General features: G+C 49.9%; 2 protein-coding genes and 2 non-coding genes across 8 annotated transcripts; 2 read left to right on the forward strand and 2 right to left on the reverse strand.

Moving 5' to 3' along the window:
• The first annotated feature begins 22,047 nt into the window (after nucleotides 1-22,047).
• cabin1 (calcineurin binding protein 1) lies at nucleotides 22,048-830,022 on the forward strand. 5 transcript variants are annotated; one of them, XM_072499122.1, is made up of 36 exons: nucleotides 22,048-22,214; nucleotides 34,120-34,209; nucleotides 34,448-34,561; nucleotides 42,650-42,784; nucleotides 43,334-43,514; nucleotides 61,516-61,645; nucleotides 75,900-76,049; nucleotides 82,526-82,812; nucleotides 92,446-92,614; nucleotides 95,370-95,506; nucleotides 97,919-98,136; nucleotides 111,273-111,351; nucleotides 112,329-112,516; nucleotides 115,596-115,745; nucleotides 117,002-117,196; nucleotides 118,221-118,457; nucleotides 127,124-127,274; nucleotides 130,522-130,634; nucleotides 132,760-132,921; nucleotides 134,226-134,432; nucleotides 137,604-137,749; nucleotides 161,436-161,697; nucleotides 175,343-175,513; nucleotides 177,318-177,407; nucleotides 181,825-181,976; nucleotides 185,067-185,236; nucleotides 273,236-273,996; nucleotides 334,039-334,152; nucleotides 475,056-475,219; nucleotides 542,037-542,133; nucleotides 543,236-543,877; nucleotides 672,249-672,323; nucleotides 766,526-766,814; nucleotides 777,499-777,675; nucleotides 815,396-815,613; nucleotides 822,521-830,022. In XM_072499122.1, the coding sequence occupies exons 1-36, from the start codon at nucleotides 22,212-22,214 to the stop codon at nucleotides 822,665-822,667; spliced, it is 6,771 nt and encodes a 2,256-aa protein (XP_072355223.1). In that variant the 5' UTR covers nucleotides 22,048-22,211; the 3' UTR covers nucleotides 822,668-830,022. The 5 variants fall into 5 exon arrangements, with proteins under 5 accessions (XP_072355223.1, XP_072355240.1, XP_072355203.1 ...); XM_072499102.1 differs by lacking the exon at nucleotides 22,048-22,214 and adding an exon at nucleotides 22,394-22,442; XM_072499132.1 differs by lacking the exon at nucleotides 22,048-22,214 and adding an exon at nucleotides 22,396-22,442 and having other exon boundaries at nucleotides 185,067-185,149.
• LOC140430612 (U6 spliceosomal RNA) lies at nucleotides 247,552-247,661 on the reverse strand. The gene has a single exon (XR_011949471.1). It is a non-coding gene; the product is annotated as a U6 spliceosomal RNA (small nuclear RNA).
• Nucleotides 830,023-923,314: 93,292 nt separating the features above from the next.
• LOC140430868 (U2 spliceosomal RNA) lies at nucleotides 923,315-923,507 on the reverse strand. Its single transcript, XR_011949572.1, has one exon. It is a non-coding gene; the product is annotated as a U2 spliceosomal RNA (small nuclear RNA).
• Nucleotides 923,508-965,269: 41,762 nt separating this feature from the next.
• On the forward strand, nucleotides 965,270-1,030,444 carry LOC140429596 (uncharacterized). Its single transcript, XM_072516841.1, has 9 exons — nucleotides 965,270-965,410; nucleotides 977,677-977,824; nucleotides 978,669-978,771; nucleotides 983,909-984,073; nucleotides 1,014,539-1,014,685; nucleotides 1,020,480-1,020,550; nucleotides 1,023,170-1,023,555; nucleotides 1,028,151-1,028,367; nucleotides 1,029,981-1,030,444. Exons 1-9 carry the CDS (start codon nucleotides 965,392-965,394, stop codon nucleotides 1,030,390-1,030,392), a joined length of 1,668 nt encoding a protein of 555 aa, XP_072372942.1. The 5' UTR covers nucleotides 965,270-965,391; the 3' UTR covers nucleotides 1,030,393-1,030,444.
• Nucleotides 1,030,445-1,133,699: the final 103,255 nt, after the last annotated feature.

A 1,133,699-nucleotide genomic window follows, 5' to 3' on the forward strand; every position in this document is an offset into this window, starting at 1 on the left:
GGTCCATCACACCCTCCCCCAGTCAGTGAGGGCCCATCACCCCCTCCCCCAGTCAGTGAGGGTCCATCACTCCCTCCCCCCAGTCAGTGAGGGTCCGTCAACAGCCCTCCCCCCAGTCAGTGAGGGTCCATCACTCCCTCCCCCAGTCAGTGAGGGTCCATCACACCCTCCCCCAGTCAGTGAGGGCCCATCACCCCCTCCCCCAGACAGTGAGGGCCCATCACTCCCTCCCCCAGTCAGTGAGGGCCCATCACTCCCTCCCCCAGTCAGTGAGGGCTCATCACTCCCTCCCCCAGTCAGTGAGGGTCCATCACTCCCTCCCCCAGTCAGTGAGGGCCCATCACAGCCCTCCCCAGTCAGTGAGGGTCCATCACTCCCTCCCCCAGACAGTGAGGGCCCATCACAGCCCTCCCCAGTCAGTGAGGGGCCATCACACCCTCCCCCAGTCAGTGAGGGTCCATCACTCCCTCCCCCAGACAGTGAGGGCCCATCACAGCCCTCCCCCAGTCAGTGAGGGCCCATCACCCCCTCCCCCAGACAGTGAGGGCCCATCACACCCTCCCCCAGACAGTGAGGGCCCATCACTCCCGCCCCCAGTCAGTGAGGGCCCATCACTCCCTCCCCCAGTCAGTGAGGGTCCATCACTCCCTCCCCCAGTCAGTGAGGGTCCATCACTCCCTCCCCCAGTCAGTGAGGGCCCATCACAGCCCTCCCCCAGTCAGTGAGGGTCCATCACTCCCGCCCCCAGTCAGTGAGGGCCCATCACAGCCCTCCCCCAGTCAGTGAGGGCCCATCACTCCCTCCCCCAGTCAGGGCCCATCACAGCCCTCCCCCAGTCAGTGAGGGTCCATCACTCCCGCCCCCAGTCAGTGAGGGCCCATCACTCCCTCCCCCCAGTCAGTGAGGGCCCATCACACCCTCCCCAGTCAGTGAGGGCCCATCACTCCCCGCCCCCAGTCAGTGAGGGCCCATCACTGCCTCCCCCAGTCAGTGAGGGCCCATCACTCCCGTCCCCAGTCAGTGAGGGCCCATCACTCCCCTCCCCCAGTCAGTGAGGGTCCATCACTCCCTCCCCCAGTCAGTGAGGGGCCCATCACTCCCTCCCCCAGTCAGTGAGGGCCCATCACAGCCCTCCCCCCAGTCAGTGAGGGCCCATCACTCCCGCCCACAGTCAGTGAGGGTCCATAATTCCCTCTCCCAGTCAGTGAGGGCCCATCACTCCCTCCCCCAGTCAGTGAGGGCCCATCACAGCCCTCCCCCAGTCAGTGAGGGTCCATCACTCCCTCCCCAGTCAGTGAGGGCCCATCACACCCTCCCCCAGACAGTGAGGGCCCATCACTTCCCGCCCCCAGTCAGTGAGGGCCCATCACTCCCTCCCCCAGTCAGTGAGGGTCCATCACTCCCGCCCCCCAGTCAGTGAGGGCCCATCACTCCCTCCCCCAGTCAGTGAGGGCCCATCACAGCCCTCCCCCAGTCAGTGAGGGCCCATCACACCCTCCCCCAGTCAGTGAGGTCCATCACTCCCTCCCCCAGTCAGTGAGGGTCCATCACAGCCCGCCCCAGTCAGTGAGGGCCCATCACAGCCCTCCCCCCAGTCAGTGAGGGTCCATCACTCCCTCCCCCAGTCAGTGAGGGTCCATCACAGCCCTCCCCCAGTCAGTGAGGGCCCATCACTCCCTCCCCAGTCAGTGAGGGCCCATCACTCCCTCCCCCAGTCAGTGAGGGTCCATCACAGCCCTCCCCCAGACAGTGAGGGTCCATCACTCCCTCCCCCAGTCAGTGAGGGTCCATCACTCCCTCCCCAGTCAGTGAGGGCCCATCACTCCCTCCCCCAGTCAGTGAGGGCCCATCACTCCCTCCCCCAGTCAGTGAGGGCCCATCACCCCCTCCCCCCAGTCAGTGAGGGCCCATCACTCCCTCCCCCAGTCAGTGAGGGCCCATCACTCCCGCCCCCAGTCAGGGAGGGCCAATCCCTCCCTCCCCCAGTCAGTGAGGGCCCATCACCCCCCCTCCCCCAGTCAGTGAGGGTCCATCACCCCCTCCCCCAGTCAGTGAGGGCCCATCACTCCCTCCCCCCAGTCAGTGAGGGCCCATCACTCCCTCCCCCAGACAGTGAGGGTCCATCACTCCCTCCCCCAGTCAGTGAGGGTCCATCACTCCCTCCCCCAGTCAGTGAGGGTCCCATCACCCCCTCCCCCAGTCAGTGAGGGCCCATCACTCCCCTCCCCCAGTCAGTGAGGGCCCATCACCCCCTCCCCAGACAGTGAGGGTCCATCACTCCTCCCCCAGTCAGTGAGGGCCCATCACAGCCCTCCCCCAGTCAGTGAGGGTCCATCACACCCTCCCCCAGTCAGTGAGGGTCCATCACTCCCTCCCCCAGTCAGTGAGGGTCCATCACTCCCTCCCCCAGTCAGTGAGGGCCCATCACACCCTCCCCCAGTCAGTGAGGGCCCATCACACCCTCCCCCAGTCAGTGAGGGCCCATCACACCCTCCCCCAGTCTGTGAGGGTCCATCACTCCCTCCCCCAGTCAGTGAGGGCCCATCACTCCCTCCCCCAGTCAGTGAGGGCCCATCACTCCCTCCCCCAGTCAGTGAGGCCCATCACAGCCCTCCCCCAGTCAGTGAGGGCCCATCACAGCCCCTCCCCCAGTCAGTGAGGGCCCATCACTCCCTCCCCCAGTCAGTGAGGGTCCATCACTCCCTCCCCCAGTCAGTGAGGGTCCATCACTCCTCCCCCAGTCAGTGAGGGCCCATCACAGCCCTCCCCCAGTCAGTGAGGGCCCATCACAGCCCTCCCCCAGTCAGTGAGGGCCCATCACTCCCTCCCCCAGTCAGTGAGGGCCCATCACAGCCCGCCCCCAGTCAGTGAGGGCCCATCACAGCCCTCCCCCAGACAGTGAAGGCCCATCACTCCCTCCCCCAGTCAGTGAGGGCCCATCACAGCCCTCCCCCAGTCAGTGAGGGCCCATCACTCCCTCCCCCAGTCAGTGAGGGCCCATCACTCCTCCCCCAGTCAGTGAGGGCCCATCACAGCCCTCCCCCAGTCAGTGAGGGCCCATCACAGCCCTCCCCAGTCAGTGAGGGTCCATCACTCCCTCCCCCAGACAGTGAGGGCCCATCACAGCCCTCCCCCAGACAGTGAGGGACCATCACCCCCTCCCCCAGTCAGTGAGGGTCCATCACTCCCTCCCCCAGTCAGTGAGGGCCCATCACAGCCCTCCCCCAGTCAGTGAGGGCCCATCACCCCCTCCCCCAGACAGTGAGGGCCCATCACAGCCCTCCCCCAGTCAGTGAGGGCCCATCACCCCCTCCCCCAGACAGTGAGGGCCCATCACACCCTCCCCCAGACAGTGAGGGCCCATCACTCCCGCCCCCAGTCTGTGAGGGCCCATCACTCCCTCCCCCAGTCAGTGAGGGTCCATCACTCCCTCCCCCAGTCAGTGAGGGTCCATCACTCCCTCCCCCAGTCAGTGAGGGCCCATCACAGCCCTCCCCCAGTCAGTGAGGGTCCATCACTCCCGCCCCCAGTCAGTGAGGGCCCATCACAGCCCTCCCCCAGTCAGTGAGGGCCCATCACTTCCCTCCCCCAGTCAGGGCCCATCACAGCCCTCCCCCAGTCAGTGAGGGTCCATCACTCCCGCCCCCAGTCAGTGAGGGCCCATCACTCCCTCCCCCAGTCAGTGAGGGCCCATCACACCCTCCCCCAGTCAGTGAGGGCCCATCACTCCCGCCCCCAGTCAGTGAGGGCCCATCACTGCCTCCCCCAGTCAGTGAGGGCCCATCACTCCCGTCCCCAGTCAGTGAGGGCCCATCACTCCCTCCCCCAGTCAGTGAGGGTCCATCACTCCCTCCCCCAGTCAGTGAGGGCCCATCACTCCCTCCCCCAGTCAGTGAGGGCCCATCACAGCCCTCCCCCAGTCAGTGAGGGCCCATCACAGCCCTCCCCCAGTCAGTGAGGGCCCATCACTCCCGCCCACAGTCAGTGAGGGTCCATAATTCCCTCCCCCAGTCAGTGAGGGCCCATCACTCCCTCCCCCAGTCAGTGAGGGCCCATCACAGCCCTCCCCCAGTCAGTGAGGGTCCATCACTCCCTCCCCCAGTCAGTGAGGGCCCATCACACCCTCCCCCAGACAGTGAGGGCCCATCACTCCCTCCCCCAGTCAGTGAGGGCCCATCACTCCCGCCCTCAGACAGTGAGGGCCCATCACAGCCCTCCCCCAGTCAGTGAGGGTCCAGCACACCCTCCTCCAGACAGTGAGGGCCCATCACTCCCTCCCCCAGTCAGTGAGGGCCCATCACTCCCGCCCCCCAGACAGTGAGGGCCCATCACTCCTGCACTCAGACAGTGAAGGTCCATCACTCCCTCCCCCAGACAGTGAGGGCCCATCACTCCCTCCCCCAGTCAGTGAGGGTCCATCACTCCCTCCCCAAGTTAGTGAGGGCCCATCACTCCCGCCCCCAGACAGTGAGGGGCCCATCACTCCCGCCCTCAGACAGTGAGGGCCCATCACAGCCCTCTCCCAGACAGTGAGGGTCCATCACAGCCCTCCCCCAGTCAGTGAGGGCCCATCACAGCCCTCCCCCAGTCAGTGAGGGCCCATCACACCCTCCCCCAGACAGTGAGGGCCCATCACTCCCGCCCCCAGACAGTGAAGGTCCATCACTCCCTCCCCCAGTCAGTGAGGGCCCATCACAGCCCTCCCCAAGTCAGTGAGGGCCCATCACACCCTACCCCAGACAGTGAGGGCCCATCACTCCCGCCCTCAGACAGTGAGGGCCCATCACAGCACTCCCCAGTCAGTGAGGGCCCATCACTCCCACCCCCAGACAGTGAAGGTCCATCACTCCCTCCCCCAGACAGTGAGGGCCCATCACTCCCGCCCTCAGACAGTGAGGGCCCATCACTCCCGCCCTCAGACAGTGAGGGCCCATCACAGCCCTCCCCAGTCAGTGAGGGCCCATCACAGCCCTCCCCCAGTCAGTGAGGGTCCATCACTCCCGCCCCCAGTCAGTGAGGGCCCATCACCCCCTCCCCCAGTCAGTGAGGGTCCATCACAGCCCTCCCCCCAGACAGTGAGGGTCCAATCACTCCCTCCCCCAGTCAGTGAGGGCCCATCACAGCCCTCCCCCAGTCAGTGAGGGTCCATCACTTCCCGCCCCCAGTCAGTGAGGGCCCATCACACCCTCCCCCAGTCAGTGAGGGTCCATCACTCCCGCCCCCAGTCAGTGAGGGTCCATCACAGCCCTCCCCCAGTCAGTGAGGGTCCATCACAGCCCTCCCCCAGTCAGTGAGGGCCCATCACCCCCTCCCCCAGTCAGTGAGGGCCCATCACACCCTCCCCCAGACAGTGAGGGTCCATCACCCCCCTCCCCCAGTCAGTGAGGGTCCATCACCCCCTCCCCCAGTCAGTGAGGGCCCATCACACCCTCCCCCAGTCAGTGAGGGCCCATCACACCCTCCCCCAGACAGTGAGGGTCCATCACCCCCTCCCCCAGTCAGTGAGGTCCATCACTTCCCTCCCCCAGTCAGTGAGGTCCATCACTCCCTCCCCCAGTCAGTGAGGGTCCATCACAGCCCGCCCCCAGTCAGTGAGGGCCCATCACAGCCCTCCCCCAGTCAGTGAGGGTCCATCACTCCCTCCCCCAGTCAGTGAGGGTCCATCACAGCCCTCCCCAGTCAGTGAGGGCCCATCACTCCCTCCCCCAGTCAGTGAGGGCCCATCACTCCCTCCCCCAGTCAGTGAGGGTCCATCACAGCCCTCCCCCAGACAGTGAGGGTCCATCACTCCCTCCCCCAGTCAGTGAGGGTCCATCACTCCCTCCCCCATCAGTGAGGGCCCATCACTCCCTCCCCAGTCAGTGAGGGCCCATCACTCCCTCCCCCAGTCAGTGAGGGCCCATCACCCCCCTCCCCCCAGTCAGTGAGGGCCCATCACTCCCTCCCCCAGTCAGTGAGGGCCCATCACTCCCGCCCCCAGTCAGGGAGGGCCAATCCCTCCCTCCCCCAGTCAGTGAGGGCCCATCACCCCCTCCCCCAGTCAGTGAGGGTCCATCACCCCCTCCCCAGTCAGTGAGGGCCCATCACTTCCCTCCCCCAGTCAGTGAGGGCCCATCACTCCCTCCCCCAGACAGTGAGGGTCCATCACTCCCTCCCCCAGTCAGTGAGGGTCCATCACTCCCTCCCCCAGTCAGTGAGGGTCCATCACCCCCCCTCCCCCAGTCAGTGAGGGTCATCACTCCGCCCCCAGTCAGTGAGGGCCCATCACAGCCCTCCCCCCAGACAGTGAGGGTCCATCACTCCCTCCCCCAGTCAGTGAGGGCCCATCACAGCCCTCCCCCAGTCAGTGAGGGTCCATCACCCCCTCCCCCAGTCAGTGAGGGCCCATCACACCCTCCCCCAGACAGTGAGGGTCCATCACCCCCTCCCCCAGTCAGTGAGGGTCCATCACTCCCTCCCCCAGTCAGTGAGGGTCCATCACACCCTCCCCCAGTCAGTGAGGGGTCCATCACCCCCCTCCCCAGTCAGTGAGGTCCATCACAGCCCTCCCCCCAGACAGTGAGGGTCCATCACTCCCGCCCCCAGACAGTGAGGGTCCATCACTCCCGCCCCCAGTCAGTGAGGGCCCATCACTCCCGCCCCCAGTCAGTGAGGGCCCATCACTCCCTCCCCCAGTCAGTGAGGGTCCATCACTCCCGCCCCCAGTCAGTGAGGGCCCATCACTCCCTCCCCCAGTCAGTGAGGGCCCATCACAGCCCTCCCCCAGTCAGTGAGGGCCCATCACACCCTCCCCCAGTCAGTGAGGTCCATCACTCCCTCCCCCAGTCAGTGAGGGTCCATCACAGCCCGCCCCCAGTCAGTGAGGGCCCATCACAGCCCTCCCCCAGTCAGTGAGGGTCCATCACTCCCTCCCCCAGTCAGTGAGGGTCCATCACAGCCCTCCCCCAGTCAGTGAGGGCCCATCACTCCCTCCCCCAGTCAGTGAGGGCCCATCACTCCCTCCCCCAGTCAGTGAGGGTCCATCACAGCCCTCCCCCAGACAGTGAGGGTCCATCACTCCCTCCCCCAGTCAGTGAGGATCCATCACTCCCTCCCCCAGTCAGTGAGGGCCCATCACTCCCTCCCCCAGTCAGTGAGGGCCCATCACTCCCTCCCCCAGTCAGTGAGGGCCCATCACCCCCTCCCCCCAGTCAGTGAGGGCCCATCACTCCCTCCCCCAGTCAGTGAGGGCCCATCACTCCCGCCCCCAGTCAGGGAGGGCCAATCCCTCCCTCCCCCAGTCAGTGAGGGCCCATCACCCCCTCCCCCAGTCAGTGAGGGTCCATCACCCCCTCCCCCAGTCAGTGAGGGCCCATCACTCCCTCCCCCAGTCAGTGAGGGCCCATCACTCCCTCCCCCAGACAGTGAGGGTCCATCACTCCCTCCCCCAGTCAGTGAGGGTCCATCACTCCCTCCCCCAGTCAGTGAGGGTCCATCACCCCCTCCCCCAGTCAGTGAGGGCCCATCACTCCCTCCCCCAGTCAGTGAGGGCCCATCACCCCCTCCCCCAGACAGTGAGGGTCCATCACTCCCTCCCCCAGTCAGTGAGGGCCCATCACAGCCCTCCCCCAGTCAGTGAGGGTCCATCACACCCTCCCCCAGTCAGTGAGGGTCCATCACTCCCTCCCCCAGTCAGTGAGGGTCCATCACTCCCTCCCCCAGTCAGTGAGGGCCCATCACACCCTCCCCCAGTCAGTGAGGGCCCATCACACCCTCCCCCAGTCAGTGAGGGCCCATCACACCCTCCCCCAGTCAGTGAGGGTCCATCACTCCCTCCCCCAGTCAGTGAGGGCCCATCACTCCCTCCCCCAGTCAGTGAGGGCCCAACACTCCCTCCCCCAGTCAGTGAGGGCCCATCACAGCCCTCCCCCAGTCAGTGAGGGCCCATCACAGCCCTCCCCCAGTCAGTGAGGGCCCATCACTCCCTCCCCCAGTCAGTGAGGGTCCATCACTCCCTCCCCCAGTCAGTGAGGGTCCATCACTCCCTCCCCCAGTCAGTGAGGGCCCATCACAGCCCTCCCCCAGTCAGTGAGGGCCCATCACAGCCCTCCCCCAGTCAGTGAGGGCCCATCACTCCCTCCCCCAGTCAGTGAGGGCCCATCACAGCCCGCCCCCAGTCAGTGAGGGCCCATCACAGCCCTCCCCCAGACAGTGAAGGCCCATCACTCCCTCCCCCAGTCAGTGAGGGCCCATCACAGCCCTCCCCCAGTCAGTGAGGGCCCATCACTCCCTCCCCCAGTCAGTGAGGGTCCATCACTCCCTCCCCCAGTCAGTGAGGGCCCATCACAGCCCTCCCCCAGTCAGTGAGGGCCCATCACAGCCCTCCCCCAGTCAGTGAGGGCCCATCACTCCCTCCCCCAGTCAGTGAGGGCCCATCCCTCCCGCCCCCAGTCAGTGAGGGCCCATCACTCCCTCCCCCAGTCAGTGAGGGTCCATCACAGCCCTCCCCCAGTCAGTGAGGGCCCATCACTTCCTCCCCCAGTCAGTGAGGGTCCATCACTCCCTCCCCCAGTCAGTGAGGGCCCATCACAGCCCTCCCCCAGTCAGTGAGGGTCCATCACTCCCTCCCCCAGACAGTGAGGGCCCATCACAGCCCTCCCCCAGACAGTGAGGGACCATCACCCCCTCCCCCAGTCAGTGAGGGTCCATCACTCCCTCCCCCAGTCAGTGAGGGCCCATCACACCCTCCCCCAGTCAGTGAGGGTCCATCACTCCCGCCCCCAGACAGTGAGGGTCCATCACAGCCCTCCCCCAGTCAGTGAGGGTCCATCACTCCCTCCCCCAGTCAGTGAGGGCCCATCACTCCCTCCCCCAGTCAGTGAGGGTCCATCACACCCTCCCCCAGTCAGTGAGGGCCCATCACCCCCTCCCCCAGTCAGTGAGGGTCCATCACTCCCTCCCCCAGTCAGTGAGGGTCCATCACAGCCCTCCCCCAGTCAGTGAGGGTCCATCACTCCCTCCCCCAGTCAGTGAGGGTCCATCACACCCTCCCCCAGTCAGTGAGGGCCCATCACCCCCTCCCCCAGACAGTGAGGGCCCATCACTCCCTCCCCCAGTCAGTGAGGGCTCATCACTCCCTCCCCCAGTCAGTGAGGGTCCATCACTCCCTCCCCCAGTCAGTGAGGGCCCATCACAGCCCTCCCCCAGTCAGTGAGGGTCCATCACTCCCTCCCCCAGACAGTGAGGGCCCATCACAGCCCTCCCCCAGTCAGTGAGGGCCCATCACACCCTCCCCCAGTCAGTGAGGGTCCATCACTCCCTCCCCCAGACAGTGAGGGCCCATCACAGCCCTCCCCCAGTCAGAGGGTCCATCACCCCCTCCCCCAGTCAGTGAGGGCCCATCACACCCTCCCCCCAGTCAGTGAGGGTCCATCACTCCCTCCCCCAGTCAGTGAGGGTCCATCACACCCTCCCCCAGTCAGTGAGGGTCCATCACCCCCTCCCCCAGTCAGTGAGGGCCCATCACAGCCCTCCCCCCAGTCAGTGAGGGTCCATCACTCCCTCCCCCAGTTAGTGAGGGTCCATCACAGCCCTCCCCCCAGTCAGTGAGGGCCCATCACAGCCCGCCCCCAGTCAGTGAGGGCCCATCACAGCCCTCCCCCAGACAGTGAAGGCCCATCACTCCCTCCCCCAGTCAGTGAGGGTCCATCACCCCCTCCCCCAGTCAGTGAGGGCCCATCACAGCCCTCCCCCAGTCAGTGAGGGCCCATCACAGCCCTCCCCCAGTCAGTGAGGGCCCATCACTCCCTCCCCCAGTCAGTGAGGGCCCATCACAGCCCGCCCCCAGTCAGTGAGGGCCCATCACAGCCCTCCCCCAGACAGTGAAGGCCCATCACTCCCTCCCCCAGTCAGTGAGGGCCCATCACAGCCCTCCCCCAGTCAGTGAGGGCCCATCACTCCCTCCCCCAGTCAGTGAGGGTCCATCACTCCCTCCCCCAGTCAGTGAGGGCCCATCACAGCCCTCCCCCAGTCAGTGAGGGCCCATCACAGCCCTCCCCCAGTCAGTGAGGGCCCATCACTCCCTCCCCCAGTCAGTGAGGGCCCATCCCTCCCGCCCCCAGTCAGTGAGGGCCCATCACTCCCTCCCCCAGTCAGTGAGGGTCCATCACAGCCCTCCCCCAGTCAGTGAGGGCCCATCACTTCCTCCCCCAGTCAGTGAGGGTCCATCACTCCCTCCCCCAGTCAGTGAGGGCCCATCACAGCCCTCCCCCAGTCAGTGAGGGTCCATCACTCCCTCCCCCAGACAGTGAGGGCCCATCACAGCCCTCCCCCAGACAGTGAGGGACCATCACCCCCTCCCCCAGTCAGTGAGGGTCCATCACTCCCTCCCCCAGTCAGTGAGGGCCCATCACACCCTCCCCCAGTCAGTGAGGGTCCATCACTCCCGCCCCCAGACAGTGAGGGTCCATCACAGCCCTCCCCCAGTCAGTGAGGGTCCATCACTCCCTCCCCCAGTCAGTGAGGGCCCATCACTCCCTCCCCCAGTCAGTGAGGGTCCATCACACCCTCCCCCAGTCAGTGAGGGCCCATCACCCCCTCCCCCAGTCAGTGAGGGTCCATCACTCCCTCCCCCAGTCAGTGAGGGTCCATCACAGCCCTCCCCCAGTCAGTGAGGGTCCATCACTCCCTCCCCCAGTCAGTGAGGGTCCATCACACCCTCCCCCAGTCAGTGAGGGCCCATCACCCCCTCCCCCAGACAGTGAGGGCCCATCACTCCCTCCCCCAGTCAGTGAGGGCTCATCACTCCCTCCCCCAGTCAGTGAGGGTCCATCACTCCCTCCCCCAGTCAGTGAGGGCCCATCACAGCCCTCCCCCAGTCAGTGAGGGTCCATCACTCCCTCCCCCAGACAGTGAGGGCCCATCACAGCCCTCCCCCAGTCAGTGAGGGCCCATCACACCCTCCCCCAGTCAGTGAGGGTCCATCACTCCCTCCCCCAGACAGTGAGGGCCCATCACAGCCCTCCCCCAGTCAGAGGGTCCATCACCCCCTCCCCCAGTCAGTGAGGGCCCATCACACCCTCCCCCCAGTCAGTGAGGGTCCATCACTCCCTCCCCCAGTCAGTGAGGGTCCATCACACCCTCCCCCAGTCAGTGAGGGTCCATCACCCCCTCCCCCAGTCAGTGAGGGCCCATCACAGCCCTCCCCCCAGTCAGTGAGGGTCCATCACTCCCTCCCCCAGTTAGTGAGGGTCCATCACAGCCCTCCCCCCAGACAGTGAGGGTCCATCACTCCCGCCCCCAGACAGTGAGGGTCCATCACTCCCGCCCCCAGTCAGTGAGGGCCCATCACTCCCGCCCCCAGTCAGTGAGGGCCCATCACTCCCTCCCCCAGTCAGTGAGGGTCCATCACTCCCGCCCCCAGTCAGTGAGGGCCCATCACTCCCTCCCCCAGTCAGTGAGGGCCCATCACAGCCCTCCCCCAGTCAGTGAGGGCCCATCACACCCTCCCCCAGTCAGTGAGGTCCATCACTCCCTCCCCCAGTCAGTGAGGGTCCATCACAGCCCGCCCCCAGTCAGTGAGGGCCCATCACAGCCCTCCCCCAGTCAGTGAGGGTCCATCACTCCCTCCCCCAGTCAGTGAGGGTCCATCACAGCCCTCCCCCAGTCAGTGAGGGCCCATCACTCCCTCCCCCAGTCAGTGAGGGCCCATCACTCCCTCCCCCAGTCAGTGAGGGTCCATCACAGCCCTCCCCCAGACAGTGAGGGTCCATCACTCCCTCCCCCAGTCAGTGAGGGTCCATCACTCCCTCCCCCAGTCAGTGAGGGCCCATCACTCCCTCCCCCAGTCAGTGAGGGCCCATCACTCCCTCCCCCAGTCAGTGAGGGCCCATCACCCCCTCCCCCCAGTCAGTGAGGGCCCATCACTCCCTCCCCCAGTCAGTGAGGGCCCATCACTCCCGCCCCCAGTCAGGGAGGGCCAATCCCTCCCTCCCCCAGTCAGTGAGGGCCCATCACCCCCTCCCCCAGTCAGTGAGGGTCCATCACCCCCTCCCCCAGTCAGTGAGGGCCCATCACTCCCTCCCCCAGTCAGTGAGGGCCCATCACTCCCTCCCCCAGACAGTGAGGGTCCATCACTCCCTCCCCCAGTCAGTGAGGGTCCATCACTCCCTCCCCCAGTCAGTGAGGGTCCATCACCCCCTCCCCCAGTCAGTGAGGGCCCATCACTCCCTCCCCCAGTCAGTGAGGGCCCATCACCCCCTCCCCCAGACAGTGAGGGTCCATCACTCCCTCCCCCAGTCAGTGAGGGCCCATCACAGCCCTCCCCCAGTCAGTGAGGGTCCATCACACCCTCCCCCAGTCAGTGAGGGTCCATCACTCCCTCCCCCAGTCAGTGAGGGTCCATCACTCCCTCCCCCAGTCAGTGAGGGCCCATCACACCCTCCCCCAGTCAGTGAGGGCCCATCACACCCTCCCCCAGTCAGTGAGGGCCCATCACACCCTCCCCCAGTCTGTGAGGGTCCATCACTCCCTCCCCCAGTCAGTGAGGGCCCATCACTCCCTCCCCCAGTCAGTGAGGGCCCATCACTCCCTCCCCCAGTCAGTGAGGGCCCATCACAGCCCTCCCCCAGTCAGTGAGGGCCCATCACAGCCCTCCCCCAGTCAGTGAGGGCCCATCACTCCCTCCCCCAGTCAGTGAGGGTCCATCACTCCCTCCCCCAGTCAGTGAGGGTCCATCACTCCCTCCCCCAGTCAGTGAGGGCCCATCACAGCCCTCCCCCAGTCAGTGAGGGCCCATTACAGCCCTCCCCCAGTCAGTGAGGGCCCATCACTCCCTCCCCCAGTCAGTGAGGGCCCATCACAGCCCGCCCCCAGTCAGTGAGGGCCCATCACAGCCCTCCCCCAGACAGTGAAGGCCCATCACTCACTCCCCCAGTCAGTGAGGGCCCATCACAGCCCTCCCCCAGTCAGTGAGGGCCCATCACTCCCTCCCCCAGTCAGTGAGGGTCCATCACTCCCTCCCCCAGTCAGTGAGGGCCCATCACAGCCCTCCCCCAGTCAGTGAGGGCCCATCACAGCCCTCCCCAGTCAGTGAGGGTCCATCACTCCCTCCCCCAGACAGTGAGGGCCCATCACAGCCCTCCCCCAGACAGTGAGGGACCATCACCCCCTCCCCCAGTCAGTGAGGGTCCATCACTCCCTCCCCCAGTCAGTGAGGGCCCATCACACCCTCCCCCAGTCAGTGAGGGTCCATCACTCCCGCCCCCAGACAGTGAGGGTCCATCACAGCCCTCCCCCAGTCAGTGAGGGTCCATCACTCCCTCCCCCAGTCAGTGAGGGCCCATCACTCCCTCCCCCAGTCAGTGAGGGTCCATCACACCCTCCCCCAGTCAGTGAGGGCCCATCACCCCCTCCCCCAGTCAGTGAGGGTCCATCACTCCCTCCCCCAGTCAGTGAGGGTCCGTCACAGCCCTCCCCCAGTCAGTGAGGGTCCATCACTCCCTCCCCCAGTCAGTGAGGGTCCATCACACCCTCCCCCAGTCAGTGAGGGCCCATCACCCCCTCCCCCAGACAGTGAGGGCCCATCACTCCCTCCCCCAGTCAGTGAGGGCCCATCACTCCCTCCCCCAGTCAGTGAGGGCTCATCACTCCCTCCCCCAGTCAGTGAGGGTCCATCACTCCCTCCCCCAGTCAGTGAGGGCCCATCACAGCCCTCCCCCAGTCAGTGAGGGTCCATCACTCCCTCCCCCAGACAGTGAGGGCCCATCACAGCCCTCCCCCAGTCAGTGAGGGCCCATCACACCCTCCCCCAGTCAGTGAGGGTCCATCACTCCCTCCCCCAGACAGTGAGGGCCCATCACAGCCCTCCCCCAGTCAGTGAGGGCCCATCACCCCCTCCCCCAGACAGTGAGGGCCCATCACACCCTCCCCCAGACAGTGAGGGCCCATCACTCCCGCCCCCAGTCAGTGAGGGCCCATCACTCCCTCCCCCAGTCAGTGAGGGTCCATCACTCCCTCCCCCAGTCAGTGAGGGTCCATCACTCCCTCCCCCAGTCAGTGAGGGCCCATCACAGCCCTCCCCCAGTCAGTGAGGGTCCATCACTCCCGCCCCCAGTCAGTGAGGGCCCATCACAGCCCTCCCCCAGTCAGTGAGGGCCCATCACTCCCTCCCCCAGTCAGGGCCCATCACAGCCCTCCCCCAGTCAGTGAGGGTCCATCACTCCCGCCCCCAGTCAGTGAGGGCCCATCACTCCCTCCCCCAGTCAGTGAGGGCCCATCACACCCTCCCCAGTCAGTGAGGGCCCATCACTCCCGCCCCCAGTCAGTGAGGGCCCATCACTGCCTCCCCCAGTCAGTGAGGGCCCATCACTCCCGTCCCCAGTCAGTGAGGGCCCATCACTCCCTCCCCCAGTCAGTGAGGGTCCATCACTCCCTCCCCCAGTCAGTGAGGGCCCATCACTCCCTCCCCCAGTCAGTGAGGGCCCATCACAGCCCTCCCCCAGTCAGTGAGGGCCCATCACTCCCGCCCACAGTCAGTGAGGGTCCATAATTCCCTCTCCCAGTCAGTGAGGGCCCATCACTCCCTCCCCCAGTCAGTGAGGGCCCATCACAGCCCTCCCCCAGTCAGTGAGGGTCCATCACTCCCTCCCCCAGTCAGTGAGGGCCCATCACACCCTCCCCCAGACAGTGAGGGCCCATCACTCCCGCCCCCAGTCAGTGAGGGCCCATCACTCCCTCCCCCAGTCAGTGAGGGTCCATCACTCCCGCCCCCAGTCAGTGAGGGCCCATCACTCCCTCCCCCAGTCAGTGAGGGCCCATCACAGCCCTCCCCCAGTCAGTGAGGGCCCATCACACCCTCCCCCAGTCAGTGAGGTCCATCACTCCCTCCCCCAGTCAGTGAGGGTCCATCACAGCCCGCCCCCAGTCAGTGAGGGCCCATCACAGCCCTCCCCCAGTCAGTGAGGGTCCATCACTCCCTCCCCCAGTCAGTGAGGGTCCATCACAGCCCTCCCCCAGTCAGTGAGGGCCCATCACTCCCTCCCCCAGTCAGTGAGGGCCCATCACTCCCTCCCCCAGTCAGTGAGGGTCCATCACAGCCCTCCCCCAGACAGTGAGGGTCCATCACTCCCTCCCCCAGTCAGTGAGGGTCCATCACTCCCTCCCCAGTCAGTGAGGGCCCATCACTCCCTCCCCCAGTCAGTGAGGGCCCATCACTCCCTCCCCCAGTCAGTGAGGGCCCATCACCCCCTCCCCCCAGTCAGTGAGGGCCCATCACTCCCTCCCCCAGTCAGTGAGGGCCCATCACTCCCGCCCCCAGTCAGGGAGGGCCAATCCCTCCCTCCCCCAGTCAGTGAGGGCCCATCACCCCCTCCCCCAGTCAGTGAGGGTCCATCACCCCCTCCCCCAGTCAGTGAGGGCCCATCACTCCCTCCCCCAGTCAGTGAGGGCCCATCACTCCCTCCCCCAGACAGTGAGGGTCCATCACTCCCTCCCCCAGTCAGTGAGGGTCCATCACTCCCTCCCCCAGTCAGTGAGGGTCCATCACCCCCTCCCCCAGTCAGTGAGGGCCCATCACTCCCTCCCCCAGTCAGTGAGGGTCCATCACTCCCTCCCCCAGTCAGTGAGGGCCCATCACAGCCCTCCCCCAGTCAGTGAGGGCCCATCACAGCCCTCCCCCAGTCAGTGAGGGCCCATCACTCCCTCCCCCAGTCAGTGAGGGCCCATCACAGCCCGCCCCCAGTCAGTGAGGGCCCATCACAGCCCTCCCCCAGACAGTGAAGGCCCATCACTCCCTCCCCCAGTCAGTGAGGGCCCATCACAGCCCTCCCCCAGTCAGTGAGGGCCCATCACTCCCTCCCCCAGTCAGTGAGGGCCCATCACAGCCCTCCCCCAGTCAGTGAGGGCCCATCACAGCCCTCCCCAGTCAGTGAGGGTCCATCACTCCCTCCCCCAGACAGTGAGGGCCCATCACAGCCCTCCCCCAGACAGTGAGGGACCATCACCCCCCTCCCCCAGTCAGTGAGGGTCCATCACTCCCTCCCCCAGTCAGTGAGGGCCCATCACAGCCCTCCCCCAGTCAGTGAGGGCCCATCACCCCCCTCCCCCAGACAGTGAGGGCCCATCACAGCCCTCCCCCAGTCAGTGAGGGCCCATCACCCCCCTCCCCCAGACAGTGAGGGCCCATCACACCCTCCCCCAGACAGTGAGGGCCCATCACTCCCGCCCCCAGTCTGTGAGGGCCCATCACTCCCTCCCCCAGTCAGTGAGGGTCCATCACTCCCTCCCCCAGTCAGTGAGGGTCCATCACTCCCTCCCCCAGTCAGTGAGGGCCCATCACAGCCCTCCCCCAGTCAGTGAGGGTCCATCACTCCCGCCCCCAGTCAGTGAGGGCCCATCACAGCCCTCCCCCAGTCAGTGAGGGCCCATCACTCCCTCCCCCAGTCAGGGCCCATCACAGCCCTCCCCCAGTCAGTGAGGGTCCATCACTCCCGCCCCCAGTCAGTGAGGGCCCATCACTCCCTCCCCCAGTCAGTGAGGGCCCATCACACCCTCCCCCAGTCAGTGAGGGCCCATCACTCCCGCCCCCAGTCAGTGAGGGCCCATCACTGCCTCCCCCAGTCAGTGAGGGCCCATCACTCCCGTCCCCAGTCAGTGAGGGCCCATCACTCCCTCCCCCAGTCAGTGAGGGTCCATCACTCCCTCCCCCAGTCAGTGAGGGCCCATCACTCCCTCCCCCAGTCAGTGAGGGCCCATCACAGCCCTCCCCCAGTCAGTGAGGGCCCATCACAGCCCTCCCCCAGTCAGTGAGGGCCCATCACTCCCGCCCACAGTCAGTGAGGGTCCATAATTCCCTCCCCCAGTCAGTGAGGGCCCATCACTCCCTCCCCCAGTCAGTGAGGGCCCATCACAGCCCTCCCCCAGTCAGTGAGGGTCCATCACTCCCTCCCCCAGTCAGTGAGGGCCCATCACACCCTCCCCCAGACAGTGAGGGCCCATCACTCCCTCCCCCAGTCAGTGAGGGCCCATCACTCCCGCCCTCAGACAGTGAGGGCCCATCACAGCCCTCCCCCAGTCAGTGAGGGTCCAGCACACCCTCCTCCAGACAGTGAGGGCCCATCACTCCCTCCCCCAGTCAGTGAGGGCCCATCACTCCCGCCCCCAGACAGTGAGGGCCCATCACTCCTGCACTCAGACAGTGAAGGTCCATCACTCCCTCCCCCAGACAGTGAGGGCCCATCACTCCCTCCCCCAGTCAGTGAGGGTCCATCACTCCCTCCCCAAGTTAGTGAGGGCCCATCACTCCCGCCCCCAGACAGTGAGGGCCCATCACTCCCGCCCTCAGACAGTGAGGGCCCATCACAGCCCTCTCCCAGACAGTGAGGGTCCATCACAGCCCTCCCCCAGTCAGTGAGGGCCCATCACAGCCCTCCCCCAGTCAGTGAGGGCCCATCACACCCTCCCCCAGACAGTGAGGGCCCATCACTCCCGCCCCCAGACAGTGAAGGTCCATCACTCCCTCCCCCAGTCAGTGAGGGCCCATCACAGCCCTCCCCCAGTCAGTGAGGGCCCATCACACCCTACCCCAGACAGTGAGGGCCCATCACTCCCGCCCTCAGACAGTGAGGGCCCATCACAGCACTCCCCCAGTCAGTGAGGGCCCATCACTCCCACCCCCAGACAGTGAAGGTCCATCACTCCCTCCCCCAGACAGTGAGGGCCCATCACTCCCGCCCTCAGACAGTGAGGGCCCATCACTCCCGCCCTCAGACAGTGAGGGCCCATCACAGCCCTCCCCCAGTCAGTGAGGGCCCATCACTCCCGCCCTCAGACAGTGAGGGCCCATCACAGCCCTCCCCCAGTCAGTGAGGGCCCATCACTCCCGCCCCCAGACAGTGAAGGTCCATCACTCCCTCCCCCAGTCAGTGAGGGCCCATCACTCCCGCCCTCAGACAGTGAGGGCCCATCACACCCTCCCCCAGACAGTGAGGGCCCATCACTCCCGCCGTCAGACAGTGAGGGCCCATCACAGCCCTCCCCCAGTCAGTGAGGGCCCATCACTCCCCGCCCCCAGACAGTGAAGGTCCATCACTCCCTCCCCAGTCAGTGAGGGCCCATCACTCCCGCCCTCAGACAGTGAGGGCCCATCACAGCCCTCCCCCAGTCAGTGAGGGCCCATCACAGCCCTCCCCCAGTCAGTGAGGGCCCATCACTCCCGCCCCCAGACAGTGAAGGTCCATCACTCCCTCCCCCAGTCAGTGAGGGTTCATCACTCCCGCCCTCAGACAGTGAGGGTCCATCACTCCCTCCCCCAGTCAGTGAGGGCCCATCACTCCCGCCCCCAGACAGTGAGGGCCCATCATTCCTGCCCTCAGACAGTGAAGGCCCATCACTCCCGCCCCCAGACAGTGAAGGCCCATCACTCCCGCCCCCAGACAGTGAAGGCCCATCACTCCCGCCCCCAGACAGTGAGGGCCCATCACAGCCCTCCCCCAGACAGTGAGGGCCCATCACTCCCGCCCCCAGACAGTGAGGGCCCATCACTCCCGCCCCCAGACAGTGAGGGCCCATCACTCCTGCCCTCAGACAGTGAAGGCCCATCACTCCCGCCCCCAGACAGTGAGGGCCCATCACAGCCCTCCCCCAGACAGTGAGGGCCCATCACTCCCGCCCCCAGTCAGTGAGGGCCCATCACCCCCTCCCCCAGACAGTGAGGGCCCATCACTCCCGCCCCCAGACAGTGAGGGCCCATCACTCCCGCCCCCCAGACAGTGAGGGTCCATCACTCCTGCCCTCAGACAGTGAAGGCCCATCACTCCCGCCCCCAGACAGTGAGGGCCCATCACAGCCCTCCCCCAGACAGTGAGGGCCCATCACTCCCTCCCCTAGTCAGTGAGGGTCCATCACTCCCTCCCCCAGACAGTGAGGGTCCATCACTCCCTCCACAAGACAGTGAGAGTCTATCACCCCCTCCCCCAGACAGTGAGGGTCCATCACTCCCTCCACAAGACAGCGAGGGTCTATCACACCCTCCCCCAGACAGTGAGGGTCCATCACTTCCTCCTCCTAGACAGTGAGGGTCCATCACCCCTCCCCCCAGACAGTGAGGGCCCATCACTCCCACCCCCAGACAGTGAGGGTCCATCACCCCCTCCCCCCAGACAGTGAGGGTCCATCACCCCCACCCCCAGACAGTGAGGGCCCATCACTCCCACCCCCAGTGAGGGTCCATCACCCCCTCCCCCAGACAGTGAGGGTCCATCACTCCCACCCCCAGACAGTGAGGGCCCATCACTCCCACCCCCAGTGAGGGTCCATCACCCCCTCCCCCAGACAGTGAGGGTCCATCACTCCCACCCCCAGACAGTGAGGGCCCATCACTCCCACCCCCCAGACAGTGAGGGTCCATCACCCCCTCCCCCCAGACAGTGAGGGTCCATCACCCCCACCCCCAGACAGTGAGGGTCCATCACCCCCACCCCCAGACAGTGAGGGTCCATCACCCCCACCCCCAGACAGTGAGGGTCCATCACTCCCACCCCCAGACAGTGAGGGCCCATCACTCCCACCCCCAGTGAGGGTCCATCACCCCCTCCCCCCAGACAGTGAGGGTCCATCACCCCCTCCCCCCAGTGAGGGTCCATCACCCCCTCCCCCCAGACAGTGAGGGTCCATCACCCCCTCCCCCCAGACAGTGAGGGCCCATCACTCCCACCCCCAGACAGTGAGGGTCCATCACCCCCTCCCCCAGACAGTGAGGGTCCATCACCCCCTCCCCCAGACAGTGAGGGTCCATCACCCCCTCCCCCAGACAGTGAGGGTCCATCACCCCCCTCCCCCAGACAGTGAGGGTCCATCACTCCCACCCCCAGACAGTGAGGGCCCATCACTCCCGCCCCCCAGACAGTGAGGGTCCATCACCCCCTCCCCCAGACAGTGAGGGTCCATCACCCCCTCCCCCAGACAGTGAGGGTCCATCACCCCCTCCCCCAGACAGTGAGGGTCCATCACCCCCCTCCCCCAGACAGTGAGGGTCCATCACCCCCTCCCCCAGACAGTGAGGGTCCATCACCCCCTCCCCCAGACAGTGAGGGTCCATCACCCCCTCCCCCAGACAGTGAGGGTCCATCACCCCCTCCCCCAGACAGTGAGGGTCCATCACCCCCTCCCCCCAGACAGTGAGGGTCCATCACCCCCCTCCCCCAGACAGTGAGGGTCCATCACCCCCTCCCCAGACAGTGAGGGTCCATCACCCCCTCCCCCAGACAGTGAGGGTCCATCACCCCCTCCCCCCAGACAGTGAGGGTCCATCACCCCCTCCCCCAGACAGTGAGGGTCCATCACCCCCTCCCCCAGACAGTGAGGGTCCATCACCCCCACCCCCAGACAGTGAGGGTCCATCACCCCCTCCCCCCAGACAGTGAGGGTCCATCACCCCCTCCCCCCAGACAGTGAGGGTCCATCACCCCCTCCCCCCAGACAGTGAGGGTCCATCACCCCCTCCCCCAGACAGTGAGGGTCCATCACCCCCTCCCCCAGACAGTGAGGGTCCATCACCCCCTCCCCCCAGACAGTGAGGGCCCATCACCCCCCTCCCCCCAGACAGTGAGGGTCCATCACCCCCCTCCCCCAGACAGTGAGGGTCCATCACCCCCTCCCCCCAGACAGTGAGGGTCCATCACCCCCTCCCCCAGACAGTGAGGGTCCATCACCCCCTCCCCAGACAGTGAGGGTCCATCACCCCCTCCCCCAGACAGTGAGGGTCCATCACCCCCTCCCCCCAGACAGTGAGGGTCCATCACCCCCTCCCCCAGACAGTGAGGGTCCATCACCCCCTCCCCCAGACAGTGAGGGTCCATCACCCCCACCCCCAGACAGTGAGGGTCCATCACCCCCTCCCCCCAGACAGTGAGGGTCCATCACCCCCTCCCCCCAGACAGTGAGGGTCCATCACCCCCTCCCCCCAGACAGTGAGGGTCCATCACCCCCTCCCCCAGACAGTGAGGGTCCATCACCCCCTCCCCCAGACAGTGAGGGTCCATCACCCCCTCCCCCCAGTCAGTGAGGGTCCATCACACCCTTCCCCAGACAGTGAGGGTCCATCACACCCTCCCCCAGACAGTGAGGGTCCATCACCCCCTCCCCCAGACAGTGAAGGTCCATCACACCCTCCCCCAGACAGTGAGGGTCCATCACCCCCTCCCCCAGACAGTGAGGGTCCATCACACCCTCCCCCAGACAGTGAGGGTCCATCACCCCCTCCCCCAGACAGTGAAGGTCCATCACACCCTCCCCAGACAGTGAGGGTCCATCACCCCCTCCCCCAGACAGTGAGGGTCCATCACCCCCCTCCCCCCAGACAGTGAGGGTCCATCACCCCCTCCCCCAGACAGTGAGGGTCCATCACCCCCTCCCCAGACAGTGAGGGTCCATCACCCCCTCCCCCCAGACAGTGAGGGTCCATCACCCCCTCCCCCCAGACAGTGAGGGTCCATCACCCCCTCCCCCAGACAGTGAGGGTCCATCACCCCCTCCCCCAGACAGTGAGGGTCCATCACCCCCACCCCCAGACAGTGAGGGTCCATCACCCCCTCCCCCCAGACAGTGAGGGTCCATCACCCCCTCCCCCCAGACAGTGAGGGTCCATCACCCCCTCCCCCCAGACAGTGAGGGTCCATCACCCCCTCCCCCAGACAGTGAGGGTCCATCACCCCCTCCCCCAGACAGTGAGGGTCCATCACCCCCTCCCCCCAGTCAGTGAGGGTCCATCACACCCTCCCCCAGACAGTGAGGGTCCATCACACCCTCCCCCAGACAGTGAGGGTCCATCACCCCCTCCCCCAGACAGTGAAGGTCCATCACACCCTCCCCCAGACAGTGAGGGTCCATCACCCCCTCCCCCAGACAGTGAGGGCCCATCACTCCCTCCCCCCAGACAGTGAGGGCCCATCACTCCCTCCCCCAGACAGTGAGGGTCCATCACCCCCTCCCCCAGACAGTGAGGGTCCATCACCCCCACCCCCAGACAGTGAGGGCCCATCACTCCCACCCCCAGTGAGGGTCCATCACCCCCTCCCCCAGGGCCCGCTCTGCTGCTGCGGCCTCCCGCATTGAGCGGACGCCGTTCGCTGTCGGGCGGTTCGGCGGCCGGATCCTTCTCCCTGCCTCTGAGCATGTGTGTGTGAAGCCGGAGTGAGGAGCCTCTTCCAGCGGAGCGGAGCCCAGCTTGGCGCAGGATGGTAAGTGAGAGCGGCCGGGGAATGTAGCCGGCCGCCGGGCTGCCCCCCTGAACCTGCCCAGTGCTCGGGGTACAAAAACCCCCAGCGGATGAGGTTTGTTCGAAAGGAGGTGCCATCTCCCTGGGCTGAGCACCGGCATTACACTGCTGCTTTGTAGTTTGAGAAAGGCCTACTCCTTTAACCCAGTCACAGTGCGGTGTCGTGAGTGCTTCCACAATGGGGGTCACGGTAGGAATCTGACTCGATGTTGGGGGAGAAGCGTGGGGATGATAGTGTTCCTGTAACACTTGCTATTCTTGGTGGTGGGGATTGCAGTGCTACAAACTACCGTTGAAACATATGTAATCATTCGTTGCAATGCAGCTTTTCGGTATTGCATCGATAATGAAGGAGATGGATAATGAATCTAGGCTAGGGTTGATGCTCCCATGGATTGCTTTGTCCACGATGGTGTCAGGCTTTTAGAGTTGCTGCTGCACCGTCATAACAACTGAAGACAGAAATAAAAGCAGAAGGTGCTGGAAGTTCTCATCAGGTTGAAGGTCCAGTCTCCTGACTTGGGCACTGTTGATGCTTGAGAGGCTTTTAGGGGTCACTTGTCACAGGATAGGCAGTTTGTGCGCTGCCTTTGTGACTCGGGTATTGATATGAAGGACCAAATTAAACTTCTGATTGATGGTGATGCCCAAGGTGATGGTGCTGTTGAAGGATTGTTTTTCTTTGTGGAAATGGCTGTCATCTGGCAGTGATGTGATCCGAATGTTCTCTGCCACTTTCAGTTGAATTCTTAATGTTGTTTAAGCCCCACTGCGGACTGACCTGAACTGCTTCGAGGAATTGTGAATGGGGTGAAAACTGGAATGGTTAGTGAAATACCTGTGATGCACGATCAATTACACAAAGATGAGAGTTGAATGCAACTGAGGCTTTATTACTTAAGATGTGTGGCCTCCTACAGCAGCTGGCGAAATGGCTGCTGTATGGGGAGCACACATATTTATACTCTGCCTACTGGGTGGAGCCAGCAGGCAGGGAACTACCCCCGTACCTGTAATACAGGGCCTTACCACAAAAAACCTAATATATACAACATTGGTGACTACCACAATCACCCCCTGTTAAAATTGAGTCCGGCGGGGGTGGTGGAGAACTATATACAAGTACATGTTTTAACTACAGAGAAAAAAATGGAGTCCCGATCAATTTACAGGTTCAGTTGGTCCGGAGCTTTGATCTGCCGTTGGGAACGCCGCACTGGTGGCGGCGATTCCGGTGTCGGTTTGGTCCTCGGTGACTCTGGGAGTGTGCCGAAATCCTCGTCATCCTCGAGCGTGGGCAGGAGGAGGACGGATTGTCCTGGGGCGGGGGCTGCGCTGGGGTGCGCTGGGGAAGGGGAGGGCGGCGCTGGATCGGAGGGGTGTGTGTGTGTGGAACCAGCTGGTGCCAGGTCCCTGAGGGAGACAGTATCTTGGTGGCCGTCGGGGTACGCTACTTAGGCGTACTGCGGGTTGGCGTGGAGTAACTGTACCCTTTCAACCAACGGGTCCGCCTTGTGGCGTCGTACGTGCTTATGGAGGAGTACGGGTCCTGGAGCTGCAAGCCAAGTCGGGAGCGGCACCCCGGAGATGGACTTCCTGGGGAAGGCAAAGAGACGTTCATGGGGTGTGTCATTAGTCGCAGCGCATAGGAGCAACCGAATGGAGTGCAGTGTGTCGGGGAGGACCTCCTGCCAGCGGGAGGCCGGGAGATTTCTGGATCGTAGGGCCAGCTGGACGGCCCTCCAGACCGTCCCATTCTCCGTCTCCACCTGCCCGTTTCCCCGGGGGTTGTAGCTGGTCGCCCTGCTCGAGGCGATACCCTTGTTGAGCAGGAACTGACGCAGCTCATCGCTCATGAATGAGGATCCCCTGTCGCTGTGGACGTAGGCGGGGAAGCCGAACAGAGCGAAGATGGTGTTGAGAGCTTTGATGACGGTGGCAGACGTCATATCAGGGCATGGGATGGCGAAGGGGAATCTGGAGTACTCATCGACCACACTGAGGAAGTATGTGTTACAGTCGGTGGAGACGAGGGGCCCTTTTAATTCCACGCTGAGGCATTCAAAGGGGTGGGAGGCCTTCACCAGGCGCGCACGGTCTGACTGGTAGAAGTGCGGTTTGCACTCCGCACAAACCTGACAGTCTCTGGTGATTGCCCTGACTTCCTCGACGGAGTGGGGCAGATTGCGGGCCTTGATGAAGTGGTACAAACGTGTGACTCCCGGGTGACAAAGGTTGTCGTGCAGAGTCCGGAGTCGGTCCACCTGTGCGCTGGCACATGTACCTTGGGTTAGGGCATCGGGGGGCTCGTTGAGCTTTCTGGGGCGATACAATATCTCGTAGTTGTAGGTGGAGAGCTCGATCCTCCACCTCAAGATTTTATCGTTTTTGATCTTGCCCCGCTGTGTGTTGTTAAACATGAAAGCTACCGACCGTTGGTCAGTGAGGAGAGTGAATCTCCTGCCGGCCAGGTAATGCCTCCAATGCCGCACAGCTTCAACGGTGGCTTGGGCCTCTTTTTCGACGGAGGAGTGCCGAATTTCGGAGGCATGAAGGGTTCGTGAAAAGAATGCCACGGGCCTGCCTGCCTGGTTGAGGGTGGCAGCCAGAGCGACGTCTGATGCATCGCTCTCGACTTGGAAGGGGAGCGTCGCGTCGACTGCGTGCCTTGGCGATGTTTGCCTTAATATGGTTGAAGGCCTGGTGAGCCTTGGCCGTTAGGGGAAAAAGAGTGGATTGGATGAGTGGGCGGGCCTTGTCTGCATAATTTGGGACCCACTGGGCATAGTAAGAAAAGAACCCCAGGCAACGTTTGAGGGTCTTGGGGCAGTGGGGGAGGGGGAGTTCCATGAGGGGCTGCATGCGGTCAGGATTGGGCCCCAGAACTCCGTTCTGGACCACATAGCCGAGGAGGGCTAAGCGGTTCGTGCTAAACACACACTTCTTCTTGTTGTAAGTAAGGTTGAGGAGAGTGGCGGTGCGGAGAAATTTGGCAAGGTTGGCGTCATTGTCCTGCTGATCGTGGCCGCAGATGGTGACATTGTCAAGGTAAGGGAAAGTGGCCCGCAGCCCTTACCGGCCGACCATTTGGTCCATTTCCCGTTGGAAAACCGACTCCCTGTTGGTGACGCCGAAATGAATCCTGAGAAAGTGGTAAAGGCGGCCATTTGCATCGAAGGCAGTGTATGGGCGGTCCGCCTTACGGATGGGGAGCTGGTGGTAGGCGGATTTAAGGTCCACAGTTGAGAAGACCCAGTACTGTGCAGTCTGATTGACCACATCAGATATGCGTGGGAGCTGCGTGTAGCTATTGATGGTCAGGCTGTAGTCCACGACCATTCTGTGCTTCTCCCCAGTTTTCACCACTACCACTTGGGCTCTCCGGGGGCTGTTGCTGGTCTCGATGATGCCTTCCCGAAGCAGTCACTGGACTTCGGACCTGATGAAGGTCCTGTCCTGGGTGCTGTACCGTCTGCTTCTGGTGGCGACGGGTTTGCAATCTGGGGTTAAGTTTGCGAAGAGGGAAGATGGGTCGACCTTTAGGGTCGCGAGGCTGCACACAGTAAGGGGTGGTAGGGGCCCGCCGAATTTCAATGTTAGGCTCTGGAGGTTGCACTGGAAGTCCAGGCCGAGTAGTAAGGCAGTGCAGAGGTTGGGGAGGACGTAGAGGTGGAAGCCGGTAAACTCCACGCCCTGGACAGTGAGAGTAGCTATGCAGTACCCCCGGATCGCCACGGAGTGGGACCCGGAGGCCAGGGAGATTCTCTGATTGGCGGGGTGTACCACGAGGGAGCAGCGCCGTACCATATCGGGATGAATGAAGCTCTCGGTGCTCCCGGAGTCCAGCAGGCAAGAGATCTCGTGCCCATCGATTTTCACGTTTGTGGAGGCAGTTGCTAGGTTGTGTGGGCGAGACTGGTCAATCGTGACCGAGGCGCGACGCGGCTGATTATCAATGGTGGCAGACGATGGGATGCCCAGGGGGCATGGGTCCTGGTAAGATTGCAGCGCCCACGGGCCGCACATGCCGTGGGGGAGATAAGATGGCGGCGCTTGATGTTCCTGGGGAGGACAAGATGGCGGTGCCCACGGGCCGCACGTGGTGGGGGTTGAACAAGATGGCGGCGGCCACGGGCCACACGTGTCCGAGGAGGGGATGATGGCGGCGCTCACTGGCCATGCGTGGTCCGAGGAGGGGAAGATGGCGGCGCCCACTGGCCGTAAAGTGGGGGGGGTGCCGGAACAATAGCGGCGACTGAACGGGCCTGGCACACCGCCGCAAAGTGCCCCTTCTTGCCGCAGGCCTTGCAAAGGGCGCTCTGGGCCCCCGGGCAGCGTTGTTGGGGGTGTTTTGGCTGCCCACAGAAGTAACATTTGGGGCCCCCGGGGTTGGTTGGCTGCCGCGCGGCACAGGCGTGGGGTTGGCTGAGTGGGGTCCCCGATGGGGCGGCCGTCTGCGGAGTCCACGATGCGTAGGAGGGGTGGGCCGCGCGGCCGGGGGTGTAGGTCTGGATGTTGCGCGAGGCGACCGTCAGCGATAGCGCAAGCCTTTTGGTTGCCGCGAGGTCGAGCGTGGCCCTTTCTAAAAGGCGTTGGCTGATGTAATCTGACCCTATCCCCGTAACAAAAGCGTCCCTCATAAGCACGTTCGAGTGTTCCGTGGCCGTGACGGCCTGACAGTCACAGTCTCTGACTAGGGGAATTAGAGCACGCCAGAAGTCTTCTGCTGACTTACCAGGGAGTTGACTACACTTGGAGAGGATGTGTCTGGCGTAAAGTGTGTTAGTCCGCTGGGCGTAGTTTTCTTTCAGTAGCGTCATGGCTTCGTCGTAGTGTGGCGCGTTCTGGATAAGCAGAAAGACGTTGGAGCTCAGCCGCGTGTGGAGGATCTGAATCTTCTGAGCTTCCGAAATTGGGTCTGGTGCAGACCTGGGGTGAAATTCTCCAGTATCAGCGCGATGTCCGCCGACCGATGCCAAAAACGGCGCAAATCAGTCCAGCATCGTGCCGCCTCAAAGGTGCGGAATCCTCCGCATCATGGGGGGCCGAGCCCTAACCTTGAGGGGCTAGGCCCGCGCCGGACTGATTTCCGCCCTGCCAGCTGGCGGGAAAGGCCTTTGGTGCCCCGCCAGCTGGCGCGGAAATGACATCTCCGGGCGGCGCATTCGCGGGAGCGTTAGCGGCCGCTCACAGCATCCCCGCTCGTGCACTGTGGAGGGAGTCTCTTCCGCCTCCGCCATGGTGGAGACCGTGGCGATGGCGGAAGGAAAAGAGTGCCCCCACGGCACAGGCCCGCCCGCGGATCGGTGGGCCCCGATCGTGGGCCAGGCCACCGTGGGGGCACCCCCCGGGGCCAGATCGCCCCGCGCCCCCCCCCAGGACCCCGGAGCCCGCCCGCGCCGCCTTGTCCCGCCGGTAAGAGAGGTGGTTTAATCCACGCCGGCGGGACAGGCATTCTAGCAGCGGGACTTCGGCCCATCCGGGCCGGAGAATCGCTGGGGGGCCCGGCGGGGGCGGGATTCACACCAGCCCCCGGCGATTCTCCGACCCGGCGGGGGGTTGGAGAACCTCACCCCTGATGTAAGCTTCGAAACAGGCTAGCCAATGTTCAATGTCCTTTTTGGCATTGACTGATTGCGGATCCAGCTGCAGGCGATCCGGATTGATGCGGAGGTCCATCTTCTGAAAACTTTAGTGTAATAAATTGATGCACGATCACTTACACAAAGATGAGAGTTGAATGCAACTGAGGCTTTATTACACTAAGATGTGTGGCCTCCTACAGCAGCTGGTGAAATGGCTTGCTGTATGGGGAGCACACATATTTATACTCCGCCTACTGGGCAGAGCCAGCAGGCAGGGAACTACCCCTGTACCTGTACTACAGGGCCTTACCACAAATCACCTAATATATACATCAGTGGTGACTACCACAACCTGGGAGGAAGATTTCCAGATTTCCTCTGCACTGTGAACGATGTGAAATTGTAGAATATGTGAACGATTTCATAACGGGTAGATTTCATGACGGGTAGTTAAAATTGGCATCTTTCTCTTCATTTGTTAAATGATGACATGCTTCTTCGTGTATGCCAATGCTTGTGAGGATGAGTGTTTTGCTGCTCACAGGATAACATTTTGAGGTAACTGTAAAGATACCACAAATAAATATAGTAGTCTTCGACATTTCGGGCAGCATACACTGCCTGTCTTCTGGAGGAATGGATTTTACTCAAAAGTTCTTACTCAGTGTAACTTCAAACATCTTTTGAGTGTGATACGTTTGTACCATGTCTGCTTGAACCATGCAAAACCCTCTCTGCTTTATCAGAAGAGAGTATGAGCTGCATTATTCTCTGCTGAAGTAGATTTTCTTTTTGTAAACTCTTTATTGGTTTCCAAAAGAGGAAAGGAGCAGGTAAATAAAATACAATATAGTACCCCCGCCATAAACAGACAAACAAACAAGAACTATGCAAAAACAGTAAAATTAACAGCTGACAGTAATTAACTCTTTAAAGAGACAAATGATTGGTAGCTAAAAAAATATTTCGCAAGGATCCTCTTATGGCATATTTAATGTATGGAGAAGATTATGCCTTCCAACCAGGGTGAAGCATTGGGTGGCTTGGGGGACATCCAGGTTAATAAAATCTGCCTGCTTGAGGCAAATGAAATGACACTGCCTCAATTTTAGTGAAACTGACCAGTGCAGATGAGACTCCAAATATGGCTATCAAAGGACAAGGCTGCCTGTCAATATCTAGAACTTTGGAAAGAGTGTCAAAGAAGGACGACCTAAAATCGGCCAGCTTCAGGCATTAAAATTTTTTTTTTTTTCGAGTACCCAATTCATTTTTTCCAATTAAGGGGCAATTTAGCGTGGTCAATCCACCTACCCACCTACCCTAATCTTTCGCTTGTGCGGCGAAATCCAGGCAAACACGGGGAGAATGTGCAAACTCCACACGGACAGTGACCCGGGGCCGGGATCGAACCTGGGACCTTGGTGCCGTGAGGCAGCAGTGCTAACCACTGCACCACCGTGCTGCCCCCAACTTCAGGCATGACCAGAACATGTGGGTATGGCCTGCAGGGGCAAGTGAGCACCTGTTGCTTCTAATGGAGAAAAACATGCTAATTCTGGTCTTGGTAATGTGAATTCTATGCACAATTTTAAACTGAATTAAGCTTTACCGAATGCAGGAGGATGTGGCGCTAAAATAGGTCTCCTCCCACCAGTACAGTTGAGCCCAAGCCCGAGAGGGGAGGGTCCAGAGGATATCATGAGATTGTACAACCTTGAAATAGAACCACTGCTGGTTTGAGACAATGGCAAAACCCCTTCCAACAATTGCGGAAAGGATGGACAGTGCGAGTGAACAAAACCACGGCTTGAAAATAGCTTTAAAGACTAGATTGAGGTAAATTAAATTTGGCTGCAAGCTCGCTAAAGCTGACAAAGTTCCCATCCACTAACGGGTCAGTAAAACGTTTGAGTCCCTTCTTCCTCCACAAGGCAAACACGAGTCAAGCATTGAGGGCAAGAATAAGTTGTTATTACAGATAGGACCTAATAGCGAAGAAGTGGAAAGTTTAAAATGCTGATTAAATTGTTTCCATAATTAAAGTAGAAATCACAATGGGGTTTGACGTGTGTTTAGAGGGGGAAAGGGTAGCGGGGCACAAGTTAAGGCAGGAAGTGAGGATGAGCAGCAGGAGTGCGCTTCCAAGGGGCCCAGTGCCCACAATGGAGGCTGAATGTGGGACTGTTGGTGGTGGTCGAGGTGTGTGAGCTGGTGAGGAAGGCCATCCGGGGATATGTGAAGATTAATGACACGGGAGGTTTCGGCAGGTGCGGTTAGGGAGGCACTGAAGGCAGTGGTCAGGGGAGGGGGGGGGAGGGGGGGGGGGTTATATCAATTCGAGCACATAGGCAGAAGGCGGAGATAGAAAGGCTAGTGGAAAAAATCCTGCAGGTGGACAGGAGATATGCGGAGGCCCTGGAGGCGGGGCTGTTAAAGGAGCGGCAGAGGCTGAAATGGAGTTTGGGCTACTGTCGGAGGGTAAGGCGGTGGGGCAGTTGAGAACGTTGAGGGGACGATATATGAGTATGGGGAGAAGGCGAGCAGGATGCTAGCACACCAACTGAGGAAGCAGGAGGCAGCAAGGGAGATTGGGAAAGTGAAGGACATAGGTGGGAATACGGTCTTGGACCCGGCGGGGGTGAACGGGGTGTTTAGGGACTTCTATAGTAAGCTGTACGAGTCGGAACCCCCAGCCGGGGGGATGAGGCGGTTCCTGGAAAAGTCGGAGTTCCCGAAGGTGGATGAGGAGTTGGTAGAGGGCTTGGGGGCACCAATTGGGCTGGTAGAAGTAGTGCAGGGGCTGGAGGCGATGCAATCCGGTAAAACCCTGGGTCCAGACAGGTACCCGGTGGAATTCTACAAGAGGTTCTCGGGTATTGGGACTGCTGTTGGTAAGGGCATTCAATGAGGTAAATGAGCTGGGTGTACTCCCCCGACGTTGTCGCAGACGTCGAGCTCCTTCATTCTAAAGCGAGATAAAGATCCGGAACAATGTGGATCATATAGACCTATTTCTCTGCTAAATGTAGATGCCAAACTATTGGCGAAGATCTTAGTCTCGAGGATGGAGGACTGTGCCTCAACTTTGACAAAGGATCATCGGGACTTGAAATGTTAGCTCCTTTCTCTCCATACAGATGCTGCCAGACCATTTTCTCATTGGTTTCAGATTCCAGCATCCGCAGTAATTTGCTTTTATCTAGAGATTGGGTGAGATGCCGTTCAAGGTTGTGGGGGGGAACCTTCGGTATTCCGGCATCCAGTTGATGCGGGAGTGGGAGCAGTTGCACAAGCTGAAACTGGGTCGGTTTGTGGAACAGATGAGGGGGTACTTTCAGAGGTGGGATGCGCTCCTGTTGTCATTGACCGGCTGGATACAGACAGTGAAAATGATGGTATTCCTGAGGTTTTTGTTCGTCTTCCAGAGTGGGTGAAGGTGGCCTCATGTAAAGACAATTGCACCCTGTGGTAGTGAGTTCCACATTCTCACCACTCTTTGGGGAAAGCAAATTCTCCTGAATTCCATATTCAATTTCTTGGTGACTATCTGATATTGTTGGCCAATAGTTTTGATCCACTCAACTCTTCCACTCCTTCCTCATGTAACTATGTTGGTTCTTCTATTGATGAACCCAGGCAAACTAAGCAGTTAGTTCAGAGAGATAGAATTTTTATGTTAAACTAGTTTCAAACCTTCCTCACACTTTGAATACTGTATACAATACAGGGCAGCGTATTAAAAGGATAAAGAGACACTGAAGAAAGTGCATAAAAGGACTTGCAAACGTGATACCAGAAATACAGGAGTGTACCTATGAGAGGATGAACAGGCCGAGTCTCCTTTCTCTTGAAAAGAGAAAGCTGATCTCAGAAGTCTTTAAAAGTGGACAAAAAATATTCTTCTTGTGGAGTGGAACAAAGCTATTGGCCAACAATATCAGATAGTCGACTTCCGGTGACGGCGGGCGGGAGGCAGCCGCACATTGGAGGGCTCCCGTTCGGGAATGGCATTTTCACGAAGTAACGCCCAGTCCTAGGGCCAGCGATGGCAGTAAAAGTCGGGGGATAGCGCAAGGAGAAGAAGGATGTCGAAAATCACCCAAAAAACGGCCGGGAAAAAAGCGGCTGAAAGTCCTTTGGCGAGGGGAAAGGTCACCGAGGGGTCAACAAAGAAAATGGAGGCTGGAGCACCAGGGGAGGCCTGAAGAACTAACTAAGGTGATGGCTGCGGAATTCCAAAAGCAGTTGGCGCAGATTGAGAAATGTATGGAGATGGGGAGGAAGGAGATGAGGGAGGTTTTGAATGTGCCTGTGGAGGAGGCGGTTTCCCCGGTGAAGACGGCGGTGGCGAGCGCAGTGGCGGAGGTGTGAGAGCAAGGGGAGGCGCTGAAGGAAGTGGAGGAGACGGTATTGCAGCACGGTGATCAACTTGCCTCGATGGGGAAGGAGATGCGGAAGGTGATGGACACGAACAAGAATCTGAGAGGAAAGATCTGGAAAACAGATCCAGGCGACAGAATTTGAGGGTCGTGGGGCTGCCCGAAGGAGTTGAAGGACCGAAGCCGACTGAGTATTTTGCCGCGATGCTGGCAAAGCTACTGGGGGAGGGGGAGGACCCCATCCGATATGAACTGGATCGGGCTCATCGGTCATGGAGGCCTGTACCAAAGGCGAGTGAGCCGCCAAGGGCAGTGACTCTGTGCTTCCGTAGGTACAGTGTGAAGGAGAAGGTCCTGAGCTGGGCCAAACAGAAGCGGGTGGTGCAGTGGGCTGGAGCTGGTATACATGTATACCAGGACTTTACGGTAGAGCTGGCGAAGAGGCAGGCTGCCTTCAACCGGGTGAAGAGGGCACTGTACATTGGCAAGGTGCAGTGCGGCATTGTATATCCAGCGAAGCTGAGGGTGACTTACAAGCTCAGAGAACTTTTATTTTGGAACGGCGGAAGCAGCGGAGGAGTTTGCGAAGGCAGAAGGACTGTGGCAGAACTGACAAATTGAGGAATGGTCATGACTGTATTTTCTTTTTTTTTGTATCACTGCGCGCGGGTGTAGAGGCTAAAGGAGCCAATGTTGCATATATTTGGACAAGGGAAGGGACGGGACTTTCACGCGAAAGGAGGGTTCTTTGGGGTGTAGGTGGATATGCGGGATTTGTGTGCTAAAAGGGGATCTTTGGGATTTCCTAGGGCCGTGCAAGGGGGAAAGGGACCCGGGCGGGGGCCTCCACGCTGGCCGGTTTAAGCCGGCTAGTGAACGGGAGTGAGGTGGGGGAGGGGCTGCGGCCATCGGAGCCTGACAGAACGGGGTCCGAGTGGTCTAGCCGGGGTGGAAAGTTGGGGGGAGGGAACCGAGGTTGGGAGGAGGAGTTTTACAAGAGGCAGTGGACAGGAGGGGCTGGAGACTTGGGGGGGGGGGGGGGGGGGTACAACTTTGGGGTATCATGTACGGTACTCTCTTAGAGGCTGGATGGCGTTGGTTGGGGGGTGGGTGGGGGGGGGGGGGGGAAAGCCGTGTAGATTAAGGGTGACTACGGGTAATCCCTGATTCCTTTTTGTCATTTGTTTATGTAAACAGGCAGGTTGGGGTTTGGTGGGCGGATGGGATCGTTGTTATTATGGGGATTGACATATCTTGTTGATTATTGTTTATTGTTGATGGGTGTAAATGTGGGAGAAAACGTGAAAAAGGAGGAGAATAAATTTAAAAAAAAAACAATATCAGATAGCCACCAAGAAATTGAATATGGAATTCAGAAGAAATTGCTTTACCCAAAGAGTGGTGAGAATGTGGAACTCACTACCACAGGGTACAATTGAGGGGAATAGCATTGATGCATTTTAGGGGAAGTTAGATAAGTGGACAAGGGAAAAGAAGTTATGCTGATAGAGTTAGGTGAGGAAAGACAGCAGAAAGTCCAAGGGAAATGGAATTGGTTTAGCTAAGTGGCCTGTTTCTGTGCTGTATACCCTACATGTATAAAAACCATTATCACCTCTGATCTCAAACTCTCTGTGGCAACCTTTTCTGTTTCTCCCAATGTTATTTAGGTAATTAGCTGTAGTCCATGAAGGACCATAGGCATCTCTCTCCACTCGAGAGACAATTGAGGGGCATAGCATTGATGCATTTAAGGGGAAGTTAGATAAAGGATGAGTTGCGAGTAACATCACAATTCTGACAAGGTTCTAGGATACGTACCTGTTCTTCATAAGCTTGTTAAACTTAGTTAATTGTTTTTGTGATAATGTTTTATTTTATTAAACATTTGTTTTGCTAGATCCGTATTGCTGCTTTAAATGATACTACAGTGGTGGAAGGCCACGAGGAATCCTTCAAGAGCCACAAAACCCAAACAAAAGAGGCTCAGGTTTGTACCGTTGATTAACATTGCGTATTGTAGCACTTCAGCTGAGCTGGGCTAACCAAGCAAAATCTGGGGATCTTCCAGGCGATTGGTAGCTCTTTTATATCAGGTGCCCTGTGATTACCTGATAGCATCTCATTATTTCTCAGCTGAAGGTGTGATGGACATTTTGTGTTCATTGGTGACTGCTCTCTAGGCTGTAACGTAACTAATTTAACTAATGTATCTTTCTTCGATACAGGAAGCTGAAGCATTTTCTCTGTACCACAAAGCATTAGATCTCCAGAAACATGATCGCTATGAAGAGTCTACAAAGGCTTACCATGAACTGTTGAATACACAGCTGCTGAAAGAGGTGAGCATTGTAAGGCATGCAGGAAGTTGAGAGTTAATTTTGTGCTCATTACAATGCTATCCACTTATCTTCCTACAACAGTCAAGAATCTCAACATCGTCCAGTACAAAGCAGCCCACTTGATCGGCAACCTATTCACCACCTTAAACATGAATTCCCTCCATCCACCAGCGCACAGTGGCAGCATTGTGTGCCATCTACAAGATGTTTTCTAGTAACTTCCCAAGGTTCCTTCGATAGCACCTTCCAAAACTGACTCTACCACGAGAAGGATAAAGGCAGCAATGGGAACACTACTACCTGGATGTTTCTCTCCAGTCACTCATTCTGACTTGAATATAAATCACTCTTCATTCACTGATTCTCAGTGAAACTCCTAGAACTCTCTTGCTCACAGCGATGTGGGTGTGCCTACAACTGATGGACTGCAGTGACTGCAGCTCACCAATCCCTCGAGCAATTGGGGATGGCCAATAAATGTTGGCCTCGCCAGTGACACCTACATCCTACAGATGAATAAAAAGTATAATGCTGTGCTCTGTCAGTGGGTTGTAAAGAAGTTTTAAAATCTCAAGTCCTAAGCCTCTAGGTTTCCCTCTGGTGTAACCCAGAGAGTATCTGGTGCCTCCTGTCTCCCTATTTCCCTCTTCCAGCTCACTTTGTTCACGAGACCCACTTCTACCCACCTTCTATCCCTTGAACTCATTGATGCCCACTAAAATGCATCCTGCCTCCAATGCTAGTTGACCACATAATAGAAAGTAAGACTTGCTTTTCTATGGTGCTTTACAGAAGCATTGTACATCTCAGTGCATTATTATTCCAAAGAAGAGTCATAAAGAACTCAAAATGTTAACTTATTTCTGTCTCCAAGATGCTGCCACCCAAGTTTTTACATACTTGGCAGATTCTGGAAATCTGACATGAAAACAGGTTTTTGCTTTTCTGTCAGAAGTGATCTACCAGGGTAGCACGGTGGCACAAGTGGTTAGCACGGTTGCCTCACGGCACCAAGGTCCCAGGTTCGATCCCGGCTCTGGGTCACTGACCGCGTGGAGTTTGCACGTTCTCCCTGTGTTTGCGTGGGTTTTGCCCCCACAACTCAAAAGATGTGCAGAGTAGGTGGATTGGCCACACTAAATTGCCCCTTAATTGAAAAAAATGAATTGGATACTCTAAATTAATAAAAAAAAGAAATGATCTACCATTGTCCTTCACATCATGACACTGCCATTCGCACCATTCCTCCTCCATTGCCTTTCTTCTGTTGTTCCACTCAGTACGATTTACCTTCACTTGGTTCCTCTTTCATCCGGTTGTAGTGAGCATCTCCATTAATTACTTCTCTTCCTGTTCACACATCAATATATCTGGAATTCCCCAGGATATATCCTTGGCCCCCCTCAATTTCTTCACCAGTTTACAGTCCCTTGTGGACATCATCTGTTGACAATGGGCCAGTTGCTATGTACAGGTTAATAACATTCACCTCTTACAATTCTTTAGCGATTCTGTGATGTCAGGGTGTTTATCCCAACAACCAATCCTGGAGGAACTGAAAAGTCCCCAAGTTAAATATTGGGAAGACTGAAGGCACCATCTTCAAGTACCTCCTACATCACCTCAAATTCATACCTTCGTCACTGATTTCAGCTCACTTTCCGGTCACCGCTCAAGCTTAACCAGATGGTTTGGACTGGGGCTTTCAATTTGATCCTGAGCTGATCTCCCAATCTCCCATCCGGTCTAATACAAGGAGTGCCTATTTCCACTTCTGTGACATGGGCCACCTGTACCATTTGTTGCCTAATTCTCAAGCCTTTACTACCTATCGGACAGGAGTATGCAGAGCTGTCTTAGGCTAGCCTGCCATGCTGAATCCTCCAGAAAATAAATTCAGTTCATGCAAAACTCTACTGCCCTCATCCTGTCCTGCACCAAGTCCTGCTCAGCCATCTTCTCTGTGCTTACTGACCTACTTTTGGTTATTGGTCCCCTAGCATCTCATATTTACAGTTCTCGCCCTCCTCCAGCCTGACAACCTTCCTGCTTTCTCCTGCCTCTGGCCTGTTGTTGAGCCTCCTTCTTTTGCCCTACCATTGGCAAACGTGCCTTTGGCTGACTAGACCCGACAATCTGAAGTTCCTCTCCAAACCTTTCTACTTTTTTTCTTTTCCTTCTAAAAAAAAAATTCAAATTTTTCGACCAAACAAAACAGTACAAAGGTTTTTCCCTTTTTACAACAATAAAACAATATAAATAACAGTGACCGTTTTTAACAAATAAATAAATAATATATAAACTAAATGGCAACTGCCATAACAAAAATAATAACTCTCCCAAATAATAACATCAAACAATCCAATATACAAAACCAAGCACAAATATCTATACAAAAACACCCCTAAGGACCCACCCGAGCCCGCCCCCTCCCCCCTGGGTTGCTGCTGTTACCTTCCCATTTCCTTTATCGTTCTGCGAGGTAGTTAATGAACGGTTGCCACCGCCTGGTGAACCCTTGAGCCGAACCCCTGAGTGCAAACTTTATCCGTTCTAGTTTTATAAACCCTGCCATGTCGTTTATCCAGGTCTCCACGCCCAGGGGTTTGGCTTCCTTCCGCATAAGCAATATCCTTCGCCGGGCTACTAGGGACGCAAAGGCCAAAACATCAGCCTCTCTCGCCTCCTGCACTCCCGGCTCTTCTGCAACCCCAAATATAGCCAACCCCCAGCCTGACTCGACCCGGACCCCCACCACCTTCGAAAGCACATTCGCCACCCCCACCCAGAACCCCTGTAGTGCCGGGCATGACCAAAACATGTGGGTGTGGTTTGCTGGGCTTCTCGAGCATCTCCCACACCTATCCTCTACCCCGAAAAATTTACTGAGCCTTGCTCCGGTCATATGCGCCCTGTGCAAAACCTTGAATTGTATCAGGCTAAGCCTGGCGCACGAGGACGAAGAGTTTACCCTACGTAGGGCATCTGCCCACAGCCCCTCTTCAATCTCTCACCACCATGATCTCCCCCTCGTCTCTCATTTCCCTGTATATATCCGACACCCTACCATCCCCCACCCATGTCCCTGAGATCACTCTATCCTGAACCTCCTGCGTCGGGAGCTGCGGGAATTCCCTCACCTGTTGCCTCGCAAAAGCCCTCAGTTGCATGTACCGAAATGCATTCCCTTGGGGCAACCCATATTTTTCCGTCAGCGCTCCCAGACTCGCAAATGTCCCGTCTAAGAACAGATCCCTCAGTTGCACAATCCCAGCTCTCTGCCATGCTCTAAATCCCCCATCTATTCTCCCCGGGACAAACCTATGATTATTTCTTATCGGGGACCGCACCGAGGCTCCCGTCCTTCCCCTATGTCGTCTCCACTGCCCCCAAATTTTCAGTGTTGCCACCACCACTGGACTTGTGGTGTATTTCTTTGGGGAGAACGGCAACGGCGCCGTCGCCAGTGCTTGTAAGCTGGTTCCTTTGCAGGACACCATCTCCAATCTCTTCCACGCCGCTCCCTCCCCTTCTCCCATCCACTTACACACCATTGAGATATTGGCGGCCCAGTAGTACTCACTTAAGCTCGGTAGTGCCAGTCCCCCCTATCCCTGCTACGCTGCAAAAACCCCGTCCTCACTCTCTGGGTCTTCGCAGCCCACACAAAACTCATGACACTTTTCTCGATTTTCTTGAAAAAAGCCTTCGTGACCATCACCGGGAGGCACTGAAACACAAAAAGGAATCTCTGGAGGACTACCATTTTGACCGCCTGCACCCTACCCACCAGTGACAGGGGCACAATGTCCCATCTCTTAAAATCCTCCTCCATCTGTTCCACCAATCTTGTTAAATTAAGCCGGTGTAAGGTTCCCCAACTCCTGGCTATCTGAATCCCTAAGTACCGGAAATCTCTTGTTACCTTCATCAGCGGTAAATCATCTATTCCCCTGCTCTGCTCCCCGGATGCACCACAAACAACTCACTCTTACCCATATTCAATTTGTACCCCGAGAATTCCCCAAACTCCCTGAGTGTCTGCATTATCTCAGGCATCCCCTCCACTGGATCCGCAACATACAGCAATAAATCATCTGCATACAATGATACCCGGTGTTCTTCTCCTCCCCTGAGTACTCCCCTCCACTTCCTGGAGCCCCTCAGTGCTATGGCCAGGGGCTCAATTGCCAATGCAAACAGTAACGGAGACAGGGGACATCCCTGCCTCGTCCCTCTATAAAGACGGAAGTAGTCAGACCTCTGTCTGTTCGTGATCACACTTGCCACCAGGGCCCTATATAGCAGCTGTACCCATCCAATAAGCCCTTCTCCAAAAGCAAATCTCCTCAACACTTCCCACAGGTAGTCCCACTCCACTCTGTCGAATGCTTTCTCGGCGTCCATCGCCACCACTATCTCCGCCTCCCCCTCTGGTTGGGGCGTCATCATTACCCCTAGCAGCCTCTGTATGTTCGTGTTCAGCTGTCTCCCCTTAACGAACCCAGTTTGATCCTCGTGGACCACCCCCGGGACACAATCCTCTATCCTCGTCGCCATCACCTTGGCCAGGAGCTTAGCATCTACGTTCAAAAGGGAAATGGGCCTGTAGGACCCACACTGCAGCGGGTCTTTTTCCTTCTTCAAAAGTAACGATATCGTCGCCTCCGACATAGTCGGGGGCAACTTCCCCCTTTCCCTGGCCTCATTAAAGGTTCTCGTCAAAAGCGGGGCCAGTAGGTCCATATATTTCCTATAAAATTCCACCGGGAACGCATCCGGTCCCGGAGCCTTCCCCGCCTGCATGCTCCCAATCCCCTTTACCACCTCCTCCATCTCAATCTGTGCTCCCAGTCCCACCCTCTCCTGCTCCTCCACCTTCGGGAATTCCAGCTGATCCAGGAAACACATCATTCCCTCCTTCCCTTCCGGGGGCTGAGCCTTATATAACCTCTCATAGAATGCCTTGAACACTCCGTTCACTCTCTCCGCTCCCCGTTCCATCTCTCCCTCCTCATCTCTCACCCCACCTATCTCCCTCGCCGCTCCCCTCTTCCTCAGTTGTTGGGCCAGTAGCCGACTCGCCTTCTCTCCATACTCATACTGTACACCCTGTGCCCTCCTCCACTGTGCCTCTGTCTTACCCGTGGTCAGCAGGTCAAATTCCACATGTAACCTTTGTCTTTCCCTGTACAGTCCCTCCTCCGGTGCCTCTGCATATTGCCTGTCCACCCTCAGAAGTTCTCTCAACAATTGCTCCCTTTCGTTACCCTCTTGCTTCCCTTTATGTGCCCTTATGGATATCAGTTCCCCTCTGACCACCGCCTTCAACGCCTCCCAGACCACTCCCACCTGAACCTCTCCGTTGTCATTAAGCTCCAAGTACCTTTCGATACACCCCCTCACCCTTAGACATACCCCCTCATCCGCCAATAAGCCCATATCCATTCTCCAGAGTGGGTGCTGTTCTTTTTCCTCTCCTACTTCCAGGTCTACCCAATGTGGAGCGTGGTCCGAAATGGCTATGGCCGTATACTCTGTCCCTGTCACCTTCGGAATCAGTGCCGTTCCCAAGACAAAAAAGTCTATCCATGAATATACCTTGTGAACATGGGAGAAAAATGAGAACTCCTTACTCCTAGGCCTAATAAATCTCCAGGGGTGTACTCCTCCCATCTGCTCCATGAAGTCCTTGAGCACCCTGGCCGCTGCCGGCCTCCTCCCGGTCCTGGACCTGGACCGATCAAGCACCGTATTGAAGTCTCCCCCCATTACCAACTTTCCCGCCTCCAGGTCCGGGATACGCCCCAACATACGCCTCATAAAGTTTGCATCATCCCAGTTCGGGGCGTATACGTTCACTAGAACCACCGCCTCCCCTTGCAATCTGCCACTCACCATCACATATCTACCCCCACTATCCGCCACTATGGTCTTTGCCTCAAACAGTACCCGTTTCCCCACTAAGATAGCCACCCCCCTATTCTTCGCATCTAAACCCGAATGAAACACCTGCCCCACCCATCCTTTACGTAGTCTGACCTGGTCTATCAGTTTCAGGTGCGTCTCCTGCAACATAACCACATCTGCCTTTAATTTCTTTAGGTGTGCGAGTACCCGTGCCCTTTTAATCGGCCCGCCCAGCCCTCTCGCGTTCCGCGTGATCAGCCGGGTTGGGGGGCTCTTTACCCCCCCCTTGTCGACTAGCCATTCCCTTTTTTAACCCAGCTCCTCACCCGGTTACCACGTACCTGTATATCCCACCGACGGTGCCCCCCCCCGTCTTGACCACCCCGTCCCATAACAGCTCCCCCTTCTCCTTAACAGCAGCAGCCCAGTTAACTCCCCCCCCCCCCCCCCCCTCCACTAGATCCCCCTCTAGCGTAGTTGCACCCCCCATGTTGCTCCCAGAAGTCAGCAAACTCTGGCTGACCTATGCTTCCCCCTTTGCCCTCGGCCTCCCACTGTGCGAGGCCCCCTCCTTCCTGCGTCCCTGTTCCCGCCACAATTACCATAGCGTGGGAGCAAAGCCCGCGTTTCCCACTCGGCCCCGCCCCTAATGGCGCATTTCCCTTCTCCTTCCCCTTTCCTTCCCACCGGCGCCCACAGTTCCTCATACTCCCCCCCCCCCCCCCCCCCCCCCCAACGAGAGGAAGAGGAAGAGAGAAAAGTTACAGGATCGAAGAATTAACAAATTGAGAAATCAGCCCCCCTTTCTCTTCCTCGCCCCACCCCACCACTTTATCCCAGAAGCTCTTTCTCTCGCCAGACTATTCCAGCTTCTTGTCCACAATGAATGTCCACGCCTCTTCTGCCGTCTCAAAGTAGTGGTGCTTCCCTTGGTGTGTGACCCACAGTCTCGCCGGTTGCAACATTCTAAATTGAACGTTCTTTTTGTGAAGCACCGCCTTAGCCCGATTGAAACTTGCCCTCCTTCTCGCCACCTCCGCACTCCAATCCTGGTATACGCGGATCACCGCGTTCTCCCACCTACAGCTCCGAGTTTTCTTTGCCCATCTGAGGACGATCTCTCTGTCGTTGTAGTGGAGAAACCTCACCACTACAGCTCGAGGTATTTCTCCAGCCTTTGGTCTTCGCGCCAGAACTCGATAGGCTCCCTCCACCTCCAAAGGGCCCGTCGGGGCCTCCGATCCCATTAGCGAGTGAAGCATCGTGCTCACATATGCCCCGACGTCCGCCCCCTCTGCGCCTTCGGGAAGACCCAGGACTCTTAAATTCTTCCTCCTCGAATTATTCTCCAGTGCTTCCAACCTCTCCACACACTTTTTGTGCTGTGCCTCGTGCGTCTCTGTCTTCACCACCAGGCCCTGTATTTCATCTTCATTTTCAGCAGCCCTTGCCTTCACGACCCGAAGCTCCAGCTCCTGGGTCCTCTGCTCCTCCTTTAGCGCTTCAATCGCCTGTAATATCGGGGCCAACACCTCCTTCTTCAACTCCTTCTTCAGCTCTTCCACACAGCGCCGCAGGAACTCTTGTTGCTCCGGGCCCCATAACAAACGGCCACCTTCCGACGCCACCTTGCTTCGAGCTTCCCTTCCTTGCCGCTGCTCCAGAGGATCTTCTGCAATCCGGCCGCTATCCTCTCCTTTTTCCATTTGTATCCGGGGGGATTCCCTTCTAGTTTACCGCACAGTGATTTTGGCCGTTTAAATTGCCGTTGGGGCTCCTATTAAGAGCCCAAAACTCCGTTCCAACGGGAGGTGCCGAAACGTGCGACTCAGCTGGTCATTGCCGGACCTGGAAGTCCTTCTTTTCCTCTTTTAAGTCACACATTTTGACTAAGCTTTAGTCATCCCCCCTGTATCCTCATTAATTTTTTCATCTGTTTCTATATTTAAGCTGCTATGTGAAATCTAATTGTGCTGAAAGGGAGAAATTGCTCGCATTTTGCCAATGTATTTATTGGAAGTACTTGATTGAATCTGCTTTTTGTATGTTGCTATTAGTTGCTAGATACAACAGACACCTATTTGCAGATGAGAAGGTCCAGACTAACTCCAGGTTGCTTCCTGACAGCCATCTTATTCCTGAATGAAATGTACACACTAATGCTATGTTAACTTTTAGGCCGTTCTATCTGGTGATGAGAATGAAGGTTTAAAGCACCCTGGGTTGATCCTGAAGTATTCTACATATAAAAACTTGGCCAGTTTAGCATCCCAGAAAGATGACCCAAGTACAGCTATGGAATTTTACCTGGAGGTGAGAAACAAAATACATTTATTAGAAAAGGAACTGATGCAAGGATGTGAGAATCATTTGGAAAAGTTTTAACCAAAATCAATTTTCTGACTTTGCCAGGTGTTGAAACTGTTAAATAGTCGTAGCTTGCTGTTGATTCGCTTAGTGGCATTAATTTTTAAAAATTGATTGAAAGTACCCAATAAATTTTTTCCAATTAAGGGGCAATTTAGCGTGGCCAATCCACCTACCCTGCACATCTTTGGGTTGTGGGGGCGAAACCCATGCAAACATGGGGAGAATGTACAAACTCCACATGGACAATGACCCAGAGCCAGGATCGAACCTGGGACCTCGGCGTCGTGAGGCAGCAGTGCTAACCCACTGCGCCACCGTGCTGCCATCATAGTGACATTCCTAACAGTTTGAGAACCGCTGATTGTATAAACTAACTGCTATTTATTGGACAATGCATCAGGATCAGTAATTCTCTGGGAGCTAAATTTGCTTCTTGTCTGAGCATGCACTCTTCAATCCAACTCTTTCTTTGTAATGATTCTATTTTCACAGGCTGTAATGTTGGACTCTACAGATGTGAATCTCTGGTACAAAATAGGAAGAGTGGCAGTGAGGCTGATTCGAGTTCCACTGGCCCGCCATGCCTTTGAAGAAGGACTTAAGTGTAATGTCGATCACTGGCCATGTCTGGACAATCTCATCACTGTGCTGTATACACTTAGTGATTATACCAGTAAGTTGAAATGTCCTGAATTCCTGGAAAATGGTTCTCTATGGGATAACAAGCTGTGTTCTGTGCATTCGACCAATATTTGATATTTTTGAAATGTTGCTAATTGGAATCATACGGTGAGCAGGATCTTATGGCATCCTGGTGGTTGCAGTGATCCTTGCTTGAAAAGGTGGGTGTCAGAAAGAGTTCAGGTTGGATTTTGATTGTGATAACATCCATGGTTTATTTGCCAGCCAACATTGACTATCTAGGCCTGTGTACACGGAATGGCCACTCGGTAGAAGTACTCTGCTGTTGAGCCCTGTGAAATGACACAGCAGACTTTTCTCAGGAAAAACACTGCGACCTGGAAGGGAAAATGAACAATGTTGCCTGTGCGAAGTGACAAGGAGACAAAGAAAGAGGTCATAGTTACCACTACATTCAATCTTTTTAGAATTAAACCTTAAAAATAATTCCTGCAGTCAATATTTTTTCCGTCAATTGTTTTGCTAAAGTCAAATTTGTTGAACTGTTTCAGTCACACTATTTACATTTTTCCATTTGTTTTACTTGGTCTGAATGTCCCATGGTTCCATTGAGATCTCCAAAGTCTACATCAAAGGCATTGTGAGAAGCAACTCCAGTTAATTAGAATAAAGTAAGCTTTTTGCAACTTAATTATTTAAAAAATTTAATTTTGCTACATGGCCTTCCAACCCTAACACTTCTTGGGACCCAAACATTAGTTGCTGTTGTCACCGTAGCTGCCATGACATGATGTAGCACTATCTGCTCGTTTTTGCCTCCCTTACTCATTCTTGGTGTTGCATTTGATCATGGCTGCTGCTTCTGTCCTCTGACCTGCTCACTGGGACCTTGGCTAAGGGGAACTCTTGCAGGTTTATTTTTCTTCTGCAACTTTCTTACCTGAGGGTTTCCCTTCTGCAACATTGTATTGTCTGACTCTTGAGTTTTATTACGATTGAAAGGTATTTGGATTTAATAGAGCTAAATTTATTCTACATTCCTGAAGAATAACAAGAGTAAACTTTAACATGAAACCCGAGTCAATGCCCTGACTGCAGACATCTGCCCCCCCCCCCCCCCCCCCCCAAGCTCCCTCCTCCCCTTGCTGACGCCGCAGTTCTCCTTGAAGAAGTCGATAAACGGCTTTTGTCACCGGGCAAATCCACAAACTTGATTTTCTCCAACCTTATGAACCCTGCCATGTCACTCATCCACACCCCCGGTTTCGGTGGCTCCGGGTCCCTCCACTCCAGCAAAATCCGTCTCCGGGCTACCAGGGAGGCAAAGGTCAGGACATCGGCTTCTCACGCCCCCTGGACTCCCGGGTCTTCCAATACTCCAAATATCACCACTTCTGGACTTGGCGCCACCTTCACCCTTAACACTTAGGACATTATGTCCGCGAACCCCTGCCAGAACCCCTTCAGTTTTGAACATGCCCAGAACATGTGAACGTGGTTAGCGGACCTCTCCGCGCACCACCCACACCTGTCCTCCACTCCCTCAAAGAACCTGCGCATCCTGGCCACCGTCATGTGTGCCCTGTGAACTACCTTGAACTGGATAAAGCTGAGCCTCGTGCACGACGATCCAGGGCCTCCTCCCACAACCCGGCCTCCATTTCCCACTCCCCATTTCACTTCCCATATTGGGGCTTCCTCCCAGTCCATTAGCTCCTTATAATTCTCGGGATACCTTACCCTCACCTACTCCTTCCCTAGATAACACCTTACCTTGTAATCCCAAGGGTGGCAGACCGGGAAAGGACGGCACCTGCTTCCTCACAAAATCCCAAACCTGTAAGCACCTGAACCCATTCCCATTGGGCAGCTCACATTCCCCCTCCAAGCCCTCTAAATGCACAAAGCTGCCCCCCAGAAACAGGTCCCCAAACCGCTTGATCCCTGCCTGTCGCCACCCCCGAAACTCTGTGTCCAACCCCCTCCCCCCCCACCACCCCTGTGCAAACCTGTGATTATAGCAAATCAGTGCCCACACTGAGGCACTTTCCAACCTCCGATGCTGCTGCCACTGTTCCCACACCCGTAGGGCCGGCACCACCACTGGGCTTGTGGAGTACTTGGCCGGCGAGAAAGGCAGAAGCGCCGTCAACAATGCTCCTAACCTCGTACCCCTGCAAGACGCCATCTCCATCTGTTCCTACGCCACCCCCTCCCATGCTACCCACTTCCTCACCATTGCGATGTTTGCTGCCCAATAATAATTCATTATGTTTGGCAAGACCAACCCGTGACCCCCCCCCCCCCCTACAGGGGCCCGGCACGGAGGAAAGAAGGCCCCCACAGAATCAGCCCGCCCGCCAATCGGTAGGCCCCGATCGCGGGCCAGGGGATCCCTCTCCCTGGTTCCAACAGCACCATCTTAACCCGCGGAGGTTTTCCCGGCCACACAAACCCCAAGATCAAAGCATTGACTTTCTTAAGGAATGATTTGGGGATGAAGATCTAGAGGTTCTGAAAGACAAATAGGAGCCTTGGCAGCACCGTCATTTTCACTGTCTGCACCCACCCCGCCAGTGACAGTGGCAGCACATCCCACCTCTTAAAATCCCCCCATATCTGTTCCACCAACTGCGCCAGATTCAACTTGTGCAGCTGCTCCCATCCCCGTGCCTCCTGGATACCCAACTATCTGAAGTTCGCCCCCAACACCTTGAAAGGCAGCTCTCCCAACCTTCCCTCCTGCCCCTGGCCTCGATCAGGAACACCTCACTCTTCCCATGTTTAGCTTATATCCGTAAAACTGGCCAAACTCCTTCAGAATACTCATAATTCCCCCAAAACCTCCCTGTGGGTCCGAAGTATACAGCAGCAGGTCGTCTGCTTGCAACAAAACCCTGTTCTCAATGCTCAACGCCCAGCCCCCGCATTGTCCCTCTCCAGCTCCTCGATGCTCGAAGCGCCATTGCCAATGACTCTATTGCCAAGTCAAGGAGCAACGGGGAAAGTGGGCACCCCTGCCTTGCACCACTGTGTAGCCCGACGTACCCTGAGCGCACCCGATCTGTCCGCTCGCTCCCAGCGCCCTATACAACAATCGACCCAGTCCACAAACCCCTGCCTGAACCCAAACCGTTCTAATACTCCCACTTCACCCAATCAAAAGCTTTCTCTGCATCCATTGCCACTGCCACCGTCCCGTCCCTCTGGGGGCATCATTATCACGTTTACTAATCTCCTAACATTCGGCGACAATTGCCTCCCCTTTACAAACCCTGTCTGATCTTCCCCTTACACTGCCGGTACACAGTCCTCGATTCTCGAGGACAGGATATTCGCCAGCAATGTAGTGTCCACATTTAATAGCGATATCGGGAGGTAGGACCCACACTGCTTCGGATCTTTACCCTTTTTCAGTATTAGGATGTGGACGCCTGCGATAATGTTGGGGGAGTTTCCCTTTTTCCCTTACCTCATTATCTGCCCTCACAGCAGAGGCCCCAGATCCCCCTCAAACTTCTTAAAAGATTCTACAGGGAACCCATCCGGGCCTGGGGCCATCCCTGCCTGTATTCCCCCCTCCCCGCCGGGGGCTCTGATTCATAAAGCCTTCTGTAAAATTCCTCGAATACCCCATTCACCCCCCCACCAGGTACAGTACCACTCTTCCCCTCCTGTCCTTCACCCTTCCAATCTCCGTCGCTGCCTCTGCTTCCACAGTTGGTGGGCCAGCATCCTATTAGCCTTCTCCTCGTGCTCATGCACTGCGCTACTGGCCCTCTGCAACTGCCCTACTGCTTTCCCCGTGGACACCAACCTGAATTCCATCTGGAGCTTCTGCCTTTCCCTTCAACAACCCTGCCTCCAGGCCTCCGAATACTTCCTGTCTACCAGCAGAATCTTCTCCACCAGCCCGGATCGATATGAATGCCTCCCCAACCACTGCCTTGAGCACCTCCCACAACGTGGCGGCCAAGACCTCACTCACCTGTGTCATTCAGTTCTACATACCCCCAGATGGCAGCCCTCACCTGCTCACACACCACATCCGCTAACAACCCTAAGTCCAGCCTCCACTGCGGCCGTTGGACCCCCCCCCCGATCCACTTGCAAGTCCATCCAGTGCGGCGGGTGGTCTAAAATCACGATCGGCGAGTACCCAGAGTTGACCCCGCCAGCAGCGTCTTGCCCACCATGAAAAACATCAATCCGAGAGTAGATCCTGTGCACATGGGAGAAATACGAGAACACCTTTGCCTCGGCCTACCAAGCTCTACGGGTTGCCCTCCCCACCCTTTCCTTCGCCTTGTCTGATCCCCGCTCTTCAAGTGTCTTTCTTGTAAAAAGACCACGTCCGTCCTCAAACTCATCAAGTGTGCGAATACACGCGACCGCCCCATTCAGCCCCCTCACGTTCCATGTGACCAACCTGGTCGGGGGCACCCCGCCCCCCCTTCCCCTGCCGATCAACCATATCCCTCCTTGAGCCAGCCACTGGGCCGTGTTATTGGATTGGATTGGATTTGTTTATTGTCACGTGTACCGAGGTACAGTGAAAAGTATTTTTCTGCGAGCAGCTCAACAGATCATTAAGTACATGAGAAGAAAAGGGAATAAAAGAAAATACATAATAGGGCAACACAACATATACAATGTAACTACATAAGCACTGGCATTGGATGAAGCATACAGGGTGTAGTGTTAATGAAGTCAGTCCATAAGAGGGTCATGTAGGAGTCTGGTGACAGTGGGGAAGAAGCTGTTTTTGAGTCTGTTCGTGCGTGTTCTCAGACTTCTGTATCTCCTGCCCGATGGAAGAAGTTGGAAGAGTGAGTAAGCCGGGTGGGAGGGATCTTTGATTATACTGCCCGCTTTCCCCAGGCAGCGGGAGATGTAGATGGAGTCAATGGATGGGAGGCAGGTTCGTGTGATGGACTGGGCGGTGTTCACGACTCTCTGAAGTTTCTTGCGGTCCTGGGGCGAGCAGTTGCCATACCAGGCTGTGATGCAGCCCGATAGGATGCTTTCTATGGTGCATCTGTAAAAGTTGGTATGAGAGTCAATGTGGACATGCCGAATTTCCTTAGTTTCCTGAGGAAGTATAGGCGCTGTTGTGCTTTCTTGGTGGTAGCGTCGACGTGGGTGGACCAGGACAGATTTTTGGAGATGTGCACCCCTAGGAATTTGAAACTGCTAACCATCTCCACCTCGGCCCCGTTGATGCTGACAGGGGTGTGTACAGTACTTTGCTTCATGAAGTCAATTTCCAGCTCTTTAGTTTTGCTGGCATTGAGGGAGAGATTGTTGTCGCTACACCACTCCACTAGGTTCTCTATCTCCCTCCTGTATTCGGACTCATCATTATTCGAGATCCGGCCCACTATGGTCGTATCGTCAGCAAACTTGTAGATGGAGTTGGAACCAAGTTTTGCCACGCAGTCGTGTGTGTACAGGGAGTAGAGTAGGGGGCTAAGTACGCAGCCTTGCGGGGCGCCGGTGTTGGGGACTATTGTGGAGGAGGTGTTGTTGTTCATTCTTACTGATTGTGGTCTGTTGGTCAGAAAATCGAGGATCCAGTTGCAGAGTGGGGAGCCAAGTCCTAGGTTTTGGAGCTTTGATATGAGCTTGGCTGGGTTTATGGTGTTGAAGGCGGAGCTATAGTCAATAAATAGGAGTCTAATGTAGGAGTCCTTGTTTTCGAGATGCTCTAGGGATGAGTGTAGGGCCAGGGAAATGGTGTCTGATGTGGACCGGTTGCAGCGGTATGCGAATTGCAGTGGATCAAGGCGTTCTGGGAGTATGGAGGTGATGCGCTTCATGATCAACCTCTCGAAGAACTTCATTACGACTGAAGTCAGGGCCACTGGTCAGTAGTCATTGAGGCACGTTGCCTGATTCTTCTTTGGTACCGGTATGATGGTGGTCTTCTTGAAGCAGGTGGGGACCTCGGAGTGGAGTAGGGACAGGTTAAAGATGTCCGTGAATACTCTGCCAGCTGGTCCGCGCAGGCTCTGAGTGCACGACCAGGGATCCCGTCTGGGCCCGTCGCCTTCCGAGGGTTCACTTTCAGGAAGGCCAATCTGACTTCGGAAGCTGTGATGGTGGGTATGGGTGAATTATGGGCTGCTGGAGCACTCGACAGCGGATTGTTGGTTACCTGCTCGAACCGTGCATAGAATGCATTGAGTTAATCGGGGAGGGATGCGCTGCTGCCAGAGATACTGTTCGGCTTTGCTTTGTAGCCCGTTATGTTGTTTAGTCCTTGCCACAACCGCCGAGAGTCTGTCTGTGACTCTAGCTTGGTTTGATATTCTCTCTTGGCATTCCGGATGGCTTAGCGGAGGTCGTACCTGGATTTCTTGTATAGGTCAGGGTCATCTGCCTTGAACGCCTCAGATCTGTCCTTCAGTAGGGAGTCAATCTCGCGATTGAGCCATGGTTTCCGGTTGGGGAACGCACGTACTGCTTTCTTTGGCACGCAGTCGTCCACACATTTGCTGATGAAGTCTGTGACGGTGGTGGCATACTCATTTAAGTTGGTCGCTGAGTTCTTAAATATGGACCAGTCCACTGTCTCTAAGCAGTCACGTAAGAGCTCTTCTGTCTCCTCGGACCAGCACTGCACAACCTTCTTAGCTGGATTCACCCGCTTGAGTTTCTGCTTGTATGCCGGGAGAAGGAGCACCGTCTTATGGTCTGATTTCCCAAAGTGCGGTCGGGGGATGGAACGGTAGGCGCCCTTGATTTTTGAGTAGCAGTGGTCAAGAGTGTTGTCGCCCCTGGTGGGACAGGAGATGTGCTGGTGGAATTTTGGCAGTACACTCTTGAGGTTGGCCTTGTTGAAGTCTCTGGCCACGATGAACAAGGCCTCCGGGTGTTCTGTTTCGTAGTCGTTTATTACTGTGTATAGTTCGTCCAACGCCTTCCTCACTACTGCCTGGGCTGGGATGTAGACCGCTGTGATAATGGCTGAAGTGAACTCACGTGGAAGATAATATGGGCGGCACTTCACGGTCAGGTATTCCAGGTCTGGGGAGCAGTAGGTCGCCAGAGTCGACACATCCAAGCACCAGGAGGAGTTGATTGCAACCCTCTAGGCCCACCCTCGGATGCCCACCTTCACCATTCCTTTTATTAATGTGCCACAGCAACCACACATTTGTCAGCAACATCCTCCTCTAAAAAAAACACCAACTCCATCCCCCTCTACTACATTAACCACCTGACCACCCTCCACCGCGCTCCCATTAACTAGCCTGCCCAGCTAGCCTGGCAACCCCGGCCCAAAGCACCTAAGCCTCCGAGCCCCATTGATTTCCATCCCGCCCTCCGCTCGCATACCTCCATAACACAAACAACAATGGAACTAGGAAAAAGGTGCACTCATCCTCGACGCTCCCCAAACACCCTGCCACCAAACCCAACAAAACATCTCAAAGGAGAGAAGTCCTCCAACAACCAGCAAACAAAAAAAAGACAGAAAAAGCAAACATCTCCTCACACCTCCGCCACAGTTCAGTGTCCTCCTTCTGCCAGTCCATTGTCTTTTAAAAACTCCATCGCCTCCTCTGGTGTCCCAAAATATTATTCTCGGTTGTTAAAAGTCACCCAGAGGCGGGCCGGATACAACACCCTGAACTTCACCCCCTTTTTAAAGAGGGCAATCTACACCTGATTGAACCTGGCTCTCCTCTTCGCCAGGTCCGCGCCCAGGTCCTGGTACACCTGAAGTTCATTCCCTTCCCAGATCACCTCCTCGTGTGCCTCGTCCATCTTAATATCTTCTTATCCAGGAATCGGTGGAGACATACCACCATCGCCTTCGATGGCTCGTTCACCTGCGGCTATCTCATCAGCGCCCGGGCGACCTCCAGGGGCCAGTCAAAGGCCCCCTCCCCCTTCAGCTTCTCCAGCATTTTGGCCACATACAAGCCAGCGTCCATTCCTTCGATGCCTTCAGGCATCCCCATGATTCTTAGATGTCCGGGAGCAATTCTCCAGCTCCAATTCTCCACATCCTCCACTTTCTCCTTTAACTGCTTCTGGGTCTCCTGCATCATTCCTGTTTCGGCATGCTGCTCCTCATGCTCTCACACTGCCTCCTCCACCTTCCCAATAGCCTGGCCCTGTGACTCCAGCCTGTGTTCCAGACGGTCAATTCCCACTTTTAATGGTTCCACCCTCTTGGCTAGGTCTTCCTAGGCTTCTCTCTTCTACCGGCTGAACTTCTTATTTAAGAAGTCCACCAGCTGCTCCGTTGACCACTGGGCGGGCAGGGCTGACCATTTACCCTCTGCCAACTTGACATGTGGTGCACGAAGCATCTCTTGCTCCAACTGTTCCCTTTTTCTCAACCCACTTCTGGTCCGTGGATCCATCCACCAGCATCAGCAGTGGAGTTTTAACTTTCTTCAGTCACCCCTACACCCTTTTCACCAAAACATCCACCCAACAAGCGGGGAAAAGGTCCGAAAAAGCCGCCTCGAGCGGGAGATGCCAAATGTGCGACCACTCACTCCATGGCTGCCATCGGACTAGATTCTCCCACAAAGGAAAACATCCTCTTCACATCCACCCTGTCAAGATCCCTCAGGATCTCAAAGATTTTGGCCAAGTGGCCTCATAAACTCCAGTGGATAGAAGCCCAGCCTGCCCAACTTTCCTCTTGAGACAGTCCACCCATTCCTGTTATTAGTCTAATAAACCTTCTCTGAGCTTCTTCTAAATCATTTATGTCTTTCCTTGAAAAAGGAGACCAAAACTGTACACTTCCAGATGTGGTTTCCCTACTGTCCAGTACAACTAAAGCATGAGGTCCCTACATTTATAATCAATTGTCCTCGCAATAAACAATGATATTCTGTTAGCTTTCCTAATTACTTTCTTTACCTGTATGCCTTTTGTGAGTCATGCTGGTGTATCATTGGTCACACAACTCTGTGGAATTTAATGCAGATATCCAGTGGCTCTAGTTTTCATATTGTAAGTCAGAATACTTGAAGATTACTTTTGAAAATAATTCCTGTTTGAACAGAGAAACACCTGAATTGATTTCTTTTTTTTAATAAACATTTTATTGAGGTATTTCTTTGGCATTGTAACAACAACAAAATCAACAATGTACATAACAAGGAAAATATTAACATAGTGCAAATACGCCTCCCACTCCCTCAGGTCCCACCATTGTTTACCCCCCTAATCTATGCTAACCTAACCTCCCCCCTTCTGCTGACGATTAATTCTCTGCGAGGAAGTCGACGAATGGTTGCCACCTCCAGGCGAAATCTAACAGAGACCCTCTCATGGCGAACTTAATTTTCTCCAGGCAGAAGAAGCCAGCCATGTCTGAAAGCCAGGTAGCCGATTTCGGGGGCTTTGAGTCCCTCCTGCCAGTAATATGCCTCCGGGCTACCAGGGAAGCAAAGGCCAGAACATCTGCCACCCTTCTCCTGGATTCCCGGATCCTGCGACACCCCATAAATCGCCACCTCTGGACTCATTGCCACCCTCGTATTTAATACCGTGGACATGGCGTCGGCAAATCCCTGCCAAAATCCCCTCAATTTTGGACGCCTAGAACATTTGGACATGGTTCGCTGGCCCCCCGCACACTTCACACACCTGCCCTCCACCCCAAAGAATCTGCTCATCCGGGCCACTGTCATGTGAGCCCGGTGAACAACCTTAAATTGGATCAGGCTGAGCCTGGCACATGTTGCGGTCGCGTTGACCCTACTCAGCGCGTCCGCCCAAAGGCCCTCCTCTATCTCCACCCCCCAGCTCCTCCATCCACATTTGCTTCAGCTCCTCGGTCTGCGTCTCCTCCGACCCCATAAGCTCTTTATATATGTCCGAGACGCTCCCCTCTCCTATCCATCCTCTAGAAACCACCCTATCCTGAATCCCCCTTAGTGGCAGGAGTGGGAAGGTTGGTACCTGCCTCCGCAGAAAGTCCTGCACCTGCAGATATCGAAATTCATTTCCCCCGCCAATGCAGACTTCTCCTCCAGCGCCCTCATACTTGGGAAGCTTCCTTCTATAAACAAGTCCCCCATCTCGATCCCCGCTCTCCACCAAATTCCGAACCCCCCGTCCATTCTCCCCAGGGCAAACCGGTGATTATCGCAGATTGGGGACCACACAATGCCCCCTCCGCTCCCACATGTCTCCTCCACTGCCCCCAGACTCTCAGGGCCGCCACCACCACTGGACTGGTGGAGTACCGCACCGGCAGGAACGGCAGAGGTGCTGTTACCAACGCCCCCAGACTTGTGCCCTTACAAGAAGCCGCCTCCATGCACACCAACGCCGGCACCCCCCCCCACCAGCCACCTCCTAACCATGGCTATGTTAGCTGCCCAGTAGTAATTGCTGAAATTCGGCAGCGCCAGCTCTCCATCCCCCGACTCTGCTCGAGCATTGCCCTCTTCACTCGCGGGGACTTGCCCCCCCACACAAAGCCCGTGTTAATCTTATTGATCCGCTTAAAAAAGGACCACGGGTTGAAGGTGGAGGCATTGGAAAACGAATAGGAATCTCGGGAGGACCATCATTTTTACTGATTGAACTCTGCCCGCCAGAGACAAAGGGAGCGCATCCCCCCCCCCCCCCCCCCCCCCTTGTTGCAATCTCCCAAAAACACCCGAAGCAGTGCGCCCTCCAGCCCCTGCTCTCTGTCCAGGCTGAAAACAACCTTGGATAAAACATTACAGTACAGGATAATTTAACAAACCGCCGCCACACAAAAGCTCTGAGAGCCCAGAGTCCTTTAGTTCAAGTCCAACTTTTAATAAAAGTCCACTCCTAGTCAGAGCAAGTTAGGTTAACAGACCGCCGTCACTGTACAGCACTGAAAAAACGAAGTGGCCGTTCGTTCAAGTCCAGCTTCTTATCTTTAATGAAAGCCCAAACCTGTCTGGTGTCTCAAAGTAGTGATGGAGTTCCTCAAATGTAACCCAAAGCTTCGCAGGATACAGCATTCCAAACCTCACCACCTTTTTGTAGAGGGCTGCCTTTACCTTTATGAATCCTGCACCCCTCTTGGCCAGCTCCGTTCCCAAGTCCTGGTAAAGTTCTCCCATCTGCTGCTCCTCTCCGCCTTGGCCCATCGCAGCACACATTCCCTGTCAGCAAGCCGGTGAAAGCGGACCACCAAGGCCCTCGGTCGGACACCCGTCCTGGGCTTCCTTGCGGGGGCTCTATGCGCCCCATCCAACTCCAGGGGTCGAGGGAAGGCCTCCGGTCCCATCAGCGCCTCGAGCATACCCATCACGTTTGCACCCACATCCGATCCCTCACAACCATCGAGGAGGCCAACGATCCTCAAATTCTGCCTCCTGGCTCTGTTCCCCAGCTCTTCAAGCTGCTCCTGCATCCTCCCTCCTCTGGCGGGCGTTCAGCTCCTCCACCTCGTGCTCCAGCTCCGTTACCGTGTCCGCCTGGCTGGAGAGCTTCACCTTGACCTCCCTGAGCGCCTTCTCTTGGACCGCCTGTGTCTCAACCATTCGGTCCATTACCGCTCTCACCGGGTCCAACGTGTCCCTCTTCAGTTCGGCGAAGCAATTCCTGAAGAACTCCATCTGTTGCTCCCTTGGCCAGTGAGCCTCCGCTCCCTGGTCCCTGCCGTCCGCCATGCTTCGGCACCCGGTCTGGGATACCCGCTGCTCCCGCTTCGATCCTTGCCGCTCCACTCGACCACTTCTGGTCCAGCTGTCCATACCCCGGGGGGAAAGCCTCTTCCCTATCGGCCCCTCCACCGATTCAGGTCGCCAGGTCCCGAAAAAGTCCGTTGGAAAAAGTCTGTTTGCCCATCGCGGGCGGGAGCGATCCGACCTGCGACCTGCTTCCTCGAGGGCGCCACCGGAAGTCCGGAGAACTTTTTATAGAACTCGGCTTGGTACCCGTCCGGTCCCGGAGCCTTAGACCCTCCACTATCTCCTCCAGCCCGATCGGGGCCCCCAGCCCTTCTACTAGCTCATCCAAGAAGTGCCTCATCCCCTCCGGCCCTGGGGGGGGGGGGGGGGCGGTTCCAACCTATACAACCTGCTATAAAAGTCTCGAAGGGCCTTGCTCACCCCTGCCGAGTCCCCAACTAAGTTCCCATCTCCGTCAATATCCTTCCCTATTTCTCTAGCTGCCTTCCTCTTTCTGAGCTGCTGTGCAAGCATCCTGCTGGCCTTCTCACCGTGCTCGTAAATCGCCCCCTTCGCCTTTCTGAGCTGTTCCACTGCCCTCCCGGTGGTTTACAAACCAAATTCCGCCTGTAGCCTCCGGCGTTCCCTGAGAAGCCCTGCCTCTGGAGCCTCCGCAAACCTCCTATCAACTCGTAGAATCTCTTTTACCAGTTGGTCCGTTTCTGCCCTATCCGTCCTGTCCCTGTGAGCCCGGATCGAGATCAGCTCTCCTCTCTTCGCTGCCTTCAGCGCTTCCCAGACCACCGCTGCTGAGACCTCCCCCGTATCGTTTACCTGCAGGTAGTTCAGCATGCACTTCCGCAGCCTCTCGCACACCGCTTCGTCCGCCAATAGCCCTACATCCAACCTCCATTGCGGGCGCTGCTTGCTATCCATACTGACCTGCAGGTCCACCCAGTGGGGAGCATGGTCCGAGATCGTAATCGTCGAGTACCCCGTGTTCACCGCCCCCGTGCCCTACCCAAGACAAAGAAATCGATCCGAGAATACACCTTATGTACGTGGGAGTAAAAAGAAAATTCCTTCGCCCTCGGCTGCCTAAATCTCCATGGGTCCACCCCACCGGTCCAGGGCTGGATCAATAACCGTATTAAAATCCGCTCCCATAATCAGCTTGTGCGAGTCCAGGTCCGGATGTTGTTGTCCCACTTCCAACTCCGCGTGCGCTTGGCCCACCGAAGAATGCATTCCTTGTCCAGGAACCTATGGAATCAGCATTGCCCTCGGAGGGTCCCCCGCTCATGGCTTCCTAGCAAGCGCTCGGTATGCCCTGTCCACCTCCAACGGTCGGGGGAATGCCCCCTCCCCCAGCAGCTTTTCGAACAGACTCGCCACATATGCCCCAGCGTCTGCTCCCTCAGCCCCCTCCGGGAGCTCGACAATTCTTAAGTTCTGCCGGCGGGACCAGTTCTCATTAAAATCCCCGTCATCCCAATTTGGCGCATATACATTAACCAGCACTACCTTCATCCCCTGCAGCTTGCCGCTAACCATGATATATCGACCTTCCACATCCGAGACTATTCTTGTTAATCAGAATCTTTGTATCCAGCCCCAAGTGGAAAACCTGACTAATCCAGCCTTTCCTCAACCTGACCTGGTCCACTACTCTAAGGTGCGTCTCCTGCAGCATTACCACGTCCGCCTTCAGTCCCCTCAGGTGTAAACACACGTGCCCTCTTGACCGGCCCATTTTGCCCCCGAACATTCCAGGTGATCAGCCTAGTTGGGGGGCAAAGTGCCCCCCCCCCCCCCCCGCCCGCCGATCAGCCATCCCCTTTCTTGGGCCCGCCTCCAGCCCATGTGCCGCACCTCCTCCGGCCAGCCCCACGGCGGCCCCCACCCCCGACCTCCTCAGTGCCCCTCCATCGAAGTCCCTCCCTCATCAGCAGAACTCATCTCCCCCCCCCCCCCAGCCCCCCAGCAACACTACTCTAAAACCCAACCCATCTAGTAAACTAAACGTATACACACACCCCCACTGTGCTTCCGTGAGCTAGCTCATCCAGCTAGCTTGGTGGCCCCCGCCCCTGGTGCCAAGAAGTCTCCCACCTATTGTTCCCTCGCTCCCCTCCCCCCGCTCATACAAACAAATTCCCTCATCCAACAATCCCCAAACAAACACCCAACAGCAAGAAAACACAAAAACAAAAGCACCACCCACCGAAACTCAAACAGGCACGTCTGCATCCCACAAAGGTGCACATCAATAAAAACACAAAAAGGACATTGCCAACATCTACCGAGAAAAAGAACCCAAAAAATGAAAAATCGACTCCCCCCCCCCCCCCCCCCCTTTCCCTAAACAAGGCTCCAAAAACAGAGACAAAACAATAAGAGAAGGCATAACCAATTTAAAAACCAGGAAAACAAAACCCACCAAAAACCAAGGGCGAGGAAAGAAAAAACACAGAAAAAAGGGGCCCAATATAGGCCAACAAGTTGTCTCTAAGTCCGAGAGTTCTCAGACCCCCACCAATCCTTTTCTTTTAGCAAAGTCCAGCGCCTCATCGGACGACTCAAAATAGTGGTGCTGGTCCTCATGCGTGACCCAAAGACGCGCCAGATACAGCAGACCAAACTTCACCTGCTTCTTAAAGAAAATAGACTTGACTTGGTTAAAGCCTGCCCTCTTCCACGCTCAGGTCCTGGTACACTCGCAGGATGCTGTCGTCCCACTGACAACTCCGCGTGCGCTTGGCCCACTGAAGAATGCATTCCTTGTCCAGGAATCTATGGAATCTCACCATCATGGACCTTGGAGGGTCCCCCGCTCGCGGCTTCCGAGCAAGCGCTCGGTACGCCCTGTCCACCTCCCAACGGTCGGGGGAATGCCCCCTCCCCCAGCAGCTTTTCGAACATACCCGCCACGTATGCTCCAGCGTCTGCTGCCTCAGCCCCCTCCGGGAGCCCGACAATTCTTAAGATCTGCCGGCAGGACCGGTTCTCAAGGTCCTCCACCTTCTCCAGGAGCCTTATCTGCTGTTCCTGAAGCATCCCCACCTCCATCTCCACCGCTGTTTGGTGCTCCTCTTGTTCAAGCAGTGCCTTCTCCACCTTCTGAATCGCCCGATCCTGGGCGTCCAGTCTGCTCTCTAGCCGATCAATTGGTTCTTTAATCCGGTCCAAATATTCCCGCTTCTGCCTGGCAAAACCATCCTGAATGGCCTACATCACTGGGTCCATTGGTCGCTGCGCTGTCACCCCAGGGGTCCGGCCCTCAGCCATACTGTTTCCTGCTGCAGCTTCAACACAGCTCGTGACTGACTTCTTGTTTCTGCCCTTTCGTGCACTTCTGTTCCTTTTCTCCATACACTGATGCGTGGAAACGGTGCCCAATGGCCTCAGCCTTCGAATTTTCCGTTTAAAACTGGAAAAAAGTCCGGGCGGGCGCCACCAAAAGTGCAACTTACTCCTTCCTAGCCGCCACCGGGAGTGCTGAATTGATTTCTACTGCGGCACAGTGGTTAGCACTACCGCCTCACAGCACCAAGGACCCAGGTTCGATTCCGGCCTTGGGTGACTGGCTGTGTGGAGTTTGCATGTTCTACCTGTGTCTGCTTGGGTCTCCTCTGGGCGGTACAGTTTCCTCCCACAGTCCAAAGATGTGCAGGTTAGGTGGATTGGCCATGATCAATGCATATGGGTTACAGGGATAGGCTGGGCGAGTAGGCCTAGGAAGAGGGTCAGTGCAGACTTGATAGGCCGAATGGTCTCCTTCTGCACTGTAGGGATTCTGTGGATTCAACGGGCTTGTTAGATGATTGTAACTTGCCCTGCGGCTAATTTGTCATATGTATCCCTCCTGGAAAGTGATGTATCAGCACCAAACAGTTTGTGACAGTAAAGTGTCAGTTATGTTGATCAAAGCTGTGAGCTCACCGGGTTTAAGAAGCTGACAAGCTATAGTTTTTTTTAATGCTTACTGTCTATAACCCCCTGGATTTTGTGGTTGTAATGATGCTAATACAGTCAGTATTTGCTGTCCACATTCAGCTGTAAAAATGTCAGCAACTGTGGCATCCGTTAAATCAGGAAATCCAGATGTTGCTGTCACTAATTCCTTACCCCTGTACAGGATGTGCTGTTGAAATCACTGCAGATAGAAATGTTAGAAATCACGTGATGTGGTCTATTAATCTTGCTATAAAACTCTTGTTGAGTGAGGTTAACTGGATGTTTAATGGTATACTAAGACATAATGATTGCTGAACAACCACTTTGACCTTGAAAAGTAATTTTATATTTGTGGAATATAAAATTTCCACAAATTTCCCCATTATGATAATTCCACAACGAAAGAGAAAATGCTGGAAAATCTCAGCAAGTCTGGCAGCATCTGTAGGGAGAGAAAAGAGTTAACGTTTCGAGTCCGATGACTCTTTGTCAAAGATGATAATTCCACAGGTTTTTAATATATTTTAAAAGTTTTAAAATAAATATTTCGGGTACTTTAATTCTATTTTCGCTGGTGCAATTTGCTTTCTGATGTTTTGTCTGAGGATTCTTCAATGTGATTGGATGCATGGCCTATTTAATGGCGTTAGTTGCTGGATGTTGATGCTGGAATTAGATTAATGTCAGGAAAGGTGACATCCACACCACAAGATCATTGCAGACAGCTTTCTTCAAAGTTAGCATTGAATGTTGTCACGTAGCTGTTGACTGTAAAGTGTGGACCATTAACTTTAATGTCTGTGCTGTGCTATTCATTTCTTCCTGTTTCTGTATTGACTGTGTTAGTTGCTTGTCCTCTATCTGCTGAATATATCAAAGCAAAGTGACCTGTAGATTCCTCTTTGGGTCCAACCTGGAAGTTGCACCTTACAATGTGTCTATTTTGCTGATGCCAAATTACATCCAAATATCCTCCCAGTCTTAATAGAACATGCCCATGTTTAAACTGGACATGTCTGTTCATAAACCAGTACAAACAACTGAGGTCCAAGGATATGCTGAACCAATATGAGGAGATTTGTTTTTTGAGTCACAAGAACACAAAAAGTAGCAACGGCCTGCTACATAATCCATCGACTCTGCTCTGCTATTTGATACGATTATGGAAAATCTTGGGCTTCGACTTAATTTTCCTACCCGTTCCCCATATCCCTAGATTCCTAATAGACCAAAAATCTGCCTACCTCAGCCTCAAATGTATTCAACAATGGGGCATCCACAACCCCCTGGCATTGAGAATTTCAAAGATTAACATTAAGTCAATCTCAATCCTAAATTATTGGCCCCTTACCCTGAGGTTCTGTGTTCTAGATTCCTGACCAGAAACAATCTCTCAGCATCCACCTTATCAAGCCCATTCTGGATCTAGTGTGTCTCAATCAGATTGCATCTCATTCTTCGAAACACCACAGAATATCGACCCAATTTACTGAGCCTCTCGTTACAGGACAACTCCCTCATCCCAGGAACCAATTTAGCAAACCTTTGCTGTACTGCCTCCGATGCAAGCATATATTTTCTAAATATCTGGATCAAAACTGTATTCCAGATGTGGTCTCACTAAAGCCTTAAAGCTTCAATTAATTTCATTTTCTTTCATGCACATAGCATTTTTAAGAACTTGCAACTAGGGTAACTTTTCAATTATTAATGTAACTTCAACATTGCTGTAAAAATACATTCAAAGAAACTGTGAAAAGAAAGCAAGTCTCAGTGAGGATAATTGGTGGAGGGGCAGAGGTGTGTGTGGGTGGAAACCAGATGAAAAGCTGAATGTAATGCCGTGACCTTGCCCCATGCAAGCTCACCTGCAGGATGCTCACATTTGGTAGTCGCGGGTGTGACTAGTTTTGTGAATGGTTTGGGAAGATGTAAAATATTAAAATTTGGTTGTATTGTAGCCACATGTGTAACCCCTTACACCCAAGACATGACCTATTCAGCCATGTATATGGTTTCCGCCCAGATTGCATGTGAAACTCTGGCACCTGCATGGCTCATTGCTGCTATTCTGTGTAAACTGCTGCTGTTCCTGCCTCAATTGTAGCATTTTATATGGAACTGAAAGAAACATTTTAAAATTGTTAGCATCTGAAAAATGGCAGAATAAATCCCAAACTTATTTGCAATCTTTACATGAGTAGTCTGTGCAGATTTGATCTTCATGCCGATTGGTCCATACTTGGTGTGCTTGGTTTAGAAGTAATTCAAAACAGACTGTGCAGAAGATTTAACATGGGTTTTGATGCCAATTTGTGAAGCTAGTTAAACTGATTATTATGGATATTTGAAGGGTACATGGATAGTGTCAGTTTAATAAGCAAACTTCATACGTGATCAGAAAAAGTATCAAAATCACATTGATCTTCTCTCTTATTTCAGATTGTCTTTATTATATTTGCAAAGCTTTGGAGAAGGACTGTCGATACAGTAAAGGTTTAGTTTTGAAAGAGAAAATCTTTGAAGAACAGCCTTGTTTGAGAAAGGATTCCTTCCGTATGTTCTTGAAATGGTAAGTTTTTAACCTGTTACTGCATGGCTCTAATATAATTTGGAATTGCGGTGGTTCCAGTGATGCAATCGTTTAGCGCGTGGTACTGGTTGCGAGTTAGTTTTGTCTCTTTCTGTTCTTGCAAGTAGTAGCAAAGGAAATTGTAGCCTGCACCATGATCGATTTATTTTCAGCATTGAGCTCAGGTTTTGATAATTATCCTTTTGAGAGCTATAGTTTATTGATATGGCACAGATGCTGAAAAATCATCAAATTTATAAGTTCAAGTAACAAGTGTGCTTGAAGTGCACCAATCTATGAGCATGAAAGAGGAGTTGGAAAATACATGGTAAGGATTAGCTAAAATGGAAGCAAAAAGGCAGCAAATAGATGGGAGTGTGAATACAAAAATGGGAACAGATGGCAAATGAAGGGTGAGAATCAGTGGAATAGATAATGAAGGGGCGGTGAAAAATGGATACTGAGGGAAGAAGGAAAGGAAGGTCAGGGAAATGAATGCCAGTGAAACTTGGACAATTGATAGTGTGAAGAGTGGGGAGGGCTAGAATGGATTACAAGAATTTGTGGACATAATGGATAGTGAGGAGAAGGGGGAAATTGAGAGATGAGTTTGATATAATGGATGCAGAGAGGGGTGCTCAAAATGGATGCAGGAGTGAGGAGTGTATTGGATGGCAAATGGGATGGAAGATGACAGAATGGGGGTAAAATGGATGGCAAGAAGATAAAGAAATAGGCAGGTTGGAGAAGGGAGAGGCCTAAATGAATGATGGTGGGTTAAGGACTAATAAAGAATGAATGTATGTATGAGAGAAAATTGAATGAAGGGGAGAGGAAAGGTTGATAAATATATGACAATGAAAGGGGGGAGGGGAGGAGCAGAGCTGGGAACTGTGCTTTGGAAGTTCTTCCTGTCAGAGTTTTATTGCCCTCAGTTGGAGGCCAAATATCTTCAACAAAGCTTTGTAGTTTCATGTTTAATACACGGTCCTCTACACAGTCCAATTTGAAAGTGAATGTCTGTACTCACGTTACAGCATTCCAGTATATGGTGAACTCTTTTGACTTCTCAGTCCTTAAGCAGAGATTGCAAAACCCGCCTTCATGAATACATTACCTTTTAATGACTGGAGACAAAACTGTTGTTTCTTACTAGCTTTCATTGTGCAACAACTTTTTCTTGTTGCTACAGTATTTTCCGTAGTGTGATGTTCGCATTCTCTAATCCAATGATTCTCCTGTTTTTTGTTCATTATTGGATTGTGAGGTTAGCTGGCATTTATTGCCCTCGAGAAGGTGGTGGTCAGCTGAATTCTGTATCATGAAGGTACTCCCAAAGTTAGGTTCCAGTGATGACGGAATGGCGATATAGTACCAAGTCAGGATCGTCTTTGAGTTGGGGAGGAACTTGTAAATTGTGGTATTCACATTCACCAGCTGTGTTGTCTTACGTGGTAGAGATCGCAGGTTTGGAAGGTGCTGTTGAAGCAGCCTTGGGTGAGTTGCTGCAGTGTACCTTATACTGCAGCTACAATGTGTCAGTGGTTTAGGGAGTACGTGTTTACGGTGGTTGGTGGGATGCTAATTAAATGAACTGCTTTGCAGTGGATAGTGTGGAGTTTCTTGAGTGTTGGAGCTGTATTCATCCAGGCAAATGGTGAGAGGTTCCATCAAGCTCCTGACTTGTATCTTTGGGAAGTCGGGTGGTGAGTTGCTCACTGCGGAATTCCCAGCTTTCGACCTCTTATTTATTTTACTTTAGTCCAGTTAAGTTTTTGGTCAGTGGTGAGTCCCAGGCATTGACGATGGGGACTCCGAGATGGTACTACTCTAGAGTGCCATGGGGAACTAGTTAGACTCAGCTGTTGGATATGGTTATGGCCTGCTATTTGTATGGCGTGACTGTTACTGTACTGAACTGAAAGGTTTGTCTTGTATTAGAGTAGTTGCTTTATGGAATGGTACAGTGCAGACCATTAGCCTGCCCCTGAAGAGTATACAGTTATTCCTAATCCCCACCTCTTGCCCTATATCCTTTCAACATATTTCTCTTCAAGTACTTATCCAGTTCCCTTTTACAAAATTGCCATTGAATCTGTTTCCACCACCCTTGGGCAATGCATTCTAGATTGCAAAACTCGGTGGGCAAGATTTATTTTCTCATGTTCCCCTCTTTCACCACTTAACTAAATCTATGCTTTTTATATGTGGACCCTTCTGCCAATGGGAATAGTTTTTTTCTTGTTTCTGCTAACAAAAACTTTCAGTAAGAAGTCTTACAACACCAGGTTAAAGTCCAACAGGTTTGTTTCAAACACTAGCTTTCGGAGCACTGCTCCTTCCTCAGGTGAATGAAGAGGTATGTTCCAGAAACATATATATAGACAAATTCAAAGATGCAAGACAATGCTTTGAATGCGAGCATTAGCAGTTAATTAAGTGTTTATAGATCCGGAGATTGGGGTAACCCCAGGTTAAAGAGGTGTGAATTGTCTCAAGCCAGGACAGTTGGTAGGATTTTGCAAGCCTAGGCCAGATGGTGGGGATGAATGTAATGCAACATGAATCCCAGGTCCCGGTTGAGGCCGCACTCATGTGTGCGGAACTTGGCTATAAGTTTCTGCTCGGCGATTCTGCGTTGTCGCGGGTCCTGAAGGCCGCCTTGGAGAACGCTTACCCGGAGATCAGAGGCTGAATGCCCTTGACTGCTGAAGTGTTCCCCGACTGGAAGGTACATTCCTGCCTGGTGATTGTCGCGCGATGTCCGTTCATTCGTTGTCGCAGCGTCTGCATGGTCTCGCCAATGTACCATGCTTCGGGACATCCTTTCCTACAGCGCATGAGGTAGACAATGTTGGCCCAGTCGCACGAATATGTACTGCGTACCTGGTGGGTGGTGTTCTCACGTGTAATGGTGGTATCCATGTCGATGATCTGGCACGTCTTGCAGAGATTGCCATGGCAGGGTTGTGTGGTGTCGTGGTCACTGTTCTGAAGACTGGGTAGTTTGCTGAAAACAATGGTTTGTTTGAGGTTGAGCGGTTGTTTGAAGGCAAGTAGTGGGGGTGTGGGGTTGACCTTGGCAAGATGTTCATCTTCATCGATGACGTGTTGAAGGCTGCGAAGAAGATGTCGTAGTTTCTCCGCTCTGGGAAAGTACTGGACGACGAAGGGTACTCTTTCGGTTGTGTCCCGTGTTTGTCTTATGAGGAGGTCGGTGCGGTTTTTTGCTGTGGCGCGTTGGAACTGTCGATCGATGAGTCGAGCGCCATATCCCGTTCGTACGAGGGCATCTTTCAGCGTCTGTAGATGTCTGGTACGCTCCTCCTCGTCTGAGCAGATCCTGTGTATACGGAGGGCTTGACCATAGGGGATGGCTTCTTTAATGTGTTTAGGGTGGAAGCTGGCGAAGTGGAGAATCGTGAGGTTATCCGTGGGCTTGCAGCCACGGATATTATTCTGGAATATGCTTGCCCCATGCCAGTTGGTGCATGGTTGAAGTAACAATCCAGAGATGATTACTGTTATTGGTTTCTTGAACCCCCAATTGTTATAAGAATGGACTAACAAGAGGTCCAATCAGGAGGCTAATGAGGTAAAGTCAAAACCAGCTTATTAAGTTCTCAGAACTATGACAAGCTGGTCAGGTGATTTATAGTTTAATGCAGATTATACCACTCGTGTCTACATTAGTAGAGCACACTAATGGTTTATCTTGTAGCTTCAACCCTCTCACTGTCCCTCTCCTTTGTGTCTGGTCTTGTTCTACCTGTGGAGAGATTCTCTCTGCATATAAAGACCATTTAAGGCCACTTTTATTCTAGTTCTTTTCAAATTAACCCCTTCTTCACACCAATCTGTGTGAGGATACTTTTCCAAATCAACCAGGTATCTTTAATGTGAGCCTCACATATTTACATAATGTTTTTCATATCTACCTGTATCTCTTATCTCAATTTTCCAAGGTCTTATCATCTAACGACGCATAGACACTCCAATCCTATGTTTCTGCAAACATAAGCAGCCTTAAACACAGGCTCAAGGTTTTCGCTGTTTTCTCTTTTAAAATGTTGAAAAGTTTCCCATGGACCCACTATTGGCATCTTTTCCATACTGTGCCCAGTTCTAAGTTTTTCTACTTTACTATACTACCAAGACAAGTTCCTAATAAAGTTAGATGTTAATTTCTATTAGGTTAATTTTAACAATTAGTATTCTAGCTAGTACATAGGAATTAGGAGCAGAAGTGGGCAATTCAGCCCTTTGAGCCTGCTCCGCCATTCAATCAGATCATGGCCGATCTCTTCCTAGTCTCAAATCCACCTCCCTACTTGTTCCCCATATCACTTTAACCAATTTTTATCAGAATATATCTGTTTCCTTCTTGAAAACATTTAAACATTCAGATCCCACCACACTATGGGGCAGCGAGTTCCACAAATTCACCACCCACTGCGAGAAATAGTTCCTCCCCATCTCAGTTCTAAATCTACCGCCTCGCAACCTATATCTGTGACCTCTCGTTCTAGAGCCCGAACAAATGTGCACCTTTGTTCTCATTCTAACAATTCTGCACCTTAATTTGGACCCTATCTCCACAGACTCTCTCAGAAGAACATCATACCTAGTTCTACCTGTGTCATTAGTTTCCATATAGACCATGACATTTGGATACCCCCCTGCATACTGCAGTTCGTCTCCAGCCCTGAGCAGATGTGATTAACCCTGGTCCTGGGAGGTAACATACTGAGCTCCCGGTCATGGCTCCAGAGAACAGTATCTCTCCGCTTGACGAGACTGTCTCTTTTCACTACCTTTTTCCACATTCCTTTTTTGTCTCACTACTTGAATAGCATCCTGCAGCATGGTGCCATGGTCAGTTTTCATCCACCCTGCAGTTCTTCTATTCATCCTCAGAGGTAGCCAACACCTCATGCCTGATGGATAAAGTCAGGGGAAATATTCTGCCACCCCCATACCTGCCTGACTCTCAGTTGCATCCTCCTGTCCGAGACCATTGACCAATTCTAAAGTTCTGCCTAACCTAACAATCCCTGCTATCATTCTAGTAAATCTTCAATGTATCCTCTCTTAGGCTTTTATATATTTTCTAAAAATGTGGTGCCAGAATTGGGTACAATTCTCCAGCTGAGACTTGACCAGCGTTTAAAAAAGGCTTTTGTGACTTCCGGGTGCGGCGATGACCAGCTGAGTCGCACGTTTCGGCAGCTCCCGGTGAAACGGACTTTTGGGCTCTTGATAGGAGCCCCAACGGCAATTTTGACGGCTAAAAACACTGTGCGGTCAACCAGAAGGGAATCCCCCCTGGATACGGATGAAAAAAGGAGGAGAAAGTGGCCGGATTGCAGTGGATCCTTTAGAACAGCGGCAAGGAAGGCAAGCAAAAACCAAGATGGCGTCGGAAGGTGGCAGTTTAACATGGGGCCCTGAACAACAAGAGTTCTTGAAATGCTGTGTGGAAGAGCTCAAAAAGGAAATGTAGAAAGAGCTGTTGGCCCCGATACTACAGGCGATCGAAGGGCTAAAGGAGGAGCAAAAGACCCAGGAGCGGGAGCTTCGGGTCGTGAAGGCAAAGGCAGCCGAGAATGAGGACGACATACAGGGCCTGGTGGTGAAGACGGAGACGCATGAGGCACATCAGAAACGATGTGTGGAAAGGTTGGAGGCACTGGAGAACAACGCAAGGAGGAACAACCTGAGGATTCTTGGTCTTCCTGAAGGTGCGGAGGGAGCGGACGTCGGGGCATATGTGAGCACGATGCTGCACTCGTTAATGGGAGCGGAGGCCCCGGCGGGTCCGTTGGAGGTGGAGGGAGCATACTGAGTGATGGCGCGAGGACCGAGAGCAGGAGAAATTCCCAGAGCCATAGTGGTGAGATTCCTCCGTTTTAAGGATAGAGAAATGGTCCTTAGATGGGCAAAGAAAACGCGGAGCAGTAAATGGGAGAACGCGGTGATCCGCGTTTATCAAGACTGGAGTGCGGAGGTGGCGAGAAGGAGGGCGAGTTTTAACCGGGCCAAGGCGGTGCTTCATAAAAAGAAGATAAAATTTGGAATGCTGCAACCGGCAAGACTGTGGGTCACATATCGAGGGAGGCACCACTACTTTGAGACGGCGGATGAAGCGTGGACTTTTATTGTGGAAAAAAAACTGGAATGAGTGGGTTATTAAAAAGAACGTTTGAACAAAGTGGTGGGGCGAATGTGGGGGGCGAAGAGGGGGGTTAAAAAGGGGGGAAAGAGGAGTTTTATGTACTAATCCTGCAATGTGGTAACTTTTCTCTCTTCCACAGGTGGTGATGGGGGGAGGAGGGGAGGTGGAGGAGATGGGGCGTTGGCCATTGGGGGCGGGGCCAAGGGAGAAGCGCGGGCTTGGTTCCTGCGCTATGATAATCATGGCGGGAATAGAGAAGCAGGAAGGAGGGGGCGTCGCACGGTGCGAGCCGAGGTCACGGGGGGAAGCCGAGGTCGGCCAGAGTTTGCTGGCTTCTGGGAGCAACATGGGGGGAGTAATTACGCTAGCGGGGGATCTAGCGGGGGGGGGTGGGAGGGGGGAATTACTGGGCTGCTGCTGCTGGGGAGAGGGGGGAGCTGGTATGGGAGGGGATGGGCGGGGGGGCACCGCCTGGGGGAGATACAGCTGCGTGGGAACCGGGTGAGGAGCTGGAAAAAGGGGATGGCTAATCGACAAGGGGGGGGGGTAGGAAGCCCCCCAACCCGGCTGATCACGTAGAACGTGAGAGGGCTGAACGGGCCGATAAAGAGGGCACGGGTACTCGCACACCTTAAGAAACTTAAGGCAGATGTGGTTATGTTACAGGAAACGCACCTGAAACTGATAGACCAGGTTAGGCTACGCAAAGGATGGGTGGGACAGGTGTTCCATTCGGGGCTAGATGCGAAAAACAGGGGGGTGGCTATATTAGTGGGGAAGCGGGTAATGTTCAAGGCAAAGACTATAGTGGCGGATAACGGGGGCAGATACGTGATGGTGAGTGGCAAACTACAGGGGGAGACGGTGGTTTTGGTAAACGTATATGCCCCGCACTGGGATGATGCCAATTTTATGAGGCGGATACTAGGATGCATTCCGGACCTAGAGATGGGAAAGCTGATAATGGGGGGAGATTTTAATACGGTGTTGGAACCAGGGCTGGATAGGCCGAAGTCCAGGACTGGAAGGAGGCCGGCAGCAGCCAAGGTACTTAAAGATTTTATGGAGCAGATGGGAGGTGTAGACCCGTGGAGATTTAGCAGACCTAGGAGTAAGGAGTTCTCGTTTTTCTCCTATGTCCATAAAGTCTACTCGCGAATAGACTTTTTTGTGCTGGGAAGGGCGTTGATCCCGAAGGTGAGGGGAACGGAGTATACGGCTATAGCCATTTCGGATCACGCTCCACACTGGGTAGACTTGGAGATAGGGGAGGAAACAGGAGGGTGCCCACCCTGGAGAATGGACATGGGACTAATGGCAGATGAGGGGGTGTGTCTAAGGGTGAGGGGGTGCATTGAAAAGTACTTGGAACTCAATGATAATGGGGAGGTCCAGGTGGGAGTGGTCTGGGAGGCGTTGAAGGCGGTGGTTAGAGGGGAGCTGATATCAATAAGGGCACATAAAGGGAAGCAGGAGAGTAAGGAACGGGAGCGGTTGCAGCAAGAACTTTTGAGGGTGGACAGACAATATGCGGAAGCACCGGAGGAGGGACTGTACAGGGAAAGGCAAAGGCTACATGTAGAATTTGACTTGCTGACTACGGGCACTGCAGAGGCACAATGGAGGAAGGCACAGGGTGTACAGTACGAATATGGGGAGAAGGCGAGCAGGTTGCTGGCACACCAATTGAGGAAAAGGGGAGCAGCGAGGGAAATAGGGGGAGTGAGGGATGAGGAAGGAGAGATGGAGCGGGGAGCGGAGAGAGTGAATGGAGTGTTCAAGACATTTTATAAAAAATTATATGAAGCGCAACCCCCGGATGGGAGGGAGAGAATGATGGGCTTTTTGGATCGGCTGGAATTTCCCAAGGTGGAAGAGCAGGAAAGGGTGGGACTGGGAGCACAGATCGAGGTAGAAGAAGTGGTGAAAGGAATTAGGAGCATGCAGGCGGGAAAGGCCCCGGGACCGGATGGATTCCCAGTCGAATTCTATAGAAAATATGTGGACTTGCTCGCCCCGGTATTGACGAGGACCTTTAATGAGGCAAAGGAAAGGGGACAACTGCCCCCGACTATGTCTGAAGCAACGATATCGCTTCTCTTAAAGAAGGAAAAGGACCCGCTACAATGCAAGTCCTATAGACCTATTTCCCTCCTAAATGTAGATGCCAAGATCCTGGCCAAGGTAATGGCAATGAGAATAGAGGAATGTGTCCTGGGGGTGGTCCACGAGGACCAAACTGGGTTTGTGAAGGGGAGACAGCTGAACACGAATATACGGAGGCTGTTAGGGGTAATGATGATGGCCCCACCAGAGGGGGAAACGGAGATAGTAGTGGCGATGGATGCCGAGAAAGCATTTGATAGAGTGGAGTGGGATTATTTGTGGGAGGTGTTGAGGAGATTTGGTTTTGGAGAGGGGTATGTTAGATGGGTGCAGCTGTTGTATAGGGCCCCGATGGCGAGCGTGGTCACGAATGGACGGGGATCTGCATATTTTCGGCTCCATAGAGGGACAAGGCAGGGATGCCCTCTGTCCCCATTATTGTTTGCACTGGCGATTGAGCCCCTGGCGATAGCGTTGAGGGGTTCCAAGAAGTGGAGGGGAGTACTTAGAGGAGGAGAAGAACACCGGGTATCTTTGTATGCGGACGATTTGCTACTATACGTGGCAGACCCAGCGGAGGGGATGCCAGAAATAATGCGGATACTTGGGGAGTTTGGGGATTTTTCAGGGTATAAATTGAACATGGGGAAAAGTGAGTTGTTTGTGGTGCATCCAGGGGAGCAGAGTAGAGAAATAGAGGACCTACCGTTGAGGAAGGTAACAAGGGACTTTCGTTACCTGGGGATCCAGATAGCCAAGAATTGGGGCACATTGCATAGGTTAAATTTAACGCGGTTGGTGGAACAAATGGAGGAGGATTTCAAGAGATGGGATATGGTATCCCTGTCACTGGCAGGGAGGGTGCAGGCGGTTAAGATGGTGGTCCTCCCGAGATTCCTCTTTGTGTTTCAGTGCCTCCCGGTGGTGATCACGAAGGCTTTTTTGTAAGGATTGAAAAGAGCATCATGGGTTTTGTGTGGGCCGGGAAGACCCTGAGAGTGAGGAAGGGATTCTTACAGCGTAGCAGGGATAGAGGGGGGCTGGCACTACCGAGCCTAAGTGAGTATTATTGGGCCGCTAATATTTCAATGGTGAGTAAGTGGATGGGAGAGGAGGAGGGAGCGGCGTGGAAGAGATTAGAGAGGGCGTCCTGTAGGGGGACTAGCCTACAGGCTATGGTGACAGCCCCATTGCCGTTCTCACCGAGGAACTACACCACAAGCCCGGTGGTGGTGGCTACACTGAAGATTTGGGGACAGTGGAGACGGCATAGGGGAAAGACTGGAGCCTTGGGGGGGTCCCCGATAAGAAACAACCATAGGTTTGCCCCGGGGGGAATGGATGGGGGATATGGAATGTGGCAAAGAGCAGGAATAATGCAACTGAAAGATCTGTTTGTGGATGGGAAGTTCGTGTGTCTGGGAGCGCTGACCGAGAAATATGGGTTGCCCCAAGGGAATGCATTCAGGTATATGCAACTGAGGGCTTTTGCGAGGCAACAGGTGAGGGAATTCCCGCAGCTCCCGACACAAGAGGTGCAGGACAGAGTGATCTCAAAGACATGGGTGGGGGATGGTAAGGTGTCAGATATATATAGGGAAATGAGGGACGAAGGGGAGACTATGGTAGAAGAACTAAAAGGGAAATGGGAAGAAGAGCTGGGGGAGGAGATCGAGAAGGGGCTGTGGGCAGATGCCCTAAGCAGGGTAAACTCGTCGTCCTCGTGTGCCAGGCTAAGCCTGATTCAGTTTAAGGTATTACACAGGGCGCATATGACTGGAGCACGGCTCAGTAAATTTTTTGGGGTGGAGGATAGGTGTGCGAGGTGCTCGAGAAGCCCAGCGAATCATACCCATATGTTTTGGTCATGCCCGGCACTACAGGGGTTTTGGATGGGGGTGACAAAGGTGCTTTCAAAAGTAGTGGGGGTCCGGGTCGAACCAAGCTGGGGGTTGGCTATATTTGGGGTTGCACAAGAGCCGGGAGTGCAGGAGGCGAGAGAGGCCGATGTTTTGGCCTTTGCGTCCCTAGTAGCCCGGCGCAGGATATTGTTAATGTGGAAAGAAGCCAAGCCCCCGGGGGTGGAGACCTGGATAAATGACATGGCAGGGTTTATAAAGCTAGAGCGGATTAAGTTCGTCCTAAGGGGGTCGGCTCAAGGGTTCACCAGGCGGTGGCAACCGTTCGTCGAATACCTCGCAGAAAGATAGATGGAATGGAAAAAAGAAGGCAGCAGCAGCAGCCCAGGATCGGGGGGGGGGGGGGGAACCAGAAGGACTCTCAGGGTTGTTAATATATACTGTATAATATGTATAGGTCGTTGCTACAGATAATTATATATTGGACTGTTAAATTATATTTTTGGAGAGTGTTACTTCTGATAAGGCAGTTGCCAATTAGGGTTAGTTTTCATTTTTGTTATTTATTATTTATTCATTTTTTTTTTTTGTTTATAAAATAGGTCATTGTTATTTGTGTTGTTATAATATTGTGTAAAGGATGCACAATGTACTGTGTTGGTTGACCAAAAATTTTCAATAAAATATTTGTAATAAAAAAAAAAGGCTTTTGTAGTGCCGGTATTTATAAAGAGAAGGGTCCCATGTTTTAACAGTCTTTCCAAGTTCTCCTGAGACATTCTTAAGCTTGTGCATGTGCAACTCCAGGTCGCTCTCCTTGGACCCTCTTTTTAAATTATACCAATTTGTTGGTTAGTATTGCCTTTCCTTACCTAAATAAATCACTACCATCTTCACTGTGCTAAATTTCATCTGCCACGTGTCTGCCCATTCACCAGTCAATCTACGTCATCCTGAAGCCCCTTTGAAATTATCGCCTGCACTTGAAGATCTAGATCATTAATACAGAGCAAGTAAAGCAAGGGTCCCAATAGCAATACGGAACAGCCCTATAAACCTTCCTCCAGCCTGAAAAATATCCATCGACTGTTACTCCCTGCTTCCTATTATTCGACTGATTTTATACCTATGTTGCTGCTATGAATTGGGTACTCTATAATGTTTTTTTAAAACTCTGAATCCTGGGGTCAGCAGTGCACACTTCCATCTGAAAAACAATTGTCTCTGTTTTTTGTTCCTTACCAATCTGATATACATGGAGTCACAACTCCTTTGATTCCATTGGTTTCAATTTTGCTAACAAGCCTATTGTATGGTACTGTCAGATGCCTTCTGAAAGTCTACGTCCCCAACTTCAGCTGCATGACCTTCATCAAAGAACTCAGCCAAGTGAACCAAATGCAATTTGCCTTTGGTAATTTTCATTTTTTTTCAAATTTAAAGTACCCAGTTATTTTTTTCCGATTAAGGGGCAATTTAGTGTGGCCAATCCATCTAACCTGCATATCTTTGGGTTGTTGGGGTGAAACCCACGCAGACACTGGGAGAATGTGCAAACTCCACACAGACAGTGACCCGGGGCCAGGATCGAACCCGGATCCTCAGTACCATAGGCAGCAGCGACTTTCATTTTATTAACACAGCATTCCTAGTGCCAGTTAATTGTATCCCAAATTATTGTCTCTAAAAGTTTCCTCGCATTCAATGTTAACTGACTGGGCTATAATTGCTGTTACCTCTCCTCTTATTACAAGCCTCTCGTCTTCTGACAGTACCCCTTTTCCCAAAGCGGATTGGGAGATTGTAGTCAGAGCGTCCAGAATTTCCACCTTTTCTTTGCCTTCGCAACTAGCATGCATCCCATTCGAACTGAGACCTTTCTACTTTCAGCATTACCACCCTTTCAAGTAACTTTTTTTGTTCTAGCCTATCCACATTGCCTCCTCCTTTCCTGTGATATTGATGGCATTATCTTTACTGACGCCTGATGTAAATTTCGCACCTCAGCCATGTCCTATGCCTCCAAAGTAAATTTCATTTTTGGTCCTTAGCGGTCCCACACTTTCCTTTAAGTACCCTATTGCAGTTTATATGTTTATAAAAGGCAACGCAAAAGCCCTTAAGTGCCCTATTACAGTTTATATGTTTATAAAAGGCAACGCAAAAGTATTTTATTTTACCTACTAATCTTTTCTCATACATTCACTTTGTCCGTATTTTCTTATTCAGTTTTCCCCTGTACTTTCCGCAACTGGCTTTGATCTGTACTGAATTATGAAGCAAACCTTTAACATAAACCTAAAATAAAAGCAATATATCCAGATATTGGAAATCTGAAATAAAACAGAAACTGCTAGAAAGACTCAGCAGGTCTGGCAACGTCTGTGGAGAGAGAAAGTTAACGTTTCGAGCCCGTATGACTCATCTCTGAAGAAGCATTGCTCGCATTTTCTGTTTTTCAACAATAACCTTTTTGATTTTAATCTCTCTATACCTTATCCTGCAGGAACCCCAAACTTTGGATGATCCCATCTATTTTTGTTACTTTTTGTTCTAATGTAGTTTGTTTCTCCCAGTCTTCTGTGTACATTGCATCTCCTCTCCAATGCTTTATGCTGCTACCCATTTCTCTTTGTCCCTTTATTCATTCCCCATCCTCCACACCCTTCATGCCTGGGTTTTTAGGGAAAGCTGTTTTACTAATCTGATCACATTTTGATAGAGTTCTGTTAGGCCATACATGAGATCTGTTGTCCTCAGCAGCAAGTTGGCTTTGGGTTGCCACATTGTAATTGCTTTACTAATATTTTACTGAGATGTTCGGTTTGTGTGGTATTAGATCACGTGTTGTTGAGGCTTTCATCATTCCATCTCTGTTCTTTTTCCAGATATGTATTTAGGTGTTGTTGTTTTATCTTTCTTCTTTGAATTGTCCCTCATGGATCTTCCAGTTTTTGAGTCATGTTGACCTATATTGTGATGTCCGGGCCTATTAAATTGCCTTTACAGAGATGGTGTAGATGGAAACACCAACATAATGATGCCTGGGACACTTGAGGGCCGAGTGCCACACATCTTTGGACAGTTTAACAAATTGTTGTTGTGAGCGAGAGATTTCAACAAAAGAATCTGATTCAGCGATTCTATTGAAATCCCTAACTTGTTTCTCTCTACTTTTTGCTTTCCTTTTTCTTTTCTCTTCATCCACTTTACCTCTGTAATGGTTTACTTACCTACTTAATTTCTACAAAATTGGTGCAGACATGATGGGCTGAATGGCTTTTTATGTGTCATGATTCTGTCAAAAGTGGAGCGATTGTGTGGATACTCTGGGCCAAAGCATGGAGAAGGTGTGGGAGTGTCACGAGCAAATTGGGACTTTAATGACAGCACGTGTTCTGTCATGTAATGTAACAGACTAAATTGATGCATGCAAATTATTCAGTGCCGTAAAGGGTTTGAATATCTCAGAGGGCCAAATGGTGGCCACCTCCTAAGTCCTATGGAACAGAGGTTAAGCATAAATTTGGTCTCGGAAGTGGTTATCTATGACCCGAAGGGCAATGAAGTGGTAGAGTTACAAATATAGGTATTTGGCACAATCAAACTGAATTGGTGTATGTGAAAATCATTTTGCATATTCAAGGCTCCATAAACAGCAATGAGCAATGATGCTAATCTGGTGATATTGATTGAGGGAGGAAAGTTGCCTCGGACATTGACTAATTTCAATAATGGACTGGCTCATTATTGGAAAGTGTAAAGTACCTCTGACAATGCAGCACTTATTTTGTATTGCACTTAATGTGTTCCAGTCCTGACATCTGACATTTGGAAAAGTTCTGAAGAGAGAGAGAGATGGAATTGAGAATATGAAGATAAATTCTGCAGTTGGATCCAAAATTGCAGATGTAATGCATGCAATTTCCTGATACGCGCTCCCAGAATACAAGGCTCCATATTGAGAGCTTGAATATTAAAGTGACATAGTTGAATTGAGGTCAGATGGCCCTTTTCTCTTCCTCACTGTTCTTATTACAGAACCAGACAGCAGGATGGAATCATCTTGTCCACTTGGAATTTTGCTTTGATCTGTTTATTTTTTCCTTTTTAGCGACATGTCAATTCATGCATTGGATGTGGATCCAGCAGAGGCTAAAGCTGTTATTGACGAAGCTCTAGAACTCCGTAGAAAGAGACAGGCGTTGGCTATACAAGAAGAGGAGCCAGATCTTCAACTGACACAACCAATATCTCACTTCACGTATGTAATGGTTAACAGGCTGTTTGTGAAATATATATTTGATCTCTTGTGCGCCTAAAAGTGTAGCTATGGCATTGCCCGGACTGGTGGCTGTGTGCAGGAGAAAGGATGTTCATATACACATTCCTTTTACTTTCAAAATAAACAAATAGTCTCTTATTCAACAATTGTGAAGCTGGATAAAATGAGAACAAATCGTACCACTACTTTGTAATGACCTGAACTAATTTAATGCTTGTCTGATGTATTTTGTTGACGTTAGCTCAGGTGTCTGCATCTGAGGTGCTTTGCCATAACTATGGTGTTTTGTGAATGAATTGGGTTGAATTCAGTAAGAGTTTTAGGAAGATGAGGAACTTTTAACAAAAATTGAACATCCCCTTAATCCACTCCTGCATTTGATTTAGGAAAAGCTCTCCCATGAAACACTATTTTAATGTCACAAGCTATGAGGGATGCTATATCCAGCATTTCACTGTGTTGAACATTGTCCTGGTTATATAGTGTAACTTTAGCAATAAGATTCACTGCTGCTATATTGTCTTCCAAGTTGTTCTCGGGACATTGAGCATCCTTCTGACAAAAAGTATACGTTTACATAGTACAGTTACTGATGATTTCTGCTACATTTTCACAGCGCTTGACAAAGTTGACGATATGGTTCTGGATTTGTTGAAAATTCACCAGTAATTTCTCTCTGTCCCATTCTTCAATCCACATCCTTCATGCCTGGGTTTTCCGAGGAAGCTATTTTTAAAAATATAAATTTAGAGTACCCAATTTATTTTTTCCAATTAAGGGGCAATTTAGCGTGGCCAATCCACCTAGCCTGCACATCTTTCGGGTTGTGGGGGCAAAACCCCTGCAAACATGGGGAGAATGTGCGAACTCCACACGGACAGTGACCCAGAGCCGAGATCGAACCTGGGACCTCGGCACCGTGAGGCAGCAATGCTACCCACTGCGCCACCGTGTTGCCCTGGGGATGCTATTTTACTAATCTGATCACATTTTGATAGAGTTCTGTTAGGGCGTACATGAGATCTGTCTGTGTTACATATCGTGTATGAACTCTCCTCTGGACCTGGAGAGCCAGTTATTTATTCCCAAGTTAACAATTACATTCCTTGCTGCAGGGATTATGATCAACCTCTGGCTTCCTGCAGAAACTCTAGGTCAGAATTTTAAAAATTCATTCATGGCATTTGGGCATTGCTAGCTAGGCCAGCACTTCTTTCCTATCTCTAATTTGCCGTGCCACTACCTTTAACCGCTACAGTCCATGTGGTGTTAGGTACACCTACAGTGCTGTTACGGAGGGAGTTCCAGGATTTAGACTCAGTGACACTGAAGGAATAGCAATATAGTTCCAAGTCAGGATGGTGCATGGCTTGGAGGGAAACTTACAGGTAGCAATGCTCCCATGCATATCCTTTTGTAGATAGTAGAGGTCACCGTTGGCAGGTACTATCAAAGGAGCCTGGGCGAATTGCTGCAGTGCATCTTGCAAAGGTACGCACTGCTGTCACTGTGCATTTGTGGTGGAGGCAGTGGATGTTTACAATAATGGATAGGGTGCCAATAAAGCTGACTGTATTGTTTTGGAAAGTGTGGAGCTCCTTGAGTGTTGTAGCTGCACCCATCCAGGCAAGTGGGGAGTATTCCATTACACTCCTTGTGGTCAATGCTAACCCGGAGGATGTTGATGGAGGGGGATTCAACAATGGTTGTAGTGTTCCTATTGTGATGAATGTAGTAGTTTCAGATATATTTTATTATATGTATTTGGCGCAGTAAGGATTAAAAGCCTGGGCTAATGTGTGTATGACTGCTGTTTTAAAAAATCCTGGTCCGCAAGATAGCTATGCTTTTTGTATAGAAAAGCTTGGGCTAATGGATTTTTGTTTGGTTAAGGGGGTTCCCTGAGAGTAGATAGTTGGAGACACTTCGTAAGATGAAGTAACTAATGGGGGGAGCCAGAGTACCAGGCATTTTGGCAAAGAAGCAGAAATTTCAGTTGGTTCCTGGAAGTCAAACCATGAAGTCATTTTCTGAAGACTTCAGCTAGAGATCCTGCATTTTTCTGACAGGATTCAATCTATCTCTTAAACCTGTCTCAAAGATCATCTCTGAAGCAAGCATACCTGGGCCTTTTCGCCATATTTAAATGTGGATGTTGATCCAGAGATGGGTTTATTTGAGTGGGAATATAGATAGCATAAGGGTACTGTTTTCATTGTTGTATGAAGTATTGTTTAAGGTGTAATTGTAAGACATTTTCTTTGTGACACTAGAACTAGTCATTGTGTTATAGTAATAAAGTTTGTTTTAATTTACTACATCCTTATTTTGCATGAAATTACTCCTGGAGCGAGGTATCCTTTCTTCACAGTCTTACAAAATTAAAATAAAATATTAGGGTTTCTGTCCAGTATCCTAGGCACTGTTGGGGTCTGGTCCGGGATCCTAACACCATGCATCTGATTAACACATCCTTCTTTTCCACAATGAGGTAGTCTGTAGTAGATGTTAGGATTAACACTGATTACATCTAAATCTACAGTGCTCTCATGAACGCAAAAGCCTTTGAGCGCACAAGCCTGTGGGCAAATACACTTTCCAATCTGAACCCCAAGTGCATGTTTGTAGATGACTCCTCCGAATACCCCCAGATAATTATCATGTGAACGTTTTTTAAAAACAAATTTTTATGGAATGGCTTCGCTGGCTATGCCAGCATTTGTTTCCCATCCCTAATTGCTCTTGAGAAGGTGGTGGTGAGCTGCATTCTTGAACCGCTGCAGGCCATGTGGTGTAGGTACACACACAATGCCGTTAGGGAGGGAGTTCCAGAAACGACAATATATTTCTAAGTCAGGATGGTAAATGACTTGGAGGGGAACTTCCAAGTGGTGGTGTTCCTAGGTGTCTGCTGCCCTTATCCTTCTAGATGGTAGTGGTCGTGGGTTTGGAAGGTTCTGCCGAATGAACCTTGGTGAGTTCCTGCAGCGCATCTTGCAGATGGTACACACTGCTACTACTGTGCATCGGTGGTGGAAGGAGTGAATGATGTGGAAGGTGTACCAATTAAGCAGGCTACTGAATGGTGCCGAGTTACTTGAATGTTGTTGGAGCTGCATTTATCCAAGCAAGTGGGGAGTATTCCATCACATTTCTGACTTGTGCTTTGTAGATTGTGGACAGGTTTTGGGGATTCGAAAGGTGAGTTCCTTGCTGCAGGATTCCTAACCTCTGATCTCTTCTTGTAGTTCAGGTATTCATATGGCTAGTCCAGTTCAGTTTCTGGGCATTGGTAACTTCCAGGATGTTGATAGTGGGGGATTCCGTGATGGAAATGTCATTGATTGTCATGGGGCAATGGTTTGATTCTCTTGTATTGAGATAGTCACCCCTGGCACTTGTGTGGCAAAATGTTACTTGCCACTTGTCGGCCCAAGCCTGATAATGTCCAGGTCTCGTTGTACTTGCATGTGGGTGATGCTGGACTTTGTGCAATCATCAATGAACAACCCCACTTCTGACCTTGTTGGAAGGAAGGTCATTGATGAAGCAGCTGAAGATGGTTGGGCATAGGACACTATGAGGGGCTTCTGCAGTGATGTCCAGGGACCTTCAACAACCACAACCATCTTCCTTTGTGCTAGGTATGACTCCAACCAGTAGAGAGGTCTCCCCCTGATTCCCATTGACTCCAGTTTTGCGAGGGCTCCTTGATGTCATACTTGATCAAATGCTGCCGTGATGTCAAGGGTAGTCACTCTCACCTCACCTCTGGAGTTCAACTCTTTTGTCCATGTTTGAGCCAAACATGTTTCCAAACATCATCTTCAAAAACATGTTTAAAATCATCTCTTCATAATAACAATGCTTTCCCTTAGCAGTTTGAATTCTGAAATCCAGTCCAGGATTTCCAAATGACACTTCTAAATAAAACATCCGCTTCACAGTGAATCCAGTCCAGGATTTTACACCAACCCCTTTTAGAATTTCTGTGTCTTGATTGCTGTACAGTATGAAGTCTTACAACACCAGGTTAAAGTCCAACAGGTTTGTTTCGATGTCACTAGCTTTCGGAGCGCTGCTCCTTCCTCAGGTGAATGAAGAGGTCTGTTCCAGAAACACATATATAGACAAATTCAAAGATGCCAAACAATGCTAGGAATGCGAGCATTAGCAGGTGATTAAATCTTTACAGATCCAGAGATGGGGTAACCCCAGGTTAAAGAGGTGTGAATTGTCTCAAGCCAGGACAGTTGGTAGGATTTCGCAGGCCAGATGGTGGGGGATGAATGTAATGTGGCATGAATCCCAGGTCCCGGTTGAGGCCGCACTCATGTGTGCGGAACTTGGCTATAAGTTTCTGCTCGGCGATTCTGCGTTGTCGCGGGTCCTGAAGGCCGCCTTGGAGAACGCTTACCCGGAGATCAGAGGCTGAATGCCCTTGACTGCTGAAGTGTTCCCCGACTGGAAGGGAACATTCCTGCCTGGTGATTGTTACAACACCAGGTTAAAGTCCAACAGGTTTGTTTCGATGTCACTAGCTTTCGGAGCGCAGTTTCCGGCAAGGAGCAGCGCTCAGAAAGCTAGTGACATCGAAACAAACCTGTTGGACTTTAACCTGGTGTTGTAAGACTTCGTACTGTGCTCACCCCAGTCCAACGCCGGCATCTCCACATCTTGATTGCTGTAGGAGCTGTACACGATTGCTTTGACTCTCAATTCCCAGACTATTGAAATGACATCAAATGTTTCATCTACCTCAAGTCTGTGGAGCCACTTTAAACCTAGTTACTGCAGTAGCCTCTTTAACTCAGAACGCAATAATAATAATCGCTTATTGTCACAAGGGGCTTTTCACAGTAACTTCATTGAAGCCTACTTGTGACAATAAGAGATTATTATTATTATTAAGTAGGCTTCAATGAAGTTACTGTGAAAAGCCCCTAGTCGCCACATTCCAGCGTCTGTTCGGGGAGGCCGGTACGGGAATTGAACCCGCACTGCTTGCCTTGTTCTCCATTACAAGCCAACTGTTTAGCGCGCTGTGCTAAACCAGCCCTTACTTTGTTTACCCTTCCTTGAATTCTTCTGAATAATACATTGGTTTCTGTTCTCTTAACTTCAAGTCTCTTAAACATTCTTTCTGTTCCCATTCCCTGGTTATCTGGATTATATCTTGTTCCATAGGAAGTTTGCATCTTTGTAACTCTCTTATCCAGCTTCTCCTGGCAGAGTTGAGAGCTGTTCACTCCCCAGTGTCCTGTCTCCAACTGCAATCAAATTCTACGAAACTAAAAATCAAAAGTTTCTCTACCATACCAGACCCCAGTTGCTAAGCAACATTCCAGGCACAGAAACATTAAATTAAACCCACTTAAAACTATACCTTATTTATGATGTTTACCAATTCAAATATAGATATCTTTAAACTACATTTATTTTCTTAACACAATACAAATGGATTCTGTTCCCAAAGTTCCGTTAGTTATGTCTCTTCTTCCTAATGCCATTATTTGTTTTATTTTTTTAAAAATTACAATTAAGGGGCAATTTACCGTGGCCAATCCATCTACCCTGCACATCTTTGGGTTGTGGGGGTGAGACCGATGCAGACATGGGGAGAATGTCCAAACTCCACACAGACAGTGACCTGGGGCTGGGATTGGCCCCGGGCCCTTGGCAGCATGATTCCTAATGCCATTATGTTATCTGAATTGGTGGTTTCCTCTTATTTCCCTATCCTTTCTGATGATGTAATTGTCAGTATTTGCCGGTCCTGTCCTTTGTGTAGCTGCCTTTCAGCTTGTGTAGCTGCCTTTCAGCTATTACTACTACATCTTGTTTCCTGTTGCCTCCATTTCCCAGGATTTATTTTCAATGATGTGTACATTGCTGTTCAGGTCATTTAATGTTTCTTTCATCGCTTCTTTTACTTTATTTTAAACAGTCCTTTCATGCTGTTTAATAACTGTTTCCTGATGCTTTATTTACCCTTGATCCTTAACTTGTTCTGACCTTTACTCTGGTCTCCTACGCCTTTTGTCTTCATATTTGGGTCATCCCACTTTCCTACGTCTTAGTGACAGCATTATTTACACTTCCCGCTGCACTTAAAAATGATACCACGCTGATATGTAATGTTATTTATATGTACAATTGTTTAGAGTTGTCCATGTTTTAGCATGCATCTGCAAATAGCATATGAGCAAAATTATACTGTGAATTAAGCAAATACAAGCAAAAGTTTAAGAGTATTTCATACAAAGTAATTCCGTCCCCCCCTTATCCACATGCTGGTACCTGCTCGGTGCTGACTCTTTATTGAATCGCCAAGGGAACCAAGACACACAACTGTGATCTATCACTGTCAAAACTTGTAAGAACATCTGTGAACTGTACTATTGAAGACTAGTGCTTCAGTTTCTGCCATTTAATATATTGTTTTCTTTTTCTAGGTGGAGATGCCTGGGTGAGAGTTTACTGGCTACATACGTGCACTTGACGTCTACTGAGCCGCCTCATCCCAGCCTCGGTAGGATGATAGACCTTTGCATGTACAGAGATCCTTCCCAACATCTCTTGACGTCACCAATAGGCACACCTGTGAGCGTCATCCAGCCCAATCCCACTACTTCCAGTCCTGCCCCAGTAGTGACAGCGCCAACAATGCCAGCACCAGCTGTGGTTACACCAGCAGCTCCAACTCCTGTTCCAAGTGTGGCAGAAACTTTAGCAATACAAGGTTAGTCTGAGAACCATTATATGTGTGATGTAAAAAATGGGAGACTACAGCAGGTTTTGGTGATGGACATTGTAGCCCTTGAGCCCGTCTAGTTATATATTTTCTGGTAATGAGTGAATTTGTTGCAAAATGTGTTACAGACACCTGGTCAGCTCTCTACAGTGGCTAAGAGACTGGACCAGATGCCATAACCTTTTTAAGTTTTAAGACGGTGGAGAAAGATCGATTTATTCCAGGAGTGATCGTGTATTAAATTCCACTTGCATAGACGGGCAAAGGTGATACTTGTATTTGTGAAGCAATTCTCTGCTGTTCGTGAAGTTCCTTTAGAACCCTTTATGGAAGTCTGTAGTCTGGAGCAGCAGCTTTCATTTTAAAAAAAGTGTTTTTATTGGTTTTCGCATCTTATATTTCACACTTCATAGGGGCGACTTAGTCCCTTGTCCCTCTCGTTCTCTTTGTGTGCCTTCGCCGCCCCTCTCCCCTTTCCTTTTCCTCTTTGTCCTGTGGCTCGTTTGTGTCTATCCCCTTCCCTCCTCCTTACTGGTTGCTGGCTATGAACAGATCTTGGGACAAGTTGATGAATGGCTTCCATGTCCTGTGGGAGCTCTCTTCCGAACCCTGGATGACAAATTTTATTTTATCCAGCCTGAGAAATTTTGCCAGGTCGGCAACCAGCCTGCAGCTTTGGGTGGTGCTGCCGATCGGCAGCCGAGCAGATTCTCTGGCGGGTAGTTTATAGAATTTACAATGCAGAAGGAGGCCATTCGGCCCATCGAGTCTGCACCGGCTCTTGGAAAGAGCACCCTACCCAAGCCCACACCTCCACCTTATCCCCATAACCCAGTAACCCCACCCAACACTAAGGGCAATTTTGGACACTAAGGGCAATTTAGCATGGCCAATCCACCTAACCTGCACATCTTTGGACTGTGGGAGGAAACTGGAGCACCCGGAGGAAACCCACGCAGACACGGGGAGAACGTGCAGACTCCGCACAGACAGTGACCCAAGTCGGGAATCGAACCTGGGACCCTGGAGCTGTGAAGCAATTGTGCTAACCACTATGCTACCGTGCTGCCCACTGATGATCAGGCAGGCAAAGGTAGGGCATTGGCCCCTGTCTGCATGAGGATTTTTGATTAATCTGAAACCCCAAAGACCACCACCTTTCGTCTTGGCTCCACCCTCACTCCCACAACCCTGGATATTGCCTCAAAGAAGAGCATCCAGTACCTGACCAGTCTCGGGCAAGCACAGAACAGGTGGGTGTGGTTGGTCGGGCCTCCCTAGCACTATTCACACTTGTCCTCCATCTCTCGAAGGAACATTCATTCGGGTTCTGGGTTAGATGTGCTCTGTGCTTTACCTTTAGCTGTGTTAGGCTCAGCCTTGCGCATGTGGAGGTGAAGTTCGCCCTGTGTAGCGCTTCGATCCAGAGTCCTCCCCCTATCTTTTGACTTCCCCACTAGATTTGTCAGGTTTCATTTGTGGATCCGCGTCCAATCGTGGATCCCCGGGTGGTGGAATTTGATCTGGGCTTGCTTGAACAGTAGTCCCCCCCCAGCTCTGTCCCTCCCCCCTGTGGGTATACAGGGAAGATTTCACTCTTGCTCAGGTTAAGCTTGTTACCTGAGAAGGCTCCACTCTCCTTTAGGAGTTTTATTATCCTTTCCATGCTCGTCCAGGGATTTGAGATGAGGAGGAGCAGGTTATCTGTGTAGAGTGAAACTCTATGCTCTCTGTCCTCCCTTTGATACCTCTCCACTCCTTTGCCGTTCGGAGGCCATCGATTCTGGCTCGATGGCCAGAGCAAACAGCAGCAGAAGTGTTTAGAGCTGGTGGTGTTTGTCCGTACGCTCGCCTTGGGAGTGTTGTGCAGTAGTTTCACCAGGAGGTGAACCTGGCCCGAACCCAGTACTGCTATGAGGTACTTCCATTTGGGGCAGCATGGTAGCACAGTGGTTAGCACCGTTGCTTCACAGCTCCAGGGTCCCAGGTTCGATTCCCGGCTTGGGTCACTGTCTGTGCAGAACCTACATGCTCTCCCCATGTCTGCGTGTGTTTCTTCCGGATGCTCCGGTTTCCTCCCACAGTCCAAAGATGTGCAGATTAGGTGGATTAGCCATGCTAAATTGCCCTTAGTGTCCAAAAAGAAATGTTGGGTGGGGATACTGGGTTATGGGGATAGGGTGGAGGTATGGGCTTGGGTAGGGTGCTCTTTCCAAAGGCTGGTGCAGACACGATGGGCCAAATGGCCTCCTTCTACACTAAATTCTATGACTCTCTCAAAGGCCTTTTCTGCATCGAAGGAGATGATCACTTCTGGTGGCCTCTCCCTGGATGGGATCATCATCACGGTCAGCATGTGCCTGATGTTCGATGTTAGTTGCCTGCCGTTGATGAAGCCCATCTGGTCCTCCGCGACTACTTCTTTTTTTTTTTATTAAATATTTTATTGAAAATTTTTGGTCAACCAACACAGTACATTGTGCATCCTTTACACAATATTATAACAACACAAATACCAATGACCTATTTTATAAACAAAAAATGAATAAATAATAAATAATAAAAATGAAAACTAGCCCTAATTGGCAACTGCCTTGTCACAAGTAACACTCTCCAAAAATATAATTTAACAGTCCAATATATAATTATCTGTAGCAACGACCTATACATATTATACAGTATATATTAACAACCCTGAGAGTCCTTCTGGTTCCTCCCCCCCCCCCCCCCCCCTCCCCCGATCCTGGGCTGCTGCTGCTGCCTTCTTTTTCCCATTCCGTCCGCTCTAGCTTTATAAACCCCGCCATGTCATTTATCCAGGTCTCCACCCCCGGGGGCTTGGCTTCTTTCCACATTAGCAATATCCTGCGCCGGGCTACTAGGGACGCAAAGGCCAAAACATCGGCCTCTCTCGCCTCCTGCACTCCCGGCTCTTGTGCAACCCCAAATATAGCCAACCCCCAGCTTGGTTCGACCCGGACTCCTACTACTTTTGAAAGCACCTTTGTCACCCCCATCCAAAACCTCTGTAGTGCCGGGCATGACCAAAACATATGGGTATGATTCGCTGGGCTTCTCGAGCACCTCGCACACCTATCCTCCACCCCAAAAAATTTACTGAGCCGTGCTCCAGTCATATGTGCCCTGTGTAATACCTTAAACTGAATCAGGCTTAGCCTGGCACACGAGGACGACGAGTTTACCCTGCTTAGGGCATCTGCCCACAGCCCCTTCTCGATCTCCTCCCCCAGCTCTTCTTCCCATTTCCCTTTTAGTTCATCTACCATAGTCTCCCCTTCGTCCCACATTTCCCTATATATATCTGACACCTTACCATCCCCCACCCATGTCTTTGAGATCACTCTGTCCTGCACCTCTTGTGTCGGGAGCTGCGGGAATTCCCTCACCTGTTGCCTCGCAAAAGCCCTCAGTTGCATATACCTGAATGCATTCCCTTGGGGCAACCCATATTTCTCGGTCAGCGCTCCCAGACTCGCGAACTTCCCATCCACAAACAGATCTTTCAGTTGCGTTATTCCTGCTCTTTGCCACATTCCATATCCCCCATCCATTCCCCCCGGGGCAAACCTATGGTTGTTTCTTATCGGGGACCCCCCCAAGGCTCCAGTCTTTCCCCTATGCCGTCTCCACTGTCCCCAAATCTTCAGTGTAGCCACCACCACCGGGCTTGTGGTGTAGTTCCTCGGTGAGAACGGCAATGGGACTGTCACCATAGCCTGTAGGCTAGTCCCCCTACAGGACGCCCTCTCTAATCTCTTCCACGCCGCTCCCTCCTCCTCTCCCATCCACTTACTCACCATTGAAATATTAGCGGCCCAATAATACTCACTTAGGCTCGGTAGTGCCAGCCCCCCTCTATCCCTGCTACGCTGTAAGAATCCCTTCCTCACACTCGGGGTCTTCCCGGCCCACACAAAACCCATGATGCTCTTTTCAATCCTTTTAAAAAAAGCCTTCGTGATCACCACCGGGAGGCACTGAAACACAAAGAGGAATCTCGGGAGGACCACCATCTTAACCGCCTGCACCCTCCCTGCCATTGACAGGGATACCATATCCCATCTCTTGAAATCCTCCTCCATCTGTTCCACCAACCGCGTTAAATTTAACCTATGCAATGTGCCCCAATTCTTAGCTATCTGGATCCCCAGGTAACGAAAGTCCCTTGTTACCTTCCTCAACGGTAGGTCCTCTATTTCTCTACTCTGCTCCCCTGGATGCACCACAAACAACTCACTTTTCCCCATGTTCAATTTATACCCTGAAAAATCCCCAAACTCCCCAAGTATCCGCATTATTTCTGGCATCCCCTCCGCCGGGTCTGCCACATATAGTAGCAAATCGTCCGCATACAAAGATACCCGGTGTTCTTCTCCTCCCCTAAGTACTCCCCTCCACTTCTTGGAACCCCTCAACGCTATCGCCAGGGGCTCAATCGCCAGTGCAAACAATAATGGGGACAGAGGGCATCCCTGCCTTGTCCCTCTATGGAGCCGAAAATATGCAGATCCCCGTCCATTCGTGACCACGCTCGCCACTGGGGCCCTATACAACAGCTGCACCCATCTAACATACCCCTCTCCAAAACCAAATCTCCTCAACACCTCCCACAAATAATCCCACTCCACTCTATCAAATGCTTTCTCGGCATCCATCGCCACTACTATCTCCGTTTCTCCCTCTGGTGGGGCCATCATCATTACCCCTAACAACCTCCGTATATTCGTGTTCAGCTGTCTCCCCTTCACAAACCCAGTTTGGTCCTCGTGGACCACCCCCGGGACACATTCCTCCATTCTCATTGCCATTACCTTGGCCAGGACCTTGGCATCTACATTTAGGAGGGAAATAGGTCTATAGGACCCGCATTGTAGCGGGTCCTTTTCCTTCATTAAGAGAAGCGATATCGTTGCTTCAGACATAGTCGGGGGCAGTTGTCCCCTTTCCTTTGCCTCATTAAAGGTCCTCGTCAGTACCGGGGCGAGCAAGTCCACATATTTTCTATAGAATTCGACTGGGAATCCATCCGGTCCCGGGGCCTTTCCCGCCTGCATGCTCTTAATTCCTTTCACCACTTCTTCTACCTCGATCTGTGCTCCCAGTCCCACCCTTTCCTGCTCTTCCACCTTGGGAAATTCCAGCCGATCCAAGAAGCCCATCATTCTCTCCCTCCCATCCGGGGGTTGAGCTTCATATAATTTTTTATAAAATGTCTTGAACACTCCATTCACTCTCTCCGCTCCCCGCTCCATCTCTCCTTCCTCATCCCTCACTCCCCCTATTTCCCTCGCTGCTCCCCTTTTCCTCAATTGGTGTGCCAGCAACCTGCTCGCCTTCTCCCCATATTCGTACTGTACACCCTGTGCCTTCCTCCATTGTGCCTCTGCAGTGCCTGTAGTCAGCAAGTCAAATTCTACATGTAGCCTTTGCCTTTCCCTGTACAGTCCCTCCTCCGGTGCTTCCGCATATTGTCTGTCCACCCTCAAAAGTTCTTGCAGCAACCGCTCCCGTTCCTTACTCTCCTGCTTCCCTTTATGTGCCCTTATTGATATCAGCTCCCCTCTAACCACCGCCTTCAACGCCTCCCAGACCACTCCCACCTGGACCTCCCCATTATCATTGAGTTCCAAGTACTTTTCAATGCACCCCCTCACCCTTAGACACACCCCCTCATCTGCCATTAGTCCCATGTCCATTCTCCAGGGTGGGCGCCCTCCTGTTTCCTCCCCTATCTCCAAGTCCGCCCAGTGTGGAGCGTGATCCGAAATGGCAATAGCCGTATACTCCGTTTCCCTCACCTTCGGGATCAATGCCCGACCCAGCACAAAAAAGTCTATTCGCGAGTAGACTTTATGGACATAGGAGAAAAACGAGAACTCCTTACTCCTAGGTCTGCTAAATCTCCACGGGTCAACACCTCCCATCTGCTCCATAAAATCTTTAAGCACCTTGGCTGCTGCCGGCCTCCTTCCAGTCCTGGACTTCGACCTATCCAGCCCTGGTTCCAACACCGTATTAAAATCTCCCCCCATTATCAGCTTTCCCATCTCTAGGTCCGGAATGCGTCCTAGCATCCGCCTCATAAAATTGGCATCATCCCAGTTCGGGGCATATACGTTTACCAAAACCACCGTCTCCCCCTGTAGTTTGCCACTCACCATCACGTATCTGCCCCCGTTATCCGCCACTATAGTCTTTGCCTCGAACATTACCCGCTTCCCCACTAATATAGCCACCCCCCTGTTTTTCGCATCTAGCCTCGAATGGAACACCTGCCCCACCCATCCTTTGCGTAGCCTAACCTGGTCTATCAGTTTCAGGTGCGTTTCCTGTAACATAACCACATCTGCCTTAAGTTTCTTAAGGTGTGCGAGTACCCGTGCCCTCTTTATCGGCCCGTTCAGCCCTCTCACGTTCCACGTGATCAGCCGAGTTGGGGGGCTTCCTACCCCCCCCCTTGTCGATTAGCCATCACCTTTTTCCAGCTCCTCACCCAGTTCCCACACAGCTGTATCTCCCCCAGGCGGTGCCCCCCCGCCCATCCTCTCCCATACCAGCTCCCCCCTCTCCCCAGCAGCAGCAACCCAGTAATTCCCCCCTCCCACCCCCCCCGCTAGATCCCCCGCTAGCGTAATTACTCCCCCATGTTGCTCCCAGAAGTCAGCAAACTCTGGCTGACCTCGGCTTCCCCACGTGACCTCGGCTCGCACCGTGCGACGCCCCCTCCTTCATGCTTCTCTATTCCCGCCATGATTATCATAGCGCGGGAACCAAGCCCGCGCTTCTCCCTTGGCCCCGCCCCCAATGGCCAACGCCCCATCTCCTCCACCTCCCCTCCTCCCCCCATCACCACCTGTGGGAGAGAGAAAAGTTACCACATCGCAGGATTAGTACATAAAACCCCTCTTTGCCCCCCACATTCGCCCCACCACTTTGTTCGAACGTTCTTTTTAATAACCCGCTCATTCCAGTTTTTCTTCCACAATAAAAGTCCACGCTTCATCCGCCGTCTCAAAGTAGTGGTGCCTCCCTCGATATGTGACCCACAGTCTTGCCGGTTGCAGCATTCCAAATTTTATCTTCTTTTTATGAAGCACCGCCTTGGCCCGATTAAAGCTCGCCCTCCTTCTCGCCACCTCCGCACTCCAGTCTTGATAAACGCGGATCACCGCGTTCTCCCATTTACTGCTCCGAGTTTTCTTCGCCCATCTAAGGACCATTTCTCTATCCTTAAAACGGAGGAATCTCACCACTATGGCTCTGGGAATTTCTCCTGCTCTCGGTCCTCGCGCCATCACTCGGTATGCTCCCTCCACCTCCAACGGACCCGCCGGGGCCTCCGCTCCCATTAACGAGTGCAGCATCGTGCTCACATATGTCCCGACGTCCGCTCCCTCCACACCTTCAGGAAGACCAAGAATCCTCAGGTTGTTCCTCCTTGCGTTGTTTTCCAGTGCCTCCAACCTTTCCACACATCGTTTCTGATGTGCCTCCTGCGTCTCCGTCTTCACCACCAGGCCCTGTATATCGTCCTCATTCTCGGCTGCCTTTGCCTTCACGACCCAAAGCTCCCGCTCCTGGGTCTTTTGTTCCTCCTTTAGCCCTTCGATCGCCTGTAGTATCGGGGCCATCAGCTCTTTCTTCATTTCCTTTTTGATCTCTTCCACACAGCATTTCAAGAACTCTTGTTGTTCAGGGCCCCATGTTAAACTGCCACCTTCCGACGCCATCTTGGTTTTTGCTTGCCTTCCTTGCCGCTGTTCTAAAGGATCCACTGCAATCTGGCCACTCTCTCCTCCTTTTTCCATCCGTATCCAGGGGGGATTCCCTTCTGGTTGACCGCACAGTGTTTTTAGCCGTCAAAATTGCCGTTGGGGCTCCTATCAAGAGCCCAAAAGTCCGTTTCACAGGGAGCTGCCGAAACGTGCGACTCAGCTGGTCATCGCCGCACCCGGAAGTCCTCCGCGACTACTTCTGGCACGCAGCTCTCCAACCGCCTTCCCAGGATCTTTGTGTCTACGATAAGTAGTAGGACCCGCACTCAGTCGGGTCTTTGTCCTTTTTGGGTATCAGCGATGTTGAGGCTTGTGCCACTGTTTGTGGCAGGGCGCCCCTTACTAGTGAGTCTGCGAACATCTCCCGCAGGTGTGGGGCCAATGCTGGTGAGAATTCTTTATAAAAGTCTGCTGGAATTCATCTGGCCCCGATGCCTTCCCCACCTGCATGGAGTTGATGCTCTCCATGACTTCCACCAGTTTAAAAAAATATATATTTTTATTATAGCTTACATTTTTACACGGGGTGGGTGGGTGGAGGGGGGTGGTGTTCAGAGCTTTGCAGCCTGCAGTAGAAGGTTGTGAAGGTTTTTTGGCATGGCATCAGCTATGAGGAGCGGTTGAATAAACTCGGTTTGTTCTCACTGGAACGACGGAGGTTGAGGGGCGACCTGATAGAGGTCTACAAAATTATGAGGGGCATAGGCAGAGTGGATAGTCAGAGCCTTTTCCCCAGGGTAGAGGGGTCAATTACTAGGGGGCATAGGTTTAAGGTGAGAGGGGCAAGGTTTAGAGTAGATGTACGAGGCAAGTTTTTTTACACAGAGGGTAGTGGGTGCCTGGAACTCGCTGCCGGAGGAGGTGGTGGAAGCAGGGACGATAGTGACATTTAAGGGGCATCTTGACAATACATGAATAGGATGGGAATAGAGGGATACGGACCCAGGAAGAGTAGAAGATTGTAGTTTAGTCGGGCAGCATGGTCGGCACGGGCTTGGAGGGCCGAAGGGCCTGTTCCTGTGCTGTACATTTAGAACATAGAACATTACAGCGCAGTACAGGCCCTTCAGCCCTCGATGTTGCGCCGACCTGTGAAACCAGTCTAAAGCCCATCTACACTATTCCTTTATCGTATATATCGATCTCCAAAGCTCACCTTTGTGTTAAATTCCAGCGGACACTTTATCCACCAGTCAATCAATATAGTTTTGAAGGTTATAGCTAAACTCTACACTGTCCATCACTGAATCCCTAAACCCCTCCCAATCTCTGTAACCTCCTCCAGCCCCTACAACCCTCCCTATCGCTGTAACCTCCTCCAGCCCCTACAACCCTTCCTAAGTCTGTAACCTCCTCCAGCCCTACAATCCTCCCTATCTCTGTAACCTCCTCCAGCCCCTACAACTCTCCCTATCTCTGTAACCCCCTCCAGTCCCTACAACCCTCCCTATCTCTGTAACCTCCTCCAGCACCTACATCCCTCCCTATCTCTGTACCCTCCTCCATTCTTTGTTCTTTGTTATTGCAGGTCTTTTTAAAAAAAAGCTGAAATCAAATTTTCAAAAGGCTATGGTGGGATTTGAACTAACGTTCTCTGAATGATTAACCCTGCCTTTGGATTACTAGTCCACCATGATACCTTGCCCTTTATAAGATGTTCCTAGATCCTTTAAAAGGGGTTTTCTGATGAGCTTGCTGTCAGAACGAGACATGTTAAATGTGGCAAAGCGGTTCTTGTGACATGTACATATGTACTGAAGTACTTGCAGTGTTGTTTTTGCAAATCATTTACTATCCTTTTTTGTTAAATTAACTATGTTTAAAGCAGAAGCTTCAATCATTGACAAGGCTAAGAAAGGTTCCAAGAGGAAGCGAATAGCAGATGAGGCAGGAGAGCCAGCGAAGCGACGCTCGGCTCGAGTGAGAAACACCAAGTGCAAGAAAGAAGAGAAGATTGATTTTCAGGAGTTGTTGATCAAGTTTCTGCCCTCCAGGTTCAGTAAATTTTTACCAATCAGATGCAATTAGTGGCCAATGCTGTATTAACAGAGTAGAGACTGTCCCTAAGCAAACTGTCTCAGGGTCACGCTGTACTACAAAAAAGATCTGTTCCTGTATGTACCCATATATCAAGTTCCTAATCTTGTGATTTCCTGATTGAAGGAAATAAAAGCTTAGTTAATATTATGGGCGGCACGGTAACACAGTGGTTAGCATTGTTGCTTCACAGCGCCAGGGACCCTGGTTTGATTTCCTGCTTGGGTCACTGTCTGTGCGGAGTTTGTACGTTCTCCCCGTGTCTGCGTGGGTTTCCTCTGGGTGTTCCGGTTTTCTCCCACAAGTCCCGAAAGACGTACTTGTTAGGTGAATTGGACATTCTGAATTCTCCCTCAGTGTATTTGAACAGGCGCAGAGTGTAATGACTAGGGGCTTTTCACAGTAACTTCATTGCAGTGTTAATATAAGTCTATTTGTGACACTAATAAAGATTATTATTATGTGTTTGATAACATGGCAGTGCCGTATGACTGGCGAGTATGGTGCTTGGTGAAGTTTAAAATTGGAGTGATAACAATTGTTTATGGTTACTGCAGATGTCCATTAAGTTTGTCCAGATTTCTCCTTCGGAGAGTGTAACTGTAAAGATATATCTCAATTATGTTCCCTGTTCCTGGCTTGTTATCAATAACTGGGTGAAACGTTCAGTTCCCCTTCTCGAAGGACATTGAATCTGACTATGGCTGCTGGTCCAAAACTCAACCAGGATTGAAAAGTTACAAAAAGGAAAGGAACCAATAAAACTGCCAAATATCTTAACTGTCTGTCATGCTGGCCAACAAGCCAATCCTGAATAAGACTTAAGGGGCGGCATGGTGGCGCAGTGGTTAGCACTGCTGCCTCATAGCCCCAAGGATTGGCATTATATCCTGGCCCGGGTCACTGTCCGTACGAGTTTGCACATTCTCCCCATGTCTGCGTGGGTCTCAACCCCACAACCCAAAAAGATGTGCAGAGTAGGTGGATTGGCCACGCTAAATTGCTCCTTAATTGGAGAAAAAAAGAATTGGATACTCTAAAATTTTTTAAAAATGAATATGACTTCAACAAAAACGAAAATTGTTTAGTGGGATGGAGAACTTGCAGAGAAAAGCAGTGTGCCTGGAAAATTCTAAATATTTCCAGGTTCCTGTTTAAATGGATACCAGCCTGGCACTGCCAAGGTGCCCAGGTGGCACTACCAGCTGGCACAAGACTGCCAAGGTGCCAGGTTGGCACTGACAAGGTGCCAAACTGGCATTTTTTGCATGCGCGTGTGATCAGGCTGGTGCATTCGTGCTGGACGGGGAGGTCAGGGATTGTTTCGGGGCTTGGAGATCAGGACGCATTTACAATGGGGAGATTCGAAAACAGAAAACGGGGCTATGTGTGGCCTTGGCCACGTGTTTCCTGTTCAGGCCCCTTATTCTACACGAGTTGTGTTGAATAGCCATGTGTTTACAGCAGTTCGAGCTCTGGGAAACACCTGGCTAAACATGCTCGCTTGTTCCCTTTTGGGGCCCTGAATCTCGCCCTCCCTTCCATCCCACTGCATTCTGTGAAAATAATATGTTCCAGTTGGTGAGATAAATTAAGGAAGTAAAGCGGGTTTTTATGTCTGTTTGGTAGCTACATTGCTCTTATGATTGATTACCCAGTTTGATTGCTACGTTCATAAACTCTTTACTTTCATAATGTTTTTCTCCAGTCACCAACAAGCAGCTTTGCACTAGATTGTAAAGCCACTGTGTGAATGATATCTGTTGCATTGAGATGATAGACACGTAGAAAAACACAGGTCATCACTCCATTTAATTGCCTTCCTGCTGTCCTAGCAATTGTAACTGATGATGTGGTTCTCTAAGATGCTTATCCAATTTAAGCTACTTACCCCATTCCACCCATCCCTTGCCTATTCCACCAGCCACCTAATCCGTGAATTAATACAATTTTGAATCCCACCTTAATCTACCTCTTTCGGCTTATACACATGATGGCTTGTTCTGATCTTCTGTTACAAATCGAATAACTGTGACTGATCCGCTGCACGGATCATAGAATACCTACAGTGCAGAAGGAGGCCATTCAGCCCATCAAGTCTGCACCAACACTCTGAAAGAGCACTCTACCCAGTCCCACTCCTCTGCCCGATTCCCGTAACCCCACCTAACCATTGGACACTAAGGGGCAATTTAGCATGGCCAATCCACCTAAACTGCACATCTTTGGACTGTGGGTGGAAACTGGATGGTGTCCCCGGAAGAAACCCACGCACACACGGTGAGAATGTGCAGACTCCACACATAAAGTCATCAAGATCAGAATCAAACCTGGGTCCCTGACGTTGTGAGGCAACAGTGTTAGCCACCATGCCGCTCCATCCCTGCATTGCTTTACTTTGAATACCGTAGTCATATCAACAATGGTTATATTCCCTCCAAGAACTTTCATTGTGTTGTAATGTTTACTTTTCCTGTCTTCAGCAGTTCCAAATTACAAAATTGGGAATTTTGTTTCCTGTTTAAATGAAGCCTGCATGCAAGCAGTCCATGATGTGTCACATCCACTTTCAATGTCCGTAAAATGTTTCACTTGATTAAAGTTAGCTGTGGTCAATATTTTCTGAGATCTGGTCTGTGCCTAACGTTGGAAAGCTGTACTGCTGCTGTATTAAGGTAGTCAATTCGTACTAACTTTCCACTCTCACATTAGGCTGAAAAGGGTTGATCTGGAGGACGAAGATGATACTTTTGGCACCTTTGAAGTTCAGACAGAGCTGAAAAAAGAAAGTCAGCAACTAATGGGCCCTTATCGAATACAATTTGATCCTTCAACGTTCATGGAATTAGGTAGGTTTATAGAGCAGGGTTCCTTATAAATCTCTTCTGGATGGGAGCCTCAAGTTCTTTATATCGCTATTAGCTGGAAGCCACTTGTCAGATGCTTTGCCCCATTAGCCCCAGGATGTCTGAATGGCTGATCACTGATTGACTTGCTGTTATGCGAGATGGCTTAGTGAGCTTCTTAGATTAAGTAAGCTTGGGAGTGTGATGTTTTTGCCTCTATTTTATGATTGCTGCTATTGATATCTGGCATTTGGAGCAGCAATTCAACTAGAAACCAAGACGCAGCGAGTGCTGTGAATGACCATGTAAAGTGCAAACATTTACAAAAAGTGTTTTCTTGTGAGGTGTCTTACATCATTTATATCCAAATGTTAGACTTCTACAATTGTGAAAATATTGCAGCTCCTGCTTTTCATGGCCAGCATTCATATATAATTCATGTATTTGTTCAGCCAACTTTTGTTGATCCTTACATTTCTCAAGTAGCAAGAACTTTGTTAAGTTTTTAAACATTTGTTTACGTTTTCAAAACTGATCAAAGTAGTAAATCCTCATCTCCATCTTAAAAGGAATATCCCAATTATTTTAATTGTGCCCCCAAGGAAACATCCTCTTTACCCTGCAAAGACCCTTCAGAATATTGTAAGTTTCAATAAGATCACATCTCATTCTTCTAAACTTTAATGGGTATAGGCTCAGCCTGCTCAACCATTCCTCACATGACCACCCCTTCATCTCAGAAATCAACCTAGTGAACCTTCTGTGAACTGTTTTGAATGCAAGTATATCCTTAGGGGCTGGTTTAGCACAGTGGGCTAAACAGCTGGCTTGTAATGCAGAACAAGGCAGCAGTGCGGGTTCAATGGCCTCCCCGAACAGGCACCAGAATGTGGTGACTAGGGGCTTTTCACAGTTCAACTTCATTGAAGCCTACTTGTGACAATAAGCGATTATTATTATTACTGTTATTATTATCCTTCTTTAAGAAGACCTAAACTGTACACAGTACTCCAGGTGCTGCCTCATCAGTGCTCTGTACAGTTGTAACAAGACTTCCCTACTTTTGTCTTACTCCACTCCCCTTACAATAGAGGCCCACATTCCATTTACCTTCCTAATTACATTTTGTAACGTCTTGTGATTCATATACAAGGATACCCAGATCCCTCTGTATTGCAGCATTCCGCAGACTTTCTCCATTTATATAATCTGCTTTTCTATCTTCCTGCATAATTCAGAGTTTCATGTCATTTGTGAACTTTGCAGTTATGCCCTGTTTAATATACCCAATATATCTCAGCAGTAATCCTCCAGGAGCACCTCACTGTATACTTCCCTCTAGTCTGCAAAACAACTCTTCGCCATTATTTTCTGCTTTTTGTCCTGTAGCCAATTTTGTATCCATGCTGTCTCTTCAATTCCATGTGTTTTAATTTTACTAACAAGTCAATTGCAAGGATATGATAATTTGTCAGACACCTTTTGAAAGCCCATGTAATCAAACTTTCCTCATTACTTCTCTCTGTTACTTCAGCAAATTATTTTAATCAAGTTAGTCAAATGCAATTTGCCTGTAACAAAACTGTGCTGACTTTAATTTATTAACTCATTATTTTCCAAATGCCAACTAATTTTTGCTGCTGTTGTTTTTTTAACAATTTCACCACCACCACCAGTATTGGACGAAGTGGCATGTAGTTGCTGGATTTATCCCTGCCTTTTTTTAAAAACAGAGGTGTGACATCTGTAATCCTCCAATCTTTTGGTTTCACACCCATGTCCCAGAAAATTGGAAGATTGTGACCAGAGCCTCCTCAATTTCTGCCCTTTCCTCAGTAAACTATGATAGATTGCATCCAGACTGGGTGACTTTTCGACTTTAGTACAGGCAACCTTTTAAGTACATCTTTATTTGTATCCTCTCCAATATCACTATTGCCACCACCTTTTACTGTTAAATTGGCAGCAACTTCTTTTGGGGAAGACAGTTGCAAAGTACCCCGTTAGTATCTTAGCCATCCCCAAGATCTCCTTTTTGATCCCTAATTGGCTTCACCCTTCCTGTGACTACCCTTTTATGATTTGTGTTTATAAAAGAGCTTTGCGGTTTCCCTTTTATGTTAACCCGCATCTTAGTTGGTCTGCGGAGCAGTATGAGATGTTTTCATGATTCTTTTGAAAGAAGTTAAACTTTTGTATTCAGAGTCCTTTTAAACATATCTTAGTTTTCAGTAATTGCTTGAAGCTAATATTTATTGCCGTTAATTTTTAAGATCTGAAAAATAACAAAGCACTGAAGGCTATGTGTGTGTGTGTGATGTAATTTGGAATGAGGTGGACCATACTTAATGCTAGGTAGTGCATTATGTTTCAGTGGATTTTATGAATGATTAATGTTTATTTTTATACAAACAGAAAAACAAGATGTTCACAAGTTTTTGCTGAACAATCTGAAGAATGGTGGTATATTAGATTTGATGCTGAAATATTTAAAGGCACTTGGTCAGAAATTCTTGGCAAAGTGGCCAACTGGGCTGGCAGAGGTAGTCCTTTCAATCTACAACAGCTGGAGAAAGCACTGCAGTAGCCTACCTAATCCTATCCTGAGAGAGTGCAGCAACCAGCACATCAAGGTACTGCCATAAAACAAAGTTATTTTTAATAGCCGTAGGTTTTTGTCATTTGTCTTTTGTTTTTTTGAAACAACACTCCCTGAATTTTCTCCCTGCATTTTCTGAGCGCTCAAGACTTTTGCTAAGTATAGCTCCACAGGTGCCAGCACCTATATGATAGTTCATATGTTTTAAGTAAGATGCAGTTTCACCCACTAGGTTGGAATGCTTTTTGATGTGTAATCTGATTGGTCTAACCTATGGACAATCTTCAAGATTTATATTGATCAAAGAAGGAAATTGTTCTTCGGGATATAATCAGCCTAGAGTATAAACATCAATATTCGATTGGATGATTGTGGCAACCACAGCCAAGTGTGATCTGTTCTTTTTTAAAAATAATATTTTACTGAGGTATTTGAAAATTTTTATAACAGTAACATAAACAATGACATCAACATGGTAAAATAAACATTTCCCCTCGAAGTCCAATCTTCACGCACCTCAATCATACCCCAAAGAACTTACTCATCCTAGCTGCTGTTATGTGTGCCCGGTGGACTACCTTAAATTGTATCAGGCTAAGCCTGGTGCATGATGAGGAGGTATTAACCCTGCTTAGGGCATCTGCCCATAGACCCGCCTCAATCTCACTTCCGAGCTCGTCCTCCCACTTACCCTTAAGCTCCTCCACCGGGGTTTCCTTCGCATCCCAAAACTCCTGGTAAATATCCGATACCTTCCCCCATACCCACCCAGGTACTGGAAACTACTCTATCTTGTATCCTCTGGGGCGGCAGCAGCGGAAAGGCGGCACCTGTTTTCTTAGGAAGTCTCGCACCTGCAAATACCTAAAACCATTCCCTGCTGGCAATTTAAATTTATCTTCCAAAGCTTTCAAGCTGGGAAAGCTCCCATCTATAAATAGATCCCCCCATCCTTCTAATTCCTGCCCTCTGCCAACTCCGGAATCCGCCATCTAGCCTGCCTGGTGCAAACCTATAGTTATTATAAATCGGGGTCCAAATCGATGCTTCCTCCACTCTCTTATATCTCCTCCATTGCCCCCAGATCCTCAGAGCCGCCACTACCACCGGACTTGTGGAGTATCAGGCCAGCGAGAACGGCAGAGGTGCCGTTACCAGTGCTCCCAAACTGGTGTCTTTACATGACGCCGCCTCCATCCGCTCCCCTGACGACCCCTCCCCCACTACCCACTTCCTAATCATGGCTATATTAGCTGCCCAGTAGTAATTTCAGAAGTTCGGCAGCGACAACCCACCCTCCCCCAGACTGCGCTACAGCAACACTTTCTTCACTCGCGGGGTTTTACCCGCCCACACAAAGTCCAAAATAATCTTATTCACCCGCTTGAAAAAGGCCTTAGGGATGAAGATGGGGAGGCACTGAAAGACGAACAGAAATCTGGGGTGGACCGACATTTTCATAGTCTGTACCCTCCCCGCCAGTGATAGCGGGAACATGTCCCATCTCTTAAAGTCCCCTTCCATTTGTTCTACCAACCGGGATAGGTTTAACTTGTGCAGTGCCTCCCATTCCCGGGCCACCTGGATTCCCAGATATCGAAAGCTCTTCCCTACCATTCTAAGCGGCAGCTCTCCCAGTCTCTTCTCCTGTCCTCTTGCCTGGATCGCAATCATCTCGCTTTTCCCCATGTTCAATTTATACCCCGAAAAATTGCCAAATTCCCCCAAGATTTGCATTACTTCCCCCATCCCCTCCCAACGGGTCCGAAATATACAAGAGCAGGTCACCTGCGTAGAGCGGACCTGGTGCTCCACACCCTCCGAACCAGCCCTTCCCAGTTCCTAGAGGCTCTTAACGCCATGGCCAATGGCTCTATGGCCAGAGCAAACAGTAACGGGGAGAGGGGACACCCTTGCCTCGTCCCTCGGTGTAGTTTAAAATACCCCAACCTCAGCCGGTTCGTGTACACACTCGCTACTGGTGCCTGATAGAGCAACCGCACCCTCACCAAACCCAAACCTTCCCAGCGCCTCCCACAGGTAATTCCACTCCACCCGATCAAAAGCCTTCTCCACATCCATCGCTACCTCCACCTGCTCCTTCTGAGGGCATCATAATAACATTTAGAAACCTTCGAACATTGGCCTTGAGTTGCCTGCCCTTAACAAATCCCATCTGGTCTTCCCCTATCACCCCCGGGACACAGTCCTCTATTCTTGTGGCCAGTATCTTAGCCAGCAGTTTGGCATCCACATTCAATAGAGAAATCAGCCTGTATGACCCGCATTGCTCCGGATTCTTCTCCCGTTTCAGGATCAATGAAATCGAGGCCTGCGACATTGTTGGGGGAAGGACCCCCTTCTCTCTTGCTTTGTTAAATGTCCTCACCAGCAGTGGGCTCAATATCTCTGAAAACGTTTTATTCCGCCGGGTAGCCGTCAGGCCCCGGGGCCTTGCCTGACTGCATGCCCTCCAGCCCCTTGATTATTTCCTCAATCTCAATTGGGGCTCCCAGCCCCTCCACCAGGTCCTCCTCCACCCTCGGGAACCTTAACTGATCCAGAAACTGCCTCATCCCCTCCACCCCAGCCGGGGGCTCCGACTCCTATAATTTACAATGAAAGTCCTTAAACACCTCGTTTACCTCCACTGGGTCCAGGACAGTATTACCGTCTCTACTCTTTACTTTACCTATCTCCCTGGCCGCTTCTCTTTTCCTGAGCTGGTGCGCCAACATTCTGCTTGCCTTTTCCCCATACTCATAGATCGCCCCCCTTGCCTTCCTCAACTGTTCCACTGCTGTCTCTGTGGTCACCATGGGGAAGATGTGGAGCCCAAACTCCACCTGTAACCTCCGTCGCTCCCTCAGTAGCCCCGCGTCCGGGGCCTCCGAGTATCTCCTGTCCACCTGGAGTATCTCCTCAACTAACCTGTCCCTCTCAGCCCGTTCCGCCTTTTCTCTGTGGGCCCATATCGAGATTAATTCCCCTCTGACCGCTGCCTTCAAAGCTTCCCAGACCGTCGCCGCAGAGACCTCCCCCGTATCATTTGTTTCCAGGTAGTTCTGGATGGACCTGTTAACCCGCCCACAGATCACTTTGTCCGCTAACAACCCCACATCCGACTTCCGGTTGCGGCGATGCAGAGCTAAGCCGCACATTTCGGCGGCTCCCGCTAGAACGGACTTTTGGGCTCTCCAGAGGAGCCCCAACGGAACTTTTTCGACAACTTCCCGTGTGGGAAGGTGAGGGCAGGGTCCCCCTTCCATAGTTTTACCGCTCCACCAGAAGTGGAGCGGTAAAAAAAGCGGCTTTGGAGCAGCGAAAGAAACGAGGGAGAAAAAACAAGATGGCGGAGGGCGGAGATCGAGCAGCATGGGAGCCGGAGCAGCAGGAGTTTCTCAGGCGCTGCGTGGAGGAGCTTAAGAAAGAGGTGCTGGCGCCACTGCTGACGGTGATCGAGGGGCTGAAGGAGACCCAGAAGGCCCAAGGGGTAGAGATCCGAGAGGTGTGGGAAAAAGCCACCGAGAACGAGGACGAGATCTTGGGCCTGGCGGTGAAGATGGAGGCGCATGAGGCGCTGCACAAGAGGTGGGCCGAAAGATTCGAGGACCTGGAGAACAGGTCGAGGAGGAAGAATCTTCGGATTCTGGGTCTCCCTGAAGGGGTGGAGGGGGCCGATGCCGGGGCGTATGTGAGCACGATGCTCCATTCGCTGATGGGTGCAGAGGCCTCTCCGTGTCCCCTGGAGCTAGATGGGGCTCATCGGGTCCTGGCGAGGAGACCCAAGGCCAACGAGCCGCCGAGGGCGGTAGTGGTGAGGTTTCATTGTTTCGTGGACAGAGAGTGTGTCCTGAGATGGACCAAGAAGGAGTGGTGATCCGAATCTACCAGGACTGGAGCGCGAGGTGGCAAAGAAGAGAGCTGGGTTTAATCGGGCCAAGGCGGTGCTCCATCGGAAAGGGGTGAGGTTCGGAATGCTGCAGCCAGCGCGACTGTGGATCACATTTCAGGATCGACACCACTATTTTGAAATGCCTGAAGAGGCTTGTACCTTTATTCAAACTGAAAAATTGGACTCCAACTGAGGGTCTGTGGTTGTGGGGGGGATGTCGGTTGTATACAGGGTTTTAACTATGTGTAAGGAATGTTCCACGGGTGGGGCAATGGATGGGGATGGGGGAAGAGATCTGATGGGGAGACGGTGGGGAATGTGGGCGTCGGTGCTGGAGGAAAGGGAGGCCCGGGGATGGGGGAATTGGGATAAGACCGCAACAGGAGCTGCGCCAGAGGGGGCGGGGCTGGCTCAGGAAAGCACGGGCTTTTTCCCACGTTAGGGAAGGCCGGAGGGGGGGGGATGGAGGAGCGCACACCGATTGCTGGGGAGGAGGAGGAGGGGGGATTCCCACACGGGGGAGGGGGGGGGCCAATGGGAAGCCGGGGTCAGCAGGTGTCAGCTGACAACAAAAACAAAGAACAAAGAAATGTACAGCACAGGAACAGGCCCTTCGGCCCTCCAAGCCCGTGCCGACCATGCTGCCCGACTAAACTACAATCTTCTACACTTCCTGGGTCCGTATCCCTCTATTCCCATCCTATTCATGTATTTGTCAAGATGCCCCTTAAATGTCATTATCGTCCCTGCTTCCACCACCACCTCCGGTAGCGAGTTCCAGGCACCCATTACCCTCTGCGTAAAAAACTTGCCTCGTACATCTACTCTAAACCTTGCCCCTCTCACCTTAAACCAATGCCCCCTAGTAATTGACCCCTCTACCCTGGGGAAAAGCCTCTGACTATCCACTCTGTCTATGCCCCTCATAATTTTGTATACCTCTATCAGGTCTCCCCTCAACCTCCTTCGTTCCAGTGAGAACAAACCGAGTTTATTCAACCGCTCCTCATAGCTAATGCCCTCCATACCAGGCAACATTCTGGTAAATCTCTTCTGCACCCTCTCTAAAGCCTCCACATCCTTCTGGTAGTGTGGCGACCAGAATTGAACACTATACTCCAAGTGTGGCCTAACTAAGGTTCTATACAGCTGCACCATGACTTGCCAATTCTTATACTCAATGCCCCGGCCAATGAAGGCAAGCATGCCGTATGCCTTCTTGACTACCTTCTCCACCTGTGTTGCCCCTTTCAATGACCTGTGGACCTGTACTCCTAGATCTCTTTGACTTTCAATACTCTTGAGGGTTCTACCATTCACTGTATATTCCCTACCTGCATTAGACCTTCCAAAATGCATTACCTCACATTTGTCCGGATTAAACTCCATCTGCCATCTCTCCGCCCAAGTCTCCAAACAATCTAAATCCTGCTGTATCCTCTGACAGTCCTCATCGCTATCCGCAATTCCACCAACCTTTGTGTCATCTGCAAACTTACTAATCACTTAGTAACTTACGGGAGTGTTATGGGGGGAGCAAAAGAGCTAGATATGGATCTAGCGGGGGAAGGGGGGGAGAGAGGGGGGGAAAATAGGGTTGCTGCTGCATTGGCCGAGGGGGAATTGAAAACAGAAGAGGTGGTCGGGGCGAGGGTTCCCCATCTGGGGGACTGGAGGGTGCGGGAGGCGCGGGCACGGGACTGGCCTAAAACAGGAGATGGCTAGTCGGCAGGGGGAGGGAGGGTGGGAAGCCCCCCAATCCGGCTGATGATGTGGAATGTGAGGGGCCTGAATGGGCCGGTTAAGAGGGCCCGAGTGTTCGCGCACTTAAAGGGACTGAAGGCAGACGTGGTCATGCTTCAGGAGACACATTTGAAGGTGGCAGACCAGGTCAGGTTAAGAAAGGGATGGGGAGGACAGGTATTCCACTCGGGGCTGGATGCGAAGAATAGAGAGGTGGCTATACTGGTGGGGAGGCGGGTGTCGTTTGAGGCCAAGAACATAGTAGTGGACAATGGAGGTTGATACATGATGGTGAGCGGTAGGCTGCAGGGGGCATGGGTAGTATTGGTAAACGTATACGCCCCGAACTGGGAAGATGCTGGATTTATGAAGCGTATGTTGGGGCGCATTCCGGACCTGGAGGTAGGAAGCTTGATAATGGGGGGGGGGGGATTTTAACACGGTGTTGGACCCAGCATTAGATCGTTCCAGATCTGGGACCGGGAAGAGGCCGGCTGCGGCCAAGGTGTTTAGGGGGTTTATGGACCAGATGGGGGGAGTTGATCCGTGGATATTTGCCAGGCCCCTGGCCAGGGAATTTTCTTTTTTCTCCCACGTACACAAAGCCTACTCCGGGATAGATTTCTTTGTTCTGAGCAGGGCGCTGGTCCCGAAAGTGGAGGGAACGGAGTATTCGGCCATAGCCATCTCAGACCACGCCCCGCACTGGGTGGAACTGGAGTTGGGAGAGGAGAGGGACCAACACCGCTGTGGCGTTTGGATGTGGGATTACTGGCAGATGAGGAGGTGTGTGGGAGGGTACGGGGGTGCATTGAAAGGTATTTGGAGGCCAACGACAACGGGGAGGTACAGGTGGGGGTAGTATGGGAGGCGCTGAAGGCGGTGGTCAGGGGAGAGTTAATCTCCATCAGGGCTCACAGGGAGAAGAGAGAGGGCAGGGAAAGGGAGAGGTTAGTGGGGGAGATTTTAAGGGTGGACAGGAGATATGCAGAGGCCCCTGAAGAGGGACTACTTAGGGAGAGGCGAAGTCTCCAGACGGAATTCGCCCTGTTGACCACAGGGAAAGCAGAGGCACAGTGGAGGAAAGCACAGGGGGCGACGTATGAATATGGGGAGAAGGCGAGCCGGATGCTGGCACATCAGCTCCGTAAGAGGATGGCAGCGAGGGAGATAGGTGGAGTCAAGGATGGCAGAGGAACTACGGTGCGGAGTGCGGTGAAAGTAAATGAGACATTTAAGGCCTTCTCTGAGGAGCTGTACAGATCTCAGCCCCCAGCGGGGGAAGAGGGGATGCGACGATTTTTGGACCAGCTGAGGTTCCCGAGGGTGGAGGAGCAGGAGGTGGCTGATTTGGGGCCGCCAATTGGTTTGGAGGAGCTGATTAAAGGACTGGGGAGCATGCAGGCGGGGAAGGCCCCGGGACCAGATGGGTTCCCGGTCGAGTTCTACAGGAAGTAATTAGACCTGTTAGCCCCGTTGCTGTTGAGGACTTTCAATGAGGCAAGGGAGGGGACCCTACCCCTGACAATGTCTGAGGCGATGATCTCTTTGACCCTGAAGCGGGATAAGGACCCACTGCAATGTGGGTCGTATCGGCCGATTTCGCTCCTTAACGTGGATGCTAAGTTGCTGGCAAAAGTGCTGGCTACGAGGATTGAGGACTGTGTCCCGGGGGTGATTCACGAGGACCAGACGGGATTTGTAAAGGGCAGGCAGCTAAACACCAATGTGCGGAGGCTCCTAAACGTGATAATGATGCCATCGGTGAAGGGAGAGGCAGAGATAGTGGCAGCTTTGGACGCGGAGAAGGCCTTTGACCGAGTAGAGTGGGAGTATCTCTGGGCAGTGTTGCGGAGGTTTGGGTTTGGGGAGGGATTTATCAGTTGGGTTAAGCTATATAGAGCCCCGGTGGCAAGTGTGGTTATGAATCGGCGGAGGTCGGAGTATTTTCGGCTGTATCGAGGGACGAGGCCCTGTCCCCCCTGTTGTTTGCATTAGCAATTGAACCTTTGGCCATGGCATTAAGGGAGTCCAGGAAATGGAGGGGGGTGGTCCGAGGAGGAGAGGAGCATCGAGTGTCGCTGTATGCAGACGACCTGTTGTTGTATGTGGCAGATCCTAAGGGAGTTTGGGGACTTCTCGGGCTATAAGCTCAATGTAGAGAAAAGTGAGCTCTTCGTGGTGCAACCAGGGAAGAGGGATAGACGACCTACCGTTGAGGAGGGCGGAAAGGAGCTTTAGGTACTTGGGGATCCAAATAGCTAGGAGTTGGGGGGCCCTGCATAAACTTAATCTGACGCTGCTGGTGGAGCAGATGGAGGAGGACTTCAAACGATGGGACATGTTGCCACTCTCGCTAGCGGGCAGAGTACAGTCGATTAAAATGATGGTCCTCCCGCGGTTTCTTTTTGTGTTCCAGTGCCTTCCAATAATGATCACCAAGGCCTTTTTTAAGAGGGTAGGCAGGAGCATTATGAGTTTTGTGTGGGCAAACAAGACCCCGAGGGTAAGGCGGGGGTTTCTGGAGCGCAGTAAAGATAGAGGAATCTGGGTGGCTACTATTGGGCAGCCAACGTGGTGATGATCCGTAAGTGGGTGATGGAGGGAGAGGGGGCGGCGTGGAAGAGGTTGGAGATGGCGTCCTGCAAAGGAACGAGCCTGGGGGCGCTGGTGACAGCAACGCTGCCGCTCTCGCTGACAAGGTACACCACGAGTCCGGTGGTGGCGGCAACGCTAAAGATCTGGGGGCAGTGGAGACGACACAAGGGTGCGATGGGAGCCTCGGTGTGGTCCCCGATCAGAGATAACCGTCGGTTTGTCCCAGGAAGGATGGACGGGGGGTTTCAGAGCTGGCATCGGGCAGGGATTAGAAGAATGGGGGACCTGTTCATCGATGGGACGTTTGCGAGCCTAGGGGTGCTGGAGGAGAAGTTTGGGCTATCCCCGGGAAGCGCTTTCAGGTACATGCAAGTGAGGGCGTGTGTGAGGCGGCAGGTGAGGGAATTCCCGTTGCTTCCGGAACAGGGGATTCAGGACAGGGTGATTTCGGGGGTATGGGTCGGAGAGGGCAAGGTATTGGCGATATATCAGGAGATGAAAGAAGAGGAGGAGGCTTTGGTAGAGGAGCTGAAGGGCAAATGGGAGGAGGAGTTGGGGGAGGAGATTGAAGAGGGTCTGTGGGCTGATGCCCTGAGTAGGGTTAATTCCTCTTCCTCGTGTGCCAGGCTTAGCCTGATATAGTTTAAGGTTATTCACAGAGCGCATATGACAGGGGCGAGGCTGAGTAGGTTCTTTGGGGTGGAGGACAGATGAGGGAGGTGCTTTGGAAGCCCGGCGAATCACGGCCATGTTCTGGTCGTGCCCGGCACTGGATGGGTTCTGGAGGGGTGCTGCGAGGGCTATGTCTAAGGTGGTGAAAGTCCAGGTCCAGCCAAGTTGGGAGCTAGCACTATTTGGAGTGGCGAAAGAGGCCAGTATCCTGGCCTTTGCGTCCCTGGTAGCCCGGCGGAGGATCTTGTGATTGTGGAAAGACGCGAAGCCGCCCAGTGTGGAAGCCTGGATAAACGACATAGCAGGGTTCATCAAGCTAAAAGCCTGGATAAACGACATGGCAGGGTTCATCAAGCTGGAGAGGATAAAGTTTGCCTTGAGAGGGTCTGCTCAGGGGTTCTTCAGGCGGTGGCAACCGTTCCTAGACTATCTCGCGGACCGTTAGATGGAGGTCGGTCAGCAGCAGCAGCAACCCAGCAGCAACCCGGGGGGGGGGGGAGGAGAGGGGGGCGATTCTTTCGGGGGGGGGGTGATATAATGGTGGGAGGGGAAAGGGTTTTTTCCTAGGGGCACTTGAGAAAGGAAAAACATAAACATATGGGAAAGTCAATATGTGCGGGAGGAACCCATTATACAAGTTCTGTATTATGTTGGATTGATATGTTTATGTCTTGCTCTGTTACTTTTTTCTTTCTTTTGTTACGGGGGGGTTTGAATGGTTGAAAATTTTTGTTGAAAAATTCTGAATAAACATTTTTTTTTTTTTTTAAACCCAAAAAACAACCCCACATCCAGCCTCCATAGCGGGCGTTGCCCTCTCTCCACACTAATCCGTAGATCCACCCAATGTGGGGCATGGTCCGACACTGCAATTGCCGAATACTCAGTATCCACCACCTTCGGTATTAGCACCCTGCTCAGAACAAAGAAGTTGATGCGGGAGTATACCTTATGGACATGTGAAAAAAAGGAAAACTCCTTCGTCCTCGGCTGTGCAAACCTCCATGGGTCTACTCCCCCCATCTGTTCCATAAACCCCTTCTATTCCTTTGCCGCAGCCGGCCTCCTCCCTCTCCTGCATTTTAACCGGTCCACTTCCGGATCAATGACTGTGTTGAAGTCCCCTCCCATGATCAGGCTATGTGACTCTAAGTCTGGGATCTTGCCTAACACCCGCCTCATAAATTCCACGTCACCCCAGTTCGGAGCATATATGTTCACAAGTACCACTCGCACCCCCTCCAGATTCCCACTCACTATTATGTACCTACCCCCCTTGTCTGACACGATTCACCCTGCCTCAAATGCCACTTGTTTGCTGATCGCGATCGCTACCCCCTGGTCTTTGAGTCCAGCCCAGAGTGGAACACTTGGCTAACCCACCCCTTCCTCAATCTGGTCTGGTCTGTAACCTTTAGGTGTGTCTCTTGTAGCATTGTCACGTCCGCTTTCAGTTCCCTCAAATGCACGAACACGCGAGCCCTCTTGACTGGCCCATTCAGTCCTCTCACGTTCCATGTGATTAACCTGGACAGGGGCGGAGGGGGGGCTGGCTTCCCCCCGGGCAGCCTTGAGCTCGCGCCCTCTGCTTCCTCGTGTCCCCACTTGGGCCGCCACCGTTCCCGACCTCCCATTTGTCCCCTAGTACCAGTTCCTCCCATGTCAGCATAGCAGCCCCCTCCCTCTCTCCCCCCATAGCAACAACACTATAAACCCAATCCCCCAAGTCAAGCTCCAGCTTAACACCTGCTCACCCCCCGCTGCGCTTCCGAGACTCAGCTGACCCATGCAGACTTGGTAGCTCCCGCCCCTGGCAGTAAGCAGTCTGTCTCCCTATTGTTTTCTCCTCTTCCCCCGCCCCCCACATGAATAAACATTTAAAAAGCATCACATTCCCCAGTATACAAACATCACAAAAAACAGTGAAGAAACAGTCACTTTCAGAAAAATAGTCACCCAAAAAAGCAGAACCAAATTCAAAGCCCATCCCCCCCTTTAACACGGTCCCTGCAAGACACATAGCCCATTATTTCACATAGAGCTACTTAAATTTATACAATCCAGCACCACAAATCGTCGCCACAGTACTTCTCCTAGGCTTAAGTGTCTTTTAATTCGCCTCCAGCTTAATTTCTTTAATAAAGGTCCATACTTCGTCTGCCATTTCAAAGTAGAAGACCCGTTCCTCATGTGTGACCCACAGATGGGCTGGGTACAGCATCCCGAACTTCACCCCCTTCTTAAAGACGATTGTTTTTGCCCGATTGAACCTAGCTCGCCTCTTGGCCAAATCCGCTCCCAGGTCCTGAGAGATGCGCAACTCACAATTCTCCCACTTGCTGCTCCGTTCTTTCTTGGCCCACCTCAAAACGTGTTCCTTGTCCAGGAATCGGTGAAAACGTACGACCATGGCCCTCGGCGGCTCGTTCGCTCGGGGCTTCCTCGCGAGGGCTATGTGCGCTCTGTCCAATTCCAGGGGCCGAGGGAATGCCCCAGCCCCCATCAAATTCTCCAACATGTCTGTCACATAGGCCCTCGCAACCGATCCCTCACTGCCTTCAGGGAGGCTGACAATTCTGAGATTCTGCCTCCTGGACCTATTCTCCTGCATTCTTTTCTGGCGGTGATTCATGATCCCCACCTTGCTTTCCAGCACGGTACACGTACTCGGACAACTTTTGTTCCACCTCCTGGATCGCTCTCCCGTGGGTTTCCTGATTCTGAACCACTTGATCAATCGAAGCCTTAATCGTGTCCAGCGTGTCCTTCTTCAGCTTGGCGAAGCAATCCAAGAAAAACTACACCAGCTGCTCCGTCGACCACTGTGTCGTCTCCCCACGGCCCTGCTGCCCCGCCATGCTCTCCCGTGTTACCGCTCTACTTGCGTCTCCCTTATAGGACTTTGTCGTCTCACACGGCCACTTGTGGTCCAATTCTCCATACACCGGAGGGGGATTTCTCCTTACTGTTTCACTCTTCACCGATTTATCCAAAAAAATCCGGGGGAAAAAGGTCCAAACGTCCGTTACAGGCGGGAACTATCAAATGTGCGACCTACTCCTCCATGCTCGCCACCGGAAGTCCCAAGTGTGATCTGTTCTTGATTATATTTCCATGAAGTAACAGCAACAAATCCTTTAATTAAATAAATCTGGACTATTAAAGCTAGCGTCAGTAATGGTGGCCATGCAACTATCATTGATTGTTGTAAACACCTGTCTGGTTCACCAGTGTCCCTGGTCTGGCCTACATGTGACTCCAGTTCCACAGCAATGTGGTTGACTCTTTTTTAAAATTTAAAGTGTCCAATTCTTTTTTTTTCCAATTAAGGGACAATCCACCTACCGTGCCCATGTTTGGGTGTGGGGGTGAGACCCATGCAGACACAGGAAGAAGGTGCAAACTCCACACGTGTGACCCGTGGCCGGGATCGAACCCGCGTCCTTGCCGTTGTGAGGGAGCAGTACTAACCACTGCGCCACCATGCTGCCCTCAAAGTGGATGACTCTTCTGTGCCCTGTGAAATAGCCCAGCAAACCACTCAGTTCAAGGGCAACTAGGGATAGACAACAAATATTGGCCCTGCCAGTGACATCCACATGAAAGAATAAGGAAAAGGATATTTTCATATGATAGTAGCTAAGAGTCCAGGCTCTAGTGTTCTGACATCTGTTGATGCCCCCAAACAAAAATAAAATTGGAATGATAACCTTTGGAAAAGTGCGCTGTTTGTGGTGGGAATTATTTTTGAGAGTCTAATTAGCTTCAGCCAAATTGAATGCACAGCTGAGATTGTTGAGGTTTCTTTTGCACTTTAGTTACACTAATCTTCTGTACGGTAGCATAGTGGTTAGTACAATGGCTTCACAACGCCAGGGTCGCAGGTTCGATTCCCGGCTTAGGTTACTGTCTGTGCGGACTCTGCACGTTCTCCCCGTGTCTGCGCGGGTTTGTTTCCTCCGGGTGCTCCGGTTTCCTCACACAGTCCAAAGATGTGCAGGTTAGGTGGATTGGCCATGATAAATTGCCTATAGTGTTCAAAAAAAAGGTTAGGTGGGGTTACTGGGTTGTGGGGATAGGATGGAGGTGTGTACTTAGGTGGGTTGGTCTTTCCGGTGTGGACTCAATGGGCCAAATGTCCCCCTTCTGCACTGTAAATTCTATGTCTATCTGTGAAGATAACGGTCCTGCTTAGACAATGCTCAGTTTGGTGTTTCACTCTTCGTATGTCAGCATGCTTCATTATCCTTCCTTGTCTTCAGGACATGATGGTGATGTGCTTGGTGTGTATGGAACTACAGCTTGATCAATGGCTTCTGACAAAGTCTAAGAATACCACAGGTATGAAATACCTACTTTAAAGGCGCAGTGTTTTCTTCAGACTAACAATTGGTTAATTGCAGTCGTCGGTTTGTTTCTCTTATTTACAATGTCAGCTCAGTTCAAATTATCCTTGAGCTTCCATTCTTCTTCATTCCAATGACTGGGTATAGAGTAGCTACTGTAATTTTCAATCAAAGTGATCAAGGCAGGATGTTACATCAGGAGTGATGGTGTTTATTGTTGTAATACCTCAGTCATATTTATGAGTTGGACATTGAGTCGTTATGTGTTCCGTGGTCTGTCCTGGTGATCAGTCTCACACAGGAGTGTTTTATTTTCCATTTGTTCATCAAGTATCTACACTTGTCATGGTTTGCACAGATGGGGGTTAGGGATGCCCATAAGCTTTGTGGAAGGTTGGAACCCTTTTGTATCAGGGTTTCATGAGGTGCTTGTTCATGATTTTGATTTAGTTCCTCCTGTTTTATTTGGTGGCCCTATTTATTTTCATAGGGAGTCCCTTCAACTGTAACTCGATGTGATGTTCACAAACTGTTGAGTTTAAATTGATATTTTTATCCTTATTCTGATGAAATTGCTTTTATTGATAATCACAAATTTCATTACCTGCATTTTTCTGACTGCAATTTTCTTGTTGAGTATACTAAGAAACTAACCCATATAGCCCATAAAAGGAACTTTACCCGATTGTAACGTCCCCATGGGTTGAATCTAAAATGGCTTGTACTTTGACAAAGCTTTAACAAAGAGTCATCGGACTCGAAACGTTAGCTCTTTTCTCTCCCTACAGATGCTGCCAGACTTGCTGAGATTTTCCAGCATTTTATCTTTCGTTAATGGCTTGTACTGTTCTAATTAGGCTGGCATTCCTTCTGATGGCGGTACCGAGGAAAACTACTTCACATTTGGAATGTGCTCAGGGAACGACTTCCTGCTTACACTTAACCTGTGTGTTTGATTTTTTTTTTTTCCAGTTTCCCCTCGGAAATGTACTTCCAGCAACACGGCCGCGCAGTTAGGGCCAGATTTTCCAGGAAGCCATTATTTGGGAGATCTTATTCAATTAGCCTTCACTTCTTCACAGAGGGACCTGTTCGAGAATGACTGGCTTGTGTTTGTGGTCCAGGTGTATTGGTTGAAAGCCAGATTCATGGCATTGCAGGTTTGTAATTGTGAATACAAATACATAGAACATACAATACAGAAAGAGGCCATTCGGCCCATCGAGTCTGCACCGACCCACTTAAGCCCTCACTTCCACCCTATCCCCATCACCCAATAACCCCATCTAACCCTTTTTGACACTAAGGGCAATTTAGCATGGCCAATCCACCTAACCTGCACATCTTTGGACCGTGGGAGGAAACCGGAGCACCTGGAGGAAACCCACACATACACGGGGAAAACGTGCAGACTCCGCAGACAATGACCCAGCCGGGAATTGAACCTGGGACCCTGGTGCTGTGAAGCCACAGTGCTAGCCACTGTGCTACCAGGCTGCCCAAGGACTACAAGGAAATAGGGCTGCTTGTAATGAGAGTTGGGCAGTAATCGTTTCTTAATTGTCAGATTGTAATTAAAGGGGAAGGGGTGGAGAATCATTTCTGCAGTTGAAACATTTTCATTATAAAAATTCCATTAAATCAAGGAAAAAGTGTTCAGTGTGTTGGAGTTAAGGAAAACATGAGAACCATTTCCTTTTGCTAAATAAATCTGGACCCAGTTTTCTAGTGGAAGTTCAAAACTGTCTTTAATTTAGGATGATTGGCTGTTCCCAAAGGGACTGTGAGGACAGTGGGTGCAGGGTATAAAAAATGTAGTGCATACTTTCCAGGGATCAGGGGTTAATTCATGTCATAGGTCAATGTAGATACTTTCATTCTGTATCTGACCATGCTATACTTGAACATGGAGGTATGGATGCTCAAATGAGTAAAGTATTTCCCTCTTTACACCAGTCCTCATTTTTAAATAAATTAACATTTATTGTCCTCTGTTGGAATACCAGTCTGAATCAGACCATTATTTTTGTATTGTTTGTAACATCCTAAGTTATTTTTCTTAGGGAGTAGTTTGAGATTTTGAGTTCTTTCTTTCCTGTGTGCAGAGATCCAAAGAAAACAGTCATGAACAACAGAAAGTTAAAGTGGATGATTGTGTATATTTTGCAATGCTCTGGTCCCGTAGGCAGGAAGCAAAGAACATCTTAAGGACCATTCTTTCTAATCCACAGCTGTTTCCTTAGTATTCTCCATGAGCCGTTTGATTGTTATTTGGAGGTCTGACACATGGGGTATTCCTCAATTTCTGGAGACCAAATGGGATTTTTAGTTTGTGTGGATTTTAAACCGTGAAGCTAAACATATAGCAACCATCCATGACAAACGCTAGTGTGTTCTTTTTGGTTGTTCAGCTTTAATATCGAACTTTTGACTCATTTGGGCACAACAGGAGGAAATATTTTTATAGTTAATATGACTTGTATAATTAACAGCACAGTTACTAATATTGATTTTTAAATTCTGCTTTAACATGAAAGGGTTTAAATGTACAATAATTTGTATTCTTTTCTCCCTTCCCCACCCCTGTACTCTCAAATGTTCTAGGAGCTGTGCATAGTTTATGTAGTTTGTTTTTAAATCAGCCACAGTTTTGCGGTCTTCAAGTGTTCTGTGTCCTTTTCACTGTTGAGTTTCCTGAGCCCTTGGGGAACCCACACACAGCAGTAGCAGTACAACTTAGTTCTGGAAGCCTGAGTTAAATATCTTAACAAAACATTCTGCCACTCCTGAGCCCTGGGAAACATGACACTGGAAAAAAGGTAATGAGTACATAAATGGTGGTTTGGGAGATGTGTGACAAAACCACAATGCCACCACCTCCCCAAGTGGCTAACATCTGTCTTGAGCAAGTTTGAGCTTCCGATGTGTAACTCCAAATCATCTATATACACTCCGAACAAAACTGGGAGTAGCATTAATGCCCGAAGAATAATGGTTCTAACCGTCGCCAATCTGAGCGACATCCATTTATCCTAATACTCTCTCTTGCCCATTGACCAACTTTTAAATCAATGCTGTTAGTACCATTCATAACTTTCTTAACCAATGTCCTATGAATGTCAGTTAATTCAGTAAATTTGTCAAGCTTACCTTGCCTTTGAGAAATCCATGCGACTGCCTTGATTAATCCAGCTAATTAAATAGTTGCTAGTTTAATCTCAAAGAATGAATGGATAAATTTTTGATAGGACTCTTGGCATTTTCCGATCCTTATTTTACTTTTCTTTTGCATGTTGAGATGGCAAAATAGGCAATATATACTGTTGTCACATAATCCTGTCTTGAAAGTTAAGCAGTGCAAAGCTCATTTCTTTGTTTCTGCTGCTGTAGAATCAATATAAATATAGTACTAGATTGAATTCCAAGTTCTGACCATGGCATAACCTACCTCTTGGTGGTAGACAACTTGTGCTCAAAATAGAATGGTGAAAGATAAATGCTAATCCAGCAGCCTGCTGCCCATCACGTTACGCATGTTTATAAATTTCAATGCAAAGTAGAGTGGCAGCAGCGCAAAAAGACCTTTTGTTTTCGTAGAATCTCTACAGTGCAGGAAGCGGCCATTAGGCCCATCGAGTCTGCACTGACCCTCCGAAAGAGCATCCCCAATTCCGTAACACCACCTAACCTTTGGACACTAAGGGGCAGATTAGGGTGCCAATCCACCTAACCTGCACATCTTTGGACTGTGGGGGGAAACCGGTGCATATGGGGAGAAAGTGCAAACTCCACACAGTCATCCAAGGCTGGAATTGAACCTGGGTATCTGGCACTGTGAGGCAGCAGTGCTAACCACTGTGCCACTGTGCCGCCCGTTTTGAACATAATACTTGGGGGCTTGGTAGAGAGCCTGAACTGTTACACATATGGAGTATGCAATGCTTTGCTTTTCTGCTTTTTGCTGTCAACGTCAACATTGTGAGCTCCTAGATCAAATATTGTGCAGACCAGGAATGGCATAAAACCTCCTGTCCTATACCTGTGAGCCTGCAGCTAATTGTAATGAATAGGTATGTACTATGAAATGTACTTAGAACTGAGTTGAGTTTCAGTCTTTTTGAGGGAGGTGACTGAGGGTCTGAAAAGGGTGTTTGTATATGAGAGGATAATGTTACAATGCACTCTCTCACCCTTTCCCCCCACACACCAATTTTATGTTTCACTATATTATTTTCGCAGGGAGATATGGAGCAAGCTCTGGAGAGCTATGATATCTGTACTAGTTTGTTTTGCAGTTCATTAGGAATTAAGTTGGGAAGCAGGAATAGTGATGGTTTTACTATCAGGCTACCAAATCTACATGTGGATTCTGCTATTTCATTGGAGGAGGTACAGATATTTTGCTTTTTACACTGAAAATATTAAGAAAAATACCTCGCTTTTTATGCGTTTGGGTATGGGCATTGGCGTGATAACAATATCCCCTTGTTACCTGAGTGCTCCTGTGTAATGTACTACCTGCTTGTCAAGGTAACAGACTTTCTTTTCAGCCTCTGCCAGTCTACGACCACTGTTATTGCCATTCTTTGAGGTATCTATTTAGCAGCAATGGCCTGGGTTAATTGCGCCTCCTGCCCTCCCCATCGTTCCCCAACAGATTTTGCTTTGTTGGCTGTGTTAATGGAGAACTGTTATACAAATTTCTTTTTAAAACATTTCTGCTCGACTTATAAATGGACAATCAGCCAACAGGACCATAAACATTCATTTTAACCATTGATGTAATCTTGCGCATCAATTTGTCTCATTAATAGTGATGCAGATTCCTGGGGAGGCAAAAGACTGAACAGAACAAAATTGGACAATACTTTGTGCCCCGGTCAGATTCTCAATTCAAGACACTACTTGGAATCCTTTGATTTCCCTGCAGAAGTGTGTACCCCACCATTATCAACTCCCAGCATTAACCTGCATGAGGTGCTCATCAACTGCCCAAAACAGGAAGATACCCAACCTCCTTTTGACTCTCCATGTACATGTGGACCTGCAGCAGTCCCTTGTGTGTTTGTATGGAGCCCAAATCCAACACAAGCCGAACTGGTATGAAAGCAAATACTACGGATGTTGGAAGTCAGAAAATGCTGGAAATACTCACCAGGCCTGGCATTATCTGTGGAACGAGAAACAAGAGTTAATGGCTGGGATTTTCTGTCCCTGCCGTGGCAGGTTCCCCCCACGGTGGATACAGAGAACCAGTCAAGGGTCCATCGACTTTAGCGGCACCGGTAAATCCTGCCCAACGTTTCAGAAGGCGAGCTGAGATTAGGGATTTGCGTAATGGAGATTGTGATTCTGCATCCACGTTTCATTATTCTGTTTGTTCTTCTGTGCTGTACATCACAGGGAGTGGCACCTGAATTTTTAAAATTTGCCTCGAAAATGTGCAGTGATTCTATATGGGAATTTTGCCATTGAGTATTATAAATTCTGAAATGTTACAGTTTAGAACCCATCTTGTGCAGTTTATAGTTTTGTTGTAACATTTCCAGTATCTTTTAATTTGAACTTCATTCCTACCTCCGTGGTCCGCCTGCGGCTTGTAGTGTTTTTAATGATACTATGTTTTTTGTCTCTGCTTATGCCAGATTGATAAAAAACTCAAGTCACTGGAGAGGTGTCAGTCTCTTGAGGAAGTTCAACGGCTGTATGAAATGGGTGACTATGACCAAGTTGTGAAGCTGTTGCGACCCACACTGAGCCTTGGCGCAATTGGCAGAACAAAGCCCCTAGAGTTTGTTGCATCTATCCCTGAACGGCCTGCTCAGTTGCTCCTATTGCAGGTAATCCTACTGTTTTTGTTGGATGTTCAGGAAGGAACTTGTTGCATATTCAGGTAGAAAGCTTAGCATTTTGTCCAAAGCAATGATGACCATAAAAATGATTTAACAAATTAGTCTATATCCAGCCTCCTTTTTCTATCTCATATGCAGTGTGGACATGCAGCACCCCAGTCGTAAATAGAAGACAGAGTCTTCTATGCTGTTGAAGTGGATTGCTTGATGGGAAAACTTACCTGAGAAATTGGCCAGTTTGGGCTTGGTCCTACCTGGGAGTTGTTTTGGGTGTAATAAAGTTTAGTCACGCTGAGAAGTCCTGAATAAATTTAAGTTTGGTGAATAGAGCAAGGTGGTTCATGTAGAACAACGTAGTTTTCACCGGTTTCCATGCTGATAGCATTGTGGCAGTATTCTTTTCGAATGTACTGGCTGTAGCTTCCAGAGATGAGGTTACAAAATAATATAGCCATAGATGGGACAGTGGTTTTACAAATTGATATCTGGAATAGACACAGTGATGTAGGGATATACTGGTATCCATTAACCAAACAGCTCATCCTTGCCTCTGACTACTATGTAGAATCCAAAGAATCCCTACTGTGCAGAAGGAGGCCATTTGGCCCATTGAGTCTGCACCAGCCTCCTGAAAGAGCATCCAACCTAGGCCACTCCCCTGCAACTCCATACCGCCATCTAACCTGCACGTCTTTGGACACTAAGGGACAATGTAGCATTGCCAATCTACCTGACCTGCACATCTTTGGACTGTGGGAGGAAACCAGAGCACCCGGAGGAAACCCACAGAGATACAGGGAGAACATGCAAACTCCACGCAGACAGTCACCCAAGGCTGGAATTGAGCCAGGGTTCCTGGTGCTGTGAGGCAGCAGTGCTAATCACTTGTGTTTTTGCATTTATGCTAACTGTGGATGTTCAAATCAGAATGGAAAACAATCTCCTTTCCCTTTCCCTGATCACACATAATTCCAAGGCTTGATGAATGATTTCTTACTCACTTTTTTGTCAGGACTCCCTACTAAAGCAAAAAGATTACAGGCAGTGCCTGGAGTGTTCTGAAGTTGCACTAAATGAAGCCATTCAACAGATGAACAATGTTTCGTCCTCATCCTCAAAGGAAGAGTGGGTTTCAACAGTGACTCAACTGTTGACTGGGATTGATTTCTCCTTGTCTTCGGACAACACTATCCTGGAGGAGCAGTCTGTAAACCCTTGTTTCGTCAGGTTCGCCAACAATCTCATCCAGGTAAGCAGGTGCACCTCTTTCAATACACCATTCCACACAGCTATCTTCTATTAGAAGGATGTTTTTGCCCAAAATGTGATATGTGCTCACTTTGGAAGTTTACTTCACAGTTGTATTACTTTTGAAAGAAAAGAAGGATAGGCACGGAGAGTATCTAGAATAAGTTCGATAAGTTGGCAACAAGAGCCACTCCTGTGCAGAACTAAGGGAGTACTACACTGTCTGATGTTGTATCTGTCCAATTCAGATACTTCAACCAGCTCCTTAATCAACGTTTACCCAGGTGTCTTTATTTATGAGGAGATAAAAGTACGGACACAGATATAATGCAACACACTTAATTAAATATAGTTAACGCGGAAATTACCCATTATATATACAAGAAACACCCAGGATTCGACTATACTACCCGCAAAGGTGGTTTGGTATGCTGTAGGTCCGATCTCTGAGTGCCTCTGGTTCCTCTTTGCGAAGGTGATTTTTGCTGGCTGTTTCTTCTTTGCTTCTTTCCTTCCTTCCTTCTGGTCTGGTCAAGGTCACCTCACATACCAAGTCTTTGTTTTGAGTCTTCGCTCCCTAGATGTCTGGAATGCCTATTTTTATCCCTAGGGCACCACCCACCTCCTTTTCCACTTGCCCTTGGCCTTCAGCCAATGGAGTCTCAGGAGGCAGGGTCTCAGCACCCAATGGTCTAGTTGATGACCTGTTGGCAGGGCGCCTGAGCCCACCCAAGGAGGAGCAATAATCACTTGATGGGGTATCAGGAACCTTGGACAATAGGCCAATGCATCTCAAATAGGAGCAATAATTACTTGACGGGTTATCTGGGGCTGCTCCAGACATGCCCCGGCAGCCTGTCTGAGTTCTGTATATTCAGATTCTGCAGGCTTCTTGCTGGAGCAGACTGTGGTTTTAATTTAAAGTGCCCAATTCTGTAATTTAGGATATCCAATTTAATCAACCTTAAATCTAGGCCCTGATTATATTACCACTCTGAGGTGCTGTCTTTCAGACTAGATGCCAAACTGATGCTTACTTGGGTAAATGTAAAATATCCTATGGCACTATTTGAAAAAAGGGCAAGGGGTTACCCCCGGTGTCATGACCAGCCTTCCCGTACCAGCCTACCCGAACAGGTGCCGGAATGCGGCGACTAGCGGCTTTTCACAGTAACTTCATTTGAAGCCTACTTGTGACAATAAGCGATTTTCATTTAATTTCATTTCATGACCAATATATATTCCTCAATTAGCATCACAAAAAAATGATCTGATCGTTATTGGATGCCTCACAGTGCCAGGGACCCGGGCTCAATTCCCGCCTTGGGTGAATGTCTGTGTGAAGTTTGCACGTTCTCCCTGTGTCTGCGTGAGTTTCCTCCGGGTGCTCTGGGTTTCCTCCCACAGTCCAAAGATGCGCAGGTTCGGTGGGATTGCCCATCCCTATTCACTCTTCAGAGGATATGGTGAGCTGCTGCTACCTTGAACCACTGCAGTCCATGTGGTGTGGGTGCTGCTACTGTGGTGTTAGGGAGGGAGTTCCTAGATTTTGACCCGGTGACAGTGAAGGAACAACAATATATTTCCAAGTCAGTATGGTGACTACTTGGAGGGTACATTCCAGGTGGTGGTGTTAGCATGTACCTGCTGCCTTGTCCTAGATGGTAGTGGACATAAGTTTGGAAGGCGCTATCTGAGGAATCTTAGTGAGTTCCTGCAGTGCATCTTGTAGATGGTACACTACTGCAACTGTGCATCGGTGGTGGAGGGAGTGGATATTGGAAGTGGTGGATGGGATGCCAATCGAATGGACTGCTTTGCCTGGATTGTGTTGAGCTTCTTGGGTGTTGTTGGTGCTGTACTCATCCAAGCAAGTGAGGAGTATTGCATCACACTCCTGAGTTGTGCCTTGCAGATGGTGGACAGGCTTTGGAGAGTCAGGAGTGAGAGGAGGGTCAGGGGTGAGTTGGACCCTGAAGGATTCCTAACCTCTGATTTTCTCTTTGCAATGTCGCCAGCATTGGTGGCTGTGCCTCCAGCTGTCTAAACCCTAAGCTCTAAAATACTGTCCCTACACCTCTCCTCCTCTGAGACACTTGTTTAAATGACCAAACCTTTGGTCACCTGTCCTGATCTCCACCTTTTGCTTGGACTAATTTCCCCCCTCTCCCATTCTCCCGAGAAGTGCCTTGCACTATGTTAAAGGCACTATATAAATCGAGTTGTTGTTCCATGAAGTCACAGTTCATTAGCTGGATGGTTCCATCATTTCTCATTCAATGTGGCAATTAACTTAAACACCAATGTGCAGGGGGGAATTACATGATGTGAGCCCGGGTGTGGCTGCGTTTTCACAAGCTCTGACTGCTCCTCTTTTAATCCACCTATTTTATCATAATGCACATCCCATTATTATTATTTTTGGGGGATCAATATCTTGCACTATGTCCCTGGATGATCCTGGCTAGAGTTTGGTGATGAGCTGAATTAAATCAGGGAGAATCCTTGTTTGATTGAGGAGATCGGAAGTGGCTGGGGTGGAGTCCAGTTTGCAGTGGCGGTTTTGCTGGTGAACGGGCCCACGCCTCGTTAGTGCTGTTTGCATCAGGATGATGACTGTCGTTTGTGAATGATGTTTTGGATGAGGATTTTGGTTCAGTGGTGCAGAGGTTTTGGTGCTCACTTTGATGAACTGCAAAGTATCCTTGAGAAAATAAAGAGAATCCTGATATTTGATAGAGCAATTTCCCTGATAGGGCTCGCCGTTGGTGCTTGGAAATTCTGCTGCATGGTGTGTCTGTCCTGACTGACTCGGGGATTAGGGGCTGGACAAAGAATGTTTGTGAGCCTGCTCTCTTTCGACAGCCCCCCTCCCAAGAGTGGTTCTTCTCTTCGGTAGTGGCTGATGTGATTTTGCTAGTGTTGGTGGGGCTGGTGTGAGCCCTAGATCTGGTTAGTGAAGAATGGGGATGGTTGGGTAGCAGGTCTTGGTGTGTCCTGGGGATACTGACTGCTTTGTGCAAGAATGTACTGGACTGGGCCAGATTTGGCCCTGTGGCTGGTACCCTTTGCCCCACTCTTATGTTTACGACGTCCCTTCTCGAAGGCACCAATAGGGATATCCTGAGAGCACTCCTTAGTGTAGATGAGGGGTGAGGTTGATTCAGGCTTTGATTTGTTGTTGGTATCCTGTTGTCCCCTTATGGTTGGGATGTTACTTGACTGAATATGCAACCTTTTTCCCTTCTTTGTATATGGTGCTGGGTGTGCGCCAGAGAAATATGGACCTGTGGTTATATCCTGCTCCTCTTTATCCTGAGATCTTCTACTCCTATCTCGATTAGGTTGTTGGGAGACGCTGACCATACTGACTATTATCCAAATTTATAGCTGCTGGTCCTCTCTGTATATATGTGTGGAATGATGATCGTTCTGTACTGAGCCTGAGGTTGGGGATATGTTGTTGTTATAACCTGCCTACTTACGATTGGCTGGGGACTAATGACTATCCCACAATCCTATGGGAGTATGAACTTCCCCAATGAGGGGGGCGGAGAAACTCCTAGTATAAATAAGCTGGCCAGTTCAGGAACCAGGAGGAAGGAGAAGGTAGCAAGGGAAGTTACTGCTACGGTTATATATATATATATATATATTGTTACAGTAAATAAACGTTATTATTTTGTATCCTTAAAACTCGTGCTGGATTCTTCGTGGCCCTTACAAAACTGGCGACAAAGATGGGATGTCGGAGCAAGAGCATTTGGAAAATCTGGAGGCTGTCCTTAGACGCCTTTCGGAGGCTGGAGTCCGTTTACGTCACACAAAGTGCGTATTTCAGGCAAAAGAAGTAGTCTACCTAGGTTATCGGGTGGACCGCGAGGGTCTGCACCCCGTCGCAGAGAAGGTGCGTGCAATTCAACATGCCCCCACCCCGACTGACACTTCGCATCTTCGTTCTTTTCTCGGTCTCGTAAACTATTACGGGAAGTTCCTCCCCAATCTGGCAACTACGCTGGCCCCCTTGCACCTGCTGCTAAAGAAAAATCACACCTGGGTTTGGGGTCAGCCGCAAGAAACCGCTTTCCGGCGGGTAAAGCAACAATTGTCGTCGTCTGGGTTACTAACCCACTATGATCCGGGAAAGCCTTTGCTCGTCACATGTGATGCATCCCCGTATGGTATTGGGGCTGTCCTGTCCCACAAGATGGAGAACGGGGCCGAGCGACCGATAGCTTTCGCTTCCCGCACATTGACTGCAGCGGAGAAAAAGTACGCGCAGATCGAGAAGGAGGGCAGTGGTTTTCGCGGTGAAACGCTTCCACCAGTATGTGTACGGCCGCCATTTCACTATCGTGACTGATCATAAGCCCCTGCTGGGACTCTTCAGAGAGGATAAGCCAATACCGCCCATTGCTTCTGCACGGATCCAGCGCTGGGCTTTGTTGCTTGCTGCATATGAGTATTCTCTGGAGCACAAACCAGGTACGCAGATAGCAAATGCTGACGCACTGAGCCGATTGCCTTTATCGACCGGCCCCATGTCGACCCCCACGCCAGTGAGGTGGTTGCAACCCTAAATTTTATGGACACCTTACCTGTCACGGCATCACAGATCCGTGAGTGGACCCAGACGGAGCCAGTCTTGTCAAAGGTTCGGCACATAGTCCTGTATGGTGGGCAGCATTACAGCTCCCAGGCGAGTTGCGGGCATTTTCCTCCAAGCTGTCAGAGTTCAGCGTGGAAGACGGCATCCTCTTGTGGGGGACGCGTGTGATTGTCCCGGAAAAAGGCCAGGAGCTGATATTATCAGACTTGCACAATGGGCATCCGGGCGTGACCAAGATGAAAATGTTGGCCCGGAGTTATGTCTGGTGGCCAGGCCTCGACACCGACATTGAGAAGGTGGCCCAAAACTGCTCCATTTGCCAGGAGCATCAGAAGCTTCCGCCGGCCGCGCCCCTACATCACTGGGAATGGCCAGGGCGGCCTTGGGCACGCTTACATGCAGATTTCGCAGGCCCTTTTCAGGGATCCATGTTCCTTCTACTAATTGATGCCCAGTCCAAATGGCTAGAGATGCATAAGATGCAGGGGACAACGTCCTGCGCAACAATTGAACAGATGCGTTTATCATTTAGTACGCATGGCCTCCCTGAGGTGCTGGTCACGGATAATGGCACTCCATTCACGAGTGAGGAGTTTGCTAGGTTTACAAAGATGAACGGCATCCGCCATATCCGCACTGCCCCTTACCACCCAGCTTCAAATGGGTTGGCAGAGCGTGCAGTGCAAACATTCAAAAGAGGCCTAAAGAAGCAGTCTTCCGGATCAATGGACACGAGACTGGCTCACTTTTTGTTTACGTACAGGACCACCCCCCATGCAGTGACTGGGGTAGCTCCCACAGAACTCCTAATGGGCCGAAGACTTCGCACCCGCCTTAGTATGGTCTTCCCGGACATTGGCGCAAAAGTACGCCGCACACAAGAACGGCAGGGACAGGGATTGTCTCGGCATCGTCCGATTCGGCAGTTTGCGCCCGGTGACCCAGTATTCGTGCGGAATTTTGCTGGTGGTGCCCAATGGGTTCCTGGTGTAATCTTTCGCCAAACGGGCCCTATACCTTACCAAGTGCAAGCCCAGGGTCGTCTCCAGCGAAAACATGTAGACCACATCCGGTCCAGAAGATCATCCCCTCAAAAGATTCCCCGCCCCCGGAGCTCATTTCAACAGCCGCAGAGACCAGAGACAAGGGAAGGTAGTCCTCAAAATCTTCCACTGGTGCCTCACTCGAAGCCTGCGCAGGTCGTTACGGGACCGAATGGAGATAGAGACGCTGACATGACGGAGGCAGCAGACTCTGACTCCGAGATGGAGAGACAGGATGAATCAGAGGGGGAATCCTCGGGTCCACAGGCCGTGGATGTACAACCGCGCCGTTCATCACGGAAGCGCCGGTCTCCGTCTCGTTACACGCCGCCTGATCCAGCGCCGCGTGCAAATGGCGTCCGGCCTGCGGCCAAACGAGTTTGACGCCTTCCTTCGCCAGGGTCTTCGGTGGATTCCTTGGACTTTGGGGGGGAGGGATGTTATAACCTGCCTACTTACGATTGGCTGGGGACTAATGACTATCCCACAATCCTATGGGAGTATGAACTTCCCCAATGAGGGGGGCGGAGAAACTCCTAGTATAAATAAGCTGGCCAGTTCAGGAACTAGGAGGAAGGAGAAGGTAGCAAGGGAAGTTACTGCTACGGTTATATATATATATATATATATATATACATATATATATTATAGTAAATAAACGTTATTATTATTATTTTTAAAAAATATATATTTTATTGAAATTTTGTTTCCCTGAGCAACATTTTTCCCGCTTACAAAACAAGCGAAACGATAACAGTAACAAAACAGAAATTTTTAAACTTTTTAACAATAATAATAATAATATACAAGTAACAAAACCTCGTACTCTATTGACCTATACTCAACTGCCTCCCCCCCCCCCTCCCCACTGGGTTGCTGCTGCTGGTCATCCGTCTTCCCTCTAACGTTCCCCTAGGTAGTCGAGAAATGGCTGCCACCGCCTGGTGAACCCTTGAGCCGATCCTCTCAGGGCAAACTTTATCTGCTCCAGTTTAATAAACCCCGCCATATCGTTTACCCAGGCCTCCAGTCCGGGGGGTTTCGCCTCCTTCCACATGAGTAGGATCCTGCGCCGGGCTACGAGGGACGCAAAGGCCACGACATCGGCCTCTTTCGCCTCCTGCACTCCCGGCTCTTCCGCAACTCCAAATAGAGCTAACCCCCAGCCTGGTTTGACCCGGGCCTTCACCACCTGCAAAATCACTCCCGTCACGCCCTTCCAATACCCTTCCAGTGCCAGGCACGCCCAAAACATATGTGCGTGGTTTGCCGGGCTCCCACCACACCTCCCACATTTGTCCTCCACTCCAAAGAACCTGCTCAATCTTGCCCCCGTTATGTGTGCTCTATGTAGCACCTTAAATTGAATCAGGCTAAGCCTGGCGCATGAGGAAGAGGAATTTACCCTGCTTAGGGCATCAGCCCACATACCCTCCTCTATCTCCTCCCCTAGTTCTTCTTCCCACTTTCCTTTTAGTTCGCCCACCGACTCCTCCCCCTCTTCCCTCATCTCTCTATAAATCTCTGACACCTTGCCCTCTCCGACCCACACCCCTGAAAGCACCCTGTCCTGTATCCCCTGTGTCGGGAGCCGCGGAAATTCCCTCACCTGTTGTCTAGTAAACGCCCTCACCTGCATATATCTCAAGAAATTCCCCCGGGGTAACTTATACTTTTCCTCCAGTGCTCCCAAGCTCGCAAAAGTCCCATCTATGAATAAATCTCCCACCTTCCTAATTCCCAACTGGTACCAGCTCTGTAATCCTCCATCCATTCTTCCTGGGGCGAACCTATGGTTGTTCCTGATAGGGGACCCCACCAGGGCTCCCCGCACCCCTCTCTGTCGCCTCCACTGTCCCCATATGTTCAGTGTTGCCGCCACCACCGGGTTCGTGGTGTACTTTTTCGGTGAGAACGGTAGCGGCGCCGTCACCAGCGCCTCTAGACTCGTCCCTATACAGGACCTTCTCTCCAGCCTTTTCCACGCCGCTCCCTCACCCTCCATCATCCGTCTACGTATCATTGCCACATTGGCGGCCCAATAATAATCTCCCATGTTCGGTAGTGCCAGTCCTCCTCTGTCCCTACTGCGCTGAAGGAACCCCCTCCTTACTCTCGGAACTTTCCCTGCCCACACAAAGCTCGTAATGCTCCTATCTATTTTATTAACAAAGGTCCTGGTGATTAAAATAGGGAGACATTGAAATACAAATAAGAACCTCGGGAGGACCATCATCTTAATTGCTTGCACCCTGCCCGCCAGCGATAAAGGCTGCATGTCCCACCTCTTAAAGTCCTCCTCCATTTGTTCTACCAGCCGTGTCAGATTAAGTCTGTGCAAGGTTCCCCAGCTCCTAGCGATCTGAATCCCCAAAATAAACGTTATTATTTTGTATCCTTAAAACTTGTGCTGGATTCTTCGTGGCCCTTACAAAAGTTGTGGTATATGTAAAATATCCTTTTAGAACTGGGGTTCTCGCAAATTTTCTTTGCATTTTGCCTATTTTCATTATGGTGGTGTTATAGAATCCTTCATTGGTTCCTGCTGGGGTACAGATGGGCCTGGTATTCGAGGAGTGAAGGTTACAGTATGTCATTGGTTCCTCTGGTGTTGCTGGAGATGTATACAGGTCCCCTTCCAAACATGGCGCAAAGAAGTTAACCTGAATTCTTGTTGTGGTTGTTGCAAGCAATCGTTACGTTGGAAGGTGGTTTACCATTTTTTCATGACCTTATCCTTTCCTCCCTAGTTCTCTGGTGGTGTGTTTGGAGGTGCCAAGTTGAGCCAAATGGTTGTACCGAGTCAGTTATATTGCTGTTCTCCTGTCCCCCTTGTATCTCTGTATGTCGAGACATTTTTGCTGAGCTGGACCATTCCTGTGGTTTTGTTGTGTTTTTTGTACAAAAGAAAAACGTCACTAAAAACACCCACCAATGTGCAGTGTATTTTTTATAGACTGCTAACTGTCAAAAATGAAATGGTAGATGTGAATCCAGGTATCTGTATTGTTGTAGATCATTGACTGCAGCATGGGGGTATCTGAAGATTCCAAAGAGCCGACCGTATCATCAGTGCTGCCTTGGATCACCTTGTACAGGATCATCAAACATGAAGAGGACGAGTTTGACACACTTCGCCGCCAGCATTGTAAAAGTGAAGACTCAGGTCTGTGCTACTCTCTGGTTTTTGGGATAAAGGAAGTTCAATATAATTGCAAGATTTAGGCACAATAATAATTTTACTTTGCTTATTCTTTAGGTACTGTAAGTTTTTTTAAAAATGGTGAACTGTTATATATTGAGCTATATTTCAGTGCAGGTGATTAGAATCCCATAAGTTTAGGGAAACTATCTACAAGTATTAAAGGCCCTGTTTTAACTGGATGGCAGTACTTAATGGTGATATCAGGTGTCAGGGTTGTTCTGTTTGTCCCCAAAATGTGGTTTGACTCCCTGGCTCCTTGATTTCCCATTGACTTTCGGGGGAATTGGTTTCCTTAAATTGGGAATGCCCCTTTCCCACTGTCATCTCCTTAATCTGCATTTTGCTGATTATTTGCTTATACTGTGATCTGATCCCCTCCAGGTATTCTCTCATGACTAATTTGGTTTTCAAATCTTATAGTTGGGCACTTAACTGTAGCTTGGTGAGGTGTTATGATCTTGGTAGAGACCAGTAACTTAAAAAAAATAGATGAAATTCAAAATCCTAGTTATTTACGAAAAGAATATTCTATATTCCACAGTTTAAAACTGAAAAAAAATTACTAGACAAGAGTCAACAAAGCAAACACTACTACCTATCTTGTACTCGAACATCGAGAACTAACATGAGTTAAACATGAATTAACAGGCAAATAATGGTCAAATAAAAACTGTTAATTGCACAGTAAGTAGCAGATACAGAATTGGCTAAGCAGTGCATTTTGATTTTGGTGATCACACTCTGTCTTAAAGTGTCCTTCAATGTCTGCTTCACAAAGAATTTATTTTTAAAAATGTTTCTGTTGAATTTTTTACATAATGTATTTTCTTATTCCCTTTTCTTCTCATGTACTTAATGATTTGTTGAGCTGCTCGCAGAAAAATACTTTTCACTGTACCTCGGTACACGTGACAATAAACAAATCCAATCCAATCCAATTATACACGACACAAACAGTAAAGATAGCTGTGCTGATTACAATGTACATGTCAATTTTCTTTGTGCCCCCCCCTCCCAATTCGTTGTTTCAGTGTCCATTCCTGGGTCCTTCGCTGTGCAATGGATAGTTATCTGTTATTTACAAGTGGGTGGTTAACCATCTTTATTAAATCATTTCTTAATCTTCACTGCTTCAGGGAAAACAAGCTGAAAACGCAATAAATACAAAGTCCTGCAAGTCTGGCAGCGTTTATGAAGAGAGAAACAGAGTTAGTGTTTCGAGTCCAATGTGACTCTTCTTCAGAACTAGTCTGTGGCCTGTTTTGATAATAAACCCAATTAGCGCCATTATTCTGGTGTGTCTGCACTGCACTCTATCCATGCCAATGTATCCTTCCTGAGGTGTGGTACCCAGAACTAAACATAGTATTCTGTCTAACCAGTGCTTATGCAACTATAGTAAAATCTCTACTTGTTTATATTCCAGCCCTTTGATATGAAGGCTGACAATCCATTAGTCCTTCAAATTGTTTCTAGTATGTGCACACTATTTATTTTATTGATTTCTGTGAAGAGGTAAATGAATCTACTCCTCCTTCACAGTTCCAAGTGGATGATCTCTCTCATTGAACTATAGTTTGGGCTAGTCAAAGAACAAACAAAGAAATGTACAGCACAGGAACAGGCCCTTCGGCCCTCCAAGCCCGTGCCGACCATAGTAGTCATAGAGTCATAAATGTTTACAGCATGTAAACGGGCCCTTCGGTGCAGCTTGTCCATGGTGCCCAGTTTCTATCACTAAGCTAGGCTCATTTGCCCGCATTGGGCCCACATCACTCTATACCCATCCTGCCCATGTAACTGTCTAACTGCTTTTTAAAAGCCAAAATTGTACCTGCCTCTACCACTGTCTCTGGCAGCCCGTTCCAGATGCTCATCACCATCTGTGTGAAGAAATTTCCCCTCTGGTCTTTTTTGTATCTCTCACCTCTCACCTTACACCTATGCCCTCTAGTTCTAGACTCCCCTACCCTGGGGAAAAGATGTTGACTATCCAACTCATCTATGCTCCTCATTATTTTATAGACCTCTATAAGATCACCCCTAAGCCTCCTATGTTCCAGGGAAAAAAGTCCCAGCCTATCCAGCCTCTCCTTATAACTCAGACCATCCTCGTAAATCTCTTTTGCACTCTTTCTAGTTTAACAATATCCTCCGTATAATAGGCTGACCAGAACTGAACACAGTATTCCATGTGTAGTCTCACCAGTGTCTTGTATAACTTCAACAAGACGTCCCAACTCCGGTATTCAATATTCTGACCAATAAAACCTAGCATGCTGAATGCCTTCTTCACCACCCTGTCCACCTGCGACTCCACCTTCAAGGAGCTATTAACCTGTACTCCTAGATCTCTTCGTTCTGTAACTCTTCACAACTCCCTCCCATTAACTGAGTAGGTCCTGCCCTGATTTGATGTACCAAAATGTGGCAGCATAATTCTGTACAAACTGCAGTTTATGGAAGGAGGAGAATAGACTGGAGCCTGTAGACAATTGTAGTAATTTAGTCTGGAGGTGACAAAGGCATGGGTGAGGGCTTCAGCAATCGGTTGAATACTGTGATTTGAACATAAGTAAATGATGTTACAGAGGCAAAAGTAAGAAGTATTTGTGATTGAGAAGCTGCATGGTCAATAACTCGGATCAGGATTTAAGGGAATCCTGAGGTGAATATGTGGTTGAGTTTAAGACATCTTGGTTGGGGTGTTATTGCATGTCCACCCTTTGTTACTGGGCACTGGTGGATTTTGGAGGTCGAATCCGCATCCTGCCTGGTGGTGTTTGGACAGAAAGCCGGATTCTTTGCGGAGAAATTATTCTGCTCACTCTCCCATGATGTCATCAGCTTATGGATGAGGCACCAGATGACACCCATGTTGCAGGAACCCAGATGTGCAGTCTTCATCTAAGGATCCAGACTGTAGGTGTTCACAGCTTCTTTGCTCACGGAAGCATTGCAACTCAGCGCAATCTGGCCCAGATACTCTTGTTTTCCAACAGGAGTTCCAAGCACACCTAGCTTGAATTTGGGAAACTTGGCTGTTTTCCTCAGCTCAGGGATATTGAGGTTAGTTGTATCACACAGATGGGTGAAGGCAATTGACCAACACTACCTGCCCTATTTCATTCTTCTCATTATTACTGCATTAACGGCTGTATTTCTCTGGAGTTTTGTTTCAATTCCGCTAAATGGCTCTATTTTATAGATCCTGAAACTCCAATGCTGCCTTCTTCTCTGATGTTGCTGAACACAGCACATGAGTTCCTGGGACGGAGATCCTGGTGCTGTAATTCTGACGGAGCATTAATTAAGTTCTATGTAAGTAGCCTGGTTTATAATTTAATATATATCCAAATTGATGTATCAGAAAAGGCCGTTCACATACTTTGTCTTCCTCTTCCCATATTGGAATATGTTCTGTAGACTTTATGATAAGATTAGAACAAAGTTTTTCAAAGGGTGGGTTGCAGGCAGGTGTCGGAGAGTCGAGTGTTTGTGTGCCCAGCCTCAGCGCTGGATTTCCGGGTCCTTGCTTCCTGTCATAGGATCACGCTGCTCTTCTGCTCATCCCTCAAGAAAGAATTTAAAGTAAAGTTTTAGTTGAAAGATTTTGTTTTGTAAATACCTCTCTAGCTTTCCTCAAGCAGAAATCCTAACTGCTGTGTTTTCATGCAGCTGACAGCTTTATTTGAACAGTAATTGTGATAGGATTTGGGGTTTGAATCCAGTCACAAGTCCATCCTCTCATTCTGTAATAAGTGATCCCATGGTGCTGTGCTGAAGACACACGACCAATGAGGTTACCACTGCATGCACTGGCTGATATTTATCCAGGTGCTGCAGCTTGGAAAGGATATTTTAATAATTCTCAGCAATTACTGGGAGTGACATTGTATGTGGACTTCTAGTTCAGGACCAGAGATTGTCATTAGTGAATAATGGTCTCAACAAAAGGATGACACATCGGGCATGATCTACCCAAATGAGAGCAGAGTCCCGTAGTGCACGAGATTAGCCGAGTGTTTCCCAGCGCTCCGAGCACCGGGAAACACCGCTATATAACTCCCATCCGGGTAGATTGAGGGTCTCAGTGGGGAACTCCCCGACAATGTTGCACTTAGTCCCGTTTTCTGCACTGAGGCGCTCCGCTCGCTGGAGGTGAAGGCATGGAGTCCAGAGGGAACTGGAGGAAGCTTTGCTTTGTAGCTAACTGCTGCTAGAGCTGGGAATATTTGCTGATGCTGTACTGTCAACTGTTCACTTGATATACAAATTCCACAAGTAATCTATTTCCATATAAAGCTGCCATATAGGGTGCAGTGTTGACTGATTCCTGGGTGATATTGAGGGTACCATCAAAATGTAGAAAATTCCTTCCTTGATTCTTGTGCTTGTTGGATGGATTAGACTTGTATTACATGTCATGCTATAGTTGAGAGGATACACTTATCGAGTAAGGGCAGCCAGAATGTAACTCTTGCTCGAGAAAATAAAAGGCTGAGGATGATCTGTTGGAGACCTTTAAAATAATGAAAGGGGTTGATGACGTCTGTTATGTTCTCTATTCTCCTTTAACCGGATGACTCTGATGTGTAGTGTTGAATAAATAACACAAAGCTTTGTTAACAAACAAACTATAAATTTATTTATGCTTTGAGATTCGTTCACATTCCTAAAGTAGAAGATAATTGTATAAAACTATGCTATCTCTAATTTACAGAACTCTCAGGTATACAACTGCTCTCTATGACTGACACTGTTCCAGCTCTCTCCTAACTCTTAACTCCTAATCATCTAATAATTTCTAATCTAATCTCAGAATCCCCTAGTCACATGATATTTATATGACTGTTTTGTGGTTCCCTCTCGTGGTAAGAATCATTATCATTAACTTATTAACTCTTTACACCCCAGTCAATATACATATCATTACAGGGTAGACATCGAGGAAATGTTCACACTTCTGGGGTAGACCGGAACTAGGGGCCATGAATATAAGACAATCACTACAAATCTTGTTTAAGGAATGTAAGTGAAACCTCTTTACCCAGAGAGTGGTTAGTATGCAGAACGCACGACTAGAAGGTGCAGTTGAGGTGAACAGCATAGATTAATTCAAGGGGAATCTAGAGAAGCACATGAAGGAGAAAGAAATAGGATATGCTGATAGGACTAAATGAAATAGGACATGATGATAGGACTAGATGAAATAGCATATGCTGATAGGACTAGATGAAATAGCATATGCTGATAGGACTAGATGAAATAGCATATGCTGATAGGACTAGATGAAATAGCATATGCTGATAGGACTAGATGAAATAGCATATGCTGATAGGACTAGATGAAATAGGATATACTGACCAATATTGGTGGAATGGCTTTTTTCTGTGCAGTACATTTGATATCATTCACTGATGTGGTGATATTCCTTTCTTGATAGGTTCGAGTTCTTCAGAAGGAACTGTCTGCTTCAAGACCTGAAGATGCCCATCCCTTCAAAGAGGAGCTGGAGACTGCCCTCGAGCAGTGTTTTTACTGTCTATATGCTTATCCTAGTAAGAAGAGTAAAGCGAGATATTTGGAGGAACACTCTGCCCAGCAGGTGTGTAATTATGCATACACTTAGTGTTACAAGCTCAGTAAAATAGGATAGATTATGGTATAGAATGCGGTGCCAACAAAGTTTACACTGAGCTGTGAAATTGGTCATGTGAGTGTTGATTAACCTTTAATTGTTTTGTCTGTATGCGTGTTTGGTATTTGGGAACCAAGTAATTTGCATGTTTTAATGAACTGAAGAGAGGATATTTGTTCATGTTACATTTCTTTCCACAAATCTGGACAATCATGAGTTTGTGGCTGAACAGCTGGGATTTAACTGTGAACAAGGAGGGCTGAAACTGTGGCTCCTGGGCTATATGCAGCCCTTTGAAACTGTTCTCCGTTCCAGTGGCGCTTGCATTTCTCAGTGACTTGCCATTTTAAATTTCACCTATCTGGAGCTTGAAAAGGATTTTTCTTTAAGTATCGTTGTCTCTTTAGTGAATACACACTAAATCGGTTGGTTCTTAGCAGATTGAGATATCTGAAAATTAATGGAGACACTGATTTTGGTTGCGTATGACCCCTGAAGCTCCATGGTACCGATCTATGTAATAATAATCTTTATTAGTGTCACAAGTAGGCTTGCATTGGCACTGCAATGAAGTTACTGTGGTCCATGAAATGAAAAGGCTTAGACCCTGACATTAACAGCTTCACCTCCACACTGTGAATAATTAGCCTTGGCTTTGTTGCAGTGAGGAGGCACCCAGCAGGCGCCAGATAGTTCTCCATAGAGAAATACAGCCTAATATAAAAGCAAAATACTGCAGACGCTGGAAAAATGAGATAAAAACAGAAAATGCGGGAAAAGATCGGCAGGTCTGGCTGCATCTGTGGAGTGAGAAACAGAGTTAACATTTAGAGTCGAATAAGACTCTTTGTTCTATGTTCTATGGTGATGTCTAGCACGAGGGGACATACCTTTAAATTGAGGGGCGATAGATATAAGACAGATGTCAGAGGTAGGTTCTTTACTCAGAGAGTAGTAAGGGCGTGGAATGCCCTGCCTGCAACAGTAGTGGACTCGCCAACACTAAGGGCATTCAAATGGTCATTGGATAGACATATGGACGATAAGGGAATAGTGTAGATGGGCTTTAGAGTGGTTTCACAGGTCGGCGTAACATCAAGGGCCGAAGGGCCTGTACTGCGCTGTAATGTTCTATGTTCTAGTACCATCTTAAACTGCTCATAGAGTCTTATACTGCTGTCACTTTCCTCCCGGTGGCTGTTCTTCAAAGCAAATTTAAATTCAGTCGCTTAGTGCTAATTATCACCCTTTTCTCCATGTCTGAACAATAGGTTGAACTGGGTTGGAATGATGCAGAGTTTATGTTTGACTACTTCAAGCCGAAGAATTATCCAGAATTCGACAGTTACAAGACCAGCACCGTGTCTGCAGATCTGGCAAACCTTTTGAAGAAGATTGCTGCGATCGATCGAGATGAGGATAACCTGCCTCTCTCAATAGAGAGTGTAACAGCCTATATCGAAGGCTCTGTTGATATGGTAATGTCAGTACTACTTGTGGTGGAACTGCCAAAGGTTAAACTTCTGAATTTCAAGTAAACAGATTCCTATTAAAACAGAGAAATATTTTGATAACTAAATGGGTAAGCAGATTGTTTGATTGTCTGAGCGAAACAAGCGAAGAGTATTAAAACTTTATCTTCCAATCTGTGTTTTATAGAATCCGTACAGAGCTGAAGGAGGCCATTCAGCCTCTTCGAGTCTGCACTGATCCTCTGAAGGAGCACCCTACCTAGGCCCACTCCCCTGCCCTATCCCCGTAACCTCATCTCACCATTGGACACAAAGGTTTAATTTTTCATGAACAATCCATCTAACCTGCACATCTTTGGACTGTGGGAGGAAACCGGAGCACCCGGAGGAAAGCTATGCAGACAAGGGGAAAATGTACAAAATCCACACAGATAGTCATCCAAGACCGGAATGAACCTGGGTCCCTGGTGCTGTGAGGCAGCAGTGCTAACCACTTTGCATCCTAGTTAGCTAACATAGGGCAGAAAAGCTGTAGGAGGGTTACAGTCATCTTTGTGTCTGTGCTACAGAGGGGATGGGTCAGACTGGCTCCTGTGCTTGATTGCTGCATAGTAGCCGACTTTGAAAATTATATATGACTATGCACAAAATCAAATTGGAGATGTGATTAGACTTGGCATGACCATCTCCATGATCAAATAGCAGGTGTATAAACAGCACTTGGGCTTATTTGTGATTCCTTTACTAATGCTTCTAAAACTTAGGATTTCATTTTATCAGCTGTCTTTTCCACTTTTAAAGATTATTTTATCTGATTGCCTAAGTATTTCTGCTCATCTCCTAACACTTTTACCTTTTAGTATGTGTTTTTACTCATTTTTCCTTGCAAAGTGTAACTCCTCATATTTCTCTGATTCAGATTTCATCTGATTGCTCTCAGCCCTTCTGAAGTCACCCACCGTCTCCTTCACAATTCATTACACTCCTTATTTTGTCATCTGTGGATCTTGATATTGTGCCCCAACGTTCTGGTTTAGATATACAGTATGTGGTCTGAATACTAATCCCTAGTGACACCACTGTTATGGCAGTTCGAAAAACAACCAATAATCAATCCATTTTTTTCTGTCCTTCACTCAACTTCCAACCATGCTGCCATGTTCCCTTCAAAACCTTGTGCTTACATTTAGTTATATATTTTATCCATTCTCCCTTCTTGAGAAAAGATTATGTTGGCATCCTTACAATCCTTTGGTACAACTTGCGTTATATGTTGGGTCATATAATGGCCAGGTTTGTTTTGTTTTGTTTAACATTACAACAAATGTAACGTATATGGAGCATAGATCAAAGAACAAATCGTACAGCACAGGAACAGGCCCTTCGGCCCTCCAAGCCCACGCTGACCATGCTGTCCGTCAAACCTAAAATCTTTTACTTTTCTGGAGTCTGTGTCCCTCTATTTCCATCCTATTCATGTATTTGTCAAGACGTTCTTGAAATGACACTATCGTACCTGCTTACACCACTTCCTCCTGCAGCGAGCCCAGGCACCTACTACCCTCTGTAAAAAATCTTCCCTTGCACATCTCCTCTAAACTTTGCCCCTCACACCTTATACCTATGTCCCCTAGTAATTGACTCTTCCACCCTGTGAAAAAGCTTCTGACTATCTATGCCCCTCATATTTTTGTAGACTTCTAACAGGTCGCCCCTCGACCTCTGTCGTTCCAGTGAGAACAAATTCAGTTTATCCAACCTCTCCTCATAGCTAATACCCTCAATACCATTAAACATCCTGGTAAACCTCTTCTGAACCCTCTTCGAAGCCTCCACTTCCTCTGGTAGTGTGACGACTTGAATTGAACATTATATTCTAAGTGTGGCCTAACTAAGGTTCTATACAGCTGCAGCATGACTTGCCAATTTTTATACTCAATTCCATGTCCAATGAAGGCAAGGATGCCGTATGCCTTCTTGACTACCTTCTCCACCTGCGTTGCCACTTAATAATAATTAATAATCTTTATTGTCACAAGTAGGCTTACATTAACACTGCAATTAAGTTACTGTGAAAATCCCCTTGTCGCCACACTCCGGCGCCTATTCGGGTACACAGAGGGAGAATTCAGAATGTCCAAATTACCGAACAGCACGTCTTTCGGGACTTGTGGGAGGAAACTGGAGCACCGGGAAGAAATTCACACAGACACATGGAGTACGTGCAGACTCCACACATACAGTGACCCAAGCTGGGAATCGAACCTGGGACCCAGGATCTGTGAAGCAACAGTGCTACCCACTGTGCTACCGTGCTGCCCCTTTCAGTGACCTGTGGACCCATGCACCCAGATCCCTCTGCCTGTCAGTACTCTGTCAGTGTTCTGCCATTTATTGCATAATTCCCACTTGTATTAGACCTTCCAAAGTGCATTATCTCACATTTCTCTGGATTAAACTCCATCTGCCATCTCTCTGCTCAGGTCTCCAGCTGATCTATGTCCTGCTGTATCCTCTGACAGTCCTTATTGCAAACCGCAATTCCACCAACCTTTGTGTCTTCTGCAAACTTACTAATCAGACCCAGTTACATTTTCCTCCAAATCATTTCTATATACTGCAAACAGCTAATGTCCCAGCACTGATCCCTGTGGAACACCACTAGTCACAGCCCTCCAATCAGAAAAGCACCCTTCCACTGCTACCCTCTGTCTTCTATGACGGAGCCAGTTCTGTATCCATCTTGCCAGCTCACCTCTGATCCCATGTGACTTCACCTTCTGTACCAGTCTGCCATGAGTGACCTTTCAAAGGGATGTCTTCATTCTTCTTTTGGTTCAATGGGATCCTCAATAAATTTCCATTGAGAATTTTAAGTTTCTGTATTGCAATATGCATTGATGACAGCTGTAACCATTTTATCCAAGTCAAACCCTGAATGATGTATCATTTTTGTGGAAAACGTGAAAGAGAAAAGGGCGACTCAGTGACTACTGCATTGTGTAGTGAATGGGTAGCAGTTCATTGCTATTATTCTTTTTGGAAGTTTACATTTCTAATTTTATTTAGGTAGATTTGGGTTTCAACCTCTGAACACTTATTTGTTTGGTGGAGGTTGAAACTTTGACTTTGATTCAAGCATTCTTCAAACTCTTTCTTTTTGTCTTTGATTTTTAGGTGCCAGCACTCCCTGAAGGAGCAGATTCTGGACTTGCTCTTGTTAATGAGTTGTATTACCTCCTAGCTGACTATCATTTTAAGAACAAAGAACAGGCTAAAGCTATAAAATTCTACATGCATGACATCTGTGTCTGTCCAGCCAGGTATGACCTGCACATTACATTGGTATTAACCTGAAACCAGGCACATCAACAGTAATGATAGTGAGGGATACTCCATATTTAACAGATGGTAAAAGTGTGCTAGTTATGACTTAAGTATCCTCACTCCCAACCATGCACAGACAGTAAGAGTTAAGCCGAATTTAAATGTTTTTGGGAATCCTTGTGTTATAGCTTCATGAAGGTGCCAGCTTCCTGTCCGAGGTAGTTGTTACCAAACATCATCTACTAATATCGAGATGGGCAGTGACTGTTCTATTCCAGAAAACCAGTTGGTGAAGGATAGAACTGGAACCAATCTTTACACACTTGTGTTTATTTATAGAGTTGCACATTACAGGCATGCATCTCCAAAACCGAACAACAGCTTCAGTCTATGTCTCTTTATCATTGGCTCAGATGTTAGTGCTCACCACCTGCATACAATTTCACAGTTAATATGCAATTGACAGTGCTGGGTATGGTCTTGTATTATGAGGAGAAACTTCTTTGATAGACTGGTTAGATTATGGAACTTGCTTCCAGAAAGAGTAATTGAGGCAAAAAGCATAGAAATAGTTAAGGCAAATCTACATGTACACAAGGGAGAAATGATGGGGTGGGCACAGTAAGAAGTCTTGCAACACCAGGTTAAAGTCCAACAGGTTTGTTTTGAATCACTAGCTTTCAGAGCACAGCTCCTTCCTCAGGTGAAGGATGGAGCTGCGCTTCAAAAGCCAGTGATTTGAAACAAACCCGTTGGACTTTAACCTGGTGTTGTGAGACTTCTTACAAGGGAGGAAGGAATAGAAGGATACTTTTGGGTGAGATAAGGTGGGAAGTGGCACTTGGTTTGTATGTTCTTGGGATGTGGGCATAATTGGTAAGGCACAAATTCATTTCTCATCCTTAATTGCCTTTGGGAAGGTGGGAGTTAATCACCTTTTTTAAAAAATATATATATTTTATTCAAATTTTTTCCGGTCAAACAAAACAATACAAAGGTTTACCTTTTTAGAACAATAAAACAATATAAATAACAGTGACCGTTTTAACAAACAAACAAATAAATAAATAATATATAAACTAAATGGCAACTGCCATAACAAAAATAATAACTCTCCAGAGATAAAATCAAACAATCCAATATACATAACCAAGTACAAATATCTATACAAAAACACCCCTGAGGACCTGCCCGAGCCCCCCCCCCCCCCCAACCCCCGTCCCTCCTGGGTTGCTGCTGTTACCTTCCCATTTCCTTTATCGTTCTGCGAGGTAGTCAATGAACGGTTGCCACCGCCTGGTGAACCCTTGAGCCAAACCCCTTAGTGTGAACTTTATCCTTTCCAGTTTTATAAACCCTGCCATGTCATTTATCCAGGTCTCCACGCCCGGGGGTTTGGCTTCCTTCCACATAAGCAATATCCTTCGCCGGGCTACTAGGGACGCAAAGGCCAAAACATCAGCCTCTCTCGCCTCCTGCACTCCCGGCTCTTCTGCAACCCCAAATATAGCCAACCCCTAGCCTGGCTCGACCCGGACCCCCACCACCTTCGAAAGCACCTTTGCCACCCCCACCCAGAACCCCTGCAGTGCCGGGCATGACCAAAACATGTGGGTGTGGTTTGCTGGGCTTCTCGAGCATCTCCCGCATCTATCTACCCTGAAAAATTTACTGAGCCTTGCTCCGGTCATATGCGCCCTGTGCAAAACCTTGAACTGTATCAGGCTTAGCCTGGCGCACGAGGACGACGAGTTTACCCTCCGTAGGGCATCAGCCCACCGCCCCTCCTCAATCTCTTCCCCCAGCTCTTCTTCCCATTTCCCCTTCAGCTCATCCACCATGATCTCCCCCTCGTCCCTCATTTCCCTGTATATATCCGACACCCTACCATCCCCCACCCATGTCCTTGAGATCACTCTGTCTTGAATCTCCTGCGTCGGGAGCTGCGGGAATTCCCTCACCTGTTGCCTCGCAAATGCCCTCAGTTGCATGTACCGAAATGCATTCCCTTGGGGCAACCCATATTTTTCCGTCAGCGTTCCCAGACTCGCAAACGTCCCGTCTACGAACAGATCTCTCAGTTGCACAACCCCAGCTCTCTGCCATCCTCCAAATCCCCCAACTATTCTCCCCGGGACAAACCTATGATTATTTCTTATCGGGGACCGCACCGAGGCTCCCGTCCTTCCCCTATGTCGTCTCCACTGCCCCCAAATTTTTAGCGTTGCCACCACCACTGGACTTGTGGTGTATTTCTTCGGGGAGAACGGCAACGGCGCCGTCACCAGTGCTTGTAAGCTGGTTCCTTTGCAGGACGCCATCTCCAATCTCTTCCATGCCGCTCCCTCCCCTTCTCCCATCCACTTACACACCATTGAGATATTGGCGGCCCAGTAGTATTCACTTAGGCTCGGTAGTGCCAGCCCCCCCCTATCCCCGCTACGCTGCAAGAACCCCCTCCCCACTCTCGGAGTCTTCCCGGCCCACACAAAACTCATGACCCTTTTCTCAATTTTCTTGAAAAAAGCCTTTGTGACCATCACCAGAAGGCACTAAAATACAAAGAGGAATCTCGGGAGGACTACCATTTTGACCGCCTGCACCCTACCCACCAGTGACAGGGGCACCATGTCCCATCTCTTAAAATCCTCCTCCATCTGTTCCACCAATCTTGTTAAATTAAGCCAATGTAAGGTTGCCCAACTCCTGGCTATCTGAATCCCTAAGTACCTGAAATCTCTTATTACCTTCCTCAGCGGTAAATCATCTATTCCCCTGCTCTGCTCCCCCGGATGCACCACAAACAACTCACTCTTCCCCATATTCAATTTGTACCCCGAAAATTCCCCAAACTCCCTGAGTGCCTGCATTATCTCAGGCATCCCCTCCACTGGGTCTGCAACATACAGCAATAAACCATCTGCATACAAAGATAACCGGTGTTCTTCTCCTCCCCTGAGTACTCCCCTCCACTTCCTGGAGCCCCTCAGTGCTATGGCCAGGGGCTCATTCGCCAATGCAAACAGTAACGGAGACAGGGGACACCCCTGCCTCGTCCCTCTATGAAGACGGAAGTAGTCGGACCTCTGCCTGTTTGTGATCACACTTGCCACCGGGGCCCTGTACAGCAGCTGTACCCATCCAATAAATCCTTCTCCAAAACCAAATCTCCTCAGCACCTCCCACAGATAATCCCACTCCACTCTGTCGAATGCTTTCTCGGCGTCCATCGCCACCACTATCTCCGCCTCCCCCTCTGGTGGGGGCATCATCATTACCCCTAGCAATCTCCGTATGTTCGTGTTCAGCTGTCTCCCCTTAATGAACCCAGTTTGATCCTCGTGGACCACCCCCGGGACACAATCCTCTATCCTCGACGCCATCACCTTGGCCAGGAGCTTAGCATCTACATTTAAAAGGGAAATGGGCCTGTAGGACCCACACTGCAGCGGGTCTTTATCCTTCTTCAAAAGGAGCGATATCGTCGCCTCCGACATAGTCGGGGGCAACTGCCCCCTTTCCCTAGCCTCATTAAAGGTTCTCGTCAAAAGCGGGGCCAGTAGGTCCATATATTTCCTATAAAATTCCACCGGGAATCCATCCGGTCCCGGGGCCTTCCCTGCTTGCATGCTCCCAATCCCTTTTACCACCTCCTCCATCTCAATCTGTGCTCCCAGTCCCGCCCTCTCCTGCTCCTCCACCTTCGGGAATTCCAGCTGATCCAGGAAACACCTCATTCCCTCCTTCCCTTCCGGGGGCTGAGCCTTATATAACCTCTCATAGAATGCCCTGAACACCCCGTTCACTCTCTCCGCTCCCCGTTCCATCTCTCCCTCCTCATCTCTCACCCCACCTATCTCCCTCGCTGCTCCCCTCTTCCTCAATTGGTGGGCCAGTAGCCGACTCGCCTTCTCTCCATAATCATATTGTACACCCTGTGCCCTCCTCCACTGTGCCTCTGCCTTACCCGTGGTCAGCAGGTCAAACTCCACATGTAACCTTTGTCTTTCCCTGTACAGTCCCTCCTCCGGTGCCTCCGCATATTGCCTGTCCACCCTCAAAAGTTCTTTCAACAATCGCTCCCTTTCTTTACCCTCTTGCTTCCCTTTATGTGCCCTTATGGATATCAGTTCCCCTCTGACCACCGCCTTCAGCGCCTCCCAGACCACTCCCACCTGAACCTCCCCATTGTCATTAAGCTCCAAGTACCTTTCAATACACCCCCTCACCCTTAAACATACCCCCTCATCCGCCAATAAGCCCATATCCATTCTCCAGAGTGGGTGCTGTTCTTTTTCCTCTCCTACCTCCAGGTCTACCCAATGTGGAGCGTGGTCCAAAATGGCTATGGCCGTATATTCCGTCCCTGTCACCTTCGGAATCAGTGCCCTTCCCAAGACAAAAAAGTCTATCCGTGAGTATACTTTGTGAACATGGGAGAAAAATGAAAACTCCTTACTCCTAGGCCTACTAAATCTCCAGGGGTCTACCCCTCCCATCTGCTCCATGAAGTCCATGAGAACCCTGGCCGCTGCCGGACTCCTCCCGGTCCTGGACCTCGACCGGTCCAGCCCTGGATCAAGCACCGTATTTAAGTCTCCCCTCATTACCAACTTTCCCGCCTCCAGGTCCGGGATACGTCCCAACATACGCCTCATAAAATTTGCATCATCCCAGTTCGGTGCGTATACGTTCACCAGAACCATCGCCTCCCCTTGCAATCTGCCACTCACCATCACATATCTACCCCCACTGTCCGCCACTATGGTCTTTGCCTCAAACAGTACCCGTTTCCCCACTAAGATAGCCACCCCCCTATTCTTCGCATCTAAACCCGAATGAAACACCTGTCCCACCCATCCTTTACGTAGTCTGACCTGGTCTATCAGTTTCAGATGCGTCTCCTGCAACATAACCACATCTGCCTTTAATTTCTTTAGGTGTGCGAGTACCCGTGCCCTTTTAATCGGCCCATTCAGCCCTCTCACGTTCCACGTGATCAGCCGGGTTTGGGGGCTCTTTACCCCCCCCTTGTCGATTAGCATCCCCTTTTTTAACCCAGCTCCTCACCCGGTTCCCAGGTACCCGTATATCCCCCCGAAGGTGCCCTCCCGCCTCGACCACCCCATCCCATAACAGCTCCCCCTTCTCCTTAGCAGCAGCAACCCAGTTAACCCCCCCCCCCTCCGCCAGATCCCCCTCTAGCGTAGTTGCACCCCCCATGTTGCTCCCAGAAGGCAGCAAACTCTGGCTGACCTCGGCTTCCCCCCTTATCCTCGGCTCCCACTGTGCGAGGCCCCCTCCTTCCTGCGTCCCTGTTCCCGCCATAATTACCATAGCGCGGGAACAAAGCCCGCGTTTCCCACTCGGCCCCGCCCCTAATGGCCGGCGCCCACAGTTCCTCATGCTCCCCCCCCCACACACATGGGGAATAGAGAAAAGTTACAGGATCACAAAATTAACAAATTAACAAATTGAAAAATCACACCCCCCCCCGTCCACAATGAATGTCCACGCCTCTTCTGCCGTCTCAAAGTAGTGGTGCTTCCCTTGGTGTGTGACCCACAATCTCGCCGGTTGCAACATTCCAAACTGGACCTTTTTGTGGAGCACCGCCTTAGCCCGATTGAAACTTGCCCTCCTTCTCGACACCTCCGCACTCCAATCCTGGTATACGCGGATCACCGCGTTCTCCCACCTACAGCTCCGTGTTTTCTTCGCCCATCTGAGGACGATCTCTCTGTCGTTGTAGCGGAGAAACCTCACCACTACAGCTCGAGGTATTTCTCCAGCCTTTGGTCTTCGCGCCAGAACTCGATAAGCTCCCTCCACCTCCAAAAGGCCCGTCGGGGCCTCCGATTTCATTAGCGAGTGAAGCATCGTGCTCACATATGTTCCCACGTCCGCCCCTTCTGCGCCTTCGGGAAGACCCAGGACTCTTAAATTCTTCCTCCTCGAATTATTCTCCAGTACTTCCAGCCTTTCCACACACCTTTTGTGCTGTGCCTCGTGCGTCTCTGTCTTCACCACCAGGCCCTGTATTTCATCTTCATTTTCAGCAGCCTTTGCCTTCATGACCCGAAGCTCCAGCTCTTGGGTCTTCTGCTCCTCCTTTAGCCCTTTAATCGCCTGTAATATCGGGGCCAACACCTCCTTCTTCAACTCCTTCTTCAGCTCTTCCACACAGCGGCGCAGGAACTCTTGCTGCTCCGGGCCCCATAGCAAACGGCCACCTTCCGACGCCATCTTGCTTTGAGCTTCCCTTCCTTGCCGCTGCTCCAGAGGATCCTCCGCAATCCGGCCGCTATCCTCTCCCTTTTCCATGCGTGTCCGGGGGGATTCCCTTCTGGTTTACCGCACAGTGTTTTTGCCTTTTAAATTGCCGTTGGGGCTCCTATTAAGAGCCCAAAAGTCCGTTCCAACGGGAGCTGCCGAAACGTGCGACTCAGCTGGTCATTGCCGCACCCGGAAGTCGTAAATCACCTTTTTGAATGACTGTAGTCATATGGCAAAGATATTCTCATGATGCTGTTAGGGAGGGTGTTCCAAAATTTTAGAACCAGAAACAATGAAAGAATGATGAAACAAAAACTGGACAATCTCAGCAGGTCTAACACAATGGGTGGGATTCTCCCAACGGGAGTCTAAGTGCCGACGCTGGAGTAAAAACCGGAGTGTGTTACTCCGGCGTCGGCGCCCGTTCCCAGACCCCTATTCCCCCTCCGTGGGGCTAGCAGGGGCGTTGTGCGATTTACAGGGTTGGGCGTCGGCGCGGCGTCAGAGAGACGCGGCGCCTTGAGTCCCGCGCATGCGCAGTTGGGTCGGCGGCAACTAGCGCATGCGCGGTGGCCGTCCTCCCCAAAGGCCGCCCCGCACAAACATAGCGGATGGATCCAGGCTCGCCGGCGGAAGAAAGGAGGCCCGCCGACAGAGAGGCCGGCCCGCCGATCGGTTGGTCCCGATCGCGTTTCAGGCCACTCCGGAGGCCCCCCCCCCCGGGAACGGAGCCCCCCTCCCCCCCAACAGGCTGCCCCCCCCCCCAAGCCTTCGCGACGGGTACCCGCCGGCAGCCACCAGGTGTGGATGGCGCCGGCGGAACTAGGCCGCTTACACGTGCCCGCTCGGCCCATCTGGGCCGGAGAATCGCGCTCGCCGTTTGCGGCGATTCTCCGAGCCGCCCGGCGCGATTCGCGCAGCGCTGGTTTCGGGGGGGGGGGGGGACGACGACAATCGCGTGCGTGGGTCGGGGCGGCGTGGCGCAATTCGCACGGCGCCCCGGCGATTCTCCCACCCGGCGGGGGGTGGCGGGGGGGGAGAATACCGCCCAATGTGTGGAAAGAGGAGGGAGCTTACATTTCGAGTCTGGATGACTCTTTGTCAAAGCTGGAACGATGATAAATTTCGAAGTCAGTACGATGGGGGACTTGGAGGGGAAATTGCGGCAATAGCTGCCTTCTCAGAGGCAGAGGTTATGGGTGTGAAAGATGTAGTGAAAGGAGAATTGTGCCTTGTAAATGGAAGAAAGCTTTTGGGGAATTGAGAGGTGAGTTACTTGCTGCAGACTATTCGGTCTCTGTCCTGCTCTTGTAGCTACAGTCTCTTTTTTTATAAAACATTTTATTCAGGTATTTGTGATTTTGTAACAATAACAGAAGAAACAGTGTACATACAAATATAAACATAGTGCAAAGGTCGTTTTCCTCCCTCACAGGTCCCACCTTTCTGACACACTAATCTAAACTAAACTAAACCCCAAACCCCCCCCCCCCCCCTCTCTGCTGATAGTTAATTTTCCCTAAAGAAGTCGACGAATGGCTGCCACCTCCGGACGAATTCTGACAGTGACCCTCTCAGGGCGAACTTGAATTTCTCCAGACAGAGAAAGCTAGCCATGTCAGTGAGACAGGTCTCCGAATTCGGGGGCTTTGAGCCCCTCCATGCTAATAGTATTCCTCTCCGGGCTACCAGGGAGGCAAAGGCCAGAACGTCTGCCTCTTTCTTTTCCTGGATTCCCGGATGTTCCGACACTATGAAAATCGCCAACTCAGGACTCAGTCCAACCTTGTTTTTAACACCTTGGACATGACATCCGCAAACCCCTGCCAGAATCCCCTCAGTTTCGGGCATGCCCAGAACATATCAACATGGTTCGCTGGTCCTCCCGCACACCTTGCAACCTGTCTTCTACCCTAAAGAACCTGCTCATCCGGGCCACTGTCATGTGTGCCTGGTGAATGCATCGACGACTCCCCCCACCACCCAATTCCTAATCATGGCTATATTTGCCGTCCAATAGTAATTGCTAAAGTTCGGCAGCGCCAACCCGCCCCCCCCCCCCCCCCCCCCCCCCCCCCCGGCTACGCTCTAGCATCCCTTTTTTACTCGCGGGGTCTTGTCCGCCCATACAAAGCCAGAGATCAACTTGTTTACCCGTTTAAAGAAGGCCCGTGGAATAAAGATGGGGAGGCACTGAAAAACAAACAGGAATCTCGGGAGGGCTGTCATTTTCACCGTATGTACCCTCCCAGCCAGTGATAGTGGAAGCATGTCCCACCTTCGGAAGTCTTCCTTCATTTGGTCCACCAGTCGGGTTAAATTTAGCTTATGTAGCCGTTCCCATTCCCGTGCCACCTGGATGCCTAGATACTGAAAGCTGACTTCCGGGTGCGGCTATGCAGAGCTAGGTCGCATATTCGGTAGCTCCCGCTTGGAACGGACTTTTGGGCTCTTTTACAGGGCCCCCATGGCATTTGTTTGACCTTTCCCGGTGTGGGAAGAAGACTGCAGCATTCCCCTGACAGTGTCCCCAAGGAATGTTATGTCTTTTGGCTACCAGACCCGGCAGAAACAGTAAAAGATTTGGCTTTGGCTGCAGGTTTAGACAAAAGCCTCTTCCAGCATGCAGGCGGGGGAAGGGCAGCTTAAAGCTGCAATCTGACTTGACTCTATCAAAGGTGAATTCTAGCAGCAGAGGGAACAACTGTGAAAAGATCTACCAAGGCCATTGAAGAAGCAGGGACGAGGCTTCCGGTGGCCGCCATGGAGGAGTAGGCCACGCATTCGGCAGCTCCCGTCTGGAATTGACTCTCAGACCTTTTTCAGGAGTTTCCATAGACTTTTTAAACGGACCAGAAGTGTAACGGCCAAAGGAGCGGCACTGGAGCAACGGGAGAAGCGAGGGAAAGAAAACAAAATGGTGGCGGCCAGGGACAAAGGGGAGCTGCAGGAGTTCATCAAGCGCTGCTTCGAGGAGCAGCGCGAGGAGATGCGCAAGGAGATGTTGGCGCCTATGCTTTCGGCAATTGAAGGACTCGGGATCACCCAGAAGGTTCACGAAGCTAAGATCCAGGAGGTACAGAAAAGAGTCAGTCAGAACGAGGACGAGCTCGTGGGCCTGGCGGTGAGAGTGGAGCAGAACGAGGCGCTACACAAGAGGTGGGCGGGAAGACTCGAAGACCTGGAGAACAGGTCGAGGAGAAAGAATCTGCGAATCCTGGGTCTCCCTGAGGGAGTGGAGGGGGCTGATGCCGGGGCATACGCGAGCACGATGCTCGAGGCGATGATGGGCACAAAGGCCCCTTCGAGGCCGCTGGAGTTGGACGGGGCACATCGGGTGCTGGCGAAGAAGCCCCAGGCAAATGAGCCGCCAAGGGCGATGGTGGTGAGGTTCCACCGGTTCACGGACAGAGAGTGGGTCCTGAGATGGGCCAAGAAGAAGCGGAGCAGTAAGTGGGACACTGCAGAGATCTGAATATACCCAGACTGGAGCACGGAGGTTGCAAAGCGGAGAGCGGGTTTCAACCGGGCCAAAGCGGCGTTGTACCGGAAATAAGTGAAATTCGGAATGCTGCAGCCAACGCTACTGTGGGTCACATACAAGGCCAACACTATTACTTCGAAACGCCTGAAGAGGCGTGGACCTTTGTACAAGCTGAAAAGTTGGACTCTAACTGAGGGTTTGTGAGGGTAGGGGGGATGTTTGAGGTTTGATGTGTGATGGTTGTTGTATATAGGGGGTCAATCACGCACAGGAAATGTTACATGGGCTGGGGGAGAGAGACAAGGCCGCGACAAGAGCTGCGCCAGAGGGGGCGGAGCGGGCTTTGGAAAGCGCGGGGTGTTTTCCCGCGCGTGGGAAGAAAGGCGGGAAGGGGAACGAAGGAATGCATATGGATTGGGAGACTCCCACGCGGGGAGGTCAATGGGACAACGGGGGAAGCCGGGGTCAGCAGGCGTCAGCTGACTTACGGGAGTGACATGGGGGGAGCAAAAAAGCTAGACAGGGGTCTAGCGGGGGGAGGGGAGGGGGGAATGGGGGGGAAAAAGTGTTGCTGCTGCACTGGTCGAAAGGGAATGGGACACAGAAGAGGTGGTCGGGACGGGGATCCCCCCTCTGGGGGACTGGAGGGTGAGGGAGGCGTGGACACGGGACTGGCCCAGAAAAGGAGATGGCTAGTCGGCGGGGGGAGAGCCCCTCCAATCCGGCTGATAACGTGGAATGTGAGGGGCCTGAATGGGCCGGTGAAGAGGGCTCGAGTGTTTGCGCACTTAAAGGGACTGAAGGCGGACGTGGCCATGCTCCAAGAGACACACCTGAAGGTGGCGGATCAGGTCAGGCTAAGAAAGGGATGGGTAGGACAGGTATTCCATTCGGGACTGGACGCGAAGAATAGAGGGGTGGCAATATTGGTGGGAAAGCGGGTGTCATTTGAGGCCAAGACTATTGTAGCGGACAATGGAGGGCGATATGTAATAGTGAGCGGTCGGCTGCAAGGCAAGTGGGTGGTGTTGGTAAATGTATACGCCCCGAACTGGGATGATGCAGGATTCATGAAGCGCATGTTGGGGCGCATTCGGGACCTGGAGATAGGAGGCCTGATAATGGGAGGGGACTTCAATACAGTGTTGGATCCAGCACTAGACCGCTCCAAATCAAGGACTGGAAAGAGGCCGGCGGCGGCCAAGGTACTTAGGGGGTTTATGGATCAGATGGGGGGAGTTGACCCATGGCGGTTTGCAAGGCCGCAGGCCAGGGAATTTTCTTTGTACATGTACACAAAGCCTACTCCCGGATAGATTTCTTTGTTCTGGGTAGGGCGCTCATCCCGAGGGTGGAGGGGACGGAGTATTCGGCTATAGCCATTTCGGACCATGCCCCACACTGGGTGGAACTGGAGCTGGGAGAGGAGAGGGACCAACGCCCGTTGTGGCGGCTGGATGTGGGACTGCTGGCGGACGAGGTGGTGTGTGGGAAGGTGAGGGGGTGTATCGAAAGGTACTTGGAGGCCAACGTCAACGGGGAGGTGCGGGTGGGGGTGGTATGGGAGGCGTTGAAGGCAGTGATCAGGGGAGAGCTCATTTCCATTAGGGCTCATAGGGAGAAGACAGAGGGTATGGAAAGGGAGAGGTTAGCGGGGTTGATTTTGAGAGTGGACAGGAGATACGCAGAGGCCCTGGAGGAAAGATTACTTGGGGAAAGACGACGGCTCCAGACGGAGTTTGACCTGTTGACCACAGGGAAGGCGGAGGCACAGCGGAGGAAAGCGCAGGGGGCGACCTACGAGTATGGGTAAAAGGCTAGTCGGATGCTGGCACACCAGCTCCGTAAGAGGATGGCAGCGAGGGAAATAGGGGGAGTCAAAGATGGAAGGGGAGCCACGGTTCGGAGTGCGACGAAAATAAACAAAGTATTCAAGACCTTTTATGAAGAGCTGTACAGATCCCAGCCCCCAGCGGGGGAAGAGGGGATGAGACGATTCCTAGATCAGCTGAGATTCCCGAGGGTGGAGGAGCAAGAGGTGGCTGGTTTGGGGGCACCAATTGGGTTGGAGGAGCTGAGCAAGGGTTTGGGGAGCATGCAGGCGGGGAAGGCCACGGGACCTGACGGATTCCCGGTGGAGTTCTACAGGAAGTACGCAGACCTGTTGGCACTGCTACTGGTGAGGACCTTTAATGAGGCAAGAGAGGAGGGGACCCTGTCCCCGACAATGTCGGAAGCGACAATTTCTTTGATCCTAAAGCGGGACAAGGACCCACTGCAATGTGGATCGTACAGGCCGATCTCGCACCTCAATGTGGATGCAAAGTTGCTGGCAAAAGGGCTGGCCATGAGGATCGAGGACTGTGTCCCGGGGGTAATCCACGAGGACCAGACGGGATTTGTAAAGGGCAGGCAACTAAACACCAATGTGCGGCGGCTCTTAAACGTGATAATGATGCCATCGGAGGAGGGAGAGGCGGAGATAGTGGCAGCTATGGACGCGGAGAAGGCCTTTGACCGAGTAGAGTGGGAGTACCTCTGGGAGGTGCTGCGTAGGTTTGGGTTCGGGGTAGGGTTTATCAATTGGGTTAAGCTCCTTCACAGAGCCCCGATGGCGAGTGTAGTGACGAACCGGCAGAGGTCGGAGTACTTTCGACTACCGAGGGACGAGGCAGGGGTGCCCCCTGTCCCCCCTGTTGTTCGCATTGGCGATCGAACCATTGGCCATGTCATTGAGGGAGTCTAATAAATGGAGGGGGGTGGTCCGAGGGGGAGAAGAGCATCGGGTGTCGCTATATGCGGATGACCTGTTGCTGTACGTGGCGGATCCAATGGAGGGGATGTTGGAGGTCATGCAGACTCTAAGGGAGTTTGGGGAGTTTTCGGGCTATAAGCTCAATGTAGGGAAGAGTGAGCTCTTTGTATTACAGGCGGGGGACCAAGAAAGAGGGATAGGGGACCTACCGCTGAGGAGGGGGTAGGGGAGCTTTCGGTATCTGGGGATCCAGATAGCCAGGCGTTGAGGGACCCTACATAAACTGAATCTGACGAGGTTGGTGGAGCAAATGGAGGAGGATTTCAAAAGATGGGACATGTTACCGCTCTCGCTGGCGGGTAGAGTGCAGTCGGTCAAAATGGTGGTCCTTCCGAGGTTTCTGTTTGTGTTTCAGTGCCTTCCCATCGTGATCACTAAGGCCTTTTTTAAGAGAGTAGGCAGGAGTATTATGGGGTTTGTGTGGGCGAATAAGACCCCGAGAGTAAGGAGAGGGTTCCTGGAACGCAGTAGGGACCGAGGAGGGTTGACGCTGCGAAACCTGGGGAGCTACTACTGGGCAACAAATGTGGCGATGATCCGCAAGTGGGTTATGGAGGGAGAGGGGGCGGCATGGAAGAGGATGGAGATGGCGTCCTGTGAAGGAACGATCCTGGGGGCATTGGTGACGGCACCGCTGCCGCTCTCGCCGACAAAGTATACCACGAGCCCGGTGGTGGCGGCAACGCTAAGGATCTGGGGCCAGTGGAGACGGCACCGGGGTGCAATGGGAGCATCGGTGTGGTCCCCGATCAGGGGTAACCACCGGTTTGTCCCGGGGAAGATGGACGGGGGGTTCCAGAGCTGGCATCGGGCGGGGATTGGAAGAATGGGGGACCTGTTCATCGGGACGTTTGCGAGCCTAGGGGCACTGGAGGAGAAGTTCGAGTTACCCCCGGGAAATGCCTTTAGATATATGCAGGTGAGGGCTTTTGTGAGGCGACAGGGGAGGGAATTCCCGTTGCTCCCGGCACAAGAAGTTCAAGATAGGGTGATCTCGGGTGTATGGGTCGGGGAGGGCAAGGTGTCGGAAATACACCAGGAGTTGAAAGAAGAGGGGGAAGAAGAGTTGAAGGGTAAATGGGAGGAGGAGCTGTGGGAGGAGATCGAGGAAGGTCTGTGGGCTGATGCCTTAGGTAGGGTTAATTCCTCCTCCTCGTGTGCCAGGCTCAGCCTGATACAATTTAAGGTGGTCCACAGAGCGCACCTGACGGGGGCGAGGTTGAGTAGGTTCTTTGGGGTAGAGGACAGATGTGGAAGATGCTCAGGGAGCCCGGCGAACCATGTCCATATGTTTTGGTCATGCCCGGCACTGGAGGGGTTCTGGAGAGGAGTGGCGGGAGCATTATCTCAGGTGGTGAAAGTCCGGGTCAAGCCAAGCTGGGGGCTAGCAATATTTGGAGTAGTGGACGAACCGGGAGTGCAGGAGGCGAAAGAGGCCGGCATTCTGGCCTTTGCGTCCCTAGTAGCCCGGCGAAGGATCTTGCTAATGTGGAAGGAGGCAAAGCCCCCCAGCCTGGAGGCCTGGATAAATGATATGGCTGGGTTCATAAAGTTGGAGAGGATTAAGTTCGCCTTGAGAGGGCCTACGCAGGGGTTTTACAGGCGGTGGCAACCGTTCCTAGACTATCTCGCGGAGCGTTAGAGGCAGGTCGATCAGCAGCAGCAGCAACCTTGGGGGGGGGGTGTGGGGGGGGACACACGTCCTGAGAGGGTGGGTGGGGAAGAGAGGGGGGACTGCCTGGGATACTTAACAAGTAGGGACCGAGGAGGGTTGGCGCTGCGAAACCTGGGGAGCTACTACTGGGCAACAAATGTGGCGATGATCCGCAAGTGGGTTATGGAGGGAGAGGGGGCGGCATGGAAGAGGATGGAGTAACAAGTATGAGTAAGAGATAACATGAAGGGTTGGGGAAACTGGCACGTATGGGTGAGGCTCAGTGTACAAAGCTGTGTAAATATATCATTTTGCCATGTATATATCTTGCTCTGCGCGATTTCTCGTTTTTTATTGTCATTGTTATTGTTTTGTTATTGTTTGTAAGGGAGAAAAATTGTGTTAAAAAACTTTAATAAATATATATTTTTTAAAAAGATACTGAAAGCTTCCCCCTACCACCCCAAACGGCAACTCCCGCAGTCGCCTCTCTTGCACCCTTGCCTAGATCGCGAACATCTCACTTTTCCCCATGTTCAATTTATAACCCGAAAACCGGCCAAATTCCCCCTGAATCCTCATAATTTCTCCCATCCCCTCTAATGGGTCAGAAACATATAGGAGCAGGTCATTTGCGTATAGCGAGACTCTGTGTTCCACCCCTCCCTGAACCAGCCCCTTCCAGCCTCTTGAGGCTCTCAGCACAATTGCCAGCGGCTCTTTGCCCAGCGCAAACAGCAGCGGGGAAAGGGGGCATCCCTGCCTCGTCCCCCGGTGCAGCCTAAAATAGCCCGATGTCAACCTGTTCGTCCGCACACTCGCCACAGGCGCCTGATACAGCAGCCTAACCCAGTCGATGAAGCCCCGTCCAAACTCAAACCGCCCCAGCACCTTCCACAGATAGGTCCATTCCACCTGATCAAAGGCCTTCTCCGTGTCCATTGTGACCACTACCTCTACGTCCCTACCCTCTGGGGGCATCATGATCACATTCAACAGTTTTCTAATGTTGACCGCCAACTACCTGCCCTTAACAAATCCCGTTTGGTCCTCCCCAATCACATCCGGAACGCAGCCTTCTCTCCTTGAGGACAAGATTTTGGCCAACAGTTTGGCGTCAACATTTAGTAAGGAGATCGGCCTGTAGGACCCACATAGCTCCGGATCCTTCTCCCGCTTCAAAATCAGTGAGATCGTGGCCTGTGACATCGTCGAGGAAAGCACCTCTCGCTCCCTTGCCTCATTAAATGTCCTTTGTAGCTACAGTATTAACATCCCTCTTTCAGTTATGTTTCTGATCAATGGTAGCAGCACGGTAGCACAAGTGGATAGCACTGTGGTTTCACAGCACCAGGGTCCCAGGTTCGATTCCCTGCTGGGTCACTGTCTGTGCGGAGTTTGCATGTTCTCCCCGTGTCTGCGTGGGTTTCCTCCGGGTGCTCCGGTTTCCTCCCACAGTCCAAAGATGTGCAGGTTAGGTGGATTGGCCATGATAAAATTGCCCTTAGTGACCAAAAAGGTTAGATGGGGTTAGTGGGTTACGAGGATGGGGTGGAAGTGAGGGCTTAAGTGGATCGGTGCAGACTCGATGGGCCGAATGGCCTCCTTCTGCACTGTATGTTCTATGTATTCTATGTATAAACCTAGAATATTGATGCTGGGGGATTCAATGATACCTATGCCATTGAATGTCAAGGGAGTTATGGTTAGATTCACTCTTGTTTGTGATGGTCATTGCCTGGCACCTGTGAGATGTGAATGTTACTTGTCACTTAACAGCCCAAGCCTGAATGTTACCCAGGTCTTGCTGCATGTGGACATGGTCTATTTCAGTATTTATGAAGTTGTGAAAGGTACTGAATATTGAAATAGCTAGCAAACATCCACACCTTTGACCTTCTGATGAAGGGAAGATCATATATGAATCAGCTCAAACTGTTTAGGAATAGCCTGGGACTAATTTGATTTACCTTCCAACAATCAACCATCTTCCATTGTGATAAGTATGACTCCAACCAATGGAGAGCTTTCCTCCCGACTCCCATTTGACTTCAAATTTGCTAAGGCTCCTTGGTGTGCTGCACTTGATCAAATGCAGTCTTGGTGCCAAAGGCAGCCATTCTCCCCTCACCTCGCCTGCGAAATCCAGCTCCATTTTTGACCAAAGCTGTAATGATATCTGGAGTTGAGTGGTCTTGGCAGAACCCAAACTGAACATCGATGAGCAGGTTATTGGTGGGCAAATGCCAGTTGATAGTACCATTGACACCACCTTCCATCATTTTGATGGTTGAGTGTGAACAGTTGGAGCTGCAATTGGCCAGATTGCATTTGCCTGCTTTTTGGACACACCTGGACAATTTTCACATTGTTGAGTAGATACAGTGCTATAGTTCTACTGGAACAGCTTAGCTAGATGAAGTGGTTGGTTCTGGAGTACATGTTCAGCACTCCAGTTGGGATGTTGTCAAGGCCGATTCATCTTTGCTGCATCCAGCGCGCTGCACTGCCATTTAACAATTGGAAGTGGCAGCATTCCAGAGGTTAGACCCTTTGTGGATCGCCTTGCTCTGTCTAGAGCATGCTGCTTTCACTGTTTAGGATGCTCGTAGACTTGTATTGTTTGCCAGGTTAGTGCCCCATTTTTAGGCATGTGTGATGCTATTTCTGGTGTACTGTTGCTGTAAAAGGCGTAAAATTCTAGACAAGTCTATATCCTAAAACACTCTTGAGCCTGCGTGGCTTGATGTGGATAAACCATTAATATTATTTACATCTTAGTTGAGGTTGTAGAAAAGCTAGAATCCCTATACATCATCTGAGGATTGTCTCCCAGTGATGTTGGTTTAGGATGTAATGTTGGCCAAGGCAGTAGAGAGATTGCCTGTTTTTCATAGATGGCCATGGGATCTTTTAGTTCACCTCTGAATATGTAGGCAGGATCCTGATTCAGTGCCTGGAGGACATCTTCATTATTGCATTAGGGTGTTGTCCCAGGTACTGTATGTACTTCTCAAACACCTAAATCCTGAGCATTTAATAATTTTGCCAGCATAGCCTTGATACTCCTCCCTTTGAAGCATCTTTTTGTGGGATTATGCATCAGAATCATTCACTAACTTTTGACATGCTTGAGAACAAAAGAGCTTCTTATTAAGGACTTGGGCATGAGCACTGGGCGTCCTGTTTCAGATAAAAAAAATGTAGACATATATAGCTTAACATGTCCTCGGGAATTCTTGGTGCTTTGCTGCCTGCCAATAAATTACTTTAAACTGTAATCATTGCTGTATAGCCAATGTAAGATTCATCAAGAACCTTGGTGGCGCATCAAACAACAATGAGACAATATTCAGTTAATTTGTTTGGACATTATTAGTTGAGAGACTACTGTTGGCCAGGCCGCTGGGAGAACTCCACTGTTCTTGTTTAAATGTTGCTATGATATCTTTTATGTGACAAATGCATCCGAAAAACAACACCTCAAATAACACTCCTGTGATGTGCCTTGGGACATTTTGCTACTTTAAAAGCACTGTATAAATTCCTCCTCCTCTCCATCTCGGTGAACTGCATGCATGTAGGGCCCTATCTCTTTAGTAGTCACTAGACTTCTTACCAATTTTCCGACCCTGCACAAAGGATACAACATCTTCAGAACGTTCATTCACTGTTATCTGACTTGATCGCAGCTATGTCTTCTTTGCATGCATAAGATTTGTTTTATGACACCGAGCCGATTGCCAAAGATTTATCCCAGAACTTCAATAAATGCCTAGATTTACACACAATATACAGAAGGAAAGGGATATTTGCCCCAAAGTCTGCAAACTTCTACTTCCAGAGGTTTTTAATGCATGCACCACATGGAGCTTTAGTGCATTTGCTGCAGGGCTTCAATGTTCTGAATTTCGTACTGATGTCAACCAGTGATTTCCAGGTCATGTAGGATGGCTAATACATATGTTTGCCAAGTCTGCCTGCAGGCCAAGAACGAAGTTTAACAAAAAATGTTTCTTAAATCCTTTCCTTTGGGCAGTGCATGTCACGTGTATAACTAACAGATTGCTGTGCTATTGCCTTTTTTTTATGTATGCAAAGGGGTCCATTTGTCACAGAATCCCTACAACGCAGAAGGAGGCCATTCAGCCCATCGAGTCTGCATCGTGTTATGGACCAGGTTTAGAAAACACCAAAGTATATGATGGAGTTCACCTGACCTATAACTGTTTATTGATTTTGGTTACGATGACCACAAGAGCCTGACATTCAGGTGTTATTCAACAGAGTGCTTAGGTGCTTTTAATCCAAAAACAAGCTTTATTCTATGAATTTAATTAACATTTGTATAAACAGACAGTAAGAATCTTTATCAACTACAAACATAAAGACCCTACACAGCTACAGTACTCTATGTATAACCCTTAATAAATTCACCCTTTAACTGGGGCAATTTAATAACAAGATCCCATAAACCAAAACCCCCTTTTTACAGCAGGTAAGTATAATCATTGGGTTTCTTCCTTGGAATAACTCTTTAAAATTGAAAATAGAGAGACAGGAAAAGATACTTCTCTGTCTGAGTACAGCAGCCACATGTGAAAAAGAAAGTAAAACTCAGAGTCACGAACCAGCTCCAAACTAAAGCGAAAGTAACTCAAATCCCAGAGCCACAGCCCAGCTCCACCCACACAATAACATCACTGAAGCCATGTGATAAGACAGAAACATTTCTTAAAGGGACATTCCCATGACAACCAACCTTCTGAAAGAGCACCCTACCTAGGCCCACTCCCAACCTATCCCCGTAACCGCACCTAACCTAAGGGGCAATTTGACATGGCCATTCCACCTAATCTACACATCTTGGGACTGAGAGAGAAACCGGAGCACCCGGAGGAAATCCACACAGACATGAGGAAAACGTGCATACTCCAGACGGACAGTAACTCGAGGTCAGAATCGAACCCGGGCCCCTGGCGCTGTGAGGCAGCAGTGATAATCACTGAGCCACCGTGCTCATTATTCCACTGTAGGGAAGGAAAGTATTGATCTCAATGTTGTATGCGTCTTTTGAGATTTGGCACAAGTTGATACTATCTGTCATTATAATTCAGTTAGTCATCAATTTGTTGACTGTTATCCATATACTTTCGAAGTATGGGAAACATACCAGTCTGAGTCTTTTGTAAGTCCGGGTACATGCTCAACATGTACAAGGATCTAATCAGATCAGGATGATGTGTCATTATGTTAATTGGTGTTGGTTTATCTACCAGAAGTCTCTGGACTGCAGCTGGTAGAAAAAGCAGACCATTGCCCCCTTTCCCAGTCAGTCACTGCCATTTATTGATGAAGGCTATTCTTCAATGTACACACAGGGCTCGAGGTGAAGGCCATGGCTTTGCTCAGTGGATGGTGTGACCACAATTCCATGAGAGCTAAAGCAACAAGCTGTGTAGTTACCGTTGATGGAAATGGTATTTGGAAGGTTAGATGGATGACGTAATAGAAGATCGTTAAAATTGCAAGATTTATGGATAATTTTGAATGGCTCAAAAAACAAAATTTGGTAAGGTAATTCTTAATGTATTTAGGGGTCAAAGTAATGTTTGGTGTCACAATTGCACTTTCATGGTCTCAGTTGGGATATCTGAGGCCCATTTACATCTTTAAATGCAGCTTACACTTCTTAAGGTGTGGAGACACATAGTTTTAAGCATCTGGGGCGGGATTCTCCGCAAACTGGCGTGATGTCCGCTACCCGGCGCCAAAAACGGCGCGGATCAGTCCGGCGTCGGGCCGCCCCAAAGGTACGGAATTCTCCGCACCTTTAGGGGCCAAGCCGTCACCTTGAGGGGCTAAGCCCGCGCCGGAGTGGTTTGCGCTCCGCCGGCTGGCGGGAAAGCACTTTGGCGCCACACCAGCCGGCGGCGAAAGGTCTTTGCCGGGCGACACATGCGCGGGAGCGTCAGCGGCCGCTCACGGCATCCCCACGCATGCGCAGGGGAGGGGGTCTCTTCCGCCTCCGCCATAGTGAGGACCATGCCGAAGGCGGAAGAAAAAGAGTGCCCCCACTGCACAGGCCTGCCCGCCGTTCGGTGGGCCCCGATCGCGGGCCAGGCCACCATGGGGGCACCCCCACGGGGCCAGATCGCCCCCCCCCCCCGGACCCCGGAGCCCGCCCACGCCGCCTGCTCCTGCTGTTCAAAATGAGGTTTAACCCACGCCGGCTGGCGAGGGTTGACAGCGGACGGACTTCGGCCCATCGCGGGCCGGAGAATTGCCGGGGGTGGGCTCGGCGCGACGCGTTTCCCGCCCCCGCCGAATCTCTGGCAGCAGAGAATTCGGGACATGCGGGGGCGGGATTCACACCAGCCCCCGGCGATTCTCCGACCCGGTGGGGGGGTCGGAGAATCGCGCCACAGGTCACCTAGAATAGGCAATGATGAGGCCAGTCTTTGAATATTTTCACACTTGAACGCCTGGTAACTCCGCAGTTATCCAGAAAACCTTCTGTGGGGTGGGGGAATTGATCATGCTCCTATTGCTGGAATGAAACAAAATTGGTTCATTGGTGCTGACACATTAAGTGACACGAAAGCTGAACGCTTGGCAAGGTGGAGGAAGGAGAAAAGGCATATTAGTCATGAAAATGAAAATCGCTTATTGTCACGAGTAGGCTTCAAATGAAGTTACTGTGAAAAGCCCCTAGTCGCCACATTCTGGCGATTTAGCCCTGTGTTAAACAGCCCCTATCATAAACTATCATGGAAAACAGATAAAACTGTATTCACTATGTATCATGTTTGCTTTCTGAAACACAAGTTCTTTGGTACCTTCATGGAGCTCCCATTGCTGCTCTTGTTCACTTGACTAATAACTATTGCTCTTGCATTGTCAGATGGGGGCTGCTGGTGCCTTAAAGTGCGAAATGCATCAAAGCTGCTTGGCTCAGTTTTGAATGGGCTGTGGAAGGATAGCAGGAAACAGAAAGAATAAGTCACCCTGAGCTGGTGATCAGGGAATCGCTAAAATATTGTATTAACTTGCAAACTTTGAATTTATAAAAACTTGTACTTCGAGAGGAAGGATGTGCAATTGTATGGGTTAGGGGGAATGGATGAGGAAGGTTGAGGCTGTGCCACTTCATGTAAAGGTAGGAGTGTTACTGGGGCAGTTTAGAATGAGAAACCTCCGACAAGCTTGAGAATGCAACATTGGGTAAGCCAGTAGAAAATGTTGATCGTTCTCAAATGGAGAGATTGATGTATGCACTGATTTTAATATATAAACTAGGTTTAGGTGATGGATCATTTTGTTTCTCCCATGTTCTGCACCTTTACCACATTTTCGTTTCAGTGCTCCTCCAAGGCACTGCTTAATGACCAAGTGAAAATTTATCCCATTCTCTCCTTACTGGGGTGAGAAGGGGAGGATCACATTTGACGTTCAAACCTGGATACCTTTGCTTGAAAAGATTTTACTGTTGGACCAAACTCTACCTTTCAAAACTTTTAGCAGTAAAACTGGATAATTTATGGTTTATGTTAAAAAACAGATTTATAACAAAGAAGAAACGACAATTTATGGATTGCCTTACCCAAGGAAAGATATACTTGCCATTGAGGGATTAACAAAGGTTCATCAGACTGATACCTAGGATAGCAGGATTGTCATACGAGGAAAGATTGGCATGACATTTTAAAAATGTGTTCACAGGATGTAGGATGTGGGCATCACTGGCTAGGTCAGCATTTATTACCCGTCCCTAATTTTCCTTGAGAAGGTGGTGATCTGCCTTCCTGAAACGCTGAAGCCCCTGTGGTATAGGTACTGCTACTGTGGTGTTGAGGAGGGAGTTCCAGGATTTGACCTGGTGACAGTGAAGGAACAGTGATATATTTCCAAGTCAGGATGATGAGTGGCTTGGAAGGGAACTCCCAGGTGGTGGTGTTCCCAGGTATCTGCCTGCTCTTGTCCTTCTAGATGGTAGCAGTTGTGGGTTTGTAGGATACTGCCTTAGTGAGTTGCAGCATTGTATCTTGCCGATGGTATACACTGCTGTCACTGTTCGTCGGTGGTGGATGGGGTGCCAATCAAGCGAGCTGGTTTGTCCTGGATGGTGTTGAGCTTCTTGAGTGTTGTTAGAGCTGCACTCATCCACGCAAATGGAGAGTATTCTATTGTACTCCTGACTTGTGCTTTGTAGGTAGTGGACAGGCTTTGGGGAGTTGGTAGGTGGGTTACTCACTGCAGGATTTCTAGCCTCTGACCTGCTGTTATAGCTACTGTATTTATACGGATAGTTCAGTTTCTGGGCAATGGTAACTCCCAGGATGTTGATAGTGGGAGATTCAGTGATGGTATTTGAATATGAAGGGAACATGGTTGGATTCTGTCTAGTTGGAGATGATCATTCACTGGCTCTTGTGTGTTGCGAAATGTTACTTGCCACTTGTCAGCCTGGATATTGTCCAGGCCTTGCTGCAGTTGGACATGGACTGCTTCGGCATCTGAGGTGCCGCGAATGGTGCTGAATATTGTGCAATCATCAGCAAGCGGATGGTTATTGTTGAAACAGCTGAAGATGGTTGGGCCTAAGGCTACCCTGAGGGACTCCTGCAGTGATGTCCTGGAGCTGAGACGATTGACTCCAACAACCACAACCATCTTCCTTTGTTATAGGTACGACTCCCAAGCAGCGGAGGGTTTCCCGTCCACTCTCATTGACTCCTGTTTTGCTCGGGCTCCTTGATGCTACACTTGACATCAAGGCAGCATTTGACCAAGGGCAATCTCTCTCATCTCACCTTTGAAATTCAGTTCTTTTGTCCATGTTTGAACCAAGGAACCCAAACTAAGTGTCTGTGAGCAGGTTTTTGCTAATGAGCAATTTTCCACATTGCTGGGTAGATGCCAGTGTTATAGCTATAATATTTATATTCACTGGAGTTTAGAAGAATAATGGGGGAGCTCATAGAAACGTATAAAATTCTGACAGTGCTGGACAGACTGGATGCAGGGATGATGTTTCCCCTGGCTGGGGGGAGGGGGGGGGAGGTCTAAAATTGGGGGCATGGTCTAAGGATATGCGGTAGCCCAATTAGGACTGAGATGAGGAAAGATTTATTCACTCAGACGGTGGTGAACCTGTGGAATTCTCCACGACATAAGGCTGTGGAGGCCAAGTCATAAGAAAAATAGATTTTTAGGCACTAAAGGCATATTAAGGTTATGGGTAGAGAGCTGGAATATACCATTGAGAGACAGAGGATCAGCCGTGATCACATTGAATGACGGAGCAAGCTCAATGAATTGAGTGGCCAACTCTTATTTTCTAAAATTGCCATTCTAAGTCTTCGATTACTGCATTGAACTTGGATCTCTAGTGGACCACCTCAAAAGTATGTTAATTTTTTTGACTGATCTTTCTGATATTTGTTTGCATAGGTTTGACTCGTGGGCAGGTATGGCGCTCGCACGAGCCAGTCGTATCCAGGACAAACTGAATTCAAATGAGTTGAAGAGTGATGGGCCTATCTGGAAGCACTCAGTTGCAGTTCTGAACTGTTTTAAGCGAGCACTGGAGATAGACAGTTCCAATCTCTCACTATGGATTGAATATGGCTCCATGTCATATGCACTGCACTCATTTGCCTCCCGCCAGCTGAAACAGTGGAAAATGGAATTGCCATCAGAAGTTGTACAGCAGGTAGGAATCTAAAACTTTGTACGAATGTTGCAAAGTCAGCATTGCAAGCAGTTTAGAGAAGGTTTACTGACTAATACCTGGAATGGTGGATTGTCTACGAGGAAAGGTTGGAAAGGTTAGGCTTGCATCTGCTGGGGTTTAGAAACGTAAGAGACAATTTGAATGAAACATAGATGCTCCTGAGGGGTTTTGACAAGGTGGATGTGGAGAGGATGTTTCTTATTGTGGAGAATCTAAAACTAGGGTTCACTGTTTAAAAATAAGGGGTTGCCCATTTACAACAAAGATAATGCAAATATATTTTCTGAGGGTCGTGAGTCTCTGGAATTCTCTTCCTGAAAAGGTGGTGGAAGCAGAATCTCTGAACATTTTTACATCAGAAGTGGATAGATTCTTGATAAGCAAGGTGGTGATAGGTTATCGGGTGAGCGGGTTACAGATTAAAAGTTACTATGATCTTATTAAATGGGAGAGCAGGCTCGGGGGGCTGAATGGCCTACTGCTGCTCCTTGTTCATATGTTCAGATAAGAAGTATAACAGCTCAATGGAGAAATTGGAAATAGAAGTTTTGTATGTAAACCGCCTCATAGCTTTCATTATAATATTTAAGTTATCAAAGTAGTTACTGTTACATAGGAGCAGGAATAGGTCTTCAGCCCCTTGAATCACCATTCAAAAGACAGTGAATGATCTGATTGTGGCCTTAACTGCGCTTTTCTGCCTGCCCAATAACCATTGACTCCAATGTAAGCCAAAAATCTGCCAATTGCAACCTTAAGTACGTTCCATGGCCCAGCCTCCGCTGTTCTGTCATAGAGAATTCCAAAGATTAATGATTTTCTGAGAGAAGAAAATTCCTTCTCATCTCGGCCTTAATAGAAACATAAATAGAAACAGGAGGAGGCCATTCGGCTCTTGGAACCTACTCCGCCATTTATCATGATCATGGCTAATCATCAAGTTCAATACCCTGATCCCGCCTTTTCCCCTATCCCTTGATCCCTTTAGCCCCAAAAGCTATATCTAACTCCTTCCTGAAATCACATAATGTTTTGGCCTCAACTACTGAATTTTGCAGATTCACCGCTCTCTGGGTGAAGAAATTTCTCCTCACCTCAGTCCGAAAGGTTTTACCCCTTATCCTCAATCTATGATCCCTGGTTCTGGACTCTCCACACCATCTGGAATATTCTTTCTGAATCTACCCTGTCTAATCCTGTTAAGAGTTTTATAAGCTTCTATGAAATACCCTCTCACTCTTCTAAACTCCAATGAATATAATCCTAACCGATTTAGCCTGTCCTCGTCTGACAGTCACGCCATCCCAGGAATCAGTCTGGTAAACCTTCGCTGCACTCCCTCCATAGCAAGAACATCCTTCCTCAGATAAGGAGACCAAAACTGCACACAACACTCCAGATGTGGCCTCACCAATGCCCTATACAATTGCTGTAAAACATCTCTATTCCGATACTCAAATCCTCTTGCTATTCTTTACTGCCTGCTGTAGTCCCGAATCTGCTATGTTTTATTTTAAATATAAATTTAAAGTACCCAATTCTTTTTCCAATTAAGGGTCAATTGAGCATGGCCAATCCACCTACCATTTACATCTTTGGTTTGTGGGCGTGAGACCCACGCAGACACGGGGAGAATGTGCAAACTCCACAAGGACAGTGACCGGGGCCGTGATTGAACCTGGGTGCTCGGCACCATGAGGCAGCAGTGCTAACCACTGGGCCACCGTGCCGCCCTACTATATTTTAATAAGATCACCTCTCATTCTTCCAAATTCCAATGAGTATAGGCGTAACCTGTTCAACCTTTCATATTATACAGCTCCTTCGTCCCAGAAATCAACCTAGTGAACCTTTTCTGAACTGTTTCCAATGCAAATATATATCTTTCAGTAAGGACTCCAAAGCTGTCCACCGTACTCCAGTGTCATGTGAGAGTACCTTTAAGAAATGGGTGTTTATAATTAGGTGTGTATATAAGTATCTGTAGTGAGAGTACCTTTAAGAAATGGGTGTTTATTACTGCAGTGATGTCAGAGAGTGGGTGCAGCTGGGCTGTCTGTCGGCTTTTTATTTTCGGTTTAGGCTGTTTGCTGCAGGGTGTGTTTTAGTTTCGTTTTCAGAGCAGGATAGCTGCAGTCACAGCCAGAAGGTGTATGAATCTCTCTCTGTAATCTAAAGACTGTAAATCGATCCTGGTGATTTAAAACTAATAACAGTAGTGACTTTAACCTGATGTGCTTCTGGTAAAAGATGTTTTAAGTCTTATGGATGTTATTTGGGAAGTTTTTAAAAAAAGTTTTATTAAAGGTTTTCATAAAATATCAACAACAAAATGAAAAAAGGAACCCAACAGGGTTAAGTACAAAACACAATCTAGAAAAGCAACCCCCACATACACCCCCCGTACATAAATAATAAATTAACATTAACACCCAGAATTAACACAACAGGTGTATACACCCCCTCAGACCCTTCAGTGCAAATAACAAAAACAATAATAAAGTAACCCCCCCCCCCCCGAGCTGCTGCTGCCATTGACCAATGTCTATCGTTCTGCCAGGAAGTCTAAGAACGGTTGCCACCGCCTAAAGAACCCTTGTACTGACCCTCTCAAAGTGAATTTCATCCTTTCCAATTTAATGAACCCCGCCATATCACTGATCCAGGATTCCACGCTTGGGGGGCCTCGCATCTTTCCACTGAAGAAGAATCCTTCGCCGGGTTACCAGGGACGCAAAGGCCAGAATTCCGGCCTCTTTCGCCTTCTGCACTCCCGGCTCCTCTGCCACCCCAAATATTGTGAGCCCCCAGCCCGGTTTGACCCTGAATCCTACCACCCTCGACACCGTCCTCGCTACGCCCTTCCAAAATTCCTCCAGCGCTGGGCATGTCCAGAACATATGGGTGTGATTTGCTGTTTTGGGAAGTTATTAAGGATTACTTAGTGTTGTATTCTTTGAGGGTTGTATTTGAATTAATGGTTGCTAAGATTTTCATTGTTTGTTTTAAAAAGGTTAACTTGAGTTCATAGAATAAACATGGTTTTGCTTTAAAAAATACTTTTTAGTTTCTGCTGTACCACACCTGTAGAGTGGGCCATGTGCTCCCCATACCACAATCTATTAAAAGTTGTGGGTCAGGTGAACTCCATGATACACTTTGGGGTTCTCTAAACCCTGGCCCACAACACCAGATACAATCTCACCAATGTATGGTTGTAACAAGAAGTACTTACTTTTATACCCCACCCTTCCTGGCAAGAAAGGCCAACATTTAATTTGCTTTCCTATTTACCTGATGTACCTGCATGCTGATGTTATGATTCATGCACAAGGGCACCCATATCCCTCTGTACCAGAGCATTCTGTAGTCTGCATTTAAGTAATGTGCTTTTTTTCTTTCCATTAGACCATAAGACCATAAGACATAGGAGCAGAATTAGGCCACTTGGCCCATCGAGTCTGCTCCGCCATTCAATCATGGTTGATATTTCTCTCATCCCCATTCTCCTACCTTCTCTCCATAACCTCTGATCCCCTTATTAATCAAGAGCCTATCTATCTCTGCCTTAAAGACACTCAGTGAATTGGCCTCCACAGCCTTCTGCGGTAAAGGGTTCCACAGATTCACCACCCTCTGGCTGAAGAAATTCCTCCTCATCTCTGTTTTAAAGGATCGTCCCTTTAATCTGAGATGGTGTCCTCTGGTTCTAGTTTTCCCTACAAGTGGAAACATCCTCTCCATGTCCACTCTATCCAGGCCTTGCAGTACCTTGTACGTTTCAATAAGATCCCCTCTCATCCTTCTAAACTCCTGTCAAACTTTGTCCTTGTGTTGTTGATCTAAAGATGCTGATCAGCTGTGAAATGGGGCAGAAATTCTATATACATCAGCAATATGGGGGGAACTGCTGCCTTCGCCCCCGACTATATAGTCAACTGTTTGTAAATCTCCTTCCTTCTATGCTCATCAATGACACTCTTTGAGTAAGCATAAGACGAACTTCCGGGTGCGGCTATGCAGAGCGAGGTCGCATATTCGGTAGCTCCCGCTTGGAACGGACTTTTGGGCTCTTTTACAGGGCCCCCATGGCATTTGTTTGACATTTCTCGGTGTGGGAAGAAGACTGCAGCATTCCCCTGACAGTGTTCCCCAGGAATGTTATGTCTTTTGGCTGCCAGACCCGGCAGAAACAGTAAAGGATTTGGCTTGAGCTGCAGGTTTAGACAAAGGGCCTCTTCCAGCATGCAGGCGGGAGAAGGGCAAGCTTAAAGCTGCAATCTGACGACTCTATCAAAGGTGAATTCTAGCAGCAGAGGGAACAACTGTGAAAAGACCTACCAAGGCCATTGAAGAAGCAGGGACGAGGCTTCCGGTGGCGGCCATGGAGGAGTAGGTCGCGCATTCGGCAGCTCCCGTCTGGAACTGACTCTCAGACCTTTTTCAGGAATTTCCATAGACTTTTTGGGGCAGACTGGTGAAGCGAACACCGCCAAAAGGATTCCCTCTCGACTTCCGGTTGCGGCTATGCGGAGCTAAGCCGCACGATTCAGCAGCTCCCGCTACCACGGATTTCGGGCTCGTTAGAGGAGCCCCAACGGAACTTTTTTTTGACGCAGCCCATGGGGAAGGGAAGAGAGAGGTCCCCCTCCAACATCTATGAAACGGACCAGATGTGTAACGGCCAAAGGAGCGGCACTGGAGCAACGGGAGAAGCGAGGGAAAGAAAACAAAATGGCAGCGGCCAGGGACAAAGGGAAGCTGCAGGAGTTCATCAAGCGCTGCTTCGAGGAGCAGCGCGGTCCCCCTCCAACATCTATGAAACGGACCAGAAGTGTAACGGCCAAAGGAGCGGCACTGGAGCAACGGGAGAAGCGAGGGAAAGAAAACAAAATGGCGGCGGCCAGGGACAAAGGGAAGCTGCAGGAGTTCATCAAGCGCTGCTTCGAGGAGCAGCGCGAGGAGATGCGCAAGGAGATGTTGTCGCTTATGCTTTCGGCAATTGAAGGACTCGGGATCACCCAGAAGGCCCACAAAGCTAAGATCCAGGAGGTATAGAAAAGAATCAGTCAGAACGAGGACGAGCTCGTGGGCCTGGCGGTGAGAGTGGAGCAGAACGAGGCGCTACACAAGAGGTGGGCGGGAAGACTCGAAGACCTGGAGAACAGGTCGAGGAGAAAGAATCTGCGAATCCTGGGTCTCCCTGAGGGAGTGGAGGGGGCTGATGCCGGGGCATACGCGAGCACGATGCTTGAGGCGATGATGGGCACGAAGGCCCCTTCGAGGCCGCTGGAGTTGGACGGGGCACATCGGGTGCTGGCGAAGAAGCCCCAGGCAAATGAGCCGCCAAGGGCGATGGTGGTGAGATTCCACCGGTTCACGGACAGAGAGTGGGTCCTGAGGTGGGCCAAGAAGGAGCGGAGCAGTAAGTGGGACAATGCAGAGATCCGAATATACCCGGACTGGAGCACGGAGGTTGCAAAGTGGAGAGCAGGTTTCAACTGGGCCAAAGCGGCGTTGTACCGGAAAGAAGTGAAATTCGGAATCCTGCAGCCATCGCGACTGTGGGTCATATACAAGGGCCAACACTATTACTTCGAAACGCCTGAAGAGGCGTGGACCTTTGTACAAGTCGAAAAATTGGACTCTAACTGAGGGTTTGTGAGGGTTTTGATGTGTGATGGTTGTTGTATATAGGGGGTCAATCACGCGCAGGAAATGTTACATGGGCTGGGGGAGAGAGACAAGGCCGCGACAGGAGCTGCGTCAGAGGGGGCGGAGCGGGCTTTGGAAAGGCGGGAAGGGGAACGAAGGAATGCATATGGATTGGGAGACTCCCACGCGGGGAGGTCAATGGGACGGCGGGGGAAGCCGGGGTCAGCAGGCGTCAGCTGACTTACGGGAGTGACATGGGAGGAGCAAAAAAGCTAGACGGGGTCTAGCGGGAGGGGGGGGGGAAGGGGGGGTAAAAGGGTTGCTGCTGCACTGGCCGAAAGGGAATGGGACACAGAAGAGGTGGTCGGGACGGGGGTCCCCCCCCGGGGGACTGGAGGGTGAGGGAGGTGTGGACACGGGACTGGCCCAGAAAAGGAGATGGCTAGTCGGCGGGACATGGGGGGGGTGAGAGCCCCTCCAATCTGGCTGATAACGTGGAATGTGAGGGGCCTGAATGGGCCGGTGAAGAGGGCTCGAGTGTTTGTGCACTTAAAGGGACTGAAGGCGGACGTGGCCATGCTCCAAGAGACACACCTGAAGGTGGCGGACCAGGTCAGGCTAAGAAAGGGATGGGTAGGACAGGTATTCCATTCGGGACTGGACGCGAAGAATAGAGGGGTGGCAATATTGGTGGGAAAGCGGGTGTCATTCGAGGCCAAGATTATTGTAGCGGACAATGGAGGGCGATATGTAATGGTGAGCGATAGGCTGCAAGGGACGTGGGTGGTGTTGGTAAACGTATACGCCCCGAACTGGGATGATGCAGGATTCATGAAGCGCATGTTGGGGCGCATTCCGGACCTGGAGATAGGAGGCCTGATGGGAGGGGACTTCAATACAGTGTTGGATCCAGCACTGGACCGCTCCAAATCAAGGACTGGAAAAAGGCCGGCGGCGGCCAAGGTACTTAGGGGGTTTATGGATCAGATGGGGGGAGTTGACCCATGGCAGTTTGCAAGGCCGCAGGCCAGGGAATTTTCTTTCATCTCCCACGTACACAAAGCCTACTCCCGGATAGATTTCTTTGTTCTGGGTAGGGCGCTCATCCCGAGGGTAGAGGGGACGGAGTATTCGGCTATAGCCGTTTCGGACCATGCCTCGCACTGGGTGGAACTGGAGCTGGGAGAGGAGAGGGACCAACGCCCGTTGTGGTGGCTGGATGTGGGACTGCTGGCGGACGAGGTGGTGTGTGGGAAGGTGAGGGGGTGTATCGAAAGGTACTTGGAGGCCAACGACAACGGGGAGGTGCGGGTGGGGATGGTATGGGAGGCGTTGAAGGCGGTGATCAGGGGAGAGCTAATTTCCATTAGGACTCATAGGGAGAAGACAGAGGGTATGGAAAGGGAGAGGTTAGTGGGGGAGATTTTGAGAGCGGACAGGAGATACGCAGAGGCCCCGGAGGAAAGATTACTTGGGGAAAGACGACGGCTCCAGATGGAGTTTGACCTGTTGACCACAGGGAAGGCGGAGGCACAGTGGAGGAAAGCGCAGGGGGCGACCTACGAGTATGGGGAAAAGGCTAGTCGGATGCTGGCACACCAGCTCCATAAGAGGATGGCAGCGAGGGAAATAGGGGGAGTCAAAGATGGAAGGGGAGCCACGGTTCGGAGTGCGACGAAAATAAACGAGGTATTCAAGGCCTTTTATGAAGAGCTATACAGATCCCAGCCCCCAGCGGGGGAAGAGGGGATGAGACGATTCCTAGATCAGCTGAGATTCCCGAGGGTGGAGGAGCAAGAGGTGGCTGGTTTGGGGGCACCAATTGGGTTGGAGGAGCTGAGCAAGGGTTTGGGGAGCATGCAGGCGGGGAAGGCCCCGGGACCGGACGGATTCCCGGTGGAGTTCTACAGGATGTATGCAGACCTGTTGGCCCCGCTACTGGTGAGGACCTTTAATGAGGCAAGAGAGGTAGGGCCCTGCCCCCGACAATGTCGGAAGCGACAATTTCTTTGATCCTAAAGCGGGACAAGGACCCACTGCAATGTGGATCGTACAGGCCGATCTCGCACCTCAATGTGGATGCAAAGTTGCTGGCAATAGGGCTGGCCACGAGGATCGAGGACTGTGTCTCGGGGGTAATCCACGAGGACCAGACGGGATTTGTAAAGGGCAGGCAGCTAAACACCAATGTGCGGCGGCTCTTAAACGTGATAATGATGCCATCGGAGGAGGGAGAGGCGGAGATAGTGGCAGCTATGGACGCGGAGAAGGCCTTTGACCGAGTAGAGTGGGAGTACTTCTGGGAGGTACTCCGTAGGTTTGGGTTCGGGGTAGGGTTTATCAATTGGGTTTAGCTCCTTTACAGAGCCCCGATGGCGAGTGTAGTGACGAACTGGCAGAGGTCGGAGTACTTTCGACTGTACCAAGGGACGAGGCAGGGGTGCCCCCTGTCCCCCCTGTTGTTCGCATTGGCGATCGAACCATTGGCCATGTCATTGAGGGAGTCTAATAAATGGAGGGGGGTTGTCCGAGGGGGAGAAGAGCATCGGGTGTCGCTATATGCGGATGACCTGTTGCTGTACGTGGCGGATCCAATGGAGGGGATGGTGGAGGTCATGCAGACTCTAAGGAGGGATGGTGGAGGTCATGCAGACTCTAAGGGAGTTTGGGGAGTTTTCGGGCTGTAAGCTCAATGTAGGGAAGAGTGAGCTCTTTGTATTACAGGCGGGGGACCAAGAAAGAGGGATAGGGGACCTACCGCTGAGGAAGGCGGAGGGGAGCTTTCGGTATCTGGGGGTCCAGATAGCCAGGAGTTGGGGGACCCTACATAAACTGAATCTGACGAGGTTGGTGGAGCAAATGGAGGAGGATTTCAAAAGATGGGACATGTTACTGCTCTCGCTGGCGGGTAGAGTGCAGTCGGTCAAAATGGTGGTCCTTCCGAGGTTTCTGTTTGTGTTTCAGTGCCTTCCCATCGTGATCACTAAGGCCTTTTTTAAGAGAGTAGGCAGGAGTATTATGGGGTTTGTATGGGCGAATAAGACCCCGAGAGTAAGGAGAGGGTTCCTGGAACGCAGTAGGGACCGAGGAGGGTTGGCGCTGCCAAACCTGGGGAGCTACTACTGGGCAACAAATGTGGCGATGATCCGCAAGTGGGTTATGGAGAGAGAGGGGGCGGCATGGAAGAGGATGGAGATGGCGTCCTGTAAAGGAACGAGCCTGGGGGCGTTGGTGACGGCACCGCTGCCGCTCTCGCCGACAAAGTATACCACGAGCCCGGTGGTGGCGGCAACGCTAAGGATCTGGGGCCAGTGGAGAGGGCACTGGGGTGCAATGGGAGCATCGGTGTGGTCCCCGATCAGGGGTAACCACCGGTTTGTCCCGGGGAAGATGGACGGGGGGTTCCAGAGCTGGCATCGGGCGGGGATTGGAAGAATGGGGGACCTGTTCATCGACGGGACGTTTGCGAGCCTAGGGGCACTGGAGGAGAAGTTTGAGTTACCCCCGGGAAATGCCTTTAGATATATGCAGGTGAGGGCTTTTGTGAGGCGACAGGTGAGGGAATTCCCGTTGCTCCCGGCACAAGAAGTTCAAGATAGGGTGATCTCGGGTGTATGGGTCGGGGAGGGCAAGTTGTCGGCAATACACTAGGAGTTGAAAGAAGAGGGGGAAGCGCTGGTAGAAGAGTTGAAGGTTAAATGGGAGGAGGAGCTGGGGGAGGAGATCGAGGAAGGTCTGTGGGCTGATGCCCTAGGTAGGGTTAATTCCTCCTCCTCGTGTGCCAGGCTCAGCCTGATACAATTTAAGGTGGTCCACAGAGCACACTTGACAGGGGCGAGGTTGAGTAGGCTTCTTTGGGGTAGAGGACAGATGTGGAAGGTGCTCAGGGAGCCCGGCGAACCATGTCCATATATTTTGGTCCTGCCCGGCACTGGAGGGGTTCTGGAGAGGAGTGGCGGGAGCAATATCTCAGGTGGTGAAAGTCCGGGTCAAGCCAAGCTGGGGGCTAGCAATATTCGGAGTAGTGGACGAACCGGGAGTGCAGGAGGCGAAAGAGGCCGGCATTCTGGCCTTTGCGTCCCTAGTAGCCCGGCGAAGGATCTTGCTAATGTGGAAGGAGGCGAAGCCCCCCAGCCTGGAGGCCTGGATAAACGATATGGCTGGGTTCATAAAGTTGGAGAGGATTAAGTTCGCCTTGAGAGGGTCTGCGCAGGGGTTCTACAGGCGGTGGCAACCGTTCCTAGACTATCTCGCAGAGCGTTAGAGGAAGGTCGGTCAGCAGCAGCAGCAACCTTGGGGGTGCGGGGGGCGGGGTGGGGGGGGGGGTGCGGGGGGGTTATTGTTTGTAAGGGAGAAAAACCTTTAATAAATATATATTTTTTAAAAAGAGTAAGCATAAGACACTTAATGTTGAAGCACACAGACCTATTTTATTGAAAGATAGGTTGATTGACCTACCCCCACAGAGTGGCTTTTCAGTTTCTAGTTCAGTTTTTCAACCCCTCCGAATAACTGTTCAATTATGCACAATATTTTGCCTACATCAAAGATACATGGCACAGATAAGACCTCGTATCTAGCTCTCCCTGAATCCTTTCGAACCAGTCTTTTCATGGAAAAGTTATGTTGTTTATTTCAAAGCTCACAAACAAGTCTTGCTAACTTAACTGATCCTGATCCCAAGCCCTAGGGGCGGCACGGTGGCACAGTGGTTAGCACTGCTGCCTCATGGCACCGAGACGCTGTCCGTGTGGAGTTTGCACATTCTCCCCATGTCAACGTGGGTCTCACCCCCAAAACCCAAAGATGTGCATGGTAGGTGGATTGGCCATGCCAAATTGCCCCTTAATTGGAAACATTAAAAAAAAACTGATCCCAAGCCCTTTAGTGCTTTATTAACAGGTATCCTTTTATATGATAGACATTTTAGACTGTACTGTACTCAATAGATTGATCTACCTGTTCTTAACCATCTTAACCACCAAAGCTATACTTCGATCACATGTGGTTCAGGTCATTACTGGCACCTACCTCCTTGCACCTACAATCCTCATGCTTTTTTCTCCTGATATTTTTAAAAACCTGTTTATTTTGGAAAGTCTATTGTTCCAAAATACAAGAAAGGAAGTTTGATTGTTAACCCGTAGCTCTCCAAGATGTTTAACATTCACTCTTCAGATTGTCCAACACCCTCCAAACCCAATTAGAGATGCCCCTGGAGTTAAAGGTGGGGGAAGGGATATGCTCCCACACTGTTTTTGATTTGCAGTTGAAACATAAAATTCAGATGGAATAATCAAACCTTCCTATTAATGTAAGAGCACGGTGGTACAGTGCTGCCTCACAGCGCCAGGGATCTGGGTTCGATTCCGGCCTTGGGTGACTGTGTGGAGTTTGTATGTTCTCCCTGTGTCTGCATGGGTTTTCTCTGTTTTCTTCCCACAATCCAAAGATGTGCAGGTTAGGTGGATTGGCCATTCTAAATTGCTCCTTAGTGGGTGGGGTTAAAGATATAGGGCGGGATTCTCCGGAATCGGCGCGATGTCTGCCGACCGGCGCCAAAAAGGGCGCGAATCAGTCTGGCGGCGCGATGCCAGACTGATTCGCGCCGCCCCAAAGGTGCGGAATTCTCCGCATCTTGGGGGGCTGAGCCCTCACCTTGAGGGGCTAGGCCCGCACTGGACTGATTTCCGCCCCGCCAGCTGGCGGGAAAGGCTTTGGTGCCCCGCCAGCTGGCGCGGAAATGACTTTGCCGTGCTGCGCATGCGCGGGAGCGTCAGCGGCCGCTCACTGCATCCCCGCGCATGCGCAGTGGAGGGGGTCTCTTCCGCCTCCGCCATAGTGGAGACCATGGCGAAGGCGGAAGGAAAAGAGTGCCCCCACGGCACTGGCCCGCCCGCGGATCGGTGGGCCCCAATCGCGGGCCAGGCCACCGTGGGGGCACCCCCGGGGCCAGATCCCCCCCCCAGAACCCCGGAGCCCGCCCGCGCCGCCTTGTCCCGCCGTTCGAAAGGTGGTTCAATCCACGCTGGCTGGCGTGGGTTGACAGCGGCGGGACTTCGGCCCATCGCGGACTGGAGAATCGCGGGGGGATTTCTGCCGACCGGTGCGGCGCGATTCCCGCCACCGCCGAATTTCCGGTGGCGGAGAATTCGGGACACGGCGGGGGCGGGATTCACGCCGGCCCACGGCGATTCTCCGACCCGGTGGGGGGTCGGAGAATCGCGCCCATAGAGTGGGGAGTGGGCCAAGGTAGGATACTCTTTCAGAGGGTCGGTGTAGACTCGATGGGCAGAATGGCCTTCTTTTGCACTTTCGGGATTCTATAGTTCTGTGATCTGCAATGATCTATTGCAAGTTACTGAGTGCGATTGTTTGACCAGCTGTGATCAGAATTTTTTTGTTTAAATATTTAGATCTGTAATTCCATTGACATAATTTATATATACAATGTGATGGAAAAGCTGTGAGATTGGCTGCAGAAATGAGCCAAACTAAGTTGGAACACCATTGGTAGTGTCACCCTCACATCTCCACTGTAGCCCGTCTGCAACTACGCTGTGATGTCCGTCATCCAACTCCACCTAGATAGAACACTCTTTCTGCTGCCCTCAGCTTTGCCCTCTGGAAGAAATCTCTTCAGATCAAATGGCCAAAATTTAGATGATGTGTTGCAACCTTTCCCTCATGTATAATATATGTATCTTAAAAATCCCTTTTTGCTGATTGTATTAATATGTCTGTCCTCTTTTTCAGTTCTGAAGGATCCACAGCCAAAGCATAAACCTGTTTGTTCCCCTTGCAAATGCTGACTGACATGACATGTGCTTGCAAAGTTTTGTTCACTTGTGTGCTTTTTATTCAAATTTCATCAGCTTCCATTTTAGTGAAAAGGTCATGAATCTTGCCTAAAAGTCTAGCTGTCTGGTGTAAGTTTTTTTTTTTTAGGTCAGCTATATTTTCCATCTCTAATTGCCCTTGAGTAGGTGGTAGTGAGCTGCCTTCTTGAACTGTCGCAGTCCATGTGGTGTAGGTGTTGTGCAGTAAACCTTCGTATTTAAATAAAGGTTAAATAGGTGTCAGTAAATTACAAGAATTCAGCCAGCAGGTTGAGACATCATTGTTGTGTTGAGTATGGGTGGGTTATTTTTGCCTGAACTGTCCAGTATTTTATAATAAATGATGGATCACAATTCCTTATTCTCTTGAGTTGATTGCTTTGTTATGAATGTTATGAATACCTTAAAGGGTTTGTTGCAAGAACTCTTCATTGGACGACATTATTCTGAATAAGACAGTTAATACTGAACTTTTCTGCTTTCTGTGTCTGGGTCCAATAGAAGGAGGGTTTCTGATCTTACCCGTACAAATTTATTGGTTAGGTCAACATTCACTGCACTTTCAGGGTAATTTATTATGTGGGAAGCACGTGGTGAAAATTGTGGTAATATGCTACATAAAATATCGTTATAGCAGTGATATTCTTTGAAGTGATATTCCCATAATAGTGACATAATAATAGTAACATAATGTGGAACTTAGCAGAGTAGAAATCGTGGAATGCAAGACTTTTGGAGAGTCGTACTAAGTAAATTTTGGCTTGAATCACAAGGATATGGGCTCTTCGACTACAATTTAAAATCAATATATGAGGCTGAAGAAGTTTCATTTTCAGCATTTGTTCTTCTAGTATGTGTTGCATCCAAAGTCAGGTCTGATTTATTACATGGCAGAGGGGTAAGCCAGGTTATATAGAACTCGGCCTATTACCAGCAGTGACTTGTAACTAGGTTCATGAAAGTAAATGAATGCATCTTGTGAATTCGCATTCATTGTGGAAATATGCTTAATATCTTGGGGTTGGGGGGGGGGCTGGGGTATTGGGATCTTGCTATTTAAAATCAGTGCTCACTGAGACGATTTTAAATGTTCAATTTGCGATGTTCACTGTCATTGTTATGTGTCACAGATGGAAGAACGAAGGGACAGCATGCTCGAGACAGCGAAGCAGTGTTTTCTATCAGCAACACATTGTGAAGGAGATGGTGATGAGGAGGAGTGGCTCATCCACTACATGTTGGGCAAAATAGCAGAAAAGCAGAAACAGCCACCAAAGGAATACTTGGAACATTACAATCAGGTCAGTGTGCATCTTGGACTCTAGAACTTTCTGTTCTGAAAAATATTCAGAACAAAATTTCAATTATCACATAACAGAAGAACCCCGCCTCCAATCCTTTAATGGCGTACTTAATTTTTTCCAAATGCAGGAATTCCGACATGCCCAAGCTTGAACCTACACAAGAAGCCTCCTCCTTTCTTGTTGAAGGAAGCATATCCTCTGCCTAAAGACCTGTGTACTGGGTGTGACCTCCTGCAAGCTGCACCTTTCTGCTGATTCCCCTTTCCTCTGGCGTTGCAGGGGCTGGTGCCCATCCCTGCTTCTGCTGAAGCTGCTGTTGATACTGATTATCTTGGTCTTCATCTGAGGTCCAAAATAGCACTGGCAAAGCAGCACAGTGATGCTCTGACAGATCAGAACTCCAAAGTTCAGATCAAATAGACAAACCTTCAGAGTTGTCAGAGATGCCCCTCAGCACAACTTAACCCTTGCTGTTTGTAGTGTACATGAATGATCTAAGTGTGAATGTGGCGGGTTTAGCAGATGACACGAAAATTGGTGGTGTGGATAATAGCAAGGAGGAATGCCTTAGATTATAGGATGGTATAGATGGTAGATGGGCTGGTCAGATGGGCGGAACATTGACAAATGGATTTTAACCCTGAAAAGCGTGAGGTGATGCATTTTGAGAGGACAAACAAGGCAAGGGAATACTCAATGAACGGTAGGATGCTAGGAAGTACAGAAGACCAGAGGGACCTTGAGGTTCATGTCCAAAGACTCCTGAAGGCAGCAGGACAGGTAGATAATGTGGTTAAGAAGGCATATGGGATATCTGCCTTTGTTAGCCGAGGCATAGAATATAAGAGCAGGGCGGTTATGATGGAGCTGTATGAACCACAGCTAGAGTATTGTCTGTAGTTCTGGTCACCACACTATTGGAAGGATGTGATTGCACTCGAGAGGGGGCAGAGGAGATTCACCTGGATGTTCTAGAATGAGAGATCATAGTCTTAGGATTCCAGAACGAGAGGCCATAGTCTTAGGATAAGTGGTAGCAAATTTAAAATGGAGCTGAGGAATTATATCTTTCCAGCTCTGTTTGTTAGGGTTTTGACTGGTCTCCAAATGGGATTTTGTTTTTGTCCGTTCATGGGTGTGAGCATCTCTGGCTAGGCCAGCATTTATTGCTCATCACTAATTGTCCTTAAGAAGGTGGTGGTGAGCCGCTGCCTTGAACCACTGCAGTCCCATGTGGTATAACTACACCCACAGTGCTGTTGGGAAGGAAGTTGTAGGATTTTGACCCAGAGACAGTGAAGTCAGAATGTCGTGTGTTTTTAATGATGAAACTTTTCATCCACTCTCTGCAGTGTTAAGAGCAGTTGTGTTCTGGTTTTTATGGCTCCATTGTAGAAAATTGTTGGAATATTGTGGGTTCAAATCTCATTCCAGAGACTTGATCATATAAGCTTGGCTGACACTCCTTTGCACTACAGAGGGACTGCTGTACTGTCAGAGATACCATCTTTCATATGAGGCTTTAAACCAAAGGTGGATGTGAAAAATCCCATGGCATTATTTAAAGAAGTACGAGGGATCTCTTTCTGGTGTCTGGGACAAAATTTATCCTTCAATCAATCACATCAGATGACCTCATTGTTTGTCCTTTGTGGAACCTTGCTGTATGTAAGTTGAAAGCCATGTTTCTCTACTTTATAATAGTGACAATGCTTTCAAATACATCGGCTACAAAGCACATTCAGGATACCCCAGGTCCATGAAAGACTTTCTCTAAATACAATGTATGCTTTTTGTCCAGGCGGCACATAATCTACATGAGGATGCAGCGCATTACCCACGGAAGATCCATTACCACAATCCACCAGATCTGGCTATGGAGGCTCTAGAGGTACTGAATCAAGGGACATGCAACCAAGATCTCCAGGCTCTGAGTACTTGAATATCTCCAATGGCTTAAAAAATAGTTGGTTTAGTGTACGGATATTCTTGGGTTTTCAGTAGATGTAATTAGATGTAAAATGATCTGGGTAGCACTTTAAGCCTGCAGAATTGAACAGAACAAATAAGTATTTGCCCAATATTTCTAATAAAAACAGAAAACGCAGGATTAGCTCAGCAGGCCTGGCAGCATCTGTGGAGAGAGAAACAGAGTTAACATTTTGAGTCCATTGAAATATTAGGAATTGAAATGTTAACTCTGTTTCTCCCTCCAAAGTTGCGGCCAGACTTGTTGAGTTAATCCTGCATTTTCTGTTTTTATTTCAGATTGCCAGCATCCACAGTATTTTGTTTTTATTTCTGAATAATTGTCTGCCTCCAAAGATAAGATAACTTTAAAAAAAACACTTTCAGTGCCGACACATCTAGAAGAGATATCAATGTTCCAGTTGCCCTTTATTCTCTATGACCTCGGAATCCTTTGCATTCTCAGAACTTTTGGCTTGAGCTCACAATGGACCAAAGAATATTGTGTAATTGGACATAATAATAATAATCTTTATTGTCACAAGTAGGCTTACATTAACACCGTAATGAAGTTGCTGTGAAAAGCCCCTCATCGTCACATTCCGGCACCTGTTTGGGTACGCAGAGGGGGAATTCAGAATGTCCAAATTACCTAACAAGCACATCTTTCTGGGAGGAAACCGGAGCACCCGGAGGAAACCCACACAGACACAGAGAGAACATGCAGACTCCATAGACAGTGACCCAAGCCGGGAATCGAACCTGGGACCCTGGCTCTGTGAAGCAACAGTGCTAACCACTGGTTACCGTGCCGCCCATTAAAAACTAAGAGAAATTGAGATTTAATTCTCAATGTATTAATCAGAAATCATCACTGTTTCAACTCTCAACTAATTCTTTCCCCAATTTAATCCCTTTGTTCCTCTTCCACCCAATACTTGTTGCAGGATGAGGGAATGTTTGCATTGGATTTAGTGGCCTTGATATTATTGATTACTTTTATTGGTTCAGTAATTGGAACTGTTTTGGGAAAGAATGCTGGAACTTGAATTGATTCCAAACTTAAAGTCTTGTGTGTAGTTGTTGAGCATCATAGGAACATAGGAATGTGGAGCAGATGTAGGCAATTCAGCCCCTTGAGCCTGCTCCACCATTCAGTCAGATCATGGCTGATCTCTTCCTGATCTCAACTCCACCTCCTTAACTCTTGCCCAGATCCATTTAACTCATTTTTTAAATCAGAAATATATCTATCTCTTTCTTGAAACCATTTAATGACTCAGACTCCACCACACTATGGGGCAGTGAGTTCCACAAATTTACCACCCTCTGCGAGAAGTAGTTCCTCCTCATGCTGTAGTCGCCACACTTGGTTAAAGATAAAAAGATATTTTTTTTCAATGAGATCTTGTGGCCAAGAACCAGAAAATAGATTCAATTGACCGTTGGAGTTTAGAAGTGACTGCACAGGGAGTATTTGAACAGTATTTTCAATAGTTTGGCTCCAAACCTCAGACTGGCTCCTTAGCCAGTATTATTATTGCAAAGAAAATCTTGTATTGCATATATTTGAGACAACATGTATTTTCCAACTTAGTAAAAACAAATTATTCGAATGCTGGTCAAATGCGCCCTGTAGAAAACTAGTACAAATAGGTAAATAAAGGTAATTGTAGCCAGACTGAGACAGATTTTTGATCCACAACGGAGTCTAGCATTATGACATCTGGCAGGCACGTCCAGTTTAGGTTACAATCAGAAAAGCCATAATCGTATTGAATTGGGGAGCAGGCTGAAGGGCAAACTGGCCTATCTCTGCTCCTCTTTCATATTTTGTAACGTTCATGATGTAATTTGGAGGAAAATTGTACATTTTTGACTCCTGGCCAAAAGACCACATCATGAAGCTACTGAGTTTTTAAATTGGTTGAGTGTGTATAAATTAAATCTTAGTGCATGCTTATTAATATCCTGCTCGTACTGATTTAACTTTTTAATAACAACTGTAAAAATGGGGAGAGTGATGTCCATTCTGTTATGACACCCTGGGCCCGTGTGCAGTCAATTCCAGCCCCACTTGACCCGGAGTCACAACACGTACTTATATATTTAAATTACCTGAGGTCTTCGGCTGCCCAATATCTAAAGTCACCGGGTTTGTAAATTTGAACACAATTAACTTTTTATTATTAACAGTAACTGTAATTAAATAGACAACAAATGCAACTGGTTAACTACTATCTAATCTCTAACCCTCCCCCCTTTTTAACTCGACCACACACAAACAAACAGAGGGGAAAGAGGAGTGTAAAATAATGAAGAAAGTAAAAGGATAAAAAGGCCTTTGTTTCAGATGGACATCTCCCAGTTAGTTTCATTTTCAGTCTCATCTTTCAGATGGATGTTATCTTTTCTATCAGCTTGTAATGGTTTTAACTGGATTCACAGAACTAGCAATCAGCCAGCATTCAAGAGAGAGAGCCAACTTCTTCTTTCAGGGTCTTGAAACTTCTGCCTTCAGACAGTAAGCAGCAGAGCAGAGAGAAAGAGCTTCTTCCACCTTGAGTGTCCATTGGCTTCTCCCGAAAACCCCTACCTGGCCTGAACCAATTACTGTCGGTTGCTGGAGAGATTACTGTCCCTGCCAATCCATCAAAATGAACCCATCAAACTCTTGAGTGCCATAAAGTCTAGGCTCTTCTGGTCATTTCAAACAATGACGAGACAGAGTACAGGAATGAGATAGAGAATCTGGTGAACTGGTGCGACGACAATAATCTCTCCCTCAATGTCAACAAAACAAAGGAGATTGTCATCGACTTCAGGAAGCATAGTGGAGAACATGCCCCTGTCTACATCAATGTAGAATTAGAAAGGGTCGAGAGCTTCAAGTTTTTAGGTGTACAGATCACCAACAGCCTGTCCTGGTCCCCCCATGCTGAAACTATAGTTAAGAAAGCCCACCAATGACTCTATTTTCTCAGAAGACAAAGGAAATTTGTCATGTCAGCTACGACCCTCACCAACTTCTACAGATGCACCATAGAAAGCATTCTTTCTGGTTGTATCACAGCTTGGTATGGATCCTTTTCTGCCCAAGACCACAGGAAACTACAAAAGGTTGTGAATGTAGCCCAGTCCATCACGCAAACCAGCCTCCCATCCATTGACTCTGATCGTTCCCGCTGCCTCAGAAAGGCAGCCAGCATAATTAAGGACCCCACGCACCCCGGACATACTCTCTTCCACCTTCTTCTGTCAGGAAAAAGATACCAAAGTTTAAGGTCACGTACCAACCGACTCAAGAACAGCTTCTTTCCTACTGCCATCAGACTTTTGAATGGACCTACCTCGTATTAAGTTGATCTTTTCTCAACACCTTGCTATAACTGTAACATTATATTCTGCAGTCTCTCCTTTTTTCCCTATGTACGGTATGCATTGTTCGTACGGCATGCAAGAAACAATACTTTTCACTGTATACTAATACATGTGACAATAATAAATCAAATCATTCTCCCTGTGTCTGCGTGGGTTTCCTCTGGGTGATCTGGTTTCCTCCCACAAGTCCCGAAAGGCGTGCCTGTTGGTGAATTGGACATTCTGAATTCTCCCTCCGTGTATCCGAAGAGGCGCCCTGGTGTGCGACTAGGGGATTTTCACAGTGATTTCATTGCAGTGTTACTGTAAGCCTACTTGTGACACTAATAAAGTTATTATTATTAAAATACAAAATGTTATAACTCAGTGCACTGTTTTGACACTGAGTTCCTTACTTCTTCTCGATTTAAAAGTATGTCTCCATTAATGATCCATGGACTAAAAACGATAAAGACAAAATAAAATAAATAGAAAATAAGAGAATCAACAAGAAGGGCTCTTACATAGGTATAATCTAGTTATGAATCACCACATACCATGAATGTTGCACAATGGCTAGCACAGTTGCTTCACCGCTCCAGGGTCCCAGGTTCGATTCCTGCCTTGGCTGACTGTCTGCGTGGAGTTTGCACGTTCTCCCCGTATCTGCATGGGTTTCCTTCGGGTGCTCCGGTTTCCTCCCACAGTCCAAAGATGTGCAGGTTAGATGGATTGACCATGCTAAATTGCCTTAGTGTCCAAAAAAAAATGTTAGGTGGGTTACTGGGTTACGGGAATAGGTTAGAGGTGTGGGCTTAAGTGGGGTGCTCTTTCCAAGAGCCGGTGCAGACTCGATTGGCCAATTGTCCTCCTACGCTGTAAATTCTATGATTCTATGATGATGCTGCATCTGGCTATGTAAGGTGGTGTGAATATTGATGGAGGATTATCTACTCATCTAACCTTGTGTTGATGCTCAGGTCTACTTCAGGCTTCATGCCTCGATTCTCAAACTGCTGGAGAAGGATGGAGTGACCGTGGACTGTGAGATGCTCTTCAGCTACATAAAAGAGGCAGCTCAGGGGCCATTTGCCAGAGGTGAAGAAAAGAGTATCTTTAAAGTCACTGAAAAGTAAGTTCCATGAAATTCAGAGGGCTATCGTGATGAATTGTATATAAATCAGGGTGGGCATGAAGACGGGGCGTTACAGTTGAAGCCCTGATGCTGTGCGTTTGTTTTTCTTCGATAATTGACATAAACGACTTCCTTTTTTCACTCACTCGTGAAATATCAAACAAACATAAGAAATAGGAGGAGTAGGCCATTCGACCCTTTGAGCCTGCTACACCAATCATGGCTCCCTCAACTTCACCTTCCTGCAATCTAATTGTATTGCTTGATTCCTTTAGTGTGTAAAAGTCCATCGATCTCTGCCTTAAATGTACTCTGTTAAGATCCCGGACCAAACCCCAACATTTGTTAGGATACGCGACAAGAACCCCAAACACTTTAAAAACCTTGAACTGTGTGGAAAGGATACGTCAATCCAGGAGTGATTCCAGTGACCAGTAGGTGTATGGTATATTAAACAAATATTGTTAACCCAGGATTAAACTACAATAACATCACAGAAAATAGTTTACAATTAACAGTTAAACAATTGTTAACAATCAAAGGAAATATTTTAATATCTAACTGATATTATCTATGATACTTTCTCGATCTCCAATCAAGCAAAACCCATCTCTGGTCAAATCCACTTGCAAATAAAGTTAGCAAACACAGGGATACCTGCTCTCCTCGGGATAGAGATTTGTTGGAAAGACTGTTTTGGAGAGAGAGAGAAACATTTTTAGACACCATCTTCAAGTCTTGCAGTCTTTTGGAGACTATTGCTTAACCTGACAACCTTTGGCAAAAGCTCCTACTCATCTTCAAGCTCCTAGCAAAGCTAAAAGCTAAACTACAACTCTCTCAGAACACTCCTTTCCTTTTCAGGTCTCTCTCACCTATCCCCAGTGGGGGAATAGAGAGATATTGGAAGGCAATTCAGGCCATATCCATCAGTCAAGCAAAGGACACTTCCTTTGCTTGACTGATGGATATGGCCTGAATTGCCTTCCAATATCTCTCTATTCCCCCACTTCTTCCTCCACCTTTAAGATGCTACTTAAATCTACTGGATAAAAATAGCTACTGACTATGACTCATCTTTCATTCTCACTCCACAGTGTGAATATTTCCCACTTTCTCTGTCTTTTAACTTTGACAAAAGGTCATCTGGACTTGAAACGTTAGCTTCTTTCTTTCCCTACAGATGCTGCTGAGATTTTCCAGCATTTTCTCTTCGGGCTTAAATCTACTGCCTTGATTAAGTTTTTGGTTACTTATACTAATGTCTCCTCCTTTGCTTTTTTTTCTGATTATGCTCCTGCTAAGTGTCTTGGCATGGTTTACTGTGTTAAAGATGCTATATCAATGCAAGTTGTTCTTTTTGTCCACAAATGACAGAATTCAAGCTCATCCTGTAGTTCCTGAGATTTGGTGGAGGTATAGAGTAAAAACACAAGGAGGTTGTGATTTATAAATCATTATAAGCATTTATAAATCATTGGTTAGACCTCAGCTAGAGTATCCCCTGACATTGGTGATGATAAGTTGAACGATGAGCTGTATAGGAGAGTTGGGCTGCACAGGGCATGAAACAGCGCCACTGATTAATGGTAACCAAATGAGTTCAATTTTGTGTTTGTTACGTGGAATTCTAGAATTTATTTTTATCTTGTTCTGAAAATGTAATTCTTGTCCTTCTGTGAAAATCAAATCCTCCCTATTCCTTTCACTTGGAGAAATGTAGTTTTGTGGATTTGGGTTTTAGAAGACAACTGACATTTATACCATATTGGAGAATCTGTTGACAGCAACAGATGAAGGAAGAGAGCTGGAGGTAATAGTTGATCGCTAACTAAAGGTGCACCAATACTGAAGTTCCTATTGAGAAAGCAAATAGAATTTAGGTTGTGTTGCAATGACAAAAGAATATAACATACGGAGAATGGTCAATGATGGAGAAGCTTTTAGATACAATAATTTGTGAGAAAATAAACAGCCAGGTGAAGAAGCTGGGTCATTAAAGAGGTTCAACATGGATTTATTAATGGCAAATAGTGTTTGACTAAATTGCTTGTTTTTGATGATATGAGATGGTGGATGAAGGCAGTGAAGTTGCTGTTAGAAAAAATGAAGCCCCTTGGAGAAAAAGGAAAGAACCATGGAATCCCTACAGTGCAGAAGGAGGCCATTCAGCCCATCGAGTTTGCACCGACCCTCCAAAAGAGCATTCTACCAGGCCCACTCCCTCGCTCTATCCCCATAACCCCTGCTAATCTGCACAAAGCTTTGACAAAGAGTCACCTAGACTTGAAACATTAGCTCCCTTTTTCTCTCCCCTAGACTTGAAACATTAGCTCCCTTTTTCTCTCCCCTAGACTTGAAACATTAGCTCCCTTTTTCTCTCCACAGATGCAAGAGGTTGTTCAGCATTTTCAGTTTCTGTTTCAGATTCCAGCATCCACAGTAATTTGCTTTAATTTAAACATTAAGATTGAGTTTTTTTTTGTTATCTAAAGGTATTAAGGGACGAGGGGCAAAGGCAGGCATATGGAGTTAGTTAGCCAATTAGCTATAATCTCATTGAATTGCAGAAAGGGCTCAGGGGCTAAAAGGCATAAAAATAAAGGAAGAAAATGCTTTAAATATCCTCCATTATTCTGAGTTCAGTATATCCTTCCTCAAGATCCCAAAATACTAATGTTATAGGCTGTTGTTTGAGGATGGAATGGTTTGAAAAACAAGTAACTTGATTTAAGGCATGGTATTTCTTATGGTGGGACATAACTAACTCTAGTTTGGATTTTTTGTACAGAATTTGAACATTTTGTGGCTCTTGTTGGAAATAACATTCCCAGTTCAGTCACTGACGTTTGAACGTTTTTTCTGGTTCAGCAGAATGTTTGTATTGTTTAACAACAGGGACATCTAATGGTGGGAAAATGATATTCTGTGATGTTCTGCAGTACCTGCCTGATTATACGTATGCATATAGACCAGCATGCATACACACAATAAAACACTTCTGTGCAATTGTAAATTAACGTCGTTTGGATAGTGAATGCTCATTATCACGTCACCGTTTTTATTCTCTTCTTCTCATCTCTCTAGGGAGAAGTCCTGTACAAATGATGATGATTCCCATTCTTCTGTTGGAACTGTGCAAGGTCAAGGAAATCTTCCCTCAGGTCCAGGTCTGACATCCCCACCTTACACAGCCACTCCGATTGACCACGATTACGTCAAACGTAAAATACCCCGTCAGCAGGCTTCAATTGATGGTATTTTTCTCGTTATAGATAATGGCAAACTTGGGAGGTGATTAATGATTGGGACAATCATAGGTGGTGAATTCTGTTAAATGCACAACACTGGGTGATGGTGCATAGGAAAATGGGCAATATGGCTGCTATCTAGCTTCTCAAAAATGATGGGTTTTTCAATCCGGTTTCTGTCAACTTTTCTTGGTGCTTGCTTGGACTGTTGTTGGCTTGTTTAAGTGTCTGCTGCTTTGCTTGTATTTGTATGAAGTGCAATTTGGCTGCATCCAGTGCCATTACAGGAATTGTTACAAACAGAATAAACCTATACAGAATATCGCCAGCATTGGCCATTGCTTACGGTTTCCTGATTTAGGCCTCAGAACAATGTGTTCTTCTGTAAAGCACAAGAGGCAGTCACTTCAACTCAATGATTTTGTGATGGTGCTTACATCCACCATTTGAGTTGATACAGATTGTAAATGCTGCAATTGCTGCCTTAGCCACTTGTGCATGATCTGTGTTTTGCAATTTTGTTACCTGGCCCCGTGACTTTTATTTTATTGGTATACTTTTATCCATAGCCTTTCATGTATGTTTGCTGATGGGGAATCCAGACCTGCTCCAAACTCTCAGATGATAGTAGTGTAGTACCTTGTAATACTTTGGTCCTTCACATCCTGACATGTTTTAGCATGTACTCCAACTCGCCAAGTGTAGGGAGAGTTGAGGGAAGGGATTGCAGAGATCCTGCCCTCAAGTACATTTTAAATTGCTGGAATGATCTTTCTAGTTTAAATTTTAGAATTTCTTTAGAATGTGATCCGTCAAAGAAAGTCGTGCATTGTTGGTCTGAATCGGATGATCTCCTACAGGACTGCTTAGACTCAGTGGACTGGTCAGTGTTTAAAAACTCTGCAACCAGCCTGAACGAGTATACCACTACAGTAACTGACTTCATTAGTAAGTGTGGAAGACTGTGTGCCAAAGAAGCAAATCCGCATGTCCACTGCTTGCTAAAGTCTAGGTCTGAGGCGTTCAAGTCAGGCGACCCTGACCTCTACAAGAAAGCCAGATATGATCTAAAGAAATCCATCGAAGATGCCAGAAGACAGTATCGGACCAAACTCAAGTCCCAGGCGAGCCACACGGATTCCTGCCGTCTATGGCAAGGTCTGCAAGACATAACGGGCTACAAGATAAAGGCATGTAAAATCGTCGGCTCCAACGCACCCCTCCCTGATGAGCTCAATGCATTCTATGCCCGCTCTGAGCAAGAGGTCAGCGAGAGCGAGCTCTCCAACCCAGAAGCCGCAGATGAACTTGTATCTGAGATCACCACTGCAGAGGGCAGAGCTGCCACCTCGAAGGTCAACCCACAGAAAGCCACTGGCCCGGGTGGGGTACCCGGACGAGCGCTCAGGTCTTGCGCGGATCAGCTGGAGGGGGTATTCGCAGATATCTTCAACCTCTCTTTACAACAATCTGAGGTCACTATCTGCTTCAAGAAGGCGACCATCATCCCTGTACCAAAACAAAGTCCAACAGCGTGCCTTAATGACTATCGTCCAGTGGCTCTGACATCCATCATCATGAAGTGCTTCGAAAGGTTAATCATGGCACGAATCAACTCCAGCCTCCCGGATTGCTTTGATCCACTACAGTTGGTCTACCGCTGCAACAGGTCCACAGCAGATGCCATCTCCATGGCCCTGCACTCTACCACTCTACCCTGGAACACCTAGATCACAAAGACACCTATGTCAGACTCCTATTTATCGACTACAGCACAGCCTTCAACACCATCATTCCTATGAAACTCCTCCCCAAACTCCGTGGCCTTGGCCTCTGCTCCTCCCTCTGCGACTGGATCCTGAACTTTCTAACCCACAGGCCACAATCAGTAAAGATAGGCAACAGCACCTCCCCCATGATCATCCTCAACACCGGTGCCCCACAAGGCTGTGTCCTCAGCCCCCTACTATACTCCTTATTCACCTATGACTGTGTGGCAAAATTCCCCTCCAACTCGATTTTCCAATTTGCTGATGACACCACCATAGTGGGTCGGATTTCAAACAATGACAAGACAGAGTACAGGAATGAGATAGAGAATCTGGTGAACTGGTGCAACGACAATAATCTCTCCCTCAATGTCAACAAAACGAAGGAGATTGTCATTGACTTCAGGAAGCGTAGTGGAGAACATGCCCCGTCTACATCAATGGGAACGAAGTAAAAAGGGTCGAGAGCGTCAAGTTTTTAGGTGTACAGATCACCAACAGCCTGTCCTGGTCCCCCCATGCCGACACTATAGTTAAGAAAGCCCACCAATGACTACTTTCTCAAGACGAAGGAAATTTGGCATGTTAGCCACGACCCTCACCAACTTCTACAGATGCACCATAGAAAGCATTCTTTCTGGTTGTATCACAGCTTGGTATGGAGCCTGCTCTGCCCAAGACCGCAGGAAACTACAAAAGGTCGTGAATGTAGTCCAGTCCATCACGCAAACTAGCCTCCCATCCATTGACTCTATCTATAATTCCCACTGCCTCAGAAAGGCAGCCAGCATAATTAAGGACCCCCACGCACCACGACATACTCTCTTCCACCTTCTTCCGTCAGGAAAAAGATACCAAAGTTTGAGGTCACGTACCAACCGACTCAAGAACAGCTTCTTCCCTACTGCCATCAGACTTTTGAATGGACCTACCTCGTATTAAGTTGATCTTTTCTCTACTCCTTGCTATAACTGTAACATTATATTCTGCAGTCTCTCCTTCCTTCCCTCTGTATGGTATGCATTGTTTTTACACCATGCAAGAAACAATACTTTTCACTGTATACTAATACATGTGACAATAAATCAAATCAATTCTTGACATTCAAAGAATAGTACTATTGAGTTTGGCAACAGTACTATAGTATTTTACGATTGAGTAGTTCTAGGTATTCATCCTTAAAGGTTTGATTTTTTTTGTTGGTTTTGCATCTTGTTAGTTTCTGGAAATAGTTTGCTCATTTATGGACAGGGTGTAATTTTATTTTGTCCTGCCCCTGTTCCTAAGCCTCACACAGGGGTAGAAATATTTTTGTTGATTCAAACAAATTTCTCACAGCTATTCGAAGAGAGGGACTTTACAAATCACCATTTCTTCAGTCTCATTAGCGTTGATTCACATAATTTGGCTGTGTATTTTGCAAAGTAAGTAGTTTAAATAGTGAGGATATAAGTGCTGGAGGGAAATGTCACTAACCGTGCACTTGTCTCAGCAGAGTTTTGTCGATCCTAGTTAGGCAATACCTGAAAACTATATTTGCTGTACTGAGGTTATATGGTATTCGACTTTGTGGCTTCACTGCTTTTTAAATTTGAAATCTTGAGGAGGGATGAGCATTATTTTCATCGGGTTTTGTGGGATTTTTAATATAGTAAAGAGAGGGAGGCTAATCAGTTCATGTTTATTTTCCTGGCTTTGAAGGCACATTTTCCCAGTTTGGTAGTGAGATTGGAGTAATGAATACATCAAAACAGTATGGAAACCAAGGCCCCTGGTCCAGTGCACCAACAAGTTTGAAAAGAGTCGAATAGCGAAAGTAAATTAATTAGTGATTGGATAATGCCAAACCTGAGTTCTAAAAAACTCGAGTGAATGGTGACACACAAAGGCAAGGAGCTTCACTGTTTGAGAACCTGAGGAGAAATGAGAATAGGTGACAGCTGATCAATTTTGATTCCAACATATTGGGAATATGTGACGTCAGGAGATGTGGAGATGACTGGGTCAAAGAGTAAGAGAAGGTGTAAGGCAACGTATTAATGGCTTAGAAGGGACAAGAGGGGGAATTCTGATGTCAGTTACAGAGAGAACAATGTTTGGGATGGTGCCAGTGGAAAAGGAGAGACGTTAGGGGCTGGAAGTGAAAGATAGGGATTGTTTACCAGTCACACCTTTTTTGCAACCTTGATATTGTGAACGGCTCCATCCTCCACCATTTAAAAAAAATAAATTTAGAGTATCCAATTCTTTTTCAATTAAGGGGAATTTAGCGTGGCCAATCCACCTAGCCTGCACATCTTTGTGTTGTGGGGATGAGACCCACGCAAACACGGGGAGACGTGCAAACTCCACACGGACAGTTACCCGGGGCCGGGATTGAACCCGAGTCCTCAGCGCTGCGAGGCACCTGTGTCACCACTGTGTCACCGTGCTGTCCATTACTACCCTCCACCATTGCTTCTCTTCCATTGCTCAGCTGGCTACAATTCTCCCTCACCTGGCTAACTGTGCAGTTGTAGCCAGAGAATCATTTGCAATGGCTCTTTTTCCTGCTTCCTCACTGTATTCTCTGCAGTCTAACAGTTTCTATCCATGCCAACATTTTGTTTGATACTTGTAATAACTACAGTGGAGGCCAGGCTAAACAAACCAAGGGAATATTCTAGAACAAGAAAGGAGCCACAGTTGCAGCATAGAACACAGGCATCCCAGGCTGGGACCATCAGCATCACCGGTCTGGGTTACAATATTTAAAGTCGCGCTAATGAGCCCCTATTGGGCAAGCCTCTGTCTACTCAATACAGGACCTCATTCTCCATGAACCCCTTGGGGAGATCAATTGATGATCCCCTGTGCTTTTCGTGGGGGTAATAACAATTTTGTGAGGCGCCTTAGGATATTTTAGTATGTTAGGTGTGTTATATAAATGCAAATTGTTTTACCTTGTTCAGGATTATGAGGGAGTGTCAGAAATGTTTGAGCCAGGTATGGCCAAAGTATTAAAATATCAGTCTTGGCCTTGTATGAAGTTAGGTGTGGAAGGAATTTAGATGAATCACAGAATTTACAGTGCAGAAGGAGGCCATTCGGCCCATTGAATCTGCGCTGGCCCTTTGAACAAGCACCCTACCTAACCACACACCTCCATCCTATCCCTACACTTCCACCCTATCCCCGTAACCCCACCTTACTGTATCTTTTTTGGACAAAGGGCAATTCAGCATAGCCAATCCACCTACCCTGCACATCTTTGGACTGTGGGAGGAAACCGGAGCACCCGGAGGAAACCCACGCAGACACGGGGAGAAATGTGTCAGGAAGCAGGAAGCTGTTTCTAGGGAACAGTTTTAGAAATTGCGCAGCTCCACTGAGGTCAGAGGTAATGTTGAGAGTATTGATAGATACTCTTTGATAGAAGGTTATGAGAGCAGCATCATTGAAGGTAAAAGATGGCAGCTCTAAGACCCAAGAGAGCCAAATAAAGTGAAGAACTGAATTGTTCTACTGGAGATCATGATGTAGTATTTTGGCCATTACACTGGACATTGAAGGTGTGAGCAATCTAATGAATGCAGCATTGAGTGATCAGTGAAATTGGAATGGGTTGGATAAGAAGGTAATTTTGTTATAAAGAAGAAATAAAATGAGAAAATCTGGCAGCTGTGGACCACTAAATTAATGGGAAACATATCAGAGAATGATCTCACCTACAGCACGGATTTCAGAGGAAAATTGATACCCACGAACATTTGTTTCAGGGGCATGCAGCTGATAATTTGCTTAGCTCTATGATCGGAATATATTTGGTACTGCATGCAATTAATTGGTGTTCTTTGCTTGTGCTTTCCGGCTATTTATGTTGGAAACCATGAATCTTCCTTCTGATGAGGGTACATGTTTCAATTGTGACTCCTGTACCTTGCTATGCTGCGAAAATGCTTGGACATGCTCTTCATTGGTTTCATTATGCTGCAATAGATTCCATTGTTAGTTCGACAGTTTGTTTTGTCAAGTAATCTATTTTTGCTTCTGCAACAGCCTCTTGCATCAACTCCGCAATTGCTGAAACCCTTATCCACTCCTTTGTCAGGCTCGACTTCTAACACTTTGCTTGTTGCTTCAGCACATCCAATCCTGCACTTTTTGTCCTGATTGCTCACCACTGGATAATCAAACCCCATTGGTAGCTCCTTCCCCAGTAAATGGGATTCAAAATAATTCATCTCATCCAATTGAATCCAACTTCTGCCTTCTCCAGACTGTGCAGGATATCTTGTGCTTTTCAGTTTCTGATCTCTTCTGAATTCCACCTTCCCTCAGCTCTACTTTTGCATCTTGGCTTCGCCCTCAAACATGAAAACTCACTTTCCCAGCCCACCTTCAAATTGTTTTTTGGTCACCTCTCTTAATGCTCTTCTAGTGTGCTGCATCTATTTTCTGTTTGATCAAATTTGGCATGTCTTATCTTGGGATGTGTGACTTTAGACATGTATTTTGTTCCTGCCTAGCATCCTGAAGAACGTTTTAATATTTGCCTTTGTTTTGTCTGCTGTTATATACAGCTTCTATCCTTTTAATGGCCAGGTGCAAGTTACATCTTTTTCCACTCTGAATGCGCTATGTTTTTAGTAAAGTCCATATTTCTTTCTCTGTAACATTTCTCTCCTATTCAACAAACTCCTATTGTTTAATCTGCTGCAACCAGGAATATGTCTAGAATCAGTTTATTTTCCCAGCCTTCTCTTTAATTTTATTATATCATCCTGGATTTAATATTCTTCAATTTAGATTTAGTTTCATCTGCTGACTTATGTCCTTTCCTATTCTCCTTGATGTTTTCAGATACTTGCTTTAAACTCCCCTGTGGATTTTGAAATGTCAGTTTAGTGGTCCAGACTCTATTTATTGATTTATCTTGTCTTGCACTCTGGTTTGGCTCAGATGATAAAACTCACCAAGTTTTCTCAATAAAGGGAAAGTAAAAGTGTTGTTTTTAACTTGTATATTTGCCCAATGTACTTAACAATCCATACATCTGTTTTGCTTTTTAACAACCTGCTCATTATAGATATATATATAAATGTCCTTTTGCCCCCAATTCAAAATGGGTAACCATTATGTGTTCCACTGTGATATCGCATGTACATTTTATTTCCATGTATACCTTATACAATCCAAATTATTATTATTTTTCTTCCTAATATATTTTGTCAATTCATTTATCCCATTTTGATTCTGTCTGTGCTAAAGTCTGTTTATTCTCTTTAATTATTCCAGCTTCCCTTGTTATGTCAAAATATAATTTCAGCTGCAATATGATCACTGTCAGCCAAGTGTTCTCCCAATTCTTCAATTGCCCATTGTTTCAAATTCACTGCTAAGTTAAGTTTGATCAATTTCATTGTTGTAACAGCCTAATCCAGAAAGATTTGATATCAACTCCATTCTCTAGGTCTTTCTCCACTCCCATTACAAACGAAAATAATTCATCCTCCGTATTCACCTTCCACTTGAATTAATAATTGCCATCAACCCATGAAGAAAGTTTCCAGGAAGGCTGTCTCTTTTAAGAAAACGGTGTCCTGTGCAATAGCTCATCTTCCCATATCGTGCTGCGTTATAGACTTGATCTATAATTCAATTCTCTTTCTTCCATCTTCTGGGGCAGATGGTTTCTCTCTACTTGCTGGAAGGTTTTGCTTCATAATTTTCTTTTCTTAGGGCAGCACGGTGGCACAGTGGGTTAGCCCTGCTGTCTCACGGCGCCGAGGTCCCAGGTTCGATCTCGGCTCTGGTTCACTGTCTGTGTGGACTTTGCACATTCTCCCCATGTTTGCGTGGGTTTCACCCTCCACAACCCAAAGATGTGCAGACTAGGTGGATTGGCCTCGCTAAATTGCCCCTTAATTGGAAAAAATGAATTGGGTACTCTAAATTTTTTTTTTTTAATTTTAATTTTGTTTTCTTTATTTAGCTCTCCAACATATTTCACCACTTTTTCAAGGAATGAAGGAACATTTCTTGAAGTTATTTGAGTTATTTACGTTGATTTTGTTGCGCTAAACGTGAAAAACTAGTTTTTGTGCGAATACTTTTTTGGGGGGCCCAGTGATACCAAGTCATTGCTGGTCAATCCAATCTGCTTGACTTCAAAGCTATTGCTGCTGGTTGGTTGATGGCAGTGTTTAACATTTAGACAGCAATTGACCCAGCTCCTTCCCATAGCAACCATGTTTGTTATCGTCCACCATTGCACATTCCTCAATTAACTTAACCATTGACGACACATTCTGCAGATTTAAGCTCAATTTTGATGCAAGAAAACCTTTGGGATATAAACTTCTTCTTGATCTTCAAGTTATAAAGAGAATGATATGTGAGTACGAAGTGTTTGGAAGATCATTGCCTTTCACCACTCTGATATAATGCACCAACTGAACATTTTTCTGGTCATCTTTTGTCTAATTCATTGGCGAGATACAGGCAGTGCTGACAAGGCCAGCATTCGTTGTCCATCTCAAATTGTCTGGATAGGTTGAGTTTGGCCACCTTCTTGAACAACTAGCAACAGTTGAGTATAACTGACTAACTTGCTAGGCATTTCCGAGAACAGTTAGAATCAACGATATTGGAATCGCATTTGGGCCAAATCAGGTAATGACAGCAGGTTTCCATCCCTAAAGGATGTTAACCGTTATTCACGGAGAAATCACCTGGGGAAAGGGAAACCTTTATTCCCACTATAGCCAGTTCCAGAATTTATAACAAGCAGAGTTTGGAGTTTTGCCAGTTTGTTATCTGGTTATGTTACGAAGTCCTAGTTCCTCATGAATGCCCAGGTTATGGAATTGAGTTAATTAGGAGGAAACAAGAACACTTTCTAACTTGCATATATTTATCTTTTTTCAAAATGCAGGTCCATCAGTGTTGGTATTATTAAAATACATCCTCAAATGGCAAAAATGAAAGATGATATTTTGGATCTAGTCGATACATGTCCAAAAGCTAAAACTTCACTCTGCTCTTCCAGCGTTTATTTGCCATCCCTAATTGTCTTTGAGAAGGTGGTGATGAACTGCCTTGTTGAACTGCTGCAGTTCATGTGGTGCAGGGACATAGTGCTGATAAGGAGGGAGTTCTAGAATTTTGACCCAGTGACAATGAAATATTTCACGATATACTTTCAAGTCAGGATGGCGAGTGGCTTGGAGGGGAGCTTCCAGGTGGTGGTGGTAGTGGTAATTCTAGGTGGTAGAGGTCACGAGTTTGGAAGGTGCTGTCAAAGGAGCCTTGCTGAGTTCGTACACACTGCTGCCACCGTGCGCTGGCATTGGGGAGAGTGAATGTAACAGCCCCCCCGAACAGGCGCCGGAATGTGGCGACTAGGGGCTTTTCACAGTAACTTCATTGAAGCCTACTTGTGACAATAAGCGGTTTTCATTTCATGTTTAAACGTGGACGGGGTGTCGATCAAATGGGGCTGCTTTGTCCCGATGGTGTTGAGTTTTTTGACTGTTGTTGGAGCTGCACTCTTCTAGGCAAGTGAAAAGTTTCCATCACACACTTGATTTGAGCCATGTAGATGGTGGACAGACGTCAGGGACTTGGGCGGTGTTATTCACTGCAGTAGTCCCAGCCTCTGACCTGCTCTTGTAGCTGCAGCATTTATGTGGCTAGTCCAGTTCAGTTTCCTGGTCACCCTCAGGATTGTAATGACATTCACTGTCAAGGGAGAGAGTTAGATCCTCTCTTTTTGGAGATGATCATTGCCTGGCACTTGAGTGACATGAATGTTGCTTGCCTCATCAGCCCAAGGATGAATGCTGTCCAGGTCTCACTGCACATATGGACTGCTTCAGGATTTGAGGAGTCACTAATGGTGCTGGGCTTGATGCAATTATCAACAAACATCTCCACTGATGGAAGGAAGGTCATTGATGAAGCAGCTGAAGATGGTTGGGCCTAGGGCACCACCCTGAGAATTTTCGTTGTAAGACTTCGTACTGAGAATTTTCGGCAATGATATTCTGGGACTTAGATAATTGACCTCCAACAGCCACAGACATCTTCCTTTATGCCAGGTATGACTCCGCCGGTAGAGAGTATTCCCCGATTCCCACTGATTCCAGTTTTGTTTGCGCTTCTCAAAGCCATACTCTATATCAAAAGCTGCCTTGATGCCAAGGGCAGCCATTCCTGTGTTGTAGCTTCACCAGGTTGATACCTCATTTGTTGAGTTCAGCTCCTTTGATCATATTTGGACCAAGGCTGTAATGCGCTCAGAGCTGAGTGGCCCTGGCAGAAACCAAATTGAGTGTCATTGAACAGGTTATTGCTGAGTAAATCCTTCAAGCTACCAGTCTGGAGTCCCTTGTTCCTGGCCAATTATATTGATTTTTCAGGGTCAGAAAGTAAATTTCCAGAACCGAAACCATAAAACTGAAGGAGAAATTTGTTTTATTCCCATGAAAGCTTGCCTCTCACGTGTAGATGATTAAAATTTGACTTTAGGCCTTATACCCAACAACTTGATCCAAGTTGTTGCAGCTGGTAATTTAGCCTGTCCCTCCTTGGTGAAAAGAAAACTAATTTGAATCCTGAGCCGGGAATCATTGGCAGAGGTCAGCAGTGATCCAGAAGAATGAAATTTTCTTCCCTACTCCACTATCTTCAAAACCTCAATTGCCTGCCATGGCAATATCTCAACATTCCACAATGGATTTGTGTAGGGGCTGCATCTATGTTTTACAGTTAATGGTAGCAGATCTTATACGTTGCTTAGCCACCAGACGTCTTGAGTTGACATTACAGACTCATCTTCTAAGTTTAAGAGTGTGGTGTTTTCATGGTGGTCTAAAGATTGGTCTAAAGATGTTGGATATACTGTGCAGCAACTATGGAGCTTATTGCCTCAAAGAAGTTCCAACAAATAAGAAAGGTGCCTGGATTTACTTACTCCCTTTACTTTATACTTACAATTACTCAGCTCCAACCTCCATTGAACTGTTGTCTGCTGCCTGTAATTCGTTATGCTGCTTATTTGATATCCAGTACTGGATTAGCTAGAATTTCCCCCAATCAAATCATTGTCTTTGGTCTCCACCATGATCTATGTCCCTGAGTCACTCCCTGGCACTTGTAGATTGAATGAGATTGTTCACAACCATATTGTCCTCATTGACCCTGCACCGAGCCATTGAACCCACACTCTTTCCAACTCCCAGACTACGTACTTCAGCTCCCTAGGTTTGTGTGTTTTGCCTGTCCTTCAGCTCATCTGCTGAAACACTACCCCAGGCCATGTGATCTCAGGACCTGACTATTCCCATACGCTGCTGGCAGGTCTCTTGTTGTACAGTTAAGCCCATCCAAGACTCTGCTGCCCATATCCTAACTCGCACAAAGCCTGTTCATCCACCACCCCGTTACTCGTGAGGTGTATTGGTTCCCAGTCTGGAAACACCTTTTGACATTGCCCCTCTTATCTCTATAACTTTTAGTTCTCCAGTTTTCTGAGAGTTTTACACTCCCCAGTTTTGGCCTTCTGTGCATGTCTGATTTTTGTTGGTCATTGGTGGCTGTGTCTACAGCTGTTCAGACCCTAATTTCTTGAATTCCCTCCCTAAACCACTTTGCCTTTCCTTCTTTAAGCTGGTCCTTAAAACCTCTGACCAATCCTTTAACCACCTGCCCTAAAAGCTCCTTATGGCTTGCTGTCAAATGTTGTTTGGTAACACTCTTGTGAAGCACCTTTGCATGAACGCTTTTCAATGTTGAAAGTGCTTTATAAATGCAAGTTGTTGTGGTCCTTAAGTGGGAGAATTCTAATTCCTCGAGGACCTTGGGAGCCCTTTGATTTGAAGAAAATGTTTGAGCTGATTACGTTTTGTAAATGGTATAAGCAGTACATCTTGGAGACTAGTTAATCACAATCGAGCTAAAGGACAAGTACACCCATGTCAAGAAAACAGGTGTGGGCCTTGGGTTCAGCATCTTCTGGCTGAAATATTGCTGTTGTTTGCTTGACGTTAATGATGTTGATGGAATGCCTCTCTGATTTGCCAGTTTCTTGAAGTCATGGAAGTTTTGTTTCTTCATACCTGCATGAATTGCTGCTTGTCAGAAGAAGTTCAGCTGGTCTCCGTTCTATGAAAAGGCTGGGCTTTGTGATCATCTTGGAGAAATCTGCTCTTCAGGCCCTAAGTTCTGGAATTCCCTCCCTAAACCACTTTGCCTTTCGCACATAACTTGACATTTAGAATCGCTCAATTCCAAGTGGGGATGAGCATTGTCCCTGAACCTCTTGGCAGTTTGTCAAGAATCTGTTGGCAGTTCATTGTTTTTGCATCCTGGGCCTGATGGTATCCAACTGCTTCATTGTGGTTTGTTGATCCTTTCATTGAGTTTTCCTATGTAATGGCCTTTAACGTCTTGGGACAATGAACAAAGAGCTATCATAGAGCCAACAGCGTTTGATGGCCTCCAGCGATGGAGAAAAAGTGTCAAACTACTAACTCGGCAGTCATTGTGATCAATGTCTCCATGTGCCAGAGTGGAGAATTCATAACGGGGCCATGGTTACAGGGAGCATGGAATCTTCTCTATGATTTATGTAAGCCAATGCAAACCAAGGTCTTTATTGTCATTGAACTGTGGGAGGATTAAATATAAACTTGGATGAAATAGGTATGGATCAATACAGGTTTTCCTAATAACATTATTTAGCAAAAATCCCTTTTCAGCTTGTGTAATTCATACACTTCTCACATTACTCCCATCATTAATGACAGTTCTGAACAGCTTATACTTTTCCCCAGTATTATGTAGCTCAAGGACTATAATCATACTATTTTTCACAGTTCAAGTGGGCATATTGTGAATATTTCACACCCACACTATTACGCTTTAGTGAAAGTTTGGTGACAGCCTGCAGTATGTAAACAAAATTGGCTTCCTCTGTCATTCTGTCTCACTGTGGTGTCGTTATGGCAGTGATACATCCTGAGTGGTAGCTGGCAAGGGTGCAGAATAAATTGGAGAGAATAGCACAGGATAAATGGACCCTTGCTTATTTTGGAGGCAATCAGGGCTATCTAGAAATAAGCATCATGGCAACACTCGGAAAACAAAGATGTATGTTCTGCAAATTCTGGAATGTCAAAAGGTTACCTTAGTTGGTCTGTTAATTCTGTTGCCTTTGTAACATTCAAATATACAAAATGGAAGGGCAGCTAAAGACCATCAAGTCTGGAGAGTCATGATTAGATACTTCCTACATTACCCAATCACCGCAGCCAGACCAAGAGAGGAGATATAAACAAAAACCCTGGCAAATTAGGAAAAATCATCTGGAAATTTCCTGTGTGATTTCTAAGAATAATTTTGGTAGCTCTCGTATGAATCTTCAAAGTCATTGGGTTATGAAGTCCTATCTGTTTTGAGATTTTCAATTTACAAGATGACATCTCTAATATTTAGAATGTTATTCACTGCAGAACATCCCACAGCAGCATAGGCTGATGCAAAGTAGTCATTTAACAGCTCTGCTATTACTTCGGAACTCGCATGAATGCTTTCTAACCTGTCTTCCAGTGGCCCTTTATGATCTTTAACAGCACTCTGACTTCTGGTGTAGCTGAAAAAGCTTTCGTGACATCACCTTTTCCAAAGCTCCCAAAGCTATTCAAATTACTCTATTTGTCTTCAGTTGTGAGATTTGACAATGTTCTCCTGGGTTAAAATGCCTTGTGCTTTATTCGAACTTGTCTGAAAACAAATTCTAAGTAAATCCATCCAATGTAAATTTGATTGGAGCAATTTTAACTTTATCTTTTCCATTTGCCTGTAAAACAAGGAGACAATGTATTAGACACTGCTCACAACCTCTATGAGAAACTGACACTTGATTGTGAATGGAGCATGAGGCTGTTACATAGGTAGGTAGAATGAAGCACCTTTGTCAATCTAGGCCTTTGTTCTCATAGAAAATTAGAGAAAAAGCAAACCTATACTATTTTATCTAATTTATGATCTAATAATTTGTGATATATTGTATTTAACCAATTTACTGGAGTTCTTTGAAGGAGTGGATAAAGGGGAATTGTACTGTACTTAGATTTCCAGATGGCATTTGATAAGATGCCACATCAAAGATTATTATGCAAAATAAAAGCTCACGGTGTAGGGGGTAACATATTGGCATAGATTGAAGATTAGATAGGTTTGCATAAAATATTTTTTTAATGGTTGGCAGGATGTGAGAAGTGGTGTGCCACAGGGATCTGTGCTGGAGCCTCCACTTTATACAATTTATAAAAATGACTAGGATGAAGGGACCAAAGGGATGGTTGCTAAATTTGCTGATAACAAAGATAAGTAGGAAAGTAATTTGTGAAGAAGACCTAAGGGACATAAATAGGTTAAGTGACTGGACAAAACTCTGGCAATGGAGTATAATGTGGGAAAATGTGAAATTGCCCATTTTAGAGGAAAAATAAAAAATAAACTTATTTTTTTAAATGAGAGGTTGCAAAGCTCCCAGGAGCAGAGGGATCTGGGTTTACTAGTTCATGAATTACAAAAGGCTAGTATACAGGTAAACAATTAGGTTGGAAAGCGAATAGACTGTTATCATTTATTGTGAGGGGAATTGTTTACAAAAGTTGGACGTTATGCTTCAGTTGTGCAGGGTATTGGTGAGACCACATTTGGAGTATTGTGTACAATATTGGTTGCCTTATTTAAGGAAAGATGTAACTGCATTAGGAGCAGTTCAGAGAAGGTTTAGCAGACTAATACCAGGAATGCACAGGTTACCTTGTGAGGAAAGGTTTGAGATGTTTGTATCCACCTAAATTTAGAAGAGTAACAGATGACTTTAATGAAACCTTTAAGATCCTGAGGGGTATTGACAGGGTGGATGTGGAGAGGATGTTTCCCCTTGTCAGAAAATCTAGAATTTGGGATCGCTTTTAAAAATAAGGGGTTGTACATTTTAGATAGAGATGGGGAGAAATATTTTGTCTACGGAATTCGCTTTCTAAAAAGGCAGTCTTCGAATATTTTTTTTTTTAATTAAATATTTTATTGAAAATTTTTGGTCAACCAACACAGTACATTGTGCATCCTTTACACAATATTATAACAACACAAATAACAATGACCTATTTTATAAACAACAAAAAAAATGAATAAATAATAAATAACAAAAATGAAAACTAGCCCTAATTGGCAACTGCCTTGTCACAAGTAACACTCTCCAAAAATATAATTTAACAGTCCAATATATAATTATCTGTAGCAACGACCTATACATACTATACAGTATATATTAACAACCCTGAGAGTCCTTCTGGTTCCTCCTCTCCCCCCCCCCCCCCCCCCCCCCCCCCCCCCCCGATCCTGGGCTGCTGCTGCTGCCTTCTATTTTCCATTCCGTCTATCTTTCTGCGAGGTATTCGACGAACGGTTGCCACCGCCTGGTGAACCCTTGAGCCGACCCCCTTAGGACGAACTTAATCCGCTCTAGCTTTATAAACCCCGCCATGTCATTTATCCAGGTCTCCACCCCCGGGGGCTTGGCTTCTTTCCACATTAGCAATATCCTGCGCCGGGCTACTAGGGACGCAAAGGCCAAAACATCGGCCTCTCTCGCCTCCTGCACTCCCGGCTCTTGTGCAACCCCAAATATAGCCAACCCCCAGCTTGGTTCGACCCGGACTCCTACTACTTTTGAAAGCACCTTTGTCACCCCCATCCAAAACCCCTGTAGTGCCGGGCATGACCAAAACATATGGGTATGATTCGCTGGGCTTCTCGAGCACCTCGCACACCTATCCTCCACCCCAAAAAATTTACTGAGCCGTGCTCCAGTCATATGCGCCCTGTGTAATACCTTAAACTGAATCAGGCTTAGCCTGGCACACGAGGACGACGAGTTTACCCTGCTTAGGGCATCTGCCCACAGCCCCTCCTCGATCTCCTCCCCCAGCTCTTCTTCCCATTTCCCTTTTAGTTCATCTACCATAGTCTCCCCTTCGTCCCTCATTTCCCTATATATATCTGACACCTTACCATCCCCCACCCATGTCTTTGAGATCACTCTGTCCTGCACCTCTTGTGTCGGGAGCTGCGGGAATTCCCTCACCTGTTGCCTCGCAAAAGCCCTCAGTTGCATACACCTGAATGCATTCCCTTGGGGCAACCCATATTTCCCGGTCAGCGCTCCCAGACTCGCGAACTTCCCATCCACAAACAGATCTTTCAGTTGCGTTATTCCTGCTCTTTGCCACATTCCATATCCCCCATCCATTCCCCCCGGGGCAAACCTATGATTGTTTCTTATCGGGGATCCCCCCAAGGCTCCAGTCTTTCCCCTATGCCGTCTCCACTGTCCCCAAATCTTCAGTGTAGCCACCACCACCGGGCTTGTGGTGTAGTTCCTCGGTGAGAACGGCAATGGGGCTGTCACCATAGCCTGTAGGCTAGTCCCCCTACAGGACGCCCTCTCTAATCTCTTCCACGCCGCTCCCTCCTCCTCTCCCATCCACTTACTCACCATTGAAATATTAGCGGCCCAATAATACTCACTTAGGCTCGGTAGTGCCAGCCCCCCCCTATCCCTGCTACGCTGTAAGAATCCCTTCCTCACACTCGGGGTCTTCCCGGCCCACACAAAACCCATGATGCTCTTTTCAATCCTTTTTAAAAAAGCCTTCGTGATCACCACCGGGAGGCACTGAAACACAAAGAGGAATCTCGGGAGGACCACCATCTTAACCGCCTGCACCCTCCCTGCCAGTGACAGGGATACCATATCCCATCTCTTGAAATCCTCCTCCATCTGTTCCACCAACCGCGTTAAATTTAACCTATGCAATGTGCCCCAATTCTTAGCTATCTGGATCCCCAGGTAACGAAAGTCCCTTGTTACCTTCCTCAACGGTAGGTCCTCTATTTCTCTACTCTGCTCCCCTGGATGCACCACAAACAACTCACTTTTCCCCATGTTCAATTTATACCCTGAAAAATCCCCAAACTCCCCAAGTATCCGCATTATTTCTGGCATCCCCTCCGCCGGGTCTGCCACGTATAGTAGCAAATCGTCCGCATACAAAGATACCCGGTGTTCTTCTCCTCCCCTAAGTACTCCCCTCCACTTCTTGGAACCCCTCAACGCTATCGCCAGGGGCTCAATCGCCAGTGCAAACAATAATGGGGACAGAGGGCATCCCTGCCTTGTCCCTCTATGGAGCCGAAAATATGCAGATCCCCGTCCATTCGTGACCACGCTCGCCACTATACAACAGCTGCACCCATCTAACATACCCCTCTCCAAAACCAAATCTCCTCAACACCTCCCACAAATAATCCCACTCCACTCTATCAAATGCTTTCTCGGCATCCATCGCCACTACTATCTCCGTTTCTCCCTCTGGTGGGGCCATCATCATTACCCCTAACAACCTCCGTATATTCGTGTTCAGCTGTCTCCCCTTCACAAACCCAGTTTGGTCCTCGTGGACCACCCCCGGGACACATTCCTCTATTCTCATTGCCATTACCTTGGCCAGGATCTTGGCATCTACATTTAGGAGGGAAATAGGTCTATAGGACCCGCATTGTAGCGGGTCCTTTTCCTTCTTTAAGAGAAGCGATATCGTTGCTTCAGACATAGTCGGGGGCAGTTGTCCCCTTTCCTTTGCCTCATTAAAGGTCCTCGTCAGTACCGGGGCGAGCAAGTCCACATATTTTCTATAGAATTCGACTGGGAATCCATCCGGTCCCGGGGCCTTTCCCGCCTGCATGCTCCTAATTCCTTTCACCACTTCTTCTACCTCGATCTGTGCTCCCAGTCCCACCCTTTCCTGCTCTTCCACCTTGGGAAATTCCAGCCGATCCAAGAAGCCCATCATTCTCTCCCTCCCATCCGGGGGTTGAGCTTCATATAATTTTTTATAAAATGTCTTGAACACTCCATTCACTCTCTCCGCTCCCCGCTCCATCTCTCCTTCCTCATCCCTCACTCCCCCTATTTCCCTCGCTGCTCCCCTTTTCCTCAATTGGTGTGCCAGCAACCTGCTCGCCTTCTCCCCATATTCGTACTGTACACCCTGTGCCTTCCTCCATTGTGCCTCTGCAGTGCCCGTAGTCAGCAAGTCAAATTCTACATGTAGCCTTTGCCTTTCCCTGTACAGTCCCTCCTCCGGTGCTTCCGCATATTGTCTGTCCACCCTCAAAAGTTCTTGCAGCAACCGCTCCCGTTCCTTACTCTCCTGCTTCCCTTTATGTGCCCTTATTGATATCAGCTCCCCTCTAACCACCGCCTTCAACGCCTCCCAGACCACTCCCACCTGGACCTCTCCATTATCATTGAGTTCCAAGTACTTTTCAATGCACCCCCTCACCTTTAGACACCCCCCCTCATCTGCCGTTAGTCCCATGTCCATTCTCCAGGGTGGGCGCCCTCCTGTTTCCTCCCCTATCTCCAAGTCCACCCAGTGTGGAGCGTGATCCGAAATGGCTATAGCCGTATACTCCGTTCCCCTCACCTTCGGGATCAATGCCCTACCCAGCACAAAAAAGTCTATTCGCGAGTAGACTTTATGGACATAGGAGAAAAACGAGAACTCCTTACTCCTAGGTCTGCTAAATCTCCACGGGTCTACACCTCCCATCTGCTCCATAAAATCTTTAAGTACCTTGGCTGCTGCCGGCCTCCTTCCAGTCCTGGACTTCGACCTATCCAGCCCTGGTTCCAACACCGTATTAAAATCTCCCCCCATTATCAGCTTTCCCATCTCTAGGTCCGGAATGCGTCCTAGCATCCGCCTCATAAAATTGGCATCATCCCAGTTCGGGGCATATACGTTTACCAAAACCACCGTCTCCCCCTGTAGTTTGCCACTCACCATCACGTATCTGCCCCCGTTATCCGCCACTATAGTCTTTGCCTCGAACATTACCCGCTTCCCCACTAATATAGCCACCCCCCTGTTTTTCGCATCTAGCCCCGAATGGAACACCTGCCCCACCCATCCTTTGCGTAGCCTAACCTGGTCTATCAGTTTCAGGTGCGTTTCCTGTAACATAACCACATCTGCCTTAAGTTTCTTAAGGTGTGCGAGTACCCGTGCCCTCTTTATCGGCCCGTTCAGCCCTCTCACGTTCCACGTGATCAGCCGAGTTGGGGGGCTTCCTACCCACCCCCCCCCCCCTTGTCGTTTAGCCATCACCTTTTTCCAGCTCCTCACCCGGTTCCCACGCAGCTGTATCTCCCCCAGGCGGTGCCCCCCCACCCATCCTCCCCCATACCAGCTCCCCCCTCTCCCCAGCAGCAACAACCCAGTAATTCCCCCCTCCCACCCCCCCCCCCCCCCGCTAGATCCCCCGCTAGCGTAATTACTCCCCCCATGTTGCTCCCAGAAGTCAGCAAACTCTGGCCGACCTCGGCTCGCATCGTGCAACGCCCCCTCCTTCCTGCTTCTCTATTCCCGCCATGATTATCATAGCGCGGGAACCAAGCCCGCGCTTCTCCCTTGGCCCCGCCCCCAATGGCCAACGCCCCATCTCCTCCACCTCCCCTCCTCCCCCCATCACCACCTGTGGGAAAGAGAAAAGTTACCACATCGCAGGATTAGTACATAAAACTCCTCTTTCCCCCCCTTTTTAACCCCCCTCTTTGCCCCCCACATTCGCCCCACCACTTGGTTCAAACGTTCTTTTTAATAACCCACTCATTCCAGTTTTTCTTCCACAATAAAAGTCCACGCTTCATCCGCCGTCTCAAAGTAGTGTTGCCTCCCTCGATATGTGACCCACAGTCTTGCCGGTTGCAGCATTCCAAATTTTATCTTCTTTTTATGAAGCACCGCCTTGGCCCGATTAAAGCTCGCCCTCCTTCTCGCCACCTCCGCACTCCAGTCTTGATAAACGCGGATCACTGCGTTCTCCCATTTACTGCTCCGAGTTTTCTTCGCCCATCTAAGGACCATTTCTCTATCCTTAAAACGGAGGAATCTCACCACTATGGCTCTGGGAATTTCTCCTGCTCTCGGTCCTCGCGCCATCACTCGGTATGCTCCCTCCACCTCCAACGGACCCGCCGGGGCCTCCGCTCCCATTAACGAGTGCAGCATCGTGCTCACATATGCCCCGACGTCCGCTCCCTCCACACCTTCAGGAAGACCAAGAATCCTCAGGTTGTTCCTCCTTGCGTTGTTTTCCAGTGCCTCCAACCTTTCCACACATCGTTTCTGATGTGCCTCCTGCGTCTCCGTCTTCACCACCAGGCCCTGTATGTCGTCCTCATTCTCGGCTGCCTTTGCCTTCACGACCCGAAGCTCCCGCTCCTGGGTCTTTTGTTCCTCCTTTAGCCCTTCGATCGCCTGTAGTATCGGGGCCAACAGCTCTTTCTTCATTTCCTTTTTGATCTCTTCCACACAGCATTTCAAGAACTCTTGTTGTTCAGGGCCCCATGTTAAACTGCCACCTTCCGACGCCATCTTGGTTTTTGCTTGCCTTCCTTGCTGCTGTTCTAAAGGATCCACTGCAATCCGGCCACTTTCTCCTCCTTTTTCCATCCGTATCCAGGGGGGATTCCCTTCTGGTTTACCACACAGTGTTTTTAGCCGTCAAAATTGCCGTTGGGGCTCCTATCAAGAGCCCAAAAGTCCGTTTCACCGGGAGCTGCCGAAACGTGCGACTCAGCTGGTCATCGCCGCACCCGGAAGTCAGCGTCTTCGAATATTTTTAAGGCCGAGCTAGATATATTCTTGATCAACAAGGGGCTGAAAGGTTATTGGGGATAGGCGGGATGTGGGGTTGAGGTTAAAATCAGATCAGCCATGATCATATTGAATGGCGAAGCAGGCTCGAGGGGCTGAGTAGCCTCCTCCTAATGTTACAACACCCTGGGCTAGTGTGCTGTAAATTCCAGCCCCACAGGCTCGGAGCCACAATACAAGTGAATTAACCAATAATTCGTATGAAAATACCCGAAATCTATGGCTGTTGGCTCTCCAATAATCACAGTCACCAGGTTTGTCGGTTTGAATACAATTACTGTTTATTTGTAACTATAAAATATGCAGTGAACAGTTGCTTAATGTCAAGCTAATACCTGACTCCCTCTTTAACTGCCCCACTCTCTACCCACACATACAAAACAGACAAACTCAGAGGGGTGGAAAGGGTTAAAATAATAAGGATTAAGGCCAAAAAAATAAGAGTCCTTGCTTCAGATGATGAATTCTTCAGTGCACTTTCTTCTAAGTATGAACTTGGTTTAAAGTCTCTGGTAGCACAAGTGGATAGCACTGTGGCTTCACAGCGCCAGGGTCCCAGGTTTGATTCCTCGCTGGGTCACTGTCTGTGCGGAGTCTGCACATTCTTCCTCGTGTCAGCGTGGGTTTCCTCCGGGTGCTCCAGTTTTCTCCCACAGTCCAAAGACGTGCAGGTTAGGTGGATTGGCCATGATAAATTGCCCTGATTGACCAAAAAGGTTGGGAGGGGTTATTGGGTTACGGGGACAAGGTGGAAGAGAGGGCTTAAGTGGGTCATTGCAGACTCGATGGGCCGAATGGCCTCCTTCTGCACTGTATGTTCTATGCTTACAGTCCTTAACGATCTTCCTTGCAATTAACAATATCTTACTCACAGCTTTTCCAGGAGAGGCCCTTTGGCTTCACATCAGTCTGTTCTGCAGAGAGTGAGTTATCAGATTCTGGATTCTGCTTGCATCAGTCTTTCCTGAAGAGGGAATTGGTTCCCACAGTGACTTGTTATTTCTGGAGAAAAAGATAGCTCTTCTTCCTTAGCTGCCAAAAGAGAAACTGAAAGCTCTTTAGGACCCGGAACCATTTTACTGGGAACAGAACCAATCACCACCTGTTACCGGCCAGAGCAATGTCTTTTGGGCCAATTCATTGCCACCAGCCACATCAATCAATCCGGTTCTTCACTGATGTCAGTCTCAAACAACACAGCCTTCTGGATCTTCCTGAATTAAAGGTGCAGGCTGCTTCTTTGTCTTAAAGTCACAGGTCCATTAAACTTTCAAAAATAAACGTTTGATCAAAAATAAAAAAAGGAGGGAAACAAGGGAATAAACAGGAAGGACCCTTACACCTAATTAATATGTAAGTATCCTAATAATTGCTGCTTAATCAAGCCTCTGTAACTCTAGTTTTTCAATTTCCATGTTTACATTTTGGTTGCCACGTCAGACCTGAGCCCTTGCCTTCTATTTCCACTTATTCCTCTTTTTTAAAACGTTTATGTTTACCCCTCCTAAACCCATTGGCTGAGGAATGATGACACCTTCCCTCTAAATAAAGCCTCCCCGCCAAGCTGCACTTTCCATCATTTGTCCCACCCAGACTGATGCGGTGGTGATGTGGCTCTTATCACAAAATCACGGCTTGGTTATGTCCCTTTTCTCCTTTGATTATTTTGCCTTATTCCACCCCTCTCATCTCTCAATTATAATTCTTGCTCTCTACACCTACCCAAGTAGCATAAAATTTTTATTGCTGAGATATCGTCAGGACTTTCGTCCCTCAGCCTTTGCAACAAGTGACTGCCATCCTTGGGATTTCAAACCAACCTCCTCTTCTGAGTTCATTATCTTTCTCTAATCTCTCCCACCTTGCCATCACAAGTAGTCTTGCTACTCGCATTGTATTAATCACAGATAAAGCCATCTCTGATCGCTTCCTTGTATTGCTCTCCACATGCATCTCGATCCTTGTGTCCAACTCTACTTCCTTCTGTTATTACCCTTGGAAAAAACTCTTTCCCAATTCATTTACAACTTTACTTTCAGAATCCTAACTGTTGCCTTTGGCCCCTGTTCACACGGCCATTTCTGCTCTGAAGATCTTCTCAACAACACTCAACACTCTCACCTCAGACTTTTTTTCTAGTTTCTCACCTATATCTCCTCATGCCCTCTTTAAGGGATCCTATTTCCACTAAACTGCTGACTATCCAACTTCCCTTCCTGGTTCCCATGATTGCTGATATTATTTATGGTTCTTTCTTCTTGAGTACTGTTACCATCTCCTTAAAACCAACTGTCATTGCCCCTCCTCAAAAAAATGTTGTCCCCACTGTCCTTGCTATCTATCACTTCTATCTCCATCCTCCCTTTTGTCTCCAAGACCCTAGAACGTGTTGTTGCCTCCCAAATCTCTGCTTATCTTTCCAAAATTACATCTTTGAATACGTCCAATTAGGTTTTCCTCCCGCCAGCATGCAAAAACAGTTTTTTTAAATCAAAGTTACAAAGGAGAAGCCTATATAACTGAGTACAAGTTGAGCACCCCTTATTTGAAATTCGAAATCCGCACTTTATTTTGAGCGCCGACGTGAAGCCACAAGTGCAAAATTTCACGAGGCTGTGGGAAGGTTCATGGGCGAGGCGCAGGTCCCAATGAGCCACAGACGGTTACAATCCCTAGGTGGGCAGTTTTGGCATCAAAACGTCACTTCAGCAGTCATCATAGCCAGGCGTTAGTGCATTACTCACTGTGATTATCATGCTTCCTGCTGATCACGAGGCAGCTGAATGAGCTATTAAATTATATAATCTTACAGGTATTCAAATTCGAACAATTCGGGAATCGGAGATGCTTTTGGTCCCAAACATTTCGAATAAGCTCAACATGCATCATAAATATTCTTCTTTGTCCGCTTAACCTCTCTGCAACCTTGGATACAGTTGACACCACCATCTTCCTCCAGCACCTTTCTACCTTTGTCTAGCTTCGGGAAGCTCAACTTGCCTGATTTTGCCTTGTCTTATTTATCTGATCATACCCAAAAAGGAAATTACGTTTTGGTGCCGCACTGTTACCTAATGTGCTCCAAGGATCTATCTATCCTTGGCCACCTCCTTCATGCTGCCCTGGGTAACATCACCTGAAAACACGGTGTCAGTTTCTAAGTGACAACACCCAGCAATGGAGGGCCAGAGAGATTCTGGGGTCCTGTACATAGATCATTAAAATGTTACAAATAGGTACAGAAAATAATTTTAAAAGCCTAATGAAATGCTGGCCGTCATATCTTGAGCAAAGACAAAGGGGTAGAAGTTGTATTTCAGCTATATAAAATCCTGGTTTGACCTCATGTGGGGGACTTGAGGAGGTATTGGCCTTGGAGGGAGTGCAGTGTGGATTGAATGATACCTGGACTCTGCAGCTCAAATTGTGAGAAGGGATTATACAACTAGAGTTGTTTATTAAACTCTAATGGCTGGTAGGTAAATAAAGACAGAAACCAGGGCTGGGATTTTCCCCTACCTGGCGGGGCGGGGGGGTCCCGGTGGGATGGAGTGGCGGGAACCACCCGGCGTCGGGCCGCCCCAAAGGTGCGGATTTCTCCGCAACTTTAGGGGCCAAGCCCTCACCTTGAGGGGCTAGGCCCGCGCCGGAGTGGTTGGCGCACTGCCGGCCGGCGGGAAAGGCCTTTGGCGCCACGCCAGCCGGGGCCGAAAGGACTTCGCCGGCCGGTGGAAGTCCGCGCATGTGCAGGGGGGGGGGGGGTGTCTCTTACCCGTCGGCCACGGTGAAGGCTGTGGCCGAGGCGGAGGGAAAAGAGTTCCCCCACGGCACAGGCACGCCCACGGATCGATGGGCCCCGATCGCGGGCCAGGCCACCGTGGGGGCACCCCCCGGGGCCAGATCCTCTCCCCGCCCCTGGAGCCCGCCCGCACCGCCTAGTCCCGAGGTGGTTTGATTCTCGCCGGCGGGACAGGCAGTCCAGCAGCGGGACTTCGGCCCATCGCGGGCCGGAGAATCGCTGGGGGGGGGGGACCCGCCGACCGCCGCGATTCCTGCCCCCGGCGAATATCCGGTGCCGGAGAATTCAGCAACCGGCGGGGGCGGGATTCATGGCAGCCCCCGGCGATTCTCCGACCCGGCGGGGGCGTCGGAGAATCTCGACCCATGTCTTGCCTTCTTCCACAGAAGTTTGCTCTTACTGACATAAACCCCCCACATTCCACACCCAGTGATGTGCTTAACCAATTAACCATATAATTACTCATTTAAACACTCCTTGACTGTTAGCTATCCTCTATCCGAACAATATTCCCTGGGATTTAAAGGAAAGGTTGATGTGATCGAAATTTTCAAGATAGCAATGAACCATTTCTATTAACTGGGATCGAGGACAAGGGGGCACCGTCTAAAAGTTAGAACCAGACCTTTCAGAAGTGGAACTAGGAAATGCTTCTACACTCCAAGGGTGGTAGCAGTTTGCAGCAAGTTTGGATTCTTCACAAACATATTGAGTTTAAAATGTTAACCATTAACATAGAGAGAAATGGGGAACTAACACAATACAAACATAAGGTGATTTAAATTGTTGAAAACCAGAGTAACAGAGTAGCTGCACAGGAATTTAATGTTAACATGGCAAATGTTGGGACAGCACGCTGGCGCAGTGATAGCACTGCTACCTCACGGCGCTGAGGTCCCAGGTTCGATCCCAGCTCTAGGTCACTGTCCGTGTGAAGTTTGCACATTCTCCCCGTGCCTGCGTGGGTTTCGCCCCCACAACCCAAAGATGTGCAGGATAGGGTAGGTGAATTGGCCAGGCTAAATTGCCCTTCATTAGAAAAAATGAATTGGGTACTCTAAATTTTTTTTTTAAATGTTAAACTTTAGCTTGTCCATTGAGTTTTGCCAAAGTCCGAAGCGACAATGGTAACTAGTTTTTATTTCTGAGCATTTCACAATTTGCTTCTATACATGTGGATAACTATGAAAAACCCGACCCAGCTTCTTAATTTCTTTGGAAAAAATCAATGAAATGCTGAAATTTAAATAAAAACACGGCTTTTCTCATTGATGCCTTAGAAACAGGAAGAAATTAAAAGAAATACCATCAAAACAACAGCTTTTCCAATATGTACACAGAGACATGTTCTTAACTGCTGCAGAAAACCCATTGTGTTATTATGTGTAAGATGTACCTAACTTTTTTTTTTAATAAACATTTTATTGAGGTATTTCTTTGGCATTGTAACAGCAACAAAATCAACGATGTACATAACCAGGAAAATATTAGAATAGTGCAAATACCGCCTCCCGCTCCCACAGGTCCTGCCATTGTTTACCACCCTAATCTATGCTAACCTAACCCCCCCCCCCCCCCCCCTCTGCTTACGATTAATTCTCTGCGAGGAAGTCGACGAATGGTTGCCACCTCCGGGCGAACCCTAACAGAGACCCTCTCTTGGCGAACTTAATTTTCTCCAGGCAGAGGAAGTCAGCCATGTCCGAAAGCCAGGTCTCTGAGAGATGTACCTAACTTGATGGGTAGGAATTTTTGATTGTTCCTGCTGGCAGGATCATCTATCCTGCTGACGATAGCAAACACTGCGGGTTCCCAGGCAGCGGAGGATGTGAGAAACCCCGTTGACATGGCGGGACCGAAGTTCCCGCCACCGGCCAATGGCAAAACACAGGGAGTGGAAAGCCCCAACCAGTAGTTTTTCAGGGACAAAACTATATTATTTGTATAAAGGGTAATTGGTCCACCATTGGTGAGCATAGTTTTAGCCGTACGTTCTGGAATTCACTCCCTGACATCAATATATCTTTAACTCCATTAAGATGCTCTTTAAGGCTCAAGTTCCATCTCTTAATTCTTGTCGGGGCTTGTTATCTTCGAGGATTGCAGAGTTTCGCAGATGCATGAAAGCCCATGTATATGCCCTTATCCAGGCCTTGTGCCATCAAGCATTGTCATGAAAGGCTGAGGAAATTTGTGTAACCACTTGCTCTTGTTTGACTGCATTGATGATTGTAAAAGATTTGGATAGCTCTCCACGCCATATCCTGGTTATCATTTATCCCATCATAAAACTGTTGTCTAATTTGAACAAATGGTACAATTGCCCCTTAGTGTCCAAAGGTTATGTGGGGTTACTGGGTTACGGGGATAAGGTGGGGATTGGGCCTAGGTTAGGCGCAGACTCGATGGGCCGAATGGCCTCTTTCTGCACTGTAGGAATTCTATGAGACAATACTTCTACGAGTTACTGGAGACCCAAACTTGAACTGGCACTTCCAGCGACATGGTTGGCTAACTCTATCGGTAGTTAGGTCAAAGAAGGTCATGTAGACTTTGCATACCTATGTATTAATCACCAATTAGTAAGTTGAGAATAGAGTTCATTTCCTTGTGTTATTCCCTGACAAAGCAGGACCTATCAAAAACGTTAAGTTCATGCTACTCATGCAGGTGCAGTTGCTTGGGATCATTTTACGACGGACTGCAAGACTTCTGCTTGAAATAGATCCCTTGTTTCCATGTACTGACTTAACAATTCAGGGAGACAAATGGAGTATTTGGTATATTTTCTGTTTGTAGTGTTTGAGTAAATAGGATTAACGATCCATTAATATTGGGCGATGGGGGCAAAGTGACTTCTTAAGCTGTTGTGGGTTGTTTTATTTAGAATGTTGTTGATTGTTTTAGAAACTTGTTGATTGTCTCAGCTGTCAAAATGTGAGCAGAGTTTTCAGAGCAGGTTGTTGGACATGCATTGATCTGAAATTTATCAGTGAAGTGGCAACTCTTATCAAAAAGATTTTGTTCTTCAGCTTTGTAGTTACAGAGCATCAAACATGCAGGAAAAAGCTTTCAGGAAGAACTGTGTAATTGTAATAATGTTAACACAGCATGGCTGAAGTATGCACTCAACTGAGTGTCTACTTCACTTGAATTCTGCTTTTTCTCCTGTTGGTATTTCTGATGTTGTTGATAGAACTCTGGTGTCCTTCGGTATCACTGAGCAAACATTCTGACAATCCTCAGTTTCTTTGACCTGGAAACCGAGCAGCCCTCAGTAGCCTTCACATCGAACTCCAGTATCTTTTAAAACCTCTGCTGGGATTGTGCAAACCAAAACTTGGCCTGAGCCCTTCAGGTTGAGGGTAGGCGCGATCCAAAGCATCGTGACCTGCTCTGATTTGGGGAGAGAAACCAACCTAATCAGACTGGCTGACTGCATATTAGTTAGCCATGGGTACATGTGTAAACACATTTAATCACTGGAATTGCTGCCAATTTAATTGCTGGCAAAGCCCTGTTGTGTTCAGGGGCAGGGGGCCTCTGGAGCTGGGTTGAGTCATACTTGTATTGAAAATTGGATTAAGTGACCTGTCGCCAGTCATTTAAAAAAAAAGTATTTTTATTGATTTTCATTTGTATCCATAACAAAAAGGGAAAGATAAGGAAACGTATACAGGAACACGAGGCATATTAATAGTAAAATCCAAATGATCGGTTTCAATAACCATTCCATTAAATATATACATGCTGCACCCTTATATTAAAGAAGGCAGTCATCTTAGAGTGGAGCAAAGGAGTATGTGATGCTTGGGTCCCACCGCAGATTTGGCTGATAACTGGGTTAGTAAATCATTTCAAATCATGCAACAATTTCTGGTGAAGTCTGGGTTCAGTTTTCAATGGATTCTTGGTGTTTTCTTTTTGAATTTCAGCTGATATTTTATAATCGTGAACCTTTTCTGTACTTACTCAGCACAACATGAAAGCACCATAGCAGTCTTGTGTAACAAACTATAAACTACTCTTCCTGTTCTGACCATCACTTTTTATTTCCGACGTGGCCAGCAGAAGAGAGGAAGAGTGTAAGAGCTCCTCCTGGCTCACAAGGAATAATCTAAAACTTGCCTGCTGGAGTAAACTGCTGCCTCCTTTATTTAATTGCTGGGTTTACCTATCCCTGTAACCCCACTTAACTTTTTGGACACTAAGGGGCAATTTATCATGTTCAATCCACTTAACCTGCACATCTTTGGACTGTGGGAGGAAACCGGATCACCCGGATGAAATCCACGTAGACACAGAGAGAACATTCAAACTCCACACAGACAGTGACCCAAAGTTGGAATTGAACCCAGATCCCTGGTGCTGTAAGGCAGCAGTGTTAACCACTGTGCCACCGTGCAACAAACAGCTTCTCACAACCAGTTGACCTTTTTTTGACGTGAATGTGAACAGCCGCACTTCAAACCTAAAGAGTCGATGCAACAAACGGGCTACACATTTCAAAGAAAATTTAGAAGGAACAATGGAACCTGAACCATGGGAACCCTGGGGTTGGTGTTAAATTCAATTCGGACTCCCAACTGAGCTCTGGGAACCTGATTTAAATATTATAAAATACTTGGCCTCTTCAACAGGACCCAAGCATGCCACACTACCTGTTAGCATAAAAATTGCTGCAGTTGGCAGGCTGGGAACTTTAAATGTTTAACCTGAATCTGAAATGCCTACCATCAGGTGGGTCACTTGGTATTCCCTGTATTGAACCTTTTCTATGTTATTGACATTGATATTGAATACTGGTAATGATTCTTGTGTTTTGTCAGAGTTCACTGGAATGATTTTTGTATTCTTAATTATTTTGGAGGCGATTGCTGAATCAGTCTGGAAGTTGATAATATGTCCAGCTGTCCACACTGATTAAAGATTTTGTTTTTTGGACTATGCATGAATCAAATTTGCCTTTTTCATTTTAAAACATGTCTTTTTATTTTGTGATTGAAGTGTGTAAAACATCTGTTTGAGTTGTAACTCTTTGAAGTCCATTATATTTGATCTCTGTGCACTGGTGTTGTGCACTGGTGTTGTGCACTGGTGTATTGTATCATTAAATGTGTAGGGAAATTCTACAGCAGCCATATTGCCCAATTTGCCTATTGCCTTTCTAGGATAATATGCCAATCAATCTTTGCCTGCTTGCACCGGACAAATTTGCTTGACGTTATGCCACATTGCATGCTGAGCTCAAAGTGAGATTGTTTGCACAAAGCAAAAAAATCCTAATGTTCCCTTTTAATTGAGGAAAATTACTTCTCAATTGTTTGAGATTGTTTTATTTCTGTGCTGTACTGATTAAATAGGGCCTCGGCATAATCAGATTGACAATAACTGACTTGGTTTGAAAAATTCTATTTCGAACTTTAACTGAATCACTTTTAATTAAACCTTTTATCTTTTGGGAATTTTGAATGATGTTTCTTGGAGAAGGAAAATTCTGCATACAAGAGAGGTGATAGTATCTTGACAATTATTAAGCCGAGGAGAATGAATACGATCCATTTGGAGATGTTATGGAGTTTGTACTGGGTCTTGAACAGGATCATACTGATCCACAAAAGACAGACAAGCATTTGGAGCAGATATGTAGCCATCAGGCTTTTTTTGGGAGGCATTTGACCAAGTGTAAATATATTTGGCTTGAAACCGCCCTCCACTCTTGTGTCAAGATCCTGTCAGAGACTTATAGTTCATTGTAGTACATTGAGATACTCCGTGGATTGCATCTCCTACGGTATCATAACCCCAATTAAAAAAAATAATAAATTTAGATTACCCAATTCATTTTTCCAATTAAGGGGCAATTTAGCATGGCCAATCCACCTAACCTGCACATCTTTGGGTTGTGGGGGCGAAACCCACGCAAACACGGGGAGAATGTGAAAACTCTACATGGACAGTGATCCAGAGCCAGGATTGAAGCTGGAAATTAAGTGCCGTGAGGCAGCAGTGCTAAACACAGCGCCATCGTGCTGCCCATCAAAATTCCAATATAACAGGAACAATAGTCAAGTCAAGAAAATGTGATGAGGAGTTGGCTGATTAAGGGACAATTTTTGTTTAAAAGATGAAAAATAGTTTGAGATTAATTTAAAGGGATTGCCATTATGTAAATCAATGTAATTAATCAATGAAGTCATGATTCTCATCAAATTAATTTACCTCTCAAACTACTGAACTGAACCAGCCATGTTCCTAATGGCCACAAGAACAGGTCAGAGACTGGAACTCTGCACCTAACTCTCAAAGCCTTTCCACCTTGTACAAGGCACATGTCAGGAGTGTACAGTGGCTTAAGGGAGTACCATCTTCAAGATGCATTGCAGCCACTGGCTCCATCCCCAGCATCTCCATTGCCCCAAAGCCTTGCAATCTAGAAGGAAATATCTTCTCCAAGTTGCGCATCATCTTGATTTGGAACTATATGGTGATTTCTCTATCATCACTGAGTGAAAATCGAGAAACACCCTCCATTGCAGCAGAGTACGCGAGTACAGCATAGTTACATCACCTCAAGGATAGTTAGGGGTGGGCAATAAATACTGGCCATACCAGCAAACCCACATCCGGTGAAGATACTCAGATCCTGTTCAGAATCTCTTTAAAATTCTCAACCTTTTCTCTTATCAGCTGTTTTTTTGACCAATCTTAAAAAGGTTGAGCTTGTAAGAACTTTGACAAACATTTAAAAAGGAAGAGATCAGCAGAAGTAAACACTAGTCCCATGGAGGCAGAGAATGGAGAAATTATAATGAGGTATAAGGAAATAATAGATGTTAAAACAGATTTTGTTGAACAAAGACTAACAAGAATGAGTAACTTAAAGAAATTACTTTTAGCGAAGTATTGGAAAAATTGATGGGACCCAAAGCCAACAAGTCATATGAACCTGTTTGCTACTTTGGAAAAAAAAGATGGGCGCATCTATCTTAGCCTCGTGTAAAATGGTTGCAGTATGAAAAGTAAGCCTTGCTGCAATTCTAATGTATTTTGGTGAGGCCACAGGAGTACTTTGTACAGTGCTGGTCTCTTTGTCTAGGGAAGAATATACTTAGGAGTGCGATCAAGTAGTGTGTATGTTCTTAGTGCAGTTAAGCAGATCAATTCCTAAACAGAGGCCAGATTTTGCAGTTGCGCATTGTGAATCTGTTTCTTTTTTTTTTAAATATATTTTATTGACAATTTTTCGATCACAATTTTTTCCCCTTACCCATCAAACATAAGAAAAAGAAAATGTAACAGTACATGTAACATAGTAACCACAGTCTAATAACAAGTAACTAACCAACATGGTAAACTAATCATTTAACTTAAAATAAAACTCCCCCCCCCCCCCCTCACCCTCCCCCCTGGGTTGCTGCTGCTGGTCATCTATCTTCCCTCTAGCGTTCCTCTAGGTAGTCGAGGAATGGCTGCCACCGCCTGGTGAACCCTTGAGCCGATCCTCTCAGCGCAAACTTCATCTGCTCCAGTTTTATGAACCCCGCCATGTAATTTATCCAGGCCTCCAGTCCGGGGGGCTTCGTTTCCTTCCACATGAGTAAAATCCTACGCAAAGGCCACAACATCGGCCTCTTTCGCCTCCTGCACTCCCGGCTCATCCACAACTCCAAATAAAGCTAACCCCCAGCCTGGTTTGACCCGGACCTTCACCACCTTCGAAATCACTCCCGTCACTCCCCTCCAATACCCCTCCAGTGCCGGGCACGACCAAAACATATGTGTGTGGTTTGCCGGGCTTCCGCCGCACCTCCCACACTTGTCCTCCACTCCGAAGAACCTGCTCAACCTTTCTCCCGTTATGTGTGCTCTATGCAGCACCTTAAATTGAATCAGGCTAAGCCTGGCGCACGATGAAGAGGAATTTACCCTGCTTAGGGCATCAGCCCACATACCCTCCTCTATCTCCTCCCCGAGCTCTTCTTCCCACTTTCCTTTTAGTTCGCCCACCAGCTCCTCCCCCTCTTCTCTCATCTCTCGGTATATCTCTGACACCTTGCCCTCTCCGACCCACACCCCCGAGAGCATTCTATCCTGGATCCCCTGTGTCGGGAGCAATGGAAATTCCCTCACCTGTTGTCTTGTGAACGCCCTCACCTGCATATACCTAAAAAAGTTTCCCCGGGGCAGCTTATACTTTTCCACCAACGCACCCAAGCTTGCAAACATCCCGTCTATAAATAAATCTCCCACCCTCCTAATTCCCAACTGGTGCCAGCTCTGGAATCCTCCATCCATCTTCCCTGGGGCAAACCTATGGTTGTTCCTGATTGGGGACCCCACCAGGGCTCCCAGCACACCTCTCTGTCGCCTCCATTGTCCCCAGATATTTAATGTTGCCGCCACCACTGGGTTTGTGGTAAATTCTTTTGGTAAGAGTGGTAGCGGCGCCGTCACCAACGCCTCTAGACTCGTCCCTTTACAGGACTTTCTCTCCAGTCTTTTCCACGCCGCTCCCTCTCCCTCCATCATCCACTTACGGATCATCGCCACATTGGCGGCCCAATAGTAGTCGCCCAAATTTGGCAGCGCCAGTCCCCCTCTGTCTCTGCTACGTTGTAGGAACCCCCTCCTTACCCTCGGGACTTTCCCTGCCCACACGAAGCTCGTGATGCTCCTGTCTATTTTTTAAAAAAAGGCCTTAGTAATTAGTATAGGGAGACATTGGAACACAAATAGGAACCTCGGGAGGACCGTCATCTTAATTGCCTGCACTCTGCCCGCCAATGACAGTGGCTGCATGTCCCACCTCTTGAAGTCATCTTCCATTTGTTCTACCAATCGTGTCAGATTAAGTCTGTGCAAGGTTCCCCAGCTCCTGGCGATCTGAATCCCCAGGTATCGGAAGTTTCTTTCCACTTTCCTTAGAGGCAGGCCTTCTATCCCTCTACTCTGGTCCCCAGGGTGTATCACGAAAAGTTCACTCTTCCCCATGTTAAGCCTATATCCCGAGAAATCTCCGAACTCCCTCAATATCTGCATGACCTCTGTCATCCCCCCCACTGGGTCCGTCACATACAACAGTAGGTCATCCGCGTAGAGCGACACTTGGTGTTCTTCTCCCCCTCTAATCACCCCTCTCCATTTCCTGGAGTCTCTCAGCGCCATGGCCAGTGGTTCAATTGCCAACGCGAACAGTATTGGAGATAGCGGGCATCCCTGCCTTGTTCCCCTGTATAGTCGGAAATACTCCGATCTTTGCCGACCCGTGACCACACTTGCCGTTGGGGCCCCATAAAGAAGTTTGACCCAGCTAATAAACCCGTTCCCGAACCCGAACCTCCTGAACACCTCCCATAAGTACTCCCACTCCACCCTGTCAAATGCCTTCTCTGCATCCATTGCCGCCACTATCACCCCCAATAGCCGTCGCACGTTGACATTTAGTTGTCTCCCCTTTACGAACCCTGTCTGGTCTTCGTGCACCACCCCCGGGACACAGTCCTCTATCCTCGATGCCAGCACCTTTGCCAGCAATTTGGCGTCCACATTCAATAGTGAGATAGGTCTATAGGACCCGCACTGCAGCGGATCTTTATCCCGCTTCAAAATTAGCGATATCGTCGCCTCCGACATTGTCGGGGGTAGAGTCCCTCCTTCCCTGGCCTCGTTAAAAGTCCTCACCAACAGCGGGGCCAGCAGGTCCACATATTTTCTATAAAATTCCACCGGGAACCCATCTGGTCCCGGAGCCTTCCCTGCCTGCATATTCCCCAGCCCCTTAATAACCTCGTCCACCCCAATTGGTGCCCCCAGGCCTTCCATCTCCTGCTCCTCCACCCTCGGGAACCTCAATTGATCCAGGAACTGCCGCATCTCCTCTTTTCCCTCTGGGGGTTGGGACCTATACAGTCCTTCGTAAAAGGTCTTAAACACCTCGTTTATCTTCCCTGCTCTCCGCACCGTAGCTCCCTTTTCGTCTCTAATTCCCCCTATCTCCCTCGCCGCTGTCCTCTTTCGCAGCTGATGGGCCAACAGGCGACTAGCTTTTTCCCCATACTCATACCTCACCCCCTGTGCCTTCCTCCACAGCACCTCCGCCCTCCTTGTGGTCAGAAGGTCGAACTGTCTGGAGTCGTCGTCTCTCCCTGTACAGTCCCTCCTCCGGGGTCTCCGCAAATTCCCTGTCCACCCTTAAGATCTCCCCCAGTAATCTTTCCCTTTCCTTGGCCTCTGTTTTCCCTTTGTGGGCCCTGATGGAGATCAGCTCTCCTCTGACCAGCGCCTTAATGCTTCCCATACCACTCCCACTCGGACCTCCCCGTCGTCATTGGCCTCCAGGTACCTCTCAATACATCCCCGCACTCTTCCACAAACTCCCTCATCCGCCAACAATCCCACATCTAATCGCCAGAGTGCTCGCTGCTCCCTCTCCTCTCCTAGTTCCAGGTCCACCCAATGTGGGGCATGATCCGAAATAGCTATGGCTGAATACTCAGCTTCTTCCACCCTCGAGATCAACGACCTTCCCAAAACAAAAAAATCTATCCGTGAGTACACTTTATGAACATGGGAGAAAAAGGAGAACTCCCTGGCCCTCGGTCTAAGAAATCGCCATGGATCCACTCCCCCCATTTGGTCCATAAACCCCTTGAGCACCTTGGCCGCTGCCGGCCTTCTTCCGGTCTTAGATCTGGATCTATCTAACCCTGGGTCCAGCACGGTGTTGAAGTCTCCTCCCAATATCAAGTTTCCTACCTCCAGGTCCGGTATACGTCCCAACATCCGCCTCATAAATCCCGCATCGTCCCAATTCGGGGCATATACGTTAACCAACACAACCTCCATTCCCTCCAGCCTGCCACTCACCATTACATATCTGCCTCCACTATCTGTTACAATGCTCCTTGCTTCGAATGCTACCCGTTTCCCCACCAGTATGGCCACCCCTCTATTCTTTGCATCTAGCACCTGTCCCACCCATCCTTTCCTTAACCTAACTTGGTCCGCCACCTTCAGGTGCATCTCCTGGAGCATAGCCACGTCTGCCCTCAGTACTTTCAAGTGCACGAGCACTCGGGCCCTTTTAATCGGTCCATTTAGGCCTCTCACGTTCCACGTGATCAGCATCACTAGGGGGCTACCTGCCCCCTTCCCGTGTCGACTAGCCATCACCTTCTCTAGGCCAGTCCCACGTCCCGCTTCCGCGCTCCCACTCGTTCCCCAGGTGTCGCATTCCAGCCCCGACCACCCACTCTTTAGCCATTTCCTCTTTGATTTCCGCAGCAGCAACCCAGTTATCCCCCCCCCCCCCCCCCCCCCCCCCTAGATCCCCCTCTAGCGTGATTGCTCCCCACATATTACTTCCGCAAGTCAGCTGACTTTAACCTACCCCGGCTACCCCTGCTCACTCCTTGACCCCCCCCGTGTGGGGAACTCCCATCTACCTTGCGCCTATCTTCCCGCCATTATCTTTCTGGCGCGGGAACATCTCTATAGCTGACCCGCCTCTTGTGGCGCAGCTCCCTTTCCCATCCCACTCCCATTCCTCATCCTCCGCCTATGTCCCTTCTTTCCCCCCCCCACCGGCGCCCACATTTCTTAGTGTCTCCCCCCTTCCCAATTTACTTCTCTATTTACATCGACAGTAACATTTCCCTGCAATATCAGTTCCGATCCAATTTCTCATCTTTAATAAAGGTCCATGCTTCTTCCGCCGTTTCGAAATAGTGATGTCTCTCCTGGTACGTGACCCATAGTCGTGCCGGCTGCAGTATCCCGAACTTCACCTTCTTGTGTAACACCTCCTTGGCTCGGTTAAAACTCGCCCTCCTTCTCGCCACCTCCGCACTCCAATCCTGGTACACCCGTACCGCTGCATTCTCCCATCTGCTACTCCGTACCTTTTTGGCCCATCTCAGAACCACTTCTCTATCTTTAAAGCGGTGAAATCGCACGATTGTCGCCCTAGGTGGTTCTCCCGCTTTTGGTCTCCTCGCCGGGATCCGATGAGCCCCCTCCACTTCTAAGGGGCCCAAAGGGGCCTCAGCTCCCATCAGCGAGCTTAGCATCATGCTCACATAAGCCCCGCAGTCCGCTCCTTCCACTCCCTCAGGGAGACCCAGTATCCGAAGGTTCTTCCTTCGTGCTCTGTTTTCTAGGGCCTCAATCCTTTCAATGCACTTTTTGTGGAGCGCCTCGTGCGTCTGTGTTTTGACCGCCAGGCCCAGGATCTCGTCCTCATTATCCGTCACCTTCTGCTCCACCACGCGGAACTCTGTCTCCTGGGTCCTTTGTGCCTCCTTAAGCCCCTCAATTGCCTGTAGCATCGGGGTCAGCACCTCCTTCTTTAGTAGCTCCACACACCGTCTTAGGAATTCGTCTTGATCGGGCCCCCATGTCGCCTGGGCTTTCTCCGCCGCCATCTTGTTTCTTTTTCCTTTCTGTCCCTATCGTCGAGGATTCCTCGCGCTGCAGCCGCCGCCGCCGATATTTTCCTCTTTTGTTGGGGGGGGACTCCCTATTCACTCACCCCACACCGGGTTTTGTCGCGTGAAAATTTCCCGTTGGGGCTCTTAAAAGAGCCCGAAGGTCCGTTGGAGCTGGAGCCGCCGAAACGTGCGGCTTAGCTGGTCATCGCCGCAACCGGAAAGTGAATCTGTTTCTAAGTAGAAAAATGCATGGTATGTAAAATTTTAATTGGCTGGAAAGAAAATGAGGTGAGTGCAACATTGGCTTACAGGAAGCCTATTCCCAGATTAATTGATGCCAGTTTGAGATTTGTGTGTGTCTTTATAGAATCCCTACAGTGCAGAAGGAGGCCATTTGGTCGATGGAGTCTGCACTGACCCTCCGAAAGAGCACCCTACCTAGGCTCAATCCCCCGCCCTATCCCTGTAACCCACCTAACCTTTGGACTCTTAGGGGCAATTTAACATGGCCAATCCACCTAACCTGCACATCTTTGGATTGTGGGAGGAAACCGGAGCACGCAGAGGAAACCCACACAGACATGGGGAGAATGTGCAAAGCCTCACAGCCAGTCACCCCCAAGGTCGGAATTGAACCCGGGTCCCTGACATTGTGAGACAGCGGTGCTGACCACTGTGCCACCTTGCCACCTAACTTGAATTTATTATTTTTCCGTTTACTGCAACCCACTGGAATGAGCTCAGATATATAAAGGTAAATATTTTTTTTTAAAATATATATTTATTAAAGTTTTTTAACACAATTTTTCTCCCTTACAAACAATAACCCCCCCCCACCCCCCGTAACAAAAAAAAACCGAGAAATCGCGCAGAGCAAGATGTATACATGGCAAAATGATATATTTACACAGCTTTGTACACTGGCCCGCACCCGTAATAAAGGTAAATATTGAAAGGTTGATTTCCATCATGGAGCTTTCCTAAACTGGTATTTCTGCAGGTTATATTCTTCTTTCATGAGACTCCTTTCAGAACTGGAGTTTTGCAAATCTTTGGGCGTGATTCACCAGTCTTGTAGTGCTCTCACTCGAACAAAACTAGGTCGGTGAATAGCAGGAGAGGCCTAATACGAGAACCGCGCCAGGCGCCAAAGTGTTTGCAATGCAACCGGCCCGGTCCCGTAGGCGAAATCGGGATCTCGCTGTGGCGTGACGAGAAACTAATTATCACCATTTAAGCCCTATTTCCATATAATTAATGGGAGCCACCCCATATCTAATGGCCTACCGGGATTCATTGGCAACCCAGCAAGTGGTCACATTGGCGCCGATTAGTACTCCTTTTTGAAAGCAAGAACCTGGCGGGGAGCTGAGGAGGTGAGTAGCCATCTTTGCTCACAGGCAATGAGCCCAGAGATACTGGGCTTGCCACCCCGGTCCCGGCTCTGCTGGTGGTTGGGGAGGGGGAGGGGCGGGCACCACCATGCAAATGCCTGGATTGTGTGTACCCATTCTGGGGGCAACCTTTGTCCCTGCCTACTGACCACCCATAACCCCCACTGACTGCCGAGGCCTCTGGCCGTGTGGCTGAAGGCATTGCTAATAAGAATTGCCGATCGTGGTTAAGTGAGCACCTCACCCAACCCAAGTGGATTCCTGTCGGTGGGCAGGCCATGTAGAATGTGGGAACCATTGCCTAGCATCTCAATCAGACCGCGAAGCCTGGGCACTGTGCCTGAACACTGTGGGAGGCAACACCACACACTCAACAGCCAACATGCAAACACCCAGGAGATGGGACACAGCTCCGGGGACATGTCCACAGCCGGAGGGTGGTTGAGTGCAACGGGGAGGGGACCAATGCCCAGTCCAGGCGACGTTATGAGCGTGTGTCCAGGATCTAGGGTCCAGTGAGAGGAGCCTGCTGCGGCCAGGAGTGCGTGGGCATGGAGTTCCGGGTGGGGAGGGAGGGGTGAGTTAGTGGGAGAATGGAGGGTCCCAGGGTGGGAGCCTCTGCTGTTTGTCAACACACTCTCCAATGCCTTACAGATATTGGACGGTGAGGGCAGCATGGTAGCACAGTGGTTAGCTCTGTTGTTTCACAGCACCAGGGAGCGGGTTCAATTCCCGGCTTGGGTCACTGTCTGTGCGAAGTCTGCACATTCTTCACGTGTCTGCATGGGTTTTCTCCCGGTGCTCCGGTTTCCTCCCACAAGTTCTAAAAGATATGCGTGTCAGATGAATTAGACATTCTGAATTCTCCCTCTGTGTACCCGAACAGGCACCGGAATGTGGTGGACGAGGGGACTTTCACAGTAACTTCATTGCATTGTTAATGTAAGCCTACTTGTGACACTAATAAAGATTATTATTATTTTAAAAAGTTATTATTTTGGAGCCCGTTGGGAAGGGGAGTCCCACGACGGCCCAGTTGTTTGAACAGATGATGGACAGTGTGTGCCGCACAAGGCTCCTTCTCAACAAGGAGACGGTGCAAACTTGTGCATAATAATAATAATTGCTTATTGTCATAAGTAGGCTTCAATGAAGTTACTGTGAAAAACCCCTAGTCACCACATTCCGGTGCCTGTTCGGGGAGGCCGGTATGGGAATTGAACCCATGCTGCTGGCCTTGTTCTGCATTACAAGCCAGCTGTTTAACTCACTGTGCTTGGACTTGGCACCACGTGGAGGACAAGGACACCCGTTCCCGGTGGCGTCAAGGTCACCGCACCCTGAACCTCTTCACCTCCGGATCATTCCAGGGCTCGAGCGGGGACCTGTGTGGCATCTCTCAGGCCACAGCTCACATGTGCATTCGACAGCTCACGGATGCTCTGTTTGCCTGGGTGGAGAACTATATCAACTTTGACATGGGCCAAGCCCAACAGGATGCCCGGGCAGCAGGATTCTTTGCCATCACCGAAATGCCCTCGATCCAGTGGCTGATAAACTGCACGCATGTCGCCTTGCGCACACCGAGCCATCTGGGAGTGTCCTACGTTAACAGGAAGGAGTTCCACTCCCTGAACATTCAGCTCGTGTGTGACCACCACATGAAGATCATTCATGTGTGTACACGCTTCCCGCTGAGTGTCCATGACAGCTACATCCTGGTGCAGTTGGTCATCCACGGCCGCTTCGAGGACCACCCCAGGGTGGGCGGCTTGCTCTTGGGGGCATAAGGGGTACCCGTTCAGGACCTGGCTAATGACGCCAGTACGGGGCCGGAGATCGAAGCGGAAACCCGATACAATGAGACCCATGTGGCCACCCGGGCTGTCATTGAGCGGTGCATCAGGCTGCTCAAAATGTGATTCCGATGCCCCGACCTCTCCGGTGGTGCCCTGCAGTACAGCTCCCAAAGGGTTGCCCACTTTGTGGTGGTCTACTGTGTTCTCCACAACCTGGCACTGCAGCGGGGCGACGAGCTAGAGGTTGGAGATGAAGAACATGTGGCCACCTCCGAGGATGATAAGGCAACGACGGACCAGCAGGGGCTGGAGGTTGATCACGGGGAGGAAACGCAGGACGAGCTGGAGGCTGCAGGACAGACGTCAGCGGCGAGGGTCTGGCAAGCCCGGAGGGCCAGGGAGACTTTCATACTCGCTTCATTTAGCTCATGGCCTGGTCCGCCATCGATACCGTACCAACTCCCCACCACCATCTCCCATCTCCCAATGTCTGTGTCACATAAATCCAGAGTGCTGGGACTGCATTGACACCGTCAGGTAGTCACTGTCAAGGGCAGAGGGTGATGATAACCCGCAGAGAGCTGAGCGCCGGTGTTCCTCAATCTACTCCATAGTACCCTGTCTGCTGAGTGCTCGCTCACACCCATTTCCTGCTTGTGTTCCCGGGGAGGGGGAGGTGTCTCCCCAAGATGCACATCTGAGGTGGAGGCAACCAGCTGCTTTCCTCTTCCTACGGCCTTCGATGCCCCTGTCGGCTCTGCGGCTGGAGGGCTCCGGCGCACTTGTTGGCGGCACATTACAGCCGTGCCGCCCTGTTCCGTGTGCTGACGTGGCCTCATCAGAGGGATGGAACTCGGGGGAGCTGGTGGCCACCATCCTCAGTACATGGGATGGGTCTAGGTTGGCACCCAGTACCGTCTCCTCCCATTCGGTGCCCATCGGGTATTGGGGTTTAACACGGGATGGAGGCGCAGCTGGTTCGAGCCGCGGCTGCCCCATTGTCATCTGGCTCTGCCAGCCCTGGTGGCTAACCGATGTCTGCACTATCATGTCGACGCCCTCGGCGATGGTCCTCAGTGATTGGGTCATACCCTGCAATGCCTCGGCAGTGCCCACCTGGGACAAGCCCCGCAGCGCCTCGGCCATTCCCACCTGAGAGCGGGACATGTCCCGCAGCACCTCATCAAGGTCAGCCTGCTCCTGGGTCACATTCCCCAGCGAGTCGGCCATTCTGCTGAGGCCGTCAGCCATGGCCGGCACGGACTGCACAACGCCTTGGACACCTTCACTAATGGTGCCGACGTCGTGCATCAGGCTCTCCACTGAGGTTGCCGCCCTAGAAGTGTTGGCCTCAGTGCCACACATTTCCGGTGACATCTCCTGCGCTCGTAGCCTTTGGGACTCCTCCAATCAGATATGGACCTGCTGGAGTGTTGCTTGTTGCTGACATAACCCTCTGAATGTCCTGGCTGCACCCTAACGTCTCCATCAACTCCAGGTAACCCTGTACCAGATGCTTAGCATCGGCTAGGACCCAGCTGGGTTCTGGGATCCAGCAGCCCCCCCGACTGCTGTCTCGCCAGGAGGTTCCTGCCTCCTGCTGATGTACATCAGCAGCTGTGTGGTGCTCCCTCGGTCACCCCCGTCACCTCCAGGTCCTGTTCCGCGAAGGTGGTGAGGATTCCTAAGTCTGGCATGTCTCCGCCAGTCTGGACCCTCTCCCGATGTTTGTGCGAGAGCTTCTCATGCGGAGACACAGCGAGGGCATCGTTAGCCACACACGTGGTTCAGAGTGGTGGGGTATAAAGAAGGTTCAGTGGTGTTGAAAGGAGAGGGGGTTAAAGGGAGGATTGGGGCCACATGGGGATTTGGGGGGTTGGTGTGGATGCTCACGTGAGGGCAGAAAGGTCGTGGGGTGGGTGGGGGGAGGTGATGGGGTGTTGGTGTCAACTCTCCCGTGCTGCCCCACGTAGGTCGTTGACCTTCTTGCGGCACTGGAGGCCAGTCCTCTTGGCCACCTCCCCCGAGCTCACAACCGCTGCCACCTTGTCCCAGGTGGCACTAGCTGCCCTGTGGCTCATGCTCTGGAACCCTCGGGGGAACAGGACATCCCTCCTGGCCTCGACCCCCATCCAGGAGCCTCGCCAGGTCCGCATCGGTGAGTCTTGGAGCCGGTTTTCTCAGCGCCACGGGTGTGAGCTGACTGGAGCTGGCTGTGCAAGTGCTGTTTAAGTGCTGCTGGGTTTGGCGAACGCGGTCCCGGCGAATTGGCTGGCGAGCCTTCATTTGCAGCGAGAAGCAAGTGGGGCCTCGTTAAGTGGACCAATTAACGTTGAATGGTGTTGCCGGCCTCGCTGGGCCGAGCGTCGGGAAGCTCGCAGCAATTCCCACTCTCTACCACACTTAGATATCGTTGTGGAGAATCGCGCCCTTTGTTTCTCAATCCCGAACATCTACATGTCGCTTCCCTAAAAAAAGCCTTTTTTGAATATGTTCGAACTTTGTAGTTTAGATCTTTGTTTATATTCACTTCACTCTGTTATTAATTGCTTTCCTGGAAAAGTCTAGGAAAGTCCAGGTTGCTTATGAATTCCTATTGGTGCGTTTGCTGTAGCCAGAACTGTAGCTGCAGTACATTCTGTCACTGCTGATTCATTCAGTTTTCAGCCTTGAAGAAGTAGGAACAGTTCCTCATAGCATGTACGGAATTCACGGGGGGGCCCTTTCACCTCCTCCCGCTCTTGTTGCTCCTCCTCCCATTCTTATTGCAAGATTTCTTGGAGCTTTGATGTTGCTAAACATAAATTCAAAGGTTAAAGTTATTGAGGGACAAATCTTGACACCTGTGCCTTCATGGGAAATATGTGATAATCATGTGCTTACCAGCATGTTAAGTGTCAGCTGTGGCTCCACTGGTAGCACTCTCACCTCCGAAGTCACAAAGTTCAGGGTTCAAGTCCCACCTCCGCACAAAAATCAAGACTGATGCTACAGTGCTGAAATGAGGAAGTGCTGCCTTTTGAATGAGATGTTAAACCAAAACCCCAACTGCTGCATGGGTGGATATGAAAGATCCCAGGGCATTATTTTGAAGAACTGAAGGAGTTCTAGCCAATATTTATCACTCAATTAACTTCACAAATGTCAGATTATCTGGTCATGTACTGTGGGACTTTGCTGCGTGTAAATTGGCTGTCGCATTTCCTACATTACAACAGTAGCTATACTTTAACAATGATTTATTAATTGTTTAAGTACTTTGAGATGTCTTGTGGTTCATAAAAAGCACTGTATAAATGCAAGTCTTTTTCATGTTAAATTCCCTGCCTCACCTTGCCGTTTGACCCTGAGCTTAACAAAAGAATGCCTACATCCACTATTATAATATCTCTTATTTCTGCCAATTCTTCAACCTGTCTGCCACTTAAACCCTCTCCATACCATTGTTACCATGATCATTTCAGTGCTCCCCTGGCCTTCTTCCCATTGAACATCCTCAGCAAACTTTGGTTCATTTTTAATCAACTGCCCATATCCTAATGTACCAAGTCACATTCATCCATCATATCTGTGCTCCATTACCTACTTTGACTCCTGATCTAGCATCATTGAAATTAAAAATGATCATCCTTGTGTTCAGATCTCTGCATGGTCTTGTCCCTCCCTCTAACCCTGGAGCGTCCTCCAGCTCCACAACCCTCTGACTGCTTACTGTAAGATACTCTAGCTCTGTGCATCCCTGATTTTCATTGTTCATTGAATGCTCTAGACCTGTCTAACTTAATTGTGATGACTACAGTGCATTCCTTCTTTACAGTTAACCTTCAAATGGAAAAATCCTGCCGCTAAAGTAGCTTGACAGCTTTGCATTTCTTGATCTCCAGATTCTCGTCCTCTATCACTGTAAATGGGTTTCTATCTGAATGGTTTGAGGAACTTAACATACTTTGCCTTGGTATTATGAGATCCGTCATTTGGAATTTTCTACAGTGAAACCCTTTTTGATAATGATTTCCGAATCTGTATTTATTATGCAGTCTCAAATCAAATATTAGAAAAAGTGATGATATGGTTAGAGGTTTCATGTACCGAATGAGGATACACACTGTTCCTGTAAAGATGCATCTCACTAACCAAGCTTATAAATCATTAGCAAAGTTTGGGCAAGCGTTTGGGTTTAGAGCCAGACTGTTTAGTCAACCACCGTAAATGCTCTGGATTATTCTGGACCTGCTTGACTCAGGCATAGATTACCAAATCTTCCACTGTGGATTGGCTGGGTTCTACTTTTCTGCTGGTTGGCATATAAATTTGGAGTCAATTTAATTTTAAAAGATTGTGCTTTTTTCTTGCTTACTCCTGCTCGCACTCTTGTTTACTTTCCTTGCCTCTCCACTCTGATGGAAAATAGTCACCAGTTCGTTACCAGACAACGTAAGGTTTGTGCCTTCGCAAGATGAACTTACAGCTACTGGAAATTCTTCTGGAACACCATAGGGAACAGTACAATTTAACATACAAGCATCCAAGCGAGTAAGGGGTGGCACAGTGGTTAGCATTGCTGCCTCATGGCGCCGAGGACCCGGGTTCGATCCTGGCCTGGAGTCACTGTCCGTGTGAAGTTTGCACATTCTCCCCGGGTTTACGTGAGTCTCGCCCCCACAACCCAAAGGCAGCCAGCATAATTAAGGACCCCGCGCACCCCGGACATACTCTCTTCCACCTTCTTCCGTCAGGAAAAAGATACCAAAGTTTGAGGTCACGAACCAACCGACTCAAGAACAGCTTCTTCCCTACTGCCATCAGACTTTTGAATGGACCTTCCTCGTATTAAGTTGATCTTTTCTCTACACCTTGCTATAACTGTAACATTATATTCTGCAGTCTCTCCTTCTTTCCCTATGTACGGTATGCATTGTTTGTACAGCATGCAAGAAACAATACTTTTCACTGTATACTAACACATGTGACAATAATAAATCAAATCAAAATGTGCAGGCTAGGTGGATTGGCCACCCAAAATTGCCTCTTCATTGGAAAAAAAAGAATTGGGTACTCTTAAGTTTATTTTTTTAAAAATTAGGAGCATGAGTAAGCTGCCCCATTATTCAATAAGATCATGGCTGATCTGATTGCGGCCTCAACTCCATACCCTGCATATCCCCGATGACCTTTGACTCCCTTGTTAGTCAAGAATCCTCTACCTCAGCCTGAAAAACATTCATTGATTCTGCCTCTGTTATGGGTCCAAGAATGAGAACTTTGTCTTGGGATTCCGGACGATAACCCAACTTTTTACTTTGGAAATTGTGAGGAGGTGTTACTGTGCCACAGGAGTGATAACACTGACCAGCAGAGTACGAAGTCTTACAACACCAGGTTAAAGTCCAACAGGTTTGTTTTTCGATGTCACTAGCTTTCGGAGCGCTGCTCCTTCCTCAGGTGAATGAAGAGGTCTGTTCCAGAAACACATATATAGACAAATTCAAAGATGCCAAACAATGCTTGGAATGCGAGCATTAGCAGGTGATTAAATCTTTACAGATCCAGAGATGGGGTAACCCCAGGTTAAAGAGGTGTGAATTGTACCAAGCCAGGACAGTTGGTAGGATTTCGCAGGCCAGATGGTGGGGGGTGAATGTAATGTGACATGAATCCCAGGTCATGTAATGTGACATGAATCCTACCAACTGTCCTGGCTTGATACAATTCACACCTCTTTAACCTGGGGTTACCCCATCTCTGGATCTGTAAAGATTTAATCACCTGCTAATGGTCGCATTCCAAGCATTGTTTGGCATCTTTGAATTTGTCTATATATGTGTTTCTGGAACAGACCTCTTCATTCACCTGAGGAAGGAGCAGCGCTCCGAAAGCTAGTGACATCGAAACAAACCTGTTGGACTTTAACCTGGTGTTGTAAGACTTCGTACTGTGCTCACCCCAGTCCAACGCCGGCATCTCCACATCACTGACCAGCAGAGACAGCTTTCATGGTAAAACAAACTTTAATTTAAAGACAGAATTAAACACATTAGCAGCAAAGAAATAGCTTGCATTTAACAATTATAACATCTTACTTTCTAACCCTGCCTCTAAATATATATATTTTCCAGTTAAGCAAACCAACATATCTTGAATACCACTCATGGATAAAGTCAATCAATCAGGTTTTTTTCTTGCTTATATTGGTGGAGAAGTTTTTAGAGAGAGATTTCTTCAGAACCAAATTGAACCATGTCTGTCTAACTTAGTTTCAATAAGATCAACTCTCAATCTTCTAAACTCCAATGGATACAGGTCCAGCCTGTCCAATCATTGTTCACAATATACCCCCATCCCAGATATTAGTCGAGGGAACCTTCTCTGAGCTGCTTCAAACACATTTATCTCCTTTCTTAAATAAGGAGACCAAAACTGGACAGAGTACTCTAGATGTAGGGCGCGATTCTCCACTCCCACGCCGGTTGGGAGAATCGCCTGGGCCGCCGAAATTTCTGGGGACACCGGTCCGACGCCCTCCCGCGATTCTCCCAAGCGGCGGGAACGGGCCGGTCGAGTTTCGCAGGCCGGAGAATCGCCGGAGATACCCAAAATGGCGATTCTCCAGCACCCCCGTGATTCTGAGCGGCCAGGCCAAAACGGCGGGTTCCCCCCAGCGCCGTCCACACCTGGTCGCTACAGTCTTGGGCGGTGCGTGAACGCTGGGGGGGCGGCCTGTGGGGGGGGCGAGGGGGGATCCTGCACCGGGCTTCACCTTGAATGTGGGGTGGCCCGCGATCGGCGCCCACCGATCGTCGGGCCGTCCTCTCTGAAGGAGGACCACCTTCCTTCCGTGGCCCCGCAAGATCCGTCCCCCATCTTCTTGCGGGGCGGATTTGGACAGGACGGCAACCACGCATGCGCGGGTTGGTGCCGGCCAACCCGCGCATGCGCGGATGACGTCCGTTACGCGGCACCGCCCGCGTCATCTATTCGGCGCTGCTTTTACGCGGGCGACAAGGCCTGGCGCGGGTAGATGACGCGGCCCCGATCCTGGCCCATTGTCACGGCCTGAATCGGTCGGGACCGGGGCCGTTCCGCGCCGTCGTGAACCTCGACGGCGTTCACGACGGCGCGCTCACTTCGACGTGGGGGTGGAGAATCCCGCCCCTAGTCTCAGTAATACCCTGTAACAAAATATCTTATTCCACTTGCAATAAATTATATTTAATTTGCTTTCCTTATCACTTGCTGTACCTACATACTAACTTTTTGCGATTCATGTACCAAGACATCCAGATTCCTCTGCACCACCAAATTCTGAAATCTCTCTCTATTTGAATAGTATGCTGCTTTTCTATTCTTCCTGTCAATGGACAAGTTCACATTTTCCCATATTATACTCCATGTGCCAAATTTCTGCTCACTTGCTTAACTGACCTATATCCCTTTGCAGACTTCAAAAAAGATTATTTACAGGACGTGGACGTCGCAGGCTGGCCAACATTTCTTGCCCATCCTTGGTTGCCCTTCAGAAGGTGGTGGTAAGCTGCCTTCTTCCGCTGCATTCCTTGAGATGTAGGTACACCCACAGTGCTGCTAATGAGGGAGCTCCAGGAGTTTGACCCAGCAGTAGTGAAGAAACGGCGATATATTTCCAAGTTGGGGTGGTGAGTGACTTGGAGGGGAACCTCCAGTGGTGGGGTTGCCAGTTATCTGATGCTCTTGTCCTTCCAGATGGTACAGGTTGTGGGATTGGAAGATGCTGGACTGGATTCTCTGATTCTGGGGTATGTCCCCACAACAGCGTGGGAACGGTGGCATTTTATGCCAGAGAAACTGCCGCAAAACGGCCACCGATTCCCCATTTTGCTGGGGGCTAGCAGGAAGGCAGCGTAGAGGACCCGGCTCTAGCTGCCGATACGTCCCAGAGAATTGCCGGGTCCCAGAGAATGGCCGCGCATTCGCATGGCGCCAGCCTGCAGCGGCTGCGCGTGTTTCATGGCAGAGGCCGCTCATGGAAACGGCCCGCGAAATAGTTCCCCCCTTCGGCCGGCTCGCGCATCCCAGACCGCCCCATCACAGTGCCCCAGCCCCGAATAATGTCCTCCCTGCCCGCGGAGCGGCTCTCCCCCGATTGTGGTGGCGCTGGGCTGAGTGGGCAGCCGCCGCGCCGGGTTCCCGATGGAAGAGACGACACGTATCCCGCGCCATCGGGAACTCGGCCGGTCGGCGGCGGAGCATTGGGGGGAGGGCCCCAGGCAATGGCCTGAGGCCGTCAACACATGGCTCGGTGTACTCTGCGAGTACGCCACTTTGGAGAGGGTGGAGCATCTCGAAAGCGGCGCTGCCCCCGATTCGGCTGTGATTCGTCGGCCATTCGCCGAACGCGATTTTGGCATCGGTGACCGGAGAATCCAGCCCGCTGTTTCAGCAACCTTGGCGAGGTTACTGCAGTGCATCTTGTAGTTGGTGCACACGGCTGCCACTGTTTGTCGGTGGTGGAGGGATTGAATGTTTGTGGAATGGGTAGCAATTAAGCACGCCTCTTTGTCCTCAATAGTGTTGAGCTTCTTGAGTGTTGTTGGAGCTGCACTCATCCAGGCAAGTGAAGAGTATTCCAATTCACACCTGACTTTTGCCTTATAGATGGTGGACAGGCTTTGGAGTTACTCACCATACGAATCCTAGTCTTTGACCGGCTCTGGTAGCCACAGTATTAATATAACTAGTTGGATTCAGTTTCAGATCAATGGTAAGCCCAGAATGTTGCTTATGGGGGATTCAGCGATGGTAATGCCATTGAATGTCAAGGGGCGATGCTTAGACCCTCTCTTGTAGGAGATGGTCATTGTCTGGCACTTGTGTGGCAAGAATGTTACTTGCCACTTGTTAGCCCAAGCCTGAATATTGTCCAGGTCTTGCTGCATTTGAACGTGAACTGCTTCATTATCTGAGGAGTCGCAAATGGTGTTGAACATTGTGCAGTCACCTGTGAACATCCCCACTTCTGACCTTGTGATGGCAAGAAGGTCATTGGTGAAGCAGCTGAAGATGGTTGGGCTTCGGACAGTATCCTGGGGAACTCCTGCAATGACGTCCTGAAGTTGAAATGATTGACCTCTATCCACCACAACCATCTTCCTTTGTGTTAGGTATGACTCCAACTAGCAGAGAGTTTTCCCCCTGATTCCCATTGACTCTAGGTTTGCTAGGGTTCCTTGATGCCATACTCGGTCAAATGTCACCTTGATGTCAAGGGCAGTCATTCTCACCTCACCTCTGGAATTCAGTTCTTTTGTCCATGTAGAACCAAGACTGTAATGAGGTCAGGAACTGAGTGACCCTGGTGGAACCCAAACTTAGTGTCCGTGAGCAGGTTATTGCTGAGTAAGTGCCGCTTGATAGCGCTGTTGATGACTCATTCCATCACTTTGCTGATGATAGAGGATAGACTGATTGGGTGGTAATTGGCTTGGTTGGATTTGTCCTATTCCTTGTGTATAGGACACACCTGGGCAATTTTCCACATTACTGGGGAGACTCCAGTGTTGTAGCTGTACTGGAACAGCTTGGCAGGGTTGCGGCATGTTCTTGATCACAAGTCTTCAGTACTACGCCACAATATTGTCCTGGCCCATAGCTGTTGCAGTATCCAGTGCCTTCAGCCATTTCTTGATATCACGTGGATTGAATCATATTGGCTGAAGATCCAGCAGAGGGCAGTAGAGCGGAGCTGCTGATTGGCTGTTGCAAGGGAAATTTGCATACCTCCGTCGTGGCCACCCTAATTTGAAGGTAGTTTGTGGAGGAGCTGTTGGCAAGTGACACTTAAACCCGAAACACTTCTTCAGTGTTTCCCTCCCTTCCCCCTCCTCTAACCAAAAAAAAACTACCGCTGTAAAGATCAAGAGGAAGGCTCGAGGGCAGGTAGAAGTAAAAAGAAGTTGAACCGTGACGTTACAGCCTGCAGGTAAGGGATTGGCTGGTGACTGGTAAGTAGTTTATCTTTTATTTTCCCTCAGGTGTTATCGTGCGGGGCGCAGAGGTTGCTGAGTGAGTGGTGGCTGAGAAGGGGAGTGAATAACAGGTAAGCTCTTTCTTTTTTTTAATCTAGAGGGGATGGTAGGGAAGGTAGTGCAATGTTCCTCCTGCAGAATGAGGTGAGGGACGCCGTCAGTGTCCCTGCTGATTTCATCTGTGGGAAGTGCACCCATCAACAGCTCCTCAGAAACCGCGTTAGGGAACTGGAGCTGGAGCTGGATGAACTTCGGATCATTCGGGAGGCAGAGGTGGTCAGAGATAGAAGCTTCAGGGATGTAGTTACTCCAAAGAATAAAGATAGATGGGTGACGGTCAGAGGGGCTGGGAGGAAGCAGTCAGTACAGGGATCCTCTGTGGTCGTTCCCCTTAGTAACAAGTATACCGCTCTGGATACTGTTGGGAGGGGGGGGGACTTACCAGGCGTAAGCCATGGGGTACAGGTCTCTGGCACAGAGTCATTCCCTGTTGCTCAGAAGGAAAGGGGGGAGAGGAGAAGAGCATTAGTCATTGGAGACTCCATAGTTAGGGGGATAGATAGGAGATTCTGTGGGAACGAGAGAGACTTGCGGTTGGTGTGTTGCCTCCCAGGTGCCAGGGTGCGTGATGGCTCGGATCGTGTTTTCAGGATCCTTAAGGGGGAGGGGGAGCAGCCCCATGTCGTGGTCCACATAGGTACCAACGACATAGGTAGGAAAAGGGATAGGGATGTAAGGCAGGAATTCAGGGAGCTAGGGTGGAAACTTAGATCTAGGACAAACAGAGTTATTATCTCTGGGTTGTTACCCGTGCCACGTGATAGCGAGATGAGGAATAGTGAAAGAGAGGAGTTGAATGCGTGGCTACAGGGATGGTGCAGGAGGGAGGGTTTCAGATTTCTGATCCAAAATGCTAAATCTCCCTGAATCTCATGCTTCCGTATTTTCTGCAGTAGCCTACCGTGGGGAACCTTATCAAATGCTTTACTGAAATCCATATACACCACATCAACTGCTTTACCCTCATCCACCTGTTTGGTCACCTTCTCAAAGAACTCAATAAGGTTTGTGAGGCACGACCTACCCTTCACGAAACCGTGTTGACTATGTCTAATCAAATTATTCCTTTCCAGATGATTATACATCCTATCTCTTATAAACCTTTCCAAGATTTTGCCCACAACAGAAGTAAGGCTCACTGGTCTATAGTTACCGGGGTTGTCTCTACTCCCCTTATTGAACAAGGGGACAACATTTGCTATCCTCCAGTCTTCTGGCACTCTTCCTGTTGACAAAGATGACTTAAAGATCAAAGCCAAAGGCTCAGCAATCTCCTCCCTAGCTTCCCAGAGAATCCTAGGATAAATCCCATCCGGCCCAGGGGACTTATCTATTTTCACTCTTTCCAGAATTGTTAACACCTCCTCCTTATGAACCTCAAGCCCTTCTCGTCTAGTAGCCTGAATTTCAGTATTCTCCTCGACAACATTGTCTTTTTCCTGTGTGAATACTGACGAAAAATATTCATTTAGAACCTCTCCTATCCTCTGACTCCAAGCACAACTTCCCACTACTGTCCTTGATTGGCCCTACTCTTAGCCTAGTCATTCTTTTGTTCCTGACATATCTAGAGAAAGCTTTAGGGTTATCCTTGATCCTACCTGCCAAAGACTTCTCATGTCCCCTCCTGGCTCTTCTTAGCTCTCTCTTTAGGTCCTTCCTAGCTAACTTGTAACTCTCGAGCGCCCTCACTGAACCTTCATGTCTCATCTTTACATAAGTCTCCTTCTTCTTCTTGACAAGTGTTTTGACTGCCTTAGTAAACCACGGTTCCCTTGCTCGGCCACTTCCTCCCTGTCTGACAGGCAGATATTTATCAAGGACACCCAGTAGCTGTTCCTTGAACAAGCTCTACATTTCCATTGTGCCCATCCCCTGCAGTTTTCCTCTCCATCCGATGTGTCCTAAGTCTTGCCTCATTGCATCATAATTGCCTTTCCCCCAGATATAACTCTTGCCCTGCGGTATTTACCTATCCCTTTCCATCACTAAAGTAAACGTAATCGAATTGTGGTCACTATCACCAAAGTGCTCACCTACCTCCAAATCTAACACCTGTCCTGGTTCATTACCCAGTACCAAATCCAATACGGCCTCGCCTCTCGTTGGCCTATCTACATACTGTGTCAGGAAACCCTCCTGCACACATTGGACAAAAACGGACCCATCTAAAGTACTCGAACTATAGCGTTTCCAGTCAATATTTGGAAAGTTAAAGTCCCCCAGAACAACTACCTTGTTGCTTTCGCTCCTATCCAGAATCATCTTTGCAATCCTTTCCTCTACATCTCTGGAACTTTTTGGAGTCCTATAGAAAACCCCGAACAGGGTTACCTCTCCTTTCCTGTTTCTAACCTCAGCCCATACTATCTCAATTGACGAGTGCACATCAAACGTCCTTTCTGAAACCGTAATACTGTCCTTGACTAACAATGCCACCCCTCCCCCTCTTTTACCACCTTCCCTGAGCTTACTGAAATATCTAAACCACGGCATCTGCAACAACCATTCCTGTCCCTGCTCTATCCATGTCTCCGAAATGGCCACAACATCGAAGTCCCAGGTACCAACACATGCCGCAAATTCACCCACCTTATTCCGGATGCTCCTGGCATTGAAGAAGACACACTTTAAACCACCTTCCTGCCTGCTGGTACACTCCTGCAACTTTAAAACCTTACTCATGACCTCACTACTCTCAACCTCCTGTATACTGGAGCTACAATTCAGGTTCCCAAGCCCCTGCTGAACTAGTTTAAACCCTCCCGAAGAGCATTAGCAAATTTCCCCCCAGGATATTGGTACCACTCTGGTCCAGGTGTAGACCATCCCGTTTGTAGAGGTCCCACCGACCCCAGAATGAGCCCCAGTTATCCAGAAATCTGAAACCCTCCCTCCTGCACCATCCCTGTAGCCACACATTCAACTTCTCTCTTTCACTATTCCTCATCTCGCTATCACGTGGCACGGGTAACAACCCAGAGATAATAACTCTGTTTGTCCTAGATCTAAGTTTCCACCCTAGCTCCCTGAATTCCTGCCTTACATCCCTATCCCTTTTCCTACCTATGTCGTTGGTACCTATGTGGACCACGACATGGGGCTGCTCCCCCTCCCCCTTAAGGATCCTGAAAACACGATCCGAGCCATCACGCACCCTGGCACCTGGGAGGCAACACACCAACCGCAAGTCTCTCTCGTTCCCACAGAATCTCCTATCTATCCCCCTAACTATGGAGTCTCCAATGACTAATGCTCTTCTCCTCTCCCCCCTTTCCTTCTGAGCAACAGGGAATGACTCTGTGCCAGAGACCTGTACCCCATGGCTTACGCCTGGTAAGTCCCCCCCCCTCCCAACAGTATCCAGAGCGGTATACTTGTTACTAAGGGGAACGACCACAGAGGATCCCTGTACTGACTGCTTCCTCCCAGCCCCTCTGACCGTCACCCATCTATCTTTATTCTTTGGATTAACTACATCCCTGAAGCTTCTATCTCTGACCACCTCTGCCTCCCGAATGATCCGAAGTTCATCCAGCTCCAGCTCCAGTTCCTTAACGCGGTTTCTGAGGAGCTGGAGATGGGTGCACTTCCCACAGATGAAATGAGCAGGGACACTGTCAGCGTCCCTCACCTCAAGCATTCTGCAGGAGGAACATTGCACTACCTTCCCTGCCATCCCCCTAGATAAAAAAAAAAAGAAAGAAAGAGCTTACCCGTTATTCACTCCCCTGCTCAGCAAGCACTCACTCAGCAACCACTCTGCCCTGCACGATAACACCTGAGGCAATATGAAAGAAAAACAACTTACCAGTCATTAGCCAATCCCTACCTGCAGGCTGTGGTGTCACGGTTCAACTTCTTCCTGACCTCGAGCCTTCCTCTTGATCTTTACAGCGGTTGGTTTTTTTTTGGTTAGAGGAGTGGGTAGGGAGGGAAACACTGAAGAAGTGTTTCGGGTTTAAGTGTCACTTGCCAACAGCTCCTCCACAAACTACCTTCAAATTAGGGTGACCACGACGGAGGTATGCAAATTTCCCTTGCAACACCAATCAGCAGTTCCGCTCCACTGCCCTCTGCTGGATGGTGCAAGAGGGAGGGTTTCAGATTTCTGGATAATTGGGGCTCATTCTGGGGTCGGTGGGACCTCTACAAACGGGATGGTCTACACCTGGACCAGAGGGGTACCAATATCCTGGGGGGGAAATTAGCAAATGCTCTTCGGGAGGGTTTAAACTAGTTCAGCAGGGGCTTGGGAACCTGAATTGTAGCTCCAGTATACAGGAGGTTGAGAGTAGTGAGGTCATGAGTAAGGTTTCAAAGTTGCAGGACTGTACCGGCAGGCAGGAAGGTGGTTTAAAGTGTGTCTTCTTCAATGCCAGGAGCATCCGGAATAAGGTGGGTGAACTTGTGGCATGGGTTGGTACCTGGGACTTCGATGTTGTGGCCATTTCGGAGACATGGATAGAGCAGGGACAGAAATGGTTGTTGCAGGTGCCGGGGTTTAGATATTTCAGTAAGCTCAGGGAAGGTGGTAAAAGAGGGGGAGGGGTGGCATTGTTAGTCAAGGACAGTATTACGGTGGCAGAAAGGACGTTTGATGAGGTCTCGTCTACTGAGGTAGTATGGGCTGAGGTTAGAAACAGGAAAGGAGAGGTAACCCTGTTAGGGGTTTCCTATAGGCCTCCAAAAAGTTCCAGAGATGTAGAGGAAAGGATTGCAAAGATGATTCTGGATAGGAGCGAAAGCAACAGGGTAGTTGTTATGGGGGACTTTAACTTCCCAAATATTGACTGGAAACGCTAAAGTTCGAGTACTTTAGATGGGTCCGTTTTTGTCCAATGTGTGCAGGAGGGTTTCCTGACACAGTATGTAGATAGGCCAATGAGAGGCGAGGCCATATTGGATTTGGTACTGGGTAATGAACCAGGACAGGTGTTAGATTTGGAGGTAGGTGAGCACTTTGGTGATAGTGACCACAATTCGATTACGTTTACTTTAGTGATGGAAAGGGATAGGTATATACCGCTGGACAAGAGTTATATCTGGGGGAAAGGCAATTATGATGCGATGAGGCAAGACTTAGGACGCATTGGATGGAGAGGAAAACTGCAGGGGATGGGCACAATGGAAATGTGGCGCTTGTTCAAGGAACAGCTATTGCGTGTCCTTGATAAGTATGTACCTGTCAGGCAGGGAGGAAGTGGTTGAGCAAGGGAACCGTGGTTTACTAAAGCAGTCGAAACACTTGTCAAGAGGAAGAAGGAGGCTTATGTAAAGATGAGACATGAAGGTTCAGCTAGGGCGCTCGAGAGTTACAAGTTAGCTAGGAAGGACTTAAAGAGAGAGTTAAGAAGAACCAGGAGGGGACATGAGAAGTCTTTGGCAGGTAGGATCAAGGATAACCCTAAAGCTTTCTATAGATATGTCAGGAATAAACGAATGACTTGGGTAAGAGTAGGGCCAGTCAAGGACAGTAGTGGGAAGTTGTGCTTGGAGTCCGAGGAGATAGGAGAGGTGCTAAATGAATATTTTTCGTCAGTATTCACACAGAAAAAAACAATGTTGTCGAGGAGAATACTGAGATTCAGGCTACTAGAGTAGAAGGACATGAGGTTCATAAGGAGGAGGTGTTAGCAGTTCTGGAAAGTGTGAAAATAGATAAGTCCCCTGGGCCGGATAGGATTTATCCTAGGATTCTCTGGGAAGCTAGGGAGGAGATTGCTGAGCCTTTGGCTTTGATCCTTAAGTCATCTTTGTCTACAGGAATAGTGCCAGAAGACTGGAGGATGGCAAATGTTGTCCCCTTGTTCAAGAAGGGGAGTAGAGACAACCCTGGTAACTATAGACCAGTGAGCCTTACTTCTGTTGTGGGCAAAATCTTGGAAAGGTTTATAAGAGATAGGATGTATAATCGTCTGGAAAGGAATAATTTGATTAGAGATAGTCAACACGGTTTTGTGAAGGGTAGGTCGTGCCTCACAAACTTTACTGAGATCTTTGATAAGGTGACCAAACAGATAGATGAGGGTAAAGCAGTTGATGTGGTGTATATGGATCTCAGTAAAGCATTTGATAAGGTTCCCCACGGTAGGCTACTGCAGAAAATACGGAGGCATGGGATTCAGGGTGATTTAGCAGTTTGGATCAGAAATTGGCTAGCTGGAAGATGACAAAGGGTGGTGGTTGATGGGAAATGTTCAGACTGGAGTCCAGTTACTAGTGGTGTACCACAAGGATCTGTTTTGGGGCCACTGCTGTTTCATTTTTATAAATGACCTGGAGGAGGGCGTAGAAGGACGGGTGAGTAAATTTGCAGATGACACTAAAGTCTGTGGAGTTGTGGACAGTGCGAAGGATGTTACAAGTTACAGAGGGACATAGATAAGCTGCAGCGCTGGGCTGAGAGGTGGCGAATGGAGTTTAATGCAGAAATGTGTGAGGTGATTCATTTTGGAAGGAATAACAGGAAGACAGAGTACTGGGCTAATGGTAAGATTCTTGGCAGTGTGGATGAGCAGAGAGATCTCGTCCATGTACATAGATCCCTGAAAGTTGCCACCTAGGTTGAGAGGGTTGTTAAGAAGGCGTACGGTGTGTTAGCTTTTATTGGTAGAGGGATTGAGTTTCGGAGCCATGATGTCATGGTGCAGCTGTACAAAACTCTGGTGTGGCCGCATTTGGAGTATTGCGTGCAATTCTAGTCGCCGCATTATAGGAAGGATGTGGAAGCATTGGAAAGGGTGCAGAGGAGATTTACCAAAATGCTGCCTGGTATGGAGGGAAGAACTATTGTGGAAAGGCTGAGGGACTTGAGGCTGTTTTCGTTTGAGAGAAGAAGGTTAAGAGGTGACTTAATTGAGGCATACAAGATGATCAGAGGATTGGATAGGGTGGACAGTGAGAGCTTTCTTCCTCGGATTGTGATGTCTAGCACAAGGGGACATAGCTTCAAGTTGAGGGGAGATAGATATAAGACAGATGTCAGAGGTAGGTTCTTTACTCGGAGAGTAGTAAGGGCGTGGAATGCCCTGCCTCCAACAGTAGTGGACTCGCCAACACTAAAGGCATTCAAATGGTCATTGGATAGACATATGGACAATAAGGGAATAGTGTAGATGGGCTTTAGAGTGGATTCACAGGTCGGCGTAACATTGAGGGCCGAAGGGCCTGTACTGCGCTGTAATGTTCTATGTTCTATCCACTCGGCACGTCTGGCTGAAGAGATTTGTGAATGCTTCAGCCTTTTGCACATGAGTAGTAGGCTCCTCCATCATTGAGGATGGGGATATTTGTGGAGCCTCCTCCTCCAGTGAGTTGTTTCATTGTCCACTACCATTCACAATTGAATGTGGCGGGACTGCAGAGCTTCGATCTGATGCATTCATTGTGGAATCGCTTAGCTCTGTCTTATTACTTGCTGCTTATGCTTTTCGGCACACAAGTAGCCCTGTGTTGTAGCTTCACCAGGTTGACACCTAATTTTTAGTTATGCCTCATGTTGCACCTGGCATGCTCTTTGCACTCTTCATTGAACCAGGGTTGATCATCTAGCTTGGTAGTAATGGTAGAGTGGGGGATGTGCCTGGCCATGAAGTTGCAGATTGTGGTTGAATACAGTTCTGCTGCTGCTGGTGGCCCTCAGTGCTCATTGAGTTGCTAGATCTGTTCAAAGTCTATCCCAATTAGCACGGTGATAGTGCCAGACAATGCAATGGAGGATATCCTCAGTGTGAAGATGGGGCTGTGTGTCCACAAAGACTGTGCAGTGGTCACTTCTACCGATATGGACAGATGCATCTGCGGCAGGCAGGTTGGTGAGGATGAGGTCAAGTATGTTTTTCCCTCTTGTTGGTTCCCTCACCACCTGCTGCAGTCCCAGTCTAGCAGATATTTAATTTAGGGTCCAACCAGCTCGGTGTGTGGTGATACTACTGAGCCATTCTTGATGATGGACATTGAAGCCCTCTACCCAGAGTACATTCTGCATCCTTGCCACCCTCTGTGCATCCTCCAAGTGGTATTCAACATGGAGGAGTACTGATTCAATAACTGATGGTGGACGGTACATGATAATCAGCAGGAGGTTTGCATGCCTACTTTTAACCTGAAGCCATAAGACTTCATGGGGTCTTGATTCTATGTTGCGGCCTCCCAGGGCAACTTCTTCCTGACTGTGTACCGTCACCTCTGCTGGGTCTGTCCTGCTGGTGAGACCATGGAAGGATGGTAGTGGTGCCTGGGACATTGTCTGTAAGGTATGATTCCATGAGTATGACCTTGTCAGGCTGTTGCTTGACTAGTCTGTGAGATGGCTCTCCCAACTTTGGCACTAGCCACCAGATGTTAGTAAGGAGGACTTTGCAGAGTCGACAGGGCTGGGTTTGCTGTTGTCGTTTCTGTACCTAGACCGATGCTAGGTCCATCCAGTTTCATTTCTTTTTTGTGTTTTTTAGCAGTTGAGTACAAAGGAGTGGCTTGCTAGGCCATCTCAGAGGGTATTTAAGAGTTGACCACATTACTGTGGGTGTGGAGTCACATGTAGGCTATACCAGGTGACAATGGCAGGTTTCTTTTCCTAAAAGATATTCGTGAATTATATGTGTTTTTACAACAATTGATAATGGTTTCAGGGTATTTTGTTTTATTCCAGATATTTTATTGAGTTTAAATTCCTCCATCTGCCGTGGGTCTCTGGATTAGTAGTCCAGCAACAATATCATTATGCCACCGCCTCCCCTCTTATATTCTCTTCATAACTTACTTTCCTACCTATCTTTGTGTCATCAGCAAATTTAGCAACCACACCTTTGGTCCCTTCACTCAAGTCATTTATATAAATTATGAATAGTTGAGGCCCTGTGGCGCTCCTCTTGTCACATTTTGTCAACCTGACTCTTTATGCCTACTCTCTGTTAGCTGACCAATCTTCTATCCATGCTAACACGGGCGGCACGGTAGCACAGTGGGTAGCACTGTTGCTTCACAGCTCCAGGGTCCCAGGTTCGATTCCTGGCTTGGGTCACTGTCTGTGCTGAGTCTGCATGTTCTCTCTGTGTCTGCATGGGTTTCCTCCGAGTGCTCCGGTTTCCTCGCACAAGTCCCAGAAAACCATGCTGTTAGGTGAATTGGCCATTCTGAATTTTCCCTCTGGGTGCCCAAACAGGTACTGGAGTGTGACGACTAGGGGCTTTTCACAGTGACTTCATTGCAGTGTTAATGTAAGCCTACTTGTGACAATAATAAAGATGCTCTAAATTTATTTTTTTAAATTAAGAATTTCATTTTAGCTACATTATATTCACATTTGCCAGATATGACCTATCCATGTCCCTTTGTAGCCCCCTTATATTCTCTTCACAATTTACTTTCCTACCTATCTTTCTGTTACCAGCAAATTTAGTGACCATTCCTTCAGTCCCTTCATCCAAATCATTTATATAAATTGTAAAATGTTGAGGCCCCAGCACAGATCTGTATGGCATATCACTCATCATACCCTGCCAACCAGAAAAAGACTCATTTTTGACAACTCTTTCCTGTTATCTAGTAAATCTTCTATCTTTGCTGATATGTTTCTCATCCACCATGAACTTTTATTTTCTGCAATAACCTTTAATGTGGCATCTTATCAAATGCCTCCTGGAAATCTCAGTGCAGTACATCCATTGGTTTCCCATCATCTACAGCATATGTGACTCCTTCAAAGTGCTCCAATAAATTGGTTAAACATGATTTCCTTTTCACAAAAACCATGTTGACGCTGCCTGATTACCTCAACCTTTTCTAAGTGCCCCACTATGATGTATGGGCGGTACTGTTGCTTCACAGCGCCAGGGACACGGGTTCGATTCCTGGCTTGGTTCACCGTCTGTGCGGAGTCGGCACGTTTTCCCCATGTTTGCGTGGGTTTTCTCCGGGTGCTCCGGTTTCCTCCCACAAGACCCGAAGACGTGCTTGTTAAGTGAATTTGCATTCTGAATTCTCCCTCTGTGTACTCGAACAGGTACTGGAGTGTGACAACTAGGGGCTTTTCACAGTGACTTCATTGCAGTGTTAATGTAAGCCTACTTGTGACAATAATAAACATTATAGCTGCTTACATTTTCTCTCTGACAGATGTCAGGCTAACGTCTGTATTTGCTATTTTCCAATCTAATGGTACATTTCCTCAATCTAGAGAGTTTTGGAAAATTAAAACCAATGTATAAACTATCTCACTAGCCACTTCTTCCAAATAGTGAAGTCCATCAGGCCCCTGGGATTTGTCAGGCCACAGTCCCAAAACTTTGATCAATATCACTTCCCTGGTAAGACCGTAAGATATAGGACCAGACGCAGGCCGTTTGGCCCATTGAGTCTGCTCTTCCTTTCAATGAGATCATGACTGATCTAATGTGATAATCCTCAACCCATCTTTCCTGCCTTATCCCCACAACCCTTGATTCCCTTACTGGTTAAAAATCTGTCTATCTTGGGTTTCAACATACTTCAACCCATCCTTTACAGCCCTCTGCAGTAAAGAATTCCACATATTCCCTACCTTCTGAGAGAGGAAATTTGTCCTAATCTCTATTTTAAATGGACAACCCCTTTCTCTGAGATTATGCCCCCTGTAGTAGACTCTCCCACAAGGGAAAACAAATTCTCAGCATCTACCCTGTCAAGCCCCCAAGAACCCTATCTGTCTCAACAAGGTCACTTCATTCTTCTAAACTCCCAATGAGTACAGAGTTAACCTACTCAACCTTCCCTCCTAAGAAAATCCCTCCATATCTGGGATCAACTGGGTGAACCTTTTCTGGTTTGCCTCCAATGCCAGTATATCTTCCTTAGATAAGGGTGCCAAAACTGTTCACAGTATTCCTAGTGCAGTCTAACTGCCTTGTATAATTTTAGCAAGACCTCACTATTTTTATACTCCATTCCCTTTGAAATAAAGGCCAACATTCCATTTGCCTTCCCTATTACACACTGAACTTGTATGCTAGCTTTTAGTAATTTATGCATGAGGACTCCCAAATCCCTCTGTGCTGCAGCTTTCTGCAGTCTTTCTCCATTTAAATTATATTCAACTCTTTTATTCTTCCTTCCAAAGTTCAGAACTTCACATTTTCCAACATTATATTCCATCTGCCAACTCACTTAACCTGTCTATATCCCTCTGTAAACTCTTTATGTCATCTTCATCACTTGCCTTCCCACCTATTTTTGTGTCATCCGCAAACTTGGCAATTGTACATTCATTTCCCTCGTCCGAGTCATTAATATATATTTTAAATAATTTTGGCCCCAGCACTGATTCCTGTGGCACTCCACTAGTTGCCATCCTGAAAAGACCCCTCTTATCCCAACTCTTCTTCTATCAGTTATCCAACTCTTTATCCATGCTAATAATACCACCAACACCATGGCCTCCTCTTTTTTGCGGAATCTTGTCAAATGTTTTTTTAAGAAATTCAAGTATATTGTATCTGCTGGGTCCTCTTTACCACCTCAAAGAATTCTAATAAATTTGTCAGGTGTGATTTCCCCTTCATGAAGCTATGCTGACTTTGCTTGATTATGTTATGTATTTCTAAATGCTCTGCTATTAAATCCTCTTAAAGTTTTCTCAATGACGGCTAGTGAAATGAATGAAATGAAAATCACTTATTGTCACAAGTAGGCTTCAAATGAAGTTACTGTGAAAAGCTCCTAGTCGCCACATTCCGGCGCCTGCTCGGGGAGGCTGGTACGGGAATTGAACCGTGCTGCTGGCCTGCCTTGGTCTGCTTTAAAAGCCAGCTATTTAGCCCTGTGCTATTGCCCATAGTTACCTTTGTCTGTCTCCCTTTTTGAATAAAGGTGTTACATTGGCAGTTTTCCAATTATCTGGGACTTCTCCAGAATTTACGGATTTTGGGAAGATTATTGCCAATGCATCCACCATCTCTGCAGCAACTTCCTTTAATATCCCAGGATCCAATCCTTCAGGTCTAGTGAACTTGTTGGCCTTGATCCCATTAGTTTCCCTAGTACATTTTCTTTAGTGATAGTTATTGTATTTATTTGCTCCTTTTGCCTCTTACTATTTTGTATATTTGGAAAGCTGTTTGTGTCTTCTACTGTGAAAACTGACGCAAAGTAGTTATTTAACTCCTCTGCCATGTCCTAGTCTCTCATCATTATATCCCCAGTCTCATTCTATAAGTGTCCTATGATCATTTTGGCCTCTCTCTTCCTTTTTATATATCTAAAGAAGTTCTTAAGTCCGTTTTTATATTACTTGTTGGTTTACTCTCGTAGTTCATCTTCTCCCTCTTTTTTTTGTGTCATGCTTGCGCAGGGGCCATGCTAATCTTCTTCTCTGTATCGTTCCAATTTTAGTCTATGTGCTGCTGAAGCAAGCACCTCCCTCTTGTTTATCTTTTTTGGTTTTTAAAACTTTTCCAATCATCAAGCTTACCATTAACCTTTGCCACAGTGCACATTTTTTTCTTTCAGTTTAATACTATGTTTAACTTCTTTGGTTAACCATGGTTAATTTATCCCCTCCCTAGAATCCTTCTTCCTCACTGGGATGGTTATCTTGGTTGTGAGTCATGAACTATTTTCATAAACGTCAACCATTGTTGATTAACCACCTTTTCTGCTAAACGCTTTTTCCAGTTCACTCCAGCCAACTTTACCTTCATTCCTTTGTAATTATTCTGATTTAATTTTAGCACAATTGTTTCAATCCCAAGTTTGTCACTCTCAAACCAAATGCTAAATTCTACCATATTATGGTCGCTGTTTCTTTGGGGATACTCTGAGTTTGCTTATTAAACCTGTCACATTCTCCAGCACCGGCCTGATCCCTGGTTGAATTCACAGCATATTGTTCTAGGAAACTGTTCCAAATTCACTCGTTGAATTCTTCTTCATGGCTACCTCTGCTAATTTGATTTCCCCCAATCTACGTGAAAATTAAAGGCACCCATGATTAAAGTACTGCCTTTTTAAAAAAATGACCTCATTATCTCCTGATTTATTCTCCATCCTACAATTTACCTACTGTTAGGGGACCTATATACTTCTCCCATCAGTGTCTTCTTCCCTTTGTTATTTCTTACCTCCACCCATATGGATTCTACATCTACTGATCCAAGATCATTTCTTCTATTGTACTTATTTCATCGCGTACTACCCCTGAATATTTAGTTCCCAATTTCGATCTCCTTGTAACCACATCTCTAACAACTATAGGTTCATATCCATTAACCTCAATTTGTGGTGTTAATTCATTTATTTTGTGCCCAGTACTACGTGCATTTAAGTAAAGAGCCATTAATTTTGCTTTCCTGCCGTTTTTCCCCCCTGGACCCTATTTGTTGCTTTTTTTAATGTTTGTACACTCTGTCCCTTCCTGTCACATGCTGGGTATCATTACATAAATAGCTGGCTTGCAATGCTGCCATGTTCTTTTTCTTTGTAAGCCGACATATCCCCCCCCGCGCCCCCCATTTATAGAATCATAGAAACCCTACAGTGCAGAATGAAGCCATTCGATCCATCGTGTCTCCACCAACCCTCTGAAAGAGCACTCTACCTAGGCCCACTCCCCGGCCCTATCCTAGAACACCACCTTTAGACTGTGGGGAGAAACTTGACAAAACCCACGCATACACGGGGAGAATGTGCAAACTCCACATCGAAAGTCACCTACCACCAAATTCGAACCCGGGTCCCTGACGCTGTGAGGGGGCAGTGCTAACCACTGTGCCACCGTGCCAGTTGTTTTTCATTTTCCTGAGTTCCTCCCTCCCTTCCAATTTCTGAATTACAGGTATTTCTGGAACACTACTTGTGTCTGCTGTCGTGAAGCCAGATGCAAAATACCTGTTTAATTAATCCACCCTGTCCTTCAGTGCAGTTATTGTTAGGGGGCTTAGAAAATCACTCCCACAAGTGGTTTCTTAACTTTTTAAAAATAAATTTAGAGTACCCAATTTTTATTTCCAATTAAGGGGCAATTTAGCGTGGCCAATCCACCTACCCTGCTCATCTTTTTAGTTGTGGAGGTGAGACTCACGCAGACATGGGGAGAATGTGCAAACTCCACACGGACAGTGACCCAGGGCCGGGATTGAACCTGGGACCCAGATGCCTGAAGCAGCAGTGCTAACCACTGTGCTATCATGCTATCATTTCTTAACTTTGCTATTTCTGATCTCTATTCAAACTGATTCTAAATAGTGATCTCCAGATCTAAGGTCATTTCTCTCTATTACACCAATATCATCATTAATTCACAGTGCCACCTCTTCACCATTTCCTAACTTCCTGTCCTTTCTAAATGTCATTTATCCTTGACTATTTTGTGGCAGTCTTTGTTACTCTGCAGCCATGTATGTGTAATGGCTACAGGATCATATATATTTATTCCTGTTTATGCTGTACTATGATCCCAGCTGGTGTTACTACTGGACAAGTCAGTTCCCAGGGTGGAACCCAGTTTGAAAGATCCTGGGCGCGATGCTCCGATCGCGGGACTAAGTGTCTGCGCTGTCGTGAACGCCATTGCGTTTCACGACGGTGCGAAACGGGCGTGGGGACTACCGATTCTGGTTGGAGTGGTTCACGCTGCTCCAGCCTCCCTTTCTGGCGCCAAATGGGCACCGCGCCAAACCGCGCATGCGCAATTGGGCCGCGACAACCCGCGCATGCGTGGGCGACTTCATCAGCGCACCGGCCCCGACCCAACATGGCGTGGGGGTTTTGGGGCCGGCCGCGCAACAAAGTAGGCCCAGGGAGGGAGAGGCCGGCCTGCCGATCGGTGGGCCCCGATCGTGGGCCAGACCCCATCGGAGCCCCCCCCCCCCCCCCACCGGTGAAGGAGTGCTTTTCCCCGCACCACAGGCTGTCGCCGACCCTTCGTGCAGAGTTCCCGCCGGCAGCAACCAGGAGTGAACGGCGCCGGCGGGACTCTGCCATTTCCACGCGGCCGCTCGGCCCATTTGGGCCGGAGAATCTGCGGTCCGGCCACGGACAGCGGTCCGCGACTGGCGCCGTGCCAAACATGCCGGCGCAAATAGCACCGATTCTCCGCACCTCGGAGAATGGCGCGCCGGCTTCGGGGCGGCGTGGCACGGTTGCGGCGATTCTCCGGCCCAGCGCGGGGCTGGGACAATCCGCCCCCTAACTTTCATTTTTTTATTTAGAAATGTGGAGAATGGGTAATGTACAGAGTCACAGAGGCTGCTGATGAACATTTGACAAAAGAATAAAACGTTCAAAACAAGATATATTACATTACTTCTTCGCCCACAACTGTAACTTTACAGATATAAATAGAATTTGCAAGGCTAACACAAGTTACAAAATCTTTCTTGTACTCCAATGCTCACAGTAGGAACACAGCCCAGTAAATCAATAACCCACCTGTGGTCAGCCAGACCATGCTCTGAAACCAAATGATAGATGCCACCCAGAACAGATGCTGTGAATCTCTCATCAGATCCCCCTAGATGCATGTCGTACTGTGAGTCAACTGATCTTACAGAAGCTCTGCCTTTTAACTTGGATTTCCAAACGACACTCTCAAAATAAATCTCGTAATGTCATCCCAAACTATGACTTTCACATTTTCAATAAGGATCCATCTCCAGGGTTTCTGTCTCTTTCTGATATTCCTGGATTGCCACATGCATTCAAGCTTCGCCTTCCACACACTCGGGTATTCAGCCATCCCGACAAAATACCAATGCTTCATAGGCCCATAACAAGGAATTGCAGACCTTCGGCTGACTCCTTGGATTTCTGGCTTATTTTGCTTTAAGTCTGCTTCCTGCACCTTTCTCACTTGGAGCCTTCCTCTGTTACCCGATCTTACCTACACTGAACAGAATCTGTTCCAGATTCCTTTTCTGGTTCCTGGATTTAGCTGTTGTCTTCCAACCTTCCTGTCCTACTCTGTTTTTTGGGGAACGTCTTCTTTAATTTGAGGCTTTCTCTCTTCCTTTCCATATCCTGACTGTTCTGACACCTGTTTCCAACTGAATTAAAACTACTTTTCTGTTTTCCTCTGTTTCTGTGGGTTCCTCTCTGTCAACCCATTGCTAGGCAACAGTACAGATTTTTTCTACCTTGTGTTCACTTTAACTTCCCTCCAAGAGTTGTAAACCCACATTATACAGGCAGACAATAATAATATAATAATCTTTATTCTTGTCACAAGTAGGCTTACATTGACACTGCAATGAAGTTACTGTGAAAAGCCCCTAGTCGCCACATTCCGGTGCCTGTTCGGGTACACCGAGGGAGAATTCAGAATGTCCAAATTACCTAACAGCACGTCTTTCGGGACTTGTGGGGCGGGATTCTCCAATCCCGCGGCAGAGTGACCACGCCGTCATGACGGCGTGAACGGGCCGCTCCCACGTCTAAATCTGGCCCCTACAGGGGGCCAGCACGGCGCTGGAGCGGTTCGCGCTGCTCCAGCTGCAGATCCCGGCGTGAACTGGGCGCCGCGGCATCCGCACATGCGCAGTTGGTCCGGTGCCAACGAGGACATGTGCAGTGGCCTCCTTCAACGCGCCGGCCCCAATGCAACATGGCGCAGGGCTACAGGGGCTGGCGCGTAGGAAAGGAGGCCCCCAGCCACAGAGGTCGGGATCGGTGGGTCCCGGTCGCGGGCCAGGCCACAACGGAGGTCCCCCCCCGGGGTCGGACCCCCTCCCCCCTCCCACAGGCCGTCAACCGACCCTTATACGCCGAGGTCCCGCCGGCTCAGAGCAGGTCAGAACGGCACCGGTAGGACTCGGCTCTTTTCCTCCATCCCGGCTGGAGAATCGGCGGGCCAGCCGCGTAGAGCGGCTTGTAACCGGCACTGCGCCAACCATGTCGGCGCCAATGGCGCCGATTCTCCGCACTGTGGAGAATCACGTGCCGGTGGCGTGGCCCGTTCGCGGGGATTCTCCGACTCGGCGCGGGGCTAGGAGAATCCCGCCCGTGGGAGGAAACAGGAGTACCCAGAGGAAACCCATGCAGACACGGGGAGAACGTGTAGACTATGCACAGACAGTGACCCAAGCTGGGAATCAACCCTGGGACCCTGTGCTGTGAAGTAACAGTGCTAACCACTGTGCTACCGTGCCACCCAAACAGCTCCAGACCTGCAATCTCCACTCTACAGTGAAACTAGACCCAGGTTTCACCTTTCCAACCCACACATAGAAAATATAAATTAAACTCAGACCAACATGTAGGAATAAGCTATAGCTTTTAAGTTTTTAACACCCACAAATACAACCTAGTTAACAATATATATTTTCCAAGATGCCAATTCATCAGTCTTTTATGAATGCTACATGCATTCAGATACAGAACCTTTAGTTCTGTCGTTTTACTTCATTTGTAACCTCTTGTCTTAACTGCTGGTACACTCCTAGGTTTCTACATGTGTCTCTTCCTGCCCCACTCTGATGATCATTTCCCTTATTCTTACCTTGCTGTCTTGCATTATCTTCTCTAAATTATCAAATCTTCCCAAACTTGATCCCTTGCCCCCATTGCTTGTTTAAACCCCTCTCTGCTGCCCTGGCTATATGACTTGCCAGAAGAATTGTCCCAACGAAGCTTAGGTAAAGACCTTCCCAGCGATACAGCTTCCACTTTCACAGTACTGATGCCAGAGTCTCATGAATCAAAATTAATTTCTCCCACAAAAAAAATCTCTGAACCACGCATTTAGCTCTCTAATTTGATTTCCCTTGTTTGGTATTACCTTTGAGGTTCTGCTTTTTTCTAGCTGCTCATACTCACTTAGCAGAACCTGCTTCCTGTTCTACCTATGTTATTGGTACCTGTGTGACCATGACCATTGGATCCTCTCCCTCCCACTGCAAGTTGCTCTTCAGCCCAGAGCACTTGTCCTGTATCTTGGCACCCGGCTGGCAACACAGCCATCTGGACTCCTGCTCTTGACCTCAGAGAATGATGTCTATTGCCCTGATTGTACTGTCCCCAACTACTACTACATTTTTATTAACTCCCCCGCTTGAATGGTTTCCTATATCACGGTGCCTTGGTCAGTTTGCTCTTCCAGCCTGCAGCCAACACTTTAATTTAATCCATATAAACTGCAAGAATCTCAAACTTGTTGGATGATTGCCACATCTGAGGCTCCTTCTGGGTCCCTGCACCGTGCCTTACTCTCAGACACACCCTCCTGTTCCTTAACACTGCTCAAACCAGAAAACCATATCCTATGGGATGTGACTGTCTCCTCCTTCAAAGTGTGTAAAGGTAACTTCCCCCTCCCTGATACATCACTGTGTCTGCAACTTGACCTTCAGCACAATGAACCTGAGCCGAAGCTCCTGCAGCCACAGACACTTACTGCACATGTGTTTGTCTTGGATCACCCTCGTGTCCAAGATACCCACATTCTGCAGTTACGACACGTCACCTGCCCAGCCATCTTTATTGTGTGTAAGTTTATTTTTCTTCCGATACACCCAGTAACCTTTCCTATGCTAGCAAACTTTACTGCAACTAATAAAGCCATACATTATTAATAAATTGTGAGTTAACAAGCAAAATATTTACTAACCAATCAATTATCTGTTTTCCTGTATTGTCACACTTTGATTTCTCGACAATTTTTTTTTTTGTTGAAAAATACTTTATCCTTAAAAGACTAAAGAAAGAACATTGCAAACATTTCAAAATGGCCATCAAAAAGTGCAACGATATTCAGGTTCTCTACATTTATCATGTTCAAGTGCTTCAATACAGTCAAAGAAACTTTTCAAAATGGTCATTACGAACAATGCAAAGGCATAGATAAAGTTGTACTCTGAGATGCTTCAATACAATTGTGATACATGTAATATTCACTGTATACATCCAGTGGCACAGTGGGATGGTACGGCGGCGCAGTGCTAACAGTGCCGTCTCACAGTGCCAGGGATCCAGGGTAATTTCCGGCCCTGGGTGACTATGTGGAGTTTGCACTTTCTCCCTGTGTCTGCGTGGATTTCCTCCAGGTGCCCTGGTTTCCTTCCAAAGTCCAAAGATGTGCAGGTTAGGTGGATTGGCCATGCTAAATTGCCCCTTCTGTGTCCAGGGATGCACATGTTAGGAAGAGTTATGGGGATAGGGTGGGGCAGTGGGCCTGGATAGGGTGCTCTTTCAGAGGGGTGGTGCCTAATGGCCTCCTTTTCCACTGTAGGAATTCTATGGTTCTAATGTAAATCATACGGCCCGAGGAGGTTCCGTACAATTCCACACCCCTCACTTCACTATGGTTGAAAGATCTTAGACAGCGACCTTCCCCCATTGCAGCCGCTGCCCCAAACTTTAGTGCATTCCCTCAGCATATAACCCGTGCCTTTGGAATGTGCCAGCCTGCAATACTCGGTCGGGGACAATTCTCTGTATTGGAAGATCAATGATTCTCGGGCATGCCAAAGAGTTGATGATCCTCCAGATCAGCTGATGTTTGTCTTGGTGTGCGACCCTGGAAACGGGCCGTGGAGCACAGAGACCTGCATCATGGAGCTGCTCTGGACAAACCTTAAAAAATCCACCTCATCTGTGCAAAGGCACATTCCATAAGGAGGTGGACAATGGTCTCTTCCCCACCATGGTCACCTCTGGGGTAATGGGGTGAAACTCCAGACGTATAGGAAGGATCTAACAGGGAGGGCTTTTCTCACCACCAGCCAAGCTATGTATTGGTGCTTGTTTGAACATGCTGATGATGAGGCATTCTGCTAAATGACCTTGACAGACTGCTCAGGGAATCATCTGACAGGATCCACCATCTCCTTTTCCCAAAGAACCTCCAGGACTTCTTCAAGAGTCAACCACATTGCTGTGGATCTGGAGTCACATGTAGCTCAGACCAGGTAAGCTTGGCAGATTTCCTTCCCTGAAGGTCGTTAATGAATCAGATGGGCTTTTATGACAATCGACATATAATGGTTTTATAATTCCTGATTCGTATTTAATTCAAATTTCACCATCACCACCTGCTGTGGCGCTACCCTGGATCTCTGGATTACTAGTCCAGTGACAATACCACTGTGCCACCATTTCCTGGATGAATAAACATGTTCTCCTATCAGGCCTGAAGCTAACATCTTCCAGCAGCTGTTGTCCTGGTAGTTTCCTAATAACACCTTGACGGACATCTGCCCACGGGACCTACCGAAAATTACAGTTAATTTAATGCTATGCCATATTCTCTGCTCACTTATTGATTTGCTTAGTTCATGTATCTTCATGTATTGTACTTTCTCCAAGACATTTCCACATGTGTTGACTTTATCAATAGGCATGCTGAATTAGAGATTAGGTGACACAAAATCTGCAACTGTTTGTGTTTTGTGTAAAATCCGCCTTACCGCTTGGTCTAGGATATTGTTTTAATGCTAAAGGAAGTTCTTTTATGGCAAATTAGCAACTTCAAACATAAAATCATGTTCAGAAGTGTTTTTGAAAAGCCTTCCCCAGGTACTTTGTTCTAACTAGTTGGCAACCATCATGTGTACTGATTGAAATTCCCCCTTGAATTACGCAGAACCATACTGCATTGAGGGTTATCACCATATCTCACTGGTGCGTTAAGCTTTTGTAAGCAAATTCCGAGGAAAATAGAACCATAATTCATTGAGAAATATTCCAGGCAATATTCCAAGATCATTTGTTATGATGCCAACCAACTTTACCGCTTTCATGAATGATCATCTAATAGGTATTTTCAGATTCTCTTTTCATGAGTTTTTGAGCTAGAGTTGTCATCCTACTGGGTCCAACTTCTTCACAAAGGCACCAGGTTCCAAGAATTGACAGCTTGTGAAAGCAATATAATGTCCTTGTGAAGCCATCATCTACCGTATACATTTCTGAAGAGAAAAATATAACCGTTTCTTTCTGATTAAACCAGAGCTCCCACTACACAAGCTTCAACGGTCGATCATGAGAGTACACATGAACAAGGAGCAGGAGTAGGCCATTTGGCCCCTCAAGCCTGTCCTGCCATTTAATAAGATCATGGCTGATCTGATGGTAACCTCAAATCTGCATCCCACCTACCCCAAAATTTGCTTGACACGTGTCAGGTAGAAAATGCACTTGAAAACCAAGAGGAATACAGAAAATTCAGAGGGGAAGTGAGAAAGCATATTAGAGAAGTGAAGAAGAATTATGTGAAAAACACTTGCAGTCAACATAAAGGGGAATTCTAAAGTCTTCTATAGGCATATATATATATATAATAAAAAAGTGGTAAAAGGAGGATTGGGCTGATTAGGGACCAAAAAGAGAATTTAAACATGCAGGCAGGCAGCATGGCTGAGGTATTAAATTAATACTTTGCATGCACCTTCACCACGGAGGCAGATGCTACACGGGCCATATTGACAGATAAGAAAACTCTCTCCCTAGAAGGGTTCAAAATTGATACGGTGGAAGTGTTGAAACGATTGCAGAAAGTGAGAATCGAAATTGCAGGGGCATTGGCCATAATCTTCCAGTTTTCTCTAGACTCGGGGGAGGTGCCAGAGGACTGGAGAATTGCAAATGCTATGTCCTTGTTCAAAATAGGTTGTAAGGATAGCCCCAGCAATTACAGACCAGTCTGTTTAACATCAGAAGTGGGCAAGCTTTTAGAAACAATTATTTGGGATAGAATTAGTAGTCACGTGGAAAATGTGGGTTGATTATGAAGAGCCAACATGGATTTCTAAAGGGGAAAACTTGTTTAATAAACTTGCTGGAGTTTTTTTGAAACGGTAACAGAAAGGTTTGATGAAGGTAATGATGTTGATGTGATGTAAATGGACTTTCAAAATGCATTCGATACAGTGCCAGACAGACTTGTGTGAAATGTTATAGCTTATGGAATAAAAGGACAGTAGCAACATGGATACAAAGTTGGCTGAATAATAGGAAGCAGAGAGTAATGGTCAATTGATATTTTTGGGACTGGAGGAAGGTTTGTAGTGGTGTTCCCCAAGGGGAAATTTCTCTTTGCTTTTCTTGATATATATCAATGATATATATTAGTGATCTAGATCTTGGTGTACAGGGAACAGTTTCAAAGTTTGAGGATGATACAAAATTTGGGGTATTGTAAACTGTGAAGAGGACAGTGTAGAACTTCAATGGGACATAGACAAGTTAATGGAATGGGCAGACAGGTGGCAGAGAAGTGTGAGATGGTGCATTTTGGTAGGAAGAACATGGAGAAACTATGTAAAATAGGGGGTGAAATTCTTAAGGGGTTGCAGGAGCAGAAGGACCTGGGTGTATATATGCATCGATCATTGAAAGTGGCAGGACAGGTGGAGAGAGCTGTTAATAAAGGATATTGTATTTTGCATTTATTAATAGTGGCAGAGAGTATAAGAACAGGTTATGCTAAATTTATACAAGACACGAGTTGGACCTGACTGGAGTACTGTGCACAGTTCTGGGGGCCACACTATAGGAATGATGTGAACACTTTGGAGAGAGTGAAGAAGTGATTTCTAAGAATGGTTCCAAGGATGAGAAACTTCAGTTACGGACTGTTCTCATTGGATAGAAGAAGACTAAAAGGAAAATTTATAGAGGTGTTCAAAGCTATGAGCGGGCTGGACATAGTAGATTGGGAGAAACTGATCCGGCTCGGAAATGGATCAAGAACGAGAGGGCAGAGATTTAAAGTGATTTGCAAAGGACGAAACTGTGATGTGAGAATTTTTTTCCACGCTCCGGAAGGATCGAGTCTGGAATGTACAGCCTGGAAGTGTGGTGGAGCAGGTTCAATTGAGGCATTCAAGAGGGTATTAATAGTTGGATAGGAACAATGTGTGGTATGGGGAAAAATGCAAGGGAGTGGCATGAAATCATAATGTTCATTTGGAGAGCCAGTGCAGAAACGATGAGCCGAATGTCCTTCTGAGCCATAACAATTTTGTGATACCATCCAGTCGGCTGCATCATCGCCAACCAAGTGACCCATCATATTCTTCCAGTAAACTGATTTATTGAAACCTTCTTGCTGTACGGTCCTGTTCCTCCCTCCCTCTGGGGCCCTCCCCCATCCCTCCCTCTGGGGCCCTCCCCATCCCTCCCTATGGGGCCCTCCCCCATCCCTCCCTATGGGGCCCTCCCCCTTCCCTCCTTCTGGGGCCCTCTCCATCCCTCCCTCTGGGGCCCTCCCCATCCCTCCCTATGGGGCCCTCCCCCATCCCTCCCTATGGGGCCCTCCCCCTTCCCTCCTTCTGGGGCCCTCCCCCATCCCTCCCTCTGGGGCCCTCCCCCATCCCTCCCTCTGGGGCCCTCCCCATCCCTCCCTATGGGGCCCTCCCCCATCCCTCCCTATGGGGCCCTCCCCCTTCCCTCCTTCTGGGGTCCTCCCCCTTCCCTCCCTCTGGGGCTCTCCCCTTCCCTCCCTCTGGGGCCCTCCCCTTCCCTCCTCTGGGGCCATCCCCTTCCCTCCCTCTGGGGCCCTCCCCCATCCCTCCCTATGGGGCCCTCCCCCTTCCCTCCTTCTGGGGTCCTCCCTCTGGGGCTCTCCCCTTCCCTCCCTCTGGGGCCCTCCCTTTCCCTCCCTCTGGGCCCATCCCCTTCCCTCCCTCTGGGGCCCTCTCTTTCCCTCCCTCTGGGGCCCTCCTTTTCCCTCCCTCAGGAGCCCTCCTCTTTCCCTCATGGGCCCACCCCCTTCCCTCTTAGGCCTTTCCCCTTCCCTCTCTCTGGTCACCGCTTCCCCTTCCCTCCCTAGGCACCCTGCCACTTTCCCTCTCTGGGTGCCCCTCCCCATTCTCTCTCTGGGTGCCCCTCCCGCTTACCCCTCTGGGCACCCCTCTCTTTGAGCACGACCCCATTCCCTCTCGGCGGGCCTCCCCTTCCCTCTCTTAGCATCCTTCCCCCTCCCTCTCTGGTCGACCCACCCTCGCTCGGCCCACTTCTCCTTCCCTCTCAGGGCACGCCTCCCCCTTCCGTCTCTGAGAGGCCTCCCCCTTCCATCTCTGAAAGACCTACCACTTCTGTCTCTGAGAGCCCTCCACCTTCCCTCTGGGTAACCCTGCCAAATCCCTCTTTCGGCGCCCCCTCCCTCTTCGGCGCCCCCCTTTCTCTCTCATAACCTCCTCTCTCTCTCGCCGCACCCTCTCTCTCTCTCGGCGCCCCCTCTTTCTCTCGGCGTCCCCTCGCTCTCTCTCGGCACCCCCTCCCTCTCTCTCGGCGGTCCCTCACAGCCTCTCTCGGTGCCCCGTCCCTCCCGCCGTGCCCCCTCCCTTTCTCTCTCGGTGCCTCCTCCCTCTCTGTCTCGGTGCCCCCTCCCCCTCTCTCTCGGTGCCCCCTCCCTCTCTCTCTCTTGGTATCCCCACCCTCTCTCGGTATCCCCACCCTCTCTTGGTGCCCCCGCCCTCTCTCGGTGCCCCCTCCCTCTCTCTCTTGGTGCTCCCTCCCTCTCTCTCTCTCAGTACCCCCACCCTCTCTCGGTGCCCCCGCCCTCTCTCGGTGCCCCCTCCCTCTCTCTCTCGGCGCCCCCTCCCTCTCTCTCTCGGCGCCCCCTCCCTCTCTCGGCGCCCCCTCCCTCCCTCGGTGCCCCCGCCCTCTCTCGGTGCCCCCTCCCTCTCTCTCTCGGCGCCCCCTCCCTCTCTCTCTCGGCGCCCCCTCCCTCTCTCGGCGCCCCCTCCCTCCCTCTCTCGGCGCTCCCTCCATCCCTCTCTCGGCGCTCCCTCCCTCCCTCTCTCGGCGCTCCCTCCCTCTCTCTCTCGGCGCCCCTTCCACCTCTCGGCGCTCCCTCCCTCCCTCTCTCGGCGCTCCCTCCCTCTCTCGGCGCTCCCTCCCTCCCTCTCTCGGCGCCCCCTCTCTCTCTCGGCGCCCGCTCCCTCTCTGTCTCAGCGCCCCCTCCCTCTCTCTCTCTCGGCGCCCCCTCCCTCTCTCTCTCGGCGCTCCCTCTCTCTCTCGGCGCTCCCTCCCTCTCTCGGCGCTCCCTCCCTCTCTCGGCGCTCCCTCCCTCTCTCTCTCGGCGCCCCCTCCCTCCCTCTCTCGGCGCTCCCTCCCTCTATCGGCGCTCCCTCCCTCTCTCGGCGCTCCCTCCCTCTCTCGGCGCTCCCTCCCTCTCTCGGCGCTCCCTCTCTCTGTTGGCGCACCCTCCACTCTCGGCCCCTCCCTCTCTCTCTCTCGGAGCCCCCTCCCTCTCTCGCCGCCCCCTCCCTCTCACTCTCGGCTTCTCCTCCCTCTCTCTCGCCGCTCCATCCCTCTCTCGGCACCCCATCCCTCTCTCGCCGCCCCCTCCCTCTCTCTCTCGGCTCTCCCTCCCTCAGGGCACCCTCCCTCAATTGGCGGACCCTTCCTCTCTCTCGGTGCCATCTCCCTCTCTTGGGCCTCCTTCCTCCCTCCCTCTCTCAGCGCCCCCACCCTCTCTCCCTTTCTCGGCGCCCTTCCCTCTCTCTTTCTTTCTCTCTCTCTATCTCTCTTTTTCTTTCTCTCTTTCTCTCTGTCTATCTCTCTGTGTAGGGTGGGTCCTCACTTCCTCCTTTCCCTTGGGGTGGGGGGACCCCTTGCCTAGGCGTTCAATCCACTCGTGCCCCCCCAAAAAAAACTCACTCCCGGTACCTGCCCACCCTCTGCAGCTTTAGTTGCTCTTGCAAGACTGATATCTAATCATTCTATAAAAAGATTGGTTAGCTTTTATTCTTTGGCTGTTGACATTGCTGGGAAGACCACCATTTGCCCATCTTTTATTGTACTTGGGAACCTGCCTTGAATCACTGCAATGCATCTGGTGCAGGTATACAAGGCTCATGGTTTGTTACAACTAAGGGCTTAATTGGCCATTTCAGATGGCAGATAAGAGCTTGAGGCTGTTATACACCTGGGACGCTCTTATCTGTAGAGTTCATTACACCACACTGAGTTTTGCAACTTGTCGCATCTTTCTCTAGATGGCAGTCTCAATGAAATAACTATCAGATGGTGGCGTAGTGGTAGTGTCATTGGGTTAGTAAACCAAAGGCCCAGGGTAATTCTCTGGGTTTCTGGGTTTGAATAACACCATGGCAGATGTTGAAATTTGAATTCAAGAACAATCTGGAATTAAAAGTATTGTAGGCAATGAAACTATTGTCTACTGTTGTAAAAACTTACCTGGTTCACTAATGTCCTTTATGGAAGGAAATCTGCCATCCTTACCTGGTCTGGCCTACATGTGACTCCAGACCCACAGCAATGTGGTTCACTCTTAAATGCCCTCTGAAATGGCCGAGCAATCCACTCAGTTCAAGGGTAAAGAGGGATGGGCAATAAATGCTGGTCCTGCCAGCAGCACCCACATCCCTTGAATGAATAAAATAATAATGCATACTGGCATTACATACTCTGATTTGGCTATTCACTAAACCCAGGCGCACTTGATAAATGCAATCAAAAAATTCCAAGTATTGCTTTCCATAACACAATGAAACCATCTCAAAGAAACATCAGACAATCTGCAATTAAACCAAGCAATGTTCTTTCGGTACTGTGTAACTGAAGAAGCAGTACTGCTAATTCCATTCTTCGCATCTGCCAAATCTCATTATCTTTCTTGAACTTCTCTCGCAAACAATCTTCCCTTCGACTTGTTCTGCTGGTAATGAGATCAACACTATCAGAATGGAAAAAAATAATTATAGTTAAAGCTTTATTAGGTCATAGATCAAAGCTCCTTGTCTGAGCAGATTAACTTCTTTTATGACAGTTTCATGTTTACTTCCAAACTGGATGAACTGAATCATACTGGTTCTGCAATATATTCTTTCCTAGCAATTGGGTTGATTGAATCGTGTTAAGGGAAGCAGCGAGGATGATAGGATAGCAGTAGACAGTGAATGCACCCAATACACAAGTCACTGGGTGAGAAATTGTGCTCTAGGACACCCATTTTTTGGATGTTACAAATGCCTTTCCAGTTCCAAAATGCTGCATGTTTACTTGTGATTGCCGTGTCTTTATGCAGGCAAGTGCAGTTAGCATCAGCCTGCAGTATATTAAACTGCTGTTTTGGAACTTAATCATCCAGCCCATGTCCTCTCTTAAGCCCGCGCAGCTGAAATGAATGTTAAATGCCAGGAAGGATCCTGTACCCACGTGTGCTGTTTGAATTTCTTTGATGGGATGTTGGCTTCGCTGGCTAGGCCAGAATTTGTTGCTTATCCCTAATTGCCCCTGAGAAGGTGGTGGTGAGCTGCCTTCTTGAACCGCTACAGTCCATGTTAGAGATGTGGATCAGAAATTGGCTAGCTGAAAGAAGACAGAGGGTGGTGGTTGATGGGAAATGTTCAGAATGGAGTTCAGTTACAAGTGGTGTACCACAAGGATCTGTTCTGGGGCCGTTGCTGTTGTCATTTTTATCAATGACCTAGAGGAGGGCGCAGAAGGGTGGGTGAGTAAATTTGCAGACGACACTAAAGTCGGTGGTGTTGTCGACAGTGCGGAAGGATGTAGCAGGTTACAGAGGGACATAGATAAGCTGCAGCGCTGGGCTGAGAGGTGGCAAATGGAGTTTAATGTCGAGAAGTGTGAGGTGATTCACTTTGGAAGGAATAACAGGAATGCGGAATATTTGGCTAATGGTAAAGTTCTTGGAAGTGTGGATGAGCAGCGGGATCTAGGTGTCCATGTACATAGATCCCTGAAAGTTGCCGCCCAGGTTGATAGGGTTGTGAAGAAGGCCTATGGAGTGTTGGCCTTTATTGGTAGAGGGATTGAGTTCCGGAGTCATGCGGTCATGTTGCAGCTGTACAAAACTCTGGTACGGCCGCATTTGGAGTATTGCGTACAGTTCTGGTCACCGCATTATAGGAAGGACGTGGAAGCTTTGGAGCGGGTGCAGAGGAGATTTACCAGGATGTTGCCTGGTATGGAGGGAAAATCTTATGAAGAAAGGCTGATGGACTTGAGGTTGTTTTCGTTAGAGAGAAGAAGGTTAAGAGGAGACTTAATAGAGGCATACAAAATGATCAGGGGGTTAGATAGGGTGGACAGTAAGAGCCTTCTCCCGCGGATGGAAATGGCTAGCACGAGGGGACATAGCCTTAAACTGAGGGGTAATAGATATAGGACAGAGGTCAGAGGTAGGTTCTTTATGCAAAGAGTGGTGAGGCCGTGGAATGCCCTACCTGCAACAGTAGTGAACTCGCCTACATTGAGGGCATTTAAAAGTTTATTGGATAAGCATATGGATGATAATGGCATAGTGTAGGTTAGATGGCTTTTGTTTTTTGACTTCCCATGTCGGTGCAACATTGTGGGCTGAAGGGCCTGTACTGCGCTGTATCGTTCTATGTTCTACGTGTTGTAGGTACACCTGCAGTGCTATTAGGGAGGGAGTTCTGGGATACTGAGCCATGGCAGTGAAGGAATGGCAATATAGTTCAAATCTCGCAGGTGTTGGATCGGGAGAAGGGTGGTTGATTCGAGGAACAGAATTCTTCTTCTGGGACGTCAGGGTGGCGCTCTGGTCGGCACTGTTGCCTCGCAGTGCTGGGGACCCTGGTTTGACTCTGGCCTTGGGTGACGGTGTGGAGTTTGCGTGTTCTCCCTGTGTCTTGAGTGTTGCAGGAACTGCACTCACTCAGGCAAGTGGAGAGTATGCTATCACACACTCTTGTGTCTTGTAGATTTTGGACAGGCTTCGGGGATTCAGCAGGTCAGTTAATCATAGAATCCCTGCAGTGCAGAAGGAGCCTGTACCGACCCTTCGAATGAGCACTCTGCCCATTTACGAGTGTCCACCCCGCCCTATCCCCGTACCCCCATAATCTAACCTGTGAATCCTTGGACATTACAGGGCAATTTATCATGGCCAATCCACCTAACCTGCACATCTTTGGACTGCGGGAGGAAACCAGAGCACCCAAATGAAATCCACGCAGACATGGGGGGGAAAGTGCAAACTCACCACAGACAGTGACCCGAGGCTGGAACTGAACACGGGTCCCTGGCGCTGTGAGGCAGCAGTACTAACCACTGTGCCACCGTGCTGCCCACTTGCTCTTGTAGCCACAATATTTATATGGCTAGTCCAGTTATATTTCTGGTCCTGTCGATAACGGGGGATTCAGCGATGGTGATATCATTGAATATCAAGGAGAGATTAGTAGATTCTCTCTTGCTGGAGATGATTGTTGTTTGGCATTTGTGTGGCACAAATACAAGTTAATACTTATGAACCCAAGTCTGAATGTTGTCCAGATCTTGCCACATATGGACAAGGACTGCTTCAGTATCTGAGGAGTTAAGATGAAGCAGCCGAAGATGGTTAGGCTGAGGGAATTATACTGAGGGAAGTCCTGGACTGCGATGATTTGCCTTCGACAATTACAAAAAGTTTTCTTTGTGAAGATATGACTCCAACTAGTGGAGCGTTTTCCCCGGACTCTCATTGACTCCAGATTTGCTAGGGCTCCTTGATGCCAAACATCAGCTGCCTTGATGTCAAGGGCAGTCACTCTCAAGAACAAAGAACAAAGAGAAGTACAGCACAGGAACAGGCCCTTCGGCCCTCCAAGCCCGTGCCGACCATGCTGCCCGACTAAACTACAATCTTCTACACTTCCTGGGTCCGTATTCCTCTATTCCCATCCTATCCATGTATTTGTCAAGATGCCCCTTAAATGTCACTATCGTCTCTGGAGTTCAGCTCTATTGTCCATGTTTGGATCAAAGCTGTAATGAGGTCAGGAGCTGAGTGGCCCTGGTAGAACCCAAACTGAGTGTCAGTGAGAAGGTTATTGCTGAGTAAGTGCCTCTTGATAGTGCTGTTGATGACCCCTTCCATTACTTAACATTTGATTCAGAGTAGACTGATAGGGTGATAATTGGTCGGGTTGGATTCGTTTTGCTTTTTCTGACATGGCAGGACAATGTTTTGCACAGTTTGGTAGGTGCTGTAGCTGCACCCGGAACAGCTTGGAAAGTGGTGTGGCTAGTTCTGAAACACAAGTCTTCCATACTATTACCAGAATATTGTACGGGCCACAGCCTTTGCAGAATACAGTGTTTTCAACTAAATCTCACTTCAAATGAATCGAATTGGCTGAAGATTGACATCTGTGATGCTGGGGACCTCTGGAGGTGGCCGAGTTGGATCATTCACTCTGCATCTCTGGCTGAAGATGACTGCAAATACATCAACTTTATCTTTTCCGCTGATATGCTGGGATCCCCCATTATTGGGGATTGGGATATTGTGGAGCCTCCTCCCTCAGTTAGTTTATTCAGTTGTCCATCACCATTCACAACTGGATACGGTAGGACTGCAGAGCTTAGATCCATTGTGTTGGATCGATTAGCATTGTCTAGCACGTGTTTCCGTCGTTTGGCACACAGGTAGCCCTATGTTGTAGCTTCACCAGGTTGATACCTAATTTTTAGGTATACCTGATGCTGCTTGTGGCATACCCTCTGCATTTTTCATTGAACCAGGGTTGATCCCCTGGCTTGATGGTAATGGTAGAGTGAGTGGTGGGGTGAATATGCTGGACCGTGAGGTAACAGATTGTGACTTAGAGGTAGAAAATTTAAAACCGATTTGAGGAGAAACTACTTCTCCCAAAGGGTTATGGATCTGTGGAATTCGCTACCCCAGAGTGAGCTGGATGCAGGGACATTGAGTAAATTTAAGGAGTTAGACAGATTTTTAATTGGTTATGTGTGAAGGGTTATGGAGAATGGGCAGGACAGTGGAGTTGAGGCCAGGATGGGATCAGCCATGATCACATTGAAGGTGTTTAGGTTTGGGAGGCTAAATTGCTGACTTCTGCTCCTCAGTCATGTGTTCTAGGGAGGAGATGCTCTGGCTGATTTCTCAATCCAACTCTTGGTCAGTAGCATTGAAGGTAACAGATGAGGAATATATCAGCCATAATAGAATGGCAGAGCAGACCAGATGGGCCGAATGGCCTAATTCTGCTCCTATATCTTATGAACTTATGAACATAATTCTGCTGCTGCTAATGGCCCACAGGACCCCATGGATGCCCAGTTTTGACTTGCTAGATCTGCTCAAACTCTACCTCATTTAGCAGCGCTGAGTTTTATGCTGTTGGAAAAGCAGGGAGGGGCAGTTGGGACAAAAGAGAAGATCAGGAATAGGTTGGAGGGCGGTGAGATTAAATGGCAGATATATCATGGAACAAAAAGCAAAGGGATTGGTAATGATATTAAAGAAACTAACAATCAGTCCAAAGCAGATGTTAATAGCAGAGTAAAGGTCAGCACTGTGTGAAAGAAAGATAACAATGTGTTAATAGCTGAATAAAGGTCATCTCTATCTGAAAACAAAATCATGAGAACAAAATATAGATTAACATTTGGGTGGCGGGGGATTCAAAATGGAAGACAGAGTTCATGATCTGAAGTTGCTGAACTCCATATTGAGTCCAAAAGGTCAGAAAGTGACATGTTGTTCCTCCAGTTTGTGTTGCACATCACTGGAACACTGTAACAGGCCGAGGACAGAAATGTGGGCACAGGGGCAAGATGTGAATTGAAATGGCAAGTGACCGGAAGGCTGGGATCATGTTTGCAGACTGAGCGGAGGTGTTCTGCAAGGTGGTCATCCAGTCTCCATTTGGTCTCCCCACTGCAGAGGGGACAACATTGTGCACAGCAAATGCAGTAACTAATTTGAAACAAGTGCAAGTAAATTGCTGTTTCACCTTGAAGCAGTGTTTTAGGCCTTGTATAGTGAGGACGGAGGAAAAGGACAGGTGTTACACATCCTGCGATTACATGGGATGATGCGGTGGGAAAGAGATTTAAAAAAAAAAATTTAGAGTACCCAATTATTTTTTTTCCAATTAAGGGGCAGTTTAGCGTGGCCAATCCATCTACCCTGCACATCTTTGGGTTCTGGGGTGAGACCCATGCAGACATGAAGAGAATGTGCGAACTCCACATGGACAGTGACCTGGGGCTGGGATCAAACCTGGGTCTGCAGCGCCGTGAGGCAGCATTGCTAACCACTGCGCCTCCTTGCTGCCACCGGTGGGAAAGTGATGATGTGTTGAGTGTGATAGAAAAATAGAAGCAGGAGGAGGTCCTTCGGCCCTTCGAGCCTGCTCTGCCATTCATTATGATCATGGCTGATCATCGCGTTCAATACCCTGATCCCACCTTCCCCCATATCTCTTCATCCCTTTAGCCCCAAGAGCTATAGGACAGCACGGTAGCACAGTGGGTAGAGCTATAGGGTAGCACCGTTGCTTCACAGCGCCAGGGACTCGGGTTCGATTCCCGGCTTGGGTCACTGTCTGTGTGGAGTCTGCACGTTCTCCCCGTGTCTGAGTGGGTTTCCTCCGGGTGCTCCGGTTTCCTCCCACAAGTCCCGAAAGATGTGCTGTCAGGTGAATTGGATAGTCTGAACTTTCCCTCAGTGTACCCGAACAGGCGCCGGAATGCCGTGCCTAGGGGCTTTTCACAGTAACTTCATTGCAGTGTAACTGTAAGCCTACTTGTGACAATAAAGATTATTATTGTTATTATTATTATATCTAATTCCCTCTTGAAATTACACAACATTTTAGCCTCATCTACTTTCTGTGTTAGCGAATTCCACAGATTCACCACTCTCTGGGTGCAGAAATTTCTCCTCACCTCAGTCCTAAAAGGTTTTCCCCTTATCCTCAAACTATGACCCCCTAGTTCTGGACTCCCCCACCATCGGGAACATTCCTCCTGAATCTACCCTGTCTAATCCTGTTAGAATTTTGTAAATTTCTATGAGATTCTCTCTCACTCTTCTAAACTCCAATGAATATAATCCTAACTAGTTCAACCTAGATAAATGTGAAATGATTCATTTTGGAAGGTTGAATTTGAATGCTGAATACAGGGTTAAAGGCAGGATTCTTGAAGTGTGGAGGAACAGAGGGATCTTGGATCCATGTACATAGATCCCTCAAAGTTGCCACCCAGGTTGAAAGGGTTGTTAAGAAGGCGTATGGTGTGTTGGCTTTCATTAACAGGGGGATTGAGTTTAAGAACCGCGAGGTTTTGCTGCAGCTTTATAAAACCCTGTTTAGACCACACTTGGAATATTGTATCCAGTTCTGGTCGCCTCATTATAGGAAGGATGTGGATGCTTTGGAGAGGGTACAGAGGAGATTTACCAGGATGCTGCCTGGACTGGAGGGCATGTCTAATGAAGAAAGGTTGAGGGAGCTAGGGCTTTGTCTCTGGAGAGAAGGAAGAGAAGTGACTTGATAGAGGCATAGATAGAGTGGATAGCCAGAGACTTTTTCCCCAGGGCGGAAATGGCTGTCACGAGGTGACATAATTTTAAGGTAATTGGAGGAAGGTATAGGGGAGATGTCAGAGGTCGGTTCTTTACACAGAGAGTGGTGGGTGTGTGGAATGCACTGCCAGCGGAGGTAGTGGAATCAGAGTAATTCGGGACATTTAAGCGACTCTTGGACAGGCACATGGACAGCGGTAATTTGAAGGGGTGTAGGTGAAGTTGATCTTAGATTAGGATAAATGGTCGGCACAACATCATGGGCCGAAGGGCTTGTACTGTTCTATGTTCTAACTGATTTAGTCTCTCCTCATATGGTAGTCCCGCCATCCCAGGAATCAGCCTGGTAAACCTTCACTGCCCTCCCTCCATAGCAAGAACATTTTCCTCAGATAAGGACACAATACCCCAGGTGGGTTCTCACCAATGCCCGACACAATTTCAGTAAAACATCTTTAATCCTATGCTCAAATCCTCTCGCTATGAAGGCCAACATACCATTTGCCTTCTTTATTGCCTGTTGTACATGCGCGCTTACTTTCAGTGACTGATGTACGAGGACACCAACGTCTCGCTACATATCCATTTCTCTCAATTTACATCCATTGAAATAATAATCTGCCGTCCAAATTCAATGCGTTGGAGGACAGAAGCCAATGGATTATGGCCTAGATTACATACTCCAATCTTGGGAGGCCATTTCTGCCATCAGGCATCTGCCACTCCAAGCTCCATGTCAATGTTATCTGCTTCCATTTTTTGGTCTTTTCTCATAAACTTCAAGAGGAACAAGCCATTTAGCCCCGTGGTAGAGAGTGGACCAGGGTGTCGCAGATAGAATGGTCCCTGTTGACAGAAGAGGACGTGGGAGGATGTATTTGGTAGCATCATGATAGAAATAGTGAAGGATAATCCTTTGAATATGAGAGCTAGTGGGATGAAAAGGGGAAATCTGGGAGGGAGGTGTAAGGGTGAGGACAAAAATGCGGGAAATGGGTCAGACATGTTTGAGAGCCCTTTCAGCCATAGTGGGTGTATATGCTCGGCTGAGGAAAAAGGGAGACATGTCGGAAGTGCCATAATGGAAGATAGCAGCATTAGAACAGATGCAACTGGGAGAATGGAATGGTGTCTTTTGAGAAAGCAGGTGCGAGGAAATGTAGTTGAGGTAGCTGAGGGAGTTGGTGGGCTTGTAATAAATATTGGTAGACTGTTATTAGCCACAAACAGGTCCCGGAACAGTCGGGTGAATGGCTTCCATGTTTTGTGGAAGCCCTCTTCCACGGATGCCGAATTTGATTTTCCAGCCCAGAATCCCCACCCTATTTTGAACCCCACGTCTTCCACCCATTTCCTGTTTGTCGCGTCCAGTTCGATGTCGGCCGTATCTAGCAGTCGTTCTTACATGTCACTACAGTTCCCTCTGCCTAGGATGTCTCCCTCCAGTAAATCTTCTAATAGTGTCTCGTGATGGTCACGGGAATGTCCTTGTCTTCTTCCTTAAGAAGTTTTAAGCTGCAGGCTGCAGTTTGTTGCCTTTACCTAGTTGGAATCTCTGCGTCAGTTTGTCTAGTGTTGTGACCCTGCTGTCAAGTGTATAGGTGCCTAAGTGTGAATGTCCCCCCGTCCTGTCTCCACCTTTCGAAGGCAGCGTCGGTGAGTGCTGGTATGAACCTGTGGTTATTGCAGATGAGGGCTTTGTCGGACATTTCGGTCAGGCCGAATTGCTGCCGTAGTTGCTTCCAGGTCTGTAGGATAGTTTCCACCGCTGGGCTGCTGGAGTGTTTCTTGGGTGGGGATGGGAGTATCGCTGTGGCGAGTGCCCGAAGAGAGGTCCCCTTGCAGGAGGCCTCCACCGCACGCACCAATTCGGCTTCTGGCTCCTTTATCCATCCCATCACTCTTTCCGCTGTCGCTGCCCAGTGGTAGAATTGTAGATTTGGGAGGGCTGGCCCTCACTTGGATTTTGTTTTCTGTAGGACCTTCCTTGTGATCCTAGCTTTCCCCCCTTTCTGTAGGACCTTCCTTGTGATCCTAGCTTTCCCCCCCCCATGCAAACGCCATAATTAACTTGTCCAGTCAATTCTCCGAGCGCGGGCTCGGAGAATCCCGCCCCATGTTACGGTGAGAGAGTGGTGGAAATTGGAAGCAAAAGTGATTAATTTTTCCAGAACCGGACAAGAGCAGAAAATGGCACCATTAAAGTCATCATTGTACCAGAAAAAACAGGACTGGAACAAGGAACTTTCCACGTACCCCACAAAAAGAGGGGCATAACTTGGGCCAATGCAGATACCCATAGCCACACCTTTTGGAGGATGTGAGACAATGTAAAGCAGAAATTGTTCAATGAGAGAACAAGTTAAGCCAGGTGGTGGTGGATGAGGACAATTCAGGGCAGAAGTAAAGAACCCTTAGACTGTTCTGGTGGGATGGATGTGAAGAAGGATTGAGTGTCCATAGTGAAAAGGAGGTGCTTTGAGGAAGGAAACTTGAAATTGTTGAAATGAAGTAGGACATCAGAAGAATCACAAATGTAAATGGAAAGAGACTGGACTAGGGGAGAAAAAAATAGGGTCAAGGCAGGTAGAAATGATTTCAGGGCAGGCAGAGGCTGAAATGATGGATTTAGAAGAAAGGTCTTGGGTGTGGATTTTGGATGGATATGGATACAGGCTGTATGGGCTTGGGGAACTGTGAAGTCGGTAGCTTCTTGGGGGATAAGGCGTACCCGATTAGGATCTGGCTAATGACGCCTGTACGGAGGCCAGTGATCGATGCGGGGAGACCTGATACAATGTGGCCTATTGAGCAGTGAATCGACTGCTCAAAATGCGGTTCCAATACCTCGACTGCTCTGGTGATGCACTGTAGTACACCCCCCAGAGGGTCACCCGCTTTGTGATGGTTTGCTGTGTCCTCAACAACATGGCACAACAGTGGGGCAACATGCTGGAGGTGGAGGGGGAGGAACATGTGGCCACCTCCGAGAAGGAGGACAAGTAGGCGGCGGGGTGGACCAAGAAGGGCTGGAGGTCAAGCCCGGGGAGGACCCGCAGGACAACCGGAGGATGGAGGACAGGTGGCAACGGCAAAGCCGGAGGACCAGGGTGACCCTCATCCTCGCACGCTTCACATAGGTCATGGCCTTATCCATGATTCCCCCTCTCCCTGGCCCCCTTTTCCCATCTCTCTGCTTTCCCCTCTCTCTCTCTCTCTCTCTCTCTCCCCCCCCCCTTAACGGTCGCCACCCGAGTAGTGTTGGCATCAGTGCCATGCATTGCCGCCACCATCTTCTGCGCCCATAGTCTCTTGGACTCCTCCAGTCGGCTGTGGACCTGAAGGAGTGTGGCTGACATCCCGCTCTGAATCTCATGGCCTCACCCTATCGTCTGCATCTTCTTCGGTCTACCTGTTCGGGAGGCTCAGCATCTGACTGGGACCCAGCTGGGTCCTGTGATCCAGCAGACCTTTGTCTCCTGTCTCGCCTGGACATTCCTGCCTCCACCTGATGTACATCTGCAACTGTGTGGTGCTCATCAGAATGTGCTCCAGAAACTTGACCACTATCTGGGGGTGGGGGATACTCTGATGGGCTGGCGCCATAGGCTGAAGGATAATCAACGTGTGGTCAGTGGGAGGGATGGGTCAGTCTGTATGGCATTAACAACTCCCGTTTGCTCCCCAAGCTGACTGCTACTTCCTCCCAGGCGGAGGTGGCTGACCCTCCATGACTCTCAGGGGAACAGGGCATCCAGTCTGGCCTCTACCGCTTCCAGTAGATTGCCCAGGCCGGCATCGCCGAATCGTGGGGCTGGTCGTCTCGGCGGCATGGCTGCGTGCTGAGTGGGATTGGCTGTGCATGATCGGTTTAACTGCTGCTCCCTTGTTAGCAGGGGGCTGGTGAGCTGACCGAGTGGTGCACAATGAAAGATGCCATCTTTCAGATGAGAAGTTAAATCGAGGCCCTGTTTGCCTCCCCCAGGTGACATAAAAGATCCATGACACTATTTCAAAGAAGAATATGGGTGCTCTCCCTCGTGATCTGGCTAATATTTATTCTTCAAACTGATTTACAGCACATTGGGCTGCAGCAGAAAGAGCTTTGTCTGGTCTTGTTTAGAAACACTAGTAGTGTGAACAAGAGAACTGGCCCTGAAGTAGCCAAGACTATATAATAAGCAGCTGGTTGGAGTCACAGAATTTGATTGAGGTTTTCTCACTTCAACAAATAGATCATAGAATATACAGTGCAGAAGGAGGCCATTCGGCCCATCGAGTCTGCACCTGACCCTTGAAAGAGTACCCTACCCAAGCCCACACCACCCTATCCCCATAACCCAGTAATCCCACTCAACCAACACTAAGGGCAATTTTTTGGACACTAAGGGCAATTTAGCATGGCCAATCCACCTAACCTGCACATCTTTGGACTGTGGGAGGAAACCGGAGCACCCGGAGGAAACCCACGCACACACGGGGAGAACGTGCAGACTCCGCACAGTGACCCAGCCAGGAATTGAACCTGGGACCCTGGAGCTGTGAAGCAATTGCGCTAACCACTATGCTGCCCTTAGGAGGCATCTGGGTATGGTTGAGTACAATCTAACCAAAGTTTTGCTATGTATCAAAGGATTTCTACAAGTTCTTCTGTTTCTATAACACTGAATATGCAATACATTAATGTGTCTGAAATAATTGTTTTTGTTTATTTTCCCAGAGAGAAGTCAAGACAGTGTGATTTTGGTGCTCTCTGATTCTAACTCAACGCAGGACATCTTCACAGATGCAGCCAGCTCTCAGGACAGCAGCAGGAAGATCCACTCTGGGAAAGGTAGTCCCTCATCTTCTTCAACTGTGGAGGCTACTGTGTCCACGGAGAGCCACGGAAAACTGGAAGAAGAGGATTTAGTGGCTCGAGTTTCTTCTGAGCATTGTAAAGGAGGCAGTGTGGAGATCACAGAAGCCATAGATGCTTTAACGTTGAGATTGGCAGAGCGCACAACTCACAGGGTACCTGTGGAGGCAGCTGTGCTGTCCAGGGAGAATTATAGGAAGCTGGAGGAAGAGGACTCCGTGGGACGTATCTGCTCTGAGCTTTGTAGAGGCGGCAGTGTGGAGATTACCGAAGGAATCGATGCTTTGGCTTTGAGATTGGCGGAACAAGCAGGAGCAAAATTGCACACAGAGGCGCAGTGTCAAACTAGTACCATTAGTGCTATTAATGTTACTCCCACCAGGGCCACCTCCTCATCTCTGTGCGACTCAAAAAAGAAAGCCACTGATCCGTCAGGAGAGATGAAAGACACTTACAGATTGGAGGATCTCCCTCTGAGCCTGCCTGGAGACGAAGAGGAGCAGCGTCGAGTCCTGACTGAACAGTGTATTAGAGCCCTGCATCTGTGTCTCAGTCGATTTCCTCAGCACTACAAGAGCCTCTACAGATTGGCTTATCTGTATATATATAGTAAAACACACAAGGTAAGTGAATGTCATCCTTACTTTCGGCAAACCTTATTCAGTTTTCATAAATAGCTGTTTGAGATGATAAACTGTGTGAGTGAAGGGTTGTGGATGATAGAAGGAATATGAAGGAGTGTGAAAAAGAATAAGATCATGAACCATTGATACATCGATGACAGAATAGGTGGAATAGGAATTTCACCTTTAGAACTATTAGTGGCTGATTTGAGATTCTGTGTTCATATGTGTGCAGCTTCTTACACTACCCCAGTCGTGTTCATTTCAAAACTCAGCACTTTGAAGAGAATTACCATTTTTTGCTTGTGTAATATTTTATCAATTGCTGTTGGCCATTTTGAAGCGATTGGGTGAGAGGTGAGGTGTTAAATTCAGCTACCGATCCTTTAGGGCTGATTTTAAATCAATAGCAACATGGTTCTGAAGAGTTAAAATATCATCAGTTATTGCTCTCCCATTGCAATAGTTCAATAGCAATGCTGCCCTCAACCAGGTTTGTGGTGCTGATACAGCCCAACAGAATTACAATGTGGGGGGAGGTGTTTGGGGGGGCGGGGGGGTGTTTTGGGGGGTGGGGTGGGGGGGGAGGTGCGCGGTGGCAATGACTGGACATGGAGGGATGCGGTGCTCATTATAAAATCAGGAAAAATTACCAAAGGAGGTGGCCCATTGTTTTGTCACTGGAATGACTAACTCTAATCATATTCCCCTGATTTGTTTTTCCTCTGTATCTGTCAATCACTACTAAAACATTCTTGGGGAAGGGGGATATTATTTTAATGAAAGAGCAAAAACAGCTGCTAAACGGATGCTGTGCTTGTAAGATATTCCCTATTTAAAAGTTTAGTTTTAGCACACAATTTTGATTCTAATTGCTATCATTTGAATTTGCCTGGAGGGGCTAAAGCAGACACCAGGTGGAGCACTCCAGTGCTGATGAGTCACAATTTTCATGAAGCAGTATATGTGGCCTCTATACACCCACTTTCACTGAAGGAGTGGAATGTACTGGCTGATTCACAGTGGTATGGTTCAAGTTGGCTCCGGCAGTGTGGGAGAAGGCAGACAGGTTTTCAGACGTGGCACTGGAGGTCCTGGTGGAGGAGGACTAGAGAAGGAGGGCGATCCTTATCAAGATTGGGTAAGGATGCCGACTCTACCTCCTCTCATGGCCGGCAGCTAGTGCTGCTCTGCCAGGCCTTGCCCTACTAAGGAGGGGTTCCCCCAATAAGATGCCAATTACCAAGCATTCCCTTTCCTCCTGATGATTATTATCACAGAACCTTTACAGTGTAGTAGTAGGCTATTCGGCCCGTTGAATCTGCACTGGCTCTCTGAAAGAGCACTTTACCTTGTCCCACTGCCCTGCTTTATCCCTGTAACCTTGCACATTCTTCCTTTTCAGATAGCAATCCAATTCCCTTTGAACACCTCAATCAAACCTGCCTCCAACCACCCTCTCAGGAAGTTTGTTCCGGACTCCAACCACCTTCTTGAGTGAAAGAAAATTTCCTAACATCACCTCTACTCCTTTTGACCATTATTTTAAATCTGTGACCTCTAGTACTCTTGAGAGGGAACAGTTTCTCTCTATTTGCCCTGTCCATACACCTCAGGATCTTGAATACCTCTATCAAGTCAAAAAGATCTCCAGTAAGGTAGCATCGCACAGTACTTACCTTATTTAAATGAAGTCCTTGAGAGAATTTCCTAGAATAAAAGCTGAAAATATTGGGAAAGTCTCCTGATACTTTTCAAAAGTCCTCTTCAAACCTCATGGTAGCTTAATTGTATCCAGGGTGCTACTTATAGGTGAAATGTCAAATCCTTTACCAAGAAGATGTCTTGTGCTAAATATACGTTTCTTTACTCGAGACCATAGGAGACCAAATGTCGGTCTCGGGAAGTCCAAAAGGGGAGAATTTATAATGGAAAACAAGGAAATAGCAGAGCAATTAAACAACTACCGTAGTCTGTCTTCACGGAAGAAGACATAAATACCTTTTCAGAAATACGGGGACTTCCAGTAGCAGCCATGGAGTGAATGGTCGCACACAGAACGGCTCCTGCCTGAAAATATTGTTTTGGCCTCTTTTACCCGAACGTTGGGGAATTTCGGCAGATAAGTTGTGCGGAGCGTGGAGGGGGATAAGTTCTCCCCCGGATGGGTATGCCTACAGGTTACCAAACACAAACGAAAACAGTGAGAACCCTGGCTAAAGAATTGGAGGAGACTTGTGGCGCAGCATCAATTATAAAAATGGCAGAGGGGGAATGGTCGTCATCTACTGGAAAGCTGCAAATGGAGTAGTCGATGAGCTTCATTAAGGATGTATTTCGGCAGCAACGTAAGGAAATGCAGAATGACTGGTCAAAGGAGATTGAGGGGGCAGTGGCACTTCTTTGTGGGACTTTGGAATGGGTTGAGAAGAGCCTTGAGGTGCAGAGGGCAATGATCCAGAAGTTGGAGAAGGTGGTGTCTGACCAGAGTGATTGGATTGTGTCGTTGGAAGTGGAGATGGCGATCCTTGGGGACATGTGTAAGATGCTGCGAGCAAAGGTTGAAGACCAGGAAAATCAGTCCGGGTGGCAAAAACTGCGGATTGTGGCCTTCTGGACGAGGCCACAGAGGTGGATCGGGCGCATAGGTCCCTGAGGCAGGGGCCAAGAGCAGGAGAGCAGCCACAGGTGGTGATTGTGCGTACGCACAAGTTCCAGGACAAAGAAAAAATTCTGAGGTGGGCCAGAGTACGGCGGGATTGTGAGTGGGAAGGAAACCGAATCCGGATCCATCAAGGCATTGGAGCGGAGCTGGCCAGGAGATGGGCAGGATTCAAAAAGATCAAGGCAGTACTGTATCGGTGCCAGATTCGGTTCAGAATGATGTACCCGGCCAGACTTTGGGTAACTTGTGGGAGGTGGTGGAGTAGTGGTATTATAGCTAGACTAATAATCCAGAGACTCTGAGTAATGCTCTGGGGTCCTGGGTTCGAATCCCACCATGGCAGATGGTGAAATTTGAATTCAATAAAAATCTGGAATTAAAAGCCTAATGATGAACTTGGGCCGGGGTGCGGTTTGGAGAGAAAGGCAATGATGGTGGACTGTAGGGGGAAGGGAGGCACAGGCCTTTCTTGATGGAGATGCATCCAGGTGGGTGGGGCAAGTGAGGAAGGGGTGGGTGGGGCAAGTGAGGAAGGGGTGGGTGGAGCAAGTGTTGGGGTTTGATTCAAAATCGAGGGGGTTTGCCATATTGTTGAGCAAGAAAACAGGGTTTACGGGGGCCATGGAAGTGTGGGACCCAGTGGGGAGGTGTGTGATAGTGAGTGGGGTATGCAACCAAATGAGATGATGCCAGATTTGTGAAGAGGCTATCGGGGGCAATCCTGGACTTGGACTCTCACCAGCTGATTATGGCATGGTGGATTTCAATTGTGTATTGGAGCCGAGGGTGGATAGGTCGAGCCCTAAGTCGATGGGGAGGTCGAGAATGGTGCGAGAGCTGGCAGGGTTTATGGAGAGGACATCAATGGTGGATCAGCATCCACCAGGTTTGGGCACCTGGAAGAGAGAGAGTATTCCTTTTTCTCGCATGTGTATCGGGTTTATTCCAGGATTGTCTTTTTGGTGGTGAGCCGGGCGGTGCTGATGTGGTGAAAGGGGTACAATATTGATTTCGGACCATGCTCCACACTTGCTAGACGTGAGACTTTGTTCGGGTCATGTGCAGAGGCCAAGTGGAGGTTGGATTCGGAGCTTTTGGCAGGCAAGAAATCCTGTGGGAAGGTGAGAGTGGCAATTAAGAATTATGTTGAGCTCAATTAGAATGGGGAGGTATCGGCAGCCACGTTTTGGGAGGCCTTGAAAGTGGTGGTCCAGGGGGAAATTGTTTTGTTCAAGGCCCATAAGGATAGGATGAGGCGGGAGGAGCATCGGTGACTATTAGATGAGATAGTGGAGGTGGATAGGAGGTATTCTGTGGCCCCCATGAAGGAGTTGTTGGCGGAAAGGAAGAAGTTGCAGGGGTAGTTTGACTGGTTGATAGGGTGGTGGGTCAGCTATGGCGGATGAGTGAGGTGATGCAGTATGCGTATGGGGAGAAGGTGAGTCGCATGCTGGCCCACCAGCTGCAGTGACAGGCAGTGTTGAGTGAAATTCTTTGACGGGGGGGCGGTTAAACATGGTGTCGGATCCGGGGGGGGGGGGTGATATGGGTTGGTTTTTGGATGGGCTGGACTTTCTGGGGAGGAGGGGAAGAGACAGGCACTGGAGGCACCGTTAGGGCTAAAGGAGGTGATAGACTGTATTGGCAAGATGCAACCGGGGCTGTATAGCTGTTCATGACGGAGTTGGCCCCTACCTTTTGGATATGTTTAGTAAAACGGAGGAGTTGGCGGCTATGTTGGCACAGGCGTCAATTTCACTGATCCCAAAAAAGGGGAAGGATCTATTGGAATGTGGGTTCTATAGACCTATCTCGCTGCTAATTACACAACGTGAAAGTCCGGGCAAAGGTATTGGCGAGAAGGTTGGAGGGGTGTGTGCTGGAGGTGGAGGCAGCTCTCTAGTAACATTAGGAGGTCGCTGAATGTAATTATGACCCCATCAGGGGGTTGAGTGCCAGAGGTGAATGCTGTACATGGACGCGGAGAAGGCCTTTGATTGGGTAGAGTGGAGGTATTTGTTTCAAATCCTGGGGAGGTTTGGGCTTGTCCGAGGTTTGTGGGTTTGGTTGTTGTATGCGTCCCCCATGCCAAGTGTGCGAACGAATAGGATAAACGCAGGGTATTTTGGATTGATGAGGCAGGGGTGCCCGCTTTCGCTGCCGTTGTTTGCGTTGCTGATTGAGCCCTTGGCGATGGCACTTCGGGACTCGGTTGAGTGGCAGGGGATTGTGAGAGGGGGCAGGAGCACCAGGTGTTGTGTACGCCGATGACCTGTTGTTGTTAGTGTCGGACCCTTTGGAGAGCATGGGCAGAATCATGGGCTTACTGGATACCTTGGGGCTTTTTCAGGTTATAAATTGAATATAGGGAAAAGTAAGCTGTGAATGCTGTGGAGCTTTGGGTGTGGGTGGGGGGTGCGAACATGGGGGCTCTCCCATTTAAGGTGGAAGGGAACGGTTTTGGTACCTGAGGATCCAGGTAATGAATGAGTAGGCCACAATGCGTTGGTGGAACCTGACTGGGTTGGAGGAGGAGATCAAGGGGGACCTTAAAAGGTGGGATACGCTGTACCTGATATTGGTGGTGAGGGTGCAGGTGGTGAATATGAACATGCTGCCAAGATTCCTGTTTGTGTTTCAGTTCCTTCTGATTTTTCTCCCAAGACCTATTTTCGGAAGGTGGATGCGCTAATCATAGAATTTACAATGCAGATGGAGGCATTCGGCCCATCGAGTCTGCTCAGGCTTTTTGAAAGAGCACCCTACCTACCCAAGCCCACACCTCCACCCTATCCCCATAACCCAGTAACCCCACCCAACACTAAGGGCAATTTTAGACACTAAGGGCAATTTAGCATGGCCAATCCACCTAACCTGCACATCTTTGGACTGTGGGAGGAAACCAGAGCACCTGGAGGAAACCCACGCAGACACGGGGAGAACGTGCAGACTCCGCACAGGCAGTGACCCAAGTCGGGAATTGAACCTGGGACCCTGGAGCTGTGAAGCAATTGTGCTAACCACCGTGCTACGGTGCTGCCCAATCTTGGAATTTGTGTGGGCAGGGAAAGTGCTAAGGGTAAAGAGGGTTTTGTTGCAGAGGCGGGAAGGGAGTTTGTTGCTCCCAAACTTGTTGCATTATTATTGGGCGGTGAATGAGGAGAAGGTGAGATAATGGTGGGAGGGGGTGGGGGCGGACTGGATCAGGTTAGAGGAGAAGTCTTGTTAGCGTACGAGCCTGAGGGCTCTGGTGACGGCCCTGTTACCGCTTGCGCCGAGGAAGTATACAGGGAGTCCAGTGGTGGAGCCGCCTATAAAAATCTGGAACCAGCTGTGGAGGCACTTTAAACTGGGTCACATGTTGGTGTTGACACCATTGTGTGAGAACCATTGGTTCAAGCCGGAGGGGATGGATGGGATGTATAGTCGGTAGAGGGAGGAGGGGTTGGAGTGGGTTAGGGACATGTTTTCGGAGGGAAAGTTCGCTGGGCGAGAGGAACTGCGGGAGAGGTTTGAGTTACCAAGGAGAGTGAGTTTAGGTACTGGCAGGTGTGGGACTTTTAAGCGTTAGGAGCTGCTTTTGTTCCCTCGGGTACAGAAGTATACGCTTCTGGAGAAAATGGTGCTCCCAGATGAAGTAGGGGTGGCTGGATTGGGGATATATATGGGTGGTTGGGAGAGCAGGGCAAGACATTAGTGAAAATAATCAAGTGGAAGTGGGAGGAGGAGTGTGGAGGGAGATAGAATGGGGACTTTGGTGTGAGGTAATGCGGCAAGTGAACTCAACCTCCTCCTGCGCAAGAATGAGTTTGACCCAATTTAAGGTGGTGCACAGGGTCCACACGACTCTTGGATGAGTGTTTTTTTTCCGGGGATAATAGACAGGTGTGAGAAGTGTGAGAGGGGGCCGGTGAATCATGCTCATATGTTCTGGGGTGTGAGGAGTTGGAGAACTTTGGGAGGCGGTGTCTGGGACCCTATCGAGGATTGTAGGGAATTGAGGTGAAGCCGGACCCTCTGGTCGCGATCTTTTTGGTGTTGGAGGTGCCGGAGCTGCTGGAGGGGAAGGGAGCCGATGTTGCGGCCTTCCCCTCTCTGATTGCTCGGTGACAGATACTTTCAAATTGGAGGTTGGCTATGCCACCTGGAGTCGCGGCATCGCTGGGGGATCGGTACAAATTTTTCAGGTTGGAGAAAATCAAATTTGTCTTTAAGGGGGTCAGAGGAGGGCTTTGAGGTACAGTGGAGGCCAATCACGGCTACGTTTGAGGCGCTGTTTGTCGCAGAGGGTGGATTAAAAGGAGAAAAATGTACAAACTGTATACTTTGATTGGATGTTAAGCTTGTGTTTTGTTGAATGTGGTTGGAATAAAATATCCTTTAAAAAGAAATTTCCAGAAATGCTAGAGACTCAATCGTAGACTGAGAAGGAGGAATTGAAGGAAGTTAGTATTAGTAGGGAAATAGTGCTGGAGAAATGATTGAGACTGAAAGGTGATAAATTCTGAGGGCATCATAAGCTACATTCCATGATATGACAGGAGATGGTCAAGGAAATAGTGGAAACGTTGGTTGTCATCTTCCAAGATTCTGGAGCAGTACTGGCAAATTGGAGGGTGGCAAATGTAACCCCACTGTTTGAAAAAGGAAGGCAGGAGAAAACAGAGAATTACAGACTGACTAGCTTAACATCAATAGTAGGGAACATGCTAATGTCGATTATAAAGGCTGTGATAACTGGACACTTAGAAAATATCAACGGGGTTAGACAAAGTCAGCATGAATTTATGAAAGGGAAATCATGTTTGACCTACTGTTTTTACACAGGGGGTAGTGGGTGCCTGGAACTCGCTGCCGGAGGAGGTGGTGGAAGCAGGAACGATAGTGATGTTTAAGGGGCATCTTGACAAATACATGAATAGGATGGGAATAGAGGGATACGGACCCCGGAAGTGTAGAAGATTGTAGTTTAGACGGGCAGCATGGTCGGCGCAGGCTTGGAGGGCCGAAGGGCCTGTTCCTGTGCTGTACTTCTCTTTGTTTTTTGTACTGGAGTTTTTTTGAGGACACAAGTAATAGAATAGATACACGAGAAACGTGGATGCGATATATTTGGATTTTCAAAAAGTTTGTTATGAAGTCCCACTTAAGAGGTTAGTGTGCAAAATTAAAGAACATGGGATAGAGGATAATATTTTGGCATGGTTGAGAATTGTTTAGTAGTCAGGAAACAGGAATAAATGGATCTTTTTTTGGAGTGGCAGATGGCGACTAGTGAGATACCGCAGGGATCAGTGCTTGGGCCCTGGCGATTCACAATATATATATCAATGATTTGGATGAGAAAACCAAAAGTAATATTTCCAAGTTTGCTGACGAAACAAAAACTAGGTGGCAATGCGAGTGGTGAGGAGTATGGAAAGATACTTCAAGGCGATTTAGACAAGTTGAGTAGGCAAATCCATGGCAGATGCAATATAATATGGATAAGTGTGAAGTTATCCACATGGGTAGGAAAAACAGAATGGCAGAATATTATTTGAATGGTGATAGATTGGGAAATAGTGATGTACAAATGGACCTGGGTGTCCTTGTACTGAAAGCAAGCATGCAGGTGCAGCAAGCAGTTAACAATGCAAATGGTATGTTGGCTTTTATTGTAAAAGGATTGAGTACTGGAGCAAGATGTTTAGTACAGCTTTACAGAGCTTTGGTGAAACCACATTTGGAATATTTTGGTGCAGTTTTGGCCTCCTTACCTAAGGTTCACCAGACTGATTCCTGGGATGGCAGGATTGTCATATGAGGAGAGATCTGTTTGACTCGCCTGAATTCACAAGAGTAGAACAACGAGAGGGATCTCTTTGAAACAGAGAAAATTCTAACAGAGCTGGACAGACTGGATGCAGGGATGATGTTTCCCCTGGGGAGTGGGATGGTGGTGAGATCAAGGGTCACAGTCTCAGGATATGAGGTAGGTAATTTAGGATTGAGATGAGGAGAAATGTCTTCACTCAGTGTTGAATTTGTGAATTCTCTACCACAAGGCTGAGGATGTCAAGTCACTGAGCATATTTAATAAGGAAATAGATATATCTCTAGACTAAAGGCATCAAGGGATATGGGGCGTATGGCATTGAGCTAGAAGATTATTCATGGTCATGTTGAACAGTGGAGCAGGCTCGAGGGGCAGAATGGCCTACTTCTGCTTCCACTTTCGCTGTTTCTATGATTTTGCCATGTGGAAGCTTTTCAACACCTGTAATATCCAAAAAAAAGTCCCCCCTCAAACACACCCTAAATGGTTCAAAAACTATCTGTGTGGAACGTACTCTGGGTGGGGGATTTCAATGTCCGTCACCAAGAATGACTCATGTGATACCACTACTGACTGAGCTGGCTGAGTGCTAAAGGACATAACTGCAGGGCCTATATCAGGTAGTGAGAATTATAACATGAGGGAAGAGACAACCTGACCTTGTCCTCGCCATCTACTTGTCACAGATGCATCTGTCCATATCAGTGTTGTTAACAGTGACCACCATCCAGTCCTGGTGCAGACAAAGTCCTGTCTTTACAGTAGAGACACTCTGCATCATATTGCGTGGCACTGCCACTGTGGTAAATGGGCTATAATCAGAACAGATGGAGCAACTCAAAACGGGGCATCCAGGAGGCACTGTTGAGCAACAGCAGAATTGTATTCAACACAATTTTTAACATTGTGGGGCAGCACGGTGGCGCAGTGGAATGCACTGCTGCCTCATGGCACTGAGGTCCCAGGTTCGATCCCGGCTCTGGGTCACTGTCTGTGTGGAGTTTGCACATTCGCCCCGTGTTTGTGTGGGTTTCGCCCCCATAACCCAAAGATGTGCAGGGTAGGTGGATTGACCACGTTAAATTGCCCCATAATTGGAAAAAATGAATTGGATACTCTAAATTTATTGAAGAAAAAAAATTTTTTTTTTAACATTGTGGCTTATCTCTCATTAAAGCCGAGGGGCCATCTTTGATTCAATGAAGAGTGCAGGAGAGCATTGCCAGGCATACTTAAAACTGAGACACAAACCTGGTGAAACTTAACAGGACTACATACAACTAAGAACCAATAGACAAGATGTAAGCTCTGCAGTCCTGCCACATCCAGCCATGAATAGTGGTGGACAATTAACACAGGAGGAGACTTAACTCAATAATGGGAGAACCCAGCAGGTCAGTACAAAATTACAAGGATGAAGTGTTTGCAATCATTTTCAGCTAGGACTAAAAGATCCTGACGCTTCACCTATTCTATTATAGTTGCTTGACCTTTGCTGTATCTAATTTCACTTGCTGACCATCGGTAAAAGAATGATCCATCTTGGTCCTTGCTGTCACAGGTGTCAGTATCAGCCAATTTGATTCACTTCATGCGATGTAGCAAAATGGCTGAAAGCATTGGCTGCAAAGACTGTGAGCCCTGACAACATCATGGCAGTAACAATGAAAATCTGAGCTCCAGAGCTAGCTGTGCCTCTAACCAAACTGTTCTAGGACAGTTACAACTCTAGCCAACAAAGTGAAAAATTGCCCAGGTATCACCTGTCCATAAAAAGCAGGACAACTCCAATCCTGCCAATTACCATCCCACCAGTCTCCTGTCAATCATCAGCAAAGTGATAGAAGGTGTCATCAATAGTGCTATCAAGCAGCACTCACTCAATAACCTGCTCACTGGCACTCAGTTTGGCCTCCCCAGGACCGAGTGTGGTGGTGAATCATTGAATTCCATTGTAGCACCTATTCCTGAGAAATTGAAGCAAGTACATATGCAGCTGAGGCGAGGTAACAACTTTGTTTTAAAGATGTCCTGACATTAATGTTTTGTGACTTTTGAGTGATTTCTAAATTATGTCTCTGCTGACAAATGGGGATCCAGTGTTAATGAGCAGTTTGGCATAATATTGTTTTGATGCTGAAATGATATAGTTCATTTCTCCTTCCAATACCTGGAAATATTTGGGTGTTGTCACTAAGGTTTTCCTCACTTGGACCATTTTGTTGCGATCTGTGCTTTGCCTGAACTTGGTTCCTGTATCAAAATGGTGCTTTTCATGTGCATTTAACGAAAAATTCTCATCTCTATTGAGACTTGTATGCCCCTGCAGATACTTATCTCCTCCTCCTGTAACATTTGTGCTAACTCTATTGGTTTTCTTTCATGCCCATGCTTGTGTGTTGCGCCTTTTCCTTCCTCCTTGCCAATTCATGCTTGGCTCAGTTGGTATAGGTGTCAACTTCACTCAGTTGGTAGTATTCTCACCTCTGAGTTAACAGGCTGTGGGTTCTAGCCCCACTCCAGGACTTGAGCATATAATCTATCCTAACACTTCGGTGCAGTGCTGAGTGTGTGCCATTGCATTGTCGGAGGTCTCACAAGCGACACCACCAAGAACAGCAAACTGATCATCCATCTAATTTGCTGTTTGTGCAATCTGCTGCACAAATTGTTTGCCTACAGAACAGTTTCCAGACTTTAAAAGTAATTTATTGTTTATGAAATACTTCAGGACATCCCAGTAACAGAGATAGTTGATGCCATTTTGACAAGAGTTATCTCATGATTTAAAACCAGATAGAGCTAAAGGCCATTTTTTTGTCACAATCACATGACCAATATTGGACAAAAAAATTCAACTGAGTTTTGCCTTTATTGGCACCCTTCATGGTTTCGCCATCCATCCATCCATCCAGTCTTTCATTTTTTTCCCTTCACTGAAGGATCCCTGAGCTCTGTACTCCTTTCCATGAATGTCACAATCCTTGATGTCACTTTGAAATTCCCCAGGATCCAGTGAAATATCATAGAATTCCGAAATGCAAAAGGAGGCTATTTGTCCCATCAAGTCTGCACTGACCCTCTGAAAGAGCACCCTACTTAGGCCCACTCCCCCACCCTATCCTGTTGCCGTTACCTTTCCACTTTATTTTCCTTCACTTCTGCAAATTTTTACTATTCAGCAGCCGCCTGAAAACTGCATTAACTCTTTTTTGCTTTGTATAATGTCTTCCTTTGCAGAAGGTTCCTCCAGCACACTGTACAGCCTCTTCCAATCTGATATGTGACACTTCCACTTTATCTGCACTGGTGTGTATTCCTTCTCCCTATCAAAATCAATTCTGTAATCTGGATTTCCTTGTAATCACTTACTCAACTTCTCCCACATGAGTTGCAAAACCCCCTTCAACTCATTTTAAATTCCCAATAGTTAAAATTCTCTTCGACAAAAGCTCTCATTGTTCTGGATTCTTCCTAATTTCATAACACACTCCATTTGTTGGTGTCCTCTTTAAAATTATCATCCTTCTCCGTACTTCTCCATTTTAGTGAACGGATTGATAGAATACAGAAGAATTCCATTTGGCCCAAGGACCCATGCTGACCAATTATATCCAATTAGCCCCATCCCCTGGGTCTGTCTCCATTGCCCTGTCAATTTTTCCCTTTTAAGTAATTTTGAATATCAATGCTACCTTTCGATCTGCTTCGACCAAACTTGCACTGAGTCATTACTGCTCAGAAGGAAACAGATTCATCTAGTCTATGCCGGACTTCTGTGGAGCAATCAAACAGTTCTATTTCCCTGTTCTGACCCCATAATCCTGTAAGTTTATTTCCCTCAGATAACCATCCAAAGTCCTTTTGAAATCATTCATCCTCTCTGCTTCATCACCCCTCATAGGCAGCCAGTTCCAGATCATTACCACTCACTGCGTAACAAAATTCTTCCTCACATCCCCCCTGCAACTCTTGTCCAAAACCTCAATTCTGTGTCCTCACCAGTCCTTTTTACCATCAACGGCAGCTTCTCCAATCTAATCTTGTAACTAAAATCCCTCATCCCTGAAACCATTCTGGTAAATCTCTGGACCCTCACAAGGACCTCTCACGACCATTGGACATCTTAAAACATTTCACAGCCAGTGAAACTTGTTTGTAAAAATGTCGTCATTGTTGTAATCTGTGAAACGCAGAAGAGAACTTGTGCACAGCAAGTTCCCACAAACATTGTGACAATGACCAGATAACCTGTTTTGAAGATGTTGATTGAAGGTTAAATATTGGCCAGGACACTGGGAATAAGTCCCCATCTCCTCTTCGAAATAGTGCCGGGAGTTTTTTATGTCCACCTGAGGGGACAGGTGAGGCCTCAGTTTAACGCATATTCCCACAATATGGTACTGAATTACCAGTCTAAGTTTTTGTACTCGAGTCTGTGGAGTGGAAATTCAACCTGAAACTATTTGACTCGGGCAGAGAGCTCCCAACTCAGTCATGGCATCCAGACACCACCAGCTCATCCTGTTTTAAAAATACAATATCATATTGCTTTTTTTTGCCGTTCTTCTTAAACCTGTCTCCTCTGGTTACCAACCTTTCTGTCACTGGTTTATCCTTATTTGCTCTACCAAGACCATTCGTGATTTTAAACTCCTCTGTTTAATCTCCCCTTAATCTGTTCTGTTCTGAGGAAAACAATGCTACCGTGGGGCAGCACGGTAGCATTGTGGATAGCACAATTGCTTCACAGCTCCAGGGTCCCAGGTTCGATTCCGGCTTGGGTCACTGTCTGTGCGGAGTCTGCACATCCTCCCCGTGTGTGCGTGGGTTTCCTCCGGGTGCTCCGGTTTCCTCCCACAGTCCAAAGATGTGCAGGTTAGGTGGATTGGCCATGATAAATTGCTCTTAGTGTCCAAAATTGCCCTTAGTGTTGGGTTGGGTGGGGTTACTGGGTTGTGGGGATAGGGTGGAGGTGTTGACCTTGGTTAGGGTGCTCTTTCCAAGAGCTAATGCAGACTCGATGGGCCGAATGGCCTCCTTCTGCACTGTAAATTCTATGAAAACAATCACAGTTTATGAATATATCAAATTGGAGCAGACGAAGGCCGCTCGAGCCTACTCTGCCATTCATTAAGATCATGGCTGATCTGTTTGTGTTTCTAATTTCACATTCACACCTACCCCTCATAACCTTTGATTCCTTTGCCTCTGGCTTCTAGTTTCCCTAGCTTCTCCAGTCTCTCTGCATAGCTGTTACTAATTGGTTAAATCTCACCTGCACCTTCGCCATGGCTTTGACAGCCTATCTTAACTATGGTGCCCAGAATTGAGTGCAGCATTCCGCTGAAGCCTAACCAGTGTTTTGGAAGGTTTAACATAATTCCTTGCTTTTATGCCGTTTTCCTCTTGATAAAGACAAAGATCCCATTTGCTTTTTTAAAATAAAGTGTTCTAAACCCATCCTGCCATGATCAAAGATTTGTGTCCATTAACCCTCGTCACATTGTGCCATGTCATTTATATTGCCTCTCTTAATTCTTCTGTCAAAAATTCTCACTTCACAATTCTTTGCATTAAATTTCATCTGCCACGTGCCTGCCCATTACACCAGTCTGCCTATGTTGGTGTGACATCAGTAATAGGGCAAATGCTCAAATCTGTTTTTAGGAGCATGGTAACAGGGCACCTAGAAAACCATAATATGATTTGGCCAAGTAAGCATAGTTTTATGGAAGGGAAACAGTGTTTAACAGTGAGGGAAATGCAAAGAGATACAAAAACAGAAAATCCTAGAAATACTGAACAGGTCAGGCATCATCTCTGGAAAGGAAAACAGAGTTAATATTTCAGATCTGGTGCCCTTTCATCAGTTCTGCTATCTCTCCACTGATGCTGCCAGACCTCCTCAGCATTTTCAGCATTCTTGTTTTTTATTTCAACTTTCCACACACAGTATTTTGCTTCTGAAAATAAATATAGACGGGTTAAGTGAGTGGGCAACAACATGGTCGATGTAATATAATATGGAGAAGTGTGTTCTTCCAGTGGTGGCCATGGAGGAGTAGGTCGCACATTTGATAGCTCCCACCTGTAACGGACTTTTGGACCTTTTCCCCCCAGTTTTTTTCGGATTTTATGGGATAAATTGGTGAAGAGTGAGACAGGAAGGAGAAATCCCCCTCCGATGTCTGGAGAATTGGACCCGAAGTGGCTGTGTGAGACGACAAAGTCCTATAAGGGAGACGCAGGCAGAGCTGGTAACACGGGACAGCATGGCGGGCAGCAGGGCCGCGGGGAGACGGCACAGTGGTCGACGGAGCAGCTGGTGAAATTTTTCGAGGATTGCTTTGCCAAGCTGAAGAAGGACACGCTGGACCCGATTAAGGCTTCGATTGATCAAGTGGTTCAGAATCAGGAAACCCACGTGAGAGCGATCCAGGAGCTGGAAGAAAAGTTGTCCGAGCACGAGGAGTGAATAACCGTGCTGGAAAGCAAGGTGGGGATGATGAACGACCGCCAAAAAAGAATGCAGGAAAACCTGGAGGGCCTGGAGAATAGGTCCAGGAGGCAGAATCTCAGAATTGTTGGCCTCCCTGAAGGCAGTGAGGGATCGGATGCGAGGGCCTATGTGACGGACATGTTGGAGAAGTTGATGGGAGCTGGGGCGTTCCCTTGGCCCCTGGAATTGGACAGAGCGCACAGAACCCTCGCGAGGAAGCCCAGAGCGGACGAGCCGCCGAGTGCCATGCTGGTACGTTTTCACCGTTTCATGGACAAGGAACACGTTTTGAGGTGGGCCAAGAAAGAACGGAGCAGCAAGTGGGAGAACATAGAACATAGAAAAATACAGCACAGAACAGGCCCTTCGGCCCATGATGTTGTGCCGAACCTTTGTCCTGGATTAATCATAGATTATCATTGAATTTACAGTGCAGAAGGAGGCCATTCGGCCCATTGAGTCTGCATCGGCTCTTGGAGTTGACTGTGTATTTATCAGGACCTGGGAGCAGATTTGGTTCAATCGAGCAAAAATTACCCTCTTTAAGAAGGGGGTGAAGTTCGGGATGTTGTACCCAGCCCATCTGTGGGTCACACATGAGGAACGGGATTTCTACTTTGAAACGCCAGACGAAGTATGGACCTTTATTGAAGAAATGAAGCTGGAGGCAAATTAAAAGACACTTAAGCCTTGGAGAAGTACTGTGGCGGTGATTTGTGGTGCTGGATTGTATAAATTTAAGTAGCTCTATGTGAAAACGTGATCTCCTCTTGTGCAAGGATGAGCCTGATACAGTTTAAGGTGGTGCACAGGGTGCATATGACTCGGGCGAGAATGAGTGGGTTCTTTCAGGGGGTAGCAGATGAGTGTGAGAGGTGTGGGCGGGGGCCAACGAATCATACGCACGTGTTTTGGGGTTGTGATAAATTGGGAAGACTCTGGGCGGGAATATTCGTGGTCTTAGCCAGGGGAGTGGAGAAGGAGGTGGACCCAGACCCTTTGGTGGCAATATTTGGGCTTTCAGAAAAGCCGGAGCTCATGGAGAGGAAGATCGATGTTGTGGCCTTCGCCTCTCTTGTTTCCACGGCGACAAATTTTGCTGGAGTGGCGGTCGGCATCGCCGCCGGGGGTAGCAGCACGGTTGGGTGACCTGTACGACTTCCTGCAGTTAGAGAGATAGAGTATGGGCGTTTGAGAAAAGGTGGGGGATGTTTGTGACCGTGTTTGAGGGGCTATTCGTTGCAGGGGGGTGGGGGTTGGGGAGGGGGGGGCATGGCTGGTGGCGAGAGTGGGGGGGGGGTGAAAAAGGGGAAAAATCTGTACAGACTGTATAGTTAATTGTTGGAAAGTATGTTTCCCGGGGTGTTTACTTGCGGTAACCTTCTTTGATACTTTTTTGTCATAAAATACGTTTAAACGAAAAGTGATTAGCCCGAGAATGGCCTCTTCACTCTCATGCTTGCTCTGTCCTGGGCATGGCGCCCAGATCACCTGAGAGAAAAATGTCCAGCTTCAGCCAACTGGATTTGGATAATGTATCTGTATTACAAAGGGATTAGAGTGTAAGAATAAACAAATATTACTACAATTATATGGGGCCTTGTTGAGGTCGCACTTGAGGTCTTATGAACTGGTTTGGTCACCTTCAGTAAGGAAGGATGTATTAGCATTGGAAGGAGTACAACAAAGGTTGACTAGTTTGATACCTGGGACGAGTGGATTGTCCTATGAGGTGAGATTAAGTACACCAGGTTGATATTCCCTAAAATTTAGAAAGAATGAAAGTTGATATCATTGAAATGTATAAAATTCTTAAGGATTTGATAGGGTACGTGCTGAGATGTTTCCTCTGGCTGGGGAGGATAGAACTGGAGGTCATCATAGAACTTAGAATTTACAGTGCAGAAGGAGGCCATTCGGCCCATTGAGTCTGCAACGGCTCTTGGAAAGAGCATCCCACTTCAGCCCACACCTCCACTCTATCCCTGTAACCCAGCAACCCCATCTAACCTAAGGGCAATTTATCATGGCCAATCCACCTAACCTGCGCGTCTTTGGACTGTGAAGGTAAACCGGAGCACCCGGAGGAAACCCACGCACACACGGGGAGAACGTGCAGACTCCGCACAGACAGTGACCCAAGCGGGAATCGAACCTGGACCCTGGTGCCGTGAAGCCATAGTGCTAACCACTATGCTACCGTGCTGCATTGTCATAGAGTCGTAGTCTCAGTAAGCCCATTTAGGACTTACTGGGCCACAATTTTGAAAGGGTGCCCGATCTCTGAGTTTAACTCCCCAGTGCTTAAAAAAATTTCTAAGGCCGCGATTTTCCCAAAAGGGAACAAAGTTCTTGAACAAGCATGTTTAGCCTCATGTTTCCCGGTACTCGCAGTGCCGAGAAACACATGGCTATTCACGCAATTTGTTTTGAATAAGGGGTGGAGATGACAGCTGTGCCGAGGTGGCATCCTCTGAGCTTTCCTCCGAGGTCAGGAGAGGGGACCACCCGGGATGGGCCAGTGCCGTCGGTTGGAGGACCTGCAGGAGAATGGACATGTGCTCAGTGGGAGGGATGGGTCAGTCAGTAAGGCAATCACTACTCACGTTTGACAGGTCCTCCATGTGGATACCGGTGATTCCTCACCTCTGTGCGTCCGCCAGTCTCCGTGCTGGTGACCGCCCTGTCCTCGGCCACACTGTTCACCCCCAGGGCATTCCCCTCAAAGGAGATGAGGATTCTCAAGTCCGGCACCCTTCAGCCAGTCTGGGTCCTCTCCTGCCGATTGTGGGGAGAGTTTTTCTTGAGGAGACACAGAGAGGGCATCATTAGTCACACGTGTGGCTCAGTGGTGGGACAGGGGGTGTGAAGGTGGGGTTGAGGGGGAGGGAGGACTTGGGGTCACTTGGAGAGTTGGGGAGAAGATGCTCCCTTTGGGGGGGGGGGGTTGGTGTCTACTCACTCGTGCTGCCCGCTGTAGGTCGTTGACCTTCTTCCTGAACTGCTGGCCAGTCCTCTTGGTCATACAGTTGGAACTAACGGCTGCCGCCACCTCATCCTAGGCAGCACTGGTTGCCTTATGGCTCACCCTCCGGGACCCCCGGGGGAACAGGACATCCCTCCTGGTCTCCATCACGCCCAGGAGCCTCCCCAGGTCAGCATCCCCGAATCTTAGGGCCGGTCTCCTCTGCGCCATTATTGCGAGCTATCTGGGGTTGGCCGAGCAAGTGCAGTTTAAGCACTGCTCGACCTTGTTAGTAGGGGGCTAGCTAGCGCGTTCCGGCGACTCGGCTGGCGAGGCATTTTTTGCAGTGGGAAACCTGTGAGGACTCGTTAAGTAGACCTATTACCGTTGAATTGCATTGCCGGTTTCACTGGAGCGAGCGCCAGGAAACACGTGGCATTTCCCGCTCGCTACAATACTTGAAAACCTCCCGCACTAATTGTCATTGAATAGCGGTGGGGAACTCGCCGGCCGAGCCGGCGGGAAACTCCTTGAAAAACCTGCCGCAAATGAATTTAGAAATGTTTTGGGAGAATTGCACCCATAGATTTTTGGATACTGTGGTGATAATGGGAGAAGATGGAGTTGACTATCTCCTCATTCTGAATTTCATGTCATCTACAAATTTTTAAATTATGCCCTATGTGCCAAAATCCAGGTCATTAATACATGTCGAAAGGAGCAGAAGTCGCCGAACAATACAAAGTGTATACTTTGGGCGTGATTCTTTTGCCACGTTGCGCTCAAGCGAGAGCACAGCGTGGCTGCAGAATCTCAGGAGAGGCCTCCAGCGGACTTTCCACCAGCCTCCATGTCTGGCGAGATTCTCTGAAGTCCCATTAGATATTGGATTCGGAACTCCACCCAAAAGTGGCAGGACTAAACGGCGCTCGTGGAAGTGGGTCGTAAACCTACTTACCACCTCCGTGCCCGGGACCCACCGGCCTCCGTCAATACTCCGGACTCCCGGGGAGGCTGCACCCGTCGCCGATCAGTGCTGGTCCACACAAACGGGAACCAGGTGGAACGGCACCCGGGGAGTCTCCCAGGCCATTGGGGTCAGGGTAAGTGCAGAGTGGCAATCTAGCCCCCCCTTGGAACTTGGGCACTTTGGCACTGCCACCCTGGCACTGCCAAGGTGCCAGGATGGCACTGCGAAGCCAGCAGGAGCGGTGCCAGGGTGGCAGTGCAAGGGTGTCTGAGTGCCAGAGGGAGAGGGGGTCGATGTCCATGAGAGGAGGATGGAGGGCGGTTTGAAGGGTGGGGAAATGCAAGGCAGGTAATTAGGGGCCTCTGGGAGGTTGGGGGTGACGGGTGGGGGTCCTGCAAATGAGAGGGTTCTTTAAGGGGGCTTGGGGGAGCCTGAAGAGGAGGAACCCTCGACGACCCCGTAGCGAGATATCCTCACTTGGGGGGTGTGGGGTAGTGCACATGTATGTGGAGGGTGATGTTTCCCATGGGTGGGGCGTGTAGCTCACTTAGGGATCGGGCCGCCCTTTCAAAATGGCGGCCCGATCTCTGAGTTCAGCTTCCCAGCACTAAAAGAAAATTTGAAGTGTGTGCTAAATCGGTGAGAAACACCCCAGGGCCCCAAAAAATGACGAAATGTCATTGAATAGCAGTGGGGAACCCGCCGGAAGAGCCGATGGGAAACTCCCTGAAAAACCCGCCACTAATGAACTTAGAAATATTTCTGTTGAATCGTGCCCTTTGTCTGAGGAACTCTCTGCTTTCTAGCCTTCAAACAGTTTTTTTATCCACGTTGCTACTGAAACTTGCATGGACTTCAATTTTGCTGACAAATCTGCTTTGTGGTACTTTGTCAAGCATATTTTGAAAGTCCATGTACACAACATCAACTGCTACACAGTCATCAATCCTGTCCATTATTTCATCAAAAAACTAAATCAAGTTAGCCTAATCAAACATTGATTTCCGTTAATAAATTTATGCTCACTTTAATTAGCAAATACTTTTCCCAAGCGCCAGTTATTTTTGTCCTGGATTATTGTATCTCAAAATTTTCCCATTGGGAGCATTAAACTGACTGGTCTGTAATTGCCAGCTTTATCCCTATCCCCTTTTAACCCAGATGAAACGTTTACACTCCTCTGGCACCACCCCCCATATTCAGGGTGTGGGAAATTGGTCAAAACCTCTCCAAACTTTACCCCTTGCTTCCCTCAATCTAGGATGCTTCCCATTTGGTCCAGGTGACTTTGCTTTTAGTACCTCTATTTAATATTGATATGGCTGTCATGATATGCAACCATGCAACCAATAAACACTCAGAGTAGGACACAACAAATGGACAGTCAGGACACTCAGAGGTGGCATCACCACAAGGGGGCATGACATAAACACTATAAAAGGGATGAGGCACTCACGCCCTTCCTCTTTCCATAGACAGACATTTAAAGAGTTAGACAGGGTTGATCAGCGGCATCACACCCCAGCACGTAGCTTAAAGCAAGCTGGTACAGTTAGACTGAGTTACTACAGTTAGATTAGCAGAGAGTCGAACTCATTTGAGAACTGTGTTAATAGTTCAATAAACACGTTGAACTCATTTCAGAGTCTGGAGCATCCTTTAGTTATAACTGCATCAAGTAGCAGCCTGTGTTATCCGAAGCAGCATAACACAACATGATACCAGGAGTGACTGTTCAATCTATTTAGTTCAACTCAGCAAGATCCGTGACAACCAGCTACTGCACACAGGCACAATGGACAAGATTCAGGCTCCTGATCAGCTCAGGACCACTGGCAATCTTAGTGCCAACTGCGATCATTCAAGCAGAAATTTCAACTATACATGGAAGCATCCGACCTCAATGGCGCGACCGATGCGCGGAAGATAGCTCTTCTACTCACCACTGCGGGTGACCATGCGATAGAGATCTTCAACTCCTTTCACTTTTCCGAAGGGCAGGACAAAACAAAGTACCAAACCATCCTGGACAAATTCGACAGCCACTGCGAGGTGGACACCAACTAAATCTTTGAGCGCTACATCTTCAAGCAGAGGATGCAAGGTAAAGACGAATCCTTCACCTCCAATCTAACTAACCTTAGACTGCTGCCGCAATCCTGAAACTTCAGTGATATCACTGACTCCATGATCAGAGATCAAATCGTTTTTGGAGTCCACTCTGATCCTCTACGAGAGCAATTGTTGAAAATCAAGCACATGACCCTGCCAGTCACGATTGAAACGTGTACTGTGCATGTGCACTCTAAAAATTGCTATTCGCAGTACAAAATGGCAGAAAGTGAAAAACAAGCCTCCCACGAGGTGGAGAGTGTTTGGCCATTTCCCGGATGCAACGCCCCCACATTGACGAAAGCGGCCATTTTGCGTGCTCTTCCCGGGGCCCGACGCATGCGCAATGCGATCGGGAACGTGAAACGGCCGAAACCTGCACTGCGCAGGTGCAGACGTCCGAGAACCGCACTGTGCATGCGCAATGACGCACTGAGTGTCATGGTGCCGATGACATGACGTGTGCAAACTGCGGCACCGCCCATTTTAAAAAAAACTGCCCTGCAAGAGGCAAACGCTGTTTAAACTGTGGGAAACCAAACCACTATGCAGCCATCAGTCAGGAGCCAGCGCTCCCAATTCCGACAGCGGCGCATCAGAAGTGTGCAACATCGAATGCATGACTCTGATCCAGGCAGTGCAACGGATCCAGATGATGAATACCTGGACAACACTTACCGAGTGGGCGAACACGCCACGCCTGATACATCACGAGTCCAATCAATCCTGGCCGTGGATTCCGAGGACGAATGGCATGCAGTGATGAAGGTCAACCACTGCCCCATCCAGTTCAAACTGGACACAGGTGCCCCCGCCAACCTGATTTCGCAGGTGGACTTCAAGAGAATCAAGACGCCTCCCACAATCCTTCCAGCTGCCTGCAAAATCCTGGACTACAATGGAAACGCAATCAAGGCACTGGGGTCCTGCCATCTGCAGGTGTCCAGCCGACAGGCTTACGCTTCGAGATTGTTTAACCAGACAAGGTGTCCCTGCTAGGTGCGCACGCCTGCAAGTAACTGAACCTCATTCAAAGGGTCTACACCATGACGCCGTCCCATTCGGATCTTCAGGCCAGCATCGACGACATCCTAACCAAGTACCCAGATGTATTTAGCGGGATGGGCACGCTGCCGTACGAATACAAGATTCTACTGCGGCCTGATGCCAAGCCAGTGGTCCATGCACCACGACGTGTCTCTGCTCCACTGAGAGAGCCTGAAGGCAGAGCTCACGAGTATACAACAAAAAGGCATCATCTCCAAGGTCACTGAACCAACCGACTGGGTGAGCTCGATGGTGTGCGTAAAGATGCTTTCGGGGGACCTACGCAACTGCATTGACCCCAAGGATCTAAGGACACCCGTCCTTGCATTCTTTGACCCAGACCGAGAGACCAAGATATCCACAGATGCGAGTCAGGATGGCATTGGGGCAGTGTTGCTTCAAAGAGACAACACGTCATCCTGGGTACCAGTAGCATACGCGTCACGGGCAATGACACCCCTGAGACCAGATATGCGCAGATTGGGAAGAAGTGTTTAGGTCTTCTCACCGGCATCCTTAAATTTCATGATTATGTCTACGGCTTGCCAACATTTGCTGTTGAGACGGATCTCTGGTCCACATCATCCAAAAGGACCTGAACGACATGACGCCTCGTTTGCAGAGAATTCTGCTCAAACTCCGGAGGTACGATTTCAATCTGGTGTACATGCCTGGCAAAGAGCTCATCATCACCGATGCACTGTCCCGCTCCGTCAACTCACCCAGAGAACCACTGGAGATCATCCAGCACATTGAGTTGCAGGTACAACTGTGTGCAAGCACTCTCCCGGCAACAGATGAGAAGATTGTTCTCATCCGAGAAGAGACGGCCAAAGACCCCCTGTTGCAGCGAGTCATCCACAACCTCAGCAATGGCTGGCAGAAAGGGCAATGCCCTCAATTCTACAGCATCAAGGACGACCTGACGCTGATCGACGGCATCCTGCTCAAGCTGGACAGGATAGTCATCCCGCTACGTCTCCAGAACATGGTGTGGCGGCAGATTCACGAGGGACAACTGGGCGTAGAAAAGTGCAGACGCAGGGCCCGGAAAGCTGTCTACTGGCCCGGCATCAACCAGGAGATCACGGACATGGTCCTGAACTGCAAAACCTGTCAGAGGTTCCAACCAGCGCAGAGCAAGGAGACGGTCCAACCACATGATCTAGAGACCTCTCCGTGGTCCAAGGTTGGCATTGACCTATTCCACGCGAATGGTCGCGACTATATCTTAATCATCGATTACTTTTCGAACTATCCTGAGGTGCTGAAGCTGCCAGGCCTCACCTCACGGAAAGTCATCAAAGCGTGTAAAGAGACATTCTCACGGCATTGCATCCCGAACACCGTCATGAGCGACAATGGCCCGTGCTTCCACAGTCGAGAATGGTCCACGTTTGCCAAGAGCTACAATTTCAGGCATGTCACCTCCAGTCCGCACTATCCGCAGTCCAATGGCAAAGTCGAAAAAGGGGTGCACCTCGTTAAGCAGCTCATCCGCAAGGCCTCGGACTCCGCTTCCGACATATACCTTGCACTACTTGCGTACCGGGCGACTCCCTTGTCCACTGGCATGTCGCCAGCCCAACTGCTGATGAATAGGGACCTGCGGACGACGCTTCCAGCCATGCATCTGCCCAACCTTGATCACCTCCCGGTGCTGTAGAAGGTGCAGCAGCTTTGCGACAGCCAGAAGCAGGTCTATGACGCACATGCCACCGATCTGGACGTGCTATCCCCGGCAGACACTGTCAGGATCAAGATACCGGATGGTGGGTGGTCTGCTCTGGCTGTCGTTGTTCGACAGGCTGCGTCCAGGTCCTATGTCATACGTATGGCTGATGGCTCCATTGTGCAAAGGAATCGAAGGGCACTACGAAAAGTTGCTTGCCCACAACCACTTTCCCCTCCATTTCCACATGCCTAATTGCCACCTTCAGACACCTCGAACCACGAGGCCACCAGTCGTGCCTCCCACTCGCCTGTCAAGACACCATCATCCCCTCCACCACATCTCCAACGGTCGACGAGGATCAGACGCAAGCCTCAGAGACTGGACTTATGAGCATTTGTTTTGTTTGTTCTGTTCTGTATTCCACAGTCAGTCACATTAGACAGGCACCTTCACATGGACATACATCTTAAAAAAAAAGGGGAGATGTCATGATATGCAAACATGTAACCAATGAACACTCAGAATAGGACACAACCGATGAGCAGTCAGGACACTCAGAGGTGGCATCACCACAAGGGGGCATGACATAAACACTATAAAAGGGATGAGGCACTCACATCCTGCCTCTTTCCACAGACAGACATCTAGAGAGTTAGACAGGGTTGATCAGCAGCATCACACCCCAGCATGTGGCTTAGAGCAAGCTGGTACAGTTAGACCGAGTTACTGCAGTTAGATTAGCAGAGAGTCAAACTCATTTGAGAACTGTGTTAATAGTTCAATAAACACGTTGAACTCATTTCAAAGTCTGGAGCACCCTTTAGTTAAGACTGCATCAAGTAGCAGCCTGTGTTATCCGAAGCAGCATAACACGACAATGGCAACTTCCTTTACTGTTACATTACCAGCCTCTTTGTCAACAGATGCAAAGTACTCATTTTGTACCTCAGCCATGCTTTAAGACTCCACTAATTTTTAGGTCGAAATTTCTTAAACTATTCTTTCGTAATTTGTGTTTATAAAATACTTTTGAGTGCCATTTTATGTTGCTGACTAGTCTCATCTTGTACTTGCTCTTTTGCTCCTCTTATTTCTCTTTTCGATTTCCTCTGTACTTTTTCTATTCCGCTTAACTCTCTAATGTATTATGTTGTAAGTCCCCTTTTCTCTGTAACATTTTCCCCTTTATATCTTTAATCATCCAGAGAGCTCTTGTTTTTAGACGCCCCTTCTTTCCACCGCATAGGAATGCATCCACATTGTACCTAAACCATCTCTTCTTTGAAGGTCTCCCATGTTTCAGTGACTGTTTCATCTACCAATTTTGATTCTACCTGGGTAAAATCCCTTTTCAGATCACTGTGGTCTCCGGTTAGGAATTTTTATACTTTGTTTTAAAAAACATTTTATTAGTGTATTTGTAGTTTTTATAATAATAACGATAACAGCAACATAAACATGGTACATAAAACATTTCCATCCCTATCACATTCTTCGCACCCCCAACAATGAAACAATAGCCTAAACCCCCCTCTAGATTTCTGCCTCTGCTGACATTTTAATTTTCTCTGAGAAAATCGCCGAATGGTTGCCACCTCCGGACGAACCCTAACATTGATCCTCTCAGAGCGAACTTAATTTTCTCAAGCCTGAGAAACCCGGCCATGTCGCTAACCCATACCCCCGATTTCAGGGGCTCCAAGTCCCTCCACGCTAATAAGATCCATCTCCGGCCTACCAAAGAGGCAAAGGCCAAAACGTCAGCGTCTCCTCTCGCCCCCTGGACTCCCGGGTCTTCCGACATTCTAAAGATCACCACCTCTGGACTCGACGCCACCCTCGGTTTTAGCACTGTGGACATGACATCGGCAAATCCTTGCCAAAATCCCCTAAGCTTCGGACATGCCCAAAACATGTGGATATGATTTGCAGGCCCTCCTGCACACCTCACACACCTGTCCTCTACCCCATAAACTTGCTCATCTGGGCCACGGCCATGTGTGCCCGGTGAACCACCTTGAATTGTATCAGGCTGAGCCTGGCACATGGTGAGGACGTGTTGACTCTGCTCAGAGCATCGTCCCACAGACATGCCTCTAGCTCCTTACCCAGCTCATATTCCCACTTGCGCTTCACCTCCCCTACCTGGGTTCCCTCCCACTCCACAAGTTCTTTATCAATTTCCGAGACCTTCCCCTCCCCCACCCCCGTTTTAGAAACTACCTTATCCTGTATCCCCTGTGGCGTTAGAAGCGGAAAGTCCCTCACCTGCAGATGGCAAAACCCATTCCCATCCGGCAATTCAAACCCCTCCTCCAAATCCTCCAAACAAGGAAAGCTCCCATCTATAAACAGACCCCCCCCCCGCCTCAATACCTTCTCTCTGCCACCTCCGAAACCCCCATCCAACCTCCCCGGGACAAACCAGTGATTGCCACAAATTGGAGCCCACACCAACGCTCCCTCCACTCCCATATGCTTCCGCCACTGCCCCGAAACTCTCAGAGCCGCCACCACCACCGGGCTTGTAGAATACCGAGCCGGCGAGAACAGCAGAGGTGCCATTACCAGTGCTTCTAAACTTGTGCCCCTACATGATGCCGCCTCTACCCGCTCCCATACTGACCCCTCCCCCACTTCCCACTTCCTGATCATGGCTATATTTGCAGTCCAGTAGCACTTTCCTTACGCACGGGGTTTTACACGCCCACACAAACCCAGAGATCACCGCATTAACCCGCTTAAAAATGGCCTTTGATATAAAAATAGGGAGACACTGGAAAACAAACAAGAATCTCGGGAGAACCGTCATCTTTACGGTCTGTCCCCTCCCCGCCAGTGACAGCGGGAGCATGTCCCACCCTCCCCGCCAGTGACAGCTGGAGCATGTCCCACCTCCAAAAGTCCTCCTTCATTTACTCAACTAACCAGACCAGATTTAAGTTATGCAACTGCTCCCATCCCCGTACCACCTGAATTCCCAAGTATTGAAAACTCCCTCCCACCACTTTATAAACGGCAACACCCCCAGCCTCCTCTCCTGCACCCTCGCCTGGATCACAAAACCCTCACTTTTTCCCATATTCAATTTATACCCTGAGAACCGGCCAAATTCCCCTAAGATCCACACAATCACTCCCACCCCCCCTCGCAGTTCAGAAATATACAGGGGTAGGTCATCCGTATAACGAGACCCTGTGCCCCCCCACGAACTAGCCCCTTCCAGTCTTTGATGCTCTCAGCGCCTTCGTCAATGGCTCTATAGCCAAGGCAAACAACAGTGGGGAGAGTGGACATCCCTGCCTCGTCCCCCGGCTCAGTCTGAAATATTCCGAGCTCACCCGGTTCATCCGCACACTTGTGACATGTGCCTGGTACAGCAACCAGGCCCAGTCTGCAAAACCCTGCCCAAACCCAAACCGCCCCAGGACCTCCCACAAACATTCCACTACACCAGTCGAAGGCCGACTCCGGGTCTATAGCGACCACCACCTCCACCTCCCTCCCCTCGGAGGGCATCATGACATTCAAGAGCCTTCTAACATTGGCCGTTCACTGCCTACCTTTGACGAATCCCGTCAGGTCCTCCCAAATCACCCCCGGATCACAATCCTCTATTCTCGAGGCCAGCAATTTGGCATCAACATTTAGTAGGGTAAATACCGATTCGGGGGAACCACAGATTTGAGCCAGGGAAGTGGGACGGAAATTTTCGGAAATGGGAGGGGAAGGGGATTACGGCACTAAAAGATTTGTTTCTTGGGGGTTGGTTTGCAGGATTGAAGGAGCTGGGAGCGAAGTATGTGCTGGAGCAGGGGGAAATGTTTCGATACATGCAGGTTTGAGATTTTGCCTGGAAGGAGATACAGAGCTTCCCTTTGGAGCCAACCTCCACATTGCTGGAGGAGGTGCTGATGACAGGGGGACTTGAGAAAGGGGGCGATGTCGGCGGTTTACAGGGCTATTTTGGAAGAGGAGAAGGCGCCACTGGAAGGGATCAAAGCAAAGTGGGAGAAAGAGTTGAGAGAGGGTATGGAGTAGGGGTTCTGGTGTGAGGTGCTCCTGAGAGTGAACGCTTCCACCTCGTGTGCGAGGTTGGGGCTGACACAGTTGAACGTGGTATATAGAGCACATCTCACAAGGGCGAGGATGAGCCGGCTCTCTGAGGGGGTAGAAGATATGTGTGAACGTTGCGGGGGGAACCCCGCAAATCACGTTCATATGTTTTGCTCCTGTCCAAAGCTGGAGGATTACTGGAAGGAGGTTTTTAGGGTGATCTCTAAAGTAAAACTAGACCCGGGCTCTCAGGAGGCCATATTCGGGGTGTCGGACCAGCTGGGGTTGGAAACGGCTGCAGAGGCAGATGTTGTAGCCTTCGCCTCGTTGATCGCCCGAAGGCGGATCCTGTTGGGATGGAGAGCAACCTCACCACCCTGTTTATTGTTTATTGTTGGTGGGTGCAAATTTGGGAGAAAATGTGAAAAAGGAGGAGAAAAAGATATTTAAAAAAACAAACATTTAGTCGGGAGATTGGTCTGTATGATCCGCATTGTTCTGGGTCCTTCTCCCGCTTCAGGATCAATGAGATCGAAGCCAGTGAGATTGTTGGGGGAAGAACACCCCACTCCCTAGCCTCATTAAATGCCCTCACCAGCAGCAGACCCAGCACCCCAGAAAACGTCTTGTAGAATTCCACTGGGTATCCGTCCGGTCCCGGAGCCTTACCCATGACCTCCACTCCCTCTACTACTTCCACAATCCCGATTGGGGCTCCCAGCCGCTCCACCAACCCTTGCTCTACCTTCGGAAACTCCAAATCCTCCAAGAATTATCTCATCCCCTCCACTCCGACTCATACAGCCGACTCTAAAATTCCTTGAACACCCCGTTCACCCCGCTGGGTCCAAAATCATATTCCCTCCTCTATCCTTCACTCTTCCTATTCCTGAGCTGGTGTGCGAACATCCTATTAGCCTTTTCCCCATACTCACATACCGCCTTCTCGCCTTCCTCACCGCCTTCCCTGTGGATATCAGACCAAACTCCATCTGCAGCTTCTGCCGCTCCTTCAACAATTCCGCCTCCAGGGCTTCCGAGTACCTTCTATCCACCTGGAGGATCTCCTTAACCAGCCTATCCATCTCTGCCCTATTGCTCCACCTTCTCTCTATGAGCTTGTACCGAAATCAGCTCCCCCCTAACTACTGCCTTCAGTGCCTCCCATACCGTTGCTGCCGAAACTTCCTGTGTGTCATTTATCTCCAAATAATTCTGGACGGCCTCCCTCACCTGCCCGCACACTTCCTCATCCGCTAACAGTCCTACATCCAATCTCCAGTGCGGGCACTGACCTCCCTCCTTGCTCACCCGTAAATCCACCCAGTGTGGGGCATGGTCCGACACAACAATCGCCAAATACTCGGCATCCACCACCCCCGCCAGCAAAGCCCTGTTCAAAATGAAAAAATCAATCCGGGGTACACCTTGTGTTCATGGGAGAAAAAAGAAAACTCCTTCACTCTTTGTCGTCCAAACCTCCATGGATCCACCCCTCCCATCTGTTCCATAAACCCCTTTAGTTCCTTCACCGCGGCTGGCACCCTCCCTGTACTAGAACTCGACTGATCCAACCTCGTATCTATAACCGTATCAAAGTCCTTCCCCCATGATCAGCCTATGTGAGTCCAAGTCCGGGATCCTCCCCAACACCCGCCTCATAAACTCTGCGTCGTCCCAGTTTGGTGCATAAATATTCACTGATACCACCGACATCCCCTCCAGTTTCCCACTCACCATAACGTACCTAACCCCCCCGAGTCCTCCACAATTCTCCCTACCTCAAATGACAGCCGCTTATTGATCAAGATCGCGACCCCCCTAGTTTTAGAGTCCAGCCCCGAATGGAATACCTGCCCAACCCAACCCTTCCTCAGCCTAGTTCAGTCCTCTCACGTTCCATATGATCAGCCCATTCAGCCCTCTCAAGTTGTGATCAGCCCTCCCATGTAATCAGCCTGGTCGGGGGGCACCAAGCCCTCCCCCCTGCCAATCAACCATAACCCTTAGGCCAGCCTCCAGCCCGCGTCCCGCGTCTCCTCAGGCCCACCCTTGGGCACCCACCGTCATCCACCCCCAGTCTGTCTCCAAGCGCCAGTCCCTCCCCTATCGTACCTTGCCTTTTTCATCCATTTTTCTAAAGCTGATGATGTTGTGATCACTGTCACACAAATGCTGTTCGAATGAAACATGCTCCAGTTGCTGCACTTCGTCTCCTGGACCAGATCTGCTTGCTTTGTCGGGCTGCAAACACCGATCAAGGAAGTTGTTTTGTACAGATTTGAAGAATCCTCTTCTCTCTTTCTTTTACACTCGATATTAGGATAATTGAAGTAAATAATACTTTGGGAGTACAGAACTTGAGTATTGCTGAAAAAAGACATTTTGTCGAAGCTTTTTGTCTTGCACTCACCAGGACATCGCAAGAATACCAATGTCAGGGGAAACAACAACATTATACTGAATAGAAAGAGAGTGCTGATTGGTTGGCAAGTGGATTCTGATTGGTAGAGGCGTAGCCATGGGGAATGCACCAATCAATGGTAGTAAAACCATAGGCAAAGGCCACGCCAAGGTCAAGACCCACTCCTCCAGAATCAGTCTCCAGTTCCCTGTCGACCATATCCACCAGCTGCTGTGCAAGGGGCACTATGTTGAGTATCAGGGCCAGAGCCCCTGTCTATCTGGCAGCTGCCAGGTGGCTGACTGTCAAGATCCTCAAGCTGGCTGCAGCACGATCTGGGTCAACAAGAAGACCTGCATCGTCCCCTGCTACCTGCAGCTCACCATCCGCAACAATGAGAAACTCAACAAACCGCTGGGAGGAGACACCCATAGCCCAAGGCCTGCATGCCCAACATCCAGTCTGTGATGCTGCCCAGGAAAACTGGACACCCCAGCAAGACATGAAAAGGAGGGTGGGGTGCCATAATATGCTGGCCAATGGAAGGTGAATCAGAGTGGGCAAACTTGGCGAAAAGGTGGGAAGGAAGCAGTTTACCTCTTGGGGATGCCCCCAGTAAGACAGTACTTCCTCCTCCCTGCTTAGTGCCTCCCAGGAATGATCTTCAAAACCAACTTTCCACCCCTTCTTGGATCCCTCATCTCTCCCCATCCAAAGCCCGCACTGCCCCACTCTGGTGGCCATGTCCTCAGGATGTACAACCCCCTTCTTAAAATGCAGCCAGAGTCTAATATTATTACGTGTTGGTTACAAAGCTGCATAGCTACTGTTCTATAGCCTTGATCAGAAAAACAGTTCAACCAAAATACAGGTTCTGAGGCTCCCCACATTTCTTTTCGGTATAGTTGTAATAGCCAAGCTAAATTTATATATACAGTCCTCTGCTGAACTACATATTTATGTGATAAGGAGCAAAGATTAGCACCTTCTGTGGCTGCTGTCTGCTGAAATCAGAAATTGTCTGTCTTATCCCTCTTAACAAAAAGCATTCTAGCTGCACTGACACTGAACCAGCAATTACCTTTCCAAAGGATCAGTTTAATAGGGTATGATAGTGACATGCCCTATTGAATAGTATCTTTAGTAATGGTGGAAAGCAAGAAACCTTTAATAGTCTTTACTACACTTTGTATTAGTGTGTAGACCTGCTTTTATATAAAGCAGGTGTGGGTGTCTTAACAAAGAGTCTACACTTGCTAGACTAATAGATGCTCTGCCTTTTTAATTATGACCAATGTAATTTCAAGACCTGTTAGGGTAGTTTTGTATTTTTTGGGGGTGAGGTGGGGGGTGGGGGGTGGGGGGAGTGAGTTCCTGCAGCTTCAGTGAATTCTAGCTTCTTTTGACTTGGGGGTACTTGTGTGCTGCTCCTCCCATGCCATCAGCAATCATGCTTTCAGTCACTTAAGCCCCACACTTTGAAATTTACTCTTAACCCCTTTTGCCTCTCCATTTTGTAATGTCCATCTGAACATGAACTTAAATTTAAATTCAATCAATTAATAAATCTGGAATAAAGAGTAATGATGATCATGAAGCTACTTGTTTTTTTGAAGAGCAGATTTTTGAACAAATAGAGTCAAGGGTTATGTGGGACAGGTGGCGAAGTGGAGTTAAGGCCGCAATCCTTTAGGATGGTGGAGCAGGCTCGAGGGGCCCAACGGCCTATTCCCATTTCTTATGTTTTTTTGAAGACCTATAAAACGTAATCTCTTGATCACCTCATCTAGTAAGCGCATATAAAATAGGACCAAGAGTAGGCCATAGGGTCCATTGAGCCTTTTCAGTTATTCAATAACAAAATGACTCAACATCTACATCAACTTCATGTTGTTGCCTTATCCATACCCCTTGATTCCCTTAACGCCCAAAAATCTATCAGACTCGGCCTTGGATGTACTCAATGGTGGAACATCCCCAACTCCTTGGGCTAGAGAATTCCAAAGATTCACAACCCTCTGAGTAAAAATAATTATCTTCAACTCAGTTCTAATTTCTTGATCCCTTATTCTGAGAATATGGCCCCTAGTTCTGGATTCTCCAGCTGCCAGGGAAAACAGTATCTACCCCGTTAAAGCCTATCAGAATTATATATGTTTCAATCCAATCTTTCCTCTTTTGACTGTGTCCATTTTTCTTTGCACCTAGATGCTTCTTTCAATGTTAAGGGACTGCTTCAATACTAGTTTCTTATTGACTTTGGTCAGAGTATTCCTATTCCTAACCCACTAATGTTCGATATTAACAATGGCTTCTGGGATTGTGCATATATATTAGTATGGATTGAGGATTGGTTTCTAGGTTTGCAAAAATTTATAAGTTTTGGGTTAGCAGGCTGTAACTAGTGGGGCACTACAAGGATCAGCGCTTGGACCTCAGATATTTACAATCTATGCAGGTCCAGCAAGCAATTGGGAAAGAAAATGGTATGTTAGCCTTTATTTATTATAAAGACATTAGGGTGAAAGAGTGAAGAGGCCATACTACTAATGTGTAGAGCTTTGGTGAGACTACATCTGGAGTACTGTAGCATTTTGGTCTCCTACCTAAGGAAGGATATAATATCCTTGGAAGGAGTGCGACCAAGGTTGACTAGTCTTATTCCTGGGATGAGGGGATTGTCCTACAAGGAGATTAAGTAGATTGACTCTTTATTTCCTGGAACTTAGAAGAGTGAGAGGCGGTATTGTTGAAACATTTAAATTCTTAAAGGGTGTGTGCTGGAAGAATTTTTCTGCTAGTTGGGGAGCAGAGAGCATGGGGTGCAAGAGTCAAAACAAGTGTTTGATCATTTAGGGCTGAGATGAGAAATTCCTTAAATCAAATTATTGTGAATCTTGGTATCCTCTACCCCAGAAGGTTGCGCATGTTCAGTTCTTGAGTATATTCAAGGCGGAGATAGTTCGATTTTTGAATACTAAGTGGAATAAGGATATTGAGATAAGTGTGGGAAGTTGGGATTGAGGTAGTAAATCTGTCACTGTTTTGAATGGTGAGGTAGATTCGAAGGGCCAAATGGCCTTCTCCTATTTCTTTTATTCTTCGACCAAAGATGTTAAATATTTCAATGTTTTGTAGACTACCTTATGGTGGTAAATGTTGTTTGATATAGCATATAAAAATAGATGATAAAATATTCTGGATACCTACCTGTGGTGGGCTGCCCTTGAATCAAAGGCCAAAATGGTTTCCAGCACCTAACGCTGAACTGTTCTGCCATTGTGGTTCCCAGTCGACAGTGGGAAATTTTAATTGAAAGCATGGCAGCTGTTCAGTACCTTTCGGATATCAATCAGTGTAGTTTTATGTTTTATAAATCTTAGCTGAATACTGTTTTTGCAAGTCTGTTGACTTTTTTTTGAATGACACTGTGGAGGAGTTGAAATGATTGGAAGGCACCTTTTCTCTACTGTATTAAACATGTAATGGACTTGGGAACCGTAACCGAGTGTGTATGTTCTACTGCTGAAGCTAAAGAGCAATAGATAAGAGATATTCAATTTAATGATAATCAGAGTCATTAGCTCGGATTACTGTCGTTGGTTTATAGATAAAATTCTGAGGAAATCACTGATGAGACTAACTGGATTATTCAGCATACTGCAGTGATTCAGTGAAAACCCTCACGTTGTACAGTGCTGCAGGCTTTTAACTACACCACATGCCTACAACACGGTTCCTTGGCCTTGTCAAATCACCCTGACTGGGCAACCAATCGCTTGTCCAGTTCATAGATTCCTGAAGTCTTGGCTGATCAAACTTTACTGCTGAATTTTACACTGGGCTGTCCCTTCCCGAGAATGGACTGTAAATGATTGAGGCAGAATCAAAACAGAAGCTGGAAACATAGACTAAAAAATAAGGATAGAAGTAAAGGAAAAGGGACTAAGAAAAATGAGAAAATAAAAACATCACTTGAAAATTGTTTAGACATTTTGAATCTAACAATTTTTCTGATATCTATAACTACTGCCACACTTATATTAGTTCTCAGGTATTTCATGGTGTGGTGAAGAAAAAATGTCAGTCCTAAATACAAAACTTTGGAAAATCGGTCTGCTCTGCATCCATTTTCTTGGTGCTGCAAGTTTATAATCCCTGCCCTGGTATGTTTGTGAAACGTTGATATTCACTAGGTTGTGTCTTGCCATGCAGGCTTGCTTCACCAGTAGTTAAGATGAAATGTTAAACTAAGGGCCCAGTCTGTCATCTCAGGATCCTCCATGTCATGATTCAAATAGGTGTGGCATGTTCTACCTGATGACATGACTAATATTTATTTCCCACTTTTCAAAACGCACATAATGTCGTCATTATCATTTTTGTTGTCTATGGGAGCTTGCTGTGTGCAAATTGGCTGCCACCTTTTCCACACTATAACATTGATGATATTTCAAAAATTCTTCATTGGCTGCATAGTGTTTTGGGACATCCTGAAGTCCTGAAAATATACAAATGAGTGGTATATAAATGCAAATGTATAAATATATAAGTGGTATATGAATGCAAGTTTTTGTTTCATTCAGCATATAGCCAGGTCACCATATTATAAATATGGCATTAAGTGCATGTCTTTGGGCACAAGGATCCTTTTTGTCTTTCAGGCTCATGATTGATTTAGGTGGCTCCCAGTGACGGGGATGTGCTGTGAAGTCACACATCAGGTGGCTCTCCTCCCGCGATCCCGAAAATAGGCTCTTTCACCCAAAATAGCCCGTTAATACGAAAGATAAAACATGCCCACACCTCAGCCATCAGCAACAAGAAGGGGGGGAAATGCCGAAAAACAGCCACTCCAGAGGCCATGTGGAAACTAGGAGTGTAAAAAGTCAGGAGAAACAAATGGCTGAGCCGGCTGACGGACGAGGCAGCGAAACCCGGGCCTCACCAGAACAGGAAGGACCGACCTGCCACACAATGAGCCCTCCACTCCATGGAATAGGTGGAGGATGTTTCTCTCAAGGGAACTGAGAGAACACAGGGAATAGACGAAAACCGACATCCAGGCTGCGGTCAGGGGTGCGGTCGCGGATGCTCTGGCGACCATGCATGTGGCCCTAGACAAGGCGGAGAGGCTGGTGGAAAACATCATCAAAGAGCTGGAGAAGGCCACAACAGACCAGGGCGACTAGATCGTCACCCTAGAAAAAGAAGTAGCAAGACTGGTCGTGACATACGGGAGTCTGAAAGGGAAAATCGAGGCGCCAAAACCTGCGGATTCTGGGCCTACCGGAGGGGATCGAAGGTAGGAACCCCACGGACTATGTGGCCCAAATGCTGGGCAATCTGGTGGGTAGGGATAGCTTCCCGAACCCACCAGAAATAAAACCCACTGGTCGCTTTACCCAAAGTTCAGCGCTGGGGAATAGCCGAGGGCGATAATCGCTAAGATGCACCGGTATCAATACCGGGAAAGAATCCTGCGCTGGGTGGGGCAGACAAAGAACTGTAACCGGGAAGGTCACCTGATCAGAATTTACCAGGATATTAGGGCTGACCTGGCCAAGCGCCGGGCAGAGTTCAACAGGGCGAAGGTTGCCCTGTACAAAAGCGGCTTAAAGTTTGGGATGCTCTACCCAGCCAAACTCTGGGTCACATTCCAAGGCAGGGAGCACTTTTTCACGGCCCCTGAAGTTTGTCCTGGAGAATGGTCTCAAGAAACAGGAGCAAGGGACAGTGATGAAGAGATTATCTGAAGAGACTTTATTTGTTTATTCGCTAACTGTGAACCAACATGATGAACGCTTTGCGCGAGTCTGCACTGCCTCGTTGTGGGGATGAGGAATCAAAGAGAAGAAGGAAAGATCAAGGACAGCAGAGTGCAGGAAAGAGTGAGGGGAACAGCAGGTAGGGAGCACTGAACGGGCGACGGGAGGACACACAACTAACCCTGGGAGGAAGGTCACCACACTAGCAGGGAAGCTAGCACCGGGAAGCGTGCCGGAATAGAGAGGCCGCGGTGCATCTCCCGCAAGTGAGAGAGTGCCTGGCGGGGAGTGGGGTGTTGACGTCAGCAACAGTGGGACGACTAGGGGAAGAAACAGAGGGAAAGGGAGAGGCGGGGGGGGGGGGGGGGGGGTGCGGACAGCTACAAGTAGGAGGGGAGGAAGATGATTATAGGGAGGAAGATTATACAGGGGCAGCACGGTAGCATTGTGAATAGCACAATTGCTTCACAGCTCCAGGGTCCCAGGTTCGATTCCGGCTTGGGTCACTGTCTGTGCGGAGTCTGCACATCCTCCCCGTGCGTGCGTGGGTTTCCTCCCGGGTGCTCCGGTTTCCTCCCACAGTCCAAAGATGTGCAGGTTAGGTGGATTGGCCATGATAAATTGCCCTTAGTGTCCAAAATTGCCCTTAGTGTTGGGTGGGGTTACTGGGTTATGGGGATAGGGTGGAGCTGTTAACCTTGGATAGGGTGCTCTTTCCAAGAGCCAGCGCAGACTCGATGGGCCGAATGGCCTCCTTCTGCACTGTAAATTCTATGAGGGGCAGAGAAAATACAATGAGCGGAACATAGGAACAAAAAGAGCAAGGGCATTAGGCTGGCTGCAATAGGCCAGACGTGGTGACTTGGAACAAGATGGCACCGCAAGCAACCACTTTGAGGGTCCCTGAACAAAGGAAAATCTCGGAGTGCAGAGGTTCAGCCACATGACGTACAAACAGCTGGTGGCCATGTTGGGAGGCCCCTGGACAAAGGGAAACTCTGGAGCGCAGGGACCCGACCTCAGGAGAACGATGACCGTGGCCATTTTGGCCGGCACCCTAACAGAGGGAAACCCTGGAGTGCAGGGGCATGTCCGCCAGATAAGTATGATTGATCCTGCAGGAGTGAGGGGACAAAAAAAAACCCATCAGGATAGTGATCTGGAATGTCAGGGGACTTAACTACCCAGTGAAAAGATCCAGAGTCTTCATCCACCTGAAAAGTTTGAAAGCCGACATAGTCTTCCCCCAAGAGATGCACCTGAGAGAGAAGGGCCGACTGCGGATAAAGATAGGCTGGGTGGGACAGACCTACCATTCCTGTTAGGGAACGAGAGCCGGGGGTAATAATAATCTTTATTATTGTCACAAGTAGGCAAATAGGCACTGCAATGAAGTTACTGTGAAAATCCCCTAGTCGCCACATACGGGCGCCTGTTCGGGTACACAGAGGCTGGTTTAGCACAGGACTAAATAGCTGGCTTTTAAAGCAGACCAAGGCAGGCCAGCAGCAGTTCAATTCCCGTACCAGCCTCCCTAAACAGGTGCCGGAATATGGCTTTTCACAATAACTTCATTTGAAGCCTACTTCTGACAATAAGCGATTTTTATTTCATTTCATTTCATTTCAGAGGGATAATTCAGAATGTCCAAATTACCTAACAAGCACGTCTTTCGGGACTTGTGGGAGGAAACCGGAGCTCTGGAGGAAACCCACGCAGACACGGGGGAACATGCAGACTCCGCACAGACAGTGACCCAAGCGGGAATCGAACCTGGGACCCTGACACTGTGAAGCAGCAGTGCTAACCACTGTGCTACCGTGCTGCCCATAAAAAAGTTAATTCCCCGACCGGGAATAGTCAGACTGCTAAATAAGAGGAAGATGTTTATAGCGACAAGGACAGTTACGGACCATGGGGACGGCTGTCATGGTCAGCGGTGTTCTAGAAAGGGCACCAATAGTCCCGGTCAACATGTGCCCTCCCAACTGGGATGACACAGAGTTTTTAAAAAAGACCATGGCGGAAATCCCTGACATAGACATGTACCGACTAATCATGGGGGCGATCTTCTACTGTGTACAGGACTCCTAGACAGACAGGTCGAATCCAAAAACAGTAAAGACCTCCAACATGGTGAAAGAACTCTGCATATTCATGGGGCAGATGGGGGCTGTGCACCCATGGTGGTTCACCCCCCCCCCCCCAAGGGAGAAGGAGTTCCCCTTCTCCCAGGTACACAATGTATATTCAAAGATCGACTTCTATGTAGTGGGGAAATTGGTGCTTCCAGGGCTAGTAAGAGTGGAATATTCCTTGATCGTAATCTCCGAAAACCCTCCACATTATATGGATGTGAGGCTGGAGACAGGCCGTGCCCAATGCCCCCCATAAAGTTTGGACATGGCACTCCTGGTCGATAAGGCTTTCTGCGAGAAAATATCACAGGTCAAAGACGAGTATATCACCAATAACCAGAATGGGGCGGTCTCACCCTCTGTGTTTTGTGAGGCTGTGATCAGGAGTGAAATTATTGCCAACAAAGCACAAAGAGACAGGGAAGAGAGGGTGGCTAGGCAACAGCTAGCCGGCTCCATGCTGGAAGTAGACCAACAATATGCCGAGGCCCCGACTGTAGAGCTCCTGGCAGAGAGGAAAAAGCTACAAATGGGCTTTGACCTGCTCTCCACAAGGAAAGCAGTGCATCAACTCGGCCAGGTACGGGGGATCCTGTACAAGCAGGAAGACAAAGCCAGCCGCCTACTGGCTCACCAGCTGAGAAAGCAGGCAGCCACGCTGGGAATAGCCCAGATTAGGTACAGCAAAGGCAACCTAGAAGTGGTGCCGGAAAAGGTCAATGAAGCATTCAAGACCTTCTACCTGCGGCTGTATACCTCCGAGCCCCAAGAAGGGGACTTGAGGATGAAGCAGTTCCTCGATGGACTGGACATGCCAATCGTGGGGGAGGATAGGAAATGGGGGCTGGAAGCACTGCTAGAACTGGGAGAAGTCATGGAGAGCATCAACTCCATGCAGGCGGGCAATTTTGCTGATACCCAGGAAAGAAACAGGCAGAACGGAATGCGGGTCTTACAGACCCATTTCGCTGCTAAACGTAGACACGAAAATGCTGCCCAAGATCCCAGCCAAAAGACTGGATGACTGCGTACCAGAGGTGGTAGCAGAAGACCAAATGCGCTTTGTTCAGGGGAGACAACTAACATCGAGCATAAGGCGCTGCTAAATGTGATCGTGACCCCATCCGGGGTGAGAAAACCAGAGGTGATGGTCTCCCTGGACGCAGAAAAGGCTACGACAGAGTCGAATGGAAGTACCTCATAAAGGTACTGGAGCGGTTCTGGCTTGGAGCTAGGTTCACCGCCTGGGTGAAATTCCTGTAAATGCTCCCACAGCAAGCATATGGCCAAATACCACCAGCTCTAAGTACTTCCAGAAGCAAAAGTTAGGGATACCCGCTGTTCCTGCTGCTGTTCGCCCTCGCGATCGAACCACTGGCGATCGCTCTTAGGGCGGCAAAGAACTAGAAGGGGATCCGGAGAGGAGGCAGAGAGCACAGAGTCTCGCTCTTTGCAGTTGACCTGCTCCTCTACATCTCGGACCCGCAGAGCAGCATGGAAGGAATCCTGGCGCTCTTGAAAGAGTTTGGAGCCTTCTCGGGCTACAAACAACCTGAGCAAAAGTGAGGTCCTCCCAGTGAACCTGCAAGGGGGAGGGGCAGAGCTTGAGGGAATGCCATTTAAACAAGCCCGATACAAATTCCACTACCTGGGGATCCAAATCGCTCATAGCTGGACAGGGATCCACAAATGGAACCTGACCAGCCGATAGAGGAAGTAAAAAAGGACCTACAGAGATGGATCTCACTCCCACTCTCCCTGACAGGGAGAGTGCAGACGATCAAGATGAACGTATTGCCCCGGTTCCTCTTCATGTTCAGACCCATTCCGATCGATATCCCCAAGGCCTTCTTCAACTCATTAGAAAAACTGATCATGAGCGTTTGTGTTGGGAGGAGGGTAGAACGCAAGGACCCCAAAAAGGGTGCTGCAGAGAGCAAGAACCATGGGGGACCTAACCCTCCAAAACCTGCAATGTTACCACTGGGCGGAAACCACGGAGAGGGTAAAGGGATGGATAAAAGAGCCAGAGGCCAAGAGGGTGCTTATGGAGGAGGACTCCTGCAGGGAGATCTCCTTCCGGCCCCTGGCCATGGCGGCGCTTCCATCCCCACCGAATAAATACTCAACGAGCCCAGTGGCGAAAGCAACACTCCGGTTGTGGAAAAAGCTGCGACAGCACTTCGGACTAACTAAAATGTCCCTTAAGACCCCCACATGCAACAACCACAGGTTCACGCCCGTGACAATGGACATCAGCTTTAAAAGATAGAAGCCTGACAGGGGATCCGGAGATGAGAGGACGCTGACAGTTAGGGACTTCTACACTGACAACAGATTGACAACAATCGGGGAACTAAGAGAGAAGTTCCAGCTGACACGAGAGACAAACTAAGATACATGCAGGTCAAAAACTTTTTACGTAGGGAAATGAGGTCATATCCATGACCACCAAAACAATCGTTGTTAGAGGACCTACTGGACATGGACATCCTAGGGAAGGAAACTCTGACGATATGTATGGGCGACTAGTGGGGAGGGCTAACACACAACTGGAAGAGACAAGAAAAAAGTGGGAGGAGGATTGGGGTTTGAAATAAGGTGGGGGCTCTGGAGCGCAGCACTGCACAGGGTCAACTCCACTTGTGCAAAGCTAAGCCTAATGCAGCTGAAAGTGGTACACAGAGCCCACTTGACTAGAACCCGAATGAGCAGGTTCTTTCGGAGGTGGTGGACAAATGCGAACAGTGCCAAGGAGGTCTGGCCAACCACGTTCACATGTTCTGGTCTTCCCCCAGACTTGTTTGGGATTTGGACAGTCTTCTTTCAGGCAATATCCAAGGTGGTGGATTCGAGGGTGGAGCCTAGCCCAAAAGTGGAAGTCTTTGGAGTATCAGAACAGCTCTGATACTCTTCATGGGGAAGGCCCTTGCCTTTGCCTCCCTAATCACCCGCTGGAGAATCTTCTCCGCTGGCGGTCAGCAGCCCCACCCAAAGCTGCAGACTGGCTGTCCAACCTGTCGGAATTTTTCCAAATGGAGAAAATTAAATTCATTGGGGGGTCGGAAGTGGGCTTCCATGAAACATGGGAGCCAGTCACCCAGTTGTTCCAAGACCCGTTTGTAGCCAAAGGAAGGAAGAGGGTAGTCATGGTATACCAATGAAAAGGAGGGGGGTAGAGGGGGGAATAAAGAGGCAAGGAATCAACCATGCCCAACAAATAACAAAATTCACGGCACCACGCCAACCCAACAGGAACAGGATAAGAGAGCTGATGAGGAAAGAAGACGCGTTAGACAACGAGAAGGGGAGGGGAGTTCAGGAAGAAAAGGGAAAGAGCAAAGCCAGGGAACTAGCTCGAAATAAACATCTACTGGAGAACGTAAAACAAGAATCTGTAACCTTTGTAAATAACGTAAGACAGCCGATGTATATATATTTTTCTTTTTTTTCCTTTTGGTTTCAATGTTTGTTCATGCTTACCTTTGTTCTGTAAAATATGAAAAATCCTAAATAAAAATATTTTTTTAAAAATAATTGGTTTATGTAATATTTACAACCAATGTTAAAGGTCAAGAGCATTATCAGATGATCCAGCACTGCTATTGTTCCAACAGTCAGACTCCTCCATTTCTTATAATCTTGAATCTAAATGTATCAATGGTTTTATCATTTCAATTTGACATTGTGAACTTGCCTGGGGTTTGGGGAGATGAGCAGAGGCCGTATAGTTCTATGTGTAAGCAAGGTTCCTCCTCCTGCATCGTAGTGACACTTGTGTAGTCTATTCCAAGATAGTCATTGTTGTCTCATCTTGTTCCATTGGATTATCTGTGCTGTTCACCAGGATTGCGACCAGCTGATTGTGCTGTTCCTCAGTAGATGAGTGCATTCTGGACATCGTCTGAGGGCACCTTGTGGTGAGGCAGTTCCTTCCCCATTGCTAGCAGAGCAGTGGCTCACATCGACAGCATGGTGGACGGCAGGAACCTGTGCGAAGTGAATCACAGTCTGCCAGTAGCCATCTGCTCTTACACTATTTGGTTATTTTCTTCATAACAGAGAGACTGTTTGCTGTATGTTTGCAGTGCCCTGTAGATAGTAGATACTTGGCAGCTTGTAACTGTAGTTAATAATCCATTTTTTAATCAAGGAAGGCATTTGCTTTCAGAGACTGGCCGTTTCTAGAAAGTTAAATTACTTTAAAGCAGGTTTCAGACAGTTGCCTGTGTCATGACTAGATGACTGTCCTGTGGGTGTATGACTTTTAATTTAACCCCCTTACTTCATGTGGAAACAGTACAAAGTCTTACAACACCAGGTTAAAGTCCAACAGGTTTGTTTCGATGTCACTAGCTTTCGGAGCGCTGCTCCTTCCTCAGGTGAATGAAGAGGTCTGTTCCAGAAACACATATATAAACAAATTCAAAGATGCCAAACAATGCTAGGAATGCGACCATTAGCAGGTGATTAAATCCTTACAGATCCAAGAGATGGGGTAACCCCAGGTTAAAGAGGTGTGAATTGTATCAAGCCAGGACAGTTGGTAGGATTTCGCAGGCCAGATGGTGGGGGATGAATGTAATGCGACATGAATCCCAGGTCCCGGTTGAGGTTCATGTGGAAACTCATTGATTACTGTACCCAAAAGCATTGTCTGATTATGCTGCTATATATCCAACCAAAAGCAGGATAAAAGAGATCAACAAATATTTGACAAACATGTTGTGAGAGAAATAGTCTCTCTGCCAGCTGTAGCTTGGCTATCGTAACTTTAAATGCTGAAAATGAACTGCTGGGTTGTGTTGAGTCATTGCTCTCCATAATGGCAATGTGGGTTGGCATCCTCCGCAGTGCTAGCTTCCAGCCTGCAGATGTCTAATGTAATTGTTCTCCACCAATACAGGAATAGTGCTTCATCCTCTGTGGCGCTACCGTTTTCTTTCATTACTGGTGCTCCCAGTTGAGTATTTGAGAAATATGCTAACCCATTTTACTGCTACTATGGTCTTTCATCCAGATTGGCTGGCTGTGTAATTAGTAGCTTTTTTCAAGTTTTCAGTCCCAGCATGATGGGTATCACCAGGCATCAGCAAGGGAGAAATACTAAGATGGGTGAGAGCATTGCAGTAGAAGCTTCAAAGCCGTTGTGATGTGACACACAGTTTTAAATTTGTTTGTTCTGTTCCCAAGTTGACTGGTTGATGCGACCATCAATTCACTCAAGGACTCGTGTCGGAGTAAAACTGTGGTTTTAATTAACTAACATCTTTGCCTGCCTGCGACTGGTACATACTGAGGACAGTCCCATAGGCCAGCTACTCTTATACTCCTTCAAAGGGGCGGAGCCATGGGCTGAACCCATACATGCTCCAACATCCTCCAACATCCTCCAACATCTCCCCCTGTGGTGAAGCCATACAATGGTCCACAGATAAAATCCACAGGGTTAATAACATAGAACATAACTGGTGAATTAACTGTATTTACAAACATAGAACATAACTGGTGAATTAACTGCATTTTCATTCACCACATTCAACCCCTGTAAAAAAATAAAATCCGGCGGGGGTGATGGGTCACAAGTTCAGCTGGTCCGGAGCCCGGATCGTACGCTGCGACCGCCGAAGCACTGGTGTTGCAGCCGCTTCAGGTGGCTGGGGAAGTGAGTCCGGTGCAGCCCCAGGGGTGGACTCCGGGAGCGGCTCTTCCTGAGCTTTGTTCCTGCGGACTGGTGTGCCAGGTGGAAGGGAGCGTGGGAGCCAAATGGGCGCGGGGGCGCTGGGCATGGAAGAAAGAGCGGGGTACAGCGCGGGGGATACTGTGGACGTAGTGGTGGCGGAGCCTGCGGGCGCAAGGTCTTGGAGGGAGACGGTATACTGTCGACCATCGGGGTGCTCAACATATGCGTAGTGTGGGTTTGAGTGCAGGAGCTGGACCCTCTCTACCAGGGAATCGGTCTTATGGGTCCGAACGTGTTTCCGGAGGGGAACCGGACCCGGTGTCATCAGCCAGTGTGGGAGCGAGGTCCCTGAGGTAGTCCCCCTAGGGAAAATAAACAAGCGGTCATGAGGAGTCTGGTTTGTGGCCGTGCAAAGGAGGGACCTAATACCATGGAGTGCATCGGGGAGGACTTCCTGTCAGTGGGAACAGGGAGATTCCTGGACCGTAGGGTCAGTAGGACGGTCTTCCAGACCGTCGCGTTCTCCCTCTCCACCTGTCCGTTTCCCCGGGGGTTGTAACTGGTAGTCCTGCTCGAGGCGATGCCTTTACTGAGCAGGTACTGACGCAGTTCGTCGCTCATGAACGACGAGCCCCTGTCGCTGTGGACATAGTTGGGGAAACCAAACAGGGTGAAGACACTGTGCAGGGCTCTGGTAACAGTGGGGGTGGTCATATCAGGGCACGGGATGGGAAACGGGAGAACTCATTAATAATATTGAGAAAGTAGGTATTGCGATTATTCGAGGGGAGGGGCCCTTTGAAATCGATACTGAGGCGTTCAAAGGGCTGGGACGCCTTCACCAGGAGGGCCTTATCTGGTCGATAGAAGTGCGGTTTACACTCCGCACAGATATGGCAGTCCCTGGTTACAGCTTTGACCTCCTCGGTGGAGTAGGGCAGGTTGCGGGCCTTGATATAATGGGCGATCCGGGTGACCCCCGGGGTGGCAGAGGTCATCGTGGATAGTCCGTAGTCGGTCCTCTTGCGCGTTGGCACATGTGCCGCCGGACAGGGCATCTAGGGGCTCGTTGAGCTTCCCAGGAAGATATACTATATCGTAATTGTAGGTGGAGAGTTTGATTCCCCACCTCAAGATCTTATCGTTCGTGATTTTGCCCCGCTGCGTATTGTCGAACATGAAGGCTACCGATCGTTGGTCGGTGACGAGGGTAAACCTCCTACCAGCGAGGTAGTGCCTCCAGTGCCGCACGGCTTCCACGATGGCTTGAGCCTCTTTTTCGACCGAGGAGTGTCGAAGTTCAGAGGCGGTGAGGGTGCGTGAAAAAAAAGCAACCGGTCTGCCTGCTTGATTGAGAGTGGCGGCGAGAGCGACCTCTGATGCGTCGCTCTCCACCTGAAAGGGGACAGACTCGTCCACCACGCGCATCGCGGCTTTGGCGATGTCCGCCTTGATGCTGTTGAAGGCCTGGCGGGCCTCGGCTGCCAGAGGGAAAAGGGTGGCCTTAAATAGTGGGCGGGCTTTGTCCGTATACTGGGGGACCCACTGGGCGTAGTAGGAAAAAAATCCAAGGCACCTCTTGAGGGCCTTGGGACAGTGAGGGAGAGGGAGCTGCAGGCGGGGGCGTAGACGGTCAGGGTCGGGCCCGAGGACTCCGCTATCCACGACGTAGCCGAGGATGGCTAGCCTGGTGGTGCGGAAAACGTATTTCTCCTTATTATAGGTGAGATTAAGTTTTTGGGCGGTTTGGAGAAATCAGTGGAGGTCCTGCTGATCATGGCCGCAGATGGTAACGTTGTCCAAGTACGGAAAGGTGGCCCGCAGCCCATACTGGTCCACCATTCGGTCCATCGCTCGTTGGAACATCGAAACCCCGTTCGTGACGCCAAAAGGGACCCAGAGGAAATGAAAAAGGTGGCTGTCTGCCTCAAACGCCATGTAGTGCCGATCCTCCGGACGGATTGGGAGTTGGTGGTATGCAGACTTCAAATCCACCGTGGAGAACACGTGGTAGTGAGTGATCTGATTGATCATGTCTGCAATTCGGGGAAGGGGGTACGCATCAAGTTGCGTAAACCGGTTAATGGTCTGGCTGTAATCAACCACCATCCGGAGCTTCTCCCCGGTCTTGACGACCACCAGCTGAACTCTCCAGGGGCCATTGCTGGCCTCTACGAGTCCTTCCCGCAAGAGACGCAGGACCTCAGACCTAATAAATATTCTGTCCTGCATGCTATACCGCCTGCTGCGAGTGGCTACTGGCTTGCAATCAGCGGTGAAATTAGCGAAGAAGGAAGGAGGGTCGACTTTCAGAGTGGCTAGGCTGCACACAGTGAGTGGGGGCAGGGGTCCGCCAAAGCTAAGCGTCAGGCTCTTGAGATTACATTGAAAATCGAGCCCTAACAGGAGGGGGGCGCAGAGGTCTGGGAGCACGTACAGCTGGGAATTAGTGTACTCAGCACCCTGTACCGCTAAGATTACCATAGTGCACCCTCGGATTTGTACCGAGTGCGACCCGGAGGCGAGGGAAATTGTTTGTTGTGCCGGGAATATCGGGAGCGAGCAACGGCTTACCAGATCCGGATGGATGAAACTCTTGGTGCTCCCGGAGTCGAACAGGCAAGGTGTCTCGTACCCGTTAACCCGGACGGCCATCATTGAGCTCTTGAGGTGCTTGGGTCGCGACTGGTCCAAGGTGACTGCACTGAGTTGAGGGTAACCGGTGGCGTGGTCGGCTGTGCTGGGGTGGCCCCCCGGTGACTGTCCGAGCAGGTCGTACGCGTCGAGCGGCGTAGCAGATGGCATCCAAGATGGTGGCCCCCATTGATCAAGCGTGGCGGGCGTTGAGGAAGATGGCGTCCAGGATGGCGGCCCCCATGGATCCCGCGTGGGGGAGGATGGCCAAAATGGCGGCCCCCGTGAGTCGCACGTGCTGTGCGGAGTCAGCAGGCACGCTGCCACATTGCGAGGTCTGCGGGCCTGAGATTCGGTAGTCCGGGTCTGAGAGTTCGTGTGCTTAGGCTTGGCGAGGCAGACCTTGGCGAAGTGCCTTTTTCGGCCGCAACTGTTATAGTGTGCATTGCGGCCAGGCAGTGCTGTCGAGGGTGTTGAGGCTGGCCGCAAAAATAACAAGGCAACCCCCCATGATGAGCGGGTGGGAGCGCAGCACAGGCCTGGGGTAGTCTTTGGTCGGGGGCCGACGAGGGGGTCGAGTGTTCGGCTGGAAATGCAGTGAGGCTCTGGAAATTGACCTCCAGTGAAGTCGCCAGTTTCACCGTCTCCTCCAGGTCCTGGCCACCTTTCTCGAGCAGTCGCTGCCACACGTAATTTGATCTGACCCCCACAACGTAGACGTCTCGGACGGCGAGCTCCATGTGCTGAGTGGCCGTAACGGCCTGATAGTTGCAGTTGCACGCGAGGGCTTTGAGGTCGCACAGATAGTCGTCGGGTGACTCCCCGGGGTGCTGGCGTTGAGTAATGAGAATATGTCGCGCATTGACCTCGTTCACAGGCCGCACGTAGATGCACTCGAGGATTGCGAGAGCGGTGGTATATGAGGTGGCCTCTTCGAGTTGCACAGAAATGCGGTGACTCACCTGTGCGTGGAAGAGACTCAATTTTTGTTCGTCCCTGACGGATGGCGGCGACGACGCGGCAAAGTAGGCCTTGAAACACCGCAGCCAGTGTGAAAAATTTTCCTTCGTCTCCGTGGCCTGTGGATCGAGCTCCAGTCTGTCAGGTTTGAGGGCTGACTCCAGAATCGTTTTTGTTCAGATAGTTAATTAAATTGATGCGACCATCAATTCACTCAAGGACTCGTGTCGGAGTAAAACAGTGGTTTTAATTAACTATCAACTTTGCCTGCCTGCGACTGGTACATACTGAGGACAGTCCCACAGGCCAGCTATTCTTGTACTCCTTCAAAGGGGCGGAGCTATGGGCTGAGCCCGTACATGCTCCAACACCCCCCCTGTGGGTGAAGCCATACAATGGCCCACAGATAAAACCCACAGGGTTAATAACATAGAACATAACTGGTGAATTAACTGTATTTACAAACATAGAATATAACTGGTGAATTAACTGTATTTACATTCACCACACTGGTCAGACTTAGCAGCCGATGTACAGTATCTGTAGTGGTAGTCCATAATAATAATGTTGTGTTGTCAGGTTGGTGGGGCAGTGGGGGGGTGCAAAAGGAACAGTTATGCTGATTTATAGCTTAATGCTTTGCAGTTCCCTATAGTGTAAGATAGCAATGAAAATGGATGTAACCTTCTCGGGAATCCCAAAATGATGTGCCTGTAATTTGTAATGGTAAAGAGTAGTTTATTCCATTTTTCGAAAAATGTCTTTTTGATTCATTTTGTTGCAAAGTTTTAGACAATTTACTGCACTATTTCCAAATAAATTTGAGGCTGGTGGGATTTGAGGCAGATCTTTGGATAAGTGCTTGTTGCAAATATAGTTGTTTTACCCATTGTGAAAGCAAGCTAATAGTTACATTCACATGGATTAAAGTAATATCTAAATGTCAGTGATTCAATAATCAACTATTTTCTGGAAAAAGTTGTTACTCAGACTTTTCCTTGTGAAGGAGGTACAGAGCTGGGCTTTGTTTTGGTTTAATTTTATGAGCTAAATTTCTCTATTTTGGTGACCTGAGCTGGCTTCCATATAAAAGTTTCCATTCAGAGAATGTGGACGACTGCCCGTGGATACTATGTTTGTTACTGTGCCTCTTACTCAATTCAACATTCTGATTCCAATAGCAGCATAACTTCGATCAACGGGTTGTGCAATCGTTTTAAAAATAAATTTAGAGTACCCAATTCTTTTTTTTCCAAATTAAGGGGTAATTTAACATGGCCAGTCCACCTAAACTGCACATCTTTGGGTTGTGGGGTTGAAACCCACGCAGACATGGGGAGAATGTGCAAACTCCACACTGGCAGTGACCCAGGGCTGGGATTCGAACCTGGGTCCTCAGCGCCGCAGTCCCAGTGCTAACCACTGCCCAAATGCCGCCCCCAGGGGTGTGCAACTTTAACTATCGGAAAGTAGCTTTAAGAAGTGTGAGCCTTGTAGCTTTCTCTTAAAAGTGATTCCCCAATCATTTTGCAGCAATTATGTAAACCATTATTAACAGAAAGGGAATCCTTAATTCAGTAAGTTCTTTGTTTTCGTTTGGAAGAAATGAAAGAAAATGAAAAACTGGTGTACTTCAGAGGATTAGAATGAATGTGAAAGTTGTTTCAGTGTTGTATGTAGAAGTGTGAAGGGATGAAATGATTCACTCTCACTAGAGTGTTTGCAAGGGGCCAGCGACAGGACTGCTGCCCATGGTGGTGGAATGTGTCTGCTCGTTAAATTCAAATTCCTGCTGTTGGAGATGCAGCAACTGGAAATTATTTAAAATCAGGTTTTTTAATTCTAACTGAAATAAGAGGTAAACATATGATTATAGACTGATTAGTGTTGAGTATTGATGGATCATATATCAGTGCATTTAAAAACAAATTGAAATGTCAAGCAGATTGGTCAGATTCAAGGTTACACAGGGCTGGTAGGTAGGGTCAGTTTAACTGCCACAAATGTGATGCTGAGAGTGAGGGGGGGGGGTGCATTTAGAGGGCACTGTAGGCAAACAAAGATCAATTTAATGTTATAGTCTTGTGGAGGGAAGGTGAGAGTTTAAAACCACATAGTGAGGTTGTGCTTTTGAATGAGTGCTGGTGTGCACGGAGGTGAGGTTTTTGAATTGCAATGCTTTCTTTTACATGCGTATTTCAGTGGAGTGCTGCCTGTTTTTTATATCTTGTCTGTTTGTGCGGAAGCATGGATTGTTTCTTCAATCCACCAGCCATCTTCAGTGGCCATCACAACGAGCAGGAAAACCTGGCAGGGTCACCCTGAGAAAATGTCTTTTGGAAGCTGTCTGTTGCTATGATTACTTGCATCCATCAATCATTTCTGCTTTAAATTCAGGAAACTGGGAGAAGAAACACCAAACTGGGTGATGATAGGAATACGCTAAAAAGTGACTGTCATATTGTTGCACTACTGGAGTGCATGTATTTCTTACAGAGCCATGTGGCTCATGGACACTTCGATGCTTTGATGCTTTACCTGACTGTAGTGCAGCAGTAAATATTACACCTTGTATGTGCATTCCCAGAATAATTAGTTCCTAGTTCTTCACAAATAATAAAAACAAAAAAAAGCCCCTCTTTTTAAAAAAAACAAAAATAATGCCACAATATCAATATAATTACTCCATTCAATTTTTTTTCCAAATTGAAGAATTGGCTTTTATAAATCAACGAAACACCCTAAGTTTATTATAGCTTGCTTTCTCAAACATTGTTCATAGTATTGTTGAGGTGGGAGTATGTTGTGTCTCCACCTTATAGATTTTGCATTCATCATTCTGAGTGGTGAGTTGGAATGCTGCACAGAAGATGTTGTACGTGTTCCTTCCTGGTGTTTTGAGGTTCGTGCTTGAAGTCACTAATGCTTTGTCATTTGCTAGTTGGTGTCTCACTGGTTGGTGATGTTGATGTTGTCTCACTGGCTAGTGATGATGTTGATGTCTCGTTGGTTAGTGATGTTGGTGTTGTTGATTTTTGTCTCATTGGTTACTGATGACTAGAGCACTAGATTTTATTTTGCTCCATTTACTCATCTCATCTGACAGAGGATTGTTTAAAACTATGTTGTTTGCTAATGATGCTTACATGTGTGGGATGTGTATCATAGTAATCATAGAATTTACAGTGCAGAAGGAGGCCATTCGGCCCATCGAGTCTGCACCGGCTCTTGGAAAGAGCACCCTATCCAAGGTCAACACCTCCACCCTATCCCCATAACCCAGTAACCCCACCCAACACTAAGGGCAATTTTGGACACCAAGGGCAATTTATCATGGCCAATCCACCTAACCTGCACATCTGGACTGTGGGAGGAAACCGGAGCACACGGAGGAAACCCACGCACACACGGGGAGGATGTGCAGACTCCGCACAGACAGTGACCCAAGCCGAAATCGAACCTGGGACCCTGGAGCTGTGAAGCAATTGTGCTATCCACAATGCTACCGTGCTGCCCATATCCATACGATGATGTCTGGTGTTGTACTTTTGATTATAGTGGCATTTGTGACAGGGAAGGGAGACTCAGCACTCTGGCCTTTGGTAGCCCGTGTCTTGAGGCCTATATATTTTCTTCATGCAAGCCATCAGGCAGCCAATGGGAGAAAATTACTTTTAAAACCCAGAGAACATAAATCCTCAATTCCGTTCCTTTTTTCTTCTCCTTTTGTTTAATAAATTTAGAGTATCCAATTAATTTTTCCCAATTAAGGGGCAATTTAGCGTGGCCAATCCACCTACCCTGCACATCTTTTGGTTTGTGGGGGTGAAACCCACGCAAACACGGGGAGAATGTGCAAACTCCATACGGACAGTGACCCAGGGCTGGGATCGAACCTGGCACCTCGACGCCGTGAGGCAGCAGTGCTAACCACTGCACCACCGTGCTGCCCCTCAATTCCATTCCTAATTTCTAGTCAGGAATACATCAGTACAGGCAGGTAGAAAGTAAGATATTTTAATTCCAGTTTTGCTATTCTTTACTCTCTCTTGAACTAATGTCAATGAGTAATTGCTAGGGAATCAATTCTTAAGAAAACAAATTAAGATATTTTCCAACTATAATTATTTAATTTGCTGTTGCTGAGGGCAAAAAATAAAATGAAAATATAAATCTTAGTTCAGATTTTAATGGCAATCTGCACATTGTGATCCTACACTGAAGTAAGAGGATTCCTAATCCAGCCGCAATACATGTATCTCTGAGTTGAGCCCAGACCAGCAGCAGGCTCCAGGTACACAACCTCTGTCGTAACTGATGGGTCATCTTCTCCCTTTGGCTCTTGCTGAGCATGGAGATGGCAAAAGCTAGCATCAGTAAAAATAATTGCAAAGTAAAAATTAAACTAGTTGACCAGTGTTCTTTATGGAAGTCTACCAGCTGTTCTGTAGAAGAATTATTTCGATCCGAAACGTTAACTCTGTTTCTCTTCACAGATGCTCCAGACCTGCTGAGTTTATCCAGCATTTTTTGTTTTTATACCTGCTGTTCTTACCTGCTCTGGCCTTTATGGGACTCCAGTTGCAACTGAAATGGTTGACTCTTAATTGCCCTGTGTAGTGACTTATTGAGCGACTTTTGTTTTATTCATTCATGGGATGTGGGCGTCGCTGGCTAGGCCAGCATTCATTGTCCTTGAGAAGGTGGTGGTGAGCTGTCTTCTTGAATAGCTGGAGTCTATGAGGTGCAGTTATACCCACAGTGCTGTTAGAGAGGGAGTACCAGAATTTTTACCCAGTTACAGAGAAGGAACAGCGATATATTTCCAAGTCAGGATGGCGAGTGGCTTGGAGGGGAACTTCAGGTGATGTTCCCAGGAATCTATTGCCCTTATCTTCCTAGATGGTAATGGTCATGTGTTTGGAAGGTGCTGTCTAAGAAGGCATGGTGAATTCCTGCAGTGCCTCAGGACACAGTGTTGCCATTGTTCATCGGAGGTGGAGATAGTGAATTCTTGTGGAAATGGTGCAAAACATGTTTTGTCCTGGATGATGTCCAACGTGTTGCAGCTACCCTCATCCAGGCAAGTGGAGAGTATTCAATCACACTCTCTTCATTTGTGTCTCATAGGCAGTGGACAGTGGACATGCTTTAGGGAGTCAGGAAGTGAGTTAGTCACCGCATGATTCCTCGCCTCTGACCTGCCTTTGTAGCCACAGTATTTATATGTCAAGTTTTGTTCAGTTTCTGGTCAATGGTAACTGCCAGGGTGTGTGGGGGGGGTGGGGGGGGTGGGGGGGGTGGGGGGGGGGGGGGGGGGTGGCCGGGGACGGGGGGGGTCAGTGACATTGAATGTCAAGGGGCGATGGTTAGATTCTCTCTTGTTGGAGATGGTAATTGCCTGGCACTTGCGTGGCGCGAATGCTAATTGCCACCTTTAGCCCAAACCTGGATATTGTTCAGGTCTTGCTGCATTTGGTTATGGACGCTTCGGTATTTGAGGAGTTGCAAATGATGCTGAACATTGTGCAATCATAAGTGAACACCTCCACTTCTTTTTTTTTAAATCTTTTTTTCCAATTAAGGGGCAATTTAACGTGGACAACTCACCTACCCTGTACATCCTTTTGGGTTGTGGGGGTGAGATCCACGCAGACATGGGGAGAATGTGCAGCATCTCCACTTTTGACCTGTGGAAGGGAAATTAATGAGTTGCCAATTTAGAAGCATACTGGGAAATGCTTGACAATAATTCAAGCATGCTTTTGGACTAAAATAAGTAGATCAGGTAACATAAACAAAATACTGCTTAATATTCTGCTCTGAGCCTTATTATGAAAACACATTGTCCTCTGAAAGATGGATGGAAGGTCAGCAGCTGAAGATGGCTGGGCCTAGAATACCACGCTGAGGAACTCCTGCATGATGTCCTGGAACTGAGATGGTTTACCTCTAACAACCTCAACCATCTTCCTTTGTGCCGGGTATAACTTCCAACCAGCAGTGAGTTTTCCCCCTGATTACCATTGACTCCAGTTTTGCTAGGGCTCCCTGATGCCATATTTGGTCAAATGCTGCCTTGATGACATGGGCAGTCACTCTTACCTCACCTCTGGACTTCAGCTCTTTCGTCCATGTTTGAAACAAGGCTGTACTGAGGTCGGGAGTGAGTGACCCTGACGGAACCCAAACTGAGCATCAGTGAGCAGTTTATTGCTGAGCAAGTGCTGCTTGACAGCACTGCTAATGACCCCTTCCATCATTTTACTGATTATTGAGAGTAGACGGATAGGGCGTTAATTGACCGGGTTGGATTTGTCCTGTTTTTTGTGTGCACGCCATACTTAGGCAATTGTCCACTTTGCCAGATAGATGCCACTGTTGTAGCTGTACTGTAACAACTTGTCTATGGATGCAGCAGGTTTTGAAGCATAAGTCTTCAATACTATTGCCAGAATGTTGTCAGGCCCATAACCGTTGCAGTATCTGATACCTTCAGCCATTCCTTGATATCACATGGAGTGAATCAGTTTGGCTGAGACTGGCATCTGTGATACTGTGTATCAAAGACTAAAAGGAACTGCAATAAAGACTGCAAAAGGTTCATGATGAAGGCCCACCACCACAGTCATGGGGCAACTGGGGCTGGGCATTGAATCATTGCTTTGATGGACTCATCCACACTGACAATGAATATAAAAAATTGACTAGACTGGGAGAACAATACCTGCATTACACACACCTGACACTATAGAGAGATGGCTCAACATGCTGTGTCATTGGCATGTTGTATAATGTTTGTGTTATTGCTGCTTTTGCAATCATTTAATATCCTTCAAATCTGTGTGTCTCTTGGTGTTTCTGAAATGTTTTGTTCATTTTTTTTCCACTTTGAATGATGTTCACTGATGCTCTCACTAAGGGCACTGGTTTAGAAGACTGCATGTGGGGCTATGGGTGAAGCAGAAGCTGCCTCCGGTTAACAACTGTCTCCACCGATTAACCGGTTCGCATTGTTGGACTGTGTAGCTCTTCACAGCCAGTTTCCCTGACAATGTTATCCTGTTTTAGCAAAAGTCATATTGAGTCAGATATATGGTTTGTGCACAGTCTTTCTCCTGTTTTTTAACAATATAATAATCTTTATTATAATAATCTCTATTGTCACAAATAGGCCTACATTAACACTGCAATGATGTTACTGTGAAAAGTCCCTAGTTGCCACATTCCGGCGCCTGTTTGGGTACACAGGGAGAATTCAGAATGCCCAAATTACCTAATAGCACGTCTTTCGGGACTTGTGGGAGGAAACCGGAGCACCCGGAGGAAACCCACGCAGCCACGGGGAGAACATGCAGACTCCGCACAGACAGTGACCCAAGCCGGGAATCGAACCTGGGACTCTGGAGCTGTGAAGCAACAGTGATAATCACTGTGCTACCGTGCTGCCCAATGTATGTACTGTAATCCTTGCAGTTATGAGAAGGGAGAACATTTTTGACACCCCTTATCTAATTTATAATGAAGATGAGTAGAACCACGACGAGTTGATGGGTAGATGGTTGGTTTGGAGGTGGGTGCTAGGGTTAGATAAGTCCTCACTAAGGTTGAGAATAACCCCCAGTTAGAGCTAATTGTATCGGGTTTTTATTTTGCTTTTTTTTATTACTTTGAATTTTGAGAATCCTTGAGTATCTCCTTCGAAGGCCTGGGCAGGTCATGTATCTGGAGAGCAGTGGGTTCCTTCTCATTCTTCTTTGGGGTTAGTGTTTTTTTTAGAGCTAATAGAGTAGGGGGAAATGAGTAGGGATGCAGTCCAGGTTTGTTGATCCTTGTTCGAATCGAGGGTATGTGTTCTGTGCCTGTACATTGTTGGAGCACTTCTTCGGTTTGGGGGTAGGCTTGATGGGGGAGTTAGGCACCCTCCTTCGTCTGATCTTGTATAGTGGTTTCCTGATCGTCATCCTCGTGGTTGGGTCTGCCAAGGGGAGGCAGTGTCTTTGCCTCTGTTGAGGCAGTACTGTCTTGCCCCCAGGTATTTGGTGGCATGGTGGCACAGTGATTAGCACTGCTGCCTCACAGCGCCAGGGACCCAGGTTCAATTCCAGCCTCGGGTGACTCTGTGGAGTTTGCACTTTCCCAGTGTTTGCGTGAGTTTCCTTCGGGTGCTTCAGTTCCTCCCACAGTCCAAAGATGTGCAGGTTAAATGGATTGGTCATTCTAAATCTCCCCTTAGTGTCCAAAAGGTTAGGTGGGGGTAGTAGGTTACAGGGATAGGGTGGGGGCGTGGGCTATGTTGGGATGCTTTTTCCAAGAGTGGGTGCGGACTCAATGGGCCGAATGGCGTCCTGCACTGTAGGAATTCTATGATTCTAGTATCCTCTTTACAATGACATATAGTGCTGGTCTGTGACTAACATTCCTGGGCTAGCTCAAGCTTTCCTCTCTTAGTGGTGGTTCTTTTTCTCTTCACCTGGGCGAACAGAGTACTTTTATAAAGCCTGGCTTTGTTCAATGAGATGTGGGGGGAGTTCCCTTATTGTTCGGGGAGGGAATCAGCCCAAATACTGGGTGTCTTGATGATTCTTCTTCTCTTCGGTACTGGGTCTCCCCATTTGAGGTTGGTGTGTTTTTTTTTGTGTTCGTGGTGTTGATGCAGGGCCGGCCGGGTGGTAGGTCTTGGTGTGTGCTGGGGGTGTGCTGGACAGAGCCAGGTCTGGTGCTGTGGTTGGTATCTTGTTGCCCCCTTGTGCTTAGGACATCCCTTCTCAAAGGCACTTATTAGAGACGTCCTGAGAGATTGGGTTTTTCTTTTGATGTGTTTAAATATCCTTAGTCAACAGACTCCTTTGCGTACGAGGGTCTGGGATTGAGCCAATTCCTGTACTCTGGTTGATATTCTGTTGCCTCCCCGTCTTATAGTTGGGGCGTTTCTTTGTCGGAATGAGTAGGTTTTTCTCCTCTTCATTAATTGGTGGTGGGCGCACACTGGAGGAATACGGGCCTTTGGCTGGGTCATGGTCCTTTTATCCAGTGACTTTCTGCTCCTGGTATTTCTCCCTCTTTTTGTTGACCTTGCTTCAATTGGGATGGTGGAGGCACTGACCATAATCCAAATCTATGAGATTGGCGTTGTGTGGTATATGTATAAGATCCTTTAAGAACTGGGATTTCAGGTATTATATTTGTATTTTTCCTTTTTTATTATGGTGGCTATAAAGAATCTGTCTCAATTTCTCTGCCTCTCTCACCCACTCTAACCTGTCTCCTTCTGAGCTTGCTGCACTCTGCCCTCTCAGGTCCAACCCTGACTTTGTCATCATACCCGCTGACAAGGGTGGGGCTGTTGTTGTTTGGGGTACTGATCTCTACCTCACAGAGGATGCATGCTAACTCTCAAGACTCTTCCTCTTATCCCCTTGGACCATGACCCCACCACCGAGCATCAAGCCATTGTCTCCAGGATTGTCACTGACCTTACCTCCTCGAGAGATCTTCCCTCCACTGCTTCCAACCTCATAATCTCCCAACCCCGGACAGCCCGTTTCTACCTCCTCCCCAAAATCCACAAGGTGGACTGTCCCTGTAGGTCCATCGTGTCAGCCTGTTCCTGCCCCACAAAACAAATTTCTACCTATCTTGACTCCATACTCTCTTCTCTTGTCCAGTCCCTTCCCAGCTACATTCACAATTCCTCCGATGCCCTACATCATATCAACCTCTTTACCATGAATGTCCAATCGCTTTATACCTCCATTCGCCATCAGGATGGTCTGAGAGCTCCTCGCTTCTTCCTCGAACAGAGGCATGAACAATGCCCGTCCACCACCACTCTCCTCCATCTGGCTGAATTCTCACTGAACAATTTCTCCGTTAATATGTTTCACGTCCTCCAAACCAAAGGTGTGGCTATGGGTATCCGCATGGGTCCCAGTTCTGCCTGTCTCTTTATGGGGTGGGGTATGTGGAGCATTCTTTGTCCCAGTCCTACTCTGGCCCCATCCCCCAACTCTTTTATTGGTACATCGACGACTGTTTTGGGGCTGTTTCATATTCCCATCTGGACCTGGAAAAATGTATTAGTTTCGCATCCAATTTCCACCCCTCTATCACCATAACATGGCCTATCAACACTTCCTTGACTTTGCTATTTCAATTTCTGGGGATAGATTGTCCACTAGTATCCATTACAAACGGACTCCCACAGCTACCTCGACTACAGCTCTTCACACCCCACATCCTGTAAAGACTCCATCCCATTCTCCCAGTTCCTTCACCTCTGTCGCATCTGTTTAAATGATGCCACTTGCCAAAACCGTGCTGCTGACATGTCTTCATCCTTTCTTAATTGTGGTCTCCCACCCACTGTAGTCTACAGGGCTCTCAACCATGTCCGACCCATCTCCCACACCTCTGCTCGCACTCCTTCCCCTCTCTCCCAGAACCAGGATAGAGTCCCCCTTGTCCTCATGTTTCGCCCCACCATTCAAAGATTCATCCTCCTCCAGCTCTGCCAACTCCAGCATAATGTCACCAACAAACACATTTTCCCCTCACCCTTTCTGTCAGCATTTCACATGGACTGTTCCCTCCGAGAGACCCTGATCCATTACTCCTTCACCCCCAACCCCTCGTCCTCTCCCCACCGCACCTTCCCATGCAATCACAAAGGTGCAACATCTGCTCCTTTACCTCCTCCCTGCTCACCATCCAAGGGCCTAAACACTCTTTTCAAGTGAGACAGCATTTCACATGCACCTCCTTCAATCTGGCTATTGCATTTCCTGCTCCCAATGCGGTCCACTCTACATTGGAGAAACTAAATGCAGACTGCATGACCACTTTGCAGGAAACCTTTGGTCCATCCACAAGCAGGACACAGACCTTTTTTTTGCTTGCCATTTCAACTCACCATTCTGCTCTCATGTCCAGGTGTCTGTCCTTGTCCTGCTGTAATGTTACAATGAAGCCCAGTGCACACTGGAGGACCAGCACCTCATCTTCCGATTAGGCACATTACAGCCTTCCATTCTTAACATTGAGTTCAACAATTTCAGACAGTGAACTCGCTCCTCCACCTTCACCCATTTTTTATTTCTATCAATTTATTTTCATTTCTTCCATCGATCTGTTTTTCCCACACCAATTTTTCTTCTCCCCCCCCCCGCCCCCACTCCACTTGGGCCATCTGTTCCCTGTTTCTCATTGCCCTTTGACACACTGCTTACCTTTGTTCTGCCATTAACACATTCCAATCTCTTCATTTGCCACTCTCAGCACCCTTCTTAATCACCGCCATTTACATTCCCTTTGTCTTTCTGTCCATGACACCATTGTCAATCTCCACCTATCGCTGGCCCTCTATCCAGCCCCATTGCTCCATGTCTCCTCCACTACAGTATAAATCTGACCCTACTTCCAGTTCTCTCCAACTTTGACAAAGAGCCATCCTGGATCGAAACGTTAGCTCTCTTCTCTCTCCACAGATGCTGTCAAACCAGCTGAGATTGTCCAGTATTTTCCGTTTTTGTTGTGGCAAAGGTTGGTTCTCGCAGGTGTACAGATGGGCTTGTTATCTGAGTGGAGGAGGTTGCAGTCTGTGATTGATGCCTCTGGGTGCTACTGGAGTTAAGGGAGCTATGTGTGGTGTGAGCCTGAACATGGCGCGAAAAATGTACCCTGAACTCTCGTGTTCGTTGTGAGCAATTGCCGCGTGGGAAGGTGTGCACCATTTTACCATGTTTTCATGGCCTTATCCTGTTTCTTCCTTGTTCTCTGGTGGTACGTATGGAGGGTTCATGTTGAGTATGATGATTGTATTGAGCCATCTATATCGCTGCTCTTCTGTCCCTCTCTCTGTCCATGTATGTGGAGACTTTTGTTTTCTTGCTGAACTGTACCATTCCTGTTGTTTTGTTGCGTTATTTATTAAAACGTTAATAAATATGCTTTAAAAAATGGATTTTTTAATTGTGACATGTTCTTTTAACTAAATTGGATAGTTGTGCACCTATGATAGAGCAACTAGAGGTGCCTTTTTCTCAAGTCATCTTGGTGGCTGGATTGCAACATGAGGTGACTATTTTTCACTTTCAACTAAATGACTACTTGAACTTGAGTCAGCCTATTTTACATTTCAGTAGGACTGCAGTACAATCTGAATTGACTGGGGTCAGCTTGTATCTTAGGTAACAAATCCAGGACACAAAACTGGCCTCGTAGAACTGTGCCATAATTGATAGTGAAAAGGTCAGCCGTACAGTGCAGATGGCTCATTCTGGATCTTTAGTGGCCACAATCATCTCCATTCATAGATTATCAACCAATTTCTCTCGCACAGTTCTTTTCCATAATGAATACATTGCTGAGTGACTGTAGGTTGTGGGTTGGCCTCACTGTTCCACTCTATCTCCAGCTGTAATATGCAGCATTTCACCTTATCTATGGATGTATGTGTACACATGAGGTTTGCCATCTCATTATGTGAGGTAATTGACAAAGACGATTTGGTATTCTTTGAGCAGCAATATCTAGGATTTTTCCCATTATAGCAAAATGCCAAATTTTTTATTTGATTGGGTACAACTTCTAAAATAATTCAATTTCTCTTGCGTTGTAACTTTCATCATTTGTGTCTTTCTGCAGAACCTGAACTGGGCTCGGGATGTGTTGCTAGGCGTCAGTATTCCATGGCAACAGTTGAAGCATATGCCAGCACAAGGACTCTTCTACGAAAGAAACAAAACAAATTTTTTTAACGTAAGTTATATGGGGAAAAAATTATTTAAATATTTTATTTCCTTCTCTTTACTCTATGTAATGTGTTGTGAACACTTGCAGTGTCTACATATCACCCCAGAAGAAACATTAAACCAGGGTTGCCCATGAACCATTAGAGTACTACTGTAAACTCAGCAGCTGTTCCTGTCCAATTATTCACAGTTGCGCTTTTATTTTGCACATAACTGAAATTTCAGTTGTACTCTCACTTCATCTTGGCTGCAGAGATCACACAGTGTAATATGCGTGACTTGTACATCAGAAAAAACCCAGGAGTTTCCTCTACTACCTGTGCCTGTGTGGTTGTACTGACAACATTACTGAAGTGCTGTGTGCAATAGAAAGAAGAAAGTTGTTCTTCAGTTGAGCAAACTTTGTGTGGACTGTGAATAAAATTATATTTGTCGCAGGTTTGCAATTGAAGTATGGCTATCGAGCTGCATTGGTCTTTATAATAAATCTGCACTTCTACCTTGATACTAAATATTCTAGGACTACCAAATATCCAGATTCTCAAGAGACCGATCCTACAATTTACAGAGCTTAGCCCATAGCCACAAGCATTCCCACACATTTTGTGAACTATGATTGTGCAAATTGTAGAAATATGAATAGTTTGAGGGATGCAACAATTATTAATGTACACGTCTGACATTGCGGCTGCTGATTATGCCTTGAAATCAGCAGACACAACATTATTTGTTGTGTTTTAATAGCCAGGGAAATGTGGCAGTTAATTTTTGTCCAAATCATGGCATAATTTAGATCCAATCTCATATACACTGGGAATGATATGTTAGGCTGATTATCATTGATTCAGGTATGTGATTATGTGGAAACTACAGTACAGTTATCATTGAATAAGGTCTGTGATTATGTGGAAACTACAGTACAGTTATCATTGAATCAAGTCTGTGATTATGTGGAAATGGCACAGTCCAAGTTGTCTTATAAATCTTTAAACCACAGTCTTGTATCCTGTTAGTATTTTGGTGCAGCTAGCTGGCAATGATGTAAAATGAAATATAACCTTTCGTTGCTTTGCATTTTAGTTTTCCAGCAGCCTTCCTGTAGATTGAGATGACAAAAGCCTGTATTTGTGTTCTGGCATTCCTTGAATTCAGACACATGGAAAAGTCTATAAGTATGGTCAACTCAGAGCATTATATTGAAAATCTAATTTGATGTATTGTCATGTGTATCAAGGTACAGATCGTTCCTAACATGAAAATAGATAGGACATGCATAAATACACAATGTAAATACATAGGCACAGGCATCTGGTGAGCATACAGAGTATAGTACTACTCGGCAGATAAGATGTGTGAAGAGATAAGTTCAGCCCTTAAGAGGGTCATTCAGGAGTCTGGTAACAGCAGGGAAGAAGCTGTTTTTGTACTGGTAGTGCGTATAGTTAGACTTTTGTATCTCCTGTCCGAAGGAAGAAGTTGGAAGAGAGAATAACAGGGGTCTTTGATTATGCTGCCCGCTTTCCCCAAGCAGCGGAAGGTGTACACAGAGTCAATGGATGAGAGGCGGGTTTGCATGATGGACTGGGCTGTGCTTGCGACTCTCTGTAGTTTCTTACAGTTGTCATGTGAGAGTACCTTTAAGAAATGGGTGTTTATAAATGGGTGTGTATATAAATATCTGCAGTGAGAGTACCTTTAAGAAATGTGTGTTTACTACTGCAGTGATGTCAGAGAGTGGGTGGAGCTGGGCTGTGTCAGCTTTTTACTTTAGTTTTTGAGCAGGCTGCAGGGTGTGTTTTAGTTTCGTTTTCAGTGTTGGAGCTGAAGCCAGACCAAGCAGGTTTACTGCTGTTTTCTCTGCCATCAAAAGACTATCTCTTGATCATTTGGTGAATTCAGAATTATAAATGTTTTCAGTAGTGAAGTTAATCCTTATGTCTTTCTGTTTTGAAGGTTTTTTAAAGTCTTATGGATGTTAAAAGGAAAGCTTAAAGGATTACTTAGTGTTGTAGTCTTTGGGGGTTGTATTTGAATTAATGGTTGCTAAGATGTTCACTGTATGTTTTAAAAAGATTAACTTGAGTTCATATAATAAACATTGTTTTGCTTTAAAAAATACTTTTCCATTTCTGCTATACCACACTTGTAGAGTGGGCCCTGTGCTCCCCATACCACAATCTATTAAAAGTTGTGGGTCAGATGAACTCCATGATACACTTTGGGGTTCTCTAAACCCTGGCCCATAACAAATTGGGGGCTCGAGGGGGATAAAAATCTATCTATTGGATTGGCTTAGTGAACTTAAAGACAGTGAGGGGTGAGCATATTGAGGTTGCTTTTCAGGTGTGGTATTTTAGTTTAAGTGGGGAGTGTGTTGTGGACAATGGCTCTTTCAGAGGCTCAGAAGTTTTTGGGGGTGGAGACAGTCACACGCAGTACCTTACGGACAGAGACTAGAAGCAGACTGTTAGATTTGGCAAAAACATTGCAGTTAATATTACCTGACAAAATGCGAAAAGATGAGGTAATTATGGCTAAGCATTTAAAGTTGCCTGAGATACAGTTTGACTCATTGGAAATGGCAAAAATTCAGTTACAACTTAAACAAATGGAACATGAGAAAGAATTAAAGCGACTTGAATACGAAAGAGAGAGAGAGGAAAAAGAAAGAGAGAATAAAGAAGAAAAGAAAGAATAGCCCTAGCAGAAGAAAGAGAAAGGGAGATACAGATCAGGGAAAAAGAGAAAGAGAGAGAGTTTGAACTTCGGAAAATGGTCATGAAACATGACAGTCAGTTAAAATTGGCAGACATAAAGGGAAACGTACAGTTGGATGATAGTGATGAGGATAGTGAGAAAGAGCGTCATAGACGAAGGCTTGGTGGTGATCTATTTAAATATGTCCAAGCATTGCCAAGGTTTGACGGGTAGGAGGTGGAAGTCTTTTTCATTTCATTTGAGAAGGTAGCTAAACAAATGAAATGGCCACAGGACATGTGGGTATTACTGATTCAAACAAAGCTGATATGTAGGGCGAGTGAAGTGTTTGCATCACTACCGAAGGAGGTATCTGAGACATATGAGGAGGTGAAAAAATCCATCTTAGGTACTTATGAACTAGTGCCTGAAGCCTACAGACAAAGGTTTAGTATATTTACTGTGTGAATTTCTTAAAGGATAGTGAAAAGGTGAAAAATGAAACCATCTTGAACATAGAACATAGAACGATACAGCGCAGTACAGGCCCTTCGGCCCATGATGTTGCACCGAAACAAAAGCCATCTAACCTACACTATGACATTATCATCCATATGCTTATCCATTGAAGTTGATGGTTTATTTATTTTTTCTTGGTGGAGATGGCATGTAAGAGTACCTTTAAGAAATGGGTGTTTATAAATGGGTGTGTATATAAATATCTGTAGTGAGAGTACCTTTAAGAAATGGGTGTTTACTACTGCAGTGATGTCAGAGAGTTGGTGGAGCTGGGCTGTGTCAGCTTTTTACTTTCGTTTTTGAGCAGGCTGCAGGGTGTGTTTTAGTTTCGTTTTCAGTGTTGGAGCTGAAGCCAGACCAAGCAGGTGTACTGCTGTTCTTTCTGCCATCAAAGACTATCGCTTGATCATTTGGTGAATTCAGAATTATAAATTTTTTCAGTAGTGAAGTTGAGCCTGATGTCTTTCTGTTTTGAAGGTTTTTTAAAAGTCTTATGGATGTTAAAGGGAAAGCTTAAAGGATTACTTAGTGTTGCAGTCTTTGGGGGTTGTATTTGAATTAATGGTTGCTAAGATGTTCACTATGTTTTAAAAAGGTTAAATTGAGTTCATAGAATAAACATTTTTTTGCTTTAAAAATACTTTTCCATTTCTGCTGTACTACACCTGTAGAATGGGCCGTGTGCTCCCCATACCACAATCTATTAAAAGTTGTGGGTCAGGTGAACTCCCATGATACTCAGGGGTTCAACAGGGAAAATTTTGCTCTCCCCAGTTTGGGTTTGTAACCTGAGAAGGCACCAAACTCCCGAAAGCGTCCTGTCATGTATCCCATGCTGGCTAGGGGGTTTGAAACGTAGAGGAGCAGATCATCCACATAGAATGAGACTCAATGCTCTATGCCCCTTCTCCGAATGCCCGTCCACCACTCTGCCAGTCTGTGGGCAATGGCCAGTAGTTTGATTGCCAATGCGAACAGGAGCAGGGATAATGGGCACCCCTGCCTTGTTCCCCTGTGCAGTCGAAAGTATTCTTATCTGGTGGTGTTTGTCCATATGCTCACCTCACCTCCATCTAATCATAGATTATCATAGAATTTACAGTGCAGAAGGAGGCCATTCGGCCCATCGAGTCTGCACCGGCTCTTGGAAAGAGCACCCTACCCAAGGTCAACACCTCCACTCTATCCCCATAACCCAGTAACCCCACCCAACACTAAGGACAATTTTGGACACTAAGGGCAATTTATCATGGCCAATCCACCTAACCTGCACATCTTTGGACTGTGGGAGGAAACCGGAGCACCCGGAGGAAACCCACGCACACACGGGGAGGATGTGCAGACTCCGCACAGACAGTGACCCAAGCCGGAATCGAACCTGGGACCCTGGAGCTGTGAAGCAATTGTGCTATCCACAATGCTACCGTGCTGCCCTAAATGTGGCGCATGGTCGGAGATTACAGTCATGGAGCCTATATATGTGCACGTCGAGGTAAAAAGAGATGTATTTTTCTCTCTGGAGCTGGAACATCCACGCCCCCCCCCCCCCCCCCCCCCCGCCCCTACACATCTGCTCCATTCAGTTCTCGTGCCATACCTGACACTGCTCCTGTCCTGGGGTTGGATCTGTCCAATTTCCGGTCCTGTACACAGTTAAACCCCCCCCCCCCTCCCCGTTTACCAAGTCTACCGGGGCCCCTTCCATGGTGACCATACATATTCCTCCCCCTCCCCTCCCCCCACCGGTCTGTCGCTGTGCTCGTCACCATGAATGAAATTGTCCCGTTGATTAGTATGGCCACCCCGCTTCTCCTGGTGTGAAAACATGAATGAAATGCTTGCCCTACCCATCCCTTCCTTACCCAGAGTCAGTCCAGCTCTCTTAAGTGTATCTTCTGTCGGAAGGCTAGGTCTGCCCGCATGCTTTTGAGATAGCCGAGTACTCTGGACCTCTTCACCGGCCTGTTGAGGCTCTTCATGTTACTATCTGGATGGGGCGGTGGGGGCCTGTCTCCCCCTCCTTTCACCCCTCTTGTGGGTTCAACCATACTTACTCTGTGGTATTGGCCCTGTTCGGCTGGGCCGGCCTTTGCTCACAGGCCATTCAAGATGCCCGCCGACTATTTCCTCACTTTCACCATCTCCACATGTTGTCTGCTGCAAACCGTACTCTATTGTCTCCTCTCCCCCCACCCTTGTGGTCCCCCTTGGCTTTACCCCGTTTTCTACCTCCCCCGACCCGCCACCTCCTCCTTTTCGCCCTTTTTTTCATCCTTCCCCTTGGTCAGGTGCTCCCTCCCTCCTGGGAGGTGCGCCGCGGCCTCCTCTTTCACTGTATTCCTGTACATCAGCCTGCTCGCTAGTGAAGTGGCTCCCCTTACAGTCGGATTCTCCTATTTAATCCCCATCTATCTATTTCTCTCTCTCTCTCGCTCTCTCTCTCTCCCTTCTCCCCCTCCCCTCCATGCCCTGCCGCTGTCGAACTCTTGCAGGCCATGTTCTTGCCATTGCCCTCTGTCGTTGGTTGCCCAGTCCATTTTTCTGGAGGCAGGAATTATAAATTAAAATAGGAATCCACGTCCTATTGACTTCCTTAAAACATGGGATGTTTATATTAATTTCATTCAAAGAGGTTCATTGGTTGTGTTTATATGGCACTTTTAAGCACCTCGTGGAATTCCAGACTCAATCCCACAATCTAGGATGAAACGCCAGTGCCTCTCTCTAGTCTTGTCTGTCTGTCTCTGTCTCTCTCTCTCACTCACTCTCTGTTTTGCTCTGTCTTTTACCATTTCACATACACCCTTTGTCTCACCTGCCTTGTCTCTTTCCTCTCTTGCGTACTCTCCCTCTATCTGTTGACCACTCGTTCACTCCCCCCCCCTCCCCCCACGCTGTCGCCCCCCCCCCCCTCCTCCCCCAGGTCACTCTCTAGCCCTCTCCCCCAACGTCGCTCTCTTCTCCTCCCCGTTGCTCTCTTTCCCCTCCCCAACCCCCACATATCTTTTTCCCCCTTCTGCCCCCACCCCTCCTATCTCCTCTTTCCCCCCTCGCTCTCTTCCTGAACTAAGGCAAAATCTGCTTGTCCTGTGGTATAACCACATTGCCCAGCTAACTGAGCCGGTGTTGAGTCATTCCTCTGCAGTGTTTTTACTGCAGCAGTTAAAATGGGGCCCTTGAGAAAAGTTTGAAACAATTAAGTCCAAGAGCTGATGCTAGCAGAGTATTGAGAATAATATTTACAAAATGTGTTGTAGTTCTGCTGTGTCATCTGTAATAAATGAGCTTGGCAAGGCTTTTTAATCTGTTGGTTACAGTGCTCAAAAATTAACAGCACATATTTCTGAATTTGCAACCAACACTGTATAGCATCTGAGGTAATAATGATTGATAGTCACTTGTTCCGCTAAAAGTGCTGCAAAGTTGGATTATTCTGAAATTAAAGCCATCGATTCCCACGTGATCTTTTTCTTGGATATTTTGCAAAACCACAATTTCTCCCCAACTATTAACATAGGTAACTTCTTGGATTTCTTCCTAGTTGTATCCTGGTGTTGCACTTACTGAGATGATGATGGGAGAAGCTCTTATCCTATCAGGGATTAAGGCACTCTGGAAGACCGTCCAGTCTGAGCAAGTCAGGTACTCCCTGAGATTAAACCAAGAGGAATTCTTCCAAATCTTCCATTCCTTGTTCATAGCCAGCAGAGGACCAACACACAACAGCAGTTCTCTAAGTTGCTTTGCAAGTATCTGAAGTATGATGGACCCCATCTGAACAGAGAAGTGCCTCAACCCTGGTGGCACAACCAAAATCCAGCTACAATAACTAAGCACTGCTGTGCACAGTGTTATCACTGCGGATATCCAGCCGCTCATTTAAATTTCATGTTGCACTTAGCATGTATATTGTACCTTATATGCTCTGCACGAAAAGAACAACCTCAATTATGATATGAATAATAGTTATGGGGCTGGATTCTCCGATTTCCAGACGTGCTGACGCCGGCGTGGGAACAGTGGCGTTTTACGCCAGAAAAAATGGCGCAACAGCTGCGACGATTCCAGGACCGTTGGGGGGCTAAGCAGCCGCGCTGGGTAAAGCTCCCGACTCCCACGCCAAAAACGGCTGCAGAATGGCCAGGTCCATGGCTGCGCATGCGCACGATGACGGCCTGCGGCGGCCACGCCGTGCAACATGGTGCCAGCCCTGCGCGGACCCGGCCTGCCAAATAATGACCCCCAGTAACTCCCCTCGTCACTACTGGACTACCCCCAGCCCTCGCCGAAGACCCCCCCCCCTCCCCCGCGGCCAGCGGCAAGGCTCTCCCCCCGATTGTGGTGGCGTTGGACACAGTCTGCAGCAGCCACGCGGGGCCACCGAAAAAAAATAGCATAAGTGTTCCACGCCGTCGGAAACCCGGCCCATCGGGGACGGAGCATCAAGGGAGGGACTTCCGATAACGCGCCAAGGCCTTTCCAACGGCGTGTGGCACGCAGCGCGATGATGCCATTTTGGAGGGGCCGGAGACTCGAAAACTAGCATCAAACCGGTGCCGCCCCTGATTTGGGCATCAAAAGGGATTCTCTGCCCGATCGCCGATATGATATCGGTGTCAGGCAACGGAGAATCCCGCTCATAGTCTTTTGATGACTGCCCGTAAGGAAATCCAATGAAGTATTCTATCTATTTAAAGGAAGAGAATGTTTCTGTTGTTTTAAGAGCAAGTTCTATGTTTTGTATATTTAGTCATCTTGTGAACGTAGCAGTTTTTATTTTTCTTCATTAGATGTCATTTCATTAACAGTTTGTTATTGCCTTCCAGAGAGTTGGATTGCATTTTATTTCTTCTCTCTACTATCCTTATACCGGTAAAATTGCAACGGTTCAAAATGTTTGTACATTGAATGCGGCAGACAACAGGTGGCTGACGTGCAGAAGTATGTTATGTCACTTGGATTCAGAACTGGCTCAATGGTACCACTCTCTTCTCTGAGTCAGGAGTTTGTGGATTTCAAGCTGCAGTCCAGGATTTGTGTACAAAAGTCCAGTGCAATAAATACTGAGCAAGAGCTGCACTTTTAGAGGTGCTGTTTTAACTCCAGCCAGACCTTGTCTTTCCTCACAGGAGGACATGAAAGATCCATGGCAGTATTCACCCTGGTGCCGTGGATGATATTTAACTCTCAATCACCAACATTGAAACAGATGATCTGATTGTTATCTTAGTGCTAGTTTCAGGATTTTGCTGTGCATCAATTGGCTGCTGTGTTTTTCTAGATTACAACACTTTCAGAAGTGCTGTAAGGCAAGGACATTGGTTTCCAGGTCACAGTTTGGCCCAGTTATTAGAGGTTGTAAATGTATGTTCAGGAAGAATTACAGGACGGTTTACCCATTTTCAAGTCCTAAGTTTTCAGAAGCTTTCTGAGTGATTACAGTGTACGGTGACGATACTGGTAGACATCTGTCTTGGATTGTTTCTTTGCTGAGAAATTGTACCAGCAGGTATTTCTTTTCTTGGTCCCTTTTGCTCTCACTAATTAGGAAAAGTCTCAGTTGAACAGCATGTCAAGGAGTATCAATTTTCAGACAACTGAGAGTATTCTGCTAACAGGACACTTTCTCAGTGCAAAGTGTGGCCTCTTTGCAAGTATGCATGCATGTAACTTCTGGACGTAATACATTTAAAAGCAGAAGTCTTCATGCAGCATTAAGTGTAAGACAATTCATTGGACACTTGAAAAGATTGTTTCCAGATTGCACTCTGGAAAACACAGTTTGACGATAGATGACCTCCAGAAACTCTGTCAAATTCATCATTAACCAGTGGAAGGACTGCTCTTGCTGAGGAAAAGTTTATCATTAAAATAAATGATGTTTTCAATCTTCTGGAAACTGAAATTGACCAAGGCATCCATTGGGAGGGTCAAAGCGCAGAAGAGTAATAGTCATAGGGGACTCTATAGTCAGGGGCACAGATAGGCGCTTCTGTGGACGTGAAAGAGACTCCAGGATGGTATGTTGCCTCCCTGGTGCCAGGATCCAGGATGTCTCTGAACGGGTAGAGGGCATCCTGAAGGGGGAGGGCAAACAGGCAGAGGTCGTTGTACATATTGGTACTAACGACATAGGCAGGAAGGGGCATGAGGTCCTGCAGCAGGAGTTCAGGGAGCTATGCAGGAAGTTAAAAGACAGGTCCTCTACGGTTGTAATCTCGGGATTACTCCCTGTGCCATGTGCCAGTGAGGCTAGAAATAGGAAGATAGAGCAGCTAAACACGTGGCTAAACAGCTGGTGTAGGAGGGAGGGTTTCCGTTATCTGGACCACTGGGAGCTCTTCCGGGGCAGGTGTGACCTATATAAGAAGGACGGGTTGCATCTAAACTGGAGAGGCATAACTATCCTGGCCGCGAGGTTTGCTAGTGTCACACGGGAGGGTTTAAACTAGTATGGCAGGGGGGTGGGCACGGGAGCAATAGGTTAGAAGATGAGAGCATTGAGGGAGAACTAGGGAATAGGGACAGTATGGCTCTGAGGCAGAGCAGACAGGGAGAAGTTGCTGAACACAGCGGGTCTGGTGGCCTGAAGTGCATATGTTTTAATGCAAGAAGTATTACGGGTAAGGCAGATGAACTTAGAGCTTGGATTAGTACTTGGAACTATGATGTTGTTGCCATTACAGAGACCTGGTTGAGGGAAGGACAGGATTGGCAGCTAAACGTTCCAGGATTTAGATGTTTCAGGCGGGATAGAGGGGGATGTAAAAGGGGTGGTGGAGTTGCACTACTGGTTAGGGAGAATATCACAGCTGTACTACGGGAGGACACCTCAGAGGGCAGTGAGGCTATATGGGTAGAGATCAGGAATAAGAAGGGTGCAGTCACAATGTTGGGGGTTTACTACAGGCCTCCCAACAGCCAGCGGGAGATAGAGGAGCAGATAGGTAGACAGATTTTGGAAAAGAGTAAAAACAACAGGGTTGTTGTGATGGGAGACTTCAACTTCCCCAACATTGACTGGGACTCACTTAGTGCCAGGGGCTTAGACGGGGCAGAGTTTGTAAGGAGCATCCAGGAGGGCTTCTTAAAACAATATGTAGACAGTCCAACTAGGGAAGGGGCTGTACTGGACCTGGTATTGGGGAATTAGCCCGGCCAGGTGGTAGAAGTTTCAGTAGGGGAGCATTTCGGGAACAGTGACCACAATTCAGTAAGTTTTAAAGTACTGGTGGACAAGGATAAGAGTGGTCCTAGGGTGAATGTGCTAAATTGGGGGAAGGCTAATTATAACAATATTAGGCGGGAACTGAAGAACCTAGATTGGGGGCGGATGTTTGAGGGTAAATCAACATCTGACATGTGGGAGGCTTTCAAGTGTTAGTTGAAAGGATTTCAGGACCGGCATGTTCCTGTGAGGAAGAAGGATAAATACGGCAATTTTCAGGAACCTTGGATAACGAGAGATATTGTAGGCCTCGTCAAAAAGAAAAAAGAGGCATTTGTCAGGGCTAAAAGGCTGGGAACAGATGAAGCCTGTGTGGAAGATAAGGAAAGTAGGAAGGAACTAAAGCAAGGAGTCAGGAGGGCTAGAAGGGGCCACGAAAAGGCATTGGCAAATAGGGTCAAGGAAAATCCCAAGGCTTTTTACACGTACATAAAAAGCAAGAGGGTAGCCAGGGAAAGGGTTGGCCCACTGAAGGATAGGCAAGGGAATCTATGTGTGGAGCCAGAGGAAATGGGCGAGGTATTAAATTAATACTTTGCATCAGTATTCACCAAAGAGAAGGAATTGGTAGATGTTGAGTCTGGAGAAGGGTGTGTAGATAGCCTGGGTCACATTGAGATCCCAAAAGACGAGGTGTTGGGCATCTTGAAAAATATTAAGGTAGATAAGTCCCCAGGGCCTGATGGGATCTACCCCAGAATACTGAAGGAGGCTAGAGAGGAAATTGCTGAGGCCTTGACAGAAATCTTTGGATCCTCACTGTCTTCAGGTGATGTCCCGGAGGACTGGAGAATAGCCAATGTTGTTCCTCTGTTTAAGAAGGGTAGCAAGGATAATCCAGGGAACTACAGGCCGGTGAGCCTTACGTCAGTGGTAGGGAAATTACTGGAGAGAATTCTTCGAGACAGGATCTACTCCCATTTGGAAGCAAATGGACGTATTAGCGAGAGTCAGCATGGTTTTGTGAAGGGGAGGTTGTGTCTCACTAACTTGATAGCGTTTTTTGAGGAGGTCGCAAAGATGATGCACGTAGGGCAGTGGATGTTGTCTATATGGACTTCAGTAAGGCCTTTGACAAGGTCCCTCATGGTAGACTAGTACAAAAGGTGAAGTCACACAGGATCAGGGGTGAGCTGGCAAGGTGGATACAGAACTGGCTAGGTCATAGAAGGCAGAGAGTAGCAATGGAAGGATGCTTTTCTAATTGGAGGGCTGTGACTAGTGGTGTTCCGCAGAGATTAGTGCTGGGACCTTTGCTGTTTGTAGTATATATAAATGATTTGGAAGAAAATGTAACTGGTCTGATTAGTAAGTTTGCAGACGACACAAAGGTTGGTGGAATTGCGGATAGCGATGAGGACTGTCAGAGGATACAGCAGGATTTAGATCGTTTGGAGACTTGGGCGCAGAGATGGCAGATGGAGTTTAATCCGGACAAATGTGAGGTAATGCATTTTGGAAGGTCTATGCAGGTAGTGAATATACAGTGAATGGTAGAACCCTCAAGAGTATTGAAAGTCAGAGGGATCTAGGTGTACAGGTCCACAGGTCACTGAAAGGGGCAACACAGGTGGAGAAGGTAGCCAAGAAGGCATACGGCATGCTTGCCTTCATTGGCCGGGGCATTGAGTATAAGAATTGGCAAGTCATGTTGCCAGCTGTATCGAACCTTAGTTAGGCCACACTTGGGAGTATAGTGTTCAATTCTGGTCGCCACACTACCAGAAGGATGTGGATGTTTTAGAGAGGGTGCAGAAGAGATTTACCAGAATGTTGCCTGGTATGAGGGCATTAGCTATGAGGAGCGGTTGAATAAACTCAGTTTGTTCTCACTGGAACGACGGAGGTTGACGGGCGACCTGATAGAGGTCTACAAAATTGTGAGGGGCATAGACAGAGTGGATAGTCAGAGGCTTTTCCCCAGGGTAGAGGGGTCAATTACAAGGGGGCATAGGTTTAAGGTGCGAGGGGCAAGGTTTAGAGTAGATGTACGAGGCAAGTTTTTTACACAGAGGGTAGTGGGTGCCTGGAACTCGCTACCGGAGGAGGTGGTGGAAGCAGGGACGATAGTGACATTTAAGGGGCATCTTGACAAATACATGAATAGGATGGGAATAGAGGGATACGGAACCAGGAAGTGTAGAAGATTGTAGTTTAGTCGGGCAGCATGGTCGGCACGGGCTTGGAGGGCCGAAGGGCCTGTTCCTGTGCTGTACTTTTCTTTGTTCTTTGTTCTGATCACCCTGTATTGGCTTAGGATACAAAAGCCAAATACCTCAGATGCTGGAAATCTGAAAAAGAAACATACAAGTTGGAAATACTGAGCACATCATGCACCCTCTGCAGAGAGAGAAACAGAGCTAATGGCTCAGGTTATTTCAGGTTGGCTTAGGATATCCAGGAATTCATCTGTGCCAATCTGATCTTATTTTTTTCACAGAATTGTCTTTCTCCTGTCAAGTATTGAAAACCAGTTAATGGGATAATGTCCTTTGCAGTGGACAAGAAAATAAGTATGGATTTTCTAAAAATGTGAACTTAGAGTGGAGAGAAAAAATAATAAATAATATCCTTACCCATTAAATGAAGCAATCTTTTCAGCATCTTCTCTAAACTAGCAATAATAAATTCTGTGGCCAATGCCAGGAAAAACTCTGGAAAGTTCTTCCCCAAGTGCCTAAGGCAATGAAGATGGTAGACTAGTACAAAATACTAAATGGAGCAGGCCACCATCATGGTACAAGTCGGAAAGTTTAGATGTATTGTTATATTGTATGTTGCAAAAGGGGACATAGTTAGCGTAATGGTAATGTCACACATTGGTTGTCTAGACACCCAGCTGGGCACAGGGTTCAAATCTCACCAGGGCAGTCGGTGGAATTTAAACACAGTTAATAAAATTGGGAATTGGAAAGTATCAGTAATGCTGACCATAAAATTGTTATAAAAACCCAGCTTGTTCACTAGGGAAGGAAATCTGCCATCATTACTTGGTCTGACCTACATGTGACTGCATGTGGTTCTCTGGAATGGCCTGGTGAGGAACTTGGTTCAAAGGCAATTGGGGATAGACAATAAATGCTGGCCTTGCCAGTGACATCCACCTCCCTTCAAATAATTTAAAAAAAATAAAGTTTCATTGGAATATTCCAATGTAATCTTGGGCGAAATTCTCCTACCCGCCCCGCCACATTTCTGCGCCGACCGGCCGGCGGGAGTCTCCGTAACACCGGCCGGTCAATGGGGTTTCCCATTGTGGGGCACCCCCACGCCGTCGGGAAACCCCCGAGCGCCGGCAGAACGGAGACTCCCGCCGGCGGAGAATGACGTCCTTGTCTCTGGACTGAAAGTTTTAACTGACTGAGAGGCTATGTCTGAACTCTACCCAGAGTTTGTGATGAATACATACATTTTTTGTTTCATTAAACGAGCTTGGAGCTTGTTTCTTTCTCATCTTCTCCAGTGTGTGTTCTGAATTTGCTGCCTTATGACAGGATTCCAACTGTGCTTGCGAATTTTAAGTGACCACTGGGTGCACAAAGGAAAAACCCTCAGTTAATGAAACAAATGCCCAAGCAAATGTGGCTCTCCCTGAATTAAAGTATGTATAATAGCTCTGTTCATAACGTTTCTTCAAGCTCACTAAATCATGAAAAAGCCATGACTTGGGTTAATTTATCGGTACCCTACGTTTCTGGGAAAAATTCCAATGGAATTTGCAGTATTAATTCTTTGCTCACAAATCAGAGTTGGTGTTTAGATTTCAATTTATTGATACCAAGAGTTTTTACTGATATCCATTTGTAAGGCTGATCAAACTCTCAAACCTGCCATAAGGTCATACAACACAGAAAAGGCCCTTTGGCCCGTCGAGTCTGCACTGGCAAAACTACACTAAGGCCCGATTCTCCGGCCATGTTGTGCTCAAGCGAGAGCACAAGGCAGCCGGAGAATCCCAGAAGAGGCCTCTCGAGATTCACCAGAGTCCCGCGAGATGTTGGAGTTGGAACCCCGCCCTAAATGGGTGGGACCAAATGATGCTCACAGAAGAAGGTCATAAGCCTACTTACGACCTACCTGCTTCCCGGAATCGACCAGCCTCCCCAGGGAGTATGCAGCCAGGCGCCGATCAATGCTGGTCCACACAAATGTGGACCAGGTGGAATGGCACCCAGGGGGGTCTCCTGGGCCATCGGAGGCCCCTGGGTAGTCAGGGTGCTCCTGGCCCTCCCCCTGGAATGCGAGCACCGTGGCACTGCCCAGCTGGTACCGTAGCACTGCCAAGGTGCCTGGATGGCACTGTCAAGCCAGCAGGAGCACTGCCAGGGTGGCAGTGCAATGGTGCCCAAGTGCCATGGTGGCACTACCAAGAGTCAGGGGGCGAGGGGGCCATGCACATTAAACAAGGGTGGAGGTGGGGGGGGGTTTGAAGGGTAGTGGAGTGCAGGGCCGGTAAGTAGGGGCCTCCGGCAGGTTGGGGGGGGAGGTGATGGGTTGGGGTCCTAGAAGGGAGGGTGTGCTGTAATGTGTCTTGGGTGAGCCTGAAGAGAGGGCCTCCGGGGACCCCATAGCGAGGTATTCTCGCTTGGGAGGGGGGGGGGGGGGGGGGGGGTCGTGCCCATAAGTGTGGGGGGGTGATATTGCCCATGTGTGGGGGACCCACAAGCTCACAGAGATCGGGGCACCCTTTCAAAATGGCAGCCCCATCTCTGAGTTCAGCTCCCCAGTGCTAAAATAAATTCTAACTGTGGGCTAAACCGGTGAGAAACTCCCCAGGGCCCAAAAAAGTGATGATGTGCCATTAATAGTGGTGGGGAATTCGCTGGCAGAGTCAGCAGGAAACTCCCTGAAAATCCGGCTACAAATTAATTTAGACATTTTTTTGGAGAATCGCGCCCTAAATGTACACTAATCCCACTTTCCAGCACTTGGCCCATAGCCTTGAATATTTTTTTAAAAATAGATTTTTATTCAAATTTTCAACATTTTTACAATAAATAAACACAACTCCAATACCCCACCCCCCACCCCTTGACGGCCACCAGATCCCCAAAATGTAAGATAAACATACCTCATCTCTTGTGGAACCCATCCTCTGCCCCATTTAGATCAAATTTCATCTTCTCCAAATACAGGAACTCCATTAGATCCCCCAGCCACACCGAAGCAGGGGGGAGAAGCTGACCTCCACCACAACAGGACCCACCCGCAAGCGATCAAAGAGCCAAAAGCTTAGATGTCTTCCCCCGCACCCACCTGCAACTCTGGCAGGTCTGACACCCCAAATATAACCTCCAGGAGTCCTGGCTCCAAATCCATGTGTAGAACGACGGAAATTGTGCTGAAAAATTACTCCCTAAATTTCTTCAACTTCGGGCAGGACCAGAATATATGGACATGATTGGTTGGGCCCCTCCCACACCGCTCACAGCTATCCTCCACCCCCTCAAACAACCAGCTCATCCTCGCCTTCATTAAATGCGCTCTGTACACTACTTTTAACTGAATCAACCCCAGCCTCGCGCACGAGGTTGAGGCATTGACCGTTCGCAGCACTTCGCACCAAAATCCCTCCTCAACACCATCCCCAACTCTTCCTCCCACTTGGCCTTAATCCCTTCCATGGACACCGTATCCTCCTCCATAAGGGCATTCAAATGGTCATTGGATAGACATATAGACGATAAGGGAATAGTGTAGATGGGCTTTAGAGTGGTTTCACAGATTGGCGCAACATCGAGGGCCGAAGGGCCTGTACTGCGCTGTAATGTTCTATGTTCTATGATCCTACCATAAATTGCCGAAACGACCCCACCCTCCATCCCCCTCACCGACAGCACTTCCTCCAGCAACGAGGAGGACGGTGCCACCGGAAGGTTCGGGAAGACCTTGTGAAATTCCACACCTGCATATACATGAAGCCCTTCTCGTGCTGGAGCCTAAATGTCACCCACAACTCCTCCAAGCTTGTGAACCGCCCCTCCAACACGAGATCCTTCATCTCTTTCACCCCTCTCTCCTCCCATCCCTGGAACCTCTCATCCATCCTCCCTGGCTCAAACCCATGTTTCCCACTTATCGGCAACACCCTGGAGCCTGCCCTCAACTGTCAGAATTATCTCCAGTTCTTCAGCATGGCTAGCGCCCGAGTACTTCCCTGGGGTGACCCTTTACAAGGACCCACCTTCATCCACACCCACAAAGCCTCTGTCTCTCTACTCCAGCCTTGAACCGTCTCCGCGTTCACCACCCAATAATAGTATACCCCTCACTGGTGAGCGTGGGTCCGAGATGTATAGCAGCAGATTGTCTGCATACAGAGACACCCTATGCTCCATCCCGCCCCCCCTCACTATCCCCTTCCATACATCTGAACCCCTCAGTGCAATGGCCAAGGGCTCAATTGCCAGCATGAACAGAAGGAGGGATATTGGGCATTCCTGCTTCGTTCCCTGAAATAGTGGAAAATGCTGTCATGTGGATGTCCCTTTCAGAAAAGTGTGTTTTATCAAATGGCTGCAGTGCTGTCATTATGTGGGTGGAGCTAGAATGTGATTCTGCTTTTTACTTTTGTTTTGAGCTGGAAGCTGTTTTTGGCTCTGTGTTTTAGTTTCACTTTCAGTTGGAGAGCTGCATTCATACCAAGCAGATGTGTATGGTCTCTCTCTGTATGTTAAACAAGGTGTTTAGATCACTTGATAATTTAAGAGTGATAACTGTTCTCTCTGGAGAATTCAGACCTACTGTCTTTGTTAAAAAGTGTTTTGACTTATGGATGTTGTTCGGAAAGTTGCTACGGGTTACTTATAGAGTACTGTATCTTTTTATGGAGTTATCAGTGTTGGTAGTTGATAAGATGTTTACTGTGTGTTTATAAAATGTTAACTGGATTCATAGAATAAAAATTGTTTTTATTTAAAAATACTTTTAGTTCTCTGTTGCATCACACCTGTAAAGTGGGCCCTTGTGCTCCCCATAACCAAAATCTATTCAAAGTTGTGGGTCAGGTGAACTCCATGATATACTTTGGTGTTCTCTAAACCCTGGCCCATAAGAGTACCCCAAACTCATATCGTTCATCCACACACATGCTGTCGATCCTTGAATAACAATTTCACCCATCCACAAAATTAGGCCCAATCCCAAAATTCCCCAACACTGCAAACAAATAACTCCACTCCACTCTGTCAAATGCTTTCTCTGCATCTAATGCCCCTCCAATCTCCTTCATGAACCTGACCAATAGCTTCGCTCCCCTCCCCGAAGGAGCTAGTAAGTGTGGCCGGGACCTGTCCACCTTCAAGTCCAACACCATATTCCAGTCCCCCCCCCCCCAATATCCAGTATGGCCGATAGCATTTTCCTCACAAACGCAGCATCATCCCAGTTTAGGGCATACACGCTAACCAGCACCACTAGCTTCCCTTCCAACCCACCCGTTAGTATCACGTACCTGCCCCCTTGGTTCGCTACCACCGTCTTCATCTGAAACCTCACCCATTTATCCACCCTCCAGGCCCTGCTATCATAGCCCGAATGGAACACCTGGCTCTCCCAGCCCTTTCTTAGCCACATCTGGTCCTTTACCCTTCGATGGGTTTCCTGTAACAGCGCCACGTCTGCTTTCAGGCCCTTCTAAGTGCGAGAAAGTGCACGCTGTTTTCATCGGTCCCCTCAACCCTCGCACGTTCCACGTCACCACTCTGACCGGGGGTCTCTCCTCACCCCCACCACCTTTTCTACCCGCTATGACCATCCCCCCAGGCCCCGCCTGGCAGGCGAGACCCAGCCTTTGCCCTATTCATCGCCACCCCCCCCCCCCCCCCACTCCCACTTCCCAGAAACCCCCCAACCATTTCCTCTTGAGAGCTCCTCATTCAGTATCATCACCATCCCCCTTCCATTCACACCGCCCAGGCCCATCGAAACCTGCCCATACAGGTTCCAACGACTGCTGCTCCAACATTTTGTTTGTTAGCACGGCAGTCCCTGCCAGAGCCCCCTCCCCCACATCGAAAAAAACAATTCCAAAGCCCCCCACCAATCTCCCAACACCCTACATCCAAACAAGCCCCAAAACCCAACAAACCATGAATCCAACCATCCTCCCCAAACCACCCCAGCCCAAACATCTTTTACACAAACAGTAAACCATAACATCCATGAAGGGAAAGAACAACATAAAAGAAAAACCCAGTCAAAAATCGTCAAAGTCCAAACTCAGTCCAGTCCCAGGCATTCTGGCTTCACAAACGCCCCCGTCGCTGTCCCAGGGGAGTAGTCCCCGCCGTTACGCGTGACCCTTAGCTTTGCTGGATAGACCACATGTTGCGTTTATACAACACTGCTTTAGCCAAACCGAAGGCTGCCCGTCTCCTCGCCGGTTCCGTCGTCAGATCCTGGTGTATACGTATACCATTGCCGTCCAACTCCACCTCCCGCTTCTGCTTTGCCACCACAGCATTTTCTTCTTCGCTTGAAAATTGTGAAAGCTGCCGATCACAGCCCTCGACGTTCATTTGTACTTGGTTTCGGCCAGAGCGACCAGTGGGCCCTGTCCAATTCGTAATGGGAGGGGTTCCCCCCCTCCCCCATCAGCTTTGCCTGCATCTCGTGAAGTACTCTGTGGGCCTCCTGCCCTCCATCCCCTCATGCACATCTACACTCCTCAAATTCTGCCTCAGTGACCTGTTCTCCAGGCCCTCTGTTGATCTCTGCCACCATCCGCAATTCCTCATCCATCGAGGTGAACTGGTCGCTATGCTGCGTCAATGCCTCCTCCACCCCCTTCATTTTTCTTCTTGTTCCGGCACCGTTAAAGCGAGGACATCATCTTTGGCCGACGCCTTTCAAAATACTTTGAGAACAGCCGCTCAATCTTCCCGCCCATCACTTCAGCCATCTTTTCCATTGTGAGGGGCGTGGCCCCACCCGATGAGCTCTGTCCCGTCATCTTTTCTCCCGCTGAACTCCTCGCCATGTTTGACAGCGGACGTACGCTCACTCCCTTTTCTCCCTGGGTTCTCTTTTCTGGCTTTTGACATTCTTGAAATGCCTCAGACCTTCCCACAACTTCTCACAAGAATTTTCCCAAAAACTGGATGTAAAGAGTCTAAAAAGGACAACTGTGGCAGGAACGACCAAACAGCGACCTCCACCTACATGCCGCAACCGGAAATCCCCACAGCCTTGAATATTATGACATTTCATGTGCTCAGCCACGTACTTTTTGAAGGTTTGAGGCTTCCCGCCTCCCCGGCAGTGCATTCCAGATTCCCACCACCTCTGGCTGAAAATGATTTTCCTCAAATCCCCTCTAAACCTCCTGCCCCTCACCTTAAAATTATGGCCCTCATTATTAACCCTTCCAGTAAGGGGAACAGCTGCTTTCCATTCACCGTGTCCATACTCCTCATAATCTTATACACCTCAATTAGATCCCCCCTCAGCCTTCTCTGCCCTTAAGAAAACAACCCCAGTCTATCCAGCCTCTCTTCACTGCTCAAATGCTTCATCCCAGCCAGACAATGTCCTGGTGAATCTTCTCTGCACCCTCTCCAGTGCAACCACATCCTTCCTCGAGTGAGGCAACCAGAACTGAACACACTACTCCAGCTGTGGCCCAACCAAAGTTTTGTACAGCTCCAACAAAAACTCCCTGCTGTTATAATCTATGCCACGACTGATAAAGGCAAGATTCCCATATACCTTCTTAACTACCCTTTAACCTGTCCTACCACCTTCAGGGACTGTACCAGCACTACTAGATCCTTCTGTTCCTCTGAACTTCCTAGTGTCCTGCCATTCATTGAGTACTCCCTTGTCTTATTAGTCCTTACAAAGTGCATCACCTTGCACTTTTCAGGATTAAATTCCATCTGCCACTGATCTGCCCATCTAGCCAATCGTGTATATTCTCCTGCAATTTAAGGCCTTCTTCCTCACTACCTGGATCCCATGTGCTTTTACTTTCCTTGTTAATCTTCCATGTGGGACCTTGTCAAAACCTTGCCTGCTGCAATTAACTACAATTGACTAGTCTTTCAAGACATAAAAATCATAGAGTGCATTTACACCACCACCAAAAGTTTGCTGTTGATTGTATAAAGGCACCACCTTTAATTCTTTCTAGTATCAAAACAGCAAAAGACTATTTATAAATAATTTATTAAGGCATTTATATATATATTTTTTAGACACAGCAAACACAACCATAAAAAAGAAAGCAAACAGGAATGCAAATAATCGAAACAAATAAATATCTAACACCCCACCATCCTGCCTCCTGCTCCCCAACTTCCCTACCTCCTTTTTGCCCTCCCCATCCCACTGCTGACATCTTAACTATTTCGAAGAAGTCGCTGAACGGCTGCCATCTCTGGGCAAACCCCTCCTCAGATCCTCTCAAGGCGAACTTTATCTTCTCCAGCCTGAGGAACTCTGCCAGGTCACTCACCCAAACACCCAGTTTTGGCGGTCCCGAGTCCCGCCATTCCAATAAGATCCGTCTCCGGGCTACCGGGAAGGCAAAGGCCAGGTCATCTGCCTCTCTCCCCCCATCGGGACTCCCGGATCTTCAGACACTCCAAAGATCGCCATTTCTGGACTGGGAACCACCTTCACCCTCAAGACCTCCGACATAATGTCAGTTAACCCCCGCTAGAATCCCCCAAGCTTTGGACAGGCCCTGAACATGTGGACATGATTCAAGTGCAAACCCACACATCACCCACACCTACCCTCCACCCCTTCAAAAAAACATGTCTATCCTGGCCACAGTCATATATGCCCTGTGGACCACCTTGAACTGAATAAGGATAAGTCTAGCACACAAAGAGGATGCATTCACCCTCCTCTATGCCTCCTCCCACAACCCAGCCTCCACCTCCCTCCCCAGCTCTTCCTCCCACTTGCGCTTCACTACGCCTATCGGGGCTCCCTCGCAATCCATTAACTCTTTATAAATTTCCAACATTCTGCCCTCACCTACCCCTGTTTTTGACACCACCTTGTCCTGTTGCCCCTGGGGTGGCAGGTGGGGAAAGGTCGGTGCATGTTTCCTGACTAAATCCCTCACCTGTAAATACCGGAACCGATTCCCGGTGGGAAACTCAAATTCCCCCACTAACTCCAACAAGCTCAAGAGGTTGCCCCCAGCGAATAGATCCCCAAACCGCTCAATCCCTGCCCGTTGCCACCCCCAAAGCTCCCCGTCCAGCCCCCCCGGAACAAACCTATGATTCTCGCAGATCGGTGCCCAAACCGAGGCCTCCTCCAGCCTCAGGTGCTGCAGCCACTATCCCCACATTCTCAGGGCCGCCACCACTGTTGGGCTTGTGGAGTACCGGGCTGGCGAGAACGGTAGAGGCACCATCAACAGTGGCCCCAAATCCGAGTCCTTACAAGAGGCTGCCTCTATCCGCTAGCAAAGGTCTATTGAGACAAAATGAAAATTCTGACAAAAGTTGATATCGGGCGCAATCTTCTGCCAAGTTACACTCGCGCTCGAGCATAACAAGGCTGGCGAATAGCGGGAGAGGCCAAAACCGAGATCCGTGCCATGCACCAAACAGTTTGCAATGCAACCGGCCCGCTGCCGTAGGCAAAATCGGGATCACACCATAGCGTAGCAATTATCACCACTTAAGCTCTATTTCCATACAATCAACGAGAGCCACACCATATCCAACGACCTCCTGTCATTCATTGGCCTCAAGTGTTCACGCTGGTGCCGATTAGTATTCCTTTTGAAAAACGTGAACCTGGCAGAAGGGCTTCTGTGGAGACCGGGGAGGTGACTAGTAATCTCTGCTCACGGATAAAGAGCCCGGAGGTGCTGTACTTGCCACCCTAGTGCTCGGCGGGGGGTGGCGACCCTCCGCAGGGGTAGGCCACCATGGGAGGGTGGAGGCGCTGAAGGGGCAATCGCTAGTGGAACCACCATGCCAACCCCTGGATCCCACCCCCATTCCAGGGGCAACTCTTGTCCCTGCCAGTCTGCCCCACCGATCACCCATAACCATACCAGTGCTTTTGTAGTTACATTGTATAGGTTGTGTTGCCCTATTATGTATTTTCTTTTATTCCCTTTTCTTCTCATGTACTTAATGATCTGTTGAGCTGCTCGCAGAAAAATACTTTTCACTGTACCTCGATACACATGACAATAAACAAATCCAATCCAATCCAACCCCCACCGATCGCTGAGGACTCTGGCTGCGAGGCTGAAGGCTGTCGCTAATAAGAAATTGCCTGGAGAGATGGGCAAAAGTTCCGAGGGTCAGCCCGCATTGTGGAAGAAAGTGGCAGAGGCATCATGATGGTTGTGCAAAAAGTTGTTTAATGCACTGTACAATACCCCATTCCCGATAGTGCCGCCTCCCCCATCCACCCCTCCCCCCTACCCCGGTGCCCTCAGTGATCCTCAACGTGCCTGGGCCTCCTAGCTACACCACTATGTCTTGGTGTTTCCCTAGGATGCACATCTGAGGTGGAGGCAGCCAGTAAGGCAATCACTACTCACGTTTGACAGGTCCTCCGGGTGCATCCCGGTGGTTCTTCACCTCTGCGGCGTCCGCCAGCCTCCGCATTGGTGACCGCCCTGTCTTCGGCCACACCTGTCATCTCCAAGGCACACTCCTCGAAGGAAGTGACGATTCTTACGTCTGGCACTCCACCGCCAGTCTGGGTCCATCCCGCTGATTGTGGGAGAGTTTTTCCTGAGGATACACAGAGAGGGCATTGTTAGCCACAGTTAGGTTCAGTGGTGGGAGAGGGGGTGTGAAGGTGGGTTGGGTGGGAAGGGGAGGGAGGGCTGGGGGTCACTTGGAGAGATGGGGGATGGATGCTTCCTTGGGGGGGGGGGGGGGGGGGGGGGCGTTGGTGACTACTCACTCGTGCTGTCCAATGTAGATCGTTGATCTACTTCCTCCACTGCTGGCCAGTCCTCCTGGTCATACTGTTGGAATTCATGGCTGTCGCCACCTCATCCCAGGCAGCACTGGCTGCCTTGTGGCTCACCCTTCGAGTCCCCTGGGGGCACAGGGGGTCCCCCCTGGTCTCCACCGTGTCCAGAAGCCTCCCCAGGTCAGCGTCTCTGAATCTCGGGGCCGTTCTCCTTGGCGTCATTATTGCGAGCAGGCTGAGGTTGGCCAAGCAAGTGTAGTTTAAGTGCTGCTTGACCTTGTTAGCGGGGGGGGGGGCGCGCTAGTGAGCGCGGTTCCGGCAAATCGGCTGGCTGAGATGTTATTTGCAGCGAGAAGCCCGTGAGGCCTCCATAAGTGGACCAATTAACGCTGAGTTGTGTTGCCGGTTTTGCTGGGCTGAGCGCCGGAAACCCATCAATTGTTGCTCGCTACAACACTTGGAAATTCTTCCGGAGAATCGGGCCCTTGGTATTTGAAGATAAAGTAGTTAAAGTATTAAACAAATACTAGTGGATCTGTGCTTCTCGCGGGAAGTTATCTAAATTGCCACATGAGGTAATTGTAGTTGGGAAAACTCCAAAGGCAATTAGACAGCAGCTATTGCTGCTTGTAAATCTCTGGCTTTGAGATAGAAGAATTCAGCATGAAATTATTGGTTTGCTTAAACAAAAATAACTTTTGCCATCTGCAACAAAGTTTTATCTGGAGCGTGACTGCACACTGGATCTAATAATTTATTGATAATTATAAGTATTTGGGGAGATAACTAACTCAATACCCAACTTTAGTCATCCAATAGTCTCGTAGATCTTGAGCAAAGGAAATGGGAGTAGGAGTCAGCCCCTTGAGCCTGCTCCACCATTCAATTAGATCATGGCTGATCTTCGACCTCAACACCATTTTTCCATGCTATTCCCTTATCCCTTGATGTCTTTAATATCTAGAAATCTATTGACTTTGCCTTGAATGTGCTTGGTGAATGAGTGTCAAAAGCCCTTTGGGGTAGAGAATTCCAAACATTTACCACTCTCCAAGTGAAAAAATTCCTCCTCACCTTAATCCTAAGTGGTTTACCTCTTCATCTGAGACTGTGTCTGCTGGTTCTAGATACCTCAGCCAGGAGAAATATCCTTTCTGTATATACCATGCTGAACCCTTAACGAATTTAGTATGTTTCTGTGAGATCAGCTCTTATTCTTCAAAATTCAGAGATTATAGGCCCAGTCTTCTCAATCTCTCCTCATAGGACAGTCCTGCCATCTCAGAAATAAGTCTGGTGAACCTTGGTGTTGCACCCCCTCTATGGCAAGTATATCCTACCTTGGGTCACGGGACCAAAAATGTATATAATAATCCAGATGTCGTCTCACCAAGATGTATACAATTGCAGCAAGACGTCTTTAATGCTGTACTCAACAAAGTTAAGATAACCACTTAAGTGAACAGCACTTCCTCCCTCACTGTATGAATTCCCTCACTTACCAAATCTGAAGCTCACACTGTGATTAACTGTACTCAGTGACCAGCTGCTGTTTTCCTGCTTGCTTTGCAGTGCAATGCTTGATCCATTGAGACTGCTAATCTTCACAGCGCCAGGGTCCCAGGTTCGACTCCCACTTGGGTCACTGTCTGTGTGGAGTCTGCACGTTCTCCCTGTGTCTGCGTGGGTTTCCTCCACGTGCTCAGGTTTCCTCCCACAAGTCCCAAAAGACGTGCTTGTTAGGTGAATTGGACATTCTGAATTCTCCCTCTGTGTTCCCGAACAGGCGCCGGAGTGTGGCGACTAGGGGATTTTCACAGTAACTTCATTGCCGTGTTAATGTAAGCCTACTTGTGACAATAATAAAGATTATTATTATATAGTACATGTCTCCTGCGTTTGATGAAATCAATAAATTTGTGAAGCACTATTTGGCAGCCTGTATTGGCGAGACTGGAAGCATGCAAATCTTTGTCTAAAAATGTCCATAAATCATCATAAGATTATGGGCTCTTGAATCCAACAATCGAAAAAATAATGGACACTATTCCGTAAGCAGACTGGAGGCATGACAGTGCAGCAATAACCTAATATGAAGCAGCCTACATGGATTTAGAAAGGGCCAAACTTCCTTGTTACGGACGAACCTCCTTGTAGACTTTGAAGGTGTTATGAATAAAGTAATGGTGCTCCCTCTATTTGGATGTTCACCCGGCTTTTGACTTGGTTTTATGCCAACGATGAACTAGAAGCCACAGGGATACAGTGTCGCGGTTGAAACTGCAGAATAAAATAAGCAACCAAAGTATTTGCATGAGGTGTAACAGCAGACTGCGGAAAAGTGATGTATAGACTACTGCCAGGATCAATGTCTGGATTTTGGCTGTTTAAATCTCTATCATTGCCCCGGTTACTAAAGTTAACTGTTAGCGTGTTAAATTTAGTGATGGACAGAACAGAGGCAAAAATGTGACGAAAGATTTTCTGAAGGATTTTGATCAATTATGCAATTGGAGAGTCTAATGGCAAACTTAAAATTGTGAAGTTGCAGATGGATTCAAAAAAATGTGCCAAAAAGTAAACAACAAATAGAATGGAATTAGCAGAAGGTGACATGTGGAATGAATTGGGATTACAAATGTATCACTTTTAATATCAGTGTCAGCAAAGCAAAATGGCTGGAATTTCTAAAGCTGGCACAATAAAATGCAGGATTGTAAATGATAATGCTCAACACATTTAAATATTTTGTTCAGTTTTGATCTCTATGTCACAAAAGATAAGGGGCGTGATTCTCCGGGAATCGGCGGGGCGGGCAGAAACGGCGCAGTGGAGTGGCGGGAACCACTCCGGCGTCGGGCGGCCCCAAAGGTGCGGAATCCTCTGCACCTTCAGGGGCTAGGCCGGAGCGGTTTGCGCCCCGCCGGCGGGCGTGGAAGGCCTTTGGTGCCGCGTCAGCCAGGGCCGAAGGGACTCCGCCGGCCGGCGCGGGCCCGTGCATGTGCGGGAACATCAGCATCTACTGACGTTATCCCTGCGCATGCGCACATGGAGTCACTTCCGCACCGGGAATGGCGGATGACCACGGCCTCCGGTGCGGAAGGAATAGAGTGCCCCCACGGCACAGGCCTGCCCGCGAATCGGTGGCCCCCGACTGTGGACCAGGCCACCGTGGGGGCACATGGGCCAGATCCCCCCGCGACCCCCCAATAACCCCGGAGGCCGCCCGCGCCGCCAGGTCCCGCCGGTAAGGGACCAACTCCAATTTACACCGGCGGGACCGGCTACAGGTGGGCGGGACTTCGGCCCATCGCGGGCCGGAGAATCCGCGGGCCATTCTCCTAGGCGGGCGGCGCGACTCACGCCACGCCGGTTTTTGGGGGTGGGAGAATTCGGAGGCCGGCGGCGGGATTCACGCCGACTCCCGGCGATTCTCCAACCCGGCGGGGGTTCCGAGAATCCCTCCCAAGATGTGGAGTAGAGAGCAGGAAGAATGCCCCCTGTGTGAAAAGGCTGCTACTTGAGCTCCACACTCTAGGCAAAGTTGCTTAAAGAAAGGCGCATCAAAGAATGTACAATATTAATCAGTTCTGATTGGATCTTTTCAAGGGCGGCACAGTGGCACAGGGTCAGCACTGCTGCCTCATGGCGCCAAAGATCCAGGTTCCAGATTACTTTCCGTGTGGAGTTTGCACATTCTCCCCATGTCTGCGTGGATCTCACCCCCACAACCCAAAGATGTGCAGGGTAGGTGGATTGGCCACACTAAATTGCCCCTTAATTGGAAGAAAACATTTTGAGAAAAGAGATCTTTTCAGTTTTTACTTAAAAGCAAGTTAGGAAAGTTGGGCCAGGGAACATTATTGGAAACGAGTGAAAAATGTATTTAAATCCAGTATCACAAGTTTACAGTTTTGGATATTTGTAACTAAGTGTTAGGGTATTGGGGAGATTTATAGCAATATCAGAGTTCTGCTAAAGCATGACCTTAATTGGACCATTTGATATTCTTGTGATACATGGGTTCTTGCAACAATCCACTCTTGAAATTGACAGAAAGTGAGCACCTTGCAATGAAGTATTCCAACAGGTTTGGGAGAGACTGGAATCCATTGACTCTACATCAATTTCCTTCCATATAAGGAGGGTGTTGTTCATGTACAAATTGAGCCCTCATCCATGTAGTGAGACCCAAGTACAACTACAATCTTTTCATAGCTGTTGGGTATAAGAATTTGTCTACAGTGTTGCATGTGAGGAAAGGCTGAAATCTTACTGCTTTTAAAGCAGCATTTATTATGTGGTTCTTTCCCCCCACCCCCCATGTCTTAAGCTGAATTTGTACTTTTGTGATGTTGCATTACAGGTATTCTAGGTAGCGCAGAACAAAAAAGCAGCAAGCTTTAAACTATGATACGCTGTAGTTTTAATTGTGGGGGTACTGTCTGTATAGCACAAGTTATGATTGTGAAGTGATTTATGAAAATTCCTTTTGATATACTCATGATTGTTATATTACTTTAAAACAATTCTTCTAGCTTCTGGTGCAGCACTTAAGTCACTAGCTTCTAAATAGAGTTGAAACAGTTGTTTGAACAATTTCCAATTCAACTTTAAATTACCAGTGGTCTTGAGATGTCTTGGTGCTTGAACTTGGTCCACTGAAAAATTGTTTTTGTCAAAGTTGCCGATGTTGTGATAGCTTCTGTAGTCGAATAGTTGATTCCGATTTATAAAAAAAAAAATTCCAGATCTTCACTAGTCTTTCTTAAAAGCTTTAATCATTCTGGTTCTCTTTGAACCAGCCGAGTTGATGAAATAAACAATAGTCTTCTTTTAAAGATGAACTAATTTAATGAGTAATATAAATAACATTCTGTGAGTCCTTTGTACTTAATACTCAACTAGTAAAAGAAATAAAATACAGCAAAGATAACTAACAAAATAACTTATAACTTCTCTCTCTAGCTAATCTATGTCTTGTCTGTTCACTCTCCTGAAGCGCACTCTCAGAAAGAGTGGGAAAGTCTTTCCTATACCATCTGATAGTGAGACATCTAGTGTTGAATTAACTGTACTACATTTACATACATTGATCATGTATATTAATATACAGAGATCACTACAATGATAATTGTCAGTTTGCAAAAACGCTTCAATTGTGGTCAGTTGATTAAGAAGTAGTGAGCAGTTGTGGAATGTAAGAGCATGTTTTTCTGGGAACTGGTGTGGTGCTGGGCCTGGTATAAGTGCTGTATCCCTCCTTCCCTTACCTCTCTTGCCTTCCTGCAGATTATTGACCCAAACGTATTACTTCTAAAGCATAACCATAATCAAATGTTCTTAAAACAATTGATACAAAGAGCTGTGATAATTTTCCATTACCTTTGTTTCTGCTTCCAATATTGTGATTTAAAACTAGTTGAAAGTTGCACCTCAAGCTCAGGGATGATACCAATTTTACATTGAAAGCTACCTTCCCAACGTTGCTCAGAATAGTACTTGGCAACTTTAACTGTTTCCAAGCAACCGTTCAGTGTTGGCGACCATCCACTGCTGCTGCCTCCTGAACACATTTTGTTTATGATGTGTCTGTATTTGTGCAGCTGAAGAAATACTTCTTGGAGACCGCCTGTGGCAACTGTAGCCTGATTAGGGCCCACCCAAATTGTCACACTTGTAATCTATTTTGTTTCATTTGAATTGATTTTTTTTCAGCCTCCAGACCACCAAGAGTAGTGGACAAATATTTTTGGAAGCAAACCATTGTTATAGTGGTTAGCACTGTTGCTTCACAGCGGCAGGGACACGGATTCGATTCCTAGCTTGGGTCACTATCTGTGCGGAGTCTGCACGTTCGCCCCGTGGGTTTCCTCCGGGTGCTCCGGTTTCCTCCCACAAGTCCCGAAAGATGTGCTTTTCGGTGATTTGGACATTCAGAATTCTCCCTCTGTGTACCCGAACAGGCGCCGGAGTGTGGCAACTAGGACATTTTCACAGTAGCTTAATTGCAGTGTTAATTTAAGCCTTCTTGAAATGAAATGAAATGAAATGAAAGTTGCTTATTGTCACACAAGTAGGCTTCAAATGAAGTTACTGTGAAAAGCCCCTAGTCGCCACATTCCGGCACCTGTTCGGGGAGGCTGGTACGTGAATTGAACCGTGCTGCTGGCCTGCCTTGGTCTGCTTTCAAAGCCAGCGATTTTGCCCTGTGCTAAACCAGCCCCTTCTGACATTAATAAAGTACGAAGTCTTACAACACCAGGTTAAAGTCCAACAGGTTTGTTTCGATGTCACTAACTTTCGGAGCGCTGCTCCTTCCTCAGGTGAATGAAGAGGTCTGTTCCAGAAACACATATAGAGACAAATTCAAAGATGCCAAACAATGCTAGGAATGCGAGCATTAGCAGGTGATTAAATCTTTACAGATCCAGAGATGGGGTAACCCCAGGTTAAAGAGGTGTGAATTGTACCAAGCCAGTTGGTACCAATCCTACCAGTTGGTAGGATTTTGCAGGCCAGGTGGTGGGGGATGAATGTAACATTACATTCTGGCCTGCAAAATCCTACCAACTGTCCTGGCTTGGTACAATTCACACCTCTTTAACCTGGGGTTACCCCATCTCTGGATCTGTAAAGATTTAATCACCTGCTAATGCTCGCATTCCTAGCATTGTTTGGCATCTTTGAATTTGTCTATATATGTGTTTCTGGAACAGACCTCTTCATTCACCTGAGGAAGGAGCAGCGCTCCGAAAGCTAGTGACATAGAAACAAACCTGTTGGACTTTAACCTGGTGTTGTAAGACTTCGTACTGTGCTCACCCCAGTCCAACGCCGGCATCTCCACATCATGACATTAATAAAGATTATTATTATTACTATATAATATACTCAACAGCATTGAACTTCAGGTTGAAGTTCCAAAGTTGCATGGCTCTTTATTAACTTTTGTGGAAAATTACACGAGTAACACTGCCCAAATGCAGCATCAGACTTTCTCTCTGTTTGAAGGACTTGCATTTCTTTTGTGCTTAATCATGTATCTCAGAAATGTCGTAAAATACGTCAATTATTTAGCAGTGTGGTGACTATTCGAGAATTGAGCAGTATTTGTGTGCCTAGCAAAATCCCACAAACAATAGATAAAGGATATGCCAAGGGTTGTCCTATGCTAGACTAAGTAAATTGGGTTTATATTCTCAAATTTAGAAGAATGAGACACAATCTTATTTGAAACATGCAAACTTCTGAAGGGGGCTTGATCCGGTGATTGTTGACGGATTATTTCCGCAGGTTGGGGAATCTAAAATACAGATTCAGGATAAAGGGCGAATAATTTAGGGCTGAGATGAGGAAGCATTACTTCATTTCAAGGGTTGTGAATCTTTGGAATATTTTACCCTGAGGGTTGTGGATCCTCCATCGTTGAATACGTTTGAGTCTTGGATAGACAGATCTTTGGTGTCTCGGAATTGAGGGATATGTGGAGTGGGCAGAAAATGGAGTAGAAACCTAAGATCAGACATGATCGTATCAAATGGCAGAGCAGGCTCGATGAGACATGTGGTCTACTCCCATGATCTTATTGAATTTGGATTCTTGTGAAATTTCCCTGGGTCCTGCAATATTCTATAACTACACAGATGCTCTCCGTTTACTCAGGGAAAGCATTCTTGGTTCTGGGTCAGAAGATTGTGGATTCAAATTCCATTCTTAAGCATTGAGCACACACTTTTCTGGACAGGCTGTTCAGTGCTGTATGGAGGATGTACATACAGATGTGCCATCTTTCAGACCTGGGGCGGGATTCTCCGACCCCCCCGCCGGGTCGGAGAATCGCCGGGGGGGCGGCGTGAATCCTGCCCCCGTCGGCTGCCGAATTGTCCGGCGCCGTGGATTTGGCGGGGGTGGGAATCGCCGCGTGCCGGTCGGCGACTGCTGGCGGCGGCCCCCCCGGCGATTCTCCAGCCCGCGATGGGCCGAGTGGCCGCCCGTTTTCGGCTGGTTCCGCCGGCATATGTTACGGCAGGTACTTCCCGCGGGACCTGGCTCCGCGAGGGGACGCAGGGGGATCTGGATTAGTAGATCATGGGGTGCTCCCATGGTGGCCTGGCCCGCGATCGGAGCCCACCGATCCGCGGGCGGGCCTGTGCAGTGGGGGCACTCCGGCTGGTGTACCAGTCCGCGATGGCCGGCGCGGAGATGAACCCCCCTGCGCATGCGCTGGGATGACGCCAGCACACGTTGGCGCTCCCGCACATGCGCCAACTTGCGCCGGCTGGCAGAGGCCCTTCGGCACTGGTTGGCGTGGCGCCAAGCCCCTTCCGCGCTGGCCGGCGCAGCGCCAAACACTCCGGTGGCGGCCTAGCCCCTGAAGGTGCGAAGAATTCCGCACCTTCGGGGCAGCCCGACGCCGGAGTGGTTCACGCCACTCCTTCCCGCCGGAGTTGCCCGCCCCGCCGGTTTCCGAAGAATCCTGCCCCTGATGTCTTTCCGATCAGACATCAAACCATATTGCTTGTTTATATGGATATAAAAAATCCTCTGGAAGTATTTTGAAAAATAGCTTGGAATTCCCAGGTCAATATCTATTCATGAAAACTGGATTAACTGGTCATTTGTTTCATATGTTTTTGGAGGGTCTTTTGTGAAAAATAGCTGATCCACTACACATTATAAGTACCAAAGTGCTACAGAATATTCTGAGAATGTGTCTGGGAATATATAAATGCAATTCTGTCTTTGTCGAATGAGAATTGGAAAGAAATTAAAGAACTTGTATTTGTATAGCACCTTCACCTCAAATGTCAAACCACTTCATAAACAACTTATTCCTTGCATGTGCTGTTGCTGATAAACTCATTTGTATTGCTGTTGCTGGTTGTAGGGAAAAGAATGTTGGCATACCAGGAGAACTAATGGTGGCATGAATCTTTAACATTTACCTGGTTCTGTGGAACAAAGCAATGGGGCTTGAATGCAATCAAAAGGATAGCACCTCTGACCGTGTATCATTTCTCAGCACTGAACTGACATTTCCGCATAACGATTATCTACTTGCGTGAGTGAGGCTATAACCCACAGCCTTCTGATTCAGAAATCAAGTGGTGCTAACCGATAAATTAACAGGCAGACATGCTAAAACACCCCAGATCGAGCAGATATGAAATAGGAAGAGGGGAACGGCATACAAATCTTCAACCCTGCTCCAAGATTCAATAAGATCATGGCTGAACCTCTATGTCAGCTGCACTTCCCTGCCCGATCCCCATATCCCTGGGTTCCATAACTGCCAAAAATCTATTAACCTCGATCTTGAAAATAGTCAACCACAGAGAATTCGCTGCCCTCAACTGCTCCTAAAATTCTCAATCCCTTAAAGGAAAAATATTTTCTTCATGCCCAAATCCTTATGCTGTGTTATAAACCGCACAAGACCTATGGGGACGTGCCGATTAGCATCCCCATGATCCTCGGATACGAATAGAACATGAGCTTTCCCGATGAGAGGTGGGGCCCGTACCAATAGAATAATGGACTCTTAACATAGAAGCTGGTCCAGATAGGGGCCGAGCTAGAGTAGTCCCAGCTGGGATCTGAATGCTAATGTGTATATAATTACTTAAGACAGTAAATTGTTTTTCTTTACGTTTACGAACCGGACTCCCCTGTGACCATTAAATGCTGAGACAGTGATCCTGAGTTCTCGACTCTCCAAACAGGAAAAAAAAAACTCTCAGCATCTACCCTGGTGTTTCAATGAGATCCCCTCTCATTTGTCCAAATTCCAGAGCGTATAGGGTCATTTTATTCAATGTCTCTTCCTAAGACAGTCATCTCTGAAATCGATCGAGTGAATCTTCATTATGTGTCCTCTTAGACAAATCAATCCTTTCTTGGGTAAAGTGACAAAGTACTTCATTTTGCTTTCACGAAAGCCCTATGAAACTGCAATAAGACTTTTTTACTCTGATATTCCAACTACTTTGCAATAAAGACTAACATGTTAATTGCTAACTACACCTGGATTGTGTATAAAGACAGCTAAATGCCTCTGAAAATGAGCATTTTTAAGTCTTTTAACAAATATTTGCATTTCCGTTCTTTCGAACAAAGTGGATCATTTCACATATCCTCATTGTATTCACTGCTAGCTTCTTGCACAATTATTTGATCTATCTATATTCCTTTGCAATATCTTTGTGTCCTCCTCACATTATATTTTCCCGCCTAGCTTTGTCAGCAAACTTGGAAAGATTACACTTGACCCCTCATTGTTAGAGATTGTAATTAGCCGAGGCCCAAGCACTGATCCTTGCAGCACTCCACTGTGCTGCCAACTGAGATTCATACTCTCACTCCTCTTCCTACTTTATTTTCTGTAATGATGCAGATCCCACAAGAAATGCTCACCAGCATTTCCCAACAGGGAAGGAGGCCGAAGACGGGAAATTATAGACCGGCTAGGTTGACTTCGGTCTTTGATAAAATTTTAAAGTACATTATTAAAGATAAAATTGCGGAGTACTTGGAAGTTCATGATAAAATAAGACTGAGTCAATACGGCTTCGTCAAGGAGAAGTCATGTCTGACAAATCTGTTAGAATTCTTTGAGGAGGTAACAAGAAAGTTAGACAAAGGAGAGCAGCACGGTAGCACTAGTGGCTAGCACTGTGGCTTCACAGCGCCAGGGTCCCAGGTTCGATTCCCCGCTGGGTCACTGTCCGTGCGGAGTCTGCATGTTCTCCCTGTGTCTGAACTGTAAATTCTATGATTCTATGATTCAGTCTGCGTGGGTTTCCTCCGGGTGCTCCGGTTTCCTCCCACAGTCCAAAGACGTGAAGGTTAGGTGGATTGGCCATGATAAATTGCCCTTGGTATCCAAAAAGGTTAGATGGGGTTATTGGGTAACCGGGATAAGGTGGAAGTGAGGGCTTAAGTGGGTCGGTGCAGACTCGATGGGCCGAATGGCCTCCTTCTGCACTGTATGTTCTATGAGAACAAGTGGGCGTGATTTATTTAGATTTCCAGAAGGCATTTGACAAGGTGCGGCATAGGAAGCTGTTCAATAAGTTAAGAGACGATAATGTTAAGGGTAAGAGGAGTGGCTGACTGGCAGAAGGCAGTGAGTGGGGATAAAGGGGTCTTTTTCAGGATGGCAGTCTGTGACTAGTGGTGTGCCTCAGGGGTCGATGCTGGAACCACAACTTTTCACAATATACATTAATGATCTGGAAGAAGGAACTGAGGGCACTGTTGCTCAGCTTGCAGATAATACAAAGATATGCAGAGGGTCAGGTAGTATTGAGAAAGCAGGCGGGCTGCAGAAGGACTTGAGGCAGGCTAGGAGAGTGGGGAAAGAAGTGGCAGATGGAATACAATGTGGAAAAGTGTGAGGTTTTGCTCTTGGGAAGGAGGAATGGAGGCATAGACTATTTTCTAAATGGGGAAATGCTTAGGAAATCAGAAGCACAAAGAGACTTGGGAGACCTTGTTCACGATTCTCGTAAGGTTAACGTGGAGGTTCAGTCAGCAGTTAGGAAGGCAAATGCAATGTTAGCATTCATGTCGAGAGGCCTAGAATACAAGGGATGTACTTCTCAGTACATAAGGCTCTGACCAGACCCCATTTGGAGTTGTGAGCAGTTTCGGGCCCCGTATCTAAGGAAGGGTGTGCTGGCCTTAGAAAGGGTCCAGAGGAGGTTCACAAGAATGATCCCTGGAATGAAGAACTTGTCATTTCATAGAATTTACAGTGCAGAAGGAGGCCATTCGGCCCATCGAGTCTGCACCGGCTCTTGGAAAGAGCACCCTACCCAAGGTCCACACCTCTACCCTATCCCCATAACCCAGTAACCCCACCCAACACTAAGGGCACTTTTGGACACTAAGGGCAATTTTATCATAGCCAATCCACCTAACCTGCACATCTTTGGAATGTGGGAGGAAACCGGATCACCCGGAGGAAACCCACGCACACACGGGGAGGATATGCAGACTCCGCACAGACAGTGACCCAAGCCGGAATCGAACCTGGGACCCTGGAGCTGTGAAGCAATTGTACTATCCACAAGACTACCGCGCTGCCCTTGTCATATGAGGAGCAGTTGAGGACTCTGGGTCTGTACTCGTTGGGGTTTAGAAGGATGAGGGGGGGATCTTATTGAAACTTACAGGATACTGCGAGGCCTGGGTAGAGTGGACATGGAGACGATGTTTCCACTAGTAGGAAAAATTAGAACCAGAGGACACAATCAGAGAGTGATCCTTTAAAACTGAGATGAGGAATTTCTTCAGCCAGAGGGTGGTGAATCTGTGGAACTCTTTGCCGCAAAAGGCTGTGGAGGCCAAATCACTGAGTGTCTTATAATAATAATCATTTTTGTCACAAGTAGGCTTACATAACACTGTAATGAAGTTACTGTGAAAAGCCCCTAATTGCCACATTCCGGCGCCTGTTCGGGTACACAGAGGGAGAATTCAGAATGTCCAAATGACCTAACGACACGTCTTTCAGGACTTGTGGGAGGAAACCGGAGCCCCCAGAGGAAACCCACGCAGACACAGGGAGAACGTGCACAGTCCGCTCAGACAGTGACCCAAGCCAGGAATCGAACCTGGGACCCTGGCACTGTGAAGCAACAGTGCTAACCACTGTGCTACCGTGCCGCCCATTAAGACAGAGATAGATAGGTTCTTGATTAATATGGGGTTCAGGGGTTATGGGGAGAAGGCAGGAGAATGGGGTCGAGAGAGATATCAGCCATGATTGAATGCAGAGCAGACTCAATCGCCTGAGTGGCCTAATTCTGCTCCTATGTCTTATGGGCCAACACATTTTGCACCTTCCATTTCAACTTTTTCCACAATAGATTGTGTATGTAAAAATAAGCTTTCCCTTGCATTCTTTCTCTCTTTCCAGCTCTTTATTTTCATTTTCCCTTCCCCAGCCTTTTTCAGTTTTGCCTGTGGCATTTATATCACTTATTAGTTTTCCTTTACAATGCTTCTATATATATATTTTCTGATTATTTAAATGAATTAAATGATATAGATTAAAGCAATTACATGAGAAGCCATCTGTGTTGTTCTGATATAAACTTCTTGACATCTTCAGTTTTGATCAAATCTCCCTCCCCCTCAATGTTTTTGGGGGTAAAAATTTGTAAGATGTTAATGGATAGGTGAGGCAAGAAAAGTAAGGAAACTGAAAAAGCATTCCTACAAAAATCTCCTTCCAGCAGTCAGGATTTTAAGGTCCATTACAAAATGAACCCTCTGTGTATAACAAATTGTAAGATGAGTAAAATCAGAATCTGTTTCTTTTAAATTTATCTCTGCATCCACGGGAGCTACAAACTGAGATTCGGAAGGATTCTCAGCAGAATATCTGTTAATTAGTGATAACCTAGTAACTGATAACCTCTGACTCACTGAGTAACTGCTTGCTTTCCTTGTTCCTGGCTGCCTTGCTGACTACTTGTGTCTCTTTAATTATTGAACAGGGAGTTGCTAAGCTGGAGTCACCTGGGATCCGCTTGTGTTTTGACTGCGTGTAATGGTGGGCGGAGGATGGGCTGAGCGAGCAATTATGTTTTGCATTGGGGAAGAGGTGCAGGATATTCTTGGTGTTGCACTGAGCTCCACTCTGGGGATTTGTTTGTTGCGAGATTACATATGGTGAAGAGATTTGCAGGAAACTATCAAACCTCGCAGAAAAATACTTTTCACTGTACCTCGGTACACGTGACAATAAACAAATCCAATCCAATGCAGATTTTTTAAAGACTTTTTTTTACAAAGCAAAAAATGTTTTTCGAATTTATTTGCTAATTTATGGAAATTGCAGAACCTTTTAAGCAATCTTGACGAAGAAACCATTGTTATTTAACACCCTTTTAAAATTCTGCTTTCTAAAATTCAGCATTTAGTATTTGATCTAAACAGTGCCAAATTTCTAAACAGCAATAATATGCAACTTTAGTATGTAAGGTTCAAGCAACGTGGGACACTTCAATCACTGACCTGTTGTCTGGTATTCAGATTGATTGAGGTATGTATGCTTAGTTTGAGAACATAAGAACGAGGACCAGTGGTAGACCATTCAGCCCCTCGAGCACACTCCGACATTCAATACAATTATGGCCGATCTCCTCTCAGCCTCAACTCCACTTTCTTGTCCGTTCTCCATAACCCTTCAACCCATTACTAATTAAAAATCTGTCTTTTCTCCTCACATTTACTCAATGTCCCGGCATTCAGTGCACTCTGGGGTAGTGAATTGCGCAGATTCACGACCCTTTGAGAGAAGTAATTTCTCCTTATCTCAGTTTTAAATCTGCTTATTCTAAAACAATGACTCTCATTCTAGATTGCCCCACAAGAGGAAGCGTAGCTCTACGCCTACTTTGTCAATACCTTTTAGCAACTTATATTTTGATTTGATTCGATTTAGTATTGTTTCTTGCATGCTGTGCAGACAACACATACCGTACGTAGGGAAGGAAGGAGAGACTACAGAATGTAATGTTACAGTCATAGCTAGGGTGTAAAGAAAAGATCAACTTAACACGAGGTAGGTCCATTCAAAAGTCTGATGGCGGCAGGGAAGAAGCTGTTCTTGAGTCGGTTGGTACATGACCTCAAACTTTGGTATCTTTTTCCTGACGGAAGACGGTGCAAGAGAATATGTTCGGGGTGCGTGAGGTTCTTAATTATGCTGGTTGCCTTTCCGAGGCAGTGAGAATTGTAGACACAGTCAATGGATGGGAGGCTGGTGGCTTATATACCTCACTTAGATCGCCTCTCATTCCTCTAAACTGGAGAGAGTATAGGCTTAAACTGCTCAATCTCTGTTCATGAGACAAACCCCTCACCTTTGGAATCAATCTAGTGAACCTCCTTTGAACTGTCTCTAATGCAACTTTGGCCCCCTCAAATAAGGGGACCAAAACTGCACAGTACTCCAGGTGTGGTCTCACCAATGCTTTGTACAGTTGCAGCAACACTATCTTACTTATATCCTCTATCCCTTTAGCTATAAATGCCAAAATTCCATTTGCCTTCCTTATTACCTGCTGTACCTGCATACTAGCTTTCTGAGATTCGTGTGCAAGGAGCCCAGATCCCTCAACATTGAAGCACTCTGGAGTTTCTCCCCATTTAGATTCGAAGTTGCCTTTCCATTTTTCCAATTAAAATGGATAACCTCACACTTATCCACGTTAAACTCCATCTGCCAAATGTTGACCCACTCATCTAACCTATCTATATCCATTTGTAAATTTCTTATTTCCTCATTGCAACTTACTATCCCACCTAATTTAGTGCCATCTGCAAATTTGGCTATGGTACCTTTATCCCTGCATCCAAGTCATTAATACATATTGTAAATAGTTGGGCCCCAAGGACCGAACCCTGTGCACCCCACTAGTTCCATCTTGCCAACCAGAAAAAGACCCATTTATCCCGATTCTCTGCCTTCTGTCGGTTATCCAAGCTAATAAATTACCCTATATCCCATCTGATCTTATCTTGTGTATTAATCTTTTGTGTGGCACCTTATCAAATGGCTTCTGGAAGCCCAGATATATTACACCTACAGGATCCCCATTATCCACTTGGCTTGTTACATCTTTGAAGAACTCTAGCAAATTAGTCAAACACTATTTACCCTTCAGAAAACCATGCTGACTCTAATGGATTGAGTTTTGACTTTCTAAACATCCTGTTATTACTTCCTTAATAATGGATTGTAACAATTTCCCAATGACAGATGTTAAACTAACTGGTCTATAGTTTCTTACTTTCTGCCTTGCTCGCTTTTTGAATAAGGGAGCATTTTTCCAATCCACTGGAAACTTTCCCGCATCCAGGAATATATTTGAGACAGCACCTGGAAGGGTGCGTTGCTTATAGTGGTGACTCCATAAGGACCGAATGATTGGGTTGGGGGGTGGTGGATGGCAAACAACACTGCATTTCTGCTAATTTGCTGAGTATTCTTGTGGTAAAGTGTGTTTACATAGGTGATAGAAATGTGGGACCTAAACTCACTGTAGCAGATTGTATATTTGAAATGTGAGCCAGACAGGTTGGCAGAATTCTAGTTGATGATTAACCAACCAGCCTATCTCATTGATGGAACCTGGAAAAATGGACCTGTCACTTGAAACTTGGAATTCTTCACATTTGACTGGACATAACCCTGAAAGTCCACTCATAACTTGATAGGGTGATCCAGGCAGGGAAAGGAGCAGAAGATTATCAGTGACCTGCTTTTCCGAAGTGGTGGTAGGCTCTTTATTGTTCAAGTATGTCCAACTTGTCAATGATTTCCCCGTCTTCTATGGTGCTCTTATGACTGAACAGTGTGATGCGGGCTCGGCATGAACATCCACAGAACTGGCTGTTCACTTTGTAGTTGCTACTTGAAGGCACCTCTGCAGCTGCACCACTTCTTTGGCTTTCCTCTGGACATGTTGGAGGTTGTGAGCTTGGCCTAGATGGTCATCAAAACATGCTGAACCAACTTTCAGTCCTTGCCCCACATGTGCTGATTGACAGTGTTTTCCTGAGAGTATGATGGAGGACCTTTTTTTGAAATTCTGTCCTGCCTTCAAATTCTCATTTTTACTTATTTATTTAACCTTTAATTGGCCAGGTAAGTCAACTGAGAGCTAATTCTCGTTTGCAGTAATGATCTGGCCAAGAGACTAACATTGCAGCAACAGAAAGTACACAACAATACAATTCATTTGAACACTAAAAGCAATCAAAAACAAATTAGCGGTGAAAAAGAATTGACAATTTAACAAGTACAAGTATCAGTCGACAGAGCCTTAAGCTTTTGGCGAATGGCATCCACGGTAATAAAATCTGTTAGTTTTAGTTGTACCTCGTTCCAGTCATTGACAGGCGCAAACTGAAATGGATTACGACCAAAGACTGTGCTTACTCTTGAGTGACCAATTTGATCAAGTCACATGACCCCATGATGAACTTTAGATGTCTTTGTGGAACTGTTATTGAGCTTTGATGTAGCGCCCACAGCAGAACCAGGATTCCGCATCATTAAGCAGGGTGATAAAGACCATGGCCTAGTACAGTCTTTTTTATTCTTAAGCTTAATGCCATGTTGGAATGCATTCATGGCAGTAGTTGATGTGGTCTTAGCTAAAGTACATCTGTACCCTTTTCACACTTGAGGTAGGGAGGAGGGGGTGAAATTCCTGAAACTTAGCACCGTAGAACTTTAATTGGGTTATGCCCAAACTGAAACTCTGGGTTTCTCAGAGTTTGGATTGAAGACTCTTGAATGTGGTGATAGACTTACATCAGTTGTCAAACCTATAGCTGAGGGGGAAAATAACTTTACATTGTACTGTATTTTAGTCAAACTTGGTGGCATTCCCAGAATGTTTTGATTAGCGAACTTGTTTTTTGTCAAGATTTGTTTGAAGGTGTTGTTTAAGATTGCAGAATGTAGATGTGTGTTCATGCAGTTTGACTTGGCACTGACCCTGTTATAATGGAAAAAGTTGCAACTTGCCTACTAATCAGAGAATATTGAAAGAAGATGGACTGCAATTGATACTCAGCCCCCACATTTCAAGTTGATAAGGTAACTCAAAGGAGATTGCAATTATGTGCTGCAAGCAAATGGGTAAGAGAGAACTGTTCTGTTCATAGAAATAAGGCTTCACCTGAAAAGGTGCTGTTTTTTGAAAAAAAAATCTCAAAAAAGGTTGTCGGATCATTCTGGTATCCTGGTTAATACACTCTGGCTGGGGCATTTCAGTGCCCAGGGCAAAATGTGGCTCAGAGGGCCACCAGTGACCAAACTGGAAAAAACAAAACCAACAGGGATTGGGGGAATCTTTCCAGAAAAGAAGAGGTATAACTGCAAAGAAATATGGTTGTGGTTGTTAGAGCCCAGACATCTCAGCTCCACTTTCTCACTGCTGGGGCTTCTCGGGCAGCGTCCTAGTTGTTGGTCTCCCCTTCATCAGATGGTCAGAAGTGGGGATGTTGGCCTTTATTTCAAAGGGAGTAGATTATAAAAACGGGGAAGTCTTGCTAAAACTACACAAGGCACTGGTTAGACCACACCTGGAATACTGTGAATTGTATTTGTCCCCTTATCTAAGGAAAGATATACTGGCATTGAAGGCAGTCCAGAGAAGGTTCACCAGGCTGATTCTGGGTATGGAGGGATTTTCTTATAGAGTAGAGGTCGCTTAGGTTGGGCTTGTATTCATTGGAGTTTAGAGGAATGAGAAGTTACCTTATTGAGACACAGGATTCCCGGGGGGCTTGAAAGGGTCAATGTTGAGAGGTTGTTTCCCCTTGAACGAGTGTCTAGGACCTAGAGGGCATAATCTCAAAGCCGCCCATTTAAGACAGTGATGAGGAGGAATTTCTTCTGATGGTGTGAATCTGTGGAATTCTATACCGTAGAGGGCTGTAAAGGCTGGGTCATCAAGTACATTCAAGGCTGGGATAGGCAGATTTTTAATCAGTAAGGAAATTAAGGATTATGGGATAAGGCGGGAAAGTGGAATTGAGGATTGCCCATAGAATCCCTACAGTGCAGAAACAGTCTATTCAGCCCATCGGGTCTGCACCGACCCTGCGAAGGAGCAATCTACATAGGCCCACTTCCCTGTCCTACCTCATAACCCTGCACATTGATCATGGCCAACCCATCTTTAGATGGTGGGTGGAAACCAGAGCTCCCGGAGGAAACCCACACAGACATTGGGAGAATGTTCAGACTCCACATAGATAGTAACTCAAGTCTGGAATCGAGCTCGGGTCCCTGGTGCTGTGAGACAGCAATGCTAACCACTGTTCCATCGTGTTGCCCTTATCAGACCATATCAGATCAGTCATGATCTCATTGACGGAGCAGGTTAGCTGATCTGATTGGACTACTTCTGCTCCTATGTCTTGTGGTCTTATGGTTATGGCCTTATGATTGCACAATGTTTAACTCCATTCACAACTCCTCATAACAAAGCAGTCCATGCTCTTGCACAAGACCTGGATGACATCAAGACATACCTGATAAGTAATGTAACATTGATGCCACACAAATTAAGAACAATTACCACTTCCAATGAGAGAGGATCTAACCACCTACCCATGAATGGCTTCACCATTGCTAAATCCCCATCCTTAACATCATGGGGATTGCCATTGACCAGAAACACGTGCTGTAATGTTCTATGCTCTATAACCTCATAAATGTCAAGTCTACTAAAACAGAGGTTGGATATTCTGTGGGGAATGACTCACTTAATGAGGGCAACTGACAGCTATCTTTTTAAAGGCATCTAGATGCAAACAATAAATGCCTTGTCAACGATGTCCACATCCGAGGATACATTAAAAAAAATAATATCCCTAGACAAACGCTCTGTAAAACAGACTACCTGGTCATTAATCTCATTTGCTGTTTTGAAAATAATTAATTTTGTGTAACGTGCTTTGGGAGGTTCCAAGAGCACGGTGTGATGCTACATAAATGCAAGTTCTTTTTCCCTTTCTAACCAAATTCCTCTGTCCATGCAATTTGTTTTAAATTATTGATCAGAAAGATTTTTGTAGTGCTTTTGCATTACAGGCAAAGCCAAAAGACAGTTTAGTTGGTGTGTCATTCACCTCTTTCCCCCCACCTGAATTACCTGTCTTCCATAATGTTCACGGAACTGAGATCATTGTAGCTTCATGAATATCAAGCTGGGTTTAATGCTGCGTGCTTCTGGAAAATAGATGCAGCAATCTGTTTGCAACCTGTGTCTCTTCTACAGTGGAGCTCAGCATGCCTACACTGTGCTCCTGATGCCAAATATGAAAGAGGGAAAGCAGGGCACTAAGGCCACTCTCCTCAAATATAATTAAATATTTGATTTGGTTTTCTAGTTCTCCAGAAAATCATTTATATATAATAATAGTAACAGGCTAAGCTTACATCCCCTCGCTCGACTATGTAAATTCCTCCCACTTCTATACCAATGCCGCAGCTCAATGTCTTTGCGTCTTTTAATTCAGTCAATTTCCAAGCCATTTCAGATGCTCCCTGTGCCACAGCTGTGTCTTCCAGCCTTGTGGACCAATTTCCTTTATGGCACTGTCAAGAACTTTGTGGAAATCTACACATATAACATTCACTGTGTATCCCGTGTTCAGCAAGCATTATTTCTTATGACTATGGTAAATTTGCCAGGCATGAACTGCCTCCTACTGCGTCACACACTATTACTTATTCCAAGGTGCTTCATTATCCACTCCTTCAGTATGTCCTCTGATGTTTTACCAGCTACATGTCAAGCTCACCACACTGTAATTTCCCAAGGGTTATGCTTGTACTACTTTTAATAAATTGGAGTTGTCACCAATCCTGCTTCGAACGATTCCCCAGAATATTCGCTGGAATGTGACTATTTTCATTAGTTACAATCTTAAATACCTGAATGTGTGCAGCCTCTCCAGGCCAAATATCTCTTTTACTGCCCTCAGCTTGTCTCTGAAACCCCCTTTCGTAATTTAATAATAATCTTTATTAATGTCACAAGTAGGCATACATTAACACTGCAATGAAGTTACTGTGAAAATCCCATAGTCGCCACACTCCGGCGCCTGTTCGGGTACACTGAGGGAGAATTCAGAATGTCCAATTCACCTAACAGCACGTCTTTCGGGACTTGTGGGAGGAAAACTGAGCACCCGGAGGAAACCCACGCAGACACAGGCAGAACGTGCAGACTCCGCACAGTGACCCAATCCGGGAATCGAACCTGGGACCCTGGCTCTGTGAATTTCTGTCATTCTTCATATTTCCTTGGAAATTCCACCCACATTTTTATTGAGAAAAGCCCCTATATAAAATCAGTTGCATACCTCCTTTCTTACCATCAAAGCATCCTTGGGATCCTCAGGGGTGTCACTATTTCTTTGTCCAGCTTTTTTGCTTTGAACATAATTACAAAAGCCTTTCTATTCTGATTATCTCCCCTGCAACCTTTACCTCATTTTCTACATTATTTTTATACCCTCTCCTTTATTCGTCTTCATTCTCAGTTCTGCAGCTCGGTTCATATTTTGCCTTTTTCTGCTACGTTATTTATCCTATTTCTCTCATCAGTTTGCTTACTTGTCTAGAGTTGCATTATGGGTGGTGCTTTTTTCAAAGAAACTTAACTGGACTAGCCATATAAATACTGTGGCTGCGAGAGCAGATCAGAGGATAGGAATTCTGTGGCAAGTAACTCACCTCCATCTCCCAAAGCCTGTCCACATTGACCAGGTACAAGTCAGGAGAGTGCTAGAACACTGTCTGTGTGGAGTTTGCACATTCTCCCCGTGTCTGCGTGGGTTTCGCCCCCACAACCCAAAGATGTGCTGGTTAGGTGGATTGGCCATACTAAATTGCCCCCTCATTGGAAAAAGAATAATTGATACTCCAAATTTTTTAAAAAGGAGAGTGATAGAATGTCCTCCATATTCCTGGATGAGTGCAGCTCCAACAAACACTCAAAGCTTGACACCTTCCAACTCAAACAGACTGCTTGATTGGAACCCTGTCCATCATCTTAAACATTAGCTCCCTCCACTGCCAGCACACAATGGCAGTCATGTGTACCATATATACAGCTACTTACCAAGGTTACTTTGACTGCATATTCCAAATGAGTGACCCTAGAAGGGCAAGGGCAGCAGATGCATGGAAACACCAGCATCTGCAAGTTTCTTAAAAGGCACATGCTATCCTGACTTGGAAATATATCACCGTTCCTTCACTGTCGCTGGGTCAAAATTCTGGGATCCCTCCCTAACTGTGGGTGTGCCTACACCACATGCACTGCAGCGGTTCAAAAAGGCAGCTTACCACCACCTTCTCAAGGGAAATTAAGGATGGGCAATAAATGCCTAGCCAGCGAAGCCCAATTCCCATGAACTAATTAAACAAAAATTGTTTTGTCCATGTTCCTCCCTCCTGTCAATGTCTTCCAGTTCCCTTTATCGCTCTTTGATTGTTCAATGTCTCCTTCGTTGAACCTGAGAGGCTTTTATTGTCCTCCTTTCCCTGTTGTTATCTTCATTTTAAGTTTAATCCTTTTTCATCTGCTTATGGGTGCTGGTGAATTTGGAAAGTTTGCTGCTGGTTGTGTGGGATCTGTACGAGGTGAACTCACAATATAAACATCCAATGTTGGAGCTTCTGGAGCTCTTTCGAATTACAATTTCTTGTACTATTTATCCCCTGGATATTGCATACACAGCATCAAGTCCAGTATCATCCCTTCCATGTTAAAGACTTATGATGCATACCAGTCCAGTATCATGTCCGCAACACTATTTTAAATCCTTCTAATCTCAACAAAATGTTAATTTATTCCTGGTAAATTGCTTCCTCACAGATTCTCTCGTTAGTTTGTAAACTTTTCGACCTGACCTAGTATTTATAACACACCCCAATACTTTTCCTTCTATTTAATGTTGCTTGTTTCAATCCACATTGTTTCCGTTCTAATCCAGGTCTGTCTATTTCAATTTCATGTTCTTCACATTAAAATCCACACTTCTTCCTGTTTATCATTGATTTTCTTTTGGCCCAGGCGATATCCAACTAGCACAGACTCCATATTAGTCTCTAAGTCAAGCTGCTGCAAATTCCTGTTTGTTATGGAATGCACAATATCCTGAAATTATTTGCAGGGTAAAGTTCAAATACCCATGAACGTACTGACCATTTTAAAATTGTGTTCTCTATTTGGTTTAGGTTAATCTCAAAGTTGAAGCTGTTTTAAAGAGGAAGTAGGCAGAATATTCTGTGTGAGTGTAAAATGGTTTACAGAGTTCGCAAGGAGGTGTCTTTTACTGAACAAACTAGAATGGATGAAGCATCAAGTATCTTTGTTAGGCATTGTGAAAGAGAAGCAGGAGAAATAAAAGGCCATGAGCCTGAAATTCAAGGACTTTCTACTGTCTGATACAGGGTGATATTATTCACCTGAATGCTAGGACTGTGAACTTTGATAACTTTTGAAAACAGATGTGAGCTAAAGAAGCAACCTCTGAGTAATATTCTCACTGCAACTGATGACCACACTAAAGTTTAATGACACTATTGTTTCCAGGCACAAGCAGGAGATATTGCTCAGGTCAGCCCGTATGCAAGTATATATATCATTGCATTATCATAGAATCCCCACAGTGCAGAAGGACAACATTTGGCCCACCAAGTCTGCACCGACCTTCTGAAAGAGCACCCTAACCTAGGCCCACTCCCCCGCCCTATCCCCATAACCCCATCTTACCTTTTGACACTACGGGACAATTTAGCATGGCCAATCCACCTAAGCTGCACATTTTTGGACTACTGAGGGAACAGATATCCAGCTGGAGAGGCAGACTCAATTTTTCCACTCATGGCTTTCCTTGAATTCAAGGCACCATTGATTGTAATCACATTGGCAATAGATTTAGATTTATTGTCACGTGTACCAAGGTACAGTGTAAAGTATTGTTCTCTGTACAGCCCAGGCAATAATAAAATACAAGCACGTCCTGTGGTGATATGCCTGTAAGCATTATTATAGATGGCTGGTGGTGTGACCTCCAACCAGCAGGTGGCGGTACAGACCCACCATGCGGTCTCCAGACAGGGATCATGTGACAAGGCACTCCGATATAAGTGCAGGCACATCCAGTGAACGACAGATAGTTATAAGACGTACAAGTGGACAGTCGTGCCAAGGTGTAGTTCTAGGGGAGTACAAAGAAACTCCATGATAACTTGCTCTGTAACAGATCGCTATCTTACCACGTGATTCAATAAAGATCCTGATTTGGACAAGTCTCAAGCCGTTTGGTAGATTCCTTGCTTGACATCGACCACTGAACACAACGCTTCCCTTCCTTTTCATAGAACATTAATTTTAACACCCAAAGGTGGGATCGGGCGGGGGAGGAGGGGGGGGGGGGGGGCAGGAGATGCATTTCTGTTGGGATAAGATGAGATGTGAAATTTTTTTAAACCTCTCACCTAGTCTTCCCATTTCTGGATTTAATGGCAGTGGGCAGCGAACCCTCCTCCGGCACAGGTTGGCAATTTAAATGTATTAATGACACTGGTAATCTCAGATTCCTGGCTACTGGGTTTCCAGGTCTTGGGTATACCTAGTAGCTCCAAGGAGGTGAGAACAGCTTCTGGGAGAAGTTAAGTGTCTTTACAGAACGGCCTGTGGGTTAGGAGGAACAGGTGTGCAGAGCAGAGCCTTCCTTCTCGTATACTCCCACTAGCAGCAGCAAGGCTGCCTCACTACACCTAATATCCATCTGTCTCCCTCCACATACATGTCACTGCCAGAGGCAAGTCCTGAGGGCATCCTTTGAAAAAATTGGTATGCTGTGAGATCTTTGGAACTCGTTATAACAGCTCACCTTATTGTGTATAAAAAAAACCCTCCCTCATGAAACCAAATTACATTTATACCTTGACATCATCTGTAGAAACCTCCAACATTACAGCAATAGCAACTCTTCAAAAGTACTTAATTGGTGGGAAGGCATTTTTGATATGTCTTGTGGGTGCTATATAAATGCAAGCTTTTTTTTTAAGAGCCTCCAGCTGTGCCTCTCTGCATGCCTGAGATGTCTTCAGGGATGCTGCATACTACTTAATGATCAGGCAGTTGCTGCTTCAAAACAATGTTTGACTAGTCAATGGAGTCTGTATCTCCTCCCATGCAAGCTTCTGCCAGACACTGGGGGCTGCCTTCTATGAACATGGACTGAATACTGAATACTGCTGCCAGAGCTCTGGCGAGGTGACTGGAGAGCCGCTTGCCAGAAGTGATCGCGGAACTTCAGACGTGGTTTGTCCAAATGCCTCCTGAATGTGTTTATGACCCCACCCAGGGAGGAGACACCAGAAGTAATTGTCTCACTGGAGGCTGAGAAAGCCTTCGATCGAGTGGAATGGAGGTACCCCATCGAGGTGCTTGAATGGTTTGGGTTTGGGCCAGTGTTCACCTCGTGGGTGACACTACTGTACATTGCTCCCATGGAGAGCGCGCGGTCAAACACCGCAAGCTCTGAATATTTCCGGCTACACAGAGGCACGAGGCAGAGGTGCCGCTGTCCCCGCTGCTGTTCGCACTGGCAATTGAGCCATTGGCCATCACTCTTAGATCAGCGAAGAGGTGAAGAGGCATCCAAAGAGGAGGCAGGGAGCACAGAGTTTTGCTCTACGAGGATGACCTGCTGCTCTACATCTAGAACTTCCTGGCCAGCATGAGTGAGTAACGGAACTCCTGATAGTGCAATCCTTCTTGGAATACAAACTAAACCTGAGCAAGAGCAAAATCTTCCAGGTGAACCTGGGGGGTGCGGCAGGGGGTGGGGGGGACTCTAGGATATGGACAACCATCCTACAAAGAGGACGACATATCACTGGGCAGCAAACACAGAGTGGATGCAGGGGTGGTTGAGAGAACTGGAGGCAGAATGGATGCAGATGGAGGAAGCCTCCTGTACGGGGATGTTTCTCCAGGCACTGGCCATTGCCTCACTCCCATTCCCCCCAGCCAAGCACTCAAGGAGCCCAGTGGTAGTAGCCACATTGCGGACCTGGAACCAGCTCAGACACCACTTCAAACTGGGTGACATGTCTGTTTGCGGACCCCGTCTGCAGGAACCACAAATTTATCCTGGCGAAAACAGACAGCACCTTCAATATGTGGAGAGAGGACGGAGGGATACTGATGGTAAGGGACATGTATGTGAATGGCAGAGTAGCGACCCTAGGAGATCTAACGGAGAAGCTCCAGCTCTCGAAAGGGAACAAGCTTCTTTACCTTCAGGTGCAGGACTTCCTCCACAAGGAGATCACGTCGTTCCCCAAATAACCCAGACACACCCTACTGGGTAGACTGCTAACGCTGGACTTGCTTGGGGACGGGAAATGTGGCGACATATATGGACAATTATTAGAAGAGATTAGGGCTCCACTGGGCAAAACGCGAGAGAGATGGGGGGAGGAACTCTGCAAGGAGACAGGGGAAAGACTCTGGATTGAAGCTCTGCATAGGGTAAACTCCACCTCCTCATTCACAGGGCTGAGCCTAACGCAACTAGAGTTGGTGCACAAGGTGCACCTAAAAAGGACATGGATGAGCAGGTTCTTCCCGGAGGTGGAGGGCAAGTGCGAACAGAGTCAGGGGATCTGGCCAACCACACCCACATGTTCTGGTCCGGCCCCAAACTCATCGGGTTGTGGACCACCTTCTTCTAAAACTAGAAAAAAATAATTTCGCCATCAAAGAATCAAAGGAAGGGTTCCACAATACATGACAACAATTCATCAGTCTCTTCGAGGACCTGTTCATGATCAGCAGCTTGGGGAGTGGGGGGGGGGGGGGGGGGGGGGGGGGGGAGAAACAATCTGCGAAGAGAAGTAGGGGATGGTGGGGATGGGAACACCCACACCACAGTCAGAAGGAGAAATTTGCGCAACGCACCGAGGGGTGCGTACGACAGCACAACAATGCTGCCATACAATGGACGTAACCACCGTTCCAGAGTTCACCTCCTATCTCACCCTTACTCCGTCTTTGTAGAATTGTACTCTTTATATTGCCGTTCCTTGTTCTTCCTACCAAAATATAACATTTTACACTGCTCTGCATTAAACTTCCTTTGCCACTTACCCACCAGCCTGCCCGTACCCGCTTGAAGTCTAATGCTGTGTTCCTCATAGTTCACAATACTTCCAAGTTTTGTGTCATCTGCAAACATAGAAATTGTACCTACACACCTAAGTATAAGCCATGAATATATATCTAGGAAAGAATGAAACTTGACTATGTTTCTCCAGTCTGAAAAAAAACTATTCTCCAGCACTCTGTTTCCTGTCACCCAGCCACTTCGTATCACGCTGCCCATGCCCTTTTATTCTAGGGCTTCAATGTTCAAGTGTCAAGCATGTTATGTGACAGTTCATCAGATGCCTTTTTGAAGTCCACATACACCATACCCACTGGTTTACTCTCTTCAACCCTCTCTCTCACATCATTAAAAAATACTCAGTCTAATTAGTTGAGCACGATTTGTCATTAATAACTCCGTGCTGGCTTTCCTTAATTGATCCACATTTGTCCAAGTGACTGTTTCATCCCAGATTAATGTTTCTAGAAGCCTCCTCATCACCAATGTTAAACCAACTGGCCTGCAGTTTATCGATTTATCCTTGCACCCTTTTTTTGAACAAGGAGTAACATTTACAATTCAGTCTTAGTTCCTAAAAATGTCCCACCCCTCTTGTTATTTATATGCCTATAGAAGAACAGTTTGGGTTTTGTTTTAATTTACCAGTCAGTTTCTTCTCTGCTCTCTCTCTTCCTCTCATCTTTTTTCACTCTCTCTATATTCAGCCTTGTTTTTACTAGTATTATTTTAAAACCTTTATAGTACCTAAATAATTTTTTCCAATTAAAGGGCGATTTAGTGTGGTCAATCAACCTAGTCTGCACATCTTTGGGATGTGGGGGCGAAACCCACGCAAACACGGGGAGAATGTGCAAACTCCACATGGACAGTGACCCAGAACCGGGATCGAACCTGGGACCTCTGCCCCGTGAGGCTGCAGGGCTAACCACTGCGCCACCTTGTTGCCCCCGTTTTTACTAGTATTAACAACCTGACACCTGCCATTTGTTCCTCCCTCCCCTTTTTCGACTTCAATTTTAGCTCGATCTCTTCATTGTCCAAAGATCTCTAGTATTTGTCACCCAACCTTTGTGTGAATGTGCCTTGACTATACTTGAACTATCTCCTCTTTAAAAGCAGCCGATTGCAGTTTTGCTGGCCAATCTTGGCTTTCACTTTAACTAGGACAGATTTGTTCTCAATTCCTTGAAATTGGGCCTTCCCCAATTAAGTATTTAAAAAAAAAAAGATATTTCATTCCAAACGTGCATAACCTCAATCAAATACACAGTCTATCAAAATATAGTCAACAGTTTGTACAATTTTTCCCTTTTTAAACCACCCGAGCGAACAGCTCCTCAAATAAAGTCACGAACCGCTCCTCAACCGTCTTCTGACCGCCTCAACTCAAACTTAATCTTCTCCAGCCGCAGAAAGTCGTATGAGTTCCCCCAGCCAGGCCGCCAACCCCAGCATCGTATCCGACCTCCAATCAACAGGATCCTTTGCCAGGCAATCAGGGAGGCGAAGGCCACTATATCGGCCCCCTTTCCCTCCGGCTCCTTCAAAACCCCGGAGATTGCCACCATAGTCTCCGTTGACCTCAGCCGCTACTATCCTGGATAACATCCCAAACACTGCCTCCCAAAAGCCACCCAGCTTCTTGCAACTCCAAAACATGTGAGCAATATTCGTCGGCACCCACCGACACTTCTCACACACATTGGTCACCCGCTGGAAGAACCCACTCATCCTCACCCGAGTCATGTGTACCCTGTGCACCACCTTGAACTGAATCAAGCTCATTCTCACGCAAGAGGAGGTTGAGTCCATATGCCGCATTGCCTCACACCAGAGTCCACATCCCATCTCCCTCCCCAACTCCTCCTCCCACTTACGCTTTATCCTCACCACCTGTGCCTTGCCCTGCTCCCCAAACCATCTGTATATACCCCCAATCCTACCCTCCTGCAAATCTTCAGGGAGCAGCAGTTGCTCCAACAACATGTACTCCAATAACTGGGGGAATATCTGTCCCGCAACTGCATGTACCTAACCTCTCTATCCCTTGGCAGCTCAAACCTCTCCCGCAGCTCATCCATCCCCACAAATTTTCCCTCCGAGAATATATCCCTAACCTGCTCCAGTCCTGCTTCCCTCCATCTCCCACGCATCCCATCCATCCCATCTCTCTCTCTCTCTCTTCTTCCCCCCCCCCCCCCGCCAGTGTCAAGTGCAAAGCATCCCATTTCGAGCGAGATTTCTTTAACCTCCTCCACTACCGCAGTCAAGTTCCTACTGTGCATCATGGTCCACTCATGCGTCATCTTAATCACCAAATACCTAAACCGATCTCTTGCCACCTTAACGGTAGTACGCCCAAATTGCCCCCACCCACTCCTGGCCACACCTCTAGCACACACCCCTCCAACCTACTGGCCAACACCTTCACCAGTACTTTCACACTTGTGTTCAACAAAGAGACGGGCCTGTAGGACCCACACTCCAGTGGGTCCTTCTTCTACTTTGGGATCAGCGAAATCGATGCCTGAGGCAACGTTGCTGGCAACTCCCCTTCTCCACCGCCTCACTAAACATCCCAAACAGGTTGGGGGGGGCATCTCTGTTGCAAACTGCTTACAAAACTCTACCGGAAATCAGTTCAACCTCGGGTCCTCGGGTCTTCCCAATACATTCCCCTGATACTATCCATCAGTTCCCTCAACCCCAACAGCTCCTTCAATGCCTGCCCCTTTCTCTCCTCCAGCTCTGGGAACTCCAACCCATCCAGAAACTGCCCCTTATCCCGCACCTCTCCCCCCAGCTCGGCCTTATACCTAATACTTCCATATTAACCCCTGAACACCTCATTTATCTTTTCAGGCTCCGACACCAACCCCCCTTCTCCGCCCTTACCTGAAAAATATCCCTAGACGCTGCGTGACGCCGCAATTCATGGGCCAAGATACAACTCGCCTTCTCTCCATACTCATACTGCACCCCCCTCGCTCTCCATAGCTGCCCAACCGCCTTGCCCGTTGTCAACCTGTCAAACCATCCCTGCAGCCTCTTCCTCCCCGCCAGCAACTCCTTCGTGGGGGCCACGGAATATCTCCTATCCACCTCGACCATCTCGCCTAATAGCCGCTGGTGCTCCTCCTCCTTCCTATCCTTGTGCGCCTTAAATGAAATAATCTCACCTTCAAAGCTTCCCAGAACTTGGCTGTTGACACCTCCCCATTCTGATTAAGCTCCACATAGTTCCTAATCACCACTCTCACCTTCTCACCAATTGCCTTGTCCGCCAGAACCTCAACCCCGGCCTCTGCACCTGCCCCGAACAAAGCCTTACATTCAGCCAATGCAGCGCGTGGTCCGAAATCACAGTTCCTGCATATTCTGCCCCACCACCCCCATCAGCACCGCCCGACTCACCACAAAAAAAATCACTTCTAGAGTATCACTTGTACACGTGCAAAAAGAAGGTTTACTCCCTCCTGGGTTCCTGAATCTCCACGGATCCACCATCCCCATTTTATCCATAAACCCTCCCAGCTCTCTCGCCACCCTCGACTTCCCATCGACTTGGGGCTTGACCTGTCCACCCTTGGCTCCATCACACAGTTAAAATCCCCTCCCATGATCAGCTGGTGTGAATCCAAGTCCACAATCTCCCCTAGTACCCTCTTGACAAACCCTGCATTGTCCCAATTAGGAGCATAAACATTGACAAACACCATCCGTAGTCCCCTCTAACACCCCGCTCACTATCACAAACCTTCGCCCCGGATCTCGCACCTCTCTGGCCCCCTAAACCCCATTTTCCTGCTCGACAAATGGCCACCCCCCACGACTTTGAGTCAAATCCCAAGTGAAATACCTGTCCCATCCATCCCTTCTTCAGCCTAACCTGATCCTTCACCGAAGATGCATCTCCTGCAAGATAATCACCTCCGCCCTCAAACTTTTCAGGTGTGCAAAAACCGGGATATCTTGACCGGTCCGTTTAATCCGCGGACAACCCATGCCACTATTCCTATTGGAGACTTGCGCCTCCTTCCCCATCTATCATCCGCCATCATCCCCCCTTGGCTCTGCCTTGCCCAATCCCACTTTAAACTGGGCACATCTAAGGTGGTCCCCTGCCCATGACCACGCTCATCCTCCAGACCTGCCATGTCGCACCTCCACCCCACCCCCCACCCCTTTCTCCCCCACAAACACATTCCTCCTTCCCAACCTGGCACCCCTCGCGGCCTCCCCAATTAAGTATTTTTTACTCCAAATTGCTCCTTGATCTTTTCCATAAACAATCTTTAAAAAAAATAAATTTAGAGTACCCAATTCATTTTTTACAATTAAGGGGTAATTTAGCGTGGCCAATCCACCTACTCTGCAGATCTTTGGGTTGTGGGGACGAAACCCACGCAAACACGGGGAGAATGTGCAAACTCCACACGGACAGTGACCCAGAGCCAGGATCGAACCTGGGACCTTGGCGTCGTAAGGCAGCGGGGCTAACCCTCTGCGCCACCGTGGAGCCCAACAATCTTGACCTTATTATTCTATGTTCACTGTTTGCTAAATGTTTCCCCCCTAATATTAGATCCAGTTGACCTACTTCATTCCCCATATCAGATCCAGCTTTCTTCCTCACTGGACAACAAATTTACTGAATTAAAACAATTCTCCTGAACGTGTTTCAGAAATCTTTCTCTCTCTCTCTCTCTCTCTCCCCCCCTCCCCCCATCTTTCATGCTATTATTAGGATAACCCATTATGGTTGCTCTATGATTCTTGCACCTGAGTAATTTTCCTGCAAATTTGCTCCTCTATACCTTTTCCATGAGTTGGTAGCCTGTAGAAAAGCCCAGGAGTGTAATAGCATCTCACTGTTTCTTAACTCTAATCAAATGGATTCTGTCCCTGACCCCTCCTGACCATCCTGTCTCTTAAGCACTGCAATATTTTTCATAATTCAATACTGCCACCCCTCCTCCTTTCTTTCCTTCCCTATCTTTCCTGGACACCTTGTATCCAGGACTAAATATCCAAATCTGCCCTCTTTTGACACAGGTCTCATCGCTACAACGTCATATTCCTATATGGTTATTATCGGTTAAGCTCACTAACCTTATTTACCAAGCTTTGTGTGTTTACATTAGTACATGCAGTACAAACCTGAATTGGATCTTATTGCATTCCCTCTTAAGCTAAACACACCTATGGGTCGAAGGGACTTCTGCACTGTATTTTTCTGTGATTCTAATACAGTACTTCTGTATTTGTAAAATGTGACATGGAGAGTAATCTGAAGTTCTGAGTAATCTGAACCTTTGAGGTTCAGTTTATTGATCTCGTTCCAGTTCCCTAAAATCTTCCTGCAGGATCTCTTTCATGTGTTGGTATGTGGTCCACAACCTTTGTCACTTAATTTAATAGGTAGGTTAACTTAAATGTTTTACTTAAATCTATAACTTTTACTTAACTTGTATATATTTCAGATTTTAATCGGGAAAATGTTGTAACTCTTCAACATTACTGCGCATTTTAATTTAATTTTAACTTTAACCATTACCCCAGATCAGATTGATTGATTAAACATTGATTGTAATTAAATTATATAGATTCAATGCATAAAATATATTTTAGCAAATTGGCTCCTTTTAATTTTGATGCTAATTGATCTATCGTGCATTATAGGTTGAATAAATTAAATGTTTTCTCGGAGACACTCACCTGTGTGATTTCACCAGCGATTTTTAAAATTCACTCCTGTGTGGTGTGTCACCGCTCTACTTTCTCCCATTGCCCTGCTTTGCTGTTGGCAGCACTCCCTTAACCCTCCACTTTGCTCCATTCTCAGCCTTGCCTCTACTGTTAACATGTCTTTTATTATTGTGTTCAGATATATATTTGCTTATCTCTTTTTTTGTGTTTGATGAATGTGTGTTGTGTTGTCTGGAAATTATCAGACACTTTGACTAGTTTATTACTAAAACGTTCACCCTTGTCCACGGGGAAGGCAGTGGAGCAGTTGCAGAGGGTCAGTGAGGCAGTGTACGAGTACAGGGAGAAGGCAAGTAGGATGCTGGCTCCCCACTTCAGGAAGCAGGCAACGGCGAGGGAGATTGGTAGGGTGAGGACGAGAAGGATAAGGTGATGATGGACCCGGAGGAGGTAAATGGGGCATTTGAGGCCTTCTATTGGAGACTATATGAGTCGGAGCTCCTGTCAGGGGAGGAGGGCTGTGGCAGCTCCTGGATGGGTTGGAGTTCCCCAAGGTGGAAGGAGAGTGGGTTCAAGAGCTGGGGGCCCTAATTGGGCTGAGGGAGGTGATGGATGACATTGGAGTGATGCAGGCAGGAAGGCCTCGGGGCCAGATGAGTTCCCAGTAGAGTTTGACAAAACTTTTGGTGTGGAGCTGGGGTCGCTGCTGGTGAGGACGTACAATGCGGCAAGGGAGAGGGGGTTCTCCCCCCATACACTGTCGCAGGCTTCCATCTACCCGATTTTAAAGAAGGGCAAGGACCCGGAGCAGAGTGTGCATTACTGCCTGATATCGCTGCTAAACGTTGATTTAAGCTGTTGGCGAAGATGCTAGCAAATCAAATTGAGGACTGTGTATCGGGAGTGATGGGGGAGGACAAGACGGGATTTGTGAAGGGAAAGCAGTGGTCGGCAAATATGCAGAGGTTGGAATTGCATAACTTGATAAATTACTACTGGGTGGCAGATATCGCAATGGTGAGGAAATGGGCTGTGGTGGAAAGATTGGTTTGGGAACGAATGGAGGAGATGCCATGTAGGGGGACAGGCTTGAGAGCACTGTTGTTGGCACCTCTTCCATTCTCGCCGGTCAGGTACTTCGTTAGCCCAGTATGGTGTTGGTGTTGAGGGTGTGGAACCAGTGCAGGGAACATTTTGGGCTGGAGGGCATGTCATTATGGGCGTCGATATGCGACAACCATAGGTTTGTGCTGGTGTGTCTGGATGCGAGGTTCCAGGGTGGCGGCAGGTGGGGATTGAATATTTTAGGGACTCGTTTATCAAGGGAAAACTAGCAAGGCTGGAGGGGCTGGGGGAATTGTATGAGTTGGCCAAAGGGAATGGCTTTGGATACCTGAAGGTTTGTGACTTCGTGAGGAGAGAGGTGCCATCTTTCCCGGGGTTGCTGACTCCGGTGTTGCAGGGTGAGCTGTTGTCGGAGGATGAAATAGGGGAGGGAAGGTGTTGGATATTTACAAGGAATTGATGGAGAGGGAGGGCACTCTGGTTGCGGGCACTCTGGTAGAGGGGGTAAAAATGGGGAGGCGGGATGTGGAGGGGTATCAGTATCATTGGAGGTTGGGGATCTGTGATTGTTTAGGTTGATGTGTTTTTCTTCTGATATTTGGTGTATTTATGTAAAAAGCCTTGAATAAAAGTGCTCTTACGAGACGAACAAAGGACAAAAACAGGTTCGCGGTTCATAGAATCACTACAGTGCACTAGGAAGTCATTTGGCCCATCGAGTCTGCACCAGCACCCTGAAAGAGCACCCTACCTAGGCCCACGCCCCCAACCTATCCCCGTAACCCAGTAACCCCACCTTCACTAAGGACACTAAGGGACAATTTATCATGGCCAATCCACCTAACCTATACATCTTTGGACTTTGGGAGGAAACTGGAGCACCCGGAGGAAACTGGAGCACCAGGAAGAAACCCATGCAGGCACAGGAAGAACTTGCAAACTCCTCAGTCACCTGAGGTCGGAATCAAACCAGGTCCCTGGTGCTGTGAGGCAGCAGTACTAACCTCTGTGCCACCATGCCGCCCATTTTGGCTTCAACCTAATTAACAAGTTTGATAAATGTTCACACACAGTTACTATTCCCAAATTATCTTAACCCTATTTGTCTAAGATTCTAATACTACCTATGCCAATGAACTTGATTGAGCTGCAGATCCAATTCTCTGAGCCTCTGTTGTCTCAGCGGCCTCGTCTATGGAGGTGATTCTCATACGCCCTCTCCCGTCCGTCTCTGGGTTGCCGCCAAATCTTGTCTGTCGTCTCTTTTGCTGCAGGTTGTGCCGGGTTTTCGCTGCTAGTAGCCTCCTGGTTGGTGTCTCTTATCCCCTTCCGCTGCGTCCTTCTGGAAGCTTCCTTGGCTTTCAGCCAATGGGGTCACTGGGCGGAGGTCACAGCACCCAGTGAGGTTGCAAACCCTTTGTTTGGATGATTCTAGATGCACCCTAGCTTACCATCACCAGGTGTGGATATTCCACGTAGCTCCCTTCCAAATAAGGTTGTGGCGGGAACCCGAGGTGCCAGAGTCTGGCCGAAACCAGTGAATACACAAACCACCTGCCAAATATGATTAGGGTCGAGTCCTTCCAATCTCCACTCCTGGGGCAATCCCTGGCTTGCCCTGCTTGTTCCTGACCTTTATTTTGGCCTTGGACTGTCCTGGTTCCCACTGGTCTTTGCTGTAAGAGCTGTCCTATGCAGCTGTTTAACTTACAGTGTCCAATTGTCTGTTGTGCCTACAATTCAAGCTGTTGGCCTTCTGGGCACAGTCCCTCCTCTTGATCCAGGAACATCAGTGAACCGGATCTCACATTCTAACCAAACACAGGCAAACACCAGTCTCGGGCAATCAGTCCTAATCCTTAACCCTGGATATATACATTGTGAAAACACCATAGATACAAAATTGAAATTGCCATATATACAAGTCAATCCATACAAAATGATGGTAAACACAGAGTTTGGATGAAATAACGAGTTACAAAGGCGAGAGTCGTTAATACATTCCTTGGTCGCAGTGCCAGATCATTGTTTCTAACACACCGCATTAATTCTTTCTTCCAGCGGACAAGCTTTATTGTGAGGATGGTCAAATAGTTAGATATAAGTAGGATGAATATTACAGTTAAGTTCGTCTGAGCCCCAACCCCAGATATCCTCCCACTGGGCAGTGACTCTGATTTCATGAATTTTTCTTTTTATTTCCGCCGTTTGTTGAGCTATTTTAACGAAGATCTTGGGCGAGATTCTCCGACCCCCCGCCGGGTCGGAGAATCGCCGGGGGCTGGCGTGAATCCCGCCCCCGCCGGTTGCCGAATTCTCCGGCACCGGATATTCAGCGGGGGCGGGAATCGCGCCGTGCCGGTTGGCGGCCCCCCCCCCCCTCCGCGATTATCCGGCCAGGATGGGCCGAAGTCCATCCGCTAAAATGCCTGTCCCGCCGGCGTAGATTAAACTACCTACCTTACCGGCGGGACAAGGCGGCGTGGGCGGGCTCCGGGGTCCTGGGGGGGGGGGGCGCGGGGCGATCCGGCCCCGGGGGGTGCCCCCACGGTTGCCTGGCCCGCGATCGGGGCCCACCGATCCGTGGGCGGGCCTGTGCCGTGGGGGCACTCTTTTCCTTCCGCCTTCGCCACGGTCTCCACCATGGCGGAGGCGGAAGAGACACCCTCCACTGCGCAGGCGCGGGGATGCCGTGAGCAGCCGCTGACGCTCCCGCGCATGCGCAGCCCGGAGATGTCATTTCCACGCCAGCTGGCTGGGCGGAAATTCGTCCGCCGCGGGCCTAGCCCCTTAAGGTTGGGGCTCAGCCCCCAAAGATGCGGAGCATTCCGCACCTTTGGGGCGGCGCGATGCCCGACTGATGTGCGCCGTTTTGGGTGCCAGTCGGCGGACATCGCGCCGATACCGGAGAATTTCGCCCCTGGTGTGTGGTGGCCAACTGTGTCTGAATTTCTCCGGCTGAAGTTTAATGACTGTGTCATACATTTTTGAAAGTATTCTCCCAGATTCTGTCTAAGTTCCTTACTTGAGTTTATCACTACTTTCATTCTCCTATGTATGTTAACTAATTCAATTAAACCTGTCAGAATGGGTATGTGTGGCCAAATTATGAAAGTGGTGTTGGAGATGTCGCACGTTGATGCCACATACTGATACTGTTTTAGTGAGGTCATGACACAATATTCTCCCTCTCCCCTAAAGGTGACATCAATATCCAGGTTTCAAATTTCTATGGCGCAATTTAAATCAGTACTTGTCCTGAATCCGCACAGATACATTTTCATTCAGATATGAACATGCAACTGCCCTGTACGTGTATTCACGTTTATCCAGAGTAGTGCCCATGAGTCTCCCTCTTTCTCAACCACGTCCAGCAGGGTTCCATTGTATCCCAGCCACATCCCTTCTAGTATGATTCCTATATTTTCAGCTTCAAAGACTTTCAACCCGACTTTATTCAAAATTACCGGGATTCCTAACACGATTCCCAGTACTGCCCCTGGGGTGCCTCTGCAGCTATCGTTAAGCCAGTCCCTGGTCAGCTGTCGCAATTGGCAATTAGTGATATTTGGGTATCTATCTCCCGGAGCAAATGTTTTATTTGTTCATCACTGATTTTTTTTTTAGAAAATCTTTTATTGAAGCATTTGTAACTTTCACAGTTTAACACGATTAATTTCCCGCAAAGAAGTCGACGAACGGTTGCCACCTCCGGGTGAACCCTCACAGTGACCCTCTCAAGGCGAACTTGATTTTCTCCAAACCAAGAAAGCTAGCTATGTCCGATAGCCAGGTCTCTGATGTTAAGTAATGGGTTAAGAGACATTGCAATTAGTTGTCTCATTTATGTTAAGTATCCATTAATTGACACTAATATGTAAAGGGGCTTCAGGTGGCCTCTGTCAGGTGATGTATAGTTAGAGTTTTGTGCAAAGGCTGTTGGAATGAAATAAATGTGTGTTTGTGAAAAAGGAACAGAACTTTAGACTCTTCATATCACAGCAACTAAAACGTCTAACAATTGGTAGCAGAGGATGGTTGCTGTGTAAATGTGAAGGGTTGAAAGATACAACTTTTCCAGATCAAACCAAGGAGTGAGTGAGAAAAGAAAAAAAAGGGATATATGGCTGAACCGAGGATAAAGATGGCTGGATATGACTATCCTCCCATATTTTCTGCAAGGGAATCGTATGACCAATGGAGAAGTGCAGTAGTTATGTGGACTAAGGTAACTGCTTTGGGAAAGAGAAAACAAGATATGGCATTGGCTCTTTCTCTACCGGCAGTAAAATCCGAAACAAAGTGCTTTCTGAGCTGGAATTGGAAGAGTTAGACTCAGAATAAAGACTGGAGACTTTATTACATTAAATGAATAAGATTTATAAGAAAGATGACTTGTTAAGTGCGTATGAAGCATGGTCAGATTTTGATAAGTTCTGGAAAATGGAGGATATCTCCATGGAAGACTATATAATGGAATTTGGCAGACTGTATAAAAGGCTGCAGAAACACAACCTGGAATTTCCACAGTCTGTGTTGGCCTTTAAATTACTTGACTGTGCTAGAGTGAGCAACATGGATAGGCTCCTGATTTTGACAGGAGTTCAGTTTACTGATAAGGATACCTTATTCGAACAGATGACAAAAGCTTTACAAAAGTTTGTGGGGAAACATTCGATTCCGATGGCTCTGATGACTCAAATAGGTCAGCCTGCAATAAGGCAGAATATGGAAGATACACTACTAACAGGATGGCAAAATCGTATGGCTACGAACAGGGCTCAAGACTATAGAAGGAGACCGAGACAAGGAAATTATGAAGACAGAAACCCAGTTAGAACCTACAATAGGAAGATGAACCCCAGAAATGCACGGGGCATGATAAATCGATGTTTTCGATGTGACTCTCAATACCATTATGCTTTCAACTGTCCAACTCGTTATGATAGAGTGTTTGAAGTGACACATGACATGGAAGAGTCAGAAGAGGAAAAAGATAGTGACCAGAAAGAAGGCATTGTCCTATTGACAAGCAGTTTTACGCCGGTAATGAGGGTGTTGGTTGCAGAATCCTTCAACTGTGCTGTATTGGACAGTGGCTGCACATCTACTGTGTGTGGAATTGACTAGTTAAAATGTTACCTCGACTCTTTGAATGCTGAAAATCGTAACAAGGTTAAGGAATTTGAATGTTCCACAAGTTTCAGGTTTGGGGATGATAATACTCTGAAGTCGCTGAAAAGAGTGGTGATCCCTTGCAATATTGCCGGAGTGAATCATTTCATTAGCACGGATGTTGTATCAAGTGAGATACCTTTGCTTCTGAGCAGACCGTCGATGAAGAAAGCACACATGAAACTGGATATGGAACAGGATCAGGCAACAGTTTTTGGAAAGACGGTGGACTTACAATTTACACAGTCGGGACACTATTGTATTCCATTACTGACAAATAATATTTCAAGTAGAGTGGTTAAGGATGTGTTAATGGCAGTTGAAAATGGGACTTTAACTGATAAAAAGCTTGTGGTATTAAAACTGCATAGGCAATTTGCACATCCGTCTCCTCGGAGGCTGGAAAAATTATTAAAGATTGCAGGGGTAAGGGATGACGACTATACTAAACTGATAGAACAGGTTAGTGACCGCTGTGAAGTTTGTAGGAAGTACAGAAGGACACCAGCACGACCGATAGTAACCCTACCTTTGGTCAGGGATTTTAACGACATTGTGGCCATGGACCTTAAGATCTGGGATAAAGCAAATAATATATTTATTTTGCATTTTGTAGATTTAGCAACCAGATTTAGTCAATCAACGATTGTACGAAGTAAAGAAAAGAGAGTAATTCTGGATCAAATCGTGGAAAATGGATAGGGACAGGAATGGGTCCACCGGCAAAATTCCTTACGGACAATGGGGGAGAATTTGCTAATGATGAGTTTAGGGATATGTGTGAAAACATGAATATCAGAGTTGTGAGTACGGCTGCAGAAAGCCCATTTAGTAATGGTGTCTGTGAAAGAAATCATGCTGTCATCGATGACATGCTTCGGAAAATTTTGGCAGATTGACCAAATTGCAGGCTAAATTCAGCTTTAGCATGGGCAGTACATGCAAAGAATTTATTGCAGATGGTTGGGGGCTATAGTCCTTATCAATTAGTGTTTGGTAGAAATCCTAAAATTCCGTCCATTTTGGATGACCAGCCTCCAGCTTGGGAGGGGACTACAATTCGCTCTGGTGTTGCTGAACATTTAAATGCATTACATAGCAGTAGAAAAGCTTTTTTGGAAGCAGAAGTTTCTAAAAGAATTCGCAGAGCTTTAAGACATAACGTACGGCCATCAGATGCCGCTTTTCAGCAAGGAGGCATGGTACACTATAAGAGAGACAATTCTAATGAATGGAAAGGCCCAGGGAAGATCATAGGCATAGATGGCAAAACAATTATTTTGCAACATGGTAATAAAACTGTTAGGGTACATTCATCAAGGATAATGGGTACAGATTACTAATTTTCACATTTAGACAGAGCAGACAGACATGACGAGGAACCAGAGTCATCTGGTACGCATGTGTTACAGAACTATGAGGACCAATTAACTGATATAGACAGGATTTCTGTGGAGGAACACAACACTTCTGATGCCAGTGCCAGTTCAGATAGTACATCGGATAGTAAACAGGTCCGCAGGAAAAGGTCGAGAACTATTGAAAGGACATCCCACAGCAGGAGGGAAAGATCAAGCAGTAGCAGTACAGAACGAGATACCAGGCGGGAGAGGGGACGTAGTTTATCAAGATCTCGGAACATGAGTACGAGTACTAATAGGAGTAGAAGCCCACATGCATGTGAGATTTTAGTGGCTTCAAATAAATTAGATGAAAAAGTTATCAAAGAAGCTAAACAGCAAGAATTGCATAGTTGGAGTGAATTTGGGGTATACACGGAAGTACCGGATAGGGGACAACGAGCTCTATCCCACAGATGGATTTGCATGGAAAAAGGTTCTTCCGGATCAAACTTATAAGGCAAAGGCCAGGCTTGTGGCAAGGGGATTTGAAGAAAACTTAGAAGATCAGGATTTAAGGGTAGATTCACCTTTTAGCAGGAAAGGTTATTTTAAAGATAGATAGTTTTTTGAAGAATAAAGGGATTAAGGGTTATGGTGTTCGGGCCGGAAAGTGGAGCTGAGTCCACAAAAGATCAGCCATGATCTCATTGAATGGTGGAGCAGGCTCGAGGGGCCAGATGGCCTGCTCCTGCTCCTAGTTCTTATGTTCTTATGTTCTAAAGATCTTCTTGGCTCTATTAGCCACAAAGGCATGGGAATGCAAATCTATAGATATAAAAGCTGCCTTTTTGCAGGGGCCGTCTAACATCCGACATGGTTCGCTGGTCCTCCCGCGCATTTTGTGCACCTGTCCTCCACCCCAAAGAATCTGCTCATCCGGGCCGCTGTCATGTGAGCTCGGTGAACAACCTTAAATTGTATCAGGCTGAGCCTGGCACATGTTGCGGACATGTTGACTCTACTCAATGCATCTGCCCACAGACCATCCTCTATCTCACCTCCCAGCTCCTCCTCCCACTTGCGCTTCAGCTCCTCGGTCTGCGTCTCCTCCGACCCCATAAGCTCCTTATAAATGTCCGAGACGCTCCCTTCTCCTACCCACCCTCTGGAAACTACCCTGTCCTGAATCCCCCTTAGCAGTAGGAGCAGGAAGGTTGACACCTGTTTACGAAGGAAGTCCCGCACCTGCAGCCTGAATTTGTTTCCCCCTCGCCAACCCAAACTTTTCCTCCAACGCCCTCATACTCAGAAAGCTCCCCTCTATGAACATATCCCCCATCCTCTCAATCCCGGCTCTCCGCCATAACCGGAACCCCCTGTCCATACTCCCTGGGGCAAAGTGGTGATTATCACAGATTGGGGCCCAGACCGATGCTCCCACTGCTCCCACATGCCGCCTCCACTGCCCCCAAACTCTCAGGGCCGCCACCACCACTGGACTGGTGGAGTACCGTGCCGGCGGGAACGGCAGAGGCGCAGTTACCAACGCCCCCAAACTGGTGCCCTTACATGAAGCCGCCTCCATACACACCCATGCCAACCCCTCCCCCACCACCCACTTCCTGATCAGGGCTATATTAGCCGCCCAGTAATAGTTGCTAAAATTTGGCAGCGCCAGCCTGCCCTCTCCCCGACTCCGCTCAAGCATTACCTTCCTTACTCATGGGGTCTTGCCTGCGCAGATGAAGCCCGTGGTCACTCTGTTGACCCGCTTAAAAAAGGGCCGCGGAATAAAGATGGGGAGACACTGAAATACAAATAGGAATCTCGGGAGGACCGTCATCTTCACCGTTTGCACACTCTCAGCCAGAGACAATGGAAGTGCATCCCATCTCCGAAGATCGTCCCTCATTTGGTCCACCAGCCGGGCCAGATTCAATTTATGCAGCCGGTCCCATTCCCGCGCCACTTGGATGCCTAGGTACCTAAAGCTTCCCTCTACTAACCTAAACGGCAGCTCTCCCAGTCGCCTCCACTGTCCCCTCACCTGCACCACAAACATCTCACCCTTTCCCATATTTAGCTTATACCCCGAAAACTGGCCAAATTCCCCTAGAGTCCTCATGATTTGTTCCATCCCCTTTATTGGGTCCGAAACATACAGAAGCAGGTCATCCGCATGGAGCGAAACCCTGTGCCCCCCCCCCCCCCCCCCCCGACCAGTCCTCGCCAGCCCCTCGAGGCTCTCAGAGCAATTGCCAATGGTTCTATAGCCAGTGCAAACAACAGTGGGGAGAGGGGGCATCCCTGTCTCGTCCCCCGGTGCAGTCTAAAATAGTCCGAAGTTGTCCTGTTCTCCGTACACTTGCCACAAGAGCCTGATACAGCAACCTGACCCAGTCAATAAAGCCCCGCCCAAATCCGAACCGTCCCAGTATCTCCCACAGATAGTCCCATTCTACCCGATCAAAAGCCTTTTCTGCATCCATTGCAATCACTACCTCCACCTCCCAATCTTCCGGGGCATCATGATCACATTTAACAGCCTTCTTACATTGGCCACCACCTGCCTGCCCTTAACAAACCCCGTCTGGTCCTCCCCAATAACGCCCGGACCACAATCCTCGATCCTGGAGGACAATATTTTAGCCAGCAACTTGGCATCTACATTCAACAGGGAGATCGGCCTGGAGGACCCACACAGCTCCGGGTACTTGTCCCGCTTAAGAACCAGCAAAATCTTTGCCTGTGGCATCGTCGGGGGCAACACCCTTCTTTCCCTTGCCTCACTGAACATCCTCATCAACACCGGCCCCAATATCCCCGAGAACGTTTTATAAAACTCCACTGGGTACCTGTCCAGACCCGGGGCCGTACCCGCCTGCATGGCCTTCAAGTCCTCCACTATCTTTTCCAGCCCGATTGGGACCCCAGCCTTTCTACCCGCTCTCCGTCCACCGTTGGGAAATTCAGCCCCTCCAAGAAGTGCTTCATCCCCTCCGGCCCCGTAAGGGGTTCCGACCTGTACAGCCTGCTGTAGAAGTCCCTAAATGCCTTATTCACCCCTACTGAAATCACCAACCAGGTTCCCGTCTCCGTCCTTTACTTTCCCTATCTCCCTAGCTGCCTCCCTCTTTCTAAGCTACTGTGCAAGCATTCTGCTGGCCTTCTCCCCATGTTCATAGATCACCCCCCTCACCTTTCTCAGCTGCTCCACCGCCTTCCCTGTGGTCAGCAAGCTAAACTCCACCTGTAACCTCCGCCGTTCCCTTAAAAGCCCTGCATCTGGGGTCTCCGCATACCTCCTATCGATCAGTAGTATCTCCTTAACCTGTCAGTCCGTCTCTGCCCTGTCCACCTTCTCCCTATGGGCCCATATCGAGATCAGCTCCCCCCTGACCACCGCCTCCAGTGCTTCCCACACCACTGCTGCTGATATTTCCCCGTGTCATTGACCTGCAGGTAGCTCTGAATACATTTCACATTAACATTTCTTAAACAACCGCGCGGGCTGACACATGCAGAACACCTAAACGAACAACAAACAGTAAACAACGCCCCCTACTACCCCCGCCCTGTTCCTTAATTACCCGTATACGAAGTTCCCTGTCCTTGTCTAACATTGCCATGTCTCCTGTTCTCTTCCCCCCACCCCCCTTACTGCTGACTTTCAATTTTCCTTGAAGAAATTGATAAACGGTTGCCATCTCCGGGCGAACCCCTGAGTTGATCCTCTCAAGGCGAACTTGATTTTTTTCCAGACTGAGAAACCCTGCCATATCGCTGACCCACACTCCTGCCTTCGGGGGCTCAGAGTCCCTCCATCCCAGCAAAATGCGTCTCCGGGCCACGCCAGGACATCGCCCCCCCCCGGCCCATGGATCTTCCGATACCCCACATATTGCCAGTTCTGGACTCGGAGTTACCCTCCCTTCCAGGACCTCTGACATAACGTCTGCAAATCCCTGCCAGGATCTCCTCAACTTTGGACATGCCCAGAACATATGTACATGGTTCACCGGGCTACCCCCACACCGCCCACATCTGTCCTCCACCTCCTCAAAGAACCTACTCATCCGGGCCGCCAACATGTGGGCCCTGTGAACCACTTTGAACTGGATCAAACTAAGTCTGGTACACAACGAGGATGAATTGACTCTTTTCAAGGCTTTTTCCCACAGTTCAATTTCCAGCTCTCCTCCCAGCTTCTCTTCCCACTTCCTCTTCCTCTTCCCCTCTCTGATAGGGGCCCCTTCGCACTCCATCAACTCTTTGCATATTTCTGAAACCCTCCCCTCTCCAACCCCTGATTTTGACATCGCCTTGTCTGAAGTCCTCTCGGGGAGGCGAGGAAAGCTTGGAACCTGCCTCCCCTCAAACTCCTCCAATGCCTCCAGGCTCGGTAAACCCTCCTGGATGAAGAGATCCCCAAATTTCTCAATCCCTGCCCGCTGCCACGTCTTAAAGTCCCATCCAGCCCCCCCGGGCAAACTGGTGGTTGTCACAAATCGGTGACCACACTGACTCCACTCTCGTGTGCTGCCTCCATTGCCCCCACACCCTCAGGGCTGCCACCGGCTTGTAGAGTACCGAGCCGGCGAGAACGGCAGGGGCGCCGTCAGTAAAGCCTCCAGACTCGTACCTTTGCAGGATGCTGCCTCCATCCGCTCCCAGACTGACCCCTCCCCCACTACCCACTTCCTGACCATCGATATGTTGGCCGCCCATTAACAGTTAATAAACTCGGGAGGGCCACGCCCCCCCCTCTCCACGACCCTGTTCCAGGAGTGCCTTCTTTACTCTCGGGGTTTTTCCCGCCCACACACAACCCAATATCGCCGTGTTCATTTCCTGAAAAAAGCCTTTGGGATAAAAATCGGAAGACATTGATAAAAGAAGAGCAGTCTCGGAAGGACCGTCATCTTCATCGTCTGGACTCTCCCCGCCAGCATCAGCGGGAGCATGTCCCATCTGCGAAAGTCCCTTTTCATTTGATCGACCACTTTGCCCAAATTTAACTTATGAAGCTGCCTCCAATCCTCAGCCACTTGAATCCCCAGATATCTAAAACTCCTCTCAGCCACTTTAAAAGGTAACTCTTTCAGTGTCTCCACCCACACACACACACTATCGCCAAGCATTCGATGATCTAAGGGCCATTGCTATGGTCTCTATGGCCAGGGCAAACAGTAATGGGGAGAGCGGGCATCCCTGCCTTGTCTCCCTACAGAGACTAAAGTATTCTGACCGCACTCGGTTGGTTCTTACATTTGCCACCGGAGCCTGATATAACAGTTGGACCCAATCCACAAATCCCTGCCCGAACCCAAACCTGCCTAAAATATCCCATAGGTACTTCCACTCTACCCGGTCGAAAGCCTTCTCCACGTCTATGGCTACTGCCACCTCAACATCGCGCCCTCCGCTGGTATCATTATAACATTAAGAAGCCGTCTAATATTGGACGTCAGGTGCCTGCCCTTCACAAATCCCGTCTGATCCTCCGCGATTACCTCCAGGACACAATCCTCTATTTGGGTGGCCAAGATCTTTGCCAGCAATTTAGCATCCACATTCAAAAGGGAAATTGGCCTGTACAATCCACAGCTCTCTGAGTCCTTCTCTCGCTTCAGGGTGAGAGAGATTGATGCCTGTGATAGTGTTGGGAGAAGCACTCCCAGCTCCTTGGACCCGTTAAAAGCCTTGACCAGAAGCGGCCCCAGTAGCCCAGAAAACCTTTTATAAAATTCCACTGGGAATCCATCAGGTCCCGGGGCCTTGCCCGATTGCATCGCCCCAAATCCGTCTATCACCTCCAGGAGCCCAATTGGGCCCCCCAGGACTTCCGCCAGCTTCTCATCTACCTTCGGGAACCTCTTTATTCTTTCAATCTCTAATTCTCTTTTACTTCTAACCTCTCCAGCAACTGATTCATACCCTCCTCTCCGACCGGGGGTTCCGACTCATATAGTCGACTATAGAATTCACGGAACACGCCGTTAACCACCTCCAGGTCGATCACTACCTTCCCCCTTATATCCTTTATTTTCCCTATTTCTCTCGCCGCCTCCTGCTTCCTCAGCTGATGCGCCAGCATCCTGCTAGCCTTCTCACCATATTCATATCTTGCCCCTTTTACTTTCCTCAGCTGTCCCTCTGCACTACCTGTGGAAAGGAGCCCAAATTCCATTTGGAGTCTCTGATGCTCCTTTAGGAGCTCCTCTAATGGAGACTCCGCATATCTCCTGTAAGATTTATCCTACCAACCTGTCCAGCTCCGCCCGTTCATTCTTCTCCCTATGGGACCAAATCGAAATACACTCCCCTCTAATAACCCTCTTCAATGCCTCCCATACCACCCAAGCCACGGTCGCTCCCGTGTTGTTGTTCTTTATATACCCACAAATGGCCTCCCTCACTCGCTCACAGACCTCGTCGTCCGCTAACAGCCCTACATCTAATCTCCACTGCGGGCGCTGGGACTTTCCTGTGCTGACCCGCAGGTCTATCCAATGTGGCGCGTGGTCTATAATTGCTGAGTACTCAGTGTCCTCCACCCCCACTAACAGTGTTTTATCCAGTACGAAGAAATCTATCCTGGAGTATGCCTTGTGCACATGAGAGTAGAATGAATACTCCTTGCTCCGTGGCCTCTCGAATCTCCACGGATCAACCCCTCCCATGCGCTCCATGAACCCCCGTAGTTCTTTCGCTGATACCTTCCCTGGCCTAGACCTCGACCGGTCCATCCTCAGATCTAAGACCGTGTTGAAGTCACCCCCATAACCAACCGGTGTGAGTCAAGGTTATGGATCGTTCCCAGCACCTTCCTGACAAATGCGACATCATCCCAGTTTGGGGCATAAACATTTACCAACACCACTGCCATTCCCTCCAGTTTCCCGCTAACCATAATAAATCTACCTCCCGGTCTGCCTCTATCCTCCCACCTCAAATTCCACCCTTTTGTTAATCAGGGTGGCAAGTCCCGAATGATACCTGTCCGACCCATACTTTCTTCAGTCTAACTTGATCTCCCAGCTTCAAGTGTGTGTCCTGTAGCATGGCCACGTCCACTTTTAGTTGTCTCAATCGTGCGAACACACTGGCCCTTTTGACCGGCCCATTCTGTCCACAAACATTCCACATAATCAGTCTGGTCAGGGGGGGCGGGGGCTCTTGCCCCCTCCCCTGTCGATCAGCCATGACCTTTCCTAGGTCAGCCCTTAGCCCATGTCCCACACCTCCCCTGGCCCGCCCCTCGGCAGCTACCGCCCTCTGGTCTCCATCTCCAACCTCCTAAAAGTCCCCTAATTGTCAGCAGTCCCTCCCACCCCACTCTCCTCCCCCCTTCCCCCACTCCCCTCCCCCCCTACTCCGTCTCTCTTCAGCTCTCCCCCCACTTTGCTCCCATGAACCAGCCCTCCCAGCTAGCCTAGCAGCTCCCGCCCCTGGCGCCTAGCACCCTACCACTTGCTGGATCCTCAGCCCCCCCACTCTTCACATAAGTTCTCAAAGCAGTAGCAACAAACACAGAAAGTAAACAAACAATCCCTCAAGGTCCAGGGGCAGAGGCCTACCTCTCCTCCCTTTCAACATCTTATCAGTCCCATCACCTTCAAACAGAGCCGAAAACAATAGAAGAAACATCACGCAGGTTAAGAAAAAAAAAGTTTTGCATGCAATAACTCAAACATCTTTTCTTTTTTCTTTTCCTACTAGAACATCGCAAATTAACTCTTTTACCGTACCTCGGTACATACAGCAGCTGATCAAAATCAAACCAATCCGAGATAGCCTTCTTTTCCCGATCCCCACAACTTAAGTTATAGAGAAAGGCTGAGATTTTTTATATATATAAAACAAAACTTTTAACTCAGCCCACTACCATCTAGATTTTAAAGTCATTCTGCCTCTACCAGATTATTGTCCTTCATGAAAATCGCCACATCTTCCGGCGAGCCAAAATATAGGGCGGATTCTCTGATCCTGAGGCTAAGTGTTGACACCGTTGTAAATGCCATCGCGTTTTACGACGGCGTCAACAAGCCCCCTGGAGCAGCATTTCTGACCCCTACAGGGGGCCAGCACGGCACTGGAGCGACTCACGCAGCTCCAGCTGCTGATACCGGCGTTAAACGGGCGCCGCGGGTCGGTGCGAATTCACGCATGCGCGCTGCGAGCGGCGTGAACTCGCACATGCGCGCTAGCTTCCTTCTCCGCGCCGGCCCCGACGCAACATGGCAGAGAGCTACAGGGGCCGGCGCGGAGAAAGATGCTAGCGCACATGTGGAGCAAAAGAGCCCCCCCCCGGAGAGGCCAGCCCGCAATTGGTACCCCGATTCTCCAGGTCCTCCACCTTCTCCAACAGCCGTTTCTGCCGATCCTGTGGGATATTAATTTCCAATGATATCGCAGTGGATGCTCCTCTTGTTCTGCCGCCAGCTCCTGCAACTTTTGGATCGCCTGTCCCTGGGTCGTCACTTTCTCCTCCACCCGGCCGACCACCTCCTTAATCGAGGCCACCGCTTGGGTCAGGTCCTCCGCACACTCCTTACGATGCCGGGCGAACTTCTCATCCAAGTATTTAACCCACTGATCCATCGTCTATTGAGCTGGCGTGGTCGAACTTTGCTTCTCTGCCATTGCATCCACAAAACTCTGAACTTCACTCCCAATCCACTTCTGATTTCTTCTTTGAAGATTGTTTCTTGGGCGCAGCTCCATAAAATAGGGGTTGCCTTCTTCTCCTCTTGCTTTTATCCACTTATGTTGCAAAATTCCCACCGAGATCCAGCTTAAAAGCCGTTAAAAGACCACTAAGAGCGGGAGCTTCTAAATGTGCGACCGTTCACTCCATGGTCACCAGATGTCTTGTTCATCACTGATGCAGGATGGAACCTTCTCCCTCCTAAACTGGTCGAGGTTTCCCCTCAATTTCTCGACCATCCACTGCCCGTATATGCTGCACAAGTTTGGTTCTGTCGTCTGGCATCATCGTTCACTTGCCCCTTAATAATCCGATTAATAGTTTTGGCATGACCTTCTAGCACAGCAACCGTAAGACTCCTGGCCTTGTCCCCAACCAAATCTCCGTTGGCATCCTGCCGAGTGTTCTCATTTAATCATTCCAAGGTCTGTTTAACTTGTTGGGTGTTGTCCAGATCATCGAGGACATTAACTACACCCCTACTCCATTTGTGGTTGATGAATCTTTCAGGATTTCCCTCCTCCTGCACCCCTTTGGCTTGAGCCTATCCTCACCCTCGATTCCCCTCTTTCTGCACAGGAGCCTCTGGGTCAGGTTGAGGTATGGTCTCCTGCGTGGGGAAGGGCACCAGTCTGGTAGCTGTGTCCCAGCTAGATCCATCACTACAGATACATATTACCTTCCCCGTTTTAGTACCAACGCGCATTGGGGACCTGGAATGGCTTCCGAACAACTGGGCAGGGTACACCGACAGTCTGCCACAACCCATTCCTAATTTCATAGACTTTCTCAATGGTCTTTCCGGGGCATCTCTGCCCTAACTCCAGCCCCTTTTCCGGGCCGTATGCTAAACATGCCAGCCCCAGACACCCATCGTTGGTGAATCCCCACCACTCCCTCGTGTGAGCTGCCATCGGGGAAGCAATACTTGGAACGCTCCTTCACCTTCCTACACCCCACCCTTTGGTTGTTCCACTCATATGTGATAATTTTATTGGGGTGCGCCCATAGGATACCATCCTCACATTTGCCTGCATTCGGTGGGGCGAACCACATGTAACCGGGCTACGTTAATTTAAACTTATTGCTGTCGGTCCTTTCTTCCGAGGGCCTGTGTCCATGTGTCCAATCCTCGGTGAAGAATCACATGAAGCATAACATGAGTGTGTAATACATTCTATAGAGAAATCAGGGTTACACCTTTTATTCTTTCAATCTCTAGTTCTCTTTTCCTTTTTATCCCTCCCACCAGATACTGACTCACACTCCATTACTAAATTGTTTCTTCAAGAACCCTTTTTTTCCCCCACACCCGGCAGTCCCCTCCTTCCCAACCCCCGGCATCCCACTCCCACCCCACCCCCGGCATCCCCCTCCCTCCCCACCCCGCCTTCCCCCTCCCTCCCCACCCCGCCTTCCCCCTCCCTCCCCGCCCCGCCTTCCACCTCCCTCCCCACCCCACCTTCCCCCTCCCTCTCCGCCCCGCCTTCCCCCTCCCCGCCCCGCCATCCCCCTCCCTCCTCGCCCCGCCTTCCCCTCCCTCCCCACACCCGCCAACCCCCTCCCTCCCCACACCCGCCTTCCCCCTCCCTCCCCACACCCGCCTTCCCCCTCCCTCCCCACACCCGCCTTCCCCCTCCCTCCCCACACCCGCCATCCCCCTCCCTCCCCACACCCGCCTTCCCCTCCCTCCCACACCCGCCTTCCCCCTCCCTCCCCACACCCGCCTTCCCCCTCCCTCCCCACCTTCCCCCTCTCTCCCTACACCCGCCATCCCCCTCCCTCCCCACACCCGCCTTCTCCCTCCCTCCCCACACCCGGCATCCTCCTCCCTCCCCACCCCCGGCATCCCCCTCCCTCCCCACCCCGCCTTCCCCCTTCCTCCCCACACCGCCTCATGAGGCAGCAGTGTCAACCATTGCGCCACTGTGCTGCCCTAACCGTAACTTTCAAATGAAATGAAATGAAATTTGCTTATTGTCACAAGTAGGACAAGAACCCTTTGTTAACTGTTTATTTCCACAATCCCCTTTATAATACCAATTAGTTCCCATATTTAGATTATGCCATTAGTTTTGAAGATTTACCCCAAACATTTGGAGTGGATACAGACATCCGTGTTTGGCGCTTTCCTGCGATGAAGAATTTTGTGGCTGCAACCATGACGCAAAATTGCACAAGCGGAAGTTGCATTAGTGAGAAAAGGCAAAATTAGAAGACTGGGCAGCACACTAGCACAGTGGTCAGCACAGTTGCTTCACAGCTCTATGGTCCCAGGTTTGATTCCCGGCTTGGGTCACTGTCTGTGTGGAGTCTGCATGTTCTCCCCGTGTCTGCGTGGGTTTCCTCCGGGTGCCCCAGTTTCCTCCTGCAGTCCAAAGATATGCAGGTTAGGTGGATTGGCCATGCTAAATTGCCCTTAGTGTTCAAAAAAGGTTAGGTGGGGTTATTGTGTTACGGGGATAGGGTGGAGGGTGCTCTTTTCAAGGGCCGGTGCAGACTCAATGGGCTGAATGGCCTCCTTCTGCACTGTAAATTCTATGAATACAATGATGAAAAAGATGATGCTGCACTTTCCCCGAGTTTGGAAAGAGCAAAGATCGGCAGGATTGAAAGCGGTGACTCAGCTAGGCTTAGTTCCAGCTCAACTTTAAACCCAGATGCCGAATGTGGTGTGGTGTGATGATTATATCCAGTGAAATCAAAGAAAGAAGAAAACATGCATCAAGGAAAAAAAAACAAGGGACCTGTTTAATCCTACCAGTGCTCATGTGGGACGAACTATACTACGTCTGCACAAAGACATTTCACAGGACCTATGGGATTTCCCGTATATTCCTGTATATTCTCCTTTTGAAACCTTCAGTCCTAAAACAGGCCAACTAGGGGCTCCAGTATTCTTTCTGGGGGTGTGACTTGGCTAAGTGGGTGGGCTCTGGCTACCTGGGACCTGCTCTCCCACAGCTGCCTCATTTGAGCGCTGTGTTAGACGCTTCCATGGGTCCCGGCGCCAGACATCCTTCTGAGTACGTGGTTTGACAACGACTCGTCTCCACCTCCTTCGGGCTATTGGATGGAGTTTTGTGTTCGAGGCTGTAGGGATGGAACTGGTAGTAAGGGGTCAGGGCCCAGATCCTGGGTGTCGGGGTTGGTGCCTCAATTCCCTCCCGTGATATGCTGTACTGGTGGTTGTTATTTTGGGAGCCAAACGCCTTCATCTGCTTCACATGGTACCATCCAGTCTTCCGGAGTTCATCAGTACCCTGTAAAAGGCTTGCCTTATCTATCACCGAGTAGGATCCCTTGTATCTGGGCGACAAGAACATGCCTGGTTGGAAAGCCCAAAGTATAACCTGCTGCCCGATTTCACACTCTATGGGGTTCACCTTGCCATCAAAGTATAACCTGCTGCCCGATTTCATACTCTATGGGGTTCACCTTGCCATCAAAGTATAACCTGCTGCCCGATTTTACACACTATGGGGTTCACCTTGCCATCAAAGTATAACCTGCTGCCCAATTTCATACTCTATGGGGTTCACCTTGCCATCAAAGTATAACCTGCTGCCCGATTTCATACTCTATGGGGTTCACCTTGCCATCAAAGTATAACCTGCTGCCCGATTTCACACACTATGGGGTTCACCTTGCCATCAAAGTATAACCTGCTGCCCAATTTCATACTCTATGGGGTTCACCTTGCCATCAAAGTATAACCTGCTGCCCGATTTCATACTCTCTGGGGTTCACCTTGCCATCAAAGTATAACCTGCTGCCCGATTTCACACACTATGGGGTTCACCTTGCCATCAAAGTATAACCTGCTGCCCAATTTCATACTCTATGGGGTTCACCTTGCCATCAAAGTATAACCTGCTGCCCGATTTCATACTCTATGGGGTTCACCTTGCCATCAAAGTATAACCTACTGCCCGATTTCTCTCACTATGGGGTTCACCTTGCCATCAAAGTATAACCTACTGCCCGATTTCTCACACTATGGGGTTCACCTTGCCATCAAAGTATAATCTGCTGCCCGATTTCATACTCTATGGGGTTCACCTTGCCATCAAAGTATAACCTGCTGCCCGATTTCACACACTATGGGGTTCACCTTGCCATCAAAGTATAATCTGCTGCCCGATTTCATACTCTATGGGGTTCACCTTGCCATCAAAGTATAACCTGCTGCCCAATTTCATACTCTATGGGGTTCACCTTGCCATCAAAGTATAACCTGCTGCCCGATTTCCCACACTATGGGGTTCACCTTGCCATCAAAGTATAACCTGCTGCCCGATTTCACACACTATGGGGTTCACCTTGCCATCAAAGTATAACCTGCTGCCCAATTTCATACTCTATGGGGTTCACCTTGCCATCAAAGTATAACCTGCTGCCCGATTTCACACACTATGGGGTTCACCTTGCCATCAAAGTATAACCTGCTGCCCGATTTCACACACTATGGGGTTCACCTTGCCATCAAAGTAAAACCTGCTGCCCGATTTCATACTCTATGGGGTTCACCTTGCCATCAAAGTATAACCTGCTGCCCGATTTCTCACACTATGGGGTTCACCTTGCCATCAAAGTATAACCTGCTGCCCGATTTCACACACTATGGGGTTCACCTTGCCATCAAAGTATAACCTGCTGCCCGATTTCACACACTATGGGGTTCACCTTGCCATCAAAGTATAACCTGCTGCCCGATTTCTCACACTATGGGGTTCACCTTGCCATCAAAGTATAACCTGCTGCCCGATTTCTCACACTATGGGGTTCACCTTGCCATCAAAGTATAACCTACTGCCCGATTTCTCACACTATGGGGTTCACCTTGCCATCAAAGTACAACCTGCTGCCCGATTTCATACTCTATGGGGTTCACCTTGCCATCAAAGTATAACCTGCTGCCCGATTTCATACTCTATGGGGTTCACCTTGCCATCAAAGTATAACCTGCTGCCCGATTTCATACTCTATGGGGTTCACCTTGCCATCAAAGTATAACCTGCTGCCCGATTTCATACTCTATGGGGTTCACCTTGCCATCAAAGTATAACCTGCTGCCCGATTTCATACTCTATGGGGTTCACCTTGCCATCAAAGTATAACCTGCTGCCCGATTTCATACTCTATGGGGTTCACCTTGCCATCAAAGTATAACCTGCTGCCCGATTTCATACTCTATGGGGTTCACCTTGCCATCAAAGTATAACCTGCTGCCCGATTTCACACACTATGGGGTTCACCTTGCCATCAAAGTATAACCTACTGCCCGATTTCTCACACTATGGGGTTCACCTTGCCATCAAAGTATAACCTACTGCCCGATTTCTCACACTATGGGGTTCACCTTGCCATCAAAGTACAACCTGCTGCCCGATTTCATACTCTATGGGGTTCACCTTGCCATCAAAGTATAACCTACTGCCCGATTTCTCACACTATGGGGTTCACCTTGCCATCAAAGTATAACCTACTGCCCGATTTCTCACACTATGGGGTTCACCTTGCCATCAAAGTACAACCTGCTGCCCGATTTCATACTCTATGGGGTTCACCTTGCCATCAAAGTATAACCTGCTGCCCGATTTCATACTCTATGGGGTTCACCTTGCCATCAAAGTATAACCTGCTGCCCGATTTCATACTCTATGGGGTTCACCTTGCCATCAAAGTATAACCTGCTGCCCGATTTCATACTCTATGGGGTTCACCTTGCCATCAAAGTATAACCTGCTGCCCGATTTCATACTCTATGGGGTTCACCTTGCCATCAAAGTATAACCTGCTGCCCGATTTCATACTCTATGGGGTTCACCTTGCCATCAAAGTATAACCTGCTGCCCGATTTCTCACACTATGGGGTTCACCTTGCCATCAAAGTATAACCTGCTGCCCGATTTCATACTCTATGGGGTTCACCTTGCCATCAAAGTATAACCTGCTGCCCGATTTCACACACTATGGGGTTCACCTTGCCATCAAAGTATAACCTACTGCCCGATTTCACACACTATGGGGTTCACCTTGCCATCAAAGTACAACCTGCTGCCCGATTTCATACTCTATGGGGTTCACCTTGCCATCAAAGTATAATCTTCTGCCCGATTTCATACTCTTTGGGGTTCACCTTGCCATCAAAGTATAACCTGCTGCCCAATTTCATACTCTATGGGGTTCACCTTGCCATCAAAGTATAACCTGCTGCCCGATTTCACACACTATGGGGTTCACCTTGCCATCAAAGTATAACCTGCTGCCCGATTTCACACACTATGGGGTTCACCTTGCCATCAAAGTATAACCTGCTGCCCGATTTCCCACACTATGGGGTTCACCTTGCCATCAAAGTATAACCTGCTGCCCAATTTCATACTCTATGGGGTTCACCTTGCCATCAAAGTATAACCTGCTGCCCGATTTCCCACACTATGGGGTTCACCTTGCCATCAAAGTATAATCTGCTGCCCGATTTCATACTCTATGGGGTTCACCTTGCCATCAAAGTATAACCTGCTGCCCGATTTCACACACTATGGGGTTCACCTTGCCATCAAAGTATAACCTGCTGCCCGATTTCACACACTATGGGGTTCACCTTGCCATCAAAGTATAACCTGCTGCCCGATTTCACACACTATGGGGTTCACCTTGCCATCAAAGTATAACCTGCTGCCCGATTTCACACACTATGGGGTTCACCTTGCCATCAAAGTATAACCTACTGCCCGATTTCTCACACTATGGGGTTCACCTTGCCATCAAAGTATAACCTACTGCCCGATTTCTCACACTATGGGGTTCACCTTGCCATCAAAGTACAACCTGCTGCCCGATTTCATACTCTATGGGGTTCACCTTGCCATCAAAGTATAACCTGCTGCCCGATTTCATACTCTATGGGGTTCACCTTGCCATCAAAGTATAACCTGCTGCCCGATTTCATACTCTATGGGGTTCACCTTGCCATCAAAGTATAACCTGCTGCCCGATTTCCCACACTATGGGGTTCACCTTGCCATCAAAGTATAACCTGCTGCCCGATTTCACACACTATGGGGTTCACCTTGCCATCAAAGTATAACCTGCTGCCCGATTTCACACTCTATGGGGTTCACCTTGCCATCAAAGTATAACCTGCTGCCCGATTTCACACACTATGGGGTTCACCTTGCCATCAAAGTACAACCTGCTGCCCGATTTCATACTCTATGGGGTTCACCTTGCCATCAAAGTATAATCTGCTGCCCGATTTCATACTCTATGGGGTTCACCTTGCCATCAAAGTATAACCTGCTGCCCGATTTCACACACTATGGGGTTCACCTTGCCATCAAAGTATAACCTGCTGCCCAATTTCATACTCTATGGGGTTCACCTTGCCATCAAAGTATAACCTGCTGCCCGATTTCACACACTATGGGGTTCACCTTGCCATCAAAGTATAACCTGCTGCCCAATTTCACACACTATGGGGTTCACCTTGCCATCAAAGTATAACCTGCTGCCCGATTTCATACTCTATGGGGTTCACCTTGCCATCAAAGTATAACCTGCTGCCCGATTTCACACACTATGGGGTTCACCTTGCCATCAAAGTATAACCTGCTGCCCGATTTCACACACTATGGGGTTCACCTTGCCATCAAAGTATAACCTGCTGCCCAATTTCACACACTATGGGGTTCACCTTGCCATCAAAGTATAACCTGCTGCCCGATTTCACACACTATGGGGTTCACCTTGCCATCAAAGTATAACCTGCTGCCCGATTTCACACACTATGGGGTTCACCTTGCCATCAAAGTATAACCTACTGCCCGATTTCTCACACTATGGGGTTCACCTTGCCATCAAAGTATAACCTACTGCCCGATTTCTCACACTATGGGGTTCACCTTGCCATCAAAGTACAACCTGCTGCCCGATTTCATACTCTATGGGGTTCACCTTGCCATCAAAGTATAACCTGCTGCCCGATTTCATACTCTATGGGGTTCACCTTGCCATCAAAGTATAACCTGCTGCGAGATTTCATACTCTATGGGGTTCACCTTGCCATCAAAGTATAACCTGCTGCCCGATTTCCCACACTATGGGGTTCACCTTGCCATCAAAGTATAACCTGCTGCCCGATTTCACACACTATGGGGTTCACCTTGCCATCAAAGTATAACCTACTGCCCGATTTCATACTCTATGGGGTTCACCTTGCCATCAAAGTATAACCTACTGCCCGATTTCTCACACTATGGGGTTCACCTTGCCATCAAAGTACAACCTGCTGCCCGATTTCATACTCTATGGGGTTCACCTTGCCATCAAAGTATAACCTGCTGCCCGATTTCACACACTATGGGGTTCACCTTGCCATCAAAGTATGCCTTGCTCTGCTTTTTCCTTTTCCCCATTTTATCAGCCGCTGTAGCCTGAACATTTTCCAGCAGTGTTTTGACTGCAGTCTTGTGGCTAAGGGCTGAGAGCTCGGGTTCTGATAAGCTCTGCCAGGGATTCGATTCCTCTCATAGGTCGTCCTGTCATTAATACACAGGAAATGAACTCGTTAGAATTTGAAACTATGTTCGAACGGTCATTAATACAAATGGCAAGACTTTGTTCTAGGTATGTTTGTTCTGTTGGACGGTCTTCCGGACCATCCCTTTGAGGATGCGGCTCATCCTCTCCACTGTCCCGCTGGACTGAGGACGATGTATGATGTGGAACTTTTGGTTGATCCCAAATAAGTTCATCACATTCTGCATCACTTGGGCCGTAAAATATGTGCCTTAATCAAAATTTATGCTATGACAGAGACCCCCCCCCCCCCCACTAGTGAAGATTTGTTGCACTATGATATGACTTTACAGCATTAGTTCGGATAGGGAAGGCCTCTATCCATTTACCAAAAGTGTCAATCACAACCAGTATATACTTGTAACCTCCCGTGCCGGGCGGTAGGGGACATATATTATATGTGTGTATAATATAGACACACACACAAGTCAGACAAACACAGAGGGTGGAAAAGGGTAAAATCATAAGTAGAGGGAAGAGAGAGCTTTTGTTCGAGATGATGGTTTTAGCACACTTTTTCAAATTTGTCCAGGGGCTGTCTACTGGTCCGGTTTGCCTCAGTTCTCCTTTTTGGCCATACCTGTGGGGATTGTTTTGGGCGCAGACTATGCAATTATTGACGTAATGCCGCATGTGCTTATCCGCGTCTGGCCACCAGCACATTCCCTTAATTCGTACACTGTGGCTCCTACCCCTTGATAGTTCTGGACATCGTGGTACCAATAAATAATTTAGTTGTGGTCCCTATACAGTACCAAGTACCGGCCATTCTTCAGGACTAGCCCGTCCTTTACTGTGAATATATCTTGCCACCTTCCTGGATCTGTTTATGGTTCTGGTCACTGTTCTGAGCATGCGTAAGATCTTCAACCTTAGTTTGGCTCACAGTGGCGACATCGATCCAGTCGGTAATCGAAGGTTGCCATGGTTCTCTCTCCCAGGCACCTTGCTTGGCCAATTTGTCTGTCCTCGTGTTCCTTGATGGGAAAGATTTATGGTGTGCCCGGACCTTGATGATCCCATATTTTCTTCCCTGGGCAGTCTGAAAAATGTATTTTAACAGGGTGACGGATGGAACGTGTTTCCCATCTGCCGACACTGTCACAACACCCTAGGCTAGTGCGTGGTCAATTCCAGCTGCACGTGTCTTGGAGTCACAACACAAGTGAATTAACCAATAATTGTTTATAATATAGACACACACACAAGTCAGACAAACACAGAGGGTGGAAAAGGGTAAAATCATAAGTAGAGGGAAGAGAGAGCTTTTGTTCGAGATGATGGTTTTAGCACACTTTTCTTTACAGCAAACTTGCAGATTAAATTCTTTGGTATGTAGCCTGTAATGAACATCGTTGAGGATTCCTTCAGGTACTCTGTAGTTTAAAAATGCATTTCACAGCTTTTCCTAGAGAGGCACCTTATTTCTCATCAAACTGTGCTCTCAGTTTGTGGTTTGTCTTCAGGCCTCTCTAATTACAGGAAAACAGCACCCGGAAGCGTCTGAAGAGGGAGTCAGCCCTCACAGTGGCCTTTTGGAGGGAGCTATTTGGATCTTTCTGGAGAGAGTTAGCTGGATCCTTCTTTCACCATGCAGCCAGAATCAAAACTGAAATTAAACTCAAACCATGGACTCTGAAAAGCATTCCAGTGGGATCACATCCAATCACCACCTGCTACCGGGCAGAGTACAGCCTTTTGGGCCAATCCATTGGCCATCAGCCAACCAATCAAACCGAGTCCCAACTCACCTCTCTGTCATTGATGCCGGCCAGTATACAGCGTCTGTTTAAACCAGCACAGCCTGCCGGATTCTTCCTGCTTGAACTAAAGATACAGGCGTTTATCCTTAAAAAGACATAATCAATAATCATCCATGGATCAAAAATGTAATGGCAAAAATTTTAAAAAGGGGAAATAAGGGAGTAAACAGGGAGTAAACAGGAAGGACCCTTACAATACAAATCCTCTGGCTTCCTACAGTGGCAGGAGTTCGGTTAAACTATGCATTAGTGAGAAAAGGCAAAATTAGAAGACTGGGCAGCACACTAGCACAGTGGTTAGCACAGTTGCTTCACAGCTCTATGGTCCCAGGTTCGATTCCCGGCTTGGGTCACTCTGTGTGGAGTCTGCATGTTCTCCCCGTGTCTGCGTGAGTTTCCTCCGGGTGCTCGGGTTTCCTCCCGCAGTCCAAAGATGTGCAGGTTAGGTGGATTGGCCATGCTAAATTGCCCTTGGTGTTCAAAAAAGGTTAGGTGGGGTTATTGTGTTACGGGGATAGGGTGGAGGGTGCTCTTTTCAAGGGCCGGTGCAGACTCAATGGGCTGAATGGCCTCCTTCTGCACTGTAAATTCTATGAATTATAAACGTGTATGCTCTCCGAATGTATGACTGCCGGTGGGAGGAACTTGTTCGGGTGGATCACCACATAATCTACAGCTGCGAGGTCGGCAGCCTGGGCAATCATCTTTGTGGGAATCCTTAAGGCTATCTCCCTCAAGGGCTTGCCTTGCCCGTCTTCCACATAGGTATCGCACCCTGTCTTTCTATTCCTGTCCTCCACATAGAGGATCCGGCCACAATAACTTTCAAGGCCTGTTTCCCTGCTTCCCCAATTCTCTTGGGTCCTGTCTCCTTCTCCTTAGATCCTCCCACTTGGGGGCATTTGTTGCCACTACCTGGCACTCATGTAGTCAGCGAGGAAGGTGGGGACTTTTGTATGCTTTACATGATGTTGTGGCCCTAGAGCATGAAGGTCCAGCGTGCTATACAGTTTTGACTAAGTGTCCCATCTACATTATTTTGGCCATCTCATCAGCTAGTGGTGAGTGGATTCATCGGAGCGGGGGAAATTTCTGGGGGTGCCTATGATTCAGCCATCTGGAACAGAGGTGGGGTTCCCCACCCATTATCAGGGTCAGCATATCCGCGGGCTTCCTCCTCCACCTCTTCTCACTCTGCCCCTAGCTCACTATCCCTCAACTCTGCCGTATAGGCACAAATAATCCCTTTCAGTACTGACAACTGACTTTAAGGTCTCAATCTTACACAGGCACTTGAATGGTCTACTGCGTGGGCTCTATTCTCTTTCCCTGCTGGGTGCAGGAACCTTTACTACAGATTGCTGCATTTTTCTTTTATCTCATCTACAATCTGTTCTGCCACGTTATGGTCCTAGATAGTGCACTGCTCTTTCTGGTACGTGCCTCGCATTGAGCCTGAAACTGACCCATATGCAGAAGTTGGTTTGGTTCCTCTGCTCTCGTACCTCTAACTCACTCTGTAGTTTCTCTGTTTGTTCCCTAGCATCACCTAACTCTTCTTTAAATTTTAAATTATTCGCCTCTTTCCCGCAGAGCTGCTCCATGCAGCTAGCTATTGCGATCGCTTTACTCAACTCAATGACCTGTTTCCCTAACTTTTTATGGACCTTGTCCCAAGATCTTTGCCCTTCGGATCCCAGATCCGACATTGTTTTTTTCAAAAGGTTTCCACTTGGGCCATTTCTTGTTCAAGTTCCTCCTAAGAGTTTTATTTCCCCATTTGACGAGGTTTGCCATTTCTAATTCTTCACTTATTCTCTCTTTCTCTCTCCCTAGGGTTTGTCAGGGGTGTGTGGGAGTTGACTGGGACTGGGATAGTGGTCCAGTTTTCACGAAATTCCTTCCCAGTTGCTCGGGAGCAATGCACAAGTGGAACATACACGCCCCCTCAAGGCAGTCCTACAAAGTTTATCAACTCCCTGACTATCCTAATTTTGAATCCGTAGTTTGTTCACCTCTTGTTACAGACACCTGGGCCGGGGTTCTCTGAGTCCCCGCGCCGCAATCGTGCTCGGCATGGGGCGGAGAATGGGGTCTCAGACCCACGATCGTCTCTGACGCCGGGACGCGATTCTCCACGGACTGGAGAATTGCTGCCAGCCACGCGCGTGCACGATCGCCGCGGCGCCGGTCGGGGGCCGTTGAAAGAGGCCCCGCGGCGATTCTCTGCGATCGACCGGCCGAGTTCTACCGACGTGGTTCCCATATGGTTCCACCCGGCAGGAGCTCGGACTCTTGGCCAGCTGGCAGTCCTGGTGGGGGGATCAGACTCCGGAAGGGGGGGGGGGGGGCCTGCATGATGGCCAGACCCGCGATCGTGGGCTACCGATTGGCAGGCGCGCGCGATCCTAGGGGGGCCAGAAGTGCAGGGCCCCATATCGGCAGCAGGAGCTGCGGGGTGCATGCAGGGGCCCTGCTATCCCTCTTGGAATCGGAGAATCACTCTGGACTTTTTGAAAAAAGTCTGGAGTGATTCGCGCCCGTTTTCCAGCAGGCGTGGGGACATAGCCCCATTTTCGGAGAATCCTGGCCAAGGTTTATGGCCCAATTACTGGTCGGGTGCCTGTATTCCCATTGAACCCTCTTAATTCAGACTCAGGCTGGATGTTGGAGAATACATGGCTGGTGGATTTGACTTCGGAGCAACTTTTGGTCACTTCTTATTGAATCCCATCCAGGGACACAAAATGTAGTCTGGAAATTATCAGGCACTTCAACCAGTCTATCAGCAAAACATTCACCCAGGTGCCCTTATTAACAAGACGAACAAAGGACAGAAATAGGTTTCTGGTTCAACAAAAAATCTATTCAGTTTGATAAATGTTAACACACAGTTACTATTCCCAAATTACCTTAACCCTTTTGGCTAAGGTTCCAGTACTACCCATGCTGATGAACTAGATCATGCTGCGGGCCCAATTCTCTGAGCCTCTGCTGTCTCAGGGTGTTCGTCTCTGAAGGTGATTCTCATATGCCTTCTTCTGTCCGTCCCTGGATTGCCGTCAAGTCTTGTCCGTAGTCTCCTTTGCTGTGGGTCATGCCGGGTTTTCACTGCTAGTGGCCTCCTGGTGTCTCCTATATGTCTTTCTGGAAGCTTCCCGAGCTTCCAAGTAATGGGGGTCACTGGGTTGAGGTCACAACACCCAATGAAGTTGACAATTCTTTGTTTGGAGGACACCAGATGCACGCTAGGTGACCATCGCCAGGTGTGCATATTCCATGTAGCCCTCTTCCAAATAAGATTGTGATGGGAACCTGAGGTGCCAGAGAGTCTGGCCGAAACCAGGGAATACACAAACCGTCTGCCAAATATGGTAAAGGTACAGTCCTTCCAATCTCCCCTCCTGGGCATGCCCTGGCCCTGCTTGTTCCTGACCTGTATTGTTTTGAATTTAACCTGTCTGGGTTCCCAGTGGTCTTTGTTGTAGGGGTTGTCTACTGTAGCAGTTTAATTTGGAGTGTCCAATTGTCTGTTGGGCCTAGATTCAGGCTGTTGGCCAGCTGGCCATAGTTGGCTAATCTTTTGGTTAAAAGTACCGATCCATGTAACTGTTCAAGCAGGCATTGGTGACAATCTGTATCTGTCTTGGTTTCAGACTTCCATCTACATAGGATAATGAGAAAATATCAACAATCATAATCATTTGTATAGGTTTAAAGTGACAGGCGGTGATCCACCTTATTTATTTTGGAGTTATTTTCAATTTAGAAACCTCCTCCCATACATCCCTCCAAACACAATGAGTTAAACTGCAAGTGCTTGCCTTCCAGCCTCTTGGAACATCTGCTTAATAGTATGTTTTTCTCAGAAAATAATTTATTGAGGCATTTATGATTTTAACAATTTTAAACATCAGGTTTTAACAAAAACAAATCAGTATAACTAGCCTCCAGCCCGCGATCCGCACCTCCTCAGGCCCGCCATCGGGCGCCCACCGCCATCGATCCTCCTCCCATTACATTTTAAAAGCCCTTCACCTGTCAGCAGTACATCTCCCCCACCCCCACCCAGTTATCCAAACAAAACCCGTACCCCCATCCCCTCACTAACCTGCTCACCCCCAATATGCTTCTATGAACTAGCCCGCCCAGGTAATCTGGCAGCCCCCACCCATGGCGCCTAGCATCCTACCCCCCACTGATTCCCCTCCCCCCCCCCCCCCCCCCCAAGTCATCCTGCTAGTGCAAACAAACAAAAACAACCCCTCCCCAAGCCCAATCGAAGAGATCATCCCCCATCTTCCAACAAAGAACAGAAACAAACCTGAAGCCGAACAATGGCTCCAAACCCAATTTAAATCAGTGCCAAAGCAAAGCCAAAGCACCCCCACCAAAGTTCAAAGTCCCCCTTCTCCTGCCAGTCCATTGTCTGATTAATTATATCGCCTCCTCCGATGTCCCAAAGTACAGCTCCCGGCCTTCGTATGTCAGCCACAGATGTGACGGGTGCAACATCCCAAACATCACCCCCTTCTTGTGGAGGGCCACCTTGGACATATTGAAACTCGCTCTCCTCTTGCCCAGCTCTGCACCCGGGTCCTGATATATTCGAAGTTCACTGCCCTCCCAGGTGCAGTGCCTCGTCTGCCTGGTCCACCTCATGATCCGTTCCTTGTCCAGAAAATGGTGCAAACGCACTATCGCCCTCGGCGGCTTGTTCCTCTGGGGTTTCCTCATTAGCGCCCTGTGTGCTCGATCCATTTCCAGAGGTTGTGCGAATGCTCCCTCCCCCAGCAGCTTCTCCAGCATCCTCCCCACCTTCGTGCCAACGTCGGTTCCTTCACTCCCCTCTGGCAGGCCCACAATCCTAATATTCTGCCTGTGTGACCGGTTCTCCAGGCTGATCCTGCATCAGCCCCATCTCCACTGCCATCGAGGCGATCTGCTCCTCATGTTCCCCCGTCACCTCCTCTATCTTCTGGATTGCTAGACCCTGAGCCTCCAGCCTCGTTTCCACACGGTCGATCACCGCCTTAATCGAATCCACCGCCTTGGCCAGGTCCTCCAGATTCTTCTTGCGTTGCTGGGTGAACTCGGATTATTTTAGGCTGCACTGGGGGACGAGGCACGGATGTCCACTCCCCCCACTACTGTTTGCCTTGGCTATAGAGCCACTGCCGATGGCACTTAGGGCGTTCAAGGACTGGCAGGGAATAGTGCGGGGGGTGGAGCACAGGTGGAGTAGGACAACCTACTTTTGTATATTTTTGACCCGTTGGGGGGATTGGTGAGATTATGAAGATCCTCGGGGAATTTGGCCGGTTTTTGGGGTACAAATTAAATATGGGCAAAAACGAGGTCTTTATGATTCAGGCGAGGGTGCAGGAGAGGAGATTGGGGGGGATGCCGTTCAAGATGCTAAGAGGGGAGTTTTGGTGTTGGGAATCCAGGTGGTGCGGGTATGGGAGCAGCTACACAAGTTGAATTTGTCTCTATTAGTGGAGCAGATGAAGGGGGACTTGTGATGGTGGGATATGTTACCGTTGTCACTGCCGGGGAGGGTGCAGATGTAAAGATGGCAGTTCTCCTGGGATTTTTGTTTGTATTTCAGTGCCTGCCTATTTTTATCCCGAAGGCTTCTTTTAAGAGGGAAAACACGGTGATCCCTGGGTCCGTATGGGTGGATAAAACTCCACGGGTAAAGAAAGTGCTGCTGGAGCAGGGCCAAGATTTGGGGGGGGGGGGTTAGGCACGCTACAGCCTTCCAGTCTCAACATCGATTTCAACAACTTCAGATGATTAGCTCTACCCCACCTCGACCCATTTGTTTTCATCCCATTTCATTTTAACTGTCTTTTACCATTTCTCTTTCTCTTATCTTTCTTTATATATATTTACCTCCCCCCAACTCCCCCCCCCCCCCATCTTATCCACGTTTCCTTACCCTTTCCCCCCTTTGCTCCCCCTCCGCCTTCCCTCACATCTACATCTGATGTTAGTTTCTCTGCAGTTTGGCCTCTCACACCTTTTGTTCTCTCTGGGGACTGCCATTAGCACTCCTTCCCCTTGGTTTCTGCGGCTATTAGCACCCCTTTCCCCTGGGTTTCAGTGGCTATGACTCTTCTTTCATTCTCATTCCACAGTATAAATATTTCCCACTTTCTCCATCTTTGGCTTTGACAGAGGGTCATCTGGGCTCGAAATGTTAGCTCTTTTCTCTCCCGACAGGTGCTGCCAGACCTGCTGAGATTTTCCAGCATTTTCTCTTTGGTTTCAGATTCCAGCATTCGCAATAATTGCTCTTATTAAAAGGGAGTTGGAGAGTTACTTGAGGTTGAGACATTGAGGGTAATGGGCAGCACTGTTGCTTCACAGCACTAGGCACCCGGGTTCGATTCTTTGCTTGGGTCATTATATGTGCGGAGTCTGCACGTTCTCCCTGGTTTGCGTGGGTTTCCTCTCACAGGTGCCGAAAGACGTTCGGTGAATTGGACATTCTGAATTCTCCCTCTGTTTACCCGAACAGGCACCGGAGTGTGGTGGCTAGGGGATTTTCACAGTTCCTCATTGCAGTGTTAATGTAAGCCTACTTGTGACACGAATAAAGGTTATAGGTCATGGATAAAAACTGGGAATGTGGGGCTAAATATGACCGCTCTTTCAAAGAGCCAGCAAAGACACAATGGGCTGAACGGCCTCTTTCTGTGTTGTAGATTTCTCTCATTCTACGGTAATTTAGCAATTTTTGCCTAGTTCCTGCTTGTGCTGTTACTCAGCATTGCATGTTTGTATAACAATCTTGATAAATGCTGTAAGAAGTAACAAGGATTTCAGAATACAAGGGGTTAATTGAAAGAATGAAACTGACATTGTTGCAAATGAACACGGATGAAAGTACAGGAAATGTTTAGGTGCAGGGTTACCACAGATAGTGAGAGAAAGGGAAGAGAGCGCGACTGAATAGGCTCCTCAGCTGTGTAAACACTGCACATTTTTTGCTTCAGAAAGCAACCCGTTGGCGGTAGTATTTGTTATTTTTCTCTTGCGGAATATGTAGCTACTATAGCCCTACTGTATGTACTGTACAATCAGGTGGGTATATGTATGTTTGCGTGGGTGGATGGGTGGGCGTTTTTCAGTCTTCTTGATTGGCTGCCTTGAGCCTCAAGCTGCCTTAAAAGCAGAGAAGCCGGGGTCAGGGGGGACTGTGTGGGCGTGAGATGGAAGGCTTGAAAGAGGAACAAACGTCTGACAGCAGCATGCTGCCTCCCTCAGACCTGCAGATGCTTTTGTGCCTCTGTCAGAGCTGTGCTCTCCAGGCCGCATGGTTGGCAATGACTGCTTTTTTCAGGCAGTGATTTACAGGAGGCCTTTATATAGTAGATACAACGATAAGTGGATGAAGCTGAAGCAACTGTTGTAATGGTGAGTACCTCAAGAAGTTGCCTCTGAACACTCCTCTTTCTGTGTCTGTCACCTGTGGTTAGGACAAGGGAATCCCTCCACAAACATGCTGGGAGTCTCCGTACACAATGTTTTAAACTGAATTTTGCAATTTTTTTTCTCCTTGTGACATACAAACAGCACGGCAATGTTCCTGGCAAGTATTTGCATTACAGCTGTTCTCACTTTTTTTTGACTCATGTAGTAAACACAGCTCAGCTTTTCTCCTTTCATATTTTTTATATAAATGGTGTGGAGGGTTGTGATGTTATAAACTGAAGTAGATGTGTTAAATATTCATGGCCACTTGTGTGTCTGAATCATATATGTTTAAGTCAAAGGAGGGGTATCACGAAGTTACAACCTAAAAACTGATTGGTATGACCTGTTTAACAGTTCCAGGGTTACAAAAGTATTAATAGAGGCCGCCCAGAAGGGAGCAAGAGAGGGAGATTCTGATGCTATTGATTGTATCACAGTCACTAAAGTGGCTGCCTGCTTTCTTTTAATTGATGCCAAGTGATCTCTGTTCTGCTCCAGTCCATAATTAGTTGTGTTCTGTTCTCTATCCTTTATTTTATGGAAGGCTGCTGAGATTGGAGATTTGCCTGCTCCAGTGAAGGGTGTATTCCCTGATGCCTGTGAACATATGGATATTGCATTTCTGTACGGAGAGGAGTTTAAGAGGGAACAATTTCCCCCCATGGAGATGCTCCTCATCATTTTACGTTTTTAAATTGCACACCTATGTTTGTAAGTGTGTGTGAAGGGAGAATGGTAAGGCCAACTTTCTTGGTTTGGAAGATGCCTCTTATTTTAATTTCAAGTGCTGGTCTGTGGGGCTTGTAGTGAAACAATTGTCGTTGAAATGGAGATTAGTAAGCAGCATGCAGGGATTAACCCTCAAAGCACCAGAAATCTCCTTGCAATCAGGCTGAACATCCCAGTCTGAATTCCTATTGGGGAACATTAGGAATTGAAATTACAGTGATGTACATTGGCACAGCGTGTTTCATACCAGGAGAAGGACCGACCTTGAAGTCAACCCATTGATATCAAATATCTCTACTTTTTATAGGACCTAGTTGTCAAGAATTGTGTCCCCTTGAAAGTTTAAACAGTTTGAAATGAGGCCATTGCCTTTTAAACAGAATGTGACTTTCCATCTGGCCCTTCATTGTGAACTGTGGTGTACCTTGTTCAAAACACATAGTGATAGTTTGCTTAACAATACTTGGAAACTCAATATAATATATTATATGGTGTTACAATATATTATAATTGAGATCTGCAAAGCTGCTGGAGAAAATATGGGGCGACATTCTCCGACCCCCGCGTGAATCCCGCCCCCGCCGGTTGCCGAAGTCTCCGGCACCAGAGATTCGGTGGGGGCGGGAATCGCGTCGCGCCGGTTGGCGGGCCCCCCCGCTCGATTCTCCGGCCCGGATGGGCCGAAGTCCCGCCGATAAATTGCCTGTCCCGCCGGTGTAAATTAAATCACCTACCTTACCGGCGGGACAAGGCGGCGTGGGCGGGCTCCGGAGTCCTGGGGAGGGCGCGGGGCGATCTGACCCGGGGGGTGCCCCCACGGTGGCCTGGGCCGCGATCGGGGCCCACCGATCCGCGGGCGGGCCTGTGCCGTGGGGGCACTCTTCCCTTCCGCCTCCACCACGGTCTCCACCATTGCGGAGGCGGAAGAGACTCCCTCTACTGCGCATGCGCGGGAAACTGTCAGCGGCCGCTGATGCCCCCGCGCATGCGCCGCCCCGAGATGTCATTTCCGCGCCAGCTGGCGGGGCACCAAAGGCCGTTTCCGCGAGCTGGCGGGGCGGAAATTCCTCCGGCGTCGGCCTAGCCCCTCAATGTTGGGGCTCGGCCCCCAAAGATGCGGAGCATTCCGCACCTTTAGGGCGTCGCGATGCCCGTCTGATTGGCGCCGTTTTGGGCGCCAGTCGGCGGACATCGCGCCGTTTCCGGAGAATTTCGCCCATGAAGTCAAATCTTCCAGGAATAGTGACCAGAGCCCAACTGGGCTAGCCTGCCCAGATGAAGGTTGTTCCAATAAATCCTGTGTGGCCTGTGCACCAGTTCCAAGTAGTCTTGCCTAAAAGGTTGGGGTGACTGATTTCTGATTAAAATAATTACTTTCCCCAAGAATGGTGTGAATAGGGCAGCACGGTGGCGCAGTGGTAGCACTGCTGTCTCACGGCGCCGAGGTGCCAGGTTCGATCCGGCACTGGGTCACTGTCCGTGTGGAGTTTGCACATTCTCCCCGTGTTTGCGTGGGTTTCGCCCCCACAACCTAAAGATGTGCAGGTTAGGTGGATTGGCCACGCTAAATTGACCCTTAATTGGAAAAATTGAATTGGACACTCTAAAAATAAAAAATAAAAGAATGGTGTGAATAGGTTTTTCATTTCCATCAATTAGAACTTGTATCATCAACAATTACAGTATGTGACTCCCAAATTTTTTTTTTGTTAACTTAGTTTGGATTTTGTTTTGGTAATTTTCTGTTTTTTAAGACCAGGGGCGCGATTCTCCACTCCCACGCCGGTTGGGAGAATCGCCTGGGCCGCCAATATTTCCGGGGCCGCCGGTCCGACACCCTCCCGCGATTCTCCCAAGCGGCAGGAACGGCACGGTCGAGTTTCGCAGGCCGGAGAATCGCCGGAGACACCCAAAATGGCGATTCTCCGGCACCCCCGCTATTCTGAGGCCCGGGTGGGCCGAGCGGCCAGGCCAAAACGGCGGGTTCCCCCCGGCGCCGTCCACACCTGGTCGCTGCAGTCGTGGGCGGTGCGTGAACGCTGTGGGGACGGCCTGGGGGGGGCGGGGGGGGCAGGGGAGGCAGGGGATCCTGCACCTGGCTTCACCTGGAATGTGGGGTGGCCTCTCTGAAGGAGGACCTCCTTCCTTCCGCGGCCCCACAAGATCCGTCCCCCATCTTCTTGCGGGGCGGATTTAGACAGGACGACAACCACGCATGGATGACGTCCGTTATGCGGCGCCGGCCGCGTCATCTATGCGCGCCGCTTTTACGCGGGCGACAAGGCCGGGCGCGTGTAGATGACGCGGCCCCGATACTGGCCCATTGTCAGAGCCTGAATCAGTCGGGACCGGGGCCGTTCCGCACCGTCGTGAACCTCGACGGCTTTCACGACGGCGCGGCCACTTCGGCGTGGGAGTGGAGAATCCCGCCCATTGACTTTTGCTGAGATACTAATTCACAGCCACTACCTGGCCCAGGCTTTGTGTGAGTAGGCTATTCAAATTTAGATTTATTGTCACGTGTACCGAAGTACAGTGAAAAGTATTGTTCTGTGTACAGTCCAGGCCGATCGTTCCATACATGAAAACATAGGACATACGATAATTTCACAATGTAAATATATAGACATAGATATCAGGTGAAGCAGATGAAATATAGTGCTACAACAGTAGAGAAAATGCGTAGAGATCAGTTCAGTCGATAAGAGGGCCATTCAGGAGTCTGGTAACAGCAGGGAAGAAGCTGTTTTTGAACCTGTTGGTGCATGTTCTCAGACTTTTTTATCTTCTGCCCGATGGAAGAGGTTGGAAAAGAGAATAACCCAGGTGGGAGGGGTCTTGATTATGCTGCCCGCTTTCCCAAGGCAGCGGGAGGTGTAGACAGAGTCAGTGGTTGGGAGGCGGGTTTGCGGGATGGACTGGGCTGTGTTCACGACTCTGCAGTTTCTTATGGTCTTGGGCCGAGTAGTTGCTATACCAGGCTGATGCAGCCAGATGTTAACAGTAACTTCATTATAGTGTTAATGTAAGCCTACTTATGACACTAATGAAGATTATTATTATTATTATTATATATGATAGTAAAAATCAATGAGGCATGTTGCCTGGTTCTTCTTTGGCACCGGTATGATGGTGGTCATCTTGAAGCAGGTGGGAATCCCGGAACAGAATAGAGAGATGTTGAAGATGTCTGTGAATACATCTGGCAGTTGGTTTGTGCCGGATCTGGGCGCACATCAAGGGACTCTGTCAGAACCCTTGGCTTTCCGTGGGTTCACTTTCCATAAGGCCGATCTGACTTCTGAGGCTGTGACGGTTGGTATGGTTGTGTCCCAGGTTGTTGGGGCAGTTGACAACATTTTGTTGGCTTCTGATCGAAACAAGCATAGAAAGCATCAAGTTAATTGTGCTCTGTTGCCAGAGATTCTACTCGGCTTTGCTTTGTAGCCTGTTATATTGTTTAAGTCTTGCCACAACTGACGAGAGTTCCTGTTGTTAGTCTGGGACGATGGATTAGTCTGGTTTTGTCTCTTGGCAATCCTGATGGCTTTGCGGAGGTCATACCTAGATTTCTTGTACAGATCAGGGTGACCTATCTTGAACGCCTCAGGCCTGGGCTTCAGTAGAGAATGGATTTCCTGGTTAAACCATGGTTTCCGGTTGGGGAACGCATGTACTATCTTCTTTGGCACGCAATCTTCAACACACTTACTGATGAAGTCTGTGACGATAGTGGCATATTCGTCCAGATTGGCCACTGAGTTCTTGAATATGGACCAGCCCACTAACTCCAAGCAGTCGGGTAGGAGCTCTTCCGTTGCCTCGGACCAGCATTGGACAACCTTCTTAACCGGATTCTCCCTCTTAGGTTTCTTCTTGTATATCGGGAGGAGCACCGTCTTGTGGTTGATTTTCCGAAATGCGGTTGGGGGATGGATCGGTGGCCACCTTTGATGTTTTTGTAGCAGTGGTCAAGGACGTTGGGATCCCTGGTAGGGCAGGAGATGTGTTGGTGGAATTTTGGCAGTACAACTTGAGGTTGGCCTGGTTGAAGACCCGGCCATGATGAACAAGGCCTTGGGTATTCTGTTTCATTGTTGTTTATAGCGGTGTACAATTCATCAAGCGCCTTCTTCACTCCCGCCTGGGATGGGATGTAGACCGCTGTGATGATGGCAGAAGTGAATTTCCGTGGGAGGTAGTATGGGGGGCATTTCACAGTCAGGTGTTCCAGGTCAAGGGAGCAGTAGTTCGCCAGGGTCGCCACGCCTGAGCACCAGGAGGAGTTGACCACGCCGCGCGCGGTCCATCCGGTGTATTGAGAAGCCCTCAGGTTGTATGGCACAGTATTGAACTGTAATGGACATCATAATCAAGCCTGTCCTTATCGTGCCGTCATCTGGCAGTTTAAATCTGCAAGTGTGGATAAGATTATTCAATAGCAACCAGGAGGGGAATGTTTCACTGATGTGTTTCCCTTTGCTGAAAGGAAGAGGGTGCTGAAACTGTATATAATTCTGAAATGCGAACCGGACTGATATCAACTATCTTCGATTAGACCAGCTATTAAAATCTGGGACTTTTTGGTCTTTATGGCCTGAATATATTTTAGCTTTACAATTGATTCATACAATTGTTTTCAAACGTTATAAACTACAGGCTGTTGCATTCCCTGGACAAATTGATGTGGTTACCTTCCGATGCTTCAAGCTAGGCTGTGCTGTGGTGTCTGCGCTGGTAACTGTGGTGGAGTCAGCATGAGAAGGTGACCTTGTCCAGGTGCCTGGGGAAATGAGTTGGTTCTGCTAATGTGCCTGGGGCAATGAGGTAGCTCTTTAGTGGCCTCCTGGGGTAATTCTTACGATCTTCGTGGGCCCCTGGGGTAATTCCCGGGCTCTGTTGTGACCCAGGGATAATTGTTCAGCTCAGCTGTGCCCCTGGAGTAATTGTTGGCTCTTTAACCCTGGGGAATCGTTGTGCTCTATGTGCCCCTGGGGGAATCGTTGAGCTCTGTTGTGCCCCTGGGGTAATCGCTGAGCCCTGCTGTTCCCCTGGGGTAATTGAAGAGCTCTGTGCTCCTGGGGTAATTGTTGTGCTCTGCTGTCCCCTGGGGTAATTGTTGGGCTCTGTTGTGCCCCTGGGGTAATTGTTGTGCTCTGCTGTCCCCTGGGGTAATTGTTGGGCTCTGCTGTGCCCCTGGAGTAATTGTTGGGCTCTGCTGTGCCCCTGGGGTAATTGTTGAGCTCTGCTGTCCCCTGGGGTAATTGTTGGGCTCTGCTGTGCCCCTGGAGTAATTGTTGGGCTCTGTTGTGCCCCTGGGGTAATTGTTGGGCTCTGTTGTGCCCCTGGGGTAATTGTTGGGCTCTGCTGACCCCTGGGGTAATTGTTGGGCTCTGCTGTGCCCCCGGAGTAATTGTTGGGCTCCGTTGTGCCCCTGGGGTAATTGTTGGGCTCTGTTGTGCCCCTGGGGTAATTGTTGAGCTCTGCTGTCCCCTGGGGCAATTGTTGGGCTTTGCTGTGCCCCTGGGGTAATTGTTGAGCTCTGCTGTCCCCTGGGGTAATTGTTGGGCTCTGCTGTCCCCTGGGGTAATTGTTGAGCTCAGCTGTGCCCCTGGGGTAATTGTTGGGCTCTGTTGTGCCCCTGGGGTAATTGTTGAGCTCTGCTGTCCCCTGGTGTAATCGCTGAGCCCTGCTGTTCCCCTGGGGTAATTGAAGAGCTCTGTGCCCCTGGGGTAATTGTTGGGCTCTGTTGTGCCCCTGGGGTAATTGTTGTGCTCTGCTGTCCCCTGGGGTAATTGTTGGGCTTTGCTGTGCCCCTGGGGTAATTGTTGAGCTCTGCTGTCCCCTGGGGTAATTGTTGGGCTCTGCTGTCCCCTGGGGTAATTGTTGAGCTCAGCTGTGCCCCTGGGGTAATTGTTGGGCTCTGTTGTACCCCTGGGGTAATTGTTGAGCTCTGCTGTCCCCTGGGGTAATTGTTGGGCTCTGTTGTGCCCCTGGGGTAATTGTTGAGCTCTGCTGTCCCCTGGGGTAATTGTTGGGCTCTGCTGTCCCCTGGGGTAATTGTTGAGCTCTGCTGTGCCCCTGGGGTAATTGTTGGGCTCTGCTGTCCCCCTGGGGTAATTGTTGGGCTCTGCTGTCCCCTGGGGTAATTGTTGGGCTCTGTTGTGCCCCTGGGGTAATTGTTGAGCTCTGCTGTCCCCTGGGGTAATTGTTGGACTTTGCTGTGCTCCTGGGGTAATTGTTGAGCTCTGCTGTCCCCTGGGGTAATTGTTAATCTCTGCTGTGCCCCTGGGGTAATTGTTGATCTCTGCTGTGCCCCTGGGGTAATTGTTGGGCTCTGCTGTGCCCCTGGGGTAATTGTTGTGCTCTGCTGTGCCCCTGGGTTAATTGTTGATCTCTGTTGTCCCCCTGGAGTAATTGTTGGGCTCTGTTGTGCCCCTGGGTTAATTGTTGTGCTCTGCTGTGCCCCTGGGGTAATTGTTGTGCTCTGCTGTGCCCCTGGGGTAATTGTTGGGCTTTGTTGCGCTATGTTGTGCTCTAGGCTAATTGTTGGACCATGTTGTAGCATCTCAGAACATTTATGACCCAGAAGTAGCCATTCACCCCTTCCTGCCATAGAATCATAGAATCCCTACAGTGCAGTAGGAAGCCATTTGTTCCACCGAGTCTGCACCAACCCTCCGAAAGAGCACCCTAACCGAGGCCAATTCCCCCACCCTATCCCCATAACCCCACCTAACCTTTGGACATTTTGGAGTGATTTAGCATAGCCAATCCACCTAACCTGCACACCTTTGGATGGTGGGATGTAACCGGTACACCTGGAGGAAACCCACACAGACACGGTAGAAAGTTCAAACATCCCCACAGGCAGTCACCCGAGGTGGGAATCTAACTGGGTCCCGGGCGCTGTGGAGAAGCAGTGCGGTCCACTGTGCCACCGTGCTTGTCAATGTCTGCGACAAAAAGCTACTCTGCCTGATCCTACTTTCCTGCATTAGGTCCCGAGTTCTGCTGATCACAGCTTTTCAAGTGCAGCTTAACTGTGATGCTAGTTTCTGCTTCTACCACCCTTCAGGCAGTGAGTTCCAGATCTCTACCACCCTCGTGGTGAAAAATGTTTCTTCATCTCCCCATTAATTCTTTTACCAATTACTTTATATCCATGCCTCCTTATTTTGACTCCTCTGCTAAGGTGAAATCATTTAATCTGCTCCACTACCCTAACAGGTGTGTAAAATTCTGTCACTCTTCAGCCTCTTTTGTTCCAAGGAAAATAACTCCAGTCTATCCCAGAGCTAAAATTTTCAATTCCTGGCAATAGTCTCGTGAACCTCCTCTGTACTCTTGCCAATGTGATCTCATCCTATAATCCAGTGACCAGAGCTGTACATAGTATTTTAGCAGTAGCCTAACTTGCATTTTATATGGTTCCAGCATAACATCCCTGCTCTTAGGTTCTATACCTTGATTAACAAAGGAAAGCATGCCATACGCCTATTTCATTATCTTGTCCAAGTGGATCCCTGGAACATGCACTCCAATATCCCTCTATTTCGCCACGCTACTTGGTAACCCCCCACTTACGGGGCAGCACGGTAGCACAGTGGGTAGCACTGTTGCTTCACAGCTCCAGGATCCCAGGTTTTATTCCCGGCTTGGGTCACTGTCTGTGCGGAGCCTGCACGTTCTCCCTGTGTCTGCGTGAGTTTCCTCCGGGTGCTCCGGTTTCCTCCCACAAGTCCCGAAAGACGTGCTGTTAGGTAATTTGGTCATTCTGAATTCTCCCTCCGTGTAACCCGAACAGGCGCCGGAATGTGGCGACTAGGCACTTTTCACAGTAACTTAATTGTAGTGTTAATGTAAGCTACTTGTGACAATACAGATTATTATTATTGTGAAAATGAAATTAGCTTATTGTCACAAGTAGGCTTCAAATGAAGTTACTGTGAAAAGCCCCTAGTCGCCACATTCCGGCACCTGTTCAGGGAGGCTGGTACGGGAATTGAACTCGCGCTGCTGGCCTGCCTTGGTCTGCTTTAAAAGCCAGCTATTTAGCCCTGTGCTAAACCAGCCCCTGATTGTACATTCCCTTGCTTTGCAGTTCCCAAAATGCATGACCTCATATTTTGGATTAAATTCCATTTTCCATTTTTCTGCTTAACTGACAGGACCATCATGTCTTTTAATTCATTCGTGGGATGCAGGTGTTGGCGGCTAGGCCAACATTTATTGTTTTTTAAAATAAATTTAGAGCACCCAATTAATTTTTTTCCAATTAAGGGGAAATTTAGTGTGTTCAATCCACCTAGCCTGCACATCTTTTGGGTTGTGGGGGCGAAACCCACGCAAACACTGGGAGAATGTGCAAACTCCACACGGACAGTGACCCAGAGCCGGGATCGAATCTGGGACCTCGCGCCGTGAGGCAGCAGGGCTAACCCACTGCGCCACCGTGCTGCCCTAGGCCAGCATTTATTGTCCATCCCTAGTTGCCCTTGAGAAGCGGTGGTGAGCTGCCTTCTTGAGCCGCTGTAGCCCATGCTGCAGTTTAATATTTTCCTCCTCGCTGCGAACCACATGGCCATTTTTTTCTACCATCTGCAAACGTCTTTATCATGCCCCTATATTTGAGCCGGGAGTGAGTACTGAGCCCTGTGGAACCCCACTGGTAGCAACCTACCAGTTGCAAAAATGCTCATCAATCATTGACCTTTGTCATCTGTCATTAAACAAATTATGGATCTAATTTATCATTATCCCTTGTGCTTGAGGTAATAGTTTGGCTCGATGTCTGAGGTAATTAGGTGGTCCTGTTGTGTCTGGGGTAGTTAGATGGCCCTGTTGTGTCGGGCAATTAGGTGGCCCTGTTGTGTCTGGGGTATTTAGGTGGCCCTGTTGTGTCTGGGGTAGTTAGATGGCCCTGTTGTGTCTGGGGCAATTAGTTGGCCCTGTTGTGTCTGGGGCAATTAGTTGGTCCTGTTGTGTCTGGGGTATTTAGGTGGCCTCGCTGTGTCTGGGGTAATTAGGTGGTCCTGTTGTGTCTGGGGTAATTAGGCAGTCCTGTTGTGCTGGGGTAATTAGGTGGCCTTGTTGTGTCTGGGATAATTAGGTGGCCCTGTTGTGTCTGGTTAGTTTGGTGGCCCTGTTGTGTCTGGGGTAATTAGGCGGTCCTGTTGTGGCTGGGGTAATTAGGTGGCCCTGTTGTGTCTGGGGTAGTTTGGTGGCCCTGTTGTGTCTGGGGTAATTAGGTGGTCCTGTTGTTCTGGGGTAGTTAGGTGGTCCTGCTGTGTCTGGGGTAGTTAGGTGAACGTGGTATATCTGGGGTAGTAGGTGACCTTGCTCTGTCCGGGGTAGTTAGGTGAACCTGGTATGTCTGGGGTAGTTGGGTGACCCCGCTGTGTCTGGGGTAGTTAGGTGGCCCTGTTGTGTCTGGGGTAGTTAGGTGACCTTGCTCTGTCTGGGGTAGTTAGGTGAACCTGGTGTGTCTGGGGTAGTTAGGTGACCTTGCTCTGTCTGGGGTAGTTAGGTGAACCTGGTATGTCTGGGTAGTTAGGCGACCTTGCTCTTTCTGGGGTAGTTAGGTGACCCTGCTGTGTTTGGGGTAGTTAGTTGAAACTGGTATGTCTGGGGTAGTAGGTGACCTTGCTCTGTCTGGGGTAGTTTGGTGACCTTGCTCTGTCTGGAGTAGTTAGGTGACCCTGCTGTGTCTGGGTTGGTTAGGTGACCTTGCTCTTTCTGGGGTAGTTAGGTGACCTTGCTCTGTCTGGGGTAGTTAGGTAACCTTGCTCTGTCTGGGGTAGTTAGGTGACCTTGCTCTGTCTGGGGTAGTTAGGTGACCTTGCTCTTTCTGGGGTAGTTAGGTGACCTTGCACTTTCTGGGGTAGTTAGGTGAACCTGGTATGTCTGGGGTAGTTAGGTGACCTTGCTCTGCCTGGGGTAGTTCGGTGACCTTGCTCTGTCTGGGGTAGTTTGGTGACCTTGCTTTGTCTGGGGTAGTTTGGTGACTTTGCTCTGTCTGGGGTAGTTAGGTGACCTTGCTCTGCCTGGGGTAGTTAAGTGACCTTGCTCTGTCTGGGGTAGTTAGGTGACCTTGCTCTTTCTGGGGTAGTTAGGTGAAACTGGTATGTCTGGGGTAGTTAGGTGACCTTGCTCTGTCTGGGGTAGTTTGGTGACCTTGCTCTGTCTGGGGTAGTTTGGTGACCTTGCTCTGTCTGGGGTAGTTAGGTGACCTTGCTATGTCTGGGGTAGTTAGGTGACCTTGCTCTGTCTGGGGTATTTAGGTGACCTTGCTCTGTCTGGGATAGTTAGGTGACCTTGCTCTGTCTGGGGTAGTTACGTGACCTTGCTCTGTCTGGGGTAGTTAGGTTGCCCTGTTGTGTCTGGGGTAATTAGGTGACCTGTTGTGTCTCGTGTAATTAGGTGGCCCTGTTGTGTCTGGGGTAATTAGGTGGCCCTGTTGTGTCTGGGGTAGTTAGGCGGTCCTGCTGTGTCTGGTGTAATTAGGTCTGTCGCTGTGTCTGGGGTAGTTAGATGGCCCTATTGTGTCTGGGGTAATTAGCTGACCTGTTGTGTCTCGGGTAATTAGGTGGCATCGCTGTGTCTGGGGTAGTTAGGTGATCTTTCTGTTTCTGGGATAGTTAGGTGACCCTGCTGTGTTTGGGCTAATTAGGTGAACCTGGTATGTCTCGGGTAGTTGGGTGACCTTGCTCTGTCTGGGGTAGTTAGGTGACCCTGCTGTGTCTGGGGTAGTTAGGTGAACCTGGTATGTCTGGGGTAGTTAGGTGACCTTGCTCTGTCTGGGGTAGTTAGGTGACCTTGCTCTGTCTGGGGTAGTTAGGTGACCTTGCTCTGTCTGGGGTAGTTAGGTGACCCTGCTGTGTTTGGGGTAGTTAGGTGACCTTGCTCTGTCTGGGGTAGTTAGGTGACCTTGCTCTGTCTGGGGTAGTTAGGTGACCTTGCTCTGTCTGGGGTAGTTAGGTGACCTTTCTCAGTCTGGGGTAGTTAGGTGACCTTGCTCTGTCTGGGGTATCATAGAATCATAGAAGTTTACAGCATGGAAACAGGCCCTTCGGCCCAACCAGTCCATGCCGCCCAGTTTTTACCATTAAGCTAGTCCCAGTTGCCCGCACTTGGCCCATAACCCTCTATACCCATCTTACCCATGTAACTATCTAAATGCTTTTTAAAAGACACAATTGTACCCGCCTCTACTACTACCTCTGGCAGCCCATTCCAGACACTCACTACCCTCTGAGTGAAGAAATTGCCCCTCTGGGCCCTTCTGAAACTCTCCCCTCTCACCTTAAACCTATGCCCTCTAGTTTTAGACCCCCCTACCTTTGGGAAAAGATGTTGACTATCTACCTTATCTATGCCCCTCATTATTTTATAGACCTCTATAAGATCACCCCTAAGCCTCCTACGCTCCAGGGAAAAAAGTCCCAGTCTATCCAGCCTCTCCTTATAACTCAAACCATCAAGTCCCGGCAACATCCTAGTAAATCTTTTCTGCACTCTTTCTAGTTTAATAATATCCTTTCTATAATAGGGTGACCAGAACTGCACACAGTATTCCAGGGGTAGTTTGGTGACCTTGCTCTGTCTGGGGTAGTTTGGTGACCTTGCTCTGCCTGGGGTAGTTTGGTGACCTTGCTCTGTCTGGGGTAGTTAGGCGACCTTGCTCTGTCTGGGGTAGTTTGGTGACCTTGCTTTGTCTGGGGTAGTTAGGTGACCTTGCTCTGTCTGGGGCAGTTTGGTGACCTTGCTCTGTCTGGGGTAGTTAGGTGACCTTGCTCTGTCTGGGGTAGTTTGGTGACCTTGCTCTGTCTGGGGTAGTTTGGTGGCCCTGCTGTGTCTGGGGTAGTTAGGTGGCCTTGTTTTGAAAGCTACTATGATTGACATCATCAATCTCATGCGTGGCGGCTTCCTCATAGTGCAAGAGGAGGGGAAGTGGGGGGGGCATTGACTTAACTGCCCTCTGAAATGGCAACAACCCCAGACACACAGGGCAGCTAACTGCCCAGACCTAACTTCCAGAACCACAGCAATGTGGTTGACTCTTAAATACCCTCTGAAATGGCCTGGCAAGCCGGGGATGGGCAATAAATGCTGGCGCAGCCAGTGATGCCCACATCCCTTGAACGAATAAAAACAAAAGACCATGGGCTGTATCCCCGTTTCAGGGACTATATCCCCACGCCATTGTGAAAACTGTGGCCTTTTACGCCAGAAAAACTGGCATCAAAAGGCCATAGATTCACAGCCCTGCAGGGGGCTAGCAGGGAGCCGTTGTGAAGCTCCCGGCTCCAGCTGTAGATATGGCCCCCTGCATTTCAGGGTCAGAGGCCGCGCATGCACACGGCGGATGCCTCCAGCCAGCCACGCCGTGCTCCATGGCGGACTCAGATCGTGGAGCTGGACTGCGGAAATAGTGCCCTCGATTTGCCGCGTGCCCGACCCACACTGCCCGCACAATAAAGGCACACTTCCCCCTGAGGCCCCACCTGCCCTCCAATTGGCCCCCCCTTGACCATGGCGGCCGCGGACTGAGTCTGCAGCCGCCTCGCAAGTTTCCTGTATGGCTGGGACCATGTTAGAAATACATCGTCGGGACTTCGGCGGGTTGGGGGCGGAGAATAGAGAAGCGGGCCTCGAGTAACAGCCACAGGTGGGGCTACGCGGCGCGGTGTACTTCCCGGGTACGCCGCTTTTCGGGGGCCGGAGAATCGAGGAACCGCCACCGGTCCCGATTCCATGCGTGGAAATGGATTCTCCGCCCTGGCTCCGGACAAGATTTTGGTGTTTGGGTGCGGAGAATCCAGCGGAGAATCCATGCACTGCATGCTCCCACAAGTGTGGTGATGACCAGACAATTTGTTTTGATGTTAATTAAAGATAAATATTGGTGCCACTCTGGAGAACTCCCTTGCTCTTCAAAATATTGCCTTGGAATTTATTTTCTGACCACGAGAGAGGGCAGGCGGGGCGTGGGTTTAATGTTTTTGAAAGATGCTTCCCTTACCAATAGATTCAGCCTAGATTTGTATTCAAATCTTTTGGATGGGATTAGAGCCCAGGGTGATTACCATAGTTGTTAATTTGCCTTTAGTGGGACAACTGGATTAGCCATGCTTCCAAGGCTCCAGTTTTTTATTATAGTTATGCTCATGTAATTTCTTTTTGAACCCCGTTGCTGTCCCTGATACTTCACTTGGTGGCTCTGCTACCAAGCCCCTGAGGGTGATTGACTCCATTGCCAGAAACCCAAGGGCAATTGGTTTCTCTGGCGCAGCCCCCTCACCCCTGGGCAATTTCAGCTGTGTGAAGCATACTTGTGCATTATGTAAAGTGCTGTGGCATCTGACTTTACAAACACTAGAGTACAGTTCAAATTATTTCATATCTTCCTCTAAAGTTCTTTTGTTCCATTCTTTGAAACCCAACCGCCTTTCCCATCTGTTCTTTCTGCAATGTATGCAGTCACTTTTAGAATGCCTCTTAATGCAAGAAGGCTGGCTAGCTTTTAGCATGTTTCAAGTCTCATATGACTTCTTCAGGAGCAAAGATCCTTTCTTCAATTGCAAAGAAAAGTCATATTGGACTTGAAATCTTAGCTCTGTTTCTCTCTCCACAGATGCTGCCAGATCTGCTGAGTATTTCCAGTACTTCCTGTTTTTACTTCATATTTCCAGCATCTGCAGTTTTTTATTTTAGCACGGGGTGAGTTAGATAGTCAGGTATCACTGCAATAATTCATTAATAACGTTTTTGCAAGAGTGAAGTTAAGGCTAGATTGGAGGAAAATAATAAGCTTTTCTATACTTTACATGGTCAAATTATAATCTTTTGTTGTGCATGTCAGCATGTATGTGTACATTATGTTTCTCTAATAGCATATTGCTTAGTTCCCAAAAATCTAATGCACAGAAACCTTCACTAGGACTAGTTATATGATATTAAATCTATTCAAACATAGTTTGGGACATAGGAAATAGGAGCGGGAATAGGCCCCTTGGCCCTTCAAGCCAACTTTGCCATTCAATTGGATCACAGCTGATCTCCTTCAATGACATTTACCTGCACTGGTCCTTGATTCCTTTAATATCTAGAAACCTATCAATCTCAGTGACTGAGTCCACGGCCCTCTGGGGTAGACAGTTCCAAAGATTCACCTCTGAGTGAAGAAATTCCTCATCTCAATGGTCTATTTCTTATTCTGAGACTGTGTCTCCTGGTTCTAAGCTGCACCCCCAGCTACGGAAACACCATTTAGTCCTGTTGTCGTGTGACAGTACCTTTAAGAAATGGGTGTTTAAGAAATGTACCTTTAAGAAATGGGTGTTTATCAGTGATGTCAGAGTGTGAGTGGAGCTGGGCTGTCTGTCAACTTTTTATTTTTGTTTTAGGCTGTTTGCTGCATGGTGTGTGTTAGTTTCGTTTTCAGTGTTGGAGCTGAAGCCAGACAGAGCAGGTGTACTGTTGATCTCTCTGCCATGAAAAGACTATCTCTTGATCATTTGGTGAATTCAGAATTATAAATGTTTCCAGTAGTGAATGTAAACCTGGGGCGTCATTCTCCGACCCCCCGCCGGGTCGGAGAATGGCCGTTGGCCGCCGTGAATCCCGCCCCCGCCGAAGTCTCCGGTACCGGAGATTGGGCGGGGACGGGAATCGGGCCGCGCCGGTTGGCGGGACCCCCCGCTCAATTCTCCGGCCCGGATGGGCCGAAGTCCCGCCCAGAAATTGCCTGTCCCACCGGGTAAATCAAAGCTGGTATTTACCGGCGGGACCAGGCGGCGTGGGCGGGCTCCGGGGTCCTGGGGGGCGATCTGACCCCGGGGGGTGCCCCCACGGTGGCCTGGCCCGCGATCGGGGCCCACCGATCCGCGGGCGGGCCTGTGCCGTGGGGGCACTCTTTCCCTTCCGCCTCCGCCACGGCCTCCACCATGGCGGAGGCGGAAGAGACTCTCCCCACTGCGCATGCGCGGGAAACTGTCGGCGGCCGCTGACGCTCCCGCGCATGCGCCGCATTTCCGCGCCAGCTGGCGGGGCACCAAACGCCATTTCCGCCAGCTGGCGGGGCAACAAACGCCATTTCCGCCAGCTGGCGGGGTGGAAATCCCTCCGGCGTCAGCCGAGCCCCTCAATGTTGGGGCTCGGCCCCCAAAGATGCGGAGCATTCCGCACCTTTGGGCCGGCGCGATGCCCGCCTGTTTGGCGCCAGTCGGCGGACATCGCGCCGTTGGGGGAGAATTTCGCCCCTGATGTGCTTCTGTTAAAAGGCGTTTCTTCTGGATGTTTGGGAAGTTATTAAGGATTACTTAGTGTATTCTTTGGGGGTTGTATTTGAATTTATGGTTGCTAAGATGTTCACTGTATATTTTAAAAAGGTTAACTTGAGTTCATAAAATAAACATTGTTTTGCTTCAAAAAATACTTTTCCATTTCTGCTGCACCACACCTGTAGAGTGGGCCGTGTGCTCCCCATACCACAATCTAGTAAAAGTTGTGGGTCAGGTGAACTCCATGATACACTTTGGGGTTCTCTAAACCCTGGCCCATAACACTGTAAGAAATTTCAGATTTGGCTTCTGTGGACTCAGACAGAGAACAGAAGTGTTTTGACCTGTCTCTCTCTATTTTAATTTTAAATATCTGTTCCAGTAAAAAAACCATTGATTATAACTATCTGCTGTTTTGGTAACTTAAAAGATATAGTTGCTTCCCGGAAGGGTTTAAACCTGCTGGTGAGATGGGGTCAGAATCTCAGGGAATGCCGGTCTTATTCAACTGATAATGCAGAGTCCTGGGCCATGCCCTTGAAAGGGGTTTTGGTATATCGGATTTTGTTTTTGAATTGGAACAGTTAAGGGGGAATTCATTAAGTGTTATACATAGATTACTGTAGCTGTGGGGTGTCTTTGTTTGTAATTGATAAAAATCCTGGCTGTTTGGTTTTCTAGAAATGTTAATTAAGTTCTTAGAATAAAGCTTATTTTGATAAAAGTGTCTAGGATCACACCTCAAGTGAAGGCTCTTGTGCTCATCTTTGCCAAATTCAACAAAAGGTTATAGGCCAGGAGAACTCCATAATATACATTGGAATTTCTAAACCCTGGCCCATAACACAGGTAAGCAGTTAGCCACATGGTCACCATTGTGCCACTTTGGGTTCTGATAATTCAAGGATCTTTGTGTCTCAAATTGTTCCTTTTGCCGTCGGAATGAGAGAGAAAGTCTCTATAGCTTTTCTACAGATGGACGTAGTTTTGGTTATGTGAAGTAACCAGTTCAGGGTTTTTTTTTTCAATTTTCCCATGGGTTTAAGGTGCTGGAATGGGTCAATACCAATCAATGCTGGGAAATAAAGCTCCAGAAATTAATCTTTCTTGATTGAGTTTATTGGGATTGATGCACAAAGCAAGGTAACTGTTATAGACACAGCAATCTGGGAACAAAATAAAAGCTATGCTCCTTAGGTGGTATAATAATGTAATGCTTCCTAATTGGCTACAAAGACAATAAATACGATGAGCTTTAAAAGTGACTCCGGAATGATTGAAATTTTATACTGAGCACCGATTTTGTGTCCATGCCCTTTGACATTGACCTTCGAGCACTGATGTGGACTCGATGAAGCAGTTGGTCTGTCCCTGAACCTTATGTTCATATCATTGCATCAAAGCAAGTGTTTCTGCTGTTTGCCGCCGCCCCCACCACCACCACCACAACAACTGTGCTGGGGGGCAAGTGAAATACATTGCGCTAGCCCACTGCCTTCCTGCCCACTCCCGACCCGTTCCCCATGAAATGGTAGGTGGACAGGTGCCAAAATCGGATGCTTGCCTTCCATTTAAAAAGCAAACTAACACCCAATTGAGCTTGTTTACAAACCAAATGACTCAAATATTACGCTGTCCACGTGGGAGTCGGAATATCATTTATAAAATCGCTTTATTGAAAGCTGTGAAGGGGGGCACATTATTTGGAGGTTTCCTTTGCGCATCAGAGACCCTTGGTGTCCCACGCCAACCCCCCAAAAAGTTATAACCTACCTTTCGTTCCTCCCTGTCTTGCTTCCAAGATCTGCTTCCCGCCCTAGGTGCCCCAATCTCTCCCCATCCAAAACCCCAGACTTACCTGGGTCTGGACACCATGGCTGTCTTCATCCTGGGGCCTACTTGCATTCCCAGCAGCGCCCACTACTCAGTTCTGGATGCTGTTGGGACTGCTGGAGTTGTTGGCCAATCAGATTGGCTGGCAGCTCTCAAGGGTGAGATTCCTGCAAATGGTCTAATCCTCACCATTTCAAGGCCACCTGGAGCGTATTATTTTATTTATTTTTTAATTTTTTTAACGCATTTTATTCAAACTTGTACCAAAGTAGGTTACAGCAAATAAACACCCCGGGAAACATTCTTCCCAACAATCAACTATACAATTTGTACAGATTTTTCTCCTTTTTCACCCCCCCCCCCCTGCGATGAACAGCTCCTCAAACACGGTCACAAACATCCCCCACCTTTTCTCAAACCCCTCTGCAGAGCCCCTTAACTCATACTTTATCTTCTCTGACCGCAGGAGGTCATACAGGTCACCCAACCATGCTGCTACCCCCGGTGGCGATGCCGACCGCCACTCCAGCAAAATTAGTCGCCGTGCAATCAGAGAGGCGAAGGCCAAGACATCGGCCTTCCTCCTCTCCATGAGCCCCGGCTTCTCTGAAACCCCAAATATCGCCACCAAAGGGTCTGGGTCCACTCCCTCCTCCACTATTCTGGCTAAGACTGCGAACACTCCCGCCCAGAATCTTCCCAATTTTTCACAACCCCAAAACATTGCGCATGATTCGCTGGACCCCGCCCACACCTTTCACACTCATCTGCTACCCCCTGAAAGAACCCACTCATTCTCGCCCGAGTCATATGCACCCTGTGCACCACCTTAAAGTGTAGCAGGCTCATCCTTGCACAAGAGGAGGTCCCGTTTACCCTTCGCAGTGCCTCACTCCATACTCCCCAATTGATCTCCATTCCCCACTCCGCTTCCCATTTCTCCTTGATCTTCACCACCCGCTCGCCTCCCTGCTCCCCCAGCCACTTATATATATATCCCCAATTCTTCCCTCCCCTTCCACATCCGCAAGCAGCAGTCGCTCCAGCAGGGTGTGTCCTGGCAATGTAGGGAACCCCTTCCAGACCTTTCGTGCAAAGTCCCTAACCTGTAGATACCTGAACTCACTACCCCCCGACAGCTCTACCCTCTCCCGTACCTCCTCCAGACTGGCAAACCCTTCCTCCAAATACAAATCCCTCACCTTGACCAGCCCCACTTCCCTTCACCTCCTGTATACACTATCCATCTCCCCGCTCAAACCATGATTCTCGCACAGCGGCGTTAGCAACGACATCCCTTCCACCCTAAAATACCTCCTCAACTGATTCCATATCTTCACCGTGGACTGCACCACTGGGCTCCTACTCTGAGCCATTGGCAATGCTGCCGTCACCATAGCCCTCAAACTAGACCCCTTTACAAGATTCCTTCTCCATCCTAACCCACTCTAATTCTTCTCCTTCCCACCACCGCCGCACCTTGTCCACATTCACCGCCCAATAATAATGAAGCAAGTTTGGCAACGCCAACCCCCCCTGCTGCCTCTGCCTCTGTAGCAGGGTCCTCCCACCCTCGGCACCTTCCCCGCCCATACAAAGTCAGAGATGATTGTGTCCACTTTCCGAAAAAAAGCCTTTGGTATAAAGATTGGGAGAGCCTGAAATATAAACAAGAACCTCGGCAGAATATTAATTTTCACCACTTGGACCCTCCCCGCCAACGTTAAGTGCAGTGTATCCCACCTCTTAAGATCCTCCCTGGCCTCCTCCACCAGCTTTGTTAAGTTCCACTGATGGAGCCCCGTCCATTCCCTCGCTACCTGATTCCCCAATTACCTAAACCTACCCCTCACTACTGTAAATGGCATCCCCCCCTAAATTAGCCCGCTGTGCCAGCTCATTCACCGGGAATACCTCGCTTTTCCCTACATTCAGCTTGTATCCCGAGAACCCTCCAAACCGTCCTAACAGGCCCATAATCCTTCCCATACTCTCCAACGGATCCGAAACATACAGCAAGAGGTCATCGGCATAGTGCGACACCCGATGCTCCCTCTGTCCCCTCATTATCCCCTGCCACTCTGCCGACCCCCTGAGAGCCATGTCCAATGGCTCTGTGGCCAGCGCAAATAGCAGCGGCGGCAGCGGGCACTCGGGCCTTGTACCCCTGTGTATGTCAAAGCTTTGTGAGCTCATATCATTCGTCCTCACCCTCGCTTTTGGCGCCACATACAGCAACCGCACCCATGCCACAAATCTCGGCCCAAACCCAAAACATGGAACAAGTACCGCCACTCCACCCGATCAAATGCTTTCTCCGCGCCCATGGACACCACCACCTCTGGTACCAGCGTTCTTGACGGATTTATCACCACATTCAACAGCCGTCTTATATTACTCGCGAGCTGCCTGCCCTTCACGAAGCCTGTTTGATCTTCTGTAACCACCCCCGGGTCACAATCCTCCATCCTCCCCGCCAACAACTTAGCCAATACTTTCACACCCGTGTTCAATAGTGATATGGGTCTATACGACCCACATTCCACCGGATTCCTTCCCTTTTTGGGGATTAGTGTGATTACCGCCTGCTTCATCGTCTCCGGCAACTCCCCTTCTCCAGTGCTTCATTAAACGTCCCCAACAGATGTGGTGCCAGGTCCGCTGCAAATTCCTTATAAAATTCTGCCGGGTACCCATCCGGCCCAGGGGCCTTCCCCGACTTCATACCCCTGATACTATCCAGCACCTCCCTCAGCCCCAGGGGCTCCTCCAACGCCTGCCTCTTTGCTTCCCCCACCTGGGGAAATTCCAGCTTGTCCAGAAACCACCCCATGTCCCCCTCCTCTCCTCCTGGGTCTGCCTCATAAAGTCCCTGGTAATACTCTCTAAATGCCTCATTTATCTTCTCTGGCTCTGACACCACATCCCCATCCCCAGTCCGGATCTTCAATATTTCTCTGGACGAAGCCTGCCTCCGCAGCTAGTGCGCCAGGATGCGGCTTGCCTTCTCCCCATGCTCATATTGCACACCTCTTGCCCTTCGCAGTTGCCCTACCGCCCTCCCTGTTGTCAGCCTGTCAAATTGCCACTGCAACTTTTTCCTCCTTGCCAATCAGTCCACGGTGGGCACCCTCGAATTTTCCCTGTCCACTTCCACTATCTCGCTCACTAGACGGTCATGTTCCGCCCTCCTTTCCTTCACACGAACTGTAAATGAGAGAATTTCTCCCCGGACCACTGCCTTCAGTGCTTCCCAAAAAATGCCCGCCGACACCTCCCCATTCTGATTGAACTCCACATAATCCCTAATCGCCAACCGCACCTTATCACAAAAACCTCCATCCGCCAACAACCCCGAGTCAAACCTCCACCCCGGCCTCTGCTCTCGTCCCGTACTGAACCGAATATCCAGCCAGTGGGGTGCATGGTCCGAGATAACTATTCCCGCATACTCTACCCCCTCCACCCCAACCAAAATCTCCCGACTCACTACAAAGTAATCAATCCTCGAAAAAACCTTATAGACGTGTGAAAAGAAGGAATACTCTCTTCCCCCTGGGTTCTGAAAGCGCCATGGATCCACCATACCCATCCTCTCCATAAACCCCCCCCAGCTCCCTTGCCATTCGTACCCTACCCATCGACCTGGGGCTCGATCTATCCACCCTCGGCTCCAGGACACAGTTAAAATCTCCTCCCATGATCAACTGGTACGAGGCTAAATCCGGGATTGCTGCCAGCAACCCCCTCATAAAACTCACATCATCCCAATTTGGGGAATACATATTTACCAACACTACCGGTGTCCCTTCCAATACCCCACTCACAATCACATATCTCCCACCTGGATCCCTCACCTCCTTCGCACTCACGAATCCCATTTTTTTGCTCATTAAAATCACCACACCCCTCGATTTCAAATCAAACCCCGAGTGAAAACCCTGCCCAACCCACCCCTTCCTTAACCTAACCTGGTCCTTCACATGGAGGTGTCTCTCCTGCAAAAAGACAACCCCCGCTTTCAAGCTCCTGAGGTGCGCGAACACCCGCAACTTTTTAACCGGCCCATTCAGTCCCCGGACGTTCCACGTTACCAACCTTACCGGAGGCTTGCGCCTCCAATCCCTTCTACTGTCCGTCATCTTCCCCAATTAACTCCTGCCCCTTTAATTCCACTCTGTACCTAGCCCATCCCAGATGGCCCCTTTCTTCACCCTTGACCAGGTCATCACTCACCCCCTGCCGCGTTGTAGAACCCCCCCCCCCCCCCGGTTTTCCTCCCCTTCCCCCCGGCCACCCGTCTTGGCCTTCTCCCCCACCACCTCACTTCTGTTCATCAGCATAACCTGCTAGCGCGGCTGCCCCTGCCCAAAGGCCTGTGCCTGGGGCGTATTTTAGCGGCTTCTTTGAACTATAGTTGATGTGACCCTGACCATTTATTCCAGGGGAAGGCGGGGCTGGGCCTGAACAGTATACCCCATCCCTGGTTTTCCTTTTTCTTTGATATAAATTTTGAGTGCCCAATTCTTTTTTTCCAATTAAGGAGCAATTTAGCATGGCCAATCCGCCTACCCTGCACATCTTTGTGTTTGTGGGGGTGAAATCCATGCAGACATGGGGAGAATGTGCAAACTCCACACGGACAGTGACCCAGGGCCGGGATCGAACCCGCGTCCTCAGCGCCTAGAAGCCATCCCTGGTTTTTCCATCCATTAGTTTTTTAAATGAATATACTTGTTTTCTAACAACCTTACATGCCATAGCATTTGAAGAATAAAGGCTACTCAAACAGGTTGCCTATTATCTTTTCAATGTCTTGATAAGTGATGTCCAAGTGCCCTGCACATGACAAAGAAGTCACTTCTTGTTTGGTTCTTGCTGCTGCTGTGTTATTATTTCCAGAGCCTCCCAGTCAAATTGTTTTCACAGTCTTGCCTTGTACATTTATGGGGTAATTATGAGTCTGTGTTGCTGACAACATGCATCAGAAATGTAAGCATGCTTTCATAAGATTTTCTGCGCAAGGCATGGACAGGCATTGCAGATTTGAAACTTTTTTAAAGTTTAAATTTAACAGCTGTGCAATACCAAAATAAGAATTTTGTTATGGATTAAATACTGCTTTACAAGTCTTCTCTGTTCTATGTGCCCACCTTTACTTACAGATGCAAGATGCCTACAATGTTTTATATTAAAATGTAGTAATTCTTACCTAATCTTCCTGAATTCCTGTTGGGGTCTCATTGGAAGAACACAAGAAATAAGAGCAGGAGTAGATCATATTGCCAACCAAACCTGCTCTGCCATTTAATATGATCATGGCTAATCTTTGACTTCAACTCCATCCTCTCACACACACACACACACACACACACACCCCACCCATCCGTTGATCCCCAAGACACCAAAAATCTGTCTCAATTCACAATAAATCAAAGCAATTTCTCCACTGAGTGTAAATTTATTGGGGTTACCAACATAGGATCATAGAATTTACAGTGCAGAAGGAGGCCATTCGGCCTAACAAGTCTGCACCGGCCCTTGGAATGAGAACCCCACTTAAGCCCATGCCTCCACCATAACCCAGTAACCCCACCCAACCTTTTTGGACACTAAGGGCAATTTATCAATCCACCTAACCTGCACATATTTGTAATGTGGGAGGAAACCGGGACACCCGGAAGAAACCCACGCAGACACGGGGAGCACGTGCAGACTCCGCACAGACAGTGACCTAAGCCGGGAATCGAACCTGGGACCCTGGAGCTGTGAAGCAACTGTGCTAACCACTGTGCTTCGTAAGCCTCAGCATTATTTGAGTCCCTGATGGCACCTCTCAAAATTCTAACTCTGATAGCAGTTTCTCTGATTCAGACATCCTTGTTCAATCGGTTTTGACACCAAGCAAATTATAACTATTCCTTAGTTATGGCCCTGGCCATTGTTGCATGAGGTTAAAGTTACTCCATTGCACTTCCACTTTCTGAAGACAAAAGGCGCAATTTTCCAGAAATATTTCTAAGTATGGTAGCGAGAGGGAATTGCCGCAAGCATCCCGGTCCCGGGCCCAGAGAGGCTGGCAACGCAATTCAACGTTAATTGGTCCACCTAACGAGGCCTCACGGGCTTCTTGCTGCAAATGAAGGCTCGCCAGCTGATTCACCGGGACCGTGCTCACCCCCCCCCCCCCCCCCCCCCCCCCGTTAAAAATGTCGAACAGCACTTGCTCAGCCAACACCAGTCAGCTCGCAACAATAGCGCCAAGGAGACCAGCCCCACGATTCGGGGACACAGATCTGGGAGGCTCCTAGACACAGTGGAGGCCAGGATGATATCCTGTTCCCGTGAGGGTCCCAGAGGGTGCTGCCTGAGACGAAGTGGCAACAGCTGTGAACTCGGGGAGTGTGACCAGGAGGAGTGGCCTTCAGTGCCAAAAAAAGGTCAACAATCTACACCGGTCAGTGCGGGTGAGTCGACACCAATGCGACCCCTTCCCCCCCCCCCCCCCCCCCCCCCCCCCCACGAAGGGAGCATCCATACGACCCCGACCCCAACCCTCCCATAACACACCCCCTCCCATCATTGTAAACAGTGCATGAGACGAACGATGCCCCCTCTGTGTCTCCTCAGGAAAAGCTCTCCCATAACCGTCGGGAGAGGGCCCAGACTGGCTGTGGTGTGCCGGACTTAAGAATCCTCACCTCCTTTGAGGAGCATGCTCTGGAGGTTACTGGGGTGGCCGAGAACAGATCGGTCACCACGCAGAGGCTGGTGGACGGCGCAAAAGTGAGGAACTAACTACGAGACTCCACCTGGGGGAACCTGTCAAACTTGAGTTGTTATTGCCTGACTGACTGACCCATCCCTCCCACTGGCCACATGTCCATTCACCCGCAGGTCCTCCAGCAGACAGCGTCGGCCCATCCTGGGCAGCACCCTCTCCTGTCTCCCACGAGACCACCTCGGAGGAGAGCTCCGAGGATGCAAACATGGCACAGCTGCCATCCCCATCCTCCATCAGTGCAGATACAGTAACCTCGGTGGAACATGTTAGTGGTCAGGCTTCAGGGGCACAATCTGGTGAGCACCACACTGCTGACGATGCACATGAGGTGGAGGCAGGAACTGCCAGCCGAGACAGCAGTCGGAGGGCAGCTAGGTCCCAGCCTGATGCTGAGCCTGTGGTACAGACGTACCCGGAGCTGATGGAGACGATAGGGAGTGGTCGGGACATTCAGAGGGAGAAGTCAGCGTCACTCCAGCAGATCCATAGCCACTTGGAGGAATCCCAGAGGCTACAGGTGCAGGAGATGGTACTGGCAATGTGTGACACTGAGGCCAACACTACCAGGGTGGCGACCGCAGTGGAAAGCCTGATGCACGACGTCGGCACCATTAGTGAAGGTGTCCAAGGCGTTGCTCATCGGTGATAGCCCAGGCTGAGGGTCTCGGCAGAATGTCTGCCTCGCTGGGGGATGTCACCCAGTACCAGGCTGACCTTGATGAGGTTCTGCGGGACATGTCCCGCCCTCAGATGGGAATGGCCAAGGCGCTGCGGAACTTGTCCAAATCGCAGGGGGGCATTGCCGAGGCACTGTAGAGCATGTCCCAGTCACTGAGGAGCATCGCTGAGGGCACCGACATGATGGTTCGGACTATGGTGAACCGCTGGGGCTGGCAGAACCAGATAATGCAGGAGCAGCCGAGTCTCTAACCAGCTGCCCCTCCATCCCAAGGTGAACCCCAAGGCCCTATGGGCACCGACCAGGAGGAGGGTGCGCTGGGTGCCAACCGGACCCGTCCCATGGTGTGGTGTTACCTCCCGCAGCCTTCAAGCACAGTGTCCATGCATCAGGGTGTGATTGGGATGCTAGGCAATGACTCCCACATGCTACATGGCCCGCCCACCTGAGGGAATCCACTAGGGATATGTGAAGTGCTCACTTAACCACGATTGCCAATTCCCTATTAGCAATAGCCTTCAGCCACACGGCCAGAGGCCTCGGCAGTCGGTGGGGTTTATGGGTGGTCATTGGGGCAGATGCCCCGGAACAGGTAAACAATCCAGGGGTCGGCATGGTGGTGCCGTGAGCATTTGCGCCCCTAGTGCCTCTGTTCCTACGGCGGGCCACCCCCGCGGAGCGTCGCCCACCCCCAGCCGAGGGTCCGCCACCCCCCCACCGAGCACTGGGGTGGCAAGCCCAGCATCCCCGGGCTCTTACCCTGTGAGCAAGATGGCTACTCGCCTGCTCGGTTCCCCACAGAAGCCCTTCCACCAGATTCACGTTTTTCAAAAGGAGTATTAATCAACGCCAGAGTGAGCACTTGCTGGGGAGACCACTGAATGACAGGAGGTCATTGGATATGGGGTGGCTCTCGTTTATAATATGGAAATTGGGCTTAAGTGGTGATAATTGGTTTCTTGACTCGCTACGACAAGATCCCGATTTCGCCTTTGGGAGCGGGCCGGTTGCATCGCAAACTGTTTGGCGCCTGGCGCGGTTCTTGTTTTTGGCCTCTCCCGCTATTCACCGGCCTTGTTTCTCTTGAGCGAGAGTGTAACGAAGCCGGAGAATCGCGCCCAAAGTAATAAACTAGCTGCCCATTCTAACCCCACCTTCCAGCTCCTGGTCCGAACCTTGCAGGTTTGGAATGGTCAGGTGGGCAGAGCAGTGGCAAATGGAATTCAACCCAGAAAAGTGTGAGGTAATGCACTTGGGGACGGATACAAGGGAAAGGATTGCAGTATGAATGGTAGGTTCCTGGATAGTACTGAAGATCAGAGGGACCTTGAAGTGCATATCCACAGATCCCTGAAGGTGGAAGGGCAGTTGGAACGGTGGTTAAGGAGGCATATGGGATACTTGCCTTTATTAGCCGAGGCATTGAATATGAGAGCAGAGAGGTCATTCTGGAACTGTATAAAACATCAGTTAGGCCACAACTGGAGTACTGCGTGCAGTTTTGGTCATCAATTTATAGGAAGGAGGTGACTGCACTGTGGAGGATGCAGAGGAAATTTACCAGGTGCTGCCTGGGCTGGAGGGTCTGAGCTATGAGGAGAAATTGTATAGACTGGAGTCATTTACCTTCGAGCAGCCAAGGTTGAGAGGGGCCCTGACAGAGTGGAGGGGTATAATGCAATAACACCCTGGGCGAGTTTGCGGTCAAGTCTATCCCCACAGACCCCGGAGTGCCAACATTAGCGAATTAACCAATAATTATGCAGTTTCCTGAGATGTTTGACCCTCGACTGCTCCAATGAGTTACAAGCACCAGATTTGTAAGTAAAACATTAAATAAACTGTTTGTTCATACCAAGAGAAGGAAAGAACATGCACTGGCAAAATAGGCCAATGGTCTGCTAAACTAACTGTTTCCCTCATCCCGTCCCTCCCATTACCCCCACAGACACAAGACAGACACACAATGAGGGTGGGGGTGGGAGAACAGGATCAAAATAACGCGAATTAAGAAGCGCGAGATAAATCCCAAATGAGAACAGAAAATTTCCCTCAACTTCAGAGGCACCGATTGGCTGCTTGCCAAGTTCATCAAAATGACATCACGCGCTATGCCACAGAGCAACAAGTGGAGTCCTGGGCCAGTACATTAGACCTGGGGTGTTTCCAGCTTGACCAAAGTCTGCAGTTTAAAACAAAATCTATAATGTTGCAGGACAGGAATTTTAACAAGGAAACATGAACAGACATGGATTTAGCAAGTTCCTTACAATACGATTAGGAGGGGCATAGATAGAATGGATAGGAAGGTACTTTTTACATTAGTAGAGGGGCCAATAACCAGGGGATATAGATTTAAGGGAAGAGGTAGAAGGCAAAGAGGAGAGTTGAGGAAAAACATTTTCACCCAGAGAGTGGCAGGAGTCTGGAACTTACTGCTGGAAAGGGTGGTGGTTGAGTCAGAAACTCTTGTAACATTTAAAAAGTATTTAGATATGCACTTGCGCTACCATAACCTCCAGGGCTATGGGCTAAACCCGAGAAAATAGAATTAGTGTAGTCAGTACTTTGTTGACCGGCATGGACACGATGGGTCGAATAGCCGCGTGCTGTAAACGTCTATGAAAATGAATCTACTCACTGGCCGATTACAGTAACATTGGGGTCTCAGAAGCTGGAAACCTTTGAGGAATCACAGTTGCCGCCAAAGTACTGAATACAAAAACTGGCTTTTGGGGGAGATGGTGTTGTGTAATACAAAGAACAATACAGCACAGGAACAGGCCCTTCGGCCTACAAGCCTGTGCCGGTCATGATACCAGCCTTTGCCAAGAGCTCTCAGCACTTCATGTGCCGTATCCCTCTATACCCATCCTATCCATGTATTTGTCAAGATGCCTTTTGAACGCCGTTAATGTGCCTGCTTTCACAACCTCCCCAGGCAACATGTTCCAGGCATTCACCACCCTCTGTGTAAAAAGCCTGCCTCGCACATCTCCTCTAAACTTTGCCCCACGGACCTTAAACCTGTGCCCGCCTACTGACTGACCTCTCCACCCTGGGAAAGAGTGCCTGCCCATCCACTCTATACATGTCCCTCATGATTTTGTAGACCTTTATCAGGTCACCCCTTAACCTCCGTCTTTCCAATGAAAACAGTCCGAGTTTATTCAGTCTCTCTGCATAGCTATCACCCTCCAGACCAGGCAACATTCTGGTAAACCTCCTCTGCACCCTCTCCGAAGCCTCCACATCCTTCTGGTAGTGTGGTGACCAGAATTGTTCGCAATATTCCAAGTGCGACTGTACCAAGGTTCTACACAATTGTAGCATGACTTGCCAGTTTTTATACTCAATGCCCCTCGATGTTACTGGACTAGTATCCAGAGGCTCAGACCAATGCTCTGGCGACATGGGTTCAATTCCCACCAATGATGATGATCGTGACAACTAACATCGCTTGTTGTGAAAACCCATCTGGTTCACTACTGTTTTTAGGGAACGAAATCTGGCATTCTTGCCTGGTCTGGTCTGGCCTACATATGACTCCAGATCCACAGGAATGACTCTTAACTGCCTTCTAAAATGGCTTAGCAAGACACTCAGTTCAGGGGAAATTAGAGATTGGTAACAAATGCTGGCCTTGCCAGTGATGCCCACACCCAATGAAAGAATAAAGAAAACTATTTCCCACACCAATCACGAGCATCATTCTTTACTCTGGGAACACTGCCTGGAATCCTCTCGACTCTTGAGCTGTGCTCTTGATGCAGCACTTTCTGCTGAGAGGGTAGGTTCCAAGATGTAGCAGAACGACCTATAGTAAGAATCTTTAGTGTATTTATGTAGATCAGTCTATTTTATTAGTTGTACTGAATACTTCACCTCTATCTTCTCTGTTGTGTGTGAAGGAATCTGTGATTTTCTGATCCTGTTTTGTGCTGCACACTTAGCTGCCTGAATTTCTTTTTAACATTTTGCTGTGCACCTGCCTATGGCTGAAATGAATAACTCAACACAAAACACAAGTATTTCCCACTGAAGTACTTCACAGGTTAATTTTCTTGGAAGCCATTAGCCACAAATGAGATTCGTGTCGGCTCCAGGAAGTCAGTCTATGGAGCTCTCTGTGTATCATTTGGATTGTTCATTGTTTTACTGCCGGACGTTTGCAGATAATTTCCATTTCAGCAGACATCTAATAGAATGCTAAAATGGACATGAAGGTCCTGTTTCGTTTCATGAAAAATTTCTCTTCTAACCTTGATATCAGACAAATGAGTGTAAGTTCAAGGCGTTCAATGGAAATCTCCTCTTGTTTTTGGGATACTATTGGTTACTATCCCAAAAAACAAGAGGGGAATTCCTTGGTGTTTTTTCTGAAAATGTCAAGTTTCAGATCACAACATAACCTGACACCTCCCACACTGCACGATCCGACACCTCCCACACTGCACAGACCGACACCCACCGCACTGCACAGTCTGACACCCCCCACACTGCACAGTCCGACACCCCCCACACTGCACAGTCCGACACCTCCCACACTGCACAGTCCGACACCCCCACTGCACAGTCTGACACCTCCCACACTGCACGATCCGACACCTCCCACACTGCACAGTCCAACACCCACCGCACTGCACAGTCTGACACCCCCCACACTGCACAGTCCGACACCTCCCACAGTCCGACACCTCCCACACTGCACAGTCCGACACCCCCGACACTGCACGATCCGACACCTCCCACACTGCACAGTCCGACACCCCCCACACTGCACAGTCCGACACCTCACACACTGCACAGTCCGACACCCACCGCACTGCACAGTCCGACACCTCCCACACTGCACAGTCCGACACCCCCCGCACTGCACAGTCCGACACCTCCCACACTGCACAGTCCGACACCCCCCACACTGCACAGTCCGACACCTCCCACACTGCACAGTCCGACACCTCCCACACTGCACAGTCCGACACCTCCCACACTGCACAGTCCGACACCCCCCATACTGCACAGTCCGACACCTCCCACACTGCACAGTTCGACACCTCCCACACTGCACAGTCCGACACCCCCCACACTGCACAGTCCGACAGCTCCCACACTGCACAGTCCGACACCTCCCACACTGCACAGTCCGACACCCCCCACACTGCACAGTCCGACACCTCCCACACTGCACAGTCCGACACCCCCCACACTGCACGGTCCGACACCTCCCACACTGCACGATCCGACACCTCCCACACTGCACTGTCCGACACCTCCCACACTGCACAGTCCGACACCTCCCACACTGCACAGTCCGACACCTCCCACACTGCACAGTCCGACACCCCCCATACTGCACAGTCCGACACCTCCCACACTGCACAGTCCGACACCCCCCACACTGCACAGTCCGACACCTCCCACACTGCACAGTCCGACACCCCCCACACTGCACAGTCCGACACCTCCCTCACTGCACAGTCCGACACCCCCCACACTGCACAGTCCGACACATCCCACACTGCACAGTCCGACACCTCCCACACTGCACAGTCCGACACCCCCCACACTGCACAGTCCGGCACCTCCCACACTGCACAGTCCGACACCCCCCACACTGCACAGTCCGACACCTCCCACACTGCACAGTCCGGCACCTCCCACACTGCACAGTCCGACACCCCCCACACTGCACAGTCCGACACCTCCCACACTGCACAGTCCGACACCTCCCACACTGCACAGTCCGACACCCCCCACACTGCACAGTCCGACACCTCCCACACTGCACAGTCCGACACCTCCCACACTGCACAGTCCGACACCCCACACACTGCACAGTCCGACACATCCCACACTGCACAGTCCGACACCCCCCACACTGCACAGTCCGACAGCTCCCACACTGCACAGTCCGACACCTCCCACACTGCACAGTCCGACACCTCCCACACTGCACAGTCCGACACCCCCCACATTGCACGGTCCGACACCTCCCACACTGCACGATCAGACACCTCCCACACTGCACAGTCCGACACCTCCCACACTGCTCGATCCAGCATCCCCGCACTGCACAGTCTGACACCTCCCACACTGCACAGTCCGACACCCCCCACACTGCACAGTCCGACACCTCCCACACTGCACAGTCCGACACCCCCCACACTGCACGGTCCGACACCTCCCACACTGCACGATCCGACATCTCCCACACTGCACAGTCCGACACCTCCCACACTGCTCGATCCAGCATCCCCGCACTGCACAGTCTGACACCTCCCACACTGCGCAGTCCGACACCTCCCACACTGCACAGTCCGACACCTCCCACACTGCTCGATCCAGCATCCCCGCACTGCACAGTCTGACACCACCCACACTGCACAGTCCGACACCCCCCACACTGCACAGTCTGACACCTCCCACACTGCTCGATTCAACACCCCCCGCACTGCACCGTCCGACACCCCCTGCACTGCACAGTCTGACACCCCCCACACTGCACAGTCCGACACCCCCCACACTGCACGGTCCGACACCCCCACACTGCACAGTCCGACACGCCCCGCACTGCACAGTCCGACACCCCCCGCACTGCACAGTCCGACACCCCCCGCACTGCACAGTCCGACACCCCCCACACTGCACAGTCCGACACCTCCCACACTGCACAGTCCGACACCTCCCACACTGCACAGTCCGACACCCCCCACACTGCACAGTCCGACAGCTCCAACACTGCACAGTCCGACACCCCCGACACTGCACGGTCCGACACCCCCCACACTGCACAGTCCGACACCCACCGCACTGCACAGTCTGACACCCCCCACACTGCACAGTCCGACACCTCCCACACTGCACAGTCCGACACCTCCCACACTGCACAGTCCGACACCCCCCACACTGCACGATCCGACACCCCCCACACTGCACAGTCCCACACCTCCCACACTGCACAGTCCGACACCTCCCAAACTGCTCGATCCGGCATCCCCGCACTGCACAGTCTGACACCCCCCACACTGCACAGTCCGACACCTCCCACACTGCATATTCCGACATCCCCCACACTGCACAGTCCGACACCCCCCACACTGCACAGTCCGACACCTCCCACACTGCACAGTCCGACACCTCCCACACTGCACAGTCCGACACCTCCCACACTGCACAGTCCGACACCTCCCACACTGCACAGTCCCACACCTCCCACACTGCACAGTCCGACACCTCCCACACTGCACAGTCCGACACCTCCCACACTGCACAGTCCGACACCCCCCACACTGCACAGTCCGACACCTCCCACACTGCACAGTCCGACACCTCCCACACTGCACAGTCCGACACCCCCCACACTGCACAGTCCGACAGCTCCAACACTGCACAGTCCGACACCCCCGACACTGCACGGTCCGACACCCCCCACACTGCACAGTCCGACACCCACCGCACTGCACAGTCTGACACCCCCCACACTGCACAGTCCGACACCTCCCACACTGCACAGTCCGACACCTCCCACACTGCACAGTCCGACACCCCCCACACTGCACGATCCGACACCCCCCACACTGCACAGTCCCACACCTCCCACACTGCACAGTCCGACACCTCCCAAACTGCTCGATCCGGCATCCCCGCACTGCACAGTCTGACACCCCCCACACTGCACAGTCCGACACCTCCCACACTGCATATTCCGACATCCCCCACACTGCACAGTCCGACACCCCCCACACTGCACAGTCCGACACCTCCCACACTGCACAGTCCGACACCTCCCACACTGCACAGTCCGACACCTCCCACACTGCACAGTCCGACACCTCCCACACTGCACAGTCCCACACCTCCCACACTGCACAGTCCGACACCTCCCACACTGCACAGTCCGACACCTCCCACACTGCACAGTCCGACACCCCCCACACTGCACAGTCCGACACCCCCCCCCCCCCCCCCCCCCCCGGCACTGCACCATCTGATACCCCCCCCCCCCCAAAAAAACTACACGATTTGACGCCCTTGCACTGCGACACGCCCAGCACTGCATGGCCCAACACTCCCCGCACTGCACGGCCTGACACTCCCCGCACTGCACTGCATGGCCCAACACTCCCCGCACTGCACGGCCTGACACTCCCCGCACTGCACGGCCCAACACTCCCCGCACTGCACGCTCCAACTCTCTCTCTCTCTCCCCCCCCCCCCCCCCCCCCCCCCCCCGCACTGCACGATCTGACATTCCCTGCACTACACCACAATCACATTGTGGTTAGCACTGCTGCCCCACAACTCCAGCGTCACGGATTTGATTCCTCGGGTGACTATGTGTGGAGCTTGAAATGTTTCCCTGTGTCTGCGTGGATTTCTTCTGGGTGTTTGGCTTCCTCCCACAGTCCAAAGATATGCAGGTTAGATGGATAGGCCATGATAAATTGCCCTTAGTTGTTGTGTTTACGAAGGAACTCACCAAACACTTTTACCTGTCCAAACCAGAATCTTTTATTGAGTCTCTTGTGGTAAGATAGCAATCTGATACAGATCACATTATCATGGAGTCTGCTATCTACTTCTCTGGAACTTGCACCTAGCACTGATCAGTCACATGTACGTCTTATTACCCTCTGTCGATGGCCAGATGTGTCTCACTTTATATCCGAGTCCCGATCACAAGACCTTGGTCAGCTAGGGGCTGGTTTAGGTCAGTGGGCTAAACAACTGGCTTGTATCATAGAGTGTATCATAGAATTTACAGTGCAGAAGGAAGCCATTTGGCCCATCGAGTCTGCACCGGCCCTTGGAAAGAACACCCTACCTAAGCCCACACCTCCACCCTAACTCCGGAATCCAGTAACCCCACCTAACCTTTTTGGACACTAAGGCCATTTAGCACGGCAAATCCACCTAACCTGCACATCTTTGGACTGTGGGAGGAAACCGGAGCACCCGGAGGAAACCCACTCAGACACGGAGAGAACATGTCGACTTCGCAAAAACAGTCACCCAAGCCGGGAATTGAACCTGGGACTCTGGAGCTGTGAAGCAACTGTGCTAACCACTGTGCTACTATGCCGCCCTTGATGCAGAACAAGGCCAACAGCGCGGGTTCAATTCCCGTACCAACTAACCCGAACAGGAGCCGGAATGTGGTGACTAGGGGCTTTTCACAGTAACTTCATACTTGTGACAATAAAATGTTATTATTATCTAGAGACCGCATGGGGTGTCTGTACTGCCGCCTGCTGGTTGGAGGTCACACGCTATCCAACTATGATATAGCCCATGGCATATCACCACATTAGTGTCCATAGGTTGGGTTGTATTAAGGAGATAGGGTGGGGATTGGGCCTGGGTAGGGTGCTCTTTTGGAGGGCCCATGCAGACCCGGTGGGCTGAATGACCTCCTGCACTGTAAGGATTCTATGAGCACCACAGACTGACTTCCTGGGCGTATATAATTCTTCTCTGTGATAATGGCTTCAAGGAATAAATTAACCTGTGAAGCACTTTAAAGCACTTCACTGGGAAATACAATTACTTGCTTTGTATCATCTGTTATTCATTTTAGCCGTAGACAGCTGCACTGTAGAAAGTTACCAGGAAAGTCTACAGCACAGCATAGTCGAGCAGTGAAAGATGGCAGTACGATCCCAGACCGGTAGAATTACTTGATGCATGAAAATAAATAATTTCTGTTTTCTTTTAAAAGTCAGCTATTGGTGGTTTTCAACCAGAATAGTAATTACAGACCACCTCAATACTATGAACTCCTTTTACATTTTACATTACTGAATGTGAAGTTCAGTAGTGTCATGTTAAAAGGAGATGCACTGAGTTTTACCAGGGCTTTCTGATATTGTGAACATTAATGTGACCTTTGGTATGGAAGCTTTTATCTTTTCTTAACCTACCTGTGGAATAATTCACTGCATTACATCTCTTTGTTCTTGATGGACTGGGATTCGGCTCAGCGACTCCTATTAGCAATGCAGGCACTGTATCGAGTATAACTGCAATGTCTGCCTGCTGACTAGATAGCTGCAGAGTACAAATATTTTTCCTGGTGTTTGCTGTTTCCCAGGCTGTGTCTGCTGGTATAGCAGTAACAAGTTGCCTGGGATGCAATATTTCTGCCATCAGGATATGAGTTATAAGTGGTCCCCGATTTGAGTCCTTGTCTAGTCACAGGTTCAGCTTCCGTTGCTGGTGAACAAAGCTCAGCTTGATCATCATTCCAGGTCACTGGACAAAGTTGAGGTGCAAGCAACAATCCTGTGAATCAATTCTGGGTGTACCTGGGTGCCTCATCTCCTCTTTTGGCAGCCTTAGCTCGAGACCTCATCAATCTGGTTAATTGTCCATTTTGTTCTGAAACATGCTTTGAAAAAGATCTCCGCTGAATACACTGATGCTGCAACAGTGATAAATCTGTGATATTAAGGAACAATCCAAAGGGAACGAAGTGGGTGTTACCTCACACACCATTGCTGATGTAATGCAAGGAAAAGATCGAGAAGTCCATCTCAGGCTCAGTCCTTTCTGGAAGCCTACCTGCAATAGGGCCTGCACTGACTAGTTTATTCTTTCATGTGATGAGTGTCACTGGCAGGCTATTGTCCATTCCTAATTCCCCTTGAGAAGGTGGTGGTGAGCCACCTTCCTGAACTGCTGCAGTCCATATGGTGCAGGAACACTCACAGTGCTGTTACGGAGGGAGTCCCAGGATTGTTTCAAATGCCTGAAGCTTTGTTCTGAACAGCGCCAAAAAGTGGTACAGAAACCTTAGTTATCAAATTCAGTAACTGCACTAATTCTCTTCCTCTGAAGTGAAAAAATTGAAATGTGTACAAAAGGGTGGATTGCAAAGGATTCAGTTTTAATCTTGAGTTTGATTGTGAATTTTCCTCTCAACTAAAGAAATAGGTTGGCATAAATAACCCAATTTAATACGATATTTATGTTTAATATTTCACAATTGTTGAATTATTTCAACAAACAAAAATAAACATCTTCCTTTCCCTATTTAATATATTTTTCTGGAGTGAGAGGGGATTGTGCGCAAATTGTTTTACATTTATTCCTTGTGTGTTTATTATGGCTCCTGGCCTGCTGACTAAGGGCTGACATGGCAATCTGTCAGGTAGTTCATTAGTCCAGAATGACACTCCCTCCCCATGCCACCCCAGTCCTGAACTGTCTTCTGGCTTTAGAGCTTTATCACCACATCACTTTTGAATTGGTTAGGATAGTGTAGACAAAATCTTCAAATCATTTGAGCAGTTAATTGGATGGTGACTTAATAGAGGCCTTTCAAATTGTGAGGAGATTTCATGGAAGATATTTTCACCTGTGGTAAATTGGGACTGTAGGTTCTCTGGATGGATGAGCTTGAAAAAGCATCAAGGCTGTTGCCCAAATCTGTCTAGTGGTCTTATTGTTGTTTTGGAGGAATATATTTGAGTTCAAATGCACTGCAGCAGCATCTTCCGTTCCTGTTTCTTTGTTTTGGTTCTGATTTTAGACTCTGGACGGAAGGGATGGATACAATCTCAAAGTTGGGCCCTTGTTAATTGTTGCATAGAATCTACAACACTGAAACATGCCATTTGGCCCGATTGGCCTGTGCTGGTGTTTATGCTTCACGTGATCATGCAGTCCCATCAACATGTCCCTCCACTTTTTTTTTGATTTAGAGTATCCAATTCATTTTTTCCATTTAAGGGGCAATTTAGTGTGGCCAATCCACCTATCAATCACATCTTTGGGCTGTGGGGGCGAAACCCACGCAAACACAGGGAGAATGTTCAAAAAGGGGAGCAGAGACAACCCCGGCAACTATAGACCGGTGAGCCTCACGTCTGTAGTGGGTAAAGTCTTGGAGGGGATTATAAGAGACAAGATTTATAATCATCTAGATAGGAATAATATGATCAGGGATAGTCAGCATGGCTTTGTGAAGGGTAGGTCATGCCTCACAAACCTTATTGAGTTATTTGAGAAGGTGACTGAACAGGTAGACGAGGGTAGAGCAGTTGATGTGGTGTATATGGATTTCAGCAAAGCGTTTGATAAGGTTCCCCACGGTAGGCTATTGCAAAAAATACGGAGGCTGGGGATTGAGGGTGATTTAGAGATGTGGATCAGAAATTGGCTAGCTGAAAGAAGACAGAGGGTGATGGTTGATGGGAAATGTTCAGAATGGAGTACAGTCACAAGTGGAGTACCACAAGGATCTGTTCTGGGGCCGTTGCTGTTTGTCATTTTTATCAATGACCTAGAGGAAGGCGCAGAAGGGTGGGTGAGTAAATTTGCAGACGATACTAAAGTCGGTGGTGTTGTCGATAGTGTGGAAGGATGTAGCAGGTTACAGAGGGATATAGATAAGCTGCAGAGCTGGGCTGAGAGGTGGCAAATGGAGTTTAATGTAGAGAAGTGTGAGGTGATTCACTTTGGAAGGAATAACAGGAATGCGGAATATTTGGCTAATGGTAAAGTTCTTGAAAGTGTGGATGAGCAGAGGGATCTAGGTGTCCATGTACATAGATCCCTGAAAGTTGCCACCCAGGTTGATAGGGTTGTGAAGAAGGCCTATGGAGTGTTGGCCTTTATTGGTAGAGGGATTGAGTTCTGGAGTCGGGAGGTCATGTTGCAGCTGTACAGAACTCTGGTACGGCCGCATTTGGAGTATTGCGTACAGTTCTGGTCACCGCATTATAGGAAGGACGTGGAGGCTTTGGAGCGGGTGCAGAGGAGATTTACCAGGATGTTGCCTGGTATGGAGGGAAAATCTTATGAGGAAAGGCTGATGGACTTGAGGTTGTTTTCGTTGGAGAGAAGAAGGTTAAGAGGAGACTTAATAGAGGCATACAAAATGATCAGGGGGTTGGATAGGGTGGACAGTGAGAGCCTTCTCCCGCGGATGGATATGGCTGGCACGAGGGGACATAACTTTAAACTGAGGGGTAATAGATATAGGACAGAGGTCAGAGGTAGGTTCTTTACGCAAAGAGTAGTGAGGCCGTGGAATGCCCCACCTGCTACAGTAGTGAACTCGCCAACATTGAGGGCATTTAAAAGTTTATTGGATAAGCATATGGATGATAATGGCATAGTGTAGGTTAGATGGCTTTTGTTTCGGTGCAAGATCGTGGGCCGAAGGGCCTGTACTGCGCTGTATTGTTCTATATGTTCTAATGTGCAAACTCCACACAGACAGTGACCCAGAGCCGGGATCGAACCTGGGACCTCGGCGCCATGAGGCAACAATGTTAACCACTGCGCCACCGTGCTGCCCTCATGTCGCACTTGTTTGATTTTCATTTACTTATCCAGCTTCCCTTGAAACTCACCTGGCATTGGTCTCAAGCATTCCTTGTGGTAGCAAGTTTCATATTCAAATCACTCTGGATTAAGACGTTTTGATCTCCCCAGCAAGTGGAAACATCTCAACGTCTCTATCCTTTCATTATTTTAAAACTTCCATTAAAGTGGTTCTTAATCTGGAGTCCACAGACCCATCGAGACTTTCTACAGTCTGCAAAATATTGTGAACTGGGAGGTGAGAGTGGAGCGCAGCTGTCACATGCAGTGCAGAGCAAACCGGCTCACTTAAGAGGGGAAAATGCAAGGATTGACAGTTGTCAGTGAGATGCAGGCATACTCGTATCAGTAAATACATAGTTTGTTTTCTTAAAAGTACTATTAAAATACTATTTGCATGCAACACTTTTGTATTATGAGTATATAATATCACCATTTAGATGAAGTTCCGTGGTCACTAAATGATTTGATACCTTTGCATCAGTATTCACCAAAGAGAAGGAATTGGTAGATGTTGAGTCTGGAGAAGGGGGTGTAGATAGCCTGGGTCACATTGTGATCCAAAAAGACGAGGTGTTGGGTGTCTTAAAAAATATTAAGGTAGATAAGTCCCCAGGGCCTGATGGGATCTACCCCAGAATACTGAAGGAGGCTGGAGAGGAAATTGCTGAGGCCTTGACAGAAATCTTTGGATCCTCGCTGTCTTCAGGGGTTGTCCCGGAGGACTGGAGAATAGCCAATGTTGTTCCTCTGTTTAAGAAGGGTAGCAAGGATAATCCCGGGAACTACAGGCCGGTGAGCCTTACTTCAGTGGTAGGGAAATTACTGGAGAGAATTCTTCGAGACAGGATCTACTCCCATTTGGAAGCAAATGGACGTATTAGTGAGAGGCAGCACGGTTTTGTGAAGGGGAGGTCGTGTCTCACTAACTTGATAGAGTTTTTCGAGGAGGTCACTAAGATGATTGATGCAGGTAGGGCAGTAGATGTTGTCTATATGGACTTCAGTAAGGCCTTTGACAAGGTCCCTCATGGTAGACTAGTACAAAAGGTGAAGTCACACGGGATCAGGGGTGAACTGGCAAGGTGGATACAGAACTGGCTAGGCCATAGAAGGCAGAGGGTAGCAATGGAGGGATGCTTTTCTAATTGGAGGGCTGTGACCAGTGGTGTTCCACAGGGATCAGTGCTGGGACCTTTGCTCTTTGTAGTATATATAAATGATTTGGAGGAAAATGTAACTGGTCTGATTAGTAAGTTTGCAGACGACACAAAGGTTGGTGGAATTGCGGATAGCGATGAGGACTGTCTGAGGATACAGCAGGATTTAGATTGTCTGGAGACTTGGGCGGAGAGATGGCAGATGGAGTTTAATCCGGACAAATGTGAGGTAATGCATTTTGGAAGGGCTAATGCAGGTAGGGAATATACAGTGAATGGTAGAACCCTCAAGAGTATTGAAAGTCAAAGAGATCTAGGAGTACAGGTCCACAGGTCATTGAAAGGGGCAACACAGGTGGAGAAGGTAGTCAAGAAGGCATACGGCATGCTTGCCTTCATTGGCCGGGGCATTGAGTATAAGAATTGGCAAGTCATGTTGCAGCTGTATAGAACCTTAGTTAGGCCACACTTGGAGTATAGTGTTCAATTCTGGTCGCCACACTACCAGAAGGATGTGGAGGCTTTAGAGAGGGTGCAGAAGAGATTTACCAGAATGTTGCCTGGTATGGAGGGCATAAGCTATGAGGAGCGATTGAATAAACTCGGTTTGTTCTCACTGGAACGAAGGAGGTTGAGGGGCGACCTGATAGAGGTATACAAAATTATGAGGGGCAGAGACAGAGTGGATAGTCGGAGGCTTTTCCCCAGGGTAGAGGGGTCAATTACTCGGGGGCATAGGTTTACGGTGAGAGGGGCAAGGTTTAGAGTAGATGTACGAGGCAAGTTTTTTTACGCAGAGGGTAGTGGGTGCCTGGAACTCACTACCGGAGGAGGTAGTGGAAGCAGGGACGATAGGGACATTTAAGGGGCATCTTGACAAATATATGAATAGGATGGGAATAGAAGGATACGGACCCAGGAAGTGTAGAAGATTGTAGTTTAGTCGGGCAGTATGGTCGGCACGGGCTTGGAGGGCCGAAGGGCCTGTTCCTGTGCTGTACATTTCTTTGTTCTTTGTTCTTTGTACGAACCTATTAAACCAAAAAAGTTTGAGAATCACTGCTCTATGAGGTCACCTTCCCTTTTCTTGAGAAAAGAGCCACAGTTGGTTCGACCTTCCCTGTGGTTATCAATTCTCAGTTCTGTTTCATTATTGTTCGTTCAATTTTCACCTTCAGTGCCTCTATATCCTATAATTGTGCAGAATATTAAGTGTGGTTCAACCTAGGCTCTGTACAAATTTAAAAGATTCCTTTGCTCCTTCATTCATTTTAGGCCCTGACATTTAGGGAGAGGGGGAGCTCCATGATACATTTTGGGGTTCTGAAAACACCAGCCCCCGTAACATTTGTGTTCACATTATGCAATTATTAACATCTTGTTTTTAGTCACAAACTTCATCAGAATCAACTGCACCCCCGATTTAGTGTCGTCCACACATGATTTGTAGGTCCAAATCATTAATGATGCCAACATTACTGGTTCCTGCACCTATTTTGTGGAACTCCATTTCCCGGGCGCGATGCTCCGAAATGGAGACAGTGTTCGCACCGTCGTGAACGCCGTCGCGTTTCATGGCGGCGCAAAAAGGGCGCGGCTCTACCGATTCTGGCCTCCACAGGGGGCCAGCACGGCGCTGGAGCGGTTCACGACACTCCAGCCTCCTTTCCCGGCACCAAATGGGTGCCACGCCAACCCGCGCATGCGCAGTTGGGCCGTGCCAACCCGCGAATGCACGGGGGACTTCCTCAGCGCGCCGGCCCCGACGCAACATGGCGAGGGGGTTCAGGGGCCGGCTGCGTAATAAAATAGGGCCGGGGCTGGAGAGGCCCCATTGGAGGCCCCCCCCCCCACTGTGAAGGAGCGCTTTTCCCCGCCCCACAGGCCACCCCCCGACCCGACGCGCAGAGTTCCCGCCGGCTGCGAGCAGGTGTGAACGGCGCCAGCAGGATTCTGCCGTTTCCGCGCGGCCGCTCGGCCCATCAAGGCCGGAGAATCGGCGGCCCGGCCACGGACAGCGGCAGGCGTCGCGCCAAACGTGCCGGCAGAATTGGCTCCTCGGAGAATCGCCTGCCGGCGTTGGACAGGCGCCGTGGGGAAAAATGGCCCGAACGGCGATTCTCCCATCGCGGCATGGGAAAGTCACGCCCGGCCCATTTTCCACCAATCTGTGTAAATACCTTGAACCCTTATTCTGTTCTGTTTTGTCGCCTGTTTGTTATCCATTCTGCTACTTCTTCTCTGATTCCACATTTCTAACGTTAGTAAAGTATTTACTTTGTGGTATCTTAATGAAAGCTTTTTTAAAACATAAATACAACTATTTCATTACTGTTTATCTGCTCTTTTTGGCAGTTCAAATAATTCACCGTGGTTAGTCACAAATGACCTTTACTGTTGAAATTCCATTTCTTCTCCTCGCTATTTTGTTTTGGTTTCTTGATATTCTTCCCACTACTGATGTTAACTGGTCTATAGTTTCCTGGACTTGTTTTATCTCGAATTTTAAATACAAGAATATCATTCACTGCCTTCCAGTCCTCTGGCACTCGGATAAAATACTAAAATGTTTATATTCCCTCCGTTCTTTCTATCCTTTCTTCTTTTAGTACATGTGGATGCAGTGCATTTAAACCAGGGATTTTATCCTTTTAGTTTGAATAGTTTATTAATTACACCCCCCTCTGGCAAATACTAAGGAAAATTAATTTTTCTTATTTCTGTAATTTTGCTGTCATTATGAGAGAGTTTGTGCTTCCCTTTTGCTATCCTGATTTTCCTTTGGTTGCTGGTATCTGTAGAATACTTCACTATTTATTATATTTCATGAAAATTTAATATGTAGTTCCACTTTGCCTTTTTAATTCTTTTTGACTTCTTTCCCACTGTTACCTTTTATTATCCACTCCTTTGTTGTCTAGGTATCTGGTATTTACCCTTTGTTTAGTTTTAAGTTTACCATAATTTCCGTTTATTCATCCTTAGTGTTTCATTATTGGCTAGTCTGTTGTTGTTTTTTTAGCAGAGAATATTTCTCCTGAATTCTCTTCATCACTTCAAGTGTTGCTGTTCAATCTCTCTGCCACTTTTTTCTTGTTTATCTTTCCTAGTTTTTTTCTTATTTCTTCAAAATGAACTTTTTTCTTGTCTGTTACTTTGGTCTTTGTCTTCTGTCTTCCTCATTCTTTAGTTTACATTCATAGAATTTACAGTGCAGAAGGAGGCCATTCGGCCCATCGAGTCTGCACCGGCTCTTGGAAAGAGCACCAGACCCAAGGTCAACACCTCCACCCTATCCCCATAACCCAGTAACCCCACCCAACACTAAGGACAATTTTGGACACTAAGGACAATTTATCATGGCCAATCCACCTAACCTGCACATCTTTGGACTGTGGGAGGAAACCGGAGCACCCGGAGGAAACCCACGCACACACGGGGAGGATGTGCAGACTCCGCACAGACAGTGACCCAAGCCGGAATCGAACCCGGGACCCTGGAGCTGTGAAGCAATTGTGCTATCCACAATGCTACCGTGCTGCCCCTTTGTTTAGAACAAATGAGCACTCCCCCCTGCCCCACCCAGCCATCGGTCATAGACATTTGCAGGGAATTACGAGGTGTTAAATTATTGAATCCTGCTGATCATTCTCTCTTCAACCAACCAGTTCAGCATTCACTAACATACAGATCAACTAAATACTAGTATTTAACTGATTAACTGACCTGGCTTACAGCCTCCTCACAAACCCCCCTGCATGCCAGTCATCAGAGCTGTCCGAGACGATGACAGCCAGTCAAAACCCCAGCTGCAGAGGTGAGTGCTATAGGTCCTTTCAGTGATCTTGTCAGGATTCATAGAACTTTACAATGTCAGAAGAGACCATTCAGCTCATGACATCTGTATCTATGCCAGTTCTCATGAGCTAACCGCTAGCTCCAAAGCTCTGCTTTTTCCCGTTCCCTTTGAATTTGATCTGTTTTAAAATACATTTATTTATCAACTTAGAATCGATAATAGTTTTTCAAAAAAAATTGAACTCCACAACTGTTTTACACCTTAACTTACTTTTAATATGAAAAAACTGACCTCTCCCTTCATTCTTTAGTGATGTTATTAAACTAATCCTTCTAGTTACCCGCCCACCATGTAGAAATATTTTTCCCCTATTTACCTATCAGAACCTCATAATTTTGAACACTTATAATTAATCTCTTCGACTTTAAGATTCTTACATCAAGTTTTAAGATTTATAATTAAACCCATCATCCCTTATATCAGATTACATCCCACCCCATGCGAATGTGAAAATCGCACTGGACAAAATATTCACCACCACAAATAGCCTTGAAACGAAATATCCCGAGGTCTTGCTCATTGTAGCTGGGGACTTCAATCAGGCCAAGCTCAAGAGCGTACTACCAAGTTACCACCAACACGTCACCTGTTCCACCAGAGGCCCAAACATCCTGGACCACTGCTACACAAATATCAAACATGCCTACCGCTCTATCGCCCGCCCACACTTTGGCAAATCTGACCACAAGGCTGTGCTCCCGCTCCCGGCTTATAAGCAAAAACTGAAGCGGGAGAATCCGTCAAAGAAAGTCGTGCATTGTTGGTCTGAGGAATCGGATGATCTCCTACAGGACTGCTTAGACTCAGTGGACTGGTCAATATTTAAAAACTCTGCGACCAGCCTGAGCGAGTACGCCACTACAGTAACTGACTTCATTAGTAAGTGTGTAGAAGACTGTCTGCCAAAGAAGCAAATCCGTGTGTTTCCCAACCGGAAACCCTGGATGAACAGGGATATCCACTGCTTGCTGAAGTCTAGGTCTGAGGCGTTCAAGTCAGGCGAACCTGACCTCTACAAGAAAGCCAGATATGATCGAAAGAAATCCATCAAAGATGCCAAAAGACAGTACCGGGCCAAGCTCGAGTCCCAGGCTAGCCATATGGACCCCCGCCAACTATGGCATGGTCTGCAAGACATAATGGGCTACAAGATGAAGGCATGTAAATTCGTCGGCTCCAACGCACCCCTCCCTGATGAGCTCAACGCATTCTATGCCCGCTTTGAGCAAGAGGTCAGCGAGAGCGAACCCTCCACCCCAGAAGCCGCGGATGAACTTATATCTGAGATCACCACTGCAGACATCAGAGCAGCCTTCTTGAAGGTCAACCCACCAAAAGCCACTGGCCCGGATGGGGTTCGCAGACGAGCACTCAGGTCTTGCGCGGATCGGCTGGCGGGGGTATTCGCAGACATCTTCAACCTCTCTTTACAACAATCTGAGGTCCCTATCTGCTTCAAGAAGACGACCATCATCCCTGTACCAAACAAAAGTCAAGCAGCGTGCCTTAATGACTATCGTCCAGTGGCTCTGACATCCATCGTCATGAAGTGCTTCGAAAGGTTAGTCATGGCACGAATCAACTCCAGCCTCCCGGATTGCCTTGATCCACTACAGGTCGCCTACCACTGCAACAGGTCCACAGCAGACGCCATCTCCATGGCCCTGCACTCTACCCTGGAACACCTAGATCACAAAGACACCTATGTCAGACTCCTATTTATCGACTACAGCTCAGCCTTCAACACCATTATTCCTACGAAACCCATCTCCAAACTCCGTGGCCTTGGCCTCTGCTCCTCCCTCTGTGACTGGATCCTGAACTTTCTAACCCACAGGCCACAATCAGTAAAGATAGGCAACAACACCTCCTCCACGATCTTCCTCAACACCGGTGCCCCACAAGGCTGTGTCCTCAGCCCTCCTTATACACCAATGACTGTGTGGCCAAATTCCTCTCCAACTCGATTTTCAAATTTGCTGATGACACCACCGTAGTGGGTCGGATTTCAAACAATGACGAGACAGAGTATAGGAATGAGATAGAGAATCTGGTGAAAAGGTGCGACGACAATAATCTCTCCCTCAATGTCAACAAAACGAAGGAGATTGTCATCGACTTCAGGAAGTGTAGTGGAGAACATGCCCCTGTCTACGTCAATGGGAACGAAGTAGAAAGGGTCGAGAGCTTCAAGTTTTAGGTGTACAGATCACCAGCCTGTCCTGGTCCCCCCCATGCCGACACTATAGTTAAGAAAGCCCATCAACGACTCTACTTTCTCAGAAGACTAAGGAAATTTGGCATGTCAGCTACGATCCTCACCAACTTCTACAGATGCACCATTGAAAGCATTCTTTCTGGTTGTATCACAGCTTGGTATGGATCCTTTTCTGCCCAAGACCGCAGGAAACTACAAAAGGTCATGAATTTAGCTCAATCCATCACGCAAACCAGCCTCCCATCCATTGACTCTATCTATAATTCCCGCTGCCTCAGAACTGCAGCCAGCATAATTAAGAACCCCACGCACCCCGGACACACTCTCTCCCACCGTCTTCCGTCAGGAAAAAGATACCAAAGTTTGAGGTCACGTACCAACCGACTCAAGAACAGCTTCTTCCCTACTGCCATCAGAGTTTTGAATGGACCTCCCTCGTATTAAGTTGATCTTTTCTCTACACCTTGCTATAACTGTAACATTATATTCTGCAGTCTCTCCTTCCTTCCCTATGTACGGTATGCATTGTTTGTACAGCATGCAAGAAACAATACTTTTCACGGTACACTAATACATGTGACAATAATAAATCAAATCAAAAATTCAATGAAGAGCAGGAGGGCCTGCCAGGAGCAACACCAGGTATACTTAAAAATGAGGTGTCAACCTCGTGAAGTTACAACACAGGACTATGGGTGGCATAGAGCACGGTGGTTAGCACTGTTGCTTCACAGTGCCAGGGACCCGGGTTCAATTCCCTGCTTGGGTCACTGTCTGTGCGAAGTCTGCACATTCTCCCTGTGTCTGTGTGGATTTCCTCTGGGTGCTCCAGTCTCCTCCCACAGTCCCGAAAGACGTGCTTATTAGGTGAATTGGACATTCTGAATTCTCCCTCAGTGTACTCGAACAGGCACCGGAGTGTGGCGACATGGGGATTTTCACAGTAACTTCATTGTAGTGTTAATGTAAGCCCACTTGTGACACTAATAAAAAGTTATTATAAATTATTATTATTACTTGCATGCCAAACAACATAATCAGCAAGTAATAGACAGAGCTAAGCAATTCCACAACAAGCAGATCAAATCTAAACTCTGTAATCCTGCTACATCCAGTCTTGAATGGTGATGGACAAAACAACTCACTGGAGTAGGAGGCTCCACAAATATCAATCCTCAGTGATGGAGGAGCCCAGTACATCAGTGTGAAAGAAAAAGCTGAAGGATTCGTAACAGTACCGAATGGATGACTCATCCCTGCTTCCTCCTGAGGTCCCCAGCATCACAGATGTCAGTCTTCAGCCAATTCGATTCACTCCACATGATGTCAAGAAACGGCTGTGGGCACCTCATACTGCAAAGTCTATGGGCACTGACAATACTCCAGCAATAATACTGAGACTTGTGCTCCAGAAATTGAGGTGCCCCGAGCCAAGTTATTCCAGTACAGCTACAACGTTGATATCTACCCGACAATGTGAAAATTGCCCAGGTATGTCCTGTGCACAAAATGCAGGACAAATCAAACACAGCCAATTACCCCTCCATCAGTCCACCCTCGATCATCAGTAAAGTGATGGAAAGGGTCATCAAAGTGTTGTCAAGTGGCATTTGCTTAACAATAACCTGCTCACTGATGCTCAGTTTGAGTTCCACCAGGTAAACTCAGCTCCTGACCTCATTACAGCCTTAGTTCAAACATGGATAAAAGGCTGAATTCCAGAGGTGAGGCTGAGTGACAGCCCCTGACATCAAGGTAGCATTTGATTGAGTGTGACATCAAGGAGCCCTGGCAAAACTGGAGTTAATGGGAATGCTGGGGTAGAATCCCCCACTGGTTGAAGTCATACCTAGCACAATGGTAGGTGGTTGTGGTCCAACTATCTTAATAATAATCTTTATTGTCACAAGTAGGCTTACATTGCAATGAAGTTACTGTGAAACGTCCCTAGTCGCCACATTCCGGCGCCTGTTCGGGTAACACAAAGGGAGAATTCAGAATGTCCACAATACCTAACAGCACGTCTTTCGGGACTAGTGGGAGGAAACCGGAGTGCCCAGAGTAAACCCACGCAGACATGGGGAGAACGTGCAGACTCCGCACAGACAGTGACCCAGCCGGGAATCGAACCTGGGACCCTGGCTCTAGAAGGACAAGGGCAGCAGATATTTGGGAACACCACCACCTGTAAGTTACCCTCCCAAGTTGCTCACCACCCTACTTGGAAATATATTGTTGTTGCTTCTCTGTCGTTGGGTCAAAATTCTGGAACTCCCTTTAATAAACACCCATTAATAAAACCTTGCTTCATATGCTTTGTTATCTCTCTGTTTGATATCAACACTGTAAACGGGATGGCTGGATGAGAGTGCAGGACAAGAGAGCTTTCCCTGCATGAATTGTAAACAAAGGAGAAATTCGAGCCCTTGGGTTGAATTTTGGCTTTGTTTAGCGTTGCAGTCATTACGATTGGCCAAGCTTGCGTCCTATTTGAACAGTATATTGATTGGCAGCTTTAATTGTATAACCCCCCCCCCCCTCCTTCCCAGGCCCTGTGACCTCCCATTCTCCAGGCCTGTATCCACTCTGCCATTCTCCAGACCTTGTATTCTGCTCCTTCCCCAGACCCTGTATTCTACCACTCCCCCATTGCCATGCCTGTAATTCTCTCCCCCATGTATTATACCCCCACTCTGTCTCCATTTCCTGTATTCCTCCAACTCCCCAGGGCCCTGCATTGCCCTCCATTCCAAAAATCTAAATTGAAAAAACATTGGAAATATACAGAATTTGAGTGACCTTTAAGTTCTGACTCTTTCAGACATGTTGAACCCAGTCAATCAGAATTTCCATGCACTTCATAAAGTGAGATGTCAATGCTGGGAAATTAACTCTTGTCATCCCATTGTCAGTATTAAATACAACCAGCTGCTGAGTAAAACTGCCATTCTGCCCATCCTCTAGAGCAGCACCACTCTGATATTTCCCTCGAGTTTAAAATAAAAATACAGAAGTGTTGCTTAAACAGGCTCAGATATTTGTATAAGAACAATGTACTACAGGTGCTAGGGATCTAAAACTAAAAACGTAAAGTTGTGGAAATAATCAGCAAGTCTGACAGCATCTGTGGAGTTAGAATCATAGTTAACGTTTCAGATCGGTGATCCTTCATCCGAACTGAGTTAACTTGATTTCTCTCCATGGTTGCTGCCATTCCTACTGTGTACTTTCAACATTGTCTGCTAAGATATCTGTAATTTGATATGTAAAACAGCTGAATAAAATTGAGGTCTTCACAAGCTTCCTCCATACAAACAACATAAAGCTAGTGTTGTGATGATAGCTCCTACATCATTAAAGCTTTCCAAACTTCATCCTCTGGAAAATCTCTTAAATCGAAAAGTTGCTTTGCTCTTTCAGTAGTTAAATACCTCTTTAAAATGGGCAGCTTGTTAAAAATGTATCATTCTTGTATTAAAGATCCTTTGCAAGCCTGCTTTTATTTTTTAATAGGGTACCATGTGGCAGGGGAGGGTGTAGAATTAATGGGATCATAGCAAGCTGGATTAAAAATTGCTTAGAGGGAAAAAACAGAGTAGGTGTCAAAGGCAACTTTACAGATTGGTTGGAAGTGAATAAAAGTGTTCCACGTGGTTCAGTTTTGAGCCTATTTCTGTCCACTGTGTATTTGGTCATAGACCTAGATGAAATAATGTTGAACTTTTAGATCACACTAATACAGAAGGTTGTGTCCATTCTGCCTGCGATAGGATGCAACAGAGAATTTTAATAAGATGGAAGAATCCGCTAAAAATTAGCAAATGGAATTCAATGTCAGTAAATGTGAGATGATGCATTTTGGCTTAAAACAAATAACAGCAGTAATTCTACTCTGAAAGTAGGCAGGGTGTTGTGGAAGAACAAAGAGACTCAAGTATAGATTTACAGAATATGAAAGGCAATATTTCGGGTTGATATGGCTGTTCTTTTTTTAAACCCACTGGACTCTAGATTTTATTACGAGAATGTAAAAGCCAAGAGGAGGTGATATGCCTATATGAAACGTTAATAATATTTCAGTGTAGTATGTGCCATTCTGGCTGTACACTATTTGGAGCATAGTGAGGTTTTATAGCGGGTGTACACAGTTTCACTAGAATATTGTCTGGTTGTTGAGATAAAAGTACAACAAAAGACTTTTTAAAAATGGCTTTTTGTTATCACACTGCAGATTATTGGTTTTCTTTATTCATTCATAGGATGAGAGTCTTATTGGCATTTGATGGCAATCCCTAATTGCCCTCAAGAAGCTGGTGATTTGACAGAAGCATTGAAAACTTTGACAAGATCAGGCAGGGTGTGTATAGTACCAGACTGTTTCAAGTCGTTGAGGGGTAATAAAAGGCAGGAGAAATTCTATTACACATGGAGTTGTGAGACGGGAGTTTACTTGTAGGATGAGAAGTTAAGGCAGAAACTTTCAACATTGAAGATTAGATAGTTGGATGAAGGTGAAGGGATAATGGAAACAGAGCGATTGGAGCTATTTTCTTATGTGGAGGGTAATCCCCAGCAGTTTAGGCTGAATGGCTTTTTTCCATGATATAACTTCTGTCTATTTCTGTGACCTGGTATTATTGGGTGGGATTGTTGAGTTATGATCGCTCCTGTAACCCGTTGAAATCTATCTGTCCTGGGATTGCTCAGCTTTTCTGAAAATGCCAGAGAGTGGTGGGTCTGTGGAATTCATTGCCACAGAGGGCGGTGGAGGCCGGGACGTTGAGTGTCTTTAAGACAGAAGTTGATAAATTCTTGATTTCTCGAGGAATTAAGGGCTATGGAGAGAGAGCGGGTAAATGGAGTTGAAATCAGCCATGATTGAATGGTGGAGTGGACTCGATGGGCCGAATGGCCTTACTTCCACTCCTATGTCTTATGATCTTATGGACACAATATGGAGCAAATAGGACTGAACTCTCCCTCCGCTGTAAGCAATGTGGTAATTTAGTGTAATGTTTTGAAATCATGGACTCAAGTATTTCTGACATTATCTCCCTAATTTTAAACCTGACGACTGAACAAATCAAACTTTTTTTTTTCTCTGCAGGGAATCTGGCGTATTCCTGTGGATGAAATTGACCGCCCTGGCAGTTTTGCCTCCCATATGAACCGTTCGATTGTTATCTTACTTGACGTTCTATCACAGCTGAAGGACCATAATACACTGCTGAGAGTATCTTCCATGCTTCAAAGGACACCTGACCAGGGAAAGTAAGTGTACACCTTCAGAGCTTCTGAAGCAACAGCTGTTTTACCTTGGGGTCCTATAACTGACTTTGATTTCAGAAAACTTAATAATCCAGGATTTCGAACACCTGACAGCCTTTGTTGCCAGTTGGTAAGGTGTGTGGCACATTAGGCCTCTCTGCAGCTTGAGATCTGGATAGTGGAGTGGGAAAGTATAATAAACTTGAGACCAACATCAAGGTGAGTCAGTGTTGTTACAGTAAATCCAGTATGGATGTTAGGACTATACTTACCAATTGACAATTTTGTTTGCCTTTGCTCAGTGCACGTTAATTATGTTTCCATTAGCTCTATGCCTTTATATCCTACATTGGAACCTCCTACCTCAACTGTAGGAACATGTCCATTTTCCTAATGGATACTGCCTTTGTTATATTGGACATCCACTATGTTGGCATTGAGAAATGTGAATCAATGCCTAGTTATGAGGAAGGTTACGCATAAAAATATCTATAATAAAAACAGAAAATGCTCAAAATGCAGGTTCAGCAGAGCAACAGAGTTAACGTTTCAGGTCAATATCCTTTCACCAGAACAGGGTAAAGTTAGCGATGTAATAGGTTTTGAGGACAGGGTGGGTGGGCCAAGGATTAAAGGGAGGTCTATAACAAGGTGGAAGACAGAAGAGATTGAATGACAGAATAGTTGGTCTTACCTGGCCAAAGGGAATGGTGATGAGGCAAGAAAAGAAACAAAAGAAGCAAAAGTAAGAGGAAAAGGGAACAAAATGGGGAGACAGAATCTATGGTTTGAAGTTGTTGAATGCAATGTTAATGTAGTTTATTTTTCCAGGTTAATGAAACAAAATTATGAATGTGAACAACCCATTTTCTAAAATGGGGTGAGAAGTCAGAGTCACTTCCTCATTTAAATGATAGAATAAAGCATGCACCTTCCCATTGCCGGTCTCTCAGCCCATCATTGTGCTTTGTAGCCACCCTGCTCATACACAACAAGAACAGCAAGTACTTCAGGCATCCACTTCCCCAAAATCCCATGCTGTTTCCATTTTATCTATTTCTTTTTTTAATATAAATTTAGAGTACCCAATTCATTTTTTCCAATTAAGGGGTAATTTAGCGTGGCCAATCCACCTACCCTGCACATCTTTGGATTGTGGGGGCGAAACCCACGCAAACACGGGGAGAATGTGCAAACTCCACATGGACAGTGACCCAGGGCCGGGATCGAACCTGGGACCTCGGCGCCGTGAGGCAGCAGTGCTACCCACTGCGCCACCATGCTGCCCTCATTTTATCTATTTCTAATAAATGTTCTTCTTTCCCCATTTTCTTACTCAATTTAATTTGGTTTGTTTTTCTCTTCTGGTTAATTTGAATACTTAACCTTTAATTATTTTGGACTTCCGGTGGCAGCATGTAGGAGGAAGTAATGCATTAGGTAGCTCCCGCCAGGGTACTTGTTTTTTTTGCCCGGTTCCCAGGGTTTTTTGGTGGACAATCTCTTTCTATAAGAAAGTAAAGGGATCCGAAAGAAGAAGTGTGATAAAAAAAAGTCCACAACTAAGAAGTCTGCGGCTGGAAATTCTTTAATTCACTCGGAGGCTTTGCATCGAGCCTCAGCAGGAAAGATGGCGGTGGCGGGTCAGGCAGCTGGGGTCATCCCATTCGCATCAGATATGCTGACTGGTGTACTGGCCAATGAATTCAAGAAACAGTTTGAGAAGCATTTCAAGAGGCAATGCAGAGTGATGTTAGACATTCTATAAGTCAATTGAGGAGGTGCTGGATCCTGTTTGTGAGAAGTTGGAGAGAGCTTCGGAAACTGTAGAGGAGCATGGCGAGGTGTTGAAAGGGGTGGAGATGGCTTTGTCAAGGCACCGCGATAAAAACGCCTCGTTGGAAGCTGAGATCTCAATTGTGGTAAAAAGATCAAGAATCTGAGGGCAAAAGATGACTAGGAGGAGCCTGCGAGTATGTGTGTTACCTTTAGGTTAAAGGACCATAACTTCAATACTTCAGCGGAAGCAGAAGCCTTTGTTACAGAGCATGGGCTGGGGTCGAGTTAAACTGGCTCTGTGTGGAATGGTTATGGTTGTTTATGGGCAGGGGTTTTGGTGGATTTTGTATCCTGTATTTTGTACATATTTGTTGTGATTTCTTTGGTTTGAATTTTTGGGGGTTGGGAAGGGGTTATTTTGTACAAGTTGTACAATGGGAGGTGGGAGGATAACTGTTTGTGGGATATTTTTAAGGCAATATTTCTTTTATAGTTGGAAATATCTGGCTCCAGGGGGGAACGTGCTTTTGGAATGGGTGCTGAATTTCTGGGGGGTTTTGGTAGCCGGGACGAGTCGGGGCACTTGTTTCTCTTTTTCGGCTCTGGGGAGGGGCTACCCCGCTATCATTAAAGTTTCAGCTTGCGAACGGGAGCGAGGTGGGGATAGGAGCTGTGGCCTGTTGGACCTGTGTTAGTGGTTCAATGAGCCTGGCACTTTTGTTTGGGTGGGGGATGGGGTTGGTTAGGAAGGGGTAGAGTTCTTTTTTCTGACAGTGATCATGGGATTGTCTTTGTTTTATTGTTTGGGTTGGGTTGCTTTGGTGGCCATCTTGGATGGGCCTTGGGCCTACATCCCTATGGTAAGCACTTGATAATCCTGGGTTTGACAAAGTCCCGTATAAGAGATTATCGTGTAAGATTAAAGTGCATGGGATTGGGAGAAGTGTATTGAGATGGATAGAAAACTGGTTGGCAGAAAGAAAACAAAGAGTAAGAATGAATGGGTCTTTTTCAAATTGGTAGGCAGTAACTAGTGGGGTGCCACAAGGATCGGTGCTGGGACCCCAGCTATTCACAATCTATATTAATGATTTGGACGAGGGAACAAAATGTAACATCTCAAAGTTTGCAGATGATACCAAGTTGGGTGGGAGGGTGAACTGTGACGAGGATGCAGAGATCCTTCAGCATGATCTGGACAGGTTGGGTGAGGGCAAATCAATGGCAGACGCAGAATAATTTGGATAAATGTGAGGTTATTCACTTTGGAAGCAAAAACAAGAACTACTTGAATGGCTGGAAATTGGGAGAAGGGGGTGTCCAGTGGGACCTGGGTGTCCTTGTGCACCAGCCGCTGAAAGTAAGCATGCAGGTGCAGCAAGCAGTAAAGAAGACAAATGGTGAGACAAATTCATTGCGAAAGGTTTCGAGTACAGGAGCAGGGATGGGTTGTTGCAATTATACCGGGCCTTGGTGAGGCCACACCTGGAATATTGTGTGCAGTTTTGCTCTCCTTTTCTGAGGAAGGATGTTCTTGCTCTCGAGGGTGTGCAGGGAAGCTTTAACAGGCTGATTCCGGGGGTGGCGGGTCTGATGAATGAGGAGAGATTGACTAGGTTAGGATTGTTCTTGCTGGAGTTCAGACGAATGAGGGGGGATCTCACAGAGACTTATAAAATTCTAACAGGATTAGACAGGGTAGATGCAGGGAGGATGGTGGTGTATCTAAAACCAGGGGTCACAGTCTGAGGATAAGGGTTAGACCATTTTGGACAGAGATGAGGAGACATTTCTTCACCCAAGAGTGGTGAACCTGTGGAACACGTTACCACAGAAAGTAGTTGAGGCTAAGGCATTGAATATATTCAAGAGGCGACTAGATATTGCACTTGACGCGAATGGGATCAAGGATTATGGGGAGAAAGCAGGATTAGATTGAGTTGGACGATCAGCCATGACCATGATGATGGGCGGAGCTGGCTCAAAGGGCCGAATGGCCTCCTCCTGCTCCTATCTTCTATGTTTACAGTGGAATTAGCTGACTCTGGGTTGGGGTAGGATGGGAGATGCCCGACTCGGTTAGTCACCTGGTAGGTACGTGACGGCTACACGGTCTTCGGCAGATAGATTGGTGGTTTTAGTTGCCGCATATGCCCTGAATTGAAGCGATACAGTGTTTATTAGGAAGCTGTTGGTTTCCATTTGGGATTTGGATACACACCAGCTAATTTTGGGGGGAAAATTTAAATTGCGGCTAGATCCGAAGATGGACTGTTGTAAGCCAAAATCGTTGGTGCTCTCGGGGGTGGTGAAGACGCTGTTAGTGTTTATGGAATACGTGGGGGTCGGGCAGATCAGATCCATGAAGGGTTTATGCACCCAGGGGGATAAAGAATTCTTGTTCCTTTCCCCAGTACATAAGGATTGACTTATTTCTGGTGGGTAGGTTCCTTCTCCCTTGGGTGAAGAAGGCAGAATTCTCAGCTTTTGTCATCTCAGATCTTGCCCCACATCTTGAAGATTTGGTCCTGGAGTTGGGTTCCATTCAGCACTCATTGTGGAGTTCTGGGGCGAAATTCTCACCCAACGGCGCGATGTCCGCCGACTGGCGCCAAAAACGGCGCCAATCAGACGGGCATCGCGCCGGCCCAAAGATGCGGAATGCTCCGCATCTTTGGGGGCTGAGCCCCAACATTGAGGGGCTAGGCCGGCGCCGGAGGGATTTCCGCCCCGCCAGCTGGCGGAAATGGCGTTTGTTGCCCCGCCAGCTGGCGCGGAAATGCGGCGCATGCGCGGGAGCGTCTGCGGCCGCCGACAGTTTCCCGCGCATGCGCAGTGGGGAGAGTCTCTTCCGCCTCCGCCATGGTGGAGGCCGTGGCGGAGGCGGAAGGGAAAGAGTGCCCCCACGGCACAGGCCCGCCCGCGGATCGGTGGGCCCCGATCGCGGGCCAGGCCACCGTGGGGGCCCCCCCGGGGTCAGATCGCCCCGCGCCCCCCCCAGGACCCCAGAGCCCGCCCACGCCGCCTGGTCCCGCCGGTAAATACCAGCTTTGATTTACGCCGGCGGGACAGGCAATTTCTGGGCGGGACTTCGGCCCATCCGGGCCGGAGAATTGAGCGGGGGGTCCCGCCAACCGGCGCGGCCCGATTCCCGCCCCCGCCCAATCTCCGGTACCGGAGACTTCGGCGGGGGCGGGATTCACGGCGGCCAACGGCCATTGTCCGACCCGGCGGGGGGTCGGAGAATGACGCCCCTGATGTAGAATTATTTTTTTGAACAGATTTTTCTTCTTTTTCACCCCCCCCCCCCTCCCCATCACCACCCTCCCCACCCCGCTGCGACGAACAGCTCCTCAAACACAGTCACAAACATCCCCCACTTTTTCTCAAACTCCCCTGCTGAGCCCCTTAACTCATACTTTATCTTCTCTAACCGCAGGAAGTCATACAGGTCACCCAACCATGCTGCTACCCCTGGTGGCGATGCCGACCGCCACTCCAGCAAAATTCGTCACCGTGCAATCAGAGAAGCGAAGGCCAAGACATCGGCCTTCCTCCTCACCCCAAATGTTGCCACCAAAGGGTCCGGGTCCACTCTCTTCTCCACTCGCCTGGCTAAGACCGCGAACACTCCCGCCCAGAATCTTCCCGATTTTTCACAACCCCAAAACATGTGCGCATGATTCGCTGGCCCCCGCCCACACCTCTCACACTCAGCTGCTACCCCCTGAAAGAACCCACTCATTCTCACCTGAGTCATATGCACCCTGTGCATCACCTTAAACTGTATCAGGCTCATCCTTGCACAAGAGGAGGTCCTGTTTACCCTTTGCAGTGCCTCACTCCATACTCCCCAATTGATCTCCATTCCCAACTCCGCTTCCCATTTCTCCTTGATCTTCACCACCCGCTCGCCTCCCTGCTCCCCCAGCCACATATATATATATATATATATATATCCCCAATTCTTCCCTCCCCTTCCACATCCGGAAGCAGCAGTCGTGTTATGGGCCAGGGTTTAGAGAACCCCAAAGTGTATCATGGAGTTCACCTGACCCACAACTTTTAATAGATTGTGGAATGGGGAGCACACGGCCCACTCTACAGGTGTGGTACAGCAGAAATGGAAAAGTATTTTTTAAAGCAAAACAATGTTTATTCTATGAACTCAAGTTAATCTTTTTAAAACAATCAGTGAACATCTGAGCAATCATCAATTCAAATACAACCCCCAAAGAATACAACACTAAGTAATCCTTTAAGCTTTCTTTTTAACATCCATAAGACTTAAAACACCTTTTACCAGAAGCACATCAGGTTAAAGTCACTACTGTTATTAGTTTTAAATCACCAGGATCGATTTACAGTCTTTAGATTACAGAGAGATACACTAATACACTTTCTGGCCGTGACTGCAGCTATCCAGCTCTGAAAACGAAACTAAAACACACCCTGCAGCAAACAGCCTAAAACGAAAGATCGTCGATGTATACCGCACAATTGGTTAATCCTGAAACAACTTTGTTAGTTAGCCGTTGAAATGTGGTGGTGTATTTTTCATGCCAAATGGCATAACTTTGAATTGGTATATACCATCTGGAGTCACAAAAGCTGAAATCTCCTTCGTCCTTTCGGATAAAGGTACCCGCCAGTAACCTTTCAGTAAATCCAGTTTGGAAATAAAAACTGATTGTCCCAGTTTCTCAATGCAATCCTTCAAGTGTGGGATAGGATAAGAGACCGTTCTTGTAACTGCATTAACCTTTCTATAGTCCACACACAACCATTGGGTACCGTCTGGTTTTGGTACCATCACTATAGGTGAGCTCCATTGGCTGCAACCCACTTCAATTATGCCATTTTTAAGCATACTCTCAATCTCTTTGTTAACCTGTGCCAATTTTAAAGGGTTAAGTCTGTATGGATGTTGTTTGATTGGAACAGCCTTTCCCACATCTACATCATGTATAGCCATTTTAGTTCTTCCCAATTTATCTCCACAAATATGCCCATGTGATATCAATAACTCTTTCAGGTCAGTTCGTTTTTCCTCTGGAAGGTAACTCAATAATTTATCCCAATTTTTAAGAACATCCTCGTTTTCCAATTTAATTTGAGGTATGTCAAATTCACAGTCATCTGGATTTGGTTCGTCATTTTGAGTTAGAATCATTCAAACCTCCTCCTTTTTCTCTCCTTCCCTTTCAAAATACCTTTTAAGCATATTCACGAGACACACTCGGTGAGTTTTCCTTCTATCCGGTGTTTTTACCACATAATTCACCCCACTTTATTTCTTTCACCTCACTTAATGTCCTTTCAATCTGATAAGGTCCTTGCTTTTAAAGATTCACCTACCACTGGTAACAACATTAAAACTTCATCTCCACAGGCAAAATACGAACCTTGGATTTCTTGTCCGCTACCCATTTCATCACATTTTGTGCAACTTAATCAATTTAAGTGGTCCTCTTGCCTCATGACCAAAAATTAGTTCAAAAGGACTGAATTTGGTTGATTCATTTGGTGCATCCCTAATTGCAAACAGTACGAATAGAATTCCTTTATCCCAATCCTCTGGATAATCTTGACAATAAGCCCTCAACATTGTCCTTCATGTCTGATGCCACCTTTCTAAGGCTCCCTGCGATTCTGGATGGTATGCAGTTGATTTAAATTGTTTTATTCCTAAGCTATCCATAACTTCTTTGAATAATCTTGAGGTAAAATTCGATCCTTGATCTGACTGTATTTCTATGGGTAGTCCATATGTAGTAAAACATTTAAGTAACTCCTCCACAATCTTTTTTGGTGTAATATTATGTACTGGAATGGCCTCTGGAAACCTCGTAGACACATCCATTATAGTCAAAGGATATTGATTTGCACTTTTTGTTTTAGGAAGCGGTTCTACGCAATCAATTAGGACCCTTGTAAAAGGTTCCTCAGATGCTGGAATGGGTATTAAGGGCACTGGTTTTATCACAGCTTGAGGTTTCCCTATCACTTGACATTTGTGACATGATTGACAAAATTTAACTACATCTTTATGTAGTCCAGGCCAATAAAAATGTTTCTGGATTTTAGCTTGAGTTTTCCTTATTCCCAAATGACCTCCCACTGGTACCTCATGTGCAACTCGCAACACCTCCTTTCTATACCCTACCGGCAATACTACTTGATGAACTTCTGCCCATTTTTCATCCGCCTGCATATGTAAAGGTCTCCATTTTCTCATCAAGACATCACTTTTACGGTAATAACACTCTGGTATACACTCAGATTCCTCTTCCGTGTATGCTTTCTGTTACATCCGTTTTATTTCTACATCTTTCTGTTGTAACTCCGCCAATTTTCCTGAACTAAAAATATCCGCCTCATCCTCCACCTGTTCTTGTTCTTTTTCAACCATCTGATCAAAGATCGTTTCTGATAATTGCACTTCAACTTCATCTTCACTCTTTGATTTCTCCCCTTGCCTTAACCTGTGACTTTGCAACCTTGTTACTCCACAATCCGGAAAATTCCCAGGATATTCGTCCTTCATCACTTCAGTTGTCTGATTTTCCACTGGCCTATCGACCACAGTAGCCACAGTTAAGTGGATAGCAGTGTGGCTTCACAGCGCCAGGGTCCCAGGTTCGATTCCCCGCTGGGTCACTGTCTGTGAGGAGACTGTACGTTCTCCCCGTGTCTGCGTGGGTTTCCTCCGGGTGCTCCGGTTTCCTCCCACAGTCCAAAGACGTACAGGTTAGGTGGATTGGCCATGATAAATTGCCCTTAGTGACCAAAAAAGGATTAGGAGGGGTTATTAGGTTATGGGGATAGGGTGGAAGTGAGGGCTTAAGTGGGTCGGTGCAGACTCGATGGGCCGAGTGGCCTCCTTCTGCACTGTATGTTCTATGTTCTATCTTTTTGTTGTAACTCCGCCCATTTTCCTGAACTAAAAATATCCGCCTCATCCTCCACCTGTTCTCTTCCAACCATCTGATCAAAAGTCATTTCTGATAATAGCACTTCACCTTTATCTTCACTCTCTGATTTCTCCTCTTGTTTTAACCTGTGACTTTGCGACCTTGTTACTACACAATCCGGAAAAATGCCAGGATATTCGTCCTTCAACACTTCAGTTGTCTGATTTTCCATTGGCTTATCAACCACAGTAGGCATCATTGCCACCTGCGATCCAGCTATATCATTACCCAAGATGAACTGTATTCCTGGACAAGATAGTTTATCTATTACTCCTACTACCACTTCACCACTCTTCCCTGGACTTTCCAACCTTACCTTATATAATTGAACACTATTCTTCTCACCCTGAATTCCACATATTACCACCTTTTCTGGCAACCTTCTTCCCAAACTACATAGCTCCTCATCTCTTACCATTAAAGATTGACTAGCTCGGAGACTTCCGGGTGCGGCTATGCAGAGCTAGGTCGCATATTCGGCAGCTCCTGCTTGGAACGGACTTTTGGGCTCTTTTACAGGGCCCCCACGGCATTTGTTTGACATTTCCAGGTGTGGGATAAAGGCTGCAATATTCCCCCGACAGTGTCCCCCAGGAAGGGTATGTCTCTGGGTTGTCAGACACGGCAGAAACAGTAAAAGATTTGGCTGCAACTGCAGGATAAACAGGGCCTCTTCCAGCATGCAGGCGGGGGAAGGGCAAGCTTAAAGCTGCAAGCTGACCTGAGGGCCTGTATCAAAGGTGAATTCTAGCAGCAGAGGGAACAACTGTGAAAAGACCTCATCAAGGCCACTGAAGGGACTTCCGGTTGCGGTGATGCCTAGCTAGCCGCACGCTTCGGCGGCTCCAGCTCCGACGGACTTTCGGGCTCTTTTAAGAGCCCCAACGGGGAATTTTTCAACGACGCAACCCGGTGTGGGGTGTGTGAGAAGGGAGTCCCCCCCAAACGAAGGAGGAAAAAACCGGCGGCGGCAGCTGCAGCGCGAGGAATCGTCGACCAAAGGGTCAGAAAGAGAGAAGTACAAGATGGCGGCGGAGAAAGCGCAGGCGACATGGGGGCCTGAGCAGGATGAAATTGTGAGACGGTGCGTGGAGCTGCTGAAGAGGGAGGTGCTGACCCCGTTGCTACAGGCAATTGAGGGGCTCAAGGAGACATTAAAGACCCAGGAGACAGAGCTCCGCGTGGTGGAGCAGAAGGTGACAGATATTGAGGACGAGATCCTGGGCCTGGCGGTTAAGACACAGATGCACGAGGCACTTCATAAAAAGTGTACTGAAAGGATCGAAGCCCTAGAAAATGGAGCGCGAAGGAAGAACCTTCGGATACTGGGTCTCCCTGAGGGTGTGGAAGGAGTGGACTGTGGAGCGTACGCAAGTACGATGCTGAGCTCACTGATGGGTGCTGAGGCCCCTACGGGCCCCTTGGAGGTGGAGTGGGCAAATCGGATTCCGGCGAGAAGACCAAAAGCGGGAGAACCACCCAGGGCGATAATCGTGCTATTTTACCGCCTTAAGGATAGAGAAGAGGTCCTGAGATGGGCTAAAAAGGTGCGGAGTAGCAGATGGGAGAATGCAGTGGTACGGGTATACCAGGATTGGAGTGCGGAGGTGGCGAGAAGGAGGGCGAGCTTCAACCGAGCCAAAGAGGTGTTGCATAAAAGGAAGGTGAAGTTCGGGATGCTGCAGCCGGCAAGACTATGGGTCACGTATCAGGAGAGACACCATTATTTTGAGACGGCGGAGGAAGCATGGACCTTCATCAAAGAAGAGAAATTGGATCGGAACTGAGGGACTGATGCTGCAGGAAATGTTATTGTTAATGTTATGGTTGAAGTTAATTGAGAAGTAAATTGGGAAGGGGGGAGACATTGGGGAAATGTGGGCGCCTGTGAGGGGGGAAAGACGGGACATAGTTGGAGAATGGGGAAGGGGAGTGGGAGGGGAAAGGGAGCTGCGCCATAAGAGGCGGGTCAGGTAAAGGGATGTTCCCGCGCCAGAAAGAATAAGGCGTGAAGACAGGCGCAAGGCGGATGGGAGTTCCCCACACGGGGGGGTCGAGGAGTGAGCAGGAGTAGCCGGGGTCAGTTGAAGTCAGCTGACTTACGGAAGTAATATGGGGGGAGCAATCATGCTAGAAAGAGATCTGGGGGGGAGGTGGGGGGGGGGACAACTGGGTTGCTGCTGCAGAAATCCAAAAGGAAATGGCTAAAGAGTGGGTGGGCGGGGATGGTGTGCGACGCTGGGGGAGCGAGCGGGAGCGCGGAGGTGGGATATGGGACTGGCCTAGAGAACGTAATGGCTAGTCGACACGGGAGGGGGGCAGGTAGCCCCCTAGTGAGGCTGATCACGTGGAACGTGAGAGGCCTGAACGGACCGATAAAAAGGGCCCGAGTGCTCGCGCATTTGAAAGGACTAAGGGCAGACGTGGTTATGCTCCAAGAGACGTACCTAAAGGTGGCGGACCAAGTTAGGCTAAGGAAAGGATGGGTGGGACAGGTGTTCCACTCAGGACTGGACGCAAAGAATAGAGGGGTGGCCATTTTGGTGGGGAAACGGGTAGCATTTGAAGCAAAGAACATCGTAGCAGATAGCGGAGGTAGATATGTAATGGTGAGTGGCAGGCTGGAGGGAATGGAGGTCGTGTTGGTTAATGTGTATGCCCCAAACTGGGACGATGCGGGATTTATGAGACGGATGCTGGGGCGTATACCGGACCTAGAGGTAGGAATCTTGATTTTAGGAGGGGACTTTAATACGGTACTGGACCCGGGGCTAGATAGATCCAGCTCAAGGACCGGAAGACGGCCGGCAGCGGCCAAGGTACTTAAGGGGTTTATGGACCAAATGGGGGGAGTGGATCCATGGCGATTTCTTAGACCTAGGGTTAGGGAGTTTTCCTTCTTCTCCCATGTCCATAAAGTGTACTCCCGGATAGATTTTTTTGTTTTGGGAAGGTCGTTGATCTCTAGGGTGGAAGAAGCTGAGTACTCAGCCATAGCGGTTTCGGATCATGCCCCACATTGGGTGGACCTGGAATTAGGAGAGGAAAGGGAGCAGAGAACACTCTGGCGATTAGATGTGGGACTGATGGCGGATGAGGGAGTGTGTGCAAGAGTGCGGGGGTGTATTGAGAGATACCTGGAGGTCAATGACGACGGCGAGGTCCCTGTGGGAGTGGTATGGGAAGCACTAAAAGCGGTGGTCAGAGGAGAGCTGATCTCCATTGGGGCCCACAAAAGGAAAACAGAGGCCAAGGAAAGGGAAAGATTACTGGGGGAGATTTTAAGGGTGGATAGGGAATTTGCAGAGACCCCGGAGGAGGAATTGTACAGGGAGAGGAGACGACTCCAGACGGAATTTGACCTTCTGACCACCAGAAAGGCGGAGGTACTGTGGAGGAAGGCACAGGGGAGGAGGTATGAATATGGGGAAAAGGCTAGTCGCCTGTTGGCTCATCAATTGCGAAAGAGGGCAGCAGCGAGGGAGATAGGAGGAATTAGAGACGAAAGGGGAGACACGGTGCGAAGGGCAGGAAAGATAAATGAGGTGTTCAAGACCTTCTATGAGGAACTGTATAGGTCTCAACCCCCAGAGGGAGAGGAGGGGATGCGGCAGTTCCTGGACCAATTGAGGTTCCCGAAAGTGGAGGAGCGGGGGGTGGTAGGCCTGGGGGCACCGATTGGGGTGGACGAGGTTATTAAGGGACTGGGAAGCAGGGAAGGCCCCAGGACCAGACGGGTTCCCGGTGGAGTATTACAGAAAATATGTGGACTTGTTGGCCCCGTTGATGGTGAGGACGTTCAATGAGGCCAGGAAAGGGGGGACTCTACCCCCGACGATGTCGGAGGCGACGATATCGCTAATTTTGAAGAGGGATAAAGATCCGTTGCAGTGCGGGTCCTATAGACCCATTTCATTATTGAACGTGGACGCCAAATTGTTGGCAAAGGTACTGGCATCGAGGATAGAGGACTGTGTCCCGGGGGTGGTGCACGAAGACCAGACAGGGTTCGTAAAAGGGAGACAACTGAATGTTAACGTGCAACGACTATTAGGGGTGATAATGATGCCCCCAGTGGAGGGGGAGGCAGAGATAGTGGCGGCAATGGACGCAGAGAAGGCATTTGATAGGGTGGAGTGGGAGTATTTATGGGAAGTGTTAAGGAGGTTTGGGTTTGGGAACGGATTTATTAGCTGGGTTAGACTTCTTTATGGGGCTCCAACGGCAAGCGTAGTTACAGGTCGACATAGATCGGAGTATTTCCGACTATATAGGGGAACAAGACAGGGATGCCCGCTGTCTCCATTGTTGTTCGCGTTGGCAATTGAACCTCTGGCCATGGCGTTGAGAGACTCCAGGAAATGGAGAGGGGTGATTAGAGGGGGAGAAGAACACCGAGTCTCGTTATACGCGGATGACCTGTTATACGTGTTAGGACCCAGCGGGGGGGATGATAGAGGTTATGCGAATTTTGAGGGGGTTCGGGGATTTCTCGGGGTATAGGCTAAACATGGGGAAGAGTGAATTATTTGTGATACATCCAGGGGACCAGAGTAGAGAGATAGAAGGCTTGCCTCTAAGGAAAGTGGAAAGAAACTTCCGATACCTGGGGATTCAGATCGCTAGGAGCTGGGGAACCTTGCACAGACTTAATCTGACACGGTTGGTAGAACAAATGGAGGAGGACTTCAAGAGGTGGGACATGCAGCCTCTATCGCTGGCGGGCAGGGTGCAAGCAATTAAGATGATGGTCCTCCCGAGGTTCTTATTTGTATTTCAATGTCTCCCTATACTAATCACCAAGACCTTTTTTAATAAAATAGACAGGAGCATCACGAGCTTCGTGTGGGCAGGGAAAGTTCCGAGAGTAAGGAGGGGGTTCCTTCAGCGTAGTAGGGACAGAGGAGGATTGGCACTACCGAACTTGGGCGATTACTATTGGGCCGCCAATGTGGCAATGATACGTAAATGGATGCTGGAGGGTGAGGGAGCGGCGTGGAAAAGACTGGAGAGAAAGTCCTGTAAAGGGACGAGTTTAGAGGCGCTGGTGACGGCGCCGCTACCGATCTCACCTAAAAAGTTTACCACGAACCCGGTGGTGGCGGCAACATTGAATATCTGGGGACAGTGGAGGCGACAGAGAGGGGTGCGGGGAGCCCTGGTGGGGTCCCCAATCAGGAACAACCATAGGTTCGCCCCAGGAAGAATGGATGGAGGATTTCAGAGCTGGTACGAGTTGGGAATTAGGAGGGTGGGAGATTTATTTATAGATGGGACTTTTGCGAGCTTGGGAGCATTGGAGGAAAAGTATAAGTTGCCCCGGGGAAATTTCTTGAGATATATGCAGGTGAGGGCGTTTACTAGACAACAGGTGAGGGAATTTCTGTTGCTCCCGATACAGGACAGGGTGCATTCAGTGAGGGTCGGTGAGGGCAAGGTGTCAGAGATTTACCGAGAGATGAGGGAAGAGGGGGAGGAGTCAGTGGACGAACTAAAAGGAAAGTGGGAAGAAGAACTAGGGGAGGAGATAGAGGAGGGTATGTGGGCTGATGCCCTAAGCAGGGTAAATTCCTCTTCCTCATGCGCCAGGCTTAGCCTGATTCAATTTAAGGTGCTACATAGAGCACACATAACGGGAGCAAGATTGAGCAGGTTCTTTAGAGTGGAGGACAAATGTGGGAGGTGTGGCGGGAGCCCGGCAAACCACGCACATATGTTTTGGGCGTGCCCGGCACTGGAAGGGTATTGGAAGGGAGTGACGGGAGTGATTTTGCGGGTGGTGAAGGCCCGGGTCAAACCAGGCTGGGGGTTAGCTCTATTTGGAGTTGCGGAAGAGCCGGGAGTGCAGGAGGCGAAAGAGGCCGACGTTGTGGCCTTTGTGTCCCTAGTAGCCCGGCGCAGGATCCTACTCATGTGGAAGGAGGCGAAACCCCCCGGACTGGAGGCCTGGGTAAATGATATGGCGGGGTTCATTAAACTGGAGCAGATAAAGTTTGCCCTGAGAGGATCGGCTCAAGGGTTCACCAGGCGGTGGCAGCCATTTCTCGACTACCTAGGGGAACGTTAGAGGGAAGACAGATGACCAGCTACAGCAACCCAGGGGGAAGGGGGGGGGAGGGGGGGGGTTTAGTTTAGTTTAGGTCAAAGATAAAGGGGTTTTGTTACTTGTGTATTGTTAAAAATTTCTGTATTATTGTTGCGTTTGCTTTGTAAGAGGGGAAAAATTGTTGTTTGGGAAAAAAATTTCAATAAAACATATTTAAAAAAAAAAGATTGACTAGCTCCCGTATCTCTTAAAATTGTGACTTCTTTACCTGCTCCTCCTGATCCACGAGTAAACTTTACCCACACAAGTAAATTCTTTAAAGAGATCTGGCGCCTTCTTAACAATGACTTCTTGAACAGGCTGTACAAACTTTTGCACCTCCTTCGCTCACTTGGGCTTTCCTTTACCACTTTAACAAACCCCACTGTCTTATCCTGTTTTACCACATCAGCCTTCCCAGTGCTTTTCTTCAACCATTGCGACTTCACATGGCCCAGTTTATTACAGTGAAAACATTTGAAATTTTTCATTTCTTTTCCACCCTCCTGGATTTCTTTTTTAATCTGAGGTACACTCTCCTTATTATCTCCCATCAGATCACCTTTACCGTTACCACTTGAGTATTTCTCATGTCCCCAGTTTCTATCCCTCACAGGCTGAACCTGATGTCGGAAACCAAGCTTTGATTTATGAACTAATTCATAACCATCTGCCATTTCCGCTGCTAATCTCGCAGTTTTAACCCTCTGCTCTTCCAGATGGGTTCTCACTACATCAGGAATTGAATTTTTAAATTCCTCCAAAAGTATAATTTCTCTGAGAACTTCATACGTTTGGTCTATTTTCAAAGCCCTTACCCACCTATCAAAATTACTCTGATCCTTTCAAACTCCATGTATGATGTTTGACCAAATTCTTTCCTTAAATTTCTAAACCTTTGTCTGTAGGCTTCAGGCACCAGTTCATATGCAGCTAAGATGGATTTTTTCATCTCCTCATACGTCCCAGATACCTCCTCCGGTAGTGATGGAAACACTTCGCTAGCTCTACCCACCAGCTTTGTTTGAATCAGTAATACCCACATGTCCTGTGGCCATTTCATTTGTTTAGCCACCTTCTCAAATGAAATGAAAAAGGCTTCTACCTCCTTCTTGTCAAACCTTGGCAATGCTTGGACATATTTAAATAGATTCCCACCAAGCCTTCGACTATGACGCTCTTTCTCACTATCCTCATCACTGTCTTCCAACTGTACGTTTCCCTTTACGATTGCCAATTTTAACAAACTGTCATGTTCCATGGCCATTTTCTGAAGTTCAAACTCTCTCTCTTTATCTTTTTCCCTGATCTGTATCTCTCTTTCTCTTTCTTTTTGTTCTGCAAGGGCTATTCTTACTGTTTTCCTTTCTTCTCTCTCTATTTCCTCTCTCTCTCTTTCTCTTTCTTTTTCCTCTTTTTCATATTCAAACTGCTTTAATTCTTTCTCGTGTTCTATTTGATTAATTTGCAACTGAATTTTTGCTATTTCCAATTAGTCAAACTGTATCTCAGGCAACTTTAAATACTCATAATGACCTCAGCTTTTCGCATTTTGTCAGGTAATGTTAACTGCAATGTTTTTGCCAAATCTAACAGTCTGCTTTTAGTCTTTGTCCGTAAGGTACTGCGTGTGACCGTCTCCACACCCAAAAACTTCAGAGCCTCTGAAAGAGCCATTGTCCACAACACACTCCCTACTTAAACTAAAATACCACACCTGAAACGCAACCACAATATGCTCACCCCTCACTGACTTTAAGTTCATTAAGCCAATCCAATAGATAGACTTTTATCCCGGACGAGCCCCCAATTTGTTATGGGCCAGGGTTGAGAGAACCCCAAAGTGTATCATGGAGTTCACCTGACCCACAACTTTTAATAGATTGTGGTATGGGGAGCTCACGGCCCACTCTACAGGTGTGGTACAGCAGAAATGGGAAAGTATTTTGTAAAGCAAAACAATGTTTATTCTATGAACTCAAGTTAACCTTTCTAAAACATACAGTGAACATCTTAGCAACCATTAATTCAAATACAACCCCCAAAGAATACAATACTAAGTAATCCTTTAAGCTTTCCTTTTAACATCCATAAGACTTGAAACATCTTTTACCAGAAGCACGTCAGGTTAAAGTCACTACTGTTATCAATTTTAAATCACCAGGATCGATTTACTGTCTTTGGATTACAGCGAGAGACTCTAATACACCTGGCTGTGACTGCAGCTATCCTGCTCTGAAAATGAAACTAAAACACACAGTGCAGCAACCAGCCTAAAATGAAAGTAAAAAGCCGACAGACAGCCCAGCTCCACCCACTCTCTGACATCACTGCAGTAATAAACACCCATTTCTTAAAGGTACTCTCACATAACAGTCGCTCCAGCAGGGTGTATCCCGTCAATCTAGGGAAACCCTTCCAGACCTTTCGTGCAAAGTCCCAGAACCTGTAGATATCTGAACTCACTACCCCTCGGCAGCTCTACCCTCTCCCTTAGCTCCTCCAGACGGGTGAACCCTTCCTCCAAATACAAATCCCTCAACTTGACCAGCCCCACACCCCTCCACCTCCTGTATACACTATCCATCCCCCTCGGCTCAAACCCATGATTCCCGCACAGCGGCGTTAGCACCGACATCCCTTCCACCCTAAAATGCCTCCTCAGCTGATGCCATATCTTCACCCTGGACTGCACCACTGGTCTCCCTGAATACCTACTTGGAGCCATTGGCAATGCTGCCGTCACCATAACCCCTTACAAGATTCCTCCTTCATCCTAACCCACTCTACCCCTTCTCCTTCCCACCACCGCCGCACCTTGTCCCCATTCGCCGCCCAGTAATAATGAAGCAAGTTTGGCAACGCCAACCCCCCTGCTGCCTCTACCTCTGTAGCCGGGTCCTCCCCACCCTCGGCACCTTCCCCGCCCATACAAAGTCAGAGATGATTGTGCCCACTTTCCGAAAAAAGGCCTTTGGTATAAAGGTCGGGAGAGCCTGAAAGATAAACAAGAACCTCGGCAGAATATTCATTTTCACCACTTGGACCCTCCCCGCCAACGTTAAGTGCAGTGTATCCCACCTCTTAAGATCCTCCCTGGCCTCCTCCACCAGCTTTGATAAGTTCCACTGATGGAGCCCCGTCCGTTCCCTCGCTACCTGAATCCCCAAGTACCTAAACCTATCCCTCGCTGCCATAAAAGGCATCCCCCCCTAAATTAGCCCGCTGTGCCAGCTCATTCACCGGGAATACCTTGCTTTTCCCTACATTCAGCTTGTATCCCGAGAACCCTCCAAACCTCCCAACAGGCCCATAATCCTTTCCATACTCTCCAACGGATCTGAAACATACAGCAAGAGGTCATCGGCATAGAGCGACACCCGATGCTCCCTCTGTCCGCTCATTATCTCCTGCCACTCTGCCGACCCCCTGAGAGCCATCGACAATGGCTCCTATGGTCAGCGCAAACAGCAGTGGCGATAGCGGACACTCCTGCCTCGTACCCCTGTGTAAGTCAAAGCTTTGTGAGCTCATATCATTCGTCCTCACCCTCCCTCTTGGCGGCACATACAGTAACTGCACCCATGCCACAAATCTCAGCCCAAACCCAAACCATCCCAAAAATTAGAACAAGTGCCACTCCACCCGATCAAATGCTTTCTGCGCGTCCATGGACACCACCACATCTGGTACCAGAGCTCTCGACGGATTCATCCCCACATTCAAGAGCCATCTTATATTACTCGCGAGCTGCCTGCTCTTCACGAAGCCTGTTTGATCTTCTGTAACCACCCCCGGGACACAATCCTCCATCCTCCCCGCCAACAACTTAGCCAATACTTTCACAGCTGTGTTCAATAGTGATATGGGTCTATACGACCCACATTCCACCGGATCCTTTCCTTTTTTGGGGATTAGTGTGATTACTGCCTGCTTCATCATCTCCGGCAACTCCCCCTTCTCTCCAGTGCTTCATTAAACGTCCCCAACAGATGTGGTGTCAGGTCCGCTGCAAATTCCTTATAAAATTCTGCCGGGTACCTATCCGGCTCAGGGGCCTTCCCCGACTTCATACCCCTGATATTATTCAGCACCTCCCTCAGTCCCAGCGGTTCCTCCAATGCCTGCCTCTTTGCTTCCTCCACCTGGGGAAATTCCAGCTCATCCAGAAACGACCCCATGTCCCCCTCCTGTCTCATAAAGTCCCTGGTAATACTCTCTAAATGCCTCATTTATCTTCCCTGGCTCTGACACCACATCCCCAGCCCCAGTCCGGATCTTCAATATTTCCCTGGACGCAGCCTGCCTCCGCAGCTGGTGCGCCAGCATGCGGCTCGCCTTTGCCCCATACTCATTGCACCCCTCTTGCCCAACGCAGTTGCCCTACTGCCCTCCCCGTTGTCTGCCTGTCAAATTACTCCTGCAACTTTTTCCTCCTCGCCAATCTCTCCACGGTGGGCACCCTTGAATATTCCCTGTCCACCTCCACTATCTGACTCACCAGACGGTCATGTTCCGCCCTCCTTTCCTTATTTCCACGAACTGTAAATGAGATCATTTCTCCCCGGACCACTGCCTTCAGTGCTTCCCAAAAAATGCCCGCCGACACCTCCCCATTCTGATTGAACTCCACATAATCCCTAATCGCCAACCGCACCTTATCACAAAAACCTCCATCCGCCAACAACCCCGAGTCAAACCTCCACCCCGGCCTCTGCTCTCGTCCCGTACTGAACCGAATATCCAGCCAGTGGGGTGCATTGTCCGAGATAACTATCCCCGCAGACTCTGCCCCCTCCACCCCAACCAAAATCTCCCGACTCACTACAAAGTATTGATGTCGGATGATTGACAAATTTGGGGTTTTGTGGTCACATATCCAAAGCCATTGCTGAATATGTGGAATTCAATAAAAATGATTTGGTCTCGCCCTCCGCACTTTGGGAGGCCTTGAAGGCAGTGATTAGAGGACAGATTATACTGGACATGGTGCACATGGAGAGGGAGGAAAGGGCGAAATGGCAGAGGTTGGTTGATGACACATATCCAGACATAGGAACAGCTTCTTCCCCACAGCTACAAGACTCCTCAACGACTTCCCCTCGGACTGATCTGTGCCCTGTAAGAACACTATTCACGACGCCCTATGCTGCTGTTGCTCATGTATTTGTTTTGTTTGGCCCCTTGTTCCGCACTGTTTGTCGATGTACCATTTGTCAATGTTCTCTGTTGATTATTCTTTTTGCCTACTATGTACGTACTGCATATGTTCCCTCGGCTGCAGAAAAATACTTTTCACCGTGCTTCGGTACATGTGACAATACGTCAAGTCACATAAATCAAATCAAATGAGGTCTTGCAGGTACTCGTGTGACTCTACCCCGGAGCTCTAAGTGGGCAGGAAAATACTACAGACACAGTTTGATCTATTGCCTACCGCGAAGGCGGTGAGACAGTTGCGGCGGTCGACGGGGGCCATTTATGAGTATGGGAAGAAGGTCAGCCGTCTGTTAGCTCATCAGCTGAAGCGGCAAGCGGCCTCCCAGGAAATTATTCATGTTAGGGATTCAAGTGGGAGTTTTGCTTACACCCCAGAGAAAGTTAATGCAGAATTTGAGGCTTTTTATAAGAATCCTTATCAATCGGAACCCTCGGGTCGGAAGTGGGGGGTGGGTGAACATATAGACTTTTTTTAGAGTGATTGGAGTTTCTGGTGGTCGGGGATGAGAGATGGGAAGAATTGGAGGCCCCGTTGGGTCCTGAGGAGGTTTTGACTGGCATTGGGCAGATGTAAACGGGAAAAGCGCCTGGGCCCGATGGGTTTCCAGTCAAATTCTATAAAAAGTTTGCAGATCAGTTGGTTCTGTTGTTGGCAGACATGTTCAATGTCTCTCTGTCACGGGTTCCCTGCCTGCTACACTCTCGTAAGCCCCCATTTCACTACTGTTAAAAAAGGATAAGAACCAATGGAGTGTGGATCATATTAGCCTATCTCGTTGTTAAATGTGGATGCCAAGATATTGGCTCAGGTATTGACGGTAAGGTTGGAGCCGTGTCTCCCAGAGTTGATAATGGAGGATCAGACAGGCTTGTCAAGGGCCTCAACTGTCAGCCACTATGTTGAACGTTGTTCTCTGCCTGTCCGAGGAGTCGCTGCCGGAGGTGATAGTATCTTTAGATGCTGAGAAGGCATTCAACAGGGTGGAGTGGAGGTGCCTGTTCGATGTTCTGGAGAGTTTTGGCCTTGGGCCGAATTTGATTTCATGGGTAGGTATGAGTGCCTCTTGGCTAGTGTTTGCATCAACACCTTGAGCTCGGTTACTCTCATTTGAAAAGGCGGACTAGACAGGGGTGTCCGATGTTTCCTCTCTTATTTGGGTTAGCAATTGAACCCATAGCCATAGAGTTGAAGGCTTTGGGTAGTGGAGGGGGTAAAGAGGGGAGGGGTATAATGCAGGTGGCCCGATATGCTGATGATGTGCTGCTTTATGTTACGGACCTGTTCCCCACTATGGGTGATATAATGGAACTATTGTGGAGCTTTGGTTCATTTTCGGACTACAAACTAAATCTGGAAAAGAGTGAATGTTTTCCGGTTAACCCCCCGGGAAGTGGAGCCAACTTGCGGGTGTTGCCTTTCTGTTTGGTCAGTTGTAGCTTCAGCTATTGAGAGTCCGGGTGTCGCATGATTGGGCCCGGTTGCATAAATTGAATATTGCAATTCTGGTGGACAAGGTTAAGTACGATCTGTAAAAATGGGGCAACCTTGCTCTGTCCTGGCAGGCAGAGTCCAAACTATCAAAAGGAATATTCTTCCTAGTTTTTGTTTCAATATCTCCCTATTTTCCTCGCTAAAGCTTTTTTTTGAAGGGTCAGTAAGTTGATTTCATCTTTTATATGGGCGGCAGATAAGGTGCTGGGGTGGTGCAGTTGCCCAGATTCTATATGGGGTCGAGGCGCGGTCATGTTGGGGGTCCAGCCTGGGTGCGTTTGTGACTGCCTTGCTTCCGTTTCCTCCAGCTGTACTCCTCAAACCCGGTGGTCAGATCTACTTTGAGGATACGAGGACAATTGAGGCAACATTTTAAGCTTGGAATCATGTCCAGGCTGGCCCCTATCTATGCCAATCATTTATTTGAGCCATCGAGATTGGGCGCAATGTTAGCAGTGTGCGAAGGGAATGGACTGGAGAGATTCAGGGATCTATTTATAGAGGAATTGATGCCAAAGTTTGAGCTGAAGTGGTGGGGGGGGGGGGGGGGGGGATAAATTCATTCAGGTACCTCTAGATAAGGAACTTTGTTTGGGTGGCTTTCCCAACATTCTCTGAGGCACCACAGATGTCTCTGCTGGAAAGGATACTTTCACTGCAGGGGTCGAAAGAGGGTAGCATGTCTGATATTTATGGGCGAATTGTGTTTGAGGACTCAGATTTAGCAGATGGACTGTGTCATGATATGCGGACACACACCTAATGATATACAGACAAGCAGCTAATGGACACCGAGAACAGGACATGACCAATAAGCAGGCAGGACACTCAGGGGTGGGATCTGACTATAAAAGACACGAGGCACTCACATTCCGCCTTTTTCCACCGATGAACATCTAGAGAGTCAGTCAAGGGTGTTGTTACAATCTCACACCTCCAGCACGTGGCGAAGAGCAAGTCTGGTTCAGTCAGACAGAGCAACCACACTTAAGTTAGCAGAGAGTTGAACTCACAGAGAACTGTGCTAACTGTGCTATTAGTTCAATAAACCTGATTGAACTAACTTCAAAGCCTGGAGTATCTTTTTGATCTAAGCTGCATCCAGTTGCAGCCAGTGTTATACCAGTATACCTAACACGACAGGCTGAAGATGAAGTGGGAGCTGGATCCTCAAGTTGTTACGACACCCTGGATGAGTGCACGGTCAATTCCAGACCCACAGACCCTGGAGTCCTAACATAAGTGCATTAACGAATAATTTGTCTATTTTCCCGAGATCTTTGATCCATGACTGCTCCAATGAGTTACAGGCACCAGATTTGTAAGTAAAATATTTAACAACTTTATAACAAGGAAAAAGATGAACGTATAATGGTAAGAATTGAACAATGGTCTGCTAATCTAACTATTCCTGAAACCCCATCCCAACCTCCACCCAGACACACACACGACAGACGTACGGTGGGGGTAGGGAAATGATTGAAAATAACAGGGATTTAAAGGAGTGAAATAGTCCTTTGCTGTTGAGGTAGTGGTGTTTGTAGCCGGCGATCTTCCATGGACGCAAAGTGTTGCAATCATCGGTTGGTTCGGATCTTCTAATGTTTGGCTGTCATTAGAACCGGCAGGCTGTTGAGGTCTATGAGGAATCACTTCCACTTGACTGACCTCAGTCTTACACTGACAGTTGCACTCAGGTCTGTGTCACTCTAGCTTGCATCTCAGCATGAGGGTTTTACATGTGAATCCTCAGGAAGAATCCAACAGGGAGCACTGGATTCACAGAGAGAGAGAAGAGAGAGAGACCAACTGTGATCCTATTGTGCTTGTAGAGGGTTGCAGCGTGAAGAGTAAATAAAAACCGAGAGAAGGATAAGTCATTGCTTAGCAACTGGGCCCTTGTAAGGTAAAGAAGCTTTTTAAGTTTTACTTTAGCTAATTTGAGTGAAGTTGGAGACAGGACCTCAGGGCATAAACATCTCTCAACTCTGCCAAAAGTAAGACTGGACAGAACGGAAACTGCAAAGAGTACAAGTTACAGCCCAGATAACCAGGGAATTGGGACAGGAAGAGTATTTAAGACAACAGGAATTAAGTGAACAGAGACCAAGATATTGTTCAGAAGAATTCAAGGAAGATTAATCAAATCATTCTGAGTTAGAGACAAGTGCAGTAACTAGATTTAAAGTGGGACAACAAACTTCAGAGGTAGACATCGGGGGCGAGATTCTCCACTCCCGCGCCGGTTGGGAGAATCGCCTGGGCCGGCAAAATTTCCTGGGACGCCGGTCCGACGCCCTACCGCGATTCTCCCAAGCGGCGGGAACGGCCCCGTCGAGTTCCGCGGGCCGCAGGCCAGAGAATCGCTGGAGACACCCAAAATGGCGATTCTCCGGCAACCCCGCTATTCTTAGGCCCGGATGGGCCGAGCCGCCAGGCCAAAACGGCGGGTTCCCCCCGGCGCCGTCCACACCTGGTCGCATGCGTGGGTGACGCCAGTTATGCGGCGCCGGCCGCGTCATTTATGCGGCGCCGCCTTTACGCGGCGACAAGGCCTGGCGCGTGTAGATGACGCGGCCCCGATCCTAGCCCATTGTCGGGGCCTGAATCGATCGGGATCGGGGCCATTTCGCGCCGTCGTGATCCTCGATGGCGTTCACGACGCCGTGGGCACTTCGGCACGGGAGTGGAGAATCCCTGCCATTTTAATCATCTGGAAATTGAGAGTTAAAGCAATTGTGAGCAGTTTGCATAGCAATCAAGACAAAGAAATCCTAAAATGGGTTGGTGTAAGATCCTGGACTGGATTCGCTATTAAATGTGAAGCGGAAGCTTTGTTTAAAAGTCTAAATTTGGTAAACCTGGACTGGATTTTGGAATGAAAACCACTAAAGGAAAGCATTATTATTATGGAACAAAGATTTTTATGTGTGTTTTTGGGAGTGGAGTTTGGAAACTTTCATGTGACAATCATCTAGGGCAGTGTTCTTCAAACTTTTTTTCCGGGGACCCATTATTACCAACCGGCCAACCTTCGGGACCCACGCCGGCCGATCTTCGCGACCCACGCCAACCGACCTTCGCGACCCACGCCAACCGACCTTCACGACCCACGCCAGCCGACCTGCGCGACCCACCATTTTCTCTTACCTTGTTTGCTGTTGACAAAAATGGAGGAAATAGTTTTGAGTCCCTTTGGCCCTTGTACACGCTCCTCCAACGGAACCTGTTGGATGAAGGTGAAGCCTTCCGGTGTTGGAAAGTATGGAGTCTTCACCTGTCCAAAGTTCTGCATTTTTTTCCTGGAGCCAATCTGTGCACAGCCAGCTCATACAACTAGCATTGTGAAAATGGTCAGATAATCTGACCCTGCTTGTATGATGTTGAAGGATAACTATTGGATGAACAATGGAGCTAACTTTCCTGCTGTTCAAGCTGGTGCCATGGGATTGTACTGCATCTCAGTACTGCACTGGAGAGACAGTCCTGATTTTTTGTGCTCAAAAAGCCTGAATGGGCCTTGAAACAAGAACCCTGTAACTCCGAGGTGAAAGTGATACCAACTAAACCACAGCTGTCTGCATCCACGGATATTCCCATGTCCACTACTTTAGTTACTTCAATAAACATGTTCTCCCCTTTACAAATCTCGAATCAGTTAAAATTATTTTTATATGTTTGTTCACTCTGTCTTTAATTATCCATTCCAGAACTTCCCTGCAGCAGTTGTTCAGCTAATGGTTTCTTTCTCTCCCCTTTTAAAAATAATGGATCGACATTTGCACTTTCCCATTCTGAAGAAGAATTCCTGACTCGAGACAAATTTAGGAAATTATGGTGAAATTAGCATCTGTAATTTTCTCGACTGAAGTCCTTAAAAATCCTGAAATGAAAACCATTAGGTCCTTGAGATTTCAAATAAAATCACTTGTTGGCCACAGCGGTTTTATTTGACAGGCTCAGTATTGGTCCCTTAGAGGTAAAAACTTGTGGTTTTTAAGCTAAACTATGTTTTGAACGTCTTCACTGTTCACCTGTAGTTTTACTTGATAACAGTTTTGATCAGTTTGCAGTCATCAATCTCTCCCTCAACTCACTAAAGGTAGCCTGACTAGAATCATAGTAACTGTGTTAGGTTTCTACTTTTCAAACCTTACATTGAATTCAATCATCCAATGATTATTTCATAGAATCCCTACAGTGCAGAAGGAGACCATTCGGCCTATCGAGTCTGCACCGGCCTTTGGAAAGAGCACTCTACTTTAAGCCCACAACTCCACCCTATCCCTGTAACCCAGTACCCAGTAATAGGCAGACATATGGCAACTGCAAGTTATTGTGAAGTGGGAAGGCAAAAAAGCAATTGGCAGTGTACACTCAATGAAAAATAGTAAAGAGCGTTAATAAATTTCAAAAATCGACACGGCCAGCATATAGTCTTAAGAGTGAAAACCTAATGATAAAGTTCTATAAAGCAATGGTTGACTATGCTGAGAGGGGTGGGAGCATAGAAAAAGACTTTAGAAAGTGCAGTATAGATTCATCAACATGATACCATAATTTTGAAGAGAGACTTGGGACACTGGAGCAGGCTCGCAGGAGGCTTAATTTGAGTTTTTGGAACTTTGAAAGGTTTTAATATACTCAAAAGATGGTGAGAAAGAATTGCTTGTTTAATCTTTGCATGGTAGAGACATGGTAAATGCCTCGAGGGTGGTTAGAACATGGGATGTGTGCAGACAATGAAGATGATGGTGCTGCCAGTGGAGGCAGCATTTGAGACTGGAGGGTGCCTCGGTGTGGGCACTGATTTGTGATAATCATAGGTTTGCACCGGGGGGTCTGGATGCGAGGTTTCGGAGGTGGGAGCAGGTGGGGATTGAGCGATTTGGGGGTCTGTTCGTAGGGTGCAGCTTTGCAAAATTCAGAGTACCTGGAAGAGGAATATGAGCTGCCCAGGGTGAATGGTTTTAGGTATGTGGTCGTATGTATTAGGGGTAATACGGTACACCACGTGTCGACAGGCTATTGGTGGATGGATGCCAGGTCCTGATAGGATCTGCCACCTACTGGACTCCACCCAGAAATGCCAGTATAAGAACCCAGTTTTCCCTCCATTTCCCTCAGCAGCTGCATTCTGTAACCACGCTGCTGGGGATAAAGTTCTGCTTAATAAAGCCTTCAATTGACATTACCTCAACCTGCCTCACGTCATATTGACGGTGCTACAATTTATTAAGCAGAATTTAAATTGAAGAAAACGACGTGGGAACATGGAGCTCCGAATCACCCCGGAGTGCCTGCGCATCGCACCCCAAGCAGCTAACTCGGCCTCTATCTTCAAACACTGGATGGCATGCTTTGAGGGCTACCTCCGAACGGCTCCCGGCACACCGACAGACGAACAAAAGATGCAGGTCCGCTATTCCAGGGTGAGTCCTGACGTCTACTCCCTTATCGAGGACGAGGACGGTTTCACAGGTGCCATCGCCGCGCTGAAGGATATCTACATCCGGCCCGCCAACCAGGTTTTTGCTCGCTACCAGCTCACCACACGACGGCAATTTCCGGGGGAATCGCTGGATGAGTTTTATAACGCCCTGCAGATCCTGGGTCGAAACTGCAACTGCCCGGCGGTAACAGCGAGTGAACACACAGAGCTCCTGGTCCGCGATGCGTATGTGGCAGGTTTGGCCTCTTCCCAGACCGCCAGAGGCTTCTGGAGAAAGAATCTCTGGGACTTACAGAAGCTCGGGCCCTGGCAGCATCCCTCGATGTGGCCTCGCGTAACGCCCGCGCCTACGCCCCCGACCACACTACAGCCCCTTGGGCTCCGTGGCCCCCTGCTGCGGTCGACTCTCCGACACCCCCCCCCCCCCCCGCTGTCAGGGCAGCAAGGTAGCATACTGGTTAGCACAATTGCTTCACAGCTCCAGGGTCACAGGTTCGATTCCTGGCTTGGGTCACTGTCTGTGCGGAGTCTGCACGTCCTCCCCGTGTCTGCGTGGGTTTCCTCCGGGTGCTCCGGTATCCTCCCACAGTCCAAAGATGTGCGGGTTAGGTGAATTGGCCATGCTAAATTGCCCTTAGTGTCCAAAATTGCCCTTAGTGTTGGGTGGGGTTACTGGGTTATGGGGATAGGGTGGGGGTGTGGGCTTGGGTAGGGTGCTCTTTCCGAGAGCTGGTGCAGACTCGATGGGCCGAATGGCCTCCTTCTGCACTGTAAATTCTATGATATGATCACCCCCGCAAACCTGCGCGGCCAAAATACCAGACCAACCGGGGGGGCCCCGCTGCTATTTTTGCGGCCAGCCGAAACACCCTCGGTAGCGCTGCCCGGCCCGCGCGGCTACCTGCAAAAGCTGTGGGAAGAAGGACCACGACGCGACGGTGTGCAAGTCCTGCGGGGTCGCCGCTATCTCCGGGGAAGAAACGGGACCACAGACCCAGCCCCCCCAGCGATCCATGTGCGACCAACAGACGACGCCGTTTTGGACCCGGACGCCACGAGGGAGAGATGGGCGCCGCCATTTTGTCCATCCCCGACCGCGCTCGATCCGTGGACGCCGCCATCTTGGCTGAAGGACCCCGACACAGACGGCCGCATACTGCCTGATTACGATGCTCAACTTCAACAACCACGTCTGGCTTCGACGACCCTCGACCAGTCGCAACCCCGGACGCTCCAGACTGCAACCACTACAGTCCTAGTGAATGGCTACGAGACGCCGTGTCTTATCGACTCTGGGAGCACGGAGAGCTTCATTCATCCGGACACGGTAAGGCGCTGTTCCCTCATAATTCGGCCAAGCACCCAGATAATTTTCCTGGCGGCGGGATCCCACTCAGTTCAGATCACGGGGCTCTGCATCGCTAACCTAACGGTGCAGGGGAGGGAGTTCCGAAATTACCGGCTGTATGTCCTCCCCCATCTCTGTGCGCCCACACTCCTAGGGTTGGACTTCCAATGCAACCTCCAGAGTTTAACATTTAAATTTGGCGGCCCTATACCCCCACTGACTGTCTGCGGCCTCGCGACCCTCAAGGTTGAACCGCCTTCCTTGTTTGCGAACCTCACCCCGGATTGCAAACCCGTCGCCACAAGGAGCAGACGGTACAGCGCCCAGGACCGAGCATTTATCCGGTCCGAAGTCCAGAGGCTGCTGAAGGAAGGCATCATCCAGGCTAGCAACAGTCCCTGGAGAGCCCAGGTGGTAGTTGTTAAGACCGGGGAGAAACAGAGGATGGTCGTCGACTATAGTCAGACCATCAACGGTACACTCAGCTAGATGTGTACCCTCTCCCCCGCATATCCGACATGGTCAATCGGATTGCACAGTACAAGGTCTTTTCCACCGTGGACCTCAAGTCCGCCTACCACCAGCTCCCCATCCGTCCCGGTGACCGCACCTATACTGCCTTCGAAGCAGACGGGCGGTTATACCACTTTTTAAGGGTTCCATTCGGCGTCACGAACGGAGTCTCGGACTTCCAACGAGAGATGGACCGAATGGTTGACCAGCACGGTTTACGGGCCACGTTCCCGTATCTCGACAACGTCACCATCTGCGGCCACAACCAGCAGGACCACGACGCCAATCTCCAAAAATTCCTCCAGACCGCTCACGCCCTGAACCTCACTTACAACAAAGAAAAATGCGTGTTCCACACCGATCGTCTAGCCATCCTGGGCTACGTAGTGCGTAATGGAGTGATAGGCCCCGACCCTGAACGCATGCGCCCCCTCATGGAGTTCCCTCTCCCCCACTGTGCCAAGGCCCTGAAACGTTGCCTGGGCTTCTTTTCTTATTACGCCCAGTGGGTCCCCCAGTACGCAGACAAGGCCCGTGCACTAATCCAGTCCACTACTTTTCCCCTGACGACAGAGGCATGCCAGGCCTTTAGCCGCATCAAAACGGATATCGCAAAGGCCACAATGAGCGCCATCGATGAGTCCCTCCCCTTCCAGGTCGAGAGCGACGCATCGGATGTAGCTCTGGCGGCCACCCTCAACCAAGCAGGCAGACCCGTGGTCTTCTTCTCCCGAACCCTCCACGCTTCAGAAATCCGCCACTCCTCAGTGGAAAAGGAGGCACAAGCAATAGTGGAAGCTGTGCGACACTGGAGGCATTACCTGGCCGGTAGGAGATTCACTCTCCTCACTGACCAACGGTCGGTTGCCTTCATGTTCGATAATGCACAGCGGGGCAAGATCAACAACGACAAGATCTTGCGGTGGAGGATCGAACTCTCCACCTTCAATTATGAGATCTTGTATCGTCCCGGAAAGCTGAACGAGCCATCCGATGCCCTATCTCGCGGCACATGTGCTAATGTACAAGTGGACCGTCTACAAGCCCTCCACGAGGACCTCTGCCACCCAGGGGTCACTCATTTCTACCACTTCCTTAAGGCCCGCAACCTCCCTTACTCCGTCGAGGACGTCCGAACAGTCACCAGAAACTGCCAGATCTACGCTGAGTGCAAACCGCACTTTTTCAGGCCAGATAGAGCGCACCTGGTTAACGCCTCGCGACCCTTTGAACGCCTCAGTTTGGATTTCAAAGGCCCCCTCCCCTCCACCGATCGCAACGCGTACTTCCTGAACGTCGTTGACGAATACTCCCGTTTCCCTTTCGCCATCCCCTGCCCCGACATGACAGCGTCCACGGTCATTAAAGCCCTCGGTACCATTTTTACACTGTTCGGTTTCCCCGACTATATCCATAGCGACAGGGGGTCCTCCTTTATTTTAAAAAAAATATTTTTTATTAAGATTTTTTAACAACATAATTTTTCCCCTTACAAACAGTAACCCCCCCCCCCCTGTAACAAAATAACTCAAAATCTCCCTGGGCAAGATATATACATGGCAAGATGGTATATTTACATCGCTTTATACACTGGCTCTTGGCCGCACGTACCGTTTCCCCCCACCCTCCATGCTATCTCCCGCTCGTCCATCCCCTCAAACAATCTCTCGTTTCCCCCCCCCCCCTCCCAGGGTTGCTGCTGCTGCTGATCGACCTTCTTCTAACGCTCCGCGAGATATTCTAGGAACGGTTGCCACCGCCTGTAAAACCCCTGTGCAGACCCTCTCAAAGCAAACTTAATTCTCTCCAATTTTATGAACCCCGCCATGTTGTTAATCCAGGCCTCCAGGCTAGGGGGCTTCGCCTCCTTCCACAATAGCAAGAGGGTCCTCCTTTGTGAGTGACGAACTGCGTCAATTCCTGCTCAGCAGGGGCATAGCCTCGAGCAGGACGACCAGTTGCAACCCCCCGGGGGAACAGGCAGGTAGAAAGGGAGAATGGAACGGTCTGGAAGGCCGTCCTGCTGGCCCTCCGGTCTAGGAGCCTCCCAATTTCCCGCTGGCAGGAAGTCCTCCCGGATGCCCTTCACTCTATCCGGTCCCTGCTGCGCACCACCACGAATCAAACGCCTCACGAGCGCCTCCTCCTCTTTCCTAGGAAGTCCTCCTCTGGAACGCCACTTCCGACCTGGCTAGCAGCTCCGGGACCCATTCTGCTCCGGAAACATGTGCGGGCGCACATGTCAGATCCGTTGGTGGAACGGGTGCATCTCCTTCACGCCAACCCGCAATACGCCTATGTGGAGTACCCCGATGGCCGACAGGACACTGTCTCCCTGCGAGATCTGGCGTCCGCCGGAGCTACCCACACCCCCCCAACACCAATCACCACCTCCTCACTCCCGCCGGTTCATCCCGCAGCCACCCCCTTCCCGGGGGGTTCAGTTCTCCTCACAGACCCGCCCAGGAGTAAGGACACAGGGGACAGCACTACGCTCCCAGAGTCGACGAGACTCGAGCCAGCGCCATCACCACCACGCCCGAGACGATCGGAAAGGACGACCAGGGCGCCCATCCGGCTCATCGAATCACTTTAACTCTCAACGTTTTCAGTTATTGTGTCTTGTTATAGTTATGGCATCATGCCGACCCTGTTTGGCCCGTTGGCCCAGTTGAAGCGATAATTTTGTGTTTTGTTCAAAGTTACGGCACAGTACCGACTCTGTAAACCCCTACCCCCATGCGAACCACCATCCCGCCGGGGTTTTTTTCAACAAGGGGTGAATGTGGTGGTATGTATTAGGGGTAATACGGTACACCATGTGTCGACAGGCTATTAGTGGAGGGATGCCAGGTCCTGATAGGATCTGCCACCTACTGGACTCCACCCAGAAATGCCGATATAAGAACCCAGTTTTCCCTCCATTTCCCTCAGCAGCTGCATTCTGTAACCGTGCTGCTGGGGATAAAGTTCTGCTTAATAAAGCCTTCAATTGACATTACCTCAACCTGCCTCGCGTCATATTGACGGTGCTACAAGGTACTTACAGGTCTTGGATTTTGTGGTGAGGGAGCTACCTTCTTTTCCAGGTTGCTGCCCTTGGGGCTGCAAGATAAGGTGTTGTCGAGGAGGGGGGTGGGGAAGAGAGGTGGAGGCCGGGACGTGGGAGGAGGCCCTGCGGAGGGTTAATGCGTCCTTGTCGTGTGAAAGGCTCAGTCTTATCCAATTTAAAGCAGTCCACAGGGTGCACATGACGGTGGCTAGGATGAGTAGGTTCTTTGAGGGAGCAGAGGACAGGTCTGGGCGGTGCGAAGGGAGGCCCACGAACCATGTTCACATGTTCTGGGCATGTCAAACTGATGGAGTTCTGGCAGGGGTTTGCAGACGTAATGTCCGAGGTATTGTGGGTGAAGTGGCCCCGAGTCCAGAGGTAGTGATATTTGGGGTGTCGGAAGAGCCGGGAGTTCAGGGGGTGAGAGAGGCTGTTGTCTTGGCCTTTGCCTCCCTGATTGCCCGGCGACGGATTTTGCTTGGGTGGAGGGACTCAGAGCTGCTGAAAGCAGGGATGTGGGTGAGTGACCTGGCGGAGTTCCTGAGGTTGGAGAGGATCAAGTTCGTCTTGAGGGGGTCGGTCGATGGTGGAAGCCTTTCATTGATTTCTTTAAGGAGGATTGAGGTGTCAGAGGGGAAGGGGGGGAGGAGGAATAAGCGGGGGGGGGGTTAAAATGGGGAAGCCAGGATGGGAGGAGGTGTAGGGCAGGGGGGGGGGGGGTGTTGTTTATTTATTATGTTGTACAACTTTACTTCTGCTCTTTGTTTTGTTTGTTTATACAAATTCCTAAATAAAATATTTTATAAATGAAAGAACATGGGATGTGTTCCCATAGGGAATGGTTGAGACCGAATCCATTTAATCTTTTAAGAATGAATGGGATAGGACTTCCGGGTGCGGCGATGATCAGCTAAGTCGCACGTTTCGGCAGCTCCCGGTGGAATGGACTTTTGGGCTCTTAATAGGAGCCCCATCGGCAATTTTAACGGCAAATAACACTGTGCGGTAATCCAGAAGGGAATCCCCCCTGGACACGGATGGAAAAAAGAGAGGAAAGTAGCCGGATTGCGGTGGATCCTCAAGAGCAGCGGCCAGGAAGGCAGGCACAAAGCAAGATGGCGTCGGAAGGAGGCAGTTTAATATGGGGCCCTGACCAACAAGAGTTCCTGCGGCATTGCGTAGATGAACTCAAAAAGGAGATGAAGAAGGAGCTGTTGGCCCCGATATTACAAGCGATTGAGGGACTAAAGGAGGAGCAAAAGACCCAGGAACAGGAGCTTCGGGTCGTGAAGGCAAAGGCTGCTGAGAATGAGGACGACATACAGGGCCTGGTGGTGAAAACGGAGATCCACGAGGCACAACACAAAAGATGTGTGGAAAGGCTGGAGGTGCTGGAGAACAATGCGAGGAGGAAGAACTTAAGGATTCTTGGTCTTCCCGAAGGTGCAGAAGGGGCGGACGTCGGGGCATATGTGAGCACGATGCTGCATTCGTTAATGGGATCGGAGGCCCCGACGGGTCCGCTGGAGGTGGAGGGAGCCTATCGGGTTATGGCGCGAAGACCGAGGGCTGGAGAAATTCCTCGAGCAATAGTTGTGAGATTTCTCCGATACAAGGACAGAGAGATGGTCCTCAGATGGGCCAAGAAAACTCGGAACAGTAGGTGGGAGAATGCGGTGATCCGCGTATATCAAGATTGGAGTGCGGAGGTGGCGATAAGGAGGGCAAGCTTTAATCGGGCCAAACGGTGTTGCATAAAAGGAAGGTCAAATTCGGAATGTTGCAACCGGCAAGACTGTGGGTCACACATCTAGGGAAACACCACCATTTCGAAACGGCAGACGAGGCGTGGACATTTTTGTCGAGGAGAAGCTGGAGTGAGCGGACCAGAAAAAGAACGTTTGGGACAAAAGTGAGGGGGTGAATTTGTGGGATGAAGGGGGGAAAAAGGGGGAAGAGAGGACTTCCCAGGTTGTTAAACCTGCGACCCTGTAACTTCTCTCTCTGCCCCATGTCGTGGGGGAGGGGGTGAGGGAGGATGAGGAGCTGAGGGCGCCGGCCATTGGGGGCGGGGCCAAAAGGGGAAGCGCGGGCTTTGGTAATCATGGCGGGAACAGGGAAGCAGGAAGGAGAGGGCCTCGCACAGTGTGAGCCGAGGTCACGGGGGGAAGCCGAGGTCGGCCAGAGTTTGCTGACTTCTGGGAGCAACATGGGGGGTGCAATTACGCTAGCTTGGGATCAGGTGGGGGGGGGGTTAACTGGGTTGCTGCTGCTGGGGAGAAGGGGGAGCTGGTATGGGAGGGGGGGGGTCGGGGCAGGGGGGCCCCGCCTGGGGGGGATACAGCTACGTGGGAACCGGGTGAGGAGCTGGATTGAAAAAGGAAATGGCTAGTCGTCAAGGGGGGGGGGGGGTAAAGAGCCCCCCAACCCGGTTGATCACGTGGAATGTGAGAGGGCTGAACGGGCCGATTAAGAGGGCACGGGTACTCGCACACCTAAAGAAACTTAAGGCAGATGTGGTTATGCTTCAGGAGACGCATCTGAAGCTGACAGACCAGGTTAGACTTCGCAAAGGATGGGTGGGGCAGGTGTTTCATTCGGGGCTAGATGCAAAAAACAGGGGGGTGGCCATACTAGTGGGGAAGCGGGTAATGTTTGAGGCAAAGACTATAGTGGCGGATAGTGGGGGCAGATACGTGATGGTGAGTGGCAAACTGCAAGGGGAGGCGGTGGTATTAGTGAACGTGTATGCCCCGAACTGGGATGATGCCAATTTCATGAGCAGTATGTTAGGACGAATCCCGGACCTAGAAGTGGGGAAGTTGGTAATGGGTGGAGACTTTAATACGGTGCTGGACCCAGGGCTGGACAGATCGAGGTCCAGGACCGGTAGGAGGCCGGCTGCAGCTAGGGTGCTTAAGGATTTTATGGTGCAGATGGGAGGAGTAGATCCCTGGAGATTTAGTAGACCTAGGAGTAAGGAGTTTTCGTTTTTCTCCTATGTACATAAAGTATTTTCACGAATAGATTTTTTTGTTTTGGGAAGGGCACTGATCCCAAAGGTGACGGGGACGGAGTACACGGCTATAGCCATCTCGGATCATGCTCCACACTGGGTGGACCTGGAGATAGGGGAAGAAAAACAACAGCTTCCACCCTGGAGAATGGCCATGGGATTATTGGCAGATGAGGGGATGTGTTTAAGGGTGAGGGGGTGTATTGAAAGGTACTTGGAACTTAATGATAATGGGGAGGTACAGGTGGGAGTGGTCTGGGAGGCACTGAAGGCAGTGGTTAGAGGGGAGCTGATATCTATTATTGCACATAAAGGAAAGCAGGAGGGTAGGGAAAGGGAGCGGTTGTTGAAAGAACTTCTGAGGGTGGACAGACAATACGCGGAGGCACCGGAGGAGGGACTATACAGGGAAAGGCAAAGGCTACATGTAGAATTTGACTTGTTGACTACGGGTAATGCAGAGGCACAATGGAGGAAGGCACAGGGTGTACAGTACGAATATGGGGAGAAGGCGAGTAGGTTGTTGGCCCACCAACTGAGGAAAAGGGGAGCAGCGAGGGAGATAGGGAGATAGTGAGAGATGAGGAGGGAGAGATGGAGCGGGGAGCGGAGAGAGTGAAAGGAGTGTTCAAGGAATTTTATGAAAGATTATATGAAGCGTAGCCCCCGGACGGGAAGGAGAGAATGATGTGCTTTCTGGATCAGCTGGAATTTCCAAAGGTGGAGGAACAGGAGAGAGTGGGGCTGGGAGCACAGATTGAGACGGAGGAAGTAGTGAAAGGGATTGGAAGCATGCAGGGGGGGAAGGCCCCGGGACCAGACGGATTCCCAGTTGAATTCTATAAGAAATATTTGGACTTGCTGGCCCCGCTACTGATGAGAACCTTTAATGAGGCGAGGGAAAAGGGGGCAGCTGCCCCCGACTATGTCAGAGGCAACGATATCGCTCCTCCTAAAGAAGGAAAAAGACCCGCTGCAATGCGGGTCTCACACAGGCCCTTTCCCTCCTGAATGTGGATGCTAAGATTCTGGCCAAGGTAGTGGAAATGAGGATAGAGGATTGTGTCTCGGGGGTGGTCCATGAGGACCAAACTGGGTTTGTGAAGGGGAGACAGCTAAATACAAATATATGGAGGCTGCTAGGGGTAATGATGATGCCCCCACCAGAGGGGGAAAACGGAGATAGTGGTGGCGATGGATGCCGAGAAAGCATTTGATAGAGTGGAGTGGGATTATTTGTGGGAGGTGTTGAGGAGATTTGGCTTTGGGGACGGGTATATCAGGTGGGTACAGTTGCTGTATAGGGCACCGATGGCGAGCCGTGGTCACGAATGGACGGGGGTCTGACTATTTTCGGCTCCATAGAGGGACGAGGCAGGGATGTCCTCTGTCCCCGTTATTGTTTGCATTGGCGATTGAACCCCTGGCCATGGCACTGAGGGGTTCCAGGAAGTGGAGGGGAGTACTTAGGGGGGGGAGACGAACACCGGGTATCTCTGTATGCGGATGATTTGTTGCTATATGTGGCGGACCCGACGGAGGGGATGCCAGAGATAATGCGGATACTTGGGGAGTTTGGGGATTTTTCAGGGTATAAACTGAACATGGGGAAAAGTGAGTTATTTGTGGTGCATTCGGGGGAGCAGAGCAGAGAGATAGAGGATTTACCGTTGAGGAAGGTAACAAGGGACCTCCGGGTACCTGGGGATCCAGATAGCCAAGAATTGGGATACATTACATAGGCTTAATTTAACACGGTTGGTGGAACAGATGGAGGAGGATTTCAAGAGATGGGACATGGTGTCCCTGTCATTGGCAGGGAGGGTGCAGGCGGTTAAAATGGTGGTCCTCCCGAGATTCCTTTTTATGTTCCAGTGCCTCCCGGTGGTGATCACGAAGGCTTTTTTCAAAAGAATTGAGAAGAGCATTATGAGTTTTGTGTGGGCTGGGAAGACCCCGAGAGTGAGGCGGGGATTCTTGCAGCGTAGTAGGGACAGGGGGGGCTGGCACTACCGAGCCTAAGTGAGTACTACTGGGCCGCCAATGTTTCAATGGTGTGTAAGTGGATGGGAGAAGGGGATGGAGCGGCATGGAAGAGATTGGAGAGGGCGTCCCTGCAGGGGGACTAGCCTGCAAGCAATGGTGACGGCGCCGTTGCCGTTCTCACCAAAGAAATACACCACAAGCCCGGTGGTGGTGGCTACATTGAAAATTTGGGGGCAGTGGAGACGGCATAGGGGAGTGACGGGAGCTTCGGTGCGGTCCCCGATAAGAAACAATCATAGGTTTGTTCCGGGGAGAATGGATGGGGGATTTGGAGCATGGCAAAGAGCTGGGGTAGTACAATTAAGAGATCTATTTGTCGATGGGACGTCTGGGAGCGCTGACGGAGAAATATGGGTTGCCCCAAGGAAATGCATTTCGGTATATGCAATTGAGGGCTTTTGCGAGGCAACAGGTGAGGGAATTCCCGCAGCTCCCGACGCAGGAAGTGCAGGATAGAGTGATCTCAGAGACATGGGTGGGGGACGGTAAGGTGGCGGACATATACAGGGAGATGAGGGACGAGGGGGAGATCATGGTAGATGAGCTGAAAGGGAAATGGGAAGAAGAACTGGGGGAGGAGATTGAGGAGGGGCTGTGGGCTGATGCCCTACGTAGGGTAAACTCATAGTCCTCGTGTGCCAGGCTAAGCCTGATACAATTTAAGGTGCTACACAGGGCGCATATGACTGGAGCACGGCTTAGTAAAATTTTGGGGGTAGAGGATAGGTGTGCGAGATGCTCGAGAGGCCCAGCAAATCACACCCACATGTTCTGGTCATGCCCGGCACTACAGGGGTTCTGGGTGGGGGTGGCAAAGGTGCTTTCGAAGGTGGTGGGGGTCCAGGCCGAACCAAGCTGGGGGTTGGCTATATTTGGGGTTGCAGAAGAGCCGGGAGTGCAGGAGGCGAGAGAGGCTGACGTGTTGGCCTTTGCGTCCCTTGTAGCCCGGCGCAGGATATTGTTAATGTGGAAGGAAGCCAAACCCCGGGTGTGGAGACCTGGAGGGGGGGGGAGGGGGAGGGGGAGGGGGGGGGGAGGGGAGGGGAGGGGGGAGGAGGGGGGGGGGAGGAGGGGGGAGGGGGGGGAGGAGGGGGAGGGGGAGGGGGGGGGAGGGGGGGGAGGAGGGGGGGGGGAGGAGGGGGGGGGAGGAGGAGGGAGGAGGAGGGGGGGGAGGGGGGGAGGAGGAGGGGGGGAGGAGGGGGGGGGAGGGGGGGGGAGGGGAGGGGGGGGGGGGAGGAGGGAGGAGGGGGGGAGGAGGGGGGGGAGGAGGGGGGGGGAGGAGGGGGGGGGAGGAGGGGGGGGGGGAGGGGGGAGGAATCGGATGGACTCTCAGGGATGTTATTGTATATGTATAGGTATTTGGTATATGTAATTGTATATTGGATTGTTGGATTGTAATTTTGGAGAGTATTTATTTTGGACAAGGCAGTTGCCATTTAGTTTTGTTTTTTGTTTTTGTTTATATATTACTTATTTATTTGTTTAAAACTGGCCACGGTTATTTATATTGCTTTATTGTTGTGTAAAAGAAACACTACGTATTGTTATGTTTGGCCAAAAAACTTGAATAAAATATATTTTTTAAAAAAAGAATGAATGGGATAAATATTATATGTTAAAAAAAATTAACCAGCTGAACAGCCAGTACAGTCAGAATCGGCCAAATAGCCTCCTCATAAAATTATAAGCTTCTATGGGACTATAATCTAGACTGAAGTTGCTCTTCCTGTTTTGTTTCGGTCGATTAGAAGTGCAACATCAGCTCATTGCAGCACTTATCTCTGAACGCGATTCATCTCAGTTACAAATAGTATTGAAGAGTTATTTGTGGCATCTAGATGTTTATTCTGATAGTGCTCATAGTGATACTACTTCAACATCTCGTTGCCCTCATGTCAAAATACACACCAACTCTGTAGTTAGCAAAAAGCCCCAGGTTATTTTCATTGCAGAAAACGTGTTTAAAATGACCATTTATTGGAACCACTGTCAGGTTACATTGAAAACCTAACTCACCTACTGACTCCCCCAAAGCCTGTTCATCTTCTACAAGCCACGGCAGCACAGTGGTTAGCACTGTTGCTTCACAGCGCCAGGAACCTGGGTTCGATTCCCAGCTTGGGTCACTGTCTGTGCGGAGTCTGCACGTTCTCCCCATGTCTGCGTGGGTTTCCTCCAGGGGCTCCGATTTCCTCCCACAAGTCCCAAAAGACGTGCTGTTAGATGAATTGGGCATTCTGAATCCTGCTTCTGTGTACCCGAACAGGCACCGGAATGTGGCAACTAGGGGATTTTCACAGTAACTTCATTGCCGTGTTCATGTGACTCTTTTTGGAACACTAATAAAGATTATTATTATTACACCTTTATCGTCGTTCACTCCCCAAAGGGGGTCAGGGAAAGCGGCATGGATTTAGTACTACATTCAAGAACCCCCCTCTTCATAAATCCTACATTGTCCCAATTTGGGGCGTGTACAGTAACCATACCACCAACCACCCCTCCAAAGCACCCGTTACTAGTACATATCTTTTCCCCTGATCTGCCACCACCTTCTCCATCTGGAACCTCACTCTCTTACCCACTAGTATCACTATCCCCAGTGCCCTGCCATCAATCCCGAGTGGAATATCTGACTTACCAAACCCTTCTGCAGCCTCACCTGCTCCTTCACCCTGAGATAGGTCTCTTGCAACAGCACCACATCGGCGCTCAATCTCTTCAAATGTGAGAAAACGCTTGCTTGCTTCACTGGTCCCCCCCCCCAAACCCCCACAAGTCACCGCTCGGACTGGGGTCTCTCACCTCCTCACCCCTTCTGTCGGTTGTAACTGCTTTTCCTTGCCCCACCCAGCAAGTAGATCCCAGTCCTAGCCCTTGTCATCGTCAACCACCTGACCCTCCCCCACTTCCCAAACACTCCCCAGCCACTTCCTCTCGAAACCATCTCACCAAGTATGGTGCCCATCCCCCACCATTCACACCTCCTAGGCCCATCAAAACCTGTCCACACAGGTTCCAATGGGCACGGCCCCTCCCCCATCTTGCTCCCATTCCCTCGCCAACTTGCGTCTGCTAGCGCAGCGGCCCCTTCCAGAGCCCCCTCCCACACCTAGTAAATACAACCCAACACCCTAGCCCCCCACACCCAAACCTTCCAAACTCCAAACACAATAATCCCTCAAACCCAAAAACAACAAATCCCAACCAATAAACCCCAAACCATCCCTTCCCAAACACCACATGGCAAAAAAAAAAACGAGATAGAAAAATCAGCAACAATGCAAAAAGCAAAAAGTAAATGAAAAATGCATAACACCGTCAAAGTCCAAATTATCAGTCCAGTCCTTCACGCCACAGTCTCCTCTGCCATCTCAAAATAGTAGTCTCTGGAGTTGTGTGTCCCTCAGCTTCGCTGGGCAGACCACCCCAAACCTCACGTTACTTTTATACAATGCCACCTTCGCCCGACCAAAGGCTGCCCGCCTCTTCAGCAGCACCGCTGTGAGATCATGGTATATACTTATACCACCACCTTCCCACCTCACTTCTCTTTTCAGCTTCGCCCATCTCAACACCTTCTCCTTCACCTGATAGCTGTGGAAGCAGACGATTACAGTCCTTGGTGGCTCATTAGCCTTTGGTTTTGACCGGAGTGACTGGTGGGCCCTGTCCAATTCGTAGAGGGAGGGCTCCACCTCCTCCCAATAATAAGCAATTATTATTATTATCAACTTAGCAAACATCTCTGCAAAATACTCCGGCTCCCCAGCCCCTCATGATCCTTAGATTCTGCCTTTGTGACCTGTTCTTCAGTTCCTCCACTTTGGCACTCAGCCCTTTGTTACGTTTCACCACCCTCCGCAGCTCCTCACCCATCGAGGTAAACTGGTCACTGTGCTGCGACATTGCCTCCTCCACCCCCTTCAATGTCTCTCCTCGCTCCCACACCGCCGTTGATGTCGTTGCCAAAGCCCCCTTCATCAGGGCAAGGGTCTCACCCACCCACTCCTTGAGCGAGATCATCATCTCCATTCGATGTTTATCAAAGTGTTTCGAAAATAATCGCTCAAACTCCCCCACCATCACTTGGCCAACATTTACACTAACGGGCCCGTCCCCACTCGGCGAGTTTGCTCCTGCCATCTTTCCTGCCGCTAAACTCCCCACAAACCTGCCGGCAAACTTTTTTCCTGTATTCTTTTTCTGGGGTTTCGACATCCTTTAGTTGTCTTATGCTTTCCAACGAATGATCATATAAAATTCTCCCCAAAAACTGAGTACAAAGGGCCAAAATAAACAAAGGTTCTAGCAGGAACCACCAAACGTGCGACCTCCACCTACATGCCTCCACCAGAAGTCCCCACTTATTAACCTTTAACGGCTTCTTATTTTTCTCGTTCAAGTAATCTTTGTTGCTTCTCTTTTCTGTTTTAGCTGCCCCCTCTCTGACCTTTTTTTATTTGCATCTTGAATTTTTCTTTACATATGCTAGATTCTGAATTCTGAGGTGAAACTCCTTTCTTACAGTCTTTGAAATCAAAGGATTCTAAAGGAAGATGACTTTTTAAACATTTTCACCAAGATTTTAATATTTTTTAAAATCAAAATTAGCATCAACAATAACAATGAGTATTCATGTAACACCTTTAACATGTTAAAATTTCCTATTATGAAACAAAATTTGACTCCAAACCATATCAGATATTAGCACAGATGATTGAAAGCTTGACCAAAGAAGTAGGTTTTAAGGGATGTCTTAAAGGAGGAGAGAGGGGCAGAAAGATTTACAGAGAGAATTTTAGGGTTAAAGATGAAGGCACAAATATCAATAGTAGAGCAAAGAAAGTTAGGGATCAAGGCCAGAACTGGAGCAGCACAGAGATCTTGAAGGATTGTATAGAGGAGGTTAGAGAGTGTGTGAAGAGCAAGACCATGGAGGGATTTGAAAACAAGGCTGAGAACTTTAAAATTAAAGTTTTGATGATAGATGAACAGAACGTTGTGCAATTTATCATATGAGCAGCACAATTTTGGTTGAGCTCAAGATTACAGACGCCAGAACAAGGTGAGAAACCAGCTAATAGAGAATTGGAATACTCAAGTTTACAAGCAACAAAACGGATTTCGACAGCAAAGGAGCTGAGGCACGGTCGAGTCAGGTGCTGTTGCGGAGCTAGAAGTTGGCTGTTATAGTAACAGACAGCATATGATGGCGGAACTTCATCTCATTGATCAAAGTTGCACTAAATATTTTTAGCCTGGCTCAGCCTCAGATGGTGGCCAGAGAGAAGGATATGTTGATTGCTGGGGAACAGAGTTTTGCAGGGACTGATGCCAAATCTTCTGGCATTTTGAACAATTTCTGTCTTTATTTCAGATTTCCAACATTGCAGTATTTTACATTTGTACTGATGGCAGTGGCTTCTGTGTTCCAAATATTTAGTTGAAGGAAATTTCTCATGCAGTGAGGGATGACAAATTGGAGTAGTGGAGGAGTCAAGGGAAGTGTACGGTGAGGTGGAAATAGATGCTATCCGTGTTCTGTGTCTTTTGGTCTTTATATTCTAATTGGGGTCTTGGTACATCGCTGAGCCTTACTGAACAATGAGGTCACCTTCGTGATCCAAACAGTAACCATTTGGTCAGAAACGCTTGATCAAGAATCAACTTGTATTTGCTAATGGCACCAAATACTTTGTGTAAACACAAGAAAGATTGTTCCATTTGGCCTGATTTATTGCTCTGGTCTCTCTGCCTTGCATCATTTTCCTTTTTACTGTCAGCATTTTCTACGTGAACAGTCTTACCATGCAAGTTACATTGTTTAAAATTTCCATTACTGTTTTCATATACTTTTACTAACGGACAAAAAAGCTTGGGTCTGTGATAATGATAAAAACAGTTGCTGGTTTTTATGTTTTCTGCTACGTTTAAGATTTCTCTATATGATTGTTGCTGCTATGCCTTCTGGATTTCTTCACCTTTTTTAGCTAGATATTTTACTGGTCTCCATGCTTCAGACTACTCTCTAGTTCCAAGTTACAGAGTGTTTGCTCTTGCCCAGATTTTTAGGTAAATTAATAGTGTGTCCAGAGAACAGACAAAACATTATTTAAATTCAGTTATGAGTGTTATTATGTGCCCCCCCCCCCCCCGTGACATTCCTTGCTTTTATAAATTGGCTTAATCTGCCAAATAAATGGTTGAACAAGGAGAAAAACAGGCAAATAATAGCATTGATGCAACATATATGTTTACAATTGTTAAGTTTATTTTTTGTATTTGTTCATGGGATGTCGCTGACTCGGCCAGCATTTATTGCCTATCCTGAATTGCGCATGAGAAGGTGGTGAGTTGCTTCTTCAACCGCAGTAGTCCATGTGGTGTAGGTACATCCACCGTGCTGTTAGGGATGGAGTTCCAGGAATTTAGCCAAGCAAATATTCTGAGTTGATTTGTCTAGGCTATCCTGAACATTTTCCTAAAAACTAGTTGATTTGTCTAGGCTATCCTGAACATTTTCCTAATAACTAATTTTAACAAATTGAAACCCGTCTCCAACGCCACCACCAAACGCCAATAAAAAGATCCAGAGCATGATGGAAATCCGTTCCCTAGTGCCGATGTGAGTAGCCCATATTAATTTCCTCCTTATATGTCTGACATATTTTGGACTGATGCACAACCAGTTTAAATAAGTGAACATTCACACAAGCTGATCCCTTCGTGAAATCAGAAGAGTAAGGTTGAAAAATAAAGTAATTTCTCAGAGTTAAAATTGTGCAATAGTGTTTTATTACTTTGTAGCTTCTGCTATGGATAGCAAAGGTAAGCTGGAGACATATCGCTGATTAAGGAATCCATGTTCATATGTCACAAGATTGCTTTGTTTGAGGAAGTCGCTTCAGCCCATTTATTCTCATCCTTCCAGAATCCAGACCATGCTATCTTCCCAGTCCAGCATTGAGTTGTATCTTAAATAAATGTATCGTTCTGACTCCACCCATTCTAACTGTTGATCAGCATTTGTGTAAAGAAATATTCCTTATGTCTGCCTTATGTTTGCCTTGTCTTGCTGCATCTGCATATTTGAAACTATCAGATGTCTAGTTCATTGACATCTGGCTCATGTGCTTGCTAGTAAAAAGCCTGGTAAAAATACTTCAATGGGAATCTTTATCAGATTCTATCCAGTCTCCAACAAGAAAAGGTCGAGGCACACCCTGTAACCTCAAATGGCACCACCATTCCTGAGTCCCCCAATATCAATATCCTTGGGAGTCACTGCTGAAAAAGGCTTAACCCATTCAGCTTTAACAATACTGTAGCTACAAGAACAGACTATGTACTCTCCAACAAGTGACTCATTTCCTGACTTTTCAATGCTGCTCCAGCAGGTCAAAGCAAGATTGTAGTGGAAAGCTAATGTTGATGTAGTGGCTGTAAATTGGCTGTTGTTCTATTGGCTGTAAATTCTTCTGAAAGTAATGATGTTTTTGAAGTCTAATTTTCACATCTTTTAGTGTTTCATTTGCACTATTCCACAGGCTTTTGTGAAAAACACTGTTGACCTGCCATCTTTCCTCCCCAACTCATCCTGTGTTTTTCGTTCAGCACCACAATTGCCAACTGACTATAGTTACCAGGAGTTCCAAAGCTCTCTTCTTTACTTCCACTGCGCCATTGGTAAAATCAGGAGTGATTTCTGCCTGATGAAAAGGTCGCAGCCTGAAACTTTAACTCGAGGCACAATTTAAGGGAAATGAAACAGAGTGCCGTGTCGGGCGTGTTTAGCCAGGTATTTTCCGGCACTGGCAGCCCTGAGACGACCCCAGTATTAAACGGGACTCTTGTTTAATTTCTGGGTCGGCGAGGAATGCCCTGCCGAGGCTGCACTTAGTCCCATTTCCTGCACTACGAGCTCTGATCACCAGTGCAGGATTAGATTGGAGCGCCATTTTCAAATGGCATCCCGATACCCGGCACATGTAACATGCCACCTTGGCACTGACAGCCTGGCAGTGCCCTTGCCAGTTCCACCTGGACACCGTGGCATTGCCATGATGATACCCGGATGGTATAGCCAAGGTGCCTAAGTGGCACCGCCAGGGAGCCCAGGTGGCATTGAGGGCACCACCCAGCCCAGAGCCCGACCACCCAGGGGCCCTAATCGCCTGGAGATCCCCCCCCCTAAGTGCTGGTATACCTGGTCCATGTTTGTGGAAACCAGTGCTAAACAGCAACCACTCGGGGTTTCTGAGGCAAGGCCATTCAATCCTGAGCAATGGATAGATCCGGCATAGACATATTCAAATGAGACTAACCATTCACTTGAATATGCAAATCTGGATCCCGACCTCAATAGACAGTCGCGATGATGCCGACAGATCGCCTCCTCTGTTTTTCTCTCCACAGGTGCTGATCGACCTGCTTTTCTGTTTCTATTTCAGATTTCCACCATCCGCAGTATTTTGCTTTTTAAATTCTGATTTCTGTGGATTGGATACTGGTAACATAACCTCATTATTTGAGAAAGATTATGAGAGCCCCTAAAAACTATAGACCAGTAAATTTTATGTAAGTAGATTTAGAAAGACTTTAGGTAGCTGGGTCAACAGGTGGTTGGTGCAATAAAATGAGAATGAGTATGTAAGAATGAACGCGCAAGCAAGATTTTCAGAGGGCGTTTGCTGTAACATAAAATAGTTTTTTGTGCTGATCCAAGAGAAATTAGGAATATTGTGAAGAAATCAGTGATAATTGTATCTTAATCATTTGCAAAAGCTTGCTTGGAACTCAAAGCCTGCTTTAACGGACTTAATTTATCAGGACATAAATCAGAATGATGGACCTTGGATTTATATTGTGTCTTTTGTAACCTCTGAGCATCTGAAACTCTCTGCAACTAGAGAAATACTTTTCTTTAGTGTCACTGTTGTAAGGCAAGAAATGTAGCAGCAATTTGCAAACAGAAAAGTCCGACCAACAGATATGTGATAAATAACCGATCTGTTGAGCGATGTTTGAGGGATAATTAACATTGGCAGATCTCCCCTTCTCTTTCACATAGCACCATAACATATTTTATGCCCATCTGAGAGGATCAGCAGAGTCATGACTTAAATGTCCCAGTTGAAAGATGAACATAACCAATAGTCTAGCAATTCCTTGGTTTCAGCCTAGATTATGAGCTCAAGTCTCTGGAGCGGAATTTGAACCCACACAACTTTCTGATTCGGAGTGAGAATGTTCGTAATAAGAGGTCGAACTCCCAGTGCAGGAAAGCTTTTGAAATTGCAGGGCTGCAAAGTTTTCTGGAAAATCTGATTAGTTTATGTTGGTCCAAAAGTGGGGATAGCCTCACGATTCCTTTATTTAGCAATCCTAGATGAATATAAGTTGCATCAGATAAATCAAGAAGCTGTGACTCTACAATTCACCTTCAGTGGAATAAAACACTTTATGGCTTGAACTTACAATTTACCTCATCTAGTGTTGCTCATCTTTCAGAGAAACTGGAGATATGTGAAATGCACAAATATTCAGTCCAGATTTCCTATTTATTCAGGGTTGTGGACTTCACAAGTCGCTTTTTCGAAGTCAGTAATATACATCATAAAAAACTGAAGCTCCAGCACCAATCCTTGTAGCACTCCACTGGTTACAGCCTGCCAACTTGAAAATGCTCATTTCTCCCTACTTTCTGCTGCCAGTCCATAAACCATCCTCCATTCATGCTAATATCTAAATCTAAATTCCAAGTCCTTATCTTGTTATCTATTAACCTTTGTGATTAACCTTTGTGTGGCATCTTATTGAATGCCTTTCGAAAATGCAAGTACATAGCCTCTACTGGTTCCTTTTATCTACAGCCTCAAACAAACATAATTTCACTTTCAAAAAACCATGTTAACTTTGTCTGATCATACTATGATTTTCTAAGTGCATTGCTAAGACTTCCTTCATAACAGCATCTAACGTTTTCTAAATGAATGATGTCAGGCTAACTGATCCAGTAGTTCCCTGTTTTCCTCCCTCTCCTTTCTTGAATAGCAATGTCCAATCCACTGGGATCCTATTAGGATCCAGGGAATTTTGAAAAATCATAACCAATGCATCCACACTCTACTTCCTGCTACTTCTTTTCAAATCCTAGGATGTAGGGCATCAGTTCTTGGAGATTGGTTGGCTCTTAGTCACTTGTTTTTTTCTCATACCTTTTCTCTGTTATGATACGCTGGGCACCCGATGGAATACCATGCTATGGTGCCTCGACAGTGGCATGAATGCCTCCATACCGCATGTAGAGCAAACGGCGTTGGAATTTCATTAACAGATCCGTCCTGGTATTCTCCGGAGCTCCCGCGATGCTCCACCTCCGGCTGGGAGAATTACCGACGGCGAGGTTCCTTAAGGTTTTAAAAATCGGGAAAGAGGCCCAGTGGCTGTTGAGGGAGAGAGGGGAGGTCAGAATGTTCCCAGAGCTGCGAGTATGGGCTGCCAGTCCTGCCGCTGACATGGCTCGCTTTAGGGGATGTGGAGGGGTGCATCTGGCAGTGCCGGGGAGGGTAGCTGGGGGTGACAGGGGATAGACAATGGGGTTGGGGTGTCCCGCTGGACAGAGGTATCCAGGTACGGACCGCCATTGCCACGACCTACAAGGCAGCCATCCTGCGCTGCGCAGCCTACTGACCGCCCACCGTGGCCCATGGTTGCGCAGAATGACACCGGCCGTATGGGTGCCCACACCGCCACCAAGCCCCCCCCCAACCACAACTGGGCAGCATCCTGCCAGCGGGGCATCATGCGGTACACCCAAGGGGACGTCCACAGTGGCTCCTACAGGAGGGCACTGGACGGGGCCATAGAGCATACCACTGCAATGGGCAGCGTCAACCACCAGTACCCCTGCCCAGCAAGGATGGGTGCCGGGGCCAGAGGTCTTCCAGTGCCGGACAATGACAGGGCCAGGGCTGCAGTACGGAGGACAGAGTGCCAGGTGAAATGGCTGGGGTTGAGTGTGGGGATGGGAGCAGGGTGGGGGGTCTGCAGTGCAGTCCAGGGCCACTGTGTAGCTCGTTGGATCTGGTTGGGCACAAGGGTACGCACATCTCTGCCTTTCATCCCATGCAGATAATGGATTTCAGAATTCAACCAGCAACGGTTGGCATTTGCCTTGCTGCCGCAGCCCTGGGGGTGCACTACGGTTGTACGAGCAGGAGCTGTTCGGGCTGGGATCTGCAGCAGCGGAGCTTGCCCCAGAGAAACAGGGGCCTGCCAGTGAGGATAGAGAGCGGCTGCCCAATAGCCCGAGGAAGAGGTAGGAAGGGGATGCCACTTGAGGTCCCGTGTGCTGGCAGCACCTGTCATTCGAGGACCTGCCGGACGGGGCGTGTCATCGAAGACTCTGGCTGAGCAGGGGGACCGCACGGCATATCTGCCAGATCATGGTGCACCTGGAACCGTGGGGAAATGGGGGAGGATACCCACTCCCGGTGGCCACCAAGGTGAACCTTTCACCACGGGGTTCTTCCAGGCGCCGAGTGGGGTCCTGTCTGGGATCTCGCAGATCTCAGTGCATAGGTGCATCCACACCGTCATGGAGGCTCTAAATTCCCGGTTGACACAATATATCGACTTCAATGTCGACCAAACCGCCCAGGATGCCTGTCCAGCAGGGTTCACCACCATCGCAAGGATGGCCGAGTCCAGGGGGTGATCGATGGGGTGAGCACCGGTGCATGAGGGGGTGGCATTCACAAACTGAAAGGGGTACCACTCGGTGAACGTGCAGTTGGTGTGTGACCACGAGATGCACATCATGCATATCTGCGCCCGATAGCCAGGCAGCGTGCACAACGCCTTAATCCTGGCACACTCGACGGTTCCCAACACCTTCAAGGGACCCCGGGTGACGGATTGGCTCTTGAGCGACAGGGGCTATCCACTGTGGTCGTGGCTGATGACACCTATCTGGAGGCCACAGACCAACGAGGAGACCCGCTACAACAATGCCCATGCCGCAACCAGGCCATGATCAAGGGGTGTATCTTGGCATCTTGAAGATATGGTTCAGGTGCTTGGACCATGATAGAGGGGCCCTCCAGTATAGTGCTAGGAGAGTCTCCTACATTGTGGTTGCCTGCTACATCCTCCACAACTTTGTGCAGCAGTGGGACGACACGCTGGAGAAGGAGGATGAACCTCAATCCTCGTCTGACGAGGAGGATGCGGAGGATGGCCAGGCCGGTCCGGGCACAACAGGAGGCCGCACAACGTGTGCGCCTGGGCTGCCGCACACGGGTCACTCCAATCCCTTCCAGGTTCACCGACTAGTGGGCCAGGCTGGCGGAGGCACGAACATCCAGTCGCCATCTTCACACACACACACACACACACACACACACCCTCCACCTTAGGGCAGCCGACCACCCCCTTCCATGTCCACCCTCCCTGAAACAACACCTCCCCCCAAACCCCAGTAACTGCAGCCGCCTCCATGATTCCTGCCTGCCTCACTAAGGCATGCGGGCCCTGGGTTGACAGTAACTGCGGGTCTGGTCTATGGGGTGAAAGGTGATGACGACCCACTCTGCAATGAGCTCTGGTGCTCCGCATCATTTGATAACGTTTGACGTCTCCCCACGATAGCACTTCCTACAGTCCGTCCTGGGTGATCCCTGAATGCGAGCTGGGCAGTCCATCACCTGGTCCCATCGAATCCTTGGGATGGCAGAAGTGAGACAGGGGGCGAAATTCTCCCCAAACGGCGCGATGTCCGCCGACTGGCGCCCAAAACGGCACCAATCAGACGGGCATCGCGCCGCCCCAAAGGTGCGGAATGCTCCACATCTTTGAGGGCCGAGCCCCAATATTGAGTGGCTAGGCCGGCGCCGGAGGGATTTCCGCCCCGCCAGCTGGCGGAAACGGCCTTTGTTGCCCCACCAGCTGGCGTGGAAATGACATGTCGGGGTGGCGCAGGCGCAGGAGCGTCAGCGGCCGCTGACAGTTTCCCGCGCATGCACAGTGGGGAGAGTCTCTTCCGCCTCCGCCATGGTGGAGACCTTTGCGGAGGCGGAAGGGAAAGAGTGCCCCCACGGCACAGGCCCGCCCCCCGATCGTGGGCCAGGCCACTGTGGGGGCACCCCCCGGGGTCAGATCGCCCCACGCCCCCCCCCAGGAACCCGGAGCCCGCCCACGCCGCCTTGTCCCGCCGGTAAATAGGTACTCTAATTTACGCCGGCGGGACAGGCAATTTATCGGCGGGACTTAGGCCCATCCGGGCCGGAGAATCCAGCGGGGGGGCCCGCCAACCGGCGCGGCCCAATTCCCGCCCCCGCCGAATATCCGGTGCCGGAGACTTCGGCAACCAGCGGGGGCAGGATTCACGGCGGCCAACGGCCATTCTCCGACCCGCTGGGGGGGTCGGAGAATGACGCCCAGGATCCGGGGTGGGGTGGGAGGCGGGGCAGAATACCAGGGCGATGTGCGGTGGCTGACCTGTGGGCACTGAGGCAACTTGGAATGTTTGTGAACAGGTGTTTATTGTGAACAGGTGAATATGTTTCAACAGGTTTGTGCCCTAGCAGGGGGGGGGGGGGGTTAGTTTAGTTTATGTCAAAAGATAATGGGGTTTTGTTATTTGTGTATTGTTAAAAAAAATTCTTTATTGTTACGTTTGCTTTGTAAGAGGGGAAAAATTGTTGTCTGGAAAAGATTTTCAATAAAATATATTTTTTTAAAAAAAGGTTTGTGCCCTAGCCCCTAACTCTATCTTGTGTGCTGCGCCCTGTTGTCAGATATTTTGGCCTTACAGGCCCTAACACTCTGTCTAGATGGTTCACCAGGCAGTACATCAGGGGTGGAGACTGCCTGCTGCAATTCCCGCCCTGTGATCCGGGTCCCCTTTGGTGGCCGTCCTCTGGACGGGCCCGACAGTCTTACGGGTGACCCAAGTGGTGTGGCGCCACCCTGTTCTATCCGCTGCCCATCAGATGCGCTAGGGATGGGAGGGGGGGATTCAAAGGTGCTGCGGTGTTCCGGCACTTCCACTGAGGGGTGTCACCGGCATGGGCATCGTCACCGCCTCTTCCCTCCGGGTACCCCATCATCCCGGGGCTACTCCTTGGGACGGGGGTGAGGCCAGAGCGAGCTCCGGGGGCTTTCCCCACCACCTGACGCTGCCAGTCCTGGAGGCCCACTGATGTCTCTACCATGGTCGCAATGCTCTCGGCCATGGAGCACAGGGGCAGTGCCACATCTCTCTATGACTGACTCAGGTCAGCCAACGCCTGGGCAGTGCCTTTGCGCTTGCAGCCATGACCCGAATTGACTGGGCCAAGCTCTGCAGCGCCAATCCAATGTCCAGGTGGCCCTGGTACATGGTAACTTGTGACAAGGCTGCCCTGTCCTGTGCCTCAGCCACCGCCTACACAGAGTGGGCTCTATGTTCAACAAAAATATATTTTTGTTGAACATACTAAATCATTTCTTTAAATATTTCCCCCTGTTTATTTGTCGCCATATTTTCAGCCCATTTACCCAATCAGCTAGTTAATCTCCCTGTTAGGATCTAGACTGTGCAGGGATAACCAGTATTATCTGTATTTCGGCGACTAAAAAACAGTATACATTAATGTGCTGACTTGGCATTAATGTGACTTTTTAAAAACTTGTTAAGCAGCAATAAATAGAAACTATGCAAATTTAACTGGATTCACACATGATGTTAATTTCACACGAAAGAAGCTGGTGTAAAAGCACCAGAGGGAGCACAGTTTGAGGGATAAACAAAGCAGGATATTGCTTACAGAACTAGTCAGAGTGAAGTTTTGGTGAAGAGTGTAGCTTACGCACAACATTCAAGCATGTTTTGAAACAGTAGGAGCAGATACAGTAGGGCAGCACATGCCAAGAGTTCTGAGAGCATGTGGTGGTTTCCTTGTGTGAATACTGCTGAAATCCTAAAGTCCGATCTGGACTTTCATGATCAAGAGAGAGCAAGGAGACTATTTAAAGGGGCTGTGATCTGATATCAGTATCAGCTCCTGAAATTGGATCTGTACCCAAAGCCCAAATTATTTTGATTCTCTGCACAGACTCAAAAACAGCTTCTTCCCCGTTGTTACCAGACTCCTAAACAACCCTCTTATGGACTGACCTGGTTAAACTATACCGCTGTATGCTTCACCCGATGCCAGTGTTTATGCAGTTACATTGTGTACCTTTTGTTGCCCTATTATGTATTTTATTTTATTTCCTTTTATTTTCACATACCTAATGACCTGTTGAGCTGCTCGCAGAAAAATACTTTTCACTGTAGCTTGGTACACCTGATAATAAACAAAATCCAAATCCAATCCAAATGTCTGTTTATATTAAATAAGAGAAGATGGTCACTTTCTAACACGGAGCAAATGGGAATGCTGATTTCTCTTCTGATCTGGAGAGGTTGAAAATCTCATAACTGCAAATAGATTTTACACCAGATCTGTTATCTAAATGTAATATTTCTGAACTCTCACTGATTTGTTCAGTTTCACTAAAGAAGACCTGTATTATTTGACTCCACAGGCGTTGTTCCAATCTTCGAAGAATCAGCCATTGCGCTGATGTGGCATTGGTACTTCCTATGACAGATCTCCCTGTGACATTTGCACAGGACTGTAAAATCAATGCCAGTTTGTTTGTTGGTGATGGGCTGCTTAGAATCTAGATTGGGATTATTTAACTTTATTTCACTTAATAAAATTGAGCTGGAAGCTGGAGAAGAGACCTTCATCCAGTTAGTTGAATTCAAGCCAAAATTGCAAGAGTTGAAAGGACAGTGTGCTAGCCCAGTACCTTCAACCATTTTATTGCAGGAAATATTCTGTACAGCTGTTATCATAGAATCATAGAATTTACAGTGCAGAAGGAGGCCATTCGGCCCATCGAGTCTGCACCGGCTCTTGGAAAGAGCACCCCACCCAAGGTCAACACCTCCACCCTATCCCCATAACCCAGTAACCCCACCCAACACTAAGGGCAATTTATCATGGCCAATCCACCTAACCTGCACATCTTTGGACTGTGGGAGGAAACCGGTGCACCCGGAGGAAACCCACGCAGACACGGGGAGGATGTGCAGACTCCGCACAGACAGTGACCCAAGCCGGAATCGAACCTGGGACCCTGGAGCTGTGAAGCAATTGTTCTATCCACAATGCTACCGTGCAAGTATCCTATTATGCAAGTATCCTAAGTCATCTATGTGCCATCTCCCTGGGTGCCTTTGTTCTGTTCGTGAAACTAAAATTGCCATTTTGAGTTGAATGTGAGTCCTGTTTGTCGTTGCTATTTCCTCATTAGATACACATCACGTACCTGAACATTTGAAGTCACAAACTAAAGATCAAATGGGGGATCCTCTTTTTTTTCTACTCTCTTTCAGAGCAAGAGAAAAACAAAACTCGCTTGTAGTCTATTTCACAGGCAGTGATCTTCATTGTACTATCTAATTTCTACTTCAGCTATCCAGCTTGAGTACATAGCCTGGAGGATTTTTACCCCAATGCATCCGACAGATTATGTGACGGAATGGGATTTTAAATGGGGAAATGTATTTAATGGTCCATTTTACTGATCAATTTCTATTGGTCAACTAATTTTCCCCATTATAGTGTGAATGCATTGATGCTGATGTAGTTTCTGTTCACTCAACCAATTATTGTGTCATGAGTTTTTTTAGAAATTTAGAGTACCCAATTCATTTTTCCAATTAAAAATTAATTTTTTTAAATAATTTTTTTTTTCCAATTAAGGGGCAATTTAGCGTGGCCAATCCACCTAGCCTGCACATCTTTGGGTTGTGGGGGCGAAATTGTGAAAACTCCACACAGTCAGTGACCCAGAGCCGGGATTGAACCTGGGACCTTTGCGTCGTGAGGCTGCAGTGCTACCTGCTGCGCCACCGTGCTGCCCAGTGTCATGAGTTTTAGACAGGAGGTTATGTAATGCAGTTTTCATCTCCAGACCCACCTCACCAATTGATGTCTTGCCTTTTCTGGAGGTACTGACTTTCTGGCACCCAACCTCCCAGCTGCCACCTGTCCTGTTACACCACGTTGGTTTTTGAGCATAGGCTAGGCCCATTTGTAACACTTTCTTAGCGCCACAAGTCAATTTAAAAAGAGTCAATTTAAAAAGTGTTGCAGCATTGGGAAATATTCAAGTGCAACAGACCTATAATATTCTTGGAACTTTTGCTTTAACATATACGAACCTCAAACCATTTCTGTGAGGAGTGATATGATTCAAGTTAGCTAGTGATTTGTCAAGTAAGTTGGTTCAACGTTGACTGCAACTGGATGCAGTGAAACTAGAAACAGGCTTCTGACACAGGAGATGGTCCAACACTGTTTTATTGAACTTCCTGATTGCTGTACATAGTCTGCTGTGAGTTGACACTCTACCAATCTAACTGATAACCTCCTACTGGCTTGACCAGATTAACTCTCTACCTCATGGTGATAGTGCTCACTGGCTTGTGCACTCTTACTATCTCAGTAGCTGTGTCCTGTAGAGAGAGGGAGAGTCTTAATGCCCTGTGTGCTTTATAGTGGTGGTGTCCTGTCTGGTGATTGGTTGCTATGTGTCGTGTGTGTTCATTGGTTATCCTGTGTGTCAGCCACTGCCTGTCTGCATCTCATTATATACATGAGTGGATATTATGACAGCTAGTTGCATATTTTTGTAATGTGCAGTCATCGATTCCATATAGCTGTTACTTTGTTGCGTTCATCAGGTCTCCAGGCACTAGTTCCTCCAAATAGTTGCTGATAGTCCTTTGCACACTGCTTCAATCCCCTTTTCTGTTATACTTCCTATGGTTCATACAATCTGTAACAAGTGACCGTAGAAAATTGCTAACTTTAGCATAAAATAGATTGTGTGGCAAAGAGAGAAAGGAGCAGCATTAAACAATTGTTGTTTCCAAGGTACTAGAGCAACACCAGGTAGGTGCAGGTTCTTGTGAACAGTATACCGTTGGCTCCTACTTCGGAACATTGCAGCAAGAGTAGGCCATACAGCCTTTCGAGCCTGCTCTGCAATTCAATTAGATCATGGCTGATCATTTCCCTCAATAACAGTTTCCTGCTCTATCTACATTTCTATGTTCTATGTTCTATATAGTGAACTCGCCAACATTGAGGGCATTTAAAAGTTTATTGGATAAACATAAGGATGATAATGGCATAGTGTAGGTTAGATGGCTTTTGTTTCGGTGCAACATCGTGGCCCGAAGGGCCTGTACTGCGCTGTATTGTTCTATGTTCTACATACCGCTTGATGTCATTAGTACCTAGATGTCTATTGATTTCTCTCTTGGACATATTCAGTAATTGAGCTTCCACAGTCCTCCGGGGCAGAAAATTCCAAAGATTCATGACCCTCTGAGTGAAGACATTCCTCCTCATCTTGGTCAGTAATGGCCTACGCTTTATTCTGAGATAGTGCCCCCTGATTCTACATTCACCAGCCAGGGGAAACATCCTGGGCGCAATTCTCCGAAATGGAGGCTCTGGGGGCGATTCTCCAATATGGAGCCCAAGTGTTCGCGCCGTCGTGAACCCCGTCGCTTTTCACAACGGCGCAAACTGGGCCCTGGTACGACCAATTCTGGCCCTTATAAGGGGGCCAGCACGGCGCTGGAGTGGTTCACGCATGCGCAGGGGACTTCTTTAGCGCGCCGGCCCTGACTCAACATGGCGTCGGTGTTCAGGGGCCGGCCGCGCCAGAAAGTGGGGGTTGGGGGGGGGGCGGTGGGGGGAGGCCGGCCCACCGATTGGTGGGCCCTGATCGCGGGCCACACCCTATCGGAGGCCCCCCCCTCCCCCTCCCCCCCCCCCCCCCCGGTGAAGGAGCCCCCTCTCCCCCCCCCCCCCCCCCACCTCCAGGCCGCCTCACCGACCGTTCGCGCAGAGTTCCCGCCGGCAGCGACCAGGGGTGAACGGCGCCGGTGGGACTCTGTCGTATCGGCACGGCCGCTCGGCCCATACGGGCCGGAAAATTGGCGGCCCCGCCGATTCCAGCAACACGCAGCCACACCAAACGCGCCGGCGCAAATGGCGACGATTCTCCGCACCTCGGAGAATCGCGCGCAGGCGTCATGGCGGGTTGCGGCGATTCTCCGGCCCGGCGCAGTGCTCGGAGAATCGCCCCCAGAGTGTTTGCACCGTCGCGGTTCACAACGGCGCGAAATGGGCACAAGCACTACCGATTCTGGCCCCCACAGGGGGCTAGCACGGCGCTGGAGCGGTTCACGCCATTCCAGCCTCCCTTCCCGGTGCCAAATGGGCACCGCGCCAACCCGCACATGCGCAGTTGGGCCGCGCCAACCCGCGAATGCACGGGCTACTTCCTCAGCGCGCCGGCCCCGACGCAACATGGCGAGGGGGTTCATGGGCCGGCCGCGTAATAAAATAGGGCCGGGGCTAGAGAGGCCAGCCCGCTGATCGGTGGGCCCCGATCACGGGCCAGACCCCATCGGTGCCCCCCCCCCCCCCCCCCGGTGAAGGAGCGCCTTTCCCCGCCCCACAGCGGCTGCGCCAAACACGCCGGCGCAAATGGCACCGATTCTCCACTCCTTGGAGAATCGCCTGTCAGCGTCGGACTGGTGCCGCGGGAAAAAATGGCGCGAACGCCGATTCTCCCGCATGGGAGAATCGCGCCCCCTATTTATATATACCCTGTAAGAATTTTGTAAGTTGCAATGCGATTACCTTTCATTCTTCAAAACTCTCGAGAATGCTGCCCCAATTTCCTTAATTTCTCCTCATAAGACAGTTCCACCATCGCAGGGCGGTCTGGTAAACTTCCATTATACTTCCTCTGTGGCAAGTATACCCTTCCTTAGCTAAGTGACCAGCACTGTATATAATACAACAGGTGCAGTCTCACCAAGGTTCTATACAACTGAAGCAAAACATCTTTACTCAAATCCCCTTGCGATGACGGTCAACATACCATTTTTCTTCCTAATTGCTTGTTGTACCTGAATGTTAGCTTTTAGTGATTCATGAACAATGAACCCAGATCTCTTTGGACATCAACACTTCCCAACCTCTCACCATTTAAGAACTACTGCGCCGTTCTGTTTTTTCTATCAAAGTGGATATAACATTTATCCATATTAAATTCCATCCATCATGTTTTTGCCAATTCACTTAGTGTCATCAGCAAATTTGGCAATATTTCATTTAGCTCCCACATCCAAATCATTGACATAGATTGTGAGCAGCTGTGGCCACAGATCTTTGTGGTACCCCACTCGTAATAGCTTACCATCCAGAGAAAGACTTGTTTATTCCTACTCTCTGTTTTCTGTCTGTTGACCAATTCTCAATTCAGGCCAATATATTACCTCCAATCTCTAATTTTGTTTGCTAACCTTCTTATCAAAAGCCTTCTGAAAATCCATATACACCACATCAACTGGTTTTTCTTTATGCTACAAGTAACATCCTTTAAAAACAAAAAAAATCCCAACAGGTTTGTCAAACATTAATTTCCTTTTCATAAATCCATATTGACATATCATTATTTTCCAAGTTTCACATTAACACATCCTTTATCATTTATATTTGGCTGGTTGGAGAGCTAGTTTTCCTGAACTTTCATTTTGTGCATACATTGTCGCTCTACATTAAAATCATGGAGCACCACCATTTATCAGACTGTAAATCTCCTGTGCTAGAAACTATCTATATAGTACCCTGTTGGTAACTGACATGTAAACTTGATGATGCACCAAATTTCTGACTAAACTGTGTTAATATCAGTATGTGAAAAGACAAGGTAAGAATGATATCACTGCAGAAAGCAAACTTTTCCCTTGGATTGAATCTATACCGATAGTTTGGTACTAATTTCCAAGCTAATGTTTTGCAGTACACTTTGTAAACAGTTATTATGCCTCAATAGTGCCTGCAGTTGATATGATAATGTAGTAGTTATGTTAGTGAACCAATAATCCAGAGACACTGATTCCTTATTCCACTATAATAATTTGAGAAATTAATTTCAGTTTACTTTTAATTCTGGAAGTAAATAGTTGGTACCGGTAAAAATGACCATGAAGTTGTCAGATTATCATTAAAAACACAACTGGCCCATTGGTGTCCTTTAGGCAAGGATACTTCTTGACTGTATCCCATCTGGTGACTTCTGTTGTATGAAACCTGCCCTCTTAACACCTTCTCAGGCAGCTTGGAGCAGGCAATAAATTGGCAGTTATACTCACAACCAAAGAACTTGAGGATACAGAGAAAATCCAGAAGGCCAGTCTTATGAGGCGATGCCATGAAAGATGAAAGACACTTGAGCTCAATAGCCTGGGAAGAAAGAGGTTAAGATGGAACCTCGTGTGGAATATAAATTATTTACTGGGCCAAACAGGGTAAACCCTGAATATAGCATCAAATTAACCATGAAAGTAGGATTAAAGAATTTTACATTTAAATGAGTAAAGAATTAATTTAAAACTTATATGAGGAGGAGTTTAGAATAATAATTTCAGTCAGGTACATTAGTATGATTAGGATGCAACTAAGTGTTAAATTGGGAAAACCAGATTACTACGGTATAATCTACAATATCCTGGTCTCATCCTTTCTCATGTTTTTGTATTGGATTTGGGTGAACCTACAGATCGGGATTTGGATGTTAAACAGCTAATAAGAAAAGACAGCCGAATGTGTTGATTGGTTAACGTACCGAGCATGTGAAATGAAAATGAATGAAATGAAAATCGCTTATTGTCACAAGTAGGCTTCAAATGAAGTTACTGTGAAAAGCCCCTAGTCGCCACATTCCGGCGCCTGTTCGGGGAGGCTGTTACGGGAATTGAACCGTGCTGCTGGCCTGCTTTCAAAGCCAGCAATTTAGCCCTGTGCTAAACAGCCCCTTCTGTTGTATGAAACATTGACCTAAATTGATCATCGCTCTGATAAATGATATCTTTAATTTGTTTTTTTTTTTGTTTTGCTGGTGATTCTATTTTTTTGGCTATTTACTGGGATGAAATATTAATACTCTTGCCATTATTTGGCTTTCCTAATAGTTAATGGACTATGTGACTGAAGCACAAAATAACCAGAAATTGAATAATCTGCTTTCAATGCTAAAATAACTTCTGCTGTTCCTTATTTGCTCAACCTGCATTTGCCTGGTATTGGTTATTGTTTCAATTAGGGAAGTAAGCTGAAACATTTGCCCCTGTTTTTAAAAAAGCTGTTGAGTGGAACGTATTCTTTCTCCTGTTAAGTAACCTATATCTGAAATAGGCCTTCCCAGCTTTCTTCTATTATAGGCAAAGACAAATGTATGGGGAAACAGCGTTCAAGAGTTTATCAGGTTTTTTTAAGTTACTCCGTCCCTTATGGTGTCGTCATAACGTTTCTTTTTAAAGATTTATCAGGTTTTTCACATTATTGCTTTTAGTAAATGTTAGAAAACGAATTGGAGCCATTTGACCACTGCTTTGGATGGCAGCCTTGTTATCCTCTTCAATCTGGTGTTGGTCGTTTCAAGCTTTGTAGCAGCATGACTTGCATTGGCAGGCTTCAGAATTAATGCCAAACAGCATGAGTCTTTCCTGTAAACAACACGTTTTCTTTATTACCTTCCATTATTGTATTTTTCTGCATGTGAAGTTTCTTACAGATATTGAAGGAAAGGAATTCTGGCCTTTTGTTGCAACCTTGCCAAAAGATGTTTGAAAATCTGTCAAAGTAGAATGATTCCAGTGTTAAGTTACTTCAGGTGCTGATCCAAAGAAACTTTTGTCTTGGTAACTATTACCCTTCAGGAGATCAAGCATTTAATTAAAACAAATCTTTAATGGGATGTGTGTATCGCTGGCAAGGCCAGCATTGGTTGCCACCCCTAATTGCCCATAAACCATGCCACACCATCTCAGAGGACATTTAAGAGTCAACCACATTGCTGTGGGTCTGTACTCGCATGTAGACCTGACCAGGTCATTTTGGCAGATTTCCTTCCCTGAAGGACATTTAGTGAACCAGATAAGATTTTAGGCCAATTGAAGATGGTTTCATGGTCACCTTTATAGAGACTAACTTTCAATTCCAGATTTTATTAATTGAATTTAAATTCCACAAACTGCCGTGGTGGGATTTGAACCTGTGCCCTGGGTCTCTGGATTACATAGACCAGTGCCATTACCATTACATCACCATCTCTCTCAAGGCATACCTTGAGATACAAGTGTATAATTCAAATATGAGAAAATAAGAAATTTCAAGGATGAAAGCAGGCCATTTGAAGCTAATTCCTCTGGTAGTCTATCTATCATTATGACTGTTAGGATCCCAAATGAGAACCCAACTATTTCCAATTAGTAAAACGGTGAGGAAATGTTACTGAACCATAGGAGTGATAATACTGACCAATAGGTATATTTTATGTTAAAACAAACTTTAATTGAATTATAGAATTAGCCACATTAACAACAAAGAAATCACTTTACAGTTAACAGTTACAACAGTTCTTAAGTAAAAGAAGAAACCTTGCTTCCTAAACCAGCCACTATATCCCAGTTAAGCAAACCAATATATATTAAATGTCACTCACAAATAAAGTTATCAACCAGAATTTTACTTGCTTTTCTCTGCACAGAATCTTTGAAGAGAGAACCTTTCAGGACTAAACTGAAACACTTTTTCAGAATAGAATTCTAGGACCTACTGACTCTGCAGCCAGACCTGCTCCTCCTATTAACTACATCAGCTGCAACCACAGCATATGGCATTCCTGAGAGACAAAAATGTCCCTTGACTTGTTTAGATAGGAACAAACACAATATTCCTTACAAATTATCTACACTCCAGGCACCCTTCAAAAGTAAACAATATTCCATTAGCTAGATCTCTGTAAACAAGTAAATGGTTCTCAAGATCTGTTAGCAGAACATTTCACTTACAAGTCAATGATTATCTCAATTTTACAACACCTTAATCACTGCTCCAGCAGTCATATTGTCTGTGTGCATCTTAACCCAGATTTTAATAACATTTTTTAAAAAATATGAAATATGACAATTTCTTACATTCATCACAATTACTGAATATCACCAGTGCATCCATGTTCAAACTTGTGTCAAGATGGAAAAATAGAAGTAGAGCGAAATCAAATAAAAGCAAGGTACTACTTTTGCTGGAATCCAAAACAGAATCAAAAAATGCTGGAAAAACTCAGCAGGTCTGGCAGCATCTGTGGAGAGAGAAAATAGTGTAAACGCTTCCAATCTATATGACTTCTTCAGAGCTAAAGAAGGGGAGAATGTGATGGATTATTTAATGTATGAGGGGCTGCAGCAGCGTAGAAGGTCAGTGATTGGTGGGAGCAAGGAATGATTGCAGCAAAGATATGTAGGCCATGAGATAGGAAGCTTTAATGGCAGGAGAGGTGCCTTGGGAAGGGATGGGAGCTGGGGGTGATGGAGGAGTGGGCCAGGGTGTCGTGGAGGGAGCAGTCCTTACAGAATGCTGACAGTGGGGTGAAGGGAAGATGTGTTTTTTGATGGCATCATGCTGCAATTGGTGGAAATGGCACAGTTTACTACAATGACTCATTAGACTGCAGGAAAAACACCAGGTTTGGATGAACTCTGTATGACCTTCTCTAGTGTCAGTCATAAACTTGCCAAAGCTTGTTTCAGTAGATGGGGCTGTTGGTGGTTGACTTTGATGTAAACTGAATAATGTATACGCCCTGTCCCCAACCAATATTCAGGTAATTACATTGTAACCTTGGCCATTCACAACTTGTGTTGTTTCAAGTGCCAAATCTCACACAGTAGTGCTGCAAACAAACAAATGTTCCTGTCCCTACCTTTAGGAAATGATGAATACCTCCAACAAAAGATAGAACGCATAATCTGCATGGCCTGGACCAGTGAAAGAGGGCATCAACTCTGTTCCGTGGTTCCAAGTCCCAGGTTTCAAGCAGTTTTGTTAGCTCTGCAACCATGCCACGTTGATCAATCTGAGGATGACACCGGGGTTAAAGGGTGTAGTAGGCTGAAGTAGTCCCACCCAACCAGCTGAAGGAGTGGCCCTGTAAAAGTTCTGGAAAAACTTGAAGCGGAATGTAAAAAGGAAAAGATTAGCAAGGACAAATGTAGGTCTACTATAGACAGAAACAGGAGGATAGAGCAGAGCTAACATTTCATGTCTGGGTGACTTTGTTAGAGCTGGAGAGAACTAGAAATAGGCTAAGATTTATACTGTTGTGATGTGGGGGTTGGCAGCAGTGGGGCTGGATAGAGGGTCAGTGATAGGTGGAGGCTGGAGAGAGTTTGACTGCGATGTTGTGGACAAAAGACAAATGGAATGTAAATAATGGTGATGATGGCTAAGAAAGGTGCTAATAGTGACACATTAAGAGATCAGAATGTGTTCATGGCAGAGCAAAGGTAAGCAGTGTGTCAAAGGACAACTTGGAATAGGGAACAGATGGCTTTATTGGGGTGGTGTATGGGGACGGGAGATAGCGGTAAGGGAAAACTATGATGGAAAGCTGGATGAAAAGGGGAATGAAAAAATGAATCAATGGAAAAATAACATAAATTGATAGAAATGAAGATGGAGGAGAGAGTTCACAGTCTGAAGTTGTTGAATTCGATGTTAAGTCCGGAAGGCTGTAACGTGACTAATCGGAAAATGAGGTGCTGTCCCTCCAGTTTGCATTGGGCTTCACTGGAACATTGCAGCAGGCCAAGGATGTACATGAGAGCAGGACAGTGTGTTAAAATTTCAAGTGACGGGAATGTCTTGGTCCTGCTTGCGGATGGACCGAAGGTGCACTGCAAAGTGACATCCAGTCGGCGTTTAGACCCTCCAATGTAGAGTTGACCACATTGGGGGCAGCAAATGCAATAGACCAGATTAAAGATGATGCACATGAATCGCTGCTTCACCGGAAAAGTGTGTTTAGGCCCTTGGCTGAGAGCAGAGAGGAGGTAAAGGGACAAGTGTTGCACCTTCTGCAATTGCACAGGAAGGGGGTGAGGTGTTGGGGATGATGGAGGAGTGGATCAGGGTATCCCGTAGGGAACATTCCCTGCGGAATGCTCACAGTGAGGGGAAATTGTGTTGGTGGAGGCATCATGCCGGAGTTGGCGGAACTAACGGAGGATGATTCTTTGAATGCGGAGGCTGGTGGGGTGAAAAATGAGGACAAGGGGGTCTCTATCCCAGTTCTGGGAGAGAGGGGAAGGGGTGAGAGCAGAAGTGCGGGACATGGTTGAACACAGTTGAGAACCTTGTCAACCACAGCAGGTAGGAAACCACGGTTAAGGAAGACGGAAGACATAATAATATAATAATAATTGCTTATTGTCACAAGTGGGCTTCAATGAAGTTACTGTGAAAAGCCCCTAGTCGCCACATTCCAGCGTCTGTTCGGGGAGGCCGGTACGGGAATTGAACCCGCGCTGCTGGCATTGTTCTGCATTGCAAGCCAGCTCTTTAGGCCAGTGCTAAACCAGCCCCTATGTCAGCAGCACGGTTTTGGAAAGTGGCATCATCGGAACAGATGGGACGGAGGCGCAGGAACTGAGAGAATGGGATGGAGTCTTTACAGGATGTAGGGTATGAAGAGCTGTAGTCGTGGTAGTTGTGGGAGTCGGTGGGCTTGTAATGGATACTAGTGGACAGTGTATCTCCAGAAATGGAGATAGAGAGGCCAAGGAAGGGAAGGGAAGTGTCAGACATGAACCATGTGAGGGTGATAAAGGGGTGGAAATTGGAAGTGAAATTGATAAATTTTTCCAAAGGTCCAGACAAGAACATGAAGCAGCAACAAAACAGTCGCCAATGTACCAATTCAAGAGTTGTGGGATGGGGCCAGAATTGGACTGGAACAAGGAATGTTCCACATACCTCATAAAGAGACCGGCAAAACTGGGAACCATAGTGGTATCCATAGCCACGCCTTTGGTTTGGAGGAAGTGAGATGAGTTAAAGGAGAAGTTGTTCAGTGAGAGGACAAGTTCAGCCAGATGGAGGACAGTGGTGGCGGATGGGGATTGTTCAGGTCTCTGTTCGAGGAAGAAAAGGAGAGCCCTCAGACCATCCTGGTGGGGAATGGAGATCTCGAGGGATAGGACATCCATGGTGAAGAAGAGGCGGTTAGGGCCAGGGAACTGGAAGTTGCTGAAATGACGTAGGGCATCAGAGGAATTGGGGGTATAGGTGGGAAGAAACTGGACACGAGAAGAGAGTATGGAATCAAGATAGGAAGAAGTGAGTTCAGTGGGGCAGGAACAGGCTGACATGATGGACCTACTGGAACCGTCCTGTTTGTAGATTTTGGGGAGGAGATAGAAGCGGGCAGTCTGGAATTAGGCTTCTATGACGTTGGAAGCTGTGGAGGGAAGATCTCCAGAGGAGATGAGGTCAGCGACAGTCCCGGAGACAATAGCTTGATGCTTGGTGGTGAGGTCATGGTTCACGGGAGAAGTAGGAGGAAGTGTCTGAGAGATGGCACTCAGCCACTGCGAGGTAGAGGTCGGTACACCAGACAACATCAGCTCCACCCTTGTTGGTGGGTTTGATGACAAAGTAAGGGGTGAGCCTGAGAGAGTGTAGTGCAGCAAGTTCAGAAGGAGGAAGGTTAGAGTGGGTGAGAGGAGCAGAGGCCACATTTTTATATCTATTTCAAACTTGGAAACCCAATGTTAGATTTCTTTCCCTTTCCCTAATCCAGGGACATTGCAGCTCTTCTGTTGACACAAGCTAACTAAAAAAAGATCAGTGTGAAGTCTTACAACACAAGGTTAAAGTCCAACAGGTTTGTTTCGATGTCACTAGCTTTCGGAGCGCTGCTCCTTAGTGACATCGAAACAAACCTGTTAAAAAAAGATCAGCATTCCTGGCCTGTATGGTTCATTACCCAAATATTTGATGCATTACTCAATGAGCCACAATGCAGGTAAGTTGTTCAGAGCTTTTTAATTTAAAAATCAAATCAGTAATGCCTTTGCATAACTTAGAGTTGAATAATCTTGGTGCTGGGGACAGGAACATTTTTCCATGTATTGTAATCTGGAGTGTGCCATATTTTAGTCATGGTATAGCATGAAGAGTTTATTCCTTCCACATTGTGTTGGCAATATCTTTGTGGTTTGAATGAAACATGATTGTTACCCAATTTGTGTTGAATTCACCTTGGTTTGTGCAGTTTGCTCACATACACTGGAAGCAGGATTGAGACTGCCCTAATGGTTTTAACTTGATGCATTTATATTTAACAACAATGACTTGAGTTCATATAAAGCATTTAATGTAACGTCCGAAGATGCTTCACAGGAGCATAATTAGACATAAACTGGCAGCAAGCTAAATGAGGAGATATTAAGACAGGTGACTTAAAAGCTTGCTCAAAGAGTCAGGTTTCAAAGATTCTCTAACGGAGGAGAGAAAGGTGGAGAAGTTTAGGGGATAATCCAGAGTTGAGCACCTGGAGAGATGAAGGTACAAACGCCAGGGGTGAAACAAAAGAAAGGGGAAATGCGCAAGAGACCAGAGGTGATCAGCAGTGTTCTCAGAATGTTGAAGATTACAGAGACGGGAAAGAGCAAAGTTGTGGAGGGGTTTGAATATGAGAATAAGATTTTTAATATTCTGGTGTTCGTGAACTGGGCACCAATATAGATCAATGAGCACAAGGGGGATGGGCGAATAGGACTTTCAGAGGAAAAAGATTTTCACCCATTGCTGGGATCATTGGGTCCCAATGATCAAAGTAATGTTGTAACTCAGTCCTTTCCCCAAGTCTTCAATAAGGGTTTACGACCAATTGAAGACATGGGGCGCGATTCTCCGCTCCCGCACCAGTTGGGAGAATCGCCTGGGTCGCGACGCCGGTCCGACGCCCTCCCACGATTCTCCCAAGCGGCGAGAACGGCCCCGTCGAGTTCCGCGCGGCGCAGGCCGGAGAATCGCCCGAAACACCCAAAATGGCGATTCTCCGGCACCCCTGCTATTCTCAGGCCCGGATGGGCCGAGCAGCCAGCCCAAAACGGCGGGTTCCCCCCGGCGCCATCCACACCTGGTCGTTGCCGGCGGGAACAGCGCGGGAACGCTGGGGGGGGCGGCCTGTGGGGGGGGGGGGGGGGAGATCCTGCTCTGGGGAGGGGCCTGAAATGGGGTCTGGCCCGCGATCGGTGCCCACCGATCGTCGGGCCGTCCTCTCTGAAGGAGGACCTCCTTTCTTCCGCAGCCCCGCAAGATCTGTCTGACATCTTCTTGCGGGGCGGACTCGGAGAGGACGGCAACCACGCATGCGCGGATGTTGCCAGTTATGCGGCGCCGGCTGCGTCATGTATGCGGCGCCGCCTTTACGTGGCGCCAAGGCCTGGCGCGGCTCCGCTCCTAGTCCATTATCGGGCCCTGAATCGGTTGGGATAGGGGCCGATTCGCGCCATCGTGAACCTCAACGGTGTTCACGACGGCGCAAACACTCTGCCTCCATTTCGGAGAATCCCGCCCGTGGCCTTTGAATCAAACTCATTAATGTCCAGCTGGTTTTACTGATTTTGAAATCCATCAATTCATTTAGATTTGAGTGTCTTCACACTGGCGCATAAACAAAATCTGGAGTCTTTGCAAGCATTCAGATGAGAGATGTGATTTTTCTTTTCTTTTGCAGAATTGATTGAAATTTGAATTCAGTTATAGAGGAAGTGGTTCATATCGAAGTTCGTTCGCTGTGGTTCCATTAACTAGATGCATTCATTCTATTGTCATAGTGTTTCTCTCTATTTTTTCTCACAGGAAGTATTTGCGTGATGTGGATCGTCAAGTGCTTGCCAAGCGGGCATTAGTTTTCACAGTAAAAGTGCTTGAGGACAACTTAAAGGAATTATCTGGGGTAATTGTACCTATTATTACATTGTTAATTGTCAGGCGTATTTTGATGGACCTTTTCTCTCGTAGATAGTATGTAAGACTGGCCAGCAGCACTCCCCATTCTAGTTTGTTTTCTCTCCCCATCTTAACACCTCCAGAAAGATTGGTTGGGAACTTTGTATAGCTGTGCTATCTAAGATTTGATCGTTTTTTAAAGTTTGTTTCATTTATGATGATTTTAAGCTTCTCAAAGCAATTCTGTCACCTATTAAAAAACAATGTGGTTCTGATGGGTGGAGTGAACTCTCCTTTAACAACTGGTTAGAATCCTGCGTTATCATAAACCAGGCTTCAACTGGTGCACTGAGAAGGCAATTGTTCCTGGTAGTGGTAGGAGTATAAGATTTAAAGTGACAACCATGTGATTAAAGAACAAATGCTTCAATATAGTACCTAGAAAGAAAGCAAAGAGAGCCTTTTCCTAGCCCACGCAGACTTGAGATTATGAATGTCTGCAGGTTTTTAAAAATAGTGGATGATGGGGATAGGGAAGAATTTACTATTGCAAGAAAAGGAACAGCATCAAGTTAAAGTGTTTGACGGTTAACTGGATCTACCCAAGTGGTTGGTTGGAGTCTGGAATGAACTTCCTGAGTGGGTGGTAGAGGCAAGCTCAATTGAGGTATTCAAAAGGGAATTTGATTGCTACCTGAAAAGAAATAATGTGAAAGGTTACAGGGATGCGGCAGGAGAGTGGGATTAGGTAGAATGCTCTTTCAGCGAGCCAGTGCAGACTCGATGGGCCAAATGGTCTCTTTCTGCACTGTAGGATTCCGTGATTTTGTCATTCATGTAACAAATGAATGTCAGAGGTAGGTTCTTTACACAGAGTGGTGGGTGTGTGGAATGCACTGCCAGCAGTGGTGGTGGAGTCAGAGTCATCAGGGACATTTAAGCGACTCTTAGACAGGCACATGGACAGCAGTAAATTGAAGGGGTGTAGGTTAGGTTGATCTTAGATTAGGATAAATGGTCGGCACAACATCGTGGGCTGAAGGGCCTGTACTGTGCTGTACTGTTCTATGTTCTAAATGTTGTCTCCATTGTTCTGTCTTACTGCTTAGATTTCTGAAGACCCGATTACAAAATCTTCAGGCTCTCCAATGGGGGAGATGACGACAGATGTTTCAAACAAGCCCACTGCTGAGGAGCACAAGGGTGTTGTAGCCAAGAAGATTACCAACTCTGATGGGCCTTCAAGAAATACAGAAAATGGGGTGAAGGATATTCCAAGAGGCCAATCCCCGCAAGCTATGAACATGGAGCAAGGGGACAAAAATGATGCAGCATTGGGTGACATTAGCAAAGCATGCATTGGCATTGAGGAACCAATGGAACTTGATGGCTCTGTTGAACAGGGAAAATTGGATTTTCCGTTCATACCTCCCAGTGGTTTGGATACAGAGCACAACAAAACTCTTAGTGCCATTGAGGGAAAGAGTCCTGAGTGCAAACCTACTGAACTGTCTTTGGAAGAGTTGAGCATTAGCTCAAAGCAGCAAGGATCAACAGGTGCAACACATGTCATGGCCAGTCAGGTGGTCAGAAAAACAGGCAGGAAGAGAAAACTGATCGATGACACAGAATCTGGGAAAACACTGCTGTTGGATGCATACAGGGTTTGGCAGCAAGGTCAAAAGGTTATGACTGTTGATCTTGGAAAGATTGAAAAAATCATGTCAGAGACCTACATGCTAATTAAACAGGTATAGTAACATATATATGTTTTAAACTTATTTCTTTAGAAAAGCATTTAACATTATTTAAAAATGATTAATGAAAATGTATACCAAAGAACTCTTAACTTCCTCCAAAGTGAAATCTACAGATAGTTCCTGATAAGGGGCAGGATTCTCCGCGAACCGGCGGGGCAGGCAACTCCGGCACGAAGGAGTGGTGTGAACCACTCCGGCGTCGGGCTGCCCCGAAGGTGCGGAATTCTCCACACCTTCAGAGGCTAGGCCGGCGCTGGAGTGGTTTGTGCCCCTCCAGCCGGCGCGGAAGGGGCTTGGCGCCATACCAACCGGCGCCGAAGGGCCTCCGCCGGCCAGCGCGAGTTGGCGCATGTGCGGGAGCGCCAGTGTGTGCTGGCGTCATCCCAGCGGATGCGTAGTGGGGGTTCATTTCTGCGCCGGCCATCGTGGACTGGTACACCAGCCGGCTCAGAGGAATAGAGTGCCCCCACGGCACAGGCCCGCCCGCGGATCGGTGGGCTCCGATCGCAGGCCAGGCCACCATGGGGGCACCCCCGGGGGCAGATCCCCCCACGCCCCTCCGAGGACCCCGGAGGCCGCCCGCAGAGCCAGGTCCCGCCGGTAAATACTTCTTGTAATTTACGCCGGTGGGACCGACCGAAAACGTGCGGCCACTCGGCCCGTCGCGGGCCGAAGAATCGCCGGGGGGGGGGGGGGGGCGCTGCCAATGGCCCCCGACCGGCGCGGTGCGATTCCCGCCCCTGCCAAATCCCCAGCGCCGGAGAATTCGGCAGCCGCGGGGGCGGGATTCACGCCACCCCCCCCGGGGATTCTCCGACCCGGCGGGGGGGGGTCGGAGAATCCCGCCCAAGGTGTCCCAGTAATAATCTTTTAGTACTAATACACATGATTGTGAATTTGCTGTGACTCTTTATAAATGACAACCCAGTTTATCACATCGCTGTGCTTCTGGCTTAGCATTGTGGTGACATTGTGCTCGGATGTGTATACATAACTTATTAAACAGTCTTATTTACATCAAAGTGAACGAAAGGAGGAATATGGGGCTGGATTATCCATTTTTGGGACTATGTCCCCACGCCGTCATGAAAACTCTGATCTTTTACGCCAGTCATCCTTCATTCTTCAGTTGTGCAATATATATGAATGGAATAGGATACAACTGTACAGCTTTATGCTTAGAGTGGTTTGTGAATATTTCAGCAAGTAACATTGCTGAAGTTTTAATATAGGCCCTGACATTTACTTGGGTAAAGGAGTTATGGTGGGATAGTTTCATGACACTGCGCATCTTATTTTCTTCAATTGCAGAAGCCAGCCTGATTACATGCTCAGCACCCTGTCGAGCAGGGAACACTGTCAAGGAGGCCACAGGCCTGGCACAGCTAGGAGGCCTGGTTTATGGTAGCCTTTATTTGGGAAGGGTAGGGGGGGAGTGGGAGGTGGGGAACATAATATTTCTGGTGGTGGGCAGGGAAGAAGGTCAGCTGAATGAACTAGAAGAAAATTCTAGTCCATTTGGGGCAGCATGGTAGCATTGTGGATAGCACAATTGCTTCACAGCTCCAGGGTCCCAGGTTCGATTCTGGCTTGGGTCACTGTCTGTGCGGAGTCTGCACATCCTCCCCGTGTGTGCGTGGGTTTCCTCCGGGTGCTCCAGTTTCCTCCCACAGTCCAAAGATGTGCAGGTTAGGTGGATTGGCCATGATAAATTGCCCTTTGTGTCCAAAATTGCCCTTGGTGTTGGGTGGGGTTACTGGGTTATGGGGATAGAGTGGAGGTGTGTGTTTGGGTAGGGTGCTCTTTCCAAGAGCCGGTGCAGACTCGATGGGCCGAATGGCCTCCTGCTTCACTGTATAATCTATGATGAAAATTCTCCTGCTCCTAATCAAGTAAATATTCTTATCGTTTAACTTGCCTCCGTTTCTCTGCCATGTTCCTGACAGCCAGGAAACTGAGCCTGCCAAGTGATAACTGGAAAATAGGTTAAATCTGAGACGCATAGCCTCATTATAATATTTAATTGACTAACCTACCATCTGGGATGGAGTTTCATGCCAGCCTTTTATCCTGCTTTTGTTAAAACCTGGAATGGTTGGATTGGGTTTGAGATTTTTTTTCACATCTTGCCTTTTTGATTTATTCATTCATGGGATGTGCCCATCCCTAATTGCCATTGAGAAAGTGGTGATGAGCCCCCACCTTGAACTGCTGCTGTCCAGGTGGTGTAGGTACACCCACAGTGCTGTTAGAGAGTTCAAGGACTCAAGGACCCAACAACAGTGAAGGAGCAATGATAGATTTCCAAGTCAGGATGGTGTGTGGAACTTTCAGGTGATGGTGTTCCCATACATTTGTTGCCCTTGTCCTTTTAGCTGATAGAGATCAAGGGTTTGGAAGGTACTGCCTAATGAACCTCGGTGAGTTGCTGCTGTCCATCTTGTAGATAGTACATACTGCTATTGGTGATGGCGGGAGTTAATGTTAGCGGTTGGAGGTGGAGTGCCAATCAACTTTGTCTTGGATGGGATCAAGCTTCTTGAGTGCTGCTGGAACTGCACTCATCCAAGCATGTGGAGGATGTTTCATCATGCTCTTGACTTGTGCCTTGTAGATGGTGGGCAGACTTTGGAGGAGTCCATAATTCTCCTCAGAATTCTGTCCTGCTCTTGTAGCGACAGTATTTATATGGCTTCTCCAGTTCAGTTTCTGGTCAGTTTGAACTTCCAGGATATTGATAGTGGGAAAATTCAGCAATGGTAATGCCATTCCCATACCATGGAGTGGGGGTTAAGTAGTTAGTGTGAAGATGTAGAACACCACGTTCGGATCTGCTCTGGGGCCTCAACTTTCATCTTAATGACTTGAGTGAAGACAGAGTGAGTGGTATATCCAAGTTTGCAGATGGCACTAAGTTAGGAGGGATAGTAAGTGGTGTACGTAAGAGTGGGAAGTTCCAAAGGAAACTGACTAAGAGAATGACCAAAAATATTGTAAATGGAATTTAGTGTGGACAAGTGTGAGATTGTTGACTTTGGACCTAAGAACGATAAATTGAGGCAGCACGGTGGCGCAGTAGTTAGCGTTGCTGCCTCATGGCGCCAAGGTCCCAGGTTTCATCCTGGCTCTGGGTCACTGTCCGTGTGTAGTTTGCACATTCTCGCCGTGTTTGCGTGGATTTCACCCCTACAACCCAAAGATGTGCAGGGTAGGTGGATTGGCCTCGCTAAATTAACCCTTAATTGGAAAAAACGAATTGGGTACTCTAAATTTATTTTTAAAAAGAACGATAAATTGCAGTATTTCCTAAAATGGTAAGAAACTAGGAACTTGGGGGAGCAAAGAAGTTTGGATGCCCAAATGTGCAAGTTATTAAAAGCCAGTAAACAGCTGCAAAAAGCAATCAATAAAGTGAATGGATGTTGTTGTTCATCTCCGGGGGGTTGGAATACATTGTGTTCTGTCCTGGACATCACACCTCAAGAATATATTGGTCTTGGGGTTACAGTATAGATTCACCGAATGCTAGCCAGGGGGGAATCATGGTTAAACTCTTCAATGGTTGGAGTCATACCTGGCACTAAGGAAGATGGTTGTGGTTGTTGGAGATCAACCGCCAAGCCAAAGACGTTTGTTAGCGTTGTTACCAATTGTGTGAAGGAAAGGATGAGGTAAAGAAGTCAAAAAGAGGAGGGTAGCGATGGCTGGAAACCTATAGCGAGGCTGGGTGCACGGCCCAGTGAACCAGCACTCCGCCTCATGCCTGTACCTGGCTGCTGTCCCCGTAGGCAGGGCTGGGGCTGTCGCCTGACCTTTCACCTTTCCACAGTGACAGAGCTCGATGAGTTTGCACAATGGCTTTTTGAAGGCAGGCGAGGAATGGAGAAAATTTGCACAAGTGCTGGTTTATTGGGAGTGTTGGGGGTCTGGTGCCATTATCTTGGTGTTATAACATTAACTTATGTGTATTCCCTTTGTTACACAGTCAGACCCTTAGAAGTCAGTATCCAGATGTGTTCTTACGCACTCACTTTAAACAAAAGAATTGAGGAGAAAGAAACTTGAAATTGGCTGGAAAAAAAACAAGGAATGCAAACAAGTGCCAATTACATTTAAAAGGGGTTGCCGATGTGAGACTCATTTTGAATAAGTTGTCTTGTGTTGAGTAGTTATAATTTCCATTTTAGAAATAGAATATGGGGGATTTATTTATAATTTATCAAATGAGTTCATAGAAATTCAATACTAAGACCCAAGTTCATAGATTTAACACGATAAATATATACAGTCATTCATATTTGTACTATTTTATCTATCTAAAGAAAGAAACCTTAAAAATATTAAACACAAATACAGAATGTAATGTCACTGCACCACTTGCCAAAGGAGTTAGTGAGAATCAAAAAGGAGCTCCCAAAAACAAAAAGTAGGTCTCGCGAAACTCTGAGAAAGAGCCATTTAGGTGGCGGGAGGGAGGAATATTTTGACCCTGGTGTTAACAGCCATTTCAGTTCCATTCAGGAAATCTGAAATAAATACAGAAAATGCTGGAAATACTCAGCTTTTATGGAAAGAGAAACTTGACATTTTGGGTCCATGACCTTTCATCAGAAAAGTTTTGATGCAAGATCATCAACTTGAAGTATTTTTATTCCGGTTTTTAACATTTTTACAACATTACAACCCAAAATAAAGAAACCCAACACAACACCCCACCCCGTCCCCCAATCACCGCCCCCCCCTCTAAACAGGTGACTAGCTCCCAGAAATGCAGAATAAATAAACCCCATCTCTTGTGGAACCCCTCATTTGTCCCACTTTGGGCAAACTTCACCTTCTCTACATGCAGGAACTTCATTAAATCCCCCAGCCACGCAGAGGCACAGGGTGGAGAAGCTGATCTCCACCCTAAAGAACCTGCCTGCAAGCGTTTAGCGAGGCGAAGGCTAAAACATCTGTCCCCGTTCCCACCTGCAACTCCAGCAGGTCTGACACCCCAAATATGGGACCAGGCTCCAAGTCCACATGCAAGACTGCTGACATAGTGCTGAAGAACAATCTCCAAAATTTCTCCAACTTCGTGCAGGACCAGAACATATGTACATGATTAGCTGGGCCCCTCCCACACCGTTCACAAATATCCCCCACTCCCTCAAACAGCCGGCTTATCCTGGACTTCATCAGGTGCGCCATGTGTACCACCTTAAGCTGTATCAGCCCCAGCCTCGCACACAAAGTTGAAGCATTCTCCCTCTGCAGCACCTCGCATCACAATTCCTCCTCCAGTGCCATCCCCAGCTCCTTCTCCCACTTGGCCTTGATCCCCTCCAGAGATACTTTATCTTCTTCCAAAATCCTCCCATAAATTGCGACACATCCCTCCAACCACATTACCGATGACACCTCCTCCAGCAGCGAGGAGGAAGGTGCTACCGGAAAGACCTTTTCCACAAAGTCCCGCACCTGCATGTACCTAAAACCCTCCCCACACTGCAACCCAGACTTCACCCCCAACTCCTCCAAACTTGCGAACTGCCCTTCCAAAAACAAGTCTTTCATCTCCTTCATCCCTCTTTCCTCCCATCCCTGAAATTTTGCATCTATCCTCCTGGGGAACCCATGATTCCCTTGGATCAGTATCAACCTCAACCCCGCCCCTAACCTAAAGTGCTGCCGAAATTGCCTCCAAATTTTCAGCGTGGCAACCACCACAGGACTCCCCGAATATCTCCCTGGGGCAAACGAGTAGCGGCGCCGTTTCTAGCGCCCCAACCCCGACCTCCTACAAGAATCTGCCTCCATCCTCACCCACAAAGCCTCCGTTTCACTACCCCAACCCCGCACCTTCTCCGCATTCGCCGCCCAGTAATAGTACAACAAGTTCGGAAGGCCCAATGCCCCCGACTGCCGCCTCCTCTGAAGTACCTAGAATTCATTTAATTTGTTCACACACATGCCATCGGATCCTTATACAATTTCACCCATGCCACAAACTTCTCCAACACTCCAAATTGATGGCTCCACTCGACCCGATCAAACGCCTTCTCCGCATCCAGGATCACCACCACCTCCAACTCCCTTCCTCCTTCTGAACAAGGCACAACATTCAACAGCTGCCGCACGTTTGGCAACAACTGCATATCCTTTACAAATCCCATATGATACTCCCCAATTATCTTCGGAAGGCACACCTCCAACCTAAGCACCAGCTCCGTCACCAAAATCTTGGAATCCACATTCAACAGAGATATGGGCCTGTACGACCAAACTCCACCGGATCTTTGTCCTTTTTAAGCAGCAATGAAATGGATGCCTGACCCATTGTCTCTGGCAATGCCCCCCTAACCATCGGGTCCTCAAACATTTCCACCAAAAGTGGCGCCAACCTTTCCTTAAACTTTTTAGAATATTTCACCGGTAAACCAACCGGCTCCAGTGTCTTGCCCGTCTGCATTCTCCCTATCGCCACCTGCACTTCATCCACCTCCACTGGCTCTTCCAATCCTGCCCTCTCCTACTTCATGACACTTCAATCACCCCAAAACTCCGTCATATCTGAGCATCCTCTGGCGACTCTGATTTCTAGAAATCCCTGTAGAACTCTTCAAAAACCTTGTTCACCTGCTCCAGGGCAACCACCAGCTCTCCCGTCCCATCCCTGACCCGAACAATCTCTCTCGTCACTGCCTGCCGGCAGAGCTGGCCCACCAACAAGCAGTTGGCTTTCTCCCCATACTCATATACAAGTGCTCTCGCCTGCCTCAGCTGCCAAACCGCCTCTCCCATGGATAGAAGATCAAACCTTGCCTGTAGCTACTTCTTCCTCGCCAGAAGATCCAACGCGTACCTTCCATCTACCTCCAAAATCTCCTCTGTCAACCGCTGCTGCGCCTCCTTGTCCATCCGTGCCTTAAACAATTTGACCTTGCCCCTCACTACAGCTTTCAATACTTCCCATACCATTGTTATGGGCCAGGGTTTAGAGAACCCCAAAGTGTATCATGGAGTTCACCTGACCCACAACTTTTAATAGATAGCACACGGCCCACTCTACAGGTGTGGTACAGCAGAAATGGAAAAGTATTTTTTAAAGCAAAACAATGTTTATTCTATGAACTCAAGTTAACCTTTTTAAAACATACAGTGAACATCTTGGCAACCATTAATTCAAATACAACCCCCAAAGACTACAACACTAAGTAAACCTTTAAGCTTTCCTTTTTAACATCCATACGACTTAAAAACAAAACCTTTATCAGAAGCACATCAGGTTAAAGCCACTACTGAAAAACATTTATAATTCTGAATTCACCAAATGATCAAGAGATAGTCTTTTGATGGCAGAGAGAACAGCAGTACACCTGCTTGGTCTGGCTTCAGCTCCAACACTGAAAACGAAACTAAAACGCACCCTGCAGCCTGCTCAAAAACGAAAATTAAAAGCTGACAGACAGCCCAACTCCACCCACGCTCTGACATCACTGCAGTAGTGAACATTTCTTAAAGGTACTCTCACTACAGATATTTAAATACACACCCATTTATAAACACCCATTTCTTAAAGGTACTCTCACATGACACCATTGACGATGAAACCTCCCCTCTCCTATTAAACCCTACGCAATCTTCAATCGCCTTCCCCCATTTTGATACAAATATCTGCCCCCCCTCTCCCCCTAGCGGGTCAGCAAACATGGCTTGGGTCTGTCCACCTTCAGATCCAACACTGTGTTCAAGTTCCCTCCTAGTACTAACTAGTGCATATCCAAATTCAGAATGGCAACCAACATCTTTTTAATAAATTCTATGTCATCCCAATTCAGGGCGTATACTCTAACCAGCACCACCAACCTCCCTTCCAATGCAACCATTACTATTACGTACCTACCCCCTCTGATCAGATACCACCTTCTCCAATCTGAATACTTACCCTCTTAGCTACCAGAATCGCCACACCCCATGAGCCCTCTGTCAAAGCCTGAGTGAAACACCTGACTCACCCAGCCCTTCCTAAGCCTCATATGGTCCTTCAGTCTCAAATGAGTCTCTTGTGACAGCACCTCTTCCAAGTGCGTGAAAACTCTCCGCCCCTCCTTTCCGCCATAACCACTACTCCTGGCCCCGCACAGCAGGTGGGACGAGACCTACCCCTAGTCACTGTCAGCTCCCTACTTCTCCTTCCCCCCCTTCTCAGAAATCCTCCAGGCATTTCCTCTCGCAAACACCTCACCCGGTATCATCTCTAACCCCCCACTATTCACACCTCCCAGGCCCACCGAAACCTGTCCATATAGGTTCCAATGACCGCGGCCCCTCGCCCCACTTTGCTCCCATTCATTAGCCAACTTGCGTTGGCAAGCGAGGTGGACCCTGCCCGAGCCCTTTCCCCCACACAAAAACAAACCAACACCAAATCCCAACCAATCACTACCAACACCCAAACCATCCCTTCCCACTACAACGTCAAACAAATGTAAAAACAAAAAACAAGAAAATGAAGTGAGATACACAAAAAAACGGAAGATCGATACCATCAAAGTCCAAACTCATCTCAGTCCCAGTACTTCAGCTTTTATGAACGCCTCCGTCTCCTCCGCCGTCTCAAAGTAGATGTCCTTAGAGTTGTGAGTCACCTTCAGTTTCGGCAAGGTAGACACCACCCCAAACCTCACATTACTCTTGTACAATGCTGCCTTCACCCAGCCACCACCAACGGACTTGTAGAGTACCTGGCCGGTGCGAATGGCAGAGGCGCCGTCAACCGTGTACCCAGGCTAGTGCCCCTACATGAGGATGCCTCCATCCGCTCCCATACCGACCCTCCCCCACAACCCTCTTCCTTACCATGGTTATATTTGCCACCCCCCCCTCGCCCCCACTCCAACAGTGCCTTCTGTACTCGTGGGGTTTTCCCAATATCAATGTGTTAACCTTCCTAAAGAAGGCCTTTGAAATACAAATCGGTAGGTTCTGGAATACAAACAAAAACCTCGGGAGCACAGTCATCTTCACGGACTGCACCCGCTCCATCAGTGACAACGGAAGCACATCCCATCTCTTAAAATCTCCCTTCATTTGCTCCACCAGCCGGGCCAGATTCAGTTTGTGTAATTGCTCCACATCCCCATGCCACCTGGATGCCTAGATACCTGAAACTCACCCCCACGACCTTCAACGGCAACTCGCCCAGCCTTCTCTTCTGCCTCCTCGCCTGAATCGGAAAGACCTCACTCTTCCCCATATTTAACTTATACCACGAGAACTGGCTGAATTCCACCAAAATGTCCATAGTACCTCCAATACTTTCCAGTGGATCCGATATATACAGCAATAGATCGTCGGCATACAGCAAAATCCTATGCTCCCCCCCCCCCCCTCCCCACCGCCCGCCCACCCGCACTATCCCTTTCCGACCCCTTGACACTCTAGGTGTCATTGCCAGTGGTTCGATCACCAAGGTGAAGAGCAACGGGGAGAGTGGCCTCCCCTGGTTCGTCCCACGATACAGCCTAAAATACCCTGAACTCACCCGATTTGTTGTTACACTAGCTACCAGTAATCAAATCCAATCCACAAACCCCTGCCCATACCCGAACCGCCACAATGCTTCCCACAAATACTCCCACTCTGCCCGATCAATGGCCTTCTCCGCATCCATCGTGACTGCCACCTCCACATTCCGTCACTCCGAGGACCTCATTATGACATTTAAGAGACGTCTGGTGTTAGCATATGTCTCCCTTTTACGAACCTCGTCTGGTCCCCCCCATTACCCCCCGGCACACAGTCCAGAATCCACGAGGCCAAAATCTTAGCAAACAACCTCAATGAAGGCCTCTGTGCAGCAACTTGGGACATTTTACTACATTAGAGGTGCTATATAATTTTTTGAGTGTGGTTTTCTTTGCTACTGTCATGTGAGAGTACCTTTAAGAAATGGGTGTTTATAAATGGGTATGTATATAAGTATCTGTAGTGAGAGTACCTTTAAGAAATGGGTGTTTATTACTGCAGTGATGTCAGAGAGTGGGTGCAGCTGGGCTGTCTGTCAGCTTTTTACTTTTGTTTTAGGCTGTTTGCTGCAGGGTGTGTTTTAGTTTCATTTTCAGAGCTGGATAGCTGCAGTCACAGCCAGAAGGTATATGAATCTCTCTCTGTAATCTAAAGACTGTAAATCGATCCTTATGATTTAAAACTAATAACAGTAGCGACTTTAACCTGATGTGCTTCTGGTAAAAGGTGTTTTAAGTCTTATGGATGTTAAAAGGAAAGTTTAAAGGATTACTTAGTGTTGTATTCTTTGGGGGTTGTATTTGAATTAATGGTTGCTAAGATGTTCACTGTATGTTTTTAAAAAGGTTAACTTGAGTTCATTGAATAAACATTGTTTTCTTTAAAAAATACTTTTCCATTTCTGCTCTACCATACCTGTAGAGTGGGCCGTGTGCTCCCCATACCACAATCTAGTAAAAGTTGTGGGTCAGGTGAACTCCATGATACACTTTGGGGTTCTCTAAACCCTGGCCCATAACACTACTTTGTTTCAATTTGGTTCCAATTCAAATCAAATGTACTCAAAATTCTGAGGCTTTATATGACATTGGTAGGAACCTACATGCCATATAACCATCTGTATAGTCGTGATATAATTCTTGTGGACTGGGTATGTGGCTCTTCCATAGAAAACAGTCAAACTATGGCAGGTTCTTGTGGTGTGCTGAAGGATTGAAAAAAATGCTAAAAGGGAGGTCATGTATTTATTTCAATGGTGATTCAACCTATACCTTGCATTAATAATGACATTAAGGCTTCAGACAAACAGCAGAAAGTTCTTCCTTTAGTGGACAGTAATGTGTTCCATCATCTTGGAATTTCCATGCTGTGAAACCTCGGCTATGCTGAAACACTTGGATCAGCTTTTTCATTGTTCCTGTTCACTCAATGCTGTTTCTGCTTCCAAGATGTACTGAAAACGTTTAAATATCCTCAACAGAATACTGACTCCTATTTGATCACCCATACTCCATCATAAAAATATCCTTTCTGTTTACTGTCCATCTCTGGTAACATTTTTTCTGTTCACGTCTTTGTTTATTTGTCTCTCATTATTGAGAAACAATTTAAGGCGCAACCAAATTCAATTTTGACAGTTTAGCAGCATTCAATCACAGAGCAGGGCACTATGTCTGACGCTTTATAAGGCCTCTGGTTAGCAACGTTTTACGAACTCTATTTATTGGTTTGGTTTGTGACCATTACCTTCTAAACTTGTAAATCTGGCAATATTACACCTAATTCACATAAACCCTCTCCCAGCTCCTGAGGCATAATCCACAATTTGTTTGCAGAATGGAATGTAGTGTTCTATGTACTTTTCCGTGCTGAGCTAATATTACTTTGTCTCTCTTCTATGTTTTGCATTTATTTCTTGAAGATTTTAAGATGAGACAAGGGCGTTAACCAGGAACACTAAACGGGCTGAAGACGGACTAGTTTCTTTTGTTTCTGCAATGTTTGTGCTTCCTGGGCAGTGAATAAGTGGTGACACATAAGACTTCACTGCCAATTTGATCATGTTTCTATCTTGAAAGTGCCAAGTAGGCATTTCTATAAGGTGGTTTAGAGACTCTATGGAGACCCTGTTCACTGGTGCCCCATTTCTCTCTCTCTTCTATCCTCTTTTTTTTTTTTCTATCTCTCTTTTCTGTTTCGCTAACTTTTTCTCTTTGATGAAAATAGAGCTCCACCTCATTTTAAACGATAAAACTTGATGATTTTATTTAGGCCGTTATTGTATATTTAAAAATAACTTCAGTCAGTAGTATCTCTTGAAGAAGCTCCTTGTACCTGCAGCATGAGGCCTTATGCCAGTACTTTGAATGCAAATTCATCAAATAGTCATCATTTGAAGGATGATGGCTGTTTGATCTGTTAAATCCAACACATCAGAAATGTTTTGTTTGTAGGTAACAATGAATGAATGCAGTTTTCAGACTGAAGTAGGCATTATCTGTCATGGTTGATATAGCAGGGAAAGTATTGAAAGCAAAGGTGCCTTTGCAATTAATATCTGTCATGTGATATGACTCCTTTAATCCCGTGTTGTACTCCGCCTTGGAGACCCAGATCCATGTTATAAATGGATGCAAGTTTTCCTTGTTTTACCAGTTATCTTTCCTTCACCATTAATTTCCATATCGATGGGCTTAAATGGAACTGTGTGGAACAGAAGCAAGACATAATTAAAACAATTTAAGACTCTCTATTTTAAGACAGTTTAAAGCCGATTGCAAATTAATTATTTATGTTGTTGACTGTTCTATTATATATGTTTCTCCTTTAATTATCAATCTTGTAAATGAATAGTTACAGCTTAAATAGTGATAGTGAGATGTTTTCAGCCTTTTGTAGACTCCAGAATCTCATGGTGGGCAGCCTGTGCCATCTCATATGTAAAATAACTAGTAAAAGAAGAATCATTTTTCCTGGAATATAGGCGCTCTGGCTCATTTGTTCCCCATTTCTAACTGCCCTTGAGAAGGTGCTGGTGAGTCACTGTCTTGAACCACTGCAGGCCATGCGTGTAGGTACACCATAATGCTGTGAGGAATAATTGTTAATTCTCCAGGCAACTTCTATTAGAGGAGCTAGTTTACAGCGTATGCAATTTATATAAATTTATGACTGTAGAAGTCACCTGTTTGCCCTCGGGTGTTAAAAGCATAATCCCTATTTCTGCTGTTCTCTGTAATTGGCTGTATTCATCTTCCCCTTGTATTTCTCTTCATCTGTCTTTGTTACTCTCCTCCTGGTCTGATGTACAGTTGTGGTGTTGGTCCTTAGAATGTCAAGTGCAGGTGGGCTAGGTCCTGAATTCTGGGGGTATGAGGGTTCAGGACATAGATTGTAAATGTTGCAGTGGGAAGGGGAAATTTGAGAGCAGTTTGTGATTTGCTGATTTTAATAATTATTGAAGTATTCAATATGTGTCAGTGCTTATTTGTAGGTGGATTCAGTGGGATGGGTGATGCAGAATCATGGGTGCTAAAATGCCACAAAAACATTTTGGTATATGAAGCTTTTGTGACTCAATACCACGTATATTATATTGGGGTCTAATTAGTACCTAATGACAATTCTACTTGGCTCCTGATCCTAAAATCTGATTGAAGGAACGGATCTGTGGAACCTGATATATTGGTTGAATCTTACTGGCTGATCTTTGTTTCTGTGCTCTGATTGGTTGAAAATGGTTTTATTTTCCATTTCTGCTTTGGGGAAGGAACTCTTCACACTATAAAATTGGGACATACAATCACACAAGCAAACAAATGTGATATAATTACAAATACTATTGGGGCAGCACAGTGGTGCAGTGGTTAGCACTGCTGCATTACGGTGTTGAGGACCTGGTTCGATCCTGGCCCCGGGTCACTGTCAGTGTGGAGTTTGCACATTCCCCCTGTGTCTGCGTGGGTCTCACCCCCACAACCCAAAAAGATGTGCAGGTTAGGTGAATTAGTCACGCTAAATTGCCCCTTAATTGGAAAAATTAACAATTGGGTACTCTAAATTTATAAATAATTACAAATACTGTATCGTTATCACAGAATGCATCACACTACAAAAGTATGATTTAGCTAATGCTACTAGAACCAATATAATCTTGCGTTTCTCCACATTAAGTACCATCAGCTGCCCCTTAGCCCCATTCCTTTCATTGATCCAGGTCTCTGTCAATCATTCTTGAATTTGTAAACTGACCAGATGGTTTGGTGTTAACAGCGAATGTTATATGCTAAAATAAATACTTGTTTTTAACCCAGAAGCTTTTCCACTACTAGTGGCCATCTTACACTCTGATAAAGCAGATGAAGGCACTCCAAATCTGATTGCCATATGATTCAAGCTTGTAATAAGCAGTGTGACATGATTCAGTGACTCATCTCATCACACCAAGCAATGGTTGCTCTTGGTAAGTGAGGAGCATTCTTTGAGAAAATTGTCAGATCTGTAAACGTGTTTAGCTCTGGACAGCATTGGCGGAGAAGTCAGCAGAAGGAGCAGTCAGTCCTTCACTCCTCATTTTCTTGGAATAAACAGGAAGTTTTGTGGTCATTCCATATTGGTGCAAAAATGTTGCTGTAATTGTAAACTTGGATGACCAAGTGTGGCTGTTTACATGAGTGAAGGTAATATGTTCCATTCAGCAAAAGTCTGCAATGCTGACATTTTAGCTCTTAGGCTCAGACGTTCCAAATTTGATGATGAATTGCTGTGTTTTGTTCTGATCTCCTGGCAACACAAGTTACTGTAACTACAGCAAACTCTGGCTGCTCTTTTTACTGCTAATCGCCAAGCTAGCTGTTGTGACCTCTGGTTTCGGCGAATGCAGAGTTTGGGTTCAGAGAAATTATATATATATATATTATATATATGTTATATAAATATATATGCATATTACATTATCTCTATATATATATATATAAAACATATGTGTATGAGTAAATGTATAGAATATAGATATCACAGGTCGAGACTTGTGAAATTTTCTTTCTTTCTGAATGAGGCACAAAAAGACTGCTGCTGCTGTACCCAATACCGTCACAAGATATTTGTGTTAATCACTGGGGCCAGGTACAAGTGAGGCTCAACAATTAACTGAACTAACTTCATTTATTTAATAAACCTCAACTCAAACTAGCTATATTACTTTGCCGTCTCCTTTTGATGCCGTCTCCTTTTGAAAGGGGAAAAGTAAATAATGCCCTTAAACATCATCCACTTTGGCAATTTTGGCAAACCTCACCAGAAATACATGGTATTCACCGAGTGGAGAGTTGTACAAATATAGACGAAGTTTAAGAATTCTAACTTCAGAGCAATCTAAATAAACATTTTTTTTCCTCCTCTCACACGAGTTTGCTTTCAGCAGTTGTTTGCTGCAATTTTCTGTGGAGATAGAACTTATCAATTTGGGCACAGGCTGCTCTTGTTTTGTGATAGAATAATAGAAAAGCTCATTTTAAACCCATTACGCAACAGCATCTGGATAAATAAATTGTAAAATCGGTCTCATTAGGATCTTCTTGGTCAGAATCCGCCAGGGCAAGTTGCAGCTTATTTATTTTGACGTGCTGAACAAATGTGATTATCATGAAGCCATCTAGACATGATGACCTATTAATTTATAAATGGCATGTAGTCCAATCGAATCTGGCATTAAATATGGTTGCAGCGTAATTCATTTATTGTGTTTGGCCAAGTCTTTGACACACAATGGGTGGGATTCTCCATTTTCGAGACTAAGGACGTAATCTTCCAGCCTTGTAACACTCACGCTCGAGCGAAACGAGGTCAGTGAATAGTTGGAGAGGCCAAAATGGGAACTGTACTATGCGCCAGTTTGTGATGCAACCGGCCTGTTCCCTAGGCAAAACCGGAATCTCTCCGTAGCGTGACAAGAAATCAATTATAACCACTTAAGCTCCATTTCCATACAATTAACGAGAGCCACCCCTTATCCAACGGCCTGCCGTCATTCATCGGCCTCCCCAGCAAGTGGACACGCTGGCTCCAATTAGTACTCCTTTTTAAAAACGCGTACCTGGCTGAAGAGTTTCTGTTGGGATGCGAGTAGCCAGCTTTGCTCATAGACTGGGCGCTGGGCTAGCCACCCCAGTGCAGCATGGGGGATGGCGGACCCTTGGCTGAGGGTAGGGGGACCTTCCGCAGTGATGGCCCGCCATGGGACGATGAGGGTGGTGCTGGAGGGGGCAACCGCTCGCTGCAACACCATGCCAACATCTGGATCGTGTGTACCCATTCTGGGGGAAACCGTGTCCCTGCCCACCTGCCCCACCGACCACCCATAACCCCCTCCAACTGCCGAGGCCTCTGGCTGTGCGGGGATCAGTGGAAGAATGGAGGGTCCTAGGTTGGGAGCCACCGCTGTTTGTCAGTCTGCCACCCTCTGACAATGCCTTACAGATATTGAACGATATGGCAGGGATGTTGGCAGAAGTTGCCCTAGTGATGCTGGTGCTACGTGATGCGGCCAGACGGCGGAGAACGTGGCAGCAGCAGCGTCTGCAGATATTCGAGACATCGGCCCACTTGCCGGATCCCGCACCACATCCTGAGGACCCAGCCGCCCATCAGGCTAGGGAGGGATCCAGAGGGAGTGTCCCGTGATGGCCCAGAGTGTACAGGCATCGCTGGTCATTCGAACAAATGATGGACAGCGTGTGCCACAGGAGGCTCCGCCTCAACAAGGAGACGGTACAACACCTGTGCCATATCCTGACGGTCTTGGCACCACGTGGAGGAGGAGGACACTTGCTCCCGGTTGCTGTCAAGGTCACTTCAGCCCTGAACCTATATGCCACAGGATCCTTCCGGGGCTCGAGTGGGGACCTGTGTGGTACCTCGCAGGCCACAGCCCACGGGTGCATCTGGCAGGTCACGAATGCCCTGTATACCCGGGCGGAAGACTGCATCGTTTTTGACATGGACCAGGCCCAACAGGATGCCCGGTCAGCAGGTTTCTCCACCATTGCCGGGATGCCCCAGGTTCAGGGAGTCATAGATGCCACGCATGTCGCCCTGCGCTCACTGGGCCATCTGGGGATGCCCTATTTTAACCGAAAGGGGTTCCACTCCCTCAACTCGTCTGCGACCACCAGATGAAGATAATTTACATGTGCGCTCCCTCCCCGGGGAGTGTGCACGACCGTTAGATCCTGGGCAGTTGGTCATCCCTGCCCTCTTCGAGGAGTACCCAGGATGGCCAGTTGGCTCTTGGGGGATAAGGGATATCAGTTGAGGACCTAGCTAATTACATCAGTACAGAGGCCGGAGACCGAATCGGAGATCCGCTACAACGAGGCCCTTGCAGCCACCCGGGCTGTAATTGAGCGGTGCATCAGACTCCTCCAAGATGTCGTTCCGATGGCTTGACTGCTCCAGAGGTGACCTCCAATACACCACCTTTTTGTTGTGGCCTGCTGTGTCCTCCACAGCCTGGCACCGCAGTGGGACGATGAACTGAAAGTTGGTGACGAGGAACATGTGGCCACCTCCGGTGAGGATGGTGAGGAGGTGCTGGACCAGCAGAGGTCGAGGCTGGGGTGGTACCTGAGGCCCAGCTGGAGGCTGCAGGACAGGCAGCAGCGGTGAGGGTCCAGCAAGCCCCAGGGCCAGGGAGGCCCTCATACCCGCCTGCTTCACTTAGGACGTGACCTGGTCCATTGTCGCAACCTGACCCACCCACCATCCCCATTAGCTCAGAGTCGATCAACATCCTAATTTTAAAATTATCATCCTTATTTTCAGATCCTTCTATGGCCTCACTCCTTCCTACGTTTGCAATCTCCTCCAACCTTACAACCTTCTGAGATGTCTGTCCAGCTTTAATTCTGGTTTCTCGTACATCCCCAATTATAATCACCTCCACCAGCGTTGCGTAGGCCCAAGTTCTGGAATTCTCTCTCTACACATTCCCACCTCAATCCCTCCTTTTCTTCCTTTTCGATATTCTTTAAAACCTAGTGCTTTGCTCAAGCTTTGGTCATCTGACCCAATACTTCCACGTGTGGCTCGGTGAAATACTTGGTTTTATTAAGCTCCTGGGAGCGCCTTGGGATGTTTTGTTACAGTAAATCATAAGTTGTAATCGTTGTTGAGGACACATGTGGAAAAATAAACACAATTATCCTATTTTTCCTCTGGGTAGAGAAACAAAAAAGAGACTTGTATTGATATGGGGTCCTTAAGGACCACCAGATGTCTCAAAGTGCTTTGCAGCGAATTAAGTACTTTATGAAGTATCTTGAAGTGCCAGCATCGAGGATGACTTGCTTCCACTCCGAGGAGGTGGGTTCTGTGGTGATTGAAAAGTCCGATCCTGGAATCGCAGACTCTGCCACAGGTTTGGCAGGTGGTACCATAAGGTGGGTGGGTGCTCTGGATTCTGCGCTCTCCTTCCGCTGTTTAAGCATGGCCTCTGCGTGCTACACCCTACGAGCTCGAGGTGATTTGCACCTTCAAGGAAGCTTTTTCTCCAGATCGTGCGTTCTAAGGCAAGCGATTCTCACTTGTCAGTGGGAATGTTGCATTTATATAGGGAGGCTTTCAGAGCATTTCCTCAGCCATCCTAGTGATCGCCTGCCATTGTGGAGCTCGGAGTAGAGCACTTGTTTTGGGAGTCTTGTGTCGGGCATGCGGGCAATGTGACATGCCCATCGCAGCTGATCGAGCATGACCAGTACCTCGATACTGGGGATATTTACCTGGGAGAGGACGCTCACGTTGGTATGCCAATCCTGCTAGTGGATTTGCAGTATTTTGCAGAGGTTGGTGATATCCAGGGATTTGAGGTGTCCGCTTTGCATTGTCCATGTTTCTGATGCACATAGGAGGGCGGGGACCATGACTGCTCTGCAGACCATGAACTTGGTGCTGGGTTTGAGGGCTTGGTCTTTGAATATTCTGTTCCTCAGGCATCCGAAGGCTACACAGGTGCATTGGAGATGATGTTGGATTTCATCGTCACTGAGAGGAGGCTCCCGAGGTATGGGAAATGATCCACATTGTCCAAGGGCTCACTGTGGATCTTGATGGTCGAGGGTGGGCAGTTTAGAGTGGCAGGAGTGGGCTGGAAGAGAATCTTTGTTTTCAGGATGCTTAGTCTGAAGCCTATTCTCTAAAATGCCTCGGTGAATGTGTCGCAATGGTTTGTAGCTCGGCCTCTGAGTGTGTGCACAACACAGGCATCATCTTCGTACAGCAGCTCGATGACAGACGTTGGTGTGCTCTTTGTTCTGGCCTGGAGGCAGCGGAGGTTGAACAATTTCCCGCTTGCCGGTAGGTTCGCTCCACTCCAGCAGGGAGCTTCGGAGTGACGAGATGGAGTGTTGCTGCAAGGAAGATGGAGAAGAGCATTGGTGCGTTGACGCATCCCTGATTGACCCATTTGCATATGTATTGGGTCTGTGGTGGTTCCGTTGGTGAGGATCATGGCTTGCATGTCATGGTGGAGCAGGCGGAGAATGGTGCCGAATTTCTGCAGGCAGCCGAATTTGAGGAGGATGCTCCACAATCCCTCATGGTTGACAGAGTTGAAGGCCTTTGCGAGATTGAAGAAGGTTATGTACAGAGGTTGATGCTGCTCCCTGCACTTTTTCTGGATTTGTTGTGAGCTGAAGATCATATCTGTTGAGTCTCACGATGGGCGGAGGCCGCACTGAGACTTGGGGAGGAGCTCTTCAGCCAGTGGGAGGAGGTGGTTGAGGAGTATTTTCGCCATGATCTTTCTCATGGCGGAGAGTAGGGAAATCCCTCTCTAATTTCCACAGTCGGACCTGACTTTTTTCTTGACGGTGGTCACAATTAAGGCACCCCTGAGATCAGCCGCCATGCTCTCTTCTTTCCAGACAAAAGTGATGAGGTTGTGGATTCTTGTCAAGAATGCATCTCTGCCGCAGAATTCCATCTGCGCCAGAGGTCTTGTGGAAACCTAGACACGTGGAAAAATAAACTCAATTGCCCTGTTTTTCCTCTGGGTAGAGAAAGAAAAAAGAAACTTGTATTTATATAGGTCTTTACAGATGTCCCACAGTGCGTTTTATAATAATAATTTTATAACAATCTTTATTGTCACAAGTAGGCTTTCATTAACACTGCAATGAAATTACTGTGAAAATCCTCTAGTCGCCACATTCCGGCACCTGTTCGGGTACACAGAGACAATTCAGAATGTCCAAATTACCTAAGTCTTTTGGGACTTGTGGGAGGAAACCGGAGCACCCGGAGGAAACCCACGCAGACACGAGGGAGAACGTGCAGACTCCGCACAGACAGTGACCCAAGTCGGAAATCGAACCTGGGACCCTGTAGCTGTGAAGCAACTGTGCTACCATGCTGCCCTTAATTTTATCCCCTTTCTTTATCTCGTGGCTATTTTAGCTATCACATTTCACAATGAGGAGACAAAATGTAGTCAGCAGACATGAATCATGTATCTGCACTTCCAGCAGAAGCAAAACAGCACAGTCAGCTAAATTATGTCCTGACACATTAAACCCTAAAACATCCTGAAAATTAACAACTTTTACCACTTCATTATCTCTCGCTACAGTACAAATTCACTAACCATTTAGAAGTAAGAATAAAACCGAAACCTTAAATTATAAGATTTTAAGTCAAATTCTCACCCTACGTACATGTGCGAGCAGGGTATCTTTGAGGGATATCAACAAATTCTTATATTGATATGGGCTGCAATTCTCCGGCTGCATTGCGCTCAAGCGAGAGTGCAACGTGGCCGGCGAATGCTGGGAGAGGCTTCCAGCGAGCCTCCCGACAAGCTCCACACCTTGCAAGATTCTCCAAAACCCTGAGAGACGGAGGAGTCGGAACTCCACTCCAAATGGCGTGATCAAACGGCACCCCTGGAAGGAGGCCGTAAACCTACTTTGGGATCCACCAGTCTCCCACGACTCTTTGGCCTCCCCAGGGATGCTGTAGCCGGGTGCCGATCAGTGCTGGTCCACACAAAATTGGACCAGGCGGAACTGCACCCAGGGGATGCCTCCCGGGCTATTGGAGACCCCTGGGTGGTCAGGATAAGTGCACGGTGGCTCCCTGGCCCTTCCCCTGGAATGCGGGCACCTTGGCATTGCCACCCTAGCACTACCAAGGTGCCCAGATGGCACTGTCAAGCCAGCAGAAGCACCGCCTGGGTGCCAGGGAGGGAATGCAAGGGTACCGGGTGCCATGGTGACACTGCCAAGAATTGGGGCGAGAGGAGGGCCCTGCCCATTAAAATGAGGTTGGAGGGGGGTTTGAAGGGTGGGAAAGTGCAATGGTAAGTAGGGGCCTCTTGGAGGTTAGAGGGGTGATGGGTGGGGGCCTGGAAGGGAGGGGTGCTTGAAGAGACCCCTTAGCGAGGTGTCCTCACTTGGGGGGGGGGGGGGGTAGTGTCCATGTGTGTGGGGGGTGACATTTCCCATGGGTGGGGGCTGTGGGAGACCCACAAGCTCAATTAGAGATTGGGCCACCTCTCAAAACGGCAGCCCGATCTCAGCTCCCCAGTGCTAAAAAAAATTCTCCAGTGCCAAAACAAATTCTAAGTGTGGGCTAAACTGGTGAGAAGCTCCCCAAGGCTCAGAAATGTGACCAAGTGTCATTGAATAGCGGTGGGGAACTTGCTGGCAGAGCTGGCGGGAAACTCCCTGAAAAACCCGCACAAATTAACTTCGAATTTTTATCGGATAATCGCACCCATGGTGTTCATTCCCACAGAATGCCTTACAAGGTGCAGGTATTTATGGAAGAGACTAAACACAATGTTGAATAGGTTATTTTTTTAATTAAAGGGAGTAATTTGGTGGTAAGTGTCATAATATGTACCCATGCACATCATGAGGTAAAAACAGGCAGTGACAGACATCCAGGTTAGCCAATCAACATACAGGAAAGAACACAACCAATCACCAGACAGAACACCAGAGGGGGGGCTTCCAACTATAAAACACACGAGGCATCAGCACTCCGCCTCTTTCCACTGGTGACAACTGTGGTGACAGTCAGGGTGTATATATTAGGCAGCACCTTCTACACGTGGATAGAGCTCGCCTGGTCTAGTAAATTAGAGTTAGTTAGAGTAGTAGAGTCTCCAACCCACAGCCAGCTGTGTGCATTGTTACAGAAGTTCAATAAATCGTATTGAACCAACGCCTATGTTTGGTGTATGCTTTACAGTTCATCTGCATCCTGTTGCAGTCCGTGTTACCCCAGGGTGATAACAAGACATGATACCAGGAGTCTACTTCATCTAAGTAATTTACCTTGAATAATTCAGTGACGACCAGCAAGTGCTTTCCAGCGGCATGGAGAAGATCCAGGCCCCTCCACAGCTCCGGATCTCCGGCAATCTCTGCACCAACTGGCGGGTCTTCAAGCAGAAATTCAGTCTATACATTGAGGCCTCGGGCCTCGAGGATGCGTCCGAAGCCAGAAAAACGGCGCTGCTCCTATCGACTGCGGGTGACCAGGCCATCCAAATCTTCAATTCGCTCACTTTTGCCGACGGCAAGGACAAGACCAAGTTACAGACCGTGTTAGCCAAATTCGACAGTCACTGTGAAGTCGAAACGAACGAGAGCTTTGAGCGCTATGTCTTCCAGCAATGCCTTCAGGGTAAGGTTGAGCCTTTCCAATCCTTTCTAACTCATCTCTGCATATTAGCGCAATTCTGCAACTACGGTGACACCGCTGATTCCCTCATCAGGGATCAGATCGTGTTTGGGATCCACTCCGCCGCCCTGCGGGAACAGCTCCTAAAAATAAAAAACATGACCCTGCCAGTAGCCATCGAGACGTGTAAAGTGCATGAACAGACGAAAAGTCGCTACTCCCGCCTTAAATCGGCAGAACAGGACCAACTTGCCTCCCACGAGGCAGAGAGTGTACAGGCCATCGCCCGAATGTGGCGCCTTAGCGTCGATGAAGGCGGCCATTTTGTGCGCTTTCCCCGGGGTCCCACGCATGCGCACCATGGGCGGGAGAACGAAGCGGCCGAAGACCACACTGCGAGGTGCGAACGGCGGCAGACCGCACTGCGCATGTGCGACGCTGTACGGAGTGTTACGACGTCAACGTCATGACGTGCCCAAACTGCGGCATCGCCCACTTAAAGCGGCAATGCCCTGCAAGAGGCAGGCGATGTTTAAATTGTGGGAAGCCTGGCCATTATGCAGCCTTGTGCAGGTCTGCACCTCCGATCGTGGGCCAGCGATCCCAGTTCCAATGCAAGCGAGTTCGAAGTGTGCAGCAAGACCTGCTGGATTCGGAACCTGGTAACACCACGGATCCAGAGGACGACCAGAGGTGGATGGTGAAGGGTACGATAGGGCTCGAGGAAAGGAGGGTGTAGAATGAGAATTGAACACTCAGGAGTGACTTGCAGGCTAGATTCTAATTGAGAGGTTCAGACTATTTATATAGAATAACCCCCTTCTCAAAATCTCATCCTTGACTAACATTCCCCCAAATTTATTTTTGTGTGCATGGGCAATTTCTTTTAAGTGCACATCTCTACAATTTATTTTGCATGCAATGTACAGGAACTTGCGAGTTGCTGCCTGACTGCACAGATTCCTCCAAGGGAATGTTGCCCTTGACTCCCCTGTTCTTGCAAACTATCTCCTCATCTCTGATCTCCCTTTCCTCTCCAAAGTCACTAAACATGTTGCTTCCCAAATCTGTGCCCATCTTTCCAGAAACCCTGGGCTGGATTCTCTGCCCCGCCGCACCATATTTCTGTTTCACCCCGCCGGCAGGATGCTCCGTTACGCCGGCTGGTCAATGGGGTTTCCCACTGTGGGGCAGCCCCACGCTGTCGGGACACCTCCAGGCTGCCATCAAAATGGAGCATCCCGCCGGCGGAGAATCCAACCCCCTATGCTTGGATCTCTCCAATCAGGTTTCCGTCACTGTCACAGCACTGAAAGAATGACATCCATTGACTGTGACATCTGTTCTCATCCTTCTCAACCTATCTGCACTCTTTGATCACATCATACTATAGAATCATAGAATTTACTGTGCAGAAGGAGGCCATTTGGCGCATTGAGTCTGCACCGGCCCATGGAAAGAGCACCCGACTTAAGCCCACGCTTCCACCCTACCCCAGTAACCCCATCTAACCTTTTGGACACTAAGGAGCAATTTAGCATGGTCAATCCACCTAACTTGCACATCTTTGGAGTGTGGGAGAAAACCAGAGCACCCGGAGGAAACCCATGCAGACAAGGGGAGAAAGTGCAAACTCCACACAGACAGTCACCCGAGGCAGGAATTGAACCCAGGACCCTGGAGCTGTGAGGCAGCAGTGCTAACCACTGTGCCACCGTGCTGCCCCATACTCTACTGGCGCTTCTCCATTGTGCAGCTAGATAGCCTGTCCTTACCTGTTTCCAGCCTGCCTTACCTATCCAGTTGTAGCCAGAGAATCTTCTGTTATGATTTCTCTTTCCAAAACTATAATGCAATTTCCACATATACACAATGCGACCCAGCACCACAAGTGACCCGTCCACAGCTGCTGTGTTGTTCAGCTGCTTGTTGCACGGCCAGTTCCAGATGAGTCAAAATTTCTTCCCGTTACAGATTGGGCAAAGCAGGGCCCCCTATCTAATGGAATAATGGATAATTGGAATAGATTGCAAGCCATCTGTTGAGCTAGAAGAAAGAAACTGAGTTTTGTTTTGTAATTCAACTTATTTTCAGGATTTGTGTATAGTTTTTTGGTCAGATCCATTCATTATTTGTTTTATTGTGTTTACTGTATAACTTCAGGTGTTCAAACAGTAATGTGATTCATGTTTTTGAATTATAGTTGGAGTGACACTGAGCATAACTATCGGCTCCATCGGATACAACAACAACTTGCATTTATATAGCACCTTCAATTTAGTAAAATGTCCCAAGGTGCTTTGATACCACACCACAGAAGTAGGTAATAGTACATGTGCACTGCTGTCTCCCGGCGCCGAGATCCCAGATTCAATCCTGGCTCTGGGTCACTGTCCCTGTGGAATTTGCACATTCTCCCCCTGTTTGCGTGGGTTTCAGCCCTACAACCCAAAGATGTGCAGGGTAGGTGGATTGACCATGCTAAATTGCCCTTTAATTGGAAAACAAATTAATTGGGTACTCTAAATTTAAAAAAGAAAATAGGACAGGTGATCAAAGACTGGTTGAAGATGTAGGTTTTAAGGAGTTTCTTAAAGGACAAAAGTGAGGTTGTCTTAGTGACGTAAACAGAAAATATTGGACAATCTCAGCAAGCCTGACAGCATCTGTGGAGAGAGAATGGATGGCTCTTTGTCAAAGCTTTGTTTCAGATTCCAGCATCCGCAGTAATTTGCTTTTGTCTTAGTGACTCACTGGATGTGTGATCAGAAGCTCATCTTGGGGAAAAACACAGCACCGAGGTTACAAACAGTCTGTCTCAGCTTCAAATAGTTGACATGGCGAGGAATAGAAGTCAGAGAATAGAGTTTGTGGTGCGAACTGAAGACAATGGCTTAAGTCTCCCATATTTAGTTGGAGAAAATTTCTGCTCCTCTTGCATGACAAATCAGAGACTGTGACGATTTCGAGAGAGATGATGCCAGATAAAGCTGAATGCCCTTCGTGTATATGTGGAACCTAATGTATTTTCAGATGATGTTGCCAAGGGATAGTAGGTTGATGAGAAATATGAAGGGACCAAGATAGATCCTTGGGGGACATGACTTGTAACAGTGCAGGAGTGGGAAAAGAAGTAATTGCAGGTGATTCTGTGACTACAATTCAATAGATAAGAGGAACCAGATTATACCCAACTGGACAATAGGAGGGGGGTGTTGTGGGCAACATGTCGGAAGTTGCAGATAGTCAAGTGGGATGAGGAAATATTGTTTACTGTAGTCACAGAATGTCATCTGAGAGTTTGGTCAAGGCTGTTTCATTGCTAGGGTGGGAGCAGAAACTACATCCTAGGAACCTTAGTTGCACCCCACCTCAGAGAAATATGTCCTTAAATGAATGAAAAATGAAATGAAAATCGCTTATTGTCACAAGTAGGCTTCAAATGAAGTTACTGTGAAAAGCCCCTAGTCGCCACATTCCGGCGCCTGTTCGCGGAGGCTGTTACGGGAATCGAACCGTGCTGCTGGCCTGCTTTGGTATGTTTTCAAAGCCAGCGATTTAGCCCTGTGCTAAACAGCCCCTAAAGTGAGGAGAACAAAATTGTACACAGTACTCCAAGTGTGATCTCACCAAGGCCCCATATAATTGAGCAAGACTTCCTTAGTCTTACACTCCAATCCCCTTGAAATAAAGGCTAACATTACTAATCTTCCTTGGGGGAACTTATCTTCCTAATTACTTGCTATACCTACACTCAATCTAAATACCAGCATTTACCATTCCCTCTCATCTGTTAAAAAATATTCTGCTTTTTCCATTCATCCTCACAAACTGAATAATTTCACACTTGCCCACACATTATTCTTCATCTGCCATCTTCTTGTCCAATTACTTAATCAGTCCATATTCCTTTGCAGCTTCTTTGCAATATCTTCACAGCTTACTCTCCCACCTGTCTTTGTATTGTCAGCAAACGTGATTGCCTCAGCTGAGTCAATGATGTAGATTGTAAATAACTGAGGCTTCAATATGGCTCCTTACGATGCTCCACCCATTACAATCTGCAAACCCACAAATGACCCATTTAGTCCTATTTTCTGTTTTCTGACTATTAATCAACCCTCAATCTATGTTAATGTATTACCCCACCCCATCCCATAAGCCTTATACTTGACTTAATTTGAAATGAATGAATGAAAATCGCTTATTGTCACAAGTAGGCTTCAAATGAAGTTACTGTGAAAAGCCCCTAGTCGCCACATTCCGGCACCTGTTCGGGGAGGCTGGTACGGGAATTGAACCCTGCTGCTGGCTTGCCTTGGTCTGCTTTTAAAGCCAGCTATTTAGCCCAGTGTGCTAAATCAGCCCCTCTTTCTCTCCCTTTCCATTCTCCCCTTCAGTTTTTTAAATTCTGTCTTTGGGCCATATGTGAAGGCCGGTGAGTTGTTGCCTTTGACTTGACCAGTAGGAGGCTTGTGGTAGAAATCTGGTGATGGTGCCCCTCTTATTACTGCCATGGGACACCACCTGAGATCAACAATTCAGTGGAATGGGGCTTCCCCACACCGCCTAGCTGTCAATGCCCCTACCATTTACTGCTCTAGCTTTTAGGGCAATTAGAGGGAATAGCACCTTTCAGATGTTATTTTCAGGCTCCAACAGTGACTTGTGTGTATTTAAAAGTCCAAAGGCATGTCAGTACATCTACAGTGCACATGAAATCAAAATACATCTGCTTTGTGTGCATGTTTGGAGAGGGAAAGGAATGGAAAACAATCCTGCAGCTGTCTGCTCAGTGATGGATGACTAGAATATGATCACACTATGAATTAATTCCAACTTTTCCCTCACATTTTAGCCAAGCTTTCCTCAGAAATCTTTGATAGCCAGAGGATACAAAGAAAACATACCGAGTAAGCATGTAATCAGGAATGATGCTTACAATTGGAGCTATATTTGGCTCCTAATATATTTGGTGAATTGTAAACTCAGTAAAGGTGAAGGCATAGGGGGGATCCTTGGCTTTATGAATAGAAATATAGAGCACAAAAGCAAGACCTTTATAAAGCACTGGTTTCGACCCATCTGGGGTATTGTGGCTAGTTCTGGGCCCCACACTTTAAGAAGCATGTTTAAGTCCTCAGAGGTTGCTGAGGAGAATTTCTGGAATGGCACCAGGAATGAAAGAACTCCCTTATCTGGGGTTGCTCTGCTTAAAGCCAAGAAGGCAAAGAGGATATTTGATAGAGGATTCAAAATCTTGTTAAGAGTTTTGACAGAAATACATTGCTTTGTGTGCAAGTTTGGAGAGGGAGAAGAATGGAAAACAATCCTACAACTGTCTGCCACTCAGTTTCAGGGTCTTTTCCATAAATGATCGCTGCCCCATACAATCTGAAATCTGAATCTTTTGACTTTCTGCCTGTAAAATGTACAGATTTGACAACTAGCAATTGCGGTGTTGCTAATGGATTAACTGCACCCTTGGGTATACCGCCACACTATATTTGGATCATTAGAAAATATTACTTGCAGGAGTGGTGCAGTGGTTAGCACTACTGCCTCACGCTGCCGAAGACCCGAGTTCAATCAATGCCCCAGGTCACTGTCCATGTGACGTTTGCACATTTTCCCCGTGTCTGTGTCAAACCCAAAGATGTGCAGGGTAGGTAGATTGGCCATGCTAAATTGCCCCTTAATTGGAAAAATCTTTACTAAAATACAATATTGGGCGGGATTCTCCCAGCCCCGTGCTGGGCTGGAGAATCCCCACAATCGCGCCACGCCGCCCCAACAACGGCACGCGATTCTCCGGGCGCGTCGCGGGCCGCTCTACCCGGCTGGGCCGCCAATTCTCCGGGCCAAATGGGCCGAGCAGCCGCTCTAAAAAGGCAGAGTCCCGTCGGCGCCGCCACACCTGGTCCCAGCTGGCAGGAACTCTGCGCGCAGGGTCGGGGGGGCGGCCTGTGGGGGGGGGGGGAACTCCCGCGCCATGTTGCGTCGGGGCCGGCACATTGAGGGAGGCCACCGCGCATGCGCGAGTTGGCGCGGCGCACAGTTCGCGCCGGGATGGGAGACTGGAGCAGCGTGATCCGCTCCAGCGCCGTGCTGGCCTCCTGTAGGGGCCGGAATTGGTACTCCCAGCGGCCCATTCACGCCATCGTGAAATGCGATGGCGTTTCTGACGGCGTGGACACTCTGCCGCCGAATGGGAGAATCCCGCCCATTATTTACAGGCCAGAAATTTGACAGACCAACACTAGGATATTCTAAAATACAAAGAATTAAACTGACGCTGGAGTAAAAGACAACCATGATCTATAGTATTGAGTTCATCAGGGTTCACACCAACCCCTTTCCAGAAATTAGAACAATCACGTAGCATTAAAATAAGGAGCTGTGTCATGGTGCGGGAAGCTAATATCCAGTCATCATCTGCCTTTGCCTTGAGCTTTATTCTTGGCAATTCACATGAAATGTGAGCTGAACAGCCTTCAGAATCCACCAATAATACCTGCAGCTAGACCCTGCTTTTATCCCAAAATATTATTGTCATAAAGAAAGCAGATGAATTTCAAATCATTACTAAGCAGGAATGTAACAAAATGTTTGGACTTTGCAAAGCCATTTTACTTTTACCTAGCTTTTAACATTCGACCACAACTAAACCATATTTAAATCTGATATAACACTGTGATACAATCCATATGAACAGTTCTTGAATCTGAATTGAATGGCTTGAATTTGCAGAGTTATCTACTATTAACAAATGAAAAATGCAAGAGTTGACATTTAACCTTCTCAAATTAGCCCGATTAAAATAGTGTCTCAAGGATAAGCCTTCTTTGAAGTTCAGAAAACATAGTCTCCTAATTAATTAACCCCTGTTTGGAAGGGACACAAGGGTAGATTTTGTTACACACTATAAATATAAATGTGCAAATTTAACAGTTGAAGGCATCCTGCTGCATTGTTTCACTATGGAGTCGCAGCAAGCTCAGGAGATTATCTCTCAGGGCAGCATGTGGCGCAGTGGTTAGCACTGGGACTGCAGCGCTGAGGACCCGGGTTCGAATCCCGGCCCGGGGTCACTGTCCGTGTAGAGTTTGCACATTCTCCCCATGTCTGCATGGGTTTCACCCCCACAACCCAAAGATGTGCAGGTTAGGTGGGTTGGCCATGCTAAATTGCCCCTTAATTGGAGAAAAAATAATTGGGTACTCTAAGTTTACAAATAAAAAAAAGGAGAGCATCTCTCTGTGGTAGTCTGTGGAGAGGTATTACGGTACCTGGTAATGCTGGAACACCATTGGTAGATATTGTATGCTTCGTATTGGTCAAGCTGTATGGTAGCTCCGCCCTGCTCGACGGGGTATAAGAGCCCGTGCCGCCCCAGCAGCCTTCATTCTGTACCTGAGCTGCTGGGGGAAACATCTAGCTTATTAAAGCTTTCAGTTGGACTACAACCTCGCTTTAGTGGTCATTGATCGTGCATCACTCTCATGTCAACTATTTCAACAATCCTCAATCGGTATAAATTTGTGACAGATTATTGTATTCTTTCATGCTGTGTGTTCATCCTTACTCGGTGCTGTGCTGAGACTTTAATATCTTTGAGCCTTCTAAAGAAAACAAAAGTGTTTTTAGGGATAGGAAATGCCCATTTGACTCAATAAGCCTTTTCTCTTTTTCTTACATTAACCACACCACCTCATCATTTCCCTCAATGCCTTCTTTAGAAATATATCCCAATGTCTCCTGAAATCATTTATTCGCTTTGACTTTTATTTCTGATACCTGGAATAATATTTATTAATCCCTTTATACTTTCTCAAGAACAATAACATTATTCCTGTGAGCGCCCAGAACTTCAAACTCCATATAGGGTCCGTGGAGCGAATCTCTTTCATTAACCTGGTGAAACTCTAGTGAATTGCATTGTGATTATTGGGAGCAGGTCTGTGTTACATATTGGACTTGAGTTTGTTCTTTTTCTGAAAATGGCAAGTATAGCAGCCATTTTGCATCAGTAATAATCCACAAACACCAATAGAACCAAGAATATGGATTGTCATTACCAGTGGGATCCGTAGGGACCTCATTTGTGTATTCTCATCATCAATGATTTGGAACTAGGAGTCAGAAACACAGTGGCTAATGGGAGTGGTAAACTTGAAAATTGAATGGAATAAGCCACAGGAAGATGTGGACACGCTTGGGAACTGGGCAGATGGATGAAAAGATGAAATTCAAATGTACACAAACATGAGGACAAAAACAAAACAGGGAATAGTTTCTAAAGCAGTTAGATAATATCGACCATTACAAGCTGTTTCACCTTGTCCAGAGGCCTGCATTTGAAAGAGGTGTGTGGGGGGGGGGTCTGCATTTGAAAGAGGTGGGGGGGGGGGGGGTAAGAATAAATTTAAATGGTAACTCCATGGAACAGGCCCCTGAGGGAGATGGTGGAAACAGCGAGTACTGATGAATTCAAAGGCAAATTAGACACATTTCTTTAAGGACAATAACCCTTTGCGATACAATATGTGAGAAATTTGAGACATGGGGCTGGATTCTCCATTCTGGAGACTAAGTGCTGACACCACGGTAGAATGTGTTGACTTTCACAACCGGAAATTCGGCACCGACCCCTCACTGATTCCGGTACCAGTGAGGGGCTAGCACCGGCGCTAACTGAGACCCCCACCGCCTGCGCCGCAAACGGCCGGAGAATGGCCAGGTCCTGGTCCGCGCATGCGTACTGCTGACGACTTGCACCGGTCGCACCATATAACATGGCGCTGGCCATGTACATAACCGAACCCGCAAACCGCGACCCCCCCCTGGCCACCCCCCACCAGTCCCCCAGCCCTAGCAGATGCACCCCCGGCCAGCGGCACAGATCCCGGCCAAGTGTGATGGTGCTGGATCCAGTCTGCAGCCGGCATGCTGGCTCAGACCACACGTGTCTTGCGCCATCGGGAACACGGCCCATTGAGGGCGGAGGATTGCGGGTGGGCCGGCCAATGACGCGGCAGCGTCACGCGCCACAATGACCGGCGTCAAACTGTCACTGGCCCCGATTTCGGCATCGGAGTCCATTCTTCGCCCGATCGCCATACACGATTTCGGTGTCGGGCTATGGAAAATCCCGCCCATGGTGTGTGGTAAGTGTAGCTTGTTTTGGGTGGGGCAGGTAACTTTGGATCTATGGCCTTCAAGATTCTCCAGCACTGGAGTTTGCCTTGCCCCATGTCTGGGTCTGTTGTTGACTGATTGATAGAGATTAATTTCTCTGATTAAGTCAACAACTCCGTTATCATTGTATCATGTGAGGGTGGCACAGTGTCGCAGTGGGTTGCACTGCTGCCTCACAGCGCCAAAGACCCGGGTTCAGTCCCAGACCCGGGTCACTGTCCATGTGGAGTTTGCACATTCTCCCCCTGCCTGCGTGAGTCTCATACCCACAAGCCAAAAGATGTACAGGGTAGGTGGATTGGCCACACTAAATTGCCCCTTAATTGGAAAAAATGATTGGGTACTCTAAATTTATTTCTAAAAAATCATTGTATCATGTGGCTACAATTGTGATAAAAGGTGAACAAGATCAGCATAGATGTATTCTAAACTAGCCATGAGACGAATGACTAATTAATCTGTTTTTGGGTCCCATTAATTGACTGATCTCTGACACAAGGCATTGTCACTACCGAAGAAAAGTTAAATTCAGTTAATTTTATTGTGTTGTCCTGATGGGATGGATGTTCTGTACAGTACTGTTTGGGAGCTAATTGTCTCTCAATTATTCTCACTGTGTAATAACAGCAACCAGTTTTTAAAATCCAATTTCTCCTCACTTCTTCACTATGACTGCTCTAATGCGAGCTGGTCATGACTTCACACCTGCCAAACAAAAGCCCTCCCAACAGCAGATATAAATTGTCATCTGCCAAAGTGTTCTTTGAGCATGCCCAGTCATAATTAGTATTATATTAAACAAGGCGGGGTATCCTACAATCCTCCGTTCAAAGAGAGACAGACCTTTTCACCATCAGGGTTCTTTCAACCATTGAACATCTTTCGCATTCTTTCATATTTTCTCCCTGCTGATTTTGATAAAATCTCTGTTTAACTAGTGTCATCAAGAGACGCAGCAAATTAACTTGTTGAGTTCCTAAGCCTGACATGGTGTGAGAACTGACAGTCATTCACCTTTGAGTGCTTCAGCAATCTTGTCTGCTTGTGCTAAAAGGGCAGTGCAGTGACGCTGCAGCAGGTCAATCTCTTCAAATTGCAGAAACTGGCCAATGAGACAGTCTTTCTGTACCTGTATATATTTTCAGCCTATTTCATATTAAGACATTACGGGCCAGCTACAACACATGCTGATCACAAACTTCAGTATAATTGAGTACAGTGTCCTGGTGAAGAAGCATTTCCAGATCTCCGTCCTGGGAGTACATTTTTTAATTTTCTGCCAATATTGTTTGTTTTCCACCCGTGGTTTATCCTGAAAATGTATTCTAGTTAATCTTTTCTATTGCTTTCATATCTTATACATCTCCACAAGGCCCTTTCTCATTTATCCTAATTTCAAAATACGTTCAACATTTTTCATCTTTCCTAATAAACCTTCTGATTGTAGGTATCCTCCTCTTGGTGCATTATGTCCAGCGTTTGGATGATTCCCTGATACTTTAGTACTAGAACTGAACACTGTTCAAGCTGTTGGCAGGCTCGATTGCCATATGGCTTCAGCATGACTTATACCTTGACAATGTAGTTCAGCAATCTGTTTGCTTTGGTGATTGCTGTTCCGCAGTCACTGGGCTTGATTAGTACTGAGTCCACTATCATTTTCAGATCTCTTGCAGCTTTTTCTTAGCTAGTCTGACATCATTTACTCAATACATGTTGGGCGAGATTCTCCGTTGCCCGGTGCTGATACCAAAATCGGCAATCGGGCGGAGAATCAACTCCAATGCCGAAATCAGGGCCGGTGGCAGTTTGACGCCGGTCAGCCACACTCCGTCCGCTCCGAAACGGCGCCATTGGGCTGCGCACTGTTGCAATGCCATTGGCGTGTCATCGGCCAGCCCTCCTGCGATGCTCCGCCCTGGATGGGCCGCGTTCCCAATGGCGCAGGACACGTGTGGTCTCAGCCGTGCGGTAACCCGGCGTGGCGGCTGCGGAATGTGTCCAGCGCCGCCATACTCAGCTCGGACCCGTGCTGCTGGCCAGGGGGGCTTCTGCGAGGGGTGGGGGGACTGGTGGGGAGTGGCTGGGGGTGGCCAGCGAGTGGGCTGCGGGGTCGCGGATGACGGGTCGGGTCTGTGCACGGCCGGCGCCATGTTGTATGGCGCGACCGCTGCAGGTCGTCAGCCGTGCACATGCACGGCCAGGTACCCAGCCATTCTACGGCCATTTTCGGTGCAGGAGACGGGAGTTTCACCCGGCGCCGGTGCAAGCCCCTCACCGGTCCTGGAATCGGTGAGGTTTTCACGCAGATTTTTTGGTTGTAAAAGACTACACATGCTCCGCTGGCATCAGCACTGAGCCGCGGAAAGGGAGAATCCAGCCCTTTGTCTCTCTTTCATTTCCAGTAGGTAAGAAGGTGACTTCTGTATTGAGATTTCATCTGTCACAGTTTTGCCTACTTGTAAACATTGTCAAGAGTTTCTTTAACTCCTTGGTTGCATCATTGAACTCTACTCGCTCCTCTTCATATTTAATATACTTTGCAAATCTGACTATGTACTTTACATTTCTCAATCATTTTTGTTGAGTATGTACAGTAATCCAAGCCGCTTTTCTCTCTCCACCTTCCTGTATTCCTCAGAAACCTGAACAATAAATAAAGATCTGTGGAAGAAATAGAGGCCGTTGAAATTTGGGCTTAAAATTCCACAAACCGACCATAAGACAAATGAAGAGGTGTTTCAAATTGCAAGAGCAAAAAAAAATAAACTCTTTAATAAGTGACATCTAGAAAAGAAAATGTCAGTATCTCAGCCATTTGATTCTAGCTCCTCTTTTAGAGGAGAAAGTGGAGGGCAGGGGATGACCTAGGTAGGTGTAGTTGGATGATGGACATCACAGAGCAGTTGCAGAGGAGCTACAGTGGATGTGAGAGGATGGCATAAGACATACTATGAGAACAGATTGCCTGGTGGGACTGGCTACAAGTAGCCCAGCACTGGTGGTTTGGGTGCAGCTGATCCATACCCGTTAGAATCTTCAGTAATGCTCTCCACCTATTGCATTTCTCCTGCCTGATAACGCTTCCCTAATTAAAAGTTACTGCTTTCTTTCTGTGAACCAGTCCCTTATTAACTTCCGGATTTTACCTTGGATGCCCTATACTTAAAACTTGAGAAGTGGCTTTTAATGTGGAATCTCACTGGGCATTCTGGGAATCTAGCTATATCGCATCATGGGCTTTCTAAAATCTGAAAATATCAGTTGCTTAAAGGAAATCACGGCAGTTGGTCAGGCACAATGTGGGCCTTCTAGGACCATGGTGGCTGCCATTTACAAAGTTGTTTTCATGCAGATTCTCCACAAAGTTATTGCTAATTGATTTTGCTAGTTACTGATGTGTGACGAATGAGACTGCTGTTATCTATGTTTGAGTTAACATCTTGATGGTAAGTGTACCATGCTGGACTGTTTACAATCTTTTGGATCACCCCTGCATTTATTAAGCCCCTTGAGTGACTGCCAGCACTTCATAGACTTCAGCGGTATTCCCATTTAGCACCCTTGAGTATATAGCTGTTCCTGTTTCAGGTGATAGGCCTGCCTAGGACATCCACCATAGATGGGATAACAATCATTGTTTAGCTGTATCCCCTCCTTTGATTAATGGCATACAATTATTAATTTTTTAATTTAGAGTACCCAATTCGTTCTTTCCAATTAAGGGGCAATTTAGCGGCTTCACTCCCCCCCCCGCCCGTACATTGGTACTGAGGGGAGGGTACCCTGTTTCTCCAACACAAAATTAGTGTTTGTACCGTTTGGCCTTGTATATATTTTTTACTGTTTTAATAAAAGGATATGGCCAATCCACCTACCCTGCACATCTTTGTGTTGTGGGGGCGAAACCCACGCAAAGACGGGGAGAATGTGCAAACTCCAGACAGACAGTGACCCAGAGTGGGGATCGAACCTGGTCCCTCGGCGCCGTGAGGCAGCAGGGCTAACCTACTGCGCCACCGTGCTGCCCGTGGCATACAATTATTGTCTAGTGAACACTTCTGGGGAGTAATTTAGGAATCTTGGGCGAAATTCTTCGGTATCGGCGCAATGTCCGCCGACCGGTGCCAAAAACGGCCAAATCAGTCCGGCATCGCGCCGCCCCAAAGGTGCGGAATCCTCCGCCCCTTGACCGACTGAGTCCTAACCTTGAGGGGCTAGGCCTGCGCCAGACTGATTTCCGCCCCGCCAGCTGGCGGAAGTGCCCCGCCAGCTGGCGCGGAAATGACATTGCCGGGTGGCACATGCGCGGGAGCGTTAGCGGCCGCTCACGGCATCCCCGCGCATGCGCTGTGGAGGGAGTCTCTTCCGCCTCCGCCATGGTGGAGACCGTGGTGAAGGTGGAAGGAAAAGAGTGCCCCCACGGCACAGGCCCGCCCGCGGATCGGTGGGCCCCGATCGCGGGCCAGGCCACCACCACGCCCCACCCAGGACGCCGGAGCCCACCCGCGCCGCCTTGTCCCGCCGGTAAGAGAGGTGGTTTAATCCACGCCGGCGGGACAGGCATTCTAGCAGCGGGACTTCGGCCCATCCAGGCTGGAGAATCGCGGGGGGGGGCCCGCCAACTGGCGCGGCGCGATTCCCGCCCCCGCCGAATCTCTGGTGCCGGAGAATTCGGCAACCGGCGGGGGCGGGATTCACGCCAGCCCCCGGAGATTCTTCGACCCGGCGGGGGGTCGGAGAATCTCGCCCCTTAACTTTTTTTGGACTCCAATGGTTAAGTTACAAGAAGAGATTAAAAAAACAGGCTCAAAAACAGCTTCTTCCCCGCTGTTACCAGACTGCCAAATGACCTCCTTATGGACTGAACTGATCTCTTCACACATCTCCACTGAGTAGTACTGCACTCCTGTATTCACCCGATGTCTGCGTCTATGTAATTACATTGTGTATTTATCACATGTCCTAGGTTTTTTATGTATGGAACGATCTGTCTGGACTGTACGCAGTACAATACTTCTCACTGTACCTCGGTACACGTGACAATAAATCAAATCCAAATGTAAAGTGGAATTGTATTCCTTGGAATATGGATGTTTATAGTCTATTTTCAAGCTATTATGGAGGACTGATGGGGTAGATTAAGAGAAGTGGGCCAGGATTCGCCGAAATCCCGGCCAAGTGTTGGCGCCGGCGTCAAAACCGGCGCGAGAGATGCCGGTGTCACCAGGCCTCCAGGCCCAGCCATTCTCCTCTTCCTCGGGGGCTAGAATGGCACCGGAGTGCTGTGCGCTGCTCCGGCACCGAAAGCCGGCCCCACACGGCCGGAGCGGGTCCACCCATGCGCGCCATGGCCGTCTCCGCGCTAGCGCATGCGAGTGGTTGCCATCTCCACGCCGGCCCCCGGGCAACATAGTGGAGCCCTACAGGGGCCCGGCGCGGAGGAACATAGGCCCCCCCGGAATGAGCGCCCCCTCCGATCGGTCGCACCCGATCGCGGGCCTGGCCACTGTGGAGGCCCCCCCCCCCCGAGTCGGATCCCCCCCCCCCCCCCCCCCACCAGGATGGCCTCCGCAGCCAGAATGCTGAAGTCTCGCCAGGTGGGACCATATGTAAACCACGGCGTCGGGCACTCGGCCCGTCGAGCACGGAAAACCGCCGTGGAGGCCGCTTTTAATGGCCCACGATCGGCACTGCGGCGACCGTGCGGACGCTATTGCTGTCGATTCTCTGGTCGCAAGAGAATTGCCGGCACGGCGTCGGAGCAGCGTGGCGGGATTCTCGCGTACCCCCGGTGATTCTCCGACCCAGCGGGGGCTCGGAGAATCCCGGCCACGATCTCTGTTGGCTGGGAAGCCGAGAGTGGAGGGACAACAGTTAAACCTTGATCTATTAATTTTAAATCCGAGATTTAACCTGCAGTTTTAAAGTGTATGTGGAGTTAAGATTACAGATTAGCCATGATAATAATAATCTTTATCATTGTCACAAGTCGCCACACACCGGTGCCTATTCGTGTACACAGAGGGAGAATTCAGGATGTCCAATTCACCTAACAGCATGTCTTTCAGGACATGTGGGAGGAAACCAGAGCACCCGCAGGAAACCCACGCAAACACGGGGAGGATGTGCAGACTCCGCACAGACATTGACCCAAGTCGGAATGGGACCTGGTGCTGTGAAACAACAATGCTAACCACTGTGCTACCATGAGCACATGGAATGGTGGAATGGAACCAAGGGGATAAATTACCTCCTCCTGTTTCTCGGTTCTTATCCTGTTTAGAGACTAGTTGTAGTCTTAATGGATCTAAATCTTCCCTGCGATAAACCTCTTGCTGTTTGAATTCTAGAAAAGTGCTCAGCCATTGCATTTGGTTTCCACAGACCTGTTTATTTCCTGTTCATTGTCATTTTTTTACCATTTGAGGCTTCCTCTCCTCTTCCCAGTGGTTTCCTTTTCCTTTATCGTTTAGACTTTGTAGTACTTGACTTTCTTTGTTTCTCTTCAACTGCATTATTTATTTAGGTTTGCATTTCTTTAATCTGGGGTGTTTGTTAATGTTTTCTACCTATTTAGTGTTTGGTATTTAGTATTATACTGCATTAAAAAAAATAAAAACTTGCATTTTCAGGGTCTCTGGATATGTCAAAACGCCTGACAGCCAATGACGTCTAATGGAATATTATATAATTAGCACACTGTGTTCATTGTTGGTTAATTATGTTGTTAAAGGTACAGAGGGTTTAGGCATTGTTTGATTAAGGACTGAGAGCACGTACAAAGAGAATCAGCTGATACACTGGGTGGGTAGTTTGGAGGCGGGGATCTGTAATGCTGCATCCTGTAAATAAACCTGTGCCTGTGTCTTGTTTCATACTTCACCATCTGACTTGGGTCCATTTAACACACTTATACATGTTTTAGCAGTTAGGTAGTATAATTAATATCTCAAGTTGCGCTTTTGATGGTTTATTACAAAGTTAAGTTTTGAAACATGCTCTTGTTGAAATTTATGCTGGTATCAATCAAATTGTATTAACTACAGTAATTTTTTTTTTCACACTCCTTCACCCTCTTTCACCCTCTTTTTTTTTAGAAAATATTTTATTGAAGCATTTGTAATTTTCGCAATTTAACTTATTGACGTTTCTAAAACAACTGCGCGGGTCGACGCACAAAATACCCCCTAAAATAACAATAAACCACATACCCCACTTCTCCCGCCCTATCCCCAATTATCCGTATACTAAATTCCCTGTCCTTATTTAACATTACCATGCCTCCTATTTTCCTACCCCCTACTTTTTCCCTTTTCCCCCTTACTGTTGACGTTCAGTTTTTGTTAAAGAAATCGATGAACGGCTGCCAACTCCGGGTGAATCCCTGTATTGATCCTCTCAGAGCGAACCTGATTTTGTCCAGACTGAGAAACTCTACCATATCGCTGACCCACACTCCTGACTTCGGGGGCTCCGAGTCCCTCCATCCCAGCAAGATCCGTCTCCGGGCCACCAGGGAGGAGAAGGCCAGGATATCGGCCTCCCTCCCCCCTTTTGCCACCGGATCTTCCGACACCCCTAATATTGCCAATTCTGGACTCGGAGTTACCCTACCTTCCAGGGCTTCTGACATAACATCCGCAAATCCCTGTCAGAATCCCCTCAGTTTCGGACATGCCCAAAACATATGAACATGGTTGGCGAGGCTACCCCCACACCTCCCCACATCTGTCCTCCACCTCCTCGAAGAACCTACTCATTCAAACTACGGTCATGTGGACCCCGTGGACTACCTTGAACTGAATCAAGCTAAGTCTAGCACAGGACGAGGATGCATTTACCCTTTTCAAGGCTTTTTTCCACAGTTCAATTTCCAGTTCCCCTCCTAGCACCTCTTCCCATTTCCTCTTCATCTCTCTGATAGGGGCCCCTTCCCACTCTAACAATTCCCTGTATATGTTCGAAACCTTCCCACCTCCACCCCCTGTTTTTGACAGCACTTTATCCTGTAGTCCCCTCAGGGGGTGGCGAAGAAAGCTTTGGACCTGTCTCCGTACAAAATCCCGCACTTGAAGGTACCGAAACCCGTTCCCACGCGGCAAATCAAACTCCTCTAATGTCTCCAAGGCCGGGATGCCCTCCTGGATGAATAGATCCCCAAACCTCGCAATCCCTGCCCGCTGCCATAACTTAAATTCTGGTCGCCACACTACCAGAAGGATGTGGAGGCTTTAGAGAGGGTGCAGAAGAGATTTACCAGAATGTTGCCTGGTATGGAGGGCATTAGCTATGAGGAGCGATTGAATAAACTCGGTTTGTTCTCACTGGAACGAAGGAGGTTGAGGGGAGACCTGATAGAGGTATATAAAATTATGAGGGGCATAGACAGAGTGGATAGTCAGAGGCTTTTCCCCAGGGTAGAGGGGTCAATTACTAGGGGGCATAGGTTTAAGGTGAGAGGGGCAAGGTTTAGAGTAGATGTACGAGGCAAGTTTTTTACGCAGAGGGTAGTGGGTGCCTGGAACTCGCTACCGGAGGAGGTAGTGGAAGCAGGGACGATAGGGTCATTTAAGGAGCATCTTGACAAATATATGAATAGGATGGGAATAGAAGGATACGAACCCAGGAAGTGTAGAAGATTGTAGTTTAGTCGGGCAGCATGGTCGGCACGGGCTTGGAGGGCCGAAGGGCCTGTTCCTGTGCTGTACATTTCTTTGTTCTTTGTTATCAGCGACCACACTCATATGCTGCCTCCATTGCCCCCACACCCTCAGGGCTGCCACCACCACAGGACTTATGGAATACCGAGCCGGCGAGGGCGGCAGGATGCCTCCAGTCAGTAAAGCCTCCAGACTCGTACCTTTGCAGGATGCTGCCTCCATCCGCTCCCAGACAGACCCCTCCCCCACTACCCACTTCCTGACCATCGATACGTTGGCAGCCCAGTGATAGTTAATAAAGCTTGGGAGAGCCATTCCCCCTTCCCCGCGGGCCCATTCCAGGAGTGTCCTCTTTACTCTCGGGGTTTTACCCACCCATATAAACCTCGATATCGCCACATTCATACTTCTGAAAAAAACCTTTGGGACAAAAATCAGGAGACACTGAAAAAAGAAAATCAGTCTCGGAAGGACGGTCATCTTCACCGTCTGAACCCTCCCCGCCAGCGTCAGTGGGAGCATGTCCCATCTACGGAAATCCCTTCTCATTTGATCCACTGCTTTGCCCAAATTTTGCCACCTGGGCCTGATACAGTAGCCGGACCCACTCCACAAATCCCTACCCAAACCTGCCGAAAATATCCCATAGATACTTCCACTCCACTCGGTCGAAAGCCTTCTCCGCGTCCATGGCAGCTACCACCTCAGCCTCGCGCCCCTCCGCTGGCATCATAATTACATTAAGAAGCCGTCTAATGTTGGATGTCAGGTGCCTGCCCTTTACAAATCCCATCTGATCCGCCCCAATTATCTCCGGGACACAATCCTCTATTCGAGTGGCCAGGATCTTTGCCAATAATTTGGCATCTACATTCAAGAGGGAGATTGGCCTGTACGACCCCCAGCTCTCCGGATCCTTGTCTCGCGTCAGGATGAGAGAAATTGATGCCTGTGATAACGTTGGGGGGAGTACTCCCAACTCCTTGGACTCGTTAAAAGCCTTAACCAGGAGCGGCCCCAGTAACCCAGAGAACTTCTTATAAAATTCCACTGGGAACCCATCAGGTCCCGGGGCTTTACCCAATTGCATCACCCCCAGTCCCTCTATCGCCTCCCCAAGCCCAATCGGGCCCCCCACGGTCTCCGCCAGCTCCTCATTTACCTTCGGGAACTTTAGCCTCCCCAGGAATTGATTCATGCCCTCCTCCCCAACCGGGGGTTCCGACTCGTATAGCTGGCTATAAAATTCCCGGAACACTTCATTCACCGCCCCCAGGTCTGTCACCGTCTTCCCCCTCAAATCCTTTATTTTCCCTATTTCTCTCACTGCCTCCTGTTTCCTCAGCTGATGCTCCAGCATCCTGCTAGCTTTCTCCCCATGTTCATATATTGCCTCTTTTACCCTCCTCAGCTGACCCTCTGCCTTTCCTGTGGAAAGGAGCCCAAACTCCATTTGATGTCTCTGACGCTCCTTCAGGAGCTCCTCATTTGGAGACTCTGAATATCTCCTGTCCTCCTGTAAGATTTCTCCTACCAACCTGTCCAGCTCCGACCGCTCAGTTTTATCCCTGTAGGCTCGAATCAAAATATATTCCCCTCTAATGACCGCTTTCAGTGCCTCCCAGACACCCCAGTTGCAGTCTCTCCCGTGTCATTGATCTTTGTGTACCCCCGAATGGCCTCTCTCAGTCGCTCACAGATCTCCTCATCCGCTAACAGCCCTGTATCTATTCTCCACTGTGGGCGCTGGGACATTCCCGTGTCTGCCCATAGGTCTATCCAGTGTGGTGCATGATCTGAGACCACAATTGCTGAGCACTCTGTCCTCAACCCCTGCTAACAGTGTTTTATCTAGCACAAAGAAATCTATCCTGGAGTACGCCTTATGTACATGGGAGTAGAATGAGTATTCTCTGCTCTTTGGTCTCTCAAATCTCCACGGATCCAACCCTCCCATGCGCTCCATGAACCCCTGCAGTTCCTTTGCCATTGCTGATAGCTTCCCTGACCTAACATTCGACCAGTCTAACCTCGGGTCCAGGACCGTATTAAAGTCACCCCCCATGATCAATCGGTGCGAGTCAAGGTCTGGGATCTTCCCCAGCATCTTCCTGATAAACGTGACATCATCCCAGTTTGGGGCATATATAATCACCAGCACCACTGGCATTCACTCTAGCTTCCCACTAACCATAATAAATCTGCCTCCCTGAGCTACCTCTATTCTCCCCACCTCGAATGTCACCCTTTTATTCATCAGGATAGCCACCCCCCTTGTTTTAAAGTCCAGTCCTGAATGAAACAATTGCCCGACCCATCCCTTCTTTAATCTAATTTGGTCTCCCAGCTTCAAGTGTGTCTCCTGTAACATAGCCACGTCTGCTTTTAACTGTCACAGGTGTGCGAACACACAAGCTCTCTTAACCGGCCCGTTCAGTCCACGAACATTCCATGTAACCAGTCTGGTCGGGGGGGGGGAGCTTTTGCCCCCCTCCCCTGTCAACCATGACCTTTCCCAGGCCAGCTCCTAGCCCGTGTTCCACACCTCACTTGACCGCCCCTCGGCGGCGACTGCCATCTGATCTCCATCTCCAGCCTCCTAACTGTCCCTTACCCGTCAGCAGTACCCCCCTCCTGCCCCCCCCTCCCCCACTTCGTCTTTCCTCAGCTCTCCCGCCACTTTGCTCCCGTGAACCAGCTATCCAGCTAGCTCAGCATCTCCCACCCTCTGGTGGCAAAAAGCCTGCCGACTGTCAGATTCTATCACACCTAGCAATAACACAAGCACTCAACACAGTAACAACAATCCCAAAAAGCAAACATACCCTCCCCCAACGCGCAGGCAACGAAGCAAACCCCTCCCCCTTTAACCAATTCTTATCAGTCCTATCACCTTCAAACAGAATCCAACACAAAAGAAGAAGCTTCAAGCAGCTGAAGTGAAATTATGCATGCAAGAATCAACCATCCTTCTTGCAGAAACTAAAACACCCCATTGCTTCTTAAAAGTTCTTCCCTCTATCCAGTACATAAAACAATAAATCAAAATCAAATTACACAAAAAGAGAGGAAAGAGAAAAAAACACCAAAACCCTTTTCTTCCCGAACATCGCAACTTAACTCACAGAATTAAAAGACCAAATGTTTTAACAAGACTGTCCCTTCCCCCAAACTCAGACCATCACAGTTTGAGTTTAAAAGTCGTGACACCAGATTGCCAGGTTCTACCCCTCCCCCTTTGACCGATTCTTATCAGTCCCATCACTTTCAAAGAGAATCAAACACAATAGAAGAAGCTCCAAGCAGCTTAATCAAAATTATGCATGCAAAATCAACCATCTTTGTTACAGAGAATAAATCAAAATCAAATGACACAAGACGAGAGAAAAGAGAGAAAAACATTTTAAAAAAATAAAACCCCCAAACCCTTTTCTTCCTGAACATCGCAACTTAACTCACATGACTAAAAGACTGAAATTTTAAACAAGACAAAGCAGAACATAGAACCATTTTTTTCTCCTTCCCGCCACTCCATCTCAAACTCAGCCCACCACAGTTGGAATTTAAGAGTCTTTCATGAAAGTAACCACCTCTTCCGGAGAATTAAAAGTACAGCTCCCGGTTCTCATAGGTCACCCAAAGACGCGCCGGGTATAACAGTTCAAATTTAATGTCTTTCTCAAACAGTATACCGACAACTGAACAACCAAGAACACTACAGACAGTTACCCGCAGATCCGACCAAGGAACACATCCGCCAACTTAACAGACTGATCAAGACCTTGGATCCAGATCTTCAGAGCACCCTACGTGCTCTCATCCCACGTACTCCCCGCATTGGAGATCTCTACTGCCTCCCAAAAATACATAAGGCCAACACACCGGGCCGCCCAATCGTTTCAGGCAATGGGACCCTGTGTGAGAACCTCTCTGGCTACATCGAGGGCATCTTGAAACCCATCGTACAAGGTACACCCAGCTTCTGTCGCGACACGACGGACTTCCTACAGAAACTCAGCACCCATGGACCAGTTGAACCAAGAACATTCCTCGTCACAATGGACGTCTCGGCACTCTACACCAGCATCCCCCATGACGACGGCATTGCTGCAACAGCCTCAGTACTCAACACCGACAACTGCCAATCTCCAGACGCAATTCTGCAACTCATCCGCTTCATTCTGGATCACAACGTCTTCACCTTCAACAACAAGTTCTTCATCCAGACGCACGGAACAGCCATGGGGACCAAATTCGCACCCCAATACGCCAACATCTTCATGCACAAGTTTGAACAGGGCCTACTCACCGCACAGGACCTTCAACCGATGTTATACACCAGATACATCGATGACATTTTTTTCCTTTGGACCCACGGCGAAGAATCACTGAAACGACTACACGATGACATTAATAAGTTCCATCCAACTATCAGACTCACCATGGACTACTCTCCAAAATCAGTTGCATTCTTGGACACACTCGTCTCCATCAAGGACGGTCACCTCAGCACTTCGCTTTACCGCAAACCCACGGATAACCTCATGATGCTCCACTTCTCCAGCTTCCACCCTAAACACATTAAAGAAGCCACCCCCTATGGACAAGCGCTCCGTATACACAGGATCTGCTCAGACGAGGAGGAGCGTAACAGACATCTACAGACGTTGAAAGATGCCCTCGTACTAACGGGATATGGCACTCGACTCATCGATCGACAGTTCCAACGCGCCACAGCAAAAAACCGGACCGACCTCCTCAGAAGACAAACATGGGACACAACCGACAGAATACCCTTCGTCGTCCAGTACTTCCCCGGAGCGGAGAAACTACGTCATCTTCTTCACAGCCTTCAACACGTCATTGATGACGATGAACATCTTGCCAAGGTCATCCCACACCCCCACTACTTGCCTTCAAACAACCGCGCAACCTCAAACGAACCATTGTTTGCAGCAAACTACCCAGTCTTCAGAACAGTGACCACGACACCACACAACCCTGTCATGGCAATCTCTGCAAGACGTGCCAGATCATCGACATGGATACCACTATTACACGTGAGAACACCACCCACCAGGTACGCGGTACATACTCGTGCGACTCGGCCAACGTTGTCTACCTCATACGCTGCAGGAAAGGATGTCCCGAAGAGTGGTACATTGGCGAGACCATGCAGACGCTGCGACAACGAATGAACGGACATCGCGCAACAATCACCAGGCAGGAATGTTCCCTTCCAGTCGGGGAACACTTCAGCAGTCAAGGACATTCAGCCTCTGATCTCCGGGTAAGCGTTCTCCAAGGCGGCCTTCAGGACCCGCGACAACGCAGAATCGCCGAGCAGAAACTTATAGCCAAGTTCCGCACACATGAGTGCGGCCTCAACCGGGACCTGGGATTCATGTCACATTACATTCATCCCCCACCATCTGGCCTGCGAAATCCTACCAACTGTCCTGGCTTGAGACAATTCACACCTCTTTAACCTGGGGTTACCCCATCTCTGGATCTGTAAAGATTTAATCACCTGCTAATGGTCGCATTCCAAGCATTGTTTGGCATCTTTGAATTTGTCTATATGTCTGTTTCTGGAACAGACCTCTTCATTCACCTGAGGAAGGAGCAGTGCTCCGAAAGCTAGTGACATCGAAACAAACCTGTTGGACTTTAACCTGGTGTTGTAAGACTTCGTACTGTGCTCACCCCAGTCCAACGCCGGCATCTCCACATCATTTCTCAAACAGGGCAGCCTTAACTTTGTTGAAACTTGCTCTCCTCTTTGTGAGTTCTGGTCCCCAGTCTTGGTTCACCCGGTTCTCTGATTCTTCCCACATGTACCGTTTCGTCTGCCTGGCCCACTTCATGATACGCTCCTTGTCGAGGAATCGATGTAGCCTCACCACCATGGCCCTCGGGGGCTCACGACCCTGGGCTTACGTACGAGCACCCTGTGCGCCCGGCCCACCTCCAGCGGCTTGTCAAACACATCGGCCCCGACCATCTCCTGCAACATCTTCCCCACATACGCTCCCGCATCTGATCCCTCCTTCCCCTCTGGCAGCCTGACAATTTGGATATTTTGCCTGCGAGACCAGTTCTCCAAGTTTTCCACTTTATCTAGCAGTCATTTCTGTCTGTCCTGCATTATGCTAATTTCCAAATGCCATTGCAGTGGACTCCTCCTCTCGTTCAGTCGCCTCATTTTCTCCTCTGATTCTTGCTTTCACTCATCTTTTGGTTTCTCCTTTTTCGACTCTTATTTGGACACGATTCCAGAAATTGAGGGTCACCTCCTTTTCCTCTCCCTTCGGTCAACTTATGTTGAGAGATTTTCTGAAAAATCCGGCTTAAACACCATTAAAAAAACACTAAGGGCGAGAGCTGCTGAATGTGCGACCGTTTACTCCATGGACGCCACCGGAAGTGATTAACTACATTAATGAGACATTAGTTTACAAACTGATTTGGGGGGATCGGAAGTTGACAGCAGTTCTGTGGTGCACCAGAAATTCATTCAATTAGCACACATTCTGTGCCCTTGATACTCATAATGCTGCTTCAAGCTGGTGTTCAATATGGAAGAGCACCGATTCATCAGCTTGATGAAAGGCAGTCAGAAATCAACAGAAGGTTTCCTTGCCATGTTTGACCTGACTTCATGGAGTTTGAAGTTCAGGACTCCCAGGGCCACTCTCTCCTAACTCTATACTGCTATAGGTCTGCCTTGCAGGTGAGTCAAGACGTATGCAGGGATAGATGGAGAAGTCTGGGATTTTGACTGTAAGATGTGATTCAGTGAACATGTCACTGGCTGTGTAGAGTCCGTACGTTCTCCTCGTGTCTGCGTGGGTTTCCTCCGGGTGCTCTGGTTTCCTTCCACAAGTCCCGAAAGACATACTGTTAAGTAATTTGGACATTTTGAATTCTTCCTCTGTGTACCCGAACAGGTGCCGGAATGTGGCAACTAGGAGCTTTTCACAGTAACTTCATTACAGTGTTAATGTAAGCCTACTTGAAGATTATTATTTTTTAAAATTGTAATTATGTTTATGTCAGGCTGTTGCTTGATTGGCCTGTGGGAAAGCTCTCCCAATTTTGGCACAAGTTACTGGATATTTGTGAGGAAGATTTTGCAGGGTCCACTGAGCATGTTGTTGCTTTGTTGTTTCCTGTGCCGAGGTTGATGGCAGGTGGCCTTCCAGTTTAATTTTTCTTTGACTTTTCTGTTGCGGTTTGATGGAACGGAGTGGCTTGCTCGGCCATTTCAGAGAGCTGTTAAGAGTCTGTCACTTTGCAGTTGGTCTGTCGTTACCTGTACATACATACATAGATACATAGAAGATAGGAGCCTGCTCCCTCATTTATCACGATCATGGCTGATCATCCAACTCATTAGCCTAATCTGGCTTTTTTCCCCATAGCTTTTGATTCTATTCGCCCCAAGTGCTATATCTAGCCGCCTCTTGAACACATTCAATGTTTTGGCATCAACTACTTCCTGTGGTAATGAATTCCACAGGCTCACCACTCTTTGGGTGAAGGAATGTCTCCTCATCTCTGTCCGAAATGGTTTATCCTGAATCCTCAGACTGTGACCCCTGGTTCTGGACACACCCACCATTGGGAACATCTTCCCTGCATCTACCCTGTCTAGTCCTGTTAGAATGTTATACGTCTCTATGAGATCCCCCCTCATTCTTCTGAACTCCAGCAAGAACAATCCTAACCTAGTCAATCTCTCCTCATATGACAGTCCCGCCATCCCTGGAATCAGTCTGGTAAACGTTTGCTGCACTCCCTCGAGAGTAAAGGACATTCTTCCTCAGAAAAGGAGACCAAAACTGCACACAATATTCTAGGTGCGGCCTCATATAATTGCAGCAACACATCCCTGCTTCTGTACTTGAAACTTCTCACAATGAAGGCCAACATACCATTAGCCTTCTTTACCGCCTGCACCTGCATGCTTACCTTCAGCGACTGGTGCACAAGGACACCCACTAGTTACTGCCTGCCAATTTGAAAAGGACCCATTAATTCCGACTCTTTGTTTCCTCTCTGCCAACCAGCTTTCTATCCATCTCAATAAACTTCCCCCAATCCCATGCGCTTTAATTTTGCACAATAATTTCTTATGCGGAATTTGTCAAACGTCTTCTGAAAGTACAAATATACCACATCGACTGGCTCCCCTTGTCAACTGTACTGGTTACATCTTCAAAGAATTCCAACAGATTTGTCAAGCATGATTTCCCCTTCATAAATCCATGCTGACTCTGACTGATCCTGCCACTGCTTTCTAATTGTTCAGCTATAAAATCCTTGATAATGGATTCAAGCATTTCCCCCACTACCGACGTTAGGCTTACGGAGTCTATTTCCTGTTGTCTCTCTACCTCCCTTTTTGAATATTGGAGTGACATTAGCTACCCGCCAGTCTGCAGAGTCAATAGAATCCCGGAAGATGACCACCAATGCATCTACTACTTCCAGAGCCACCTCCTTAAGCACTCTGGGATGCAGATTATCAGGCCCTGGGGATTTATCCGCCTTCAATCCCATCAATTTTCCCAGGACCATTTCTCTACTATTATTGATCGCCCTCAGTTCCTCCCACTCTGTAGGCCAAACTGAGTAAGGACGGCAGATTTCCTTAAAAGACATTTATGGATGGGTTTTCCACAATCCTGTCGTTCATGGCACCATTCCTGAAACTAGCTTTTTATTTCAAATATATTAATTAATTGAATTTGCATTCGAACAGCTGCCCTGGTGACATTTGAACTCATGTCTCTGGAGCATTTGTCTGGCCTTTTGATTACTGAAGGTAGAGTACCTTAAATCTAGTCACCCAAAAACCTGCAGTGTCTTAAAATAGCACAATCTATGTTCAATTTTAATTTAGTAAACTTATAAAAATAGCTTTTAAAAAATAAATATAGAGTAGCCTATTATTTTTCTTTTCCAATTAAGGGGCAATTTAGCATGGCCAATCCACCTAACCAGCACATCTTTGGGTTGTGGGGGTGAAACCCACGCAGACATGGGGAGAATGTGGAAACTCCACACGGACAGTGTCCCAGGGCCGGGATTCGAACCCAGGTCCTCAGCATTGCAGTCCCAGTGCTAACCACTGCGCCACATGCCACCCTTTGAAAAATAACTCACCTGGACAATTCAGTTAGGCCTTGCATTGACGCTGTGTGAATGGTCTTCATTGCTTCATGCACTGCTCTATCCCTCGCTCCATGTGACCCCTGACCCCACCTGACTTGACTTCACCCGAAGTGCCCATAGCCTTGGTCTCTGGGGTGCCACTTTGAGGTCCTGTACGTATAGTTCAGTAACATTGCCACTCTGCCACAGTTCACAGGACACTGTTTCTGCAATGGTGTGCCTGATATTCTAAGTCCAAAATCTCAAGGACAGGCAAAATGATAGTTTATTTGCAGTAGGTTGAGTTATCTTGGCCTGTAAAAGTTCACTCTCTGCCCAAAACATCTTTGGGACAAAGTCCTGATTTCCTTTCTCACTTAGTATCGCTTAAATCGATGTTTTCTTGAAAGTTGATATTGTAATTTTTACCAAATATTTTGAATGTAACTCACTTTATTCAAAAAGGGAGAGAAAGCGAAAGCAGAAAACTACAGGCCTAACTAGTTAGCTTAATATCTGTCATTGGGAAAATATTAGAAGCTATTATTTTTTTTCCCCCATAAATTTAGAGTACCCAATTCATTTTTTCCAATTAAGGGGCAATTTAGTGTGGCCAATCCACCTAGCTTGCACGTCTTTGGGTTGTGGGAGTGAAACCCACGCAAACATGGGGAGAATGTGCAAACTCCACACGGACAGTGACCCAGAGCCGGGATCGAACCTGGGACCTCGGCGCCGTGAGGCCACAGTGCTAACCCACTGCGCCACGGTGCTGCCCTTAGAAACTATTATTAAAGACATTATAGCAGGACACTTGGAAAATTCAGGGTAATCCGGTTGAGTCAACGTGGTTTTGTGAAAGGGAAATCATAATAATAATGATCTTTATTGTCACAAATAGGCTTACATTAACACTGCAATGAAGTTACTGTGAAAATCCCCTAGTCGCCACACTCTGGCGCCTGTTCGGGTACACAGAGGGGGAATTCAGAATGTCCAATTCACCTAACAGCACGTTTTTCGGGACTTGTGGGAGGAAACCGGAGCACCAGAGGAAACCCATGTAGACACGGGGAGAACATGCAGATTCCGCACAGACAGCGACCCAAGCCGGGAATCGAACCTGGGACCTTGGTGCTGTGAAGCAGCAGTGCTAACCACTGTGCTCCTGTGCCGCCCACGTTCAATCGTGTTCAATCAATTTATTGGAGTTCTTTGAAGAAGTAACATATGTTTCAGATAAAGGAGAACAGTGGATGTACAGTATTTATTTTCAGAAGGAACATTTTACAGTTTATGTAAATGACTTGGATGAAAAGGCAAGTTATGGGTGCTAAATTTGCTGATAACACAAAGACAGGTAGGATAGCAAGATGTGAAGAGGGAGGCTATGAAGGGATTTAGATATGTCAAAAGAGTGGGCACAAAACCTGGCAAATGGAGTGTAATATAGAAAAGTATGAAATTGGCCATTTTGGCAGGAAAAATAAAAAAGGAATATATTATCTAAATGGTGAGAGGTCGCAGAGGGACCTGGGTGTTCTAGTGCATGAATCACAAAAGATTGATATGCAGGCACAGCAAACAATTAGGAAAGTTAATAGAATTTTGTCATTTATTGTGAAGCGGGTTCATAGATCGAGTCTGTCCTGCGCCTTGATCGTTCGCTGCGATCGTCTGAGCTCTGGCTTCGCTGCAGGCACGGGTGTTGAACTCGTCACTGTAGGTCGGCGATGGGGAGAGGGAGGGTGTAGACCATGTAGGGGCGGTGTTCGGTGTAGGGGGTAGATGATGGTCGCAGGGGAACCGGCGGGTGCCAGATCCCGGAGGGGGACTGTATCTTGTCAACCGTCGTGGTGCGCCACGTCGGCATACTGAGGGTTGGCGTGAAGGAGCTGGGCCCTCTCGACCAGGGGGTCGGACTTATGGCTCCCCACGTGCTTTCGGAGGAGGACAGGCCCCGGCATCGTCAGCCAGGACGGAAGCGAGACCCCGGAGGTGGATTTCCTGGGGAAGACAAATAGACGATCATGAGGGGTCTTGTTCGTGGCTGTGCAGAGGAGCGACCTAATTCAGTGGAGCGCGTCGGGGAGGACCTCCTGCCAGCGGGAAACTGGGAGACTTCTAGACCATAGGGCCAGAAGGACGGCCTTCCATACCATCGCGTTCTCCCTCTCCACCTGCCCGTTTCGCCGGGGGTTGTAACTAATAGTCCTGCTAGAGGCAATGCCCTTACCGAGCAGGTACTGACGCAGTTCTTCGCTCATAAACGAGGAGCCCCGGTCACTGTGGACGTAAGTGGGGAAACCGAACAGGGTGAAGTTGCTGTGCAGGGCCTTAATGACAGTGGCCGCGGTCATGTCGGGGTATGGAATGGCAAAGGGGAAGCGGGAGTACTCGTCAATGACGTTAAGAAAATACACGTTGCGGTCAGTGGAGGGGAGGAGCCCTTTGAAATCGACGCTGAGGCATTCAAAGGGGCGGGATGCCTTCACCAGGTGGGCCTTGTCTGGCCGATAAAAGTACGGCTTGCACTCCGCGCAGACTTGGCAGTCCCTGGTCATGGCCCTGACATCCTCGGTGGAGTAGGGCAGGTTGCGGGCTTTGATGAAGTGGAGAAGCCGGGTGACCCCCGGGTGACAGAGGTCATTGTGGATGGCCCGGAGTCGGTCATCTTGTGCGCTGGCGCATGTGCCGCGGGACAGGGCATCTGTGGGCTCGTTGAGCTTCCCGGACGATACACAATATCATAATTATAGGTGGAGAGTTCGATTCTCCACCTGAAGATGTTATCATTCTTGTACTTGGCCCGCTGTGTGTTGTTGAACATAAAGGCTATCAATCGTTGGTTGGTGACGAAGGTGAACCTCCTACCAGCCAGATAGTGCCTCCAGCGACACACAGCTTCCACAATGGCTTGAGCTTCCTTTTTGACAGAGGAGTGTCGAATCTCGGAGGCGTTGAGGGTACGGGAAAAGAAGGCCACGGGTCTGCCTGCCTGGTTAAGGGTAGCGGCCAGGGCAACATCTGACACGTCGCTCTCCACCTGGAAGGGGATGGACTCGTCCACCACATGCATCGCGGCTTTGGTAATGTCTGCCTCGATGAGGCCGAAGGCCAGGCGGGCCTCAGTCGTCAGGGGGAAGGTGGTGGCTTTGATAAGTGGGCGGGCTTTGTCCGCATAGTTGGGGACCCACTGGGCATAGTATGAAAAGAATGTGAGGCATCTTTTCAGAGCCTTGGGGCAATGGGGGAGGGGGAGGTGCAGGAGTGGGCGCATGCGGTCGGGGTCGGGCCCTAGGACTCCGTTTTCCACGACATTAACATGTATTGCAATATCCTCTGTAATGAATGTTAAATGGTGATCCATAATGAGTTGCTCGTAATAATTTGAGTAATCGATTTTTTTCTTTGCTGCCCTTCAGTTTATGTACAACCAAATGCAGTTTACCATTAGTCAAATCCAAGCTTTGCCTATTTACCAAAATTATTTGCCTAAATATGTCTCCGGGGTTGGACAGTAGCAGTCTATAGGGAGTGTGGAAGAGTGTTTGCCAGTATGTGAAATCTTGATGAATGACGCAAGGAGGGCAGCGAAAGAGACTCCAGTTGGGCAGTACAGTAAAACAGTCTTTTGTATGGTACCACCTCCATAGCTCTGTAAGTGGTTAAAGGACTAAATCAACCAGGATGGACAATTGATGTCCTTTCATCTCCATGCTGTACGTTCAGGGCATTGCTGGAGGAAGAACGTAGCCCCATATGCTGGAGGCTAGATGTCTGTTAGGTTGCAAAATGTTTGGAAATATATTGAGGCTTGGTCGCTGGGGAGTATTGTGTCTGGTCAAAGTGACATACCTTGGGGCCTTGCCATGTCGACCTTTGTAGAATTAGCTGAATCATTGCAGCGTTACAGCACAGAAGGCCAGTCGGCTTGTTGTGCCTGTGTTGGATTTTTATAGAGCTGTCCAATTTAGTTCCACACTCCAGCTTCTTCCCCATAACCCTGCAAATTAGTGTTCATCAAGCACATGTCCAATTGTCGTTTAGAAGTTCCTATCGAATCTGAAGGTCATCTTCATCAGGCAATGCTGGGACTTTATTTAGTTGTGCATTAGCTGATATTCCATCGGAAGTGCGACTTTGTTGAGTGGTGCTCACAAAGATCGTCAGGTAACAAAATGAGAAATCTATAAATAGACAAAGAATTGAGTGCATTTTCAATCTGGTGATCACAGTGATCCTAATTTAAGTGTTGGTGAATGGAGATTGCTCGCTCTGTGGCAGGGTTCAATGCTTGTATCCAGACTAATATTGTAGGTTAGAGTTTCAGCGCAACAAGCCAAACTGTAAGAAAATAGGTTCAACAAACTGCAGCCATCTGAGCTCTTAAAACCGTTTAAGAGTTGTGCGGGCGGGAAGCAGCCGCACAATGGAGGGCTCCCGTTCGGAACGGCATTTTCGGGGCTTTAAGCCCGGTCCCAGGGTCCAAGGAGGCGGCAAAAGCAGGGAGAAGGCACAGAGGAGGCACAGTGAAGGCACAGTAAAGAAAAATGTCGAGGGTGAGCAAAAAAACAGCCGTAAAAAAAACAACTGAAGGTCCGTCGGGGAGTGGAAAGACCAAGGAAAATGGAGGCTGGAGCACCAGGAGAGGCCGCATTGCTTACGGCAGAAGAAATAACGAAGGTGATGGCTGCGGAATTCGAAAGGCAGTTTATAAAATACATGGAGACAATGAGGAAGGAGATGAGGGAGGTTTTGAGTGTGTTGATGGAGGAGGCAATTTCCCCGGTGACTACGGCGGTGATGAGCGCAGTAGCGGAGGTGCGGGAGCAAGGGGAGGCGCTGAAGGAAGTGGAGGAGACATTATTGCAGCACGTGATCAACTTACCTCGATGGGGAAGGAGATGTGGAAGGTGATGGAGATTAACAAGGATCTGCGAGGAAAAATGGAAGACCTGGGAAACAGATCCAGGCGACAGAATTTGAGGATTGTGGGGCTACCCGAAGGAGTTGAAGGACCGAGGCCAACTGAGTATTTTGCCACGATGCTGGCGAAACTATTGGGGGAGGGGGAGGATCCCTCCCACCGGTCGTGGAGGCCTGTACCAAAGGCGAGTGAGCCGCCAAGGGTAGTGACTCTGTGCTTCCGGAGGTACAGTGCGAATGAGAAGGTCCTGTGCTGGGCCAAGCAGAAGCGGGTGATGCAGTGGGCTGGATCTGGTATACGTGTATACCCGGACCTTACGGTGGAGCTGGCGAGGAGGCGGGCTGCCTTCAACCGGGTGAAGAGGGCACTGTACATTAGCAAGGTGCAGTGCGGCATTGTATATCCAGTGAAGCTGAGGGTGACTTACAAGCTCAAGGACTTTGTTTTGGAACGACGGAAGCAGCGGAGGAGTTTGCGAAGGCAGAAGGACTGTGGCAGAACTGATAAATTGAGAAATGGCCATGTGCCGATGTAACCTCAGGACCCCAGAGAGTAGTGGGGGCATGGAATGCACTGCCAGTGGAAGTAGTTGAGTCGGAAACATTAGGGACCTTCAAGCAGCTATTGGATAGGTACATGGATTGCAGTAGAATGATATAGTGTAGATTAATTTGTTCTTGAGGGCAGCACGGTAGCATTGTGAATAGCACAATTGCTTCACGGTTCTAGAGTCCCGGGTTCGATTCTGGCTTGGGTCGCTGTCTGTGCGGAGTCTGCACGTTCTCCTCGTGTGTGCGTGGGTTTCCTCCGGGTGCTCCGGTTTCCTCCCACAGTCCAAAGATGTGGCTAGGTGGATTGGCCATGATAAATTGCCCTTAGTGTCCAAAATTGCCCTTAGTGTTGGGTGGGGTTACTGGGTTATGGGGATAGGGTGGAGGTGTTGACCTTGGGTAGGGTGCTCTTTCCAAGAGCCGGTGCAGACTCGATGGGCCGAATAGCCTCCTTCTGCACTGTAAATTCTATGATAATCTATGATATCCGAGGATGGCTAGTCGGGTTGTGCGGAAAACGCATTTCTCCATGTTGTAGGTGAGATTGAGGGCTTGGGCGGTTTGGAGGAACTTCTGAATGTTGATGTCGTGATCCTGTTGATCATGGCCCCAGATGGTGACGTTATCCAAGTACGGAAACGTGGCTCGCAGCCCGTACTGGTCCACCATTCGGTCCATCGTTCTTTTTAAAAAATATTTTTTTTTTTCAACTTTTTCGGCCAAACAAAACAGCACAAAGGTTTTTCCCCTTTTTACAACAGCAAAACAATATAAATAACCGTGACCGCATTTTAACAAATAAATAAATAATGTATAAACTAAATGGCAACTGCCATAACAAAAATAATAGCTCTCCCAAATAATAAAATCAGCAATTCAATATACATAACCCCCCCCCCCTGGGTTGCTGCTGTTACCTTCCCATTTCCTTTATCGTTCTGCGAGGTAGTCAATGAACGGTTGCCACCGCCTGGTGAACCCCTGAGCCAAACCCCTTAGTGCAAACTTTATCCGTTCCAGTTTTATAAACCCTGCCATGTCGTTTATCCAGGTCTCCACGCCCGGGGGTTTGGCTTCCTTCCACATTAACAGTATCCTTCGCCGGGCTACTAGGGACGCAAAGGCCAAAACATCAGCCTCTCTCGCCTCCTGCACTCCCGGCTCTTCTGCAACCCCGAATATAGCCAACCCCCAGCCTGGCTCGACCCGGACCCCCACCACCTTTGAAAGCACCTTCGCCACCCCCACCCAGAACCCCTGCAGTGCCGGGCATGACCAAAACATGTGGGTGTGGTTTGCTGGGCTTCTCAAGCATCTCCCACACCTATCCTCTACCCCAAAAAATTTACTGAGCCTTGCTCCGGTCATATGTGCCCTGTGCAAAACCTTAAATTGTATCAGGCTAAGCCTTGCGCACGAGGACAAAGAGTTTACCCTACGTAGGGCATCTGCCCACAGCCCCTCTTCAATCTCTTCCCCCAGCTCTTCCTCCCATTTTCCCTTCAGCTCATCCACCATGTTCTCCCCCTCGTCTCTCATTTCCCTGTATATATCTGACACCCTACCATCCTCCACCCATGTCCCTGAGATCACTCTATCCTGAATCTCCTGCGTCGGGAGCTGCGGGAATTCCCTCACCTGTTGCCTCGCAAAAGCCCTCAGTTGCATGTATCAAAATTCATTCCCTTGGGGCAACCCATATTTTTCCGTCAGCGCTCCCAGACGCGCAAGCGTCCCGTCCAAGAACAGATCCCTCAGTTGCACAACCCCAACTCTCTGCCATGCTCCAAATCCCCCATCTATTCTCCCCGGGACAAACCTATGATTATTTCTTATCGGGGACCGCACCGAGGCTCCCGTCATTCCCCTATGCCGTCTCCACTGCCCCCAAATTTTCAGTGTTGCCACCACCACTGGACTTGTGGTGTATTTCTTCGGGGAGAACGGCAGCAGTGCCGTCACCAGTGCTTGTAGGCTGGTTCCTTTGCAGGACGCCATCCCCAATCTCTTCCACGCCGCTCCCTCCCCTTCTCCCATCCACTTACACACCATTGAAATATTGGCGGCCCAATAGTACTCACTTAAGCTCGGTAGTGCCAGTCCCCCCCTCTCCCTGCTACGCTGCAAGAACCCCCTCCTCACTCTCAGGGTCTTCCCAGCCCACACAAAACTCATGACGCTTTTCTCGATCTTCTTGAAAAAAGCCTTCGTGACAATCACCGGGAGGCACTGAAACACAAAAAGGAATCTCGGGAGGACTACCACTTTGACCGCCTGCACCCTCCCCACCAGTGACACGGGCACCATGTCCCATCTCTTAAAATGCTCCTCCATCTGTTCCACCAATCGTGTTAAATTAAGCCTATGTAAGGTTCCCCAACTCCTGGCTATCTGGATCCCCAAGTACCGGAAATCCCTTGTTACCCTCCTCAGCGGTAAATCCTCTATTCCCCTGCTCTGCTCCCCCGGATGCACCACGAACAGCTCACTCTTCCCCATGTTCAATTTGAACCCCGAGAATTCCCCAAACTCCCCGAGCGTCTGCATTATCTCAGGCATCCCCTCCACCGGGTCCGCAACATACAGCAATAAATCATCTGCATACAATGATACCCGGTGTTCTTCTCCTCCCCTGAGTACGCCCCTCCACTTCCTGGAGCCCCTCAGTGCTATGGCCAGGGGCTCAATTACCAATGCAAACAGTAACGGAGACAGGGGACACCCCTGCCTCGTCCCTCTATAAAGACGGAAGTAGTCAGACCTCTGCCTGTTCGTGATCACACTTGCCACCGGGGCCCTATATAGCAGCTGTACCCATCCAATGAACCCTTCACCAAAACCAAATCTCCTCAACACTTCCCACAGGTAGTCCCACTCCACTCTGTCAAATGCTTTCTCGGCATCCATCGCCACCACTATCTCCACCTCCCCCTCTGGTGGGGGCATCATCATCACCCCTAGCAGCCTCCGTATGTTCGTGTTCAGCTGTCTCCCCTTAACGAACCCAGTTTGATCCTCATGGACCACCCCCGGGACACAATCCTCTATCCTCGTCGCCATTACCTTGGCCAGGAGCTTAGCATCTACATTCAAAAGGGAAATGGGCCTGTAGGACCCACACTGCAGCGGGTCTTTATCCTTCTTCAAAAGTAACGATATTGTCGCCTCCGACATAGTCGGGGGCAACTTCCCCCTTTCCCTGGCCTCATTAAAGGTTCTCGTCAAAAGCGGGGCCAGTAGGTCTATATATTTCCTATAAAATTCCACCGGGAACCCATCCGGTCCCGGTGCCTTCCCCGCCTGCATTCTCCCAATCCCCTTTACCACCTCCTCCACATCAATCTGTGCTCCCAGGCCCGCCCTCTCCTGCTCCTCCACCTTCGGGAATTCCAGCTGATCCAGGAAACACATCATTCCCTCCTTCCCTTCCGGGGGCTGAGCCTTATATAACCTCTCATAGAATGCCTTGAACACCCCGTTCACTCTCTCCGCTCCCCGTTCCATCTCTCCCTCCTCGTCTCTCACCCCACCTATCTCCCTCGCCGCTCCCCTCTTCCTCAATTGTTGGGCCAGTAACCGACTCGCCTTCTCTCCATACTCATACTGCACTCCCTGTGCCCTCCTCCACTGTGCCTCTGCCTTACCCGTGGTCAGCAGGTCAAATTCCACATGTAACCTTTGTCTTTCCCTGTACAGTCCCTCCTCCGGTGCCTCTGCATATTGCCTGTCCACCCTCAGAAGTTCTCTCAGCAATCGCTCCCTTTCTTTACTCTCTTGCTTCCCTTTATGTGCCCTTATGGATATCAGTTCCCCTCTGACCACCGCCTTCAACGCCTCCCAGACCACTCCCACCTGAACCTCTCCATTGTCATTAAGCTCCAAGTACCTTTCGATACATCCCCTCACCCTTAGACATATCCCCTCATCCGCCAACAGGCCCATATCCATTCTCCAGAGTGGGTGCTGTTCCTTTTCCTCTCCTACCTCCAGATCTACCCAGTGTGGAGCGTGGTCCGAGATAGCTATGGCCGTGTACTCCGTCCCTGTCACCTTCGGAATCAGTGCCCTTCCCAGGACAAAAAAGTCTATCCGTGAATATACCTTGTGAACATGGGAGAAGAATGAGAACTCCTTACTCCTAGGTCTGATAAATCTCCAAGGGTCTACTCCTCCCATCTGCTCCATGAAGTCCTTAAGCACCTTGGCCGCTGCCAGCCTCCTCCCGGTCCTGGACCTCGACCGGTCCAGCCCTGGATCAAGCACTGTTTTGAAATCTCCCCCCATTACCAACTTTCCCGCCTCCAGGTCCGGGATACGCCCCAACATACGCCTCATGAAGCTTGCATCATCCCAGTTCGGGGCGTATATGTTCACCAGAACCACCGCCTCCCCTTGCAGTCTGCCACTCACCATCACGTATCTACCCCCACTGTCCGCCACTATGGTCTTTGCCTCAAACAGTACCCGTTTCCCCACTAAAATAGCCACCCCCCTATTCTTCGCATCCAAACCCGAATGAAACACCTGTCCCACCCATCCTTTACGTAGTCTGACCTGATCCGCCAGTTTCAGGTGCGTCTCCTGCAACATAACCACATCTGCCTTTAATTTCTTTAGGTGTGCGAGTACCCGCGCCCTTTTAATCGGCCCATTCAGCCCTCTCACGTTCCACGTGATCAACCGGGTTGGGCGGCTCTTTACCCCCCCCCCCCCCCCCTTGTCGACTAGCCATCCCCTTTTTTACCCCAGCTCCTCACCCGGTTCCCACGTATCCGTATATCCCATCGACGGTGCCCTCCCGCCTTCACCACCCCGCCCCATAACAGCTCCCCCTTCCCCTTAGCAGCAGCAACCCAGTTAGCACCCTCCCCCCCCCCTCCGCTAGATCCCCCTCTAGCGTAATTACACCCCCCATGTTGCTCCCAGAAGTCAGCAAACTCTGGCTGATCTCGGCTTCCCCGTTTGCCCTCGGTCTCTCACTGTGCGAGGCCCCCACCTTCCTGCGTCCCTGTTCCCGCCATAATTACCATAGCGCGGGAACGAGGCCCGCATTTCCCACTCAGCCCCGCTTTCCTACCCACCGGCGCCCACAGTTCCTCATACTCCCCCCCTCCCCTCCCCCACCCCCAAAACGAGGGGAAGAGAGAAAATTTACAGGATTAAAGAGTTAACAATTGAAAAATCATCCCCCCCCCCCTTCCTCGTCCCACATAGTCACCCCACCACTTTGTCCCAGAAGCTCTTTCTCTCGCCAGACTATTCCAGCTTCCCGTCCACCATGAATGTCCACGCCTCTTCTGCCGTCTCAAAGTAGTGGTGCTTCCCTTGGTATGTGACCCACAGTCTCGCCGGTTGCAGCGTTCCAAATTTCACCTTTTTGTGAAGCACCGCCTTAGCCCGATTGAAACTTGCCCTCCTTCTCGCCACCTCCGCACTCCAATCCTGGTACACGCGGATCACCGCGTTCTCCCACCTGCAGCTCCGAGTTTTCTTCGCCCACCTTAGGACCATCTCTCTGTCATTATAGCGGTAAAACCTCACCACTATGGCTCGAGGTATTTCGCCTGCCCTTGGTCTTCGCGCCATAACTCGATATGCTCCCTCCACCTCCAAAGGGCCCGTCGGGGCCTCCGATCCCATTAGTGAGTGAAGCATCGTGCTCACATATGCCCCGACGTCCGCCCCCTCTGCGCCCTCGGGAAGACCTAAGACTCTTAGATTCTTCCTCCTCGAATTATTCTCCAGGGCTTCCAACCTCTCCACACACCTCTTGTGCTGCGCCTCGTGCGTCTCTGTCTTCACCACCAGGCCCTGAATTTCATCTTCATTTTCAGCAGCCTTTGCCTTCACGACCCGAAGCTCCAGCTCCTGGGTCCTCTGCGCCTCCTTTAGCCCTTCAATCGCCTGTAGCATCGGGGCCAACACCTCCTTCTTCAGCTCTTCCACGCAGCGCCGCAGGAACTCTTGTTGCTCCGGGCCCCATATCGAACGGCCACCTTCCGACGCCATCTTGCTTCGAGCTTCCCTTCCTTGCCGCTGCTCCGAAGGATCCACTGCAATCCGGCCGCTATCCTCTCCTTTGTCCATCAACGTCCGGGGGGATTCCCTTCTATTTCACCGCACAGTGATTTTGGCCGTTTAAAATTGCCGTTGGGGCTCTTATCAAGAGCCCAAAAGTCCATTCCAACGGGAGCTGCCGAAACGTGCGACTTAGCTGGTCATCACCGCACCCGGAACTCCCGGTCCATCGTTCTTATTAGACCGAGACCCCGTTGGTGATGCCGAAGGGAACCCTGAGGAAGTGGTAGAGGCGGCCGTCTGCCTCAAAGGCTGTGTAGTGGTGGTCTTGCGGGCGGATTGGGAGCTGGTGGTATGCGGACTTCAGGTCTACTGTGGAGAAAACCCGGTAGTGTGCAATCTGATTCACCATATCCGCTATCCGGGGAAGGGGGTACGCATCGGGTTGCATGTACCGATTTATGGTTTGGCGGTAGTCTTTTCCCCGGTCCTGACGACTACCACTTGGGCTCTCCAGGGGCTATTACTGGCCTCGATGATATCCTCCCTCAGGAGCCGCTGGACCTCTGACCTCATAAAAGTCTGTCCTGGACAGTGTACCGCCTGCTTCTGGTGGCGATGGGTTTACAGTCGGCGGTGAGGTTCGCGAAGAGCGAGGGAGGGGTGACCTTAAAGGTCACGAGACTACATAGGGTGAGAGGGGGTAGGGGCCCGCCGAACTTCAGGGTCAGGCTCCTGAGGTTACACTGGAAGTCCAGTCCTAACAGGAGAGGAGCGCAGAGATGGGGGAGGACATATAGTTTAAAATTGGCGTACTCGGCGCCCTGCATCGCAAGGTTCGTGACACAGTACCCCCGGATCTGCACTGAATGTGATCCGGAAGCAAGGGAGATTGTTTGGGATACGGGGGAAATCTGGAGAGAACAGCGCCTTACCGTGTCTGGGTGTATGAAGCTCTCCCTGCTTACAGAGTCAAACAGGGCGTTTCAAGTCCATTGACCCAGACGGTCATCATCGAGGTCCTGAAGTGCTTGGGCCGTGACTGATCGAGGGTGACAGTGCCGAGCTGGGGGTAGCAGGCGTGGCCGGAGGTAGCGGAGTGGTCCCAAGATGGCGGCCCCCGTCGGTCGAACGTGTCGGACGGCGTTGAAGATGGCGGCCAAGATGGCGGACCCCATCGGTCGCACGTGTCGGGCGGCGTTCAAGATGGCGGCCCCCATGAGTCGCCGTGTCGGGTAGGGTTAAAGATGGCGGCCCCCACGGATAGCATGGGGCTGATGACGCGTCCGAAGGGGGCAGTACCGGCAGCCACGCTGCGGGGTCTGCGGGTCTGTGAGTCTGTGAGCTGGGCCTGCGATTTAGGAGCTTTGGATCTGGCCAAGCAGACTTTGGCAAAGTATCCTTTCTTGACGCAGTCGCTACAAATCGCGTTCCGAGCGGGCAGCGCTGCCTGAGGTGCTGGTTCTGGCCGCAGAAATAGCAGGGCAGCGCCCCGGGTTGGGCGGGCAGCCGCGCGGCACAGGCCTGGGGTACTCTCTGGTCGGGAGTCCACGAGGGGGTCGCGTGGTCGGAGGGGAAAGCATTGAGGCTCTGCAACGCTACTTCTAAGGAGGTGGATAGTTTTACCTTCTCTTCTAGGTCGAGGGCGCCCTTTTCGAGCAGGCGCTGTCTGACATAGTTGGACCGGACTCCAGCCACATAGGTGTCCCGGATGGCGAGTTCCATATGCTGCGAGGCCGTGACGTCCTTGTAATTGCAGTTTTGAGCGAGTACCCTCAGGTCGTGTAGGTATTCCTCCAGCGATTCCCGGGGGCGTTGACGACGAGTGGTGAGGAGATGCCGCGTGAACACTTCGTTCACTGGCCTCACGTAGTGTCTTTTCAGGATCGCAACCGCGTCTGCATACGTGGTCGCTTCCTCGATAAATACGGAGATTCGGTGGCTCACCCGGGCGTGGAGGAGACTTAGTTTCTGTGCCTCTGTGACGGCGGGCGAGGAGGAGGTGGCGAGGTAGGCCTCAAAACAGCGGAGCCAGTGCAAAACGATTCCTTTGGCTTCAGCTGCCTGTGGGTCGAGTTCCAGTCGATCAGGTTTGAGGGCGGCTTCCATAGCGATATTGTAGCTGATTAAATTGATGCGACCATCAATTCACACGAGACGAAGAGTTGAATGAACAGTGGTTTTAATCAGCTAGATCTGTGCCAGCCTGCGACTGCTCTGTACTGAGTGCCGCCTACAGGCTGCAGATCTATATACCTCCCCGGAGGGGGCAGAGCCATAGGCGGAGCCCACAAGGGCATCAACATAGTACAATACAATGTAATGCAATACAATGGTGAATGGTAGCAGCAATACATTCACCACATGTTTGAGAGAAGGGGAAGGTTAAATGTGAATGGAGTGTGTGAGTGCGTGAGAGAGTGGGGGGGAGGGAGAGTGTGTGTGAGAGAAAGGGGGAGAAGAGAGAGGTGAAAGTGAAAGAGGGCGAGGGGCTGTGTGTGTGTGAGTGAGAATGTATGCTTGAATGAATGAAAATGAAAATCGCTTATTGTCACAAGTTGGCTTCAAATGAAGTTACTGTGAAAAGCCCCTAGTCGCCACATTCCGGCGCCTGTTCGGGGAGGCTGGTACAGGAAGGCTTGAGGGAGAGAGGGAAAGTGTGTGTATTAGGGGAAATGAGGGAGGGGGAAGTGTGAGGGGGAATGGGTGTGAGGGAGAGGGGGAGAGTGCACGTGCGAGAGAGAGGAGGGAGTGGGTGTGCGAGGGAGAGGGGGAGAGTGCGCGTGCGAGAGAGAGGAGGGAGTGGGTGTGTGAGGGAGATGGGGAGAGTGGGCGTGCAAGGGAGAGGTGGAGAGTGGGCATGCGAGGGGGAGAGTGGGCATGCAATGGAGAGGGGGAGAGTGGGCATGCAAGGGAGAGGAGAGTGGCCATGCAAGGGAGAGGGGGAGAATGGGCATGCGAGGGAGAGTGCGAGGGGGGGGGCCGGAGAGTGGGAGGGGGTGGTAGGCGTGTGAGGGAGAGGGCGAGAATGCGAGGGATAGGGGGGAATGCGCGAGTGTGTGACCGGTTCAAGTTGTGTTTGTCAACAAACAGCAGGGCAGAATGCTGATGTATTTCCAAGCATTTACCTATTTTAGTTTTTCAGGAGAAAAGACTGGAATGTGGACTGTGTTTCTCTCTTTAACACATCCTAAATTTATTTTCCCAGCAGCCAGTTGTCCCAACTGTCTCTTATTACTGGTCTTAACTTGAGTAAAACTCTAGGCTCAATGGTTGGGCGAGGAAGGTAAAGGGAGTGATCCAATGGCCACGCTACGTCGGAAAAACAGCTCAATTCGGCGCAGCGTGGTCGATAATAGCCGGGAGACCCTGCTCCTGGGATTTACCTGGCTCGCATCGCCTCGCGAGATCCAACACGATTTCAGGAGACGTTGCGATGTGAATCCTGCCCATTGTGTGCGGGATCACTTTTTAACAAATCTGCATATTAGAGCGAGGCAGCTAGCCTCACTAATGTGAAGATTCCCGAGGTACCTGAGGCTTGAGGTTCATCCCCTTTGCCTCAGAGACTTTAGGCGAGTGCCTTTCAGCACTGGTTCGCACAAAGGGTGACCAGATGGAATGGCACTCATGGGGGTCTCCCAGGGGAACGGAGGCCCAAATCTGCATGCACTTTGGGCAGAGTGGTGCCTTGGCACTGCTGGTGTCATCTGGGCACCCTGGCAGTGATACCCAGGCACATTGGCAGTGCCATGTGGGTGCCAGCCTGGCACTGCCATGGTGCACATGATCAGGTGGCACTGATGGTTGGCATAGGCACTGCCAGGTTGGCACTGCCAACCGCACGCGATCGGGCTGAGGAGGCCCTGAGTCGGTTTGTGGGGGATGCGGAGGAGAGAGGCCGGGGACTATTCTATAGAGTGTTCAGGTTGAGGGGGAGAACGGGGATTGTTCGGGGGCCTCCGAGACCGGGTCTCCATCTCGTGCTACAACTGGGGAGTTATGGCAAGCGGAGCGGGGCAGCACGGTGATCCAGTGGTTAGCACTGCTGCTTCACACCTCCAGGGACTCAGGTTCAATTCGGACCTCTGGTGACTGTTTGTGTGGAGTTTGCACTTTCTCCCCGTGTGTGCGTGGGTTTCCTCCGGGTGCTCCAGTTTCCTCCCACAGTCCAAAGATGTTCAGGTTAGCTGGATTGGCCATGATAAATTGACCTTTCGTGCTCAAAAGGTTAGGTGGCGTTGCAGTGATAGGATGGAGGCCTGGGCTTAAGTAGGGTGCTCTTTCCAAGGGCTGGTGTTGACTCGATGGGCTGAATGGCCTCCTTCTGTACTGCAACTTCTATGATTCTACAAAACATGGCTATGTGTGGCCTCAGCCGCATGGCACTGCGAGCGCCGGGAAACAGACAGCTAAACGTGCTCGCTGTAGCACTTTGTTCCCTTTAGGGAGAATCATGCCCTAACGTTTTGGTGATGTAATAATGGTTCTTGCAGCCTTGGAGATCCACAACATCTGGAAATTCTCACAGGCCTTTTAGGAAAAATTGGATTTTTCTGACATGTAATATTTGACAAAATTTGGGATGCAAACAGCTGAGCTTGCCAAGAGGGGAATCTTAATGCATCCTTATTAGTAAGTATGAATTCTAGGTTCATCAACATTCCTTTTAAATGATATTGTGGTCAATTTGCAGTGTCTTGGAGGAATGTGCTTTACACTGAAATCAGTTGGCTTTGAAATTAATCTATATTACTTGACTACATTATTTTATTAATGGTAAAATTCTCTCCAGTTTCCTTTGAGAGCGGTAGTCGAGGCAATTAGGTTTGGGTTTACATAGTGTGTTTTTTTTACTGAGCTTTCACCCTCAATTTTGACAGTTACTAATGAGTTTATGTTTTGAACTGTTCAGAATAAGGGTGTTTGTTGCTCTCTACCACCATGTACATTCATTTTCCATTTGTTGTTGAACCACCAGTTGTATGTGCATCTGGTTCCCTGGATACCTGGGGGATTTGAGTAGTGAGCACAGGACTTAATTATGCACAGAATGTTCTAGATTTAGATATATATCTCCTCCAGCTCTGGCTTCTTTCCTTCCAAAGAGCATTCTGCAATCTGGGGCGAGATTCTCCGACCCCCCCCGCCAGGTTGGAGAATCGCCGGGGGCTGGCGTGAATCCCGCCCCCGCCGGTTGCCGAAGTCTCTGGTTGGCGGGCCCCCCCGCGCGATTCGCCGGCCCGGATGGGCCGATGTCCCACCGCTAAAATGCTGTCCCGCCGGCGTGGATTAAACCACCTCTCTTACCGGCGGGACAAGGCGGCGCGGGCGGGCTCCTGGGGAGGGGGGGTGCGCGGGGCGATCTGGCCCCGGGAGGTGCCCCCATGGTGGCCTGGCCCGCGATCGGGGCCCACCGATCCGCGGGCGGGCCTGTGCCGTGGGGGCACTCTTTCCCTTCCACCTCCGCCACGGTCTCCACCATGGCGGAGGCAGAAGAGACTCCCTCCAATGCGCATGCGCGGGAATGCCGTCAGCGGCCGCTAACGCTCCCGCGCATGCGCCGCCCGGAGATGTCATTTCCGCGCCAGCTGGTGGGGCACCAAAGGCCTTTTCCGCCAGCTGGCGGGGCGGAAATTCGTCCGGCGCGGGCCTAGCCCCTTAAGGTTGGGGCTCGGCCCCCAAAGATGCGGAGCATTCCGCACCTTTGGGGCAGCGCGATGCCCGACTGATTTGCGCCATTTTGGGCGCCAGTCGGCGGACATTGCGCCGTTTCCGGAGAATTTTGCCCCTGGTCCTTGATTTAAAAGCATGGATTTGACTCAACCGCTATGACTAGTAGTTAGTCAAGCTTTTATGTTTTATTAGACACCTTTGTGACCAGAGTCTAATAGTATAGATTGTTTCTGACTTATGCCACTGATTCACAATCCAACATTCTTAAAATCGCCTGGGAAGACAATAACTATTAAACAAGTCTCCTTTATTAAATGTTTTGAAGACCATTCTAGTTACATTGCTTCATTCATTTATTCTGGGCTCCACATCTTTACACTTTTAGATTGGGCCTCGACTCAGACACCCTTTGGTGGACTTGTAGATGGAAGGAGTCTCATTTACTTACACCGCTCACATTCGTCGCATAGGGCTCTTGCACCCTATTTTTTAAAAAAAATATTTTAATTCTCCTTTTTCACATTTTCTCCCAAATATACACCCACCAACAATAAACAATAATCAGCAACAAATATGTCAATCCCCATAACAATAACAACGATCCCATCCTCCCAAACATCAGCCCACATGTTTACATAAACAAATGACAAAAAGGAATCAAGGATTACCCATAGTCACCCTTAATCTACACAGCCCCCCTCCCCCCCCCCCCCCACCCCCCCCACCCCCCCACCCAACTAATGTTCGATGTTATCCAGTTCTTGAAAGTGCATCATGAATAGTGCCCATGACTTGTAGTACCCCTCCATCCTTCCCCTCAGTTCAAACTTAACCTTCTCAAGAGTCAAGAATTCCAACAGGTCTCCCCGCCACGCCAGGGCACAGGGTGGAGAGGCAGTTCTCCATCCCTACAGGATCCACCTTCGGGCGATCAACGAGGCGAAGGCTATGATATCTGCCGCCGCACCCGTTTCCAACCCTGGCTGGTCCGACACCCCGAACATGGCCTCCCAGGGACCTGGGTCCAGTTTCACACGCACCACCTTGGAAATTACCCTAAAAACCTCCTTCCAGTAATCCTCTAGCTTTGGACAGGACCAAAACATATGAACATGATGAGCGCGCCCCCCCCCCCCCCTTCTACTCCTTCAAAGAATCGGCTCATCCACGCCCTCGTAAGGTGTGCTCTGTATACCACCTTCAGCAGTATCAGACCCAACCTTGCACATGAGGTGGAGGCATTTACTCTCCGGAGCACCTCACACCAGACCCCCTCCTCTATAACCTCTGCCAATTCTTCCTCCCACTTTGCTTTGATCCTTCCAGTGGTGCCTTATCATCTTCCAAAATAGCTCCGTAAACCGCTGACACTACCCCCTTCTCCAGTCACCTTGTCGTCAGCACCTCCTCCAGCAATGTGAAGGCCGGTTCGTCCGGGAAGCTCTGTATCTCCTTTCTGGCAAAATCTTGAACCTGCATGTATCTAAACCTTTCTCCCTGCTCCAGCCCATACTTCGCTTCCAGCTCCTTCAATCCTGCAAACCGACCCCAAAGAAACAAATCTTTTAGTGTCTTAATCCCCTTCTCTTCCCATTTCCGAAAATTTCCATCCTACCTCGCTGACTCAAATCTGTGGTTCCCCCGAATCGGCATTTCCCATGACCCTGCCCCCAACCCGAAGTGTTGGTGAAACTGCCTCCAGATTTACAATGAAGCTATTATTACCGGACCCCCTGAGTATTTCCCCAGAGCTATCGGGAGCGGCGCTGTTGCTAGTGCTTTCAGTCCCGACCCCCTGCACAAACTCTCCTCCATTCTGACCCACTGGGAATCAACCCCTCTGACCCAGCTCCGCACCTTCTCCACATTCGCCGCCCAGTAGTAGTACATCAGGTTCGGAAGACCCAAACCCCCTGCCTGCCTTCCACTCTGTAGCAGCACCTTTCTCACTCTGGCTACCTTCCCTCCCCATCGGTAGACATTGAAAAATAAACAGGAATCGCAGCAACACATTCATTTTAATCGCCTGTACCAGACCCGCCAGTGACCGAGGAAGACCATCCCACCTTGCCAGATCGGCTTTCACTCTCCCCACCAAACTAAAGATGTTGTACCTGCGAAGCCTCCCGCACTCCCGGGCAACCTGCACCCCCAGATACCTGAAGTGAGTCCCTGCTCTATGGAATCGCAGCCCCCCCCACCCCTGCCCCCACCCCCGGCCGAGACACCACAAAATACTCACTCTTGTCTAGGTTCAGCTTGTACCCCGAGAAAGACCCAAATACCCGCAGTAGCTCCAATAGTCCCCCTATCGACACATTCTGTTCCGACACATATAACAGCAGGTCGTCGGGATATAAGGACACCCTATGCTCTATCCCCCGCGCCCCTCCCCCCCGCACTATTCCTTTCATGCTCCCGAACTTCTTAATGCGATGGCCAACAGCTCAATCGCATGTGCAAACAGCAGGGAGGACATAGGACATCCCTGCCTCGTCCCACGGTGGAGAGAAAAGTATCTTGAGCTGATGTTGTTTGTGCGCACACTCACCCTCGGCTCCTTATATAGTAGCTTTACCCAGTTCACAAATCTTGGTCCAATCCCAAACCGCTCCAGAACTGCCATGAAGTACCCCATTCTACCCGGTCAAACGCCTTCTCGGCGTCCAATGCCACAACCACCTCTGTTTCCTTCCCTTCCGCCGGTGCCATAACTACGTTCAAAACCCTCCTAATGTTCGAAAACAGCTGCCTCCCTTTCACAAACCCCGTCTGATCCTCACCTATTACCTTCGGGAGGCACTCCTCCAGCCTACCCGCCAGTACCTTCACCAATACTTTTACGTTCACATTCAGAAGTGATATGGGCCCAAACGACCCACACGCCGTCGAATCCTTATCTTTTTTTAGCAACAGTGAAATCGATGCCTGCCCCAAGGTTTGTGGCAACACCCCCTTCCCTATCGCCTCTTCAAACATCCCCACCATCGGGGGTGCCAGCTTATCCTTGAATTTTTTATAATATTCCACCGGAAACCCATCCGGCCCTGCCACCTTCCCCAACTGTATCCTCCCAATCGCATCCTTTATCTCCTGCTCCACTATTGCTCCTTCTAATGTAGCCCTGATCCCCCTCCCCTAGCCTCGGGTACTCCAACCCATCTAGAAATTCCTGCATCTCACGGTCTCCCCCAGGTGGCTCTGACCTGTACAAACTCTCATAAAACTCCTCAAAAACCTTGTTAATCAGCTCCGGAGTCGGTCGAAGCTCGCCTGTAGGTCCTTCCTCTTTTCCAGCTTTGCTGGGTCCCCATCTTATGCATAACTCCTATCTACCTCCAACATCTCCTCTTTGTCCACCCTGGCCTTAAACAAAATTACCTCACCCCTCACCACCGCCTTTAGAGCCTCCCAGACAACTGCCTTCGACACCTCACCCGTACAGTTGAAACCTACATATTTCTTAATTACCGTTTCACTTTTCTCACACAACACTTGGTTCCCCAAAAGTCCCACATCCAGTTTTCACCCCGGCCTCTGCGCTACCCCCTTCTCCAGCACCATATACACCAAATGCGGAGAATGATCTGACACTGCAATTGCCGAGTATTCCGACCCCTTAACCCCAGCCAGCAAAGCCTTCCCCACCACAAAGAAGTCGATCCGCGAGTATACCTTATGGACTGCTGAGAAAAACGAGTACTCCCGTTCCCTTGGTTTCAGGAACCTCCAAGAGTCCATCCCTCCCATTTCCACCATTAGCCCAGCCAGCGCCTTCGCACCCCCCCCCCCCCCCCCCCCCCCCCCCTGATGGGACCAGCGAGTGAGGCCGTGATCTGTCCAACCTTGGCTCCTGCACCAAGTTCCAGTCCCCCCCACAATCAGTTTGTCTGTGTCCAAGTCGGGAATGGCCCCAAACACCTTCTTCGCGAATCCCACACTGTCCCAATTGGGACTGTATACACTTAACAGCACCACTAATCTCCCCTCCAGTGCCCCTGTCACAATCACATATCTACCCCCCTGATCTGCCACCACCGTCTCCATCTGGAAGCGTGCCCTTTTGCTGACCAGCACCGCTAGTCCTCGAGCCCTTCCGTCAAATCCAGAGTGAAACACTTGACTAATTCAGCCGTTTTTAAGTCTCACCTGGTCCTTCACCCTCAAGTGAGTCTCCTGCAGCATTGCCACATCGCTTGCACCCTATTTTTAAGACTGGCAGGATGCTTGTCGTTTTTAAATTTCAAAAGAGCCATCTCCCTATTTCTTCTGAGAGAACCTAGAGATGACCTTCTTACTGATAGGTTAAATTCCTTCTGATGACCTAACCTGGGCTTCCCGTGACCACGACGACTGAATCTGTCCAATTCTCTTGCCTTTTTTTGGAAGTAATTCATGTTTGAACGTAGGGCCTTAGTTGGTATCTCTAGGTCTACCATTCTTTCATCTCTAGAAATTGATGGTAAAATCTTTAGGGTGGGTGATTGTCTTGGGGTGCTTTCTGATTAGTTCAGTTGTGCAAGTTACTGATATCATAGTTATATTCAGTGCGCAATTCAATGAACAGGGTGAGTTTATTCCCAAATATCAATGTAAATCTTTCCACTAAATACAGGGAATGGGTGGCTTTTTAATCAGCAGTCCTCGAGCTAATGACCAATCACTTTCACTTTCTAGAGAACCAACTAAAGAGTTAGCAATCATGCACCACTGGTACTCTTGTCTCAGAATTTTCTTGAAGGGAAATGGAGGATTTTACCCTTTGTCGCATAATCTCCAGTTTGGGCTTAGTGGTTTATGATGTTGGAGGAGCATATAATAAATCCACTTTACTGCATTACTTAACATTGAGTTTATCCTTTTTTCTGCATGTCCATGTCATGAGTCTCTCTGGGTTATGAGATTCTGGCCAATAGCTCCTTCTGAGAAAATCATATATTCTCTTATTTTAGGATAGGTTTTAAAAGCTTGGTGTGACTAATTAAAGTATGGTACTTGTGGCTACATCATACTTTGGTGTGCCCAAATGACTTTGTGCCCACAAAATGTGTTTTCCCTATTTAAATAGGACACAAATGATTGTGCATATGCCCAACTTTATAAGGAGTTCTCCAGGTTGCGGCTGGACTGTCTTCAGACACTTTGGTCTGAGGAACGTCCCATTGTAAGCCCCGACACCCCAACATTTGGTTGGCTCCATGGTGGAAGTTGGTTGCAGATCCAAATATGTTAACAGGAAATCCACACAAATCCCACAGTGATGTAGTTAGTGAACATTGATCAGATGTAGACATTAGTCACCCCTCTTCCTCTTCACTGTGCCTGAACCGAACATTCCTCAGGAACAGCAGGAAGAAAATTTACCATACTGGATGGATAGTTCATACTCGTCTGGATGGTAATGATGGAAACTCCTTTAATATAGACCATTCTATAACGAGCCTAAGTAATTCACTGGCTCCTTTACTGGTGGAATATCATTTCAATTCGATTTATTGCCAAAACAAATAATTAGAATGTGAAGTATAAAATAAGGAAGAGCCTTTCCCCATTTTTGGCTTCCTTCACATGATGTAGGGCTTGATTGAGCCAGTTCCATTCTGGAATGTCAGACGACCACATAGGGTTGTCATGTCTTTTGATGTATTACCCACATGACCCTACATATCTGCACAGTATAAAGGGCACATTTTGCTTGAAAGAGTCCAGTTCCCATTCCCCACTGCTGGGCTGCATTCCCTGTGGAAATCTTGACGCCTGTTTGTCTAATACTGTGTGGCTGTTCAAATGAACTTGAACACTGTGCTAAACATGCACAGGATTTGACAATTGCTGGCAGGCACAATCACAGTGTGTGGCCCTCAACCTCAATGTATGATGTCATGTCAAGGATAATGTACTTGGCTCTGGGTCTACATTTGCGAGGTTTGACTGCAATATCTGGGCCAATTTTACAACATGGAGAGAGTAAGCTTTGGTACAGACTGTTCTGTCAGTACTATTTAGACCCAGAAAGGGCCCAAGGTAGGCCATCACCCACAAGTGTAAGTCATGGAGCATGTTTGGTTCCAGTGGATGGAGACATTGTCCATACCACAACTCAGGTCAGTAAAGAACTCATCTTGCAGTTGTTCTTTCCTGACTTTTTCCCCTTGAATATGTTAGGCCTGCAATGCTCAGGTTTTGTTGGTGAACATGTGACTCAGCAAGCGACCACTACCAGAAAGGTACATTTTTATAAGCAAACATTGACGTGGATTCAGAAGGACAAAGAGTGCTCTTTAGGCACTGGCAGTTCACACAGATTATTTAGATGAAGATCAGAGCCCAGTTTCAATTCATATTGCCATATTCACTAAAACAGCACCAGTGGGTTTCTACTTAAACATTATTGAGATTTATCCATCAAATTTTGACTATTGCATTCATTTTTCTGTGTCAAGCTGAAAGAAAGCATACACAGAAACAAAAGAACTCTCTCAATGCACAATCCTGGAATCACAATGCCTGCCGACTCAACGGGTAACATTTTGAACTCATCCAGTGTTTGCTTGGCAGTAACTGGACTTTGCAACCTGAAAAGGACACAAAGCTGCACTTACGTGGCATATTCCTGAACACACACCAGTGCATCCTCCACATCATAGACAGTGCACAGGAGATTTGCAGTAGACAGTTAATCTGGACATCACACTTTTAAAAATTATTTAAGATTTAAGTTGATGATGGGTGTTTCCAGAAGCAGAGTTATACCTCGTGGGGCCCTGCACTCACCTTAATTTCTGGGCCACTCCCCCCAATGATGTCACCCCCCCCATGACAGCACGACGCCTGCCAATCGCCAAATGACGGCATGTCCCTCCCCCCAGTGATGGCACACCCTCCCCCAATTACATCAAGCCCCTCCCCCAATGGTGCCACATCCCTCCCCCAATGGCATGATGCCCCCATGACATCACACCCCTCCTGACCTCGCCCTACAGAACGCAAGGCAGACAGAAGCCACAAAAATACAAAAATTGATCATTGCTTAACTGCTTTAGTGCTTTTTAACTTGTAAAAACGTACCTGTGTGAATAATTGCTAAATTGAAATCCAAGTTTACCTCTTGTCAGAATGACGGTAAAGATGGCCAATATTCCGATGTGTGTCTTGAGGCGAGCATACATGGAAATTGCTGACGAGCAATGAGATGGAAAAATCAGCCAATGATGTAATTGTAGCACAGGTCAATGCAGGACAGAATGAGCCAGTTCAGCATAGGAGCATGTATTCCAATCAACAAGACGCATACATTCCAATCAACCAGACCCATTCATCAATGGGTATTCTAACTGGAGAAATATTTGAAGAGATATGGCTCATCATGAAAATTCCAAAGCTCATATTAAAGATATGTGTGAGTTTGAATAAAAGTGTAAATTATCAGGAAGAATATTTCAGATATATTCAGCATATTTGAGTCTCGTTCAGTTTCAAATGTTAACTTTCTTACTTTTTCCCGCAAAATCAAAGAAGTTATGGCTGTACATTCATGTGAGTGGAGTGCCCAGTGAGTCCAAGTTCAGTATAAGTGGCTCTGTCTGCAGGATTCTGTTCTTTGTCTGAGAAAAGATTTTCTGAAGGTCTGTCTTGAGAGTGATGGTGATTAGGACAATCAGCATGTGACTAGCTGCAGCCATTATATCAGACCTGTAATGGTCCATTTTGAAAAACAGAATTTAAACAAGAGAATATGAAAGTCGGACATATTTCTAAGATTTTCTTGCTTCATCCCTGGTTGGCATGGCAACTTAACTATTATTAAAACTAGCTTTTTTTCCTTCATTTTATTTTCATAAAATCATCAATAGCACCACCGTAGGCAAAATCTTGTAAAGATATACTTTCAATCATCAGTATTGCTGAACTTGTCAAATGTTCATCGTACTTCTCAAATAATCTTTAACTGTTTCTATACAGAAAAAGAACGTTGACCAGAAGAATTTGTGACAGGCATTGTTAAAAATATTTTCAGAATGGTTTCACATTTCTAACAGTTACCTGTAAATCATCACATACAAGTCTGTTCAAACCGGCTGGTGATTTTGAAGCACAGAATTCATCTTTATTGATGAAATCAATGAATTGTTCACTTCATCTTCAAAGAGATTAGTGTCTATATCCTCCTGGTAGAATTCATTAATTTCTTCCTGCATTGACTTTTAGCACTCTCATCCAAACATCTGTCGAAAAGCACGCAAAATAACTCAACAGTTTGCTTCAGAGATTCACTTTTACTCTGCAATTGCACCATTATTGTGTCGCAAACAACATTGACAGTCTCAAAGATTATCTTCTCTTGCCCTTTTAAAGTATTTAATCGTCTTTAGTTTCATTGAAAAATAACTTCCTGCATTTTGTGTGCTTCTCAGCATAAGGGGGACCTGTATTTTTTGCTAATGTTAGTGCCTCTATAGAGCTATAATCATTTCGAATTTCCATGACAAAACTTTTAACTGAGGCTAACAATTGTGCAGCATTCAATAGATTTGTATCAACATTTTGCAGTAATTTGCTGACGGCATTGATTCTTTGAAGTTAACGGTTCCACAAAACAGTAAAAACTGCAATTTTGGCCTTTTCAAACCTCTCTGTCAAGGATTTTGCTTTAGCTTTTGCACGTGGTTTTTCTGAATTTGATGCGGCTATCTCTAATAAAGTTCCCTTTATATCAGCAAAGTTAATTTTCAAAGCCAAAACAGCATCTGCTTGAGCGGACCGCCTGGTGTCACAAATTCTTTTGACCATCAAATGTTTTCCACAACAGTTGCCTCCAGTCATTCATGTGTGGGAATGTAGCTGGACAAAACAAAGATATCAATCTACAACTTCAGCGTCGCTGGTGACATATTTTAAAATTAATGTTGTTTGGTCCACATGGCTCATATCTGGTGTTGAATCACCTAATGTGGAATAGTATTTGGCATCTTTGACTTCAATGGTGAATTGGTTTCTGAGCCGCTCAGCCATTATAGTGATAAAGTCATCGTAGGTTCTGTGCATTAAAAGGTTGGTCTTCCATGAGCCATAATATTGATAACTTTTCAAATGATCTTTGGGAGAAGCTCATCAACTTCACTGAGATACTCAAGGGAGGCTAAAAAATTACTTTTCAAGTTGACAGTGATGATTCATCAAGTTCTCTTAGAGTTGCTCGCACAGAAGATAGCAGTTTGACTGTGACAGCAACACGCCTCAGCACTTTCCTCAAAATAGAACACTTCTTTTCAAACTGAACCAATAATGTTGAATCAATTCTTCCTGATAATTTACACTTTTATTCAAACTCACACATATCTTTAATATGAACTTTGGAATTTTCATGATGAGCCATATCTCTTCCAATATTTATCCAGAGTACCCATTGATGAATGCTTGTTTTCTTTTACTAAGGTCAGAGAATAATTTGCAAACATAACAGTAGACTGCCGACTGCCTTAGGTGGGCGGCATGGTAGCATAGCGGTTAGCACTGTTGCTTCACAGCGCCAGGGTCCCAGGTTCTATTTCTGGCTTGGGTCACAGTGTGGGCGGAGTCTGCAAGTTCTCCCCGTGTCTGCGTGGGTTTCCTCCGGGTGCTCCAGTTTCCTCCCACAAGTCCCTAAAGACGTGCTGTTCGATAATTTGGACATTCTGAATTCTCCCTCTGTGTACCCAAACAGGTGCCAGAATGTGGCGACTAGGGGCTTTTCACAGTAACTTCATTGCAGTTAAATGTAAGCCTACTTGTGGCAATAATAAAGATTATTTTTTTAAAATGAGAGGTTTCCGAAGAAATCAACCAATTTCTAATTTCCCTCACCCCGTTTCTCTTCACCTCAGAAAATGGCATTCACTAAGACTTCTAACTGGCTTTCGCCCAACCTCAAACTCTTCTCTCGAATGTTCCCATTACCTATGTTTTCTTGTTTATTTATGTTATAACCCCCATAGGACCCATGGAGACAACCCAATTGATCTCCCTGTGGGTCTCGTGGAGTACGAGCTCCCCAAAAGGAGGCATTCAGCTGAGGGGCGCAGGCCTAACAGCGGGCTCGTTAATTCCCCGAGATAAAAGCCAACCCAGGAAGGAACGGCTTCTCAGGATGGTCCTGGTTGGGATTTGGACTGTTTTTTAAAAATATATTTTATTCCAAACAATACCAACATATCAAACCCACACAAGCATATTACAGACAGTTTGTCATTTTTATATCTTTGTAAGCCAACTCATTTTACCCCCAAAACAAACCCCCAATCCCCTCCCACCCTCCCCCTCCCCCCTTTAATTGTTGGCGAAAAACTGATCTTTGAAAATATTTCACCTGATGAAGGAGCAGTGCTCCGAAAGCTAGTGATTTGAAACAAACCTGTTGGACTTTAACCTGGTGTTGTAAGACTTCCTACTTTGAAAACAGAGATGAACAGCCGCCACCTCGAATGGAACTAGTCCTCCAATCTCCTACGGACAAACTTAATTTTTTCCATTTGCAGGAATTCTGCCACATCCCTCAACCATGCCGAAGCCCTAGGTGGCACCGCTGACATCGGAGGAGAAACCAACAAACGTCAATTGCTTTGTTCTGTTTCCCACAAAACGCCCGTTAACCGGGTAAAGGTCCAAAACCTAAGCCTCCAAGTGAGAGCCACCTTGTGTGCGACCAATCAGCTCATGGCAACCGCAGGAAGCCCCATGAGTTGGACTGTTACTTTGTTATTATATTCCCTAGCATGAGTAAGAAATAAATTATTTTTGACTCCTTTTCGGGACTCCTCATTGACTACTATAATTTAGTATGAAATATTCAATCATACACAGCGGAGCAGATTTTGGCTAATAGGCAATATCTTCAGGGTAGGTTTCTCCCCTCACTTCAACAGAAGAAGTATCTTACATTGCCATTTCAGATTCCACTTCTTGTTCAACTTTCTCAGGTGATATGGTTTCTCCAGAAGTCGGCAAGTTTAAGTCATAAGATAATTCATCCATACTTTTGGTGGATGAGGATGAATGTGCAGTAACGTGACAAACAGTCTTTTTGCCTAACTTCGTCCTCTTGCTTCTCCTTCAATTTTCTGCATTTTTGACTGCCAGATTGATAGCGTCCCTGACTGATCTTTCTTGATTTTAATTAACATGAAGTTTCCGAAAAAGAAGGCTTTTTTTGCCCTTCTCAGCCCTGAGGGTTGAGATATTCATGCTCCCCTTGATTTTGCCTCGATGCTGGTTTAGGCTGCCTGGCTATGGTCTCACCTGCCCAGCCCTCCTCAGCCCTGGCCTGGAGTCGAGTTACCCCATTACTCCCCTCGAGGAGGTGCCTCGTGCCTCGCCTCACTCGACGATCTCACCTCACTGCTGGCTGCCTGGCTATGGCCTCGCCTGCCCAGCCCTCCACAGCCCTGGGTTGAGGTCGAGGAGCCTGCTTTTTTCGCAAAACCTTGGAAAATCTTTGCCTTGACTGCTGCCTCTCTGCCTCCTATTTGCCTATCAGCAAATGCAGAGCTATCAGGCTCTGATTGGTGCCCAAGAACTGCCCACAAACACCGGTCAGCACAGGGCCCCCCACTGGTTGGAGCTGTGTGCCTCGGCACAGTGTGTTTCATTGTAAGTCTGCCTCTGGGTGTTTTTGAGCACTGCTTATTTTGACTGAAGCCTAGCTATGAATTGATCACAAGAAACTGCACGGAGCAGCATGGTGGCACAGTGGTTATTGCTGCCTCACAGCGCCAGGGGCCTGGGTTCAATTACGGCCTTGGGTGACTGTGTGGAGTTTGCATTTCTCCCCATGTCTGCACAGGTTTCCTTCGGGTGCTCCAGTTTCCTCCCACTGTCCAAAGATGTGTAGATTAATTGGAGATACGGGGGATAGGCCATGAGAATGAGCCGAGGTAGAGTGTTCTTTCAGAGGGTCGGTGCATATGTGATGGGCCGAATGACTTCCTCTGCACTGTAGGAATTTTAAGGTTTTATGCAGCTAGCTGGTAGATTGTTTAGTATTGAACCCAACATCTGTCCAACACTTTCAGTCATCATATTTGACAATGTAGCAAAGATTCACCAGCCAGCAATACAGTGGGTAATCATAGTAATGAACACAATTACAATGACTACCCTCCAATAATCAAGCCAGAATGCATTGGTACAGAGCAGATGAAGGTACATCGCAGTGGGTGGAATCCATTCTCTAAGGAGTTTCCGAGATTTAACTTTTTACTGCCAGTTTCTAACAGGCACATTTGTTTAATTTTCTATCTTCCAGTTTAACTAATTATTGGGCAGCCAAGGGTCAAAGACGTCAGGTATTTTTCAAAGAATCATTGGTTAATTCAATGTATGGTTGCTAAATTTCCTGATGAAATAAAAGTAGGTAGGAAAGTAAGTTGTAAAACAGAGCTAAGGGGTCAGCAAATGCCCATATAGGTTAAATGAGTGGACAAAAAATTGGCAAATGATATATAATGTGGGACAATATGAACTTGACCACTTTTGAAGAATAGAAAAACATTCAGGAGTTAAGTGTTTTCACTTCCTCTTTTTCTCAGCAGAAACTGCTTTTGATGTGGTCAGGGGGTGTCAATCATAGTTAGATTTCTATAAATATTTGAGATGAGGTTCAAAGCCGGGTACTTGAGATGCATCCAAGCGTGAAGGAAAATGAAGCCAGACCAAGCAGGTGTACTGCTGTTCTCTCTGCCATCAAAAGACTATCTCTTGATCATTTGGTAAATTCAGAATTATAAATGTTCTCAGGAGTGAATGTAAACCTAAGGTGCTTCTTTTAAAAGGTGTTTCTTTTATCTTCTGGATGTTGTTTGGGAAGTTACTAAGCATTACTTAGGGTTGTATTCTTTGCAGGTTGTATTTGAATTAATGGTTGCTAAGATGTTCACTTATGTTTTAAAAAGGTTAACTTGGGTTCATAGAATAAACATTGTTTTGCTTTAAAAAATACTTTTCCATTTCTGCTGTACCACACCTGTAGAGTTGGCCGTGGGCTCCCCATACCACAATCTATTAAAAGTTGTGGGTCAGGTGAACTCCATGCTACACTTTGGGGTTCTCTAAACCCTGGCCCATAACAACTTCAAGATCAGTGGCGTGGATGATGACTTTTAACAGAATAGGTTTTCTAATAATTTTATCAGTGGGTTCATCCATTTGGTTTGCTCGTGCACGGAGTTTTCCCATTTGGTTACATTACCACCTATTTTCTGTGTGTAAGTGTGTTTCCTAAGGACATATAGATGTAATGCCAATCAGTGAGGTACTGAAAAATATTCTCATCAGAATATTTCTTTTGGGTACTTTGTACTCTTAGAGGGGAAAGGTTCAACATTTTTTTAATGTATTTTTCTATGTTCTATTTGATTTCAATGGTCACATGTGTCAGATGGTCAGGATTGTAATAGGCAATCTGCCTCTGTTTTATTTAAAATCTTTTGATCAGGAAGGGGAAAATGTGGTTAAATTTGAAGTTCCAAGAAGTGATGCAGCTTGCAATAATTTTGACCTAAACATTTCCAGATGAGGCACATGCTGGTGACCTGGGTCAGAACCATCCTCAGGGTCAAAACTAGAAGTCTCCAAATACCTGAGCTTGTATTGATTCTTCACGGAGCATCCAACACGAGCATAACATTTCTTATCAGAGCAATGTAGACGGACATTCTTCATAAAGTCCTCCTGTTGCCTTCTGGAGCACCAGTGATAACCTCGGGGAGGTGGTGTCATAGTGGGAACCCAGAGGCCCAGGTTAATGTACTGGGGATATGTGGCAGCTGGTGAAATTTAAATTCAATTAAATAAAATGTGGAATTGGAAGCTAGTCTCCGTAATGGTGACCATGAAACGATAATTGATTGTTATTGAAAACCCATCTGGTTCACTAAAGGGAAGGAAATCTGCCTTCCTTGCCTTGTCTGGCCTACATGTGACTCCAGACTCACAACATTGTGGTTCACTCTGAACTGCCCTTTGAAATGGCCTAGACATCTTCTCAGTTTTAGGGCAATTATGGAATGGGAGAAAATGCTGGCTTTGTTCGTTAATTTTAGAGAGATGAATCATTTCCAATGATGTAGATACTGAATAGTGATATAGTAATGGTTGTTTTGGGGGGGGGTGGGGGGGGGGGGGGGGTGAAACAACATTTTTGTACAAGAGGTGGTGAATAATCCCAGGTAGCAGAGTCTGATGTATTACCTTTTAAAAAACACTGAGTTAAAAAGATGGCCCTTTAATGAAGACAGAGCATAAATTGCACATTTGGAGAGTGTGCTGAGGTTCGTATTGGACCTGTAGCTCTAGCACACTCTTTTATTGAATACTATTAATACTACAAACAGTCTGACAATCATCGAGAATAATCTCTTGTTGAATCTTCAAACTAAACTGCTTGATCTTGAAGTTTGGAAACATTCCCATGCGTTGTTTTCTTTTCACAAACTCCACATGAATTCATATTCAACATGCCTACAATTAATTCTTGTTCTCTGCTTTGAAAGGTCACATACTGAGTCCACTTTGGAATAGGTTATGGAGTTAATAGTAGTGTGCAGTGTGTTACATATCTGTAATATATTGAATAATACCAGTGGCTGTGTACGCTACTGGACTAGAGCTCAAATGTTTGGCAGGTGCCAGAGACTGAATTACTGACTCTGCCTTCCCTGCAGTCCCTACAAAAAACAACTTTCATTCACTTGCATTTCATATAGTAAGATATCCGAAGATGCTTCACAGAACATTTTTCAAACAAATCTTGACCCTGAGCTGAAGGGGATGGAATTAGGCCAGATGACGGAAAGTTTCAAAGAGGTAGGTTTTATAATGGTCTTAAAAGAGGAGAGTGAAGTGGAGAATCTTCAGGTAGAAATTCCAGGGATTCGGGCTGAAACAGCTGAAGGCATGGCCCTCTATGTTTGAGCTATGAAGATTGCATGTGCAAGTGGTTGGAGTTAGAAAAATACAAGAGACATCAAGGACTTTGGGCTGGAGAAGAAGTGATAGTGTAAGGGCCCTTCCTGTTTATTCCCTTATTTCCCTTTTCTTTTATTTTGCTCTTACATTTTTGATCAATGGATGATTAATGGACATGCCACTTTAAGACAAGCAGCCTGTTAGAAACTCGTACTTTTAATTCAAAGAGAAGAATCCGGAAGGCTGTGGTGGTTTAAACTGGTGATTGCAGGCTGGCCTGTATCAGTGAGGACTTGGTTTGATTGATTGGCTGGTGGGCAATAAATTGGTGCATACGGCTGTGCTCTGCACGGTAACAGGTGGTGATTGGATCTGATCCCACTGGACTGTTTTTTCAGAGCTGCAAGGGTTGAGTTTGGTTTCAGTTACCATTCTAGCAGCCCGATGAAGAGATCTGACTAACGCTGTCCAAAAGGATCCAGCTAATTCTCTCCAGTAGGCCACTGTGAGGGCAGATTCTCGCTCCAGCAAGTCTGGGTGAATTCTCTGTTGCTCACATCCTCATATCTACCAAGTCCCAGTCACCCATAACCTTATGCTCACTGAACTACATCGGCCTCCACTCCTACAAAGCCCTAATTACGTAACTAATTTTCAAATCCCTCAATGCCTCTTCCCTCCCTATTGTTACGACGCCCTGGGCAAGTGTGCGGTCAATTCCAGTCCCAGGTGCCCTGGAGTCACAACACAAGTGAATTAACCAATAATTCTTATAAAAATACCCGAAGCCTTTTGCCCTTGGCTGCCCAATAATTACAGTCACCGGGTTTGTAAATGTAAACACGATTACTGTTGATTTATAACAAGGACTATCATGAAATATGCAGTAAATACAACTGGTTATTAACAAGCTACTACCCCTTTTAACTGTCCCATCCTCCACCCACACACACACAAGACAGACAAACACAGAGGGGTGGAAAGAGGTAAAGAAAAACAATATGAGCCTTTACTTCAGATGGTGGTTCTTTAGCAAGAAAGCAGCTGTACAAATGGCTGAAGGCTGAGATTCAGCAAATAAATCTGTGACCTAAAGAGCAGATAATGGGTGGCGAAACACAGGAGATCCAACAGTTAGCTGACAATCATGATGGGTGAGGTTTCTTTAGTGCAATCAAGACCACCTATGGTCCCAGCTCCAAGGCCTCTTCCCACTGCTGGTCAAAAACAGAGAGGTTCGCATCAACTACAGAGAGGCCCCGACTGGAAGGAGAACTTGGAAGACCTCCTTAACAGAGACTCTGGGCTGGATTCTCCGCAGTCCCGCTCCAAAATCGCGTTCAGCGCGGGGGCGGAGAATCAATGTTCCTGACCGAATTGGGTCCGCCGATTCTCCGGCCCCCATAATCGTGACCATCTTCAAGGAAGCGGACAAGTCCGACTGCAGTAACCACAGAGGAGTTCCTTGCTGTCGGCCACCGGGAAGGTTATCACAAGAGTCCTCAATCACCTTCTCCATGTGGCCGAAGAGCTCCTCCTGGAGTCCCAATGCAGATTGCGAACATTGAGGGGCACAACTGACATGATCTTTACTGCATGGCAACTATACGAGAAATGCAGGGAAAAACACCAGCCCATTACATGGTGTTCTTTAACCTCACAAAGATGATTGACACTATCAACAATAAGGGATCATGGAAGGTTCTTCTCCTTTTGAGCTGCCCCCAAAGGTTTATCACCATCCTCCGCATGCTCCACGACAACATGCAATCTGTGATCCTGACCAACGGATCCACTACAGACCTAATTCATGTTCTTCTCGGGTCAAGCAAGGCTCTGTCATTGCACTGACTCTCTTCTCGGCGTTCCTTTCTGCAATGCTCCATATCACCCTCAGCAAGCTTCCTGCTGGAATGGAGATTTTCTGCAGAACAAATGGGAACCTGTTCAACCATGGCTCGCAAGGTTTCTTTAGTGCAGCCAAGGCCACCTGCAGACCAGATTCAAGGTCATCCCATCGTCTGTCATTGAACTACAATATGCAGACGATGCTTGCATTTGCACACACTCGGAGGTCAAGCGCCAAGCATACGTCAACAGCATAATCGAGTTGTATGGGAGCATGGGCCTCACACTAAACATCGGTAAGACAACGGTCCTGTACCAACCTGCCCCCGCCAGACAGCACTATCCCCCCTCCCAGTTATAAAAATCCACGATGAGACCTTGGACTAGCGGACCACTTTCAATACTTTGGGAGCCTACTTTCAAGGTTAGACATCGACGACTAGGTTCAACATCACCTTCAGTGTACTAGTGCAGCTTTCGGTGGCCTGAAGAAGAGAACGTTTGAAGATCAGGAGCATAAACCCTACCCAAGCTCTCCCACTCCCTGAGACCTGTCCCCCCCCCCCCCCCCCCCCCCCCCCCCATGGGAGCATCCATCTCCCAACTCTCCATGAAGTGTAGCACGGTGGCACAGTGGTTAGCATTTCTTCCTCACAGCACCGAGGTCCCAGGTTTGATCCTGGCTCTACGTCACTGTCCGTGTTGAGTTTGCAACCTAAAGATGTGCAGGTTGGATGGATTGGCCACGCTAAATTGCCCCTTAATTGGAAAAAATTAATTGGGTACTCTAAATTTATTTTTAAAAAGAACGATAAATTGCAGTATTTCCTAAAATGGTAAGAAACTAGGAACTTGGGGGAGTAAAGAAGTTTGGATGTCCAAATGCGCAAATTATTAAAAGCCAGTAAACAGCTGCAAAAAGCAATCAAAAACGTGAATGGATGTTGTTGTTCATCTCAGGGAGGCTGGAATACATTGTGTTCTGTCCTGGACATCACACCTCAAGAATATATTGGTCTTGGGGTTACAGTATACATTCACCGAATGCTAGCCAGGGGGAATCATGGTTAAACTCTTCAATGGTTGGAGTCATACCTGGCACTAAGGAAGATGGTTGTGGTTGTTGGAGATCAATCGTCTCAGCCCCAGGACACTGCTGAAGGAGTTCCATGGGCCCAACTGTCTTCAGCTGCTGCATCAATAATCTTCCCTCCATCATAAGGTCAGAAGTCTGGTTGGATGGATGTTTATGATTGTACACAATTCCATATGTGAAGTGAATTACATATGCGAAGCATATTGCCCAACCTAGTTAGTTTTAAAAAAAATGTTCCAGATCTACAGTGTCATTCCAAACACAAGTCAATGAATGCCTCAAGGACCCAGCTGGGTCCCAGCCTGATACTGAACCTGTGGAACAGGGTTACTCGGAGCAGCCGGAGAGGTTGGGGAGCAGCCGGGACATTCAGAGGGAGATGTCAGTGTCACTCCAGCAGATCCATAGCCACTTAGAGAGGAGTCCCAGAGGCTACAGGCGCAAGAGATGTCACCGGCAATGCATGTCACCGAAGTCAAAACTGCTAGGGTGTCGACCGCAGTGGAGAGCCTGGTGCACGACATCGGCACCGTTAGTGAAGGTGTCCAGGACGCCGCGCTGTCGGTGACAGCCTAGGCTGAGGGTCTCGGCAGAATGTATGCCTCACTGGAGGATTTTACTCAGAAGCAGGCTGACCATGATGAGGTTCTGCGGGACATGTCCCGCTCTCAGATTGGAATGGCCGAGGGGCTGCGGAGCTTGTCGAATCACAGGTGGGCATTGCAGACGTGGTCCAATACTCTGGGAGGGTGGGAGATGGTAGTGGAGGATGACGGACCAGGTCACATCCTAACTGAATCGAGCGGGTATGAGGGCCTCCCTGGCCCTCCGGGCTTGTCGGACCCTCGCCTCTGTCACCTGTCTTTCAGCCTCTGGCTGGTCCTCTGGTTCCTCCCTAGCCTCGACTTCCAACCCCTGCTGGTGCGGCACCACCTAATTGTTGTCCTCCTCGGAGGTGGCCACATGTTCCTCATCACCAACTCCAGCACGTCGCCATGATGCTGTGCGAGGTTGTGGAAGGCACAGCAGACTACCACAAAGCGGGCGACCCTCCAGGCGATGTACTGGAGTGCACCACTGATGCGGTCGAGGCATCGGAACCGCATCTTGAGGAGTCTGATGCACCACTCGATCACAGCCGGGTGGCCACATGGGCCTCGTTGTACTGGGTCCCCGCTTTGGTCACCGGCCTTCGTACTGGCATCATTGCCAGGTCCTCAGTAGATACCCATTAACCCCCAAGAGCCAGCTGACCATCCTGGGGTGCTCCTCAAAGAAGCCATGGACGATTGACTTCTCCAGGATGTAGCTGTCGTCCACACTCCCTGGGAAGCGTGCTCACTCGTGCTTTAACTTAATCTGGTGGTCACACATGACCTTATGTTCAGGGAGTGGAACCCCTTTTGCTTAACATGGGGCACCCAGATGGCCCGGTGAGCGCAGGGCAACATGCGTTGCATCTATTACTCCCTGGTCCTGGGGCATTCCCGGTGATGGCAGAGAAACCTGCTGCCCGGACATCTTGTTGGGCTTGGTCCATGTCAAAGATAATGTAGTTTTCCGCCCGGGCATATAGGGCATCCATGACCTGTGGGCTGTGGCATGTGAGATACCATACAGGCCCCAGAGCCCTGGAATGATCCTGAGCCATAAAAGTTCAGGGCTGCGGTAACCTTGATGGCAAGGACAAGTTTGTCCTCTGCGAGGACATGGCACAGGTGTCGCACTGTCGTCTTGTTTAGGCGGAGCCTCCTACAGTATGCGCTGTCCGTCGTCTGTTCAAATCACCAGTGACGCCTGTACACCCTGGGCCATCGCAGGACTCTTCCTTTTGGTCTCACCCTGACCTGAGAGGCGGCCGGGTCCTCGGGGTGTGGGTCGGGGTCCGGCACAGAGACCACTGCTTCGAGCATCTGCTGCCGCCGCCGTCTCCGTAATCTGGCCGCCCGGCCTAGCAGCAGCATCACTAGGGCAACTTCTGCATCCAATGTCCATGCCATAGAGTTCAATATCTGTAAGGAATTGGGAGAGGGTGACAAACAACGGTGGCTCCCACCACCTCGGGATCCTCCAATCCCCCATTGATTCCACCCGAACGCATTGCACATGCACATCAGGCCCCTCACCTGACCCCAGACCCTGTATCCTGGGCACCCGCTCGTAACGCCATCTGGACAGAGGGATGGCCTCTTCCCAGTGACACTCACCACCCTCCGGCCGTGGTCATGTCCCCGGAGCTGTACCCCATCCCCTGGGTGTTCAGAAGTTGGCTGCTGCATGTGTGATGTTGCCTCCTGTTCAGGCACAGTGTCCAGGCATCGCGGTCTGATTGGGATGCTAGGCAATGACTCCCACATGCTATATGGCCAGCCCACCCACAGGAATCCACTATAGTTGTGTGAAATGCTCGCTTAACCACGACTGCCAACTCCCTATTTGCAATAGCCTTCAGCTGCATGGCCAGAGGTCTCAGCAGTTGGTGAGGGTTATGGGTGGTCGTAGAAGCAGATGGGCAGGCACAAGGGTTATCCTGGAACGGGTACACATGATCCAGGGGTTGGCATGGTAGTGCGCGAGCGGTTGCCCCCCAGCGCCTATCTCCCATGGCGGCCCACTCCTGTGGAGGGTCCCCCATCCCCAGCCGAGGGTCCCTCACCCCTGGGGCGGCAAGCCCAGCAGCCCTCGGCTCTTTGCCTCTGAGCAAAGCCTGGGGTTAGAGTGTGTTTGATTGCAGTGGTCATGTTTTTATTAAGAGAATTCTGTTTTGCAGGACTTGAGTTCTTTTAGCAGCCAGAAGGTGAAATTGACAAAGGAATATGATTTTCAGTCTGGATTAATGGACTGTGGTTTGACTGGGAAAGTCCCTGGGGAGTTGATGTCCTTTGCCCGCCTGCAGAGACAATTTGTTTTTCAGCTTGAGGAGATGAGGTAATTGCTGGGTGGAGCCAAGGAATGCAGAGAGACATTTTGAAAATCTTTAGAGTTGGGTTTTTGGAGAAAACTTGGGAACAAGGAGTTAAATTCTGCCGGATGCTGCGTCCACAATTCTACAGTAAGATAGATTGAGAGCTGTGTGTTTCTTTTCTTGTTGTGTAATGGGAAATTGCATAGTTGTGTTTAAGGGGTAATTGTAAACTATTCTTTTCGGGTGTGAAGTTAAAAAGTTTAATATTGTATTCACAATAAAATTTTGGATTAAAAATACCCAAGCCAGGAGGCACGGCACACTAGTTAGCACTGCTGCCTCACAGCATCGAGGACCCGGTTTCGATCCCTGCCCCGGATCACTGTCCGTGTGGAGTTTGCACATTCATAGAATTTACAGTACAGAAGGAGGCCTTTCTACCCTTCGAGTTTGCACAGGCCCATGGAAAGATCACCCTACCTAAGCCCACACCTCCACCCTATCCCCGGAACCCAGTAACCCCATTGAACCTTTCTGGTCGCTAAGGGCAATTTATCATGGCCAATTCACCTAACCTGCACATCTTTGGACTGTGGGAGGAAACCGGAGCACCCGGAGGAAACCCGCTCAGACATGGGGAGAACGTCCCTACTCCGCACAGACAGTGACCCAAGCCGGGAATCGAACCTGGGACCCTGGAGCTGTGAATCAACTGTGCTAACCACTGTGGTACCATGCAACCCAGTGTCTGCATGGGTCTCACCCCAACAACCTGAAAAGATGGGCAGGGTAGGTGAATTTGCCATGCTAAATTGCCCCTCAATGAAAAAAAAAAATTATTTTTAAAAATACCCAAACCCATTTCTTCATGCAAGGACTCCTGGAGCGAATCATTCTTTCTGCACTGTCTTACAAATAAGCTAACTTGGAGGTTCCCCTCCAAGTCACTCACCATCCTGACTTGGAAATATATCGCTGTTCCTTCACTGTCGCTGGGGCAAAGTCCTGGAACTCCCTCCCGTACAGCACAGTGGGTGGAAAAGAAACACACCTCAAGGACTGCAGCGATTCAAGAAGGCAGCTCACCACCACCTTCTGAAGGACAACTCGGGATGGGCATTAAATGCTGGCCTAACCAGCGACGACACCCACATCCCGTAAATGAATAAAAAAAACATTTTAAAAATAACATGTTGGGGTTTCGGCAGTATCCTAGCCACAATTGGGGTCTGGTCTGGAATCATAATACTATTATTAGCTGGCTCCTCAAAACCCTCAAAGTACCACCAGCGCTGCCTCCGCAAGATCCTGCAAATCCATTGACAAGACAGACATACCAACGTAAGTGTTCTCACTCATGCCAACATCCCCATCATCAAAGCATTGACCATGCTTGATCAGCTATGCTGGGTGCCCCACGCGATCTACATGCCTGAACAAGTCCCAAAACAAGCACTCTACTCAGAGCTTTGATACCGCAAACAAGCCCAGGAGGACAGAGGAAATGCTTCAAAGACTCCATCAAAGCCTCCTTGAAAATGTGCAATATCCCCATTGACACCTGGGAATCCCTGGCCAAGACCACCCGAAGTGGAGGAAAAGTATCAGGGAAGGAGCTGAACACCTCGAGTCTCACCATTGAGAGCAAGCTGAAGTCAAGCTTCAAAAACAAAAGGAGAGCGTGGCAACCAAGGCACCCCACTCACCCGCTTCTCCAACCACTGTCTGACCCACCTGTGACAGACTGTAGGTCGCACATTGGACTCCTCAGTCACCTGAGATTCTTAGTGTGGAAGTAAATCATCCTCGACCCTGAGGGACTGCCAGAGAAGGATGGGTTGCTTTGTTCTGGATGGTGTTGAACTGCTTGAATATTGTTGGAGCTGCACTCATTCAGGCAAATGGGGAGTAGTCCATTATACTTCTAAGTCTTGTAGATGGTGGACAGACTTGTGGGCGTTAGGAGGTGAGTTATTCTCCATAGAATTCGCAGCCTCTGAACTGCTGCTTTGGCCACAGTATTTATATAGCTGGTCCAGTTCAGTTTCTGATCAATGGTAACACCCCCCCACAATGTTGCTGGTGGGAGTTCACTGATGGACATGCCATTGAATGTCAAGAGACGATGGTTTGATTGACTCTTGTTGGAAATGGTCCTTGATCCAGGAGGGCTCCGCCAAGCAGAAGCAGGAATGTTTGGACCCGATTAAAGAATCAATTGCGCGGCTAGAGCTCAGATTTGACGCCCAAGGTCGGGCGATGCAGAAAGTAGAGAAGTCGCTGACTGAGCAGGAAGAACATCAAACTGCGGTGGAGTTGGAGGTGGGGATGCTGAGAGACCAGCAGAAAAGGCTCCCAGAGAAGGTGGAGGACCTAGAGAATAGGTCCCGCCAGCAGAACTTGAGAATCGTGGGCTCCCGGAGGGGTCCGAAGGAGCAGATGCTGGGGCATTACATAGCGGCCATGTTCGGGAAGTTACTGGGGGATGGGATGTTCTCCCGAACCTTGGAGGTGGACAGGGCTCACAGAGCACTCGCGAGGAAGCTGCGAGTGGGGGACCCCCCCCTCCCCGAGGGCAATGGTGCTGAGATTCCACAGGTACTTGGACAAGGAGTGTATTTTACAGTGGACCAGGCAGACACGGAGCTGTAAATGGGAGAACAGTATCCTGCGGATCTATCAGGATCTGAGTGCGAAGGTGGCCAGGAAAAGAGCGGGTTCAATCAGATGAAGTCGACCCTTTTTAAGAAAAAGGCAAAGTTTGGACTGCTGTATCCGGCCCGTCTCTGGGTCACGTATGAGGAGCAACACTTTTATTTCGAGTCACCTGAGGAAGCGCTGGACTTCGCAAAAAGGAAAGGGCTGGTGGCGGACTGAGGACTTTGAACTTTGCTGCAACGTTCACATTTTTAATAAAAGGAATTTTCTTGTTTTTCGTTTATTGGACGTTATTTGTAATGCCTTCTGTATTGATTTGGGGCCAGTTGCAGAGCTGAGTGAGTTAAAGTTTACATTTGCACTGATGGGGGACAGAGGTGTGTTTGTTAGATGCTGGATCTTCTATTTGATTCTTTCTTTGTTTATCGTTTTTTTTTCTAGGGCAATTGGGTTGGGACTGGTTTTACATTTGAATACGTATGTTTGAGCGGGGGGGAGGGAACAAGAGGTGGGAGAATGTCTGGCGCCAGGGGTGGGGGCCACCAAGCTAGCTGGGCGGGCTAGCTCACAGAAGCGCAGTGGGGGGTGAGCAGATGTTAAGCTTATCAAAGGGATTGATTTATATTATGCTGTTACTAGAGGAGGAGGAGGGAAAATGTTCTGCTGACGAGGGAGGGACTTTTGCAGAGGGTCAGAGAGGAGGTCGAGGGCGGTGGCTGCCTGGGGCAGGCCAGTGGAGGCGTGTGGCGCGGGCTGGAGACTGGCCCAAGAAAGGTGACGGCTGATCAGAGAGGGGGGGGTGGCGATGAGATCCCCAACTAGGCTGATCACCTGGCATGTACGAGGGCTAAATGGGCCGGTTAAGAGGGCACGCGTGATCACGCATCTGAGAGGACTGAAGGCGGACGTGGTAATGCTACAGGAGACTCACCTTAGAGTAGCAGATCAGATTAGATTAAGGAAGGGATGGGTCGGGCAGGTTTTTCACTCCGGGCGCGAAGACTAGAGGGATCGCGATCCTGATTAATAAGCGAGTGGTGTTCAAGGCGGGAAGAATAGTTACGGATGTGGGAGGCCGGTACATTATGGTCAGTGGGAAGCTGGAGGGGGTGCAGGTGGTACTAGTAAATGTGTATGCGCCAAATTGGGATGATGTGGAATTTATAAAGAGGATGCTGGGGAAGATACCGGCCCTAGATTTCCATAATTTGGTCATGGGAGGGTACTTCAACACAGTTATTGACCCAATTCTAGACCGGTTGAGTTCAAAGACGGGCAGGGTGCCAGCAATGGCAAAGGAGGTGAAAATGAATATTCTGCCGAGGTTCTTGTTTATCTTTCAGGCTCTCCCGATCTTTATACCAAAGGCCTTTTTTCGGAAAGTGGACACAATCATCTCTGACTTTGTATGGGCGGAGAAGGTGCCGAGGGTGGGGTGGACCCTGCTACAGAGGCAGAGGCAACAGGGGGGGTTGGCGTTGCCAAACTTGCTTCATTATTATTGGGCGGCGAATGTGGACAAGGTGCGGCGGTGGTGGGAAGGAGAAGGGGTAGAGTGGGTTAGGATGGAGGAGGAATCTTGTAAGGGGTCTAGTTTGAGGACTATGGTGATGGCAGCATTGCAATGGCTCCGAGTAGGTATTCAGGGAGCCCAGTGGTGCAGTCCACGGTGAAGATATGGAATCAGCTGAGGAGGCATTTTAGGGTGGAAGGGATGTCGGTGCTAACGCCGCTGTGCGAGGATCATGAGTTTGAGCCGGGGGAGGGGGAGTGGATAGTGTGTACAGGAGGTGGAGGGAAGTGGGGCTGGTCAAGGTGAGGGATTTGTATTTGGAGGAAGGGTTCACCAGTCTGGAGGAGGTAAGGGAGAGGGTAGGGCTGCCGAGAGATAGTGAGTTCAGGTATCTACAGGTTAGGGACTTTGCACTAAAGGTCTGGAAGGGGTTCCCTAGATTGCCGGGATACACCCTGCTGGAGCAACTGCTGCGTCCGGATGCGGAAGGGGAGGGAAGAATTAGGGATATATATAAGTGATTGGGGGAGCAGGGAGGCGAGTGGGTGGTGAAGATCAAGGAGAAATGGGAAACGGCGTTGGGAATGTAGATCAATTGGGGAATATGGAGTGAGGCACTGCGAAGGGTAAACGGGACCTCCTCTTGTGCAAGGATGAGCCTGATACAGTTTAAGGTGGTGCACAGGGTGCATATGACTCGGGCGAGAATGAGTGGGTTCTTTCATGGGGTAGCAGATGAGTGTGAGAAGTGTGGGCAGGGGCCAGTGAATCATGCACACATGTTTTGAGGTTGTGAAAAATTGGAAAGATTCTGGGCGGGAGTGTACGTGGTCTTAGCCAGGATAGTGGAGGAGGGAGTGGACCCGGACCCTTTGGTGGCGATATTTGGGGTTTCAGAGAAGCCGGAGCTCATGGAGAGGAGGAAGGCAGATGTCATGGCCTTCGCCTCTCTGATTGCACGGCGACGAACGTTGCTGGAGTGGCGGTCGGCATCGCCACCGGGGGTAGCAGCATGGTTGGGTGACCTGTACGACTTCCTGCGGTTAGAGAAGATAAAGTATGAGTTAAGGGGCTCAGCAGGGGAGTTCGAGAAAAGGTGGGGGATGTTTGTGACTGTTATGGACCAGGGTTTAGAGAACCCCAAAGTGTATCATAGAGTTCACCTGACCCACAACTTTTACTAGATTGTGGTATGGGGAGCACACGGCCCACTCTACAGGTATGGTACAGCAGAAATGGAAAAGTATTTTTTAAAGCAATTAGCAAACGTGACACCACTGTTTAAAAAAGGAGGTAGGCAGAAAGCGGGCAATTATAGGGCAGTTAGCTTAACTTCGGTAGTAGGGAAGATGCTGGAATCTATCATCAAGGAAGAAATAGCGAGGCATCTGGATGGAAATTGCCCCATTGGGCAGATGCAGCATGGATTCATAAAGGGCAGGTCGTGCCTCACTAATTCAGTGGAATTTTTTGAGGACATTACCAGTGCGGTAGATAACGGGGAGCCAATGGATGTGCTATATCTGGATTTCCAGAAAGTTTTTGACAAGGTGCCACACAAAAGGTTGCTGCATAAGGTAAAGATGCATGGCATTAAGGGGAAAGTAGTAGCAGTAGGATTGGTTAATTAATAGAAAGTAAAGAGTGGGGATTAATGGGTGTTTCTCTGGTTGGCAATCAGTAGCTAGTGGTGTCCCTCAGGGATCAGTGTTGGGCCCACAATTGTTCGCAGTTTACATAGATGATTTGGAGTTGGGGACCAAGTGCAATGTGTCCAAGTTTGCAGATGACACTAAGATGAGTGGTAAAGCAAAAAGCGCAGAGGATACCGGAAGTCTGCAGAGGGATTTAGATAGGTTGAGTGAATGGGCTAAGGTCTGGCAGATGGAATACAATGTTGACAAATGTGAGGTTATCCATTTTGGTAGAAATAACAGCAAAAGGGATTATTATTTAAATGATAAAATATTAAAACATGCTGCTGTGCAGAGAGACCTGGGTGTGCTAGTGCATGAGAGACAAAAAGTTGGTTTACAGGTGCAACAGGTGATTAAAAAGGCAAATGGAGTTTTGTCCTTCATTGCTAGAGGGATGGAGTTTAAGACTAGGGAGGTTATGCTGCAATTGGTATGCCCACTCTGGGCAGCATGGTAGCATTGTGGATAGCACAATTGCTTCACAGCTCCAGGGCCCCATGTTCGATTCCGGCTTGGGTCACTATGCGGAGTCTGCACCTTCTCCCTGTGTGTGCGTGGGTTTTCTCCGGGTGCTCCGGTTTCCTCCCACAGTCCAAAGATGTGCAGGTTAGGTGGTTTGGCCATGATAAATTGCCCTTAGTGTCCAAAATTGTCCTTAGTGTTGGGTGGGGTTACTGGGTTGTTGGGATAGGGTGGAGGTGTTGACCTTGGGTGGGGTGCACTTTCCAAGAGCCGGTGCAGACTTGATGGGCCGAATGGCCTCCTTCTGCACTGTAAATTCTATGATAATTGTATACGGTGTTAGTGAGACCACACCTGGAGTATTGTGTTCAGTTTTGGTCTCCTTACCTGAGAAAGGACGTACTGGCACTGGAGGGTGTGCAGAGGAGATTCACTAGGTTAATCCCAGAGCTGAAGGGGTTGGATTACGAGGAGAGGTTGAGTAGACTGGGACTGTACTTGTTGAAATTTAGAAGGATGCGGGGGGGATCTTATAGAAACATATAAGATTATGAAGGGAATAGATAGGATAGATGCGGGCAGGTTGTTTCCACTGGCGGGTGAAAACAGAACTGGGGGCATAGCCTCAAAAAAATGGGAAGTAGATTTAGGACTGAGTTTAGGAGGAACTTCTTCACCCAAAGGGTTGTGAATCTATGGAATTCCTTGCCCAGTGAAGTAGTTGAGGCTCCTTCATTAAATGTTTTTAAGATAAAGAGAGAGAGTTTTTTGAAGAATAAAGGAATTAAGGGTTATGGTGTTCGGGCCGGAAAGTGGAGCTGAGTCCACAAAAGATCAGCCATGATCTCATTGAATGGTGGAGCAGGCTCGAGGGGCGAGATGACCTCCTCCTGCTTCTAGTTCTTACGTTCTTAAATGAAAATGAAAATCGCTTATTGTCACAAGTAGGCTTCAAATGAAGTTACTGTGATAAGCCCCTAGTCACCACAGTCTGGTGCCTGTTCAGGGAGGCTGGTACGGGAATTGAACCCGCGCTGCTGGCCTGCCATGGTCTGCTTTAAAAAACAGCTACTTAGCCCTGTGCTAAACCAGCCCCTAAAATGTTTATTTTGAAAAAAGGAAATGGTCCCTGCCTGGCACTTGTGTGGCACAACCATGTTATACATTATTTTCTGTGTATCATTTTATTTCTTTATTATTCACTGTCAATTATGTATTGCAGCACTTACTTGTGCATGAATCTCTGTGTATGATGCACTATTCCATATTACCTGTGTGAGGAAGTATTTGGTCTATTGTATATTGTGTATTGCATGCTACTGGTGACTGTTCATTACATCGTATGATTCCAGTTTGACTGTTATTCAGGCCAATAATTGCAGTGATAATGTGCCTTTCCTCTGAGGGATACATCTGCCTCCTCCTCTCCCCCCCCCCCCCCCCTTATCATTCCTTCACTTTTGCTTATGAGGCTGTAAGCGAAATGGCCTAGTAACACTTGCTGTATTCTCACACTAAATGTTAATTTCATCCCCTGGTGTAATACTTCTGACTGAATGCTTTTTTCACTTCAAATGCAAGGCAGCCTGAGAGGTGTGATCTCCTGCAATTGCGAAATGGCATAAACTGAAGTTTAGTTTTTCTCCTTACAAGTACTGTGCTATGCATTTCCTGAGTAAACAATCTAATGAGCCTAGAGGACTAATTTCATGCCGATATCTTGCAGCATCAGAGAACAGGTCTTTATGCATATCTCCTGAAATAATCCTCTATATTGGTGCCTACCCAGCTCCTAACACATCTTGTGCACGACTTTGCTCAGATTTTGGATGTTTTGCCTGTGTTCGTGTGACTGACAGTGTAAAGTTTCCATCAGCTGAGGGTGGGCCATCTATGCTCTTAATAATTCTAGCCTGTGAGTATTAGAGTTGCTTGCTTTGGTGACAGGCTAAGCAGGCTTGTGTCTGGTGGGAGGTATTGTTAATTGTGATTTCAACATCCTCCAGGATCTTCTCTGGAAGGGTTGGAAGAGGAAACATGGTCAGATGGTGTGCAGAAACATGCACTGTTCAATACAGCTCTGCCAGTACTCACCTGTGCAGGGCAGGTGAACATTTTCAAATTTCTGTGAGAGGAAGTGCATTCTGTGTCGGAATAGAACTAAATCACATTTACTCCATTTAAGGTGGACATTGTAGGCAGAGTCTGAATACAAGCCTTTGGTGTATCTTTTGTTAGTCGGTAATCCAAGTACTTGCTAGAATGCTCTCCATCAGTCATTTTCAAACCCAGGGTCGTGACCCACAGAGGGTGTTGGGAGGATCGCGGGACCATGCATCACGGCGTTCCCGATCGAAGGAAGTAGTGCCCAATGGCATTGCCGGCTTTTTAAAACGCCGGCTGCAACCAGCTTTCAGAATGCTGGCTGCCTGTGCATGTGTGCTCCCTCATCAGGCCGGAGCCCAGCAGGGAAGAACGCCTCCTCTTGACATCAGTGAGCTGACCCAGGAGCAGATTTCCTTTTAAATCGCTGGAGTCTTCCAGCCTGGAGCGACGGCAGAGAGCAGGTCACGCTGACGTCACGTGTTCTGGGAGTGAGAGAGATTCCTCCATTTTGCAGCTGCCATCAGTGCTGGTGTGAATTCCAGGACCTCTGGTGAACAACCCATGAAGAAGAAACTGACAACAGGACAAAACAGCAGAAAGATCATTACTTGTGGCGTGGGTTATTAATTGTGCCACTGCAAATCAGGATTCAATGTTCATGTGTGTCATATTCAGGGAAGCACTGGCAAATGAAAGTTTAAAACCCTCAAAACTTCATAGACATTTGAAGATTAAACATGGTGAGTTCGAGGACAATCCTCTTGATTTTTTCCTTTTTTTTTTCAATTTAAATTTCCCAATTCTTTTTTTTTCCAATTAAGGGGCAATTTAGTGTGGCCGATCCATCTACCCTGCACATCTTTGGACTCTGGGGGTGAGACCCACGCAGCCATGCGGAGAATGTGCAAACTTCCCACGGACAGTGACCCGGGGCCGGGATCGAATCCGGGTCCTTGGCGCTGTGAGGCAGCAGTGCTAACCACTGTGCCACCGTGCCATCCTCTCTTGATTTTTTTCAACGGATGCAGTGAGATCTTAGATCATCAGCTGAAGTCATTATCAGAACTATAACATTGAATAACAAAGCAAATGAGATCATGAGGACCAAACAGGCTCACCTGTCACATTAAAGATAAGTGAAAATGGTGGGTCGCGAACTTTGGGCAGCGTGGGTCACAAAGGTCGGCCGGCACGGGTCGCAAAGGTTGGCCGGTGTGTGTCGCGAAGGTTGGCCGGTGTGGGTCATGAAGGTTGGCCGGTGTGGGTCGCGAAGGTTAGCCGGTGTGGGTCATGAAGGTCGGCCGGTGTGTGTCACGAAGGTCGGCCGGTGTGGGTCGCGAAGGTTGGCCGGTGTGGGTCATGAAGGTCGGCCGGTGTGTGTCACGAAGGTCGGCCGGTGTGGGTCGCGAAGGTTGGCCGGTGTGAGCCATGAAGGTCGGCCGGTGTGTGTCCCGAAGGTCGGCCGGTGTGGGTCGCGAAGGTTGGCCAGTGTGGGTCATGAAGGTCGGCCGGTGTGTGTCGCGAGGGTCGGCCGGTGTGGGTCGCGAAGGTTGGCCGGTGTGTGTCGCGAAGGTCGGCCGGTGTGGGTCGCGAAGGTCGGCCGGTGTGTGTCGCGAAGGTCGGCCGGTGTGGGTCGCGAAGGTCGGCCGGTGTGTGTCGCGAAGGTCGGCCGGTGTGTGTCGCGAAGGTCGGCCGGTGTGTGTCGCGAAGGTCGGCCGGTGTGTGTCGCGAAGGTTGGCCGGTGTGGGTCGCGAAGGTTGGCCGGTGTGGGTCGCGAAGGTCGGCCGGTGTGGGTCGCGAAGGTCGGCCGGTGTGGGTCGCGAAGGTCGGCCGGTGTGGGTCGCGAAGGTCGGCCGGTGTGGGTCGCGAAGGTCGGCCGGTGTGGGTCGCGAAGGTCGGCCGGTGTGGGTCGCGAAGGTCGGCCGGTGTGGGTCGCGAAGGTCGGCCGGTGTGGGTCGCGAAGGTCGGCCGGTGTGGGTCGCGAAGGTCGGCCGGTGTGGGTCGCGAAGGTCGGCCGGTGTGGGTCGCGAAGGTCGGCCGGTGTGGGTCGCGAAGGTCGGCCGGTGTGGGTCGCGAAGGTCGGCCGCTGTGTGTCGTGAAGGTTGGCCGGTGTGGGTCGCGAAGGTCGGCCGGTGTGGGTCATAAAGGTTGGCCGGTGTGGATCGCGAAGGTCGGCCGGTGTGGGTCGCGAAGGTTGGCCGGTGTGGGCCGCGAAGGTCGGCCGGTGTGGGCCGCGAAGGTCGGCCGGTGTGGGTCGCGAAGGTCGGCCGGTGTGGGTCGCGAAGGTCGGCCGGTGTGGGTCGCGAAGGTCGGCCGGTGTGTGTCGCGAAGGTCGGCCGCTGTGTGTCGTGAAGGTTGGCCGGTGTGGGTCGCGAAGGTCGGCCGGTGTGGGTCATAAAGGTTGGCCGGTGTGGATCGCGAAGGTCGGCCGGTGTGGGTCGCGAAGGTTGGCCGGTGTGGGCCGCGAAGGTTGGCCGGTGTGGGTCGCGAAGGTCGGCCGGTGTGGGTCGCGAAGGTCGGCCGGTGTGGGTCGCGAAGGTCGGCCGGTGTGGGTCGCGAAGGTCGGCCGGTGTGGGTCGCGAAGGTCGGCCGGTGTGGGTCGCGAAGGTCGGACGGTGTGTGTCGCGAAGGTCGGCTGGTGTGTGTCGCGAAGGTCGGCCGGTGTGGGTCGCGAAGGTCGGCCGGTGTGGGTCGCGAAGGTCGGCCGGTGTGTGTCGCGAAGGTCGGCTGGTGTGTGTCGCGAAGGTCGGCCGCTGTGTGTCGCGAAGGTCGGCCGGTGTGGGTTGCGAAGGTCGGCCGGTGTGGGTCGCGAAGGTCGGCCGGTGTGGGTCGCGAAGGTCGGCTGGTGTGTGTCGCGAAGGTTGGCCGGTGTGGGTCATGAAGGTCGGCCGGTGTGGGTCGCGAAGGTCGGCCGGTGTGGGTCATGAAGGTCGGCCGCTGTGTGTCGCGAAGGTTGGCCGGTGTGGGTCATGAAGGTTGGACGGTGTGGGCCGCGAAGGTTGGCCGGTGTGGGTCATGAAGGTTGGACGGTGTGGGCCGCGAAGGTCGGCCGGTGTGGGCCGCGAAGGGCGGCCGGTGTGGGCCATGAAGGTCGGCCGCTGTGTGTCGTGAAGGTTGGCCGGTGTGGGTCATGAAGGTCGGCCGGTGTGGGCCGCGAAGGTCGGCCGGTGTGCGTCGCGAAGGTCGGCTTGCTTGGGCCGTAAAGGTCGGCCAACGTGGGTCACAAAGGTTGCCCAGCATGGGTTCCGAAGGATGGCCGGTTGGTAAAAATGAGCAAAAAAGTTTGAAAAACACTGCTCTACATTGCACTCGCTGTTTTGAAAGGCAGAGGTCAAACAAGCGGTCAGTTGTCCTTCATCTGAGACTACCTTTTAATTTTGTGAAGACGCAAGAAAGCATGTAAAATTTCATAAGATCGCAAAAACAAAACTTTTGATTAGATAACACTATCATATGATCTTATACATGAAAATCTTTTTTTAAAACACTAATTTGTGCCACTGAGTAATAGAGAAACCACATTAAAGGAAACACCCTCTCAATTTGTTGCTTACTGCAAAGGCCAAGTTTCCTCCACTCATTCTTGTGTTTTTTGGCAGTTTTCAAATCTTTAGTTCACTTCTTTGTGGGGGCTGCAGACTGCTTCATTGGCTCTATTTGTCCTTCAAAGTTAACCTTGTCAGTGAATGTCTGCCAGCTGGATAGCTGTTTGGGACATTATAGCTAAGCCTTCCCTGCCTTACCTGACTATCCTGCCCATGCAGTTTCGTGTAGAATCAACAGGACATATAATCAGATGTATGAACCCTGCCTGACTTCCCTCCCGCTTCTCCATAGACCTTAGCCGTTGAGGTTGATTGTAGCACCCGACTGTTGCTTTGGCTGACGGTCATTTCAGCACAGACTGGGCATTAATCTGGTCTGCTTTGGAGAGTCATATACTCTTTTACAGCACAGAAGGAAACCCATTGGCTCATTTGAGCCTATGGCATATCTCTGGAGCAATCTAATCAGTCCCATTGCCTCGTTCGATCCCCAAGTTTATTTCCCTCAAGTGCCTATCCAATTTGCTTTTGAAATTATTAATCATCTCAATTTCTCCCATCCTTGTGGACAGTGAGTTTCCAGTTCATTGCTGCTCGCTATGTTTAAAAAAAAAAGTTCTTCCCCTCATTGCCACTACATCTGTTGCCCAAAACTTTAAATCTGTGTCCCTAGTCTTTGTATCAAAGCCAATATGAACAGATTTTCATTGTCCACCACTATCAAATCTCCCCTAAATCTCCTTTGCTACAAGGAGCACAACCCAGCTTCACCAACTCAAACCTTGGAATTAAACCCCCACCAACCCTGGAACCATTCTGGTAAATCTCCTTTGCACCTTCTCAAAGACCTTCACATTCTTCCTAGAGTGTGGTGACCAGCACTGGACACACTATTCTAGTTGTGGCCTTGCGGTTCAGCACATCTTCCTGCTTTTGTACCCATAACCTCTATTATGATGCCCAAAATAACATATGCTTTGCTGCCCACTCTCTCAATCTGTCCTGCCACCTTCAATCATGCACCTGCTGGTCCCTCTGTCCCTGCCCGCTCTTTAGAGCCGTGGCATTAACTCGTTATTGCCTCTCCCTATCCCGTCTACCAAAATGTATCACCTCAAACTTTTCTGTATTAAATTCTATCTGCTACAAGTCTTATTCTTGTTTTTTTTTTAATGTAATGTTTCACTTAATCTATCCTTTACATTATTCTAATATGTTGATACAGTAGGCTACCCCTATTTACAAAGCAGTTACCCATTATTTTCCATGTGCCGACTTCCAAAGGTACAGGGTCTCACTTTAGCTACCTTAGCATACTTTAACTGCCTGCCTCCAGCACCAGAGGTAGGGGTGAATCCATCGGCACTGTATCCAGTGGCACAAACACATTTTATTTCCTGTAAAAAGCTATGTGCTATCATAATGCCCTGGAGTCATTGCATTTTTCAATGCTTTTAAGATTTCCAGCAATTCCGATTGCCCCTAAAATTTCCTCTTCAGTGCGACTGTCCTGGAAATTACAGACCATTCAGCTGGACATATATATTCACGATGAAATAGTAAATGCTGTCTTGAGAAATCTTATTGTGGAACACTCAGAGAAGCATGACATTATCAGGGCATATCAGGGAGGTTCCTAAAATGGACTCATTTTGAAGTCATGCATTCTGTCATGATATTATGTGACAATTTATAACTAATTAGTGAAACTTACAGCAGTTTTGGAAGCAATGGGGTAGATTTGGAACAAAAATGTTTCTCTGCAGTACAGCCTGCAGAGCTGGGAGTTGTAAAACTTGGGTGTGACATTGTCACCACTGGCAGGAGGCTGACATTATGATTTGACTAGTTTGCAGAGGCAGTTTCCATTATAAATATGGGAGAGGAATTTATGATGGAGAAATGTTGACAAGTAAGGCCTCTTTGCCAGCAGGTGCATGGACAATCACCACACTCAACATCCTGGGGGTTACCATTGGCCAGAAACTGAACTGGACTCGCCATATAAATGCTTTGGCTACAAGAGCAGATCAAATAAAAGGCACAAGTCAGGAGTATGATGCAATACTCTCCATTTGCCTGAATGAGTGCAGCTCGAACAACACTCGAGCTTGACACCATCCAGGACAAAACAGCTTGCTTGATTGGTACCCCATCCACAAACATTCACTCCCTTCATAACCGATGAGCAGTGGCAGCCGTGTGTACCATCTACAAGATACACTGCAGGAACTCACCAAGGCTCCTTAGGCAGAATCTTCCAAACCATTGACCACTACCACCTAGAAGGATAAAAGCAAGTTCCCCTCCAAGCCACACCACCCTCACTTGGAAATATATTGCTGTTCCTTCACTGCTGCTGGGTTAAAATCCTGGAACATTCTTGGTAACAGCACTGTGTGTGTACCTACACCACATAGACTGGTTCGAGAAGACAGCTGACCATTTTCTCAAGGGCAAATAAGGATGGGCAATAAATGCTGGCTTAGCCAATAAAGCCCACGTACCTCAAATTAATTTTAAAAAGATTTTCAATAGGGCGGTTCATATTCTCTGAATGACCCAAAACCCAATTCAGATTATTAGTTACTTTGAAAAACTGCATTGAAGTGACAGTCTAACTCATGTTCAAGAGTAGAAATGGAACTTTTTATTTAAATTTAGAGTGTCCAATTCATTTTTTCCAATTAAGGGGCAATTTAACGTGGCCAATCCAACTAACTTGCACATCTTTGGGTTGTGGGGGCGAATTCCACGCAACCACAGGGAGGATGTGCAAACACCACACAGACAGTGACCCAGAGCCGGGATCAAACCTGGGATCTTGGCGCCATGAGACAGCAGTGGTAACCACTGCGCCACCGTGCTGCCTCGTAGAAGTGGAACTTGAGCCGAAGGGCACGATCTTCCGGCCTCATTACACTCGAATAGCGGGAGAGGCCAAAAATGGGAATCGCACCAGTCGCCAAATAGTTTGCGATGCAACTGGCCTGCTCCCGTGGGTGAATTCGGAATCTCGCTGTAGCAAAGTGAGAAACTAATTATCAGCACTTAAGCCCCATTCCATACAATTAAGGAGAGTCACCCGTCATCCAATGGCCCCCTGTCATTCACCTGCCTCCCCAGCAAGTGCTCACGTTAGCGCCGATTAGTACTCATTTTTAAAAATGTGAACCTGACGGAAGGGCTTCTGTGGGGAGTCGAGGAGGTGAGTAGCCACCTCTGCTCACAGGCAAAGAGCCTGGGGGCACTTGGCTTGCTGCCCTCGGCTGGGTGTGGGGGGACCCTCCGCAGGGGTGGGCTGCTATGGGAGGGTGGGGGTTTTGGACTTGCTGCACCATCATGCCAATCCCTGGATCGTGTGTACCCGTTCCTGGGGCAATCCTTGTCTCTGCCTATCTTCCCCCGGACCACCCATAACCTCCACCGGCTGCCAAGGACTTTGGCCGCGCAGCTGAAGGCTATTGCCAATAGGGAATTGACAATCGTGGTTAACTGAGCACTTCACACAAGCCAAGTGTATTCCCATGGGTGGACGGGCCATGTAGAATGCGGGAGTCATTGCCTGGCATCCCAAACAGACTGCGATGCCTGGACAGTATAGCTGAACATTGCAGGAGGCAACACCACACACGCAGCAGCCAGCATCAGAACACCCGGGGGATGGAGCACAGCTCCAGTGACATATCCACGGCCGGAGGATGAGTGAGTGCCACGGGGAGGGAGCCCGCTGTGGCCTGGGGTACGTGGGGAGGGTGTTCCGAGTAGGGTGGTTGGGGGTGGGGAGAGGAATCAGTGGGTAAATGGAGGGTCCCGGGGTGGGAGCCACTGCTGTATGTCGGTCTAACACCCTCTCCCAATGCCTTACAGATATTGAACGCTATAGCAGGGATGTTGGACGCAGAAGTTGCCCTAGTGATGCTGGTGCTACCTGATGCGGCCAGATGCCGGAGAAGGCGGCAACAGCAGCAGCGTCTGTAGATACTCAAGGCAGCGGCCCATGTGCTGGACCCTGCCCCACACCCTGAGGACCGAGGCTAGGGAGGGTCCCAGAGAGGGAATCCCGCGACGGCACAGGGTGTAGAGGCCCCGCTGGTCATTCGAGCAAATGACAGACAGCGCATGCCGTAGTAGGCCCGCCTCAACAAGGAGACGGTGCGACATTTGTGTCATGTCCTTGCGGACTTGGCATCACGTGGAGGAAGGGGACACCCACTCCCGGTGGCCATTAAGGTGACTGCAGCCCTCAACTTTTATGCCACAGGATCATTCCAGGATTCAAGTGGGGACCAGTATGGTATCACACAGGCCACAGCCCACAGGTACATCCGGCAGGTCATGAATGCACCGTATACCCGGCAGAAGACTACATCGTTTTTGACATGGACCAGGTCCAACAGGATACCCGATAGCAGGTTTCTCCGCCATCGCCAGGATGCCCCAAGTCCAGGAAGTCATAGATGCCACGCATGTCACCCTGCGCTCACTGGGCCATCTGGGGGTGCCCTATGTTAACCTCAACATCCAGTTCGTATGCAACCACCAGATGAAGATAATGCACACGTGTGCCCGCTCCCGGGAGTGTGCACTACAGCTACATCCTGGACAGTCGGTCATCCCTGCCCTCTTTGATAACCACTCCAGGATGGACGGCTGGCTCTTGGGGGATAAGGGATGTCCGCTGAGGACCAGGCTAATGACGTCAGTATGGAGGCAGGAGACTGAAGCGGCGACCTGGTACAACGAGGTCCATGCAGCCACACGGACTGTCATTGAGCGGTGCAACGGACTCCTTAAGATGCAGTTCTGATGCCTCGACCGCTCCGGAGGTGCACTCCAGTAAAATGTCCGGAGGATCATCCGCTTTGTTGTAGTCTGCCATGGCCTCCACAGCCTCACACAGCAGCGGGGCGACGAGTTGGGGGCTAGTGACGAGGAACATGTGGCCACCTTGGAGGAGGCGGCAGGGACGAGGATGATGATGAGGCGCCGGACCAGCAGGGGCTGGAGGACGAGGTCGGGGAAGAACCTGAGGCCCAGCCGGAGGCTGCAAGATGGGTGGAGGCAGTGAGTGCCCAGCAAGCCCGGAGGGCCAAGGAGGCCCTCATACTGATCCAAATCACCTAGAGCATGGCCTGGTCCATCCTCGCATTCTTACCTTCCCGCCATCTCCATTTCCCACCCTTCCAGGGTATGTGTCACATCATTCCAGGGTGCCGGGACTGTGTCGGCACTGTCCGCGGGTCACTGTCGAGGGCAGGGGGGTGATGATAACCAGCAAGGCTGGGCGCTGGTGCTCCTCAATCAGTGCCATAGTCTGACACCTGCCTGTCTGCTGAGTGCTCGCTCACACTCCTCACCTGCATGTGGCAATGCATTGCAGAAGAACATGACAGAGGCTTCCTACTGGCTGCGTACAAGGGTGTTTATTGTTCAATATATGCCCCCACTCCACCGATGGTTATCCCCCTCTCCACCCCCTCACTCCCCACTCACCCTCCACCTATCCTGCCCCCCCTCCCCCCTGGTGCCCTCCGTGATCCTTGATGTGCTTTGCCCTCCTACCTCTACCATTATGTTTATTTGTGTCCCCAGTTTGCACATCAGAGGTGGCGACAGCCAGCTGCCTACTTCGTCCGAGGCAGCACTGGCTGCCTTGTGGCTCACCCTCCGGGACCCTCGGGGAAACAGGACATTCCTCCTGGTCTCCATCGCATCCAGGAGCCTCCGCAGGTCAGCATTCCTGAATCTTGGGGCCGGTCACCTCAGTGCTATTGTTGCGAACTGCTGGGGTTGGCTGAGCAAGTGCAGCCTAAGTGCTGCTCGACCTTGTTAGCAGGGGACTGGCGAGCACGGTCCTGGTGAATCTGCGGGTGAGCCGGCATTCGGGGAGAAGCCCGTAATGCCTCGTTAAGTGGACCAATTAATGTTGAATAATTTTGCCGGCTGAGCATCAGGAAACTTGTGGCAATTCCCGCTCGCTACAGCACTTGGAAACCTTTCCGGAGAATCGTGCCCTAAAATCTTCTGTTACAAAGGTGAGAGTGCTACAAACCCAACCAAAGAGATATTTAGAAATCCAATTTATAATAGCAAATCTATTTATCATACCTGCTGTAATAAATTTCCTACTATCGTTCTCCACAATCTTATCTTTTGGATGACAAAAATTGTCCCGACTTTTCCGTAACTTTCCAGTGCTAAATATTTATATGGCGAACAGAAGTCCTGAATCAATTGGATCATGCCAACACTGTCTCTCTAAAGAAAGTCCAACTTCCTTAACTTTCCGTTCTTAATCATTGATACCCAACATCATCTCTGCTAGTCTTGTTGTTTCTGTAATGGTGCACAAGACTTTCATCTGTTTCCAAAGCAGATTCTTCTTGGAACAGGTCACTAGCCTGTCACCAGAAGCTTTTAGCTTGAAGGGTGCTACTCCCTCACCAAGCATGGCTGACCAGAAGTCTGCCATTGGTATATTGGAAGGATTTTACAAGTTGACACGCAACCTGTTCACTACATTATGAACTCGCCTTCCTTGACCATAAAGTCCTGGGACGGAACATAAACCCTTCTGGCTTAGAGGCAGGGATATTACCAACTGCACACAAGACTGCCTCTGCCAGTCTGTATACACTCTTTAAAAATAAGGTACATACTAATGATTAGGTGAAAATAACCACTTTACAGATGCTGTCTGACCAGTATTGATGCAACAATAACACAATCTCTTCAGATTTCATAGAAGCATGGATTTTTGCTGTGCAAAAACAGGCTCAGCTCTTTTCCCCATGGCTCCCTTTTATCCCTTTTCAAGTATTTATCCAATTCACTTTGAATGTTATTATTCCATCTGCTGTTACCGCACCTTTAAAAGTTGCATTCCAGGTTATGACTACCCGCAGTATAAAAAATAAGGGACGGGATTCTCCCAGACCCGCGCCAGGCCGGAGAATCCCCGCAACAACGCCACGCCGTCCCAACGCCGGCCTGGAGAATCGGCGCTGGCGCGTTTGGCGCGGCGCCGGTCGCGGGCTGCCGATTCTCCAGCCCGAATGTGCCGAGCGGCCGCTCTAAAAAGGCAGAGTCCCGCCGCCACCGTCCACACCTGGTCGCAGCCGGCGGGAACACTGGGCGCAGGGTCGGGGGAGCGGTCTGTGGGGGGTGGGAGGGGGCTCCGACCCCGCGGGGGGGCTCCGTTGGGGCCTGGCCTGCGATCGGGGCCCACCAACTGGCGGGCCGGCCTCTCGCACCCCGGGCCTATTTTCATACTCGCCGGCCCCTGAACTCCCGCGCCATGTTGCGTCGGGGCCGGCACATTGAGGGAGGCCACCGCGCATGTGCGGGTTGGCGCGGTGCACAGTTCGCGCCGGGATGGGAGGCTGGAGCGGCGTGAACCGCTCCAGCGCCGTGCTGGCTCCCTGTCGGTGCCAGAATCGGTATTCCCAGCGGCCCGTTCACGGCATCGTGAAACGCGACGACGTTTCCGACGGTGTGGACACTCTGCCGCCGAATGGGAGAATCCCGCCCCTTTTCTCCCCTTGGAAGATGCACAGGTTGCACAGTGGGAGAGGCAAAAAACGTGTTTCTTGCTGGGCGCTGAGCCGTACGCAATGCACCCGACCTGCGGCTCCGGTGCAATCTAGATCTTGTCCTCACTCGCCTGAGTGGTGCCATACCCATGTAAGGGAGGGATTGAAGGGAGGGACCTTAAAGGCGGGGGCCCTCAGCGACTCATAATGGGGTATTCTCACTTGTGGGGGGAGGGGAGGCGATTCCCTTCTCCCCAATACTGCGTGGTGTGGCGGGGGTCAGGCAGACATTTATGATATGGGGGAGGTTTCCCACCAGGGCCTAGGGTTGAGGGTGCCGCCTATTTCTGCAGGGGGGTCATGATGTCTGTAAGTGGAGATGTGGGGGACTCTCAACCTCGCTTTTGAGATCTGGGCACCCTTTAAAAATGGCGCCTCGATCTCTGAGGAGCCCATCTTGCCGGCGACTTTAGTTCCCCACTGCATAAAAAAGTGTGGGATTTTCCAGTAAGAAACTCTGCAAGCTCAAAACGAATGACAGAAGTGTGGGTGAATATCAGTCTGGATCACGTCCAAACACCTAGCGGGAATCTCTCCACCAAACCTGCTCAAAATAACACTTTTTGGGAGAATCGAGCCCATTGTATGTTTTTTCTCAGTTCGCTACAACTGCCCCACTTAACATTTGTCCAATTTTTGATACTTTACTCTAATAATTATTTGATCCTCACTCAAATTGAATTGTATCTGCCACCTGTTGGCCCACTAACCAAGAGTTTGCTTGCATTGCTTCTATTTGCTCTGGCTCTGATTAGTTATTGAGTGATGCTTTGCTTACAGTGCATTCAGCCAAAATATTGACATGCATTTCAAGATCATGCCATTAGATATATCACTTGTGATTTCTGTTCAGCCTGAAAATAATTCAATTATGCCTATCTTCTATTTTCTGTTTTAAGCTCCAGCAACATATTTCTGAAACTCGCTATACTTTGCAAGTAATAATAACTGTAAATTAAATGTTCAACTAATTTTTTGGACAAGCAGTATAATGTTCACCTATCTATACCGTAGCTTTTACCCATGGAAGTATTTCTGCTCAGCTCACTGGTGCAGAGAGAAATCCTGAAGCTGTTGCTGTGACAGCTGGCTAATGGAATGCCCACTGTTCCTTGTTTAAACCCCATAGTCTGGCCGTGGATTCCAAGCTTTCTTGCCAGGGGGTTTACATTCAGGCATAACATCATGTGTCATTGAACACTTAGTAGAAGTCATGTTTGCATCATGACACCCCATTTTTAAAAAGTGTTTTTTGTGGTTATTTTTAATTTTAGGATCCCCATTAGGAATGTAATTAAAGCTGGGTTGGAGGAATTGAGGATCCATGAGGTCAAAGTGTCAGTATGGGCCCTCGCAGCTAATACTAGTGAGTCAGTAGGGTAAATTGGCATTTGGGAAACAGGATCGTGGCTGTGTATAGAGTGAAGGGAAGTAATTGGAAATGAGCTTTCTTGGTGAACTGTCAGCTGTAATCTCCATTGTTTTTTTTAGAAATATTTTATTGAGGCATTTATAATTTTAACAATTTTCAACACCAAATTTCAACAAAAACACAACCACATAATCAGCAAACACCCCGAGCACAAACTCCAGCCAACATGGCTTACACAAACAGTGCCACCTTCCTCAGCCACCCCTCCGTTTGTTCTCCTGCCCTTACTCATCTCTCCCATGCCCCCGCCGCCCCCCCCCCCCCCCCCCCCCCCGCGCCACACTGCTGACAGCTTAGTTTTTCTCAAAGAAGTCGATGAGCGGCTGCCATCTCCAAGCAAACCCCTGCAATGAACCTCTCAAGGCAAATTTAATTTTCTCAAAACTGAGAAACCATGACATGTCGCTACCTATGCCCCCGTCTTTCAGGGTTCTGAGTCCCTCCATCCTAGTAATATCCGTCTCCGGGCCACCAGGATGGCAAAGGCCAGGACATTAGCCTCTCTCACCCCCTGGGCTCCCGAGTCTTCTGAAACACCAATGATCGCAACCTCTGGACTCGGCATCACCCTCATTTGTAAGACCTCTGACATGACGTCAGAAAACCCCTGCCAGAAACCCCTCAAGCTCGGACACGCCCAAAACATATGGCCCCCCCCTCATTTGATCTACCAGCCGACCCAAATTCAATGTATGCAGCTGCTCCCACTCCCGTGCCACCTGGATACCCAAATATCGAAAACTCCCTCCCACCACCTTGAACGGCATCTCACCCAATCTCTTCTCCTGCCCCCTCGCCTGGATCGCAAAGATCTCACTGTTACCCATATTGAATTTGTATACCAAAAACCGGCCGAATGCCTCTAATATCCTCATAATGCCTCCAATCCCCCCCAGCGGGTCCGATATATACAGAACTAGATCGTCCTGAGTAGAGCGAGACCCTGTGATCCATGCCACCCCCCCCCTCCCTCGTACTATCCCCTGCCAGACCCTCGATGCTCTCAATGCCAATGGCTCTACAGCCAAGGCAAACAACAGTGGGAAAAGTGGACACCCCTGCCTTGTCCCCCAGCTTAACCTGAAGTAATCTGATCTCACCCGATTCATACGCACACTCACCAGCGGTGCCTGGTATAGCAACCGGACCTAGTCCACAGATCTCTGCCCAAACCCAAACCGCCCCAGCACCTCCCTTAAATATTCCTACTGTTATGGGCCAGAGTTTAGAGAACCCCAAAGTGTATCATGGAGTTCACCTGACCCACAACTTTTAGTAAATTGTGGTATGGGGAGCACATGGCCCACTCTGCAGGTGTGGTAGAGCAGAAATGGAAAAGTATTTTTTAAAGCAAAACAATGTTTATTCTATGAACTCAAGTTAACCTTTTTAAAACATACAATGAACATCTTAGCAATCATTAATTCAGATAGAACCCCCAAATAATATAACACAAAGTACACCTTTAAGCTTTCCTTTATAACATCCATATGACTTAAAAACAAAACCTTTATCAGAAGCACATCAGGTTAAAGTCACGACTGAAAACATTTATAATTCTGAATTCACCAAATGATCAGGAGATAGTCTTTTGATGGCAGAGAGAACAGCAGTATACCTGCTTGGTCTAGCTTCAGCTCCAACACTGAAAACGAAACTAAAACAAACCCTGCAGCAAACAGCCTAAAACGAAAGTAAAAAGCTGACAGACAGACCGACTCCACCCACTCTCTGACATCACTGCAGTAGTAAGCACCCATTCCTTAAAGGTACTCTCACTACCGATATTTATATACACTCCCATTTATAAACACCCATTTCTTAAAGGTACTCACACATAACACTACTGCACCCAATCAAAGGCCTTCTCTGCGTCCATGGCCACCTCAACCTCACCCCTCTGGAGGTGTCATAATTACATTAAGCAACCTCCTAATTTTGGTCGCCAAATGCCTCCCCTTAACGAACCCTATCTGGTCCTCCCCTATTACCCCTGGGACGCAGTCTTCGATCCTTGTGGCCAGGATCTTGGCCAACAGTTTGGCATCCACATTTAACATGGAGAACGGCCTGTAGGAACCACAGTTTTCCGGGTCCTTATCGCGCTTTAAAATGAGGGAGATCAACGCCTGTGTCAACGTCGTGGGGAGCACTCCCAACTCCTTTGCTTCATTGAAGGCCCTTGCCAACAGCAGTCCCCAAACCCCCGAGAATTTCTTATAAAATTCCACCGGGTACCCGTCCGGTCCCGATTGCATCGCCTCAACCCCTCTACCACTTCTGCAAGCCCAATTGGGGCCCCAAGGCCCTCCACCAGCCCCTCATCAACCTTCTGGAACTCCAACCCTCCCAGAAACTGCCTCGTCCCCTCTTCCCCGGCTGGGGGTTCTGACTCGTACAATTTGCTATAAAACTCCCTAAACACCCCATTCACCCCCACCAGGTCCAAGACCGTATTCCCACCTGTGCCGTTCACTTTCATAATTTCTCTCAGTGCCTCCTGCTTCCTCAACTGGTGCACTAACATCCTGCTCGCTTTCTCCCCATACTCATATACCGCTCCTCTCACTCTTCTCAACTGCTCTACCACCGTACCCGTATATAACAGCCCAAATTCCATTTGCAACCTCTGCTGTTCCTTTAACAGCCTCTCCTCCGGGGCCTCTGCTTATCTCCTGTCAACCTGCTGGATTTCTTCCACCAACCTTTCTGTCTCCACCTGCTCCGCCTTCTCCCTGTGTGCCCGAATCAAAATAAACTCCCCCCTGACCACTGCCGTTAGTGCCTCCCAAACCGTACCTGCCAAAACCTCCCCCATGTCATTAATCTTAACATACCCCTGGATGGCCTTCCTCACCCGCTCACGCAACTCTTCCTCCTCCTCCGGTAACAGTCCCACATCCAGCCTCCATTGCAGGCGCTAGGCCCTCCCCCCTTGCTCATTCGTAAATCCACCCAGTGCGTGGCATGATCCGACACCACTTTGCCGAATACTCGGCATCTACCAGCCCTGCCAACAACGTCTTATCCAATACGAAGAAAACTATTCGGGAATACACCTTGTACACATGGGAGTAAAACAAAAATTCTTTCCCCCTCGGCCTCCCAAATCTCCACGAATCCACCCCCCCTCCCATGTGCTCCATGAACCCCCGAAGCTCCTTGGCTGTAGCTGACACCTTCCCCGACCTCGAGTTCGATCGGTCCAGTCTCGGATTCAGGACCATACTAAAGTCTCTCCCCCCCCCCCCCCCCCTCCATAATCAGCCAATGAGAGTCCAGGTCCGGAATCTTCCTCAGCACCCACTTCATAAATTTCACATCGTCCCAGTTTGGGGCATAGATGTTTACTAATACCACCGGCATCCCCTCCAATTTCCCGCTTACCATATCGTACCTTCCCCCAGAGTTCGCCACTGTATTTCACACCTCGAACGCCACCCGCTTATTGACCAAAATCGCCACCCCCTTCGCTTTAAAGTTTGCCCAACCCATCCTTTCCTCAGCCTAATCTGGTGCGTCTCTTGTAGCATGGCCACATCCGCCTTCAATTGCTGGCACATTCAATCCTTGCACATTCCACGTGGCCAGCCTGGTCGGGGGGGTACCCTGACTCTTACCCACCCTGCCGATCAACCATAATCTCTCTTGGGCCATTCTCCAGCCCATGTCCCGCACCTCCCAGGCCCGCCTCGGGCGGCCACCGTCATCGATCCTCCTCCCCTTCCCCTTCCCCTGTCAGCAGCACTTCTCCACCCCCCTACCCCCAAACCCCCCAGCAACAACCCCTGTCCCCACCCCCCCACTGACCTTCCACTCCCCCCCTATTGTGCTTCTGTGAACTAGCCCACCCAGCTAGCATGGCAGCCCCCACCCATGGCGCCTAGCATGATTCCCCACTCGAACATTACTGCAAACAAGCAAAAACAACCCCTCCCAAAGCCCAAACAAAGAGACCAACCCCCCATCCCCTAACAAAGAACAAAGAGCAAACCTGAAGCCGAAAAAGAAAGAAATGGCCCCAAACATAAGTTAACAGCAGCATCACAGCATCTCCACCAAAGTTCAAAGTCCACCTTCTCCTGCCAGTCCATTGTCTTGAACAAAATCTACCTCCTCCTCCGCCTTCGTAGGTCACCCACAGGTGTGCCGGGTACAATAGCCCAAACTTCACCCCCTTGTAGAGGGCTGCCTTGACCTTGTTAAAGCTTGCTCTCCTCTTGGCCAACTCTGCACCCTGGTCCTGGTACACTCAGATTTCACTGCTCTCGCAGGGGCAGCCCCTCGTCTGCCTGGTCCACCTCATAATTTGCTCCTTGTCCGGGAACCGGTGCAACTGCATCATCATCGCCCTCGCCGGCTTGTTCCCCTGGGACTTCCTCATTAGCGCCCTGTGAGCTCGATCCACCTCCAAAGGCCGTGCAAACGCACCCTTTCCTAGCAGCTTCTCCAGCATCCTCCCCACATGCGCGCCAGCATCGGTTCCTTCACTCCCCTCTGGCAGGCCCACAATCCTTATGTTCTACCTGTGTGACCAGTTCTCTAGGTCTTCAACCTTCTCCTGGAGCCGCCTCTGCTGGTCCTGCATCAGCCCCATCTACGCTGCCATCAAGGCAAACTGCTCCTCGTGTTCCCTCGCCATCTCCTCCATCTTCTGGATCGCCGGACCCTGGGCCGTCAGCTTCGTTTCCACGCGGTCGATCACCGCCTTGATCGAATCCACCGCCCGGGCCAGGTCCTCCAGACTCTCCTTCCGTTGCTGGGTGAACTTCTCGTTCAAGAAGCGCACCAGCTGGTCCGTCGACCACTGAGCCGGCAGGGCCGCTCCCTTCCCCTCCACCATCTCCATGTGCGCCGCACCAGCTCCAACTGACTGATTCCCTCTTTTTCGATTGTTTCTGGCACTCAGCTCCGTAGACCAGAGGGTCAATCTCTTCCACTCACTCGCCTGCATCTTTTTTCTGCCTCACATCCATCTGTTAACCGGGTAAAGGTCTGAAAAAACTGCCCCGAGTGGTAGTCACTTTTTGTAAGGGCCACGAAGAATCCAGCACGAGTTTTAAGGATACAAAGTAATAACATTTATTTACTATAACATATATACATAACAGTAGCAGTAACTTCCCTTGCTACATACTCCTTCCTGCTGGTTCCTGAACTGGCCAGCTTTATTTATACTAGGAGTTTACTAGTGGTTTCTCCGCCCCCCTCATTGGGGAAGCTCATACTCCCACAGGATTATGGGATAGTCATTAGTCCCCAGCCAATGGTAAGTAGGCAGGTTATAACATCACCAAATATGCGACCACTCACTCCATGATCGCCACCGGAAGTCCTGTAATCTCCATTGTTACTGACAAGCGCTCAGTCAGGGCTTCGCTAGAGGAGCTGTTCATGAAGAACTCCTCCCATACACAAGTTGTACTTTCATGGCAGACTTTTCAATGTTAATGTTTTGACACCAAAACAGTGGCTATCAACCAGAAAGGAGAAGATGGACATGGCTGAGGTGCATTCACAAAAACACAATCAAAGGAAAAGGTGTTGAGAATTTTTTTGAAATTATAGGGGAGGTATTAAATGATGTACACAACAAAATCTTAATTATGTTTAATTGTATGCAGGTGGTGGGCATTTACTGGAGCCCTTATAAATAGATACTGATTGAAACTGTGGTTGTTGGGTTGAGAGGTCTATGTTTATAATGTGTCGCTCTATAATTCATTTAAAAGTATGTCAAGATTTCCTCCAGTTCTATCCTTCACCAAGTGGCTTTCTGAGTTCCAGAGGGAAGAACATTATGGTGAAACCAACTATCATAATTCGAGTGGAAGGAGCAAGGGACAAGGAGGTGCCCAGTGTTAGAGGATGATGGAGTATATACTGACATGTAGAGCAGGTGGAATTCACTAAAGTAATGTGAGCAAAACCATGGATGGATTTGTAGGTGAAGTTGATCATTTTCAAATCATTTTGCTGGAGCACAGGGGGCCAATGGACCTTGGAATTAGTGGGGAGTATAGGATTGTGTAACTTTGCACAAGTTAAGACATGGGCTGTAGCATTTTGAGTAAGTTGTAGAGAAATTGAGAGAGTTCAACTCAAGAGAACACACAAGAAGTTAGTCCATGTGGTGATGTGTTTTAGTTCATTTCATGGGAGGAGGGAGGGAAGACCATTTCTAAGCACTGTTGTTGAGGTGGAAGAATATGATCTTAGCACTGCCATGGGTTTGAGAGAGGAAATCAAGTTTGGTTGAACAGTGTGCGAACAGCAGAACATAGAGAAGTTGCTGAAGTCAATTGGGCGGGATTTACTGGCCGTTCATGCTGGCGGGATATTCCAGTCCTATGTCGGCGCACAGGTTTTCCAGCGCTGAGGGGTGCAGTCAACGGGAAATTCCATTGACAACGGAGGGACCAGCAAATTCCGCTGACGGGCCAGCTTCGGCGGGTTGCTCCTTAAATCCTGCCCAATGTTTAGAGACAAGGGGCAGGATTCTCCGAGCCCCGCGCCGGGCCGGAGAATCGCCGCGACCATGCCCCGACGCCGGCACGTGGCAGGAGAATTTGCGCTGGCGCGTTTGGCGCGGGCCGCTGGCTGCGGCCGGGCCACCGATTCTCCGGCCTTGATGGGCTGAGCGGTTGCGTGGAAACGGCAGAGTCCCACCAGCGCCGTCCACACCTGCTCACAGCTGGCGGGAACTCTGCGGGCAGGGCCAGGCGGCCTGTGGGGGGGGGGGGGGAGCCTCAGATGGGGTATGGCCCGCGATCGGGGCCCACCGATCGGCGGGCCGGCCTCTCCAGCCCCGGCCCTATTTTGTTAAGCGGCCGGCCCCTGAAACCATGTTGCGTCGGGGCCGGCGCACTGAGGAAGTCCCCTGCGCATGCGCGGATTGGCGCAGCACCCATTTGGCGCCGGGAAGGGAGGCTGGAGTGGCGTGAACCCTGTGGGGGCCAGAATCTGTAGTGCCCTTGCCCGTTACGCGCCATCGTGAAACGCAACGGCGTTCACGACAGTCCGGACACTCTGCCTCCATTTCGGAGAATCCCGCCCGTGAAGATGCTTAAGATGACCAAAGAAAAAATCTTTGGTTTTGGTGACATTAAGACAGAGGCAGTTTTAGCATATCCAGTTATTGTCTACACTACATTGAAGGCACTGTCTCAATACAAGTTGTTGATGACAGCAGGAATTCACCGTAGTGTCATCCTGTGTTTCAAAGCTGGAACCCGAGTTTTATATTACCAGTGTAAGCTAACCCCATGCTTCCTGATGATGTCACTAGGTAGGTAGTGAAGAATTACCAAATATGGATTCCAGGGGACACTGGAGCAGAAAAGTATGGATCCTTGAGGTTACTGGAAAGGTATGGAACCCAAAGGATACTGGAGTGACCAATTCTGGATTCCAGGGTACATTGGAGCCAACTGTGGTAGTCGGAATTAGAGGTATTACAGTACCCTGTAATTCTGTAAGACCATTGGTGTAGGATGTACTGTTTTCATAGGTTAAGCCTGCCTGCTGGTTCCGCCCAGTAAGGTGGAGTATAAGAGCCCGTGTCTCCCCAGCAGCTGCCTTCTGTACCTGCGCTGCTGGGGGAAACAGCTAGTGTAATACAGCCTTCAATTGTCTCCACTCTCGCTTCTGGATTTATTGATCGAGCATCACCAACAATATGGGCAGACAAGAGGTTAGTAAGTAGGTGTAAACTGAACTAAGTAAAGAGAGGGAACCAAAGGACACTCTTGTAGTGATGTGCCAGTACTTCATGCAGACTGTATAGTATGTCTCATTGTATAATAATGTGACAGAACAATATGGTACATGTTCTGCTTTTATCACCTTATGAAGAGGGAGAGGAGGGGAGAAATCAGTAACGACAAGCCTGTCAGTCGAACGGAGAATGTGGAATTGTGTAGTTGTGTGCCAGAACTGTATGGAGACATTATATTATGTGTAATTGATTGCCTGATCTTTCCAACTTAGTAATTATGAAGAATTGGGCAGCAGCAGTCAGCCTCATCTAGGTGATGAGCTCTCACCTATTTCTCTCTCACAGCCAGCAATTTACAGCATGATTACAACATCATGGCTTGATTATTAACAGAGGTTCAGATCTTGAACAAGTTGGCTCAATATTAATTTATTTTCAAGACTATTGATTTCTTTAGGTTGCTTACAGTTCGTTATCCAGATTCTGTCACTGTAATCCCTGTTGTACTATGTTGGAGATTAGTTTGTGCTCATACCCCTCCCAGAGGTGGCTGCAGAAAATGTCACACGTTTCGGGAATGATTGCTGAGAAAAGTATGAGCATTTCTCAACAAATGAGGGCTGCTGTCTCACACAAGCAGAAAAAGACTTGCATTTAGATAGTACCTTCACAACCTCAGGACATCCTAGAGCACCGCTGAGAATTTGTGCACAGGAAGCTTCCACCAAGCAATGTGGTAATGACCAGGTTTTTTTAGTGATGCGGATGGAAGGCTAATTATTATTCTGAATACTAGGGAGAACTCCCCTGCTTCTCTTCGAAATGATGCCGTGAACCCTCAGTTTAACATCCTATCTGAAAGATGGCATCTTCAACATTGCAGAATTTGTTCAGTCCTGCATTCAGTGGAGCATTAGCCTAGATTTTAGTGCTCAAGCATCTGGAGTGAAATTTGAACCACAACTGTCAGACCCTGAGGTGAGTGCGGTGAGAGTGCAACTCTGAACCATGACTGATGCTAACACATCCTAACAGTTGGACAGTGTCCTCAGTGGAGCATTGTATGGCCTGTAGGCTTCACTGCAACACCAATTCAAACCTAATCAATTTACTGATATGTAAATAGCTTTGAAATTTCTGTGAGGCAAAATTGGGCTCTATAGTTCTTTTCTTTGGTGTCGTGATTGCCTTTCAAGTTCCAAAATAGTGTCTGCAGTTTGGGTGCAAACTTGTGATGCCATTTTGGTAAAGGCATTAGTGCACTTAATGTTCACTGGAAGTATGGAAGGCAAAAAATTAATGACATTAGTCACCGTATAACTCTGATTTGGCACCAGTGCTACCATTTTGGAGTCAAGCTTGAGTAACGCCCTCTCCTAATGTGTGTTCAACTGTGCAAGGTTAAGCAGAAGGGGCAGTTCCTACCAGCACCATTTAAAGGGATCATCCATTACTGAGCAGTGCTAAATATTTGAGATGTCTGTGCTTTTAAAAGCGGCTGCTACTGAGACCTGCCAACTTCTGCAGCTACAACTCCATCCCCTAAGCAGGGCAAAGATTGCATTCACAGTTTATGCATCTGGCTTCTTCCCAGTTGGTGCTGGAAACATCAGCAACACCTCAGTTTGCAGTCCACTATTGGGTAAGGAAGTTGACTGAAGCTCCCTGTTCAAAGAGTGATGAGGTCACTAAAGTTCCCTTATCAAAGAGTGATAAATTATTTTTTTTTTAGAAAATATTTTATTGAAGCATTTGTAATTTTCACAGTTTAACAAATTTATCAAATTAACATTCTAAACAACCTAGCGGCCCGACGCACACAACCACATCACAATAACATACCCAACTACCCTCCCGCCCTAGCTCCTAACCACATCATAATAACATACCCAACTACCCTCCCGCCCTAGCTCCTAACCACATCATAATAACATACCCAACTACCCTCCCGCCCTAGCTCCTAACCACATCATAATAACATACCCAACTACCCTCCCGCCCTAGCTCCTAACCACATCACAATAACATACCCAACTACCCTCCCGCCCTAGCTCCTAACCACATCACAATAACATACCCAACTACCCTCCCGCCCTAGCTCCTAACCACATCATAATAACATACCCAACTACCCTCCCGCCCTAGCTCCTAACCACATCATAATAACATACCCAACTACCCTCCCGCCCTAGCTCCTAACCACATCACAATAACATACCCAACTACCCTCCCACCCTAGCTCCTAACAATCCGTATAGTAGGGGCGGGACTCTCCGAGCACCGCAACGGGCCGGAGAATTGCCACAACTGCGCCCCGACCGCGGCACGCGATTCTCCGAGGAGCGGAGAATCGGCGCCCTTTGCACTGGCGCGTTTAGCGCGGGCCGCTGTCTTGATGGGCCGCGTGGAAACGGCGTCCACATCTGCTCACAGCCGGTGGGAACTCTGCGCGCAGGGTCGGGGGGGCGGCCTGTGGGTCTGGCCCACGATCGGGGCCCACCGATTGGCGGGCCGGCCTCTCCAGCCACGCCCTATTTTGTTACGCGGCCGGCCCATGAACCCCCGCGCCATGTTGCATCGGGGCCGGCGCATTGAGAAAGTCGCATGCGCGGTTGGCACGGCGCCACTGCCCATGCGCGGGTTGGCGCGGCGCCCAGTTGGTGCCGGGAAGGCGTGAACCGCTCCAGCGCTGTGCTGGGCCCCTGTGGCGGCCAGAATCGGTTGTGCCCGCACCTGTTTCGCGCCGTCATGAAACGCGACGGCGTTCACGACGGCACGGGTACTCTGCCTCCATTTTGGCCCTAGATTCCCTGTCCTTATTTTACACTGCCATGCCTCCCATTTTCTCCCCCCCTTCCACCCCCCCCCCTTTCTGCTGACGTTTAGTTTTCCTTAAAGAAGTCGATGAACGGCTGCCACCTCCGGGCAAACCCCTGAGTTGATCCTCTCAAGGCGAACTTAATCTTTTCCAGCCTGAGAAACCCTGCCATGTCGCTGACCCACACTCCTGACTTTGGAGGCTCCAAGCCCCTCCATCCCAGCAAAATCCATCTCCGGGCCACCAGGGAGGAGAAGGCCAGAACATTGGCCTCCCTCCCCCCTGGGCCCCCGGATCTTCCGATACCCCGAATATTGCCATTTCTGGCCTCGGAGTCACCCTCCCTTCCAGGACCTCTGACATGACGTCCGCAAATCCTTGCCAGAATCCTCTCAACTTCGGACACGCCCAGAACATATGTACATGATTCGCCGGGCTTCCCCTGCACCGTCCGCATCTATCCTCCACTTCCTCAAAAGACCACCTCATCCGGGCTGCCGTTATGTGGGCCCGATAAACCACCTTGAACTGGATCGGGCTAAGCCTGGCACACAAAAGGTTGAATTTACTCTCTTCAGGGCCTTTTCCCATATTCCGACTTCCAGCTCCTCTCCCAACTCTTCCTCCCACTTCCTCTTCACCTCCCCGATTGGGGCCCTTTCCCACTCCATCAATTCCTTGTATATCTCCGAGATCCTCCTCTCCCCAACCCCCGTTTTATCCTGTAGTCCCCTCAGGGGGAGGCGACGAAAGCTTGGAGCCTGCCTCCGGACAAAGTAAGTATTGAAACCCGTTCCCACCCAGCAACTCAAACTCCTCCTCTAATACCTCCAGTCTCGGAAAACCCTCCCCTCAATGAAGAGATCCCCAAATTTCTCAATCCCTGCCCGCTGCCACCTCCAAAAGCCCCCGTCCAGCACCCCCGGAACAAACCGGTGATTATCACAGATCGGTGACCACACTGACATGTGCTGTTTCCATTGCCCCCACATCCTCAGGGCTGCCACTACCACAGGGCTTGTGGAGTACGGAGCCGGCGAGAACGGCAGGGGCGCCCTTAGCAAAGCCTCCAAACTCGTACCCTTACACATTGCTGCCTCTACTCGCTCAAATACTGACCCCTCCCCCATTACCTACTTCCTAACCATCAATATATTGGCCGCCCAATAATAGTTCATAAAATTCAGAAGGGCTACGCCCCCCTCCCCGCGCCCCCGTTCCAAAAGTACCTTCTTCACCCTCGGGGTCTTACCAGCCCATACAAAACCCATGATCGCCGCATTCATCTTCCTGAAAAAAGCCTTCGGGATAAAAATCGGAAGACATTGAGAAACGAACAGCAACCTCGGGAGGACTGTCATCTTCACATTCTGCACTCTCCCCAATGACAGCGGAAGCATGTCCCACCTGTGGAAGTCTCCTTTCATATGATCAACAGCCCTCCCCAGATTTAACTCATGGAGCTGACCCCAGACCCTAGCCACCTGAATCTCCAGGTACCTAAAATTCCTACCCACCACTTTGAATGGTAACTCCCTCAACCTCCTCTCCTGCCCCCGTGCCTGGATCGCAAACATCTCGCTCTTACCCATATTTAACTTGTAGCCTGAGAACCGCCCAAATTCTTCCAATACCTCCATAATTCCAGCCATCCCCCCCCCCGACCCCCCCCTCTACTATACCCCGCCAATGACCTAAGGGCCATTGCCAAGGGCTCAATGGCCAGGGCAAGCAGTAGTGGGGAGAGCGGACACCCCTGTCTTGTCCCTCTACACAAACTAAAGTATTCTGACCGGACCCAGTTGGTCCTTTCATTCGCCACCGGTGCCAGGTATAGCAATCGGACCCAGTCCACAAATCCCTGCCCGAACCCAACCCTTCCTAAGATATCCCACAAGTACTTCCACTCCACCCGATCAAAGGCCTTTTCTACATCCATGGCTACTACCACCTCAACCTCACACCCCTCTGCTGGCATCATTATAACATTTAGGAGCCGTCTAATGTTGGACGTCAAGTGCCGTCCCTTCACAAATCCCGTCTGGTCCTCCCCTATTACCTCTGGAACACAGTCCTCTATTTACGTGTGGCCAGCATCTTTGCCAGCAACTTTGCATCTACATTCAAAAAGGAGCTGTTTAGCACAGGGCTAAATCGCTGGCTTTGAAAGCAGACCAAGGCAGGCCTGCAGCACAGTTCAATTCCCGTATCAGCCTCCCCGAACAGGCGCCGGAATGTGGCGACTAGGGGCTTTTCACAGTAACTTCATTTGAAGCCTACTTGTGACAATAAGCGATTTTCATTTCATTTCATCTCAAAAGAGAGATCGGCCTATACGATCCACAGCTCTCTGGATCCTTATCCTGCTTCAAAATAAGGGCGATCGATGCCTGTGATAGCGTTGGGGGAAGCACTCCCAGCTCCTTGGACGCCTTTACCAAGAGCGGCCCCAGTAACCCAGAAAACCTTTTGTAAAACTCCACCGGGTATCCGTCAGGTCCCGGGGCCTTACCCAATTGCATCGCCCCCAGTCCGTCTTATCATCTCCCCAAACCCGATTGGGCCTCCCACGCCTTCCACCAACTCCTCATCTACCCTCGGGAACTCCAGCCCCCCCCCCCAAGAATCGCTTCATACCCTCCTCCCTGGCTGGGGGTTCCGATTTATAAAGTCGGCTATAAAATTCCCGAAACACATCGTTCACCCCCTCCGGGTCCACAACCACCTTCCCCCTTGTATCCTTTACTTTCCCAATTTCTCTCGCCGCCTCCTGTTTCGTCAGCTGATGCACCAACATCCTGCTGGCTTTTTCCCCATATTCATACACCGCCCCCTTTACCCTCCTCAACTGCCCCTCTGCCTTACCTGTGGACAGGAGCCCAAATTCCATTTGCAGTCTCTGCTGCTCCTTCAGGAGCCCCTCATCCGGAAACTCCGCATATCTCCTGTCCCCCTGTAAAATTTCACCTACCAGCCTGTCCAACTCCGCCCGTTCAGTCTTCTTCCTGTGAGCCCGCGAAACGGGCGCGGGCACTAGCGAAGGGCCAGCACGGCACTGGGGCGGTTTACGCAGTGGCGACGCGCCAACCCGCGCATGTGCGGTGGCTTTATAGAACGCGCCGGCCCCGCGCAACATAGCGCGGGAGTTCTGGGGCCGGACGCGCAACAAAGTAGGCCCGGGGGGGTGAGGGAGAGGCTGGCCCGCCGATTGGTGGGCCCCGAATGTGGGCCAGACCCCATCAGAGGCCCCCCCCGGGGACAGAGCCCCCCCCACCACAGGCCACCCCCCGACCCTTCGCTCAGAGTTCCCGCCGGCAGCGACCAGGTGTGGACGCCGCCGGTGGGACTCTGCTTTTACCGCTCGGCCCTTCCGGGTCGGAGAATCGGTGGCCCGGCCTCGTACAGCGGCCCACGACCGACGTCGCGCCAAACGCGCTGGCGCAAATGGCGCTGATTCTCCACACCTCAGAGAATCTCGTGCCGGGCCGGAGAATCACTGCGCCACGCCGCCCGCGCGAGATTCTCTGAGGTGTGGAGAATCAGCGCCATTTGCGCCGGCGCGTTTGGCGTAACGTTGGTCGTGGGCCGCTGTACGAGGCCGGGCCACCGATTCTCCGGGAGGGGCTGGGAGAATCGCGCCCTCGGTATCTACCAGCTCCCCCAGCAGCGTTTTGTCCAACACTGGAAAGTCTATCCTGGAGTACACCTTGTGCACATGGAAGAAGACTGAAAACTCCTTACTCCTTGGCCTCCCGAATCTCCACGGATCCACCCCTCCCATGCGCTCCATAAACGCCCACAGCCCTTTCGACATTGCTGACACCAGTCCAGACTTGGGACTGCACCGGTCCAGTCTCGGATCCAGGACCGTGTTGAAATCCCCCCCCATAATCAGTTGGTGCGAATCCAGGTCCGGAATCTTCCCTAGCACCCTCCTAACGAACCCAATCTACTATCCGGGTCTGTCTCTATCTTCCCCTCCTCGAATGCCACCTTTTTGTTGACCAGAATTGCCAACCCCTTGTTTCAAAGTTCAATCCCGAGTGAAACACCTGCCCGACCCATCCCTTCCTCAATCTAACATGGTCTCCCAGCTTTAGGTGTGTCTCTTGCAGCATGGCCACGTCCGCCTTCAGTTGCCTCAAGTGTATGGACACACAGGCTCTCTTGACCGGCCCATTCAGTCCACGAACATTCCACGTGACCAACCTGGTCGGGGGGCACCCTACCCCACTCCCCTGTCGATCAGCCATAGCCTCTCCTAGACCAACCCTTGGCCCATGACCCACACCTCACCTGGCCCACCCTCCGTCAGCTACCGTCATCAGCCCTTCTCCTCCACCGCCCTAAAAGTCCCCTCCACATCGGCAGTCTACCCCCCACCCCCCAATATTGGTCATCAGCTCACCCCCCCACTATGCTTCCGTGAACTAGCCCTCCCAGCTAGCTTGGCAGCCCCTGCCCCTGGCGCCTAGCATCCTACCCCCCTGATTCCCCTCCCCCCTGCTCTTATTGCAAACTCCCAAAACATGGCAAGAAGCAAAAACAAACAAACAATCCCTCCCAAGGGCCAAGCACAAAGGCCCACCACTCCTCCCTTAACAAAGTATTATCTAGTCAACTAACCTCAAATAGAACCTTCTTCTGCACTGTAAATTCTATGAAAGAACCGAATGAAAAACAGAAAAAGAAAATATATTTCTAGAGCCTCAAACGTCGTTCCAAACATCGCAAATTAAACATTGAAAGTTTAAAGTTTTTACAAAACATCGCTCATAGTTCAGTTCCACACAGTCAGAGTTCAAGGTCATCATTCTCCCGTCAGTTTATTGTCTTTCATAAAGTCCACCACGTCCTCCGGCGAGCCAAAGTATAGCTCCCGACCCTCATAGGTCAGCCATAGACAGGCCGGTAAAGCAGAACAAATTTTATTCCTATCGCATATAAGGCCAACTTTACCTTATTGAAACTCGCCCTCCTCTTTGCGAGTTCTGCTCCCAAATCCCTCATGTCAAAGCAGACAAAGTGAGCAAAAGAATTTGCAAGCTTTATAGGCTTCTCTATGGTAGAGTGCCAGTAACTGCATGCACACCAACTCCGCTCTGATTGGAACCCAAATGGATTTCACTCCCTCCGCTGTTGTGTAACAATAGGAAGTGCATCATGCAGGTCAATGCCTTCGTAATATAGTCATGATGCCTTCATTCTGCAGCCGTCTGCTGTGCCAGCTGTATTTCAACCACCATGGTAAACCAAAGGATGGGCTACTGGTTACTTGGGCTATCCATTGATTATGTGGATCATGACTTTGGTCCACATGTGCAGCATGCACATAATGAGAACTAGAATCCCCCACACAATATGGGAAATGTGCAAAATCAATTATTCCCCTGCCTGGCGGGGCCTTCAGTATTCAGCTGAGGTGGTCTTAAGATCTGAGGTAGAATGCTGCACTACCTGGCCACTGATGGAACAATCCTTGTCAACACCTGTCATGTGAGAAACTGAGGAACAGGAGTACAAAGAGGTGGAAGAGGAAGGGAGTGTGCAACATAAACGCCCACTTTCAACCTGAGCTAAACATGAAACACTGATTCACGCGCCAGGCAATAACCCCAACACCAATTTGCCAACTGATGCACAATCAATTACTCTCGAGACAAGGTGAGTCATAACGAATCGGCTTTAATCAGCTAGAACTGTACCCAGCAGCTTCGATACAGAAAGTGAAGGCTGCTGGGACGGCATTGGTCCTTATACCCCGCCTCTCAGGGCGGCGCTATGTACGTTAGCCAATGGTAGACTCCTAGGTCTAGCCAATGGGCATCCACCTCAGGTACTGCAATACCTGGTATTACCACACCAACAGCCCCATGTGTCTTAATGTCATTGACCATCACAGAGCATCCTCTTGCAAAAGTAAAAGCAAAATATATGTTTGAAACCAAATCTGTAAAGCATGTCAAGTTGTAAACAGACATAAATTAATTACCCTTGTGCATTTCCATGGTGCCTGTGTCTTTTCTTATGTTGCTGCAAAGTAGCTACAAAATGGCTGGTAGAAAGCTGTTGAATACCACAGCAGATGGTGAAATTTCAAATCAATAAAAATCTGGACTTAAAAGTCTAACGATGACCGTGAAACCTTTGTCGTAAAAACCCATCTGGTTCACTAATATCCTTTAGGGAAGGAAATCTTCCATCCTGACCCGGTCTGGCCTACATGTGGCTCCAGACACACACTAATGGAGTTGACTCTTAACTGCCTCCTCAACGGCCATTAGGGACGGGCAATAAATGTTGACACAGACTGCGATGTCCACGTCCCATGGATGAATTTTTAAAAAAATTTGCAGGTGACTAGTGGTGTACCACAGGGTCTTGTTTTGGGGCCCATTTATTCACACTATTTATTAATGACTTGGATGATGACATGGAAAGTCATATATACAAATTTTCAGATGATACAAAGTTAGGTGGCATTATGGACAGTCTGGATGATAGCCCAAAATTGCAAGGAGATATTGACAGACTAGGTGAATGGGCAAATTTACAGCAGATGGAGTTTAATATCAGCAAGCGTGAGGTTGTTCAATTTGGACCAAAAAATGGATAAAACAGAGTACTTTCTAAATGGAAAGAGGTTAGGTGTAGTGGATGTCCAAAGAGACTTGGGGGTTCAGGTGCAGAGATCCTTAAAATGCCACAAACAAGTTCTATGTTCTATGGATACGTTCTATGTTCTATGGATAAGCATATGGATGATAATGGCATAGTGTAGGTTAGATGGCTTTTGTTTCGGTGCAACATCGTGGGCCGAAGGGCCTGTACTGCGCTGTATCGTTCTATGTTCTATGAATGTCAGTGGTAGAAATTGCAGATGGCCTTGGAGCAGCTTTCGATTATCTAACTTCAGACTGTACCATCTCAGCATGGACAGCAGCAGTCTGGGCAGGCTGCCTGACAGCAAGGGCACTATTGGAGTGACAGTGGTGGGAGCGCGAAGGCTGAGAGTTGACAGTCAGTTTATGCTTCATGGTGCCACTCCTGTTCCCCTCAGGCAACTATCAGATACTGCACCATGGTTGGGCCCACAAGCATGTTGAAGGAGTTTACTACCACTTCCATGCTGGAAAGGTTGGCCTACACCTCTGCTCAAAGCTCTGTGTCAGGTCAATGTTGAACTCCTCCTGGCGGCTGTGAGTGCAATCAAGTGATTGTACCTTCATGTCTTGGTAGTTTTCCACAGCCTGATTGCAGTTTTCAGGTATCTGAAAGTCAAAAACACCCAGGGTAAGATTGTGCTGAAGGGAGAGGGGACAGGAAGAAATGCATGCTTATACTATCTATACATTTTCTGTCAAAAGAGATTGTGGGATAAGAGGGAAGTGAGGCTGAAGAGGAGAATTAGCATCATTTTTAAAAATTCATTTTGAGGGATGTGGGCATTGCTGGCTGGGCAACCATTATTGCCCTCCCCTAATGGCCCTCAAGGTGGTGGTAGTGAGCTACCTTCTAGAACCACTGCAGTCCATGTGGTGTAGGTACACCCACAGTGCGGCTAAGAAGGACGTTCAAGGATTTTGTCTCACTGACAGTGAAGGAACTGCAACATATTTCCAAGTCTGAATGGTGTGTGGCTTGGAAGGGAATTTGCAGGTGTTGGTGTTCCATGTGTCTGCTGCCCTTGTCCTTCTAGATGGTCGTGGTCATGGGTTTGGAAGATGCTGTCTCAGGAGCCTTGCTGAGTTATTGATGTGCATCTGGTCAATGGTACACATTGTGCCACTGTTGGTTGGTGGTGGAGGGAGTGAATGTTTATGGAAGGGGTGCCAATCAATCGGGCTGCTTTATTCTGGGTGGTGTCAAGCTACTTGAGTGTTGTTGGAGCTTCACTTATCTAGGTAAGTGGGGAGTATTCCATCACACTTGTGCCTTGTAGATGGTCGACAGGCTTTGGGGAGTTGGAAGGTGAGTTACTCGCCACAGCATTCCTAGCCGATGACCTGCTCTTGTAGCCACAATATTAATATGGCTAGTCCAGTTCAGTTTCTGGTCAATGGTGACCCCCGGATGTTGATAGTGGGGGATTCAGTGATGGTAATGCCATTGAATGTCATGGGGCGATGGTTAGACCCACTCTTGTTGCAGATGGTAATTGCCTGGCACTTGCGTGGCATGAATGTTACTTGCGAATTGTTACTTGTCAGCCCAAACCTGGAAATAGTCCAGGTCTTGCTGCATTTGCACATGGACTCCTTCTGAGGAGTCGCAATCATCAACGGACATCCCCTTACCTTTTAGAGTACCCAATTATTTTTTCTCCAATTGAGGGGCAATTTAGAGTGCCAATTCACCTAACCTGCACATCTTTGGGTTGTGGGGGTGAGACCCACACAGACATGGGGAGAATGTGCAAACCCCACACAGACAGTGATCCAAGGCCAGGATTCGAACCCAGGTACTCAACGCCGCAGTCCCGGTGCTATCCACTGCGCCACATGCCGCCCTTGGGAACATCCCCATACCTGACCTTAATGTGAAGAAAGGACGTGGTCTCCAAAAGGATTGTGCGGTGGTCACTTCTACCGATAAGGTCATGGACAGATGTGTCTGCGGCAGGCAGGCTGGTGAGGATGAAGTCCAGTATATTTTTCACTCTTTTGGTTCCCTCACCAGTTGTTGCCAACCCAGTCTAGCAGCTATGTCTTTTAAGATGTGGCCAGCTCGGTCAGTAGTGGTACTACCGGGGCACGCTTGGTGATGGACACTGAAGTTCCCCACCCAGAGTACATTGTGTCCCCCTGTCACTTCAATGCTTCCTCCAAGTGGTGTTCAAGATGGAGGAGTACTGATTCATCAGCTGACGGTGGATGGTCTGTGGTAAACAGCAGGAGGTTTCCTTGCCCATGTTTGACCTGAAGCCTTGAGACTTCATGGGGTTCTGAGTTGATGTTGAGGACTCCCGGGGAACCTCCCGACCGTATATCACCGTGACCCACCTCTGCTGGGTCTGCCCTGTCGGTGAGACAGGACATGCCGGGGTGGTGATTTTGGTGCCTGGGACGTTACTTGTGAGATATGATTCCGTGAGTATGACTCTATCAGGCTGTTGCTTGTCTAGTCTATGAAACAGCTCTCCCAATTTTGGCACAAGCCACCAGATATTAGCATGGAGGACTTTGCAGGGTCGACAGGGTTGGGTTTGCCGTGAGCGTTTCCACTGCCTAGGTCAATGCCAGGTGGTCTGTCAGGTTTCTTTCCTTTTTATTGACTTTGTAGCGGTTTGATACAACAGTAGCTTGCTAGGTCATTTCAGAGATCATTTAAGAGTCAACCACATTTCTGTGGATCTGGAGTCACATGTAGGCCAGGCCAGGTAAGGATGGCAGATTTCCTTCCCGAAAGGACATTGGGGAACCACTGATGTCTAGTTGTCATTTATTGTTCATTAAAAATTCTTGTGTTTTAACTGTCATTAAACAGATCTACATAAGTGGACAATGGTGTTAGTATTACAGAGATGTCATACTCAATAGTAATTTGATTGTTGCGATGGGGACAGGAAATGGGATACTGTCTTGTGGGATTTCACATTTTCTAATTTCTTGTTTGCTAACTTTTGAATTCATTTCCAGGTTGATGAAGATGTAGCTTTGGAGCAAGCCATGAAATTCTGCCAGCTGCAAATGGCCACATCAACGCAGAAACAGGTAACTGACATAGGCACTGATTGTGAGGGGCACTGAGTATTTATATTAATGGGTGTGTGTGTGGCTTTTCACAGCAATAACAGTGAACAATCCAGAAAACAGCCAATCAACAGTATGATGACATGACATGTTTCAGAAACCATACCGTGGTCAAATTTATAAAGAGGTCCCAAGACCTGTACTTAAGGTAGCACTGTTTCATGTTATGTCTCGTTGATGCCAAGGCCACAAATTTTCTGTTTGATATTAAATGGCAAAAGATTCTTGGGAAGCAGTGCTTGGGAGTAAAGCCAAGCTAATCATCCCATTGATACATCAGATAGAAATGATAACCCTTCAATTTTTGAGAAGATTGCACTGACGGCAGTATTTTGTAAATCTTCAGTAAAGATGATGTCAATATTTAAACAACATGGCTCATGGCTGGTTTCTTGGTGCAGCCTGGTTTTTAAAAAATAAATTTGCCAGCTAGAAATGAAAACCTAGGGTGAATACAAATGTGTGAAGTTTTGTGGTAAATGTTGTGTTAAGAGCCAGATGTATTTCACAATTACAATTCTTTGGACCTCTGTAAGCAAAATACCACAGAATGAGGTGCAGTTCAGTGAAGGTTTTGACGGTTCGATGTGAACAGCTACACAAGCAACAGAGAAGATCGATGTTTGGATGACGCTGTGTCTTGTGATGTGGGCAGAACCCTTGCATGTTGTGCATTGCTCTTTTTCGTTCAATTATTTCTCTTATTGATTAAATTGCTTTCTCCCTCTCACTCATTCGAGCACTATCTTGTGCATGCGACAAATCATTGTCATTCACTGTTGTACTCAGTGCCACACACAGATGCACAGTCTTTCACTCTGCCCCATTTATTCACTCTATTATTCACTCATGTGCACAGTAAAGTTCTCTAGTTCATCGTATACGTGAAATGGTGAGAGATTGCGAAGCTCTGTGGTGCAGAGGGATCTGGGTGTCCTAGTGCGTGAATTACAAAAGGCTAGTACAGCAAGTAATTAGGAAAGCTAATAGAATTATAATATATTATGAGGGGAGCTGTTTCTTAAAGTAGAGGTTATGCTTCAATTATACATGGCACTGGTGAGACCACATCTGGAGTACTGTGTAAAGTTTGGTCTCCTTATTTAAAGAAAGATGGCAGGTTGTCTTATGAGGAAAAGTTGGAGAGGTTAGGTTTGTATCCGCTGTGTGGTGATCTGTGCAGAGGGACATCTATGTATAACTATACATATTTACACCAATGTATATATTTGTATATATATGTGTACATAGCCACTGACCAATACATGTAGGGACAGTTATGACCTCCCGCCAGCAGGTGGAACCAGATACCCAGACAGATATCTATATATTGGGGGACGGACAGGAGGCTGGTGCTTGGGAGTGGGACGGACAAGAGAACAGCCTTCCTGTGCCTTAGTTTCACAGTAACGTATACAGAGTTATTTGTACATAGAAAGATATGGTTACCATCCAGCGTGTTGAGAATAAATACTTATAGCAATCATATCTTTGTGTTCTATGTATACCTTCATGATAAAGGAAGCAGCAGAACACAACATGCTGGAATTTAGAAGAATAAGAGGCGACTTGATCAAAACCTATAAGACTCTGAGGGGTGTTGACAGGGTGGATGTGAAAAGGACGTTTCCTCTAGTGGGAGAATCTTGAACTAGGAGGTCACTGCTCATTTTAAGACCAAGATGAGGAAAAATATTTTCCCATGAGGGTTGTGAGTCTCTGGAACTCTCTTCCTCAGATGTCAGTGGAGGCAGAATCTTTGAATATTTTTACGGTAGAGATGGATAGATTTTTGATTGACAAAGCTTATCGGGATCGGCAGGAATGTGGGCTGAAGTTACAATAAGATCAGCCGTGATATTATTGAATGGTGGAGCAGGCTCAAAGGGCTGAGTGGCCTACTAATTTGTATGTTTGTATGCTCATTCTTTGCTGCATTTTCTGTCGTTCACTCTCAATCACTCGCACACTCTTGTCCACTTTTGCAAAAACCTCACTTGCATTTTACACTCTAGCACAAATTTACAGGAGCACCTTGGAAATTAAGCCTTTTAGGTCTCGGTATCAGTGAATCTGAAGTGGGTCGCAACGACCTCCATCTCCTCCAACTCCCGTCAAGAGCTGTCCAGTACTGTCACAATGAAGACCTGTACAGTAATAGCAGGAAAAGCATCAGAAGGGATGAAAATGTGTTACTGCTGTGCTTGTCAGTGTAACCAAGCTTAGAAATTTAATTACTGTAGGCAGTTGAGAAAATCTCTTGATTTCCCAGTGACAGGTACAGTAAAATGTTCTAAACTTCATCAAAAGGGACAGGTGCAGTTGATCTGTGATCTAAAATAGCAGATACAGACCAACAGCCGGCTGTATAGGCGGAAAATACCATGTCAAAGCGATACCTTCCTGTGATCTTATCAGCGGAATATGGTTTAACCTCTTTCATCAGTGAAATCCCACCTCTTAAAATGAAGTTACGTAAATCGCTGATCAGGTTGAAGAAACACTTTTTAAAAGGATGCTTGCATTTGGGCAGTGTTATTTCACTGAGTCTCTGAGGGGTATTGGGACAAATGGTCCTGTTGTGCAAACGAGTGTGTAATAGGCTGCTACTGCCGTACCAGGGCTGATGATAGTTTCTTAATGGCTTCATCACTTAGAAAAACAACAAATATCATTTGTGGTTTTCACAGTCTGTGTTATACCATACACAACCCTGCACCTCCTGTGAACTCTCAAATAGCACTGACTGAGGTCCTGCTACAGTGTTTGTTAGAGCCCTGTCCTGAGCATGCATAGCCCAGAATTCCAATGACGTAAAACAGCCAAAGCATCTCTTTAAAAAGTGTATCATGTGTTGAGCATGCAAGTGGCAGAGGCAAGAGAGGCTCAGTTGTTTTCCCAATGGAAGGCAGAATGAAATGGAAAGACCTGCTTTTTCACCAATTCTGGCCTCTTGAGCATTTCCAATTTTAATCACTCTACTCCTGATGGCTGTGCCTTCATCTGCACTAAGCTCTGGAATTTCCTCCTTATGCCTCTGCACCTCTCTCTTCTAAGAACATAATAAGTAGGAGTAGGCAATCTGTCCACTCGAGCCTGCTCTGCCATTCAATAAGATCATGGCTGATCTTTTTGTGGACTCAGCTCCACCTACCCGCCCGCTCACCATAACGCTTAATTTGTTTACTGTTCAAAAATCAATCTATCTTTACCTTAAAACTTTCAACGAGGTAGCCTCAACTGCTTCACTGGGCAGGGAATTCCCCAAATTTACAACCCTTTGGTGAAGAAGTTCCTCCTGAACTGAGGCCTAAATCTGCTCCCCCTTATTTTGAGGCTATGCCCCCTAGTTCTAGTTTCACCCACCAGTGGAAACAACCTCCCTGCTTCTATCTTAACTATTCCCTTCATGGAGCGGCACGGTGGCGCAGTGGTTAGCACTGCTGCCTTACGGCACCGAGGACTCATTTCGATCCCAGCCCCGGGTCACTGTCTGTGTGGAGTTTGCACATTCTCCCTGTGTCGCCATGGGTCTCACCCCCACAACCCAAAGACGTGCAGGATAGGTGGATTGGCCATATTAAACTGCCCCTTAATTGGAAAAAAATAATTGGGTACTCTAAATTTATTTTGAAAAACTATTCCCTTCATAATTTTGTATGTTTCTGAAAGATCCGCCCCCCCCCCTCATTCTTCTAAATTCCAGTGAGAATAGTCCTAGTCTACTCAGCCTCACCTCATAAGCCAATCCTCTCAATTCCAGAATCAATCTAGTGAATCTCTTGTGCACCCCCTCCAGTCCCAATACATTCTTTCTCAAGTAAGGAGACCAAAACTGTACACAGTACTCCAGGTGTACTCCTTTAATTTCCTTAAAACCTACTTCTTTGACTCAGCTTTTGGTCATCTGATCTAATATCTCCAAATATGGCTTGGTGTCATATTTTGTTCGATAATGTTCCTTTAAAGCACCTTGTGACCGCATGCTATGAATTTAAAAAAAATAAAGGGTACATTGTTTACTACCTTAGGTCAGTATCAGGACCAAGGATTTAAGCATTTGATCTCTTCTCGCTGCACCTGTCAGCCACAAGCATGGCTAATACTGCTTGTCTCTGCAGCCCATTGGGCCTTAACCTATGACACCCCCGCCCCCCGTGTCATATTGGGAAGGGTACCCCAGGGATGCGCTGGGAAATCCCCATCGGAGGTTTCCAAGGAAAGTTGCATGCCAATTGCCCAGAACTGGGAACCATCCAAAAGCGTGACTCAGCAGTACTTTGTCGCTAGGCCCCGGGGACGTGCTTCACTGCCTGGATCTTGCCCATCCTGAGTTGAAAGGTAGGGCAAGATGGGCTGGGGAAAAAATTTGGATAAGAAATTGGGAATGGAGTGGCAATACGACACGGATTGCCACTCTGAGGACGATCTGGCCAATAATTCTTGAGATTCTTTCGTTCTTACCTCTGAGAGGAATTCATCTAAAATCCAAGTACTCTCCAGCTAGATCTCCAATATTTTAAAGTTAAAATTAAATGTACATGACATTGTAAAGGACAAACCTGAAGTAGTTTTAAACAACCCTTTCCTATGTTTACATCCAATTTTAGGAATTTTTGCTTATTGCTACTAGCATCAGCAGATGTAAAGATTCATGATAGATCAACATTTCAAATCTCTACACCTAGCCCAAAGGCCCTGCATTCCTTGCAGTTTAGCTCAGCTCAGTGTATTCTCCAGATTTTTTTTCTCTATCCGCTCTGCTCCAGTCTGACAGCTGGCATCTGATAATCCAGCCAGTTTAATTAGAATTATTTGGAGTGAGTCACCAAATCAATGACATACTACTTAACAGTTGGCAGCTGAAGGATGCCTGATTATAAAATGTGCTCACAATCATTGAAATGAAATGTGTGTGTGTGTATATACACGTTCTGTGTGTCATTGTGTGTGTCTCTGTGTATGTGTGTGTCTGTTTGTGTGTATACACGTTCGGTATGTGTCTGTGTGTACACACGTTCAGTGTGTGTCTGTATGTGTGTATACACGTTCAGTATGTGTGTGTGTATATATATATATATATATATACACATGTTCTCTCTGCATGTATATATACACGTTCTCTGCGTGTATATATACACATTCTCTGTGTGTGTATATATACACGTTCTGTGTGTGTGTAAATATGCAAGTTCTGTGTGCATGTATATACGCGTTCTGTGTGTGTATATACACATTCTGTGTGTGTGTGTATATATACATGTTTTTGTGTGTGTGTGTACATATATACACATTCTCTGTGTGTATATCTGTGTGTATGTGTATATATATACACATACACATGTTCTGTGTGTATGTGTGTACATACACGTTCTGTGTGTGTGTGTATATACACATTCTGTGTTTGTGCATATACACGTGTGTGCGTGCGTATTTATACATATTCAGTGCATGTGTGCGCATATACACGTTCAGTGCATGTGTCTTTGTGTGGGAGAGTGTGCGGGGTTCGGGAGGGGATGTTGTATGAATTGATCATTATTGATGAGTTACTTCACCTGATGACATCAGTTGTTAATATTGACCGGAGCCACATTTCTTACCCTGTGTATATAGGTCGAACGTTCATAATGTTAACACCATTATGTTTGCAGTTATGAAAGCACCATAAACCGTTGAATCACGATCTCCTAATAAAAAATAAATTAATCTATCTAAATATCATTAATCAACTCAAAAGCTGTAGTTTGTTTCTACAAGATAAATTCAAAGCCGTTCTGGAAATCTCAGCAGAAGAACAGGCAGCGAGGTTTTTCTGGCTGTGACACTGAGGGAGCTGCAGTACATCAATAAAGATATTAATGGTCTGGAAAGCCTCAGCAACCTCATCATTTCAAAGGTATACAGTACTTTAAGTCCTTAGGTGGTCAATGTTCACACATTCAACCAACGAATAAAAACAGAAATAGCAAAGAAAGTTTTAGTGATTTAATTTTGAAATGGTGGTGTGCTGCTGAAGCTGCGTTTAACATAGCTGCTTTTATTTAATTATACCTTTGGTAATAAGTGCATAACATTCCATTTTGAGACTGAATTCAGCAAACGTAACAACATTAGCACATTCCTTCACCTTGTGCTCACTAGGCACATGAGCCCAGTCGTTGGGTTGAAGATGCCGTATTGTGGAAAAGTGGCTCATCAGGCTCGCAGTGCAGAGGTGTTGCTGAGCGCAGGCTCACAGTGTGGAGGGGTTGGTGAGCACAGGCTCGTTTTGTGGAGGTGTTGGTGAGCGCAGGCTCTCCGTGCGGTGGAGTTGGTGAGCTCAGGCTCGCAGTGTGGAGGAGTTGGTGAGCTCAGGCTCGCAGTGTGGGGGAGTTGGTGAGCGCAGGCTCGCAGTGTGGGGGAGTTGGTGAGCTCAGGCTCGCAGTGTGGGGGAGTTGGTGAGCTCAGGCTCGCTGTGTGGAGGAGTTGGTGAGCTCAGGCTCGCAGTGTGGGGGAGTTGGTGAGCTCAGGCTCACAGTGCGGAGGAGTTGGTGAACTCAGGTTCACAGTGTGGAGGAGTTGGTGAGCTCAGGCTCACAGTGTGAGGGAGTTGGTGAGCTCAGGCTCGCAGTGTGGAGGAGTTGGTGAGCTCAGGCTCACAGTGTGGGGGAGTTGGTGAGCTCAGGTTCACAGTGTGGGGGAGTTGGTGAGCGCAGGCTCACATTGCGGAGGAGTTGGTGAGCTCAGGCTCGCAGTGTGAGGGAGTTGGTGAGCTCAGGCTCGCAGTGTGGGGGAGTTGGTGAGCTCAGGCTCACAGTGTGGAGGAGTTGGTGAGCTCAGGTTCACAGTGTGGGGGAGTTGGTGAGCGCAGGCTCACATTGCGGAGGAGTTGGTGAGCTCAGGCTCGCAGTGTGAGGGAGTTGGTGAGCTCAGGCTCACAGTGCGGAGGAGTTGGTGAACTCAGGTTCACAGTGTGGAGGAGTTGGTGAGCTCAGGCTCACAGTGTGGGGGAGTTGGTGAGCTCAGGCTCACAGTGTGGAGGAGTTGGTGAGCTCAGGGTCACAGTGCGGATGAGTTGGTGAGCGCAGGTTCACAGTGTGGGGGAGTTGGTGAGCGCAGGCTCGCAGTGTGGGGGAATTGGTGAGCTCAGGCTCGCAGTGTGGAGGAGTTGGTGAGCTCAGGTTCACAGTGTGGAGGAGTTGGTGAGCTCAGCCTCACAGTGTGGAGGAGTTGGTGAGCTCAGGTTCACAGTGTGGAGGATTTGGTGAGCTCAGGCTCACAGTGTGGGGGAGTTGGTGAGCTCAGGCTCACAGTGTGGGGGAGTTGGTGAGCTCAGGCTCACAGTGTGGGGGAGTTGGTGAGCTCAGGCTCGCAGTGTGGAGGAGTTGGTGAGCTCAGGTTCACAGTGTGGAGGAGTTGGTGAGCTCAGGCTCACAGTGTGGGGGAGTTGGTGAGCTCAGGCTCACAGTGTGGGGGAGTTGGTGAGCTCAGGCTCGCAGTGTGGAGGAGTTGGTGAGCTCAGGCTCGCAGTGTGGGGGAATTGGTGAGCGCAGGCTCACAGTGTGGAGGAGTTGGTGAGATCAGGCTCACAGTGTGGAGGAGTTGGTGAGCTCAGGCTCACAGTGTGGGGGAGTTGGTGAGCTCAGGCTCACAGTGCGGAGGAGTTGGTGAGCTCTGGCTCAGTGTGGAGGAGTTGGTGAGCTCAGGTTCACAGTGTGGGGGAGTTGGTGAGCTCAGGTTCACAGTGTGGAGGAGTTGGTGAGCTCAGGCTCACAGTGTGGAGGAGTTGGTGAGCGCAGGCTCAGTGTGGAGGAGTTGGTGAGCTCAGGTTCACAGTGTGGATGAGTTGATGAGCTCAGGCTCGCAGTGTGGAGGAGTTGGTGAGCTCAGGCTCACAGTGCGGAGGAGCTGGTGAGCTCAGGCTCACAGTGTGGAGGAGTTGTTGAGCTCAGGCTCACAGTGTGGGGGAGTTGGTGAGCTCAGGCTCGCAGTGTGGAGGAGTTGGTGAGCTCAGGCTCACAGTGTGGTGGAGTTGGTGAGCTCAGGCTCACAGTGTGGAGGAGTTGGTGAGCTCAGGTTCACAGTGTGGGGGAGTTGGTGAGCTCAGGCTCACAGTGTGGAGGAGTTGTTGAGCTCAGGCTCACAGTGTGGGGGAGTTGGTGAGCTCAGGCTCGCAGTGTGGAGGAGTTGGTGAGCTCAGGCTAGCAGTGTGGAAGAGTTGGTGAGCTCAGGCTCGCAGTGTGGAGGAGTTGGTGAGCTCAGGTTCACAGTGTGGAGGAGTTGGTGAGCTCAGGCTCACAGTGTGGAGGAGTTGGTGAGCTCAGGCTCGCAGTGTGGAGGAGCTGGTGAGCTCAGGCTCGCAGTGTGGGGGAGTTGGTGAGCTCAGGCTCACAGTGTGGAGGAGTTGGTGAGCTCACACACGCAGTGTGGAGGAGTTGGTGAGCTCAGGCTCAGTGTGGAGGAGTTGGTGAGCTCAGACTCACAGTGCGGAGGAGTTGGTGAGCTCAGGTTCACAGTGCGGAGGAGTTGGTGAGCTCAGGTTCACAGTGCGGAGGAGTTGGTGAGCTCAGGCTCACAGTGTGGAGGAGTTGGTGAGCTCAGGCTCACAGTGTGGAGGAGTTGGTGAGCTCAGGGTCACAGTGCGGAGGAGTTGGTGAGCTCAGGCTCGCAGTGTGGAGGAGTTGGTGAGCTCAGGTTCACAGTGTGAGGGAGTTGGTGAGCTCAGGCTCACAGTGTGGAGGAGTTCGTGAGTTCAGGCTCACAGTGTGGAGGAGCTGGTGAGCTCAGGCTCACAGTGTGGAGGAGCTGGTGAGCTCAGGCTCACAGTGTGGGGGAGTTGGTGAGCTCAGGCTCGCTGTGTGGGGGAGTTGGTGCGCTCAGGCTCACAGTGCGGAGGGTTTGCTGAGCTCAGGCTCACTGTGCGGAGGGGTTGCTGAGCTCAGGCTCACAGTACGGAGGGATTGCTGAGTTCAGGCTCGTTTTGTGGAGGAGTTGGTGAGCTCAGGCTCACAGTGCGGAGGAGTTGGTGAGCTCAGGCTCACAGTGTGGAGGAGCTGGTGAGCGCAGGCTCGCAGTGCGGGGGAGTTGGTGAGCGCAGGCTCACAGTGTGGAGGAGTTGGTGAGCTCAGGTTCACAGTGTGGAGGAGCTGGTGAGCTCACGCTCACAGTGTGGAGGAGTTGGTGAGCTCAGGCTCACAGTGTGGAGGAGTTGGTGAGCTCAGGCTCGCAGTGTGAGGGAGTTGGTGAGCTCAGGCTCACAGTGCGGAGGAGTTGGTGAACTCAGGTTCACAGTGTGGAGGAGTTGGTGAGCTCAGGCTCACAGTGTGGGGGAGTTGGTGAGCTCAGGCTCACAGTGTGGAGGAGTTGGTGAGCTCAGGGTCACAGTGCGGATGAGTTGGTGAGCGCAGGTTCACAGTGTGGGGGAGTTGGTGAGCGCAGGCTCGCAGTGTGGGGGAGTTGGTGAGCTCAGGCTCGCAGTGTGGAGGAGTTGGTGAGCTCAGGTTCACAGTGTGGAGGAGTTGGTGAGCTCAGCCTCACAGTGTGGAGGAGTTGGTGAGCTCAGGTTCACAGTGCGGAGGACTTGGTGAGCTCAGGCTCACAGTGTGGAGGAGTTGGTGAGCTCAGGCTCACAGTGTGGAGGAGTTGGTGAGCTCAGGTTCACAGTGTGGAGGATTTGGTGAGCTCAGGCACACAGTGTGGGGGAGTTGGTGAGCTCAGGCTCACAGTGTGGGGGAGTTGGTGAGCTCAGGCTCACAGTGTGGGGGAGTTGGTGAGCTCAGGCTCGCAGTGTGGAGGAGTTGGTGAGCTCAGGTTCACAGTGTGGAGGAGTTGGTGAGCTCAGGCTCACAGTGTGGGGGAGTTGGTGAGCTCAGGCTCACAGTGTGGGGGAGTTGGTGAGCTCAGGCTCGCAGTGTGGAGGAGTTGGTGAGCTCAGGCTCGCAGTGTGGGGGAATTGGTGAGCGCAGGCTCACAGTGTGGAGGAGTTGGTGAGATCAGGCTCACAGTGTGGAGGAGTTGGTGAGCTCAGGCTCACAGTGTGGGGGAGTTGGTGAGCTCAGGCTCACAGTGCGGAGGAGTTGGTGAGCTCTGGCTCAGTGTGGAGGAGTTGGTGAGCTCAGGTTCACAGTGTGGGGGAGTTGGTGAGCTCAGGTTCACAGTGTGGAGGAGTTGGTGAGCTCAGGCTCACAGTGTGGAGGAGTTGGTGAGCGCAGGCTCAGTGTGGAGGAGTTGGTGAGCTCAGGTTCACAGTGTGGATGAGTTGATGAGCTCAGGCTCGCAGTGTGGAGGAGTTGGTGAGCTCAGGCTCACAGTGCGGAGGAGCTGGTGAGCTCAGGCTCACAGTGTGGAGGAGTTGTTGAGCTCAGGCTCACAGTGTGGGGGAGTTGGTGAGCTCAGGCTCGCAGTGTGGAGGAGTTGGTGAGCTCAGGCTCACAGTGTGGTGGAGTTGGTGAGCTCAGGCTCACAGTGTGGAGGAGTTGGTGAGCTCAGGTTCACAGTGTGGGGGAGTTGGTGAGCTCAGGCTCACAGTGTGGAGGAGTTGTTGAGCTCAGGCTCACAGTGTGGGGGAGTTGGTGAGCTCAGGCTCGCAGTGTGGAGGAGTTGGTGAGCTCAGGCTAGCAGTGTGGAAGAGTTGGTGAGCTCAGGCTCGCAGTGTGGAGGAGTTGGTGAGCTCAGGTTCACAGTGTGGAGGAGTTGGTGAGCTCAGGCTCACAGTGTGGAGGAGTTGGTGAGCTCAGGTTCACAGTGTGGGGGAGTTGGTGAGCTCAGGCTCACAGTGTGGAGGAGCTGGTGAGCTCAGGCTCGCAGTGTGGAGGAGCTGGTGAGCTCAGGCTCGCAGTGTGGGGGAGTTGGTGAGCTCAGGCTCACAGTGTGGAGGAGTTGGTGAGCTCACACACGCAGTGTGGAGGAGTTGGTGAGCTCAGGCTCAGTGTGGAGGAGTTGGTGAGCTCAGACTCACAGTGCGGAGGAGTTGGTGAGCTCAGGTTCACAGTGCGGAGGAGTTGGTGAGCTCAGGTTCACAGTGCGGAGGAGTTGGTGAGCTCAGGCTCACAGTGTGGAGGAGTTGGTGAGCTCAGGCTCACAGTGTGGAGGAGTTGGTGAGCTCAGGGTCACAGTGCGGAGGAGTTGGTGAGCTCAGGCTCGCAGTGTGGAGGAGTTGGTGAGCTCAGGTTCACAGTGTGAGGGAGTTGGTGAGCTCAGGCTCACAGTGTGGAGGAGTTCGTGAGTTCAGGCTCACAGTGTGGAGGAGCTGGTGAGCTCAGGCTCACAGTGTGGAGGAGCTGGTGAGCTCAGGCTCACAGTGTGGGGGAGTTGGTGAGCTCAGGCTCGCTGTGTGGGGGAGTTGGTGCGCTCAGGCTCACAGTGCGGAGGGTTTGCTGAGCTCAGGCTCACAGTGCGGAGGGGTTGCTGAGCTCAGGCTCACAGTACGGAGGGATTGCTGAGTTCAGGCTCGTTTTGTGGAGGAGTTGGTGAGCTCAGGCTCACAGTGCGGAGGAGTTGGTGAGCTCAGGCTCACAGTGTGGAGGAGCTGGTGAGCGCAGGCTCGCAGTGCGGGGGAGTTGGTGAGCGCAGGCTCACAGTGTGGAGGAGTTGGTGAGCTCAGGTTCACAGTGTGGAGGAGCTGGTGAGCTCACGCTCACAGTGTGGAGGAGTTGGTGAGCTCAGGCTCACAGTGTGGAGGAGTTGGTGAGCTCAGGCCCGGTTTGCGTAGGAGTTGGTGAGCTCAGGCTCGCAGTGTGGGGGAGTTGGTGAGGTCAGGTTCACAGTGTGGAGGAGTTGGTGAGCTCAGGCTCGCAGTGTGGGGGAGTTGGTGAGCGCAGGTTCACAGTGTGGAGGAGTTGGTGAGCTCAGGTTCACAGTGTGGAGGAGTTGGTGAGCTCAGGCTCGCAGTGTGGGGGAGTTGGTGAGCGCAGGATCACAGTGTGGAGGGGTTGGTGAGCTCAGGCTCACAGTGTGGGGGAGTTGGTGAGCTCAGGCTCACAGTGTGGAGGAGTTGGTGAGCTCAGGCTCACAGTGTGGAGGAGTTGGTGAGCGCAGGCTCACAGTGTGGAGGAGTTGGTGAGCTCAGGCTCACAGTGTGGAGGAGTTGGTGAGCGCAGGCTCACAGTGTGGGGGAGTTGGTGAGCGCAGGTTCACAGTGCGGAGGAGTTGGTGAGCTCAGGCTCACAGTGCGGAGGAGTTGGTGAGCTCAGGCTCACAGTGCGGAGGAGCTGGTGAGCTCAGGCTCACAGTGTGGAGGAGTTGGTGAGCGCAGGCTCGCAGTGTGGAGGAGTTGGTGAGCTCAGGCTCACAGTGTGGAGGAGTTGGTGAGCGCAGGCTCACAGTGTGGAGGAGTTGGTGAGCGCAGGCTCACAGTGAGGGGGAGTTGGTGAGCTCAGGCTCACAGTGTGGGGGAGTTGGTGAGCTCACACACGCAGTGTGGAGGAGTTGGTGAGCTCAGGCTCACAGTGTGGAGGAGTTGGTGAGCTCAGGCTCACAGTATGGGGGAGTTGGTGAGCTCAGGCTCACAGTGCGGAGGAGATGGTGAGCTCAGGCTCACAGTGTGGGGGAGTTGGTGAGCTCAGGCTCACAGTGTGGAGGAGTTGGTGAGCTCAGGCTCACAGTGTGGAGGAGTTGGTGAGCTCAGGCTCACAGTGTGGAGGAGTTGGTGAGCTCAGGCTCACAGTGTTGGGGAGTTGGTGACCTCAGGCTCACAGTGTGGAGGAGTTGGTGAGCTCAGGCTCGCAGTGTGGGGGAGTTGGTGAGCTCAGGCTCACAGTGTGGGGGAGTTGGTGAGCTCAAGCTCACAGTGTGGAGGAGTTGGTGAGCTCAGGCTCGCAGTGTGGGGGAGTTGGTGAGCTCAGGCTCACAGTGTGGAGGAGTTGGTGAGCTCAGGCTCGCAGTGTGGGGGAGTTGGTGAGCTCAGGCTCACAGTGTGGGGGAGTTGGTGAGCTCAAGCTCACAGTGTGGAGGAGTTGGTGAGCTCAGGCTCGCAGTGTGGGGGAGTTGGTGAGCGCAGGTTCACAGTGTGGAGGAGTTGGTGAGCTCAGGCTCACAGTGCGGAGGAGTTGATGAGCTCAGGCTCACAGTGTGGAGGAGTTGGTGAGCGCAGGCTCGCAGTGTGGAGGAGTTGGTGAGCTCAGGCTCACAGTGTGGGGGAGTTGGTGAGCACAGGCTCACAGTGTGGAGGAGTTGGTGAGCGCAGGCTCACAGTGTGGAGGAGTTGGTGAGCTCAGGTTCACAGTGTGGGGGGGTTAGTGAGCTCAGGCGCACAGTGTGGAGGAGTTGGTGAGCGCAGGCTCACAGTGTGGAGGAGTTGGTGAGCGCAGGCTCACAGTGTGGAGGAGTTGGTGAGCTCAGGCTCGCAGTGTGGAGGAGTTGGTGAGCGCAGGCTCACAGTGTGGAGGAGTTGGTGAGCTCAGGCTCGCAGTGTGGAGGAGTTGGTGAGCTCAGGCTCACAGTGTGGAGGAGTTGGTGAGCTCAGGCTCATAGTGTGGGGGAGTTGGTGAGCTCCGGCTCGCAGTGTGGAGGAGTTGGTGAGCTCAGGCTCGCAGTGTGGAGGAGTTGGTGAGCGCAGGCTCACAGTGTGGAGGAGTTGGTGAGCTCAGGCTCGCAGTGTGGGGGAGTTGGTGAGCTCAGGCTCACAGTGTGGGGGAGTTGGTGAGCTCAGGCTCACAGTGTGGGGGAGTTGGTGAGCTCAGGCTCGCAGTGTGGGGGAGTTGGTGAGCTCAGGCTCACAGTGTGGGGGAGTTGGTGAGCTCAGGCTCACAGTGTGGGGGAGTTGGTGAGCTCAGGCTCACAGTGTGGAGGAGTTGGTGAGCTCAGGCTCGCAGTGTGGAGGAGTTGGTGAGCTCAGGTTCACAGTGTGGAGGAGTTGGTGAGCTCAGGCTCACAGTGCGGAGGAGTTGGTGAGCTCAGGTTCACAGTGTGGAGGAGTTGGTGAGGTCAGGTTCACAGTGTGGGGGAGTTGGTGAGCTCAGGTTCACAGTGTGGAGGAGTTGGTGAGCGCAGGCTCGCAGTGTGTGGGAGTTGGTGAGCTCAGGTTCACAGTGTGGAGGAGTTGGTGAGCGCAGGCTCACATTGCGGAGGAGTTGGTGAGCGCAGGCTCACAGTGTGGGGGAGTTGGTGAGCTCAGGCTCACAGTGTGGAGGAGTTGGTGAGCTCAGGTTCACAGTGTGGGGGAGTTGGTGAGCTCAGGCTCACTGTGGAGGAGTTGGTGAGCTCAGGTTCACAATGTGGGGGAGTTGGTGAGCTCAGGCTCGCAGTGTGGAGGAGTTGGTGAGCTCAGTTTCACAGTGTGGGGGAGTTGGTGAGCTCAGGCTCACAGTGTGGGGGAGTTGGTGAGCTCAGGTTCACAGTGTGGGGGAGTTGATGAGCGTAGGCTCGCAGTGTGGAGGAGTTGGTGAGCTCAGGCTCACAGTGTGGGGGAGTTGGTGAGCGCAGGCTCGCAGTGTGGGGGAGTTGGTGAGCGCAGGCTCACAGTGTGGAGGGGTTGGTGAGCTCAGGCTCACAGTGTGGAGGAGTTGGTGAGCTCAGGTTCACAGTGTGGGGGAGTTGGTGAGCTCAGGCTCACAGTGGGGAGGAGTTGGTGAGCTCAGGTTCACAGTGCGGGGGAGTTGGTGAGCGCAGGCTCACAGTGTGGGGGAGTTGGTGAGCTCAGGCTCACAGTGTGGGGGAGTTAGTGAGCTCAGGTTCACAGTGCGGAGGAGTTTGTGAGCGCAGGCTCGCAGTGTGGAGGAGTTGATGAGCGCAGGTTCACAGTGCGGAGGAGTTGGTGAGCGCAGGCTCACAGTGTGGGGGAGTTGGTGAGCTCAGGCTCACAGTGTGGAGGAGTTGGTGAGCTCAGGCTCGCAGTGCGGAGGAGCTGGTGAGCTCAGGCTCACAGTGTGGAGGAGTTGGTGAGCGCAGGCTCGCAGTGTGGAGGAGTTGGTGAGCTCAGGCTCACAGTGTGGAGGAGATGGTGAGCGCAGGCTCACAGTGTGGGGGAGTTGGTGAGCTCAGGCTCACAGTATTGGCGAGTTGGTGAGCTCAGTGCCACAGTGTGGAGGAGTTGGTGAGCGCAGGCTCACAGTGTGGAGGAGTTGGTGAGCGCAGGCTCACAGTGTGGAGGAGTTGGTGAGTGCAGGCTCGCAGTGTGGGGGAGTTGGTGAGCTCAGGTTCACAGTGTGGAGGGGTTGGTGAGCTCAGGCTCACAGTGTGGGGGAGTTGGTGAGCTCAGGCTCACAGTGTGGGGGAGTTGGTGAGCTCAGGCTCACAGTGTGGGGGAGTTGGTGAGCTCAGGCTCACAGTGTGGAGGAGTTGGTGAGCTCAGGTTCACAGTGCGGAGGAGTTGGTGAGCTCAGGTTCACAGTGTGGAGGGGTTGGTGAGCTCAGGCTCACAGTGTGGGGGAGTTGGTGAGCTCAGGCTCACAGTGTGGGGGAGTTGCTGAGCTCAGGTTCACAATGTGGGGGAGTTGGTGAGCTCAGGCTCGCAGTGTGGAGGAGTTGGTGAGCTCAGGTTCACAGTGTGGGGGAGTTGGTGAGCTCAGGCTCACAGTGTGGGGGAGTTGGTGAGCTCAGGTTCACAGTGTGGGGGAGTTGATGAGCGTAGGCTCACAGTGTGGAGGAGTTGGTGAGCTCAGGCTCACAGTGTGGGGGAGTTGGTGAGCGCAGGCTCGCAGTGTGGGGGAGTTGGTGAGCGCAGGCTCACAGTGTGGAGGGGTTGGTGAGCTCAGGCTCACAGTGTGGAGGAGTTGGTGAGCTCAGGTTCACAGTGTGGGGGAGTTGGTGAGCTCAGGCTCACAGTGGGGAGGAGTTGGTGAGCTCAGGTTCACAGTGCGGGGGAGTTGGTGAGCGCAGGCTCACAGTGTGGGGGAGTTGGTGAGCTCAGGCTCACAGTGTGGGGGAGTTAGTGAGCTCAGGTTCACAGTGCGGAGGAGTTTGTGAGCGCAGGCTCGCAGTGTGGAGGAGTTGATGAGCGCAGGTTCACAGTGTGGAGGATTTGGTGAGCGCAGGCTCGCAGTGTGGAGGAGTTGGTGAGCTCAGGCTCACAGTGTGGAGGAGATGGTGAGCGCAGGCTCACAGTGTGGGGGAGTTGGTGAGCTCAGGCTCACAGTATTGGCGAGTTGGTGAGCTCAGTGCCACAGTGTGGAGGAGTTGGTGAGCTCAGGCTCACAGTGTGGGGGAGTTGGTGACCTCAGGCTCACAGTGTGGAGGAGTTGGTGAGCTCAGGCTCGCAGTGTGGGGGAGTTGGTGAGCTCAGGCTCACAGTGTGGGGGAGTTGGTGAGCTCAAGCTCACAGTGTGGAGGAGTTGGTGAGCTCAGGCTCGCAGTGTGGGGGAGTTGGTGAGCTCAGGCTCACAGTGTGGAGGAGTTGGTGAGCTCAGGCTCGCAGTGTGGGGGAGTTGGTGAGCTCAGGCTCACAGTGTGGGGGAGTTGGTGAGCTCAAGCTCACAGTGTGGAGGAGTTGGTGAGCTCAGGCTCACAGTGTGGGGGAGTTGGTGAGCACAGGCTCACAGTGTGGAGGAGTTGGTGAGCGCAGGCTCACAGTGTGGAGGAGTTGGTGAGCTCAGGTTCACAGTGTGGGGGGGTTAGTGAGCTCAGGCGCACAGTGTGGAGGAGTTGGTGAGCGCAGGCTCACAGTGTGGAGGAGTTGGTGAGCGCAGGCTCACAGTGTGGAGGAGTTGGTGAGCTCAGGCTCGCAGTGTGGAGGAGTTGGTGAGCGCAGGCTCACAGTGTGGAGGAGTTGGTGAGCTCAGGCTCGCAGTGTGGAGGAGTTGGTGAGCTCAGGCTCACAGTGTGGAGGAGTTGGTGAGCTCAGGCTCATAGTGTGGGGGAGTTGGTGAGGTCAGGCTCGCAGTGTGGAGGAGTTGGTGAGCTCAGGCTCGCAGTGTGGAGGAGTTGGTGAGCGCAGGCTCACAGTGTGGAGGAGTTGGTGAGCTCAGGCTCGCAGTGTGGAGGAGTTGGTGAGCTCAGGCTCACAGTGTGGAGGAGTTGGTGAGCTCAGGCTCGCAGTGTGGGGGAGTTGGTGAGCTCAGGCTCGCAGTGTGGGGGAGTTGGTGAGCTCAGGCTCACAGTGTGGGGGAGTTGGTGAGCTCAGGCTCACAGTGTGGGGGAGTTGGTGAGCTCAGGCTCGCAGTGTGGGGGAGTTGGTGAGCTCAGGCTCACAGTGTGGGGGAGTTGGTGAGCTCAGGCTCACAGTGTGGGGGAGTTGGTGAGCTCAGGCTCACAGTGTGGAGGAGTTGGTGAGCTCAGGCTCGCAGTGTGGAGGAGTTGGTGAGCTCAGGTTCACAGTGTGGAGGAGTTGGTGAGCTCAGGCTCACAGTGCGGAGGAGTTGGTGAGCTCAGGTTCACAGTGTGGAGGAGTTGGTGAGGTCAGGTTCACAGTGTGGGGGAGTTGGTGAGCTCAGGTTCACAGTGTGGAGGAGTTGGTGAGCGCAGGCTCGCAGTGTGTGGGAGTTGGTGAGCTCAGGTTCACAGTGTGGAGGAGTTGGTGAGCGCAGGCTCACATTGCGGAGGAGTTGGTGAGCGCAGGCTCACAGTGTGGGGGAGTTGGTGAGCTCAGGCTCACAGTGTGGAGGAGTTGGTGAGCTCAGGTTCACAGTGTGGGGGAGTTGGTGAGCTCAGGCTCACTGTGGAGGAGTTGGTGAGCTCAGGTTCACAATGTGGGGGAGTTGGTGAGCTCAGGCTCGCAGTGTGGAGGAGTTGGTGAGCTCAGTTTCACAGTGTGGGGGAGTTGGTGAGCTCAGGCTCACAGTGTGGGGGAGTTGGTGAGCTCAGGTTCACAGTGTGGGGGAGTTGATGAGCGTAGGCTCGCAGTGTGGAGGAGTTGGTGAGCTCAGGCTCACAGTGTGGGGGAGTTGGTGAGCGCAGGCTCGCAGTGTGGGGGAGTTGGTGAGCGCAGGCTCACAGTGTGGAGGGGTTGGTGAGCTCAGGCTCACAGTGTGGAGGAGTTGGTGAGCTCAGGTTCACAGTGTGGGGGAGTTGGTGAGCTCAGGCTCACAGTGGGGAGGAGTTGGTGAGCTCAGGTTCACAGTGCGGGGGAGTTGGTGAGCGCAGGCTCACAGTGTGGGGGAGTTAGTGAGCTCAGGTTCACAGTGCGGAGGAGTTTGTGAGCGCAGGCTCGCAGTGTGGAGGAGTTGATGAGCGCAGGTTCACAGTGCGGAGGAGTTGGTGAGCACAGGCTCACAGTGTGGGGGAGTTGGTGAGCTCAGGCTCACAGTGTGGAGGAGTTGGTGAGCTCAGGCTCGCAGTGCGGAGGAGCTGGTGAGCTCAGGCTCACAGTGTGCAGGAGTTGGTGAGCGCAGGCTCGCAGTGTGGAGGAGTTGGTGAGCTCAGGCTCACAGTGTGGAGGAGATGGTGAGCGCAGGCTCACAGTGTGGGGGAGTTGGTGAGCTCAGGCTCACAGTATTGGCGAGTTGGTGAGCTCAGTGCCACAGTGTGGAGGAGTTGGTGAGCGCAGGCTCACAGTGTGGAGGAGTTGGTGAGCGCAGGCTCACAGTGTGGAGGAGTTGGTGAGTGCAGGCTGGCAGTGTGGGGGAGTTGGTGAGCTCAGGTTCACAGTGTGGAGGGGTTGGTGAGCTCAGGCTCACAGTGTGGGGGAGTTGGTGAGCTCAGGCTCACAGTGTGGGGGAGTTGGTGAGCTCAGGCTCACAGTGTGGGGGAGTTGGTGAGCTCAGGCTCACAGTGTGGAGGAGTTGGTGAGCTCAGGTTCACAGTGCGGAGGAGTTGGTGAGCTCAGGTTCACAGTGTGGAGGGGTTGGTGAGCTCAGGCTCACAGTGTGGGGGAGTTGGTGAGCTCAGGCTCACAGTGTGGGGGAGTTGCTGAGCTCAGGTTCACAATGTGGGGGAGTTGGTGAGCTCAGGCTCGCAGTGTGGAGGAGTTGATGAGCGCAGGTTCACAGTGTGGAGGAGTTGGTGAGCGCAGGCTCGCAGTGTGGAGGAGTTGGTGAGCTCAGGCTCACAGTGTGGAGGAGATGGTGAGCGCAGGCTCACAGTGTGGGGGAGTTGGTGAGCTCAGGCTCACAGTATTGGCGAGTTGGTGAGCTCAGTGCCACAGTGTGGAGGAGTTGGTGAGCGCAGGCTCACAGTGTGGAGGAGTTGGTGAGCGCAGGCTCACAGTGTGGAGGAGTTGGTGAGTGCAGGCTCGCAGTGTGGGGGAGTTGGTGAGCTCAGGTTCACAGTGTGGAGGGGTTGGTGAGCTCAGGCTCACAGTGTGGGGGAGTTGGTGAGCTCAGGCTCACAGTGCGGAGGAGTTGGTGAGCTCAGGTTCACAGTGTGGAGGGGTTGGTGAGCTCAGGCTCACAGTGTGGGGGAGTTGGTGAGCTCAGGCTCACAGTGTGGGGGAGTTGGTGAGCTCAGGTTCACAGTGTGGAGGGGTTGGTGAGCTCAGGCTCACAGTGTGGGGGAGTTGGTGAGCTCAGGCTCACAGTTTGGGGGAGTTGGTGAGTGCAGGCTCGCAGTGTGGGGGAGTTGGTGAGCTCAGGCTCACAGTGCGGAGGAGTTGGTGAGCGCAGGCTCACAGTGCGGAGGAGTTGGTGAGCTCAGGCTCACAATGTGGTTTCAGAATTAGCACCCATGCTGCTCTTGATTTTTTTTAAATTTGTACATGAGACGTGGGTGTTGCAGGCTGTGCCCGCATTTATTGCCCATTCCTAATTGCCCCTGAGGCGGCAGTTAAGAGTCAGCCACATTGCTGTGGGCCTGGTGTCACATGTAGGTAAAGGACAGTAGCAACATGGAAATGAAATTTGCTAAGTGACAGAAAAGAGCAAGGAGTGGTGAGTGATTGTTTTTTGAAATGGAGGACATTTGAATGGACAGAAAAGTACCAGATGAAATCATTGAAGGTGGCAAGACAGCTTGAGGGAGTATTTAATCAAGCATGCAGGATCTGGGCTTCATACATAGAGTACAAAAGCAAATAACTTGTTTTGCTGAAAAAAAGAGACATGCCATCAACGGTTTCATCAGGGCAGCTACACAAGATAAACCAACAGAACAAGAACAACAATTCTGATTGGTAGATCTGAGTCCACTTGCCAACCAATCAGCGCAGCCTTCTCGTGCAGTATGAATCATTTTTGCAAGGTGATCTTATTAAAAAGCATAAGATTCTGAGGGAGCATGACAAGGTAGATGCTGAGAGGATGTTTCCTCTTGTGGGGGAATTTAGAACTGGGGGCACAGTTTAAATGTGAGGGGTCTCCGATCTAAGATGGAGATGAGGAGGAATGTCTTCTGTTAGAGGATCATTAGCGTTTGGAATTCTCTTCCCCAGTGAGCAGTGGTGACTGGGTCATTAAATATATTTAAGGCTGCGTTGAACAGATTTTTGATTGACAAAGGAGCTGAGGGTTCGGAAGGGCTGATAGGCAGGGAAGTGGATTAATGTCACTTTCAGATCAGCCATGGTATTATTGAATTTCAGGCTTGATGGGCCGAATGGTCTGCTACCGTTACTAGTTTTTGTTATCTTATAGGTGTCATATGAGAGTACCTTTAAGACATTGATGTTTAAGCAATGTACCTTTAAGAAAACAGTGATGTCAGAGAGTGGGTGGAGCTGAGGTCAGGTCAGCCATTTTGCAGTTTAGTTTTGCAGTTTGAAAAGAGCTTGGGAGTGTCTGTGTTTGCAGTGAGCTGGATCTCTGCCATGTAAGACTATCTCGTGATCATTTGGGTGATTTAAACTCATAATAGTAAAGCCTTTAACCTGATGTGAGTTTGTTTAAATGTGTTAAGTCTCTTGGAAATCTGAAGGAACATTTTAAGGAATTATTTACTGTTGCAATATTTTCTGAGTTATCTTTGAAGGAAGGGGTGTTAAGAGATCCAATGTTTATTTAAGATGTTAAGTTGAGTTCATGCAATAAACATTGTTTTGTGTTTAAAAATCCACGTGTCCATAATTGTAATCCCACACCTAGGGAACAAGCCGTGTGCTAGGAAAAGCAACAAATACATTAATGGGGAGGTTGGTTGAACTCCATGATACATTTTGGGGTTCTGAAAACGCCTCGCCATAACAACTGGGGGCCCGAGGGGGATAAAGGTCTATCTATTCGATTGGCTTTTGTGAACTTAAAGACAGTGAAGGATTGTTGCTTTTCTGGTGGGGTATTTTAGTTTAAGTGGGGAGAGTGTTGTGAACAATGGCTCTTTCGGAGGCTCTGAAGTTTTTTGGGGTGGAGAATGTCACACGTAATACTTTACGGACAGAAACGAAAAGCAGCCTGTTCGATTTGGCAAGAACATTGCAGTTAACATTACCTGACAAAATGCGAAACGATGAGGTAATTATGGCGGTGGTTAAGCATTTAAAGTTGCCTGAGATAGAGTTTGACTCATTGGAAATTGCAAAAATTCAGTTGCAAATTAAACAAATGGAACATAAGAAAGAATTAAAGCGGCTTGAATACGAGAGTGAGAGAGAGGAAAAAGAAAGAGAGAGAGGAAAAAGAAAAGGAGAGAGAAGAAAGGAGAAAAGAAAGAATAGCCCTAGCAGAACAAAAAGAAAAAGAAAGGGAGATACAGATCAGGGTAAAAGATAAAGAGAGGGAGTTTGAACTTCAGAAAATGGCCATGAAACATGACAATCAGTTAAAATTGGCAGACGTAAAGGGAAACGTACAGTTGGATGATAGTGATGAGGATAGTGAGAAAGAGCGTCACAGAACATAGAAAAATACAGCACAGAACAGGCCCTTCTTCCCACGATGTTGTGCCAAACCTTTGTCCTAGATTAATCATAGATTATCATAGAATTTACAGTGCAGAAGGAGGCCATTCGACTCATCGAGCTCACACCGGCTCTTGGAAAGAGCACCCGATCCAAGGTCAACACCTCCACCCCATCCTCATAACCCAGTAACCCCACCCAACACTAAGGGCAATTTTGGACACTAAGGGCAATTTATCATGGCCAATCCACCTAACCTGCACATCTTTGGACTGTGGGAGGAAACTGGAGCACCCGGAGGAAACCCACACACACACGGGGAGGATGTGCAGACTCCGCACAGACAGTGACCCAAGCCGGAATCGAACCTGGGACCCTGGAGCTGTGAAGCAATTGTGCTATCCACAATGATACCCTGCCCTTAAGAACAAATTAATCTACACTATATCATTCTACCGTGATCCATGTACCTATCCAATAGCTGCTTGAAGGTCCCTACTGTTTCTGACTCAACTACTTCCACAGGCAATGCATTCCATGCCCCCACTACTCTCTGGGTAAAGAACCTACCTCTGACACCCCCCCTTTATCTTCCACCATTCACCTTAAATTTATGTCCCCTTGTAATGGTTTGTTCCACCTGGGGAAAAAGTCTCTGACTGTCTACTCTATCTATTCCGCTGATCATTTTATAAACCTCTATCAAGTCGCCCCTCATCCTTCTCCGTTCTAATGAGAAAAGGCCTAGCATCCTCAACCTTTCCTCGTAAGACCTACTCTCCATTCCAGGCAACATCTTGGTAAATCTCCTTTGCACCTTTTCCAAAGCTTCCACATCCTTCCAAAAATGAGGCGACCAGAACTGTACACAGTACTCCAAATGTGGCCTGACCAAGGTTTTGTACAGCTGCATCATCACCTCACGGCTCTTAAATTCAATCCCTCTGTTAATGAACGCTAGCACACCATAGGCCTTCTTCACAGCACTACCCACTTGAGTGCAACTTTCAAAGATGTATGAACATAGACCCCAAGATCTCTCTGCTCCTCCACATTGCCAAGAACAATACCGTTAATCCTGTATTCCGCATTCATATTTGTCCTTCCATAATGGACAACCTCACACTTTTCAGGGTTAAACTCCATCTGCCACTTCTCAGCCCAGCTCTACGTCCTATCTATGTCTCTTTGCAGCCGACAACAGCCTTCCTCACTATCCACAACTCCACCAATCTTCATATCGTCTGCAAATTTACTGACCCACCCTTCAACTCCCTCATCCAAGTCATTAATGAAAATCACAAACAGCAGAGGACCCAGAACTGATCCCTGCGGTACGCCACTGGTAACTGGGATCCAGGCTGAATATTTGCCATCCACCACCACTCTCTGACTTCTATCAGTTAGCCAGTTCATTATCCAACTGGCCAAATTTCCCACTATCCCATGCCTCCTTACTTTCTGCAGAAGCCTACCATGGGGAACCTTATCAAATGCCTTACTAAAATCCATGTACACTACATCCACTGCTTTACCTTCATCCACATGCTTGGTCACCTCCTCAAAGAATTCAGTAAGACTTGTAAGGCAAGACCTACCCCTCACAAATCCGTGCTGACTATCCCTAATCAAGCAGTGTCTTTCCAGATGCTCAGAAATCCTATCCCTCAGTACCCTTTCCATTACTTTGCCTACCACCGAAGTAAGACTAACTGGCCTGTAATTCTCAGGGTTATCCCTATTCCCTTTTTTGAACAGGGGCACGACATTCGCCACTCTCCAATCCCCTGGTACCACCCCTGTTGACAGTGAGGACGAAAAGATCATTGCCAACGGCTCTGCAATTTCATCTCTTGCTTCCCATAGAATCCTTGGATATATCCCGTCAGGCCCGGGGGACTTGTTTATCCTCAAGTTTTTCAAAATGCCCAACACATCTTCCTTCCTAACAAGTATTTCCTCGAGCTTACCAGTCTGTTTCACACTGTCCTCTCCAACAATATCGCCCCTCTCGTTTGTAAATACTGAAGAAAAGTACTCGTTCAAGATCTCTCCTATCTCTTCAGACTCAATACACAATCTCCCGCTACTGTCCTTGATCGGACCTACCCTCGCTCTAGTCATTCTCATATTTCTCACATATGTGTAAAAGGCCTTGGGGTTTTCCTTGATCCTACCCGCCAAGGATTGTTCATGCCCTCTCTTAGCTCTCCTAATCCCTTTCTTCAGTTCCCTCCTGGCTATCTTGTATCCCTCCAGTGCCCTGTCTGAACCTTGTTTCCTCAGCCTTACATAAGTCTCCTTCTTCCTCTTAACAAGACATTCAACCTCTCTTGTCAACCATGGTTCCCTCACTCGACCATCTCTTCCCTGCCTGACAGGGATATACATATCAAGGACACGTAGTACTTGTTCCTTGAACAAGTTCCACATTTCACTTGTGTCCTTCCCTGACAGCCTATGTTTCCAACTTATGCACTTCAATTCTTGTCTGACAACATCGTATTTACCCTTCCCCCAATTGTAAACCTTGCCCTGTTGCACGCGCCTACCCCTCTCCATTACTAAAGTGAAAGTCACAGAATTGTGGTCACTATCTCCAAAATGCTCCCCCACTAACAAATCTATCACTTGCCCTGGTTCATTACCAAGTACCAAATCCAATATGGCCTCCCATCTGGTCGGACAATCGACATACTGTGGTAGAAAAGCTTCCTGGACACACTTGCACAAACACCACCCCATCCAAACCATTTGATCTAAAGAGTTTCCACTCAATGTTTGGGAAGCTGAAGTCACCCATGACTACTACCCTGTGACTTCTGCACCTTTCCAAAATCTGTTTCCCAATCTGTTCCTCCACATCTTTGCTACTATTGGGGGGCCTGTGGAAAACTCCCAACAAGGTGACTGCTCTTTTCCTATTTCTGACTTCAACCCATACTACCTCAGTCGGCAGATACTCCTCGAACTGCCTTTGTGCAGCTGTTATACTATCTCTAATTAACAATGCCACCCCCCCCCCCACCTCTTTTACCACCCTCCCTAATCTTATTGAAACATCCATAGAACATAGAATATTACAGCGCAGTACAGGCCCTTCGGCCCTCAATGTTGTGCCGACCTGTGAAACCACTCTACAGCCCATCTACACTATTCCATTTTCATCCATATGTCTATCCAATGACCATTTGAATGCCCTTAGTGTTGGCGAGTCCACTACTGTTCTTCCAGGGACCTCCAACAACCATTTCTGCCCCTCTTCTATCCAAGTTTCTGTGATGGCCACCACATCGTAGTCCCAAGTACCGATCCGTGCCTTAAATTCACCCACCTTATTCCTGATGCTTCTTGCGTTGAAGTATACACGCTTCAACCCATCTCCGTGCCGCAAGTACTCTCCTTTATCAGTGTTCCCTTCCCCACTGCCTCACTACATGCTTTGGCGTCCTGAATATCGGCTACCTTAGTTGCTGGACTACAAATCTGGTTCCCATTCCCCTGCCAAATTAGTTTAAACCCTCCCGAAGAGTACTAGAAAACCTCCCTCCCAGGATATTGGTGCCCCTCTGGGTCAGATGCAACCCGTCCTGCTTGTACAGGTCCCACCTTCCCCAGAATGCGCTCCAATTACCCAAATACCTGAAGCCCTCCCTCCTACACCATTCCTGCAGCCACGTGTTCAGCTGCACTCTCTCCCTATTCCTAGTCTCGCTATCACGTGGCTCCGGCAACAAACCAGAGATGACAACTCTGTCTGTCCTGGCTTTAAACTTCCAGCCTAACTCCCTAAACTCGTGTTTACCTCCACACCCCTTTTCCTACCTACGTCGTTGGTACCAATGTGCACCATGACTTCTGGCTGCTCCCCCTCCCCCTCCCCCTTAAGGATCCTGAAGACACGATCCGAGACATCCCTGGCCCTGGCACCCGGGAGGCAATATACCTTCCAGGAGTCACGCTCGCGACCACAGAATTTCCTATCTATTTCCCTAACCATTGAATCACCTATTACTATTGCTTTTCTATTCTCCCCCCTTCCCTTCTGAGCCCCAGAGCCAGACTCAGTGCCAGAGACCTGGCCACTAGGGCCTTCCCCCGGTAGGCCATCTCTCTCTCTCCCCCCCCCCCCCCCCACCCCCAACAGCATCCAAAACGGTATACTTGTTTTGAAGGGGAATGGCCACGAGGGATCCCTGCACTGTCTGCCTGTTTGTTTTCTTTCCTCTGACTGTAACCCAGCTACTCTTGTCCTGTACCTTGGGTGTGGTTACCTCCCTGTAACTCTTCTCTATAACCCCCTCTGTTTCCCGGATGATCTGAAGTTCATCCAGCTCCAGTTCCCTAACACGGTCTTTGAGGAGCTGGAGTTGGGTGCACTTCCCGCAGGTATAGTCAGCGGGGACACCGGTGGTATCCCTCACCACCCACATCCTACAGGAGGAGCATGCAACTAGCCTAGCCTCTATCCCCTCTTACCTTACAGAATATAGCTGCCCTCTGGACCAACTGGACCTCTGCCCTCCGACTCTGCCCCCAGTCAGCTGCACTCTCTGTATGCTGGCTCCCTTCTCGCTCTTTGAGGAAATGTAGGAAACAAAATGAAAGGAGCACCTTACTCCCTCCTCACCTAACTCCCTCAGTCACCAAACTCTCATTATAGCACTCAAATGCACCAAATTCAGCACTCAGTCATAGTCGAAGGCTTGGTGGGAATCTATTTAAATATGTTGAAGCATTGCCAAGGTTTGACGAGAAGGAAGTGGAAGCCTTTTTCATTTCATTTGAGAAGGTAGCTAAACAAATGAAATGGCCACAGGACATGTGGGTATTACTGATTCAAACAAAGCTGATAGGTAGAGCTCGTGAAGTGTTTGCATCACTACCGGAGGAGGTATCTGGAAGGTATGAGGAGGTGAAGAAATCCATCTTAAGTGCAAATGAGCTAGTGCCTGAAGCTTACAGACAAAGGTTTGGAAATTTAAGGAAAGAATTTGGTCAAACATACATGGAGTTTGAAAGGCTCAAACAGAGTAATTTTGATAGGTGGATAAGGGCTTTGAAAATAGACCAAACGTATGAAGCTCTCAGAGAAATTATACTTTTGGAGGTGTTTAAAAATTCAATTCCTGATGTAGTGAGAACTCATGTGGAAGAACAGAGGGTTAAAACTGCGAGATTAGCAGCGGAAATGCCAGATGATTATGAATTTGTTCATAAATCAAAGACTGGTTTCCGACATCACTTTCAGCCGGTGAGGGATAGAAACTGGGGACATGAGAAATACTCAAGTGGTAAAGGTAAAGGTGATCTGATGGGAGACAATAAAGAGAGTGTACCTCAGATTAAAAAAGAAATCCAGGAGGGTGGAAAAAGTTTCAGATGTTTTCACTGTAATAAACTAGGTCATGTAAAGTCACAGTGTTGGTGATTGAAGGAAAGCACTGGGAAGGCTGATGTGGTAAAACAGGATAAGACAGTGGGGTTTGTTAGAGTGGTAAAGGAAAGCCCAAGGGAAGTGAAGGAGGTGCAAACGATTGTACAGCTTGTTCAAGAAGTAATTGTTCAGAAGGTGCCAGATGTCTTTAAAGAATTTACTTGTGTGGGTAAAGTTTACTCATGTGTATCAGGAGGAGCAGGTAAAGAAGTCACAATTTTAAGAGATACAGGGGCTAGTCAATCTTTAATGGTAAGAGATGAGCAATTATGTAGTTTGGGAAGAATGTTGCCAGAAAAGGTGGTGATATGTGGAATTCAGGGTGAGAGGAGTAGCGTTCCATTATGTAAGGTAAGGTTGGAAAGTCTAGTGAAGAGTGGTGAAGTGGTAGTAGGAGTAGTAGATAAACTATCTTGTCCAGGAATACAGTTTGTCTTGGGTAATTATATAGCTGGATCGCAGGTGGGAGTGATGCCTACTGTGGTTGATAAGACAGTGGAAAATCAATCAACTGAAGTGTTGAAGGACGAATATCCTGGGATTTTTCCGGATTGTGTAGTAACAAGGTCGCAAAGTCACAGGTTAAGACGAGGAGAACTCAAAGAGTGAAGTTGAAGTGCAATTATCAGAAACGATTTTTAATCAGATGGTTGAAAAAGAACAAGAACAGGTGGAGGATGAGGCAGATATTTTTAGTTCAGGAAAATTGGCGCAGTTACAACAGAAAGATGTAGAAATAAAACGGATATATCAGAAAGCATTTACGGAAGAGAAATCTGAGAGTATACCAGAGTGTTATTACTGTAAAAATGAGAAAATAGAGACCTGTACATATGCAGGTGGATGAAAAGTAGTATTGCCGGTAGGGTATAGAAAGGAGGTGTTGCGAGTTGCACATGAGGAACCAGTGGGAGGTCATTTGGGAATAAGGAAAACTCAAGCTAACATCCAGAAACATTTTTATTGGCCTGGACTACATAAAGATGTTGTTAAATTTTGTCAATCATGTCACACATGTCAAGTGATAGGGAAACCTCAAGCAGTGATAAAACCAGTGCCCTTAATACCCATTCCAGCATTTGAGGAACCTTTTACAAGGGTCCTAATCTATTGTGTAGGACCACTTCCTAAAACAAAAAGTGGGAATCAATATCTTTTGACTGTAATGGATGTGTCTTCTAGGTTTCCAGAGGTTATTCCAGTACGTAATGTTACAGCTAAAAGGATTGCGGAGCAGTTATTTAAATTCTTTACTAGATATGGACTACCCACAGAAATTCAATCGGATCAAGGAACAAATTTTACTTCAAAGTTATTCAAAGAAGTTCTGGATATCTTAGGTATAAAACAATTTAAATCAACTGCGTACTATCCAGAATCGCAGTGAGCGTTAGAAAGGTGGCATCAGACATTAAAGACAATGTTGAGGGTGTATTGTCAAGATTATCCAGAGGATTGGGATAAAGGAATCTCATTCGTATTGTTTGCAATTAGGGATGCACCTAATGAGTCTACCAAATTTAGTCCTTTTGAACTAATTTTTGGTCATGAGGTAAGAGGACCACTTAAATTGATTAAGGAAAAATTAGTGGGTGAGAAATCGGAAATTACATTATTGGATTACGTGTCAAATTTTAGGAACGATTAAATAGAGCAGGTGAATTGGCTAGACAACATTTGAAAGTTGCACAAAATGTGATGAAACGGGTAGCGGTCAAGAAATCCAAAGTTCGTAGTTTTGCCAGTGGGGATAAAGTTTTAGTGTTGTTACCAGTGGGAGGGGAGTCTTTAAAAGCTAGGTTTTGTAGACCGTATCAGATTGAAAGGAAATTAAGTGAGGTGAATTATGTGGTAAAAACACCAGATAGAAGGAAGACTCACCGAGTGTGTCATGTGAATGTGCTTAAAAGGTACTTTGAAAGGGAAGGAGAGAAAAAGGAGGTTTTAATGATTCTAACTCAAAGTGACGAACGAAATCCAGACTGTGAATTTGACATACCTCAAATTAAATTGGAAAATGAGGATGTTCTTAAAAATTGGGATGAATTGTGAAGTTACCTTCCAGAGGAAAAACGAACTGACCTGAAGGAGTTATTGATATCACATGGGCAAGTTTGTAGTGATAAATTGGGAAGTACTAAAATGGCTATACATGATGTAGATGTGGGAAATGCTGTTCCTATCAAACAACATCCATATAGACTTAATCCTTTAAAATTGGCACAGGTTAACAGAGAGATTGAGAGTATGCTGAAGAATGGCATAATTGAAGTGGGTTTCAGCCAATGGAGCTCACCCATAGTGATGGTACCTAAACCAAATGGTACCCAACGATTGTGTGTGGACTATCGAAAGGTGAATGCAGTTACAAGAACAGACCCTTATCCTATCCCACGTTTGGAGGATTGCATTGAGAAAGTGGGACAATCCGTTTTTATTTCCAAATTGGATTTACTGAAAGGCAAGTACCTTTATCTGAAAGGACAAAGGAGATTTCAGCTTTTGTGACTCCAGATGATATATACCAATTTAAAGTTATGCCATTTGGCATGAAGAACGCACCAGCAACATTTCAACGGTTAACTAATACAGTCGTTTCAGGATTACCCAATTGTGCGGTATATATCGACGATCCGGTAGTTTTCAGCTAGACATGGAAAGAACATTTAAAACATCTGAGGGAGTTATTCGATCGACTTCAGGAGGCGGGGTTGGTGATAAACCTAGCCAAAAGTGAATTTGGAAAAGCCAAAGTCACTTTCCTTGGCCATACAATCGGACAAGGTCGACTGATCGCACAGGATGGGAAAACGAAAGTTATTGGGGAGTTTCCGATACCCTCGACACAACGGGAAATAATGTGATTTCTTGGTATGAGTGGATTTTACTGGAAATTTGTACCAAATTTTAGCAGTGTGGTCCCTCTACTGACGGACTTGCTCAAGAAGCGTAACAAATTCCAGTGGACAGCGGAGTGTCAACAGGCATTTGACGGCCTGAAGGCTGTGTTAACCACTGCTCCTGTGTTAATCATCCCAAATTATACCAAACCCTTCAAAGTGGTTGTGGATGCGAGTGATGTGGACGTAGGTGCGGTGCTTCTACAAGACGATGACGAAGGGCTAGAGCGGCCTGTTGGTTATTTTTCAAAGGAATTGAATTCTCACCAGAAAAAGTATTCGACGATTGAGAAGGAGACTTTGAGTTTGGTGCTGGCTTTGCAACATTTTCACATTTATGTGACCAGCAATCCATCTGACACCATTATATATACTGATCATAATCCTTGACGATTTTGGAGCGATTCCGGAATAACAATGCAAGGCTGTTTCACTGGAGTTTATTGTTACAGCCATTTCATTTAAAAATAGTACATGTGGCAGGACGGGAAAATGTGATAGCCGATGCTTTGTCACGAATGTGATCAATTGGGAAGGTTTTCGGTTGGAGGAAGAAGAACACAGAAAAATGGACTATATTATTATACCTGTTTGCGAGTGTTGTTTTTTTTTTAAACGAAAAGGTATATTTACTGTGTACATTTCTTAGTGGATGGTGCAAAAGTGAAAAATAAACCATCTTGAAGTTGATGGTTTATTTTTTTTGTCTTGGGGGAGGTGTCATGTGAGAGAACCTTTAAGACATGGATGTTTAAGCAATGTACCTTTAAGAAAACAGTGATGTCAGAGAGTGGGTGGAGCTGAGGTCAGGTCAGCCATTTTGCAGTTTAGTTTTGCAGTTTGAAAAGAGCTTGTGAGTGTCTGTGTTTGCAGTGAGCTGGATCTCTGCCATGTAAGACTATCTCTGGATCATTTGGGTGATTTAAACTCATCATAGTAAAGCCTTTAACCTGATGTGATTTTGTTTAAAGGTGTTAAGTCTCTTGGAAGTTTGAAGGAACATTTTAAGGAATTATTTACTGTTTCAATATTTTCTGAGTTATCTTTGAAGGAAGGGGTGTTAAGAGATCCAATGTTTATTTAAGATGTTAAGTTGAGTTCATGGAATAAACAGTGTTTTGTGTTTAAAAGTCCACGCGTCAATAATTGTAATCCCACACCTAGGGAACAAGCCGTGTGCTGGGAAAAGCAACAAATACATTAAAGGAGGAGGTTGGTTGAACTCCATGATACATTTTGGGGTTCTGAAAATGCCTCGCCCATAACATAGGGTTTTCAAAACTCATGAGATTCTTCTCTCACTGGCAATCTGCAATTAGCTCCATGGGGGAAGTGGGTGGGCACTGTTCTTAAGTCAATCATTTGTTCATTATTTTTCTCTCAACAGCAAACTCTGTTGTCTGCCCCTTCAAAATCTTTTTATTAACGTTTATATTGAGTTTTCCTTTTGCTACAAATGGGACCTGAAGTTCAACAAAGGAGGAAGTCTATTATCGGGTTATGATCAGTAAAGTGATGGGAGGGGTCATCAACAGTGCCATCAAGTGGCACTTACTCAGCAATAACCTTGTGTCCTAGGCCCAACCATATTCAGTTGCTTTATCAATTACCTATCATAAGGCCAGAAATGGGGATGTTCACAGATGAGGGCACAATGTTCAATATCACTCACAACTCCTCAGATACTAAAGCAGTTCATGTCCAAATGCAGCAAAACCTGGCTTGGGCTGACAACTGGCAAGTAACATTCATGCCACTGAAGTGGCAGGCAATGACCATCTCCACAAAAGAGAATCTAACCATTGACATTCATTGGCATTACCATCGCTCAGTCCCCCACTATCAATATCCTGGGGGCTACAATTGACTATAAATTGGTCTAGACTAGCTAAATAAATACTGTGGCTACCAGAGTAGGTCAAAAGCTAGGAATCCTGCAGTGAGTAACTCAATTCCTGACCCCCCAAAGGGGGTCTGCAAGGCACAGGTCAGGAATTTGATAGAATACTCTACACTTGCCTGGATGAGTGCAGCTCTAACAACACTCAAGAAGCTCGACATTACCTTAGCAAAGCAGTCCGCTTGATTGCTCCTATTATGGGCCAGGGTTGAGAGAACACCAAAGTATATCATGGAGTTCACCTGACCCACAACTTTTAATAGATTTTGGTTATGGGGAGCACAAGGGTCCACTCTCATCGTGCTATGCAACAGAGACCTAAGTATTTTAAAACAAAACAATGTTTATTCTATGAATTCAGTTAACACTTTATAAACACACAGTAAACAGTTTATCAACTACCAACACTGATAATCACCGCAGATACAATACTCTATAGGTAACCCTTAATAACTTTCCTGACAACATCCATAAGTCAAAAAACTCTTTTTAACAAAGACAGCAGGCTTGAAATCTCTACAGAAAGCAGGTATCACTTTTAAATTATCAAGTTCTGAACACCTTTTTAACATACAGAGAGTGAGAGAGACTCCAGTATCCTTGTAGTCTGAATACAGCTTTCAACCGAAAAAGAAACTAAGGCACACAGCAGCTCCCAGGTCAAAACAAAAATAAAAGACAGAATCACATTCCAGCTCCACCCACACAATGACGTCACTGCAGCCATTTGATAAAACACACTTTTCTTAAAGTGACTCTCACATGACAGCTCCTCCTTCCACAAACATTCACACCATCCACCACCAACATACAGTGGCAACCTTGTGTACCATTTCCAAGATGCACTGCAGAAACGCTTCCTGAGACAGCACCTTCCAAACGACAACTACTACCATCTAAAAACACAAGGACAGAAGACACATGGGAACACCATCATTTGGTAGATGCCCTCCAAGTCACTCACCATCCTGACTTGCAAATATATCACCGTTCCTTCACTGTCACTGGGTTAAAACCCTGGAATTTCCTCCATAACAGCACTATGGATGTACCTACACCTCAAGGACTTCAGTGGCTCAAGAAAGCAGCTCACCACCACCTTCTCAAGGGCAACTAGGGGTGGGCAATAAATGCTGGCCTAGCCAGCAATGCTCACAACCCGTAAATTAATTGAAAAACCCCTGGCACTTGTCCAAAAGTGCTTCATGGCTAATAAATTATTCTGAAAACCCATCACAGCAAATAAATGTGGTAGACAATTGCAAGCAGCAATGTCCTAAGATTTGTTTTGGTGGAGTTGGTTAGGGTAGTAAGGCACCATGTGAATTCCCTGCTTTGAATCATCCATCAGGTCTTCTGCATCTAGCTGAACAGAAGATGATGTGCTCGGACAAGCAGTGCTCCCAGTAAGAGGTCTTACGACACCAGGTTAAAGTCTAACAGGTTTGTTTCGAATCACCAGCTTTTGGAGCACTGCTCCTTCCTCAGGTGTTGTAAGAGTTCTTACTGTGCTCACTCCAGTCCAACGGCGGCATTTCCACAAGCTGTACTCCATCAGCAATGTATAGAATTGTCAGCCGAGATATGTGTACAATTCATTGAGTGAGTTGAACTCCCAGCCTTCTGACTCTGGTGAGAGTGCTACCATTGAGCCAAACTGACACAGAATATTGATGGCAATCTCGGCTCCCACTTGAGTATAGTTCTGTCAATTTAATGTAGTGAATAAGCTGAATGGCAATATTTTATTTACATTGTCCGTCAATAATGGGAGATTAGATACATGCTGCTTGGGATTTTCTGATTTACTTTTTTTTAATTAAATATTTTATTGAAAATTTTTGGTCAACCAACACAGTACATTGTGCATCCTTTACACAATATTATAACAACACAAATAACAATGACCTATTTTATAAACAAAAAATGAATAAATAATAAATAACAAAAATGAAAACTAGCCCTAATTGGCAACTGCCTTGTCACAAGTAACACTTTCCAAAAATATAATTTAACAGTCCAATATATAATTATCTGTAGCAACGACCTATACATACTATACAGTATATATTAACAACCCTGAGAGTCCTTCTGGTTCCTCCTCCCCCCCCCCAATATCCTGCGCTGGGCTACTAGGGACGCAAAGGCCAAAACATCGGCCTCTCTCGCCTCCTGCACTCCCGGCTCTTGTGCAACCCCAAATATAGCCAACCCCCAGCTTGGTTCGACCCGGACTCCTACTACTTTTGAAAGCACCTTTGTCACCCCCATCCAAAACCTCTGTAGTGCCGGGCATGACCAAAACATATGGGTATGATTCGCTGGGCTTCTCGAGCACCTCGCACACCTATCCTCCACCCCAAAAAATTTACTGAGCCGTGCTCCAGTCATATGTGCCCTGTGTAATACCTTAAACTGAATCAGGCTTAGCCTGGCACACGAGGACGACGAGTTTACCCTGCTTAGGGCATCTGCCCACAGCCCCTCCTCGATCTCCTCCCCCAGCTCTTCTTCCCATTTCCCTTTTAGTTCATCTACCATAGTCTCCCCTTCGTCCCTCATTTCCCTATATATATCTGACACCTTACCATCCCCCACCCATGTCTTTGAGATCACTCTGTCCTGCACCTCTTGTGTCGGGAGCTGCGGGAATTCCCTCACCTGTTGCCTCGCAAAAGCCCTCAGTTGCATATACCTGAATGCATTCCCTTGGGGCAACCCATATTTCTCGGTCAGCGCTACAGTTGCGTTATTCCTGCTCTTTGCCACATTCCATATCCCCCATCCATTCCCCCCGGGGCAAACCTATGGTTGTTTCTTATCGGGGACCCCCCCAAGGCTCCAGTCTTTCCCCTATGCCGTCTCCACTGTCCCCAAATCTTCAGTGTAGCCACCACCACCGGGCTTGTGGTGTAGTTCCTCGGTGAGAACGGCAATGGGGCTGTCACCATAGCCTGTAGGCTAGTCCCCCTACAGGACGCCCTCTCTAATCTCTTCCACGCCGCTCCCTCCTCCTCTCCCATCCACTTACTCACCATTGAAATATTAGCGGCCCAATAATACTCACTTAGGCTCGGTAGTGCCAGCCCCCCCCTATCCCTGCTACGCTGTAAGAATCCCTTCCTCACTCTCGGGGTCTTCCCGGCCCACACAAAACCCATGATGCTCTTTTCAATCCTTTTTAAAAAAGCCTTCGCGATCACCACCGGGAGGCACTGAAACACAAAGAGGAATCTCGGGAGGACCACCATCTTAACCGCCTGCACCCTCCCTGCCATTGACAGGGATACCATATCCCATCTCTTGAAATCCTCCTCCATCTGTTCCACCAACCGCGTTAAATTTAACCTATGCAATGTGCCCCAATTCTTAGCTATCTGGATCCCCAGGTAACGAAAGTCCCTTTTTACCTTCCTCAACGGTAGGTCCTCTATTTCTCTACTCTGCTCCCCTGGATGCACCACAAACAACTCACTTTTCCCCATGTTCAATTTATACCCTGAAAAATCCCCAAACTCCCCAAGTATCCGCATTATTTCTGGCATCCCCTCCGCCGGGTCCGCCACGTATAGTAGCAAATCGTCCGCATACAAAGATACCCGGTGCTCTTCTCCTCCCCTAAGTACTCCCCTCCACTTCTTGGAACCCCTCAACGCTATCGCCAGGGGCTCAATCGCCAGTGCAAACAATAATGGGGACAGAGGGCATCCCTGCCTTGTCCCTCTATGGAGCCGGAAATATGCAGATCCCCGTCCATTCGTGACCACGCTCGCCACTGGGGCCCTATACAACAGCTGCACCCATCTAACATACCCCTCTCCAAAACCAAATCTCCTAAACACCTCCCACAAATAATCCCACTCCACTCTATCAAATGCTTTCTCGGCATCCATCGCCACTACTATCTCCGTTTCCCCCTCTGGTGGGGCCATCATCATTACCCCTAACAACCTCCGTATATTCGTGTTCAGCTGTCTCCCCTCCACAAACCCAGTTTGGTCCTCGTGGACCACCCCCGGGACACATTCCTCTATTCTCATTGCCATTACCTTGGCCAGGACCTTGGCATCTACATTTAGGAGGGAAATAGGTCTATAGGACCCGCATTGTAGCGGGTCCTTTTCCTTCTTTAAGAGAAGCAATATCGTTGCTTCAGACATAGTCGGGGGCAGTTGTCCCCTTTCCTTTGCCTCATTAAAGGTCCTCGTCAGTACCGGGGCGAGCAAGTCCACATATTTTCTATAGAATTCGACTGGGAATCCATCCGGTCCCGGGGCCTTTCCCGCCTGCATGCTCCTAATTCCTTTCACCACTTCTTCTACCTCGATCTGTGCTCCCAGTCCCACCCTTTCCTGCTCTTCCACCTTGGGAAATTCCAGCCGATCCAAGAAGCCCATCATTCTCTCCCTCCCATCCGGGGGTTGAGCTTCATATAATTTTTTATAAAATGTCTTGAACACTCCATTCACTCTCTCCGCTCCCCGCTCCATCTCTCCTTCCTCATCCCTCACTCCCCCTATTTCCCTCGCTGCTCCCCTTTTCCTCAATTGGTGTGCCAGCAACCTGCTCGCCTTCTCCCCATATTCGTACTGTACACCCTGTGCCTTCCTCCATTGTGCCTCTGCAGTGCCTGTAGTCAGCAAGTCAAATTCTACATGTAGCCTTTGCCTTTCCCTGTACAGTCCCTCCTCCGGTGCTTCCGCATATTGTCTGTCCACCCTCAAAAGTTCTTGCAGCAACCGCTCCCGTTCCTTACTCTCCTGCTTCCCTTTATGTGCCCTTATTGATATCAGCTCCCCTCTAACCACCGCCTTCAACGCCTCCCAGACCACTCCCACCTGGACCTCCCCATTATCATTGAGTTCCAAGTACTTTTCAATGCACCCCCTCACCCTTAGACACACCCCCTCATCTGCCATTAGTCCCATGTCCATTCTCCAGGGTGGGCGCCCTCCTGTTTCCTCCCCTATCTCCAAGTCCACCCAGTGTGGAGCGTGATCCGAAATGGCTATAGCCGTATACTCCGTTCCCCTCACCTTCGGGATCAATGCCCTACCCAGCACAAAAAAGTCTATTCGCGAGTAGACTTTATGGACATAGGAGAAAAACGAGAACTCCTTACTCCTAGGTCTGCTAAATCTCCACGGGTCTACACCTCCCATCTGCTCCATAAAATCTTTAAGTACCTTGGCTGCTGCCGGCCTCCTTCCAGTCCTGGACTTCGACCTATCCAGCCCTGGTTCCAACACCGTATTAAAATCTCCCCCCATTATCAGCTTTCCCATCTCTAGGTCCGGAATGCGTCCTAGCATCCGCCTCATAAAATTGGCATCATCCCAGTTCGGGGCATATACGTTTACCAAAACCACCGTCTCCCCCTGTAGTTTGCCACTCACCATCACGTATCTGCCCCCGTTATCCGCCACTATAGTCTTTGCCTCGAACATTACCCGCTTCCCCACTAATATAGCCACCCCCCTGTTTTTCGCATCTAGCCCCGAATGGAACACCTGCCCCACCCATCCTTTGCGTAGCCTAACCTGGTCTATCAGTTTCAGGTGTGTTTCCTGTAACATAACCACATCTGCCTTAAGTTTCTTAAGGTGTGCGAGTACCCGTGCCCTCTTTATCGGCCCGTTCAGCCCTCTCACGTTCCACGTGATCAGCCGAGTTGGGGGGCTTCCTACCCCCCCCCCTTGTCGATTAGCCATCACCTTTTTCCAGCTCCTCACCCGGTTCCCACGCAGCTGTATCTCCCCCAGGCAGTGCCCCCCCGCCCATCCTCTCCCATACCAGCTCCCCCCTCTCCCCAGCAGCAGCAACCCAGTAATTCCCCCCTCCCACCCCCCGCTAGATCCCCCGCTAGCGTAATTACTCCCCCCATGTTGCTCCCAGAAGTCAGCAAACTCTGGCTGACCTCGGCTTCCCCCCGTGACCTCGGCTCGCACCGTGCGACGCCCCCTCCTTCCTGCTTCTCTATTCCCGCCATGATTATCATAGCACGGGAACCAAGCCCGCGCTTCTCCCTTGGCCCCGCCCCCAATGGCCAACGCCCCATCTCCTCCACCTCCCCTCCTCCCCCCATCACCACCTGTGGGAGAGAGAAAAGTTACCACATCGCAGGATTAGTACATAAAACCCCTCTTTGCCCCCCACATTCGCCCCACCACTTTGTTCGAACGTTCTTTTTAATAACCCGCTCATTCCAGTTTTTCTTCCACAATAAAAGTCCACGCTTCATCCGCCGTCTCAAAGTAGTTGTGCCTCCCTCGATATGTGACCCACAGTCTTGCCGGTTGCAGCATTCCAAATTTTATCTTCTTTTTATGAAGCACCGCCTTGGCCCGATTAAAGCTCGCCCTCCTTCTCGCCACCTCCGCACTCCAGTCTTGATAAACGCGGATCACCGCGTTCTCCCATTTACTGCTCCGAGTTTTCTTCGCCCATCTAAGGACCATTTCTCTATCCTTAAAACGGAGGAATCTCACCACTATGGCTCTGGGAATTTCTCCTGCTCTCGGTCCTCGCGCCATCACTCGGTATGCTCCCTCCACCTCCAACGGACCCGCCGGGGCCTCCGCTCCCATTAACGAGTGCAGCATCGTGCTCACATATGCCCCGACGTCCGCTCCCTCCACACCTTCAGGAAGACCAAGAATCCTCAGGTTGTTCCTCCTTGCGTTGTTTTCCAGTGCCTCCAACCTTTCCACACATCGTTTCTGATGTGCCTCCTGCGTCTCCGTCTTCACCACCAGGCCCTGTATGTCGTCCTCATTCTCGGCTGCCTTTGCCTTCACGACCCGAAGCTCCTGCTCCTGGGTCTTTTGTTCCTCCTTTAGCCCTTCGATCGCCTGTAGTATCGGGGCCAACAGCTCTTTCTTCATTTCCTTTTTGATCTCTTCCACACAGCATTTCAAGAACTCTTGTTGTTCAGGGCCCCATGTTAAACTGCCACCTTCCGACGCCATCTTGGTTTTTGCTTGCCTTCCTTGCCGCTGTTCTAAAGGATCCACTGCAATCTGGCCACTTTCTCCTCCTTTTTCCATCCGTATCCCGGGGGGATTCCCTTCTGGTTTACCGCACAGTGTTTTTAGCCGTCAAAATTGCCGTTGGGCTCCTATCAAGAGCCCAAAAGTCCGTTTCACAGGGAGCTGCCGAAACGTGCGACTCAGCTGGTCATCGCCGCACCCGGAAGTCGCCGGATTTTCTGATTTACAACCGACAGACAATGCTTGACTCCTAAAATAACTCCCATTTGTGTTTATTGGCCTATGTACAGATAGAATGTAAAAAAAGAAAAATTGCATGGGAAATCTCCTGTGTACACAGCTACCTTGCGGACCTGCAGCATCAGTCCTGTTTGCTGATCAAGACACCCACCATTTCTCTGCCCACACATGGAGTGTCACTACTTCATCTTGAAGTCGCAATGTGTACTCCAAAAACTGATTGGGCAGATGAGTCACTATTGCATTGGCTTTATTGCATTTATTTCTGCTTGAGCTTGAAAGCGAAGGGATTCATCGTACACAAGTCTGCAGTGTGTTACTAAGCTGCTGTTGGATATGTCAAAAATAATGGTATGTGGTGTTTGATATAATCCATATTATTGATATTAACATTATATTTCAGTAGAAATGGCAAGGCTGTGACAGAACAAAGAGTTCAGCTAACAGAGTGCGCCTCCAGAACCAAGCTGGCCATATTCCACATGTGCTGTAATCTTTAGGCCGCACAGCTATTGCATCAGGATTGGTGGTTTTGAGAGACTATGAAAGATCTGATGGCAGCAAGGCGATCAAAGCTGTTCTTGAAAAGGCTGACCAAGAAAGCTTTGTTTATGCCAATGATCAGTTCGTTGGAGTTGGTCAAGAAATTATGTGGTAGGTTTTTGTAGCGACAGAAGGAATGGGTTGGCTGGTTGTAGAGCAGATGAGTGATTAGATAAGCTCAAATTCTACAGCTTAGAAAGAATGTGGTTAAGGAGGGATTTCCAGACTTCTGTTGGCAGCCATGGTGTGATTGGTCGCACATTTGGTATTTCCCACTTGTGCCGGTCTTTTTGGACCTTTTCCTCGGTTAACAGGCAGACTTTTTAATGGTAAATGATGCAGGAGTGGTGAGCAAGAGTTTGTTCCACCGGTGGATGAATTTGTGGACCAGAAGTGGTTTTAGGCGAAAGGAGCTGTTGGAACGAGAAACTTTCCCTGCGGCACAGTGGAAGATGGCAGGGGGGATTGTTGACAGGGCAGGAGCTTTTGAAATGTCGTATGAGGAGGATTAGTATCGGTGGACATCCGAGGGCGGCCTGAGGTTGAGGAGCTTAAAGGCAGATGTGGCATTCTTATAGAAAACGCACTTAAGATTGGGACTAGGGGCAGCACGGTGGTGCAGTGGTTAGCACTGCTGCCTCACGACGCCGAGGTGCCAGGTTCGATCCCGGCTCTGGGTCACTGTCCATGTGGAGTTTGCACATTCTCCCCGTGTTTGCGTGGGTTTCGCCCCCACAACCCAAAGATGTGCAGGGTAGGTGGATTGGCCACACTAAATTACCCCTTAATTAGAAAAAACAAATTGGGTACTCTAAATTTATTTTTTAAATTTTGGCTTCACGGATTGAGGACTGTGTGCTGGGGATGATAGGGGAGGACCAGATGGGGTTTGTTAAGGGGAGGCATTTGTCATCTAACATCAGGCGGCTGTTAAATGTTATAATGATCCTCCGGAGGGTTGAAGTGTGGAGGTGGTGGTCTCCATGGATGCGGAGAAGGCCTTGGATCGGGTGGAGTGGGACTATCTGTGGGAGGTGCTGGGGTGGTTTGGGTTTGGGCAGGGGTTTGTGGATTGGGTCCAGCTGATGTATGTTTAAGGGGAAGTTAATTAAATGCATGCAGGTCAAAGGAATAGAAGGATATTTGGATGGGGTGAGATGAAATAAGATGGGAGAAAGCTTATATAAAGCATAAACATGGATCAGCTAAACCAAATGGCCTGTTACTGTGCTCTATGCACAATCTTGTTGAATTACTTCTCAGTGCTGTAGATCCTATTGCCTTTAAAACCTCAGATACTTCAGCCAGTTTATTACGTAAATGTTTTACCCAGGTACCTTTCTTTGCGAGATGGACAAAGGACAAATACAAATGTATGATTCAACCAAATTTATTTATCAAACAGTAAAAACTATTATCCCTCTTAAATTATCATAGAACAATACTAAATGATCCCAAGATTCTTACTACAACCCGAACTGATGGACTCTGTTGAGCTGCAGATACGACTCTCTTGAGTCTCAATTTCTCAGGGTTTTCGTCTGTGAAGGTGGGTCTCGCACGTTGCTTTCTTCCATCTCTGGTCAGTCATCCAATCTTCTCTGCTGCCTCTGCAAGTCTTCACTGGGGAGGGCCCTGGTAGTCAATCTTCATACCCCTCTTGTTTTGCCAGAAGGTTCTCTGGTCCTCGGCCAATGAAGCCTTGGGGCGGGGGTCGCAATACCCAATGGTATTACCAATTACAACTCTGCAGGACACCAGGAAGCCAACTCCAGGGGTTCATCTTTTGGTATTTTGTTTGCATGTAACCTTTCTCCATATATAGTAACTAGGTGCCAGAAAGTCTAGCTTTATCTGGGCAACCCAAAACAATCAGTCCATGTGAATGGGACCGATTGTCCCCTGATGTGTGTTGACAGTGCAGGCTGTCAGACGTGTCCTGGGAGTCTGTTTGTGTTCAGTGTATTCGAACTTGGCCACTGTTTAAAGCTCAACATTCATTACCTTAACATCCTGATTGACCTGAACTTTGTTTCAGACGCCATATCCTCTCTACGATAATGACCAGTCCCTATGCCTTAGCAACAGTGCCTGCCTCTGTACCTACTTCTGCCCTTTTTATACTGAAAGACTCTCCTAAAGTAATTACTGCTACCTGTCCAAACAGTCCTCAATGGTGGTAGCTCAGCCCTCAGCTGCTTAGGATCTACTCTGGAAACCCCTCCCTAATCCTGAACTCTTAAAGCCTTCTCAAAAATCATTTGTTTGTCACCAGGCTCTTCGTTGTTGTTTTTAACATCTCCTTTCTTGGTTTAGTACCCATTTCCACATGCCTCTCTCATGGGACATTCTTTATGTTAAAAGCAGTATTTGTGTGTTCTTTGGTGTCTGAGAACTGGGAACCACAGAAGAGATTGTGCCAAGTGATGGTTTGGGCCGTAAAATGGTTTAGGCTCCATGACGAATAATGTGGTGTTTTTTTAAGCAACCAATTATGGTACGGTGGACAATAATTAAGCTTTGTGATTGGCGAATGAGTAGTGTACTATAAGGTTCTTTTATTCTTTCATGGGATGTGGGTGTCACTGATTAAGCCAACATTTGTTGCCCATCCCTAATTGCCCTTGAAAATGTGCTGCCGCCTTGAGCCACTGCTGTCCATGTGCTGTAGATTGTTACAACCAGCCATGTGGCTGTGGTTCGCCCAAATTGTTACAAACCTGGGTGAGATGGGGTGACTGGCTCCATGACTATATTTAACCCCACCCTCTGTTGGTAGCAACAACTTTTAATCTAATAAGAGCAAATTACTGCAGATGCTGGAATCTGAAACCAAAGAGAAAATGCAGGTCTGGCAGCGTCTGTAGGGAGAGAAAAGAGCTAACGTTTCGAGTCCAGATGGCCCTTTGTCAAAGCTAAAAGACATAGAAAGTGGGAAATATTTATACAGTGGAGTGAGAATGAAAGATGAGTCTTAGCCACAGAAACCCAGGGAAATGGGGTGCTAATAGCCACAGAAACCAAGGGGAAAGAGTGCTAATGGAAGTCCCCAGAGAACAAAATATGTGAAAGGCCAAACAGTAGAGAAAACCAGTTTTCTATCCATCTAAATACTCTATCCCCATGATGGAGAAAAATACCATGGAATATATACATGGAAATATTGGACATTAAAAAGTCCTGAGCTTTATATTTAAAAATGGACACAAACCCCAAAGATGGCGTGCCTAACCGGAAGATGAGATGTTGTTCCTCCAGTTTGTGTTGAGCTTCACTGGAACATTGCAGCAGGTCAAGGACAGATATGTGGGCATCAGAGGGTAAACTGTGACAGATGTAGATTTGAGGGGAAGGGGAAGCAAAGGGGAGAAAGGGTAAGGAAAGGTGGATAAGTTGGAGGGGGGTGGTAAATATATATAAAGAAAGACAAGAAAGAAAGAAATGGTACAAGACAGTTAAAATTAAATGGGATGAAAACAAATGAGCCGAGGTGGGGTCGAACTAATCATCTGAAGTTGTTGAATTCGATGTTGAGACCGGAAGGCTGTAGCGTGCCTAACCGGAAGATGAGATGTTGTTCCTCAGTTTGCGTTGAGCTTCACTGGAACATTGCAGCAGGCCAAGGACAGACATGTGGGCATGGGAGCAGGGTGTTGTGTTAAATTCCAACTCCTCTCCCATCACCCATGGCAACTTCCCATGCAATCGCAGAAGGTGTAACACCTGCCCCTTTACCTCTTCCATGCTTAACATCCCAGGCCCAAAACACTCATTCCAGGTTAAGCAGCGTTTCCCTTGCACCTCTTCCAATCTGGTCTATTGCATTCGCTGCTGCCAATGTGGTCTCCTCTATATCGGAGAGACCAAACACAGACTGGGTGATCGCTTTGCTGAGCGCCTTCGGTCTGTGCGCATTCAGGACCCTGACTTTCCCGTTGCTTGCCATTTTAACACAAGGCCCTGCTCCCATGCCCACATGTCTGTCCTTGGCCTGCTGCAATGTTCCAGAAAAGCTCAACACAAACTGGAGGAACAACATCTCATCTTCCGGTTAGGCACGCCATCTTTGGGGTTTGTGTCCATTTTAAAATATAAAGCTCAGGTCTTTTCAATGTCCAATATTTCCATGTATATATTCCATGGTACTTTTCTCCATCATGGGGATAGAGTATTGAGATGGATAGAAAACTGGTTGGTAGACAGGGAACAAAGAGTAGGAATAAACAAGTCTTTTTCCAATTGGCAGGCAGTGGATAAATGTGAGGTTGTTCACTTTAGTAGCAAAAACAGGAAGGCTGATTATTATCCAAATGGCTATAGATTGGGAGAGGGGAATGTGCAATGAGACCTGGATGTCCTTGTACACCAGTTGCCAGAAGTAAACATGCTGATGCAGCAGGCAATGAGGAAGGCAAAGGCATTCTATGGTATGTTGGCCTTCTGTAGCACCGTCAATATGACGCGAGGCAGGTTGAGGTAATGTCAATTGAAGGCTTTATTAAGCAGAACTTTATCCCCAGCAACGTGGTTACAGAATGCAACTGCTGAGGGAAATGGAGGGAAAAACTGGGTTCTTATACCGGCATTTCTGGGTGGAGTCCAGTAGGTGGCAGATCCTATCAGGACCTGGCATCCCTCCACCAATAACCTGTCGACACGTGGTGTACCGTATTACCCCGAATACATACCACCACATTCACCCCTTGTTGAAAAAAAACCCGGCGGGATGGTGATTCGCATGGTGGTAGGGGTTTACAGAGTCGGCACTGTGCCGTAACTTTGAACAAAACACAAAATTATCGCTTCAACTGGGCCAACGGGCCAAACAGGGTCGGCATGATTCCATAACTATAACAAGACACAATAACTGAAAACTGGGCCAACGGGCCAAACAGGGTCGGCATGATGCCATAACTATAACAAGACATAATAACTGAAAACGTTGAGAGTTAAAGTGATTCGATGAGCCGGATGGGCGCCCTGGTCGTCCTTTCCGATCGTCTTGGGCGTGGTGGTGATGGCGCTGGCTCGAGTCCCGTCGACTCTGGGAGCGTAGCGCTGTCCCCTGTGTCCTTACTCCTGGGCGGGTCTGGGAGGAGAACCGAACCCCCCGGGAAGGGGGTGGCTGCGGGATGAACCGGCGGGAGTGAGGAGGTGGTGATTGGTGTTGGGGGGGTGTGGGTAGCTCCGGCGGGCGCCAGATCTCGCAGGGAGACCGTGTCCTGTCGGCCATCGGGGTACTCCACATAGGCGTATTGCGGGTTGGCGTGAAGGAGATGCACCCGTTCCACCAACGGATCTGACTTGTGCGCCCATACATGTTTCCGGAGCAGAATGGGTCCCGGAGCTGCTAGCCAGGTCGGAAGTGGCATTCCAGAGGAGGACTTCCTAGGAAATAGGAGGAGGCGCTCGTGAGGCGTTTGATTCGTGGTGGTGCACAGCAGGGACCGGAGTGAAGGGCATCCGGGAGGACTTGCTGCCAGCGGGAAATTGGGAGGCTCCTAGACCGGAGGGCCAGCAGGACGGCCTTCCAGACCGTTCCATTCTCCCTTTCTACCTGCCCGTTCCCCCGGGGGTTGTAACTGGTCGTCCTGCTCGAGCCTATGCCCCTGCTGAGCAGGAATTGACGCAGTTCGTCACTCATAAAGGAGGACCCCCTGTCGCTATGGATATAGTCGGGGAAACCGAACAGGGTAAAGATGGTACCGAGGGCTTTAATGACCGTGGACGCTGTCATGTCGGGACAGGGGCTGGCGAAAGGGAAACGGGAGTATTCATCAACGACGTTCAGGAAGTACGCGTTGCGATCGGTGGAGGGGAGGGGGCCTTTGAAATCCAAACTGAGGCGTTCAAAGGGTCGAGAGGCCTTAACCAGGTGCGCTCTATCTGGCCTGAAAAAGTGCGGTTTGCACTCAGCGCAGATCTGGCAGTTTCTGGTGACTGTTCGGACGTCCTCGACGGAGTAAGGGAGGTTGCGGGCCTTAAGGAAGTGGTAGAAACGAGTGACCCCCAGGTGGCAGAGGTCCTCGTGGAGGGCTTGTAGACGGTCCACTTGTACATTGGCACATGTGCCGCGAGATAGGGCATCGGATGGCTCGTTCAGCTGTCCGGGACGATACAAGATCTCATAATTGAAGGTGGAGAGTTCGATCCTCCACCGCAAGATCTTGTCGTTCTTGATCTTGCCCCGCTGTGCATTATCGAACATGAAGGCAACCGACCGTTGGTCAGTGAGGAGAGTGAATCTCCTACCGGCCAGGTAATGCCTCCAGTGTCGCACAGCTTCCACTATTGCTTGTGCCTCCTTTTCCACTGAGGAGTGGCGGATTTCTGAAGCGTGGAGGGTTCGGGAGAAGAAGGCCACGGGTCTGCCTGCTTGGTTGAGGGTGGCCGCCAGAGCTACATCCGATGCGTCGCTCTCGACCTGGAAGGGGAGGGACTCGTCGATGGCGCGCATTGTGGCCTTTGCGATATCCGTTTTGATGCGGCTAAAGGCCTGGCATGCCTCTGTCGTCAGGGGAAAAGTAGTGGACTGGATTAGTGCACGGGCCTTGTCTGCGTACTGGGGGACCCACTGGGCATAATAAGAAAAGAAGCCCAGACAACGTTTCAGGGCTTTGGCACAGTGGGGGAGAGGGAACTCCATGAGGGGGCACATGCGTTCAGGGTCGGGGCCTATCACTCCATACGCACTATGTAGCCCAGGATGGCTAGACGATCGGTGCGGAACACGCATTTTTTTTGTTGTAAGTGAGGTTCAGGGCGTGAGCGGTCTGGAGGAATTTTTGGAGGTTGGCGTCGTGGTCCTGCTGGTCGTGGCCGCAGATGAAGACGTTGTCGAGATACGGGAACGTGGCCCGTAAACCGTGCTGGTCAACCATTCGGTCCATCTCTCGTTGGAAGACCGAGACTCCGTTCGTGACGCCGAATGGAACCCTTAAAAAGTGGTATAACCGCCTGTCTGCTTCGAAGGCAGTATAGTTGCGGTCACCGGGACGGATGGGGAGCTGGTGGTAGGCGGACTTGAGGTCCACGGTGGAAAAGACCTTGTACTGTGCAATCCGATTGACCATGTCGGATATGCAGGGGAGAGGGTACGCATCTAGCTGAGTGTACCTGTTGATGGTCTGACTATAGTCGATGACCATCCTCTGTTTCTCCCCGGTCTTAACAACTACCACCTGGGCTCTCCAGGGACTGTTGCTAGCCTGGATGATGCCTTCCTTCAGCAGCCTCTGGACTTCGGACCGGATAAATGCTCGGTCCTGGGCGCTGTACCGTCTGCTCCTTGTAGCGACGGGTTTGCAATCCGGTGTGAGGTTCGCAAACAAGGAAGGCGGTTCAACCTTGAGGGTCGCGAGGCCGCAGACAGTCAGTGGGGGTATAGGGCCGCCAAATTTAAATGTTAAACTCTGGAGGTTGCATTGGAAGTCCAACCCTAGGAGTGTGGGCGCACAGAGATGGGGGAGGACATACAGCCGGTAATTTCGGAACTCCCTCCCCTGCACCGTTAGGTTAGCGATGCAGAACCCCGTGATCTGAACGGAGTGGGATCCCGCCGCCAGGAAAATGTTCTGGGTGCTTGCCGAATTACGAGGGAACAGCGCCTTACCGTGTCCGGATGAATGAAGCTCTCCGTGCTCCCAGAGTCGATAAGACACGGCGTCTCGTAGCCATTCACTAGGACTGTAGTGGTTGCAGTCTGGAGCGTCCGGGGTCGCGACTGGTCGAGGGTCGTTGAAGCCAGACGTGGTTGTTGAAGTTGAGCATCGTAATCAGGCAGTATGTGGCCGTCTGTGTCGGGGTCCTTCAGCCAAGAAGGCGGCGTCCACAGATCGAGCGCGGTCGGGGGTGGACAAAATGGCAGCGCCCATCTCTCCCTCGTGGCGTCCGGGGTCCAAAATGGCGGCGTCCGTTGGTCACACATGGATCGCTGGGGGCGCTGGGTCTGTGGTCCCGTTTCTTCCCCGGAGATAGTGGCGACCCCGCGGGACTTGCACACCGTCGCGTAGTGGCCCTTCTTCCCGCAGCTTTTGCAGGTAGCCGCGCGGGCCGGGCAGCGCTGCCGAGGGTGTTTCGACTGGCCGCAAAAATAGCAGCGGGGCCCCCCCGGTTGATCTGGTGTTTTGGCCGCGCAGGTTTGCGGGGGTGGGGGGGGTGTCGGAGAGTCGACCGCAGCGGGGGTCCACGGAGCCCAAGGGGCTGTAGTGCGGTCGGGGGCGTAGGCGCGGGCATTACGCAAGGCCATATCGAGGGATGCCGCCAGGGCCCGAGCTTCTGTAAGTCCCAGAGATTCTTTCTCCAGAAGCCTCTGGCGGATCTGGGTAGAGGCCAAACCTGCCACATACGCATCGCGGACAGGAGCTCTGTGTGTTCACTCGCTGTTACCGCCGGTCAGTTGCAGTTTCGACCCAGGATCTGCAGGGCGTTATAAAACTCGTCCAGCGGTTCCCTCGGAAATTGCCGTCGTGTGGCGAGCTGGTAGCGAGCAAAAACCTGGTTGGCGGGCCGGATGTAGATATCCTTCAGCGCGGCGATGGCACCGGTGAAACCGTCCTCGTCCTCGACAAGGGAGTAGAAGTCAGGACTCACCCTGAAATAGAGGACCTGCATCTTTTGTTCATCAGTCGGTGTGCCGGGGGCCGTTCGGAGGTAGCCCTCAAAGCATGCCATCCAGTGTTTGAAGATAGAGGCCGAGTTAGCTGCTTGGGGTGCGATGCGCAGCCACTTCGGGGTGATTCGGAGCTCCATGTTCCCACGTCGTTTTCTTCAATTTAAATTCTGCTTAATAAATTGTAGCACCGTCAATATGACGCAAGGCAGGTTGAGGTAATGTCAATTGAAGGCTTTATTAAGCAGAACTTTATCCCCAGCAACGTGGTTACAGAATGCAACTGCTGAGGGAAATGGAGGGAAAAACTGGGTTCTTATACCGGCATTTCTGGGTGGAGTCCAGTAGGTGGCAGATCCTATCAGGACCTGGCATCCCTCCACCAATAGCCTGTCGACACGTGGTGTACCGTATTACCCCTAATATATACCACCACACCTTCATAGCGAGGGGATTTGAGTACAGGTGCAGGGATGTCTTGCTGCAATTATACCGAGTCTTGGTGAGACCACACCTGGAATATTGTGTGTAGATTTGGTCTCCTTATCTGAGGAACGATTTTCTTGCTATGGAGGGAGCACAGCGAAGGGACTGACATCTGAGGAGGCGAGCCTGTGGAATTCTCTACCACAGTAAGCAATTGAGGCCAAAACATTGATATGTTTTAAAGAAGGAGTTAGATGTAGCTCTTGGGGCTAAAGGAATCAAATGATATGGGGATACGGGCACAGGCTACAGAGTTGGATGATCAGCCATGATCATAATGAATGGTGGAGCAGGCTCGAAGGGCCGAATGCCCTACCCCTGCTCATATTTTCTATGCTTCTATCATCATAACAAGGTACACTCACAGTGATGTTCGGAAATGAATCCTGTTAAGACAAAGATAATAATCTTTATTAGTGTCACATGTAGGCTTACATTAACACTGCAATGAATTTACAGTGAAAATCCCCTTGTCTCCACACTCCGGCGCCAGCTCAGGTACACAGAGGGAGAATTCAGAGGGCGGGATTCTCTGACCCCCCGCCGGGTCGGAGAATCACCGGGGGGGGGCGGGGGTGAATCTCGCCCCCGCCAGCTGCCGAATTCTCCGGCGCCAGGGATTGGGCGGGGGCAGGAATCACGCCGCGCCGGTCGGCGGCCGCTGACAGCGGCCCCCCCCGGCGATTCTCTGGCCCGCGATGGGCCGAGCGGCCGCCCGTTTTAGGCGGCCCCCGGGGTCCTTGAGGGGCGTGGGGTGATCTGGCCCCGGGAGGTGCCCCCACGGTGGCCTGGCCCACGATCGGGGTCCACCAATCCACGGGCGGGCCTGTGCCGTGGGGGCACTCTATTCTGCGTCGGCCGCTGTGGTACTCCGCGATGGCTGACGCGGAGATGAACTCCGCATGCGCTGGGATGACGCCAGCACACCCTGGCGCTCCCGCGCATGCGCCAACTCGTGCCGGCCAGCGGAGGCCCTTTGGCGCCAGTTGGCGTGGCACCAAGCCCCTTCCCCGCCAGCCGGCACGGCGCAAACCACTCCAGCGCCGGCCTAGCCCCTGAAGGTGCGGAGGATTCCGCACCTTTGGGGCGGCCCCACGCCGGAGTGGTTCACACCACTCCATCCCGCCCAGAATGTCCAATTCACCTCACAAGCACATCTATTAGGGGATTTGTGGGAGGAAACCGGAGTGCCCAGAAGAAACCCACGCAACACAGAGAGAACGTGCAGACTATCTAAACCCACAAAAAAAAAACGCATGAAGCACTTCACCAATATTCAATTATGCAGTCAGGCCAGAACTAACTAAACAAATGAAGACAGGTGAGTCTGCATGTCGTTTAAAATTCAAATGAATACTGGTAGACTCCTGATTTTAGGAGAATTATGACCTGCCCAAATGAGATTCTTTATGCATCAGCCATTTGCTTCACAGTTCTTAAACTGCCCCTTAACCCAGACACACTGAGGCAAATGTTAGTATTCTCTCTTTCGTATTCACACCGCCATGCCAATGGAGACCATGGGCAGGATTCTCTGATCCTGAGGCTAAGTGTTGACGCCGTCGTAAATGCCGTCGCGTTTTACGACAGCGTCAACAAGCCCCCAGGAGCAGCGATCCTGCGCCCTACAGAGGGCCAGCACGGCACTGGAGTGACTCACACAGCTCCAGCTGCCGATACCGGCGTCAAATGGGGACCGTGGGTCTGCGCATGCGCGCTTCAGCCGGCGCGGATTCGCGCATGTGCGTTGCGACCGGCGCGAACACGTGCATGCGCGATAGCTTCCTTCTCTGCGCTGGCCCCGCGCAACATGACTGAGAGCTACAGGTGCCGGCACGGATTAAAATAGGCGCCCACCAGGAGAAGCCGGCCCACCGATCGCAGGGGAGGACACGGTGGAGCCGCCCCCCCCCCCCCCAACCCACCAGGCCGCCCCCTGCAGGATGGACGCCGAGGTCCTGCCGGGTAAGACCACATGTGAACGGCGCCAGTGGGACTCGGGCTATCTTGGCGGCCACTCGGCCCATCCCGCACGGAGAATCGCGGGGGGGGGGGGGGGGGGGGGGGCGTGTAGAGCAGCCCCCGACTGGCGACGCGCCGGCACCAATGGTGCCGATTCTCTGCCGACCGGAGAATCGGCGGACCGGCACAGGGCGGCGTCGCATGAATCGTGCCCGGCCCGGCGATTCTCCGAACCCGGCCCCAGGGTCAGAGAATCCCGCCCCATGTTACTAATCCCAACGTAGAGATTGAATCTGGTACTTTGTTTTTACTGCATGGGGTAGTAAATCTACTCAGTCATAAGGAAACATCTGAGTTTTTCAGCTGAGTCTTGATTCTTGGTGATGTTGGGTGTCCTGTCCTCAGAAATTAATGATATTTCAGGAGCTGAGGATCCACTGGGAGACTTTACTCTGCCCCAGGACAAGACACTGATCATTCTCAATCCAGTTCTAATTTCTCCTGATTGGACATGGGTTTGTGTTTGGCAGTAAAGGTATAAAGATGAATTGCTTCCATGAGCTTTAAAATGAGACATATAAAAACATTATAAAAACATTGTGGCTTTAAGCAGGAATTTGAGGTTTGACTGTGCACTTCCACTCAGACACAGAATTACTGTGCACCCACGTCTTTCTGAGATGAGCTTAGAACTGAGACCATCTGGTTGATGAGGTTTAATAGCAAAGGAAGTGTAAAGTACAAATGTAAGAGTCATTGTAATAGTCATAGTGCTGTTTTTGTTATCTCTATTTCCTGTGGAGGAAGGGTGGGGGGTTGAAGGGGGGATGGGGTGGAGGGAGGGATGGGGGTTGCATGGGGAGTTGGGGGAAATGCCCCTTGGGTGGGGGAAGGGGGGGAGGGTTGGTATCTACTCACTCGTGCCATCCAGTGTAGGTCGTTGACCTTTTTTTTTTGGCACTGGAGGCCAGTCCTCCTGGGCACACTCCCCAAGCTCACAGCTGCCGCCACCTCATTCCAGGTAGCACTGGCTGTCCTATGGCTCATCCTCCGGGACCCTTGGGGTAACAGGACATCCCTCCTGGCCTCTACCGCGTCTTCGAGCCTCCCCGGGTCAGCATCACTGAATCTTGGGGCTGGTCTCCTTGCCGCCATTATTGCGAACGGGCTGGGGATGGCTGAGCAAGTGCAGCTTAAGTGCTGCTCGACCTTGTTAGCGGGGAGCTAGTGAGCGCAGTCCTGGCGAATCAGCTGGCGAGCCTTCATTGGCGACGAGAAGCCCGTGAGGCCTGGTTAAGTGGACCAATTAACGTTGAATTGCATTGCCGGCCTCACTGGGCCGAGTGCCAGGAAGCTCGTGGCAAAACCCGCTCACTACCACACTTCGAAATTTTCCAGAGAATCGCGTCAGGAGTCAACATTTTCTACCTATCTGTTATAAAGGGAAACATTGATACATTTAAACAGTATAAACAGCTGCATCACAAGAGATTAAGTAATTTTTTATGAATGTTTGCACACTTGCGGTTCTGTATGTAAAGCTGTTTGCATCCATATCACAGTTTGTCACAGTAATTCTTTTTTTAAATGTTTCCAATTAAGGAGCAATTTAGCGTGGCCAGTTCACCTACCCTGCACATCATTGGGTTGCAGGAGTGAGACACTGGGAGAAAGTGCAAACTCCACACAGAAAGTGCCCAGGGGGCCGGGATCGAACCCGGGTTCTCGACACCGTGAGGCAGCAGTACTAGCCACTGCCCCACCGTGCCACCCTGTCACAGTCATTCTTAAGTTGCATTGCATAATTTCATCAGTCCCTGTCTTGACTTAAAACTCATCATTTTCGGCACAATAGTCTTTCTCAGTAGTCTTTCAGGGGCTGGTTTAGTACACTGGGCTAAATCGCTGGCTTTTAAAGCAGACCAAGGCAGGCCAACAGCACGGTTCAATTCCCGTACCACGCCTCCCCGAACAGGCGCCGGAATGTGGCGACTAGGGGCTTTTCACAGTAACTTCATTGAAGCCTACTTGTGACAATAAGCGATTTTCATTTCATTTCATTTCATTTCACTGCTGAGTCAGACGATTAGTGGATTCAAGGATTACTCCCAAGTATTTGAGTACACATCCCAGGCAAATAGTCAAATGTTGTATGAGGGGAGTTGTGTTGATGTTTTTTTGGATGAGATTTTGAACTGAAGCCTTGCCTACCATCTTGGCTGGATATAGGAGTATAGGAAATAGGAGCAGGAATAGACCATATGACTCCTGGAACCTGCTCTGCCAGTTAATACGGTCATGGCTGATCTCCTGCCACAACTCCACTTCTGCTTGCTCCCCTGACCTTGATTCTCTGAGAGACCCAAAGTCTATTGAATCCAGCCTTGAATAAACCCGATGGTGCCGCATCCACAACTCACTGGGATAGAGAAATTCTAAAGATTCACAACCCTCTAAGTAAAGAAATTTCTCCTCCTCCTACTACTAAACTGATCGACCCCCTTAACCTGAAACTGTGTCCCCTCATGTTCTGGATTGTCCAGCCAAGGGAAACGACCACCCTCTGTGTCTACCCTGTCAAGCCCCCTCAGAATCCTGTACATTTCAACGAGATCACCTCTTGTTCTTCTAAACTCGAGATAATTAAGGCCCAATTTGCTACCTTTCTCATCGTACAACAACCCTCTCATCCTGGCCATAAATATGGTGAACCTTTGCTGTAACGTTCTCCATGCAAGTATATCCTTCCTTCAATATGGAGACCAGAATTGTGCACAGTATTCCAACTGTGATATCACTAACACCCTATACAATTGGAATAAAATCTTCCTTGACCTTGTTCCTTTGTAATAATGACCAACATATCTTTTCCTTTCCTAATCGTTTGGCGTGCATGCTTGCTTGTCTCTTTGAACATCAACATGTAAAATATCCCACGGCATGTTCTGAAGAAGAGGAGGAAATCTCTGCATGTCCTGACCAGTATTTAACAATCAATTAACATCAGTAAGAGGTTATCTGGTCGTAAACACATTATTGCAGGAACTCGGCATGGTTCCTTAGATAGCATCTTCCAAACCCACGCTCACTACCATCCAGAAGGACAAGAGCAGCAGATACCTGGGAACCCCACCACTGGAGGTTCCCCTCCAAGTCACTCAACACCCTGACATGGAAATATATTGCCTTTCCTTCACTGTCGCTGGGGAAAAATCATGGAACTCCCTCCCTAACGGCACAGTTGGTGTATCAACACCTCATGGACTGTAGAGGTTCAAGAAGGCAACTCACCACCATCTTCTGAAGGGCAACTAGGGATGGGCAATAAATGCTGGCCTAACCAGTGACACCCACATCCTGTAAAAAAAAATGTTTAAAGTATGTGGGCGCTTGCTGTTCATACATTGGCTGCTGTGTTCTCTCCATTGCCACATTCACTATATTTCAGAAGTACTTTATTGATTGTGTAGCACTTTGGAATCTTCTGAGGTTTATAAAATTTGACAGAATTAGTAACCTGTCTGTCCGTACATCTAGTCTTTTCCTTCAATGGTCCCCATAATTCCATGCTAACTGCTTCCCCCCCCCCCCCCCCCTTCCTGCCAAGCCTTCCAATTTTCTTCTTCCCTCTTGTCCAATTCTTGTTAACTGCATCAGCACATTCCACCACTGAATGACAAAATCCAGTTCAATCACCTCCACTTGGCACAGAGCAAACTTTAATGTCTGGGACAAAACAACACACAAATGGAAAATAAAGCACAGGGCACAATAAACCAGACATGTCAGATGCACCATCTAGTGGATGACAATTATCTAGGACACTGCCATCTGCCTGGCCTCAGAGGCAAGTTTCCGCTGATTTCCATTAATGGCTAAATCAGAAATAATACAGGCATCATAATTTCCTGTGAGCCATGTAAAATTTCCCCTTGCTTCAGAGAATGGTGTTGTAATTGAGGAGAAAACAGGAGACCTGAAGGGGAGGCAGTAACTTTAAACAGATTTTACTTTCAATGTTTTATCCTGTCAGGGGCAATATGGGCCCTTCCAGCTTATAACAGTGATACTGTCAATGAAAATAAGGATGTGGCGGAAATGCTTTGTAACAATAATTACAGTAGGGCAAGAGATCATGATGCTAGAAATCCCAAGAAAATTAATTTTGTATCAGGGATGGACTCAACAAAATTTACATAAGCAAAGTAACAGTAATAAGGAAAATAATGGTGCCAAAGATTGACAAATCCCCAGGACCAGAGGAAATAGGTGTGAGCATTGCAGAAACCCTAACTATAATCTTCCAAAGTTCTCTCGATACAGGAGAACTGTTCCTTTGGAAAATTACACCTAACCATGTCATTGTAGTATTTAAGAAAAATGAGGAAGCGAGACAGACCAGTTAGTCTAACATCTGGGGCGTCATTCTCCGACCCCCGCCGGGTCGGAGAATGGCCGTTGCCGCCGTGAATCCCGCCCCCGCCGAAGCCTCCGAAGGGAGAAAAGTCGGCGGGGCGTTAATGGCGCCGCTGCCGCGGAGAATGTCACGGGTCCTGCGCAAGGCAGCCGATTTTCGGCCTGCCGATATTCTCCCTTCCGGATGGGCCGAAGTCCCGTCGACGTGATGACCGTTCACGTCGACGTGAATCAAACCTCCTTTTCATCGGCGTGACCCGGTGCTCCAGGCTCACGCCGACCAGCGAGGAGGTGAGTGACGGCCTGGGGGGTTGGCTCTGGGCAGGAAATGGCGTGGCCTCAGACTTGATTGCGTGAGGAGAGGTGTGCCTCGGCTTGTGTGTGTGTGTGTGCGGCAGGGGGGGGGGGTGGTTAGAGTAGGCTGGCTCCGGGGGAGTGCCGGGAGGGGGTCCATGGCCGGGGTGGAGGTTGGGGGTTGGGGGGGTCCGTGCTGGGGTGGAGGTTGGGGAGGGGGTCCGTGCCGGGGTGGAGGTTGGGGGGGGGGTCCGTGCTGGGGTGGAGGTTGGGGGTTAGGGGGGGGTCCGTGCTGGGGTGGAGGTTGGGGAGGGGGTCCGTGCCGGGGTGGAGGTTGGGGGGGGCTCCGTGCTGGGGTGGAGGTTGGGGGTTGGGGGGGGGGGTCCATGCTGGGGTGGAGGTTGGGGAGGGGGTCCGTGCCAGGGTGGAGGTTGGGGGGGGGTCCGTGCTGGGGTGGAGGTTGGGGGTTGGGGGGGGTCCGTGCTGGGGTGGAGGTTGGGGGTTGGGGAGGGGTCCGTGCGGGGTGGAGGTTTGGGGGGGGTCCGTGCCGGGGTGGAGGTTGGGGAGGGGGGTCCGTGCCGAGGTGGAGGTTGGGGGGGGGGGTCTGTGCTGGGGTGGAGGTTGGGGGTTGGGGGGGTCCGTGCTGGGGTGGAGGTTGGGGAGGGGGTCCGTGCCGGGTGGAGGTTGGGGGGGGGTCCGTGCCGGGGTGGAGGTTGGGGAGGGGGTCCGTGCCGGGGTGGAGGTTGGGGGGGTGGAGGTTGGGGGGGTGGGTCCGTGCTGGGGTGGAGGTTGGGGGGGGTCCGTGCTGGGGTGGAGGTTGGGGGTTGGGGGGGTCCGTGCCGGGGTGGAGGTTGGGGAGGGGGTCCGTGGAGGTTGGGGTGGGGTCCGTGCCCGGGGTGGAGGTTGGGGAGGGGGGTCCGTGCCGGGGTGGAGGTTGGGGGGGGGTCCATGCTGGGGTGGAGATTGGGGGGGGGGGTCCGTGCTGGGGTGGAGGTTGGGGGGGGTCCATGCTGGGGTGGAGGTTGGGGGTTGGGGGGGGGTCCGTGCTAGGGTGGAGGTTGGGGAGGGGTCCGTGCTGGGGTGGAGGTTGGGGGGGGTCCGTGCCGGGGTGGAGGTTGGGGGGGGGGTCCGTGCTGGGGTGGAGGTTGGGGGGGGTGGTCTGTGCTGGGTGGAGGTTGGGGGGGGGTCGTGCTGGGGTGGAGGTTGGGGGGTTGGGGGGGTCCGTGCCGGGTGGAGGTTGGGGAGGGGGTCCGTGGAGGTTGGGGTGGGGGTCCGTGCCGGGGTGGAGGTTGGGGAGGGGGTCCGTGCCGGGGTGGAGGTTGGGGGGGGGGTCCATGCTGGGGTGGAGATTGGGGGGGGGTCCGTGCTGGGGTGGAGGCTGGGGGGGGGTCCATGCTGCGGTGGAGGTTGGGGGTTGGGGGGGGGTCCGTGCTAGGGTGGAGGTTGGGAGGGGTCCGTGCTGGGGTGGAGGTTGGGGGGGGGTCCGTGCCGGGGTGGAGGTTGGGGGGGGGGTCCGTGCTGGTGTGGAGGTTGGGGGGGGGGGTCCGTGCTGGGGTGGAGGTTGGGGGTTGGGGAGGGGGTCCGTGCCGGGGTGGGTGATGGGAGGGCAAATGAGTTGGTCCACCTGGCCAGGTGCCAGCCTCCAACAGTTGGACCCATGCGGTCCATGCCACCTGTCTGTGGGGAGGAGGGGATATGGGCAATGATGACATGTCGTCGTTCCCCTCCCCCCCACCAGGGCCGTCATGTTTTCAGGACCATCCAGCGATGTTGGCCGCCGTGGTGGCAGCCGCTCATGTCTATGTTGCCCTGGGTGAGGAGGAGGAGGAGGAGGAGCGTGCCAGAGAGGCGGCGCAGGCTGCCGCAGAGGGGCAGGCGGCAGCCGCCCAGGCTGGAGGGACACCTGACCGACAGGACGAGGAGGGGGAGGAGGACGTCGCGGCCCCACGGCAACGGAGGCACCCGAGGGCGCCCCGTGTGTACCGGCCCCGGCAGTCATACCAGGACCTCACGGACCGGGAATGCAGGAGGAGACTCCGGATGAGCCGGGAAACCGTGGCACACATCTGCCACCTGCTGGCACACCTGTCACCGCGTGGCACTGGCGGGGGACACCCTCTCCCCGTGTCCGTCAAGGTTACGGTGGCCCTGAACTTTTATGCAACGGGGTCATTCCAGGCACCGAGTGGGGACCTGTCCGGCATATCGCAGACATCGGTGCATCGGTGCATCCGGGCAGTGACAGATGCCCTTTATGCCATGGCGCACCGCTACATCCGCTTCCCCGTGGACCGGGCCAGCCAAGATGCCCGGGCCGTGGGCTTCTCTGCCGTTGCCGGGTTCCCCATGGTCCAGGGCGCGATCGATGGGATGCACGTCGCCGTGCGGCCACCTGCAGAGAACAGGGCCGTGTTCACTAATAGGAAGGGGACCTATTCAATGAATGTACAGGTGGTCTGCGACCACCGCATGATGATCCTGCACGTCTGCGCCCGTCACCCAGGCAGTGTACACGACTCATTCGTGTTGTCGCGGTCATCCATCCCCGGCATGTACGAGGGACGCCATCCCCGGCTGAGGGGCTGGTTGCTGGGCGACAGGGGCTACCCATTGCGATCGTGGCTGATGACGCCTATACGGAGGCCACGCAATGAGGCGGAGAACCGCTACAATGATGCCCATGTAGCGACAAGGGGAGTGATCGAGAGGTGCTTTGGCGTGCTGAAGATGCGTTTCAGGTGCCTGGACCTCTCTGGGGGCGCCCTCCAGTATCGGTCAGATAGGGTCGGCCGCATCATTGTGGTGTGCTGCGTCCTGCACAACATAGCCCAGCAGAGGGGCGATGTGCCGCAGGCAGAGGAGGGCGGAGTGGAGGAGCAGCAGGAAGAGGCCCAGTCCTCCCCAGATGAGGGGGATGGGGGCAATGGTCAGGGCAGACGGGGTAGACACAGGCGGGTGGCTGTCCACCGTTACCGGCTGGCCCAGCGGGCACGGGACAGACTGATAGACGCCCGCCTTCACTGACTAGATGGGCGTGGGAATCGGGTAGTATGGCCACAGACCGCACACCATGACAACAGCCGACCACCCACACCCCCCACCCATCCACCCACCCAGCACCCTCACCCCCCTCCCCAACCCCACACCCCCCACCTGCATGCACACACCACCCCCCCCCCCCCCAATTGCCGATCCACCGGCGGCACAACGGGCCGGGCTCACCCAGTTGCGGGTGGACGCGTGTCTATCGCAGGCCATGGAGGATGATGACAACCCGCCTCCGATGAGCTCCTGGCTCTACATCGTTGGACTATGTCTGACCCATGGCCACAGTACCACCATCCACCCGGACCATCCCTGCATGCGGCTGTGACACTGCAGCGCACGGTCCCGCCCTCTGCCCGGGGGATGTTGATGGCGGCCCAGGGGGAAGGGGGCAGACTCACCTGGGGCTGAGGTAAGACCACCCGTCACACACACACTTGCGCTCAACGTACATGACACGCCCGCACACTTTGGACAGAGCACAAAGGCAGCTTCGGTAGGTGTAACATTGACTTTAATAACCAAAGGAGTTCATGCACGTGCCCTAGCCCCTAAAACTCATCTGTGCCCTGCACCCGTGCCAACTTACTCAGTGTCTAATTGTTTGGCCTTACGGGCCCTTTGACTACGTCTACGTGGTTCCCCAGACGGTACAGCAGAACTGGAGGTGGACTCCTGTGATTCCTGCCCTCTGACACTGGATCCCTTTGGCGGCCGTTTCCTGGGGCGTCCTGGCCTAGATGGGCCAGGCTGCGGCCCGGGCGACTGGGATGGCGAGCTGCCAGCCTGTCCTGCCCGTTGCCCACCCGATGCACCTGGGACGGAAGGGGGGGAGTCCGAGGTGTCGCGGTGTACCGGGACCTCCCCTACAGAGGGAGCCGGGACGGACCACACCACCTCCTCCTCCCTCGGGGTGCCCGATGGCCCCCAGGCCTCTACATGGGTGGGGGATGCGAACGGACTGGCCATCCGACGCGCCCCCGACATCTGGCGCTGCCAGTCCTGGAGGCCTGTGCTGGTATCGACAGGGGTCTGCAGGTTTGCAGCCATGGAGCCCAGGGGGTTGTCGAACCCTGTCTGTGACAGTGCGACGCCGGCTCGCACATGGTCACTGGCGCCGATGCCCTCAGCGATGGCCTGCTGAGACTGGGCCATGGCCTGCAGAGACTGGGCCATGGCCTGCAGAGACTGGGCTATGGCCTGCTGAGACTGGGCCATGGCCTGCTGAGACTGGGCTATGGCGTTGAGCGCCTCTGCCATCTGGCGCTGGCACTGGCTCATGGCCTCCTGTGAGAGGGCAGCCATTTCCTGGGCCACATACGCCGCCTGCACGGAAGGCCCCAGGCCTCGCAAACCGTTCCCCATGTCTGACACCGTCGCACCCATTGCCTCCACCGCGGACGCCACCCGTGCGGTGTCAGCCTGGGTGGCACGCATGACCGGGACCACTCCCAGCTCCTGGACGCGGGTGGACTCCTCCACCTGCGACCGCAGCCGCCGCAAGCCACCCGTCACCCTATTCGCTCGTCTCCGTGTCGGTGATTGCATCGGATCTATGTGTGGGTGTGGTAACTGCAGGAACCCGGGATCCATCTGGGCGGCAGATGTTCGCTTTGCCTGGGCTGCCCTCCGACCGCCCGGTCCCTCTGCTGCTCCTACCTCCACCTGCTGTACTGGGACGGCTGTGTTGTGCGCACCAGTGAGTGTACCAGACGCCTCATCACTATGTTGTGCGCACCAGTGAGTGTACCAGACGCCTCATCACTAAAGTGCCCAACCGTGGTGAGTGGTTCTGCGATGGTGGAGGGTGTTGGTGACAGCAGTGGCGTTGTGTCGTGCTCTTCGTCCCACTCTGAGTCCATGGCACTTTGGGGTGGGGGTTCGTCTCCACCCATCCACTCTGAGTCACTGTCGGTATTTCGCCTTCCCGGGTAGGGGTTGTCCTGGGTAGTGCTGTCCCGGGTAGTGCTGTCCCGGGTAGTGCTGTCCCGGGTAGTGCTGTCCCGGGTAGTGCTGTCCCGGGTAGTGCTGTCCCGGGTAGTGCTGTCCGGGTAGTGCTGTCCCGGGTAGTGCTGTCCCGGGTAGGGGTGTCCCGGGTAGTGGTGTCCTGGGTAGTGGTGTCCCGGGTAGGGGTGTCCTGGATAGTGGTGTCCTGGGTAGTGGTGTTCTGGCTCGGATGTGACGGGGGCCTGTGGCTGCCCCCCTCGTCGCTGGGTGGTCGCTCCCGCACGTGACGGGGGTGTCGTCTCCCTGTTGCTCCAGGTCTCTCCGTCTCCCGTGGTGTGCGAGGGGCATCCTGCGGGCGTCGCATGCTGGAGGGTCCGGGTCTCTCCGTCTCCGTGGTCTCCGAGGGGCATCCTGCGGGCGTCGCATGCTGGAGGGTCCGGGTCTCTCCGTCTCCCGTGGTGTGCGAGGGGCATCCTGCGGGCGTCGCATGCTGGAGGGTCCGGGTCTCTCCGTCTCCCGTGGTCTCCGAGGGGCATCCTGCGGGCGTCGCATGCTGGAGGGTCCGGGTCTCTCCGTCTCCCGTGGTGTGCGAGGGGGCATCCTGCGGGCGTCGCATGCTGGAGGGTCCGGGTCTCTCCGTCTCCCGTGGTGTCCGAGGGGCATCCTGCGGGCGTCGCATGCTGGAGGGTGCGGGTCTCTCCGTCTCCTGTGGTCTCCGAGGGGCATCCTGCGGGCGTCGCATGCTGGAGGGTGAGGATCTCTCCGTCTCCTGTGGTCTCCGAGGGGCATCCTGCGGGCGTCGCATGCTGGAGGGTGCGGGTCTCTCCGTCTCCTGTGGTCTCCGAGGGGCATCCTGCGGGCGTCGCATGCTGGAGGGTGCGGGTCTCTCCGTCTCCTGTGGTCTCCGAGGGGCATCCTGCGGGCGGTGTGCATCTGCGGGAATGGGTGCCTGGATGTTTGTCCTGCGATACACAATGAAGCATGCATGGTTAGACATCAGGCAGTGATCAGGTGATACGGGGGAGGGGGATATAGGGGAGGGGGGATATGGGGACGGGCTGTTGGTGGCTCACTTGCTCGTGGGGCCCCGACCTCTGCATCAGCAACCTCCCGGTCCTCAGGTCCGCCAGCCAGTTCCAGGGCCCTTTCCTCGTGTACGGTCAGTGGCCTCTCATCAGCGGGCCCTCCTCCAGTCCTCACATGCTCCCTATTGTTGCGTGCGCGCTTCTCCTGTGGGGGGGTGGGGGTGGTGGCAGGGGTAAAAGGCATCAGTGTTAGGCAGGTATATGAATGCACGCCATCGGTTGCGCGTGCATTGCAGAGGTTAAGGTTAGGGCTGGATTCACTTGGGGATATGGGGGAGGGGGGGATATGGGGGAGGGGGGATATGGGGGAGGGGGATATGGGGGAGGGGGGTATGGGGGATATGGGGGAGGGGGGATATGGGGGAGGGGGTATGGGGGATATGGGGGAGGGGGGATATGGGGGAGGGGGGATATGGGGGGAGGGGGGGATATGGGGGAGGGGGGGATATGGGGTATGGGGGATATGGGGGAGGGGGGATATGGGGGATATGGGGGGAGGGGGGGACATGGGGGAGGGGGGGATATGGGGAGGCTCACCATGCCTGCTCTGACGAGGTCGTTCATCTTCTTGTGGCACTGGGTGCCTGTCCGTGGGTGTTAGGGCCACAGCGGTGACGGCCTCTGCCACTTCCCTCCACAGACGCCGGCTGTGGCGTGGGGCAACTCTGCGGCCGTGCCCGGGATACAGGGCGTCCCTCCTCTGCTCCACCGCGTCCAGGAGCGCCTCCACATCGCGTGACTCGAACCTCGGGGCTGAGCGACGGCTAGCCATCCAGTCGGGTGTTGCGGTCGGGTGTTCCGGTCGGGTGGGGGGGGAGCTGCGCGGCCTTATGAGCCGTCACGCCGTGCAGCGCGTATGACGCTGCACGGCGTGAACCATTGCGCAAGCGCGGATCCCGTCACGTCGCTGCTAGCCCATTTCGGGCCGGAGACTATCGGCCCATTTTTATGACGTGACGCAAGTGGGATTTGTGCCGTTTTTTGCGCCGATCGGCGGACTTTCCGCCGATAACGGAGAATTTCGCCCCTGCTGTCAGGAAATTTCAAGAGTCAATAATCATGATAGATTGATTGAACACCTTGAAATTTTTCAGGTGATGAGAGCCAGCATAGATTTGGAAAGAGTAGCCGATTAAATTGAGGAAGCTGATTAAATTTTTTGACGAATTGTCTAAAATAGTGGACAGGGGAATGTGTATGGATGTTATCTATGTATAATTCCGGAAGGTAGTTGATACAAAGTTCCTCATAAGAGACTCTTAGCTGAAGTTGAAGTTACTGGAATTGAATCTGGACCCCCTTCTCCACAAGCTGAGCTTCTTGTTTCTGCTCAGCTCTTCCAATGCCCTTCCAAACTTTCAGCCTCTAGACGTCACAGCAATCAGCAACTGTCTCCCAGTCGTCTCCCAGTCATCAGTGTCAATGGCTGCCATTATCATATTGTTTTGAGGTGCCTTTGTAGCAGAGGATGTTGTGACCCAGTGTGGCCAGTTCACTGTACAGAAAGTCTTTGGATATATGGCTGAACCAGCACGGATGTCGTTGGCTTAGCAATGAATATATGCTGATGGAATTAGCACATTCCAAGACCTCTGAGTTGGTGCCCTTGAACTGCCAAGAGATGCCGAGACGTCTAAGACAGTGAAGGTGGGAACTTTTCTCCTGTCTAGCATTTGTTGTTGAGGTCTCACTACTGTAGAGAGTGCAGGCTTGGTAGTCATGGTGTTCAGTCAGGTTGCTGTTGTTCCACATTCTCCTCCTCAGCTTTGACATAACTGCTGTAGATTTCATAATGCATGCGATGATTTCAGAAATTAACCCTCACAAATCACCATCCAAACCCTTCCGCCACCACCCACTGCCCCTTTTCCATCTTTAATAACAGAAAGACCCGCCCTCCGCATTCCCCCACGTCCCCACCCCTCTGATGTTCCCCCTTTTCTTTATGTGTCCGGATCAAAATAAACTCCCTCCTCATCACCGCTTTCCACACTACGGAGGCGGAGCCCTCGTCCACATAATTCTGTATAGCCTCCCCTATCCTTACACAGACCCGTTTATCAGCCAGCAACCCCACATCCAACCGGCACTGCGGCAGTTGGGAACCCCCTCTCTCCACTCGCAAGTCCACCAGGTGTGACGTGTGATTCGAAACAACAATCGCCAAACAGTCCATCCCAACCACCCCCACCAACAACCTGTTATCCAACACAAAGAAAATGATCCGTGAATATACCCTGAACATGCGAAAAGAAGAAGAATTCCTTCGCACTCTGCCTCCCAAGCCGCGATGGGTTCATCCCTCCCATTCGCTCCATAAATCCCAATGGCTCCCTCGCCATTGCTGACATCTTCAGGGACTTGGGGCACGACCAATCTAACTTTGGATCCAAAGTCATATTGAAATCCCCCCTCCCCCTCCCCCATAATCAGACAGTGTCCCCCGCCCCCAGGTCCGGGACATTTGCAAACACCTCCTTCCCAAACTCCATATCATCCAAGTTAGGGGCATATATATTCCCCAGCACCACAGGTGCCTCTCCAACCTGCAGCTCACCATCACAAATCTGCCCCCCCTGGGTCCGCCACAATACTGCCAGCCGAAAATGGCACCTTCTTACTCCGCAGCACCGCTGCACCTCGTCTTCATATCCAGCCCTGAATGAAACACTTGCCCCACCCAACCTTTCCTCAACCTTGTTTGATCTGCAACTTTTAAATGAGTCTCAAACATGATCACCACGTCTGCCTTCAAGCTCTTTAAGAGCGCAAAAACACAGCACCTTTGATCGGCTCATTTAGTCCCCTAACATTTCAGGTGATCAGCCTGCTTGGAGAGCTCCAGGCCCTCTCCCCACCTGATCAGCATATCCACTGCTTAATAAGCTACTCCAGGTCTATGCCCCGCTCACCTCCCAGACCTCCTCAAGATGATGACCGCCATTTCTCTCTCCCTCCCCCAACCAACTGCGCCATACAAGTGCTTTTCACGTCAGCCACACATCCCTTCCCCCAACTCAAACACCAGACAATCCACCATCCCAATCCCAACATCCCCCCTGCCAAAACAACGAAAACCATCCCCTCCCAAGCATCCCACCACCTCCCTCCTCCCTTTCTTTCTCCACCACTCCCTCCCCCCCAATTCGCTTCCATTAAGAAGCCTCCCTGCTAACAGATTGACCCCTATCCAAGGCTACAGCTTCTTCCCTCCCAAGACCTCCGTCCACCTCCTCTGCCCCATGCACCCTCTGTGCTATCCCATCCTCCTTCATCCACCCCGCCAATGCTGCCCCACATGGTAATAAATATCAAACATTGCTCACAATGCTGGGGGGGGGTGGTTAAGAAGTTACAACTATTCTACCTTAACAAAGACAATTAATTATCCCAGTAGGTATTCATGAACAAAGCCAAATATAATAACCCGGCACAAACATAAACAGTACCCCTCCCTCCCTGGTACAGCACCTCTCATGTTGGTTTCCTCAGCTCCTACCACAGATCCAGTCTAACAGCAATGTCTGTTAGTACTCAGCCAGCTTGGTCTGTAGTGGTGCTACACAGCCACTCTTGGTGATGGACATTGAAGTCCCCAACCCAGAGTACATTTTTTACCCTTGTTACCCTCAATGCTTCCTCCAAGTGGTGTTCAACATGGAGGAGTACGGATTCATTAGCTGAGGTGTTTTACCTGGTGCCATGAGACTTCATTAAGTCCAGGTTCGGTGTTGTTGACTTCCAGGGCAATTCCCTCCCAACTATATACCACTGTGCCACCACCTCTGCTGGGTCTGTCCTGCTGGTGGCACAAGACATACCCAGAAACGATGATGGAGGTACCTGGGACATTATCTGTAAGGCCTGATTCCATGAGTATGATTGTCAGATTGTTGCTTGATGAGTCCTCTCCCAATTTTGCCACAAGGCAACCAGATGCTAGTAATGAGGACTTTGTAGAGTTGACGAGACTGAGTTTGCCATTGTTGTTGCCAGTGCCTAGGTTAAATGTTTTATTCCTTATCCAATTTTCTGTGGCAGTTTGGCACTATTGAGTGGTCTAGGAGACCATTTCAGAAGAAATTGATAGTCAACTATCTGGAGGCACACTTAGGCCAGACCAGGTAAAAATGATAGATTTCCTTCCCCAAAGGACATTAGTGAACCAGATGTGTTTGAAGATCAACATGATTATATTGAGTAGTGGAACATGTTTAGGTGTAAATTGGCTTTCTTGTGTGAGCCTCAGTTTCATACACTGCAGCAGATTATCTGCCCAGAACATGACATTACGTACTGAATAATCCTAAGGATTTGATACTATTCCCACCATACCGATCAATTCTCAATCCCTGGGTTTAGCAGGAAAGCTTTATGTAATAATTGAATCATACGTAAAAGGAATGATGTCAGCAAGTTCCTTTTTTTAAAGTAATTTTATTGGTTTTGCAAGGAACATCACAGAGTAATAAAGTGATATTTACAGAGTGGGTATAGGAAGAAAAAAGAAAGGAAGACATTAGGATTATAAGCAGGTATGTATACAAAGGTAAGCGTGTGTACAGATTCATTGGCCCTCACATTCGGCCCCCAGTGATCGGTTACCATCACCATGCCATATTAACTTTATGCATGTTGCCTCCTCGTATTAAAACATACCAGGGGCATGTTTGGTGCTACCTGACCCCCACCCCCCATGCTGGTCACAAACAGGCCTTGGGACAGGCTGGTGAATTGCTTCCACGTGTGTTGAAAGCCTTCCTCTGATCCCCGAATTGATAATTTTATCCTTTTCAATTTAAGGAATTCCGCTATGTTGGACAGCCAGCCTTGGGTGGTGCTGTTAATTTCTTGCCGAGCAGGAGTCTCCGCCGGCGATCAGGGAGAGTTCTAACTGTTCCAATATCCTGAAGACCGCCATTAGTGGACATGGTGTTGTCGATTCTTTTTCTACTTGGTCTTTTCTGTGGCTCTGTTCCAATTATGGCAATCAGTGGATTTGCCTTTCTTTCTATGCTATCTATGTCCGAATGCTTAGAGTAGCCAGGTATCGAATGATACCACCACAAGTTTCAACCGGCTATCGGTCAAAGAGCCAAACACCAGTTAGTTAGTTCAAGGTCAAGGGTACTTTATTTACACACAGTTAGTCATGCAACATAAACACTACTAGTTAACTACACCTATCGACTAAGACAACCTGTACTTAACTTCGGGCACCCGTCTTAGGTCAGAAAACAGTGACCGCTGTTCGATTCTGGATCTCTCGGGTTCGAAGGAGTAACTGCTGCTCAGCTAGGCTCATTCGTCTGGTAGCGGGCATTGAACTTGGACTCGCTTCTGGTGTTGCTACGATTGGCGATGACCGTAACCGGGGTACCAAGGCCAAGCGACAGCAAACATATGGCAAACTCTTCTTCTTATACTCAGGGGGTTTTCGCGCTCTTTTGGGCGGTCCTTCGATTTGGGCCTTACTAATTGGGTGATCCCTGATCACTCTGTTTGATTCCTTAGCCAATAAGTGGGCAGGGATCTGGATGGCTGGGCATGTCCAAAGCGGTCACTGACCCCGTTGTTTGCATTTCCCATGAACAGGGAGTGGCGCCAAAATGTCTGGGACTGTCCCGGTTGCTTAAGTACCAGTCCTTTGTTTTGGGGAAGATGGGCCATCAAATGCTAATCGGCCTGATTAACATGCTAATTGGACGGAGTTTCGATACCGTCTGGACTTTTGCTGACAAATATGCATTTCAGGCTCTGAGCCTGCCTGATTCTTGGCTTGTCCAATTTACCGCAAAGCTTTGCAAGTTCTTCTGCACCTAGTTGGAAGTGGCCATCCCAGATGGCTACAATATCTCCACCCTCACCCCAACAACCTTGGACATAGCCTCAAAAAAGGCAGCCCAGTACCCACCAAGTCTGAGAAAGGACCAGAACATGTGAATGTGGTTGGTGGGGCCTCCCTGTCACCTTTCGCATTTCTCCTCCACCTCCAGGAAGAACCCACTCATGCGTGATGTGGTCAAGAGCACCCTGTACATTACCTCTATCTGCGTTAGGCTCAGCGCTGCTCATGAGGAGATGGAGTTTACTCACAGTCCTCCCCCTAGCTCCATGCCTAGATCTTCCTCCCACATCACCCATGTCTCGTCCAGAAGTAACCGTATCTTTTCCAGCAGCCGGCCATACATGTTAGCGCAGCTACGTCCCCTAGTCTGCCCAGTTGGGAGTGCCCTGGTAACTGGGGGGACGTTGCTGTCTCCTTGTGCAGGTAGTTCCTTATGTACATGTATTATAGCTTATTCTCTTTCGGGAGCTGGTCATTGTCCTTCAGTTCCCCCAGTGACGCTACTCTGCCGTCTATGTGTAGGTCCCCTACCATCAGTACTCATTCATCCTTTCTCCAGAGGACGTCTATCATTGCATCGGCAAATCTAGGGTTCTTGCAGATGGGGGCCATGGTAGACATTGCAACCAGCCCGAAGTGGTGCCTCAGTTGATTCCACGTTCTCAGTGTGGCAACCACCACTGGGCTTCTTGAGTACTTGGCTGGGGGAATGGGAGTGGAGGCGTGGCCAGTGCTTGGAGGGATGTCCCCATATAGGAGATCTGCTCCGTTGCAAGTTCCTTTCTAATACTGATAAAACCTTGCTGCACATCTAACCCATTGCTATCCATGGAACCATCAAGTTTGAGTCTTAATGTGAGTGTTGACAATTGTACCTGCTTGTTCCCACTAATTCTCTGATGAAGAGTTAGACTCTGGATGGAATCGAGAATCTGTACCCGAATGTATGGTGAATTTGATCTTGATTACAGGTTGTGTTGCCAAAGCATCAAATTCAATGTCAATGATTCTCAGCATCCATAAATTCAAGGACATATTGGGCTGAATTCTCCACCGTCGGGATTCTCCGTTTTACCGGCAGCCCTGGGGTTTCCCGGTGGCATGGGGCTGCCCCACAATGGGAGACCCCATTTACCAACCAGCAAAACAGAGAATTCCAACGGCATCCCACACCAGAAAGCTGGTGCGGCGGGACGGAGAAACCTGCCCATTATGTGGGGAAATCCATTTTCAATGCCACTGTAATAATTAAATGTTTTCAAGTCAATGTAGTGGAGAACACAATTGTCTAAATTTCACAACAGATTTTTAATAAACAGAAGCAAGGGAGCTGAGCTGCGAATAACTCCTTAGAATGTGTATTGTCCCCAAGAAAACTGAGCCAAGAGGCAGCACTTAATGCAGTTGGCACCACTTGAGGTTTGTATGCAGAATTAAAATGCAAAGACCAATCTGCCTCTTGAATTTCTTTCATATCTTCCTGTCAATTCAGATAAAAATGCTTTAAACCTGAAATAAAAGCAACAGTTGCTGACGTACACAGCCGGTGCATCAGAATCTGAAAAGATAAGACAGTTTCCGGTTCAGTGGAGAATTTACATCATTATTTAATTTGTCGATTGAAACCTTCCCCAACACTCCTTGTAGTCAGTGCACATATACTGTGGGTTGGCTGATATTTGTTGAATCCGTGATGCTAGCTCTAGCACTTACTCACTGAATATTAATGAAAATCTCTCGAGTCCAATTAATCCCACCAAACATTGTATCATGTGCCGCGTGCACTTTGTCTGCACATTGATTTACTCTCCTGAGCAGCAAGCACTTGTATACAGGATTTAGAAGCTGACATCAATTGTTACCATTTTCACACATAATCAGGGGCCTCCAAAGAAATGTTATTTCACAATGGGATGAATTTTAATCCCAAAAATGTTATTTTAAATGTTAACAATCTGAAACTCAACCCCAACCCACCTCCCAATTTATCCACTTCCGAATTTAACTGAGGCAGGGTAACAGTTGGCAGTTAACTTGCTCTCAGGAGGCAGGTTGGTAGTTAAAATATTTTTGTTTTGACCTGCTTTGCAGCTTTTGCATTGACCAGCTTGTTTCCCAAATACAGCAGAGGAAGGATGGTGAGGAAATCTTCTACGGCACAGCCTGTGGATCAGGAAGAGGAGAAGGGGTGCTTCTCCTCTCCCCCCCCCCCCCCCCCCCCACCCCCTGCACTTCATTTCCCACCCAGCCAGCCTTTCAATCAAAGACCACCACTGCACCCCCCTCCCATTTTCACCCCCCAGTTAAAAAGTCTGCAGTATGTTGGAAAACCCAGACTTCTGATTTATTTTCCCAAACTCAGCCTTCGCCTTCCATCACTAACATAACTTGTCCCTGTTTATATCCAAGGCCAAATGTTCTGAGAACAAACATTTGAACAGAGAGTGTATTTTCCATTGTAGACTCCTTGAGACAGAATCATAGAATTTACAGTGCCGAAGGAGGCCATTCGGCCCATCGAGTCTGAACCAGCCCTTGGAACGAGTACCCTACCTAAGCCCACACCTCCACCCTAACCCTGCAACCCATTTACCCCAGCGAACCTATTTTGTTTTACAGAGTTAATCTCAGTCTATAATGGTACGGAGAAGGAACGCAACTCATACAGTTCTTGCTTCTTAAAAGATTAAATATCTGGGGCAGCACGATGGTGCAGTGGTTAGCACTAGGACTGTGCCGCTTAGGACTCGGGTTCAAATCCCGATCTTGGGTCACTATCCGTGCGAAGTTTGCACATTCTTCCTGTGTCTGTTCTGGTTAGGTGGATTGGCAATGCTAAATTGCCCCTTAATTGGAAATAAAAAGAATTGGGTACTCTAATTGTTTTTTGTTTAAAAGATTAAATATTTGGGAATTGTGTATGAATGTCTTCATTATGAAAAATGACTTGTGTTCTAAGGCTATATGGTCACTCCTATCAAATAGAATGAAACTGGGGACTTGATGTGTTCCATTTTCAAACTTTCCCTGGGTAATATCAAGAGGAATGTGGTGAAAACTATGTGGGGTAGAGAAGGGAGATACAAGAGCAGCAAGATTGTACACCGACTCCTTGAGATGAATGAGGTTTGCATTTGTTAGATGATGCAACAGGCAGGGTTCCAGTGAACTTTATGTTCTTGAATCCCTGTCAGCTTTACAGCTGTAGATGTTTGTGGACCATGCACGGTGTTGCAGATTGTTGGCACAACTCTGGTTCAAAGATGTCTCTTGATTGAAGTACAGAATTGAGCCAAATCTTGCAGAACTGGAATTATTGGGTAGTTCCCCTGCCTTTAAGGGCAATTTATCATCCCAATCCACCTAACCTGCACATCTTTGGACTGTGGGAGGAAACCGGAGCACCCGGAGGAAACCCACACACACGGGGAGGATGTGCAGACTCCGCACAGACAGTGACCCAAGCCGGAATCGAACCTGGGACCCTGGAGCTGTGAAGCAATTGTGCTATCCGTGCTGCCCAGAAAAGGTGAATGTCAGGAGTGGGATTTGAACCCACAACCCTTGAAAGGGACCAGAAATCATCAAGTCCTCAATGTCTGCTTAAGTCTGGCGCCTTAGACCACTCGGCCATCCTGTTCTGTCTGGTTATTGGTTGTGTTCTGTCCTGTATGTTGATTGGCTAACCTGGATGTCTGTCACTGCCGGTTTTTACCTCATGATGTGCATGGGTGCATATTATGACAACAGCTCTGTATTTGGAAATCCTATTGGATATTCCTGAAGAATAAATTACACTAAGAATGAGGAGAATCATACAGAAGATAAGTCAGTTTATTCTCCTCATTCTTAGTGTAATTTATTCTTCACACACTTGTTCCTCTTTTGCCACTGTTTCTGTCTGTAATTTACATTGGTTAAACTTGAATTGTGACAAATAATTGTATTGTTGTGCAGCATAGCTGTGGTCTGTTTTTAGAACAGCAGCAGTAGATCTGGAGCAATGGCCATCGTGAAGAGGGAGCACTATCTTCACAGACTTTCAAACGCCTGGAGGTTTTGTTCTGTGATTTATTTTATTTATTATTTGGGGGGAAAAACTTAATCCTGAAGGTATATTGAACTCAATAAGTGACCAGTCCTTCAAAACGCCCTCTCTCTGCTGGGCCCACTGGACTAAGTTTCACGCTGACAAGGGCTGGTAGTTGGAGATTATTTGATTCATTTGGGCACATGCCATTGATTAGAAATTACTATGAAACCTGTGGAGGGAAACAAATTGGGAAGAAAAAAATTCTGGAGAAGAATATCTCTTCTAATGGTAACATAACTAATGAACAGAGCATGTTACACTCAGTAGTTTAATGCATTGCCCTGCTGCCTTGTATGGAACAGCTGAAGAGGTTGCTTGTGAAGAGGGCTGCAACAGTTGAGATTACTCATTATTATAAAGAATGCATCCCAGGGAAGCTCATCCAAGGCAAGAATTGTAACAAAGAAATTAAATTACAAGTTCAGGATATTTTTGATTGAGGAACTTCATCAAGTGACCCAGGCCTTTGAGCAGGACATTATCAAAGTTGAAAGGAACAGGTAAATTAGAAATAGTGGGTGAATGATTCCAAACTTAGGTTTGCGTTAATGAGTTTACTTTTGGCAGGTGGGATATGAAATGGGATAAATATCCAAGAATCCATATGAATCCCTGCGACTCTCAAATGCAGAATTCTACAATAGATTCAATTTTTTTTAAGTGGCATTTGTTTCTGAACACTTTTGGTTGAATAAGGGGCATTTATCCATTGAGTAAGCCAGCCATAGGTGCCTCTATTTAGGAACTACAGATTTGGTCTGCTTGAAACACGTTAACTGTGTTGACACAGTAAACCTTTAACTTCTTTGCCCTGAAGTAACACAACCTCACAAAAGAAAAAAACTGATTGAAGCTCCAATTTGCCTGGCAAGTATCCTGCAATTCATTGTACTTTGTGCAGATCTCAAGCTCAGACTAATCCTGTTTGAATCTCTCCTCCTCTCTGCTCCATGAGGGTTGGTTCCATACAATAAATATCCTTTAGTATCTAACTTTTCTTCCATTGAAGACAAATAGGAGTGAGTGTGAAATACGATTTTGGCTGCAATTAGGATGTTGAATTTCTTTGAAGCAAAGGTTCTAAAACAAAATGACTACACAGGTCATCCCTGTGGGCAGAAAAAGGTCTGCAGTGATTTTCATAAGCAAATTCTGAAGCATTCAAATGATACACCCAGATTGCTCAATGTTACCCGCAGATCGAACGTAGAACATAGAGTGCAGAATGAGGCCATTCGGCCCATCCGAGTCTGCACCGACCCATGAAAGACCCTGACCTTCCACCTAATCCCACTTGCTAGCGCTTGGCCCGTAACCTTGAATGTTATGGCGTGCCAAGTACTCATCATAAGACCATGAGACATAGGAGCAGAATTAAGCCATTCGGCCCATCGCGTCTGCTCCACCATTCAATCATGGCTGATATTTTTCTCATCTCCATTTTCCTGCCTTCTCCCCATAATCCCAGGTCCCCTCATCCAGGTACTTTTTAAAGGATGCGAGGCATCTCGCCTCTAACACCCTCCCAGGCAGTGCATTCCAAACTGTCACCACTCTCTGGGTAAAAAGGTTTTTCCTCAAACCCCCCTAGGTTAGCTGCCAGTATCTGCAAAGATTATTTGGCACACAACACAGGTTGTCCTCTGGCTGCCAAAATCCCACTGCTCTGTTGTTGCCTTCAGAATCTTTTGTTTCTAGTGCATTTACTTGGATTTGTTTTCAAACGTCGATAGATTATTTTTCTAGATGGTAATATTGATTTTAATATGCAATTCCTGACCTTTGTAAATCACGTGTGTACACCCCACAAATTGCAGCATATTTCCAGGTTGTGTGCTACAAGTGAGGGACTATGTAACACCACTGCTATAAGATTTCTGTCAGAAGCAACACGATAAGTAAATGCATCACTACATGATTGCAGTGTGACAGGAGTCATTATCTAATCGGAGGTAATCAAGCTGGGAATGATGGAGTCATCTCTTGCTTCAAGATGGCATCACCGTAACTACTGAAACCATAGAACACTCATTGATCAAGGCAAAGGGCAGCAGTCTCCCACGGTCCGCGAGCCATTCCTGCTTATTACTGTTAGTAAGTGAAGGAAGGAGTCAAACACAGGGACAAGTTGATATTCTTGGAAATCGGACTTGTTCTGCTTAATGAAATATGAGAACTGTTTTTCAACTGGTCTTGAGCTTTTAGCATCTAATTATCAGAAAACAGTTGGCACTTTCTACACGCTACTGCCAGGGATCATTACTGGTACTATGCAACTGAGGAACTACCCCTTTAAAAGGGTCTGACATTATGCTAGTGATTTTTCTCACTCCCACAAAACAATGTTTATTTTTCTAACCTAGAAAACGTTCTAAACCCATCATTAACCACTCCATTTCATTCGTTTTGACAGTTCTTTTTACTGTTTATCCTATAATTTTGCTCTGCTTCTCTCAAATTTTTCATACATTTTCAGTCATTTAACAATTCAAGCATATTTGGCTATCCCTTCTCATTTAGTTTTTTTTCTCTTTGAAAAAAGCTTTCTAATAATTTGTCTAATTTAATGCCTATAGATAAATGGACTAGATACATTAGTACCATCTCACTTCATGCATTGCCAGGAAATTAATGCTGTCAGCTGTAAAAGAAAATTAAATCTTGGATAGATTTAGATGCAAACATTGGGCTGCTGCACTCTTTGTAACTACAACTGTTTAAAAGATTTGTCCAGCAACTGGCTCATTTCAGTAAGAGTGGTGTGGCCGACAGTTATAGAATTGAGCTTTCAGAGATGTCAGCCTGAAGTGAAATGGGATAAATGAAGTGGCTGTTTTTGTTTTAGTTGTCGTGGAGCTGCTGATGCAGAATGTGAATTTCAGGTGGTGACGGAACTGATTGAGCTGAAACTGGAATGCTGTGCCAGTGAAATAATCACTTGAATAGCCACAGGGTAGAACCAGCTGAAAGCACTGCCTTGTGCCACTAACGATTCCTGATGATGGGTATGGGCAGGCAGTGTGCAGCGAGCAAAATGAAAGCAATATAAGAGCCAAAAATCAGGCTTGGATGAGTTATAGTGTTTATTACCACATGCGTGGGCGTGTAAGCAGTGAGCTCAGTATGAGATGAGAAGGCTTTCAAATTCATAAGCTTTTCTTTTTTTTTAAAAAGACGTACAATACTGTGGATGAAAGCAGATATACTGGATTGTTCTCTGAAGTCAGAGTAAATTACACTGCCTAATTCCATATTTTGAAAAAAAAATTCTTCAAGTTTCTTTGGGTTGGTTTTGTGCTCCCCTCCACCATCCCCTAACTAACTGGCAAAACCATAGTAGGTTTGGAAATTGGGGCTGTGTTCATGTGTCAACACATGAACACGGCAACACGATAGCACAGTGGTTAGCACAGTTGCATCACAGCTCCAGGGTCCCAGGTTCGATTCCCGGCCTGGTCACTGTCTGTGTGGAGTTTGCACGTTCTCCCCATGTCTGTGTGGGTTTCCTCCGGGTGCTCCGGTTTCCTCCCACAGTCCAAAGATGTGCAGGTCAGGTGGATTGGCCATGCTAAATTCCCTTAGTGTCCAAAAAGGTGGGATGGGGCTACTGGGTTAAGGGAATAGGATGGAGGCCTGGGCAGGGTGTTCTTTCCAAGGGTCGGTGCAGACTCGATGGGCCGAATGGCCTCCTTCTGCACTGTAAATTTGATGATTCTATGAACAGTTGCTATTCATCCTTGGTACCTTCCACACCCAACTACCTTCAGATCATTACAGTGCAGCTGAGGAAATACACTTTTTAAAAAGGCCTGGCCATCGAGTGACTCATCTCAAAAGAAAGATGTTTATTTTTCTGAACTGGAAAACATTCTAGCCAATGGCGAATCACTCCATTACTTGTCTAGTTACTTGCCTAGTAGTAACTCAAGAGGCATGTTGGGAACAGAAATGGCCGACATCCCGTGTTAAACCTGGAAATAAGATCAGTATGTCTGTCAGCAGCACTTTAACAAAGTCACTTCATTATTTCCTGGGTCTGCTGCTGATAACTTAGCAACAGGTGTGATGAGGACTCGCTGACACGATCAGAACTCCAGTATTTAAAAGGCCAATTCAACAATGGAATTTGGAGTAGCTCAGAATTATAAGCAAGAGAAGACAATAGAGGCAAGATGGTCAAAGGTTGAGTCCAACTTCAGTGGTGCCTTCCTTGATGTACTGCTGGCATCAGTGATGATTCGGAGAGATGTTATTCCCTTGCTACAGCAGGAAGAAACCCTTATGGGACCACAAAGAAGGAGAAGCAGAAAAGACATTGTGCCAGTGTAGGAAGCGCTTTCATAACCTTACCAGTTGAGTACAGAAGCACATTTACAAACACCCTGATGTGCATATCACCCCACTCTGTCTTGTCAAGCATACTCCATCAGGTCACTCCTCACACCCACTTACCTTGTAAGTCACCCATCCTTCTGATCCTCACATACCCACCTATCCATCTATCACTCCCACTTCCTCTTGACCTTAAGCAATTTGGTGCCTAACCCTGACAGTAACCTTCACCAAATGCACTCCATCAATCAGGTGAACAGATGCCAATGCACTTCTCATAGGTCCGGGGCTGGATTCTCTGATTTGAAGACCAAGTGCTGACGCCGGCGTGGGAACAGTGGTGTTTAACGCCCGAATAAGCGGCACAAAAGCTGCACCGATCCTTCATCTGGTGGGGGAATAGCAGGCACGCAGCGTAAAGCCCCCGGCTTTACCTGTGGATACGGACGGAGAATTGCCGGGTCCGTGGCCACGCTTGCGCACGGCGGCGGCCTGCAGCGGCCGCACCGTGCAACATGACGCGGCCGCGCACAGACCCGGCCTGCCAAAAACTGCCCCTCTGTGATCAGCCTCGCCACCCCCAGAACACCGCCACCACCGCCCCCAGCCGCTGTCAAAGCCCCCCTGCCTGCGGAACGGCTCCCCCCCCCCCCCACAACTGTGGCGGTGATGGACTCACGCCGGGTTCATGAAAATAAAAAGGACAAGTGTTCCACGCCGTCGGGAACGCGGCCCATTCGGGCAGAGCATTGGGGGGGGGCCTCAGGTGATGCCGTGCGGCGTACTCGAGGTGAAGGAGCATTATCAAAAGCGGTGGCGTGTCCGATTTCAGAGCAAACGGTTTGGCCGATCGCCGAACGGGATTATTGCAAGAGAAAAGAGAACACAGCATGTGCGAGAGAGAACCAGAGGTGAACCTCCAGAGATTGCTCAGTCGACTATTACATGGGAGGATGCATTGGCGATCAGCGGTATCTTTGCATAGCTGCCCATCAAAGATGGGGACCCCGCAGATACCAGGGGTGCGATTCTCCGAATTGGAGACTAAGTGTTTGCGTCGTTGTGAACGCCATCGCGTTCCACGACGGCGTGAAACAGGTGCGGGGACGACCGATTCTGGCCCCCACAGGTGGCCAGCACGGCGCTGGAGTATACGCGCTGCTCCAGCCTCCCTTCCCGGTGCCAAATGGGCACCGCGCGAATCCGCGCATGCGCAGTTGGGCCACGCCAACCCACGCATGCGCAGCTGGGCCACGCCAATCCGCGCATGCGCGGGGGCCTTCTTCAGCGCGCCAGCCCCGACACAACATGGCGTGGGGGTTCAGGGGCCGGCCGTGCAACAAAGTAGGCCCGGGGGTGGGGGGAGAGGCCGGCCCGCCAATCGGTGGGCCCCGATCGCGGGCCAGACCCCATCAGAGGCCCCTGCCGGTGAAGGAGCGCAGTTCCCCGTCCCACAGGCTGCCCCCTGACCTTTCGCGCAGAGTTCCCGCCGGCAGCGACCAGGGGTGAACTGCGCCGGCGGGACTCTGCCGTTTCCGCGCGGCCAATCAGCCCATCCGGGCCGGAGAATAGGCGGGCCCGCCAATTCCAGTGGCCGGCGCCGCGTTAAAAACACGCCCGCGCAAATGCCGCCGATTCTCTGCACCTCGTAGAATCGCGGGATGGCGTGGCGCGGTTGCTGTGATTCTCCGGTCCGGCGCGGGGCTCGGAGAATCGCGCACCAGGTGGCAGAATCAATTTTTTTTTTTTATTAAGGGGAAATTTTATCATGGCCAATCCACTTACCCTGCACATTTTTGGGTTGTGGGGGCGAAACCCACGCAAATATGGGGAGAATGTGGAAACTCCACACGGACAGTGACCCAGAGCCGGGATCGAACTTGGGACCTCGGCGCCGTCAGGCAGCATTGCTAACTACTGCGCCACCGTGCTGCCCTGGCAGAATCGAGCACACTTTTGTCCTAACAAACTCTTGACTTGATTTTAGTACAGAATGAAATATGATCGTTCTTATCATGATACATTTCACAATCTTACCTTGTCAGTACTAAGTCATATATTTTCTCACCAATCAGGGTCTTCACATGAGCTAATGATTTCATGGACCTTGCAGGTGACAAACCCTCAGAGGAATTGATTAATCCTGCAGATGCACCGTCACACAACTCATAAAAGCCATGCACCAGCTCAGATATTGCACTTCGGGGGAAACCATGTAGACATCTGGTGACTCACCAGATGAAGAGGGGTCAGTGAAGGTAGGGACAGCTATGGAGAGCCCTTTCAGGGAGCATAATCCTCTCCAAACTCTGCTCAGCTTGACATAGATACTGTATTCTGGGGGCCATCAATGTAAAGGGGAATTATTGAAGAGTACAGAAAATGTGCAATGTACTGACAGAGGTTCCAAACTCACTGACCACAATTATAAAGAGAAAGGAGGAGCCTGTTTCAAACATGTGAGATGATGTTTCAGCCATTGTGACAATGTCATCTTGCAATGGCCATTGGCATGGAACATCAAACACTCAATCTCATGAGTCTGTGTACTACCACGGCCTTGCAGACTCCAGGTGGCTGCAAGCCTGTGACCTTAATAGGGTAACTATATTAACCTTGGTCTTAACGCAGCCTTAATAAGTACCCAAGTGTTCTCAAGCACAGTAGCACCTGTGAACTGCAGCTGGATTATAATAATAATAATAATAATGAACGGGGACATGGAAGTGCAGCCTCAACAGCGTGTTGCATCCTCACTACCCAGTCAGTACATGCTGCCCCATCGTCTGCTGGTCAAGTCTGTCCCTGCACAGCTGCAAGTGAAATCATCTTTGGCCAGTTCCAACACCAATAGGACCTTGGCCAAAAGCACCTCAGCAGTAGGATCAGGGATGTGAACAGCCTGCCTCGGACCTCAGGGCCCCAACCCCATAACAAAAATTCTGGGTGGCAGGTTAACAAAAAATGTTAATAAAGACCCTGGGCTTTACAAATGAAGATGTAGAGCACAAAAGCCAAAATGTTATGCTGAGCTAAATATTCCATTGGTTCACCCCTAGCTCGAATATTGAGTTCAATTCTGGACACAACAATTTAGGAAAGACCATGATGGCTTTGGCGAAATTTGCTAGAATAGTTCCAGGAATGGGGCAGCACGGTGGCGCAGTGGTTAGCATTGCCACCTCACGGCGCCAAGGTCCCAGGTTCGATCCCGGCCCTGGGTCACTGTCTGTATGGAGTTTGCACATTCTCCCCGTGTTTGCGTGGGTTTCGCCCCCACAACCCAAAAGATGTGCAGGGTAGGTGGATTGGCCACGCTAACTTGCCCCTTAATTGGAAAAAATGAATTGGGTACTCGAAAAAAAATTTTTTAAATAGTTCCAGGAATGAGAAATTATAGATATATGGGAGAAGCTGGGATAACCTTAAAAATGGAACAGAATAAATACTTCAAGGAAATACACGGTTGTGGAGAAAGAGCAGGAATTGGAACAAAATGAATTACTTTTTGAAAGAGCTGGTGCAGAGTCGTTGGGCTGAATGGCCTCTTTCCTTGCTTTACTATATTATGGTTCTAGGCCAGACATGGTTAAGTGGAAATTTGCTAAAGGTATTCAAAATCATGAATGGTTTTGAGTGTATTGTCACTCACCTTTCTTACCTTCTTGAGGTCCTGGAATCCCTTGGTGCACTCTCTCACTTCTGCAGGTAAGATCCTGAGCCATTTGCGATCCTAGTTTGCTTGCTTGCTTGGGGAGGTTTTCCTTTTTCTCCATGTCCTTGCCTTGGGAAAGATCACCTTACTGCCGTCCCCTCGGTAGAATCTGCAGGTAAGAGTGAAAGACCTGGGGAGCAGCCTTCCCAGTTCTGTTCCCGATTTCTGTGGTTTATGCAGCGTGAAAAAGACAATGCTGGTGTGTCATTGTAATCCATGTTGTAGTCCTTTTAATAGGAATCTTGCCTTTGACAGAATTGACACACCATACTACCTGCCCTGCCTGATCGGTCAGGGAACTTAAAGGTGAGATTTTAATGCAATGCCTCAGTTAAAGAGCCTGGACAAAGCTTGCTCCAGCTGCTAACAGGTTCCTGATCCGCTAATGGTCCTGTGTGTTAGCAGAGAATACATTCATAAAGTTCTTTGTTAAAGAGCCTTGCTGTTCTATAGCATAAACCTTTTAATTTAATCAGAATAGCTTCACACAACATCAGACTGATGGAATGCCTCTTAATTCTTTTTTTTTTTAATCAACATTTTATTAGGACAGCACGGTGGCGCAGTGGTAGCACTGCAGTCTCACGGCGCCGAGGTCCCAGGTTCAAACCCGGCTCTGGGTCACTGTCCGTGAAGAGTTTGCATTCTCCCCGTATTTGCATGGGTTTCGCCCCCACAACCAAAAGATGTGCAGGGGAGGTGGATTGAACACGCTAAATTGCCCCTTAATTGTAAAAAATTAATTGGGTACTCTAAATTTATTAAAAAATTAAAATAAAAAAATAGACATTTTATTGAGGTACTTTTGGTATAGAAACAACAACAAAATAGACAAGATACATGAAACCATAAACATAGTGCAAAAACCGTTTACCTTTCGTACAGGTCCCAACCTTATTAACCCCCCGCTCTAACCTAAACTACTCTCTTCCCCCCCCCCCCAAGGCTGCTAACGATTAATTAATTTTCCGACGACGGGGGCTTTGAGTCCCTCCATGCCAGTAGTATCCGTCTCCGGGCTACCAGGGAAGCAAAGGCCAAAATGTCTGCCTCTTTCTCATCCTGGATTCCCGGATCTAGCGACACCCCGAAAATCACCACCTCTGGACCCAGCGCCACCCTTGTTTTTAAAACCTTGGACATGACATCTGCAAACCCCTGCCAAAATCCCCTAAGCTTTGGACATGTCAAAAACATGTGGACATGGTTCACTGGGCCTCCCGCGCATTTTGTGCACCTGTCCTCCACCCCAAAGAATCTGCTCATCCGGGCCACTGTCATGTGCGCCCGGGGCACAACCTTAAATTGTGTCATGTTGCGGACGTGTTGACTCTACTCAACGTGGCTGCCCATAAACCATCCTCTATCTCACCTCCCAGCTCCTCCTCCCACTTACGCTTCAGCTCCTTGGTTTGCGTCTCCTCCGACCCCATAAACTCCTTATAGATGTCCGAGACGCTCCCCTCCCCTACCCACCCTCTGGAAATTACCCTATCCTGAATCCCCCTCAGCGGTAGGAGCGGGAAGGTTGCCACCTGTTTACGAAGGAAGTCCCGTACCTGCAAATATCTGAATTTGTTTCGCCTCACCAGCCCAAACTTTTCCTCCAACGCCCTCATACTCAGAAAGCTCCCGTCTATGAACACAACTCCCATCCTCTCAATCCCCGCTCTCCGCCATAAGCCGGAACCCCCCATCCATACTCCCCGGGGCAAACCGGTGGTTATCACGAATTGGGGCCCAGACCGATGCTCCCACTGCTCCCACATGCCGCCTCCACTGGCCCCAAACTCTGAGGGCCGCCACCACCATGGGGCTGGTGGGGTACCGTGCCAGCGGGAGCGGCAGAAGCGCAGTTACCAACACCCCCAGACTGGTGGCCTTCCAAGAAGCCGGGTCCATACACACCCATGCCGAACCCTCCCCCACCACCCACTTCCTGATCATGGCTATGTTAGCCGCCCAGTAATAGTTGCTGAAATGTGGCAGCACCAGCCCGCCCTCCCCCCCCCCCCCCCCCCCCCCCCCCCCCCCCCGCTCCGCTCGAGCATTACCTTCCTTACCCGCGGGGTCTTGCCCGCCCAAACGAAGCCCGTGATCACTCTGTTTACCCGCTTAAAAAAGGACCGCAGAATAAAAATGGGGAGACATTGAAATACAAATAGGAACCTCGGGAGGACTGTCATTTTCATCGTTTGTACCCTCCCGGCCAGCGACAACGGGAGCGTCCCATCTCCGGAAATCGTGCTCATTTGTTCCACTAGCTGGGCCAGATTCAGTTTATGCAGCCGGTCCCATTCCCGCGCCACTTGGATGCCCAAGTACCTAAAACTACCCCCTACTGACCTAAACGGCAGCTCCCCCTGTCGCCCCTCCTGTCCCCTCGCCTGAACCACAAACATCTCACTCTTATCCATGTTTAGCTTATACCCCTAAAGTCTTCATGATTTCCCCCATCCCCTCTAACCCTGTCAATAAAGCCCCGCCCGAATCTGAACCGTCCCAGTATCTCCCATAGATAATCCCATTCTACCCGATCAAAAGCCTTTTCTGCATCCATTGCGATCACTACCTCAACCTCCCTACCTTCCAGAGGCATCATGATCACATTTAACAGCCTTCTTACATTGGCCCCCAACTGCCTACCCTTAACAAACCCCGTCTAGTCCTCCCCAATAATGTCCGGAACACAATCCTCAATCCTGGAGGACAAGATTTTGGCCAGCAACTTGAATCATAGAATTTACAGTGCAGAAGGAGGCCATTCGGCCCATCGAGTCTGCACCGGCTCTTGGAAAGAGCACCCTACCCAAGGTCAACACCTCCACCCTATCCCCATAACCCAGTAACCCCACCCAATACTACGGGCAATTTTGGACACTAAGGGCAATTTATCATGGCCAATCCACCTAACCTGCACATCTTTGGACTGTGGGAGGAAACCGGAGCACCCGGAGGAAACCCACGCACACACGGGGAGGATGTGCAGTCTCCACACAGACAGTGACCCAAGCCGGAATTGAACCTGGGACCCTGGAGCTGTGAAGCAATTGTGCTATCCACAATGCTACCATGCTGCCCTACTTGGCATCCACATTCAGCAGGGAGATCGACCTGTAGGACCCACACAGCTCCGGGTTCTTGTCCTGCTTCAGAATCAGCGAAATCGTGGCCTGTGACATCGTCGGGGGCAGCACCCCTCTTTCCCTTGCCTCATTGAACATCCTCGTCAACAACGGTCTCAATATCCCCGAGAACGTTTTATAAAACTCCACTGGGTACCTGTCTGGGCCCGGGGCCTTACCCGCCAGTATCAAGCCCTCCACTATCTCTTCCAGCCCACTTGGGGACCCCAGCCCTTCTACCCGCTCTCCGTCCACCATTGGGAAATTCAGCTCCTCCAAGAAGCGCCTCGTCCTCTCCGGCCCTGTAAGGAGTTCCGACCTGTACAGCCTGCTGCAAAGATCTCTAAACACCTTGTTCACCCCTACCGAATCACCAACCAGGTTCCCCTCACCGTCCTTTACTTTCCCTATTTCCCAAGCTGCCTCCCTCTTTCTAAGCTACTGTACAAGCGTTCTGCTGGCCTTCTCCCCATGTTCATAAATCGCCCCCCTCACCTTTCTCAGCTGCTCCACCGCCCTCCCTGTGGTCAGCAAGCTAAACTCCGTCTGCAGCCTCCGCCGTTCCCTCAGGAGCCCTGCCTCTGGGGGTCTCCGCATACCTCCTATCGGTCTGTAATATCTCCTTTACCAGTCTGTCCATCTCTGCCCTGTCAACCTTCTCCCGATGAGCCCGAATCGAGATCAGCTCCCCCCTGACCACCGCCTTCAGTGCTTCCCAAACCACCGCTGCCGATGTTTCCCCCGAGTCGTTGACCTGCAGGTAGCTCTGAATACATTTCCTCAGCCGCTCGCACACCCCTTCATCCGCCAAAAGTCCCACATCCAACCTCCAGTGCGGGCGCTGATTACTATCTAACCTGCAGGTCAACCCAGTGCGGTACATGGTCTGAGATTGTGATCACCGAGTACCCAGTGTCCACCACCCCTGCCAGAAAGGCCCTGCTCAAAATACAGAAATCAATCCGGGAGTACACTTTATGCGCGTGTGAGTAGAAGGAGAACTCCTTTGCCCTCGGCTGCCCAAACCTCTGACCATAATGTACCGACCTCCCACATCCGAGATTATTCTACCTGCCTCAAACACCACACGCTTATTGATCAGGATCGCGAACCCTCTAGTCTTTGAATCTAGTCCCGAATGAAACACCTGGCTGACCCAGCCTTTCCTCAGTCTAACCTGGTCCGTTACCTTAAGTTGCGTCTCCTGCAACATCACCACATCCGCCTTCAATCCCTAAAAGGCGTGAACACACGTGCCCTTTTGACCGGCCCATTTAACCCTCGAACATTCCAGGTGATCAGCCTAGTTGGGGGGCTCATTGCCCCCCTCCGCTGATCAGTCATCCCCCTTTTTTAGGCCCGCCACCAGCTCATGATCCGCGCCTCCACCGGTCCATACCCAGGCAGCCCCCGACCGCATCTGTGTCCCTCAGCCCAAGTCCCTCCCTAGCCAGCAGAACATTCACCCCCCTAGCAACAACACCCTGTAACCCAATCCCTTTCCTAAACCAAACATATGCACACACCCCACTGCGCTTCCGAGAGCTAGCTCACCCAGCTAGCTTGGTGACCCCCATCCCATCCCCGGCGCCAGATAGTCTCTCACCTATTGTTCCCTCCCCACCCTCCCACCCCCCGCTCTTACAAACAAACTCCGACATCAAACAATCCCCACACAATTGCCCAACCGAAAACCACCAAGATCAAAACTAGCACACCTCCATCCCCCAACAGTGCAAATGAAAACCTAAACTCACCCAGCTCTACTGCTGGTTCCTAGCAAAATGAGAAACTTTTTACAAAAACAGAGAAAACAGAAACACGAACATTGCAGCCAAGTTCAAAAGTTCTCAGTCCTTCGTCAGCCCTTTCTTCCTTGCAAAGTCCAACGCGTCCTCAGGCGACTCAAAGTAAAAGTGGTGATCCTCATGCGTGACCCAGAGACGGGCTGGGTATAACAGTCCAAACTTTACCTTTTTCTTGAAAAGGATCGCCCTGATCTGATTGAAGCCTGCCCTCCCCCTGGCCATCTCCACGCTCAGGTCTTGGTAAACCCGCAGGATGCTATTGTCCCACTTACAGCTCCGTGTCTGCTTGGCCCACTGTAGAATACGCTCCTTATCCAAGAACCTGTGGAATCCCACCACCATAGCCTTCGGGATGGTCTCCCATTCGCGGCTTCTTCACAAGTGCTCTGTGAGCCCTATCCAGCTCCAAGGGCCGGGAGAATGCCCCATCCCCCAGCAGCTTCTCAAACATGCCTGTGACGTATGCCCCAGCGTCCGTTCCTTCGGACCCCTCCGGGAGCCTGACAATTCTTAGGTTCTGCTGGCGGGACCTATTCTCTAGGTCCTCCACCTTCTCCAGAAGCTTCTTTTGCTGGTCCCTCAGCATCCCCACCTCCAGCTCCACCGCAGTCTGATGCTCCTCCTGCTCAGCCAGCGCCTTCTCCACCTTCTGGATCGCCCGATCTTGGGCGTCCAATCTGAGCTCCAGCCGCTCAATCGACACTTTCATCGGGTCCAAGCAGTCCCGTTTCTGCGTAGCAAAGCCCTCCTGGATGACTTGCATCAGCTGCTCCATAGACTGCTGGGTCGACAAGCCAGAGGTTCGCCCCTCCGCCATGCTGTCCCCTGTTGCAACTACAGCCCAATTCTTCTTTGCCTTCTTGTTTCTGCCCTTACGAACACTTCTACTCCTTTTCTCCATGTACCGAAGTGGGAATTCAGTAGAGAATTGCTATTAACCTCCATTCTGCAATTCAAGTCCGTTAAAAAATCGAGGGTAAAGGTCCAAAAGTCCGACCAGAGTGGGAGTCACCAAATGTGCGTCTTACTCCTTCATAGCCGCCACCGGAAGTCCCCATGCTTCTTAATTCTTAGCCAGGACATGGTCTACTGCTGCTACATCCACGTCACAGATCAGTATGCAAATAATTGATCTGACAGCTCTGGACTCCAGACTGGTTTTACATATTAAATAATGAGAGTTCCCACCTCTCTCTTTGGCATGACTTATTACAATGAATAACACAATGTACAGCACACAACAGGCTATTTGGCCCAACTACCCTTTGCTGGTGTTTGTGCTCCATACGAGCAATTTCCAATTCTATTTCATCTTGCCCGATCAGCATATCCTTCTCCTTTGTGTGCACAAACAACTTAAGCTTCTACTTAAATGCATCTATGCACAAAGATAGAGAACATCATGTTAATAGATTCACTGAATAAGTGAGGACATTAAGCCTTTGGTGTAGTTTTCCTCATTGATTTGCATGCAATCAAATGTTCTTAAAAGAAACTCTCTTACTCATTTTAGGTATCTGGGGGTGCAGGTTGCCCGGGAGTGGGGGAGGCTTCGCAGGTACAACATCACTAGTTTGGTGGGGAGAGTGAAAGCCGATCTGGCAAGGTGGGACGGCCTTCCTCTGTCATTGGCAGGTCGGGTACAGGCGGTTAAAATGAATGTGTTGCTGCGATTCCTGTTTATTTTTCAATGCCTACCGATTTTCCTGCCAAAGTCTTGTTTCAGGGAGATTGAGGGAAGGATTACCTCATTCATATGGGGAGGAAGGTGGCCAGAGTGAGAAAGGTGCTGCTACAGAGGGGAAGGCAGGCAGAGGGTTTGGGTCTCCCGAACTTGTTGTAATACTACTGGGCGGCGAATGTGGAGAAAGTGCGGAGCTGGGTCAGAGGGGTGGATTCTTAGTGGGTCAGAATGGAGGAGAGTTTGTGCAGGGGGTCGGAGCTGAAGGCACTTGCAACAGCGCCGCTCCCGATAGCTCCGGGGAAATATTCAGGGAGTCCGGTAATAATAGCTTCATTGAAAATCTGGAGGCAGTTTCGCCAACACTTCGGGTTGGGTTTAGGGTCAAGGGAAATGCCGATTCGGGGGAACCACAGATTTGAGCCAGGGAGGTGGGATGGAAGTTTTCGGAAATGGGAAGAGAAGGGGATTAAGACGCTAAAAGATTTGTTTCTTCGGGGTCGGTTTGCAGGATTGAGGGAGCTGGAAGCGAAGTATGGGCTAGAGCAGGGAGAAGAGTTTAGGTACATGCAGGTTCGGGATTTTGCCAGGAAGGAGATACAGAGCTTCCCAGAGGAACCGGCCTCCACTTTGCTGGAGGAGGTGTTGACGACAAGGGGACTGGAGAAGGGGGCAGTGTCAGCGGTGTACGGAGCTATTCTGGAAGAGGATAAGGCACCACTGGAAGGGATCAAAGCAAAGTGGGAGGAAGAGCTGGGAGAGGTTATAGAGGAGGGGGTCTGGTGTGAGGTGCTCCGGAGAGTGAATGCCGCCACCTCTTGTGCGAGGTTGGGGCTGATACAGCTGAAGGTGGTATACAGAGCACACCTCACGAGGACGAGGATGAGCCGATTTTTTGAAGGAGTAGAGGATGTGTGTGAGCATTGCGGGGGGGGGGGGGGCCCGCGAATCACGTTCATATGTTTTGGTCCTGTCCAAAGATAGGGAAGTACTGGAAGGAGGTGTTTAGGGTGATTTCCAAGGTGGTGCGTGTGAAACTGGACCCGGGTCCCCAGGAAGCCATATTCGGGGTGTCGGACCAGCCAGGGTTGGAAACGGGAGCGGAGGCAGATATCATAGCCTTCGCCTCGTTGATCGCCCGAAGGCGGATCCTGCTGGGATGGAGAGCAGCCTCTCCACCCAGTGCCCTGGCGTGGCGGGGGGACCTGTTGGAATACTTGACCCTTGAGAAGGCTAAGTTCGAACTGAGGGGAAGCTCGGAGGGGTACTACAAGTCATGGGCACTATTTATTATGCACTTTAAAGAACTGGATAACATCGAACATTAGTTGGGGGTGGGGGGGGTGGGGTGGGGGGGAGGGGGGTGTAGTTTAAGGGTGACTATGGGTAATCCCTGATTCCTTTTTGTCATTTGTTTATGTAAACATGTGGGCTGAGGTTTGGTGGGCGGATGGGATCGTTGTTATTATGGGGATTGACATATCTTGCTGATTATTAGTTATTGTTGATGGGTGTAAATGTGGGAGAAAATGTGAAAAAGGAGAATAAAAGAAATTTTTAAAAAACATTTTTCAAAGAAACTCTCTTCCTTGCTGTCCCTCTATTTCCTCTCTGACCTGCTGTGATGTTTTTGTTTATTTGCCTCATGCATTACCTGGGCTCTCTACTGTCCCCTGCCTCCACTGAATTGAAGCACAGCCCTCGAATAAATATGATGAGCAGACTTTTAAAGGAACAGCGCATCGCTGTTTGGACTACTTTTAACGTGAAGATTGAACATTCACAGCAGAAGAAAGACCGTATTTAAAGCTAGCTTGTCAGTCATTCGGTAGCTGTTTGAATTTTAATCGGGGCCTAATGGAGAAATTCACTGTATAAATCATGGAAGAAAGTTGCTGGATTTTTTTACGGAGATTCTCTCGTCTGCAGGACTCGAATTCATTGTCACTGAATCAATTAGGATAATGAAAGTGAGGAGGAGGAGGGGGCTGTTGAAAGGGCGCACTGGGAGAAATCTGACGGAAGCCAGGCATGTTTTTTATGAAGAGACTGGGAACTGAGGGCAATGATTGACACTTAAAATCAGCACCAGAATGGCAAAGCATTGAAAGTGCCTCTCCTGAAAATTATGTATTTCTCATGTCAGGCACGATGATCCCTCTGGTGGCTGTTCAGCATTTCCCATAGGCATTTCTCAATAGTTACTTCAATCTGTGTGTCTGAGAGACTTCATGTATTAAACCAATGATTTTATGCTTTTTTGAAACTTTGTGCTGCATTTAACCCACTAACAACTATTGAAATGGTACCTGTTAAAGAGCCAGTAAATTGTTTACTAGATTAGTAAGTAGAAAAGGGGCTTCAAGTTTTGCAACATTTTCTGTTGCTAGCACCCACTTCACATAAATGAGCTGCTGAGCCTATGAGCTGTAGAATACCCTCCCTGTCCTCTCTGTCTCTCTGCTTCTTTTTCCCTGCTTCTTTCTCCTTAAAACCTACCTTTCTGCCAGTGTGAAATGTTGTTTGGCAATCGCTCTTGTGAAACACTTTGGAATATTTAACTATGTTAAGACGCTTATTTTGAAGGTGCTATCTAAATGCAGATTGTTGTTGGAGGGGCAGCACAGTGGTTATCACTGCTGCCTCACAACGCAAGGTTCAATTCTGTCTTTGGGTGTCTGTGTGGAGTTTGCATGTTCTCCCCGTGTCTGTGTGGGCTTCCGTGCTCCAGTTTCCTCCCACAGCCCAAAGATGTGCAGGTTAGGTGGATTGCCCATGCTAAATTGCACTTATTGTCCGATGGTTAGGCGGGGCTATGGGGTTACAGGGATTGGGTGGTGGGGTGCTCTTTCGGAGAGTGGGTGCAGATTTGACGGGCCGAATGGCCTCATTCTGTAGGAATTTATCTATTCCTGCTTGAACTGATGCCTTGTTAACTTGTTTATTGACGACCCCACTGTCGTACTCATTATATCACAAAGTAATCCAATCTCTGTGAAGCTTCAGCTCCTTGCAATTGCCAATTGTAGTGATGTTAACCAGCTTGGGTGTTTAACTTTATCGGATGGCTTGAGATCAGAGATGTTATTGCGTACAGTTCTGGTCACCGCATTATAGGAAGGACGTGGAGGCTTTGGAGCGGGTGCAGAGGAGATTTACCAGGATGTTGCCTGGTATGGAGGGAAAATCTTATGAGGAAAGGCTGATGGACTTGAGGTTGTTTTCGTTGGAGAGAAGAAGGTTAAGAGGAGACTTAATAGAGGCATACAAAATGATCAGGGGGTTAGATAGGGTGGACAGTGAGAGCCTTCTCCCGCGGATGGAAATGGCTGCACGAGGGGACATAGCTTTAAACTGAGGGGTAATAGATATAGGACAGAGGTCAGAGGTAGGTTCTTTACGCAAAGAGTAGTGAGGCCGTGGAATGCCCTACCTGCTACAGTAGTGAACTCGCCAACATTGAGGGCATTTAAAAGTTTATTGGATAAACATAAGGATGATAATGGCATAGTGTAGGTTAGATGGCTTTTGTTTCGGTGCAACATCGTGGGCCGAAGGGCCTGTACTGCGCTGTATCGTTCTATGTTCTATGTAATGTTGGCCACATCCACCAGCACATTGAACATCTATGAACCCTTTTAAATGTCCTCTGATTTAAGTTATCTTTTAGACTGACTGACTTGATCTCATTCGAACCTGGATTCAACTCCATAGGTGGTCCTCAAGTTGCTGCAACCCGAATGGGGTTCTTTTACAAATGGACCAGTTGGCCTACCTGTGCCAATTTAATTGTCTGTGGAATGGGCTTTTTGCAAATTGTGCAACTGATTCCGACCTTGATGCACAATGTCTGTGGGTGAGTCCATGGTGCAGCTTCAAGGTACATCACTTTGTATAGTTTGTGGTTGGAGTGATGTTTGATAGTGTGTTGTTGGAATGTTTAGGAGGTTTCAAATTTCGATGCCTGCCTCACAGCCCATTAGAATATTAACATTCACAAAGTTATGTGGTGCATTTTAACATGTGGGGCTCAGCATACAGAATTTGCATTGTTATTTCCTTCTTTTGGAAATTTCACCGCAGGAGATTATGCATGATATGCCTGTACAATAGATACCAAATGCTTCCATTGTATTTCTATCACGAATGTACCACCCTATCAGCATAAACTGGGGCTGTGTAGAGTTCAGACACTTGCCCAGAAATTGGAGGGTGAATTGTTCAAAAAACTGTGAAACTGATCAGATTTCTGTGTATTCCTCGAATGCTACCCCAAGAGGGAAAATCATTGTATTCAAATATAAATAGAGAGCACAAAGTCCAGATTTGGAGCAGTTTAGCCTTCTCACTGAGCTGCAGTTTATGATTGCTGTGCCTCCTTTTATAAAAATGAATAAGATGCAAGTGTCCTGCCATGTGATTTTCCCGAGAGTTGCTATGTAAATTGTTGAGGGGGTTTAATGATTGTGAGCAAGAGAAAATCTGAAGAGCCTGAGAGCCACGTGTCTGATTGAGTATATCCATTTTGTTAACGGTTTCACAGAATGGTTGCCATGGTACCTCTGTCATCCTTTTCTGGAGGTGTACTCTGGACATAATAGATTTACATGTAGCCTTGGTATCCAGTCTTAGTCGAAAAAGGGAGCAGAAGATTGGGAATCTGCACCAAAGTGTCAGAGTGTGAGAATGCTGCAGCTCCCGGGTCTCTGAGCAGCTAGCTGGACAAGCTGAAGGAAGGAGGTGGGCTGTACAGCAGTAAGTGGGAATGGGATTTTACAGCCCACCTGTAGAAACCCAGTTCCAGATATCTCTTTCATGTTCTCTGATTAATTCTAGTATCTGACCAGACTCACAATGTGTGGGCTGTAAATTCAAATGGAGGGAGCAGGGTTTTAATTATTTTGGATGTTGCATTTTACAGGGCAGAAGGCTGTGTCACTGTACTGATGTTTGCCAGAGTTTTATACTAGCCTCAGCTTGTTACTGCATCAAAACATTGTGTTTCATTTGTGTTCAGCATTTTAACCTGTTTGCATGTCATTGCTCCACCAAAAAAAACAATGTCTCCAGCACAAGTCTAGAACAAGTGTTGGATGGCCTCAATTTTATGGAGGGAGACCAACCAGGTCACACAAGATCACCACAATGTATTGGAGATCTGTTAATTTGGACAGCGTCTTTGTTATGACTTGCTGATATTGAGAATTTCTGCTATTCAAATATTGAATTGGTACTATTTGAAAGTTGCTTCAGAGTTTATTATTTTCATCCTGGGGAGGCTAAAATGAGCCCTTGAATGTTAGGCTTGGAGTGATCTCAAGAGTGGAGTGAGCTTGGGGTGACGGGTCAGGGGTGAGCTCTCAAATGGAATGTGGGTGGGAAGTTGACCCCCGCGTGGTCCTGCTGTAGGCTGTAACAAACACTTCATGTTAAGTTGAATATTCCATTTATTTGGACCTGTGCACTTGGCAGTCTGTCTTTGCATTGCTCTTAGTAACATGAGCTTGCATTATCTGCTGAAGGATTTTTGAGTAATCCGTTTAGCATCTTGCGCCAAAGCAGTGTGAGAGTGGATTGGCACCAGCCACAAGAATATTCTCCAGTGTGTTTCTCTCACAGCATAGTGATCAATGTGTACCAGTTCTGTACAGACCAATTAGAGCCAAGCGAATACTCAGTAAACATTTTGTGGGAGGTGGGTTAGGGAGATTGTGAAGAAAGACAATGATTCTCATTTCCCCGTCACACCAGCCTGTTGTCCACAGTTGCTGGTTGTGAACTGGATTTGGGAGTGGGAGGAGAGGCAGAGTGAAATAAAAGAAGGTTTGTTGCTTGGTGAGTTGTCAGCAAAGCTGGTGTCGAGCTCAATATGATCAGCTATTGGAAATGGTTTGTTTTTTGAATCAACTTTACTGAACAATGTAACATTTAAATGTTTGTATTTATTGTAAGTATATTTTTCCTCCTCCTTCAGTCTACGCTGGGTCATTTCTCATCCTCAGATTTCTCCATTCCCCTCAAGCAGGTCATTACTGTAGTTGGCACATGGCTGAAATCCAGAGGGTATTTCCTCACTGCTGAGCCTAATATTTAAATTTGTAGAAGATCAGGACCCACCGTGTGACATGTATATAGGCCTAGTATTGACAAATCTGAAAGCACTGGGCAGTTCAGTTGTGCTCTTCTGATTGGTTAGATTCTGTTTGGACAACATCATGAGTACAGAGGTGTGGACATACCTACTAGAGGCCAAAGATGAGGCAATAAGTAGGTTCAGCACTGAAATGAGAGGGCCAGCTGCAAGCTGCTTTGGTACACTTGTAGCAATGGTTGCACCTTTCACAATCACAGGAAGTTCACAACCCCAAAGAGAGCAGTGATTTAACTCTAAACCAAACAGGAGCATTGAGAGGGCCGTAGTGATGTAGTGATCTTTGTAGTGTGCATGTACATAAGGGGTTAATGTGTAATCAGTAGCACCACATGATCACTAGAGGGCCGGACCAACAGGGATATGAAAGGCAGCTACATTAGGTCTCTCTCTCTCTTGGGTGCACTGTGACCAAAGCAATAGCAGACTAGTTTAGATGGCTAGAGGAGTTACGTATAGTTACCATAGTTAGATCTTGTTAACCTTATCACTAGTATCAAAGTTAAAGTAAAGAACTCATGTAAATATTGTTGTAGTTACTCAATAAACCTTTTGTTACGACTGGACGAGTTCGAATCTTCTTCATCGAGATTCTGAATACCTCATCACTAACCAAGGATTGAGTAGCACATGTTACCTACCACACAGGTAACAAAACATTCCCTACCAACCCATTACAGTTTTGGCCTCGCCATCCAGTGGAGATTCCAGACAAAGTGTCAGGCATTTCTTCAAAGAAGGAGACAGACTGGTCACATGAGCTGATCAATGGCAAATTTTAGGAGGAACTTCTTCACCCAAAGGGTTGTGAATCTATGGAATTCCTTGCCCAGTGAAGCAGTAGAGGCTCCTTCATTAAACGGTTTTAAGATAAAGATAGACAGTTTTTTGAAGAATAAAGGGATTAAGGGTTATGGTGTTCAGGCCAGAAAGTGGAGCTGAGTCCACAAACGATCAGCCATGATCTAATTGAAGGGTGGAGCAGGCTCAAGGGGCCAGATGGCCTACTCCTGCTTCTAGTTCTTATGTTCTAAATGGAATTCAATCCGGATAAGTGTGAGGTGATGTGCTTGAGCATGACAAACAAGGCAAGGGAATACATAATAAACGGCAGGACCTTGGGAAGCACCAAGGATCAGAGAGACCTTGCTGCACATGCACACCGGTCCCTTAAGGTTGCAGAGCAGGTTGACACAGTGGTTAGGAAGGCATATGGTATACTTGCCTTTCTTAGCCAAGGCCTAGAGCTTAAGAGCAGATGGTTATGCTGGAACTGTGTAAAATATTGGTTAGGCCACAGCTAGAGTATTGTGTGCAGTTCTGGAATCCACATTATAGGAGGGATGTGATAGCACTGGGAAGGGGGCAGAGGAGATTTACCAGGATGTTGCCTGGGCTGGAGAGTCAGTTATGAAGAGAGATTGGATGGACTTGGATTGATTTCTTTGGAGCAGAGGAGACTGAGGGGGGACATGATTGAGATATATAACGTTATGAAGGGCATAAGAAGAAACGTTTCCCCTTGGTGGAGGGATCAATGATGGGGCATAGATTTACGGTAAAGGGCAGGAGGCTTAGAGGGGATGTGAGGAAAAACGTTTTTACCCAGAGGGTGGCGTGAGTGTGGAACTCGCTGCCTGAAAGGGTGGTGGAGGCAGAGACCCTCATAACATTCAAAAAGGATTTAGATGTGCACTTGCGATCCCAAGGCATACAAGGCTATGGGCCGAGTGCTGGGAAATGGGATTTGAATAGTTAGGTGGTTGTTTTTGATTGGCGCAGACACGATGGGCCAAGGGGTCTTTTCTGCGCTGTAGACCTCTATGATTCATGACTGTGACTCTAAGATTGTGGCAAGATTCCTCGAATAGCCACGTGTTGGGTATATTTTGCATTCTGCAACATGAAGGTCTAAAGCTAATATTTGTTTTTGCAGTCGGGCGAGACACCAACCACACCAAAATACTCAAAGGACTGTAAGGAAAGCTTCTTTCCGTCAACACCAAACACAGTTACCACAACTGCTCTGACTTCGACTACACCCAGTACAGTGGTGCCTGAAAACCCCAGGCCAAGTGACTTGCAGTCTAAAACCAAGTTAAGCCACTCTGCCCAGGAGGATCTGCAAGGTGCCGAGGTTACACCAATGTTAACACCAAGAGACATCGAACCCCAAACTGCTGGTCCAACAGAGACACTGTCCAGCTTGTCGTATCTCACTCAAGGTAAACTTTAATGATGCTTAAAATGATAACTTGCATGTATACACTCCCAGTCTTAATATGGAAAACATTCCCAAGCGCTTAAGGGAAGTATGGAGAATGCAACAGTAATGAGATGGTTTCAAAAACAAATATATTTTCATTCCATGGTAAGCTTGATTAAAAAAGCCTCTGGTTTACAGGTAGGTTGGTGAGGATGAGGTGGCAGAGGCATTCATTCAGAGAATTACAGGCAACAGACCTCCTGGAGAACACGGTAGCACAGTTGCTTCACAGCTCCAGGGTCCCAGGTTCGATTCCCGGCTTGGGTCACTGTCTGTGCGGAGTCTGCATGTTCTCCCCATGGCTGCGTGGGTTTCGTCCGGGTGCTCCGGTTTCCTCCCACAGTCCAAACGTGCAGATTAGGTGGATTGGCCATTCTAAATTGCCCTTAGTGTCCAAAAAAAAAAAGGTCATGTGGGGTTACTGGGTAATGGGGATAGGTTGGAAGTGTGAGCTTAAATGGGGTGCTCTTTCCAAGGGCCGGTGCAGACTCTATGGGCTGAATGGCCTCTTTCTGCACTGTAAATTCTAATTCTATGGAGAGTCACTTTAGTTCTTCTCAAACTGGGCCTTTAACTTAAAGGTTCACATTCAGGTCTATTCCTTTCCTGAGACAGGAGTTTCTCGGGATAGTGTCCTACGTCCAACCATTTTCAGCTGTTTCATCAATGACCTTCCCTCCATCATAAGGTCAGAAGTAGGGATGTCCTCTGATGATTGCATAATGTTCACCATTCACATCTCCTCCAATATTGAAGCAGTCTGTGTCCAAAAGCAGCAAGACCTGGACAACATGGCTTGGGCTGCTAAAAGGCAAACAATATTTGTGCCACACAAATGCCAGGCAAAGACCATCTCCAACAAAAGAGAATCTAAACATCTCCCCTTGATATTCAGTAGTATTACCATCGCTGAATCCCCCCACTATCAACATCCTGGGGGTTACCACTGACCAAAAACTGAACTGGACTAGCCATATAAATATTGTGGTTACAAGAGCAGACCAGAGTCTCGCAGAGTCTCTGCAGTGTGTAACTTGCCTCCTGACTCCCCAGAGCCTGGCCACTATCTACAAGGCACAAGTCAGAAGTTGATGGAATACTCTCCACTTGGCTGGCTGAGTGCAGCTCCAACTCTCAAGAAGCTCAACACCATACAAGACAAGCAACCTGCTTGATTGGCACCCCATCCAACACCTTCGACATTCACTCCCTCCACCGTCAATGCACAGAGGCAATGTGTACCATCTCCAAGATACATTCCAGCAACTCTCCAAGTCTCCTTCCGAACCCATTACCACTACCACCAAGAAGGACAAGGGCAGCAGATACATGAGAACACCACCACCTGCAAATTCCCTTCCAAGCCACTCACCATCCTGACCAGGAAATATATCGTTGTTCCTTCACTGTTGCTGAGTCAGTGTCTTGAACTCCCTCCCTAACTGCATTGTGGGTTCCTACACCACATGGTCTGCAATGGTTCAAGAAGGTGGCTCACCACCTTTTCAAAGGCAATTAGGGATGGATGATGATTACATCCGCAAAGAGATTAAAAAATGAAGTTCCTCACTTTTAAGCTGCACCTTTTATTCTTGAATATGAAAATATGTTCAACTTTTAATAATTTCCCTTTGTAACTTTGAAAACCTTTGTTCGGTAACATCAAAGTCATCCTTTTCCAGTGACCAAAATCCGCTTGTGTCATTTTTCCTTATAGCTTCAATTGCTGACACCCAACCTGAGTTACTACAGTTAATCTCCAACCCCATTTTTGTGTATTGTCCGCACATAACCATGGCTCTTGGGCATGGTCTGTTGAGGGCAGGAACCTTATCCCACACCACCAACTCGTTTGTAAATGCTCACCAGGGCCGATCCTGTCCTTTTTATTAGGAGTAGGATATTTCCCAATTCTTTATCCCACTCATTCTCTTGTTTGTTGCCATGGACCAATCTTCCTCAGCACCTACCACTATTACCGTGTAGCCTGTGGCCAGCATTGCATGAGATCAGCCCAACACGGTGAGCTGCCAAGCCACATGTCTAGGTGCAACCTTTGGCCCCAGCTCTGCTCCTCTCCCTGGCTTAACTATGACCAGGTGTGTGTGTTCATTGGAATAACAGAACTGAGCCTTTGCCCCGCTGTTTCATTGCACAGCATGTTGCTACAGCAAACGTACTGTTTTGGGACTGTTCTGTGCTGCAGTTAGGCAGAGGTTGTGTTTATTGCTAACTGGCAGCGAGAGCTGGGTGAATGCTTTAGTTTCACTCAGTGTTCCAGTAAGGGCTGGAAACAATTTCTGAAAATGATTTGTCACTTGGCAGCAAACAGGGTTGAAAAAAAATGTTTTTAGGAACTTTACGTTCCATTTATAAATACTGTGCAGAAAAAAAGTCTTTGTTTTCAAAATCGGTTGCACATTGGGTAGGGGAAGAGGGAAAGGGGCGGTAAAGGGTTAGAATAATGAAGCAGCAGGAAATTGAGCTGGGTTTGTTCAAAATTAGGTTTCTTGGGTCCATTCTAATTACAGTGCCATGGAATATTCCAAAACAAAGTTATTCAGCCCATCAAGTCTTATCAGTGTTCTTCTCCACATGAACTAGTTCTCACTCTCCTTTTTGTTTCCTATTTCCTTTACTGTTCCTCTTTTTAAAAAAAAAATATATTTATTAAAGTTTTTAACACAATTTTTCTCCCTTACAAACAATTAACCCCCCCCCGTAACAAAAAAAAAAGAAACAAGAAATCGCGCGGAGCAAGATATATACATGACAAAATAGTATATTTACATAGCTTGTACACTGGCTCTCTCCCGTACGTGCCAGTTTCCCCGACTCTTCATGTTACCTCTTGCTCATCTACCCTCCCAGGCAGCTCCCCCCCCCCCTCCCTGGACGTCGTCTCTCTCCCCCCCCCCCCCGGTTGCTGCTGCTGCTGACCGACCTTCCTCTAACGCTCCGCGAGATAGTCTAGGAACGGTTGCCACCACCTGTAGAACCCCTCCGCAGACCCTCTCAAGGCGAACTTGATCCTCTCCAACTTTATGAACCCAGCCATATCGTTTATCCAGGCCTCCACGCTGGGGGGCTTCGCCTCCTTCCACATTAGCAAGGTCCTTCGCCGGGCTACTAGGGACGCAAAGGCCAGAATACCGGCCTCTTTCGCCTCCTGCACTCCCGGTTCGTCCACTACTCCGAATATTGCTAGCCCCCAGCTTGGCTTGACCCGGACTTTCACCACCTGAGATATTGCTCCCGCCACTCCTCTCCAGAACCCCTCCAGTGCCAGGCATGACCAAAATATATGGACATGGTTCGCCGGGCTCCCTGAGCATCTTCCACATCTGTCCTCTACCCCAAAGAACCTGCTCAACCTCGCCCCCGTCAAGTGAGCTCTGTGAACCACCTTAAATTGTATCAGGCTGAGCCTGGCACACGAGGAGGAGGAATTAACCCTACCCAGGGCATCAGCCCACAGACCTTCCTCGATCTCCTCCCCAAGCTCCTCCTCCCATTTACCCTTCAACTCTTCTACCAGCGCTTCCCCCTCTTCTTTCATCTCCTGGTGTATTGCCGACACCTTGCCCTCCCCGACCCATGCACCCGAGATCACCCTGTCTTGAATTTCTTGTGCCGGGAGCAACGGGAATTCCCTGACCTGTCGCCTCACAAAAGCCCTCACCTGCATATATCTAAAGGCATTTCCCGGGGGTAACTCAAACTTCTCCTCCAGTGACCCTAGGCTCGCAAACGTTCCGTCAATGAACAGGTTCCCCCATTCTTCTGATCCCCACCCGATGCCAGCTCTGGAACCCCCCGTCCATCTTCCCCGGGACAAACCGGAGGTAGGGTCCCCTCCTCTCTTGCCTCATTAAAGGTCCTCACTAGTAGCGGGGCCAGCAAGTCTACGTACTTCCTGTAGAACTCCACCGGGAACTTGTCCGGTCCCGGGGCCTTCCCCGCCTGCATGCTCCCCAAACCCTTGCTCAGATCCTCCAACCCAATTGGTGCTCCCAAACCAGCCACCTCTTGCTCCTCCACCCTCGGGAATCTCAGCTGATCTAGGAATCGTCTCATCCCCTCTTCCCCCGCTGGGGGCTGAGATCTGTACAGCTCTTCATAGAAGGCCTTAAATACCTCGTTTATTTTCGTCACACTCCGAAACGTGGCTTCCCTTCCATCTTTGACTCCCCCTATTTCCCTCGCTGCCATCCTTTTACGGAGCTGGTGTGCCAGCATCCGACTAGCCTTTTCCCCATACTCATAGGTCGCCCCCTGCGCTTTCCTCCACTGTGTCTCCGCCTTCCCTGTGGTCAACAGGTCAAACTCCGTCTGGAGCCGTCGTCTTTCCCCAAGCAGTCTTTCCTCCAGAGCCTTTGCGTATCTCCTGTCCACTCTCAAAATCACCCCCACTAACCTCTCCCTTTCCATGCCCTCTGTCTTCTCCCTATGCGCCCTAATGGAGATTAGCTCTCCCCGACCACCGCCTTCAGCGCCTCCCATACCACCCCTACCCGCACCTCCCCGTTGTCGTTGGCCTCCAAGTACCTTTCGATACACCCCCTCACCTTCCCACACACCACCTCGTCTGCCAGCAGTCCCACATCCAGCCGCCACAGCGGGCATTGGTCCCTCTCCTCTCCCAGCTCCAGTTCCACCCAGTGCGGGGCATGGTCCGAAACGGCTATGGCCGAATACTCTGACCCCTCCACCCTCGGGATGAGCGCCCTGCCCAGAACAAAAAAATCTATCCGGGAGTAGGCTTTGTGTACATGGGAAAAGAAAGAAAATTCCCTGGCCTGCGGCCTTGCAAACCGCCATGGGTCCACTCCCCCCATCTGATCCATAAACCCCCTAAGTACCTTGGCCGCCACCGGCCTCTTTCCAGTCCTTGATTTGGAGCGGTCCAGTGCTGGATCCAACACTGTATTGAAGTCCCCTCCCATTATCAGGCCTCCTTTCTCCAGGTCCGGAATGTGCCCCAACATGCGCTTCATGAATCCTGCATCATCCCAGTTCGGGGCGTATACGTTTACCAACACCACCCACGTCCCTTGCAGCCTACCACTCACCATCACATATCGTCCTCCATTGTCCACCTCAATAGTCTTGGCCTCAAATGACACCCGCTTTCCCACTAATATTGCCACCCCTCTATTCTTCGCGTCCAGTCCCGAGTGGAATACCAGTCCTACCCGTCCCTTTCTTAACCTGACCTGGTCCGCCACCTTCAGGTGAGTCTCTTGGAGCATGGCCACGTCCGCCTTCAGTCCCTTTAAGTGCGCAAACACTCGAGCCCCCTTCACCGGCCCATTCAGCCCCCTCAAGTTCGACGTTATCAGCCGGATTGGAGGGGCTCCCCCCCCCCCCCGGCCGACTAGCCATCTCCTTTTCTGGGCCAGTCCCGTGCCCACGCCTCCCTCACCCTCCAGTCCCCCAGACGGGGGACCCCTGTCCCGACCACCTCTTCTATGTCCTTTCGGCCAGTGCAGCAGCAACCCTTTCCCCCCCCCCCCCCCCCCTTCCCTCCCCCCCGCTAGACCCCTGTCTAGCTTTTTTGCTCCCCCCATGTCACTCCCGTAAGTCAGCTGACACCTGCTGACCCCGGCTACCCCTGCTATCCCATTGACCTCCCCATGTGGGAGTTCCCCCTCCCACCTTTCTTCCATCGCGCGGGAAAAACAAAAAAACCCGCGTTTTCCAAAGCCCGCTCCGCCCCCTCTGGCGCAGCTCCTGTCGTGGCCTTGTCTCTCTCCCCCAGCCCATGTAACATTTCCTTTTTTAAAAAATATTTTATTTAAAATTTTTGGTCAACCAACACAGTACATTGTGCATCCTTTACACAATATTATAACAATACAGATAACAATGACCTATTTTATAAACAGAAAATGAATAAATAATAAATAACAAAAATGAAAACTAACCCTAATTGGCAACTGCCTTATCACAAGTAACACTCTCCAAAAATATAATTTAACAGTCCAATATATAATTATCTGTAGCAACGACCTATACATACTATACAGTATATATTAACAACCCTGAGAGTCCTTCTGGTTCCTCCTCTCCCCCCCCCCCCCCCCCCCCCCCCCCCCCCCGATCCTGGGCTGCTGCTGCCTTCTTTTTTCCATTCCATCTATCTTTCTGCGAGGCATTCGACGAACGGTTGCCACCGCCTGGTGAACCCTTGAGCCGACCCCCTTAGAACGAACTTAATCCGCTCTAGCTTTATAAACCCTGCCATGTCATTTATCCAGGTCTCCACCCCCGGGGGCTTGGCTTCTTTCCACATTAGCAATATCCTGCGCCGGGCTACTAGGGACGCAAAGGCCAAAACATCGGCCTCTCTCGCCTCCTGCACTCATGTAACATTTCCTGCGCGTGATTGTGATTGACCCCCTAAATACAACAACCATCACACAATCAAACCTCAAATATCCCCCCCACCCTCCCAAACTCTCAGTTAGAGTTCAACTTTTCGGTTTGTATAAATGTCCACGCCTCTTTAGGCATTTCAAAGTAATAGTGTTGGCCCTTGTATGTGACCCACAGTCGCACTGACTGCAGCATTCCGAATTTCACTCCTTTCCGGTGCAACGCCGCTTTGGCCCGGTTGAAACCTGCTCTCCACTTTGCAACCTCCGTGCTCCAGTCCGGGTATATTCGGATCTCTGCATTGTCCCACTTACTGCTCCGCTCCTTCTTGGCCCATTTCAGAACCCACTCTCTGTCCGTGAACCGGTGGAACCTCACCACCATCGCCCTTGGCGGCTCATTTGTCCGGGGCCTCCTCGCCAGCACCCGGTGTGCCCCGTCCAACTCCAGCGGCCTCGAAGGGGCCTCCTTGCCCATCATCGCCCCGAGCATCGTGCTCGCGTATGCACCGGCATCGGCCCCCTCCACTCCTTCAGGGAGACCCAGGATCCGCAGATTCTTTCTCCTCGACCTGTTCTCCAGGTCTTCGAGTCTTCCCGCCCACCTCCTGTGTAGCGCCTCGTTCTGCTCCACTCTCACCACCAGGCCTGAGATCTCGTGCTCGTTCTGACCAACTCTTTTTTGTATCTCCTGGATCTGAACCTCGTGGGCCTTCTGGGTGATCCCTAGCCCTTTGATTGCCGAAAGCATAGGCGCCAGCATTTCCTTACGCATCTCCTCGCGCTGCTCCTCGAAGCAGTGCTTAATAAACTCCTGCAGCTCCGCTTTGTCTCTGGCCGCCGCCATTTTGTCTTTTTTCCCCGGTTTTTCCCATTGCTCCAACTCCCGCAGCTCCACTTTGTCCCTGGCCGCCGCCATTTTGTCTTTTTTCCCCGGTTTTTCCCGTTGCTCCAATGCCACTTTTGTGGCCGTTACACTTCGAGTCCGTTTCATAAAAGTTGGAGGGGGACCTCCCTCTAACCTTCCCCACGGGTTAGTGTCGAAAAATGTTCCGTTGGGGCCCTTCTAGCGAGCCCGAAAGTCCGTGGTAGCGGGAGCTGCCGAATCGTGCGGCTCAACTCCGCATAGCCGCACCCGGAAGCCTGTTCCTCTTTTTAAAGCAATTTGATGTCCTTTTAAAAGTCTTCATGGTCCCTACTGCGACTGGGAATTCTACATTCCAGCCACATTCTGTGTAAAGATTTACTTTGCCCTTCAATTAAGAAAATTACAATGATAATTTTATGCTACTTGTTATGGTCTAATTTGACCTAATTTGATCACGCGGTTAAAGATCCCAAGACCTGCATGTGAGGTATTTACGACAATGGGCTCAGAACAGCAACAAATCCTTTTATGAGAAAATGTTTTCATTATTGGGGTGTTTCACTCATCTGTAGAGATTCTTAAAAATTGATGCCAGCAAATATTTTATATATATTTACATATACATAGACCTAAAATAAGATGGGAGAGTTGGTGTAGTTTTGATATGTTGTTGTACTATGTCCATATTGCCAAAGCATGTTAGACACCTTGTGGTGATAAGGGGAACAAGCAGCATCTTCTGTTCAGAGACTAGGGTTTTATTAACTACATAAGCTTCATAATGCCCTCTCAGAGTGGAGTCTGATGATTGAGCTTCGGAAAGCTGTCTTGATTGAGTATCTGACAAGCAGCCAAGTTCCTTAAATTAAGTATTGATTTTATAATCTATTACTCACTTCTCATACTAACACAAGATATATGTATGAGTAATAAGCATCAGCATTCCCCAAAAGTACCTTTTTGGCTGCCTCAAAGGTTCAGTGGTTCGGTTTTTCACTTCAATGTGCTGACCTACTAAATTTACAAATACACTTGCACATTGACCACAGTGAGCACATTTATGGAGCATCTTTCACAGCATCAGGGTGTACCAAAGTAATTCACAGCCAATGAAGTACTACTGACATATAGTCACTGTTGCAATGCAGCAAACTCCCTGCTCTTCTTGTCATGAGATCTTTCACAGCCGTCTGAAAGAACAAATGGGCCTCAGTTTAACATTTCATCTGAAAGACACACCTCTGACAGTACAGAATTCCCTCAGTATTGCTCTGGAGTGTCAGCCTTGATTCTAGTGCTGAAGCATGGCTGACGACTAAAAGTATGACAAAAAAAGTTGATTTGAAAAGTTCTCCATATTCTCCTTGGGATTGCAGTGTCTTTGTGACTATCCCCCTCCCCCACCACAATCATCCGGAGGACAAATTGCTTTTGACGTACAGTTACAGTTATGTATGTAAATGCTGCAACAAATTGCACACAACCAGGCTCCATAAACATGCCTGATGAATTCTTCTGTTGTTACGACACCCTGGGCTGGAGTGTGGAAAATCCAGCCCCACGTGCCCTGGGTTCGCAACATAAATGAATTAACCAATAATTCTTATAAAAATATCCAACATCTTTGCCCTTGGCTGCCCAATGATTACAGTCTCAAGGTTTGTAAGTTTAAACACAATTACTGTTTATTTTTGACAAGAACTATAATAAGATATGCAGTAAATACAACTGGTTATCATTCAACTTATGACTCTCGCTTTAACTGCCCCCACACCCTACTCACACACATAAGATGTAAAAACATAGAGGGGAAGGGTGAAAAATGATAAGGATGAAAGTCAAAAGATAAGGGACGGGATTCTCCTTTCTGGGCACTAAGTCCCCACGCCGGCGGGAAAACCGACGGGAACCACCGCGTGTCTTCTCCGCGCCAGCCATGGAGGACCCCTACAGGGGCCGGCGCGGAAGGAAGGAGTGCCCCCATGGCACAGGCCCGCCTGCAGATCGGTGGGCCCCGTTCGCAGGCCAGGCCACTGAGGCCCCCCCCCCCCCCCCACAAGGGTCGGATCCCCCCGTGCCCCCCCCCCCCCAAGGACCGCACCAGCCGACTTACCTGCCAGGTCCCGCCGTGTGGGACCATATCTAATCCACGCCGGCGAGACTGGCCAAAAACGGACGGCCGCTCGGCCCATCGGGGCCCGGAGAATTGCCGGGGGAGGGGGATCTGCCAACGGCCCCCGACCGGCATGGCGTGAACCGCACCCCCGCCCGAAAACCGGCGCTGGAGAATGCGGCAGCCAGCGGCGGGGCGGGATTTGCGCCACCAGCCGGGGATTCTCCGGGACTGAGGGAGTGCTGCATTGTCTGAGGTGCTGAGTTTTCAGATGAAATGTTAAATTGAGACCCCCTCCCTCTATCAAAAATCCTGCTCTATAAAAGAGTGCATGCTCAGTGTCCTAGCCAAGATTATATCCACAACCAACATCGCTCAAACAGATGATCTGATCATTATTATGTTGCTGTGGAATCTTGCTACTGCTATTCCTGCACTTCAACAGCACGTTGGGGTGACATGAGGTTGTGAAAAATTGGATTAAAAGTTTTTCCTTTCATAATATAGGAATATTTTGTGCTTTTCCATTTATATCCCACCAGTACCCCACGGATGTTGTTACAGTATGTGTTAAAAGATGTAACATTTTCATCTCAGTGCAGGGTGGCACAGTGGTTAGCACTGCTGCCTCACAGCTCCAGGGTCCCAGGTTTAATTCCAGCTTCAGGTGACTGTCTGTGTAAAGTTTGCACTTTCTCATCGTGTCTGCATGGGTTTCCTCCGGATGCTCCGGTTTCCTCCCACAGTCCAAAGATGTGCAGGTTAAGTGGATTGGCCATGCTAAATAGCTCCTGAGTGTCCAAAAATTAGGTTGGAATTACTGGGTTACTGGGATAGGGTGGAGGTGTGGGCTTAAGTGGGGTGCTCTTTCCAAGGGCTGGTGCAGACTCGATGGGCTGAATGGCCTCCTTCTGCACTGTAAATTCTATGATTTAAAAGTGGTATTTGTCCGATATGTTTGTTTGAATCCTATTGCAGAGGAATTATTTTGAAGTGAAAAATCTACCAAATTTAATGTTTCCAACCCCTTGCCATGTTCTGCAGAAAAGATTATGAGCTGTTTAACAGTACGTGGTGACGTACTGTGGTGGGAACAGTTTGAGGAGCTGAATTGGATGTAAAAGAAGAAATATGTTGTTACTATATTAATGTGTGAAGGAGTTGGTATATTGATGCCATTATCTGAAATAAGCCTGTGTGATAACATTAGATGAGTTTAATGGAAGAGATTGGGAAATAATGAACTGCAGTCAGTTGGGTCTGTTGTATGCACCATACTTTTCAGATGATGATTCAGATGAGCCTCTGGAAGGACTGAGCTATCGGCACCAGGAGACTCACCTGTGCCACCAGATGAAAATGGCAACTGTCGCTTCATCCCACGATTCCTCTCATTGGCAAGAAGAAGGCACTTACACTCAGCAAGATGAGGGCACCCATCCTGCACACTGCTCCGGTCACAGTGAGTATATCTCAGCAGCAGGTTACTGTAGATGAGTAGCTTAAATACCAAGCATGGTTCCGTGTGCTGGGCACAAAATGCTGGCTGCCAAAGGGAGGCAACATCGGCAAAGCCAAGCTGAGCCATTCTATGCCAAGCCTCTCCAACCTCCTGCCACTGCTGTACCTCACACAAGCAATGGTAATCAATAGCTCTCAGATGATTTCTCAAATTGAAAGGGAACATAGTAAGTTCATCAGCATAAGAATTGTAATACATAGAAACATACATAGAAAATAGAAGCAGGATGAGCCATTCAGCCCTTTCAGCCTGCTCCACCGTGCATTATGATCTTAGCTGATCACCAAGTTCAATACCCTAATCCTGCCTTCCCACCATATCCCTTGATCCCTTTAGCCCCAAGAGCTATATCTAACTCCTTCTTAAAATTACACAACATATTGGCCTCAACTACTTTTACTGTGGTAGTGAATTCCACAGATTCACCATTCTCTGGGTGAAGGGATTTCTCCTCACCTCAGTCATAGAACATAGAACAATACAGCGCAGTACAGGCCCTTCGGCCCACGATGTTGCACCGAAACAAAAGCCATCTAACCTACACTTTGCCATTATCATCCATATGTTTATCCAATAAACTTTTAAATGCCCTCAATGTTGGCGAGTTCACTACTGTAGCAGGTAGAGCATTCCACGGCCTCACTACTCTTTGCGTAAAGAACCTACCTCTGACCTCTGTCCTATATCTATTACCCCTCAGTTTAAAGTTATGCCCCCTCGTGCCAGCCATATCCATCCGCGGGAGAAGGCTCTCACTGTCCACCCTATCCAACCCCCTGATCATTTTGTATGCCTCTATTAAGTCTCCTCTTAACCTTCTTCTCTCCAACGAAAACAACCTCAAGTCCATCAGCCTTTCCTCATAAGATTTTCCCTCCATACCAGGCAACATCCTGGTAAATCTCCTCTGCACCCGCTCCAAAGCCTCCACGTCCTTCCTATAATGCGGTGACCAGAACTGTACGCAATACTCCAAATGCGGCCGTACCAGAGTTCTGTACAGCTGCAACATGACCTCCCGACTCCGGAACTCAATCCCTCTACCAATAAAGGCCAACACTCCATAGGCCTTCTTCACAACCCTATCAACCTGGGTCCTAAAAGGTTTACTCCTTATCCTCAAACTATGAGCCCTAGTTCTGGACTCCCCCACCATCGGGAACCTTCTTTCTGAATCAACCCTGTCTAATCCTGTTAGAATTTTATAGGTTGACACTCCCTGGGGCGGCACAGTGGCACAGTGTTTAGCACTGCTGCCTCAACGGTGCTGAGGACCTGGGTTTGATACCGGGTCACTGTCAGTGTGGAGTTTGCACATTCTCTCACTCATCTAAACTCCAATGAATATAATCCTAACGGACTTTGTCTCTCAAATTACGGTCCCGCCGTCCAAGGAATCAGCCTGGTAAACCTTCACTGCACCCTCTCCATAGCAAGATCAGATAAAGACAACAAAACCTATATCGATATTATAACCCTCAAGGAGATCACAAGATCAGGACAATTTGATTCCAGGTGACCTCCTATGAATATAAGCTTCCCAGTAACGAGGAGGTGGGGTTTCCCCCTTAACTGGGAGATCAGAACTCTAGTATAAAAACCCCGTACTGGGAGCAGGTCGGGGAGGGAGACCCTTCGGGGGGGTGGAGAATGTAATATCGTAAATAAATATAACTTTGTTTTCTACCTGCCTGGTCAATGTGTGCTGCATTAGCAGATTCTACAATCTTATATTTGAGATGTTACTCTGGGTCATATTCCCTAGAACTTGAGCTTCAATCTGGTATGTATTCCCTTTTCTGGCACAGACTGACAGTATTGTATATAACGGTCCTTGATTGAGGTGAGATTTGTTAAACAGTGAGTGAATCTTTTAAGTAGCTGTTGCAATATTTTCAGGTCCTTTGTAATGTGTTCTGTGTGTAGTTACTTCAGTGATCCAATTTATTAATCCATTCAGTAAGCAATGGGTGGCACGGTAGCACAGTGGTTAGCACTGTTGCTTCACAGCGCCAGGGTCCCACGTTCGATTCCTGGCTTGGGTCACTGTCTGTGTGGAGTCTGCATGTTCACCTCGTGTCTGCATGGGTTTTCTCCGTGTGCTCCGGTTTCCTCCCACAAGTCCCAAAAGATCTGCTTGTCAGGTGAATTGGACATTCTGAATTCTCCCTCCATGTGCCCGAACAGGCACCGGAATGTGGTGACTAGGGGCTTTTCACAATAATTTCATTGCAGTGTTAAATGTAAGCCTACTTGTGAAATAAAGATTATTAATAAAACTGAATGAATAGATGTCAGAAAGCATTGGACTGTTTTAATAAAGTGATTCATATCCAGGGTTTCACCATCACAGATACTCATAGGTTCTGTGTAACCTACACAAAAGCAAGGGGACACCTCTTCCCCTCACTTGCCTTCCACTTGTCAACTTCAACAACTTATCATTTTCCTTGGTAGCGCGAGTGAGGAGTGTGATCGGGTACATTGTAGTGCAGTATTCTAATTCTCAGTGACTTCGGCTGACTTGATTCTACTTCTCATGAATTCAGCTGTTTTCCATTTTCTCTGCTGAAAGTTGGTCAAAAGGTAAGGGAGGTGGTGTAGCTCTGTTATTTAAGGATGACATCCGGTCAACAGTAAGGGATGACATCGGTGCTATGGAGGATAAGGTTGAATCCATTTGGGTGGAAATCAGGAATAGTAAGGCGAAAAAGTCACTGATAGGAGTAGACTATAGGCCACCAAATAGTAACATTATGGTGGGGCAGGCAATAAACAAAGAAATAACTGATGCATGTAGAAATGGTACAGCAGTTATCATGGAAGATTTTAATCTACATGTCGATTGGTTTAACCAGGTCGGTCAAGGCAGCCGTGAGGAGGAGTTTATAGAATGTATCCGCGATAGTTTCCCAGAACAGTATGTAATGGAACCTACGAGGGAACAAGCGGTCCTAGATCTGGTCCTGTGTAATGAGACAGGATTGATTCAGGATCTCATAGTTAGGGATCCTCTCGGAAGGAGCGATCACAATATGGTGGAATTTAAAATACAGATGGAGGGTGAGAAGGTAAAATCAAGCACTAGTGTTTTGTGCTTAAACAAAGGAGATTACAATGGGATGAGAGAAGAACTAGCTAAGGTAGACTGGGAGCAAAGACTTTATGGTGAAACAGTTGAGGACTAGTGGAGAACCTTCCAAGTGATTTTTCACAGTGCTCAGCAAAGGTTTATACCAACAAAAAGGAAAGACGGTAAAAAGAGGGAAAATCGACCGTGGATATCTAAGGAAATAAGGGAGAGTATCAAATTGAAGGAAAAAACATACAAAGTAGCAAAGATCAGTGGGAGACTAGAGGACTGGGAAATCTTTAGGGGGCAACAGAAAGCTACTAAAAAAGCTATAAAGAAGAGTAAGATAGATTATGAGAGTAAACTTGCTCAGAATATAAAAACAGATAGTAAAAGTTTCTACAAATATATAAAACAAAAAAGAGTGGCTACGGTAAATATTGGTCCTTTAGAGGATGAGAAGGGAGATTTAATAATGGGAGATGTGGAAATGGCTGAGGAACTGAACAGGGTTTTTGGGTCGGTCTTCACAGTGGAAGACACAAATAACATGCCAGTGACTGATGGAAATGAGGCTATGACAGGTGAGGACTTTGAGAGGATTGTTATCACCAAGGAGGTAGTGATGGGCAAGCTAATGGGGCTAAAGGTAGACAAGTCTCCTGGACCTGATGGAATGCATCCCAGAGTGCTAAAAGATATGGCTAGGGAAATTGCAAATGCACTAGTGATAATTTATCAAAATTCACTAGACTCTGGGGTGGTCCCGGCGGATTGGAAATTAGCAAACGTGACACCACTGTTTAAAAAAGGAGGTAGGCAGAAAACGGGTAATTATAGGCCAGTGAGCTTAACTTCGGTAGTAGGGAAGATGCTGGAATCTATCATCAAGGAAGAAATAGCGAGGCATCTAGATGGAAATTGTCCCATTGGGCAGACGCAGCATGGGTTCATAAAGGGCAGGTCGTGCCTAACTAATTTAGTGGAATTTTTTGAGGACATTAACAGTGCGGTAGATAACGGGGAGCCAATGGATGTGGTCTATCTGGATTTCCAGAAAGCCTTTGACAAGGTGTCACATAAAAGGTTGCTGCGTAAGATAAAGATGCATGGCATTAAGGGGAAAGTAGGAGCATGGATAGAGGATTGGTTAATTAATAGAAAGCAAAGAGTGGGGATTAATGGGTGTTTCTCTGGTTGGCAATCAGTAGCTAGTGGTGTCCCTCAGGGATCAGTGTTGGGCCCACAATTGTTCACAATTTACATAGATGATTTGGAGTTGGGGACCAAGGGCAATGTGTCCAAGTTTGCAGACGACACTAAGATAAGTGGTAAAGCAAAAAGTGCAGAGGGTACTTGAAGTCTGCAGAGGGATTTGGATAGGCTAAGTGAATGGGCTAGGGTCTGGCAGATGGAATACAATGTTGACAAATGTGAGGTTATCCATTTTGGTAGGAATAACAGCAAAAGGGATTATTATTTAAATGATAAAATATTAAAACATGCTGCTGTGCAGAGAGACCTGGGTGTGCTAGTGCATGAGTCGCAAAAAGTTGGTTTACAGGTGCAACAGGTGATTAAGAAGGCGAATGGAATTTTGTCCTTCATTGCTAGAGGGATGTAGTTTAAGACTAGGGAGGTTATGCTGCAATTGTATAAGGTGTTAGTGAGGCCACACCTGGAGTATTGTGTTCAGTTTTGGTCTCCTTACTTGAGAAAGGACGCACTGGCACTGGAGGGTGTGCAGAGGAGATTCACTAGGTTAATCCCAGAGCTGAAGGGGTTGGATTACGAGGAGATGTTGAGTAGACTGGGACTGTACTTGTTGGAATTTAGAAGGATGAGGGGGGATCTTATAGAAACATATAAGATTATGAAGGGAATAGATAGGATAGATGCGGGCAGGTTGTTTCCACTGGCGGGTGAAAGCAGAAGTAGGGGGCATAGCCTCAAAATAAGGGGAAGTAGATTTAGGACTGAGTTTAGGAGGAACTTCTTCACCCAAAGAGTTGTGAATCTATGGAATTCCTTGCCCAGTGAAGCAGTAGAGGCTCCTTCATTAAATGTTTTTAAGATAAAGATAGATCGTGTTTTGAAGAATAAAGGGATTAAGGGTTATGGTGTTCGGGCCGGAAAGTGGAGCTGAGTCCACAAAAGATCAGCCATGATCTCATTGAATGGTGGAGCAGGCTCGAGGGGCCAGATGGCCTACTCCTGCTCCTAGTTCTTATGTTCTAAAAGCTTAAGATTTTGACATTATTGGATATGTTGATTTGGCTTCTGAGTTTTCAATGCAACATTGTGAAGTTTCATTACTGTAGTATGTTCCTACAGAGCATCACATGGTAGATTGTACAACCTCTATCTTTCAGTCTTCAGCCCTCTTCATGGTGAAGAAGATCCCTGTATACTGGAGCCTGAGGGCAGCTGTGACAGTCAGCCAACTTATAACCTTCAGACAATGGGTCATTGGTGCACCTTTTGGTGACCGATGTGATAGATGAATGATGTTACTGCCAGGTTGATGGTTTGTATCCATGGTGATCAGGCATGGACACTCTAATATGGTTACATATCAAAGCTAATGGGCCCAACCAATTCAATTTTTAAAATAAAGATATCCCTCAACACGTTTGTCGAGAAGGTTGAGTGAGCACTTTGACCCGGTTTAGGTTCACCGCCAAAGGATGTGGAGCCTTGTCATCTGAACCAGTCACAGAGGTGCTGTCACTATCCAGTGTTTCTAATCTAGTGCCTTTGACCCCAGTATTGTGGTACTTTTGCCTTGTGCCCACTATGAGGCAGAGAGTTGAGTTTCCAAGGCTAACAGCTCCTTGAACTAATTATTGATCATTGTATGTGAGATATGGGGAGAATGTGCAAACTCCACACGAACAGTGACTCAGGCCGGGATTCGAGCCTGGGTCCTCAGCGCCGTAGTCCCAGTGCTAACCACTGTGCCACCTTGCTGGTCTTGAAAACCTTTTTAAAGCTGTTAGTAAAATAAAACTGTTCTCCTCAGTATCATGAGATCAATTATTACCAAGAAGTAGAGTTCATTTTATATACTTTATTGCTGAGTAATAACTCATTTGCTTGTGAATAAAGGAAGGCTTAATATATAGTGAAATGGGGTGGCATGGCGGCACAGTAGTTAGCACTGCCGTCTTACAGTGCCACGGACCCGGGTTCAATTCCTCCCACAGTCCAACAATGTGCAGTTAGATGGATTGGCCATGCTAAATTGTCCCTTCGTGTCCAGGGATGTGCAAGTTAGGTTATGGGTATATTTGCACACTCGATGGGCTGAATGGCCTCCTTCTGCACTTTAGAGATTCTATGATTCTAATATATAGCGAAATAAAATAAATGTAAATGTCGCCACCGCCCCAGAGGACAATAGGCTATTTTCTCTTGAGAACTGGCTGGTGGTGATTTAACCTGAGGCTCACCACACCTCAGGCGAGGTGCAATGTTGAAAAGGTAGAGCCCCCATGAATAACCTCAGCCGGTATGCAGGGAAAGGAAAGAATCCTTTTCCTCATTAAATTATCTGTCGTTGTCAACTGTCCTTTGAGATTGATATCTATTCAGGGTCATGAGATCCTGCCATTGGTCTTGATGTGACTGAAATGCCGATTCCTTTCCTGCAGACCTTTGAACACATGGAGCAGGATGTCCCACGGGCAATGACAGGTCAAACTTCTCTTATGCAGAATTGGGGAGATTGAGGGTGACTTGTAAGTACAGTGCAGAGTGGGTAACAACACTGCAATCATATGCAAACTGTAGATCTTGCAAATCTGTGGAGGTCAGTTTAGTTTTGGCATGGCGGCAACTGAGGTTAAAGAGCTTTCCACCTCAACAGTATTTAATACTGACACCAAAGGACAGTTTCTTTTTTTTAATTTTAGAGTACCCAATTCATTTTATTCCAATTAAGGGGCAATTTAGCGTGGCCAATCCACCTACCTTGCACATCTTTGGGTTGTGGGGGCAAAACCCACGCAAACACGGGGAGAATGTGCAAACTGCACACGGACAGTGACCCAGAGCTAACCCACTGCGCCACCGTGCTGCCCAAAGGACAGTTTCTTTGATGAGGTGAATAACCACTTCAAATAAAATAAATCTTAAATGGTTTGGGGGCTGTAACACAACCTTGCTTGGTCCCCGTCTGGATTTTGAGGTATCTGTTTTGGATCTCCCACTCGAGACAGTTGCAGTCGTACCATCATGAAGCAATTGCAGGATTGTGATGAAATGCCATGGACTCAAATCTTTGGAATGCAATCCACAGAGCCTGTGATTTACTGAGTCACATGGGCGATGGATGCAATGAAGAGTTCCTGCTGGTGTCTTAATATTTTTAGTGGATATGTCTGGTAACAAAGACCACGTCAGAGGTTTCTCTGCGATGTTCTAAAGCGCCTTTGTGCCTCTGGGAGGATTTCCTCAGCCACAGGAAGTAGGTAATTCAGGAGAATATGCGCCAGGATTATCCCTGCTGTGGACAAGAAGGAAATACCTCAAAAGTTTCTGCAACGTGATTTATCTCTCTTTCAAATGATTTGTCACATTCATTTGGTTGGGGGAGAGGTTCCTTTATCTCCAAAGTCTTTGCTCTAGGATGCCTCTATATGATATTGTGTATCTCCTTCTGGCAGAAGAGGGTGTTTGTTATCATGAGGCCATACTGAGCGTGCTTTGTCAGCAGGGGGGCACCATTTGCAATGGTTTTTCCCACCATATTGTTTCTCATGGTTCCACCCCAGATATTGGAGTAACAGACAACCCTGGCATTAAAGTCTCTTGGAAGAATTTCTTTTTTACTTTTGGGGTGACAACGAGCACTTCTTCAAGGTCAGAATAGAACTTCTTGAAATTTTCATCTGTCCAGGGTCAGGGTATAAGCACTGATGTCTTTGGCAAACAGATTACGGCTGACCTTAGGCACATAGGATTTAGGAGCAGGAGTAGGCCTTGTGGCCCTTCCATCCTGCTCCGCCATTCGACAACATCATGATTACTCTGACTGGCCTCAACTCCACTTTTGCGTTTTTCCCCCATACACAACCATTGACTCCCTTGTGTATCTAAACTCTATCTAACTTAGCATTGAATAAATTCAATGCCATTGTCTCCACAGCTTTCTGTGGAAGAGAATTCCACAAAATAACAACACTATTCATCTTTTTTGAAGGAATTTTAAAATTATGCCCCCGAGTTCTATTCTGTGCCACACCCGTCCAGTATCCACCCTCTCGAGTTTCCTCAAGATCTTCAATGTTTCAATGTTCAACCCTTCTTTATAAGATAAACCCTTCATCCTAGGAATGAGTCGAGTGAAGCTTCTGTGGACCGCTATTGTAATTGTGTCCTTTTTCAAATGAGGAGACCAAAACTTTACACCGATGTGGGGCTGGATTCTCCGATTCTGAGGCTAGGTGCTGACGCCTTCTTGGGAACAGTGGTGTTTTACGACCGAAAAAACGGCGCAAAACGGCCACCGATCCCCATCTGGTGGGGGGCTAGCAGGCACGCAGCATAGAGCACCCGGCTCTAGCTGTGGATAAGGCCGGAGAATTGCCGGGTCCGTGGCCGCGCATGCACACGGCACCATGCAACATGGCGCCGGCCACGAGCGGACCCGGCCTGCCAAATAGTGATCCTCTTTGGCCAGCTCACCACCCCGAATCACCCCCACCAGTCCCCCAAGCCCCTGCCAAAGCCCCCTGCTACCCGCGGATTGGCTCCCCCCCCCCCCTTCCCGGACTGTGGCAGTGCTGGATTTAGTCCGCAGTTGCCCATGCCGAGTCCCCAAAAATAAATACCACACGGGACCGACGCTGTCGGGAACCTGGCCCATTGGGGGCAGAGCATCTGGGGAGGGCCTCAGGTAACGTCCTGAGAGCATCCAGATTTCGGGTGCTCCAGATTTCGGCGCCAACGTGGATTTTCCAGCCGATCGCCAAACGCAATTTCGGACACCAGAGAATCCCGCGCATGGTCTCATGAAGGCCCTGTATATCTGTAGTAAAACTTCCCAACTTCTACATTCTATTCCCATTGCAATAAATGCCCAACATTCAATTTGCCTTCTTAATCACTAGTTTTATCTGTATATTGATTTTTTTTTGTGATTAATATGCTCGGATACCAATATCCCTCTGTACCACTGAGTTCTGCGATCTTTCTCTATTTAAACAGTAAACTGCTTTTCTATTCTTCCTGCCAAAGTGGACAAGTTCACATTTTCCCACAATACACTCCATCTGCTAAGGTTTTGTCCACTCACTTAACCTATCTATAACCCCTTTGTAGATTCTTTACCTTCTCTTGACAACTCCCTAAATATCATAGAATAGAATCCCTACAGTGCAGAAGAAAGCCATTTGGCCCATTGAGTCTGCACCAACCAACCGAAAGAGCACTCTACCTAGGCCCACACCCCCAACCTATCCCTGTAACCCAGTAACACCTAACCTCTGGACACTAAGGGACAATTTAGCATGGCCAATCCACCTAACCTGCACATCTTTGGACTGTGGGAGGAAACCGGTGCAAGGCATCCAAGGTCTGAATTGAACCTGCATCCCTGGCGCTGTGAGGCAGCAGGGCTAATCACTGCACCACCATGCCACCAACCGTGCCGTGCCACCTGGCACCGCCGTGTCATGAGTCTTTCATTTATACAATTGGGGCAGTACATCAAAGACCCTATTCCGGATGGCAAATCCAATTCTGTGGACACAAAAGTCACTGTCAGTATTTCTCTTCCAGTAGTAGCTGTATAGTCCTGCTTGATCTTTCAGCTGTCTCTCCCCAGAATGGCAGGCCATAATGAGTGTAGTGATGTCAATTTGGAGTCTTGATTAACTGATGCGATCTGATCACGTGAACTGCTGTCTCAAGTCTAGAGCTAAAAGATATTTTGTAACAGTTAGTGACTTCTTTCATGAAAGACAGCGTTTTACATCTCAATGTCCCTTTCCCATAATAGCATGAAGCTGATTCTCTTTGGAGCAGCCCATAACATCTTATTCACGTTTATCAAAAGACAGATTTGTGGCTAAAATGCATCATTAGTTACAGTGAGGCTTATCTTCTTTGACAGTTGCAGCACGAACCATTAACTGGTAAAAGCAGCTGAAAATGATACTCACCAATTGGTGGAATTTTGTGATGTTTTTCTGTAGCTGATTGAGTCCCACTCTCGGCCACAAGATATTCAATTTTAATGTCAATTTCTCCTGATTCTTTCAAACATTAATTGTTACTTTTCGTGCCAGTGACATTTATCATCACACCTTATCAAACCACCTAAAATATTCAAAATAACATTGGCCCAGTAAAAATATTAAATGTGATTGTTTGAGATCTCCAATGTGTCATGCCTAACTTCTTTTCTCACTGCTGCCTACAGCTCAAAACTACAAAGCCACACACTGGTGTATCCTCATCAAATAGTATTAACTTGATACAACATTTCCCTGTTACTGTCGCTGTTTCTGTGTGTGTCATCTTTTCATTCCGTACCTTGTGCTTTCAAAATAAGTAATGCTAGAAATTAACAAACTACAATTTGTGAGAATTTTGTGTTGAGGATAAGCAGAAATGTTCCACAGATATCAGATACTCGGCAGATTAGATCAACTAATGCTATTTTTTTACCAATGCAAATAGAATTAGAAAATGAAGAGAATTGGACTCTTACTAGATGACAAAATAACCCAGATATGCAGCCTTTAGCAAGCTGGAAAATGGGGTGGGATTTGCCCTGCCAAAGGATGAGATAAAGATTGTATCAAATTGAAAGAAAAACCGCACAGTTCAATGAAGATTAGCGGTAGGTCAGAAGATTGGACAGAATTTAAAAATTAGAAAAGAATGACTAAAAATATTGAGGGGTGGGCGGCTCGGTGGCACAATGGCTAGCACTGCTGCCTCACAGCTCCAGGCTCCCTGGTTCAATTCCGGCCCCGGTTGACTGTGGAATTTGCACTTTCTCCCCGTGTCTCCATAGATTTCCTCCGGGTGTTCCGGTTTCCTCCCACAGTCCAAAGATGTGCAGGTTAGGTGGATTGGCCCATTAGTGTCCAAAAATGTTTAGGTGGTGTTACTGGGTTATGGGGTAGGGTGGAGGCGTGGGCTTAAGTAGGGTGCTCTTTACCAGGGACTCAATGGACCAAATGGCCTCCTTCTGCACTGTAAATTCTATGATCTATGACCAAAGTAATTAGAGTATGAGATAAAGCTAGTTAGAAATATAAAAACAGGGGATAGCACAGTGGCACAGTGGTTAGCGCTGCTGCCTCACGGCACCGAGGCCCCAGGTTCAATCCAGCTCTGGGTCACTGTCCGTGTGGAGTTTCCATATTCTCCCCATGTTTGCATGGGTTTCGCCCCCACAACCAAAAGAAGTGCAGGGTAGGGGGATTGGCCACGCTAAATTGCCCCTTAATTGGAAAAAATGAATTGGGTACTCTAAATTTTTTTTTTTTTAAAGAAATATAAAAACAGATCATGAGTATTTCTACACTTATTTTAAAAGGGAAAATGTAATTAAAGGGAGCGTTGATCCTCCAGAGAATAAGAATGGGGAATTAATAATGGGATAGAAGGAAATGGCAGAGATGTTGAACAGATAGTTTTTGTCTGTCTTCACTTTTATTAACATCCGAGAAATATCTGTAATTTTTTTATTCGTTCATGGGACATGGGCATCTGGCTATGCCAGCATTTATTGCCCATCCCTAATTGCCCTTGATGGGGTAGTTAAGAGTCAATCACATTGCTATGGGTCTGAAGTCACATGTAGGCCAGACCAGGTAAGAACGTCAGGTTTCCTTCTCTAAAGGACATTAGTGAACCAGATGGGTTTTTACGACAATTGACAATGGTTTCATCGTCATCAATAGACTTTTAATTCCAGAGGTTTTGTTTATTGAATCAAATTTCACCATCTGCAGTGGTGGGATTTGAACCTGGGTCCTCAGGATATTACTCTGGGTCTCTGGTTTCCTAGTCCAGTGACAATACCACTACGCTACCACCTTCCCAAATCAAGAGGTGAAAGGGAGGGAGGAACAATTTTCACCAGGGAAAAGTTACAGAAAAAACTATTAGAACAAAGTTGGACACAAGTCCCTAGGATCTGATGGCCTGCATCCTAGGATCTTAAAGGAATTGGCTACAGAGATAGTAGCTGTAATTTTCCAAAATTCCCTAGATTCTGGAAAGGTCTCATCAAATTGGAAAAATGTGAATGTAACTTGCTATTCAAGAAAGAAGGGAGACAGAAAGCAGGAAACTACAGGCCAGTTAGCCTACCATCTGTCATAGGGAAGTTGCATGAACCCATTATAGCATGGCACTTACTTACAAAATTGTATGAGGCAGAGGCAACATGGTTTTGTGAAAAGGAAATTGTGTTTCACTAATTTATTAGAATTCCTTGAGGAAGTAACAAGTAAAGGGGGACAAGTAACAAGTAAAGGGGACCCTGTTGTGTACTTAGATTTCCAAAAGGCATTTATACTGCACAAAATAAACGCTCATTTTTTTTTTTAAATTTAGAGTACCCAATTAATTTTTTCCAATTTAGCATGGCCAATCCACCTACCCTGCACATCTTTGGGTTGTGGGGGTGAAACCCACGCAAACACGGGGAGAATGTGCAAACTCCACACGGACAGTGACCCAGAGCCGGGATTGAACCTGGGACCTTGGCGCCGTGAGGCTGCAGGGCTAACCCACTGTGCCACTGTGCTGCCCCAAAAATAACTGCTCATGGTGCAGGAGATAACATATTAGCATGGCTGGAGGATTGGTTAGCTAACAGGAAACAGAGAGTAGGGCTAAATGGGTCATTTTCAGGTTGGTAGGATGTAACTAGTGGAGTACAACAGGGATCATTGCTGGGTGATCTTATTGTAGCATAAAATGCTGAGCAGACTTGACAGGGTGGTTGCTGAAAGGAATTTTCCCCTTCTGAGAGATACTCTTACTCGGGACACAGTTTAAAAATAAGGGGGTCTCCCATTCAAAACAGAGATGGGGAGCAGTGGAGACAGGATCTTTTAAGGCTGAATTAGTTAGATTCTTGAATAACAAGGGAGTCAAAGTCGAGGGGTAGACAGGAAAGTAGAGTTGAGGCCACAATCAGATCAGGCATTATATAGGACATAAGAGCAGCAGGCCATTCAGCCCTTCAAACCTGTTCTGCCATTCAATAAGATCATGGCTGATCTGGTTGTGATCTCACTCCACTTTACCATGTGCATCCCATACCCTTGACTCCCTTCATAGAATCCGTAGAATCCCTACAGTGCAAAAGGAGGCATTTCGGCCATTGAATCTGCACCGACCCTCCAATAGCGCACCCTACCTAGGCCCACACCCCACTCTATTCCTGTAACCCCACCTAACCTGCACATCTTTGGACTGTGGGAGGAAACCGGAGCACCCGGAGGAAACCCACGCGCACACAAGGAGAATGTGTAAAAACGTCACGCAGTCACCCAATGCCAGAATCGAACCCAGGTGCCTGGAGCTTTGAGGCAGCATTGCTAACCACTGTGCCACCGTGCCGCCCTTGTCTATCAAAAATCTGTCTAACTCTGCCTTGAATAAATTCTTTTTTTTTAAAATTTAGAGTACCCAATTAATTTTTCCAATTAAGGGGCAATTTAGCGTGGCCAATCCACCTACTGTGCACATCTTTTGGGTTGTGGGGGCGAAACCCACACAAACACGAGGAGAATGTGCAAACTCCACGCATACAGTGACTCAGAGCCGTGATCGAACCTGGGACCTCAGCGTCATGAGGCAGCAGTGCTACCATGCTACCTGTTGAATAAATTCAATGATCCAGTGTCCACTGCTTTCTGAGGAACAAAATTCCACATACTAATGACCCTTTGAGAGAAAGAAAATTCTCCTCACCTCTGAATTAAACAGTAGACCTCTTATCCTTAAACATGTGTCCCCTGGTTCTAGTCTGCTACAAGCAGAAACTTCTTCACAGTATCTATCCTATCAGATCCCCTCAGGTTCTTATATGCTTCAATAAAATCAGTTCTCCTTCTAAATTCCAATGGGTAGAGAATCAACCTGTTCAACGTTTCTCCATAAGGTGAAGGAATGAGTCAAGTGAACCGTCCCTATACTGTTTCTAACACAATCATATACTTCCTTAAGTAAGGAAACCAAAGCTGCCCATAGTCTTCCAATGTGGTCTTACCAAGGCCCTGTAAATGTTATATTACAGAGATGTAATATATATTACTCATTTGTCTTGCCGAGTTGTATTTAAATTGATGATAAACAGTCGAAGTCTTCCAGTTGATGACAAATTATTTATTGAGAAACAAAATAATATACTTGTGAGTTCTTTCACTTTAATACTTTGACTAGTAATACAATTAACTAAGATTAGATTAAACTAACAATTAAGATAATACATTACACTCTGAGCTGGTCACGTCTATACTCTAGCTGCACTACACACACACTAACCTACAGAAAGGGTGGGAAACTCCTTATATAGTTTCTGTTAGTGTTGCCATCTAGTGATCATTTGACTGTACTGACTGCACATTAACTAATCATGTATTAACATATACTGAGATCACTACAGTCCCTACTTTTATATTCCATTTCCCAATGCAATATATGCCAACATTCAGTTTGCCTTACTGCATGCTAACATCTTGTGATTTATGGAGCAGATCACCCAGATCTCTCTGGACCACTTGAGTTCTCCAATCTCTTTCCATTTAAACAGTATTTTGATTTTCCACTCTTCCTGCCAAAGTGGACAAATTCACATTTTCCCACAATATACTCCATCTGCCAATGTTTTGCTCACTCACTCAACCTATCTATATCTCTTTGCAGACTCTCTACCTCCTCCTGACAACTTAATTTCCTACCTATCTTGGTGTAATCAGCAATTTTAGCTACCTTGCATTTGGTCCCTTTATCAAAATCATTGATGTAGTCTGTAAATAGTTGAGGCCCCAGAACTGATCCCAGTGATACTCCACTATTTACAGTTTACCAACCTGAAAAAGACCCAGTTATCCCTATTCTCTGCTTCCTGTTAGGTAACCAATCCTTTATCCATGCTAATATATTACCCCCTACACCTTGCAATCTTGTGCAGTAACCTTTGTTATCAAATGTCTTCTGATATCCAAGTACACATCATACACAGGTTTCTCTTTATCTACATTGCTCGTTACTTCCTCAGAAAACTCTCAATAAATTAACTAAACATTATTTTCCTTTCACAAGCCTATGTTGACTCAGCCTGACAAAATTCTGATTTTCTAAATATCCTGGTATAATCTCTCTAATAATGGATTCTAGCAGTTCCCCTATGAAGATGTTGGGCGAACCAGCCTGTAGTTTCTGACTTTCTGTCTTGAATAAAGGAGTTACATTAACTACTTTCCAATCCACTGGGACCCTTCCAGAATCAAAGGAATTTTGGAAGATTATAACCAATGCATCTACTATCCTTTAAGACCCCAGAATGCAGGCCATCAGACTCAGTGCTGTGTCAGCCTTTAGGTCTGAAGGGTTTCCTAGCACCTTTTCCCTGGTTATATTAAGTTCCTCCCTCCTGTTCACCTCTTGAATTTCAAGTATCTTTAGGAAGTCTTCTACAGTGAGGATAGACACAAAATACCTATTCAACATCTCTGCCATTTCCTTGATTTCCATTATCAATTCCCCAAGCTTACTCTCTAAAAGACCAACACTGACTTTAGTTACTCTCTTCCTATTTAAATACTTGTAGAAACTCTTACTATCTGTTTTTATATCACTAACTATTTTTCTATCATACTCTTTTTTTTTCTCACTCTTTATTATCTTTTAGTCATTCTTTGCTGGTTCTTAAAATTTGACCAATCTTCTGACTCACCACTAATCGTTGCAGATTATTGCAGTATTTCTTTCAATTTGATTCTATCCTTAACTTTCTTATTCAGTCATGGATGATGCATCCTTCACAAAGAATCTTTGGTATAAAGCTTTGCTGAGGAGCATTAACTATCTCCTTAAAGGTCTGCCACTGCATCTCCATTGTCCTACCTTTTAACCAAGTTTCCCAATTCACTTCAGCTAGATTTGCTTTCATACCCTTTTAATTATCTTTATTCAAGTTCAAACTTTAGCCTTCGATTCACAAGAAATTCTATCGTTATGATCACTGCCGCTTAGAGATTTCTTTACTGTGACGTTATTGATTAATCCTGTCACATTGCTCATTAACAGATCCAGACAGCCTGCTCCCTGGTTAACTCTAGAATGTATTGTTCCAGGAAATTGTCCTGAACTCTTACCCCAGGCTACCTTTGCCAACCTGATTCACATAATATATGGAGCAATCGCGAGAGGCATTACTGCCTCACATGCCAGGGACCTAGGTTCAATTACGGCCTTGCGTGTCTGTGTGGGCTTCCTCCAGGTGATGAATTCGGTTTCCTTCCACAGTCCAAAGATGTGCATGCATTGGCCATGCTAAATTGTCTCTTAGTGTCCAGGATGTTGGGTTAGGTGGGGTTACGGGGATAGGGTGAGGGAGTGAGCCTAGATAGAGTGTTCATTTGGAGGGTGATGCAGACTCGATTGGCCAAATGGCCTCCTGCATTGTCGGGATTCTATGGATTTCTGTGGATAATGCCTACTCCTGCTCAGAATTCATATGTTGGTATGTAAATGCAGTCATGTGAAAGGATTAGTTGTAGAGCATGTAGCATTAATACTGTAAACCGACTAAGTGGTGGGGACTGTACCCCGGGCGATTGCTCTTCCCTATAATATACAGAGGGATTGGTGTTTCCTATAATATCCACAGAGACTGCTGTTCCCTATAAATTGTTACGCCAGCCTGTGCAAGTGCGCGATCGATTCCAGCCCCACCTGCCCCGGAGTCACAACATAAGTGAATTAACAGGGCGGCACAGTGGTGCCGTGGTTAGCATTGCTGCCTCACGGCGCCGAGGTCCCAGGTTCGATCCCGGCTCTGGGTCACTGTCCGTGTTGAGTTTGCACATTCTCCCCCACAACCCAAAGATTTCGCCCCCACAACCCAAAGATGTGCAGGGTAGGTGGATTGGCCACACTAAATTGCCCCTTAATTGGAAAAAATGAATTGGGTACTCAAAATTTATAACAGAAAAACAATAAGTGAATTAACCAATAAATCTTATAAAAATATCTTTAGTCTTTGGCCCTTGGCGGCCCAATAATTACAGTCACCAGGTTTGTAAGTTTAAACACAATTACTGTGTATTTATAACCAGAGCAAATATGAAATGTACAGTGAATACAGTTGGTTAAATGTCGTTTAGCACCTGACCCCCCCCCTTAACTACCCAACCCTCCACCCACACACACAAGACAGAAAAACACAGAGGGGACAGAAATGGGTGAAAAATAATTAGGATAAAAGTCAAAAGATAAGAATATTTGCTTCAGATGGTACGTTCTTTAGTAGCTTGGCTTCAATCCAGGCCTTCAGTTCAAGGCTTTTCCTGTGGAATCTTTCAGGTACTGTAGTTTCAGAGATAAAAACTCACAGTCGCTCTGGAGAAAAAGTTAAACCTTGCCTTTGTCTACAGCCTGTGATGACTTTCCTATACACCGATTCATGAATGAGGTCAGCCAGTACAGAATTGAACCCATGCTGTTAGCCTCGCTCTGCATCACGAACCAACTGTCCAGTCAAATAAACGCATTTTATTCAAACTTGTATCAAGTAGTTACAGCAAATAAACACCCCGGGAAACATTCTTCCCAACAATCAACTATACAGTTTGTACAGATTGTCCTCCTTCCACCCCCCCCCCCCCCCCCCCTCACACACACACACGACGAACAGCTCCTCAAACACGGTCACAAACATCCCCCAACTTTTCTCAAACTCCCCTGCTGAGCCCCTTAACTCATACTTTATCTTCTCTAACCGCAGGAAGTCATACAGGTCACCCAGCCATGCTGCTATCCCCGGTGGCGATGCCGACCACCACTCCAGCAAAATTCGTCGCAGTGCAATCAGAGAGGCGAAGGCCATGACATCGGCCTGCCTCCTCTCCATGAGCTCCGGCTTCTCTGAAACCCCAAATATCGCCACCAAAGGGTCCGGGTCCACTCCCTTTTCCACTCCCCTGGCTAAGACCGTGAACACTCCCACACAGAATCTTCCCAATTTTTCACAACCCCAGAACATGTGCGCATGATTCGCTGGCTCCCGCCCACACCTCTCACACTCACCTGCTACCCCCTGAAAGAACCCACTCGACACGTCCGGTGACGGCGGGCGGGAGGCGGCCGCACAATGGAGGGCTCCCGTTCGGGAACGGCATTTTCGGGGCTTTAAGCCCGGTCCCAGGGTCCACGGAGGCGGCAGAGGCACGGAGGAGGCACAGTGAAGACACAGGAGGGAAAAAAAAACAAAGAAAAATGTCGAGGGTGAGCAAAAAAACGGTCGGAAAAAAAACAGCTGAAGGTCCGTCGGGGAGTGGAAAGGTCACCGCGGGGTCACCAAGGAAAATGGAGGCTGGAGCACCAGGGAAGGCCGCACTGCTTACGGCTGAAGAAATAACTCAGGTGATGGCTGCGGAATTTGAAAAGCAGTTGGCGCAGATTGCGAAATACATGGAGACGGTGAGGAAGGAGATGAGGGAGGTTTTGAGTGTGCTGGTGGAGGAGGCGGTTTCCCCGGTGAGGACGGAGGTGGCGAGCGCAGTGGCGGAGGCGCGAGAGCAAGGGGAGGCGCTGAAGGAAGTGGAGGAGACGTTATTGCAGCACGGTGATCATCTTGCCTCGATGGGGAAAGAGATGCGGAAGGTGATGGACACTAACAAGGATCTGCGAGGAAAAATGGAAGACCTGGAAAACAGATCCAGGCGACAGAATTTGAGGATTGTGGGGCTGCCCGAAGGAATTGAAGGACCGAAGCCGACTGAGTATTTTGCCGCGATGCTGGCAAAACTATTGGGGGAGGGGGAGGATCCCTCCCGATATGAACTGGATCGGGCTCATCGGTCGTGGAGGCCGGTACCAAAGGCGAGTGAGCCACCAAGGGCAGTGACTCTGTGCTTCCGTAGGTACAGTGTGAAGGAGAAAGTCCTGAGCTGGGCCAAGCAGAAGCGGGTGGTGCAGTGGCCTGGAGCTGGTATACGTGTATACCAGGACTTTATGGTGGAGCTGGCAAGGAGGCGGGCTGCCTTCAACCGGGTGAAGAGGGCAATGTACATTAGCAAGGTGCGGTGCGGCATTGTAAATCCAGCGAAGCTGAGGGTGACTTACAAGCTCAGGGACTTTTATTTTGGAACAGCGGAAGCAGCGGAGGAGTTTGCGAAAGCAGAAGGACTGTGGCAGAACTGACAAATTGAGGAATGGCCATGTGCCGATGTAACCTCATGACTGTATTTTCTTCTTTTTTTGTATCACTGCGCGCGAGTGTAGAGGCTAAAGGAGCCAATGTGGTATATATTTGGACAAGGGAAGTGATGGGACTTTCACTCGAAATGAGGGTTCTTTGGGGTGTAGGTGGATAGGCGGGGTTTGTGTGCTAAAAGGGGATCTTTGGGCTTTCCTGGGGCCGGGCAAGTGGGAAAGGGACCCGGGCGGGGGCCTCCACGCTGGCCGGTTTAAGCCGGCCAGGGAATGGGAGTGAGGTGGGGGGAGGGGCTGCGGCCATCGGAGCCTGGCAGAACAGGGTCCGAGTGGTCTAGCCGGGGTGGAAAGTTGGGGGGAAGGAACCGAGGTTCGGAGGAGGAGTTTTACAAGAGGCAGTGGACGGGAGGAGCTGGAGAACTGGGGTTGGGTGGGGGGGGAGCTGTGTAAGATTAAGGGTGACTACGGGTAATCCCTGATTCCTTTTTGTCATTTGTTTATGTAAACATGCGGGTTGAGGTTTGGGGGTTGGTGGGTAGATGGGATCGTTGTTATTATGGGGACTGACATATCTTGCTGATTATTGTTTATTGTTGATGGATGTAAATGTGGGAGAAAATGTGAAAAAGGAGGAGAATAAAAAACATTTGTTTTTAAAAAAGAAAGAACCCACTCATTCTCGCCCGAGTCATATGCACCCTGTGCACCACCTTAAAGTGTAGCAGGCTCATCCTTGCACAAGAAGAGGTCCCGTTTACCCTTCGCAGTGCCTCACTCCATACTCCCCAATTGATCTCCATTCCCAACTCCGCTTCCCATTTCTCCTTGATCTTCACCACCCGCTCGCCTCCCTGCTCCCCCAGCCACTTATATATAGTCCCAATTCTTCCCTCCCCTTCCACATCCGGAAGCAACAGTCGCTCCAGCAGGGTGTATCCCGGCAATCTAGGGAACGCCTTCCAGACCTTTCATGGAAAGTCCCTAACCTGTAGATACCTGAACTCACTATCTCTCGGCAGCCCTACCCTCTCCCTTACCTCCTCCAGACTGGTGAACCCTTCCTCCAAATACAAATCCCTCACCTTGACCAGCCCACCTCCATCCATCTCCTGTACACACTATCCATCCCCCCTGGCTCAAACCCATGATTCTCGCACAGCGGCGTTAGCACCGACATCCCTTCCACCCTAAAATGCCTCCTCAGCTGATTCCATATCTTCACCGCGGACTGCACCACTGGGCTCCCTGAATACCTACTCGGAGCCATTGGCAAAGCTGCCGTCACCATAGCCCTCAAACTAGACTGCTCACAAGATTCCTCCTCCATCCTAACCTACTCTACCCCTTCTCCTTCCCACCACTGCCGCACCTTGTCCACATTCGCCGCCCAATAATAATGAAGCAGGTTTGGCAACGCCAACCCCCCTGGTGCCTCTGTAGCAGGGTCCTCCCCACCCTCGGCATCTTCCCGGCCCATACAAAGTCAGAGATGATTGTGTCCACTTTCCGAAAAAAGGCCTTTGGTATAAAGATCGGGAGAGCCTGAAAGATAAACAAGAACCTCGGCAGAATATTCATTTTCACCACTTGGACCCTCCCCGCCAACGTTAAGTGCAGTGTATCCCACCTCTTAAGATCCTCCCTGGCCTCCTCCACCAGTTTTGTTAAGTTCCACTAATGGAGCCCCGTCCATTCCCTCGCTACCTGAATCCCCAAGTACCTAAACCTATCCCTCGCTACCATAAATGGCACCCCCCCTAAATTAGCCTGCTGTGCCAGCTCATTCACCGGGAATACCTCGCTTTTCCCTATATTCAGCTTGTATCCCAAGAACCCTCCAAACCTCCCCAATAGGCCCATAATCCTTCCCATACTCTCCAACGGATCCGAAACATACAGCAAGAGGTCATCGGCATAGAGCGACACCCGATGCTCCCGCTGTCCCCTCATTATCCCCTGCCACTCTGCCGACCCCCTGAGAGCCATCGCCAATGGCTCTATGGCCAGCGCAAACAGCAGCGGCGACAGCGGGCACCCCTGCCTTGTACCCCTATGTAAGTCAAAGCTTTGTGAGCTCATATCATTCGTCCTCACCCTCGCTCTTGGCGCCACATACAGCAACCGTACCCATGCCACAAATCTCGGCCCAAACCCAAACCATCCCAAAAGTTCGAACAAGTACCGCCCGGTCAAACGATTTCTCCGCGTCCATGGACACCACCACCTCCGGTACCAGAGCTCTCGACGGATTCATCACCACATTCAACAGCCGTCTTATATTATTCGCGAGCTGCCTGCCCTTCACGAAGCCTGTTTGATCTTCTGCAACCACCCCCGGGACACAGTCCTCCATCCTCCCCGCCAACAACTTAGCCAACACTTTCACATCCGTGTTCAATAGTGATATGGGTCTATACGACCCACATTCCACCGGATCCTTCCCTTTTTTGGGGATTAGTGTGATTACCGCCTGCTTCATCGTCTCCGGCAACTACCCCTTCTCTAGTGCTACATTAAACGCCCCCGACAGATGTGCAAGGTCTGCTGCAAATTCCTTATAAAATTCTGCCGGGTACCCATCCGGCCCAGGGGCCTTCCCCGACTTCATACCCCTGATACTTTCCAGAACCTCCCTACGCCCCAGGGGCTCCTCCAACGCCTGCCTCTTTGCTTCCTCCACCTGGGGAAATTCCAGCTCGCCCAGAAACCGCCCCATGTCCCCCTCCTCTCCTCCTGGGTCTGCCTCATAAAGTCCCGGTAATACTCTCTAAATGCCTCATTTATCTTCCCTGACTCTGATACCACACCCCCAGCTCCAGTCCGGATCTTCAATATTTCCCTGGACGCAGCCTGCCTCCGCAGCTGGTGCGCCAGCATGCGGCTCGCCTTCTCCCCATACTCGTACTGCACCCCCCTTGCCCTACGCAGTTGCCCTACCGCCCCCACGTTGTCAGCCTATCATATTGCCCCTGCATCTTTTTCCTCCTCGCCAATCCCTCCACAGTGGGCACCCTCAAATATTCCCTGTCCACTTTCACTATCTCGCTCACTAGACGGTCTAGTTCCGCTCTCCTTTCCTTATTCGCACGAACCGTAAATGAGATAATTTCTCCCCGGCCCACCGAAATTAAATGAAAATCGCTTATTGTCACAAGTAGGCTTCAAATGAAGTTACTGTGAAAAGCCCCTAGTCGCCACATTCTGGCGCCTGTTTGGGGAGGCTGTTACGGGAATCGAACCGTGCTGCTGGCCTGCTTTGGTCTGCTTTCAAAGCCAGCGATTTAGCCCTGTGCTAAACAGCCCCACTGCCTTCAGTGCTTCCCAAAAAATGCCCGCCGACACCTCCCCATTCTGATTGAACTCCACATAATCCCTAATCGCCAACCGCACCTTATCACAAAAACCTCCATCCACCAGCAACCCCGAGTGAAACCTCCACCCCGGCCTCTGCTCTCGTCCCGTACTGAACCGAATATCCAGCCAGTGGGGTGCATGGTCCGAGATAACTATCCCCGCAGACTCTGCCCCCTCCACCCCAACCAAAATCTCCCGACTCACTACAAAGTAATCAATCCTCGAATACACCTTATAGACGTGTGAAAAGAAGGAATACTCCCTTCCCCCTGGGTTCCGAAAACGCCATGGATCCACCATACCCATCCTCTCCATAAACCCCCCCCCCCCCCAGCTCCCTCGCCATTCGTACCCTACCCATCGACCTGGGGCTCGATCTATCCACCCTTGGCTCCAGGACACAGTTAAAATCTCCTCCCATGATCAACTGGTGTGTGGCTAAATCCGGGATCGCTGCCAGCAACCCCCTCATAAAACCCACACCATCCCAATTTGGGGAATACACATTTACCCACACTACCGGTGCCCCTTCCAGTACCCCACTCACAATCACATATCTCCTACCTGGATCCCTCACCTCCTTCGCACTCACGAATCCCATTTTTTTGCTCATTAAAATCGCCATACCCCTCGATTCTGAATCAAACCCAGAGTGAAAAACCTGCCCAACCCACCCCTTAACCTAACCTGGTCCTTCACACGGAGGTGTGTCTCCTGCAAAAAGACAACCCCCGCTTTCAAGCTCCTGAGGTGCGCGAACACCCGCAACTTTTTAACCGGCCCATTCAGTCCCCGGACGTTCCACGTTACCAACCTTACCAGAGGCTTGCGCCTCCAATCCCTTCTACTGTCCGTCATCTTCCCCACTTAACTCCTGCCCCTTTAATTCCACTCTGTGCCTAGCTCATCCCAGATGGCCCCTTTCTTCACCCTTGACCAGGTCATCACTCACCCCCTGCCGCGTCATAGAAACCCAACCCCGGTTTTCCTCCTCTTCCCCCTTCCCCACCCCCCCTCCACTTCCCCTTCCCCTGGCCACCGCTCTTGGCCTTCTCCCCCACCACCTCACTTCCGTTCACCAGCATAACCTGCTTGCGCGGCTGCCCCTGCCCAAAGGCACATCTTAATGACCTCCCCCCCCACCCCCCCCACACTCCTCAGCTCAAAGCAGGCCTTACCCTTCCCCCCGGCCACCCCTCTTGGCCTTCTCCCCCACCACCTCACTTCTGTTCACCAGCATAAGCTGCTAGCGCGGCTGCCCTGCCCAAAGGCACATCTTAATGACCTCCCCCTCCCTTTCCTCAGCTCCAAGAAGATGGCCTCCTGCTGGCCTTACCCTCCCCCAAACAAGGACTTCTCCTGAACTCAGGTAGCCTTCTCCGAAAGCAAACAAACGGATGTTAAACACAAACAGTCCCATAAAACAGGAGGGGGGATGGGAACATCCATCCCCACATAAACTTTTCACCCCTACAACTCCTTACAATCTCAACATTGAACAGAAACCCCCCCCCACAAAAAAAAGGCGAAAATCCCCCAATCCCTACACCCACTTCAAACATGTTCCCGACCATTACATAGTGCCAGCACCCCGGTTCCCAAGCATTGTCCACTCACTTCTCCCCCAGTTTATGCTCCTTAATGAAGTCTTCGGCTGCTTCTGGGGTCTCGAAATAATACTCCCGGCCTCCGAACGTCACCCATAATTTCGCCGGGTAGCGCACCCCAAACCTGATCTGCCGCCGGTACAGCCCCGCCTTGGCCTTGTTGAAACCTGCCCGCCGTTTTGCCAACTCTGCTCCGATGTCCTGATCAATCCGGACGTTATTTCCCTCCAAGTCGCAGCTACACTTCTCCCTGGCCCACCGTAGAATTTTCTCTTTCTCCACAAATTTATGGAGTCTCACGATCACCGCCCGCGGCGGCTCCCCAGCTCGAGGCTTCTGCCTCAGAGACCTATGCCTCTGTCCACTTCAGGTGCCTTATCTAGCACCCCTTCTGCCACCAGCCCCGCCAGTATCTTCGGGATGTACCTCGTGGTACTCACACCTTCCACTCCTTCAGGCAGGTTCGGTCTTCTCGAGGTATTCTCCTGCTCCTCAACCTTTGCCCTCAACGTTTTACAAATGTCTCCTCGGAGCCCCACCTCCGCCTCCAGAGCCACCACACGATCGCTGTGGTCCGAGGTCACTCCTTCAATCTCCCGAATCTGCGACCCCTGCACCTCCAAACACCTCTCCATCCGCTCCAAAGTACCCTTCAGCGGTGCCACAGCTTCTGCAATGGCCTTTGCATGATCCTCACACATTTCTTTCCTTTGCTTATGGAATTCCTCCTTGATAAAAGTCATCAGTTCCTGTATCTGGGGCCTTACCGCTTACCCCTCCCCTGCCTGCATGCTGGAAGAGACTGTCTGTGAAGCACAAGACTGTTTCAACTTTCCAGCCAAATCTCTCACTGTTTTCTGCCGGGTCTGGCGATCAGAAGACATACCATTCCAGGGGTAAACTACTCCTCTAACATTCACCTACGCCTTTTCATCAACATTCCACCCGGATCTGCGTGAAAAGAGCTCTTTTCTGTGACTTTAAGCAGGAACAGCCCTTTATGTGACCACTCACTCCATGGTCACAACCGGAAGTCTCAAATGTCCAGTCAAATGAGCTAAATTGGCCCCTATAATATCCACAGTGATTGCTGTTCCTTGTAATATCCACAGGGTTTGCTGTTTCCTATAATGCCTACAGGGATTGCTGTACCCCTTAATATCACAGTGATTGTTGTTCCCTGTAATATTCACAGGGATTGCTGTTCCCTATAACATCCAAAGGGTTTGCTCTTCCCTGTAACATCCGTAGGGATTGCTCTTCCCTGTAACATCCACAGGGATTGCTGTTCCCTGGAATACCCATAGGGATCGCTCTTCTCTGTAATTGACACAGCTGTTGTACTTCTCTAATGTGTACAGGGGCTGCTAATGTTCCCCGTAATGTACACACGGGTGGCAGTTCCCTTAAAGGTACACCAAAATTTGCATTCTCATTAAAATACACAGTAAGATAAATAGGGGCTGTGATTCTGCGTATGATACACACTGGCTGTGGTTCTCCATAATATACACATGGGTTGTGGTTCTGTAATATACACAGCGGCTGTGATTCTCTATAATATACACAGCGGCTGTGATTCTCTACAATTTACACAGGGGCTGTAATGTACACAAGGGGTTTGATTCTCTATAATGTACTACTTCTTGGGCAGTCCCTTAGCCTCGAGGATGACTTGCTTCTGCTCCATGAAGGTGGGTTCTGCAGTGACTGAATAATCCAATCCTGGATCCATAGTCTCTGCCACAGATTTGGTGCTTGATGAGGTGGGTGGGTCGGACGCTCTGGATTCTGCGCTCTCCTTCTGCTGTTTACTCTTGGCCTCCATGTACTCCTCCCTATGACGCTCGAGGTGATTGGCACCTTCAAGGGTGCTCTTTCTCCAGCTTGTGCGTTCTAAGGCAAGCAATTCTGAAGTGTCGGTGGGGATATTGCATTTATTTAGGGAAGGTTTCAGAGTGTCCTTGTAGCATTTCCTCTGCCCTCCTCGTGATCGCTTGCCATTGCTGAGTACCGAGTTTAGCACTTGTTTTGGGAGTCTTGTGTTGGACATGCGGGCAATGTGGCCCGCCCATCACAGCTAGTTGAACATGATCAGTGCCTCAATATTGGCCTGGGAGTGGACGCTCACGTTGGTACACCCATCCTGCCAGTGGATTTGCAGGATTTTGCAGAGGCAATGTTGGTGATTTCTCTCCAAGATTTGAGATGTCTGCTGTATATTGTCTATGTTTCTGATGCGTACAGGAGGGCGGGGACCACGGCTACCCTGCAGACCATAAGCATGGTGCTGGTTTGAGGTCCCGGTCGTGGAGTATTCGTTCCTCAGGCATCCAAAGATTGCACTGGTGCATTGGAGTCGATGTTGGAAAAGATTCACATTGTCCAAAGACTCACCATGGATCTTGATTTTTGGGGGGCAGTTTTGTGTGACAGGAGAGGACTGGTAGAGTACCTTTGTTTTCTGGATGTTTAGTCTGAGGCCCATTCTCTCATATGCCTCGATGAATGCACCAACGATGGTTTGTAGCTCGGCCTCTGAATGTGCACACAGACAAATATCGTTTGTGTACTGCAGCTCGATGACAGAGGTTGGAGTGATCTTGGTTCTGATCTGGAGGCGTTCGAGGTTGAACAGTTTCCCGCTTGTCCAGCAGGTTAGCTCCACTCCTCCAGGGAGCTTCAGGATGACGGGAGCTTCAGGATGACGGGGTGAAGTGTTGCTGCAAGGAAGATGGAGAAAAGCGTTGGTGCGATGACGCGGCCCTGTCTGACTCCAGTTTTCACACGTATTGGGTCTGTGGTGGTTCCATTGGTGAAGATCACGGCTTGAATTTGAGGAGGATGCTCCACAGTCCCTCACGGTTGACCGAGTCAAAAGCCTTGTGAGATCAAAGAAGGCCATGTACTGAGGTTGATGCTGCTCCCTGCACTTTTCCTGGATTTGTTGCGAACTGAAGATCATGTCCATTAAGCCTCTTGATGGGCAGAAGCCGCACTGAGACTCTGAGGAGCTCTGGAGGCGGTTGAAGCGTATTCTTGCGATAACCTTTCCCGTGGCAAAGAGTAGGAAAAGTCATCTGTAATTTCTTTCTTTTTAAAAAAATTTAGAGTACCCAATTCATTTTTTTCCAATCAAGGGCCAATTTAGCATGGCCAATCCACCTACCCTGCACATCTTTTGGGTTGTGGGGGTGAAACCCAAATACAGGGAGAATGTGCAAACTCCACACGGACAGCGACAGTGACCCAGAGCCGGGATCGAACCTGGGACCTCGGCGCCGTGAGGCCGCAGTGCTAACCCACTGCGCCACCGTGCTGTCCTCTTCATCTGTAATTTCTGCAGTCGGACCTGTCTCCTTACTTGAGGATGGTCACAATTAAGGTATCTCTGAGAATCCGGCGTACTCTCTTCCTTCCAGACAAGGGTGATGAGGGTGTAGATTCTTGTCAAGAGTGCATCTCCGTCGCATTTTAATACTTCTGTGCCGATTCCATCTGCGCCAGAGGCGTTGTTGTTCTTCAGCTGTCAGATGCCTTTTTGACCTCACGGCTAGCTGGGTTGCGCTGAGATGATGGCAGGTAGTGTGTGGCAGGTATGGTGTCGAGGATGCTTGTGTTGAAGGCTGTGTCTTGGTTGAGGAGGTCCTCATAGTGCTCTCTCCATCGGGCGTTGATTGCCTCTCTGCCTTTGAGTGCCTCTCCGTTTTTGGCTCTCAGTGGGGTGGGCCCCAGGGTACTCGGAATGTAGGTGGTTTTGACTGTGCCAAAGAAGCCGCCCACGTCGTGGTTGTCGGTGTGTTGCTGAGTCCCCTGCGGTTTCCCACCCACCATCTTTTCTTTAGGTCGCAGGTTCTTTGTTGCACCTCGGCCTTCAGTTGCCTGTAGGCTTGTGTCCAATCACTCAAGTTTTGGTGAAGCTTCCAGTTCAAGAACGCCTTGCGCTTGCGGTCAAGGAGATCTTGGATCTCCTGATCGTTCTCATCGAACCAGTCTTGGTGCTTCCTGGTCGAGAGCCTGAGCATCTCTTTGCATAGTGTTGACTATGGTGGCTTTTAATGCAGACCAGGAGCTGTGGACATTCTGTGGCTCTGGTTCGTTGTTTGTCACCAGGTTAACTGTGAGGCGCCAGCTGAGTAGCTCTTTCTTCTCGGGGTCTTTGAGTCCAGGAACAATGAATCTCCTGCAGCAGAGTTTCTTCTGCCTGTGTCGGTTTGGGGCCAGGGTGATGGAGATGGTAGAGCGGATTAGTCCGTGGTCAGTTCAGCAGTTGTCGGTTCTAGTCATAGCCCGGGTGATGTGGACACCTTTGCATTCCCTTTCCCTGATAATGATATAGTCTATTTGGTGCCAGTGCTTGAAACGGGGTGTTACCATGAGTTCTTCTGTTTGTCCCTCTGACAGAACAGGGTGTTTGGGATGACCAGGTCATGTTCTAAACATTTTGTCAGGATGAGGACTCTGTTGGCATTTGTTTTCCTTATGCCTTCCCTGCCTAACACGCCTTTCCAAAGGTTTGCATCCTTCCCGACTTGTCATTGAAGTCGCCAAGGAGAATCACCTTATCTCCCTTTGGGATGTGGCAATTGGTCGAGGCTGGAGTAGAATGCCTCTTTTGTCTCGTCTGTTGCATCTAAGGTTGGGACATAAGTACGACGGCTGTGATGTGCTGTTTCTGGGCCACTGAGCCGTAGGGTCATCAGTCTTTCGCTCACCCCCGCAGGGGGGTTCATTTAGACAACCGACCAACTCAGTTTTTACGGCGAAGCCGACCCTGTAGAGACGCCGTTGTTCTTCTGGTTTTCTTTTCCAGAAGAAGATATATCCACCACCTTGTTCTTCAAGCTGGCCGTCTCCTGCCAGTTGTGTCTCGCTCAGGGCAACAATATCAGTGTTGTGGCATTGGAGTTCCCGGGCTATGATGATGGTGCAACGTTCAGGTCTGGTGGTTTTGGGGTTGTCCATAAGGATCCTGACGTTCCAGGTCCCAAAATTAATTTGGGTGAGGGGTGGGGTTGAGGTGGAAGATGCCTGTGCGTGGATTTGTTAAAATGATAATAGATTGAAGGTATATCCAGAAAATACAAAAATAGGAACAGTCAAAAACAAAACAATAATGAACGAGCCATTAATGCAGTAACAGTGCAGAAAACACTAGTAATATAACACAGCAGGAACCCCCCCCATATATACAAATACATCCGCCACACCCCCAAAGAATCTTTCAACCAAAATAAAAGACCCCCATCCCTTAATAACCAATAGTTGCTGTACCCCGCCACCCTCCCCCACCTTCCACCCCAAACCCCCCACTGACGTTCTAATACTTCTTGAAAAAGTCGATGAACAGCTTCCACCTCATGGCGAATCCCTTATCCATTCCTCTAATGGCGAACTTAATTCTCTCCAAATGAAGAAACTCACCACGGTCCTGCACCCAAGAACACCCAATACTTGGTGTATCTGAGGACCGCCAGTTTAGCAAAATCCATTTGTAATTTTCACAGTTTAACAATTTAACATTTCTTAACAACCGCGCGGGCCGACATACGCAACATTAAAATAACATACCCTACAACCCCCATCTCCTCATTACCCGTATATTAAGTTCCCTGTCCTTGTCTTACATTACCATGCCTCCCATTCTCTCCCCCCCCCCCCCCCCCCCCCCCCCCCCACTTGCTGCTGATGTTCACTTTTCCTTGAAGTAGTCATTGACCGGCTGCCATCTCTGGACGAACCCCTGAGTTGATCCTCTCAAGGCGAACTTAATCTTTTCCAGCCTGAGAAACCCTGCCATGTCGCTGACCCACACTCCTGACTTTGGAGGCTCCGAATCCCTTCATCCCAGCAAAATCCATCTCCGGGCCACCAGGGAGAAGAAGGCCAGGACATGGGCCTCCCTCCCCCCTGGGCCCCCGGATCTTGCGATACCCAAATATTGCCATTTCCGGACTAGGAGTCACCCTCCCTTCCAGGACCTCTGACATGACGTCCGCAAATCCCTGCCAGAATCCCCTCAACTTCGGACAAGCCCAGAACATATATACATGATCCGCAAGGCTTCCCCCAGAGCGTCCGCACCTATCCTCCACTTCCTCAAAAAACCTACTCAACCGGGCCATAGTCATATGAGCCCTATGAACCACCTTGAACAGGATCAGGCCGCCTCCACTCGCTCCCACACTGACCCCTCCCCCACTACCCACTTCCTAACCTTCGATATGTTGGCCGCCCAGTGGTAGTTAATAAAACTCGGGAGGGCCAACCCGCCCTCCACACGACCCCGTTCCAGAAGTGCCGCCTTCATCCTCGGGGTTTTACCAGCCCACAAAAAACCCGAGATCTCCTCATTCATTTTCCTAAAAAAGGCCTTCGGGACTATAATCGGGAGACATTGAAAAAAGAACAGCAGCCTCGGGAAGACTGTCATCTTCACCGTCTGCACCCTTCCCGCCAGTGTCAGCGGGAGCATGCCCCACCTGCGGAAATCCCTCTTCATCTGATCGACCGCTCTACCCGAATTTAACTTGTGGAGCTGCCCCCAATCCTTAGCCACCTGAATCCCCAGATAGCTGAAACGCCTCCCACCACTTTAAAAGGTAATCTTCTTTCCTGCCCCCGTGCCTGAATCGCAAACACCTCACTCTTTCCCATATTTAGCTTGTAATCTGAAAACCGCCCAAATTCTTCCAGTGCCTCCATAATTCCAGCCATCCCCCCCAATGGGTCTCTGATATAAAGGAGTAAATCATTCGTGTAGAGAGAGACCCTGTCCTCCACCCCCTCCTCTCACTATCCCCCGCCAGACATTTGATGATCTAAGGGCCAATGCCAAGGGCTCTATGGCCAGGGCAAACAGCAGTGGGGAGAGCGGACATCCTTGTCTTGTCCCGGGGCAGCACGGTGGTGCAGTGGGTTAGCACTGCTGCCTCACGGCGCTATGGTCCCAGGTTCGATCCCGGCTCTGGGTCACTGTCCATGTGGAGTTTGCACATTCTCCCCGTGTTGCGTGGGTTTTGCCCCCACAACCCAAGGATGTGCAGGGCAGGTGGATTGGCCACACTAAATTGCCCTTTAATTGGAAAAAATGAATTGGGGATTCCCCCTACAAAGACTAAAATATTCTGACCGGACCCGGTTGGTTCTTACATTCGCCACCAGAGCCTGGTATAGCAACCGGACCCAATCCACAAATCCCTGCCCAACTCAAAGCTGCCTAGAATATACCATAGGCACTTCCACTCCACCCGGTCAAAGGCCTTTTCTGCATCCATGGCTACTACCACCTCCACCTCGCCCTCCTCTGCTGGCATCATTATAACATTTAAGAGCCGTCTAATGTTGGACATCAGTTGCCTATCCTTCACAAATCCCGTCTGATCATCCCGATTTCCTCCAGGACACAGTCCTCTATACGTGTGGCCAAGATCTTTGCCAGCAATTTAGCGTCTACGTTCAAAAGGGAGATTGGCCTGTATAATCCACACCTCTCTGGGTCCTTATCCCGCTTCAAAATGAGAGAGAATGATGCTTGTGATAACATTGGGGGAGCACTCCCAACTCCTTTAACTCATTAAAAGCCTTAACCAGGAGCGGCCCCAGTAACCCAGAAAACTTTTTGTAGAACTCCACCGGGTGTCCATCAGGTCCCGGGGCCTTAGCCGATTGCATCACCCCCAATCCATCTATCACCTCCCAGAGCCCAATTTGGACCCCCAGACCTTCCACCAGCTCCACACTTACCTTCGGGAACTTTAGCCCCCCCCCAGAAATTGCTTCATACCCTCCTCCCCGGCTGGGGGTTCCAATTTATAAAGTCAACTACAGAATTCACGAAACACATCATTTACCGCCCCCGAGTCCACCGCTCGGGGTATATTGTTTTTTTAATAAATGTTTTATTAAAGTTTTTCCAATGAGGGTTTTTACATAACATAAATAGCAATACAAATTGTAATAGAAAATAACAATAAACATAACCCAAAGCTTACAATGAAACTACTTATACAACAGGAAAAAAAATTAAATATTTTTAACAGAACAAGGTGGGTTTTGCCTTCATGCCCATCTCACATTATATCAACAGTCTCCCCCCCCCCCCCCCCCCAGTTGCTGCTGCTGGCACTTACTGCTCCCCTAGAAAGTTAAGGAAAGGTTGCCACCGCCAGAAGAGCCCCCTCAAGGACCCTCTCAAGGCGAACTTTATTCGCTCCAGTCCGAGGAACCCCGCCATATCGCTAACCCAGGTCTCCACACTCGGGGGTTTCGAGTCCCTCCACATTAACAGAATCCTTCTCCGGGCTACCAGGGAGGCAAAGGCCAGTACCTCGGCCTCTTTCGCTTCCTGCACTCCCGGCTCCTCCGACACCCCAAATATCGCAACCGCTGGACTTGCCTTCACCCGAGCGTCCAAAACCCTAGACATCACCCTTGCAAACCCCTGCCAGAATCCTTTAAGAGCCAGGCATGCCCAAAACATATGGGCATGATTCGCCGGACACCGCGCACACCTCGGGCACCTGTCCACCCCCCCCCCCCCCACCCCCAAAAAACCTACTCATTCTTGCCGCCGTTATATGCGCCCAATGAACCACCTTAAACTGGATTAATCCGAGCCTGGCACATGATGAGGAGGAGTTCACCCTGCCCAGGGCATCGGCCCACAGGCCCTCATCCAGCTCCTCGCCCAGCTCCTCCTCCCACTTATCCTTCAACTCCCCCACTGAGGCTTCCAATACCTGCTGCAGCTCCTGATATATGTCCAACACCTTCCCCTCCCCTACCCAGACACCATCCTATCCTGGATCCTACGTGGGGGCAACCGCGGAAATGTCCCCACCTGCTTTCTAAGGAAGTCCCGAACCTGAAGGTACCTGAACGCATTCCCCGGGGGCAGGCCGAACCTCTCCTCCAGCGCTTGCATGCTGGGGAAAACCCTATAAACAGGTCCCCCATCCTCCTAATATCTGCCCTGTACCAGCCTTGGTACCCCCCATCCAACCTACCTGGAGCAAATCTGTGGTTATTCCGCATCAGGGTCCACACCGAGGCCCCCTCCTCTCCCCTGTGTCTCCTCCACTGCCCCCAGATCCTCAGTGCCCCCGTCACCACCGTGGTGTATCGCGCCGGCAAGAACGCAGCAGAGCCCTAACAAATGCCGCTAGACTGGTGCCTCTACATGACGCCGCCTCCAACCTTGACTCGCGGCGTTTTATTCGCCCACACAAATCCCGTAACAATCCTATTCACCCGCTTAAAGAAGGACTTGGGGATGAAAATGGGGAGGCACTGAAATACAAAGAGGAACCTGGGGAGAACCGTCATCTTCACAGTCTGCACCCATCCCGCTAAGGAAAGCAGGAGCATATCCCACCTTTTAAACTCTCCCTCCATCTGCTCCACTAGCCGGGTTAAGTTGAGCCTGTGCAGGGCATCCCAGTTCCTGGCCACTTGTATCCCCAAGTACTGAAAGCTCCTCTCCACTATCCTGAGCGGGAGCTCCCTCAGTCTCTCCTCCTGGCCCCTACCGTGGACCACGAACAGCTCACTCTTCCCCACGTTCAACTTATGCCCCGAGAGCCTCCCGAAGTCCCCCAGGATCCGCATGACCTCCCCCATCCCCTCCAGCGTGTCCGAAATATACAACAGCAGGTCATCTGCATCGAGGGAGACCCGGTGCTCCTCCCCTCCGCGCAGCAGCCCCCTCCAATCCCCCGAAGCCCTGAGTGCAATGGCCAACGGCTCATTGCCAGGGCAAACAGCAACGGGGACAGGGGACATCCCTGTCTCGTCCCCCGGTGCAGCCTGAAATATTCTGACCTTAGCCGGTTTGTGGACACACTCGCTACAGGGGCCTGATACAGCAGCTTGACCCACCCTATAAACCCTCCCCAAATCCAAACCTGCCTAGCGCCTCCTACAGATACTCCCAACCCTGTCAAAGGCCTTCTCCGCGTCCATCGCAGCCCCCCCCCGCCACCCCCTCCCAGGGCATCATGATAATATTCAGGAGCCTCCTCACGTTCGTGTTCAGCTGCCTGCCCTTAACAAAACCCTCTGGTCCTCCCCAATCACTCCCGGGACACAGTCCTCTATTCTGGTGGCCAGAATTTTTGCCAACAGCTTGGCATCCACATTCAGGAGCAATATCGGCCTGTGGGACTTACACTGAAGCGGATCCTTCTCCTTCTTCAGGATAAGCGAGATCAATGCCTGCGACATTGTCGGAGGGAGGGTCCCTTTCTCCTTTGCCTCATTGAAGGTTCTCATCAGGAATGTTGCCTTCCCTATCCCGCACTCCCCCAATCTCTCTGGCCGCCTCCCTCCTGCGCAGCTGGTGTGCCAGCATCCTACTCGCCTTCTCCCCATACTCATAAACTGCCCCATTCGCTTTCCTCAGCTGCGCCTCCACCTTCCCCGTGGACAGCAAGTCAAACTCCGCCTGTAATTTCCGGCGCTCATTCAACAGCCCCCCCTCTGGGGCCTCCGCGTACCTCCTATCTACCCTGAGTACCTCTCCCACCAATCTCTCCCTCCGCCCTCTCCTTCTTCTCCCTGTGGGACCTAATGGAGATTAACTGTCCCCTAATGACCGCCTTCAGAGTCTCCCAAACCACTGCCACCATCACCTCTCCTGTGTCATTCGCTCCCACATAGTTCTCAATACTCCTCCTTATCCGCCCGCACAACTGGGAGGTGTCGTTCACGTGACCTAGCAGGTCATGGCCGCTGCCAGAAGTCCGCTCGGGGTATATTTTGATTATAATTCCCTCCCACAAGCTCGTTTTCACCTGCCTAATCCATCTCAGAATTCTTCTTTGTCCAGGAAACAGTGCAGTCGCATCACCATCGCCCTTGGCTGCTCGCCCGCCTTCAGCTTTTTAGCGCTCTGTGTGCGTTCTCAATCTTGAGGGGATGGCTGTAAACTTTCTCACCTACCAGCTTCTGCATCACCTGAGTGACGTACTCTGGACATTGCGAGCCCTCCAACCCCTCCGGCAGACCCACTATTTGGATATTTTTTTGACACTTGCGATTCTCCAACTCGTCAATCTTGTCACGTACTTTTTTGTAGCTAGATAGAGGTCTACAAGGTTATGAGGGGCTTGGATTGAGTGGATGGACAGGCACTCTTTCCCAGGGTGGAGGGGTCAGTCACCAGGGGGCATAGGTTGAAGGTCCGTGGGGCAAAGTATGGAGAAGATGTGCGAGGCAGGTTTTTTCCGCAGAGGGTTGTGAGTGCCCAGAAAACGTTGCCAGGGGAGGTTGTGGAAGCAGATACATTAACAGCATTCAAAAGGCAATTTGACAAACACATGGATAGGATGGGTAAAGAGGGATACGTCACAAGCAATTGCTGAGGGTTTTGGCAAAGATTGGTATCATGACCAGTACAGACTTGGAGGGCCGAAGGGCCTGTTCCTGTGCTGTATTGTTCTTTGTTCTATCAGCCACCGAGGAAAGCTCTGCTTCCATCGAGGCCAGCCGGTCCTCCTGGTCGGCGACGGGCACCTCCATTTTCTGTACCGATGCACCCTGAGCCTCTAGTCAAAGAACAAAGAAAATTACAGCACAGGAACAGGCCCTTCATTCCTGTATGCCTACACAAACTCTCTCCACCGCCGCCTTAATCGGATCAGTGGCCCTCACCAGATCTCCAGAGGTTTCCAACTCTGTTTTTGAATTGAGCTGTTAAAAAGTCCACCGACTGAGCTGTGGGCCATTGGTCCCGAAGTGCCGGCTCCGGGCCCGTCGCCATCACGTCTTCAATTGCGCTTTCCACTGTCTCACGGTCTGCTTGCAGCCGCTTTTTGTTCCATTACTTTTGGCTGCGTGCATGTCGTACCTCCCTCAGAGGATTGCCGCGCCATTGGAATCAAGAGCCGAGACCTCAGGACTGTGCTCAAAGGTCCGATCGGGAGCCACCAAGTACATGGCCATCTATTGCATGGCCACCACCGGAGGTCCATGCGTGGATCCTTTTAACGTGGGGTGGTCGTTGCACACCAACCACCACACGGTCTCAGCGGAGCGAGGTCTTGGCCCAGTGGCAGGGAGATCCGAGACAACTGGGGACCAGGCTTTTCTGTAGGTCGGGGACTAACACACACTCATCATCCTCCGCTCATCTGCCGCTCATCCGTTCAAAGGCAAACCAGAAGAAGAATGCCATCTCTACGAGGTCTGCTTTGCTGTAAAAAACGAATTGGTCGGATGTCTCAACGAACCCCACTGCAAGGTGAGCGAACGACTCATGACCCTGCGCTCACTCTGGCCCAGAAACAGCACATCACAGCCGTCATGTCTACGCCCCAACCTTAGATGCAACAGACGATACAAAAGAGGCATTCTACTTCAGCCTTGACCAATCGCTGACCTGCATCCCAAAGGGAGATAAACTGATTCTCCTCGCCGACTTCAATGACATCACGCTCATCACTATGATGTACACAAGGGCTGTGATTCTCTGTAATATACACAGGGAATTGTGTGCCTTGTAACATGCACAGGCATTGCTAGTTCCACTAACATGCGCTGGGTTATCGAAGTATAGAATAGGCATAGATATATTCTGTGAAAGTAGAATTGGTCACAGATTGTTACATTATAAACGCCAGCAGTCAAGCGAGAGGGGAGTGGTAAGTGCAAATCTATAAAAGATACTTGAGGATATAAAAGTTGCTTTTAAACATTAATGGCAAGTGGGTATATGTCCCTGTATGGAGTTTGTTGTGATTTTTAACATGCTGCATAATTTATGTTCATCATAGACACAATGGTTAGCACTGCCGCCTCACAGCACCAGGGACCCAGGTTCAATTCCGGCCTTGGGTGACTGTGAAGTTTGTACGTTCTCCCATATCTGTGTGCGTTTCCTCCTGGTGCTCCGGTTTCCTCCCACAGTCCAAAGAAGTGCAGGTTAGGTGGAATGGCCATGATAAATTGTCCCTTAGTGTCCTGGGATTGTGCAGGTTAGGTATGGGGTTATACGGATAGGGTGGGGTGGACAAGGATAGAGTGCTCATTTGAAGGATCAGTGCAGACTTGATGGGCCGAATGGCCTCCTTGTACACTGTAGGGATTCTGGGAGAATACAAAGCTGATTAGTTTGGTGCTGGGATTTGAGTATGATTCATTTTAAAATCTGCTGTACTGTGTGCCTATTTAATGTGTGTATTGAGTTGATTTTTATGTTACTTCATTGTAGCTTCCAGTTCCATTCATGAACCCTCTACCACCTCAACGTCCCAGTCCTGTAAGGGGGATGGCAGTCGAATAAAGTCACGCGTCCCTCCAAACATGCCAAAGCTTTTCATCCCATCGTCTGTGGCAAAGTTTCCACCAGAAATAACTGTTACACCACCAACCCCCACCCTACTGTCACCAAAAGGTAGCGTGTCCGAGGAAACCAAGCAAAAACTGAAGGTAAGGAATCATCCATGGCTATTCCTTTTCCCTTGTGTTTATTTATGCAGTCATTTAGCTCCCACTTTGTGAACCGAGCCGTGGGAGTGTGTGTCCATGAGAGTGTGCTTCCATGTACATGTGGGTGGGTTTGTGTGCACATGCGCATGTGCATTTTCGGAAGATTGCAGTCAGCTCCCCAAAAATCTTCCAAGATTGCCAGCAACGTTTGATCATGTGGGCAGAGGTTAAAATATGGTTCCAGCTGTCTGGAAAGGTTAAAGGAGTGTTCAAACTTATGGAGGGGATTTTGGTAACCGTAAATCAGGAGGAAACTATTCCACTGCTTAGTGTCTCAGTGAATAGACGGCATTAATATTAGAACAACACTGAAGGAACAAGGTGATGCAAGATCAATAACCTCAGAAACTAGATTGGAGACAATTGAAGGCTTTAATATGCTAGATGTTTCCCCCAGCAGTGCAGGTACAGAAGAAAGCTGCTGGGGCGGCACAGGCTCTTATACTCCGCCTTGCAGGGCGGAGCTAACATACAAGCTTATCCAATGGGAACAAGTACATTCTCCACCAATGGTATTCCGGCATTACTAGGTACCGTAATCCTCAGACTACCACACAAGGCAGCAGTTCAGGGATTTGGGGGGGGGAGTGTGTGTGTTTGTGTGTGGGGGGAGGGATTACAATGGGGCCATCGGGCTAAATGGCCTCCTGTACATAAAATTCTGCCTTCAGCTGTGTTATGCTCAGCCCTGCACATGAAGTGGTGGAGTTTACCCTGTGCTATGTTTTGATCCAGAGTCCTCCTCCCATCTCCATGCCCAGTTCTTCCTCTCATCTTTCTCGTGTTTCGTCCAGTGGGGTCCTTAACGCTTTTTTTTTTTAAATAATATTTTATTGAAAATTTTTGGTCAACCAACACAGTACATTGTGCATCCTTTACACAACATTATAACAATACAGATAATAATGACCTTTTTTATTTAAACAAGAACAAAAGAAAACAACAACAAATAAATAAATATTAAATAACAAAAATAAAAACTAGCCCTAATTGGCAACTGCCTTGTCTCAGGCCACCCCCCCCCCCCCCCCCCCCCCAAGTCCTGGGCTGCTGCTGCTGCCTTCTTTTTTCCCCCATCTATCTTTCCGCAAGATATTCGACGAACGGTTGCCACCGCCTGGTAAACCCTTGAGCCGACCCCCTTAGGACGAACTTAATCCGCTCTAACTTTATGAACCCCGCCATATCATTTATCCAGGTCTCCACCCCCGGGGGCTTGGCTTCTTTCCACATTAGCAATATCCTGCGCCGGGCTACTAGGGACGCAAAGGCCAAAACATCGGCCTCTCTCGCCTCCTGCACTCCCGGCTCTTGTGCAACCCCAAATATAGCCAACCCCCAGCTTGGTTCGACCCGGACTCCTACTACTTTCGAAAGCACCTTTGTCACCCCCATCCAAAACCCCTGTAGTGCCGGGCATGACCAAAACATATGGGTATGATTCGCTGGGCTTCTCGAGCACCTCGCACACCTATCCTCCACCCCGAAAAATTTACTGAGCCGTGTTCCAGTCATATGTGCCCTGTGTAATACCTTAAACTGAATCAGGCTTAGCCTGGCGCACGAGGACGACGAGTTTACCCTGTTTAGGGCATCTGCCCACAGCCCCTCCTCGATCTCCTCCCCTAGCTCTTCTTCCCATTTCCCTTTTAGTTCGTCCACCATAGTCTCCCCTTCATCCCTCATTTCCCTATATATATCCGACACCTTACCGTCCCCCACCCATTTCTTCGAGATGACTCTGTCCTGCACCTCTTGTGTCGGGAGCTGCGGGAATTCCCTCACCTGTTGCCTCGCAAAAGCCCTCAATTGCATGTACCTGAATGCATTCCCTTGGGGCAACCCATATTTCTCAGTCAGCGCTCCCAGACTCGCGAACTTCCCATCCACAAATAGATCTTTCAATTGCGTTATACCTGCTCTTTGCCACATTCCATATCCCCCATCCATTCCCCCCGGCGCAAACCTATGGTTGTTTCTTATCGGGGACCCCCCCAATGCTCCGGTCTTTCCCCTATGTCGTCTCCACTGTCCCCAAATCTTCAGTGTAGCTACCACCACCGGACTAGTGGTATAGTTCCTTGGTGAGAACGGCAATGGGGCTGTCACCATAGCCTGCAGGCTGGTCCCCCTACAGGACGCCCTCTCTAATCTCTTCCACGCCGCTCCTTCCTCCTCTCCCATCCACTTACTCACCATTGAAATATTAGCGGCCCAATAATACTCACTTAGGCTCGGTAGTGCCAGCCCCCCCCTATCCCTACTACGCTGTAAGAATCCCTTCCTCACTCTCGGAGTCTTCCCGGCCCAAACAAAACCCATGATACTCTTTTCTATCCTTTTGAAAAAAGCCTTCGGGATCACCACCGGGAGGCACTGAAACACAAAGAGGAATCTCGGGAGGACCACCATCTTAACCGCCTGCACCCTCCCTGCCATTGACAATGCTACCATATCCCATCTCTTGAAATCTTCCTCCATCTGTTCCACCAACCGCGTCAAATTTAGCCTGTGCAATGTGCCCCAATTCTTAGCTATCTGGATCCCCAGGTAACGAAAGTCTCTTGTTACCTTCCTCAACGGTAGGTCTTCTATTTCTCTACTCTGCTCCCCTGGATGCACCACAAACAGCTCACTCTTCCCCATGTTCAATTTATACCCTGAAAAATCCCCAAACTCCCCAAGTATCCGCATTATTTCTGGCATCCCCTCCGCTGGATCCGCCACATATAGTAGCAGATCATCCGCATATAAAGATACCCGGTGTTCTTCTCCTCCCCTAAGTATTCCCCTCCATCTCTTGGAACCTCTCAGCGCTATCGCCAGGGGCTCAATCGCCAGTGCAAACAGTAATGGGGACAGAGGACATCCCTGCCTTGTCCCTCTATGGAGCCGAAAATATGCCGATCCCCGTCCATTCGTGACCACACTCGCCACTGGGGCCCTATACAACAGCTGCACCCATCTAACATACCCCTCTCCAAACCCAAATCTCCTCAACACCTCCCACAGATAATCCCATTCCACTCTATCAAATGCTTTCTCGGCATCCATCGCCACTACTATCTCCGTTTCACCCTCTGGTGGGGCCATCATCATTACCCCTAACAGCCTCCGTATATTCGTGTTCAGCTGTCTCCCCTTCACAAACCCAGTTTGGTCCTCATGAACCACCCCCGGGACACATTCCTCTATTCTCATTGCCATTACCTTGGCCAGGACCTTGGCATCCACATTGAGGAGGGAAATTGGTCTGTAGGACCCGCATTGTAGCGGATCCTTTTCCCTCTTTAAGAGAAGCGATATCGTTGCTTCTGACATAGTCGGGGGCAGTTGTCCCCTTTCCTTTGCCTCGTTAAAGGTCCTCGTCAGTAGCGGGGCGAGCAAGTCCAAATATTTTCTGTAAAATTCAACTGGGAATCCGTCCGGTCCCGGGGCCTTTCCCGTCTGCATGTTCCTAATTCCTTTCACCACTTCTTCTACCGTGATCTGTGCTCCCAGTCCCACCCTTTCCTGCTCTTCCACCTTGGGAATTTCCAGCCGATCCAAAAAATCCATCATTCTCTCCCTCCCATCCGGGGGTTGAGCTTCATACAATTTTTTATAAAATGTCTTGAACACTTCGTTCACTCTCTCCGCTCCCCGCTCCGTCTCTCCTTCCTCGTCCCTCACCCCCCCTATTTCCCTCGCTGCTCCCCTTTTCCTCAATTGGTGTGCCAGCAATCTGCTCGCCTTCTCTCCATATTCATACTGTACACCCTGCGCCTTCCTCCATTGTGCCTCTGCAGTGCCTGTAGTCAGCAAGTCAAATTCCACATGCAGCCTTTGCCTTTCCCTGTACAGTCCCTCCTCCGGTGCTTCCGCATATTGTCTATCCACCCTCAAAAGTTCTTGCAGCAACCGCTCCCGTTCCTTACTCTCCTGCTTCCCTTTATGTGTCCTTATTGATATCAGCTCCCCCCTAACCACCGACTTCAACGCCTCCCAGACCACTCCCACCTGAACCTCCCCATTGTCATTGAGTTCCAAGTACTTTTCAATGCATCCCCTCACCCTTAGGCACACCCCCTCATCCGCCATTAGTCCCATGTCCATTCTCCAGGGTGGGCGCCCTCTTGTTTCCTCCCCTATCTCCAAGTCTACCCAGTGTGGGGCATGATCCGAAATGGCTATAGCCGTATATTCCGTTCCCCTCACCCTCGGGATCAATGCCCTACCCAACACAAAACAGTCTATGCGTGAATAGACTTTATGGACATAGGAGAAAAACGAGAACTCCTTACTCCTAGGTCTACTGAATCTCCACGGGTCCACCCCTCCCATCTGCTCCATAAAATCCTTAAGCACCTTGGCTGCTGCCGGCCTCCTACCAGTCCTGGACTTCGACCTATCCAGCCTTGGTTCCAACACCGTGTTAAAGTCTCCCCCCATTATCAGCTTTCCGGTCTCTAGGTCTGGGATGCGTCCTAGCATTCGCCTCATAAAGTTGGCATCGTCCCAGTTCGGGGCATGCACGTTTACCAAAACCACCATCTCTCCCTGTAATTTGCCACTCACCATCACGTATCTGCCCCCGTTATCCGCCACTATAGTCTTCGCCTCGAACATTACCCGCTTCCCCACTAATATATCCACCCCCCTGTTTTTCGCATCCAGCCCCGAATGGAACACCTGCCCCACCCATCCTTTGCGCAACCTAACCTGGTCTATCAGTTTCAGGTGCGTTTCCTGTAGCATAACCACATCTGCTTTAAGTTTCTTAAGGTGTGCGAGTACTCGTGCCCTCTTTATCGGCCCGTTAAGCCCCCTCACGTTCCACGTGATCAGCCGAGTTGGGGGGCTTCCCACCCCCCCCCCCCTTGCCGGTTAGCCATCATCTTTTTCCAGCTTCTCACCCAGTTCCCACGCAGCTGTATCTCTCCCAGACGGTGCCCCCCCCCGCCCATCCTTTCCCGTACCCACTCCCCCCTTTCCCCAGCAGCAGCAACCCAGTAATTCCCCCCTCCCCCCCCCCCCCCCTGCTAGACCCCCCGCTAGCGTAATTACTCCCCCCATGTTGCTCCCAGAAGTCAGCAAACTCTGGCTGACCTCGGCTTCCCCCCGTGATCACGGCTCGCACCGTGCGACGCCCCCTCCTTCCTGCTTCTCTATTCCCGCCATAATTATCATAGCGCGGGAACCAAGCCCGCGCCTCTCCCTCGGCCCCGCCTCCCATGGCCAACGCCCCATCTCCTCTCCCTCCCCACCTCCCCCCATCACCACCTGTGGGAGAAAGAAAAGTTACCATACCGCAGGATTAAAACATAAAACCCCTCTTCGCCCCCCCCCCATTCGCCCCACCACTTTGTCCAAACGTTCATTTTCATAATCCAATCATTCCAATTTTTCTTCTACAATAAAAGTCCACGCTTCATCCGCCGTTTCAAAGTAGTGGTGCCTCCCTTGATATGTGACCCACAGTCTTGCCGGTTGCAGCATTCCAAATTTTATCTTCTTTTTGTGAAGTACCGCTTTGGCCCGATTAAAGCTCGCCCTCCTTCTCGCCACCTCCGCACTCCAATCTTGATAAACGCGGATCACCGCGTTCTCCCATTTACTACACCGAGTTTTCTTCGCCCATCTAAGGACCATTTCTCTATCCTTAAAACGGAGGAATCTCACCACTATGGCTCTGGGAGTTTCTCCTGCTCTCGATCCTCGCACCATAACTCGGTATGCTCCCTCCACCTCCAACGGACCTGTCGGGGCCTCCGCTCCCATTAACGAGTGCAGCATCGTGCTCACATATGCCCCGACGTCCACCCCCTCCACACCTTCAGGAAGGCCAAGAATCCTCAAGTTGTTCCTCCTTGCGTTGTTTTCCAGTGCCTCCAACCTCTCCACAGATCGTTTCTGGTGTGCCTCCTGTATCTCCGACTTCACCACCAGGCCCTGTATATCGTTCTCATTCTCTGCTGCTTTCGCCTTCACGACCCGAAGCTCCTGCTCCTGGGTCTTTTGTTCCTCTTTCAGCCCTTCAATCGCCTGTAATATCGGGGCCAACAACTCTTTCTTCATTTCCTTTTTTATCTCCTCCACGCAGCGTTTCAAGAACTCTTGTTGCCCCATATGAAACTGCCACCTTCCGACGCCATCTTGGTTTCTGCTTGCCTTCCTTGCCGTTGTTCCAAAGGATCCGCTGCAATCCGGCCACTTTCCTCTCCTTTTTCCATCCGTGTCCAGGGGGAACACCCTTCTGGTTTACCGCACGGTGTTTTTAGCCGTTAAAATTGCCGTTGGGGCTCCTATCAAGAGCCCAAAAGTCCGTTCCACCGGGAGCTGCCGAAACGTGCGACTCAGCTGGTCATCGCCGCACCCGGAACGGTCCTTAACGCTTTTAACAGTCGTCCATATATGTCATCACATTTACCGTCCCTAGTTCGTCCTGAGCTAACAGTCTGTTCAGTAGGGTGTGCCTGGGTATCTGGGGGAATATTATGGTCTCCTTGTGTAGGAGGTCCCGTAGCTGCAGGTAACAGAGTTCATTCCCTTTCGGGATCTGAAGCTTTTACCACAGGGTTGCCATTTTATCGTACATGAACAGGTCCCTTACTGTCGGCCCCCCTTTTTTCCTTTCTCCTCGCTTTGTAGGTAGTTACACACCAATCTAGTCTGTTGTTAGTAATATCTGGCCTGGCTGTGACTGGGAGTAACCCTTGCCGTTTTTTTCACATTCACAGTCATCGAAGGCTCTGTCTCCATCCCATAATGGTGGACTTTGAGATTGGCTTTGTGATATTGTACTGTTCGCTGAGTCTCTGCTGTGGAATTGCTCTGCCGTAAAAGCTGCCTTCCCTGTTTTTTTCAGACTGCCATCCTGTCCGCTCAATCTGCTGCCAATGTGAAGAAAGAGACGCTCTGTCAGCCAGCACTGGAAATCCTGGAGACTTCGAGCCAGGAGTCATCACTGGAGAGTGACTCCGATGATGAGGAAGATGATTACATGGACATATGACACTGTGTGGTTTCCCTGAGCTGCAGTAGTAGGCAGCCAACTACTGAGGGCCTGCAAATACCATTGTAAAGACAAATTGGGAATACAATTTTCTCTGAGGGGATGGAAGTGCACAGTACTTTATATGGAGCACACTGGAACAGCTGCAGCATTCTCTTACCAGCATTGGCCTTTGTAAATATTAGACGCATCGTGGCAGCAAAAATGGGCAGCTGCATCACTGAGCTTCTTGCTTCATTCTCTTCTGACTTTGAAAGATGACTCTAACCTTGTTGGAGCACAAACATTATTGATTTAGTTTGCAGGATCAGATTTCACTAAGAGCATTGGCCTGACTGAGTTTCCAGCTTTCTCGCAGTTCATTTTTTGGGTGGGAAAAGCTGGGTAAACAGGCCATCGCAGTCACTGTGGAGATAGCAAGCGAAAGTCATGTTTTACAAGAGGCTAAAGGACAGAAATGCTGGAAATGGTCAGCTTCTGAAAATACTTTTTTGGGGAGAGCGTCTTTGTTTGAACACCAGGCATACTGAGACCCCTACTGGCTATTTCCAACTTTTCCAGATTAATTCCCTCTTCGATTCTGTTTATATTTTTCCTAATTTTTGTTAAACCCTCCTCAGATGGAGCCCTGAGTTGTGATAGTGTGAACAGTACAGAATGGATTGGAACTTACTTAACTTCACTGTAGATTAAAGGGTTCTGCATAACCTTCAGTTTCTGTGCAGTCTAGATGGCTTGCTTTAACAAAAGTGCCCATTTATCCTTCTGCTGGCTGAAGTCAGGCATCGTTAATCTAATTGAAGCCTAACATTTCCCATCCTTTCATACTGAATCTACACACTTTATTTTTCAGTCATTTATTTCAATTTATAAATGTTATTTTTTGTTACTTGAAGGCTTAGTTGTGGAGAATAGCACACTGTACAACCTGGAGCTCTGTGAACCGATACTGCGGCCATTTCCAGGTTCCCCAGCAGGATATTGGAATGTGTTCAAGAGTGAGACGGTTGAGATATCTTTGAGATAATTGTCCGACTTCACACTGTGTAGAAATCTCCTCTGTTGAAATGGCGCACAATTTATCGCTCAGCATATCATGCACAACACATGCCTGCGACTTTGATGAGTTCTTCAGAAGGGGCCGCTGCACACCTGAAGGTCAAAGTTCAAACATGAGCTTTGTGATTGGCTGATTTTCTAACACCAGCATTGTGAACTCATGATCAGGGCGAGCCCTGGCAGGTAGGTAAACAGTCTCAAAGTTCTGCTAGCCATAACCAATCACTAAGCCTTTGTACAGTAACATTGCCCAGCCCAGTAACAAGAACAACAGGACCAGCAGGTAACATTCTCACTCATATCAAACAGGGAATTGTTACTTGCTAAAGATTGATGCGTGAGGGAATGACAGCGATGGTGTCTGTTACTAGGGAGCTGCCAACCTTCATTCCAGTTTAACCCAACACACAGCCAAATCTTGCTTGAGCTGGGACCGTTAATTCTTTCTGAATTCTTCAGCTGGTATATAATTTGTGGAGCAACTTGCTGGAATGTGAGTGGGGAACAAGTTGGCAAGAAGCACCTGGGAGCAACAGTTTATCTCATCAACCACGTGAGATTTGATGATTGAGGAAGAAACAGGAATGATTGAGAAAGATTGAGTTAAAGTGAAATTCTGTACAGAAAGACCAATAGAGAAAGAAAGATTGGATTAGGAGGGAAAAATGAAAATTCAGAAAAAAGTTGTAAAATTTGATTATTTTTAAAATTCTTTAGAATTTGCTAACTACAGTTTGAATTATTTCTTTTCTGGGCCAGAGGAGTGGATTGGCATTGCATTAACAGTTATCACGTTGTTAAAAGGGTACTTACACTGTTAATTATGAGGCCTACTTTTTGTGGTGAGTTTAATGGACAAATAATGTGCAAATCCAGCAAGTTTTTTAATGTAACATGGAGACTAATGGTGAGATGCTGTTTGTGTGAAGCCACGTTTGTGAAGCAGTGTAAATCAACCAACGGTTTCTGGAAATTCGCAGCTTGCAGTTTCTGCTCCTAAACAGAATCACAGAATTGTTGCGTCGCAGAAGGGGGCCATCCAGCCCATCACGTCTGCACTGGCTCTTCAAATGAGAATCATGACTTTGTGCCATTTTCCTGCCTTTGCCCCGTAACCTCTGCACATTCTTTCTATTCAAATAATCATCCAATGTCCTCTTGAATGTCTCAGTTGAACCTGCCTCGACCAAAGCTTCCAGGCTGTACATTCCAGACCTGAACCATTTGTGTGAAAATGTTTTTTTCTCACATAACATTTGCTTCTTTTGCAAATCATTTTAAATCTGTGCTCACTCATTCTTGATCCTTTTACGAGCAGGAACGGTTTCTCCTGATCTACTCGGTCCAGCCCCCTCATAAATATCTGTATCAAATCTCTTAGCCGCCTTCTCCCCAAGGGGAACAGTCCCAACCTCTCCAATCTATTCACATAACTGAAGTTTCTCATCCCTGGAACCATTCTTGTCGACTTCTTCTGCACCCTCTCCAATGCATTTACATCCTTCCTGTAGTGTGACGGCGCCAGAGGTGGACTTACACTTTTGGGGGGCCCTGTACTCTACCTTTTTGCGGAGTGGGGGGACATCACAACCCACCCTTTGGTAATGTGGCAGCCCACCCCAAATTATATCAAATCCCACCCCCAATGACATCAATGCCATCCTGACCCCGCACACCCTCAGCTCATTTAAAAAAAAAAAATTTAGAGTGTCCAATTCATTTTGTCCAATTAAGGGGCAATTTGGTGTGGCCAATCCACCTACCCTGCACATCTTTGGGTTGTGGGGGCGAAACCCACGCAAATACAGGGAGAATGTGCAAACTCCACAGGAACAGCGACAGTGACCCAGAGCCGGGATCGAACCTGGGACCTCGGTGCCGTGAGGCAGCAGTGCTAACCACTGCGCCACCATGCTGCCCTTACCCGCAGCTCTCATAACGGTGCCTGACCTGGCCTCTGCTCTCACCCCCGTCAGTCCGGTCACCCAGCCCTTCTCATTCTGAGCCCTGGTCTTTGGTCGTGTCACCCCGCTGCCTTCTGCAAACCACGCCGGTGCCTGTCTGACCCTCACATCTCCCAACTGCTCACCTCTCACTTATGTGGCCAGGCCTCGACCTTGATGACCACGTGTGCTCCTGGCTGGCATCCTGACTGTTGCTGGCTTTATCTGGCCTGATATTCCCAGCTTCTGTTCTTTCTTTGGTTGGTTGGCTGGGTCGCCCTCCCTCCCTAGCCCTGGCCTGAAAGTTGAGCGTTGCCCTGCTGCTCCACCTGACAGCCATTGGCCAGTGCCTCCTCCTTGGCCCTCGCTGAAGGATTCGCAGGCTCGCACCCCGACGTAAGGTTGGCGACTTCACCCTTGCCTCGGGCTGCCAGGCCAATCAGAAACCTGGCTGCTGCTTCACTAAAGGAAAGTTCAGAAATTTCACACCAGACAATCAGGAGATCTGTCCAAAATGCTCTAAGGTATCCACCACCTCTCGACGTCTGGGACCGTGCTCCCCACTGTAAGGGGGCTCCAGTGACTAGAGTCCGATGTTGTTCTGAATTGCTCATTCTTGAGTCAGCAAATTCAGAGCTACCAGGCTGTGACTGGTACTCCCACAGCCACCTCTCAGTATGTGCCCCACCCCCATTGGCTGGGCCCTGCGTTGCAGCGCTGTATATATCATTGTAAGTCCGCCTCTGTGTGACACCCAGAACTATACACCATACTCCATCTGAGAACTATCTAGTGTCTAGCATAAGTTCAGCATAACCTCCTTGCTATTATACTCTATGCCCCTATTAATTAAGCCCAGAATACTATGTTAACATCTCTCTCCACCTGGCCTGCCACCTGCAATGATCTATGCACATTATATACCCTGGACTCCCTGCTCCTGCATCCCCTTTAGAGTTGTACCTTTATTTTTGTCACTCATTGTGTTCTTCTTACCAAAAGGCATCACCTCACATTTCTCCGCACTGAACTTCATCTGACCCTTTTCGGGCCACTTCACCAACTTGTCTCTGTCCTTCTGAAGTTCTACATTGTCCTCATGGTTTGCAATGCTTCCAAGTTTTGTGGCATCACAAACTTTGAAATTGTCCCTTGCGCACCATGATCTAGATAATTAATGTATATCAGGAAAAGCAAGGGTCCCAGTACCGACCCCTGGGGAACTCGACATCAAACCTCACTCCAGCCCGAAAAATATCCACTGACCATTACTCTTCTATTTCCAATTTTATATCCACACATATTAAAAGATTTAATAACAGTGACACATTAACACGTATTACCTTACCAGAGAAAAATTGGCCCAAAGTCTCTGCAGTTTTATTTCTAAAACAGGTGAAGCTGGAGCTGGGTTCTGTCCACTGGATAAAATTATTTTTGAGATATCCCTGGATCGGTTTAAATTATGTTTGAAGATCATTGTATGTGTATAAGAGAACAACACGAGTATGTTTTTCCCTGAAGTGCTGAGAGAAGGACAGCAACAGTGTTTGACCCCACAACACAAACTCCACAGGTTTACAATTTCTGACACCAGACAATATTCCATTAAACATAAAGCAATGAGAACCTGAACTGAAGTTGTTTGTTATTTATTATTCACCAGAATCTGAATTCCTGTAAAAGAGTCAGTAGTAATTCTGACAAACGGACCATCCCATAATTGATCATTTCACAGTTTATAATAATTAAACCACCATTACATTTTCAAGTCCTTTTCTATTTTAAAGCATTTGCAGCAGTAAAGCATTAATGTCTTCTCGAATGCAGCTCCATGTCTATGGCTGCCATCCTTCTCCCACCCTGTGTCCTAGAGAGATGGGTTGACAGAGCTAAATCCAGGCACTGTGTCAGTGCAGTGAGACAATCACACTGGATCGTACTCCAGCACTTCTCATGGGCAGTTACAGAGCATCTTTGCTTGGGAAAGTAGGGCAGTTCCTGTTTGTCCATGGCATTCCAAGTACTTGCATTTATATGGCATCTTTTAATGTAATAAAAGCTCTTCACAGGTACAATTAAATAATAAGGCTTGACACTGTACCACATAAGAAGAAATATCGGTGACCAAAGAGGTTGATTTTAAAGAGCTCAAAGAAGGAGAGAGATATAGCATGGTGGAGAAGTTTAAAGAGGGATCTAGGGCTGAGACAACTAAAGGCATGGCTGCCAGTGTTGGAACAATCAGGAATGTTCAACGGTCAGGTTTGGAAGAGCACAGAGATCTCAGCACTGATAGAATCGAAAAATGTAAAAAGAGCTTGAAATAATTGGTACTTCAGACCTCCCAAGATTAATAGCATAGTGGCAAAGCAATAGGGTGCCGTTCAAGAAGTACTTGTGTGAGATAAAAGCCCTTATGACCAACAACCCCAGCACACTGGAGGCAGAGGCTCCACTTCAAATAACAAGAAAACATCTTTCGATAGAGTGCTGTTGGAAAGTCAATGACTTTAAAAGCAAGGCAAACCCTTGATGAAAACGCTTCACCAGTTATATAGGTCCTGTCTTATAAGCTCAGCCACGCGCACACTGAGGAATTGCTCACATTTCCCACATTATAATCAGTAAAGGGTGGTCAGGTATAGCACCTTGTGTAGAAAGAAGGCTCAGAGCACGGCTTACAGCCACTGAGCAGGAAATCCATTTCTGCTGCCAGTTCTGACCATGTGTCGGCAGGCACAGACAGCATTGCACTTGTGTCAAGTGGAACTGGATCCCAGCTTGAGGTGAGCAGCTTAACCTCCACAAGATCACTCCTCCGTATTTAGGCCCAGTTTATCTTATTAGTCCACTTCATAGTGCGTGGAGAGTGGTGAAAACATAAACCTCCCCTTCCTTGCATCCTTTTCATGTTAATGGAACCTGCGTTGCCGGTTAAGCCCCTTGGTGCAGCTTACACAGGGCTTAGAGACCTGTGCTCACCCGAACTAAAATCACAAGGCTTAGTTCAGTTGGCTGTATGGCTAGTTTGTGATGCGGAGCAACGCCAATGATGCAGGTTCAATTCCCGCATGGGCTAAGGTTACTCATGAAGGCCCTGCCCTCTCAACCTTGCCCCTCAGCTGAGGCGTGGTGACCCTCCAGTTAAATCACCTGTCAGCTCTCAGCAGCCAATGGTCCTCTGGGACTGTGGCGACATTTACATTTATGGCCTTGCCTGAGCTGGAGTCTCGATCTGACTGATGAGTTTTGCCAGCTTCTCACCAGTAAGAACTGAATGGGCAGGGATTCCAGGAATGACGAGCAGAGTGTTTGATTCATGAGAGGTCCACCGGGCTATTCAAAGAACAGCAGGAGTTTTTTTAATTCTTTCACGGGGTGTCATCGTCACTGGCTAGGCCAACATTTGTTGCCTATCCATCATTTCCCTTGAACTGTGGGACTTGCCAGGCCATTTCAGGGGGTGTTCAACAGTCACATCTAGGCCAGACCAGGTAAGAATGGCAGATGTTTTCCAGTAAAAGACAATAGCGAAGCAGATGGATTTTCATGACAATCGATGGTAGTTTTCATGATCACCGTGACTGAAACTAGCTTTCAATTCCATATTTATTCATTAAATTTAAATTTCACCAGCTGCCGTGGTGGGATTTGATCCTTCACCCATCAGATAATCTCTTGCGAATTGGCTGCTGCAGTTATCTTCATTGTGATAGTGACTACATTTTTACTTCACTGATTGAAGTGCTTTGGGAGATCTTGAGGTCATAAAAGGTACTCTATAAATGCAAATTTGCCCTTTCCTTCGTGACACTTTTGTTGTGTAAGTACACGATTAGTGTGTACAAGGGGAGGATTTACCATTCTGATCATGTGTGAGGTAATCTGAATTTTTCTGAGACAATTACTGCAAGGCCCCAGAGCAGTGTTTGTACTTGAATATCTTGGAAAATTGTAAAATATATGCTAATTATTCTAAACAGCTGTTCCAGTTAGTATGGAATGTCTTTTTATATTGTATTTTTTCTAAGGGCTTCTGCATCCTGAGTGATCACTTGTACATTTTTACAGGAAGTGTTCTTAAACCATGTTTTCGCTTAGCTGCAAAAAAAAAAAGCAATTGAAGTATCGGGCCTTTACTATTGAATGTTCTGTCACAGGAATGATCTCTGCTTTTTTTATATGCAATGTTTTAACCGTAAAGCTATTCTGATTCAACTCTTGTACATAAAAAGAACATCTTTTTTTGAAAAGGAGGAAATCTGTTACAGTGTTCGCATGTGAAATGGTACCAGCTGACGGCAGCTACTAATAAAACTCCACAGCCGGACAGGCTCTTGGAATGGACAAGCTGACCATTTGCGTCATTCTTTGCTTCACATTCACTCTGATGCATATCAGCGTCGTCAACCATTGCTCACACCATTTCCTAAGTGGTGAGGCTGGCCACTTACTGACCCAGTCTTGGTTTGATCCTTAAAGTTAATAGAGAGAAGGAAACTCCTATAACGCCAATCTGACCTGGATTCAAACCCACTCCCGGAGGCACCAGTCTGGTCTTATTTCTCAACTCTGCCCTGAAGCCTGTCTGCCCATTCACTTACTGGGGTTGACTGATGCTAGACTGCAAGCTAAATACCCACAATTCCAAAATGCATGGGACTTGTTTTATATTTGACACCTGCCGAGGTTACCTTGGGCCACTGGAGCCTTCCTTTCCTAGTTGATTCTGCATGCTGTTGATGCTTATAAAATTTCACTTCACAATTCAATATGTAAAGTATTATTGTAAAGAACCTCGGCAGAATATTCATTTTCACCACTTGGACCCTCCCCGCCAACGTTAAGTGCAGTGTATCCCACCTCTGAAGATCCTCCCTGGCCTCCTCCACCAGCTTAGTTAAGTTCCACTTATGGAGCTACGTCCATTCCCTCGCTACCTGAATCCCCAAGTACCTAAACCTATCCCTCGCTACCGTAAATGGCATCCCCCCTAAATTAACCCGCTGTGCCAGCTCATTCACTGGGAATACCTCGCTTTTCCCTACATTCAGCTTGTATCCCAAGAACCCTCCAAACCTCCCCAACAGGCCCATAATCCTTCCCATACTCTCCAACGGATACAAAACATACAGCAAGAGGTCATCGGCATAGAGCGGCACCCGATGCTCCCCCTGTCCCCTCATTATCCCCTGCCACTCTGCCGACCCCCTGAGAGCCATCGCCAATGGCTCTATGGCCAGCGCAAACAGCAGAGGTGACAGCGGGCACCCCTGCCTCGTACCCCTGTGTAAGTCAAAGCTTCGTGAGCTTATATCATTCGTCCTCACCCTCGTTCTTGACGCCACATGCAGCAACCGCACCCATGCCACAAATCTCGGCCCAAACCTAAACCTTACCAAAACTTCGAACAAGTACCGCCACTCCACCCGGTCAAATGCTTTCTCCACGTCCATGGACACCACCACCTCCGGTACCAGAGCTCTCGATGGATTCATCACCACATTCAACACCGTCTTATATTACTCGCGAGCTGCCTGCCCTTCACGAAGCCTGTTTGATCTTCTGCAACCACCCCCGGGACACAATCCTCCATCGTCCCCGCCAACAACTTAGCTAATACTTTCTGATCCGTGTTCAATAGTGATACGGGTCTATACGACCCACATTCCACCGGATCCTTCCCTTTTTTGGGGATTAGTGTGATTACCGCCTGCTTCATCGTCTCCGGCAACTCGACCTTCTCCAGTGCTTCATTAAACGCCCCCAACAGATGTGGTGCCAGGTCCGCTGCAAATTCCTTGTACAATTCTGCCGGGTACCCATCCGACCCAGGGGCTTTCCCCGACTTCATACCCCTGATACTATCCAGCACCTCCCTCAGTCCCAGGGGCTCCTCCAACGCCTGCCTCTTTGCTTCCTCCACCTGGGGAAATTCCAGCTCGTCCAGAAACCACCCCATGTCCCCCTCCTCTCCTCCTTGGTCTGCCTCATAAAGTCCCTGGTAATACTCTCTAAATGCCTCATTTATCTTCTCTGGCTCTGACACCACATCCCCATCCCCAGTCCGGATCTTCAATATTTCTCTGGACGAAGCCTGCCTCCGCAGCTAGTGCGCCAGGATGCGGCTCGCCTTCTCCCCATACTCGTATTGCACCCCTCTTGCCCTATGCAGTTGCCCTCCCTGTTGTCAGCCTGTCAAATTGCCCCTGCAACTTTTTCCAACTCGCCAATAAAACAGAAGATGGTTAAATGGTTTAAGTGATATTAGTGTAATTAAGTCAATAGGGACACAACAAACAAAACTACAGACTTTTAAGACACAAAGAATATATGAAGCACTGAGACATTGAAGGATGGAAACTGGAAAAATGGGTGAAGTGGATTGTGCTGTTTGTAATGACACAATCAGCCCGCTAGATGGAGAGCTACCCAGTTTTATACAGAGGAAATCAATACTGCTAGAACAGTGGGGTTCAAACATGAAGGATGTGATAACCGTCACGAGGATCACGGGGGATTGCTGATTGATCTCCCCGTGGGCTTGGTAGAATATGAGTTCCCGTGGCGAGCGGGCGCAGGCCCGCCCAGCTGGGGCTCGTTAGCAGGATCTTTAGCTGTAGCTCCCAGACCCGGACCGGCAGTTCCTCATAGTCCTGGGCTGACATTTGTTTGATGTGCCATGAGAGAGGCTTTATTTTCAGTTTATAATCAACCAGTTTGGCCTTTGCACCTCCTGAAGTTATTACAAAGGGGTTAACACAGAAAGGGGTTCACACTTGAAGGAGTTCACATCCAAAGGCGTTCACACTCAAAGGGGTTGACACTCGAAGGGGTTAACCCTTTCAGGCCACACAGATCATAGAATCAATGTTGTGCCATTGTTGTCCTACCTAAAACCTATCCCTTCACATTCTCTTACAGTTCCTCAACGACAGTGCGAGATTAAAAGTAGAAAATGCAGGAAATTCAACACCTGGAAAGACGGTGGAGCTTTCAGCTACAAATTCTGTATTTGTCTCAGTCTTTCCTGGATATTTGAATAACTTTTTTTTTAAATTTAGAGTATCCAATTCATTTTTTCCAATTAAGGGGCAATTTAGCGTGTTCAATCCACCTACCCTGCACATCTTTGGGGTGTAGGGGCGAAACCCACGCAAACACGGGGAGAATGTGCAAACTCCACACGGACAGTGACCCAGAGCCAGGATTGAACCTGGGACCTCAGCGCCGTGAGATATTTGAATAACTGAGTGAGAGTTATCATTTCAGGCACAGTGCGGGGTCAACACCCAGTGAAAAGTCCTGCTCCCGATCACTATGAACTCCTCCTATAACAAGTGTTGGCACTTGTACATGGACAAGTGTGTTTGTCTATACTGTTACAATCCCATTGAGACCAATAACTTTAAACAGGAGACTTGAATTCTCAGTGACCAGCTTAAATGGGTCATACAACAAGATTTCAAGTCTTTTACTTCAATAAACCAATATCATCATCTGTTGCTATCTTCACACAACCCTGGACAAGTGTTGGATTAGTAACAAGTTGAACTCTGTCATGAGCAATACATCCATAACCAGCAAGTTCCCAGAGCAGGACTTGAACCTGGAGCTTCTGATTCAAAGACAGGGGTGGTACCACCTGAGCCACAAGAAAACCTGACAGGCTGTAGCAATGTAACAGATGTCAAATACCTCTCTACACCTTCTGTCAGCCACTCTGTTCAGATGGAGCTGCAGTTCCAGCACTGTTCCTTTGGTGTTGCTGACGAGCTGTTATTTGGTAGCAGTGCCCCCAGTCGATCAGTTCCAGTCAATTTGAGAAAGTTTTAAGTTCAGTTTCTGAACTTTCCCTAGACGTTCGTCAGAGCCAAGGCCAGGAGAGGGCAGTCTCCCACTTCCATTCCAGCAATCTAGTTGATACCTGGTTTCCAAAGGAGCAAGAGTTGTGATCAGAGCAGGATCCCCTTGTCCTACAGAACAGGGCCCACTAAGGCATCTATGCTCAAAAAGGGTCTGACTTCTGAAGTCCCTCAGCTCAGGATTCCTCGCAGATTAAGTGCAGTGAAATGAATGAGCAGTGAAGCACTCTAATGTTTAAATGGCCAGGATGAACGTTGTGAGAGTGGGTAGCTGGATAGGTGGGCGAGGTAAGGGAGGGAGGGGGTTAGTGGTCAGTTGTGTGGTTTCCCAGGAGTTAGACTAGGATATTTCTGTCTAATGTCTCCCGGGTAACTATCCAGTTACTGTAAGTAAGTAAGTTGGAACCGTACAAGGTCTCTGACTTAAACTCCGAGTCGAAGACTGTTTCAAAGGGTCCCAGGGCGCATGGAATTTCACACCAGAAGCTCAAACCGCCCGGGAAATTCCCAGAGTCAGTGTGTCGGGATGTCTATGGGATCCCGATGTGCATCTTGAGTTATAAATCCGGCCATGGACAGACCGGAGATCGGAAGATTTGGGCCAAAACATCTGATATTAAACTGAAAATGTTTTAATTATCGCACGATGACCTCAAGTCCGTTTGGGCTGAAGATAACTATTCATCCAATTTAATCACCTCCTTCCATCATAGTATTGGAACATTGGTCAGTGATAACTTCTAGCTGTTCCCTGTTATGACAATGGAGAAAAAAAGCTTGGAATTATACACAGAAATATTAGACATTAAAAAGGCCTGAGTTTTAAATTGTAAAATGGACACAAACCCGGAAGATGGCTGAGAATGTACAGTTAGCCATGGACAGGAATGGCTGCTGGCTGTTTCTCTGAGGGACAATGCAACCCCTCGCTGTTTCCAGACAAGGTACTTCTTTTTTTAAAAATATGTTTATTCAGAATTTTTCAACAACAATTTTCAACCATTCAAACCACCCCCCCGTAACAAAAAAGAAACGAAAAGGAGCAGAACAAGACATAAACATATCAATCCAACATAATACTGAACTTGTACAATGGGTTCCTCCCGCACATATTGACTTTCCCATGTTTATGTTTTTCCTTTCTCAATTGCCCCTAGGAAAAACCCCTTTCCCCGCCCACCCTTATACCCCCCCGAAAGAGACGCCCCCGTCCTCCCTCCCCCCCCCCCCCCCCCGCCCCCCCCCCCCCCCCCCCCCCCCGCCCCCAGGGTTGCCGCTGCTGCTGACCGAGCTCCATCTAATGCTCCGCGAGATAGTCTAGGAACGGTTGCCACCGTCTGAGGAACCCCTGCACAGACCCTCTCAAGGCAAACTTTATCCTCTCCAGCTTAATGAACCCTGCCATGTCATTTATCCAGGCTTCCACACTGGGGGGCTTCGGGTCCTTCCATAATAGCAAGATCCTTCGCCGGGCTACCAGGGACGCAAAGGCCAGGATACCGGCCTCTTTCACCTCCTGCAGTCCCGGCTCGTCTGTCACTCCAAATAGTGCCAGCCCCCAACTTGGCTGGACCTGGACTTTCACCACCTTGGACATAGTCCTCGCAACACCCCTCCAGAACCCATTCAGTGCCGGGCACGACTGGAACATATGGGCGTGATTCACCGGGCTTCCTGAGCACCTCCCACATCTGTCCTCCACCCCAAAGAACCTACTCAGCCTCGCCCCTGTCATATGCGCTCTGTGAATAACCTTAAATTGTATCAGGCTAAGCCTGGCACACGAGGAAGAGGAATTAACCCTACTCAGGGCATCAGCCCACAGACCCTCTTCAATCTCCTCTCCCAACTCCTCCTCCCATTTGCCCTTCAGCTCCTCTACCAAAGCCTCCTCCTCTTCTTTCATCTCCTGATATATCGCCGACACCTTGCCCTCTCCGACCCATATACCCGAAATCACCCTGTCCTGAATCCCCTGTGCCGGGAGCAACGGGAATTCCCTCACCTGTCGCCTCACAAATGCCCTCACTTGCATGTACCTGAAAGCGTTTCCCGGGGGTAGCCCAAACTTCTCCTTCAGCGCCCCTAGGCTCGCAAACGTCCCATCGATGAACAGGTCCCCCATTCTTCTAATCCCTGCCCGATGCCAGCTCTGAAACCCCCCGTCCATCCTTCCTGGGACAAACCGATGGTTACCTCTGATCGGGGACCACACCGAGGCTCCCATCACACCCTTGTGTCGTCCCCACTGCCCCCAGATCTTTAACGTTGCCACCACCACCGGACACGTGGTGTACCTTGTCGGCGAGAGCGGCAGCGGTGCCGTCACCAGCGCCCCCAGGCTCGTTCCTTTGCAGGACGCCATCTCCAACCTCTTCCACGCCGCCCCCTCTCCCTCCATCACCCACTTACGGATCATCGCCACGTTGGCTGCCCAATAGTAGCTACCCAGATTCGCAGACAAGGTACTTCTAAAAGCATCCAAAGACTGATCACCATCCCCGGTAAAGACAAAGGAACATAATGGCTATCTCAGTTCAAAGACCCTGGATGGAATTGCCTCGATGGACTAGTGTATTCTGGGTTTCCGGTTGGAATGTATGAAGAAGGGGTTAAAGGTTAGCTGAGAACGCTGCCCAAGACCTGCCTCCCTGCTCCACTGGTGTGTGAATGTGAGTGTGAATACGTCTGTGAGTGCGTGTGTGTGCGAGGAAATGCAGCTGGACGTTTTCCACACTAAAGGTGCAAAACAGAAACAGCTATCTTTTGCAGGAATATCTCAAAACTCTCTCTCAGACTGTGGAAGTCAATCAGCCAGAAAAAAGAACAAAGAACAAAGAAAAGTACAGCCCAGGAACAGGCCCTTCGACCCTCCAAGCCTGCGCCGACCATGCTGCCCGTCTAAACTAAAATCTTCTACACTTCCGGGGCCCGCATCCCTCTATTCATGTATTTGTCAAGATGCCCCTTAAACGTCACTATCGTCCCTGCTTCCACTGACAAAACATTGAATTCTTTACCCGTCAGTCTGGCCTCAATAAAACTCGACATGGCTTTGTAGGCATAGTATTATTTATTTTTAAACAACTTGCAAGTCTGACTCGCTTCTCAGGGACACAGAACACAGAACCAGTCTCCTGGACCCCTTGGAAACGAGTGAGGTCCGAGACAAAGGGATCTCTGCAAATACATCCAATTGGCATCAAGTTTCACATACAGATTCCCATAGGTCATCCTATACCCCTCCTGACCTGGCCATACATCCTAATTGGCTCACTTCTCATTCCTTAACCCTGGGCCTCTTGTTACCCAGCATCCTTTTCCCCTCCTCTACCAGACACTCCTCCCCCCTTCCTTTGTCCTTTGTGAACTCACTAGAATTAAACTGGCCTCTATCTACATTACTGTAACTAATATTTAAACTTACTATTTTATATCACATTCGTCATTCCCTCCTTTCATGATAACCTATCGGTCCAACCGGTAGCTACGGCCCCTCATCTAAGAAGATTCGTCGCTGCATTTCCAATTCCTGTTGCAGCACTCCATCATCCGCTGCACCCTCGTGGATCCTAACAGCCAAGATTCTAGGGGCGTCTATCTGTTCCAGTGCACCCCGCATTCAACCCATCACGCATTTAAGGATGGCCAGACCCACAAAGATGCAGCCGAGTGCCACTGCTAAATACATGGCCATATTTATCAACCAATCCTTCCAACCTCCAAATCCCCAGTTACCCCAAGAGCCAGGGTCCTGCATTCCGTCCAGGTGATCCCGTATGCGATCCATAAATTTAGTGATGTTAGCGGTTAGGTCTTGAACTCCGATATACTTGCCCTGCACTATGGCGCATACCCCACCCTCACGGGCCAGAAGAAAGTCAAGAGCATACCGGTTCTGCATTGCAAACAACCGCAGCTGAGACAATGCCTTGGTTATTGCCCCGAGGGCTCCCAAGGTTTCGTTTCCCAGGATGGTAAGGCCACAAATAAAATAATTCCTATCGCTAACTGCCATTCGGGCCTCCCAGCAATGCAGAAAGCCCTAGTCCCAACAGTGATATGAGAGACATTCGCCCAGCCACAAAGGAGCTGGAGGCCGGCGTTCAATGGAACGCAGGTGGTGTTGTAACAAACGCCAGACACCTGGGTGATATGACACCTCCTGTCCGTGCAGGTGGGGAACAGACATGTTAAATTCGTTTCCACCTCTACCAGCAAACAGCCGTACCCGTCACTGCCGAAACATTTCTCGTACGACCGGGAGTCTCTATTGGGAGTGAAGTGGCTAGGTATGTACGCACCCCCCCCCCCCCCCCCCCCACCGTTGCAGCCTATCATACTGGGAGTGGGAATTATCCTGAGGAAGGGGAAGGCAAATAACCGGTGGTGCTGAACCCGGATCGTAAGGAAGAGTGACTTGCTCGGGGGGTGGCTCGGTACGCTGACAATGAACCACCGTTTGGGGAGTGCCCCAAAGCGGTGAAACAGAAAATAATCTAGACGCCGCTGCGGGGTTCGGGTAGCAGACAACCCGTCCCTGGCCATACAAGCGGTGGTAAATCTGGTAGAAGAGATTCATACTACCTGGGTTTTCCTCAGTCTGGGCCCTAAATGAATTAAGTGTATCTCCTGATAACCTACGTTCTAGTTGTACTCCCCTCCTTACACGCCCCGTCCTCTCTCTAATCCCCCTCTCTCTCACAACCTCTTACTACCCTCTCCTGACGGTCTGATTTTACCTTTATGGCACCAATCTTAACACATCCAAAACCAAATTTCCATGTACTCCAAAAACAAGGCAATGTCCATGTAATGTTCCCTTCCCATCGCCGGGACCGGTGCAATTGCTTCATGAGTCCTGCATTGTCCGTTAACCTGATGACCTTCCATGAGCCGATACCATGTCCTCGTATATGGGGGCAGCGAAGAACATCACCTCTGCATAAACAAAATGTCCTTGTAGTTTGGTTGTGGTCACTCCAAGCGGGGCCGAAGATTACACAGGCGGTGCGCAGCCACCCCATCATACTTCACACCTGTAAAACAGTGCTGGGGAAGGGAGGCAGGTTAGTAACCGACCTTTTTACAGTGGTAGAGGTGGACCCAATTTACAGTGGTGGAAGTGGGCCCAAGCACTCCGCCCCTCCATTTTAACTGCAGTGGGGGTGGTAAGGAGAACTTTGAAGGGCCCCTCCCATCACGGCTCCGACCCTTTCCGAGTCCAATTTTTGACCATGACATAACTACCGGGCTGCACTGAAAGTGAGCAAGGTAATGGGGGCGGTGGCGGGTGAGCCGCGCGGACCAGGCCATGGAGCTCCTTGAGGACCTTAGTGAGGGCTAGAACATAGGTAGTCATTTCTTCAGTCATATGGTGAAACTGAACCAGTCTGGGAACATGCAGGTTCCAGGGAGTTCTAAGAGGCCTGCCATAAAGGATCTCGGCAGGAGAGAGCCGGGCCGGTCCCGCAGGTGTAACCTGCAGCTGGAAGAGGGCAACGGGGAGCAACTTAAGCCATGTCAGTCCCGTGTCTGCTCTTAATTAAGCCAATTTTAGTTTTGAGGGTCTGATTGTGTCTCTCAACCAACCCGGCCACCTGCGGTCTGTACACAAGTGTAACTGCTGGCGTATGCCCAACTGGGAGCAGAACTCTATTAATCTGTCCAATAAAATGAGGCCTGTCATCAGAACTTAACTGAGCTGGTATACCGTACCGGGGAATGATTTCCCGCATAAGAATTTTAACCACAGTAGCAGCTTTATTATCGGTAGTCGGATACGCCTCAACCCATCTGCTGAACACATCCACAATGACCAAAACATATTTATAACATTGACAACATTGACACCTTTCCAACTCAATGTAATCCATTTGGAGCATCTCAAAGGGACCATTGGGCAATGGGGTTTGCCCCATACCACAAGGGATACCTTTGCCGGTGTTATATTGGTGACAAATCAAACACCGATTACTGATACTTTGGGCCAACCCCTGCATTTCAGGGTGCCACCAAGTGTCCAGCAACAAATCACTAGTCCCCCGAGCCCCACAATGAGTTGCAAAGTGTACACATTCGATGACCCATAAAGCCAGTACATCAGACATACAAATCTGATGTGCTGGCGTGGTCCATAAAGAGGAAACAGAATCATATGTACAACCTAACCGTTTCCACATTTGTTTATCACTCTCAGGAGCGTCCTCTTGTAACCTTATGACCTCTTGGATGGTTGGCATGGGCTTGTCAGAAGCAGACCTATTTATAGCAGATCGTTTAGTCTGACTTAACATTTTAGGCACCATCACTTGCTGAATTTGCACGGCTGTCTGCGCTGCACAATCTGCTTGTTTATTACCAACGTCAACTTTGGTCGGAAATCTGCGCGGGCATAAGGAGAGCCTGCAGTAGGTCATTAACTAAACCCCGGTGGGATATTTCCGTGCCGGCCGAGATAAGGAATCCCTTATTCTTCCAGAGCTGTGGGTTGGCTGAAGTCGAGTGTTAATCGTTTCAGGGACCTCAAAATATTTTATGGCAGTGCCGTCTGGAGTGACTTGAAGTGCGTATTCTGTTGGGTCTGAATGATCCACTGCTCTCCTTACCATAGGCCTCAGATCCTTGGCATGGTACTGGTCGTGGACCTGACGTGTAATATGAGGGCCCACAGAAGCTGACTGTGGCCATAAATGTGGTGGTATTGTAACAAAATCGGCTGTACCTTCTTTTCCCGTGACTGTAACTTTGACTGGCCATTCGGTCCCAATTAACGGCCGGTATTTGTCTTCCAACTCCCTGTTTTGTCCGGTTCTGTCATAGGCCAAGGTAACGTGATGCAGTGAATGTTCAATGTCTAACGTCCACAGAACACAGAACCAGTCTCCTGGACCCCTTGGAAAGGAATGAGGTCTGAGACAAAGGGATCTCTGCAAATACATTCAAATGGCATCAAGTTTCACATACATGATTCCCATAGGTCATCCTATACCCCTCCTGACCTGGCCATACATCCTAATTAGCTCACTTCTCATTCCTTAACTCTGGGCCTCTTGTTACCCAGTATCCTTTCCCCCTCCTCTACCAGACACCCCTCCCCCTTCCTTGCCATGCTTTCTGAAATCCTTTGTCCTTTGTGAACTCACTAAAATTACACTGGCCTCTATCTACATTACATAGATTACATAGAATTTACAGTGCAGAAGGAGGCCATTCGGCCCATCGAGTCTGCACCGGCTCCTGGAAAGAGCACCCTACCCAAGGTCAACACCTCCACCCTATCCCCATAACCCAGTAACCCCACCCAACACCAAGGACAATTTTGGACACTAAGGGCAATTTATCATGGCCAATCCACCTAACCTGCACATCTTTGGACTGTGGGAGGAAACCGGAGCACCCGGAGGAAACCCACGCAGACACGGGGAGAACGTGCAGACTCCGCACAGACAGTGACCCAGCGGGGAATCGAACCTGGGACCCTGGAGCTGTGAAGCAATTGTGCTAACCACCATGCTACCATGCTGCCCCTAAACTATTACTGTAACTAATATTTAAACTTACTATTTTATATCACATTCGTCACCACCACCTCCTCCGGCAGCGAGTTCTAGGCACCCACTACCCTCTGTGTAAAAAACTTGCCTCGTACATCTACTCTAAACCTTGCCCCTCGCACCTTAAACCTATGTCCCCAAGTAATTGACCCCTCTACCTTGGGAAAAAGTCTCTGACTATGCACTCTGTCTATGCCCCTCATAATTTTGTAGACCTCTGTCAGGTCGCCCCTCAACCTCCTTCGTTCCAGTGAGAACAAACCAAGTTTATTCAACCTCTCCTCATAGCTATTGCCCTCCATACCAGGCAACATCTTGGTAAATCTCTTCTGCACCCTCTCTAAAGCCTCCACATCCTTCTGGTAGTGTGGCGGCCAGAATTGAACACTATACTCCAAGTGTGGCCTAACTAAGGTTCTATACATTGCAACATGACTTGCCAATTTTTATATACCCAATGCCCTGGCCAATGAAGGCAAGCATGCCGTATGCCTTCTTGACTACCTTCTCCACCTGTGTTGCCCCTTTCAGTGACCTGTGGATCTGTACACCTAGATCTCTCTAACTGTCAGTACTCTTGAGGGTTCTACCATTCACTGTATATTGCCTACCTGCATTAGACCTTCCAAAATGCATTACCTCACATTTGTCCGGATTAAACTCCATCTGCCATCTCTCCGCCCAAGTCTCCAAACAATCTAAATCCTGCTCTGACAGTCCTCATCGCTATCCGCAATTCCACCAACCTTTGTGTCGTCCGCAAACTTACTAATCAGACCAGTTACATTTTCCTCCAAATCATTTATATATACTACGAACAGCAAAGGTCCTCGCTCTGAACCCTGCAGAACACCACTAGTCACAGCCCTCCAATCAGAAAAGCAGCCTTCCATTGCTACTCTCTGCCTTCTATGACCTAGCCAGTTCTGTATCCACCTTGCCAGCTCACCCCTGATCCTGTGTGACTTCACCTTTTGTACCAGTCTGCCATGAGGGACCTTGACAAAGGCCTTACTGAAGTCCATATAGACCACATCCACTGCCCTACCTGCATCAATCATCTTTGTGACCTCCTCGAAAAACTATCAAGTTAGTGAGACACGACCTCCCCTTCACAAAACCGTGTTGCCTCTCGCTAATACGTCCACTTGCTTCCAAATGGGAGCAGATCCTGTCTCGAAGAATTCTTCCCAGTAATTTCCCTACCACTGACATAAGGCTCACCGGCCTGTAGTTCCCTGGATTATCCTTACTACCCTTCTCAAACAAAGGAACAACATTGGCTATTCTCCAGTCCTCCGGGACATCACCTGAAGACACTGAGGATCCAAAGATTTTTGTCAGGGCCTCATCAATTTCCTCTCTTGCCTCCTTCAGTATTATGCGGGAAATCCCAACAGGCCCGAGGGACTTATCCACCTTAATATTTTTCAAGACGCCCAACACCTCGTCTTTTTGGATCTCAATGTGACCCAGGCTATCTACACACCCTTCTTCAGACTCAACATCCACCAATTCCTACTCTTTGGTGAATACTGATGCAAAGTATTCATTTTGTACCTCGCCCATTTCCTCTGGCTCCATACACAGGTTCCCTCCCCTGTCCTTCAGTGAGCCAACCCTTTCCCTGGCTACCCTCTTGCTTTTTACGTACGTGTAAAAAGACTTGGGATTTTCCTTAACCCTATTTGCCAATGACTTTTCGTGACCCCTTTTAGCCCTCCTGACTCCTTGCTTAAGTTCCTTCCTACTTTCCTTATATTCCACACGGTCTTCGTCTGTTCCCAGCCTTCTAGCCCTGATAAATGCCTCCTTTTTCTTTTTGACGAGACCTACAATATCTCTCGCTATCCAAAGTTCCTGAAATTTGAAGTATTTATCCTTCTTCCTCACAGGAACATGCCGGTCCTGAATTCCTTTCAACTGACATTTGAAAGCCTCCCACATGTCAGATGTTGATTTACCTTCAAACATCCGCCCCCAATCTCGGTTCTTCAGTTCCCGCCTAATATTGTTAGAATTAGCCTTCCCTCAATTTAGCACATTCACCCTAGGACCACTCTTATTCTTGTCCACCAGCACTTTAAAACTTACTGAATTGTGGTCACTGTTCCCGAAATGCTCCCCTACTGAAACTCCTACCACCTGGCCGGGCTCATTCCCCAATACTAGGTCCAGTACCGCCCCTTCCCTCTTTGGTCCATCTACATATTGTTTTAAAAAGCCTTCCTGGATGCTTCTTACAAACTCTGCCCCGTCCAAGCCCCTGGCACGAAGTGAGTCCCAGTAAATATTGGGGAAGTTCAAGTCTCCAATCACAACAACCCTGTTGCTTTTACTCCTTTCCAAAATCTGTCTACCGATCTGCTCCTCCATCTCCCGCTGGCTGTTGGGAGGCCTGTAGTAAACCCCCAACATTGTGACTACACTCTTCTTATTCCTGATCTCTACCCAGATAGCCTCGCTGCCCTCTGAGGTGTCCTCCCGCAGTACAGCTGTGAAGCTCTCCCTAACCAGTAGTGCAACTCCTCCACCCCTTTTACATCCCCCTCTATCCCGCCTGAAACATCGAAATCCTGGAACGTTTAGCTGCCAATCCTGTCCGTCCCTCAACCAGGTCTCTGTAATGGCAACAACATCATAGTTCCAAGTACTAATCCAAGCTCTAAGTTCATCTGCCTTATCTGTTATACTCCTTGCATTAAAACATATGCACTTCATGGACTGGAGGGGGGCCCAGGAAAGGGGATGGCTGATCGGCGGAGGCGGGGGGCACAGTGCCCCCCAACTAGGCTGATCACCTGGAATGTCAGAGGGTTGGATGGGCCGGTCAAGAGGGCACGTGTGTTCGCGCATCTGAGGGCTCTGAAGGCGGATGTGGTAATGTTGCAGGAGACACACCTGAAAGTGGCGGATCAGGTCAGGCTAAGGAAGGGTTGGATCAGTCAGGTCTTTCATTCGGGGCTGGACACCAAGACTAGAGGGCTGGCAATTTTAATCAATAAGCGGGTGCAATTTCAGGTGGGCAGTATAGTCTCGGACGGGGGGGGGCCGTTATGTCATGGTGAGCGGCAAGCTGGAGGGGAGGAAGGTAGTCATAGTTAACGTGTACGTGCCAAAGTGGGATGATGCAGAATTCATAAAGAGGGTACTGGGGAAGATACCTGACCTGGACTTGCACAAGCTGGTTATGGGGGGGGATTTTAATACGGTCATCGACCCCGGCCTGGGCCGGTCATGTTCAAGAATGTGTTGCTAACTTTTGGTTGGTTCAATTGGCTCTGTTTTATAACCTTTGCTCTCGAGTCGCCAGGGATCTTTATGATACCGCCACGAGGTTCAAGTTCAAGTAATGATCAATAATCCAATACACCAATTAGTAAGATTCAAATCAAAGCACATTTATTATACACAGTAGTCGCTACTCGTGCATAAATTCTACTTCTAAGCTACTTCTACAACTAACAGGCCTATACTTAGCTTCGGACTGGCCCAGGTCAGGGGAACAAATGGCCTTTCATTCGGGTTCTGAGCCTGCGGGATTTGAAGTTGGTACGGACTGGTAGCTAGGAGCGCCCATCTCGTAGCGAGCGTTGAATTAAGACTTACTGTCTCTTGGCGGCAGCTGAACCGGTCACTGTCAAGGGTTGGTTCGCGTTGCTGAGTGACCCGGTCAAGAAGGACAATTTGACCTTGGGGGCTTCACTTTATAGTCCCCAGGGGCTTCCCGCCTTTCGGGGCGGACCCTGTACCTGGTTCTAGGTGATTGGACTTTGTTCCAAACGCTTGGTTCGATTTCTCCAATACTGGAGCGGTTCCTGATCGATGGGCGGTCTTGAGGTGTCCGTTAACCTCTTTTGTGTTGGCTCCTGCTGGCGCCGGGGAGTCTGGCTTGGCCTTGTTTATCCCAAATGTTGCGATTGTTCCCGGGGATCGCTTATTAGTATGTAGGTGGCTGCTACATTATTATGCAGATGGCTGCTTGTATCGATGCTGTCTGGGCTTTTGCAGAGTTTAATACACAGTAACTTGCACCTGCTAGTTTCTGCCTGTGTTGGCTGAATTTCCCTTCAGCCTTTGCTGTTCGCCATTTTACGTCGGGAGTTGGCCAACCCAGGTGGCTACAAACGGGGAGGGTGTCAGCAATGGCAAAGGAACTGTTAGGGTTCATGGAGCAGATGGGGGGGGGGTCGACCCATGGAGGTTTAGGCAGCCGACGGGGAGGGAGTTTTCGTTTTATTCGCATGTGCATAAAGTTTATTCCCGGATTGATTTTTTTCATTTTGAGCAGGGATTTGCTGGTGGGGGTGGTGGACACGGGTTATTCGGCCATCACTATTTCAGATCATGCCCCACACTGGGTGGAACTGCAGGTCAGTGAGGAGAGCTTCCAGTGCCCGCAATGGAGATTGGACGTGGGCTTGTTGGCGGACGAGGCGGTGTGCGAGAGGCTGAGGAAGTGCATGAAGTGCATGCAGAATTACCTGCAGGTTAATGACACGGGGGAGGTCTCAGCAGCGGTGCTCTGGGAGGCGCTGAAAGCAGTGGTGAGAGGGGAGCTGATTTCGATCCGGGCTCATAGGGACAGGACCGATAGGGCAGAAACGGACCGGCTGGTTAAGGAGATCCTACAGATGGATAGGAGGTATGCGGCGACCCCGGGGGTGGAACTTTTAAGGGAACATCGGAGACTGCAGGCTGAGTTCGGGGTGTGTCCACAGGAAGGCAGTGGAGCAGCTTAGAAAGGCGAGGGGTGCGTTTTACGAACATGGGGAGAAGGCCAGCAGAATGCTGGCACAGCAGCTTAGGAAGAGGCAGGCGGCCAGGGAAATAGAGAGGGTGGTTGATGGGGATGGGAATTTGGTAGGGGACTCGGCTGGGCTAAACAGGCCGTTCAGGGACTTTTACAGTAGGCTCTATTGTTCCCCCCACGGGGCCTGAGGGGATGAGGCGCTTTTTGGACGGACTGACCTTCCCAAGGGTGGGCAGGGAGCTGGTAGATGGGCCGATTAGGGCCGAAGAAATTGTTGAGGGCTTGAAGGCATTGCAATCGGGTAAAGCCCCAGTGCCAGACGTGTATCATGTGGAATCTTTCATAGAATTCTACAAGAGATTCTCGGGGATATTAGGGCCGTTGCTGGTCAAGGTTTTCAATGAGGCGAGGGATAGAGGGGTGCTGCCCCCGACGATGTCACAGGCCACGATTTTGTTAATATTGAAGCGGGACAAGAACCCGGAGCTATGCGGGTCATATAGGCCGATCTCTCTGCTTAATGTGGATGCCAAGTTGCTGGCCAAAGTGCTGGCCTCCAGGATTGAAGATTGTGTGCCGGATGTGATGATGGAGGATCAAACCGGATTTGTCAAGGGCAGGCAGTTGGTGGCCAATATAAGCAGGCTGCTCAACGTGATTATGATGCCCCCAGAGAGTACGGAGGTTGAGGTAGTTGTGGCCATGGATGCGGAGAAGGCGTTCGACCGGGTGGAGTGGGACTATCTATGGGAGGTGTTGGGATGATTTGGGTTCTGTAGGGGCCTTATCGACTGGGTCAGGCTGTTGTACCAGGCCCCGGAGGCTAGTGTAAGGACGAATAGGACGACCTCAGACTATTTTAGACTGCACTGGGGGACAAGACAGGGATGCCCCCTCTCCCCACTGCTGTTTGCGTTAGCGATAGAGCCACTGGCAATTGCTCTGAGAGCTTCAAGGGGCTGGAAAGGGCAGGTTCAGGAGGGGGGGGGGTGGAACATAGAGTCTCACCGTACGTGGACGACCTGCTCTTATATGTAGCAGACCCAGGGGCAGGGATGGGTGAAATCATGGCGACTTTGGGGGAATTTGGCCGGTTTTCAGGATATAAACTGATTATGACAAAGAGCGAGATGTTTGTAGTCCAGGCAAGGGGACAGGAGGATCGGCTGGGGGAGTTACCGTTTGTGGTAGTATCAGGTATTGCAGTACCCGAGAGGCTGTAGACCATTGGGTAAACCTAGGAGTTTACCATTGGCTGTTTGGTATGTAGCTCCGCCCTGACAGGCGGGGTGTAAGAACAGGTGCCGTCCCAGCAGCCCTCATTCTGTACCGAAGCTGCTGGGGAACAGATCTAGTCTATTAAAGCCTTCAGTTATGTTACAGCCTCGTCTTTGAGTTTAATTGATCGTGCATCAATTTAATAGACTTCTCTTAAGCTGAAAGAATGGATCTCCGAATCAAGCCGAGTGTCTACAACTCAGCCCCCATGTGGAGAACTCGGCGGCGATATTTAAGCACTGGCTGGCGTGTTTTAAAGGCTACCTCGAGATGGCCGGAGGCACCCCCTCAGGAGAACAGAAACTGCATCTCCTGCACTCGAGAGTAAGCCCTGGAATCTTCTCCCTCATCGAGGAGGCGGAGGACTATGATGATGCGATCGAACTGTTAAAGGGACATTATATACGCCCTGTAAACCAGGTCTACGCACGTCACCTGCTTGCAACTAGGCGGCAAAGCCCCGGGGAATCGCTGGAGGACTTCTACCGTGCGCTACTGGTGCTGGGCAGAAACTGTGGCTGCCCGCAAGTTTCGGGCAGCGAGCACACAGAATTTCTAATCCGGGATGCCTTCGTAGCAGGTATGGGCTCCTCAGAGATCCGCCAAAGACTCTTAGAAAAGGACACCCTGGGACTGAGAGAGGCACGGCCATCTTGCCTCTCGGACACCACGCTGGACGGATGGGCACCGCCATTTTGTCCATCCCTGACCACCATGTGCGATCCATGGGAGACGCCATCTTGGATGGGGCCCTAGGCCCCCAACACGGCCGACTACACGCTGCCCGATCACAACCCGCAACTGCTCCATCTGGCCTCGGTGACGCTGGACCAAAATCGACCTCGGACACTCGCGACTGCAACGACGACGGTGTTCATCAACGGCCACGAGACGTTTTGCCTGATAGACTCTGGGAGCACGGAGAGTTTTATACACCCCGACACGGTAAGGCGCTGTTCACTTGTTACCCACCCTGTAAACCAAAGAATCTCCCTGGCCTCCGGGTCACACTCGGTGGAGACAAAGGGGTTCTGCCTAGCAAACCTCACTGTCCAAGGCAGGAAATTCACCAATTTCCGCCTTTATGCCCTACCGCACCGCTGCGCGGCTATACACCTGGGGCTGGACTTCCAATGTAACTTGCAAAGCCTGATCTTTAAATTTGGCGGCCCGATACCCCCCCTTACTTTCTGCGGCCTCGCGACCCTTAAGGTCGACCCGCCTTCCCTGTTTGCGAACCTCACCCCGGATTGCAAACCCGTCGCCACCAGGAGCAGACAGTATAGTGCCCAGGACCGGACCTTTATCAGGTCAGAGGTCCAAAGGCTACTGAGGGAAGGGGTCATTGAAGCTAGCAACAGTCAATGGAGAGCTCAAGTAGTGGTGGTGAAGACCGGGGAGAAACATAGATGGTCATTGACTACAGTCAGGCCATCAACAGGTTCACGCAGCTGGATGTGTACCCTCTCCCCCGCATATCTGACCTGGTGAACAGGACCGCGCAATACAAGGTCTTCTCCACGGTGGATCTCAAGTCCGCTTACCATCAGCTACCCCTCCGTACTAGTGACCGCAAGTACACTGCCTTCGAAGCAGATGGGCGGCTCTACCACTTTTTAAGGGTTCCCTTTGGTGTCACTAATGGGGTCTCGGTCTTCCAACGCGAGATGGACCGAATGGTTGACCGGTACGGCTTATGCGCAACGTTCCCGTATCTTGATAACGTCACCATCTGCGGCCATGACCAGCAGGACCACGACACCAACCTCCGTAAATTTCTCCAGACCACGAAAATCCTTAACTTAACGTACAATGAGGATAAATGCGTATTTAGCACCGACCGCCTAGCCATTCTCGGCTACGTAGTGCGAAATGGAGTTATGGGCCCCGACCCTGAACGCATGCGCCCCTTTATGGAGTTCCCCCTCCCTCACTGCTCCAAGGCCCTGAAGCGCTGCCTCGGGTTTTTCAGTTATTATGCACAGTGAGTCCCCAACTACGCAGACAAAGCCCAACCCCTAATCCAGTCAACAAACATCCCATTGTCGACGGAGGACCGCCAGGCCTTCAGCCGCATCAAAGCAGACATTGCAAAGGCCACGATGCGCGCCACCGATGAGTCCCTCCCCTTCCAGGTCGAGAGCGATACGTCCGATGTAGCTCTAGCGGCCACCCTCAACCAAGCGGGCAGCTTCTCCCGCACCCTCCATGATTCCGAAATTCGCCATTCCTCGGTCGAAAAAGAGGCACAAGCCATAGTAGAAGCTGTGCGACATTGGAGGCATTACCTGGCCGGCAGGAGATTCACTCTCCTCACTGACCAACGGTCGGTGGCGTTCATGTTTGATAATGCACAGCGGGGCAAGATAAAGAATGACAAGATCTTACGGTGCAAAGCTGCCATGGACGAAGCCACGCTCCCGGAGTCGCAGACGCCCGGACCCCCACCAGAATCACCACAGAGGCTCAGACGATCCAGGAGGACGACCAGGCCACTCGACCGACTGATTGCTACACTGTAACTGTAAATGAACACTGACTGTATATATCTTCCACACTTGTAAATATTCACGGTACCTCCATATCTGATCATACCATGTTCAATGCAATTGTAACCACTGGCCACCATCCCCGTCGGACTCTTTTTTAACAGGGGGTGAATGTGGTATTATCAGGTATTGCAGTACCCGAGAGGCTGTAGACCATTGGGTAAACCTAGGAGTATACCATTGGCTGTTTGGTATGTAGCTCCGCCCTGACAGGCGGGGTATAAGAACCGGTGCCGTCCCAGCAGCCCTCATTCTGTACTGAAGCTGCTGGAGAACAGATCTAGTCTATTAAAGCCTTCAGCTATGTTCCAACCTAGTCTTCGAGTTTAATTGATCGTGCATCACCGTTTTAGGTACTTAGGGATACAAGTGGCGCGCGATTGGGGCCGGTTACACAAGTTGAACTTGGCCCGGTTGGTTGAGAAGATGAGGGGCGAGTTTCGGAGATGGGATGCGCTACCGCTGTCGCTGGCTGGGAGGGTGCAGACGGTTAAGATGACGGTCCTACCGAGATTTTTATTTGTATTCCAATGCCTCCCAATTTTCATCCCGCGGTCCTTTTTTTAAGAGGGTTAATAAAATCATCCTGGGCTTTGTGTGGGCGGGTAAGTCCCCGCGAGTGAAGAAGGTGATGCTCGAGCGGAATCGGGGGGGGGGGGAGGGGGGCTTGTCCTGCCAAACTTTAGTAATTTCTACTGGGCGGCCAGCATTGCTATGATAAGGAAGTGGGTGGTGGGGGCAGGGTCGGTTTGGGAGCGGATGGAGGCAGCTTCATGTAGGGGCACCAGCTTGGGGGCATTGATAACGGCACCTCTGCCGTTCCCGCCAGCGAGATACTCCAACAGCCCCGTGGTGGTAGCGGCCTTGAGGATCTGGGGTCAATGGAGGAGGTACGTTGGAGCAGTGGGAGCATCGGTCTGGTCCCCAATATGTGACAACCACCGGTTTGCCCCAGGGAACTTGGATGGGGGGTTTCGAGTATGGTGAAGGATGGGAATTGAGAGGATGGGGGGACCTGTTCCTGGAAGGGAGCTTCCCTAGCTTGAGGGCGCTGGCGGAGAAGTTTGGGTTGGCAAGAGGGAACGACTTCAGATATTTACAGGTGCGGGACTTTCTGCGCAGGCAGGTATCATCCTGACATCTGCAATTGAATCTGCTGACAGTTTAGTTTTCTCCGAAGAAGTCAATAAATGGCTGCCACCTACGAACGAACCCTAACGTTGATCCTCACAGGGCGAATCCCCTGAGTTTCGGACATGCCCAGAACATGTGAATATGGTTTGCGGGCCCTCCTGCACACCTCCCACACCTGTCCCCCACCCCAAAAAACCTGCTCATCCGGGTCACCGTCATGTGTGCCCGGTGAACCAGCTTGAATTGTATCAGGCTGAGCCTGGCACATGATGAGGACGTGTTGACTCTGCTCAGGGCATCTTCCCCCAGTCCCACCTCTAACTCCTCTCCCAACTCACCTTTGCATTTGCGCTTTAGCTCACCTATCTGGGTTTCCTTCCACTCCATGAGTTCTTTATAGATATCCGATACCTTCCCCTCCCCCACCCCCGTTCCAGAAACAACATTTTCCTGTATCCCCTGCGGCGCTAGAAGCGGTAAGGTCAAAACTTGCCTTTGCACAAAATCCCTTGCCTGCAGGTACTGAAACCCATTCCCTCCTGACAATTCAAACACCTCCTCCAAATCCCCCAAACAAGGAAAGCTCCCATCTATAAACAGATCCCCCAGCCTCTCAATACCCACTCTCTGCCACCTCCGAAACCCTCCATACATCCTCCCCGGGACAAACCGGTGATTGCCACAAATTGGAGCCCACACCGACACTCCCTCCACCCCCATCTGCTTCCTCCACTGCCCCCAGACTCTCAGGGCCACTACTACCACCGGCCTTGTGGAGTACCGGGCCGGCGAAAACTGCAGAGGAGCCGTTACCAATGCCCCCAAACATGTGCCCTTACATGAGGCCGCCTCTACTCGCTTCCACACCGTCCCATCCCCCACTACCCACCTCCTAATCATGGCTATATTTGCCGCCCAGTAGTAGTTCCTAAAGTATGGCAGTGCCAGCCCTCCCCGCCTCGGCTCCGCTCCGACAGTACTTTCCTTACTCGCAGGGTTTTTTACCCGCCCACACAAATCCAGAGATCACCCCCATTCACCTGCTTAAAAAAGGCCTTTGGTATAAAAATGGGAGACACTGGAAAACAAACAAGAATCTCGGGAGAACCGTCATCTTTACGGTCTGTCCCCTCCCCGCCAGTGACAGCGGGAGCATGTCCCACCCTCCCCGCCAGTGACAACGGGAGCATGTCCCACCTTCGAAAGTCCTCCTTCATTTGCTCAGCTAACCAGACCAGATTTAATTTATGCAACTGCTCCCATTCCCGTACCACCTGAATTCCCAAGTATCGAAAACTCCCTCCCACCACTTTAAACGGCAACTCCCCCAGCCTCCTCTCCTGCCCCCTCGCCTGGATCACAAACCTCACTTTTTCCCATATTAGATTCATACCCTGAGAACCGGCCAAATTCCCCTAAGATCCGCATAATCTCTTCCATCCCTCCCTAGCGGGTCAGAAATATACAGGAGTAGGTCATCTGCATGTATTGAGACCTGTGTTCCCCCCCCCCCCCACCGGACTAGCCCCTTCCAGTCCTTTGATGCACTCAGCGCCATCGCCGATGGCTCTATGGCCAAGGCAAACAGCAGCGGGGAGAGGGGACATCCTTGCCTTGACCCTCGGTGCAGTCTAAAAAAATAGTCCAAACACACCCGGTACGTCCACACACTTGACACCGCAGCCTGGTACAGGAACCGAACCCAGTCATTAAAACCCTGCCCAAACCCAAGCCGTTCCAGGACCTCCCACAAATAATCCCATTCCACTCGGTCAAAGACCTTCTCCACGTCCATAGCGTCCACCACCTCCGCCTCCCCCCCCTCGGAGGGCAACATGATCACATTCTAACATTGGCCGTTAGCTGCCAGGCTTTGACAAACCCCATCTGGTCTTCCCCTATCACCCCCGGGGTACAATCCTCTATCTTCAAGGCCAGAATTTTGGCCAGCAATTTGGCAGCGACATTCAGTAGGGAGATTGGCCTGTATGGCCCACATTGCTCTGGGTCCTTCTCCCGCTTCAGGATCAATGAGATCGAGGCCGGTGACATTGTTGGGGGAAGGACACCCCGCTCCCTTTCCTCATTAAATGCCCTCACCAGCAGCGGGCCCACATCCCAGAAAACTTCTTGTAAAATTCCACTGGGCTGCCGTCTGGTCCCGGGACCTTGCCCAACTGCATGGCCTCCAATCCCTCTACTAATTGTCCAATCCCGATCGGGGCTCCCAACCCATCCACCAGCCTTCCTCCACCTTTGGAAACTTCAACCCTTCCAAGAACTGCCTCATCCCCTCCACCCCAGCTGGGGGTTCCGACTCGTACAGCCGACTGTAAAACTCCTTGAACACCCCGTTCACCCCTGCTGGGTCCAAGACCGTGTTCCCCCCTCTGTCCTTCATTCTTCCTATCTCCCTGGCCGCCTCCCTTTTCCTCAGCTGATGTGCTAGCATCCTGCTGGCCTTCTCACCATACTCATATATCGCCCCTCTCGCCTTCCTCAACTGCCCCACCGCCTTCCCTGTGAATATCAGACTAAAGTCCGTCAGCAGTTTCTGCCGCTCCTTCAACAACCCTGCCTCCGGGGCTTCAGAATACCTTCTGTCCACCTGGAGTATCTCCCTAACCAGCCTAGCCAGAGTAAACAGTGCATCAGATGCTAGAGTAACAAGAGCATCAGGTGCCAGTCTAACCAGAGGATCAGGTGCCACTATAACCAACACATCGGGTACCAGGCTAACCAGAGCAACAGGTGCCAGAAGACCCAGAGCTGCAGGCAGCAGAGGGACCAGCGAATCAGGTGCCAGAGTAACCAGACCTCTGGTGCCAGAGTAACCAGAGCATCAGGTGCCAGAGTAACCAGAGCATCAGGTGCCAGTCTAACCAGAGCACTAGGTGACAGAACATCAGGGCATCAGGGGCCAGAGCAACAAGAGCACCAGGTGCCAGAGTAACCAGAAAATCAGATACCAGAGTAACCAGAGCATAATAGGCAGCACGGTGGCACAGTGGTTAGCACTGTTGCCACACAGCACCAGGGACCTGGGTTCAATTGGGTTACTGTCTGTGTGAACTTTGCATGTTTTCCCTGTGTCTGCGTGGGTTTCCTCCGGGTGCTCCGGATTCCTCCCACAGTCCAAAGATGTGCAGGTTAGGTGGATTGGCCATGATAAATTGCCCTTAGTGTCCAAAAGGTTAGGTGGGGGTGACTGGGTTTCCGGGATTAGGGTGGGGGCGTGGGCCTAGGTAGGGTGCTCTTTCAGAGGGTCGGTGCAGACTTGATGGGCCGAATGGCCTCCCTTTGCATTGTAGAGATTCTATGATAAGATGCCAGGGCATCAGGTGCCAGGCAGCAGGTCTCGGGTTGTTGTTTTATTCAAGTGGACAGGTGAGCAGAGGACAGGTTTGGATACACCGGGTTTGAAGGAAAGGCGCTCAGCAACTCCCAAACTTATAATTCAGGAATTCTGTCTGTATTTTTCAACAGCAGTTTTATGGGGCTATGAGGGAGGTTCGCTCTAGTACTTAGTGTCACTTTAAGTCACTTTTTTAATACAGGATAATCAATATAGCAACAAAGTCAGCTTTTAGTCTAACGTGATCAGTCCCTGGGGCTATTTGGATGGATTCTGGAGTGTTTGAGTTACAGCATTGCTGAGGGAACCCTAGTCCCTGCTCCGTTGGGTGATGTGAGAGCGGGGATTGCTCGCACTACATAAAGAGCAGCCTCTGGTCACTCACTCACCGTCTGCCAGAGGAGTCACGGATTGAACGTGGGAAAGATGTTTGAAGCTGAACTCTACACTGAGAATGGCAGCAGAGAATTTAGTCTGGGGTCTGCTATATCCAATCCACCTCTCCATTACAATCCACGCTGCTATCCACAGGACCAGCAGGAGGCGCTGCGACTGAGAGGTAGGAGATGGAACATCAAGGGAGCAACTTTGTCACAACTGACTACCCCCTTTAAATAGAGAGTGGGCTGATTTTCACTGTAACAGAACCGAGTATTCCAGCAATGACTGTGGGACAGGATGGTGGGGGAAGTGTGGATGAAGTTATGGACTGGGGCTTTCTGAATTAGTCCCAGGTTATGAGTAATAGAAGCAGACAGGCAGGAAGGAGAATTTTCTTTTATTCATTTATGGGATGTGGGCATCACTGTTTTGCCAGCATTTATGGCCCATCCCTAATTGCCCGAGAGAAGGTGATAGTGAGCTGCCTTCTTGAACCCACAGTGCTGTTAGGGAGGGAGTTCCAGGAATTTGCCCCAGTGACAGTGAAGGAACGGCGATATATTTCCATGTCAGAGTGGTGAGGGGCTTGGAGGGCAACCTCCAGGTGGTGGGGTTCCCAAGTATCTGCTGCTCTTCTCCTTCCAGTAGTCGTAGGTTTGGCAGGTGCTGTGGTGCCGTCTAAGGAGCCTTGTTGAGTTACTGCAGTGCATCTTGTAGATGGTATACACGGCTGTGGATCGGTGGTGGAGGGATTGAATGTTTGTGGAAGAGGTGTCAATCAAACGGACTGTTGTGTCCTGGATGGTGTCAAGCTTCTTGAGTGTTGTTGAAGCTGCACTCATCCAGGCAAGTGGAGAGTATTCCATCACACTCCTGACTTGTGCCTTGTAGTTTGTGGACAGGCTTTGGGGAGTCAAGAGGTGAGTTAATCACTGTAGAATTATCAATTTCTAACCTGCTCATGTAGCCACAATATTAATATCATAGAATCATAGAATTTACAGTGCAGAAATAGGCCATTCAGCCCATCGAGTCTGTTCCGGCCCTTGGAAAGAGCACCCTACTTAAGCCCACACCTCCACCCAATTCCCCATAACCCAGAAACCCCACCTAACCTTTTTGGACACTTAGGGGTAATTTATCATGGCCAATCCACCTAACCTGCACATCTTTGGACTGTGGGAGGAAACCGGAGCACCCGGGGGAAACCCACGCAGACATGGGGAGAACGTGCAGACTCCGCACAGACAGTGACCCAAGCCGGGAATCGAACCTGGGACCCTGGAGATGTGAAGCAACATTGCTAACCATTCTGCTACCGTGCTGCCCTAGTGGCTAGTCCAGTTCAGTTTCTGGTCAATGATAACCCCTAGTATGTTGATATTGGGGGATTCTGCGATGGTAATGCCATTGAGTGTCATGGGATGATGGTTAGATTGTGTCTATAACTTGCCATTTGTCAGCCCAACCCTGGATTTTGTCCAGGCCTTGCTGTATTTGGACACAGACTGCTTCAGTGTCTGAGGAGTTGAGAATGATGCTGAACATTGTACAGTCATCTGCAAACATCCCCACTTCTGACCTTATGATGGAAGGGAGGTCATTGATGAAGCAGCTGAAGATGATTGGGCCGAGGACACTACCCTGAGGAACTCCTGCAGTGATGCCCTGGCACTGAGATGACTGACCCCAACCACCACAACCATCTTCCTTTGTGCCGGGTATGACTCCAAACAGTGGAGGGTTTCCCCCCTGATTCCCATTAACTCCAGTGTTGCTAGGGCTCCTTGATGCCACACTCGGTCAGATGTGGCCTCGATGTCAAGGACAGTCCATCAAGAGATGAAGAAGGGGTGGATTCGGGAATGGGAAGGGGGAAGAGATTGGATATGAGATAAGGTGATTTGTGGAAGTCGTCATGAAAGGTCAGCAGTGAGGGAGCTGGGGTTGGGGTGTATGAGAGGTCCTAAACCTTTATATAAACCTGGATATAGAAAAATAGGAATTGGAGTTGGCCTTTGAAGCCTGTTTAGCTATACAACTGATCTCTTACTTCAACACTGCCATCCCCCACTACCCAAATTCCTAATTCCTTTAATACCTCAAAATCTATCAACCTCTATGTTGAATACACTCAGTGACTGAATATCTCTGGTAGAACATTCTAAAGATTCACAACCCTGTCTGTGAATAAAGTTCTCGCCATTTGTGACCTAAATGCCTGATCCTTTATTCTGAGGTTGAGATCCTGTGATCTTGACTCCATAACCAGGGGAAACAGTTTTTTGTGTGTCTATCCTGTCAAACCCTGAAGAATTTTATATTTTTAAATTAGGACAAGGCTCCTCGCTCTAGTCTCCAGGAATATCGGCCTTGTCATGAGACAGACTCCTCCTCCCAGTGAACCTTTGTTGCCCCCCCTCTGTGGGACAAGTATATCCTTCCTTCAGGAAGGAGACCAGCCCTGTACAAAGCACGGCAGGTGTGTCTTCGGCAGTGGCCTGTATAACGAGAGTAAAAAACCTGGGGACTCTTCTATTCCAATCCCTTTGTCGCAAAAGCTATCATTCTTCATTTCTCACTGTACCCGTATGTTCACTTTCTGTAATTCATGTGCACACACACAGGTTCCTCTCAGTGCAAATATTTCCCTGTCCTTCCCCATTCAAAAATATTCTGCCTGTTACAGCCTGGCGCACTGCCTGCTGCAGCTTGGTGCACTGCCTGTTACAGCTTGGCACACTGCCTGTTTACAGGTTGGCACACTGCCTGTTACAGCCTGGCACACTGCCTGTTACAGCCTGGCACACTGACAGTTACAGCCTGGCACACTGACAGTTACAGCCTGGCACACTGCCTGTTACAGCCTGGCACACTGCCTGTTACAGCCTGGCACACTGCCTGTTACAGCCTGGCACACTGCCTGTTACAGCCTGGCACACTGCCTGTTACAGCCTGGCACACTGCCTGTTACAGGTTGGCACACTGCCTGTTACAGCCTGGCACACTGCCTGTTACAGCCTGGCACACTGACAGTTACAGCCTGGCACACTGACAGTTACAGCCTGGCACACTGCCTGTTACAGCCTGGCACACTGCCTGTTACAGCCTGGCACACTGCCTGTTACAGCCTGGCACACTGCCTGTTACAGCCTGGCACACTGCCTGTTACAGCCTGGCACACTGCCTGTTACAGCCTGGCACACTGCCTGTTACAGCCTGGCACACTGCCTGTTACAGCCTGGCACACTGCCTGTTACAGCCTGGCACACTGCCTGTTACAGCCTGGCACACTGCCTGTTACAGCCTGGCACACTGCCTGTTACAGCCTGGCACACTGACTGTTTTCTGCCCATTTAAAAAAATAAATTTTGAGTACCCAATTCTTTTTTCCCCAATTAAGGGGCAATTTAGTGTGGCCAATTCACCTACCCTGCACATCTTTCTGGGTTGTGTGTGTGTATGTGGGGGGGGGGGGAGAACCCACGCAGTCACAGGGAGAATGTGCAAACCCCACACAGGCAGTGACCCGGAGCCGGGATCGAACCCGGGTCCTCAGCGCCGTGAGACTGTTTTCTGCCCATTTAGCCAATGCTCTATCCACATAGCTGAGCAGAAGTGGGTTTGATTTTGCTGCCATTATATCAGAAACATTTCTTAGACTAACATGCTGCATATTTGGTGAGTGTATAACCGATTGGCAAAGGTTAATGCCCAGCTCTCTCCACGGCAGCTTATGAAATCCCACCTCCCTGTCACTACGACCACACTTGCTCCTCGTTTGATGGAACAACTCTTCATCCCAACTCTGCTCAACATAACCAGACCAGGTCAGCCAGCTCCAGCAGCCCACATGGCCGAGTGCAGCTCATCCTGGAGAACAAGGCATTGTGGCAACGATTCCACGGTGTGGGTAATGAGATGATCATCACGAAAGCTGGGAGGTACGTGGCCAAGACTCGAGTTTTCTTATTGTGTGTCCTGTTTGCTCTGAGAATGGAGGCTGAGGCCTCCAGCCCATGACCTCTGCTTTCCAATACGGAGGAGCCTATGTCAAAAAAGAAGTCCCTGCAGACTGACCAATATTTCTGACCATCTCAGTGAATTCAAAATTTCATTCAGTGAAATGAATTTCAAATCTGCACAGATTCTGACTGAGTGTTTGATAACTTTCTGCACAGTGTTTATGTATTTGTGTTTGCATTTCCTCACTCTGCAGGTTATCATTTTATACAGTCACCATGCACTGATAGTCCCTCTGTACCAATACAGTCACCCTGCACTGATGCAGTCACACTGCACCGATACAGTCACCCTGTACCGATACAGTCACTGATACAGTCACCCTGCACCGATACAGTCACACTGCACCGATACAGTCACTGATACAGTCACCCTGTACCGATACAGTCATCGATACAGTCACCCTGCACCGATACAGTCACCCTGTACCGATACAGTCACCGATACAGTCACCCTGCACCGATACAGTCACCCTGCACCGATACAGTCACCGATACAGTCACCCTGTACCGATACAGTCACCCTGCACCGATACAGTCACCGATACAGTCACCCTGCACCGATACAGTCACCGATACAGTCACCCTGCACCGATACAGTCACCCTGCACCGATACAGTCACCGATACAGTCACCCTGCACCGATACAGTCACCGATACAGTCACCCTGCACCGATACAGTCACCGATACAGTCACCCTGCACCGATACAGTCACCCTGCTCCGATACAGTCACCCTGCTCCGATACAGTCACCCTGCTCCGATACAGTCACCCTGCTCCGATACAGTCACCCTGCTCCGATACAGTCACCCTGCTCCGATACAGTCACCCTCACCGATACAGTCACCCTGCACCGATACTGTAACCTTGCACTAATACAGTCACCCTGCACCGATACAGTCATCCTGCACCAATACAGTCACCCTGCACAGAAACAGTCACCGTGTGCCGATACAATCACCCTGCACTGATACAGTCACCCTGCACTGATACAGTCACCCTGCAGCAATACAGTCACCCTGCAGCAATACAGTCACCCTGCACCAATACAGTCACCCTGCACCAATACAGTCACTGATACAGTCACCCTGCACCGATACTGTCACCTTACACTGAGAGTCACCCTGCACCGAAACAGTCACCCTGCACCGATACAGTCACTGATACAGTCACCCTGTACCGATAGTTACCCTGCACTGGTGCAGTCACCCTGCACTGATACAATCACCCTGCATTGATAAAGTCACCCTGCACCGATACTGTCACCCTGCACCGATACGGTCACCCTGCACAGATACAGTCACCGTGTGCCGATACAATCACCCTGCACTGATACAGTCACCCTCCAGCAATACAGTCACCCTGCACCAATACAGTCACCCTGCACTGACACAGTCACTGATACAGTCACCCTGCAACGATACAGTCACCCTGCACTGACACAGTCACCCTGCACCGATACAGTCACCCTGCACCGATACAGTCACCCTGCACCGATACAGTCACCCTGCACCGATACAGTCACCCTGCACCGATACAGTCACCCTGCACCGATACAGTCATCCTGCACCGATACAGTCACCCTGCACCGATACAGTCACCCTGCACCGATACAGTCACCCTGCAGGTTCCATAGAAAGAAGGACCTGTGTTTCTATCGTACCTTTGACAACCTCAGGATGTCTCAACGTGATTTGCAGCTAAAGAAGTCCTTTAGAGTCTTGTTGAGGTGTAATATTTAAACACTGGCACTAACTGCAATGTGACAATGACCATCAATTTGTTTCGGTGATGTTGGTGTTTGCACTCTGCACTTTCATTGCAGATTGTTATTTAGTGGAGTCATAGAATGGTGGAAACACAGAAAGAGACCATTCAGCCCATTGTGTCTATGCTGCCTCTTTGAAAGAGCGGTTTAGTCCCTACCCAGGGGCAGCACGGTGGTGCAGTGGTTAGCACTGCTGCCTCACGGTGCCGAGATCCCAGGTTCGATCCCGGCTCTGGGTCACTGTCTGTATGGAGTTTGCACATTCTCCCCGTGTTTGCGTGGGTTTCCCCCACAACACAAAGATGTGCAGGGTAGGTGGATTGGCCATGCTGAATTACCCCTTAATCGGAGAAAATGAATTGGGTACTCTAAATTTATATTTTTTAAAAATGTTTAGTTCCTACCCTGCCCTTATTGTCTCAACCTCAAGAACCTGTCCAACTCATTTTTAAATTGTTTATTGAATCAGCTTTCCAAGTACAGCCTGATCCAGAAACCCTTGGGTAAAAACTCTCATCTCCCCTTTTAGATTTTGCCAATCATAAATCTATAATCACTGGTTACTGACCCATTCAGGAGAGAGAATCATTAGTCACTCCATCAATTTGATCAACGCCTCCCACATTCCTGAAAACCTCGAGTAGATCACTTCTTAACCTTTACTCTTTCAGGGAGAACAGTCCCAACCTTTCTAATCTCTCCTCATAACTGACAGGACGTCCTGGTAACATGCTGGTGAACCTCCTCTGCACCCTTGCGAAGGCCTTCACTGTTGCTTCACAGCGCCAGGGTCCCGGGTTCGATTCCCGTTTGGGTCACTGTCTGTGCGACGTCTGCACCTTCTCCCTGTGTCTGCTTGGTTCCTCCGGGTGCTCCGGTTTCCTCCTATGAGTCCTGATATATGTACTTGTTAGGTGAATTGGGCATTCTAAATTTTCCCTCAGTGTACCCGAACAGGCGCCGTAGTGTGGTGACTAAGGGATTTTCACAGTAAATTCATTGTGGTATTAATTTAAGCCTACTTGTGACAATAATAAAGATTATTATTATGCTCTCTGAAGTGTGGTACCCAGAATTGTCCACAAGATAAATCACTGGCTAAACCTCAACTGAAGTCAAGTTTTGGCATGAACACTTTGCTTTTACATTCTGCGCCTCTATTTATGAATCCAAGAAATTCATCTGCTTCTTAATCCTATTTTATCAACCTGTCCTAAGTGTTTATGTACATGGTATGAAGGTCTCTCTTCTCATTGTTATGACACCCTGAGCGAGGACGCGATCAGTTCCAGCCCCCTGGAGTCGCAACACAATTGAATTAACAAATAATTCTTAACGGCACCGCTGCCGCTCTCGCCGACAAGGTACACCACGAGTCCGGTAGTGGCGGCAACGCTAAAGATCTGGGGGCAGTGGAGACGGCATAGGGGTGAGATGGGAGCCTCGGTGTGGTCCCCGATCCGGGAGAACCATCGGTTCGTCCCAGGGAGGACGGATGGGGGGTTTCGGAGCTGGCATCGGGCAGGGATCAGAAGGATGGGGGGCCTGTTTATAGACGGGACGTTTGCGAGCCTAGGGGCGCTGGAGGAGAAGTTCAGGTTACCCACGGGAAATGCGTTCAGGTATATGCAAGTGAGGGCATTTGTGAGGCGGCAGGTGAGGGAATTCCCGTCGCTCCCGGCACAGCGGATTCAGGACAGGGTGATTTTGGGTGTATGGGTCGGAGAAGGCAAGGTTTCGGCGATATATCAGGAGGAGATGAAAGAAGAGGGGGAGGCTTTGGTAGAGGAGCTGAAGGGCAAGTGGGAGGAGGAGTTTGGGGAGGAGATTGAAGAGGGTATGTGGGTGGATGCCCTGAGTAGGGTCAATTCCTCTTCCTCGTGTGCCAGGCTTAGCCTGATACAGTTTAAGGTTATTCACAGAGCGCATATGACGAGGGCGAGGCTGAGTAGGTTCTTTGGGGTGGAGGACAGATGTGGGAGATGCTCGGGAAGCCCGGCGAATTACGTCCACATGTTTTGGTCATGCCCGGCACTGGAAGGGGTCTGGAGGGGTTTGGCGAGGACTATGTCCAAGGTGGTGAAAGTCCAGGTCAAACCAAGTTGGGGGCTGGCATTATTTGGGGTGGCGGACGAGCCGGGAGTGCAGGAGGCGAAAGAGGCCGGTATCCTGGCCTTTGCGTCCCTGGTAGCCCGGCGGAGGATCTTGCTATTATGGAAGGATGCGAAGCCCCCCCAGTGTGGAAGCCTGGATAAATAGAACATAGAACATAGAAAATACAGCACAGAACAGGCCCTTCGGCCCACGATGTTGTGCCGAACCTTTGTCCTAGATTAATCATAGATTATCATTGAATTTACAGTGCAGAAGGAGGCCATTCGGCCCCCTGAGTCTGCACCGGCTCTTGGAAAGAGCACCCCACCCAAACTCAACACCTCCACCCAACACCAAGGGCAATTTTGGACACTAAGGGTAATTTATCATGGCCAATCCACCTAACCTGCACATCTTTGGACTGTGGGAGGAAACCGGAGCACCCGGAGGAAACCCATGCACACACTGGGAGGGTATGCAGACTCCGCACAGACAGTGACCCAAGCCGGAATCGAACCTGGGACCCTGGAGCTGTGAAGCAATTGGGCTATCCACAATGCTACCGTGCTACCCTTAAGAACAAATAAATCTACACTATATAATTTTACCGTAATCCATGTACCTATCCAATAGCTGCTTGAAGGTCCCTAATGTTTCCGACTCAACTACTTCCACAGGCAGTGCATTCCATGCCCCCACTACTCTCTGGGTAAAGAACCTACCTCTGATATCCCTCCTATATCTTCCACCTTTCACCTTAAATTTATGTCCCCTTGTAATGGTTTGTTCCACCCGGGGGAAAAGTCTCTGACTGTCTACTCTATCTATTCCCCTGATCATCTTATAAACCTCTATCAAGTCGCCCCTCATCCTTCTCCGTTCTAATGAGAAAAGGCCTAGCACCCTCAACCTTTCCTCGTAAGACCTACTCTCCATTCCAGGTAACATCCTGGTAAATCTTCTTTGCACCTTTTCCAAAGCTTCCACATCCTTCCTAAAATGAGGCGATCAGAACTGTACACAGTACTCCAAATGTGGCCTTACCAAAGTTTTGTACAGCTGCATCATCACCTCACGGCTCTTAAATTCAATCCCTCTGTTAATGAACGCGAGCACACCATAGGCCTTCTTCACAGCTCTATCCACTTGAGTGGCAACTTTCAAAGATTAACTTTCAAAATGACATGGCAGGGTTCATCAAGCTGGAGAGGATAAAGTTTGCCTTGAGAGGGTCTGCGCAGGGATTCTTCAGGCGGTGGCAACCGTTCCTAGACTATCTCGCGGAGCGCTAGAAGGAGCTCGGTCAGCAGCAGCAGCAACCCAGGGAGGGAGTGGGGGGGGGGGGAGGAGGGGAGGGGAGGGGAGGGAGGTGTTTCTTTCGGTGGGGGGATATTTGGGCGGGTGCGGGAGGTTTTTTTTCCCAGGTGGTATTTGTAAAAACATACGGGAGGGTTAATATGTGCGGGAGAAACCCATTGTAAAGTTCTGTATTATGTTTGATTGATATGTTTATGTTCTGTTCTGCTCTTTTTTCTTTTTCTTTTCTGTTACGGTGGGGGGGGGGGGGGGGGGAGCTTAACTGGCTGAACATTTTTGTTGGAAAAACTTTGAATAAACATATTTTTAAAAATTTAAAAAACAACAAATAATTCTTAGATAAATACCTCTTGGCTTTCCAACAATTACAGTCGCTAGGTTTGTAAATTTAAACAATTACTTGTTATTTATAGCAAGAACTATAATGCGATATGCAACAAATACAATTGGTTAACTATTATCTAATTCCTAATACCCCCCATTTTAACTTACACACACTCACACATGGGAAGACAGCAGCGAAAATAATAAGGATGAAAGTAAAAAGATAAGAGTATTTATTTTAGATGGTTGTTTCTAGCATTTCTCTTCAAGCTTTGTTTTCAGTTTGACGTTTTCACTGTCGAATCATTCAGGTCTTCAGAAATACAATAGCTTTTCTGGAGAAAACAGGAGAGAGATAGAGCAGGTCCTTCCCCTGCATGTCCAGATTCAAACTCTGCTTTCTTACATCTCAGGCAGGCAGGATCCAATCACCACCTGTTACCGGGCAGAATACTGCCTTTTGGCCAATTCATTGGCCACTAACCAACCACTCGGACCAAGTCCCACCCCATCGCTCAGATGCCACAAAGCCTGAGGTCTGTTGACCAAATCTAGCAGAGTGTACTACACTGTAACCTTTGAATTCTTCATTCTCTCTGCTGCTTCACTTAAAGATACATGTCTATTAACCATCCATGGATCAAGAATTATAACAGAAAAGTTAAAAAAGGGGGAAATAAGGGAATCAAAAGGACCCTTCCATCATCTAAACTTTAATTTGCGTTATATATCGTATACTGTCTTCCCAAATTGGTCTTCCCAAAGTGCATCACTTCACACCTCCCCACATTGACCAGCAGCTGCCAAGCTCCTCCCCATTTCACCATCCTGTACTCTAAAGCCTCTACTACTTTGCCAAGTTTCATATCATCTTCAAACTTTATAATACTGATCCCTAAACCCTAGTCTAAGTCATTTGTAAAAATAGAAGAGTATTGAACCCATAACCCACCCTTGAGAGCACCATTGCAAACCACGCCCACTCTGAAAAACATTAATTCACCCACCACCCATTGCTTCCTGTCACTGAACCAATATTGTATGCATACTGCCACTTTCTGTTTAATTCCATGGACTTTTATCTTCTTACTGAGTCAAATTGCAGACTGTCACTCAATGCAGTCTAATACCTGTTGTGTTTTTTAAAATTATTGTTTTTTTCCAATTAAGGGGCAATTTAGCATGGCCAATCCACCTAACCTGCACATGAAAATGAAAATCACTTATTGTCACAAGTAGGCTTCAAATGAAGTTACTGTGAAAAGCCCCTAGTCGCCACATTCCGGCACCTGTTCGGGGAGGCTGTTACGGGAATCGAACCGTGCTGCTGGCCTGCCTTGGTCTGCTTTCACAGCCAGCGATTTAGCCCTGTGCTAAACAGCCCCTAACATCTTTGGGTTGTGGGGATGAAACCCACGCAGACATGGGGAGAACGTGCAAACTCCACACGGACAGTGGTTCTCAATGCTTCAGTCCCAGTGCTAACCACTGCGTCACATGCCACCTTAATACCTGTTGTGCTGAAGTTATTGGAATCTATAATCACTGGACAGAGACTGAGAACTTCAAGATGGTCGGCTGGGGGGTGAGGGCGGGGGGGGGGGGAGTCAGGATAGTAACATTGAGGCCACAATCAAATCAGCCATGATGCTATTGGCAGGCGGAACAGGCACGAGGGGCTGAAGGGCCTCCTCCTGCCCCTAATTTGTATGTTCATAGGTAAGAAATTTGAATTAATTCGCAAAAGCCAACATGGATTTGTAAAGCTTAATCACATCCAATGAACCAGTGAGGAAGCAATTGAGATTATAGACTGGAGAACTTCTATGGAATTAGTTGATAGAAACATAGAAAATAGGAGCAGCAGGAGGCCATTCGGCCCTTCGAGCCTGCTCCATCATTCATTATGATCATGGCTGATCATCCAACTCATCAACCTGTTCCCACTTTCCCCTCATAGCCTTTGATCACTTCAACCCAAGAGCTATATCTAACTGCTTCTAGAAAACAAGAACTTGGCCGCAACTGCTTTTTGTGATAGTGAATTCCACAGATTTACCACGCTCTGGGTGAAGACATTTCTCCTCATCCTAGTCCGAAATGGTTTACCCATATCCTCAGATTGTGTCCCTTGGTTCTGGGCTCCACTGCCATTGGGAACATCCTTCCTGCAGCTACCCTGTCTAGTCCTGTTAGAATTTTGTAGGTTTCTATAAGACCACCCCTTAGTTTTTGAAACTCAAATGAATATAATCCTAACTGATTCAATCTCACCTCAGCACAGCAGGTTGGCACAGTGGGTAGCACTGTTGGTTCACAGCAGCAGGGACCCAGGTTCGGTTCCCAGCTTGGGTCACTGTCTGTGTGGAGTCTGCACGTTGTACCCGTGACTGCATGGGTTTCCTCTGGGTGCTCCGGTTTCCTCCCACAAGTCCCAAAAGACATGCTTTTTAAAAACATTTAGCGTACCCAATTATTCTTTTTCCACTTAAGGGGCAATTTAGCGTGGCCAATCTCCCTACCCTGCACATCTTTGGGTTGTGAGGGTGAAACCCACGCAAACACAGGGAGAATGTGCAAACTCCACACGGACAGTGACCCAGAGCCGGGATTCGAACCCGGGTCCTCAGCGCCGCAGTCCCAGTGCTAACCATTGCACCACATGCCGCCCCTTCAAAAGATGTGCTTGTTAGGTGAATTGGGCATTCTGAACTCTCCTTCTGTGTACTGAACATTGGAGTTCATTGCAGTGTTAATGCAAGCCTACTTCTGACACTAATAAAGATTATTATTATATCATACGTCAGCCCCTCCATCCCAGGAATCAGTCTGGCAAACCTTTTCTGCACTCCCTCTACAGCAAGAATTTCCTCAGATAAGGAGACCAAAACTGTCCACACTATTCCAGGTATGGCCTCACCAAGGCCCTGTATAATTGCAGTCCAGCCAAATTGCAGATTGTCAGTCAGTACAGTCACATTGCAGGTTATCAGTCAGTGTAGTCACAACATGGTTATCAGTCAGTACAGTCACACTGCAGGTTGTCAATCAGTACAGTCACTCTGAAAGTTGTCAATCAGTACAGTCACACAGAAAGTTGTCAATCAGTACAGTCACACTGCAGGTTGTCAGTCAGTGCAGTTACACTGCGGTTATCAGTCAGTATAGTCACACTGCAGGTTGTCAATCAGTACAGTCACTCTGAAAGTTGTCAGTCAGTACAGTCACACTGCAGGTTGCCAGTCAATACAGACACACTGCGGTTATCAGTCAGTACAGTCACACTGCAGGTTGCCAGTCAATACAGACACACTGCGGTTATCAGTCAGTACAGTCACACTGCAGGTTGCCAGTCAATACAGACACACTGCGGTTATCAGTCAGTACAGTCACACTGCAGGTTGTCAGTCAGTGCAGTTACACTGCGGTTATCAGTCAGTATAATCGTGCTGCAAGTTGTCAATCAGTACAGTCACACTGCAGGTTGTCAATCAGTACAGTCACACTGCAGGTTGCCAGTCAATACAGACACACTGCGGTTATCAGTCAGTACAGTCACACTGCAGGTTGCCAGTCAATACAGACACACTGCGGTTATCAGTCAGTACAGTCACACTGCAGGTTGCCAGTCAATACAGACACACTGCGGTTATCAGTCAGTACAGTCACACTGCAGGTTGTCAATCAGTGCAGTCACACTGTGGTTATCAGTCAGTATAATCGTGCTGCAAGTTGTCAATCAGTACAGTCACACTGCAGGTTGTCAATCAGTACAGTCACACTGCAGTTGTCAGTTAATACAGACACCTGCGATTATCAGTCAGTGCAGTCACACTGTAGTTATCAGTCAGTGCAGTCACACTGTAGTTATCAGTCAGTGCAGTCACACTGTAGTTATCAGTCAGTACTGTCACACTGCAGGTTGTCAGTCAGTGCAGTCTCACTGTGGTTATCAGTCAGTATTGACAACCTGCAGTGTGACTATACTGACTGATAACCACAGTGAGACTGCACTGACTGACAACCTGCAGTGTGACAGTACTGATTGACAACCTGCAGTGTGACTATCAGTACAGTCAGATTGCAAGTTGTCAATCAGTACAGTCGTGCTGCAAGTTGTCACTCAGTAGAGTCACACTGCTCGTTGTCAGTCAACACTGACACCTGCGATTATCAGTCAGTACAGTCACACTGCAGGTTGTCAGTCAGTGCAATCACACTGTGGTTGTCAATCAGTACAGTCGCACTACAAGCTCTCAATCAGTACAGTCAGACAGAAAGTTGTCAATCAGTACAGTCACACTGCAGGTTGTCAGTCAACACAGACACCTGTGATTATCAGTCAGTACAGTCACACTGCAGGTTGTCACTCAGTGCGGTCACACGGTGGTTGTCAATCAGTACAGCTGCACTGCAGGTTGACAATAAGTACAGTCACACTGCAAGTTGTCAATGAGTAGAGTCACACTGCAGGTTGTCAGTTAATACAGACACAATGCGGTTATCAGTCAGTGCAGTTACACTGCAGGTTGTCAGTCAGTACAGTCACACTGCAGGTTGTCAATCAGTACAGTCACACTGCAGGTTGTCAATCAGTACAGTCACACTGCAGGTTGTCAATCAGTACAGTCACTCTGAAAGTTGTCAATCAGTACAGTCACACTGCAGGTTGTCAATCAGTACAGTCACGCAGAAAGTTGTCAATCAGTACATTCACACAGAAAGTTGTCAATCAGTACAGTCGTGCTGCAAGTTGTCATTCAGTAGAGTCACACTGCAGGTTGTCAGTCAACACAGACACACTGCGGTTATCAGATAGTACAGTCATACTGAAGGTTACCAGTCAGTGCAGTCACACTGTGGTTGTCAATTAGTTCAGTAGTCACACTGCAAGTTGTCAATCAGTACAGTCACACTGCAAGTTGTCAATCAGTAGAGTCACACTGCAGGTTGTCAGTCAACACAGACACCTGCGATTGTCAGTGCAGTCACACTGTTGTTGTCAATCAGTACAGTCGCACTGCAAGTTCTCAATCAGTACAGTCACACTGCAAGTTCTCAATCAGTAGTCACACTGCAAGTTGTCAATTAGTAGAGTCACACTGCAGGTTGTCTGTTAATACAGATAAGCTGTGGTTATCAGTCAGTACAGTCATGTTGTAGGTTATTACACTATATATGTGTGTGCATGTGCGTCTGTGTGCCGGTGTCTGAGTATACGCATGTAGACACACACATGTGTCTGTGTGTGCGTCTGTGTGTGTACGTGCATGTGTCTGTGTGTATATGTGTATGTGCATCTATGTATATGTGCCTGTGTGTCTGTGTGATTGTGTATCTGTGTGTGTGTATAGTTATGTGTGAATCTGCTTGTGTGCCTCTGTGTGACTGTGTATCTGTGTGACTGTATATCTGTGTATATGTGTTTTTGAATGCCTGAGTGTGTATGTGTTTGTGTGTGTTTTTGTGCGTCAATGTGTTTTTACATGTGCATGTCTGTGTGTCTGTGTTTTTGTGTTGTGTGTCTGTGTGTCTATGTATGTGCATGCCTGTGTGTCTATGTGCATTTGTTGTGTGTCTGTATATCTAGGTGTGTCTATGTGTGCATGCCTGTGTGTCTATGTGTATTTGTGTTGTATGTTTGTGTGTCTGTGTGTTTGTGTGTGCATGTCTGTGTGTTTATGTGTGTGCATGTCTAGGTGTCTATGTGTGTTTGTTGTGTGCCTGCGTGTCTATGTGTGTTTGTGTGTGCATGCCTGTGTGTCTATGTGTGTTTGTTGTGTGTCTGTGTGTCTATGTGTGTGCATGTCTATGTGTGTTTGTTGTGTGTCTGTATGTCTATGTGTGTTTGTGTGTACATGACTGTATCTGTGTGTGTTTGTGTGCATGTGTCTGTATGTCTATGTGTGTTTGTGTGTATATATCTGTGTGTCTATGTGTGTTTGTGTTGTGTGTCTATGTGTTTGTGTTGTGTGTCTATGTGTGTACACGTGTGTGTGTCTATGCGTGTTTGTGTTGTGTGTCTGTGTGTCTATGTGTGTTTGTATTGTGGTGTCTGTGCGTCTCTGTGTGTGCATGTCTGTGTGTCCATGTGTGTTTGTGTTGTGTCTCTGTGTGTTTGTGTTGTGTGTCTGTGTGTCTATGTGTGTACATGTCTGTGTGTCTATGTGTGTTTGTGTTGTGTCTCTTGTGTGTTTGTGTTGTGTGTTTGTGTTGTGTGATGTGTGTCTATCTGTGTTTGTGTTGTATGCCTATGTCTATGTGTGTTTGTGTGTGCATGACTGTATCTGTGTGTGTTTGTGTGCATGTGTCTATATGTCTATGTGTGTATATGTCTGTGTGTCTATGTGTGTTTGTGCTGTGTGTCTATGTGTTTGTGTTGTGTGTCTATGTGTGTACACGTGTGTGTGTCTATGTGTGTTTGTGTTGTGTGTCTGTGTGTCTATGTGTGTTTGTATTGTGGTGTCTGTGCGTCTGTGTGTGCATGGCTGTGTGTCCATGTGTGTTTGTGTTGTGTCTCTGTGTGTTTGTGTTGTGTGTCTGTGTGTCTATGTGTGTACATGTCTGTGTGTCTATGTGTGTTTGTGTTGTGTCTCTTGTGTGTTTGTGTTGTGTGTCTATGTGTGTTTGTGTTGGGTGTCTGTGTGTCTTTGTGTTTGTGTGTGCATGTCTGTGTGTCTATGTGTGTTTGCCGAACAGGCGCCGGAATGTGGCGACTAGGGGCTTTTCACAGTAACTTCATTGAAGCCTACTCGTGACAATAAGCGATTTTCATTTCATGTGTGTTTCTGTGTGCGTGTGTCTGTGTGTCTATGTGTGTTTGTGTGTGCATGTCTGTGTGTCTATGTGCGTTTGCGTACATGTGTCTGTGTGTTTATGTGTGTTTCTGTGTGTCTATGTGTGTTTGTATGTGTGCCAGTACCTATGTGTTTGTGTGTGTGTGATACAGCTCAGATCAGGATTAGGCATAATGCTGATCATGAATAGTCCCAACAGTTGGCTTCATGTAGATATGGAGACTGACCACTTGAGTGAGGTACGTGTTTATCATTGGACTGAAACCAGTACATGGCTTCCTGGTGAACTGGCAAATTGAGAGAATCAGCTATTCAGCATCCAAAGGAAGTTTGTTTAGTGAGTGTGGACTGGAGTCTTTGTGATTCCTTACAGATTGAAGCTCCTAATTCTGTGTTCTGTTGTCTCCCTGACAGACGGACTTTCCCTCCATGCTGTGTGAGTGTGTCGGGTCTGGACGTCCATTCTCAGTACACCATGCTGATGGATATTGTTCCAGTTGATGACATCCGCTATAAATGGCAGTCCAAGTACTGGGAGGCAGGAGGCAAAGCAGAACCCAATCTCCCGAGGCGATTCTACATCCACCCAGATTCTCCGAGCTTCGGATCTTCATGGATGAGCAAGCCTATCTCCTTCCACAAGCTCAAGCTAACTAACAATACCCTTGACCAGCATGGACATGTAAGATATGAACTTAGAAAACTTCTTACTCAATAGAGTGGACCTGTTTCTGCTAGATACCTAACAGTCAGATCAACCTCAGCATGAGGTACTGCCTCAGCATGAGGTATGCCTCAGCATGAGGTATGCCTCAGCATGAGGTACTGCCTCAGCATGAGGTATGCCTCAGCATGAGGTATGCCTCAGCATGAGGTACTGCCTCAGCATGAGGTACTGCCTCAGCATGGGGTACTGCCTCAGCATGGGGTACTGCCTCAGCATGGGGTACTGCCTCAGCATGGGGTACTGCCTCAGCATGGGGTACTGCCTCAGCATGGGGTACTCCCTCAGCATGAGGTACTCCCTCAACATGAGGTGCTCCCTCAGCATGAGGTACTCCCTCAACATGAGGTACTGCCTCAACATGATATATTACCTCAACATGAGGTACTCCCTCAGCATAAGGTACTGCCTCAACATGAGGTACTGCCTCAGCATGAGGTACTGCCTCAGCATAAGGTACTCCCTCGACTTGAGGTACTGCCTCGACATGAGGTACTCCCTCAGCATGAGGTACTCCCTCGACATGAGGTACTCCCTCGGCATGAGGTACTCCCTCGGCATGAGGTACTCCCTCAGCATGAGGTACTCCCTCAGCATGAGATACTGCCTCAACATGAGATACTCCATCGGCATGAGGTGCTCCCTCGACATGAGGTACTGCCTCGACATGAGGTACTGCCTCGACATGAGGTGCTCCCTCGACATGAGGTGCTCCCTCGACATGAGGTGCTCCCTCGACATGAGGTGCTCCCTCGACATGAGGTGCTCCCTCGACATGAGGTGCTCCCTCGACATGAGGTGCTCCCTCGACATGAGGTGCTCCCTCGACATGAGGTGCTCCCTCGACATGAGGTGCTCCCTCGACATGAGGTACTCCCTCGACATGAGGTACTCCCTCGACATGAGGTACTCCCTCGACATGAGGTACTCCCTCGACATGAGGAACCATTTGTACAGGAGGTTCAGGTTTACAATTGGTTTGTTTAAAATTATGTGAACATTAAAGGAATATTTATACTGATAAATGGATGAGAAGTTTTTTTGATTCCTTTGTGGGGTGAGAGTGTTACTGAATAGGCTGGTATTTGTCGCTCATCCTAATTGCCCGCGAGAAGGTGGTACTGACAGGAAGGGGCGAGGGTGCTGGGAAATGAATATATCTATTCATTTCCCACCTGGTTCTGATGGTTTACATTACTATTAATGAATTCGGAAATTCAGTAAAAATTAATTTTCACTCTTGAGGATTATACTTTTGACTGGTGCAACCATTAGTCTGTCTACAGTATAAATGATAGAACATAGAAGATGATAGAAGTTATTCATTGCCGATGGTTAGATTCTCAGGGAGTTCCTTGTCAATGATTATCTTCTCCTTTAGATGTCAGTTCTTACCATTACATGGGGATACACCAGGGTGTAGCCCTATGTACAGTAGCACCATTGAACTGTAGCACAGTATAGAGTAACACAGTACACCAGCCATTACCTAAATACGTACTCTGGAGCAGTGACCAGAGCAAAGAGAAATCCTTCCTTTCCTTAATCAGTTGTCATCTCCGCAAAGCTGCCACCCAGTTTGCAGCTTCCCTGAATGCTGAGTGATCAGTTTTATTTCACTTGGCCCTGCTGCTGATGGACCAGTCAATCGATCACACATGGAAAGTCTCATGCGCTACCTCCTGGGATTTTCTACCTTCTCAGACAGATGGGGGTGAGAGTACAATCATGTGCACTCTACCGACATCCTGGGGATTACCATTGACCAGAAACTGAACTGGACTAACCATATAAATACTTGGACTACAACTAGATTAGAGGCTAGGATTTTTGCAGTGAGTGACTCACTTCCTGACCCCCCAAAGCCTGTCCGCCATCTACAAGACACAAGTCAGGAGTGTAATGGAATACGCTCCACTTGCCTGGATGAGTGCAATTCCAACAACAGTCAAGAAGCTCAACACCATCCAGAACAAAGCAGCCTGCTGGATTGCTCCCCCTTGCACAAACATTCAAACCCACCACCACCAAAGCACAGTAGCAGCAATGTGTATCATCTACAAGATACGCTGCAGTAACTCACAAAGACTTTTTCGAAAACTCCTTCCAAACCTGTAGCCGCTATCATCTAGAAGGATAAAAGCAGCAGATACCTGGGAACACCACAACCTCCAAGTTCCTCTCCAAGTCATCCACCATCCTGACTTGGAAATATATCGCCATTCCGTCACTGTTGTTGTGTCAAAATCCTGGAACTCCCTCCCTAACAGCAAGGTGGGTGTACCCACATCACATGGACTGCAGTGGTTCAAGAAGGTGGCTCACCACCACCTTCTGAAGGTAATAAGAAAGACGACAAAGTGGTGCAGTGGTTAGCACTGCTGTTTACCGGGTTCGATCCCAGCCCTGGGTCACGGTCTGTGTGCACATTCTCTCTGTGTCCGCGTGGGTCTCACCCCCACAACCCAAAGATCTGCAGGATAGGTGGATTGGCCACGCTAAATTGCCCCTTAATTGGAAAAAGAATAATTGGGTACTTTACATTTTTTAAAAATAAGGCAATTATGGGCCTATAGCCAGTGACACCTACAAGAATAAATAACTATTTAGAAATGTATCCTCTTAAATTGGGTTTAGGGGATTTGGCAATCTGATAACTCTGGTTTGACCACCAGCTCCAACTTCCATGCTACCTCAATTGGTCACCTGACTTGAAGATACTTTGACTCAATACATGGGGCAAGGATCCTTCCTGTAGCTTCTTGTTTATTGCCTGTCTTTTCATTTATTTCCCCCTTTCTTTCATTGTTGCCATTACATTTTTGATCCATGGATGATTTATGGACCCGTGTCTTTAAGGCAGACTGCCATTTTAATTCAAGCAGAAGGAGTCCGTGGCCTGTGACTTTAATTCAAACAGCAGGATCCAGGCGGCTGGATTGCCGATTGGCCGATGTCAGTGATGACTCAGTTTTTAAAAATAAATTTAGAGTACCCAATTCATTTTTTCCAATTAAGGGGCAATTTAGCATGTCCAAACCACCTACCCTGCACTTCTTTGGGTTGTGGGGGCGAAATCCACGCAAACACGGGGAGAATGTGCAAACTCCACACGGACAGTGACCCAGAGCTGGGATCGAACCTGGGATCTCGGCGCCATGAGGCAGCAGGGCTAACCCACTGCGCCACCGTGTTGCCATAGTGATGACTCAGTTTGATTGATGTGGCTGGTGGCCAATTAATTGGTCTAAAAGGCTGTGCTCGGCCTGGTAACAGGTGGTGATTGGATATTATTCCTCTGGAATGTTTTTCAGAGCCATGAGGTACCATTTTAATTCCACATTTGCTGTTGGGAGTAGAGGGAAAAGATCCAGCAAAATCCCCTCCAGAAAACGGGTGCTCAGACTCTCCAAAAGAGAATCCAGTTTACTTGATCTCTCTAATAAGCCTGTGAATGTTGGATTCCTGAAGACAGGGTCTGAGGGCAGACAACAAACTGAGAGCAAAACCTGATGAAACAGGGACTTTGTCTCACCAGGACAATTGCGAGTACAGGCTATAAAGCAAGGACTGTGATTCTCAAGCTTCTGTGGAGAAGGCCTAAAATGGACTCAGCATCTGAAGCAAAAACTTACCTTTTGACCTTCATCCTTATTATTTTCAACTCTTTCCATCCCTCTGTGTTTGTCTGTCTTGTGTGTGTGTGGGTGGAGGATGGGACAGTTAAAGGGGGTATTAGCTTGTTGTTAATCAGTTGTATTTACTGTATATTTTGTGATAGCGCTTGGCATAAATCAACAGTAGTTGTGTTTACATTTACAAACCTGGTGACTGGAATTATTAGGCAGCCAAGGGCCAAAGACTTCAGGTATTTTTATCAAACTTATTGGTTAATTCACTTTTGTTGTGAACCCGGGGCATTGGGGTTGGAATTGGCCGCGCACTAGCCCAGGGTGTCGTAACACTGGAATCAAACCGCAGATAGGATGGAAGCAGGGGCAGCACGGTGGCACAGTGGTTAGCACTGCAGTCCAACGGCGTCGAGGATCAGGGTTCGATCCTGGCTCCAGGCCACTGCCCGTGTGGAGTTTGCACATTCTCCCAGTGTTTGCGTGGGTTTCGCCGCACAAGCGAAAGATGTGCAGGGTGGGTGGATTGACCACGCTAAATTGCCCCTTAATTGTAAAAAAAGAATTGGCTACTGTAAATTTTAAAGAAGGATGGAGGCAATGGACAGCCGTTGGAATGAAGAAATGGGGAAGTGTGGAGTGATGGTGGGATTAATATGGACTGAATATCCTCACCCTGAGCATGTTTTCTGCTTTGAACATTGATACCATTTCTGGCAGCATCTAACCTCAGGCAAGAATTTGCTCTTTCAGGTTATCCTGCATTCGATGCACAGATACCAGCCTCGCTTCCATATTGTACAGTCCAATCACTTGTACAGTCTCCACTGGAATAGCTGCGCCACATTTGTGTTCCCTGAGATGGCCTTCATTGCAGTAACAGCCTACCAGAATACCCAGGTAACCATCCCATCATTCCCTCTACAATGCTCTCTCACCACAGCCATTCAAACGGAGCTGTCAAATGGAGGTTCCACTGGTTTTCCGATCTGATAGATCTGACCTGTTTGAATCACAGTTCATATTTACAATCCATTATTCAACCTTTGGGTGACTCTGGGTGTGGAAGTGACTCTGGGTGTGGAAGTGACTCTGGGTGTCCCAGTGACTCTGGGTGTCCCAGTGACTCTGGGTGTGGCAGTGACTCTGGGTGTGGCAGTGACTCTGGGCGTCCCAGTGACTCTGGGCGTCCCAGTGACTCTGGGCGTCCCAGTGACTCTGGGCGTGGCAGTGACTCTGGGCGTGGCAGTGACTCTGGGCGTGGCAGTGACTCTGGGTGTCCCAGTGACTCTGGGTGTGGCAGTGACTCTGGGCGTGGCAGTGACTCTGGGCGTGGCAGTGACTCTGGGCGTGGCAGTGACTCTGGGCGTGGCAGTGACTCTGGGCGTGGCAGTGACTCGGGGTGTCCCAGTGACTCTGGGCGTGGCAGTGACTCTGGGCGTGGCAGTGACTCTGGGCGTGGCAGTGACTCTGGGCGTCCCAGTGACTCTGGGCGTCCCAGTGACTCTGGGCGTCCCAGTGACTCTGGGCGTCCCAGTGACTCTGGGCGTCCCAGTGACTCTGGGCGTGGCAGTGACTCTGGGCGTGGCAGTGACTCTGGGCGTGGCAGTGACTCTGGGTGTTCTTCTCGCTCTTTTTAAACACCCGGCTCCTCTCGCTCTTTTTAAACTCCCGGTTCCTCTCGCTCTTTTGAAACTCCCGGTTCCTCTCGCTCTTTTTAATCTCCCGGCTCCTCTCGCTCTTTTTAAACACCCGGCTCCTCTCGCTGTTTTTAATCTCCCGGCTCCTCCCGCTCTTTTGAAACTCCCGGTTCCTCTCGCTCTTTTTAAACTCCCGGTTCCTCTCGCTCTTTTTAAACATCCGGTTCCTCTCGCTCTTTTTAAACACCCGGCTCCTCTCGCTCTTTTGAAACTCCCGGTTCCTCTCGCTCTTTTTAAACACCCGGCTCCTCCCGCTCTTTTTAATCTCCCGGTTCCTCTCGCTCTTTTGAATCTCCCGGCTCCTCTCGCTCTTTTGAAACTCCCGGTTCCTCTCGCTCTTTTTAAACTCCCGGTTCCTCTCGCTCTTTTTAAACTCCAGGCTCCTCTCGCTCTTTTTAAACACCCGGCTCCTCTCGCTCTTTTTAATCTCCCGGCTCCTCTCGCTCTTTTGAAACTCCCGGTTCCTCTCGCTCTTTTGAAACACCCGGCTCCTCTCGCTCTTTTTAATCTCCCAGCTCCTCTCGCTCTTTTAAACTCCCGGCTCACCTCACTCTTTTTAAACTCCCGGCTCACCTCGCTCTTTTTAAACACCCGGCTCCTCCCGCTCTTTTTAAACACCCGGCTCCTCTCGCTCTTTTTAATCTCCCGGCTCCTCCCGCTCTTTTGAAACTCCCGGTTCCTCTCGCTCTTTTTAAACATCCGGTTCCTCTCGCTCTTTTTAAACACCCGGCTCCTCTCGCTCTTTTGAAACTCCCGGTTCCTCTCGCTCTTTTGAAACTCCCGGTTCCTCTCGCTCTTTTGAAACTCCCGGTTCCTCTCGCTCTTTTGAAACTCCCGGTTCCTCTCGCTCTTTTTAAATTCCCGGCTCCTCTCGCTCTTTTGAAACTCCCGGTTCCTCTCGCTCTTTTTAAACACCCGGTTCCTCTCGCTCTTTTTAAACTCCCAGCTCCTCTCGCTCTTTTGAAACTCCCGGTTCCTCTCGCTCTTTTGAAACTCCCGGTTCCTCTCGCTCTTTTGAAACTCCCGGTTCCTCTCGCTCTTTTTAAACTCCTGGCTCCTCCCGCTCTTTTTAAACTCCCGGTTCCTCTCGCTCTTTTTAAACTCCCGGCTCCTCTCGCTCTTTTTAAACTCCCGGCTCCTCTCGCTCTTTTTAAACTCCCGGTTCCTCTCGCTCTTTTGAAACTCCCGGTTCCTCTCGCTCTTTTTAAACTCCCGGCTCCTCTCGCTCTTTTGAAACTCCCGGCTCCTCTCGCTCTTTTGAAACTCCCGGTTCCTCTCGCTCTTTTGAAACTCCCGGTTCCTCTCGCTCTTTTTAAACTCCCGGCTCCTCCCGCTCTTTTTAAACTTCCGGCTCCTCTCGCTCTTTTGAAACTCCCGGTTCCTCTCGCTCTTTTTAAACTCCCGGTTCCTCTCGCTCTTTTGAAACTCCCGGTTCCTCTCGCTCTTTTGAAACTCCCGGCTCCTCTCGCTCTTTTGAAACTCCCGGTTCCTCTCGCTCTTTTGAAACTCCCGGCTCCTCTCGCTCTTTTTAAACTTCCGGCTCCTCTCGCTCTTTTGAAACTCCCGGTTCCTCTCGCTCTTTTTAAACTCCCGGTTCCTCTCGCTCTTTTTAAACTCCCGGCTCCTCTCGCTCTTTTTAAACTCCCGGCTCCTCTTGCTCTTTTTAAACACCCGGCTCCTCTCGCTCTTTTTAAACTCCCGGCTCCTCCCGCTCTTTTTAAACTCCCGGTTCCTCTCGCTCTTTTTAAACACCCGGTTCCTCTCGCTCTTTTTAAACTCCCGGTTCCTCCCGCTCTTTTTAAACTCCCGGTTCCTCTCGCTCTTTTTAAACTCCCGGTTCCTCTCGCTCGTTTAAAACTCCCGGCTCCTCTCGCTCTTTTTAAACACCCGGCGCCTCCGCTCTTTTTAAACTCCCGGCTCCTCTCGCTCTTTTTAAAATCCCAGCTCCTCTCGCTCTTTTTAAACTCCCAGCGCCTCCGCTCTTTTTAAACTCCCGGCTCGTCTCGCTCTTTTTAATCTCCCGGCTCACCTCGCTCTTTTTAAACACCCGGCTCCTCCCGCTCTTTTTAAACACCCGGCTCCTCTCGCTCTTTTTAATCTCCCGGCTCCTCCCGCTCTTTTGAAACTCCCGGTTCCTCTCGCTCTTTTTAAACATCCGGTTCCTCTCGCTCTTTTTAAACACCCGGCTCCTCTCGCTCTTTTGAAACTCCCGGCTCCTCTCGCTCTTTTTAAACTCCCGGCTCCTCTCGCTCTTTTGAAACTCCCGGTTCCTCTCGCTCTTTTGAAACTCCCGGTTCCTCTCGCTCTTTTTAAACACCCGGTTCCTCTCGCTCTTTTTAAACTCCCAGCTCCTCTCGCTCTTTTGAAACTCCTGGTTCCTCTCGCTCTTTTGAAACTCCCGGTTCCTCTCGCTCTTTTGAAACTCACGGTTCCTCTCGCTCTTTTTAAACTCCCGGTTCCTCTCGCTCTTTTTAATCTCCCGGCTCCTCTCGCTCTTTTAAACTCCCGGCTCACCTCGCTCTTTTTAAACTCCTGGCTCCTCTCGCTCTTTTGAAACTCCCGGTTCCTCTCGCTCTTTTTAAAATCCCGGCTCCTCTCGCTCTTTTTAAACTCCCGGCTCCTCTCGCTCTTTTTAAACTCCCGGTTCCTCTCGCTCTTTTGAAACTCCCGGTTCCTCTCGCTCTTTTTAAACTCCCGGCTCCTCTCGCTCTTTTGAAACTCCCGGTTCCTCTCGCTCTTTTTAAACTCCCGGTTCCTCTCGCTCTTTTGAAACTCCCGGTTCCTCTCGCTCTTTTTAAACTCCCGGCTCCTCCCGCTCTTTTTAAACTCCCGGCTCCTCTCGCTCTTTTGAAACTCCCGGTTCCTCCCGCTCTTTTGAAACTCCCGGTTCCTCTCGCTCGTTTAAAACTCCCGGCTCCTCTCGCTCTTTTTAAACACCCGGCGCCTCCGCTCTTTTTAAACTCCCGGCTCCTCTCGCTCTTTTTAAAATCCCAGCTCCTCTCGCTCTTTTTAAACTCCCAGCGCCTCCGCTCTTTTTAAACTCCCGGCTCGTCTCGCTCTTTTTAATCTCCCGGCTCACCTCGCTCTTTTTAAACACCCGGCTCCTCCCGCTCTTTTTAAACACCCGGCTCCTCTCGCTCTTTTTAATCTCCCGGCTCCTCCCGCTCTTTTGAAACTCCCGGTTCCTCTCGCTCTTTTTAAACATCCGGTTCCTCTCGCTCTTTTTAAACACCCGGCTCCTCTCGCTCTTTTGAAACTCCCGGCTCCTCTCGCTCTTTTTAAACTCCCGGCTCCTCTCGCTCTTTTGAAACTCCCGGTTCCTCTCGCTCTTTTGAAACTCCCGGTTCCTCTCGCTCTTTTTAAACACCCGGTTCCTCTCGCTCTTTTTAAACTCCCAGCTCCTCTCGCTCTTTTGAAACTCCTGGTTCCTCTCGCTCTTTTGAAACTCCCGGTTCCTCTCGCTCTTTTGAAACTCACGGTTCCTCTCGCTCTTTTTAAACTCCCGGTTCCTCTCGCTCTTTTTAATCTCCCGGCTCCTCTCGCTCTTTTAAACTCCCGGCTCACCTCGCTCTTTTTAAACTCCTGGCTCCTCTCGCTCTTTTGAAACTCCCGGTTCCTCTCGCTCTTTTTAAAATCCCGGCTCCTCTCGCTCTTTTTAAACTCCCGGCTCCTCTCGCTCTTTTTAAACTCCCGGTTCCTCTCGCTCTTTTGAAACTCCCGGTTCCTCTCGCTCTTTTTAAACTCCCGGCTCCTCTCGCTCTTTTGAAACTCCCGGTTCCTCTCGCTCTTTTTAAACTCCCGGTTCCTCTCGCTCTTTTGAAACTCCCGGTTCCTCTCGCTCTTTTTAAACTCCCGGCTCCTCCCGCTCTTTTTAAACTCCCGGCTCCTCTCGCTCTTTTGAAACTCCCGGTTCCTCTCGCTCTTTTTAAACTCCCGGTTCCTCTCGCTCTTTTTAAACTCCCGGCTCCTCTCGCTCTTTTTAAACTCCCGGCTCCTCTCGCTCTTTTTAAACACCCGGCTCCTCTCGCTCTTTTTAAACTCCCGGCTCCTCCCGCTCTTTTTAAACTCCCGGTTCCTCTCGCTCTTTTTAAACACCCGGTTCCTCTCGCTCTTTTTAAACTCCCGGTTCCTGCCGCTCTTTTTAAACTCCCGGTTCCTCTCGCTCTTTTTAAACTCCCGGTTCCTCTCGCTCGTTTAAAACTCCCGGCTCCTCTCGCTCTTTTTAAACACCCGGCGCCTCCGCTCTTTTTAAACTCCCGGCTCCTCTCGCTCTTTTTAAACTCCCAGCTCCTCTCGCTCTTTTTAAACTCCCAGCGCCTCCGCTCTTTTTAAACTCCCGGCTCGTCTCGCTCTTTTTAATCTCCCAGCTCCTCTCGCACTCTTTAAACTACCAGCTCCTCCCGCTCTTTGTAAACTCCCGGTTCCTCTCGCTCGTTTAAAACTCCCGGTTCCTCTCACTCTTTTTAAACTCTCGGCTCCTCTCGCGCTTTTTAAACACCCGGCTCGTCTCGCTCTTTTTAATCTCCCAGCTCCTCTCGCTCTTTTTAAACACCCGGCTCCTCTCGCACTTTTTAAACTACCAGCTCCTCTCGCTCTTTTTAAACTCCCGGCTCCTCTCGCTCTTTTTAAACACCCGGCTCCACCCGCTCTTTGTAAACTCCCGGTTCCTCTCGCTCTTTTTAAACTCACGGCTCCACTCGCTCTTTTTAAACTCCCGGCTCCACCCGCTCTTTTTAAACTCACGGCTCCACTCGCTCTTTTTAAACACCCGGCAACCCTCTCGCTCTTTTTAAACTCACGGCTCCACTCGCTCTTTTTAATCTCCCGGCTGCAACCGCTCTTTTTAAACTCCCGGCTCCACCTGCTCTTTTTAAACTCCTGGCTCCTCCCGCTCTTTTTAAACTCCTGGCTCCTCCGCTCTTTTTAAACACCCGGCTCCTCTCGCTCTTTTTAAGCTCCCGGCTCCACACGCTCTTTATAAACTCCCGGCTCCACCCGCTCTTTTTAAACTCACGGCTCCTCTCGCTCTTTTCAAACACCCTTCTCCACCCGCTCTTTTTAGACACCCGGTTCCTCTCGCTCTTTTTAAACACCCGGCTCCACTCACTCTTTTTAAACTCCCGGCTCCACTCACTCTTTTTAAACACCTGGCTCCTCTTGCTCTTTTTAAACACCCGGCTCCTCTCGCTCTTTTTAAACACCCGGCTCCTCTCGCTCTTTTTAAACACACGGCTCCTCTCGCTCTTTTTAAACACCCGGTTCATCTCGCTCTTTTTAAACACCCGGCTCCTCTCGCTCCTTTTAAACTCACGGATCCTCTCGCTCTTTTTAAACACCCGGCTCCACTCGCTCTTTTTAAACACCCGGCTCCTCTCGCTCTTTTTAAACTCACGGATCCTCTCGCTCTTTTTAAACACCCGGTTCCTCTCGCTCTTTTTAAACACCCGGCTCCTCTCGCTCCTTTTAAACTCACGGATCCTCTCGCTCTTTTTAAACACCCGGCTCCACCCACTCTTTTTAAACACCCGGTTCCTCTCGCTCTTTTTAAACACCTGGCTCCTCTCGCTCTTTTTAAACACCCGGCTCCTCTCGCTCTTTTTAAACACCTGGCTCCTCTCACTCTTTTTAAACACCCGGCTCCTCTCGCTCTTTTTAAACACCCGGTTCCTCCCGCTCTTTTTAAACACCTGGCTCCTCTCGCTCTTTTTAAACACCCGGCTCCTCTCGCTCTTTTTAAACACCTGGCTCCTCTCGCTCTTTTTAAACTCCCGGCTCCACCTGCTCTTTTTAAACACCCGGTTCCTCTCGCTCTTTTTAAATTCCCGGCTCCACTCGCTCTTTTTAAACACCCGGTTCCTCTCGCTCTTTTTAAACACCCGGCTCCACTCGCTCTTTTTAAACACCCGGTTCCTCTCGCTCTTTTTAAACACCCGGTTCCTCTCGCTCTTTTTAAATTCCCGGCTCCACCTGCTCTTTTTAAACACCCGGTTCCTCTCGCTCTTTTTAAATTCCCGGCTCCACTCGCTCTTTTTAAACACCCGGTTCCTCTCGCTCTTTTTAAATTCCCGTCTCCACTCGCTCTTTTTAAACACCCGGCTCCTCTCGCTCTTTTTAAACTCCCGGCTCCACTCACTCTTTTTAAACACCCGGCTCCTCTCGCTATTTTTAAACACCCGGCTCCTCTCGCACTTTTTAAATTCCCGGCTCCACTCGCTCTTTTTAAACACCCGGTTCCTCTCGCTTTTTTAAACACCCGGCTCCTCTCGCTCCTTTTAAACACCCGGCTCCTCTTGCTCTTTTTAAACACCCGGCTCCTCGCGCTCTTTTTAAACACCCGGCTCCTCTCGCTCCTTTTAAACACCCGGCTCCTCTCGCTCTTTTTAAACACCCGGCTCCTCTCGCTCCTTTTAAACTCCCGGCTCCACTCGCTCTTTTTAAACACCCGGCTCCTCCCGCTCTTTTTAAACACCCGGCTCCACCCACTCTTTTTAAACTCCCGGCTCCACCCGCTGTTTTTAAACACCCGGTTCCTCTCGCTCTTTTTAAATTCCCGGCTCCACTCGCTCTTTTTAAACACCCGGTTCCTCTCGCTCTTTTTAAATTCCCGGCTCCACTTGCTCTTTTTAAACACCCGGTTCCTCTCGCTCTTTTTAAACTCCCGGCTCCTCTCGCTCTTTTTAAACACCCGGCTCCTCTCGCTCCTTTTAAACTCATGGCTCCTCTCGCTCTTTTTAAACTTCCGGCTCCTCCCGCTCTTTTTAAACACCCGGCTCCTCTCGCTCCTTTTAAACTCATGGTTCCTCTCGCTCTTTTTAAACTCCCGGCTCCACTCGCTCTTTTTAAACACCCGGCTCCTCTCGCTCTTTTTAAACACCCGGTTCCTCTCGCTCTTTTTAAATTCCCGGCTCCACTTGCTCTTTTTAAAGACCCGGCTCCTCTCGCTCTTTTTAAACACCCGGCTCCTCTCGCTCTTTTTAAACACCCGGTTCCTCTCGCTCTTTTTAAATTCCCGGCTCCACTTGCTCTTTTTAAACACCCGGCTCCTCTCGCTCTTTTTAAACACCTGGCTCCTCTCGCTCTTTTTAAACTCCCGGCTCCACTTGCTCTTTTCAAACACCCGGTTCCTCTCGCTCTTTTTAAACACCCGGCTCCTCTCGCTCTTTTTAAATTCCCGGCTCCTCTCGCTCTTTTCAAACACCCGGCTCCTCTCGCTCTTTTTAAATTCCCGGCTCCACTTGCTCTTTTTAAACACCCGGTTCCTCTCGCTCTTTTTAAACACCCGGCTCCTCTCGCTCTTTTTAAATTCCCGGCTCCACTTGCTCTTTTTAAACACCTGGCTCCTCCCGCTCTTTTTAAACACCCGGCTCCTCTCGCTCTTTTTAAATTCCCGGCTCCACTTGCTCTTTTTAAACACCTGGCTCCTCCCGCTCTTTTTAAACACCCGGCTCCTCTCGCTCTTTTTAAACTCCCGGCTCCACTTGCTCTTTTTAAACACCCGGCTCCTCTCGCTCTTTTTAAACACCCGGCTCCTCTCGCTCTTTTTAAACTCCCGGCTCCACTTGCTCTTTTCAAACACCCGGCTCCTCTCGCTCTTTTTAAACACCTGGCTCCTCTCGCTCTTTTTAAACCCCCGGCTCCTCTCGCTCTTTTTAAACACCCGGCTCCTCTCGCTCTTTTTAAACACCCGGTTCCTGATGCTCTTTTTAAACACCCGGCTCCTCTCGCTCCTTTTAAACTCCCGGCTCCTCTCGCTCTTTTCAAACACCCGGCTCCTCTCGCTCTTTTTAAACACCCGGCTCCTCTCGCTCTTTTTAAACTCCCGGCTCCTCTCGCTCTTTTTAAACACCCGGCTCCTCTCGCTCTTTTTAAACACCCGGCTCCTCTCGCTCTTTTTAAACTCCAGACTCCTCCCGCTCTTTTTAAACACCCGGCTCCTCTCGCTCTTTTTAACACCCGGCTCCTCTCGCTCTTTTTAAACACCCGGCTCATCTCGCTCCTTTTAAACTCCCGGCTCCTCTCACTCTTTTGAAACTCCCGGCTCCTCTCGCTCTTTTTAAACACCCGGCTCCTCCCGTTCCTTTTAAACACCCAGCTCCTCCCGCTCTTGTTAAACTCTCATATACTCTCGCTCTTTTTAAACACCCGGCTCCTCTCGCTCTTTTTAAACTCCCGGCTCCTCTCGCTCTTTTTAAACTCCCGGCTCCTCTCGCTCTTTTAAACTCCCGGCTCCTCTCGCTCTTTTTAAACACCCGGCTCCTCTCGCTCTTTTTAAACGCCCGGCTCATTTCGCTCTTTTTAAACACCCGGCTCCTCTTGCTCTTTTTAAACTCCCGGCTCCTCTCGCTCTTTTCAAACACCCGGCTCCTCTCGCTCTTTTTAAACACCCAGCTCCTCTCGCTCTTTTTAAACTCCCGGCTCCTCTCGCTCTTTTAAACTCCCGGCTCACCTCGCTCTTTTTAAACGCCCGGCTCATTTCGCTCTTTTTAAACACCCGGCTCCTCTCGCTCTTTTTAAACTCCTGGCTCCTCTCGCTCTTTTTAAACTCCCGGCTCCTCTCGCTCTTTTTAAACACCCGGCTCCTCTCGCTCTTTTTAAACTCCCGGCTCCTCTCGCTCTTTTTAAACCCCCGGCTCCTCTCGCTCTTTTAAACTCCCGGCTCCTCTCGCTCTTTTTAAACTCCCGGCTCCTCTCGCTCTTTTAAACTCCCGGCTCCTCTCGCTCTTTTTAAACACCCGGCTCCTCTCGCTCTTTTTAAACTCCCGGCTCCTCTCGCTCTTTTAAACTCCCGGCTCACCTCGCTCTTTTTAAACGACCGGCTCATTTCGCTCTTTTTAAACACCCGGCTCCTCTCGCTCTTTTTAAACACCCGGTTCCTGTCGCTCTTTTTTTTTTATTAAATATTTTATTGAACATTTTTGGTCAACCAACACAGTACATTGTGCATCCTTTACACAATATTATAACAACACAAATAACAATGACCTATTTTATAAACAAAAAAATGAATAAATAATAAATAACAAAAATGAAAACTAGCCCTAATTGGCAACTGCCTTGTCACAAGTAACACTCTCCAAAAATATAATTTAACAGTCCAATATATAATTATCTGTAGCAACGACCTATACATACTATACAGTATATATTAACAACCCTGAGAGTCCTTCTGGTTCCTCCTCCTCCTCCTCCTCTCTCCCCCCCCCCGATCCTGGGCTGCTGCTGCTGCCTTCTTTTTCCCATTCCGTCTATCTTTCTGCGAGGTATTCGACGAACGGTTGCCACCGCCTGGTGAACCCTTGAGCCGATCCCCTTAGGACGAACTTAATCCGCTCTAGCTTTATGAACCCCGCCATGTCATTTATCCAGGTCTCCACCCCCGGGGGCTTGGCTTCTTTCCACATTAGCAATATCCTGCGCCGGGCTACTAGGGACGCAAAGGCCAAAACATCGGCCTCTCTCGCCTCCTGCACTCCCGGCTCTTGTGCAACCCCAAATATAGCCAACCCCCAGCTTGGTTCGACCCGGACTCCTACTACTTTTGAAAGCACCTTTGTCACCCCCATCCAAAACCCCTGTAGTGCCGGGCATGACCAAAACATATGGGTATGATTCGCTGGGCTTCTCGAGCACCTCGCACACCTATCCTCCACCCCAAAGAATTTACTGAGCCGTGCTCCAGTCATATGTGCCCTGTGTAATACCTTAAACTGAATCAGGCTTAGCCTGGCACACGAGGACGACGAGTTTACCCTGCTTAGGGCATCTGCCCACAGCCCCTCCTCGATCTCCTCCCCCAGCTCTTCTTCCCATTTCCCTTTTAGTTCATCTACCATAGTCTCCCCTTCGTCCCTCATTTCCCTATATATATCTGACACCTTACCATCCCCCACCCATGATTTTGAGATCACTCTGTCCTGCACCTCTTGTGTCGGGAGCTGCGGGAATTCCCTCACCTGTTGCCTCGCAAAAGCCCTCAGTTGCATATACCTGAATGCATTCCCTTGGGGCAACCCATATTTCTCGGTCAGCGCTCCCAGACTCGCGAACGTCCCATCCACAAACAGATCTTTCAGTTGCGTTATTCCTGCTCTTTGCCACATTCCATATCCCCCATCCATTCCCCCCGGGGCAAACCTATGGTTGTTTCTTATCGGGGACCCCCCCAAGGCTCCAGTCTTTCCCCTATGCCGTCTCCACTGTCCCCAAATCTTCAGTGTAGCCACCACCACCGGGCTTGTGGTGTAGTTCCTCGGTGAGAACGGCAATGGGGCTGTCACCATAGCCTGTAGGCTAGTCCCCCTACAGGACGCCCTCTCTAATCTCTTCCACGCCGCTCCCTCCTCCTCTCCCATCCACTTACTCACCATTGAAATATTAGCGGCCCAATAATACTCACTTAGGCTCGGTAGTGCCAGCCCCCCCCCTATCCCTGCTACACTGTAAGAATCCCTTCCTCACTCTCGGGGTCTTCCCGGCCCACACAAAACCCATGATGCTCTTTTCAATCCTTTTTAAAAAAGCCTTTGTGATCACCACCGGGAGGCACTGAAACACAAAGAGGAATCTCGGGAGGACCACCATCTTAACCGCCTGCACCCTCCCTGCCATTGACAGGGATACCATATCCCATCTCTTGAAATCCTCCTCCATCTGTCCCACCAACCGCGTTAAATTTAACCTATGCAATGTGCCCCAATTCTTAGCTATCTGGATCCCCAGGTAACAAAAGTCCCTTGTTACCTTCCTCAACGGTAGGTCCTCTATTTCTCTACTCTGCTCCCCTCGATGCACCACAAACAACTCACTTTTCCCCATGTTCAATTTATACCCTGAAAAATCCCCAAACTCCCCAAGTATCCGCATTATTTCTGGCATCCCCTCCGCCGGGTCCGCCACGTATAGTAGCAAATCGTCCGCATACAAAGATACCCGGTGCTCTTCTCCTCCCCTAAGTACTCCCCTCCACTTCTTGGAACCCCTCAATGCTATCGCCAGGGGCTCAATCGCCAGTGCAAACAATAATGGGGACAGAGGGCATCCCTGCCTTGTCCCTCTATGGAGCCGAAAATATGCAGATCCCCGTCCATTCGTGACCACGCTCGCCACTGGGGCCCTATACAACAGCTGCACCCATCTAACATACCCCTCTCCAAAACCAAATCTCCTCAACACCTCCCACAAATAATCCCACTCCACTCTATCAAATGCTTTCTCGGCATCCATCGCCACTACTATCTCCGTTTCTCCCTCTGGTGGGGCCATCATCATTACCCCTAACAACCTCCGTATATTCGTGTTCAGCTGTCTCCCCTTCACAAACCCAGTTTGGTCTTCGTGGACCACCCCCGGGACACATTCCTCCATACTCATTGCCATTACCTTGGCCAGGACCTAGGCATCTACATTTAGGAGGGAAATAGGTCTATAGGACCCGCATTGTAGCGGGTCCTTTTCCTTCTTTAAGAGAAGCGATATCGTTGCTTCAGACATAGTCGGGGGCAGTTGTCCCCTTTCCTTTGCCTCATTAAAGGTCCTCGTCAGTACCGGGGCGAGCAAGTCCACATATTTTCTATAGAATTCGACTGGGAATCCATCCGGTCCCGGGGCCTTTCCCGCCTGCATGCTCCTAATTCCTTTCACCACTTCTTCTACCTCGATCTGTGCTCCCAGTCCCACCCTTTCCTGCTCTTCCACCTTGGGAAATTCCAGCCGATCCAAGAAGCCCATCATTCTCTCCCTCCCATCCGGGGGTTGAGCTTCATATAATTTTTTATAAAATGTCTTGAACACTCCATTCACTCTCTCCGCTCCCCGCTCCATCTCTCCTTCCTCATCCCTCACTCCCCCTATTTCCCTCGCTGCTCCCCTTTTCCTCAATTGGTGTGCCAGCAACCTGCTCACCTTCTCCCCATATTCGTACTGTACACCCTGTGCCTTCCTCCATTGTGCCTCTGCAGTGCCTGTAGTCAGCAAGTCAAATTCTACATGTAGCCTTTGCCTTTCCCTGTACAGTCCCTCCTCCGGTGCTTCCGCATATTGTCTGTCCACCCTCAAAAGTTCTTGCAGCAACCGCTCCCGTTCCTTACTCTCCTGCTTCCCTTTATGTGCCCTTATTAATATCAGCTCCCCTCTAACCACTGCCTTCAACGCCTCCCAGACCACTCCCATCTGGACCTCCCCATTATCATGGAGTTCCAAGTACTTTTCAATGCACCCCCTCACCCTTAGACACACCCCCTCATCTGCCATTAGTCCCATGTCCATTCTCCAGGGTGGGCGCCCTCCTGTTTCCTCCCCTATCTCCAAGTCCACCCAGTGTGGAGCGTGATCCGAAATGGCTATAGCCGTATACTCCGTTCCCCTCACCTTCGGGATCAATGCCCTACCCAGCACAAAAAAGTCTATTCGCGAGTAGACTTTATGGACATAGGAAAAAAACGAGAACTCCTTACTCCTAAGTCTGCTAAATCTCCACGGGTCTACACCTCCCATCTGCTCCATAAAATCTTTAAGTACCTTGGCTGCTGCCGGCCTCCTTCCAGTCCTGGACTTCGACCTATCCAGCCCTGGTTCCAACACCGTATTAAAATCTCCCCCCATTATCAGCTTTCCCATCTCTAGGTCCGGAATGCGTCCTAGCATCCGCCTCATAAAATTGGCATCATCCCAGTTCGGGGCATATACGTTTACCAAAACCACCGTCTCCCTCTGTAGTTTGCCACTCACCATCACGTATCTGCCCCCGTTATCCGCCACTATAGTCTTTGCCTCGAACATTACCCGCTTCCCCACTAATATAGCCACCCCCCTGTTTTTCGCATCTAGCCCCGAATGGAACACCTGCCCCACCCATCCTTTGCGTAGCCTAACCTGGTCTATCAGTTTCAGGTGCGTTTCCTGTAACATAACCACATCTGCCTTAAGTTTCTTAAGGTGTGCGAGTACCTGTGCCCTCTTTATCGGCCCGTTCAGCCCTCTCACGTTCCACGTGATCAGCCGAGTTGGGGGGCTTCCTACCACCCCCCCCTTGTCGATTAGCCATCACCTTTTTCCAGCTCCTCACCCGGTTCCCACGCAGCTGTATCTCCCCCAGGCGGTGCCCCCCCGCCCATCCTCTCCCATACCAGCTCCCCCCTCTCCCCAGTAGCAGCAACCCAGTAATTCCCCCCTCCCACCCCCCCCGCTAGATCCCCCGCTAGCATAATTACTCCCCCCATGTTGCTCCCAGAAGTCAGCAAACTCTGGCTGACCTCGGCTTCCCCCCGTGACCTCGGCTCGCACCGTGCGACACCCCCTCCTTCCTGCTTCTCTATTCCCGCCATGATTATCATAGCGCGGGAACCAAGCCCGCGCTTCTCCCTTGGCCCCGCCCCTAATGGCCAACGCCCCATCTCCTCCACCTCCCCTCCTCCCCCCATCACCACCTGTGGGAGAGAGAAAAGTTACCACATCGCAGGATTAGTACATAAAACCCCTCTTTGCCCCCCACATTCGCCCCACCCCTTTGTTCGAACGTTCTTTTTAATAACCCGCTCATTCCAGTTTTTCTTCCACAATAAAAGTCCACGCTTCATCCGCCGTCTCAAAGTAGTGGTGCCTCCCTCGATATGTGACCCACAGTCTTGCCGGTTGCAGCATTCCAAATTTTATCTTCTTTTTATGAAGCACCGCCTTGGCCCGATTAAAGCTCGCCCTCCTTCTCGCCACCTCCGCACTCCAGTCTTGATAAACGCGGATCACCGCGTTCTCCCATTTACTGCTCCGAGTTTTCTTCGCCCATCTAAGGACCATTTCTCTATCCTTAAAACGGAGGAATCTCACCACTATGGCTCTGGGAATTTCTCCTGCTCTCGGTCCTCGCGCCATCACTCGGTATGCTCCCTCCACCTCCAACGGACCCGCCGGGGCCTCCGCTCCCATTAACGAGTGCAGCATCGTGCTCACATATGCCCCGACGTCCGCTCCCTCCACACCTTCAGGAAGACCAAGAATCCTCAGGTTGTTCCTCCTTGCGTTGTTTTCCAGTGCCTCCAACCTTTCCACACATCGTTTCTGATGTGCCTCCTGCGTCTCCGTCTTCACCACCAGGCCCTGTATATCGTCCTCATTCTCGGCTGCCTTTGCCTTCACGACCCGAAGCTCCCGCTCCTGGGTCTTTTGTTCCTCCTTTAGCCCTTCGATCGCCTGTAGTATCGGGGCCAACAGCTCTTTCTTCATTTCCTTTTTGATCTCTTCCACACAGCATTTCAAGAACTCTTGTTGTTCCGGGCCCCATGTTAAACTGCCACCTTCCAACGCCATCTTGGTTTTTGCTTGCCTTCCTTGCCGCTGTTCTAAAGGATCCACTGCAATCTGGCCACTCTCTCCTCCTTTTTCCATCCGTATCCAGGGGGGATTCCCTTCTGGTTTACCGCACAGTGTTTTTAGCCGTCAAAATTGCCGTTGGGGCTCCTATCAAGAGCCCAAAAGTCCGTTTCACAGGGAGCTGCCGAAACGTGCGACTCAGCTGGTCATCGCTGCACCCGGAAGTCCCCTGTCGCTCTTTTTAAACACCCGGCTCCTCTCGCTCCTTTTAAACACCCGGTTCCTGATGCTCTTTTTAAACACCCGGCTCCTCTCGCTCCTTTTAAACACCCGGCTCCTCTAGCTCTTTTTAAACTCCCGGCTCCTCTCGCTCTTTTTAAACACCCGGCTCCTCTCGCTCTTTTTAAACACCCGGCTCCTCTCGCTCATTTTAAACTCCCAGCTCCTCTCGCTCTTTATCAACTCACGGCTCACCTCGCTCTTTTTAAACGCCCGGCTCCTCTCGCTCTTTTTAAACGCCCGGCTCATCTCGCTCTTTTTGAACTCCCGTCTCCTCCCGCTCTTTTTAAACTCCCGGTTCCTCTCGCTCTTTTTAAACACCCGTCTCCTCCCGCTCTTTTTATACACTCAGCTCCGCTCGCTCTTTTTAAACTCCAGAGTCCTCCCACTCTTTTAAACACCCGTCTCCTCTCGCTCTTTTTAAACACCCGGCTCCTCTCACTCTTTTTAAACACCGGGATCCTCTCGCTCTTTTTAATCTCCCGGCTCCTCCCGCTCTTTTTAAACACCCGGCTCCTCCTGCTCTTTTTAAACTCCCGGCTCCTCCCGCTCTTTTTAAACAACTGTCTCCTCTCGCTCATTTTAAACCCCCGGCTCCTCCGCTCTTTTTAAACACCGGCTCCTCTCGCTCTTTTTAAACGCCCGTCTCCTCCCGTTCCTTTTAAACACCCGGGTCCTCTCGCTCCATTTAAACACACGGCTCCTCTCGCTCTTTTTAAACACTCAGCTCCGCTCGCTCTTTTTAAACTCCAGACTCCTCCCACTTTTTTTAAACACCCGGCTCCTCTCGCTCTTTTTAAACACCCGGCTCCTCTCGCTCTTTTTAAACACCCGGCTCATCTCGTCTTTTTAATCTCCCGGCTCCTCCCGCTCTTTTTATACACCCTGCTTCTCCCGCTCTTTTTAAACTCCCGGCTCCTACTACTCTTTTTAAACACCCGGCTCCTCTCGCTCTTTTTAAACCCCCGGCTCCTCCGCTCTTTTTAAACACCGGCTCCTCCGCTCTTTTTAAACACCGGCTCCTCTCGCTCTTTTTAAACGCCCGTCTCCTCCCGTTCCTTTTAAACACCCGGGTCCTCTCGCTCCATTTAAACACACGGCTCCTCTCGCTCTTTTTAAACTCCCGGCTCCTCTCGCTCTTTTTAAACACCCGGTTCCTGTCGCTCTTTTTAAACTCCCGGCTCCACTCGCTCATTTTAAACTCCCAGCTCCTCTCGCTCATTTTCAACTCACGGCTCCTCCCGCTCTTTTTAAACACCCGGCTCCTCTCGCTCTTTTTAAACACCCGGCTCCTCTCGCTCTTTTTAAACACCCGGCTCCTCTCGCTCTTTTTAAACACCCGTCTCCTCCCGCTCATTTTAAACACTCAGCTCCGCTCGCTCTTTTTAAACTCCAGAGTCCTCCCACTCTTTTAAACACCCGTTTCCTCTCGCTCTTTTTAAACACCCAGCTCCTCTCACTCTTTTTAAGCACCCGGATCTTCTCGCTCTTTTTAATCTCACGGCTCCTCTCGCTCTTTTTAAACCCCCGGCACCTCTCGCTCTTTTTAAACAATCGGCTCCTCTAATTCTTTTTAAACACCCGGCTCCTCTCGCTCTTTTTAAACACCCGTCTCCTCCCGTTCCTTTTAAACTCCCAGCTCCTCTCGCTCCATTTAAACACCCGGCTCCTCTCGCTCATTTTATACTCCCGGCTCCTCTGTCGCTCTTTTTAAACTCCCGGCTCCTCTCGCTCTTTTTAAACACCCGTCTCCTCCCGTTCCTTTTAAACTCCCGGCTCCTCTCGCTCTTTTTAAACATCCGGCTCCCCTCGCTCTTTTTAAACACCCGGCTCCTCTCGCTCTTTTTAAACACACGGCTCCTCCCGCTCTTTTTAAACAACCGGCTCCTCTCGCTCTTTTTAAACAACCGGCTCCTCTCGCTCTTTTTAAACACCCGGCTCCTCTCGCTCTTTTTAAACTCCCGGCTCCTCTCGTTCCTTTTAAACAACTGGCTCCTCTCGCTCTTTTTAAACTCCCGGTTCCTCTCGCTCTTTTTAAACTCCCGGCTCTGCCCCCTCTTTTTAAACACTCAACTCCGCTCACTCTTTTTAAACTCCCGGTTCCTCTCGCTCTTTTTAAACTCCCGGCTCTGCCCCCTCTTTTTAAACACTCAGCTCCGCTCACTCTTTTTAAACTCCCGGCTCTGCCCCCTCTTTTTAAACACTCAGCTCCGCTCACTCTTTTTAATCTCCCGGCTCCTCCCGCTCTTTTTAAACTCCCGGCTCCTCCCGCTCTTTTTAAACACCCGGCTCCTCCCGCTCTTTTTAAACAACCGGCTCCTCTCGCTCTTTTTAAACTCCCGGCTCCTCCCGCTCTTTTTAAACAACCGGCTCCTCCCGCTCTTTTTAAACACCCGGCTCCTCTCGCGCTTTTGAAACACCGGCTCCTCTCGCTGTTTTTAAACACCCGGCTCCTCTCGCTCTTTTTAAACAACCGGCTCCTCTCGTTCCTTTTAAACAACTGGCTCCTCTCGCTCTTTTTAAACTCCTGGTTCCTCTCGCTCTTTTTAAACTCCCGGCTCTGCCCCCTCTTTTTAAACACTCAGCTCCGCTCACTCTTTTTAAACTCCCGGTTCCTCTCGCTCTTTTTAAACTCCCGGCTCTGCCCGCTCTTTTTAAACACCCGGCTCCTGTCGCTCTTTTTAAACACCCGGCTCCTCTCGCTCTTTTTAAACACCCGGCTCCTGTCGCTCTTTTTAAACACCCGGCTCCTCTCGCTCTTTTTAAACACCCGGCTCCTGTCGCTCTTTTTAAACACCCGGCTCCTCTCGCTCTTTTTAAACTCTTGGCTCCTTGCGCTCTTATTAAACTCCCGGCTCCTCTATCGCACTTTTTAAACACCCGTCTCCTCCCGCTCTTTTTAACCACTCAGCTCCGCTCACTCATTTTAAACTCCAGACTCCTCCCACTCTTTTTAAACACCCGTCTCCTCACACTCTTTTTAAACACCCGTCTCCTCTCGCTCTTTGTAAACACCCGTCTCCTCCAGTTCCTTTTAAACACCCGGCTCCTCTCGCTCCATTTAAACACCCGGCTCCTCTCGCTCTTTTTAAACTCGCAGCTCACCTCGCTCTTTTTAAACGCCCGGCTCATCTCGCTCTTTTTAAACTCCCGGCTCCTCTCACTCTTTTTAAACTCCCGGCTCATCTCGCTCTTTTTAAACACCAGGCTCCTCTCGCTCTTTTGAAACTCCCGGCTCCTCTCGCTCTTTTTAAACTCCCGGCTCCTCCCGCCCTTTTTAAATACTCACCTCCGCTCGCTCTTGTTAAACTCCCGGCTCCTCTCTCTTTCTTTTTAAACTCCCGGCTCCTCTCGCTCCTTTTAAACACCCGGCTCCTCTCACTCTTTGTAAAACCCCGGCTCCTCGCGCTCTTTTTAAACACCCGTCTCCTCCCGTTCCTTTTAAACACCCGGCTCCTCTCCCTCCTTTTAAACTCCCGGCTCCTCTCGCTCTTTTTAAACTCCCGGCTCCTGTCGCTCCTTTTAAAAACCCGGCTCCTCTCGCTCTTTTTAAACTCCCGGCTCCTCTCGCTCTTTTTAAACACCCGGCTCCTCCCGTTCCTTTTAAACACCCGGCTCCTCTCGCTCTTTTTAAACACCCGGCTCCTCTCGCTCTTTTTAAACACCCGGCTCCTCTCGCTCTTTTTAAACTCACGGCTCCTCTCGCTCTTTTTAAACACCCGGCTCCTCTCGCTCTTTTTAAACTCACGGCTCCTCTCGCTCTTTTTAAACACCCGGCTCCTCTCGCTCTTTTTAAACACCCGGCTCCTGCAGCTCTTTTTAAACTCCCGGCTCCTCTCTCGTTCTTTTTAAACACCCGTCTCCTCTCGCTCATTTTAAACACCCGGGTCCTCTCGCTCCATTTAAACACCCGGCTCCTCTCGGTCCATTTAAACATCCGGCTCCCCTTGCTCCTTTTAAACACCCGGTTCCTCTCGCTCTTTTTAAACACCCGGCTCCACTCGCTCTTTTTAAACACTAGGCTCCTCTCGCTCTTTTTAAACTCTCGGCTCCTCCCGCTCTTTTTAAACACCCGGCTCCTCTCGCTCTTTTTAATCTCCCGGCTCCTCCCGCTCCTTTTAAACACCCGGTTCCTCTCGCTCTTTTTAAACTCCCGGTTCCTCTCGCTCTTTTTAAACACCCGGCTCCTCTCGCTCTTTTTAAACACCCGGCTCCTCTCGCTCTTTTTAAACAACCGGCTCCTCTCGCTCTTTTTAAACCCCCGGCTCCTCTCGTTCTTTTGAAACACCGGCTCCTCTCGCTCAATTTAAACACCCGGCTCCTCTCGCTCAATTTAAACACCCGGCTCCTCTCGCTCAATTTAAACACCCGGCTCCTGTCGCTCCTTTTAAACACCCGGCTCCTGAAGCTCTTTTTAAACTCACGGCTCCTCTCGCTCTTTTTAAACTCCTGGCTCCTCGCGCTCTTTTTAAACTCCCGGCTCCTCTCTCGCACTTTTTAAACACCCGGCTCCTCCTGCTCTTTTTAAACACTCAGCTCCGCTCGCACTTTTTAAACTCCCGGCTCCTCCCACTCTTTTTAAACACACGTCTCCTCTCATTCTTTTTAAACACCCGGCTCCTCTCGCTCTTTTTAAACACCCGGCTCCTCTCATTCTTTTTAAACACCCGGCTCCTCTCGCTCTTTTTAAACACCCGTCTCCTCCCGTTCCTTTTAAACATCCGGCTCCCTTTGCTCCTTTTAAACACCCGGTTCCTCTCGCACTTTTTAAACACCCGTCTCCTCTCGCTCTTTTTAAACTCCAGACTCCTCCCACTCTTTTTAAACACACATCTCCTCTTGCTCTTTTTAAACACCCGGCTCCTCTCATTCTTTTTAAACACCCGGCTCCTCTCGCTCTTTTTAAACACCCGTCTCCTCCCGTTCCTTTTAAACATCCGGCTCCCTTTGCTCCTTTTAAACACCTGGTTCCTCTCGCTCTTTTTAAACACCCGTCTCCTCTCGCTCTTTTTAAACTCCAGACTCCTCCCACTCTTTTTAAACACACATCTCCTCTCGCTCTTTTTAAACACCCGGCTCCTCTCATTCTTTTTAAACACCCGGCTCCTTTCGCTCCATTTAAACACACGGCTCCTCTCGCTCTTTTTAAACACCCGTCTCCTCTCGTTCCTTTTAAACTCCCGGCTCCTCTCGCTCTTTTTAAACTCCCGGCTCCTCTCGCTCTTTTTAAACTCCCGGCTCCTCTCGTTCCTTTTAAACTCCCGGCTCCTCTCGCTCTTTTTAAACTCCCGGCTCCTCTCGTTCCTTTTAAACACCCGGCTCCTCTCATTCTTTTTAAACACCCGGCTCCTTTCGCTCCATTTAAACTCCCGGTTCCTCTCGCTCTTTTTAAACACCCGTCTCCTCTCGTTCCTTTTAAACTCCCGGCTCCTCTCGCTCTTTTTAAACTCCCGGCTCCTCTCGTTCCTTTTAAACACCCGGCTCCTCTCATTCTTTTTAAACACCCGGCTCCTCTCATTCTTTTTAAACACCCGGCTCCTTTCGCTCCATTTAAACTCCCGGCTCCTCTCGCTCTTTTTAAACACACGGCTCCTCTCGCTCTTTTTAAACACCCGTCTCCTTTCGTTCCTTTTAAACAACTGGCTCCTCTCTCTGTTTTTAAACACCCGGCTCCTTTCGCTCCATTTAAACACACGGCTCCTCTCGCTCTTTTTAAACTCCCGGCTCCTCTCTCGCTCTTTTTAAACACCCGGCTCCTCTCTCGCTCTTTTGAATCATCCGGCTCCCCTCGCTCCTTTTAAACACCCGGTTCCTCTTGCTCTTTTTAAACACACAGCTCCTCTCGCTCCTTTTAAACTCCCGGCTCCTCTCGCTCTTTTCCGCTCCCGGCTCACCTCGCTCTTTTTAAACGCCCGGCTCATCTCGCTCTTTTTAAATACCCGTCTCCTCTCGCTCTTTTTAAACTCCCGACTCCTCTCGCTTTTTTAAACACCCGGCTCCTCTCGCTCTTTTTAAATACCCGGTTCCTCTAGCTCTTTATAAACTCCCGGCTCCTCCCACTCTTTTTAAACACCCGTCTACTCTCACTCTTTTTAAACACCCGGCTCTTCTCGCTCTTTTTAATCTCCCGGCTCCTCCCGCTTTTCTTAAACACCCGGCTCATCCCGCTCTTTTTAAACTCCCGGCTCCTCCTGCTCTTCTTAAACACCCAGCTCATCCCGCTCTTTTTAAACTCCCGGCTCCTCTCTCGTTCTTTTTAAACACCCGGCTCCTGTCGCTCCTTTTAAACACCCGGCTCCTCTCACTCTTTTTAAACCCCTGGCTCCTCGCGCTCTTTTTAAACACCCGTCTCCTCCCGTTCCTTTTAAACACCCGGCTCCTCTCCCTCCTTTTAAACACCCGGCTCCTCTCGCTCTTTTTAAACTCCCGGCTCCTCCCGCTCTTTTTAAACACCCGGCTCCTCTCGCTCTTTTTAAACCCCCGGCTCCTCTCGCTCTTTTTAAACACCCGGCTCCTCGCGCTCTTTTTAAACTCCTGGCTCCTCTCTCGCACTTTTTAAACACCCGGCTCCTCCCACTCTTTTTAAACACACGTCTCCTCTCGCTCTTTTTAAACACCCGGCTCCTCTCATTCTTTTTAAACACCCGGCTCCTCTCGCTCTTTTTAAACACCCGTCTCCTCCCGTTCCTTTTAAACATCCGGCTCCCTTTGCTCCTTTTAAACACCCGGTTCCTCTCGCTCTTTTTAAACACCCGTCTCCTCTCGCTCTTTTTAAACTCCAGACTCCTCCCACTCTTTTTAAACACACATCTCCTCTCGCTCTTTTTAAACACCTGGCTCCTCTCATTCTTTTTAAACACCCGGCTCCTCTCGCTCTTTTTAAACACCCGGTTCCTCTCGCTCCTTTTAAACACCTGGTTCCTCTCGCTCTTTTTAAACACCCGTCTCCTCTCGCTCTTTTTAAACTCCAGACTCCTCCCACTCTTTTTAAACACACATCTCCTCTCGCTCTTTTTAAACACCCGGCTCCTCTCATTCTTTTTAAACACCCGGCTCCTTTCGCTCCATTTAAACACACGGCTCCTCTCGCTCTTTTTAAACACCCGCCTCCTCTCGTTCCTTTTAAACTCCCGGCTCCTCTCGCTCTTTTTAAACTCCCGGCTCCTCTCGTTCCTTTTAAACACCCGGCTCCTCTCATTCTTTTTAAACACCCGGCTCCTTTCGCTCCATTTAAACACACGGCTCCTCTCGCTCTTTTTAAACACCCGTCTCCTTTCGTTCCTTTTAAACAACTGGCTCCTCTCGCTGTTTTTAAACACCCGGCTCCTTTCGCTCCATTTAAACACACGGCTCCTCTCGCTCTTTTTAAACTCCCGGCTCCTCTCTCGCTCTTTTTAAACACCCGGCTCCTCTCTCGCTCTTTTGAATCATCCGGCTCCCCTCGCTCCTTTTAAACACCCGGTTCCTCTTGCTCTTTTTAAACACACAGCTCCTCTCGCTCCTTTTAAACTCCCGGCTCCTCTCGCTCTTTTCCGCTCCCGGCTCACCTCGCTCTTTTTAAACGCCCGGCTCATCTCGCTCTTTTTAAATACCCGTCTCCTCTCGCTCTTTTTAAACTCCCGACTCCTCTCGCTTTTTTTAAACACCCGGCTCCTCTCGCTCTTTTTAAATACCCGGTTCCTCTAGCTCTTTATAAACTCCCGGCTCCTCCCACTCTTTTTAAACACCCGGCTCTTCTCGCTCTTTTTAATCTCCCGGCTCCTCCCGCTTTTCTTAAACACCCGGCTCATCCCGCTCTTTTTAAACTCCCGGCTCCTCCTGCTCTTCTTAAACACCCGGCTCATCCCACTCTTTTTAAACACACATCTCCTCTCGCTCTTTTTAAACACCCGGCTCCTCTCATTCTTTTTAAACACCCGGCTCCTTTCGCTCCATTTAAACACACGGCTCCTCTCGCTCTTTTTAAACACCCGTCTCCTCTCGTTCCTTTTAAACTCCCGGCTCCTCTCGCTCTTTTTAAACTCCCGGCTCCTCTCGCTCTTTTTAAACTCCCGGCTCCTCTCGTTCCTTTTAAACTCCCGGCTCCTCTCGCTCTTTTTAAACTCCCGGCTCCTCTCGTTCCTTTTAAACACCCGGCTCCTCTCATTCTTTTTAAACACCCGGCTCCTTTCGCTCCATTTAAACTCCCGGTTCCTCTCGCTCTTTTTAAACACCCGTCTCCTCTCGTTCCTTTTAAACTCCCGGCTCCTCTCGCTCTTTTTAAACTCCCGGCTCCTCTCGTTCCTTTTAAACACCCGGCTCCTCTCATTCTTTTTAAACACCCGGCTCCTCTCATTCTTTTTAAACACCCGGCTCCTTTCGCTCCATTTAAACTCCCGGCTCCTCTCGCTCTTTTTAAACACACGGCTCCTCTCGCTCTTTTTAAACACCCGTCTCCTTTCGTTCCTTTTAAACAACTGGCTCCTCTCTCTGTTTTTAAACACCCGGCTCCTTTCGCTCCATTTAAACACACGGCTCCTCTCGCTCTTTTTAAACTCCCGGCTCCTCTCTCGCTCTTTTTAAACACCCGGCTCCTCTCTCGCTCTTTTGAATCATCCGGCTCCCCTCGCTCCTTTTAAACACCCGGTTCCTCTTGCTCTTTTTAAACACACAGCTCCTCTCGCTCCTTTTAAACTCCCGGCTCCTCTCGCTCTTTTCCGCTCCCGGCTCACCTCGCTCTTTTTAAACGCCCGGCTCATCTCGCTCTTTTTAAATACCCGTCTCCTCTCGCTCTTTTTAAACTCCCGACTCCTCTCGCTTTTTTTAAACACCCGGCTCCTCTCGCTCTTTTTAAATACCCGGTTCCTCTAGCTCTTTATAAACTCCCGGCTCCTCCCACTCTTTTTAAACACCCGTCTACTCTCACTCTTTTTAAACACCCGGCTCTTCTCGCTCTTTTTAATCTCCCGGCTCCTCCCGCTTTTCTTAAACACCCGGCTCATCCCGCTCTTTTTAAACTCCCGGCTCCTCCTGCTCTTCTTAAACACCCGGCTCATCCCGCTCTTTTTAAACTCCCGGCTCCTCTCTCGTTCTTTTTAAACACCCGGCTCCTGTCGCTCCTTTTAAACACCCGGCTCCTCTCACTCTTTTTAAACCCCTGGCTCCTCGCGCTCTTTTTAAACACCCGTCTCCTCCCGTTCCTTTTAAACACCCGGCTCCTCTCCCTCCTTTTAAACACCCGGCTCCTCTCGCTCTTTTTAAACTCCCGGCTCCTCCCGCTCTTTTTAAACACCCGGCTCCTCTCGCTCTTTTTAAACCCCCGGCTCCTCTCGCTCTTTTTAAACCCCCGGCTCCTCGCGCTCTTTTTAAACTCCTGGCTCCTCTCTCGCACTTTTTAAACACCCGGCTCCTCCCACTCTTTTTAAACACACGTCTCCTCTCGCTCTTTTTAAACACCCGGCTCCTCTCATTCTTTTTAAACACCCGGCTCCTCTCGCTCTTTTTAAACACCCGTCTCCTCCCGTTCCTTTTAAACATCCGGCTCCCTTTGCTCCTTTTAAACACCCGGTTCCTCTCGCTCTTTTTAAACACCCGTCTCCTCTCGCTCTTTTTAAACTCCAGACTCCTCCCACTCTTTTTAAACACACATCTCCTCTCGCTCTTTTTAAACACCCGGCTCCTCTCATTCTTTTTAAACACCCGGCTCCTCTCGCTCTTTTTAAACACCCGGTTCCTCTCGCTCCTTTTAAACACCTGGTTCCTCTCGCTCTTTTTAAACACCCGTCTCCTCTCGCTCTTTTTAAACTCCAGACTCCTCCCACTCTTTTTAAACACACATCTCCTCTCGCTCTTTTTAAACACCCGGCTCCTCTCATTCTTTTTAAACACCCGGCTCCTTTCGCTCCATTTAAACACACGGCTCCTCTCGCTCTTTTTAAACACCCGTCTCCTCTCGTTCCTTTTAAACTCCCGGCTCCTCTCGCTCTTTTTAAACTCCCGGCTCCTCTCGTTCCTTTTAAACACCCGGCTCCTCTCATTCTTTTTAAACACCCGGCTCCTTTCGCTCCATTTAAACACACGGCTCCTCTCGCTCTTTTTAAACACCCGTCTCCTTTCGTTCCTTTTAAACAACTGGCTCCTCTCGCTGTTTTTAAACACCCGGCTCCTTTCGCTCCATTTAAACACACGGCTCCTCTCGCTCTTTTTAAACTCCCGGCTCCTCTCTAGCTCTTTTTAAACACCCGGCTCCTCTCTCGCTCTTTTGAATCATCCGGCTCCCCTCGCTCCTTTTAAACACCCGGTTCCTCTTGCTCTTTTTAAACACACAGCTCCTCTCGCTCCTTTTAAACTCCCGGCTCCTCTCGCTCTTTTCCGCTCCCGGCTCACCTCGCTCTTTTTAAACGCCCGGCTCATCTCGCTCTTTTTAAATACCCGTCTCCTCTCGCTCTTTTTAAACTCCCGACTCCTCTCGCTTTTTTTAAACACCCGGCTCCTCTCGCTCTTTTTAAATACCCGGTTCCTCTAGCTCTTTATAAACTCCCGGCTCCTCCCACTCTTTTTAAACACCCGGCTCTTCTCGCTCTTTTTAATCTCCCGGCTCCTCCCGCTTTTCTTAAACACCCGGCTCATCCCGCTCTTTTTAAACTCCCGGCTCCTCCTGCTCTTCTTAAACACCCGGCTCATCCCGCTCTTTTTAAACTCCCGGCTCCTCTCTCGTTCTTTTTAAACACCCGGCTCCTGTCGCTCCTTTTAAACACCCGGCTCCTCTCACTCTTTTTAAACCCCTGGCTCCTCGCGCTCTTTTTAAACACCCGTCTCCTCCCGTTCCTTTTAAACACCCGGCTCCTCTCCCTCCTTTTAAACACCCGGCTCCTCTCGCTCTTTTTAAACTCCCGGCTCCTCCCGTTCCTTTTAAACACCCGGCTCCTCCCGCTCTTTTTAAACACCCGGCTCCTCTCGCTCTTTTTAAACCCCCGGCTCCTCTCGCTCTTTTTAAACACCCGGCTCCTCTCGCTCTTTTTAAACTCCCGGCTCCTCCCGCTCTTTTTAATCACCCGGCTCCACCCGCTCTTTTTAAACTCACGGCTCCTCCCGCTCTTTTTAATCACCCGTCTCCTCTCGCTCTTTTTAATCACCCGGCTCCTCTCGCTCTTTTTAAACTCACGGCTCTTCTCGCTCTTTTTAAACTCCTGGCTCCGCCCGCTCTTTTTAAACTCCCGTCTCCTCCCTTTCCTTTTAAACACCCGGCTCCTCTCGCTCTTTTTAAACACCCGGCTCCTCTCGCTCTTTTTAAACACCCGGCTCCTCTCGCTCTTTTTAAACACCCGTCTCCTCTCGCTCTTTTTAAACACCCGGTTCCTCTCGCTCTTTTTAAACACCCGGCTCCTCTCGCTCTTTTAAACACCCGGCTCCTCTCGCTCTTTTTAAACACCCGGTTCCTCTCGCTCTTTTAAAACACCCGGTTCCTCTCGCTCTTTTTAATCACCCGTCTCCTCTTGCTCTTTTTAATCACCCGGCTCCTCTCGCTCTTTTTAAACTCACGGCTCCTCTCGCTCTTTTTAAACTCCTGGCTCCGCCCGCTCTTTTTAAACTCCCGTCTCCTCCCTTTCCTTTTAAACACCCGGCTCCTCTCGCTCTTTTTAAACACCCGGCTCCTCTCGCTCTTTTTAAACACCCGGCTCCTCTCGCTCTTTTTAACCACCCGTCTCCTCTTGCTCTTTTTAAACACCCGTCTCCTCTCGCTCTTTTTAAACACCCGGTTCCTCTCGCTCTTTTTAAACACCCGGCTCCTCTCGCTCTTTTTAATCTCCCGGCTCCTCCCGCTCTTTTTAAACTCCCGGCTCCTCCTGCTCTCCTTAAACACCCGGCTCCTCCCGCTCTTTTTAAACACCCGGCTCCTCTCGCTTTTTTTAATCTCCCGGCTCCTCTCGCTCTTTTTAAACACCCGGCTCCTCTCGCTCTTTTTAAACACCAGGCTCCTCTCGCTCTTTTTAAACACCCGGCTCCTCTCGCTCTTTTTAAACACCCGTCTCCTCTCGCTCTTTTTAAACACCCGGCTCCTCTCGCGCTTTTTAAACACCCGGCTCCTCTCGCTCTTTTTAAACTCCCTGCTCCTCTCTCGCTCTTTTTAAACACCCGGCTCCTCCCGCTCATTATAAACACCCGGCTCCAACTGCTCTTTTTAAACACCCGTCTCCTCTCGCTCTTTTTAAACACCCGGCTCCTCTCGCTCTTTTTAAACTCCCTGCTCCTCTCGCTCTTTTTAAACTCCCGGCTCCTCTCGCGCTTTTTAAACACCCGGCTCCTCTCGCTCTTTTTAAACTCCCGGCTCCTCCCGCTCATTATAAACACCCGGCTCCTACTGCTCTTTTTAAACACCCGTCTCCTCTCGCTCTTTTTAAACACCCGGCTCCTCTCGCTCTTTTTAAACTCCCTGCTCCTCTCGCTCTTTTTAAACTCCCTGCTCCTCTCGCTCTTTTTAAACTCCCGGCTCCTCTCGCTCTTTTTAAACTCCCGGCTCCTCTCTCGCTCTTTATAAACACCCGGCTCCTCTCGCTCTTTTTAAACACCAGGGGCAGGATTCTCCCTACCCTGGGCCGGTCTGGTGCATCCCTACGACTGGGCCATGCCGCCCCGATGCCGGCATGTGATTCTCCGCAGAGCGTGGTTGGCGCGGCGCCGGTCACGGGCCGCTCTACGCGGCCCCCCCCTCACGAGCCTCCAGCCCGGATGGGCCAAGCGGCTGTAAGAAAAAAACGAGTCCCGCCGGCGCCGTTCTAACCTGCTCTGAGCTGGCGGGACTTCGGTGTTCAAGGGTTGGGTGGTGGCCTGTGGGGGGTGTGGGGGGGGGGGGGGGAACTGGGGGGGGGGCCTCCGATGTGGCCTGGCCCACGATCGGGGCCTTCCGATCGGCGGACCGGCCTCTCTTGCTGGGGACCTCCTTTCCTACGCACTATTCCCTGTAGTCCTGCGGCATGTTGCGTCGATGCCGGCACATTGAATGAGGCCACTGCGCATCTACGCGTTGGCACCACTGCATATCCGCGGATCCAACGGCGCACAGTCCACGCCGGGATCGGCAGCTGGAACGCCGTGAAGCGCTCCAGTGCCATGTTGACCCCCTGTAGGGGCCAGAATTAGTCCGAGCAGTGGCCTGTTCATGCCGTCGTAAAACAGAACAGCGTTTACAACGCGTAGAAATTCTGCCGCGGGATTAGAGAATCCCGCCCTAGGTGTGGTGATGTGCCTTTGCACAGTTTTGTGTCTAGTTATCTATCAATGTACATCGTTATCGATATGACCTTCAACCAGCAGGTGGCGATAGTGATCTATCATGTTTCTAGAGATATCTGGCAGCTGGTAGTAAGTCATACTAGACGTCAGTTGAACTAGAAGTATCTCCAGGAGAATTCACTGAACTCATTTATTTTGTTACTGTTTGTATCATAGTTCATTCGTCATCTCTCCACGTGTTCATTTTGTTAATGAAACAATCTTACTAGTCAAAGAACTAGATGTTCTATGTGTATCTGTTCTACGGGCACAACACAGAACATAACATGGTACCAAGAGTGTAGAACAATTAAAGATAACAATGGAGAAGATGGGACGAAACAGGCTGAAGAAAGAAAAAAGAAAATTATTTTGCCTACCTGGTAAACTATGGGCAACTGGAACTCAACGCAAAGAATGACTGTGAAGTTAGAGATGGAAGATCTGAAGACACCGCCCCAGCTTCAAGTCACCAGTAATGTAGATGAGAATTGGTGTGTTTATAAACAGCAATTTGGACTCTCTGTTTCAGCCCTTGGCCTACAGGCACAGCCTGATGAGAGGTGTATTGCATTGCTGCTCACGAAGCAATAGAAACTTATAATACCTTTGCGTTCGACAGATATAAATGGCGCAGTTATCTGATGAGGTACAAGCAAAAGTTAAAGTGGAGGAAGATAAACCAGAAGAAGAGAGTGAGAAGCCAAAGGGAATTCCAGACTTCAGGTTAGCAGTCTTCAAAAATGTGGATTCACTCAGTGACGTGATACAGGAGCATGGTGAGCCCGTATTAAAGCATCTACAAGATGGAAATGTAAACATTTTCAGATCTGGAACAGCCAATGAACTTCACTCCGGAGTTTAAGTTTGAGCCAAATGAGTATTTCACAAATGAGGTTGTCACAAAAGTGTCCCAGATGGAGCCGCAGCCTGACGAGTTAGATGTTTTCTCCTTGGATGAACCAGAAATCACGGGATGCACAGGGTGTGAAATCGACTGAAAGAAAGGTCAAAACGTCACTTTGAAAGCAATTAAAACAAAGCAGAAGCATAGCGGTCGGAACACTGGTGGAACTGTTATGAAAACTGTACCAAATGACTCTTTCTTCAACTTCTTTAGTGCTCCTGAAGTTCCAGAGCATGGAGTGTTGGATGCAAGTTCTGTAGCAAGACTCGTTGCTGACTTTGAAATTAGTCACTTCTTGCATGAAGACGTAATTCCATGTCCAATGTGATATCTTACAGGAGAAGCCATTGAAGGTGATGATGATTATGATGACCGTGATTACGGTGAGGAAAGGGAAGACTCAGATGATGAGCCAGAAGAGGACGACTGTGAAAAGCCATTCAGGGGTGGCACGTTGGCGCAGTGGTTAGCACTGCTGCCCACGGCACCAAGGACCCAGGTTCAATCCTGGCCCCGAGTCACTGACTGTGTGAACCTTGCACATTCTCCCCATGTCTGCATGGGTCACGCCCCCACAACCCGAAGTGGATTGGCCACGGTAAATTGCTCCTTAATTAGTAAAAAAAAATAATTGGGTACTTTAAATTTATTTTTTTTAAAGTGAATAGCTATTCAGTTGGTTTGGCGATAGTGATGAGGTGATCACAAGGGGCACCAATATTGATGAGGTGATCACAAGGGGCACCAATCTGTGCAGGACAAAGATAAGTGTGAAAGGTCTAAGATGACGTGTGCAGAGGCTGAAAGTGAGACTGCAGCAGCAGATATATCAGCTGAGAGCAAACCAACTGCGAACAGCCTACTGGTAACTGAAAAAATAATCCCCGTTCTGGAGAAATTGGCTCCAGAGTAGTACGATAAATCATCCCACGCCCACAGAATGGTGAATCTGCAGCGGATTCCCCAATACTCGAGGCCACTCCATCAAAGAACTTGCAGGAAGAACCGATGGATACCGATGTGTGTGGATCTTTGGCAAAGGGTCATCTGGACTCGAAACATCAGCGCTTTTCTCTCCCTACAGATGCTGCCAGACCTGCTGAGATTTCCCAGCATTTTCTCTTTGGTTTTTTACATCTGTGTGCAGTTCTACAACGAAAGACGAAGCACATATTGTCGTATCAAATGAGGATGAGCCACTAAACAGTTCTCCAACGAAAAACGAAGCATGTATCGGCATATCGGATGAGGATGAGCCACTAATTGAGGCTAGAACCCAAAGTGAAGAAGCAACACCGAAAGTTGAGGATATTGTTCCAACTAAGATACTGGAATGCGAGGGTCTGCCGAACATTCCTGAAGTCGCAAACCTGCCTGCAACTGCGAAAGCATCCAAAAAATGCCGACACTGGATGCCTCACCAGTTGGTGGACATGCAGTTCAGCGTTCAAGTGCAAGCACCATGGATCAACCAAAACTCCTCAATCCAGCAAAGGCTCCAGAATCAACTACGATGGCAGAAGAGCCAGAATCAGTTTGCACAGCAGTCGGTCAAAAAGTAAACTACAGCAAAAGCACCAGAAGCAACTAAATGCCTTGGCCGAGACCAGTACCAAGGATGATGCATCCAAAGCCAAGCAGAAACGGAGACACAGACAGATGAGAAGGAAAGGGAAGAGAAGAAGAGTTGAGGACACAGTTGGTTGACCGGGTAGCACCGCAATAGTGAAGACTCAAGCATTGGCAATAAGGCTGATATGCAAGAAAACACAAGGAGACGGAGTAGGAAGTATCGCTTCAAAAGATTGAAAAAGTTAGTGACCCAAAAACGACCAGCCAGAAAACCGGCCTTCCGAAAGTTGAAGCAAGATCGAGTATATTGAGTCAAGGTTCAGGAGAGCAATGGGACAATGTCCGTTTGAAAGTGTAATGAACTGTGCACAAGAGACCTGTTTAAGATTATCAGGCATATCATGTTGTAAAGCACATTACATTTGTCGATGTTAACACCTCCAGGGTAGCTGGATTGGCCATGCTCAATTGCCCCTTTTGGGAAAATTGGAAAATAAACTTGGTCAGGCATGACTTCATCTTGACAAAACCATGCTGACTGTTCTTGATTAATCCCTGCCTCTCTAAATGCCGATTAATTCTGTTTCTCAGAATAGTTTCCCCACCACTGAGGTTAGATTTACTGGCCTGTAGTTTCCTGGTTTATCCCTTCCTCCCTTCTTTAGTGGTACCACATTGACTGTCCTCCAGTCCTCCGGCATATCTCCTGTGGTCAGACAGGAATTGAAAATTATTGCCAGCGCCCCTGCTATTTCCACCCTTGCTTCACTCAGCAGCCTGGGATACATTTCATCTGGCCCTGGAGATTTGTCTATCTTTAAGCCTGCCAAACCACTCAGAACCTCCTCTCTGTCTATGTTAATCTATTTAATTTTATTGCAATCCTGCTCCCTGATTTCTATCCCTTCACCGTCCCTCTCACAAGTGAACACCAACACAAAGTATTCATTTAGAACCCTACCTTCATCCTCCACCACCACACACAAATGACCACTGTGGTCCTTAAGGGCCTTACTCTTTCCCTAGTTATCCTTTCACCCTTAATGTACTTGGAAAACAATTTAGGATTTTCCTTTATTTTACCTGCCAGTTGTGGCAGAAGGGTGGCGCAGTGGTTAGCACTGCTGCCTCACAGCGCTGAGGACCCAGGTTCGATCCCAGCCCCGGGTCACAGATCATGTGGAGTTTGCACGTTCTCCCCATGGCTGCACTGGGTCTCAACCCCACAACCCAAAGATATGCAGGGTAGGTGGATTGGCCACACTAAATTGCCCCTCAATTGGAAAATTTAAAAAACAAAATTAGCTGCCAGTATCCTTTCATGTCCCTTTTTTGCTCTCCTAAAATCTTGTGAGTTCCCGTTTGCACATTCTATACACCTCCAAGGCTTCTGCTGTTTTGAGCCCTCGATATCTGCCATCTGCCTCCCATTCTCTCCTGATCCAATGCTGTGTATCCCTCATTTTTCCAGGGTTCACTGGATTTGTTGGTCCCACCCTTTTGCTTGATTGGAACATCTTGGCCCTGTACTCTCCCCATTTCCTTCTTGAATGCATCCCACTTTCTGTCACAGATTTACCTAAAAGTGCCTGCTCCCAGTCCACTCTGGCCAATCAGATCATACCTCATTAAAATCGGAGTTATGATCACTGTCTGCAAAATGCTTCTCCACTGATACTTCAACCACTTGCCCAGCTTTGTTACCTAAAAGTAAGTCCATTACCACCGTCTCTCTTGGCGAACCTTCTACATACTGTCTTAAAATGTTCTTCTGGGTGCATTTTAAGAACTCTACTCCCTCTAAACCTTTCACACAATGACAACCCCAATTAATATTGGGGGAATTGGAAACCCCCACAATTAGATTCAGTGATCAAAACTGCAACATCCCCTTGTCTTTTACCTCCTTCCCAGTCTCACCTGAAGATTCTATATCCTGGAATATTGAGCTGCCAATCCTGCCCCGCTCTCTGAACCATGTCTCAGTGACAGCAATTACATCATTTTTTTTTAAAAAACACATTTTATTTGAACTTGAATCAAAGTAGGTTACAGCAAATAAACACCCCGGGAAACATTCTTCCCAACAATCAACTATACAGTTTGTACAGATTTTTCTCCTTTTTCACCCCCCCCCCCCCCCCCCCCCCCACCACCACCACCACCACCCCCACCCCCCTGCGACAAACAGCTCCTCAAACATGGTCACAAACATCCCCCACCTTTTCTCAAACTCCCCTGCTGAGCCCCTTAACTCATACTTTACCTTCTCTAACCGCAGGAAGTCATACAGGTCACCCAACCGTGCTGCTATCCCCGGTGGCGATGCCGATCGCCACTCCAGCAAAATTCATCGCCGTGCAATCAGAGAGGCAAAGGCCATGACATCGGCCTTCCTCCTCTCCATGAGCTCCGGCTTCTCTGAAACCCCAAATATCGCCACCAAAGGGTCCGGGTCCACCTCCTCCTCCACTATCCTGGCTAAGACCGCGGACACTCCCGCCCAGAATCTTCCTAATTTTTCACAACCCCAAAACATGTGCGTATGATTCACTGGCCCTCGCCCAGACCTCTCATACTCATCTGCTACTCCCTGAAAGAACCCACTCATTCTCGCCCGCGTTATATGCACCCTGTGCACCACCTTAAACTGTATCAGGCTCATCCTTGCACAAGAGGGTGTCCCGTTTACCCTTTGCAGTGCCTCACTCCATACTCCCCAATTGATCACCCCTCCCAACTCCGCTTCCCATTTCTCCTTGATCTTCACCACCCGCTCACCTCCCTGCTCCCCCAGCCATTTATATGTATCCCCAATTCTTCCCTCCCCTTCCACATCTGGAAGCTGCAGTCGCTCCAGCAGGGTGTATCCCGACAATCTGGGGAACCCCTTCCAGACATTTCGTGCAAAGTCCCTAACCTGTAGATACCTGAACTCACGACCCCTCGGCAGCTCTACCCTCTCCCTTAGCTCCTCCAGGCTGGTGAACCCTTCCTCCAAATACAAATCCCTCACCTTGACCAGCCCCACTTCCCTCCACCTCCTGTATACACTATCCATCCCCCCCCCCCCCGGTTCAAACCCATGATTCTCGCACAGCGGCGTTAGCACCGACATCCCTTCCACCCTAAAATGCCTCCTCAACTGATTCCATATCTTCACCGTGGACTGCACCACTGGGATCCCCGAATACCTACTCGGTGCCATTGGCAATGCTGCCGTCACCATAGCCCTCAAACTAGACCCCTCACAAGATTCCTGCTCCATCCTAACCCACTCCACCCCTTCGACAGCGATGACATCGTATCCCATGTTTTAATTTCTGTCCCCAATTTATCTGCCTTGTTCATCAGACCCTTTGCATTAAAATAAATACCATCCAATCTTGTCAAACTCCCTTGTGACTTAATTCCCCGAACAGGCGCCGGAATGTGGCGATTAGGGGCTTTTCACAGTAAGTTCATTGAAGCCTACTTGTGACAATAAGCGATTATTATTATCTATGCCTTCCTGACTCGGATGCTGTCTCTTCTCATTTTGGCTGTGCATTTCCCCTGCTGAATCTTCTCTCTGGATTCCAGGTCCCTGCTAAGTTAGTTTCAACCCTCCCCAACAGAACTTTCAAACCTCCATATAAAGACACTGGTCCCATTTTGGTTCAGATGCAAATCGCCCACCTTGTACAGGTACCACCACACCCAAAATCAGTCCCAATGTCTCAGAAATCTAAAGCCCTCCCTCCTGCACCATTTCTCCAGCCACGCATTCATCTGTACGAACCTCCCATTTCTATACTCACTAGCATGCGGCACCAGAAGTCATCCAGAGATTGCTACCTTCTGGGGCCAGTTTGTTAAATAAATTCAGAGTGCCCAATTATTTTTTCCAATTGAGGGGCAAATCAGCGTGGCCAATCCACCTCGCCTGCACGTCTTTGTGGTGTAGGGGTGGGACCCAGGCAGACACGGGGAGAATGTGCAAACGCCACACGGACAGTGACCCGGGACCAGGATCGAATCCGGGTCCACGGCTCCGTGAGGCAGCAGTGCTAACCACTGCGTCACCTTGCCGCCCCTGGGTCTTGTTTTTTAATCTACTTTCTAGCTCCCTAAATTCTGCTTCCAGGGATTCATCCATTTTTCTGCCTATATTGTTGGTACCATTGTATCTGTCTGTTTGCCCTCCCCCTTCATGATGCCATGCAGCCACTCAGTGACATCCCTGATCCTGGCACCAGGGAGTTAACATACCGTCCTGGAACCTCTTTTGCGGCTGCAGAAATGCCTGTCAGTTCCCCTTATAATTGAATCCCCTACCACTATGGCCCCGATATTCTTCTTCCTCCCCTCTTGTGTAGCAGCCCCCCCCCCGCCCCACCCCCATGGTACCATGAGGTTGGCTGCCACACTTTTCCTCTTACACAGTCATCCCATCCAACAGTATTCAAAGCGGTATATCTGTTAGAAAAGGGGGATGACCACAATGACTCCTGCACAACCTGCCTACCTCTACTCTGCCTGGTGGTCACCCATGCCGTCTCTGCCTGTTCAATCCTCACCTGCTGTGTGACCACCTCACTGAATGTGCTATCCATGACCTGCTCAGTATCATGGATGCTCCACAGTGAACCACCCTCAGCTCCAGCTCCGAAATGTGGTTAGTCAGTAGCTGCAGTTGGACACACTTCCTGCACACACGGTCACCAGGGACAACTGAAGCTTCCATGATCTGCTGCATAGCACAGGAGCAGCATATCACAGGTGCGAGCCCTCCTGCCATGACTACCCTTAAGTCCCTTATTTATTCCCTTTTCTAACAAAAAATAAGCTATATTAGAATACTATTTACTTACCTCCCTTATGCTAACTTTATCTCCCTTGGGGGCGGCGCAGTGATAGCACTGGGACTGTGGCTCTGAGGACCCGGGTTCGAATCCAAGTCCTGGGTCACTGTCCGTGTGGAGTTTGCACATTCTCCCCGTGTCTGCGTGGATTTCACCCCCACAACCCAAAATATATGCAGGTTAGGTGGATTGGCCACGCTAAATTGCCCCTTAAGTGGAAAAAAAAATTGGGTACTTTAAATTTATTTTTAAAAATAAAATAAGAAACAACTTTACTTCCCTTAACCTACTTTGTTCACTTATATTACTTTATTATAATGACCTGGCTTACCCTTATTTGTGCTGTTTCTCAGTTGTTCCCCTCCTTCAAAAATAAACACTTTTTATACCCATGACTGTTTTACTTGATGCTGAGAACAGGAATGTGACCTTGGTGTTAATGAAAGTCAGCTATACTCCGCTCCTATCTGGACTGGGATTGAGCTCCGCACTCAGTCTTTTCAGCTGCACCTAACTCCCTACTGTTCACCCAACGCAAAAAGACCCGGGTCACTGTCCGTGTGGAGTTTGCACATTCTCAATGTGTCTGCGTGGGTTTCACCCCCACAACCCAAAGATGTGCAGGATAGGTGGATTGGCCACGCTAAATTACCCCTGAATTGGAAAAACAAATTGGGCATTTTAAATTTATTTTAAAAAGAGTTGCACAGTTAACCAGCTACAGCTGAGTGTCATTCACCTGACTCCTGTTTCAGGAATGCAACTAAACTACAATAATCAAAAGAGCAGCTTTTAATTACTAGATTAAAAAATGCCAAAAGAGTTTAAATTTAAGATTAATTACTACTTACCCCCTTGCAACTTACCACTTGAACTCCCTGTTGTCCACCCAACTCCAAAATTACTCTTGTTCAGCAGGCACTCAGTGCAGACAGGAGTTTACACTTTCTCCCAGTGTCTGCGTGGGTTTCCTCTGGGTGCTCTGATTTCTACCCACAGTTCAAAGATGTGCTGGTTAGGTGGACTGGCCATGATCAATGTGTGGGGATACGGGGAGAGGGTGGCGGAGTGGACCTAGGTAGGTTGCTCTTTCGGAGGCTCGGTGCAGACTCAATGGGCTGAATAGCCTCCTTCTGCACTGTCGTGATTCTATGATTCTCATTCAGTTTTTTATTTTATGAAGTATGAGTATTTATTCCATTTTTGAACCAAAATGCATTGTATATCTATGCTAAAGTTCATTTACCACATTACTGGCCAGCCTGCAAGTTTTTTAACACCTTCTTGTATTATATTGCCTTCCTCCTCAGTGATCGTTCTACTCCCTGCTTGGTATCATCTGTCAATTTTAATATAGAGTTATTAGTTCCTGAGTCCAAAGCAATCATTATGACTAATAATGGTTCCAGTACTGATCCTTTTGCTACATCTCATCCAAGTACGCTTTACCCCCACTCTTGGCTTTTGATTTTATAAATTAATTTCCTACCAATCCAGCTATTTGTATCCTCTTTCCACAAGCCCTCATAACTCTCATTAACCAACCTCATGAGGGACCATATCAAAGGCCCTTTGACAACCCTGGTATATGACATGTACTACATTCCCTCTGTCGCCTCTTCTCCCAGGGTTCAGCAGCACCACCTTCATTGTCACAGCTACTCTGAGATTGGCTGTGAGCAATGTTGAAATTGCAGAAAGTGGGGGAGCAGTCAATATAGTTGGTACACATTGAGGATGCTTTTTGTGATTAATGGTGACAGTTGGATTGATTGATGTCCCTCCCCTTCCAGATCACACAATTGAAGATTGACAATAATCCTTTTGCAAAAGGGTTCCGGCTGAATGGAATGAACAGCAAAAGGTAAATATTAAGCACCAATAAACTGTCTCATTTCTGTAATTGCTCCTGGTCCGATTCACAATTCCATTCCCAGTCTAGCTCCAAGGCTTGCTCCAGGTCCTTCTCTCCCTCCAGGTCCTGTTCCACTCTGGGTCCTGGGTGTTAGGGCATTAGGTAATTAAGGAAAGCATTGTTCCTCACACAGCGGTTGTCCATTTCCTAGACAATGTTGTCTCTGTCATTATTGTGTGCAGCATTCCTCACTGATCTTCCTCACATTCTCAGTATGGATGTTCCTATGCTTTCAGGGAACGAGAAGCCAGGGCGATGCATGGCAACAGAGGGCTGGATGCTGCTGAGGACAAAGACAGTGACTCCTGCACAGGTAAAGCTGTCACTACAGTGTGGCGACAAAGTCAATAGGGGAGTCTGTGGCTGGGGTGTGTTTGTGAGAGGGTGGGGAGTTGGATGGAGTACACTGTGCATATGTGAGGGAGGCAAATTGAAGAGGGTACAGTGAGGGGGCTGCATGGTGACACAAAGGTTAGTATTGCTGCCTCACGCCAGCAAGGATCCAGGTTCGATCCAGGCCCCGGGTCACTGTCAGTGTGGAATTTGCACATTCTTCCAATATTAAATAGAGAGTATGATTATAAAGGATCAAGGGATCGAATCATAGAATCACAGAAAAATACAGTGGAGGAAAGGCCCTTCGGCCCATTGAGTCTGCACCACTGCATGAAAGACACCTGATCTGCCAATCCCAATCCCATTTGCCAGCGTTTGGCCCATAGTCTTGATTTAGATTACCCAATTCATTTTTTCCAATTAAGGGGCAATTTAGTGTGGCCAATCCACCTACCCTGCACATCTTTGGGTTGTGGGGGTGAAACCCACGCAAACACGGGGAGAATGTGCAAGAATGTGAGGCATCCCACCTCTAACACCCTCCCAGGCAGCGCATTCCAAACCGTCACCACCCTTTGGGTAAAAAGGTTTTTCCTCAAATCCCCCTGAACCTCCCGCCTTCAGAGATGCATGGACAAACACGCCAGGGTCTCTTTGTTCCTCAGGACTTCCCAGTGTGGTGCCATTCATTGAAAATTTCCTTGTCGCATTTCTCCTTCCAACCTGTAACACCTCACACTTCTCAGGAATCTGCCACTTATCTGCCCATTTGACCATCCCGCGTATATCTCCCTGTAACCCGAGACACTCAGCCTCACTATTAACCACCCGTCTATCTTTGTGTCATCCGCAGACTTACTGATCCTATCTCCCACATAGTCAACTATGTTGTTTATATAAATGACGAATAACAGGGGGCCCAGCACAGATTCCTCTGGTACACCACTGGACACTGGCTTCCAGACACTGAAGCAGCTGTCTGATATCACCCTCTGCTTCCTACAGCTCAGCCAGCTTTGAATCCACCGTACCAAGTCCCCCTGTATCCCACGTGCATTTGCATTCTTTATCAGTCTCCCATGTGGGACCTTGTCAAATGCTTTGCTGAAATCCATGTAAACTACATCAACTGGGCAGCATGGTGGCACAGTGGTTAGCACTGCAGCCTCACAGCGCCGAGGTCCCAGGTTCGATCCCGGCTCTGGGTCACTGTCCGTGTGGAGTTTGCACATTCTCCCTGTGTTTGCGTGGGTTTCACCCCCACAACCCAAAAGATGTGCAGGTTTGGTGGATTGGCCACGCTAAATTACCCCTTAATTGGAAAAAAAAATGAATTGGGTACTCTAAATTAAAAAAAAAAACTACATCAACTGCACCTACCCTCATCGACACACTTAGTCTCGTGGTCAAAAAGTTCAATCAACTGTGTTAGGCAAATTGTTGCGTGTTGGTTATGTAAAGCCATGTTGGCTAGTTCAGGAGTGTGTTGTTGTCCATTGTTGTGTTAAAATATATCATCCTTTTTGGGACTTTTGCGAGTTTGGGAGCATTGGAGGAAAAGTATAAGTTGCCCCGGGGAAATTTTTTGAGATATATGCAGGTGAGGGCGTTTACTAGACAACAGGTGAGGGAATTTCCGTTGCTCCCGACACAGGGGATACAGGACAGGGTGCTTTCAGGGGTGTGGGTCGGAGAGGGCAAGGTGTCAGAGATTTACAAAGAGATGAGGGAAGAGGGGGAGGAGTCGGTGGGTGAACTAAAGGGAAAGTGGGAAGAAGAATTAGGGGAGGAGATAGAGGAGGGTATGTGGGCGGATACCCTAAGCAGGGTAAATTCCTCTTCCTCATGCGCCAGGCATAGCCTGATTCAATTTAAGGTGCTACATAGAGCACACATAACGGGGGCAAGATTGAGCAGGTTCTTTGGAGTGGAGGACAAATGCGGGAGGTGTGGCGGGAGCCCGGCAAACCACGCACATATGTTTTGGGCGTGCCCGGCACATGGAAGGGTATTGGAAGGGAATGACGGGAGTGATTTCGCAGGTGGTGAAGGCCCGGGTCAAACCAGGCTGGGGGTTAGCTCTATTTGGAGTTGCGGAAGAGCCGGGAGTGCAGGAGACGAAAGAGGCCGATGTCGTGGCCTTTGCGTCCCTAGTAGCCCGGCGCAGGATCCTACTCATGTGGAAGGAGGCGAAACCCCCCAGACTGGAGGCCTGGGTAAATGATATGGCGGGGTTTATTAAACTGGAGCAGATAAAGTTTGCCCTGAGAGGATCGGCTCAAGGGTTCACCAGGCGGTGACAGCCATTTCTCGACTACCTAGGGGAACGTTAGAGGGAAGACAGATGACCAGCAGCAGCAGCCCAGGGGGAAGGGGGGGAGGGGGGTTTAGTTTAGTTTAGGTCAATGGATAATGGGGTTTTGTTACCTGTGTATTGTTAAAAATTTCTGCTTTGTTATTGTTTTGTTTACTTTGTAAGAGGGAAAAATGTTGTTTAGAAAAAATTTTCAATAAAATATATATTTTTAAAAAATATATATAATCTTTTTTTTAAAATAAATTTAGAGTACCCAATTCTTTTTTTTCCAATTAAGAGGCAATTTAGCATGGCCAATCCACCTACACTGTTGTAGGGGTGAGACCCATGCAGACACGAGGAGAATGTGCAAATTCCACACGGACAGTGACCCAGGGCCATGATTCGAACCCAGTCCTCGGCGCCATGAGGCAGCAGTGCTAATCACTGCGCCACTGTGCCAGCTTTAACTAGTTTTTGATTCTATGATTGTACACTGAGATTCCTGGATTGTGTAACTGACTAAATCTCACTTTATGTTTTATTCTTGGTTCATAGATTGTAAGCAGCAGAAAGGGGATGTGTCTGTGGAAGGTGAGGAGACCAAACCTTGTCTGCTCCGTGGTAACAGTGTGGATATTGCCAACCAGGCAATGAATGCTCCAATCACATTCACCCCTCCATCTATAAACAGGACAAGCTGGGAACACACAAACAATGCTCACCGCAAGGAAGACACACATTGGTGAGTGGCGCGTAACAGTACAAATGCTTTGCTCAATCTTTGGGATAACATTTTGGCCATAAACACTTTCCACTTCTTGGTTGCACCAATGGCCTCATTGATAAATGCAGTGTGTGCTGTTACTGAGGACAGGAGGGTCAGTACCTTGATCCCTGGTCAGCCATCCTTTGTGTATCATCCTCATGGACATCATTTATATGGAATTGGTGAATCATTGATCATCTACTTGGAACTTCTGGCTGAATATTGATTCAAATACTTCAGCCTCGTCCTTTGCACTGATGCGCTGGACACCCCCCTCATTGAGGATGGGAATATTTATCGCGTCTCCTCCTCCAGTGAGTTGTTTAATTGCCCATCACCATTCACGACTGGCTGTGGCAGGACTACAGAGCTCAGATCTGATGCATTGGTTGTGGGATCACTTGGCTCTGTCTATTACTTGCTGCTTATCTTGTTTGGCACACAAGCAGTCCTGTGTTGTAGCTTTACCAGGTTGACACCTCATGTTTCGATATGCCTGGTGCTGCTCCTGACATGCTCTCCTGCACTATTCATTGAATGAGGGTTGATCCCCTGGCTTGGTGGTTTTGGTGGGGATATGCCGGGCCTTGAGGTTACAGATTGAGGTTGAGTAAAATTCTGATGTTGCTGATGGCCCACGGAGCCCCATGGATACCCAAGTTGAGGTGCTAGATCTGTTCGAAATCTATCCCATTTAATAAGGGGAAGAGGTCATTTATGAAGTCATCTGCAGTGATGGTGTAGGTGTAAAATTTAATTTCACGGCAAGCAGAATAATGAAACAAAGAATTCTATAAAATCAGTGAGCCAGTTAGCCTGACATCAGACATTGAGAAATTGCAGGTATTTATTGTTATAGAAGTTTTAGCAACACACTTGTATATCGGACAATATCAAAATGGTTTTACAAAAGGGAAATTGTGCTTGATAAATTCATAAGAGGTATTTTAAAGATATAACTAGTAAGGCAGATAAAGGGGTATCGATAGAGGTAGAGCACTTGGATTTCCAAATGACATCAATAAGACACCATACGAGGGCGGCATCGAGGACCCGGGTTCGATCCCGGCACTGGGTTACTGTCCGTGTGCAGTTTACATATTCTTCCCGTGTCTGCGTGGGCTGCACCCCCAGAACTCAAAGACGTGCAGGCGAAGTGGACTGGCCACACTAAATTGCCCCTTAATTGGGAAAAAATAATTTGGTACTCTAAATTTAATTTTTTTTAAAATAAGACATCACACTGTTGGTTAATATAAACATAAGAACATAAGAACTAGGAGCAGGAGTAGGCCATCTGGCCCCTCGAGCCTGCTCCACCATTCAATGAGATCATGGCTGATCTTTTGTGGACTCAGCTCCACTTTCCGGCCCGAACACCATAACCCTTAATCCCTTTATTCTTCAAAAAACTATCTATCTTTATCTTAAAAACATTTAACGAATGAGCCGCAACTACTTCACTGGGCAAGGAATTCCATAGATTCACAACCCTTTGGGTGAAGAAGTTCCTCCTAAACTCAGTCCTAAATCTACTTCCCCTTATTTTGAGGCTATGCCCCCTAGTTCTACTTTCACCCGCCAGTGGAAACAACCTGCCTGCATCTATCCTATCTATTCCCTTCATAATCTTATATGTTTCTATAAGATCCCCCCTCATCCTTCTAAATTCCAACGAGTACAGGTAAGGGCTCATGATAGGTTCCTGGGATAAGAGGCTGAGAACGCAATCAAACCACCACACTTGTCCTGAAAAGTGGCACGGCGTGGCACAACATGACAGATAGAAACCAGGAGACCCCGCTCCCCGGATATACCTGGCTTGCTGCAATGTGAATCCCGCTCATTACCAAATGAAATGAAATGAAATGAAAATCGCTTATTAAATATCTGCATATTTAAAGCGAAACACATAGTCTCACTGAAAAATGCAGTTCACGAGGTGTTGGGATCTATCCCTTTGGCCTTGGAGACCTCGGGCGAAATTCTCCCGAAACGGCGCGATGTCCGCCGACTGGCGCCCAAAACGGCGCCAATCAGACGGGCATCGCGCCGCCCCAAAGGTGCGGAATGCTCCGCATCTTTGGGGGCCGAGCCCCAACATTGAGGGGCTAGGCCGACGCCGGAGGAATTTCCGCCCCGCCAGCTGGCGGAAACGGCCTTTGTTGCCCCGCCAGCTGGCGCGGAAATGACATGTCGGGGGGGGGGGCGCATGCGCGGGAGCGTCAGCGGCCGCTGAAAGTTTCCCGCGCATGCGCAGTGGAGGGAGTCTCTTCCGCCTCCGCCATGGTGGAGACCGTGGCGGAGGTGGAAGGGAAAGAGTGCCCCCACGGCACAGGCCCGCCCGCGGATCGGTGGGCCCCGATCGCGGGCCAGGCCACCGTGGGGGCACCCCCGGGGTCAGATCGCCCCGCGCCCCCCCCAGGACCCCGGAGCCCGCCCACGCCGCCTTGTCCCGCCGGTAAATAGGTGCTTTTATTTACGCCGGCGGGACAGGCAATTTATCGGCGGGACTTCGGCCCATCCGGGCCGGAGAATCGAGCGGGGGGGGGGGAACCGCCAACCGGCGCGCCGTGATTCCCGCCCCCGCCGAATCTCCGGTGCCAGAGAGGTCGGCAACCGGCGGGGGCGGGATTCACGGCAGCCCCTGGCGATTCTCCGACCCAGCGGGGGGTCGGAGAATGACGACCCTCGTGTGAGTGCCGTTCAGTACTCGTCTCCACAACCGAGGACCAGACACAACAGCATTCGTGTGGGTCTCCCAGGGGATCAGAGGCCCCCAAGTGCTGCCCTCTGGGCATGGTGGTACCCTGGCATTGCTGGTGCCAGCCTGGCAGTGCCACCTGGTTGCCAGCTTGGCGGTGCCAAAGTGGCACTGGCAGGGGCACTGCCAGGTTGACACTGCCAATGTGGTGAGCTGGCATTTTTCACGTAGTAGTGATCGAACAGGGATGCCCTGCATGGGTGTTGGGAGGGGGCCTGAGGACCTCCTCATTGTGAGTTGGGGCTTGGAGGGGGGTCAAGGGTTGTATCAGGGGCTCCAGAGAGCGGGATGCCATTTAAAAATGGCATCCTGATGTCTCGCTACACTGAGGAGTTCCGGTGAGCGGAGCTCCTCAGTGCAAACAATGGGGCTATGTGCGGCCTCGCTGTGCATTCCCCGCTGCGGCCCCATATCTAACCCCAAGTGACATTTGATAGCATTGAGTTTCTCGGTTCTGCAACCGCCGGAAACACGTGGCTAAATGTGCCCACAATGGGAATTTGTCCCCATTTAGTTAAATCGTGCCCATAGTAATGTGGGTCTGCATTCTCTGGAATTTAGAAGAACGAGAGGTGATCTCACTGAAACATACAAAATTCTGAAGAGGCTTGACAGGGTACACACTGAGCAGCGAGGAATCTAAAACACACAGACTCTGTCTCATGATAAGGGGTTGATCATTTAGGACTGAGATGAGAGGACAGCACGGTGGCGCAGTGGGTTAGCCCTGTGCCTCACGGCCCCGAGGTCCCAGGTTCGATCCCGGCTCTGGGTCACTGTCCGTGTGGAGTTTGCACATTCTCCCTGTGTTTGCGTGGGTTTCGCTCCCACAAACCAAAGATGTGACGTTAGGTGGATTGGCCACGCTAAATTGCCCCTTAATTGGAAAAAAATGAATTGGGCACTCTAATTTTTTTTGAAAAAAATAAAATAAAATAAAAGGACTGAGATGAGGAGAAATTGCTTCACTCAAAGGGTTCTCTTTGCAGTTCTCTGTGGATGTTCCAGTTGCTTTTGAGACAGAAAGCAAATCAAGACAGACTCCAGGACCTGAGCCTGTAATCAGTTGACATATCAATGTGGGTACTGCAATTTTGGCAATGCTATTTTACACATGCAATATGGTCGACTGTAGTCAATCCTTTATGGTCAATTTTGGCCAGTTCTTCAGGATCAATTGCGGCTGTTTTTTAGAGTCAACTGTAGTCAGTCCTTTATGGTTCCGCCAGTTCTTGTTGGTCACTTTTTAAAAATTATTTCTTTTTCTGAGTTACCAAGCCAGGGCTCCGAGTGTGGACGGGGCGAACCCTAATCCAGCTCCTCGCCCGCTCCAAAAACCAGGGCTCCGAGTGTGGACAGGGCGAACCCTAATCCAGCTCCTCGCCCGCTCCAAAAACCAGGGCTCCGAGTGTGGACGGGACGAACCCTAATCCAGCTCCTCGCCCGCTCCAAAAACCAGGGCTCCGAGTGTGGACAGGGGCGAACCCTAATCCAGCTCCCCGCCCGCTCCAAAAACCAGAGCTCCGAGTGTGGACGGGGCGAACCCTAATCCAGCTCCCTGCCCGCTCCAAAAACCAGGGCTCCGAGTGTGGACGGGGCGAAACCTAATCCAGCTCCTCGCCCGCTCCAAAAACCAGGGCTCCGAGTGTGGACGGGGCGAACCCTAATCCAGCTCCTCGCCCGCTCCAAAAACCAGGGCTCCGAGTGTGGACGGGGCGAACCCTAATCCAGCTCCCTGCCCGCTCCAAAAACCAGGGCTCCGAGTGTGGACGGGGCGAACCCTAATCCAGCTCCTCGCCCACTCTAAAAACCAGGGCTCCGAGTGTGGACAGGGGCGAACCCTAATCCAGCTCCTCGCCCGCTCCAAAAACCAGGGCTCCGAGTGTGGACGGGGCGAACCCTAATCCAGCTCCTCGCCCGCTCCAAAAACCAGGGCTCCGAGTGTGGACAGGGGCGAACCCTAATCCAGCTCCTCGCCCGCTCCAAAAACCAGGGCTCCGAGTGTGGACGGGGCGAACCCTAATCCAGCTCCTCGCCCGCTCCAAAAACCAGGGCTCCGAGTGTGGACAGGGGCGAACCCTAATCCAGCACCTCGCCCGCTCCAAAAACCAGGGCTCCGAGTGTGGACAGGGGTGAACCCTAATCCAGCTCCCTGCCCGCTCCAAAAACCAGGGCTCCGAGTGTGGACAGGGGCGAACCCTAATCCAGCTCCCCGCCCGCTCCAAAAACCAGAGCTCCGAGTGTGGACAGGGGCGAACCCTAATCCAGCTCCCCGCCCGCTCCAAAAACCAGAGCTCCGAGTGTGGACAGGGGCGAACCCTAATCCAGCTCCTCGCCCGCTCCAAAAACCAGGGCTCCGAGTGTGGACGGGGCGAACCCTAATCCAGCTCCTCGCCCGCTCCAAAAGCCAGAGCTCCGAGTGTGGACAGGGGCGAACCCTAATCCAGCTCCTCGCCCGCTCCAAAAACCAGGGCTCCGAGTGTGGACAGGGGCGAACCCTAATCCAGCTCCTCGCCCGCTCCAAAAACCAGAGCTCCGAGTGTGGACAGGGGCGAACCCTAATCCAGCTCCTCGCCCGCTCCAAAAACCAGGGCTCCGAGTGTGGACAGGGCGAACCCTAATCCAGCTCCCCGCCCGCTCCAAAAACCAGAGCTCCGAGTGTGGACAGGGGCGAACCCTAATCCAGCTCCTCGCCCGCTCCAAAAACCAGGGCTCCGAGTGTGGACGGGGCGAACCCTAATCCAGCTCCTCGCCCGCTCCAAAAGCCAGAGCTCCGAGTGTGGACAGGGGCGAACCCTAATCCAGCTCCTCGCCCGCTCCAAAAACCAGGGCTCCGAGTGTGGACGGGGCGAACCCTAATCCAGCTCCTCGCCCGCTCCAAAAACCAGGGCTCCGAGTGTGGACAGGGGCGAACCCTAATCCAGCTCCCCGCCCGCTCCAAAAACCAGGGCTCCGAGTGTGGACGGGGCGAACCCTAATCCAGCTCCTCGCCCGCTCCAAAAACCAGGGCTCCGAGTGTGGACGGGGCGAACCCTAATCCAGCTCCTCGCCCACTCCAAAAACCAGGGCTCCGAGTGTGGACGGGGCGAACCCTAATCCAGCTCCCCGCCCGCTCCAAAAACCAGAGCTCCGAGTGTGGACGGGGCGAACCCTAATCCAGCTCCTCGCCCACTCCAAAAACCAGGGCTCCGAGTGTGGACGGGGCGAACCCTAATCCAGCTCCTCGCCCGCTCCAAAAACCAATTCAAATTGAATCCAATTCATGGTCCCCACAAGCGAGACACACCAGATCTGAGCCAAAAGGCAGAGCAGATACTACACTTGATCTTAGCCAAGAGGCCGAGAAGCGATTGTTGGTCACTGTTGACCAGTTCCTGTTTGTCACTGTTGGCCAGTTCCTGTTTGTCACTGTTGACCAGTTCCTGTTGGTCACTGTTGACCAGTTCCTGTTGATTACTGTTGACCAGTTCCTGTTGATCACTGTTGACCAGTTCCTGTTTGTCACTGTTGACCAGTTCCTGTTGGTCACTGTTGACCAGTTCCTGTTTGTCTCTGTTGACCAGTTCCTGTTTGTCTCTGTTGACCAGTTCCTGTTGGTCATTGTTGGCCAGTTCCTGTTGATCACTGTTGACCAGTTCCTGTTGATCACTGTTGACCAGTTCCTGTTTGTCACTGTTGACCAGTTCCTGTTGATCACTGTTGGCCAGTTCCTGTTGATCACTGTTGACCAGTTCCTGTTTGTCACTGTTGACCAGTTCCTGTTGGTCACTGTTGACCAGTTCCTGTTGATCACTGTTGACCAGTTCCTGTTTGTCACTGTTGACCAGTTCCTGTTGATCACTGTTGACCAGTTCCTGTTGGTCGCTGTTGACCAGTTCCTGTTGGTCACTGTTGACCAGTTCCTGTTGATCACTGTTGACCAGTTCCTGTTTGTCACTGTTGACCAGTTCCTGTTGGTCACTGTTGACCAGTTCCTGTTGATCACTGTTGACCAGTTCCTGTTTGTCACTGTTGACCAGTTCCTGTTGATCACTGTTGACCAGTTCCTGTTTGTCACTGTTGACCAGTTCCTGTTGGTCTCTGTTGACCAGTTCCTGTTGATCACTGTTGGCCAGTTCCTGTTGATCACTGTTGACCAGTTCCTGTTTGTCACTGTTGACCAGTTCCTGTTGGTCACTGTTGACCAGTTCCTGTTGATCACTGTTGACCAGTTCTTGTTGATCACTGTTGACCAGTTCCTGTTGATCACTGTTGACCAGTTCCTGTTGATCAGTGTTGACCAGTTCCTGTTGGTCACTGTTGGCCAGTTCCTGTTGGTCACTGTTGACCAGTTCCTGTTGGTCACTGTTGGCCAGTTCCTGTTGGTCACTGTTGGCCAGTTCCTGTTGATCACTGTTGACCAGTTCCTGTTTGTCACTGTTGACCAGTTCCTGTTGGTCACTGTTGACCAGTTCCCGTTGATCACTGTTGACCAGTTCCTGTTTGTCACTGTTGGCCAGTTCCTGTTGGTCACTGTTGACCAGTTCCTGTTGGTCACTGTTGGCCAGTTCCTGTTGGTCACTGTTGACCAGTTCCTGTTGACCACAGTTGACCAGTTCCTGTTGATCACTGTTGACCAGTTCCTGTTTGTCACTGTTGACCAGTTCCTGTTGATCACTGTTGACCAGTTCCCGTTGATCACTGTTGACCAGTTCCTGTTGGTCACTGTTGGCCAGTTCCTGTTGGTCACTGTTGACCAGTTCCTGTTGATCACTGTTGACCAGTTCCTGTTTGTCACTGTTGACCAGTTCCTGGTGATCACGGTTGACCAGTTCCTGTTTGTCACAGTTGACCAGTTTCTGTTGGTCACTGTTGACCAGTTCCTGGTGATCACTGTTGACCAGTTCCTGTTTGTCACTGTTGACCAGTTCCTGTTGATCACTGTTGACCAGTTCCTGTTGGTCACTGTTGACCAGTTCCTGTTGGTCACTGTTGACCAGTTCCTGTTGATCACTGTTGACCAGTTCCTGTTTGTCACTGTTGACCAGTTCCTGTTAATCACTGTTGACCAGTTCCTGTTGGTCACTGTTGACCAGTTCCTGTTGGTCACTGTTGACCAGTTCCTGTTTGTCACTGTTGACCAGTTCCTGTTGATCACTGTTGACCAGTTCCTGTTGGTCACTGTTGACCAGTTCCTGTTGATCACTGTTGGCCAGTTCTTGTTGGTCGCTGTTACCTGTTGGTCACTGTTGACATTTTGGTCACTGTTAACAGTTTCTGTTGTCACTGTTGGTAACTGTTGGCCAGTTCTTGTTGTCATTTTTCAAAACTGTCTTTTTCTTTTACAGTAACTTCTCAGCCTGTGCAGGAACAGTTCTATCTACAGACCATCGGAATGAGGGGAGAATTTTGAATGGACAAACCACCTATGGACAACCATTGGTTTTCAATGCATTCTGCAGCATGACACCTGGATCGGAAAGTCTCACAGTGTCTGAAGACAAACCAGCAGCAGCAGCCTACCCTCTGGAGTTCAGTGCCATCTTTGGTCCTCCGTTGAGCAGTAAGGATTGTGGGAAGAGTGTCTGGGAGAATGGAGGAGGCCAGGATCTGTCCATCACTAATGCCAGCCACTCGCCAAATCCGAGGCGTGCTTCAATGTCACAAAGTTCTTATGAGTTGAGATTGCCTGGAGTGTTACAAAGTGCAGCTAGTCAGTTCAGTTACCCTACATATAGTGGGCCTGGAATCTATGGCAATCCAAATAACATTGGGTTTCTGGAAGTCAGGAGATGTTTACTCAATGGTCTCCAATACAGTTGAAAACAGTCTCCATTTACTGAGTAACACTGGCAGCTCCGACTCACCTGGTGCTTGTGTGGGAGAGTCAAACACCTGGAAACCATGGTTCAATATCAATTTCGAACATGGGGAGGGTGCTGGTAAACATACTAGTCCCGGTTATTCTTACTCACTTACAGGTGTGAATGTCATACTATATAATGTGTGATAATCACTATGTAATCTCCATCTATTGGGTATCAATCCCTATATAATATATATATTAGTGTTAATCTACATAACAAAGTGTTTGTGCTATCCCCATTATATATGGTCTGTGTTAAACTCAGTGTATTATAGGATATGGTCATTTCTCATATTCATGGTATAATATATAATCTGCATTATTTTCGTATAATGTATACAATGTATTGTATTTCCAGCATTTTTTCTGTGCTCCTCCTTATATAATAATTGGTGATTGTGTTAGCCCCTTTGTAAAATGTATTATGTTATTCTGCTGTGTAATATATACCGTGTGCTTTCCTAGTATAGGATACAAACTGTGTTAATCTGTTTTATCAATTGATGGACGTGGGTGTCACTGGCTGGACCCGAATTTAATACCCATCCCTAATTGTCCCTTGAGAAGGTGGTGGTAAGCTACCTTCTTGAACCGCTGCAGCCCAGGTGGTAGGGGCGCTCCGACTGTGGTAGTTAGGGAGGGAGTTCCAACTATCTCAGCCTTAAATATAATTAACGATGGAACGCCCAGTGCCCTCAGGGAGGGAGATTTCCAAAGATTCACAGTCTTTTGAGTGCAGAAGATTCTCTTCATCTCAGCCCGAGTTAATCGGCCCATATCCTGAGACAACGAGTGCAATTCTCTACTTCTGCCAGCAGGGGGAATCATGGCAGGTGGAGAAACTAAGGGGGGCGATTCTCCGAGCCCCGCGCCGGGCTGGAGAATCGCCGCAACCCGCCACGACGCCCCGACGACGGCACGCTATTCTCCGAGCTGCGGAGAATCGGCGCCATCTGCGCCGGCACGTTTAGCCGGCCGCGGGCCGCTGGAATCGCGGGGACGTCAATTCTCAGGCCCAGAAGGGCCGAGCGGCCGCACCGAGACGACAGAGTCCCACCGGCGTCGTTCAGCCCTGGTCGGGGGGCAGCCTGTGGAGGGGGGGGGGGCTCCTTCACCGGGGGGGGGCTCCGATGGGGTCTGGCCCGCGATCAGGGCCCACTGATCGGCGGGCCGGCCTCTCCACCCCCGGGCCTACTTTCTGGCGCGGCCGGCCCCTGAACACCGACTCCACCTTGGGTCGGGGCTGGCGCGCTAAAGAAGTGCCCCGCGCATGTGCAGGATGGCGCGACCCAACTGCGCATGTGCAGGATGGCGCGACCCAACTGCGCATGTGCAGGATTGAGCTGACCCAACTGCGCATGTGCAGGATTGAGCTGACCCAACTGCGCATGTGCAGGATGGCGCGACCCAACTGCGCATGTGCAGGATGGCGCGACCCAACTGCGCATGTGCAGGATTGAGCTGACCCAACTGCGCATGTGCAGGATTGAGCTGACCCAACTGCGCATGTGCAGGATTGAGCTGACCCAACTGCGCATGTGCAGGGTGGCGCGACCCAACTGCGCATGTGCAGGATGGCGCGACCCAACGGCGCATGTGCAGGATTGAGCTGACCCAACTGCGCATGCGCAGGATTGAGCTGACCCAACTGCGCATGCGCAGGATTGAGCTGACCCAACTGCGCATGCGCAGGATTGGGCTGCTCCAACTGCGCATGCGCAGGATTGAGCTGACCCAACTGCGCATGCGCAGGATTGGGCTGCTCCAACTGCGCATGCGCAGGATTGAGCTGACCCAACTGCGCATGCGCAGCATTGAGCTGACCCAACTGCGCATGCGCAGGATTGAGCTGACCCAACTGCGCATGCGCAGGATTGAGCTGACCCAACTGCGCATGCGCAGGATTGAGCTGACCCAACTGCGCATGTGCAGGATGGCGCGACCCAACTGCGCATGTGCAGGATGGCGCGACCCAACTGCGCATGTGCAGGATGGCGCGACCCAACGGCGCATGTGCAGGATTGAGCTGACCCAACTGCGCATGCGCAGGATTGAGCTGACCCAACTGCGCATGCGCAGGATTGAGCTGACCCAACTGCGCATGCGCAGGATTGAGCTGACCCAACTGCGCATGCGCAGGATTGAGCTGACCCAACTGCGCATGTGCAGGATGGCGCGACCCAACTGCGCATGTGGAGGATTGAGCTGACCCAACTGCGCATGCGCAGGATTGAGCTGACCCAACTGCGCATGTGCAGGATGGCGCGACCCAACTGCGCATGCGCAGGATTGAGCTGACCCAACTGCGCATGCGCAGGATTGAGCTGACCCAACTGCGCATGCGTGGGTTGGCGCGGCGCCCATTTGGCACCGTGAAAGGAGGCTGGAGCGGCGTGAACCACTCCAGCGCCGTGCTGGCCCCCACATCGTACGTAACCGGGCCCGGTTCACGGCGTTCACAACAGCACGAACTCTTGGGCCCAATATTGGAGAATCCCCCCCTAAATTTGGTGTGATGAAAAAAGTCAATTTCCTGCTGACGGGAAATTAGTTTGGAATTTCGTTCTCCTGACTTTGATAGCGGGTAAAAGGCAGGTGGGCTTTCCCGCTGATCTGTCTGGGGAACCATATTTGCGGTCATTTGCATCTCTGAAAACTCATTAAACGATCAACTCGCTGGAATCACATCCCCTCCAAATTAAGTGCCCTGCCAGTGGTAAATTAGAACGGGCTGCTCCCCGCCTGGGTGTGAGGGCTGTGCACCTGGCAAGGTTCACTTCATCTGCAACTTCAACAGCTGCTTTCTGATTTTTGGGGATCTGGCATAACTTTACTCATATTGAGTGCTGTTAGCAAATGGCTGGGCACGGGCGGGCAGGCTGAGGCTGGCGATAGGGTGGGGGGGCCGAGTGAAGGCTGGGCAGGAGACGTAGGCTTATGGGGGAAATGTGGGTGAGTACCCATGGAATAGTGGGGACAATGTCAGGGAAACGGGGAGTGAAGAATATCCAGAGAAGGGGGGGGGAGAATGTCCAGGAAAGTGGGGGGGGTGGGGGGAAGGGAATGAATTAGAGGGTGGGCAGTGTGGAGTCAATAATAGGGGAGAGATCTCCGTACTGGTGATAGGAGGGAGCAATCACAGTCAGAGGGGGGAGTGGGATATGGGAAGGTGGTAAGTCCAGGGTTACAGTCGGGTAGGTGAAGGTCTCATTGGGAGTGATGTTCGTGACTGGAGGGCGGCTTGGGTAACGGGAGGGGCAGGGGCAGGATGGGCATGGGGATGGTAACGGGTGTCAGCACTGAGGGCAGGTGGATGGTGAGGAGTTCCAGGGTAACAGAGGGTCAAGGATGTCAGAGGGGGAAGGAAGGGTGCTATTCAGTAGTGGGTCACGGATGATGAGGATGAAGTTGGTGTGGGTCAAGAGGATGGTAGAATGTCTTAGAGCGAGTTTTTCCCAAACTGACCTTGAACACACAGTTAGCCAAGGTGGGAGAACCACGCAGACACTGTCAGAATGTGCAAACTCCACAAGGACAATGACCCAGAGCCGTGATCGAATCCGGGTCCTCAGTACCATGAGGCAACAGTGCTAACCACTGTGCCACCGTGCTGCCCCCCACAACCCAAAGATGTGCGGGGTCGCTGGATTGGCCACACTAAATTGCCCCTTAATTGGAAAAAAATAATTGGGTACTCTAAAATTATTTTTAAAAATAATAATAACTAAATAAATAATGGTGAAGCAACTGTAGAGCTTCTCTGTAGAGTTTCGAGGGTAATGGAGGCAAGTGGAAAAATGTTTGCTTGAGGCTTCTTACACACGAGGAGCCAGGGAGTGAGCAGCAAGAGGCAAGAGACCATTGGTCGCTGCAATGGGGAGCATTGACCCAGCTGTGGGTGCATTTGTAAAAGGCAATGTTGAGGCACCCTCGCATGTCCCGTGATGTGGTTTCTCACAGCTGCCAATTGCTCTGGTGTGAGTTGTGGCCACACAGACTCTGTCTGAGTAAAATGGAGTTCCTGGCCTGCAATGAGTGAAGATTTGTCTGGCTGTGCTTTGAATATGGTGCTGGGATCTTCGCCCCATGAGGTAACGGTGGAGCAGGTGACTTCCTGCCTACCCCCACCATGTGATTCACTGAGCTCCTCGGGGATACATAATTAATCCGCTGAAAAGTGGACGATGATTTGTGTTCACTCATCCCGCTGCCCAGCGGGAATCACGGCAACTTTCCCACCAGCCTCCAGAATGGAGAATTCCACCCAGTCTCTGTATTTAAGATTCACCAGCCAGGGGAAAGAAGCTGTCAGCATCTACACTGTCAAGGCCTTTCAATGAGATATTTCAATATTTCAATGAGATCATATCTCATGTTTCTAAATTCCAGAGCATATAGGGCCCACTTTCAGCCTCATCACCTCATCCCAAGAACCAGTCTAATGGATTGACAGTGAAGACAATCTGCTCTTCAATGTGAAGCCGGGACTTTTTCTCCACAAAGGCAGTGTGATGGTCATACTTTCCAATAATGTAATGGATGAATGCATTAGCAGGTTGGTGAGAATGAGGTCAAGTAGGTTTTTGCCTCTTGTTGGTTCCCTCACCACCTGTAGAACCCAGCCAGCTCGATCTGTGACGGTGCTACTGAGTCACTCTAGGGGATGGACATTGAAGTCTCCTGCCCAGAGTACATTCTGTACCCTTGTAACCTACAATGCTTCCTCCAAGTGGTGTTCAACATGGAGGAGGTTCAATGCAAGGTGAGCGAGGGCAGTAGGTGGTAATAAGCAGGAGGTTTCCTTGCCCTTATTTCGCCTGATGCCATGGGGTCCAGAGTCGATGTTGAGGATTCCCATGGCACCCACCACTCAACTGTGCCGTCACTTCTGGTGGGTCTCTTCTGCCATGTCTCATACTCAGGGAGACGTCTGGGACATTATCGGTAAGGTATAATTTGGTAAGTCTGACTATGACAGGCTGTTGCTTTGCTTGCCTGTGGGGTAAATCTCCCAATTTTGCCACAAGTCCCCACATGGCTGCGAAGAGCAATTTGAAGGGTTGACAGGGCTGGATGTGCCATTGTTATGCCCAAATCAGATGCCAGGTGGCCCATCACTTTTAATACTGGATTTTGACACAATGATTTGATCCGTTTCAATAGCTCACTCGGCCATTTCAGGGACTCAACCACAGCGCTGTGAGTCTGGAGTCACATGTAAGCCAGACCGGGTAAGGACGGCAGATTTCCTTCCCAAAAGGACATTTATTAATTTTAATGTTACTTAATCTATTTATTTATCAATTTAGACTCCCAAGCTGCCAGAATGGGTTTGAATTTGAGGCTTCAGTCCAGACTATGAATTACTAGTTCAGTAACATAATCACTATGCTACTGCATAATCGCCATACAATATATGCTGTGTTAATCTCTATGCAGGGAATAGACGCACTCTGTAACATATACAGTGTTCTTTCTTGGTATAGTTTCTGTACTGTATGTTACTCCATGTTTCCCCTGTTACTTTCACTCTACAATATACTGTTATGCTTATAATATATACCCATTGATGATTCTCTATTATATCTACAACTGAATTGAATTAAATTTGATCTATTGTCTTTAAAAATTTTTTTAGAGTACCCAATTTTTTTTTTCCCAATTAAGGGGCAATTTAGCGTTGCCAATCCATCTACCCTGCACATCATTGGATTGAGGGGGTGAAACCCAAGCAGACACGGGAAGAATGTGCAAACTCCACACGGACAATGACCCGGGCCGGGATCGAACCCGGGTCCTCAGCACTGTGAGGCAGCCGTGCTAACCACTGCGCCACCGTGCCGCCCGAATTTGATTTATTGTCAAGTGTACCGAGGTACAGTGAAAAGTATTGCCCTGCGTACAGTCCAGGCAGATCGTTCCATACATGAAAAAACATAGGACATGCATAAATACACAATGTAAATACATAGATACAGGCATGCTTTCCCTGTAGAACAAATCCTGTGTTTCCTCTACAATATATACCATTACCCAGTTCCTGTGAGGTATGTATTTTGTATAATAGATTCTTATGAGATCCCGGTATAATACATGCTGCGTGCTCTTTCCCAGATCTAACTGTGTTACAGTTCACTCAGTGAGTCCGGGTAACATATTGTGGTAACATACACATGTATGTTCTGGTCTGGAGTTATGGTTCGTGATGGTAGAGGGTGTGGCAGCATTCTTCCCATCAAGTATCTGCCCAGAAATTGTCCCCACTCTTACCGCCTGCCATGCAAACAGGATTTGCAGGGTGATCCTCGATCTGATTGGCTGCGTTATTTATGCATCTTCATTGGCCAGAAGTCCTGGGGTGGGTCTTGAACCCAGAGCTTCTGTCTCAGAGGGAGGAATGCTATCCACCTATCCACTGCACCACAAGACCCCCCCCCCCCCCCCCCCCCCCCAAGGGATTTTCAATTCTCTTCCCACACCAAGTGCTGCACTTTTGTCGGTTTTCATAGCTAGTAATTCCCAAAACAGGTCGCTCGTCTGTCATCGGGTGTCTTATAGCTTGAGGGGCTTCGCTCCATATAAAGTGTTGCTAACCAGGAGCCCCCCCCCATCTCTCACTGCCAGCCATTGGCATGCTTTTGGGAGGATTTGCAGGTCGAACCACCCTCAACCAAATTGGTTGCATTATGAATGCATCTTCCTTGGTCAGCACGTCCTGGGGTTGGACTCGATCCCCGAGATTCTGATTCAGAGGCAGGGAGGCTAACCCAGTGTGCCGGAAGCCCTCCTCGGTGTATACTGCAGCCTAATATACAGTTTTATACCATGTTTTGCAGAGAATTTATGTGCATTTACATGACAATTCCCAGAGAGAGCCATTGCACACCTCAGTGCATTGCGGGTCTACATTCCCGATCTAGATGTGGGAACTCACCGTTATCCTGGGCAGGAGGGTCGATGGTGTGAACTTCCCTCTGCTTCCAGGAATTTACCAGGCTGGTGGGAATCAGCAGCTGTCAAATGTCAGAGCCAAGCTAGGGTGCTACTCTTAGCCCGCACTCTGCTTGTCAGTCCAGCACCTCAGGGTGCCAGTCATGGGGGTGCAGGGATGTGGAGTGTGAATTGTATACCGTGTCCGTCAGTAACCGGGGGTGGCCGCCTTCCTGACTGGGTCAAAGATAAATGAATTTGGTGCTGATCTGCCAGTATGAATGGCAACCAACCCTTGGCAACAGCTCGACGATTGTGATGGAGGGAAATCAGCCTGGGAATCAGATTTACAATACCCACTGCTGAAGTCTTAATCAAGAGAATCAGGAGCTGACAAGAACCAGTCGTCCATGACGGTGACAGCAGGGACATTGAATCAGGAAAGTTCAAAGCCTCAGAGACGCTCATTGAGGATCCTGTTCATGGACATTCAAAATGGCTGCCTCCCGATTCTAACGGCCTGCATTTAGTGGTTCTGAACAGGAATGAAACAGTTGCAGAATTTTAAAAAAATTATTTTTTTCCCAATTAAGGGGCAATTTAGCAAGGCCAATCCACAACCTGCACATCTTTGGGTTGTGGGGGTGAGATCCACCCAGACACGGGGAGAATGTGCAAACTCCACACGGACAGTGACCCCGGGCCGGGATTCGATCCCGGGTCCTCAGCGCCGTAGTCCCAGTGCTAACCACTGCGCCACATGCCGCCCTTGCAGGTGCAGAATTGACCTTTGGGATAGTGGAGGGGGTCAGGGGTCATAACTGACATTTGACCCTGATTGTTTTAAATATTTCTAAGTCCACTCATGGCTTTCGGACCCCGGCCTCGAGTGTGGCTCCAGCAATTAAAGATTAATCTCTAGGACATTGCAGCAAAAACAACTTGTTGTGTCCTGTGATATAACCGTTGTAATGATGTACCCAGAACATGTGGTTATTTAACTAGAAAGGTGATTCATTAACAAACACGTGGAAAGATAACTAACAAACTATAATACAGGCGATGGCTACTAAATGAATTCAGTGAATTCTCCTGGAAATACTCTTACTACCAACTGGTGAGTGTCTCAAGTCACGTGATGGATCTCTATCGCCACCTGCTGGTCGGAGGTCATACCGCTAACTATGTGTACTGATAGACAACTATATACAATGATGTGTACATGCATATCACCACACAACCCAGGAAAAAAATGATAAGGGCGTTAAATATACTGCACATTGATTTCATTTTCTGAAAGTACCGTTTTTTTTCTTAAATTTAGAGTACCCAATTCATTTTTTCCAATTAAGGGGTAATTTAGCGTGGCCAATCCACCTACTCCGCACATCTTTGGGTTGTGGGGGCGAAACCCACGCAAACACGGGGAGAATGTGCAAACTCCACACGGTCAGTGACCCAGAGCCGGGATCGAACCTGGGGCCTCGGCGCCGTGAGTTAGCAGTGCTAACCACTGCACCATTGTGCTGCCCTCTCTGAAAGTACAGTTTATCAAATTGTTGGAGACGGGAATAAAAGACAGGATGATCAACAGCCAAGAATCGTCCAATCAGGCAGCAAAGATTCAGCTTGCTCTCAATTGGCCTTGGGAAGGTGGGAGGTGGGATTACATAGACACATACATAGAAAATAGAAGCAGGAGGAGGCCATTCGGCCCTTCAAACTTGTACCGCCATTCATTATGATCATGGCTGATCATCAAGTTTAATACCCTGATCCCGCCTTCCCCCATATCCCTTGATCCCTTTAGCCCCAAGAACATCTCGCCAAAGCTATCCCCACACCTCCACTACTTGCCTTCAAACAACTGCCTAACCTCAAACAGACCATTCTTCGCAGCAAACTATCTAGCCTCCTGGAGAACAGCGGCCACGACACCACTCAACCCTGTCACGGCCACCTCTACAAGACATGCCATACCATCGATATGGAAACTACCACCACACGTGAGAACACCACATGTAATCTTTGAATGTAATACTATCTATAATTTCCCTTGTAAGCCATGGTTTAGCCACAGTTCCCTTTCTACTCTTGCACCAAATAGAACATAGAACATACAGTGCAGAAGGAGGCCATTCGGCCCATCGAGTCTGCACCGACCCACTTAAGCCCTCACTTCTACCCTATCCCCATAACCCCTCCTAACCTTTTCGGACACTAAGGGCAATTTATCATGGCCAATCCACCTAACCTGGACGTCTTTGGACTGTGGGAGGAAACCAGAGCACCCGGAGGAAACCCACGCAGACACGAGGAGAACATGCAGACTCCGCACAGACAGTGACCCAGCCGGGAATCGAACCTGGGACCCTGGTGCTGTGAAACCACAGTGCTAAGCACTGTGCTATCGTGCTGCCCAACTGGGGGGAATAAACAACTTTTGGAGTTCACCTATTAGTTCCTGGAATGCCTGTCATTGCCTGACACTGTCCTTCCTTTCAGTTACTCGAGAATTGACCAATGAGGCTGTGTGGTGGATCAGAATTGGCGACTCTTCCTCAGCTGCCATAGATCCATAAAACCCCAACAGTGCAAAAGGAGGCCTTTCGGTCCATCGAGTCTGTACCAACCCTCTGAAAGAGCACCCTACCCAGGCCCACCTCCTGTCCTAGCCCTGCAACCCTGTAACCCCACCCAACCTGCATACCCTTGGAGTCTAAGGGGCAATTCAGCACGGCTAATCCACCTAACCTGCACATCCATGGACTGTGGAAGGAAACCGGAGCACCCTGAGTAAACCCACGCAGGCACGGGGAGAGCGTGCAGACTCTACACAGACAGTGACTTGAGGCCAGAATTGAACCCGGGTCCCTGGTGCTGTGAGGCAGCAGTGCTAACCACTGTGCCGCCTGACATCAAGGTCAGAAAATCAGGATGAAGTTCTGAAAAGGAGGGAGCTCTGAGGGAGTGATTACAGGGTTAAAAACGTCTCGGTCAGAATGCTTGTCCCGACTTCCCTGTCACGAGGTGATGGTCTTGATGGTCCCCGTCACATCAGAAACATTCAGGCAGAAGCACGGCACATTTACTGAATGAATAACTGGAATTAATTTTACTCTCAAGAAAAATATTTTACTCTAAAATGTTGCAAAATAAAAACAGTTCAGTCTGGAGCATTCAGGATACACTTGTGAATGGATGAATGAGATTGTTTGGAAATACATGTCGTTGTCAAGGCAATGGTGAATTGAAAGAGTGGAACCACTGCCCTGAGAGCTGGTCAATTATAGGAAACATAAAAGGGCCACTCCACCGTGGGGCCTTCAGGAGTAGGGGGAGAGGGGGTGGAGTTTGGGTGCTAATGGGATTTTTGGGGTGGGGTGCACTGTTGATGGAGCTGTAGGGATTGGGAGAGGGTGTTGGTGGGAGTGTAGTAGCGGAGGGGACAGTGGTGGGGTGGGGGGAAGGGGAGTTTGGTTTCAAACCTGGGTTTGGGCCTTAACCTCCCTCCGTCACCTAACCCGACTTTGGACTCATCCCCCACGCTGAAAAGGACGCAGTGCCTGGGAATCCACTCATTGTCACCTTCCAGCCCCCAACTCAAACCGCCCACCTGTTGAAACTGAGTAACTCTTGTGTTATGTTATTGCTACTTGATGTAGGCTCTGCTGAAAGATGCTCCAGACTCGGAGGTAAGTTGAATGCATTTATTGAACGATTAACAATGCTCTTAAATGAGTTCGACACTCTACTAATCTGCCTCCAGTAACTCCGTCTATTCTGCTAACTATACAAGCTTGCTCTCGACCATGTGCTAGTGTGTGATGTTGCTGATCATCAACCCTGTCCTGCTCTCTTGGTTTTTGCTGGTGGAAGAGGCAGAGCCTGTGTGCCTTGTCCTTTTTATGTGGGTCGTGTAGTGCCCCCTTGTGGTAATGCCACCTCTGGGTGTCCTGATTACCCATTGGTTGTGTCCTGTTCTAATGACCCATTGGTTATGTGTCTGCATGTCATGACATCTCTGGTGCTCCCTCTAGTGGTTACTCAGTTGTAGTGTATTTACATTAACCCCTTGTGTATATTCAGTGATGCATATCACTACAACTTTCAAAGGAGAACAGCGGTCAGCGCTCCCTCATGGCTGTGTGGGCCTCAGTCTGCACACATGGAACAGCAGAGTGCGCGTATCGAAACAGAAGATTCAGGCACAAGACAAATCCCGGAGAAATGGTGTCCTAGGAAGCCCAAATCTGGAACGTGCTACAAAATACGGATTCTGGGATAGTCCCAGAAAATCCGGAATGTATTGGTCACGTGGGGACTCAGACTGAGCTTGGGGCCCTCGGTGCCCCTGGGGCTTGGTGGCCTCGGTGCCCATGGGGCTTGGGGCCCTCGGTGCCCATGGGGCTTGGTGGCCTCAGTGCCCCTGGGGCTTGGTGGCCTCGGTGCCCCTGGGGCTTGGTGGCCTCAGTGCCCATGGGGCTTGGTGGCCTCGGTGCCCCTGGGGCTTGGTGGCCTCGGTGCCCCTGGGGCTTGGTGGCCTCGGTGCCCATGCTATTCCGATATTGCTACCTTTTCAGTTTAAGCCCCAGTTTGTATGTTTGGGCAGGAGGAGGGTTGATCGGCAACAACAGGGAGAAGGTACCACCCCTGCAGATTTACAATTCATCATTGCACTGCTCCAGGTGGAGAGGGCAGGCAAATAAAAAGGTGAGTTGGTGAGTTAAAAGGACTGAATCAGTTATCATTGATTAACACCAGGAAATCAGGAATGTTGAAGTCATGAAATGTAAAGAAATTCTCTTTGATGTTTAACTGAAGGTTGGCCTGAGCTTTGAGCTTCCAGTTCCTCCTCCTTTCTTACACAAAAGGTATAAATATTCGCTGAAGTTCTTTGGAATCTTGAAGCCCTCAACTCCTGTCTAGACAGAACAATACACACGCGGGGCTGCTGGCAGAGAACAACTGAGCTCAGCAAACCCAAATCAATCTCTTGCTTCAACACACATTCCTGTTCCCAGGAACTGGACAGCTGTCAGCAAGCAGAAACTTCACAAAGGCCGGGGGTTAGATTCATTTTCCTTCATTTCATTTTCTACCGAGGGCAGCACGGTGGCGCAGTGGTTAGCACTGCAGCCTCACGACACCGAGGACCCGGGTTCGATTCCGGCTCTGGGTCACTGTCCGTGTGGAGTTTGCACATTCTCCCCGTGTTTGCGTGGATCTCACCCCCACCACCCAAAGATGTGCAGGGTAGGTGGATTGGCCGCGCTAAATTACCCCTCAATTGGAAAATTAAAAAAATAATAATTTTCTCCCCTAATCGTCAATAGTCCAGCACACATGTCCTCACAGCATGTCAGGAGAGATATCCACACCATTCTCCACAACCTGTCCACCTGCTCGGAGACCCCATCCTCCTCCACTGCACGGGGCTCACACCATCCTCCTCACCACACGGTGTGTACACCACCCTCCTCACCACACGGTGTGTACACCACCCTCCTCACCACACGGTGTGTACACCATCCTCCTCACCACACGGGGCACACACCATCCTCCTCACCACACGGTGTGTACACCACCCTCCTCACCACACGGTGCACACACCATCCTCCTCACCACACGGTGCACACACCATCCTCCTCACCACACGGGGCACACACCATCTTCCTCACCACACGGTGTGTACACCATCCTCCTCACCACACGGTGTGTACACCACCCTCCTCACCACACGGTGCACACACCATCCTCCTCCACCACACGGTGCACACACCATCCTCCTCACCACACGGTGTGTACACCATCCTCCTCCACCACACGGTGCTCACACCATCCTCCTCACCACACGGTGTGTACACCATCCTCCTCCACCACACGGTGCACACACCATCCTCCTCACCACACGGTGCACACACCACCCTCCTCACCACACGGTGCTCACACCATCCTCCTCCACCACACGGTGCACACACCATCCTCCTCACCACACAGTGTGTACACCATCCTCCTCACCACACGGTGTGTACACCATCCTCCTCCACCACACAGTGTGTACACCATCCTCCTCCACCAAACGGTGCTCACACCATCCTCCTCCACCACACGGTGCACACACCATCTTCCTCACCACACGGTGTGTACACCATCCTCCTCACCACACGGTGTGTACACCATCCTCCTCACCACACGGTGTGTACACCATCCTCCTCACCACACGGTGTGTACACCATCCTCCTCACCACACGGTGTGTACACCATCCTCCTCCACCACACGGTGTGTACACCATCCTCCTCACCACACGGTGTGTACACCATCCTCCTCCACCACACAGTGTGTACACCATCCTCCTCACCACACGGTGCACACACCATCCTCCTCCACCACACGGTGCACACACCATCCTCCTCACCACACGGTGTGTACACCATCCTCCTCCACCACACGGTGCACACACCATCCTCCTCCACCACACGGTGCACACACCATCCTCCTCACCACACGGTGTGTACACCATCCTTCTCACCACACGGTGTACACACCATCCTCCTCACCACACGGTGCACACACCATCTTCCTCACCACACGGTGTGTACACCATCCTTCTCACCACACGGTGTACACACCATCCTCCTCACCACACGGTGTGTACACCATCCTCCTCACCACACGGTGTGTACACCATCCTCCTCACCACACGGTGCGTACACCATCCTCCTCCACCACACGGTGTGTACACCATCCTCCTCCACCACACGGTGGGTACACCATGTTCCTCACCACACGGTGTGTACACCATCCTCCTCACCACACGGTGTGTACACCATCCTCCACCACACGGTGTGTACACCATCCTCCTCCACCACACGGTGTGTACACCTTCTTCCTCACCACACGGAGCACACACCATCCTCCTCCACCACACGGTGCATACACCATCCTCCTCACTACACGGTGTGTACACCATCCTCTTCCACCACACGGTGTGTACACCATCCTCCTCCACCACACAGTGCACACACCATCCTCCTCGACCACACGGTGTGAACACCATCCTCCTCCATCACACGGTGTGTACACCATCCTCCTCCACCACACAGTGCACACACCATCCTCCTCCACCACACGGTGTATACACCATCCTCCTCACTACACGGTGTGTACACCATCCTCCTCCACCACACGGCGCACACACTCCTCCAACACCCGGTGTGTACACCATCCTCCTCCACCACACGGTGTGTACACCAACCTCCTCCACCACACAGTGCACACACCATCCTCCTCCACCACACGGTGTGTACACCATCCTCCTCACCACACGGTGTGTACACCATCCTCCTCCACCACACGGTGTGTACACCCTCCTCCTCCACCACACAGTGCACACACCATCCTCCTCCACCACACGGTGCACACACCGTCCTCCTCCACCACACGGTGCACACACCATCCTCCTCCACCACACGGTGCACACACCGTCCTCCTCCACCACACAGTGCACACACCATCCTCCTCCACCACACGGTGCACACACCATCCTCCTCACCACACGGCGCACACACCATCCTCCTCACCACACGGCGCACACACCATCCTCCTCACCACACGGCGCACACACCATCCTCCTCACCACACGGTGTGTACACCATTCTTCTCCACCACACGGTGCACACACCGTCCTCCTCCACCACACAGTGCACACATCATCCTCCTCACCACACGGTGTGTACACCATTCTCCTCACCACACGGTGTGTACATCATCCTCCTCCACCACACAGTGCACACACCGTCCTCCTCACCACACGGTGCTCACACCATCCTCCTCCACCACACGGTGCACACACCATCCTCCTCACCACACGGTGTGTACACCATCCTCCTCCACCACACGGTGCTCACACCATCCTCCTCACCACACGGTGTGTACACCATCCTCCTCCACCACACGGTGCACACACCATCCTCCTCTCCACACGGTGCACACACCACCTTCCTCACCACACGGTGCTCACACCATCCTCCTCACCACACGGTGTGTACACCATCCTCCTCCACCACACGGTGTGTACACCATCCTCCTCTCCACACGGTGCACACACCACCTTCCTCACCACACGGTGCTCACACCATCCTCCTCACCACACGGTGCTCACACCATCCTCCTCCACCACACGGTGCACACACCATCTTCCTCACCACACGGTGTGTACACCACCCTCCTCACCACACGGTGCACACACCATCTTCCTCCACCACACGGTGTGTACACCATCCTCCTCACCACACGGTGTGTACACCATCCTCCTCACCACACGGTGTGTACACCATCCTCCTCCACCACACAGTGTGTACACCATCCTCCTCACCACACGGTGCACACACCATCCTCCTCCACCACACGGTGCACACACCATCCTCCTCACCACACGGTGTGTACACCATCCTCCTCCACCACACAGTGCACACACCATCCTCCTCACCACACGGTGTGTACACCATCCTCCTCCACCACACAGTGTGTACACCATCCTCCTCACCACACGGTGCACACACCATCCTCCTCCACCACACGGTGCACACACCATCCTCCTCACCACACGGTGTGTACACCACCCTCCTCACCACACGGTGTGTACACCATCCTCCTCCACCACACAGTGTGTACACCATCCTCCTCACCACACGGTGCACACACCATCCTCCTCCACCACACGGTGCACACACCATTCTCCTCCACCACACGGTGCACACACCATCCTCCTCACCGCACGGTGTGTACACCATCCTTCTCACCACACGGTGTACACACCATCCTCCTCACCACACGGTGCACACACCATCTTCCTCACCACACGGTGTGTACACCATCCTTCTCACCACACGGTGTACACACCATCCTCCTCACCACACGGTGTGTACACCATCCTCCTCACCACACGGTGCGTACACCATCCTCCTCCACCACACGGTGTGTACACCATCCTCCTCCACCATACGGTGCACACACCATCCTCCTCACCACACGGTGTGTACACCATCCTCCTCCACCACACGGTGTGTACACCATCCTCCTCCACCACACGGTCTGTACACCATCCTCCTCACCACACGGTGTGTACACCATCCTCCTCCACCACACGGTGGGTACACCATGTTCCTCACCACACGGTGTGTACACCATTCTCCTCACCACACGGTGTGTACACCATCCTCCACCACACGGTGTGTACACCATCCTCCTCCACCACACGGTGTGTACACCTTGTGCCTCACCACACGGAGCACACACAATCCTCCTCCACCACACGGTGCATACACCATCCTCCTCACTACACGGTGTGTACACCATCCTCCTCCACCACACGGTGTGTACACCATCCTCCTCCACCACACAGTGCACACACCATCCTCCTCGACCACACGGTGTGAACACCATCCTCCTCCATCACACGGTGTGTACACCATCCTCCTCCACCACACAGTGCACACACCATCCTCCTCGACCACACGGTGCACACACCATCTTCCTCACCACACGGTGTGTACACCATCCTCCTCCACCACACGGTGTATACACCATCCTCCTCACTACACGGTGTGTACACCATCCTCCTCCACCACACGGCGCACACACTCCTCCAACACCCGGTGTGTACACCATCCTCCTCCACCACACGGTGTGTACACCATCCTCCTCCACCACACAGTGCACACACCATTCTCCTCCACCACACGGTGTGTACACCATCCACCTCACCACACGGTGTGTACACCATCCTCCTCCACCACACGGTGTGTACACCCTCCTCCTCCACCACACAGTGCACACACCATCCTCCTCCACCACACGGTGCACACACCGTCCTCCTCCACCACACGGTGCACACACCATCCTCCTCCACCACACGGTGCACACACCGTCCTCCTCCACCACACAGTGCACACACCATCCTCCTCCACCACACGGTGCACACACCATCCTCCTCACCACACGGCGCACACACCATCCTCCTCACCACACGGCGCACACACCATCCTCCTCACCACACGGTGTGTACACCATCCTCCTCCACCACACGGTGCACACACCGTCCTCCTCCACCACACAGTGCACACATCATCCTCCTCACCACACGGCGCGCACATCATCCTCCTCACCACACGGTGTGTACATCATCCTCCTCCACCACACAGTGCACACACCGTCCTCCTCCACCACACGGTGCACACATCATCCTCCTCACCACACGGTGTGTACACCATCCTCCTCACCACACGGTGTGTACACCATCCTCCCCCACTGCACGGAGCGCACACCATTCTCCTCACCACACGGTGCACACACCGTCCTCCTCACCACACGGTGTGTACACCATCCTCGTCCACTGCATGATGCACACACCATCCTCCTCACCACACGGTGTGTACACCATCCTCCTCACCACACGGTGTGTGCACCATCATCCCCACCACACGGTGTGTGCACCATCCTCCGCCACCACACGGTGTGTACACCATCCTCCACCAACACACGGTGTACACACCATCCTCCTCACCACACGGTGTACACACCATCCTCCTCACCACACGTTGCACACACCATCCTCCTACCCACACGGTGTGTCCACCATCCTCCCCACCACACGGTGTGTACACCATCCTCCGCCACCACACGGTGTGTGCACCATCCTCCGCCACCACACGGTGTGTACACCATCCTCCTCACCACACGGTGTGTACACCATCCTCCTCCACCACACGGTGTGTACACCATTCTCCTCCACCACACGGTGTTTACACCATCCTCCACCAACACACGGTGTACACACCATCCTCCTCACCACACGGTGGACACACCATCCTCCTCCACCACACGGTGCACACACCGTCCTCCTCACCACACGGTGTGTACACCATCCTCCCCACCACACGGTGTGTACACCATCCTCCACCACCGCACGGTGCACACACCATCCTCCTCTACCACACGGTGTGTACACCATCCTCCTCACCACACGGTGTGTATACCATCCTCCTCACCACACGGTGCACACACCATCCTCCTCCACCACACGGTGCACACACCATCCTCCTCTACCACACGGTGTGTACACCTTCTTCCTCACCACACGGTGCACACACCATCCTCCTCACCACACGGTGTGTACACCATCCTCCTCCACCACACGGTGCACACACCACCCTCCTCACCACACGGTGTGTACACCATCTTCCTCACCACACGGCGCACACATCATCCTCCTCACCACACGGTGTGTACACCATTCTCCTCACCACACGGTGTGTACATCATCCTCCTCCACCACACAGTGCACACACCGTCCTCCTCACCACACGGTGCTCACACCATCCTCCTCCACCACACGGTGCACACACCATCCTCCTCACCACACGGTGTGTACACCATCCTCCTCCACCACACGGTGCTCACACCATCCTCCTCACCACACGGTGTGTACACCATCCTCCTCCACCACACGGTGCACACACCATCCTCCTCTCCACACGGTGCACACACCACCTTCCTCACCACACGGTGCTCACACCATCCTCCTCACCACACGGTGTGTACACCATCCTCCTCCACCACACGGTGTGTACACCATCCTCCTCTCCACACGGTGCACACACCACCTTCCTCACCACACGGTGCTCACACCATCCTCCTCACCACACGGTGCTCACACCATCCTCCTCCACCACACGGTGCACACACCATCTTCCTCACCACACGGTGTGTACACCACCCTCCTCACCACACGGTGCACACACCATCTTCCTCCACCACACGGTGTGTACACCATCCTCCTCACCACACGGTGTGTACACCATCCTCCTCACCACACGGTGTGTACACCATCCTCCTCCACCACACAGTGTGTACACCATCCTCCTCACCACACGGTGCACACACCATCCTCCTCCACCACACGGTGCACACACCATCCTCCTCACCACACGGTGTGTACACCATCCTCCTCCACCACACAGTGCACACACCATCCTCCTCACCACACGGTGTGTACACCATCCTCCTCCACCACACAGTGTGTACACCATCCTCCTCACCACACGGTGCACACACCATCCTCCTCCACCACACGGTGCACACACCATCCTCCTCACCACACGGTGTGTACACCACCCTCCTCACCACACGGTGTGTACACCATCCTCCTCCACCACACAGTGTGTACACCATCCTCCTCACCACACGGTGCACACACCATCCTCCTCCACCACACGGTGCACACACCATCCTCCTCCACCACACGGTGCACACACCATCCTCCTCACCGCACGGTGTGTACACCATCCTTCTCACCACACGGTGTACACACCATCCTCCTCACCACACGGTGCACACACCATCTTGCTCACCACACGGTGTGTACACCATCCTTCTCACCACACGGTGTACACACCATCCTCCTCACCACACGGTGTGTACACCATCCTCCTCACCACACGGTGCGTACACCATCCTCCTCCACCACACGGTGTGTACACCATCCTCCTCCACCATACGGTGCACACACCATCCTCCTCACCACACGGTGTGTACACCATCCTCCTCCACCACACGGTGTGTACACCATCCTCCTCCACCACACGGTCTGTACACCATCCTCCTCACCACACGGTGTGTACACCATCCTCCTCCACCACACGGTGGGTACACCATGTTCCTCACCACACGGTGTGTACACCATTCTCCTCACCACACGGTGTGTACACCATCCTCCACCACACGGTGTGTACACCATCCTCCTCCACCACACGGTGTGTACACCTTGTGCCTCACCACACGGAGCACACACAATCCTCCTCCACCACACGGTGCATACACCATCCTCCTCACTACACGGTGTGTACACCATCCTCCTCCACCACACGGTGTGTACACCATCCTCCTCCACCACACAGTGCACACACCATCCTCCTCGACCACACGGTGTGAACACCATCCTCCTCCATCACACGGTGTGTACACCATCCTCCTCCACCACACAGTGCACACACCATCCTCCTCGACCACACGGTGCACACACCATCTTCCTCACCACACGGTGTGTACACCATCCTCCTCCACCACACGGTGTATACACCATCCTCCTCACTACACGGTGTGTACACCATCCTCCTCCACCACACGGCGCACACACTCCTCCAACACCCGGTGTGTACACCATCCTCCTCCACCACACGGTGTGTACACCATCCTCCTCCACCACACAGTGCACACACCATTCTCCTCCACCACACGGTGTGTACACCATCCACCTCACCACACGGTGTGTACACCATCCTCCTCCACCACACGGTGTGTACACCCTCCTCCTCCACCACACAGTGCACACACCATCCTCCTCCACCACACGGTGCACACACCGTCCTCCTCCACCACACGGTGCACACACCATCCTCCTCCACCACACGGTGCACACACCGTCCTCCTCCACCACACAGTGCACACACCATCCTCCTCCACCACACGGTGCACACACCATCCTCCTCACCACACGGCGCACACACCATCCTCCTCACCACACGGCGCACACACCATCCTCCTCACCACACGGTGTGTACACCATCCTCCTCCACCACACGGTGCACACACCGTCCTCCTCCACCACACAGTGCACACATCATCCTCCTCACCACACGGCGCGCACATCATCCTCCTCACCACACGGTGTGTACATCATCCTCCTCCACCACACAGTGCACACACCGTCCTCCTCCACCACACGGTGCACACATCATCCTCCTCACCACACGGTGTGTACACCATCCTCCTCACCACACGGTGTGTACACCATCCTCCCCCACTGCACGGAGCGCACACCATTCTCCTCACCACACGGTGCACACACCGTCCTCCTCACCACACGGTGTGTACACCATCCTCGTCCACTGCATGATGCACACACCATCCTCCTCACCACACGGTGTGTACACCATCCTCCTCACCACACGGTGTGTGCACCATCATCCCCACCACACGGTGTGTGCACCATCCTCCGCCACCACACGGTGTGTACACCATCCTCCACCAACACACGGTGTACACACCATCCTCCTCACCACACGGTGTACACACCATCCTCCTCACCACACGTTGCACACACCATCCTCCTACCCACACGGTGTGTCCACCATCCTCCCCACCACACGGTGTGTACACCATCCTCCGCCACCACACGGTGTGTGCACCATCCTCCGCCACCACACGGTGTGTACACCATCCTCCTCACCACACGGTGTGTACACCATCCTCCTCCACCACACGGTGTGTACACCATTCTCCTCCACCACACGGTGTTTACACCATCCTCCACCAACACACGGTGTACACACCATCCTCCTCACCACACGGTGGACACACCATCCTCCTCCACCACACGGTGCACACACCGTCCTCCTCACCACACGGTGTGTACACCATCCTCCCCACCACACGGTGTGTACACCATCCTCCACCACCGCACGGTGCACACACCATCCTCCTCTACCACACGGTGTGTACACCATCCTCCTCACCACACGGTGTGTATACCATCCTCCTCACCACACGGTGCACACACCATCCTCCTCCACCACACGGTGCACACACCATCCTCCTCTACCACACGGTGTGTACACCTTCTTCCTCACCACACGGTGCACACACCATCCTCCTCACCACACGGTGTGTACACCATCCTCCTCCACCACACGGTGCACACACCACCCTCCTCACCACACGGTGTGTACACCATCTTCCTCACCACACGGCGCACACACCATCTTCCTCACCACACGGTGTGTACACCGTCCTCCACCAACACACGGTGTGTACACCATCCTCCTCACTACACGGTGCACACACCATCCTCCTCCACCACACGGTGTGTACACCATCCTCGTCCACTGCATGGTGCACACACCATCCTCGTCCACTGCATGGTGCACACACATCCTCCTCACCACACGGTGTGTACACCATCCTCCTCCACCACACGGTGTGTACACCTTCTTCCTCACCACACGGTGCACACACCGTCCTCCTCACCACACGGTGTGTACACCATCCTCCTCCACCACACGGTGTGTACACCATCCTCCCCAGCACACGGGGCACACACCATCCTCCTCACCACACGGTGTGTACACCATCCTCCTCCACCACACGGTGTGTACACCATCCTCCTCCACCACACGGTGTGTACACCATCCTCCTCCACCACACGGTGCACACACCATCCTCCTCACCACATGGTGTGTACACCATCCTCCTCCACCACACGGAGCACACACAATCCTCCTCACCACACAGTGCACACACCATCCTCCTCACCACACGGTGTGTACAACATCCTCCTCCACCAAACGGTGTCCACACCATCCTCCTCACCACACGTGTGTACACCATCCTCCTCCACCACACGGTGTGTACACCATCCTCCTCCCCCACATGGTGTGTGCACCATCCTCCTCCACCACACGGTGTGTACACCATCCTCCCCACCACGCGGTGTGTACACCATCCTCCCCAGCACACGGTGTGTACACCATCATCCTCCACCACACGGTGTGTATACCATCCTCCTCCACCACACGGTGTGTACACCATCCTCCTCCCCACACGGTGCACACACCATCTTCCTCACCGCACGGTGTGTACACCATCCTACTCACCACACGGTGCACACACCATCTTCCTCACCACACGGTGTGTACACCATCCTCCCCACCACACGGTGTGTACACCATCTTCCTCACCACACGGTGCACACACCATCCTCCTCCACCACACGGTGTGTACACCATCCTCCTCACCGCACGGTGTGTACACCATCCTCCTCACCACACGGTGTGTACACCTTCTTCCTCACCACACGGTGTGTACACCATCCTCCTCCACCACACGGTGTATCCTCCATCCTCCTCCACCACACGGTGCACACACCATGTTCCTCACCACACGGTGCACACAACATCCTCCTCACCACACGGTGCACACACCATGTTCCTCACCACACGGTGTGTACACCTTCTTCCTCACCACACGCTGCACACACCATCCTCCTCCACCACACGGTGTGTGCACCATCCTCTTCCATCACACGGTGTGTACACCATCCTCCCCACAACACGGCGTGTACACCATCCTTCGCCACCACACGGTGTGTACACCTTCTTCCTCACCACACGCTGCACACACCATCCTCCTCCAACACCCGGTGTGTACACCATCCTCCTCCAACACCCGGTGTGTACACCATCCTCCTCCACCACACGGTGTGTACACCATCCTCCTCCACCACACGCTGTGTACACCATCCCTCTCCAAAACACAGTGTGTACACCATCCTCCTCCACCACACGGTGTGTACACCATCCTCCCCACCACACGGTGCACACACCATCCTCCCCACCACACGGTGAACACACCATCCTCCTCACCACACGGTGTGTACACCATCCTCCTCCACCACACGGTGCGTACACCATCCTCCTCACCACACGGTGAACACACCATCCTCCTCACCACACGGTGTGTACACCATCCTCCTCACCACACGGTGCGTACACCATCCTCCTCCACCACACAGTGCACACACCATCCTCCTCACCACACGGAGCGTACACCATCCTCCTCACCACACGGTGTGTACACCATCCTCCTCACCACACGGTGCGTACACCATCCTCCTCCACCACACAGTGCACACACCATCCTCCTCACCACACGGAGCGTACACCATCCTCCTCACCACACGGTGTGTACACCATCCTCCTCACCACACGGTGTGTACACCATCCTCCTCCACCACACGGTGTGTACAACATCCTCCTCCACCACACGGTGCACACACCACCCTCCTCACCACACGGTGTGTACACCATCCTCCTCCACCACACGGTGCACACACCACCATCCTCACCACACGTTGTGTACACCATCCTCCTCACCACACGGTGTGTACACCATCCTCCTCCACCACACAGTGCACACACCATCTTCCTCACCACACGGTGTGTACACCATCCTCCTCCACCACACAGTGCACACACCACCATCCTCACCACACGGTGTGTACACCATCCTCCTCACCACACGGTGTGTACACCATCCTCCTCACCACACAGTGCACACACCATCCTCCTCACCACACGGTGTGTACACCATCCTTCTCACCACACGGTGTGTACACCATCCTCCTCCACCACACGGTGTACACACCATCCTCCTCCACCACACGGTGTGTACACCATCCTTCTCACCACACGATGTACACACCATCCTCCTCCACCACACGGTGCACACACCATCTTCCTCACCACATGGTGTGTACACCATCCTCCTCACCACACAGTGCACACACCATCCTCCTCACCACACGGTGTGTACACCATCCTCCTCCACCACACGGTGTGTACACCATCCTCCTCCACCACACGGTGCACACACCATCCTCCTCCACCACACGGTGCACACACCATCCTCCTCACCACACGGTGTGTACACCATCCTTCTCACCACACGGTGTACACACCATCTTCCTCACCACACGGTGTGTACACCATCTTCCTCACCACACGGTGTGTACACCATCCTCCTCCACCACACAGTGTGTACACCATCCTTCTCCACCACACGGTGTGTACACCATCCTCCTCCACCACACGGTGCACACACCATCCTCCTCACCACACGGTGTGTACACCATCCTCCTCACCACACGGTGTGTACACCACCCTCCTCCACCACACGGTGTGTACACCATCCTCCTCCACCACACGGTGCACACACCATCCTTCTCCACCACACGGTGTGTACACCATCTTCCTCACCACACGGTGCACACACCATCCTCCTCACCACACGGTGCACACACCATCCTCCTCCACCACACAGTGCACACACCGTCCTCCTCACCACACGGTGTGTACACCATCCTCCTCACCACACGGTGTGTACACCACCCTCCTCCACCACACGGTGTGTACACCATCCTCCTCCACCACACGGTGCACACACCATCCTCCTCCACCACACGGTGTTTACACCATCCTCCACCAACACACGGTGTACACACCATCCTCCTCACCACACGGTGTACACACCATCCTCCCCACCACACGGTGTGTACACCATCCTCCCCACCACACGGTGTGTACACCATCCTCCACCACCGCACGGTGCACACACCATCCTCCTCTACCACACGGTGTGTACACCATCCTCCTCACCACACGGTGTGTATACCATCCTTCTCACCACACGGTGCACACACCATCCTCCTCCACCACACGGTGCACACACCATCCTCCTCTACCACACGGTGTGTACACCTTCTTCCTCACCACACGGTGCACACACCATCCTCCTCACCACACGGTGTGTACACCATCCTCCTCCACCACACGGTGCACACACCACCCTCCTCACCACACGGTGTGTACACCATCTTCCTCACCACACGGCGCACACACCATCTTCCTCACCACACGGTGTGTACACCATCCTCCACCAACACACGGTGTGTACACCATCCTCCTCACTACACGGTGCACACACCATCCTCCTCCACCACACGGTGTGTACACCATCCTCGTCCACTGCATGGTGCACACACCATCCTCGTCCACTGCATGGTGCACACACATCCTCCTCACCACACGGTGTGTACACCATCCTCCTCCACCACACGGTGTGTACACCTTCTTCCTCACCACACGGTGCACACACCGTCCTCGGCACCACACGGTGTGTACACCATCCTCCTCCACCACACGGTGTGTACACCATCCTCCCCAGCACACGGGGCACACACCATCCTCCTCACCACACGGTGCACACACCATCCTCCTCACCACATGGTGTGTACACCATCCTCCTCCACCACACGGAGCACACACCATCCTCCTCACCACACAGTGCACACACCATCCTCCTCACCACACGGTGTGTACAACATCCTCCTCCACCAAACGGTGTCCACACCATCCTCCTCACCACACGTGTGTACACCATCCTCCTCCACCACACGGTATGTACACCATCCTCCTCCCCCACATGGTGTGTGCACCATCCTCCTCCACCACACGGTGTGTACACCATCCTCCCCACCACGCGGTGTGTACACCATCCTCCCCAGCACACGGTGTGTACACCATCATCCTCCACCACACGGTGTGTATACCATCCTCCTCCACCACACGGTGTGTACACCATCCTCCTCCCCACACGGTGCACACACCATCCTCCTCACCGCACGGTGTGTACACCATCCTCCTCCACCACACGGTGTGTACACCATCCTCCTCACCACACGGTGCACACACCATCTTCCTCACCACACGGTGCGTACACCATCCTCCTCACCGCACGGTGTGTACACCATCCTCCTCACCACACGGTGCACACACCATCTTCCTCACCACACGGTGCACACACCATCCTCCTCACCGCACGGTGTGTACACCATCCTCCTCACCACACGGTGCACACACCATCTTCCTCACCACACGGTGTGTACAGCATCCTCCCCACCACACGGTGTGTACACCATCCTCCCCACCACACGGTGCACACACCATCTTACTCACCACACAGTGTGTTCACCATCCTCCTCCACCACACGGTGTGTACACCTTCTTCCTCACCACACGGTGTGTACACCATCCTCCTCACCGCACGGTGTGTACACCATCCTCCTCACCACACGGTGCACACACCATGTTCCTCACCGCACGGTGCACACAACATCCTCCTCACCACACGGTGCACACACCATGTTCCTCACCACACGGTGTACACACCATCCTCCTCACCACACGCTGCACACACCATGTTCCTCACCACACGGTGTGTACACCTTCTTCCTCACCACACGCTGCACACACCATCCTCCCCACCACACGGTGTGTACACCTTCTTCCTCACCACACGCTGCACACACCATCCTCCTCCAACACCCGGTGTGTACACCATCCTCCTCCACCACACGGTGTGTACACCATCCTCCTGCACCACACGCTGTGTACACCATCCCTCTCCAAAACACAGTGTGTACACCATCCTCCTCCACCACACGGTGTGTACACCATCCTCCTCACCACACGGTGCGTACACCATCCTCCTCACCACACGCTGTGTACACCATCCCTCTCCAAAACACAGTGTGTGCACCATCCTCCTCCACCACACGGTGTGTACACCATCCTCCCCACCACACGGTGCGTACACCATCCTCCTCACCACACGGTGAACACACCATCCTCCTCACCACACGGTGTGTACACCATCCTCCTCACCACACGGTGTGTACACCATCCTCCTCCACCACACGCTGTGTACACCATCCCTCTCCAAAACACAGTGTGTACACCATCCTCCTCCACACACGGTGTGTACACCATCCTCCCCACCACACGGTGCGTACACCATCCTCCTCACCACACGGTGAACACACCATCCTCCTCACCACACGGTGTGTACACCATCCTCCTCACCACACGGTGTGTACACCATCCTCCTCCACCACACGGTGTGTACACCATCCTCCCCACCACACGGTGCGTACACCATCCTCCTCACCACACGGTGAACACACCATCCTCCTCACCACACGGTGTGTACACCACCCTCCTCACCACACGGTGTGTACACCATCCTCCTCACCACACGGTGTGTACACCATCCTCCTCCACCACACGGTGTGTACAACATCCTCCTCCACCACACGGTGCACACACCACCCTCCTCACCACACGGTGTGTACACCATCCTCCTCCACCACACAGTGCACACACCATCTTCCTCACCACACGGTGTGTACACCATCCTCCTCCACCACACAGTGCACACACCACCATCCTCACCACACGGTGTGTACACCATCCTCCTCACCACACGGTGTGTACACCATCCTCCTCACCACACAGTGCACACACCATCCTCCTCACCACACGGTGTGTACACCATCCTTCTCACCACACGGTGTGTACACCATCCTCCTCCACCACACGGTGTACACACCATCCTCCTCCACCACACGGTGTGTACACCATCCTTCTCACCACACGATGTACACACCATCCTCCTCCACCACACGGTGCACACACCATCTTCCTCACCACATGGTGTGTACACCATCCTCCTCACCACACAGTGCACACACCATCCTCCTCACCACACGGTGTGTACACCATCCTCCTCCACCACACTGTGTGTACACCATCCTCCTCCACCACACGGTGCACACACCATCCTCCTCCACCACACGGTGCACACACCATCCTCCTCACCACACGGTGTGTACACCATCCTTCTCACCACACGGTGTACACACCATCTTCCTCACCACACGGTGTGTACACCATCTTCCTCACCACACGGTGTGTACACCATCCTCCTCCACCACACAGTGTGTACACCATCCTTCTCCACCACACGGTGTGTACACCATCCTCCTCCACCACACGGTGCACACACCATCCTCCTCACCACACGGTGTGTACACCATCCTCCTCACCACACGGTGTGTACACCACCCTCCTCCACCACACGGTGTGTACACCATCCTCCTCCACCACACGGTGCACACACCATCCTTCTCCACCACACGGTGTGTACACCATCTTCCTCACCACACGGTGCACACACCATCCTCCTCACCACACGGTGCACACACCATCCTCCTCCACCACACAGTGCACACACCGTCCTCCTCACCACACGGTGTGTACACCATCCTCCTCACCACACGGTGTGTACACCACCCTCCTCCACCACACGGTGTGTACACCATCCTCCTCCACCACACGGTGCACACACCATCCTCCTCACCACATGATGTGTACACCATCCTCCTCCACCACACGGAGCACACACCATCCTCCTCACCACACAGTGTGTACACCATCCTCCTCACCACACGGTGTGTACACCATCCTCCTCCACCACACGGTGTGTACACCATCCTCCCCACCACACGGTGTGTACACCATCCTCCCCAGCACATGGTGTGTACACCATCCTCCTCCACCACACGGTGTGTACACCATCCTCCTCCACCACACCGTGTGTACACCATCCTCCTCCCCACACGGTGCACACACCATCCTCCTCACCGCACGGTGTGTACACCATCCTCCTCCACCACACGGTGTGTACACCATCCTCCCCACCACACGGTGTGTACACCATCCTCCCCACCACACGGTGTGTTCACCATCCTCCTCCACCACACGGTGTGTACACCATCCTCCTCACCACACGCTGCACACACCATCCTCCTCCACCATACGGTGTGTACACCATCCTCCTCCACCACACGGTGTGTGCACCATCCTCTTCCACCACACGGTGTGTACACCATCCTCCCCACCACACGGTGTGTACACCATCCTCCGCCACCACACGGTGTGTACACCATCTTCCTCCACCACACGGTGCACACACCATCCTCCTCCACCACACGGTGTGTACACCATCCTCCTCCACCACACGTTGTGTACACCATCCTTTTCCAAAACACAGTGTGTACACCATCCTCCTCCACCACACGGTGTGTACACCATCCTCCACCACCGCACGGCGTGTACACCATCCTCCTCTACCACACGGTGTGTCCACCATCCTCCTCCACCACACGGTGTGTACACCATCCTCCTCCACCGCACGGTGTGTACACCATCCTCCTCACCACACGGTGTGTACACCATCCTCCTCCACTGCACGGTGTGTACACCATCCTCCGCCACCACACGGTGCACACACCATCCTCCTCACCACACGGTGTGTACACCATCCTCCTGCACCACACGGTGTGTACACCATCCTCCTCCACCGCACGGTGTGTACACCATCCTCCTCCACCGCACGGTGTGTACACCATCCTTCTCACCACACGGTGTGTACACCATCCTCCTGCACCACACGGTGTGTACACCATCCTCCTCACCACACGGTGTGTACACCATCCTCCTGCACCACACGGTGTGTACACCATCCTCCTGCACCACAAGGTGTGTACACCATCCTCCTCCACTGCATGGTGTACACACCATCTTCCTCCACCACACGGTGTGTACACCATTCTCCCCCACCACACGGTGTGTACACCATCCTCCTCCACCACACGGTGTGTACACCATCCTCCTCACCACACGGTTTGTACACCATCCTCCTCCACCACACGGTGTGTACACCATCCTCCTCCACCACACGGTGTGTACACCATCCTCCTCCACCGCACGGTGTGTACACCATCCTCCTCCACTGCATGGTGTACACACCATCTTCCTCCACCACACGGTGTGTACACCATTCTCCCCCACCACACGGTGTGTACACCATCCTCCTCCACCACACGGTGTGTACACCATCCTCCTCACCACACGGTTTGTACACCATCCTCCTCCACCACACGGTGTGTACACCATCCTCCTCGCCACACGGTGTGTACACCATTCTCCCCCACCACACGGTGTGTACACCATCCTCCTCCACCACACGGTGTGTACACCATCCTCCTCACCACGCGGTTTGTACACCATCCTCCTCCACCACACGGTGTGTACACCATCCTCCTCACCACACGGTGTGTACACCATCCTCCTCACCACACGGTTTGTACACCATCCTCCTCCACCACACGGTGTGTACACCATCCTCCTCCACCGCACGGTGTGTACACCATCCTCCTCCACCACACGGTGTGTACACCATCCTCCTCACCACACGGTGTGTACACCGTCCTCCCCACCACACAGGAAGGCAGGAGATGGGAATTAGAATTTTATAAAAAGGTTTTCACAGCAGCTCACACCTCCAGTACTGATTGGCTGTGTAGAGGGTCACTATCCCCGACCCTCACTCATGCCTCAATTTCTTTGCTCCTGAGGGTGAAAGAGACCCAATAGAGTGTGGGTCATACTGACTCATTTCACTTCTTAACACGGATGGTTAACCGCTGGCTATGGTCTTGGCATCCCACACGGTGCACACACCATCTGGAACCCTGCCTCCCAGTTATAGGGCTGGCTTCACTGATCCTCCGGCTATGTCCGCAGGATCGGTCTGGTCTTACGACCGGAACGTCGGTGGCGCTCCCGCACCAATTCTCCGCCCGGTGGGGGGCGAGTAGCCGCGCAGAGTAAGGCCGGGCTCTACCTGCGGATACGGCCGGAGAATGGCCGAGGCCATGGCCACGCATGCGTACAGCCAGAAACTGCCCCCTTGTAGCCAGCCTCGCCGCCCCCGGAACGCTCCCCACCAGTGCCCCCAGCCCCCACCAAAGCCCCCCGTGCCCACGGAACGGTTCCACCCCCCAACTGTGATGGCGCTGGTCTCAGTCCGCCATGCGAGGTTCCAGAACGGTGTGAGCACACGCACCGCACGACGTCGGGGACTCGGCCCATTGGGGGCGGAGCATCGGGGGAGGGCCTCAGGTGATGTCCTGAGGCCGCCCCGACGGTGTGCCGTGTACTCCGCGAGTACGCCGTTTCTGAGGGGGGAACGAAGAATCGCAAAAACAGTACCGCCGTCGATTCCACCGTAAACCGATATTCTCCGACCGATCGCCGAACACGATTTTGCCGTCGACGATCGGAGAATCCCGGCCATAGCGCCTGAGGATCTTTATTAAAGGCTGACAGTTGTCGGCCAATAATCCTGCCTTGGTCTTTCCATCTTCACTGCTCTGAAACCTGAAGTTATTGTATCTTCGGATGCAGGAAAGACATTTGACAGGGTGGAACGGAACTACCTCTTTCACATTCTGGTTGACAGCGGCGCGACTCCGGCCCATCGCGGGCCGGAGAATCGCCGGGGGTGGGCCCGCCGACCGGCGCGATTCCCGCCGACCGGAGCGGCGCGATTCCCGCCCCCGCCGAATCTCTGGTGGCGGAGACTTCGGGACACGGCGGGGGCGGAATTCACGCCAGCCCCTGGCGATTCTCCGACCCGGCGGGGGGGGGTCGGAGAGTCCCGCCCCTGATCTTTGTGTTGAAAGGGTCTTTTGTCTTCTGAATGTTGTTTGGGAATTTATTAAGAATTACTTAGTGTTGTATTCTTTGGGGTTTGTATTTGAATTAATGGTTGCTAAGATGTTCACTGTATGTTTTAAAAAGGTTAACTTGAGTTCATAGAATAAACATTGTTTTCCTTTAAAAAATACGTTTCCATTTTTGCTGTACCACACCTGTAGAGTGGGTCGTGTGCTCCCCATTCCACAATCTATTAAAGGTTGTGGGTCAGGTGAACTCCATGATACACTTTGGGATTCTCTAAATCCTGACCCATAACAGCCGTTTTGTCTCTCGCCCTCTAATTTCCGATACCTGGGGATCTGCATGGCCCATATCTGGGCATTACTTCACAAACTGAACTATTCAAGCCTCATGGGTAATCTTAAAGTGGACCTGCAGAGGTGGAGTAAACATTCTTTATCTTTTGCAGGCAGGATTCAAACTATTCAGATGAATGTAATTTTAAGATTTCTATTTTTATTTCAATGTATCTACATTTTTTTTGTCCAAATCATTTTTAATTACGGTTAACAATTTGATTTTGGGGCTTTTATCTGGGCGGTCGAGTGTCCTGGGGTTTGCAGCATTCTGCTTCAGAGTGATAGAGGATACGGAGGTTTGGGCCTCCCGAATTTTCTGTTTCATTATTGGGCTGCCAACAAACAGAAAATCCGGCAATGGCTCAGTGACCCTGACTAGATTTAGGGTATAATGGAGGCTCAGTCGTGCCCACCACCTCCTCTCGTCGCGCCATAATTACTGCATCGCTGCTCTTTTCCCCCGCGGATTGTTCCTCGTGTCCTGTGCTGATTTCTTCCCTCAGGATTGGAAACAGTTGACTTCGGTGGCAGCCATGGAGTGCGCAGTCGCACTTTTGGTAACTCCCACTCAAGGTGGAGTGCGGAGGGTGTTGATGAGGAAGCCGCAGGCGGGTGAGCCGCTGAGGGCGATGGTGGTGCGGTTGCACCGCTTCTTGGGCAAAGAGAAGATTCTTCAGTGGGCGAGGCAGATGAGGAAGTGCTCCTGGGAAGTGCTGTGGGTGCACCAGGACCTGGAAGTAGAACTGGTGAAGAGGAGGCCTGGGTCCAATTGGGTCAAGGCTGCCCTCTTCAAGAAGGGGGTGATGTTTGGAGTGTTGTACCCGGCCCGCCTCTGGGTGACTTTCCAGAATCGAGAATATGATTTTGGCTAAAAAAAATTACAGTACCCAATTCATTTTGTCCAATTAAGGGGCAATTTATTGTGGCCGATCCACCTAACCTGCACATCTTTGGGTTGTGGGGACGAAATCCACGCAAACACGGGGAGAATGTGCAAACTCCACACAAACAGTGACCAGAGCCGGGATCGAACCTGGCACCTCGGCGCCGTGAGGCAGCAGTGCTAACCCACTGTGTCACCGTGCTGCCCGCGATGGAGCTTTTGAGGGACAATGGATGGGTAGGAGAAGGTTGAGGAGGTGTGAGGAGGTGTTTTCATTTTGTTGTTCTTGGAAAACATTTTTCCCTTTGAAATGTTTTTTTAAAATAAACTTAGAGTACCCCATTATTTTTTTTTCCAATTAAGGGGCAATTTAGCATGGCCAATCCACCTAACCTGCACACCTTTGGGTTGTGGGGGCGAAACCCGCGCAAACACGGGGAGAATGTGCAAACTCCACACGGACAGTGACCCAGGGCTGGGATTAGAACCCGGGTCCTCAGCGCCGCAGTCCCAGTGCTAACCACTGCGCCACATGCCCCCGTTGAAATGTCTTGTTGCGTTTGGTGGTGGGGTGCTTGGGGAGCATCACGGGTGAGCGCACCTTTTTTTGTTTCGTTGTTTCTTAAGGGAGTGTGAATGGGGGGGGGAGGGAAATCAGGAGGTGGTAGGAGGTTTAGCGGTCTTGGTGGGGGCTGCCATGCTAGCTGGACGGGCTAGTTAACGGGAGCACAGTGGGGAGTGGTCAGGAGGTAGGTGCAGGGTAGGGGGATGGGGTTGTTGTTTTGTTTGGCGGTGGGGGAGTGCTGACAAGGCTGTGGTTGTTGTGGCAAAGTTGGAAAAGGAGTGATGCCGGTGGACATCCGAGGCTGGGCCTGGACGGTCGCGTGACACAGGCTGGGGGCTGGCCCAAAAAGGGATATGGTTGATCGGCAGGGGAAGGGGGGAGGGCAGCCCCCCAACCAGGCTGGTCACGTGGAACATGAGGGGCCTGAATGGGCCTGAGGAGTCTGAAGGCAGACGCATTCAAAGATTGGGGACCAGACAAGTTGAGGAAAGGATGGGTAGGGCAGGTGTTCCATTCGGGACGGGACATGGAGATGCGGGGGGGTGGCGGTGCTGGTGAATAAGTGGGTGGCGTTCGAGGTGGGGAACACTGTGGCAGATTTGGGGGGGGGGAGGTTTGTGATGGTAGGTGGGAAGCTGGAGGGGATGCCGATGGCCCAGGTAAACGTTTATGCCCCAAATTAGGATGATGTGGGTTTTATGAGGTGGGTGCTGGGGAAGAGCCCTGTCCTGGATTCGCACCAGTTGATCATGGGGGGTGGTGGATTTTAATAGGGTCACTGAGCCAAGCTTGGACCGGTTGGGCCCGAGGTCGGTGAAGGTGCCGGCGGCAGAGAGGGAGCTGAAGAGGTTTCTGGAGTGTATTGGGGGGGGGGGGGGGGGGTTGCACCGGGGGTGCTGGGTGCGAGGTTTCGGCGGTGACAGCAGGCAGGGTTAGAGCGATTTGGGGACCTGTTTGCAGAGCGCAGCTTTTTTAAAAATTTAGAGTACCTAATTCTTTTTTTTTCCAGTTAAGGGGCAATTTAGCGTGGCCAATCCACCTAGCCTGCACATCTTTGGGTTGTGGGGGTGAGACCCACGCAGACACGGGGAGAATGTGCAAACTCCACACGGACAGTGACCCAGAGCTGGGATCAAACCTGGGACCTCGATGCCGTGAGGCAGCAGTGCTAACCATTGTGCCACCGTGCTGCCTTTCTTCAGGCTGCAAGATAAAGTGTTGTCGAGGGAGGGATGGGGAAGGGGAAGGTGTTCGAGGTCTACGTGGAGTTGATGGATTGGGAGGGGGACCCGGTGGCGGTCATTAAGCAGAAGGAGGACCTGGGGGGTGAGGGTGAGGAGGTGGAGGCCGGGAGGTTGGAGGAGGACCTGCGGAGGCTGAATGCATCCTCGTCGTGTGCGAGGCTCAGTCTTATTCAGCACATGACGGTGGCTAGGATGAGTAGGTTCTTTGAGGGAGTGGAGGACAGGTTTGGACGGTGTGCAGGGAGGCCCACGAACCATGTTCACATGTTTTGGGCATGTCTGAAACTGAAGGGGTTCTGGCAGGGGTTCGCGGACGTAATGTCAAAGGTGTTGGGAGTGAAGGTGGTCTCGGGTCCAGAAGTGGTGATATTTGGAGTGTCAGAAGACCCGGGAGTCCAGGGGGTGAGAGAGGCCGATGTCCTGACCTTTGCCTCCCTGGAAGCCCGGAGACGGATTTTGTGGAAAGATTCGGAGCTGCCAAAAGCGGGGCTGTGGGGAGTGACCTGGCGGAATTCCGGAGGCTGGAGAAGGTTAAGTGCGTCCTGAGGGGGTCGGTTGAAAACTGTACCAAATGACTCTTTCTTCAATTTCTTTAGTTTTCTGAAGTTCCAGAGCATGGAGTGTTGGATAAACGTCCTGCAGCAAAATGCAGTGCTGGCTTGGAAATTGGTTGCCTCCTGCATGAACACATAATTCCATGTGCAATGCCGTATTTTACAGGAGAAGCCATTGCAGATGATAGTGACTCCGATGATGAAAACGCCGATGATATTTACGAAGACCACGAGTACGACGAGGAAAGTGAAGACTCAGATGGTGAACCAGATAAGCACAACTATGAAACGCTATTCAGGTGGTTTGGCGGGAGTTAAGGGGTGATCACAAGGGACGCCTAGTCTGCGCAGGACACCGATAAGTGTGAAAGCTCGAAGATGGCTTATGCAGAGGCTGAAAGTGAGATTGCCGTAGCAGATACATCAGATGAGAGCAAATCAACTGCGAACAGACTGATAACTGAAGAAATCATCCCCATTCTGGAGAAACTGGCTCCAGAGGCATATGGTGAATCATCTCCTGCACATGAAATGGTTCCTGCAGCGGACCCCCCAATACTCGAGGCCACTCCACCCAGAGACGTGCTAGAAGAGCAGATACATCTGCGTCGTGCAGTTCTACAACGACAGACGAAACATATATCATCCTATCAGATGAGGATGAGTCGCGAATTGGCTCTTCAGTCAAAGATGGCCCATACATCGTCATTTCCAGTGAGGATGACCACCAATTGGGGCTCAAACACAAAATGAAGGAGCAGCACCCAACGTTGGGGACGTTTATCCAACTCAGACACCAGAGTGTGAGCCATTGCAGACTGCTCCTGAAGTTGCAGACTTGACTGCGACCACGCAGTCATCCAAACGTTTGCCGACACTGGACGTTTCACCTGGTGCTGTACGTGCAACTCAGCGTGTGAACATAACCATGGATCAACCAAAACTCACCGGTCCGGCTCAGGCTCTGAAAGCGGCTATGGTGGAGGAAGAGCCAGGGTCAACGTGCACAGCAGACGATCCACAAGCAAATAGTCCAATGGCACAGTCCAGTGGCACAGTCCAGGGGCACAGTCCAGGGGCACAGTCCAGGGGCACAGCCCAGGGGCACAGTCCAGTGGCACAGTCCAGGGGCATGACGGATGCCACCACAATGGCACAGTCCAATGGCACAGTCCAGGGGCACAGTCCAATGGCACAGTCCAGGGGCACAGTCCAGGGGCACAGTCCAGGGGCACAGTCCAATGGCACAGTCCAGGGGCACAGTCCAGTGGCACAGTCCAATGGCACAGTCCAATGGCACAGTCCAGGGGCACAGTCCAATGGCACAGTCCAGGGGCACAGTCCAGTGGCACAGTCCAGGGGCACAGTCCAGGGGCACAGTCCAGGGGCACAGTCCAATGGCACAGTCCAGGGGCACAGTCCAGTGGCACAGTCCAGGGGCATGACGGATGCCACCACAATGGCACAGTCCAATGGCACAGTCCAGGGGCACAGTCCAATGGCACAGTCCAGGGGCACAGTCCAGGGGCACAGTCCAGGGGCACAGTCCAATGGCACAGTCCAGGGGCACAGTCCAGTGGCACAGTCCAGGGGCACAGTCCAGGGGCACAGCCCAGGGGCACAGTCCAGTGGCACAGTCCAGGGGCATGACGGATGCCACCACAATGGCACAGTCCAATGGCACAGTCCAGTGGCACAGTCCAATGGCACAGTCCAGGGGCACAGTCCAGTGGCACAGTCCAGGGGCACAGTCCAATGGCACAGTCCAGGGGCACAGTCCAGTGGCACAGTCCAGGGGCATGACGGATGCCACCACAATGGCACAGTCCAATGGCACAGTCCAGGGGCACAGTCCAGGGGCACAGTCCAGGGGCACAGTCCAATGGCACAGTCCAGGGGCACAGTCCAGGGGCACAGTCCAGGGGCACAGTCCAGGGGCACAGTCCAATGGCACAGTCCAGGGGCACAGTCCAGGGGCATAGTCCAGGGGCACAGTCCAATGGCACAGTCCAGTGGCACAGTCCAATGGCACAGTCCAGTGGCACAGTCCAGTGGCATGACGGATGCCACCAAAGCAAAAAAGAAAAAGGAGCGCGGTTAAACGATCCCTCCCATGAAAAGGAGTCACAGCCATAACCTGCTCACTGATGCTCAGTTTGGGTTCCGCCAGTGCCACTCAGCTCCTGACCTCATTACGTTGGTTCAATGAGCTGAACTCCAGAGGTGAGGTGAGAGTGACTGCCCATAACATCAAGGAGGCATTTCACCGAGAGTGGCATCAAAGAGCCCTCACAAGTAACATTCGTCAAACATGTACCAGGCAATGACCATTTCCAACAAGAGAGTGTCTAATCACAGCCCCTTGACATTCAATGGCATTACCATCACGGAACTCTGTCTTTTCCGGCACTCTACCAACTAGATTTCTCTACTAACCGGAATTTCCTCAACGTGAATCGTACCTTTACTAGCAGAAGCCATTGTGAAGTTACCTGGATCATGTACCTGTAGACAGTATTGTTTTATACTTTCATCTCTGTTTTAACGTACTGGCGATGATTAAAAATACAAAGAGTACTGTTCTTTACTTCCTGAGTACTTGCAGATAATTCAGGCTATAAATTATTGCTCTGTATTCCATGGTAAATGGATCTCTCTATTATCCGGCAATTTAGTGCGGCCACTCCGCCCACCCTGCACATCTTTGGGTTGTGGGGGTGAAACCCACACAGACATGGGGAGAATGTGCAAACTCCACACGGACAGTGACCTGGGGCCGGGATCGAACCCGGGTCCTCAGTGCTGTGAGGCAGCAGTGCTAACCACTGCGCTACCTCTGCACTGTCCATTCTTTACACGTGCTGGATAATAACATTTCTTACTGCTACTGCTTCACTGTCGCTGGATCAAAATCCTGGAACTCCATCCCTAATAGCACTGTGGGTGTACCTACACTGCAACAACTGCAGCGGCTCAAGAAGGCAGCTCACCACCACCTTCTCAAGGGGCAATTACAGATGGGCAATAAATGCTGACCCAGCCAGTGACACCCACATCTCGTAAATGATTTAAAAAAGACCAGTTCAATGGGAGATCGGTCTCACAGAAAATCTGGCTTACGTCCATCTCCAGAAATGTTCTCGCGAACAGAGGCGTGGGTGTTGAGGTGGGTTTTGTGAGCAGCCTTCAGCTCTCCAGGTACAAAAACAGAGAGCAGGACCTTGGCCTCGCTGGCTTTCAGCTGAGTGAGCTGTGAGGGTGGCAGCTCAATCAGGAGTGGCTGGGGAGTGGGTAGGTCAGGAGGAGAGGTGGGTGCCAGGTGTCCCACTGTTGCTTGGACATCCCAGGGGTGCTCTCGATGTTGGTACGATGTCGTATGGCACAGTCAAAGTTGGAATGACCCAGACTGCAGTCGCTAGTGCCTTACTTAGTCAATACACATCGAGCCTCATCAAATGGAGTTGGTAATTTCTAACGTGGAAGTAGGCCTGAAGCTCTCCCCATTTCCTGTGGAGCTGTGCCTTGGTCATGCTAATTCCCTTTGATATCTCGCACTCTGTAGAGGATGTGCCCTCCCATTGTCTGCAAGGCAGGCCCACTTCAAAGGGAGAGACAGACACCTAAAAACTCCTTGAGCTCCACCCCAGCCTTTTACCCCAGGATGTTGTCAATAAATTGACAGCAGCCCTGCCAACAAACCATCAACACATCATTCAGTGCGGGACACACTCCTCCTGCCCCTCACCACACTCTGCATCCTTTCTCTCGCTGTCGGCTCCTGACTCCAGTGGATTGTTTTACTCAAAGAGCAGGGAGAGTGTTTGTGCTGGAGAGAATGGAGCAGGCATCTCCGGGTGAGTTCAAACTTGGGTGATCTATAACTCCACTTCTGTGTGTTGCATTTTTTCCCCCCTTGACTCTGTGCCTAAATCTCTGAGGTTGAGGTCGTTTTGACAAATGACCACTGTCTTTGCTGTACCTTTACATTAAAGTCAGTCACAAATCCAAACCATTGAACTGCAGGAAAGGGCAAAAGAGTGGCAGATGACAATTAATACAGAGAAATGCGAAGTGGTACATTTTGATGGGAAGAATGTTTTACACAGCGAGTGGTTAGGGTGTGGAAAGCCCTGCCTGAGAGTGTGGGTGGAGGCAGATTCAATCGAGGCTTTGAAAGGCAAATTTGAGGCAGCACGGTGGCGCAGTGGTTAGCACAGCTGTCTCACGGCACCGAGGTCACAGGTTCGATCCAGGCCCTGGGTCACTGTCCGTGTGGAGTTAGCACATTCTCCCCGTGTCTGCGTGGGTTTCACTCCCGCAACTCAAAGATGTGCAGGGGAGGTGGATTGGCCACGCTAAATTGCCCCTTAATTGGAAAAAAATTAATTGGGTATTCTAAATTTCTTTATTTTAAAAAATTGAAAGGCAAATTTGATCATCTGAGAAGGAAGAATCTGCGATGTTACAGGCAGAAGGACGGGGAATGGTACTGGGTGAGTTGCTCGTAGGGGGGACTGGCACAGATATGATGGGCTGATTTGTCTCCTTCTGTGCTGTAACCAATTTGGAAAAGGCATTATAAAATGGAAAAGTTGGCATTTTTAATTCAGTGCATGTACAGTCTCTCTCTTCCCGGTTTCTCCAATTTATAACCAATTCCCTTACCTTTATCAATAGCCACCTCATGGCCTTGCATTGTGAAGGGTGATGCACAGAATTGGAATTACTTTGACTTGGTGCGCCATTTCTGTTTTATAAAGCCAATGATTTCGACGGAATATTTTAAACAATCCTTCTTCCACTGAAAGCAGCTTCTTTATATTCACTCTATAAAACCTCTTCTGTATTTTAAATAGCTTGTTTTTTTAAACAAGCTTTTTCAACTTGTCTTTGAAGGTAACAGGGCAAGTTGAGAAAACTTGTTTAAAAAAATCAAGCAGTTTAAAATACAAAAGAGGTTTTATAGAATCAATATAAAGAAGCTGCTTACAGTGCAAGAAGGATTTGATAAATCAAAGTATACAGATAATAATAATTAATAATAATCTTTTGGAGGAGCCAGAGAGGGAGACGGGAATGTTTTCCGCCATAGTGTGTTGTGATCTGGAACACGCTGTCTGGAAGAGCGTCAGAAGCAGTATCCCACATTTACTGCTTCTGTGGGAAAGAGCAGGTAAAACAAAGGTGATTTAACCCCAATGTTCACAATATCCAGCTTTCCCTCCATTCATTTGAGAGGAAGCCATATGCAGTTACCAGGTGCCATCTTCAACCAGAGAATAGCCCAGAGCTCGTTACCCTGCACTTAAATTAAATGTCCATGTCCAACTGAGAGAGGGAAATGGGCCTTAGTGTAATGTCTCATCTGGAAAAACTCTTGACAGTGCAGCACTCCCTCAGTACTGACCTTCTGACAGCATAGCACTCCCTCAGTACTGACCCTCTGACAGTGCAGCACTCCCTCAGTACTGACCTTCTGACAGCATAGCACTCCCTCAGTACTGCCCAGCTGACAGCATAGCACTCCCTCAGTACTGACCTTCTGACAGCATAGCACTCCCTCAGTACTGCCCAGCTGACAGCATAGCACTCCCTCAGTACTGACCTTCTGACAGCATAGCACTCCCTCAGTACTGCCCAGCTGACAGCATAGCACTCCCTCAGTACTGCCCAGCTGACAGCATAGCACTCCCTCAGTACTGCCCAGCTGACAGCATAGCACTCCCTCAGTACTGCCCAGCTGACAGCATAGCACTCCCTCAGTACTGCTCAGCTGACAACATAGCACTCCCTCAGTACTGCCCAGCTGACAGCATAGCACTCCCTCAGTACTGACCCTCTGTCAGTGCAGCACTCCATCAGTACTGACCCTCTGACAGTCCAGCACTCCCTCAGTACTGACCCTCTGACAGTGCAGCACTCCCTCAGTACTGACCCTCTGTCAGTGCAGCACTCCCTCAGTACTGACCCTCTGACAGTGCGGCACTCCCTCAGTACTGACCCTCTGTCAGTGCAGCACTCCCTCAGTACTGACCCTCTGACAGTCCAGCACTGCCTTAGTACTGATCCTGACAGTGCGGCACTCCCTCAGTACGGACCTTCTGACAGTGCAGCATTCCCTCAGTACTGACCCTCTGATAGTGCAGCCCTGCCTCAGTACTGACCCTCTGACAGCGTAGCACTCCCTCTGTACTGACCCTCGAACAGTGCAGCACTCCATCAGTACTGACCTCCTCTGATAATGCAGCACTCCCTCAGTGCTGACCCTCCGATAGTACAGCAACCACTCAGTGCTGACCCTCTGACAGTGCAGCACTCCCTCAATACTGTCCCTCTGACGGTGTAGCACTCCCTCAGTAGTGGCCCTCTGAAGGTGCAGCACACACTCAATACTGACCCTCTGACAGTGCAGCACTCCCTCAGTGCTGATCCTGACAGTGCAGCACTCCCTCAGTACTGACCCTCTGACAGTCCAGCACTCCCTTAGTACTGATCCTGACAGTGCGGCACTCCCTCAGTACTGACCCTCTGACAGCACAGCACTCCCTCAGTACTGACCCTCTGACAGTCCAGCACTCCCTCAGTACTGACCCTCTGACAGAGCAGCTCTCCCTCAGTACTGACCCTCTCACAGTGCGGCACTCCCTCAGTACTGACCCTCTCACAGTGCAGCACAACCTCAGTACTGACCCTCTGACAGTGCAGCACTCCCTCAGTACTGACCCTCTCACAGTGCAGCACAACCTCAGTACTGACCCTCTGACAGTGCAGCACTCCCACAGGACTGACCCTCTCACAGTGCAGCACTCCATCAGTACTGACCCTCTGACAGTGCAGCACTCCCTCAGTACTGACCCTCTGACAGTGCAGCACTCCCTCAGTACTGACCCTCTCACAGTGCAGCACAACCTCAGTACTGACCCTCTGACAGTGCAGCACTCCCTCAGTACTGACCCTCTCACAGTGCAGCACAACCTCAGTACTGACCCTCTGACAGTGCAGCACTCCCTCAGTACTGACCCTCTGACAGTGCAGCACTCCCTCAGTACTGACCCTCTGACAGTGCAGCACTCCCTCAGTACTGACCCTCTGACAGCACAGCACGCCCTCAGTACTGCCCAGCTGACAGCATAGCACTCCCTCAGTACTGATCCTCTGACGGTGCAGCACTCCATCAGTACTGACCCTCTGACAGTCCAGCACTCCCTTAGTACTGATCCTGACAGTGCGGCACTCCCTCAGTACTGACCTTCTGATAGTGCAGCACTCCCTCGGTACTGACCTTCTGACAGTGCAGCCTTCCCTCAGTACTGACCCTCTGACAGCGTAGCACTCCCTCGGTATTGACCCTCGAACAGTGCAGCAATCCATCAGTACTGACCTCCTCTGACAATGCAGCACTCCCTCAGTGCTGACCCTCCGATAGTACGGCAACTGCTCAGTGCTGACCCTCTGATAGTGCAGCACTGCCTCATTACTGACCCTCTGACAGGACAGTGCAGCACTCCCTCAATACTGTCCCTCTGACTGTGTAGCACTCCCTCAGTAGTGACCCTCTGAAGGTGCAGCACTCCCTCAGTACTGACCCTCTGACAGTGCAGCACTCCCTCAGTACTGACCCTCTGACAGTGCAGCACTCCCTCAGTACTGACCCTATGACAGTGCAGCACTCCCTCAGTACTGACCCTCTGATAGTGCAGCACACCCTCAGTACTGACCCTCTGACAGTGCAGCACTCCCTCAGCACTGACCCTCTGACAGTGCAGCACCAGCTCAGTGCTGCACTCTGACCCTCTGACAGTGCAGCACTCCCTCAATACTGACCCTCTGACAGATCAGCACTCCCTCAGTACTGAGCCTCTGACAGTGTAGCACTCCCTCAGTATTGTCCCTCTGACAGGGCAGCACCGCTCAGTGCTGCACTCTGACCCTCTGACAGTTCAGCACTACCTCACTACTGACCCTCTGACAGTGCAGCAATCCCTCAGTTCTGACCCTCTGACAGTGCAGCACTCCCTCACTACTGACCCTCTGACAGTGCAGCAATCCCTCAGTACTGACCCTCTGACAGTGCAGCACTCCCTCACTACTGACCCTCTGACAGTGCTGCACTCCCTCACTACTGACCCTCTGACAGATCAGCAGCCCTCAGTACTGACCCTCTGACAATGCAGCACTCCCTCAGTACTGACCCTCTGACAATGCAGAATTCCCTCAGTACTGACCATCTGACAGTGCAGCACTCCCTCAGTACTGACCAATCGACAGTGCAGTACTCCCTCAGTATTGACCCTCTGACAGTGCAGCACTCCCTCAGTACTGACCATCTGACAGTGCAGCACTCCCTCAGTACTGACCATCTGACAGTGCAGCACTCCCTCAGTACTGACCATCTGACAGTGCAGCACTCCCTCAGTACTGACCGTCTCATAGTGCAGCACTCTCTCAGTACTGGCCCTCTCGCAGGGTAGCAGTCCCTCAGTACTGACCCTCTAAAAGTGCAGTACTCACTCAGTGCTGACCCTCTGACAATGCAGCTCTCCCTCAATACTGACCCTCTCACATTGTAGCAGTCCCTCAATATTGACCCTCTGAAGGTGCAGCACACCCTCAGTACTGACCCTCTGACAATACAGCACTCCCTCAGTGTTGACTCTCTGACAGTACACCACTCCCTCAGTACTGACTCAGATAGTGCAGCACACCCTCAGTACGGATCCTCTGACATTGCAGCACTCCCTCAGTACTGACTCTATGACAGTGCAGCATTCCCTCAGTACTGACTCTCTGATAGTGCAGCACACCCTCAGTACTGACTCTCTGACAGTACACCACTCCCTCAGTACTGACTCTATGACAGTGCAGCACGCCCTCAGTACTAACTCTCTGACAGTGCAGCACTCCCTCAGTACTGACTCTCTGACAGTGCAGCATTCCCTCAGTACTGACTCTCTGACAGTGCAGCATTCCCTCAGTACTGACTCTCTGACAGTGCAGCACTCCCTCAGTACTGACTCTCTGACAGTACACCACTCCCTCAGTACTGACTCTCTGACAGTGCAGCACTCCCTCAGTACTGACTCTCTGACAGTGCAGCACTCCCTCAGTACTGACTCTCTGACAGTGCAGCACTCCCACAGTACTGACTCTCTGACAGTGCAGCACTCCCCCAGTACTGACCCTCTGACAGTCCAGCACTGCTCCAGTACTGGCCCTATGACAGTGCAGTGTTCCCTCAGTACTGTACCGCTGACAGCATAGCACTCCCTCAGTACTGACCCCATGACGTGTACCAGTCCCTCAGTACTGACCCTGTGACTGTACAGCACTGACTCAGTATGGGCCCTCTCACAGTGCAGCACTCCCTCGGTACTGACCCTCTGACAGTGGAGCCCTCCCTCAGTACTGACCCTCTGACAGTGCAGCACCCGCTCAGTGCTGCACTCTGACCCTCTGACAGTGCAGCACTCCCTCAATACTGACCCTCTGACAGATCAGCACTCCCTCAGTACTGAGCCTCTGACAGTGTAGCACTCCCTCAGTATTGTCCCTCTGACAGTGCAGCACCCGCTCAGTACTGCACTCTGACCCTCTGACAGTTCAGCACTCCCTCACTACTGACCCTCTGACAGTGCAGCAATCCCTCAGTACTGACCCTCTGACAGTGCAGCACTCCCTCACTACTGACCCTCTGACAGTGCAGCAAACCCTCAGCACTGACCCTCTGACAGATCAGCAGCCCTCAGTACTGACCCTCTGACAATGCAGCACTCCCTCAGTACTGACCATCTGACAGTGCAGCACTCCCTCAGTACTGACCATCTGACAGTGCAGCACTCCCTCACTACTGACCCTCTGACAGATCAGCAGCCCTCAGTACTGACCCTCTGACAATGCAGCACTCCCTCAGTACTGACCCTCTGACAATGCAGCATTCCCTCAGTACTGACCATCTGACAGTGCAGCACTCCCTCAGTACTGACCATCTGACAGTACACCACTCCCTCAGTACTGACTCTCTGACAATGCAGCATTCCCTCAGTACTGACTCTCTGACAGTGCAGCACTCCCTCAGTACTGACTCTCTGACAGTACACCACTCCCTCAGTACTGACTCTCTGACAGTGCAGCACTCCCTCAGTACTGACCGTCTCATAGTGCAGCACTCTCTCAGTACTGGCCCTCTGACAGTACACCACTCACTCAGTGCTGACCCTCTGACAATGCAGCTCTCCCTCAATACTGACCCGCTCACATTGTAGCAGTCCCTCAATATTGACCCTCTGAAGGTGCAGCACACCCTCAGTACTGACCCTCTGACAATACAGCACTCCCTCAGTACTGACCCTCTGACAATACACCACTCCCTCAGTACTGACTCTTTGACAGTGCAGCACTCCCTCAGTACTGACTCTCTGACAGTACACCACTCCCTCAGTACTGACTCTATGTCAGTGCAGCATTCCCTCAGTACTGACTCTCTGACAGTGCAGCACTCCCTCAGTACTGACTCTCTGACAGTACACCACTCCCTCAGTACTGACTCTCTGACAGTGCAGCACTCCCTCAGTACTGACTCTCTGACAGTGCAGCACTCCCTCAGTACTGACTCTCTGACAGTGCAGCACTCCCTCAGTACTGACTCTCTGACAGTGCAGCACTCCCTCAGTACTGACCCTCTGACAGTCCAGCACTGCTCCAGTACTGACCCTATGACAGTGCAGTGTTCCCTCAGTACTGTACCGCTGACAGCATAGCACTCCCTCAGTACTGACCCCATGACGTGTACCAGTCCCTCAGTACTGACCCTGTGACTGTACAGCACTGACTCAGTATGGGCCCTCTCACAGTGCAGCACTCCCTCGGTACTGACCCTCTGACAGTGGAGCCCTCCCTCAGTCCTGACCCTCTGACAGTGCAGCACCCGCTCAGTGCTGCACTCTGACCCTCTGACAGTGCAGCACTCCCTCAATACTGACCCTCTGACAGATCAGCACTCCCTCAGTACTGAGTCTCTGACAGTGTAGCACTCCCTCAGTATTGTCCCTCTGACAGTGCAGCACCCGCTCAGTGCTGCACTCTGACCCTCTGACAGTTCAGCACTCCCTCACTACTGACCCTCTGACAGTGCAGCAATCCCTCAGTACTGACCCTCTGACAGTGCAGCAATCCCTCACTACTGACCCTCTGACAGTGCAGCAATCCCTCACTACTGACCCTCTGACAGTTCAGCAGCCCTCAGTACTGACCCTCTGACAATGCAGCACTCCCTCAGTACTGACCCTCTGACAATGCAGCATTCCCTCAGTACTGACCATCTGACAGTGTAGCACTCCCTCAGTACTGACCATCTGACAGTGCAGCGCTCCCTCAGTACTGACTCTCTGACAATGCAGCATTCCCTCAGTACTGACTCTCTGACAGTGCAGCACTCCCTCAGTACTGACTCTCTGACAGTGCAGCACTCCCTCAGTACTGACTCTCTGACAGTGCAGCACTCCCTCAGTACTGACTCTCTGACAGTGCAGCACTCCCTCAGTACTGACCCTCTGACAGTGCAGCACTCCCTCAGTACTGACTCTCTGACAGTGCAGCACTCCCTCAGTACTGACTCTCTGACAGTACACCACTCCCTCAGTACTGACTCTCTGACAGTGCAGCACTCCCTCAGTACTGACTCTGACAGTGCAGCACTCCCTCAGTACTGACTCTCTGACAGTGCAGCACTCCCTCAGTACTGACTCTCTGACAGTGCAGCACTCCCTCAGTACTGACGCTCTGACAGTCCAGCACTGCTCCAGTACTGACCCTATGACAGTGCAGTGTTCCCTCAGTACTGTACCGCTGACAGCATAGCACTCCCTCAGTACTGACCCCATGACGTGTACCAGTCCCTCAGTACTGACCCTCTGACTGTACAGCACTGACTCAGTATGGGCCCTCTGACAGTGCAGCACTCCCTCAATACTGACCCTCTGACAGATCAGCACTCCCTCAGTACTGAGCCTCTGCCAGTGTAGCACTCCCTCAGTATTGTCCCTCTGACAGTGCAGCACCCGCTCAGTGCTGCACTCTGACCCTCTGACAGTTCAGCACTCCCTCACTACTGACCCTCTGACAGTGCAGCAATCCCTCAGTACTGACCCTCTGACAGTGCAGCACTCCCTCACTACTGACCCTCTGACAGTGCAGCAATCCCTCAGCACTGACCCTCTGACAGATCAGCAGCCCTCAGTACTGACCCTCTGACAATGCAGCACTCCCTCAGTACTGACCATCTGACAGTGCAGCACTCCCTCAGTACTGACCATCTGACAGTGCAGCACTCCCTCAGTACTGACTCTCTGACAGTACACCACTCCCTCAGTACTGACCCTCTGACAGTGCAGCACTCCCTCAGTACTGACTCTCTGACAGTGCAGCACTCCCTCAGTACTGACTCTCTGACAGTGCAGCACTCCCTCAGTACTGACCCTCTGACAGTGCAGCACTCCCTCAGTACTGACTCTCTGACAGTGCAGCACTCCCTCAGTACTGACTCTCTGACAGTGCAGCACTCCCTCAGTACTGACCCTCTGACAGTGCAGCACTCCCTCAATACTGTCCCGCTGACAGCATAGCACTCCCTCAGTACTGACCCTCTGACAGTGCAGCAATCCCTCAGTACGAAGCCTCTGACAGTGCAGCACTCCCTCAGTACTGTCCCGCTGACAGAATAGCACTCCCTCAGTACTGACCCTCTGACAGTGCAGCACTCCCTCAGTACTGACCCTCTGACAGTGCAGCACTCCCTCAGTATTGACCCTCTGACAGTGCAGCACTCCCTCCGTATTGACCCTCTGACAGTGCAGCACTCCCTCAGCACTGACCCTCTGACAGTGCAGCACCCCCTCAGTACTGACCCTCTGAATGTGCAGCACTCCCTCAGTACTGACCCTCAGACGTTGCAGCACAGCCTTAGTACGACCCTCTGACAGTGCAGCACTCCCTCAATACTGATCCTCGGACAATGCAGCACTCCCTCAGTACTAACCCTCTAACAGTGGAGCCCTCCCTCTGTAATAACCCTCTGACAGTGCAGCATTTCCTTAGTAATGATCCTGACAATGCGGCACTCCCTCAGTACTGAGCCCCTGGCAGCACATCACTCCCACCGTACTGACCCTATGACAGTGCAGCAGTGCCTCAGTACTGACCCTATGACAGTGCAGCGTTCCCTCAGTACCGACCCTCTGACAGTGCAGCCTTCCCTCAGTACTGACCTCTGACAGTGCAGCACTCCCACAGTACTGACCCCCTGACAGTGCAGCCCTCCCTCAGTATTGACCCTCTGACAAGGCAACACTCCCTCATTACTGACACTCTGACAGTGCAGCACTCCCTCAGTGCTGACCCTCTGAGAGTTCAGCACTCCCTCAGTACTGAGACTCTGACAGCACAGCACTCCCTCAGTGCTGACCCTCTGACAGTGCAGCACCCGCTCGGTGCTGATCCTCTGACAGTGCAGCACTCTCTCATTACTGACCCTCTGACAGTGCAGCACTCCCTCAATACTGACCCTCTGACAGGGTCGCACTCCCTCAGTGCTGACCCTCTGACAGTGCAGCACTCGCGCCGTTCTGATCCTCTGACAGTGCAGCACCCGCTGGGTACTGATCCTCTGACAGAGCAGCACTCTCTAATTACTGACCCTCTGACAGTGCAGCACTCACTCAATACTGACCGTCTGACAGTGCAGCACTCCCTCAGTACTGACCCTCTGACAGTGCAGCATTCCCTCAGGACTGACCCTCTGACAGTGCAGCACTCCCTCAGTACTGATGCTCTGACAGTGCAGTCCTCCCTCAGCACTGACCCTCTGACAGTGTAGCACTCCCTCAGTACTGACCCTCTAACAATGGAGCCCTCCCTCATTACTGAACCTCGGACAGTGCAGCACTCCCACAATACTGACCCTCTGACAGTGCAGCACTCCTTCAGTACTGACCCTCAGAAGTTGCAGCACAGCCTTAGTACCGTCCCTCTGACAGTGCAGCACTCCCTCAATACTGATCCTCGGACAATGCAGCACTCCCTCAGTACTAACCCTCTAACAGTGGAGCCCTCCCTCAGTAATAACCCTCTGACAGTGCAGCATTTCCTTAGTAATGATCCTGACAATGCGGCACTCCCTCAGTACTGAGCCCCTGGCAGCACATCACGCCCACCGTACTGACCCTATGACAGTGCAGCACTGCCTCAGTACTGACCCTATGACAGTGCAGCGTTCCCTCAGTACTGACCCTCTGACAGTGCAGCACTCCCACAGTACTGACCCTCTGACAGTGCAGCCCTCCCTCAGTATTGACCCTCTGGCAAGGCAACACTCCCTCATTACTGACACTCTGACAGTGCAGCACTCCCTCAGTGCTGACCCTCTGAGAGTTCAGCACTCCCTCAGTACTGACCCTCTGACAGGGTAGCACTCCCTCAGTACTGATGCTCTGACAGTGCAGTCCTCCCTCAGCACTGACCCTCTGACAGTGTAGCACTCCCTCAGTACTGACCCTCTAACAATGGAGCCCTCCCTCATTACTGAACCTCTGACAGTGCAGCACTCCCACAATACTGACCCTCTGACAGTGCAGCACTCCCTCAGTACTGACCCTCTGAAGTTGCAGCACATCCTTAGTACCGACCCCCTGACAGTGCAGCTCTTCTTCAATACTGATCCTCTGACAGAGCAGCACTCTCTAATTACTGACCCTCTGACAGTGCAGCACTCCCTCAGTATTGACCCTCTGACAGTGCAGCACTCCCTCAGTACTGACTCTCTGACTGTGCAGCACTCCCTCAATACTGACCCTCTGACAGTGCAGCATTCCCTCAGGACTGACCCTCTGACAGTGCAGCACTCCCTCAGTGCTGACCCTCTCACAGTGCAGCACAACCTCAGTACTGACCCTCTGACAGTGCAGCACTCCCTCAGTACTGACCATCTGACAGTGCAGCACTCCCTCAGTACTGACCATCTGACAGTGCAGCACTCCCTCAGTACTGACCATCTGACAGAGCAGCACTCCCTCAATACTGACCCTCTGACAGTGCAGCACTCCCTCAGTATTGACCCGCTGACAGTGCAGCACTCCCTCAATACTGACCCTCTGACAGTGCAGCACTCCCTCAGTACTGACCCTCTGACAGTGCAGCCCTCCCTCAGTATTGACCCTCTGACAAGGCAACATCCCTCATTACTGACACTCTGACAGTGCAGCACTCCCTCAATATTGACCCTCTGACAGTGTAGCACTCCGTCAGTACTGACCCTCTGACAGTACAGCACTCCCTCAGTGCTGACCCTCTGAGAGTTCAGCACTCCCTCAGTACTGAGACTCGGACAGCACAGCACTCCCTCAGTGCTGACCCTCTGACAGTGCAACACCCGCTTGGTGCTGATCCTCTGACAGTGCAGCATTCTCTAATTACTGACCCTCTGACAGTGCAGCACTCCCTCAATACTGACCCTCTGACAGGGTAGCACTCCCTCAGTGCTGACCCTCTGACAGTGCAGCACCCGCTCGGTGCTGATCCTCTGACAGTGCAGCACCCGCTCAGCACTGATCCTCTGACAGAGCAGCACTCTCTAATTACTGATCCTCTGACAGAGCAGCACTCTCTAATTACTGACCCTCTGACAGTGCAGTACTCTCTAATTACTGACCCTCTGACAGTGCAGCACTCCCTCAGTACTGACCCTCTGACAGTGCAGCACTCCCTCAGTGCTGACCCTCTGACAGTGCAGCACTCCCTCAGTACTGACCCTCTGACAGTGCAGCACTCCCTCAGTACTGACCCTCTGACAGTGCAGCACTCCCTCAGTACTGACCCTCTGACAGTGCAGCAGCCCTTCCTCATTACCTCACTGCTGCATCACTCTGTCCAATTTTGTAATTTTCCTTCAATTTGGATCAAAGATCTCGGTTACAATTTCTTTTTTTGGCGAGATTATTTCTGCTGCTGGTTTTTTGAGAAGGGCGGCTTTGTTTAGGGTGGGGGTTATTGTGGTGCTGGTGTTTGGGAGCGAGTGGGGATGTGTCCCGGGCGCTGATTCATTCTCGCTGAATCGTTTTGATTTGCCCAGTTCCAAAGTGTGAGCCCTCACCATCGCGGAGAATCCTTGCCAGTCAGACAGACTCTTGGAGCAATGTCACGGTGACTCTGGAAGACCAACAACTATGGCGGAAATTTAATGAGATTGGCACGGAAATGATCATCAGCAAATCAGGCAGGTAAGACGTCAGAGCAGCCTCGGCCTGTGCAGAGAGGCAGAGGGATACGGGGGTGGGTGAAAGCCAAGGCCAGGGACACAGCTTGTGATGTCAATCAGGATGAGAGCTAACTTCACACCTCATGTTAAGAGGGCTGCCATTTCTTTGATATGTTGGAGGCCTGAGTTTGTTTGGCCATCTTCCATCGGTCGATGTGTAGGATCGGGCTCCTAAACTCACTGTCGTGCAAAGCAATGTGAGGAATGAAACATTCCCAGCAGAATTCCCCAGCTAATTCTGTGGCTGTAGTGGCCAATGACAACCCCCTGATAGTCCAGGGGCTGTGTGCATTGAGTCACTGAGCCTCGTCGACCCAGAGACCCAAGGCCTTTGCTATCACGGAGTGACTGCAACTGGATGAAGAGTCCCTGCAGCTGAGAGTTCAAATCCCACCAATGCAGCATTCCGTTATTTGAATGTAGGGTCGAATGTGATCATAGAAGTTTACAGCATGGAAACAGGCCCTTCGGCCCAACCAGTCCATGCCGCCCAGTTTTTACCATTAAGCTAGTCCCAGTTGCCCGCACTTGGCCCATAACCCTCTATACCCATCTTACCCATGTAACTATCTAAATGCTTTTTGAAAGACACAATTGTACCCGCCTCTACTACTACCTCTGGCAGCTCTCTCGATGGAATATCTCAGCAATGATTGTTCTCTCACACCAGGAATGGTCAGCTGGACAGGAGAGGAAACTGTGGGAGGGAATAGGAAGAATGCGGAGATTCTGAAGAGGAAGGGAAGTTGTCAGTCTGGAAAGAAGAAAGTGATTGATTTGTTTGTTAATGATCTGTGTTCTTTCAGGAGGATGTTCCCTCAGTGTAAGATCAGCATTTCGGGTTTAATGCCATTCTCCCGTTATATGATCATGCTTGACTTGGTCCCAGCTGATGGAATGCATTACAAGGTGAGGACTACAGTGAGTCGGAAGTTCAGGGTACATTGGAGAGTTGGCTTTGGACCTTCACTGCGCCATTTTACTTTCTTTTTAAAAAAATATTTTACTGGAGGTATTTTCAAATATATACAGGGCAGCACGGTAGCACACGTGGCTAGCACTGTGGCTTCACAGCTCTATGGTCCCAGGTTTGATTCCCGGCTTGGGTCACTGTCTGTGCGGAGACTGCACATCCTCCCCGTGTGTGCGTGGGTTTCCTCCGGGTGCTCCGGTTTCCTCCCACAGTCCAAAGACGTGCAGGTTAGGTGGATTGGCCATGATAAATTGCCCTTCATGTCCAAAAAAGGTTAGGAAGGGTTATTGGGTTATGGGATAGGGTGGAAGTGAGGGACTAAGTGGGTCAGTGCAGACCTGATGGGCTGAATGGCCTCCTTCTGCACTGTATGTTCAATGTTCTATGTAACAGAAACAAGCAAACAATAGCAGGAACAGCAAACCATACACAATTAACACTATTCCCCCGTAGCCCCCCTCCACTGCCTCTTTTTACACCCACCCATCCCAAACCCCAAACAAAGCACAAAGAATGCACGCCCCCCCCCCTATCTGCCGACGTGTTAATTTCCCCTTAAAGAAGTCAATAAACAGCCTCCACCTTGTGCAGAATCCCTCATCTGCCGCTCTTATGGCGAACTTGATTTTTCTAGGTGGAGGAACTCTGCCACGTCGCTCACCCACGCCCCACTTTCAGCGTCCTGCCATCACGGCAAGATCCACCTCCAGGCTATCAGGGAGGCAAAGGCTACCACATTGGCCTCTCTCCTTACCTGCACACCCACATCCTCCAACACCCAAAATATCGACACCCACGGGCTCGGCACCACCTCCACTCTCAAAATCTTCGACATTACATTCGCAAACTCTTCCAGAACCCCTCCAACTTCGGACATCTCCAAAACATATGGACATGGTTGGCCAGACTTCTTGCACACCGCCCATACCTATTTTCCACACTGGGAAAAACTGGCTCATCCTAGACCCCGTCTATGAGCCCTACGGACCACCTTAAACTGTATGAGACTCAGTCTTGCACACGACGAGAACAAGTTTATCCTCCGCAGATCTTCACTCCACATCCCGGCTTGCATCGCCCCTCCCAACTCCTTCTCCCAATCACGCTGGACCTCTTCTACCAGGGCGCCCTCCTTCTCCATCAGTCCCCATATATATCTGACACCATGCCCTCGCCTATCTCATCCTCGGACAGCAGCTTGTCCTGTAGCTCTGGAGGCGGCAACCATGGGAAAGAAACCAACTCCTTCCTCAAGAAGTCTCTCACCTGCAGCATTCTGAACTCATTCCCCTTCAGCAGCAAGTACACCTCCTCAAGCTCATCCAATTCCACAAACTTACCCCCCCACAAGCAGGTCTCGAAAACACTCTATCCCCAACTGCGTAACCTCGCATCCAGCCTCATCGGAACAAACCTGTGATTGCCACAAATTGCCGCCCACAAGGCCATGCTCTCCATCCTACAGTGCTGCCGACATGGATTCCACAACCTCAACGCTGATACCACTACCGAGCTCGTGGAGTACCTGGCCAGCGAGAACGGAAGTGGTGCCAACAATAGTGCCCTCTGGCTGGTCCCTTTACCGAAGCTTCCTCCATCCGTCCATACACTGACCTCTCCTCCACCACCGACTTCCGAACCGTAGATATGTACGCCATCCAATAACATTCAGCAGATTCAGCGTAAAAAGAGACTCGGTGCTTCAAGCCCCCCCCCCCCCCCCACCCCAATACCTCGCCACCCCCTCAAAGCCCTAAGCCAATGGTTCAATCACCAACGTAAAGAGCAAAGGGGTGAGTGGTCATGCCTGCTGTGCCCCCTGTTGCAACCCAAAATACTCCATTTTGGCACTATTGGTCCGCACACTCGCCTTAGAAGCCCTATACAACACCCCATTTACCTCCCCTGGCTCCGCTACCAGCTTGCCCTCCTATCCCTCGCCTGCCCCACCACCCTCGCCACCATCTGCCTCTTCAGCTGATGTGCAAGCATCCTGCTCTCCTTGTCCCCATACTCGTACACTGTCCCTCTGGCTCTTCGCAGTTGTCCCACCACCTTCCCCATTGACAGCAGCCAAAAGTCCATTTGGAGCTTCTGCATCTCCATCAGCACCACCCCCTCAGGTGTCGCTGAGTACCTCCGGTCCACTGCCAGAATGGCCTCCACCAGCCTCAGCCTCTGCCCGCTCCGCCTTCACCCTATGCGCCATAATCAAAATAAACTCCCTTCTAACCACTGCCTTCAACACCTCCCACAACACCACCATCTTGGGCGGCACGGTGGCGCAGTGGTTAGCACTGCTGGCTATGGTGCTGAGGACCCAGGTTCGATCCCAGCTCTGGGTCACTGTCCGTGTGGAGTTTGCACATTCTCCCCGTGTCTGCGTGGGTCTCACCCCCACAACCCAAAGATGTGCAGGTTAGGCGGAATGGCCACGCTAAATTGCCCCATAATTGGGAAAAAAATCATTGTTACCCAAAGATTTTTTTAAATGTTAAAATACCGCCGTCGTTCCCCGTCTTATTATGCTTCACATAGTTCTGGATAGCCACCCCAATCTCACAGATCTCCTTATCGGCCAATAGCCCCACATCTAATCTCCACTGGGGCCTCTGGGAGCTCGCCTCCTCCACCCACAAGTCCACCCATTGCGGCGTGTGGTCAGATATCACGATCACTGAATACCCGGTCCCAACCACTCTCGCCATTAGTGCCTTGCTCAGGACACAAAAATCAATCCGGGTGTACTCCCTGTGGACATGCGAAAAGAATGACAATTCCTTCGACCTTGGCCTCTAAAACCACCACGGGTCCGCGGCTCCTATTCACTCCATAAATCCCAACAACTCCTTCGCCATTGCCAACACCCTGATAGATCTGGGTTACATCCGGTTCAGCCTAGGATCCAGCGCCGTATTAAAATCCAGCCCCCCTGATCGGCCGTTGTGTGTCCAGGCCCCTGATCTTAGCCAGGACTCGCCTCATAAACTCCACATCATCCCAATTTGGAGCATAAATGTTCACCAGCACCATAGGCACCCCAATCTCCCGCTTACCATCACAAACCTACCCCCAGGGTCCGCCACTTTGCTCCTCACTGCAAAGGATACCCTCTTATTATCCAGCACTGCCACCCCCTCATCTTCATATCCTGCCCCGAGTGAAACACCTGACCCACCCATCCCTTCCTCAGCCTCATCTGATCTACCATCTTTAAATAAGTCTCTTGCAAAAACACAATGTCAGCCATCAAACTCATCAAATGTGCAAACACGCGTGACCTCTTAATTAATCCCCGAACATTCCATGTAATCCGCCGTGTTGGGGGGGGGGTGCTGTCCCTCCCATCCCTCCCCTCCGATCAGCCATATCTCCGCTTTAACCAGCTCTCCCAGGTCCACGTCCCTAGGGCCTCCCCAAGATGACCGCCGCCATGAATCCCTCAGCAATTGCGCCACACCAACTCTGTTCACATCAGCAACCCACCCCTCCCCCCACCCACCTCCCTCCGTGCCGTCCCTAACAGAAAAAAAGAGAAAGAAAACCACCCAACAACGCCCCAACAACAGATCTGGCCCCCACTTCACTCCTATCCGCTAGCATGGTGGCCCCCACTCGAGGCAACTGCCTTCCCCCTAATCAGTCATACCCCCTCCGCCACATTCCCACTTATACCCACAAACCCCAATAACCCACATGATACAACATTCAACAAGGCTGACAAGCGCCAACACTCCCCCATTGATATCTCCATAGTCCAAAGTTCTTACAAGTCCCCAAGCCTATGGTCTCACAAAAACCTACTGTCCTCCTCAGGCTTTTCCATGTAGAACTGCTGGCCCTGGTATATGACCCACAACCGGGCTGGGAACCGCACTCCAAACTTCACTCCTTCCTTGACCATGTTGAACCCAGCCCGGCACTTAGCCAGCCTCTGCACCCAGATCCTGGTAGATCCAAATCACATTGCCTTCCCAGGTGCACTTTATCATCTCCTTCGCCCACCACAGAATCTTCTCCTTGCCCAGATATCTCTGCCATCATACCACCATCGTCCTCGGCTGCTCCCTCGCCTTCAGCCTCCTCCTCAGTGATGTGTGCGCTCGATCTACCTCAGGGAGTTGGTCAAAAAAAACCTCCCCCACCAGCTACCCAAGCCTGCTTGCTCCATACTTGGCGACCTACATTCCCGCAATGTTTTTGGGCAACCCTGCAATCCGGAGATTCTGCCTCCTTGACCGATTCTCCAAATCGTCCACCTTCTCCCTCAGCTTCCTTTGGCCCTCTGCCACCAGCCTGACCTCTGCCTCCAACGAAGCCAACCGGTCCTCGTGGTCCACCACTGACTCTTCCATGTTTTGGAGCGACGCACATTGTGCCTCCAACTTCTGTTCTTCTCTTTCGGTGGCTGCCCAAATTGGGTCTGCTACTTTAGCCAGGTCCTCCGAGGCCTCCTGCCTTTACTGCCGGAACTTGGCTGTCAAAAACTCCATCAACTGTTCTGTGGACCACCGAGCGGACAACGACGCCACAGAGCTCCCTGCCACCTTTCCTTCTGTCGCACTTTGCGAAAGCTCCTGCTCTGACTGTTACCCCTTTACAGTTGCACTCCTTGTTTGATAGGGCTGAGACATGCCCACCCAAAGGCAAATCCTTAGCTCTATCTGTTCCTGTACTTTGAGCCAGCAAACACTCCTGTGAATGTGTAACAAGAACCAAACAATTCTGCCTCAAGCATTAGCCACAAATGTGCGACCACTCACTCCATGGCCGCCATCGGAAGTCGCCATCTTGCTTTCGTTAAATTGACCGCAGCCTTTCCTCTCACTGTAACCTGGATAAAAGGGACAGGCCGAAAACAACTTTGATCTGTGTGAGGCCCAGGGCCCCAACTATTGGGATCTAAATCTCCAAACTCCACCTGAACCACCCTGTAACTGCTCAGTGCTGGGGTTGGAGTGGAGCCTGGGGGCTGTGTGGTGACGTTCTGGGTCAATCTCTCCGAGGCCAGGGTTTGTGAGATGAAGGCCGCTCTCTCGCCCCTGTGTAATGTTGCTCTGTTTCTCTCTGCAGTGGTACAAGGACCAGTGGGGGGTGTGCGGGAAGTCGGAACCACAGCCTCGGTGTGTGACCTACATCCACCCAGAATCACCAGCTCTCGGCACTCACTGGATGAAGCAGATAGTCCACTTCCGCAAGTTGAAACTCACCAATAACATGCTCGATCAGTCTGGACATGTACGTGACCACGACCCCTGACCTTTAGTCTTGTTTATATCGCATTCCCTGCTCAGATACCACATGAGGCCATTTTACATCAGCCAAGGTACCTGCAGCCCTTTACCTCTCAGCCCAGTCCCTCACTCCCTCAGCCCAGCCACTCACCATCGGCCCAGTCCCTCACTCCCTCAGCCCAGTCCCTCACTCCCTCAGCCCAGTCACTTACTCTCAGCCCAGACCCTCACCATCGCCCCAGTCCCTCACTCCCACAGCCCAGCCACTCACCATCGGCCCAGTCCCTCACTCCCTCAGCCCAGTCACTTACTCTCAGCCCAGACCCTCACCATCGCCCCAGTCCCTCACTCCCTCAGCCCAGACCCTCACCATCGGCCCAGTCCCTCACTCCCTCAGCCCAGACCCTCACCATCGGCCCAGTCCCTCACTCCCTCAGCCCAGACCCTCACCATCGGCCCAGTCCCTCACTCCCTCAGCCCAGACCCTCACCATCGGCCCAGTCCCTCACTCCCTCAGCCCAGCCACTTACTCTCAGCCCAGACCCTCACCATCGGCCCAGTCCCTCACTCCCTCAGCCCAGCCACTTACTCTCAGCCCAGCCACTCACCATCGGCCCAGTCCCTCACTCCCTCAGCCCAGACCCTCACCATCGGCCCAGTCCCTCACTCCCTCAGCCCAGACCCTCACCATCGGCCCAGTCCCTCCTCCCTCAGCCCAGTCACTTACTTTCAGCCCAGACCCTCACCATCGGCCCAGTCCCTCTCTCCCTCAGCCCAGACCCTCACCAACGGCCCAGTCCCTCTGTCCGTCGCCCCAGTCCCTCACTCCCTCAGCATTGTCACTTACCCTCAGCCCAGACCCTCACCATTGGCCCAGTCCCTCACTCCCTCAGCCCAGTCCCTCTGTCCGTCGCCCCAGTCCCTCACTCCCTCAGCCCAGACCCTCACCATCGCCCCAGTCCCTCTCTCCCTCAGCCCAGCCCCTCACCAATGGCCCAGTCCCTCACTCCCTCAGCCCAGACCCTCTGTCCGTCGCCCCAGTCCCTCTCTCCCTCAGCCCAGCCCCTCACCATCGGCCCAGTCCCTCACTCCCTCAGCCCAGGCCCTCTGTCCGTCGCCCCAGTCCCTCTCTCCCTCAGCCCAGACCCTCACCATCGGCCCAGTCCCTCACTCCCTCAGCCCAGACCCTCACCATCGGCCCAGTCCCTCTGTCCGTCGCCCCAGTCCCTCACTCCCTCAGCCCAGACCCTCTGTCCGTCGCCCCAGTCCCTCTCTCCCTCAGCCCAGACCCTCACCATCGGCCCAGTCCCTCACTCCCTCAGCCCAGACCCTCTGTCCGTCGCCCCAGTCCCTCTCTCCCTCAGCCCAGACCCTCACCATCGGCCCAGTCCCTCACTCCCTCAGCCCAGACCCTCTGTCCGTCGCCCCAGTCCCTCACTCCCTCAGCCCAGACCCTCACCATCAGCCCAGTCCCTCTCTCCCTCAGCCCAGACCCTCACCATTGGCCCAGTCCCTCTCTCCCTCAGCCCAGACCCTCACCATCAGCCCAATCCCTCTCTCCCTCAGCCCAGACCCTCACCATCAGCCCAGTCCCTCTCTCCCTCAGCCCAGCCCCTCACCAATGGCCCAGTCCCTCTGTCCGTCGCCCCAGTCCCTCTCTCCCTCAGCCCAGCCCCTCACCAATGGCCCAGTCCCTCTGTCCCTCGCCCCAGTCCCTCACTCCCTCAGCCCAGTCACTTACTCTCAGCCCAGACCCTCACCATCGGCCCAGTCCCTCTCTGCCTCAGCCCAGAAGCACACCAACGGCCCAGTCCCTCTGTCCGTCGCCCCAGTCCCTCACTCTCTCAGCCCAGTCACTTACTCTCAGCCCAAACCCTCACCACCACCCTCACTCCCTCAGCCCAGACCCTCACCATCGGCCCAGTCCCTCACTCCCTCAGCCCAGCCACTCACCATCGGCCCAGTCCCTCACTCCCTCAGCCCAGACCCCCACCATCGGCCCAGTCCCTCACTCCCTCAGCCCAGTCACTTACTCCCAGCCCAGACCCTCACCATCGGCCCAGTCCCTCACTCCTCAGCCCAGACCCTCTGTCCGTCGCCCCAGTCCTCTCTCCCTCAGCCCAGCCCCTCACCAATGGCCCAGTCCCTCACTCCCTCAGCCCAGACCCTCACCATCGGCCCAGTCCCTTACTCTTCAGCCCAGAACCTCACCAATGGCCCAGTCCCTCACTCCCTCAGCCCAGACCCTCACCATCGGCCCAGTCCCTCTCTCCCTCAGCCCAGACCCTCACCAATGGCCCAGTCCCTCACTCCCTCAGCCCAGACCCTCACCATCGGCCCAGTCCCTCTCTCCCTCAGCCCAGACCGTCACCATCGGCCCAGTCCCTCACTCCCTCAGCCCAGTCCCTCTGTCCGTCGACCCAGTCCCTCACTCCCTCAGCATTGTCACTTACCCTCAGCCCAGACCCTCACCATCGGCCCAGTCCCTCACTCCCTCAGCCCAGTCCCTCTGTTCGTCGCCCCAGTCCCTCTCTCCCTCAGCCCAGACCCTCACCATCGGCCCAGTCCCTCACTCCCTCAGCCTAGACCCTCACCATCAGCCCAGTCCCTCTGTCCGTCGACCCAGTCCCTCACTCCCTCAGCATTGTCACTTACCCTCAGCCCAGACCCTCACCATCGGCCCAGTCCCTCTCTCCCTCAGCCCAGACCCTCACCAACGGCCCAGTCCCTCACTCCCTCAGCCAAGTCCCTCTGTCCGTCGTCCCAGTCCCTCTCTCCCTCAGCCCAGACCCTCACCATCGCCCCAGTCCCTCTCTCCCTCAGCCCAGACCCTCACCAACGGCCCAGTCCCTCTGTCCGTCGCCCCAGTCCCTCACTCCCTCAGCATTGTCACTTACCCTCAGCCCAGACCCTCACCATCGGCCCAGTCCCTCACTCCCTCAGCCCAGTCCCTCTGTCCGTCGCCCCAGTCCCTCTCTCCCTCAGCCCAGACCCTCACCATCGGCCCAGTCCCTCACTCCCTCAGCCCAGTCCCTCTGTTCGTCGCCCCAGTCCCTCTCTCCCTCAGCCCAGACCCTCACCATCGGCCCAGTCCCTCCTCCCTCAGCCCAGTCACTTACTCTCAGCCCAGACCCTCACCATCGCCCCAGTCCCTCTCTCCCTCAGCCCAGACCCTCACCAACGGCCCAGTCCCTCTGTCCGTCGCCCCAGTCCCTCACTCCCTCAGCATTGTCACTTACCCTCAGCCCAGACCCTCACCATTGGCCCAGTCCCTCACTCCCTCAGCCCAGTCCCTCTGTCCGTCGCCCCAGTCCCTCTCTCCCTCAGCCCAGACCCTCACCATCGCCCCAGTCCCTCTCTCCCTCAGCCCAGCCCCTCACCAATGGTCCAGTCCCTCACTCCCTCAGCCCAGACCCTCTGTCCGTCGCCCCAGTCCCTCTCTCCCTCAGCCCAGCCCCTCACCATCGGCCCAGTCCCTCACTCCCTCAGCCCAGGCCCTCTGTCCGTCGCCCCAGTCCCTCTCTCCCTCAGCCCAGACCCTCACCATCGGCCCAGTCCCTCACTCCCTCAGCCCAGACCCTCACCATCGGCCCAGTCCCTCTGTCCGTCGCCCCAGTCCCTCACTCCCTCAGCCCAGACCCTCTGTCCGTCGCCCCAGTCCCTCTCTCCCTCAGCCCAGACCCTCACCATCGGCCCAGTCCCTCACTCCCTCAGCCCAGACCCTCTGTCCGTCGCCCCAGTCCCTCTCTCCCTCAGCCCAGACCCTCACCATCGGCCGAGTCCCTCACTCCCTCAGCCCAGACCCTCTGTCCGTCGCCCCAGTCCCTCACTCCCTCAGCCCAGACCCTCACCATCAGCCCAGTCCCTCTCTCCCTCAGCCCAAACCCTCACCATTGGCCCAGTCCCTCTCTCCCTCAGCCCAGACCCTCACCATCAGCCCAATCCCTCTCTCCCTCAGCCCAGACCCTCACCATCAGCCCAGTCCCTCTCTCCCTCAGCCCAGCCCCTCACCAATGGCCCAGTCCCTCTGTCCGTCGCCCCAGTCCCTCTCTCCCTCAGCCCAGCCCCTCACCAATGGCCCAGTCCCTCTGTCCCTCGCCCCAGTCCCTCACTCCCTCAGCCCAGTCACTTACTCTCAGCCCAGACCCTCACCATCGGCCCAGTCCCTCTCTGCCTCAGCCCAGACCCACACCAACGGCCCAGTCCCTCTGTCCGTCGCCCCAGTCCCTCACTCTCTCAGCCCAGTCACTTACTCTCAGCCCAAACCCTCACCACCACCCTCACTCCCTCAGCCCAGACCCTCACCATCGGCCCAGTCCCTCACTCCCTCAGCCCAGCCACTCACCATCGGCCCAGTCCCTCACTCCCTCAGCCCAGACCCCCACCATCGGCCCAGTCCCTCACTCCCTCAGCCCAGTCACTTACTCCCAGCCCAGACCCTCACCATCGGCCCAGTCCCTCACTCCTCAGCCCAGACCCTCTGTCCGTCGCCCCAGTCCTCTCTCCCTCAGCCCAGCCCCTCACCAATGGCCCAGTCCCTCACTCCCTCAGCCCAGACCCTCACCATCGGCCCAGTCCCTTACTCTTCAGCCCAGAACCTCACCAATGGCCCAGTCCCTCACTCCCTCAGCCCAGACCCTCACCATCGGCCCAGTCCCTCTCTCCCTCAGCCCAGACCCTCACCAATGGCCCAGTCCCTCACTCCCTCAGCCCAGACCCTCACCATCGGCCCAGTCCCTCTCTCCCTCAGCCCAGACCGTCACCATCGGCCCAGTCCCTCACTCCCTCAGCCCAGTCCCTCTGTCCGTCGACCCAGTCCCTCACTCCCTCAGCATTGTCACTTACCCTCAGCCCAGACCCTCACCATCGGCCCAGTCCCTCACTCCCTCAGCCCAGTCCCTCTGTTCGTCGCCCCAGTCCCTCTCTCCCTCAGCCCAGACCCTCACCATCGGCCCAGTCCCTCACTCCCTCAGCCCAGACCCTCACCATCAGCCCAGTCCCTCTGTCCGTCGACCCAGTCCCTCACTCCCTCAGCATTGTCACTTACCCTCAGCCCAGACCCTCACCATCGGCCCAGTCCCTCTCTCCCTCAGCCCAGACCCTCACCAACGGCCCAGTCCCTCACTCCCTCAGCCAAGTCCCTCTGTCCGTCGTCCCAGTCCCTCTCTCCCTCAGCCCAGACCCTCACCATCGCCCCAGTCCCTCTCTCCCTCAGCCCAGACCCCCACCAACGGCCCAGTCCCTCTGTCCGTCGCCCCAGTCCCTCACTCCCTCAGCATTGTCACTTACCCTCAGCCCAGACCCTCACCATCGGCCCAGTCCCTCACTCCCTCAGCCCAGTCCCTCTGTCCGTCGCCCCAGTCCCTCTCTCCCTCAGCCCAGACCCTCACCATCGGCCCAGTCCCTCACTCCCTCAGCCCAGTCCCTCTGTCCGTCGTCCCAGTCCCTCTCTCCCTCAGCCCAAACCCTCACCATCGCCCCAGTCCCTCTCTCCCTCAGCCCAGACCCTCACCAACGGCCCAGTCCCTCTGTCCGTCGCCCCAGTCCCTCACTCCCTCAGCATTGTCACTTACCCTCAGCCCAGACCCTCACCATCGGCCCAGTCCCTCACTCCCTCAGCCCAGTCCCTCTGTCCGTCGCCCCAGTCCCTCTCTCCCTCAGCCCAGACCCTCACCATCGGCCCAGTCCCTCACTCCCTCAGCCCAGTCCCTCTGTTCGTCGCCCCAGTCCCTCTCTCCCTCAGCCCAGACCCTCACCATCGGCCCAGTCCCTCACTCCCTCAGCCCAGACCCTCACCATCGGCCCAGTCCCTTACTCTTCAGCCCAGAACCTCACCAATGGCCCAGTCCCTCACTCCCTCAGCCCAGACCCTCACCATCGGCCCAGTCCCTCTCTCCCTCAGCCCAGACCCTCACCAATGGCCCAGTCCCTCACTCCCTCAGCCCAGACCCTCACCATCGGCCCAGTCCCTCTCTCCCTCAGCCCAGACCGTCACCATCGGCCCAGTCCCTCACTCCCTCAGCCCAGTCCCTCTGTCCGTCGACCCAGTCCCTCACTCCCTCAGCATTGTCACTTACCCTCAGCCCAGACCCTCACCATCGGCCCAGTCCCTCACTCCCTCAGCCCAGTCCCTCTGTTCGTCGCCCCAGTCCCTCTCTCCCTCAGCCCAGACCCTCACCATCGGCCCAGTCCCTCACTCCCTCAGCCCAGACCCTCACCATCAGCCCAGTCCCTCTGTCCGTCGACCCAGTCCCTCACTCCCTCAGCATTGTCACTTACCCTCAGCCCAGACCCTCACCATCGGCCCAGTCCCTCTCTCCCTCAGCCCAGACCCTCACCAACGGCCCAGTCCCTCACTCCCTCAGCCAAGTCCCTCTGTCCGTCGTCCCAGTCCCTCTCTCCCTCAGCCCAGACCCTCACCATCGCCCCAGTCCCTCTCTCCCTCAGCCCAGACCCTCACCAACGGCCCAGTCCCTCTGTCCGTCGCCCCAGTCCCTCTCTCCCTCAGCCCAGACCCTCACCATCGGCCCAGTCCCTCACTCCCTCAGCCCAGTCCCTCTGTCCGTCGCCCCAGTCCCTCTCTCCCTCAGCCCAGACCCCCACCATCGGCCCAGTCCCTCCTCCCTCAGCCCAGTCACTTACTCTCAGCCCAGACCCTCACCATCGCCCCAGTCCCTCACTCCCTCAGCATTGTCACTTACCCTCAGCCCAGACCCTCACCATCGGCCCAGTCCCTCTCTCCCTCAGCCCAGACCCTCACCATCAGCCCAGTCCCTCACTCCTCAGCCCAGACCCTCACCATCGGCCCAGTCCCTCTCTCCCTCAGCCCAGACCCTCACCAACGGCCCAGTCCCTCTGTCACTCGCCCCAGTCCCTCAACTCCCTCAGCCCAGTCACTTACTCTCAGCCCAGACCCTCACCAACGGCCCAGTCCCTCACTCCCTCAGCCCAGACCCTCAGCCACAGCCTCCCTCCCTCAGCCCAGTCCCTCACTCTCTCAGCCCAGTCACTTACTCTCAGCCCAGACCCTCACCATTGGCCCAGTCCCTCCCTCCTTCAGCCCAGACCCTCACCATCGCCCCAGTCCCTCTCTCCCTCAGCCCAGACCCTCACCAACGGCCCAGTCCCTCTGTCCGTCGCCCCAGTCCCTCTCTCCCTCAGCCCAGCCCCTCACCAACGGACCAGTCCCTCACTCCCTCAGCCCAGTCCCTCTGTCCGTCGCCCCAGTCCCTCTCTCCCTCAGCCCAGACCCCCACCATCGGCCCAGTCCCTCCTCCCTCAGCCCAGTCACTTACTCTCAGCCCAGACCCTCACCATCGCCCCAGTCCCTCTCTCCCTCAGCCCAGACCCTCACCAACGGCCCAGTCCCTCTGTCCGTCGCCCCAGTCCCTCACTCCCTCAGCATTGTCACTTACCCTCAGCCCAGACCCTCACCATTGGCCCAGTCCCTCACTCCCTCAGCCCAGTCCCTCTGTCCGTCGCCCCAGTCCCTCTCTCCCTCAGCCCAGACCCTCACCATCGCCCCAGTCCCTCTCTCCCTCAGCCCAGACCCTCACCAACGGCCCAGTCCCTCACTCCCTCAGCCCAGTCCCTCTGTCCGTCGCCCCAGTCCCTCTCTCCCTCAGCCCAGACCCTCACCATCGGCCCAGTCCCTCCCTCCTTCAGCCCAGTCCCTCAACCTCAACCCAATCCCTCACTCCCTCAGCCGAGACCCTCACCAACGGCCCAGTCCCTCTCTCCCTCAGCCCAGACCCTCACCATCGGCCCAGTCCCTCTCTCCCTCAGCCCAGACCCTCACCAACGGCCCAGTCCCTCTGTCCGTCGCCCCAGTCCCTCTCTCCCTCAGCCCAGACCCTCACCATTGGCCCAGTCCCTCACTCCCTCAGCCCAGTCCCTCTGTCCGTCGCCCCAGTCCCTCTCTCCCTCAGCCCAGACCCTCACCATCGCCCCAGTCCCTCTCTCCCTCAGCCCAGACCCTCACCAACGGCCCAGTCCCTCACTCCCTCAGCCCAGTCCCTCTACCGTCGCCCCAGTCCCTCTCTCCCTCAGCCCAGACCCTCACCATCGGCCCAGTCCCTCCCTCCTTCAGCCCAGTCCCTCAACCTCAACCCAATCCCTCACTCCCTCAGCCGAGACCCTCACCAACGGCCCAGTCCCTCTCTCCCTCAGCCCAGACCCTCACCATCGGCCCAGTCCCTCTGTCCGTCGCCCCAGTCCCGCACTCTCTCAGCCCAGTCACTTACTCTCAGCCCAAACCCTCACCATCGGCCCAGTCCCTCTCTCCCTCAGCCCAGACCCTCACCAACGGCCCAGTCCCTCACTCCCTCAGCCCAGACCCTCACTCCCTCAGTCCAGTCACACTCTCAGCCCAGTCCCTCACCAATGGCCCAGTCCTTCCCTCCCTCAGCCCAGACTCTCAGCCACAGCCAGTCCCTCCCTCCCTCAGCCCTGACCCTCACCATCAGCCCAGTCTCTCCCTCCCTCAGCCCAGACCCTCAGCCACAGCCAGTCCCTCCCTCCCTCAGCCCTGACCCTCACCATCAGCCCAGTCTCTCCCTCCCTCAGCCCAGACCCTCAGCCACAGCCTCCCTCCCTCAGCCCAGTCACTTACTCTCAGCCCAGTCCCTCACTATCGGCCCAGTTCCCCCATCCCTCAGCCCAGTCCCTCTCTCCCTCCGCCCAGACCCTCAACTTCAACCCAATCCCTCATGTTCAGCCCAGTCCCTCACCCACAGCCCAGTCCCTCACTCTTAGCCCAGTCCTTCAACCTCAGCCCAGTCCCTCAACCGCAGCCCAGTGCCTCCCTCCCTCAGTCCAGCCCTCAACCTCAGCTCAAGACTCTCCCCCCGCCCAGACCCTCAACCTCAACCCTATCTCTCACGCTCAGCCCAGTCCCTCAACCTCAGCCAAATTCCTCACCTTCAGCCCAGTCCCTCACTCTCAGCCCAGTCCCTCACCTTCAGCCCAGTCCCTCACCCTCAGCCCAGTCCCTCACTCTCAGCCCAGTCCCTCACCTTCAGCCCAGTCCCTCACCCTCAGCCCAGTCCCTCACCTTCAGCCCAGTCCCTCACTCTCAGCCCAGTCCCTCACCCTCAGCCCAGTCCCTCACTCTCAGCCCAGTCCCTCACCTTCAGCCCAGTCCCTCACCTTCAGCCCAGTCCCTCACCCTCAGCCCAGTCCCTCACTCTCAGACCAGTCCCTCAACCTCAGCCCAGTCCCTCCCTCCCTCCGCCCAGATCCTAAATCTCAGTCCAGTACATCTCCCCCTCAGCTCAGTCCCTCACCCTGTCCCTGCCCCCCAGCCCAGTCCCTCAACCGCAGCCAAATTCCTCACCTTCAGCCCAGTCTCCCACCCTCAGACCAGTCCCTCACCCTCAGCCCACTCCCTCCCCTCAGCTCAGTCCCCACCCTCAGCCCAGTCCGTCCCCTCAGCCCAGTCCCTCACCCTCAGCTCAGTCCCCACCCTCAGCCCAGTCCCCACCCTCAGCCCAGTCCCTCCCCTCAGCTCAGTCCCCACCCTCAGCCTAGTCCGTCCCCTCAGCCCAGTCCCTCACCTTCAGCCCAGTCCCTCACCCTCAGTCCACTCCCTCGCCCTCAACCCAATCTCTCCCTCACTCCTCAGCCCAGTCCCTCCCCTCAGCCCAGTCCCTCACCTCAGCGCAATCTCTCCCCTCAACCCAGTCCGTCCCCTCAGCCCAGTCCCTCCCTCACCTCAGTCCAATCCCTCCCCTCAACCCAGTCCCTCCCCTCAGCCCAGTCCCTCCCTCACCCTCAGCCCAGTCCCTCACCCTCAGCCCAGTCTCCACCCTCAGCCCAGTCCCTCCCCTCAGCCCAGTCCCTCCCCTCAGCCTAGTTCCTCCCCTCAGCCCCGTCCCTCCCCTCAGCCCAGTCCCTGACCCTCAGCCCAGTCACTCGCCCTCAAGCCAGTCCCTCTACTCAGCCCAGTCCCTCCCTCACCTCAGCCCAATCCCTCCCCTCAGCGCAGTCCCTCCCCTCAGCCCAGTCCCTCCCCTCAGCCCAGTCCCTCCCCTCAGCCTAGTCCCTCCCCTTAGCCCAGTCCCTCACCTCAACCCAGTCCCTCCCCTTAGCCCAGTCCCTCACCTCAACCCAGTCCCTCTCCCACAGCGCAGTCCCTCACTCTCAGCCAAGTCCCTCCCCTTAGCCCAGTCCCTCACTCTCAGCCAAGTCCCTCCACTCAGCCCAGTTCCTCACTCTCAGCCCAGTCCCTCGCTCTCAGCCCAGTCCCTCACTCTCAGCCAAGTCCCTCCACTCAGCCCAGTCCCTCCCCTCAGCCCAGTTCCTCACTCTCAGCCCAGTCCCTCACTCTCAGCCAAGTCCCTCCACTCAGCCCTGTCCCTTACTTTAGCCCAGTTCCCCAGCCTAACCTCTCCTGTTAGCCCAATCCTTCCCCTCAGCCCAACCCCTCCCCTCAGCCCAGTTCCTCAACCCAGTCCCTCTCCCACAGCCCAGTCCCTCACCTCAGCCCAAGTCCCACACCTCAGCCCAGTCCCTCACCTCAACCCAGTCCCTCTCCCACAGCCCAGTCCCTCACCTCAACCTAGTTCCTCCCCTCAGCCCAATCCCTCACTCTCAGCCCAGTCCCCCTACTCAGCCCAGTCCCCCTACTCAGCCCAGTCCCTCCCCTCAGCCCAGTCCCTCCCCTCAGCCCAGTCCCTCCCCTCAGCCCAGTCCCTCCCCTCAGCCCAGTCCCTCCCCTCAGCCCAGTCCCTCCCCTCAACCCAGTCCCTCCCCTCAACCCAGTCCCTCCCCTCAGCCCAGTCCCTCCCCTCAGCCCAGTCCCTCCCCTCAGCCCAGTCCCTCAGCCCAGTCCCTCCCCTCAACCCAGTCCCTCCCCTCAGCCCAGTCCCTCCCCTCAGCCCAGTCCCTCCCCTCAGCCCAGTCCCTCCCCTCAGCCCAGTCCCTCCCCTCAGCCCAGTTCCTCCCCTCAGCCCAATCCCTCCCCTCAGCCCAGTCCCTCCCCTCAACCCAGTCCCTCCCCTCAGCCCAGTCCCTCCCCTCAGCCCAGTCCCTCCCCTCAGCCCAATCCCTCCCCTCAGCCCAGTCCCTCCCCTCAGCCCAGTCCCTCCCCTCAGCCCAGTCCCTCCCCTCAGCCCAGTCCCTCCCCTCAGCCCAGTCCCTCCCCTCAGCCCAGTCCTTCCCATCAGCCCAGTCCCTCCCCTCAGCCCAGTCCCTCCCCTCAGCCCAGTCCCTCACCTCAGCCCAGTCCCTCCCCTCAGCCCAGTCCTTCCCCTCAGCCCAGTCCCTCCCTTCAGCCCAGTCCCTCCCATCAGCCCAGTCCCTCACCTCAGCCCAGTCCCTCCCCTCAGCCCAGTCCCTCCCCTCAGCCCAGTCCTTCCGCTCAGCCCAGTCCCTCACCTCAGCCCAGTCCCTCCCATCAGCCCAGTCCCTCCCCTCAGCCCAGTCCCTCCCCTCAGCCCAGTCCCTCCCCTCAGCCCAGTCCCTCCCCTCAGCCCAGTCCCTCCCCTCAGCCCAGTCCCTCCCCTCAGCCCAGTCCCTCCCCTCAGCCCAGTCCCTGAGCTCAGCCCAGTCCCTCCCCTCAGCCCAGTCCCTCACCTCAGCCCAGTCCCTCCCCTCAGCCCAATCCATCCCCTCAGCCCAGTCCCTCCCCTCAGCCCAGTCCCTCCCCTCAGCCCAGTCCCTCCCCTCAGACCAGTCCCTCCCCTCAGACCAGTCCCTCCCCTCAGCCCAGTCCCTCCCCTCAGCCCAATCCCTCCCCTCAGCCCAGTCCCTCCCCTCAGCCCAGTCCCTCCCCTCAGCCCAGTCCCTCCCCTCAGCCCAGTCCCTCCCCTCAGCCCAGTCCCTCCCATCAGCCCAGTCCCTCCCCTCAGCCCAGTCCCTCCCCTCAGCCCAGTCCCTCCCCTCAGCCCAGTCCCTCCCCTCAGCCCAGTCCCTCCACTCAGCCCAGTCCCTCACCTCAGCCCAGTCCCTCCCCTCAGCCCAGTCCCTCCCCTCAGCCCAGTCCCTCCCCTCAGCCCAGTCCCTCCCCTCAGCCCAGTCCCTCACCTCAGCCCCGTCCCTCACCTCAGCCCAATCCCTCACCTCAGCCCCGTCCCTCACCTCAGCCCCGTCCCTCACCTCAGCCCAGTCCCTCCCCTCAGCCCAATCCCTCCCCTCAGCCCAATCCCTCCCCTCAGCTCAATCCCTCCCCTCAGCCCAGTCCCTCCCCTCAGCCCAGTCCCTCCCCTCAGCCCAGTCCCTCCCCTCAGCCCAGTCCCTCCCCTCAGCCCAGTCCCTCCCCTCAGCCCAGTCCCTCCACTCAGCCCAGTCCCTCCCATCAGCCCAGTCCCTCCCCTCAGCCCAGTCCCTCTCTCCCTCAGCCCAGTCCCTCCCCTCAGCCCAGTCCCTCCACTCAGCCCAGTCCCTCCCATCAGCCCAGTCCCTCCACTCAGCCCAGTCCCTCCCATCAGCCCAGTCCCTCCACTCAGCCCAGTCCCTCCCATCAGCCCAGTCCCTCCCATCAGCCCAGTCCCTCACCTCAGCCCAGTCCCTCCACTCAGCCCTGTCCCTTACTTCAGCCCAGTTCCCCAGCCTAACCTCTCCTGTCAGCCCAATCCTTCCCCTCAGCCCAGTCCCTCCCCTCAGCCCAGTCCCTCAGCCCAGTCCCTCTCTCCCTCAGCCCAGTCCGTCCCCTCAGCCCAGTCCCTCCCCTCAGCCCAGTCCCTGAGCTCAGCCCAGTCCCTCCCCTCAGCCCAGTCCCTCCCCTCAGCCCAGTTCCTCAACCCAGTCCCTCTCTCCCTCAGCCCAGTCCGTCCCCTCAGCCCAGTCCGTCCCCTCAGCCCAGTTCCTCAACCCAGTCCCTCTCTCCCTCAGCCCAGTCCGTCCCCTCAGCCCAGTCCCTCCCCTCAGCCCAGTTCCTCAACCCAGTCCCTCTCTCCCTCAACCCAGTCCCTCTCTCCCTCAGCCCAGTCCCTCCCCTCAGCCCAGTCCCTCCCCTCAGCCCAGTCCCTCCCCTCAGCCCAGTCCCTGAGCTCAGCCCAGTCCCTCCCCTCAGCCCAGTCCCTCCCCTCAGCCCAGTCCCTCCCCTCAGCCCAGTCCGTCCCCCCAGCCCAGTCCCTCCCCTCAGCCCAGTCCCTGAGCTCAGCCCAGTCCCTCCCCTCAGCCCAGTCCCTCCCCTCAGCCCAGTCCCTCCCCTCAGCCCAGTCCCTCCCCTCAGCCCAGTCCATGAGCTCAGCCCAGTCCCTCCCCTCAGCCCAGTCCCTCACTTCAGCCCAGTCCCTCCCCTCAGCCCAGTCCCTGAGCTCAGCCCAGTCCCTCCCCCCAGCCCAGTCCCTCCCCTCAGCCCAGTCCCTCCCCTCAGCCCAGTCCCTCCCCTCAGCCCAGTCCCTCCCCTCAGCCCAGTCCCTCACTCTCAGCCCAGTCCCTCCCCTCAGCCCAGTCCCTCACTCTCAGCCCAGTCCCTCCCCTCAGCCCAGTCCCTCCCCTCAGCCCAGTCCCTCCCCTCAGCCCAGTCCCTCCCCTCAGCCCAGTCCCTCACCTCAGCCCAGTCCCTCCCCTCAGCCCAGTCCCTCCCCTCAGCCCAGTCCCTCCCCTCAGCCCAGTCCCTCCCCTCAGCCCAGTCCCTCCCCTCAGCCCAGTCCCTCCCCTCAGCCCAGTCCCTCCACTCAGCCCTGTCCCTTACTTCAGCCCAGTCCCTCACCTCAGCCCAGTCCCTCCCCTCAGCCCAGTCCCTCCCCTCAGCCCAGTCCCTCCCCTCAGCCCAGTCCCTCCCCTCAGCCCAGTCCCTCCACTCAGCCCAGTCCCTCCCCTCAGCCCAGTCCCTCTCTCCCTCAGCCCTGTCCCTCCCCTCAGCCCAGTCCCTCCACTCAGCCCTGTCCCTTACTTCAGCCCAGTCCCTTACTTCAGCCCAGTCCCTCACCTCAGCCCAGTCCCTCCACTCAGCCCTGTCCCTTACTTCAGCCCAGTTCCCCAGCCTAACCTCTCCTGTCAGTCCGAACCTTCACCTCAGCCCAGTCCCTCCCCTCTGCCCAGTTCCTCAACCCAGTCCCTCTCTCCCTCAGCCCAGTCCGTCCCCTCAGCCCAGTCCCTCCCCTCAGCCCAGTCCCTCCCCTCTGCCCAGTTCCTCAACCCAGTCCCTCTCTCCCTCAGCCCAGTCCCTCCCCTCTGCCCAGTTCCTCAACCCAGTCCCTCTCTCCCTCAGCCCAGTCCGTCCCCACAGCCCAGTCCCTCCCTCACCTCAGGCCAAACCCTCCCCACAGCCCAGTCCCTCCCCTCAGCCCAGTCCCTCCCCTCAGCCCAGTCCCTCCCCTCAGCCCAGTCCCTCCCCTCAGCCCAGTCCCTCCCCTCTGCCCAGTTCCTCAACCCAGTCCCTCTCTCCCTCAGCCAAGTCCCTCCCCTCAGCCCAGTCCCTCCCCTCAGCCCAGTCCCTCCCCTCAGCCCAGTCCCTCCCTTCAGCCTAATCCCTCCCCTCAGCCTAATCCCTCCCCTCAGCCCAATCCCTCCCCTCAGCCCAATCCCTCCCCTCAGCCCAATCCCTCCCCTAAGCCTTGTCCCTCCCCTAAGCCTTGTCCCTCCCCTCAGCCAAGTCCCTCCCCTCAGCCCAGTCCCTCACTCTCAGCCCAGTCCCTCCCCTCAGCCGAGTCCCTCCCCTCAGCCCAGTCCCTCCCTTCAGCCCAGTCCCTCCCCTCAGCCCAGTCCCTCCCATCAGCCCAGTCCCTCACCTCAGCCCAATCCCTCACCTCAGCCCAGTCCCTCCCCTCAGCCCAGGCCCTCCACTCAGCCCAGGCCCTCCACTCAGCCCAGTCCCTCCCCTCAGCCCAGTCCCTCCCCTCAGCCCAGTCCCTCCCCTCAGCCCAGTCCCTCCCCTCAGCCCAGTCCCTCCCCTCAGCCCAGTCCCTGAGCTCAGCCCAGTCCCTCACCTCAGCCCAGTCCCTCCCCTCAGCCCAGTCCCTCCCCTCAGCCCAATCCCTCCCCTCAGCCCAGTCCCTCCCCTCAGCCCAGTCCCTCCCCTCAGCCCAGTCCCTCCCCTCAGCCCAGGCCCTCCCCTCAGCCCAGTCCCTCCCCTCAGCCCAGTCCCTGAGCTCAGCCCAGTCCCACCCCTCAGCCCAGTCCCTCACCTCAGCCCAGTCCCTCCCCTCAGCCCAATCCCTCCCCTCAGCCCAGTCCCTCCCCTCAGCCCAGTCCCTCCCCTCAGCCCAGTCCCTCCCCTCAGCCCAGTCCCTCCCCTCAGCCCAGTCCCTCCCCTCAGCCCAGTCCCTCCCATCAGCCCAGTCCCTCCCCTCAGCCCAGTCCCTCCCCTCAGCCCAGTCCCTCCCCTCAGCCCAATCCCTCCCCTCAGCCCAGTCCCTCCCCTCAGCCCAGTCCCTCCCCTCAGCCCTGTCCCTCCCCTCAGCCCAGTCCCTCCCCTCAGCCCAGTCCCTCCACTCAGCCCAGTCCCTCCCATCAGCCCAGTCCCTCCCATCAGCCCAGTCCCTCCACTCAGCCCAGTCCCTCCCATCAGCCCAGTCCCTCCCATCAGCCCAGTCCCTCCCCTCAGCCCAGTCCCTCCCCTCAGCCCAGTCCCTCCACTCAGCCCTGTCCCTTACTTCAGCCCAGTTCCCCAGCCTAACCTCTCCTGTCAGCCCAATCCTTCACCTCAGCCCAGTCCGTCCCCTCAGCCCAGTCCCTCCCCTCAGCCCAGTCCCTGAGCTCAGCCCAGTCCCTCCCCTCAGCCCAGTCCCTCCCCTCAGCCCAGTTCCTCAACCCAGTCCCTCTCTCCCTCAGCCCAGTCCGTCCCCTCAGCCCAATCCTTCCCCTCAGCCCAGTCCCTCCCCTCAGCCCAGTCCCTCCCCTCAGCCCAGTCCCTCCCCTCAGCCCAGTCCCTCCCCTCAGCCCAGTCCCTGAGCTCAGCCCAGTCCCTCCCCTCAGCCCAGTCCCTCCACTCAGCCCTGTCCCTCACTTCAGCCCAGTCCCTCACCTCAGCCCAGTCCCTCCCCTCAGCCCAGTCCCTGAGCTCGGCCCAGTCCCTCCCCTCAGCCCAGTCCCTCCACTCAGCCCTGTCCCTTACTTCAGCCCAGTCCCTCACCTCAGCCCTGTCCCTCCCCTCAGCCCAGTCCCTCCACTCAGCCCTGTCCCTTACTTCAGCCCAGTCCCTCACCTCAGCCCTGTCCCTCCCCCCAGCCCAGTCCCTCCACTCAGCCCAGTCCCTCCCCTCAGCCCTGTCCCTCCCCTCAGCCCTGTCCCTCCCCTCAGCCCTGTCCCTCCCCTCAGCCCAGTCCCTCACCTCAGCCCAGTCCCTCCCCTCAGCCCAGTCCCTCCACTCAGCCCAGTCCCTCCACTCAGCCCAGTCCCTCCCCTCAGCCCAGTCCCTCCACTCAGCCCTGTCCCTTACTTCAGCCCTGTCCCCCCGCCTAACCTCTCCTGTCAGTCCGATCCTTCACCTCAGCCCAGTCCCTCCCCTCTGCCCAGTTCCTCAACCCAGTCCCTCTCTCCCTCAGCCCAGTCCCTCCGCTCTGCCCAGTTCCTCAACCCAGTCCCTCCCCTCTGCCCAGTTCCTCAACCCAGTCCCTCTCTCCCTCAGCCCAGTCCCTCTCTCCCTCAGCCCAGTCCGTCCCCTCAGCCCAGTCCCTCCCCACAGCCCAGTCCCTCCCTCACCTCAGGCCAAACCCTCCCCACAGCCCAGTCCCTCACCTCAGCCTAGTTCCTCCCCTCAGCCCAGTACCTCACTCTCAGCCCAGTCCCTCGCCTCAGCCCAGTCCCTCCCCTCTGCCCAGTTCCTCAACCCAGTCCCTCTCTCCCTCAGCCCAGTCCCTCTCTCCCTCAGCCCAGTCCGTCCCCTCAGCCCAGTCCCTCCCCACAGCCCAGTCCCTCCCCACAGCCCAGTCCCTCCCCACAGCCCAGTCCCTCCCCACAGCCCAGTCCCTCCCTCACCTCAGGCCAAACCCTCCCCACAGCCCAGTCCCTCACCTCAGCCCAGTACCTCACTCTCAGCCCAGTCCCTCCCCTCAGTCCACTCCCTCGCCCTCAGCCAAGTCCCTCCCCTCAGCCCAGTCCCTCCCCTCAGCCCAGTCCCTCCCCTCAGCCCAGTCCCTCCCCTCAGCCCAGTCCCTCCCTTCAGCCTAATCCCTCCCCTCAGCCCAATCCCTCCCCTAAGCCTTGTCCCTCCCCTCAGTCCACTCCCTCGCCCTCAGCCAAGTCCCTCCCCTCAGCCCAGTCCCTCCCCTCAGCCCAGTCCCTCCCCTCAGCCCAGTCCCTCCCCTCAGCCCAGTCCCTCCCTTCAGCCTAATCCCTCCCCTCAGCCCAATCCCTCCCCTAAGCCTTGTCCCTCCCCTCAGCCAAGTCCCTCCCCTTAGCCCAGTCCCTCACTCTCAGCCCAGTCCCTCCCCTCAGCCCTGTCCCTTACTTTAGCCCAGTCCCTTACTTTAGCCCAGTTCCCCAGCCTAACCTCTCCTGTTAGCCCAGTCCTTCCCCTCAGCCCAGTCCCTCACCTCAACCTAGTCCCACCCCTCAGCCCAGTCCCTCACCTCAACCTTGTTCCTCCCCTCAGCCCAATCCCTTACCCTCAGCACAGTCCCTCCCCTCAGCCCAGTCCCTCCCCTCAGCCCAGTCCATCCCCTCAGCCCAGTCCATCCCCTCAGCCCAGTCCCTCCCCTCAGCCCAGTCCCTCCCCTCAGCCCAGTCCCTCCCCTCAACCCAGTCCCTCCCCTCAGCCCAGTCCCTCCCATCAGCCCAGTCCCTCACCTCAGCCCAGTCCCTCCCCTCAGCCCAGTCCCTCCCATCAGCCCAATCCCTCCCCTCAGCCCAGTCCCTCCCATCAGCCCAATCCCTCCCCTCAGCCCAATCCCTCCCCTCAGCCCAATCCCTCCCCTCAGCCCAGTCCCTCCGCTCAGCCCAGTCCCTCCCCTCAGCCCAGTCCCTCCCCTCAGCCCAGTCCCTCCACTCAGCCCAGGCCCTCCCCTCAGCCCAGGCCCTCCCCTCAGCCCAGTCCCTCCCCTCAGCCCAGTCCCTCCCCTCAGCCCAGTCCCTCCCCTCAGCCCAGTCCCTCCCCTCAGCCCAGTCCCTCCCCTCAGCCCAGTTCCTCCCATCAGCCCAGTCCTTCCCCTCAGCCCAATCCCTCCCCTCAGCCCAGTCCCTCCCCTCAGCCCAGTCCCTCCCCTCAGCCCAATCCCTCCCCTCAGCCCAGTCCCTCCCCTCAGCCCAGTCCCTCCCCTCAGCCCAGTCCCTCCCCTCAGCCCAGTCCCTCCCCTCAGCCCAGTTCCTCCCATCAGCCCAGTCCTTCCCCTCAGCCCAATCCCTCCCCTCAGCCCAGTCCCTCCCCTCAGCCCAGTCCCTCCCCTCAGCCCAATCCCTCCCCTCAGCCCAGTCCCTCCCCTCAGCCCAGGCCCTCCACTCAGCCCAGTCCCTCCCCTCAGCCCAGTCCCTCCCATCAGCCCAGTCCTTCCCCTCAGCCCAGTCCCTCCCCTCAGCCCAGTCCCTCCCCTCAGCCCAGTCCCTCCCCTCAGCCCAGTCCCTCCCCTCAGCCCAGTCCCTCCCCTCAGCCCAGTCCCTCCCCTCAGCCCAGTCCCTCCCCTCAGCCCAGTCCCTCCCCTCAGCCCAGTCCCTCCCCTCAGCCCAGTCCCTCCCCTCAGCCCAATCCCTCCCCTCAGCCCAGTCCGTCCCCTCAGCCCAGTCCCTCCCATCAGCCCAGTCCCTCCCCTCAGCCCAGTCCCTCCCCTCAGCCCAGTCCCTCCCATCAGCCCAGTCCTTCCCCTCAGCCCAGTCCCTCCCCTCAGCCCAGTCCCTCCCCTCAGCCCAGGCCCTCCACTCAGCCCAGTCCCTCCCCTCAGCCCAATCCCTCCCCTCAGCCCAATCCCTCCCCTCAGCCCAATCCCTCCCCTCAGCCCAATCCCTCCCCTCAGCCCAGTCCCTCCCCTCAGCCCAGTCCCTCCACTCAGCCCAATCCCTCCCCTCAGCCCAGTCCCTCCCCTCAGCCCAGTCCCTCCCCTCAGCCCAGTCCCTCCCCTCAGCCCAGGCCCTCCACTCAGACCAGTCCCTCCCCTCAGCCCAGTCCCTCCCCTCAGCCCAGTCCCTCCCCTCAGCCCAGTCCCTCCCCTCAGCCCAGTCCCTCCCCTCAGCCCAGTCCCTCCCTTCAGCCCAATCCCTCCCCTCAGCCCAATCCCTCCCCTCAGCCCAGTCCCTTCCCTCAGCCCAGTCCCTCCCCTCAGCCCAGTCCCTCCCCTCAGCCCAGTCCCTCCCATCAGCCCAGTCCCTCCCATCAGCCCAGTCCCTCCCCTCAGCCCAGTCCCTGAGCTCAGCCCAGTCCCTCCCCTCAGCCCAGTTCCTCCCCTCAGCCCAGTCCCTCCCCTCAGCCCAGTCCCTCCCCTCAGCCCAGTCCCTCCCCTCAGCCCAGTCCCTCCCCTCAGCCCAGTCCCTCCACTCAGCCCAGTTCCTCAACCCAGTCCCTCCCCTCAGCCCAGTCCGTCCCCTCAGCCCAGTCCCTCACCTCAGCCCAGTCCCTCCACTCAGCCCAGTCCCTCACCTCAGCCCAGTCCCTCCCCTCAGCCCAGTCCGTCCCCCCAGCCCAGTCCCTCCCCCCAGCCCAGTCCCTCCCCTCAGCCCAGTCCCTCCCCTCAGCCCAGTCCCTCACCTCAGCCCAGTCCCTCCCCTCAGCCAGTCCCTCCCCTCAGCCCAGTCCCTCCCCTCAGCCCAGTCCCTCACCTCAGCCCAGTCCCTCCCCTCAGCCCAGTCCCTCCACTCAGCCCAGTCCCTCCCCTCAGCCCAGTCCCTCCACTCAGCCCAGTCCCTCCACTCAGCCCTGTCCCTTACTTCAGCCCAGTCCCTCACCTCAGCCCTGTCCCTCCCCTCAGCCCAGTCCCTCCACTCAGCCCAGTCCCTCCCCTCAGCCCTGTCCCTCCCCTCAGCCCTGTCCCTCCCCTCAGCCCAGTCCCTCACCTCAGCCCAGTCCCTCCCCTCAGCCCAGTCCCTCCACTCAGCCCTTCCCTCCACTCAGCCCAGTCCCTCCCCTCAGCCCAGTCCCTCCACTCAGCCCTGTCCCTTACTTCAGCCCTGTCCCCCCGCCTAACCTCTCCTGTCAGTCCGATCCTTCACCTCAGCCCAGTCCCTCACCTCTGCCCAGTTCCTCAACCCAGTCCCTCTCTCCCTCAGCCCAGTCCCTCCCCTCTGCCCAGTTCCTCAACCCAGTCCCTCTCTCCCTCAGCCCAGTCCCTCTCTCCCTCAGCCCAGTCCGTCCCCTCAGCCCAGTCCCTCCCCACAGCCCAGTCCCTCCCTCACCTCAGGCCAAACCCTCCCCACAGCCCAGTCCCTCACCTCAGCCTAGTTCCTCCCCTCAGCCCGGTACCTCACTCTCAGCCCAGTCCCTCCCCTCAGCCCAGACCCTCCCCTCTGCCCAGTTCCTCAACCCAGTCCCTCTCTCCCTCAGCCCAGTCCCTCTCTCCCTCAGCCCAGTCCGTCCCCTCAGCCCAGTCCCTCCCCACAGCCCAGTCCCTCCCCACAGCCCAGTCCCTCCCCACAGCCCAGTCCCTCCCCACAGCCCAGTCCCTCCCCACAGCCCAGTCCCTCCCCACAGCCCAGTCCCTCCCCACAGCCCAGTCCCTCCCCACAGCCCAGTCCCTCCCCACAGCCCAGTCCCTCCCCACAGCCCAGTCCCTCCCTCACCTCAGGCCAAACCCTCCCCACAGCCCAGTCCCTCACCTCAGCCTAGTTCCTCCCCTCAGCCCAGTACCTCACTCTCAGCCCAGTCCCTCCCCTCAGTCCACTCCCTCGCCCTCAGCCCAGTCCCTCCCCTCAGCCCAGTCCCACCCCTCAGCCCAGTCCCTCCCCTCAGCCCAGTCCCTCCCTTCAGCCTAATCCCTCCCCTCAGCCCAATCCCTCCCCTAAGCCTTGTCCCTCCCCTCAGTCCACTCCCTCGCCCTCAGCCAAGTCCCTCCCCTCAGCCCAGTCCCTCCCCTCAGCCCAGTCCCTCCCCTCAGCCCAGTCCCTCCCTTCAGCCTAATCCCTCCCCTCAGCCCAATCCCTCCCCTAAGCCTTGTCCCTCCCCTCAGCCAAGTCCCTCCCCTTAGCCCAGTCCCTCACTCTCAGCCCAGTCCCTCCCCTCAGCCCTGTCCCTTACTTTAGCCCAGTCCCTTACTTTAGCCCAGTTCCCCAGCCTAACCTCTCCTGTTAGCCCAGTCCTTCCCCTCAGCCCAGTCCCTCACCTCAACCTAGTCCCACCCCTCAGCCCAGTCCCTCACCTCAACCTAGTTCCTCCCCTCAGCCCAATCCCTTACCCTCAGCACAGTCCCTCCCCTCAGCCCAGTCCCTCCCCTCAGCCCAGTCCCTCCCCTCAGCCCAGTCCCTCCCCTCAGCCCAGTCCCTCCCCTCAACCCAGTCCCTCCCCTCAGCCCAGTCCCTCCCATCAGCCCAGTCCCTCACCTCAGCCCAGTCCCTCCCCTCAGCCCAGTCCCTCCCATCAGCCCAATCCCTCCCCTCAGCCCAGTCCCTCCCATCAGCCCAATCCCTCCCCTCAGCCCAATCCCTCCCCTCAGCCCAGTCCCTCCCCTCAGCCCAGTCCCTCCCATCAGCCCAGTCCCTCCCCTCAGCCCAGGCCCTCCCCTCAGCCCAGGCCCTCCCCTCAGCCCAGTCCCTCCCATCAGCCCAGTCCCTCCCCTCAGCCCAGTCCCTCCCCTCAGCCCAGTCCCTCCCCTCAGCCCAGTTCCTCCCATCAGCCCAGTCCTTCCCCTCAGCCCAATCCCTCCCCTCAGCCCAGTCCCTCCCCTCAGCCCAGTCCCTCCCCTCAGCCCAATCCCTCCCCTCAGCCCAGTCCCTCCCCTCAGCCCAGTCCCTCCCCTCAGCCCAGTCCCTCCCCTCAGCCCAGTCCCTCCCCTCAGCCCAGTCCCTCCCCTCAGCCCAGTCCCTCCCCTCAGCCCAGTCCTTCCCCTCAGCCCAGTCCCTCCCCTCAGCCCAGTCCCTCCCCTCAGCCCAGGCCCTCCACTCAGCCCAGTCCCTCCCCTCAGCCCAGTCCCTCCCATCAGCCCAGTCCTTCCCCTCAGCCCAGTCCCTCCCATCAGCCCAGTCCCTCCCCTCAGCCCAGTCCCTCCCCTCAGCCCAGTCCCTCCCCTCAGCCCAGTCCCTCCCCTCAGCCCAGTCCCTCCCCTCAGCCCAGTCCCTCCCCTCAGCCCAGTCCCTCCCCTCAGCCCAGTCCCTCCCCTCAGCCCAGTCCCTCCCCTCAGCCCAGTCCCTCCCCTCAGCCCAGTCCCTCCCCTCAGCCCAGTCCCTCCCCTCAGCCCAGTCCCTCCCCTCAGCCCAGTCCGTCCCCTCAGCCCAGTCCGTCCCCTCAGCCCAGTCCCTCCCCTCAGCCCAGTCCCTCCCCTCAGCCCAGTCCCTCCCCTCAGCCCAGTCCCTCCCCTCAGCCCAGTCCGTCCCCTCAGCCCAATCCCTCCCCTCAGCCCAGTCCCTCCCCTCAGCCCAGTCCCTCCCATCAGCCCAGTCCTTCCCCTCAGCCCAGTCCCTCCCCTCAGCCCAGTCCCTCCCCTCAGCCCAGTCCTTCCCCTCAGCCCAGTCCCTCCCCTCAGCCCAGTCCCTCCCCTCAGCCCAGGCCCTCCCCTCAGCCCAGGCCCTCCCCTCAGCCCAATCCCTCCCCTCAGCTCAATCCCTCCCCTCAGCCCAATCCCTCCCCTCAGCCCAGTCCCTCCCCTCAGCCCAGTCCCTCCACTCAGCCCAATCCCTCCCCTCAGCCCAGTCCCTCCCCTCAGCCCAGTCCCTCCCCTCAGCCCAGGCCCTCCACTCAGACCAGGCCCTCCACTCAGACCAGTCCCTCCCCTCAGCCCAGTCCCTCCACTCAGCCCAGTCCCTCCCCTCAGCCCAGTCCCTCCACTCAGCCCAGTCCCTCCCCTCAGCCCAGTCCCTCCACTCAGCCCAATCCCTCCCTTCAGCCCAATCCCTCCCTTCAGCCCAATCCCTCCCCTCAGCCCAATCCCTCCCCTCAGCCCAGTCCCTCCCCTCAGCCCTGTCCCTCCCCTCAGCCCAGTCCCTCCCCTCAGCCCAGTCCCTCCCATCAGCCCAGTCCCTCCCCTCAGCCCAGTCCCTGAGCTCAGCCTAGTCCCTCCCCTCAGCCCAGTTCCTCCCCTCAGCCCAGTCCCTCCCCTCAGCCCAGTCCCTCCCCTCAGCCCAGTCCCTCCACTCAGCCCAGTTCCTCAACCCAGTCCCTCCCCTCAGCCCAGTCCGTCCCCTCAGCCCAGTCCCTCACCTCAGCCCAGTCCCTCCACTCAGCCCAGTCCCTCCCCTCAGCCCAGTCCGTCCCCCCAGCCCAGTCCCTCACCTCAGCTCAGTCCCTCCACTCAGCCCAGTCCGTCTCCCCAGCCCAGTCCCTCCACTCAGCCCAGTCCCTCCACTCAGCCCAGTCCCTCCACTCAGCCCTGTCCCTCCCCTCAGCCCAGTCCCTCCCCTCAGCCCAGTCCCTCCCCTCAGCCCAGTCCCTCCACTCAGCCCTGTCCCTTCCTTCAGCCCAGTTCCCCAGCCTAACCTCTCCTGTCAGTCCGATCCTTCACCTCAGCCCAGTCCGTCCCCTCAGCCCAGTTCCTCACCTCAGCCCAATCCCTCAGCCCAGTCCCTCCCCTCAGCCCAGTCCCTCCCCTCAGCCCAGTCCCTCCCCTCAGCCCAGTTCCTCACCTCAGCCCAATCCCTCAGCCCAGTCCCTCCCCTCAGCCCAGTCCCTCCCCTCAGCCCAGTCCCTCCCCTCAGCCCAGTTCCTCCCCTCAGCCCAGTCCCTCAGCCCAATCCCTCCCCTCAGCCCAGTTCCTCAACCCAGTCTCTCACCTCAGCCCAGTCCGTCCACTCAGCCCAGTCCCTCACCTCAGCCCAGTTCCTCAATTCAGTCCCTCTCTCCCTCAGCCCAGCCTGTCCCCTCAGCCCAGTCCCTCAGCCCAGTCCCTCCCTCACCTCAGGCCAAACCCTCCCCACAGCCCAGTCCCTCACCTCAGCCTAGTTCCTCCCCTCAGCCCAGTACCTCACTCTCAGCCCAGTCCCTCCCCTCAGCCCAGACCCTCCCCTCTGCCCAGTTCCTCAACCCAGTCCCTCTCTCCCTCAGCCCAGTCCCTCTCTCCCTCAGCCCAGTCCGTCCCCTCAGCCCAGTCCCTCCCCACAGCCCAGTCCCTCCCCACAGCCCAGTCCCTCCCCACAGCCCAGTCCCTCCCCACAGCCCAGTCCCTCCCCACAGCCCAGTCCCTCCCCACAGCCCAGTCCCTCCCCACAGCCCAGTCCCTCCCCACAGCCCAGTCCCTCCCCACAGCCCAGTCCCTCCCCACAGCCCAGTCCCTCCCTCACCTCAGGCCAAACCCTCCCCACAGCCCAGTCCCTCACCTCAGCCTAGTTCCTCCCCTCAGCCCAGTACCTCACTCTCAGCCCAGTCCCTCCCCTCAGTCCACTCCCTCCCCTCAGTCCACTCCCTCGCCCTCAGCCCAGTCCCTCCCCTCAGCCCAGTCCCACCCCTCAGCCCAGTCCCTCCCCTCAGCCCAGTCCCTCCCTTCAGCCTAATCCCTCCCCTCAGCCCAATCCCTCCCCTAAGCCTTGTCCCTCCCCTCAGTCCACTCCCTCGCCCTCAGCCAAGTCCCTCCCCTCAGCCCAGTCCCTCCCCTCAGCCCAGTCCCTCCCCTCAGCCCAGTCCCTCCCCTCAGCCCAGTCCCTCCCTTCAGCCTAATCCCTCCCCTCAGCCCAATCCCTCCCCTAAGCCTTGTCCCTCCCCTCAGCCAAGTCCCTCCCCTTAGCCCAGTCCCTCACTCTCAGCCCAGTCCCTCCCCTCAGCCCTGTCCCTTACTTTAGCCCAGTCCCTTACTTTAGCCCAGTTCCCCAGCCTAACCTCTCCTGTTAGCCCAGTCCTTCCCCTCAGCCCAGTCCCTCACCTCAACCTAGTCCCACCCCTCAGCCCAGTCCCTCACCTCAACCTAGTTCCTCCCCTCAGCCCAATCCCTTACCCTCAGCACAGTCCCTCCCCTCAACCCAGTCCCTCCCCTCAGCCCAGTCCCTCCCCTCAGCCCAGTCCCTCCCCTCAGCCCAGTCCCTCCCCTCAACCCAGTCCCTCCCCTCAGCCCAGTCCCTCCCATCAGCCCAGTCCCTCACCTCAGCCCAGTCCCTCCCATCAGCCCAGTCCCTCACCTCAGCCCAGTCCCTCCCCTCAGCCCAGTCCCTCCCATCAGCCCAATCCCTCCCCTCAGCCCAGTCCCTCCCATCAGCCCAATCCCTCCCCTCAGCCCAATCCCTCCCCTCAGCCCAGTCCCTCCCCTCAGCCCAGTCCCTCCCATCAGCCCAGTCCCTCCACTCAGCCCAGGCCCTCCCCTCAGCCCAGGCCCTCCCCTCAGCCCAGTCCCTCCCATCAGCCCAGTCCCTCCCCTCAGCCCAGTCCCTCCCCTCAGCCCAGTCCCTCCCCTCAGCCCAGTTCCTCCCATCAGCCCAGTCCTTCCCCTCAGCCCAATCCCTCCCCTCAGCCCAGTCCCTCCCCTCAGCCCAGTCCCTCCCCTCAGCCCAATCCCTCCCCTCAGCCCAGTCCCTCCCCTCAGCCCAGTCCCTCCCCTCAGCCCAGTCCCTCCCCTCAGCCCAGTCCCTCCCCTCAGCCCAGTCCCTCCCCTCAGCCCAGTCCCTCCCCTCAGCCCAGTCCTTCCCCTCAGCCCAGTCCTTCCCCTCAGCCCAGTCCCTCCCCTCAGCCCAGTCCCTCCCCTCAGCCCAGGCCCTCCACTCAGCCCAGTCCCTCCCCTCAGCCCAGTCCCTCCCATCAGCCCAGTCCTTCCCCTCAGCCCAGTCCCTCCCATCAGCCCAGTCCCTCCCCTCAGCCCAGTCCCTCCCCTCAGCCCAGTCCCTCCCCTCAGCCCAGTCCCTCCCCTCAGCCCAGTTCCTCCCATCAGCCCAGTCCCTCCCCTCAGCCCAGTCCCTCCCCTCAGCCCAGTCCCTCCCCTCAGCCCAGTCCCTCCCCTCAGCCCAGTCCCTCCCCTCAGCCCAGTCCCTCCCCTCAGCCCAATCCCTCCCCTCAGCCCAGTCCGTCCCCTCAGCCCAGTCCGTCCCCTCAGCCCAGTCCGTCCCCTCAGCCCAGTCCCTCCCCTCAGCCCAGTCCCTCCCCTCAGCCCAGTCCCTCCCCTCAGCCCAGTCCCTCCCCTCAGCCCAGTCCCTCCCCTCAGCCCAGTCCGTCCCCTCAGCCCAATCCCTCCCCTCAGCCCAGTCCCTCCCCTCAGCCCAGTCCCTCCCATCAGCCCAGTCCTTCCCCTCAGCCCAGTCCCTCCCCTCAGCCCAGTCCCTCCCCTCAGCCCAGTACTTCCCCTCAGCCCAGTCCCTCCCCTCAGCCCAGGCCCTCCCCTCAGCCCAGGCCCTCCCCTCAGCCCAATCCCTCCCCTCAGCCCAATCCCTCCCCTCAGCCCAATCCCTCCCCTCAGCCCAGTCCCTCCCCTCAGCCCAGTCCCTCCACTCAGCCCAATCCCTCCCCTCAGCCCAGTCCCTCCCCTCAGCCCAGTCCCTCCCCTCAGCCCAGGCCCTCCACTCAGACCAGTCCCTCCCCTCAGCCCAGTCCCTCCACTCAGCCCAGTCCCTCCCCTCAGCCCAGTCCCTCCACTCAGCCCAATCCCTCCCTTCAGCCCAATCCCTCCCCTCAGCCCAATCCCTCCCCTCAGCCCAGTCCCTCCCCTCAGCCCTGTCCCTCCCCTCAGCCCAGTCCCTCCCCTCAGCCCAGTCCCTCCCATCAGCCCAGTCCCTCCCCTCAGCCCAGTCCCTGAGCTCAGCCTAGTCCCTCCCCTCAGCCCAGTTCCTCCCCTCAGCCCAGTCCCTCCCCTCAGCCCAGTCCCTCCCCTCAGCCCAGTCCCTCCCCTCAGCCCAGTCCCTCCACTCAGCCCAGTTCCTCAACCCAGTCCCTCCCCTCAGCCCAGTCCGTCCCCTCAGCCCAGTCCCTCACCTCAGCCCAGTCCCTCCACTCAGCCCAGTCCCTCCCCTCAGCCCAGTCCGTCCCCCCAGCCCAGTCCCTCACCTCAGCCCAGTCCCTCCACTCAGCCCAGTCCGTCTCCCCAGCCCAGTCCCTCCACTCAGCCCAGTCCCTCCACTCAGCCCAGTCCCTCCACTCAGCCCTGTCCCTCCCCTCAGCCCAGTCCCTCCCCTCAGCCCAGTCCCTCCCCTCAGCCCAGTCCCTCCACTCAGCCCTGTCCCTTCCTTCAGCCCAGTTCCCCAGCCTAACCTCTCCTGTCAGTCCGATCCTTCACCTCAGCCCAGTCCGTCCCCTCAGCCCAGTTCCTCACCTCAGCCCAATCCCTCAGCCCAGTCCCTCCCCTCAGCCCAGTCCCTCCCCTCAGCCCAGTCCCTCCCCTCAGCCCAGTTCCTCACCTCAGCCCAATCCCTCAGCCCAGTCCCTCCCCTCAGCCCAGTCCCTCCCCTCAGCCCAGTCCCTCCCCTCAGCCCAGTTCCTCACCTCAGCCCAGTCCCTCAGCCCAATCCCTCCCCTCAGCCCAGTTCCTCAACCCAGTCTCTCACCTCAGCCCAGTCCGTCCACTCAGCCCAGTCCCTCACCTCAGCCCAGTTCCTCAATTCAGTCCCTCTCTCCCTCAGCCCAGCCTGTCCCCTCAGCCCAGTCCCTCAGCCCAGTCCCTCCCCTCAGCCCAGTCCCTCAGCCCAATCCCTCCCCTCAGCCCAGTTCCTCAATTCAGTCCCTCTCTCCCTCAGCCCAGGCTCTCACCTCAGCCCAGTCCCTCTCTCCCTCAACCCAGTCCCTCAGCCTATCCCCTCCCTCCCCCAACCCAACTCCATTGCCCTCAGCCCAGTCCCTCATTTCCTGATCCTCAGCACAGTGTGTTCCTCCTCCAGCAGCTTCTGGGCTACACTCTCTTCAACTGCCTCGAATCTCCGACAACAGCTTGTTGGTCTTCATTGCTGATCCCGCAATGATCATTATTCCACCACGGGTCCTCGGACTTTAACTCTGGATTCCTTCCGATTATCTCCAAACTATTTCCCATTTACTATCAGGTAACCAGGCCTACGTAATTTGAGTTTTCCCCAGGTCCACAGCGCCTCTTGGGTGCCCAGTCTTGAGTTGCTCGATCTGTTTGAAGTCATCCCCATTTAGCACGACGGTAAAGTCATAGAGTTTTTGCAACACATAAAGCAATCCTTTGGCCCATTGTATCTGTGACGGCCATCAAGCTCCGCCTATTCTAAACCCATTTTCCAGCACTTGGTCCATAGTCTTGTACGCTGTGGCCTTTAAAGTGTTCATCTAAATGTTTCTTAAATGGTGTGAGGGTTCCTGCCTCCACCACCCTTTCAGGCAGCGAGTTCCAGATTCCTACGACCCTCTGGATGAAAAAACTTGTCCTCAAATCCCCTCTAAACCTCCTGTCCCTTACCATAAATCTTTGCCCCCTGGTTATTGATCCATCGACTCAGGTGAAAAGTTTATTCCTATCTACCCTATCTATGTCTCTCATAATCTTATACACCTCAATCAGGTCCCCCCTCAGCCTTCTCTGCTCTGATGGAAACAACCCCAGCCTCTCTCCGTCGCTGAAACGCTCCAGCCCAGGCAACATCCTTGTGAGGTTTCTCTACACACTTTCTTTTTTTGAAAATTAAAAAAAAAAAATTTAGAGTACCCCAATTTTTTTTCCAGTTAAGGGGCAATTTAGCGTGGCCTACCCTGCACATCTTTGGGTTATAGGGGTGAAATCCACGCAGACACGGGGAGAATGTGAAAAATGAAAATCGCTTATTGTCACGCGTAGGCTTCAATGAAGTTACTGTCAAAAGCCCCTAGTCGCCACATTCCGGCACCTGTTCGGGGAGGCTGGTACGGGAATTGAATCGTGCTGCTGGCCTGCCTTGGTCTGCTTTAAAAGCCAGCGATTTAGCCCAGTGAGCTAAACCAACCCCTCCAAATCCCCTCTGCAAACTCCACATGGACAGTGACCCGGGCCGGGATTCGAAGCCGGGTCCTCAGCGCTGTAGGCAGCAGTGCTAACCACTGTGACACGTGCCGCCCCCACTCTACACCCTTTCTAGTGCAATCACATCCTTCATATGCTGTGGCGACCAGAACTGTACACAGTACTCTAGCTGTGGCCTAACAAGCGTTTTACACAGCTTCATCACAACCTCACTGCTCTCCTATGCCTCGGTAATAAAGGCAAGTATCCCATGTGTCTTCTTAACCATCTTATCTACCTGCCCTGCTGCCTTCAGGAATCTTTGGACATGAACCTCAAGGTCCCTCTGATCCTCTGTACTTCCCAGTGTCCTACCGTTCATTGTGTCATCCCTTGCCTTGTTACTCCTCTCAAAATGAATCATCTCACACTTTTCATGGTTAAATTCCATTTTCCAATTTTCTGCCCATCTGACCAGTCCATCTATATCACACAGTAATCTAAGGCTTTCCTCCTCGCTATTTACCACACCACCAATTTTTGTGTAATCTTCAAATTTACGGATCATACCCCCACATGCATGTTGAGATCATTAATGTACACTGCAAACAACAAAGGACCCTGCAGTACAGTACAAGCAACAAGCAGCACGGTAGCATTGTGGAAGGCACATTTGCTTCACAGCTCCAGGGTCCCAGGTTCGATTCCGGCTTGGGTCACTGTCTGTGCGGAGTCTGCACATCCTCCCCGTGTGTGCGTGGGTTTCCTCCGGGTGCTCCGGTTTCCTCCCACAGTCCAAAGATGTGCAGGTTAGGTGGATTGGCCAGGCTAAATTGCCCTTAGTGTCCAAAATTGCCCTTAGTGTTGGGTGGGGTTGCTGGGTTATGGGTAGAGGGTGGAGGTGTTGACCTTGGATAGGGTGGTCTTTCCGGGGGCCGGTGTAGACTCGATGGGCCGAATGGCCTCCTTCTGCACTGTAAATTCTATGATAATCTATGAAACAGGCTTCCACTCACAAAAACAACCTTCGATCATCACCCTCTCACTCCTGCCACTAAGCTAATTGTGGATCCAATTTACCAAATTACCCTGGATCCCATGGGCTCTTACATTCTTGATCAGTCTGCCATGCGGGATCTCGTCAAAACCCTTACTTGAAGTCCATGTAGACTACATCAACTGCACTACCCTCATCTACACATCTTGTCACCTCCTTCAAAAATTCAATCAAATTTGTTAACAATGAATTCCCCTTGACAGAGCCATGCTAACTATCCTTGGTTAACCTTGCCTGAGAATCCTTGCTGGAGAATCACGGCCCTAGTGTTCCCATTAACCCTCCCAGAACAAGTACAGCATGGAGCCAGACACGGAGTGAAGTGCCCTCTACTGCCCCCGCATCAAACATTCGTAGGACTGGTATGGCACAGGGTTATCTACAGTAAAGCATGGGGTTAGATACATCTTTTATATAAGGCCTGCCCGAGAGACATTGAGGCCAAAAGCCAGCTGGTTATTGAAATAAGCTAGTCAGTAGGAGGTGGTTTATAGTTGGAACCTTGGGTTCTCTATACCCCCGCCTGGTTGATGTCCTATTGCAGTGAGTTTGCGAGGTGTGTTCACGATTGTCGGCAGTCACAGACACTGACCATTTCATCCCTGTTGGGTTTCAGATTATTCTGCACTCAATGCATCGTTACCAACCTCGCTTTCACATTGTACAGGAAGAGAATCCATTCGGAGCTCGATGGAGCGTTGTCCAAACCTTCACCTTCCCTGAGACTATCTTCATGGCAGTCACTGCGTACCAGAACGAGAAGGTGAGGCACCATTTGATAACTCAATGATGTCTGGCACTTGCCATGTGCTGATGCCCCAACTATTGTTAAAATGCATGCCCTGATTTATCAAGAGACAGGGATAGGGGAAGAGGAGGGAGGCCTAAGTTAGAGGGTCCAGCTTTAGGACAACAATGGGCAGGGAGTTCACTCTGTGGAGCGGTGTGCTTGGTGTTCCTCTAACAGTTCCTGGATATTGGTCGTCATTGGCAATACCAGTATTTACAACCAAAGTCCTGCCAGAACTGAGTGATTTGTGAGCCCATTTCAGAGGTTAGTTTTTAAAAAAATTTAGAGTACCTAATTTATTTTTCCAATTAAGGGGCAATTTAGCGTGGCCAATCCACCTACCCTGCACACCATTGGGTTGTGGGAGTGAAACCCACGCAAACACGGGGAGAATGTGCAAACTCCACACGGACAGTGACCCAGAGCCGGGATCGGACCTGGGACCTCGGCGCTGTGAGGCTGCAGTGCTAACCACTGTGCCAGCATGCTGCCTCGATTTCAGAGGTTAGTTAACAGTGAAGCATGCTGGGGTGGGACTGGAGTCACCTATGGATAAGACCGCGTATGGATGGAAGGTGTCTCTCCCTCAATGACATTCCTGAAAGTTGGGTTTTACGAAAATCCAATAGCTGATGTGGAAAAGATGCTTCGATCAGTGCTCCCTACTCCTGGGTCATTAGCCACAGCTTTCTGGATGGTGAGTGTGATACAGGCAGGGAGGTAGGAACCAGGAGGTGCAGAGAAACAAAACCTACAGGCGGGATTCTCCAGTCTCTGACGCCGAAATCGCATTCGGCGATCGGCCGGAGAATCCCCGTTTGCGCCGAAATCGGAGGCAGTGCCGCTTTTGCGGTGCTCCACCGTCTCCAACCGCACGCCGTTTGGACGGCCTCAGGACGTCACCTGAGGTCTCCTCAGATGGGCCGGGTTCCGACAGCGTGGGTCACTCATGCCATCTATCTTCCTGAATCCGGCGTGGTGGCTGAAACGGAATCCAGCACCACCATGATCGGGTGGGTGCCGTTCCGCGGGCTGAGGAGGCATGGCAGGGGCTGGGGGAACTGGTGGGGGATGGTCCGGGGGTGGCGAGCCTGGCCAAAGGGGGGCACTATTTGGCAGGCCGGGTCCGCAAGCGTCCAGCGCCATGTTGCACGGCGTGGCTGCTGCAGGCTGCCGCCGTGCGCGGCCACGGACCCGGCAATTCTCCGGCCATATCTACACCTAAAGCCGGGGGCTTTACGCTGTGTGCCTGCTAGCCCCCCCCCGACAGAGGATCGGTGCAGCTTTTGTGCCATTTTTTCGGGCAAAAAACACCACTGTTCCCACGCTGGCATCAGTACTTAGTCTTCAAATCAGAGAATCCAGCCCAATGTTCGCACGTTCAATTAGTTTAAAAAAAAATTTAAAGTACCCAATTTTTTTCCCAATTAAGAGTCAATTTAGTGTGGCCAGTACACCTGCCCTACACAGCTTTGGGTTGTGGGAGGGCGGCACGTGGCACAGTGGTTAGCACTGCTGCCTACAGCACTGAGGACGTGGGTTCGAATCCCGGCTCTAGTTACTGACCGCGTGGAGTTTGCATATTCTCCCCACATCTGCGTGGGTTTCATCTCCACAACCCAAAGATGTGCAGTGCAGGTGGATTGAACACGCCAAATTGCCCCTTAATTGGAAAAAAAATAATTGGATACTCTAAATTTAAAAAAAAGCTTTGGGTTGTGGGATTGAGACCCACAGAGACACGGGAGAATGTGCAAACCTCACACGGACAATGACCCAGGGCCGGGATGGAACCCGGACCCTCAGTGCCGTGAGGCAGCTGTGCTAACCACTGTGCCACAGTGCCACCCTTCTCCAATTCAATTATAAGGTGAATAAGAGGTGTCATATCCCAGTAGTGTCCAAAGTGTTATATTACAGTATTGTAGAGAGTATTTACCCCAGTATTGTAAAGAGTGTTCAAACACAGTATTGTACAGAGCATATTTACCAAAGTATTGTAGAGAGTATCGGGGATGTTTATGACAGGGATAGGGGTGGGGGGGTGGGCAGACCCATGGCGATTCTCACATCTGGGAGGGGCAGGAAATTTTGGTGCATAAGTCCATACACGGATTGACTTTTTTATAATGGGAAAGGCTCTGCTACCAGTGGTGAGGAAAGCGGAGGGGTCGATTCTCCATAATGGAGACGAAGTGTTCGTGCCGTCGTGAACACCGTCGCATTTCACGACGGTGCGAAACAGGCACGGGGATGACCGATTCTGTCCCCCACAGGGGGCCAGCGTGGTGCTGCAGCGGTTCACGCCACTCCAGCCTCCCTTCCCAGCGCCAGATGGGCACCGCACCAACCCGCGCATGCGCAGGGGACCTCTTCAGCGCGCTGGCCCCGACGCAACATAGTGTGGGGATTCAGGGGCCAGCCGCGCAACAAGGTAGGCGGGGGGGGGGGGGGAGAGGCCGGCCCGCCGATCGGTGGGCCCCAATCGCGGGCCAGACCCCATCGGAGGCCTCCCCTGGTGAAGGAGCGCTTTTCCCCGCCCCACAGGCCGCCCCCCCCGACCCTTCGCGCAGAGTTTCCGCCGGCAGCGACCAGGGGTGAACGGCGCCGGCGGGACTCCGCCGTTTCCGCTCGGGCCATCCGGGCCGGAGAATCGGCGGCCCCACCGATTCCAGCGACCCACGGCCGGTGCCGCGTCAAACGCGCCGGAGCAAATGGCGCCGGTTCTCCGCACCTCGGAGAATCACGCACCGGTGTCGGGGCGCAGTTGCGGCGATTCTCCGGCCCGGCGCGGGGCTCGGAGAATCAACCCCGGTGTACTCTGCGATTGTAATATTCAACCATGGTACATGTGGTTTTGGACAGGGGGGCTGGCTCGACGGCTGACTTGGAGTTTCGATGTGGGGCTGTTAGCAGATCTGGGGTTTTCTGTAAAGATGGCCAAGATGTTGGATGATTATGTAGAGTTCAACAGGAATAGGGAGGTTCCTCCCTCGGAGTTGTGGGAAGCTCTGAAGGCGGTGATGAAGGGGGAGGCGATTGCATATAAGGCGCAGGTGGATGGGTAAGTGAGGGAGGGATGCCAGCGGTTGGTGGAATAGATGTTGGTGGTGGATGGGATGTATTTAGGGGGCTGTACCCCAGAGCTCTTGCTGCACAGGAAGCTGGTGCAGGCATAGTTTGACGGATCAGGCAGTGTGGCAGTTGGGATGAGCGAGGGGAGCAGTCTATGAGTAGGGGAGGCCGCCAGCAGGCTGCTGACATGCCAGTTGAGGTGGCAGGCGGCATCTTGGGAAATCATTCCGTTACGGGAGTGGGGGGAGAGTTGGCTTCGGCCCCGGAGAAGGTGAATAGAGTGTTTGAGGTGTTTTACAGCTCGGAACCTTCAGAGGACAATACGGACATGGTTGACTTTTTTGGGGTGGAGGAGGAGGACTTGGAGGGATTGGAGGAGCCGCTGCGGGTAGAGGAAGTCAGGAAGGCAATTGGGAATATGCAGACAGGGAAGGCACCCTGGCCGGATTGGTTCCCGATGAAGGTTTATAAAATGTTCACAGACAGGTTGGTCTCGCTGCTGGTGGAAGCATTTGAGGATGCGGTGGCTCAGGGAGTGCTTCCAGAAACACTGAATCAGGCCTCCATTTCACTCCTTCTGAAGAAGGATTGGGACCCAGTGGAATGTGGGTCATACTGACTGATGCGCAATCAATTACTCTCAAGACAAGGTGAGTCATAACTAATAGGCTTTAATCTGCTAGAACTGTTCCCCAGCAGCCTCGATACAGAAAGTGAAGGCTGCTGGGATGGCATCGGTTCTTATACTCCGCCTCTGAGGGCGGAGCTATGTACATCAGCCAATGGTAGACTCCTGGGTCTAGCCAATGGTCATCCACCTCTCAGGTACCGCAATACCTGGTATTACCACATTCACCCCCTGTTAAAAAAAGAGCCCAGCGGGGTGATGGCCAGCGTTAATGTCGCCTTTCACATGGTAGGAACAGGTATGGAGGTGCCGTGATTGAATGGCGGAGCAGACTCAATAGGCCAAGTCGCCTAATTCTGCTCCTATGTCTTATGGTCTTATGGTAAGGGCAGCACGGTGGCGCAGTGGGTTAGCCCTGATGCCTCGCGGCACCGAGGTCCCAGGTTCGATCCTGGCTCTGGGTCACTGACCGTGTGGAGTTTGCACATTCTCCCCATGTCTGCGTGGGTTTTGCCCCCACAACCCAAAGATGTGCAGGTTAGGTGGATTGGCCATGATAAATTGCCCTTAGTGTCCAAAATTGCCCTTAGTGTTGGGTGGGGTTACAGGGTTATGAGGATAGGGTGGGGGTGTTGACCTTGGGTGGGGTGCTCTTTCCAAGAGCCAGTGCAGACTCGATGGGCCGAATGGCCTCCTTCTGCATTGTAAATTCTATGATCTATGATCTATGATCTAGGTGGATTGGCCACGCTAAATTGCCCCTTAATTGGATAAAATTAACTGGGTACTCTAAATTTATTTAAAAAAAGATGTGCAGGTTAGGTGGATTGGGAGCGCTAAATTGCCCCTTATTTGGAAAAAAAAATAATTGGATACTCTAAAAAAAATATGCTCTGTACAATACTGTGTTTGAATACTCTTTACAATACTGGGGTAAATACTCTCTACAATACTGTAATATAACACTTTGGACACTACTGGGATATGCCACCTCTTATTCACCTTATAATTGAATTGGAGAAGGGTGGCACTGTGGCACAGTGGTTAGCACAGCTGCCTCACGGCACTGAGGATCCGGGTTCCATCCCGGCCCCGGGTCATTGTCCGTGTGAGGTTTTTTAAAAATGGAAGCAATTACGACAGCACTTTAAAGCGGGGGAGGGTCGAGGATGATTCCGATCAGGGATGAGCATATGTTTGAGCTGGCTAGGATGGACGCCAGGTTTAGGGGATGGGAGGATAAGAGCATGTCAGTAATGGGTATTTGTTCCTGGAGGGGCAGCTTGCGAGTTTGGGGGAGTTGGTGGAAAAGTTCAGGCTCATGCATCGGAGGCGTTCAGGTACTTGCAAGTCTGTAATTTTGCGAGGAAGGTTCATTTGACCTTTCCAGTTGTGCCACTGGCATTGTTGATGGCGAGGGCATTTTCGGTGGTCGGGTTAGAGGAGGGTAAAACTTCAGGTATGGAAGGCTGCTGGCAGAGGATGGGGCCTCATTGGAGGGGATTAAGGCGAAATGGGATTATGAGTGAGGCGGTGAAGTGGAGGAGGGGGTGTGGTGTGAGGCTTTACAGAGGGTGAATGCCGCAGCGTCATGTTCTGTCCATGTCCTAAGCTAGCAAGTGTTTGGGGCTGTTTCTTCAGCACCACATTGGCGACCTTAGGCACGGAGCTGGAGCCGGGTCCCCCAGGCGGCATATTCGGGATGTCAGACCTGCCGGAGTCGCAGGCGGGAGCGGGGGCAGATGTTTTAGCCTTCGCCTCTCTGATTTCACGCAGGGGGGTTCTGCTGGAGTGGAGGTCAGCTTATCCACTCAGTGCCTGCGTGACGCTAGGGGACCTCCTGGAATTTTTATATTTGGAGAAAGTTAAATACACACAGAGGGGGTCATTTGGGAGGTCCGATATAAGTTGATTTGTTATGTATTTTAAGGAGACGGTCACTGTCAGCTGTTGGGGATGGGTAGGGGTTTGGGGGCTGTTCCTGCTTTGTTTTTGTATTTGTATATAAATTTATATAAAACAAAAAAAATCAAAGCCTGACTCTGTTGTTCAACATTATTCCAGATTACAAAACTGAAGATCGATCATAACCCATTTGCGAAAGGTTTTAGAGAAGCCTCATTGAACAAAGAAAGGTAAAGTCATGTCCGATGTTTGTCATGTATGTTGTGTACTGTGGTGAAGCCACTGGATACATCAAAGGCTATTGGTCCTGACAATAATCCTGACTGTAGTACTGAAGGCTTGTGCTCCTGAACTAGCCGCAGCTTCAGCCAAGCTGCTCCAGAAGAGCTATATTGGCATCTGCCTGACCCAATGGAAGATTGCCCAGCTATGTCCTGTTCACAAAAAAAATTCAAATCCAACCCAGCCAGTTACTGCCCCAGCTGTCTACTCTCGATCATCAGCAAAGTGATGGAAGGAGTCAGCAACAGTTCTATCAAGCAGCACTTACTCAGCAGTAACCTGCTCACTGACACTTTGGGTTCCAGCAGGATCACTCCGCTCCTGACCTCATCACAGCCTTGGTTCAAACATGGACAAAGAGCTGTATACCAGAGTAGAGGTGAGAGTGACTGCCCCTGACATCAAGGCAGCATTTGCCCGAGTATGGCATCAAGGAGCCCTAGCAAAACTGGAGTCAGTGGAAATCGGGGGTAAAGCTCTCTCCGCTGGTTGGAGTCATACCTGACACAAAGGAAGATGGTTGTGGTGGTTGGAGGTCAATCATCTCAGCTCCAGGACATCACTGCAGGAGTTCCTCAGGGTAGTGTCCTCAGCCCAACCAACATCAGCTGCTTCATCAATGACCTCCCTTCCATCAGAAGGTCAGAAGTGGGGATGTTTGCGGGTGACTGCACGATATTCAGCACCATTCGCGACTCCTCAGATAATGAAGCAGTCCATCTCCAAATGCAGCAAAACCTGGACAATATCCAGGCTTGGGCTGAGAAGTGACAAGTTACATTTGCACGACACAAGTGCCAGGCAATGACCATCTCCTACAACAGAGAATCTAACCACCGGCCCGTGACATTCAATAGCATTACCATTGTTGAATCCCCCACAATCAACATCCTGAGTGTTACCATTGATCTGAAACTGAACGGGCAGCACGGTAGCACAGTGGTTAGCACAGTTGCTTCACAGCTCCAGGGTCCCAGGTTCGATTCCCAGCTTGGGTCACTGTCTGTGCGCAATTTGCACATCCTCCCCGTGTGTGGGTGGGTTTCCTCCGGGTGCTCCGGTTTCCTCCCACAGTCCAAAGATGTGCAGGTTAGGTGGATTGGCTGTGCTAAATTCCCCTTAGTGTCAAAAAGGTTTGGTGGAGTTATTGGGTTATGGGGATAGGGTGGAGGGGTGGGCATAGGTAGGGTGCTCTTTCCAAGGGCCAGTGCAGACTCGATGGACTGAATGGCCTCCTTCTGCACTGTAAATTCTATATCAATACTGGCTGGAATTCTCTGGTTGTCGAGATTCACTTTTCCTGCTGGCAGGTCTGCCCCGCCAGCGTGTTTCTCGGCAGTGTGAGGTGGTTTCAATGGGAAATCCCATTGACAAGCGGCAGGAGAATAGATTCCCCCCGTCAGTGAACTGTGCGCCGCCAAGAAAGATGTGGCTGGGGGAACGGAGAATCCGCCCACTGTTGCTGCAAGAGCAGGTCAGAGACTAGGAATCCTACGGTGAGTAACTTACTTCCTGACCCCCCCCCCCCCACGTCTGCCCACCATCTGCAAGGCACAAGTCGGAATGTAATGGAATATTGTCCACTTACCTGGATGAGTGCAGCTCCAACAACACTCAGGAAGCTCGGCACCATCCAGGACAAAGCAGCCCCGCTTGATTGGCACCCCAACTACAAACACTCACTCCCTCCACCACTGACGCACAATGGCAGCCGTGTGTACCACAAGTTGCACTGCAGGAAGTCACCAAGGTTCCTTATGCAGCAGCCTCCAAACCCATTACCACCACCATCTATAAGGACAAGGGCAGCAGATACCTGGAAACACCACCTGGAGGATCCCCAAGTCACTCACCACCTCGACTTGGAACTCCTTCCCTAACAGCACTGTGGGTGTACCTACACCACATTGATTACAGCAGTTCAAGAAGGCAACTCCAGGGTATTTTGGGATGTGCAATAAATCGTGGCCTAGTCAGTGACACCCAGATCTCTAGAATGAAAATAAATTGTATATTGCATGTGTCATGGACTATCTGGGTTGGGTACTGTATTTACTGTCTATTGTAGGTAACAGTTTGTTGAAAAAGGTGGGTTTTATGAAGTGTGCTAAAGGACAATGAGAGAGAGGCAGAAGGTTATGAAGTAAATGTGGATTTTGGGCTGAGACAGCTGTAGACATGACCACCAATGGAAAGGAAAAGAAAACTGGGTATTTGTTGGTGCTGGAAGAGTGTAGAGATTTTGGGATGGAGGGAGTGGGTGGTGGTGGTGGTGGGTGGGTGGGGGGGGGGGGGGTGGGGGGGATCTGAAGGGGAGTTGACATAGGATGAGAATTTTAAAATCAAGGCAATGGAATGGGATCCAGTGAGCACACGGGTGATTAGTGAATGGGATTTGGTATGAGTTAGACACTGGCAACGGGACTTTTGGAATTACCTGAAGTTTGAACATTGGAGACTGGAGATAGGCCAGGTAGTGTTGGAATATTTGAGTCTGAGGTAAAGGCTGAGATAAAGGCAAACGGGGAAGAGTGCACAATCCATTATTTGTCATGTGATTTTCACAGGGCGCAGTTAGCAAGACCTCAATTATACCAGAACTCCACATTCAAAAGGAGAAGAATGGAGCAAGCCAGACCTAACCAAAGCAGCACTCACCAGAGGCTGGACCGAGGCAGCACAAACCAGACCAGGCCCGATTGTGGTAACACAGACAAGACCAGGCCCACTCAAGACAGCCCAGACCAGACCAGGCCTGATCGAAGCTGCACAGACCAGATCAGGCTTGACCGAGGCAACACTGACCAGACCAGGCTTGACCGAGGCAGCACTGACCAGACCAGGCCTGACCGAAGCAGCACTGACCAGACCAGGCCTGACCGAGGCAGCACTGATCAGTCTGGGCAGGACGAAGACCACGCATACCAGGCTGGGCCTGACCGAGACAACAATGGTGAGAGGATGAGCTACTCGATTATCAAGCTTTTACACCTGCTTAGTAATCTAGAGGCCTGCACTGTTGATCTTCAAGCAGAAGTTCAAATCCTACCAAAGCAGTTCGAGGGAATCATAATTCAGTTATTTCAATTCATCTGGAACAGGAGGAGGCCTTTTAGCCCCTGGCATCATTCTTCTTTTTTTCTATAAATTTAGAGTTCCCAATTCATTTTTTTCCAATTAAGGGGCAAGTTAGCGTGGCCAATCCACCTACCCTGCACATCTTTTTGGGTTGTGGGGGCGAAACCCACGCAAACACGGGGAGAATGTGCAAACTCCACACGGACTGTGACCCAGGGCCGGGATCGAATCCAGGACCTCGGTGCCGTGAGGCAGCAGTGCTAACCACTGCTCCACCGTGCTGCCCTAGAACATCTCCTATCAAGTGCAGTTTGTGGAGAGAGAGTTCCAAACTTCACCCATCTCTGTGTGTATGTTGAATATTTTCCTTAATTCATCCCTGAAAAGTCTGGCCCTAAATTTTACAGAATGCCCCCTCAGGGTGACTAAATGTCCCAGATCTCACGAGTTACTCCAAAACTACCCCAAGAATCGGAGACTGGAACGTTTGACTTAATTTCAGTTTGATATTTTATGCTTCCATCTATTCCGCTTTTAGTGCCACCTGTCAGGAAATTTGGTTAAGTGGCTTTCTATCCCATCAGCTAAGTTGTTAATAAATACAGGAAATAGTCGAGATCTTAACACAGATCCTTGTGGAACACCGTTCATCACATCCTGCCAGTTAGACTAGAATTAACCCATTATTCCTCCTATGTCTCACATCACTTGGTTAATTTTCTAACCAGGCCAATAGTTTATCTTCAATTTCTATCAGCATGAGAGTGGATGGGCGGCACGGTGGTGCAGTGGTTAGCACTGCTGCCTCACAGCACCAAGGACCCGGATTCGATCCTGGCCCCAGGTCACCGCCCATGTGGAGTTTGCACATTCTCCCCTTGTTTGCGTGGGTCTCACCCCCACACTAAATTGCCCCTTAATAAAAAAAGCATGGGGAGAGGATTAGTTAGCAGACAAGAAGTGGTGATTGGGTATAAATGGGACATTTTCCAGTTAATAGAACATAGAACATTACAACGCAGTACAGGCCCTTCGGCCCTCGATGTTGCGCCGACCTGTGAAACCACTCTAAAGCCCATCTACACTATTCCCTATTGAATGGCGGAGTTCCACAGGTTTTAGTGTTAGGGCTTTTTACAATCTATATTAATGACTTAGATGAAGAGACAGAGAGTAATGTATCTAAGTTCGCTGATGACATCAAACTTGGTGGAAGGTAAGCTGTGGGGAGGACACAGAGAGGCTGCAGAGAAATGGACAGCTTAAGTGAGTGGGCAACAAGATGGCAGACGGAGTATAGTACGGGGAAGAATGAAGTTCTTCACTTTCGTCGAAAGAATAGAATAGGAGAATATTTTTTAAAAGGTGAGAAACTCGGGCAGCATGGTGGCCTAGTGGTTAGCACAGCAGCCTCACAGTGCTGAGGTCCCAGGTTCGATCTCGGCTCTGGGTCACTGTCCGTGTGGAGTTGGCACATTCTCCCCGTGTCTGCGCGGGTTTCGCCCCCACAACCCAAAAATGTGCAGGCTAGGTGGATTGGCCACGCTAAATTGCCCCTTAATTGGAAAAAATAATTGGGTAATCTAAATTTATTTTTAAAAAGGCGAGAAACTTGTAAATATTGTTGTTTAAAGTGACTCGGGTGTGCTGGTACAAGGAACGCAGAAAGTTAGGATGCAGGTACAGCAAGAGATTAGGAAGGCAAATGTCACATTGGCCTTTATCGCAAGGGGATTGGAGTGCAGGAATAAAGAAGTCTTTCTACAGTTGTACAGGGTTTTGATGAGACTGCACCTGGAGTATTGCGGGCAGTTTGGGTTTCCATATTTAAGAAGGGACACTCTCACAGTGAAGGCGGGTACAGTCTCAGGATAAGGGGCTGATCAGTTAGGACTGAGAAGAAGAGAACTTTCTTCACTCAAGGGGTTGTGAATCTTTGAAATTCTGTGTTCCAGAAGGTTGTCGATGTTCCATCATTGAATAAATTTAAATCTGATCAGACAGAAATAGGAGACTGGAGATTGGCCAGGTAGTGAGGTGTGTAGCTTTCCAGCTACAGAGCTGGGTTTTCTCTCCATATTCTTGGACACTCTGTGCAGAGAATCTGGGGGTATGGTTTGCACTGTCACACCGGCAAGGCCAGCTCCAGAGAGATCACCCGATCTAAGGTGAAAAAATACTCCCCCACCCCACCCCACCCCCCACCACGGGTATAGAGAATCTCCCCCCACCACAAGCAACGGGGCAACCCACCCTCACCACAGATACAGGGAATCTCCACCTCTCCCCGCCACGCACACACATGAGGGGTACCCCCCACAATGGAGCTCCTGAGTGGACCACCCCTGGCAGTGCCAGGGCACGGTCCCAGCATGTCCCTCTTCTCCTGTGGGTTATACTTACCTTTGCACCCCTGATGTGTTTGCTTGACTGCTTCACGTTTTAAAATACCAACATGACACCACATTGGCGAGGGCGGAATTCTTTATGTGGTGGGAGCATATGCCATGGAAGCTCTTTAAGTGAATTTAAGTTTAGTAAAATGTAAATTTAATCGGCGGGGATAGGGGAAAATCGGAAATGAGATATTGCTGGTGAGAATCCCGTTTTTTGATTCTCACGAGATTTTGCGCCAATGTCTCCGTTTGCGCTCACTGTGAATGCAGTTGGAAAATCTCCCCGATCAGCGAAAAACTTTCAGGCACAATTTTCCGATCAAAAGGATGAATTCCCAAATCGAGACAACATTGGAAGATCATAGTTAGGACATTGGCAATCTTCTCACCTTCTTCCTTTAAACCCTGGAATGAAAACTATCTGGTCCTGGGGATTTCTAACTCAATAGTTCAATTATTTTCTTCATTATTGTTATTTTGTTCACATTAATTTTGGTAACTGTGTCCCTGATTCAGTGTAAGTTTCCTCAGAATATCTGGCATGTTGACCTCTTCCTTGGTGTAGTGGTTAGCCCTGCTGCCTCACGGCGCCGAGGTCCCAGGTTCGATCCCGGCTCTGGGTCACTGTCCGTGTGGAGTTTGCACGTTCTCCCCGTGTTTGCGTGGGTTTCGCCCCCACAACCCAAAGCTGTGCAGGGTAGGTGGATTGGCCACGCTAAATTGCCCCTTAATTGGAAAAAATGAATTGGGCACTCTATAAAAGAAATGTTGACCTTTTCCTGTTTGTAAAGAACGATACACCTGCTGCATTTAAAGTAATCATTGAGCATGTCCACCATTTCTGTATTTTTATTAATAGCGTCACTCTATTCGTTTCCAATGAACACACAATGTGAATGAGTGCCATCCATTATCTAATTTAATTGGAAACATATTGGCGTTGATTTTGATATTCTGTGCATGTTACCTTTTGTGCACCCTTTCTGTAGCTCTTACTGCTTTCTGACTGTCTTTTCCATTCATCAGGATCTGCCTGAGATTTAGTATTTTTAGTTTGATGTTCTCTATTACCTCTTCAGTTATCCATTGCTGTCTTTTTTGCCAAGTGGTACTCTTGCCCCTTAAAGGTATAAATTTGTTCTGCATCAGAGGCAAATCCTTTTCAAACACCTCCCAATGATCTTCTGTTGCTGCCCTTTTACAGATTTGCTCCGTTTCCTGTGGACAGCCTCTGTCTTGCAATAATTAAGGGATATCAGCATTGTATCACTTGAAGTGAAATATGTCATGTGATCCAATTATTATGGGTCCGGGTTTACAGAACCCCAAAGTGTTTCATGGAGTTCAACCGACCCACAACTTTTAATAGATTGTGGTGTGGGAAGCACACGGCGTGCTCTCCAGGTGTGATACAGCAGGACTGGACAAATGGTTTTTAAAACAAAACAATGTTTATTCTATGAACTCAAGTTAACCTTTTAAAACAAACATTGAATATCTTAACACCCATTACTTCAAAGATAACCCCAAAAGACTACAACACTAAATAATCCTTCAAACTGTTCCTTTAAACATCCAAAAGACTTCAACCTTTCAAAAACAGACATGAGGTTACATTCAATATATTTATAGTCCTTGGATTGCAGATATCAACAGACCAGCTCTGTGTTTCTTCCTGCAGCTCTCAGCTAAACACACAGACACTCCCAGCTGCCTTCTCAAACTGAAACTCAAGAAAGCAGAAGTGAGCTCAGCTCCCCCCACCCTCTGACATCACTTCAGTAATATAATCAGCTCTATTTCCGAAAGGTACATTGCTTAAACATCCATTTCTTAAAGGTACTCTCACATGACATAGTCTTAGTTTCAATTCCGCTTTGAGCAGAGCGCTCACTCACTGCTCGGCTGCCTTCAAGCTTTATGCACACATTTTACTGCTCCCGTGAGTGATTGGTGCTTTGTGTCTTGTACAGTGGATCATTTCAATGTATCTTATCTTATAATAACACAATAACCAGCACTAGAGCCTATTTTGTTCTCCACCTCAATATCCCAATGTACTGTTTACATTTAGATCCTAAAAAGTCCTTTGGGGGAGTGAGAAAAGCGGGAATGACCAGAGATCTGGAGAGCACATTTGTCAATGAGCAGTCTGCACAATGGTACGTACAACAGGATCTGGAGGGAAAGGAATGTCCAGTCCCCAACACTGTACCCCATTCCAGAGAAGGGGACGATGCCTGCACAGCCGATCAGCCCCATTCCCCCCAGGTCCCAATTTTATTATACAGGTAAGGAACTTTTGGAAAATCACAAGGGGTTTCTCTTCCCTGTAGGTCTCCCAGTGGGAAAAGCAGTGTGGTATTAACCCAAACATGTCTGCACACTAGAGATCCGATACTTGGGTAAAATCCTGGAGAAAATGATTTTGTCAGGTACAATGGTACCAGTCACCTCTGCCTGAGCATCTTATGTCCAAGACTTGTGCCCCTACAGCTCAATAGCTGTTAACTATACAATAGTGTAGGGCAGCATGGTGGCGCAGTGGGTTAGCACTGCTGCCTCACGGCACCGAGGTCCCAGGTTCGATCCCGGCTCTGGGTCACTGTCCGTGTGGAGTGTGCACATTCTCCCCGTGGTTTCGCCCCCACAACCCAAACATGTGCAGGCTATAGTGTGACCCATGGGCTTATTTTAAATGCAGCAGGTCAATTAGAGAGTAGTAGTTGGGGAATCCAGTTTGTTTAACTTCAAATCTCCCTTTATGAATTAGATAGGTAATAAAAATGCCACAATACCCGACGTTACTGGGGATTAAATTAACTTCACCCAGTCAACTGAGTGGATCTGACCAGTTGTGGGCTCTGATGGAGTTTTCCCTGACGAGGCCTGATCCCCTGCCAAAGACTAGCTCAACTGACTGGCTCAGGACATGGGTTTAAGTAACTCCTGCCCACAGGATGTGGCGTGACTCTCCTCCAGCCATGGAAGGAAGCCGGATGAATGAGGTCATGAACAATGGGGTGCACAGAGGGATTTGATGTTGAGGGCTGCTAGCCATGATTCAGTGGATATCACTCTCACTTCTGAGTCAGGAGGTTGTGGAAGTTACACACTCCAGACACTTTTTTTTGGTTCCTTTTTTAAATAAATTTACAGTATCCAATTATTTTTTTTTCCAATTAAGGGACACTTTAGCGTGGCCAATCCATCTACCCTGCACACCTTTTTAGGTTGTGGGGGTGAGATGCACGCAGACAGGGGGAGATTGTGCAAACTCTACACGGACAGTGACCCAGGCCGGGATCGAACCTGGGACCTCAGCGCCGTGAGGCAGCAGTGCTACCCACTGCGCCACCGTGCCGCCGACATTCCAGACACTTGAACGCAAAATCCGAACTGGCACTCCAGTGTGTTACTGAAGGACTGCTGCACTGTTGGAAGGTGCTGGTTTTTATTTGAGACATTAAAACCAGGGTTGATCTACCCTCAGGTAGATGTACAAAAGTCCCATGACGCTATTTTGAAGAATGGGCAATGGCAATTTCGCCGGTAGCTTGGCCTGCCTTTATGCGCCAACAGACAGCACGAAAACGGGGGATCCTGTCAAGATTGCATTGATGCTCTCGGATCTTTCTGTGCACAATTTTGGCTGCTGTATTTCCCATGATACAACAGTGACTACATTTCAAAATAATTTAATTGGCTGTAAATACATTGGAACATCCTGAGGCTGTAGCAGGCACTATAGAACTCTTTCTTAAAGTGGGTTGGGAAGTTTCTCCTCAGTCAGAGTCGTTTCCCGGTGGAGGAGTCCATGGAAGATGGACAAGAGGGAAGGGCTGGGGACACTTATTATAATCTGGATTGTGAACTGACTCCTATTCCATTTCCCTTCATACAGCAGCAGTGACCCTCAGCCACACGCAGGGATTGAGTTCAGAGCCAGGCTTTGCTCCAGTACCTGGCCTTCTGTGGCTGATGATGCGTGGAGACCCAGCCGAGACGTTAAGGCAGCACCAATCACAGACCTCTCGAGTGACTTACTGCCCACTTGCCACCTGTTCCAGGACTGCCCGGGGGTCTTCAATGTGCCAGTCAACGGTGCGGGGAAAGCCGGCCACAACTACAGCCAACCTGCTGGCCCTCTGAGCCCCTGGAACAGCACTGGGCAGCAACTGAACCAGTTTAACCCCAATGGACACCCCTCACACCTTGGCACTGACTTTGGGAACCGTGGGGTGCCCAACTATCCCTCTGGTGCTGGGGTAATGGATTGGAGCCCCTATCCCCTCCTCCCATATCCATGTTGGTGAGAGGGATGAGATTGTTGACTGTGGGGTGTGAGCAGGGGAGATTGTTCACTGTGGGGTGTGAGCAGGGGAGATTGTTGACTGTGGGGAGTGAGCAGGGGAGATTGTTGACTGTGGGGTGTGAGCAGGGGAGATTGTTGACTGTAGGGTGTGAGCAGGGGAGATTGTTGACTGAGGGGTGTGAGCAGGGGAGATTGTTGACTGTGGGGAGTGAGCAGGGGAGATTGTTGACTGTGGGGTGTGAGCAGGGGAGATTGTTGACTGAGGGGTGTGAGCAGGGGAGATTGTTCACTGTGGGGTGTGAGCAGGGGAGATTGTTGACTGTGGGGAGTGAGCAGGGGAGATTGTTGACTGTGGGGTGTGAGCAGGGGAGATTGTTGACTGTGGGGAGTGAGCAGGGGAGATTGTTGACTGTGGGGTGTGAGCAGGGGAGATTGTTGACTGTGGGGTGTGAGCAGGGGAGATTGTTGACTGTGGGGAGTGAGCAGGGGAGATTGTTGACTGTGGGGTGTGAGCAGGGGAGATTGTTCACTGTGGGGTGTGAGCAGGGGAGATTGTTGACTGTGGGGAGTGAGCAGGGGAGATTGTTGACTGTGGGGTGTGAGCAGGGGAGATTGTTCACTGTGGGGTGTGAGCAGGGGAGATTGTTCACTGAGGGGTGTGAGCAGGGGAGATTGTTCACTGTGGGGTGTGAGCAGGGGAGATTGTTCGCTGTGGGGTGTGAGCAGGGGAGATTGTTCACTGTGGGGTGTGAGCAGGGGAGATTGTTGACTGAGGGGAATGAGCAGGGGAGATTGTTAACTGTGGGGTGTGAGCAGGGGAGATTGTTGACTGTGGGGAGTGAGCAGGGGAGATTGTTGACTGTGGGGTGTGAGCAGGGGAGATTGTTCACTGTGGGGTGTGAGCAGGGGAGATTGTTGACTGTGGGGTGTGAGCAGGGGAGATTGTTGACTGTGGGGAGTGAGCAGGGGAGATTGTTGACTGTGGGGTGTGAGCAGGGGAGATTGTTCACTGTGGGGTGTGAGCAGGGGAGATTGTTGACTGAGGGGAATGAGCAGGGGAGATTGTTAACTGTGGGGTGTGAGCAGGGGAGATTGTTCACTGTGGGGTGTGAGCAGGGGAGATGGCTAACTGTGGGGTGTGAGCAGGGGAGATTGTTCACTGTGGGGTGTGAGCAGGGGAGATTGTTGACTGTGGGGTGTGAGCAGGGGAGATTGTTAACTGTGGGGAGTGAGTAGAGAAGATTGTTAACTGTGGGCTGTGAGCAGGGGAGATTGTTAACTGTGGGGTGTGAGCAGGGGAGATTGTTCACTGTGGGGTGTGAGCAGGGGAGATTGTTGACTGTGGGGTGTGAGCAGGGGAGATTGTTCACTGTGGGGTGTGAGCAGAGGAGATTGTTAACTGTGGGGTGTGAGCAGAGGAGATTGTTAACTGTGGGGTGTGAGCAGGGGAGATTGTTCACTGTGGGGTGTGAGCAGGGAGATTGTTAACTGTGGGGTGTGAGCAGGGGAGATTGTTCACTGTGGGGTGTGAGCAGGGGAGATTGTTAACTGTGGGGTGTGAGCAAGGGAGATTGTTAACTGTGGGGTGTGAGCAGGGGAGATTGTTGACTGTGGGGTGTGAGCAGGGGAGATTGTTGACTGTGGGGTGTGAGCAGGGGAGATTGTTGACTGTGGGGTGTGAGCAGGGGAGATTGTTGACTGTGGGGTGTGAGCAGGGGAGATTGTTATCTGTGGGGTGTGAGCAGGGGAAATTGTTAACTGTGGGGTGTGAGCAGGGGAGATTGTTCACTGTGGGGTGTGAGCAGGGGAGATTGTTGACTGTGGGGTGTGAGCAGGGGAGATTGTTGACTGAGGGGTGTGAGCAGGGGAGATTGTTCACTGTGGGGTGTGAGCAGGGGAGATTGTTCACTGTGGGGTGTGAGCAGTTGAGATTGTTGACTGTGGGGTGTGAGCAGGGGAGGTTGTTGACTGGGATGTGAGCAGGGGAGATTGTTCACTGTGGGGTGTGAGCAGGGGAGATTGTTCACTGTGGGGTGTGAGCAGGGGAGATTGTTCGCTGTGGGGTGTGAGCAGGGGAGATTGTTGACTGTGGGGTGTGAGCAGGGGAGATTGTTCACTGTGGGGTGTGAGCAGGGGAGATTGTTCACTGTGGGGTGTGAGCAGGGGAGATTGTTGACTGAGGGGTGTGCGCAGGGTAGATTGTTCACTGTGGGGTGTGAGCAGGGGAGATTGTTGACTGAGGGGTGTGAGCAGAGGAGATTGTTGACTGAGGGGTGTGAGCAGGGGAGATTGTTGACTGTGGGGTGTGAGCAGGGGAGATTGTTGACTGTGGGGTGTGAGCAGGGGAGATTGTTCACTGAGGGGTGTGAGCAGAGGAGATTGTTGACTGTGGGGTGTGAGCAGGGGAGATTGTTGACTGAGGGGTGTGAGCAGGGGAGATTGTTGACTGAGGGGTGTGAGCAGGGGAGATTGTTCTCTGTGGGGTGTGAGCAGAGGAGATTGTTGACTGTGGGGTGTGAGCAGGGGAGATTGTTGACTGAGGGGTGTGAGCAGGGGAGATTGTTGACTGTGGGGTGTGAGCAGGGGAGATTGTTCTCTGTGGGGTGTGAGCAGGGGAGATTGTTGACTGAGGGGTGTGAGCAGGGGAGATTGTTCACTGTGGGGTGTGAGCCGGGGAGATTGTCCTCTGTGGGGTGTGAGCAGGGGAGATTGTTGACTGAGGGGTGTGAGCAGGGGAGATTGGTGACTGAGGGGTGTGAGCAGGGGAGATTGTTGACTGAGGGGTGTGAGCAGGGGAGATTGTTGACTGAGGGGTGTGAGCAGGGGAGATTGTTCACTGTGGGGTGTGAGCAGGGGAGATTGTTCACTGTGGGGTGTGAGCAGGGGAGATTGTTGACTGAGGGGTGTGAGCAGGGGAGATTGGTGACTGAGGGGTGTGAGCAGGGAGATTGTTGACTGAGGGGTGTGAGCAGCGGAGATTGTTAACTGTGGGGTGTGAGCAGGGGAGATTGTTCACTGTGGGGTGTGAGCAGGGGAGATTGTTATCTGTGGTGTGTGAGCAGGGGAGATTGTTGACTGTGGGGTGTGAGCAGGGGAGATTGTTCACTGTGGGGTGTGAGCAGGGGAGATTGTTGACTGAGGGGTGTGAGCAGGGGAGATTGGTGACTGAGGGGTGTGAGCAGGGGAGATTGTTGACTGAGGGGTGTGAGCAGGGGAGATTGTTGACTGAGGGGTGTGAGCAGGGGAGATTGGTGACTGAGGGGTGTGAGCAGGGGAGATTGGTGACTGAGGGGTGTGAGCAGGGGAGATTGTTGACTGAGGGGTGTGAGCAGGGGAGATTGTTGACTGAGGGGTGTGAGCAGGGGAGATTGGTGACTGAGGGGTGTGAGCAGGGGAGATTGGTGACTGATGGGTGTGAGCAGGGGAGATTGTTGACTGAGGGGTGTGAGCAGGGGAGATTGGTGACTGAGGGGTGTGAGCAGGGGAGATTGTTGACTGAGGGGTGTGAGCAGGGGAGATTGTTGACTGAGGGGTGTGAGCAGGGGAGATTGTTGACTGAGGGGTGTGAGCAGGGGAGATTGGTGACTGAGGGGTGTGAGCAGGGGAGATTGGTGACTGAGGGGTGTGAGCAGGGGAGATTGTTGACTGATGGGTGTGAGCAGGGGAGATTATTGACTGTGGGGTGTGAGCAGGGGAGATTGGTGACTGAGGGGTGTGAGCAGGGGAGATTGTTGACTGAGGGGTGTGAGCAGGGGAGATTGTTGACTGTGGTGTGTGAGCAGGGGAGATTGTTCACTGTGGGGTGTGAGCAGGGGAGATTGTTCACTGAGGGGTGTGAGCATGGGAGATTGTTCACTGTGGGTTGTGAGCAGGGGAGATTGTTGACTGAGGGGTGTGAGCAGGGGAGATTGTTCACTGTGGTGTGTGAGCAGGGGAGATTGTTGACTGTGGGGTGTGAGCAGGGGAGATTGTTCACTGTGGGGTGTGAGCAGGGGAGATTGTTGACTGAGGGGTGTGAGCAGGGGAGATTGTTGACTGAGGGGTGTGAGCAGGGGAGATTGTTGACTGAGGGGTGTGAGCAGGGTAGATTGTTGACTGAGGGGTGTGAGCAGGGGAGATTGTTCACTGTGGGGTGTGAGCAGGGGAGATTGTTGACTGAGGGGTGTGAGCAGGGGAGATTGTTCACTGTGGGGTGTGAGCAGGGGAGATTGTTATCTGTGGGGTGTGAGCAGGGGAGATTGTTGACTGAGGGGTGTGAGCAGGGGAGATTGTTGACTGAGGGGTGTGAGCAGGGGAGATTGTTGACTGTGGGGTGTGAGCAGGGTAGATTGTTCACTGAGGGGTGTGAGCAGGGGAGATTGTTGACTGAGGGGTGTGAGCAGGGGAGATTGTTGACTGAGGGGTGTGAGCAGGGGAGATTGTTCACTGTGGGGTGTGAGCAGGGGAGATTGTTATCTGTGGTGTGTGAGCAGGGGAGATTGTTGACTGAGGAGTGTGAGCAGGGGAGATTGTTAACTGTGGGGTGTGAGCAGGGGAGATTGTTAACTGTGGGGTGTGAGCAGGGGAGATTGTTATCTGTGGTGTGTGAGCAGAGGAGATTGTTGACTGAGGGGTGTGAGCAGGGGAGATTGTTGACTGAGGGGTGTGAGCAGGGGAGATTGTTGACTGAGGGGTGTGAGCAGAGGAGATTGTTGACTGAGGGGTGTGAGCAGGGGAGATTGTTGACTGAGGGGTGTGAGCAGAGGAGATTGTTGACTGTGGGGTGTGAGCAGGGGAGATTGTTGACTGAGGGGTGTGAGCAGGGGAGATTGTTGACTGAGGGGTGTGAGCAGGGGAGATTGTTGACTGAGGGGTGTGAGCAGGGGAGATTGTTCACTGTGGGGTGTGAGCAGGGGAGATTGTTAACTGTGGCATGTGAGCAGGGGAGATTGTTGACTGAGGGGTGTGAGCAGGGGAGATTGTTGACTGAGGGGTGTGAGCAGGGGAGATTGTTGACTGTGGGGTGTGAGCAGGGGAGATTGTTGACTGAGGGGTGTGAGCAGGGGAGATTGTTGACTGGGGTGTGAGCAGGGGAGATTGTTGACTGTGGGGTGTGAGCAGGGGAGATTGTTGACTGAGGGGTGTGAGCAGGGGAGATTGTTAACTGTGGCATGTGAGCAGGGGAGATTGTTGACTGTGGTGTGTGAGCAGGGGAGATTGTTGACTGAGGGGTGTGAGCAGGGGAGATTGTTGACTGAGGGGTGTGAGCAGGGCAGATTGTTAACTGTGGGGTGTGAGCAGGGGAGATTGTTGACTGTGGGGTGTGAGCAGGGGAGATTGTTAACTGTGGGGTGTGAGCAGGGGAGATTGTTCACTGTGGGGTGTGAGCAGGGGAGATTGTTGACTGTGGGGTGTGAGCAGGGGAGATTGTTATCTGTGGTGTGTGAGCAGGGGAGATTGTTGACTGAGGGGTGTGAGCAGGGGAGATTGTTGACTGAGGGGTGTGAGCAGGGCAGATTGTTATCTGTGGGGTGTGAGCAGGGGAGATTGTTATCTGTGGGGTGTGAGCAGGGGAGATTGTTCACTGTGGGGTGTGAGCAGGGGAGATTGTTGACTGAGGGATGTGAGCAGGGGAGATTGTTCGCTGTGGGGTGTGAGCAGGGGAGATTGTTCGCTGTGGGGTGTGAGCAGGGGAGATTGTTCACTGTGGGGTGTGAGCAGGGGAGATTGTTGACTGAGGGGTGTGAGCAGGGGAGATTTTTCACTGTGGGGTGTGAGCAGAGGAGATTGTTGACTGTGGGGTGTGAGCAGGGGAGATTGTTGACTGTGGTGTGTGAGCAGGGGAGATTGTTATCTGTGGTGTGTGAGCAGGGGAGATTGTTGACTGAGGGGTGTGAGCAGGGGAGATTGTTCACTGTGGGGTGTGAGCAGGGGAGATTGTTGACTGAGGGGTGTGAGCAGGGGAGATTGTTGACTGTGGGGTGTGAGCAGGGGAGATTGTTGACTGAGGGGTGTGAGCAGGGGAGATTGTTCACTGTGGGGTGTGAGCAGGGGAGATTGTTGACTGTGGGGTGTGAGCAGGGGAGATTGTTCACTGTGGGGTGTGAGCAGGGGAGATTGTTGACTGAGGGGTGTGAGCAGGGGAGATTGTTGACTGTGGGGTGTGAGCAGGGGAGATTGTTGACTGAGGGGTGTGAGCAGGGGAGATTGTTCACTGTGGTGTGTGAGCAGGGGAGATTGTTGACTGAGGGGTGTGAGCAGGGGAGATTGTTGACTGGGGTGTGAGCAGGGGAGATTGTTGACTGTGGGGTGTGAGCAGGGGAGATTGTTGACTGAGGGGTGTGAGCAGGGGAGATTGTTGACTGAGGGGTGTGAGCAGGGGAGATTGTTGACTGTGGGGTGTGAGCAGGGGAGATTGTTGACTGTGGGGTGTGAGCAGGGGAGATTGTTGACTGTGGGGTGTGAGCAGGGGAGATTGTTGACTGAGGGGTGTGAGCAGGGGAGATTGTTGACTGAGGGGTGTGAGCAGGGGAGATTGTTGACTGTGGAGTGTGAGCAGGGGAGATTGTTGACTGAGGGGTGTGAGCAGGGGAGATTGGTGACTGAGGGGTGTGAGCAGGGGAGATTGGTGACTGAGGGGTGTGAGCAGGGAAGATTGTTGACTGAGGGGTGTGAGCAGGGGAGATTGTTGACTGTGGGGTGTGAGCAGGGGAGATTGTTGACAGTGGGGTGTGAGCAGGGGAGATTGTTGACTGTGGGGTGTGAGCAGGGGAGTTGTTGACTGAGGGGAATGAGCAGGGGAGATTGTTGACTGAGGGGTGTGAGCAGGGGAGATTGTTCACTGTGGGGTGTGAGCAGGGGAGATTGGTGACTGAGGGGTGTGAGCAGGGGAGATTGTTGACTGAGGGGTGTGAGCAGGGGAGATTGTTGACTGAGGGGAGTAAGCAGGGGAGATTGTTGACTGTGGGGTGTGAGCAGGGGAGATTGTTCACTGTGGGGTGTGAGCAGGGGAGATTGGTGACTGAGGGGTGTGAGCAGGGGAGATTGTTGACTGAGGGGTGTGAGCAGGGGAGATTGTTGACTGTGGGGTGTGAGCAGGGGAGATTGTTGACTGTGGGGTGTGAGCAGGGGAGATTGTTGACTGTGGGGTGTGAGCAGGGGAGATTGTTGACTGAGGGGAGTGAGCAGGGGAGATTGTTGACTGAGGGGTGTGAGCGGGGGAGATTGTTGACTGAGGGGTGTGAGCAGGGGAGATTGTTAACTGTGGGGTGTGAGCAGGGGAGATTGTTCACTGTGGGGTGTGAGCAGGGGAGATTGTTGACTGAGGGGTGTGAGCAGGGGAGATTGTTCACTGTGGGGTGTGAGCAGGGGAGATTGTTCACTGTGGGGTGTGAGCAGGGGAGATTGTTGACTGAGGGGTGTGAGCAGGGGAGATTGTTCACTGTGGGGTGTGAGCAGGGGAGATTGTTCACTGTGGGGTGTGAGCAGGGGAGATTGTTCACTGTGGGGTGTGAGCAGGGGAGATTGTTGACTGTCGTGTGTGAGCAGGGGAGATTGTTGACTGTGGGGTGTGAGCAGGGGAGATTGTTGACTGAGGGGTGTGAGCAGGGGAGATTGTTCACTGTGGGGTGTGAGCAGGGGAGATTGTTGACTGAGGGGTGTGAGCAGGGGAGATTGATCACTGTGGGGTGTGAGCAGGGGAGATTGTTGATTGTGGGGTGTGAGCAGGGGAGATTGTTCACTGTGGGGTGTGAGCGGTGGAGATTGTTCACTGTGGGGTGTGAGCAGGGGAGATTGTTGACTGTGGGGTGTGAGCAGGGGAGATTGTTGACTGTGGGGTGTGATCAGGGGAGATTGTTCACTGTGGGGTGTGAGCAGGGGAGATTGTTCACTGTGGGGTGTGAGCAGGGGAGATTGTTCACTGAGGGGTGTGAGCAGGGGAGATTGTTATCTGAGGGGTGTGAGCAGGGGAGATTGTTGACTGTGGGGTGTGAGCAGGGGAGATTGTTATCTGTGGGGTGTGAGCAGGGGAGATTGTTCACTGAGGGGTGTGAGAAGGGGAGATTGTTCACTGAGGGGTGTGAGCAGGGGAGATTGTTGACTGAGGGGTGTGAGCAGAGGAGATTGTCGACTGAGGGGTGTGAGCAGGGGAGATTGTTGACTGTGGGGTGTGAGCAGGGGAGATTGTTCACTGTGGGGTGTGAGCAGGGTAGATTGTTGACTGAGGGGTGTGAGCAGGGTAGATTGTTTTCTGAGGGGTGTGAGCAGGGGAGATTGTTGACTGTGGGGTGTGAGCAGGGGAGATTGTTCACTGTGGTGTGTGAGCAGGGTAGATTGTTGACTGAGGGGTGTGAGCAAGGGAGATTGTTGACTGAGGGGTGTGAGCAAGGGAGATTGTTGACTGAGGGGTGTGAGCAGGGGAGATTGTTCACTGTGGGGTGTGAGCAGGGGAGATTGTTGACTGAGGGGTGTGAGCAGGGTAGATTGTTTTCTGAGGGGTGTGAGCAGGGGAGATTGTTGACTGAGGGGTGTGCGCAGGGTAGATTGTTGACTGTGAGGTGTGAGCAGGGGAGTTGTTGACTGAGGGGTGTGAGCAGGGGAGATTGTTGACTGAGGGGTGTGCGCAGGGGAGATTGTTGACTGAGGGGTGTGAGCAGGGGAGATTGTTCACTGTGGGGTGTGAGCAGGGGAGATTGTTGACTGTGGGGTGTGAGCAGGGGAGATTGTTGACTGAGGGGTGTGCGCAGGGTAGATTGTTCACTGTGGGGTGTGCGCAGGGTAGATTGTTGACTGTGAGGTGTGAGCAGGGGAGATTGTTCACTGGGGTGTGAGCAGGGGAGATTGTTCACTGGGGTGTGAGCAGGGAGTATGTGTTACCCGATTGTGTATTCTCTGATCTCTCCTGAAGGCACTGACTGTTTTTGTTCCGCCGTGGTTCCGCGCCCCACCCCCTCCCCCCCACCCATGCCGCTCCACTGGTATCTTGTCCAACATCCAACTGTGTGAACATCTGCCCAGGATTGACACCAATGTTGACAGCAGCTCTCCAGCCAGCGGCCATGCTCAGGGCAGTGGGAACCCTGGCTCAATGATCCCTTCCTAACCCCATCCCCAGGGTTGCTGGGGTAAAGTATACAACTCTCCCCATCCATCCCGGTCTCCCCCACCCGCCCACACCTCAACTCAGCTGATTCAGTACAGACTAGGCTTCAGAATAAACAGGCATCTACAGCTCAAACACTCTGAGCCAGCACAGAACAGGCCGGCGGAATGGTGTCCCGTCGCACAGCCAACTGTGGGTAAATGAGGGATTTCGGGGGCAGAATGCACTTTGAAAATACTCAAGCTCCCCGCCCCTCATGAGTGAGTCCAATGTCCAACCACAGCAGAGCAGTAACCAGGTTACTGTCCCGGTCTGGACTATCTTCCCTAGCCTCAGTTGGGAGAACAACTGCACGGCTACAATTGACCTTGGGCTAAAGAGGGAAGAGTTCAGCCCAGCTTATCCTCCTGATCACGCTCCGGTTACCTCCTCACTGGAGGGAGGACATGCACAGAGAGTGGGTTGAGAGCCGGAACCAATGAGGCTGTGCTGTTTCCTGTAGCCTGTCAATAGCCGAGCCGGACAAGAATTTGCACTGGTCACACCCATTAGCCTGCTGGTTTGGGAGGGGCAGGAGTGTGTCCATTCGGTCAGCTTGCCAAAGGGCCTGTGCTCCATCAAAACAAAGAGGCTGATGGGAATAAGGTCATCATGTACCGTATCATTGGCTGATGAGAATGAGGTCTTTGCCTCTCATATCAATGGCTGATGGGAATGAGGTCATCGTCCTTTGTGCCATTGTCTGATGAGAATGAGGTTATCGTCTCTCATGTCGATTTTTGATGGGAATAAGGTCATTGTCTCAATTGGCAATGGCTGATGGGAATGAGGTAATCTTCTCTTGTGTCATTGGCTGATGAGAATTAGGTCATCACCTCATCATCATTGGGAGGTTTTGGTACAAAGCCCCTTTAAAAAGTGCAGGATTATGAAGAATCTTCTAAGATTTATGTCTTCAGGAGGGGTGGTGGAAGGTTCCAGCATCCTCATTATCTCGCAATGTCTTCTCTCCTTACATAGAACATAGAACATTACAGCGCAGTACAGGCCCTTCGGCCCTCGATGTTGCGCCGACCTGTGAAACCACTCTAAAGTCCATTTACACTATTCCCTTATCATCCAAATGTCTATCCAATGACCATTTGAATACCCTTAGTGTTGGCGAGTCCACTACTGTTGCAGGCAGGGCATTCCACGCCCTTACTACTCTCTGAGTAAAGAACCTACCTCTGACATCTGACCTATATCTATCTCCCCTCAATTTAAAGCTATGTCCCCTCATGCTAGACATTACCATCCGAGGAAAAAGGCTCTCACTGTCCACCCTATCCAATCCTCTGATCATCTTGTATGCCTCAATTAAGTCACCTCTTAACCTTCATCTCTCTAATGAAAACAGCCTCAAGTCCCTCAGCCGTTCCTCATAAGATCTTCCCACAATCTTACAGTCTGACAGAGTGCACAGGCCCCAGTCTGTGACCATGTCACTCTGGTCTAATGGCCGATTGGGTGTTCCGCCAGCCCCAAGACCATTAATAACCCAGTGTTGGGCGGCACGGTGGCACAGTGGTTAGCACTGCTGCCTCACGGCGCTGAGGGCCCAGGGCCGATCCCGGCTCCGGGTCACTGTCCGTGTGGAGTTTGCACATTCTCCCCAAGTCTTTGTGGGTCTCACCCCCACATCCCAAAGATGTGCAGGGTAGGTGGATTGGCCACACTAAATTTGCCTTCATTGGAATAAAAAAGAATTGGGTACTCCAAATGTATATATTTTTAAAAACCCAGTGTAGGGTTTAAATATTATTAAAAAATGTATGGCCCCTACCCCACCCCACTCCTGACTCAAGGTGAGCTGGAGAGAGTCAGCAGTGAGCTGTTAGCCAATGTGCTGTATATTGTTTGATGTTTGTTTGTATATTTTATGAGCAAAAAGTGATGTTGTTTGTAGCTGACAGCAGAATACAAGGAAACAGTCACAAACTTTACAATAAAGCTTTTACTTACTGCACAGTGTCTCTGTTGCTGCTCTGTGAATCAACATCTGTCTGCCCTTGTCTAGGCCTATGTGTCTGTGACTGTCTGCATGTCTGGTCTAGGACTGTGTATCTGTCTGTGTGTCTGCTCTGGGCCTGTGTGTCTGTCTGTGTGTCTGCTCTGGGCCTGTGTGTCTGTGTGTCTGCTCTGGGCCTGTGTGTCTGTCTGTGTGTCTGCTCTGGGCCTGTGTGTCTGTGTGTCTGCTCTGGGCCTGTGTGTCTGTCTGTGTGTCTGCTCTGGGCCTGTGTGTCTGTCTGTGTGTCTGCTCTGGGCCTGTGTGTCTGTCTGTGTGTCTGCTCTGGGCCTGTGTGTCTGTCTGTGTCTGCTCTGGGCCTGTGTGTCTGTCTGTGTGTCTGGGTGTAATCTGACCCACTGGGGAATGATCTGCTGGCATCTCGTTACGTGCCTGCTGTCAGCCTCCATGGTAAGCCTCTCTCCCAGTTCACCGGGTAATGGAAAGACATTGGGCTGGATTCTCTGGTCGCCGATGCCGAAATCGGATTCGGCAATCGGCCGAGGAATCACAGTCCCCAACCAAATCGGGGGCAGCGCCGCTTTCGTGATACTCCACCTCCTCCAAAGCGGTGTACTCTAGAAGTACACCGCACCACTTATTGACGGCCTCGGGACGTAGCCTGAGGCCCACCCCTCGATGCTCCGCCCCCGACCGGCCGGGGAAAAGAGAGAGACAGGGCGGCACGGTGGACCAGTGGTTAGCCCTGCTGCCTCAACAGCCACTCCCCCTACACCAGTCCCTCCCCCTACCCCAGCCGTTCCCGCTAGACAAGCCCCCACTCCCCCTACACCAGCCCCCCCCTACACCAGCACCTCCCCCTACACCCCCCCCACCCCTACACCCCCCCACCCCCACACCAGCCCCACTCCCCCTACACCAGCCCCCTACCCCTACACCAGCCCCCCCCACCCCTACACCAGCCCCACTCCCCCTACACCAGCCCCACTCCCCCTACACCAGCCCCTCCCCCTACACCAGCCCCACTCCCCCTACACCAGCCCCTCCCCCTACACCAGCCCCACTCCCCCTACACCAGCCCCACTCCCCCTACACCAGCTCCACTCCCCCTACACCAGCCCCTCCCCCTACACCAGCCCCACTCCCCCTACACCAGCCCCACTCCCCCTACACCAGCCCCTCCCCCTACACCAGCCCCTCCCCCTACACCAGCCCCACTCCCCCTACACCAGCCCCACTCCCCCTACACCAGCCCCTCCCCCTACACCAGCCCCACTCCCCCTACACCAGCCCCACTCCCCCTACACCAGCCCCTCCCCTACACCAGCCCCACTCCCCCTACACCAGCCCCCCTCCCCCTACACCAGCCCCACTCCCCCTACACCAGCCCCTCCCCCTACACCAGCCCCACTCCCCCTACACCAGCCCCTCCCCCTACACCAGCCCCACTCCCCCTACACCAGCCCCACTCCCCCTACACCAGCCCCCCACACCAGCCCCACTCCCCCTACACCAGCCCCCCTACCCCTACACCAGCCCCCCCACACCAGCACCTCCCCCTACATCCCCCGCACCCCTACACCAGCCCCACTCCCCTTACACCAGCCCCACTCCCCCTACACCAGCCCCACTCCCCCTACACCAGCCCCACTCCCCCTACACCAGCCCCACTCCCCCTACACCAGCCCCACTCCCCCTACACCAGCCACCACTCCCCTACACCAGCCCCACTCCCCCTACACCAGCCCCACTCCCCCTACACCAGCCACCACTCCCCTACACCAGCCCCTCCCCTTACCCAGCCCCTCCCCCACACACCAGCCCCACTCCCCTACACCAGCCCCTCCCCTTACACCAGTCTGAAGCCTCTTCGAATCTGATGACTGTCCCAGTTGCAGGGTTTGGGATGAGGGAGAATTGTCCCTCTCTCTGTGTAGCTGACACCTTCATTGTCACTGCCTGTGAGGCTCCCTCAGTGATCGAGGGGTGAGAAATACCCGGACTCCACCCCCACAATCCGCAGTAACTCATGTCAGCAATAATGGAGTGAGATTTACTGGCTCCCGACATTGATTAAGGAGCACTCAACCTCTGGGTCATTTCCAGGGGTTTTCTTGCCAATTCAGATGCAATTAGTGAGGATGTGCGAAGTTCCTTCGCAGTTACAAGATTTAAAGACTGCTTCAGAAATTTGTCCAAAAGCATCAGAGAGAGAGAGCGGGGGAAAGAGAGAGAGCGGGGGAAAGAGAGAGAGAGCGGGGGAAAGAGAGAGAGAGCGGGGGAAAGAGAGAGAGGGCGGGGGTAAGAGAGAGAGGGCGGGGGAAAGAGAGAGAGGGCGGGGGAAAGAGAGAGAGCGGGGGAAAGAGAGAGAGAGCGGGGGAAAGAGAGAGAGCGGGGGAAAGAGAGAGAGGGCGGGGGAAAGAGAGAGAGGGCGGGGGAAAGAGAGAGAGCGGGGGAAAGAGAGAGAGCGGGGGAAAGAGAGAGAGAGCGGGGGAAAGAGAGAGAGGGCGGGGGAAAGAGAGAGAGCGGGGGAAAGAGACAGAGAGCAGGGGCAAGAGACAGAGAGCGGGGGAAAGAGACAGAGAGCGGGGGCAAGAGAGGGAGAGCGGGGGCAAGAGAGAGAGAGAGGGGGAAAGAGAGAGAGGGCGGGGGAAAGAGAGAGAGGGCGGGGAAAAGAGAGAGAGGGCGGGGAAAAGAGAGAGAGAGCGGGGGAAAGAGACAGAGAGCGGGGGCAAGAGAGGGAGAGCAGTGGAAAGAGAGAGAGCGGGGGAAAGAGAGAGAGGGCGGGGGAAAGAGAGAGAGAGCGGGGGAAAGAGACAGAGAGTGGGGGCAAGAGAGGGAGAGCAGTGGAAAGAGAGAGAGCGGGGGAAAGAGAGAGAGGGCGGGGGAAAGAGAGAGAGAGCGGGGGAAAGAGACAGAGAGCGGGGGCAAGAGAGAGAGAGCGGGGGAAAGAGAGAGAGAGCGGGGGAAAGAGAGAGAGGGCGGGGGAAAGAGAGAGAGAGCGGGGGAAAGAGACAGAGAGCGGGGGCAAGAGACAGAGAGCGGGGGAAAGAGACAGAGAGCGGGGGCAAGAGAGGGAGAGCAGTGGAAAGAGAGAGCGCGGGGGAAAGAGGGAGAGAGAGCAGGGGAAAGAGAGAGAGAGCGGGGGAAAGAGACAGAGCGGGGGAAAGAGAGAGAGCAGTGGAAAGAGAGAGAGAGCGGGGGGGGGGAAGAGAGAGAGAGCGGGGGGGGGGGGGAAGAGAGAGAGAGCAGTGGAAAGAGAGAGCGGTGGAAAGAGACAGAGAGCATGAGAAAGAGAGAGAGACAGTGGGGAAAAGAGACAGAGAACGGGGGCAAGAGAGAGAGAGCAGGGGAAAGAGAGACAGCGGGGTAAAGAGAGAGAGGGCACGGGAAAGAGAGAGAAGCAGGGGAAAGAGAGAGCAGTGGAAAGAGAGAGCGGGGAAAGAGACAGAGAGCACGGGAAAGAGACAGAGCACGGCAAAGAGAGAGAGCGGGGAAAAGAGAGAGAGCAGGGGAAAGAGAGACAGAGAGCATGGGAAAGAGAGAAAGCAGGGGAAAGAGAGAGCAGGGGAAAGAGAGACAGAACAGGGGAAAGAGTGAAAGCAGGGGAACGAGAGAGAGCAGGGGAAAGAGAGCGGGGGAAAGAGGGAGAGAGAGCAGGGGAAAGAGAGACAGAGAGCAGGGGAAAGAGAGAGAAAGCAGGGGAAAGAGAGGGAGAGCGGGGAAAGAGAGAGCGGGGGAAAGAGGGAGAGAGAGCGGGGGAAAGAGTGTGAGAGAGATGGGGCGACGTGGTGGCGGAGTGCGCACTGCTGCCTACGGCACTGAGGATCTGGGTTCGATCCCAGCTCTGGGTCACTGTGTGTAGTTTGCACATTCTCCTCGTGTCTGCCTGGGTTTCACCCCCACAACCCAAAGATGTGCAAGTTGGATTGGCCATGCTTAATTTGAAGAAAATCAATTTGTTACTCTAAATGTATTTTTTTTTAAAAGAGAGAGAGAGAGAATCACTGGAGGCAGGAAGGGTCCCAGACGACTGGAAAGTGGCTAATGTAACACTGCTGTTTTAAGAAGGGAGGGAGGCAGAAGACGGGAAATTATAGGCCGGTTAGCCTGACTTCGGTCATTGGTAAGATTTTAGAGTCCATTATGAGAGATGAGATTGCGGAGTACTTGGAAGTGCATGATAAAATAGGACTGAGTCAGCATGGCTTCGTCAAGGGGCGGTCATGTCTGACAAATCTGTTAGAGTTCTTTGAGGAAGTAACAAGGAAGTTAGACAAAGGAGAACCAGTGGACGTGATTTATTTAGATTTCCAGAAGGCCTTTGACAAGGTACCGCATAGGAGACTGTTAAATAGGTTAAGAGCCGATGGTGTTAATGGTAAGACCCTGGCATGGATACTGGACTGGCTGACTGGCAGAGACTGGGGATAAAGGGGTCTTTTTCAGGATGGCAGCCGGTGACTAGTGGGGTGCCTCAGGGGTCGGTGCTGGGACCACAACTTTTCACAATATACATTAATGATCTGGAGGAAGGAACTGAAGACACTGTTGCTAAGTTTGCAGATGATACAAAGATCTGTAGAAGGGCAGGTAGCATTGAGGAAGTAGGCGGGCTGCAGAAGGACTTGGACAGGCTAGGAGTGGGCAATGAAGTGGCAGATGGAATACAATGTGGAAAAGTGTGAGGTTGTGCACTTTGGAAGGAGGAATGGAGGCATAGACTATTTTCTAAATGGGGAAATGCTCAGGAAATCAGAAGCACAAAGGGACTTGGGAGTCCTTGTTCACGATTCTCTTAAGATTAACGTGCAGTTAAGACGGCAAATGCAATGTTAGCATTCATGACAAGTGGGCTAGAATACAAGACCAGGGATGTACGTGTGAGGCTTTATAAGGCTCTGATCAGACCCCATTTGGAGTATTGTGAGCAGTTTTGGGCCCCGTATCTAAGGAAAGATGTGCTGGCTTTGGAAACAGTCCAGAGGAGGTTCACAAGAATGATCCCTGGAATGAAGAGCTTGTTATATGAGGAACTGTTGAGGACTCTGGGTCTGTACTCGTTGGAGTTTAGAAGGATGAGGGGGGATCTTAATCATCATCTTATTGAAACTTACAGGATACTGCGAGGCCTGGAAAGAGTGGACGTGGAGAGGATGTTTCCACTTGGAGGAAAAACTAGAAGCAGAGGACACAATCTCAGACTAAAGGGACGATCCTTTAAAACGGAGATGAGGAGGAATTTCTTCAGCCAGAGGGCGATGAATCTGTGGAACTCTTTGCCAAAGAAAGCTGTGGAGGCCAAATCACTGAGTGTCTTTAAGATAAATTTAGAGTACCCAATTATTTTCTCCAATTAAGCGGCAATTTAGCGTGGCCAATCCACCTACCCTGCACATCTTTGGGTTGTGGGGTGAAACCCACACAGCCACGGGGAGAATGTGCAAACTCCACATAGACAATGACCCAGGGCCAGGATTCGAACCCGGGTCCTCAGCTCCGTAGGCAGCAATACTAACCACTGTGCCACTGTGCTGCCCTCGAGATAGATAGGTTCTTGATTAATAAGGAGATCAGGGGCTATTGGGAGAAGGCAGGAGAATGGGGATGAGAAAAATATCAGCCGTGATTGATTGGCGGAGCAGACTCGATGGGCCGAGTAGCCTAATCCTGGGCGGGATTCTCTCAGCCGGGGGCCGGGCCGGAGAATCGCCGGGACTGGCGCGAATCATGCCACGCCATCCCGACGCCGGGACATGATTCTCCGCAGGACGGAGAATCGCTGCCATTGGCGTGGCGTGGGCTGAGCGGCCATCACAAAAAAACCCGAGTCCCGCCGATGCCGTTCTACCCTGCTCCTAGCCGGCGGGGCCTCGGCGTCGAAGGGTCCGGGGGCGGCCTCTGGGGGGGGGGGGGGGGGGGGGGCTTCCGCTGTGGCCTGGCCCGCAATCGGAGCCCACCAATCGGCGGGCCGGCCTCTCAGGCTGGGGGCCTCCTTTCCTCCGCGCCGGCCCATGTAGCCTGCATCATGTTGCGTCGGGTCCGGCGCGGAGAAGGGAGCCACTGCTCATGCACGCGTTGGCGCCGGTGCCACTGCGCATGTGCGGACCCCGCGGCGCCCAGTTGATGCCGGGATCAGCAGTTGGAGTGGCGAGGGTCGCTTCAGTGCCGTGCTGGCCTCCTGTAGGGGCCAGAATTGTCGATCCTGAGGCCATGTTGACGCCGTCAGGAAACGCGACGGCGTTTATGACGGACACAACACTTAGCCTCAGGATCAGAGAATCCCGCCCCCTGCTCCTGTGTCTCATGGTCTTATGGGCAGTAGGGGAAAGAGAGAGAGAACAGGCGAAAGAGAGAGAGAGCAAGGGAAAGAGAGAGAGTGGGAGAAAGAGAGAGAGCGCAAGGTGTCATGATTAGGCAGACACACACATAATGATACACACACAGAAAGGCAGCTAATGGACACAGAGAACAGGACATGACCAATAAGCAGACAGGGCACTTAGGGGTGGGATCTGACTAGAAAAGACACAAGGCGCTCACACTCCGCCGCTTTCCACTGATGAACATCTGGAGAGTAAGTCAAGGGTGTTGTTACAATCTGACACCCCCACCACGTGGCTAAGAGCTAGTCTGGTTCAGTCAGACAGAGTAACCACACTTAAGTTAGCAGAGAGTCGCACTCACAGAGAACTCTGCTAACTGTGCTATTAGTTCAATAAACCTGATTGAACTAACTTCAAGGTCTGGAGTACCTTTCTGATCTAAGCTGCATCCAGTTGCAGCCAGTGTTAGACCAGTGTACCTAACACGACACAAGGGAAAGAGGGAGTGTGGGGAAAGGGAGGGAGAGAGCAGGGGAAAGAATGAGAGAGCTGAGGAAAGAGAGAGTCGGAAAGAGAGAGAAACCGGGGGAAAGAGAGAGAGTGGGGAAAGAGAGAGAGAGAGAGGGCGGGGGAAAGAGAGAGAGAGCTGAGGAAAGAAAGAGAGCATGGGAAAGAGAGAGAAACCGGGGGAAAGAGAGAGAGGGCAGGGAAAGAGCGAGGGAGGAAGGGAAAGAGAGATGAGCAAGGGAAAGAGAGAGAGTGGGGGAAAGACAGATAGAGAGCAGAAGAAAGAAGAGATGGACCCGGACCCGGTGGCGATATTTGGGGTTTCAGAGAAGCCGGAGCTCATGGAGAGGAGGAAGGCCAATGTCTTGGCCTTCGCCTCTCTCATTGCACGGTGGCAAATGTTACTGGAATGGTGGTCGGCATCGCCACCAGGGGGTAGCAGCATGGTTGGGTGACCTGTATGACTTCCTGCGGTTATAGAAGATAAAGTATGAGTTAAGGGGCTCAGCAAGGAATTTGAAAAAAGGTGGGGGATGTTTGTGACCGTGTTTGAGGAGCTGTTTGTCGCAAGGGGGATGGGAGGGGAGGGGGAAGGGGGGAGGGTGAAAAAGGGGAAACACAGGGATGAATTGGATACTCTTAAAAAAAAAAAAATTTTTTTTTTAAAAGAAATGATTTTTAAAATAAATTTAGATTCCCAATTCATTTTTTCCAATTAAGGGGCAATTTAGCGTGGCCAATCCACCTACCCTGTACATCTATGTGTTGTGGGGACTGTTGTGTTATGTTACTTCGTGTAACATAAGCTGCTCCCTTGATGTAGTCTCTACGAAAGGATGCTCCAGACTATGAAATGAGTTCAACGTGTTTAGTGAACCATTAACACAGTTCTTAAATGAGTTCTCTGCTAATCTACCTCTCTAGTAACTCAGTCTAACTGTACCAGTTTGCTCTAAGCCACGTGCTCGGGTGTGATGCTGCTGATCAACCCTGTCTAACTCTCTAGATGTCTGTCTGTGGAAAGAGGCAGAGCCTGTGTGCCCTGTCCTTTTATAAGTGTCATGTAGTGCCCCCTTGTGGTAATGCCACCTCTGGGTGTCCTGATTACCCATTGGTTGTGCCCTGTTCCAATGACCCATTGGTTGTATGTCTGCATGTCATTACATCTCTGATGTTCCCTCTAGTGCTTACTTAGTTGTAGTGTATTTACATTAACTCCTTGTGTATATATAGTGATGCATATCATTACATCCCCCCTTTTTTCGTATTACATATTTTCTGTACTTTGTTGAAGAAAATTGTACAAAACAGGTAGTTAAATGATGACATGTACAAGTTTTGATGATATTGATGATTATACAATACCAATTAACATTAATGAGTCCAAACTTTAGGAATTGGTACGGTCGAGTGGCTTGCTTGTTTTGTTGTTGAAGTGGTGATGTTGATGCTGTCATTTTCTTGTGAATGCTGTCAGTGTTCCTGTAATTATGAGGTGTTCAAATGGTCGATTCACTTCATTGTCTGATTTGGACTCTTTTTTTTTTATGCTTGTGGTTCGCGGTTCTGTATGTCATCTCTCCTGAAAGCTGGTTTACTTGTTTGTAGTGGAGCAAAGGTGAATAGGTGAGATTCGTTGTCATGTCATGGTATGTCTGCGCTCTTGCCATTGTTTTGAGCTGTGCTGTTACATTGTCCTTCATGTGCAGAGTTGTACCATGTCGTACAAGTCGTTGTTCTATTGTTGTTGTTTTTGTCGTGCTTGTTGTTGTTGCCTTTGTTATGCTTCTTGTTGTTGTTTTTGTTGTTGTTCTTGTTGTTTTTGTTGTTGTGCTTGTTGTGCTCAATGACCGTTCCGTGTGGATAATGCGAGTCATTCTCAAAGTTATTTGTGTCAGTGTCCTGTGTGGTATCTGCTGCTTCATTGAGCGTTTCTTCTTGAGGATTGTGAGAATGACCTGATGTGGCATTGATCTTGGTGACATCACTCCTTTGTGATTGATGTGATTCCTCCTTGATTCCTTGGTGCTCCTTTTCTGGAGTCATTTTGGTTCACTTGAATCATCATTGATTTCATGGTGCTCCTCTTTTGGAGTCATTTCAGGTTCACTTGAATCATATTTGGTTTCTTGATGCTCCTCTTCTGGAGTTAAAATCTTCAAGATTTCATTTTCTTGTGGATAGGTTAGAGTAGATGAGGTTTTAATTGACATGGCAAATGTTACTGGAGTGGAAGTTGGCATCGCCACCGGGGGATAGCAGCATGGTTGGGTGACCTATACGACTTCCTGCAGTTGGAGAAGATAAAGTATGAGTTAAGGGGCTCAGCAAGGAGTTTGAGAAAAGGTGGGGGATGTTTGTGACCGTGTTTGAGGAGCTGTTTGTCGCAAGGGAGATGGGAGGGGAGGGGGAAGGGGGGAGGGTGAAGAAGGGGAAACACAGGGGCAGCACGGTGGATGAATTGGATACTCTTTAAAAAAAAATGTAAAAACAAAAAAGTAATGATTTTTAAAATAAATTTAGAGTACCCAATTCATTTTTTCCAATTAAGGGGCAATTTAGCGTGGCCAATCCACCTACTTCCCCCCCAGGGTTGGAACCCCACTCCCCCCACAGGCCACCCCCCAACCCTTCCACGCTGAGGTCCCACCGGCTGAGAACAGGTGTGGACGGCGCCGGCGGGACTCGCCATTTTCACGACGGCCGCTCAGCCCATCCGGGGCCAAGAATCGGTGGGCCGGCTGCGTAGAGCGACCCCCGACCGACGCCGCGCCAACCACGCTGCTCTGCGGAGAATCGGCGTGCCACTTGCGGAGAATCACGTGCCGGCGTCAGGGCGGCGTAGGGTGATTTGCGCCGGTCGCTGTGATTCTCTGACCCGGCCTCGGGCTGAGAGAATCCCGCTCAGGGAGTTCACACTTAGTAACATATGCACCAAGTTTTATTTGCAGAACGATATATACACTACATGGTAGCTCCCTACTGGGTTCCTCTGTGGTCAGTGCCTTGCTGCCCGACCTTTTATATATGGATTAATTGAGATACCCCACCCCTAATGGGGGAGCTTGTACACTTCAAGGAGCACGGGGAAGACTAGCATTCCCTTCCCATAGGTGCTGTGAGGGATAGGAATCTGGGAGACTCCCAATCAGTAAAAGCCAACATATACTTACAACTAACAAAACTAAATACAATGATTGTACACCCGTGTCTTCAGGGTTCATTCTGAACTTACCAATTTTTCTAACTTTACCACTGGTGAAGCCCTGATGTCCACAGCAGAGGTGGGGGCCATTCCCTGTTGTATCAGCTGATTTGGGCAGAGGCCCTCTGGAGGTCTGAAGCCTGGAGGGTCTCGGCCTGTTTTGGTCCCTCCTTCTGTGGGGCAGGTGCACCCTCCTCGGCCTGACTGTAATGGGGTCACTGGCTGAGGGGATTTGGAGATTCCTGGGTGGGTGGTCCTGGGGTGGGGGGGGGGGTTTGCAGCTGATGCTCGTCCTCCTTTTGGGTGTCTGAAGGCCCCACCCTGACTCCTCGAGAGCAACTGGAGGTTGAGGCATCCTGTTTCCTTCTGGCGTAGCCGCTGCTGATACGCAGCCATGACCAGAGTGGAGGAGTGCAGGTCTGAGGACAAATCATCTGTCTCAGACTCTGGAGGGCCTGTTCTCCGGCAATCCTCGGAGCGCCAGAGACCTCAGCTCTCACAACCTCTGCCCGTTGCTATGACAACGTGTCAGTGTAGTGACTTCCCAGTGTATTTTTTTTTAAATTTAGAGTACCCAATTATTTTTTTTCCAATTAAGGGGCAATTTAGTGTGGCCAATCCACCTACCCTGCACATCTTTAGGTTGTGGGGGTGAGACCCACACGGACACAGAGAGAATGTGCAAACTCCACAGTCAGTGACCCGGGGCCAGGATCGAACCCGGTCCTCCGTGCCGTAGGTAGCAGTGCTAACCACTGTGCAGCCCCTCCCCCAGTATACTCTGGTCTGGGAGCCCCCGGGCAGGTGCCGTTAAGACTTGTCCACGTTTGTGTGGCCCAGTAACAAATGGTGAGGTCTCCCAGGCACGGCCACTGAGTCCCGGGCACCGGGCTAAACCGGCGTCCGGGTATTTAAATGAGACTAGTGAGGGCGAGATCCCGATAGCGCCGGGTGGAGCGGGTCGGGTGACTCGTGCAAAGTTTTGCGGTTGCTGTGGAGCCCGATTTAGTGCTCGCGCATGATTCACCCGTTGTGCCCAAATCCATGCCAGGCACAATGGGGTCGCTGAATTGCACCCCAAATGCCTTGGTATGATGATTGAATGGCTGTCTGGGTGTCTCTTAAATATGGCACCTGGCACGATAGCAGGCTATGCGACTTCTTGCCTGTCCTGCCACGAGACCCAAGGTGAACCTCGTGGGTACATAATTAATGAACAGGGCATGATTTGATGTGTTCATCCATCTTGCTGCCACTGGAAGTCACACCTCTGATTGGCTGGCACCTCTTGTGGGCGGGGCCTGTGCCGCCATGAACCTCATCGTGAGGATGGCCTGAGTGTGACCATTTAATCACCTGAAGGCCACTGGACTCCATCAGACCTCCATCTTGCAACTGACAGGCTTCTCTGACTCTTTGCTAGGCCCTTGTCAGGTTGATTAAATCCTATCCAAAATCAAGAGTGTGATGGAATACTCTCCACTTGCCTGGATGAGTGCAGCTCCAACAACACTCAAGAATCTCAACACCATCCAGGACAAAGCAGCCCGCTTGATTGGCACCATATCGACAAACATTCCCACCCTCCACCACCGTGAACACTAGCAGCCGTGTGGACCATCTACAAGATGCATTGCAGGAACTCACCAAGGTTCCTTCTAAGCGTACAACTCTACCATCTAGAAAGAGAGGAAAGTAGACAAATAGGAACACCAACACCTAGAGGTTCCCCTCCAAGCCACTCACCATCCTGACTTGGAAATATATCGCCGCCTCTTCACTGTCGCTGGGCCAAAATCCAGCACTGTGGGTGTACAGACACCTCAGCGACTGCAACGGTTCAAGTTCAAGCTGCCAACTTCTTGCTATAGATGGAGCGCAGCAAAGGTTTACCAGACTGATTCCTGGGATGGCGGGACTGACGTACGAGGCGAGATTGAATTGGATGGTATTGTATTCACCGGAGTTCAGAAGAATGAAGGGGGGAATCTCATAAAACCTATAAAATTCTAACAGGACTATGCAGGGTAGATGCAGGAATGATGTTCCCGATGGTGAGGGTGTCCGGAATCAGGGGTCGCAGTCTGAGGATACGGAGTAGACCGTTTAGTGGCAGCCAGTGTAGGTATATCTACAGTGCTGCTAGGACAGAAATGAGGAGAGATTTCTTCACCCAGAGAACGGTGAGCCTGTCGAATTCATTACCAACGTGAAGTAGTTGAGGCCAAAACATATGTTTTCAAGAAGCAGTTGGATATAGCACTTGGAGCGAAGGAGATCAAAGGATAGTGGGGGGAAAAGCAGGATTCGGCTATTGAGTTGGATGATCAGCCATGCTCATAATGAATGAATGGCGCTATATTTCCAAGTCAGGATGGTGAGTGGCTTGGAGGGGAATCGCCAGGAGCTGGTTTTCTCATTTGTCTACACTCCTGTCCTTCTGGATGGTAGAGTTGTACGCTTGGTGAGTTGTTATGGTGTATCTTGTAGATTTTGCACACGGCTGCTACTGTCCACGGTGGTGGAATGTTTGTTGATATGGTGCCAATCAAGCGAGCTGCTTTGTCCTGGAAGATGTTGAGCTTCTTGAGCGATGTTGGAGCTACACCCATCCAGGCAAGTGGCGAGTACTCTAACACACTCCTGGGCAGGCTCGATGGGTCGAATGGCCTCCCCCTGCTCCTATTTTCTATGTTTCTCAAGGGCAATTAGGGATGAGCACTAAAAGCAGCGAGGCCCACTTCCCATGAATGAATAAAAGAATGAAGATTAGGAAGAAGTGGCAAAGGAGTAGAAGACAGGACAAGGGAACGGCCTCTCCCTCTCAAACGTGTTTAGAACATAGAACATACAGTGCAGAAGGAGGCCATTCGGCCCATCGAATCTGCACCAACCCACTTAAGCCCTCATTTCCTCCCTATCCCTGTAACCCAATAACCCCTCCCTACCTTTTTGGACACGAAGGGCAATTTATCATTGCCAACCCACCTAACCTGCACACCTTTGGACTGTGGGAGGAAATCGGAGCACCCGGAGGAAACCCACGCACACATGGGGAGAACGTGCAGACTCCACACAGACAGTGACCCAAGCCGGGAATCGATCCTGGGACCCTGGAACTGTGAAGCAACAGTGCTAACCACTGCGCTACCGTGCTGCCCTGTGTTACCGTGCTGCCCTGTGCTACCGTGTTTACTCTCTGCTGAGGAGATCCCCATTCTCCTGGTTGTGACCTGCTGGTTCCCACCCCTTAAATCCGGTCCTGAGGCCAATTCCAGCATTCCACCCTGACCCCCAGCTGAGGTGAGTTAACATTGCTGCCAGGCTGTGTGGTGACTGACTCTACCGAGGCAGCAAGGGACAGGTGGACACAGTCTTGAAGTGAGCAGCTTATTGCTGAGCTATTGGGATAAGGAGCGGGAGGTGAGTGAATGAGTTTAGTGTTGAGTCAGTTGACAGGTGAGGATTCACAGCAGGACATTAATAAACAACATCACACACAACACCAGGACCCTTCACAAAAGATCACAGGCTTTAGGGGTTGGGATTAGATGTGAATTGTGGGATAATTCACACAGTAATGCTCATTTTGACACAGCGTCACAGCAATGTATGGGCGAAACTCCAGGAAAGGCCTTTCTCTCAGTTTAATCTGAATTGTTCCCACAATCGGTTTCTTTCATTCCAGGTGCTCGACCCTCAATTTCAAACCTGGCCTCTCTCCTCAAAAATCCAACCATTGACCTCACCATTGTCACCTCAGAATCTGTGCCCAACGTTCCCGAACACCATGGCCTGAACTTTATGCTCCAAGGTGATACGTGCCCGTCGCAAATGCACGCTATATTGTGTGTATTAGGGCGGCATGTGGCGCAGTGGTTAGCACTGGGACTGCGGTGCTGAGGACCCGGGTTCGAATCCCAGCCCTGGGTCACTGTCCGTGTGGAGTTTGCACATTCTCCCTCTGTCTGCGTGCATTTCACCCCCACAACCCAAAGATGTGCAGGGTAGGTGGATTGGCCACGCTAAATTGCCCCTTAATTGGGAAAATAATAATAATTGGGTACTCTAAATTTATAAAAAAACGAAATAAAAAAATATTGTGTGTATTGATGTTGGGCGAGAATCCCACGTTATCGCGCACATTTGCAATCTTGCGATCGGCGAGCGTGCACAGGAGCGTGTCTGTTGACAATTAAATTACCAAATAAGGCCATTGAAAAGCCTATTAACACAGATTTTACACGACCTGCGCGAATTTGCACTTGTCGCACAGGCTAAGCGGGCAGGCAAGCATTACATTTATATCAATTTGTCATTCAAGGGTCGGATAAAAGGCCCCATGACATCAGACAGAAAATGAGCAGAGGCCTCCAGTGGTTTAGGGCAGCACGGTAGCACAAGTGGCTAGCACTGTGGCTTCACAGCGCCAGGGACCCAGGTTCGATTCCCCGCTGGGTCACTGTCTGTGCGGAGTCTGCACGTTCTCCCCGTGTCTGCATGGGTTTCCTCCGGGTCTCCGGTTTCCTGGAATTGTCCAAGGATGTGCAGGTTAGGTGGATTGGCCATGCTAAATTGCCCTTAGTGACTAAAAAGGTTAGGAGGGGTTATTGGGTTACTGGGATAGGGTAGAAGTGAGAGCTTAAGTTGGTCGGTGCAGACTCGATGGGCCGAATGGCCTCATTTTGCACTGTATGTTCATGTTCTATGTTTTTTTAAAACTCATTTTATTCAAATTTGTATCAAAGTAGGTTACAGCAAATAAATACCCCGGGAAACATTCTTCCCAACAATTAACTATACAGATTGTACAGATTTTTCTCCCTTTTCACCCCCCCCCCCCATCACCCCCCCCCCCCCCCCCCAACTCCCACCCCCCCGCGCCCCCCTGCGACGAACAGCTCCTCAAACACGGTCACAAACATCCCCCACCTTTTCTCAAACTCCCCTGCTGAGCCCCTTAACTCAGATTTTATCTTCTCTAACCGCAGGAAGTCGTTACAGGTCACCCAGCCATGCTGCTATCCCCGGTGGCGATGCCGACCGCCACTCCAGCAAAATTTGTCACCGTGCAATCAGAGAGGCAAAGGCCATGACATCGGCCTTCCTCCTCTCCATGAGCTCCGGCTTCTCTGAAACCCCAAATATCGCCACCAAAGGGTCCGGGTCCACCTCCTCCTCCACTATCCTGGCTAAGACCGCGAAGACTCCTGCCCAGAATCTTCCCAATTTTTCACAACCCCAAAACATGTGCACGTGATTCGCTGGCCCCCGCCCACACCTCTCATACTCATCTGCTACCCCCTGAAAGAACCCACTCATTCTCGCCCGAGTTATATGCACCCTGTACACCACCTTAAACTGTGTCAGGCTCATCCTTGCACAAGAGGAGGTCCCGTTTACCCTTCGCAGTGCCTCACTCCATACTCCCCAATTGATCTCCATTCCCAACTCCGCTTCCCATTTCTCCTTGATCTTCACCACCCGCTCACCTCCCTGCTCCCCCAGCCACTTATATATATATCCCCAATTCTTCCCTCCCCTTCCACATCTGGAAGCAGCAGTTGCTCCAGCAGGGTGTATGTTCATGTTCTACGTTAGCACTGCTGTCTCACAGTGCCAGGGACCCGGGTTCAATTCAACCTTGAGTGATTGTGTGGAGCTTGCACGTTCTCCCAGTGTCTGCATGGTTTTCCTCAGGGTGCTCCAGATCCCTCCCACAGTCCAAAGATGCGCAGGTTAGGTGGATTGGCCATGTTAAATTGCCCCTTAGTGTCCAGGGATGTGTAGGTTAGGTAGGATTAAGGGGTTGCAGGGATAGGGTGGGGGAGTGGGCCTAGGTGGGACGCTTTCTCAGACTCGATGGACGGTCTGGCCTACTTCTGCACTGTAGGGATTCTATCATAAGACCATAAGAGAGGGGCGCCACGTGGCGCAGTGGTTAGCACTGGGACTGCGGCGCTGAGGACCCGGGTTCGAATCCCGGCCCTGGGTCACTGTCCATGTGGAGTTTGCACATCCTCCCTGTGTCTGCATGGTTTTCACCCCCGCAACCCAAAGATGTGTAGTTAGCTGGATTGGCCATGCTAAAATTGCCCCAGAATTGGAAAAAAAAATAATTGGGTACTCTTAAAAAAAAATAAGACTGTAAGAGGTAGGAGCTGAATTAGGCCATTCAGCCCATCGAGTCTGCTTCGCCATTCAATCATGGCTGATATCTTTCTCCCCATTCTCCTACCTTCTCCCCGTAAACCCCTGAACCCCTTATTAATCAAGGACCTATCTACCTCTGTCTTAAAGACACTCAGTGATTTTGCCTCCACAGCCTTCTGCGGAAATGAGTTCCACAGATTCACCACCCTCTGGCTGAAGAAATTCCTCCTCATATTTGTTTTAAAGGCCCACAACCCAAAAAGATGTGCAGGGTAGGTGGATTGGCCACGCTAAATTGCCCCTTAATTGGAAAAAAGAATTGAGTACTCGAAATTTATAAGAAAAAAATCTTTATTTTAAAGGATTGTCCCTTCTGTCTGAGGCTGTGCCCTTGGGTTAATAATGTCTCTCCTACTAGTGGAAGCATCTTCGCCACGTCCAGTCTATCTAGGCCTCTCAGTATTCTGCAGGTTTCAATGAGATCTCCCCTCATTCCTCCAAACAGCATCGAGTACAGACCCAGAGTCCTCAACCACTCCTCATATGACAAGCCCTTCATTCCCGGCATCATTCTTGTGAACCTCCTCTGGATTCCCTCCAAGGCCAGTACATCCTTCCTCAGATATGGGGCCCAGAGGGCAGCACAGTGGCACAGTGGGTAGCACTGCTCTGTCTCGACATGAATGCTAACATTGCATTTGCCTTCCTAACTGCCAATTGAGCCTGCATGTTAACCTTAAGAGAATCTTGAACTAGGACTCCGAAGTCCCTTTGTGCTTCTGATTTCTGAAGCCTTTTCCCATTTAGAAAATAGTCCACGCCTCTATTTTCCTACCTAAGTGCATAACCTCATACTTTTCCACATTGTATTCCATCTGCCGCACCACTCTCCTAGCCTGTCCAAATCCTTCTGCAGCCCGCCTGCTTCCTCAATACTACCTGTCCCTCTACAGATCATCTGCAAACTTAGCAATAATGCTCTCAGTTCCTTCTTCCAGATCGTTAATATATACTCTGAATAGTTGTGGTCCCAACACTTTTGTTTATAAATTTAGAGTACCCATCCAATTTTTTTTCCAATTAAGGGGCAATTTAGCGTGGCCAATTCACCTAGCCTGCACCCTCAGCTTCTACATAACCCTCAGCCTCTATATAACCCTCAGCTGTCTATATACCCTCAGCTTCTACATAACCCTCAGCTTCTACATAATCCCCAGCTTCTACATAACCCTCAGCTTCTACATAAACATCAGCTTCTACATAACCCTCAGCCTCTACATAACCCTCAGCTTCTACATAACTATCAGCTTCTACATAACCCTCAGCTTCTACATAACCATCAGCTTCTACATAACCCTCAGCTTCGACATAACCATCAGCTTCTACATAACCCTCAGCCTCTACATAACCCTCAGCTTCTACATAACCCTCAGCTTCTACATAACCCTCAGCTTCCACATAACCCTCAGCTTCTACATAACCCTCAGCTTCTACATAACCCTCAGCTTCTACATCACCCTCAGCGTCTACATAACCATCAGCCTCTACATAACCATCAGCTTCTACATAACCATCAGCTTCTACATAACCCTCAGCTTCGACATAACCATCAGCTTCTACATAACCCTCAGCCTCTACATAACCATCAGCTTCTACATAACCATCAGCTTCTACATAACCATCAGCTTCTACATAACCCTCAGCTTCTACATAACCCTCAGCTTCTACATAACCCTCAGCTTCTACATAACCATCAGCCTCTACATAACCATCAGCTTCTACATAACCCTCAGCTTCTACATAACCCTCAGCTTCTACATAACCCTCAGCTTCTACATAACCATCAGTTTCTACATAACCCTCAGCCTCTACATAACCATCAGCTTCTACATAACCCTCAGCCTCTACATAACCATCAGCTTCTACATAACCATCAGCTTCTACATAACCCTCAGCTTCGACATAACCATCAGCTTCTACATAACCCTCAGCTTCTACATAAACATCAGCTTCTACATAACCCTCAGCTTCTACATAACCCTCAGCCGCTACATAACCATCAGCTTCTACATAACCCTCAGCCTCTACATAACCATCAGCTTCTACATAACCATCAGCTTCTACATAACCATCAGCTTCTACATAACCCTCAGCTTCTACATAACCCTCAGCTTCTACATAACCCTCAGCCTCTACATAACCCTCAGCTTCTACATAACCCTCAGCTTCTACATAACCCTCAGCTTCTACATAACCCTCAGCTTCTACATAACCCTCAGCTTCTACATAACCCTCAGCTTCTATATAACCCTCAGCTTCTACATAACCCTCAGCTTCTACATACCCCTCAGCTTCTACATACCCCTCAGCTTCTACAAACCCTCAGCTTCTACATAACCCTCAGCTTCTACATAACCCTCAGCTTCTACATAACCCTCAGCTTCTATATAACCCTCAGCTTCGACATAACCCTCAGCTTCTACATAACCCTCAGCTTCTACATAACCCTCAGCTTCTATATAACCCGCAGCTTCTACATAACCCTCAGCTTCTACATAACCCTCAGCTTCTACATAACCATCAGCTTCTACATAACCCTCAGCTTCTACATAACCCTCAGCTTCTACATAACCCTCAGCTTCTACATAACCCTCAGCTTCTACATAACCCTCATCTTCTACATAACCCTCAGCTTCTACATAACCCTCAGCTTCTACATAACTCTCAGCTTCTACATAACCCTCAGACTCTACATAACCCTCAGTTTCTACATAACCATCAGCTTCTACATAACCCTCAGCTTCTACATAACCATCAGCTTCTACATAACCCTCAGCTTCTACATAACCATCAGCTTCTACATAACTCTCAGCTTCTACATAACCCTCAGACTCTACATAACCCTCAGCTTCTACATAACCATCAGCTTCTACATAACCCTCAGCTTCTACATAACCATCAGCTTCTACATAACCCTCAGCTTCTACATAACCATCAGCTTCTACATAACCATCAGCTTCTACATAACCCTCAGCTTCTACATAACCATCAGCTTCTACATAACCATCAGCTTCTACATAACCCTCAGCTTCTACATAACCCTCAGCTTCTACATAACCCTCAGCTTCTACATAACCATCAGTTTCCACATAACCCTCAGCCTCTACATAACCATCAGCTTCTACATAACCCTCAGCCTCTACATAACCCTCAGCTTCTACATAACCCTCAGCTTCTACATAACACTCAGCTTCTACATAACCATCAGCTTCGACATAACCCTCAGCTTCGACATAACCATCAGCTTCTACATAACCCTCAGCTTCTACATAAACATCAGCTTCTACATAACCCTCAGCTTCTACATAACCCTCAGCCTCTACATAACCATCAGCTTCTACATAACCCTCAGCTTCTACATAACCCTCAGCTTCTACATAACCCTCAGCCTCTACATAACCATCAGCTTCTACATAACCCTCAGCCTCTACATAACCATCAGCTTCTACATAACCATCAGCTTCTACATAACCATCAGCTTCTACATAACCCTCAACTTCTACATAACCCTCAGCTTCTATATAACCCTCAGCCTCTACATAACCCTCAGCTTCTACATAACCCTCAGCTTCTACATAACCCTCAGCTTCTACATAACCCTCAGCTTCTACATAACCCTCAGCTTCTATATAACCCTCAGCTTTTACATACCCCTCAGCTTCTACATAACCCTCAGCTTCTACATAACCCTCAGCTTCTACATAACCCTCAGCTTCTACATAACCCTCAGCTTCTATATAACCCTCAGCTTCTACATAACCCTCAGCTTCTACATAACCCTCAGCTTCTACATAACCCTCAGCTTCTACATAACCCTCAGCTTCTACATAACCATCAGCTTCTACATAACCCTCAGCTTCTACATAACCCTCAGCTTCTACATAACCCTCAGCTTCTACATAACCCTCAGCTTCTACATAACCCTCATCTTCTACATAACCCTCAGCTTCTACATAACCCTCAGCTTCTACATAACTCTCAGCTTCTACATAACCCTCAGACTCTACATAACCCTCAGCTTCTACAAAACCATCAGCTTCTACATAACCCTCAGCTTCTACATAACCATCAGCTTCTACATAACCCTCAGCTTCTACATAACCATCAGCTTCTACATAACCCTCAGCTTCTACATAACCCTCAGCTTCTACATAACCCTCAGATTCTACATAACCCTCAGCTTCTACATAACCCTCAGCTTCTACATAACCCTCAGCTTCTACATAACCCTCAGCTTCTACATAACCCTCAGCTTCTACATAACCCTCAGCTTCTACATAACCCTCAGCTTCTACATAACCCTCAGCTTCTACATAACCGTCAGCTTCTTCATAACCCTCAGCTTCTACATAACCATCAGCTTCTTCATAACCATCAGCTTCTACATAACCCTCAGCTTCTACATAACCATCAGCTTCTACATAACCCTCAGCCTCTACATAACCCTCAGCTTCTACATAACCCTCAGCTTCTACATAACCCTCAGCTTCTACATAACCCTCAGCTTCTACATAACCCTCAGCTTCTACATAACCCTCAGCTTCTACATAACCCTCAGCTTCTACATAACCCTCAGCTTCTACATAACCATCAGCTTCTACATAACCCTCAGCCTCTACATAACCCTCAGCTTCTATATAACCCTCAGCTTCTACATAACCCTCAGCTTCTATATAACCTCAGCTTCTACATAACCCTCAGCTTCTACATAACCCTCAGCTTCTACATAACCCTCAGCTTCTACATAACCCTCAGCTTCTACATAACCATCAGCTTCTACATAACCCTCAGCTTCTACATAACCCTCAGCCTCTACATAACCCTCAGCTTCTATATAACCCTCAGCTTCTACATAACCCTCAGCTTCTATATAACCCTCAGCTTCTACATAACCCTCAGCTTCTACATAACCATCAGCTTCTACATAACCATCAGCTTCTACATAACCCTCAGCCTCTACATAACCCTCAGCTTCTACATAACCCTCAGCTTCTACATAACCATCAGCTTCTACATAACCCTCATCTTCTACATAACCATCAGCTTCTACATAACCCTCAGCTTCTACATAACCCTCAGCTTCTACATAACCCTCAGCTTCTACATAACCCTCAGCTTCTACATAACCCTCAGCTTCTACATAACCCTCAGCTTCTACATAACCCTCAGCTTCTACATAACCATCAGCTTCTACATAACCCTCAGCTTCTACATAACCCTCAGCTTCTACATAACCCTCCGCTTCTATATAACCCTCAGCTTCTACATAACCCTCAGCTTCTACATAACCATCAGCTTCTACATAACCCTCAGCTTCTATATAACCCTCAGCTTCTACATAACCCTCAGCTTCTACATAACCCTCAGCTTCTACATAACCATCAGCTTCTACATAATTCCTCAGCTTCTACATAACCATCAGCTTCTACATAACCATCAGCTTCTACATAACCCTCAGCTTCTACATAACCCTCAGCTTCTACATAACCCTCAGCTTCTACATAACCCTCAGCCTCTACATAACCATCAGCTTCTACATAACCCTCAGCCTCTACATAACCATCAGCTTCTACATAACCATCAGCTTCTACATAACCCTCAGCTTCGACATAACCATCAGCTTCTACATAACCCTCAGCTTCTACATAAACATCAGCTTCTACATAACCCTCAGCTTCTACATAACCCTCAGCCTCTACATAACCATCAGCTTCTACATAACCCTCAGCTTCTACATAACCCTCAGCTTCTACATAACCCTCAGCCTCGACATAACCATCAGCTTCTACATAACCCTCAGCCTCTACATAACCATCAGCTTCTACATAACCATCAGCTTCTACATAACCATCAGCTTCTAAATAACCCTCAGCTTCTACATAACCCTCAGCTTCTACATAACCCTCAGCCTCTACATAACCCTCAGCTTCTACATAACCCTCAGCCTCCACATAACCCTCAGCTTCTACATAACCATCAGCTTCTACATAACCATCAGCTTCTACATAACCCTCAGCTTCTACATAACCCTCAGCTTCTACATAACCCTCAGCCTCTACATAACCCTCAGCTTCTACATAACCCTCAGCTTCTACATAACCCTCAGCTTCTACATAACCCTCAGCTTCTACATAACCCTCAGCTTCTACATAACCCTCAGCTTCTATATAACCCTCAGCTTCTACATAACCCTCAGCTTCTACATACCCCTCAGCTTCTACATACCCCTCAGCTTCTACATAACCCTCAGCTTCTACATAACCCTCAGCTTCTACATAACCCTCAGCTTCTACATAACCCTCAGCTTCTATATAACCCTCAGCTTCTACATAACCCTCAGCTTCTACATAACCCTCAGCTTCTACATAACCCTCAGCTTCTATATAACCCGCAGCTTCTACATAACCCTCAGCTTCTACATAACCCTCAGCTTCTACATAACCATCAGCTTCTACATAACCCTCAGCTTCTACATAACCCTCAGCTTCTACATAACCCTCAGCTTCTACATAACCCTCAGCTTCTACATAACCCTCATCTTCTACATAAACCTCAGCTTCTACATAACCCTCAGCTTCTACATAACTCTCAGCTTCTACATAACCCTCAGACTCTACATAACCCTCAGCTTCTACATAACCATCAGCTTCTACATAACCCTCAGCTTCTACATAACCATCAGCTTCTACATAACCCTCAGCTTCTACATAACCATCAGCTTCTACATAACCATCAGCTTCTACATAACCCTCAGCTTCTACATAACCATCAGCTTCTACATAACCATCAGCTTCTACATAACCCTCAGCTTCTACATAACCCTCAGCTTCTACATAACCCTCAGCTTCTACATAACCATCAGTTTCCACATAACCCTCAGCCTCTACATAACCATCAGCTTCTACATAACCCTCAGCCTCTACATAACCCTCAGCTTCTACATAACCCTCAGCTTCTACATAACACTCAGCTTCTACATAACCATCAGCTTCTACATAACCCTCAGCTTCGACATAACCATCAGCTTCTACATAACCCTCAGCTTCTACATAAACATCAGCTTCTACATAACCCTCAGCTTCTACATAACCCTCAGCCTCTACATAACCATCAGCTTCTACATAACCCTCAGCTTCTACATAACCCTCAGCTTCTACATAACCCTCAGCCTCTACATAACCATCAGCTTCTACATAACCCTCAGCCTCTACATAACCATCAGCTTCTACATAACCATCAGCTTCTACATAACCATCAGCTTCTACATAACCCTCAACTTCTACATAACCCTCAGCTTCTATATAACCCTCAGCCTCTACATAACCCTCAGCTTCTACATAACCCTCAGCTTCTACATAACCCTCAGCTTCTACATAACCCTCAGCTTCTACATAACCCTCAGCTTCTATATAACCCTCAGCTTTTACATACCCCTCAGCTTCTACATAACCCTCAGCTTCTACATAACCCTCAGCTTCTACATAACCCTCAGCTTCTACATAACCCTCAGCTTCTATATAACCCTCAGCTTCTACATAACCCTCAGCTTCTACATAACCCTCAGCTTCTACATAACCCTCAGCTTCTACATAACCCTCAGCTTCTACATAACCATCAGCTTCTACATAACCCTCAGCTTCTACATAACCCTCAGCTTCTACATAACCCTCAGCTTCTACATAACCCTCAGCTTCTACATAACCCTCAGCTTCTACATAACCCTCAGCTTCTACATAACTCTCAGCTTCTACATAACCCTCAGACTCTACATAACCCTCAGCTTCTACAAAACCATCAGCTTCTACATAACCCTCAGCTTCTACATAACCATCAGCTTCTACATAACCCTCAGCTTCTACATAACCATCAGCTTCTACATAACCCTCAGCTTCTACATAACCCTCAGCTTCTACATAACCCTCAGATTCTACATAACCCTCAGCTTCTACATAACCCTCAGCTTCTACATAACCCTCAGCTTCTACATAACCCTCAGCTTCTACATAACCCTCAGCTTCTACATAACCCTCAGCTTCTACATAACCCTCAGCTTCTACATAACCCTCAGCTTCTACATAACCGTCAGCTTCTTCATAACCCTCAGCTTCTACATAACCATCAGCTTCTTCATAACCATCAGCTTCTACATAACCCTCAGCTTCTACATAACCATCAGCTTCTACATAACCCTCAGCCTCTACATAACCCTCAGCTTCTACATAACCCTCAGCTTCTACATAACCCTCAGCTTCTACATAACCCTCAGCTTCTACATAACCCTCAGCTTCTACATAACCCTCAGCTTCTACATAACCCTCAGCTTCTACATAACCCTCAGCTTCTACATAACCATCAGCTTCTACATAACCCTCAGCCTCTACATAACCCTCAGCTTCTATATAACCCTCAGCTTCTACATAACCCTCAGCTTCTATATAACCTCAGCTTCTACATAACCCTCAGCTTCTACATAACCCTCAGCTTCTACATAACCCTCAGCTTCTACATAACCCTCAGCTTCTACATAACCATCAGCTTCTACATAACCCTCAGCTTCTACATAACCCTCAGCCTCTACATAACCCTCAGCTTCTATATAACCCTCAGCTTCTACATAACCCTCAGCTTCTATATAACCCTCAGCTTCTACATAACCCTCAGCTTCTACATAACCATCAGCTTCTACATAACCATCAGCTTCTACATAACCCTCAGCCTCTACATAACCCTCAGCTTCTACATAACCCTCAGCTTCTACATAACCATCAGCTTCTACATAACCCTCATCTTCTACATAACCATCAGCTTCTACATAACCCTCAGCTTCTACATAACCCTCAGCTTCTACATAACCCTCAGCTTCTACATAACCCTCAGCTTCTACATAACCCTCAGCTTCTACATAACCCTCAGCTTCTACATAACCCTCAGCTTCTACATAACCCTCAGCTTCTACATAACCATCAGCTTCTACATAACCCTCAGCCTCTACATAACCCTCAGCTTCTACATAACCCTCAGCTTCTACATAACCCTCAGCTTCTACATAACCCTCAGCTTCTACATAACCATCAGCTTCTACAGAACCCTCAGCTTCTACATAACCCTCAGCTTCTACATAACCCTCAGCTTCTACATAACCCTCAGCTTCTACATAACCCTCAGCTTCGACATAACCCTCAGCTTCTACATAACCCGCAGCTTCTACATAACCCTCAGCTTCTACATAACCCTCAGCTTCTACATAACCCTCAGCTTCTACATAACCTTCAGCTTCTACATAACCCTCAGCTTCTACATAACCATCAGCTTCTACATAACCATCAGCTTCTATATAACCCTCAGCCTCTACATAACCCTCAGCCTCTACATAACCCTCAGCTTCTACATAACCCTCAGCTTGTACATAACCCTCAGCTTCTACATAACCCTCAGCTTCTACATAACCATCAGCTTCTACATAACCCTCAGCTTCTACATAACCCTCAGCTTCTACATAACCCTCAGCTTCTACATAACCCTCAGCTTCTATATAACCATCAGCTTCTACATAACCCTCAGCTTCTACATAACCCTCAGCTTCTACATAACCCTCAGCTTCTACATAACCATCAGCTTCTACATAACCCTCAGCTTCTACATAACCCTCAGCTTCTACATAACCCTCAGCTTCTACATAACCCTCAGCTTCTACATTAACTTCAGCTTCTACATAACCCTCAGCTTCTACATAACCATCAGCTTCTACATAACCATCAGCTTCTATATAACCATCAGCCTCTACATAACCCTCAGCCTCTACATAACCCTCAGCTTCTACATAACCCTCAGCTTCTACATAACCCTCAGCTTCTACATAACCCTCAGCTTCTACATAACCCTCAGCTTCTACATAACCCTCAGCTTCTACATAACCCTCAGCTTCTACATAACCCTCAGCTTCTACATAACCTTCAGCTTCTACATAACCCTCAGCTTCTACATAACCATCAGCTTCTACAAAACCATCAGCTTCTATATAACCCTCAGCTTCTACATAACCCTCAGCTTCTACATAACCCTCAGCTTCTACATAACCCTCAGCTTCTACATAACCCTCAGCTTCTACATAACCCTCAGCTTCTTCGTAACCCTCAGCTTCTACATAACCATCAGCTTCTACATAACCATCAGCTTCTACATAACCCTCAGCTTCTACATAACCATCAGCTTCTACATAACCCTCAGCCTCTACATAACCCTCAGCTTCTACATAACCCTCAGCTTCTACATAACCCTCAGCTTCTACATAACCCTCAGCTTCTACATAACCCTCAGCTTCTACATAACCCTCAGCTTCTACATAACCCTCAGCTTCTACATAACCCTCAGCTTCTACATAACCCTCAGCCTCTACATAACCCTCAGCTTCTATATAACCCTCAGCTTCTACATAACCCTCAGCTTCTATATAACCCTCAGCTTCTACATAACCCTCAGCTTCTACATAAACATCAGCTTCTACATAACCATCAGCTTCTACATAACCCTCAGCCTCTACATAACCATCAGCCTCTACATAACCCTCAGCTTCTACATAACCCTCAGCTTCTACATAACCCTCAGCTTCTACATAACCTTCAGCTTCTACATAACCCTCAGCTTCTACATAACCCTCAGCCTCTACATAACCCTCAGCTTCTACATAACCCTCAGCTTCTACATAACCCTCAGCTTCTACATAACCCTCAGCTTCTACATAACCCTCAGCTTCTACATAACCCTCAGCTTCTACATAACCCTCAGCTTCTACATAACCCTCAGCTTCTACATAACCCTCAGCTTCTACATAACCATCAGCTTCTACATAACCCTCATCTTCTACATAACCATCAGCTTCTACATAACCCTCAGCTTCTACATAACCCTCAGCTTCTACATAACCCTCAGCTTCTACATAACCCTCAGCTTCTACATAACCCTCAGCTTCTACATAACCCTCAGCTTCTACATAACCCTCAGCTTCTACATAACCCTCAGCTTCTACATAACCCTCAGCTTCTACATAACCATCAGCTTCTACATAACCCTCAGCTTCTACATAACCATCAGCTGTCTATATAATCCTCAGCTTCTACATAACCATCAGCTTCTACATAACCATCAGCTTCTACATAACCCTCAGCCTCTACATAACCCTCAGCTTCTACATAACCCTCAGCTTCTACATAACCCTCAGCTTCTACATAACCCTCAGCTTCTACATAACCCTCAGCTTCTACATAACCCTCAGCTTCTACATAACCCTCAGCTTCTACATAACCCTCAGCTTCCACATAACCCTCAGCTTTTACATAACCATCAGCTTCTACATAACCCCCAGCTTCTACATAACCCTCAGCTTCTTCATAACCCTCAGCCTCTACATAACCCTCAGCTTCGACATAACCATCAGCTTCTACATAATCCTCAGCTTCTACATAACCCTCAGCTTCTACATAACCATCAGCTTCTACATAACCCTCAGCTTCTACATAACCATCAGCTTCTACATAACCCTCAGCCTCTACATAACCCTCAGCTTCTACATAACCATCAGCTTCTACATAACCCTCAGCTTCTACATAACCCTCAGCTTCTACATAACCCTCAGCTTCTACATAACCCTCAGCTTCTACATAACCCTCAGCTTCTACATGACCATCAGCTTCTACATAACCCTCAGCCTCTACATAACCCTCAGCTTCTACATAACCCTCAGCTTCTACATAACCCTCAGCTTCTACATAACCCTCAGCTTCTACATAACCATCAGCTTCTACATAACCCTCAGCTTCTACATAACCCTCAGCTTGTACATAACCCTCAGCTTCTACATAACCCTCAGCTTCTACATAACCCTCAGCTTCTACATAACCCTCAGCTTCTACATAACCCTCAGCTTCTACATAACCCTCAGCTTCTACATAACCCTCAGCTTCTACATAACCCTCAGCTTCTACATAACCTTCAGCTTCTACATAACCCTCAGCTTCTACATAACCATCAGCTTCTACATAACCATCAGCTTCTATATAACCCTCAGCCTCTACATAACCCTCAGCCTCTACATAACCCTCAGCTTCTACATAACCCTCAGCTTGTACATAACCCTCAGCTTCTACATAACCCTCAGCTTCTACATAACCCTCAGCTTCTACATAACCCTCAGCTTCTACATAACACTCAGCTTCTACATAACCCTCAGCTTCTATATAACCATCAGCTTCTACATAACCCTCAGCTTCTACATAACCCTCAGCTTCTACATAACCCTCAGCTTCTACATAACCATCAGCTTCTACATAACCCTCAGCTTCTACATAACCCTCAGCTTCTACATAACCCTCAGCTTCTACATAACCCTCAGCTTCTACATTAACTTCAGCTTCTACATAACCCTCAGCTTCTACATAACCATCAGCTTCTACATAACCATCAGCTTCTATATAACCATCAGCCTCTACATAACCCTCAGCCTCTACATAACCCTCAGCTTCTACATAACCCTCAGCTTCTACATAACCCTCAGCTTCTACATAACCCTCAGCTTCTACATAACCATCAGCTTCTACATAACCCTCAGCTTCTACATAACCCTCAGCTTCTACATAACCCTCAGCTTCTACATAACCATCAGCTTCTACATAACCCGCAGCTTCTTCATAACCTTCAGCTTCTACATAACCCTGAGCTTCTACATAACCATCAGCTTCTACATAACCATCAGCTTCTATATAACCATCAGCTTCTATATAACCATCAGCCTGTACATAACCCTCAGCCTCTACATAACCCTCAGCTTCTACATAACCATCAGCTTCTACATAACCATCAGCTTCTACATAACCCTCAGCTTCTACATAACCCTCAGCTTCTACATAACCCTCAGCTTCTACATAACCCTCAGCTTCTACATAACCCTCAGCTTCTACATAACCCTCAGCTTCTACATAACCCTCAGCTTCTATATAACCATCAGCTTCTACATAACCCTCAGCTTCTACATAACACTCAGCTTCTACATAACCCTCAGCTTCTACATAACCCTCAGCTTCTACATAACCCTCAGCTTCTACATAACCCTCAGCTTCTACATAACCCTCAGCTTCTACATAACCCTCAGCTTCTACACAACCCTCAGCTTCTACATAACCCTCAGCTTCTACATAACCCTCAGCATCTACATAACCCTCAGCTTCTACATAACCCTCAGCTTCTACATAACCATCAGCTTCTACATAACCATCAGCTTCTACATAACCATCAGCTTCTACATAACCCTCAGCTTCTACATAACCCTCAGCTTCTACATAACCATCAGCTTCTACATAACCCTCAGCTTCTACATAACCCTCAGCTTCTACATAACCCTCAGCTTCTACATAACCCTCAGCTTCTACATAACCTTCAGCTTCTACATAACCCTCAGCTTCTACATAACCATCAGCTTCTACATAACCCTCAGCCTCTACATAACCCTCAGCTTCTACATAACCCTCAGCTTCTACATAACCCTCAGCTTCTACATAACCCTCAGCTTCTACATAACCCTCAGCTTCTTCATAACCCTCAGCTTCTACATAACCCTCAGCTTCTACATAACCCTCAGCTGTCTATATAACCCTCAGCTTCTACATAACCCTCAGCTTCTACATAACCCTCAGCTTCTACATAACCCTCAGCTTCTACATAACCTTCAGCTTCTACATAACCCTCAGCCTCTACATAACCCTCAGCCTCTACATAACCCTCAGCTTCTACCTAACCCTCAGCTTCTACATAACCCTCAGCTTCTACATAACCCTCAACTTCTACATAACCCTCAGCTTCTACATAACCATCAGCTGTCTATATACCCTCAGCTTCTACATAACACTCAGCTTCTACATAACCCTCAGCTTCTACATAACCCTCAGCTTCTACATAACCCTCAGCTTCTACATAACCATCAGCTTCTACATAACCCTCAGCTTCTACATAACCATCAGCTTCTACATAACCCTCAGCTTCTACATAACCCTCAGCTTCTACATAACCCTCAGCTTCTACATAACCATCAGCTGTCTATATACCCTCAGCTTCTACATAACCCTCAGCTTCTACATAACCATCAGCTTCTACATAACCCTCAGCTTCTACATAACCCTCAGCTTCTACATAACCCTCAGCTTCTACATAACCATCAGCTTCGACATAACCCTCAGCTTCTACATAATCCTCAGCCTCTACATAACCCTCAGCCTCTACATAACCATCAGCCTCTATATAACCCTCAGCTTCTACATAACCCTCAGCTTCTACATAACCCTCAGCTTCTACATAAACATCAGCTTCTACATAACCCTCAGCCTCTACATAACCCTCAGCTTCGACATAACCTTCAGCTTCTACATAACCCTCAGCTTCTACATAACCCTCAGCTTCTACATAACCCTCAGCTTCTACATAACCATCAGCTTCTACATAACCATCAGCTTCTACATAACCCTCAGCTTCTACATAACCCTCAGCTTCGACACAACCCTTAGCTTCTACATAACCCTCAGCTTCTACATACCCATCAGCTTCTACATAACCCACAGCTTCTACATAACCCTCAGCTTCTACATAACCCTCAGCTTCTACATAGCCCTCAGCTTCTACATAACCCTCAGCCTCTACATAACCCTCAGCTTCTACATAACCCTCAGCTTCTACATAACCCTCAGCTTCTACATAACCCTCAGCTTCTACATAACCCTCCGCTTCTACATAACCCTTAGCTTCTACATAACCATCAGCTTCTACATAACCATCAGCTTCTACATAACCCTCAGCTTCTACATAACCCTCAGCTTCTACATAACCCTCAGCTTCTACATAACCCTCAGCTTCTACATAACCCTCAGCTTCTACATAACCCTCAGCTTCTACATAACCCTCAGCTTCTACATAACCCTCAGCTTCTACATAACCCTCAGCTTCTACATAACCCTCAGCTTCTACATAACCCTCAGCTTCTACATAACCCTCAGCTTCTACATAACCCTCAGCTTCTACATAACCCTCAGCTTCTACATAACCCTCAGCTTCTACATAACTCTCAGCTGCCTATAAAACCCTCAGCTGTCTACATAACTCTCAGCTGCCTATATAACCCTCAGCTGTCTACATAACTCTCAGCTGCCTATATAACGCTCAGCTGTCTACATAACTCTCAGGTGCCTATATAACCCTCAGCTTCTACATAACTCTCAGCTTCTACATAACCCTCAGCTTCTACATAACCATCAGCTTCTACATAACCCTCAGCTTCTATATAACCATCAGCTTCTACATAACCCTCAGCTTCTACATAACCCTCAGCTTCTACATAACCCTCAGCTTCTACATAACCATCAGCTGTCTATATACCCTCAGCTTATACATAACCCTCAGCTTCTACATAACCATCAGCTTCTACATAACCCTCAGCTTCTACATAACCCTCAGCTTCTACATAACCCTCAGCTTCTACATAACCATCAGCTTCGACATAACCCTCAGCTTCTACATAATCCTCAGCCTCTACATAACCCTCAGCCTCTACATAACCATCCGCCTCTACATAACCCTCAGCTTCTACATAACCCTCAGCTTCTACATAACCCTCAGCTTCTACATAAACATCAGCTTCTGCATAACCCTCAGCCTCTACATAACCCTCAGCTTCGACATAACCCTCAGCTTCTACATAACCTTCAGCTTCTACATAACCCTCAGCTTCTACATAACCCTCAGTTTCTACATAACCCTCAGCTTCTACATAACCCTCAGCTTCTACATAACCCTCAGCTTCTACATAACCCTCAGCTTCTACATAACCCTTAGCTTCTACATAACCCTCAGCTTCTACATAACCATCAGCTTCTACATAACCCTCAGCTTCTACATAACCCTCAGCTTCTACATAACCCTCAGCTTCTACATAACCCTCAGCTTCTACATAACCCTCAGCCTCTACATAACCCTCAGCTTCTACATAACCCTCAGCTTCTACATAACCATCAGCTTCTACATAACCCTCAGCTTCTACATAACCCTCAGCTTCTACATAACCCTCAGCTTCTACATAACCATCAGCTTCTACATAACCCTCAGCTTCTACATAACCCTCAGCTTCTACATAACCCTCAGCTTCTACATAACCCTCAGCTTCTACATAACCCTCAGCTTCTACATAACCCTCAGCTTCTACATAACCCTCAGCTTCTACATAACCCTCAGCTTCTACATAACCCTCAGCTTCTACATAACCCTCAGCTTCTACATAACCCTCAGCTTCTACATAACCCTCAACTTCTACATAACCCTCAACTTCTACATAACCCTCAGCTTCTACATAACCCTCAGCTTCTACATAACCCTCAGCTTCTACATAACTCTCAGCTGCCTATATAACGCTCAGCTGTCTACATAACTCTCAGCTGCCTATATAACCATCAGCTTCTACATAACCCTCAGCTTCAACATAACCATCAGCTTCTACATAACCCTCAGCTTCTACATAACCCTCAGCTTCTACATAACCATCAGCTTCTACATAACCATCAGCTTCTACATAACCCTCAGCTTCTACATAACCCTCAGCTTCTACATAACCCTCAGCTTCTACATAACCCTCAGCTTCTACATAACCCTCAGCTTCTACATAACCCTCAGCTTCTACATAACCCTCAGCTTCTACATAACCCTCAGCTTCTACATAACCCTCAGCCTCTACATAACCCTCAGCTTCTACATAACCCTCAGCTTCTACATAACCATCAGCTTCTACATAACCCTCAGCTTCTACATAACCCTCAGCTTCTACATAACCATCAGCTTCTACATAACCCTCAGCTTCTACATAACCCTCAGCCTCTACATAACCCTCAGCTTCTACATAACCCTCAGCTTCTACATAACCCTCAGCTTCTACATAACCCTCAGCTTCTACATAACCCTCAGCTTCTACATAACCCTCAGCTTCTACATAACCATCAGCTTCTAAATAACCCTCAGCTTCTACATAACCCTCAGCTTCTACATAACCCTCAGCTTCTACATAACTCTCAGCTGCCTATATAACCCTCAGCTGTCTACATAACTCTCAGCTGCCTATATAACCCTCAGCTGTCTACATAACTCTCAGCTGCCTATATAACCCTCAGCTGTCTACATAACTCTCAGCTGCTTATATAACCCTCAGCTGTCTACATAACTCTCAGCTGCCTATATAACCCTCAGCTGTCTACATAACTCTCAGCTGTCTATATAACCCTCAGCTGTCTACATAACTCTCAGCTGTCTATATAACCTTTAGCTGTCGATGACATTCAGTTGTCTAAATACCCCTCAGCTGAACATGTGAACACCCTGTCCTCTCCATCACCGATGTCACTCACCCAGTTCCACCTTAGTAATGTTAAGTGCTTTGACAAAGGGTCATCTAGACTCAAAACGTCAGCTCTTTTCTCTCCCTACAGATGCTGCCAGACCTGCTGAGATTTTCCAGCATTTTATCTTTGGTTTCAGATTCCAGCATCTGCGGTAATTTGCTTTTATTAAGTGTTTCTGACTCTGCCTCAACACCGCTGCAGGTGAAGGCCTCATCCACGACTCTAGTCTTGATCATTCCAATTCTCCCTTGGAGTCATGACCACAGGTCTCCAGGAAGGTAGTAAACCATCCCAAACTGCTTCAAAGGACGATTTCAGTGAGCCACAGAAGGGGATATTCGGATTGGTGGCAAAGAGTTCAGGGCAAAGGCAAATGTGTTAAGAACCATTTTGTTAGATTATGAAGCCAGGCAGAGAGATTTAGGGAGGGAATCCCAGATTTCAGGACCCTAGGCATCTGAAGGCATGGCTGCCAGTGGTGGAGTGATGGGAATCAGGGGATTTTACAATTGACAATGATTTCATGATCATCATGACCGACTTTTAATTCCAGACTGTTTTTAAATGTGGTGCTGTGATTGGATTTGTACCTGGCTCCCCAGAACATATACCCTAGTTTATTAGTCCAGCGACAATACCACTGCACACTGGCCTGAGTATTTCTTGGAAATCAGGGCATGTACAAGAGGCCGGAATTAGCAGAGTGAAGAGATCTCAGAAGCTTGTGGGGCTGGAGGAGATTCCAGATTGAGAAATTGAGTGGATTAACAGAATCTGTGAGAGTTGCACAAAGGGAAGTAAAGGCTCTCGGTGGTGATTGGCATCCTGTTTCACCAGCTGAGAAAGGTCACACACAGCTGCTAAAAGGAGCTCCTCTCCTCCCATCCCCACAATGTTCACCTCACACCATCCACTTGGGAGACAGGAATTGGTGGGGGAGGGGGATGGGTTTTGGGAGCTGTCCTGCGGATGGGTTTTGGGATCTGTCCTGTGGATGGGTTTTGGGAGCTGTCCTGCGGATGGGCTTTGGGAGCTGTCCTGTGGATGGGTTTTGGGAGCTGTCCTGCGGATGGGTTTTGGGAGCTGTCCTGTGGATGGGTTTTGGGAGCTGTCCTGTGGATGGGCTTTGGGAGCTGCCCTGCGGATGGGCTTTGGGAGCTGTCCTGTGGATGGGCTTTGGGAGCTGCCCTGTGGATGGGCTTTGGGAGCTGTCCTGTGGATGGGCTTTGGGAGCTGTCCTGTGGATGGGCTTTGGGAGCTGTCCTGTGGATGGGCTTTGGGAGCTGTCCTGTGGATGGGTTTTGGGAGCTGTCCTGCGGATGGGCTTTGGGAGCTGTCCTGTGGATGGGTTTTGGGTGCTGTCGTGCGGATGGGCTTTGGGAGCTGCCCTGCGGATGGGCTTTGGGAGCTGCCCTGCGGATGGGCTTTGGGAGCTGTCCTGTGGATGGGTTTTGGGAGCTGTCGTGCGGATGGGCTTTGGGAGCTGCCCTGCGGATGAGCTTTGGGAGCTGTCCTGTGGATGGGCTTTGGGAGCTGTCCTGTGGATGGGCTTTGGGAGCTGTCCTGTGGATGGGTTTTGGGAGCTGTCGTGCGGATGGGCTTTGGGAGCTGCCCTGCGGATGGGTTTTGGGAGCTGTCGTGCGGATGGGCTTTGGGAGCTGCCCTGCGGATGGGCTTTGGGAGCTGTCCTGTGGATGGGCTTTGGGAGCTGCCCTGTGGATGGGTTTTGGGAGCTGTCGTGTGGATGGGCTTTGGGAGCTGCCCTGTGGATGGGCTTTGGGAGCTGTCCTGCGGATGGGCTTTGGGAGCTGTCCTGCGGATGGGCTTTGGGAGCTGTCCTGTGGATGGGTTTTGGGAGCTGTCCTGTGGATGGGCTTTGGGAGCTGTCCTGTGGATGGGTTTTGGGAGCTGTCCTGCGGATGGGCTTTGGGAGCTGTCCTGTGGATGGGTTTTGGGTGCTGTCGTGCGGATGGGCTTTGGGAGCTGCCCTGCGGATGGGCTTTGGGAGCTGCCCTGCGGATGGGCTTTGGGAGCTGTCCTGTGGATGGGTTTTGGGAGCTGTCGTGCGGATGGGCTTTGGGAGCTGCCCTGCGGATGAGCTTTGGGAGCTGTCCTGTGGATGGGCTTTGGGAGCTGTCCTGTGGATGGGCTTTGGGAGCTGTCCTGTGGATGGGTTTTGGGAGCTGTCGTGCGGATGGGCTTTGGGAGCTGCCCTGCGGATGGGTTTTGGGAGCTGTCGTGCGGATGGGCTTTGGGAGCTGCCCTGCGGATGGGCTTTGGGAGCTGTCCTGTGGATGGGCTTTGGGAGCTGCCCTGTGGATGGGTTTTGGGAGCTGTCGTGTGGATGGGCTTTGGGAGCTGCCCTGTGGATGGGCTTTGGGAGCTGTCCTGCGGATGGGCTTTGGGAGCTGTCCTGCGGATGGGCTTTGGGAGCTGTCCTGTGGATGGGTTTTGGGAGCTGTCCTGTGGATGGGCTTTGGGAGCTGTCCTGTGGATGGGCTTTGGGAGCTGTCCTGTGGATGGGCTTTGGGAGCTGTCCTGCGGATGGGCTTTGGGAGCTGCCCTGCGGATGGGCTTTGGGAGCTGTCCTGTGGATGGGTTTTGGGAGCTGTCGTGCGGATGGGCTTTGAGAGCTGTCGTGCGGATGGGCTTTGGGAGCTGTCCTGTGGATGGGTTTTGGGAGCTGTCCTGTGGATGGGCTTTGGGAGCTGTCCTGTGGATGGGCTTTGGGAGCTGTCCTGCGGATGGGCTTTGGGAGCTGTCCTGTGGATGGGCTTTGGGAGCTGCCCTGTGGATGGGTTTTGGGAGCTGCCCTGTGGATGGGCTTTGGGAGCTGTCCTGCGGATGGGCTTTGGGAGCTGCCCTGCGGATGGGTTTTGGGGGCTGTCCTGCGGATGGGCTTTGGGGGCTGCCCTGTGGATGGGTTTTGGGAGCTGTCCTGCGGATGGGCTTTGGGAGCTGCCCTGTGGATGGGCTTTGGGGGCTGTCCTGTGGATGGGCTTTGGGAGCTGCCCTGTGGATGGGCTTTGGGAGCTGCCCTGCGGATGGGCTTTGGGAGCTGTCGTGCGGATGGGCTTTGGGAGCTGTCCTGTGGATGGGTTTTGGGAGCTGTCCTGCGGATGGGCTTTGGGAGCTGTCCTGTGGATGGGCTTTGGGAGCTGTCCTGTGGATGGGCTTTGGGAGCTGTCGTGCGGATGGGTTTTGGGAGCTGTCCTGTGGATGGGTTTTGGGATCTGTCCTGTGGATGGGCTTTGGGAGCTGTCGTGCGGATGGGCTTTGGGAGCTGTCCTGTGGATGGGTTTTGGGAGCTGTCCTGCGGATGGGCTTTGGGAGCTGTCCTGTGGATGGGTTTTGGGAGCTGCCCTGTGGATGGGCTTTGGGAGCTGTCCTGCGGATGGGTTTTGGGAGCTGTCCTGTGGATGGGTTTTGGGAGCTGTCCTGCGGATGGGCTTTGGGAGCTGCCCTGTGGATGGGCTTTGGGAGCTGCCCTGTGGATGGGCTTTGGGAGCTGTCATGCGGATGGGCTTTGGGAGCTGCCCTGTGGATGGGTTTTGGGAGCTGCCCTGTGGATGGGTTTTGGGAGCTGCCCTGCGGATGGGCTTTGGGGGCTGCCCTGTGGATGGGTTTTGGGAGCTGTCCTGCGGATGGGCTTTGGGAGCTGCCCTGTGGATGGGCTTTGGGGGCTGTCCTGTGGATGGGCTTTGGGAGCTGCCCTGTGGATGGGCTTTGGGAGCTGCCCTGCGGATGGGCTTTGGGAGCTGTCGTGCGGATGGGCTTTGGGAGCTGTCCTGTGGATGGGTTTTGGGAGCTGCCCTGTGGATGGGCTTTGGGAGCTGCCCTGTGGATGGGCTTTGGGGGCTGTCCTGTGGATGGGTTTTGGGAGCTGCCCTGTGGATGGGCTTTGGGAGCTGTCCTGCGGATGGGTTTTGGGAGCTGTCCTGTGGATGGGCTTTGGGAGCTGCCCTGTGGATGGGCTTTGGGGGCTGTCCTGTGGATGGGCTTTGGGAGCTGCCCTGTGGATGGGCTTTGGGAGCTGCCCTGCGGATGGGCTTTGGGAGCTGTCGTGCGGATGGGCTTTGGGAGCTGTCCTGTGGATGGGTTTTGGGAGCTGCCCTGTGGATGGGCTTTGGGAGCTGCCCTGTGGATGGGCTTTGGGGGCTGTCCTGTGGATGGGTTTTGGGAGCTGCCCTGTGGATGGGCTTTGGGAGCTGCCCTGCGGATGGGCTTTGGGAGCTGTCCTGCGGATGGGTTTTGGGAGCTGCCCTGTGGATGGGCTTTGGGAGCTGCCCTGTGGATGGGCTTTGGGAGCTGCCCTGTGGATGGGCTTTGGGAGCTGCCCTGTGGATGGGTTTTGGGAGCTGCCCTGTGGATGGGTTTTGGGAGCTGTCCTGCGGCTGGGCTTTGGGAGCTGCCCTGCGGATGGGTTTTGGGAGCTGCCCTGTGGATGGGCTTTGGGAGCTGTCCTGCGGCTGGGCTTTGGGAGCTGCCCTGCGGATGGGTTTTGGGAGCTGCCCTGTGGATGGGCTTTGGGAGCTGTCGTGTGGATGGGCTTTGGGAGCTGCACTGCGGATGGGCTTTGGGAGCTGCCCTGTGGATGGGCTTTGGGAGCTGCCCTGCGGATGGGTTTTGGGAGCTGCCCTGTGGATGGGCTTTGGGAGCTGCCCTGCGGATGGGCTTTGGGAGCTGCCCTGCGGATGGGCTTTGGGAGCTGCCCTGTGGATGGGCTTTGGGAGCTGCCCTGCGGATGGGTTTTGGGAGCTGTCCTGCGGATGGGTTTTGGGAGCTGTCCTGCGGCTGGGCTTTGGGAGCTGCCCTGTGGATGGGCTTTGGGAGCTGTCCTGTGGATGGGCTTTGGGAGCTGTCCTGTGGATGGGCTTTGGGAGCTGCCCTGCGGATGGGCTTTGGGAGCTGTCCTGCGGATGGGTTTTGGGAGCTGTCCTGCGGATGGGTTTTGGGAGCTGTCCTGCGGCTGGGCTTTGGGAGCTGTCCTGCGGCTGGGCTTTGGGAGCTGTCCTGCGGCTGGGCTTTGGGAGCTGTCCTGCGGCTGGGCTTTGGGAGCTGTCCTGTGGATGGGTTTTGGGAGCTGTCCTCTGTACGGATATTACTGGGATAAACCTTGCCATGGAAGTTGTTAAAAGTCTGTTTTCCAACACTAAACCGTAGAGAGAGACCATTTACATATCACAGCAGGCTGTGAGCAGCAGTTAAATGCAGACCTTCACTCACACCCAACTACCAACTGCTGTTTTATTGGGTTTATTTGATTAAAAGCTTTTTACTCACCATTATCCAGGTACTTAGGGATCAATAGGCTCTTTGTAGTGTTAAATATCCCAGCAGAAGGTGGAAATGTGTGTGAGATTGAGGTCTAATGAGTGCCTGGGGCCTATTTACTCAGATGTCTGAAGCCATTGCCATTGCAAGTGTTTGTGACAGTTCAGAGTGCCACTGGGGAGAGACAGCAGCCCCACATAGCCAGCAGCTGCTTAACCTAATCCTTAATGGACTCTCCAATCTGACACTTTCTCACCCAGCCCAATAAAATCCTGCTTTACAATCCAGGATTTATATCTCTATCTGTGAGAACAGGCCCAAACTCAATTTCTCTGCTCAGTATCAGTCAGGTCCAACAGAGAGCAGAATCATAGGCCTCAGGATTTAACAATAACAACTTGCAGTGGAGGAATGGACTAGAAAGCTGAGGATGAGTGGGATTTGAAGGTGAGGGTGAGGGGTTGAGGGGGAGGGGGAGTGAGGGACAGCTGGGTGTGAGGGTGAGCAGAAAGGGAGCAGGTGTGAGGGGAACTGCGGTGTAGCTGAGGGTGAGGGGTAGCTGAGGGTGGGGAGAGCAGGGGTATGAGGCGGAGCAAGGAGGCGATGGGAAGTTGAGGGTGAGGCGGGACTGAGGGTGAGAAGGAGTTGAGGGTGAGGTGTAGCTGAAGGTAAGGGGGGTGAGGGGGAGCTGAAGGTAAGGGGGGGGTGAGGGGGAGATGAAGGTAAGGGGGTGAGGGGGAGCTGAAGGTAAGGGGGGGTGAGGGGGTGCTGAAGGTAAGGGGGGTGAGGTGTAGCTGAAGATAAGGGGGGGTGAGGGGAAGCTGAAGGTAAGGGGAGTGAGGGGAAGCTGAAGGTAGGGGGGGGGTGAGGTGTAGCTGAAGGTAGGGGGGGTGAGGGGGAGCTGAAGGTAGGGGGGGTGAGGGGGAGCTGGAGGTAAGGGGGGGTGAGGGGGAGCTGAAGGTAGGGGGGGTGAGGGGGAGCTGAAGGTAAGGGGAGTGAGGGGGAGCTGAAGGTAGGGGGGGTGAGGTGTAGCTGAAGGTAAGGGGGGTGAGGGGAAGCTGAAGGTAAGGGGGTGAGGGGGAGCTGAAGGTAAGAGGGTGAGGGGGAGCTGAAGGTAAGGGGGTGAGGGGGAGCTGGAGGTAAGGGGGGGTGAGGTGTAGCTGAAGGTAGGGGGGTGAGGGGGAGCTGAAGGTAGGGGGGGTGAGGTGTAGCTGAAGGTAAGGGGGGGTGAGGGGGAGCTGAAGGTAAGGGGGGTGAGGGGGAGCTGAAGGTAGGGGGGGGTGAGGGGGAGCTGAAGGTAGGGGGGGTGAGGGGGAGCTGACGGTAAGGGGGGGTGAGGGGGAGCTGAAGGTAGGGGGGGTGAGGTGTAGCTGAAGGTAGGGGGGGTGAGGGGGAGCTGAAGGTAAGGGGGGCGAGGGGGAGCTGAAGGTAAGGGGGGTGAGGTGTAGCTGAAGGTAGGGGGGGTGAGGGGGAGCTGAAGGTAGGGGGGGTGAGGTGTAGCTGAAGGTAGGGGGGGTGAGGGGGAGCTGAAGGTAAGGGGGGCGAGGGGGAGCTGAAGGTAAGGGGGGTGAGGTGTAGCTGAAGGTAGGGGGGGTGAGGGGGAGCTGAAGGTAAGGGGGGCGAGGGGGAGCTGAAGGTAAGGGGGTGAGGTGTAGCTGGAGGTAAGGGGGGTGAGGTGTAGCTGAAGGTAGGGGGGGTGAGGGGGAGCTGAAGGTAAGGGGGGCGAGGGGGAGCTGAAGGTAAGGGGGTGAGGTGTAGCTGGAGGTAAGGGGGGTGAGGTGTAGCTGAAGGTAGGGGGGGTGAGGGGGAGCTGAAGGTAAGGGGGGTGAGGGTGAGCTGGAGGTAAGGGGGGGTGAGGGGGAGCTGGAGGTAAGGGGGGGTGAGGGGGAGCTGAAGGTAAGGGGGGTGAGGGGGAGCTGAAGGTAAGGGGGGGTGAGGGGGAGCTGAAGGTAGGGGGGGTGAGGGGGAGCTGAAGGTAGGGGGGGTGAGGGGGAGCTGAAGGTAGGGGGGGTGAGGGGGAGCTGAAGGTAAGGGGGGTGAGGGGGAGCTGGAGGTAAGGGGGGGTGAGGTGTAGCTGAAGGTAGGGGGGTGAGGGGGAGTTCAAGGTAAAGGGGGTGAGGGGAGTTGAAGGCAAAGGGGGTGAGGGTGAGCTGAGGGTGTTACGAGGGTGGGAGGGTGTTGCGAGGATGGGAGGAAGGTCGAGGGGGAGGAAGAGGGAATGATGAGAGAGGGGGCTGAGGGGGTGGTAGAGGGAGCAGTGTGGAGGGGGGGTGAGGTGGAGGGGGGGGTGAGGTAGAGGAAGAGGGAGCAGTGTGGAGGGGGGGTGAGGTAGAGGAAGAGGGAGCAGTGTGGAGGGGGGGTGAGGTGGAGGGGGCTGAGGTAGAGGGAGCAGTGTGGAGGGGGGGTGAGGTAGAGGTAGAGGGAGCAGTGTGGAGGGGGGGGTGAGGTAGAGGTAGTGGGAGCAGTGTGGAGGGGGGGTGAGGTGGAGGGGGCTGAGGTAGAGGGAGCAGTGTGGAGGGGGGTGAGGTAGAGGTAGAGGGAGCAGTGTGGAGGGGGGGTGAGGTGGAGGGGGGTGAGGTAGAGGTAGAGGGAGCAGTGTGGAGGGGGGTGAGGTGGAGGGGGGGTGAGGTAGAGGTAGAGGGAGCAGTGTGGAGGGGGGGGTGAGGTAGAGGTAGAGGGAGCAGTGTGGAGGGGGGGTGAGGTGGAGGGGGGTGAGGTAGAGGTAGAGGGAGCAGTGTGGAGGGGGGGTGAGGTGGAGGGGGGGTGAGGTAGAGGTAGAGGGAGCAGCGTGGAGGGGGGGGTGAGGTGGAGGGGGGTGAGGTAGAGGTAGAGGGAGCAGTGTGGAGGGGGGTGAGGTGGAGGGGGGGTGAGGTAGAGGTAGAGGGAGCAGTGTGGAGGGGGGTGAGGTGGAGGGGGGGTGAGGTAGAGGTAGAGGGAGCAGCGTGGAGGGGGGGGTGAGGTGGAGGGGGGTGAGGTAGAGGTAGAGGGAGCAGTGTGGAGGGGGGTGAGGTGGAGGGGGGGTGAGGTAGAGGTAGAGGGAGCAGCGTGGAGGGGGGGGTGAGGTGGAGGGGGGTGAGGTAGAGGTAGAGGGAGCAGTGTGGAGGGTGTCGTGTTGGGTGTTCTGATGCACAAATATTCAACATGGCTGTGGATGGTACAACTCTGTTTTATTGTCTAAACAACGGTAACAACTAACTGCTGGCTTGTGTACCTGCTTCACCAGCTAACCTGTGGACCCAGCCCTATCACTATCTTAGTGAGGCACTCAGCACATGGTCTATGTCTGAGTGGCGCGCTGTGAGCTCTGAGCTATCTCCTGATAGAATGAGCGGGAACTGTGGTGTTCCCTGTTTTATAGTGCGTGTGCTCTCACTGATGATCCTCGTAGGACTCTCTGTTAGGCGCACAGGCATGCAAGATCCTCCACCTCGTTCAGCGGATACACACTCTGTCTCCAGAAGCCACGTCCAATTTCCCAGATGCAGACTTTAGGGCGCAGCTCCACTCGCTCCTCGCCCACAACCAGGAGGTTTTCGAGCGTATGGGCACACTGCCCTACACGTACAAAATATGGCTCAAACCGGACGCCACCCCGGTCATTCACGCACCTCGTGGGGTCCCAGCACCACTCAACAACCGCCTCAAGCAGCAGCTGCAGGACCTGCAGGACCAAGGAGTACTTTCCCGGGTCACGGAGCCAACGCCATGGGTGGTTTAACCTTCAAGGTCTGGAAGGCTGACCATGCGAGGAGATTGGCGGAGGCACCAGTGTCCAGGCGAAATGTGATCTGTGATCGGTTGACCGTTAGGGTGGCACACCACTCATCGCCCGGATCAATGCTGTGCACTGGCAGCGGCTGGTGGTTCCGACTTGGGGACATCCGGTTCTTGTGGACTACCGCAATGAGGAAGGGTTCCCTGTCTTCGGTATCGCTGGTCTGCATATTATCTGGATATGACTCAGTGAAGGTGGGCCGAATCGCCCGCACGACCCTGCGAGGCTGGTGGAATTGTTGGGAGTTGGCAGGTTGAGCTGCTCGACAGCAGGCAGCATAGTGGCCCATCCTGCCACATCGTAGGCATTGTCGTGCATTGGCCAGACATTGCCGCTTTAAGTGGGCGGAGCCACAGTTGCCGCATGTCGTGACGTCATGGCGTTCGTTGGGAGGGGAGGTAGAGGGAGCAGTGTGGAGGGGGGAGGGGGAGGTAGAGGGAGCAGTGTGGAGGGGGGAGGGGGAGGTAGAGGGAGCAGTGCATGGGGGGGGAGGGGGAGGTAGAGGGAGCAGTGCGGAGGGGGGAGGGGGAGGTAGAGGGAACAGTGCGGAGGGGGGAGGGGGAGGTAGAGGGAGCAGTGCGGAGGGGGGAGGGGAAGATAGAGGGAGCAGTGCGGAGGGATAGGTAGAGGGAGCAGTGCGGAGGGGGGAGGGGAAGATAGAGGGAGCAGTGCGGAGGGATAGGTGGAGGGAGCAGTGCGGAGGGGGAGGGAGAGGGAGCAGTGCGGAGGGGGAGGGAGAGGGAGCAGTGCGGAGGGGGAGAGGGGGAGGGGGAGGTAGAGGGAGCAGTGCGGAGGGGAGAGGGAGAGGGGGAGGGGGAGGTAGAGGGAGCAGTGCGGAGGGGGAGGGGAGGTAGAGGGAGCAGTGCGGAGGGGGGAGGGGGAGGTAGAGGGAGCAGTGCGGAGGGGGAAGGTAGAGGGAGCAGTGCGGAGGGGGGGTGGGGGAGGTAGAGGGAGCAGTGCGGAGGGGGGAGGGGGAGGTAGAGGGAGCAGTGCAGAGGGGGAGGGGGAGGGAGCAGTGCAGAGGGGGAGGTAGAGGGAGCAGTGCGGAGGGGGAGAGGGGAGGGGGAGGTAGAGGGAGCAGTGGGGAGGGGGGAGGGGGAGGTAGAGGGAGCAGTGCGGAGGGGGGAGGGGGAGGTAGAGGGAGCAGTGCGGAGGGGGAGGGGGAGGGGGAGGTAGAGGGAGCAGTGCAGAGGGGGGAGGGGGAGGGAGCAGTGCGGAGGGGGAGGGGGAGGTAGAGGGAGCAGTGCGGAGGGGGAGATGGGGAGGGGAGGTAGAGGGAGCAGTGCGGAGGGGGGAGGGGATGTAGAGGGAGCAGTGCGGAGGGGGAGGTAGAGGGAGCAGTGCGGAGGGGGGAGGGGGAGGTAGAGGGAGCAGTGGAGGAGGAGGTAGAGGGAGCAGTACAGAGGGGGAGGTAGAGGGAGCAGTGCGGAGGGGGGGAGGGGGAGGTAGAGGGAGCAGTGGGGAGGGGGGAGGGGGAGGTAGAGGAAGCAGTGCGGAGGGGGGAGGGGAGGTAGAGGGAGCAGTGCGGAGGGGGAGGTAGAGGGAGCAGTGCGGAGGGGGGAGGGGAGGTAGAGGGAGCAGTGCGGAGGGGGAGGTAGAGGGAGCAGTGCGGAGGGGGAAGTAGAGGGAGCAGTGCAGAGGGGGGAGGGGGAGATAGAGGGTGCAGTGCGGAGGGGGAGGTAGAGGGAGCAGTGCCGAGGGGGGAGGGGGAGGTAGAGGGAGCAGTGCGGAGGGGGGGAGGGGGAGGTAGAGGGAGCAGTGCGGAGGGGGGAGGGGGAGGTAGAGGGAGCAGTGGAGGGGGAGGTAGAAGGAGCAGTACGGAGGGGGAGGTAGAGGGAGCAGTACGGAGGGGGAGGTAGAGGGAGCAGTGCGGAGGGGGAGGTAGAGGGAGCAGTGCGGAGGGGGGGAGGGTGAGGTAGAGGGAGCAGTGCGGAGGGGGAGGGGGAGGTAGAGGGAGCAGTGGAGGGGAAGGTAGAGGGAGCAGTGCGGAGGGGGAGGTAGAGGGAGCAGTACGGAGGGGGAGGTAGAGGGAGCAGTGCGGAGGGGGAGGTAGAGGGAGCAGTGCGGAGGGGGAGGTAGAGGGAGCAGTGCGGAGGGGGGAGGGGGAGGTAGAGGGAGCAGTGCGGAGGGGGAGGTAGAGGGAGCAGTGCGGAGGGGGGAGGGGGAGGTAGAGGGAGCAGTGGAGGAGGAGGTAGAGGGAGCAGTACAGAGGGGGAGGTAGAGGGAGCAGTGCGGAGGGGGGAGGGGAGGTAGAGGGAGCAGTGCGGAGGGGGGAGGGGATGTAGAGGGAGCAGTGCGGAGGGGGAGGTAGAGGGAGCAGTGCGGAGGGGGGAGGGGGAGGTAGAGGGAGCAGTGGAGGAGGAGGTAGAGGGAGCAGTACGGAGGGGGAGGTAGAGGGAGCAGTGCGGAGGGGGGAGGGGGAGGTAGAGGGAGCAGTGCGGAGGGGAGGTAGAGGGAGCAGTGCGGAGGGGGGGAGGGGGAGGTAGAGGGAGCAGTGCGGAGGGGGGAGGGGAGGTAGAGGGAGCAGTGGAGGGGAAGGTAGAGGGAGCAGTACGGAGGGGGAGGTAGAGGGAGCAGTACGGAGGGGGAGGTAGAGGGAGCAGTGCGGAGGGGGAGGTAGAGGGAGCAGTGCGGAGGGGGGAGGGGGGAGGGGGAGGTAGAGGGAGCACTGCGGAGGGGGGAGGGGGAGGTAGAGGGAGCAATGCGGAGGGGGGAGGGGGAGGTAGAGGGAGCAGTGCGGAGAGGAGAGGGGAGGGGGAGGTAGAGGGAGCAGTGCGGAGGGGGGAGGGGGAGGTAGAGGGAGCAGTGCGGAGGGGGGGAGGGGGAGGTAGAGGGAGCAGTGCGGAGAGGGGAGGGGGAGGTAGAGGGAGCAGTGCGGAGGGGGGAGGGGGAGGTAGAGGGAGCAGTGCGGAGGGGGGAGGGGGAGGTAGAGGGAGCAGTGCGGAGGGGAGGTAGAGGGAGCAGTGCGGAGGGGGGGAGGGGGAGGTAGAGGGAGCAGTGCGGAGGGGGGAGGGGGAGGTAGAGGGAGCAGTGCGGAGGGGGGAGGGGGAGGTAGTGGGAGCAGTGCGGAGCGGGGAGGGGAGGTAGAGGGAACAGTGCGGAGGGGGGAGGGGGAGGTAGAGGGAGCAGTGCGGAGAGGGGGAGGGGGAGGTAGAGGGAGCAGTGCGGAGGGGGGAGGGGGAGGTAGAGGGAGCAGTGCGGAGAGGGGGAGGGGGAGGTAGAGGGAGCAGTGCGGAGGGGGGAGGGGGAGGTAGAGGGAGCAGTGCGGAGGGGGGATGGGGAGGTAGAGGGAGCAGTGGGGAGGGGGAGGTAGAGGGAGCAGTGCGGAGGGGGGAGGGGGAGGTAGAGGGAGCAGTGCGGAGAGGGGGAGGGGGAGGTAGAGGGAGCAGTGCGGAGGGGGCTGACTGTGGTCAGTGTACATTTGGTAACTGACACTGTTTTCTGATGATGTCACTAAGGAGTAGCATTTAGATGGGAAATAGGAGGAGCCCAGGACAGATCCTTGGGAGACACTGAGGTTTTTTTTTAATTTAGAGTACCCAATTCATTTTTCCAATTACGGGGCAATTTATCGTGGCCAATCTACCTACCCTGCACATCTTTGGGTTGTGGGGGCGAAACCCATGCAAACACGGGGGGAATGTGCAAACTCCACACGGACAGTGACCCATAGCCGGGATCGAACCTGGGACCTCGGCGCTGTGAGGCTGCAGGGTTAACCCACTGCGCCACCGTGCTGCCTGGGAGACCCAGAGGTAACGGTGAGCGAAAAGGAAGAGAACACATTTCTGGTGATTCTCTGGCTATGCTTAATTAGATGGTAAGAATGGAACCAGGGGAGAGCAGTCCCACCCAGCTGGACAACAGTGGAGAGGTGCTGGAGGAGGATGATAGAATCCCTGCAGTGCAGAAGGAGGGAGGCAATTTGGCCCTTTGAACAACAAAGAACAAAGAAATGTACAGCACAGGAACAGGCCCTTCGGCCCTCCAAGCCCGTGCCGTCCATGCTGCCCGACTAAACTACAATATTCTACACTTCCTGGGTCCATATCATAAGAACATAAGAACTAGGAGCGGGAGTAGGCCACCTGGCCCCTCGAGCCTGCTCCACCATTCAATGAGATCATGGCTGATCTTTTGTGGACTCAGCTCCACTTTCCGGCCCGAACACCATAACCCTTAATCTCTTTATTCTTCAAAAAACTATCTATCTTTATCTTAAAAATATTTAATGAAGGAGCCTCTACTGCTTCACTGGGCAAGGAATTCCATAGATTCACAACCCTTTGGGTGAAGAAGTTCCTCCTAAACTCAGTCCTAAATCTTCTTCCCCTTATTTTGAGGCTATGCCCCCTAGTTCTGCTTTCACCCGCCAGTGGAAACAACCTGCCCGCATCTATCCTATCTATTCCCTTCATAATCTTATATATTTCTATAAGATCCCCCCTCATCCTTCTAAATTCCAACGAGTACAGTCCCAGTCTACTCAACCTCTCCTCGTAATCCAACCCCTTCAGTTCTGGGATTAACCTAGTGAATCTCCTCTGCACACCCTCCAGTGCCAGTATGTCCTTTCTCAAGTAAGGAGACCAAAACTGAACACAATACTCCAGGTGTGGCCTCACTAACACCTTATACAATTGCAGCAGAACCTCCCTAGTCTTAGACTCCATCCCTCTAGCAATGAAGGACAAAATTCCATTTGCCTTCTTAATCACCTGTTGCACCTGAAAACCAACTTTCTGCGACTCATGCACTAGCACACCCAGATCTCTCTGCACAGCAGCATGTTTTAATTTTTTATCATTTAAATAATAATCCCTTTTGCCGTTATTCTTACCAAAATGGATAACCTCACATTTGTCAACATTGTATTCCATCTGCCAGACCCTAGCCCATTCACTTAGCCTGTCCAAATCCCTCTGCAGACTTCCAGTATCCTCTGCACTTTTTGCTTTACCACTTATCTTAGTGTCGTCTGCAAACTTGGACACATTGCCCTTGGTCCCCAACTCCAAATCATCTATGTAAATTGTGAACAGTTGTGGGCCCAACACTGATCCCTGAGGGACACCACTAGCTACTGATTGCCAACCAGAGAAACACCCATTAATCCCCACTCTTTGCTTTCTATTAATTAACCAATCCTCTATCCATGCTCCTACTTTCCCCTTAATGCCATGCATCTTTATCTTATGCAACAACCTTTTGTGTGGCACCTTGTCAAAGGCTTTCTGGAAATCCAGATATACCACATCCATTGGCTCCCCGTTATCTACCGCACTGTTAATGTCCTCAAAAAATTCCACTAAATTAGTTAGGCACGACCTGCCCTTTATGAACCCATGCTGCGTCTGTCCAATGGGCCAATTTCCATCCAGATGCCTCGCTATTTCTTCCTTGATGATAGATTCCAGCATCTTCCCTACTACCGAAGTTAAGCTCACTGGCCTATAATTACCCACTTTCTGCCTACCTCCTTTTTTAAACAGTGGTGTCACGTTTGCTAATTTCCAATCCGCCGGGACCACCCCAGAGTCTAGTGAATTTTGGTAAATTATCACTAGTGCATTTGCAATTTCCCTAGCCATCTCTTTTAGCACTCTGGGATGCATTCCATCAGGGCCAGGAGACTTGTCTACCTTTAGCCCTCTATTCCCATCCTATTCATGTATTTGTCAAGATGCCCCTTAAATGTCACTATCGTCCCTGCTTCCACCACCTCCTCCGGTAGCGAGTTCCAGGCACCCACTACCCTCTGCGTAAAAAACTTGCCTCGTACATCTACTCTAAACCTTGCCCCTCTCACCTTAAACCTATGCCCCCTAGTAATTGACCCCTCTACCCTGGGGAAAAGCCTCTGACTATCCACTCTGTCTATGCCCCTCATAATTTTGTAGACCTCTATCAGGTCTCCCCTCAACCTCCTTCGTTCCAGTGAGAACAAACCGAGTTTATTCAACCGCTCCTCATAGCTAATGCCCTCCATACCAGGCAACATTCTGGTAAATCTCTTCTGCACCCTCTCTAAAGCCTCCACATCCTTCTGGTAGTGTGGCGACCAGAATTGAACACTATACTCCAAGTGTGGCCTAACTAAGGTTCTATACAGTTGCAACATGACTTGCCAATTCTTATACTCAATGCCCCGGCCAATGAAAGCAAGCATGCCGTATGCCTTCTTGACTACCTTCTCCACCTGTGTTGCCCCTTTCAATGACCTGTGGACCTGTACTCCTAGATCTCTTTGACTTTCAATACTCTTGAGGGTTCTACCATTCACCGTATATTCCCTACCTGCATTAGACCTTCCAAAATGCATTACCTCACATTTGAATCTGATTCTGAAAGAAAGCGGCCCACTCCCCTGTCCTATCCCCACCAAACCTTCACATCCCTGGACACTACGGGGCAATTTATCATGGCCAATCCACCTAACCGGCATATCTTTGGACTGTGGGAGAAAACCGGAGCACCCGGGGGAAACCCACGCAGACACGGGGAGAACGTGCAGACTCCACACAGACAGGTTGGAATCGAACCCTGGTCCCTGGAACTGTGAGGCAGCAGTGCTAACCACTGTGCCACCCTGGTGTGGTCAACTGTGTCAGAGACTGCAGACAGGTTGCGAAGGATGGGGAGGGAAGGTTTACCTTGGTCACAGTCATATAGGATCTCATTTGTGACTTTGGTAAGAGCTGTTTCAATACTGTGACTGGGGCACCTGATTGGAAGGACTCAAACATGGAGTTGGGGATAAGACGGGAGTGGATTTGGGAGGTGACAACTTACCCAAGGAGTTGGAAAGGAGAGGAGGTTGGAGAAGGAAAACATTGAGTGGCACGGTGACGGTGAGCTTGCACATTCTCCCCGTGTCTGCGTGGGTCTCACCCCCACAACCCAAAGATGTGCAGGGTAGGTGGATTGGCCACGCTAAAGTGCCCCTTAATCGGGGAGAAAATAATTGGCTCCTGTAAATTAAAACAACAAGGAGATGGAAAAAGCTGGTGTAATGCTGTGGTATAAAGAGAATAGAGGCAGAGGGCATAGACTGCTCACAATCCACAACCCATATCCACACAGCACCTTGACTGAATATGGCACGGCAGGCTCTATCACAGGAAGATTCAGATGCACAACCTGACCACTGAGGGAGTTATGGGGTCAAATAGCAGAAAATCTTGTCAGAGTTAGGTTGTAAATGAGGAACGTGAGGTGGTGAGGCAATCAGATTGGAATCAGAGATGCCCAAGAGGCCAGGATGAGAGGTGTGTGGATGTCCCCGAGGGTTGTGGGGTTGGAGGAGATTCCAGAGAAATGCAGTATTGAGGCCAAGGAGGGATTTGAAACCAAGGATGAGAATTTTAAACTTGAGCCTTGTTTAATCAAGAGCCAGTGTGGGTCAGCGAGCACAGGTGTGAGGGATGAATGGGACTTGCTGTAACACGGCCAGCAGAGCTTCGGATGAGCTGAAGGTTTGGAATGTGGAAGAACAGTCAGGAGTGTGTTGGAACAGGTCTGGCGTAGCAAAGGCGAAAATGAAGGATATCAGCAGCAAAACAGCGGAGGTGAGGTGATGTTTCGGAGATGAAAATGGGCGATCTTGCTGATGCCACAAATTTGAGGGTGGAAACTCATCTCAGGGTTAAATACGTCACAGGAAATGTGAAGAGTGTATCAGTCTCCAATGCTCGATGTCAATGAGAGAAATTGAGTGGGTGACTGGGTTGTGGAATTGGATGTGTGGCAGAGATCAAAAACAATGTGAAGCATTGCTATCCACCATGCTGCCGAGGGGGAAAGAGTGCCCCCACAGCACAGGCCCGCCCGCAGATCAGTGGACCCCGATCGCGGGCCAGGCCACATTGGGGGCCCCCCCCCCCCCCCGGGGCCGGAACCACTGCGGCACCCCGAGGGCTCCTCGAGCCGCCCTTCAAGCCAGGTTCCGTCGGTATGGACAGCACGGTAGCCTTGTGGATAGCACAATTGCTTCACAGCTCCAGGGTCCCAGGTTTGATTCCGTCTTGGGTCACTGTCTGTGCGGAGTCTGCACATCCTCCCCGTGTGTGCGTGGGTTTCCTCCGGGTGCTCCGGTTTCCTCCCACAGTCCAAAGATGTGCAGGTTAGGTGGGTTGGCCATGATAAATTGCCCTTAGTGTCCAGAATTGCCCTTAGTGTTGGGTGGGGTTATTGGGTTATGGGGATAGGGTGGAGGTGTTGACCTTGGGAAGGGTGCTCTTTCCAAGAGCCGGTGCAGACTCGATGGGCCGAATGGCCTCCTTCTGCACTGTAAATTCTATGATAATCTATGAATTGAATTTGGTCTTCCCAATGTTTAATTGGAGGAAATTCAGCACACACTGCACTCACATCAACATGCAACACGGATTACAACATGCAACACACATCAAAGCATAGAACATGCATCACAACATGCAATACACATCATAGCATGCAATATGCATCACAACATGCAACACGCATCACAACATGCAATGTGCATGACAGCATACAACAGGCGTCACAATGTGCATCACAACAGACAACAGGGCCGGGATTCTCCCGGAATAGGCGGGGCGCGCCGTACCCGGCGCCAAAGAGCAGCTGAACCATTACGGCGTCGGGCCGCCCGGAAGTTGTGGAATCCTCCGCACATCCGGGGGCTAGGCCGGCGCTGGAGGGGTTGGCGCCACGCCAACTGGTGCCGAAGGGCCTCCGCCAGCCGGAGTTGGCGCATGCGCAGGGGGTTTCTTCTCCGTGCCGGCCATGGCGGAGCCTTATACAGGCCGGCGCGGAGGGAAAGAGTGCCCCCACAGCAGATCAGTGGGCCCCGATCGTGGGCCAGGCCACATTGGGCCCCCCCCCCCGGGGCCGGAACCACTGCGGCACCCCGAGGGCTCCGCGAGCCGCCCTCCAAGCCATGTCCAGTCGGTATGGACCATGTCTAATCCACACTGGCAGGACTGGTCGAAAACGGGTGGCCGCTCGGCTCATCGGGGCCTGGAGAATTGCCGGGTGGGCCGCTGCCACCGGCCCCCGACCAGCGCGCCACGATCCCTGCCTCCGACCAAAAACCGGTGCTGGGAAATTCGGCAGCCGGAGGCGCAGCGGGATTCACACCGCCCCCCCAGCGATTGTCCGACCCGGCGGGGGGTCGTAGAATCCCATCCCAGGTGTCACAATATTCATCACAGAATGCAAAATGCATAACATGCAATACGCATCACAACATACAATTCACATCACAACATGCAACATGTGTCACTGCATGCAATACGCATTACAACATGCAATATGCATCACCACATGCAACACGCATCACCACATGCAATACACATCACAACATGCAATGTGCATCACATGCATCACGCCTAACAACATGCAACACACATCACAGAATGCAACACGCATCACAGCATGCAACACCCGTCATAGCAAGCATGCAACATGTATAACAGCATACAACACATCACAGCATACAATACAAGTCGCAAGATGCATCTCAGCATACAATACATCTTACATCATATAACATGCATTGCAGCATACAACATGTATCATTAGATGCAACACACATCATATAACATGCATCACGTCATACAACACACCTTTCCGCATGCAAGACACAGCCAACAACATGAAAATGAGCATGGAAGCAGAGGGTGGGGCTTGCGTGTGGGGTTGAGCAGTCCCTCAGCCTCTGATCTGGCATGAAGTGACTGTTCCGAGGTCAGTGTTAAGGTGATTGTGGAATCTGAATTTGAGGATCGGAGTTTCAGCAATTCCCTGAGAACAGGAAGCCTGCACCCCCCTCTAGTGACCAGAATATAGGTTCCTGCTCCTGCCAGTTCCTGCCAATCCGATACTCAGTGAGTTGAAGGTAACGCTGCTCTCCCTGATGGTGGGGCATTTCATATTGACCAGTGAGGGGGTGGGAGTGCGGTCTGGGGGGTGGGGTTCGGGCCGACCCACACACAAATATGCACAAACAGGCACACACAAACATACACATACAAACACATTCCCCACCCACACACACATATGCACAAACAGGCACACACAAACATACACATACAAACACATTCCCCATCCACACACACTATCCCCACCCTCACACACACTATCCCCACCCTCACACACACACTATCCCCACCCTCACACACACACTATCCCCATCCACACACACAATATCCCCACACTCACACACACACTATCCCCACCCTCACACACACAATATCCCCACACTCACACACACACTATCCCCACCCTCACACACACACTATCCCCACCCTCACACACACACTATCCCCATCCACACACACACTATCCCCACCCTCACACACACAAGCCCCACCCTCACACACACACAATCCCCACCCTCACACACACTGTCCGCATCCTCACACACACAAGCCCCACCCTCACACACACTATCCCCACCCCCACACACACAAGACCCACCCTCACACACACACACTATCCCCACCCTCACACGCACACAATCTCCACCCTCACACATACACAATCCCCATCCTCACACACACTATCCGCATCCTCACACACACACACAATCCACACCCTCACACACAACACCCACCCTCACACACACACTATCTCCAACCTCACACACACACTATCCCCACACTCACACACACACACTATCCCCACCCTCACTCACCCACAATCTCAACCCTCACACACACTATCCCCACCCTCACACGCACCATCCACTCCACCCTCATAAACACACAATCCCCACCCTCACACACACACTATCCCCACCCTCACATAGACACTATCCCACCCTCACACACACAAGCCCCACCCTCACACACACACAATCCCCACTCTCACACACACACAATCCCCAACCTCACACACACTATCCGCATCCTCACACACACAAGCCCCACCCTCACACACACTATCCCCACCCTCACACACACAAGCCCCACCCTCACACGCACACAATCTCCACCCTCACACATACACAATCCCCACACTCACACAGACACAATCCCCACCCTTCCACACACTCAATCACCACCCTCACACACACACTATCCCCACCCTCTCACACACACTATCCCCACGCTCACACACACACTATCCCCATCCTCACACACACAACCCCCACCCTTACAAACACAATCTTCACCCTCACACACACTATCCCCACCCTCACAAACACAATCTCCACGCTCACACACACACAATCCCCACCCTCACACGCACACTATCCCAACACTCACACACATAATCCCCACCCTCACACACACAATCCCCATCCTCACTCACACACACAATCCCCACCCTCACACACACACTATCCCCACCCTCACAAACACAATCTCCACCCTCACACACAACACCCACCCTCACACACACACAATCTCCACCCTCACACACACACTATCCCCACACTCACACACATACTATCCCCGCCCTCACACACTATCCCCACCCTCACACACACACAATCACAACCCTCACACACACAATCCCCACCCTCACACACACTATCCCCACCCTCGCACGCACAATCCCCACCCTCACACGCACCATCCACCCCACCCTCATAAACACACACTATCCCCACCCTCACACACACACAATCCCCACCCTCACACACACACTATCCCCACCCTCACACACACTATCCGCATCCTCACACACACAAGCCCCACCCTCACACACACTATCCCCACCCTCACACACACAACACCCACCCTCACACACACACTATCCCCACCCTCACACACACTATCCCACCCTCACACACACAAGCCCCACCCTCACACACACACAATCCCCACCCTCACACACACTATCCGCATCCTCACACACACAAGCCCCACCCTCACACACACTATCCCCACCCTCACACACACAACACCCACCCTCACACACACACTATCTCCAACCTCACACACACACTATCCCCACCCTCACTCACCCACAATCTCAACCCTCACACACACACAATCCCCACCCTCACACACACTATCCCCACCCTCACACAGACAATCCCCGCCCTCACACATACTATCCCCACCCTCACAAGCACAATCCACACCTCACACGCACAATCGTCACCCTCACACACACAATCCCCACCCTCACACACACTATCCCCACCCTCACAAGCACAATGCCCACCCTCACACACACTATCCCCACCCTCACACGCACACAATCTCCACCCTCACACACACAATCCCCACCCTCACACATACACAATCCCCACCCTTCCACACACTCAATCCCCACTCTCACACACACACTATTCCAACCCTCACACACACACAATCCCCACCCACACACGCACACTATCCCCACCCTCACAAACACAATCTCCACGCTCACACACACACAATCCCCACCCTCACACGCACACTATCCCAACACTCAAACACATAATCCCCACCCTCACACACACAAACCCCACCCTAACACACACACACTATCCCCGCCCTCACACACTCTATCCCCACCCTCACACACACACTATCCCCACCCTCACACACACTACACCCACCCTCACACAGACAATCCCCACCCTCACACACACTATCCCCACCCTCACAAGCACAATCCCCACCCTCACGCGCACAATCCTCCCCCACACACGCACAATCCCCACCCTCACACGCACAATCCACCCCGCCCTCACACACACACAATCCCCACCCTCACACCCACACTATCCCACCCCCGCATGCACAATCCCCACCCTCACACACACACTATCCCCACCCTCACACACACTATCCCCACCCTCACATACACACTATCCCCACCCTCACACACACAATCCACCCCACCATCACACACACGCAATCCCCACCCTCACACGCACACTTTCCCCACACTCACACACATAATCCCCACCCTCACACACACAATCCCCACCCTCACACCCACACACAATCCCCACCCTCACACTCACTATACCCACCCTCACACAAACACTATCCCCACCCTCACACACACAATATCCCCACTCTCACACACACACTATCCCCACCCTCACACATACTATCCCCACCCTCACACATACTCTCCCCACCCTCACACACACACTATCCCCACCCTCACACACATACTATCCCCACCCTCACACATACTCTCCCCACCCTCACACACACACTATCCCCACCCTCACACGCACACTATCCCCACACTCACACACATAATCCCCACCCTCACACACACAACCCCCACCCTCACACACACACACAATCCCCACCCTCACACACGCTATCCCCACCCTCACACACACACTATCCCCACCCTCACAAGCACAATCCCCACCCTCACACGCACAATCCTCACCCTCACACGCACAATCACCACCCTCACACGCACAAACCACTCGGCGTCATACACACACAATCCCCCCCTCACACACACACTATCCCCACCCTCACACACACACTATCCCCCCCTCCCACACACTATCCCCACCCTCACACGCACAATCTCCACCCTCACACGCACAATCCTCACCCTCACACGCACAATCCCCACCCTCACACGCACAATCCCCACCCTCACACACACTATCCCCTCTCTCACACACACACTATCCCCACCCTCACACACACACTATCCCCACCCTCACACACACAAGCCCCACCCTACACCCACAATATCCCCACCCTCACACACACACTATCCCCACCCTCACACACACACAATCCCCACCCTCACACGCACACTATCCCCACACTCACACACATAATCCCCACCCTCATACACACAATCCCCACCCTCACACACACACTATCCCCACCCTCACACACACACTATCCCACCCTCACACACACACTATCCCCACCCTCACACACACACTATCCCCACCCACACACACACTATCCCCACCCTCACACGCACACTATCCCCACCCTCACAAACACAATCCCCACCCTCACACACACACTATCGCCACCCTCACACACGCTATCGCCACCCTCACACACACACACTATCCCCACCCTCACACACACACTATCCCCACCCTCACACACAATATCGCCACCCTCACACACACACTATCGCCACCCTCACACACACTATCCCCACCCTCACACACAATACCCACCCTCACACACACACTATCCCCACCCTCACACACACAATCCCCACCCTCACACCCACTATCTCCACCCTCACACAGACAATCCCCACCCTCACCAGCACAATCCCCACCCTCACACACACTATCCCCACTCTCACAAGCACAATCCCCACCCTCACACACACTATCCCCACCCTCACACGCACAATCCTCACCCTCACACGCACAATCCCCACCCTCACACACCCAATCCCCACCCTCACACGCACAATCCCCACCCTCACATGCACCATCCACCCCACCCTCACACACACACTTTCCGCATCCTCACACACACAAGCCCCACCCTCACACACACACTATCCCCACCCTCACACACACACAATCCCCACCCTCACACGCACACAATCTCCACCCTCACACACACACAATCCCCACCCTCGCACACACACTATCCCCACCCTCACACACACCACCCCCACCCCCACACACACAATCCCCACCCTTCCACACACTCAATCCCCACCCTCACACACCCTGACTCGGCGTACAAACCTCCTTACCCTTCCCCCCTGAGCCCCCACTCTTCCTAAAACCCCACCTCACCCCTCTCCACTGATGCCTCCCTGTTTGTTCTGTGGGTGGGGGGGGGGGGTTCCCCCTCCTCCCCATCCCCCTCCCTTCTTTTCACCCTCCCCATCAATTTTGGTTGTGTCCATCTTGTGGTTGGGGGGGGGGGAGGTTAGCCCCTCTGTCAGAATATACACCAGTATATCATGGTGCAGACACACACTGATGGACACACAGTGGGACCAATCAACACACACAACACCGCAGCCAATCACCAGTGAGAGCACACGCACTATAAAGACAGGGGGAATCAGAGTTCCCGCTCATTCGAGTAGTAGCTCGGAGCACAGAGCTCACAGCCTGCAACGCAGACATTCACCATGTGCTGAGTGCATCAACTGGTTAGGACAAGGCAAAGGTCTTTAGTTAAAGCTGGTATCATATTTACCCACAGTTCAAGTATGTTTAAACAGTTAACCTTTTAATAAAATAGTGTTGCACTACTTCAAGTGTTGGTGACCTGTATGTGATCCAGAACACCCAACACATCACCCTCCTCCCTCCGCGTTGTTTCTTTTGTCCCTCTCAAGCTCTCTCTTCTCCCCCCCCCCCCCCCCCCCCCCCCCCCCCCCCCGCGTCCCTGACGTTCCTCTGAGTCCTTTTTTTTAACTTTCCAGTTTCCCTCTCTACTGGCTGTTGCTGTCCTCGAACAGGTTTTGAAACAGGCCGACAAATTGCCCCCATGCAGTAAGGAAGCCTTCCTCCGACCCTCGGATGGTGTATTTGATCTTCTCCAGGTGGAGAAATTCCGATAGGCCTGCCACCAGTCTGCAGCTGTGGGTGGTGCTGCCGATCGCCAGCCGAGCAGGATTCTCCGGCGTGCGATTAGGGAAGCGAAAGCTAGGGCATCGGCCCACTTCCCCATGTGTAGCTCTGGCTGCTCCGACACCCCGAAGTTACCCAGCACAAACATATAAGGGAAATTTCACACGATTAAGATCTTTTTTCCCATTTCACGTTGGAACAGTTCATAGATTTGAAGAGCACTAGTTGTTCTTTCCCAGAATGCCTCAGGGTATGAATGATAAAGATGTTTCATCAGTGAGAAGATATTTTTTGTTAAAGGATGGTTGCGTAAGGATCCAATAGGTTCCCATATAAGAATGTAGTTTATAACATAAACATCTGATAGGTTTTCCTTCTTAATAAACCTTATCAGCAAATGATTCGACATTGACCCTTACTGATAGCAGCAATTAAACTTTGCTCCGTAAAAATGACTTTACAATATCTGAAAAGTATTTCTAAGCTGCAATTGAAAGTTATTTTATCCTGTTTAAGTCTCGGGTATAAGTCACTGTAACAAGTGTCTCCACTTACTGAGCTGAATGTCTGGCTTGTCTTCCTTCGTTTTTAAAGCCCTCTACAGCTTATATCTGCTCACCCCCTTTTTAGATTTGGATGTTTGGAGTTGGGTTTATTGTCACGTGTACTGAGGTACAGTGAAAAGTATTGTTCTGCATACAGACCAGACAGATGGTTCCATACATGAAAAAGCATAGGACATATGATAGATACACAGGTAAATACATAGACACAGATATTGGGTGAAGGGTACAGAGTGTGGTACTACTCTGGAGAGAAGATGCATGGTTCACCAACACATTCAGAATCTCGGGCGGGATTCTCCCCTACCCGGCGGGGCTGGGGGTCCCGGCGGGATGGAGTGGCGGGAACCACTCCCGCATCGGGCTGGCCCAAAGGTGCGGAATTCTCCGCACCTTTAGAGGCCAAGCCCTCACCTTGAGGGGCTAGGCCCGCGCTGGAGTGGTTTCCGCTCTGCCGGCTGGCGGGGTAGGCCCTTAACGCCATGCCAGCCGGCGGTGAAAGGTCTTCGCCGGGCGACGCATGCGCGGGAGCGTTAGCGGCCGCTCACGGCATCCCCGCGCATGCGCAGGGGAGGGGGTCTCTTCTGCCTCCGGCCACAGTGAAGACCATGGCGAAGGCGGAAGAAAAAGAGTGCCCCCACGGCACAGGCCCGCCCGCAGATCGGTGGGCCCCGATCGCGGGCCAGCCCACCGTGGGGGCATCCCCCGGGGCCAGATCGCCCCCCCCCCCCAGGACCCCGGAACCTGCCCTCGTCGCCTTGTTTCGCCGTTCAAAAGGAGGTTTAATCCACGCCGGCGGGCGAGGGTTGACAGCGGCGGGAATTCGGCCCACCACGGGCCGGAGAATCGTCGGGGGTGGGACTGCCGACCGGCGCGATTCCTGCCGACCGGTGCGGCGCGATTCCCGCCCCCCGCCGAATCTCTGGTGGCGGAGAATTCGGGGCATGGCGGGGGCGGGATTCACGCCAGCCCCCGGCGATTGTCCGACCCGGTGGGGGGTCGGAGAATCGCGCCCCTCATTTGTCACCTTTTTTAAGACCCCAGGATCATAGAATCATGGAATCCTAGAGTGAAGAAGGAGGCCATTTGGCCCATCAGGTCTGCACTGAACCTCTGAAAGAGCACCAACCTTTTCTTTTTTAAATTTAGAGTACACAATTATTATTTTTTTTCCAATTAAGGGGCAATTTAGCGTGGCCAATCCACCTGGCCTGCACGTCTTTGGGCTGTGGGGGTGAAACCTACGCAAACACAGGAAGAATGTGCAATCTCCACACGGATAGTAACCCAGGGCCGGGATTCGAACCTAGGTCCTCAGCACCGCAGTCCTAGTGCTGTCCGCTGCGCCACATGCCGCCAGAGCGCCCTACCTAAGCCCACGCTCCTGCCCTATCTCCGTAGCCCCATAGCCCCACTTAACCTTTTGACACTAAGGGGACATTTAGCATGGCCAATCCACCTAATCTGCACATCCTTGGACTGTGGGAGGAAACCGGAGCACCCGGAGGAAACCCACGCAGACACAGGGAGAACGTGCAGACTCCATAAAGCCACCCAAGGCCGGAATCGAAGCCGGGTCCGTGGCGCTGTGAGGCAGCAGCGCTAAGCACTGCACCACAATGCTGATCAAGGCCACCAGGACCCAGAGACAGCCTGCAGCTCCATCAGTTTGCTCAATGCCACTTCCCGAGAGATTATAAATTCGCCAAGTTCCTCTCTCCCCTCCTGATTGACCACTATTACTGCAATGTTTTTTCTCTCCTCCATAGTGAAGAAAAAAGCAAAATATTTCCTCACTTCAACCACCATTTCCTATCATCTCCCCACTCTCACTCTTTTCCTTTTTAAATATCTGTCGAGACTCTTGCAGTTTAATTTCTTTCTCCTGATTAACCTTTTAGTCATTCTCTCCCATTCTTTATATCCTGACCAATCATCTGATCCGCCAGTCACCTTTGCACTGTTGAATGTTTCTCCTTAAGTTTGATACTTTCCCTAACTTCTTTAGTGAACCACAGATATTACGTCCTCCTTAAATATTTTTCTCTACAGCAGGAACATACTTATTCTGAGTATTCTGAAAAATCCCCTTAAGCGTCTGCCACTGCTTCTCTAGTGATTAATCCTGTAGCCTAGTACCCAATTCACTTCAGCGAGCTCAGCTTTCAAGCCCACATAGTTGCCCTTATTTAAGTTTTAAAAAAACAGCCTTGGGGCAGCACGGTGGCGCAGTGGGTTAGCACTGCTGCCTCACGGCGCTGAGGTCCCAGGTTCGATCCCGGCTCTGGGTCAGTGTCTGTGTGGAGTTTGCACATTCTCCCCGTGTTTGCGTGGGTTTCGCCCCCACAACCCAAAGATGTGCAGGGTAGGTGGATTGGCCACGCTAAATTACCCCTTAATTGGAAAAAATGAATCGGGTACTGTAAATTTATTTTAAAAAACAGCCTTGGACCCATTCTTCAATCATATTGTGGGCGCTGCCAGCCATTTGTGCTGATGTCATTGATTAATCCTGTAACATTACACAATACCAAGTCTAATATAACCTGCTCTCTGCTTGGTTCCAGACTGCACAGGCCAAGAAACTATTTCAAAATCCTTCTATGAACTCTTCATCCAGAGTACTGCTGTCAATCTGGTTTTTCCAGTTTATAGGCAGATTAAATTCACCCATGATCATTGCCACCCTTTTATCACAAGCACCCAATATTTCCTCTTGTTAAGAATGTACAAAGTATGAGGGGGCCCCACCGAGGTGCTCCCTAGTTAGATGATCTGTAAAAAGGAGCGAACAGAAGAGAGAGGAGGAAAGACCCCTCCCGTCCGGTTATATTTCCGAGAGCCTGTGTGTTTTTGCTTTGCAAGGTATATACCTGTATTTATAACTTGTACAAAACCCAATAATAAAATATTTTTAAAAAATAATGGGCGTGATTCTGCGGGAATCGGCGGGGCGGGCAACTCCGGCGGGAAGGAGTGGCGTGAACCACTCCGGCGTCGGGCCGCCCCAAAGGTGCGGAATCCTCCGCATCTTCAGGGCCTAGGACAGCCCCGGAGTGGTTTGCGCCGCGCCGGCCGGCAGGGAAGGGGCTTGGTGCCACGCCAACCGGCGCCGAAGGGCCTCCGCCGGCTGGGACGCATTGGCGCATGCGCGGGAGCGCCAGCATGTGCAGAGGGCTTCGTCTCCGCACCGGCCATGGCGGACCGCTACAGCCGCCGGAGCGGAAGAATACAGTGCCGCACGGCACAGGCCCACCTGCGGATCGGTGGGCCCCGATCGCGGGCCAGGCCACCGTGGGGGCAACTCCTGGGGCCAGATCCCCCCACGCCCCCCCCGAGAACCCCGGAGGCTGCCCGCACCGCCAGGCCCCGCCGGTAAGGATCTACTCTAATTTACGCCGGCGGGACTGGCAAAAAACGGGCGGCCACTTGGCCCATCGCGGGCCGGAGAATAGCCGGGTGGGCCACTGGCAGCAGCCGCCGACTGGCGCGGCACGATTCCCGCCATCGTCAAATCTCCGGCACCGGAGAATTCGGCAGTCGGCGGGGGCGGGATTCACGCCGCCCCCCCCCGGCGATTCTCCGACCCTGCGGGGTGTCGGAGAATCCCGACCAATATATTTCCTCTTCTCTACTTTGTGCTACATTGTGGGGTAATGTTCGGGGCATGATGACCACTCCCATTGGTGACTTTTCCTCTCTATTATCCCTCATCACCACCCAAACTGATTCTACATCACGATCTCCTGAACCAAGAAGACCATCTCTAACTACTGCACCAACGCCATCCTGGATTAACAGTGCTACCTCTCCACCTTTACTGAGCTTCCTATTCTTCTTGAATATCATGTACCCCTCAATGTTCAGGCCCCGATCTTTGTCATTCTGCAGCCATGTCTCCATAATGATTATCAGATCATATTTACTCCCATGAATGTGCCCAAACAATTCATTTACTTTGTTATGATACAGAACCTTTAGTTTAATCTTTTTGTTATCTTGGTAACATCTAGTCTTGTTGGTGCATCCTTAGGTTTTTTCTTGTCTGTCTCTTCTTGCCATTCACTGACCCCCATTTCCCATGTTACTATTTTGCTCTCCTGCCTCAACTCTACCCTTTGATTCACTACATCTACCCAGGTTTGATCTCTCATTCCCCCTTGTTTAGTTTAAAGCCCTCTCTAGCTATGTGACTCACTGGAACACTGGTCCCAGCATGGTTCAGGTGTAGACCACCCCAGTGGTACAGCTCTCACTTTCCCCAGTACTGGTGTCACTATCGCATAAAGCAGAACCCACTGCTCCCACACTAGTCTTTCCGCCTCACTTTCAGTCTCCAACCTTATTTGTCCTCTGTCAATTTGCATGTGGCTAAGGTAATAATTCTACTTTTTAATTTAGTATCAAGCTTCTCAAACTCTATCTGCAGAACTTCTTTCTGTGTCCTACCTATGTCGTTGGTACCCACATGGACCTCGATGACTGGATCCACCCCCTCCCACTGCAGGTTCCTCGCCAGCCCAGTGTAAATGTCCTGAACTCTGACACTGGGCAGGCAACCATCTGGATTATCGCTTTTTGCTGCAGAGAACAGTATCAATCCCTGTTCCCTACTACCGCTACATTCCTTTTTGCTCCCCCAAGCGAAGGGCTTCCTGTTCAACGGTGCCATGGTCAGTTACCTCCAACACATTGCAGCCCCCAGTCTCATCCAATCAAGCTGAAAAAAACTCTAAATCTTTGAAGTAGTGTGGCTCCTTTAAGGGGCTGGACTCCACGGACCACGTGACCTGCTTGGGGCCAATCGCACAGGAATGCGCGAACTGCGGTCAAACAGGGAATTGGCGCAGTGTCCTGCGAACAGACCTGAGAACAGGACCCCAGGCAGTGTGGACCAGGGAGCTGAAGTGTAAATACAGGGCCGGGATTCTCCAAGTGGTGCACGCCCGCGTCAACAGGCCTCCTGGCCCAGCGATTCAGCGGCCCCCAGGGGGCCAACACGGCGCCGGAGCGCTGGGGCTGCTCCGGCGTTGATTCGCGGCCCTGCGCTGCGCGATGGCCATCTCCGCGGCCCTGCACTGCGCGATGGCCGTCTCCGCGGCCCTGCACTGCGCGAGGGCCGTCTCCGTGCCGGTGCAGGCGTGTGGGGGTCATTTCCGTGCCGGTGCCACGCAACATGGCGGAGCCCTACAGCGGGCCCGCGCGGAATGAGGTAGGCCCCGTCCAGATCGCGGACGCCCGCCGATTGGTAGCCCCCCCCCCCACCAGGACGGCCAGTTTGGCCACGGGTCCGAGCTCCTGCCGGGTGGTACCAGGTTGGAACCATGCTGGCGGGACTAGGCGGAACTCGTCGGGAATTTGTCGGTTTTCAGTGGCCCCCTACCAGCACCGCGTTGACCGCGCGGACGCGATTGCCGCTGATTCTCTGGTCGCCGGAGAATCACATCCCAGCGTCGGAGCGGCGTGGCGGGAATTTCCCGCGTCACAGGCGATTCTCCGGCAAGGGCTCGGAGATTCCCGGCCCTGTTGTCTAATGTTCTGTGCCTGTTTTTAAAAAATATATATATTTTATTCAAGATTGTTTGGCCAAACATAACAGTACGTAGTGTTTCTTTTAAACAACAATAAAGCAATATAAATAACAGTGGCCAGTTTTAAACAAATAAATAAATAATATATGAACAGAAACAAAAACCAAACTAAATGGCAACTGCCTTGTCAAAAATAAATACTCTCCAAAGATACAATCCAACAGTCCAATATACATTACCTAAAACAAGTGCCTATAACACCCCTGAGAGTCCGTCCGATTCCTCCCCCCCTCCCCCCGGGTTGCTGCTGTTGTCTTCTTTTTTTCCATTCCCTCTATCTTTCTGTGAGGTAGTCGACGAACGGTTGCCACCGCCTGGTGAACCCTTGAGCCGAACCCCTTAGTACGAACTTAATCCGTTCTAACTTTATAAACCCTGCCATGTCGTTTATCCAGGTCTCCACACCCGGGGGTTTGGCTTCCTTCCACATTAACAATATCCTGCGCCGGGCTACTAGGGACGCAAAGGCCAAAACATCAGCCTCTCTCGCCTCCTGCACTCCCGGCTCTTCTGCAACCCCAAATATAGCCAACCCCCAGCTTGGTTCGACCTGGACCCCCACCACCTTCGAAAGCACCTTTGCCACCCCCACCCAAAACCCCTGTAGTGCCGGGCATGACCAGAACATGTGGGTGTGATTCGCTGGGCTTCTCGAGCATCTCGCACACCTATCCTCTACCCTGAAAAATTTACTGAGCCGTGCTCCAGTCATATGCGCCCTGTGTAACACCTTAAATTGTATCAAGCTTAGCCTGGCACACGAGGACGATGAGTTTACCCTACGTAGGGCATCAGCCCACAGCCCCTCCTCAATCTCCTCCCCCAGCTCTTCTTCCCATTTCCCTTTCAGCTCATCTACCATGATCTCCCCCTCGTCCCTCATTTCCCTATATATGTCCGACACCTTACCATCCCCCACCCATGTCTCTGAGATCACTCTATCCTGCACCTCCTGCGTCGGAAGCTGCGGGAATTCCCTCACCTGTTGCCTCGCAAAAGCCCTCAGTTGCATATACCGAAATGCATTCCCTTGGGGCAACCCATATTTTTCCGTCAGCGCTCCCAGACTCGCAAACGTCCCATCCACGAACAGATCTCTCAATTGTGCTACCCCTGCTCTTTGCCATGATCCAAATCCCCCATCCATTCTCCCCGGAACAAACCTATGGTTATTTCTTATCGGGGACCGCACCGAGGCTCCCGTCTTTCTCCTATGCCGTCTCCACTGCCCCCAAATTTTCAATGTAGCCACCACCACCGGGCTTGTGGTGTATTTCTTCGGTGAGAACGGCAACGGTGCCGTCACCATAGCTTGTAGGCTAGTCCCCCTGCAGGCCGCCCTCTCCATTCACTTCCACGCCGCTCCCTCCTCTTCTCCCATCCACTTACACACCATTGAAATATTGGCGGCCCAGTAGTACTCACTGAGGCTCGGTAGTGCCAGCCCCCCGCTGTCCCTACTGCGCTGCAAAAATCCCCTCCTCACTCACGGGGTCTTCCCGGCCCACACAAAACTCATAATACTCTTCTCGATTCTTTTGAAGAAAGCCTTCGTGACCACCACTGGGAGGCACTGAAAGACAAAAAGGAATCTCGGGAGGAGCACCATTTTAACCGCCTGCACCCTACCTGCCAGTGACAGGGACACCATGTCCCATCTCTTAAAGTCCTCCTCCATCTGTTCCACCAACCGCGTTAAATTAAGCCTATGTAATGTACCCCATTTCTTGGCTATCTGGATCCCCAAGTACCGAAAGTCCCTTGTTACCTTCCTCAACGGTAAATCCTCTATTTCTCTGCTCTGCTCCCCTGGATGCACCACAAACAACTCACTTTTCCCCATGTTCAATTTATACCCTGAAAAATCCCCAAACTCCCCAAGTATCTGCATTATCTCTGGCATCCCCTCCGCCGGGTCCGCCACATATAGCAACAAATCATCCGTATACAGAGATACCCGGTGTTCTTCTCCTCCCCTGAGTACTCCCCTCCACTTCCTAGAACCCCTCAATGCTATGGCCAGGGGCTCAATCGCCAGTGCAAACAATAACGGGGACAGAGGACATCCCTGCCTCGTCCCTCCATGGAGCCGAAAATAATCAGACCCCCGTCCATTCGTGACCATGCTCGCCATCGGGGCCCTATACAGCAACTGTACCCATCTGATATACCCATCTCCAAAGCCAAATCTCCTCAGCACCTCCCACAAATAATCCCACTCCACTCTATCAAATGCTTTCTCGGCATCCATCGCCACCACTATCTCCGCTTCCCCATCTGGTGGGGGCATCATCATTACCCCTAGCAGCCTCCGTATATTTGTATTCAGCTGTCTCCCCTTCACAAACCCAGTTTGACCCTCATGGACCACCCCCGGGACACATCCCTCTATTCTCATTGCCATTGCCTTGGCCAGAATCTTAGCGTCCACATTCAGGAGGGAAATAGGCCTATAGGACCCGCATTGCAGCGGGTCTTTTTCCTTCTTTAGGAGGAGTGATATCGTTGCCTCTGACATAGTCGGGGGCCGCTGCCCCCTTTCCCTCGCCTCATTAAAGGTTCTCATCAGTAGCGGGGCCAGCAAGTCCATATATTTCCTATAGAATTCAACTGGGAATCCGTCTGGTCCCGGGGCCTTCCCCAGCAACCTACTCGCCTTCTCCCCATATTCGTACTGTACACCCTGTGCCTTCCTCCATTGTGCCTCTGCATTACCCGTAGTCAACAAGTCAAATTCTACATGTAGCCTTTGCCTTTCCCTGTACAGTCCCTCCTCCGGTGCCTCCGCATATTGTCTGTCCACCCTCAAAAGTTCTTGCAGCAACCGCTCCCGTTCCCTACTCTCCTGCTTTCCGTTATGTGCCCTAATAGATATCAGCTCCCCTCTAACCACTGCCTTCAGTGCCCCCCAGACCACTCCCACCTGTACCTCCCCATTATCATTAAGTTCCAAGTACCTTTCAATACACCCCTTCACCCTTAAACACACCCCCTCATCCGCCATTAATCCCACGCTGTTCTTTTTCCTCCCCTATCTCCAGGTCCACCCAATGTGGAGCGTGATCCGAAATGGCTATAGCCGTGTACTCCGTCCCCGTCACCTTCGGGATCAGTGCCCTTCCCAAAACAAAAAAGTCTATCCGTGAATAAACTTTGTGGACATAGGAGAAAAACGAAAACTCCTTACTCCTAGGTCTACTAAATCTCCAGGGGTTTACTCCTCCCATCTGCTCCATAAAGTCCTTAAGCACCCTAGCTGCAGCCGGCCTCCTTCCAGTCCTGGACCTCGATCTGTCCAGCCCTGGGTCCAGCACCGTATTAAAATCTCCACCCATTACCAACTTCCCCACCTCTAGGTCCGGGATACGTCCTAGCATACGCCTCATAAAATTGGCATCATCCCAGTTCGGGGCATATACGTTCACTAAGACCACCGCCTCCCCCTGTAATTTGCCACTCACCATCACGTATCTACCCCCACTATCCGCCACTATGGTCTTTGCCTCAAACATTACCCGCTTCCCCACTAATATAGCCACCCCCCTGTTTTTTGCGTCTAGCCCCGAATGAAACACCTGTTCTGTGCCTGTTATCTAACTGCCCTTGCCTTTCATCAATAAATCTCTTTTTAAAAATTTGTTTTTGAGGATGTGAATGTCGCTGGCTTGGCCAGCACTTATCGCCCATCCTTAGTTGCCCTTCATAAAGTGGTGGTGAGCTGCCTTCCTGAACCGTTGCCACCCATATGATGTAGGTACAGACACAGTGCTGTTAGGGAGGGAGTTCCAAGATTTTGGCCCAGTGACAGTGAAGAGACACAGATATATTTCCAAGTCAAAATGGTGAGTGACTTGGAGGGGAACCGCCAGGTGGTTGTGTTGCCAGGCATCCGCTGCTCTTGTTCTTCTAGATGGTAGTGGTGGAGGGTTTGGAAGGTGCTGCCTAAGGAACCTTAGTGAGATCCTGCAGAGCATCTTGTAGATGGTACACACGGCTGCTACTGTTTGTCGGTGGTGGAGGAAGTGAATGTTTGTGGATGGGGAGCCAATCAAGTGGGCTGTTTCATCCTGAATGGTGTGAAGCTTCTTGAGTGTTGATGAAGCTACACTCATCCAGGAAAATGGAGAATATTCCATCACACTCCTGACTTGTGCATTGCAGATGATGGACAGATTTTGGGGGGGTCAAGAGGTGAGTTATTCATCATAGAATTCCTAGCCTTTGACCTGCCCTGATAGCCATAGTATTTATATGGCTGGCCGAGTTCAGTTTGTGATCAATGGTAACACCCAGGATGTTGATTGTGGGGGATTCAGCGATGGTAATGCCATTGAATGTCAAGGGCCGATGGTTAGATTCTCTCTTGTAGGAGATGGTCATTCATCTAAAGCTCTTCGCACCCTGTAAGGATTCCATTCCTTTCTCTCAACTCCTTCGCCTCCGTCGCATTTGTTCCGATGATGCCACTTTCCAAAATGGTGCTTTGAAAATGTGTTCCTTCTTCCTCAACCGTGATTTCCCACCTACAGTTGTGAACAGGGCCCTCAACAGTGTGCGGTCCATCTCCCGCGCCACTACCCTCGCCCCCTCCACTCCCAGAACAAGGATAGAGTCCCCCTAGTTCTCACATTTCACCCCACCAGACTTTGTATGCAAAGCATAATCCTCCGCCATTTTCGCCAACTCCACCGTGATGCCACCACCAAACACATCTTCCCTTCACTCTCTCTGTCAGCATTCCGTAGAGACCGTTCCCTCCGAGACAATCTAGTCCACTCCTCCACCGTACCCAGTACCTCTCCCATCGCCTATGTCACCTTCCCATGCAATCGCAGAAGGTGTAACACCTCCCCTTTACCTCTTCCATGCTTAACATCCCAGGCCCAAAACACTCATTCCAGGTTAAGCAGCGTTTCACTTGCACCTCTTCCAATCTGGTCTATTGCATTCTCTGCTCCCAATGCGGTCTCCTCTATATCGGAGAGACCAAACACAGACTGGGTGATCGCTTTGCTGAGCGCCTTCGGTCTGTGCGCATTCAGGACCCTGACTTTCCCGTTGCTTGCCGTTTTAACACAAGGCCCTGCTCCCATGTCCACATGTCTGTCCTTGGCCTGCTGCAATGTTCCAGTGAAGCTCAACGCAAACTGAGGAACAACATCTCATCTTCCGGTTAGGCACGCTACAGCCTTCCGGTCTCAACATCGAATTCAGCAACTTCAGATGATCAGCTCTACCCCACCTCGACCCATTTGTTTTCATCCCATTTCATTTTAACTGTCTTTTACCATTTCTTTCTTTCTTAATATATATTTAATTCCCCCCCCCCCCCCCCATCTTATCCACCTTTCCTTAACCTTTCTCCTCTTTGCTTCCCCCACATCTACAGTTCATCCTCTGATGTTAGTTTCTCTGCTGTTTGGCCTTTCACATTTTTTGTTCTCTCTGGGGACTGCCATTAGCACTCCTTCCCTTTGGTTTCTGCGGCTATTAGCACCCCTTTTCCCTGGGTTTCTGTGGCTATGACTCATCTTTCATTCTTACTCCACAGTATAAATATTTTCCACTTTCTCTGTTAGCTTTGACAAAGAGTTGGACTCGAAACGTTCGCTCTTTTCTCTCCCTACAGATGCTGTCAGACCTGCTGAGATTTTCCAGCATTTTCTTTTTCGTTTCAGATTCCAGCATCTGCAGTAATTTGCTTTTATTAGGAGATGGTCATTGCCTGGTACTTGTGTGGCACAAATGTTACATGCCACTTGTCAGCTCAAGCCTGGATATTGTCCAGGTCTTGCTGCATTTAGACATGGCGTACTTCAGTGTCTGATGAGTCATGAATGATGCTGAACATTATGCACAGTACAAAGTCTTACAACACCAGGTTAAAGTCCAACAGGTTTGTTTCGATGTCACTAGCTTTCGGAGCGCTGCTCCTTCCTCAGGTGAATGAAGAGGTATGTTCCAGAAACGTATATATAGACAAATTCAAAGATGCCAGACAATGCTTGGAATGCGACCATTAGCAGGTGATTAAATCTTTACAGATCCAGAGATGGGGTAACCCCAGGTTAAAGAGGTGTGAATTGTATCAAGCCAGGACAGTTGGTAGGATTTTGCAGGCCAGATGGTGGGGGATGAATGTAATGCGACATGAATCCCAGGTCCCGGTTGAGGCCGCACTCATGTGTGCGGAACTTGGCTATAAGTTTCTGCTCGGCGATTCTGCGTTGTCGCGGGTCCTGAAGGCCGCCTTGGAGAACGCTTACCCGGAGATCAGAGGCTGAATGCCCTTGACTGCTGAAGTGTTCCCCGACTGGAAGGGAACATTCCTGCCTGGTGATTGTTGCGCGATGTCCGTTCATTCGATGTCGCAGCGTCTGCATGGTCTCGCCAATGTACCACGCTTCGGGACATCCTTTCCTGCAGCGTATGAGGTCGACAACGTTGACCGGAATGACCTTATGATGAAAGGAAGGTCATTGATGAAGCAACTTAAGATGGTTGGGCCTGGGGGCAGCACGGTGGCACAGTGGTTAGCACCGCTGCCTCACGGCGCTGAGGTCCCAGGTTCGATCCCGGCTCTGGGCCAGTGTCCGTATGGAGTTTGCACATTCTCCCCGTGTTTGCGTGGGTTTCGCCCCCCCACAACCCAAAGATGTGCAGGGTAGGTGGATTGGCCATGCTAAATTGCCCCTTAATTGGAAAAAATGAATTGGGTACTGTAAATTTATTTAAAAAAAGATGGTTGGGCCGAGGACACTACCCTGAGGAACTCCTGCAGTGATGTCTTAGTGCTGAGATGGTTAAACTCCAACCACCACAACCATCTTCCTTTGTGTCAGGTATGACTCCAACCAGCGGAGAATTTTCCCTGATTCCCATTGACTCCAGTTTTGCTCGGGCTCCTTGATGCCATACTCGGTCAAATGCTGCCTTGATGTCAAGGGCAGTCACTCTCACCTCACCTCTGGAATTAAGGTATTTTGCCCATGTTTGAACCAAGGCTGTAATGAGGTCAGGAGCTGAGTGACCCTGGTGGAACCCAAACTGAGCGCCCATGAGCAGGCTATTGCTGAGTAAGTGCTGCTTGATAGCACCGTTGATGACGCCTTCTATCACTTTGCTGATGATGGAGAATAGACTGATAGGGCGGTAATTGGCTGGGTTGGATTTGTCCTGTTTCTTGTGTACAGGACACACCTGGGCAGTTTTCCACATTGCCAGGTAGATGCCAATGTTGCAGCTGTACTGGAACAGCTTGGCTGTTGTAGCTTCACCAGGCTGGGCGGAACTCCGAGAGAGAGAGGAAGAATCCTGTTTGAATAGGTAGAGGGACAAGGATTTGAAAAACCAGAGCGAGCTAATGGAAAGCTGTTCCAGAGAGAGGCCTTAGAAAAGGGTTCTGAAGGAACTTCACTAACAGAAGAAAAGTAGCTTTGTAAATGCAAGTATCACCTTTGCTTGCCTGATTTAATTGCTTAATGTAGACGCAAAGCTAAGGTTCTAGCACTGAGGCTAGAAATGTGTCTCGTTCAGGTTGTTGGGGAGGACCAGACAGGATTTGTAAAGGGCCAAAGGTTATCATCCACCGTGAGGCAACTGATGAATGTGGTTCTCACCCAGCTGCTGGGCCGGAGCCTGAGATGCAGAAATTGCGTTCGATTGGGTTGAGTGGAGGTACCTCCTTGCCATTCTGGAGAAGTTTAGGTTTGGCCCGGTGCTTGTGTCGTGGATGGGTTTGTTTTATGAGGCTCCTTCCACCAGCCTTTGTACCAACACCGTTGGCAGGATTCTACGATCCTGCAGCTGTGTCCGCAGGATCCGTCTGGTCTTACGACCAGAAAGTTGGCGCCACCCCCGCACCGATCCCCCCTCCGGTGGGGGGCCAGCAGCCCCTGTCTTTACCTGCGGATATGGGCAGAGAATGGCCAGGTCCGTGGCTGCGCCGTGCAACATGGTGCCAACCGCACGTGCACCCGGCCTGCCAAAACCTGCTCCCCTGTAACCAGCCTCGCCACCCCCGGACCACACCCCACCAGTACCCGCCGAAGCCCCCCTGCCAGCGGAACGGCCCCCCCCCCGACTGTGGTGATGCTGGACACAGTCCGCAGCCGCCAGGCGAGGTACCCGAACGGTGTGAGCACACGCGAGTGACACCATCGGGGACTCCGTCCTGAGGCCGTCCATATGGCGGGCGGCATACTCGTTTTTGAGGGGCGGCAGATTCCAGCGTAAATGTGGACTGTCCAGCCGATCACCCAACACGATTTTGGCGTCAATGATCGGAGAATCTAGCCCCATGAGTTTGGGGTCTTTTCGGTTTCACAGGGGGACAAGGCAGGTGCGTCCTATGTCGCCCCTTCTGTTTGTTTTAGCGATTAATCCGCTGATCATTTCCCTCTCTGAAGTGAAACTGGATAGTTAGGGGTGGTATGGAACACAGGGGGCCCACCCAATGGCCCTGTCCTGCCGGGAAAGCAGCTCCCGGGATCTACCCCGCTCACAACAGGAAAGTCTCCAAGAATTCCGAGTGGTGTCCTGCAGAGGGATCAACACTCGGGGGGCCTTGCCCTGCCAAATCTGATATTTTATTACTGGGCTGTGAATGCGGAGGTGCTGGGCTGGTGGGGGGGCCGGGGTCTGCCTGGGTACGGATGGAGTCTGGGTCATGCAGAGGGTCCGGTTTGGGAGCAGTGTGACGGCTTCTCTTCCATTTGCTCCGGCAAAGTACTCGTCAAACTTGGTAGTTGTCTCCACTTTAAAAATATGGAGGCTACTCAGTCAGCGTTTCAAGCTGGGGTCAGTGTCAAGGCTGGGCCCTGTTTATGTCCACCACTTGTTCGAGGCGGCAAAGTTGGATGCTACTTTTGGGGTGAGGAAGGAGACGGACAGAGTAAATGATTTATTCCTGGCGGGCCAGTTTGCCAGCCCGGAAGAATTGAAAGAGAAATGAGGGTTCTTGGGCTCAGACGCATTTAGGTACCTCCTGGCATGAAAGTTTGTGAGACAAATGTTTGCACCATTCCCAGCATTTGTCCTTGCTGGAGAAGATCCTTTCCTGCTCAGAGTCGGAAAAGAGTAGTATGGATGTAGTATCCAAACGGGGGAGGAGCTGGGACCTATATTGGAGGAGGAGGTGTGGAGTGAGGCCCTTTGTGTTGTTAACGCCGGGTCATCCTATGCGAGGCTGAGCGTGACCCAGCTCCACTCCATGCACCTCGCTAAGGCCAGAATGAGTCGTTTCTCTGCGGGTATTGAAGAAAAGGGGGGGGAGAGTACATGGTGGGGGGTGTGTTATTCTTTTTGAGGGAGGGGTTGCGTAGATTAGTTTATGGTTCTTTTTAGTTTACGGTTACATAGAATTTACAGTGCAGAACGAGGCCATTTGGCCCATCGAGTCAGCATCGACTTTTCGAAAGACCATCCCACTTAAGACGACACTTCCACCCTATCCCCGTAACCCAGTACCCCCTCCGAACCTTTTTTGGACACTAAGGGCAATCGCGCCCGTTTTCTCACGGGCGTGGGGACATAGCCCCATTATCAGAGAATTCCGCCCAGGATGCTGATGCACTGAAGCTGCATCTCCACACTTCACTCCCCACACACCATGCCAGCCAACAAGATGGCAGTGAGGAGAAAGGCTCCACGATTTACGGTCGCCAAACTCTAGACCCTCCTGGACGCCGTGGAGGAGAGGTGTGCGACCCTGTACCCCGGCCTGGGAAGGAGGCTGCCAGCCACCGCGGTTTGCCATGCCTGGGCGCAGGTGGTAGAAGCGGTGAGCAACAGTCCGGACCGGAAAGCAGCACCGTAAAAAACTGCACAACCTCTGGGCGGCCAGGGTGAGTAGGCAGCACTGTGCCCCTGGCACCAACCCCCCATCCTCCCACACACCCGTAACCTCACCCACTCCCAACCAGGTGGGCGGCTGAACCCCCAACCTGCACCACATGCCGGCTCCCATACCGGCCACCATGGCCAGGTGCCCTGGCCACTGAAGCCACCGGCTACCCATCCCCTGGGCTACGAGCATCGGACTGCCTGTCACTGTGTGTGTTCCGTTTCCGTCATCCCCCATTCCCAGGGGAAGGCCGCCCATAACCACATGGAATGGAAGAAGACTGGAGGGGGACGGCCGGGCCTGCAGCCCCTCACCGTGGCAAAGCAGCAGGCCCTTGAAGTGGTCGGTGGGCCTCAGGAGAGGGACAACGCCGGGGTGGAGATCAGGTCAGGTGAGGAAGTGAGACCCCGCTTAGTTGTGGTTTCCCGTGCCGCATGTGTCAAAACCGCCCCCCCCACCCCCCCCCCCCCGCAACGCCACCCTTACCCTCTCACCACCCTCACTCCTACACCACCCCCACCACCTCCCAGCCCGTGTGTAATCGTGCATCTTGTCTTGTGTATTGCAGGAGCTGCTGGGGATGGGGCGGGCCCTTCTGGTGTTCCCCTCCCCGGCCACAACCAGATACCCCCCCCTTGTGCCGAGCAGTGATGACCACACCGACACGGAGGGGAGCCATATGCCTGAGACGCAGGACACCCCGGGACTCCCGTCACAGCTGTTTCCAACACCCACCACCATCCCAGAGACACTCACCTCAGTTGAGCACTTTAGTGAAGATGCTCCCGTGCACCAGGTGGAGGTACGAACTCCCAAGGGAGCGGACGGTCGGAGTGTGGACCCCAAGAACTAGCTGCCGTCCAGACAGGTTTCGAGCTTCTGGAACAGACAGTCAACACCTGTTGTGGAGAGTCAGGGAGGACATAAGGGGATGATGGCGAGCATCCAGCAGTTGCAGACGCTAGTGGAGGAGTCCAGCGGGCACCTCGAGGGAGGCAGAGGTGTGGGGTCCGTGCCAGTGATTACCACTACCTCATTATGGGGTGCGAGGAGGTGCCGGAACCCCCCAGCACCTCAAACTCCCCCACCCCCTCCTGTCCCTGGGCAGCAGGCAGAACAGGGCGGCACTACGCCACCTGGGACACCCGACAGCAGCCAGGCCCATCCAGGCCCAGCTGCCCCAGCAGACGCCCCCCAATGGGGACCCAGGTCACAGGGCGGGAATCTCAACAGGCCACCTCCACTCCTGATGTACCGTCTGGGGATCCACCTAGACGTAGTGTGAAGATAGAAAGTTGGCACTTAACTGTGTGTAATTTTCTGGCTTCACACTATGTCTACGTCTACACCACCCCCCCCACCCCCACCCCACCTCCGCCACCCCCACCCCACCTCCGCCATCCCAGGGATCCGATGGGACCGCAGTGGAATGGCCAGCTCGAATGCACGGGTCATCCAGGTGGACGATGGGAAGTGCTATCGTGGGCAGGAGTCAGACGTTGTCGAACGATGCGGAGCACCAGAGGTCATCGTAGAGCCGATTGTCATCATCCTCCATCCCATGGCCCATACCTGCTGTTACTGCCAACCTTGTGCCCGCAAACCATAATGAGGCAGGTAGGTATCACAGAGGGGGTTGCACGTGAGGGAATCACAGTACCTATTGCGCTGGGGAGGGAGGGGGCATGGAGGTGGGATGGAGTGTTCCTACCCCTGGCCAGTCCCCCCTCCCACCAAGTTGGTGAACCTGGAGACGATCATGGCGTCCCCTGCACGAGGATGATCACGCCATCACTGGCCGTGATCCAGATAATGAAATGAAATGAAAATCGCTTATTGTCACGAGTACGCTTCAACGAAGTTACTGTGAAAAGCCCCTAGTCGCCACATTCCAGCGCCTGTTCGGGGAGGCTGGTACAGGAATCGAACCGTGCTGCTGGCCTGCCTTGGTCTGCTTTAAAAGCCAGCGATTTAGCCCAGTGTGCTAAACCAGCCCCTTCATTCAAATGAGCCTTTTAGGCTTATTTAAATACCTGGGTACGACTTTCACTTGGTGGCCAGGAATCAACGGCAGTGCCTGAGAGACCTCGACTGGGCACCATTTAGCACGGGTTTCCACAAACATTGATCAGGCGTGACCTCGGGGGTACTCGCAGGCCATTAGAGACCCCCGGGTGGTCGGGGATAGAGCAGGGTTGTACCATGGCTCACCCTGGGCACCTTATCCCGGGCACCTTGGCACTACCAGCCTCGCAACCAGGCAGTGCCATGCGGGCAATTGACTAAAGTGTGGCCTTGGTAGGGGGGAAGCTCGGCAAAGGCCCCAAAATACTGGCAAAGTGGCGGTGAATAGTGGGGTGAATCTCGGTGCTGGAGTTGCCGAGAAACACCCTGCCAAACGGGCCCAAAGGCGGACTCAGAATTATTTCCATTGAATCGCGCCCTCCATGTACTAATAACTTTCATTTCCAGAATTCTGCTCTGACTTGAAGAGCAGGTCAGAGTCTAAACATTCTGCGGCGTGTAACTCATCTCCAGACTCCCCATTTCCCTAGATAATGACAGCTGCAATAACACATCAAAAAAGCTCAGTATCATCCAGGAGAAAGCAACGGTGTTTACCGGGAATCTGAGGCGATGGAGTGGGGAGCTCAGGTTGGACCGTATCTGGGGATCTCAGTTGAGATTGGGGAATTGTTCAGATGTGTGTGTGCGCGCCCTGCCTGACATTGTAGCCATCTGGCAAGTCGTGTAGTAGCTGAAGAATGAGGACAGCCCAATTTCTAAGTCTGTGTCAGCAGTGGGTGCAGCACACAGTACCTATTGCAGCAATGCACAAAGTTCACCTCAACGGTGATGCCCAACCCTGTGACTTTGACACTCCACCAAAGTTTGTGTAACTAGGTGTGACAGAACAAAGTTAGCAGCAATATCCTCCAGCCTCTCGTACCCTGTACACCAACAGTAAGAAACAACTTTCAGCTGAGATGTTAAACCAAGGCCCTGTCTGGCTGCTCAGGCAGTTGGAAAATATCTTTATCACCTTTGGAAGAAGAATAAATCCTTCTGGAGTCCAGGGCAGTATTTATCCCTTCACCAACACTATCAGGAGCAGACTAGCTGATCTTCACACTAATTATTTTTTGCATTCTCGTAGTTCCCAACAATACAGCAGTGAACACAAACAAAAAGTTTGACACATGCAGAAGATGAGATTTGCCGTATTGTAATACGAGACACACAGGGACGACCCGATTGACCTCCCCCTGGGACTTATGGGGCAGGATTCTCCGATAATGGGGCTAAGTGTTGACGCCGTCGTAAACGGCGGAGTGTTTTGCGAGGCGTCACCTGGCCGCTAGGAGCAGCGATCCTGCGCGTCACAGGGGGCCAGCACGGCTCTGGAAAGCTTCACGCAGCTCCAGCTGCCGATATGGGTGCCAGCACGGGCAGAGCGGGTCCGCGCATGAGCGTGGGTTGCCCTCTCCGCGCCGGCCCCCGGGCAACATGGCGGAGCCCTACAGGAGCCCGGAGGGGAGGAACATAGCCCCCCCCCCCCCCCGGAATTAGCCAGCCCGCCAATCGGTAGCCGATCGCAGGCCTGGCCACCGTGGAGGCCCTCCCCGGAGTCGGATCCCCCCCCCCCCCCCACCAGGACGGCCCCCGCAGCCAGAACGCCGAGGTCCCGCCGGGTAGGACAACACGCGAACGACGCCCGCGGGACTCGGCCGAACTCGGCGGGCATTTGTCCTCTCGAGCACAGAGAATCGCCTGGGGGGCCGCATTGAGTGCCCCCCGGTCAGCGGCATGGCGACCGTGCTGGCGCCATTGGCGACGATTCTCCGGTCACTGGGGAATTGGCGGCCCGGCGTCGGAGCGGCATCGCGGGATTCGCCCTCCCCCCCGGCGATTCTCCGACCCAGCGCGGGACCGGACAATCCCGCCCATGGGAATCCAAGTTCCCTCACTGAGCTCATTAAAACCCACCAATAACAGCTGGCCAGGAAGGGAGCTGGTATCGTCAGGTGGTACTGGCTGGGATGAGTTGTACACCACAGCGCTTTGCGACTTTGCTTTGACTTGTTGAATAAACCTTTCTGTTTGAACATGTGGGAGCGTGGGAGCATCGCTTTGGTCTCCAATCTGCCAGTTTGTCCCGGGGAGGCTGGATGAAGGGTTTCGGAGATGGCAAAGAGCAGGGATCAGTCATAGAGGGGAGCTTTCCCAGCCTGAGGGAGTTGGAGGAGAAATTTGAATTGACGGGAGGGAATGAGTTTAGGTACCTGCAGGCGTGGGACTTCCTACGAAGGTCTCAACCTTCCCGCCCCTACCACCAAGGGGGATACAGGACAAGGTACTTTCCAGAGTATGGGTGGGTGAGGGGAGGGTCTCGGACACCTATAAAGAACTCCTGGGGTCAGAGAAAACGCAGACCGAGAGGCAGAAACACAAACGGGAAGAGGAATTAGGAGCAGAGATAGAGGATGGTCTCTGTGCGGATCCGTTGAGTAGAGTCAACGTGTCTACATCATGCACCAGGCTCAGCCTGATACAATTGAAGGTCGTTCACCGCGCTCACATGACAGTGGCCCGGATGAGCAGGTTCTTTGGGGTAGAAGACAGGTTGCAAGGTGTGCGGGAGGACCAGCGAACCATGTTGATATGTTCTGGGCATGCCCGAAACTGAGGGAATTCTGGCAGGGGTTTGCAGATGTCATGTCCACGATGTTGACAACAAGGGTGGCATCGAGACCGGAGGTGGCGATTTTCAGAGTGTCGGAGGATCCGGGAGTCCAGGAGGAGAAAGAGGCAGACGTTTTGGCCTTTGCCTCCCTGGTAGCCCGGAGACGGATACTATTAGCATGGAGGGGCTCAAAGCCCCCGAATTCGGAGACCTGTCTCACTGACATGGCTAGCTTTCTCTGTCTGGAGAAAATCAAGTTCGCCCTGAGAGGGTCACTGTCAGGATTCGTCCGGAGGTGGCAGCCATTCGTCGACTTCTTTAGGGAAAATTAACTGTCAGCAGAGAGGGGGGGTTTGGGGTTGAGTTTAGTTTAGATTAGTGTGTCAGAAAGGTGGGACCTGTGAGGGAGGAAAACGGCCTTTGCACTATGTTTATATTTGTATGTACACTGTTTCTTCTGTTACTGTTATAAAACCATAAATACCTCAATAAAATGTTTTATAAAAAAACCTTTCTGTTTGAATCCTTCTCGGGATTCCTCTGATCGTAATACGATAAAAGCCAATTCACTCATTCTCTCCTCTATCTCTACCTGTGCTTGCTGTCCTGCACCCCTTTCTTATTCTCTCTCTTTCCTCTCTTCTTCCTCCCACTTCCTTCATTGTTTGTGCTCACTCTCTGCTTTTCCTGGAACCCAGGCTGGCTCTGGTGCCATAGATGTGACTCCAGACCCGCAACAACGTGACTGACTTGGAAATGGCTGAGCAAATCATCCAGCTGTGTTCATGGAGGTGGCTCGCAACCATCATTTAATGGAAATTTTGGGATGGTCGATAAACATTGAGCTTGCCGTCGGTGCCACAACTAGTGAGTGCATAAAAACACTATGGCCGGTCTGACATGTGGGAGGGAGGTCGCGCTTCTGGGAGCTCCGATCAGCACCCGCTTTGTTTGAGACTTTTCACCCGTTTTTCCGGGTGACAATGACCAGGGAACACCAGAGATCGCCACAACAGGTTCCCGTCATGTTGATCCCATGCCCGAAAAGAAAGGAAGAGGGACCAGGAAGCCTGAAACTGACCTCTTCTTGACGGGCTCAGGAACCTCGTGGAACACCTCGGCACTAAGGTGGCGGCTGCAGTCAACAGCAGCCCCAATCATGCCGGACATGCTCTCAGATACCTTGGCCAAAGAATTCAATAAACACTTGAACTTACACCGAGAAGCATTGCTTGCTGATATCGGCCAGGATATGTAAGTCAATAGAGGAGGCCCTGGTACCGGTCCAGGCGGAGATCAACAAAGCTCGGCAAAGCCGGTAAAATAACATGGCGAGACACTGAACGGTGTCAAGGAGACGCTTATGAGACACAAGGACCAACTTGCATCACTCGAGGCCAAGATTGCCATGTGGCTGATGAAAATAAAAGGTTGACAGCGAAGGTCGATGACCTGGAAAATCGGTCACGGAGGCCGAACCTCCGAGTTGTGGGATTGCCGGGTAGGGGGGGGGAGATGGAGGGCCCGCCCACCGAATATTTATCACGGATTATCTGTAAGATGGCGGGCGATAGTAGTCTCTCACCCCACCCCACCCCCGGCTTGAAATGACCCAGCGGGCGCTTTGGAATAAGCCTTGTCGAATGAACCACCTCACACGTTGATCATTTGGTTTCATAGCTTCTGAGATAAGGAAACGGTCCTGCAGTGGGTGAAGGAGCACTTGCGATGTGAAATGGGAAGAAACACTATATGAGTGTATCAAGATATAGGTGCAGAACTAGCGAGGAAGCGGGCAGCCTTTTAAAAAAAAACATTTTATTAAGGCATTTAGGATTTTGTAACAACAAATACAAATGTAAACTTAACTCAGTAAATAACCCCACCAAACAACAACCATACCCAGCCAACATGGCTTATACACACAACTCCCCAGTCCCACCACCTCCTCTCGCTGATCCAACAGAAACTAAACGAAGCGGGCAACCTTTAACAAGGTGAAGGCAGTGCTCGACAAGAAGGACATTCATTTCGGAGTAGTGTACCCAGCGAGGCTGTAGGTCACACACAAGGCCAAGGATTATTTATTTGAGATACCTGTAGAGGTGGAGGACTTCACCAACAAACATGGACTGGGGTCCAATTAAACAAGAGGTTGTGTGGGGATCTCTTTATTTGTGGTTTCTTGTAAAAGTTGCAGGCTGAAGGGGGTGATGGGTTTTACTGTATATAGTTCTTGACAATCGGTCCTTGAAGTGTTTTTTCTGGTTGAAGGAATAATGGAGGAATTTATGTGTTGTATGGTTGATGGATCTTTATCTTTTCTCTTCTAAAAATAGTTTACTCTGACATTCGGCAATGATCTTGTCCCTTTCATTGTCCTGGTGGAATCTCCTTCACTAGCAGTGTGTAATGCTGGTGAACGGATGGTGGTTTTGCTGCAGAGGGGAATTCAATAATTATCGGAGAATCAATTGTAAGGGGAATAGGTAGATGTTTCTGTAGCCACAAACGATACTCCAGGATGGCATGTTGCCTCCCTGGCACTAGAGTCAAGGATGTCTCGGAGCTGTTGCGGGACATTCTGGAGGGAGAGGGTGAACAGCCAGTGGTCGTGGTACACATCAGAACCAACGACATAGGTAGAAAAAGGGATGAGGTCTTAAAGGCAGAATATAGGAAGTTGGGATTGGGAGCAGTTTAGAATTCAGCAAAGAAGGACCAAGGGATTGATTAAGAGAGGGAAAACAGAGTACGGGAGTAAGTCTGCAGGGAACATAAAAACTGACTCTAAAAGTTTCTATAGGTGATGAGAAAAAAATTGGTGAAGACTGATGTCAGTCCCTTACAGTCAGAAACAGGGGAATATATAATTGGGGACAAAGGAATGGCTGAGCAACTAAGCACATACTTTGGAGCGAAAGAGAAAATGTTGGAAAATCTCAGCAGGTCTGGCAGCATCTGTAGGGAGAGAAAAGAGCTGACGTTTCGAGTCCAGATGGTCTTTTCTCAAAGCTGACAAAGAGTCATTAGACTCGAAACGTTGGCTCTTTTCTCTCCCTGCAGATGCTGCCAGACCTGCTGAGATTTTCCAGCATTTTCTCTTTTGTTTCAGATTCCAGCATCCACAGTAATTTGCTTTTAAACACATACTTTGGTTCTGTCTTCACAAATGAGGACACAAATTAGATACCAGAAATGTTGGGGAACGTAGGGTTTAGTGAGAGGGAGGAACTGAAGGAGATCAATATTAGTAGCGAAATGGTGATGGAATTGAAGGCTAATAAATCCCCAGGGTTTGATAATCTATATCGCAGAGTACTTAAGGAATTGGCTCTGGAAATAGTGGCTGCATTGGTGGTCATCTTCCAGGATTCTACAGATTGGCGGATATCTAGTGTAACTCCACCACTTAAAAAGGGAGGTAGAAAGAAAATAGGGAATTATAGACTGAAATCAGTAGTGACGAAAATTCTAGAATCCATTATCAAAGATTTTGCAGCAGAGCACTTAGAAAACAGTGGGAGGATCGGACAGTCAGCATGGATTTATGAAGGGGAAAATCATGTTTGACAAATCTACTGGAATTATTCAAGGATGTAACTAGTAGAGTTGACGAGGGGGAGCCAGTGGATGTGGTTTATTTGGACTTTCAGAAGGCTTTTGACAAAGTCCCGCAAAAGAGATTAGTGTGTAAAATTAATGCTCATGGGATTAGGGGTTGTGTATTGAGATGGATAGAAAACTGGTTAGCAGACAGGAATCAAAGAGTAGGGATTAATGAGTCTTTTTTAAATTGGCAGGCAGTGATTGTGAGCTACCACAAGGATTGATGCAAGGGCACTAGCTATTCACAATATATATTAATGATTTAGATGGTGGAACCATATGTAATTTCTCCAGATTTGCAGTTGACACCAAGTTGGGTGGGAGGGTGAACTGTGAGGAGGATGCAGAGACCCTTCAGTGTGATTTGGACAAGTTGTGGCCGGCAGGGTGGCACAGTAGTTAGTACTGCTACCTATGGCGCTGAGGACCCAGGTTCGATCTTGGCCGCGGGTCACTGTCCATGGGGATTTTGCACATTCTCCCTGTGTCTGTGTGGGTCTCACCCCCACAATCCAAAGATGTGCAGGTTAGGTGGCTAAATTGCCCCTTAATTGGGAAAAAAATAAACTTTTTTAAGATTATAAAAAAAAGATTTGGACAAGTTGAGTGAGTGGGCAAATGAATGACAGATGGAGTATAATTTGGATAAATGTGAGGTCATCTACTTTGGGAGCAAAAACGAGAAGGCAGATTATTATCTGACTGGCCATAAATTAGGAGAGGGGAATGTGCAACAAGGCCTGAGTGTCCTCGAACACCAGTCACTGAAGGTAAGCATGCAGGAACAGCAGACCGTAAAGAAGGCGACTGGTATGTTGGCCTTCCTTGCGAGAGAATTTGAGTACAGGAGCAGGGATGTGTTCCTACAATTGTACAGGGCCTTGGTGAGGTCACACCTGGAGTAGTGTGCGCAGTTTTGGTCTCCTTCTCTGAGGAAGGATGTTCTTGCTCTCGAGGGAGTGCAGCGCAGATTTACCAGACTGATTGCTGGGATGGCGGGACTGATGTATGAGGAGAGATTGAATTGATTTGGATTGTATTCGTTGAAGTCGAGAAGAATGAGGGGGATCTCACAGAAACCTATAAAATTCCAACAGGATTAGACAGGATAGATGCAGGAAGGATGTTTCCGATGGTCGGTGTGGCCAGAACCAGGGGTCACAGTCTGAGGATACAGAATAGACCATTTAGAACAGAGATGAGGGGCGGGATTCTCAGTTCTCCGCTGGGTCGGAGAATCGCCGGCGTGAATCCCGCCCTGCCGCCCAGACGCCGGCTGCTGAATTCTCCGGCACCGGGGTTTTGGCGGAGGCGGGAATCGCGCCGTGCCAGTCGGCGGTCGCTGGCAGCAGCCCTTCTATGCCAGCTGGTGCGGCGCCAACCCCGCCGGCGCCGGCCTAGCCCCTGAAGGTGCGGAGGATTCCACACCTTCCAGGCGGCCCGTCGCCGGAGTGGTTCACGCCACTCCTCAGCACCGGTACAGCCCGCCCCGCCGGGTAGGTGGGAATTCCGCCCGAGGAGAGATTTCTTCACCCAGAGAGTGATCGGCCTGTGGAATTTGTTACCACAGAATGTAGCTGAGGCCAAAACATTGTGGGCGGGATTCTCTGTTCCTGAGATTAAGTGCCGGCGCGAACGGAGAATCCACGGGAGGTTCACGACAGGAGAATTGGCGTGAACCCTCACTGATTCCGATACCGGTGAGGGGCTAGCATCGGCTCTATGTGAACGTCCTGTGGATCGCACCAAAAATGCCCGGAGAATGGCCGGGTCCCGGGCCGCGCAAGCACAAGGCTGATGTCCTGCACCGGTCGCGCCGTAAAACATGGCGCCGGCCGTGCGTTAACCCTAACTCGCCAACCGCGTCCCCACAGCCCACACCCTGGACACCGCCCGACAGTGCCCCAGTCCTTGCAGAAGCCGCCCCGCCGGCCAGCGGCACAGATCACGGCCGAGTGTAATGGAGCTGGACACTGTCCGCAGTCGGCACGCCAGGTTCCTGACCGCTGGGATCACAGGGGCCCGTGCCATCGGGAACTCGGCCCATCAGGGGTGGAGCATCGAGGGTGTGCCGGGTGATGACGTGCCAATGGCGTTGAAACGGCGTGCGCCGCGCTTCATGATGATGCCGGTTTGGAGGGGCCGGAGCCTGGTGGACCAGCGTCAAACTGGAGCCGGCCCCGATTCTGCCATTGGAATCTATTCTCTACCCGGTCGCCGATCACGATTTTGCCGTCGGGCTGCGTAGAATCCAGCCCTAAGTGTTGACGCCGGTGGAGAGTTCGTGGGCAACAGCAAAACTAGAGCCGAACCTGGACCAATTCAACAACTTGGAGGGGCTCGCACAGGCGCCATGAGGAACACAATCGATTCCAATGGAAAACGGTGCGGGATTTGCCAGGTCTGTGATTGACACTCGGGAGGCTGATAAGCTGCAGCCGCACATACACATTACAATCCCCACACACACTCATCCCAGCCAACAAGGTTGCCCATGGGTCGGCTGGGGTCAGTGGGCACCTAATAATAATAATAATAATAATGTTAAATGTTAACTTAAATGTCGTAATAAAATGTTTGTTAAAAATAATCTTTAATGTCACAAGTAGGCTTACATTAACACTGCAATGAAGTTACTGTGAAAATCCCCTAGTCGCCACATTCCGGCGCCTGTTTGGGTACACTGAGGGAGAATTCAGAATATCCAAATTACCGAACAACATGTCTTTCGGGACTTGCGGTAGGAAACCGGAGCACCCGGAGGAAACCCACGCGGGCACAGAGAGAACGTGTAGACTCCACACAGACAGTGACCCAAGCCGGGAATCGAACCTGGGACACTGGCACTGTGAAGCGACAATGCTAACCACTGTGCTACCGTGCTGCTAGGGGAGTGGCCTGGGGGGCCACTATACGAGCCGTGGCCCTAGGTTCACAGTGGGCAGTAAGTGGCATGCGCAGCTGCACGGCTACCTTGCTGGCTGCAGCAATGGTGTTCCGTGCCCGTCAACCCCGACCCTACAGCCCACCTACTGGCCAGCCCCCGCTACTCCCCACGGCCCTGGCAGAAAGCCCAGGCCAGCAGCACAGCCGTTGGATTTGGATTGGATTGGATTTGTCATGTGCACTGAGGTACAGTAAAAAGTATATTTCTGCGAGCAGCTCAAACAGATCATTAAGTACATAAAAATAAAATAAAATATATTAGAGGGTACACAATGTAAATATCTCGACACCGGCATCGGATGAAAAACACAGGAGTGTAGTATTAATCAGGTCAGTCCATAAGAGGGCCGTTTAGGAGTCTGGTAACAGTTGTCAGCCAACTACGGTGATGTTGGATGCTCTCCGTACCCCGTCTCCCTCCCTCAGCAGCCACGACGCCGGTTTCACAATTTTTAAAAGCACAAGTGAGCCGTGCCGTTGGGAACTCGGCCCTTCGAAGGCCCTGGAGAATACCGGTTTGTGCCCGCTAATGACATGCAAACGGTGTTTACTGTACTGCGTTCCGGACCGTGTTAACGTCGCTGTCGAGGTGACGGAGAATTCTGATTTGGCGTCAAATAGGCACCCACCACAATTTTGCCGTCGGAACTTATTCTCCGCCCAATCGCATTTTGTGATTTCAGCACCAGCCAACGGAGAATCCCGCCCTATATGTTTTCACGAAGCAGTTAGATATAGCACTGAGGGTGAAGGGGATCGAAGGATGGGGGGGAAAGTGAGATTAGGCTATTGAGTTGGATGACCAGCCGTGATCATAATGAATGGCGGAGCAGGCGCCAAGGGCTGAATGGCCTCCTCCTGCTCCTATATTCTATGTTTCTATATAGTGGTCTCCGTGGGTCTCACCCCCACAACCCAAAAAGATGTGCAGTGGAGGTGAATTGGCCACGTTAAATTGCCCCTTAATTGGAAATAAAAAGAATTGGGTACTCTAAATTTATATTTTTAAAAAAATGTTTCTTTATAGTGTCATGTGAGAGTACCTTTAAGAAATGGGTTTATAAATGGGTGTGTATATAAATATCTGTAGTGAGAGTACCTTTAAGAAATGGGTGTTTATTACTGCAGTGATGTCAGAGTGGGTGGAGCTGGGCTGTGTCAGCTTTTTACTTTCGCTTTAGGCTTTTTGCTGCAGGGTGGGTTTGGTTTCATTTTAGTTTTGGAGAAGCTGCAATCACAGCAGGATGTGTGTGAATCTCTGCAAGCTTATGAATGTCCATTTGCTGATTTCGACGTGGTAACTGTTCTCAGGAGTGAAGTTAAGCATGATTTTTTTCTGTAAAAAGGTGTTTTTAAGTCTTATGGATGTTAAAAGGAAAGTAAGAATTAATTAGTGTTGTATTCTTTGGGGGTTGTATTTGAATTAATGGTTGCTAAGATGTTCACTGTATGTTTTGAAAAGGTTAACTTGAGTTCACAGAATAAACATTGTTTTGCTTTAACAAATACCTTTCCATTTCTGCTGTACCACACCTGTAGAGTGGGCCGTGTGCTCCCCATACCACAATCTATTAAAAGTTGTGGGTCAGGGAAACTCCATGATACACTTTGGGGTTCTCTAAACCTTGGCCCATAACAAATTGGGGACTCGAGGGGGATAAAAGTCTATCTATTGGATTGGCTTAGTGAACGTAAATACAGTGAGGGGTGAGCATATTGTGGTTGCTTTTCAGGTGTGGTATTTTAGTTTAAGTGGGGAGTGTGTTGTGGACAATGGCTCTTTCAGAGGCTCAGAGGTTTTTGGGGGTGGAGACAGTCACATGCAATACCTTACGGACAGAGACTAAAAGCAGACTGTTAGATTTGGCAAAAACATTGCAGTTAACGTTACCTGACAAAATTCGGAAAGGTGAGGTAATTATGGCGGTGGCTAAGCATTTAAAGCCTGAGATACAGTTTGACTCATTGGAAATGGCAAAGATCCAGTTGCAACTTGAGCATGAAAAAGAATTAAAGCAGCTTGAATATGCAATGAGAGAAAAGGAACGAGAAATGGAGATACAGATGAGGGAAAAAGAAAAGAAGAGCGAAGAAAGAAACAAAGAAAGAGATAGAGAGGAAAAGGAAAGAGATAGAGAGGAAAGGGAAAACGAGAGAGAGTTTGAACTTCAGAAAATGGCCATGAAACATTTTTTTTTAGATGTAAGAAATATGTTTATTTCATTAAGCAGCTTAACAGCTCAATAAGGCAAAGTATTTGAGCATTTAGTTACAAAATAGCATTTTATAACATTTACTATACAGATTTCCAAACACACAGTATGTAACTATTACTGTGCCCATGTTATTAAAACAGACCTCAATCTTGCAAATGATGCACCACAAAACTTGCCAGAAGAAAAACGATCTGCCAATTTCCCTGTGTACTCTTGTGTTGAGAAACGCAGAGGTATTGTTTGGAAAACAAGACGTGATCAGCATTTCACCTCCAGTCTCCAAGTTGCTGTCTTTGTCCGTCCTGTCCAGAAGGTGGTAACTGCACATCCAAGAACACATTCCGATAATTTGCCCAAGTGTCATCTCTCCCCTGGCCATTGGGGGCAGTGTGATTCATTCTTGAAGAATGCAATTATGTTGTCACATTCTCCACCTCACCCCCCCCCCCCCACCCCACCACCACCCACCCTCCATTATGCAGACATACTGAAATTGACTGCATGACCAAAGACCCGAGAGACTCCTGCCTGTGTGCCATCACCAACACCACTCTAACTTGAAAGCAGCTAAATCAGTGATTAGGCAACGACTGAGGCCCGGAGGATAGGGTGGTCATCATCGCAGATTTATTGAAACATTACTTTCAATTGAAAATTTCAATGCTAAAGGCAGAGTGTGTTAAAATATGGCTATGAAACATAACAGTCAGTTAAAATTGGCAGGCGTAAAGGGAAATGTACAGTTTGAGGATAGTGAGAAAGAGCGTCATAGTCGAAGGCTTGGTGGGGATCTATTTAAATATGTCCAAGCATTGCCAAGGTTTGACGAGAAGGAGGTTGAAGCCTTTTTCCTTTCATTTGAGAAGGTAGCTAAACAAATTAAATGGCCACAGGACATGTGGGTGTTACTGATTCAAACAAAGCTGATAGGTAGGGCCAGTGAAGTGTTTGCATCATTACCGGAGGAGGTATCTGGGACGAATGAGGAGGTGAAAAAATCCATCGTAGGTGCATATGAACTAGTGCCTGAAGCCTACAGACAAAGGTTTAGAAATTTAAGGAAAGAATTTGGTCAAACATACATGGAGCTTGAAAGGCTCAAACAGAGTAATTTTGATAGGTGGATACGGGCTTTGAAAATAGACCAAACGTATGAAGCTCTCGGAGAAATTATACTTTTGGAGGAGTTTGAAAATTCAATTCCTTCATGTAGTGAGAACTCATGTGGAAGAGCAGAGGGTTAAAACTGCGAGATTAGCAGCAGAAATGGCAGATGATTATGAATTAGTTCATAAATCGCTTTCAACATCAGTTTCAGCCTGTGAGGGATAGAAACTGGGGACATGAGAAATACTCAAGTGGTAAAGGTAAAGGTGATCTGATGGGAGACAATAAAGAGAGTGTACCTCAGATTAAAAAAGAAATCCAGGAGGATGGAAGAGAAATTAAAAGTTTCCAATGTTTTCACTGTAATAAACTAGGCCATGTAAAGTTGCAGTGTTGGTGATGGAAGAAAAGCACTGGGAAGACTGATGTGGTAAAACAGGACAAGACAGTGGGGTTTGTTAAAGTGGTAAAGGAAAGCCCAAGTGAAGCGAAGGAGATGCAAAAGGTTGTACAGCCTGATCAAGAGGTGATTGATAAGAAGGTGCCGGGTGTCTTTAAAGAATTTACTTGTGTGGGTAAAGTTTACTCATGTGTATCAGGAGGAGCAGGTAAAGAAGTCACAATTTTAAGAGATACGAGAGCTAGTCAATCTTTAATGGTAAGAGATGAGGAGTTATGTAGTTTGGGAAGAATGTTGCCAGAAAAGGTGGTGATATGTGGAATTCAGGGTGAGAGGAGTAGTGTTCCATTATATAAGGTAAGGTTGGAAAATCGAGTGAAGAGTGGTGAAGTGGTAGTAGGAGTAATAGATAAACTATCTTGTCCAGGAATACAGTTTATCTTTGGTAATGATATACCTGGATCGCAGGTGGGAGTGATGCCTACTGTGGTTGATAAGCCAGTGGAAAATCAGTCAACTGAAGTGATGAAGGACGAGTATCCTGGGATTTTTCCAGATTGTGTAGTAACAAGGTCGCAAAGTCACAGGTTAAGAGAAGAGGAGGAATCAAAGAGTGAAGATGAAGTGGAAGTTCAATGATCAGAAATGATTTTTGATCAGATGGTTGAAAAAGAACAAGAACAGGTGGAGGATGAGGCGGATATTTTTAGTTCAGGAAAATTGGAGTTGCAACAGAAAAATATAGAAATAAAACGGATGTATCTGAAAGCATATATGGAAGAAGAATCTGAGTGTATACCAGAGTGTTATTACCATAAAAGTGATGTCTTGATGAGAAAATGGAGACCTTTACATATGCAGGCGGATGAAAAGTGGGCAGAAGCTCGTCAAGTAGTATTGCCGGTAGGGTATAGAAAGGAGGTGTTGCGAGTTGCACATGAGGTACCAGTGGGAGGTCATTTGGGAATAAGGAAAACTCAAGCTAAAATACAAAAACATTTTTATTGGCCTGGACTACATAAAATGTAGTTAAATTTTGTCAATCATGTCACACATGTCAAGTGATAGGGAAACCTCAAACAGTGCTAAAACCAGCGCCCTTAAGACCCATTCCTGCATTTGAGGAACCTTTTACAAGGATCCTAATTGATTGCATAGGACAGGAAAAGTGGGAATCAATACCTTTTGACGATAATGGATGTGTCTACTAGGTTTCCAGAGGCCATTCCAGTACATAATATTACAGCTAAAAAGATTGTGGAGGAGTTACTTAAATTCTTTACCAGGTATGGACTACCCACAGAAATACAATCGGATCAAGGATCAAATTTTACCTCAAGGTTATTCAAAGAAGTTATGGATAGCTTAGGAATAAACCAATTTAAATCAACTACGTACCATCCAGAATCGCAGGGAGCATTAGAAAGGTGGCATCAGACATTAAAGACAATGTTGAGGGCTTATTGTCATGATTATCCAGAGGATTGGGATAAAGGAATTCCATTAGTACTGTTTGCAATTAGGGATGCACCAAATGAGTCAACCAAATTCAGTCCTTTTGAACTAATTTTTGGTCATGAGGTAAGAGGACCACTTAAATTGATTAAGGAAAAATTGGTGAGTAAGAAATCGGAAATTACATTATTGGATTACGTGTCAAATTTTAGGGAACAATTAAATAGAGCAGGTGAATTGGCTAGACAACATTTAAAAGTTGCACAAAATGTGATGAAACAGGTACCGGACAAGAAATCCAAAGTTCGTAGTTTTGACAGTGGAGATAAAGGTTTAGTATAGTTACCAGTGGTAGGGGAGTCTTTCAAAGCAAGGTTTTGTGGACCTTATCAGATTGAAAGTAAATTAAGTGAGGTGAATTATGTGGTAAAAACACCAGATAGAAGGAAGAATCACCGAGTGTGTCATGTGAATATGCTCAAAAGGTAATGATTCTAACTCAAAGTGACGAACCAAATCCAGATGACTGTGAATTTGACATACCTCAAATTAAATTGGAAAATGAGGATGATCTTAAAAATTGGGATAAATTGTTGAGTTACCTTCCAGAGGAAAAACGGACTGACCTGAAAGAGTTATTGATATCACGTGAGCAAGTTTGTAGAGATAAATTGGTGAGTACTAAAATGGCTATACATGATGTAGATGTGGGAAATGCTGTTCCAATCAAACAACATCCATATAGACTTAACCCATTAAATTTGGCACAGGTTAACAAAGAGATTGAGAGTATGCTTAAAATTGGCATAATTGAAGTGGGTTGCAGCCAATGGAGCTCACCCATAGTGATGGTACCTAAACCAGACGGTACCCAATGGTTGCGTGTGGACTATAGAAAGGTTAATGCAGTTACAGGAATGGACTCTTATCCTATCCCACGTTTGGAGGATTGCATTGAGAAAGTGGGACAATCAGGTTTTATTTCGAAACTCAATATCCTTAACGGTTACTGGCAGGTACCTTTATCCGAAAGGGCGAAGAGGATTTCAGCTTTTGTGACTCCAGATGGTATATACCAATTCAAAGTTATGCCATTTGGCATGAAAAACGCCCCAGCCACATTTCAACGGTTAACTAACAAAGTGGTTTCAGGATTACCCAATTGTACGGTATACATCGACGATCTGGTAATTTTCAGCCAGACATGGAAAGAACATTTAAAACATCTGATGGAGTTATTCGATCGACTTCAGGAGGCGGGTTTGGTGATAAACCTAGCCAAAAGTGAATTTGGAAAAGCCCAAGTCACTTTCCTTGCCCATACAATTGGACAGGGTCGAATGGTCACATGGGATGTGAAACCAACAGTTATTGGGCAGTTTCCGATATCGTTGACACAAAGGGAAATAATGCTACTTCTTGGCATGAGTGGATTTGATCGAACATTTGTGAAACGTTTTTGTAGCGTGGTTGCTCCACTGATGGACTTGCTAAAGAACGTCAAAAATTTCAGTGGACAGCGGACTTTCAACAGGCATTTGACTGCCTGAAAGCGGTGATAACCAAAGCTCATGTGTTGGACTCTGTGATCAGATTGAACTAAAGTAT

This window comes from Scyliorhinus torazame, chromosome 1 (assembly GCF_047496885.1).
Source record: "Scyliorhinus torazame isolate Kashiwa2021f chromosome 1, sScyTor2.1, whole genome shotgun sequence".
Classification (NCBI taxonomy): Eukaryota; Metazoa; Chordata; class Chondrichthyes; order Carcharhiniformes; family Scyliorhinidae; genus Scyliorhinus; species Scyliorhinus torazame.

What these genes read in the sequence shown, in the direction of transcription:
- LOC140429596 (XM_072516841.1), top strand. An exon ending in TGCTCGATCAGTCTGGACAT is followed by an intron (nt 984,074 to 1,014,538) that starts GTACGTGACCAC and finishes GTTGGGTTTCAG; the next exon opens with ATTATTCTGCACTCAATGCA. An exon ending in GCCTCATTGAACAAAGAAAG is followed by an intron (nt 1,020,551 to 1,023,169) that starts GTAAAGTCATGT and finishes TGATTTTCACAG; the next exon opens with GGCGCAGTTAGCAAGACCTC.
- cabin1 (XM_072499102.1), top strand. An exon ending in CCTACATGCTAATTAAACAG is followed by an intron (nt 543,878 to 672,248) that starts GTATAGTAACAT and finishes ATTCATTTCCAG; the next exon opens with GTTGATGAAGATGTAGCTTT. An exon ending in CCACATCAACGCAGAAACAG is followed by an intron (nt 672,324 to 766,525) that starts GTAACTGACATA and finishes TTGTTTTTGCAG; the next exon opens with TCGGGCGAGACACCAACCAC.